Source organism: Pithys albifrons, chromosome 19 (assembly GCF_047495875.1).
Source record: "Pithys albifrons albifrons isolate INPA30051 chromosome 19, PitAlb_v1, whole genome shotgun sequence".
In the NCBI taxonomy this organism is placed as follows: domain Eukaryota; kingdom Metazoa; phylum Chordata; class Aves; order Passeriformes; family Thamnophilidae; genus Pithys; species Pithys albifrons.
This window is the reverse complement of record NC_092476.1, coordinates 3655243-4764295: the sequence shown is the minus strand read 5'-3', so window position 1 is coordinate 4764295 and position 1109053 is coordinate 3655243. Positions and strand designations below refer to the sequence as shown.

Genomic DNA, 1109053 nt, shown 5'->3' with positions numbered 1-1109053 from the left:
GGAAGGAAAGAAAAGAGATCTAGAGTCAATGACAGGGGAGCAGCACATTCCCTCCCAAGCCAAATAACCCTGCCAAGACAGTTGCAAAAACACACAGATTTGACAATGATGAGCCATATCTTCTCCTCCAGTCATGGCTTAATATCCAAGCAGTTCTCTCTCATCTGCCACCGTGGATTGGTAAAAACCTCCATCCTCCCAAGGAACTCAAACACCAGCATGTTTTGTAAATATCTGTCCCAAGGATGTCTCATTAATGCTTCACAATTATATTTTCCACACCAGAATGAGTTAACATTGGAGTCTCTGCCCTGGCTTCGAATTTCCTGGCTTTCCCCTGCCTGCGTCACAACATAATTCTTTCCAGCCAGCCTTTTCCTCAGATGTTCAGAGTTAGCATTGGGACCTCTGCCAGCTGTCCTGCCCAAAACAAACACAGAGCCTCCTGATGCCAAAGATTTGCCTTCTATTCAGTTCCCCAGGGATAGAGCTCTTGGCTTTACAAGTGATGCCCCGATTTTCAATTCAGCATATGTATATAAATAAAAATGCAGCTTTATAGAGCCTTGTCTGCACTAGACAAGACCTGATGGCATGTCCCTACAAGCTGTCTCTCTCCATCAACTGTAAATAGAGCTTCAATTAATTAATGAGATTATCTGCCAAGTTAGTACACATTGTTTCAGCAAGGAAAATAAGCTTATTGTCAAGTTACTTTTTGCTGGTGTAATCATGTCAGCAGCACAGTTTTTGCTAGTAATAAAAACACCCACCCATTATCAAACCACCCTGGTTCCAGCGCAAACCTGGTCTAAAACTAATGCCCTGAAAAGTGACAAAATACTATTCCCATCTCAGTAAAAAGCTTTTCTTTCCCTCCAGTGTCTCTGAGTTCCCACCTTCCCTGCCGTGGTGACCTGAGTGCTGTGCCTGGAGGGCTGGAAATTGCAGAGCTGCTGGTGGCTGATGAGAAATGATTGGAAGGAGGTGTTGCCCTGAGCCCTGCAGAGAGCAAAGCAGAGCCCTGCCCTGCTCCCCGTGGGGCACCACTGAGGTGTGGACACATCCTCTGACTCTGCTGAGGGACGTGTCCTCCAGGCTCAGGACAGGCAGAGTGCGTGTCCTCCGGAGAGCCAAGGCTGCTGCCCTCTGATCTTCTTTTGGAAGGAAAACAAGTAGGTTCCTCCTGTTTGATGAAACAAGTGTCTGACTTATATCAAGTCTATTCTTAATATGCTCCTGAGAGAGGAAGAACATGCAGAGAATGGGAAAGAAATCACCTGGAATAAGCACTATTAATGCACCTCCATCAAGTACTGCCTATTTTTGGTTGTTGTTGGGGAGGGTATGAGGTACAGTGTTGTACCCAATGAACAAGGCATGTGCAGACATTAAATCAACTGCTGCTACTCATGGATTTTTTACTGTTTTTTTAATAATATATTTGTTTCATGCATGCCCAGTTTCCAGCAATAAACCTGAGGCAACTCCCATTAATCCCTCAGTAGTTTGAGGCTCTGTTTCGTCATTTGAAGAAAGCAAAGGTGGATGTGCCCAATTCTTGCCTCCCCTCCTCTTTCTTGAAAGGTTTAGCCCTCAAATTGGCACATTTATTTTATGTAAAAGAAGTGGCTGAGCTAAAAATAGAACGTGAATAATATTACCTAAAGAAGTTACAAGAAAATATTGATGATTTAGAAAATGCAATTATTTAAAATAGAGCTGGATGCTAAGCCTATGTTCTTTGCTCATCTGAAGTCAATAGCAATTAAATTCAGTCTATTTTTAGAGTAATGAAGTGCTATATCACAGGTCCAATCAGATTCAGTACTGAAGGAGTGCGAAATGTGGGTGCTTAAACAATATGTCCAGGTCTTCTATGCATTCAGGAAGTGACACAAATATATAATCATTCATAATTAACAATTTCTCCATAGCACCACCCATGAAAGGATCTCATGTTCCTTCATAAATATTAATTAAATCAACCTAACAGCCCACTTGTGTAACAATTATTACTGCCATTAACAGATGGAGAAACTAGGGCACAGCTTCATTGCCCACACAGAGCATCTGCTGCAGATCTGGGATGAGAGTGACCCATCCACAGCCTGGGCTGAACCATCGTGCTGCATTCGGATGCCTTGTGACAAGGATCTGCCTCCAAAAGCTGCCCCCAGTTTGTCACTAGGGTGGAAATGCCTTTTTGAAATGTTAATGGCAAACAGTGTCAGTATAAGAGGGGGAAACGAAGGAGCAGCATCTCCAAGGAAACCAGCACACAGGGAGGAGGAGGAGGGAGTGATGACACTAAACCAGGAGTAGAACAGGAGCTAGAGTTGGCAGCTGTTCCCATTTTCCCTTTTGTTAAAAAATATTTCCGAGATGATTTTCTCTTGATAAATCAGACACCTTTCTGCTGTGAATGTCAGAGCAGTTTAGTTATAAACAATTAATTAGGCTTTCCATCACCCAAGCATGAAGAACCAGACCTCTACCTCTGAGCCCTGAGAGCTGCCTCAGGAGCCCACCTGCCTCCTCCCCTGGGCAGCAGCAGCCACCAGCAGGCTCCGGCACACGTCCCCATCCCTCACACCTTCCTCACGTGCACATCCCCACTGCAGCTCCAGCTGTCATTCCAGCCACCTCTGAGAGCTGCTATTTTGGGTCAGGCTGCAGGAGCCCCTCAGGGACATCAGCAAGGCACATGGATCTGCTGTCAACCCCCAGACCCCACCTGGCAGAACACACTTTGCACAGGGAGTCAGGCACTCGGGAGGGTCACAAAGTCATTTGGGCTGGAGCAGGAGAATCAGGCTGATACTTTGCCTTTTAAAAAGGACACGTGTAGCTTGAGAGACTTGGGTTCGTGGGTTTTAATTCATCTAAAAGATGGCTAGTGGGCTATAGGGCTCCCTCTAGCACAAAATAGTATTGGCTCATGGCTGGAAGAACAGTATTTCCAATTAAACTCCCAATATCAGTTCCTACTGCTTGGCACCATCAGAGCACCATCACTGCACAAGCTGAATCACTGATAATGCAAGGTGATGCAGTTCTAGGCAGTAAAAACTATTCTTAAACTCCTCTTACAGCCAAGGGGTTTGACTTGGACATGTTACTCTGCTTCTATACTCAGCACTATCAGAGAATGAGCATTTGCACCATGAAACAATGGTCCAATGGTACAATTAAAAAAATGAGACAAGATTTATCCCTTTTCAAATTCAAAACAATCACAGCATGGGAAGGAATTCTTCCTCGTGAATATGGGTTAGTCTGTCTGGATTAATCCTCCACTCATATGTAGTGGCTTATTAGGGATTTTAAAAAGAAATCTGAAGGCTCAGACAGTATGTTTACAGCGGAACAGGCTTACATGAAAGATGTATTTTCAGTTAATTTAATTACTTGTTTGACTTGAATGAATGTTGGAGAAGCCTAGAAATCTTTTCTTTCCCTGTTGTTTCTGTGAAACCCTTTAATGAAGGCTCTACAGATGCAGTAATATGTGACTTTAAAAGGGCACTAAAGCTAACTGAAAGCAAGCCAATGCAGACTGAATTCCTGCTTCATGCAGAACAGCAATAAATCCTCCCAGCACCCCTCAGTTCCCTTCATATCACAGAGCTACAGATTGTCAGAGTGCCTTGGTGACCATGGGTGTTGTAAGGTTCTGTGTCCAGGCTTTGCCCAGAGTTAATGTGGCTTCTTCATCAAGTTCTTTGTTCCACCTGCTCCAGATGGAGTATATTTTATTTTATTCTCTTTGAACCTACTGGGGTTAGTTCATACAGTGAAATTCAGGTGCATCCACTGCGTGCCAAGTTTTGTAGTAACACCCTTATGAACTGCATAAATGAAGAAAGAAATTTCAGTGCAGAGGGCAGAAGAGCAGAGAAAATGAATGCAGAGCAGACACGGAGCAGAGGAGCAAGAACTGCCCCATAAACCAAGGCTGAGCTGGGAATAGAACATATTTCCTAAATCCCTGCCTGGCCATCCAATGTTCTCCAACTCATATTGCTCCTGAAAAAATGTTAACACAATTTGACCAACATCTTGCTCCTTTGCAAACAGCACCTGCTTCAGAACAGTATTTCTGTGCTGGATATCCCAGCCTTAAGTACTGCCTAATCCTCTGGGCAAAGCACACGGAGACAGGCATGGGTAGGATTAAGCAAGGCACAAACCCAGGGTAGACTGAACAAAGACGAGAATATTTTGTCCCCATTTCCTCACACTGGTGCAAAGGACATGGGCAGGGGACTGCAAACACGAGGGCATGCAGCTTCAAGGGTGATTTCTGGCAAGCTTGGCCTTGTAAAAGCTCATTTGCATGCATTAATCCTGCCACAGTCATTAAATAAAGCATGGTAGTAGAGACTTCCCCAAAGCAGTAATTTCACTGGCCGTGACTTGATTACTTGGAATTCTTGGTACATATTCAAGGGCTCTCCTACTGCTTTAATACTCCAACATCATTCTGGTATAGACAAAACTAAGAAAGCCATATTATTCCCATTAGGAAGGCAAAGTCCTGATGCACTTTAGTTTCTCATTTTCCAGAAGGGGGTTTACTCTCTGTTTACCCTCCTGCTATCAGCAGGAAAGTGTCATTTGCTGCTTTTGCCTCCACGTTTCAGGGCAGAGTCCAACACTATCACAACTGATAAATTTTCTTCTGAGTGAACACTGTGCTTCTGGAAACTGCTCCCCTGCCCATGGCCTCCCCAGGGACCACCAGCAGCACCACAGCTCAGCTTCCCAAAGCCTAAGCAAGAAAACTTCCCCTGCCAAAATCAGCAACTTTCCACTGGGTTTCAAGGAGCCAGCAGTCTGTGGCCAGTGCACACAAAAGGTTTGCCATTAAAGAAAACTACGTATCAGGAGAATTTCAGCTATCTCAAAGTATTTATTAACACAGCCTTGCAAGTCTGTCTCTCCATGTGTTGCTTACAGAAACAAACACTGTGGCAAAGATACAGCACACGTGTCATGGAATCATCGAGTTATTTGCATGACCTTCATCAAAGAACCACAGAGCTTTTCTGCTGGCACTGTGGCATTTAGTATGACACCTCACCATCAAAGGAAACAGCTGTGCCACACTTTGTGATATTTTTGAGCTCTTTTTAGTCCCCTCAAGGTCTTTTTAGCAAAGATTATTATTTCTGTTCCTTAACACCAGGGATCCCTTATCACCAAGAAGGCTCCTAGCAGGTTAGGTGATACACGAACACACAAAAAGGTTTAAAGAGATTACAGGCTGAATAGGAGGCAGGTGGGAGAGTCCAAGGAAAGACAACACTGGCCTGTGGGGGTGACAGTGGCCACAACATACAAGCAGCTTAGTCCCTGCCAAGTTTTGCCAAAGCAGCTAGAGCTTACAGTTGACTAATTGCATTTTCATTGCTAAATAACCAAAACAACATTCAATATCATTATTTCAGTATAATACTTGGAAGAGGATCATGCCACCAACTTTGGGTTTATTACCAGTTTCATCACATCAAAGGTTTTACTCCAGCACCCAGCTCTCAGGAGCCTTCCTTTCCAAACCAGACATATCCATAACTCACAGGGGTGCAAAGGACAGCTTGAAAACAAAACCTGGGCTCACCCATAAGAATTAAGAAACCAAAAGAAAAACCAGTAACCATTCTGGCTCCCTTTCTTAGAATACAGTTAAATGAGAAGCCACTCTCTAGATTTCTTTGGCACTGCCAGGATGTTCTGTGGCTGATTCATAAGCCAGCATGTCTGGGGATGTAGCACAAGCTGACAGTTCCTACCCAGCTGGAGTACAAGCCATGCAATCCAGCCAACGGCTTTGCTCAATTATAGTTCAACTTCACTGCAGTTTATTTCTGGAAGTATTTAAAATGCCTGTCCTGAAGGCATTAGGACCACTGCAATCCCATGAGTCATCCTCAATACCTAACACAGGCAGGTAAAAAATCTCACCATACCAAAGCTTTCTGTAGGACTTGGTGTGTACTTCACATTAAGAAAATGTAAAATAGCATAAGGGACAGACAACTGCAACAGTCTGGGGCCAGTGCTAATTTCCCCTTAATAACCAGTTAAAATCCACCAGTTAAAGAGTACTACCCTCAGGAACTCAAGAAATATCTAGAGAGACACAGTAACTTGGTATTAAACATCGCATTAAGCACTGAGAGGGAGAAACCCAGTAAGATGAAGAAGTAACTTTTTAACCAAAAAGGCCTTGAGCTTGTATCTCCCAAATTCTGGGAAGAATAACAGGAGCTGATGCAGATAACACTGGATTTACTGGAGATACAACAAGGGCCTTGATGTGACCGAGATGGAACAACTGAGGAAAGGTTCAGGGGCAGAGGCAGGGGCAGACATGTGGAGATGCTCACTGAAAGCCAGGATGTAGGGGCAGAAATTCCTGTTCCAGTGTGACAGATGGCAGTGATGACTCACATATATCACGTTACTGGTAAATTTACCCCATTTCACAATTTCTCTTGGGCAGAAGGCATCATACCCAGCTTTTCCAGGAAGTATATTGTATCCAGTGGGGGTATTGGTGTGGGCAGGGGGTACTCTGTCCCATGAGAGCAGAGCTCACATTCTACCTTCAGAAAGTAAGTGCCTAGACAGGCTTGGCACTGCCCTCAGGGGACCTCACAGACAACATGGAAAGTATTAAATTCTGATGGGGGAAGCAGCTGGCTCCTATCAGAAAAGCACAATCTCCATCCTTTTAAAATCCTTAGTGTTTCTTTTCTCTCTGGGGAGATGGGAACAGCCTACCAAGGTCATTTGCACTCTGCTGGCCGAGGAAGACATGCCGAAGCTGCATGGAGGGCAGCTCAGCCCATCCGGGTGGGATGCTTTGAACAACACTGTGCTCTTGCCAAAATAACTGTACCAGACACAAGTGGAGATTAAACCAAGGTCCCTCACCAGTGCCTGGGTGAGTAACAGCGTCACCGCCTCTGACTGCCAGTGGGCTGCGAGGCAGCAGAACGCAAATGGAAATTAGCCTCTTTATGGCTGGCAGGCAGAAGTGCAAGCTCATATCGATGCAGAGCACGGCTCGACACAAAATGACCCCCCGTGGCAATGGTGCTGTATCAAATGAACCGGCGGCTCAGCTTACCTTGCGAGCGCGTTATCCTTTTGCAGCCGGAGAGTAAACATAGCGGGCAGCGAGGCGGGCACGGAGCTCCGGGGCAGGTCCCCTTACACAACAGTAGTCCTTTTCCCCTGCAGGTCGGCAGGGTTTTCGTAGGCAGAGATGAGCCCCTTTGCCCAGCGAGTGCCAGGGGAGCCCTGCTGCATCACCACCAGCCGGATCGGGGGCTGGGTGTCTGCAGGGACCTCAGGGGCATATTCCTTGCTGGGATCCTTCCCCCTGCAGTCATAGAGCACACAGGAGATCAGGAAAACCAGGAGCAAAATGACATAACTAGCTACCAGAATGATGAGGTTCAAGGTAACAGGGTCAATCTCCAAATAAAACTCCATTTGGTCCCATGCTCTGGAGGGCAAACCCGGCGAGGGAAGTTTCATATGCACGAGTGAGCGGCCGGTAACCGATCACAAGAGATGTATTGGCTTTGAGGTAAAAATACACTAATCCTCAGGTCTCCTGTAGCAATGGATTTCCCTGAACTGGACGATTAAAGCAGCTCAGTTTAATAACTTAAGCTCCTTCTTTTAATGCCACGTTACCTACAGTGGCAGAAGCTAAATTTGATTGCTATATTGACAGGAAAACATCCCCCTTGCCCAGGGACCATCTCTTTCCTTGACAGGCAGGTACCAAACTGAGTTTACAGGCATTTTGCAGAGCCTTCCTTCCTTAGGTGGGTTTGGGCTTTGGGGCTGTAGAAAACTGAGCTGGACAATTAGTAAATGAATTCAGAAGTAATTAGAAAGTCATTGCAAGGTAACTTTTCTCAAAATCTCATGACCCTGACTCTGCTTTCCACTAAGACCTTTCTGGGCTAGTGCTACAGAAGGATTTTAAAGTGAATTAAAGACGTTTATTACCCAAGTCCCCATCAGGATTACAGGGACATATCACACTGCTGTGCCACATGCAGCCCAACCACTCCTTGCACAAACTCCACTGTAGTATCTTGCTTCCCACAGGCTGTTCCATCTCCTTTGAGTCTCCCACTTGTGAGAAGGTACAACATAACTGGAGAATTTCTGTAGCCTGGGCATTGCTAATTTATATTTCCTATGTGGACCCTCTGCTTGCTGAAAAGAAAGTGGAGTTTGCAATGTGGGTGTTCCCTGCCTGGCAGCAGGGCCAGGCTCCCAACCACAAGACCTCCAAGTACCTTTTGCATCTTCCAGATTTACATCTGTGAAGCTGCCACACATCACCAACATAGTGTTTGCTTAGAGAGACCTCCTTCTTCCTCCAAAATAGAGACGTCCCAGTGCATAATACCAGGAAGGAGACACAAAGAGCAGGAGATGGAGCCAAGGAGCACCACAGATCCTATGTCAGCACACTCATCACTCCGTGCAAAACTCCAAGGTTTTGGTTACAGCACAGGAGGGTTTTAGGAAGGGATTAGGCTGTCCCAGCTCTTAACACTGGCAGAGCTGTGGAAAAGGGCTTTATGTGTCAGCAGGAATCCGATCTGGCGCGTCTAAGCTGTAAGAAATATGTCATGGGGCCATCCTGCTGCCGTCGCCCTCAGCACGCGTCGCTCGTTTTAAGGCCAACATCAGCTGTGTCCCCCACCATCTGCCCTCACTGCTCTTCAGCTGAGAAGAAGTTTCAAGGAGTAATCCCAAGGCTGGCACTGCCAGCAGCACTCTTGGCAGGAGGAGGAAACCCAACAGCACCCAGGATGCACATTTTTGTGACCCTGCTGCTGTGTGCCCGTCACACATCACGTGCTGTGGCACTTGGCTGTCAGATGTGGTTTAGATGAGGCTGAGATTTTTTCAAGACAGGCTCTTGATTGTGCACTTTCCTTCCAAAGCAATGGTGATCAGAACTGGGATTTGTTTTCATTGCTCACTGAGAAACTGAAAGTGATTTGAAAATTCCTCCAAAATGTTCAGAAACATCAGGACCTCTGAAGGGCAAACCAGTTCATGGTCTTAAATTTCAATCATGTTGCACTACGAAAGATTTGTACCAGAGTTGTAAATATATAGTTTATCTGCTGAGAGACTGGTCCTCAAATGGCATCTTAGGTGCTGAAAACTAAGCACTGTGCTCACACAAGGAAGGTTATGGGACTTTTCTGCCTTGCATTTATCCAGTACCAGCAAGTTTGCCAAACCTGAATTGTCTCCTCTAAGGTCCTCAGCGGTAATAGCTGGGTGTCAGATTTCTGTCTAACACTGCAGCAGAGAGATACATGGCATAAAGTGTTTAATTTAGATAGGCACCAGGCCAGCTTTTAGGGGGACTTTTCAAAATGTAAAATCCAGTACTCTATTACCACAGCACCTTCTGTGTTGCTGCAGGCATGATCTCTTGGAGAGAGATTTTCCTTGTTTCTCCATCTCTGCAGCTCTTGAAACATTCTCTCAGAATGAAAATAGATGATACTTTCAAGATAACCTCCTGCAGGTTGTACCCAGGGCCTGGTTTGCAGCAAGAAGTTCTTCACATTCAATGCCTTTGTTGTATTCAGGACTCCTGTCCTTGAGCTGGAGCTGCTCCCAGCAGCCCTTGTCTAAGTCAGTGGGCTGAAAACTGAAGTCTAGGAGGGGATTTGGCTTCAATACCATGACTTACTCCCTCCTCCCAGCCCACAGCCAGGGCAAACTATAGATGTTCACCATTTGATATTCCTGTGCCAAAGGGTTGGCAGGATCTAATACCATCTGCCCACAGCCCTGTCCCAGGAGGAGCATCACACCACCTGGGGAACCTCATCTGCACACACACACTGGAGCTTTTTATAGTGGAGCCTCACCCTGACAAGCTGGCACTGCTCCCAGGATCAGTGTCCCAGCGTCCTCCCCTGCCTGACACTGCTCCCTCCTGCCCATCCTGTGGCCTCAGCTCTAGAGCCGACCATCCCTCACCAGCCTTTGGCACCTCACCCTCCTCCTGCTGTTTGTGCCTGTACCCTCAGATCTCCACAAATCAACTGTGCTACAATTGCTTCAAAGGCCAGACCAGCTGTCACCAGTTGTGCCAGAGTGCAGGGGTGGTGTGTGGCACAAAACTTCTGCTATATCCTCTCAAAGTGGATTAGCTAGAGTCCACTATTTATTTATTCATTCCACTATTCCATTATTTAATGCTTTACAAAAAAGCCTACCCAAGGGCCAGAGCTCCTGGCTGGAGTCCCAAGGCCACCAGTGCAACTCTATGCTCAGTCCTTCCCTCAGTTTTTTCCTGTTGTTTTATCCACTTCAATTTATAGATGATTCTGGACAGAAAGCACCTTTTCTTCTGCAAACATCACCTCAACTTGGAGGAGAGATGAGGGGAAAAGATGTATGGAATAGAGAGCTACATATTTTCTGTAATTTTTGCTTGAAGCCATTGCACAGTGAATTTCACAGTACAGAAGTTCAGATGGTATTAAAACACCAAAGAACTTCCCTACAATCAGAGAAAAAAGAGATTTTAAAAAGAAAGTCTTGGGAAGAGGTTCTGGTGGGAGAGAGCCACAAGAGCACTCTTTTGAGAACAACTACAAAAGAATTCCAGACAATGGCTGAAGAAAATAAATTAGTTTGTGAGAAACTATGGCATCTTCTCATCCAATGCAGGAGTTCAATTCAGGTCCCTGCAGTGCCATCTCTTTTTGACCACAGTAGGTTAGGGCTGGTGGCTTCAAGGCAGCAGCTCAGGAGGGTGACCCAGCGCTCAAAGCATCGAGGTAGAAACACATAGAATATCCAAGTGACACCAGGCCCTGCTGGACTCAGCCATATGGAAGCAAAGAGCAGTTCCTGGTGCTCCCCAGCTGCAGCCCAATAGCCAGCAGAGCCTTGTGTGCTGGAGGAAATGCCTGGCAGTGCTGACCCAATTCCAGCACCTCAGAGCTGCAACACAGTGAGAGCCGTCACTGCCGGGCTGGATGGGCTTAACCACAGTGTCATGGCTAAAAATAGCCCCCAGGAAATAAACCTTTTCAATCCTGGGGCAGTGTGAAAGAGGGGAATATGGATGACAGCAATACCAGCACATTCTGAACAGAACAACAAATGGACTGAGACAGGAAATGAGAAAGGACAGACCTACCTCCTGGATAACACCCTGTACATGCAGTTCAGGACAGCTGGAGGCAGCTTCCAAAGGCCATCTCCTTCCTTATACAAGCCACAAGTTAAGAGAGAAACTACAGAGATTTTGGGGCAGCAGGCAGAAGCTTGGTGTGATCAGGAGCCAAACCACAGTCACACCAATAGCCACAGCCCAGATCCTGAGTGAGCAGAGCCAATCCAGCAAAAACAGATGTGCTACACACTTGAGTGCAAACACCAATAGCAAAGCCTTTGAGCAGCTTTGGGGGTGCCTCTGGAATGCCCAAATGCCACTTGCACCTGCTATGCCACAAGGAGCTGCTCACCCAGGTCCCTCATTGCCCTTTTCCCTAGTGCAAGAAGTCATGTAACATATTGGAGAACTTTGGGGAAAAGAGGCTGGAACTGACCAGTGCCACTAAAAATAAGGTGTGCTGAGGCATCTCCAGTGGCACAAGAGACCTGAATTTACAGAACCCGAGCAAAGCGCAGCAAGTATAAGGTAACAACGGCACTTTACGCCTGTTTTTTCGGTACTTTTTTTTCTTCCCCCTGCAGGCCTCTCACAGCCCGGGCTATGTAAGATCCTCACAGTGTTCCCATGCCTGGTCCCGGCTGGCCACACGTTGGTGCTGTTGCTTTCCACACGGAGCATCCCGGAGCGCCCGGGGCCCGGCAGGTGGCACCGGGGGACCGCGGGCGGACCCCGCTGGTACCGAACTCCTCCGGGCAAGACACAGCACCGCTCACTGGCACGGAGACCTCTGCTTTTTAAGCTCTTCTGGTCAATCCTTCAATCAAGCCTCAATCCTTCTTCAGCATCTGAAGGGGGAAAGGAGTTCGCGCTGTGGATGCTCACAGGATGCTCACTCTCAGGAATGACTAAAACAGTAGTTAAGCCCTTTCCTGCTTTACAGGTGCACTTGTTATCTACTTTGTCTCTACAGCATCAGAAAATAAGTATGAAAATGCTGCCTTTGAGAAAGGACTAGAAATTCAAGAAGGAAGATGAAAAGGTGAAACAGAAAATAGCCATTAGGATACAGAACTGGTTTGCTTAGTTGTACTGCAGTGCCCTCGTGGGACCCCAAACCCACACCAGTCCCTACAGCATCTGACTTTGAGACTGTAAACAGTGCTGCAGAGGTGAGAGAGGCAGCTGGCACCTGAGCTTAAACATACCTTGAATCATGCTTGAAAAGAAGTCAGAAGCTCAAAACAAAGACTGCAGTTTTACCAGATTAAGCTCACGAACATTGCCTGCATATCTCAGTTCTTCTCTCTAAAAGTTCAGCCATGAAAACACTTCCCACTTACAGCCCTTTATACCCAAAAAGGAAACATACTGACTTAAATCCAATTTCCTTTATCTGCAAATCAACTTACTAGAAGAGTCTCAGCTGGATAGGATCTGGTCCTCAGGAAAATTAAAGCAGTTACCATGAGGTGGCAGATGCTGATCAGCTTTTCTCCTGATTGCTTTTTCTTTGTCTCAGGCTCCAGGTGAAATGAGTCCTTCAGCTCCTGGCCCAGCTGAGATGTACCAAATAGAAATGGGGTGCTGGTGTTTAGTCCTACCCCTGCTCCCTGCTGGCGTCAGAACTGGCTCTGTTTGATGCTGCAAGGAGCAAAATCCAAAAGGATCTGATTCTGTGCTGTGACATTTTTGCTTTGGATAGGGATTCTGCAGGGAAAAAAAATCAATTTTTGTAAGAGACTGTGCCTGAGTCCAGGATGCTGCATCACAAAGGGAGGAGAGGAGAGAGCTCGATCCACACCAGTGGGTCACAAGATGTGACAGTTACAGAGGAACCCTTTTCATGATCTCCTATAGGATGTAACTGAAATGATACTGAATTTTCATAAAAAATAGTTTAAAATGTAACTGAGCATTTTCTTAGCTAGGAAGACAGATTTGATGTGAAGAGTGAAACCTGTGTCTTGATTTTAAAACACTGATCCAACTCTTCATGTGAGATAAATCCCTGTAACTTTATCAACATAACTGGGCTGATATCAACAGATCATGGGTCCCATTAGTCAGTGCTGCTCTGTAGGGTGAGAAGCAATAGAGGATTAATACCTGAAGAAAGGAAACATGCTTATTTTTCATCTCTAAGTAATTATTCAATGAAAGCTCAATTACCTTAGATTATGGAAGATCTAGTTCGATGTGCTGTGAGATTCAGTCAGTCCACTGCTCCTTAGCTGCTTAAGAAGCACAAGTAAATGTGAATTCTTTCTCATTATTAATGCTGAAATTACTTTAAAAAAAAGGGGAAAGAAAATAGAAATGTTGGATATTGAATGCCAGTCTCCTGGAAGGGTCACACATACATAAAGGAGACTCAGACTGGGTTTTAATTTTGCTGGAGCTGAGCTGCTTACCTGGTTTGTCTTCTGTCCCATAACACATCTGCTGCAGGAGCTCATCAAGATGATGCAGATCAAATTAGTGTTGTAAACATTGCATTGAGTTCAGTGAATCTCCTTTTGCTTCCCCTAGCTGAGTTTGCTATCAGACTCAAAACTGCACCATTTAAACTATCCCAGCCTTTCCACTGTTCTGACTTGGTGCTGCACACAAAACTTCAGGCAAGTTTTTAAGGCTACACTGCCCTTATTTCCCTGGAAGTGAAGTCCATGCTCACAGGTTTTGTTAGACTGGGATGGGTTTAGGCACACAGAGTGTTCTGCTCAGGCCTGTGTGTTTAGCTGAGCAAGAGCTATTAACTGCATTGTGGCTGCCAGAAATCAAGTTATTATTGGAGGTAGTAAAGCACTTAATCTGAGAAATCACAAAGTGAGATGTACAGATTCTTGTTTTATTGCTTATGAAGATTAAGGGCTATATTCTGTCTTTTCTCATTCCTAGCACACTGTGAGTGGAGCAGCTGGAGCATGTTAACAAGAGACACTTGGTGTGCCCAGATCTGGGAGTGTGCAGGGTTTGGGGACCTCCTCATCAGTTCAGCTGTAACCTGGAAGAGAAAAATAGGTGCTGGCATTCTCAGGTGACCTCCCAGAAAAGCCAGGAGGTAGAAGCATCCAAGAGAATCTGCCATACCCAGGGGTAAGAGAGCAGGTGGGGAATGAGAAGCTCCAGCTTTAGCCGGTGCTGCTCACCAAGTTTTTGCCATTGCAGACAGAGCTGCTGAACAGTTTTCTGGTACTGTTAGCCAGTAAATCTGTGTGTCCTCCCTTAGGGTGACATATGTGTGTTTTCCTCTTTCTGTTTGCCTTGAATAAACCTCCCTGGGGCTGGATGTCAGGAATATATCACTGTACTGGGGCATGTTCAAGCACTGGTGTGATCCTGTTACAAATCTGTGGACAATAAATCAGCTTTGCTTCTGAATTCAATCTGCTTTTGCTTGATTTACATTTAAGACATCACTACCTTTACCTTGGGACAACTGGAAACACACAGCTATGCTTCAAGGAACCGAGGACTTCCAGGAGCTGGGAATAGGTGGAGCCTTCGCCCAAGTGTGCAGATTTGCAGGCAGAATAAAACACAGGAGTCACTGTGGCCATGAGCCACCACTGCTGAAGTGTCTCCACAACCAGAGGTTCTTGACCACTGCCTTGTTGAATATGATGTTGGGTGAAGGAGGCAGAGGGCACTTGTATGATGAGAATCAAAAGGAGTCCCTAAAAATAACTTGGCACAATCTGCCTAAGAAGGTCTTTTCTCCATTCAGCTGGAGTGCAACTGGAGAGAAAAAATCCTGAGGTTTCCTGGAGCAGTTTTTCTTGTTTGTTTTGCTTTTTCTGGCTCCTTGCAGATCTGCAAATCTGTGTCACATCATGTGTGAAGGAGGCAAATAAAGTGAACTCTGAATTTAGATTTTTGGGGGTTTTTTTCAGGGAACACAGGCCTCCCTCAAAAGAGGATACTTGAACACCAGTCAGACACCTGGTGAGCAAACCAGCTGTTCACAGCTGGTCTTTCCATCTCTCTTTTTCATTGTTTGCAGAAACAATGAAGCGAGGGAGGACTAAGAGGGTTGAACTGACAAAAAAAATGGAGATCCAAGTGCCAAGCTCTTCAGTGGTCTTTGTAAAACCCAAATAAATGGAAAAATAAATCAAGCTTAGACATCAACAGGAAATTGAAAAGTTACATCAATGGAAGGACAGAAATGTATACGTCAATCATCTGGCTGGAGATTTTGTGGTGTAAACAGATTTTTATCACTTATAGCTCCCTATTCAAGTAATTCTGTCCCAGATTTCTTTTGAAAAAGTACACAGAGTAGAATTTTGCCAAGAAGCCTCTGGGAACAAATATGAAAAATAGAGCAAGACTGGCTTTGCTGTCCCTGATTTCAAGTTCTCAAAGTTTTGAAAGCATTGGTTTAATTCAGAAAAACAGAAAAGGCTTATACCTAATCCTCAGTCAAGGCTACAGGACTTGTTTGACATTTACAGCTGGGCACATCCCAGTGCTTTGCTGAGCAGAGATGGATTCCTTGAACTGCTCCATCCCAGTTCAAACCCAATCCACGTTGCCATCTCTCTTTTCCCTCCTTCACAGTAACACACATTTCTGTGAGTCAGTTCACTTGCCCACAGGGAAAGTGGAATGTGACAGCATCCTGTCACCATTCAGCACCCTGAGCTCCTGTCCCTGGCTCTGCACCTCGTGGCTGAGGCACAAGGTCAACCTGGAGCCACCTCTGCCACAGGGACATGATCCCTGGTCATGAGAGCCCCACTGCTGCCAACCGCCCTCGGGCACAGATAAAGCAGCCCCGAGGACAAAGCCTGTGCCTTCCTTTGGAGATGGAAGATACAGGGATACAAACAGAGATAAAGGCTGATGCGTCAGTCTGAGCTGAATCCTCTTCCCCTGCCTCACCCACTTCCCCGTTGTTTATCACCAAGCTTTTTTGTGCTGTCTCTGCTTCTTCCACACCTACTTTTGAACTTTGTGTTCCCTCAGACAAAAGTGGGACTCCAGTCTGCAGCAAGGCACTTTTCCTGGGAGTTTGTCCTCTCTGAAGAGGAAAGAACCATGTCCCCATGCTGTCAGGAGATCTGGGCCTCTGATCTCCTTCTGACACTTGGGCTCTCCCTCATGTCTAGACCCATCAGTTATACTGCAGTCAATCCTGCCATGTTCCTCAGGTTTCTTTCTTGGCACCAGACATGGTTTTCTGCTTCAAATTTAACCCAAGTCCTTTTTGAACTGTTCTCTCCTGGCTGCTGTCTTATCACAACTGCATTGTTCCTTTCTTGGCTTCCTCTGCAGTTCCTATCTGTCTTCTGGCTCTGTGTGTATCACTGTGGGCTTATCTTCAGTCAGGTTTTGATGTAATTCCTTGGACATCTTATTACCATTCATCATAGCATTCTGGTTTCTCTCTGTTCTTGTCACTGCATTCAAAGTATTTCAGCCTCTCTGAGTGAAATTTCAGTAGAACTCAAGTCAAACGTCCTTCCACTAACCAAAAAGCCCTGAGCTGGAGGGGAAGGCAAGGTGAAGGTGACTATGAAAATGGTCACAAGCACAGTATGAAATGAGCCCAGCTGGCCAAAACCCCTGTGATGTTCCACAGACCCACCTGTGTGAACTCCTGGTAAAATATTAGTTCTGTTCTGAAATCAGGCACTGCTTAGTGTTTTACTTAATTTGCTGAAAAATCATAACTTCCCTGTCTCCAAGTGACTGCTGAGGTCCTGGTTTGCCAGTTCTCTGAGCAGATGGCCAGCTCCATGCACATGTAAATAAAATTACTTAATGCTTTCAGGTAAGTGATTAACTGCCTGGTAGCACTTAACTGTATATTGTGTCATTCAGTGCAGATAAATCAGAAGGAAAACTGACACCATATGTTACAACACTTTTCAAAGTTGCTCAGCAATTTCGTTTGATTAGCAGCACACAACCTTTCATGCAGCAAAGGTGGCCAAAGAGGAAATTTTGAGAGCTTAAGCTTTAAATCCCCCAGGCTTTAAATCCCCCATTTGTGTCAGAGGTAGGTCACCCTCTGAAAAAGGTACAGTGATTTGTGCTCTTGGGCTGAGTGCCACACTGTACAGAGACATCTATTTTCAGTTTAATACCACAAACCTGTCTTTTGTTTAATGTTCAGCAGTTCTTGGTCACAGTCACGCTCAGAAAATCAATAATCCCTCAGGACAAAGGTGTTCTTGTCAAACTGTCAGTGATGTGCCATCTTTGCCTGTGAGTCAGTGACATATTCCAGCACAGACCTAGTCAGTGCAGAGACAAAACCAACCCAAGGGAAAACTTTGTGCCACTCTCCTCTCTGGTGCCGCTCCACAGCTCACACTTCAGGTAACATGAGGGCTCCACCTGGGCAGTGCTGGACCTCCTGACAGTGAAGAGTGTGAACCCCACCAACCATTGTCCTGGTCTGGGCAACACATCAATAAACTAAGTGCAGCCAAGTGCTGATTTCATTCTTATTCTGACAGATGAGCTAGTTAGAGTACAATATAATATTCTCAAGCCTGGCAAAGTCTTTTGACTTTGAAAGATTTTTAAATTTATTTTGGTTTGGTTTGGTTTGGTTTTTTGATCAGACAACGTGGAAATAGTGCTAAACTACACAAAACAGATTAAATATCCAATTACGAACAGTTGGCTCTGGTCTGGAAGCACTTCAGTTGACTGCCATGATTCCAAAGAGAAAAATTATTTCATTTTGAGTACTGTAATGCTTTTTAAACAGCACATTGGCTGACCCATTCTGGGTCACAACCTCAAGAGCTTCACACATGTGTTTTTGAAAAAAAGTGTAGTTCTTTGTCTCATCAAATGGATGCTCCAGCTTCAGAGCATCAGCTTGCAGTTAGAGGGGGAGGAGCTGCCCATCTGCCCCTTGGTGCTGCTTCAAGGGAGACAGAGGCAGTTCCTCAGTGAGAAAGGGAATGGCTCACTCATATGCATGTGTATGTCTGAAAGTGTAAGGATTTAAAGGTCAGATTGATGTTGAAAAATTATGGAAGATATGTCTTTTCCACAGATACTTTAGTGCTTTCCATACATCCCACCCCTTTCTAAAGATCTTCCTTCCTTCCCGTGTCTGAGATGGTTGTTCCAAGGACACAAAGCTGCCTTACCCCGGGTGTTGGAGGAACAGGGAAGGAGAGCTGAGCCACCATGTGCTGGGATCAATCTGCAATGGGAACTCTTGGAGCCAAGGTGACCACAGGACAGCAAGGAAGGGGTGTTTAGTTTTACTTAAAAAAAATACAAAAGACATCTGCAGCACCTTCATTGGGACTCCATGGGGATGAGTACATCCACCATATCAAGGTGCATCACAACTGGGGGCTTTACTGAGAATTACAGCAACTGAATCTTTTCCTAAGAACCCACCAGTCCTCACAGCTCACAGTTGGACATTGGTATCTGTGCCCCAGCACTTGCCCTTCTCTTGTCAGGGCAGAGTTTTAAAGCAGCACCACATGTCTTTAAGAAAAGTCTTTGGATGTAGCAGGAGGTAAATGAGGTGCCTGATCCTGCAGAGAAGATATTCATGCTCAGAGGTGTGTTAAATTTCTCAAGATTCAGCCCAACACCCAGGCTCCATGTGGACCACCCAGCTGCATGGCAAGAAACCCATTTTTCTCGTGGTTTCATCCATGCCTTTGCTGTTCTGCTGCTTTTACAGCTCCTTTGTTTTCCCAGCTGGTGTGTGCGCCTGAGATCAGGTCACAGAAAGCAAAGGGCTTACTCAGAAGTTAAACAAAAGCTCTTTCAAGTTTAAAAAGAACAAAAAAGGAAAAAAAAGGCCATTTGCAGGGAGATGCCTTATCCAATGAGGAAGAGTTTGATTTGGAGGCTTTTCTGCAACAAATCCAAGGCTGCCATGGCCCATGACTAACATTGTCAAGGTGTGTGAGGTGGGTGAGATTTGACTATCTCTGTAAGGTAAGAGAATTTCAGGAAAAAAATTCTGCAATGGAAATAAATGCCCAGGATTTAAGACAAGGGATAAAAGCTCCCTCTGACAGACAGGCACGATAGAAACTAAGGAGGACATAGAGGACTGGCTGAAAGATGATCAAAACTCAAATGGATGGATCCAGAACATAGAAGCTCAGTTCCTACCACAGCCATGAACTTCATGTGAGGATGAAATCCCAGGCTGGCTGCAAGGTCCCGGCACAGCCAATTCCATATGATGGTCCCAGCACAGGCGATTCCAAAGGAGGATCCCAGCACAGCCGATTCCATAGGAGGGTCCCAGCACAGCCATGTCCATAGCACATCAGGGCTGCAGGGCAATGAGGAGCTGCTGAGGGTGGAATTTTCCCTGGACTAATAATGAATGATTCCATTTTTGGGGGTCAGATTTCCAAGAGCCAGGTACTGTAATCAAGTCATTGCACTACAGTTTCTTTTTTTCCCTTTTTTTTTAACCCTGGAGCACAGAAAACAAGACCTTTACCTGCCTGACAGGAACAGATCAGGCTTTGAATGAACCAGAATTACTGGAGATTGTACAGTCTCTAATTTCTTATGCAGAAGCCCCACAACTCCAAATGCCCTGTGAGCACACCAGGGTATTGTACATTGATCCCTGACACTGTCTTGCATTTAAACAAACTACAAGAGCAGAAATTTTGTTCCCAAGGAAGCTATTTTTTTTATTATACTCCTAAACTTCATCTTAATACTTCCAAGTGTACTTTGGACCGTGGCCAGTCTGTGCACATGTGGTAGGAAGCTGCCTCACACAACTCTGCAGAACAGGACAACAGAGAGCAGCTCCACAGGCTTCCGTGGCACCCAACTCCATGAGAAGCAGAAGGCAGGACCAGCAGCTTGGCTGGCAAGGAGGTGGCAAGTGTCACCCCACCGGGGCCAAGGAAGAGACTGGTGTTACTGTAACAGGGTGGAAAAGCAACACGTAGACATTGAAAAAAAAAGTATGAGAGTGAGTTCCTTTGATAGCCTCAATATCGGAATCAGAAGAGACTTCCTGGCCTCATATTTTCCATATAAACACTCCCCACTGGATAAAGTTAATGGTTCCCTCACTACAACGCAGAAGGGCTTGATCAGTTCAATTGACGTCACAGATTGAGCATTCTAATGAACTGTGCTGTGCTTCCCCCATTTATACATTTGACCCTAACCTTTCCCAGATGTTCAATCCATGCTGCCTCACAGACACTGCACTGCTGGGCTTTGGAGACTCAGAAATCTGAAATGCTGAAGTGGAAAGAAACTCCTCTGCCATGAACTCATTTGTTAGAGCTGCTCCCCTGCACAGGGATGGGCTGTGTGGAGGGCTCTGCTCAGCTCACATGGGATTGTACCCAGGAGAGGGGGCAAAGGGCCAGAAGGGTTGTACTGTACATTGCCTGCCTGTCTGGGAGGGTAAAGGATACAGAGCTGCTCCCCTGGCACTGAGCAGGGCTGAAAGAACAGCTCACCCTCTACCCTCCTCCCCCCAAATGTGGCCCTGAGACCAGAAAAAGAGCCGGAAACCCTGAATTCAGCATTTGGCTCTGCCATGTCCCCTTGGGCACAGTGTTAATGTCCCTTTGCCAGTTATATCTTAGATTTATCACGGGCAGGACTGGGCTGGGATGGGACTTTGAGGGCTCCCTTCTGTCCCCTGGCACAGCCCAAGATCTTTCTGGGGTGGAGCAAACCAGCATCAGCACCACAGGCCCACCACCCTCATGTTGCTCTGGATGAAAATCTGCTCCCCATTGAGACCCTGCAGCAGATACATCTCCTGAGCAGTGTGTCCCTGAGCTTGGCAAAGAGAAAACCAGCTGGAAATAGGTCATGATCAGGAAAAGGGCATGTCATCAAAAAAGATGCCACCAAAAGCTTTCTGGTATTTGATGCTTTTTTAGAAAATCTCCTGCCCATTCTTTCTTCAAAGAGAAAATAAAATGATGGAGCAAGAGAGGGTTAAAAGGAGAGCCATGTTCCCAAACCTCAGCTTTGGTTTTCAATCATTTTAGATAAATTGGAAGCTGGATCTCAGCCACCCTTTAGTTCTGTGTTTGGATTAGCAAATTCAAAGTCACAGATGAAGTTTAGCAAAACCAAACCCATACCCTCCTTGCCCTGCTCCTGGCTCAAACTGAGCTAGCCCTGAGCAAAAATAAGTGAATCACTCCTTAAAACACAAACACCAAAAATGCTGAACTCAACAACCACAAACTGAGCAAAGGAGCCTCCAAAAGCCCATGCAAGGCACTCATTCCTTTTAACCCAGGAGAGACCAAACCTGCAGCACCAGCACTTTGCAGTGGATTATACAGCAAAAATGTTTGGAAATGTCAAAAAATTAAAAACTGATGGTTTTGTTTTCAGTAATTCCATGCACACATATAAAAAGTATGTATTCTGTGGCCAGACATTTGTCCCCAAGCAGATGACAGTGGCTGTTAGAGTGGCAATCTCAGACCTACTCTTTGACATTGTCAACAGGGTTCAATGGATTGAATCAAAGTGCATCCAAGGTCTTCCTGGCCCCAGGATAAAGGCAGCCATGTCTGGAGCCAGCTCAGACCAGCTGCCCGGCCCCAGCACACACCTCACTGTAACCCAAAGTAATACCCATGTGTAGGTAAGTCTAAAGTGTTGATTATATTCCTGAAAGTCTCGCCTGCTTCTCAGCCCCGTCTCATTGCAGAGGAAATCCTCCTCCTGGCTGGTGTGGCCAGAGGATGAAGAGATGTTCATGTCCCCTGCCCATGTGACACAGGACAACTTGTGATGCCTCTGCAGCACTGCCCACATCAGCAGTGACTGTCCCCTGGCACCACCGGCCTGGGGCTGTCTTCCCAAAAAGTTGTAAAAAGAAGTGGGAATTACACAGTATATCAGATCCCACCTCCTGATCACTGACCCATTCACAACACCACATTTTTATTAGCAGGAATTACTAACTCCAACCATCAAGATGTTCATGTAATTACAATCCTATAAAAACAGTAGGCAGGGCCCTCTCACCCCAAGGTGAGCAGAGGGCATCCTCTGAGTTCCCAGATTCACAGCAAACACAACCTGAGCCCCAACAGTTAAGAGTGTCTTACCAGTGGCAACAAGAGGGATTCAAGCAGAGTAGGAAATAACATCATCTTCATTTGGCTCAGGGCTGAGAACGCACCCAGGCTGCCTTCCCTGCCAGGATTTACACATCCCCACAGCCAGACATATTGGAAGTGACTTTTACAGCCAGCCAGGAGACAGCCACACAACCCACCCCAGTTCTGGCAGCAATCACATGCCACAGCATCCCACAGTGTGTCTGTCTCTCTGGGAAGAAGCAGGCACAGGGTTGTTTTTCTGCTTAAGCCCATTTGATTTTATTTCCCTTTCCTTACTGGCAGTGAATTGTTCCATTTCTCTTGCTCACCAAACACTTTATATTGTGGGTTTTTTTGTTTGCTCATTTGTTGCGACAGGAGTGCTAAAAGACTGTCTGGGCTCTCTGGATCACACACCAAAGTTGACATGAGGCAAGTGGTTTCTTTAGAGACATTTCTTAAACCCCCCTTTCAGTTCCCCATTCCAGCCCACCCTCTCTGGCCCTGAGAAACTCCTCTTTAAAAATCAGTTGTGCCATAGTCTGGCACAGGGGTTGGAGAAGATAATTCAATAGAACCTGCTGTGCTTCATTTGGAGACGAATTAGCTTTTCCCAGTTTATGTAATTTTCCCCCCTGATTAAAGAAGCACTAAAAGCAATAACCTGTAATGCCCAAAGTGTCAAGATCTGAGCAGTGCTGATCCCAATTAATGCACAGCTCCTTTTGCAGAAATCATCTCCCTGGAAGTCTTCACTCAACTGTGAAAGGAAATTGCCTCAAGTGAAGGAAAGCGAAGCCAAAAAAGTAGACAGCATGTGAATTTATTTTTTTCCCCCACAACTGTGCACCATGGACTGACAGTCTGGATTTATGGCTGGGTTCACAGCTTTGCTGCCTCCCAGCAGCTGTTGTGCAAAATAGTCCATCATCCAACCCAAAAATCACCAAGTCAAGAGCCCTCCACCTGAGAAGGAAAAGTGCAGGATCGTCTTAATGAAACTATTCATTGATAATAAAATATCCACAAGAAAAATGTATTTATCATCTTTGTGTTGAGATGAGGTGTGCCACTCCCTCTTCCTTGTATTTATGAATGCATGCACACTCTGGAGAAACATCCTGATGCTTGTCCAGGGCAGGGGCTTCTGCTAAAGGTTTTATCCATCTCCAGCTAGGACTGAACTAGAGAAAAAAACTAAGAAAAATATGGAGGAAAAAATGTCTGTCAGAAATCAAAAAAGAGTGGGAGTCTGAAAGAATAATCTGGCCTTCTCTACCAGTGGAGTCTCAGATGCACCAAGATCTAAACAGGCTCCACAAAGGATGTGCAGACCTTGGTGCATCATGACAGGCAGTGATCCCATGGCATCTCAAGCACTGCTCCTCCAAAAAACATTTCCCAAAACTGCAGCCTCAAGGAGGGGAAAAAAACCCAGTGGATCAATAGCATAGATAAAATTACGGTGACAGGGCCAGGCTGGCAGGAAGGTACCACCAGCTCCAGCAGAGAAGTGACAACTGCAGTGAATCTGGTGGCTCTGAACTGAGCTCTTGCTCACACAAGAGGGGAGGGAAGAAACAGGATTTGAAGATGGCTGTTGTATTGGATGTGCTGAAGTTGCTGTTGAGAAGAATGATCTGCTGTGTTCCCTCCTTTTCTTGGCTCCTACTCCTAAAGGCACTTAAAAAGCTGTCTGCTTCAAGTATGTGCTTAAGTGCTTTGCTGAATTAGTGAATTAGCATATTTACTCTCCTGCAATCTCTGCAAAAGCCAATGAAAGCCCTGGGGTTTGGATGAATGCCTTTGATGGCCTCTGGGGCAGACCATAGGTAACAAGTTACCCTCCCCTATCACACCTCCATGGCTTGTGCAGCCCTGCTCTGCGTGAGAAGCTGAGCTTGGCTGCTCATCTCTGGGCATCTCTAAGCCACAGTGAGGCAATTTTAGTGTCCAGTTTTCTCATGCCATTTGTAGCACTCAGTGCCATTAACTCCTGCATGAAGCAGAGCTCACTGTGTCCTGCCAGAAGTAGGTTTAAATTCTTGTGCTCAGAGTTTGCTTTTCCTGCTAATTGAGGCTCTGAAGTCCAGTGATGCTTTTCCTTAGATTTAATGAAGGGAAGCTGTTTCCAAGGAATCATATGTATAGCTCACATCAAAGCCTTCAGGAGCAGTGATGTACCCCAAGATGCAACGGATGTGACTCATGGTGACTCACGGGCCGTGTCCAGCTGCCAAATGAGTCAGCACTCACAGCGACCTCAGCACAATCCACCCGCCAAATTTAGGGACCTGTGCTACCCTGGCCATGCCAAGTGGAAGGAGATGAGCTCCACATGTCCTGTCACTCCCGAGACCACAGCACAGCAGTGGTCCTGTGGGACCTGCAGCTCTGCACCATCAAACAAACTCTCCAATGGGGAACTTAAAATCCTGCTTTGCTTCCGTCTTTAGTTTGTTGGTGGAAGTGTATAGCAAATAAGAGCTGAATTTCTGGTGAACATCAAGCCTGGGTGCAGAAGAACTCAAGTCTTCGCAGCTCATTAAAAGCCAGACAAGCCAATTCCAATAGAACTTGAAGCCAAACGAAGTGCTGAAATAAGCAATTTCTTTTAAAACTTCTGTGGGAGCAATATCCTTGCTGGTGCAGTCCAAGGGGAGGATCCCAGCACTGGCCCATGTGTCACAATTGCCAAACAGCAGCAAATAATTGATTTTTTCCCTTTCTGTGGAAAGTCTAAGCTGATTCTTGATGAATCTTGTAAAATCTGAGAGCTGAGCGAGCCCTACTTTCACAAACATACATCCAAACACACACCCGTGTAATTTGTGATGCAGTTCTGCAGAGGAGGGGAGAACAGTGACCATCTGTTTTTCTGGATGGGAGAGGAAAACAGTCACAAGGAAAATGCTGGTGGGGCAGCTCTGGGCTGTGACTTGTAACTGCAAATGCAACAAATCCTCTCCAAGTGCCCTGGCATTGCTCAGGAACCAGCGTCCAGTCCAGAGCGAGCTCAGGTCACTCGGGTTTAACAATGACCAATTTGACTGGGAAAGTGAGGAAAGGAGGAAAAATTGCTGTCCTCAGTCCAAGTTAAACCCCCTGCCCTCAGCTGGAGGAAATGCTGAAACTATTTCCACCTCTGTTCCAAAATGGGGCACCACCTTAATTCTGAGAATCTCAGAAGGAGACATGAAAGTCATATTTAGAGAAAAACCAAAAAATCTAAACAAAAGCTTCAGAAAACACAACATAGGCTTAGAAAACATCCTGATGTTCCAAAATCTGTACGTTTCACTGGAAAAGGATGCATGAGAACCTTTTGCCTGTGTTTACAGAGAGCCGATGGGAACAGATGGGCTGTTGATACCCTACTAGAGCCTGTTCCTGTCCCATCCCAACCTCCCAGCCATCCCTTCCAAACTGGGAACACTGCACATCTCCACATGCACAGCTGTGCTGGGGCAACTGGCAGCACCAGCATTGAAGGGGTGAGTTACAGCATCAGCAAGGAGCCCAAACCTCCTGGAGCCTCACCAGCTCTCTCTGAGGTCATCTGTCCCTCCCAGGACCATGCTGAGCACATCCTTTAAACCACTGCTGGAAGCAGCCAGAAGGACCAAAACCACCCTGACTTTAGTGAATTCCCTGTCCAAAATGACTTGGTGTGTTATTTAGTTTACATTATATAGTAGATGGGGTTTTTTCACATCCAGCAGAGCAGACTAAATAAATCAGAGCTGGGATATTCACAAGGCAGCCCCCTTGGAATAAACAGCTCTTCCCAGAGCATTTACCAAACAGCACCACAACACAGAGAACCCTGGCTGGGACTCCTCACAGTTGTGTGCTTCTCCGTGGCTGTGTTCCCTGCAGCAGACAGTGCAGATAAACACTGACACTGAAACATCCTTGCACACCTCCGGGGCACCATGAGTACCCAGCAGCCTGTAAGGATGTCCTCAGGAGTGGCATCATGGGCACATTGCTAAAAACCCAGAAAGAGGAGTAAAATCTCAGACTTTGCTCGCTCGCTTCACCCCTGCAGATAAATCACTGTTTTTACAAGGCATTATCAAATTCTTTTTGCTGTGACCATCCAGCCCCTCCACAGCCATGGAGCAGACTGGCACAGGGTGGTCTCAGACAGGATATCCTCCAGGGAACAGCCTCTGCACAGCACAAAACAATAGAGCCCTGCCTGTGGAACGTGGATACGCAACGTGCCCAGCCTGCTCTGCCCCCAAAGCTCAGCTATCTGCTCCCAGCACAGCAGCGAGCACGGCGCTATCAGATCTACAGCCACATCTATTTCCTGCTCTTTGTGAGTGAGTCCCACCACTGCCAAAGGGAGCAGAGTGGGCTCTGGTCCTGCACTTCTGCCCACTCCTTCAGATGCTGCAGGTTTTGAGGGCTCAGGTATCTGTTAGTTTGCACACCAAGCTGAGACAGGCGGCTGTGCTTCCAGGACTTAATGGCACAACAAACCCACCAGCCAGTCCTACCCAGGGCCTCGCTGCAACTCCACTTCCATAGGTGCCACTTCCATAGGTGCCCACCCATGTTCTGGGATCCAGCACATGTACGTAACATCCTACCAAAGCCTTTCATGAGGGCTTTAAAGAAACTTCTGGACTAAAGCGACTCTCCACTCACCTTACACAGCAGGTGGAGAGCATTTACAGAGGTCCAGATTGGTGGTAAAACACCCAGCCAATTGCTCACAGTCTCCTTGGTTAAGTTGCACTGACTCTACTGCTGCCAGCTGGGCTACCAGGGCCTGTTCTGCTCTCAATTACATTAATGCCAATTTGGAACAACTCCACTGGCTTTCCTGGCATAACCTGATTTAATGGAGAGCAGGACCTGGTGTGCTTTCTAGGTTCACATTGTCTAATAGAGGACAGACTTGAGCTTCTGACTCATTAGCAAGGGAACATACATTGAAATTAGGCTCACAGTAGGTAAACATCTCTTAAGCACAATTTTTTCTTGCCCTGATTGTGGAAACAGTGTGACTTACCTCTGAACTGCAGCCTGTTACCCACTGCCTGCAATGGGCAACTTCTGTAGCATTGAAAAGATTTTCTTCTGCTTGACAGAGTGAAACAGAGAAAGTCTCTTTAAAACAATTTCAGACTTAATGCAAAGCCCTGAAATCCTGCCTGTGGGAGGTCATGGACCCTGAGCAGACTTGAGGGAGCAGATAAGTCCAAAGTGATGGCCCAGCTCTGGCTGCACACAGTGATGGATCTCAAGAGCCCCAGGATATTTCTTGTGCATGCATCATGTCTAGTTCCTCCCTCGTAACTCCAGTGAAGCTGGGTTTGATTTATTAATGTATTCATCAGAGTGGAGACTGTTTATACCAGACTTTGGGAAGAAAACCCTTAATGGAGGAGTGTGCTACTGTGGGTCACCCGGGCGCAGGGCCAGGTGGGTCCCTTCTGGCTGACAGTGGCCCCTGGGTGCCCTGCACTGCAGCTCTCACATCTTTCACAAACACTTGAAGACAAACAGCACAGAAAATAGCTCCTTTTCTCATATGGGCAAAGCAATCCCATGCTGCCAGCACAAGCAGGAGGTGCTGCTGGGAATGCCCTGGGAGTGGGGCTCTGAATGGATTTCAGCAATGCACCACAAACTGGACCACTGTCACCTATACCCCAAGATCTGGCCATTGCTGAGGACTTTTGGGGTCTTTGTCTTCTTTGAAGGGGGTTCAGCAATGAACCATGCCAGCAATGTACCAGTCTCTGCAGAAGGCAATGTACCACATCATGTCAATGTGTGAGCACAGATGGGAGTGAAAGTCCTGGCACCTCACATGGTCTCAAAAGACTTAAAAGAGGTTTGAGCCATTTTTGTAGCACTCATTCTCATTTGAGCCCCAGGGGTTCCTGTGTCTCAGGCATTCCCTGTTCCTGCTAAAATTGATGTGCAGTCGTTTAGAAAATGGCTGGGTTTTGTAAAGGGTTCATCTCCTATGAATAGATTTCTTTGTGCATGCTGAGGACCCAGGACACCACCTACATTGTGAATCACCAACTTGGAGCAGGTCTCCAAAAGAACTTCTAAAATCCCTTGTGACCAACTCCATCACAGCCTGTGGTGCTGGGTGCATTTCACAGCAAGAAGAGCCTTTTGCTTCATCCCAAGCAGGAAGTGGCTGTTCCAACATTCAGTTTCTTTGTTGGGTTTTTGTCTTTCATTCTGCATCCCCGAGACAGTGCAGGATTTGCAAACATTTCATAATTCCAAGAACAAGCACATTAAAGCCTCAGAGCAAGGGGAAAGCCCTTTTCCTGCCAACAAGGCATATTATTGTCAATACCCCATTGTTGTCCTCGCACTCACCACCCCTTAAAGCAATTAATGGATAAATCAGGGGTTTTTCTGTGGCATTTCTGTGGGTGGAGTTTATTCCCATCCTTATCTGAGCAGTGGATCTTTCCCACCAGTAACCTGGTGCCAGGGTGTCCCACAGCCCATGACGCCGGAGCGAACTGCAGAACAAACAACCTCAATTACAGGAGGATATTTACAATTGCTGACCAAACTCTCGATTTCCTTGGTAAGCTCCTTGAGACAATACACTCCAGGCTCTGGCCCCCAATTGTACTGTCAGAAATTCATACCAGCCCAGGGGCGAGAAAATATTGTGTTTAGATTTGTGATAGGCAAAGCAAAGCAAGGCAGAAAGGTTTTTGGAGGGTTCCCCCCCCAACTCCACGTGTTTGTTTATTTTTACAGTCACAGGATGGAGCAGGGGGAGTGTGGAGTCTCCCCTTGGCCATCCTCCCCTGTCCTGCTCCTGCCCAGAGCCAGCCAGCAGTGCTGCCAACTTCCCTGGGAGGACAGGGGAGCAGGACAGCACTGCACGGTGTGTATGGGGCTTGTTGTGCCCCAAAACTCATACCCAGTGCCTTCACTGAGCTCACCAAAACAGCCTTTCCCAGATCTGCCAGGATTCGAACACAAGACTGGTGCCAACACATGAGGATTTTCGATGGAGGATGAAAGAATCCTTCACCTCAGTCAAAGATGTAATTCCCACTCATTCAAGGGGTACCCTGCACGATGCAACTCCCAGCCCCATCCCACAGGGATCTCTCCAGCACTTACACATTGAGTTAAAATGTCCCCCATGCAGGGAAGTCAGACCTTGCTCCCTTTTGGCACCCAAACCCCTCCTCAGCCCACACTCACCATGAGTTGCTCTCAGGCATGAAACTCCTAAATCATCTGAAGTGAGAAGTCCCTGCTGAATATGAGCTGCCCCAGAGTGCCTGGGATGAGCAGTGTCCCTCCTGGAGGAGGTCTGATGGCCATCCCCAGGGAGTGGAGCCATTTCACACAGCCTGGCCTTGAGCAGCTGGTGGAACACGAGTCCTGTGCTGGATGGTGCATCCCTGGTTTATGCCTCTGCTGGAACATCCTTGCCCGGGCCATGGTCTCCCGTGGGATGCTTAAAGGTGCCACATTAGGGGCAAAGTCTTTGGGATTTTTGGCACAGAGGAGCTAAAGTTCAGCCCTCATTTTGCCCCAGGCAAAAATTAGGCTTATATCTGCATATACCCAGACTAACAGCAAAACTGAACTCCATGTGGGCTGATGGCTTAATGTTTGAGCCAATTCTGCTTCTTGGTAGATCCAGAGCAAACCTTGAGTGGTGGCACTGCAAGCAGTGTTTTTCAGATTCTCACCAGTTTAATGAAAACCAGAATTTGGCTCTACATCTTAACAGATAACACTCTCTGTATTCGTGGCCAATATTTTAATGTCTTCCAGCATTGTGCATCCTCCTCCAAGCCCCTTGTAAGCCTTTCTTTGTAGGTTTTCCAGGGATCAAGATCTAAAAATCCATAAAATATGCTGTGCAAGATTTGCATTTAATTTAGCATGGCTTTTCTTATCACTAGGCGGTCTTGTTTCACTGAAATCCTCCATTTGTTATTTAGGGGATTAAGACCATAAAACAAAAGAGAAGAAGGGACTGATAGCTGGGGGGCTTGAATTCAGCAAAACACAGAATTATAGTTGTTTCTTCAGATTTACGCCAGACTAACATCAAACCCTGGTTCAGAGAAGGAATATAAATTAGTTGGTTAATGAGAACTGGATTCTAACCAGCTGTAACACTCATGTATTCTACTTCTCTCCCCGTGCCCTGTTAGTTGACTGCAGGCCACCCAGGGTAACAAAGACATATGACAGAAATACAGTGTATATTTATGTTGGCTCGTCTTGCTGTAATCTCCTTCAGGGTATGACCTGATTTTAATAACTCAGCCTTTCCCTATCACTTTCTGCCTCATTCCCTTGTGGGTTTAGATCTTATACAGTGCTTTTTGGTTTATTCTTTCAGTACATTTGGGAAAAAAATAAAGAAGGAAAAAAGGAGAGAGGGAGGGGAAACCTGGCTACAAAAATTCATTAAAATCCACCTCAGGGGCTCCTACAAATATTTATAAGCACAGATCACCTCTTGACAATGTTTCCTCATGGCCAGTAACAGCATTTTCAGAGAACTGGAAGATGTGAGCACTGCCATCTGTTCCACCCTCACTGAACTGAGAACTATAAACATCTCCAAGGCTGGGCAATTTATCATTACAAGAAATTATACAAAGAGGCAGGAGTTGAAGTGAAATCAGGTTATATCGTGGGAAGAAATCTGATTGCGAGGACACACCAAATTATCTTCTAATGTCTCAGCTCTACTAATAGCTTGCAATGGCTTGTACATTCGGTTCTGCTTAAATTAATTTAAATGTGCCTGTTTACCAATGTTTGTGTACTTCTGGTATTATTAGTATAGATCGTTGGGTAACATTATTATAGTTGTGCTGCTAGAGTACATTCAGAGAAACTATGAATTTTGCTGGGATAAGGAGCAAGAAAACCTACTGAACTCAGTTGTTTAGGATGGAACACAGGATTTTGTTAGGGAAGTCTGTAATCAATGATTTTAACTTCAGTTTCTACATCATCTGTTCCACTCTATTTATCCAACCTGCCTTAAAGCAAATACTTCCTAAAACTGAGATTAGAAGAATTAATAATATGAGACTATGGGAAGCTCCTCCCAATCAGAAGAATGAGAACTGCCAGCCAAAGAAAGGGAAAAAGCAGCTGTGAGCAGGTTGAAAGGGTGATCCACAGGCAGAGTTGTGCCTTTAGGATGCAACAAAGGAGTCAAAGGAGCCAAACATCTTGAGGAAAGAAAACAAAAGAACTGGCCTCACGCAAACTTTAATTTTGTCCAGAAATTCCACTCTGGATCAAAGAGCTACAGTGAAAGTTTAGTTGGAAACAGCATTTTCCTGCACAGAAGTTCAGCTTCAGCAAGGGGAAAACTTTTGCCCTCCCTGTGAAAGGCTAGTTTTGTCCAATTCCTGGTCTATTCAAGACTAAGATAAGTCCTAAGGCGTCTTTTCAAGAAAAATCAAGTGTTGGGATCATTACCTGAGCTCACAGGGCAAGGCACAGAGGGAACATTGGGCAACCCCTTTAGCAACCAGTCTGCCAAAAGCCTTGAAGCAAACTGTGGGGTGCAAAGAAGCAGGAAAGAAGGTGGCTGGTTCCCAGGGAGATGTGGATGTGGACCTGGACCTCTCCCTGTCATGGGCCTGAACCAGGAGGATGTAAAGTTCAAGATGAACCAGAGACATCCAGTCAAGAACTTCTGTTTGGTCTGTTCCTGGGAGAAAAGGAGGTCCTGGATGATGCTGAGAGAAGCTATTGCAGACAGCAAGGACATACAGGAGAAGACAGGGGACAGTGAGCAGAGTGTGTCCCTTGGTGAGTCATTTCAGTGCCACACAGCAGATGGGAGGACACGGACATGCCTGTGAGTTGTGTCCCATCATATGATGAAATCTCACATTTCAGGAAAGGAAGAGGCAGAGCAGCTCTGAGTATAAACAACACTTGCTGCCCTCTGATGAGGATTTCATAATTCGGTTTAAAGAGTTGAGACATGGTAGATTTACTACCTTCTCCCTGCAGTTTATTAATCATTTATTGACATGGTTTTCTTTGTAAATTCCAGTTTTCAATGACTTACTGTTCTTAGCACTGGAAAAGTGCAGAACGATGCCCGTGAGTTCTGTTGGCTGTGCTGCAACTTACTCCCTCACTGCTGCTTTCTGTTCTGAATAGACTCAAAAAGTCATTGGAAATCTGAAGTCTTTTGTCAAAAGCTGGAATTACTATCCCTTATGTTTTCAAGAAAATGCACAGAAGGTTCTTCTTTACCAAAATGAACTGAAGTGGGGTGAAAAAAATCTGCCTTTATCCTTTGAAATGGGAGCACAGGTCAGGAAAGGATTCTCACAACTGCAGACATGTAATTGTTCATATATATTTACTAAAATTTGTCATGGTGGGAGGGGAAAAAACAATCAATTGTTTATCTCCCACACTCCTGGAAATGAAAATACTCTCTGATAGCTAGAGACCTTCTTCCGAATTCCACCAAGTATATTTACACCCAGCCTACACTCATTTGTTCTTGTGCCAACACTGCCCTGCTCAAATAGCTCTTCCTCCTCCCTGGTACCGACCCCTCTGATGCACATATTACCCTCATGATGTAGTTCAGTGGGGATGGCTTGTATTCAGAAAGCTTTTCCATCTTTCCCACTGGTTTCCTTCTCACTTTCAGAGACTGTAAGACCCTCCCTGTCCCAGGGCTCACTGCACCCCAAGTCAACAGCTTGGCAACAACTGGCTATTCAGGATCAACTCACAGAGTACAAAGAGAGTTATTAAACCTCTTCCTATAATGTCCTGTTGATTCACTGAAAATGGATCTCTGAAAATGGATACAGGAAGAGGAATCTGACTTTTAATCATGAAGGTAGTGACATCCTGGCTATCGGAAGTCAGGGCAGAAAGACACCAGCACTTCCTTAACAACTGTGCCATCCTAGAAACAGCCCATGGAGACGTGGGCACAAATGCTCATCTTCATCCAAACATCACTAAAGTCAGTCTTGTACCTTCAAATCAGCCACCATGACTGGAGACAGGACCTGATGGCTCAGCATCACAGCCCACACCACCCTTGCTGAGGGACTGCAGGAGCTCACACAGCAGCAGGACTCTGACACACGTGTTGGCATGTCAGCAGAGCACAGAGTGGTGGGACAGCCTTGCAAAAATTAGGTTGCAAACACAGAGAAAGGCATAAAAGGTGACACCACACAGATCTGAATATTGGTTCTGTCCCACTCAAGACCTGAGGATGTTCACCCCTGAATGTTTTCGCTCAAGCTGAGGTTGGAAAGGAATTCGCTTGGCACGTTCGCACTTGGTGTCTTTCTTTTGCAGTGATCCCATTGTTCTGAAACATAATGGGGCAGAGTTTTCTATAGTCCCACTGGGACTGTATCAAAATTGAAATCAGCAATGAAAAGCGTGCTGTGTTATGCTGCTGCCTGCTCTTAACACCACCATTTCAGCCAAGAAACAGTAAGTTATTCACATTCACTCCCAGTGAACTGGAAGGTCTTTTATTCAGGGTCCACATTAAATTTCAGCTGCCCAAAATGGTCTCATTCTTATTCAGGTCAGTACTTTTGACTCCTTAGGCTTGTACAGTTCCCAGGGCAGCTCAGGCCTGCAGCAGCTCTGAGGAGCTCTGTTCTCTGGGGGGTTGTTACTCAACAGCATGTTGATTTAAGGCACTGTTTTTCTTCTGAGTCCTTCAATGAATATCCAGTCAAGGAGAATGGAAAACACGCCAGTCAAAGACATTGTATTCTCCCCTAAATTCTGAATTCTTATCGATATCCTCACCTTTAACATTAGATCTGCACTTGAAGCTAGAGATGATTAAAAAGTAGTTTGTACCTTTGGCCTTACACCAGGACTTCTGGAGAGCTGAGGTAAACACTGCAGCAAGTCAGGCTGACAAATAGCCACTCTTCAATACCACATGCTGTCAACCCTCTAATAGTGTCCTCACAGTGTCCAATTTTGCAGATTACATTTGTTTAGAAAAGCCACTGAAGAATTACTCTCCTACCATTTACACTGAGTTCAGCACAGTGATGTTACCAGAGTGAATTCCTGCTGCTTGCTGAGACACAGAGGAGCATCAGGAGCCTGGGGAGGATGCTGTGGGAGAGATGCCACTCAGGGCTCTAACCCTGATGAGAAAGGGCTGACAAACCTGCAGCTGCTGTGGATCTATAGGAACTTTTTTTTTTTAAATAATAGATAACAAAAAAAGAAGGTACATGAGAATCATGGTAAACCCCAAAAAATTATCAGACTGCTTGCCCCTGAGGCAATGACATTGCTTCTCACTCAGTGATTTGAGGTGGGGTTTAGGGATTTCTGACAGCCTCGAGTTCCTCTACATTCAAGCAGGTAGGGACTGAAAGCACTGGCCCAGAGTTAGAGGGGAAAAATAAACTAAGTTTAATTGCAACCATTCAGCAAATGCTGCCTGACCTCCACCAGCAGTGACAGCCCCTGTGAGCCCTCAGCCGTGTGAGCAGCGTGGGGCAGTGCTGTGGTTTGCACCAAGCTCTCTGAAAAGGAGTTCTGTTTGTTTCTCATTGTCCCTTTCCACAGAAGTTGTGCCAGCACAAAGCTGGGGAAACTGAGTATTTTCTTTGGAAATGCCTCAGAGATAAACAGGCTGTCAGAAAGGGCTGCAGATACGGCACCATCCACACACAGCTCGGCAGCAGGGGAGGTCTGAGCAAGCTGAATGTCCCTGAACACCACCCTGCTCCTGCAGAGCTGCAACAGTCCTTATCTGCTGGGGCATCCCACCCCTCAGTGGGTGCTGGCTTCCTCACTCCTGGCACAAAGAGCTCAGTGGGGACCAATGGACTCCTGTGAGTGTGTACTAGAAGACTCCCTGCTCCTGGACCTGCCTCTTCATGGTAAAATCCTTTTCAGTGTCAATTCTCCATCCCCACAGGCTCTGCTGTGAGCTGTGCTGCTGTGACCAGCACAATTCCCTGCTGGGTCAAGCCCCAGGGTAAACTGGGCTTTGCTTCCTTCTAAAATGCCAGCCAAGGTGGCACTTAAATCCAAGCCCAAAGATGTGTGACACACCTGCACACTCAGCAAAGGATGGAACACCAACAGATCTGAGCTCACTGCTCTCCACTGCAGAGGTTTGGGTGTTGGAGACCCAAAAGAGACATGCTGAGGAATTTTGGGACCTGTGGACGTGTCAACACCTGTTTGTAAATGCAGCTAATCCAAAATTAGCCAGGAGAAGTGGAAGAATCATTTGTCAGCTCCTGGTCTCCTCAGCCATCTTGAAAAAAATGTCACAGATACATTGACACTTCTGCTGTCGATTTAAATAGCAGCCACCGGCCAGGATCGGCTGCTGGGCGAGGGGCAACGTGGAGCTCCTGTCTCAGACTCCTCCTGTATCAGATGACTCACCAACATGCCTGAGAAACTCCCTTAGACCACAGACTCCAGTAGCAACCCCACAACAAACACTGCCCAGGGCTTGCAGCCATCCTCCAGGGTTTAGGGTGTAATCCTGCCAGTGCTCAGGGAGAAGAAGGGAGATGGCACTGCTTCACTGCCCCCTTCTCCCGCTGCTCATGGCCACACTGCTGGACTGGGATGCAGGTGACATGGAAACCCCACTTTGCCATAATATCCTTTGCCCCCTCTAGGTTTTTCAGTCTCTTGGCCATGGCTTTTCACTAGTACCCTTGTGACAGCAAAATCTCTTCCCCAACCTTCCCAGCTGACCCCAAATTCCTTGAACAAGAGGATGTTCACAGTCCCATTTAGCAGGTTGCTGCTCACTATGGTGGCTGGGCCATTGTGCTGCCCAGTCTCTGGATTGTAACTGCTTTTGTGGGGCTGCACTTAAGTGTCTTGATGTACAAATTCCTCCTCAGAACACCAGATTTGTGAAACAGAAAAAGTCACACCCCGAAGCAGCTACTGCAGCCACCCAGTACCTTCTGTGTGCAGAACAGACTAAGGAGGGGTTTCTATCCCAGCCCAAGCTCTGGCAGCGTGACCTGCCAAGGCTGCCTTTTGAACATGGAAATGCAGAGTTCCTCAGAGTGACCTGGAAAAATTTCCCTCCACCTCTCCTCTTATGTTGAGGGCAAGAGTCCTGATTGCAACGCTCCCAGCCCTACCCCAGGAGAATCGTAGCTCTACCTCCAAAATGCAAGTTAAGCATTACCACTCTGCTGCTCCCCAGCCCTGGGGAGGACACTCCTAAACAAACACTTCTCATGTGGACCAAGAGAAACTACAGAGCTTCCTATGACCTCACTGTGATTCAACTGTGACCCTCTGCAGCTGCACCAGACACACCTTCATCCTTCTCTAAAAGCAGTGTTTGTGCCCAGCTCCCCAAGCTTTACTCACAGGAGTAATTTCTCAGTGTAAGTTGATGCTGTTTCACCAGGATTAGTGGAGTTGCACATGGTGAAGGGCAGTGCTTTAATATGGATTCACAGGAGCAGGCACTTAATGGTTTAAACTACCCCAGCAAGATCTTACCACACCAAATATTTACTCTTCATCCATCAAGAGATCTTGACCAATATCCAGGGATTTCCCAGCAACACTGGGAAAAAACTGAGATACAGATGAAGTATAATTTTCAATATGAGAGAGAAACTCTTACATAAAGTATTTCAGAGCCAATACAAGTCAACATGCTATGAGGTTCTCATATATCTTCCAAATGAGATTCTACTCTGGCCACACCAGTTCCAGTTTCGTGTTTCTTTCCTTTTCAGATAATAGTTACAGCAAGAGATTACCTGCATTTTAACAAGAAACAAACAGTTGTAGTAGAAAGCCAATTGCTGAAATAAACATCTGCAAGTCCTAGAATACAACTGCTAGTCTAAGTATCATGATCCTTCTCAAGAAGGCAAAAAAGGGGCAATCTTTTGTGGATAACATTCACTTTATATTTAATTTTAATATTGAACTTTTCCTGTTGTAACTTCACTTTAGCCCTCTTTCCTCCACTGATTTTTGGTTCTCTAAACATTCAGTAACCCAAGCTAATAGAGTCAGAAATTCACTCTTTGGAAATTTTCAATGCTTAGAAGATAGTGGTTTTAGCTGAAATCATTACTTTATTTAGAGCCCAACTCTTCAAGCACATAATAATGTAAGTAGCTCTTGGCCAGGTAGAAGAAATTGTCTTCAGAATTTGTAAGCTGCGAGCCAAGATCCCCAATCTGTCAGGGCTCTGAGTGCCTGCACAGGCAACAAGGCAAGAAACACTCATGCAAGACCCAGCTTGGACTGGGAGTCAGTGTTTGCCTGTATTTATTGCCCATTTTCTCTCTTTTCACACAGTTAAGGAGCAGTTGCCTCTGTTGGAGAGTTGGCCACAGCAGTTCATGTCACTGCCTGTATCACCAAATGCCCAGGAACTTTCTGTCCCAGGTCAGACATGGGTCCTGCCAGCCCAGTACCCATCCCCAACAGTCACTTGCACCAGTGGCTTTGGGAGAGGACACTGGCAGCCCAGGAGACAGCTGTGCAGCACATGATCTGTAATTCATTGTTCTCATGTACTCATGAGAGACCAGGGTCTGTGTATACATTCAGATGGAACCACAACCCTTCCCTACCACTATCTACTGCACAATGTTTATCAGGCCTTACAGACCACTTCCTTTTTAAAACCCTTATTGAAATTTGCACAATAAACAATTTACCCAATTGGTTTTAGGAAACCCTCAGCCCTTTTCCTTTCAAGGCAAAAGAAAACAGATTTATTTATTATATAGAAGCAGGCTGGGCTCTGGAGGGGTTGGGGGAGGCAAGAAAGAGGGTTTGAAGCTCTGAATGTGAGCATGGACACTGTAAGGGGACATACCTCTTGAGGTTCAGACCTCAAGAGACAAGGGTATAGAGCATCTACCCTCCAATCTAGGCACCAAAAGTCATCCAGATCACAGGTTAAAGTCCCTTTGATGAAGAATGGCAGCAGCACATGTTTCCTGGAGTCACCCACAGCATGGCCTTGGCTATTCTCCTTGTACAGCACTGCCTGCCCACCAGTAAGGTCTCTGATCTCCTGGAGCCCTCTAGTTTCAAGAGAAACCTTCTGAAAACCCTCTATTCAGTTTTTGATGGGATTTTTAATTTTTCCTTTTGAAGCTGCTTGTATTACAGGGTACAGCAGGAAGAAAACAGTTCTCAGTCCAGAGCAGTAGTTTTAATGCAGGGTAGAAATAACTTACTTCAGTTTTCCCTTTGAACTGTCATCATTTCCAAGGGACAGAAGAGCCAGGATGCCCTTCCCACCCTGGGGAGGGCAGGCAGTTGGTTTGGGCAGTAGCTCCCATGGAGACTCTGCATGGAGACCCTGCATGGAGACTTTGAGCCTTTGCCCACACAAGCAGTGGGGAATTGTTTGCTGAGGAAGCGCTGACCTTTCTGCAGGGCAGGAATTCATGGCAATGCTTTGAATATGAGAAGTTCAGCAGCACTTGGTAGGAGATGCCACATTAATGATACACCTAACACCAGCAGAGAGACTTCCCTGTTAAAGAGCTCCACAATTTTTTAATGAACTTCACATCACTTAAAGATCTGGCAATGAAATGCAGCCCCAGCTGGAGGGAAAGGAGTTAACCAGCCAGGCCAGACTCACTGCAGACAGAGGGAAGAATTCAGGGATGGATACAGTGGCACCAGGCATCTATCAAGTGTAAAATCATTAGTGCTTTCATAAAGTGATTAAAAAAAAAGGGTAGAGCACAGATTTTTGCTGGGGTAGGAAGCATCACAGCTGGAGCTGGGATAGTTCAGTCTTGCAAAATTCTGTTTGTATTCTCTAAAGGCAGTGAATACTTGCTGGGCAAGCCAAATGCAATTAATTCATGGTAAAAGCTGGCAACTACAATTCCAGGACCAGATTTCCACCCTTCCTCTCCATCCTGACACACACATTTGGCCTTCAAAAAATATATTCTCATCAGGAAAGAAAGTGAGGAGGAGTGTTGTGTTTTGGGCTCCAGCTCTGCCTCCAACACTGAGCTCCAATATTCAGCATTCCCAGGGCCAGTCATTTATTCTCTCTGCTTTGGCTGTAGTAGCTTCCTTTGGGGAGGGGGTGGCAATTAAACTCACAATTAATCACAATCTTAAAGCACTTCACTACTTTTCAGAACAGAGATGTTACAGATGAGGAAGTGTTAGAAGTGAGAGCAGTAAAACACTGTGATTAAGCACCTGAAGGTCATGGATGGTCTCTACATGAAGGAGGGAAAACTTCCTCTCCACTACCCCCATCCCTTCTTGATAGCACAAATTAAAAACAAAGGCAGCTGTTCAGTCGAGGGTGACTTTAGTTTAAATCTTTCTGTTTCTTGCTCAATAACCCTTTCATTATGAGCTTCCGGCTGGGAAAGTTCGGGAGCCAAGCCATGCTACTGAACACACAGCACTCCAGGCTGCTGAACACAAGTCCCAGTGAATCTGTGTCCACACCTTCCTGAATCACTACAATTCCTAGAGCTGATGAGGCAAATCAGAGGGTGTTGGTCCACAATTAAAAAATAAAAAATATTGAGATACAAGCTGCCCTCTGAGAAACTCATCCCATGCTGGAAAGTTCTCTAGCAGCTTGAAGGAGAGGCAAGAAGAGTGGGAAGCAGCTCAGGGATTTGTGTGCCACAGGCTGTTCCTTGCCCTGCACAGATTACATCCTTAACAGAACCTTTCTAATTAAAACAATTTGATCATTTATGAGTTAGCTTCAAAGTCTTTGGAGCTCTGTAGGAAATTCTCAGAATCCAGAATGGGCTTTTGCTCAAGTTCTGTATTGTTTGCATGAGGGGAAAAATTGGAATATCAAATACAAGCTCTGCAGTTTAGAGGCCTTGCTAACAAACACTGGATCTGGACAAGGGAGGACAGAGAAAAATAAAACATGATCAGAAAACTGGCATGGTCCACTGAAAGAGTATTTACAACTGCTGTCTATGGCTGTGGTTAAGCCTGCAACACTTATGTTGTTTATATTTGGTATGTAATTTGTAAATCAAAGAGCATCCCACATTGCCTCCAAAATGAGACACTGTCCTCAGAAGTGATGCCATCAAAGTCACTCATGCAGTGGCTGAGGGACATGACTGTGAATTTACTGACTGGTGTTATTTTCTGTGTTACCTGCCCATCTATGTAGCTCCAGGGCAAGTTGTTATCCTGGTACACAGAGCCCAAACTCACCAGTGTGGGCTGTGTTCTGATGAACAGGGAAAGCTGCAGAATCCAAATATCCATCCGGGCTGGGAGCATCCAGCTTTCCACCTTTTAAATACCTCTAGCTCACATTTTACTTCTGCTGAACCATGATTAAAGTCAACGATCTCTTGTGAGCTTCAGACTTGCCCATGCAAGCTTTGTTTATCCAGAGCTGTCAGCAGTTTAAGAAACCATACTTGATTGGGCTGACTCCATCCCCACGAGAACACTGTGGTCATTCTTTTCCCTTTAAACCCTCCTCAACCCAACATGGGGCTGAAACCAGAGAGCCCCTATCAGTCCTCCTCCCCACCCAAGCACTGGAGTGTCCATTACATTCAAGCAGGTTCACCACCTTCCCCAAGGCTGAGCCTTTGTCTCACTGGGCTCCTCATGTTCGGTGTATTTATTTGCCCAGTGCTGGAATATCCCATTTCTGCTGCCATGAGGGACTGCACAGCAGCCAAGGCTCCTCTCCCACACAGAGTGTGTTTAGGCTCTTTGGGGGTTTGCTCAGACCTCACCGGCAGCCTAACTCAGTTCTTTCAGCCATCCATCAATCTTTCAGAGCAGCAGCTGACAAATTTGTTTTAACCCAAGTTTCTAAACAAAAAAATCCAACTGCTCTTTTACTGTAAGAGTTAAGGGGGGGGGGGGGGGTGTGAAAACACCACCTTTTTTTTCCACAGTGAAAGCTGAATACCAAGTCTGTTTCAAGTGATAGAAAACATAAATGTTATGATTACAGAATTTAGCATGGAAGAGGACACTGCCTTCCACCCCAGAGTGAGATTCCACTGTGCAGCTACAAAAACACACTGGGGAAGGTAAAGTCAATGCCAAGCCTTAATGACTTTCAGTAGTGCTGAAGTACACACAGACACAGCAGTGGCCTCTTGGGAGGGTATCACACCCCTCTAAGCTGAGCCTGAGCAAAACACCATTTCCCAGGGGTTCATCCAGTAATTTCTTTAATTTGCTAGTAGCCTAAGCTAGATATGAACTTTTTTAGACTTGATTTGTCTTCAAAGTTTAAAGCAATAGCCCAGTCTGCCTAATCTCACATCCGAGAGGCAGAACGTTCATTAAACGAGCTCGTAATGTGCTAATTCAGGGGAATATCTTTTTTCCGAAAGGGTAACATTACAAAATAGTGTCACTAAACACTACCAGGAAAACAATCCAGTCATCTCTAAAGTTCAGCAGTGCTCATGACGACATTCCTGTCCCGAGACTGCCACCAAGATGTTCTCATCCAGCCCAGTCAGATGGAAATCATAGCTCTCACAGAGCAGCTGTGTTTTTTGGAAGTGACTTCATATTTTTGGATGTTGTCTACCACATGGAATCTAACATCTTCAACAGTAAATAAAGCTCTTCCTTTCATCCTGTGCCATGTTTCCTCCATGTAATGAAGGTGGTAGATGATTTTTAACTCTACAATGACTGCCACCATTCTTTAGAGCATAGGGACTGGACCTCTGTGAATATCTTTGCAAGTTTCTGGTATTTCTAACACAAATTGAGGCGAGATTTTACACCAGACTGGAAGTATTCCTCTTCCCTTTTGCCTCACAGCTGGGCTGACGTGGATCTACCAACTCATTCCCAAACTGTCACTCTTGGGAGTTCCTTTCCCAAAACTACATGTTTCATAATGACAGTTCTACCACATGTATGTCTGGCAAGCCACAAGAATCATTGGCTACCATCTCGAGGAGAGGTCCAAATTGTGTGGGACATGCCAAAACACACCCCTGGACTCTGCACTGGGGCCGTGTGAACCAGCAGCTCAGAAGGCTCAGGGGTTGGTGGTGGCCAACACCTCCACAGGCTCTGGTTGATAAAGGGATGGTTGACCCTCTTGTAATGAGAGAGGACATGACAGGCTGCAGTGACAAGGTGAGACAAGGGGCTGGGGGGTCACCTTGTTCCCAGGGGAAACCTGGAAGGAACTTTTGTCCTGCACCTCACCTTCCCCAGCCACTGCCCACGTGTCCATGCAGAGGAGGCAATGTTGCTGCCCCACATGTTGAGGCAGATGAGCAAAGGTGGGACAGCAGGCTGTAGAGTCACAGCACAGTTCCAGAAATGTCAGTCAAGGCAAATACTAATGCTCCAGTCACTCCTGCTGCCCTGCTTTGCATGAAAACCAGTTCCTTTCTCAGCCTTCCCTTCTTCAGCAAACAGTGCTCAGGCCCTACTACAAACAGTGGAGAGCTGTCCTTTTTTCTGCTTGGGAACATATTTGACAAATAAAACCTAAACATTTCCATTTGACAGAACAAACATCTGCACATGCTGCTGTAGTGTAGCTGCCATTCTGTCTCAGCAGTCAGCTCTCACCCCTGGTGAGCAGCTGGATCTCCAGGATCAACAAATGGACGTGCACCAAACACAGCCAAAGAACTAAAGCAGCACAGAAAATGCTTCTCCTTGACCCTGCACTCAGGATCTGCCCCAGATTTTTTGATTTGAGAAGCTCTGACAGTGACTCCCAGATCCATTGGCTTATGCCTCCTATCAGTTCAGTTCCTGTAGGTTCAGGTGACCATATTTACTCCCTGGAGTGGCAGGAATTGATGAAAGAGCACTTGGCTTCAGCATTTTGGAGTAAACTCCAGACACACACCAGGATGTTCAGCTGTTCCAGGCTCAGCTCATTTTCCACCTCGCCCACATCCTTCAGGCTATCTGCAAATTGCAGATTTAACAGAAGTGCCTGAGGATCCAGATGCTCAAAACAGCACCAAGTTCCTAAATGGCTTTGGAAAAAAATATTTTTTTTGCATTTTTTACATCCTTAAAGGCCTTACATGTATTTGAAGGTACCTTTGAAAGTGGGAGGTATGTTGGTGTAAGCAATTAAGGCACTAAAGGCCTTCACTTCAAATGGACAGACATAAAACATTATTCTCCCTCAAGTTCTCCATCAGCTGCATTTGCTTTCCAGTTTCCTTATACTGAGATGAATGTAAAACCAGATCTATTAACCAAGTTGTGAAATTCTGTATATAATGGTGGAAAGATTGAAAAATTATTATATATATATATACATTTTTTAAAAAATCAAAAAAAACCCACACAAAACATTTTTTCTCTCTAGCTTAAAATTAAAGGCAGCAAGAAAGTGCCTTATCAAAAGATAATAACTCAGCAAGGTAAATAAAAGTATCTAGCAGAGTCCAGGTGATGAGTCTCAGCCAGTGATTTGGAAGAGCTACACAAACTGGTTTGTTTTATTGGTTAAGACCTGTTTGGAGTTGAAAATTTGCATACATATATAAATATATATGCAAGTTGCTGCCAGCCAGGAGGGAAGCAAACAAGGAAGTAGTCAGGAATTGGGAATAGCAGAGTGTCTTTTAGTTATTTAAGGTATTAGCTGAGCCAATGGGCATGCTTTTCCTGTTTTAAATAGACACAATAAGATAAAGGTCAGCAGGGGAATTGGTTGCATTTCTCTTTCCCACGTATAGGTATAGCTGTGGAGGATGTAATCCTGCCAGAGCACTTTAAAGATACAGAAGAATTTGGAGATTTTACAAGCTTCCCATTGCTCTGGGCTGATGAAGCCACAGTGCATTATAGGTCCCAGTTCCCTGGGAAAGCCAGAAGAATTTGGGCTTTCTGATACTCAAACAGCAAAACTAAATCCTGTTATGCAAATAAGGGATCCCCCAGGAAATGTTACTTAGCATCAAGTTACTTAGCCCCTGTGTGCTTGTCTTTAGAACAGAAAACATCACACCATAGGGAAAACATTATTTTCTAATGAGCTTTTCTGTGCCTCAGCAGGTAATTGAACTAGATATCAAGCTCCAAGTGCACCAAGAGGCTCAAAAAATACCACCAAACCCCATATTGCTTAGTCCAGGCAACAAGATATTCAGTGGCCCTGTTCCAGATCTATTAACAGGCAAACTTGATCCAGACACCAGGCCACCCACAGAACCCACCTTTGGGTTAGTGACTTTCCTCCTTAATTTGTAATGAAACCCATATTTTTTCAGTATACTAAACAATTATAGAAACAGCTCTTGTGGACAGTAAGAAATAAAAGATACCTCAATCTTCCAAAGCTGCATATCCCACTGGGATCAGTAAGAGCTTTCAGCTTACTGGAGTTCAGGCTTGCTTGCAATTCCATTTACAATGCATTGTGGTTCATTAAAAACCAATTAAGAACAGTGGCACCTGGAGATAATTCAGTTAATCAATTGCTAGCTCTAAAGTGGAATGAAAGTAATGCTTGCTATAAATTCCTTTTAAAGATTATATAATTATATAATTTCTTAAAAGAAGAATATTAAAGGTTGGGGTATATATATATATTCACACAGAAAGATGTATATAAAAGCCCAAGAGAATTTGTTTCATGGAGAATTGTAGAAGGACCTTTACAACAGGCACAATGCACACTCTGAGTGCTTCTTCTGTAGTCTCAAACATGACATCTAAGACTGACCATGCAAAGTATCCAGCAGTCTGGGTGGGGTATCAAATATATTGTGCCTTGTATCCAGGTTCCCTTTTACAGTTTCCTTGTTGCCTCCAGGATCAATACTCTGGAGAACATGCTGTTAACTCAGCAAAAGTCAGAACTCTGCTGTCAAGAGCTCAGGGAAAAGCTATTACAGAAGCCAAAGCATAAGGTGTGATGTTATTGGAATGTTCCTGAATAAGGAACTCAAAGCAATCAATGTGTTCTACTTTTGTTTTGGAAAGAGACTAATGAAATATTGCTCTTAGGATCCAAAATGAACAAGAGATCCATTCTCTGCCTTTATTGTAAAAAGCACTACATCTTGCAAAATCTGTTTTAATGGCTTAATTCTCATCCAGGGATTTCAAAATTTATATGGCTATGCTCCAAACCTTTGAAATAAGACTGTGACTTGGTTTAACTTAGAAAAAATATTTTCATTGTATGCAAATTCCTTCCCTGGCCTATGGCAAAAGTACCTCAGAGTGATCATGAGCTGTAAAACCTTCACTGTGTGAACCACCATGTGTAGCTTAAAAGAAACCTCATTGCACCTTTCTGCTGGAGCCCTTGAGCCGTCACTGAAGGGCAGAAGTACGAGAAGTCACCCAGGGTTTGGCTCAGGAATCACAGGCATTAGGCCAGGCTTGGTTCAGCAGAGTATCAGAACCCCACTTCAAGTTTAAGCATCTCTGTATTCTTTGCTTAGCTCACAATAGCAGAAAGTCATCCCAAAGTGCAGTCCTAGCTGTGACTTTCATCTGAGCCAATGTATTCAGTGGGTTCCAAATAAAATACGTAGGCCAGGGAATAAGAGGCTTTGATACTGAGTTTAGCTGCTGTTCCTTGGATGCATTCAAACACTAGTTTTTGGAAAGGCTGCTTTCACAGCTCATTGTGACACTACCAAGAACCTCTGGCATGGGAACAAACGAAAGGAGTGTTGAAGAGAAGGGAACTGGCTCTGTGATATGGCAATTTAAAGAATAATGGTCCTCTAGTGACAAAGTCTCCATGCTGTGCTGTTCTGTTAGCAATTACTGCAGAGGAAGTTTGTTTAGGATTTAGGCCCAAGGGTCCCCAAGTGAGGCTTGTAAACAGTGTGGAAGTTGAATTTCCTGTTGGTGATAGAAAGACTGACAGCTAAGAGCAACCTTTTGTGTGGCAATGACAACTGTGATTACTGTGCAGTGTCCCTGCAATGTGACTAGATTGGATTTTTGGATTGCTTAATTGATGGTCCCAAACTGAATGGCTTCCACTATGAGGAAAACCCTGAAACTGGAATTCCCTGATGTTGAATAGGTTTAAAGTATTCTAGTGCAGTTTCATGCTTGTGACAAATGAACCTTCTTTGTTGATGTATTTTGGACAAAACCCACAGAAAGCATGGAAAGATCCACTGACAGACTCTGGACCTGGGTCCAGGTGACCTGCTGGAAGCATTTGTAACTAAAATGTTCCTCAAATTTGGTTAAGTGGCTTTCTATTTTGATTTAGGGAAGAGGTATAATTTTCTTTTCTCAGTTCCATAAAATTGTCATGAAGATGAAACTCCTTTTAGAATGAAGAAGTTGTTGCCAACAGATAGGCAACTGTGGGTACAATCGTGGGCTTATAGAAATCTGAAATTGGGTTATTATCCCAAGTGAAACAAAGGTATCATTTGGGGGAATTCAGAATAAAAGAAGTGCTATAGTTTCTTTATACTCTATAACTTTTCTAGGTGTATTGCTCAGGGCACATTTCTACATTTGGAGAATTAATATTTACAGATCATTTAGTGAAAAGTAAACATAACAGGATGACTGTTTATAGGCACAAAGATAAGATGCTGTTTAACTGAACAGATGTTAAACACAAACAACAAAACAAATAATGCCTGAAAAAATAACTTTAAGATAACCAGACCACAATTAATTTTGTCAATTAGGAAAAAGTGTCTAATGGAAAGTGTAAGTAATGAGCCCAGCTTGGAAATTTTAAAATATATACAGAAACTTGAGCCACAAGCTTGTATTTGGCAAACATTAACAAAATGTTCCAACATCATATGATAAGACTGTGTTATATAAACACAGCCCATCACGAAAAAGTTGTCCATTTATGCTTCATATATCAAATAAGATGATGGAAATATGCCAGTATTCAAGAGATGCTATTAAAACATAAAGACTCCTCTTTCCATTCTCCCTACAAAAGAGAAAACTTAAAGATGGGAGCTGAGCTCTCTTCTTAGGCCCAGTGTCAAGGTCTCCATTCAGAAAAACAACACAACTGCTCATTTTTTCCCTTTCTGGCCCCCAGGTTTGCTCATTGATCACAGGAGAGGAGGCCACTTTGTGGATGTAGATGTCCATTTACAAGTAGACTTCAAAATCCTCTAAGCTGAGCTGGTGTTTGAGCACATGTTCCTCCTCCATCCGGATCCTGGAATGTCTCTCTGCAGCTCAAGGCCATTCCTTGGCAGCTCCAGCTCTGCTACAGACCCCTCTCTAATCAGTCATTCCATCAACACTTTAGGACACTTGTCATGTTTGACAGGACTTTACTATAAAACTTCCCAAGGCAGTTGTCAGGTGGCCCCGAGTTGTGACCATGATATAATTCCCAGGTTCAGGACTGTAATTCCATGCTGAACTGCAAGCTTTTACTCCTGACCTCATGCTACTTAATCTCTTCCACACCAAAAACTGCTTCAATAACCTTTTATGTTCAGCTGAACTGCTGCACTAGCCCAAAGGGAAAACTTTGTTTCAAGGTGGATTTAAACTTTGCAGGGAAAAAAAAATCTGATTAGATTGTTTAATAGAATTTACAGTGTTGATCCTTCTGTCTGTGCTGTGCAGGGGTTGCAGAACAGCTCTGCCCACCTCACTCCTACCAATGAGCAGCACACAGCATCTCCCTGCTGGAAATGAGCGTTTCTCTCCTCACCATATCCAGGGGGCTTTGAACAATGGGCCCTCAGAACACCTTGCTGGGCTGCTGGGGTTGCACAGGACTCGGGACACTGGAGAGGTCTGCTCCCTGCCCTCCACATCCTCATGGGACTGAGAGCCCTCTCCAGGGAACAGGCAATCTCACCAGCAAGGAAAATCAAAAAGCACCATCTGGTGTATGTTCCACACACCCCACAGAGACTGGAAGATCTAGAAACAAAGTACAAATTCCCAGGTACTGTCATACCAATAGAACAACCCTCCCACTACCACTCTGGGGCTGGAAAGAAAGTAAAGAGTGACTGCAGGGTGTCTCCTTCACATGGCTCTTGCTCAGACTTGTCCCAGTGATTAAATGATCCCTCAGCACAGCACAGCCCATCCCAAAGTAGCTAAAAAGAGTGGCTGAATAAGATGGAAATAGCAGTCATCCCCCACAGATGGTGTGTTAACAGTGCTGGAGTCTGACCAGCAACCCTCTAACACCAGGTCAAAAATGGCCATTTTCTGCAACAATTATTTGGAGAGCAAGCTGTGACTACTGCTTGTGTCCCAAACATTTCTCTGCTTCCTTCTCCCCAAACTGCTCCTCAGCCCAACTAGATGTCTGCTGCCCTGTGTCCAGCCTGCAGTTTTCTGCAACAGATTCCCCAAAACCTGATGTTGAATCAGGACATGATGCTGGGGAGAGACAAGAGGAGATTTTACTTCTTTCAAAGACAGATCTGTGCAGATGAGAACTCTCGAAGTACTCAGCAGAGCTGATGCCAGCCACATTTTCAGAGTTCCAGCATTTAACAAAGACTTCACTCTGGGGACAAGAGCATTGTGCAGCAAAGGAGGTGACAGAGGCACCAAATCTATCTGCCAGATGGCGGTGTCGTAACTTGTCCTGAGTCTCCTTTCTTTTTGTACACTTGGCCCCACCGCCCGCAACGTGCATTTCCCAGCTGGAAAGACCTCGTACACTTCTATTACTGGGAAAAAAGAAAATTGCCCAAAGGGAGAAAGTACAAAAGCTTTGACTCTGCTACAGGAAACTGGAACTGCCAACAGTCTTGCTGAACTGAGTGCTTCAGCAGAATCAGAATTTAGCAAGGTATCAGCAGTGGGACAGATGCAGAGGGAAAGAATTTCCCAAATCGGGCTATTTTCTCTCAAAACAACATAGAATAAAGAAATAAAAATTCAGGGATCAGAGCTCTTCGCAGTCTGGAATTTCATTCCATGAAAAACTCTGAGGTTGTTCTCATTTTGTTTCCTTCCCAAGTAAGTATGAAAATCTCAGCCTCAGTTTATCTATGCATGTCCATGTTTCATTTCAGGGCGGTGAAAATCTTTCATGCTATTTTTCTCTTTCTGATTTTTTCAAAACAACGCAATTGAAGTGTGGTAATCCAATGATTAAAATTTCCTGTAAAAATGAATAAGCAATGAAATTGTTATATTTCTATGAAATGTTTTTACTTAATCAGATCCTCGCTTTCCAGTGGAAGACTACTTTCTTGGGAGTTTCTGATCAGCTGTAGCTCTTGCATTTGTAAGTTTGTCACCCTAGGAAATGAAAGACTACCAGAACCATGGGAGCGTGACAAAGTGCCTGTTGTGATGCCGGGAGATGCCTGAGACATGGGAGCACTCTGGTGCTGAAATCTTCTTTTCTCATTCTTCTCAATTTTAAATCCTTCATACCCCCGAACACAGAGTATTCCAGACATATGAATATATAAGCAGCACACCAAGTGCGTAAAATTAGAAAACAGATAAAACTCCAGTAGATGGCGCTCAAAAATATCCCAAATTTGTGTCCCTGCTTTGCGCCCAGGACCTCCGTGCTGTGCTTGGTGCAGGCAGCTCTGTGCAGTCCTGAGCTTCAGGGCACTCTGGACAAGGTGCTGGTCTGGCCTGGCCATGTCACTGTGACTCTGGGATCCTGGGATGCTCAGAACTGCAGGACTTGTACACAAAGGTGGGCTCAGCAGTGACAGGCAGCCCCCCCATGCAAAGGGAAAGGGGGTTCTGCATGTCCCAGTTCCCCCCAGTTTCCCTCAGCACCCTGCTCTGTCACACACTGCCATCAGATGTACTTACTGGCCATGCCCTGACTCGCTGTGAGGCTAAAGAGAAAGTACACCTAAAGCAAGTGGACTGAGAGACCTGGGTCCTACAAAAACACAGCAGGGTTTTGGAGAAGTGTTGAGATCCAGGGCAGTAGTAGAACATGACTTGCTGAGTAGGGGAATGTCTGGCTGCCAATTCCTGTGCAGTCCTGTTGTTTAGTGATGGCCAGTTCTGGTGGCAGTTTTAAATTTTGTAGCTCTGACTGGAACAAGCTTGTTGTATTCCAAAGGCAATTGAGTAGTAATTCTTCCACAGAAGCATAAATGGTTTACCACCACCAGGGGAATGTTTTTAATTGACTATTTAGATGAAAAAACAGAGTGAAAGTTGAAACTATTTGACTGAGTCCCCGGTTGGTGGCCAGTGGGAAATGATCTAATGGCCAGTTCCCCTGAAGTCCCACAAAGCCACTGCCAGAAGTGCATTAGAAACACCACACTGTAATTCAGCCAATGCTCTGGGGTGTCCAGCAACACTCTGTGTGGAGCCCAGACCTGAGGGTCATCTGCTTCATGCAAAGGAAAACAAAGCCCTTCACCCAGGCAGGGACCAGACACATCCCAGCAGCAGTGGTTGGAGCCTCCCCAGGTTGCCAACCTGCTTCAGTCCTTCTCTGCAGTACTTACCTCTGCTTTAGTATCAGTGTGAGCAAAACACAAGTGTGCACGTGGATTCTTCCTGAACTTTTTTTGTCCCATCCTGAGCTCCAGCCTTCATGCTTTCATTTCTGGTCACTTTATAGACTCACTGTGCTTTTCTGTGCCTGGAGGGAAGCCCCTCCAAGCTTGCCTGGCATGACCAAGCAGCCCAGGCTACAGCGAGAAGAGGTGGATGCTCAGATAAGCGACCTTGGCCCCACTGATGGCAGAACTTGAGCAAGTCAGTGACTGTGACGTGAATGCTGTGCCCAACGTCGATGATTTACATCTTTCACAATACTTGGAGCTGGTGGCAATTGAGGCCAAGATGCCTGTCGTGTCCCAGCTGCTGTGATGAAGGAACTGAAATGTTTTGCCAAGGGAAGAACAGCTTGTTCTCTAGCTTGTAGGGGTGCTTATTGTAAAAGATAGATGAAGGTGTTGGTCCTATAACACTTAGTCACTCACCTTTTGCAAGACCTGAAATATGAGCAATAACTTGACCATCTTTCACAGGAGTTACATTATTGACTTTAGAAGTTTTGCCTTTGGGCAAAAAGGGAAAGGGGTGACAGGATGCTTCAAGTCTGCATTTTATTAAACATCTGCTGTACCACATTTGCTCCAGATCAGGCATCAGTTCTTTGTTCCAGATCCAGTCATTTGACTTTCTTGAGAAAAATATTTATAGGGAAATGGCTGAGAGGTCAGGATGTTTCTTTACATATTTATTTTACAAGCCAGAGTGAAGGCTGAAAAGCCTTTACTTGTGTGATAGCAGAGGTCAGTCTTTGAAACACCATCAGTTGGTAGGCAAAGAAGGAAATTTTGTTTCTATCTAGCTAAAAGCAAACAGAAGTGGCAACACAGATGGTCATAAATAACATACCCCACTGAGTCCAGAAATAAGCCTGTTCACAGACTGTGTATCTGACCCCAGTTCTATCAGCTGAGGAGCTCTTGAGTTACATGATGTGAAATGCAGTGGGATTTCAGCTCTTCCATTACATGGAAGATGAGGGAAAATGGTCACTGCTTGACTGAGAGAACACATCTCACCACAAGAAGCCAGGGCTTCTTGGGCTCAGTCATTTCTTAACCATCAGACTGCGAAGGGAGTGGAGTGGGGAGCTGGTGAGCCCTGGCCTGCAAATCAACTTCCATTTCAGCCACAGTCCCAATGTGCCTGGCCCTTCCAGCAATTATCCTGGCTCTCAGCCACCAGTCCTGGGAAGCAGCTTCCTTTGGGGGAGTGCATTTTTCTGTTGCAAGCATTAGAAATACACCTATCTCAGGCCATGCCCCTACATGTAGTCAGAGTGTGTGTGTATACATGATCTTTTCTCTCTTTATATTTTTTACCAATACAGAAGACTTCAAGATATAATAAAATGGCTTAGTGACTTCAGGTTTAAAAATGGTATGTCCTTTAGGAGAACACGGCCATCTCCTTTCGCTTTCAGATGAGGAGTAAGAGGATTAATATTCCAGATTAATACTCTGAGTACTTTAAAGATGAACTGTCGTATGAGAACTGAAACAGATTTTCTCACATGGTCTGGCAGGGGGAAAATTGGGAATAAAAAGCCTTTCTGCCCTCTCTGCATCCTGCCCAATGCAGTATTTGGGGATACCAGCTAACTAGATGGACAAGGGGTGGCTGGGGTAGTATCAGAGAACACACATTTCAATTTGAACCATGTCAGAAATCAAGCCCAAGCCTGATTTAGGGGTGATTTGGGCTCCCCTGACTCACCATCTAACCATCCAAGAGTCTGTCCTGCTAAATGCTGAACTGAACTACCCTTCCCAGGCACAATGGGAGAAAGCCATCTACAAACCACTCCAGGTTGGTAACTCATGTTCCCCCACCAGCACATTTCCCTCGCCAAGCAGTGTAAGTTGTTCAGTGACTCTTTTGTGTTCTCCTGGGGAGTCTCAGCTCCTTCCCATTACCTGCATCCTTCGTACCTTTCACTCAGCCCTTGCGCCGTGTGTGGCACAGGGAGAGCGCAGGGTGAGAACAAAGAGCCAAAGTGACACCATCACTCCTGTTCAGCTCCGCGCCGCAAACCCGGCGGGCTGGATGTTGTTTTAGAGGCTGTGCATCCCACCCCTGCGCTGCCGAGGGCCCGGGAGCCACTCTGCTCTGACGCCTTGTGAGCTCGGAGCTTATTCATGTTCAGGAATGGGAGGGTCAGGGCCATCGACACACACCAGCATCCTGCTGCCTATTATTTCCTGCCAGCGCTGGCCTCGCACCAAGCCCTAACATGACAGGTGGATGGAGTTCACAAGGAAATAATGTCATGGGCCAGTTTTCCAGGAAAGCTGTTAACTCTATTCACAAACTCAGGCCTTTAGATTGAAAGGGAACGTGGCTGAGAAGGGCTGCTCTGCAGTTATTTACCTTTTTTTCCATAGATTATTCACTGGCATCTCTCACTGCAGTGCAGAAATGTTTACCTCTACACAGTGCCTACCTCTTGAAGAGCAGACTGTGGCTGAATGCCTGGTAACTCACAAAACCAAGGGTTTTGCCTCTGCAAATCCCAAATGGCCATTTGATTTCAGTCAGATTGAAAAAGTTTCTGCCTTTTACTGAGCTAAATGGCTCCTGGGAAACAGAAAATAAATAGGATGTGAGATGTAAGACTGATGTTAACCCAGCGACTTCAGGCATATTGTAAGACTGAAACTGAGGATATAGCCAAGGATGTATCAGAAACAAGACTTACATATTTTTTCAAGTCTCTGTCGTTCAACAAGGCACTTAGGAAAAGCTTTACTATCCCTCCATGACTTCATGCAGCGTCTGACATCTGCAGCTGTGTGATCTTCACTTGGTTTCCTCTTTCTGTCTCTATTTTTTAATACTTTTTCTCTTAGACTAGAAAGCACAGAAGAAGAGTTAAGACGAAAAGCAATCAATCAAAAAAAAGCATTTTTCAAAAACGCCATGTTTGCCCCAAATGCAAATTTTAGGATGCACAGAATCAGGACAATAGGACTCCAACTGGCTGCTCACAAGAGGAAGGATTAGGTCCTGTGTCATGTTAATAGTGACATCAACAACCTGAATAAAAGCCAAAAATTCAAGTTGATTCTGCAGTTTAAGACTATTGTTCTCCCATATGGTTTAGCCTGTAAGATTTAGTCTACACACAGATTTCTGCCAGGATTTCTATTTTTCACATCATACAGTGCAATGCTTGATATGTAATGTATTTTTATACATCAAAGCCCTTCGTAATTGGCAAATATTTATACTGAAATAGTTAAAATGTCCTACAAGCCGAAGGCATGAGAGGTACTGGAAATATAAATGCAAAATGATGGCTGCCAATATTGGTCTGCCCTTCTTATTTTGGAGCCCACTGTAAAACACAAATTAGATGAAACCAGTTAATAATATGCAACAACTTCCATCTCAGATCTTAAAGGAGTGGTAGCCCTGGTTCTGACTCTGGATAAGCAAAACTGAGGCAAGAATATGGGATATTCCAGAGGGCTTGTTCCTGGCCTGACCCTTCCGGATCCTGATGAGACTCTCAGGCCGCTCTTCGTTCCTCACTCTGAGCCCGGTTCCTGTTCTGTAGAGCTGCAGTAATATTGGACATTCAATGTTTGGTAACAGGAGCTCTCCCAAGTGCCAAGGCAGAGACAGAGAAACTTAATTCTTGACTCAAGTCCATGAAACTAACCTTTATATCCCTCTCTTTCTTCTTTTAAACCTGGCAAATTACAGTATTAGAGCCACAGTCACGTACAAAACACGACATGTGAAATGACCTGGGAATCATAAATTGGGCGGTTGGACTTGAACAAAATCTAAGCATTGTCATACCAAACTGATTATTATTTTAAAATACTGTCCCAGGCTATAACTGTCTTTGTGTACAATAGCAATACAGGGTGTAGTTACAGACACAATTTCCTGTGCTTGGGTTTTGAAATTATTATTTAAGATCGCCGTAATGTTTGCCACCAGTGCAATTCCTCTATTAGATAATTTTCTATCCTTGTGAGGGCAATTTTGCTTGTGCAGTCCTGCCAGAGCTTTCAGGAAGGGAGAGACAAGCAATTGTGACAATAAAATTTGCATCAGCTTCCACCCAACCTCTCCCAGAACCGAAATACCATTTGTCGCATTCAAAGCCTTTTTCACACCAGAAGGGAAGGTGTCTCTGGACTGCAAAGTCAGTGGGACCTCCACAGGGCTGTATCCTCCTGCCTCTCAGATTCCCATGAGAAACACTAAACAGTAATTGTGGAGATCCCAATGGCTGCAACACTCAGCATCAATCCAGATTAGGTCATGGGGTTCAAAATTTGAAGCAGAAATTTTGCTGGTTGTATGAGATTTGAGGGGGCTGACCCTTGTATAAGCATTGTAATGTGCTCCTGTAAAAAAAACTTCTCAGATCTGACAATATCACCAGTTTCTGGGAAAATGAAGGTGCTAAGACTGCACACTGTCCTCACACAGCACCTCCCAGAATGGTTGGGCTTTAAGGGCTAAAAAGGATGTGTTTTATCTGTGTTGGAACCAGGACAAAGGGTGCAGGGAAGAAGGATAATAATGAAAATGTCTGAAATGTGGAGATTTGCCAGATTTTGTGAGACTTGTGTTGAATGGTATCATTGGTCATTCAGAAAAGATGCTACTACTCCTTCAGATTGTCCCAAAATCAGTGCACACAAATCATGGTGGAGAAATCTGTGCCAGTTTTTAAGGCCACGTGACCATTTAAGTGAGGATACATCTGAACATATCTTCAACAGCATAAGGTCTCTAACCAAACTGTTCACAACACCTTGCTCCTGCAGGACACCAGGAACAGAGGCTGGCATTCTGCCCTCTGAATAAGGGCAAACAAGACTGAACTTCTGCACAGACTTTCGCTCACTGCTTGATATAAAGATGCTTGTACACGTCCCTCATCTCTCTGGGGTACAGCCAATGCTACTGAGCCCAGCAGCGTGTGCTCTGGCAACCTTATATCACCTGGAGGCCTCCCAGCCTGCCAGTTAGATGGTGTCATGGGACACCAGGTTGTACCTGAAGCTTTGCTGTGCCAGGGGATCATGTCTAGGGTCATGCAATACTGCCTGTCACTGTTCACATGGCACTTAATGCCTGGGTGTCCCACAATTAGCAAGGCAGAGAGGGTGGTGCAGGAACTCTGCTGTGTCCTTCTATATGCACTGCAAATATAAAAGAGAGCAGAGGGAAGGGAAAGGAAAACTTCTTTAGTAGTAGCAGAGTGACTCTTACTCTTCTCTACCTTTCCTGAAAAAACTGCTCCCCAAACCCCATTGTCTCTGTTCCACTGAGTTGGGCCTTTTCTTTTGATTTGGAGCCTCGCCTCACCTTGTACCTTTATTCTCCTTCCACAGCAAGCTCAGCTGTGTCACAGCAATGGAGAAGGGAGGACCCATGTATAGGAAAGACTGGAGAGAGCAGTGAGCTGCTCCTGCTCTGGGTTCAGCTTGGGAATAATGGGGCTGAGCTGCTACACATGTACAGGAAATCACTGCATCTCCACAGCCCCTGCAATTCTCTCATTGGCAGCCCCCAAAATTCCACCAAGGCAAAAAGAAATAGGAAGGGGGATGATAAAGTCAGAAATACTATTGTGTTCCCAGGGGGAGGGGGAATAAACAGCCCTATTTAACTTATCCAGCTTTGCTAATGTCAATCACTTTTCTCATTTTAAACAGGAAAGACACCACTTTAGTCCACCTGTTCCATTATTTATCATGCTATGCATTTCCCATGAATTGTCACTCATGCAAAACCTGTACATCGTAAGGGGACACCCTAATATTTTTAATGACCTTAAGCAAAGTGATTGACACTAGACACCGGTGTCAGATGTTGTGGTGACGCAACATGTTCTCCTAGCAGCAGGAAAGCTTCCTGCCGTGATTAAGTGAGGGCTATGGAAGTACTAAAATGTGTTGTCAGCTTTCCTCTGATGCAAGTGATTTTATTATAGCGTCTGGTAACCACGGAGTGTGGCAACGCAAATACTGACCCCAAACATCCCCTCCCCTACATATAGGCTGGCTCTATTTAAAACACAGAGGGCACTCTGCAAATCCGGGGATAAGTTATGTATGTAACAAGCCTAAAGCATGGAGGGCAGAGGAAATGGTGGCTCCTAAGCCAGGATGCCTGGGTGGTTTCAAGAGGCATGTAGGATCCGGGATGACCTGCAGGAGGAACCCCCTGCAGCACCTCTTTGGCAGGGCTGCTCTGCAGAGGCATCACCACAGCCCTCGTGGCTGCCAGAGGAGGCACATTAGCACAGGCCTTGCTCACTATGGCAGTGGAAAGCAAAAATCACCTCCAGCCCTTTGGAGTCTGGAGAAAATACAGGGGTAGAGGACTCTGTGCAGCCCCTCTGTCTTCTGCCACCCTCATACACACCAGAGTGGAAATCTGTGACTCAGCTCAGCACCACTTGTCCTTCAAGATATAGACAATGAAACCATGTTCTTGTTTCCTTCAATTTGGGACCTGCCCTCAATAATTCATTAACTGAGAAGAGCTGGAAGGCCCCTAGAAACAAGAGTTACAGCATCAGCATCTCAGACACACACGGGGGACACCTGGCACCTGCTTTTCATAAAGATTCATAATCCCAAAGCTCAGTCAGCAAACACCACACACATGGCTTTGCTTCCACAAGTAATTATTAATAGCTGTGTTTCAAACTCACTGTGCCAGTGTCTGCAGAACTGACTGCTGTGATTTTTCAATAACCAAGCTGGTAATCAAGCTGCAGAGGGATGGGCTATCAAACCAAAGTCCACAGGCTACAGAGATTTTTAGAAGAGATCAGCAGTACATGTGTTCACAGTTATTGTCACAGGGGTTGTTCTACAAAAATAGAATCCTAAAGCAGTCAGCACTGGAAGATACAAGCTATCCTGATAGCAATAAAGAAAGGTTTTCTAAAGGTCTAGCAGCACTGAATATTATTTTAATGAAATTTACTTTTTAATTTTATAGCAAAATAATCAAAAGTGCTAAACCTGACCACTTTAATTTACAAAAAAGTCTCATGTATTAAGCTATAGTCATACCTCGTTATTTAGGTTAGACAATATAATTACACAATTCTACCTATTTCTATTCAATAGTAAAACAAAATTAATATTAGTTGGTTTAAAAAAGGGGGGAAAGTACCACAGATATTATGAAGGGAAAGTTACATAAAATATAAAAATCAGCTTATTGAGCAAACTGCAGTGTGTTCTTACTGCCTGGTTTTTTTCTGAGCTACGGTCTCAGTCCCCTTCAAATGCTATGACTTCTCCCTTGGTCAAATGTCACAGTGTGTGTTTAAGGAGATCTCTGGCATTTCAAGTCAGTTCCAATTATTTTCTTAGTTCCCACAAGTTCCCTTTCCAACACAATCAGCATGCTGGACAACGCAGTTAGGATGGTTGCAGTTATGACGACACAGTTTTCTGTGAAGGAAAAGCGGTTTTTCCTCCGTCTTGGAAAGAATCCCTACCGAGTGTGCAGTAAGAAAATATTAAGAGCACTTGCAGAGTTTTTAAGGGTATTTCTTAATTTCTTAAGGGTATTTCTTCCATTTTCGTTTTGGTTCATTTCCACTGTTAAATTAAAACCTGCAATCTCTCCTACTGATAAATAGCCCACTTGACTTACAAAGGTTTTGCCTTCTGTCCAGCCTTCTCCTGGTGCCTTTAACCAAACAAGGTTCGCTGATTTGCCACAAGTGCCGTCTGGCTCTCGCGCCTCTTTGCTTTCTTGTTTTCCTGCCTGATTTTCCAGCATACTGCGCTGGAAGCCAGCAAAAGGAGTCCTGATGACAGGAGGACTAATCCAAACACGGAGATGATGGAGCCATGGGAGTTGAAGCTGTATGCCACGGCAGTGACCACAATGCCAGCGATGAGGATGACCACTCCGAAGGGGACGGTGCAGCGGTAGCAGGAGAGTTCTGCACCCCCCGTTGCTGCTGTCAGCTGGCACTCACTGACCAGAGGGATGGTGGTGATGACACAGTCATTGTTGTTGCTCTTCTCCGTGGTTACAGAATCAGGATGCTTTGGGGAGCCCAGGATCTCTTTAATAGGTTCGTTTGTCATCTTGCTTGTCTTGAGTTTGTCGGTTCTTAGGCTAGAGCAGGCTCAGCTGAGCACACACTGCGCTGTGGAGAGAAGAGCAGGAGTTCAGCCACACAGAAATATCCCACCTGGCATCACAAACCACAAGACACTCAGAACCCACAAGGATTTATGCACAAGATCAACAGTGACACTACTGATTGTGGAGGATCTGAATTAATTCTTACAGCATTCATCAATACATGCCTAAGTTCTAGAAAGAACAGTCACAAACCAACACAGACACCAATCTTGGAGTGTTGTGAGCCAAATACATCCTAAAGTCAGTATTTTGATATAATTTAGATTTCAATGGCATTACATTTTCTCATGAAGAGGTGAAGTCCATAAACTGTTTTGGTTTTTGTTCACATGCTTTTTCACACTGTTTCTTTACATATAAACACACAGGTGTAATGGCACAGCTAGGCCAAACCTGCGACAACAGGTTAGACAGATTTGCTCCAATGCACATCACAAGCACTGGCCCAGCAAAACCCAGGATAAACAGTGAGCCCTGTCTCAACACAAGTGCTACTTAGGCAAACAATTCAAATGATCATGACAAAGTGTGTATATGGGGATGCAGAAAGTTCCCTGCACTGAGCTCAGCTCTAAGGTGATGAATCTCCCATTACAGCAGCTTCAGTGCTAGACTGACAGATTGCCATTTACAATGCCTTGTGCAAAAGCAATGGGTCCCTTCTAAGTTCATGAAACCACACCCCTGTAACTGTGTGGGAGGGAGATTTAGAGTCATATTCACTCATCTCAGTTGCAGTAGGTTGTTTTCCTGCTGTCTCCATACTGCAAACTCTCAGTCCCACACTCAGCATGCAGAATTTGACTGCATCTGCTGAGTGGGACAAACAGCTTTTGGCTCCATGGAGCCCAGAGTGTAACCAGAGTGCCCCTTATCAGGGCAGGATGAGCCCACGGCTCTCCACTGCTACAGGCTGCCTACACAGACCTCAGCCTTCCCACTGGGACTCTGGTGGTGTGGGGTCACCCTGGGGCCTGCAGTGACCTCTGACAATGCCAAGGCTACCCCAGCTGTGCTGCTTTAGACCAGGCTGTGTGCCCAGTGCACCCCAACATGTGCACCAGAGACTGGGACACCAGGAACACCCAGTTTTCTTGCTGCAAGTAGCTCCCAGGTCTCCTCTGCCACTCTCTGGTGTGGGCTGTGTAGCTTTTGCTTTCATGAGCAGCATGATATGCAGCCCAGAGAACAAGGAAGAGCGTTGGCAATGCCGTAATGCTTTTATCACTTTTATCACCTTCACATCTGTGACTAGGAAGTTAATTGCCAGATACTTGTATTCTCCTTTTCCTTTCCCACCACTCCACCCTTGTTGCTAAGATATATTCGTTCATTGTGGAGAGCCCTTGGTTTTATATCTCAGCACCTCCTATAACTGACTGTGGGGTTTGTGAGCAAGAGGATTTAACTATTTTTAAGCACAGGCACAAACAGGCTCTATGCTGTTTCTAGTCCGAGAGTTTGTATCTGAGTCTCCTTGAACCCCTATGAGAGAACAAAGTTTCAGATATGGTTTGCCAAAGCTTTTGTCCTGCTGCTCTAGGGAAGAGTGCTCAGCTCCATGTTGTACCTGCTGCACACAGCAAAACAACGCTGGGCACACACTGATGGCACCACAGGCAGTGGCAGACACTGGAACACTCTGCCTGAACTTCAGGAAACACTTTTTCAAGTGGGGGTGCTGACTGAGCAGGTGGCACAGGGAGGTTTTGGAGTCTCCATCCCCGGAGATACTTAAAAACCACCTGGACAGTCCTGGGCAGCCTTCTCCAGGCAGCCCTGCTTGAGCAGGACAGGGGTGGACCAGAGGAGCTCCAGAGGTCCCCACAACCACAACTGTTCCGTGGTTCTGTGTTTCTGTGAGAGTACTTGGTAGCTCCACGGGCAGGAAGAGGACTTGTTCAGCGCTTATCAGAAAAGCAAATATATCTGTGCTGACACCTTAGACATCCTAATTTCTCTTAGGCTCTGCTGCTTTGTTCTTTGAATCATAAGACATGATTAAGTGCCTTTTATATCAGAGAGGAATTGCCCAGGAAAGACATGGCTTTGCTCTAGAGTGACACGGGTCTGTTCCCACATGGATGTGAGCCCAAGTTCTTAACTTTCAACAATGACTTATGTGGCAGTGAGACTTACACTGGTGCCATTATGTTGTTGTATTATTTATTCATAAAATGTTACAGAAGTTCAGAACAACATGAGAATGTGGTCCCCAAATATTGGGGGTTTTTTTATCTTACCACAAGCCATTTTCAATTAGTTAACATTTCATTATTAAATTTGAGGTAAGAAAAAAATCAACTATTTTTCATATAAAAAGTCTATTGGTTCCAATAGGTTGTAGTAACTAATCAAAAGTTCAAATATTCCAACCGCCACAGAAATAGGGCAACTTCTCAGTAACTTGAAAAGACTGAATTAGGCTCATAATAAACATTATTATTCTGAAAAACTTTAACCTTCAGTCAAAGTATATTTATTCCTGTCTCTAATGTCATTGTTTCTCTGCTTCAGACACATCTTCAATGAGCATTAAAGCATTTTAGATGTTCTGTAGAGACATTTATGAAGAAAGAAAATATGTTTATACAGTTAAAACTAACAGGAATGAGAAAGAAATCTTCTAAATTACCAAAATTAAGTCAATGTTAAAATACCTGTTGACTTCTGAGGAGCACAGTTCTTGCCTGAAATAGGATGCAAGCACACAGGCATTCACATAAAACAAATAAACAAACCTCTGTTGAAATCCTATTAAGTTAAATAAACAACAGAACCTATTTGAAGTGTGAGTAAAGGTATTCAGCCCTAGAAAAAAGGGCACTGGATCCTCATTGCCAGCAAAGTCACTTCTGACTTATGCCAACAGGTGATTTGGTTCAAGTTTCAGGGTAAGAAATTTAGGCAAAGATACCCAGCAACACCAGCATCCTCTCACTAATCATACCAGAAGTACTATCTTAAGGAGCTGCTTTGAGTTCAAGGAAGAATGCGCTCCTGTGGCAATATGTGGCTAACACTGGATAACAGGGAGAGGAGATTTATAGCCACTAATAACTTTGAGATCTACCAAAAAGACGTGAAATCCATCAGCATGCACACCTACCAGGTCCATGAGAAATCCATGGGAACAGATCCTTGTCTCAAAAGCAGAGGAACACTGCTGAAGATGTCTCATATGTCAGTTCAAGGCACAGTCATGCAGCTGAGAGAACTGCTCCAAGCTTTGAAGTGTCAGATGTTGCTGAATGATGAATTAGAGGTGATAATATTTTAGCATGGAAGTTTCCTACAAGAAAAGTTATTGGATATTTATCAGCTTTTACGAATAGAACTCCCACATGGAAAAGCTCCCACTGTATGCTAACTCCTGCTCCTAACCTAAGGGAAGCAGGAGATGTTCTCCCTCTGGCTCTCCTCTTTTCTTGGCAACAGCCACTCGTTTCTGGCCCTATGTAACATTTTCCTTGGATGATGTGACGTCTTGATAATGAGTATCATAACCCAGGCCAGTCCCCCAGAAAGAGCTGGGCAGGAAAAGGTAATGCACATGAATGTCTGAAGATAAGAATCTCATTTAACTTCCCTTCTATTAATCACTTCACCTATGTGAATAATGACTCAGAATACCTGCGGTGTTTTCTCTTCTATGTGTCCAGTTTCTTTCAGCAAATCACTCCATCTCCCTGTGCTTTGGTTTTCCTTGCTGTGAATTGACCCTGACAACCCTAAAAATACCCTTTTAAAACTACCCCGCTATATCAAACCCTAAGTAATATAATCCCAAAAACTCTTCTCAGAAAAAGGGCAACCCAACAGAATCCAAGAACTCACTGTAATATGCATAACTCCATTATATTTATTGTTGTTCATTTCTGTTATTATTGGATTTTTTAAAACAAGATTCATGACGCAAAGAGGGACAAGGCGGAATCTGCAGCAGGGCAGTGTGAGGACTGCAGAGAGCAGAGCGATGGAAATTGTTATCAACTGCAGAAACAGCTGTGAAGTCACCAGGCAGCTGGGCAAAACTGACGAAGCAGCAGAGATTTCTGTTGCTAATCTCATTTGACATTCCCTTTCTATATGTGCATGGTTATGGAAGATCATTTCGACCCTCAAGCAGGAGTCCTGAGTGATGATGAGAGTAAATTCAAGAGAGTAAGTTTGTATAATTATAAACTTTAAGGGCTTTACTCTTTTAATTTATTTATACCATACTAACATTTCACAAACATAAACATTTACAGGCACAAACTGCTGCTGTTCTCAGGGGATCCTTGGAATAAACCTGTGACACAGCTAAAGTATATTTAGCTGATTATTGAACTTTGCTAATAATAAGGAAGTCTCCTTGCTCGTCTCCTTGACTATATTCTTGTACACACTACCTGGCAATTAGTTTACTTTTTTGAAATGTTTGGAGGGAAATGCAAGAAAAAAAGAACACTTCAGGTAAAAAATTAAAACAAACACAGACCTCTGAAATGTGCTTGCAGTGAACTTCCACTCGGATTACAGAAAGGTTACATTTGCTTGAAAAGCTCTTCCTAGAGCAATTGTGCCCCCTAAGCCACTCTGCCAGCATCTTGCTTTGAACAGATTAATTGCTCTGTCAGTTATTTGTATTTATCCTTGACTACACAGAGCTTAGGTAGTTATTAAAAATTAATGTCTGTATCAAAAATCCTAACTGACAGAGCAAATTTTAGGGATGAGATTCCTTCCCTTCTCCTTCCCTCTCTCACCACAAAAGTGAGAACTAGAAACACATGAAATCTCCATATGAAGCTTCCAATATTTTAACTCAGAATCATTTCAATGTGGTGCTCTCTCAGGAGTCTTCCCACAGACAGAATATCTCTGTGCAAAGGCAAAGAGATGACATTGTTCAGCCACTACAATCCATTCCCCTTTTTCACATTTTACTCAGAACCAGTGGGTCACATTTGAGTTTTCTGCCTTCAGGCTCTGGACCTGATTCTATCTTACACAATACTTCTGACACCCTTTTTGCTTATGTAAAATTCCAATTAATTATAATGCTTACACTTCACACTTGGTTATGCATTAAACTGACTATGGGAAACAGCATCGGGAGTCCTTCTGTATGGAGAAAACAGCCAGAGTTCATTCAGAATTCAACAGGCTATAGTATCTAGTAATCCTGAACACAATCCCTCAGCTCCTCCCCAGGTGAACTTTCCTGGAAAAACACAACTAGAATTTGTATTCACAAGGCTCGAGGATCAGGCCCTGAGCTACAGGGGCAGGAGAAGAGCACACTACCTCCACACCAGCTGCCTAAACCTCAGGATGCAATAAAAATTCCTCTCACCAAGGTTTTAGTTAAAATAATGACCTGATTTAAGCTCTCACACCTTTTTTTGTCTTTCCGACACAGCTGAAGGGTAGGATGGGAGCCAACCAAACCTCTCCACAAATACTCTTTATCTGCAAACAGCAAAACTTTCAAATGCCTGTAACACGGAACACACACACAACACACACACACCTGGGGCAAAACCAAGCGCGTCACGCCCGTCCCCGAGCACCTCTGCGAGAGAGCGGGGACGCGAACATGCGGGGAAATGCTTGTGCAACCCCGCCAGGAACGGAGCGGCACCGGCCACCCCCGACTGCAGCCGGAGCAGCGGCTCCGGCCGAGGAGCCCCCGGGGCTGCCAATAACCGGGGAGAGCCCTTAGCCACAGCGGAGGCTGCGGGTCCCACCGTGCCCGAGCAGCCCCAGGAGCGGGGAGCCGGGAACGGGAGCCGGGAACCGGAGCCCCGCAGGCACCGGGAGCGCGGCCGCCGGGCGTGAGGGTCCAGCGGCTGCGAGCCGAACTGAGCCGTGCCAGTCCATGCCATGGTACAGGCTAATGTGCCACAGCTTGCCGAGCACGCCGTGCTTTGCCAAGCCGAGCCTTGCCGAGCCGAGCCTTACCTCCCGACCGCCGGGCGGGACTGCGGCGGCCAGCAGCCCGCAGCCAGCGTAAGAGGGGATGCGGCTCTCGCTGCACAAGGGACTGTAAACAAAGTTCTCGGTGAGCGAAACAATTAAGAGACCGGAGCAAACTCAGCCGCGGGCGGGGCGGCAGCGGGGACGGTCCCGCCGTGTGCGGGGGGGCCGGAGAAGGCTGGGGAAGGCTGGCCGGGGCTGGGCAGGGCAGGGAGCCGGCCCTCCTCCCTCCGCCGAGCTCGGCTCACACGCCTGTCTCAGGGATGCGCACGGCGGGGACGCGCCTGGCCGCTGCTCGTCACCGTGGGGAGGCTGCACATCGCGCCCTGGCCGTGGCAGGTCACACACACGGGGCGTGGGACAGCGTTCCCCAGCGCTCCTCAGCCCCTTTTGGTCTCCCGCACACCCACCAGCACGCGGGGTGTGCGGCCGCATCCCCACGGAGCGGGGCGGGTGAGGGTCACTGCCCATCCCGAGCCGCGCTGGGTCACCTGAAAGCACAGCCCATGCCGAATTCCAGATGAACCCCTCGTTCAACTGCTCGGGAATTGCATGAGGAGGAGCATAGCTTTGGGTTACATTCTCAGAGGATAAAGTTTTGTGTATCACTTAGAAATATTTTAACTGGCTTTTCTAAGCTTTAATCGCTCGTTTCTGCAGCATATCACATACTTACAGGGGTTTGGACTGGATGTATGTGGGTGTGTGTTATTTTTTTTACCATTATTTCTGTTATTTCAGATAAAAAGCAGACAAATTATGCTTTTAAGTCTCATAAGAGGACATGTTTGAATTTTGTGGTTAAGCTTACCAAAGTTTATATTTAAAAGGCAGTATTTTATCAATGATTGATAAAAGAGCAGTGCACCAGATGTATTTAATCAGCCACTCTGTCTCTGGAAGCATGCATGTACTTTTGACTCCCTTTCCAGGGTGAAATCCTGGCCTCACAGAAATTAATAGCAAAACTTCCATCAACTTCACAGGAGCCAGGATTTCACCCTGTGCATTGGTAAGAACTGCCCAGAGATGGAGATCCTGCTAAGGGTTCATCTGCTCCAGACAAATCAACCAGGAGGTTCTGGAAAAGCCCTAAAGCTTTATACAAGAAACTGGCTTTTTTCCCCCCCATTTGCTGGTGCTCCCTTCAAATACATCAGCATTTGACCAGAAATGACAAGCAAACCTGATCTGAGGGAAACCATTAAGCAGGATCTCCTGGGCCATTAAGTTCAGTCCTTCCTAACACAGGCAGCAGTAATAGCTTTATTAAACTTGCCAAGTTCTACCTCAAATCAGCTGGGTTTCCTGCTCCTCCTGTTGGAAGGCTACAAGCCTTCTTCTGTTGGTATCTAGGCGTCTGTCTTGTTTCTAGCTCCATGGATTCATAGACAATTTTACATGGACAAGTAAGCCTTTGGCTGAAGATGTTCTTTCTTTTGGCAATTAAGCCTCTATTGTCCTAAGAGGGAGAAATAAGACTATCTCAGGCTTATTTTCAATCATTTTTCAGATGTGGCATTATGAATATTCTGCATGGAAGTGCAAGTATTTTCCTGTCCTACCAGATAAACTAATATTTCATAATTTTCCTCTGATTGTTCAGGATGTCTGGATTTTTCTCCAGTATCAGTTTCATTTTTCACTTTATATCAGAAAATCTTGCTGTTAGCACATGTGTGCATGACCTAAATTTCACCCCATTCCTATTACATCAATTCCTCTCTAGTCGTTCCAGTGTAGTATTTGGTCCTCCTATGTTGACAGAGAACCTCCCTCTGTGCTTACACCATCCACAGTTCCACTAATACATTCTTACTTTTCTATGCCAACTTCATTACTGAAAGTATTACATAAAGCACTGAAAGTGTTACATACAATAACTCCCAATACTGATTTTTTGAGAACCAATCTGAAGTAAACAAGCACCAAAGCTGGGCTCAGAATTCGTGTTTCTGTTTCAATAGATGCCCTAACAACAAGCTAGAAAGTCACACTGTCTCCTAGACCATATGCAATTGTAACTCCTTGTTGTGAAGCATAAAAGGTTCAATGAATAGTGATGGGAATGAGGTCTTCTCTAGTGCTGGGAGATCAGTGGGCTCTCCCCTGGACGGGTGGGTTTGTAGCATCAGGCAGTGAGGAGTCACATCCAACTTGGGCACCATATCTGGCTTTTTAAAAAAGGGCTGACTGACTCCCTCTGCCTTTTAAGGGCCTGCTGTGTTCTAAGTGTGGCTCTCCAAGGATGTAAGGAAAGAAGGACCAGACATACTCGAAGGAGCACGTTTGGCACCTGTAGAAACTCAGTGCAAACAGCTGAGGAAACTTCAGGGCTGAGCAACAGCTGCAGTGCGGGGTTACAGGTTCACATCTCCGGACTGCCATGCTTCAGGGATACATAGTTCCCCTTTGGGATCTGCCCTAAATGACAAAATCTCCTCCCGGGGGCCTTAGCACAGCTGCTTGGAGGGAGGTGCAGCCCCAAAGCCGGGATGATAAGCAAGCAGCCTGTGTGATTCTGGAACCCACACAACCTGAGAGAGCAGTTTTACTCCTAAATTGAGCAATGCTGTTGCTCTGCCGACTCAAACACACTTACAATACCTCATGGCTTCCTTTGAGTTCCTAACAGTCTCCTGGGCCTTAACAGCACAGCAAACAGTGACTCATTAATCTGGCAAAGTACAACCATTGTGGGCTTCCTATTCAATTAGTTTTTCTTGCCTTTTCCCTACCCCTCCACTAAATTTTCCTTTATTTCATCCCTAAGCCTACACACGGACAAAACCTGCCAGTTTATTGCATTTACTGAAACTTTCAGAAAGCACTCTTTCAGCATGTTTAGTATGCAGTAAATTATCCTTAGCATGACATGCAGTGTACATGTTTTATGATGAGGAACGGAGTCCAAAAGGAGTCCAAACCCAGTGAAACCAGAGAACCAAATCATTTCACATGAAATGCTGTAGCTCCCCTCTCACTAACAGTTCCCAGCACAAGGGAGTTCAGCCCAGTTAGTTGATAACAATGCAAACCACCCACTCCAGGGGTAACTGGGCTCATGAAAGGCATGTGCTTACAACGACTGTGAGAAACCTCTTTGGTGACTAGGAATATGGAAAGGAATTTTCTTTGAACTCTATTAGATCCTACCAGTACTTTGGTCAACATCAGTTATCCTACTGTGCATGTGAACTTTGTTACTGCCCTGCTCAACTTTCACTTAAACTTCCTGCAGTGCTGGAGAAGACAGGACATCTGGAACTGAAAACAATTATTCTTATCTTCTACTGCTTTCATAATTACATGAAGTTCCCACTTGAAGAGCTGCATTTCTTACATGGACATGTGCATTTAATTAGCAGAGGGATACGCCACACCACCAGAAGCCAAATCCTCAGTCTTGCATAAGTTGGTTACAGAACTTCTGACTCTTCAGCCACCATGGCAGCTTCCTGGCCAAGCCAGGGGAAGCCTGAGAACACACTCTAGGTGCTGTAATTTCACCATAACCCGGAGTTTTGTTAAATACTATTGCAGTAGGATCTGGCAAATTCAGCTGAGATTTAAGTCAGAGTGGGAATGATCTCTTGCCATGGCTCTACAGAGGGCTTTTCTTGTTCTTCCACCTGCACCGAGTACCCAAAAGAATTTACAGGGCACAAAGACATGAAGGGAAATGCAGACAAAAGGCTGAAAAACTGACTAATGGGTGGTGTCAAGAGTCATTTTCTGTTTTGTTTCCCTGCTCTGCCAGTAGGTAGGGCATGAAGAGCACACACTGTTCCCTCTGCAAAAGGTCTGTCTAATGAACATGGAGCATTTCAGCTACTTGTTATTGACTCTCTATCACCAGAAAGAAAATGACGAGCTTTAAGGTAACCTACACAGGCTGTTGGCTGAGTTACTTCCTTCTGATGAGTCTATCTTTGTCCTATTCCACTACAATTTATACACAAGATCTATCTAAATACTACATATAGGTAAAATATACAGATATTCTCCTACTTCTAGGAAATTATCAGTTAGTCAAGTGTCTGAACCTTAAAGAGTAGTTAAGAAAAAAAAGAATTATTGCAGTAAGACCAGTTCTCATGGTTCCCACAAATCAGAATTTTCAATACATATCATCTGCTTTAGCATCATATGCTAAAGGAAATGTTTAGAAGTATTTCTACATCCATGTAAACAAGCTAGAAAAGTAGAGGGTGTGGTGGTAACAACCATTTTCCAAACTAAGTCAAGACTTAGGTAGCCTTGCTTATCTTTTGAATGAGTCATTTTAGGGCATGCATGTGATGATGAAAGCCCATCTTTCCTATGCTGAAGTTTTAAAATTACCCCTCTTTCCTTAAGGCCAGGTAAATAGGTCACACCTCCCCATCTCCAGTTTATTTGCACTGAGAGTGCATTACTTTTCAGAAAAACTGTGGCTAAAAGGTCTAAATCAAAATAAGAGAGATGGTTCCTGACACCAGGAGTCCAGCATAATGAACTCTCTACCAGAGATAAAAAGTGCTGAGTATCAGAAGGCAGAAAACCAGCAGAACTCCAGTTATTCTCTGAATCTTCTTCTATTTGGATGGAACTCTGTTAAAATGAGATGCCAAATACAGATAGAGCCATAGTTTAGGGTTCAGTTAAACTCTATTAAACACATAAATCAGTGTTTAATGGCCACTTAAGACACCTTCTACCAGCTCAAGCAGTGCATGTCTCATGCTAGTTCTTTGCAAAAGAGGCGATTGCCACTCTGGATGCCCCTTCCTGCCTAAATATTTAGGAATAAAAAAATCTATAAAATATATAAAGATTTTTGATGTAGCAGACAGGCCAGATTTTCTGCATATTCTAAAAATGTTGAAAAAACAGATTTACCTTTGACTCACACAAGAGAGGAGAATATAGACTGCCTTACACACGTATAGCTGTGATGGGAGATGCTGTTGTTACTCCTCAGCTTTCTGGATTTAGAATTTTCTTCTTGAAAACTGCAGAAGTCATGAAATACTTTGTAAGAAAGGCTTTTACATAATGCAGTCAATAAAACAACAGTAGCAGAAGCTTTTAATTTCTTTGGCTGTGTATACTAGAAATATGAATGCATACAACTGGTGTGTCAGGACTATTGAGCAATTTTGCAAAGTTTTGGAATGCACTGAGTAAAATGGAATGACAATAATATATAAATGTCTGCACAGGAGCTGAATCCATCAAAATCCCACATCTTCAGTTCATCAAGAATTTCTCAAAGTGCACCAGTGCCACACAGAGACAGATGCAGGAAAACACAATATAGCACTCTTGCACAGATGGATACCCATATCCAAAACACACACTGAAAAGCAGCTGGGACCTGACACATCATTGTATTCATTGTTGTTTTCACTGCAGGCCACCCAGGATTTTCTGATGGAGGAGTTGCCTGGTTTACTGGTTTGGTTCCACACCAGAATTCAATGGATTACTCAGCACTGATTTTAGTAGCAGAAAGGTTAGGTGTTAGGGTGGAATTAGTACAGATTATTTCCATTCTAAAAAGGAGGTGGGTGACTCATTAATGCCATTGATAGGCCAGACGAGCAACTTTCCTTGAGGTATCATTTCCCACTGAGAGAAGTAGCAGCTTCATAAAGTCACAGAGTGGTTTGGGCTGGAAGGGACCTTAAAACTCATCTCATTCCAATACCCTGACATGGTCAGGACATCTTCCACTAGACCAGGTTGCTCAGAACCTCATCCAGCCTGGCTTTGAATACTTCCAGGGGTAAAATCAAAACCTTCCCATACCAGGAGTTCAAACTGGGCCGCCTGCATGAAAACCAGGTATCCAAACTGCTAGACCATATGGGAGACTATCCTAAAGCCCAAGAAATACTAAATATGGAGGTCAAGTTGTGGGCACTTTTGGAACTACCATGTGTTGCCCCAGAATAGTAACCCTCTATTTTCATTCCGTTTGTACTTAGGTCCCTGATCCATGTGTGGGACTGGGCTGTGCTGTATCCAGGCTGTTCCTGCTGTGACTGAAGTCACTTCAACCTACAAGCCACACTACCCAGTAGTGCAGACACAAAAGGGTTCTTCAAACTTGAGGTTCTGTCCCTAAGCTAAGGGCAATACCTGGACATACAAGTGATAAATAATAACACTTACATAAATACCCATGAAAACAGAAAATAAACTCTCTTTTCAGAACTGTTTGTGCTTTCTTAGTAATCATCACTCCTTATTTACCAAGAAAAAGGGTCACGTAGTAATGCCTTTTATTGAAAGCTTCAGTCCCTAGAGTAGCCTTGTGAGATAAATCTTTTTTTCCATGAAAGTGCTGTGGGAGGAGGGAGTGGCCAGGCAGCTGTGGCCAACTGACTGATGCCATGTAGACAACCATATGATGCAAAATATTGACGCTAAAACCATAGGCAATGTTGATCTATGATCACTTCTGCCCTTTTGCACAAACAAGGCTCCTTAAGAGAGCATGTAATCTCACAGGCACATTTCCTTGCTGCATGTTAAACAACAGCTCAATTCACAACTCCTTTTTCATACTGGGTCAAAGTCAGCTCTGTGCAAACAAGAGCCACAAGCACTTTCAGTTTCACTGAGTCCTATTTCAGAGCATGAATGGGATATAAAAGTGAGACAGCAATCTGATAAAATCTTTGCAAAAGTAAAGAAATATTTATGCAAGATAAACTAAGTCAGTCTCACCTACAGGCCCTGGTCTCCTTTTCCATTCTAAAGTAAAGACCAGCTCCTCGGCTGGGTGGGCAGAACAACCCCACTAAAGGCAACTTAGGCAAGACTTTGCTCTTAAGGGTTCAGCCATAAGATATGTTGCCATGATATTTGGAGAACCAGCTGGGCTGACTGAGAGCACAGCATTGTAATTCTCAAAAACCCCACCACAAATAAGCCAAAATATTTATATGTATTGAATAAATATTAGTGATAAAAGGTCATAATACATGTATGCTACAAAACATAAAAGAACTGAAATGTTTGCCTAGCAGTTTCACTGGGGAGGTGAGAGCAGGTGAGGTATGAGCAGATATTTATCACCATTGCTGACATTATTTTATAAACATGCTACAGGTCAAGTTCTGGCATCAAATTTACATACTGGAGGGAAGTTTGTGAGATATCATCTTGCCTACTGCCAAATGCTCTCTCCAAAAGTTTTCTGGACTGTGCAGGGATGACGGTCAGCCTGTATGTCTGAACAAGTCAACCAGAAATCCCCATGCTCTGCTTACAACCAATTGACTGGAACTGGAAAGGACAGCTGACATAAGTGAACTCTTTGTCAAAGAGCTCAGCCACTTGGCAGGGAAGCTTGAAAACACTACATTATTCCAGCCTTGCACAGAGGTTACCACCAAAGTACATTGGGCTAGTGCTGCCAGTCAGTAGGTCTGATGATGTCCCATGGCTCAGAGCTGCTTGTGTTTTATTCTGAAGACACAGTGTTCAGCAGGAAAATCTCATGGGAATTGGAAGAATAAAGCTGTAATGAAAATAGATTTGCAACTCCCAGGAGAAAACTGGCCTTAGCCATTTACATTTTGAGGGCCTAATGCTTTAGCTGTGTGTGCCAGCCTCAAACTGTTGTAGGTGGTGTCACTCAGCAGGAGCTTAAGCAAGATGTGAAGTGTGTCCCTGTCAGTGAATTCCTCCTGCCTGGGAGCTCAGCCCAGTGACAGTTTTCTGTCCCCTTCCATCCTGTCCACCCAGTGTCCCCCAGATCACCAAGGGCCAGAGCCTGCTGCCCCCTCCTCTTTGCTGCCTGTGCCTTCGTGGGGTGTGCTGGGATCAAACCTACCAACCAGCTGTACGGCATTTATGGGTTCTTTATATATTCTGTCATGTACACTCTGTAAGGAGAACTGCTTTTTTCAATGTGAAAATGTACATAAATACAAAAAAAAAATTTGAAAACCCCAACCAACCAAACTAACACAAAACCAAAACAAACAAGCAAAAACCAAAACAAAACCAACCAACCAACCAAACAAACAACTAACCACCACGTGCCTACAGTGTTCAATCTCTGTCCTTGGGGAAAGGCCTGTCCATCACCCTCATGAAACCTGTCCCCGTAGCGGCACCAGGCAGATGACACGCACATTTAAAGCCACCACCGAGCGACTCAGCCTGCACAGGAACCGGGAGCGCACGGAGCATCCCTGCAGGGCAGCGATGCTGCAAACCCGCATTCCCCGCATTCCCTGCATCCCCCTCATCCCTCGCATCCCCCGCATCCCCCCCCATCCCTCGCATCCCCCCCATCCCTCGCATCCCCCGCATCTCCCGCATCCCCCGCATTCTCCGCATCCCTCGGCCCCGCAAGCTCTCCGGGGCGCGGCGGGGGCCGGGCGGGCGCGGGGCGGGGCTGTCCGGCCGTGGGTTGTGCCCGCCCGCTCGCCGGGGATGGAGGGGACGGCGGGGATGGAGGGCACGCTGCGGATGGAGGGGATGCCAGGGATGGAGGAGCCGCGGCGGCGGCGCTTCTCGGATGAGCAGTTTCGGGCCGCCTTCCGGGAGCTGGACCAGCCGGCGCCGGGCGCGGAGGGGCCATGGCAGCTCCTGGTGGAGACCATGGGCGTGAGGATCTACCGGCTGTACCACGAGGTGGGCGGGCGGGCACGGGCAGCGGGGCGGGGGATGCCCGCGATGGGACTGGGCACGGCCCTCCCGCGCCGCCGGTTCCCCACACAGGCCAGGCTGGAGCTGCCGGCCTGGGCTCGGGTTACGCCAGGCTCCCAGAAAGCAGCTTTGTGGGTAATGCCATTAACTGCTGATGGGCAAAGCTGCTCGGCCGCGATGAACCCCCAGCCGCGGGTTCTCGGGGAAGGCGCGCACGGCGAGGCTTTGGAGGGTTGTGAACAGCCGGTGGCTGGAGGAGTTCCCGGGGGAAGATGCGCTCGGCGGCAGCAGCAGCCGTGGCCTGGCGGGGTGTGTGTTGTGCGATCCCGAACCCCCTCTGAGCGATGTGCGTGGTGAGGGGACGGAGCTCTGTCCCTGCACACCTGCTTCGAGCACCTCCCGTGCAGGGCATCCCCCTGGCTCTACCCCCCTGTGTCTCGCCAAAACTCCCTTGGCACTGATTTTCCACCTGTCTCCCTCTAAAATCGGTAGGTAGTTCAGGAAGGGTTGGAATGAAATTCCTGCTTACCCCTTTTTGGGGGACTAACATCTTTACGGAAGTTCAGTAGTTTAGGCTCCTGGAACTGACTTGTAGGGATTAACAGTGAATGTTGTTATTCTGATGCTGATTTATAATTTATCAATGACTTTTAAATAAGCTATTTCTTTAGCTCAGTGGTCATAGTTTCCTCTCAACTCCTTACAAAGCTGTTCTTTACATTTTCATGACAGTTTTGTATTTTGTATTCTGAAAGCTAATTTCAGACATGGTCACGCTGGAAAAACCAGCAAACATACAGGTCTGTGCAAAAGGCAAAATGAGGTGGGGAAAGCCTCCTTAGAAGCACATCACTTTGCAGACCTTGGAATTTTTTGGTGATATATAGCCCTGTTTACAGTGTGGATGAGATAACTGGCAATAGCAAGACAACCTTATCAATGAGTGCACACAGCACAGGCAAGGCTGTGGCGACTGCCAGGTATTCATGCAGGAATTAATTAATATGCTGGTGGAATAGAGGGTGCTGCGAGTGTCGCTTCTGGAGTGGATGAAGTAGAGGCTTTAGGAGTTCACCACAGACCTGTAAATGCATCACATGGGGAATGAAGGCAAAGTAGCTTTGGGAAGCTGGAGGCTGGATTTAGCCAGACAAAAGGGACCAGGTGTCCATGAGGCTCGTGCTGGAGTACTCTGTGTTTCTGCAGTGGCTTTACCGCAGTTGTATAAATGGCAGCTGGTGAGATGGAAAGCAGCTCAGGCTTCTCCTTCTTGTGCCTTTATATAGAAATACTATTGAGCTAAAAAGACCATTTGAAACTAAAGAAAAAAAAGAAAATTAGAAGAATCTGTCTTCTTTTTTTTTTCTTTTTTTTTTCCTTGCATAGTATACAGTGCCCCAAGTCTAGGCTGGATGGACAGGCTAGGTAGGATGGAAGGGTCCAGCCTTCTCAAGTCCAATCTTCTTACTGTACTGGGAAATAAATCTCCTGTTTATTTTGTCTTTCAGTTGCTTCAAATTATCATATAAGAAGAAGAAGAACCAAATCTAGGATGAAGGTCTTTGTTTCAAGTTGTTACTGGGAAAATTGGCTTTTAACGCTTAGTGAGTTGCAAGGCCAGTATAGAGTGATATTTCAGGAAGCTGAAGGCATCAGTTATTTTTCCTGTTGCCTTCTCTTTCTGCCTTGTCTTTCCACCTTCTCTGCAGGCTGCACTAATAGATCTCTCCTGGCTTTCCTGCTCAGTGTTGTCTTCCAGCCAGCTGCTTGACTCTCCTGCTGATAGGCCTCTGAAAACCTGAAACATCTCACTCTTGTTATAACCTTTTTATTGAGAATTGCTGGTTTCATTGTATTTCTTTGTCTGTTTTATTTCCTGCAAGGTTACTACTTGCTGAAGTCCCAGTGTTGTGCTTTGGGACATGCTTTTGGGACTCAGCTCAGTTTCAGGTGTGATATTTTCAGTTAGGGTTTTTTTGTGAAAATAAAAATATTGGTGCCTTTTGCAAAGAGGGTGAGTACATGGGGCTGCACAGGTGCTGCACAGTGAAGATGAGTAGCTTAAGTTTCTTGGTCATGTTATTATCCTCTGGTACTTCAAATCTTCATCTTCTAGAGCTGATTTGTGAAGGGGAGGAGAAGAAGAGAAATGATCTATTCACAAATGGAATGTTGTATAATGGTTCACTCTTTCCTTGGAAATGTTTGAATTTGACTCCTGCACTGTATATTCAAAATACTCTGTTCTAATTTAGTCCTGAACTGGTACTAACAATAGTACAAACATTGCTCTATAGGCACGTATGGAGTTTCCATATGTTGAGAGTAACATTAAAAGCATTAACATAGGAGATATCCTGCCCCCCACTCCTTCAGAGCAGGCAGCTTTCAGAAAGAAAATAGCTGATAAGTATTCCAGCCAGATACTGTGCATTGTACATAATCATGGACACTGTAAACCATTCTTGTATCCCAGTCTGAAGTATAAGCAGACCTAACTTACTGGAAAGCTTATTCAAGATCCTGCAGTACTTGGTAACCTCCTGGAAATGGCTGAGATTCTTAAGTGTTTTATAGGGTCTGGAGACCTTGCCACAAGAATTTAATGCTTCTGGTAAGCTTCAGTGTGGGCAGGATTTATCCACACTGACCACTGGAGATGAAAAGGGGTGTGGATGTGTGTGAAGAAACATGCTCCCTTTGGAACTACTGCTGAAGTAAAAGGGTACTCGTGTAAGGGAAGGAACAACCATTGTGCAGGGCAGGTCAGCCTGGCTGGATTTAAACTTTCATGTATAGATCAAAAAGTCGAGAGGTTAAAGACTGAATCTTGCATTGTTTTTTGAACATTTGCTTTCACAGCTCTTGAGCATTTTTGTAGTTTGTGCCCCACCTAATTTCCTTCAGCTATTCTCCCTGATGCAGAGTACTTCCCTTTCCTGTGTGACTTTTCCTCTCCCCATTCTGTTTCCACAGCAATCAGGACTTTATGAGTATAAAATCTTTGGTGGGCTTGCTGACTGTCCTCCAAAACTGTGTGCAGATGTCTACATGGACTTGGATTTCAGAAAACAGTGGGATCAGTATGTTAAAGGTAAGCTCATCTAGGCAGTATAAAGCAAGTTTTACTCCACATGGATTCTTCCCACTGAAGCTTTCCTCAAAAGTATTGTAAAGTTGCTGTATCTAATGACTTTGGGCCAGACTTAAGTATCTTTCGGTATAAGGTTGCACTTTGTAGATACACAAGCAAACACTGATATGGAACAGCTAATGTCTCCACAGCATATGTCTCTCCTCTGGTTGTGCTGGAGCACCTTGTAGCTTCTAGTTGTTGTAATTTCTAGGTTAAATTCTAGTAGGTGTTCTAGGGAGAAGTGGAGATGGTGCCTTTTGAGCATCTTCATGTATGGCAGTGGGACAGTGACCACAGAGTCCCAGGGGTAAGGAAGGGGCCTCCAGGATCATTTGCTCCAACCTTCCTTGGCAAAAGCACAGTCTATACAAGACGGCCCAGCACCCTGTTCAGATGAGTCTTAAAAATGTTCAGTTTTGAGGAATCCACCACTTCCCTGGCAAGATTATTTCAATGGCTGATTGTTCTCATTGTGAAAAATATTCCTGTGGCTTGCATCAGTTTGATGCATGATGGAATCACTTTTCCTGGAAGCATTGATTGTTCTTGGCACCTTTTACCATCAGGAATGGGTGTATCGAGAGAATACTTGGTGACTTCAGGCTCTTACAGAGAAAGGAATAACTAATTTAGTTGTGTTTATTTAATGTTGTCTTCAAAAAAGGGCATTGAACCTGGCTCTCCACATGATGTTAAAATATCTTAAGTCAGCAGTTACAAGGTAAAGATTCAGCTGATGCAGGCATTCAGTAATCCATTTATTTTAGAGATGGAGAGCCTTTCCTTTTTAAGCCTGTGCTTGAAATCATTTCAGGCCAATAAAACTGAAATTTGGTCAGTGTTTTGCTGAATAAAGAATGTGCTAAAAAAGCAAAGGATTGTTGAATGTTTTGCTTGTTAGTTCCATGGTGGCTGTATTGATACAGAGAGCTACATTTGACTCATGCTAGTACTTGGTCAAGTTTAAGGCGTGGCGTCTTCATTAAGAAGTTTTATTTGTCAAAATGGTCAGTAGCTTTCTTGTAATGCCTTCTTAGAGATAAGAAAGGAAGCTGTTGGGGGAAGCTACACCCTTAAACTAAAACCTAGATAACGTTACAGAGCTGACATTTATATCCTTGCTGGCCATAGTTTGTTCATCTGTGAACTTATGATTGTGCTGGTGCTTTAAGTCCAGCATTTCAAGAGTTAACATCTGTAAAAGGCATAAACATAACAGCAAGGCTCTCCTTCCAGCTTAAAAACTGACAGAAACCCACCCATTCCTTCCCTGTACCTATGATGAAATAGTGCCAGCCAACATTTTCCATGTAACCCATTTAAGCATGTTTGTTTCTCCTTTTCCATTTAGGGAGAAACCCCAGAAAACTTCCCCTGGGACCCTCCTTGCTCTCTGTGTTACCGTTTGTATTCCTCAGTGATTTTATAGCTGTGCAATAGTGGCAGCCCAAAGGAGAGTTAAAAACCTGACCAGGGTAGAAGTAGCTGCCTTTTCAGGTGAAATGCAGCTGCTCCTGTGTGGTCCAGAATATCTACAAGATGTGGACATCCTGAGGCCTGGCTTGTGCTGCAGCTGCCAGTTCAGCAGGGAAGCTGTGGCTAAACTACAGAGTAGACACTGAGACACCAAGTGCTTGTGTGGCATGATACAAAATGGTTGGGCCTGAGCAACAGTGAAACTTGCTCCTCCTGATGCAACACTGCCCTGGTGGAGATCATACTTCCCAACAACGTAACAGTAATAACTGACTGTTGAAGCAACAAGTGCTGTTACGAATAGAATGGACTTGTGATCTCTTGTAGTGATACCAAATCTGGTTATTGATTAAAATGCACTGTATTCTGCTTTGATCAGAACTGTCCAGGTGAGATGTGTGTTACCTGTTGTTTGCTGTTCCTGTGTCTGCAAAGACACAAAGGTAAATGAGTGGGGTAATAACAGTTGTATTGGAGTCTTTAAAACAGAGTCTTAATGCCTTTGAAAAAGGAAAGCTAAGCTCTGTGGTTAGAAATAAAAGTAAAGGGAGTAATCCAATGCTGCAGTGACCTCTGGTGGAAAGCGTAGTGCTGTGGGTTATTACAACACCAGCTGCATCCAATACTGCTCCAGCCTGGAGAAGAGGAGAAGCCGTTTTCCTGGGTGACAGCTGATTTCCAGAACATACTAACAGAAGCCTGGTTTGGAACATGTTTTGTAGGGAAAGAATCTCCCTCTGTGGCACTGTTCTTGCCTTAGCAATAAAATTAGCAGTCAGTTCTAGCCTCGTTTTCAGAAGCACTGAAAGAGATGTGGCTGGCTGTGGGGATTAGCTCTGGAGGATACAGAGCAACTCAGGACAGTCTGCTCTAAAGGAGGAAAAGACTACTGTGCCTGTTAAGGTGAACCACCTTTCTGCATCACACCCCCTTTGTAACTCCAGACCCTGAGATGACAGGAACTGATCCTGGCTCAGCCCCATGGCTTGGCAGGTCCATTACCCTCTTGGTGGCAGTTCTGCCTCAAGGGAACAACCTGTACAGTTGATGGGAGTTCAAGTTTACGTAGTTTGATTTGAACTAATTTTTCTCTTTCATGGCACACTGCTATCTGAGTGAGTCAGTGCCATGTTTTAGACATTGTTCTTGGGTTACTTTATTTCCTGTTGGGATGCCTTCTGATTTGAGTTGCCAGGCAGACTGACGGTGGTATAGTGAAGGCTCATAAGCTGCTCAAGATTCTAGTTCACTGCTGCCTGTATATACTGCTGTGAAATTTCTGATAGCTTTTCGAAACTTTGTTAATCTCTCATGTAAGATCTCTTCAGGTGTTAGAGAGATGCACTAGTTCCATGTTATCCCAGAATAATTTACAAGAATTATGACATGCTTGTGAAGAACCATATCGTGACTTAGAATTGTGCAGAATATACATAGGCAAGGAAAAAGCTTTGAGATGGAAAGGCTTTGAATGAGAAAATTGTCTAAAAAAGGAATTTCACTCTGCCTTGCCCAGAATCTGTCCTTTGGGGTTTTTTGTTTGATTGATTGGGTTTTTTTTCCACCAAGGAATCTAGTTGCCACAGGAGAACAGACCACCCATTTCTGTGTATTTGGTTCCTGAACAACCCTGCTGCAGAACTTTTTAATGTGTTATACTGCTACAACTTTGCACACAAATCAATTTTGATTACAGAGTTATGTGTAAAATGTGTTCCTATCGGGAATCTGAGCAGTTCTTGATGCCACGTTGTTGCAGTAGAAATTAAAAATGTCTAACAGTCTTCCTCTTTCATCTGTAGAACTGTATGAGAAAACATATGATGGTGAAAAAGTAATCTACTGGGAAGTGAAATACCCTTTTCCTCTCTCAAACAGGGACGTATCCTTTCAAGCTGTTGTTCCATTTGCTGTTTTTGTTACCTGGTCATCCAGGAATCCCACAATGAGCTGATTCTACTGCTCTGCTGCACTTGATCTAAAAGATCTTGCAGTCCTCATGTTACATGATTATGCACAACATGAAGAAGAGCGTGGGTGCCTCTTCCCACACACAGCCAGAGCTCACACAGAGTTATTTCTCTGCAGGACTGAATCATGTAGAAGCACAAGGAATAACTTGAGGGAGCTGCTGTTTGTAATGGAATTCACTTGTCAATTTATCCTCCATCAAACTGACAGTGCTTTGACATGTCTCCTCAACTCTGAATACAGTATGTCTACATTCGGGAACGTCGGGACATGGATGTGGATGGGCGGAAGATCTGGGTTGTGTTGGCTCAAAGTGTGTCTGTTCCTCAGTGCCCTGAAAAGCCTGGTATTATCAGAGTTAAGAGCTACAAACAAAGTCTGGCAATTGAAAGTGATGGCAAGGCTGGATCTAAAGGTAAGAGGCCAAGAAAATGTGTCACAAGTCGTGGAGACAGAGAATGTGTGTTAGCAAAATGCACAAGGAGGGAACTTCTGAACTAAAAACTATGAAGTGGATATAGGAGCGCTTTAGGAGCACTTTAAAATCAATGAAGCTTGTGAAAATGTCCAGTGCAGTGTGCCACTGTGTAGAACCTCTTACTTAACAGCTGGGCTGGGTAGTTAAGAATAGTTTACTGGCCATTCTGCCCCTCTATCCCACCCCACCCCCAGCACTCCTTTTCCTGCCAGCCAGTTCAGCTGGGGAGACTCTGCTGCAATCTGCTTAATTCAGCAATGATTTCAGTATCATGTTTGACAGATGTATAGAGGAAAGGATTTGCCTAGTGATTGACTCCTGTCTGAGACTAGTCCTTCAAAGACAACATTATTTTATAAGACAGGGTCCCTAAAATGGTTTGCAATAATCTAAATTAATGTTATGGCTCTGTCAGCTTAACTTCAGGGCAAGTTGCCATTTTTGTGAAGAATTTAGAGCAGAGCTGTTGTACTTGGCACTTCAGCCCTGCACACCAACAGCTTCTCTCATAGGGTGTTAGAGCTGGCACTCAGATAACTTTCTGGTGGCTTCTCTCTCATCTCCAGTCTATATGTACTACTTTGATAATGCTGGTGGCATGATTCCATCGTGGCTGGTCAACTGGGCTGCCAAGGTAAGTGAAGGTGAACAGACAGTGACACTTGGTAATCCATTTCAAACAAGGGATTCACTGCAGTCCCCATCTTCTGCATGTTAGGTAGAATTATTTTTTCTGAAATGGATGTATCCACCTTTCTGGCTCTTACATAGTCCCTTGTTAGAGTCTTGCTTTTGTCTGCTCTCATTACAGTAAGTCCTAATTTATTCTATTTATTAACTCCTGTCAAATTCCTTTGGTGAATCAACCAGGCAGGTAAATTTCTGCAGCAAGACAAAAAAAATCCACATTCCAGAGAACATACGAATAGTCTAAAGACAAACAAACTTCAGTAATGCAGCCTGTTCTCAAAATATTAAAGGAATGGTTTGCTGCTTTGTACCAAATCTTAGAATTGTATCTTAGAACTGTATCTGATTGGAAGCCTTGATCTGTATAATGGGAATTCTCATCTTGCTTACAGTTTTTATTGATTACATTATGTAAGAATGACTTTTCCGTTTTTGTCTTTACAGAGTGGTGTGCCAGCTTTCTTGAAGGATATACAAAAAGCTTGCCTTAATTATTCTAAGAGCACATAGCTCAAAATTGATCTTAATTGTTTAATTCCAAGAGCTCTGCACTTCCAGGAGTGGCTGTTATATATGTTTCACTGGATGAAATCTACCTCTAATATTGGAAAGGATTTTATTTTAGTTAGGTTATGCCTTGAGCTTTATTAGATCCTTTTCCCATCTCCATCTGAAGAGCTGGCCACTGACAAGGTAACACCAACATCAGCTGCAGCCTTTGAAAGTACTCAAGTGTAGCTTTGCTTATTTTGTAGTGTTAGCTAGAGCTCTGGGATGGATATATTACATCCTTGGACAAGAGACAACAATATTGCTGGGAAAAATGTCTGAACTTGGACTGTAGATTCCATATGTGTTGCCTTGCAGGGTGGCTTCCTACTGAAACTCAGTAATGCAACTTGCATTGCATAGGAGAAACACTTTTCCTCCCCAAGTTTGTCCTTCTGAAACTCCCTGCCTGCTGCAAACCTAAAAAATGCTGAGGGTAAATTAGAATTCTGTGTTATTAAGCTTTCTTGTGATGGCTTTAAGTCCAGATGTAAAAGGACTTGAGCCTAAAACCTTGCATTCACAGCTCTGTGCCTCCATAGGAAAACCCTTAGCTGTGTTCATCTAGAAGAAAAAGGAGTTGGCTTCTTCCATATGTGATTTAAGGGGAACAAGTTTTATCTTCAAAGTCAGTGGCCTTATATATAAAGCAGCTTGGATACCAGCTTGAAATGGGAAGTAATTTTAAACTGGGGGCCTGCCACTGAATGTGAATGAACTTTATGTGTGGCTTGAGCTTGCTTGAATTTTTTAATTTCATGCTGATGTAAAGACTGAAACTGTGATTTTGGATGGTAATCCACTCAAATGCTTTTAGCGTTTCCAGTGCCTCTATGAGGGCTGGGGCAGGGAATGCATAAAAGATGAGAGGACCTCAATCTCAGGGATTTAAAATATTCTGCATTGTTCCTAAACCTAATCCTGTTTCTGAATAAATCTTGTAATGGGGTAGCTTTGTCTTGTTAAAAAAGAAATGGTTGAAATTATTACCTTTTTACTTGGTGTGAATATTTGCTTCCAATAAATCATTATTTTGTCCATGTAGTATTCTTGTTCTGTCTCTTACGTGTAAGAGTGGCTGTACTGGACAGGTCACAAATGACAGGCTGATATCATGGGCTGCTTTATTTTTAGCGGATTTTGAATAAGTTGGATTAGAAATAAGCAGGATTCCATGTGTTCTGAAGAGCTTCGTGCCAGAAGTTCGGGCATTTTTCAAGTATCTTTGACTTGGACACCATTACTGGATTGAGTGTTACAGTGTTACACATGATATGACAAAATTTTCAAAGGGCATTAGCTGAGGATGAATCTTCCTGGAACAATGATGCAAACTAATTAATTTCCAGTTCTTTCTGAATAAAACTGACCTCTGTGCCACAGTAGTGCAAAACCTGTGGGCTTTCTTAGTGACATAAATATGCAGTGACACCAGTTTAAGTCTGGGTTACTACACCTGTCTTGTGTTACTAGGGAAGAACATCTTTGTCTGATGTGGTTTCTTCTCTAAATGGAATATTGTGACTGGAGTAATTTTCTGTATCCTACCCTAATTATCAGATTGGTTGGTATCACACTACAGATTACAAGGGACTAATGATGTTTTCTCAGTAACCAAACAGAACTAGAAAAATGCTGCAGTTTCTGACAATAAAAAGGCATCTGCTCCAAAGTACAGTATCAGGGTTTCCTTAAATTAAACTGAGCTTTGAATCTGTTCTCATACAGAACTTCTGTTTTTAAATTATCAGCCCCTACAGAAACATGTTTTTGCGTGTTGTTCTCAAAAAGAAGTGCTGGTTTTTGGCTCCCCCACTTCCCTATTTCTATTAGGAATGATGATGTAGCGAAATAAATATAAAACGTTCTTTCACATTGTGTTCTAGTCATTCAAATCCACTCTTTCCATATGATCTCTGTGTAAAACCAATGTATTTGAGTTGGAAGGTAAAGGAAAGGAACGATTCTCAGTAACCCAAAGTCAACGCAGTGAGTGATGTCAGACTCACAGTCAGTGGTGCTGCCCCTCCGAAGATGATGTGGGAAGGGAAACACAAGTCGTCTTTGCTCAGGAAACATCTGGTTGATGCTCCATTTCTCAAGCAGGTCATTGGCTGTTTTTATAATTTAGTGGAACAAAAAATGTGAGAAGAGAGGGACATAACCATCTGATATTAGTGCCTGCTAGTAGATGATATATCTTCCCACTAACACTTTTGTTTCCCATTGTGTTGGTTTTCTGTGGATAACCAACATTTTCAAAAGGCATCTAGTGGTACTTACATTTCAGTCAGCTGAGAGCAATTTCTCCCTGAGCATAGACTTGCCTTCCTCTAGATTGGAGGATAATTCATAACCAAATGTACTCTCTCACTGTAGTTGTCTGATCAGAGGAAACTACTAGACTTTCACACAGAAAACTTCATTTTCAGTCATCTCAGTTAAGACACTGAAAAGTTCCATACAAAAATAGAAAGAAAGGCTTACAGCAGGAGAAAGTTGTTATAGATCCTGATGATCTATATGGAAGACAAATGATTTTTGAGGAGCAATAAAAAAGAACAAATCTTTATAGCGAGTTCAGTTTTGCTGAATTTTTTTTTTCATACCCCTCTGGCTTCTGACTGCAGACTTAAGAGGAATTCCTGATCAATAAGATAAATAAAGCTGGTGTTTAAGCATCCTACTAATTCTCCTCTGCAACTGCCAGTGAAAATATTAATTAGGATTACGTATGCACACAGAAAGGCAATGTCATCTTTCTGTATAGTTCAGTATTTCCTGTATGTTGAGAACTTGACTATAAACAACTATTCTCATCCTGAATCTGAATTATAAATGTGTCCTGGAGTCCTGCTGTGAGACAGGAGCACTTTACATGGCAACAACTCTCCCCTGGAAACCTTCATTTCCAAAGTAAGAACTGCATCCTTGTGAGTGTTTCAGTGGAACCTGCCATAATAACCAATTCTGTTGAAAGGCCTTGAATATACATAATAATTTTAGCCTTGTGAAAGATTTCCTGCATCCCTGCTGTGCAACATGTTAGTTTGAAAGCTGTTCCTGCAGTGTAAGCACAAGTACCTGTAATACCAAGATTCAAGTGAGTTTGCCTTTGTCTGTCCTCACTGGATTTCATTCAAATTTTTAGATTTTTCTAAGCCCTATTTCATCCCTGGAGGCAGAAGAGATTCTCTGATGGACTTTGTGACATTGGGAGAGTCCATTTTTGCCCTGAGCTTAATCGTCTTATTATTCTTAATCTATGGTAGAAACTGCTGAGAATTAATCATTTTAATAGATTGTGTTTCTAAAATGACAAGTTTGGGATTGCTGCAGTTCCACAATATGTAAGGCCAAGGGTTACTTACGTGCTGCCCACACTTTCAATAGACACCTGCTGGGAAGTCACAAGGCTCATTGCATTTCTGCCTGAGCGTATCTGGAGAGGTCGTAAGTCTTTCCCTGTTTCACCTTGAGCTGTGGGTGTTCTGACTTTTAATATTCCTGGTGCATATACATCTTCCAAGCATGACAGAAATTGTGTGTAATGGACTGGAAATGTGTATTTCATATTCACTGCAACTTGGAGTCATAGTTTAAGAGTGGGGTTTTAAATATTTTTATTTAGAGCAGGCTACTGCTGTGCATTTTAAGGTTAATGTGTTTTCTCAGCATGGAAGTCATATAATTGATTTGTACATTTGAGTGGATCCTGCAAGAAGCCAAAATTGCTTGGCCAACCCATTTAGGCCATGAAAGGCTCACGATGCTGTTCAGATATTCAAATTAAAACAAGCAGTAGGAACATTTCTCCAGCAGGAAATTATTGTGACACTGGAAGGGCCTATTGTCTCAGAGTGTGAGGTGGGTATGTGAAAGAGTACATTGCCTTCCACTCATTTTTCCCTTTTAACATGGGAATAAAGTGACCCTTGATAACTCCTCAGGCGTGGTTCCAGGAACCATGAAGTGAGAGCGTTATCACTGAATAATGAGCTTGATTAATTCACTGCAGTGACAAGCAGGCATGTCAGTCATTCAGAAAAATGACTTTCACATCCATGAGAACAAGAATAAACAGGTGATCTGAAGACCCTTTAAGGTCTGTCAGCAAACACAGGCCTAGAAATACCTGCCAGATCACCAAATGCAATTATAAGCATATCATAATATAAATCATTCCCTTGCATAAAGGATCCTTCACAATTATGTGTTTAGCCCCTCCTCTGTTTCAGGCTAGTACTTCTGGATGCTCAATATCTGTGCTAGTACGTTTGTTGTCCAAATATGACTTGAGGAGAGAACTAATATTTAGTTCTTCACCTTTTTTTTCTTATGGTCAGTAGATTTGAGAATATTTTATGCCAATATAAGGGAAGTACTTTTTACAGTGATGATTATCAGCAATGAACCAAGTTGCTTTGAAAGACTCTGAAATCTCCATTTTTGGAGATATCAAAGCTGAGATGGACAAGGCTCTGGGCAATTTATCTGACCCTGAAAACAGAGGCAACTTCAAATTTGGCTTTGGGTTGGACCAGATCATGAGATGATCCCATATGTCTCTTCCAAGCTGAATTATTATAAGAATTTTAATATTAATAAATCCAGGAGATTACAGTGTGAATCCTGAGAAGGCAGCATTATTTTCTTTCCAAATGCTGTTATTTAACATACCAACTTGAACTGATATACAGTAAGATGCAAAGGTGTATGAAAAACCTATAATCAAGATCTGTATTAAAAACAGGTACATGTTTTTGGTAAGATGCTTCTTGTAGGCTGCATTATTGCTTCAGTTTATTATTTAAACTACAATTATTGGTAGGGATTGGGGAGAAATCTAGGAAATCTAAACTCAAGGCAAGCAGACTTTCTGATAGTGAAGCTTAATAACATACTAAGTACATTATTGAGTGAAAACATAATGAGTGTGTTTGGAACAGCAGATAAACTGGGGCTGTGCTGCACACTCAGAAATGTTGCTGGTGCCAGTTGTTACTGCTCATTTCCTGTGGGATCCAGCAGCTGCAGGTGGGATCTGAAAGGGTAAAAGCTGGGAAAGGCTCACCCAGGCAAGGCTGAGATGTAATAAAGAGAGCAGATAAAATGCAGGTTTAGGATATCTAAGAATTCCATGGTGATCCTCTAGTTTTAGATGAATTGTCATGACACAGGATTTTTCAAGACAACATGCTGAGAAAAATAGCACTCCCAAGATGTGAGCCTTTTACATGGTGAGATTTTCTTTTTGTCAGATGGGAATATATATTCAATCACATTTAATTGAAATTAAATCAATATTAAAGGATATTTATTGTTAGTAAATAGAGTATTCTTCACCAGGTCTGTTACCAGCCTAATTCAATATTTAGGAACAGAGGAGGAAGAAATCTTTGTGTTGATTCCATAGCAGACTTTCCTCTCCCTGGTCCAATGATGGATATTTCCAATCGATGTTTACTGCTGAATACAATGTCCTTTACTGTCATATGCCTTTCCCTTTCCCTTCCCCCCTCAATACTGTGTCAACATTTGGGATGAGCCCAAATTCTAATGTGTGATCTGACCTTCTGACACTGTAGCCCCGTGAGCTACCAACCTGGCCACGCTTCCTGCTCTGGAGCACAAGCACAAACATCACTCTCAAGGATCTCCTTCTGCCCATCTATTATTTTTATGCCTGTTGCTGCTTGTGCTTTTTACTGTACTATAAAAATCTTGCATGTATTCTTGGTTGCATTCCCAGAATATTTGTGTGGATCTGTCTCAATGTGGGAGTAAGAATTACATCTTTTGGAATTTGTAACTGTTAAAGTAAGAAAAATGAGTGAGAAGAATAAAAACTGGACTGAAAAGACAGTACAAAACATGAAATTATGTTGGGCAGCATTAAGTAGCATTCTGAAAACAGAGTATGATTTTTTTAAATGACGTACTAAAGTATATTCACTGTATTTTATAATAAAACCATTACTCAAATTTTCATCTAAACAACAGAGCAGTTTTTTTCAGGTACATTTGTTCCTTCATTAGGTAGAGACATATTTTGAAGCATGCAAATTGCATATTCTGGTTTGCTGGACCAAATAATCAAGAAACAAAAATGTTTGACAGAGTCTCAGTAAATGAGACTGTCTTCTGCCTTGTCAAACTGCAAAGCTGTGTGAGTTCAGCATTTAGCATGGAAACACTGAGCTCTTAGAGAATTCTATATAAGAAAGCATCAGCTTTTACAGTTTCCTGTTTTGTCCTGGTATTTTGAAAGATAAAAAACCCCCCAAACTGCATTGCTCCAGCCTTGCCTTGCAGAGGCTCCAACTCCAAATTATTTTCTTTGGGAATAAGTTCATTGCCTACAGCAGCAAACAAGGGGGGAAACAAAAAGCGCTTCCTTTTTAACTCCTCAGAAGGGCATTTTCAGTAATACACCTTCAGTGGTTTCCACAGCAGAGATCGAATGAGTGAAACCCAGTGACAGTGTGGTCTATTTTTGGTAGTGAAGCATCCACAGAGCTCCTCTGGTTCACTGGGGATATCAGAGGAAACTGCATATACTGTAGAAGGCTATTCTGATGTCACATGTTTTTAGGTGGGTTAAAAGGACAAGTCCTGAGCCTTTCACTTTGAATTCCTCTCTGTCAGTTGCTGTTTGTCAGAAAAAAGTTATGTTTATGTCTGCATCACCTACACTGTCCCTCAAACAATTTTTCTCTTGAAGTACTAATGAAATCTGTCATGTAGTAAAGTACATAAGTAGCAAAATTGATTCAAATTTTTCATTTGGTTATAAAACATGCATTAAAAAATAGTTACTGGATTTGTTTCAATGCAAACATTTAGGCTTCCCTCCCCCTCATTTTCCTCTTACTTTTCAATTTTTAATTATTAAAAATAAAATGGGGTAGAGAAAGACACAAAGAAAGGTATGGGAACAAGGAAAAAAAATCTTCTGGTCTGAGAGGGAAATGGGGACAATGCTCCAATAGTTATTGAAAAATAAGAAAAATAGTGTTTTTACTTTTCTGAAACTATTTAACATTTTTCAACTACCAACAGTACTTTCCACTGCTGAAAAGCAGTTAATACTGGGGACAAAACAGAGACAAAGCATTAAATCTGCAGAAGCAAATATCTCCCTCCTCCTCTCACAGCTGGGTGGGATGGGCAGCACTTGATATTCATCCTGTGTCACACTGTTAAAGAATTTTAGCACTGAAGTTGCTCCATAGCACTCCTTCCCTCTCAGCAGAGCCTTTAGAAGAATCCTGCCTCTTTCCCCCATGGGCCTGGGTTGGTTCTGCCTGTGTTGAAGAGCTGCTGCCCAGGGCAGCACAGTCCAGGTACAAAAATGTTCATCTCTTGAAAGCCTTGCTGGTCATGCCTGGCAAGGGACTAAACTGCCCCTCTGGAGGCACCAGAATCACAGAATCATGGACTATTCTGAGTTGGAAGGGACCCACAAGGATCAGCGAGTCCAACTCTTAAGTCACCTCAGAGGAATGCAGCCCAGTCACCATATTGCTTCAAATACTATTTTACTCAATTTTTATTGGAACAGCACAGTTTGGGAGCCAAAGGGACATCACAGGACAGAAATAAATATATTCAGTATTACCCTAACTTTGGCTTCAGTGGAGTTACCTCGAGAGCAAACCACATAAGCAGAGGAAATATGATCATTGCTTAATGGACTTGAGGCAGCAGATGCTGATAATTTGAGGATGCTGACAATTTGAGGATGCTGACAAACCAAACCTCTGTGTTCTGATGCAGTGGGTGATGCCGCTGAATCGGCAGCGTCGCTGTCTCCCGGCCTGACCTCGTGCCGGTGAGTCACTGGCAGAGCCTCCGGAATGTGGCAGGGGGGAAGCAAAGCACAAATGCCCCAGAGACAGGCATGGGGAGGAACGGAGGGCACGGCAGCACCTGGCAAAGGGCAGCAAATCCAGCTTAGAAGGGAGGAAAAACTGCAGGAAACTGCGTACCCAAACACGGGAGAGCCAGGAAGGAGCATCAAAGCAGTCGGAAAGGGCCACAGGTACCGTGTCACACACAGGGGCACCAGCGGGCACACACTGCTCAGGATCTGTGCAGGCATAACTGCAGGGATTTGGGAAACAAGAGCAATGTACACACAGAGTCTTTTTTATTTCTTTCTTTCTTTTTATCTGACAAGTCACATCAGCATTTGGTTTCCTTTTTCCTGATGTTTCACCCAGAGTTGGAAAAACACCAGAAAAAAAAAAAGATAAAACAATTATTTGGCTGAAAAAAACATAATTACTTTGCTAATTTGTGCTATTCAGAGACTCAAGTACATCTGTAATACTTCTATATATGAAAAAAGTAGGATGTGACCATTACTGAAGCAAACACTGAGGCAAATTCTGAGTTGTGAGTTCCCAGGAAGGTTCGTCTCTCAAGTCTATGTGAGAATCACACACAGAGGTAAATTCTGGTGCAGATATTATTGGAAATGATACCCTGGAGTTTCACTGTCTCAGTGAATCAGAAACCTCAGCACAATACTTTCAACATTGCCTTAATTCCCTGTTTATTCCAACACACACATGCACACACAAAACACGTCCCTCTGTCCTCTGACCCCCAAAGATCATGAGCACCTTGGAAAGTTTGTTTGCTGGCTCCTTAGCCTTGAGTTCTGCAAAGCTGCTTGAAAGCCAGGTACATACTGAGATTTGGAAACTGGAAATTTTAAGTTTTCCCCAAATAATGAAACTCAGTAAAATGATGAGCTGCCAACCTTGTTCTTAGATATATTAATTACAGTCTGCAACTGCCAGCTGGAAACAAGAGTAAAGTCCTGCACTAAGACAGCAAGACCTTTCCTTTGCCTTTCACCTGCCCAGGCTCTTTTAAGCTCCTGTTCACTTCCAGCACAACGAAAAGAATTTTTTTTTCTGAATTTTTCCTGGTCACCAGGTGAACAGGGAAGAGCTCAGTTTCATGCTTTTTTTTACTACTAAGAAACCAGAATTGGAGAAATGCAATTTTGTGTTTTAAACTTCTAGCTGGTAACATCTTTTGGATTATTAGTCAAAACTACCTAAATAAATGTAAAATATTCCTTCTGCTCCTCCCCAAATTCACCAAATACTTTGTATTTCTTTGGGCAAATGAAAAAAAATGGACAGATTTATTTTTTCTCATAGCTATTCTGTATGATCAGTCTGTCCCTATTAGGTCTAACTTATATCTGGACCTTTGCAGAACCCCAAGTCTGGAGCTGTACCTGGTTGTCTATGATTTTATCTCTTGGTATTTCCACTCAGCTATAAATTCTGATGTTTTCTCAGTCCCACACTCTTCTTTTTTTTCAAGAGATGACACAGCAGTTGCCCATGGGACCCTCACCCACTACCTCTGGTGTGCTCAGAACGCAAAACATGGATTTTCTATTATTTCCTCTGCTTGTTTTCTGCTTCAGTGCTTGTGTTTACTAATTCCCTACAGTGTCTCAGCATTAGACACTATTCTAAGCCAGTCCCACATGGCAAAATGAGCAGTACCCAGAAACTTGTCACATTTTTCAAATCACTTTCCAATATGCCCAAAAGTGATTACAAAAAAAAGTCAAAGTGAATTGCTGATAGAGAGAAAAGGAGAAGAATCTACAAGTAAATTCTCTTCAGGAGATGTTTCCAATCAACCTGTTAGGGCTGTAAATTCTCCCATACTGAGGAAATTGTATTTTTCAAAATTCAGTGATTTAATCACTTATTTAAAACAGCCTGTAAAGAGTTCCCGGGTTTGTTTGGTGACACCAAGTGGTGTCGGTTGTATAAAACAGGTCCCTGGAAAGTGGAAATTATGGACCATGGCATCACTGAGCAGGCTGGGACCATTCCTCTCCGAATTTAGCAATAGTGTTTGCTTCTCGTTTGCAAAATCATGGCTGTGAGACCTCACACAAACTGTGCACAATGACAGGAAACTTTCTTGAAAAGTTCTGCAGGTATTTTGCCCCTTCTGCAAGAAGCTCCCCTGGATGACAAATGGGCTGTTACATGCCTGACTTCTCCCAGCAGTGCCTGAATAGGGGAGATGTTCATATATTTTTTCCATACTGAACACTCTGTTTTGGAATCCCACAATGAACAGCTGCACATTAGGCAGTTTCAGAGAGGCCCATTCTGAAGCAAATTAAGAAAGTGCAAAATCCCCAACCCTGTATCTGCAATAGGCTGCCCTCTGCTTTCATTTACAGAGGCGGATTATATCGTACATTCGATGTGCATATAATTCATTGTGATGTAAGGCTTTTAAATTTAAAGTATTTTATTAAAATTAGAGTCCAAACAAAATCTGTTCAGGTCCTGGACATTTAATGACAGAAATCTTTCAAAGCGTCTGGACTTTTAGAGACAAATCTTTAAAAGAATAGCAATAGCTGCATTAAAAGCTTGGAAATTTTGCTAATCCCATTTAGGGTTAGAAATCCAGCCTTTATATTCTGCAGGGCTGAATGGGATATTCACTCAATTCTATTAATAGTTTACTAGGTCCATGTAAGGGTCACTTAATATCTGTGTGCTTCTTTTTACACCATCTTTCATATGGGTCTAATTACTGTGCAGAAGATTGATGGTTTCAAGGAATAAACGCTGAAATTCCCCACTGGAAAACATGACAGATGTACATAAACTGGGAAGAGACATTTGTTCCTGTTTGAGGATGTCATTGATAGTAATGAATTAATGGAATCAAGGAATGTCCTTTCCATTACTGACATTTATCGAATATCCAATGAATTGCATGATGGCAGATTTGCCTCATGATATGCAGAAAGCTGTTGGATTTCACTGGTGTCTGAACCAACAGTATCTACAGTTTTCTTGGCAGACACATGAAGAGCTTAATTAGGTGGCCCTTGCATGGAGGGTGCTGTTTGCAGCATGAGAAATGGGGTTTGTGGGAGCTTCAGACTGTGGACCAAAACAAACTCAAAGAAGAAATGTGGTTTTATTTTGCACTTAGTTTACATTTCCCAGCCCAGATGAGTAATGACAGCGATGGGATGATTTCCCTGCAATATGGTACTGCCACCTAGTGCTGTGCAGCAGCCTCAGCCTCTGCAGTGCAACTCAAATATAATATTTTAATATGGGACATGGAAGCATTAGATTAAAAGGTTACGTTTCCCTCCATTGATGTAGGAAGCTTAGGGCTCTGTTGAGTGACATGACGACTTTTGGTCAGGCCCTGTGATCGGTCCTTTATTTATATGACATAAAATAAGTTTGCAACAATGAAAAAGTTTCAAAAATCAGACAAAACACATGATGGAAATCATGCTTAAGAAGTTAGGACTGTTATCTTCAGAGACATCACATGAGTGCAGTTGCTCAATGAGCCAATAATCCCCAGCCAGGATAGGGTTGTGTCTCCCTCTGTTAAATAAAACACCCAGAACTCTCAGGTGGCCTACAGATGGTTTCTCATCAACGTTTTCCTGAGATCATATGGGAAAAATTTGTAAACATTCAAGAATAAGGCAATTTCTTGGTCAATATTTAGTCCCTTGACTCACAATGAAAAGAATTGTAATTAAAGTTTTGGTTTATGAGACCAACTTCTGGATGCTGATAAAACACTTGGAGGGAAATGATGCTGAACCACAAAAAAGGCTGCCAAAGGAAAAACATATTTTAACTGTACAGATTCTGAGTCCTGTTAGGTAGGATGTGACTAAAATAGCTCTGGCTGTCAGCACTGAGTATCTCATGTTTACTGACGACTGTAATTGTTACTGGTGCATTAGGAGGAAAGTTGAAATAAAAAAAAAAATCATCCCAAGGTCCAAAATTTACCAGAGTCCATCAAACTCTTGGTTTGAATTTTGGGCCAGTACTTCAAAATGTGTTAAAAGAACTTCAAGTATGGCTTGTAACCACCATGAACAGTGCAGAGTTAAAATATTTGCAGGAAAAGGCTCATGAAAAAGTCTTTTCTGCATTCCTCTAATTTTAAACCCCTTATTATTTCTCTGAATAGAGGTGCTGCCCAGGAAATGGCAAGGTTAGGATAATTATTCACTCAGTTTGGACAGAACTGGGAGAAGTTCCTCAGGTGTACCCTTCTTTTTTATACTATATTCCACAGCAAGATGGAATATAATGATTGTAATATATATGAATATACATAAAATTATGTGGAGTATATATGAATGTAAGCAGTGAGTATGAGCTTCATTCACTGAAATCTTTAAAAGTCCTCTTTTTACTTCAATACCAACTGATTAAGCCCTAAAGGTAAAATTAAAAGTTTAAGTTAAAATTTAAAGTTTTTAAAGGATTCAGAGATTGTTGTTTTTCAAACATGGCTCAAAGTAGAAATGAAACACATAAAATTCTCTCTCATGACTTTCTTTTGGATCCAAATTGTGAAGTTCTTTTTTGTACTTTCCTTTTTACTGAAGCAAGTAAATTGTGTCTTCATGGTTGTCCCACTGAGATTAAGTAGTTTGATAACTTCTAAATCATATAAAATGTGACATTGTAAAATTGCTGTGACAAAGGATGAAACATCACACCAGCTGCTGCCAGATGCAGCCATTCATGTTTTCATAAGAAGTTTGTGACAGCTTCTCAGTACAATCAATTTTACATAACTTATGTAGCTGTCTTCATTTCTGCATTTGGTTAAAATAGGCTATAAAAAGTCATTCTTTTTACCATTCTTTTTCAGTTAATTGAATTACACAGCTTGCAACTAGAGTAGGAATTTCAGAGTAATTTCTAGGAGAAGACAGAGAGAAGCAACCCATTGCTATAATTCAAAGTGAATCTTTCTCTGGTTCTATACACTTCTTCCTTGCAATGTGCAAGAGCCCTACAATAACATCTAGCAAAATACACTTCACCCTACAGCAAATGGAATGCTAAAAATGGTAAAATCCAAGTCAAATTTGTAACATTTGTTTCTTGAATTTAATAAAAATGCCAAACAGGAGTGCTGGTGAGATGTGCAACAGCCCTCTGGTGTTATAAGAAGCAGATTACAGATCAGATCTTCATTTCCTTTTGCTCTGCATTGGACTAACATTTTATGACCTTTATAAAACAACCAAACCAGTGGAATGTTGTCATTTCCACTCTTTTGTGTAAGACCAGCCCAGAATCAATCCTGCCTTGGATTTGCCAGTCAGCCTGCAAGTGATCCTCACTGCTGCAGTGATGCAGGAGCTAATCATGCTCTCTGTGTTCCCATCACAAGCTGCAGCAGTGATGGATCTCTAAATGACCTCGAGCAAAGGCCCACAGGCTTGGTGTCCTCCTTCCCTTCTGATCCCTCTCCCATCCCCGTCTTCATTCAAGTCATCATTGAGGATCTGCTGGTGCCAAGCTTTCCACTTTCAGTATCAGTGTCAGTTCACATCTTCCAGCATCTGCTGGGATAGATGACCAATAATGTGGGCTTGGAATGAGCTCTTTATTACTGGAATTCCTTGTGCAGTGCAAGCCCACGCAGTGAGTAACTCAAACCAGGCATAAAAATCTCCTGGCTTGGCAAAGAATTCGTCTCCCCTCAGGCTACCAAAGAGTGAAAAAAGCACCTTATTTTCTTTGCAAGGTACCTAAGCCCAAAGCAATAGAAAGTGTAGTTATCTCTTACAGAAGAAAAACTGTTTGCTTTTTCCATCTGTGATCAAAACAGGCTTGATCTGCATTAGTGCAAGAGTATTGCTTTTGAGTCAAACATTTTGCTATTGTTGCAACCACAGCAACGGAATAAGAAACTGGGTAGCAGAAGCAGCGATCCTGGAAGCTGTTAATGATGGCGCTGGAGCTGGTTTTGTTCTGTGACCTTAGTGGTAGGTATGATACAAGCAGAGAGGCTGCTGGAGCATGTAGGAAACAGCCCCGTTCACACTTCACTTAGTTAAAATCAGCTTCTAGAAGAGATTGAGCCAGACTACTTCACAAGATTAAAGGAAAGGCCATTCCATCGAGGAAATAGAAAACAAACACTGAATTCCTGAATAAACAGCCCTATTATGTTAAATCCATGGAGCCTTTTCCTACATCCTCTTGGCAAAGACCAACATCTTTCTTCTACAATGCAACTGATGTCATATAAAGGAGGCAACACAATGGCAATTAGAGCAGCTAATCCAAAAGAGGAACATCAGCAGAATTGCATTAAACTTGAGAAGACAGTTAAGCAAGGACTTAACTACAAAAATGAAATTGTTGGTCTAAAGTGCAAAAAACCAGCCTGAAAGTTCCGAATTGCTGATTCTAAGCTCAGTAAGTCTTACCAACCAAGTATGCAAATATGTCCCTCTCTGAGCCTGGAAAAAATGAGACACATTCTGATGGTAGGATATCGAAATGATAGACAGGAATGATTTGTGGCATGGGAAAATTTGCTCTTGTCACAAGGGAAAAAGCTACTAAAAAGACAGCCTTGGATTTTCTCGGGGGTAAAGGTTTTCCTGATTGAGATTGTTTATAGAGAATTAGTTTTTATGGTGGTCATTTTATTATTTTCTTTTTTCTCTTGAAAATTCCATCCAGGTTCCTTGTTATTCATTTCAGATGTTCCACATGAATGAAGCATATCAAGGTGTCCTTTGTAGAAAAATTCCAGCAGCAGCTCAGTAAACTCACCATCACTGTAAGTAAATTCAACAATCAGAAAATTACTAATATTTGTCAAAAGTATTTATGTTTTCCCTGCTAATCCACTAAATGCACTGGAGTCAATGGTGTGCTTTAAAGTGAATCTTCCACATCACAGGGAGTATCCATTTATTATCCATGGGGTAATTAATTTCTCTGCAACCAGATCAGAACACTTGTGAGCTGTCTGCGTATTTAAGATATTTTCTGAGTTGTATCTGCCAGGAAGGACAATTTCCATGGGAAACTGATTGCTGCTTCTGTTTTATTGTGCTTGCAGAACTGGCTTTGTCACAGAGGCTGATTACCAGTGCTGTGTTTTACCAGGATTAGTGTGCCATGCTGTCTTATATACTCTTAGTAGTTCTGATATACTCAGCATGATTATAATACAAGTTTCCATTCTCTGGAGTTTTTATTCTTTTAGAATAAAGGTTTTTATTCTGCAGTTTTTTGTTCTTCCAGATTTCTCATTAGTGATTCTAAAGAAAATAACACCTTCCTTGTTTGATTAAAATATCCCATGTTCACACTTTCAGTGGGAGAAAAGGCTCTTTTAAATCAACCTTTAAAACCATATCAATCTAAGAAGGCCTCTATTTATGAAATTCTAAGCCACTTTAGGATGATGATTAAATGATTTCAAATTCAGATTTTAATAAGGGATCCAATCACACACCATTAAAACTACAGGACACGTGCTCAGAGGGGGCTATGCTGGTAGACCATGTCCATGTCCATCTTCCAAACTGTTCTTCAGGTCAGGCCTCTCTTCAGGAGCTCTGACATTCTCCTCCCCAGAAAGGCTATTGGAGATGAACTGGTGGATCATATCCCACAACATGCTTTGTACCTCCAGCCTCACAGGGTCCCATGTCCACTTTATGAATACAGAGGCTTCTGAAGGTTGTCAGGAGGCATAAGAGTGGTGGGCAAAGTGTTTTCTGTGTGCAGATCATATGGATGCAGCTTCTGGCACAGTGGGAGTGTGGGAGGGTTGTGAAGTTGTTTCTCAGCCAACTCTACAAAGTGAGGATGAAATGATGACATACTCAGTGGTCACAGAAAAGGTGTTTGGTTGTCTTGGAATCTGTACTGGGTGTGAGGCAGAGTTTTGTTTGAGGTTTTTATGTCTAGCAATGTTGTTTCTACACAAACACTCCCACCTTTATGAGTGACTTGGTTTTTATGTTATTTCATTTCTTTGTGGCATAGAGCACCATAAAAAAAAACCAACCAAACAAACAAAAAAAAAAAAAAAAAAAACAGAAAAAAAAATGAATTCTCCCTCTTTCCATCCCTTAACATTTTAGTAATTCCTATCAACCCCTGGCTACTCTGTAGTAGCAGATGCAGAGAGTCATGAAACTGTGGACCATTCAGCAATGAGATTCTAAAATATAATCCTGATGTGTACTGAAGGAGCTAAATCCCCATGAAACAATAAAAGCAAACAAACCAAGCCCTCAGCATTATAATTTTTGAGTCAGTCCTATGGCTGGTGTAAATCATCACTACCTCCTCTGACTCCCATGTAACTCCAACCATATCAGCCACCTGAGGCTGGTCCTCATGCTGGAATATGAAGAGTATAATGCTTAAATATCTGTTCTCATTTTGACTGCCCTACTCCATTTTTAAAAGGTCAATGAGGAAGGAATGGATTATTTCCTTTCTTTTAAATAAGGTATTTTCCTTCAGTGCCCTCTTCTTGTGCAAGAAAAAAAAGGAATTGTAAAGGTAGTTTTAATTTCCATCCTTTTTTTATTGAAAGATCTTTTTCTTTTTCAATGAAAATAGAAAAAAAATAATTGAGGATGGCTTTCTCTCCAGAGAAAATATATAATTAGAAAGCAGTTTCTTCAATGAGGACTGATTCAATAAATGACATTCATCCATTGGAAGACACGGGATCTTTCAGCGTAATTAGAGTGGGCTCATTTTACAGCAGAGTACCTGGTGTCTCTGCCCTCCCACCTTTGGGTGTTGTCTTTCAACACACTGTCCAACAGATGCCTGAAAAACTGAGGCCACGTTTGAGACATTGCATGTATCACTTTCCCTTTTGAACCATTTGTAGTTTTTAGTTATAGAACTCAGAAAACAAAAGTGCCTCACTGTGTATTTATTCCTGGATTTTCCTGTTTATTTTATTGTATGTAAGACCTTTTCAAAGGACAATGTGTGTGTAAAGCAATGGATGGGAAAGAGTGAGCTGGTACAAATAAGAACAATTCTGCTATTTTAAGTGGACTAAGAAAGACTTATTCCAACTGAAAGCTGGAATAAATTATAGCCTGCTCCAGATTAGATATTCCATCCAATTCTTTCTAATAATTTGCCTGTCTAAAACAAAGTGACTGTGAATCACAACAGTCCAACTGATTTTTCAATATATCTTTATTATTTTCTGTCTATGAAACTGAACTGAAATGGCTCGCAGGGGATTTTAATCCATTCTAGTCAAGTTTGCACTTTTCAAATATTATACAGCTACATGAGCAGGAGTTCAAAGAATCTACTTGTCCTGTAAAAAGACTGGTTATTCAGTGTCAGGAAGTTTTCTACCCTGAAAGTTTACAGCTGTAGGACTTCCCCAAGCCTACACACAGCTCATGCAGTATGAGCTGCTCAGGGTTTAACCACTGATATACGAGGGCACTGCAGCTGAGGATGCCAGAGTTTCAGTTCCTTTCTTCTGATATGAGTAGAGACAAATACTTACAGATCTTGATTCCTCATCTGCAAAATGAAGAAAAGAATCTCTAGTTCCCTCAGATGGGAGTCACTGTGTGAGCCAGAAAGCCTATTCGCTATTTCAGTGATACGAAACACTGAATAACTAACTCGTGCTTCCTGATGATGGGTCTGTTTGTGTCATGAGTAGCTTGGAAGCTACTCAGCTCTACTTCATTAATAAAATAGTAATCATTTGCTGTTAGAAATTTGAAATGTGTTCAAATCTGCTCTCTGCCCCATGAAACCTCAAGATTAGTGTGGCACAAACAAAAGGTTGCTGCTACAATGCCCTGAGAGGTGCAGGAGCCCTGGCTGGGGGGCATTTATCAGTGTTTACCAGTGAAAGGCGCTTTTTGTCTGCAGCACATTTGAGCAAGTAGGAAAAACTAATAGCTTTGACTTCAGGAGGCCAGACAGTCTGCAGACAAGCACTGTGCAGATCCCCAGCCCGCCCTGCGAAGGCTCCTCAGTTCCTGCCCTCAACACTCCCATTATTCCCTCGCAATCGCTGCCAGTTGGCCTGGTAACCATGGGCGGATTTGAACAGCCGAATTCTTCCCTCAGTTACACTTGGCACCACCACGGACTTCAGGGGAGCTCCAGGGTGTAACTGAGGGCAGAACTTGGCTCCTGGCACCCACTACAGCCCAGGTCAAGACCACCAAGTGCATTTTTGCCCTTAATGCTTTGATCCATAGCATTACCAAGAGGAACCTGAAGCCTTTAACTGTGTCACTGAGAAATTCCTGCTCCTCTCTTTGGGCACAGGATCATGTTGTGCATGGAGCTGTGTCCATGTGCCAGTGAGTGTGAAGGAGGCACATTTCTCAGCCCTGAAGTGGGGACTGGGTGCCACTCACGCAGCTGCCAACCCACGGACCACACCGAGCCCAGCCAGCCCCCGGGGCTGGGCCTGAAACGCTGCTTTGTTTGAACCACATATTTTTATTTCATGAAACAGAGCTAAGTATCCTGAAACTAAAGGAGTATTTTTTCATGCTGCTATAATTTGTGAAATAATGAGACATTTCGGTCTGTTAACTCCTCTTAAGTCTCACCACAATGTTATGCTTTGACTTCATTTGTGGTTGCAAAATATTTACTTTTCTCTTTAGCAGATTATATGAAGCTGTGTATTTTGTCTTGGGAGACATATACATATATTTATATATATTTAATCTTAGTAGAAGCTGTTAGCAAAGCTACTTTTGTGCCCTGATCTGTTTTTGGATCCTCTTTAAAAATATTTACCAGGATATTGTGGATTTATTTGCTGATGCCATCTTTTTTTTTTTTTTTAAATTAAAACACACTAATAATGTGAGGTTTTTTCACTATGCAGCTAATATGCACACAAAGAAGTCCTCACTTATATGGAAAATATATTCCCCAAACAATTACTTAGCAGTATTAAACTTTCCCTCATTAGAGATTATTAATGAAGGGTGGTATTTCTAAAATTGCCAAAGGGAGTTAGAATCTTAAGCCTTCTGAGAAGTCAGAGTGAGTTTTCCCTAGGCCAAACTCCAGCATAAAGGAGGCAGTACTGTGTACTTAGGATTCAAACAGCAGGACACCTGGGCTTACTTCCCTTCCTTTTCCATCAGCAATCAAGCATCAAAACCAGATCATCCCTCATTTCCCAACTGAGCTGCTCTCCAAGAAAAATTCAGACAGTGAAGATCCAGTCCAAAACTGAGCAGCTGCAGTGTCCAGGACACATCTGATTCCACAGCTGACCCACCTGTAGTTACACTGCTGCTTATGCAGTATGACTGTGAAGTAATTCACAATTTAATTTAATGTTTGTAAGAGGTTATGATATTCTTTGAAAGAAACTGTGTAGCTAGCCATACTTTTCTCCCCCCATGCCTCCAGTGACAATTCAAATCCAACAGCCTCAAGTCCATCACTGTCATTAACTTGGGGACTCCTCTGGTTTCACTGCAGAATCTCTAAATTTTCACAGGTAGCTTTTCCCATGTATTTGGTGTTTTACCTGGTTATACTGACAAGCAGTGTAATGTTCTCACCACAGTGAGTGTTGCAGCCTCCTGTCAGTGATGTGAATTTTTCATGACTTCTCAGTCTGTATCTGACCTGCAATTCCTGTCACTTGGCTTACATCTTCTTTTTGCCTCACCTGGGACTCTGCACTTGACAAAAAGTCTTCAAGAAGTCTTCAGAAGTCTTTAGGCACCTAAAGAAAGGCACCTTGTTACACTAGAAAGGAACTTAAAGAAATAAGGAACCTAATTCCTCTTGACTGCCAATGGAAAAGTACTTAAAATATTTAACAGCTTCTGACAGTTTAATTAGCTGCTCCCAGGTGTTGTAAAGTTCCCCAAACCACTTTTGAAGGTAACACCCTTTCCTTTTAATTTGGGTATTGTTTCCTATTGTGGAAACAGAGAAAGGACCCAGAAATGAACATGAATTATATACATGATACATATCTCTGTATTGGAGAAGCAGGATAAAAAAGGAGGTGTTTGTTGTACTTTCTGCTGTGGACCTGTGGTGGTTTTTAACCCCACCTGCAGGTCTATACAAACTGCAGCTGGCAATCTTTATACTAAATATCTATATTAAGCATTAAGATTCCTCAAAAGACATTAAAGTAATTCAAACTGAGCCCAAACTTCACCCTTTTTTTCCATACTTTTGTTGTTTGGGGTTTTTTCCCCAGAACTTAGCAATAACATCAATGCCTGGCTTTGTTTTCATTCTTATATGGATTTAAAGCAATTTGGGGAAGGGAGGGGTTAGAGGAAGGAGTGAAGGGGAATTTCTAATTTTTCCACAAGACACATCTTGGAGAAAGATGGATTAATTTGGAAACAACAGATGCATGTGTCTTCCAAATGTCTCAGGGGTTTTTGAGCTTGTGAAGAAAAATTATGTGTTTTACTGTTGCCTTTGATACCCACTCCTCTGTCCTAGTAGAGTCCCAGGATTTCTGAGATTTAGGTTATACAGGAGCCATGGAAGCTGAATTGAATCAGACAGTCTGACACTGCTCTTGCTCCTCAGTTCTGCTGAGAAACCTCAGTCTGGTGATTCTAAACCAAAAATTAAAATCTACACAAAAGAATTCGAACACAAGCACTGGGGTGATCCTGCAATGATCACTTATATTTTATATCATTATTAATCAAACACTTTGGGCTCTAGCCAGGGATGAAATCCTATGTAGTAATACATATCTCCTGAAAACATGATACATACACTTCTGGGCTAAGTGTAGTGAAACATTACATACTCCTCCTGCTTTTCAAAGAGCTTAGCCAAGGCTTTCCTTTTCCCAGTGATAATTTTCTTGGATGCAAAGAGGAGCAGCAGATGCCTGTAAAACTCCCACCATGTGGTGATTTGTCAGTGTACTCCAGAGGGCAGCATGGTAATACCACTGAGATTGTCTGTCAAGTCATACAAGATTCCTCTGAATTTTCATATTAAAAATAAACATTAAATTATTTACTAATATTTTTACAGAGAGAAGCCATCAAACATATAAACACAACATCTGAAGAAATGCTGTTCAAACTTCATAGGTAACTGTATAAAAGTAGTTTATAAGGAGATGACGTTTAAACTTAAAATATCAGTCCTCCTCTATAATATGTTAGTTTGCAAAACCTTAAAATCAAACAGAAAACAAAATGAAAATAGCTTTCCTCTACTTTTAAAAATGTTTATTTTCTGCTGATTTTCCCACTCAGCCTCAATTTTGGATGAGAAAAATGTTAATATATCAGCTTCACATATAATATATTCTGTATTAAGTTCTTTCTTCAAAGTCAAAAATATATATGTAAAAGCTCTGCTGACTAAAACTTGCATAATTTGCAATATCTAAGTAAGAGAAGAACAAAAATCAAACTTCTTAAATACTTTACTTTAGAAAATGTTCAGTGCTCTTGGTGCTTTTAGATACTGCAGCCTAAGGAATTATTTGTTTGAGTGATTTATATTTAAGATAGATCTTAATGAAAATCGCACCTTTCTACAAAAAATTATAACAATCTGCAAAGGGTTGATTACAATATTTCATTATATTTGGCTAAATTATATTACTGGAGTAAAATGCATCCCTTTTATCATGGTCCTTAATATGTTAATCTGGCAAGTAGCCAGTCCCCCATTAAAACTGTTCACACACACACATATATATAATACATATATGGAATATACAGTATATGGTGCATATATAGTACATGATACATATTTAGTATATATAGACATATATGCAGGTGCCAGAATGCACAAATAGCCACCATCACAGTAACTTTAAAAACTATTTCTCAAGAATATTATTATATAAAATTACAATAGGATCATATTCCAATTGTTTTAATAAAGTGACTACAATATGGGGCATTGTTTAGTGAGGATTGGCCATAAAATGCTGAAATTAAGCCCCAACATATATGTAGTAGAAGGTTTCTTATAAATAATGCCAGCAAGACAAATGGGAATCCCTATATATTGCAACCATTAAAAAGCTTATGGAGTGTTGCTTTGCTTATTGTGGATTTTGTCAGGGTTTTGTTGAGTGAAGTAGCAATTAAACTAAATATGCTGTCCTAGAAACCATTTATTACTCCTCTGTCTACTCAGAGCAGACTATACTGAAGTAGAGCATGACTTGCATTTCAAAACATGGTTTAGGCTTTCCCTTCAGTGGCTATAAAGAACCTGGTATGGGTCTCTCACAAGTGACCTGATGAAGCCAAAAATCTCTCGGGTCAAATTTTTAGAATTTTTAGTCCTATGCCACTTGCCTAACACAGAACATGCCTTTTCCAAACAATTCCTAGGTCACTTAGGATGCTTTCAATAACCCAACATAATGTTCTTAAAGTCAAAGGAAGTCTTTGTGTTTGATGAGCTCTGGAACAAGCCTTCAGACCACAGGTATTTTTCATTCTGGAAGTTTTTTCTGGAAGAGTTTAGACACAAGAAAATTCCCAAGGAATTTTGAAGAAGTTACCTTTTGAAAAATCAGGATCTTTAGAAGAAAAAGTATGCAGAATCACATTTCTACCAAGGCCTAAGCAATGCCAGGGCTGTACCAACACAAAACACTTAAAGATGCTGTAACACCTTTGCCCACAGTCTCCCCCAAAAGAAGGATGCACTTAGGAAGGATCAGTATGGGGAAATCAGTAATTACAATCTGTAGATAGTTAGGCTTAGAGGAAGGTTGGCTAAAGATAGTATCTTGCAGGGGAAAACACATTTTCTGCAGTCTGAAAAGACTGATACTGCCACAGCATGTTTTTGACAGTTCATTAACTTTATCTGCCAGCCCTGACCATGGGCATGGGGATTTTTGGCTGAGTTCTGCTTCACTGTTTATCTGTGTTCTGCAGGTCAAGCAAAGCTGCTTTTATCTCCCTTTGTCTGCTTGCTTGCTATGAAAATAGATTTTAATAGCCCAGCTATTTTAATACATTTTTAATGTGTGTAACTCAAAGTGAGTGCAACTTTTGATCCAGCATTGCTTTTCCCTGTAGTAATCCATGTCTCATCCTTCCCTGGGCATCCACAATGGTTACTGTGGACATGTAGACATAGAAAACATGGCAGAGACACATTGTGATAAAAATATATGGTAAATATGTGTTTAACTGACCTCTTCAGTTAAACCGCAATAAAAAATATTCCATTATGCAATAAAAGTAATAGTGTGAATTGCCACGGAAGTGACAATGAAGAATACTCTTGTAGGTCAAATATTCCTTTCAGGCTCAAGATCCATATTCAGCTGCTCCCATAAATATTGTTTGTTTCACAGAGAAAGCCCCACCTTTTCTATGCTATATTTCTCCGTGTGTAAAACTCATTGTCTGTGACACGCAACCAAGATGTTTGGGACAGAGGCTGAGTAATTACACTCTTTGTAGAACCTTGTAGCAGTATTGGCTGGTGGCAACTGGGACTACTGAGTGCTGCATGTAAAACAAACATTTTTGGACTTGGTTTGATTTCACGGCCAAAAACTTTAGGTCAGCCCATAAGCTGCTTTAATTTTTAATCAAAATGCATCAGTAATACCCTTTGAATGCCTTCTTCTCTGCTGTTTCCAGCTACACACTAATTTTGTTGTCCTCATTTACACATTTAATTTTCTGGTTGTTATCTGGAGAATTTCCATGGTTTTTTTTTTTTGTTGTTGTTGCTGTGGTTATGCTGCTTCCTCCAAAAGACACCAGCTCCAAAGGTAAATCAGACTCTGTCACCTTCTTACTCACTCCCCCCATGATCTCCACAGGATAAGAGCATCAGTCATTGACCTGCGAGTATCTTTAATTTACTGGTATTTTCCCTGGACCAGCTGCATGAGAGACTGAAACTGGTGCAATGAAGAGATTGCAGCAAATACTTCCAGCATCAGAAGAGTGAAGCCACACACACTTACACATAACTGCATGTGCCTCACTCAGCCACGATACAGTTATACTCTTGCCCCAAAAAAATGATGATCCAAGGCTTTCTGCAAGCTTTAAACAAGTGTTTCAATGACTCAGTGCTGTGTTGCCAACTCTCTCAGTTCCTAGCAAGAATCTCACAGTGATATCTGCCCAAAATCTCATTTCTGAAAGTCATAACTCTGCCTGAGAACCTCCAGATTCACTGGGGGGGTGAAGTGTTTCTGTCATTGCAAAGAAAAAGACTGGAAAACATGACACAGATGTTTCCTTGAGGCTCAGTAAACAGAAAGCAAATTAAAAAATACCTTTTCAAAAAGTACTTTGATTTAAAGATCAATCTTTTAAAACTTAAAGGCCAGCCTGATGATGTTTTAGTACTTCAGGTTGACAGAACGATCAGTGAGACTATTTACAGAGTATAAAGATAAAAATGTGCAAAAGATCTTTGTCAGATCTGGGCCTACAGCCAGCCTCTCACTCCCCAAGAGCTCATATGGCACTACTTCTAAATTTGGCTCAAATTTGTTTTGGTGAGTGCAAAATTTGTCTAGATCCAAAGCTAGTTGTGCATCTACCATTTAAAGCTTTTCCATCACATGTAGAAACCTCCAAATAAATAAGATTTACAAAGAAGCTTTTATCTGGATGTAGATGTGTTTATAAGTAAGAGTGAAAGTAAAGCAACATTGGGCAGGGACCCAGAGGCTGATACCTGAGCTATAAACTACCACTGATCACAGTATTTAGTAAATTCACTAAAAATATCTTCCTCAGTTTTTCACTCCCTAAAGGAGGTACCCTCCTTATCCTCCTGGCTCTTCTTCCCTGGACTACAATTTGCCCCCATAAAGCCCCAGGGAATCAAGATAAAAGCAATGGCAGAAACTAAACAGGATAATTTCCTTCCTCTTCAACATTTTCCATGTAATATTGGCTGCTAAATCTGCAAAGTAACAGTCAGCAAAGGAAACCTTTGACAATGACTGCATGTCTCACACTGCAGGCCCTTCCTCCCCCTTTTTAGCTGTTTATGCTAAATCACTTTTTATTTGCCACATGGAAAGAGCCAATGTTCAAGACGAGGATACACCAAATGCAGCATCTCCCTTAACCCTTTCCAAACTCCAGAAAACTCAGAAGAAAAGGCAGAGTGCACTCATCTCTCAATAAAAGAAAAGGTAAAAACCCAAAGAATTTATCTATAAAAACAGAAAAGGTTTCTTTCCCTTAATCTGCTGGTACATCACATGATTAACACCTCCCTTTCCATCCCTTTCTAGGTGATTCTTTCCTCTGTGAATGTTTTGCTCTGAATGAGAGGGAAAATGACGGCAAAATCAACAGCAGCACAACAGTAAAACATCACCACAGTCCCCAGAATCCCCAGAGTGGGACTGGAGCAGGCCTTTAACATTAAAGCCCTCGGGTATTTTCTGAGCAAGGACCATTTGATCAGTGAGATGGCAAAAAAGCGACCCTGTGTTGGGCACAATGACTGAGGGGGACAAAGCAGAGTTTGTAATGACCTGAGGGAAAACTACTGTCACTTCAGGGAAAATTATTGTCACCTGAGGGAAAATTATTGTCACCTGAGGGAAAACTTCTGTCACCTGAGGGAAAACTTCTGTCACCTGAGGGAAAATTATTGTCACCTGAGGGAAAATTATTGTCACCTGAGGGAAAGCACCTCTGTTGACACCACAGGGAAGGCTTCTCTCCTGTCACCTGAGGGAAAAATCCTCTCTTCTCATCGGAGGGAAAACTAATGACACTTCAGGGAAAGCTTCTTTGCTGTCGTGAGGAAAACTCTCCTGTCATTGGAGGGGACTCGTCTCTCTGGACGTCTCAGGGAAATCTTCTCTCCCCTGAAGCAAAGCTGGGGCAGCTCTGGCTGTGTGGGCTCCTCAGGCTGCACAGACACCCCTTCAGCCCCCATAAAACCCCTCCTGAAACTCCAAAATGCAGTTTTGAGCTTCAGCCATGTGATGGCCACGTTTAAAAAATTCATTTTCAGGTAATGCAAGAGCTGTAGGCTCCGAGACAATGAGCCCAAAATTTTGTGTGGTCAGGAAAACCTGTAGAAAACCCCACGCGGGAGTGTGTTGTGCACATGGTTATTTTATTTGTGTAAATATTTATTTCAATCCCTCTCTGAAACAGCTGTATAACATAACATGGAGGAGAGGCAAAGGTTTTAGAGCTGAAGTGGCATTTCCAGTTTAATGCTCTGGTCCTGTGGGATGTGGTGGTTTTTTGGCACCTTAGGCCTTGGGATGTGACTGGAATACATGAACACTGCCTGTTTATGCTTGTACATAGCATATTAATATAAAAATTGAAATATTATAATAATACTATAGGAATATAATAATGTAAATATTATTTCACACAGTTTCTGAAAGCACTAGCAGTGGTGGGAGGCTGTACCCAGCCAATCCAACCCCTGATTTCAATATTGAAAGATTGAATAAGTTATGTTTTTATATTGACATTAGGATATATTTTGAGATTTGCTAAGTTTTAGATTTATAGATAAATGTGGAAATCTAATGGTATTTCACACAGAAAAAGGTAAGACACTTCATGTGGGAAGTGGGTGCAAAACTGACATTCCGAAATTTTTCGTATTTAATTTTTTCCAAAAATGCCCATTAGATAAGTCAAAGTGATTTGGTTTGGGGTTTTTTGTTGTTTTTTTTTGTTTGGTTTGTTTTTGTTTTAGTTTTTTGTGTTGTTGTTTTGGGGTTGGGTTGGGTTTTTTTTTGCTTTTGCAAATTCCTGTTTTGAGCCTTTGATTGAACCCTAAGCCACCCTGGCTGAGATCATGATCTGAGCCTTTCACCTGAAAAATTCAAACCTGCTTTTGACCTTTCATTTATTTTGAAAGTATTAACCTTCAAATGATTCGAGAATATAACCCTAATGGATGCAATTTCCTCTTGCAATTTTCTTCTGACCTGGCACATTCAAAAGGTGTGGGACTGGCTGTCATTGCTGGTACTAAAGTTCTTTTGCTCCTGCCATAACCTCAGGATTGCAAGGGCTCATTGGCAGGATAATGGCAGTGGATCTTCAAACAGCATGTTCCTTTTAATTGTCTTAAGAGAATCTGACCATTTTATAAGAGGAAAACAAATAAGTTTATTGTTGCCAAAAGATCTTAGGAAATAAAAGCAAAAGAGGCTGCAATAGCACTAAATTAAAGAAAAATTGAATATGCTTTTGCTGAAATTTGATAAGATCTGCACAGTTAAAAAAGCCATACTTCTTTGGATTACTTTAAAGATTCTTGGTTGTATTTTTAGACATTAGAATGCCTGTTTTAAACTTCATACAAAAAAAAACCCTAAACAAACAAACCTGTTTAATATTTTTTCAGCATGAAGAAGTTTATCAAAGACTTGGGATAGTCTCATAAAAATTCACCAGGACCTACAAAATGAAAGGAAAATTACAAGTTAATTCATGCTGTTCATAAGTTTGGATTTGGAACTCTCCTCTATTGAAAGATAGTTCATTTGGCTGACTGGTTTTTTGTTAAACTCCATGTGTATATGAACTGACGGGCATGAAGAGAATTATTGATTCTTTTCCATTTTGAATCTATTTGAAACATTGATTGATCAAATCTAAGATGACCCATCTTCACTTTGACCACCATGAGTTTTAATATTTGTTCATATGTAATAATGAAGAAAAAAAAATCATGCTGCAATTATTACTAACCTTTGCTTTCTTTTTTCACTCCTTTTTTCCCTTTCCTCATTTTCCAGTCTGACTGTGGCATTGAGACTGAGCTGGTTCCAACCCCTGGTACTTATTTTTGGTTCATTAATTTTTGGCAAAGAAGGGACACTTAATAGGTCTGACGTTCCTGGCTAGGTAGTGATTGATCAAAAGTCAGCACAGTCAATGTTGTTATTTTTTTCAAACATGTAATAATGTTATTCCCTAGGAGCCCACAAAAACAAAGCAATTAGGCTGGCTTGATTGGAATGATGGTGGCTAAACCAGCATCAGAAGTGAAGACAGCAGCTTTCCATGGAATTACCTTTTCACTGTCTTAAGTCTACTGCAGTCTAATTTGTAAAATGAGAAGGCAATGAGTGTTGTATTTAAAGTACATTATCTGCATTATGCCAACTGTGCTCTTCAGGAATGTGACATTGTGAAATGAGATTTCCACACACCTACAGGAATGAGCAGACACTGTATTTATTAGCCTAGTAAAAATACAATTGTATATCAATAACACCCAGTCTCTCTCCCCATTTCTTCCTGTTTGTGGTGTGTGTCTGGGTCAGCCTTGTTCTGAGCTACTGTGGCCAGGTGTACTCGGCAGAGTCTGCCCAACTGGAGCTGTGAATACCAGCCCAGAACAGGCACCCTGCTCAGGAGCCCTGGCTGTCAGTCAGTGCCTGCTGAAGGTACACACACCTGTTGGCTGCTGGGGTTTGAACCTCTCACTGGGGATGAAGCTGTGACTGGCAGGGGGCTGTGGGGCACTGTCAGCAATCTGGGCAGGCTGGTTACTGAGCATCTGAGTGGTAACCTCAAATATTTGGGTTCTAATACAGCCTTAAGCTGTTGAGTACTGGATACATTCACTGAGCCAGTACCGTCCTTGTGACCTGATTTCCCCATTTCTGAAGTAGAAGGGAGCTGCCCATGAAATGCAAAGATTAGATATTCCAAGCATAACTCATTATTGTTATGATTGACAGGGAAAGTAGCCAAGCTGGATTGATCTTGCATTTCATGGTGTTGGTAATACACTCCTGAATAAGGTGGTGCTGCAGGTATTCAGTGGATGACATGCATCTTTGCACAAATTAGGTGTATGTGGGACTGTTGATACTGTTTATATAAATGTGCTTCATATACATTTCATTAATTCCCTTTCGAATCTGTGAAAGAATCTCTGCATGTATTGATCAGATCCAGAATACTGGACACCTGCCAAAACTCTGGCAGAACTTTTTCCTTCATTTGGACATGTACAGCAACTCAGAAAGTGGAGAATGCCCATTTTGGTTTTATCTCAGTAGGTTTAGTGTCTCCCTAATTCTCATATCTATGTTTTGAGAAAATGAGGTTTTGAGTGAACCCTTAGAAACTGTATGGCCACGGTTAATGAAAACCATAAATGGAACTGGTCTGGTACCCAGTGAAGCAGTTGTGGGTTGCCTCTGTAGCTGGTAGACTTTCACGAGGGATCAGAAAAGGGAAAACACAGTTTTGGTTAGGAATACAGTTGGATGACAAAGGCATGGGAGTCCAAAATTGCTGTCAGAGTCCTCCTGTCTAATGACAGATGCAGCAGGACGTTGCTTTATTTGGACGTCAGTGTCTGACTCATTCCTGTCTGAGCCGTAGGAAAGCTGAATTGTTGGTACTTCAGAGAAAGGTGTCTCCTGAATTTTGAGCTTGAAAAGAGTGAAAGACTGCTTGTGTGTTATTTGAACTTCAGGAAGGAATGAAAAAAATGTTGTCTAACTGTAGTGCTGAGTCATCCTACCCTGGAAAGAGTTATGAGCTGCTTAGGTCAGCTGAAAGATTGGGAAGAAAAATACTGATTCAAGTATTTTCTTGTTGCAGCAGAGGGTCCCTGCTGCAGTTTGGGCTGAGACTTAGCAGTGGAAATCTGAAGGGGAACATTATAAACAGCTGCTGCTTTTAAAATAGCCTCATTCATTTGCTTCTGACAACTGCATAAAGTTATAGGAAATCCTGCAATAGCTGTCCCTGCTAATTTTTCAACAAGTAATATTCACAACTCTGTTAGTTGTTTTCTAGCCTAGTTATATTACTTGGTGCTTGTTTAAGAAAAGCTTGGTTATACCTTCTTTGCTTAAATTGGCTTCATCTCAAGCACAAACTTCAGATGCACCTAAAGTGATTTAGAAGCCTGACCTGACTGAATCACTCCTGAAAGTTAGACCTGCCATTCAGGAAAACTTAAATCAGTGGTCCATTGCTAAAATGAACCGGAATGTAGTTTGGCTGAAGGTCTCAAGAACTTTGTGAACTTCTAAATTAATAATTTCATTCTACCTAAGTGTGAAAGTATTTATTGACCATCCTCCCATATAATGGCATCAGTAGAGCTTGCCCTTGGTGATGGGAACAGTTTGGGGATTTTCTGGCAAAAAAATGTTGTTGGAAAAGGCTTCAACTGGAGCTCTCAAGGCTTCATTTATTGCACATTCTGCTGTAATTCCTGTGACCTCTAGTGACCAAGAACTTTGGGCCTTGAGCACAGTTTGGTGTGTGCCTTAAAATCTTGCTTCGTTCTCTATTCTAAAAGGGTCTCAAGTAGTAACTACTTCATCTCCTCTTTTCTTTTAGCTTTCCACCTGAAACAGAAGACATATTATATTCCACTGCTCCTTAAAGCTACACATGCTGCATCTCCAGCAGGACAAGATCTATTAACAGTTGCAAATAGCTCAGCTGTGTGAGGTTTTTCTTTACCTGAGTTGAGAAATGGTTTGTCTTCTACCACTTCTTTGAATGAAGTAAAAAGAATCAAAGATTTACAGCAAAATAGGTTCTCTTTGGAGTGCACTGGAAGATCTTCCATTCAAACAATGGTATACAATGAAATTTCCACTAGATTCCTTTCTCCTCCTGCTTTCCTTCAGCTTATTACCTATCCATGGAATGAGAACAGCCCCTCATTGGACAGCCTTGTCCATAGAAGGTCATGCTTAAACTCTTGTGACTGTAATTATTTTGTCTCCTTGCTGTCCAACACTGCCACGTGAAGGAGGTCATGGTGTCGAGTGATTCTAGCCTGGCTCCACAATACCTTCCCTTTATGTCCTTGAGGACTTCTGGGATCTGAACACTGTATTTGGGTGCTATTAAATAGGAATATTTAATTTAGAATTAATTGCATCTTTGGATTTCTGTCTTTAAGTGATTATTTCTTCCCAATGACACAAATGCTTCAAACATCAAGATTTTGATATTGAGCATTCCTGCAAGGAGAGTGGGAGGCAGAAATCCCAATTGTTGATTTTAATTCAAAAAGGTAATGCTCTCTTATAAAAGTTATCTCAGTCAGATTCCAATGTGGAAAAATGAATCAAAGCACTTAAACTTTTCTTCTGCCGCTGTGTTTAACATTTCTTTCTTTTTTCTCCAAAGTGTCAGGAAGTGGTGCTGAGTTGGCAGCAGTACATACCATCCCAGAGGAGGCTGTAAAATAAGCATTAAAAATGTTTAGTCCTGTCTATAAAAATGAGTTTTACTGAACTCTAAAAAAGTAGTAACAGAAGTACCTCTTCCAGCACTTTTTGTGGTTATTAATAGAAGTGAGTTAATTATTTTCCAATGAACACATAAATTCTTATCAGAACTCTCCATTCAAATAGAATACTTTCCCAACCTTAGGTATCTGATAAAATTTCTGTGAGCTACTTCATATATAATCAAATCTACCACTGTATAAATTAGTAGGCTTGTGGGAGTGATTATTGATTCATATAGCTGAATCTTGGAAGACTTCTCTTTTTGATGGAGAGCTTGTCTTGAAAATTCATGTTACAATTCATCTGTACACTTGTTTTGCCACATAAGTTAATGTAATTAACTTATCTCATACACTAGAATAAATTTAGGAAGCTGTGTTAAAAAGATGGCCCTTCAGAAGATTAGACTATTTCTTGTCATTCTTTTGTTATTTAAACAGATATATTGTTTCTGATACTATGCAGTTTAATTGTCACTGTGATGGTGCTAACATCAATAATGTAATTTAACTTATTGAAGGGAACATAGTGTCTGTCAGGAGTATTTCAGCCTTTGCTGTTCTCCTGTCAAGGAGAAATTGAGCATTTTTCCTTTCATTAAGACATAATTTCATTTTAAAAGGAACATCTACTTTTTGAATACAATGATATTCACAACACTGATTGTTTTAAAATCCTTTTCCAGAGTCATCGTGCCCTCTCAAGCTTATTATCAGTATTTCACAGTTTTTCTGGGGTTTCAAAATGCCACTGGAGGACAGATGACAAACTATAGTGTACCCTTACCATCTAGTGTGTTACTTTGTGGTCTCAGGTTGCTTTTCCTCGAGGAGTTGGGCACTATCAGCTGTCATTGCTCATCTATTGTTTCTTGCCCGCAGAGGCTCCGCGAGTGGGAGATGCCGGAGCGGCCGCACTGCCGGTGCTGGGGGAGCAGGAGAACCCCGATGGTGCCATCAGTTATTGGGAGAGTGTTCATCCAGGGAATGGCACACACACAAAGCAGCTCTGATGAAATGCATCTCTGTCAAGGACAGTTTGTCTCAGCTGAGGCTTGAATAACAACAGAAGTGAGAAACAGAGTAGGCTGATGAGGGGGAAAGCGAACTGGAGTCACTGCATGTAAGTATTTTCAAATAATTCCTTACATAGTTCACTTATCTGATGAGTAGATTTCTGTATGCTTTTCTGGACACAATTTTTCACTTGTGAAGAATGAAAATCGCATTTTTTTACTGTGATGCATAAGCAGAATGTGTCTTTGCTATTCTCTAAATACTTAGAATATTTTATATGAAGAATGGAATTTGAAATATTTGTAGGGGAGAAAACACTTTTGTTTTGCCTTCCAAGTGTGTGCTGATATTTTAAACCAAGCAGATACTGATACTTTGATGTGTGGTCAATACCTTTTCATGGGACATACTTATAAACAAGTAATATTTTAATAAATAAATATTTCATATAGGCTTTTTATAATTTCCATTTATGGAACTGTTCATATTTCTACTGTTTTTTTCAAGAGTCAGTTTATGGGAGGGTGTTAATAGCAACGACTTAGCTGCATTTACACTTGAGCAAACCCAGTACTAAAAATTGGCAAACTGGAATGAGTATGAATAGAGTTTTATGACAGTCTGAGACAAAGTGGGGGTTTTTAAAGAAAAATTCTTATTTCCTTTGATTCTCCCCCAAAAGGGGTGTGGTTTTTTTGTGATAACTAAAGAATAATTGGATTTGAGAGTTACCAAAAACTTCAGGGCACCAGTTTTGAATGGAACAAATCAACTCCAGCCAATGGAAGATTAAGGAACCTCATTAAGATTAGGTAGCATTGTGCTACCACACTCAGACTGCTATGACACATGGAATAAAAAGGGATCATTTGGATTTTCTGAAACCTGGTTATTAACTTGCAATTATTTCTCAGTATGTTTTCCAAGCACTACTCATTAGCAACGAATTCAAAGCTCATGTGCCTGCTATAGCAACAGCTCTTCTGGTTTTCAGAACATTTATGGGGAACTGTGGCACTGCAGCAGGCTACATTTTTTTGTGTGTGTTTCATAAACCAATTATGATGTCTTTTTGAAGTGAAAAACAGGGATATAACTTAGCAGGAGCCTGCCTTCTCTGGATGAAATTGATTTGGCTGTATCTTGTCAGAGGCTCCAGATAAACAGTGATGTAACTAAATAGTCTCATGGAGACTGCTCCTTCTGATGGAAGAAACTTGGCCTGCACATGCATGTTAGAGTTTAATTGACTGTCTTGGAAGTAGCCTGACATTCTTGTCTGTACTCTTTCCACAGACTGCATGAAGTGGTGCTGGTTTCTTTTTATAAAGACAAGTTTAATGGTTTTAAGCTCATGATAAAGAAGGTCTCCTAAGAACTTCCCTAAAACTTCATCCTGAGCTCAATACAAGCAATGACAGAAGGGCAGCCAATAATTCACTGGGGAATTAATGCCCATTTCTTTTGTTTCCTATGTGATGGCATGTCCAATTACACTGAGTCTTTGCTGCTAATCTCAACAGGCCCTCTCTTGCGCTTCTTGCCTTTATTGTTCCTACAGCTTCCCTGGTGTAGAGTTAGTGGATGATGCTATTAGATGTTTTAAATCTCAGTTTTTACAAGCATTTTCTGCATTTATAGAATAAAGTGAGAACTCCTTGTTCAGCCAAACTGAGTGATGACAGGTAATTCTCCCTATCATTAGAGCTGACTAGAAATATTTTCCCCTAAAATCAAATCAGTTTCAGTATTCTCATTATGAAATGCAAAAACTACAGCTGCTCTTTTTAGGAGGTTTCAGGAGAAACTTGGTCTCCCTCCCCAAAAAGATAGATATTTGTTTTAATGAAGACTTTTTACCACATAGATTTGTGACTCAAAAAGCTCCTGTATAAAAGAGTATTAATCTTTACCTGTTATCTGTATTTAGGATATTTTGCAGAGTGTAGTAAATGCAAAAATCATGTTGAATTCTAAACCATTTTCAGAGTGTACCTGTAGAGCAAATCAATGCATTCAGTGAAGCTGTGGAATACATATAAGAAGTTTTTTAAAGCAACTGTGTTCATTTTATGTTAATCATAAACTCAGTAGTACTGGATGTAGAAAACTCAATTTAATATTAATAATTATGCATCTGGAATATAATACCTCCCTAAGAAACAGAGGGGCTAGCTTTCAATCTTTTTGCAAAGGTTAACACCTCATCCTTTTTAATAAATATATTAATCTATTTACCATATAAAGTATTAAATTTCCCAAGCACTATTTTTGAAAATAGGATTAAACATCAATGAGGTCACATCAGTTGCCAAGATAACCATATTTTCCTAATGTGTTTGTGTGCACTTCTGGCATAAATGTCAACATTTCCACTAAACTTGGTAGAACTTTCTTATACTCCTGTTTCAGCAGCCAGGGCTTGAGTGGCTCAGGAGCAGCCAGAGCTGGTTTGATACCTGACTGGCCAAGGATGAGAAGAGGAAAAGGGCAACCAGAAAATACTGATTGTAAATTTATTCTTTTTGAAATAGTTAGTTCTACATTTATTTTTTTGATTAACTGGAAACAATTTATGAATCAGTGCTGAAGTGCTCAATAGTTTATTTTAAAAAATTAAGCAGAAATGTTGTTCTACTATGTTCCCCTCCCACTTATTCAGAATTTCTGCTTTGCAACCCAAATATAGTGATCAAATGGCCTGGCTGATTATATGCCTTGTTGCAAACACAATTAGATATATTTCAAGTGGTATTAGAAAAAATAGAGGGAACTGTAAATACAGCAAGATGGCTGAGTTGATGTTTAATAGACACAAGAAAGTTTTGTATTGAAGACACAGCTTTCAATCCTTTTATGATATCTCATTTAGATCTATTTGTGGGCCCAACAGTGGATCCTCTGCCTTCAACTTTGACAAAGCAGAGTGAAAATCCCCAGTAAGATGAAAACATTCTGCAGCCTACAGCAGTTTCTGTGCTACATGGCCTTTGAGTTGCCTGAAGAACAATTGGGGAATTGCTTTAGAGAGGTCATAAATTGTTTTGAGATTTACTCAACAAATTCTAAATTTGGATGAAATATGTGATTATGGAAGCACATAATAAGCATTCTCTCCTACACTCACAAACAGTTTTATTTTCAAATCATTCTCTTTACAAATACTCAGATCCTGTCAGCCCTTTACATGCTTCAGTCAGGTTCCAAAATAGATTCCTAAGTAGATGAAGTGGTTTCTCCTTCTAAACAAACAGACAGAATTTCTGTGTGTCTTACAAATACCACAGTACTGGTGACAACTGCTCTGCAGTGAGGAGGGGTTGGTTTCAGGTGTGATAACTTCCACCCTTCCTTAGAGCACAGGAGAGCAAAAAGTAGAGTCACTGGGACCTATTCCCAAGAGGTAGAACCTCTTTCTCATGTTCTGTTGAGGAATGAGCAGAGGAGGCCTGATGGGAGCAGTAGGTGGGGCTATTTGGCCAACCTCCCACCCAAGCACTAACAGAATTAACACCTTGGCTATGTTGAGGCCTCATAATAAGAGCCTTGGTGACAGAATGGGAAGAAATTATATCAAAATGTGGCAAAGAAGAGAACATTCTAAAACTTTCTGAGCCATGGTAAAACCCACAAAGCATTTTTTTCCTTAGCTTAAGGAAGCAGGTAGAAAGTTTCTTCCATCTAATGTGTTTTTTAAGCCCTTTTACAGTCATTAGCAAAACTATGTATCAGTTGGCATTGCTCCTTAGTGTCCTGCAGTAATGACAAAGAGGTAAAATTAAAGCATGAAATTATGTGGACAGATCCAGAGCAGTGATTCATACCCTTTATATGTAAAAAAATACACCCTGGAAAGTTCAAATTTAAATTTTCTGAAAGCATGAGTGAATTTTCTCCTCCTCTTATCCTTACCCTAGTAGAGTAATTTTCAGTGGCTATAAAATGTGGTTATTAAATCTTGAATGTATCTTTTGCAGTGGTATTCCCTGTCCATATATAGATATCAAGACAGCTACAGATTGCTTAATGACAGTCTGTTGGTCCAATTAATGTGTTAGTAAAGGAAACCAAGCATTTCTCTTAATAAAATGGTTTTCAGCATCCTTGAGGACACATTAAGTGATCTCTTTAGAAGTCATAGTCAGGGAGCTAATTAGCATGATCAGAGAGTGCATTCCTTCCTCATGATTAACTTCATGGCACTGAAAGGAAAACTCGAGGTAAAAGTCTTACAGTGACACTAAATACATAGATTCTTATATTCTGTATTGGAATGCATGACACACTGGCTACAGTTTGAATAACTGTTTAAAGTATTTTGAAAGCAGCAAGGACATAATTCAAGTTAAGCTCTCCCTTTCCCTCAGCACAAATACACAGGGCATTAAACAGCCTGGGCAAACAGTCTGGAAAGTTACACTGCGGTTCATCTTGTTACACTTGGTGCTTTATGTGCAATGATGGTTTTCACTCCCAGTCTTACTCAGGAAAGCAGGGGCTTCACTTCTCTATGAAAACTTAAAGATTTGCAATACCTAATCTTCTTTATGTGATAATCTACTCACTGTGAAGCCAAGATAAAGTGTGTGTAAATGAGGATCACTTTCATCACACTCTTAAAACTATGCTATTTAAGAGATTAAGAACATGACAATATTAACCACAAGAAAAATGTTATGGATGATTTTTAAAATTTTTAAAAACTGAGATATGAGTGACAGGACCCATGCCTGAGGCACTTGCATTGAAGTTAATTGGCACAAAGGTGTTTTTACAGCACCCACATGAACAGTGCTCTATAGTATTGTGCTCAGTAGTGATGCTCAGATATGCTGTAGACTGAGATTAGTCTAATCTCAGTTTAGTTCATTGAACTAAATATAGGCAAAATATTGATTGTAGTAAGGTGGAAATCCAGATGTTATATTCCTTACAGTCTGAAAGAGAAAAATAAGAAGGTGTTATTTAATACTGCCTACAGAGTTTGGGTGGGGAGTTCTTCAGCAGAATTGCACAGTTTAAATATTCTGTTTTCTTCTGTGTCTGTTGTGGTGGATTGACTGCCTGCTCTTCCCACTTCCCTTGAACAGATGTCATCTTTAGTTGTGATGAGATACATCAGTGTATCTCCCACTAATACTCTCTGATTTCTGTTTTATTGCTGGCTTATGTCAGTTTATCAATGTCCATTGAGAGGTCTCTCCATGTTTCCCCTTGTCAGATGGCCATTGAACCACTTTTAGTTGAAGACATACTAAGACATTTCTTTAGATTAAACTCTTTACTGCTTTTGAGCGACAAGGCTCATATGAAAATGGATGGGATTTGGCAATTGAAAGACACATTTTGAAACAAAAATGGGAATGTGCTGTATATGATAATTAATTGTACATTAAAAAATATAAGCTTTCTAAAATTAGAAGAAGATACTGGTCAAGTAACAGAATAATGATGCTTTATTTCCAAATAATGCTAATTATTAACTACTCAAAAGGACTAAATTGCATGGGTTTCAGTTCAAAATATTATTGATATATTGGGCATTGTGATGCTGCAACACAAAAATTAAGATTGAATGAAAATACATATCTCCACTCAGGCTTTTGGTTATTGTGCATGTTCTGACTGTGGTCATAAACATTTTTTTGAAGGACTAGTACACTTGCTCAATGACCACCATTTAGGTGTTAGAGCTGACAAATTGAAAAGAAAAACTCCAAACACCAGATCAGTATACCAACGGTGAGTTTGGTATTAAATTAAATACGGAATCAGAAGAACTGTCTTATTGCTTTCAGCACTTCAGTAGTTTCATTTCTTATTTAAAATACTAAGCTCTCTGTGAATTTTATCAGAGAATGCTACTTTAAGGGACTCTGTAGCCACAGATTACTGTGTCTGAAGTTTGTCCTACAGAGCAGAGAAGGGGAGAATGCAGTTATATGTTCCATCTTTACTACTGCATTCCTTGGAAGGTTCCAGATGTTTACCTTTATCTGACTTTAGATTTTGTGCCTTTGTGGTTGCTGGCAAGAGCAGTTGGATTCTTTCATGCCTGTTGCTTTAATAAGGAATGTGAAGCCACATACATAGTAACACGAGAACACAACAGTATGAAGCACAAATAATCCCTGATGAGATGCACATCTTAAGTAGGAATAAGGAATGCTTTGCTCCCGATTCTTTATTTGGACTGTTACTCTGAAAAATTCCAAAAGGGGGCAATCTTACCCTCTGCCTGGAAGTCTATAAATATAATTCAACTAGAAAATACAGCACACTACTTTCTAAGTTCTCATTTACCTTATAAAACTGAAGGTTAGTGCAATGGTAAAAGCAACTTTTAAGAGCTTGGCTTTCATTTTGAAAAGAAAATTTTAGAAGTGACACTGGATTTTCAAACTTTATTAACTGCAACAGTATGAATACCTGTGGTCATTTTCAAATTGTGATGGTTAAAATTATCTCATGTCCTTAATTGTAATGAAAAATCATGTTGTTGAGAGAGTGAAACTTTAAAAAAATTTTTAAAAATTCCTCTTGCACATAAGTCAAATGTATATGATGGAAATTTAGGAAAAAACAGAATCTCAAACTCATCCTCCTTTATCAGCTGATTCCTGCTTATGAATTTGAGACAAAAAATGTGTATGCACTTGGAGGAATACAAATTTGTTTTTACAATTTCTCATCTTTCTGTAGAAATAACCTGCAGCCACATGCTTGCCACTAATTTATAGTAACTTTTAACTATACAGAGTATTTTCTGTAAGGAGAGTGCCTATTTCCTCCCAGCAATGAGTTGCTGACCCACCTTTTGTAATGTGATGGCAATAATCATTCAGCTCTACAAAATGAAAATATGAAAATATTACATATATGTGATTTATATGCATTTACTGCTCCAATACTTTTAATAGATATTGTAAAGCCAATACCAAGGCAATATCCCTTGGTTGAACCAAATGGGTGCTCCAAAGGGAGGCTGCAGGAATGTGATGGAAGCATTCCTGCTCTTGGCTGTGTGGGCCAGGATGCTGCAGTCACAGCCTCGCACTTTTCTCCAGGGCCCACCTTGCTGAGTATCCTGTCCTGCTCTAAGACTGAATGTCTGCACATGTTCACAACTCCTGCATCTCACTGATAACTCCCTGCCTTGGAAATTGAGGAGTATCTCAGCCCCTACCTCAGCTGGGATAGGCTTGGCAGCTGAAGGAACAGATGTGGCACTGGGAGTGTGGTGTTTGTTCCAGGGCAGATGGGAGCTGTGCTGGGTGGGAGGAAATGGAGACATACAGCTGAGGGTATAGGCTGATCTTGGCTTTATCTAAATTCAGAGAACACTTCTGTTTGGAAGATACTAATATTTTTGAGGGACTTCTGAATGGCAGTATTTATGAATGAGCCATCGCTGTTCAGTAATTTCTCTTTTCACCTGTGGTTCATCTCTTTAACTCTGGGGCTGCAGATATAGCCCTGATAAGGCCAAATCCTATAATTAGTCCTTCCTACATGGAATCTGCCTAAAGCTGATAGATTCAGTTTGTGATGTTTGGAGGCTTGGGCTCCAGCCCATGTAGTATGAATAAAGAGGTACAGACTGTCAACCTGTGTATGCTGCAGTGGCTCTGACCCCTGATTCACAGCCAAGAGTGAGGCTGGTACAGTCACAGTTCCATAAAGTGTTATGGTTAAATATGTTTTCATAAGATGTAAATGAAGCTAAAATAAATTATAGCACCACTTTATTTTTATTGTGTTAAGCAGTATACATAACAAATTAATTTTTTTCCTTGCTTCATATTCATATGATGTAGACTATTTTAAACCCAGCTGCATTTTTTTTCCCCACTAGAGAAGATGACCATACCAATTGCCTCACTATCTGTTTACATTCTGGAAAGAGTCATTTGGGATTTTCTCTTTCTGAAATAAACGTTTGCTTATGGATTTTTTTTATTGTCACATCCATGGCATTTTTAAAGTAAATATGAGTACAAGGTTTATATTATTTTAAATGTATATTGTATTTGTCTTCCCAACACTGTGGTTTTTAGTACTGTGAATAACGTAGTATGGAGCCAGCCTATTAAACAGCCTGTTTTTGTAAGGAAACTGTTAGTCCACCTACAATATTCTATTGCTTACTGTGTTCTTCCAATATGCTTAGCATTCCACAACCTAAATGATCATTTGTTGAACAAATTCATGCTTTTATTAGTCAAAATACAGAGAAAACAGAGCCCCCCTGTTTCAAGATATTTGCTAATGCACGGTTAATTATCACATATAGCTTACTATAATTCATTTTACAGGGAGACCTCCTGCAGGTAACATACTAGCAGTTTATGAAGCAAAATAACCTCACTATAGATTAGAACTGTTTCACTACTGGTCAGACAGTTGCTGCTTCTAGGCCTTCTCACTTCACATTGCTAATTTGAACAAGGCTTTATTTTTATATTTGTCAGCAGCAAGACTGTAGCATGGTTGTTAAACCTCTCCCAGGCCTAATTAGAGTAGCAATGCTCGCATTCATAATGAATCTCGTGTCCTGGGTTGGAGGAGGTAGCCGTGGTGCTGCAGTAGCTTCCTGGCAGACAGTTGCTGGCAGGTTTAAGGTAGCTTGTGGCTTGCAATATTAAGTGACTGTTGAAATTCATTGACTCCACTGCGGCTTATGTGTCTAGATGACAACAAGTTTACACGGTTCTTTTATAGTTACAGCAAATGGGTCCATTTAAATATTTATTAGGTGATTATGGTGATGTGAAATGGAAAAAAATTGCAAAGTACAGTATTGCGTGTATAACTGTTTTAACTGTTTGTGCAAAATAGGCCTGTGGTATCATTTGAAATTACAGCATCTTTTTTTCCTCATAAATATTTATAGCATATCAGTAGCTAGGAATGCTAATTTATTTGCATTTTGTTTCTTATTTAATTTGACAGCCTTTTGGGTAGTCATTAAAGGCACTCACTCTGATTTGAATGAAGGATATTTCAATCAGCAGTTGAGTGGCATTTTGATTGGAGTGGGTGAAGTTCAATTTTAGGAGTTCTTTTTGCTTTATGAGACACAGAAAGGAGTATTACCTGTGTGTGCTTGGTGACAGGAGCACCCCCAGCAGACCTGTTACTTTGAAAATTCTACTTCTGAGGCGTTTGTAATAATTGTTGTATTAAATGTAGTCAGCTTCTTTTATTCTGTAGTTTGTCTGTCTTAATCAAAGTGAAAATAACACAAGAACCAAGTATATATTTCTGCAAAAGGTTAACCTGGAGTTTCTGTAAAATATGAATATGACTTGGATGATAGAACTACCTATCTCAGTATACAGCTAAAAGGATTAAATGCAGACAGAAAAAAATCCAATTCATTGACAGCTGTGTAACTACTCTTTGCTTTTTCATAGCAACAGAAGAGATGGAAGTGAGTCAATCTCACTCAAGGGCATGAGAGAACATGATGATGATATCTAGAGGTGTCAGAGCAAATATGTACATTGGAAATGCTCTCAGTGATGACACAGAAAATAGTTATAGTGAAGAGAAATCAAGCACTGTACAGTAAATTTAGTCTGAATATATGTGTGTGTCTGTATCTGTATGTAAAGTTAAACACAGCTTGAGAGATGTTCTCTTTGTAAAGAGAATAATTATCCTTCAGCAGCCTCTCATGATGCTGTCACTGAACTTTGCTGTTGTTTAGAAATTTAAATTTGCTGCAAGTGGGTGGCACAGCTTTCTAAATCCATATCTTGTAAAGAACAGCAATCAACAGCAGAGATAAATCTGAAGTCAGCGCTTGTCAGGGGAAGTGTAAGATGTACATTATTATCAAGCAGAGAACACCAGCTGAAGTAATTGAACTGTTTTGAGTTCTTGGCCAACATGTCTGACCTGTGCTTTGCTAATTCTGTACAAATACTTTCTTTGATAGTCTCACATCAGTTTCAGCAGGCCTGGAATACTTTCTGTTTTCTCCTGTTGAAATGTTAATTCCTTATTGGGGCAAATTTTGTCAATTGTACTTGAGGAAAGTAGTTGCACAGCCCAGAAATATTGACAGCAACTTGAAATGGAGATGGAGAAGTTTCATACTTTTGAAAATGACAGGAGTTATTCCTACAAATGGAATAAGAAATTCAAGGAAGTAAAATGAGACATAAAGCTGAATTAACTGCGCTGCACCAAACTAGTGGAATGTCCACAGGCCTCTTTAAGACTTGCTGCAGTATGTCTGGGATTGGGATTTGGTCAAGTTTAGCTGACATTTTGTTACTGCATTAATGCTTATTTCATTACCAGTATCAAAAGGCAAGACAGCAATCCTATAGGCATGTGTCTAATGCTGTTTCAGCTCAAATTTGGTGCCTGTGCTCAAAGTTTAGAGAGCTAGAGACTGAAGGATACTACTACAGTACTAGTAGAGAGAATTACCTATTTGTGCTCACAGAGAATGGGTTGCTCAGTTTCTTTTCTGCTATGAGAACTCAAAAACTTAGGGGATTAATTATTGTGTGAATAAAGTGTCTTTGTGATTATAAAGATGTTTATCCTCAGGCTTAAGAAATCTGCGCTCTATCTCTAGTTTTGAGTGAAGTTCTGTGATGCCCAAGATGGGAAGATAAATTTGCAGCTCAATGTGAACATACATTGGCATGAAAGGATATCGGAAAAGTGTGTCCTTGTGTGCACAAACAGCTCTCGGTCCTCAGGACCATCATCTAATGCTTTTCACAATGACCAAATTCATTTAAAAGAACATTCCTCAGCTTTTTGAGTCTGGAACTTCTGTCCTATGTTTTGCTCAGATTTTCCAGTGAGATCACTTCCTGAATGGGGTGTAGTGAATAAGTGTTCTGAGAGGCAGGTTCCAAAGCTGCACATCCAGAAACAGTCCAGTTTCGCAGCATCCCTTGCTTCAAGTTTTCCAGCAAACTCAGAATTGTCACATGTGCAGCTCGAATAAGAAGAGCTAAATTATATATATGTATTTATATTGCATGTACATCTTTGTCTTGAAGAATCTGTGAAATCAAATATTTGAAGTATCTGTGGGTGCGTTGCATTTGTGTTCAATGGGCAGTTGACTGTTCATCCAGTGCTGTAGCCTTCTCTACCTCAGTTTTGTGCCACGATGCCGTGACATCTTTACTCAAGATAAATGCCTTATCTTCAAGAGATTTCTGAAGTTTCATACTTGACACTAATATGTTTTATACACTTGTCAGAACTGCTACAGGTTTATTGTTATAATCTATATATATGAATTTTAATAACACTGCAAGGTGGAGCTGTACTGTTTCCCTACTGGACTAATACAGTAAGACAGAAATCTTGTTCCAGAGATAGATATTAAAATCTGTCTCTGAGTACGAAGTACTGGTCTCACCACTCTGCTGACACTCCTTGTTGTGATCCATTTAGATGAAGGACACTGAGGGGTGGGGAAATGGCAAAAAACATGAAGTCATGAGACAGCAGCACTGGCAAAATAAAGCTGCTTTTTACATTATCAGGAGAAATAATTTTATACAATCAGTAATCTAGTAAACTACATTCTGTCTCTGTGCATGACACTGGGAAATAAAAATCCATTCTTCAGCTGAACAAAAAATATGAAGTCCAAGTGTCAAGATCTCAGCACTAGGACAAACTGGAAACCTTCCAGTGGAACATTTTTCTCTCAGCTAATGCCAGTTCACCAAAACCTAACACGTTGCATGAAAATGTCTATTCCAATGAAATTTTTGATGGAAATGTTCTTGGTTGGCTGCCAGCTCACCCGCTTTTCCCAGCTCTCAGCTCCGCGGCATCTCACGTGGAATGGTGCCAGAAAGTCAAGTTTCTTCACGTTCTTGGCCTGCCTGGCAGACGGCCACGAGGGATGGGAGTCTGGGCTCTCCAAAGTGGACAAGAAACCTTATACATGCACATACAACCGTACACATACTCTCACAGGTCATTTAAATCCATGTCAGTTCATTCAAACTAAAGGTGGGGGTTTTTTTAACATAGAGGGTCTTTTAAATATGACCCTCCTATGGAAAATTTCTCATGGTGGAATTTTAATTCCAACTCGCGACTGAAAAAAAAATGAAATTGGGGAATATGAAAATTTTCCAAATAAGGAGAATAATGGTTCCTGTGCGACTGCTTGTTGCACTATTGTCACTGAGGCTATCAACAGCTCCATCTGCTTCTCTTTTTCATTGCATAACAACATCTATATTTGTAACAGGTATGATGTTTACACACTTAGCCTTAACAAAACAAAATAATATTTTTAAAGCTTTGTAAATATTTATTTTAAAAATTCCTCTTAAGCCACCTTATATAAGGCAGGCAATCTTTTCTTGGTCACTAAGTGGACTGAGGGGATAGAGAGTTTCAATGTTTTTGGCTGAATAATAAACAGAGAATAGGCACATATATTGAAATTCTGACTGAGAGGGCCCTGAAGCAGGGGCACTGTAATGTACTTTTCCATAGCCTCACTTCATGCACTGCAAGCTGCTCAGTTGCTTATTATATATAAGTAAATAAATAACCTTCAATGACACTGTGTTAGATAGTTTCTGACTGGGGGGATGTGTTAACATTTGGGACAAAAAGCAGTTGATTCAAGTAGCCATTAATGAATCCTTTTCTGACCATTCTTAATACCTTGGATTAGCATAACAAAGTCAGACTCTTTAGGACTTCAGTACTTAACGCAGTTTATTTTCCAGTTGAGAAGATGGGATTTATAGTAATAGATACAGTTCCTATTATTTCACTGAAGAAAGGTTTCTGAGTAAAATCCCACTTCTTTGTAAATTTGCCTTGTCTTCATCAAATCTGAGCCTCACAACCAGTCTCTCAAAAAAGTGTTTCTCTTGTAACGATGGGAAAATGGTAAATGTTCTGTATAAGGTGCTAAAATTTCTATTAAACAGAGAAAATACCCGTCTTTGTTAAAATAAAGGGAAAAAACATTAATGCTTTGGTTTGTTTTGGGTTATTTTTGGGGAAGTGGGGGAATATTGTGTAGTAGTGAAGGAGGTTGCATTGATGCTGCCCCTGGCTCTTTCACAAATGTGATCTCAAGAGTGCCATGATCTAGTAAATGGACTGGAGTTGGACCAAGGGTTGGACTCGATGATCTCGGAGGTCTTTTCCAACCCAATCGATTCCATGATTCTATGATTCTATTCTAAGTTGCTCCCCATGTCCTCATTCTAAAGTGATAAAGTAGGAATGATCAGCAGAATGTTCCTGAATTAATGATGGCATTTTCTACCCAAATATTTGTAGAAGGCTTAGATAAAGCACCCCGTTAGACTCACTAAACATTAATTTGAAGTGTTGATGAATTTTATAGTCCTGGGAGTTAACTTTGAGTGCGCTAAATGTACATGGGTTTGCCCTTCTTGTAATGACACTGAAGAAAATTCCATGGGTTGCAAGCTGCAGAAGAAAGTCAGTAAAGAATTTATGGGCAGAGACTTTAGTTCAGTCTGAAAAACCATTGCCTGCCTTGCTGTGACTGCACAGAATCCCAAGATCCTTCACTTGCATTCGCTTGACATCAGTCTGTCTGTGAGAAGGAGAAAATGGGTTGAATGTGTGTGTGTATACACAGTAGGATTGAGCAATTCAAATGAGTCCTCTGAAGGGAAAATAACAAATACAATCACAAACATTTTAAGTGGTTTCCAATTAAATATTCCTTACTAAAAATGGTGCAATGGAAACCTGTTTGTTAACCAATGCTGGCCTGTAGTGTGCAAGCAAAGACATCTCATACTCTTATCTGACTAGTGTTCTCTAAGAACAAGTATTTGATTGCAGGGGGAAAGTCAGCTCAGATCTCTGGAAAACAGAAGAATACTGACCCTGACTCCTCTCTACCTTGCACCAAGTGAAGCTCAGCTCTTTACTGTAAGACCGAGCTGAACTCCCTCCACTGTTCCAGGCTCTCACAGTTGCTCTCTGGTGGAACAAGAAAATTCTGTTTTCCATACAGAAGTGCATCATCTAAGATTTTGACCTTTTGTAACACATTTCCCTGATTGTTCTCTGGATGTTTTAATGGCCTCAGATAAGTCTATGCTTGAAAATTTCTATCTGGATCCAAGTCTTTGACTATTTTTACCCCCATAACATTAATGCATTGAAACAAGTCCATGGAAAAAACTTACACTCTCAGTGTTTTAAGGTGCTGGGTTTGGTGTCAGCTGAGACAGAGCAAGATAGAATTTTGTTGTGCAATGCATGTTGTACTACACATTTTCATAAGAAGGTTGATTTTCTTAATGCAAACAAAAATTTGAGATTACATTCAAGGTGTTTCTGTTCCCAGTGTACCAATCTTCCTGATGACTTCTATTAGTTGTTTGAGTTGTAGGACCTCAGACTGACAGTGAAATCATCCTTATCCAGCAGTACACAATCCTAGTGTATTCTTTAAACCTTTGCCTGTCCCTCCCTTAAAACCAGGGATGGGCAAAGATAAGGAGCAGGGATTCCTAAGTCCATATGCTGAACTGGTCTGAGGCCAATAGGCCTGTATAGAAGGTAGATTCTCAAATATTTTGGGGGTTCAGGAATTGTGCAGTTTTGGGCCTGGGGACAGACCAGGTACAAAGATCAGGGCTAAGGATTTAGGCTTAGATTTTTATAAGCCCCTGTGTAAGTAAAGGCATCTCTCTTCTATAGTCCATCATGAATACCTATTATAAGCTTTTATTTCTTGTTACTCGTATCTCCCTGTTTACTGTTGTAAACTGGACCTGATTTCTTGATCCATCTTTTTGTATCCAGCTACCATGATCCCCAAAAGCTGATTACAATAACTAAATTAAACTGTGTGCAGTGGTGTATTGTCCCATCAGATGGCACAGATGAGTTCTACAGTCTCCTTGGAGTCACCCAAATCAACTATTAATAGCTGCTTTTAATGTAAGAATTCCTAGGCAGTTCAGTTTTTCTTTGGTTGTAAGATATTCTGGAGAGTTTCTTTTTTTTCTTTCTGAAATTGTTGTGCTGTTTTCAGTACTTAAGAGACAGACTCCAAACGAAGCAGCCATTCCTAACCTATGCAGACAAAGGGAGTGGTTCCCTTAGCAACAGGAACCATGTGGAGGTTCTCAGAGAGCTCTCTTTTCCCCCTACTCGTGTTTTCTTTTAACTCAACATTTTGCACAGCATCTTGCATGGAGACTCCGACAGCTGGGCTGGAGGCAAACGCTTCTTCCGGCTCTGCCTGAGCAGTGCTCGGGAGGCAATTGTTCCACGCTCATCAGACAGCAAAAATGATAACCCTGGGTAAGTGAACTGGCACACAATCAGAGTTCACGCTGAGGAGGGGGAAAGTTTACTGGCTGGCACCCAGGAGTGGCCAGCACTTCCCAGTAGGCTTGTATGTTTGCAACAGGGGTGCTGATGTGATTCTTGCCTTGTTTGCTGGTAGGATTGTATGTCTGCATTGAGCATTTCAGGGTTTGGAAACATTAACACAACTGGATTCTAGTCCGTAGCATGTTACTGACTTCTTTTATAGCCCTGAACATCTCACCTCACCTCTTTGTTTTCCTTCCTCATCCACTAAAAGATGATATGCCATGAGGATCTTGAAAGGGTTGCAAAGTACTGTAGAAATAGTCCAGATTGCTTGTCAAAATTGTATTTGCTTTTGAAGTTGTTGGCAAGGTGTGCACAACCTGAGATGAAGTATTGACCTTTTATTGCAGACTTAACTGAATTAACTTTTCTGTGCATAGGTCTCATTGCTTTTCTTCATGGTAAAGAAAAGATGTGTGCATGTGGTGTTTGTACATATATGTTCATATGTAGAAAAATTTTTCTGTGGTGGTGTATAAATAACAGAAATAGAGCAGTTTATTTCCCTCAAAATAGCCACAGGATTGATAAAGTGGTAGCTGTGATTCAGTGAAATCCAGCATACTATAAAATAATAAAATTTAATTTTTGTGTATATTGAAATAAACACTTGATCTGCTGTTCCTAAAGTGTTATGTATTACCAGAGCTCTTGTCAGTCTCAGCTGGAAAAACCTAATGCATAAACTCCCTAAGTGTGTAATCATTTTACCTAAAAATTGACATCTGAATTATTCCAATTTTAAGTCAGTATATTTTGTGGCAGACTTGCATAAGGAATGAATTTATCTCTCAGTCCTTCCTAATTTAATATACAAAGTTCCTCTGGTCACAATTTTTCATTATATTTGAATTAAAATTCAGGCACCCGAGTTCATACTGTGCCAGAGGATGCAGCACACGGATCATTTGGGTGCAGGCTCCCTCTGACTCCACGCTCCCAGACGAGTCTCAGTGTCGCAGTCAGTGCATTTCCCACCACAGGCAACTTAGTTGTTCCTATTTCAGATGTGATTACTGCAGGAAAAAGGAGTCGTTGGTGACTGCGTGCTCACAGCAGCTGCACAAGTGTCACACACCAGCTCTCCTGCTTTGTACTGTCAGTAATAATATCCTGCCATTACTCTTCCTATTCCTCACCCAACACTAACCTACAGATCACCTGCTGTGTGCCTGCACAGCACCCAGTGCTGCTAAGCTTTGCCTGGGTGATCACAGGTCCCAGCAGTTTTCACAATACTCCCTTTTGCCTGGGGATTGACAATTTGTCTCACAGCTCCAATTTAAATTAAGAAAAATTGCCACGTTTGCACCTTTATGAATAAAACTAGCTTTTGTGCTTGAATAAAGATGCAGGCACTAATGAGTCACTCCAATTGTTTCCCTTTTCTGTCTGTGTTAAATTTCCATCCCTCTATGTGCTACTTCAAACAATATTACTGCTTGAATCAGTGATATCAGCTAAGATACAGCATTAAAATTTTGTACATTTAGTCAGCAGTGTTTGAGCTCCTAATTACAATTTGGCATGCACATTTTGCAATATATGAAGAAAATCCTGGGTTTAGGGTGTGGGTCGTTTTTTAAGCAAGGATTTTCAGTCACTGATGATTGATCTTAATTTCTTCCCCCATCCCCATTTGGTGTCTAGTTCTGCAGCTTCTCCTTGTTTGACATTTACATTTTTGAGTAGAGTTTATTTTCAATTTTCATTCAGATGAACAAAATGTTAGTACTTTTGCCAGGCCTGCTGTTAAAGATTTTGTATGAATAAGCCACTGAGAGCACTTTTAGTTACTTCACATTTACTAAGTTTGTCCAGTTATTAGCACTAGTTATACCCTGCCTTTATCCAAGCATTTGAAGTGCCCTGCACACGTAAATGAAGCCTTCTCAGAAATCCGGAAACAAGGAGGTAACACCAAGGGATCACTTCATCAGAAACTAAGTAAATAACAAGAATTTTAATAATCTACAGAAGTGTTACATATCTTAGAAAAGGAAGGAAAGATCTAATGTAGAATAAGCAGAGCAACAGCTACTTCAATTTCATGATGCTTTACACATAGGATACATATATATATGAAGCTGAAATAGGAGAAAAAGTGGAAGCTAGTCTTAAAGATTAAAGAAATGAATGATGATTGACCTATAGGAAGAGTTATGAGAAGCTGATTTATGTGGCTGGCAGCCAAGGACTTGGCAAAGTTTCATGCTTTTAGCAAGAAGGATAATCTTGTACAGATCAAGTGTCTGGATCTTACCATTTTTATATAGTATATAGTTTTTCAACACCAAGTAAAAGACCAGGCTTATAATGTGAGTAATTCTTTGGCAATCTGATTTACTCATTAAAAGATCAGCAGGTATAACTTCTGCAAGATACCTCTGGATAAAAATCAGACCAAATATCACCTTGTGCATGGCCGATGGTTTTTTACATTGTAGCCCTGAGAAGAGCATTGGTGTGATGGTCTGGTGTGGTACTGCCCCTTGCAGCCTCTTAGCACTTGTCTGACCCCCCCTGAAATCCATCACTACTGCCTGGAGGTAGGCAGTGGGCAACCTCTTCTCAGCATCTTTTGTTGGAAGAACCAGAAAACCAAGGAATTGTGAACTGACTAATGGCCCAGCTGCTTTCTTAGGTAGATGGAGGCTCTGAAAGTAGACAAATCACCCCAAAACTTTCATTGTCCCAACACTCCACTTAGTCGTGTTATATCGCAGAGCAAACACAGTTCCTGCTGTAGCACATGCAAGAGCAGAGTGCTCTGAGTGACAGGAGTAACAGCAGCTGGAAAAACACTACAGCAGTGGGTTTAGCTTGTTCCAGGCTGATGAGAAGGCAAACTCTCCAAAGCCCCATGAGAGCACTCTGGTTTCTAAGGTGCACCAAATCTAGTGCTTTCACATCTTCATTGCCAGTGTCACTCTTGCAAGCTCATTTATGGTAAAATTTGCTATAATCACATTATGTTGGCTGGGTGTGTAGGCATATTGATGTGGTATAAACTGTAGTGAATAAACAACTGCAAAATGTTAGACCCCAAAGTTTTACTTCACTGAAAGAAAGCTTATTCCTCAGCAATTAATATGTAAAACTAACAATGTGATGTGCTGAAAAACATAAAGGCAATGAACAGCACACAAACATCTTCTAAAGTGCAAGAGTAGGTAGGACATCTGAGTGTTTGGATAAACAAACCTCATCTCAAAGCCTTTTCAAATTCACAAACATCACACGTATGAGAAGACTTAGATTAATGTTTCTTCTCTCCTGAATGTTATCAAGAGAGTTTTAATGGATAGCCCTATGGAGAACCAATATTACTTCCTTATTCCCTGCCTTTATTAATTCTTTAGCCATGAGATTTGTGGACCTATTATCTCTTCTTCCTATGACATGTTGGCTTTACTTTTTTTTTTTTTTACCTGAAAAAGTCCATCACTGATTTTGTATCCTGCGTTTGTGTCACCTCCAAGTGTTAAGAATCATCTCCCAGGTGATTCCAACTAGGTTTTTTCTGTACTAATAAAATTTGAGAGTTTGGAATGCATTTTGGAGGAAGATCTGGAAGTTCAGTATGAGCTTGCAGTTGATGTCTAAACTTGCCTTCCCCAGAAACATATCAGAAATGCATTGAGAGCAGCTCTGAGGTCAGGGTTAGTGCTCTGCCTTAAGGCAGAGGGTGCACTGCGAAAGATGGAAATCTGCAGAGGGATCCTAAAACACTCTTTTTCTAAATCTTTTAAGGCTAATGTCTCCTTTTCCTTTTACCTCCTGGCAATGTGGAAATTAATGACCTTTGGATTTAAATTTCACATGGAGTCAAGCTGAGATGATGTACCTGAATCCAAGTTTCTTCTAAATACAAAGTTGCTGCAGCTTTTGTTCTGAGCTAATCCTTGTGTGAATCATATGGCAACGCTCAGCAGGCCTGGGCTCCTGAAGATGTTCCTTTGAGGTCAGCAATTGTCTCAAGCAAATATTTGCCACTTCATAAATCTCTGCTTGTATAGGCTGGATTCTATAGCCTCTTTTTTGGGCAGTGCAAGATTATACAATAGCCATCATGCATCACCAGGGGAGTAACAAATTCTTTTGGAAAAGGAGAGTAGATACTCAGACTGAAAACACAGTGTTTTGTGTAGCCAAACTAAGTTTTAGATCAGTCAAATTGTCACTTAGAATAGATAGAAATTTCAGGTCCAACATTTTAATGACTAAAGTAATATGTTGTAGAAGTTGACATGTGCAGCCAGTGCACTTTTGAAAGGCAAAGGGAAAGTTTGAAATATTTCACTGAATGTATGATTATAGTGCTTGGGAAAGTTCATGTAAGAATATTTAAAATGATGACTATATTTCAAAAATGGTTATAATGAAGTGTATCAAATTTGTTCAGAAGTTAATGTTGAGTTTGAATTCCCTTTCAGCCATTTGTAGCTCTTAAACATATATATATCACTAGGCATTTTATATATGGAAAATTTGATCTATGGTCATTGCAAAAGGATATGGAAAAGAACTGGCCAGTTTTATTGGACTCTGTCGGCTGTGACAATACTTCTTGGCTCACAAGTGAAAGTAATCATTCAATTTTTATTTAATATATAGCCAGAAAATCATTCTTTAAAAATAATCAACATAGCATTTTACTTTGTTTGAGTTGGAATTTCAACCAGATGATGCTTGTTAGAAGCTTTTGGAAACTAAATGGGTTAATATAGTATAAAATACCCCACATCTAATTAGTTAAGGTTGATTACTTTAAAAGTGATCTGTATAACCCTACTTTTCACTGCTGTACTGTGTGCATATAAAGCCTGTGACATCCCTGGGCAGCTGAATGTCTCCATGTTGTTTATTTACAGTGTTCTTCAGATTTCTGACACAATGTTATATGATTAGACTGATGCTGCCTGAATTTGACCATTGTGGTGAATTTGGGATCAAAAACAGATGCCATAATAGCTACATGTTCTTATATAAAGTATATTTTGTATCAGTAACTCTGTCTATTCTGAGCATTTGGGACAGTGAGTGGCTGTCTGAGCATTCGCAGGGGGAAGGATTGAGCCTCAGCTGTGACAAGTTTCAGCACTCCCAAATTCAGTGGAGCTTCTACAGTTCAATATTAGCTAAAGAAGGGTTCCTTGCAGTAGGACGTTAAAAAATAACTTGATTTCATTTAGATAACAGTAAGAAGATGAGATGCTACAGGCATGATGTTTAAGGCATTTTCAAGTTCTGTAAGGTTATGGGAAGGTGAAGGTTTGGAGAGCAAACCAGATTCTGAGAAATGTAAGAGAAGAACAGGGTGGAGGGCAAGACTGGTGTAAGGAGTTGAATTTCTTTCATTTTTCACTGCTTGTCCAGTTTGGAGATAACCAGACAGCTCCCGTCCCATCCCATTGTTGTCCCTGTTGAACAACAGTAGCTCCTTGCTATTTTCTATTTAAGGGAATGGAGCAGAATGGCAAAGGCAGTTCTGCAGTTAATATCTGCTGTCGTGTTCACAGGGCTCTTTATTTAAACCCACAGTATGCCACAGCTAAGCTGTGAAAGAGGTGTCATTTACACTGAGCACTGCCAGCCCTCACAGTCTGATTAAAGTGCCAGTTAGGATTAGATTTAGATTCATCATTCAGGAGACAAAGAATTGGGGCAGAGAGAGGAAAGATGCTATGGGAGGATGGTAATGGGAAAAGTGAGATCTTTCAGCCTGTTACCCTCTAGTCTGCCCAGTCACAGAGTACAGGGGTGGCCAAGTGAGAGACAAATGTATGTGGTTTTATACAAACTTCATAACTTGTAGTTAAATCTTATTTATAGATATTAATTCATTCTCTGTCTCTGCTATTTTGTTATGGACCTCTGTCCTGTTTCTGGCATGCTTTCCATTAGGTTGATTAATAGAGAATTTTTAAATGATTTAAAACTAACTGCCCTGCAGGAAGCTGTAGAGAGCAAAAAGGTGATAGTAATGCACTGCTTTAGTGCCAGACAGAAGCTGCATGTTGAGAATAACTGTGGTCATTGTTGCACGGGATTTTTTTGCCTTTGAAAAGTTTTGCTGAGCTTAATATTGCTATTGAAAAAGGTGATGTTTTAGACTTCATATTTCAGCTGCTGGCACAAAGTGTGTTTAGCTGTAAACTGAGCAAACTCTCTGTAAACTGTATGTCTCAGACCTTACTCTTGCAAACACCTACTCATGGGTCTTACCTCATCAAACCCAGCTATTTATACACAGGAGTGTGTCGATGAGGCTGCCTTGCTTTAAACCAGGCAGCTCGAAAGGCTCCTGCTTTGGGGACACTGATGGATTTATGTGTGTTAGCAATAAACTACGTAACGTACCATAGTCGTTTCAAAGTGCCCAGCCAGCTTTATTGGGGCTTTTATCCTGCTCACAAAGTTTGCCTCACAGCACCACGTTTCAAACCTGAGAGACTTCCCAACAAGTGGCTGGATTGTTTAATTCATGGGACTTAGGCCCCTACGTTTCTTAAAGAGGGTTTTTAGATTTATCTTGGACTTTCAAATTAATATTATAAAGGCTTTTTGTTGGGACAGAAAGGGAACATAATCCAAAGCCTCTAAAATTAATGGAAGTATTGAGCTGATTTAAATGAGCTTTGAATTTAACTTTCAAAGGATGTTTCAGAGAATTAATTAGCTTATTTAAATAGTAACCACATTTATGAAACTGATAATAATTTTTTCTGTCTTGCTAAAAACCACATGGTCTTTGGGATCAGAATGCTGAAACTCTCAGTGCCCAGTAATGTATCTGAAATAGCCACTCACACTTCATTTTACTCTTTTGGTTTTGTTCTTAAAGACTGAAATTGCATTTAAAACCCAAGACACCCAAGTGGTCAGACATGGGAATGGGACCAAGCAGGGTCAGCTGCTAATCATGTCTTCACCACTTTGTAACTAACCCCACAGATAACTATCATCTCTTCACCTTGCTCTTTCCTCTGTGTCTTATTTATTTATACTGACAGCTTGAAAGAGAAAGTATTCTCTCTTGCTAAGTGTTTGTAGAGTCTACAGTCCCACTTTCAGCAGGGGCCTCTTGATACCCTAGTAATAAAAATAAACAATTAAAGCCTAGAATAATTGCTTTAATTAGATGGTTTAGAGCTTACCAACTTCTGATTATGGTAGAAATGTGCCATGCTGGCTGCTGTACAAGGGGCAGAATAACCGGTTTGTGTCCTTAAGCTTGTCAACAATAGTCTTTTGAACTGGAGTTATTAACCTTTATTCCCCTGAACTGAAATGCAATACCAGTATGGTAACAAACAGAACAAAAATGCAAGCCATGTGTTCATGTATTACTAAATCGTTTTATTTGGGAAAGAAAAAAAATTATTCTGTAATGTATATTCCTTCCCCCACCCAAAATCTATTCCATTAGGGATCTCCCCAGATCATAATTCATTCTTTGCTCTCAACACATTTTCTATCATTTTCTTCATACCTCCGTATTGCAGGAGTAATTTTCTTAAGATCCAGAATTTTTCTCATCTCTGGAAGTTCTGATTTGTGTTCAGAGTTCTCTGGTTTTTAGAGTTGAAAACAATTATTAACAGTTGGTCATTTGTAAAGTTCAGATTTACAATAGGTGGAAGTTTTTAGGGCCAGGCTAGTTGGAACTCTGAGCAACCTGGGCTTGTGGAAGTTGTCTCTGCCCATGGCATGGGGTTGGAACAAGAGGAGCTTTAAGGTTCCTTCCAACCCAAACCATTCTGTGGTTCTATGATTTTTACTAATTTTTTGTTGTCAGTTTTTAATAGTTCAGTGCTACAACACAAAATGAGCACCATGTTTGGTAAGTGTGGAAAGCTGGAGAGAGACACCTTGGTTTTGTCCAAAGATTTACTGGAATCTTCTACTGTGCTTTTCTTTCTGCTGAGACTAAGGAATTTTTGCAGACAATAAAAAAATAGACTCAGGGTTAGAAGTGTAGAGTAAATCAGATAAATTATTTCCTTCCCCCAGTGAAACATGAATAGTTTGTACATGATCCTGCAGGTGAAATCCATCATTAATGGTTTCCTGTTCTTGCGTTAAATCTGAAACAGGAATGGAGAGCTTCCCAAAGTTCTTACTCATAGTGTCATGCCATGGCCACTGAGAATGGCTCCCACCATTCATGGGACAACTTTCCCTGTGTGTGAGACAGCTCTGAGTGCTGAGAGCTCAGAAGGCATTTCATAAAATAAGAGCTGTTCTTCTGAACAAAGAGTATTTTAAAATAGTGGTTTTTAGAAATCTGTCTTTCTTGGGAGTCACTTCATTTTTTGATTTAAAGGTTTGACTCAGAGATTTGTACAGGAAGAACAGGATTATTAACATGCAAAACCAGGCACCAGCAGACACATAATATACCAGTCTGAAGTATTTTTGAAATGTCACCTAAAGTAGTTAATAGCTAATAGAAAAACTCTGCAGAGGAAGCTCAGGTGTCAGATTCTGTGTGCCAGCACATGCAGCAACTCTGTGTGGTCACTGTGAACACTGAATAAGTACCAGACAGGTTACTCCACTTTCTAAAGATTTGGGGTATGGTGAGCAGATTAACAGAGGGCATAACTGCAAAGTAATTGGTGTGCTGTAAATTTATGTTCCAGTGTAATTTGCAGTGATTTCCTGAGTAGACAAATGCAACAGAAAATGCAACAGAAATAAAGGAACAGGAAGAAGCCAAGCAAACTCCAGCTTGTAATCCAGACTGCAAAGCTGGAAGGAAAAATACCAGTTTCCATGTGGCTGAACAAAAAGGAAACACAACCCATAAAAGGGGATATTGAGATCTCATACAGGTTCAAATGAGGACAGTTATGCATCCTTAGAGAAGCCATGACCAAACTTGTAGGGATAGAAATTCAAAAATAGCCTGTCAGCAACTTTGTGGTTTTGTTTTCATGTTCTGTAAGACAATCACTGGTGGCAGAGAGACCAGTTTGCATCTGTCTAATCTGCAGAGGAGGTTTAAAAATAAAGTACATTCTTCCCTAGATTCTCCTAGATCTCCCAGTTGATAGTTTGTGGCAAGGCCTTTTATTTGGCATCTTTGGTCAGACATCAGGTTGGTTAGGAAGAAGCAGTACAAATAAACCACTTCCTAACCATCATGAAAATTAAATGCATCCCTATCTATGAAAAAGTTGCAGATTATTTTCTGTAATTCTGTTTTAGTGTGCTGAAGCATTTGTCCCTCAAAAGTGCTGTTGATGTAGGAGTGGGACCTAAAAGTTGTACAGCCACTTCTATGCTTTGGTTGAATGCATTATTGTAACTAGAAGCAGAGATGTAAAATGGTTCACATAAACCAGGCCCCTGAGCTTTATTTTAACTGTTACAGTCTGATCTTTTCACAGATTGTTATCTGAAAGAATTCTATAGGGACAGGACTTTAAGTGGAGCAGGGAAACAGGTGGGTCCAGTATCATTAGGGGACACTAATTCATGGCTCTGCTACCACACTTACCATGAATAACAGCTCCAGAGTGTGCCAGTCTGAGCCTTCCTGTTGTCATCTCCAGCTCCAGCTCATTGGAAATCTCTTTGCAGCACTTCTTGTGGAAGAAGAAGAGAAGCCAACTCAGAGTTAATTCTCTTCACCATGAATGGAGTATTGCCCCTTCACTGAGTCACACAACAAACTCATAAAGAAACAAATCTGATTTTCATTCCTAGTTTTTTTTCCAGAAAACATTCTTTTGTATAAATGAATGTTGTGGTTCTTTTTCCAAGAATGATGTGGCTTGATGGGATGGGGAATGGTATCTTCTGAGTTTACATTGGAATTACCAAGAAAGACAAAACAAGAAATGTATTTTCTTAATTTAGAAATCACTCCAGGAGGCTGATTTCTCAAGAACATAAACCTCTGCCACATGATTTTATTTTGTGCTTTTCATAACTGATCAGAGAAGATAATTCTGGAGAACTTTAAAGAAGGGGGGGAAAAAAGAGAAAAATTCAAATTCATAAGCAGGAATAAGAGTGAAATCTTGGCTGTCATCTGTAAATATGCTGTCTTGATAGAGGAGTGTCCCTGCTGGCCTTGTCTCTTTCAGGGTGAAACTAACTCAATATAGGTATTTTCATTGTTTTCTGTCTTGAAAAGCTGAGCTCTGAACCTGGTTATTACCACAAAAAAATATTTACAAATCACATTCCTGTTGTTGTATTTAAAGCTCTTCCCTTTCCAAGTATCAGTTGACCAAGATATTTCAGCTTGTGCCTGAATATAAGCAGATTAACTAATTAATTGTGCTGAAATGGCTGTGTGAATTGCTGCTCAAAAAGAAGGGCTTGTGCTTTCAAGTGTCTTTTTTAAATGCTTCTAAAATCTTCAACCATACTGATGGGAAGGAATTTTAGTAAAGAGACAAATGCAGCAGGAGATTCCAGTGTTGTGTTACTCACTGCTGTAGTGATGCTCACCTACTTGATCTATGAAAGCAGGATCTGGGCCAAATTTAGTCAATGTTTTATGGCCTAGATTTTCACAGTTTGCAAATGGTAGAAATCTGTTGCTCTGAAACTTCTAGCTTGTCTTCAGGCTGTCAAAGCTGAGAGAGAACCCAGAAACTGAAAACCCAAAAACTGGCTAAGAACCCAAAATCTGAAATTTTCACCAAACTAGAAAATTAGTTGAGGTTTACTTGTCATGGTGTATAAAGATACTGACATTTACAGCAGAAAATATTCCTTTCCTAGCTAGAATTATAAAATTTTTAAATAGGGTTCTTCAACTTAAATATGGTGACATCTGTGAGCTTCTAACAATTTTTGTCAGCAAAATCATTGATACTCTGGAAATAAATCCTACAAGCCTCTTGATAAACCACTTCAGACTTCAAAAATGTCCAGCTTCCTAATTGTGATCAATGAAGGATTCTTCAACTGGCAGAATAACTTCTCTTTATGTATATGCTTTCTCTACACACCAGTTCTTTAGACATCAGTGGATTCTGCATGTGAAACAGGAGTAGTGTACAGGAGAAATGCCCTGAACAGCAAGAACAATGTTTCAGTAATTCAGCTTGCACATGGAGCAGCAAAGAATTTGCATGGCTATAGATGTTGTAGAAGATTAAATATAAAGGCACTGTTACCTGCAGGAATGAAATCCATCTTGTCAGCTCGTTGGAAGACTCATGAGAAGGAATTTCCTGTTGTGGCCAATTCCATCTCTCCTCCCTCCACCCCCATTACGTCTTTGCTGTGCCTCCTGCTCCGGCTCTATCCCAATATATTTTCACTACGGCACATTTAGTTATCAATCAACAGGAATCTCAGCTGCTGTTGTGCTTGGTGGACAAACTGTTCTTTCTTTACACTAACAAGGAATGCCTCAAATAGTCAGACACACAGCACTGATTGATGCAGCTACGGTTTATACACCTAGATTCAGACAGTCTGAAACTGCCAGAATTAATGGCTTATTATTAGAAAAACACTTCTGCTAGACTTATAATTTAAAACCATTTACATGTCTCAGGCATAATCACTGAAGTTAAAGTATTAGCTCGTAAAGTGCTTGATGGTGTGAATTAGACACGTCTGCCTGTCTCAGGTGTATTTGCTCTTAATGTTTTTGCTGTTTAAATGGTTTTTTTGTACTTCTAGGATATCTGTGATATCTGGGCTGATCAAGATTGATGCACAGCTTTCTATAGAATACAGTATGTCCCCACCTTATATTGCTGAGCAAAAGGGAAGACTGTCCCTCTTTCACTGGGTCAGACCCAGTCCAAGCAGGGTCTGGATCTCCTGGGAAAGCAGCTCCCACTTTGCAGTCCTTTAAGAGTATCAGTGTTCTGGTATTAACTTGAGAGAGGGAGGAATAATTAAAAAGTGAAATGCAAACATCCCCACTTCATTAAGCTACAAAGAAAGGGCAGAGAAGGACACAGCAAGCAGCATCAGAGATGGGAACTGTTTCTTGCTCACCACTCTGGGGAAGGGCATGTTTAGGGGCTCTGCAATGAGCTCAGTTCCACAGGGCTGAGAGCATAAAACAACCCAACTTCACATCAGCATATTAACAGTCTGATTTCAGGGAAACTGGAAAAAAAGATGAGGGGACCCCAAAAGTTTAGGGTGCTTGACCTTTCTGGTTATCTCAGCTCAGTGAATGTCCCCTGCTCAGGGAGAGCACAAAGAGGCCACCCCTAAAGGAATCCTACATTTGCCATAGTCTTGGCCAAAGCAACAACTGCTGCTTCTCCTGGATTTATTCTCTGACATAAACCAGAATTAAGGGCTCCAAAGAGAACATGTTGGCAGTGAAGGGAAGGTACCAAGTGAGGTGTGACAGGAATAGCTACACAAATAGGGGCTGTGGGACAAGTAGCTCAGTTTTGCCACACACATGCTTATTGCCTTTGCCTGGGACTCTCAAGCTAAGCTAATGGTTGGCCTTTCTGGTTTATATAGGAGAGTTTTAGTTTGTGACTGGCTTTCATCATGAAAATGAAGCATGATTTAAAAGCTCCAGTAGCACAAAATACAAAATACTGAGCTGTGGAAAGCCTGCCCAAAGGCTGCATTAGTCTGAGTGCTCAGAAATAGTGCCTGGGCTGCCCAGTTAGGTGAAAGCAAAAACACAGGAGGGACTAAAAGAGGATTGTGGCTCTAACTGAGACTCAAAGCATAAGGTTGTGTGTTGTCTGAGCAACAGTCTGCACCCAGAAAAAAAAGCTGTCAAACAGATCTGGATTTGCTCATCCCCAAGGGTGGTTTGTGATGCTCAGTACAGGGCACCAGGATGCCCAGGCAAAGACAGGCTCCTACATGTGTTGAACTGTAAATGGCTGTAGCTTTGACATCTGTGTCAATGCAGAACTTTGAGTTTGTGTTACTGTGGAAAATTGTAAGAGAGAATTACCAGTGCACTTAAAGAAGCTTTTAATTCATGGAGTTCTGCTAACTAATAAAAGAACTTGTCTGGGAATACCTAACATTTCAAAATATTTTGAAGGCTGATGTAAATGTTTATTTATTTATCGACTGCTGTATATCTTATTATCTCTGTTCTGTTGTAACCTCATCGATCAGAACATCTGCTTGAATCACATAAAGGTTTTTGTGAATTGATAAACAAAAAAATAGTGCTGTATTTTGAGCAGCAGATTTTTTTCTTTAAAAGTTTATGCTTTAAAACCACAAGTTCTGTTATCTTAGCAGTCCTCTTTTGAAAGAGAATGTTTTTATGGTCCACTATCCCATTCTCTCTGTCATCAGTAAAGGGAAACAAAAGGTCTCAGTAGTATTGCCTTTTTCTCTTAATTAAATCTATTTATCAGCTATTCATCAGCTTTTGAAGAGAGAGAAAGGACTTGGAGTCTATCTAGGAGGGAATGAGAGGCATCTGTGTACCCTTGAGAACACGTGGAGCTGCACCCAGGGCTGTCTGTGTACCAGGACACACAGTGGCACTCTTCCAACTTGGTTGGAAAACCAGATTATTTTGCTGCTCTTGCAAAGGGCATCTTTTTTTATAGTGGACTCTTTGTAGCTGAGCAGAGTGTTGGCCTGTAGGGCACAATGGTGCCCACTCTGGTGGCTGTGCCAGACCATTGTCCCTTGCTTTGGCAGAGCACTCAGTCACTCTCTGGGTGAACGTGGGGGGTTCAGTTTATTTCTGTTCCCTCTCTCCAAGAGCTGCTTCTCAAAGGTCCTTTTAACTTGAGCAGTGGCAAGAAAAGCACAGTTAGTATTGATTTCACAGGTTATCTAAAGCAAAGTCTTGTTTTGTGTTTTCTAGATAATTTGAGGCATCCTTTACATCCATGACTTTCAGACACTCCTCAGAAAGGAAGGAATTCCAGAGCCTTTTATTAAAGTGAATTCAGATACAAGTCCTTTATATTTACCCTTTCTTGCTGAATCTCAATACACATTCTGTATTTAAATGAAGTATAACTTTCTTCTCTATTTATTTGCTTCTCATTTGTTTCAGAAATAAATTCCTACTATAGTCAATGACAATATGCAAGTGTATTTTTTTTTAAATCTGGCTCTGAGTAGTTAATATACTTTTATAATAATTAGGGCTAAATTAATTATATGTTTGCAGTAGGAACACTAGGACTGTTTGCACTTTCACAGCACTAGGAAGTTCATGCAAGGACATATTTCTTATTTTTATTTAATATCCCAAGTTTTGTTGACTCAGAGTCTTAAGGTTAATAGGCTTATTTATAAATATAACCACATCAATCTATATTGTGGCTCTCAGTAAGTGCTAGAGAGGAGTTGTTTGCACAGGAAGTTAAGACAAATTAACTTAAGATATGATTTGAAAGTATATTAGTTAAAGTGCATTAAAGCTTGGTGTGAATGTTCTCATTCAGAAATAAAGTGACTGTAGTTCACTTTACCTTAATGCACTTTAAATTCACACCTTTCAGCTAATTTGGTTTAACTTCCTGTGTGGACAAGCCTTAAGATTGTTCCCATTAAATGGTTGTGCTGAGCTTTATTTTCTACTTCTTAAATCCAAACATGTAAAATAGTCTTACCCTCTAAAGAGACTGTTTTAAAAGGAGAATTTGTTATGAGTTTTCCAGTCATCACATTTGCTTGAATGGGGTATTAACTGATAATTTTTAGGGTAAATTATATTTTTTTATTTTTATTTTCAATTTCAGGTATGAGATTAGTGAGAGATAGGATGTATTTATCAAACAAAACCGTAAGACACTACAGGCAGCAAGAAAAACATTAGATATTTTCTGTTTAAAAAAGCTATTTCCTCTCCCTTTTCAGAACTAATTTTGGTACAGGTGTTCCATCTGAAAATATGGATGTTTAATTATTATTTATTCCACTGTAACCCTAACCCTTTGTGTATTTTGGAGTAGTTGAAGTACATAATAAACTGCTCACCGTGCATCTCAGCATAGATTTTGCATTAGTTTAGGTTTAGGTTTGTATCCTTTTATTCTCATGTTTGTTATCAAATAATTGTTCTTCTCACTTCCAATAAAAGCAATTCAAGAAACTGAGCTCTTGGTTTGCAAGTTGTTTAATGTTATTTGACAGGTTGGGCTCTTCTTAGTGTTGCATATTTATGATATCAGGGATATAGGAAAGATTGGCATAACTCACTAACTGAAGTTTAATCTCTGTGATGTGAATTGATCCAGTTTACTCAGTGACATGATTTCCCCTTCCCAGCAGAGGTGCTCCTGCATTCCCTGGGGGCTGGTGTCAGGAGCAAGGCTGTGAATTAGTGGTTGGCCCTGCAGGGAGTGTTGGTCCCCATCCAGCAGCCCACCTGAGCTTCCCCTTCATGTTTAAGTACTTAAGTGCTCTCGTTGTTTTCAGTGGGACTACTGAGACTTCCGAGGCGTTAAAGGAAATCATGTGCTTAATGCTTTGCAGGGTTGGGAGCAGAAGGCTGACACACTGCAGGGTTTAGCACTGTGCATGTTCCTTTGCTGCTGACATGAACTTTAAGCAGGGAGGGTGTGTTACGGTTGCCAGCTGTTACCCACGGCGTTCCAAGGCTGCTCACAGCTGGCTCAAAGGAGACTGTAGGGCAGCTGAGAGCTAAGTATATGTGTAAAAAGTTGTAATTCTGCTCTTCAGATAATGGTGGAGAAGCTCCAGTTTTCTCTCATGCTCTCTCTGCTGTTTGTCTTACTGTTCAGATTTTTAGGAAGGAGTGAAACAATCTTAAGTGTAATCTTTATTAACTTTTTAAACTTCTGTTTCCTCTTTGCATTTTTGATAAATGTCACAAATCATTTGAGAAAATTATATTCTCAAATACCAGTAATTCTTGATGGCCTTTTCCATAAAAATAAACCCCCATGTGAAGCTGAAGAACATATGAAATTCTGGGTTTAAAAAAATGGGTAAACAATAGCAGATATGGTAGTGGGTACATTGCCAAAGACCAAGTTTTTCACACATTTAGTAAGTAAGATAAAGTATATTAATTGGTGCTTGAAAATGTCTTTGTATCTGTTATCTACTAGCATATTTACAGAGTACAAAGGAAACTAAAAGCCTTTGGCATCATTAATGGTTCATGTGTTTGCAAGACTGTTTTGCCACTGGGAATTACGATAATAATAATGTTTCCTGTGAGTCTGACAGGAATATGTTGCCATCTCTTGAATCATAAACATAGAATATCATGGACCTAGCATGTCCTAATAAACAGAGGCAAGAAGCATTGCAGAGATTTTATCTGTGCTGCAGGATCACCCAGAGACCCCATTTTATGAAGTTTTGCCTGTAAGAAGGTGAGCTTGCTGTGCACACAGATGATGGATGAGGCTGGAAGGGGTCAGAGAAACAGGAAGCCACTTGGTCACAGTCATATAAAAAGAATAGGAATGAAGTCTCCTCACTCCCAACCCTGGTGTGGCATCCAGTATTCCACACTGCTGCTCCCTCTGTGTGCTCACTTATTTCCTAAGCTCAACCACTGCTCGAAATCTGAGCCCACCCATCCTGGATGTGACAATAAGCACCACCAAAGTTCTCAGTGGGTAGCTTGAATGGGCAGGTTTAGCATATTACTTAGCAAGTGTAGTATCAGATTTCTAATTTTATCTGCAGGGACCATAATTCCAGCTGTATTTTACACCAAAATAGCACATCAGGAAAAACGAATGTGGCACAAATAGTGAGTTTATCATCTCTGTGTTTCCTCTGGACATGTGAGAGGTTCACAGTTGCATCCTCTGTACATAAGAGAATTTTGAAGTTGTATTTCTAGCTGCTTCACAGACCAAAGTGTGGTGTGTGGGAAGGCCTGCAAATTAGTGGTCTCTGCAGCCAAGTTTTTTAGATTTAGGGATGATTGTCAAAGGAAATCTTTTTTTTTTTTTTCAAGCAGTTTGAGCTTCAAGACAAATAATTAACTTGTACCAGCTTTTAAGATTAAGTCATAACCTCTGTGGATTCTTTTCCCTGGTACACTCTGTTCACCTTACAATAAATTATTTTGTAGAAGAAAAAAAAGAGGAAAAAGTCAGTTGTTCTGAATCAAACATGCAATTTTATGGCAAGCTAAATCCCTTCTGTAGTGAGAGGTGGGGCAGTGAGATCGCTTTCTTTATGGTGCAGTGTAAGAGCAGCAATGGACTCAGGGAGAGAGGTCAGTATCCCACAGCTACAGGAAACATTGTCCATGTTGTATACCTGTACATTATCTCCCAAGTCCAGCATGGGAATGTTCAGCTGTTATACTTGAGTTATGACATGTTCTAACATTACAGTCATTACAGTGACTCAGGAGTTTCTTGGAAAAATATTCTTCACTGGCATTTCCTGAGAAGATTATTTTTTTCCTTTCTGGATAAAAAATTTCTCTTCCAAGATTTTGACCCATTCATTTACCCAGGTTCTGGTACCACAGGACACCATCTGGAGCATCAGTGACTGTCTGTGTGCAGTTGTAGCAGGATGGTTCTTACAAGAGACCTCTGAGTACGTGCCCTGCTCAGTTGTTGTCTGCCAGCAGCAGAGCTGACACTTCCCAGAAGTTCTGGACAGACCTGCCCCATCACACACGTGCTTTCAATTCAGGAAGTCAAGTCTTTCAGGAAGCATCTGACCTGCTCCACAAGTTCTGTCTGTACTTTCTCCCTGCAGGCACAGATTTCTTCTCAGCAGTGATCCCCCAAAGAGCTGATCTGACATGATGTTTCCAAGGTGCTGAGCTGTGACTGCACAGGTGTTTGCACAGCACATGTGTAAGTATTTCAATCGAAATTAGTTCAGGAACACCAAAGGCTGTGCCTTGTGTTTAGCTGAAACAGTTGCAATCAGAAACAGTTGCTGAGGCAGAACACAGAGCTCTGAATTGTTTTTGTGTGGATGAGTTAGAGACAGCATGGGAAGGAACAGCTTGAGTTGACTCTGCTGTCACATAAAATGCTCCTGGTCCTGCAATCTTTGTGTGCATGTGCTTAGAGCAACTACAAGCATGTGTGTGAATCCAACCTCCCTCCTGAGACCAGGCAGTCAGACCATGGACAGACAGCCCATGCAGCACGTGTGTCCTGGGGCTGAGATGTGCAGATGTTAACATGTGATAACAGATCAGGTTTGCACAGGACAGTCCTGAGCACAGGCACCAAACATCACCCCACCCTGTGGACACAGTGGCTTTCATTGCTTAGGACAGAGTTGCAACTTGTGCTTCACTTGCAGTGTTATTTGAGGATTACTTTTCCTCTTAAATACAGGAGAAAATTTGTTTCTGAATTTCCATAGAAGAAAGACGACCTTTACAAGTGTGACAGATTATTTTAATCACTGATGGAAATAAATTGTGTTGTGCAGTCACTCCTATTCACAGTTTATTTATACCACATGGAATATCAACATTCTAAATTTTCTGCTTACTAGAACATGACCAATATGCTCAGATGAGGCAGGGCTTCACTTGTTTCAAGCTTCATTGTCTGCTCTTCTGAAAATTTATTTACTTTAGAAATTACACTTTTGTGCAAACTGTTGTCAGATAATAATTAGAGCTTCAGCTGTCAGCCAAAATACACCAAAGCCGTGACTCTTCTGTTTGCACTCCCTTCCTTCACTATCCGCTAAGGCAAATTAATTACCCCGTGTTCCTTTGGCAAGTCAGCAGGAGGTAAATTGGTTTGGTAGAAATGAAAGGGAAGAGTCTAAAAGAAAATTCTCAATCAGTTTGTTAAGTTTTAATTTCTCTTTGCTACATTGTTTTGCAATATCAAAGCCTGAAAATTAAATGCCTGTCGTTGTTCTGCTCATTGTCCTAGTGCTGCTGGCACAGGAACTGTTAATAGTAAGAGAAAATGTCAGGTGGCCTTTAAAATGGCAGCTAAAGGGCATCATGAGGACTTAAGGAATCTGTTTCCTTTCGTTTCTGATGAGCTCCATCATACATTATATTTGATATTGACTAACATGGACTTGATTTACTTTTTTTTGAGGCTTCTGGTACCTTGGTCTTTGCACATGGAAGGTTGGGTGGGATTCCATCTTCATTTTTTCATGAAAATAAAGTTGTCTCTTTTGCTAGTCTAGGTCATCTTCCATTATATCCAGTGGGTTGGATTTATATATATAAAAAAGTGCAATGTTGTAGAGTGTGTTTTGCTCCTACTCTTTTCACCTGGGTTTAGGTTGAAGAACTGAAGAGTGAGGCAGAAGCACAATATCTACATATAAAGGGGAGAGACACTAGGGTTGAAAGGAGCTGCAAATATTAGAAAAGCTGCTTTTTTTTTTACTTGATTTTATTTATCTTATATTTAGGAGCAAGTCTGGGAAGTTCACAAAATTCATGTATATTGATTCTTTCATATGTAATAATTCTGGTTCCTTCACTGAAGGGGTTAAAGATCTAAAGATCTGCCTCTCATCTGAACCTTCAGCATAAGTGCAAATTGAAAGATGTAAATCTGATCTCACAAGTCTAGACATAACTGTCAGCTACTCTTAGCCATTGTTCTGTATTGATTTTTATGTTCTTAGTTCTATTTAATGAACAGGTTATTTTTCCCTTCCTCTGTAATTCTGACCTTATTCAGTAGAATCTCAATCTGCAACTCCCCTTTAACTTTCAAAAAAATCTCTTCCAAAACAGGTTGAGAAAGCAGTTTCCTGTGAATTTTTATGAGGATGTTATGAAAATTAGGGTTGCATTTTTGACCCCATTTAATCTCCAAGCATCTGGCTTGCACTGTTCTCTTTGGTGACGTTCCTTTCCCCCATTCTGACTTTGATAAATACTTTTGGTAGGCTGCTTACCCTCTGCAATTCAAAGCATTAGAGTTATTTACTACACTCCTGCAAACTTTCCTATTGTTTCCACTGTCCTTTGTATCAAATAAGTTGAAGAACTGCACCAGCTTTGCAGGAGATTGATTATGTGGCTGTTGATGGCTGCTTCGTTGGTAGTTTTGAATTTCAGGGCAGAGTAAGAAGAACTGTGCAAGTACTATAAAATTATATCTTTCTTGCTTTTATTTTCCCTTTGCACATGATGCTTTTATTAAGATGATATACTATTTTTATTTGCCATGAAATCTTAGTTCTACAAAACTAATTTACTTCAGATGGAAATACTTGACATACGAATTTTTAAGAACTTTGATGTCCTATAGGACAAAATTCTTTTCAGGCACCTTTAGTCAACAAGCTGTATTTTTACCATCAGTAATATTTACTATTTTTTTCATGGCATAGTAGTACCCCACTGTGAGCAAATACCCATTGTGGTACTAAGCCAACACTGATTAACAGGATTCTTGCTCTGTATAATTTACTGTCTGAAAATGAACATATAGAGAAGAGGAAAGTAAAGATTTTTTTTAATTCTCCTTTTTCAGAGGAAAAACCTGAATGGCTTAAAGACATTTACTGCTGTTGAAACCAACTAATGGATTCAAGGGCCACAATCACTCTCTGTATAATTAACAAGAGGGAAGACACCCAAGTTAGACAGACATGTCCCAATAAAAATACTGGGGAAAATTAACAAAATATAAATTACCCCCAAATACATAATAAATCATACAGTAAATCAGGATGTGACCATCTGTTGGTGGAAAACACTCTTCCAGTATGAGTACTGGCAACAAGAAACCCAACTATATTCATGGAAATGTGTAGTTCAGTGCTCAGATGATCACAGAAAATTGAGGTGTCTCAGGTATCTGGCCAGAGAGAACTTGGAGTTTTGTGTTTGTCCCTGAAAGCTCCTGGTAGAGACTTCAGTGCTCAGTGTCCCAGAGTCATCGTGGTGTGGGGGTTCTGTTTGTTCTGCAGCACAGTTAGAAATACATAGTTTAAAAGCTTTTGTTTAGCAGGGAAAATACCTGATGGGAGCACAGAAGTTCTTTGACATGTGCAATGTTTTCCCACAACAAAACCTCTCATTGATCTGTGGGAGATCTTAGGCTTTGGATCTCTGCTCTGGATATCCCCCAAACCAGGAGATAACCTGATGAAACTAAAATTCTGAAGGTTTTCTAGGGACTTGTATAAAAGCCCCTTTGACTGAACAATTTTAGAAGAAGACTGAGAGAAGACTCCTTAAAACTATGCACTCAAAATGAGAGGAATGTGTCTGGTTATGCCACCAAAAAAGCCAGGTCAAATACAGTTCTTGAAAGCCAAAAATTATATATAAACTTTGCTGCCTGCTCGGCCATTTATTAGCAGCCAAACTGATGAGACCAGCTCATTCTTTGTAAAAAAACACTAAGTTTCAAATGGCATCATTTCATTGAACTATCCAAGCAAATTTTTAAGAAAATTGAGTGTTTCATAATTTGTAAGAAGCTTAACTTTTGTTACTCACTTGACACAGATTATGGTATAAAATAATTAGATAATTTGAAGACCTATGTAAAATCTCAGAAGTTAATTTTTCCTGAGATAGTTCACTGAATCCATATCTCTGTAGTTAATGTATAGATTACTCTGTTTCAAAGTTTGGAGAGGAACTGCTTTTCCATTATCTCTCTGGATAACAGAAAATCCCCAATAATTAATGCCAGATCCTCAGCTCTGATAGTTTCATGGAAACCATTAGGTCGATGCCAGTTTACATCATTTGAAGATCTGACCCAGCAGGTATAAAAATGAAAATGGCAAGGCAAAAAAATATGAGCAATTTGATATCAATAAAAATGTGCATGAGGTCAGGAAGGACAGAGCCTTTTCAAGTTTCCCTTTGACTTTTTTATCCTCAAGAATAACTTTTTTTTCAGTCATTGAGCAAGGTAATGTACAGCAAATAATAAATTACAGAAGAAAATAATCTGCTGCAATAAAACCTGGGCAGAGGCCCAAGTATTTGTTCCTAAAATATTTATTTTTCCCCAGCTGTATTTATGTGTGAATACAGTGATGTTTGTAAAACAACTATTGAAAAAATGTAACATTTTGAGTTATGCACGTTCCCCTCAAAAAAAGTTTTTCCTTTTTTAAAATCCAAACTTTGACCTTCCTGAAATTTCACTATCACAACTGACAAGTTCCAACTGTTTTTATTTGACAATGTCTGCAGAAAAAGAAATTTCAATTCAGAAGTTTGAAATAGATTTCTGACATAGAAAGTTATTTAGTTGACCAGAGAAGAAATTGTAATAGACCAGAGAACAAGTTGGTCTCTCACTTTGAAGAATAAATACATTCATTAGTTTGTATTGAAATTATGGTCACTATAACTTATGCCCAGAAAAGTTATATTAAAAATTATTTACAAAACAAAGTTGAATCAGAAACAAATATAGAATTTGCTGTTAACAAGGAAATGTTTTCTTTGTATTTCACTGGTAAAAAATCTCAAAAATTGTTTTATGGAAAATTACACTTTAAAAAATGAGCTTAGTGGAGTCAAAGAAGAAGGCTCAGACCTGAGATCTGAAGGTGGAAAATGAAAAGTTTGAATTTTCCTGAGCCAGAGCGAGAGAACCGTGTCTGAAGGTGTGGGGTGTGCAGCCCCACATGTGATTAATTAATTAGCTGCGCCCCGGTGGGGAGATAAAAGAGCAACAAGGGACTCGGCTGGGGGAGCTGCGGGCACGGGGCGGTGTCGGGGCTGCCCTGCCCTACCCCGGAGATGAAAGCCGGGCTCGGTACACCTGCTGTGGGCACAGCGGCCACGGGCCCTGCTCACACAGCGCTGCCCAGACACCCGCAGCAGGCTCGGGCTGCTCTGTTTGCTTTGCTGCTGACCCATGTTGGAGCCCTAAACACATTCCTAGAGCAGGACGCGGGGCTGATGCTGAGGATGCTGCGCTAACACGTGTGCCTGGCTCGTACCCCGCGGGGAAACTGAGGCGGGAGCGCTCCTGGATGGCACTGCCAGTCCTGCTGTGCCTGTCCCCCTTCAGCTGCGTGGCAGCAGCAGCTCCCCAGCCCTCTCACGGAGGGGCGATGGCAAAGACAGCCCTGGCTCGTGAGAAGCTGCCCAGAGAATCTGGGGTCAGGGAGCAAAATAGATTCTCCTCCGTAGTGGATCCTATGGAGGGGCAGTTCCTTGTCTCGAGTGGTGTCAGTGTATGGTGGGGCCTAACCTCGTTATAAGGAAGGGAATATATGGAATCAAAGTGAAATTCTATATGGGACAAGAAGTGGGGTGGTCTTTAAAGCAGGGTGGTCTTAAACTGAGGTTTAATGTATGTACAATATACAAACATTTTTGACAGACCATTAACACCTATAATCTTGTAAATATTTGCAATTTTCTAGATCATAAATATAGCTGCATAAGCAGTTCTTTCAGGACATCATTTATACTCCATTAAAGGTTAATTTACAAGTTAGTACCTTATAGAAAGAAGATATGTGTACTTTTATGTTAACTTTCTGTAAAGGGAGACTGGTGTCTCCAGCAGCAATTTGTAATTCTCCTGTGACACTCCCAGTGGCACCATTCAAAGCACTATTTGAATTCTTTTCATCAGCTCATGTTCACAGCAAACTTAATCTTCTGTTTTGAAGACGGAGAGAGAAAGAAAGGGGGGGGGGGGGGAGAAAAAAGAGCGAGATCTTAGGCCTTGTGTCTGTGTTCCCAAGCATCCAACTGTTTGTTTAAGCAGTGTCCCCTGACACACATCCTCATTTGTCACAGCTCTGATGGTACCTGCTGCTGCCGCTGAGCCCGGCTGAGCTGGGGCTGCGCTGGCTCCGGGGAGGGGCAGGGAGCAAAGGGGTAAATAGTGGGGGATTGACTCTGAGCACTAGGACTTTATTCACTGTAATGGCATTTGTGCTTTCGGAAGATCAAAGACCAGAAAAAAGGTGGGGGCAGGGGGAGAGAAAGAAAATTGTTCACTGTAGAGCCAGTCAGGAACTTTCAGAAGTGCCTGTGAGAAATTAGGTGCCTCTCTGCACATTTGATCATCTAACTTTGAAATCCTGATGAGAGAGCTTAGAGAAGGATCTGAAGAGAAGGGAGAATAACCACTCCTATAGGACTATTGGGGAAGAATGAACAAGGAAGGTGCCAAATTTAACTGAATTTTGATTTATTTTCTTTCTCTAAATGCCAGCTTTCCTTGTTAAGCCTGGTAGTTAAACAAATGAGGGGCTTTAAAGCTGCAGTTAGCTCCAGATTTACAGGAAAGAAAAAGAAATCTGTTGTAAATGCATATACTTAGTTGTCAGCTATTGGGATAAAAGAAAGCTTTCTCAAATGGTGTGGTATGAGTTCCAATGGTCTCTGTGGGTTTATTCACCTTCCATAGGATTTCCCACGAAGAGAGATGAAAGCTTTATGCTTGTTACTCACCATGTAGTATATGTTTGTCTTAGTTATTCATATCTTAATGCTGTAAGGATTTCAGCAACTTTTTTTTTCCTATTTCAGACTACTGTGCACATTGCAGAATGTTCCAAGCTTCTGTATTTCATATAGTGAGTTTCTTTCAGCGGGTTCCATGCACAAAACAGAGGGTGGTCATTATGGTGCATTCACATCACACTAAATAGGAGCTAATTAGGTTTTCTTACTGTACTGTTTTCACTGGAAAGTGCTTTATAAAAATTGAAGCTTTTCTCAAAACACAATGACATCAATGCTTGAATAATTTCCTCAGACTTAAGAATGGATTTCTGACTAAGGGAAGAGAGAACTGGAAACTTTGACCGTTGTACATTGGATTTGTGATCTTTCAGTCCATACTTACATTTTTTCTCTGAATAAGGCAGATCAAGGACCAATTAAAAACTCACAGGCTGCATGTTGGTGTGCAGAGGAGGAAATGAGCTTCCCTCTTACCAGGTTAGTGATCTGATTGCACCACTGTACAGTCAGTTCAATCTGTCAGAACTGCTCCTCTTAGTTTAAACAATTGCTTGTCAACTCAGACAAGAACTTTCTGAGGTGCTGTTTGTAACCTCAGACTAGTTTGTCTCAATATTTATAAAAACACATCCTTATAAATCCAGTGTTGAACAAAATAACTGCCTTCCTGAGGCTTGAATTGGCAAGTATTTTGGGATGAAATTCAGTGGAAAGTCTACCATAAATGTAGCTGGAGCTCCACCAAGCTCCAGGAGGTCTCTGGAGTGCCAGTGCCAGCAGCGTGAGTCCCAGTGTCATCCTCAGGCCTGGAAATCACAGCATTTTCCATGACCAAGGAGGCATCTTTGATTATTTTGACAGGCTCATCAATCTTGATGCCAAGGACCAACTGTGTGGCACGATGTTGTTGTTTAATGTCTTGTGTTGGGTGGCACAAGAATCCCAAGGAGAGGTTGGAGAGGAGCACATTCAAATGGCAGAGCTGCACAGCTCAGTCACACGTCACTCAGTGCCCTCAGGAGGCACCAAAGGGGTTGTTCTGTTAATTGGAGTGCAGGGTTTTTTATGTGCATATCAAAAGTGTGGGTTTAATTTATCTTGTAGTAGTTACCATAAATAGCCTTATTACAGCTGATGGGGTAAGTGGGTGGCAAAACAAGAGGAATCATAAAGAGAAGTCTAAAATGATTCATTCACTAGGGAAGTCATCAAAGAACTGTTTCTTCCTACAGTCACTCCTGAAGGGGCTGCAGGGGGAAACATGAGCTTTAATGGTTGTGGAAGTGCTTTAATATAATTTAGCTTTAGAAACCAGTGAGCCTCAGTGTGTGCAAAGCCCCTCTCTATTTTGGTGGTACTGGGCCTGCTTGTAGGTCTCTGACTTGCCATTGCACACTTGAGGCAGTTCAAGGCTATATTAAAGAAGCAGCTTTAATAAAAGCCTGAGAATGTGGATTAAAGCAGGATTCATTCTATTAATTTTGTTTCCTAGAATGGAAGCTACTTCAGCTATGTTAGAAACTTAAAGGGGTGTCTTTTAACTGTTGAATTCACTGTTTAAAAATCTAGCAGACTTGCTTAGAATTGCATTTTTTATGTAAATTTGTGCAATAATAGGTTCAATTGACTCATCTTTAAAGTAGTGCTATGTCACAGTTACTAAGGAAGCTTTGCAGAAGGTTATTTGAGGACACTATTTATGTGTAACATCTTTCTGATGTGATAACTTTGTGTATTTTATCATGAAAATGGCTCTTACACTTATCAAACATATATTTTCCTTATTAATTTGAAGAGTGATGAATGGAGGTGAGAGCAGTTTTTCTTTGCTGCTGTGAGGGACTGGAAAACGTACCAGTGTTTATGAAATTGCAATGTTATGGTTTGTTTATGACATAATAAAGACATCGGTCAGGAAGGGTTTATTCCTGCAGTAGCAAAGTTAATGAGATATTAACCAGCACTTTACAGCTTGTTCAAAGCTATCATTCCACTGTTTTGCAAGCCCTCCAAATTCCTGCTTTTATAGTAGTGTTAGTGTGAAAGAAGACATTTTAATGTTTTCCTGTAATTTTAAAAAATGCTCTGTTGTAATTGCAAATACAAGAGAGCAATTTCATTATTGCAATGAATTCCTGGATCTAATGAGTTGTCATTAAGCTGTTTTGCATTTACTAGCTTGTTGTAAATTGACAGTTCATCTTCCTGGGTAACAGCCAGCTTTGCTGAGTAACAGTTTGCCATGAGTTGAAGACACTCACAACTCTCCCTGAAGGCACCACAGTTCTGAACTTTCAACATAAAACATAAATAAATAAACACAACTGCTACGGGGACAGTTTGTCCCCAATCCCTCTCTGAAGCAACGTATTTCCCAGGATCATTGTCATGAAGAGGACCATCAAAGCAGTGAGGAAAATCAAGATCCTGAATTTCTAAGAGTGAAATGACCTAATGGTTATCAAAATATTTGCTTTAGGAAATCTGACACCACTTTTTAAAAAGAGCCTTCTATGGCCTTATAACCAGACAGCACAACTGGAGCATCTTCAGACTAATAAGCAGTTGCTGATTTGCAACAGAAAGCAGATAGTTGAGCAGTTGCACAGATTTCTTATTATAAAATACCTTTTTATTACTTAAAAACTATTGGAAAACTCTTTGTCCCTCTCTTCAGTAAGCTGGTATCATTTATATTTCCCTGTATACAAGTGGCTGAGAGTCTGGAGGCTTTCTAGAAAGACAGAATGATTGAGATATATATATATAAATACTCAAGCAGAGATCCTAAGTTGTTTGTTTATTCTTTCAAGATCCAATAAATTAGGGTGTTGCTTTCATTGTTACATAGGGCCTGTGTAGTTGTGCTTCATTTAGCTTTTGGAAAAGGAAATTTCTCTTTCCTCTGGCACAAAGTACACCTAAAAGAGAGGGTGTCTTATTTTTTCAGTTGCTACAAACTTCTGTTATCATTGAAGAACTATGATGAGAAGTTGCTTTTAGAAGTCCCCAGTGTGTTTTCCTTTCCCAGACCCTGTCACAAATCTATTCTAAAGATAAGTCTTAACACATCCTGGACTGTTTCTTTCAAAGTTTTCCCATTGAATGATCCAGATATACATCTATTGGGACTTTCAAAATCATGTACCAAAATAGCAGCTTGCTTTCTTCCACTTACTAAAATTGTATCAGTTTTAAGTGGTGAGAATTATTTATGTAAGAGTACAGCTACTGTTAAACAAGGGGTTACTCCATCACTGAAACTAATCTATTTTGGTTTCAGAATATTCTATCCTGTGTCTATCTCTTGGTACTGAACTAATTTTCAGCATGGTTAAGAAAAGCCTTCCACTTTTTCTGTGCTGTCCATCAAAGAATTAAACCCATCAAAACATACTCTTGGAGCATTGAGAGGTTGAGCCAGTTGCAGTTAATAGTGGTCAGTAGCTTTGGATGGTAATTTCTGATCCTCCACTGATTGTCTTCATTTCTCATTTATGAGGTTCTTTGAAGATATTTTTGTATCATTCATTCCCAATATACTATTATTTTCAGAACAGGGCAGATAATTCAAATGTCATTTTTTGACCTTTTTTAATCATGACCTGTCAATTGTAAAGAAAGGCAATTTTTTGTGGTTTTTTTTTCCTTATCCATTTGTTCCTGGATTAAGAAAAGTGTAAAATTCTGTGTTATTTGAAATGTGTAAGAGTGTTCTGCTTGTCTTCTCAGAAATAGAGGTGAAAATGAGGTTATATAGAACTAATATGAACTACTCTTTATAGAGAGAAAATGGAATAAAACTCTTTTGTAATTACTTTCAGACTTCCCTTACTTTCATATTTCACTCATAACCCTACTTTTCTTACCCATCTGTGTATGCTAATCAGTTGTATTAATTATTCCCTATTGAAAGACACTACTTGATAATTAGTTGGTTGTATAATTTGAAGCAAAAGCTGTAGTGAATTTTACTTTTCTTTTTATTTGGAAATCAGCTGCAAGCAGTTTCCTCCAAAGTGCTATTTACAGAAAAATTATTTACCTGATAGTTATACTTGAGGAAATACAATTACTCCCTAATTATGGCTACAAAACTCATTGTGTGTATCTCATATTCTTTTCTTTAATATATTCTAACTCTGTTGGCTGCTTTTTTTTAGATAGACACTTCTGGATGTATTAATTTTCAGTGCAGTAATTCCTTAATTTCCAGCATTGCTTTTCAAGGAAAGGAAAACTTCATGAGTTATCTCTGAGAAGACATCTAGTTTTGTATCATTGTTTGCTTGGAAATACAGTGGAGATGCTGCTTTGTCTGGAGAGACAGACAGAGGAAATGCAAAGGAACTGTCTCTGCTTTGGAACATGCCCTGGCACAAACACACCTTGCAGGCTGACAGCTTTTACTGCGAGTTCAAACCATCCCACTGCAATCCTATTGTATTTTCTTGTAAACTCGTGATCACTCAGTTACTTCCCACCTCACATTTCAAAAGTATTTCTGGAATGCAAGTGACATTTAATTCTTGCCCTGTCATCTCCTGTGAGCACCATGTGCACAGTTGGAAATACTGTCTGAACTTAGAAACAATTTACTTCTATATCTTGACAACTGATTGACAATGTGGAACAGCAGTAGCTCAGAACTGCCAAGGTTTGTTAGGGCTGCTGTTTGGGTTGGGATTTTCTTGAATTTGGTACTCGAATTTAGGGTTGAGGAAGCTGAAAAAAGTCAGTATTTCTCATGTGCAGTGATTTTTCATATTTGTAACCTATTGAGAGATTCTGCCTGTCCAAACCTAAGATCTCAGGAAGCTGAGAAACCATCAGATCTTTAGGAGACATCCAAAGGCAGTAACTTTGAGGGGTGGTTATTATTTCCTTACAAAAAAAGAGCCCCCATTATGGAATAAAGATCATATTACATGGAGCAGTGGAACGTCACAGAAAATTAGGGAAGGTTCATTTCACTTTAAAAGCCTGAACTCCTTATTTTTAATGAGGGCTGTATAAATGATCCTGGCTGAAAGTACCAGTTGTATTATTCAGAATGCTGCATATTAAAATCATGTTCAGTGGTTTATAGATAACTTTGTGGAAAAACTGTCAAAAATTTCTGGTTTTAACAGTGTATAGCTATGGCTACATTGTTTCTTTAAACTCATATTAGAACTGAGTGGAATTCTACGAATCAGGGTTTTTCTACTACTTATATTTAAAAGATAAATACTGGCACAGAGGGAAGTCCAGGCAATCTTGGTGGTGGTGGTGGACTGGCACTAATAAGTTTGTATCTGTGCTTCTTCCAGTGTTAGAAAGCAAAACTGCTTCACTTGTCTTTTTTTGTTCCACAATTTTGTATTCTCCCAGCACAGTTTGTGTGCTGATATATCAGAGCATTCCACTTTTAGATTGCCTATTTTCAGGAGGCTGGTAGTTAGTCTTGGATTTCTCACCCTTCTAAAAAAATGGTTCTTTAAGGACTGAACATGTTTGAATGTGCTTTTCTGAGTGTCTGGATGGTCTTCAGAAATAGGAAGAACTGTAATATAACAATATACCACAGTCTCACAGTTGTATTTAAACTGTGAGACTGTGATATAATAATGGGTTCAACAATCAAACTTTTCTGTGATACTAAAATACTGATACTTTGGCTTTTGCTGAAGTACAGATTCATTTCTTAGTGTTAAGTTGGTTTTTTAAACAGCTTCATTTAAAGGAAAACGATGGAATCATTCATTGGGCACTGGCTTTATTCTGTTCTAACTTTCTGTAACCTAATCCATGGTTTTTTTCTAACACAAGTACCAATGTAGCATGTCAGTGATGTGAAAATTCAGTTCCATGGTAACTTCTTGAATGGAGGAGTAAAAGTCAGATGAACCAAGACTGGACAAAATTCCACAATTTCTGTTAAACCATATAATGAGGTATAAATATTGGAACAATATTAATGGCCAATTCTAGCTGTGCCCCAGGTATACTGAGGAACCATTAGTCAAACCACTCTTGCTACGTTGCTTTTCCTGATCCATCTGTTTGCAATCCATGGAATGCAGTGTTTGTAATTCCAATACAAAACACCCATCTCTGTACTGAAGTCAGTGCAAAACTGCATCTCCCTTTTCTGACAGGCTATTGTAAAAGGAGTTACTCTTCCACTTAACTGCTTTATTAAAAATCTTTTTCGTGGTTGCTCCTTGTCAGTGATTCAAGGTTGAAGTTGTTCACACCAGCTTGACTTTTTCCTCCCCTGTCTGTAGTACAATATTTCTCTCAAGAAAAGTCACCTTGTTTGTGCTGAACAGGAGGCAACAGAGTCATCTGCTCCAAGAAGGAGCCCTGTGATTCATCTTTAACACTGATTCTTCTCAAGTGCAGCTGGAATAACCAAATTGACCTTCTGTTATTCAGCAAATTCAGATAAAAGATGAAGCAAGACAACAAATTTGTCCTCCATACCGACAGTCGCTAATGCTCAAGTTCTTTCTAATGAGGGCCCCTAATTAAAACCAAACTACACAGTTTTATTAGAAGGTACAGGCAGTAGAAAAGATCAGGTGCTTCCAAGTATTGGAGCATAGATTTTTCTGTGTATAATAAACCATCTTCTATCTCATTGCAAATCCATGGCATTGTTGCTGCCTGAGTAGCCATGCTGGATGTTGTATGGAATATATTGCAATGCTGCTTTGGGAAAGTGGACTGAGGCCCAGGTGCAGGAATGCTCCCAGAATGGTGTCTTCAAAGAGGCAAATTATATTCACTGTTGCAATCATTCAAGACCTGCATCGAGTGAAACACAGCAGAGTAGGACCTAAAGCATTTTATTTACCAGTACAAAAAAAGCCACAAAACAGAAATTAAAACCAGTGTGATAAAACTGCACGTTTCTAGTTTTGTGGCTTTGTGTGTGTGTTCTCAAGGGCTTGTTTTTCTGCATGTGGGGAGGTTGATTTTACAGTCAAGAAAAGCATCTGAATCAAAACCTTGAGATTATTTTTTTGTACAAACACTCAGGTGTCTCATTGATCGGTGTTCTTTGAAGGGTAATTCTCTTGCCAGCACTTAATACCTCTAAGCCTTCACTTGGGCTCAGTGTTGCCTGTAGAAGAGACACCCTGCATTGCCACGTGAGAGAATTCCAGGCAGGTTTGGGGGCAAGCAGGCACAAGTTCTCTATGACACACATGCATCTACATCATGCCCCTTTTTTAAAAAAAAATATTCAGAGAAAAGGTACTCAGTGAGAGGTTTCACATTGTGTGAATTCAGTTTTCCTTGTAGCACCTCATAATTTTTCGGAACAGAGATCATTAATCATTCCAAAGTGTGTAGAAGGTTGTGTGATAGCTGTGAGACCACCAAACACTGAACCTGAAGGAAATTAATTCCTAAAGGTGAAAAGCAAGTGTTTTCTTAATTAAGCCACCTAAGCTGCCTGGGTTTGCAAATATTTATTAACACTATTCAGATGAAGTCAGATTAGCACTTGGAGCTGCAGAATGTTGTTTCATTGGACCATGAGTCCTTGTTTCCAAATCAATATTCAATCTTTTAACACAGCAGCAAATTATACTCCCCATCTGTCTCCTGTGACAGCTCTAATGAATGTAGTATCTTGATGGTGATGCACATTTTTGAAGTGCTTCATTTATAAAAATATAGGTAGTAGTTATTTATCATATGCTGTTGGGGTGTTGGGTGTTTTACACTTTTTGAAGTTAATTTTTTATATTTTCAATTTGCCACATGTGACTGAAACAGTGAACATGTAGATAACAAGACATTCTTGATGCAGGAAACCTTCAGGCTATGTGAGCCTGAGATCTCAATGGTTTTCCCAGCCAACATCTCTGTACTCAGGGACTAACAAGTATTTTACTATGATTTGAAGAACAGAAGGTGATGAGACTGAACCAGCTCAGGCTTTTCTGATGTGAGGAAACTGAGGAAACGTGTCCCAGTGGGGCCATGAACAGGATGGAAGTTCATAGACTTTTGCTAACACCTCAGGATTTGGCCTTTGCCACAACCCCTCCTGAAGAAGGACTGGGTTCTCTTCAGGAGGTGGCTTGAAGGCTGCATGCCAAGGATTTTGCTGGGTCAGATTTGGAATATGGAAAGTAAACCCAAGAATATGATGGTCTGAATCAGATTGTCTTTGAGCTTCTGGAAAACAGAGTAAGACCGGCCACAACCTGCCATGAAAAGTGAGAGATATTTCAGATAAATTTCTCAGCTTTGGTGGTGGTTGATGCATTAGTCAGAATGTGAAGAAGACAGAGGAATGGGAAGAGAAGATGTGAATGTTCTTTTTAGGGAGCAATTATCACTATCTATTCTGATCTGGTCTGTGGTGGTGGGGATGGGACCTGTGGCAACCCAGGGAGGCCCATTTATTGCTTACTGAGAGCCTGACATGACTAATTGGAAGGAAACAGATTCACCACTTTCAGAGCTTAAGGAAAGTGAGGAGATGTTTTCATTAACTATTCTCACCACTACATATTAGAAAAGCCCCCACTGCAATAAAAAGGTAACGATTTTTGGCAAAGGATGTTACAGATCTCCTATGTTCTACACAGGAAAGATTTCATTGCATTTCCTGCATTTTAATTCCACTTTTATGGAAATGTTGCACTTGAGGAAAGAACAATCCTGTATTTTGAGTTTTGCCACTGATTCTGCTATGCCCCATACCCTGTGTAAAGCACACACATTAATATGACCTTGTCTCTCTAAAGTACAAAAAGGTTTTAACAAAAACTGTTATGTCCATGTGCATTGCCTCTGCAGTAAACCTTGGATCTTTGTGATTTGAAAGCCATCATAAATGCTCAGTAAACAATTCAATGTTTAAATGGGCTTTTGAACTCAATATGAAATAGAATGGCATTGGAATATCTGGAATTACTTCACAGCAATCACTACTATTCTGTTTAGGTTTTGTATTGCTCCTGTGAGACACTGGTTTGGAATTCCTCAGAGTTATTTTCATTTTAACTTGAATGTAAATGAACAGCCAAATCAGACAAAATGATTGCAGTATGAATTCCAGCCTGTGGAAAACTCTCACAGCCAGGAACTGTGATGCTTCACTGTTACAGAGATGACCTGGGGCTATTCACCAAAGCTGGTGCAGTGAGACAGATCTCCTTATGGTTCCTCCTCTGATAATGCAGAAAAATAGGCTCCTGGCTGGAATTGATGTTATCTAGAATAATCTGTCTCCATCAGGATCTGGACAAATTATTCTCCCCAGTTAAATGCTAGCCTTTGAAAACAGCCCCTCTCTTCCTACTCCTTGTCCTCAGTAGCAAAGTTTTCCTGAAATGGTACCCTCTGGTGTTGTTTGGTTTAGTTTAGAATTTTTTTGTTTGGTGGGTTTTTGGTTTGGTGGTTTTTTTCAGTTTGGTTTTTTATGTTTCTTTTTAAATGCTTGATTTTAATTTCTTAAAGAGAAATCATTGCTTGTAAACAGATTTCTGGTTTTATCAGGGTAAATAAGCTGTTCTTTAAGGAGTACTTGTTTAGTAAAATAAGCAGTGTCTGGTGTTCATAGAACAGTAAGAAGCTGTTCTGTTATCAATGTTGTTTCTTTATTCAGTATGAAAAATAATGACACTTGTGTAGTGCTTTATAACAGATGTTCTGATACAACAAGTTTTGAAGAAAAGGGAGATCAATCTTCAGAAATAGGCCTTGTATTAGTAAGTACACTGCTAATTGCTGCATTCACACAAAACTGCAATGACATCTACCTACATTCTTTTGAGGGTTTTTAATGATTGTGTCACAACCCTAAAAATGTCTATAGCTTAAGAAAAAGGTGCTTCTCTGGAACTGTGTGTCTGCCTCTGTTCAGCTCTGTTCCATGCTCAACATTGGTAAATTCTCTTCTTTCTTTATTCTTCTCTAATCTAGAAATTGCCAGCTATGAAAAGCCTGTTAATTTCTGTTTGTAATATGTTCTGCTGTAACTTGAATTAAATGCAGTGCAGCTGGGAGTAGTCATGGCCAAACAATACATGGCATAAATTATCTCTATCTGGAGTGCCTGACTAGATAACATAATCAACAGGAGGCTGACAAAACATCACAGTTGCACTGTTGTTGCTGACAACTTCATTATTTCCATGATGTTCAGCTGGGTAATTTGTCTCTGGTGAACAAATTATCTTATAGGAGGATAAAGGATCTTGAGGAACAAGTATCTTCAGATATGTCCAGTAGCCTTGTGTACTTTTACAGACTTTCTGGAGATGGATGTGTTTGCACAAATTTAAGGGGGTTTGTTTTGGGTTGGTTTTTGGTTTTTTTTTCAATCTAGAAAACAATTACTGGAACCATCAGCAAAAAGTGAGTTCAGTGTTGGTTTGCAGTAGGGCAGAATTCCCATCAGGCAAGGTTGGTGCACACTCCTTGGGAGGTAAGTGGATCACTAAGGTAACAGCAGCTGCTCTGGGATTCCTTGGGTCAAAAAGCAAGGTGAGGGACTTCTTATACCCACGTATTTCTTTCTACATTGACTCACAGTCCACTGACTAAGTACTGTTTTGCAGCTCAGCCACTCCAGGAGTGATTCTGTTCCACTGCAGCCAGAAGTTATTATTCTCAGGAATTTTCCAACTAAAAAGACTACACTGTGACTGTACAAAAAACATGCCATCTTTAAAGAGTTCTGACCAAACAGCTCTGAGATACAAATACCATCCTCTGAGCCACAAGCAGCAAAGCCCACAGCTCCAAGGCACTGCTGCTGTACAGGCTGTCCCAAACGGGAGACCCTTTGGCCTCCCCAACCCTTTCTGTGGGATGGAGTCTGCAAGCCCCAGGTGCTGGAGCATCTGCACCACCCTCAGCCCTGCAGCAGAGCCTGGGTGTGCTGAGAGCAGCACAGGTTGGGAGCCCTGGCTGTGCAGGGAGCCTGGAGGAGCCAGGGCTGCCAAGCTCAGTTCCAGTTAGTCACTTACATCACGGGCATCTCAAATATTTCAAAACACTCGGGAAAATTATTTCATTGGGAAATTTTCTAAGCCTAGCCCAAACACAATTTTTCTTCTTCACTCACAATTTCAGAATTTCTTGAGTTTGATCATGTCTGTAACCGATGAACTGGGAAATATTTTTCTTTTTTTTACAAGCATACTGAATACTTCTGTGTCTCTGTGGATAATAGGTTATTTGCTATGGACTTGGATCAAGAACACTGGCTGAAGGAACTAGTGAAACAGTAAGACTCAGATCAATGTCCTTGAGGAAACACAAGAAACCAGGGAATAGGACAGAGAATTAACAAATTGGCAAAGGGTTATGTGTGAAAGATGATAGGTAAACAGGGAGCCAGAGAGGCAGGAATTGCCAAAACCAGAGTTGGAATTTACTACAGTACCTTACAAGTATAAATGCTTGCAAGAAATAGTGAGTGTGGGGGGTAAAGAAAGATAGACTTTTATAGGCTTTTGAGGGTTTTGTTTTGTTTTTATTTTACCTTTCCCACTGAATAATTTTGACTATGAATAAACACCCCAATACCTTGTTTCAAGGAGCAGAGTCCTTCTAATCACCTTTCTAGTCATGGATTTTCTAAATGAGAGGGCACACAGATGCCAGAGAGTTATCCTGACTGTGCTACTTTGGGAGCTGGGCTGGAGAACCCATTCCCAGGAATTCCATCTGCCTGGCTCCATTGCCAGAACTCGGCTGAGACTGTACACAGAACATCAGATCTGACAACTGAGAAATATTTGTTCTTTTAGGGGGATTATGAACAGTCTAATCTTTGTCTCTTATGATGGTGACAGCTTTACCATTGACTAATTTGGAAGCAAAGTCAGACTCCCTGTGAGTTTCTTTGCTCCAAACTTCCCACCCAGTTTCCAGACTATTGGTCTACCAAAAGTTTCCCACAAACTCAGTGCGGGCCATACAAAGCATGGGCATGTTCTGGGGATGGAGAAAGAGCTGGCTACTGGAATGCCATCTGCGAGGAAGCGCTGGGCATCGGGTGCTGGGCACAAGGCAGTCCCTGCGTGGCCGCTGCTCCAGGGACCACTCCAGGATTTTGGAGAACTGGGCGAACGCTGCCACCTATCGATGCAGGACGCGAAAACCTGGGACACGGAGCAGCGCCCAGAGCTCCTCATCCCTCGCCTCCCTCAGCCCAGTGTCCAGAAGAATCAGGATTTGCTGAATGGAGCAAGTGGCCGACACAAGAACAAAACTGTCTGTGGTGTGTAAAGCTGAGAATGGTACAGGGCGAACACGTTGGTGACAGTGAGGGTGAACCAGCCAACCTGGGTGGCCTCTTGGAACGAAATGTGCCACTAAACAAACATCTCAAAAATGGGGAGCTTTAGCAGCTATCAGTAGTGACAACTTGTGGAATCAGCTCATGGTGTGCACTGCAGGTAGGGAACGTTTAGAGGCATCAGTCATGGAATGGAAATCTGTGGCAATAGTTAAGTCAGCAGTGTAAGTACAGCCAGAGAAATAGTCTGTTCAAATACTGAAGGTGAAATACCAGCAAGTGCAGCAATAAATGGTTGACAGCTCCCAGTCATCTCATGGAAGCATCAAAGACTTGAGAAAAAAAAAAAAAAAAGCAAGTTTCTGTACAAGATCAGACCACCAGGTCTGCTTCCCTGTGTTTGTCAGAAACTCAGGTGTTTGCTTTCTGGAGGTCTTTCAGTCTTCTCCATACCCACAACTAGATATAAGTGCCTCTTGCCCTTATACACACTCATTAATAATTTTTAATGATCAATTTCATGTTTTTTATAATTTGAAAAATTTATTATTACTAATCTTACTGAGTGTTGGTTCGTGTCTTCTGGTTTTTGAACAATTTAATAATGAACTTATATTCATAGGTCAGGATGATCATAAATATGTTTACTTGATATAAAAAACCCCTCTGACTGTCTTTCACAGAACTACCTTGGGCATGAAAACATCTTGATTTTTGCTAGTCTAATAATTATTCTTTGGGTTGCAGTAGAAAAGTACTAAGCATTATAAAAATTGAAATGCCAACTGTAAAGGGGCTGTTTTCCACCAAGCTGAAGGGAGAAAGCAAAGGGGAGAAGGAGGAATAATTATTGATCCATAATAAGAAATTTCTAGAAAATGTTCAAGAATAGATTAGTTTCAGTAAACTCACTTTAGCTTTTCCCCCTGAAAACAGCTGGAAACTGAGAATTCCTTCACAAGTGAGTTCCACAGGTGGGGTCTGTACAGATAAACAAAAAACTTAGTCAGGGATTTGGACTCAAAAGAATCATCCCTATTTAGCACAACGCTTAAAATGGATTTATTTTTAGGCTTACATTTAATTTGAACTGATTTAGACCTTTCAGATTTTCAGCATGCTTTTTTTCCAGATAGTATGTCAGTGTTAGAGAGGTGTTCTGTGGTTTTCCAAAGATTCCCAATTTCCTCCAGTTGGGACGGAGCAGTGACCTCAGTGAGCTGTCCTGCTGCCTCCTGATAATGATCCTCAGGAGGGGCAGAACAAAGAGGGAATCCTATGCACATCCAGCCTCTGACTTTCACAGTACAGGAGAAGGAATGTTGCATATTATACTGTCATAGCACTTTGCAATTCTCTGCTGCAGTAAAACATTCTTGTTATGTCCTTGAAATACATATCTGTGCATCTTAACACACACAGGTGTGTATACAGGCATGGTTATGTGCATACAGAAAACCCTCAAGGAATGCTTTGGTCTATACCCAGGCTGATTTGAAAATACAGCCTAAGTTCAAGTTCCATGGAAACATCAGGCCTGGGACTACATTTTAGGTTCAGCTCCTTGGCCAAAGGGTGCTGCATCTAAATAAACCCAGGGAAATTTTTTCAGCCAACACTTGCTCTGGTACCCCCTTAAAAATAATAAAAAATAATTTTTCCCGCAGATATAACTGATCATTGGCTATGTCAGACACGGGAATTAGTGTGTTTTAATTCCTTTCTATCACCAGATGTTACACAGGAGTGTTCTGGTTACATGGATTTAACCCAGTGGACTGTCCAGAAGGATAATGACTTTCTAGATTGTTGTTTATCTTTGATTATCACCTACACTATTTTTAGAATCCTAAGGCTGTGTGTGCCTATTCCATATTTGACTTTGCAACATTTTTGTGGGTTTCTGTAGGATCCTGCATTTGCATTTTTTTGCCTGTTAATTAATTTTATTTTGAAATATCACCATTCTCCTATTCTGGAAGCTGCTAATGCTGACATTACAGGATCTGTTTCAGCTGCAACACACACATCAGTAGAGTTTATTTCTTATCCATTTAATAATCTGTTTTTAGGCATAACCTGCTCAGGCTGGGAGCTTTCCAGTGATGCTGCAGATGTCCCACAGCTCTGGCTGTGGTTGCTGCTTTTGTTGCTATGATTGCAGGCAGCTGTAGTGCTTGCTTCAAGAAACAACACATCACATGCAACAAGCATTACTGCACTGAGTGTAGCACTCTGATTTTTCCCCCCCTTTTTATTGTTTTAACACAAAACCAACTGCCTGAAGATGGCTGCATTAGTGTCTTTTTGCTCATACTCCGTGGCAAATTAATTACAGTCGCAGTTTTGTTTGCTCTGGCAGTCATTCCTTTTTCTACTCGCACGCTGGGCTGCTCATCAGTTTTAAAGGCTACAAAAAGCTAAAAGCACACAGAAGTCATGGCATCTTTGACATGGAGACAAGAGATTCACATATTAGTCACCCCTAGAGCTGCTCAGGTAACTCATATAGAGTTAAGGTGCTAAACATTTTACCTGTGATACAACACTATTTGCCTTAAATACTGTTTTGCTCTGAGATTTTATCAGCAACCTTGGACTTCTGTAATTACTAGAAATAAGCTTTTCCATATCTGATCATTCATGCAGTATAAGGAAGAGGTTTACTCATTCTGCCCAGAGGCTGAGCCAGCAAAGACAGCAAAGCTAATGTGATTCATTGAATGAAGACAGTGGACAATTACCAGCAACTTGTTCACGTTTTGCCTTGGACAGCCTAAGCTGGTAAGTCAAATTTAACTCTTTAATGCATATATTCTTAATTATTAGTTTCAAGTGTGAGATGGTTTCCTAAACATATAGTGTGGATTGGTTTCTCAGTTGTTGTGTTTTCCTAAAATCTGAAGTTGATGCTTTTACAGCTATGCTGTGCCCTACTAGTGCACCTGTCTGTGCAGTGTAGCATGTATGTGCCACAGACAACAGAGACTGATCTGCAATTAGGGGTTTTTTTTCTCTCTCTGTAATATTTTTTAAAGGACATTAATATTAGGTCAGTAATTGACAAAAAATAAGGTATGATAAGGGCAACTATTTCATATTCATTTGTATTTGAATTTGAATTTGAAAGCACCCTGATTTTGGGGATAAAATTGTTACTTTAGTGCTTAGAAGCACAAGCAGAAATCCGATCACAGGATGTGCAGCATGAAATGTGTGTGGGTAGCCCTCAGTCCCTGTTTTGGCATATGCAGGGTGACAGTCACACAGATGAGACTGGTTTGGTGGGCATTTCCAGGGCTGTGCAGTAACTCTTTCCCCAGAGAACTGCCTTAGACTTCTGGTGGGTTTTAATTCTTGGAAATGCAAACTGCTGTTAGTTATGAATAGTCATAAGGGGAGCTGCTGTTGTTCTTCTGTCTAGTTCTGCCTTTTACTGAGAAACCTTGTGCTCTGCTGCTTATTGCAGTTCTCAGCTTGCTGTGGGAATGCAAGTTGGATCACTCAGAGCTGCTCCAAACCACAAGGAGTAGTCCTTATTTCATCCTGACCTGTGTGAGATGCTTCAATAGGCAAAAATCAAATGGATCAGTTCTGGACATCTCCTGTTTCTAAACTATTAGTGTTTGATATGCTGTAATGATTTTAGTTGTGGCAATGATTTATCCCGAGGCAAAGTGCATTTCAGCTGGGGATTTGTTATTTCAATCAAGACAATGCACATTTCAGGGCTTCACATCAAGGCAAGGATTTGGTTGTAAAAAACCCCAAATTAGTAACTTTAAAATGAAGCCTCAAACTGCTCCCATGAAATAGTTTATGTCTGTAAAAACAAAATTCCAACTTCCAAACCACCCCCTATGCTTACCATCATAGAATCATGTGAATTGAGCTGTTTGTTTTCCTTATTTCTTATGTTTTTACCCAGGATTTTGCCCCTATCTCATTCACATTGTTCTCCTGGGAGTTGTTTCTACAGCCCAATAATATCACACTTCCAAAAAGTTTTCCAGAATATGCAACTTACTTTTCTTTTTTCATTTCTTACCTTGTGACTAACAAACATGCTAAGTATGATAATCTGCAGTAGCATTTTGCATCTTAATATTTCAGTACACTGGTGAAAAAATGCAGTTCATTTGTGTTGTGTTATTCCAGCTCTTGCTTTATTGTTCTGTGTTTGTTCCCTGCACTAGTTCAGGATATTGATGGTGAGTGTACAGGAAACATTTCTATGTTTCAAGTAATTTGTGATGTCCCAATTCTGTGTGGACAGCAAAGATGCCCCTTGTTTTATTGTTGAATAGCTGCAAGTTTTACATTGTAGACTCACTTGCTCTTGACTTAATAGAAACTTTGATGAGATTATAAAGGATTCCATGCTCTTCTTACATCTGTGTCAGTCTTGGGAGTCTGCTCTGGCCAGTTACTGACAAAGCTTCCTCATGAAACATGGACAAACTTGAGGGTGTTTCAGTTTGCCTGGTAAATGCAAACTGCCCTCTCTCTCCTGAGTTATTACTATGTGGGATTTGGTATTCAATGACTGTACTCTTGGAATCAAATTATTTGGGGAAATTGAAACTTCCTTCACAAGCCTGCCTATGGCAATTATTGGCCTGGCTTTGTCTGCAATTTGGGACTGTCTTGACCCCTATGATGGAAGGAAGGAAGGAATTCCTGAAAACAGAGGTAAGAGGGGAAATTTATGTGGGATAATCTGTAGCACTATATACTAATAGAAACTGGAAGTGTTACTCTAAGTAACTGAGAATTACATTATGATTAAATTTGGTAAATTGTTGAGTTTCTTTAATATATTAATAACATAGAAAATTGGAAACTGGGTAATCAGTTTATTCCATAAACTCAGAGAAAACCAGTCCAATTGTGTTGACTCTGTTTGTCTTCAATACCCTCTGCATGTGAAGAATATGTGAGATAACTCAGAATCAGATAGTTTTGTGCTCAGGGTGTCTGCTCACCACAGTGTACAAGTGAGAAAGGAAGATGTGGACACTCAGGTGGTGTCTTTAAACTTAGGGAAAAATAAATGTCAAAAAAGCCTCAACATCAGGATTAGTTTAGCAAAAATCCTTTTGGTGTAAATAGGTTAGAGTCTAGTGCTGAGGTCTGATATGTTTAGAGGAAAGGAAGACCATGGGAACCAAAAGTTACAGGATTTGTATCATAGTACAAGGAATCTAAAGATTATTTCCAGGAAAATATAATAGAACTGTGAGGTCTTCTAGAGAGAATAAATGTGCACACACTCCTGTCAGGGAAGAAGAAAATGTGAAGAAATGGTGCATTTTCACCACCTTTTCACTTAGAAATCCCTGGAGATAATTTCCTATGCCTGCAGTTGGGTCAAATATGATTCTTAGTTTCCCTTCAGAAAGGCAAAATTATTCCCACATAAAGTCCTTCCAGAGCTAAATATTAATTCAATTTTTCCTAATATGGAAAAATGACTGTAATCATAAAGCATAGAAAGTATTGTTTAATTATGAGATAGTATGGAAATCTCACCAGGGTCGGCAGTCAGAGGCAGCAGTCCCTCCTGGAAGGGTTTGTAGTCTCAATGGACAGGGCAAAACCAGAGCAGGGTAAAGTGATACAATATAGATATAAAACCAGTGTCTGTCCACTAACTGAGGAAGAAACTACTCAGTATGAAACTGTAAACAGCGACATTTGCATTTGGGTGTCATTTTTTCTGACACCTGATACCAGAACTCACCTGTCTAAAGGCTGTTCTCCTCCTTAACTGAAACCCCTTCTCCTTATACAAATTAGCATATTATTTTGAGCTGAAATGTTTTAATTTTCCACCCTCAATTCTGTCTCCCCATGCATATCCATGGGCCTAATTCCACCAAGAGTGATTGAAAAAGCCCCCAAAACCTGTTTCTGAGTGCTCATAAACTGGGTGTGAACGTGAGTTCAGCCACAGCACTTGCAGTGTGTGTTCCAGTGATACACTCCTGATCAGTGATGTCCCAAACCCTTGTCAAACTGCTGCTGCTTTATTTCCAGCCCACCAGCAGCTGACAATGACCCAGCAGATGCACAACCTGAGCTTGCTGCAGAGCAAGAAGCACAGCATGCCCTCCTCTCCCAACGCTGCCAAGCGGCTCTACCGCAACCTGTCGGAGAAGCTCAAGGGCAGCCACACGTCCTTCGACGAGGCCTATTTCAGAGCCCGCTCCGACCGCCTCAGCCTCAGGAAGACCTCCATGGTAATTACTTGATACCTATCAAATTGCCAATTTGCTGTCCTATTAATCTCCTTAATCAGTTTGCTTTTAATCTGTACAGTTTTCATCATCTCGCTTTGGGTCCCTCAGCAGAGTTGTGTGTTCTTTGCAGCCTCACCATTTATGAAAATAAAAGCCTGTCCTTGAAGGCTAAGACAGGCTGCCTTAGGCAAGAGATGATGTTTTATTTTAGAAGCAAGGTCTTAACTCAGAATTAATATGACAAAATGTGAATTAAAGCTATACATGCAAGGGTTTTTCTTACAAAAAATGAATAAAAAGTATTTTGAGAAAACTGAAGATGGCTTAAATAGAAGTTCCCAATTTTCCAAACAACAGAGCACGTGGATCTTGCAGACCTGATAGATAAATGCAAGATTGTTCACAGACCGTGCTGATGGTCACCAGGTAAGACCATGGAAGAAGGAGGTCACATGTGGAACAGTCTGGCCTAAATACCCCACCCAAACCACAGCCAGGCACTCTGGTGCCAGCACTGCAGAGCACATGAACACCTGCTGGACTTAACCCTCACAAGGACTCCTGTTTCTGCCAGTGCTGGTGAAGTCACACAGCACCAGCAAACACATTTTGAAGAATGGACTCTGCCCCTGAAATTGCAGCACAATGTAAGTTCAGTGCACTACAGAACTTTTTGCTGAAGGAAGATGAACCTGCTCTTGATATTGCCAAAACAAAATAAATTCCCTTTTTCCAGAAGTGGGAAGAACAGACACATCCTTCAACTTCCTCTCTGAATTATTTTGAAGGAGAGAGTTCCTCTCCACTTCTGAAGAGCAATGACTAATGACAGTGTCTGTAAAAGCACCAGGAGATGCCTCTTGGAACCAGCACTCAGCTGCACTAGAGCAGATGCTTAACACAATACAGGACTAAACTCTGAGTATGGCTGGGCCAGACAATAAAAATATTACATTTTGTGAGAAGGAAAAAGCACACTCTAGACTCCTTTAACACTCACCAATCTTTGTTATGTATGAGACACATTGTATGAATCAACGCAAGAATTGAAAATGATCTTAAAATCAAGTGGCAGATGCTATCCCCAAGGATCGTGCCTTTCCTCAAGTCAGAGGACCCTTGATGAGCCATGGAGACTGTTGTCTTTCCCCTGTGAAGAAAGACCATGACCTGAAGGAAGCAGGGGATCATCACTGCTTCCTCTCAGCTCTGCCAGAGCCATTAGATTCTTATTTTGCAGGAGAAGCCTGAAACTCAAACAGGGCTTGAGAGCTGGAGAGCAGCCTTTGCACAGGAGCCAACAGCTGTGTTTAGAGGCTGTGGGTTTCCAGATGCTTTTCACTTTGTAGGGATGATTTTAATTGGGGTCTCAAAGTATGTACTGTGGGAAAAGATTCTTTAGATGAATTTTTTTAGCCACTATCTTTTCCTGCCTTTTTATTTTTTTAATTGCAAGCTTGACTGTGACTAAGTGAGTGAAAGAGGAGGATAAACTAGTGCTGGGGACCATGCCAGAGCAGACTGACATGCAGACTGAATGAATGCCAGTCTGTCAGCATATCTTCTGACCAGTGTTTCTCTAAATACACCCCTCAAATTACATATCCCTTCAAATATGGGATCTTCTGTCATACTTAACTAATGAGAAGAGAAACTGCCAATGAGCTGAGCCAGAAGATCGAGGGGCAGGGCTCTGTTGCTGAGAGTCGAGTCCTCTGCTAACTGAGCTGATTACTTACAATCTCACTTCTGTCCCTGCTTGCTCCAGACCTGTCAGTGGTGGGAGTGTCTATTCCATCAGTCATCCCAGTCAGGAGACTCCATTCTACCCTGTGATGTGGGGGTGGTTTAATGGGACACAGACCTGTGCTCACTGTTTCCCCAACCATGGGGGTGTCCCAGCTTCTCTCACTGCAGATCCACAGCAAGCAGAGGTACCTGTGGGTCCCACCAGTCTGGGGCTAAGCTGTCCACAACACTCAGTGAACAGACTCCCACTGAACTCAAGAGGCTTTGGATTCCATTCTATCCATCCTGCTTGTTGTTTTCCCAGTTTTCCCTAGAAATAAATAGCAAGGGAGGAAAATATTCCAAGTCAAGCTGCTGACTGATGTATTTTTTAATTGTTGAATTTCTGAGCCACCGAGCTAAGTCAATGAGTAAAATCATGTCTCCAGACAAATGAACAACATTTGTTAGAATTTGTTTTCTTTCAGCTTTGGCTAGTGAAGAGTTTTCTTTCCACTCTCTCTTGCTGTGCAACACTTTCCATTCAGTAAATTGTTGTCTTGCTGCAGACATAGCAATGTCCCAAAATAGCTTTATTCTTGAACACATGTTTATCAAAACAAGTCTTTGCAGAAACTACTTTACCACTTTTTCCAACTCCAGTAGCACATAGTGGACTTTTTCAGTCAAACCTAGAGCAAATAGCTTGAAAGGGGCACTTCATTTTAATTAAGCTACATAAGATTGCATTTCTAAACACTCTGGCACTGAATCACTTACTGGAACATGGCTATTACTTACTGCAAAGCAATACTGTAGTCCTTTTCACTATATACATTTGTGCATCAGAGTAACACCTAAATAAATTAATCACATAGCACAGCTGTCCAGCTAATGATTAGAGGCTGCAGGACTGAGTCAAGGAAAAAGCAAATAAAAACTGCTCCTAAATTTCTCCCAATCATTTGTAAATGTGATTCAGTTTCTCTTTGAATTCAATGGCTTTGTCCTTTCAGGGCAGAAGTTATCTAGTAAATGTAAATGAAGGCAGAAAGCAGAAGGCTTTCATTGCTATTTGTGACAATAATACCAGCTGGACTAAACTTGAGCACATGGGGCTGAAGATATTACCCCTTAGCCCTGTTTGGATTTCTTGTCCCTGGGCTGCAGATGTCTGAAAAACACTGCAACACTGGAGAGCCTTTCACATGGAATATGATCAGCTTTTTGCAGAAAACTATATAGCCTTCAAATATATTTGTGTTTTCTGTGTGAAAACAAACAGTTGGGACAAAGTTGGTCAGATACGTAGAATTGGGACAATTTGTTGCTGCCTCTCCAGGAGGTTTTTTGACTGAAATACACCCAGTTGGTTAGATGTGTCCTGCTCTGTGCATGAGGGGTGCACTCATGCCCAGCTAGAAAGGCCATTTTTACAGTTCCCATGTTTTTACACTCTTTGAAGTTACAAGACTTGCCAACATATTTCAGCCCATTGCTTGTTTCTGAATTGTTCATTTGGAAAACCTGATATTTGCAATTTGGTCTCATAATTGTTTGAACTGGATGAAGCAGCTTATAATATTCATGCTCTGTTTCTCATTTAAATCAGTGCAGCTTTTTCAATCAGATTTCTAATGAAATGAAGACATAGAAATTTGCTTTTATTTTTTTCCCTTTTGGTGAAACATTCTTGCCAACAGTTTAGTTGGCAAGAGTGTTTATGACCAATCAACTTAAACATGTGCTTAGACTCTGTTCAGCAACTTACTTATGGCCAAAGTTTCACAAAGACCTCAGGTATTTCATGTGGCAAGAAAAAATCCAAAGATGCATTTTTAAAGGCATCTAGGCCGGTCTAAATCATGATAACTGAATAAAAAAATCCCTATTTAAATCAAAAATTTAAAAATAATTCTACAATAATCAGTCAGATAGGTAAAATCTGCTGTTAAAGTGTGTGTGTATATATTTGGAAAGGACCAAATGCTTTTGCCTTTTGCCAGCCATAATTGGAGTTAATTGCAGCTGTAATACCAAAGTTAACCATCTCTTTTTTTTATTATGTCGTAGGGAATTTTTGTTTTTTATAATCCAAGAAACTCCTGAGATGTAGCACAAGATTTCCTGAGTTCCACACAAAGTTGGAACCAAAGCCAAATAATGGAACTGAGCACTCAGGGTAGCACTCCACAAATGTTAGCTCATTTAATTTCTGTGCACATATGTAAAGCCAATTAAAAGAGAATTACTATTCTGGTTTTTTAAAAAGGGGAAACCATGTCTGTACCCAGTGCCACAGAAAGGAAAATGTGAACAGAGACATAACTCCTTTCCTGTCCTGAGAGCACCACAGTCTGGCACTCACTAATCTCACCAGCTTTACCTTTTTGTTCTGCTCTCAGAGTGTTTCCAAAAATGAACTTAACTAAAAGAAATGCAGACTAATGTAGTAATTTAGTTTCCTTCAACCAATTCTCTTTGTAATAAGCTCTTGATTAACTTACTGCTAAATAAGTAGATTTTCCTAGCTGGGATCAGTTACAAGAGTAATATGATTTTGCTTGTTTTCTGATTGGATCAAAATGCAGATGATTCTGAAGGATAATTATCCTGTATTTCCATAAACAACAGTAGAGAAGAAGTTCCAATATCAGTAGTGGGAGCTGATGACGTACAGCAAGTATCAGAATCATACCATTAACTAATATATTTTGTAATTATAATTAAAATTATGTAAAATTCTTTTAATCTCTAGCCAGGTCACTTCATCCCTGGGGGAAAAAAAACCAGAATAAGAGTAAGGTCTCTGATATCAAGATTATTAGGAGTTCTATAAGCAAGACATCAGATGTATGGAGCTACTGGAAAGAAAGGAAATATTGCTGCATTGCAGTAAAAATTTCTGTCATTTTTTAAAGTTTTACCATATAATAAGAGAAATATGAGCTGTCTCCTTTTCTAAAATTTTCTGGGCATGTGCTGTCACTAATGACAGTGTATGTCCTTAAAGAATGATAAATCAAGCTGCTCACCATTCACCTGTCATTTTTTTCTGAGATTTTTATCTTACACCTAACTCTGAAGTGCAATCTTAGTATTTGATAATAAAATTAAATCTCAGTCTTACACTCCAGAGAAGAATCTAAACCCAAGAATTTGACAGAGCCCCATGACTAGCATTTATGTTTAGGTAATATCTTTTATTCTGCATGCAAATCTACAAAAAAATTGTTTCTCCAGCATGAGCTGTCCTGTATTTCAGTGCCTAAAGGGAGATTCCCAAGCTGGAACTGCTCTCCCAGATTTGCTTTATTGCTGCAGAGTTCATCTCATCCTTAGGCAGCCATCCAACATGGGAATCTCATTTCTCTGTACTGGCAATTTTGGGTAAAGGTCATCTTGTGGACATCTGTCTTCCTGTTCTACTGATCCCTAATATTCACCATAGGTGGGGCCCACATTAAAACTTTTCAATAACATCACCTGTGCAATTTCTCCGTGTGGCACCAAGACTTCACATGCAAAACAGTTGACCAGAAAATCTCTGTCAGGCCTGGGAACTTCTGAAGACACTTCTAACTTTGAGCACAACTGAAAAAAAAACTCTCTAGGACTATCAAACTCCAAGGTGTAGCTGTGGACTCCAGTTTCCAGAACTGCCTGCAAACCATTGGCTCATGAATTGTAGCAAACAAAAGACGTTCTGGAACATCAGTTTGATTTGGATTTTGATCACCTGAATTTCTAGATATTTACTTAAAATTTGAGCTTGAAAACTCAGTAGCCCAAGACTGCCAAAATCATACTGTATCATCCAGTTTCACACTGAAAATATATAACACTGCTCATGTGATTTGGTTACAAGACAGATGTTTAAACAAGCATGAGTTTGTTTCCTATGGCTTTGAATTTCACTTGAATCTCACTATAGACCTGAAGCAAGTTCAAGCAGACCAAGCTCAGTTCTGCTGCAAACAATTGCCATGCTGCCAGCTGAAGCTAAGCTGGGACTGGGGGATCAATATGTTATAGGAATCTCACAAAACACTAATCTTCTCAAATTATTTTGAAAGGTTTTACTGACTTCCTGTTTTCATTGACACACAGAATTTCCAGTGCAACGAAGCAATGTTTGAGGCTGTGGAGCAGCAGGATCTGGATGCTGTTCAGATTCTTCTTTATCAATACACACTGGAGGAACTGGACCTGAACACTCCCAACAGTGAGGGACTAACACCTTTGGATATTGCCATTTTGACAAACAACGTCCCTATTGCCAAGACCCTTCTGCATGTTGGGGCAAAGGAAAGCCCACACTGTAAGTAAGGAACACAAATTGACTTGGATAATTGCCTGTATGAGATCAATTTTGCTGTGGTTTGGGGAAATGAATTACATGACACACAAAAGGTGCCTGGTTTTATGACAAGGATTGTGACTCCAGCACAGTCCCACAGTGCTGGAGGACATTTGCTTGTTGAATGAGTGCTCAGTTGTTTCTTTTTTTGTTTTCTATCTCAGATACAGCAACTGATGACCCAGGTTGAGCTTCTAATCTGATTAACACTGGGGCAACTGAGTTAATACCAATACTGAGAGAAAACAAATCTTTAAAAACATGGAAACAGGGACTAAGTGATTCAAAGATCATGGTCTGGAATGTGGAGTTTCTCATCAAAAAATGAAAGGATGATGGGTTGTCTAGACTTTGGTTTATTTTGATTATCCTTTCGATTCTGGCTGTGCTGCCTTCAGGAGACCAACTGTGTTGAAATCTATCATTTCATTACATATAGATGCCTCACTCCTGGTCTTCAATTGGTCTAAATCCCACTTAAATGAGAATTTCAAAGTTCTACAGAACCAGAGAAAGCCTAAACACAAACCAGTCCTTCTCACTTTACTGAAACACCAATATTGCTTATAACTACATATTGTAGTTATAAAACTTCTTTGTATTCCTTCATGGGCCCTTTTATGCACAATGTGTGGGTTGGAGGGTGACTTACCAACCCAATTAATCAACCCTCTACCATGACACAAACTCTGACGCCTTACTTGGGTCTAAAAATACACTGATGTATGAGAATTTGTTTTAAACTGTCAATGCCTATATTTAGGACATTCCCAGCAAGGCTATAATGAGACTGTGTTTGAGGGGTTCGGCCACTGCAGACTCTGCCATTAATTTGAAGTTAGTTAAATTAACAACATTTAGTGCTGGCATGTCAATCTCAGTGCTCCAGGAAATTGCACCTTGAGGCTACTAACATTGCCAGTTTTTTCACTGGAGAGTGTGTGTGCATGTGCATGTTGAGTTTTTTTGCCAGACCCTCAGTGTTGGTACACCTTTATTGCTTTTCTATATCCACAGCACTTATATTATCATTTATTCTGGCCTCCTTTAACCTTCCCTAGAGATTTTTGCATAGTGTAGCTGCTCAGTGAAAAGAGTTTTTTAGTTTTATATTTATTTGTTTATTTTTCTGTCATGGTTCATGACTGAGGCTTTAAAAAAAAGTGTGACAGCATTTAGAGTACATGATTGACTGCTGAAGCAACATTCATTAACCATGACAAATCTAGAGGAAAACACAGTCTTGAGTGTTCTAAACAGCAGTAAAAAAGACTAAACTAATTTTTCATTGACCTCATCTGTAAATAAATGCAGTCTGATGGCGAGCAGGGGCAACCATAAATTAGTATTCATTTCCTGTAATTAATGCAAACATGCCTATGAACACAGAGAATATGAATATATAACCACCTCATTTCCATTTCAAAATATACCCACCAAATTTCCACTTCACTTATCTTGATTTTTAGTTTTGCTGATTGCAATAATGGATGAAGCACTCTCAATGAAAAGCCAAGGATTGTTTGGTTTGGGTTTCTTACCTGAAGGGTTTGCAGTTGCTACTTGAAAGAAAAATGCAAAACGTGATTTTCAGCCCTCAAAACAAGGATTTACAGCATCTTTGCATGTGGCTTCATTCTTTTGGAACTGATATGAGTCACTTTCTATCTGTTTTCTGTACTTAACCAACTCTGTTCAAATGAAATCTGTTCTGTATCATCTCAGGGCTGCAAGAACATGATCCTGCACCCAGCAGGAGAATTTTCATTTTTCTGTGGTGGGCAAATGAGCCAAAAGGGGGCTAAAATCCTGACTCACCCAATTCTGGGACCGCACACAATCATCCCTTAATCTGATTAGAACTGTACAGGACAGATGCACAGAGCTGGGAGGCTGCAAGACAGAGGAATTCCCTGTTCCAAGAGCACACAAAACACTTCCTACGGAGAAAACTCTTGCTCTGCCTCTGTATTAGGTGTCGTGATCCAGCTGAAATCTCATTATAGCCCCTAACCTAATGCTGTAGAAAAGAGGATCTGGAGGACAGATAACTTCCATCTGTATCATCTGGATTTCTGCCTGGAAAGGGAACAGCAGCAGATAAAGCAACAGAAAGTAAAACTGTGATCTTCATCTCCACATGGAGCTCAGATTGTATAAATCTTAACAGCAACCCAACATCTTTTGATCACAAAGTAACTGAAGTCAGGGAGTGCAGCATTTAAAATACTTTTTTACTTGGGGAGGAGGCAAAGTCCACTGTGTTATCTTTTCAGTTCTCTTATTCATCATATACTCATGGTTTGGCTTGTTCTTGTGAACACAAAAATAAGATTAAAATTTCCACTGGCTGATTGGACACGTTTCCAAGACCTGACAAATGTGGATCTGAATCTTGATTAAACAGAGCCAGATCCTTACTGAGAATTTGAACCAGTGCCAGTTCTCAATCACCTGAAGTTCTGGCACATAAAATCTCCTTCCCCAGTCCTGGTGTGCTATCAGATGTGTTGCATGCTTATTGTAGGCATGGATCCAGGAACCCCTCTCACCTTTGGCCTCCCAGTAAACAAGCAGTTCTGAGGACACCAGCAGATTCCAGTGAGCCTGACCATATGTCCCTGATGTCCATATGAAGAATGACCCAACTTAAGAAGGATGGTTTCATGCCAGCTTCTGCAAGCAAAGTCTTAGAGACAAACAGTCTTCAAAAACAACCCTTTGGATGTCAGAGGTGTTGAGTAATTCTTTGCTCTGCTCCTGTGGCTTTAGGGATCCCAGAGCACTTTTCACATCAGTCCGTAGGGTTGTTCTTAGACTCTGCCAAACTTTGAGTGTCAATGATGAGAGACAGAGGGGAAAATTAAAATGAGAGGTTCAGACTGGATAAAACACCTTTTTCACCATGAGGACACTGAAGCAATGCAAGAGTCATTGTAAGATCTCCATCTGTCCCAGGAAGTTTTCAAGACCAGACTGGTTAATACCTTAAGTAACCTCTTTGCTGAGCCTGTTTTGAACAATCTGGTTGGACTAGAGAAGGGCCTTTGCAATCTGATTTGTCCCATATGATCCCACTTTAGAAATAACAGGTATCCATCTGCAGTCGTGTTTGCTCCTGTGGTGTTTTGATGTCAAAACCCCATCAGAGTCTTGCTGCTTTATATGGTACAATTTGATGTTTTCCCAAATGTCTGACCAGTGCAGCCTGTCCAAAATTCCTGCTGTTCCTGTACAAACCTTGGGGAAACCAACTCCCCACCACTGCTAAGGGAAGCTGCATGTGGCAGGGCACTGGTTTGGGTAAACAGAGGCCTTTGAAATTCAGACTATCTCAGAGCTCTTTGCAAAAACACAAGAAACTGAAGTTATTTTCTGTGATTTCAAATGCCTTCTTTTGTATCCTGTTTCCTGCATATTGAACATCAGATCAGTAGTTGCATTTCTTTTGAGATTAAACATCTTTACAAGTCCTACTTTCTAAATTGCAACTTCTTTGAACACTTTTAGGCAAAGAGCAATTCTGAAAATAGGACTTGATGCAACACATTTCACTGTATAATCAGGGAGGTTTTATAATCTGGTTTAGGGTAGTCTTGTGGACTTGGGCTAAAATCAATCCTATTTTAGTTTATGACCTGTGTGATCTTCATTTTCACCTTTATGTAGCCCACAGTAGTTCATACAGGCAATCTGAGCTGCTAAACATCAAATTAAAATTATTATGAGCACTGGAGGAAAAACCTCCGTGTGTCAAGCTGCTTTCTGCCTGTTCAAAGGACTAATTAGGTATTACACAGGCAAAACTGGCACAGAGAAAACTGGGAAAGAGATCCATTCTCTACCAGCCATAGCTCCTTAGGCACAAAACTCTCATTCTTCATTTTGTCAGTTAGATCTCCCTTGGCTTGTAAAGGTTTATATATTGTATGTGTTTATAGCCAGTACAATCTTCTTTTCTTTAATGAAAGCTTATGATATTATGCCAAAGTAGGGGTTGGAGAGAGAGAGGTTTTTATTTTAGTTCAGTTTTCATATTCCACCAACTTAAAACACACATACAATTTCAGGCTAATTAAAACATTTTTAAGCATATGAGAAATATCAGCAGAAAAAAATGTGCTAAATTTATTCATGTTGTTAAACCCATTTAAGTGGCCAGGTCCTTGAGTAGTATAAATTGGCTCTAATCCACTTGATGACAAGACAACTACTGGAAAGCAGAGTGTTCAATGACTTGACCTTACACGTGTTTTGTGTAACACCAGAACTTTGTCACCACCCAGGAATGACTTATTTCTCCCTTTTCCTGGCAGTTGCTGACACGGAGAGCAGGTGGGTGCACCTGAGCTCGCTGGTGCAGGAGGCTCAGCAGAGAGTGACCGAGCTGTGTGCGCAGGTGGGCAGCGACGGGCTGGGCACGGACAGCGCCGAGAGGGAGAGGCAGCGCAAGGGCTGGGAGAGCAGGGCCAGGCTGCTCCAGCGCATGAAGGACGGCTACGAGCACGCCCGTAAGTGAGACAGCATGCCAGGGGTCTCCTCTGCAGCTGAGAACCCTCTGCCTTCACTGGGCAAAGGGGCCCCACTGACTGACCCTCTGTGGTAGTTTGGGCTTTAGTTTTAGCTAGACCTCAACTTGGAAGGCTCAGAGAATCTACGTAGATTAGGAGAGACAGATATCACCTGACTTAAGTAACCAAAAAAATATTTCATACCAGATGACACAAACCTGAGATACAGATACAGTAGAGTGTTTTTTCAGTTGCCATCATGTCTGCAGCAGAGGCAAGACACGCATCTGCTGTCTTGCTGTCCTGGGCCTTGACAGGCTGCCACTATTCATATTTTGTTTTAGTTCAGGGAAGTAGAAACATTTTATTGTTATTTTTCTCTCTTTTGCCTTGCTGGGTGTATTTTGGGATGCTTTATTAGATCTAGAGTGATAGAATCTGTTTTTAGTGGGAGGTAGAAAATTGTTGTTATTCCTAACTTGTGTAAGTGTGTGTTATATTGTCGTTTTCTTTTAATTTTCTCTTTTCTATATAAATGTATATAATTAGTTTAAGTTTCAATCTGTTTCCAGTTTTCTTCCTTTCCTCCCTTTTCTCAGCGGGGGGAGGGAGGTTGACACTCTGTATTGGGCAGTTGGCATTTTGCCAGCTCAACCCAAGACAGGGCACTGCCATGGCAGGGGGGGAACACCTGGCATGAGGTGAAATGGCCTTTTCAAGAGTGAGGAGGGAACTGATGTTACAACAATAAAGGACCAAATATCTGAGGGCAACAAGCACTTATGTCCTCAGGATGGGCTGCATGAATTGATGAGATCTCCAAACTCTTGCTTGAGGATGTAACAATTCTACCCTGCTTATTTCTCTTCACATTTACTCCTGGATCTCATTTAACATGGTCAGAGTTTAAGGCTAGATGACTATAAAAGAACATATGAATAGGCAGGAAGAGGGATGGGGATGATGTCCTTTTCTCTGTTGTAATTTGATTATTATTTTTTAAAAAAATTCTCTTTCAGGACAGAATCATTCTAAACATTTGATCAAACAAGAAAATTTCATTTTGCATAAAAATATTGGGAAAATTCACTCTTAATCTTGGTAACCACTAAACTTAATCTTGATATCCATTTCATCAGCACAGTCACCAAGTGAGTCACTTTAAACAAATGAGTCTGTACCCAAAGTAAATGGAATTTGGGCCTATGGGAAGGAGTAAACGAGACTGAATTGTTTCACATGGAGATCCTTTAGCTGTGTCCTATTTGCTGAAATACAATCATTGCCATTAGCATTTTTACAACCATCGTTATAGAAATGTACTTACAAATAATTTGCTCAAATTTATTGTATTCTAAGGTTACTTCTTTAAGACAGATGTAGTGTTCCTTCTATTAGATACTAAATACAGGAAATACAGCACTAGTGAAAGTTAATATACTGATTTTTTAAATCAATCCCAGCAGTAAGTCATGACATTTTGTGTTTGATTTCTGAATTGAGTCTGATTGATATTCTGTGAATTAAGCTTTTTTTTCTTTTTTTAAAGCAAAATGTTAGGCTTCAGTTGACAACAGTATTTTGAAACTATTACACTGAAACATTTATGGAACTTGCAATTTTTGAATCACAATAACGTAAAAATGTTTTCTGGTTTTTGATAAATTTCAGTTTTTTAGTGGAACCATAAAGGTTTAATTAGCTCTTTGTGGTTTTGTCCTTTCTCTCTCCTCCTATCCACCCCAAGAGATTTATAGGGGCTTTTCATTGACATAATTAGCATGAATCTGTTTTATTGGGTTACATATATGCAGGAAGATATTTTTAACCTAAAGGAGCCAAAAACCATGATAGAAACAAATGGTGTCTGCAGGATATTGTTAGCAGAGGCACTAATTAAAATGCTCAAAAGGCAGAGAACACAAACACCTACAACCCAAAGCTCACAATTGCAGGGTGATTTCGTGGGTTCTTTGAAGACTCAGAAACATTGTTTGAATAGGATTTGTTGTGCTGAAGAGCTGATGTTTTCTCTTCTCTCCCAGGAGCCCCTGAGGCGCCAACCAATGTCTGTCTCATGGTAACAAGCAGTACATCACTCACTGTCACCTTCCAAGAACCTCTGAGTGTCAACTCAGCTGTGGTGACCAAGTATAAAGGTATTGGATTTAGATATCTTTCGTTTGCCTTAACAATGTACAAAAATTTGAGGGCTAAGTGACAACGGTATTTATCTACATCATGATGCATGTAATGTTTATATTTAATTATTTTCTCAGTAGATACCTGTAGAAGTGGAATTTTCTCAGAAGATTTCCCAAAGATTAATTTTTTTATTAAAAAAAAGAAAAATAAATTAACCATAAGCTTTCTCCATGAGTGCTTTGAAGGAGCTTGCTTGACTCACTGTGGTTAGGACATCAACTCAATGACTGGGTTGAGATGAGCAGTTACAAAACACAAACTAACTTTTGGTGCCTGTGGGCTCCTGAAACCATGTGTATCCTTGTAAAAGCCAAACCCACACAACCATTCCTTAAAGGACTGCCTCTGGAAGCTGAAACTTTTGGCAGAGGCTTCATACAGCCCAGCTAATTAGCTATTCCAGGGCTGCCACATCATTCTTGGAAGAGCGTTACATTTGGGGTGGCACCAGTTAGTTGCAAAGTGGAATGAATAAGAAAATGCTTCCATCTGAATAGCCCTGTTGAATAGAAATCGTTTTAAAACAGAATTTCTGTTCCACAGGAAATTCCAACATTAAGGGGCAAAAAGAAAGTTTTATTGAAGATTAGAACAAAAATGAGAAATTTTTAAATTTCCTGTTTGAAGGAACTTCCAGGTTTCCTCAAATGTTTGGAGCAGTAAGTCCTTCAGGGTTAAGCACAGCAATCCACAGCATCCACCTTCCAGGTGGGAGCCCAAGGCATCCCACAGGTTAAGGGGATGAGGATCTGAACCCTTCTTTGCCCTGCCCAGGGGAGTCAGGAGTGGGGAGCCTGGAAGTCCTCCCAGTTTTTCCTTTAAGGCTTCCTGTTGTGTTTGTTTCTTTGTATTATCAGTTTAAAACTAATTTCAGAGGTACTTGAACCTTAGATTTCCATGGCCATAGCAAGAACCTTCCTGGCTGTGTGGTGGGGGAGTCTGTTCCATGTTTCCATGGGGGGGAGGCACAGGGATTGTTTCAACAGGACAGAAGCAGAAAGACCCAGCACATCGAGGGTTCAGTAGCTCATGGAGCAATTCCAAGGTGGAACATGGCAGTGCACAGGCTGCACTGGCACCAAGCACGAGCACCCAAAGGACTACAAGAGCTTATCCTGGAAAAGGCATGTCCTTCTTTCCTTCTCTTGCTTCTGGTCAGAGATTTCAGTCATCACTGGCTATGACCAGCAAAATAATCTTCTACATTCTGTGAAACAAACCCAACATCACTGAAGCCATCAAAGTGATTGTATTCCTGACAGCCTCAGTAGAAGGCAAATTACTGTATTACACCCAGTCAGCTGGGCAGTGCTGCAGGAAGTGTGATTTTGAAAAACATCAAAGCCCTTTAGAAGCCTAAATCTCATTTTCAGCAATGGGTTGGGTTGCCAGGAAACTAAATTTCATTTAAGGGCTTCCTACTGCCTGATTTAATTGTGAAAACAATACTTGGGCTCCTAAAACACCAAAGTTCTCTTGAAAATATCAGTCTGCTTTTTGTAATGCGTGTACTTTAAACAACCTTGAAATATTGTCTACCCTCTGTTTGTTGTGACTGTTGATACTTTCACAGGAAAGCAAATCAGATAAAGCTAACTTTTAAAACTAATTTTCTAAAAGTTGTAGTATTTTTCTCTTGGTTATTCATTTGGGTTGAGTCTGGTTTGTACCATGTCAGTGCTGACCTTTTTTTAGTAAGCACCACATTCGTGGGAATTTAATCCAACTTGACCTAACTTTCTAATCAGACCAGGTAGCATTGCCCTCTATTTTGAAATACCCTCACTGGTGATCATTTTATGCCTTATCAGGTTGACAGTTAGTCTTGCCAGAATGTTCTTTTTAAATCCTTTATCCCAGGAGAATTGCATATTTATGGTTAGATAAAAAGAAAGATCATTAATAGCTCCTTTTGGTGACTTTCGGGAATTAATTAAGCACTGGTTGTGGAATTGTTTATTACATTATGGAGTGAGATTCTTTGTGCTAGTTTGAGGGGTCATAAAATGAACCTTTCAAATGATCACTTGCAAGAATTATTAGAACCAGCTAGCAATTACTAGGTCTGAAAAGAGAGCTTGATAACATTGTGTGAGGATCTTTTTAGGCAGATATATAAACCTCCTGTCCAGAAAACCACCAAAGCATTTTGCTAATTCAGGGAGAAAAACAACAAAAAAAGGCTTTCAAGAGTTTTTTTCCTCTCAATACTTTACCATTTCTTCTTCTAAGCAAATTAAAATTCAGGAGCATTTGCAGCAGTGTTCAGGGAATACCTGTTCATTAACAGCAGCTAAAAATGTTCTTTTCTCTGGACCTGAACTATAGGGGATAAAAACTGACATCAATTCTGTTCAGTTTAGTTTAGTTCCCTAAAAACAGTGAGAAACTGCCAATTCCATTTTTTCCTGTGTCATCTTTTTTTTTTCTTTTAATACATTTTTTTCCAAAGCTGTATCTGCCCAAATGTCATTTAGAATCTGGGCTTGGAACATTATCTAACTGTCTGCTGTTTTCCTGTGTGTGATCTTTTCCCTTGTTAGCTCTATAACTTACAAATAATAATACAGGAGAATAATACTTTGCACTCACTCTCTAACCACTAAAACCATCTCACTTCATTAGGAGATTTAATTTTAACCACACACGGTGAATGGGTATTGACTTTGGTGTCCCAGCTGGATGGCAGCTCAGGGCCTGCATTCTGTTCAGCCATTGCTTTAAGGAGCCAGAATATCCTTTACTTCCTCTCCTGGATTGTTGTTTAATGTTGCAGGCACCATCCTAATGGCTCCCTTCAGCTTCCCCCTGGAGAAAGCTCTGGCGTGGTGGTGGCTGATGTGAAATGATTCCTAAATATATTGTAACTTAGGAAAGTGTTTTGAGGCTGGAAGCAGACAGGCCTGACATAAATCAGTAATAACAGCAATAATCTGCTCCATGCTCGAGAAAGACTCAAAGCCAGAGACACCCCAGCCCAGCCAGTTTTCAAAAGGATGTGAAGCATCACTGTAATATTGAGAAGAAAAACCCCTGCCCTTGGCTAATGGTGCCCTGGAGCCAACCTCCACATCCCATCCTGGAAGCACTTACGACCTGCTTTGGGTTTACATCTCAGAAAACACAATCAAAGCGTTCCACACCAACATACAGAACTTTGCCGCAGTTTGGAGCTTTCAGTTCACACCATCAAATGGTTACTGCAGGATGTGTCCTTATCCCAGAGCTGCACCACTGGAAGCATCTCCACGGAAAAATCCCACAGCAACATAATCCAGACAGACAGCACTCAACTCCTGGGAACAGTCCCGGGAACAGTCCCACTAGAGCCGAGTGGCAAGTGCTTGTAGGGCTTTTAGGAACTCTTGTCTTTCACTAATCAGCCCTTCTGGGGTTCGCATGTTCCAGACAACAGCCACAGAAAGAAAGCAGGTTTTTTAAAGAACAAAATCAAAAAAGCAATTTTGTTGCACTTACTTTCTGTGCATTTTAAGCATGGTTATTATTTTGCTTTTATAGTGAATAAGTACAGATAAACCTCCTCTTACTGAATAAATTTTTTGCATCCATTTCCCATCAGAAATAGTCATAATAATGCTGTGATCCCAAAATATAGGATAAGGGAGAAAAATGGACATAATGCTGATCATTATACAGTGGAAAGGATCACTATGCAATGGAAAATCTCTGTTTATATTTTATTTACAATTTTAAAACAAACATCTATATTCCCTTTTGGAGGGAAAAAAAAAAAAAGAAAAAGCTTATATAACCCAAGTTGAGCTAATTTATTTAAGAGCCTGGAACTATTTATGTTTGAAGAGGGAGGAAGAGAGACATGTTTGATGTAGCAAACAGAGCTAATCTTCTGTCTGTTTGGATGTAGCTGTGGACTTGGATGCCAAGTTATTTTCCAGATAATGATGCTAAGCTGTCTAGGGCACTTTAGCCCTTGTTACCTTTTTGTTTAGTTTGGTGTTTTAGCAGAATATTTCATGTTTGCCAAAACTGCCCAGCAACCTTTTAGGATATCTTTTGGATGGAGAGAAGATTTTTTATTTTCAGTCAGTGTAGCTCTTTGAAAAAAACAAAACAAAACCCTACACTGGTTTAGATCAGGAAAGGAGTTATGCCTTGCTTAAATTTTGAGAAAAGGTCATTCCCTGCCTCCATTCTTCCAAGGCAATTTGTGGTTCATTTTAGAATTTTCTTGCAAGAGAATAATTTAAATTGTCTTTAAATCACTGGTTCAGTCCTGGCTGGATAAGCAGTAGCCACAGGATGTTACTGTCACGTGGCTGCATGAAATGGGTTCATTATAGTCCACAACAAGACAGTGCATTTTGATGTTGTCAGTGGAATTCTCAGCTAAAGGAGCTGCCTTTGCACTCAGGTTCAGCACTGAGAGCAGGATGAGAGAGCCTGACCCTTTCTGATACCTGCTCTGTATCTCAAAACAACCCTGTATTTGAGATTCTCAGTTGGATTCTCACCATGTCAGTGGAAAATTTTCATTGAAAATTTCAGTGGGAAAAACCTCAACAATTTTACAAAAACTATATGCAAATTTTGTGTGATTCTGCAAGTTTTATTCTCAAGGTTAATCCTTTCACAACCAAATAATCTCATCATTTTTTGTGGGCTTCTGCTCATCCCTGTGAGCACCTACAAACACCATATACCGTGTGTTTTGTAATTATGTATTTGATTTGACTACCAAAAGTTGACATTTCATGTCTGGAAAACATGGTGCTTTGATATTAATACCTGTGTATCTCTCCAAAGTAGAGGCTGTGTCACTGCTTGATCCTGTTCCAGTCTATAGTGCAACTGAGTATCATTCTGCACTCAGTTGGGTCTTGAAACCCTTTTCACTTATTAGTCAAAGTTTCTTTGTATATTTTGAAACTCATTCTTTCTTTCCTCCAAACAGTTCTTGCTCCATAAAAAGAAAAGAGAATGCATTTCTTTGTAAGAGATTTGAATTTATCCTGCTGTATAGGTGTGGTCTGATATTTTTTACAGTAGTTCATTTATGGCATTTTATTAGGTCTCCTGGGCACTTTATTTGCACGTTACATTTTGGTAGCTAACAGGACTGTGCAATTTGACTTCTATTTTTATGCCTAGCAAGTACAGAAATGTATCAAAGTTAAAACAAACTTTTCTATTTCTAGCTCCTGTCAATGTCTGTAGTATGTGCTAGACTTTAAAATTTTAAAACTTCTATTTTTTAAGTTTGCTACGTATTTAAAAACACCCTTGGATGTGGATCACATATTAAATGATGGTGCAATTAACCAATGTGCTTAATCAGACACCAGTTACTCAGCTGAATCATTCTTTCCTCCTGCTTTGTGTTTTATAAGGATTTTGAACAGCAGCTTGAGATGAATGGCTCTGAGAAAACCCAGACATACAGGCTCTGCTTTTGTCTGCCTTGGTGTCTAAGGAAAAAGGCTCATATCAGGATGCTGTTCAATTGTACACATTGCTTTAACTTTTGCATTTGCTTTGACATACCAAAATTAGTAAGTTCTTTTGGTGTTTTGTTTTGTTTTGGTTTTGTTTTTTTAAATTGTTGCATGTGGTTTAAGTGTTACAGCACCCAGTCCAAAGGTATGGCATAGCAGAGGTGAATTCCTTATGGTCCATGGCAGGACTGGGGCTCAAGACCTTCAGTTTGATGGACATTCCTGATTTAGCAGCTCTTTTGATTCATGGATTTGGGAATGTTTCATCACTGAAGACTTAAAGCCAGAATCTCTTCAAAGGGCTTGAGGCAAAGTTTCCCTGCTCACTGCTTCATTATAAGTCTTCTCTGATCCATCATGGACTTTTCTGGACCATTTACAAGCATAAAAGGTCTAAATCTTAGTCAGTTTGGCTCCAAAACTTGATACTGTTCTAGTAAATATATCTGACCTACAGAACTGATACCTGAATGTAAATTTGGAATCAGACTTTTGGATCTGCTTCAAGCTCTTACCTCATGTATTGAGCATAAATTGCAGGGTTTCTTTCTTTCAGGCATGAGTGCCCAGTGAGCTCATCCATGAACACCCATCAGCTTGTGCATGAGCACCCAATCAGCTCATGCATGAGCACCCATTTCATTTACTAACGAGCACCCAGCTGGTTCACACATGAGCTCCCTCCTGGCTCTTGTCTCAGCACTCGATGAGTTCACGCCCCAGCACCCTCTTGGCTCTCTCCCTAGTACTGGGCTGGGCATCTCTGGCAGGTTTCAGTAGCCAAAGGCCACAGGGGTGGGAGGAGGGCAGGAGAGGCAGATGCTGGGCACAACTGGCCTGGCTACACCTCAATGTGATGGGAAACCCCAGCTCTGAGTGTAACCCCCGTGTGCAGACAAGGGAAGTTGACAGAAGGAGAGGGAGAGGAGACATGTTTGGCTTAAGTTCAGTCTGGGAAAGGTGATGGAAAGATGTTCACTTGAATGTTTAATTACGTTTTCTTTCTTCTCACTTTGAATGAACGATTAGAAGTTTGTGTTAATTGGCAATAAATTAAATTAAGTAAAAGATCCCCAAATCAAGATTGCTTTGCCTCTAACACCTGGCTGCATTGCTAGGGAAAGGTGAGAGCTCTTTATGTTTCTGTAGGGATCAGCTTATAAAGAAATAAAAGCCTTAAATATGATTAATTAACATCTATGCAGCAAAGTCCCTCTTGATATTACAGGAGAATTAGAAGAAAAGGAGCAGAATCCCATTAAACAGATTACTTGAATTAGTGTCTCTATTTCCTTCCTCTACTCACCACACTCTGGTTTGCCTCCTACATTGTGATAGATTGCTTTTTTGTTTGCATTTTCCCAACTGCTCATTATTAATTAGATTTTAATGGTATGTTTTGGGAAGAAGCTGGGCCTAACCCATGCATGCCTCTCACAAATGAGTAGCCTTTAGGCCCATAAACTTCCCCACTGGCTTTGGTTGCACAGATTACAGGAGTCAAACGGACCCACTGGGAGGGGAAATTTGCAGAATCCAAGCCAAGCTTTTCTAGGATGTGAAGCCTTTGCATAAGAACCCCATTTATTCTCCAATCCCTTTTCAGAGTTCTAACACATATTTTCTCTCCCTTTCCTGTCCACAGCCAGAGTGGGATATGTTTGTCATTGCAGGGCTGAGAAACAAATCTTGGCTGTGATGATAATCCATTGTAGCTTTTTAACCACTGGCCCGCATTGGAAAGCAATGTGCACCCACATGGCACATTTTCTCAGTTATTTATAAAATGTTAGTAAGAAATGTCATTTTCACTAACAGAGAAGAAAAAAGTTCCTTCTTGTACTGGAATAGCTGACCTTATTGCAAACAGATAAAGAATTGCTAGGATTTAGAAAACACTAATCAAATACTTCAGGGAAAAAAGTCAATAATTTTCTTTTTATTTCTCTTGGTGAGAATTTTATTAAAATGCGATAAAAATAGTATCTTATAAATCATTTATATAATGTGGATCTGCTATAAGATGAACTAGTGAAACCATGATCAAGCAAAGATGTGTCTTTGGCACTCAGCCTGCTGTCAGAATGGTTCCCATAAACGTCAAGACATAAAATAGAGTGTTCTGGCCCAGGTCAAAGGAACATCCAGAAACAGGGCCACAAGAAAGGTTATTTATTTAACATCATGGGTTATTATCAGCAGGCGTAAAATGTAAAGGAGTCCACAGCTGTTGGGAAGAAGATTTACTGCAAACAAAGTATTTGATTATTAAAAAAAAATCTCTGAAACAAGTATTGTGAAGATTTATAGCCATGGAAGTTTCAGATGAAGATGTGCTCTCTAGGAATAGTCTAGAAGTGCTTTTCTTGGTACTTTGCCTGGCACTATTGTTCTGATGAAAGGCACCCATAGCTCTTTCCCATTGCATCCCAGCAGTGCTTTGTTTACCTCAGGTGGACACAGAGCTGTTTGTTGGCATCCTTTTTCATTCCTTCTCAGTCTTATTGATGCTTCTACTGACCCACTACAAAGAGCCTTGAATAAGTTTTAGAAATAACAGAATAATAACTAAGATCCAAAATAATGAATATTGGTATTTAGAGCAGTTAGAGGCTCAGATTTTAATTTCAGCAGTACCTAGAAATCTGAGTCCCAGGCCATGACTGCTCTGTTTTAACTTCTGTGTTTGCACAAACTCCTCAGTGCCAAACATTTGTTTTTTCCTAATGGAAGTGTTATGCTGGGATCCCTTTCTGTACTCCCTGGTATGACTTTTCTTTCTCCTATCGTTCTTTGGAGGATTTTCAAACTTGAGGGAAACAGGAACAAAGCCTGAACTCAGATCTGAAAAAATTGGGCTCCTTTCTTAAGTCAGGCTGGAAAGAACAGTTGAAGGCACCAAGGAGGAGCTGACCAAATACTGCAGTGTTTTCCATCTGAGCTGGTGATGCTCTACACCAACAGATTCCTGTAGCTTATCACTTTATTCAATTATCTTCACTTGCTCTATACTTCTAAATATTTGCTTAGGTTCTTTCATCCTGATTTTATTCACAAAAATGCCAGTGTTGAATGTCTTTAAATCCAGCTGCTAAGACATTTTAAGTGTGAACCATTAAAATTATTTCGTAAAGATCAGCAGGCAGAAAAAGGTGGTGTGGTTTCTGGTGGTGCTCCCTTTCAGTTTTACATTTCAAAGGAAGAGAATGAACAATGCAATTATTTGTTTGGAGGCCCTTGGAAACACAAGCCAAGATCACCTTGTGCTTCAGCACAGGCCCTGGGCATGGGGAGGAGAGAAAGGAGCCAGAATCTTTGCTGCTTAAGCCTTTGTAAAGAGCCACAGTGGTATAATCCTTTCCCCAAGGTCACACAGCAATTCAGTAGGAAATGCAAGAATAAAATCCAGAATCCCAGCTCCATACTCTGTTCTGTAGACCCCAACAAGCAGCAACAGAACTCATGTCCCTTGGTCTAATTAATCCCCTCAGAAATTCAGTGAGTAATTTAATTGCAAGCAAAACCAAACATCAAGAGAAGTGACAAATTCTGCTGTGGCTTGAGCTATTTACTTGACTGAGGAGAAAGTGGTCTCCTGAACAAACCTAGAGTAGGGTGAGGAGGTGTTTTGTGCCTTCCCTTTGCCTTTTGTGTCTGTCCACCTCTCTGATACTCTGCTTAACGTGTTCTCAGTGTAACAGAAAGACAGTTAGTGGAAAAGAAACAGGTGAAAATAAACTTCTCCTTTTATTTTAAAGTGCGTGAATTGAGTATTAAAAAAAAAAAGAAAAAAAAGTTGGCCACAAGTAAGTTACATAACTTAAGCCAGTCTAAAATTATGTGCCAGCAATTTACATGAGTTTTATGTAACTGTTTATACTGCTGTTTATTTAAAAATTACTACTTATCTTGGCGACCGCAGCAACACATCGTGCATTTGCTAGCTCTGGAATACAGGGCACCTTCATTAAAACACATAGTCACCAATATATTAAACACACAAAAAGCCCCTGCTCTGACATAACATGAAGTGTCAGATGGAAAGCCGCAACAGCAAAGACATTCAGCGTTCACAACAAAGCAGCCCTTTGGGGTGTTCAGAACAGGACTGGAACATGCTCCATCCTTAATTCACCCAACAGCTCTCAGAGCCTTTACAGCACAGTTGGTGCAGTCTACAAGACCAGCTCTTGTTCCTGGGCTCTTATAAAGGACCCTCTTCATCCTCAGGTTTCTCTACTTGAGCATGTTTATATTCAGCATTTACATGCTAAGGTTAGGCAGCCTTTTGTTCTTTCTTAAAGTCCCAAGTACTTTAGCATGACACAAATGGTCGGTAATTTCTGTTTACTACCAGAGCTGTCTCCCAGCAAATCAACTAAATCTTCCTGATGGGTTGCTAGGCACAAATTACATAATTTTCAGATCCAGGTAAATCACATGGGTAAGACCTTGGATGTGGAGCTTTGTATTGGTACCAGAAAGATCTGTGTATATTCCACAGAGCCAGACAGTGGGAGCAACACTGGCCCAATACTAACAGAGGTCGTGGGATTTTGCCCTTTGTTTTTGGTCCTACTGACTGAAAAAGATGCTCTACCTCTCCTTCCTTCATTTGCCCATCATGAAATAGGAACACTGACATCTACATCCTTCTAAGAGGTTTATAACCCAGTGATTGAATATAGCAAAATATTATGTATTATTTTTAGATTACCATGACAGTAGAAAGCTGAAATCTGTTAATGTGTAGCGGGAGATACAAATTTAAGTAGTAAATTACTTTGGTGGATTTATATTTCTTTAAAGCTATATCATGTCATCTTCTTCTCACTTGAATCATTAAAAATCATGGGGAGAAAAAAAGTTTGTTAAAATCAAAAGTAAGCAAAAAAATTCCAGAATTGGTTATGAGTTTCTTTACAACAGATATACTTTGAAACGAGGGGAAAAAGAAGGCACTATTCCAACACAGCTGTTGAAAAAATATTTATTTTTCAGTTATGGAAATTTTTATTGAAACTGAGGGACGGGGTTTTTTCCAAAAGTAAGGTTTTTAAATAAATATATTTGAAAATTAAGTTTTGAGTAACTTTGGATACACCATCTTGTTGGGTAAATATCCTTTGAAAGGGGGGGCTCTCAATCATAATGATAACCATAACCTGATCCACAGGTTAATATCTTATTCCTGTGTTTTCAATTCCATGGGTCCCAGCCACCACAGGACAAGCTAAAATAAATTAAGTGCAAAACACTGGCAGTCCTGGCTGTGTAGTGAGAAGCACAGCTGGGCAGTCAGAGAAGGGTGGGCTGGATGAGGGGTGGCACCCTCAGCACCTCAGGACAGGGACTGGGAGAACATGGTGTCACCCAGCAAGAGGATGAGAGCATGTGGGGATTCGATAACAACACGAGCTGGGGCAGCTGTTTGGCCTGGAACACCTGAGCAGAGCTGTGATTTACTGTCCCAAAACCTGCTGTTCCTAAAGGCTGTGTCTGCCTGCTCTCCCCTTGGGAACTCAGCTCCTCTCTCTGCATTCAGTGGTCCCTGACTGTTTCTGAGAACAGGCTGCCAGTCCCAATGCCAACACCCTGGTGTTCTGCTGGTCACGTGCAGGCCAACAGGTTGGGTTGCAGTCCTGTACACCTGAGGCAGTTCACTTCTCCCCAGGCAGAGTGTCAGAACCCCCAAGCACTGGAGCTCTCTGCTAAATGCTGAACACAAGTGGAAGGGGTGAGAAGGAGACCCACATCGAGAACAGGGCTACAATGTTTATTTGTGTAAGCCACACAAATTTAAATATACCTCTTGAACTACCAGCTGATGTTTAGGCATTGTCCAGTCCATAGAACAGCTGAAAAATATGGGAAGCTCAAAAGTGGCTTAAAGACACTTCTTTCACCCTTGGCTTTTGTTTTGTGCTGCCTGAAGTATGACCCTCACACAGAGTGGGACACCCAGTGGGACACACCAGTTGGCACAGTCTGTCTGCAGTGCCACTGTCTTGCTCAATATGAATCTTTGAAAGGAAAAATAGGGATAGAAGTGACTGCAAGTTGTTGACAACATACTCAGCAGTTTGAACAGGGTTTCTCCTTCTGGTTTATCCTTCTGGAAAACAGAAAACATGTCTAAGTTTGCAGCATGTGTACTGTGTCTGCAGTGATTTAATGCAAGTGGAGTTAGAAACCTTGAAAATCAGAGTTTACAGTGGAAACTCTGACAGGGCATCAAGCTCAACCTTACAAGTACTCCTATAATTAGGTTGTCAACAAAACCCTACACTGTGATACCATATCAGTCTCTACATTTTCATACTAATGTACCGAGATAACTTTCACTAAAGGTAGCAGCAATTAGGTATTTAAAACCCATGGAAAACTAGAGAAATGCACAGCAAAAAAGTTCAAAGATAATAGAAAAAACCAATATTCTTTTCATTGCAGCAAATCTGCAGAGCATGCTGTGCATTCATAAACTGCAATCACAGAAAAGGAGCTACTAAGGGAGAAGGGGAAAATGAGTTGTGCTATTGATACTTGGCTATTTTGGAAAAATGTGTTGGCAGTTAAATGTTGTATATGCTGAGCAAAACATTCTCTGAAGTCCTTTTCTTTAAATGTGAAAATACCAGAATGACACTGTCAGAAGATGAAAATTCCCCATGCTGAAATTAGAATACCTATAACTCTGATTTATTCTAAATTATTGGCTCCAATACTAATGAATATGCAAATAGAGTATCTAAGAGCTATTCTGTGACTCTGAAAAGGAAAGCTTCATGTTGAATTCTCTGCTTTCGTGTAAATCCAGAAAATTAATGAGATCTCCCAATTGCTACTGTAGAATAATTCAAGAGATTAATTTCACAATGGTTTTGATAGGTTTTCCTGGAAGTTTGAGTCCAAAGGCACAAGTCACTAAATCCCAGAGGTATCACTCCAGGATTAACCTCACCTCTAATTATGGCACCTGTCAATAATAAAGAATAATTTAAGAAAAAAGGCTGATTTTCTATCTGCAGCCATCAGTTCCCCAATTGCATATATTCTTTTTTATAAATCATCCAGTAGTTTTTCATGTTCTGATACTATTTATGTGCACATTAATTTTTGCAAGTACTGAGGAAGAGTAGAGACAGCAGGACCACTAATTCCAAAGGCCTGAAGCAGGAATATGAGTGACAGGAGCCCTTTGGTGAAGGTGCCTATTGTAATTCAGGCTGCAGGGCAGGTGGGAGGGATCTGTCAGCCCAGCACCACTTAATTCCCTCCAGAAGTGGATACAGCTTAATGAGTCCTTGTGGAGCTCGGTAATTTCAGTGACCACAGGAGCATCAGGGCTGGACAGCAGAGCCAGAACCCACTGAAACCAATGAGGAGACTCTAGTGAGTGTCAGACCCAGTCCAAAGAGGATATTTCTATCCAAATTAGCCAAAGGTAGGTGATGAAAGTTTTGTGGAGCTGTGGAGCCAAAAGAACTCTCTGCCCATGCTGATCCACTATAAATCAGTGCTTTTTGTTGGTTTGGGTGTACAAACTGCCAAACGGCACTAACAGGTACAATTCCTCTACCTTCTCTTTTCCAGAACTTCTCTTTCTTTAAAGAGAAATTGTTTGCATGAGGGCAAATGGTGATTGAACGTAATTTGTATTGCACTCTAATTTTAAGTATTCATTCCTAAAAAGCATTTGAACAATATTTTCCTTTCATCTCCCATACACAGAGATATAATTCAATTCCTGTGTAAAGCTTTGCTAAACGTTACTGTTAAACATGACTTTTAGTATCCACATGGACTGGGAAACTGCTAGGAGAAAAGTTAACCTGTGAGTGATTCACGTACTTTGATCTCTGTGCTTGGACCGGTATCTGATTTGATTTTCTCCTGCTGTTTGTTTTTTAGTGGAATGGAGCTCTTCAGAAGACTTTTCTCCTTTGGCTGGTGAAATAATTATGGATAATCTTCAGTCCTTGAGGTGCTCCATCACAGGTCTCAGAACAGTAAGTGCCAGCGGACTCATTTAGACCTTGATGGCCCCAGTGATACAAAGATGGATAATTTGCATCCCTGCCTGTTGGTAATCACTGCAGTGCCTTTCTTGCAGCAACGTTTTCTGGTGATTAAGCACAATAGCTCTGGTATCCATAGTCCAGAAGTCACAAAGGGATAGACAAGACAGCATGAACCATTCTATCAGTTATCATTCTTAGGCGAGATTGACAAAGATTGATGTGAAAACTCTTTTCTAGATCCCAGGATAATCCTAGTGCAGATAAAGCTCTTGAAAGATCTAGTCCTGATTCTCATCACCAATAGATAAAATAACAACTCTTTCTCTTCTCCTTTCCAGGGAACACACATATTGATGGCAATTATTTTCATTTTTGTTATTTATCCTTGTATGTCTGTTTTACACTGATCAGAACTGGTGCAGCAGTGGAGAAAACTGATGAATATTCATATAGATTCTTAAGCAGAATAATTTTGACCATGTATCTGAAAGTCTTTTTCCTACAGGCTGCTCAGGACCATTTGTACAGGAGAATTTTGATCCACAAATTACTTGATGAAAACAAAGTTTGCTCAAAATACAAGTGTTCCCAGCAGAAACAGCAGCAGAGGGGCCAATCCAGCATCCACTGAGCTGGAGCCTTTCCACTGAATCCTCTGCACACTGAACCAGGCCTAGAAAGTTACAGTAAGGGAGGCATAGATGTGGCCCTTTGCAATGTCCCAAAACAGGCTCTCAAAAGGAGAAAATTAACATTAAAGAGTAAGCAATGGGCACTATATAAACCCCATAGAATAGAATAGAATAGAATAGAATAGAATAGAATAGAATAGAATAGAATCTACTTACTTTGTTTGTTTTTCTAGCCTTTGATCTGAAGAAATGTGTGATTTGAAGCACAGTCTTCCAGGGAGCTGAGCCACAATATGCATTTACCCTGTTTCTCATTTTCTAGCAATAAAACAGAGTAACTGTCCTTAAGTTAAAATCAAGCCAACTTTCACAGCCACTTCCATAGGAATATGTTAAGCTCACTGCTTACTGTGTGCTTGTCTGCACTCTCCAAAGTATGTAACATATTTAAATTAAAAGTTAAACTTTCACAAGTGCTCTCCATTGGCCTCAATTTATGCATCCAAATCGGTGCTAAAGGTCTGACTGGTTTCAGAGGCAGCCAAATGAAGCTTCTCCCACTGCTGTGCTGGTAGAGAGACTCTCTTAAATACAAGAGGGGAAAGGAGAGTCCTTGTTCTGAATTCTGATTGTCAGAGTTCTCAGGGTTCATATTTGAAAGACTCTGCTTTGTCAGCTGGATTGGTGTGTTCTGATAGCCCAGAGCAGATCAGCTGTTCTCCAATCTTTGTGCTACGTTCCAATCTGTCATGGTGCATTACAATTATTAAAGGTATCTACGTTTCTCAAGGGAAGACACCTTTGTGAGGGGCTGATTTGCAGTTTTTACAGCCAAGGTTTTGCATCCAGTGCTAGTTTTGACTGCAGTTGTGTCCATTTGCAGGGCCAGAGGTATTATGTGCATGTTTCAGCGTACAACATGAGAGGATGGGGACCTGCACGCAAATCCACTCCGGAATGTGCTGCTCCTTCAAGTAGGTGTCAGTTTGTCTGCCCTCACAGTTTGATTAGTGATGCTGCTTTGTAAGAACTTCTCCCTCTTCAAAGAACAGAAAAAGGCATTATCTTGGACTTCATGATGTAACTGTCATGTCTTCTAGGAGTGAAACAAATAAATAAAACTCCAAAAAAAAAAAAGAAAAATATTCATATATGCATATTTACATCTTAGCTTTTATTCTTCTCCAGTCCTTTGACAGAACATTGTTGTCTAGTCATTAACATTTAAAAAAAATATTTTGACCTTTATTTCTCTTAATAGAGTTCTGATTTATGGAACTTCATTTTTCAGTACATGAATGGATCAAAACCTGTATCTGAGCTGCTAAAAGCAAAACAATTACATGTATCTCATTTAATTTTGTATTCTGCCTTGTAGCATTACAGATCCCGTTCACTGGGCCAGTCTCACAGAATCCTGTATGTAAAACACTCTAGTGTGGACACACATGTTGACAGGATTTAGTCTGTAAGCACTAAAATGTTCCAGAAATTTCCAAAAGCCTTTTTTCCTTTTCCAGCCTCTGACAGATTTTCTCAGACTCCATTAGAACTATGATTTGTCATTTGTAATTTTTAATCTATTATAATCACATTGTATTGTTAGTTGCTTTACCACACTTGGTATTCCCTGCCAAACTGGCTCAGTGTATTACAGCTCCCCTTGTATTGATTAATGCAGTAAAGTGAGACTTTTCATTTTGTTACATTAACACTACTGTTTATTAGGCTATTGTAGCAATTTAATAACCTTGCATGCTAATGTGAGAAAATACAGCAAGCTGTACCTACTTTCACTAGTCATAATGAAGAGGGTGGGATAAATAAGGCTCTTGCAGTACCATTGTTCCATTTTGCTTCAATTTTACTCGTGTGCCCCAGAATAACACCAGAACTAGGCTAAAGAAATATTCTGTTTGATAACAAAAACGTGCTACAATCATGGAACAAAAAATCTCCTGGCAATGCAAATAAATTAACAACTTTATGACATGCAATTACTTTGACTATAGCCAGGTATAACCACACAAGATTTGGCTCCACAAACCAAAAATTTGCATCAGATGGGACACAGACTCTCCTACAGTAGCAGCAAGTTATCCAGCTAAATATTCCCAAAGAACTCCTTCCCTCCTGGCAAGGCAGGTGCCATTTAAGACTGCAGCTTTGTATGATGTGAATTTTGCTTTAAGCATATTATATTGTCTTCCCTTTTTATAGTCCAGTTATTAACCTTCTGAAATCTGACAATATGAGCCAGTTCTAAAGCTTTGGGATCTAAGGGAAGTCTTCCTGCAGATTCCAGTGGATCAAAACAAAAGCTACGCAGAGAATTCAGTTCATTCCCATGTATAGTGTCTCAGGGATTCTGGGCTTTAGAGCAGCAGAAGTTCTAGACTTGCTGGGATAAGGGCCACGTTGTCATGTGCAGCTGCTCAGAGCTCAGTGCAGCCCCTGGAACCAGCCATGGGAGCACTCCTGGAGCTCCTGCGACAATCAGAGTGGAATGTTTGTCCAAAAGGCAGCCAAGGTAACAAAGGAAAGCTTGGGGATTTCCCTGTACAAAAGCAAAAGCATCACTTGACATAATTTTTGTGAGTTTATAGCAAAGAGACATGTTTCTTCATGGCCACATAAATTTTTCTTTGCTGATGAGCCCAGAAGCACTAGGTAGACTCAGCTCCCTATATATAGATAGCTGGAAAGAATGTGGTATTTTCATTCAATAACCTCAGTGACACATGCTTAAGCTTTACAGCAAGTGAGACCAGCAGAGCCTAAATGCAAATTCTTTCATTAAGTAATACTCACACCAGAGAGACGAGATGTTATTTACCACTGCAGTTACTGGGGGCAGAACTTCTTTACCCACATCACTGCCTCCACCACTGGTTTTGAAAACTAGCAGATTTGTGCTTGGCAAGAAGGCAACAATCTGCCATTACACCAGTGTTGCATAACAAAATATGGCCCTGAGCTAAAATTTAAATGTGAATACATTAATACTCTACACAGTTGTCTGTAAGAGCAGCCAGAAGTACATGCAAGGGAAATGAAAGCTTCAGGGCCTAATGCTGATCCATCCCAGAGCATCAAAGGTTGGTGACGTCCTTGGAGATGTGTCTGTGGATCATGAAAGTGAACATTTGCCACTGTCCTCCTGCTTCCCACACACACAGGAGCAGCCTGGAAGGTGGTGGCCAACATTGTGCAGCTGCTCTGTGAAATCACAGCAGAGTAACATTTCTAGGCTTCCTCACTAGCAGGGGAGTAATGAACAATGAAGGAAACTGGTCTGGTTTCCATGTCATTTTTAAGGTAGTCAGCAGCTTGGAGATTCAAAAAGTTTGGAAAGCACTGGGATAGACAAACCATAAGAAACCCCAGGTTGATGACACCCAAGCACTTTGAGATTGGTGAGTTCCAGTGGGTCCCTCTTAGCTGCTCACAGGAGATCCAAGGACATTATCCCCCCACAGAGCAGTAATTGCAGCTGGCCCTGGATCTCTGCAATAGCCCACAACACAGGGGACAGCCCCTCTGCAGCTGTCACACTGCCCACAGGCTATGGGGATACCAAATGTCTTTTCTTTCCAGCCTTTCAGGGGCTTACTCTAGCTGCCACTAAATGTAAATAAATAGGTATTTATATCCCTGGCATAGTGAGCCCATTGGAAGGAATGTTTGACTCCAAACTTGCACCAGAAACTAGATCTGTATGTTTAGTGAGTGAGCAAACCGTTGGTGGCTGTGAGTATGTACACGGCCTCTGTGCCAGCAAGTTGGAAGCATGTCTCCTGTGCAGACAGATCTCTTAATACCTTGAATCCCCAATTCTTTGGGTCAGGAAATGAGTGCAATACTCTTTTCTCATTATAATCAAAGTATGAAAATAGCCAAATCTGGAATTAAAAAGCTCATCTCTGATAGACACAGTTTGTTCCTCCAATTTTTGATGTGTTTGGTTTTTAAAATCAAGACTGAGGTTGTCACCAGCAGCAAAGCAGTGAAAACAAAGTCTGTTGGAGGTTGGAGGTTTGTGGGCCAGAAACCGCAGGGTTTTGCCTCAGGAGTGCAGTGCTGAGCAGCCCGAGGGCTCCAGAGCAGGAATTGCCAGCGATCCTTCAGGCCTCTGCTGGGAGCACATCTCCAGCAGTGATTTTACAAGGAATATGTTCCTCTGGTCACAGAGCAAGCTCTGGGTGTAGGAAGATGTTCACTCTCTGCTTTGCAGTTTCCTGTAAACCAGAGTCGAGTCGTTGGTGTCTGAGAAAGAGGCAGAAGGAGCACAAGAATGATCTTAGTGAGGGGCTGAGTGTCAGGACGGGCTGAGAGCAGCTCTGGCTGCAGCAGCAGAGCCCATTCATGTACTGAAGAGAAATAGTCATTGTCTAGTCAGTCACTACAGGAGCTTCTCAGAGCTGGTTGGGAGCTCTTTGTTAATAATCATTATGATTAATTATCCAGCTGGCACAAGGCAAAGAAAACTCGGTGTACGAATAACAGCAGACTTAAAACCAGCGACTCTTGCCTGCCGGGTTAAAAAACCCCTCTAAAGCCAAGGAGTACCAGAGGCAAGAAAATATTTTTAGACCTTCTCCTGCACCTTTGTGTTTCATTTGTGTTTATTTCCTTTGTTCAATAGACTGGAAAGACTGCAGTGGAAGAGAAGCTCGGCACAGGGGACACACTGAGGCCCTGGAACGCCTCCTTCAGCAGGTTCGAGCAGCTCATCAGCACTATAATTGCAGAGGTAAGGAGAAAGCTCTGTGTGGTAGGGCACCAGCTGAAGCCTCTGTGGCGCCTGTAATTTTAGCAGTTTTCTAACTAGGTCATACCTTCTCATTCATCAGGAAAAGAAAGATATTAATATTGGCCCATCTGGAATCACTTTAGCGCACTATCTTGCTCTTAACCCTTGAAATTAGTTGGATGAAAACAGCTGAAGGCTAGAATCACACACACAGGCATACCCTTGCTCTCTCTGTACCCTACACACCTCTTGATTTGTTTTTCCCTACAAATTCGTTTCACGTAGGATTCTACTAAAATGTTTCAAGGATGTCTTTTATTTTTTTTTCTACAAAGAAATACTTTAGAGTGTTAACAACTGGTTTGGATCAAAAGAGAGGAATTGGCTGCCTCCAAATGGAAGACACTGAGTACTCCAGAGGATGCCATGCCAATCCATAATGAAAAGTACTTGCACAATGCAGAGGGAAGATAACATTGCTACATTTCAAAACAGAATGGATCTAAACTAGGAGAGAGTTCGACTCTTAGCCAAACTTCATTCATGAGAAACAGACTGTGCCTTTAATAGCTCAAGAGCCAAGGCAACAGCTTGGCATTCTTTTTAAAGCATATATAAAACTCCTGTTCTATATGAGTTGTTGAAAAGTACTATTTATTTTCTTAAAATAAACCTCTAACTGGAATAATGCTTCATTGCAAAGGGGCTTATTTTAAACTGAAAAGTTAAACTGCCATGAAGTTTTCATTTTTCTTCACCTACTATGACTCTTATGTCAAGCTGCATCAATAGATTTAAAATCCCAGAAATACTTAGGGCTAAAATCATCTGGCTGAAATTAAAAGATGCAGCCTTTGTTCTTTACGTGCAAATATGTCACCATCATTGTGATCCACAGTCTGCCACAACCCATTGTAACCATAGCAACTTAAACTATTCATCTATGGTGCATGGAAAGGGAAAAGAGATATTGCAAGAAAATGTTGTTCCCCTAATTAAAATTCATGCAAGCATTATCATTTGCAGGTGGTCTTGGTATTGAAAATGCAGATGATTTATTCTATCACTTACATAGTTTTTTCAGGCTATTAAAGAATTCTTTTTTTTTCCAAGCTACAGTTTTTCCTTTCTGGAGTTAGTGTCTGTCTCAAGTCTTTCAGGCCACCTTCCTATTCAACAGGGAGTGATGGAACACCTGAAAATATTCTTGGTAGAAATTGTTTTACTGACATACCAGCCCAGAACAGAAGGAGTTATAAACAACATGCAAAGAATCTGACACCAGGGCCTGGTTCTTATAGAACTCCAGAAATTAACCCCAGTCTCAGCAGAGCACAGACAACTCTGTTGTTGATTTCCTAACTTTTTTTCCTTAAGTAATAAATAACAACAATACAAAAAAAATCTATTTAGCTGAAAATATTTTCTTCTATGCCTGAAAGGCTGTGGGAGCTCTCATGGGGCAGTACCACAAGTGGAGTCAGCTGGAGCAACACCCTTGCCTCCAACCAAATAAAAATCTCTTAATTGCTTGTAATGCTAGCATTACACAGCAGTATATTTGGGATAAATCAGGATGGCAACATCAGAGGAGAACATTTGGAATTTGTTTTCAATATATGACTGATGATGATGCCTTTTATGTCACTAATTTGGTAAGGAATCAAGACAGAGTTTGCAGGAAAAGTAAGAATTATGACATCACTGACTCTGAAAGGTGATTCTGGTATTTATTGACTGTGGTGGAATCTGAGTAACTTGATCAAGGATCTGAGATAATCTGCTGAATGAATGACAAGAAAGGCCAAATAATGGGTTTCACTTCATATAACACAGAGGCTTGATCTAGATTCCTAATTTATGTAAATTAGCATGATTTGACTGACAGGAATAGAAGGACCTGCCAGGCATTTATCCTTTATCTGTACCATGCTTCCCTCTACCAACTTCTTCCTCTAGCTCTGGTTGGATGTCAAGGCTGTGATCTCTGCCCCATTTGGTTTAGAGGTGTCAGTAAACAGCTGGACATCGTTGAGGAGTATCCCTGAATCTGCTTACAACCACTGATTTGTGTGTGGTTTATAAAGTGAGAGCAGAATTAGACTCTGCATGAATTAAAGCTCAGTGAGGACAGATGGAACTCGAGTCTGGTATTCCCAGTAATTCCTGTGTGGGATATCCCACTCATGCTGCTCGGGCTGGCTGAAGGGGAGTGAAGGATGAGTGCCAGGGAGGTGGAAAAAACTGAAGGTAATCAATCTAAAAGGTCTGAAATTACTTGGATAACTTTGGAAAAAGCCTCAGAGCACAGAGGAGCTGGAAGGGCAAGGCTGTGTGCCGGGATCTGGGAGGGGACATTGCCTGGATTCCAGGCAGATCCTTTGCCCAAGTCTGTTCCTTCGGGCTCTGCCTTTTGCCCTGTGCTTTGCCTCGCAGGGGCTGAGGAAAACAAGCTTACAAAAATACCAGGAAGAATACATTGGAATGTACAGTGAGTTTAAGAGCTTTTGGAATTAGATCAGCTGTTGCTTTTGAACCTGCTCTGTGATATGATGAAATCTCCTAGGGAATTACTTAGGAAGCTTTGCTTTCATATGTTTAATCTTCTGGAAAACCCTGATGATTACAAACAACAGTCATCCATTTGTCTTCATAATTCCATGCTACAGACTATCATAACTGAGTTACTACAATTGTATGTCCTGGCAACACTTCAAATATATTTTTAAAGTTTTTTTTTCTTGTAGAACATTCTTTCTAAACAACCCTGAGTGGATTAAGTAATTGTGTGATGTTTCATTAAGAAAGGAACCCAACCCTTCAGTAAAATTCTTACCAGATACTTTCTTTCTGAAATTTAGCTGAAATGTATTTTACTAAACAAGTCACAAGTGAAAAAAAATGTTGTAATTGTAATTTGATTCACAAGCAGAGCACAGAGTTTTAATTGCATTTAACAAAGAGAAGGATCACTGATTCCACGAAGCATTTAAAATGTTTAGATTATACTTATTTGTGAGAATATACAAAAGCAGACTTGAGAACTAAGTCATAGACTAAGAATTTCAGGTAGGGAATTTAAGAATCTACAATTTTAGCTGTTGAGGATGACTTTATTATTCAAAACATACCACCCAGTGATATGACTGCCAGGCTTCTTCATGAGGTACAGAATTTTCTTTTTAAAAACATGCCACCTTGAGGTAAGGAAATACAGAATCTACCCTGGTGTCAAGCCATTGAGATGTCTAACTTATGCCTTTAATTTCTGTGGGGAATGATGTCTCCATGCACATTATCCCCATGTCAGCTGTCTGCACTGCTAAAAATGTGCAGCTTTAAATTGAGTTTGAATTCATCTGGAAGTTTCCAGCCACTCAATGTATTTTCACAAGGTTACACGATAAGTGAAAACTCCAAACCCCATTTCATGCCCTCCACTAGGAATTCAGAGGGATCTAGCTCATCTTGTGCTACTTTGCTTCCCTATCCAAGGTCACTCCAAAAGACACTTTGCTGTTCCACACACTGCCTGGTTTGTGGGACTGAGATCTCAGATAATTTTGCACTGAGGTAATTCCATTTACCTTACATCCGCCCCACTTGAGAAGAGGCACCCACTTGTCTAGTGACAGGACAAAGAATTCCAGATGGTGTTCCTCCTCAGAGCCATGGCACAACATAACAGACATTCCTCAGGCAGAGACCCCAGATGCACATGAGCATGAGTGGGCAGCTTTGTTCTTGTTCTTCCATGAGGCTGCTCTCAAGTATGAGTTGTATTTATGTAAAAAAACTGCAAAGAAACATTTATACAACCTACCTGTGAAGAGAAAGGCTGCCAATGCCATAGTACATCTTTTATTTATTTGCCCATTTCAGTTCAGGATTGAATGCTTCCGATCTAAATCTAATCACTGGAAATTCTCTCATCTCATCTGTGTGTTCACTCCAAGGCTTCTATTAAAAGAGCTCACAGCTCTATTGCTGTATCATTTATAAACATAAACTTCTGTGTTGCTACTGATGCTTTTCTTTGAATGTTACTCTATGTTATTTATTAGTTAATTAAGTAATGGACAAGGTTCCATTTCCTGCAGATCCAAATTATCCCCTAATCTCAGCTCCATGTTTTCTGGCTCCTAGACACATGATACTGTAAAACAAAAGCAAATAGCAGAGTAAGAGAGTTTACAGTCTCCATCTAGTTTCACATTATTTTTTTTGCTGTTGGCTTCTGCAAAGCTGTGGACTAAACCCAAACCACTGAATAGCCCAATAACATATATTTCACTTGTAATGTGCCCTCTTATTTTAATGCTGCAGTCTCTGGGAGTTTTACACAGAATTATGTTGCTTTGCCTTCAGCAATTTCCTCCTCTACTCCCTCTGTATAGATGGGGGGAATATAGAAGAAAATAATAAGAATGAAATTTATATTCCTAAATTGGTCTTAACCTCAGAAGAAGGAAATAGCAAGACAGGAGTTTTCCTGTAGCATTTGGTTTACATTACTGCAACACACTGAATATGTTCACAGTAAAATAGCAGTTATCTGAGGAGCTATGGATAGAAATACAAATGAATATTCTTAAAAGGAAAAGAAAACAAAGGTCAGTTGCTTCAAAGGAGTAGTCATGGGTTTGGATGACTCTGTTAAAACTAAGCTGATCAGGGCATCGGAGAAGGTGCCATGGAGAACAAGTTTGCCCTAGAAAGACAATAGATTTGATGATCTAATAAGTCTCCTACATCTGAATTGTATGACTTCACCCCCAATAGAACCTTGTTCTCTTTGTACTCGCTGTTCTGCGGAGCAGTAATTATTGCTAACAATGTGTCTGCTTTCTGGGGTTTTCAACATGTGAATTATGGTGCAAATTTATTCAGCATTTAAAAATATGCTGAGCACTTCCACAGATGGGGTTTTGACAACAGCAAATTTAGATGTTCTTTAAATGTTCAAATTTAGAACTCGGGAGGGAGACACAGACAGACACTTCCCATTCTGCACTGGAGGTAAGTGGGAAATAAGTCACTCTGAGAATACCTAAGCAAAGGATCAGCAGCTTTCAGCAAATGGTTCTCCATGAGTCATAGTTTTTTCCCCCTGGAGAAGGGTGTCCCTCAAAATGCTTCACAATTCCATCTGGATGGGGATCCGTGATTCATCCAAATAAACAATCAGATCCTGAAAAACTGAGATGCACTTTTACAGTTACATTTTTCTTTTTGCCTTTTTTTTCGTATCACAGTAAATATCTGAAGAATTAACTCTTTATTATTTTTATTAAATATTCCCGCTGTTTCTCTTACAGCAGCATTAACAGGAAAGACATTGCAAAAGACAATTAAAAAAATAATTTTAAGTGCCCATTGCTTTGAAATGCCCTGTGTGGACACTGACAGTGTAATATACAATTCTGCATGTCCCTGACTGCCATCTATTGGCATCACCCCCAGGTACAGAGGTGCTCACAGTCGTCCCACAGAGCCTGTGAGGTTCAGTTCCCATGGGAAGGGATTTCTTTGCCTTTGCATGAGAGAAGGAAAGACATGAAGTCAAATCCATCAAAGTGAAAAAGAATACAATGTATAAAAAATTAACAACGTTTTTTAGAATACTGGGACAATATTTGAATTTATGAAACTATTCTGACTGAGAAAGGTGGTGCAGAGATCGTGGCAGGCACACAGCAGGTCTGAGCTTTGCCACAGAGTGAACAAATGAGTTAAACACCTCTTCCTTGGATTCCAGATTATTAGGGAGCAAAGTTAACTGTGACAGCTCTGAGGCAACACAGGTGAGTAGAGTTGTGCTGGGGGAAAAAAAAATCCGAGCAAAAGCAGATGCATTTAATGTGATACAGAGAAGGATAAGGGTCGATCTCATTGTCTCCTTAAAGCTCTTTCTTAGGTTAGACTGGTGGTGCTGTGATGATAGTGACTGCCAGGACACCAACTCTTAGAAGCTTAAACTGTATGTGGACAGAAACTGAGGAATTACAACACCTAAAATGTTATGGTTCGAATCTCTTCTTGGGTTTTTCGGACTCTTTGCAAAATTCACATCAGTTCTGAGCATTAAGAGCAGGTAGTGCTGGTTTAGGCCATATTTTGCCTAGGAGCAAAATGTTTTTATCTAGTCCCAGTTTGCTGCAAGTAAGGAAATTGTCTGCTGGTGAGTATCACTAAGTTAATGAAAACACAAAGGGTTGCATTAGAGCAATTTCTAAACATTGCTTTTTGAAAGGAATATAATGGACACTCACTGAAATTTATTATTGTGGTCCAAGAAAAAAAGGTTCTTTATCAGGCACTAACTGAAATTTAAGAGCGAGGTTTGATTTGCTTCTTTTTTCCATTTTAGAGAGTTCTAAATTACAAAATGCTGGTCGCAAGCAATCAGTTTCCAGGAGCCTGAAGCACCTTTTCCATTCATCAAACAAGTTTGTGAAGACTCTGAAACGGTTTGTCATTCATTTTATCTCCCAGACACCCTGAGTTTTAGCAGTTGTTGTTCTGTAATAGTGAAAAGCAACTTAGAAATCTGTGTGAAGATGCCACTACCAATGAAAGAGCAATCAGTCAGAATGAAGCTGATAAAATCACACACGTGTGAGGCTGGTGCAGCTGACAGGGAAATAAAACTCCAGCCTGACTGAAATCAATAGAATCTGTTCATTGTTACTGTTGGAAATGGATGCAGATTGTACCAGTGAAATATTCCGTGCAAACACAACGTGCAGCTACAGAAATGCTTGGGAAGCATTGCCTCTGTTGCTGCTCAGTAATGAAACTATGGCATTTATTTCATTCCCAATATAAAATGTGGAGCTCAGATAACACGTTTGAATAGTCCACTGGCATCAAGCTACACGTGTAGAATTCTCTGACATCCTCAGCAAGGTTTGCAGGCCAGTGTGACCCAACACTCAGCCTTGATAATTTGTTTGAGCAATTGGAAGTTGCTTTCGCTGGATTATTTCTTCTTTCTTTGCCAGGAGTGTTGAGTTTGTTTTTTCTGCTTTGTATTTTGATAAGAGTTTGATTCTTTCAAAAGAGCTCTCTAGAGTCTTTAAATTCCCTGTGGCAGCTACTTAACGTATGTAACTAATTGCAAGGGTAAATATTGAAAGGAATGATCTCTATAAACAGTTTTGCAGATATGTTGGCCAAATTACACTCAATTACACTAATGTAAATCCATAATAACCCACCTGATTTCAACTGGGTTACTTCAGATTTGCTCTGAAGTAAAGGAGGGCAGAACTAAACACATTAATGATAAGTTTTAGTAGAATTTCTGATTCCTGAAGGACATAAAGCCTCCATTATGTACTGTGTAGTCTGGCAAAATTCTCACTAAAACTAAATGTATAGATTCATCAATTTTAGATTCACGTAGTCTCTCATCATCTAAAGTGATAAGCTTCCCAAATATTTTTTTAATTCCCTGGCTGAAGGTGCATGATCTATATAACACAGAAGTTAAGACCAGATGATACTATTTGTCTCTTCAGAATTTAACATCTATGATTCTTTGACTAAATTTGGCATGGATGTGAATAGACATGAAAGGTGTTTGATAGTCTTTCCTTCTCTCTTTAGGGGACTCTACTTATGTGTTATACTTTTTTACAAAGACAATTTGTTAGTAACCAATGAAGATCAAATCCCAATTGTGGAAATCGATGACTCTCACAGTAGTTCAGTTATGCAGGATTTCCTGTGGTTCACAAAGGTAATGGGAGTCTAATTTCATATATCGCTTCTGCAGACTCGTTGCTAGCAGTGCACAGGCCTCAGCTAATCATTCTGAATATATGAAATTATGTCATGAAAAAGCTAAAGGATGAAGTGCTTTATCACTCATGTTAAATGCAATTTTCACAGACCATTTTATGTGGATTGAATTCTGATTGGGTCACTACAGTGGCACAATTAACTCTTAAATGTGCAATCCTACATGAGTGATTGCTATGTGAGTACACAAAGGTTTTATGAAGATTTACAGAAAGAGCCTAAAGAAATAATTAGAAGTTTTAAATTTGGTATTGTGGCTGCACCATCATTCAAGTTGTCTTCACACTGTTTTTTTATACCCCAAAGAATAGTAAATTAATTTTGCACAATAGTCTAAAATCAGTTGAAACAGGTGCATGATGTTTACAGAACACCTTCTGTGTCTGAGTCAGTATTTGTGTCATGTTTATCCAGCCAGCACTTTACCATCCACAGAAACTCAAAATGAGCAATATCCACTGACTTTTCCAAGTCCAAAATGCTTTTTAATTTTATTTCACCTTTTTTTTTTTAAATGCCCAGAACAAAACCTGATTGAACTGGATATATTTTTGCAGTTGTCTTGCATGTGGGATGACATCAGATGGCTGAGGCAGAACATGGCCGTGTCTGTGTCCTCCTCAACAGCCCTTCAGGCCAGGCAGAAGATGCTTTCAGCAGCAGCACAGCTACAGGTGGGTTCCATTGCACATTCCTGGCTCTTAACTCAGTGACTTTCTGATCCCCAGGGAACAGTGCTGGCAGCAGCATTTTCATCTACAGCAAAATGAGGCACTGAGCCTCTCCTGACAGCTGGGAGGAAAGAGTCACATTAAAAGTGAATAGTAGGAAAAACAAAGGAAAGAAACAATAGTGGCAGATGAAGAAATAAACAGATATGAAGCAGTAAATATTGACCACAGATAAGCTTGTGGATTTGCAGATGGGGAATTCAAGAGTTATAATCCTAATATTTGCTGCACAAAAGCCTCTTGTAGGCATATTCATTATTAATTATTCATCTATTAATGAAGCATTTAAACTGTGGGTAAGATTCAGCACTCCCCTGTGCTATATGGGAACCTGCAGCAGTAAGCAGCTTCTGTCTCTGACAGGAAAGACAAACACTGCTGCAGTTGCCAAAATAGTGCTCTTGATTTTACCCATGGCAGCTACTTCCATTAAAATATTTGCTTTTATGGGAAACTACATTTTAAAAAACTGCATGCACAATTCCTACAGAAAAAGTACATCCAGGCCTTGCTTTCTGCTTCCTTTAGTTCAATTGGAGTCACCAAAGGTCTCCAGAATTCTGTGGTACTCCCATGGGGTTACTGAAGCTCCTCATTGCTGGGCACATGTTGGCCACAGTCATCCCACGGGTTATGGCCAGTCAGAGCAATAACCTGCTTTACTGCAGTTCTGAGGGCCACACACTTTGAGGCCAGCCCTAACAATTCCATGTGGGGTTTTGCTTTACATCTCTTGGCAAACACTGTACAGGAGAGCAGCCTTCCTGGGCACCCACCTGTTGGGACTGATTTCCCCAAAGTGCCCTGAAATTCATGGAAGGCCAACCTGCTGCACCTTTACTGGAGCACCACCTGTGTGAAGCAGCAGCTGCTTGTCAGCCCTTTGAGCCACCATAACAGAAAGTTTGAACCATATCTGCTGAATACTCCCTGTGGTGTGGTTGGCTCAGCTCAGGTAGCACATATTCCTTGGGTTAGCTCAGTTCCACTCCCCCCTCTGCAGATTCTCTTTGCAAAGCTGCACTTGGGGATAACCAGCATTGCGAGTACATGGTGTTATGTACATGGTGAGATGCAAAGTGCTGAGATACAGCAAATGTGTCCATGTGGTATATTGCTCTGCTGAATTTCTGGCAAATTTATTGCCCTTAATGGCTGTTCTTTTAGCTTGGTCCCCTGGTGAACACAGGGATTGTCACTGACCTGCCAGCCTCTAGCAGTGTGTGGCCTAATGGGATCCACCAGTGGAAGGATCTCAGTAAAGTCTGTATGCTTGAATACATTTTATTGTTGTAGTTAATGGACTGACTCCACAGGAATTTAGGACAGAATAGAAAAGACCAGTGACAACACAGCTGCTAAGGGACTAGATCAGTGGATTCAGAGACAACAGGGACTGCAGTTTTGCCTGTCATTACCACTAGACAACTAAAGCAAACAAAACACAAGTGATGGGCTGCCAAGCTAAGCAGACAGAACTTTTTTAGTGTATTAATCAGTCCCATATTGATATTAGTAGGTCCCCTGTTCTCTATGCTGGAAGCCATTCACAACACACACTCAGTGACAGTAAAGAACTGTCTGTTTTCATCTCAGCACATTCACGTGTTGCAGTGATTAATATGACAACTAGATGGCTATGTCTGCTGCAGTGACTTATCCCAGCTGGAGACACGTGGATTAATACAAAACGTACACTCAAGACAGCCAGTGCTAATCAGAGATGGAGGCAAACCTCAAAAGGCACAAAAAAAAAAGCAGAGGGGAGGTGCTATTTAGGTACCAACAGTCTGCCCTGGAGAGGGATAGATAAAGCTGAAATTATTATGCCACATAAAGGGCAGTCACTGTGCTGATTACCTGGAGTTTATAAACAATTTAATAACACAGTTCATAAGTAAATGTTGCCTGCTAAGTGCAGATAAATAATTTCAGGGCAATCTATCAGTTTACAATGCCATTAAGTTAATGTACAGCAGTTCCCTAAACATATAATGTGCTTCATTGTGAATTCAGGTTTTCATTTTAAACTATCCCCCTCTCTATCCAGCTTACTGTAGATCTCTTGAAAAATCACAAAGTAATGAGCATATTTTAAATGTTAGGCATTTTTCTTTAAGACATCTGGGAATCTCTTCAGTGGCTGCTCACTGGATTGAGTGTGTTTGCACCTATAAGCAGATGCCTTACTGTGTGAGGGAAGGGATTTTGACCAAAATATGTATTTTATGTGGAGTCTTTTAAAATTACTTTTCTTTAATCCTCACATATTTTCCTGGAGAGCTTTGCCCTGGGAGTTTTGTTAGTTTCTGCCTGTTTTGTCTAGCACATTCTTGGTATCTGAAGTAAAAGGCGAAGGGTCTGTGTCTTTTCGAATCCTGTGTTTCTTCACAAACACACTCCACAGTTTAGCTACAGAATTATTTACCTTCAACACAAATATGAGGGTCTCTTGCTTTTGTTGCTGAAAAAAATCTGAATAATTTTAAAACAGAGAACAGAAAACAGAGATTACAGTTAATGACCTTAGCAGAAAACATATAAAGTATCCATTATGAATGGTTTGTGGAAAGCAAAAGAATTTTATATAATCTCTGACATTTGATTCTGAAGAGGTTCAGATAAGCACCAAGCTCTTCAGTAAGAAGTATATGACTGAGCAAAATAGGAAGTTCAGCCAAAATAAGTGAATTACTTTGCAGCATTTCCTTGTACAAAAGCATTGGGTAGTAATAGACTTTCTGCTGTTCTCCATTAAGCACAGGAATAAACACTGCTGGACCAAATATACTGGAGGACCCACAACTCAATCCACAAACATAACCTAGGGGAAAATTTCCTTTTGCCACTAAATGATGCAACTGCAGGTCAAGGGTTTGAGAAACAGTATATCCAGTTTTTATTGAAACCAATAGGACTGATGTCAGTAAGCACAAAATTGTTTCAAAAAATACTCTCCTGATACGTGATAAATAACTTATAATTTGCTTGCTTTCTAGAATTTGCTGGGAACTCACAACTTAGGCAGAGTTTTTTATGAGCCAATCAAGGATCGACATGGCAATATGCTGATAGTTACTGTAAGAGAAGTGGAGAGTCTGTATTCATTTTTTAATGGCAAATGGATGCAGGTATCCAAACTGCAAAGCCAGAGGAAATCCCTTTCAACTCCAGAGGAGCCAACAGCATTAGACATCTTGCTTATAACAATCCAGGTAGTGCTTTGCTTCTCTTACTGTATGTTATTTGCTTTTGTAAACCCTGTGCCAGAGCCCTGATTTTTGGAAGCGTCTTGTAGAACTTTAGGCCAAAGTCCAGTGCCCAATAAAATTAATGGCAAGGCTCCCATTGAAAGCAAAGACTTATATTACTTCCAGTAGGCCTGGGATCAGATCCTTAATATGCAAAATATCCATGAGATTCTAAAGCAATTACTTCAAAGTCCTAGCAGAGAATAGTAGTTTCTATCAGTTTCGGGAAACCATGCTATGGAATTCTGTAGCAAGGGATATAAAAAGCTTTAAAATTCTCTGGGATGTTCTTAAGCACCTATACAGACACCTAGAATTTCTACACTCCATAAGGTTTTTCCATCCAACCTTGAAAACTAAATCTAGGTTTTAAACTTTACTGTTCTACTTAATAAACTTGTTCTGTGGTGTTCAGAGTTCCTTGGAGCCTGGTATAGTTGCTAAAGAATTCTTTACTGACCATAACTCTCCTTTAATTTCTGCATAATGTGCTGCTAGACTTACAATTAGAAAAATACCAAGGTAAGCATTGATCTTGGGAGTTGCTTGGCATAGTCAGTTCAGTTACCAACACTGAGAGCCAGGGGGGTTCAGCACTTCAAGAATTGGGGTATCTGTAAACTCACATTAAACAGAGACAGTTCATGTTAAGATTAATTCATGTTTTCTGTAGGTAACAGCAACCTCCTTCTCACAATATATCAGTAGGCAATCCCCCTAAAACTCTGTTGCACAGTTACCCAAAATACAAGACAAATCACTGTCTTAGTCCCTTCTTTATCACCCTCAATAAGGCCACAACTGCTGGGGTTAATTTTTGAATTTAGAGGCACTTTCTTGGGCAGAGACTCTGCTTCTCATACCGGGAAGTGACAGGCAATCAAAACATACGTTACCAGGTTTTAGGAACGTTAAAAAATTTCCAAAAGACAATAAAACTTACCTGATCTATGTTAGATTTAATGTATTAAAGTGCATTAAAGGTGTAGAAAAATGTCAATCTGGGCAAAAGTTTTATATTAGGAAAAGCAAAATACAGGCCTGATCAGATTTCCACAGAGATCCTAGTGGAAAAAATGTTCCCCTAATGGTTTACACATTCCTATCTAATGCCCACCCTTTCTTCTATTACTTCTTTAATCATCGAATGGGTATTTTGTTCATGAAGTGCTTGTGAAAATGAGGGTCTAATTGCACTGGTCAGAGCCAAGCATAGCACTGGCAGATAATTTGATGGTTCCAAGAGTAAAGGCATAAGGCCAGGTGTCTTAATCCTCACCCACTGCAGAAGCACACACTTCTCAGGATGGCAGCAGGCATCACTTTTGGGGCGGTTTTGGAGGACTGTTATACATAGCCCTAAAAATGTCTCCTGGCCTCAACAAATACACCATCAATACTCATTTCTTCTACACACTACTTTTTGGTAAAGACATTTGCTCAAAAAAATGTGGCCACTAATTAAATTTTGTAAAATATCAACCTTCATGCTCGCAGAGATCTTCCTGTTGACAGCAGGTGATACAGAACAGGTTTTGGAGAGATGTAGGCTGGGATTTCTTTGGGGACCTGCCCCAGGTGACAGCTTTTCTCCAGTGCTGCTCTGTTCTGTCTGTGCAGCCATGCACCAAACCTGAACCAGGGAACTGCTCTGGCTGCAAAACAACTGCTCCTTTCCCAAGTTGTTTTTCAGATGAATCAGTTCCCTGCCCCAGCTCACGGCTGAAATGATCAGACAGCAGGCAGAGATGGGGCTTATTTGAGCCAGTTTAAACACCACAGTTGTAGAAGATTGAAACCTCAGGTTCCTGCATGACATGGAGAGCTTAGAGATCCTGTGTATGGCTTCAAGTGAGAAGTTGTCCAAGTGCATCCAAACTACCAGAGATTATTCATATGCTTAAGCATGTGCTTCAATGCTTTGGGAACTTGAAACACAGTTGAAAAAAAAGAGGGCTGTAAAAACATTTGTTGCTTTTTCATCTCAAACTCTTCTGCTTATGTGGAAAAAATAAAATTAGGTTTTTATGTAGGACTGTTTCCCTTAAAACAGGACATACTTTCCTATCACAAACGGAGTCAGCAGCGCCTCCCTCCCGGCTTGTATCTGGGGTACCTTAAACTCTGCAGTTCTGTGGATCAAATCAAAGTGCTTGTGCTGCAGAAGCTGCCCAATGTCCTGTGTCATGTTAAAATCCGAGACAACAGCAATGTCTCCAAGTAAGTGAATATTTATATTTATTTACACACATACGCACATAGAGAGAGAACATTTGTCTTAAATTTTAAACAACTGATCAAATGTAAATGCCAGGGCAATTCTGCCACTGCAAAATTGTAGGTGGTACAAAGGTTTGGCTCAGGTGTGTGGCACCAAGGTTTGGCTCAGGTGTGGGCCAACCCAGAGATCAGCTCTGAGCTAAACAGGTGCACCTGTGTTTTCCCAGCAGTCTGAAGACCAGTCCAGAACACATTGAGCCCATTGGTTTCTAAGAATTGTACTCCATGGTTGTTCACATTCTGCTCAGGGGTTCATAAGATCACAGCCCTCAGCCCTGATTAGTGGACTCAGTGCCACCCTTCCTATGGATTTTCACTGACCACAGGATGCTGGTGTGGGGCATTTTTCTGTTCATCCTCTCGTGTCATGCCTGGTTTGTCACTCTAAACTACAGCAAACACACAGCAATTGAAAACCATATTTACAAATGTGACAAAAAAATTAACTGCTGTGCTCTGGAAAAGCCATTTTCCCTTTGTCCACTCCTTCTCTTATCCATTGGCAAATGCACTTTTTTTACTGTCTGGTGGGCAACACATTTTATTGGCTATTTTTCTGGAGCTTTTTAATCCCATATCATTTCAGTAACGAGCTGAGAATTTTGCATGAGGAAGAAGGAACTGGATATCTACATGGGTAACAAGGATATCCAGAATGTAGTAGTTAATATAACAACAGTGTTGGAAGGAGTATAAAGCCTAATGCTTCAGCATTTATAACAATCCCTGACTTTTGAAGTTTAAGATCAGATCTTTATTCAGGAGCAGATTGTACCATATTTATTACTCGTAGTGGGGTTTCCTGTACTTTTTTTTTTCCTTAAATGATTGATTCTGGCTGCTTTTCAAGACTGAATACCGGGAAGGGTGAATTAAGGATTTGATCCAGAAAGATGATTCCCATGTTTATCAGGAAGTTCTTTGGCTGCAGTTTGTAGAAGAGAGTCCATCACAGAGATTAAACTTTCTGCTGATTGTTGTCATTTCCAATGCACGCTTTTTAAAGCATTGTGGGAGACAGGGAATGAAGAATACAAAAGAGAAAACCTGGAGTGAGAAGCCTTAGTGAAATACTTCAAAGGCAGTTGGACTTTCAGAGGTTTGCAAGGAATGTTCAGCCTGACGTACATGTGCTAGAAAAATAAAACTTTTCAAAGTCAGAATTTTAGCCACAAACAATCAAAACTGCACAGGTTTAGAATGTTTGGGTATATGAGGATTAAACAATCAACAGATCCCAAATGCACATACACTGAATTCCTGCTTGTGCACTGAACTTTTGTTATATTTCTAATTTTAACTTGACTCAACATACAGAGATGAGTGGGAATGGATCCAAACCCTTTCTGGCTCAGAATCTGTGGAAAGTATGGATCATACTTCAGACTGCCCTACTCAATTGTTCTTGTACGAGCTCCAGACGGCAGTGAAAGCTCTCCTCAAACATATCAATCTACCTCTGCAGCAGGTATTTGCCTTTGTGGTTTTTATCACCTTTTTAAAATTGATTCTTAAGAACACAACTAAAAGCTACAAACTGTAACTAGCAGGTAGGAGTTCTGTGTCAGGGCTGCAAGACAAGCAAACAGAGAAGTTTTGTATTCCATTATTCTAAGTGTGTGGAGGAGAAACACCTTTGATAAACAGTTTCCCAGACATTTGAACATAAGAGGATTAAGAGACAAATTTCGATTACCTCCTATTTTTGCATCTTTTAGCACACTTGGGACACTTCAGGCAGGTGCAAATAAGCACTTTGGCAAAAAACTGGTAGTTTTGAGCACCTTTACCCAGCTGACAAAGAAAAAGAGGTATTTTTCCAGGCAAGCAGGACAACTGACTGTTCTTCAGGAGGTTTAGAGTGAGGGTGTATGAAAGGCCTGCTGATGACACAGCATTTTGCTGTTCTTTTACACACAGCACTTCTAAAACACAGTTCCAGACCTCCAGATTGCTGTGAGTGAGGAGAGGTATCTGGCTTCTGGCTTTACATTTAGGTACAAGAAATGCATATGTGAATAAATAAACTCAGGGAGGATAATCTATGATGTGAAAGATCCATGAAAAAATAAGCTAAGAAGTTTGTTTCTTGTTTACATGAATTCCATTTTATTTTGGTCTGCAGGGGTAAAGAGGTCTTACAGTAGAAGTAAATCATCTTTATATTCACTTCAAGGTCTGTTTGTGCAGCTAGAAAGATGTGGCCTTAAAACAAATTAATCTGGTTCTACATTTCTTGATTTTGAAAGGTTTAGGCTTTGCTTTTAAAAAGGAATCCATCAGTGCTGCACCTTCTAGCCTGGGAAGAGCCAAGTAAGACTCAAGTAAATCCAAAATTAAGACAGATGGTGTGCTGCCTTGTGGTCAGTCACTCTAATTCAATAGGGCTCTGTACAGGTCTCTATGTTACTGTATTTGCTTGGAGGTTATAGCTTTTGTGTATCTTTTTTTTTTCCTTTCAGAGTTAGGGCCTAAACATTTAAATCACTGTGCAATATTTTCCTGAGACTGCAGCTCAGCCAAGCATTTGAGCTCATCCATTGTGCATGACAGATAGACATCAATGTGACCTTGCAGTTCAACACAGTTGCAAATGGTTTGATGGTTCAGAACCAAACTGATATGTCAATGAATTGAATTTTTAATTCTGCAGATTTATTTTTATTATTTTTGTGGTGAACAGGAGCAGGGACAGTGACACTGGTGCACACCCAGGGCTGCACACCGTGGCTCTGAGCAGCCCCAGCCCAGCTCCTGCCTGTGCCATTTTCTCTTCCTGCAGCACTTGTTAAACCTTTTCAGTGCTGTGTTGAGGGAGAGCTGCATATTTCTCTTAACCAACCCTAAATTGAATCTTAAAGGTTTTTAATTGAATCCATTTTCATGTTTTCACATAATTATGCAATCATAATCTTGAAAAGCACATGGCATGTGATCATTTTCTGCCTAATAAGAAACATAAATGTTGTTTTCAGGGGGTTGTGCCTGCGTGTGTTGTTTTAATGTGGAACATTGCAGCTTTAAATCTTTATTTTATGTAGTGACATGAACCCACATTTAGGGACCTTCCCCCCTCTCCCCCCCGCCCCAAATATTTATGTTTTATAAAAATTCCAAGCTTGATGTTGTGCAAATTTTCTTTAATGTTTTATATCATTTGGGGTGTTGTTTATATAAGTGCCATGTTGTAATTCTCTCCTATTTCTTCCCCCGCGCGTGTCCCTGTACAGGCTAAGCACTTCCGTCTGTATACACAGGAGGTGTTGGAGCTGGGTCACAATGTCTCCTTTCTTCTCCTGCTCCCTGCCTCAGACGACGTCTGCACTGCCCCAGGACAGAATAATCCTTACACCCCACACTCAGGATTTCTTAACCTCCCTCTTCAGATGTTTGAACTCGGTATAGTAGCTTGCTTCACCTAGAAATATTAACCCAGTCTCCTTATAATAAAATCACAAAGTTGTATCTGTTTTCCCCCTTGTCCCAGTGGAGAGTCAATAAATCACATGATGGCTTTGGCAACAACACTACCTATAACTGTGTACAAGGTACGGAGGGAGCAGAGCAGTTAAAGCATATACTGTAGCCATCGTTATTGAAATGCAAAGCAGAGAGCAAAGCCCACAGTTATCCAGTATGTGTCTATAAGCTTATTGGGAAGATGATGGTCTTTAAAAAACAGAACAAAACAACCTACACACAACATAGCAAGGCTGGAGTGTGAAAGGAGATGCAAAAAACATCCCCCTGAGTTGTCATGAGGATGATCACTGGGTTTGTAATGAGAATTCTTGCAGTTCCTCATTGCAGATGGTCACATTTAAGGTCTGACTCTCTCACAAGTTTGTGATAGATTTTTCCATGTGAGGGTCATCTTTTTCTTTTTGACTCCTGGAACAATGCAAGAGACAGTCCTATTGCTGTGGTGCAGGAAAAGCCTGTTGTGAAAAATGCCAAAGCACTGGACTTGAATCTCTTTTTTTAGGGAGCACATCCTACACTGTAGCAGATTCAGCTCTCTTGTTCCACTGCATTGCTGACTGGGTAAGAATTCCCCAAAACAGAGTTTTCCAGCTGTTTCACAGAAGGCATAAGATGCTTTAGCTTCAAGGTCCTCTATTTCTCATTTCTCCTTTGGTCCACAGAGAAAAGAAAGGTTCCACATAAAAGCAGCTCATAAAGACTTAACAGTTCTTTTTTAGAAAGAATATTATATTTAAGTATGGGGACTGCTGGGCCTTACACATCAGTCTGCTCTGTTTCCTTCCAGCCTGTAAAACTGGGTATCTTTCTTTCATCTGCCTTTGAGAAGAGAGAAAGATCTGAGTCAAAACTGCTGGAGTTGATATACCAGGAGCCAAGAACAGACCTCTAGCGGCAACTGTGTCCTCAGTTATGTCTCTCTCAGGTGTTCATGTGACACCATTACCTTCCTATCTCCCATGTGTCAGTGCTGTTTGAGTCACTTATGTAGGACTACAATAATTAGGTATTAATAGAGGGTCTTATCATGACTGTGTTTCTGCAGTCACAACAGATCCATGACCCACCATCACCCAGCAACACAAATTTCATTTGGATCAGGCAGGAATGCACAACAATATTTATGCCACAGCACACAAAGTGGTGCCTATGACAACCCTGGGGGTTTATGGTGGTTGTGGGAGGACAGATGCCAGCTGAGCTGCTGTGAAATGATGAGGGATACAGCACACAATACATGGTGTAATCTGCCAAGGAAAAGTTACCCTTCAAAGGGAAACCAGTGTAATTGAACATGAAGGGTTAGTTCAGTGCTTTGGGTCGCATGGCTGTGGCTGCAGTGCCCTAAAGCCAGACTTTTATCTTCTGCCCTGCCACCCTGAGGCCTCTTGGCCTCTGTGTATGGAACACATCATTTCTTCTGGTGAGAAGGGCTGCTGTGTCACTGTGCAAATTAATGCATGAAGCATATTAATCTCTGATGAAATTAATCTGCACTCTAGAGGTTGTGCAGACTATTGTTAAGTGGCACACAGGCCACGGGCAGGAGTCACTCTCAATTCTGGGGCACAGAACAGCAGCAATAGGCACTGCACAGGGTGATGTGGTGCAGGTAAACACAGCAGGGTGAGCTCTCAAAAGGCATTCCAGGTGCAGCCCTCTCTGTTCAACAGTGTTGCTACAAGTGGGAAAGCAGTTCATGGTGGAGAAAACAGTATGGAAAGCTAGATTTTACTTTTGAGTGTTTTTTCACGTAAGCAATGCTCTGGCCAAAGGCAGATGACATTTCTATATGACTTATTATGTATATATCCCTGATGTTCTATAAAGTGACTGTGATTCACATCTCAAATATTAGAAGCTTCCATTCCCCATTAGCTGGTGGCTACCAACTATATAATTGCATAACCACAAAAGACTATGTTGAAGTAACATTTGTTAAAGTAACATTAAAGGGTCTGACTTAAAACCACAAAGGCTCGAAACTTCAGCACTGGAGCCGAAACCGCGGCTGTAATTCACTCAAGAGTCCACCACATATGGCACATGTACTGTAAGACCACACACTATTCAGACTGGATCCCTGCTCTATCTGGGCATTGCTGAAACCAGAAGGCAGAAATTTTCTTTCACTCTTTTTTAATGAGATTCCAGTGTTCAGATTAGGCCTTTATTGTTACACGAACAATGTTTCTGTAATTAGATTTCTTAATTTGAGAAATTCTTCTCAGTTATTCTTACCATGTTGTTTGCTAGAGGTAAGTAGACATGGCACTGTGTTCATTTCTCTTTTTAATATTTGTAATAAGAATATATGCAATTTACACTTGAAACACCCTGAAAAATACCATGTCCCAATCCAGAACAGCAGCAACAGTAAATGGACTGGCATTTGCTGCTCTGACAAGATCATGCTGTGAGATTGCATTTATTGCAGCACCAATGAATGGGGAAGTATTTCTGAAAACTTGTTCTCCCTCAGCAAGTTCCAGTATGTCTGTACTGTACTGCCCTTTGTAGAGGTAACTGCTAAATTCCGCCTGAGCAGTTACAGCTTCTGGAATATTAAGCTCTAAGAGGGCAGGTAAATTAGCATTTGAGAATCTCTGTGGCACTGTAGCTGTTCTGTCTCTGTTACCTCTGATGCAGCTCCAAGAGCTCTGTGCTGCTCCAAAAACAAATTACACAAAGCAAGGGGTCATGTCTGAACTTTCTGCATTACTCTTCTGCGGGAAAGCCTGGAGGATGATGTGTGGTAACACCTAAAAGAGCTTTAATTGTTTCCCCCAAACTTTGCTATCACTGCAATGCTTTTTCTGCTGAGTCATTTACATTGAAGATCCTGATTTAAGCCAGCCTAGCCCAAGAGAAAGTTATCAGCCTTAAAAATGATCCTTTCTTTCTGAAACACCCAATTAAAAAAAAAAAAAAAAAGATGAGTTTCATTTTCCAGTCATGTCACTACTTTCTTGATAAAAGAAATGATGAGCTATAAAAGCCCCAGAAACAGCCTTTCTGATTAAAGCTATCAAGGGCAAGATAGCCTCTGGTGCTGCATACTAAGGGCCTGATTATCCCTTCACTTAGATATAAATTAGAAATGACTCTTTTGAAATCAGTGAAGTTACAGAGTAAATCCAGTGTAAATGAGAGGAGAATTAGAGCCTGTATTATTTATTCGGAGCTTAAAGTAACCCATCCAGAGCTAGGTACTGTATTTAATAAAATTTGTGCTCTGAAAGCTGAGGATTTCATATTTCATAACCAGAACATAATGATTTTCCTTTGCACTTGGTCTTTTCACAGTTCATTTTTGCTGTTACAAGGAAAAATTTATAAGCCTGTATTGCCGCCTTTCTGCTGTCATAGAGCTGGACTCTCTGAAAACCCAGCAATCCCTGAGGGAAGCAATTTCAGACAGTGAAGTCGCTGCAGCCAAACAAAGACACCAGCAAGTTATAGACTACATACAGGTAATAGTCTGTTTCTGACTATTCCAAGGAGATTTTAAGGTGGCTTTCTTAAAAATTGCATAGGGCTGTAATTTGAAATCTAAATGGAGAATTATTCACAGACATCATAAAAGGAGCAGTTGTATCAAAAGTGCAATTCTGTTTTTATGAAATTCAAACCCAGAACATGCTTTCCTTAGTTGTTGCTTTTATAGAAGGACTTTTATGGGTAAAATCAAATGACAGTTATACTAGACTGTTATAAAGAAACGTGTCAGTCTGCTTGTAAAACTCCCTCCCATCTAACATGGGGTAAGTTAGCACCATGTCTGGCCATTCAGTTGGGTAAGAGTTTTTCTTTGTCTGTATGAACTGAAGACATTTTCCACCATGATAAGGTGGCAATTAAAAACATTAAAATGAATATCCAGACTGGGCTGTGGAGACAACCTGCATCAACAATATCCCACTGAACAATGCAGCTCTTCATTTCAGATGGCAAGCTGGCCCCAAAGAGATGTGTGAGTCTGGGCAGTGCCATGCAGTGACACTGCTTCAGTCCTCCAGAGCAGAAGGATCACAAATGTTACTATTCTTGTCTAATTTGTTTATTCTCAGTCTTTCACACCAATTTTCCTCTACTGTTTCCAAATCAAGACTTTAACCTGCTCAGTTCAGGGCTCTTTGAACTACACCCCATTGTTCAGCATAGCAAAGCCTGTGCTTTTCCAAACCATTTATAAAGCTGATGACCTTTGCATCTATGGACATGATTGATCTGTCTTTCTAAAAGTGAGGTACACATAAGTTTACAGCTCCATATTCTTAATATTTAAGCAATCTTCTGTTTGAGCAGGGGCCAAGACAACTATTTGTACCATTGACAATATGTTTGGCCCTTCATAATTATGAACAAGATGATAATATTTCTATTTCTCTTTGTTCTGCATTCAGACCCCCTTTGCCTTGTCCACTTGGAGCTTTTGGCAACTTTCAGGGGGACAGAGAGGAATGTTCCATTGTACTTTCACCTCTCATTCATCTCCCTCCCTCTCATCTTCCCATTCTCACACTCAGAAAACCAAGCTTTTTCCCAGTGTACAGGAGAATTTGGAAGACTTTCATTCTTCACCTCAAAAATAAGCATATGTATGTTAAAATGCATGTACTGTATAGCCAGTTCTGCATTCCTCTTCTCCAGAGTGTTCGAGTCACATCTATATGCTGGGAAAATATGGGAGAACATTTTAAACTTCAGTGTTTTGTGCTGAATTATTGTGACAGTGTATTAGGCTTGTCAGGTTTCCTCTCAAAATGAAAACCAGCTGTATTCCACCTATTGGCAAAAATATCTCAGCCCACCACATACCGCAATCTTCAGTGGTGACCACGAAACCGCAAGAGCATTTGTGTGATCCGAGATCTAAGACAGTGTTGAAGTCACTACACAAACCAAACATTGTAAAGAGCAAAGCAGTCTATATAAATGCAGGTCTGAAAAGGAGTCAGAGGGCAACTGAAAAGTAAAAATTTAAAAAGAAAAAAAATTAGGAAAAAAACCCTCCTACCAGCAGATAAAGTGCTTGAGGTCTTTACCAGAATGTTACATAGCAAGGAAAGAGATCTACAGTCATTGAAACTAAAACTGAAGTTAAGCTGTAATCTTGTAATGTTTCTGATGTTCCTAAATTGTAAAAGAACCACAGTTCATTAAAATGACCTGCAGAAGACATCAGGGAAAACCAAGAGGATTTGCATTTTATTAAACTGCATGCAGTATGATTCTTGTTTGGGGTTGAGGGAGGATCACAGAAAGGAAGTACAAAATCTCTAAAATCAAATAGGTGAGACATTTGCTAACTGGCATTCTTTTCATGGGGCTACACTGAAGTCTTGAAATGATGCAGGATTATGAATTAATCCCTGAACCATTTGCTATTCTTATCGGTGTATATTCTTAGCTCAAATTAACTCAGTGGCAAGGCTTGCACTGACATCATTGGAGTCGGGATTTCACCTTTACATAAAAATGGCCATACTAGGTCAAAACAAAGATCCAGCTCCCCAGCTATCCTGTCTCCAACCCGGCTCATCAAGAACTACCCCAGCTAATCTGGCATCTACAGTATCCCTTGGGAACAAATTTCACACTTGGAATATGCATTTCATGAAGTATCTCCTGCTAAGAGTATGTGCTGGAGAACTCATCTTAGAACACCAGTCTCAGCCTCCTCCTCACTGATCCCTCTGTCACTGCCCTATTTGACAATTCTCACTGCACAAAGTACTCCTCACTTTTGCCTCTCCATTTACTGCCCCAGGGCTCTCCCTGCATTCCTGCAGATGTAGCTTGTGTAAGTGCAAAGCTGCTTCCCTCAGACACTGCAACATTAATATGAAGGCCCCCTTCAAATGCAGAATCTTCTGTAGGAGAAGTAAAAGGGACATTCTAAAAGGACATTGCAGCAGGAGGAATTATACTCACAGCTGCTCTCATTTGATGGTTGCAACAACATTTGCTCAGTCATCGAAGATCTTCAATGGCTTGAAAATGTTAAAAGTGTTCCATTCTCAAATGACTCCAGACCTACATTAAACAGCATCTTTCCTCTCTACTGAGATACTTCAATCTACATCCTGCTATTGATTTAGGCACTTGCCTCTTATTGCCATCAACAGGCATGTGTTAGAACTGTTTCTATGTAGATTTATACTTTTAAAATGTATGCAGACCAAAATGATGACAAGGGAGGAACCTGCACTTTGGCTCATAGCTGTGCTTCAGCCCTCCATGTGTGTTCTTCCACATATGTGTATGTTCCCTGTCTGTTAAAAACTATATTTGAACTGAGCTGGTTTTAACCACTCTGGGTTTGCAACAGTGCTCGGGAAGTCTTGCTTTCTTCCAGTAAAGAATGAAACCAACTTTCAAGTGTGCTACAAATTGATCAAAAGACAATGTTCATTTTCTCTCCATGTCAGATTTGAGGCCTGGATTCACCCCTCCTAACTACACGTTCTTAATTGAGGGCCATAATTTGAGAGTCTGGTGGCCCCAGGCAGCCTCTGCATGGTGGAGGAGAGGAAGCACTTAATCAAAATCAGTTCAGACCACCTTGATCTGAAGTGTCCCGTCAGGGGGTCCTGCTGCTCTCTATTGGCAGTGACTACACACCCACTTGGGCACTTGAAGAAAGTACACATTTAGGCAGAATTAATACTCAGACTTAACTGCATTTTTTCACCATTTTTTGCTCCACAGCAAATTGATGAGATCTGGAGGGAAATGAGATGGATTACAGAAGCACTGCAGTATGCAAGGTACAAGCAGCCAGCAGCTGGCCTACCCATAAAGAAGCTTGTGGATCTTTCAGAACACTCTCAAAAGAAAATGAGCTCCACCTCTTCACATCTAGATTGTCTTCCTTCACCTCCCCCTTCTCCAGAGGCCAGAATCCAGAGGAGAAAAGCTGTGAGTGGTAAGAGAATTTTTCTTTGTTCTCCAAGTGCAATCTTTGAACTCACTTTTAATTATAACAGTTCTTATATGTCTTTTTATAAAAGGGGTAGACTTTTTTCCCCCATACTAGCCAAGGTATTTTAACAATCATTTTACCAATCATTTGCCTCTCAGTATCCTGAGATCTTTGTACAATCTTTACAATCATTTTTGGCTTTCAACTACTCAGAATTCTAACTGCTCATCATCAGCCAACTTTGTCACCTCACTGTTCCAGTCGGAAAGGGACAAGTGGCTTCCCCAGGATGTCCAGAATCCCAGTAAAATCCATCCAGGATGAAAGCTCACTGCTTCATTTGTTGCCTACTCCAACAATTGCTATTATTATATGGAGGGAGCTTTCTCTTCATCTTAATTACAGCTTCATTGCTGCAGAAGCTGTGGCACAGAACCTTGTCAAAAGCTCTTCAGTGCTCTGAGGGATGGCTGTGTATTCATTGTTGCACATGTTCAGAGTTTTATCAGACTGATTAGACATGAGTTGCTGAGCAAAAGCTATTGATCCTTTCTCATCACTCATGTATCTATTATTCTTGCCCGTAGTTTCTATTATTTTGACAGAATCTAATTGAGATTTTTCCATAGTTTCCATTTGCCACCTTCTGTTTCTCTGACATTACAGCCATTGTTGTTCCAGACTTTGACTGTTCCTCTGCTTTGAAGCAATTCCTTCTTATGCCTCTCTTGCTTTGTTTTGATAGAGCAAATTTTAGTCCAATTTAACAGCTGCTTTCACATACCTCAGTGTTCTCAGAGGTTTAGGCAAGCATTTTAAAACACAGAATTACACAAATAAGTACCCACTTCACTGACCATTATTGCCTCTCTGCATAGCCAGAAAATTAAACTGATGAAAGAAATGGATCACAGCAAATAAAGATGAAGCAAATGAAACAGTAACAGCCATTTTGCTAAGAGAACAAGGACTTTGGAGAACAAAATAAACCATCATTCTGCTGAGCTGTCTTTAAGCAACAAGTAAAAGAAACAGTAGAAACAAAAGCAACAGATGCTGCATTAAACAACTGCCATGACCATTTTGGTAATCATAATTATTTTTTTTCAAATTGGCAGTTTTATACAGTTAAGAAAAATGAATAAATCTATTCTGATTAGATTTCATTAGGTTAAAAAAAAACCTGAAGAGGCTGGTGCTTTGATCTGCTCCATTACACAGTAATGTTCATTCTCACCACCCCTCCCTGAGCTATTTTTCCTCTGTATTACAGACCATGAATGCAGAATAATCCTCAACTCTGGCACTGTGCAAACTGGAGCATTATCTTGTCCTGCACGTGCTGGATTCATTATTGCTGGGCTATATGGCAATTTACACCAGCTACAAGTGAAGGCAATATAAAATCTGTGTTTTATTCCTTGGATCTAATATAAACTATCCAGGGCAATGGAGCATCAATCCATTCTATCACATATGCCACTACTTATTAAATTATTGGTCCTTCTGAAGTCAAAAGACCGCAGTGATTTCACTGCCAGTGTGAGATTTGATCCACAAATTCACAATTGACCTGTGTCTGTCTGCTTTGGATTTGAACACACATCATGCACCTGATGGGCAAAAGGGTCATTTTTGTTCACCAGACTCCATGTTGTGCCTCAAGCCTCTCAGCAAGCAAACAGTCACACCCTGCTCACAGTTACAGGGGTATAAACCTAGAGTAACTCAACTGACATCTTTAAGAAAATCAGAACCTGGATGAGAAATGTTCTTTTACCCAAATCTCCATCTCTATGAAATTCAGTGAAAAAAAAAAAAAAAGAAAAGAGATCCTGACAGAACTTAGACTCAATACAAATTCAACTTTTTACTTGTACTTATTATAAATTAATCATTTATAGTTTTGCTAATTCTATCAGCATCTCTATAACACATCTGTAAATCCTCCCTGATAAATCCTCTCTGCTTACTGCCTTTGCTGTCACCTCAATCCACAGCAATTCCAGAGGAAACACACATATATTTTCAGAATTGCAGATCTGCTTCTAAATTAAGACCAAAAAAAACCCCATAAATGAGAGTCAAGCAATTTCTCTGCTGTGCTTGCCTTGGTGCTAACCAGTTGTCCTTGCAGACTCTCAGCCCTGCTCAGATGAGGAAGGCTGCTCTGAAGTGTTCCTTCCCACTGACAGTGACTACGACTCCAGCGATGCACTGAGCCCCAGGGAACTGGACCTGATCTACTCCTCATCCCAGGACATCTCCCAACAGACCAGCAGTGGCCTGGGAGGCAGCGCTCCAGATGTTCTCCAAGCCCACGACATGAAGCCTTGCCTGACTCCCAAAGGAGGCCAGACAGAGTGTGGTGCCTTTGATGCTCATGCTGAATGTTGCACAGAGGATATGAGCAATCTAACCATGTCAGAGCTTGCCTCAAAGAGCACAGACAAGTCCTCCAGCTCCAGGCAGCCACTGGGCTTTTTAGGGAAAAAAAAGCTCGGCAAGCACCAACATTACAACTACTTCAGCCGGCAGCACCGCTGGCTGCGTGTGCACAGCGAGACACAGGTGGGCTCCCTGTCTGAGGGGGTCTACACCCAGCATTTCATGAGGGCTTCAGATTTGTCCCCAGAACCTACCTCCAGAGAGCAGCTAAAGATTCCCATCGATGGGTCTCGGAGCACTTTTATCCCTCATGCATCCAGCCTTCCAGAGGATGAGAAAGGCAAGTATGAGGGGCCAAGGCAGAATGTCCACAGGATACATGTGGAGTCTTACGAAACAACATTTCTGGATGAAGAAGAGGGCCAGCCCTGGGCAATGAGCACACAGGCTGTAGAACACGCAGATGTGCACAGTGCTATGCAACAGACCACGGGTCCAGATGAGCAGCCAGGTTCTGCAGTCCCAGAAGTCTTCAGCAGCACCCTTTAGCCCCAGAATCCTGCTTGGCTTCCCATGAGGTACAAGCATCATGCACATAAGGCCATACTTTCAAAACCACTTGTAAAAATCCAGCTCCTGAAATGGCAACTCATGCCACCCAAAAGAATCCTAATCTTTTGGCTTCCTCCTCGCGTTTCTGGTCTCACAGAGGTATCATCTGTCATGATGTGAGCATTCTTATTGGCAACTGCAGGTTTGCAGGTAGAGTCGTAACAATCACCACATAACAGAACAATCTGTGGCTGCAAATCAGCAGGTCTCTTGATTTCCATGTTTCTCTGAGCATGCAAAATTTTAAGCATGAGTGGTTCTGCCTGAAAGTTAGCAGAAACTGTAACATCCTTGGTGTCCTCATGTTAGGACTGTGTCCTAAATTCTATTTATCTGTTTTCCACCAATTGCTGTAAATTTTTCTACTTCTCAGCCTTCTTGAGTGGATTTAGGTTGGATATACCTGGAGTGCTAACTGGTCTAGTAACAGAAAATTCAGATTTTCAAGCCACTTAAAAAAATGAAAATTCTTTGAATATCTAGAAAATGCAGTCAACACCATCTCTAAATGTCATCAGAGCCCAACATAATTTTCACAATGGCTTTTTTTTCAGGAGCTGAGATTTCAAATTATTTCAGTAGCAAGTTATTTTAAAAGCTTAGGAGGTGAACCTTTGAGCTCAAGAGCAGAGAGAGTGAGGCCAGGTTCTAGAGTAGTAATATGCAGGATCTGTGTGAGACTGAAGAACAGTTTGGTCTTTTCTTCTGTCCACCACACGAGTACATTTCTTTATGTTGGAGTCACTGTCACACACTCATTTGAAAGAAATGTCCCTATTTTTGTTCTTGGATATTTACTGTAATTTGATCATCATGTCTGAAATTGGGATATTCTGGCAATTCAGATTAGGGAAATTTGGGGTGCAGTTTGAATCTAAGACTCTTTCTTTGGGCCCCAAATAAATACTCATATCACGAGGAGGGGAGAGGTGGTGTGTTAGCATCCTGAATTGTCTAAAGGCAGATCACCCTGATCACTCATGATTTCTGCAACCATAATAAGGCTTAAAGAACCACAGATGATCTCAAAAATGAAATCTATATTAATGAGAACTGTAACATTGGAGTCACTAAGAAACGACCTAATGTGGAGAGAAACCCCAGCTGTTGCACAAGCTTTAATTTTTCTTAAACAGTTCTTGAAGTTTAATTTTATAGGCTACATTCCTGCTGGTTAAATTCCCTCACTTGGTGTTTGCGCAGCCTTCTACCTTTTGGTTTTCCAGCCTCCAGGTGGATACACTCTGAGGCCCCCAATAAAGAGATTTGAGTTAAATAGTTGAGTTTACAAGTCCTTGAGGTAAAGGTAAGGATTTGGGCCCATGATCTGTGGTCCTTATTAAAATAGCACTTCCATAACCCCAGTGCTATTAAAATCCCTGTGAACTCAATCCATAAATTCAAAAATAAATGTTATTCACTATTTTATGCTTGGTCAGTATGTGGAAGCCAAGAAGAGTCTTTGCAGTGATAGAAAGGGCAAAAACTTTCTGCAAGGGATTTACATTCGTAACTTCTCTTTTTGGGAGTGGGAAGTTAACTTTGTGCACCAAAAATATTCATTCATTGCCTGATCCAAAGCTCAGTGAGGATGGAAAGACTTCCATTGACTCCCACAGGGTTTGGATGAGACTCACACTGCAAATTCCTGTGGGTGAGAGGATGCAGGGGGGGCAGAAGTGTCAGTGCCCATTTGCAGCTAGAAGGACACACATTGTGTGGAACTGGGACTGGGGAAAGCCTGACTCACCCCCGAGAGCCAAGCAGAGATGTCTGCCTGGCACTGAAGGCACTCACATCTGGTTCCTTTAGATTCTGTTCATTAGCAGGAGGCTTTGCACCACAGAGAGACAAACAATGTGATGGTCATTTGCAGAGCCAAAATAATTTGCACAGTTTTCTGGTGACCAACCCCTCAGCGAGGCTTCCCTATTCTGTTTCACCTTTAAGTAAAATTGCCATAAACCAGTCTATTAAAGAATGAAAATAACAATGCACTGAGGCCATATGTTTTTGCAGGAAGTGACAAGATAAAACAAGATGTTCCTAAGTGAAACCCACCTTGTTTTGCTTTGGCTCATCAGAAACAGCGAGGGCAAGAAGTAGCAAAATCTTCAGCAGACAGGCACACACTGCTGGTGAGATAAGGATGTAAAAATCTGGTATCTGCTCCTGCTGCTGGACTTTTCCAGAAGCAGCCATGCAGCTAATAAAGACTAGATTCTTTACTGGTAGGAAGGGCTTGACTTCATCATAATCTTCTGTTCTGAGACGGAATTTGACTCTGGGAGTGCAAATGCCAGCCACAATCTACCCTGTCTTGATTTAACCCTCCTGTGTGGAAGCAGGGTTTGGGTGATGGCCAATGGGACAAGCTGCCTTGATCCTGTAACCTCTAGACTGGGGTTATTCCACAGACTTTAACAGTCAAAATAGTAATTGATAGTTCTGGGTTTAAATACTTCTGGTTATAAATAGGTGTTCTTTGTTCAAAATTGCTATCTCTACATGTTCTGAGTCCCTATAAAAGAATAGTAATGAACACCCAGAGATAAATAAATAGTAGATAGTGGTGCCTTTCGAGTACTGTCTTAACACTAATCATAATAGTTCTGCAGTTCTCTTAGGAAGATCACTCACATGACTCAGAAGCAACTACAGCAGCTCAGAAGAATCCTGCAAAATGCAAAATCCAGCACTGTTATGCCCACTCCACAGAGGCATGAGTGACTCTTCTGACAGAGCTGAGTAAAAGCTCACAGTCAGGAATAAAAATCAGGAACTCAGACCTTTGCTGTAATTACTGGGAACTCTTTCTCCAGGCTGAGCTCCAGTGCCCCTCCAAGTACTCTTGCACAGAGCTGGGCAGTACTGGGGCTCTGAGCCCACAGAACCCCAGAGCTTCCTCAGCCAGCAGACAGTTCATTCAGTCTGTGCCCACTTTGTACCAGCTGAAGCTCTGTCCTCAGAAAGGTACTTGGGCTTTGCAGCTTCTGGATCTCTCTCTCTTACTCATCTATCTTGCCACAGGACCTTTGCCCTGCATTTTCCAGGGTGTATATTTTCTCCTGGGTTGAACCCAGTCCCTCCTATTTCTAGACATGACGGACTGACTAGAAAGGAGTATGATGCTTTAGTATAATGACTCCACAGAAAGAAAAAAAAAAAGTGGACCATAACTCCCCATTAGTGGTCAAAAATTTTCCTGCTTCTGCTGGTAGGAAGTGAGATCCAGGTAAACTGCAGGGTTCACACTCAGAATTCCTTGCACCCACAAGAAGGTTGTCTACCCATGGACAGTTTGCCTCAAGACACCTGTGGTTCAAACATTTATTTCCCATGCTTGTCTTCTTTTTCTTTGCTTTAGATACTAATTGACAATTGGATCTTCTAAACAGTAAGACAGACAATTCTCCAAAAATAATGTTTTTAAATACAGACATTAAAGGGACAGACGGGAAACGGAATATTTTATCCTGAAAATTTAAAGTGTTTTGGAAAGAGATGGCACATCTTTAAATTCTCTACGGTATAAAGAAATTCATTAAGTTGCTGGTCAACTCTTTTAAGGTGTTTAAATGCATGGCTCAAGACTGTTATGTAAAACTTCAATACAGCCTTACAAACAACAAGGGTATAGTGTATCTGAAAATAGGATATACAGCTTGGAAACTTACTCTGAATGTCTCTGAGGTGTTGAACTTTGCCATCAGCAAAAAAGTAGGTTTAGTAAACAGGTCTTGAAATTTCAGACAACAGAGATTTCATCAGGCTGGCTCTCTGATTTTTCCACTATAGAAAAACATGAAATAACTAGAATACTTTATTTGTAAGTATAACTTATCTTTTGACTCCGTGAAGTAGAACTCACAAGGCTAAATCATGCCCAGAAGTGAGAGGCAGAGCTGTTGGCCCTGTATATTCTTTGCAAAAGCAAGGGCAGCATTCCCCAAAGTGGGCTGCCCATTGTACCCTGGCAGCATGGACTGGCCAGCAGGGCACCCACCCACCTTCCTTGGTGCAGGCAACCCCCACAGCCTCCCTCCAGGTAAGGAAGAGTCTGCAACGCCATTAGGAGTTGTTTTGTTGATCTGATTGGGCTCTGGAGCAGCCCCATCATTGCTGGACCCTGTACAGGTCCCACCTACTCAGAGATCTCCTCTCCTCACTCCTGGTGTCTGAGAGCTCTGACCCAGCCAGCTGGTTTTCAGTCTGGAATTCTGGGGTGAACAAGAGCCAGGCTGGAACACCTTCCTCAGCCTTTTCATACCACAGCACCTTGGGCAAGATTTAGCCTTTAAGCCTGTCATCCCATAATGGGGTAATGTGTTACTAAGCTTGGCTCTCACAAGGCTACAGAAAACCTCCTATTTGGCTTGTCAAATAATAACAACAGATTTTTTTATGTTCATTGTTATTTTAATTTTCTTTCTTGGAAAAGCTACATGAAACTGATCTGACATTGGAGAAAAGGACTGGTGTAGCACTAATCTACCTTATTACTGTGAACTGTAGTCATTTATTAAGCAGATTTCAAGCTGAACGCACAGACTTTTTGTGGTTTGCTTTATATAAAGGTCCATTTGGGCCCAATCCTGCTGCCCTTGGACCTCACTCCAGGGTCTTTTGCATCAGTGTAAATCAAGAGTAGTTCCACCAGAGCTGAGTCAGGTGTTCCCATGCAGAGCTCAGCACCCCCTGGCTCACTCACAGGGCTGCCTCAGTGTCAAATGGGGACCTGGACCAGTGGAGTCAATATGAGAACAACACGTTTATGCTGGTGTAAAAAATAATACATGTAAGGAAGATAAAAGGGGTTTATGTGATGGAATATTCCTCTGGAGGTCACAGGGACTGGTGGATGGAGGCTCAGCTGCTGTGTTACCAGTGGGAGAAGCCACTCTGCATAAAACACGGCTACTCCTGGAACAGGGACCAAATTCCTCTCCCATGTTATGCAAATGAATCCCCTACTGAATGCAATGGGAGTTCCACTTATTTTGCTGATAAAAACGAAGACTTACTAGGGTTATTGGGGACCTGGGGGAGGGGGAAGGGGGTTGTTTGTTTTTCCCCCTCAGAGAAAAAGTAATTTAAGTGAAATGTGTGAGGCAGTGTTTAATTGCTTCCTGCCTTGTTTGTACATAGCAATTTGGCTGTTTATTGGTTGTCTTTGTTCAGATTTTTATTGTAACTTGTTGCTATATATGCAACCAGGTCTATGTTAAAGTTTAAACTTTGGTACAGATTAATGCACAATTTTATGTGCTTTAAAACTTTGTAAATATCTCGATGAACAATGTATGCTGTGCTAACTGTGAGCCTGGGACTTGACACAACAATATTTTCATGCATATGTACCTGCAAATGGTTTGAAAATAGCAAAATATATATGTGGAGGATGGCCATGAGCCAAGAGTAAATGAGTGCCGTATGACTCATGCTTCTTTAATAATTCCTGAAAGAGGCATGTATAGTACATAAAATAGACAATAAAAATAATTTTCAAGACTACAAATATTTTTTATAACTTCAGATATTAAATACTATTTTAGAAAAAAAAAAGATTGGTTGGTAAAAGAAATCTTAAGTTTATTTGAGTGAATCATTGTCATAAAAATGTTCTTAACATAGATTTTTTTTGTTTGATCTAATATCATAGAAACTCAGCTCTTTTAAGATTTAGAAGACTTGAATTGCTCTTGCATTCTTAAAACTCCTGTGATCTTCTAAAATTATGGACTTCAAGTCTTCTCCCTCATTAACAAAAAAATGCTGGTGTGGACACTCACATGATCCTAAATACCACATGTACTTGTGCACAATCTTACACTATGTTTTTTTAAACATATTCTATTTTACCATCATCAAGTACCCCTGTATGTGAGATTTACAACCCATGGATTCCTTTATTTTTATTGAAAAGTGAGTTTTTCCAAGACGAAGCTTTCAAATCTGGTCTCTAAATTTTGATTTTAATTCAGAAACCTGAATGAAATAGGCATGGCTTGCAGTGTTTGTGGGTGAAAATACCCTCCCATCAAAGGCAAGAGAAACAGAATTTTTTTCACATATTCTTGTACCCAGAAAAGCAAAACAAGGTAACAACTTGTAATGGAGTGTGGAATTGAGTTACTGTATGTAAGTAAGAGAAATAAGACCAACTCCATTTTGAATGCTGAAGGGAAACTGGAAGGCTTTTGCTCTGAGTCAGAGTTCACCTGGTTTCAAAAGACAGATGGTTTCAAAGGTTGCTAAATGTATTTTAACAATCAGATGATGCCATAATTGGAGTAAGTGGCATTTCCAAGGTCACATAGAGAGCTTGTGGCAGAGCAGGGACAGGATTTTCTGGTCAGCCTCCGTTATCAGTTGAGTATCCACAGCTTGTGCACAGGTACACGTGGTAAAGTACGTGTTGCCCAAGGCCTGTATTCCAGCCAGGACATGCCAACTCAATGCAAGTTTCACAAGAACAGCATCCTACTGGAGTATCTGTGGATATCTTCACACGGAAAATATTTTAGCCAAAACACAGCCAAAGTGGAGTTAATGGGCAAAGTAATTCTCAAAATGTAAGGAAAACATGACTGTCATTTCTGCTTCTTTGATTTTTAATTTCAGAACATTGTTACCACATTTACTAAATTAGTGCAAGAAAAAAAATGCAAGTAATTAGCCATGTACAGTAAATCACCCGGGGAAAACACCACAAGGCAAAGCAGGATTTTTGTGTGCATGTACTTGAGTTACTCTGGTGCATTTTGCATGTACCATGCATTTTAGAGCCTGGTTGTTTGTATGTTCTGCTTGCCCCAAGCTGAGATTTCTTCTCTCTCTAAGAAGATTAGTAAGTGAGCAGTGCAATTCTTGCAGACCTTTCAAACACATCTGTATGAAGGACAGTGCTGTTCTATACCTGCCTCTGTGTTCTCTGCTGTTTTACTGAAATGCTTTTAAACCAACTGGAAAGAAGTTACAAACTCTTCTAGGCATGTTTCTGACTTGCTGTTCTGGCAGTAAAAGATACCCATTTTGCTGTTCCACTCCAACATATTGACCTATATAAACTCTCATCTCTCTGAGCAAACTATTAACTTATTTTTTAATTCTGTCTGTAAATAAAAGCTTTGGGTTTGATTTGGGTTTTTTGTTTGTTTTGCAAACACACAAAAAATCTTTATTAATAAGCTTCACTGTTCTCTTCCCTAGGCTGCTGTTTTCAACCTCCCTTTTCAAACAAATACATGTTCATGTAGAAAAGAGTTATTAAAATATTTCTATTTTCTATTTAATTCATAAATATTAATGCATTGGTCCTAATTAATCAGTAAGACTTCTGCTCCTTACCTGTGTGAGTAACATCTAATTATTCTGATTGTGCAGTTCATCTTATTTAAAAAAAATAAAATTAATCAGGTAGAATCCTCTGCTCTCTGCTCACAAACACACTTAGTTACACAAGCAAAATAATAAACTGAGCAGCAACTTTTAAGCCTGATAAACTGAGTCAATTTGAAGACAAAGCAGCTTTTTATACAAGTAAATATAAATGCTTTCTTCTGGAAATACCAAGAGAAAATCACTGAATTTGGTGATGCCATCATTATTTTGACTGAAACAATGTGATTTTTCAAAATAGATTATTCTTCAATTTCAACCAAATTTGATTTTTCGGGGGGAAAGGCAATGCCAAAATGTTTTGTCTGGAACTGTTTGTAATCACTTTCTGAAAATCCTGAAGCAAAACATTTAAAGTGTGGCTGCCTTCACTATGTCGTGATAATTAATTCTGTAAGAGTTGAAACTCCCTCTGTAAGAAACACCAATATCTGCCACTGCTGCTGATTGTAGTGGTACTGGCGAGTGCTCCTCACTTCTGAAAATCAGTTATTTTGCTGAAGGCCTTCCTTTTCCATTCCTCACACAGGTATGAGAACGTGGCTGTGGTTCCCCTCAGCTGTGAGCATTTCTGGACCACAGAAGATTTTTCCACCTTGCATGGTGGTTCTTCACAAGGACCGGCATGACCTTTTCCCATATTGCTTTGTAAAATGTTTGAGAAAAGCAAAAAGAAAAGGGCAACATTTTCCTATCTCTTCTTTTCCTCAAACAGTCACTGAAGGGAACTAAACCAGCACTTGGGCTTGAAAAGCCAGAGCAGAACAAGGAATTTTTCAGGTTTTCTTCTGGGGCACACTTGCTCCTTCGCCTTTCTGTGCCTTGTGAGTTGGTCCTGATCCCCTGCTCTCTTGTGGCTCCATCCTGATCCCTCTTTTCCTCAAGTCTGAGTCACAAGAGCAACAACCGTGCCTGCTCCAACCTACTCAGTGCCTCAGCTGTTCGGGTAAAGCCCACGCTCCCGGGGGACTCACGTTTGAGTACAACCCCAGGATTGTCAGGGCCCTGGCTGGCAGTGCTGCCGAGGGGACAGTCTAAGGCTCTATTTTAATCTTCTGGAGCCCAGCCAAACACTGGAACGGAGCTGCCAGCACGAGGGGGGCCCTCCTGCTCACTGCGCCTGACCTCCCATCAGGAGAGGTGCTGGTGTGTTCCTTCTCAAACTACTAGGGCTCTTTCATTGCGCCTGACCTCCCATCACGAGTGCTACCAGGGATCCAGCTCCGACTGCTGGGGGCTTAACCCTGGCACGGGGCCAGCACACGAGCCGCACGCTGCCTGTCTGCAGATGGGAGATGCTCCCAGTGTAAACTCGCACGCCGCAGGCTCAGCTGGAGGGGCTGTTTCAGGTACGTTGTAAACCAGCCACGGAGCGACAGCCACTGCTGTCTCTGTCTTACAGAGCTGGATGCACTCTGGCACAGTTTTCAGCTGCTTCCTGTCTTTTTAATTTGGGAAGATGCGTTTAACCAGCGTTTCAGGTGTGCTTGTGGTCCTAGCCTGAATCTGTGCCCTGCAGCTCGGCTGCTGATCCACACTCCTGTCGTGAGTGGTATCGGCTCCACAGCCCGTCCCCGTGGGCAGCAATGGGGTAGCTGAGACCTGGCGGTGCCACGGGCTCGGGGAGGAAGTCTGTGCACAACTGTGCGAAGCAGAGCACGTCTAACTCTCTGCTGCATATCCAGAGAGGGGAATTTCACAAAGACCCTCACAGAGGTGAGCAGTTCAGCTGAATCGGGCCCGGGTTTGCTGCTCTGCACTGCAGAGCTCTCCTCTAACACGAGCAGTGTCCTCAGTGGTGTCCTCATTAACTTACTCCTGGTTCGCTCAGTGCCCTCTTGACTCACTCTTGCTCTGCTCGGAGCGCTGGGACACCAGCTGGATCCCATCCAGGCATATCATAAATCACCACATCGCCCTCCATGCCAACCTGATACCCCGCACAACACTGTTATTTTTCCCTGAAAGCGAAATGTATTTCTGCCAGCTTATGTCAGTATGTCCTTATTAACTTCGCTGACGCCCGTCGGGTCAGCGCCAGAGTCACACAGCTTTACACCAGATTTACACCTCGGCAGCGCGGAGCCTCTGATGCTGCTGCGGTGCCCGAGCCCGGCACAGCGGGACACAGCTCTGTCCTGAGGAGGCTCCACGCACGGGCTAGCGCTGCCCCAGCGTCGCGCCTGTGCCCGGGCCCGGGGTGTGCTCTGGGACCGGGGTGGGGACAGCCCGGGGGGCGATGTCAGGTGTCCCCGGGGGTCGCTGTCGATTGTCCCCGGGGGTCTCTGGCCGATGTCCCCGGTGCCGCGGGCTCGGTCCCCCCGCTGTCCCCTCAGCGCCACCGCGCCCCCTCCTGGCAGGCCGCGGCACTGCGGTCGCCGGGCGCGAAGTGAGGCCAGCGCGGGACGCAACGCTCTCGTGAGCGCTCGGGCTTGGGAGAGCCATCCCATAACTACAAAAAAAGTGGGATCCAAAACCCCCGCGGCGTGTCCCGCAGCCCTGGGCGAGGTACGGCACCCCGTGACCCAGTCATGGTGCCGCTGTTGCTGAAGCTCATCCCGCGTGGGCCGCGCCCTCAGTGCCCGTCGATGGCCACCAACACCCCCAGGTACTGACCGTGCTCAGAGCTCTGAGGTGACACAGGTAATATTTTACCTCATTAAATCTGCAATCTCCCATAATATTAAAATAAGGGGCAACTCAGAAGGAAGTTATCTCATGCACTGGTCTCCTACTGTCTGGGGTGGGGCAGGCAGCCTTTGGCATCAAACACCTGAACCTTCCAGAAGCTGCAGCCATCACCCCCAGCCTTACACTCGCCATGCAGGGCTCTGTGTGGTGCCTCCGAACAGCAGTAAAAGGTTTTCAGATCCAAAGAGGTTGGAAAGCACCGTGCTAAGTCACTGGGAAACACCTGATGTGGGAAAACTTCCAGGCGTTGATCTCCATGGATGGGGCGTTTCGGCAGCTGTGTCACCCAGGCTGAGGAGCCTCGGGAAGACAAGGTTTGCACAGGGATTCTTGGCAAAGCTAAACTCATAAAGATCACTCTGTTTGAGTGATTGCGTCACCGCAGGTTTCTGAGTGACTCCGAACTCAAGATGCATATTTTAAATCTCCCCTGCTGTTGCTGATAATTTGTTCCATATTTACCATATTACTTAGGACTTGCAAATGGGGTTTGGGGGTTTTTTTTAGAACGTAAATGTTAATTGAATTAGATAGCCATGGCCACAGCAAGCCAAGCTCATCTCTGGCCCTTTTGCCATGGCAGTCCATGGTTTTAACACTCAGGATGAATTTAGTGCTATTGACTTTCCCCCCACATTTATCCATGGTGATGAAAAGAGATGGAGCTTTCTCTCCTGCCTAAGCTCAGATGGTAACGATTTCTGTTGGAGCTTTGTGCTGGCATTGAGTCCCAAGGGTTTCAAAGGATGAGGCTACTGAAACTGGATTGCTTGTTCAAATATAAATATGGGATCAATAAATGCAGTTCTGGACTTATTCAAGACCACAGTTCTTATATCTGCATCTGTCAAGGTAGGATTTGCGTAACAATGTAGGTAAAATAAAAAACTTAATGCAACAAGCTTTTAAAAGCACATTTACTCAGCTGGAGTTTGTATGGTAATATTTTTCCTTAAAGTAAATCTGCAAACTCCCATAATACCAGAAAAAGGGGCAAGTCAGAAGGAAATTATCTCATGCACTGGTCTCGTACCTTCTGCAGAGATTCCATCCAGTGTCCAGCAGTGCATTGTTAAAATCCATTGAATGTATTTAAGGGGCCATAGTTGCCACTTATGAATAGGATATCCTTTACACACATGGTGATAACCTTCACTTTGGAGCAAGTATGGAGTAAATGGGATCTGTTGGGCCCACAAATGTGCAAGCCAATGAGAGGGCCATTGTTTCTGTGACAGACAGCTCGATTATTTCAATTTCCACATGTTCTATATTATTTGCTAAATCAATTTACAGAAAAATCACTTCAACCAAGGCTGAGAAAAAATATTTTAGTTTTGGCAATTAATTTTAAAAGCAAACTGAAGCTTCATTTCAGTGGCAGAATGCAGCTGTACTGTGCCTCAGCTACCTGATTACAGTCCAAATTGACAATAATCTAGTTTTCAGCTTTCATGTTAAAAATCTCATTTGAAGTAAGAAACTAATGACTTTTCTGGTATTCTTCTTGCTAAATGTCTCCTCTATTTGTGGTTTCACTAATTATTTTAACTTTAATTCTTTGCCAAATGACCAGATTTGCCACATAGAGATCCATATTAATGCATATTAATGCAACTAGTAAAGTATTTCATCTTGTTCTGGAAGTCAGACTTCAGAAAGGTTCAGAAGGATCAGTAAAGGTTTATTAGAATGATTCAGGGATTGGAAAACATACCTTAGAGCAAGATACCAAGGCAACTCCTTCTACTTCATTTAACCAAGAGGTGACTAAGAGCTATTAGTCCACATCCTGTTCAGTGTGTGTTCATGAGAAGAAGGTTTGGGATCATAAAGGTGTCCTAACACAGGCAAGAAACTGCCTTGTGAGACTCAGTGTCAGGGAACTGAAGCAGTTTGGGGTCGAAATGGGGAGTAGCCTTCTGGAGAAATTTGCTGAAGATTGGTTTGCCCTTTGCACTGAAGTATTTCTCTAAATTCACGTTTCTTATTCAATGCGAGAAAGGGTATTATTTGCCTCCCAATGCCTTTTGTTAAGCAGGAAAAGCAAACCCATGACATAGAGGACTCTAAAAGTATATTTAATTCATGTGCCACAAGACTCATACAACATGAACAATTTTAGGAGAAGTTGTGCCCTCAAAAGTGTTTGTCTTTGGCCCTGTGCATGCATTATTCGTGCACACACATAATTTCTGTGAAAGTTGAGGGAAATAAATGAAGACATTAAAAATAAAATCAGTTCAAGTGGTCACAATTCATCCCAATTTGTGTGCCCAAGGTCTGTTTTGGCTATTTTTTAAGGCCATTTGCAAAGTTATAAGAAAAACTGAAGAATGGGTTGAACTTTGCCTCTGAAAAATGTTTCTTGTATTGGGGCATTCTTTAATTTAAAAAAGCCCCAAACTGTTGAATACTTTTTCATAGTGGATGGCATACAAGATAGCAATATTTTTCGTACAAGATAGCAATTCCCCTCTTTAATGCAGAATTTGTATGGAAAAAAACAACTGTCTCCATTCCCTTATGACTTCACCGTGTACATTCGGTGTACCTTTTTTTCAGCATAATTTAGCTGGTCCTGCTGACAGTTAATGTCTCCTGTGCTTTAATCATACAGGAATTATTTTGGTCTGCATTGTTAACTAGTCTAAACAGCCTGCATGTTAGCAACCACTGAAGTGAGGCATAGCTTTAGCCTCCATGTGATGCTTAGCAGTTTATTATTAGCTTTGTATTTTGTGGACTTTCATAACACACAGTCACTGCCCTTTTGTAATAAAAATCAACAGCTGTGGAAAAAATGGTGCAGTTGGGCTGTGCCTCCTCCTCTGTGGCCTTTCTGTCCCTGTGATGATCCCTGAGCCCTGGGGGATGCAGAGAGCCTGGAGCTGTGGAGCACCAGGACCTCTGTGCTGCCTCCCCAGTTTGGGGCACGAGCAGCTTCTCTGGTGGGTTGGGTTGTTGTTGCTCAGCAGGGAGGGTTGCACAGGGGGTGACTTTGTGCAGTGCCCACCCAGGTGTGGGGGCATCTCCTCCAGCTCTCAGTGATGACTTTGCCCCAGTCTATACCCAGAGGACCTGTCGCTTCACTGAGACCTCTGGAAAGGACATTGGAAACTATTGGCAAGTGTGAGTGATCTTGACTTAAATCTTCCAGCCTGACAAATACACAGCTCTAGTTCAACCCTGTGCCCTCTAGGCTGGCAAGAAGGCAGAGACTAAAAGTGCAAATTAGCAAACTTTGAAGGGGTTTTTTGGTGTGAATTGATGGGGAGCAGGCAAAAACACTTATAGGAACACTGAGACTACAGAATAAATTTGGACTTTGTGCACCCAGTTTTAAGTAAGTAAATTTTAAGGAAAGTAAATTGAGACAGAACTTCACTTACTGAAAGAAGTGAAAGATACTGGAAGTTGAATGGCCCCAATAAGTGTTGGTTCTGGGAGATAGCACAGATAAGACCTGCATTTTTGGATGCAGTTTGGCAGGAGTGAAAGTTGGCAAAGCTAAGCCAAGAGCAAGTTCTTTAAAACTCCCATCCTTGCCCTTTGAGTTCTCTGGGTAATACGTCCCCTCAGGCTGTGTGACTGTACTCAGCAACACACCTTTAAGTACTTCCGTGCTGGGTTTGAGTATTGGCTCATGCTCTTCTTCAGTTGCCTGTGGGCAGGTTTATAAATTATCTGCTGAGGCTTTTTTCACTTATGTGGTTTCTTCAAACATGCTTAAACTTAGGAGATACTTATTCAGTACCTTTGCCTCTTTTAAGACATTCTGCTATAATATGTTACGGGGTTTCTCAGAAATTCTTAAAGCCTCTTGACCAGCCGATCTGCAGTAAAGTTCTGCTGGCCAGAAAGCCCACCCTCCTGCTCTCTAAGCATGGGCTGCTTGTCAAGGTCTCTTCCCCCCTGGTCCATCAACTGAATGTTGTTTGCAATAGTGAGCATTTAAGTAGCTAAACATCTATTCAGAGAGTGGCCTGCCAAGTTACCAATGCAGGCATATTTTTGTAAAGAAATATGCAGTTCGACTTGTGGTGGCCATTGAGAAGCCAGGCTGGCTGCAAAAACATCAACACCACAAGGACACAATATTTTTCTCCTGATTACAACATGCTCATTTATTTTGGAATTCTTATGCCAGGGGAGGACTACAGGGCAGTGACAGTAGAAGAGTTGTCCAGATGCCAAGGAAAAGAGAGAACTGTATATGTACTCCTGTCCTGAAATGGTAGAGGGTAGGGAGAAAGGCTGGGTAATGATTTGAAAGAATACATTTCCAGAAACTTTCCAAGGGAATCCACAGATTGCTCCCATAACAGATACCTGCAATACTTTTGAAAATATGTATAAAATCCAGTTGATTGCTAAATTTTCTGGTCTGGTTTCCTTTTGCAGAGATCTGCAGATTCAGAACAACCTTTCTTTTAAGATAAATTATTGCCTTTCAAATTAGCTGGGAAAGGCATCACATAATAAAGTACTTGTGGTGGGAGGAATCCCTGTGCCTTGGGCCAGAGAGATAGTGGGCTCTAACATCAGACTGGGGTGGCCAGGCAGCAGTAGAAAGAATAAACAAATAGCTATAATAGTGACTTTGTTTTGGTTTATGTGGAAAACTCAAATCACTGTGTTTTTAATATATGTAGACAGGTTTTTTAGCTCTTACTGTGTGATCATTTCTGTGTGGAGACAACCTCTCCAGCTCTCAGCTTTATTTAAAACTTTTAGATTCCCTGGCAGTTCACAGCACTGACTTTTTGAAAGAGACTGTGTTCATCAAAATGTAGGGAGCACAGGCTGTATAGCCTTGTGCAGAGGCTGTGCAGAAGGTTTTTTTTCTGGGTCACACCACAGTGAAGTTTTCTAAAACTTTTTTAAAAGCCTGTTTTATCTGAAAAAAAAAAAAAAAGAGAGAGAGAGAGAGCACAGGTGTGCTGAGGTAACCCAGCAGACAGTTCTGTTTCATTCTCTGTCTTCTGTCCTACCATCTGTTACCTCATGGGTTTAACTCAGGGTATAAACTTTGGAGGGGAGCAAGGTTGCCTCTTTTTTTACATGTTTTATACACGTTTATGGCTGGAGAACCAAGACATGGATGGTCTATAGTCAAAGTTACCGAGTATCCCCTAATTGTGGCTGTGCTTATTCCAACCACCTAAGAGCTGGTATTTCATACCAGGACTTTTATGTGTTCAAAGCCCAGTTCCAGTTGGCTTGAATTGCAGCTGTTGTGAATGCGCACCCTGCTATGAAAGGAGCCCAAGTGAGGCTGCATAGCTTAAGTGTTGTTGAAAATGAGACCTAGACATTAAGTGGCCACCTGTGAAAAGTTTTCAGTTGCTTACGTGCTACTGCCCTGGGATTCCTGGCAGAACCCAGGGAGAGAATTCATTTTTCTGGGATGATGTTCAGTTCCTGCAAGTGTTGCCTTGTCTTCTTGCGATCTTCTGCTTGGGTCAGGATTTACCACTGAATTACTGTAACAAATCAGGGAGTCCTGTTTCTGCAACATTTTCCTTTCCTTCCATATCCATTGTCAGGTGCACCAGCAGCCAGCTCAGAGGTGATAAAGGAAGTCCACATGCTGACTACAGAAAGAAGTACAGGGAACAAATGGCATTTGCTCAAATAATGGAAAGTTATATCATGAAGTGTGAGAACAATTTAGGGCTGTTTCTCAGACACTCGTGGCCCATGATAGAACATGGTCCATTATCAAAAATGTGCTTCCTCCACACCAAGGCATTTCAGCTTCATTCCTTTGCATATCACACTCTTGACTGAAGGTGATTGAAGGTCCTCTATCCCCAGGGTGGGTATTTGCAAAGCAGTGGCTATTCAGATAAAGCACTACAAAATTAACAATTTTGTTTATAATTGTTGAGTAACTTCCACTGTAATGAAATCAGAATATGCTAGAAAATCCATGAGGTTTTGTGGTCTATCCTTGCCAACATGACACTCTGTGAAAGATAGGAACCAGTCCTAAGCAAGGAAAATGGAACCCTCTTCTTCCTGTTTCTGTTCTGTGATCTTGGGCAAGCTGATTTGCTGCTATATGCGCTTTTATCTTTCCACCTTTTGTCTGTGTAATCCACTGAGATGATCAAGAGTTCAGACCCTGGCCTGCTGTTCAACACATGCCCAGTGCCCACTGCAAAGGGGTCCTAATTACACTGCCCTGATATCCACTTGAAAAAGCAAAGTGACAGAAGGATCTGAAGAAGATGAACTCCATAGAATAATCCCCAAGCAAGCACTGACTACTCACAGCACAGAAAACATACTGGTCTATATGAAATCTGTTGGGTTCTCTTAGCAATGGCTCTGCTAAATCTCTTTACAACACCACAGCTGTCCTTATATACTACTGCACACGTCTTCTTGATGTTTTGAATATTTTCAAAGCAGCCCTTCAACAAGGAGCTGTTATTCTCCAACGTTCTCAGTCCATGACACAATAGTCTTGTATAAATCCCCTGTACAATCTCCTTGTAAAAAATGGCTTCTTTGCCTAGTGAATGATGTAATTTAAGCCAATCAAATCAAAGTCGACTTTCATTATAAGCAGCGTCAAGTGGCACAGCAGGATTTTAAAGCCCCAAGATTTCAGAGCTCAGGTTTGAGCTCTGTCACAGATTTGTGCAACCATCTCTGTTTAGGTGGTGACTGGCTGTACCTGTATCAGGAATGAGCCACACAGCCCACATGGAGAACAGTCAGGCTGGCCTGGGCCTTGGGAGAGAGGGTGAAGTGGGGTCCTCTAACAAACCAAACCTGGCTCTTCCCACTGTAGTTTTCCCACTAGTGTCAGCAAATTCAGGTCCTACAGACTCAATAAACATGGGCCTATGCCAGGACAGTGATTCATCAGGAACCTGCAAGGAAGCTGTTCTGAGGGGGTTGTTCCTCCTGGAAATTGGGGTTCACTGGTGCTCAGTGGCAGCATCCCTCCTCAGGATACCTGTGTGTGCAAGCACACGGTGCTGTTGGCTCCCCTTTGGGTGTGCTTTTCAGCAGCTCAGCCAGCAGGGATCTAAGGGAATCAAGAGACTCGATTGCTCTTTGTTGCTGTCTTTTGGAAGGCTCTGTTGCCCATTAAAATGCATGTGAGGTTTTTCTGTCACTTCACAGGCTTCTTGAATTAAAACCTTTCCAATGTCAGGATCTAATCTGCAGGATCAGGCTCTTACCTTGAGAATCTTTGCATTCAATGCCTTGTATCTTATCTATATAGCTATTGAACTAATCAATAAACACTTTACTAGTTGCATTTATCCTCCCTAGCTGAGGGATCACGCACCACTGGCATTGAAAAGGCTGAATGATTTGCCCCAGTTCATGCTTCTGAATAAAATTGACAGCTATGAGATGGAAATGTTCAGCTCATGTTTTAATTTGCTGCAGGAAAGATTTATCAGGCAGAGGTGAAGTGTTTGACCCAGTTTTATCCTACTCGGGTCTCTCTGAACGCCTGTAAAAGCTGCAGAGGGAAAGGAGGGGTCCCAAGCACTGGTATTTCCAGGTATCTCTTACTCTCCCAGCTGCAGCCATTGGGATTTTAGAATAACTCTTGGCTGTGTGCTGCAGTCTGAGCAGAGGTGCTGCTGGGCTGGTCAGGGATTGCTGCAGAGCAGGGCTTGGGCCAAGGGGGGTCTGGGCATCTGAAGGTGCCACAGCCACTCACAGGGAGCCATCAGGGAGCAGGGGACCCTCAGGATGCTGCTGGTGTAGCCTGAGCGGCTGCACAGCCCCAGGGCAGCTCACAGGGACCCTCACTGGGGGAAGCGCAGGGTGGGCTGGGGGCTGAGAGGAGCTCCACGCAGGGTGGGCTGGGGGCTGAGCTCCACACAGGGTGGGCTGGGGGATGAGCTGAGCTCCACGCAGGGTGGGCTGGGGGCTGAGCTCCATGCAGGGTGGGCTGGGGGCTGAGAGGAGTTCCACGCAGGGTGGGCTGGGGGCTGAGAGGAGTTCCACGCAGGGTGGGCCGGGGGCTGAGCTCCACGCAGGGTGGGCTGGGGGCTGAGAGGGGCTCCACGCAGGGTGGGCCGGGGGCTGAGCTCCACGCGGGGTGCCGGCGGCCCGCGGGCCTGGGGGCAGGGCGGCTGTCTATTTTTAGTGAGGGTTTTATAGAGTGGATCCCTGCGGTCTGGCTCCACACTGAAATATTGTCCTAGTCTCAATGACATAAACACAGGGCCAGCCTGTGATCCTGGCGCCAGCTTCAGCTTAGGGAATGTGAATGAAAGTACCAGTGGGGTCCAGGCAAGAAGGAGAAGAAAAAAATCCCGACTGTAATTACAAATAAATCCCAAACCCTTTCGCTCTCATGGCTCACTTAGTACAGCAAATAGCCTCTGATTCTCTACAAATAAGTCCCAGCTTAGTTACTGACAGATCTACCAAGAGGCAGTTAATGGAATAATGACTAAGGGAAGCTTAGGGTAATTTACAAACAGTTCCCAGTGTTAGAGCGTGATTGCCCCCACCTCGCCCTGCTCCCTTCGGGTCCTGCAGCAGCATGCACGGGGGCAGGACCCAAGCCCGGGGACACCAGAGCCCTCTTCGACGCGTGGGAGAAGGCTGCTGTTCAGCTAGCAAGCTATTTATTTATTTATTTATTTATTTGAGAGAGCTCACAGAATGGTGACAGGCAGACTCTGATACCTTGAACTGAACGGTGCCCCCAGGGACAGCTTAGGTTAGGCTCTGCAGGGCAAGGTTATTCCTACCTTCTTTTTTTGATGAGAAAACTGGGTAGATCTGAAGTGAAAGTGGCATAAAAATCCTTTCCTGCCATGAGACACTTTAAATGCAGGCTTCTTCCTTTTGCTTCTTTTTCTGTTACAAAGGCATCTCTCTTCTTTTAAATTCTTCTCTGAGCATGTTCCAATATCTCATACTTGAGTTGAAATGCTCAGTTTGCTTATAAAAGTTAACCTTCATGTTCAAAGTATAGAGAAGTCTTGTGGCACTTCCAGAGTGGCCAGGGCAGTGCTCTTTTATGTTTGGTTTTGATCTTTCTTTAAATCAGAACAGGATTGTGTGTCTTTAGAACACTATTTTATCAAAAACGGGAGTAATGGAAAGGCTGTTCATACATGGGAACAATTGCAAATGCATATACAGAGAGAGAGAACAAATCCAAGTAACAGTTGAAATATATGCCATTGTGTCTGTATCTTATTGAACTGCTGTGTGTGTTTATTATGAGAACAAGTACTTTAAAAGATTATGTGGCTTCAGGAGATGTGCTAGGCAGCAAGGATATTCAGTTGAAGTGTTATTATTTCACTGTTGCTTGAAAGAAAATGATCCTGACCAAAGTCTACACAAGAAAGTGTAGCTCATTGTTAGTCCTGTGATGGCTCATTTCTTCTTACGTGCATCTTAGACTTTCCAAGTATCTCTGTTAAAAGAGGAGAATAGTCACTTGTTAATATTTATTTAAAAGAAAACCACAAAGTCCTTACTCGGGTTTATCAAAGGAAGTTGACAGTACATAAGTGATGCTGTGCTGTGAGCAAAGGAGTGATTTGTGACTCCTTCTTTCTGTGCTGTGGGGCTGTTTGTCTCATATTCCTGCTGTACCCTGCTATACCCTCTGTCAATTCTCTTTTAGAGATCGTGGCATTGGGGGATGTTGCTCTATACCCAAGAATGGCTCCAAAAACTTTTAACTCTATCCTGTAATTGATGTTTTGTGTAAACTGCAATACAGGAAGGATATTTTAAAAAAACGGGGAGGGGGGGACGGACCAACATATTTAATGAGGATGAGTAAACACACCCAAGATGTAACTGTAGATATAAGAAAAATAAAAGCAGCTGGGGGGCTTCTGATGCATTGTTTGTCTTGAAAGTGATGAGAAGAGGCACCATCAAAAGGCTTGTTTTACTACAGTCATGCTTCATTATGGGGAAGGAAAGTGTGGGGAAGGGGAGGGGTGGGGGTTCCCTACGTGACCAGGTTGCCAGAACAGAGAACCTAACTCGTTTGCATGGCCTAATTAATCCCTGAACCCAGTCAAAGCCTGAGTCAGAAGGAGAGAGCAAATGTCAGATCTGTGTCTGGGAAGCCTGGATTCATTATTTTACTCGCTTGGGTCCCTTTGCCTTCAGAGGCAAAGATTTGAAACTCCCAAGCCAAAGAAACACATCCCAGAGATTCCTACTGAACATGAGCAGGTTCGGAATCTGTCTCCTTTGTGTCTGTTTCTGTATCTGAATTAATCCCATACCCCCATGAGTGTGCCTGGTTTCATCATTTGTGAAAGAAAGGGAAAATCATCCCATGTGCCACTAAAGGTACAAGTTTCTTTGAAAAGTATCCTATTGAACATCCAGCCTTTCACAGCCAACCCAGTCACTGGGAGTGTGTATCTTGTGACATTTCTAGTGGCTGCAGAGATAATTCTATGCACACAACTCTGGCTGATCATTGTGATCTACTTCTTTTTGAAGATACCAAATTCCCTAAAAGGATAAAGCATAAGAAGCTGAAAAGAAGTGAAAATACAAAATGCTGGGGAACGATGCACAGTTTAGTCTTTTTCTAGTTATTAATGCTCCTTCATCCTTGCACATTTTCTAGCCAGAGCAAATTTAAAGAATGTCTAATAATGCAGTGGTTCTGAATTTTTGGCACCTTCCTCTGCTGCATTAATTCTTGAGGAAAAACTATAGCCAGTTGTTGTTTTATATAATGGGCTAAATTCTGCTCTTTTATTATACTATAGGCAAGATAGTTCTGAGCATAAAGTGCAGCCCTTCTAGTTTCTGAGTTTCATATACTTGTGATCCAGTTCCTGGCTCTCTGATCAGGATTAGAAGCTGCCTCTGGGACTTTGTACTTCCACAAAACCCATGAGTCTCCTGCAACATTTTACACCAGAATATGAGGCAGCATTTACTGAGTTCAGGGAACCTGGGGGCTCAGGACTTAGTTGACAGAAGTACTTTTAAAGTAAGTTTCATTTTCCTTCATTCATAACCAACAGGCTAAGTATGATGTAATCGGATTTATTTTTTCCTCTTCACCCCCACTGGAGCCAGGAAAATGAAGTAGTTGAGAGAAAAGGGGTTGTCATTTTCAGTCAAGCAGCCATTCATCACGTAGCATTAGACAATTAGCAATAAAACATTTGAAGGGCTCCATTGGTGCTAAAAAGGCGAGGGGGTCTTTTTAAATATCAGAGGTGAGAAATGTTATGTATCAGGGTTATTCAGTAGCTGGCACCAATGAATCACTCCCAGGCACACAGGGCTTGACTGGGGGGGGTTGCTGTATTTTTCGCTTCACTGAATCTCTGTCACTCAGTTGTCTTCAGTGTTTTATAAAAAAGGAATAGTAAAAACTTGGTTTATCTCAGTAGATGTTTATCTTAATGAGCAGGCTGGCTAAAAAGGATAAATACATTCCTACTTGTCATGTGTGTATATGTGTAATATATGCTGCCACAGGGAGTTTGTTTGGCTAAACAATGTTGCCTGTGTGGAAATTCAAATTCCCATCAGGAGCCACTGCTTGTAAATATAAGTGTCATTTTTTAACATAAAAAATGCCCTGGTTTCTGTTTCATCTTTGCCAATTCTGCCACTGGCCTCTCGCTCCATAATGAATTGATCTGCACACCGTGAGATGCTGCTCTCTTCTCTTGACTGCTGAGATGTTGGTAAAAAGGTAGGATGGTTAGGTGGGGTAGAGGAGGGGGAGGATTTAGAAGAACTTTGGGTTTCCTCTGTTGCAAACCTTTTGCATAAATAAATAAATAAACCTAATTCCTCCAAGTGGGGTTGCAGCCAAGAAAACTCTGTTCTGAGAGATTCAGATTTATGACAGAAGACACTGCTGAGAGAAAAAGCGAGAAACAGAGACAGTGGAGTTCCACCTCCCATGATATATAGAGCCAAGGGAGGTATAAATACCCGTCACTTCCCGGACCCTCTTTTAAAAAAAAAGACAAACACCCAGGATCCTGTCTCTGGCTGGCTTGCAGCAAGGCGCCCTCATAAAAGTTAAGATAAACAGTTTATCAGCAGATGAATGCACAAGCTCTGTTCTAAAGACAAAAGTCTATACCTTAGGAAAAATGCAGAGGCAAGAGGACAGTGGGCTGAGAATCAAGGAGGCACAGTGTTGCAGCAGGAAGAATGGCATGAAATGAGAAATACAGAGCAATTCTATAAAAAACTTTTTTTTAAGGCAATGTGTACATTTCTATGTATAGCTGTACTTAAAGACTAAGAAATAACTTAGTTTATTTGTGGTGTTTCCTTTTTTTGTTGTTTCTTTTCTTCATTGCTTTAATGCATTAGTCATTTTAGGATTAACTCCACTATAAAACATTAATCCCATAGCTGAGTTTCAAAATACATTATTTATACATCGTTTATCACTGCAGATAAAGGTTCTTGGCCAAATGTATCCTTCCCTGTCTCCATTCTCTTGGGATTTCATGATAGAACTTAGCTCTGTCAAAACATCTTTTACCTTCCAAAGTATATGATTCATAACTGTTTCTCTTCAGAGCAGCTGATCACCTGCTAACATTGGGTCATCCTTAACACTGTCTTTATTCTGAGATCCCTTCTGTGTATCTGGAAGGGCACAGAAAAACAGATGAGGTACCCTGAGACACAGCACCATATTTCAAAGGTCCACCAAGATCTCCCAGAATTGTTCCAGACTACAGAAAGTAGTAGAACAGCAATTTTTCTACCTGTGGTGTGTGGATTCCTGGTCAAGGTCATACATGACCCTTCATAGCTCATAAAGTCATCTGGCATATTTGAATTACATAAAATGGTTGAAAGATGTGTATCTCCTTTAGAATTTCTTTAGGGATTCACAATTTAGAAAAAGGTGGAAAATAAATCTGTAAGGAGTTCCTTACCAAATTTATATGGCTGTGACCAAGGCAGAGGGAACTGGTTTAGCAGCTCGCTAGGACCTAAGACTAAAATTTAAATGATTTTAATTCAGTTATTGGTCTATCAATCACACAGGTTTCCTCTATAATTTTGGTAAAACACCAGACTACCCTCTGCATTGATACATTGATGCTGTTAGCATCTAATCAAACTCTCCAGCATCTCCAGGAAAGAGGCAAGGATTAGTATTCCTGCTCTACAAATAAGGAAAGGCAGAGCTATGAATTGTGTTACCCAAAGCCATATGAGACATTTGCATGAGAGTTGGGCAGAGGACTCATTTGGTCATGTTTTTGGTTTTCCTTTCCTTAACAAACAATCATTGTTTCGTGCCAATGGATTTTTACACACAAGAAGTGAAAAGCAAGCAGGTCATGACTTAAATAATCTTTACGTGTAAGGGAAGCAAGAATAGTTTTAAGGAAGCCTCCACTCCTAAGGAAGGCACAGCTTTTCCCAGCACACCTGGCATAGTTCTTCATCATCTATTCTTGTAGTGGTTTATTACTTTATGTAAGATTCCCTCCATGCTGTGGAGTGGTGTGTGCATCGTGCCTGAGACCACTGCTCATAGAGGAGACAGATTCAACACCATGGGCTGAATTCATAGAGGTGTCCCTGAGCACTGGCTTGGGTGAAGTAGGTCAGGCCATTTTCTCTTAGCAGATTTAATGGGAAACAAATCTATCCTGAATTCTTCCTGTGCATCCTCGCTGCTGTGGACTGCAGTCAGCTGCTCACATAATGTGTTTTCAGAGCTGTGCCCCCAGAGCTGTAAGCAGAGCCTTGCAGGCTGCATTCCTCTTCTCTCCTCATCAGCGATGTGACCCTGCAGAAGTGGCATCTTACTTTTGCCCACATGGACTTCCTCTGTGCCTTGAAGGTTTTATTTGCTTTGTCTACTGAGAAAACACATTTTTACTACTGACAGCACTCCAGAACCAATAAAGCTGAGGCAAAGGGAGTTGTTTTCTACTCTGCTTCATGCACCATTGCCAGCAGAATGACCAGCTAAGGCCTCTATGAGCTGCTGGCCTCTATCCCTATCCCAGGAAGGGCTGGCATCATACACAGAGTCTGGATCACACCCTTTTACCTCCAGATTTCATTTACTGCTGTTTTCAGCAAACCCTGAAATAAACCAGTTTCTTTTCCCTCTGACCTGGAGGCCTCTGGCAGTTACTGGCAGTTCTCCCCAAGTCCTGCTATCCAGTCATTCCACCAAGAAATTCTTGGGCCACAAGTAACTTCCATCACTTCTGCATCCCTCGAGCTTCCATGGCCATGCCAGGAGCCCAGTGCATCCGAGGTGAGGTGGACACCTTGCTTGAGGAACTACCAAGCCCCAGCCTGCTCTGCTCAGAACAGACCTGTACCTTGAAGAGGTAGAGAGGCTTAAAAAGCCTCACTCCAGAAACATTCCCTGGTACAGGTAACTCACTTCAGGAGGCAAAGATCTTCCAGTCCTTGCTTATTGTCACAGTTTTGAATGTGGAATCTTTAACAGACATCTGGCATGAAATAGATGGAACACAGGCCTTGCAGGCTTTGCTTTTCAGACTGAGAGACAGGTAGTTAAAGAATTTAACTGAATTCAGCCAAGTAAAACTGAATTTATTATTAAAGAGGAAATACAAGCCACTAGGTGTAAATTCTCAATTTTTGTTTTCTGTTTTTGAGGTGTGGTTTCTCCCTTATATCCAGGGACAACTGTTATACCAAATTTCAGCAATGAAGGTTTATCAGGTTCTGGATAAAGACCTCAGCTTCCAGACAAAAAAAAATCTGATAAAACTCCAGCAGATCTTTGACATTTAGCAGCAAGTGTCACTGTGAGGCTCTTTTACAGTGCTGAGTTAGAGTCAGTTTTCCATATTTTTCACGTAATTTTTTATGTATTTTTTAAAAAATGCCCTATAGGCTCAGGAATAAAGCAAAGTAAGAGTTGTTCTAAATTGAAAATTTGGAGCAAAAATAGTTGAAAAAATTTTTTATAAAAATCACCCAATTTTGGTTAATATATATATTAGTTTCATAATGAATCTGAATCTGAAGGTTAAGATTTTAAAAAATGCATAAATAATTTAGGTGAAATGGCTAAGCTTTTGTCCCATTAAACTTAGGCTCCTAAGTGCCTAAACAGCCTGCAGGAATGGGATTCAAGCACTTGAGGAAATTTTACTCAAAACGGTAATAGACCCTTGCAGCAAACTGCCTGCCGTGCCCGGCAAGTGCTCTCTGCGAGACAGTCACTCTTCCATGGAATAGCATTTAGTATCAATTTTTAAATTGTTTTATGCATTTGCCATTGAGGCACTTTCCATCTTTCCTGTATGGACTGAGGGCATAACTGGAAATTGCGTTTCTGATGGAGAAGTCTTAGCAACTCCCTGGAAAATCGGTAAGCGAGTGTTCCGAGCAGAGCAGCGGTGCGGAGAGCACCCGCCGTGGGAGCCGAGCCCCCGCGCTCCTCCCGGGGGGGACCCCAGGTCCGTACGCGATTCCAGGTCCATACGTGGGGTCCCGCCGGGCGGTAGCCCCCGAGGTACGCGCAGCGTCCGCGGGGGCCGCCTCCTCCCTCCCGCAGCGCCACGGGGGCCGTGCCCGCGCTCACCGAGGGCTCTGCGCTGCGGGGCGCATCCCGCCCGCCCGCGGGCAGCCCCCGGCCCGGCGCGGCGCCGCCAGCAGAGGGCTCGCTCCGCCCGGGCAGGCGCAGGCACAGCGTCCGCGGCGCCCCGCGGGCGGGCAGCGCTCCCCGCGCCCATGTGCGCGGCCGGCCCGGCGCCCTCCCCGCGGCCGCGCAGCGCCGGGACAGCGCGGGGAGGGCGCCGGGCGCGGACTGCCCTCCGCGGGGTGGCCGCGCCGCTGCTCCGCCGGGCGGGCGGGAGGGGCCGCGCTCTGCTCTCCGCGCCCGCGGGGTGAGCGACGCGGCGGGGCCGCCGGGGCAGCGGGCGCCTGGCCGGGCGGTGCCCCGGGACGCGCAGCATCTCCCGGGGCGCGGCGGCTGCTCGCGTGAGCGGCGGCGTGCGGAGGGCGGGGGGAGGCGGCAGCTCAGCCTCAGCCTTCCCCAGCAGAGGGTGCCTGCCGGTGGGAAGGGGGAAGCCGCGCTCTCCTGGACTTTTGTGGGAGTGGGGGTTGTGTTGTGTGTGTGGTGGTGTGTGGGGTTTTTTTTTTCAAGGGGGGTGGGGTGGGTTAGGGAGAGAGTCTGTGGTTTCCATGGAGATGAAGCTGAAAGTGCAGGAAATTTAAAGGCTTTGGGTCCTTGCAAAGCAGACAAACTGGTGCCAACGTGCGTGGCTGCTGTTGCTGCTGAGGAGGCTGCTTTGCAAACGGCGGAGAGGAGCGGGGAGGAAGAATCGGCAGCAACTTCTTCCACACGCACGGGCAGACAACGAGGAGCGGCAGCAGCAAGGAGAATTCGCCACAAAAAGAGGCATCTCCCGTTCCCGGGAAGGGCGAGAAGCAGCAGCAACAGCAGCAGAATTTTGGAGCGGCTCCACCAGGAGCAATTTTATAGAGAAGCCTGCAAGAGAGAGTGTTTGCAGGGGGCTTGTTTGCCGGGAGTATCAAGGGGCTGTCTTTGCTGGTGGTGCGGCGAGTGGAGGTGATCCCCCTCAAAGACGAGCTATTTTGGATATCCCCGTACAAGTTTTCTGATGTATTTGCTTGCACCTTCTTCCCCTGCTGTTTGGTGAACCCAGCCCCCCTTTCCCCCCCCCCCACCGGTCTCCCAAGGATGGATCATTCCCAGTGCCTTGTGACTATATACGCCTTGGTGGTTCTGCTGGGTCTCCGGCTAGAGCAGGGCGCCTGCCAGCACTATCTGCACATCCGACCGGCTCCCAGCGACAACTTGCCCTTGGTGGATCTAATCGAGCACCCGGACCCTATCTTTGACCCCAAGGAGAAGGATCTTAACGAGACCTTGCTAAGGAGCCTCATGGGCGGACACTTCGACCCTAACTTTATGGCTATTTCCTTGCCCGAGGACCGGCTCGGAGTGGACGATCTAGCTGAGCTGGACTTGCTGCTCAGGCAGAGACCCTCGGGAGCGATGCCCAGCGAAATCAAAGGGCTGGAGTTCTACGACGGGCTGCAGCCGGGCAAGAAGCACAGGCTGAGCAAGAAGCTGCGCAGGAAGCTGCAGATGTGGCTTTGGTCCCAGACCTTCTGCCCGGTCCTATACACGTGGAACGATCTCGGCAGCCGCTTTTGGCCCCGGTATGTCAAAGTGGGCAGCTGCTACAGTAAAAGGTCTTGTTCAGTCCCCGAAGGCATGGTTTGCAAACCTGCCAAGTCCGTGCATTTAACGATCCTGAGGTGGAGGTGCCAGCGCCGGGGAGGGCAGAGGTGCACATGGATACCCATCCAGTACCCCATCATTTCGGAGTGCAAGTGCTCCTGCTAGGGCTGGCACTTACCTTCTTGCCCCTTCTCCAGCGGACTCACGTGGACCTTTGCTGCAACAGAAATAAAAGACATTTGCTTTCTGGTTAACGTTGTAATGCACTGTAACGTGTAGGAGAATGTATATTGTGTGTATATATGGCACCGGTTTAATATACTATTAAAAGGTCAGTATTATACGTGAAATAATCAGCGTCTACTGTATTTTTAAGACTATTACCCTGATGGTTGCTAATGTATCTTTTTTTTTTTTGGGTATTTATATTCCAGAGAGAAGTTACTTCGCTTTGGCGAAGTAGGTTTTTTGTTGGGTGGTTTTTTTTCATAAAAGGATTAAAAAATACAAACCAAACTTTTTGATAAGAAAACGGTTAAAGCTATTTCCATTATTCGGAAAGTGTGTGTGTGTGAGTTGTTTTTCCTTACGGACTTTAGATTTAAAATAAAAATGAATAAACGCCTAGAGCACAATGTTATTGTAAATAGAGAGAACAGTTTGAATGACTTAATCCTATGTAAATGAAGAGTATCTGCTATTTATTCTTTATATCCTTGTAGTAAAAGTGCAGTGCAGAATTAAAGTCAACCACTAAAACACGAGCCGTTTGGATTCTGTTTGCTTTTTGGTTTGGCCGCCGTCGGGGGGGCTTTCTTTCTCCTCGTTTCTCTACGCTCAGCAGGACGTTTCGTGGTGGCAGGGGGAGGTGGGAACCTGCTCACGACTCTGTTAGGAGGGACTCTGCGGCACCTACACGGCCGGGGGGTCCGGCCCCGCGGGGGGGGTCCCGGCGCTGCGCTGTCCCCCGCGGAGCCGCTCCCGCGGCCGCGCAGCCCCGGCGCGCTCGGTGGCAGCTGCTTGGGAATTTTTTTCCTTTTTTTTTTTTTTTTACCGCTTGACATTTCATTTACAACGGGACACGTGTCTTTCACACCTACCATTGTGGTGGGACACTGCTGAAACTTGACCCCTGGGCTTTGGGGGTTTTCAGCGCAGACACGTTATTAGGCTGATCCTGTGACAGCTCCGCACACCGCCCGGCCCGGCCCGGTTTTAACTCTTTGGGCTCCCGCCAGGGCCGGGCGATTGCTCCCGTGGCGGGCTGCCCCCCTTCCCCGGGGAGCACCGCGCTGTGCAGCCGCGGGGTGCGGATGCTCCGCTCCCGTCCCGCCTCCCGGGGCCGCCCCCGCCCGCCCCGCAGCGCTGGGACCGGCCCGGACCGGCCCGCGGAGCTCCGCGGAGCGCGCAACTGGCTCGCGGCCCCGCCGGGACCGGCCCAGTTACCCGAGTGTTTGACTTTTACAGGCTGGGACACCCGACGGTTCGTATCTCATAGATACCAACTGCGAAAACAAACTCTCCACGTGCTCTTCAAAGGCTCCCTGACAGTGCAGAAAGCCTTTTCCTTATTTATCTTGGAATCAAAACCCCTTTTTTTTTTCCTCCCCCAAAACTCGGAGGGAATCTATGCTAATCATTTTAAACCCGTGGGTCTTTCACTGAGACAGCCCAGCCCTGCTTTTCTCTAACGCTTAATTCGGTATCTCCGAATGCATATTCATTCCCTCTCTCTCTCTTTCGGTGCGTTTTACCGCCCGTCTCTTTGCTTCTAATTTCAATAGTTTGAGGGGGGGGAAAATCAGATCTTGGGACATTTAGGGTATTCATTAACCTAGTGAAGAGGAACAGAGGCATTATTACTCACATAGAAGGCACCCTGCCCCCATGTCTATCTAAGGGTTCATTGTAAAAGGATTAAAAGTTAAAGACCTTCATCTTATGATTCTTTCATTTAATCTTCGTGGCGCCTGAAAGACATGCTGGATGGATGATCACATTTAAAATATTCCTAATGTCGGCTACCTTAGGACTCCAGGCAGGGCAAACAAACGTAATTTATTTCCAGAAGAAAGGGTATATTGAGATGTTTAAGTTTATGAACCACCATTACCATGTATATTTGTTAGATTCTGACAAATACCCAAATAACATTAAAATCAGCCATTCATCACATATGAATTTATGCAAAACCTTGTATGCCTGGGGCCAATATTTTTTTAGACAGAGTTTCACTTGCAAAAAAAAAAAAGTTTATTTAAAAAAAAAAAGCAAGAGTTTTTCCTGACTGGTAAACACGAGAATTATGTGAACAGAAACTATTTCATGCTGGGATGGCAGCCAGGGACTCGGGAATGTCAACAAAAGTTCTCCGAAGGTTGAAAATGTCACTGGATTACAATACAAGGTCCTTTGCTCCATTAGCAAACTTTACTAAGTAATATTCCCACTACTTAGTGAGGGGGCTCACCCGGTGATTTATCTGTCTGTGATCCCAGCAATGGGGCAAACAGAGACTTCATCTGGAAACCACCTCTGTCTGCTTGCTTCAAGATTTAAAATTTTTCTGTGTGCAGAGCTGTGTGTGTATTGGTGAGTGTTATGTGAGTGCAAAAGAAGTATGCTGTTGGTGTAGTCTAAATATCTGTCACTGGATGTGTCTTATTTTTAATCCAAGAGTCATTGTAATCAGAGAATCAGATGTACACATCTGCTTTCTCAACCAATAACACCCTGTTAATAATAAATTTACAAGAATATTTTGGGGTTTAGAAAATCAAGTTTCACCATCCACAAGGCCCGGGATTTTTTTATTTAAATAAATAGCTCAATTTTGTCAGCTGGTAGAGAAAAAATAAACTGGTAGTTTTCACTGTTGTTTCTGGTCAGGTCCACTTTCTGGTCCTCTTGCCCTAGTGTTGAAATGTTTGGCTTGTAGTGGAAGTGTTTCAAGCCAAACAAATAAAATATCTTTCTGATGAATGTTTCTATGCAAATCTATTTAATATTGGATTTTGTAATATGTTTTTAAAGCAAAATTGAATTATAGCTCTTTTAAATAGAAATCAATTCATAACACAGCCATTTCTGTTTGCTGATCTTTGTAGTGGCATCGTAAGACCTCACAGAGACCACTGTGGGGAAGAAATATGAAGGGAAAGGTTGAAAGTTTGCCTTTAGCTATTCTTCAGTTTTTTCTTTTGCAATTTTAATGTCTTAAAGCACAATACCGAGAATTTAAATTCATTTCTGCTTCCACCATAGACTGTGCAACCTCAGTTGGGTCATTTAACCTATGTGCTGTAGTTCCTGATGAGGAGTACAGGATATCATCTTCTTTATCACTGTAGTTAGTCTTTATCCAGAATAATTTGTTCTCTCACACCATGTGTTTAATCCAGTAAAGGCCTAAGAATAACGTAGTTGATAAAAGCATAAAAGTAGACCAGACTAAGTTAACCAAAGGTTTGTAATAAGCTCATTCAAAAGTAGTCCAGAAAGTGTGAAGAAAATCAACCAACTAGAAAATGTCACACATACTATTAAAGTGTTGTTCCCTCACATACATACTTAACTGAAAAAATGTATTTGATTCCTTTTGTCATGTTCAGAATACCACCACAAACATGAATTCTTGAGATGGCATGAGGGCACAATGGAGTCATCACCAAAACAACCATAGCTAGAAATTACAGCAGTAGTATTTGTATAAATACTGGACAAGTTTTTCCTCTTCCATAGTTTTAATAGAGAAATAATCTTAATTTAGTAACATCAACCCTTGATAAAAATTCCTAGCAGTTCACCTTACTTGGACTGTGTTATGTAAATGTAATCTGTACCACATTGGCTGGATCTTGGACCCATTAAAAAGAAGATATTCCAGCTCAGAGATCTGCCAGGAATCTTCATTGAAAGTTGAAATAAATGTAATGACGTCACCATATAATATAACATCATAGCTTTCAAGGTGAGCCAAACCAAAGGTATGTTGGCAGGGCAGTGCTGCCACCTGGTAGATCCATGCTAGGAATAGATCTGATACTCCCATCCAGCAGGGAGGAGAATAGCCACGCTCTGCCTGCAGTGCCCACAAGGATCCTGCAGTCTCCTTGTGCCTGCAGCTCCTCCGGGAGCCTCCCTGCACGCAGGAGCTGCACAACCTGTGTCAATGCTCCCTTTGAAGGGAGCAGCTCCAGTAAATTTGAAGAGACCCTTTCATTCCCTCTTCCCTGCTCCCAGACCAAGCAAGAAGCTCCAATGGTTAAAAGGAAGGGAATGAATACATTCGCTTGAAACAACTGCTGGAAGGGTTCAGAGGGGAACAGAAATATTCAGCAATCAACATTAAAGACTCTAAATCCTTGGAGGTGTTATTGCAGGATCAGCAGCTTACAGCCCTCTTCGTGAAGGCTGGGTACCAGTGTATTACTGCTAAGTCCCCTGCAGCTTGTTCCCTGTGGGGAAAGCAGCTGCTCTCTATGATGTGCTTTGGAAGAGCCTGGGAGAAAAGCTGCTGGAAATCTGCACGGGTGGAACGTCACAGTGAGTCACTTCTCTCTGCTGAACTGGAGGACAGGAGTGCAGAGATGGCACAATTTAGCCTCTGACTCTGCTGGTGGATGGCTCAGGTGGAAACCAGCTGAGAACAGATGCTCGGGGGGCTCACTGGTTGTACATTCTGCCCTCTCCAGGGGTGTACGCTGCCATCGAGCATCGTTCGGAATCAGCTCTCATGGCCAGAGCAGCCTGTGCATGCACTCAGGCTTGGGGAGCCCATGGATATCCCAGAAAGCTTTGGAGTCATCCCTGTAGGGACTCTGGCAATATATGAGTGCTGCTGTCTGACAGCTACCACCCAGCTAAGGCATCAGTACCTGTGAAGGCACACAGATCCCAGCACTGACTAGCCCGGAGCCTACTCTTCACCTAAGGCAGACATTACCCAGGACTCAGGTCTCTCCCTTGGAGAATCCCAGAGTACTCACTGCATCAGATAATCATAACACAGTTTGAAAATAGGTTTCACACTCCCTCCTCGTTGTTTTCTTTCCCTCACGAGAGGGGGAGTGGCAAGACTCCCATCACAAAGAACGTTACTCAGAACCAGAACAGATCTTAAGGCACAACACTAAAAACTTGTATGCAATGGAGAAGGACTGGGTGGCTCGAGGGATTGGTAATGGTATAAAGAGCTTTTCACCACTAGGCTTCTGGCTCTGATCCAGAGGTAGTAACTGAAAGCCACAGTCATCTGATGCCTGCAGAGTGGGCTCTGTAGAATGAGTTGTTGGGCTCTGCATAGATCCTACCAAGCAGGATCCAGAACACAAAGCCACCACCAGAACTGACATGCTTGCAAGAATTCTCAATCCAAAGTGCAAAGGAACTAGGAATGAGGACATTTGATCTGTATTTGTGATTTAGTAGCAAGAAGAGTATAATGTTGTTGGGGTTTCTTTCTTTGTTTTGGGGGGAAGGGATTAATATAGGGGAATATAACCAGTGTAGTCCCTTGTATGCATACAATCCTAATAGTATTTTCATTCTGGCATAGTAATATCTTTATTTTTGGCATACATCTGGCAACGTACTACCTGGCTTGGATGCAAACCCGTGATGCTGAGGAAGATGTAGCAAAAACAAGGGCCAGGCTCTGCCATACTAATTGAAGTGCTTCCTGCACTGGGTGGTGCAAATAACTTCACAGTAAATGTATCTTATACCTGCCAGTACAAATACCTTAGTTGCAGCAGTACAACTTTCCAGGGCTCAGTTTGGGGGTTATCCTTCTGTGGGATCCTCAGTCAGGCAGCTCTGAACACACATTTCTCTGAACAGAGGATGAACAGGCTGGGATTCAGAATATTCTTGCCAAGTTACTGTGTTGTACCTGTGCAATAAAACAGCCAGTGCTTTTTCTCATCAATAAATGAGCTGAGTTTACCTTGAAGTATTAGGGAAAAAAAGTACCTAAACCCAATACATATTTATAAAGGACCAGTGTAGACATCATTCCTCTGTTTCAGAATAAACCGTTCTGGTACTTCAAACACTCATAATATTGTTTGTGAGTGAACAATGGACAGAAAATCATTTTCCCTCACACCCTCTCTTAGTTTGCTTTGGACATTTAGAGATACTGCACATCTAGTCAGATTTACTTTGCCCTTTGCATGGATTTGTTCCTCTAAGGGCACTCCCATTTCTTTCATGCAGCAACAGAATGTTGAAAAATACTGCATAAATATTATTGTAAGTGTACATAAATTAGTAGACTCTATAACCTGGTGAGACAAGCTGAAATACTATCTTTTAAAACTGAGTGGACTTCCAGGTTCATCATGTCCTTTTGGAATAAGTGAATAAAATTTTGTTTTGTAGGTAATACTTGCACAATAAATGAGGTCATTGACTTGAACCTTGAAGCTCTTGTAAATAAGCCTCAGAATCAATTCCTAAATTAAGTCTCAGTGCTACATTAGAAGTCTTTCTTGGGGCCTTAGGAACACCCAGGTATCTCTGTCTCATTGTATCTGCTCTTGGCTTCAGAGGGGTGTGAAGAGCTCCTTTTCGCCAAGCAGTTTTCTGGGTCTGGGAATTATGTTGTGGTGGTTGACCCTGGCTGGACACCAGGTGCCCACCAAAGCTGCTCCATCACTCCTCTCCTCAGCTGGACAGGGGAAAAATACAACAAAAGGCTTATGGGTCAAGATAAAGGCAGGGAGAGATCACTCACCAGTTCCCATACAGGCAAAACAGACTCAACTTGGGGAAATTAATTTATTACCCATCAAATCAGAGTAGGGTACTGAGAAATAAAATCAATCTCCCTTCTCTCCAGGCATAAATGCACTCATGATTTTCTCTACCTCCTCCCTACCAGTAGCACAGGGGGATGGGAATGGGGGCTGGGGTCAGTTCATCACACATTGTCTCTGCTGCTCCTTCCTCCTCACTGGGAGAATTCCTCACACTCTTCCCTGCTCCAGTGTGGGCTCCTTGCACTGTGGGGCCACTGCCAGGACCCTGCTCCACTATGGGCTTCCTATGGGATCACATCCTCCTTTGGGTATCCACCTGCTCCAGTGTGGGGAACTCCAGGGGCTGCAGGTGGATCTCTGCTCCCCCGTGGTCCCTGGGACAGTTGCCTCACTATGGGCTACATCAAAGGCTGCAGAGGAATCTCTGCTGCTGGGAGTGCCTGGAGCACCTTCTCCCCCTCCTTCTGCCCTGACCTGGGTGTCTGCAGAGCTGTTTCTCTCACATGCTCTCACTCCTCTCTCTAGCTGAAGTAGCTGGGGCTTTTTGCTTCCCATTCTTAAACACATTATCCCAGAGGTGCTCCCATCTTCGCTGATGGGCTCAGCCTTGGCCAGTGGTGGGTCCATCTTGGAGCCACCTGGAATTGGCCCTGTTGGACATGGGGGAAGTCTCCCACAGAAGCCACCCCTGTAGCCCTCCCACCCCAAAACCTCAGAACACACACCCAGCACCGTTGTGTGTATACACAGTGGAGTATTCTAGTTCACTGGAAAGTCTAATAAAGTTCCCTGAGCACTGCATGAAGAAGGCATTAATGCTGGACCACCAGGTCAGGGATAGTTACACTGCACTTAAACTGTCTCCAAGAGTGCAGAGCAGTCTGCTCTGAGCCCACAGAATTTCAAGCACATCCTCAACCAAGGCTTCACGAGAAGCTCAGAAGGACTGACTGGTTCTCCCGGGGACCAAAACACTCAGCACCCTGTGCCAGAGTCCTGAGGGAACCAAGAGCAGCTTGGGTGTTCAGGGGAGGGCTGCTCTACCTAACCAGGAACAGCTGAGTGTTGTGGTTTGTATAAACTGTTTGCCATGTATGTGTGGCATGTGGCAGTAAATGAAACACTTACTTTAAAACTTATTGAAGTTCTTTCAGCAAAAAAATTAATGTGGGGTTGGCTTTTATGCGTTGTTTCAAATGAAGCAGAGATTTATACACCTTATTATCCTAATTTTTTTCCAGACACTGCCCTGAATATCTCTCATATCTTATGGGAAATCAAATATCAGAGATAATTTTTAATTTCCCATCTATAGTACGAACAAAAAAAATGAGTAAGTCTAATGAAGTGGCATGTACTCAAATGTTCAGACTGTAATCATCCACAAAATATTTAAAGCAATCTGAATGAAACTTTTCAGACAGCCAGACTAGGTTCCTCTTACTCCTAAGCTCCTGAGAGATGTCAACAGACTTTAAGGTTAACATTTCCAGCCCTGAGTGCCTGAGATTAGGCATCTTGTTCAACAAGCAGACACCTATGGTGGAAAAAAAATCTATACTTTGGGTTTTTGGATGCAGAAATTCACAGCTGTCCATAGCAGACAACAACAAAACACCGTATTGTGGAAACAACAGAGGTAGCTTTACTGCTACATAAAAGTTTCTGTCTGATGTGGTGAGTTTTGTTATTGGTTATAGTAAGGTTTGGGGGAGTTTTTTCTTAAAAATAGCTAAAAGATGCACATTTTAAAAAATATGGGATTTAAGTGTATAACTTTTCTAGGAGGTGCAGAAAATCCCCATTTCCAAATCTTCTCACTTTGAAGTAATGGCAAAAATACAAGGACTCAAGAGTTCCTCACAGACAAGAGAAATCCAAAAGCAAAATAATTGGATTCTAAGGCATATATTCTGCCAGGGTGGATTTATAGGGAGAAAGAGAGGATGGAGAAGGGAAAGCTAAGGCAGCATTACCCTCTCTGCACTTTTTTCCCTCCTCCTGCCTCCCACCTGCGTGGTTGATGCTGTCACATGCTGAAGGAGTGGCCAAGTCCCCTCCCTCCTTCATTTCAGCTCTCCATCAGCCCCTGAAGCTGTGATGGATAAACATATTGACTTCAATAGTTATGTTATGCCAATCGAAGATCTTAATCTGCTTTTTAAAATATGAAGTCTTCTCTTTCTTGTTGCCTAAAATCTTCTGCCTTTGGAGCAGTAACTACCTGTCACTGAAGTTTCCCTTTGCCTCTTATGTTTTCTCTGAAGGTGGTCATAATATTGTGATTAAAATATTTTTTTATCAAACAGTACATGTTCTGTGAAATTGCACACTTTGTCTTGCAAGTTTAGCTTTGTGCAATTTCCTTAGCTTGCTATAAAAACAAAGCAAAACATGGACTTTTTTTGTCACCCTTTTTCTCTTCTGTAAAATAAACAGGTTCTGGAGCTGTACTGCTGAATCTTGAGGGGCTCATGAGACTCTTCCAGTATAGCCTTTGCCATTTTCCTGGAGTTAAGGTGAAAATCTGAAATTAGAGTGACCTTGGTCACTTTATGGTGTAATGCAGTAATATTGAGGGGCTGAGCATAAATGCTATTTCCCTGTTAGGCAGAATATCTGGTACAATCATCCCTGTCAGTGTATTGCAACATCTTCGGTGTCTGTCCAGAGGCTGCTGCCACTTGACCTGAAGAAGGCATTTGCTGGCAGCTTCTCTTTTCTGCAAACTTCCCTTTAGAAAAGAACACAATCGATGTATCTTCTGTGTTCAAGTTTGGGACAGCTACTCCTGCAGCCTCCAGTGACCTCTGTGCTGCTCAGTGGAAACAATAATTCAAACACTGAGGGGAAATTGCTATATTTGTGTTATATTAAACCATGAAACTTGTGAAACTGGGTTTCCTGTGGATTTACGTCTTGAAAGTGAATTGCTGGAGCCCAGTTGCCAAATTTATCCAGAGCCAAACCTGGACAGGCCTGACCTGACCCTCCCATTTCTGGGGAGTGGTGGTGTGTCTGTGCAGTGCAGGTCAGGTGACATCAGCTTTGAGAAAGCCAAGTGGCCTCTGAGAGACATGTCCTGAATCCTGGTCTGTGAGAGACATGTCCTGAATCCTGGTCTGTCTATTTGTCCCACTGGGCGAGGCCTTGGGTTGGTTCCTGAATTTTTGATAACAGCTGATCTTGTGCTTCATCTTATCTCACCAGATAAAAGAGCTACTGGATGTCTCTTCCCCACATCACTGTTGGGTTCTGTTATTGTGAGGAATTTATTATTCATAACTGTGAGAGCATATAGACCCATACAGTCCAGTATATAGGCAGCACGTCCAAAACACATAATTTTATTGAAAACAAAGTATTTTAAAAAAATTAAAATTACTGAAGCACTCAATGATAGATCTGAATGCCCTGAATCCATGAGTAGCTTCACTGTGTTAAATAGCCCTACTGCAAATCATCCCCCAAATCTTCTCCTGCCTCAGATGCTCTTTAGCATCATTTCTGTGATGCCACTTGTAATGTATGAGTCAAATATTTATTTCTAAGTATTTTGCTGCCTTCCAGCCTTACTGAGCAATTCCATAATTTATTCTGTAACCCTTGTATTTTGGTTTCATTTCTTTGTACAGTAAATGAAACGAAATTGAAAGATCCTTTGAGTCCCATTTCTGTATTTCTGGTGTAAATTGCTCAGAATAATTTTGGTTCTGTTAAAACAGTAAATTTAATGCCCCTGGCCCTACTTGTGCAAATTGTCTTACTGAGGTCAATAGATTTATCTACAGGTACAGTTTTGAAAAATATTTTACCAGCTTTTCTGGGGCAAAAGTGGGGACTCAGTGGCAGTGTAACATTTTGCAGGTTCACATCAGCTGAAAATTGTGGCCAATTTCCAGCTTTGAAAATATTAAAGATTTTTTTAAATTAAGTATTTTGTTCTGATGTTTTCAGAGTTGAATTTTTAACTTAAAATGGTGAGGGTTTTTTCATTTTGAAAGTCCTCATTCAGTTTTGAGACAAAGATTCATTCCTTTTTAACCTTTATAAGCCAAAATCCCATTTCAATGAGAATTACACGCGGTAAGATTTGTATGTTTCTGAGCCAGTAGTTCTTATTTTTCAGCTCACCAAAAATTTTGAAAAGGTATTATTTTTGGTGAGCTCAGAGCATATATTTAAAGTATTCACCAGAGCTGTGAGGAATGGAAAAATTAGATTGTCTCAGAGCTCAAATCAGATGCCAGATCCACGGCTGCAGAAAATCAGCACAGCTTTGCTGGTGTCGAACGAGCTGCTCAGCTTTATGCAAGCAAAAAATCCAGCTCCATTTAAGTATTTGGTTCAGTAGGAATGTGGAGATGGGCTCTTCAGGTGACCATGGCTTGGAGCTGAGATCTTTGAGAGGAAAGACTTGTAAGACAAAAGTATTATCTGACTTATCCATGGCATTAAGGTGTGATGCCTGTGTTTGAGTACTGTTATGTAAATCCTGTGTGCGTGGCCACTATTACAGGAACTCACTTCTACACTCCTTCTCTAGGAATATTAAAAGTTGCATGACTTCCACGTCTTTCTATGTGCTGTTGATTAGCATTCCACCAGGATCACTAACCTATTAGAGTGTCTGTCACCATTGGTGGAAAAGAGTCTTTTATTTCCTTCTCAAATGATTTTGCTTTTCTTCAATGGTGTCCATAGCAACACATACTGGTGGTGATGAGTCCCTGATTCTGTTGCAGCCTTTCCACAGCAGTGTCTTGCCAGGAACAACAGTTGACCCGACATTGGGAGGCTGCTGGGAGGCACGTAGCCACACTGGTGCTCCTCAGCCATGGGAGGTGTCCTTCCACACGTGGCAGGTCAGCTCTGCTGAATGCCAGGGCTGATTTCTGATCAGAATAGCACCCTCCTTATTCTGAACACAGTGATGGGGATCTAACTCTGGAAGGTCTTTTGCCTGAAATGCCTTTCCTGAATGTTTCTGTGCACACGTGTTCCTGTGTGTGTCTGTAACTGGGAGTTTGCTGCTCTGCGCTGAAAGTCAGTTCTGATAGCAAACAGTCTGTGGAAGAGATTGTCCAGAATGTAGCCAGAGGACAAGGAAAGCCACTTGGCCCTTAATCTTCTCAATCATCTTTCCCTGTTTTAACCTTCTTGCATAGGTAAAAGACTGCAATATGGACTATCTCAGCTGCAGACTTTAGATCAGAACCAACAATCCAACATCAAATTCAAAGAAGAATGACTTCATTACCTAGACTAAACCTGGCAAGAAAAAAATGCTCTCCTGTGCCTTAACCTAATATTCAGAACTAATAGCAACAAATCTTGGACTTAGTAAGAGTTGGCTTTGTATCATATGAAGCAGGGACCAGATCCAGTGACCTTCCTTCATGCGAGCAATTCTTGCTCACATATGTAATCAATGGGATGGTTTGCTTAGGTAGAGTTTCTCTGCATGTGTAAAAGCGGAAAGGACCTGGACAAAATTCCACAGTTTTTCTTTCTCTGACTCATACTTGTCTCTGGATTTGCTTTGTGTATGTATTGGCACTGTCATTGCATCCAAGTCCCAAGTACATCTCTGCAGTTCTTTAGGTTGGATTTTGAGTGCCAAATAGTCATCCTGCATTTCTCATGCACCCATCGAAGAGCCTGCGTTTTGGAAGCAAGAAATCTTGACCAAATCTCTACCACGTGAAATGCAAATGATTTGTGCCAACTGCAGTGCCCCTACCATGCTCCTTTGTGCTAGAGGGTTTTCAGTTCTTTTCTCCAGGCAGTTTCCCCTGAAGTCTTGGTGTGAGGGTCCCACCTGAGCTGGGGCCAAGCACAATGAGCGTTGTGTTAACAGATGGACATGCCTGCAGTCAACAGCCCGTGCCCGAGTGTGAGTGCTGAGAGCAGAACTCACAGGTGGGAATGGCCAAATGTCTGTCTGTGCTGTGGTTAGGGGGACATACCATTGCTAATTCTGCTCTGGGCTGACTTAACTGAAAAAAGAAATTCTTCCCTCACCGCATAAGGAGAGGTTTTGGCCTGTTGGAATTGCCTGGGTGGTGCAAAGGAAGGTGGGGTGTAGAGAGACATTCTAATTAAGTCTCTATCCCCTTTTGTTCATATCTTTTTAGGAAAGCCCCCATGGAATAGACCAAAATAAGCTCCTACCCCTAGCTGAATAAGTTGTCAGGGTGCAGAACTATATTCTGCAGACTTATGCATGTGTAAGGGGTGTGTAACATTTTTGTCTGAATGGAGCCCTATGTTCTCATAATTTATAGTAAGTAATCTTATTTGCAAAGCATGCCCTTACAGTTTTAAAAAACAAGTTAATTGACTTGCATAAAAATCAAACATGTCAAAGTTTTCCATCTCAACACAAACACCACATTGAGCAGCACATTGCTACAATAGCCATGATGCAGTCTGGGCTACCTGTTGAGATATTTCATAAACCAAAATGGAATCTTAAAAAGTTTGTCAGTTTTGCATACCTCCGAGTTGCTGAATTTAGGAGTCCATTACTCGACTAATTATACAATGTTTTATTTTTTTCCTTGTATAAATAAACAAACTTGTGTCTGAATTTTGGCAAGGGGCACTAGAAGCCAATTAGAAGGTGTTCCCAATGTATTACAGTATTACAAACAAGATGCCTTTTCTTAGAAAGGCGAACACACCGTGTTTCTTTTAATGAGTGTGAAAATATACCAGTTGCTTAATCACTAGCAACTTATAAGCATAAGTGAGTCCTTTCTCAGGAATGAAAAACATAGCTTAGTTTCTTTACTAACAGATGACATTTTAATTTAAAGCTCCAGTTTTTGTCTGGGAGCGCTAAAACATCTGAATTATTTGAGAGAGAAATCAGGGGCTGAGGGGAGGTATGAGAGACCAGGCAGGATTTACTTCTCTGAGTGGACTTCGCCCCCTGCTCCTCTGAGTGGTGAAGGTGATGTGTGTCCCCTCAGCCTGTCTCTGCAATGCTACCTGAGATACTGTGCCATGTCCAGCATGGTTCATTCACTCAGCCTGGCCTCACTTTAGCACAAAACTGAATCCAAAACTAGAGTACTGTGAGTTACTTAAGAGCAGATTATTCTTCCTGCACATTTTAGGTGTGGGTTGGAGCACAGCAGCTTCCCTGGCAGAGCGAGCCCAAGGAAGGATGGGGTCTCAGCTGGAGTTTCTTCCCATGATCTTGGTCCGGGGGCAAAACAGGGATGCAGCCTTGAGTTTCTTCGAAAGGCTAAAGCATCCTCCCATGCACTCTGGACAATTCACAATATGCTCATTGTGAAGCAATCAAAATATTAAGCTGGGTAAGAGACTGGATAGAACAAATAGCTCTATATAGAGATCCTTTATCCTTGTTTTCCTTGAAATGTTTGTCTAGAAACATAAAGATTGCCTGATTTATGACTTGTTCAGCAAGATCCAAATCAGACGGTGTTGCATTGAGAGCAGTGAATCTGTCAGCCTGGCATTACTCCACTGCAGCCAGTGGAGTGCTGCAAATTCCACAGGACACATCCCCAGCTGCTGCTCACTGGGGTTATGGCAGGAGTGTTACTTGTCAGCAGATAGAAGTGTGGAAGAATCTGGACCATCATGATTCTTAATCCTTCTCATAAAAATAAAATAAGCCTTGGGAAAACTCTCCAGTGTTATTTAAAAATAGAAGAATGAGTGTTAGTGGTTTTATATGGATTACATAAATTACTAGTTTATTAGAAAAAGGGATAATTTTAAAAAGAGAGAATTTCCCTCGAAGGGAGCGTTTAACTTCTTTGCGTTGCTTTATGGATATTTTATTTTACATTTAGAAATAATTAAATCTTTTTAAGCAGAAATTTTCTCTTTTTTTTTTTTTTTGGTCAAATAATGCTTTTGCTGCTTCAGAGCTCCACAGCCCCTTGTGAGCCATCCTTGGAGCTGCTCAGCCCCGAGGCCTGAGCTCGTGCAGCCAGTTATTGTGCACGGCTTTGCTCAGGATCTGTGCAGACACTCTTAATTCAAGGCAAGGCAATGCTGACTAGCCAGAAAACCAAACCCAGGAGATTTAATCCAAAGCCAGCTCCACTGCCCAGCTTTAGTTGTGTCAGGTACACACGTTAGATTCCTAAGTCAGGAGCTTAGTGTCCCTGGTTCCAGTGGAGCGTTCAGAGAGGCAGAGCACAGTGCTCAGCCTGTTCACTGCCTTACTTGCCCTAAATCATGATCAGAATTTTCACACAGGCATTATAAAAACAGCAAAAACAGTTCAGGAGTCTATGAAAGATAAATGAGTGCCAACTGCCCACTGAGCCCACCCCCTTAACCCTACTGCAAGGATTAAGGCCTGGATCCTGCCTGAGCAGACTCTGTCTGGACACATGGGCACCGTCCCTGTGAAGACAAGGTGGTGGGGAAGTGCTGAAGATGAGGGAGCCATGTGCAAAGCTGGTGAAGTCCTGGAGGTGCAGAGCAGTTCAGTGCAGATGTCGATCAAAAGCAATTTCTGCTCCCTGCTCTGTACAAGGAGAAGACTGGGAAGGGGCTGTGACTAATGCTGAGCCTCCAGGACTGCCTCCCAGAGCTGGTTCAAGAGTGGAGCTGCTGGGACACAGCCTCTTGCTCCCTTCCTTCCCACCACTCACAGTTTTGATGAAGAAGAGGAAGAAAATTGAGAGAATCACCCCTTGTGCTGTAATTTTTAATGGAAAATTGGTCTTCTAAAAAAAATTGGGGTTTTTTTTCAATTTACTAATGCATCTGAAAATGTTCAAGTTCAGATTCTGAAAAAAATGAGGCTTTGATTGAGTAGCAAACTTTCTGTTAAAACCAGGAAAAAATCAGGTTTGCTTGTAAAAATTCCTTGGATTTCAGTACCCAAAAGTGGAGGGGAAGAACTTCGTTCAAAACTAAAACATTTCAGCTTTCTGTCGCTGAAAACCAAAAAGTTGTCATTGAATTTTTTGTGGTGAAAGTAATAGTTTCTAATCTAGTTCTGAGATTTTCCAGGACATTTAGGGAATAGTAGGCTGCGCTCTGGATGGGCACACAGGACGCCAGTTCTCACTTTGTTGGAGTTTTTTGACAAGATACTTAATTTCATTGGGTATGTCTACATGCCCTGATAGAGGTGGCCGAGGGCTCTGCTGGAGTCAGTCCTGTCTGGTTTAGTAGAAAATAGTCAGTTAATTCTTTTCTGTCTCAGTTTTTCTTCTGTAAAATGGGAATAAATATCCTTGACCTGTTTTCTCTCTTCAGTTTGTTGGTGCTCTCTGTCAGGGTCTGTGTCTCTTGGCAAATGAGGTCCCATTTGTAGCTGTAGAGACATGACTGTTAAAGGTTCCTGGTACTACTGCTAAGGAAAGAATATATGTCTAAATACTCCCTTTTATTCACATTTTTATAAGCATTTTCCTTTGCTGGGAAAGATCCTCAACTATTGTAAATTTGGCAGGCATCCACCAAAGTGAGAGCAGCTCTACCAGCTTACACCAACTGAGGAGTTTGGACCCAAAATGTGCTTGGGTGAGGAAAAGAGAAAGCCTGGTGTAGGAATCCTTTTGTTAATACAATTAGTGTGTTCTGTGTTTACAGCATTTTTAAAAGTTCTGTTAAAAATAAATTCCTGAAGTCCTGGATAAATAAATAGTTGTACAGAAGAGTCCTCTGTAGCCACGAAGTTGCCAAAAATTATCAGTAATCCTCAGTCAGATGGAATGTACAGTTGGCAAGGGGATGGCAGGAAAAAGTCCTCACCAGTTCTGCCTCATATTCCCATACAATGAGAGATGCCAAGTTTTTCTGTTAGTGTCTGTGATGCAGTTGAAGATGGGAGTGTTTATCATTACAGAGACGTTGTTTTAGTTAAATAACCAGCGAAGGGCTCCATTCAGTTGCATATTTTTCCATCACTAGACGTTGATTTCACACAAGCTGCTTTATTTTGCTAATGAAATCTGACCCTCATTTCTTCTCCCTCTGCATTTAACTGAGTTTAGGTCAAAACGTCTAATATGCAAATGAAGAACCACAAGTCCAGCCCACTAGTGATGTGGTTTTGAAGTCATGAATAAAAATAAAAATTATTTACAGACTAGTCTGGGGCAATATATGCCTTGAAAACTGACATCCAGGATCCTGGCAGCTGACGTATGTATTTATTTAGGCTTTGACACTGCTAGGATTTATAATTCGGGGGCGGGTTGGTTTTTTTGGAAAGTGACTGGTGATTTTAAGGGCCTTTGTTGTGAGTGATGAAATTCAGACAAATGAAAGTGGCGTGTGCTCCCTGCTGTCTGAAACGCTGCTTTATTTGAGCCTCGTGTAGTAAAGCTTCAGGCTCTTGAGGAACCCCCAATCACTTGTCAATTCTGTGTATCTTGGCCCCTGGGCACAGTGCATGTAAGTGTATAATGGGCCAAGAGCTGTTTTTATTTAAAACTGTGGAATTCCTGCTTGATTCAACAGGAATTACACCTGTTCAGCCAAAGGCCCAGGAATTGAAATCTAAAGATGCTGCTGCATCAGAGCACAGTCACACCAAGCAATCAACACAGTCTTGTCCCAGAAATGCTGCACATCCATCAGGCACAGCACGGAGATGAAATAACAAAGTAGTAAGAAAATGAGAAATCTGCCCAACCTGAGGTTCTCCAGTCACTTTGCCTGGATCCAGCTCTACTAAATATACCCACTAAACGTTCCACCATTAGATCTCTGTGATGGCATTGCTCTGTGCCAACAGAGAAGTTATAAACACTTCGCTGCTTAGAAAAAACATCTGCTGAAAAGTTTAGTAGCTTAATTGCAAAGTGTGTAGAAATGTTTAATAGAAGAGTGGGAGTGACTGTGTCTGCATAGCACTTGGTCTCTTCAATTAGCCCTGAAGGAACATGTCTGAGAACAGAAAAACTGAGAGACTGAAAAAATTTGCCATCTTATTGCCATGATTAAGCCCCATTCATACTCAATTTTTCTGTGTTTTCCAGACCACCAAAACATAGAGGCAAAGTCTGAACTGTTTAAGGACTGATGCAGCTCCAGATACAATTAATACCTACATTACAACAGCTCCTTACTGTGACCATCAAAAGTTAGTTTTGCCCCAGAGAAAAGGTACAAAGGAAACAATGGAAGGTCTTCTGTGTGAAACCCTGAAATCAGATCCTAACAGGCACGCAGAGTTGTGCAGATGTAACACAATCTAACCTTTTCATGTTTAGACTAAAGCATTTTCATTTAACATTACACTTAGCGGAACAGCTTTAAACCAGCCGCAAAGGAGTGACCTGGCATGTTTTGACTATAATAAGCATTGATTCCATGCCTATAAATTTTATAGTTGAATCAATTATACTCTTTCTTTATAGGATTAAGGAAAACATTCCATTTCAAACGGAATTTTTTTTATTCTCATGACAGAGAGGAATTGAAGGGAGAAAAAAGAAAAATGAGTGAGCAATGCTAAAATTATTAAGAAAATGCCTAGAGTATTTTCTGCTAGAATAAAAACTGTTTAGATAGAATATCTCAGCCTGTGGAAAGATCCACAAGCACTGAAAATATTTCTTATTTCCTATAAAGTGAGAAAGTCACCATCTGTGGTCTGTCAGTTCCCAGGGCAGTTCGGAGCTGACACTCCGATCTTGCTGCAGATGGGCCGGTGCCATCGGGCTCGGCACTGATGGGAAGGCACGTGGTTTTCCATCAGAAATAGTAGACTGGGCTTTGGGGAGAGCTCAGTTAAATTTTCATCTCTGCCATAAGCTTCTCCTTTCATCTGACAGTATGAAATGGTCAGGCCTGGTACAATGTTTTCATGAAGTGCCCAGTCAAATGGGACTTTCAGTCTTTGATGGGGCTGGACACAAATCCTGATATGACATGATTAAATAATGTCTGTGGAATGCAGTGCTCCCAATACTTTTTGCCTGTTGAGTGGTATAGTTGCAAAATCAAGTAGTAGGGAAAAGCTCCCAAACTCTTTCGTTGAAGTTGTGTGGAGGTCTTGAAGTACTTTTCAAGCTTGTCATGCAACCATTATAAAGCAGACAGACTTCTAGATGTGCTGAGGATTTGCTGGTACCAAAGGCTGTTGTTATCAGTGGTCACAGAGCAAGGAATTGATTCAGAATAGAAGCTCTTCCCATTGAGCCACATCTCACCCTGGAGTGAAAACCTCCACTTCACCGTGCTGAAGGGGGATTATAAAGCAGCTTGTGACAGATATCAGTGACAGAAACCAGAACTCTTCTCAGTCTCCAAAACTCAGACAACCTTGTGTACTGCAGAAGTCTTTATTTACAAGTGCTCTGAGAGAGGTGCCGGTCCAGAAGTGCTAAAGATTACATCATGCCTAAGGATTGAAATCATATCCCTGGTTTACTCAAAAGCAACCAGGACACAATTTATGGGGGTGCACTCAGACCCCAGTGTCAGAGCAATGCCCACTAGGGAACCATTCTGGTTCCTGTGCCAGGACAGTTTATGCCCATGACTGAACAGCATCACTGCAGTTGCACAGACCCTGCAAAGCAGTGCCAGCTCAGAGGACAACAAAGCATCCTGGCCCACATCAGCTCACCCCACCCTGGGAGGTATCCTCTCTATCAATAAAGATCACCAAGGAGAAGAAAGAAAAGGAGCCACTGGCTGCTCCTGAAGGTCAAGATCTGGGGCAAATGGAATCATTTTAAGTAATGAAGTGCAGTAGCTAATCAATGTGCACTGCTTTATGATGTTTGATTTTATAGTTCTAGATTAATTATACTTTTTCCCCTTCTCAATTACTCTTAAGTACTTGGCAAAACAGTGGCCAAGCAAATTTCCATAGAATGAGGGAGGGTGTGAGCAGCTTCTGTTGAAGGATATACCAGAAGTTTACATCTGAAGCAGTAAAATATCCTTGAAGCTTCTACAAGCTGCTGCTAATGCTGTGGTTTAAAGTAGAAGAGATTTTATAAACTCCTCTGGCCTAAAAGTCTGAAAAAAATAAATGCTGATCTCTCTTTGCCTCCTTTGTTGGAAACAGGATAGTGCAGGCATTATTGTAAGCATCATCCAATTAGCAGATAACCCATTTAGTCAGTGAATTTTTGTAAATGCATACTCTTTAAGACCTGTTGATGCAACCAGCATATATTTAAAGATGCCCTTCAAAGATATTCCTTGTTCCTTGAGGTGGAAACTGTGGTAAGGTAGTTCTGAGCAGGTAATGACGGATTCTTTCTGTAAGGAGTTTTATTTCCCCCACAAATAGCATGCCCTGGTTTGCCAGCATTAGTAGCCTAAGATGGGGAGTGATAATGTAACATTTCCCTTATTGTTTTGGTTTTTATTTTTAGAATAGTAGCATTTATATAACAGTATTGGTAGAGATTTAGGGTACAAACCCCCCCTAACTGAGGCTGCAGCTATTAACCTCAGTGTTGTGTTTATAAAAAGCCACTTTAATACAGTGCTGTATAAAGTACGTATAAAAAGAAAAATCCATTACAACCAAGGGGATTTTCAATGAAGTATTAGCCTGGTAAGAGGGTTAACAAGGTTGGTGCTTTGCTTCCCTTCCTTTCTTTTTTTTAAACCAAGGCACAACTTAGTATAAGCAGTTAATGTGCAATTTTGGTGCCATAGATTAAATTGTGCAGGTGAAAGTATTGCAGGGGTTTTGTAAAGACATATATTCAGTACATTGATACATATAAATAAGATTATACCCTTTCCCGTGTATTTGCATTACCCAAGACAAGTATTAGACATCATAATACAGAATGCTTATTCAGAGTTCACTAATTATGGCTTCGTATCTTTAAATGAGATTATAATATGGCCAGCTCTGGATCCTGGTACAGCCTGACTGAGTTATGCTGTGACACTTGGAGGCAGCAGAAAAACAGCCTGGAAAAAAAGTTCACAAAATATTTCCTATCAAGTTGGTGAGTGGGTGAGTGTGTGTGTGTGTGTGTGTGTGTGTGTGTGTAGAGAGAAAATGGACCTTCCCCTCCTGCTCCAGAGCTGGAATCCTGGTGCTGGCAGCTGCCTGTGCAGGTGCTCAAGGTAAATAACAGCAGGGTGCACTCAGCCTGCCCTGAGAAATGGAGGTGGCTGCCTCCCAAACACTCCCCCGCCACTCCCGTAAGAATTTGTCCCTGCTGGAATGCTTTCAAGGACTATCCCAGAGATTTCCCATTCAGATGAAGATATGTCTGTGCAGTTTTTATATTGACTTTGGGCTCAGCAGATCTTTCCCAGTTCTGGCCTTCAGATGTTTGGGCAAAGCTGTGTGAAAAAGAGGATGCAGGCTGGATGAATATTTACTTCGTATGGGACTCTGTGGGGGTGATAGTCACATTTCATCCTTTTCCAAAGGAGCCTGTTGAGTGTCTGCTGCTCTCCATTTTCCAAATTGTCCAGTTTTTGAACTCAGGCACATCTCTGGCTCTCTGGGTGACAAAGGGAGCAGGACACTGCAGCAGAGGTGGCTGAGTTTTCTTTCCTTTCCCTATGGAGCTGCAGCCTGGCATGTGTCACATCATGTGTAAATCATGAATAGCATCACAGAATTCCGTGTAACTGCAGTTAAGATATGGAAGAAGAGATTTAGGCACTGCATGCTCCCTACTGGAAGCTGCTCTATCATATTGCTCTGGGCTGCTGCTGCTGAACACGCTTCACCCCAGGGCTGGCTGCATTTCAGTGATGAATGAAGCCACCCTGTGTCCAACATGTCTGTTTTGTTTTAATTCTGCAGAGCTCTTTGGAATCTTCTAGGATGAAAGGCACTGTATAAGTGTGAGATTGTTGTTTTTATTTGAATTTGGAAATAGCCTTTCTGAAAATAGTAACTAGTAGATTAAATGCCAAACCAGGATGAGGCAATACCGCTTTGTACACAGAGAGGATTATTAGAAATATTTCTTTAGAATGGTACCCAGAATGTGAATTACTCAACTTGCCAGGTTACTTATGAAACAGAAAAAGTTACAGAAGCATTTATGTAACATTGTTTTTTTCCAGAAAAATAGGTGGTGATTTTCTCTGTGCAGTTCCATCTGCTAAATGGACTAACATCTTGCAAAACCCCCTCCCTGCTTTCCCCCCAGAACTCTTGCAAGGGGACACACACACAAGCACATCCATGCGTTACAAAGAGCAATCTCAGATGGTTTAAGTAGGCAATCGGATACAAGAACAAGCTTGGACTATCTGATGAGTGAGAAAGGTCAGTTTGTTTTTAACTTCTCTGCATATAAATCATCTATGAAAAAGTTTATTTTGCAAATGCCTTGAGCAGTACAAACAAGCAATACAAAGTTCAGTGATTTGGGGGTGGGGGGCAAGTTGGCCAAAAAGGTCTCTTGATGTGCTTCATCCTTGTCACACCAGCACTCCTTTACAAGTTTGGCATCTCGTGGCAAGTTACCACTAGGACACAATCCCAAATCACCTCCTCTCTGCCCAGGAGGGATGTGAAGAGGGTCAGTGTCAATGCAGAGGGACTCCTGCAATGCTCACCTCTCCTGGGTGCAGCAGTATTTATAGATTAACTGCTGCTCCTTCTGCCTTTGGAAGGACTGGCAGGAATGCTTAATATTTGGGGCTGAAATATTTTAGAAATGTAATTATTGTTTAACACAGAATGAAAAGGCTTAGTCAAGGAAGAATATTGGCTTCTAGGCAAATATATGGGAGGTCTCCAGTGATACAAAGTTGTGTTGTGCTACTGTTTAATCTGCTAATATAGCATGTTCAGTTGTGGGTATGGAGCTGTCAGAGATCTCTTTCAGAAGGTGTAAAACTTACCCCTTCAAAACAATACTTCTTGATGTTTATTTTTTATAGTATTTTAAAACTTACTACAAAACAACAAGAAAGCAAGTCTCCTCCTTGGCTCCCCAGTAAAGCTCCAAGTGGGTGTTTATGTCACTCCTTTAATGGGCATTTCTATTTTATGCCTTATTTTAGAAATGCATTTGCAGATTTCTTTCTAATTAAATTTTATGGGTGAATTTACTGCTCATGAAAGGGAATGATTAATAATACTGGCTGGGGTCAGAAGCAGTGGGGTAGGCATTATGCAAACTTCCCTGTGTGGCTCTGCCAGAGCATCCCAGTCTTGACCAATTTTCCCCTGGAGAGCAGGTCTGGCCAGTTGTGTGAGAGTTGTGCCACATGGTGTGACTTCTTCATCACATGTCACCAAGGAAGAGTTTTCCCCTGGGGTATCATTGCTGGCATGGGGTCTGCTGTTTCTGCTCTGCCATCCCTGGTGCTGGCACTGGTAACAGCAGCAGAACCTGGCTGGGAGTTTTGGGCTTGGCTCCCAGGGAAGCAAAGAGTAGACTCACATTCCTGTCCCTTGGAGAGGGGCTGAAACTTCAGTACCTGAATAACTTCAAGGATGTAAATAATCTTACTGCCCTTAAGAGAAGAGGCATCTTCTTAAAGTTAAGCATATGCTGAAGTCATTTCTTGCCAGTGAAAGTCCAAATCCAGCAGGAGTAGTAAGACAGGGGAGGTTAAAATGACAAAGTCTTGAAATAAGTCATTACACACTAGAAATCAGCATATCACTAATCTATCTACACCAAAGCATACCTTAGGTGATTAATAAGCAAGATCCCCTTGTTAGTACTTACCTGCTGTTCCTTGAGAATCCCATGTATTTTGTGTGTTCAGAGCAACTTGTGGGCATTTATCACATGACCTGAAGTAACTATAGGAATAGCTCCATTTCCAAAAGTTTGTAATGCCCAGTGGGGTTTCCAGAGACTCCCAGTCCTGAAATGCACATTGATTTTCAAGGCTGTAGTACAATTCTGAGTTGACACTTTGGCATCTTCAGAAATCTTGTTGATACCAAAACTATGAAGTTATACCAGCTCTGAAAGATACAGATATGAGCTTTATGCAGGGCGATTTTTGAAAATATAATCTTGAATATCACTTGTTATTCACAGCAATCCCCATCCCTTTTATTCATCTGCAAAGGAATCTTATCTTTACAGTGACTGCCACAATAGAGCATTTCTAGAAAGCAAAATTCTCTGTGACAACTGTTCCAGTCTTTCTCTTCCTATTTTTAGACAGTGGGCACATCCCTCAGCTGATATAATCCCAAGGAGCAGTATAAGTTAAATGTAAATTTTCAGTAGCAAGAGTTCAGCCCCAATGCTTCAAACTTTTTTTTTTCAAATACACTTTAAACTGTGACAGTCTTTAACTTACTTCCTTTACATGCCTGTTACAATTTTATAGAATAGGCCCTCTCTTCACCACATACTTTCTATTGGCAGTGTTCCGGCCCTCTACTGTTTAAACCTAAAGGCTGGGCTTTGGGATTTGCATGAAGACATTAGAATAGTAATTTTCAAGTTTTATATCTAAAAATATATTTCTCAGTACTGTGGTTATGAAGTTTGAACACGTTTCTTAGAACAAGAAGGCAGACAGAGGTCAACCAATATTTACAAACTGTCATAAGAGTTTATTTGTTTCCTAAAATAACATTATTCTGAGTCTGCTACATCATTTCTTCAAACACTTTGTAATGTTGTAATAGATATAAATTAGCATCAGGAGGCAAAAAGGGCTCTGGACAGAATGAAATGATGCTACAGTTAAATGAAGAGTAATTAACTGCAGTGTGTAAATAATGCCTGTGCTGCTTGACCAGAATTAGCCAAGCCTGACACAACTCATCTGATAATGCTATTTGTGAGTTTAATTTTGCTCCCAGAGAGAGTTCTGGTCGTCCAGAAGAATCTAATGAAAAGTCTAATGTAAAGACTAATGAGTCAATAGATTATTTAACATAATGCTGGTTCATACTGTGGGGTGAGACCAAGGACGGCTGCTGGGAAGTTTTTAGCAAACAGTAGTTGATCCAATAATATGGGAATAATTGATAGGTGTTCCCTGGACACCACAATCAGTGCTGGCACAGCTCCTGCAGGGTGATAGTCTGTAATGGGATTTAGGTATGGACCACACCAACACTCCTAAAACTGAACAGACTCTTACAAGATGTCATTGGACTCCTGGTACATTCTGGGTTGTATTTACTGCATTATTTTCAGCACAGATTTTAGGCCACTTCATAGGGAGGTGGCTTCGTCCATCGGGAAGATGCAGCAATGTCTTCCTGACCACAAACAGAATTTCCAGTGAATAGTTAATGTTAGGCAAAGTAGCATCTACAGTAACTAGCAAAGTGGCTGTCATAAGTGCATATTAGATAGATAGATAGATAGATAGATAGATAGATAGATAGATAGATAGATAGATAGATTTGGCACCCACATTTTCTTTCCCCTTTTAAAAATGTAGTCTTAGAAACCCACGTTACCAGAGAAGGGTTTTATTTTAGGGCCTTATGTAAGTGACGTTCTTACACTGCTTGAAATATGTCTATCTCATAACAGTGAAACTATAATCCACTTTATTAAACATTGTCTTTAATTCATCCATACCATGTTCTGCAAGACTGACATCATGAAAATTGCTTATGAAGAACGTTCCACTGGGCAGAGGAAATGCTGGTTGAATATCTTACGGGAAACCGATTAAGTAAAAAAACTTGATTGATCATGTATTAGGTTTTACTGTCTGTGCTGAACTGCAAGTGCACTTGTTGCAGAACTCCATAAAGAAGCTTCCATCACTCCTTTCACTGCAGTAAATCCAGTCTAAAACCTGTTAAACAAAGAAGAATCTTCACAAAAGAATTTAACATTCGCTCCTTGGGAAAGTGTAAAGAGTGACCATCAGATAGGACTTTGCAGAGAAAATATTTACCTGCACTAGCACTGATGGCTCAGTAACTGTGAGAGCATTTTCCAATGAATAGTCAATGTTTGGCTTAAACTCAAGTGGCCCAACACCTAATTCAAGTCGGCAGGTTTTGTTGACCCACAGACCTAATTATTTACACTCTCCAAGTATTGTGACCTTTCAGGAGCGTATTTCAGATTGAAGTCAATGGATACAAGCCAATTTACACCAGCTGTGGGACCAGTCCTTACCTTTACACCCTGTTCTTAAACATTCAGAGTCAAAACCAAAGTACAAGGATTCACAGAATTTAAATAATTTCTGGATGTGCTTCTGCATCCATATCCAAGACAGCTTGTCCCCTGCCCTGCTCTGTGAGTTTCAGAGGGTGTCTTCAGCACGATAGTTCATGCCTCAAAGAGACAGTCACTGCTGTTTGAGTAATTCCTGTCTACATACAGGATTTTTTATCAAGGCCTCATCTGCTGCTGGTTAACACTGGTGAAAATCAGGAGGAATGTCACCCACCTGGCCACAAAAAAAAAAAAGCGAGAATCTTTGCTAAAGTCCTCACCTAAGGAAGAAGGAGGTGGGAGTGAGGAATATGTCAGCACTGAGGAAGGAAACGATAAAGCCAGAAATAGCACTTATGTGTTCTGACATTCTCTTAGGAGCCTGTCCACTGGACTACACAGGTGTGGATTAGGAGGCTGAATTAAGTTGTAAACTAAATCCATGGGAACTCAGCATAGAAGAGCTGGCCAGAATATCAGGAACAAAACTTGGTTGTTGGAATTTGAAGGGCTCTTTTGCCAAGTTCACAGAGCACTCCTGCAGCCCTTTGAGTGTAGAGCACTTAACTGTGAGGCTGGCTCCGACCTGTAGACACTAACAGACAATTCCTTTTTATCCCTTGAGCAATCCAGCACCTACAGTAAAAAACTCTGGAGAAATACATGGATCTTAGTGCAAAGAACTGCAGCTGTCCAACACACAGCAGCTGGAAGTATTACAGAGCACTGTGTTGGTGACCTTGGTGCAGAAAGTCATCAGATTCTGGTCAGGAGAATTTAACCTATTTTCTTACAAGTAATGGCAGTAAAGCAGATGAGAGGATTCCAAATCTACTTACTTTAAAAATTAACCAAATTTCAAGAGTTCTACTCTTAATTTTGCCCATATTGCTACGATAACAATCTCTAGATACACCCAAGGCCACCAGTTTGCACTGTGTGGTTTTAGCCCATAGAAAGGGGCACATCACAGAGTGATCCACAGTCAGTGGAAAGATTTCAGGGGTTCCTGACTCAGCGTATGAAATGGGTGCTCTGAGAAAAGGCAATGACTAACACTAAACTGCAACTGTGCAATTATATTTTCATAGAAAAAAACCAGTTTATCAAAACAGATTTTGAATTTTAATTCAATAATCTTATATTTAGCAAGAAACTTTGAATCAAAATCACAGGAAAAAAAAGCGAAAGAAACTGTTCTCTCCACTCATTTCAAAATAGTCAGTGAGGTGGTAACTGAGACAGTTACTTGGAACATGAGATAACTGGCTTCTAATCCCTCTGATTCAGAGATTTAAAGCTTATCCAGCAGCTTTACACTAATTGTTATTCTGGAATTGTTACCTTTTTGTTTTCTACTCTGATTTTTTTGCATGAAAATTCAGAGGGACCTATTTTTGTTCTTCAAAAAAGGCTTGAGAGTAAGTGGTAATATTTGGCAATTCCTACAAAGTACAGTTCTTATTTTCTATCCTGATTTCTCTCTGAAGTTGGGATACAGCTGTCAGAACAGTTTTTGCCCTTTTCCATGCCTGTTTCACCTTTGAGTACACATAAGGCCAGGGAATCCTACTTCTGTGCACTGAGATGTCTTAACAAACACAGTTGTTACACTGTAGTGGAAAGACTAGACAATACATAAACATTCTTATTCTTTCAAAGTCATATTTTTATCTGTTGGCTTTAAATTCACAACTATGTATATAAGGAATTGGGTGTGCCAGTCCCATTAACAATAATGGGAGCAGAGGGCTTAATTCTCCACATACTATGCTGAAAATGTCCCCCCTTAAGAATATTGTGTGTGTAATTGATTTGGGCTATTTGTTTGAACTTGCCAAATGGATTTCTTGAATATTTGTAGCTAGTTTTGAAAGCATTCCCATCCTCAACCAGACACACACGTTATTAAAGGATTTGATTTGACATTTAACAATTTTGTATATTAATATTCCCCACTTTTTCCTAGATCAACATAATCCTCCTAAATCCCAGCATCAACAGTCATTACACCAAAAGAACAAGATGTTGCTGGTGTCGCTGCGTTCCAGTATTGAATTTTGCAGGAGCTTGGCTGATTTGGGCAGATTTATATTCTGCTATTTCCTGAGCTGTGAGCAGGACCTTGCAGGTTCAGCTCTTTGAAAACATTCACATAAACAGTCTCACTTCATTACTTTGAAGGAAACAGATGCAGTGTCATCTGCTGGAGTGGTGATATTCTGTGACACAGAAAGATACCTTTTTGCTCTCAGTCCTGGCTAAATAAGACTAAACCCTGTGTACCAGACTGGTACGTGATGGAGATCTGTTCTTAGATATTGTTGAAGATTCATGTTAAGTTTGAGCTACTCTGGATTTCAGCTGTTTCAGCAGAGCATGACAGCAAGAAGTTTAGATTCAATTAATGTAATGATTAATAGTTATTCCTGTAGACAATGGGAGCTGCAAACCAAAGAGTTCAGTGTTTTCTTTCCCCAGCTTTTCCTAGGACTTTTGCCATGATAGGTCTTCATTCTATCTCGCAACACTAAAGTGCTTTTCCTGCCATCTCATTCTATGATCTCAAGCTTTAAACTATGTTTTGCCGTCCTGCCTCAGACCAAGTGTTGCATCACTCAACAGATAATTCCATTGCAATGAATTGGGCTACTCAGAAAATTTACCCTTCAGCTTCAGATCTGGGTGTGATGGAACGAAGAGGATTCACTCATCAAGTGATTTCCTTATTCCAGTAGGTAAAACAAAGAAGGAATGTTGGCTCTAATTTTAAAATCAGTAGCCAAAACAGCAAGGTCAGCATAGCAGGAAGATGTTGTCATTTGCTGCTGGTGTAAACCAACACTAAGTTTCTACCCCAAAGGACCAAGAGAAAGTAATGAAAGAACAGTTGACTCAGAGTGTGTCTGTGAGTCACAAACACCCTGGGGATTATCCAAGACAGTGCAATTAATGTTGGAGGCCGTGCCTAAAGGTGCACTACATCTCCCATGATAAACATTGATCTGAGGTGTGACTGGTGTTGTATTGACCAAGGGGAAGGCTAATCCCAGAGTCTGGATGTTAATTTGGATACAGCTGAGTGTTACTTATAGCAGAAACCCCCAGTGAGTGAATGGAGAAGCATATTAAGTGCCATCCATTTGTCAGCAGTGGTTTGTTCCAGGGCATCACCCTTATGGTGACACAGGAGTGCTTTACAGGCCTGGTTGCATCTCTCCAGGCTGCATCCATGGAATGTGGGAGAGAACACCTGTCAGTGTGGAGAAAGGCCTGTCTGCCCATCCTTTGCCTTGGTCCTACTGCTCCATACACCACATTGAGCACCTCAAGAGCTCTTTCTGACCCCTTTTGCCTTTAGGTGTTAGTCCTGACTTGAGACTTGAGACCTTCTAAAGCTTGCTCATCATATAAACCAGCAGGAACTAAGAATATACCTCTTTTTTATGTATCTCCTTCTTTTCTTGTTTTCTTTTTTTGTTTTTTGGTATTTTACTACTACTTTTCACATTTCTGTTATGATTCATGGAAAGACCTCAAGTCTATGATTCACATATTTTAAACATCACCAGTGTTATGACCTTTATTTTCTAATGTGCTGACAGAAGTTGTGGTCTTGGTTGCGTTTTGTAGTTTCCCCCATTAAAATGTCTTGAGAGTAGTTGTGGTTGGTGTTGTTATGTAAAAAAGGACTCTCACAGTTAAGATGAGGAAGAGTGTTGCTAATTTGCTGGGCTCAGCAGGACTGAAGGGCTGCATTAACAGCACAGGCACTGGATTTTCTAAGGCTGCTTAGGACAAGCAATGCAAGTCTCAGTAGCATCTCCTTAACCTTTTTTTCTGCTTTCAAAGCAAATTAATTATCAGAGAGAAATGGGGTGAGAACTTAAAATCTTCTCTAGCTGATCAAGAGAAGATGATTTAGGGGTTCCTGTACTATAAATGTGGAAGAGACAGTACTTCTGGGGAGGTGACATTTGGTGATATTGTCATATTCCACTCCACCCTCTCCAGGTTAAGATGCAGAACTGCAGTCTGGAAGGAAATTATTTCCCCTCCACAGTCTCAAACTTTTCATCGGGACTTTTATGTTTGACTTACAAAAAAACTTGAATTAGGCAGGAAAAGAGAGAACTCTGAACAAAGAAAGCTCATAGGACAAAACCTCTCTTGCCCTAATTTGAGCTGAGCTTAATTACTCTATTAACAGCCTGTCTTTTTCAGAAGCACTACAGACCTGTCCCAGCTCCAGAGGAGAACAGGAACTCACCCATCCAAACCCACCTCATCTTGAGCACTTGCTGTGCAGTCCTGCAGCACCACGTCCAGCCTGGGCCTGGCTCCTGGAGCAGGAGCCCTGCACAGGGAGGGGTCCAGCCCTCACACCTCCACCTCTGGTCCCTGCAGGGCTGCTCCTGGTGACACCCAATACAAAGCACAGTCCCACCCCAGGAAGGACAGACACATTGCCTGGAGTGCTGGAGGAGAGGTCAGGCCCACTGTGTGAAAAGGGGATAAGTAGAGCAGCAACACTTATCTTTGTGCTTTTGATCAATGGAGTTATTTTAAGATTTTCATGCCCCTAAAAACAGTACATAGCCCTTTATTATATGTCAACAGCCTGCAGCTTAACTCTGTCAGCTCCACTGGGTTCTGTGCATGTTCCATAAATATGAATCATATACTGCACTAAAAAAAAAAAGGGCTGATTTATGCTTATTTATTCTGTACAACTACAAACATCTGTGTAGAAAATAAATATGGACACTGAAGGAAAAAAACACTTCACCCTTTTTGCTCCAGCCTCCCCTTATTTTGAAACCTTACAAAGGCAAGCCATGTGGTCAACATCTGGAATGCATGTGGGAATTATTCAAATGAGCCTTGGTGGTAGTTGCCTTGTGCCAGGCTCCTGAAGTGGCAAGGAGGAGTGACAGCCACCACACTGTGTACATGCTACAGTCTTGTGCACCACATCCACATTCCAGTCATCTTCTTCTTGCTGGGTTTGCCAGCAGTGACCAACAGGCCTGGTGGAACATAACTCCACCTAATTCATGTCAAGTATATTTTACATGTGTATGGCCACGTCTGTTCCAGGATCTCAGTGCTTCACAGTGCCCCATCTTTGGGAGGGAGGGAAGGAGGAAGGGAGGGAATGGGTGCTGTTGCTGGGTTTAGTTTGGCAGGATAATGTTTAGCTACCTGAGCAATATGCCATTTTCCAGGCAGAGAGAGGTCAGTCACATCCATTCTTACAACTACTGAGCTGCCCAGCCAGGCTCAGGGGAAACAAGCAGTTCCTGGGTGAGCTGAAGCTTGTGCTGGACCATACAAATCAATGCTGTTCATAAACTGAATTTGGTGGATCAGCACTAGCAAACATGGGCCACTGCAGAGACAGTCCAGTCAGTGCTGCAGCTCCCCAAGCAATGCCTTGGGAGGTTGTGGCACTGAAGGTGAATAGCCATCAGGTAACGTTTGTGGCCCTTGTGCTTGGGGTGGGGGCTCAGGCTCTGCTTGCCCGAAGTGCACAGCACAGGCTCCAGTTTGCCCTTCACCTGTGCAGACAAGTTTGTAACATCCCACCAGGCTCTGGATGGCTTCCCTGAACTTAAATATGTATTTGTGAATATATGTATCTAAAACACTGCATGTAGTATCAGATAGTTTGGGGGTTGATTTTCTTTTCCCATGAACTGTCAGCTAAGAGTCGATGTCCATACTTAGGGAAGACTTCAGCAAAATCTTTATCTTCTTTGCCACTCTGTGAAGAATCACAGAAAGCACCCTGGAACTAAGCAGACTTTTCTCCTGACCTGACAAATCTTGTTCCTTTTCTTCCCAAGTAGCCAAGCATCTTATAATTCGAAGCTAGACCGTGAATGCCGTATTCACATCAGCGGCTCATTACATCAGTCATCCCACTTGCGTTGGTGCCGGGCTAATACCCCCCCTGTTAACTTCGGTGGGAATCGGCGTGTGAGTAACCACGTCCCGCGCTGCAGCCCGAGCGTGCAGCGATTCCCTCTGAGCTCAGCACTGACCGACGCGCTGTGCTTTCCTCAGCGGAGCTCACAGGGTTGGAAAGAGGCGTCGGGACCGCCCCGAACGCAGCGGGAGCCAGCGGGACGGGCTCGGCTCCCACCGCGTGCCCGGCGCGGGGCAGAACGCGCGGTGTCCCCGCAGCTCCGTGGGCTCCGGTCCCTGCAGCAGCGGGAAACCCTCTGACAGCGCCGCGGCTCTGCGGGCAGGAGATGAGCCCATCTGAGCCGAGCTTTACTAAGCCGAACTGAGCTGAGCCGAGCCGGGCCGCCGGTGCCCTCTAGCGGTGCCGGCCCCGCGAACCCGGTCCCGTCCCGCGGAGCCGCTCCCGGTGCCTCCAGCCAAGGATGCGCACATCAGTGGCCCCGGTTGTTCGCACAGTGGCCCCGGCTGGTCGCACAATGGACCCGATGCACCAGCCGCGAGCGCCGGAGCAATCTGTGTGGATCGCCGGGCACTGTGTGAGTGCAGCAATTTGGAATGGCAAAATTTCTCGATATCGGTAGGGCTGGTCAAAAATGTTTTGCCAAAACTGCTTTTTGGTGGAAAACCGAATTTACCAAAGCCCTCCCTATTTTTTTCACAGTGGAGATATGCTTTTGCAGAAGAAATGCATTTCCCTTCAGCGCAATTCAACAAAAATTCTAAATTTCTGCCTACTCTGTTTCTGTGGAAATTCCTAATTAATTTTTTTTAAAACACAGTTTGCATATCTGCAGCAGAGGAGGAGTCATTTTCCATACAGGTCTATGAATTAACTCTCATAAAACCCCAGCCAGCAACTCGAGCATAGTTTTCTTTTTATGGATGAGAAGCCGAGAAGCAAAGAGGTTAAGTGATTTGGCTCCAATCCCTACAGGCACCATTAAAAGCTCCTGGCTCCCAGTTCTGTGCTCAGAATGTTAGATCGCATGACATATCTTTGTGAGGCAGTTAAATGCTTTCAGACTCCCTTGAATTTCAACAGGAGAACCAGCCAGTCTATGGAGAACAAAAAGAGTGATGGAGCAGCCTTGCCTCAGCTCACACAGCGTGTCCTCAGCAGAACTGGAGCGAGGCCCGTTGACTCTTAGTCCTGTGCATGACACATCACCCAACATAGCTCATCAAATGGAAAACTGGCACTTTCTTCTGGCCCACCCAGATAAATCTGGTATCTTAAGATGGAACAGTGGGGTGGCTGTTCCATGGACAATGGTGTTTGTCCTGGATCTGAAATCTAGTCAATGCCCAGAACTAAAAATTGAACCATTGAGTCTGAGTGGTGATAGGGCAACATCACACCATCAGCCCCAAAATGGTGATGGGCAGCCACAGGGAAGAAACAAAATACTAAATAGGCTGGCAAGGTGACTGAGGGTGTCATGGCAGTCTTTTCTTGGTTAGCAGCAGGTTTTTATGAGCAATGTGATATATATTTTTGCTGTACCTTAGCAAGGAGTGGAGTTCATAAATATCACTGGATAGTCTAAATTTCAGGGGGGACAACCCCATACCTTCTAATCTTGTTTTTCTTTGAACTCTAATTTCTGTTTCTACCCCAGCAAAAAATGACTAGTGTTCCTTTTCTTTGGGGCCCTGTGGGCACTAAGGGCCTTAACTGTCCTCCTCACCTGTGGCCTCTCCAGGCTCCACCCATGGCTCCTGGAGCTCTATTTAAGCTCAGCTCCAGGCTCTGAGCTCCTGTTTGGTCGAGGATGTTGAAGCATCTCTTTGAAGCTCCACTGTGGCTCTGTTTGGCTGTAGCTCACAGCAACGTGGCTTTGCCTTGCAGGCTGTTTTCCCTTCTTGATCTTGGACACACCTTATTGCCATGGACTTGCCTGGCAGGCACAGGACTCTGGTTCCTGTCACCAGAGCTGATCCGGATGTGACTTCTCAGCTTGACCTGGTCACCAGGGAGCCCCCTGATGTGGACACTTGGCTGAAACTGGTGCTGCCTCAGGCCTGCCTTGCTCGCCTTGCTCAGGTAATGTGGGACGGGGCAGTGGCTGCCAAGGGCACAGCCCCACATCCCTGGTGGAATAGCCAGCCCAGTTATTCCAAACCTATGGAAGCTTGTGTTCATCTGGCTGTTTGACTGTACAGTACTTTTCCCTTGATAGTGGGGAGATAGAAAGTGTGGGCTACTAGTGCTAGTCTTGTTCTTTTCCCTGTCTGAAATAATTTGAATGTTCAGAATTAAACATATATAAATAGGAGATTTCAAGACCTACAGAGAGAAACTCCTTATCCAGTAGCCTAATAGGAAACCTAGAAATTAAACTAATTTCTTGAACTGGTGATTCCCCTACCCCGTGAATCAAATGTAAATCTCTTTTAATGCATATTCACTTCATGTGGACAAGGAACCTTTTAGTAATTCAGTTTTTGTGCCCCTCCTCTACTCTGTTAAGGAGTAGCCAGATAAATTGGCTCCTCTTAGTCCCTTGTATTTCTGCTGAATTCACAGAATTCATGTTTCTGACACCTACTTTGGCCCTCATGTGAGAAGCTTGTGTGATTTTATTCTACTGAGATTACTTTTATTATCAAGTCAGCTAAAATTTTGTAATCTCTAGTTAAAATCTGTGTATTTTATAACTCAGACAGCAGATGAACATCTTGGTCTGGATACACTTATAGATGTACCTCAGTCTGGTGTCTAGCCATCCACTTAGAGATGTTCAGGCAGTGCAATATGTATCCTATACATTGTGTAATAATTCCTGGAAAAACCCATGTCATGGCTTTCATTGTCTTAAAAATTAACATAATTAGTGAAGAAACAGTTTTCTGCCTCAAACCAAGGAAACAGAGGCACTGTGCTGAGTTGGTGGCTGTTAGGGGAAAATAGCATGTCATGTACTGGTGTCCATCACTGAAATATTCCACAAATATTAGTCCTCATAATCCCTCTTTCAAAGACACACAGAGACAGAATTAGTTTAAAATAGCCTATGCTGTGCCTTGTCCAAGAGCCTGTATTAAGTCACTGGCAGATGCAACATGAAGTTCAGTCCTGTTACTGTGCACCCAGTTCCCCCTCTGGCACAGTGACCTTGTCCTGTGCTGCTTGTTCTGGGCAGGTGCCACCAGCTTGAGCTGGGAACCTCCATACTGGAAGGAACTGGGAAAAACACTTAAACTGTGAACTAGTGGCCTAGATTGTTTCCAATTTTTGACATATGATTTCTTCAATCCCTGAAAAAAATGAGTCCTGCCATCTCATACCACCACAAATGGAAGGAAAATGATATTTAGTGTATTTGAGGGTGAGGGCAATGAGAAGCACTGCCCCAAAACATTGCTTCAGAAGTTTTGTGAGGGTTGGAGCTCTGGAGTAAGGAAAAGGCAACTCAGCTAGGTTTTCAATTTCCTTTTTTTAAAGCATGCTTTATCATAATTTATTATTGCCAAAGTCTAAAAAGGAGCTGTGTAAGTGGCCAGAACTTCTTCTGGTGAAAACTGCTAAAATTCCCTGTAACTTGAGCAGTGTCACATTGATTGGCATGGCCTGGGCATGGTCTCTCTGGAATTCAGTGGAGCTCACTTGCATCAAAAGCAGTTCTAGTTGGAGATGCACTCTGATTTGTGTATGAGGTGCCTGGCAACATGGTAATGAGCAGCTTTATAAATAACTTTGTATTATTATCTTTATGTCTTAGTACTTGTATTGTTATTTTTATGGTACTGTAATGTTTATTATGGCTGTTTTATGGTGTAATTTGATTAGTGTGTTACCCTAATATCACATAGAAAAGGGGAGGGCATTCCTGTCATACTTCTGAACACTACCCCTTCTGTTTGCATCTGAGGAACCCAAAGCCCTTTGGTGATCATTAATTGTCCCACACCATATAAGTAAACTCAAGCACAGAGAACTTAAATGATTCCCCCAAGCCCACACAACAAGTCAGTGGCAAAACTGAGATTTAGACCTCAAGAGCCTGAGTTCCTGATGTCTGTGTTAACCACTAGAAAACATTCCCATCACAGGAAGAGCAGGTATAATAGAAATTAAGATTGCCATGCTGCAGTTCTCTTAGGTCAGTTGTAATGAGAACACTCAGTGTTTTATAAACCCTTCAGGTTTCCTGTTTAGGACTTGATCAAACCATAAACTGCTCGTTTAAATAAGCTCCAAAAACAAAATGTACTAGAAAGCTGAGGAGCAAGGAGACAACATCTAACAGCAAACTTATGTTTATTGCTCATTTGCTTTCCTCTCTGGGATGATGCCGTGTACTTAGATTAAATATGCAGAGCCAAATTTATCCCTAGGGTGTAGTTTTTTTGGACTCTGAATGACACCAGGGTGAATTTGGCACATTTACACTCAAAATTATTACGGGTTTTACGAATATTTGGAATGGTGTCAAAGTGTTGTGGGTTAAATTCTGTTCTCAGTCCCACCAGTGCTAACACAGGTTAACACCGTTCTGATCTCGCGTTGGATTTACAGCAATGTAATTCCACTGGCCCAGCCTTCAGCTGGTGTGAATTAGTTTATCTGCACTGGAATGCAGGCAGCTCAGCTGCTTTACACCAGCTAAGAATCTGACCCATATTTAAATAGAATTACTCCTAAAACACACAATAGCAAATGCAATGTGAATTAGGCCCACTGTGCCCCTGATTTGCTCAGGGGAAGCACAGCTGAAGCTGGTTCTGCAGCTCTGCTGTGCAACAGCCCAAACCTGAACCTGACCCCCATTCGCTCTCCTGATGCTTTATAAGTTTTAAAATAACACTGCAGTGTTACACATGCTGCATGTGTGTAAATCATCCCAAACTGCTGCAAATCATTGTCTGCTCTCTTGTTTCAAAGCAGAGATTGGGAAGTGCTTGGTGATATTTGGGCTCAGCTCAGATATTCCAAAGCTTGGATGGATGGATTGTTTTGATTCTTCCTTTGAACTCCTTTCCCACCCCTGCTAAAAGAAACAGCCAGATCCACTCAGTTCAGCGACAGACAAGTTGGAGACAACGCGCCACTGCCCTCCCCAGTACCACCCCCCTCATGCCAAATTTGCAGACATCTGCGAGCTGGAGCCCAGTGCTGCAGCAGTAAAGAAGGGCTGGGATTCCCGGGATGGACTGCCTTTAGCAGGCACAAATGACTGGAATTAACCTCTCCTCTATGGGCCTTAACTTGGTTTACGACTGGGGGCTTTTGTTTTAGACCACTATACAGAGGTGCCTTTGCCATGCTAAAGATTTAACTAAATTATAATGAATGATCCTCACCAGCACTGTGCCCCTAATTAGAACAAGTCGCACAGACATATTGTCTCCTTGATTTCCTCTGTTACATTTCTCTCACTCTCTTTCTCTGCCTGGGACACATGGGTCCCATTAAACATTTTAGCATTTAATGTGGTTCCCTTAAATGACTTCTCAAGTTTTCGAGTTCCATTTAGAATTGTATGTTACTCTCCTGACTGTGGTTTTGATTTTGTTATGTTTCATGCATTTAGCCAAAGCAACTGCTCTTCTCTCCCCTCTAGTGGGGAGCAGCTTGGCTCTGTGGAAGTTGTGTGTGTGTTGTCTACCTGCACATTTTGTAGACGTCCATACAAATCTTAACATTTATATATAAAATGAGGAGGTTAGGGAAAATAGCTCCTAGTGATTAATTAATGCAAGCATGATGGTTGTGTGATGTTCTTTCAGTGCAGTTGATTTGTTAGTGAAAACAAAGCATCTGTTAGTTTAGTATCATTATATTTCTATCAAGATCTCTTTGTAAGTCGTTCTGTAATACACAGAGCTTCCTATTAATCTTTATATATTTCCAACCTAAATAGGAGTGACTGACAAAAAGCTTTGATAGCAAGTGGGGATATGTACAATGTGTATTATCTGCCTGTTGTACAGCTGGAGTGCTGAAGGACAGAGACTTTGTTGTTGACTGCATTGCTTGCAATGTACCTCAGTAACTGCTACAATGAGAATTCCAAATTGTTCTTTCCAAGAGTATCAAGTCAAGTTCAAGGTCTGGACCCTAATCCTCAAGGTATTTTGTGGCCCGGGCCCAAGGTGTCTCATAAAGCTTGTCTGTGCTTGTCTTAAAGATTGTCTGTGCCACTCTTGTTATCCCATTTCAGATCTATGCCTGGATAATTATTTTGGAATAAGAATGTCTTATATCCCCCACTTTCCCTGTTTAGCTAATGCTCCTCTGAAAGTGGTACATACCTATTTAAAGAAAAAGGGCATTCTTAATCCAAGATAAGCATCTCTTTCCAAATAGTGTCATTAGCAGTAAAGAATACTATAATAGCATAACTTTGCAACGTACTTATCAGAGGTAAGATTTATTTAAAAGAAAAGGCCTTTCCGTAGTCAGAAAGTGAATCTGTTTCCAAAGTGAGCAGTAAAACTGGATTTCTGGGCTCCTGGTTATGTAAGTGGCTTTATGTTAAGGACCTGTGTCTGTAAAGCTGTTGACTTTCTCAGCACCAGACTGGCACTGGTTGCTGTGTTAGGATTGTGAATCCAGAAGCTTATTCCTGCCTGTTAACAGCATCAATTCCCTGGTTCTGATACTGTTGTTGTAGTATTTTAAATGGTGTATCTTGACATGCTGTAACAGAAACATAAGACATAATTTCAATGGCCATGTCTTGCTGCTCAGATCCCTCAGATGTGAAATCAGCTAAGATTTAATTGTGGCGACTTACCAACATTGCTTGTTCTTCAGATAATTCTTAAAAGTTTCCGTGATGTATTGGCTTCCAGGGTTAAGCCACAAGAAGCTTGAAATTTATCTCTGGCGTTGAGATTTAGGTTTCATTAACAGTTAAGCCTTCGTCTGGAGTGCTGATGTGTCCTGCAACGGGGAACTCGGCTTGTTAGTAACATTAGCAGATTTGTGAGTCCTCAAACACGTCCATGGGTAATTGTGTTTCAGCCTTGTGTTCTTTATTATAATCCGCTGTCTGATAAAGGCTGACAGGGGAGATAAGGGAAGGAAACGTGCCAGGAAGGTTTCATTCAGTCTTGTACATTCTGCCACAGCTGCTGTTTCCTCTGAGGTGATGCCTGACTTGGCATCTCGTGCTTTAAAGCAGAGACAGCCGGGATTGATGGCAGGCTCTGTAATGCCTTTCTTACCAGCCCCTCGTGGAGACTTTAACATTCCTGTAAAGAGATAGCACAGGCCTAGGAGCTGTTTGCTGGAATCATTCTTCTTGCACTAGTGCAAATGGGCAGCTTTTGTTTCTATCACAGCAATGATCACTGTTTAAATTAAATAGAGCTCTTTGAATTTTGGGGTTTTTTTTTGTTTGATTTTTTGTGGCCTTTTTTTTTTTTTTTGACAGAGCAGTTTTCTGCTGATAAATGTAGTTTTGTTGAAATCGAAATGTTACTCCAGGGAAGGTATGAATTTTGGTAAAATTTTCCATGGGAAAGTTAAAATAAGGAAACATCGCTTTGTTGAGAGAAATTTTATGAAGTTGAAATATTTTGGTTTGACTACTAATTTAAATTAATATTTAGATATTTTCATTTTTATACTAATGTTACACAGATAGATATTTAATACCATACCATTGCATTAGTATATTTCATTATTTCTACATGATTGTAACTAAAATGTGTAGTTAATTCTAAATCTTGGAAAGTTTTAGAAATCCTTATTTGGGGGGAAAATTTAACATTTCAATTGAGAATGAAAACTTTTAAATACTGAAATTTCCTATTAAACAAAATTCTGGTTTCTGAATAGTTTCTTTAGTAAATGCAGATATTAATTTCTTTAGCTGATCTTACTGTTTTTCATAGCTCTTCAGCCTTCTGAAAAAATTTGGATTGCATGAGAGCAGTTCCCTAGAAGGTATTGTGGTAAATATTTGCCTTTCTAAACTACAGAGTAGCATTTCTTCATCTTCCCAGAAAGGTAGCCCGAGTTTCCTATTGGCCTTTTCTCACAATACTGAGTATTTCACTATATTAGTGCCTTATGGCTGCTATTACTGTCTTTGGAGTATATTATAATTAATTTTATGAATTAAAAAAGGTGACAGAGAAACTGATATCCAGACTCTCAGACTCTTACACTGCTTTGGCCCTGAGTGACTTGCTCTGTCAGTCCTCCTGTATGATCTTGGGTGAGGAATTAACAGCCCTAATTTCCCTGAGCACTTTGTGGTGACTTTCTAGCAGCAGTTCTGTGCCCCTCACCAGCAACAGCCTGTGATGAAAACTCCTGACTCATGTAATTCAAAGGGTTAAAATTCAAGGAGGCAAAGCACCACCAACAAAATGCCATGCCTTTGATTTAATAAAGAGATAATCCTCTTTCTATTAGCTACAATAATAATGACTCACCAGTAGTAAATGAAGGAATACACACAGAATGACATCATGTGAACAGCACAGTGTCTGTGGGACTTAAAATGAAGAGGATTATTCCAATATATCAGTTCTGAGCCTAAAACTGGCAAGGATGAATCTGGAGTAAAATTTAACATAAGAAATGTTTATTGAAGCACTAACATAAGAAAGGAATTATATAACTGAAGTTATTAAAAACAATAAGCTCCTATTTCAAAAGCTTTAATTTCAGTAGAATAATATACACCCAGATCGACATAAGGCTGTAATTCTATTGAGTCATTCCAATGACATGAGGAACCACAAGAGGGGACGTGCCGTGGCTTACTGATGTCTGCAGACCACACCCCATCCCCTGGATGGAATTACAGCCTCCATCTTTCCATCTTACACTGGAGACCGGAGTCTCCTCTGCTTCTTCACGCAGAGGGAATTGCCCTGAAGTCAGAGGAGTTGGTTCTGGGCTGACACTGGTGGAGAGAAGAGGAGCTACAGCACTGATGGCTCACAGTTCTCAATTTTCAGGTCTCCTGCTTCTAGACAGCCCATCAGTGTCTAGATGTCTTGCTGTGTCACAACAAGAGTTTCCAGGTCCTTTCTATGGATCAGAGATTATTTAAAACAAATTATAAACCATAGCAAATTAACATTTTGTTTATAAGGTCTTCATCTGATTTTTATAGACAGACACAGGTCTTGCTTATGCTGATTTTGTGGCTCAGGATTGTCCCTGATCACTGCAAGGATTGTGTTGCTTTCATGGAGTGGGAGCTGAGGGGTGGCTGGAAGTAGCCACTTTGACTTCAGGACTAAAATGGTTGTTTTTCTTTACTATGAGCAGAGAGAGGTTCCTGGAGAGCATGATTCAGAGCACAAGTTGAGCAAAATACAGATGAGGTGTTCAAACTATAGAGTTGCATTCTGGTAACAGGTGATACAGCTGACTCCTGTGTCCCTGGGGCAGGCTTGGAGAGCTTTCTCTGCAGGGCTGGTGGCCTTACTGGGGGTACAGCTGTGTAGGATGCACACCTGAACCTGGTCCCACTCAATGCTTCTGAAAAATCTTGCAGCCCTCCAATTGTGCTATCAGAAAGTGCAGATGGCATCACTTGTGTGTTCTGGGGATAATTGGTCTAGATACCAGTTAAGCTTTACTCATACAAGGCTTAGATTTAATGTTTTACTTTAACAAGTAAGGAAACACAATTTAGCTCTAACAGGCCAAAACTCCTTCTATTTACTATTCTTATATTTGGATACGAAATCCTGAATCTCTATTTCTGGTAAACTGAATTCCAGTGTGGAGCAGAAGAATAACTCAGAGGTCAATGAGATTCCCAGTGGTGCCACCAAGGGCCAGGTCCTGGTGTCAACAGCAGTGCTGGGGGAAGACACCACCCTGCTCCATTTTTCACAGGGTGCTGACAGGGCATCTTTTATTTGGAGTGTGAAATATTCTGGAATCTGCTCCCTCCCCTAGTCCAAAGGAGCCCAGATTTGGTGACTTTCCAGGCACGTTGCAAAAGACATTCATTGTCAGCTGTCTGGAGAAAGCAAGGACATGGTCCTGCTCCTCTGCCCTGTGAGGGGAGTTGAGATGTTGGGGAGCCAATGCCTCATTATTTTGTCTATGCTGAAATACCAACAACTTCATTACCTGAAAGCTAAACAGAAAATATATACAGACTTGATTAGAGAAACTAGGAAATAGGGAATTCTACCTATGGCTTGGGGTAGGAGCAATTCTTACACTTGGGGAAGAAGAATTGTTTATAAAAGGATTGTCACAGTCTGTTTTTCTTGTCTTCCCCACCCATCTCTCATCACTGAATGTAGAAATATTTTGTTAGTGTTCAAAGAGCTGATTTCTTGTTTTGGATGGTTTTTGTTAACAAGTTTCTAAATGCCTGGTTAAGTTCACTCCACTCTACTACTGCAGATGGCATGAGAAGGGCAACTACCAGATAAAGCTGCCATCAGTAAAAAGGTGGATAAATAAATGAACAGGGAAGGTGATGTTTTGGAGCAGAGCTGTAAAACTTCTAAGTAGGGTCATTTTTCTAATTATAGGATGGTGAGGCTGAAGACTCCAGTGCCCAGGCAAAGGATGAAAAAAAGTATCCAACTGAATAAATAAATCTTTTAAAGAAAAAGATAGTTGTCTGCCAAGAAATCTAATATGAAATGTTGAGAGTGCAGTTCTGAAAAAGATTTAATTGGAGATATACTCTTAAGAATATGTAAATAGTCTTTCCATTTCTTAACTAAAAGGAGAAACAGATGCCAGTTCTAAGATCTGAGATCAAATATGAAAAGTACTGAGGCCTCTAAATGTCACTTTAAAAAGTATATAATTAGATTCTTATCTTGCTAAGAGGTTGGCCAGTAGTTTTTCAGTGAAAGGTATAAACTCTTTGGATATATTTTACAGCAAATGGTTCAATCATCTAGTTTAAATGTAGTAAAATTCAAACATCTAGAGTTTAAAATGTAATTTAAAAATGTAAATGGCCTTAAGACAAAACAGAGATATGTCAGTTTTGACTAGCCAGTGTTCTGGCACACATTAGTTTGGACCTACTGATTAGGGATCCAGTATCTTTTCAGTGTTTGGGTGCCCCAACAGTAAAAATTTCTGTGATGGATTTAATTATGGTGTTAGCTGCAGATACATCAATGAATTTGAGTAAAATAAGTAAATCCATTTTTATTCACTTAAGGCCCTGCTAGTCAACAGAATGTCAGACCTTACAAATGAAGGACAACATGTTGTTCTGTGGTATTGGAGGTCAGTGACTAAATTCCATCTGGGTTTACCCTCCCTGGCTTTGGTAGGAACTATCAAGGGAAACACTGAGCCATAGAGTAGCAATTAATGTGGACAGAGGGGATGGCTCAGTCACTGCCTGACATCACCATTTTTCATTTGCATGGGGACATTAGATAATCCAACCAAAAATTAGTATATTCCACTATGCCCTCAGCAGCAGCCAATAGACTGAGACCCAGGAGTTTATTTTGTTTGTCTGGGGCAACTGCTCTGACTACAGTTCCACCAAAAGCCAAGACATAAAATGATTGTGACATTTCTGATCCAGTAGGAATTTGTAAGTACCAGAAAATTCAAGCAACTTTCATTCCACAAGTCACAGGTTCAGGTAGGAGGCTTGGTCTTGGGCTGATTTTGTTCAGTTTTGATTACTGCAATAAATCTGAAATTAAACCAAGCTTTCCAACACTGAGTTTCCAGTGATGCCAGGCTAGATTTATGGTTCTGGGAACAAACCATACAGTTTTGCAGAGATTGTGGTGTTGCCATAGAATCATAGACCTAAAGAGTCTGGTTCAGTCCCTCAGCCTGCTCTATACAGAATAAACTCCACCTAAATCCCTTCTAATCAGATGCTTGTCTGGCCTGTTTTAGAGACCACTAATGGTAATTTTCCCTAGATGTTCATAGTAAAATACATAGAAAATTAAAATTACACAGGCCAGCTCCTCTGTTGGTGCACCCAGATGTACCTCAGTGGCAGAGTTACATGGGTGTGGCCCATGGATGGTGAAACCAGATCTTTCTTGCCTTAAATGTTTCCATTTCACTGTTCAAAAACACCTCAGTGAAACCATTTATTCAAAATTATGGGTGCAAAAAATGGTTGCAATGAACCTATTTTCCTTATCTTGGGAAAAATCTCGGTTTAAATCTTAGAAAAATCAGTGCTTTCTAGTTTTTCCACAGGAATGTCCCACTGTTATGAAATTGTGACAAAACGTAGAATTCCTCAAAACTGAAGTTTGCCAAGCATTCCTAACAGAAGGTCAGCACAGTGCTAGAAGTGGAATTTTATCCCGTTTCCTTGCCCAGCCCTGCTCTGCTGGATGTGCTTCTCTTTCATGCTTCAGAGCTACTTTAGGACAGCGAGTGAATGTCATTGGAAAACCATCAGAAAAACCTTCCCATTGCCTCTTGTTGGCTCTGTAGCAGATCTGGACAGAAAACCTGGGAAGGATTCGGGGTGCCTAATTCTGCTGAGTTCTCCTCTGTGGTCCTGTTATCCCCAAACACTGATCCTCCTGCCTCCACCCATCCTCCTCTGTGCTAAACTACTGTAAATCCACACCACAATCCCAGCGTGCTGCTGCACTGCCGGGCCGTCCTCTTTGGGACCCACACCAAAGGTTTAGCCTGGCCAGGAGAGGGTCTGGGAGGGGTTTTATTTTCGTGGGGACAGTAGCGGTGACCCCGCGGGCGGCGCCGCGCCCAGCGCAGACGGGTTGGCACCTCTGCAAAAGCATCACCTTTGCCGTCTGCCTCCGCTCGCGGATCTCCCACACGGTCCTGGAATGTGCCTCTTGTCTGCTACCCGCCTGGCTTGGGAGGCTTTGAAAAGGTTTAATTTAGCTCTCATTTGAGTCCCTTTGCGCTGCCAAAAAATCTGAACTTTGGTTCCAAGCAGAGCTTAGGAATCTCTGTTCCCAGGAGAAAAGAGGAGGGGAGGACAGGGTAGAAGAAGCTGGGCATTTTAAAGGAGACAGAAAGAGATGATATCAGATAATTTTTTTTCCTATTTAAAGAGGCAGTTGTTCTGTGTTCTCCTCTGAAGGTGTGACCAGCTCCAGAATTTGGGGTAACAGCGACACTCCGTGGCCGGCTGTAGCCGCCTGGCTGCCCTGGATCCCAGTGGCTTTTGGAGCGGGGAGGTGACAATTCTCTGGCTTGTACCTGTTTGAAGTGTAGAGATGTGCCGGGCCAGCCTGTGTTCTGAGTAGCTCCAGCGTGGTCCTCTGTGATGCTCACACAGCCCCTGATTCATGGCATCCCCAAGAGCTCCTGCCCTGCCCATGGCTGGGGGCTGAATGTGATGGGGGGATTGTGTCGTTGGCACAGGTGTGATGCCCAAGGCTCAGGTGGGCACTGAGGACCCAAGGATATCAGGAGAGTCTCATGCCACGACAGTAGAGACTGTGAGGAAACCTCATCATAGTCTACAACTTCCTTATGAGGGGCAGAGCAGGGGCAGGCACTGATCTCTGCTCTGTGGGAACCAGTGACGGGACCCAGGGAATGGCCTGGAATTGTGTCAGGGCAGGTTCAAGTTGGATGTTAGAAAAAGGTTCTTCCTCCAGAGGGTGGTGGGTGCTGAACAGGCTCCCCAGGGCAGTGGGCACCGCCCCAAGGCTGCCAGAGCTCAGGGAGGGTTTGGATGATCCTCTGGGGCACAGGGTGTAACTCTTGGGGATGGTCCTGTACAGGGCTAAGGGTTGGACTTGGTGATCCTTGTGTGTCCTTTCCAACTGAGCATATTCTGTGATTCTGTGAACATCTGTTTATATAGCGCAGCTGTGAACAGTGTCTGCCCTACAGAACTACAGAGGTGCAGAGCAGGATCAAAGTTATGGCTTCATGGACAAAGCAGGGACCACTGTCTGGCCTGGTGTAAATCACCATCACTCAGATGAAATCAATACAGTGTTGGTAAATTTTGTGTTATTGGAAGTCTGGTAATATTTGGTGTAGTGCTCAAAGCTCCGAGTCCTGTCTCACATGATGCATAAGAATCTCAGCTTTCATTTTCAAAAGGTCTTGTACTTGTGGGGAAAAGCTTGATTATGTGACCCAAGCACTTCATAAGGACTTAAATATCTGGAGGCAGATGGAAAATCTAAAATAATAATAATAATAAAGGGGGGGAAATCCAACATGATTCTCATTATTCTGGAGACCCTCGTGGCTCCTCTGCTGGATTGAAATGAAATTATAAAATTTGCAGAGTCTTAAGATTTGACCTAAATTTCCTTAATACAATAGCATGGGTGTGGCAATAAGTCTTCCTTGTAAGAGAAGGACATTGTATTAAAAGCTGCATATGCCATTTCCTACTAATCTTTCCTTTTTAGACTGTTTTCCCCCTTTTCAGTTATGTTAGTGTGTCCAGCTAACTATGTAAAACACAGCAGCTTTGGTCTCATTGGCTCAGAAAGAGTCAAAGTCTGTGAATTTATAGTTTTTGATGCCATCCCAATTATTAGACAAACAAAACATTTCATGTGTGCATGTAAGAATCAATTACACAAAGCAGCAGCCACAGGGACCACATTTGCAGGAAGATACTTCTCCCCTCTCTGCTTTTGGCATCTGTGGTGGCAGTTTAACAGCTGGCAAGGAGGAAACTCTGAGGCTTCTCAGATCAGCAATGGGACATGCCCAATGATCTTGTTGACCTCAGATGTCAAACATAATCGGGTTAACACACTGAGCACTGAGCTGTACAGAGCTGTCAGCTGATTCCAAAACTAACATCCAAAGGGTGCAATTCTGCAGCCAGTGGGATCCCGAGACAGGAGTGGCCCCTTGGAAGTGTGAACAGAAGCATTTCTCCAAAAAGAGCTCTGTATGAAATATTGCTGGTCATTTGTTTACTAGTAGCTGCAGGCTAAGTTATGATGGAAAGGGCAAGAATAAAAGCATTTGTGTCTAGAGAGATGTTCCACTGTGGAAGCTGTTCATGGGACACCAGTGGCCAAAGGCTGTCAAGTTTCCAAGCTGACTGTAGTGTAGGATGTGGAGATGCCACTTGTGCTAACACTGGAGATGCCAAAAGATCTCAGAGAGTTAGGGACCTAAATTCCAGGCACATGTTTCCAGGTAGTTAAGTAGAAAATTCAAAAATCTAAACTTGCCCCACAGAGGTGTTAAATATCATGCAGCCCTCTCCCACCATGGAATGTAGATTGCAAGGATCCAATTCACAGATGAATGTTGGAACTGTACTTCAAACCTTTATACTATATACTATAAACCATACTATACAAAATTTAAGTTTATACTTTGCTGAGAATTGTATCCCCTGCTACTGACCATTTCCAGATGTGAGAAATGTTACTGCTTTTTTGAAAGTGGTATAAACTCAGACTAGGTAAAAGCCTGACATACACTGTAGGAAGGTGAACTCCTGCAATCATCTGCTGCTGGATGAAAAAAGGGAGTAGAGCAAAAATCTGGGAAGGAAGGAAAATGGGGTGTGTGGAGTAAACAGCTGGGGAAACACACTGGCTGTTTGAGCTAAAATTGAACTGGCCTCATAAAATCTTTAATCTGTTCTGAAATGAGGAAACCTCAGCTTGAATCCGTTCTATTACAAGAATGTAAATAATTGCTTTGGAGACTTGTAGTGATATAAGAAGGAGGTAATTAAAAGGAGGATTGGATGTACTTGATGGATGATGAAGAGACTCAAAAGTTTCAAAGGAACAGGCAACAATACTTCATGTTTCCATGTCAGTCTTCATTTGAAGTTCTTGTAAACTTCACAAATACTAATTAAGCTTCAGAATAGCTACTTTATAGATTACTGGAATAAGGTGTAAGGAGATTAGACAATTTGTCTAGATTGACAGAGGGAGTGAAAGCAGAAGGAAAGGCAGGGAAACATCCTGCTTTCATTTGCAGGAATGCAGTGACCAAAGTACTGCCAAACACTGAAAATCCATTACTTGTAGAAGCAGCATCCCATATGATTGACAGACTGGTGCTATTTCTGTGTATACCTTATGCATAGTTGTAAGTTTCATGTCCAGGTTGAAAATAAAATGGGTAAATAGGCCATAAGAGCCCTGAAATTGTTGTATTGGTAAACTAATCTATTGCACACCACCAGCAGCTCTCAACAGCACCCAGTGCCTCCAAATAGGTGACCTCAATTCATATTTTATAAAGAGGAGACTAGGAAAGGATCTTTCTGAGAAGGAGGTGCCAAGGTATCACAGTTGTAGCTCAGTATAGCCCAGATGCTGCATAAACACCACTCACATCTCAGGCTTCATTAACTTCTTTTGTAGATTGATCCGTGTTTGCACAGAATGCTTTAAGCCTGTCTGCACTGATCCCATGTCTTCACCACATGCCTGGAAGCTGAGGGCTGGTTAATCCCACTCCTTTAGCAGTTCTGGGAGCCACAGGATGTGCTCTGCCCAGTGGGCACATGCACATGGGTATGGACAAGGCACAGAGGTGTGTCTTCTGTGATGCCTTATCTCTGAGACCTTCATTTCTGCAAAGTCACTGTAAATCACCACCATTCTGCTCTGACTGGATTTCCCATTTCACCCACTCTGCTCTGGACACCCTGGCGTGGGGTGCTGTCTCACCTGATTAAAGCTAGGTGGGTAAAAAAGATTTGGGTTGAAGTGAAGCTAAATATCTCAAATTCATGCTGGGGGACAGATCCTGAGCTGCTGTATTTCAGCAAGGATGTTATTCTATATCTGCTGAAGACATAGCTTTGGTTTTTGATTAGCCAGAAAATAGCTTCTAAAAAGCTTGGGAATATAATATGCTGGGAATTCTTCACAGACTGTTTTGCCATTAGAACTGGCTGCCAGCCTGCTTATGAGGCTGTCTGACATCAGGTATATCTTTCCTAGGAAGTCTCTATTATCTGATACTGGCATTTTTGTGCCAGTGATTGAATTGAACTGTTCTGTTCTTAATTCAAAATGAAACCATTCTAATGTAAAAGCCATGGACAGATAATATCCTTTAATTTAACTGTCCAAAGACACTTCCTTTTGTTTTAAACAAACCAACCCAAAAATTGAATCAAAAGTTTAACAGTCAAGAAACTGCAGTCCAAAACAGCTCACAAGTTACAGAGAGCTGATCAGACAGATGTCTGAGACAGTGGGAGTAAATACTGATCTTACTCACGCTGATCTAAACTGAGAGTTACATGATAAAAGTCCTGGAAGCCCTTCCATCAGCTCCAGGCTGAGAGGATAATCACCAGCTCTAGAACAGCAGCATTTGGTTGTGGCTGTGAATTAAATCCCTGTCCAACTGCAGCGGGGACTGCAGCAGCAAGGAGGGTTTGGGGACTTTTTTTTTGTCACTGACTAGAGCTGAGGAGAGACTGATGAGGTGTTATGCTGAGACACCTCAAAGGAACTGGTTTTTGGAAGTCCTCAAACCATCAGGCTGTTCTCAGGGCTGGCTCAAGTTAGGCACCCCAGAACAGGCATGCAAAATCACTAGTCCTTTCTAAAATCCATCAGTCTTCATCTGCCCAACAGGCAGATTGGAAAATCAGGCTAATGTAGAAATATTAACTGTGAAACGCCTTGAAAGTTCTACAGATCTAAAAAAGGTACTTATTATTAGTGCCTGTAAAATCTGTGTGCATAGGGCAGGATTTCTTCTTCTCCCCAGCAGCAGAACATGCTGTGCTTTGCTCTCATCCCTGTGAAACTGCTCATATGCTGTATTTATGAATAGTCATTAGAGAAAGCGAACTGTCTTTGCAGTTTTGGTCCTCAGCCAACCAGCCCACTCACCCTTATTCTACTAGAACTGCTTCTGACTGTGCTGTCTTGCTCTTGAGGATGAATTAAGGCGGAGAAGGAAATATTTCTGATAATGATGCAAACTGAAAAGGGCTTGGTTCGCTTCAGAACTGTGCCCTGGGTTGTTTGGGAACCAGCCCAAATGGGCTTGAGCCACTCACACAGATCAGTTTACACACATTGCTCCCAGTATCACCTCCTAACAGGACTAATTAACATCAGAGGGATAATTTATTAAACATTTGACTTCACTTTGCAGTTAGAGACCATGTAAATAAGAGTTACCCTGGAAACATGTGAAGAATGGCTGTGGCACGTTAATACGACCCCACTGTACTTTCAGATGGATTCTAGGAACATGTAAAAAGGTGTTGGAAAATCCACTGTTGGAACCGAATACACTGTGATACATTTATCCAGGAGTTGGATTTTTTTCATTTCTGTCTCTTTTACCTCCTCCCACTCGTCCTACCTGTGACTCTCATCCTGGCATTCTGATGAGGACTGTAAAAATTCATGTGCTGGCTTTGAGAGGCGAAATGATTCTCCCCATCTATGATGATATTAACAACTACTAAAAACTAATGAAATGGGTGGCATTATGATGTCAGGAGGATCAGAGCCAAAGGTGGTTTTCTGAACGGAGACTCTGCATGAATCTCCCCAGACTGCCCAGCAGTCAAGGAGATTATATTCTCAACTGTTAAAGCTGTTTACACATACCAACCAGCACTGACTGCCTCTTTGTGGCAAGTTGTTTACATGAATTTATTTTGGGAAAATTCCATTAGACGGGACCAAGATTTCTTCATAAATCATTGAATTTAGCTTGTGTACTGATAAAATCTGGTTAGTCATTTATTCTTCTGAGCAGTGTTTAGTTATGAGTGTTCATTATTTGTAAGGAGCAACTTACATGGGTAATATAAAAAGAATGGATTGCCTATGGGTGTTTTCAGTGGTGGGTATTTTACTCTGCTGGGAAAGATGTGTTAGAAAATGACCCTCCTTACCAATTCATCTAAGAAAACAAAGGACTCATTAACTGGAGTCACAGACCTAATGTATGCTCTGAATTTTGCTAATTTAGCCAGCAAAAATCTCCCAGTGAGACACTGAAACTGCTTTGAAAGTGGTCCTGCAGATCTGTTTGCTGTGGTCTGTATGGCTGTGTCCTCTGGAGCAGTGGGGAGCTGGCTGAGGTCTTGCTGCTGCTGCAATGCTCAGTCTTTCTTCATCAAAGGACTTGCTGCTGTTGGACTGGGTTTCAGAGCACTAATTTCATGCACTAGCAGAGACTTTTCACAAAGTACCATTTACCACATCACGGGAGGGACATACAGAGCCTGAGAGGACACAAAATTCATCCCTTAGCTTTGAACAGAAGCTTATTCTTGCTCTGAAGTAGCATATATGTGCCTGCACTGCAATTTTGGGTGAACATACAAAATGTCTGGAAAAATTTGCTCAAAATTCTTTAATTGATGGAGCATCTTTCTGCTGATTTGCAACTTCTTTACATTTGCTGCAATGCATTCATATAGCAATAAGTCATCACTATGCATCAAAAAAAGGCCCCAAAAGTAAAGCCAGGATCTAGACATCAGTGTAATACAAACTTCTGGCCGGACCAAGATTATGGTCGCTTCATTTCAAGCAAATGGACCAAGGTCAGATACTTTGTCAGTACAACTGCAATAATTTTTTTATAACTGTCTGCATCAGTTTACATGAACATGGAATTTGACACCTTGCCATCAAATGGAAGGTGGCTTTTCATCCCCTAAATTCACACAGACATATTAATCCAACACTGAGGTTTGGCATAATCTCTAATTTTATATAGCACATTTCTTCTCAAAGTGCCTCACAAATATCACTCAAACTCAGCCATGTCTGGTAGGGAAGTTAGAAACATTCCTCAATGCTCACCAAAGAAGGCAACTTAACGCCTCCTTTTATTAAAAATAACATTAATTCAGAGAACCACAGCCTCAATTGTGTTGGAAATACTCAGTCACTCAGACTGAATGGCATGAAGCTCAGTTAATGAGGTGTTTAGCTGCTTCTTCCAGAGCAGCTCCTTTATAACTCTACTTCTGGCACTCTCTGTGTCTCTTGGGTGATTCTAGATCTTCACCTGGAATTAATAATTTGCAGGTAACAGGTCATCTTCAGAAGTTTCCTTATTGTAATGTCCAGTTCCATAAGGGCAAATGGTTTATACCTCCTGCAAATAAGGCTATTCCCTCTGAAGTTAAGTGATAGCAAACAGTTGGCAGGAATGCTCCAGGGCAAGCAATATTTTGTATGAAAGAAATACTTCTGATATTTGACATATCTGGTGATGCTGGATTTCTTGTTCCACATGGTTGTATCTTCACCTTCAGCAGGAAACCCAATATGCAAGTTATTGTCTGCTTGTATGTCTCAGTCAGCAGCTCCTCTGAATAAGATCTCTCTGTGTGCAAATAACTGAGGTGAAGATTCAGGCTGTCCTCTTGAGAGAGGGGCAAAAGCACAAACCCTGCCCAGTAGACAACAGGAAAAGGCTAGGATGGCACAGGTAGCTTATAATTTACTCTCTGGATTAATTCAGTCAAATAAGAGGACTTAACTAGGAGAACTGGAGTTGGGATGTTTGTTACCTGTGCAGGCAAGGGTGAAATGCAGGATGAACAACCCCTGAGCTCCCATAAGCTGCTTCCTCCCACATGAGGTTGTGGATGCGGGTTTAGGGCTGTGTTCACCTCTGCAGAGGCAGCAGCAGCAGAGGATATCAGGGAATGGAAAGCAAGTTCCACATGTGCAGGTCCCTGATGGACTAGCTGCCACACACTGCTGAGGTTCACAAGGACTTTCCTACATGAACAACAGCTTTATTTCCCAGCTTGGGTTCCTGAAGAGCTCTAAGCAACCTTTCCCTGAGACACGCACAGAACCAGCATATCTCTCAGCCAGCTCAACCCTAAACTCTGCTTGTTTAGCCCAACCAACTTTAGGAGCTCACCTAAAGCCTTGTCTAAGCATTGGAGCATCCCTGGAAGAATAGATGTGGCTGAGGCTGAGCTTGGGTGTGAACTGAACCCTAAAAGAGAACACTTCCACATTCAGACAACACAGTGTGGGAAGTCCTTGATCAGCAACTAGCTTCCAGCCAAGCAGGTACTTCATTTTTTCCTCCCTTTATTGATTGTTTGCTTTTACAAAAGGATTCTCAAATGCAGTCATCATGAAAGCACTGGATGGATCCAGCTGTAGCATAGGCAGGATTTGTGTGAGTGCCTCCCCAGACCTCTGCCAATGCACTTTTGTCCTGGCCAATTCCTTCTCTTCCAAACCTTGGCCTCTCCAAGGCAGACAGACACTACCAAGTCAGGAGGAACTGAGACATATTATTAGGTGGTTTTGAGCTGTGGATCTTTGCCTATGAAAATGCTGTGCTTGCTTTCTCCCTGACCCAACACAGTGCTCAGTCTGGGCTTCCAGAGGCAGAGAGTGGAGCAAGGCTAAGTGTGACTAATAGGGAAAGGAAATGGTGGGGAAGGGCCATGTTCACACCACTCTCAAAACACACCCTGTGGCGAGGACCCTGCCTGGGAGTTCCAGGGCATGTTCTGCTTTCTAGAGCGTTGGGCAATGATGTGGCTCCAGCTTGTCTTGGGGATTGGATTCCCCTTGCTGGCTGAATATGGAGACTCTGTCTTTATTTTGGTTGCTGTGACTATCTCCCTGATGTCCAAACCCATCCCAAAGAACAAGGAGGACCATTGTGGCCTCTCCTAGTACAGGGCTGGGAGGCCAGGGAGATTCTGGCTGTTCTCCCCTGAGGATTCCACTTCACACGTGCTGGAGTTTGCTTTATCCAAGTGCTAGGCAGGGTCTGAGGCAGCGTATCCAGTGACATAAAAATACAGAGAACTGATTTTTTATGTGACTTTGGGGAAAGTTCCTTGGCATCTCTGCTTCTCTTCACCTTTTTTTGCCTTTTACATGATCAGGGCACTGGCACAGAATTGCTTGTATTAGAGAGGGGGCTTCTGTGTTAGGAATGATGAGGCATTAAAGGTCATGTTCCTCAAGCTGGAAAAATCTTGCACTGAAATGAGTAAATGCAGAAACTGGGAGGGTTTGATGTTTCACCCAATAGATAACAACTTTTAACTGATCAAGATTAAAAGATTAGGAAAAACTTTACCTTCCTAATAAACAACCAAAGTAAAGATAAGTAATTAGAGGAAGGCTATCTATCACAAAAAAAAAATACAGAACTCACAGAAAACAGTTTCCCCTATGGCTAAAGGCACAGGCTATAAAATAGATTTTTTTTTCCCTTCACAAATCATTCAAACATAAGTAAGAAATCAGTAGCTCCCTCTTCAGAAGCACCCTAAGGAATAAAAATGCAGTGAATCATGGGTATTTTATTACTAGTCTGTGTGTCTATCTGATGGCAAGCATCAATGGCTTCCCTTACACAGGGTGCCCAGGGGGATAGAAGAATGCAGGGAATAGCTTACTAGTTTCTGTGTCTGTCTAGTGGCAGAAATCCATGTTTTCTTATGGAAGACACTGCAGTAGTGCAGGGGCAGCATTTCAGAGTGTGTGTGCCTGGCTTTCTGGTGGCAAAGCATAAAATGGGATTGAAATGTTGCCACTCAGTCACTCCTGCTGTGCCAGCAGGGCACAGTCCCTGGGCTCAGCCCCTTGCAGTCGGGGCAGGAATGTTTGCCAGGCAGGTTTGGAAGGGGAGCCAAGGACAAGAGTTAGGAGACTGAGGGTGCTGGGGGGGATATCCAGAGTTTAAGAATAGAAACAGATACTGATGGAGAAGTTTATTCTGAATGGAGGATGGGAATGCAGGTAGGAAGAATCTCCCCGCAGTGGATGATGCTTTGGTTTGGATGGAAGGGCAGTAAGGCATCAAAGGCTGGTGCTGGTGCATCTCACTGGTGGGAATTCAAGCCAGGCAGGTCCACATATTTGACTCCCCATGCAGTCCAAGCTTTGCAAACAAGAATAGGGGGTCAGAGAGGGCCAGAGCCAGACAATCCCAGAGGAAGAAGTACTTTATCCATAATGCTGAGTGGTCTGTTAAAGGGCTTATCTCTGAAAGCAGTTTGGTTTTGTTTTGTTTTATTTTATCTGCATGTGCCTTACAGAGGGTCTGTCTGGCAGGCTGTGAGCATCAGCCACTGAGCTCTCCATGGAGTGCATACATTCTGTGTGAGCTTTAATACTTTCTATAGAAAGTTAACCATGTTGTAGCTATACCACAGGCCAGGAAAGGGTAGTTTTAAATAAGCTTCTGGGGATAGCCGTGGAGCTGCTCTCAGAATGGGATCATTTGCCCTTCCAGCACTACTCTGCCTCCCTCCTACTGGACTCCTGTTGCTCCGTGGTTTCCAAACAGGGCTTCTGTCTCTGCTTTACATCCCAGGGTGACACACAGACATATGCCAAGTCTTGATTTAAAGGCTGTAAGTAACAGGAATCTTGTTCATCCCTAGATAAGATACCACAGTGATTAAGTGCCCTCATTGTTAAATTTGTGCACATTATTATTGGTATAGACACAGTCTGTAATGTTGACATTCTGATCTTAAAGGGAAAGGGTTTCTACAGAGTGTGGCTGATGCTCTCAAACCTCTTGGCTGCTTCTGAAGATTGCTGATTTTTTTCTGATAATAGCAGTGCTCCAAGGTCTAGGCAAGAATAGCTTTTTTTCTCCTTAGTTTGGTTTATGCTTCTACTCATCATTTCCTTATGGCAAAACATAATTTAAAAAACAAGCCATATAAAATTCTGTTCCTGTAGTGATTTATTTTATTTTCACGGTGTCTGGAGACATGATGTACTCCTATCCTCTCAGAGTGGTTATTAGCATTTGGCCTGGCTGTTTCTTGTGGAAAATCATAAAAATATTTGGTGAGCAAAAGCGATGCTAAGTGCTTTGGTGGTCTGATCAGGGAGGGTATTTAGGAAGACTGCATGTTTTGTTTTGAATGAAATGATTAGCTGTATCCTTTTCTGATGGCAGAGACACAAGATTTGCAGCAGAGTTCTGTATTTTTCTTTTAAATCATTATTTTCATTTAGAATGTTTGAATGTTTTGCATGAAACTCCCAACTGGAATGTTTTCAGTTTTAAACTACTTCTGATGTTTTGGTGGAGGGTAAATAAGCTTCCTGACAAGGCAACCATTGGAGCAGGCCAGTAGCCAAGCCCAGCTGAAATGTCATAAGACAGTTGGAGGGTGAATAATTTTCAGTGCCACAGAAGATCAGGAGACATGGAGAGTGGGTCTGAGTCAAAGGACTGGAAATCAACCTCAGCAGGCGCTGGATGAGGAGAGGAAGAGAGAACTGGCCAGCTGAGAGAACACAGTTTCCCAGAGAACACTGTTAATGTTTCAGATGTAATTGCCTGGGCAAAAAAACCAGCTGTAATCAAACCCTCTGAGTACCAGAAATGTCCTTTTTCCCCATGTCATTGAGCTTATAGGGAATTAGAGGTATCACTTCAGTAAAGACATGTTTCCTTAATTCAGTTTTAATAAGGAAACTAAATCTTTCCATTTTTTTCAGTGCTTTTGGTCTATGCTATTTTTGAAAGCAAAACCGTTCAGAACATTCATAAATGTATTGAAATCAGTAAATGTGAAAGAACAAACTCAAGAAGTTATCACAGAAATTATATTAGTAAGACAACTGAAGCTTAAAGTACTCAGTTGCTCAGTATCAAATTAACACCTACAAAATTAAAACCAGGAATTATAACAGGTTATTGGAAAAGCTAAATCATTTCACTAAACTTGCAAATGCTAATAAAATATTTAAGACAATGGCACAAAATAATGTGCACTATAAACTCTGGGATATGGCTACTTTCACAGTTGGTGTACAGAGGGTAATTTTATAAATAGCCTTAAGTCACTCGAGGACCAGACATGGAATTACTATCACCAGCACTGAAATTGCTGTCATTATTGCAGTGACCTAAAATAACATTTTGCTGCTTCTTGGCCACCCTGTAGGAGACCTTGGATCTCAACATATCCTGATTTATTCTGCTTCTATGATTTCTGCTAAGCTATTTTGTGCATTGTGCGAGCAGAAGTTGAGTTCTCCCCTTGGGCCTTTCACTGCAGGCTCTCTGCTGATTCAGGGTACCATTGGCCCACAGTTTCATGACACTTTCCATAGTGGTGTGCAGGGATTTGCTAAAGGAAGCTGAAATTCCAAGTTGGAAGCTCAGACCTTGATGGATCTGCCAGTTTTAACCAGAAAGAAGATGCCTCAGGGAAGCAGAAAATTTGCAACACACAATCAATATTTAGTTCATATTCTGTATCAGTCCATATTCCATATCAACCCCCTTGCACTACAGAGCACATTTTCTATCTGTAATTAATGTATATGCATACACGAGTGTTTTGATTTCCCACTTCATTTAACTCCTCTGTGCTAAGAGAAATACTAATATTTATTTCAGAACACTGTAAAGCTTTTTTTACTGCAGTGTCTGCTTTCTGATTCCAGGAGAACACTATCAAGTGAAAGAACCTATTCAAAATCCATTGCAGTCCCTTCCTTTTAATTTATGCAGTCAGATTTATACCCCAACTTCACATATCAGTTCTTGTCTGCTCTTGAGTTCATTTGCTTTCACAGCAGACAGAGCTGCTAAAGTAGCTGCACACATACCAGCCTTCTTACACTGGAATGATATTGTCCCTAGGTGGGTTTCCCTATAATTGCCACAGATCCTCCCAGGAATTCTGGCAGAGCACAGAGCACATCACAAGTTCAGCAAATGTGAGATGATCGGATGATAAAAGCCTGTTTGTGCTGCTCTTAACTCAGTAGGAGTAATAGCTGATTCTTCACATGCCCAAAATGAAATTAAGGGGGCTACTCAAAGAGGTTGTGGTTACACGGTCACTTTAATCTGGCATAAATCTGGCTGCTGCTGAAAGGGGTTGCTCCACTGCTCTCCCCCCTCTTCCTCTGCACCCCAGTCACTTTTTTCACCCACTCCTGTCTGGCACCGGTGCCTCTCTGGCTGTGCAACACATTGGACCACAGAACTGATCCAGCTGAATATCAACTCAATTACTTGTGTGCTCCTTTTTTTATTTATTTAAATCAGTTTCTTAGGGTAGTACAGCCACATGAATGCTTGTGCTGGCCTAAGAAATGGGTGTCTGGGGGAAGAGGGAATGGAAGAAGCACTTCTTCAGTAGCAGCCCATTGAATGATGGCCTGATTGGACTGGCAGCATCCAACCCACACAAATGAAACTATCCGGGCTGGGCTGTGAATGTCTCACATTCCTTGGCAACTCTTCTTTTCCTTTCTCATAAGCCCCTTTCCATTTCTCAGTAGCCACTGGGCAGTGAGGTTTGCAGGCATTCTCTGTCCTGGGAGTCCTCTGCCCATCTCTCTAACAGTAAACACAGTTATCTGTGTTGCTTTCTTTTTCTGTTTGTAATTTCTACAATCCCCCAGCAGCCCTACTCCCAGCACATCAAATTAATTCAAATTTCTTGTTTGTTCTTTTTTTTTCCCCCTTTTCACCACAATGTGCATGCCATCCTAAACTTTTCCAGAGGCCAGTCAACCAAAGGAAAACAAGGTATTTTTCCAAATTATCTAAACAATGAACGGTTCTGAGACGCAGCCTAAAGATTATTCCCCAGTTCCATGCAATATTGTCCTAGTTCTGTTGGGCTTAGGGGCAAACACACAGTATACAGTTGAGTTACCCCAAGAGCCAAGCAGTGCCTCAGTTGTGGCTCCGGGGTTTCCTCCCTTCCCAAAGCAGCAATCCATGTTACATTGTGCTTGGCGCGGGCTGCGCTCCCACCCAGCCAGGGCAGCCAAACCAGAATTCCTCGGCTCCCCTGCCCAGCCCACCCTTCCCCACCCGTCTGGGTGGGATGACCAGGCCACTGCTGGGACCTGCCACACCAGCAGCCAAGGTAAGAGGAGGAGGAGGAAAACTCCCACTCCCAAACTCTGCCACAAGAGAGGAATCTCCGTGCCCACTTCTGGGGCTGGGCAGGTTCAAACCCATGGCAATGGGAACTTCTGTAGCATCTCTGACTTCTCCTTCACTCTGATGTAAAAATCCCCTGTGTGCAGCACATTTGCACAAGACTTGACACCAGAATGCACTGGCAAAGCGAAGCATCAAAACAAGAAAAAATGTATGGTCGTTCTGGAAAGACACAAATCTTCCAGGTCAGGGTTTTGCATTGGTCCATCCCTGTTTCAGTTTTGTCACAGAGCTGGTGGTAATTAGTGCTGGTTACTTGCACCTTAATACAATTGTCTGATGCAAAACAGCTTAAACTCCACAAGGTTCATCCTCTACCACTGTTTCAATCATAATTGGTGAGAGTCTGTGACGTTTTATCCCCCGAATCAGCCCATTCCAAAGGGCAGAAGAATTTGGGTGTGAACACAGATGTGTTTTAGTTTTCCCACTGCCACAGTGGAGGCCCATACGTGGTGATATCCATGGAGTCAATGACCTGTCCAGGTTTATAACAAATGAGGGTCTGACAATTCAACTTAAAATCCCTCCTTGGAGAAAAAAATTATCCTGAAACAAGGTTTTATTTTTAGGTGGAACCTCCAAAATCAGCTTGGTAGGACTTTTCATCTTCTGATGTTCTAGCAAAATATAGTCTGATGAGAAATAGTTGCACTATTAGAGTAAAACTTGATGACAATAAGACTTACAGCTTTATGTCACTATGCTCTGAGATAAATCATATATAATTTAACAAGGGACTCTGTGACACAAATGAGTTTTCCACAGAGAATTGTTTTCATGGTTTTACTCAAAATACAAGGGAAAGATTCTTAGCTTCCTTTTTATTTTACAAACTTGTAGGAAAAATGTGTTCCTTCTCACCTTTTCTTTCCTTTTATATTTTTTTTTTATTTTCTCGGTAGCTTGAAATGGTTCCTGATTCTCTGAATTGCACTAGTCTGTTATATTTTCTGTCTGCTCTTGCAGCTAACTTCTATTTCTTCCATAAGCTCTTGGGTTTGAAAAAAAAATCCCTCTGATTGTGAGCCCTGGGCAGCTGTGGCAGCAGTGGGAGCTGGCAGGGATGGGACGTGCTGGGGAGAGGGGCAGCACCACCTGCCCATTGTCTGCATCCCCCAAATGGACGTGCACTCCTGCACCTTCACTCACCCAGTTTCACTCTGATCTGCCCCTGGATTGAATTAAGCCCAAGGATCAAAGAGCAAAGCTGGGACAGTTTCCACACAGAGCACAGATCTCAGAACCCAGCCCAGTGTTTGTCCCTGCTGGCCCCACCTGATTCAATCAAAACACAACCCAAGGTCTGCTGTTCCAGCCCCAGCTCCCTCCCTCAGTTTCCTTCCCACTTGGGCTCCTTTCAGCTTTGCCCCATGTACAATTCCTTCTTTTTATTTTCCCTGGAGTTGGCATTAGAGCTGGAAGCAACGACATTTCTGTCTGGTCAGAGATGGAATATCTGTTCCAAAGGCTTTTGAAATAGGCACATCAAACTTTATGATACTCCCTTTAGAACAGTGGATTTTATTTTCCTTGTATAAAACTTGGAGCAATTTTCCATGCCCACATCCATGCAGACTGCCTTATTCCTGGGGTTCTGAGACTGGGTCTCCATTAATTGAGCTGTGCACACAGTTTCTTAAGGTGAGCTTGCATTTTTGGAAGCATTTATGTCTTCAGTGTTAGGGTGAGCTTCTATTGAAAGTGTGGCTCAATAAAAAATAATACAGAGTTATAGAGTTTGTTGGTTAAATCCAGACTCTGAACAGAATTAAGCTACTTTGTTTACTGGTTTCCTTAGAGACTGCAGTTCATTATTCCACCCTAAAAATTGTAGGAGAGTCTAGGTGATGTATTTATAGATTCTAAGTATCCCAGCCTAATACCAATCAGTTTGGGCAATGGCCTGCATTGTCTGTGTGATAGCAACGGAGACCAGGAGGGGAGGTTTGGAGGCAGTAAACTCTGCTCAGGAGGCAAACGAAGTGAACAATGTCTGACTGATAATGTTATGGGAAATGCTATCTCTGATTTTCAGTAACCACTGCAACAGCTTGCAACATCTACTCAGCTGTGTCACCACAGCCAGTGCAGCCCAAAACTAGTGAGTTTGTCCACATAAAACACAGCAACACTATAAGGGGAGGTGTTTGCACACTGTGCCATGGCAGGAGCTGAGTTTTAACAGCGAACCTTAGGCACTTTTGTAACTGAATTCCAAAAATAAAAGGAAGCTACCAAAAAGTGCATGGGCTAATAAAAGTCTAGCACCTTTTGTAGTTCTTCTCCACTGATAATCCCTGTATCCGTGTCTTGCAGGACAGAGACAGCAGAAGAGCACATTTGAAAATAAATGAGGCACATGTGTGGGCTTAAATTGGAGCAACAGTTAAGGAGAAGGTGACCTTGCTGTCATTTCACATATTTCCTTGTCTTGTTTAATTTAAGGAATCATGTTCTAAAAAGGTATGTTTTGGTATTTCTGTTGTCTCTGTGCTTCTTTTGCTGGTGATTTACTGTGTGTAGCCCAGAGCTGGAATCCATTTCTCCCTCTGCTCTGTTGGGTCGTTCTAGGCATGTGTGTGTCACTTCAGACCTGCTCATGACAGAGTGTGGCTTGTGGCTTCAGCAGTAAAGAGGCTGATGCACATGGAGCCAAATGAAAAGCTTGGGAATAAATGTACTAGATGGCTTGAACATTTGTCATCTGTTGTAAGTAGGAAATAGATGAGTGAGTGAGTTGATGGAAGTAGCATCCTCCTGCCCCTGGGCAACCATGAATTTCAGAGCAGGTGAGAGGATTCCTTTCCAAAGCAGAACTGAGGATGTATCAGCAGTCTGAGGTGTAAATGATGCTGCAGCCCTTTGCCCAGTCAGTACATGATCCCTGCTAGAGCCAATCTCCTTGGGGTAGATCCCAGGCAAAAGTAAAGCATTGCACTCTGCTCAGGGCTCTCCTTGAAATCCACCGCCCCACTGGTTTGTTGAAGGAAATTCCGTTTTGTTTCCTGGATGGGATGAAATGCTGTAAGTCCCTGTGGGGTAAGTGAACTCCAGGTGCAGCTGGAATGATGAGAACACAGGCTGGTCCATGGCAGAGCTACATGAGACAACCCCAACATCCACCCTTAGACACAGTAGCAATATTGGGTAAAAAGCTTTGCCCTCCCTGGGCAATTTAACCACAGCCTGGAGGAGGCTGTGCAGCTGATAAAGCTCCCTAAACTGCACAGAACCATCCTCAGTTCACCAAAGACCTGAGACAGTCCAATTCACACTAAAAGCTTGGGGTGAGAAAAGGAAGACTTGTGTGACTCCAGAGGTCACAATCTCTGGCATCCATGAGCAATTCTTTCCTGAGGCTGCACTGGAAAGCTGTAACTGGTACAATCACACATAACAAGTTCTGTAGGCCTGCATCAATAAATAAATAAATTGACTTCCTATCAGCTGGAGGGATTTTGGTCTTCCACTCTATTTTTGTGATTGCTCACTTGGCTAAAACTCATTGCATTGAAGTGTCTCTTAAGAAATGCTTTTAGCCCCAAAGCCATATTAATATTTAAACAGTTTTTCTCAAGCAGTGCAACAGCTGTGCAATGTGAAATGAAGGCATTTTTCTCTCTTTCCCTGAGCACCTCTAAAGCATCAAATGGGAAATGGAGAAGAAAGGGAATTTTCTTTGTTTCTGCTGATTCTTATACAAATTACCAAATATTAACAACCTCCCGAACCTCCTCCAGTGACATAGATTTGATCTTAGCAAACTTTGTGTATCACTGAAATGCACTCAAATATTGAGTACTTAAAAATAAATTACTCTGGGCAGAGAACATTCTTGAAAACCTTGATTTCTGCAGCTGGAATGCTGAACTGCAATTCAGATCCATCCACTGTTGAAACATAAGCCTAATTTCTATAATTCAGAGCACATTAAAATATCTGTAAATATACACACATGTAAAAATAAATATAGACACAAATCTGCATTTATTTGTTTTGCTTTTGCTAATAAATGAGTTTGTTGCCTAAAAGCCTAAAATCATGGTTTTTACAGGGGGACTAGAATCATGTTTTCTAAGTGAAAGATGAGATTTCGGTTCTTTCATGTGACTCTGGGAGGTGACCAGTAGCAGTTCAACATTGACCCATCCCTGGCAGTTGCTCCCTGGAATAATTTTCTTTGTGAACATAACATTTGAAAAGATTCATTTTATTTTATTTTATTTTATTAAGTCACTGTAGTTTCATTTTTAGCAAGACGAGGAATCCAACACACCCTATTCTGAGTAGGGCTCTTTGAGGAGTTGGGATGGTCTGTGAGTGACAATTATATCTGCAGCCTCAGAGTAAATATTCAATGGCTTGTACCTAAGGCATAAAGGAGATTTTATACAGGTTGGCCTCAGGTGCCTTGTTATTTCCCAGTAAATTAAAGAGTCTTCCATTGGACCTATAAATTTATTGTACCAATATTCTTCCATGACCACAGAAACAGCCTGACCCTGTTTGCTGGAGTGTTCTGTTCCCAACAGATAACGAGAGCCCTGTGCTGTTCCTATGCATTCCATGGCACCAATAAATTGAGAACAAAACCCTTTTTGTGGCTCTTCCTGGGGCTGCCACCCAGCATTACTGTATCTTTTTCCTGGTTTTTTTTTCCCCAGAACCTTGATCAGAGTCTTTGCCAGAAAAAAAAGTGCTCTGCTAATTACTTATGTGCTTTTAATCCATGTTTTGATAACAGAAGCATTGGAGTTTATTACTGATGCTACAACTAATCCTATACAGGGTATGGGAAGTATATAGAAGTACATCCTGCTTGCTTTAAGTGAAATATTGAGCTCTGATGGTGTCAGGACAGCACAACTGCTGTGAATTTCTTAACCCAGGCATTTTGTGGATCCCAGTCTTGGTGTTATAGACACTACAGGCACATATTCAGAGCCACACCAAAGAGTTCAAGAGCAAAGCTCTAAGCCAGGTACATTATGAACATCTGAAGCACTTTGCTGAATTCAGTTTTTGAAGTCATTCCATAGGTGCTGTTTATTCCAAAAAAACCACAAAATGTATGTGCATGATTCTCATGTTATAGAGATGCCCAAATGGATCCTTAGATCCAAATTCCTGCAAATTGGAGGGGAAATGCTCTTCAACTGATCATCTCTTGCTGGAACAAAAAAAGACAGGAAGTACCAAGATAAGCTTGAGATCTGGAGTAATGCTAGGGCTCCAAACCTTTGGTTTCATGTGAACCTACACTGGGCTGGCCATGCTGCTTTGATAGGATAAGGATAGTTTTTATTAGCTCAGAGTTCATTAAACCTTTTCTGCTTTTTACTGTTCTTCATTTTTGTACACATCTTTACACCCAGGTCTGAAAAAGGATTAAAATGCCAGATAGGAGTCAGATCACTCAGCATTTCTAATCACATACCAGAAATCTCAAGACACACAGTTGTCACAAGATTTTCTACTCTTTGTAGACCATAAAAGGCTCAGATAACCTTCTGAAGTCCACTCTGATCACTTTAGTCATTAAAAAATAAGTTTTTACTGAGACTCTAAACTCTGTTCCTGCTGCAGTGATCACATTCAATCAATCCAATTTCACTCCACTGCTTCAAAAGTTATTTATGCATTCATTCACTGAGAGTAACAGAAGTCTTCATTCAAAACAAGATTCTGACAGATGAAACAAGGCTGGAACTATTGCAAAAAGAAGAAAGAAAAAAAAAGCCCTGCAGGGAAACATTTCCATAAATATTATTTCATCATTTCATTTCAGATGGTTATAGGCATTTGCTTTGTAACTCTATTTCATGGTTCAGAAATGCCCCAGAGCAGCTGCTCTGTTGCTGTAGGTGGAGGAATCCACTCACCTGCTCACCTCCCTGAGAACCAGACAAATACTGAATCATGCAAACTGCAAACTGCTACCTTTAGTGTTGCATTTGCCATGGCTTTCACCACTATGAAAGTGACTTTCAAATAAAGCAAGTGATTGACTGGCTTTCAGTGAGCTTTCTGGAAGTTCCAGTCTTAGTAAATAAGCACTTCTGGTGCATGTTCTCCTGCAAGGTAAGGCAGCCTGGTAGAAACAGCCAATTATTTGCACTGCCAAAATGTTTAGTGGCATTAGTGTAACTACTTCATGTCCTATTTATCTGTCTGTGATAAAACCTTTTGGTCTTGGCCTTGTTGAAGAAGATGCTCTCAAAAATTTCAGCCTTTGTCTTTTTTCATTGAATTTCTTTGTATTTAAATTAGAGTTGATATTATTTATTTGCTCTTTTTAGAGAGGCACTACAATTCAGGCCCTGGGCACCATCTGCCTTTTCAGTACAGGTTTGCAGAGCACCTAAACATAATCCCCCACACTGGTAAAGATAATAAATGCAGAAATTCAATGTCATGCCTTGAAGAGCAATGCTTTTACCAATGTGTTGGTCTGCAGCTTACCTTTGGGGTTACATTTACCTACTCTGAGAGGGAAGAGCTTCTGCAAACACACAAAATCCTTTGTAAGAATCTGTGTTTGAATGACAGGCAGTGAAAAAAGTCCTAAGCCACTACAATGTGCTGTGTAGGAACTTTCAACCATTTCTTTCTATGGCATAATTAAACACAACCACTTAGCCAGGCAGACACCACACTCACACCCACATTCACAGCAGTCTGTGATCCAAAAGGGAAAAAACAGCCATTTGCTGAGAGGCTTCTTTTTTATGGTTTAGAGGTTATTTCAATCATCTGAGCTGAACATTTGAAGAAAAGGAGTAAAAAAACGAGGGGGAGAAGGAGGGTGTTTTGAGTCACTGGGGGCTGTGGTGCTGGTTCTGTGCAGAAACAGTGGCATCTAGTGGGCAGGCCCTCAGCTGAGGAAAGGCACAGGCACAGGCAAGGCAGCGACTGAAGCCAATGATTGTCACTTGCATGGATGAAAAGGTTTTCCCAAGTCTTTTGTAATCCCTTTCTTTAAAAGCATTTGGAAATCAACTGTTTTTCCAACTTTTCAAAGTTCAGTTTATACAATTTTCAGAACACTTATTCTTCCTATTTTGTTTTATTAAGTACTTTCATGGCTTCCACAGGCAAATTCTAATTTCTTAGTATGATATAGATTATCATAAATCTTCACCCAGCAGGAAAATTAATGGTTTGCCTGCATGTATAAAAGTCCAGCATTTCCCTCCAAGATTTTAGACATGGACAAAAGTAAACCTCCAACTAATCCTAGTTTAATTTTAGATTATTTCAAGCACAGCACAGCTTTGAAGGAAAGATCTTAGGGAATAAAAACCTACTGAAGCACTCTGAAAAAAATAATTACATCATTTCTGTAGCTATAACTAATTATAATGTTTAGGCAGTGTTTACTTTTTATGCTAATAAGTTTTTTCACTGCTGAGTCTTAATAAAAGAGCTAGTTCATTTATACCTGATCCTAAGATCCTGTTCTCTTATTAGTCCACTGAATGATCTGTAAAACGCTGTGTGTATGTTATGGACATGCAGAAATGTATAATAAGCAGGATGAGGGGTTGCTACATCCATGGCAATAGTCTAAAGCAGACACACTCACACCTTCACTCTCTCTTTAGCCTTCAGAGTTTGCCAGTGGTGAGCAAACTTAGGCAAGTCTGCTGTGCTGTGCTGTTCTCCTCTACTTTGGCTGCCTCTCAGGGAGGCATGTGTGTGTCGGGCACCAGCCAGGTGTGTGCCAGGCTTGTGCTGGGCATGTGCAAGGTGCATGCCAGGCCTATGCCAGGCATGTGTTGGGCCTGTAAGTAATACATAGATATGGGGCTCTATTTTGAAATCAATTTATGTGTAAATTGATAATTTCAACATCAAGAAAAATACGAAATGTTAATTTTCTTGTTATTTTCTTATTCTTTAATTTTATTGGTTTTATTCCGTTATTATTACCTTTAAAGGCCACGCTTCCCCTGCCCCGCTGGTCACATCTCCCTGAGGCTACGTCCTCCCGATGTACCCCCATGTCCCCCCCCCCCCCATGTCCTCCCCTTGTCCCCCCATGTCCACCCCATCTCCCTCATGTCCTCCCCATGTCCTCTCCATGTCCCCCCGATGTCCCCCCATGTCCCCCCGGTCCACCCCATCTCCCTCATGTCCTCCCCCTGTCCCCCTGATGTCCCCCACATGTCCCCTGTGTCACCCATGTCCACCCCATCTCCCTCATGCCCTCCCCGTGTCCCCCCCGTGTCCCTCCAATGTCCCCCCTTATCCTTCACATGTCCCCATGGCCTCCCCTTGTCCCCCCGATGTCCCCCCCGATGTCCCCCCATGTCTCCCCTTGTTCCCCCATGTCCTCCCTTTTGTCCCCCCATGTCCCCCCAATGTCACGTCTCCCCGTGGCCGAGCGGTCCCTCTGCCCACACGCCGGTTCGAATCCCGCCTCCTCTGCCTCGCCGGCGCCGTCTGGCGGACACGGCCGGGAACTGCACCGCAGTCCGGCGCCCACCACCACCACCAATGCCCGCCGGGGCCGGAGCGGCGAAGGCGCTGCACGAGTCGGGGAGCGCCTCTTCCCCTGTAGCCGTGCCTTCCACTCCCACCATCGCCCAACAGCAAAAGCTCTTATTTTATTTTTATTTTATGTTATTTTGAGTTTCTCTTTCATTATATTCGATTTTTTTAAGTTTGATTTTTTAATTTTTTTAACTTAATTTTCTTTTTTTTAAACATTTTATGTTACTTTTTTTTTCATTCTCTGCCTACTCCTTCCAAACATTCCTTCTGTGCCCTGTTTAGGAACACAGGTTTGACCCCCAAATCTCCCCTGAGCAGCTCAGGTTTCACCCCAGAATTGTCCCGACCTCTCCCGCTCAGAGAACCTTGTTTTTGCCCCCCAGAATGTCCCTCGCTGATCGCCTCGGTTCTGCCTCCAAAGGTTCGTTTCATCCCCCCGGGGGCGATGGGAGGCCACGGGGCGCTGTAGTACCGCCCTTCGATCAGCAGGCGGCAGTCGGGAGTCACTGAAGTCCCGGCACACGCACCGTTACCGCGGGATGCGGAGCCTCAGGGAATAGACTGCGCATGAGCGAATCCTTTTAACCACGTGATGGTGACGGGCCTGCCTGTTATGCGCATGCGTAATCCTTGCCATGGTGAGCACTCCGGACTCAGATCACAAGGTCGTGAGTTCGAGTCTCGGTGGAGACCGTACCGGGCAGTTAAAGCCTCCCTGCCATCCGATCCCGTCAGATCTCGGATGCTCAGCAGGGTCAGCCCCGGTTAGTGCCGGGTGCTGTAGACAGTCCTGAGGACTTCACTGTCACCGTCCAAGCTCCGCTCGGCCGCGGCAGATGGACCTTGGGACTTAAACGGTGGGGCCAGTTCTGCGCACGCTGTGCCTCACCTGAAAAATCCACTGCGCAGGCTCGAAGGGCACACCCCCACTTGGGGAAAGCCCTTCCCAAATCTTCGTTCGCGAAGTTTGGCCATACACATACATACATACGTACAATCCTTGCCATAACTTTTACCCTTAAGAATCACGTGCTTCTTTGCTTCAGTCAGCAGCTGCGCATGCGTGTCCTTTGGTGCCGCCCGCGCGTGAGCCACCGCGCGTGCGCATTGCATGCTGATCCCCACCGGGCGGCAGCAGCAGCGACTTTTATCCCCAGCCGAGAGAGGCCGAACCAGATCGAACGAAAATCACTTTTTAATTTCATTTTTCTTTTTTCTCTGCTGCTGGAAGAATTTGACAGTTCAGACGTATTTTTGTCTGTCTCCCTCCCTCCCTTCCTGACCTTTATTCTGTAGCTCCAGTCGCTCGGCTGTCATCCACCTAAGACAGTGAATTAATGGGTTACAGCTGTTACAGGATGAAGCTTCATAAATACCCACACCACGGCCATGCTGTGCTTCTGGTTCCACAGGCAGGCCCTGCCGTGCGCATCGCTGCAGGACTATGCTAAGAGGAATCCTTCCTCACCCGGAGAGGCAGAGGAGATCCCAACGCTCCTTACCAGCAAGAACGACACGGTTTTCCCCTGAAATTTGCGGGGTCATGACTCAGATTTTGTCCCTGGCACTCCGCGGTCAAATACGCGCTCATCGGAAAGCAGCGCTGCCAAAATACACCCCCACCACAGTGACCCACAGCCGCACAGACGGCGACGACCCCCGCCCGCGGAGCGCTGTGGGGCTGCACGGGCCGCCTCAGCAGTGCCCGCCCCGTCCCGCCCCGGCAGCGCCCGCCCCGGCAGCGCCCGCCCCGGCAGCGCCCGCCCCGTCCCGCCCCACAGTGCCCGCCCCGTCCCGCCCCGGCAGCGCCCGCCCCGCCCCGGCAGCGCCCGCCCCGTCCCGCCCCACAGTGCCCGCCCCGTCCCGCCCCGGCAGCGCCCGCCCCGCCCCGGCAGCGCCCGCCCCGTCCCGCCCCACAGTGCCCGCCCCGTCCCGCCCCGGCAGCGCCCGCCCCGTCCCGCGTTCCCCCCGGCCCCAGCAGCGCCCGCCCCGCCCCGCCCCAGCAGCGTCCCCCCCGTCCCGCCCCGGCAGCGCCCGCCCCGGCCCGCCCCACAGTGCCCGCCCCGTCCCGCCCCGGCAGCGCCCGCCCCGTCCCGCCCCACAGTGCCCGCCCCGTCCCGCGTCCCCCCTGGCCCCGGCAGCGCCCGCCCCGGCCCGCCCCGGCAGCGCCCGCCCCGGCCCGCCCCGGCAGCGCCCGCCCCGGCCCGCCTCAGCGAGCGCGGAGGGCGGCGGGCGGAGCCGGCGCCAGGGAAGTGAGGTCACACATGATGGCGGCGCGGGGCCTGCGGGGCTGAGGGGCCTTTGGCGCGGGGAATCCGCGTCCATCCTGCCCGGGAGCAGCAGTGGCGGTGCCCCCTGTCCCGCCAGTATCGCGCCGCCCGACCAGAGCCGCGATGGCATCGGGAGCCACGGCACTGTGAGGCATCAGAGCGCCAGCCGGCGGGCGGGGCACAGCCGCAGAACCGGGGCGCGGACGAGCCGAGCTGCCGCCATGGAGCTGAGGGTTGGGAACCGGTACCGGCTGGGCCGGAAGATCGGGAGCGGCTCCTTCGGCGACATCTACCTGGGTAAGGAGGGTTGGTTCAGTGTGGACTGACCTGGTGGTTCCGCGGCTCTGTGGAGAACCCCGGGGACCGGTCTGGGTCGGGCGCTGGGCGTTTCCCTTTCCCAGGCCTGCTCACGGTCCCCGGCGAGGTTGGGCCGGGGGCGACCCCCTGGACCTCTTTTCACCCCGCTGTAGCTCAGGCTTCGCTGCTGACCAGTAAATCCCTTTCGGTGTGAAACACCTTGCTCGGGACACAGCGGTGGCAACGTAATGCTTCGTTGACATCGTGTCCTAATTTGGGCAGTGCGGAAATCGGGAATTTTGGCTTACTTGGCAGCCTCTTTCCATTGTCTGGTGACCTTGGGCACGGTTTGCATCTGTACAATAGGGAGAGGGGTAAAAACTGCCTAATTTAAAAAGGGGAAAAAAAGCCAAAACATAACATAAACCCCAAAAAACCCACAACGCACCACACTGGGAAGAACGTTTTGGGGAAGAAACGTGTGTCAGAGGTAAATATCCCTGCAGTGGACTTGGGAAAATTGCTGTCACGGGGATGTTTGTTTCTTCTGAGGTCTAAAAATAATTCCACAACTACAGGTGATTTAGGTTGCAGTTAAAAAAAACTTAAATCCTTAAAAGAATCCTCGTAAGTTGGCTAATCCTCTTGCTTGACTGTCACCCTAATCGTGATTGCCATGCAGGTGTAAAATGTCCAGGATTGGAATTAGTTTTGCCTATGCTTTTCTACAGCTCTCTGACATAGTAGCTGACTGCTTATGGTTATGAAAAGCAGGAGCAGAAGGTGCAACACGTTTTGGAAGCGGGTATTTTTAAAATGCCCTGTATGTTCTTCAAACTCTCAAGCCATATGAAATGGGTTAAATCCAAAGACGTGGGGATTTTATATCCTATCCCACAGAAACAAGTTTGTACACTGCCTTTGGAAATGGTGTTAACTTTGGAAAGCAAATCAAGACGGGGCCGGGGAGAAGGTGGAACTTGGAGGGGCTCAGGTGTATTAACTGCGTCCTTGGGGTAGGTAAAAACAACCCCACTTGTCAATGTTTGTGATCCGTCTGACAGTGCCTGAAGGACGAGGGGTGGGGGGTTTGTGGACAGCAGCGGTTCGTGTCGCAGGGCTGGCATTGCAGAGCGAGTCAGGAGCTAAAGCTGCCTGTTCACAGGTACTGAAATGCCGGTTATCCCTAACACAGATCACACGCCTGCTGGAAAATCCACGTTTCTAACTTACGATATGTGGTTGTCTAGAGGCAGAGAACGTGATTCTTCCTCTCTGCAATGCCTGCATGGAAGATTAAAGATTTGTGAGAAGGATTATGGTAACACTTGTGCAAAAACCCTTGTTAGCCACTGTTGGGATTTTGAGTGGTGATTGAGACATCAGTTAAAATCTGAAAAGTCTTAGATGATTTGAAAAACTCCAATATTTGATTACTGCTCAGATAAATCAGTTTATATTGTAGTATACATTTATATTGTATATTTATATTGTAGTATACATTTCAAATGCAAGCAAAATAAACCTTTTTTTTATTTGTCACTTTTGTATTTATTTATACCAAGTTGCACAGGAGGTAACAGTTTGCTGTATGTTACTATTAACACCATGCTGAATTTTGCAGGATAAACCCTCCATTTTTTACATTCATTTCTAAATACTGTCATGAATTTACATTCAGGGCTTACTGAAAATGTCATCCCTGAGCCAGTAACTACCATAGAAGTACCTGAATGGAAGATCCAGCTGGTGGCACAGGTTTATATTTCCAGGGGAAATTACTGTCTCTCGAGAACTGAAGCCTTTTGTAGACCCCCATTTAGTTTGCTTGTAATTATCTTGTCAAACAGACTCTTGAAAACTGTGCTGTTTATGATAATGAAATGTAGTTGGCTTTTTAAAAAATCAAATTTCTGCTTGGTTGTTGAGACTGTAGAGCAGCCATACGTGTCTTAACATACCTTTTAAAGTTATTTCAGAAATCATGAATTATTTTTTTAAGTACACATGTCTTCTGGTAGCCCTCTGAATTTGTAGATTACTTCAGTATATGTCCAGCTTGGTTTGATGCTTGGAAATGGGAAATTTTATTATTTTTGCCTGTGACCAACCCCCAGTTTTTATTTTTGTTTTAAATGCAGCTACAAGGGTGTTGAAGACATTCCAGAATAGAGGGGAGGAACTTCCTCCCTTTTCCCACTCCTTCCCTTTTCCCATTCTTTGGAATAAGGAGCCAACAACACTGTCAGTATCGTGCTCCTTTCATATTCTTTCATATTCTCCCTCATACCCTCACAATTTGTCTTCTGGAGTTTGGAATGGAAGTCTGTGGGACAGGATTTGGAAATGTCAAGACTCTTGTAAATAATGGAATGTGGACAACTTGAAGAATATAAAATTTAGTAGTTTGCCTCAGTTACCTTTCCGAGGAGGATATGAAAGAAAAGGATTCCCAGATATACCACCTAGTATGAAAAATGGACAAGAGTGAGGTGATCAAAGCATTTGTTTTGTTTCCCAGACCATGAGGTCAAGTGGAAATGAGTCACAAAGAGATTCCAGTCATTGTATTTTCCTGGTTCTTTGCATTACGTGTATGTTTTTCTTAAGAATCAGTTTTGGCTTAAAATAATGTCCAAGGCCTTCCTTGCAGTAGAGGATTTTGTTAATTCCAAGTAAATTGGAATTTTTGAGTTTAAAAGAAAATACTTTCACGACTCTAGACTTGCTTTTACACTTAAAAATGGTGACTTCTCATTATATGCTTTTCATTATCTGTCCCAATTGGTTTATGTGACTCCCCAGAAGGTCATTATGGAACTGGCAAAGGTACAAATAAGGAAATAATATGGAGTAATTAAAAAGTACTTATGCAAGGAATTACAAGAATTTTTGAACTCTGAAAAGAGTCAAAGGGAAGTGAAGCAGAGTAATAGTCTGTGCAATCTTAATCGTGGCAAAAGTGAGTACAAAAAATCGTTTGCTATTATTAATGTAAAAAAAACCCTAGTGGACCTCAAGTTAGGCTTTTAAAAGTGGAGATCAGATCAAAGAGCTGATGTTGTACTTCATGTGATCCTTGACCCTGAGGTAATGCAGAAAAAAGCCAAATTCTGAAAGCAGAGACTTGGCAATATATCTAAAAAATGTTGCATGTTTCCTTTTGCCATTTCCTGTTTCGCTGTTCCAAAGTTGCTTGGCTGGGAGAGCAAATATTTTCTTGACTTTTGTTTTTTTTTAAGAATGTCAGGTTTTTGCTACTTACATTTAAACTTTAAAAGTGACCAGCAGGTAAGTCAGCTTTTTCAGTCACTTGGTTCCCGAGACAAGAATTTAATGAGAATTAAAGAAAGTTTTTTCAGACTACAGATTCTTGGTTCCAGATAATCTGCCTTCCAACCACTTAAAATCATAAGGTGTCAGGATACATCTGAAGGATGTTGAGATTTAGGAAATTTGTAGTCTGTATTTCCAAGGCATAAGAGGAGGTGATTTGAATTCCTGACATTTCTTGGGCTGGCAGGGATACTGCCAGATGTGCAAATATTCATTCTGAGCACTTACACCACAAACTGGAAGTGGAAAAACACCCCTGAGAAGATGTCTTCTTTTTGGATGGTTTTGTTTTTAATGGGATAGCATCAATTTTGTCTTATTGTGTTACAGTGTCTAATAGTTGTCTTTTTAAAAGTCAATCTGTTGGGGAGTATCTCTGAGGTTTCAGAAGAATTTTTAGATAACTGTGGCTGAAAGTACTTAATAATGTCCTGATTGTTTGCCATTGAGAAATAGTTTGTCAATATTGGGTTTGTTTTAGTCTTGACAGAGGAAATGCATCTTAAAAATAATTTGACCAATGTTTTAAATTCTTGTGATTTTAGGAACTGATATTGCTGCCGGAGAGGAGGTTGCAATTAAGTTGGAATGTGTGAAAACCAAACATCCTCAGCTCCACATCGAGAGTAAAATCTACAAAATGATGCAGGGTGGAGGCAAGCAAATTATTTTCTTTCTTCAAAGCTTGAACTGGTTTTACATCTTTGTATCTGCCACCTGGGAGTATTTATGTGCAAGATGTCTTTGGACAAATAAGAAGGGGAAAGGTAGCAGGATAGGTCAAGGGTGGCACCTCAGCTCTTCTGCAAGAGATGTAGAGTAGCACGTTCTGAATCCACAGCCACCAAACCTCACAGCAACCACTGAGGTCCTCCAGTGTTGCTCATGGTGCCACAGTATTAAAATGTGAGGACCTTGTGGAACGTAAAACAGAGTTTAGTCCCATCTAGCAGTACACTCATTTAGTTTTGATTCTCGTGGGTCAGATTGTAACTGCTGATTTGGACAACTTCACACCTGACTTGCTTATTATAGTAGCACAATTCTAAACTGTTTTAATTCAGATTAATTTTTGGTGTGTGTGTTAGCAGTCTTTTCTTCCAAGTTAAAAATATTTCTTTGCTATGAGAATTCAAAGACAAAATGGCTTTAGTAGTGGAGAATAGGAGTGAAGTGACTTCACAGCTCCCGCGTGGGACTCCGCTACGGTGACTCCCTCGTGTGTTTTGGAGTTCTGGAAATGTAAGATTTCTGTGCAGTTCTGCAGCATAAACCTGGTGTAGTTAAGTTTTGCTTTTGTTTCATAGTCCCTGGGATTCTTCCCAAATGGGGCTATGGTTTGCTTAAAGATTACATTCCTCACTATATCTCAAGTGCAAATAATAATGTCTATTTGCATTTAGGTATTTTTTAATTCCTGCCTCATTCAGTTGCCACTTGTGTGTAACTGGAATAGCTTTCATAGAGTAAAATGCTTCCCTTGTGGCCTTACTGAGGCTGTGGTGGTGGGTACTTTCTGAGGATGAATGCTGTGGCAGAATGTTAAGTCTTTAACTGACTTTCATGCTCTTGAGCTTGAAGGTATAATGCATCTCCTAAAAAATGCTATGTGGTAGAGGTTCCCCAAACAGCAAATACCATGAAACTGAAAGAAAGACAAGTATAAAGAAAGGGTGAAAATTCATTGCAAATTGAAATGAAAGAGACTGGTAATTTGTTGTGATCCTTAAGGCATTGAAATGAATGTAATTTATAAGGCCTTCTTCAGTGATAGTATCTAGTGGTTTGTCAGTGGCTTTATTTTCAACTTCCATTTTGTGCCTTACTGGAGTCTTGTAGACTACATGAGTATCAGTATTTGTAAAGTGCTTAAGGTTTGAATTCAGCAAAAATGTTCAGTGCTGTCAAATTACAGCCTAAGTACAAAGACTGGGAGGTCTCTGGGGAACAGGAAAAAGGCTATTTTAGACCTCTGTTGCTATTATTTTATATTTATTCTGCTGGAAGTTACCAAACCTTTCATTGTGGGATGTCTGAAGGTAGCATAAAGTATGTACAGCTTTACTGTAAATGCAAACATTCACAGTAATGACCCTCTTAGAGTTCACCTTAAGAGCCTTGAAGATATGTGGATATGAACTGTATAAATCACATTGTTATACTGAATAAACTGTTCTTTTTTCCAGTGGGCATTCCCACAATTAAGTGGTGTGGAGCTGAAGGGGACTACAATGTTATGGTCATGGAGCTGTTGGGACCAAGTCTTGAAGATCTCTTCAATTTTTGTTCGAGGAAATTTAGTCTCAAGACAGTCCTACTACTTGCTGACCAAATGGTAGGAGACTGTTTTGTTGTTCTTGGTGGTGCAGTATGTTGGGATATTAAAATTTTTTGAGAAATCATAACTACATTTTATTTTTGTAATTTAGAGGTGGATAGGCTGGATCATTAGAGAAAATACTCAAAGTTAGTTCTGTTTCAGTACATCCAAACTATCCTGTCATAAGTGATTACCAAGTCTTAAGGAATTTTTAAAAACTGAACCAGCACTTCTTTGCCAACCAGGTGTTGCACTGGTGAAACACAAAGAAAATTCCCCCAAGAAAGTTTTTAAAACAAATATAAAGTAGACACAGGGAAAGACCTGGAAAGAAGGTTTATCTGTTGTTCTCTAGATTATGTTCTCTTTCATGCCCTTAGATTTTACAGTAAAAAGGTTTTTTGCCTCCTTTACTATTAAGATGGCATTGCTATTGTTTTTATAAGAGAAGGGTGTGTGCCTAACTCGTTTCTCAACAACGTTTTGGTTTATCTATATTTAGATTAGTCGAATTGAATACATTCACTCTAAGAACTTCATCCACCGAGATGTGAAGCCAGATAACTTCCTAATGGGCCTGGGGAAGAAAGGCAATCTTGTCTACATAATAGACTTTGGACTAGCAAAGAAGTACAGAGATGCTCGGACTCACCAACATATTCCATATCGTGAGAATAAAAACTTGACAGGAACTGCCCGTTATGCATCCATCAACACTCATCTTGGAATTGGTGAGCTGGGAAAAGCAACAAATAGGAACTTTAAGTGTCAATGTAATGCTCAGGAATTAGTGCATTTTTAAATAACTGTAAGGATAGAAGGCTACTTCTAACACTGAGTTTATTGTGGGCATAGTAACTCTAAGCTGTCTCTTGTTTTTCTAAGGGTTTCTATGACAGTCTTGTTGCACAGTCGTCTGTTTTTCCAGTAGAAGATGAAACCTAATGAGTTCACTTTTTTATGCTGTTGTAGAGCAATCTCGCAGAGATGACTTGGAGTCCTTGGGCTATGTACTGATGTATTTTAACCTGGGCTCCCTCCCCTGGCAGGGATTGAAAGCAGCAACAAAGAGGCAGAAATACGAACGTATCAGTGAAAAGAAAATGTCTACACCCATTGAGGTTTTGTGTAAAGGATATCCTTGTAAGTTGCTTTTTTATGACACTAGGCCTACATGTTTGTGTTTTAATGGTACTTAATCTTTTCTTTATGCCTAAATTCTACAAGTCTTTTTGACTTCTCTCACTTTTCCTCCCCCCACCGCCCTGCCCAGCATCCCTCCCCTACCCCCCACAGTTTGGCACATTTGTGGTAAAATACTGTGCTGTCAAGACTGGGATCTTTGTGTTCATCCAGCATTTCTAATTATCCCTTGTCTACATTCTTCGTAAGTAATCCTTGTGGTGCCCTCGAGTTGAAGGGTATTTTGGTACACCTGATGTGCACTCTTTCATGTGCATATATTGGCTGAGTAACTCAGACAAACCACCCATTTCTATATGTGTGGGTGGTGTTTGTTGGATGAATTGGATTGCATAGGCAGATGCACCTTTTACCTGTCACAGTTGTTTCACTTGTCATCCCAGGTTCATCTAGTTTGGCCTGTTGAAGGTTAGCATTTGTGAGAGGCACAGGAAACCCTCTTAGATCCTGGCATTGCTCCTCAGAGCTGTTCTCTTTCTTCGACCACAACAGTAACAAGGCATTTTTGAGTCCTGAAAAATCAAATCTGTTTTAAAATTTCTTAACACTAACTGTCATCAGAGAATATTTTCATTTCATGGAGAGTTCCGTCTTTTCTTTGCACCCTCTTGGCTTCAGCAACTGGTTACAAGGAAAAGAGCTACAGTTTTTGTTTGGATTGCAGGAAAATTCATTGTCTTTGATATGTTTCAAATGTTGCATCATTCATGTTCCCTTTACATTCATGAACTATGTTTTTTCTCAGGAGTTAATGGGCAGGGAAGACTAATCAACTTTACTTGTACCATTTGTTAAAATTTTTTCCTTAATGTAAATTATTAGTATGGTATTTCATCTGGAAAGACTTAAAGCCATGTGTTTTGATGCTGCTGTTTTCTCTGATGTATTGAATGCACTGCTGTTCAGGGTTTTTTTGGCTGTGTAACTAGTACTGTGGTTTCTGTCTAAAAACAAGCTTTCAAACGATTAAAAAATGTAGCACGACTTAGATGGGAAGTTTGAGTCCCCTGGTTTTCGTGTGGTTTGGGAGGTAGCTGAAGTGGCTCAACAAAGAGATGCTGTTCCGTGTCCCACAAAAAATTGTGTTAAGTCTGCTCAAAGCAAGTTTTAAACCTCTTTTCCCTTGCCAACTCTTGGTTAAAAAACTGTCCTGTCGGGTCCTCTCTGCTGTTGACAAGTGAGATCTTTGCATACTCTGTGATAGACTATTTTTCAGGGTTGTCTTGATAGATGGTTTGTAGTGTTCCCTTTGGTAGATTTCTAGTATTAGGTCACTATTCTTTTTCTTATGTTTAGGAAATTCCCCACTTTTTGGGTTTCAGTTCAAAGTGGTATGGGGTCTTTTTTATTTTTAATTATAAAAAGCAAATATGAAGCTGAAGATAAAAACCAGACTTTTCTTTAATTCCAGCTGAATTTGCCACATACTTGAATTTCTGCCGTTCTTTGCGCTTTGATGACAAACCGGACTATTCGTATCTAAGGCAATTATTCAGAAACCTCTTCCATCGACAAGGGTTCTCCTATGACTATGTGTTTGACTGGAACATGCTGAAATTTGTGAGTAGCTGACATCACTTTCTAAAACTTTTTAATGGTTTTGGTTGAGTTTTTTACTAGTCAGTTTTGAGTATCTGATACTGTGAGATTGTCTTCCCTTTTTCCTCCTGGTGGCAGCATATGAGGAAAGGCAGGAGATACAGGATCCATCATATAAGGGTTGAATAACAACTAAGTTGAAATTACAGGGTTTTCAGTGTGGAAGGTTTCTGAGGGACTTTCTTTAGAGCAGTCACCTGGTTAGGTTGTGGAATCATTATTTTTATCCCACCTTGATCTTCAGCATGGATCATTTGCAACTGTTGGGAGGGTGTCCACCTGCCATGGCAGTATGTGTGTACTTTAGCATTTTGAAGACTACACCAGCAGTTGTATGAACAAAATTTATGGCAGTTCCCAAATTTTACCAAAATAATGCCCTATCAAACTTCATGCGTTTTTCAATTCTTTCTTTTTGGTATTTTTATCCAAACATAGAGCTGTAAGCTCAATAATCCCCCAAGTTGTTCACTAGTCTTGACCCGCAGGGTGCAAGCAGAGCAGCTGAAGATGCTGAACGTGAAAGGCGAGAACGAGAGGAAAGGTTAAGACATACACGAAATCCAGCTGTGCGTGGATTACCCTCCACTGCATCTGGCAGGCTGAGAGGAACACAAGATGTAGCTCCTCCTAGTCCCCTTACCCCAACTTCACATGCTGGTAAGTGAGTACTTGGGTAGGTGCACCTTGTAGACTAATTTGGCAGTTTGTCTATAGTCAGGGCTTGGTGGTTTTTGTTTGGTTTTTTCCTCCCTTGCTTTTTAGTACGTTGAAGGTAATTATATTTACTCATTACATGCCAATTGATACATGAATTTCTGTGAATGTAAAACAAAGGCCTTGATTTCTCTTGTTTGAGTCTGTGGAATTTTTATTTGCAAATAGCAAGAGTGTAATTTTTCCAGTGACTGTGTTAAGATTGCATTTCTTGTTATCAGAATCTGATGCAGTTTTTCTCACAGCCAACACCTCTCCTCGGCCAGTATCTGGTATGGAACGAGAAAGGAAAGTGAGTATGAGATTGCATCGTGGAGCCCCAGTCAATATCTCTTCATCCGACTTAACAGGCAGACAAGATACCTCTCGCATGTCAACTTCGCAGGTAAAAAAAAATTCTGTGTATTTAAAAATGTCAGGGTGATTTGAGAAAGTTAATTTGCCAGAAGAACTTACCAGCTAACTGATGTGATTCCATACTGATTTTACAGATGATGTTTATTTGTGTAAATACTTGACATTTAACCTGAATGTGATGTGGCTGTAAAGAATTACTTTTTTTTATTCACCTTAACAGCAATAAGCATAAAATACTTAAAGTAATAGAGTCATTGGTGTCTAAGATGATGCAAAATCGTAGAGATGCAGCATTTTTATGTACAGTTATGGGATTTAACTCCTTTACTCACTGAGTTCTTTTTATCTGTTACCAGTGAAGAAGCAGAGTAAGAGGCAGTTGTGAGTCACGTTTCCAGATGAACTGAGCATAGACCATTGGTGCAGAAAAGACCAGAAATAGTTGGTAGTATTGGAAGGTGTAATAGTAAAGAAATTTAGCATAGTGCTCTTAATGCAGAGCCAATAGGAGGCCACATACCTGGGTGGGTGATGGATGGGTTGCAGAAGGTTCATTTTGAAGAGAGTGGCAGGAGGATGAATGATAGTGATTCATAGTCAGCACTAAAATCATCCTCATTGGTCACAGTAACTTAACAAACAGGCGCTAGGAATCATTCTTTTTAAGACTGACAGTGTTTAAATACATTTTTATCTCTTTATGCTAAAACATAAAAAGTTTAAGCTGAAATAGACCTTTCTCGGCGTATAGACACAGTCTTGTCTCAAGCAGTGCCTGGCCTGGCTTTTTACAACTTTTGGTCTTACTTACGGAGTGGGAATCACCCATACTATAGATATTCTGCAACATTGCTGGGAAAGCAGGGTGTTGGGAGGACTGGTGCAGTGACCTGGGGGGTTTCCATCGTGCCTCAATGCTGTGCTGGAGTTCTAACTGCATGATTTTTGTCATGGACTCATTCCTCATTGACAGGGTACATTGATAAAAATGCACTCGGTTCCTTTTGGCTTCCTCTTTTAGTTGGCAGAGTTTATTATTTTGGATAGTACATGTTCTTATATATTAAATCTTAGTGCTAGAAAGAAGGCTTTTTAAGATGGAGGCCAGATGGATATTTCTAATGAAGACTAAGAGTGAACTGGGTTGGAGAACCAATTCTGCTGTATTAAAAATGAAGTGGGATGTTTTGGGCTTTTAAGGTGAATTGGTTGTTTCAGCATGCATGTATGGCCAGGCTTTGTGAAGGCAGATTTGGGAAGGGCTCTCCCCATGTGGGTGTGTCCTTCGAGCTGTGCAGTGGATTTTTTAGGTGAGGCACAGCGAGTGCGGAACTGGCCCCACCCTTTACTCCTGAGGTTCATCTGCCACGGCTGAACGAGCCTGGATGGTGACAGTAAAGTCCTTGGGACTGAACCTACAGCCCCCGGTATTGCCAGGAGGTCTCCCATCCAAGTGCTAACCTGGGCTGACCCTGCTCAGCTCCCCAGATCTGACGGGATTGGTTGTCAGGGAGGAATTTAACTGCCTTTTGTTTCACCATGTAGCTGCACAGAAATCTGTGCTTGCACAAGGGATGAACAGTTGAGGAACAGAAATGACTGGACAAGAATAGAGGATAGGTGAGGTTTTCTGTGTTTGCTTTGGTGGCAAGTTTTGCTTATCTTAAATTGTTTGCTGAACAGCAATTCTTGCCACCAGAAATTCACGTACTGAAATATTGTTAAGTATTATGTAAAGAAAGAGAGTACAATTGTGCAGAGTGGTGGATCTTGGTAAATATGCATAAATACCTGATAAAAGAATGCCAAGAAGGTGCAGCCAGACTCTTCGCAGTCATACCTGGTGAATGGACAATGGGCGCAAATTGAAATATAAGAATTTCCATTTAGACATATGAAGAAAGCTTTTTACTATGAAAATGGGCAGAGAGTGTTACAGGTTGCCCTAAGAGGTTCTGGAGTGTCCCTCTTTCAAATTACTGGGAGCCATAGTAATATCCTGAGTGGCCTGCTATAGTTGACTGCGTTTTGGGTAGTGAGATTGGACTCCATGATTTCCAGGCATCCCTTTTGACCTTGCATGTTCAGTGAGGCTGTGATGCAGAGTTCTCCTCGAACCTTTACTCAAATGTAAAGATAGTTGGAAAAGTGTGTATGCCCGGGGTTTGTTTCTGGCATTCTGAGCTAATAACAGATGCTTTATCTCTGTTACTTGTCAGATAAATAAGTAATAGCAGTAACAGAAATAAATGCAGTGATGTCACTTGACTGTGTTAGAGAGGATATATCTTCAGATTTTTTTCTATGTTAATGACATGTCGCTCAATGTGCAGGTGACACTTTTTTAAACTTTGTAAGATATGAGTAATACAGGTGGGCTTTGCAGATACATTTTGGTTCTGCCTAGCTTGTAAAATGGGAAGACTTTGAGACTGTGTAGGACTCTGGGGGTTTTGAGCAGTCTTTGAACATCCAGATGTGTAATTTGTGATGTGGGGCAATGGTACAGTCTATCTTAATGGCACATCTCCATACCTGCCCTTTTAAACACTCTGCTCCAAGTATGAAATCACGTGGTTGACTTCTTTACAATGCCAGTAGCAGCCGAGTTGGAATCTTCTCGGAGTTTGTTAGAACTAATAATTCATCATCTGTTGTCTTCATTAAGTTCTTGACCAAGACACTGAACCACTGCTGGTATCTACTCATGGTGTCTGAATAATAGAATCACAGAATTTTCTGAGTTGGAAGGAACCCACAAGGGTCATCAAGTTCAACTTTTAAGTAAACTGCCCATACAGGAATCAAACCTTAGATGTTAACCAAGTTATCAATTAAAGACATGGGTTTCCAATTATCTTCATACCTTTTTCGCAATCAGGAAAGCCTGAACTATTCAAGTTACATGGCAGAGTCATTAACGAGAGTTTTGATTGGCTAGATATAAGACTATCAAAAGTCATGCATACACCTTCTTATCAAGAGAAGAGTAAAGAACAGCGACTGTTTGTCCATGCCCATTCCAAGTGTGTTAATTTCCTTAGCAAGTCTTAACTAAACATGCTACCACTGTTCCTTTTTGAGGAAGGGCTTAAACCATACTCCTGCTCGAAAGCAACTTTTAGAGTTTGCCATATACATCTACACATGTCTTCTGTTATGAACTACATTTGTTAGGGTTCTTATTTTTAACTTGATAAATTGGCTTTGTTATTTATTTGGATGCCTTGGTTTGGTAAAGCAACTGTGCATCTGTAACCTCCACCTCTACTCACCTCGAGGAAGGGCTAGTCAAAGATATAATGAAAGCTACTTGGCTTTAAGTAGACATTCTTAAAGTGGACTCCATGGTTTTATCTTTCTCTTTTCCAATTTGAGTACTGATCCATTCAGACTGAAACCGAAAAAGTGAGGCTGCGAATGTAGGTAATAGGAAGCAAAGTTCCCATATGGAAATTAGGTGTTCTCAGAGAACATGGAAAAGGGTCATTGGTAAGCATAGCAAAGTAAGTGTCATTTATTCCCCACATCCAAGATACTGTCCACGTAGCACGTAACTCATTAAAAGGACTAGGACTTTATAATGCTAAGGAAAAGTGTTTGTGTAGTAACAACTGGCATGTCTGTGAAAGGGTGTGTAAAACTTAGAAGTGTGTCTAAAGAAATTACGTAAATTCTGTGGCAATTGTTACTTGGTACTTTTCTTTGATTATATGAAGTGGATGCAACAGCAAAAAACCTGCAAGCTGTGAGTTGACATTAGTAAACATTAGTGAAAGTTGAGCAGTCAAGCAGAGCCTTTTCAAATAAAATGTGTATTACTGCAGTACTCCAGATTCTGGTTAGGATGAGGGAGTGGAGGCCATTGACTTATGTGTTAGAACTGTATCTATGGTAAGGAATGACTGAAGAGGCAAGTGTAATGTTGGAGAGGTTAGTGCGATGTCATATCAAAAGGGCATGTTTCATCCTTAAATTTACGTAGGAAACGCTAATGAACAGAAGTGGAGAGGTTGTTTTGTGTCATTAATGAGGTGGATTAGGAAGACATTAGTTTATGCAGGAGTTTCAAATCAATGTCTTTCAGTTTGTCTGAAGGGGAAGAGAACCTCTTGAGTTAGTTTGTGTAGTATCTGAGAGACAGTGATTTTAACAAGAACATTTATGCAGAAAACACTTGAAGAACCTATTGCTTAAGATTAAAGCCAAACACGTGAAGCAAGGCAAAATAGAGCTCTTAAGTGAAGGTAGTTAGCTACTAAAAGAACCTCTAAAATTAGTAGATCATCTGTCCTCTTTGAATCAAAAGTGGATTCATTTCTAAGTGATGTCTTCGAGTAATGCAAGCCGAAATTACAGGTTTATGTTCAATGAAGGGTTTTTATCTATATTGGACAGAAAATGGTACTGGCTCTTAAAAGATTGTTTTGCTCTTAAGCTCTCTAAGTGAATTGTTCCCTAAGTCTCCTTTACACGTAGTTTTTAAACATTAAGAGACCTAGTAAAGGAGGTAGTAAATGAGGTAATGAGTATTCCAGTAAATGCTACTTTGAATCAGTGCTGTTGATCCACACTGCACAGACTGCATCCTGAAAGCAGCAGTTATCTCAGGAGTCTAGTTATGGGTGAGTAGCCTTCATTTCCTTCGATGACAGGTTCAGTCTGACTGCTCATGGTGTACAGTAAGTTGTTTAATTTTTTTCTTGTATGTAGCATGTTCAGCACCCAACAATCAAATCCGTGCCAGATTCCTACTGGTGGTAGAGGTGGTCTGTCTATAGTTGGAAGAAAAAATTGGAATGCTGCACAAAGAAATACTTGATTAAGTCTTGCTGTCAGGAGAAGTTCTTAGAATGTATCCAACACCAGCATTGAACAACTTGAGGGTTATGCCAAACTTCCAATGCCTCTGCATTTTCCATTTCCTCGTCAGCAAATCTTTCTCCATATATGCATCTTAATAGTCATCGTACACTGCATTGTTCTTCTGACCCTGTCAGCTTTCTTTAAGAATTAATGATTTGTTTCTTTTGCCTATCTCTTAATATCATGGAAATGTCCTATACAAGTAGTCTGAAATCGGAGCTTCTCGAAAGATACAGTTGCCACTGCAAGTTCAAGTTGGATTTTTGTTAGACATCTTTATATATTGGGGCAGTGGAATTGTTACAAACTGCTGTGTTTTCCCCTACCTCAGAATAGCATTCCTTTCGAACACCATGGCAAGTAGCTGCTCGTCTCCTTTCGCTGGAAGGCAGCACTGGGTGAGTGCTTCTCATTAGACACCAAAACTTTGGATGGGGTGGGAAAAAACTCTTTGGAAACAACCGACTTTGCTTCTTCCCCCTCATGTGGTCTCATATCTATGCTTTCTGGTCAGATGCTTGATGAAGCACTGGTTTTTCTCTAACTTAAAAGTAAATGTTCTTCCAAAAGTTGAGTTAGTGCTGATGTTCAACTTGGACTCTTAAGCAGAATTGACAAAAGTAGTGACTTTCAAAGTCCCTGAAATTGTTCATGTATCAACAATAAAATAAAGTCAGTCTAAATTTTAGCTGTTTGAGACCTACGTGTCTTCCCAGGAATGTTGATGCAGTAGTATGTCATCTGTTCAAAACTGGATTTGCTTCAGAATCATAAAAGCAAAATACTTGTATGAAGACTCTGTTGACGATATTACTCAAATGAGGCTCTGTCTTGTCATAAATGGAATGTTCTACTACAGCCATGTCCATTTTTCACTGTTTATATTCTTCTCCATGCCTTACGAGCTCTCATTTTAAAAGTACACAGATGTGTTCAGATCTATATTTAAAAATACATTCACATACTATCAAAAACAGTTTGAGCATGAGCATCTCAGAAGACTTGGATTGGGGTATTTAAAACTCCTTTCCACTGTTCAGTGTTAGTAGCAGTTTCTGCCATTCTGTGTGCAGCTTTTGGCCTTTTAGTCTGTTCTGCTTTTGGCAATAAGGTTTCGTCAGGAAAATAAGTTTCAGTTGGAATCTGAACCTTAATGGCTGCAGGATGCTTTTTCTAAGTACTTCAGGAGCTTCTTTGCTTTGCTTCTTACTAAAAAAAAGGCTGTGAGATTTTTCTGTTCCTCGGTAAGTTCTGTTGTATAGCTCTGTCTGCTGTCTCACTTTGTCTGTAAAGCCTAAGCTTGCACTAATCCTGTATCTCTAGTTGGTAAAGAATCCTCTATTCTGTTTTCTCCTTCTGCTTCATGTGCTTGGCTGACTGTGCACAAGCTGCTTCGTGAACAGTTTGTAATAGTAAGAAGATCCAGCTGTAAATGGCAGCTTAACACTTCAAGGACTGATTATCAGGCCTTAGTGAAAATTTAAAAATATGTAAATAAATGCAAAACAACAAACCTAAAGCTTTGCATTGAAAAGCCTGTGTGGGGAAGACACGCCCATTGTGGTCTGCTCAGGGTTCTGCCTGCATTAGTTGGCCTTTACTGGATGCCTTAGTATTTGTAGCTGTTTACAACTGGAATGAATGATGAATACTGATCCAGCTGCTTAGACATCTCTCACTTTTTAAATTGCAGAGCTGTTTGGTTATTTTTCACTTTCATGGTGAAAGTGGTACTTTGATAATGTTACACTCTTATTGCAGTAGGTCAAGCTATGGAAATAAGTGGAATATCTTTTAACACAAGGTCCCATGAAAAGCTATTGAAAATAATGAATTTTAAGATTCTTAATGATATTTTTTCCCAAAACCTTAACTGTTCATTGAGTCTATTACTGTGCATTGGTAGTGTTTTCATTGGGTTTGTTCTTTCTTCTGCGCTTGTTTATGCTCTGTTCCCTTTCCTTCATAACATCCCCTCTTGCTGGACAGGGGAATTTTCCATGTTAACTTCTAATAAGAGGAAAATAATATGGAACTTTGTGTAGCTACAGGTAGGTGCAAAACATTATATAGCTCATTGGATTTTAAACTCACACACTTATTTTTGACAATAGATTGTTTAAAAGTACATTGAGAGACACTTGTGCGTGAACTGGAAGGATATGTGCTGATGTTGTCTTGTTTTTTGGCTTTGGTAGATTCCTGCCCGGGTAACTACCAGTGTTCTCCAGTCTTCTGTGCACCGATGAAAATTATTTTGCCATGGAGGACAGATAATGCATGGCTGATCTCCTGTGTTACCAATGGCTTTACTAGCAAAATACCCTAAACTAGAGTGGAAATTGGAGTTCTCCATGTGACCTAAAAGGCACTTGGAGGAACATGCACAGACTCCAGCAGCTGCCATTACAGGACGCTTTTGCCAGAAACCAAATGACCTTAAGAGAACCCTGTGATACCAGGGCTGGAAAAGAAGGATGGTTTACAGAGTTGTCCGCCTGTTATTGGATGGCCATTTCAGTTTTCCCTCCACAGGCGGCAGACTTTACCCCCTTTTTATTATTCTACTGTAACTATAAATCTTTTACTTGGTTTAAGAAAGTTTTTTGTATCATTTTGCTAAAATTATTGGCTTAATTCTCTGTAAAGAACTCTTGCTTTTGTCTGATTTAAAAATGTAGAATATAAACAAACCTGAACTAAAGACAATGACTTGAAATTTCTTGTTTAAAAGATTAGTCTGCCAGGGAACATGTAAATGAATCAAAATCATCTGATGTTATTTAAACTGTTTAATTTCATGTATGGACCCATTCTGAGTCAGTTTTCTCATGAAGTTTTTAAAACTGTTAGAAGTTTGTTTTGCTGTTTGCTGTCTTCATTCACACTGGACATTTAACCTTCTGTGTAACACAAAGGAATTTTTAATACTCAATTCTTTTTCATAAAAGAAGAGAACTGAGTACCCTGCAGGAGAGTCTTAAGTATAGTAAAGATTGTAGTGATGGATTTCTTTTTTTCTAAAGAACATGAAGGACAAAGTGAAAGACTGGCATTTGAGGGATTTAGAATTTGAAAGCTCTGCTTAATTAGCATGAAGGCTATTGCAGGTGGAAAATGGATGTTGCTACTGAGTCTTCAGTGAATTTGCATGTTTCGTTCAGTATCCACATGCTTATAAATAATTCAGTTGATTTAGGCCTTCTGTGACATGCCAAGACTCAAAAAAGGAATTGTTAAAAAAAAAACAACAATCCCCCCCAAAGGTAACAACCTTTTCATGCTGTGAAATCCTGACAAGTTTTACACTTCAGGTGCATACTGTAATTAATTCTTAATTATAATCAACCTGATCAAGCCTAAAATCATTAGCTAGGCATGAATGACTCAACAAGCTCAGGTTGTCCAAAAAACCTGCTGTTGGCACCTGTTGGTTATGGAATGTGGGAAATCTCTCATATTGTTTTTTACAGTAAATGGTCTCATAAAAGTAGGTGTTCTGTCTTCGTGGTACTTGGAACAGTATCAGAACTATTATGACTAAAATAATGGGAAGTTCCATGTTGGAAATGAAAGTATATACAGAGATTTTGTGTGAACAGTTAGGTATTTTGAGAAATTCTTCCCTGCTTGGAAACAATTTTTAAAGGTGTGTTGGTCTTCAAATTTTTATGGAGAGTTATTTTTACTGTTCAAGTGTTTAAAAATTCTTTTTTGCCCCTCTCAGAAGTCCACATAAGTACTGTCATTCTTCTTTGGATGTTTTCATAACATTAGCTATTTGCTTGTGTGTACTTCAGGTCAGACTGGGGAAATGTGTGCTTGGAGACAGTATAGTGAAAAAGCTTAAGAGGCTGATCAGTGGATAAGTTTGCATAAGAGAATGATTTCCTCAGTTACTATAAACTTTGGTATTATAGGCATGTGCACTACCATTTGAACAGTTTTACACTTCACTGTGCTTTTCTTGTAAATATCTGTGGTTAATAATGTAATGTTTGAGGGATTTACAAAAGCAGCCTTTTTATTTTCTCTGTATCTGGACCATTAGATTGCTACGCTATACTTAACAGTTGACTGCAGACTTCTAGAAGGGCAGTTTTTGTCCTTCATAGTTGTTAAATTCCATCATGCAGAAAATAGTTAGAATGTCTGTGTAAACCTGTGTATTGGAAACAAGTATCTCAAAACACTTCATTTGTACAACCGCTGTGTTTGTGTACTTTACAAGTTGTGTAAATACACTCATAGTAACTTCTGTTCTTCTTTGTTGTAACTTACTTACAATGAATCCTTATCCTTTGCTCGATTAAACTTTTCTTTTTCTCTTTTTTTTTAAAGGAATTTCTGTACCTACAAAGAGCATGGTCTGTTGCAAACATTTGAAGATACTTTCACAGAAGGATTTGATAGTTTGGTAGTTGTGATCAGAATGAAGCAGTTGGGGTATGCAGGAAGAAAGAGAAAGCATTAATTTCTTTGCTGACAGAAAGCATGTCTTTTGTATCTTTAAAGGTAAATGTGTTTGTTTGAATACTGCTTCATTTCAAGAAGTTGTTTGGGTTTTTTCCAAATGCTTTTACCTACCGCGTAATACGTGGTATTGATAGGCAGTATGGTAAGAGAATTGAGACTGGATCAGTTATGGGAGCTACGGTAAGAGCAAGAGAATTACTGAGCTCTGCTCACAATGCCCTGCATAATAAAATTCTGGCTTTTGCTGTGTGATTCTTAAAAGTCTTATTATAATCTGAGGGCAGATGCACTTTCAAGAATCCTTTGTGTTTCTTATGAGCAGGCCTTTAAAAGTTAAAAGTATATTTTAATTTATTCTCATAGTTTTCATTTAGTACTGGCTATATGCTTTTATGTGGAAAATACCCCCTGTGCTGCTGTTCTACATAATCTTGGATGGTTACAGAGTCTTTGAGTTCTTCATGATGGAAGTACTTTAAAAACAATTAAAAATAAATCCTATGCTTTAAGAGAGATATTAATTAAAAACATTTGAGTCTATATATTCCATGTTAACTTCACAGAAGTATTCAAAATATCCCTTGGCTGAAGGGATGTAGATGTCATCTTTTATTGTGCAATGGGGGGGAACTATCATAAGCACAACTAGTTGTCTTTGTTACCCCACGCCCCAGACCTGGGTGTAGCATTGACCCCCAGAGTGGAGCATACATGTTCATTTCAAGAATATCTATTTTCTCTTTGCAAAAGAATGAAATAAAAAAGGTATTTATTTTGTTCTTTAACTTTTGCTTTGCAAAAGCTGCACTTGGTGTGTACAAAATACTGAGTGAAAACAAACAGCACTGCTGGCTTGTTTAACAGTGCTGAGCCATCTGATCAGAAATGTAGATTTAATCTGGTTGTGAGGAATTGTAACCCATGAACTTAATCCTACAGCAAAGGGTTAATCATGAAATGGGTTAATAATGTGAAAGAATGCAGTACTTTGTTACTAAGAACAGTACATGTAGATGTCTACATTTAGGTGAGTGAGTGAACCTGCAGTTTTCAATACTTTTGTACCAGGAGAGTGCTCAGAGGCTGCTTCTCAGTAAGAATGTTTCACAGCAAAATCCTGCAAACTTTATCATCAGATATTTGCACAAGATCAACACTTTATGACTTCTCAGGTACTGATGTGTTTTTTCTTGCTTGACACTAGTGAGACCAGTATGCTTTGGTTCTTCTGTCAAAACCACGTGCTGCAGGCAGAGAGACAAGACAAAATGAGATGAGATCTATACATACAGAATCTACAAAAATATGTCTCCTAACAAAAATATTTAAGATCATGTTCTTTATTAATCTCATTTTAGGAGAATTCTTGACTCAAAATGCATAAGATCTAGGTCTGAGATACATGTAAGCATAATGGGCAAAGAAGAACGTGGTAAAAGGAGAAATGTGTGGATCATTCTAAAGAATCAAGCCCTAGTCTACTGTGTCCTTGCTGTTATCAATCCAGGATGCTTGGGGTGGGATGTAGAACAAAATAAGAGTTCATTTGGGACATTATGCACTAGGAAGAAAATGTTTAGTCCTGACCATAACAAGAAAAAATACTTTGTTTAATTACAGTCCTTAGCTTGGTTTGGATTTGCAAGTGCTACAGGCACAAAGGCAATGCAGAGCTTCTGTTATTGCCCATAATCCTTAAGGAGAGCATAAACCACGGGAATTTGTGGTCATGCATAGACTTTTTCCTTAGAGGACCCCAAACAGCAAATGTTTCTCTGGTCTCACTGCTAAGAAATTGTGTTTAAAGTTTGTCTGACATTGTCAGCAATGGATCTTACAGCACATTTTCCAGCAAGACTGAAAAGTCTTCTGCTATTTAAGAATTTCAAATACTAAACCCTAGATACACTTCTTCATTGGATTCAGAGCTTTACTGTGAAACGCTTTAAACTGCGGAAAGAGTAGTAGATGAAGAGTCAGAAAAGCAAGAGGTATCCTTTCTTAATGCACCAAAGCATTCATCTGGGGCAGAGAGGAATGTTACCAGCTGGAATGTTGCTGAGATGATGAAGTAAGTATGGTGATCAGGCAAGGAACAAACGGTGTATAACCAGAGGTAAGTGGCTTTTTACTCTGCTTCTAACTTGTCGGACTTCCTGACAAATACAGGACAGCTGATCTCACAGACTGTGTCATTAGCAAAGTGCTTTTAAGAGCCTTGACTTTTTAGTAGATGTCCCTTTTTCCTGCTGACACGAAGACAAGCTCTATTCAGAAGCATTGAGAAAGCTGCTAAAATAATAGTTTCCAAAGCTGTTGCTTCTCATATGCAGTACTCTGCTGTTGTCATGGTTGTTTACTCTTCCAGTGTTGGTGGATCATGTTCCTTCAACAGGTCCAGCAGCAGGGAACAACACTTTTCTCTGCAGCAAATGGCCTTACTTCTTCCTTACAGACTGAAGGAGTACCAGAGGCAAAGATGAACTCTGTCTTTCTGTCACAAGGATGGGCTGCTAATAAGTTCTCAAATTTCAGTCCACCCAGTAACACTGATTCCTGAAGCAGCAGATCTGCATCTTGATCTGGCCAGGGGAGTAGCAAAGCATTTGATTACACCTTAAGTCTTACCAATTTAACTAAACTAGCACAAAAAAGGTAATCATATAATTATTCAAACATGAGGTTTTCGGTAAACTAGACCTATGATCTTTTTGGTGTAAATATACAGAGAAACTGTTGAAGCCAAGCTTAGAGAGATTGTTCAAAATTTCTCACCAGGTACTCAGAACTAAGCACAAGTGGGTGTCAACCTTGTAGATAGCAAAAGGCAGGCCTTGTTACATTGAAAAGACTGCAATTTTGATTCATTTTGGTGTAGCCTTGAGATAATAGTTTGAGGAGCCTGTCTTAGTTGGGATCCAAAAAAACCACCATCAGTGTATTCTTATGCTCTGTTTTCATAGTTTTCAAGTTCTAAAGAGCAGCCCTTGACAATAGTTTGGTGGCAGGTCAGTACTGAAAATATTCAGGGCTTTATAAGCATAGTAGTTCATAAAACTTGACCTGCAAACAAAACCTGGAGCATTCCTCAGAGGAAAACAACAATAATTTTTACACAGACCAGCACAGAATTAATAGCTATTATTTTAAATTAGTTGATACTTTAAAATAGTGTTCAGGATCATGTACAGCAGCAGGACATACCCATTTTGGAACTGGCCAAACTATGAGCCATGGCAAAAGCAGTCCCCTTGCCCACATTAAATACTGGCTGCCTTTCAGCCAAGTGTCACTTCTTTGTAATCACTGCCTCCTATAGCTGTTTGAGCATGTGCAAATGGAGCATCATTTCCAAATCTGGGTGCTAAAGTTATTTTCTCAAACCCGCAGTTGTTCACAACCAGATAAATATTTATTCACTACATTTGCAACAGTTTGCTAGAAAAGCATAAAAGAAATCTAAGTATAAATACACGTTACGTTAAAGTGCATTAACACGAAACAAAATTTCATCTCACTTGCACAAAATTAAGGTGTATTCCCATGATCCTAAAGAAAGTGTGGCAGAGACACAGACCCACATAGATAAGTGGGCACTTAACCCCGTAACATGGAAGAGTTTGCATTCTGCTGAAATTCCTCAGTTTGTGATTGTCCACCAAACTAAACCTTTTCTTTGGGATGTACCGGAGGTGCATATGTGAATTCTGGTTTTGCATTCTGAAGTTTGATTGCATTTTAATACTTTTAGTTCTGCTGAGGTCTTCTAGGCTCCTGATAGCTGTAAGATACTTACTTAAGAGTTTTTAAAAAAGCAAGCATCTTTGTATAGGAGGAGGAGGGAAATAACTTTAGCTTTGCTCATTGGCTAATAAATGGGCAAACTGTTCTACTCTGCTGGGTATTTTGCAGGTTTAGTATGTATAGATTGATACATGCATACACATAAACACCTCTTTATATCCTGTGTGTTACTGGCATTTTATACACATTTATTCTTGCATCAGGATGATAAGGGCCTAAGGTCCATTACACAATCAGACATACGGTATTTTAAGCCTATAGAATGTGTGAATAGCTAAAATGCTTCCAAAATTTTGTTCACTTGTTCGGTAAAAGACTGTTCATTGGTTTCAGATAAATAGTCTATGAAAACTGTCTTTCAGCAACTTTATAGTCTTATTACTTGGACTTTTTTCCACTTGTATTCTTTGATTGTTTACTTTGTGGACTTCTTAGATATATTCCTCAAGTAACAAAACCATCTGATGAAATTACATTTGTTTCAATAGTGTATGGTTCAGGAGATTATAATCTTTGGATGTTTGGCAATTCAGTTGCATAATTACCTGCATTCCCTTCCCTTTCCCTCTCCCTTTTTTCAAATCACAAAATTTTAACCAGGGGGAGGTTGAACAAAGGTTCGCCTGGGTAGATGTTGCATGAAACTGTTCTTGCCTATGTCCCTGGGCATTAGTGCCTCTTTAGCATTGCTTTATGACTGACCATGCATATCCTCAAAATACATGGAAGAGCATATGTCACAGACTGTTCTTAAGGGGATCTCACTGGTGTTGGGATTAAAGAAGTAGTGTACCAAAATACCTGGTGGGATATACAAAATATATTTTATATATATTTATATGTATGATGATATTTGAATATACAATAAGCAGATTTAAATTAATAAGCCTGGCTAGACTAGTGCTGGGAAACAAAGGACTCACTGCTTGCTTCTTTGGGGTTTTGGGTTTTTTTGTTTGTTTGTTTGTTTTTTAGGTTTTGGCGTTGGAAGGAGGGTCTGTAAAACAGGAGCTCAGTGTGAAGGCCTTTGTGGCCATGACAATAAAAGCAGTTTTACCTGCTGCAGCACAGCCTCATACTGACCAACACGTGTCCAGGTTGGGATCTGGCCTGCATGGAGGTTACTCTCCCATCAATATAATCAATCTCTTTCCAAGGAAATTAAGGCAGCTGAACAGATAGAGAAGTAGGGGGCTTGCACGCACATGGATGTTACCCTTGGATGGGACAGAATGGGAGCAGGGAGCTTAACTGGCTCCAGAACTCTCAAGCCTGCTAACTTTGATGTTGCTACGAGAGCTACATAAGGAGCTTCCCACCTTTGTATTGATGCTGCTTGTAATTAATGAAAATGGTAAAATATTTTATACGAAAGCCTTTTAAACTACTTAGCAAATTAAATTCTAACCCCTTTATTTCTTAGTCAATAAAGAGTCCTGTGATTTGACCACTCTTGTGCAGTAAAGGATCTCCTGCTGTCAAAACACCTCAGTCCATTGGTAGGTCTGTACTGGAAACACCACAAGAGAACACTGGCAGTCCTAATCAGAGTAATTCATCTTTGAGTCAAAGAAAAGAATTTGTATAGGCCATTAAGGCCCTTCCTGTGAGTACTAGTTTTACTTATGAGGTTATTTATGGTGTCTTGTTGAAATGTTACCGCTGTCTTTGTAACTTCCTCTTCTGCGTCAATCACATAAAATGGTGACACAACACTTCTTTTTTCCAGCTTAACCATAAAAGTATCGTGTACGGAAAATGAAACATGGTCTGGAAAGTCACAAGTGACGTTGTCACATACAAAGCCATCTCGACAATTTGCAGAATGTACAGAAACTTAAAATCGTGCCAAAACCCAAGATTAAAGGCATAACCATTTAGTTCTGTGATAACTGTGTAGCATTACTTAGCAAAGAAATCCAGTGAGAAAACCACAGGAAGACAAAAATGGCTATCTGAGAATCTGAATTCACCTTTGGAAACATTTCTAGTTTTTGCTTTTTGAAACAGAGCAGGGAACTCCAATCTGAAAGCTGTATCAGACCTTCATCTGAAGCAGCTTCTAGTGATAGAATGGATTCAATTTTTCTCTTGCCTTCTGGAGCTACCACTGTTGTGTTTCAAGGACCAATTTAGTCTTTAGCAAACTGGAGCTAAGTCCTGTGACTAAGCTTTTGTAACTGGGAAATGTCACTGCATTTCCTGCCACTAAATTAATAGAAGGTTTTAAAGTAACACAGTACATGTAATATAAAAATAATGAGTTTATTTGCAGCATCCATTTCTTTAATTTCTTTCCTAACTTTTCAATTTCTGTGCAAGGTTGTCCTAACAATGCAAAGCCATTTTGAAGAAACTACTGGAATGGAAGCTGGTATCTGAGATAGTTCATTAGAGAATGGTTTTAGCACTTTGTTTCTGTTAAAAAAGGTAAAGCATGAAACAATTAATGATGTTAATTAAAAGGTATATAGGGTTTTAAGGGATTAGCGTCTTTAAGTTTTCAGAAATTAAGCAGAACCGTTTGGGCACCTGGAAGTCCGTATTCCTTTGTTACCAGTAAGAAAACTGCATCTGTTACATTTAGCCTGTTTTGAAGATTGTTACTGCAGTCACAAATCCTGGACAGATTTTTGTAAGCAGATCTGAAAGGTGAGCTGCAGTGGCATGATTTTGTACAGAAAAGTTACATTTCTTGGGTGTGTTTGGGTGGAAAAAAGTAGAATGCTTTCCTTTTGCCTCCCTTTTATATTTCAGTGCAATGCTGTCATAAATACGATCGGCAGTTCTGTTAAGCTTCCTCAGCCAGCAGGAGTGGCACTTTGAACTTCCACAAGTTTAAGCAAAAGGATAAGGAAGTGGGATAAATTGGGGGGGTGGCGGGAAATAAGACAAAAACCAAACCAAACCCAAACATGTGAAGAGCTTCCTGTGATGCTAACATTGCATTTTACATTTTGCATTGGCTAACGTGTTTCAAACTAGTCTCTTCCCTAAGTCTACCCGCTGTAATTTATAGGATATCTGGAAACTTGCACCATTTCTTTTATATATAAAATGGACACTTTTTCAGAATATTCTACTAAACCGTGTCAGTCTTCACCATGTCACTTTTCAGTGTAATATTTTTAATGCTCTAGGGAAACAGTATATGTAAATGTAGGCTGATTTTCTTTGCTTAAGGTCTGTCAGGATCAATTCTGCTCATTGTTTTTCTTTTAGTACTGCCTCAGAGTACCACTTGTGTGATCTGCTGAGGACAGTATCTGTAATGTGCTTCTCCACAAACAAGATTTCCAGATGATAATTACAAGGGTTAAAGGTTTAGACAGAACTCAGAAATACGTAAGTCAAAATTACAGATATTACCAAAATTAAACTAGGGCTGAGTTAATTAATCTAAAAAGTCTAAAAAGGTAAGAAATTCAAAAACCTAATAAAGACTTTTAAGTTCCTGAGATTTTTCTCCATCCCAAACTCTTTTTCCCTTCACAAAGAACACAGGGAAATTATATTTAGCCATACAACAAAACAATTTCATCAATATTGTTTGAAAACATAATATACTTTTCCTATGTCTCTTCAAGTGAGCAGCTTCTGGTGATGCATAGCAAGAGCCTACTTGTGTTTATAAAAGCTTTTTAATTTACATAAAAAGTATAACCACAATGCTCCATCTTTTACTGATGAAGCTGATTTTCTGATAAGAGGCTGTCCAGCTAATCAGCTTCCAAAGAGATCTGATGAGCTGACTAACCTCCAGTTACAAAAGCAGATGACCCAGCCCTAAACTAGTTGTTTCTAAAATAAATAGTTGGAAATCTTTCTTTTCTAAACACTTTTCAGTTCCCTGTCGTGTTCACACACACGTTTCTGGGTTAGTTACAACTTCGCCATTTTTTTCAGGCTCATCTTTCAGAAACTGCTCCACTTCAATAGAGTCCACCTTGGCATCTTCAGGAATTCTGTCTTCAGATTTGTTTAATTCCTCTCTTTCTGCCACTTCTTCTTTTGTATGTGGTTCTTCTGATTTTTTCTTAATGCAGAAGAAATTTCCCAAGGCCAGTACAAGTGCTGAGGTGGTAACTTCAATTCCAGCAATAATGAAAACAAACATGTACCTTCCTGTTGCATCCAGGAGTTTTCCTGAAAAAGGCAACATTCCAGGTAATTACCAAAAGTGATTATCTTGCAGTGAATATTTTCTACTTTTTTAAAACATTTAAATTACTGTTGTCTAGAATTACCATGACTATCTATCAGCAAGGTTTTTGAAATAGGATTTTAACAAGTTTATAACAAAGTATTTCTCAATTATTTCAGTTCAATTTAAGTCACTGATATTATATCACATCCCAAAACACATCCTCTGCCGTGCACACACACAGTCATGTAATTCAACTGAAATCAAACAAGCCTAGCCTTTATATGCAAGAGATGAGACAAGTGCTATGTTTCTGACACTTTAGTAAAGTTAAATTTTCATAGGACTTGTTGGATGTGAAAGATCAGATAGGAGAATGTGAAGAAAGTGCCTCTCAACCTAAAGATCAGAGGAAGTAGTGCATAGTACTGGATTTCTCATGATGGGGGTTCTGTCACAATAAAAATACTTCATGCTTTTTAGTGTCTGGTGTAAACAGTAAACATTTTATGGCAATGAACTGCTGGGGTTTGGGAAGCAAAGTGTGTTTCAGTTCAGGATCTGTATTCTTTGATGAGTAATTAATTTTCATTTTTACTTCAAATTAATGGAATTTGACTGTTTTGTCATGTTTCCTTATTCTTGGGTTGTGAGACAAGGGCAATAGAAGCAGTCTACCTTCCTTAAGGCTGTTCAGTTTTATAGTCCTCCTTGTAAGGGTTTGGTTGTTTTTTTTTTTTGCTTCCTTCTGTGTTTTCTTTCCTCCTCCAAATCTACCATGCATATAGAAAAACTATCCTAGTACTTTCCAAAGAAAATGGACAGATTTCATATTCTGAATCCCAGTCAGATAACTACCAATAAGAGCTTCAGTGCAGGCTTTCAGAGGAGACTTAGTGGCATCTCCAGATGTCAATTTAACCAATACTGATACGGATCCAAGGAGAAGATTAATCCCACCTCTTCTTGGTCTAGTTCAGAGTGTAACTGCAGAAAGCCTTTGAAGCATGTGCAACTCTGGCACAATCTGCATTTCTTGAGTGGCTCACATCCTTTTCACTGCTCCCTTACATTTTGTGTAAATTGGTGCAACGCGCGTGATTTTGAATTCTGAACTGAATGGAATACTTACCTGCTGATGGTGGACCAACTAGAACAGCCATAGCTTCTGCCAGGAGCACTAAGCCGATAGCACTGGAAAACTTGTGCGTACCAACAATAGCCATGAGAACTTCAAACTGAAGAGCCCCTACCATTCCATAAGAAATGCCAAAGAAAATGCAAAAGACCACCAGTCCACCATAATCAACAGACATAGAGCCCATGAGATCTGTGAAACCGTTGAAAATCATAGCAAAACTGAAGAGGTAGACACAGCGTGGTCTAACCCATTTAAGACCAGCTACTATTCCACAAATAGGCCGAGCAAAGATATCAATGAATCCCAGAATAGTCAGAAGAAAAGCTGCTCTGGTGTCTTGATACCCTAAATCCTTGGCATAGCTCACAACAAAAACTGGGGGAACGAAGAGGCCAAGCACCATGATAGATGCTGCTAGGGCATAGATTACAAAACCACCATCTTTAAACACACTGAAATCCAAAAGTTTTTTCTTCACTTTCTTCTCAGCTGGCTCTTTGGTAGCTTCAGACTTTTTGGGTGGCTCCAAAGGTCTCATTAGTGCTCCACATACACAGCAGTTGAGCAGCATCCCACCCAGTATAAGGAATCCTCCTCTCCAGCCATACTCGTTTTGCAGTTTCTGCCCCAGTGGTGAGAGAGCACAAAGGAACACAGGACTCCCAGCAGCAGAGAGCCCATTGGCCAGGGGCCGCCGTTTGTCAAAATAACGGTTTAACATGATGAGTGAGGGCTGAAAGTTTAGTGCCAGACCCAAACCTGTAACAGAGGGTACATAAAAGTTAATGCTGGCTTACAATATCACTAGTAAAGACATTATAATTACAAGTTTTTCTGACTCATGACATAAATGAAAATAGTTTTATTCCAAATGGACAAAAGAAATCTAAGGTAACATTTTTAAAGCGTTTCACCTCCATAATATTCTTGTATTTTATGATTACACTTCATGCTATTAAACATGGATAGCAGAAATAAATGACAGTTTAATTCCACATTTATCTGCCAGCTTTATTAAAACCTGTTCAGGTGATCCTGATGCTTCAGGTGTTTATCACTTACAGAAAACTTCAACCTGAAGCTAAGACAAAAGTCATTTTCAGCAATGCACACTACTTACCAGTAATGACACCTGCAGTTAGATAGATCTGAACAATGCTTGTGCAGAAGGAAGCTATCACCATGCCCATGGAGGCAAAAAGGCCACCCACCAGCATGACAGGACGACAGCCAAAGCGATTGACACATACACTACACAGTGGACCTAGGCAAGAAAAGCAAGTTAGAGTTGTTAAAATAAATGAACTTTGGCAATTGGTTTTATGTCACTTTGCAGTTCTTTGGTGGACTTCACAGTGTTAGGTTTATGGTTGGAGTCAATGATCTTAAAGGTCCGAGGTCTTTCCAGCCTCTATGATTATTTCCTCTACAGTCAAATACTTAGCTTTTCTGTCTTCAGAGTGCTGTGCAATTTTTCTTTTTCATCATCTTTAATAACTACTGAGTTACAGAGACTCTTTTAAATCCAAGCTGGATTTAAATAACATTTTGATTTATGTGATTAATAGTAATTCTTCTTTGGAATGCTCTACTTGTACGCAAGTCATGATAGGCAGACATGATACATGCTATAAATGGCTGTGTGATTTACCAACTTCATTGTATGATACAATACTGTTTCAAACACAGATATCTACCCACCTGTTCCATATAGCATGGCCAAGAGAATGGAGGAAATCCATGCAGTGTCACTATATCCAATGCCAAATTCCCGGATAAGTTCTTTAAAGAAGACACTAACTGCCTTAGGAAAGGCATAGGAGAATCCTGTGATGATAAAACAGCCAAAAAGGACAGCCCAGCCCCAGCCTCCATCAGGGGCTTTAACACCAGATGGACCATCATCAGCTACTACAGCTCCCATGATGAAGCTTGCGTGTTCCCTAAGAAACAAAAAGCAATTAGTGTCTATAGACATTGAGATGATTATCTACCAAAATCAGCAAAAACTGGACTACAATTGGGTATAGGACTAATTTAAATAGAAGTCATGAAGATGCACTACAATTGTAACTATTCCTTTTTCCAGTTCTTACAAATCTTGCAAAAATGCATAAAAAGGAGACGCGCACATCTGTGTTTTAAATTAATGTCCTCTCACAGCACTCAAACTCAAAACTGGATTTCAACCAAATCAGTTTTATAGGAAAACTGAAGCCATTACAGCAGGTCAGGAGTGTGTTTAATTTTTACAGCTATGTGTTAACTACTGTATTAAAGTCTGTGGGATTTTTGTTACAAGATCTTGTTACATGAAGCTCCTGGACTATTTGTGTAGGAGACCTGGCGCATCACAGGAATTCTGTGCAACAGTGGACTAATCAGCCTGGCTTTTTATTCCTATAAGGACAGCCATACAGGCCTGCTAATGCTGCTATCTTGAAGAGATACACGGATCCCTTGAGATGCTTGTGAGCTATCAGTAGCTGACACCCATCAAGCAAGTACCTAAGTGGAACTGCAGAGCAAATCTGCACAGGCAGTTTTTGTGGATGCTGGGAGTTAGTAAACTGCAGCAATTCAGTACCACTGCCTGCCTGAAGTAAATACTTTCCATTGTTGTTACTACATTATCAGTAAAAAATTTAATATTTGATGAATCTAATTTTTCACATCTTCTATATGCAGTCATAAGCAGCTTTGCAGCTAAAAAATAAAATGCCAATGTGTAACGCTACGAAGTCTTAGAGAGATGCAAGGTGAAAAAAGATACAGAAAAGGCACATAAAGTGTCCCTGTATGGGGAGAGTGCAGAGAGGAATTGCATCACAGCACTTTGTAGGGTCTCTGTAGCACAGAAGTCTTGAAAATGTTGAAGTGAGCTTCAAACAAGTTACACATGAAATCTTACACGTACAAAAAATTGCCCATTTCTTTAAAGTGCAATTGATTACTCCTATTGTGTCAGTGTTTTCTATGATAGTACCTAAAAGAGGAGTGCAAGCACAGTTGCACATCAGGCGTGTTCATCACTGAAGAATACTTCTGCTTTCAACAGAATAGGCTTGTACAGTGATTGTTATAAATTGGGAACAATGTACTTCTTATATCTCCTTTTCAGAACCTGAATATACACAACGATCTGATGCAGACTGGTCTAGACAACTGAGCATCAAATGGATAATGGTTAATAGGCCTGTATGGACATACCTACTATGGGCATTTAGAACAGCACTCCCACTTCTTGGAAGAAACAACTTTATATACATGATAGAGAAATAAATCTGGCCACATGACTATTGCTGTTCTATTACCCTGGGCTGTATGAGGACAGTTAAGTCTCATAGTACCAGCTTCACCTGTTGTTTTCTGGAAATCAAATACAAACATAAAGCAATTCATCATAAGTCTACACAACCAGAACATAAAATGGTTTAACAAGAAGGGAAAGAGAATACCTCAACAAAACCAGTCATTGAGGTGTCTGAGGCCACAGGTGGCTTGTTTGCTGAGTGCTGTAAGAGTAAGTAAAATATAGCTTGGTAGACTGGGCAATTTCTGCAGCAGGCTTTGGGTAGCTAAGTAAGCCCTAGGATGCATCTCTGCCAAGACTCCTGACACTGGGATCTGTCCACTCTTCAAAATTGTTTTTCCCAGTAACTTCAGCTTGATACAAGGTATAAAGCATTGTTCAATTAAGGATTTCTCTTTTTTTAAAGGAATAACCAGACAGCACAGAGTAGCTGCACAAAGTGCAATCTTTTGTGACAGTGGCAGCTCTCTAGTATTGATAACAGGCAAAATGCTGATGGAAGTATCTCGGCTCAAATATATAAAGAACAGGAATAAGATGTAAAACTGGAGGAATCCAGGGGGTAGGAGGAATCATCACCTGCGCTGCTTCCAAACTGTCAGAACATTTCATTGGGAGTGAATGTTAAAAATGTTGGTTGTGGGGATTTTGTTCTTTTGCATTAAATACCTAGTAGCAACATAAAGTTAGTATAACACATGAACATGCTTCGCTAAAAAATAGCACCCAGCAATCTCTCCAGGCTACTTAAGAGTGCTGGATACGGATATTCAGTGGGTTACGGGCACTCCACCCCCGTGCTGCTTCCTGCACATGGGCGCCGACAGTGCTTTCCTGTGTCCACAGCGAGGGTGTTCAAAAGGCTCTGCAGCCCCACAGTGCAGAGCCCCGACAGCAAAGGACCCCCGCGCCATCTGACGCGGCGAGCGGCCCTCAGAGGAAGCGCCGTCAAGAGCCCGTTGGCAGCTCGCTTGTTCCAGGGCACAGAAGCGCCCCCAGCCCCGCGCTCCGGCCGGGCTCGCTTGTTCCCTCCCCAGGAGAACCGTTCGAGCCTCTCCAGGGCACAGAAGCGCCCCCAGCCCCGCGCTCCGGGCCCGCCGCGGCCCCGCGTGCCCCGCTGAGGCGGCGCCGCCGCACCGAGACGTGCGGGACGTGACTGGGCGAGGGGCGGGCAGGGCCGCGGCAGCCGCAGGACCGGCCCCCACACGGGGGGGAACCAACATCCTTCTCCGCGGCCGTCCCTCCACGCGCAGCAGAGCAAGTCAGCAGGTAAAAGAGAGAAGTCTATTCTAGCTGCCCTACGGGACTTACCATCTTTGCTATGAGGAACAGTTTTAAGTTCTGCTGTGATGAAAGACCAAGACGTGCTGATGTGAGGGAACCTGGCCTACTTTCCAGCATTTCATAAAAATAAGCCTATGGGGAAACAAACAGTATCATCCATTTACTCTTCTTTCCATCATGTGTTACCTCATTTGACTAAAAATATGCATAAACCAGCATAGCAGATCTTCAAATGCCTTCCTTTTAAGAGTGGTTTATATTTGCACACACATCAAAAAGAAACCTCTCTTACGAGGAAAGGCTGAGAGAATTGGGATTGTTCATCCTGGAGAACAGGATGCTCTGGGGTAACCATATTGCAGCCTTCCAGTGCCTGAAGGGGCTACAAGAAGGCTGGAGAGAGACTTTATTACAAGGGCACATGGACAAGGACAAGGGGGAATGACTTCAAACTGACAGATAGTAGGTTTAGGTTAGATACTACAAAGGAAATCTTCCCTGTGAGGGTGGGCAGGCCCTGGCACAGGTGCCCAGAGAAGCTGTGGCTGCCCCATCCCTGGAGTGTCCAAGGCCAGGTTGAACAGGGCTTGGAGCAACCTGGTCTGGTGGAAGGTGTCCCTGCCCATGGCAGAGGCTTGGAACAAGATGAACTTTAAGGTTTTTTTCAACCTAAACAATTCTATGATTCTACCATCAATATTATTCATTTGGTTTTGTCCATCTGTGCTTCATGTTAACATACCAAAATTAAAATACTATCAACCAGAAGGAAATTAACCCTTTTTCTGTAAATATAGCAGAAGATTCACTTCATCCTGTTGCTGTGTGCCTTACTAGGCTAGTCAGTATTCACCTCCTTAAGAACTAATAAGGAAGTAGTGCAGAGATTCCCATGTAAGGTATGCAAACAAGGGTAGTGCTTTTATAAGGTCTGGGCTTGCAGTTGATTTGCACAGGTAAACTTTGTATTATGATTTCGCTTCAGTGCTGGGATGCTGTCAAAGCCTGCTAAGAGAGGAGGCTGCTGAATTAACTATTGCAACAGCTTGCTTTGCTTTCTGCTTTTGCTAGCTCGGCCTTGTTTGTAGGCAGAAGGTTATATTTAGCTGTCTGCAGCTCAGTTTCGTATCTCCAAAAGAGACATGATAGTATTGTCAGTATTTGTTCTAGATTCCTTCTGTGGTGAATGGATCCTTGCTCTGGTAATGTGTAAAACAAAGGGAGCAAACGTAGTTAAATCTGTGGGGTTTCATCTTCCTGATACTATCTTCCTGTTGCTATGGAAACTAGTACAGGCTCAGGAGGAAGTACTAGGTGATGGTAGGTAGCACTGTTTTGGTGTGATGTCTATAAAAGGGAAACATTTGTATTATAAAAAGGAGCAACAAGAAATAGCAAGATCTATTATTTGTGTTTAACCAATACTCTCATTGGCCACATAGCAGTACTTCGTGGTATGGGTAGAAAGGACATTTGTGAGCATGTAAGCTGACCTATATAGCTTGAGAACTTCCCATTCTCAAGAAGAATTAATTTCTTCTAACTGTGGCAAAAATCTACCCAACCTTGAATTCTTATGATACAAATAAAAAATGGTTATAAAAAATAAAACATGAACTTCCAGGTCAGGAACCCAGTTCAGGCTGGAGTTCAGTCTGGAACTGCACCAGGTTAAGAACTGAATAATTACAAAATAAGGAAAATTATCTAAGCTGAGAAATGTAGAGATCCTCCTTTAGCTTCTTATTTGTGGAGTGAAAATAATTATTCTCTCTTCACAGGGTGTTCGGGGTATGAATACATTGAAAAGCATTCACTGCTTTTAATAGACAGTCATAAACCTCCCATATTAGCCCAAGGGTATTAAAATCTAAGCAGACTAAACGAGATATGTATGTTATCATTGGTTTTGAGTGAAGAATCCTAAGACTAACCAACTCTACTGAAATTATGCAGATCACTTCTGCAAAAATATTTTAATATTCTTGACCCTTGTGACATCCCTCCATATATAGAACAACTACCCTGTGCATTGGCATCACTGACATCTGCCTATTCAGCATGATTTAAAGTCTTTCTTGATTCCCTAAACACTAATGCATATATCTTTAAATCAAATTTTATTTATTACAACTCAGGTACTTCATAGCAGCCATTTTGATGGGCCACTGGTATAACACAGTAGTGCACTTCTTGTGGCTTACCTGCTTAAATACACATTCATTCCAAAGGCTGCTGCAAACTTCTGTTCCCTACAAAACTATTACCGTATGTGCCAATGCCTACCCTGACCTCCTGTTCTCCCCACAAAGCCCCCCCACAGGGGCTTCCACTCTCCCATTTTGGCCTCCCCTGTGTTAACAAAGACAGTTTTCCGGATCCACTGCCTTTCTTAAGGGTTTCCCAGCTTTCACCATTCTCTCACCTCTCTCTCAAAACTCCGAGGACACTTTTGTGCTGTCTGTAGCTGTAAGTCATGTTCCATAGCAACACTTAACTGTCAGTCAATCTCCAGTCCCCCATTTAGTCTGAAAATGTCTAAGTGTTCACTGCTACACCACAGTAACATTTGTCACAATTTGCGAGCAGACTGCAATGACACAGTAAATTCACACTGCAATTTTATGTGTAGCAAAGAACACTAACTAGTCTAGGTTCTGTTATCTGGGTAAAGTGCTCTCCAGGGAAAGTTGTGCCTGTTTATTTGTTTGTTTATTTTATGTAACAAAAAAGTTAGAACCCTGCTCTTTACATTACTTGGGAAAACAAATGTACTATAACAATAGCATTAACAACCTCCATGGTTCTTGTATCTATATCAACTGTATCTATGTCTCCAGTTTCTGGAGCAGTGGATTTATTTTTCTAAAGCCTACAGGGTTTTTTTACACCACAACTGTTACCTTAAGTGCATTAATATCAGCATCACATGAGCACCTGAAAATCAGAGAACATGCCTTCCATTTTATTGGAATCATCTGACTGCTTTCCACATGCTTTCAAAAATATAAGTTGCAAAACCCCAACTTCAGTTGAATACTCACAACTCATTTTCATGTGTCATGAAAATTAATTTCAGCCCTGCAGCTATGGTGGCTTTGCAATGTGTTGAAGCTTTAGAAAAGCAGAAATTCTTGCCAGTTGTTTATAGTGAAGTGTGCTTATATTGTCTAGTATAAAACTAAAAGGTGACAGAGCTAGATAAGTGCTAATTAAGGGTCTAGTCCTGTCACCAACTGGACACATGTGCTTATTTTTGTGGAATACCATGGAACTGATCCTGATATATAAAGCACTCACATGCACATGCACTGTGTCTCAAGCCAGGTTAGCACATACAGCTGAATATAGTGAGAAAAGATCATCTGGCTCAGAGGTGTAATTTTACACAATCACTTTGGACAGTGCAGCTGCCTAATAGGGTGTCATACCCTGAGATATGTGAATTCCCACTTCAGTCACAATTGAAAATGTCTTAATATTTTTATAATATACCTTGTGTTATACTTCTGACTGAACCACAACAGGTGTACTGTACTAACAGATTCTGGTTTACATTTTAAAACGGCTGACTGCCACACCGCTTCCTCTGAAATGCCCATTGCAAAAACATACATCGCTTTACTCTGTGATATCCTAAACTAAACGGTTTTCCAATTGCTTTGCCCAAAAAGCACGCAAATCCGCTGCCCCAGAGGAGCACATTTCCCCAACCAGTGGTAACGGTCTGCGCCTGCGAGGAGATGTATTGCTGCAATTCAACTCCGCCTTTGTCCACTTTTTCCTCACGGAACCGCTTAGAATAAGGCAAGCCACAGACCCTTCCCCGTGGATTGCGAGCAGCGGCAAAATGGGACTCCTTCCCAAGAGCTGGAAAGGGGCTGCGGCGGCCGCGGCGCGGGGCAGGAGCGGGGTCGGGAAAACAAAGGTGGCGGTTGTGGCTCCGCCAACGGCCCCGGCCACGACCGCCCGAGCGGCGCTCCGGGGCGGGCACGTAGCATGATGCTCGCGAAGCCCAGGGAGGCGCCCCACCGTTCTCAGACAGCTCGCTGAACCGAGTAATGGAGTTCATGCCCGGGGCTGCCACCATGTCTGACGGATCCGTGCGGTCGCCGCTGTGACAAAGAACTCCGAGATTCACCCCCCAGGGTTCGACAGTGAAACAGGTGAGCCGGAACGAAGGGACCGCGGAGGCGAGGCTTTCGCGGAGATCCTCCTAGCCCAGTAACGGTCTGAGACCAGGGATGACGGGAACAAAACCCGAGCTCGGGGGTGTCTCACGAGCCATCGGGGTGGCACTGCATACGTGCGCTGGGGCAGGCGGCACCGCGAGCCGAGGCGTGACCCGGCCGCCAAAGGGGTAAGCTGGGGCAACGCTCTCCAGTAATGGGCAGAGCGGGGCTCGGTCGCCAGCACTGCTTAGCGCCCGGACAACGCGTTCAGGCCGACGGCGGTAAGGGCGTTTGGAGACCCGTACGGCAACGCGGGTTTCCTTGATGAAGAGATGCGCTCCCCTGGCCCCATGCACGGGGACGAACGCAGCCAGCGGGACGGCGCCCCGACGTCCCCCGTGAGGCGGCGCCCAGGGGTGCGAAGACAGTCGGCGTTGTGCCCACCGCCGCACCGGCGCCCAGCGCAGCCTCGGGGCGAAAGATGAACCCGCGCCTACCGAGCTGCACTCGCCCAAAGCTTAGGAGCCGCTCGGGCGCATCCACCGGTCCGGACAGCCCCACGCGGAGCTGCGCCCTTGGTTAGCCCGGCGCGTTCGGGTCGGCTCACGCGGCCCCGGACCCCCCTCTCCCCGCGCTCCCCACGGCGTTCGGCCCCGTGCGCCAGGCAAGCGCTCCGCACATCGCTCTCGACAGCTCCGCCTCAGTACCTGAGTCACGTCCCGCGCCTCACCGCGAGGATGCCCGAACTCTCACCGCAGCCGCTGTCCCCGTGCGCCCGCACAGACCCGCCCCAGCCCGTCTGGTCCAGCCGGCTGCCGAGCTCCGGCGCGGCGGGTCTGCGACTCTCGCCCCTCCCCTGCCACAGCGCTGGGTCCTCCTGCCGTCGTGACTCATTCCCGCCGCTACGGGTTCTCCCGCGCAGGGCGGCCGCGTGTGCGCGCCCCGGGGCTGCGCAAGGCGCAGACTTTGCGCTGCTTGCGCGGGGTCAGCGCGGGACTGGGTCCTGCTGGCGGGGCCGCTGCACCGGCTGGCCAGAGGTCCGGCGGAGCAGGACCTGAACTGTGCACTTCAACGTGTGAGAAATTTCCCCTTCTCTTAAATTTAGAAGACGGCAATAATCTATGAAACGAAGGAGGTATAACAGAAAGGAAAGATTTATTCTCGCGCGTCCTGGGTACCTCAAACCGCAGGGGGTCTGGAAGCACACCTCGCGTTCAAACCTCGCGCTTTTTGTAGTCTTACAAGTCCCTGCCTGTTTTCGTCAGATAATGCATATTCATTGGCTTGCTGGTCTCGCCCTAAAAAGTGTCTTCTCCGAAAGGAAGAGGTGTCATCCTCTTTTTAATTGCCTGTAGAGAATTCTCCACACAGGATGGAGCGTCTCCTTTGTTCACTGAGCCAGCCACGTGGCAAAGGGGGGTTCCACATTTTTGTTTTAGGTACTTCGTAGTTTCCCTTCCCCACCCCTAACGGTCCCTGGTGCCAGGTCAGGCAGGACCTGGTACCTTACAATCTGTGCGGTACGCCTATAGGTTCCCTATAAAATTAAAACCATATAAAAAGAAAAAGAAGAAACCCTTGATTTGGTAAAGAATGATAAAAAAATCCCATCTTGGTTCAACTAATTTTGCTTGTAATAAGACCGTGTTGGTTTATTTCTCATAAATGTATGAATGGACTTCTGTGGCTGACGTTTGTTCTGCGCTACCACTTCTGTTTTCCAGGGAGTGATCACAATTTCTTCATTGTCTCATGTGAGAACGACTCTCAGGATCTTTCTTTCCTGCTTTGTTGTTTTCTTAGGCATTTTGTGGGTGATATTGTGCATTCTGCAGAAAACGTACAGGCTTCCCTCCTGATCCTCTACCAAGGGAGTACTCCCTGCAAACATGCTTGCTTGAGACATCTCCTTTTACATCAAGATGGACTGAGCTTTCTGTACTCTTTTGTTGTTAATCTATGATTCATACAAATGTTGGATTATAAAACTGAGCGTGTGTTCATACTGCTATTTAGCATCTTATGAAAGTTGTGGTGGGCTTCTCAAGTGCACTACAGAAAGCATCACTCCTTGGGGTCCCTGGTGCTTAGGAAATTCAGAAGTAGGTTCTCAAATTCACTTTGTGTAGACTGTAATCTTTTTTACTCACCATCAGAGTTTGCCCATTTTGTGTGCTATTGACTGACTGGTAGCTCAGTTACTCACTGGGGGAACTGACATGCATTTAACTGTGACTAAGGACTGTTTGAAGGTACATTTGAGAAGCTGACTGCTAATTTGAAAGAGGGGGTAGAGGTGACAAAGGGTGGCAAAAGGTAATGTGATTGATAGGTTAGGCAATGCTGAGGTAAGAGGAAAGGGAAAAGAGCATGCCAGCAGTCAGAATAGTGTATGAATTTAGAGATTTTTCCACTGTGTTTGACTGCCATGAGTGCTCTGAGAGGCCCACTGCAGAATGTAAATTATTCTGGGACTTGCACTATAATTTTTATGTGCTTGAGTTTGGAAAATCATTTGAAGCCACTTTTCACTATTGTATTTTAAACCAGAGGTTGTCCATATAAGTAGATGAGTTAAATCCCCTTAATGATTGTAGTATTTTGCAATTATATGTAGCTAAATGAAACTTGTGTTATTTCAAAGGTCAGATTGTTGGTTCCGATTCCAGTTTTCTATAATAGTTACTGATGGAATTAAACCCCTCCTTTCTTTAAATGACAAGGTGGCTAGAACACACAGTTCTCTTCTGATGACATAAGGGAAAATATATAAGAACTCCTTATATCTTAAGATACGTAAGATATATAGAGATATATAAGAACAACTTAAATAACACTCCATCTTCTTTAAATTAGTGTACTTTGAATATAATTTGGAGCAACATTCAGGTTTCTGAAAAGTCTCTCCTCGGGCAAATGTTTAAATAATCTAGAAAAACAGGAAAGTGAGAGAACATTACAGGAAGTTTGCATCATGACTTCCAGACAAGCAAGTCATCTAAGTGACTAAGGGAAAATCATGCTTTAGGTCCAGTTCACGTTTTTCATCTTTGTTTGTCTCACGTAGACAGTGTCGTGTGGTTTGGTTGATGGATACAGTTTTTAATAATTAAATGCCTTGGTAGCAGAACGTATTTATCTGTGCTGCATGACCTCATGTTGCAGTTGGCCTGAGTTTGTTTTTCACATGATGCAGTGGGAGTTCAGAGAGAATGGGAAGTTTGTTCCCATCCCTAAGAGCTGTACTTGAAAGGGGCCAAGAATCTACTTTCTGATCTGCACTATGGAGAAATTGCTTAATATTAAACACTGATAAAATGTATAGGAAGACAAGTGAACAAGAGAGTGAGGTCTTAGAGTATAGAACAAGTATTAGCTGTGTTTTGGGAGAAGAGGATGTTACTACAAGAGCCTGGGGCTGTGGAGGAGCCTGCCCGTGCTCACACGATGCAGAGGCGGAGCTGCTGTGCGAGAGTAGCACGGATGGAACGGGGAGACTGTGAGAAGGAGAATGTGCTACTGGGTGCCTGGAAGTGAATGCAGCGCGAGGAGGCGAGAAGCGCCGGCTGGTTGGCCAGGAAAGGAGGCAGAGGGGAACTGGCACCGCCTCACGGGGTGGGGGTCGGAGCCAAGGCGGCTCGTTCCGAGGGTGGACACGGGGCAGGGCCCCGCCGGGGGTGCCGGGGGCGGGTGCCGCGGGCCCCATGGCCATGAGCGCGCCCCTGGCACGGCCCTGCCCACCCCTCGGCCCTGCCCGCCCCCGGCACGGCCATGCCCGCCCTGCCCACCCCTCGGCACGGCAGAGGCGGTTCCGGCCGTGAGCGCAGGCCGGGCCGGGCCGGGCCGGGCCGGGGGGAAGCGCGCTGCGGCCGCGCTGCTCCGTCAGAACGCAGGACGGTCTCACAGCATCCCGTGGTGCCGCAGGTTGTCCTTCGGAGCTCCCGACGCGTCGCTCGTGCATCTCGAGTCCTATTCTCTGGGCACCTGTCTTTCTGCATCCTCCTTCCTGCTCCGTGTTCTGTCCCTGAGGCCGAAGCATTATCTTGTGCTCCTTTCTGCTGCCTTCTTCTAAGGGCCTTGACCTCAACAGTCTGTCTGCCATCTGCTCTCCTGCCTCAGAACATCTGACCCTCTGGGCCCTCCACTGGACCTTCTCGGATCTGCTTCCTGCCTGCGGGTTTTTCTGCTGGCAGGATTTTCTTTCACCGCCACTCAATTGTCTTTTTTCTCCCCTTGTGCTCTTCCGGTGTACAAACCTCTAGTCCTGAGGAGCACTTGATCCCTGCCTTGCCAGTAGCATTTCCTTTCTCCATTGGCTGTCCCTTCCTGTCGTCCCTGGGGGTATTTGCTCTAGGAACTCAGTAGCACTGTTCTTCAAGGTGTGTTGCCCTCTGTTTACATTCCTTGGACACTCCTAGAATATGTAACCACTTCTCGGTCCTAGAAGCAATTGTTTCTTCCCACCCTACCCTGCAGTCCCTTATGCCTCCTGGTCTTGTGTCTGCCTTGCAGAATGGCAGAGTGGGATGCAGGATGGTCCAGTGTACCCCACAGCACAGCCCCTGGTGTGCAATACCCGAGGTGTGTCCCTGCTGCCAGGTTTCCCTTGTTTGTTCTTGGGCCTTTATCCTGTTCCCCCACTTCTGCTTTGTTTTATCAATTCTGTTCAGATCACACATGATGCAGATTTGCTGTTTTATATGTCTAACCTTACTTGTAAGGTAAACAGCAAACCAGCCTCCAGGAGTAAAGGAAGAGACAGCACATAAGTGATGCTGACTTGTATCACTGATGGTCATAATTTTTTCAAGGAACTGTGCTGACTGGTGGGTTTTTTTGCAACACTGCTACAACACAATACTGTGCCTATGCTGACTGCTTGTTCCATCATGACTTGAAGTGCACTGAGAAACAGCTGGGTATAAGGATAGCAAGGAAGAGAGAAGAAAGTTCCGTTTCTTTATACTTTGAACAACATTGTAAAGCTTTACACTTCTTTGACAAATAAGGATTGTATGGAAGTCTGAAGTTTCTCTCTGAAGGTTCTCAAGTATTACTCTTCTTCAGCACCACCTTGTCTTACTTGTTTGAAAGGTGACTAGCTCAAATGTGGCATTTTAGAAGAAAAATCACAAAGTCTCCACTGAATCAGATATGTGTGATCTACAGCCAAGTTTTTTTTTCGGGGGGGAAGTTGTTTTAGTTTCGGAGTTTGTTTTTTGTTTTGGTGAAGAATTTGTTTGGGGAGGGTTGGCTGTGGGGTTTTTTGTTTGTTTGGTTTTGGGGATTTTTGGTTTGTTTGGATTTTTTTGGTAAAAGAAGCTGATGAAAGTCCAGTTAGGCCCTCGTTAGAGGGAGCAGAAGTACCTGTATCGTTTCTCTGTATCTGCTGAAGGAAGTGGTTGGATTGCAGTGGGTGATTTTGCTGGTTAGGTTGTAGGGGTAAGCTGTGCTTGTAGCACTATGTTCTCCCTCACATGTGCAGTGTTTCCTGAGTCTTCTTTTGATATCACCACACTTCGGTTTACTCTTCTTCCTGTGACTGCAAGACATCCAGGCAATTGGTGCAATTTGTATTTAAAATTACAGTGTTATTTCCATTATGGTCCTTATTGAAACCAACGTGCAATTATCAATATTGCTGATCTCAAAGGCAAAATGCTCTCTTTTCTGCCATTAAATTGCATTTCTAAGAAATACAGTTCTCTGTGATGGAAAACAATACTTTAAAATGACAGGAAGGTTCATTAATTTAGATTTTTATATGGAACTAATGATTCCTGTGTTATATGGAACCTAAATTTGCCTCAGGATAGCACTTTCAATTTATTAGTAATTTGAGATAGGGAGATTGAGAAGAAGGTTGTTTTAATGGGAAACTCTATGGTGCTTTTTAATTTTAAGGTAATTGTAGAGAAAGTTTGTAAAAGAAGTATTGTTTTTCTTAACCACTTCTTTTCAAGAAAAATTGTGACTGTAGTTTGATAATTTCAAGGAAGGGGTAGGCTGGAGCTGTGGTCTTGCTTTTCATTCCTCGTGCAAAGGTCAAGTAACGTGTTGTTAATTTTAGCTCATGAAGCACCCATCGGGTTTTAAAAGGCACTTGTAAAAGTATTTTGATGCCTCCGTGGGTATACACTCAGCGTAGTTTGTTTCAGTGCCTTGAGTCCAGAAAGCATCTCATAGACATGTTTATCTTTAATGTCTTTACGATTGCGGTTGAGAAAGGAAATCAGATTTAGTTGATCTTTTTAACTGTGGTAGCATTTGGAGCAACTGAAGCTGAAAGGATGATACAGAAAGAACAAATCTTTCTTAGTGTTGCATGTTCCAGGCAGGGAGACAGAACTGTTCATAAACATCCACAGCACTGACTTGAAAGCATCTATTTCCCCTTACCCAAAGGAAGAAGATAAAAACGTAACTTTATTTTAATTGTCTTGGGGCTAAATGTGAATCGAGGCCGACAGAATTGAAAGACCATGAGATCATTGTGTTCTTTAGCAGAGTTTGTTCCTTAGTGTACCTGAGAAGCACAAGCTTCAATTTTTTTATGTTTGTCATATCCAATGATCAGAGACTCATTTTTTGATCCTGGAGAATTAGAATTGTCTAGTTGGTTTGTGAAGAAAAATGTTATTTAAGTTGTGGCATCCTTTAACATAGAGATACTGCATCATATTTGCTGATCTGAAAATCTGTCTTTCATTTAAAGAGATTAAAGAGCTGCTGTTTGAAAGGCACATTTGTCCGATTTGTTCTGTGCATCCCTGTGCTCATCCAGAAGGGATTATCTTTAACCACTGACACAGAATAATAACTGCACAGTGAGAGAAGCTGTATTGACTCCAGAGATTTTCTCAGAGATTTTTTTTAACCAATCACAGTGCTTAGAAATAATGTGGGTTTTTATTTCTACAGAACTTATAATTAGATATGAGACAAATATGGAGAATAAACAATAGAAAGAGATGGAAGTGAAACAAGTAAAGGGTTTTCCCAGTAAAAGCAGAGGCTCTCTGTTTATTTTCTTTTTATTATTAAAACTAGGAGAAGACAAATGGGACATGACAGTTAATACTGCTGAAAAAAGAGCAGTTCATGGGGTGGAGGGAATAAACACTTCTTGAGTTCTGTCTGCATGTCCTTCTTTTCCAATGTAACTATTGTCTTCAGATGTATCTTTGGGGTTGTTCTCTGCGTAAAATGGTAACTGCTGTAAAGTGCTGTAACTGTTTTGGATCAAACTACACTTATAATGTAGAGATGGCTGTGTCAGTTTTAAATAAATTTTTTAGTTGTAGTCAGTGATGTGGGCAATACTCTGGAATTTCTTAAAGGTCACTAAATGATTTCACTGTGGTTCTGGAGTATATGCAAATTCATTCAAAGCCAGTTCAGAAATTTTACCTGCAGCATATCCTTTGGGGGTGAAAGGAGGAGTTTGACCCTCCTTACACCCAGCATTGCCTTTTTGCAATTATTCTTCTGACCTGCCTTGCCTTGAGAGCTTTGGGATGAACAAGGGAGGTGTAAAAGTGCCTGTCTAGACTTCACCGAGACAGCGCTTCTTATAGACTTTATTTGTATGCATAAGTGTTGCCTATAGGATTCAGATTAATTCAGGTGAAATGTCAATTTAAAAGCAAAATCTAGCAGAATATGGAAGTGAATATCCATTTAGATGTTTGTGACTCTCCAGTTCTAGTTCACAGTTCTGTCTATGCAGTTATATGATCAATCTTATCTAATCAAATGCAGCAGTCATTCAGCTACATAAAATAATACAGACTTGAAAGTAACAAGAAGGTTGTAGAACAGCATGATATCAATAAACCTGTTAAGTCTTGCAGGGATGAATAAATGTATTTGATATTGAAATCACTTTTACATATTTACATATGGATATGTTTAACTGTTAAAACTAGAATAGTTGGGTTTGGGGCTGTTGACCAAACCCATATTGAAGTGCTGTTGTTGTGCAATAGACACCTCACTTTATTCTGTCTCTTTACATCTTCTAGGCACGAGGAGCTGGCTAATGCTGGCAAAGAAAGGGATGCAATGCCAGCTTCAATGAAAGAAGCCCAAGTCAAACAACTGAAAAAGTTGAAGCAGCAGATTAGAGAACTGCATCTGAAACCTAAGAGTCTGGAAACTGAGCTGTGCAGAAGAGAATGGAGTCACAGTGCTTGTATAAGAGAGACAGACACTCTTACCAGAAAGTGAGTGACTTGATTTATCTGGTTGCATAAACTCTGATGAAAGAACTTCAGAACATTATACTTACAGTTATGTGCCCACATTATTTATGTGAAAAGCTCACAATAATTGATGTTGATGTAAACAGGTACCACATCTGGAGTACTCTGTTCAGTTCTGATTCCCACAATGGGAAAAAGGCATGGATGGACTAGAGAGAGCAAAAAGATGATCAGAGGGCTGGAGAACCTGCTCTGGAAAGAAAGACAAGGATTTGGTTTTTTCCTTCCTGAATAAGGCTCAGGGAGACCTCATTACAGTTCTCAAGTACATAAGGGATGGCTACAAAGAGCAGGGAGGCTCTCTCTTCCCAAGCAGCCACATGCAGAAGACGAGGGGCCACAGGTAGAAGTTGCACGGGGAGAGATTTCATCTCAATGTGAAAAATATTTGTTATTTTTTACAGCAAGAACAATAAATCACTGGAACAACTGCCCTAGGGACATGGTAGAGTCTACATTGCTACAGTTTTTCAAGAAACAATTGGACAGGGTACTAGATAATCTCATTTAGGCTTCCCTTCTCATGAAAGTTTGGACCAGATGACCATTAGTTTTATGACTGACATAATCAAGTAACATCTCTTCAAGGTTCAGTAAGAAAATGAGGTCATGTGGAAAAGAAAGTATCTGGGAATCTAGAGAAGGACAAAGCACCAGAAGAGCTTCTTTCATAACTAGCCTGGAAAGAGGCAGTCAAGGCAGCCACTGGAAACAAAAGAATTGCTCAGGTGGCCTGCATTTTGTGTGACTGGAAATGAATGGTTTACAATATGGATTTGGCTCATGAAAAAGTCCCTCTGAACTCTTCATTTTGAAAGAAATCACTGAACAGTTTTATATCCCAGATTGCATCACATGTTACTTTTCTTAAGCAAGTATAAACATGGGAGGGGAGTTGTTCTTGTATCTAGACTTCAAGAAGAAACTGTAGTGCCAAAAAACAGGTCAAGATTCTCATCTGATTGAGATATCCGGGCACCTGCCTCTAAAGAATTCAAGTTCAATCAATGCATGAACAAAAAGAGAAGTTGAGGGCACAGTTAGCCAAATTCCAGAAAGGTGCAGAATGATAAAGAAGACTAATACTTTGTCTAAAGTGACATTTACAACCAATCTTGAGTGTTCTGAAGTCATCACAGCTTTGTGTTTTAAAAGCTCAGCAATTTGACAATTAAACCTTTCTTGAAAGCCCATAAATTCTGAATATTTGTCTCATTCTGTGCACCTCCTATCTCTTCTCTTTCCATACTGTGTTTTCACTGTATGTAAACATAGTAGCCTTTAAGCATGGAAATTTTATCCTGACAATCCAGCAATTTTAATTCTTAGCTCTTTTGTCTCTCTTTTCTGATATTGGCAAAAAGGAAACGTGCTGTGGCTGCAATTGCTGAGAGCAGCACTGATGTTGAAGGACGGTTTATGTCGCTCGATCTGAGGTGACATCCAAAGCTGATTCTAAACACCCCTGCAGGTGGACCCTCGGAGACTACTGAGCTCTAAGCAATTAAAATGATTTTGTCCTGTCAAACACTTAGAGTGGAATAGAATAAAATAGGTAGTTTTTAAAATAGAACAAGGAAAGAAGATGAGGACAATAAACAAAGCTGAGATTAAACAAAAAAACCCACACACAAACAAAATAAAACAAACAAATAAACCCACCACAAAACAGTATTTATTTCACTGAAGTCAACAGCTTTGCTCTGTGTATCACAGGTATAAGCAACAACTGTCACTGGCAGCTGAGCAAGAATGGATTCTAGAACAGAGTAAAATGGAAACGGAACTGAACTGGCGGCAGCTCTCTGAGAATGCTGAACATAATCAGTATCAGAAATCAGAGGATCTAACACAAAGCCTGTCTTCATCAGGAGAGGAGGTGAGAATTTCAAATTAACAGTGTTTAAGAAACATCTGTTGTAAAGAGAGTTATGGAGTTTTCCCACCATGGCGTTTCTTGGGGAAGTACGACTTTGGTCTTCTTTCAAAAATTTGTAAAGCTGTAATTCTATATTGTGCACAGCAGTTCATCACATATATTTGATCAGAGACCAGATTAATTTTCATGAACAATCTCTAGTAGTGGCCTTTTGTCTCTTTTCATGAATTCAAGTCATCTTGAGAGATGTCACTGCTTTTCTCTTGTCTTTGTAGCAAAAGAAGAAAGATCTCTCTTAGAGCAGCCCCAGGCGAGAAAGAATTTCCCATCGTAGTACCATTTGAATTCTTTCAAGGGAACAATATTAGTCCTGGAAAATTCAGCATTTTTGCATCAGGGAAAAAAACTATTTTGTGTAGTGTACAAGCTTCTGTTTCTGAAAAATTAAATACATGTTTATTGGTTAGAGACTATTACACAATGGCTTAACAGCTCTCAATGCCAGGTTGCATAGTAAACTCATGGGTACAGAGGAAACACTTGTTTATGAAGTTTAGAATGCAGGCATTTACTCTGGTGTTATTTTATCATTGTCTTTCAAAAATGATTCATAGGCATCAATAGCTGCAGCATAGGAGCACATGGGAGAGATGAATCAGCATTGTCTGTTTCACATAAAGATGAGACAATGAAGCGAAATTATTTGTCTGTGAAGGCAGTTTTTGACAGAGCCAAAAGGGATGTGCTTTAGTCCCTGTGCTATGATTTAAAATATCTTCAATTTTCTTTTTTTTCTTTTTTTTTTCTTCCTTTTTCCTTTTCTTCCCCCTTTCCCATTCCCTTCCTTTCTTTTTGTTTTTCTTTCCTCCACTCCTTTGACCTTGAGCTACTGACATCCTCTGCTTTTCCTCCTTTCCATCCCTCCTAGGTTGAAGCTGGTCTGCAGAAAACAGACTGTGGGTTGCATGAAGTGAAGCCTATTCTTTCTTTGACTAGAGAACAAGCATCATTTCATCACAGTATTTTACCTGAAAGGCAGAAACAGGTTAGACCACAGAGTGTAGACGTGGATGAATTCATTCTGAAATGACAGCTTTATGTGCCTTGTTTCCACTGGACTTACAGTTCATCTGTTTCACCTGTTTCATTCAAAATATAGACATGTCTAGCCTGGAATACACATAGGTTAGGTCTCAGGTTTAATTATGGCTCCTCTTTATTACTCGCTGGCAAAAGGAGCAAGCTGGATGTAGGCAGTTGCTCCAAAACACAACAACATACTTGTACCATTTTGCCACATCAGAATGAGAATTAATTTCTGGAATGTTCCTGAGGCTCTGTGTCAGTTGCAGTTCAGGGTAGATTTTAAAGTAGTAAAGTTAAAATTTTAAGGCAATGCTTCAAAATACTAATATGTCACCTGTTTAAAATAAGGTCTTGTATTTTACTACCAGTATTTTCCTTTAATTTCTACCTATTAAAATACATATATTTTAAAAATGCATTCAAAATTGCAAACATAATGCTGGTTTGAAGCCATGCTGAACGATAATGGGTTATAAGTAGGAAATGGTCTTTTGTAAATAAATGAAGGTAGAGAGTGTGCTGCAGTGCACTCTAGTGGGCAGCTACGGTGAGTTCAGAGCATGTTCCCAGAGCTTGCTAGGAAAAGCAGAGCTAAGCAAGCCTAGTAGTTCCTGAATGCACAAAGTGTTGTGTTCAGAAAGATATTTTGAGAAGACAATTTTTATCATAGACAAAAGTAGACTGTTAGCAAAAACTTGCTCTGGAGCAAGTTGTTTTTCCAATTTCATTTCAAACTATACCAATTTGCAAATAGATTGTTGAGTTACTGAAAGAAGCAGGATTGGACAGGGGTCTTTTAGCTGTTTGCATTCACTGTTGTCTTCAACTGCTGTTGGCAAGACTTTGTTTTCATTGTCACACTTTTCTTTCTGGTGTTAAAATACTCTGGGTTTTGCACTTTTGGCCTGTAGAATAAGCAGTACCCATCTCAGCAAAACATTTTGGTCTCTAATTTATGGGATGGGCCAGTGTTTTAAAATCTAAATAACAAAAAAAGTGTGTTATTCTGAACTAGAACCTTTTCCTGTAATTTTTCTATACAAAATGAAGTGTAGTAGTCATTCTCAGCCTTTAGTTAAGCAACAGAGATGTGAAACACACCAGCCTGGAAAATCTTGCTTATAACTGATATTTTACTATGACTTAGGTCATGTCTGTCTAACTAGAGCAAGGTGATAATACCTTAGAAGTGCACTGATAAGGAAAGACTGCTTACAGTAATTCTGGTTTATTATGTGGTGTTCTCTCTAGACCCTTGTCCACTTAGAAAAGTCTGGAACAGTTGTATTCCTGGTTCAAACTGGTACATGTGTATGGTGCAGGTTGAGATGAAATCCTGGGCCCCAAAATTCAGAACACATCTGGGTGATGTGCTGGTACCTACCAGTGCCTTTCCCCTCCTCACCTTAACACCCTCAGAGGAAGTGGTGAATGATGGAGAAGATGGAAAGGAGTAGTGTTTGAGGCTGTGCAAAGCATAAATGTTGAGACTGAAGTGACTTCCTCACACATGTTTTACGTGCAGTGCCTCAAGGATTGCCATGCCCTCTGAAGAGGCAGAATTGCTGCCTTGCAATGATTTAAGATTAGGGTTGAATTAAAATGTTTAAAATTAGCAACATTCAGTACAAATGCTCCAAACACATTTCACAGTCCTTTTGTTTTCAAAAACACCTGATCTGGATGGTCTGTGGATTAGAATTTCTTTAGTGACTGAAGGAGGGTATATTCTGCTGTTGCAGGGCTTTCTAATACTCCTGTACCAAATAGTTTCTACATTTCTTAAATGGATGATGACAAATGTTTCTGTCAGTGAGAGAGGATTTTACTGGGTTGGAATCTAAATTCTGCATTCTCTGTTTGGATGAAACCACAGCTATAATACACCACCATTGGTCTAACATAACTTCTTGAAAACTGTTTGCAGAGACACTCTGAATGAAGAATCAGTACAAGTAAATAATGTCATGACCATAATTTCATTGTCCCTATATCTCATTGGTCCTACAAATTTTTTTTTCTGAAGGTTGTGATGAAATTTCAGGTGACCAGAAAATGTGTTTTCAAATCAGTGTCTGTGTGGTTTGGGTTTTGCGGCTTTTTGTCAGATCTGATTTTCCTTTTCTTTCCACCCCCAAAAGCTGCAAAATTGGAAATTGAGGAGGCACATAAGAGAAAGGAAGTATTTCAGTATTTGTCCTTTTCCCTAAACATATGTAGCTGACTATTGTCAGGAATTATATTCTGGAGCTAGCAACCTTTGGTAGAACTGACTAAAGCAGTTCTTGTGGTTTGTGATCTAGAGCATTTCACATTTTTGCCATGATTAGGCCATCACTTAATGCACACAGGGCTAGATTTCCAAACTAAATCTCCAAGATAATCTTTAAGGCTGCCTGCAGTCCATGAAGAAAACTGAGCAATTCCCCTCAAAAATTTAAGAAATGGAATGAATCTGGAATGTACTACTTTATAAGCAAGCTGGTTGTATTTTACTGATATAAATAAGGTCTTTTACAGTAAAAAGCAACCTTGGCAATCTGGGTTTTGTCAGTCTCTTCAGTTCTGGAAGTCTATAAGAATGATACTTGTTTATTAATTCCAACTTCCCCTAAGTATATTAACAAAAGACAAGCTTCAAGGCCTTCATGAAGGTAGAGCTTCAATCATTATCTGACAAATGTTTCTTTTACAATGCATGTTGTTAGCTTATCTAACATACAAAAGACATTGCTACTTTAAATTTAAATGCTTCGAGGTTTTCTAGGTATTTTCTATTGTCAGGTTATGTGGGTGCAGTCCACACATTCCTTACCCTTTTTCTGTTCATCAAAAAACATTCACTTCTTTGTGTTACTGTGAATAGGTGATCTCCAATGACACTTTCAAGAATTGGACAGGTCAGAAAGGGGACTGCTGGTGAACCAGTAAGTTGTTTAGGGAAATGGGTGCATGGAAGGGACAGAGATAGAACACGTACAGACCAACAGTGACAAAACAGCCTCCTCTGTGGCCATGGTCTTCCCTGTCTGTGCCTCTTCCTATAATGCTCTCAGCATACTACCTTTTCCTTGGCAAATCCTCAATAACCAGATCTATTTCTTTTCCTCCCGTGGTTCTTGCCTCCCACATAATGTTCATGGGTTGAAGGAATTAGTATCTCTGTGTGTGGTGGTATGGAGAGAATATGTGCTGCTTATCAGTGAAGGGTTCTTATTGTGTTGTACTTCTGCTTTCCAGATATTTCAGTATGATGATAAATGTTCTCTCTGCAAAGATATTTCTGCCTTGGAAATAAAAAAGCTGCAGAAGCAGAATGCCAACCTTCGGGCTGCTGTTGCACAAATGAGGAAAGAAATGGAGAGTCTTGATGAGCAAATGTCCTCTCGTCCTCTGACAAAAACCAGACAGCTTGCAGAGCAAGGTGAGAACTCTTACCAAAGAACTTTAAATTCAGTAAGGAAGTGTAGCAGTCAAGGTCACAACCTATGAGGGCTACCCAGCCCATGGGTGTATAGAACTCATTGCTGTGGAGTTCTCAACATGGCACAATACACAAGCACACAGTGGTCTGAGATTCTTCATTACAAATTACTACAGGACTATTATTAGTAAAAACAAATACACACACACACTATAATTCACTATGAAATTACCACTAGAAAAGCAAATGTTTATACATATTGCAAGAGTAAAGCAAATACATGTATATTACATTAGAAGTTATGACAGAATTCCTGATAGTGAAGCAAGTATATAGAATCACAGAATGGTTTGAGTTGGAAGGGACCTTTAAAGATATCCTGGTCCAAACCCCCCTGTTGTGGGGTTTGCAGTATATTTGTTCACAGTATATCGACTGAAGTGGCTCATGGGGGAGCCTGCCACTCTCTACAACTACCTGAAAGGAGGTTGTTTTGAGCTGAGGGTCAGACTCTTCTCCCTAGTAATAGGCAACAGGACAAGATAAATGACTTCAAGTTATGCCAGTGCAGGTTTCAATTGGATATTAGGAAAAATTTCTTTTTGGAAAGGGTTATTCAAGCATTGGCACAAGCTGCCCAGGAAAATGGTTGTCACCATCCTTGGAGATATTTCAAAGATGTGTAGATGTGGCCTTGAGGACGTGCTTTAATGGTCAGCTTAGCAGTGATAGATTAGTGGTTTGACTTGATGATCTTAAAGGTCTTATCTAACCTGAATGATGCCGTGATTCTATAACTGGACATGTATATTTGTGAGACAATGTTCTAAAGCAGCTGTTGCTATTACACTCCTCCTTTAGGTTCAGTGAGCACACACAAAATTTCAACTGGTACCACTTTGAGCGGCATCGAAGCTCATCTGAGCTCAGCTCAGCTGGATTGTATAGTAAGGGCAGACACAGAAAAGGTATGAACAGGTTTAAACTACCTGAAATATGTGTGTGTGTGTGTGTGTGTGTGTGTGTGTGTGTGTGTGTGTGTGTGTGTGTAATTAAATGCATAGGATATTATTTGTTACAAGCACTATCTGTTTTATTCAGGGGCCAGAACCCAAAGTTCTTGAAGAAAAGATAACAGACCTTGGACAACAGTTGCCTGATGTAGGTCCAGGTGTTGAGCTTCAGTATGATGTCAGACATACTCTACAGGGAATGCAAAATAAACTAAAGGAAGCTGCAAGAAAAATCTCAATTCTAAGCCAAGAGAAGCAGCAGTTGATTGAAATGGGAAACAGACTCAGGGAAGAACTTGGAATGCTGTTAAAGGAAGGTAAATTTATTCTACTGAAGAGTGCTAACATATTTAGAATAAAATCTGGGAATCAGTTCATCCTTTGAGCTGGAGAGAGCTTTAATCTGAAAACAAAGTTCTGGACCTAACTGATCCTTGACCTGCATAGTTTATGTGAGACTGCGGTACTAATTGTTGCAAATAAAATTATCCTGTAATAGGAAATGCTAATATAGAACTATGAGAGTCTGTATGTAATAACTTTTGTTGTTGAACATGTTAGGTGATGCCCAGATGTCAGTGTGGGAACTGGAACTTGAACTAAGACTTTGTTTATGAGCAGAAAAGAGGTAGTTTATCTCTTGGAATAAAAACTAATGTTTTAGGAAAGTGGAAGAGAAAGTGTAATAAGCATACTGTAGAGCAAACTTGAATTAAGAGTATATATGATGTAAGATGATTTCACTGTGGATATTTAAGTTTCATGTGCAGTTTCTCTGGCAATGAAGCAAATGAAAAAATCATCAGGTCCATTTCAGCGTAGCATTGAAACCATCTGCAGTGAGAAGGCCTGTCTTCTGTGGTTCATTTCAATCCACTGTAAACACTTGCTGGGAATGTAATATTGATGACAAAATAACAACAAAGAATGCCTTCATTGGTATTTTCTCTCCTTTATAGGACTTTGGCGTCGCGTTAGTTCTGAATGCTGCACAGTTTGTATTTCCTCTGGTAGTCTGCTTCCAAGAGAACTTGTCAAAAGAACACAGTGTCAGCTATCAGCTCTAAAACATCTACAGCACAGACTCACATCACAGGTAATTCTATGCTCTCTGAAATTTAGTAATAATGATCCATTAAGCCAGTTCAAATTCCACAGATGTAACTTTCCTTAAAATTCTGCATTTAACTGACTCTTACTGACTTTAGCTCAAATCTGTCTTTGGAAGATTTCACAGAATTATCAAATATCCAGAGCTGGAAGGGACCCATGAGGATCTTTGAATCCAGATGACAGACAGGGCAAAGATATAAGATAAAGATACCTTGTATCTAAGGGCATTGTCTCAAATGCTTCTTGAACACAGACAGGCTTGGGGTCATGACCACATCCTGGTGAGGTTGTTCCACTGCTTGACCACCCTTTCAGGGAAGAAATTCTTCCTAATATCCAGTCTGAATTTCCCCTGATGCGACTTTAAGTCATTCTCTCACATTCTATTGCTGGATACGAAAGAGATCAGCCCCTCCTACTCTGCTCTCTATCATGAGAAAGACGGCAAGGAGGTGATTCCTCAGTCTCCTCTTTTTTAAGCTGAACAATCCAAGTATCTTTAGCCACTTCTCATAAATCTACCCCTCTGGTCCTTTCACCATCTTTGTTGGCCTTCTTTGGACACGTTCTAGTATTTCTATATCCTTCTCGGAGGGTGGACCCCAAAACCGCACTCGGTGCTCAAGGTGAGACCACACCAGGGGTGAGCATAATGGAACAGGCATTCCCTTTGGTTGTTCAACTGTGTTGTGCTTCACGTACTGACGACACGGTTGGCACTTTTGGCCACCAGGACACACTGTTGACTCATATTGAGCTGCCAACAACCAAAAGCCCCAGATACCTTTCTTCAGGGCTGCACTTCAGCCTCTTGTCACCCAGTGGATACCAACATCCAGCATTACACTGTCCTGGGTACGGAATCCATCATATTGTTACTGTTAAATTTCATGGAGTTGGTGATTGCCAAGCATTCCAGTGTATCAAGGTCTCTCTGTAAGGTCTCTCTACCCTCAGGAGAATCAACAAGTCTTCCTAATTTGGTATCATCAGCAAACTTAGTTAAGTGTGGACTCAATTCACATGTCCAAGTCATTGATAAAGAGAGTGAAAAGGACTGGCCTTAAAATTGAGCCCCGGGGAACACCACTAGTGGCTTGCTGTTATCCAGATGTTTCCCTGTACTTAAGGGGTTTCCCCAGATGTTTAAAGGGTTTGGGACTTCAAAAGTAATATTTTTAAACATGATCTTCAAGCAAATGAGGAAAGACCATTTGAAGTATTTGCAGTATGTACTGAGTTAAACTTTAAAGTTTTTACCAGTGAGCATATTTCCAGATATTCACAGTGGTGGGATTGTAAAGCACCCACGTCCAAATTATTGTAGCAGCACCTTTTCCATATATGAAAGCAGGATATATAGTTAACCTGTCTCTTATCTTCTATAATTAAAACACAACTTTTAATAGTTAAATTGCATTTTTTATCAGAGATACAAATGGATAAATCCTGCCTCTCTTAGTAGTTGGTGGCAAACCTCCCAGTAACTTCAATAGTCAGGATTTCACTATGTACTTTACTTAATTGATCAGGAGATTTGTTCCTGTGAGGATTGAGTCAGAGCAGCTGATTGTCGTTGTAGTTTTGAGGGCAGTAAACAATGTTCTTTCAGAAAGGGTAAGGTTGTTGCTCTGAGGTATAAAACTCCAGTGGAATTATTAACCAAGTTCAATTGGGGAAACACTTCCTCTCGGAGCCACTCCAGGCAAGTTGTTCCAGTGTTTGGTCACTCTCCCAATAAAGAAGTTTGCCATTTGGTTGGGGGTTTTTGCCTTACAGCTTCAGCAGAGTGTCCTGTACTTCTTTCTGCCCATTGCCTCACTCTTCTGCTGTACAGCACTGAGACTGACTCAGCCTTTATCGCCTTCCACCGTCCTCATCAAGTGCTCATACACGTTGAAAAGATCATTCCTGACCTGTCTCTTCTGGAGGCCAGCAGGGCCAGCTGCCCCATCCTCTCTTTGATGTCAGATATTCCAACTCGCTGACCATCTGTGTGACTGCTGTTTGTGGCTGTTGCAGCATGTCCATATCTGGCTTGTCCTGGGGAGTCCAAAAGTGGACACAATACTCTAAATGTGGTTGCATCAGTGCTTGGTAGAGGGAAATAGTCACCTCCCTTGACCTGCTGGCAGTGCTTTTCTTGGTGCAGTCAGGATGCTGTTTCCCAAAGGCCTCGTGAATGAGCTGATGCCTCATGTTCGACTTGTAGTCCATCAGGTTTCTTGTTTCTTTTCTGCTGAGCTGCTTTCCAAACAGTCAGCCCCCAGCATATTGTAACTGCAATCTTCTCTGCCTTTGGGGTTAAAAATCAGCTGAATTTAAGCTAATGTCCTCTGGAGGATCCTGTTTATTTTTAATTCTCCCTTTATGTATTTTTACTTGTCTTGGCTGAAATTAAGAAAATATTTGAGCACCTTTTTGAGAATTACTAAAGTTCATCCAGAAATATGTAGGAGATTGAAGTTAAATGTTTCTCTTTACATAAGAGATCTCTAGTATTATCTCCAGATAATTTGAAACTGCACAGGAGATAATCCTATTGTATTGTCAGATTACACTAAAAAATCACAAATTTCAGTCATTTACTTGAAAATTTTACCATCTGAATACATTCTAAGAATGTCTTAAACATTTTTACATCTAGACACATTCTGAAAGGATAGAATGCACATTCATGTTGAGCATACCTTCCTGTGGGGTTTTCAGCCTGAAATTATCACTAATTCTTCAGATGTATCTGGTTGGCCTGGTTGTAATACAACGTATATGAACCATCTGGTCAGATAGTTTGAATGACAAAGGTGAGTTTCTTGGAAAAGAACCAGTGGAAGTAAATTCTAATTAATATTTTATTTTTCTTAGAGTTAAGAATGATGCTAAAGAAAAGAAAAAGCATATTAACCTCTGTAGTTGCTTGAAATAAGTGCTACAAATTATGTAAATGAAGGTTAAGTGACTCAGCTGGTCCAATCTTTTTGGCAATTTAGGTATGCTGAAAATGGATATAATTTTTTCCTTTGAAGTAAAACAGCACTGCAGATCATACCCATGAGGGATGTTATCTGAACTAATTACAAAAACCTCTGGGTTAGTAGATCTAAGAAAATACTGTGAAAGTTTGAAGTGCAAAGATCATCCAGCAATTAAATTTGAGAATAGTACTGACAGGGTCAAACTCAGTGTTCTGCTATCAGGCCTTTAGGTAGACAGCTATGCAGCTTCTGCACAGGACTGCTATTCTCTTGGATAAAGAGTGGTAGTAAAAAGAGGTAGTACTTTGTTATAATTTGAGGTCTGAAAAAGACTAACTAAATGCTTACACTAAACATATCCAAAGGTGATTTCCAGATCTGTGCAAAATTCCCACAATTCAAAACCACATTTTTTATAACTTTTTTTTTCTTATTCACCTCTTTAATTTTTCTTTCTTTCACACTCATCTTAGAATTTACCTGTCTTAAATTAAGACCAGTGAATATTCATTACCCATCCATCCCAGTCTTCCATTTCCTTATTTTAATGAGCTAGATACTGTGTTTGTATTTTTCTACACATCTCTTGTTTCTTCTGTTCGGTTAAAAATCATTAAAGGGATCATTCTTGCTTTTGTAAGAATAAATATATTTGAAAAATACAGTGTGTCTGTGGTGCTTGGAGAGGTAGAATTTGACTGTGAGTTTCCCAGTGCTGTGCTAAATTCTGGGAGTAGTTCACCCTCTTCAGCTGGCGGCTTGCTTGGAGGTTGTGGCTGAGGTGGCTGTCACTGGGGATCTTTCCACCTCTGGAGCCTTTGAAAGCATCATTTGTCCAGACTAGAAAGCATAACCCTTCTTATATCCAAGCTGTTCAGTGTTCAGTCTCCTGGTGGCTCTTTACCCAGAACAGCTCCTGCACTGAAGCTGAGCTGCCAGCTGACTGTCCAAAAACCAGTTACTCTAGTTTGGGTTTTTTATTCTAGCTGATCACTGTTACCAGCCAGGCTGCATTTCCTCCTGTGTTCATCATCACCCTTGCAAAAACTGAGAGAGTTTATTACTGTCACAGCTACAGGAGTTTCACTGCCAGTTACTTTACATGATGGGCTCATGTTTTGTTTCTTTAGCCTTAAATATATAGCAAAACTCTTTGATGTTTGTTTTCATCTCCTTTGACAGGGCTGAAGCTTTTCATCAAACCTCACATTAATTGCTATGTGTTGAAAGATGGTGAAACTTTGTGGGGTAAATTAGATTTTTTTAGTTGCCTACAAAATACTTTTCCATAGCTGCTTTGTTTTAGTTGTTTTTTCAGGTATTCTTTGGGAGTTTTTCTTCTGTGATTTAATCATGGGAAAAGACAGAAGTCAAGAATTACCCTGACAATATAAACCTGAGTAACAAGCAGAGTGATAGTAACAACACCAGGAAATGTAGATTTTGAACAGATTTCATACTTTATTAGTAGGGTAGTTTCGCCCAGTTGATCTGAAAGGAACATAATTTTGCTTAATATTATGTATAACTCATTATTTAAAATCTAGCAGTGTAACAGCAAACTGAGCTATAAATATATTATTTTTAGAAACCATGAGTTATTTGTGTAAATGTAATATTTCTTATTAGAAGCTGCAGTATGCAAGGCAACAGCATCCCTCAAGGTTCTCTTCTCTAGTTGCCTGCCCTGGCTTAAAGGAAGAAGAAGCTCCAAACAGCTGGGGGGAAGAAGCAGAATTGCCATCAACTGAGGTACGGTGCAGTTTTGTCATCAGTGTAGTCACCTTCAGTGGGATTTTTCAATTGGAATTGCTCAACAGTCTTCTCCTGGAAGACTTAAAAATCTATGTATTTTTTAAATTATGCATTGTCCCTGTACAAAATAGTATTTGTTAATACTAAATAAACTAGAGTTTCTCAGCCACTGTCATGATGTTGTAATTAATCTTGTACAACCTTTCAAAATTAAAAATAATGGGGTTTTTGTATTGCTTCTTGCTGAAACTCTTGCTTCTATCTTTCCAAGTCTAAAATGCCATTATGAAATGTAACCAATCTTCAGATGTCTTTGATTTGGAAAGTATGTATTTCTGTAAGATTGTCTTTGAATTTGAGCAGGTTCAACTAGATTTCTCTATTGAAAATCATGGGCCAGACCGACAAAAGGCAGATGCACCCTCAAAGACTGTTCAAAGTCAGCCACTTAGGCAGAGTCCTAGTCAAGTTGAGCAGGTCCAGCTTTCTTCATCCAGAGTACATAATTTCTGCCAAGGTGTTTGGCAAACTTTAGAAATGGAATCAAGCCTTTCTATTCTCAGTCCTCAAGGTAAGCAAAGAAGGTAAGCCCACTTTGTAAAGTAGTCACAGTATTTGACTCTTCTTGAAGAGTGGAAGTACCGCAGTGGATTCTGTCCCCTTCCACTAATTATTTTACATGACTGCTGCTGTTGTTACAGTCCTCATATCAGAATCTGAATGAGTTACTTGAAGGGAATTTCACTGTTGCCAGCAAATTAAGAATTAAGATCAATGTCTGCATAGCTCTGGTTTTAATGCCATCATTGCAAATACTTCTCCACTTTCATTAAGTACTCCTGAAAAATGCAAATTCTGTTTTGACATAGGCTAAAACTTAGCTGGGGCAGATATCAAAGTGTCTGTTTGAGAACTGCACACTTTATGTGTTGCCAAGTACCTATAAGATCAAACTGTGATTTGGCAAATCCTTGTTTAATCATTATTTTTTGTGGCAGGTTAATTGCTTCAATACTGATCATTGTGCTAAGAAATAAAAGCCAAAAGTGACATCACGGGCCTGATGTTGTATATGCTGCAGGCACACAGTGAACTAGGCATTGATATTCACTAGAATTTTATAGTCCAGTGCAGCAAGTTGGAACAGAAAAAAATAAAAGTAGACACAAATTCTTACATGTGAGACAGTGTTCAGACCTCACACGTGAGACAGTGTCAGGGTTAGGATGAGAGGAAAAGGTTAAACCTGGGTCATAGACTGAACATTAATCACTGTTATACTTCTATGAAAAGCACCACATGCTCTTGGAAATTTTGGCAAAAGCACCATTTGTAAGATGTGTGCAGTAAAGTGTAGCCTCTTAACAGGCAAATTGTAAAGGAACTTTTTAATGGTAGCTATTATGTTGAGCAGTGTATTGCAGATTAATGTTACATGTCCCAAACTGTTGGCCTGTTCATGGAGTAATCCTTCATCGACAAAACTTTCAGAAACTCTTCTAACACCTGGACAGAAAGTAATGCACTTACATTATAATATTGGAAAAATTTCAGTGATGGCTAATAGAGGAGTATGTTCCCTAGAGGGTTTGTAGACTCTTCTTTATTAAAGGTCTTTATAAACAGGCAGACAAACATTTCTCTGGATTGTTCTAAGTAAAGGTGATTTATTTTTTTAGTAAGAGGTGCAGCATTCAATAAGTTATTTCTTACAATGCTGTGGGGCTTATGTGAGTTGCCTGGGATTTTTGCTTTGATATTTTATCATCATCATTATTCCTGAGATATGACAGCATCTATGGAGTAATACGACAGCCATTTAGCCTTTTCAAATGAGCTTCATATTGGCAATGACCTGTTACCATTACATAGATACTCACGTGCCATTAACCACATATCAGACTACAGGAACAAGAATACAACCAGTGGGTTAAGAAAAGGGATTTGTTCCCTTCTGTTTGGAACTTGTGAGGCCACATCTGGAGACTGTGTCCAGCTTTGGACCCTCTGGTACAAAGGATTGACAAACAGGAGTCCAGTGGAGAGTCACTAAATGTCTGGGGCACAGGAACACACTGCATGAGAAGAGGCTGAGAAAGCTGATTGTTCAGCATGGAAAAGTGTCAGTGAGTGTTCTGATTGCTGCTGCTTCTTAACTACCCAGAAAGGGATTTTGGAGAAAACAGAAAAAGATTCTTTAGAGGTGCACAAGTTGTGTCAAGCTACATTCTGAGCACAGAGTGATAAGCACTGTGACATTTCACCCAAAGGTCCTTTCCAGCCTCTATTACATCTACTTTTAAATCAGCATATGGATGCAATGAACCATCTTTATCAGCTTACAAATAAAAATAATATTTTAAAGGGCTTTCAAAATGAGAAGAGGATTATAAGTGTATTTGTTCACAACAGCAAAACATTGCAGGAATAAAGGAATGTGCATTTACAGATCTGTGGGACTAGAATGGACATAGTGCTGACAGTCATGATTCATGTGCATTTTTTGTGAAGCTGGGGCTGAAGTAGGAAGAGTTATTTCAGGTCAGGCCTATATTGACAGGATAAGCAAAGGGACGTCTGAAACATTACTGGTAGTGCCATGCAGTTTCATGCTGTTGTATGTGTGATGCAACAGCTCTGGCAGCCTTACAAGGACATCAGTTTCTTAATGTCTAGAAATTTCCAGCCACTGTTGCAAAACTTAATATAGATTTTTGGAGATCTAGAGACTAGCAAAAGGGAAACATGATACTGCCAATGTGAAACATCAATAAGAGCTGATATTTCCCTGAGAACAACTTTAATTTTATCTCTGCATCCAGATTTGTCTGAAGAAGACCAGAGTGGAACTTCTTACTCAAATATGCAGGCCCTGAAATACTGTGTTGCAAGAATAAGCATTTTAAACACTCTTTTTTGCTGCCTAGCTTTCTCCTCCAGGAAACCAACCAAAAGGTGTCCTTAATTCTACTAGAGTGAATTCTGCATTTCAGAAAACAAGATTGTGAAAGCAAAATCTTCCCTTTTTTTGGAAGAATATCCCCTTTGAAAGAAAATACACAAAATTTTCAAGTTCTGCTTCTGATTTTTAGCAGAGGCTTGCATTATTTTTTGTGTCTGATCTATGGAAAATTAATTAAATCTTTTCTGTTTAATACCACTCACTCGAATTTAATACACTCATCAAACACATGGTTACAATGGATAGAACTATCATTGAGACAAAGTGATTTGGAACTGGCCTTTCAGCTACGAGTGACACACACAGAGACTTGAAAGCTCAGTAACAAAAAATGATTTGCTATAAAGCAAGCAAGTTAGTTTGCATAGTGAGACTTTTTTCCTCTGTTCCACTCTGTCCGAAGTGATAACACCAGTAGCTGTGGTTTATGGGCATTTCTGGTGAAACAGAGAATTGTAGCATGAAAATGATTTCTCTGAACCTGTTAAACAGTTTCATTCATTTTTTTCATGTACAAAACAGCCTATTGGCATTTAAAATGGTTGGCATGTCAGGTAAGCCCTGCAATTTGCTGTGCTTCGGGCATATGACACAATGCAATGACTCAATGTGTTCTGAAGTGTTAATGACTACGTCTTAATACTGAATTACTGAAGTGGACTGTTATACACTTTATTTATTTCACCATCAAATTAAGAACTTGTGTAAGCTTCCAAGCCAAAAGGCTATGAGATATTTTAATTTTCTCTCTCCTTACTCTACTTGCTAATTTTCACTTTGTATTGTAGAAATGAGAGATTTAATATCTTCTGTGTTAATTCTGTAGGTAAGTAGAGAGAAGGTGTTTAGAAGGAACATAAGTTCCAGCTAAAAGTGTGTTTTATTGTTCTGTATTATTAAAAGAGAACCTGCTACAGGGGTAGACATGTATGAGATACAATTCTGTATTTCTTTCCTTTTAAATGGTCTGTCCCAGAGGCTGAGAGCAGGTGAAAGATTTTGCCTAGTGAACCACATCATGTGTGTCTTGAATGCTGAAGACAAGCCACCCTCAAAGGAGAGTTGCTTATCAGAACAGTTGTCTGCCTTCCTCTAAAAATCATGGCACACGTGTACAGCCGGGTGATCAGCTGCCATGTATCTGCTGCAAGGTTTTTGTATTCATCAGTGGGCAACAGGACCTTTTTTTGATTTCAGAGTAAATGTTCAGCAGGAGGAGCGGAAGCTTCGGAAAACATTAGGAAAAATTAAATTTATTTTCTTCAAGAAATTTAGCTTTAGCTATTTGCTATTGGAAACACTCATTTTTCGGGTGAAAAAAGGCAAACATAACCTATTAAAGTTCAACTCTAGGACTGCATTTAGCATGAAGCAAATACTGTGAAGGGCCCTGTATGGTGCCATGTGAACAAATCCATATCAGCTGTGTCTCCTGGGGTCAGCAGAGGCGGGGTCAGTGCAGCAGGATTAAAGGTCTAAGGCAGCTGTGTTTTCACCAGTCACTGGATTTATACCTTTGGTGTAGATGAAACTTTGTATTTTATGTCCCACTCTGCATTTTGAGAAACCCCACCTCCACAAGCACTGAGAGCATGTGTTTGTTTGTTAATTGGACTTTACATTGTATCCTAACAAAGAACAGAAGTGAGTTACTGTGAGGCAAAGTAACTTTTCTGGTTTCTGCTGAAGCTTAGGGGAGTTTCTTTTCCTATAATTCTCATTGTTACTTGCAAAGCTCCGTGGTCTGAAATTCCACACTTTATGGATCAAAAGTTATCTTAAGTGTTTCCACACTAGACAGAATTTCAACAGCTTTGACATCACTGACAGTTCTAAGAGCAATCCATGTGGGTAAAAAGCTGGCCAGAGAAAGAATCTGGTAAAATATTAACAAACAGAAAGAGTGCTTGGGCTCTGGCTCACTCTGGCTCCAATCAGAGAAAGACTCATGATCTCTTTCTGCGTTACATAAAACTTCATATTTGAAGTGTTTCACAAATATTAACTAATCCCCTAGTTACATTTTCTTCACTTACACGTTCTTCTCCTGAATAGGAACTTGTTTGAGTTGGTGTTCCTTCAGAAGGACTGTTAGCCATAAGCAAATATCTAGTGACAAATTTGTTAAATGAAATTTTCCATCTGGGGAAATTTCAGTTTGCTGATAGAACATGTGTACATATATCTCTTTCATCCTGAGAAAAAAAAATCTGTGAATAATAATTTGTAACTGAAATTGACACACATCAAATAGAGGAAACATTAAGCATTTCAATACGGTAAAAATTTAGTTCAATTTCCAAAAGCAGGTTACGTGCTTAGCTATGATTTTTCTAGCTCTGGTTGCCAAGGTCACTTCTAAAAGTAAGTTGCAGGCTTGTAAATTAGGTGTGTTTTTTTCATTGGTGTGAAAACCAAGTTACTGCATTCAAATGCTGCACAGTGCATTCTTATTCAAGGTCCCTTACAGGTGTGAACATTCCCAAACTGAACCAGTGATACAGTAAGGTCTTTATTCAGTGTTCTCTTAGGATATTTCACTTTAAATAGGATTTCTCATTCTGGGGTATTGATTCTTCATCTTTTTCTATTTTTGGAACTAATCTTACAAGTTTGCAATGGTTGGTTTTAAATTTCTGTGTTAGCACACATTTTTGGCATTTCAAAACTTTGAAATAGCCTTATAGAAGCTTGTGTCCTGTGTTGTTCCAAACATCTAACTAATTAGCCTTTACTAGTTACAATTGTAGTTTCTCTATGAATGATGGGAGACAAGCAGACAGAAATCTTTAGAGGAAGGGATGCATGTGATGCATTGCTGCTTGGTTACTTTGCCTTTGGTTTTACAGAATTAAGGCCTCTCATTAATTTCTGAAAGTCATCCCCTTTACTGAATAGAAAAGATCCTTGAAAACTGAGTATTTAAAAAAAAACAGACTGTGTGAGCAGGGTTAACTGTGTGCTATTTCTGGATCTGCTCATTGCTGTTACTCAGACCACAAACGCGAGGTAATATAATTCTGGTGCTGTTCCTGTTCAAGAAAATAATCACTGAAGCAGTACCTTTCAGACACAGCTGCCTGTACTGTTCCAAACAGTAAGTTGTGAAATTCTGCATTATTATCTGCCAGATATGGTAGAGGTACTATAATGAATAAAGTCCAAATACACCCAAAGATCTTCCATGAGTTCAAGCATCCTCTTCCATACCTTCTACATCTGTAGGAAGCCACTAGGTGGCAAGCTGGACAACAGGATTTCACATGCACAATGGAAGAGTCCACTGAGCCTTTGCCACCTGTGATAACAAAAGCTGCTAAGCTGACTCAGTGCAGAGATGACACACACGAGTGAACAGCTGGTCTAAGCTAAGCCTGAATGTAAAATTTATTTTGAAAAGTGTCATGTGTTGACACTAGCCACAGTGTCATGCTTTGCACAGAGCTATAAACCTTCAATAGATCAATTCATTCCAGAATTCAAGAACATTTTTTTTATTTCCTTCCATGTTTAATTTTGTTTGGACTTTCTATTATGTCCAGTTGACATTGACAATTTACCTTCTTCTATTAATAACTTACCTTTGTCAATTTGTGTGCTTTTTATTATTGTTCTGTTACTGAATAGTGTCTGGAACTGTAGCCTGTGATGCTCATCAATGTAAACTAGTACAGAATGCTGTAGTGTGTGTTATCCCAAGTATATTATGACTACTGCTGTCTGCTTTGGCTCTTCATAGAAAATCTGAAGTCTCAGTGTCTTGAGAAATAAGTATTAAGTGGCTGGAGCCAAATACCTGTAAATATTACCTGTTGATTACAGTGAATACTTTGATTGATCGGTTCCACTTATTTTACCTCATGAAACCTGTGAAGACTAAAGTTCAGTTAGCTGGAGATAATGGTTTTCAGAGAATTATGTGAGAAGCTGCAGGATAGTCTCTGACTGACACTAGAACCAATCCCACTGCTTCCCATCCAAAGATATTCCTTTTTGAGTTAGTTCTCTCTAGTACAGGCAAGACATTTTACACAGCAAAATCAAAGGTTTCCAGAGTAAATGCCTTCCTCTGTGAGAGAAGATTGGAAAAAAAAGACCCAAAAGGTCATAGTGCAGCTTTGTCAAGCCAACAGAATTGCCTCTGAGCCTTTTGTATCATACATATCCAAACATGTTTTCTCACAATGGAAAGAAAGGTAAACTTGTAAAATGTGATGTGTAAAACAGCTGAGCAGACAGGTAGTGCTTAACTTGAGCAGTCACAGCGACCTCCCAGCTGTCTCCCTCCCTTAAGCAGCAGCCTGATGCTAATGGAGATGAACAGCCACAGATGGAGCGAGGATTGAGCAGGAGGTGCTGATGTAATTATGCCATCAGCAGAGCAAGCCCTAATGGCCAGCTCTGGGCCTCCTGTGTACAGAACTGGTTCTGTTCGTGTAGGACTGTCACAGTGTGGCACTGTGGCAGCAGGGTATTTAGAGGAAAAGTGTAAACCAGTTCTCTTCAGCTATCCAGTCTCATAATGAAATACAAAGATAACTACAAAGTATTTTTCTGTCCTTTTTTTTGAGCAGTGAAATTTGAAGTTATACATTCAACAGAGCAATCTGAAGAACCTCAGCAAAATGTCAAAGCCAAGGATAAACCTGAAATGCCAGCTGGAGATTTGACAGTCAGAGGAAAAAGGCTGGAAGTTCAGCAGAAGATAAAATCCAGGAATTTATCTTGTGCTCATCTATCAAAACCAAAAATATCTTCTCATGTGGCAAAAATCCGCAACTATAATATTAAAGACTGATTTCTATGTTCTAGATCCACACTTGCTATTAATTTACTTTGAAATCTCCAAATCAGATCTAAATATTTGCTTCATTTTTGTATGTTATTTGCAACCAAAAGACAGAACAAATCCCCTCTTTCACACAGAAAATCCTAAAATAAAGGGTTAATGTGTGTGCATTATGAGATTACAGTCTTCAGTGTTAATACTGATTTATTTTAATTATATGTCAAATTTTGCTTGCATCATGGATTTAGAAATGCCCAGTTAACACATAGGTAAAGCCTTGTGCCTTCAGGCAGGGCTTCCAGGTCTTTAGCAAATATTTTGTTGAGAAACTGTAGATGTGATTTAAGCTTAGCAGTGGGATGCATCAACCTACCTGTTTTCTTATAATTAACAGTGCAACCGTTAATCCTGTGCAGCTATCTGTCTACTTGAAAGAAAAGGGGTTGAAAAGATTACACCTGAGTCTGTATTGTTTCTCATCTTCTGTTGCTCTTTTCACTTGTTCAGACATAATGAAAGAGTATAAAATTAAATTTCTGTTGTCACACCAGTAATTATATTTTTTCTTGACATGAGATTGCATGGACTTTAAACCACTGCTAATGTGTTAGAATCATACCCTCAGAATCCTACAGATGCATTGCAAGAAATAAATCTTTAAAACAGATGAAATGAAAACTTGAATGTGTTGTAATGTAACAAAGACTATCTCTGTAGTCATGAACACAGCAGGACATTGGAACCAGTAATGATTTTATTTTTGTAACATCTCCAGTAACACTGAGCTGTATTGGGATATTACAGTGATGAACTTCAAGTAAAGGAAATACACATGAAAAATTCAAGAAAAAACTTTTTTTATGGAGTCTCTATCTGTGGAGATAATCAAAACCCAACTAGATGTCGTCTTAGCCTGTTCCAGATGACCCTGAAGTTGAGGGCATGGACTAGGTAATCTCAAGAGATACCTTCCAACCCAAGAGATTCTTTGATTCTGTGAGTAGTGTCACTGAAGTGGATAATACTTCTCAGTTGCTACTAAACATTTAAAATCTAAACAGGGTAAATGAAGGAGAAAAGCCTCTTACCCAAGAACATCTTTTTTTTCTGTAGCTCTTCTTTTTAGGAATGCTTCTCAGGTACTCTTGCAAACAGGTGCTCTCCTCAGCATCTGACAATGTGGCAGTAATCCGTTTAAGAATTTGAATAATTGTTTTCTACTACCTGCTGAAAAGGTCTTGCTTTAGTGTAAAGGTGCTGTGATATTATAATCAGATGCTAAACCTGCAATAAATTTCATGTGATGTTACCAAGCCAATATGAGCCCTGAAAGAGCTTGTGCACATCTTTCTAAATCTTTTCATTACTTGAAAATCCTGGATTCAACATTGTTCATGAGCCAGAACAACATGATGTGTTCCCTTGAAGCAGGCCCTGAATGAGCTCTTTCTGTAGCTCAAAGCATAGTGGTTTCTAACAAGCACAGGAATTTTGGCCCAGATCACACCAGTTGAAGCACTCACTGGTTATTTCTAGAACTCAGTGTTGAAATTCTGAAGTTTTTAATAGCTGTAGATTAGCCAGAAAAATTATTTTTTATTTCCATGTTTAATGACTGTGGAGATGCACAGTAGTTCAGTTGTATGAGATTCTGTGCATTTACAGATATTAAAAGCGGTATAAAAGAGCGGTTTGCACCCTGATCTGTGTAACACTGCATGCAAGCCTGGAAAACATTACTCTTTATTACTTAAATCATGGATATAACATGACAGGCTCCAGACATCAGAAATGCATTTGTGTAGGTTTCTATTCAGGTTTCTGTGGTTGGCGTTTTTTGTTTGTTTGTTTCTTCATTTGTTTGTTTGCTTGGGGGGCTTCTGTTTTGTTTTTTTTTTCTTTTGTTTTTTTTTTCTCTTTCTTTGTGGCTGGTTGGTGGTGTATCCCACTCCCCCCCTCCTCCCGCCAGTATGTCACCTGACATGCCTGGTCATGCAGACCTCTTGCCAGAAACACCGCTTTAATGTATTCCGTTTCCTCGAGAAACAGGTTTCCTTAAGTCAACTGTAGGTAAGTGAAGATGATAGCTCTTGGTCGTTTCATTTTATTTTACTTGTGATAGGAAAAAACCCCCACCAGTTCAATCATTGTACATTTTTTTCAGAGTAACTATAAGAACAGAGCGTGTAAGTATGATGAAAATCAACAAAGTGTGCAGAAATAAATACCATGAACATATTGCTTGGATCCTGCGTGGGGAGGTTGTGCTAAGGGTGTACTAAATGCAGCAGGCCAAAATACTTAATAAATTGGACATTGATTCTCAAGAAACCAGATTAGAAGAGTGGCAACAAGATACTACTTACTGTGGATATTACTGAATTGCACAAAGAAAGGAGCATCTACAAAAAAGAGAATTCAGGCCGATCACAGACTACTGAAAAGGTAAAAAGTAAATTATTTATTATTTTTCTTATCAAAGGGCTAAAAACTGTTATGCTGAGGAATATATGGGTAAAGGCAAAAGGTGTGCCCCGAGAAGGTGGGAGCGGAGCTGGATGGCGAAGGGGCAGCGCCCGGAGCGGGGCCCGCTCTGGGCCGGGGCAGCGGCTTTCGGGTCCCGGCGCCCGGGCCGCGTTTGCCGACCGAAAGGCAGGAAAGGCTTTTTGTGCTGGAGCGGCTGTCGCAGGCAATAAAAAAGGAAATTGAAATGCTGTGACTGTTTGGCTTTAATTGAAGGACTGTAAGTTACAGGGAAAAGTGAATGAAGGTACCCGCATGCCGAGCGATCCGCCCCGAGCCGTCGGTGCAGGGGCGCGTACCGGGCCCGGCCCCCGCCTCGGGACGCGCAGTGAGGGCGGTCCCGGTCCCAGGGCAGAACAGCCCCGGCCGGCGTGCCGGGCGCCCTGTGGTAACCCCGGCCCCGCGTTCCGCCGGGGTGAACGACCGCGGCCCCGAGCCGTGCTGGCTCTGCCGGCGGCCCCCGCGCCCCTCCGCTGTCACCGTGTCGCCTTATCCCCTATGGCAACGCCGCGCGGGCGCCGCGATTGGCAGGGCCGCGCCCCCGCCCCCGTCCCCGCCTCCGCACTGGGTCCCGGCCCGGATTGCGCGGCGAGCCCCGCGTCCCTTCCCTTTGTGTGGGCGCTGCGCGATCCGGCTGCCCTTGGACCGGCGCCCGCCGAGCCTCCATTGATCACCGAGCTGCGGTGCCGGCGCGGCCGTGCCCCGCAGTGTGAACACCCGCGGGGCGGGGGGACAGGGACACGCAGAGGTCCCCGCGGAGGGTCGGCGCTGCCCCGCCCCGGCCATCCCGGCCCGCAGCCAGGCACCCCCGCAGTGCCCGGCCTTCCGCGGCCTCCACTGCGGGGCGGGGCGGGGCGCGACAGCTTGGCCCGGTGCCGCGGGCTGGGGGCCCGCCTGTGTCCGACTCGAGAGCTGGCCAAGGCCCCCTCCTCCCTTGGAGCGGCCCCGACGGGCAGGGGTTGGCATCACCCCGCGTCCGACTCGGGGCGGCCCTGCCCCGACTCTCATTGGACTGCGGCGAGGAGTAAACTGTCAGCCCATGTGGCGTGGCCGCCGGAGGCGGCGACTACTTAAATAGCGGTGGGAGCTAGAGGGAGACAGTGAGAAGAGTGCGGAGTGTTGGCCGTGCGCAGTTCGGCAGCAGCCGCAGCAGCAGCAGCAGCAGCAGCGTCTGCCCGCAGCATCCCGACCCCGCGCTGAGCTCACGCCAGTCTTACCGACACGAAGCCTTCCGCCGCTGTGCAGGTACTGGCGGGACAGCGGATGCGGTGCGGTCGGGAGAGTGGCAAGCTGTGCTGCCGCCGCCGCGCCCGGCGGGTGCGCCGTGAAGGCTCCATCTTGCCCCCTACGCCAGACAGGCGGTTGAGGGTCCGCGGGCTTGGCTGCAGCCCGCGAATTCGGTCCGCACGACCGGCAGGGTCTGCTCCCGGCCCCCGGCTCGCCGGGCCCTGTTGCTGCGGGCCGCTTTGCTGGGACCCAGCACGGCCGTGCCAAGGAGAGCCCCCCGCTCGGTGGCCGGTACCGCCGCAGCCTCCCTGTCCGCCCGCCCGGCGCGGTGGGCGCTTTGTGGTGCTGGCGCTCGGCCATCTTGGGGGCGCGCGGGGATCGCGCCACCGCCGCGGCCCCATCGGCGCCGGGCTCGGCGCAACCGGGGGCGGGCCGGGCCCCGCTGCCCGTGCCCGAACCCCGCATTGCCCGGACCCGTCCCCGCGGCCCCCGCGCTGCCCCTGCCCGAGCCCCGCGCCGCGTTCTCAGCAGCCGCGCAGGATGAGGGAGCTGCGCGGGGGGAGATCGGCCTCGGTGTTGCGACAGACGCTCGTCAGAAGGGATTGTGAGTCTATTGCAAAAAAGGTGCCGTGGATACCGCTAAACTGATTTTCCCCACTTCGGTATAAACCAGCTGCCCACCCGAAATAAGTCGGTGCTCGTACACCCCTATGGGTGTGATGGTGTGATCCTGGCAGGAACGCGATGATCATCCTTTCTCTTGTGCTGTGTTTATACCTGTTTGGTTTTATCCCCCATTTCTTCCCTGTCATAAGGCCTTTTGAGATACTGAATGCGTATTTTCCCAGCTCAAAGCTGTATTTGGATGCTTAAATATAAACAGGTGGTACTAAGTCTTTGCAGGTTAACTTGGATACTCCATCAGAGCAACGCTGGCGACTTGGGAGCGTGTCTTAAAAGAGGAAAAACCTCAAGCCACAAGAGCAAAGGGTTTACCTTTTCCTGAAGCTTCTATCCTTCTCAAAACAAAGTGAAAATAATGGAACATTGTGAAAGGCTGCAGTTAGTGGGTGAATTCAGAGGATGAGGGCAGTTATGAACAGATGTTTTGCAAACTTGGGACTGAGATTTTTATACAAATGATTTCTGACCCCTTGGGAATCAGCCGAGCTGTGTTGATTCCATGAGCAAAATGTAACTTTTCTCCAATGACAACTGTAAACCACATTGTGTTTCCCTCTAAGTAGCAGCATTTTAAATATGAACACATTACCATTTTTTCAATTTTCTTGTCAACAGAACAAATAGAGCTTTGAAACAGAGACATTTTGAAAGGTTTTTGTCAAATTGAAGCCATAGGACACATTGCTGGTAGCCAGATGCTTTCAAAAAAGGAAAATGAGACTCTTTGCCTCTGTTTTGTGAAGGGTTTTTTTGGAGACAGGCATTACAGCTTTTTACAAGTCCCTATGTAAGAACAGTTTTTATTACAAATTTTACAAATTATAGTCAGAGATGAGGAAACCAGGGTTATGATGTAATCATACTGAGAAACAAAGAAAGTAATCCTTTTGTCAATATCTGTGCTGAAAAAAATCTGTGAAGGAGTAATGAGTGTTTCATTTTACAGTAATCAGAGCTCCAAAACAGGTGAAGATTTGGACTGTCTAGAAACAGTAATAGAGCTGTCTTTAAAGATTCTGTACCACAGTGATGACCACCATCAAAAAAACAGTGAAATAAATATTGGGCCCCTGTCTAGGAAAAGGAACTGTGCATTAGGCAAAATGAGATTTGGGGTTTATTTGTTGTGTCTTTGCAAACAGCTGTTTCTTCCCTCCCTCTCCCCTTCCTTTCCTCACCAAACCCAGGGTGAACAAGTTACAGCAGAATAAGTTCTTTGGTGGTTGGCAAGTCAGGAGAAGAAATCAGACTTCACCTTCACTTTTTTATTTTCCTTGTCTTTTTTTCTCCTTTCCCCTATGAGCTTACAAGCTTAATGGTCACAGAGTTATTTCTGTAGGGAAAGAGTGGATAGAACTATTATAAAAAAGTTGTATGGCTGCCAGAGGTGGTGGAAAACTCTGTGTAATACTTTTTTTGATTGATTTTTAGTGCTGAATTAGTGAGGGACTGAAAAACAAGTGTTTTAAATGCAGTAGAGAACAGCATTTCAACCTAAGAGTAGCTTTGATAATAGTATTAAGATAACATGATGCCAATAGTTATCCAATGCTTGGAGAAACAGATGAAGAAAGTACGAAGTGATTGGAGAAAGGAACTGGCACCAATAAACAAACCAACCTTGTCAAATGGCTGATGTGGGAGGCAGACCAGAGCACAGGTATAAAGTGATGAAAGTTGTTACTAGTCAATAATACCAGAAGAGATTGCTAGTTATTACCAGTCACAAACTGAATGAGTCAGCAACAGAGTATAATTGCTAAAAAATATTGTGTAAATCCAGTGAGATGGTAGTTTATGCTTTACTGAGGTGAACTACTGGGCTGATATTTTGGCAGTGGGGTGGGATGTGGTGTGTGTTTCCTTCTCTCCCCTCAGATAAAAATGCAAGCTATCTAAGGAGAATTCACAGAATTCAATTTAAGCAAAAGCAGGGCTAAACTGAGGAAAAAGGATGTTAGAGATCTGGTTAGATTCAGCAAAATACAGTCTTAACAAACAGGTGACTCCTGTTTGTCCCTCTATATCTTTTTTTCTCCTGTTTTAATCTGTCACTTTTTAACACCTTGCTTACCAGAGGTAGCAGAAGCACTCTCTATGTTTGCTGTAGTCTAATCTCCTTTAAAACAACTGTAGAAATATTTTTCTTTCTTGTTGTCTGCTGTGCCCTATACTTGAAAAATCTGTCAGTGTAGTGTGTTACTGAGTATAGTCTAAAAATGCTTTACAGAAAAAGTCTCTAATATAGTAAAACAATACAATACACCATTTTGGGGCAAAGTCAATCAACTTTAACATGGTTTACCTGCTTATTATCTGTCAAGGAAGACTGAAGATGTTGTTGGTGGCTACAACAGCTATGTCAATCATTGTTTAATCAGAGATGACTTGATTATTCATGATTTTCCTTCTTACCACTCTTGTTTTCCAACAGCAGATCATCTGTTCCGTCTGCTGATAAATCCATACTTTGGACTTCTCTTTTGGAGCTTTTGTGGCAAGTCTAAATCTTTTTGGTTCTTTGTGTATTAAGATCTTTAAGTTGTGACTCTTCTTACCCATTCACCCAGCTAAAATGAACTTCTTGCCTTTTGTTCTTCTGATTTTGATTACTGCAACATCTTTTTCTCCACCTTTGACACAGTCTTGCTCAACTACATTCATAACATGTTGGCAAAAATTGCTTTGCTTATGAATTTCATTACTTCATTGTCTCAGAGGAACATTTTGTCAATGGGCCATACCTGCATGGAGTTTTTCTGATACTCCAGGGAAAGAAACGTGGGATGGGAAGGAGCAATCCCAGAAGTGATGTCTCAGTCCTCCAAAATAGAAATTACCTTTCTCTCCCTAGAGATCATGACCCAGAGAGTTGAGGTATAAAATTGAATCATAATTAAATTATCATCTTTGTCTTAAGCTTGAATTGTAAGCTTTGTGCATGAGATTTGTTCATTCCCTGCCCCTAGCACAGAAATTCTGAAAGTGTAGCAGAGTTATGACCCTTGGTTGGTTTTTGCAGGTACAGTGATGAAGCCAGGAATAAAACTGACTTACTAGTTTTATGTGAGTGGAAAAGCTTAGGGGCTTATCTTCAGCACAGGGTGGACTGTGCCTGTTACTACCAACTTGAGTTTTGGGGACTAGTTTCTCAGTAAGGGCCTTGCTCAATTTGACCCCTAGCTCTTCCCTTTTTAAATGAAGAACCAGAGTGGAATGGACTTTCTGTTGTTGGGGTGTTTAGCACAGGACCTGGAAATCCCAGGTGTCCTTTTGGGGGCACTTCTGTGTCTGCTCCCAGAAGTAATGGGCTGGGTGAGGTAACCATCTCTTCTGCTTCAGTGGTGTAGATGTTTCGTAACTCCACAGTTACTCCACAGATCTGAATCGAGATTATTGTTGAAGAAAAGGAGGTTGAAAGAAATGAGGCAGCCTGTGTGGTGGTGTATTCTGGCAGAGCCAGAGCTCAGCTGAGCAGAGGGCTGTGCTTTCCCTTGGCACCCTCAGGAGTCTCTTCCAGCTACAGGAGGGCATCATGTTTCCTGAGCAATGTAATGTGTAGATGGAAGAGAGGCCTGTTTCTTGCTCAAAAGCATCAGGAATTCTTGGAAAAGGCTGTGAAACTATGCCCAAGTGAAACATCTTGGGCTGGAGAAACAGCTGTGAGGTGCTCAACAGAGAGGATCCATTAGTGCTGTGTTTTGGACAAGACCATCAGCCCCCAGCAGCACTGAAGTGCCTGCATGGGGCGTGATAGCCCAGGGAAGTCACATCTCAGCGCTCTCACAGCAAATGTTTTCCTTCCAAGACAGACTTGTAGTTGTTCAAACACCTAGTTTTCTTTGTGATTGTTACTTGTTTAAAATCCCACACAGTAAAGAATATTTTACCTCAAGTTACCAGAAGGATCATCTAAGAAAGTACTCTGAATGGTTACTACTTCTTTGGTTCCTGCAACCACACTTTTATTTAACTTGATGTTAAAACTCCCCATATATGTGGGTATTTCCCACCTTCCCTTCCCTGCTTTAACTTGTCTGCTTACGATCTAAAATTATGATTTAAATTTAACTGAAATACCAGTTTAACTTTTTCTCTCTGCTTAGTTGTTAATACATCTTTAGTGTAATAGAAAATAATGGAGTGATATACTAGAGCTATCACTTGGTGGTGTGGCCTGGGATAGGTGCCCTGCCATGCTGTGTTATGCAGCATGATGTTCTTTTGCAGTGTTTGAGATTGGGGTCCTTGAATGCAAATTTCTTGGGACAAAAGGTGAGATTTTTCATCCCATCTGTAATCTGGACCTGTTCCGCCAAGTCATATCTTAAAATACCACCCTCTATCATATGTAGTCAGTGCCACATTCCCAGTCCTCTAAACGTGTGGCAGTGCAGGGTCCAGTTAGGAAACACTTTAGATGTAAGACTTGCTTCTTGGGTTTGGCATTTAAAATGGTGCTAAATTTTACTGTAGTCTTTGTGCTCTGTGCTGGGTTTTCTCCTCTGTGTGGGCTTTTTTGTTTTGGTTAATTCATTTGGTTTGGGGTAGTTTTTCTGGGCTTTTTTTTTGTTGGGCTTTTTATTTGCCTGGTGGTTTTGGGGGCTGTTGTTCAAGGCTGTGTTGTTTATTTCTGGGGAAGTGGTCGTGAGGAATTTTGTAGGTCTTTTTGTTTGGAGTTTTTTCCTCCTCCAACAAATCTTTTGATTATTGATTCTTAAGTTAGCATTTGCCCTGGGAACGATTGTAGAACTTGTTTTGCTACCTGTTAGGTTTGCCTTGTAATTATGTATTTTACTATGTGCATTTCATAATTTCTCCACCCACCTCTGCTCCAGCATGTTAATCTTTCTTCTCTGCTGACTTTATAGAGGCTCTGCATTTAGTAGAGGTAGACTTACTCATTTTCTGGTTGTCATGTAGAAGCTAGTGGTTCTCAGAGAGCCTGATCCTCCTTCAGGATCAGTTTTCTCACCCTTACCAACCTGAGGGACCTTACAGTCCATTTGATTAGTTGGGACATAATTTTTTATTTTTTTTAATACTAAGGACTCCACAGGCTGTTCCTGTGTGGGAGTGTTTCTTCTGCAAATACAGTTGTTTGTCACAACATGTCAGGAAGACTAGACACATATTCTTTCCTCTGTGTGAAATCTTACTAGTCTTACTGCTTTGTGTATCTCAGCAACAGGGAGAAGTGAAGAGATGGAGGACGTGGTGATTGCAGGCATAGCAGGAAAGCTGCCAGAATCTGAGAACTTGCAAGAGTTTTGGGAGAACCTGCTTAATGGAGTTGATATGGTCACAGAGGATGATCGGAGGTGGAAACCAGGTGAGTGCTTACTGTCCCTCCTTTGGGAGCCCTGGCCTCCCAGTGTTTTAGAGAAATTATCCTACAAAAAGAAAGGACTTATGAGATTCAAAATCCTGCCAGATCTGAATTAACTTCTGATATATCATCCAGAAATTCAGGAACAGAACACTTCTATGAAGGTCTCACACAATCCATATTATAATGGCATGTCCCATGCAGTAGTACCTTATAAATGATACGTAGCTTGCTTTCAAATAAAAGAGCACTCTGCCAGAGCAGCTGGGCAGCATGAATTCTGTACCTGCCACGGATAGCTGTGACAGGAAGACAACTCTGACATTTTTCTGGGTTCAGAAGTAGCACAGGGATTCCAGTGCTGTGATTCATGGCTTTTCAGAATATTCTTTTTTGTCTGACTCTCCTTCTGAAGTGTTTGGCACATGTCTACCCAATTCAAGCTAGTGATTTGCAGAAATCAAAAGCAGCTTTTGTTTTTCCTCTTAACTGGGGACTAACTGGAACCACTGATTTGGACACTGGTTGGTACAACTTGCCAAGGTAAAAATGTTTAAACTAGATAGATGTCCTTTACTGCTGTATCCAGGAGAGTCTTAAAAATTCCAATTGGTTTTGTTAGTGCAGCATTCTCATTTCCAGATGAGGCTGGGTCGGTAGATGTTTGTGCAGCACTGGGTACTGCATGAGGAAGTGAGGTTTCCTGTGTCATCGAGAATCAACTGTGGTCTTTCTGTACCATCTCTCAGCTTGCAGCTGCTTCAGCACTGATGTATTCTGTGACTCAGTGTTGTATTTTTCTTCTCAGGAATTTATGGACTGCCCAAGAGAAATGGAAAGCTCAAGAACATAAGCAAATTTGATGCGTCTTTTTTTGGGGTTCATCCCAAACAAGCTCATACAATGGATCCTCAAGTTCGCTTGCTGTTGGAAGTTTCTTATGAAGCTATTTTGGATGGAGGTGAGCAGATGCATGACCCAAGAGGGGCAATTACACTGTATTGTCTCTGTGCAACAGGTGCAGACATGCACTTGTGTTATGAGAACTCTAACAAGAGAAAGCCATCACATTAGAGAGGAGACCAAAGACCAGGGACGGGGGCTAGAACAAAGCTGTTTTCTCTGGAATGCAAGCCAGGAAACCTGTGCTGACTGCCAACAAATCTGTACCTGCATCATATGATATAACCAGTATGACAGAATCACTTAAGCAGTCAACAGTTCTAGAGCCTGTTTGTGTTTTGCTCAACCCTACTACTCCATAAGGATTCCTTTATAAGAGGCAAATCTGTAGTTCAAAAGGAAGATTATTTGGTTACAATTCTCATCCATACTCTAAAAGAATGACAGATGGCTTGATGTATTCCTGTCTATTGGCCAGGTTCTTGGAAAACCTGTAGCATTTATTCTGTTTCTCTAGAAGGTTTTCCCAGGAAATGTGCTTTCAGAAATAGGAGCCTCTCTCAAAACCCTGGCAGTAATAGAAGGTCTTTTGAATTACTCATGCACAGAGTTCCAAGAAGATTATTCTTCCTGTTAATCAGTTTCATGTCAGAACATACGAAGCACATGGGCAAAAAGATGTAACTACCTCACTAGTACTAACTAGTGATGGGTACATATTGAAAGAGAGGAAGTTTAGGTTCGGTATCAGGAAGAAATTCTTTACTGTTAGGGTGGCAAGATACTGGAACAGGTTGTCCAGGGAGGTTGTGGATGCCCCAACTCTGCCATTGTTGAAAGCCAGGTTGGATAAGGCTTTGAGCAACCTGATCTAGTGGGAGGGAGGTGTCCCTGCCCATGGAGGGGGCTGAGGGTGGGACTAGATGATCTTTAAGGTCCTTTCCAGCCCTTAACATCCTATAATTCTGTAACTTAATTCTTGCTCCTTTGCTGCTGAGCCTCAGCCTGGAGATTGAATATTGTTTGTCTCCAGGACTCCTGAAGTACAGAGGAGAAACAGCAGAGATTTGTGCCATTTGAGCTTGCTATGTGTTTTTTTTTTTGAGCAGTGTTTCTTCTTGTTCTGGTTGTTGGTTTTTTTTGCACTAAAAAATTTTCATTTCTGATTTTTACTCCAGATCTGAGTATTGTGTGTGCCTAGAGATAGATATTGATGTGCTCACATGGTATTCCAAGTGCTGTGATTTTTATCCCCTTCATTCTGCTCCTTTTGTCTGTGTTGGAAGTCAGCTGTTAGCTTCTCTCATCAGCATTTTTGCCTGTCATAGTGTATACACTTTTTCATGCAAGACTCTGGCAATGTTTGGCTGGGCTGAAAAGCCTTGTCAGGGCACGGTATGTTCTGGCCAAAAGCTGATACCAAAGTTCTGATGGACTCTCAAGTAAGACTTGTAAGGTCTCCAGGTGAACTGACTGAAAAGTTACTAAAGGTAGGGAACAATGCTGCAGGCCTGCTAGAAAAGGACAATAGGTAGTATTTGGTGAACTGGTGCCAGTGTACCTCCCATCTCCCCAGTTTGCCCCTCATTATAAGCTTGTTTACTGTAATCTGCTTTCCAATGTCCCATAGGTATTAATCCGGCCACTCTCCGTGGCACAGACACAGGTGTATGGATTGGTGCCAGTGGGTCAGAAGCTGCCGAAGCCCTTAGCGTAGATCCAGAAGAGCTTGTGGGATACAGTATGACTGGCTGCCAGCGTGCTATGTTTGCCAACAGGATTTCCTATTTCTATGATTTAACAGGTAAGTGTCCCCCAGACCTGTTGATGCTGATCAGCAATTTCAACATCATTGTGCCACAGTTGCTGTAGAGGAGCAGGATGGATATGATGACATAGACCCCTTTTGGAAAGAGAAAGTAGCATGTAACTATTGTAAGGAGGCATATGAGAAGTAAAAAATATTTTGTAACTGTAAGATAAGACTCATTGTATGGCCTTGTAACTCAGCTGCTGCTGCTGGACATAGCTGGTGTTCACCTGAAAGATGTGATGTCAGGAGGCCTTCTTAAAAAGGTTTTGGTCCTTTCTGGCCTTTAGACTGCGATGTGATATCAAGCTGTATAGAAGTCAGCTAGCCCAGAGACGAAGTGGCTGTAGCAGTTGGCTCTTTTTAAGTAAAGTGGAAGAAGTAGGAGAGCCACCAGAGTGATGTGATTGAAGGCAATAGATATAATTCATCCATGAATGGTTTTGAAGAGAGGAGAGGAATGGGATTTGATCCGAAGAGCAGTAGAGAACAGAGATAATGGCAAGGGTAGGACCAGGAAGGGCAAGGGATTTTTATTGATGAGAATGGGGAACTGGTTGAGACCTGCCTTTGAAGCTATGATCTCTTTTTGATGGAGAGACAGCATTTGAAAAATGCCCTTAAGTCCAATCTGTTCATTAACTTTTTTCCCATCTTTACCCTGCCCCACCTAGTGAGCAGGCAGAGATGGTGGTTCTTGATTCCCATTGCATCAGGCTTACCTGTTATGTTCTGAAGCAATTCCTATTTAACCTTTTTTTTTCCCAATATGTTTCTCTTTTGATCCTATCCTGTAGTCTTTAGAGAACAATCTAGGAAATTAAGCTTTCTTCTTTTTTTTTTTCCTTTCCCTTTTCTGTTTCTTAAGGACCCAGTGTAACTATTGACACAGCCTGCTCCTCTAGTCTTGTTGCCCTGGAAAACGCTTACAAGGCAATTCGTCATGGAGAGTGCAATGCAGCCCTAGTAGGAGGGGTCAACGTCCTGCTGAAACCCAACACATCTGTGCAGTTCCTGAAACTGGGCATGCTTAGTCCTGAGGGTGCCTGTAAGGCTTTCGATGTTTCAGGTAAGGAATTACTACAAAAGCTTGTCATGTTGTATGAGAGGAACTTATTGTGGAGTCTGTGACCACCTACTCTTTGAGCAGAGCAAAGAGCTGGCCTCAGTAGTTCTGAGGTGCACTGTTTGGGACATACCCTTGGCCTGATCTCTGTTGCTTTTGCGGAAGAAACTGACACTGTATGGTTCATTCCTCTGCCACTGAGGAGGTAAAATAGCTGTCTCTTGATGGAAACTTTCTGTTATCATTTGTGATGAGCATCTAGGACATGACATTTTTTTAAAAAACAAATAGATATGTCATATTCCCAAAGCAGTCTATTGTAAAGCACTCTTACTGGAAGAGTGTTTTGCAACATTTTACAAAGCAGAGCAGAATTAGAGGCTTGTTCTTCTCTCTCTGCTCTCAGGAAATGGATATTGTCGCTCTGAAGCTGCTGTTGTTGTTCTTTTGACCAAGAGATCTATGGCTAAGCGGATCTATGCCACAATAGTAAATGCTGGAGTTAACACTGATGGCTTTAAGGAGCAAGGTAGGTCTCGAGCTGCTGAAAAGTGCAATGCCAACAGAACTGTTCAGTTAGGAGTCTTTGTCATGAAAAATGGGCTTTTTTAGGGGTATGAATGTTTTTTAGTGTTTTTTTCCTTTTTCTGTTTTGATAATGCAAAGTCCAGAACCCTATTTTCTAAAGAAGTTGAACAGAAGTGGTGGTTTCTGCTGTATGAAGAAACAGCACTGTTCTGTTGCTAATTTAGCTTTCCTCAGGACACCTTTGCAGTAACTTCTACACTAATGGTAGAAATGTAGGTAGTGTTAATGACTGTAAAGGTCTTGTCCTACTGTTGTCCAACTTCTGCTCTCCAGTTATGGAGACAACAAGTTTCACATTTTGCTTAATCTAGACATCTCCTAGTATTCTGTTAACCAGTTATCTTTCCACCCTAGTCTACCTCATGATTTTAGGTTCATTTCTGGTTCCTCTACTCTTCTTACAAAGAGCCTGAGAGGCTTATTGTGTTTGGTGTTAAAGCCATGGTATAAATGGTTTTGTTGTTTTGGTTTTTGTGGGGGGTTTTTTGACCTGGTAGTCCCAGGCAATTGAAAGGGTGCTAAAATCAGAATGGGAACTACCTGATAGAGAGGAATTGATGGCAATTTTGATCCTAGGTGTGACATTCCCATCTGGAGAAATGCAGCAGCAGTTGGTCAGATCTTTGTACAGGGAATGTGGTGTCAAACCTGAAGAAGTGGAGTATATTGAAGCTCATGGGACAGGCACCAAGGTCAGCATGGCCCTTTTGGGTTTGGAGTGTTTTCTTCCCTCACATAACTTGCCACACTTTTCCATTACATTATTCTTTGTTTTCCCAAAGTGAAATCTTGTTTCCTTCCACCAGTTAGTAGAATATGTTCTGTTTCACAACTTTTGGATTTTACCCAAACATCATAAAACACCCAAACATCAAAAAACTTGGAGATTTCTCTTTTGTGTTGTGTTTTTGAAGCGATAGCTAATAGCCATTCTGATTATCTTCATACTAGGTTGGAGATCCACAGGAAGTAAATGGCATTGTAAATGTCTTCTGTCAGTGTGAGAGGGAGCCACTGTTGATTGGATCAACCAAGTCAAACATGGGTCATTCAGAGCCTGCCTCTGGGCTTGCAGCATTAGCCAAGGTAACAGGGGGCTTGAGAGGGAAAATTGGGGAAGGTGGGGAACACAGCAGTGTGGGGGGTTTAGTGTTCATTTGATTTATGGAAAATGTGCAGTGATTCAGGGTAAAATGTTCACTTGTGGTGGTAAATACTCACAGGTGTTTCTTATTAACCACTTGCTTCACAGGCAAATACTTCTAAAAGCTCAGGTGGTCCTCTGATGTGTGCAGATACACTTCAGTTCCCCCTTCCTACTGAATTCTACAGGAACATAACTCTGCTCACAGTAAAGGCTTTAGGGTCTTTGCTAATGTTTATTGATCACTTCATTGATCCGTACACTTGACCTTCCCACAGAGGTCTGGTCTAAGTCATTGGGTTTGAGACACTTACAAGTAGAGGGATTTAGATGTTTGGAGTAGTCAACAATGACCAAAGATGAGAGACAGTGTGGGCTTTCAATGCCAGAAGAGCAGCTGATCCCTCTTGCTTTTTGTCAGGGATGTATCATCTCTTCCTCTTTTCTCTTAGGTTGGCAAGAAACCAGGTGAGCTCTTTTGGGATGAGGCTACCAGCTTGAATAACTGTATGTCTTAGCAACCAGCCTGCTAACTGCTGCTGTAGACAGACAGTTATCTATTGGCTCTGGCTGCTAAACTGCTTATAGCAGAGAGCTAGCTAATGTTCACACTTGCTTCTAAGCCTATTACCAAAGAACCACGCAAACTGAAGTCACGTACACTGCCACTGCTAGAATTTTAGGCTCTTCAAAGTGGTTACTGTGACCTGAATACATAAAACTTACTGTGAATAGCCTCATCTGCAAATCATGGAGACAGCAGTGTCTGTCTCTCAGGAGAGGGAAGTTTACTTTTTTTTTAGCACCTTTATCTGTGACTGACACATTCTTCATAGAATGAATAATAACTGAGTCATAAAATAAGCTTCTCAATCCATACTGTTGTATTTTATAAACAGTTTGTTTAGTGTGGTTCTGTGATCTGTCAGGACAGGATCATAAGTTTGAGGTACTGTTTTCCTTACCTCTACACCAAAAGCCCAGTGTCTCTTGGACAGTAAGTGTCTCAGAAAGTTCACAGTTTCAGTAAATGTTTTCTTCTGGAATTCCATAAAATGGTCTTCTGAGAAATATCAGGAGGAAAACAGACCTTTAAAGTATCTGATTTCAGACTTGAAGAGAATCCATTAATTACATGAATAGGTAGGAATTAAACTAGGGCTTGCCAAGGCCACTTTAGTGAAATTCTGGTGAGGGAGGGAAAACTCACCTGCACCTTTGAAGTACTCAGCCTAATTGCTTGCTGTGCAGCAGAAACAAAGATGCTCAGTGTCACTGGTTGTAAACTCACTGTACTGTCCTTTCAAACTTAAGTAGAAACCATGGCAGACTTGAAAGTACAAATACATGTGCAGTATAAAGCAACAGCAAGGTCAAAGTGCTCAGTATTGTGAGTGTAGGACAGTATACATGAAAACACTTAGACTGCAGCTTTAACTGTGTTGACTGAAGTTGCAATCATATATTTATGCTGGTTGTTCCCCCACGTATTCTGCCATGTCTAGTAGTCAACCTGGAAGAACAGTTCCCAAACCAGAATCTCCTTTTCTGACCATTTTGGGGTGATGAAGGAACTGCCAAATACACAGAGCACTGAGTGTTTGCAGCTGACCTTGTAGTGTGTGACTTGCTGGGCTTGTGCCACAGAGGAGTATGGGCTTGGCATCACAGGCTGTATGTAAAGACGATGATGAGAGAAGAGAACTCCTGCTTTTTTGGCACAGATACTCAGATACTGTGTTTATCATGCTGTTTCTGTACCTCCCTTTTGCTCTCCGAGTTCTGACCAGTCTTGCAGTTCCTGCTTTTTTGGATCAAGAAGACAACAAATGGGTGTAAAGCAGCAAGCAAATTCCTTTCAGTGCTTCAGCTTGATTCTTTTGCAGCAAAGGCAGAAACAGAAGTGCTTTGTTGTGATAAGGAAGAGCATTTGTGACTGTATGACTGGTGAGGGAGGATGTGAAATGTGATGGGGGCATGGGATCTGAAAGGGGAAAAAGAAGATGTGGTAGTCTTAGTACCCAGGCAGCTTTTCCAGCAAGGCTGCATGACTTTCCAGTTAAAAATGGGTCTGGAAACAAAGTGTAAAGCTGCTATGCTCATCTTCCCTGCTGACTTCTTGCATGGAGTTAAAATTTGCCTAGTTGGAGCAGGTACTACCTCAGTGACATTAATAATGCTATTCTCTGAAATGTCCCTTTATCCAAACACAGAGAACTGCTTTAGTGTATGCTACATGGTCATTTTGTAGTGAAACAATAACAAAAGAATGTTTGTCATGAGACAGTGTGGAGCACAGAACTCTTTTTCCTTTCAGGTCATTCTCTCTCTGGAACATGGGCTGTGGGCTCCAAATCTTCATTTCAATACCCCAAATCCAGATATTCCTGGCTTAAGTGATGGCTCTTTGGAGGTGGTTTGTAAACCAACGCCAGTGAAAGGTGGCCTTGTCAGTATCAACTCCTTTGGCTTTGGAGGTGCTAATGCTCATGTCATTCTGAGGCCAAATAAGGAAAAACGCCAGCCTCTGGAGACTTGTAACATGCCAAGACTGGTTCAAGTTTCTGGCAGAACCCAGGAAGCTGTGGAAATACTGATTCAAGAGAGTAGAAAACACGGAGGATGCAGCCCATTTCTAAGCCTGCTTGGTGATATCTCTGCACTTCCTGTGTCCTCCATGCCCTACAGAGGCTACACACTGGTTGGCACTGAGAGTGACATCAAGGAGATTCAACAAGTTCAAGCATCTGGTAGACCACTCTGGTACATCTGCTCAGGTAGGTGTGCGGTGCTGGGTCCAGGCTTCTCCATTCCATCTGTAGGTCTGGGGCTTGAGCAGTTGTATTCTGTGCTCTAATGTTGTTTTCCACTATAGCAGGAGGAAATATTTTGCAGCTCTGTGATACATCTAGGAGTCTTACCAATCCTTCCAGCTTAACTGTCTTCTCAGAATAGCAAAGTCCAGAAAAATAAAAAGCAGTGCCTAATTTGGAGGATATTAGAAACGTGCAATGTTTTGCTCTTCCAGTTCTTTAACTGGCAGAGCAAGTGTGTGATGTCTGCTCCTGCTATGGAGTGTTACTAACACTCACTGTCTCTGCTCCTCCTGCAGGCATGGGAACACAGTGGAAAGGCATGGGCCTGAGCCTTATGAAGCTGGATTTGTTCCGCCAGTCTATATTGCGCTCAGATGAGGCTTTGAAGAGCACAGGCCTGAAGGTCTCGGACCTGCTTCTGCAAGCGGATGAAAACACTTTTGATGACATTGTCCTTGCGTTTGTTGGACTAGCTGCTATTCAGGCAAGACTCAAATGGCTTGTGGAAGGGGGTCATGGACTCAATCCACATAAGCATGTTCTGCTGTTGTGTCTGTTTTGCTGGTAACACTTTATATCAATTAATGGAAGCTTGTTTCATGTAATCAGCAAATGGCAGCTGTTAGAAATGTATCTCTGACAGAAGGGAGCGTGTTGAATCTGACAGTTTCAGGCTCCACCATTTGCAAGATGCTTAGGCTGATACAGATCTGAACTGATTTGCATGTGTATATGTGTATATGTAGCACAGTTTATCCTTTTAAGAGGCTAAGGGATGTCTTTAAGTTTTATGTAAATATTTGTGCCGAGGAGCAAGGTTCCATTGAATGTCTTCTAAAATTTGTTCTGCAAATTAGCTAAGTGATGCTAAGTGAAATCTCTTTTAAATTCTGAGTCTCAATGTGGAATTCATGGTGTCTTTATAAACTGGAGGACAAGCTTTTAAAGTGATCTGGAAAGCTGGTCTTGCCTCTTACTTTGTACAGACACATTTTTGGCACCCTCATGTTGTTGCAAGTACTTAGTGGAAAGCTGCATTATGGAGATGTAGCAATCCTGGAGTTGCAGAACAATTCTTGGGATTGCTTTGAAAACAGGATGAACCTACAGTTGTGGGGGTGGAGGGAGGGGAAGCCAGTGAGATCAAGAATGTCTGTACCAAAATGCCATTTTTTTTGTGCACTTGCTACTGTGCCTTTGAGGACTGACACCTGTTTACTCTGGCCTGGAATCAGTAATCAATCCTACTTTTCCTTGCAGATTGCTCAGATTGATATGTTGAAAGCTGCAGGTCTGCAACCTGATGGGATTGTGGGCCACTCAGTGGGAGAAGTAGCTTGTGGCTATGCAGACAACTCCCTAAGCCACGAAGAAGCAATCCTGGCCGCTTACTGGCGGGGACGATGCGTCAAAGAGGCCAACTTGCCTGCAGGAGGAATGGCTGCTGTTGGTAGGTATCCCCTTACCAAAAGAGTGATATGGGAAAGTGTGTCTGATCTCTGTATGGCATTGGGATAAAATTGGCCTCTCAAATGTGTTAATGGAAATTATCATTTCTGTAAAATTTTGCCACTGTTGTCTCTTCTTTGTTTTCTTCTGATGTAGAACAGAGTATTAAATATTTAAGTTGATACAATGGTAGAGATCTCTGTCCTGGAATAATTCAGAATTTCAGTAAACTCCAAAATTTAAGTGGAAATGGAGATCTGTGATTGTCTGCAAGAGTAATGGGATGTGAAGCTCGTAAGCCACTAGCTAATGGAACTGCCTAATAGCACTTCAGGCCTAATAGCACTTAGGAATAAGCTTTCTCTTGAATAAGCTTAGTGTTTTTGTAAGTCATAGTTTTGCCCACTGTTGGGTGACATTTCGGACACAGTAGTTTTCCTTTGTGTTGTGTCTTCATGGTGACTTACATTTAAAAGTAAAATTCTTATTGGTAGCTCTGATGTTCTTCTGTTTCTTATTGGACATAGTTGTCAATTAAAAAACACTTAAGAGAAAAGCTATTGCAGGTATAACACAGTATGTTGGACTAGATCACTTGTTACAATCCTGTGTTTTTTAATTTAAGTAATCCTACAAAAGATTAAGTAAATTACAGTCTTATCAAAGAACTTACCTTGGAGTGCTGCATCTAATTTTTTTCATAATCTGATGTTGAAGTTCTTCCTGTGACTTGTATCCATGTAGTGTATGACCAGATGCTGCATGTCTTAAGCTAGTATGTCACCAGAGTTGTTGATTTCTGTGGATATTCTGTGGCTCTCAGCAATCCAAGCTAGAACAGGAAAGAGAACACGTGAGCTTGACTCATTGAAACTAAGGGCAGCATAAGACAAAAAAACCATTTCTGTAGCTTTTTTGAAAGTGTGGGGTTACCCCCACCCCATTCGTTAATGGGATGGTACAAAGATTTGGCCTTCTGTCTTTGTGTTCAACATCACTGTGATACATGTCATATTAAAACTCTAGGATAAATACGCTTAGCTTTTGCAGAATCACTGCTGGGCAAAGGGAGAATGTCTGTCTTTCTCTTACAAATCGTTTCTAGTTTTACCAGGTGCTGAACTGAGCACAGTGACTCTGCAGTTAAGGTTGCCTCTCCTCATGAGGCTCAGAGCTAGAAACACTTTTGTTGTCCTGAAGTGTTCCTTCTGCAGGTCTGACATGGGAGGAGTGTAAACAGTGCTGTCCTCAAGGTGTGGTACCAGCCTGTCACAACTCTGAAGACACTGTCACTATTTCGGGGCCTCTGGTGAGCATGGAACTGATACAGTGCATACTGGGATTGTGATTGGGACCTATGAAGTTCAGGTTTGAAGAAAGCATGAAGCTCAGTTAGAGCTCAGCTCATGGTAAAAGGGAGCTGGATTGAAGTGGTGAAGGGAACATGATGCTTTGGGTAAACTTACACACTCAAATACTCTGAAAGGAAGTGATGTTAGTGCCTCAGTAAGCCAGTAATGAAATATCTCATAGCCAGGGGTGTAGTGAGCGATAAAATTTAAGACTCAGAAAGGCAATAAGCTCATCCCAGCTATAGCTCCCCTTTATGTGTCAAGTAAGGAAGGGTGTAATGTGAGTACAGTGACTGATACAGATCCCAGACATGTTGTGAGCTTTTCCCTTAGTTCATTTGTATTCCTCTTCTTAGGCCGCTGTGAATGAGTTTGTAGCCAGACTGAAGCAGGATGGGGTGTTTGCGAAGGAGGTTCGCAGTGGTGGTGTTGCATTCCACTCCTACTACATGACCTCCATTGCCCCCGCGCTGCTCAGTGCCCTGAGAAAGGTAACGTTGCCAAACTGGGGCCTCTGGGGCTTGTGTTCTGTGGGCACCTGGGCTCAGTGGAGGTGGTGCTGAGCTTAAAGGGAACTCCTTTCTTCAGGAGGGAGATGAAATCTCTTGAAGAGCATGTAGACCTCTGGGAGACCTAATGTTTGAAATAATCCTTTGGCCTCAAGCAGAAGGATGTCTAGGCAATCGAGCTGGGAAAAATGCCTGCAAAAAGGAGAGGCTGCTTGCTTTTGCCTGTTGTACTGTTGTTTGACATGTAACTTTGTCTCCTGTCGCCCTTTCTTGTCTGTCTCTAGGTCATTCCACGCCCTAAACCTCGCTCAGCACGATGGATCAGTACATCTATCCCTGAATCTCAGTGGCAGAGTGATCTGGCCAGGAATTCCTCTGCAGAATACTATGTGAACAACCTAGTGAATCCAGTGCTATTCCACGAAGCTTTGCAGCATGTTCCAGAGAATGCTGTTGTAGTAGAGATTGCTCCACATGCTCTTTTACAGGTATTGTATTTGATTGTTTCAGTACAGTACTATATTCATATGCTGCATCAAGGAGGAGATGGGAGTCTGAGGACTAGGGAATGCTGCTGGTTGTCTTTTTCTCTCTCTCTTGTTAGTTTTTTTCCCCTAGTTCTGAGAACACCTTTTTCCTTCAGTAGTTTTGATTCTTTCCTAGTTTTAACATTTGTTTGTTTGTTTGTGGATTTTTACAGAGTGCTATATGTTAATATAAAAAAAATTTAAAATTGCCTAAACACACTACCCCTCCTCATCCAGACGTTCACATTACTGCTTTATTAATTTCTGTGCATTTCAGATAGCTGTTAGTCAGCTTTCTAAACTGCACAATGAGGAAGCAAAGCATTTCATTGTTTGGATCTAAGGGAGAGTGTGTCTGAAAATTGGGGTGCAGTGAGAAATTCAAGACTTTGCAAACCTTCTCTATGAATCTGTTACTATCTGTAAACTGAATTTGGTTGGAGATTCTTGTCTTACAGGGTAGTGGCTGGTAGTGGTGTTTTCCCCTCTTCTCCTAGACCAGGTAGTCTGAGACCACAGAAGTTTGCTTTATTCATAAACTCCTTTTTCGTATGAGATCAGATCATCACTCCTTTCTCCCCACCCAATAAGAATCAATCCTTGTGGAATTATCTCCATGGTTGAGAATGCAGCATAAGAGGTGCATTAGGACGTACTTGCTGTGCAGGATCAGTGGTGTGGTCCTATGCCTGTCCCTTTAGTCTCAGCAACTGGTCTTTTTTTACTTGGTCTATGGCATGCAAAGGGAGAAGAGTCTTAAGAAGAATAACAGCTACTTGTGAATCAAGATTAATAGTGATACAGTGCTTTTGAGTTTCCATCCAGTGTATATTTACTGTCATGTTATTTATGCTTTAGAAGTTACTTAAAGTGAGAATCGGAGCAGAGGTTTTAAATTGGGCAGATTATTTTTCTCTATAAAGAGGCTATTTACTTTGTGTTGAAATCTTTGAACCATTTCTTACTCTAATGCAAGTGAATAAGATTTCATCAGCTGAGTTTAAAATTGTTCTGGTTTTCTCTTCCTTCCCTTTCTTTTCTCATTTAAAAATCATGGGATCAAATTGAAGAGAAGATAGAAATTGGGTCAGGTGTTTGAGGCGGTGGTTTTTGGTCTAGTAGCTTTCACTGGGAAAATTCTCTAGGATACTTCAGACTAGAAAGTGCTGCTCCTGGGAAAGGGATTGTGTGCAAGTGGGAGGTGTGAGAAGGTGACTTTGCAATTCTTCAAGTGCAGCTTTTGATTTCACTTGACAATCTGCTTGGGAAAGGGATGTTTGTGTTTTGGCAGAACTGTATTGCTGTTACATAGGTTCTGCTTTACCAGATGTGTGGCAGCATGGCTTACTGGAAGAGTACTCCTCCCTGTTACAGTGGTGTGTGTTTTAGCAGCTAGCACAGAATTCCTGGCACAGAAACATAAATGTTTTGAGATCTCTAGAGAAAAATTCAGAGCCAAGGTAATACATAATGCCTTCCACTGGTGATTTATTGACTCTGTTTGACCAGGCTGTCTTGAGGAGAGCTTTGAAACCAACTTGCACCATTCTACCTTTGATGAAGAAAGAGCACAAAAATAATTTGGAGTTCTTCCTAACACATATTGGAAAGATTCATTTAACTGGGTAAGGAGACTAAGGGAGGAGGGTGAGTGGGATAACGGAAGGCAATTCAGATAACATGGATGTCTTCATATGGATTGAAGTACTTCAAGAAACCTGGGGGGAATAATGGAGTGCACATTTATGCTTTACATATTCAACATGTTCACTTATGAATTGTTCCTTTGGGTTAGAGACTGCTTAGTCTGGGAAGGTGCCTTTTAAACATAAGTCCCATTTCAAAGCCTAGGGATCTGGAACCAGCTCTTGGAAATAAGCTTTGCATCTTGTAGACCGTTAAAATCACAATTTGGCTGCAGTAAGTGTTCTTGGTACTCCTGGAGACATCTCAGACATGGCGTGCTAAGACCAATTACTGCCTGACCTCTAAGTTTATGATCAATTTTTTTTCCCTACTCTTTCTCCACATCCCCCTGCCCTCCCTTCCTACATTGTCTTGATTCTTTTTGTCTTCCTAGGCTAAATGTTGTTGTAAATAACTTGTTCCCGTCTGTGGAATACCCTGTCCCTGTGGGAACACCTCTTATTTCTCCATACATCAAATGGGACCATAGCCAGGACTGGGATGTTCCAAAAGCCGAAGACTTTCCAGCAGGTTCCAAAGGCTCTGCATCTGCTTCAGTCTACAATATTGGTGTGTTTGTCTGTTCAGCTTTTTTTGTTTTGTTCCGTTTTTTTTTGTAAAACTAAGAAAAGAATACTCAAAGCAGCATCCTTGAAGCCATTGTCTGCAGCTTAATGTTTGTGTTGAAAAAAACCTGGATCTGCTTTTGAAATGGAATGAAAGATTGTGAACAGAGTAGACTCTGGTTCAGACTAAAAACAGTTTTGAGGGCCGCATGTTGTGAGGTAGGATAGTTGGGGAAACAGCTAGAACTTGTTGTAGACATTGAGAGGAAAATATGTCTTTTAATGTGGGTTTTTTTTATTTTTACTCTGCTCTTTATTCTTTGACAGATGTGAGTCCTGACTCTCCTGACCACTACTTGGTTGGTCACTGCATTGATGGCAGAGTTCTGTACCCAGCAACTGGGTACCTGGTGCTGGCTTGGCGAACACTGGCACGGTCTCTTGCCATGGACATGGAGCAAATGGCTGTTACGTTTGAAGATGTCACAATTCATCAGGCAACTATCCTTCCCAAAAAGGGTGAGTGAGTAGCACTGGTACAACAGCACCAAAACGGTGTCATGAAGATGAAGGGAGTAAGAGGAGAGGAATGCATGGGAAAAGTGAGGAGGAATGCTGGAAAGAGACTACAAAGAAGAGGGCAGCATGACTGAACAAAGAACTGACTTCATACAGTCAACTAGTACATGTTATAGTCATCTTTATTACATGCTGTGAACCGCAAGTCTGGAGATAGAGTTCTGCTTGAAGATAACAGCAATGAGTGACCTCACAGTCCTGTCTTCCTCAATGTTTTTTGCAGGATCAGTACAGCTGGAAGTAAGACTCATGCCTGCTTCCCGCTGCTTTGAGGTGTCAGGAAATGGGACTCTGGCTGTGAGTGGTAAGTGAAGGAGGTGGAAGTGTATACACTGTCTTAGTAAAATCTGTTATTTATGAACAATGATAATGATTGTTATTCTTGTTACTGTGCCCATCAGGGAAGATTTCCCTCCTAGAAGACACTGCTCTGAAGAACTTCCATAACCAGCTAGTTGACTTTCGGACTCAAACAGACATGAGCTCAAAGTCTGGGCTCTTGAAAGATGATGTGTATCAAGAGCTGCATCTGCGTGGATATAATTATGGACCAACTTTCCAGGGTGTTCTAGAATGCAACAGTGAAGGTGAGTTTCAAAAGAAAGCACAATGAGCGTGGCTATTGTAATCATGACTATTTGGTCTCTTAATTGCATTTATACTAGCAGTTCACCTAACTGTGCTTTGTGTGGTAATTACACTTTTTGTGATAATGGAGAACAACCATGAATTCTGATAACGGATTTTCCAATGCTCTTTTTCCAATGTAGAACTGACTGTTGGAGTTTACAGGTTACACTGGGTACATACACCAGACTTGGCCATGTAATAAGCAGTGACCTTCTGGCATCTGCTGAATGACCAAATAGTGAGGTTTTCTCTTCCTCTTCTGCAGGAAGTGCAGGGAAAGTTTTGTGGAATGGGAACTGGGTGACCTTCCTTGACACTCTTCTGCACATGCTGGTCTTAGCTGAGCCTGGCCGTAGTCTGCGCTTACCCACCAGGATTCGCTCAGTCTGTATTGACCCAGTGCTGCATCAAGAGCAGGTGTGCCAATACCAGGATGATATAGAAGGTAATGTCTCAGGCTTGAGCTCTTACTGGTTGTTTTGACTGCTGTATGATTGAATGTATGAATTCCTAGGTAGCAGGATGAACTTTGAGGGGCCCTCTTAGTCTCCAAGCTATCCTGCAGCTCTGTAAGTGTGTAGCAGCCTGACTTAGCACTGTTCATCAGATCACCTTGATGAAAATACCTGTTGTATTTTCAAACTTACGTTTCTTTCCTGACTTTCAGCTGTTGAAGTTGCCGTGGACCACTGTCTTGACAGCCTTAAGGCAGGAGGTGTTCACATCAACGGCCTTCATGCTTCTGTGGCACCACGCCGACAACAGGAACGGACCGCTCCCACCCTAGAAAAATTCTGCTTTGTGCCCTACACTGAGGATAACTGTTTGTCTTCCAGTGCCCATCTTCATGCCTATCTGGAGAACTGCAAAGGTAGAGTGGGATTGGTTTCTTGTCACACTAGGGTAATCCTGCAGCCTGACAGAAGTGTCTGAGAGAAGCTGTTCATACTACTTGAGAACATTCAAGAAATGAGTATTGGTGTCTGTGGAAGACTTCACCAAGGGTCTTGTTTCTGTACACTTGCTAGAAGCTAAAAGCTAGTTCTGCCTGACATTTCTAGTACGTGAGTAGGAGTGAAAAGCCACGAGGAGGGACATCTTCCCATCTATAACAGTTGATGTGGTGTCAGATGGCATAACCCACTCTGCAAGTAGGGAGGCACGTCCAGCCTAGGAGAAATTCAACCTAGTTGCTTCAAACACTGACAGGAGAGCTTGCTTCCTCAAGTCTTTAACCTTGTTTTATTTTTCCCTGTGAAATACTAAGATAGGTAAGGTGGCATGTTTGTTCCCCTTTGACTGTGGCCACAAGGACATATCCAAACAGAAAGAGATTTAGTGAAGCATGCCAAAAAAAATTGTTTGCTACAAGAGTAGAATAGGAGTAGTTCAGTCTGTTGTGAAACTGATTGCTAAATACAGTGCTCTGTGATGGGAAGACTTCCACTGAGCTCATCCCTTTAGTACCTTTTCATAACAGAGGGAAAAAGAAAACAACTTTTTTTTTTAAGTTTTTACTCAAGCAATTTTGGTTTATCTTAGGACAGTAATTTTGTCATTCTGTGTTGGTAAAGTGTCTGCATGTTGTTCTTAGATTTGGCAATAGATTTTAAAGATTTCCCTTTTTTTGTTTTTTTTTTTCATTAGTTTTCCCTACAGTGTCTGAGTACTGTCCCTAAAGTCTTTTTTACATATGCTATGGTGGGCATAATTTATTTTTTGTAATCCTGTTCCTGATCTTAGTCAGGATCCCATTGATTTATAAAATAAAAAAGCATTTTAGTATTTTTATATTGCAGAACCTTAAAATTTCATTCCACAGGCTCCCTAAGTCAATCAGAAGTTTTCTGTTAGTTACCCTCTTACCACAGGTAACTTTAGTGCTTTAGTTTGTCTTGCCACAAAGCCTCCTTTTTTTGAGGCCTGCAGGTACTACAGGATACATAATCACATGAAAGTTCAGAGGCTGCACTGTACTTGTGTGTCTGGGCTGATGATACAGGGTGCTGTAATTTGTGATGCTGAGCAGCTGGTGTAGGAAATGGAGGCAAAGAGGAAAAGAAAAATCCTTAGAAAATCTAACTCTTCCTTTCATTTCCCCTTCTATTCTATAGGTCTGATCCGGAACTTACAATCTAAGGTGGCAGTGCATGGGGTCAAACTAGTCATCCCTGGACTAGAGACTGTAGCGGCTGCTACAGAGTCCTCAGCCATACAGAAGGGCCTTCAGCATATCCTTGCTGAAATTTGCCGTCTTGAATTGAATGGGAACCTCCATTCTGAGCTGGAACAGGTTGTGACTCGAGAGAAAATGCACTTCCGGAATGACCCTCTTCTCAGTGGATTGCTGGATTCTGTGGAGTTGAAGACCTGTCTGGATGTGGCAGTGGAGAACATGATCAGTCATAGGATAAAGATAGTAGAGGTTAGTTGAAAGCCTGGATGGGACATTAGCTAGTGTTTCTAGGTCTTCTGGTAACCTGATTGCATGCTTCTGTTGTTCTGGATGTCATTCAGATAACATGCACATTTCAACTTGATTTCTCTTTTTCTTTCTCACAGGCTATGGCAGGAAGTGGACATCTGTTCTCTCGTGTCAAAAGTATTCTGAATACTCAGCCCCTGTTGCAGGTGGACTACATTGCCACTGACACTGTCCTGGAAAACCTTTCAGCTGATGAAACAGAGCTACAAGATGCTGGTGTTCTCTCCAGCCAGTGGGATCCATCTGGCCTTCCCTCTGGAAATATAACCGATGCTGACCTGGTGGTGTACAACTGTTCAGCAAGTGTTCTAGGGAATGCTGCTGTAATCCTCCCTAATTTGGCAGCTGCAGTGAAAGAAGGAGGGTTTGTTTTGCTGCACACCCTTCTTAAAGGACAAACTCTTGGAGAAGTTGTGAGTTTCCTTACAAGCCCAGATCTGCAGCAGAAACACAGCTTCCTTAGTGAGGTAAGCCTCCTGGAAGGGCAGGTGCTTTCTGAATGCATAGCCTGGAGTCTCCTGCCTTCAGACTCTTGCATGGTGAATGTTGAGTAGGTGTTACTTCCATACCTTTCCATTGAGGCCTTCTGCAGAAATAACTAATAAACATTTCTTCAGAAGAGAGGACTCGGGAATTACTGCATGTTAGATTCAGAGAGTACACTGTTGCTGTCAGGAAAGCCTTTCTTAGAGCATGGAACATTATTTGTTGTCTCTTGTTTATCTGTATAATCTGTGTGAAAACACTGGCCAGGACGATTCCTTTTTAGTTAAAATACTGTGCTGCATTTTTGGGTGGGGGTACAGCTTTATCACTAAAATGCCTCAGTATCAGAATATCCCTTTCCTTTTGATACCACTGGTAGGAGTGAGACTTTATAAACTAGTTAAGTTCTTCTAACATTAAACTGCTCCCAGAAGGAAGGCTTTTCTTTTGTACTTTCTTTTCTTCTTTTCTTCCTTTCCTCCTTCCCATTTTATCTTGTCCCATAATGAGATACAGTAAAAAAAACCCTTGATAAGTTTGAGGAAGGGGAAGCAGGGTGTCTGCATTATATCTTCAAACCAATGTATCATACAGATAAACTAATGCCAAAGCTGGCACAAGAGGAGGAGGGTGAATGGCAAGGATTAGGGGGGTAGGAAGTGGGACATCACCCTCTCCTGGCAGCTGTTAGACCTAGCAGTAGTGGGAAACTGTGCCTCTACAGAACTTAGCTATTCTTCCTAATTGGAGGAGATGTAGCCTCTCAGCTCTCTTCTTTTAAAATAAGAACAGAGTAACACTTTTAGTAGTTTAAGTTTTTTGTTTATAATTCTGGAGTAGGGTAGTTGCATTTTGAATTTTGCAATGATGTGGATTCTGGCCCCTCACTTTCCACAAAGGCTTTTCAAGAGTATTTGAGAAGAAAGGGTGATCCTTTGCTTTGCATCTTTCTCAGTAAAGAAGGGGATAAAAAGGCACTGAGGTGCTACTGAAGGTGATAACATAAAACATAGATCTGCCATAAATGTCAGTAGCCTGGCATTACCAAACCCCTCACGTGAGACATGTGAACTGAATGCATCTTCCCTAAAGAAAATTATACAAGGCAGGCAAGAGTGGTCAGGACTTAATATAGTTCTCAGAGTTTTCTAGATACAGATGCTGTCCCTAGCCCTTGATGTGAGGGATCACACTTCTGCTGGTTTGTGTCTGGCATATGAAAAGCAAATAGATGCTTTTCTGAGAGCCTGCAGTCATATTTATTTCATTCACATGGTAGAGCCTGATTGAGATAATACATGCATTTTCATTCTTTTTTTCTGAAATGTCATTTCAATGTAATGTAGTTATATGAGGGCTTCTTCCCTGCTAGTGTTTGGTTTCTTCTCCCCATCTCCCTGCAGACAGGGCTTATGTGATGTAGACTACTATACACCCTCAAATACCCTGCAGGATCTGATGGCATGGTCACTGCTCTGGGTTTTGCATACCTGGTAGTGCTAAGACTAGTTCCCTAACAAGGGCTTTGGTATACTTGTACTCTTGCTTTTTGGAGATCCTTTAGGGAAGAAGGAGTAGTCTACATGTGGAAAATATACTGTTATGTTAATCAGACATGTATTTGCACCAAAACAATACAGAACAGATGCCAAGTTTTCAAGCAAAAGCAAGAAAGAGGTGGACAGTACCTGTTGTTCCTGGTGAAGTTGTCTTTAAGGAGTCTCAGTGTGAAGTATAGATGTGACTTATAGTTTTAATTGACTCTTGACTTTGCTGTTAATTTGTTATTTTACCTGATTTGACAGGCACAGTGGGAGGACCTATTTAGCAAAGCCTCACTGAATCTGGTTGCCATGAAGAAGTCATTCTTTGGCTCAGTTATTTTCCTGTGTCGCCGGCAAGCCCCTGCCAAAAAACCTGTTTTTCTGCCAATAGATGAGACCCACTATAAGTGGGTTGAATCCTTAAAGGTAAGAGTTCCTGTGTCCTATGTATCTGAATTTCTAAATCATTACGCTTTCTAAATGAGATACTTAGTAATGTTAAAAGAGGAGTGTGAGTGTGTGTGTGTGTTGAGTTACTTTTAATAAAATAGAAGTTATTCATCTCTGCCAAGGGTATGAGGGCTATTTTCCTTGTGGTTCCTGGTAAAACAGTTTGGAGTTTGTCCTATAGGAGGTCCTGGCTGACCCATCAGAGCAGCCTGTGTGGTTGACTGCTACCAGTTGTGGGAACTCAGGAATTTTGGGAATGGTGAACTGCCTCCGCCTTGAAGCAGAAGGTCACCGAATCAGGTATGTAAGCATGTCCTTGAGTCACATTTGGGAGATGAGATACTTCTGTATTAGCATCTTTCCAGGCCTGTAGCAAAATAAACAAAATGACAACTCTCATCTTCAGGTGTGTGTTCATTTCCAACTTGAACTCTTCATCAGCTGTCCCACCCACGAGTCTTTCTTCCCTGGAGATGCAGAAGATTGTTCAGAAGGACCTGGTGATGAATGTGTATCGTGATGGAAAGTGGGGCTCATTCAGGCATCTCCCACTGCAGCAAGGTAACTCCTTTGGGTCTGAGGATTGTTTGCTAGACCTTGAATCTGAATGACCTTTGAATGGACGAGTAGCTACTGTTCCTACAGTTACCTTGTTATTCTTATTTTAATAGATAACTGTGAATTCCTCTGCTCCAGCTCAGAGCAAACAGTAGTATGCCCTGATACCAGGAGTAGGGATAGGCTGTTGAGGGAATCAATAGTATTGCAGGGTAAGAAAAGGCATTCTGCAGAGCAAATGGAGGAGAAGGTAGCAATTATACAAGGAATTTACTCATTCTGGAGAGCCCGTACATTGTTAGTGTGTTTAAGTTCTTAATGTTCGTTCTTCTGCAGCGCAACCTCAGGAGCTGACAGAATATGCCTATGTAAACGTGCTGACTCGTGGAGACCTGTCTTCTCTTCGCTGGATTGTCTCCCCACTTCGACACTTCAACACAACTAATCCCGATGTTTTACTCTGCAAAGTCTATTATGCATCTCTCAACTTCCGGGATGTTATGCTGGCCACGGGGAAGCTTCCTCCAGATGCTATCCCTGGTGAGTTAAAATTACACTGGAAGGAAATGTATTTATGTATTGTTGTTCTAGAATTAATTCACGTAATCACTTGAATGTTAGTTTGGCACTGGCTACGGTGTTATGCCAGTTTAGCAAGAAAGCCTGCTTTTGAGAAGGAAGTACAGCCCTGCTGTAGAGCTCCAAAGTTCTACTTCCAGTTACAGTTCCGTGTTTTTTCATATGGCACAATTAACAAACCTTCTCTGAGGAAATGTTACTGGCCTCATTGCATAGATACCAAGTGTGAGGTAAAACAACTTGATGGAGGTTCCAGAGATGGTCATGGTACATACTGAGGTGAGAATGTTGATGCTGCCATGCTGCTGGACATGCTTGGCTTTTAGAGAAGAAAAATGCACAGTGAGGTCATTGCTCATCTGCAGAATGGAGGTGATATTGCCTTGCTTCACAGCAAGTTAAGAATTAATGTGATGTCTACGAAATTGTTTTAAAAATTTATTTAAAATAAAGAGAGGGAGTGGAACATGTGAAAATTTAGTTCATTGCAAGATTCTTATGGGTGACTTAAGTAAGACTAGGTTCCTCTTCATGATTGAGCAACCTGGCCTAATGAAAGATGTCCCTGCCCATGGCAGGAGGTTGGAATTGGATGATGTTTAATGTCCCTTCCAACCCAAACCATTCTACGATTCTATGACTGACATAAGTGTCTGCCTAAAATGCAAGTTTACAAAAATTCAGATTTCACTGTATAATTTTGGTGTGATCATCCTTTCTAGTTTTTGTAGCATTCTTTTTTTAGAGGGACAGAATTGCCTCTGAAACAAGATATTTTCATGAAATTTCTCAGATGAGAACTGGAAACTAAAGCAATACCCTCAAGGCTAAAGACTTAAGATTTACTAAGACCAAGTGCTTTTCTGCTACTCTTGGAGTGAGATGTTAACTATGGGGACTTATGAACTGTGTACATAGTAGATGGCTCCCAGCACTTTCTGTCTCTGGGGTTCTGACTTTCGGGGACTGTTGTTGTCGTAAAGGGATTTTAGAAGAGACATTTCCTTCACAAAAGGTGCTAATGTTCTTTCAGGTAAGTGGACTTTGCAGCAGTGCATGCTGGGCCTAGAGTTCTCCGGACGGGACCTGACTGGAAGAAGAGTGATGGGATTGATGGAAGGAAAGGGGCTGGCCACAATGGTAGACATTGAAAAGAAGTTTATATGTGAGGTGCCTGAAAACTGGTAGGTCAACTTTGTTTTCTGGTTAAGATTTGCCCCCTTGCCTGAAGCTGATCAAACCTGATTGCTGCACAATGGGAAATGATAACAGGGCTATAGTGTTCAAAACAGTTCTAGGATTTTGATTTAGATTCAGTACAGGATTTCTGTGCTAGTTTTTGTACAGTAGCTTGTACAAGGTTCTCATGTATTTGTTGGGCTCCTAGCTCCACGTGTTTCAGTATACACTGGGGTTTCAGTGTTGGTTATGTTACTGGTCATTTATTAAATATTTTTGTAGAATGATGAATCTTGGCTGTGCTTGGTAGCTGTGGTAGTCTGCCCCGTGATAGATCAGAAAGTCTAAGTGGTTGACCATCTCAACAGCTTAACCTTTCCATTGCAGAAAGGCAGATTTCATCAGGAGAATCTACTAGTCTTTTCCAAGGCTAAAAGTATCTCTTTCACTTTGATCTTTAGGACTCTAGAAGAAGCTGCTTCAGTGCCTGTGGTGTATGCCACTGCTTATTATGCTTTGGTGGTTCGAGGTGGTATGAGGAAGGGAGAGAGTATCCTTATTCACTCTGGCTCAGGAGGTGTGGGCCAAGCAGCCATTGCCGTAGCCCTGAGCATGGGCTGCCGTGTCTTTGCTACTGTAGGTGAGTACTGAGGGCCCAAAGTTACAGGGAAAAATTACAGAATTACAGATAATAAATAAAGGAAGCATGTGTGTGCACACATGTAAAAGTATATACCCATTTAGGTATGTGCTTACTCAGCTCAGTATGTTCTGCTGTAGCTTTTATCAAGTTTTCAGGCTGCAAACTGAACACATGGTAAATACAGCTACTGACTATGTACTTGAAACTTCCACAGCACCATCAAATTTATCTTCCCCTGTAAACTGTATAATGAAAAGTACAGAAGAAGATCAAGGCTTGTTCCTTTTAAATCTGGTAATGTGAATCCAGTGCCTGTCCATTGAAAAAGTCTCTGGTATGTTCCTGGTCCTTGCTCTACATTATAAATGAGCAGTAACAATTAGACAGCCTTTGTCCTAAGGTTTGACATCTTGAGAGACTGAGAGCTTTGAAACAAGTGAGTGGTGGCTGCTCAGACTCACAGTCCAGGGGGAAAAGATGTGCAGAGGAAAATGGGTTGTTCCACCATAATAAAGAAATTAGTATAAGAGTACTGATGTCTTTCAACTAATTTTCTACTTCCAGGCTCCGCTGAGAAACGTGAGTATCTCCAAGCAAGATTCCCACAGCTGGATGCAAATAGCTTTGCCAGCTCCAGAGATACTACATTTGAGCAACATATATTGCGAGTTACCAATGGAAAAGGTGAGGTTCAGGAAAATTTTTTGTCAGCTATGCCTCATTATGCAGTTGCACATTCTAAAGACAGTATGAGTCACTACAAGACAGGGTTAGGCCCTCAGCAGAGTTGAGTTTATTAAATACTTGCTTCTCTTTTTGTTGCAGGTGTCAATCTTGTGTTAAATTCCTTGGCAGAAGAGAAGCTCCAAGCCAGTTTGCGTTGTCTTGCTCGACATGGGCGCTTCTTGGAAATAGGCAAATTTGATCTATCTAGCAACAGTCAGCTTGGTAAGATGGGACACAAGGAATTATATCTCTTTAGCTTTTAGCTACTGACCAGCACACCCAGATCCCTTTCACCAGGGCTGCTCTCCAGCCACTCTGTTTATACCTATGTCTAACATTACTTGGTCTCAGGTGTGCAATCTGGCATTTGTTAAATTTTATATAATTAATGATTGCCCAGTGCTCTGGTCTATCCAGAGCGCTCTTCAAGGCCTCTCATCCCTCGAGGTGGCCAACAGCATCTACCAGTTTTTGAAGGCACAGAGGCAAGTTTAACCTGATTCCTCTTGAATGTGAAAACAAATTTTGGAATGTTATAATGTGGTGTGTTCATGAAAAATTACAAGAGCGTTCCCTGTTTTAGAATGATTGCATCTAGCAAGTGTTAAGTCTTCTTCCTTATTCTAATTAAATTTCAAAATCATCTTGGAAAACCTTGCTATGAGGAAGAGTCTCCTGTGGAGACTGACAGGATGTATGCTCTACATGCATCTAACTCCTCTCTAACTCAGCTGCCACTAAACAAAATGTCCTTTTTGATATGAAACTGACCATGATGTAGCTTTTCCTCTCAACATACAATTTTTGTGAGTGCAATTTCTGTTAAACTGGTCTGCTTGTAAGAGAACAACCTAATGAACGTAGCATTTGGAGAGTGTATGCAAGAATGAGTTTGGAGAATGTAGAATTCTGACTGCTTTACTCCTGTGACCTACACAAAACTGTTTCTGAAGCAGAAGAGAGGCTCTTGAAATGTTAGCAGCATCAGGTCATAACAAAGTTGCTTTTTCTAGGAATGGCTCTCTTCCTCAAGAATGTGGCATTTCATGGGATCCTATTAGAGTCAATATTCGATGAGGGAAACCCAGATGGGGAAGTAGTATTAGAGTTGCTGAAGAAAGGCATAAAAGATGGTGTAGTCAAGCCCCTGAAGTGTACTGTCTTCGACAAAGAAGATGTGGAATCTGCCTTCAGGTTCATGGCACAAGGAAAACATATTGGCAAAGTTATGATCAAGGTAATGAAATAATGACTTTGATTCTCTGATGCATCTGGCATCTCTGTAGATGACTGTATTGTATATTTTGATCCATTTTGAGTTGAAATTCTGTGACTAGGAGAGCACAGAGTCAGTTTCTAATGCTGACACTGTAACAGATGTAACTGTCAAGTCTTGACACTGATTCTACAAGGTTTATTTCCATTGACTGGAGGAGCATAGCATGGAAAGACAAATGCATTGTGCATCTGACTGTAACTACCTTTTCTTTTTTTCTTCTTTGCCGTGGCTGGGGGGAAGGTCCAAGAAGAGGAAAAGGAATATCCTTTAAGAAAGTCTGAACCAGTTAAAGTTTCTGCAATCTCCCGAACCTCCTGTCCACCTACCAAGTCTTACATCATCACAGGGGGCCTGGGAGGATTTGGGCTTGAGCTGGCACAGTGGCTGGTTGAGAGAGGAGCACAGAAGCTCATACTGACATCTCGTTCTGGCATACGAACTGGTAAGCAAAAATTCTAAGAAAACAGGGAAACTGGTGTCTTTCAACAGACCTAAGTTTGTAGTTTCTCTCCATTTTTAAGTGTCCTGTTGGCAAATAATAATGTCTTGATCGCTTGTCTTCCCTTTCCTTTATGTACTATCTCAGGTCAAACAAGCTGTTGTTCCCTTTATTTTAAAGGAGGAAGTGTCCTTTGTTTTTTTTTTTCAACTACTACTTTTCCCTTTTTATGCTTTCTAATTCTATCAACCCATTTTCTCCTTTACACAGAATTTTTTCTCTGCAGTCTTTCTTTTACCTTTACCACTTTCACAAAGTCTGTGTCTGGCTACCTCACTGACTTGTCCAGTGGCTGTAGTATGTTGGATCACAAGCCATAAGAAAGGGCCTATAAATGCCTTGCTAAAGATACTCTGTCCCTCAAGTTACATGTGTGGCTGCTTGCTCTTGTGCCTTAGGTAACACATCTGTAAAGACAGACCCTACTATCTGATAACATCCTTAAGCATCTTTACTCAGTTTTAAGGTGTTAGTTTGATTACAGTTGCAGCTTTGAGATTTCTTATCAGTGATAGTCTTCAGTATTTCCTCATACAATCTGTCTCTACAGGTTTCTTTCTTTTGGCAAGTTCACAATTGCACAACTTGCACAAACACATAGATCAAATACTTCTCAAGTTCTGGCTATGCTCTGTAATCTGTTGCCTTGCTCTAATCTAGCCATTCTTTCCTGTCCCTGTACCCAAATTCTTGTTCATTTCCCTTCATGGTTGTACTTTTTCTTCCTTCTCCCCACCACCACCCCAACCTTATCACAGAATCAGAGTATGCCCAGTTGGAAGGGACCCACAAGGATCATTGAGTCCTTCTCCTAGTGCTGCACCCATTTGCAAGAGTCAGTTTTGCTGCTGTGCCCCCTGCCCTGGGAAGCCTGTTGAGCACCCAGCAACCGTCTGGGTGAAGAAACTTTGCAATGTCCAACCTAAACCTCCAGACACAACTTCAGGCCATTCTCTCTGGTTTCATCCCTGGTCCCCACAGAGCAGAGCTCAGTGCCTGCCCCTCCTCTGCCCCTCTTGAGGAAGCTGTAACTGCAGTGAGGTCTCCCCTCAGTCTCCCCTTCTCCAGCTGAACAGATCAAGTGCGCTCAACTGCTCCTCACACAGCTTGCCATCAAGGCCCTTCCCCATCTTCATTGCCCTCCTTTGGACACTCTCCAGTGGCTTAATATCTTCCTTATATTGTGGTGCCTGGAACTGCCCCAGTATTCCAGGCAAGGCTGCCTCAGTGCAGAGCAGAGCAGGACAGTCTCCTCCCTCACCTGGCCGGTGATGCTGGGCCTGATGCCCCCCAGGACGTGGTTGGCCCTCTTGGCTGCCAGGGCGCTGCTGACTCATGGCCAGGTGGCCATTGAGCAGGACCACCAGGCCCCATTTCTGGCACTGCTATCCAGCATCTCATTCCCAGTCTGTTCATACAACCAGGATTGCCCCATCCCAGGTGCAGAATCCAGCACTTCCCCTTGCTGAACCTCCAATGGTTGATGATTGCCCAGCCCCCTGATGTGTCAAGGTTTCTCTGCAGGGCGTCCCTGCCTTCGAGGGAGTCAGCAGCTCTTCCTAGTTTTGGGTCATCTGCACACTTGCTCAATATCCCTTTCAGTCCTGTGTCCAAGTAACTTATGAAGATGTTGAAGAGCACAGGGCCCATGGTGGAGCCCTGCAGAAGCCCACTAGTGACAGGTGGCCAGTCTGATGTCACCCCCCAGTCATGGTCACCCTCTGTGCTTGACCCATGAGCCAGTTGTTCACCCACCACGTGATGTGTTTATGCAGGACTGGGCTGGACTGTTTGTCCAGAAGGATATGGTGAGAGATCTTATCAAAAGCTTTACTGAAATCCAAAAATATTAAATTAGCTGGCTTCCCTTCATCAGCTAGATGGGTTACCTTGTGATAAAAGGAAATCAGGTTGGATGAGCAGGACTTTCCTCTCCTGAAGCTGTGCTGGCTGTGGCCAGCAAGTATGTTGTCTTTCAGGTGTTTTTCAATACCTTCCAGAATAATCTGCTCCATAACTTTACCAGGCACTGATGTGAGAATGACAGGCCTGTAGTTTCCAAGGTCCTCCGTCTTACCCTTCCTGAAAACCAGGACAACGTTCTCCAGCTTCCAGTCAGCTGGGACCTCTCTACATTCCCAAGACTGCTCAGAAATCATTGTGAGAGGTTCTCCTGACTCTCTTCTCCACTTGATCTATTTAGACTATTTCTGAAATTCAAGTGACTTCTACCTACTTTTCACATTTTTGTCCAATTTTTCTCTTGCAGCTGAATCAAGAATTATTTTGCTATTCAGTCTTTATCTAGTCAGAAAAGTATAAAGAGCAGGTCAAGTAAAGGCTTATGGTTTGAATGCTTCATCCCATGCATTGTCTACTTCTATTTTTTGTAGGCTATCAGGCTAAACGTGTTAAAGAGTGGAAGGCACTGGGAGTCCAAGTGTTGGTATCTACCAGTGATGTTGGAACACTAGAAGGAACACAGCTGTTGATAGAAGAGGCTTTGAAGCTTGGACCAGTTGGAGGCATCTTTAATTTGGCTGTGGTAAGTAGGAAAAATGCTCAGGACTTGTAAGAGGCAGCACCCATTCAAGTGACCTTTTTACTGAAGGCCGTCAGGCTTCATACAGTTTTAGTTTGGTTCTCTGTGTTTCAAAGGGTACTATGCTTTGGTCTTTCCTGGTGACTGAGGGCTTTTGGGTCTGACTCCTTGGCCTGAGAAGCAACAGTATTTGGCCAACACATTCAGTTCTGTGGTTAGATGAATGTTGCCCAAGATCCCTTGGGGCAAAAAAAATTCCACATAGAATCTGCAGTGGCAATACTGAAAGAATACTGAAAAAAAGCAGACTTAGCAAAGGCCATGTTGTCGTATTTTGGGATATTCAGGGTATGTCTGCACTGCAAAGTTACCAAAATGCATTGTATAATGATATCCTCTTATATCTCAAGCCATGTGCCATATTTAAACAGAGAAACTGGAGATACTGAAGCTGCACCTTCTCTTCTTTATCCCTTCCCCAACCCCCTATAGGTCCTTAGAGATGGCATGATTGAAAATCAAACCCCAGAATTATTCTGGGAGGTCAGCAAGCCCAAGTATTCAGGCACCCTTCATTTGGATTGGTAAGTGTCTGTGGAAGGGACAAATAAGAACTGCTTTTATGGTCACAGAATGGACCAAACTTTGTTGTTTCAGTCTTACACTAGCTTTCCTCGATAACGTAGAGGGTTTTTCTGATGAGGTCTCTCTCTTCTGCTCTGCTCCAAGGGTGACTCGTAAGAAGTGTCCAGACCTGGACTATTTTGTTGTGTTCTCCTCTGTAAGCTGTGGAAGAGGAAACGCTGGGCAAAGTAATTATGGCTTTGCCAATTCTACCATGGAGCGTATCTGTGAGCAGCGGCATCATGATGGACTCCCAGGTAAGATGACTACTCATTGCACAGAAAAATCTCACCAAATATCCAGATGAGAACCAGCTCACCAGAGACTTATTCACTTACCTGGAGTGATAATAAATGTTGAAGGCTGTTTTCCCCTAGACAGCTGTTATCCTAAATCATTCATGTGTGAGTGAACTGACCGTTTTACAGCACAAAGGAAATACAGGCCTTAGCTTAGCTGGGTTTTAACTCCCATTTTGTTGCTGCCATGTGCTTTCTTCTGATTTCTCTTACAGGCCTGGCAATCCAGTGGGGAGCCATTGGTGATGTGGGTATCTTGCTGAAGACAATGGGAAACAAAGATATTGTGGTGGGGGGAACGATTCCCCAGCAAATCAGCTCATGCCTGGAGGTGCTTGATACCTTCCTGAATCAACCTCATCCTGTCATGTCCAGTTTTGTCCTAGCAGAAAAGGTGTCTGTGAAAGCTGAAGGAGGCAGTCAACGGGATCTTGTAGACGCTGTTGCTCACATCCTGGGTAAGTGCTCTCACTGAAGCACTGCTGGACAATGTCTACCATCTCAGTGCTTTTGGAAAGCAGTGGTACTGCTGTAGGTGCCCTGTTCAACATCTGCTCCTGAATTCCTGTGGTTTGGGTATGTTGTTGTGATTGCCTTTCTTTTTTGTTTTTTTTTCTTTTCCCTTTACACTGTTCCTTCTCTCTGGTAATAACTTTGCTTTTTGTATGGGCTTTTCTGTCTTACTATGCAGACACATGCACATATACTCCAGTGTCTTGAGTTTTATTTAGAGTGGACTGATGCTTCTCTCCGAGTTGAGAATTAAGAGGAGCAGCCCCCAAAAGCAAAATTCTGGGACAGCACATAATAGAGCAAATACATTACTAACTTCCTGAGTACTATGCCAGCTTTCAAACATTCACCTTGAGATGTTCCCATGCTGCAAAAAGTAGCTTTTCTGTACTAAGTGGCTAACTGGTAGGGTGTTCACTAGTCAGCTCTCTGTCATCCCATGTGAACATCTAGTAACCATTGTGTCCCCTATTTTTATGTTGAAAGGGACTAATCTCTGTCAACTCTATCTACTGTGTCCCATTTCAGTTGTCTCTTTGGAAGACAGAAATGTGTTAATTGATCCTTCATTTTCTACGAAAAGAGGGACTAATAAATGAAAGTCAGTCTCTAGGGTGGTACTTAAGGAATTGTGTGCAGTTCACTGACAGCAAATTTGGTCTCTGAGAACAGACATGGCTTTTATACATAGGAAATTGTCTGTGAAATTGTACCAGCTGTAGGGTTAGTCTGGAAGGAGAGGAGTGTGAAGACAAAAAAGGGAGAAGCTAGTAATGAAACCTAATCGTGGGAAGGGTGGCAACATGGAACAGCACAAGGGGAAGGAGGGGACAATGAGCTGTAGATGCAAGTGTTATTATGAGAGGACTTTTACAGCTGAGGAAAGGGTGAGAGATTTAGCAGTGTGAAAATTGAAGGGGAAAAGGCAATGAAGGCTAGAGGAATCATCTCCTCTTCAGTGTGAAAGACATCAAGTGTTGCAATCAGCCATCATTGACACTGATGATTTCTATCTCATTTTGTAGATGGGGATTAGGTGGATTAGGTCGAGGACTGCAGTTGAAGTTAGAGCCTCCAGTATGTGAAATTTATCTAGCTGACTGCTCTGGACTCTGTGTAGAGCTGATGTGAAAATGTTCACAGCTATTTAACTCAGACTGATGTATGTCCTGTCATAAATCTGTGCACATTTAATGAGTACTCTTTGATGTATGACAAAATGTGGGTTGTAAAAACGGTGACTTGTGAAGGTATTAGATGATCCTGAAAAGTAATTCTCTGAAGCTGCAATTTACAGGGATTTTAGGAGAAAAAGAAGTGGAGAAGGCTGCTAGAGAGGCCTAGAGCTGAAAAGAAATTGTCCTTTGGCTGATGTGCTGTTTTGTTCTCAGGTGTCCGTGATGTGAATAGTCTGAATGCCAACAGTACCTTGGCTGACTTGGGGTTGGATTCCTTGATGGGAGTGGAGGTCCGCCAGACACTGGAAAGAGACTATGACATCTTTATGACCATGAGAGAAATTCGACTCCTTACTATCAACAAACTGCGTGAACTTTCTTCCAAGTCCAAGACAGCAGAGGGTACAGTGTCTGGTTGTTACCAGTCACCTGAGTTCAAATAATTAAGCTTGCAATCCATTGCTTTCATCTCTAGTGAGACAAACCCTTTGTCAGATCATAAAGTAAGGTTATAGCTGAATGGCTTTTAAGTGACAGACTTTTCACAGAAGTGTATTGACCACTGGGCCAGGCCCATCGTTTCTGGGGGCAGGTGGTAAGAGCAAGTGTGAAAGCTGCTTTCTTTCCTGGCTAGCATCTGCATGCACAAGTACTCTTATGTGGCTGTGTGCAGGATGCAATTTAAGGCCTTTTACTTGCCTGGGAAACAAACAGTGTAATGTCATGCTTACAGTAAGCTAAAAGCATATGCAGTTGCTGCAGAGAAACTGACAATAGGAAGATCCTTATGTCTGTGCCTCAATGTGCTGAGCCAGTGAATAATCTAGAGCAGCCCTGAGGTTCTCCTTTAGAACTATGGCTATGTGATCAAGACTGATCCTGAAGTTAATTGTGTTTGTCTGTTGTGCTTTCCTTCAAAGAGCTGAAGTCGTCCTCACTGACAAAGACAGGCCTGGGTGAACCTCCAAAATTAGATTTGAACAACTTGTTGGTGAACCCAGAAGGACCAACGATCACCCGTCTCAATGATGTTCAGAGCACAGAGCGCCCTCTTTTCCTTGTTCACCCCATTGAAGGATCCGTTGCAGTTTTCTCCACTCTTGCCTCCAGACTTCACATGCCCTGCTATGGGCTCCAGTGCACAAAAGGTATGTCGATTCTTTGGCATTTTGAATTTGCAAACATAACATTCTGAACTGTAGTTGCCTTAAAGAGAGGACTTTGTTTCTAGGCTCTTAAACTCAAAGGGACAAGTATCAGGGCCTATTAGTATGCATAGAGTCATGTCAAACATCCCCTAGTATCAAAAGGAATAATAGGTTAGATTGAAGAGGTATGGGCAAAACGAGGCATCCTATTCCACTTGTTTTTGGAAAGCAGGAGTATTACTGTTACATGTCAAAAATGCAAGTTGTTAACCATAACTTAGTAATTTACCTGCAAAATAACTTGAATGTTTCCAATGGGGTTTCTTCCAAGTGCATGAAAACATATTTGTCTCTGCCAATGTCTTTTCACCAGAGTCTGTTTTTAACTCACTTCCATGTTCCAGCTGCTCCCTTGGACAGCATCCAGAGCCTGGCAGCCTATTACATTGGCTGTATGAAGCAGATCCAGCCTGAAGGACCTTACCGCATCGCTGGGTACTCTTTCGGTGCCTGCGTAGCCTTTGAAATGTGCTCCCAACTGCAAGCACAACAAAATGCTTCCCATGTACTCAACAGTTTATTCCTCTTTGATGGGTCTCATTCCTTTGTGGCAGCGTATACTCAGGTAAGGGGCACAAAGTAAATGTTCTTTCTGGGGACCACCCTCTCTATCAGGGCTCATGTTCTCAGAGCTTACTATTATAGATATGAGCAGTCTGAAAAGCTGACAAGAGTTCTTGACAGGGAGGTTGGGAGATACTTGTAGATAGTGGGTGCTTTAGAGATGGCTGAAGGGTGGTCTTATTAATTGGCAAGAGCTCAGGCACAAGTATTGCTCTTGCTATGATGAATCATAATAATAGTAAGTCTTCTGAAAGATCCTGGTGCCTGCAAGTCACAATCCTCATGCAGTGGTGCTGGGAAACCTTGCTTAAGGCTTCTCTTCCATTTTCTTTGTACTTCCTAGGGAATAGTTGTCTATTGCCACCCTTGGATTTGCTTTCTAATCTCTTCTCGAGGGATTTCCCTCCTCCCTTTTTTCCCAGTTCATACCCTTTTTTCTGTAATTGTTTTTGTCTGACTTTCAAGATCAGGCACGTCCCTTTCTTGTTGACATTGTATTGTCTTTTCCAGAGCTACAGAGCCAAACTGGCCCAAGGAGATGAGGCTGCATTGGAGACTGAAGCATTATCTGTCTTTGTTCAGCAATTTACAGGCACTGAATACAATAAGGTAATGCTTCTTATTTTGCTATATACGTATATGTGTGTATATATCTCTAAAAAAAGTGTGTGTGTATGTGTACATATAGAAAAATATAAAAAAGTAGATACATATAGCTCTTAATATTGCACAAGAGACATGTGGTATGTTGTTTAATGGAGCTTTTGAGACTAATGTAAAAAAAATGTTAATATTTCCAGCTGCTGGAGCTTCTTCTGCCCCTGAAAGATCTGCAGGCTCGTGTGAATGCTGCTGTAGACCTGATAACTGAGGTTCATGCAAACATCAATCGGGAAGCACTCAGCTTTGCTGCAGTTTCATTTTACGATAAACTGAAGGCTGCTGACAAGTATATACCAGACTCCAAGTATCATGGGAATGTGACACTGATGCGAGCCAAGTCTTCCAATGAATATGAAGAAGGTCTGGGTAAAGATTACAAACTCTCAGAGGTCAGTCTGATTCCCACTGGTGACTGTTGAGTTTCTCCTGATATTTGGGGGATGCAAGGAAAACCATCCTTACTGAGGAAAAATGGACAAAACCAACCTGAAAGAAATTATCATTCTGTAGCTATTGTGCTTAACAAAAATTAGAAGTCCCCCAAAGCAAATGTGTTGATTGGTTCCAGGCATTTTCTGTGGGTAATGAGGGCCAGAAGGTCAAGCCTCTATGGTGGATAAGTGTTTTCTACTGATGATTCTTGCAGTTCTCTAGAGTGACTTGGATAATAAAGGTGTTAAAAGAGAGTAACTTTTAGTCTTCTTTCACTATATACCCCAAAGTTTGTCCACTGAATGGGTGCAGCCTCCTACTGACAGTAAGGGTGGCTTTTTCTCAGTTACCTTTTCTGGACCACTTAGCAGTGGGTTTCTTTTGGGCCTAAAAAAGTAGGGGTTTGGCCTGTAGTCTGGATAAGGTGCACTGTTCTTTAGCCTCTGCTCACATAAGGTTGTGTCTTGCATTATGGTGCAAATACCAGGGAAAAGGAAGTGATTTTCAGAATTCTGTTCCTGTTTCTGGCATCTCCTATCCCTTCAGACTTTTAACTTAGTCATTATTGATTCCAGGTTAACTTACATGTTATTAAGGTTACATAATGACCTTAAAGGAAGATTTGTGGTGGTGAGCAGAAGATGGTGTGGAGGGGGGTGTGTTTATTTGCTTTTCCTTAAGGGCTTGGAAATAGCTACTTTATCATTCATTCTTTGATATTGTAGGTAAATTATTCTTTTGGTACCAGGTTGGTTAACTTCTTGCCCAGCTTATATTTGAGTGGAATGCCTGCCAGGCTGTCCAGACTATTGTGCTTTAAAACACTGATTCCAAACAGTGCCCTGCAGCCAATCTATGAAAATGTCAGGGTAAAACTGCTGCTGTTTTTAATTGAATTTAATAAAGACAGTGGGGTAAACTATGAGCAACTTAGAAGACTGACAAACCCAAATGAGCTAGATGACCAGCTGGTTGTAAATTGTAAATGAAAAGTTTCTCTTTTTTGTATCTCTGCAGGTATGTGATGGGAAAATATCTGTCCATTTTGTTGAAGGGGATCACCGCACCTTGCTGGAGGGAGAAGGTGTTGAATCGATTACTGGGATCATCCACAGCTCACTGGCAGAGCCACGTGTCAGTGTCAGAGAGGGTTAACTTCTGCTTACTCACTGGCAGTGATGAAGAAAATGCCAACAACATTCCTAGTTATGACAGACCCCAAGGAACTCTTCCTGTTCAACATCTCATCTGCTCTGCTGCCAGAACTGGGAAGTCCAGCTGTACTCTATTGGTCTTTTTCTCTCTCTTTCTTGCTTATCTTTTCCCAACTTTTATGGGTTCCATCTCTTCCTTTCCTGTTCTGTTTTTCCCCTGTCGTAACCCTGTCCATGTTACTGTAGTGCTGTGACTCTGTCACTGTGCACTGCTCTGAGGGCTCCCCACTGATGGTTGCTTCCCACGCCCTTGGCAATATGAAAAACAAATTTAGGAGTAGATTTGTTGTGCTCTGTATTATTTTTGTCTTAACAGTATTCCAAAGGGTATGTGATAGCACTTGTTGACCAAGCCTAGTGAGCAGAGAGAGGAAGTGGAGCTGCAGCTGATTTTGGAGATGCTTTTTATCTGTGAAGAATCTGTCTGCAGTTTAGGTCAGAAAGAGAATTCCATTGAGGGTTTTGTAATTATATTTTTTAATTTGCTATATTCTAAGTATTTATTGTGTCAAACCAGAGACTTCTTACTTGGTTTTAATTTATCATGGGTTGTAGGAGAAAAGAAACATCTCTTTTTGGAAGGGAAGATTTATCCTACGAGAGCAGGATGCCCACTTGTTAAACTGAAGTGCATCTTTGGAATAGTCTTGTTTGGTTTGTTCTGTTTTCTCCCACTGTCCTGCCCTGTTCAGAAAGAAAGAGGTAGAAGGAAAGATCTTGCCATCATCCACTCTTCTAAGGAGAGAGCGGGTGGGTGGTGGGAGTAGGGTGGGTGGTTTGACAGCTGCCCCTGTATTGGACAGCCTTTATTTGGGTAAGATAAAAGCAGGCAGAGCTGTCCTTAGGCTGGTACTTTATTTTTATTTGTGCAAGGTTCTGTGCCCTGCTGTATCAGAACCTTAGTAAATCATTAAGGTTATTGATTTACCTTATTCCCTCCCACCTCCAGTCTCACCACACAACCAAACATTTGGAATGAGGGGCAGGGAATGGAATTCCTTAACAACTGAACTGATCCTCCCCACCCCTGCTCTCCCATAACAAAAGCTCAGGCAAACATACAAGGATCTGAAAAGCCCCTGTATATCTTACTTAGCACAGGGCTTGCTTAGGCCTTGTGTATTCATTTTCCTTTCAGTAATGAGATTGGAGATCCCACATAAGTTAGCCAAGTAATCAGCTTGATGGTATGATTTTAAAACACAGTACCTTTTTAAAGGAAACTTAAAATTCAATTGAAAAATGTCTTGCCTTTGGTATGCTGGATCTGTCCTTTGCGAAATCAGTAAATCCTTGCTACACTTATGATACAGAGGAGACCTGGGTAGCAACAAAGCACCAACTAGGAGGAGCTATTGTGCCTCTCAGAACTGCTATAAAACCCCAGTTTGCTCATCTTCATCCCCCAGTGAAGTATCCTGGTAGTACAGGAGCATTCCAGTGACAGGAACAGGTGGCTCCTCACTGCAGGTTCTGACCTAGTGTCTTTTGCTTATACCACCCTCTGTTGATAGTGGCTGGGTTAACTGGTTTTAGTTTTATGAAGTATTTCTTTTGTGAAATCTGAAATAAAACAACATAATGTCAGCCTAAACCATTTTGAAATGTCTTGTTCTTTTTTATCTTTTTTTTTTCTTTTAATTGATACTTTTTGATCTAAAGAGTGTCTTTGGCTTTGCTAGTATTAAACAGAAATTGATCACTGATTGGCTTTTTGTCTTATTTTCAATCACCATTTCTTACTTTTATGTTTCCCCTGGAATCTCTCATTTCTTAGTATCAAGCAAAAGCTGCTGCTGGCATATCTGATTTGGAGTCTAGAAAAATTAAATAATAAAGATCTGGTATACTGGAGCATGGCTTCTTGTTGCCATGATTTTGGTACCTTAAATACAATTGCTGTACAACCACAGTACTGAAGTGGAAACTCTCAGAATCTAATTCTGTCTGTTGTGGTATGGGACAAGCCATAAATGCTTCTGCTTCAGTTTCCCTGTCTGTAAAAACAGGCAACAGCATCTACCTCAGGGTCACCGAGAGGGTTAGACAGGCAAGGCTGTGCAGTTCCAGGTGTGATTGATGACTAGGTGTTAGTAACAGAAGGAGGAAAGTGAGTAATGTGTGAAGAGGAGGTGCCTTACAGCTGCAAAGAAACCAGTGCTGGAGGGGCTGTGAACTGTGGGCATTCCATGGGGCTTCCTCAGCTCTCCTGCACCCTGTCCCTGCGTGCACTGGCCTGGGGTACTGCATAAAACTGACTGATTGATTGGTTTGGTTTAACTATTGGCAGTTGTTGTGAGCCTGAAAAAAGGAGCTGAAAGAATCCTATTTGTCTTGGTTATATTGAACACCTAAAACGAAGAAGAAAGGAGTGATAAAACTTCAAGGAAACAGGTGCAATAGTTCTCTGCTAAAGTATTTAATGTCTCTGAATGAGTTGTGTGGAGGGAGCAGGGACTAATCCTATCACAGCAGGAGCTGGGAAAGTTCTTTATATAAACAAATGTGCAGTTTCATCTAAGCAGAACTTAAATATAGGGAGCTGCTGTCCTGTAGCCCATTATATAACAGGCTGCTTTATGCAGTGTGACAAAAATAAAACCCTTATTAGTGCTGGTACTGCCTGTTGTTTCTCCATCATCCATCATATAGGCAGTTGTAGAACAACACAATCAGATGCAAAATCCAATACTGCAGTTGCTTGTTTTGAGAAGACAAGGGCAGAAGTCCTTCCTACCTACATTTCTCTGTGAAAGTGAAGTGGGGACTCGTGTCAGCTGAGATATGTTCCATCCTCCTTTTCAGCTGCCTTCTCCCAAGCTAAGACCATGCTCATCTTAATCTCAAGACTGAAGAACAATCCTCTGACCCATACACTTATTTAGGCTCACAGTCACAGTACCATTCTGAAATGATGGGCCATATGCTTTAAATCTGCAAGAGGAGGAGTAAGAATGTATGGCACACAGCATATGCTGTCATCACTATTAAAGCTGTTATTTTCCTTTTCTACCACCTTCATGAAGGCAAAAACCCACCTCTCTTGCTGAAGAGATTAGTTTAAAAAAGAATACAGGAAAGGCCACAGTTCAATAGAACTGGTGAGAATTTAAATACCTCTTGACAGCAGAAGTAGAGAAGGTTTGTGGTGCTGTAATGGAGGTTAAGGAAAGCCCAAAAGATCCAAGGTACAACAGTGATAAAGTTTCTCCTGCACTTAGTTACCAGAGCTGAAGAGCAGACATCATGCTAGGATATTGGGGTCAAAAGAAAGAAAAAATATCCCTGGAGCAGCTGCAGAGGAGGCAATGGGAGTGTTGAAGGAAGGTTGGAGAGGCTGTGTATTTGGAACAGCAGAACGGGTTGCTCACACAGCTGAGAGGTAACAAAAGATGGCAGAAAATAATTAGAAGCTTGACACTTAACTAGTTCTTGCAGCAAGTTCATCCCAGGCATGAGTACTGGAAAGTAAGGGAGGGGGGAAATGCAGGCTTTGACAGGGACCTTGAACTGTGAAGGCTGTGAATGGACAGACCCTAATGGAGCCACAGGAGTGTCCATGTAACCTGCTTAGGCTCTGAAGCTTTGTTACCGTACATGACTCTGAGTTTCTCCTTTTGAAGAAAGCAAGCCCTGTGACTCAAGTTATATTGATGTTGTGACTGGAGTAGAGATGCAGTATTGTTGGTGTTCTGGAAGGCAGGGGCTGAGAAAAGCGGAAACCCGCCACTGTGGTAATCCCGGTGATAGTCAGTAGCTTTATAAAATGATGCAGAATGAGCAGTTTTGTCATGTTTGCTCTTGTATTTGGTTCAGCCGGTTCGATCATTTCCACCTCCCTGACCTGATCGCTCCGACACCAAGGACGGGCCAAGCCCATCGCTTAGTCCGAGCTCCTGCACTGCTCAGTGCCGGCCCTTCCTCAGCTCCCCTCGCTCCCCGCCGGGGCAGGGGCCGAAACGCCCAGAGAAGCCGCGGGGGCGGCCTCGGGGCCGGGGGCGGCGGGTGCTGCGGCCCGAGCGGCGCTGCGAGCCGAGTGGGGGGCCGGGGCCCTGCGGGGCCGCGGGACAGGGCCGGCCCTCGGCAGCGGCCCCCGGGCGGTACCGCCGGCCCTCCCCTCGGCAGCCGCCCCTCGAGCCGCCCCCGGGCGGTGCTGCCGGCCCTGAAACGGCCGGACCTCTCCACGCGCGGCCCCTCCTGCCGGCGCCGCGGTTTCCGGAGGGGCCGGCGCGCGCTGCACGGCTGCGCCGGCCGGAGCGGGATGGCGGTGGCACCGTCCGGCGGCACCGGTGCCCGGGCCGGGCCCAGCGGTCGCGGCCCTCAGACCGAGCCCCGGGGCTGCGGCGGCCGCAGCGCGGCACGGGCGGGAGATGCCGAAGCTGCGCGGGGAGGCCTTCTGGAGGGAGACGCTGCGGGGCGCCCATTACGTGGTGGCGCCCATGGTGGACCAGAGCGAGCTGGCCTGGAGGCTGCTGAGCCGCCGCCACGGCGCCCAGCTCTGCTACACGCCGATGCTGCACGCCCAGGTCTTCCTCAGGGACGCCAACTACCGCCGCGAGAACCTCTACGGCGAGGCCTGTCCCGAGGACCGGCCGCTCATCGTGCAGGTGAGCGCGGCGGCCCCCGAGGCTGCCCCGGGCCCGCCGTGCTCGGGGGAACGCTGCGAACGAACGCGCTCAGCGCTGCCAAACTCAGAATAGCCTGTGAATATTCTGTGAAACGCGGCCGGAGCGGCTGCCCCGGGAACGCTGCGAACGAACGCGCTCAGCGCTGCCAAACGCGGCCGCAACAGCCACCCCACCTGTGTTAACAAATCCAGGCGTTTTTCAAATGTGCGTGAGTTGAAGCTAGTCAGGTTCATTCAGATTTTAACGTGGTTGTGTGGGATGACAAATCTCATTTTCTTCACCTAAATACCCCGGACAGTACCTAGCTCACCAAGGTATGTGTATTTTTCTGTTTATCTCATGTCTAGGAGAGGATTTGGTGTCTTAATCACGGTGGCCTGGAGCACTGGACTTCTCACGGGGTTTTAGTCTCCTGCCTCTCATCGTTAGAGACAGATTACAACTGGTGTTGCAGAGTCAAGGTGTGCCCCAGATCTGATGCCACTCAGGGAGGAGCTGTTTGAGTAGTTCTCTGAAACCCCAAGCTCAGTGCTGAGCTCTAGAGGAAGGATGCAAGGAGGATAAGGAAGACTTAAAGCATGTTTTGCTTCTGCTTCTTGAGTACTGTGTAATGTTCAGGTACTTCACCCCCTCCCAAAGAGAGAGAGTGGCTTGTGGAGCTGCAGAATCGTGCAGGGAAAGACAGTTGGCATGAGCAGGGGAATGGCTGATTTCCACACGAGGAGCAGTTAAATGGATGAGGACTCTTCACCCTGGAAGAGAAGTGTCTCACTTGACTGAGGGGAGAGATGAGAGAAGTCAGTGGAAGTATTACTGGCTTGAAGATTACAAAAGGGAAACAAGTGTGGTGATAAACTGCAGAATTAATTACTGGATGCTGAAATATTACATGAATTTAGGAAGTAAATGGAGGAAAACACTTGAAGGTCGTTAGGTGCAGCAGACACACCTTCTGCTTCCAAAGTCACTTTTCAGCTTCTGCTGTTGCCTCGATGTCTGTTGTTGGCCTTTGGCAGAGCAGGACGAGTCGTCCCTTTGATCTGTCTCAGTCCTGCTCTCACAAAATCACAGACTATTCTGAGCAGGGAGAGAACTTCAGTGAATGGCCCATAGAGGGATCAAACCCACAACCTTGGTGTTATTCACACCATGTCTGACCAGCTGAGCTCATCTCAGGGTCTTGTATGTTATTCTTGTGTGGGAAGTAGTTTCTTTTGCGACAGAAAAATAACAAACTCAAGTGGTCTTAGGAAGCTCTAAGTGACAGATCTCAGTAATCTTTGTGTTCTGGGGGAGACGCCCCCAAGAGGGTCACTTACTGTGTTAACTTTCTTCCCACTGACCACTGGTGGATATAAAGTACAGGACTTAGATTAATTTTTGGATTGACCTAGTGCAGCAATCCTTACAGATTTGGTCACGGACTCCTGGGATTAGTTTAGGCAGAGGCACATCTGAGCTCAGCCTGCTCTGTAGGCTTCGTTTACTGTGTAAACATCCTCACTACGTGGCTTGATTGGGAGCTTTCTGTTGTTTCAGTCATCTCAGAGAAAGCAAATTATTTTTTTTTGTTTAGTTGATGTCACCCATAATTTATGTAGTGCTGTAGGGCTAAAGTAACACTTTCTGCTCAGAAGTGTTTGACTTCAAATTTTGTTTCAAGTTTATTTAGAGATGTGATGGCACTGATTTTTGTTAATAGTGAATTTTAGAAAATCTGTTTAAAAGCATAAATGAGAATAGTCTGTAATCTGTTTTTTCTTAATAACTTGATTTTTGCACTGTGCTTTAAATGCAGTGTTAGTTACATTTAAGACTGAGTATTTGACTAATAGCCCATGTGTCTGTTTCACATTCCATGCTAATGGGAATTCATTTTAGACCAAGTTGTGCTTATTGATACCTACAAAGTTTGAGTTGTCTCAAGACTCAGAGACACTACAGGTAACTCTTTTCCTTCCACCTTGATGTGTTAAAATGCTACAGCTGCTTATTCTACATGGGATTTTAACAGTTGTTCCAGCTTATTCTTCAGTACCACATGTAAAATAGTCATCAAATACTCTTTGGCTCTTGACTGCTCATCTTTGGTTTTTTGTCATTTGAGGGTTGAGGATCTTTAGCTGGTGTCACAGGTTTTGTTTGCTGGGGTTTTATCATAGAATATCCTGAGTTGAAATGGGCCTGGACAGGACACCCCAAGAATCCCACCCTGTCCCCCAGAGCACTGTCCAAACGCTCCTGGAGCTCTGGCAGCCTTGGGGCCGTGCCCACTGCCCTGGGGAGCCTGGTCAGTGCCCACCACCCTCTGGGGGAAGAGCCTTTTCTTGATATCCAACTTAAGCCTGCCCTGACACAGCTCCAGCCATTCCCTCGGGAATGTCACTGATCTCCAGAGCAGAGATCAGAGCTGTCCCTCTGCTGCCCCGTGTGAGGAAGCTGTGGACTGCTATGGAGTCTCCTCCAGGCTGAACAGGCCAGGTGACCTCTGCCACTCCTTCGATGGCCCCTACAGACCCTTCATAGCCTCCTTTGGACTCTCTCTAATAGATTTAGATCTTTATACTGTGGCAGCCAGACTGCCCCCAGGACACAGTTGACTCCCCTGACTGCCAGGGCACTGCTGACTCATGTCCAGCTTGCCCCTGATCAGGCCCCCCAGGGCCTTTTCTGCAGTGCTGCTCTCCAACATCTCATTCCCCAGCCTGGCCATACATGCAGGGTCACCCCATCCAGGTACAGAATCTGGCACTTTGTTAAACTTTGCATGGCTGGTGGTTGCCCAGCCCTCTGATTTATCAAGGTCCCCCTGCAGGGCCTCTCTGCCTTGAGAGAGTTGACAGCTCGTCCCAGTTTAGTATCATTGGCAAAGTTACAAGTAATTTAGGAGGATGTTGAAGGTCTCTGGGCCAAGGATGGAGCCCTGCCAAACCCTCAAAGTGACAGGTCACCAGTCTGGTGTCACCCCATTCACTATAGCCCTTTGCACCTGACCTGTGAGCCAGTTATTCAGCCATCACACAATGTGTTTATCCAGCTGTGGTCTGGACAGTTTGTCCAGATGGATCCTGTGAGAAACAGTGTCAAATGCATTACTGAAATCCAGAAAGATTATATCTCATGACTTCCCTTGATCATTTTGAGAAGTGGTGTTTGCTGTTACTAACTGTGCATATTATGCCTCCCTTCTGTAGCAGGTGATTGCTTCGTAGCTATGCCATAATATGTTCTCAGTACTTGAAGGAAGCTATTGCCTGATTATTCCACTTTTCTTTGGTTTTCACAGTTCTGTGCCAATGATCCTGAAGTGTTTGTTCAAGCAGCCCTGTTGGCTCAGGATTACTGCGATGCCATAGACTTAAATTTGGGCTGCCCCCAAATGATTGCGAAGAGAGGTATGTGCAAACCTGAACCCTGGATGAACAGAGAAACAGCATGTTCCAAACAGGTGTGTGTGGGGGTGTGTGTATGGCCAGGCTTCAGGAACGCAGATTTGGGCAGGGCTCTGCCCACGTGGGTGAGCCCTTCCAGCCTGCACAGTGGATGTTTAGGTGAGGCTCAGTGAGTGCAGAACTGGCCCCACCGTTTCAGTCCTGAGGTCCATCTGACACAGCTGAGCGAGCTTGGACAGTGACAGGGAAGTCCTCGGGACTGTCACAGCCCCTGGTACCAACCGGGGCTGACCCTGCTGAGCATCCGAGATCTGACAGGATGGGATGGCAGGGAGGCTTGAACTGCCAGGGGACGGGCCCACTGAGACTCGAACTCAGGACCTTGGTATTCAGAGTCCAGAGGGCTCTCCATTACACCACGGGGCTGCCCAGGAGGCTCCAAACAGGTACATTGGCAGTAAAACATGAAGAGGGACAGCCTTGGGGAGGGACTGCAGTACTGCTGGGGTCAGACTTCGTTACACACACTATAACAGGTAACACTTTGTAGTACCTAAAGCAAAAATTAAATATACTAACAATTAGTTCCCATTGCTCTTAAGTGACAGCTCTGGTGTCTAGAATATCCTTCAGAAAAAAGTGGTTTTAGTAAAGGCTTGATTTTCTGATTTCAGTTGCTTAAACAGCCTTATTTTGAAAGACTACATTTAAAATTACATCATGCAGCCACGTGGCATCTCCTATTCCCTTGATTCTTGCACTGAATTTATTCACAGTACCGTAGAAGAGGACAACACCTGCTGAATCCCTTACAGACACTGCATGTTTGAAAACCAAAACCTGTGTTTGAAAATGTTGGGATGTTGAGGAAAGATTTGTTCAGTAAATTCCCATTGCTCTTCTAAAATGTCTTTCAAAGACTAGTAGGAAATGATCAGTGCTGTACAGGGCACAGAGATATTTCAGTCTTACCAGCTTTTATCCTAATTGGACTTTTTAAACATCTGGTATAAACCCCTGAAAGCTGGACTTTGAGCTGCCAGTCTCAACACACCTGCCCTAGGCAGTCCCTGTGAAAGCAGGGTGTGGGGATTCCTTGTTTACCCCGTAAATCTCGGGTGGCAGGGGGGAATAGAATGATCCAACTTCAGCTGGGGCAGGACAGAGCAACTCTGATTCTGCCAGTGAGGCATATGAGTGTCTGGATCTTTGTATGTGAGTGTTTATGTAAGCTTTGTTCTTCAGGGTCTTACTCCCCTGCACAAGTCTGTCATATGCTATTTTATCATAGGTCACTATGGAGCATTTCTGCAAGAGGAGTGGGATCTTCTTCAGAGAATGAGTAAGTATTTAGAGAGTTGTCTTGGGCTGTGGTATAAAAGGTGGGCAAAATTTCCTCTTCCTCCTTCTTCCCCCAGCTGCGTCTGAAATGTTGGAGTTCTTTTCTGCCTGCACCTGCATACACTGTGCTTGCTTGCTCCTTTGAAAGGGTGACAGGAAGTACTGACCATTTGAGCTTGTAGGATTTGGGTCAGAAGGCAGCAGGTGACTTCCTACGTTGTACATCCAAGCTCTAGAAGAGAAGAGGATTTCAGAGATACTGTTACTCAGTGTTCTCCTATTGGCTCTCTTTGTTAGCTCTTTTCTTTGTATTTTTGTGATTCCATGCACTGTGTAAGGACTATGGGAGTTTAACATGTTGTTCCAGATTTCACCTTGACTCCATCATCTACATTACTTACTTGGGTCCACAGCCTGCCTCAGTTGATGAGCTCTGCTTGCCATGGACTTGTCATGATTATTTGAGTGCTAATTTACAAAGAAGCAAAGCACCTTTTGTAGGAAGAGGTAGACAAGCAAGTGTTGACATTGGAGGAGTAAAATAGCCTGTGATAATAATAAACTTGTATTAGTAATTAAAGTTTTGAGTGGATGGTCCTTGACAGTGAATGTTTGATGCAGTGGAAATGCTAGGGCTATTAAATGGTGTCTATTTTATGCCACCTTGTTAGAATGCAGATTTTGTGCTTCATGTTTTACTGCTACTTGATTAACCTGTGCAATAAGGATTGCAGAGGACACTGCTGATTTTTTAAGCTATGAGAACTGCATAGCATTAACTTCTCAGGCTTTTCCCATACCACACCCAGTGTCAGATCTTGAGAGCAGGCATTTTTCATAGCATTGTGCAGCCCACTTACCTGTCTTTTCAATCTTTCTCAGTTTTACTGGCGAACGAGAAGCTCTCTGTTCCCATCACGTGCAAAATCCGCGTTTTCCCAGACATTGACAAGACAGTGAAGTATGCACAGATGCTGGAGAAAGCTGGCTGCCAGGTAAGGAGGCAGCTGCTCCCTCTGCTCTTGCATTGGACTCGTCTTTGTGTGAAGTATCTGATGACCAGTTCTTAGTGTGCTCTGGAGATGAACAGGCTGCGTTGTTTTGCAGACAGAGCAAACAGGATGCACAGAGCTTGTGTGTGTTTGCAGTCCCAGGCAGCAGGTTAATAAATAGCATGTTATGGGAGACAGGATGATTTCAGACTCTCTTATAATCACTGCGTCCTTCACTGTGCTTGGGCATCTCAGTCTTCACACAGAGCTGCAGGAGCCAATGTGAATGCATGAAATCCACAGGACTGTACAAAAAAAGGGTATCAAAGATGACCACCACTAGTGAAAAAGTAGGCAACCTTCTAGATCTAACTCCAGTTAAACCAGAAGAGATGGTATGTAGTTAGAGCCAGTAGTGATAGTATTTGGATCTTCTGCTGAGGAGAAAGCTAGATTAATATATCACAAATTCCAAACCAAATCACAAATGGAATCCTGTGCAAAAGGAAATCTGTAGGTTCTCCCATAATACAATCTTGTGATGCCATGGAATAGGCTGAGAGGAGCCCAAGGCCATGCCATGGTAGGTAAGCTGCTGATATATTTCTGTAATGCTAAACTCGCTGCACTGTTGAAATAGCAGTGGGAATTCAGTCCATCCATGAAGTGTATGGGGTGAAAGGAAATTTTTGTCAGTGTATTTGTTCCAGTGTTTCATACATGTGAAAAGTAAATGTAATTTTGTATTCCAGCTGCTGACTGTGCATGGTCGCACTAAGGAACAGAAAGGACCTCTTGCTGGTGTGGCATCGTGGGAGCACATTCAAGCTGTCAGGTTGGTGAGCAGTGCCCATCTTACTGGAGTCCTGCTAAGACACTGGGTTTTAAGCAGAGTGTGCAGTGGCATTGAAGAGCAAACAAATTTGTGTGACGGGGAGAATTTGTGGGTTGACTCAAATTCTCAATTTTATGCATCTGTTTTATTCACTGCTATAGAAAAGCTGTAAACATTCCTGTATTTGCAAATGGAAACATCCAGTGTCTCAGTGATGTGGAAGAATGTATCCGTAAGACAGGAGTACATGGCGTCATGAGTGCAGGTAAAGCAAGTTAACTCTTACTCACAACAGATGAGAATACAAACTGTTTCTTAGTCTCTTAGCAGCCCCATATACATTTATTAAAAGCTCATGTCAATGGACTTGATGAACAGCTTTGACTGACAGCTGAGTGGCTCATTCTCTCTCCTCTTGTACTGGCCATCTCTTACCAGAACCAGGAATCACTTAAGATTTGTAAGAATTGTTTTGCTGGACTTGGAGTACTGGACAGCTCAAATCTAATTGCTTGGCAAAGGCATATGGGACTCCTGTTGTCCTGGAATATTTTCATAACATTTGTTAATTGATTGAAGGGTTTTTGAAGGGTTCTCCATTAACTAAGTGCATCTGCAGATTGATATTTCTGCAGATGTTTCATGTCGGGTTGGGACAAGAAAGAATTGACATAACTTCCTATGGGAAGAACTAGAATAGGCATCAGAAAGAGCTTCCAATCCCTCACACAATTAAAGCAATGAAGGATGTTTTCTGGGGGGGTTGTAGAATCTTGGTTTTAGGAAATACTGGTTAACAAAAGGCTTATGAAGACAGTAGAGAAAAGCATAGTGAGAAGCTGTATCTGTAAACTTAGGCCACACAAATGTCAATAGAGACATAAGGTAAGACCTGTTGTTTAAGTATTTAACCACTGAACAACCAAAGCAGTGATTTCTCTATTTGTTAATTTTTTTACTGTGTTTGTGTCAAGGTTAGGTGTCTTTCTAGAAACTGTACTTTAATTAGATATGAGCTGTTTGGCTCAATTAAGAATCGTACAGTGAAATGCAGTGTCCTTAGGTGAGACTAGAGTTTCGTGGGCCCTGTTCCTCATGTGACTACATGGGTGATGTCTCTGTGACTGTCTGGTAGAATCACAACAGACAGAGCTGAACAATCTCCAGATTTTCTTTTTTGTTTCAATCCTGAAATGGAAGTTTGAGAGTTTCTTTTCATTCCCTAGAAGGTAATCTTCATAACCCAGCTTTGTTTGAAGGCCGAAACCCCTTGGTGTGGGAGATGGCTGAGGAGTATCTGGAGATAGTGCAGAAGTACCCTTGTCCATTGTCTTATGTTAGGGCTCATCTCTTCAAGCTCTGGCATCACACGTGAGTATCTCAAGAGAACTCAATGTTTTCAGGGGTCATCCTGCTTTTCAAGGGTCTAGGTTTTCTGGATAAGGATTTGTTTGGCCAGAATGAGTGTTCTGCAAGGTTTTCTTTCCTGGATCTGGCTAGAGAGGATGTGGGCTGAGGCCTTTACCCTTCACATCTGGGAAGCAGGGCATGGGAAATGAACAAGTTGCCCCAAGACAAGCTGTGGTGTGCCATGTGGTAATTCCCCATATGCACACATGCCCTTCATGGCAAGCATGAGTTAACTCACTCCTTATTCCCTGTGAGGCAAAGTGCTCTTGCATTTGTTGTGGAGTAAGCACGGCCATGGGCAGTTACAGAGCAGCAGCTGATGCACTGTGTGTTCATGTGAGCTTATCTGGAAGGACCTTGGCTGTGTGCCAAGTATTTTTCTGGAAAAGAGGTATGTGATCTTTTTCCTCTGGACTTACAGGGAAGAACGTAAGCTTCTACCAAAGGCAAGTGCATCAGGAAAAATCTATAAAAAGCTTTTATAGAGGTATTTTTAGTTGATCTCAGTCTAAATATGTCTTGATGTTTGGGATTTGCCTCAGGCTTCAAGTTTACCAGCAACTGCGTGAAGAGTTGGCAAAAGTGAAGACTCTCGAGGGCATTGTAGATGTCAACAGGGAGCTGAAACTGCGATGCCAGGTACCAAGATGGGCCTTAATCTCCCAAAACTGTCTGCACTTGGTGGGAATGTGCCACATGTGTCATGCAGTTGACACCCATTAGTCACTTCTCTGGAATTTTGTGGCTTTACCAGCCTTGATATTGGTAATTTACTACTGTAGCATCACCTTAAGTCTGAACAACATTACATGGGATAAAGCTGATTTAAGAGTTACAAATGTGCTTCAATTCATCTGTCTTAGTAGAGGGTTTTTTTGTCCATGTGTAACTGTCATTAATTGTTAGCTTGAATTCTAATTTGTGGTTTCCTGGAGTTTGAAGTGTTATTTAACGTATTTCCTGAGAACTCCAGCAAAACTGACTGTAACTCTATGCTGCAGGAAGAAATAGCTAATCAGAAAGAAGGAGAAAAGCCAAAAGAAGGGTTACCTTTTTTCCACTGGATCTGTCAGCCATACATCAGGCCAGGGTGAGTTATCTCTTCTGATATTCAGAGGTACTCACAGACCTTTCCCACCCACACCATCAGTATCAGCCTCTGATTCTGTTCTGGGAGCTTACATTCATTGAAAAAGGTGAAGGCTTTGGATTACTTTTATTCTGGTTTGTTTTTCTCATGGTTTGTTTTTTTCATGGTTATTGTTTTGTTCCTGGGGATGTTGCTCGTTGTTTACATTTTCTCCTTTACATCCTCCTCAGATTTCTCTCTCTTTGGAGAGTAAAAACCAGGAATTCCACTGCAGCTCAAAAAGAGAACCTGATTTGCAGCAAATATGCTACCTGACACTGCTTTATTGTTATATGCAGCACAAATGTTGCTGGTAACTGCCATGGTAGCAAAGATGGGAAGTAAATTGAATTCTATAAAGGATGCTTGTAATATATGGGCACTTTTCAGATAGTGTGTTCCCTTTCTGCTGAAAAATGGGCTGAAGAAGAGAACAAGTGTGTGAAGATTAACTCTTAAGTAAATGCTTCAATAAATGCTTAAGTGAAACCTGGGAATAACAGGCTAACAAGTGCCTAATTTAACTGGCCAAATTTAATTAACATTCCAACTGATACATCTGACAGTGTGTCTGTTATTAACTGCCAATGCTAACCAGAAACATTAGGTTTTTCTATTTCACTTCTAAAGGCAATTAAACTTTTTTGTAGCCATCACAGAAAGGTTTGCAGCTTAGCCAGATTTCAGTAAAGCACAATAGTGGCTACTTCCCTGCAGCCAGCTTAGGATGAAATGCACTGTTTCAGGCCAAAGGAGAGGTGCAAGGAGAATGGAGCCAGTGGAACTGAAAAAGGTGTGCGAGGGAAGCGTACTCTGGAAGAGGAGGAGGATGGAAACTCTGAGCTTCTGTCAAAGAATAAACAAAAAAAAAAGTTAAGAAATCCAAATAAAAGCTTTGATCCATCTTTAAAACGTAAGTTCCATTTATTGGCATAAGTGCATGGGGAGTTGCTGATACCACCTTTGACATAAATTGCCACTACTTATTTTCCTTGCTTGTGTAGTTGTAGAATCTTCAAAAAGAGGGGGAGTTGTTGGGAAATTGCAGTAGCAGGCAATGTGATTCCAATTATGTTCATTAAAAAAGAAAACAAGGATCAAAGCAGCAAATTCACTATAAGCATCTTTTTAAGACCAAAGTGCTTTGCAAACTGACTTGTAGCTGTAACTAGGATTTGGAATTGAACTTCTGTATGCATTTCAAGCAGATGTCCTCCTTCTTTAAGCTTGACTTGAGGATTAAAATCTTCTATGTTTGGATTTAGCTTAGAGGCACTTAAAAATTCAAAACATCTTTACCTTAGCACTGTTATTAGAGGTACAGTATTTTTATTTCAAAAAGAGTCTGGCTAGAAAAACATCAAGCTTTGTCTGATCCTGATTTCTTTTTTTTTAACTTACTTTTTCCACATAAAAATACCATTGCTGAAATCAGCTCTCTCTCATCTTTCCAGCCAAATACGCAAAGTGTGATCAGTGTGGAAACCCCAAGGTAAGTCAGTACGAATGTCCCGTAAAAGGAAATTAAATGACCATGTAGTGGTCAATGGCAGAGTGTCTGGATGGAGATCAGTGACACGTGGTGTCCCTCAGGGGTCTGTACTGGAACCAGCACTGTTTAATGTCTTCACCAATGGTTTGCAGAGGCACCAGGCTGAGGGTGCAGTGACACACCCAAGGGACAGGGTCATCCAAAGTGACCTGAACAAGCTTGAGCAGTGGCCCATGAGAACCTCTGAGATTTAACAAAGCCAAGTGCTGGTGCTGCACCTGGGTCAAGGCAGCCCTCAGTATCAATCCTGGCTGGGGGATGAAGAGATCAAGAGCAGCTCTGCCAAGAAGGACTGGGGGCTGCTGGTGTGTGAGAGGCTGGGCATGACTCAGTAATGTGCATTTGCAACCCAGAAACCATCTGTGTCCTGGACTGCATCAAAAGCAGCATTGGCAGCAGGTCAAGGGGTGGGGTAATTCTGCCCCTTTGCACTGCTCTTGTGAGACCCCTGCCTGGAATGCTGCATCCAGCTCTGGGGCCCTCAGTGCAGGAGAGACATGGAGCTGTTAGATCAGGTCCAGAGGAGGCCACAAAGATTATCAGGGGGATGGAGCCCCTCTGCCATGGAGACAGGCTGGGAGAGGCTGGGAGTGTTGAGCCTGGAGAAGAGAAGTCTCTGGGGAGACCTCAGAGCCCCTTCTGGTGCCTAAAGGGGACTGCAAGAAAGATGGTGATGGACTTTTTTGGCAGACTCTGTTGCAAGTAGGACAAGGGGTGATGGGTTAGCAATGTGAAACAAGGCAGGTGTTTTCTAGGTCGTGTATTGAAACTTCAAGTACTTGTTATTTGCAGACTTCATTTTGCTTTTATTTTTCCTTGGGGAGCATGGCTGTTTCCTTGACAGGGAGGTGTTGCTGAGCTGAGTTAGCAGAGTGTCTTTATTGCTGCTAATATACTTGCAAAGCAGCTTGTAAAATGTAAGTAATTTTCTGTTCTAGTTTAAAAAGTTAGCATTGCACCCCTGCTGTAGGAGAGTGCCTGGAACACAAGGATGTGATGTTGCTCCCTGTTGAAACACTGTTATCTCACCGAGCCAATAGCAGCCTGATGGGGTTGAATTTGGAGCTACAGCTGCTGAAGGAAATGCTTTTCTTGCTGTGTTTGTTCCTGGGAAAACGTTGAGCACTCGTCTGGCCTGCTTTGAAAGTCATCCTGTCTCATAGCTAATTTAGGTGACATCACTTGGTGTGTCAGCCAGGATTGGCTGCACCTGGGCTTAGGCTCATTTTTGATTTGCTCTTGCATCACTGGAATGTTGCAGGCAGCCCTTGAAATCTTGTGAGTGGGCCTGCAAGTTTGGGGTTTTAACCCTCTAGATCCTGTGTTTCTGAGCTATGTCATGAAATGTGGGGCCAGGGAGAAAGGGAAAAGACTCAACCAAGGCCTCCCTAAACCTGAGGGAATTTTTAACTGGAGCAGAGGGAGCAGAGCACCCCAGACACCCAGGCCAGTATAGTCACCTCATCATTTAGTCAAGACTCAGTTTCTGCTGTGCCTTAAGGGTCATACATTATATTTTAATAAATACACAGATCAATTTCAAGCTGCAAGTAGGGAAGTAATTGCTTGATAACATGTATTTTAGGCAGAGCTACAGATGGTACCATGTTTCAGAGTATTGCAGAGAACTACAGCAAGCTTATGTGCACCAAATGTGCTCTTGCTTTTTACAGAGGGCTTATGGCACTTGCCTGCTTGTGGTGAGTAACTCAGGTTGCCCAGCAGGGTCCTGGGGTTGCATAAGTTGCATGTGGAGGTTTTGTTTGTTTGTTTGTTCTTTATATACGAACAGTTGATAGCCAATATGACATCAACTGTGTCATCTTTAAGCTGAGTTCATGGTTTTTTCCCAAAGATCTGAATGTGCAGAGCTGTATTTTTTCTTATTACAGTAAACAGTAATAATTTTCTTTTCACTGATACAAGCTTCTTTACATCCCTATCCCAACCCAGGGCAACAAGTGTGTGTTTAACATGTGCCGAGGATGCTGTAAAAAAAGAGCATTCAAGGAGACAGCAGATTGTCCAGGTACATGTACCCAGCCTTACAAGGCACCAAGCAAACATTTCATCTCCCACGTCTGTTTTTGGGTTAGGGGATGGGGGTGCATGTTAAAATCTACATCCATAGCTATCTAAAAGTTTATAGCACAATTTTAAAAGCCTGCTCTTCCTTCTGTGTATGTTTGTTATTTCTGCTACTTTCAAAGCCTTGGGATGCAGTTTCCAGGGTATGAAGACTCATTCTTTATAAGGAATGTGTTCTGTTTACCAGTGCAGTCATCTCATTTCAGGTTGTCAGTTTGGTTTTTTTGTCCCTTCCTTGCTTCTTCAGGTCATGGATTACTTTTTAAGACCAAGTATGAAAAATCCCTTTCATGGCAGCACAGTCAAAGAGGAATTCCAAGTGCAGAGATGAGTCGGAGAGGAGAGGCTGAGGTGGGGGCAGCTCTGGTGCTGATGGAGGCTGGTGACAGTGCAGTGTGAAGCTTTGGAAATGAACAGTCCAAGAGCTCTTGCCAGGCTGCTGCTTCCCTGGGCCAAAGAACCATCAGCTATGTGAACTTGTTCCATGTGATTAAGTTCTGGAAGAGTTTTATTTAAGTAAAAAATTGCTTACTCAGGGAATTATCCTACATTTGAAATAAAAAGGATGCAATTAAATGTCTCATACTGTGTTTTAAAGACTGAAAATTCTGCATTTTCGGGTGTTAGCAACCTATATAAGCTGCCATCACACTCTGTCCCTTGTTTGTTCATTAACCCTTCATGTCCTGTTTTTAATATTGGGGAATAAATTTATTGTGTAAGAGAACAGCCTTCTGGCATGCTAAAAATAGCAAGACTTACAAATGGTGTCTCATCTGTCTGTGTCTCAGCAGGCCACGCTTTCAATGCAGAAAGGAAAGCAGCAGTACTTGAAAAATGTGAATGTAAAACTGTAAGATGTTGCTATAACCACATTAAGAATTATTAGTTTCGTGCAGTATGATAAAATGTAACAGTCTTCTATGAGTCAAAGATTGAGAGAAGGGAAAATATCTTAACAGCTCAGGTTGTCTAAAATTATGTGGTAAGTTGGAACCAAGTCCATGAACCTTTTCCTGCTCCAAATCTCATATAATCATTTTTTCTTCTTCCCACCTGATAAATTCCAAGAGAAGTGTGTCAAACCAAGTGTAGGTCTACACATGGTTTTTTTAAAGATGGGAACTTGAAACCACCTCTCCTACCTCCGGGGGAAATAGTTTGTCTCTTCCCTCACACAGACCTACATGTAAAGCTGTCAAGTATTCCGAGTTCCCTGATCTGTTCCCCTCTCTTCTAGTAAGAAAGCTAAATGTTCATTATGCTGGTATTTCAAATGGCTTAACTAACCCCTTCCCATGTGCAGTTTTCCCAAAACCATCAGAAAGCTGTCATTCTCCTCCCTGTGACAGAGTATTTAAACAGGTGGTTCAGCACAGGAAAACGGCTGTGGGAGAGGGTCTGTCGTCTTATCTACACAGAATTTAGAACACACCTCCTGCAATTACAGTCCCATCACAGAATCACTTACCAGTGAAAAGGAACAGTCAAGCTGGTTTTAGGCTCCCGAAGTCAGGAAGGGCCTTACACTTGAGAATACTGATTGGATACATTTCTATACAGAATTCCTATTTAAGGTAAATTTGTCCCAACCCTGCTGCTTCCAAGGCACTTTGTAACAGGCACAGTGGAGAGTTGCAGCCAGAGCTTATCTTACTTTTGTACCATGCCACAGCTGGAGGCTGGAAAACTCCACAGGGCTGGAGAACTGCTCAGCTCAGCACTGCAACACAGACCTCCCTGTGCCCATCAGCTACAAATCATCAGGCCAATGGAAAATAACTTTTTCCCCTGAACTTTAAACAGCGATTGTGACAGATGCCAACCTTGCAGTTGCCAAGGAAAAACTGTCCAGACAGCCCCTGGCTCACTAACCAGTACTTGTGAACTCAGAGGCCCAATTACAAAATGACCAAAGCTGAGCCTGCAACCATTCACACTGAGCACACCTGCACTAACAAGGGATGACTTTCGGGCAAGGCAATACACTAATTATCCTCTTTAATCAAAAAATTGTAGTCTGCCAACTCTGCAAGGCTTTTGTTCCTGTTTCACAGGCCCCTCAGAATATATACACTATTTAATTTTAATGGAGTAGGGGGAGGAAAAGAGTGCTCTGCATGTAGAATGATGCTGAAAATGATGTGCAGTCTTCAGGTTTGAGGGAAATTGGATTCACACATCTAAATCTATTTTCAGAGGCACACAAGAAAAAGCAGTTCACCTGACAAAAAGAAAGCTGATTGCTTTTACTTGGCAAAAAAATTTTTTTAAAATAAGAAGTGCATCAAAACAAAGACTGAAAATGCCGAATCTCAGCACATATTTATGGGGTACAATCTTTATGTGCAGAGGCTTCACAGTTACATAAACTACAGCTACAGGGAGTACAACAGTCAAAGCCAGAGCTGCAGAAGGTTCAGAGAACTGAAACAGTGATATCTGCAGGGGCAGGGACAAGATTAACCATCCCTATCTACCATCTAAGATTTTTAGGCCTTGCCATTTGAGTTCTTGCTTGAATTAGGTCATCCCTCTTGCTAATGCTGCTGCCCTTCAGTCTGTAGCTTTTAATAAGTCTGCTGAAGCTTATTGATTGAATTATTTCTTTGCTGTCAAGAAACTGTCTTGCATTATAAATTTACTGAACTTATAATTACTGAATCTCATACAATTCTCTTAGAACTTGACATACCCTATTAGCCAGTTTCTGTACCCCTTCAAATTAATTTAGTCTAATCAAGTTGTCTACGTGACAGTCCAAAGCTACACAGCAATCCTATGAAACACTGAATGGAATTCAGAGATCAGTGGGAACGCAGAATCCAAAACAACATCAGTTGAAGTACAAAGTTCATTTGCAAAGCAGACAGTAATCCTTTCCCTTTCACCCCACTGCAAATTCACAGCTGATGAACTACCAGAAAAGTGAAACAATGACTTGCTGCAGCCTCAGCCCTCACAAGCAAATGATGTGGGTAATAAATACTAAGGTCACTGTCCTGTAGAGCACACTGCTGCCCCACTGCCATCTGCTGCACAGAAAGAGTAACAAAGAAGAGGGCTTAAGAACCTCAGTCAAATTAAGTTCGCTGAGACTTTACTCTTTAAAAAAATCAGTGCTTGACAAGCACTTTCTAGCAATGCATGACAGGTCTTTGTCAGAAGCATTGTTGCTATGATTAAAATTTTCTCATTTTTTCTGAAAGTTTATATTGCATTCCATGTATCAGGACTAACACCTTGTTCAGTAGTAGTTTTGGGAGCTGTCATCCAGAGGATGGAACAATGCTGAAATTTCAATTGAGTTCAGAAGTAATGCTGGAACTGTTGCTGCAGAGTCCCAGGAGGTGGTACAGACCTTACCCACATGGCCTGGGGCAAAGACCCAACTCCGTTATCTCCCTCACCCACTGAAGCCTTTCAGCCACAGCAGCTCACAGACAATGGTGCACCAGCCACAGCCCATAATCTCCTCTTATAGACCCCCCACTGCAGATCTTGACAGCACAGACCACTGTGCTGGACAAGAGCTGGACAGATAATTACCAATCACCCCCAACTACTCTAACACAAATCTTGTAATGGCAAGATGTGTTTCTACATTACCACTAAAAGTGGTTGTGCTAATTAAAACTGCCAAGGTTCTTTCCAGCTGTTTTTCCTTTAGTCCTAGATAGGTCACCTAAAGAAAGCAGGATTTACACTGCATGGGGTCCTACCACTGGTATTTCCTTACCAGTAAAGAAGTGCTACATAAATTAATGAAATCCATTTAAATGAGTACCTCTGATCATACCTTGACACACCAACATGCTGCATCCCACAAAATTTCATCCACTGCATAACCTTGGTGGTCACAGGGAATCACTGAAAATTCCTTCAAGTGTGAGTTACTATTTCCCCATTTAATAATTGGGAAATTACTTAGAAATTTAAGGTAAGAATAATTTTGAGGGGAACTGCTTATACGTGCAAGTTACCCAGAACCATATCCACACTGTTTTCCTGTTTTGGGACTGGCAGGCAGGCAGGACTGAGGCAGGCATTCAACAGTGTCTGAAGAAACATGCCTGACTCACATCTACAATATCCTGAAGCTTCTTTCACAGGCTAAAGGAGAGAGTTAATGCCAGTAATTCTACACGAAAGCATCCATAATGCCAATGAACTAAGTAATAAAAGAGAAATGCTCAATCTGTTCAAAAGAGGCTGCAAGCATTTTTGTCTGTGAGAAGAAAACTGATTGTCTGCCCCAGCTATGGAATGGCCTTGCACCACAGCAAGACCTGGGAACTGCTGGTCCACCTTGTGGGCCCCATGTGGCTGCAGAGGGACATGTGAGAGCAGCCAAGCACTGCTGGATGGAACAGCAGAGACTCCAGCCAGCTCAAGACATCACTGGCCACGGAGGAGCCCTGCAGCAGAAAGCCTCCAGGGAAGGGACAGTCATTCTGTAAAAGCACAGAGATCCACATGACATGGTGGACTTCACCAGACACAAACCCACCTTTTAGAGAGCAGAGTGTAAGATCTTCTCACTTTTAAGTATCAGTGGCTCACTTTGGGAAGAAAGCAACAATGTTTAAGTAGCATTACAGGACTGAAAGGCTTTCCTTCTGCATGAACAGAAGGCATTGCAGTACTTTCCCTGCATTTCTGTAAGGATGTACAGCAATTTACTGGAGGACTTTGTCTCACTCCTGGTCATCAGTGATGCCCAATGCAAAGTTTTCCCCTCAAAAATGGGAAAATTTTTCTATGGCAAAAGGGAAGACATTTAACCAAAGACCTTCCATTTTCAGCACGCAAGTCATAAAAAGCATGGAAAGCCAGGAGAGAGCACTGGTGCTATGGGAATTTTGCTCTTTGAACATTCCTAACAGTTCATCCAAGCTACATCTCCAACCAGATCAGAAAGCAAAACACAGTGACCTACAAGACATCAGGAACCTTAGCCAAAATCAATGGCTTGAGAACAAATACCTAAACCCCAACTTTAACACAGGATGCCAAATACTCAAGAAGCTTTTTAATCCCACTGTTTAATGCACTAGATATAACAACTTCTTGAAAAAAACAAAGCATGAACACTTTAACAGTAACATCTGTAGTCACTTGCCAGACCAGCCAGGGCTGGATCAAAATTCTCAGCTAGCCTTATGGATTAGATGAATACAAGGCTGCAATGACTTCAGAAAATTCAGTTCGTAGCTCCTTTCATGAACACAGGACAAACACATGCACCTCCCCCTGGGCTGCCACCTCTAACCCCTTTATAAAAGGAAAAGCAGAATAAATGCACCTGGAGAGTGGGCACCCAGACTGACTGTTTTCAGTGCTTCCACAAGACTTGAGTGGTGTTCTATGGTGTTCATCCATACTACCTACCAGAAACAGGTGTTGCACATGTGGGGAAACCATCACACACTATGGCAGCAAGACTGGACAAGCAGCAAAATTTGCATGAAGTAGAGATTCACTGCTATGATAACACTGGACCCCGAAGGCAGGCCACACACAAATGGGAAACGCATCAGGAAACAGGTCTTTGAAAACAGAGACCAGAGAAAGAGAACCTGGATGCAGGTAAACATCAAACCCTAAAATAAAGGCCTGTGACTGAATGCATGGAAGCAATGCCATGTCTTGTGGTGCAGGTGAAAATTCACTAAGAGTTTCTCAAAGGAAATCTCTCCCATCAGAACTAGCTCAATAATTGAGAGCAATGCACTTGTAAGTTTATCTGGAAAACAGAAAGCTCAGCACTGCTCAAAATCAAGGCAATAGTTTCAGGCCAGCAAAATTCATCCTATATCACACCTGTCCATTCAACTAACTATTTTTGCAGCTTTGAAATAAGAAAACTAATAGCAGCTGAAAAACTCTCAACTCAGCATCTGTATGAATAACCTGACAGCTCTCTATGGAGTGGTGGAAGGAGAATGGAGGAAGATGTTCTACCAAAACTGAAATGATGACCCATGGCAGGGATGCTGCTTTTAGAAATAATTTCTTTTCAAGGAGAATTGAAGTTATGGAATATTCATATTATCCACCATCAGCCCTGACCCTCTCAATCTGAGCAAGAAGTGAGGGGACAGGGACACTTTGTGAATCTCAGCAGTTAGTAGGTGAGACACTGGGTACAGTCCTGAGGGACCACTTCTGTTGGTAGTGCACGAGGTTTTTCACATGTTGGTGCTCATCCTGGATTGGCTGTTTGCTGGAGTGAGCTCCCCTTGGCTACCTTCTCTTGGAGGAGACTGCAACAAAACCAAAACACATCCTAATCAGTGATGTGCAGCAGGGGGAGAGCATACCCTGAGTTCATAAATAATGATGGCTTTGTGTTTACAACTTCTACAGTTCACAAGAACTTTTCTAAGCCACTCGTATTTACTATGTACAAGGTACTGTTGGCCCCAGAAGTTTAATCCTATCTAGCATTTAGTTATCACAGGGATTAATATACTACGGCCTGTTCTCCCTAGGGGCATCCTTTTGGAACTGCAACCTCGAAGCAATGCTCTTAACAATATATTTGTTACTTTGTCTGCTACTAAAATGACTTGAAACAATCTTTGTTGATAAAAGATACGTCTATCAAGAATTAGACAAAAGGAATTAGTCAGAATTAAGCTAACCTTATAAACTTTGAAGGACATTCTGAGTTGTACAAAAGGTTAATGTACTGGCTAGAAACACTTGTTCCTTGTATATCTTTTTCTATATTTAGTATTTACTATTTTATGAATTTATCATGAACACAACAAATTCATTCCCCTCCCCAATCTTCAATTAATCAACTTTTATAATTTTAGTTACAAAATCCCCAAGCATTCAAACCTTAACACTGCCTCCAGGTCCCCTTTTGGCATGGCCATACCTTGACATGTATCTGGTTGCGCAGGACAGCGGCGCGCAGGATCATGGCCTTGGCACGGCGCTGGAACTCCTTCCCCATTAGTAAAGACTTCTCAAAAGTTGTGCTGCGCTGATCAACATCTCGAGCATAAAGAATCTGTAAGTAACACAGAGAACTGTACACAGGAGCTGTGGCAAGGTTCCCCAGCAGGAAGACCTGTTTGTACCAGAGAACAGCTCAGGCATTATGGAGCCTGAGGTCACACACAGCTCACCCCTGCTGAACACGCCAGTCACAGCACATGAATGCACCTTCCAAGTTCCCCAGGAATGGCGAGTTTCTGTAAAGCTGTTCAGTCTGTAATGTGTGGCTGAAATGCACTCACCTTACTGTGTGAGTCTATTCTGGCATTGATCAGTCCCTCCAGGATCAGCTGAGTGAGCTCATCTTCCAGAGCAGCCACTGTGGTGTTAAAAGCAGTGGCCATCTTGCGCATGTCTGCCGACACGTAGGGGCTGAAGTACTAAGAGAAGAAGAAAATACTCAGTTGCCAACTGTACTCTCTACTCTCTGAAAAACCAGGGGAAAAAAGCTGCAGACACAGCGTATCTCTCTGTTCATCTGCCAGTCAGGATGACAGGAACAATTACCTGGATAAGGGCACGATTTCGAATCTGGGTGTAAAGTGTCCTGACATGAGGTGCAAGGTACATATCCAGCAGCAGGTTGTCCTGTGCAAAACAATAAAACACATCAGAAGTTGAGAAGCAAACTGGAAAAATGTATCATTCCCATTTTCTGAAACATTTACGTGTACATACTTAAGGATATTATTCTACAGCAAGACAATACAATAAACCAAGAATGAATAAAAGAATTAGCAATATATTTAGAATCTTATAATTTCTCTCACCTTCTTATCAACAAACTGCTCCCAATTTCTATTCACCACGTCAGGAGACAGAAGACACAGAAGAGCTGAACACTTACTAGCAACTTTTAACAATTAGTGCTTCTCACCAAAGGCTAAGCAAAGGAAAGTTTTAGGGTCTGTTCTGCACTACTCTCCTGCAACTCACCTTCATCTCATCCAGCATCTTCAGGCATGAAGCGTATTTAGATTCATAAAACTTGAAGATGATGTCACGAACCTGTGGCTCCAGCTCCAGAAACAGTTTGAAGGAGCTACAGATAAAGATGGCAGCGATCAGAAAATACCCCATAACCTCATCACTCCAAGCTGCAAGGTTACAAACTTGCACTATCATTTGAAGATTCCAAGAATTTACTCTCTAATAGACCAGATAGCCCAATTTCAGCAGGGCTGGAAGCCCGGAACACAGAGAGAGGTAGCACAGATCAGAGCTGTGGTGAAGGAAGGCAAGAGACTTCTGACAAACTAAGTAGCAGAAGTGTTTGCCCACACAAACAAAAAAATATGTGGCAATAGGTCAAAATCAAGATACATCACCAGAAAACATATCTGATATGGACCACTGGTGGAGAAAAGACAAATGGGCTGTGCAGATGCTGGATCTGACCTGGGTTTACTATGAAAATTTTAGCTGTGATTAACCTTTGTGTTTTAGACAGTGAAGGGCCACTTAATGCTAAAGCCAAACTACAGCTCAGTGATTCTCTCTCTCCTGTATGAGAAAGCTATTACTGCTGCCAGAATCCTCTCTCAACCAAAGTCCCATGTCCCAGAAGACGTCCAGTACATACAAACATCACTCAAGGCACCACTCACCTACTGGAGATAACATTTCGTTGCAGTTCCTGACGGTCAAAGGTAGCGAGGGCACAGAGCCCACCATACACAGCCACATTGCTGGGAGATAACAGCTATGGGGAGAGGGAGAGACAGAGAGCTGTCACTGACTACCAAAATGGTGTAAGCTTGGCATTAAGTGCTCTACCCCAGGCCTTTCCTTCATGCAGTGATAAGATAGTCCTTGTCAAATGCAGTGGAACCACTCAGCTTGCTCCCAGGCACTCACCCAGTGTGTGGGGTGACAGGGCCTGAGCAGTGACACTGCTAAGAGAGCAGACACCAATTCCAACAGTTTTCTGACTGAGCTACACAAAATACAAATCTCACAGGTAATTCCTATGCAATCTAGAGTAAACATTTAAAGAACCCAAGAACAGAGACTTTTTTTAAAGAAACCAACCAACTTGCACCACCAAACTATATTGGAGTGCTGCAAGAACAACTACAATACCTGAATTTTACAACCTTATGGTTAGAAGAATTACATCCCTTCCAAGCCCTGCAGAGCTCCCTCTTGGTCCTCACCTCAGGGAAATCACAGTGATCAAATGATGCCAACAAGAAGCACTTTGCTGCCTGTTTGTACTTCCGGGCAGCTAGTTCAGCCAGGCCTAGGAACCAGAAAAAGTTAGTTCTTTGTTTATTATACAAATTAGGAGAAATTGCAAAATCTGGGCAGTAGGAGAGGCCCCCACATGGTTGCCAATGCCTTCACTACTGAAGTAAAATAAGATCCTCAGACTGTATCAAGCATCCCTTGAGCTACATTGACTCACACTGATATCCTCTCTGGAGAAACTCATGGAAAATAAAGAGAAGGCAAAAAACAGTCAGCAGTTCTATCTCATGAGGTTCATTAAATTTTGCACGTCTGGTGCAGAAATAAAAAGTCTGTCAAATCTGAGAGAAAAAAATAAGCCAAGCACACACTGTTGCCCAAGAACCTTATGGACAGATAACAAGCAGAAAGACAGGCAAACCATCCAGGAAGCTGAAGGACTCACTCACCTGCTGCACATTTCAGTTTTGTGAGAATTGCTTGTGTCTGGCTGTCTCTTTCTCCTCGTTGCTGAAGCAGAAAACAAAGCAGTAGTGAGCAAGCAGTACAAAAACTATTTTGCTTACAAGTGTCCTCAGGATATTTCATCCTAGTAATTAACTTGCAAATCTCCATGGCGAGATAACTTCATCTTATTTGTCTTGGGAAATACAGCAAGAACTGTATCCATTTTTACCATGAGTCAGACTTGGGACACATATCATGGGAGAAAAGCAACAATGAACTGAAAAGCAATAGTACTGCAGCTGAGGAGGAAGTCTTATATGGAATAAGTTGTAAAAGGCAAAAGAAAAAAATCACTTTACAAGTTTTGGAAACAGAAAACAAGGGAAAACTCATGCAAGTTAAAAAGCAGGAGCTTACTTCTGCAATTTCTGGTGTAGACTCAGCCTTGCTTACATAGCTCAGAACATGAGACCAATTCTGGAGGTAGACACTGACCTGTAGAGAGCAAGAAACAATGTGGGGTAGCCATGGATAAACAGCATTCCTCAGACAAGCCACATCACTGCAGACACAAGACCAAAGTACGGGGGGACTTTGCAGTAGGTATCAGAAAGACACCAAATACCTTTTCCTGCAAACCCTCCTACCTTGATGACATTGAGACACATGTTGATGACATGTTTAGCACTGGTGCAGTAATCCCGGGCTCGTGAGTAACACTTGAGAGCATTGCTGAGGTCCCCACAGTCCAGGTAATGATCACCTAAGTCATCATGGCCTCTCCTAGAGCACGGGAATTAAAAAAACAATGACCTGGGTGCTCAGAGAGGGACAAAGTCAGTTTGTTCCAAAAAACAAGTAACTCAACACACTGACCTAAGGCACTGAATGCCTTAGTTAACATCCTGTGTTAAGTGCATGGTCCAGCAAAGCCTTCTCCATCTCACCTGATACTTTCCTTGATGGAGTTCCCTTTGTAATTTTTCAGATCTGTGTCAAGTTTCTCCAGTTTAAGAAGTGCTTTTTTGCGTGTAGCTTCAACCCAAGCTGTGTCAAGAGGAGGGGGTTCAATTCCACTGTCAGGGACAGCATCAGGTGTATTCTGCAGTTCTCTGAAAGCATTGGAACAGGGCTATCAGGCTGCAAACTTTTCAAAACAGAGGTCTGCTAAGTGCCTGGCACTGATACCCTAACAAACAGTACAGCATACACAAAAGAGATCAAAGAGAAAATAAGGATAGTGGGGAAAAAAGACTGGTAGGATTTCCAGTGCAAACAGTAACATAAGCATCATGGTTGTTTACAAATACTTCTCAAAATTGTCCTATGATCTTAGGATGGAACATACTGCCACAGCATATGCCAAAGATTCCCAGGACAAAACAGACAAGAAATCATCACATAAGGCATAGCAACAAAAATAATGCAAAGCTGAGAAGTGTATATGGGTAAGTGAGGTGTCAAAGGCTATCCTTAACAGCAAACCTGTTGTTAGCAGGGGGAAAAGTGAAAAACAAACCAAAACAAGGCAAAGAGTTAAATTAGGTTTTAACTTATTAACACAAAAGCATCTAGAAGAGGTTTCATCACCATAATTTACCTAAGGAAAAACAACTATGTTCATTAATACTTTAAGCAGTGGCAAGGACTAAACGCACCTCAATATCTACCTGCAGTTTTTAAAACCCTAAGATTTCAGCATGAGACAATGTCTTCTGTTCTTTATCTTTTAAAAAAGCATGAGGACCTTAGGCCTGAACACACATTTCACTGCTATTAAATTCTAAGGGCAAAGACAATTTCCATAACGAACATGCAAAGTCTTCCACTGTGGCACATCAGTTTAAACTCTTTCAGGAAGTGTCCCCAGACTCCCATGACCTCTTAGTACCTGGTGGCTTCAGACAGCTTTCTGTGGATTTCTTCATACACATCAACATTGAAAGTTCTCTGGACAAATGACAGAGCCATCTTGAGAGCTTCCACCCTGAGCTGTGGGCAGTGCTCGGCGATGAACTGGAGCCGCTCGATGCGCATCAGCCCGCTGTAGCTGGAGGCGTACTGCTCCAAATCCTGCAACACAGCCCGGCCTCAGGGTGCGCTGGGCACAGCACGCGGCCATGCTCTGGCAGGGGCTGCTCTGGCAGGGGCTGCTCTGGGCACAGCAACGAGGCTGCTGCTCTGGCAGGGGCTGCTCTGGGCACAGCAACGAGGCTGCTGCTCTGGGCACAGCAACGCGGCCGCTGCTCTGGCAGGGGCTGCCCTGGCAGGGGCTGCTCTGGGCACAGCAACGAGGCCGCTGCTCTGGCAGGGGCTGCTCTGGCAGGGGCTGCTCTGGCAGGGGCTGCTCTGGGCACAGCAACGCGGCCACTGCTCTGGCAGGGGCTGCTCTGGCAGGGACTGCACTGGAACCTGCTGATCTGGGCACAGCAACGTGGCCGCTGCTCTGGCAGGGGCTGCACTGGCACCTGCTGCACTGGCAGGGGCTGCTCTGGGCACAGCAATGTCGCTGCTGCTCTGGCAGGGGCTGCTCTGACAGGGGCTGCTGTGGGCACAGCAATGTGGCTGCTGCTCTGGCAGGGGCTGCACTGGCACCTGCTGCTCTGGGCACACCAACGCGGCCGCTGCTCTGGCAGGGGCTGCACTGGCACCTGCTGCTCTGGCAGGGGCTGCACTGGGCACAGCAATGTGGCTGCTGCTCTGGCAGGGGCTGCTCTGGCAGGGGCTGCACTGGGCACAGCAATGTGGCTGCTGCTCTGGCAGGGGCTGCTCTGGCAGGGGCTGCACTGGGCACAGCAATGTGGCTGCTGCTCTGGCAGGGGCTGCTCTGGCAGGGGCTGCTCAGGGCCCAGCAACGCGGCCGCTGCTCTGGCAGGGGCTGCTCTGGCAGGGGCTGCACTGGCACTGCACAGGTTTGCCTGCACACCTCACCTCTTCAAGGAGGGCAATGTGCCTCAGACAAATAAAAAATCAGGTAAGATCACTAATGTCTGAAGAAAACAGACATGGACTAACTTCCCCAGAAATATGCAGTACATTACAATTTACCTTTTCTAAAGTTCAGTTGTCTGTTAAGACTAATCAGCTTTAACTTTTTTCCAAAGAGACTTTTTCCAAACCCTTAAAGGAAGAGGCCACACTCAACAAATGTCTCAGAGCCCTCAGCAGAGCACGTACCAGCGTGGGGTTCTCCACCACATAGTTGATATCGGGTGAATTTTGCTGATCTTCTTGTGGATCTACGTCAATCTGCATGGGCTCCACTGCACCCTAGACAGCAAAAGGAGGTCCAAAGTAGGTTATTACATTTCAGCAGAAAACAATTATGTGATTCAACATATTAAGGACTTGATTAAATATATGTTAAATTTTGAAAAGGGAAAAGCACTCCTCAGTCTTTCAATATCTTTAGGATTTTTGCTCAGTAACCCATTGGTCAGCATGGCTCAGCATTCACAGGAAACCCTTTATTTGGCTTGGTAGATTATCAAGCAAAAAAGTGAAGGGAGTCAATAAATCTGATTCTACAAAGTATCTCAGGTATGCATTCTGAATTCCAAGTAAAATTCCACTTCTCTTCCTTGAGCAAGAGCAGGCATAACAGTTCAAGAGTTCCAGAAAGTCAAAATGTACCAAAAAAAATCACCAGGACCTTTCAAAACTGCTTTAGTGCTTAAAAGTGATATTGTTGGGGGGAAAAAAGGCAGTAACTGTTACACTTTAAAAAGTATTTAAAAATGTAAAGACCAGAATGCAGACTGGAAAGGTGAGTTTCCAACACATACCGAGGAACAATTTGCCTGCACTGCAGAGATGTGCCTTCAGCTGAGCTGCCCTACTGCAGTTCCCCAGCCCAACTGCTTGGGTAGAGCCTCTTTCACAGAAACAACAGAATTGTGTTCCCCCAGTCCCTCCTGCTGTGAACAGCATGAGGACTCAGCAGGGCAGTGACCCCAGCACAGCACCAGCCCAGCCCCTGCATGTCTGGCCCAGGTAAGAGCAGCTGCCCACAAACTGCACTGCTCTGGTGGCAGAAAACCTTCTCCTACTTAAAGTACACTGAACATTTCTCCAAGGAATTACCCATTTACACTGAGGAAAACCAAGCTGAATGTCTTATAAAGTGCTGATTTTGTGCAGATATTACATAAGCAACACTTGATTTGGTGTAAATTGCACAGGTGGATCCCAGAAAAGACAGAAATGCTGGTCACCTTCTCCCCATCAACACCGAATTACTCTCACTTTTTTATTGATTTTACTGTCTATGAAGAAATCAAAAAGGAGGTTTTTGGATTGGGTTGATAGTTTCTTTATTTAGGGGGTTTTCTGTGAGAAGGAACATGGCAGATCCAGATTTCCTAACTCTAGAAATTACACCCACAGTCTGTTTACTCTTTCACAAACTGGTACATACTAAATACACACATATCTCAACACTGATGTGAAATCACCCAAAATCTGAAGTAAAAGCAAGTCAACCACATAAATGTTTGTTTCCTACTGTAATTTTTCCATTAAGGAAAGGGAGAGAGGGTGCAAAGAAGAGTTTGGCTGTCCAAATCACCACTCAGGAAAACTGTGCATAAAAACAGGTCACATATGCTGAGACCATCACCTTTTCCATTTTTATCAACCTTATCTCTTTGCTTATATCATAAAACTAAGCACCAGGGTTACTTTGTTCAGGCTGTGTTTGCCTACCATAGTAAAAACCTCATTGCAGACTCCTTAGAACCAGCACTACAAAACTAAGGGCAATTCCAGCTGCTGAAACAGAACCCTTTGTGTCCTGCTGTGCTGGGGGGCCACACTCCACAGTGCTCTCTTAGCTCCCAGACAAGGGAAACCACAAGTGGGCTGGAAGTCCCAGCAGGACAAGCAAACTCAAGACATTTTCAAGCTCTTTATTTTGGAAAAAAGACACAAGGTTGGTTTAAGAACTACTCGCGGAGCAAATAAAATAACCATCATTCCCCGAGACTTCCTGAGCCCAAACGGGTGCGCTGCTGAAGGCACCTCGGCAGAAACCGGCCCTGGAGCCGAAGTCTCCTGCTGTGCTCGGGAGGAGGAGGAGGAGGAGTGCCTGCTGCTGGAGGGGGGTTCGGTACCGACCCGGGCAGGGCTGGAGGCTGAACTGTCCCTCATCCCGTCCCTCACTCTCGACAGGCCCGTGCCGTGATAGAGAACTTGCTACTGCCAAACCCGCAAAGGCTCGCCTGTGTCGGCACCGTGTCCGCGACTCCCTCGGGGCTCCCGCGGCCCGGCCCTGCCCTGCCCTGCGGACTCAGTTCCTGCTCACGGGCCGCCTCCCCGAGCCCCCTGCCCGAGCCCCTGCCCTGCCCTGCCCGCGGCACCGAGCGGGGAACGCCGCGGGGGCCGATGGCGCTCGGCTGAGCGCCGCTCGTCGCGAACGGCGGCGGAAGCGACACAGCCGGACCCGACAGAAGGGCGAGAGCCGGCCCAGGGCCAGCCGACAGCGCTCCGTTCCCGCGGAGCCCACGGGGAGGGCCACACCGCGCCCGCGGCGGCCGCGGCCGGGCCGGCGTGCCGGGCCCCGCGCGGGGGGCACGCGGGGTGCTGCGGGGCCAGGCGGGCCGGGGCCGGGACCGGGGGCGCGGCCGCCCCGTTACCTGCAAGTTAAAGACCTGGACGGGCAGCGGCATCCTCCCCTCGGCCGCCGCTTCCGGCTCCCGCCCCGCTCCACTTCCGCTTCCGCTTCCGCGCCGCTGCCGGGCCGCGACCGACAGGTGAAGTCCTTAAAGGGGCCGCGGCCCCCTCGGCCCCGCTCGGCCCCGCGGCTGCGGCGGCCTCCGGGAACTCCCTCCGCGGGGCCGGCGCCACGTCCCGGAGCGCGAGCCCGGCCGGCCGCGGGGCCATGAGTGCCCGCGGGGCTGCAGCATGAGCGGCCCGTGCCTGGGGCTGCGCAGGGCCGGGGTGCTGCTGTCCCTGGGCGCCGCCGCGCTGCTGCTGCTGCTGCTGCCGCGGGGACAGCGCCCCGCCGGGCCCGGGCCGGGGTCCGCAGCGGCGCCGGGCTCTGCCGGGCCCGCGGCGGGGTCCGCAGCGGCGCCGGGCGCTGCCGGCCCGCAGCCTGCGCGGAGGGGCCGCCCCGGGGCTGCCGCGGGCGCCGCCAGGGACGCGCTGGAGCTCAAGGACATCTTCATTGCGGTGAAGACCACGAGGAAGTACCACAGGAGCCGGCTGGACCTGCTCCTCCAGACCTGGATCTCGCAGGCGAAGGGACAGGTGAGGCCTCTCGGCCGGCGGGGAGCCCGGCCCGGCGTGTCCCGGCGCAGCCGCTGCGCTTTCTCACCGGGGTTTTTCTTGCGCGTTAAAAGTAGATTTCCTTTTAAAACTGAGGAAGGTCATCTTATCTGAACAGTTCCTATGCACATGGCTCCAAAAGAGAGCTTGTTGATTAAGCTCCTTAGCTGCGGGCCGGGATCTGTGGTCCAAGCAGACATAATTTGCACGATTGTGAAAGAACCCTTGTGCTGATGCATCTAAGCTGACATTTTGGACCACGGAATTCAGACACAAGTTTTTCTACAGAACAACATAAAACTTGTTCATGTGTTTCGGAATTCCAGCCCATTCAAGCATAATGAGACGATTTTGTCCAGCAGTTGGGACGGGACAGTGTTGCCACTTCCCACTCTGACTTGCATTCTTTCCTGTTAACCTGCTTGATGGTTGTGGATGGCTCCGAGCCAGAAAGAGAAGGCAGTACCAACAAAAGACCAAAGTAATTTCTATCTGGAAATCAGTTATCTGTACTCTGAGATGAGAAAACTGTAGGATGCTGTATTGAAATTACACTCTTCTGGCTTGCAATGAAAAAACTTAATTAAGGCAGGGATTGAAGTTGCTGGAGCTGTCTCCCTCACTCTTGGCTACTGTGAAGCAAACTAAGACAGACAAAACGTTCCAAATTCTGACTGCAACTGAACAAATGTTAAATTAGTTTCTGAAGTTCTGAAATGTGGCCATACCATTTTTGTCTCTCATAGACATTTATATTCACGGACTGGGAGGATCGGGAGCTGCGCCTGAAGGCAGGTGAGCTGTGGAGCAGACGTGCATGCTGTCTCTTGTAACTGAGTTTTGTTTCTTTCATACTTTTCCTAGAAGTCCTTATTTCATGCTGTGCAAGCAATTAGAGAAGTAAGATGGAGAAAACAGAGAAAACTTCTCTCTGCTTGCCACCTGGACAAGATGCCTGGAACATCCTGAGTACTGGGTTCACCTTTGCACCCGCTTTCTTCTTGTCAGAAAGCTTAAGTCTATGCAGCCCAATGTTACACTAGGTATTTCCTTTGCACACAGTCTTGTGGCACTCTTCATATACCCTCACTCATTTTTAGGCACTCACTCAATTTTGTGCCCTCTGCAGCTTGCATGGCAGATGCACAGCCTGTGAGCTCTGCCTGTCCAGCAGTTTGCTCTCCATGTGTGCACCATATGCACCTCAGATGTACAGGATTAGTGCCAAATGTGCACTTCTTTTGTAGTCGTTTTTGGACTACACGTGTTTCTCAAACCTGAAAGGGCTGGTCTTTGATTTTTCAGGGGATCATATGATCAACACCAACTGTTCTGCTGTCCATACTCGGCAAGCTCTCTGCTGCAAGATGTCTGTGGAATATGATAAATTCTTGGAATCTGGGCAAAAGTAGGTGAAACACATTGTTCTGATTGACTTTGTTTCTTCTCGTTCTGTGTTCAAAGGAAACTCAAGTAACCATCTCTGTTCCAGTAAGGAACTCAGTCTTAGCTAAAATGTGAGGATGAGTGCAGGGAAGGGAGCACAGCATGAAGCACTGCTTATAAACAAGCATCATCTGAAACATGGAAAGTATTATGATCTGAATGGGGTTATTCGTTTCAGCATCTACAGAATTAGCATCTGTGGGTGTTTTCAGCTTTCCAAATCTGTAATTTGGGGCAATAAATACTTCTTGCTCCAGGCCTGAAAGACTGAGGCTCAGTTGTAAACCTGCAACTCATTTCTTTGTCCCTGTAACTTACTGTGTTTTGTTTGAAGATGGTTTTGCCATGTGGATGATGACAACTACGTGAACCCTCGGACTCTCCTGCATCTCCTGTCTGCCTTCTCACACAGCCAGGATGTGTATGTGGGGCGGCCGAGTCTGGACCACCCCATCGAGGCAGCTGACCATGTCCAAAGTGATGGAGCAGTAAGCAAACTACAGTTTGTCTGAGAGATGTTCCGACTTCCTAAGACTTTAAAACCTTGACAGTTCATAGGAGTCCCCTGTAACAGCAAGCAATTTAATCTGCAAGAAAAGAACCTGGCACTAAGCCATTTTCAGAGGCAGGGCTGGTGGGTCAATGGAACCTTCACTCTGACATGTGTGTAGGTACAGTGGAGTTTATCTCCGGCGTGGGTGGTTGTTTCTGTTCCTTTATTGGTGTGTGTTGAGATATCCCTCACACCTTTGCTTTTCCTTTTGGTTATGAGAGCAGTGTTCCTTGTTTTAGGGCTTGGGAGTTTGAGTTGGAGTTCAGGAGTTTTGTTCTTTTGAATGCAGTATCACATTGTCATCATCTTGAACCAACTTCAGATGGGTGACAAAGGCTTTCTCAATAAATAACGTTTTTCCAGTACCAAGTGGTTACTAGTCTCCAAGAACTGGAGGCAAACATATCTCAATCACATAGATACATGTGCTAAAGGACAAGTCCTAACCAGGTCACCTGTATTGAAAGGTCTAAAGATACATCATTCCACTGGCCAGAAGGTCAGTTATAAAATAACTTCTTAGGGAAGGCTGCACAACAAAATAGTCTCCTTGCACTTGGAGCCAGGTGTATTGGACCACCTTTGATATCCTCAGGAGCACTGAGCTGGCTGTGACCCTTGGCTAGAATGACCAGGAGACAGATGCAATTGGGTAGGAGTGGGACTATAGTTTTCCATTGCATGTGTGCTACCTCCCTTATGCTAATTTGATGGTTCACATGCTGTCTGTTCCAGAATAGAGTTTCATTTGAGAGAAGAACTAGGTAGGCTTTCAGCAGCCTAAAGAAATAGGGATTCATATGTAGCCTTGTTCTGACTCAAGCGCAGTGACTCAAGTCATACCCAGTAGAACCTCAAGTTCCCTTCTCTGCACAGCCAAAAGGAAAAGGCTGATTATCAGTAACTACTGCGTGTTTTTTCTTGTTACTCTTCAGAAGACAACCGTGAAATTCTGGTTTGCCACAGGTGGAGCAGGGTTCTGTATCAGCAGAGGTCTTGCCTTGAAGATGAGTCCCTGGGCCAGGTGAGCACTGTTCCTAACTGAGCTTCACTGATACGAGTTTGACAGGCTTTATAACACGTTTCCTCATCTCCCACACTGTCTCACAGCCTGGGCAACTTCATCAGTACTGCAGAAAGGGTGCGTCTTCCTGACGACTGCACCATTGGCTACATTATTGAAGGGCTGCTGGAGGTAAAGCTGCTTCACAGCCCGTTGTTCCATTCCCACCTGGAAAATCTGCAGAGACTACAAGGAGAGTCTGTGCTGCAGCAGGTAGGGCTATGCCTCATGTTCTGTTCTGAGAATTACACCTCAGTCTGATCAGAAAGAGTACTCTGCAGAGACATAGCACTCTTCAGCAAAGAAGGATGTCTACAGACTCAGTCAGAGCTGTGTCCTGCCCAATTCCTTCATTTAGGTGAAAAGCACATTTCCACCCTGGCCAACAAGGCCATATGGCTGTACCATCCTTTGGGGGCACGTTCTTTTACATGAAGCCTAAATAGAGTACTCCCCATCTCCTTCTAAGCCCTGACTTTCTGTTAGTGGCAGTAGCAGCAAGTCTAGAAAGAGGCAATACTTAATTTGCTCAATAGTCTTCCTGGTTTTGCCTTACAAAGTCTCAGTCTTAATTCATGCAGTTCAAAAAGGCAGCTATAGCAAGTACTTCTTCAATAGCTAAGACAGTTAAATATTTGATCATTTTTAAGAATAATTTGTCTGAATCTCAAAAAACTTAATGTTTCTTAGGAAAAATCAAATAGTCTTTTAATTGCTGGGATACAGTTTTCCTCCTTGGCAGCAGATGGAGCCACAAGGCCATCCAGCAGCTTTGCCTGCCTCGCATTGCTTGGCACCATGAGAGACTGGGAGTGCTTTTTTGCCCCTGCAAGCTGCTTGGTTATGCTTTCCTTCCAGCAGAAATGTGCACTTGGGGCCACATTCCTCCATGATGTAATCTCCTCCATGCTAGTAAGTTTGACTGTAGGCTGAATACTCTGTTTTGTTGGTGATCACTGGTTCCCTGAGATGGTAACAGCTAACCTAAAATCTGGGAAATGTACAATTAGAAAAAGAAAAACCATATAAGTCTTCTTGTACCGGGCACCTGAAAATTTCTTAATACCATGCTTGTGTGAAAGAATAGCACTGAACTGAGGTTCCAGAGACCTGAATTTTGTTCCAGGTTTGTCACATGACAGTCCTCCGCATACTATTTCACATGCAAATGTTTCCATTTTCCCTCTGTGCTAAAACATTGCTACTGCAGACTTCAGGCAATGTCTGGTGAGGTTGAACATGTGTTATTTAGTGAAGGTACAGACAGGAGCAGGATTAATGTCCCTACAAAGCTTAAAATTGGAACTTGTCCTTCAGGGCAATGCAACTTTCAGATGCTCTGTGTAGTCTCCCACATTGCCTGTAGTGCTGGTCAGTGCCAACATTGCTTATGTCACAGCTAACCACTGTCCTCCAAATGTGATCCAGAGTCAGGTTAATCAGCATCCTTAGAGACTGTCTTGGTACCTCGCTAATAATCCTGCCACCTCCACTCTGGTTTTCTGTATTAGTGTTACCATTTCTGCATATTTATTTGTTTTTGCAGGTAACCTTGAGTTATGGGGACCCTGAGAACAAACACAATGTCGTGAGTGTGGGAGGAGTGTTTGGCCTTCAGCAAGATCCAACCCGGTGAGTGTCCACTTCCAAAACAAGATTTCCCTACTTTGTTCATATTTATCATCTGTAACATGATCAAACCCACTAGTGGGGTTATTTTCTCATGTCAGCTCACGGTGCTGTCTTAAAAGCAAGTAGACCCACCCTCTCTGCTCCATCAGACTGCTGTGCATTCAGTGCTAGTATGTTCCATGTATGGCGAATTCCAGTCTAATAGTCTTTTTTTTCCCCCATAGATTTAAATCTGTCCATTGTCTGCTTTATCCAGACACTATTTGGTGCCCTGCTAAGAAGATGTCATAATTCTTGACCAGCCACCGACACCTGTATATTACCTAGTTTGCATAAGGCAGGAGTTGTGGTGGACGTTTTGGTGGTTTTATTCTTCTGGGAGACAACCAGTGTTATCTACAAAGGAGGTAGACAGACTCTTTCAAAAAGCAATAAGATGTGGTTTGTTCAGCTGCAGCATGGAACATTCCAAGAAGAATCTCTGTTCCTTTGTCCAGTGGTTCTTTGTAAGATGACCACAGTGTGTACAAGCCACTTTACATTTCATCTGATGTCATGTGAACCTGTGCTTGGGCACAGCTGAGGCAAATGCATTACTGGGAGGAGTCTGTTCTTACTGCCCTTAGGGGCTTTTAGAAGCCATTGTCTTGAAGCTGGAGTGCTAGAGCAGACTGTAGTCCCCATGGTGACAAGAAAGGGGAAGTTTTTGCTCATCTTCCTTGGGATCAGAATTATTTAAGAACTTCTGTGGCCGGCCAGATTAAAACTCCACCTGTGGGCCAGAATAGGGTCTGTTCTTAAATATAGAAATCGTGGAATCATTAGAGTAAACAGGGCTGAAAGCCTTTGTCATGAGAAAACCCTGTGTAAGGGTAAGCTTGCTCAGGACTGGATAAGAGTTGCTTACAGTGCACATTCTCCCCTGTTGTCCGTGTGTACCTCCCGTGGAGGTGATTGTCAGACCTGGTTCACCTGCCAAGTGAACTGCAGTGGTTGATGATTGTGATGGGGGTCTGCCAGGTCCGAGACTATTCCCTTGACATTTGATACTGAAAAAATATTTGCCAGACAAGATAGTAATCATTTCTGCCACTTTGGCCATAGTTGGTCACGTGAGCTGGCACAGCTTGGGCTGCCAAAGCATGCCCTGTTTCTGAAGCTGTCTGAGGAAGGAGGAGTGCTTGGTAGCTGGAGTGTGCTGAGGAAGGTCTTGATGGTATCATTTGAGGACTTTTAATTGTATGACCATGGGTACTCCACTTCAGCTTCTTCAGATAATTCTCCAGTTCCTGTAATTAGATCAAGATCAGTGCTTATTTTTATTCCTTAATGTTTTGATAAATAGTTCATGCAGTCACTCAAAGGAGCACATCATGAATGTGCTCATTCACACAGAGGCAGAAGTTCAGTGCTGTAGCAGTATCATCTGCTGCTGTTTTTTAAAGAAAGTAAAACAGTTTTGAAAGTGGAAGGAATGGGGCTTCATATGTTTACTTTGCTTTTAGCCCAGACTTTGGCCATGTGCAATCCCCATGTGACCCGAAGAACAGAATAAAAAATGATGTTGCAAACCCACAGTTCACTGTTTCAAACTCTTCAAAAAATACCTGCTGGTTTACTGCTAGAATCTGAGGCCAAATTAAGGGAGGAATAATGATATTACATTTTATGTTCTGGAACTAGGATTACCAGCCAGAATGTGGACCTAGCAGAATTTTCAGATTTCTGAGCAGCTGTGCTCAGCTGTACTGTGGGCATTAGCTGGTTAAAAATGCCTGCAGTGTGTTCTAGGATGCCACTTAGCAAAGGCGTCAGCCTTCTGAAACACACTGTTTCCTACATTCTGCTTTTAATACAAAACTCAGCATTTACCTCAGTCCACTGTCCTCTTTGCATGATTTTCATTCTACTGAGGAGCAAACAACCTGACTACTACTTGTTACAGTCCTGCAGTTCATTCTTCTATTTCTCCTTTCTCTTGTGTGTCCTAAGGTGACTGAGGTATGGGAATAAGAACACTGTAGTGCAGCCAGCACAGTGGCTGTTCCATAACGGGCTGTCAGTGTTACAGGTGTGCCTGGCACAGAAAACACAGGGAGACTTGCAGAATAGTAGGTTCTGCCTCTTTATTACATCTTCTGCTGACTAGAAGTGAGGCACTCTGTGGTTTAATGATTTGTCATTAATAGCTCTGGAGATTCTGGGTGTCTTTATAATTTTTTAAAAAAACTTGCTAAGTTCATGTTTTTAACCTGTAGCAGAAAACTGAAAACTTCATGAACTCTTGAGGCAATTTTATCTTCAAGCACTGATTCTGAACTCTTCTGTTGGAGCTTTTCTTCCCCTTCTACTGGAAGCAGCCTCTTGTAAGATAACACAGACAGCATGGACTGGGCAGCAATGCTATGGGAAAATGCAGTTAAAAAATTACAATACTTCATACTGATGGCAGCAAAACTAAGTAGAAGTTTCACAGTGTGGTCACTGGTCACCCTAAACTAAGTGTGCCAAAGAGGTGGTGCTCTCAAACAGGGAGGATGTCTTTGGAACTTAGAAAGGACCATGTTCGCCTGCAAGGCAGTAGGAACTGTCTGGCGTGTTCAGGCTCCTTCCATCGTTTCTTAAGAATACAGCAAGCTGTGTGGATCTAGGAGGATGCAGCTTTTTAATCAAACTACTTTTTCATACATAAAATGACTCTACAAAATAAATATTTAACTATGTCAAAGCCTGTGTTTTGTCATGTTTCTTCATCTGTGTTCTATGCCAAAAATGGACCACAAACCCTGTGTCAGGCTCAGATGGTGCCAATGGCCAAAAAGCATGTGAGACAGATGACTTGGATGTGTGGGAGAACAAATATGGATGAGGAGAATCCTCGCAGATGATAACTAACAAGAGTCAAAGAACTGAGATAAGCAGGACATTAATTGTTGTCAGGTTCATCAGCAACTTCCCCTGGCTGGTCTGTTTCATCAGCCACTAAAAAGCCTGGGGTTCGCTGTGGTCACGCAAGGCATTTTAGTGAGACTCAGTCAAGAAACCAGCTCTGCGTGCCTGTCTCGTGGTGGGTGAGCCCGGAGCCGGCCCCGCGCTGCGCCCGGCCCGGACAGCGGGACAGACCCCGCGGCCCGCCCCGGTCCCTCGGGCCGCCCGCGCCGGGCCCCGCCTCGCCCTCGCAGCCGCCCCGCCCGCAGCGCAGCAATGGAGGTGCAGCCCGGCTTCGGCGGCCGGCGGGCCCTGGTCACCGGGGCCGGCAAAGGTGGCCGGGGGTCGGGCCGGGGCCGGGGGCCGGGGCTGGGGCCAGGGCGGGTGTGACGCCGTTGTCCCCGCAGGGATCGGGCGCGCCGTGGCCGTGGCGCTGAGCAGGGCCGGGGCCCGCGTGACCGCGTTGAGCCGAACGGCGGCGGATCTGGAGAGCCTCGCTCGGGAGGTACCGGCCACCGACCCCCTCCCGGATAACCCCCCGGGATAAACCCCCGGCTCCCCCGCGGCCTCCCTGCCTCACGGCCGCCCTCGCCGCAGTGCCCGGGCATCGAGCCGCTCTGCCTGGACCTGGCGGACTGGGACGCCACGGAGGCGGCGGTGGGCGCGGCGGGGCCCTTCGAGCTGCTGGTGAACAACGCGGCGGTGGCGGAGCTGCAGCCCTTCCTGGGGGTGTCGCGGGAGGCTCTGCAGCGGTGAGTGCCCGGCCCGGCCACTCCGGCGGGGCCTCGGGGCCGGCTCTGCCGCGCTAAGGCTTCGCAAAGCTGTGAACATCAAAAGCGGTAACAGAACCTTTTAGAAATGGTGTCTTGAGAGGGGAAGCAGCTAGGAAAAAAAAAGGACAGCGGCTGGTGCACAGACACCAGACAGGCTGACATGCACACTTTTAGAAATGCCAAATATTGGTTCGTTGTTCCTGCGTATGTCCTTTTTCTTTACTGTCTTTTCATCCCTTACCTAATCACCTTTCCCCGCCTGTAGACAGCAAAAGGAAACCATGCACTGGGTATGACACCTGTTTTGCAGTAGCCAGAACCTGCAGTGTCACCTCCAGAATGGTGGGTGCACCACCAACCCACAGGCACGGGAAGAGGGTGCCTTTGCTGCTTATCACACTGAGAGCTTCCAGGCTGGTTCCAACTCGGCCTTGGTTAAATTGAAAGGCAGTTGTCACTAAGACAATCCAGAAATAGAGAAGACAAAGCCAGGTAAGGGAGCATAAAACAGTCAAAGTGGGAAATGGAATTTGGTTACTACAATAGCACATCTGTTTTTCTCTGAAAAGCTCCATAGTCTGGCTGGGAGTGAGCTTGAGGATACACACTATGGTGAGTCCACATCCTTCTGAGAAGATGGGTCATGTTTTGTCCCTATGTTAAAAATATCTGTTAAGGGCCTATAATAAAGGATTCATTTGTGACTAGAACATAAAATGTATGGATTCTACTAAGAACATTCTGCAGAACTGGCAGGTAGAAGCCTGACCAAGGAAGGACGATGTGGCAAACAGAAGAAATGCTGCCTCTACCCACCTTACAGCAGATTTGCTTTTTAAAGCTGTGTGAAGGATTTGCTTGACCTGAGTCGTCACTGGCTGAGGCCCAGGGTTCAGTGTTTAAACTTTTACAGAGGAACTTCCTTAGGCTGATGAAGGGCAGAGTCCTGAGGGAAACTGCCATTGCACAACTGCAGCTCCCCCCGCCTGTGGCTGCAGGACTGTTCCCTGCTGAGAGCACACCTGGCCATCCTGGCTCCTTCCACAGCTTGGCACTTCTGTCCATGTCTTAAGAGTATCACCAGTGTTTCCAAGAGACCACCAGCACTTGTCCTCTGCTGCCTCTCAAAACAGCTGTCTGGCCTGGCCTACAACCACTCTTTTAACTTCCAAATTTCATTTATTTGTAGGTCTCTTGATGTGAATTTTGGGGCTGTGCTTCATGTTTCCCAGGTGAGGAAAAATTGTCCCTGAAGCTGTCTCCAGAATAGCAGTGGTTGTTGTACATAGCAGAGGTACATGTCCACTGTGAGGGCCAAAGGGACTGCAGTCCTGCCACACTGGCAGCCTGTAAATGCAGCCCCTTCATGCTTTGACTCTCCTGTAAGCGGGAGGCAGTGAGGACTTCCTTCCTCCAGATGCTTTTGCTCTTTTGGCTACCATAATAGCCCTGCAAGATTCCTACGCAGTGAAATAATTTCTCAGGTTAAGATCCTGGCACTCCTTTTTTTGTTACCTCTCCTTCCCCTCCCAGATAGTTGCTCGGCAGATGATTGCACAGGGGGTGCCAGGGGCTATTGTGAATGTGTCCAGCCAGGCCTCACAGCGGGCCCTGAGGGATCACGCCGTGTACTGTGAGTATGTGCATCCTCAGCAGTGCCCCTCTTGTTTTGGCCAGCTGGAGACCCACAGCCACCAAGCTGCCAGTTCTGGGCAGCACAGTGCCCCTGGGTGTTCTGGACCAGGTGCTATGCACTTAAAACACCTCCCATTTTTCCCTTATAGGTTCCACAAAAAGTGCTTTGGATATGCTGAGCAAGGTAATGGCAATGGAACTTGGACCCCACAAGGTAAGTCTGTGAGAGAAAGAAAAGTGAAAACTGAACCTGAGCGTTTCCTCCCAGAGGAGCCTGCTTAGATTGTTTGTTGCTCCTGGTCCCAGATTAGGGTGAACACTGTGAACCCCACTGTGGTTATGACTGACATGGGGAGAATTAACTGGAGTGACCCTCAGAAATCTGCTGCCATGATTAATCGGATTCCCCTGGGAAAGTTTGCAGGTCAGTGGTTAGGTCTGTTCCCACACTGGGTTCTCTTCTTGCCTCCGAGCCTGCCTTCCCCCTGACAAAACAGCCAGAGGCACCTTGCTGCTTTTCTGGGCAGTCACAGCTGTGCTGAATGGCTTTTAGCTGAATTCCTGAAGTATTTGTTGAACACAGGGTGAGAATCAGCCTTCTCTGCCCCTCTTCTACAGCCTCCTCATCTTGGGACAAGGGAAATGAACCTTGTTGTTCATAGATCTGACTAGGTGTTTGCTGTGAACTAAGCATCACTTGATCACAAGGACTTTTTAATGTCCACCCCTCAGCTACACTGCTGAAAACTGCATCAAGCACAGTTTGGAGGCAGAAATACTTCCCTGCTCTACTTACATGTAGAGGTCAAAGGCAACTCTTTGGGTGCTTGTTTTTCTGGTACAATTTGAGGTATGCATCAGATGTTCTCTGTATTTGATTGCAGAGGTGGATGATGTGGTGAACAGCATTCTCTTCCTGTTGAGTGACAAGAGTGCTATGACAACTGGCAGCTCACTGATGGTTGACGGGGGCTTTCTTGTCTCCTAAGATGGTGCCTCCATTTCACTGCTGGCCTTAATTTTCATACTGGTACTGCACAGATGTAAAGTGGATGTAAACAACAACACAGACACAGTCTTGCTGGAGGGGCAGCAGTGCTGGACCCTGTATGAGAAGTGAGGCAGAAAATATCCTTTGGAAGGCTGCTGTATAATAAAGCTCACATACACCGTCATGGAGAATGTTTATTGCACCAAATAAGGTCTTATCTTGTCACTCTACATGATGATTAAAAATTGGACCTCTCTTCCAACCCTGTTCCCCCCCCACAACCCTTCAGAAGCTTTCCCTGTTCCATCCAAATCCATAGAGCCTGTCTGCACTTTCAGTGGGAAGGGAAAGAAGTTAGCAGACTCTTCATTGCTTCCTTTGCTGTCTTTAGTAGAAAAAAATAAAATAGAGGCAATAACCCCAGCCCTGCTCTGCAGAGACTGGATTTTGGGGGGAGGCCCTGCTAAACACTGCTGGGGGGGAGCAGCACCACTGTCCTATGGTGTGCACACACAAAAAGGCAAATGCATTGATTGCACAGAGCTGTTTCACTCACAGAGTTTGGCTAGTACCCAATAAAGCACCTAATGATTAGTTCTTCAGCTTCTCGTTTACTTCAACCCCTTTCATGGCTGGTTATGATTTTTTTAACAGTCTTAGGCGTGTTCTGCAAGAGCACCACTTTGTTAACTGTTAGCCACATCAGGCTGGGCAAGGAGACCCTACCACCCTCCCAGCTGCTCTTGTCTCTCAGCACCATTGAAATCAGCTCCCTCCTCACTCCCATCAGGATCTTCACCACCTGTTTCACATGCAGGTTTAAAACAGGTGTTTCCAGGACAGGACAGATGTCTCAGCCCTTTAAGCTTAGAGTTCAGGAGAGCCAAAACAGCCTGTTGTTGCCCGAAGGAGCTACCTTGCCTTCCCCGTTGTATCTCCCCTGGGGGCTTTGCAGCCCCCAGCTGGTCTCCTGCCCCCACTGCCCCTTCACATCAACACTGACGTTAAATCAAAGAGACATTTAAAAAACACTGACTTCGTACATGATGAAGGGCCCTACATATCCCAGCCCCCTCCAGAAACACCCAGCTAATACGCAATCTGTCAGAGGACGACAGCATGCTGAGCCAGCACTGAGGCCACAGCCCTCAAAACACGGTGCACTTTTTGCCAGGCTTCTTCACGGGCGGTGGGCACAGCACAGCCCGGATGGCTTCATCAAACACCGTCTTCAAGCCCCGCTGTGTGAGGGCAGAGCACTCAAGGTACTTTACCGATCCTGGGGAAAGAGAGCTCCAGTTCAACCACTCCAGTTCTACCACCACGTGCCATCCCTCACCACCCCCCTCACAGAGCCCAGTGCCACGGAGATCTGCCAGCACAGGAGACTCACCAATCTCCCGAGCCATGGCCAAGCCTTGGGGGTAGGTGATGGGGGCCAGTTTCTTATCACGTAACCTTTCAATGGTGTCCTTATCATCCCTCAAGTCCAGCTTGGTGCCCACCAGGATAATAGGTGTATTTGGGCAATGGTGTCGGACCTCAGGGTACCACTGAAACAGAGAGACATGATAAGAAAACTAGCTACAGCACTGGCCACAACCATGAGGATGTGTGTTCCTACTGTTGGGAACAAGGGGTTTACTACTAGTGAGCAAGGTGACAACACCTGAACAGGATACTGCTGCCTACAGTCTGAGTATGCTCTGCAGAAAGAGACTGGTGCAGATGCAGTAATGAACACCCCAATTACAATTGTGCCAGTCAGCTCTGCACACTGAGATTGCCTTAACTGCATTTTAGTTTCTAGAACATCCCTCAAGATGAAGATTCAAAGAGGCAATAACTTAGCCAAAGGATAAAAAGCAGGCCCTGCTTAAAATCTGGAGATCACGACCTTCCCTTGCCAAGACATGACTGCTTGAAATTTTGGGCTTGTAGGTGTGGTGCTGGGTGGGGCAGGGGACCTCACTGGTTCTTCCCTTTCACTTTTTCACCCAGGAGGAGAATACTTTACCTTAGCTCTGACATTCTCAAAGGAGGCTGGACTCACAAGGGAGAAGCAGATCAAGAAAACATCCTGTGCAAAAACAAGAAGGTCAGCTGTGCAGAAAGAAACAGCTAAAGAGAATGGAGGGAGGGTGGAGAGGGATCCAGAGAGAGGACAACCTCCTCTCCCAAGCAAGGATGGTGGCTTTAAGAAATTAAGGGCATTAAACCAAAAAGGAAAGGAATGGACCTTGAGTGTATGACTACATCCTTTTTCACAATGCTCTGCATGTTAAAAGCCTACAGCCACAAACTTCTTCATAGTGCTAAGGGCTTCACTCTGGCAGTGCTGCCACTGTAGGAACTGCCACAGCCAGGAAAATACTCCTAGTGCAGCACAGTGGTGAGCCATCCTGCCAGGGCAGAAGGCGAACATGGAACTGGCTCAGCTGCACAGCAGCCCCATACCATTCTTTTCACCTGAGCCTTCCTGGGGCACCTGTAACTGTTCAAAGATCACTGCAGGAACTAGAACAGGACAACCTCTTCTGAGAAAATCAGTCATGATACTTCTTAAACAACCAGAATTATGGGTGCAGCCGCAGCAACTTAGACTTTCCTCAACAAAAAGAAGCATGCCTGTTCTTGGAAGCCTCCCTGTCTCCGAGAGCGAGTGGTCACAAGGCAGTCCAAGCCCAGCACTCACCGTCTGTGGATAGGAAAGAGGGCGCAGTCGGTCATAGTCCTCTTGCCCTGCTGTATCCCAGAGGCCCAGGTTCACTGGCTTTCCATCTACCATCACATTGGCAGAATAGTTATCGAACCTGCCAAGGAGGAGTCCCCATCAGTGACAATTTTGTGGTGACCTTCACATCGCTATATGAAATCCAAGAGGGCATGAATCAGGAAAGGTTACTGTGGCACAGTTTCAGTGGGGACAGTCTGCCCTCCTCACACAACACAGCATCACCACAGTCTGATCTGAGACAGCCACCTCCTCACCTACAAAACCAACTTTTACACAAACATGCATACAGATCGAAGAGCAACTGAAGTCCAGGGTCATTACTCACACAGTGGGGATGTATTCTCCAGGAAAGGCATTTGTGGTGTAACTGATCAGCAAGCAGGTCTTCCCTACGGCTCTGCAGAGGATAAGAGTGAGGAGCATAATAAAGAAGGGTACAGCAGGGAGCACTGAGGCAGCAAAACTCACCCTTCCCTGCACCGCCTCCAACACACAACCTCAGGGAAAGTTACTGTGTGAGAAAGCAAACCTGCAGCAGGCTGGAATTCCCCATCTGTCAGGGACCAGGCACGAATATTCAACATGCACCCTGTTCCTGAGCACTGACTAACCCTGCTCTCTCCCATTCAGTTTCCCCACCCATTCAGCCTCAGTAAGACAGCAGGCAAAATAGAGTTGATCCAAGAACCAACAGGAGAAATAAATTAGGGCTGTGTGCTGGGCTCAAGAGATCCATAATAGTCTAGCAAAATGGGTAAAAAGGTGAAAAAATATGCAACACCACAGAACTCTACAAGGTCCTCAGGTACAGGAATTCAGTATCAATAAATACAACAGGGAAAAAATAAGCATCCATGTACAAAAATTAACTTTAAAATTGACCACTATCAGTTTGGAAAAAGATCAGTGTAGAAGGGTGAAATATCAGGTCAGGGCATTGCTGAAGGCTGGTGGGACTAACAAGGGCCAGGCCTGGCTGTCAAGAGTGTATGCACACAGACTTTAGCCAGCCCTGTAGATTTCCTAAGAGAAAGCTTTGTTGTAAGAACAGAGGAGTACCAGCAGCGTGAGCACCTTCTTTATCACTGAGAAAGTTGTGAATTGCAGACAACCTTTGAGAAAAAGAGATTGTGAGTGCCAGTTGCAGGGAAAGCTAGCTGTGAGGTGCCTGAGTGAAGCTGAATAGCCAGCAGGGTGCATATGCCCTACCCAATTCTGTAACCTGAGTAACTAAGGGAAGATTTCAGGAGTAAGGGAGAGACTCTAAGGGAGAGCCACAGTCTCCTGGATGCACCAGGATGACAGAAAGCACAGAGAGAACCACTACTACAGCTTTTTCTCTGGATTAGGTCCCCTTGATCAGAGAATAGGGAGGTTGTGTAAGGAACCACTACACTGACAGTCCTGACTTCCTCCTGAACTGGTTGACCTTTCTCCCACCAAACAGGGAAGCTCATAATTCACAAAAACCCACACATATCTATGATTATTGTGTTTTGGTATCTGATGTCATTTAGTCTGCACTGTCAATTTGGTTTTAAATCCAAGAGAGCAAACCTTCAGCTGAAGTCCATTTACAACATCCTGTGCTCCCAGTTGTTTCTCTCCCCTCCACAATAAGGCTGTGCTGTTTTGGTGGTTGGCTTTCTCCTGCTCCCCTCTTTGGCCCCCACAGACTGGAACCTGAAAGGCTTCACCCCAAAGGCATATTTGGGGCAGTGACATGCATGGGAAAGGGGAAAGGCCAGTCCCTGCCTAACAGCAGTTCACACTTAGGTCTCAGTATCTCAACTCAGTGCTTGCTCTGTTGTGATCAGAAAAGCAAACTGGAATTGTGAGGAAAAATATGCAGGATGAGCTAGGAAAGTTACAAAGCACCATAAATCTAGTGTGTGCCTGCAGCTTACACACAGATGCATTCTCAAGAAAAGGCATTCAGGAACAGCCCAAAGAAAAGAGCAAAAAGGGTGACAAGGGGCATAAGATGAAATCAGAAAAAGCAACACGTTTCACCTCGGAACAAACAACAAAAGGATATATGAAAGAAACCTGCAAACATCCAGATTTTCAGGAGGACTCTGTGACGAATCAAACATGTGGAATGAAAAACAGCGGAATACAGGCGCCTAAAACAACGAGAAGCCAGTGTTTGCTACCCGGGCAGCACGATGGGGCTGGGCAGCGCCTCGGGACCGAGACTCAAGTTCATCGGGGCAGGGGCGCGGGGGCCGCAGCAAGGCCCGATGGCCCGCCGGGAAACAGCGGCGGCCCGGCCCGGCCCGGCCCGGCCCGGCCCGGCCCCCGCGGCCCTCACAGCCCCAGCCGGACCTGGGGCCATCCAGGCCGGGTCGGTTCTCGCCGCCCGACGCGGGGCCTCCCTCCGGAGGAGCGGCTGTGCCGGGCCGCGGGGCGGGGCTGCGGCCGGCCGGGCCTGCCTGCCTGCCTGCTTCCCTCCCTCCCTCTCTGCTTCCCTCCCTCCCTGCCTGCTTCCCTCCGCGCCGCCGGGCTGCGGGCCCGGCCGAGGCGGACCCGCCCGCACTCACCCGTCGCCCACCACAACACACTTGATCGCCTGCATCTGCCCGCGATGGCGGCGCCGCGACTGCGCCGCAGGGACGGCCCGCGGGGCGGGACCGAGCCGAGCCGAGCCGAGCCGGGCCGGGCGGAGCCGAGCCGAGCCGAGCCGAGCCGCCCCCGCCCCTCCCGCCGGCCCCGCCCCCCGGGATGCGCGGGGACCGCACCCACCCCGGGAGCCGCGGGCTAAAGAAGGAAGCTTTAAAAGCTGGGCACCGTGTAGGTACAGATTTCACTGTCGACCACCAGAGCTGAGGCAGGAAGACGCCTTTTGGCTTCTCCCACCTCGAAGAGGTGCCCACTGTAGTGGCCCGGTCTCAAAACAACAGGCTTTGCTTTTCCCTTACCTGGGGGCTGCAGTGCTGCCCCAGCAGCCACAGCTCTCACTAAAGACTCCCTCTCTGTGACTGGGGAGTGCCTTCCCACCTTCTTTGCCATTACCTTAGTCCAGAACCAAAGCCTTGCCCAGCCTATCCACCTGCAGCAGCCTTTTAGCTCCAGGACAGGCTGGCAGGGTTTTCAGGAGAGTAACAGGGCAGAAGACCCCCCCTTCCACATCAGCCAAACATCCAGCTCAATCACTGTCCAGTGTTACAGCAAAATGCAAAAGCCCTTTATTATTAAAAAAGCAGAGGAAATCCCAATATAAAAAAAAATCATAAATACAAACCAGGCCACACAGAAACTTTCATTATCCAACTGTCTCTTAAAATACGTACTGCAAGATCATTGTTCTTGCCCCTTACTCACTGAAGGAACTCAAAGGAGGCTCTCAAGACTGCCGGCCTCTGCTTTTTCTGATTCAGTACCTTGTAACCCTTCCCTTTCTCCAGGTCACAGGAGGGCTTGTGCTGTCAGGAGAGGAACCACGTTCTCCATCTTTATGCTCTTAGGAGCAACTCCTCTGTGTTGAGCCAGAAGCATTGCTCCTCAGCTCCAGGGGCCTGAGAAGCTATGAGGGCAGTTTCACCATTTGTCACAGTCCTTTTTGCATATTGTCTACAACATCTTCAGGCAAGGGCTGCAGTGGACAGTGAGGAAGCCCAGATGCTGCCCCCCAACCACCTAGTGACCCCTCGCCTGCCAGTCAGTGTTATAAAAGTTGAACCCTGGCCAAAGCTGAGCTGTCGCACAAGGACATGGACAGCACTGCACCACAGCCCCCTACACAGCTGTTTCTGTCTATGCTGAATGTAAATCCGCTGCCAACCAGTACAGCCAGAGCCACGGCAGGGAGGATAAATGAGCCAGACAGAGCCCTTTCAGACTTTGTTTCCATCTGTAAGCACTGGGGAAAAAAACACAGGTGCATAAGATCTGGTGTTTCCACAAGTTTCAGGACCCCATGAACAAAGCAAATGGCTCCAGCCCACAGGGAACTGAACTCTGCTGTTGCCGCTTATCAGGTTTCTCTGTGAACAGCACTGGCACCCAAACAAATGCTGGAGAAGGACCCTGCCAGGGAACATACCAACTCCCCCAGTAGCAACAGGGGGCACTGACAGGCTGGTGCTGTGTGAAAGGACACAAAATAATTCAAACACTGTGCCAGCTCAGGGGAAGGGCTCCACACCATGGACTTACGTCCATGAACCTGGATGGTTGTTTCCTCCTCCCCTTTATGTGGTCAGGAGGAAGATTTCTGATGAGCAAGAGCAATTTTCTGTGTTTGCAAACCTTTGTGTCCCCCCACTCTGATAAAACTGTCCCATTTAGGAAGAAGGAGCTGTACCTGAGTTGATCACCCTCTCCTGACAGCAGGTATTTGAATCCTTTAAGCCAAGATCTCATTTCCTAGAACTGTGGGTTCCCAGTGGGGGTCCCTGCACATATGCCATGATGGCATTTTGCAAGAAACTTGCTCGCTGGGCCTCCTCTTCCCTCACCCTGGAGATCTCAGCCTCTTTCGTTCTCAGCTTCTCCAGCAGCAGAGAGATCTCACCCTCTTTGTCCAGCAGTGCTTCACGATGGCTACTTGACATGGCTGTAAAAGAGCAGCATTAGTAAACAAAATTAAGGTGTCCCTAGAATAAATAGGAACAGCATGCTATAGGCACAGACAATGGAAGTGGGATGGTAAACAAGCACATGAGGTTTTGCACAGACAGCATGTTACAGTTTACTGTGCAGGAAACCCAAACACTTTGCTTGCTGTGCAGCTTTGGGTAGTTATCTGAGTCTTGGTCTCTATAAAATGAGACCCACAAAAGCAGCAGGATGGAAAGTACAACTCACAGGCATACACACAAGTAGGAAGCACCAGTGTCACTCCCTGTGAACACAGCTCAGTTCCAGGCCCAATGCTGGGTAACTCAGCATTACCATTTGAGAACATTGTGAGAAGGAGCCATCACCTTTCAGTTGTCTTTCCAGAGCTGCAATCTTCTCTCTCAGCCCATCCTGTGCTGTGCGTGCAGCTTCCAGGTGTCCAAGCTGCTCCTGTAATTCCACTTTCACTTTATTCACTTCTGTCACTTTCTCCTCTTCCTTACTGTTCAGGTCCTGACACACAAAGACAAATTCATGAACAACCAAACAATGTCAGCAACTTGCTCTGCCCCTGTGGTGACCATCTCCACTGTAGTTCAAATTACCTGCTGAAGTTCTTCCAGCCGCCTCCTGAGTCCATCAGCATGCAGGCTCAGCTGTTTGGCTCTGGCTTGGGCTTCAGCAACCATTTCTTTCTGCTTAAGGCAGCAGTTCTGAGCTTCATCCCGTGACTGAGTCATCAGCTGCAGCTTCTCTTCTAGGTGTTCTAGTCGTTGCTGCTGTAAGACAAAAAGGAAAATGAACATGTCAATCCCACTCTATTCTTGTGAAGGGATTCTCCCCTTTTTGTCCCTAACACAGTGAACCCTGGGTTGAGTCAACTGGCACAGAAGAACAAGCACACGACTCAGCCATAACTGACACAGCCCTGCTCCTCGCACTCAGGATGACCCCAAGCTGCTTTCTCTTGCCAGGGAAGACAGTGATGGAGACTCTGGAACACCCAACTGACTCACTGAGAACAAAGCAGAAGCACTGATGCCACCATCAGCATTCATAACCAATGCCCTCCCTTCACTTCCTCCATACCCCAAAACGGTTCTGAAGCACCACCATGTGCAGCTAAACAACTGCTGGGTCCCACACATCAGCTTTTCTATGTCTGGAACTCAGTGAAACATCTTCTTTTGTGATGTTATGCATAAGCAAATATTCTAATAGTTTTTGTGTGTTTTCTTAATCCCTTATTCTCCTTCACAGGATATTAACTTCACTGCCATTTTCACAAAGTTCAATTCTACAGTGACTTTATCCAGCAGCAGTAGCCACCTGAAGAAATTTTTCTGAGTCCAAAGAAACAGGAGCACCCCATGAAAGCTGCCATTAAACAGAAGGATAGACATCTGGTGGCTGGCTTCAGAAGTTGGCAACTTGAATGCCAACTCTGTTACTACTGGAGACAATTCAAATCAGACTTTTAAGGGCTCCTTCTTCAGGAATCACACCATTTGCAAACCAGTGAAAACCAGAGAGGGGAGTTACACAACAGTTCCCGGAGACTAAAACACAGGCTGGGCAGCCAAATCACTCCCTTCCCACAGCAGCAGGGCTACACACAGGTCTGTCCTCACCTCCTCCAAGCGGGCCTGACTCCGGGCTTTCAGTAACTCCTCCTCTGCCTGGCCTCGCTCAGCAAGTGCAGCTGCTTTGACTTGGCTCAGCTCCTGCCACAGAAACATGGACAATCATTCCAGACAGAGAAGCTGAATTGCTGCAACACTGACCAGAAAACATTGGCAGCTTCCAGTTGCAGGCTACAACATGACACAGATCTTCCTCTCACTCAGGGGTAGTGAAAGCAAACCAAGACAACAACCCTTTTCTCACTTCAAGTTTACCATCATAATTCAATGAGAATTTCAGTTATATGAGGCCAGTAATGGGTAAACCTTTCCAAAACAAGGCAATAGGAGCGGGCAGTGCTGAATATAGCTGGGGAAATAGACATGGAGAAATATGCTGCATTACTTCAGACCACATGGGAAACCCATGAAGTCAAATCTTGGTAAAATTTTTACTCTCACCATGTTCAATAGAATCCTTATTTCTGTTCAATCTGAATTTACAAATTTCTCCTTGGAACTTTCTCCTTCCTTAGTCCAAAGTGGTAAAAATCATTTTAGCTCGTATACTGCTGTTTTCTGTTCCTATCTACAGCATATGACAATCTTTACAGAGGTCAGCAATGGAAGACTGGCAGCCTGCTCTTTGCACCACTGTGTAAGTATTCAAACATGCCTGGAGCATCCTCTCTCACCTCCTCCAGAGATATCCTGATTGTCTCCAGCCTCTGGATCCTGTCCTGCATGGAACGTTCACTGGCCTCAATGTACTGTGTCATACGATCCACCTGCAAAACAATAGAAATCATTTAAGCCAGTGCAAGAACACTGTTCCCATCTCCAGATGTATCAGCAGGGCCATTTGTCATGATAAAGAAGCATCCTCTCATTGATCCACCCACCACTTAAGAAAAATTTTTACTTCTCCCAGAGCTCCACTAGGAAACTGTAATACAGATGGCATCTGCTCTATAGAACCTGAGAACTCTTAGACAGAGCTCTCTCCCAGGCCACGACAAAAGATAGAGACTCCAATTCTCATTGTCAAGTGGTACAAAACACCACAGATTCATTTTCCAGCTGTAATGTGGCTAAAATCTTCCTGGTCTGCATCTTTTCTTACAAGATTTCAAAATCTTCAGAGAATCTATTGGTGTATTTTTATTATTGAGAGATTTCACACCTCAATAAACACCACAAAGAGAACTGATCCTAGCCACTTGTCCTGTCCACACTCAGTCACAGACCCCCTTGAAACCTAACAGAGAAAGAACTGGCATGCTGAACCTTGTTAGAGGGTTGTTCTGTACAGTGTGTATGTCTCTGTTTCCTCCACTAAAGCATTTTTGTTTTAGAAGTAGGACAAGACTGGTTATTACTAACTACCTCTGTGCATATCCAGACTAACACAAAGGCTCTTTTGGAGCATCACATACCACTCTGGCCCATACTCTTGCAAGACATGAAATCTTAACAGCTGGTAGAATGTCCTGTGATCTCTTCAGGCAGGCTGTGCCTGACAGCAAACAAGGACCTCCAGTGGTGCCTGTATGTTAGGACCAAAGAAAGACTAACCCTGGGATGCTGCAGAAACCCCACCCTTCTTACCTCTTTTATCCGAAGAGATTCCATGTCTTCAAGGCTTTGCTTAAATCTTCTCTTCTCCATTTCCAGACGTTCTGCAGATTAAAAGCAGGACTATCCCAATTCTGGCATTCCTGCCAAGCAGGCACTATTCGTATTTTATCACACTCTGCCACCCTTTCTCTTTGGCTGCCCTGTGCCATTGACCCAAGCACAGGTGTCCATGAGCTATTTCTGCTCCTCCACTCACCCTCAGCCTGCACAGCCCGAAGCTTCAGCTCTGCCGTTGTGTTGGCCAAGTCTTGTTTCACCTGGAACAGCTGATCCTGCTGGACTTTGCACTTTCTCTCCAACTCATCCACCTATATGAAAATGATCACCACAAAGGATTTTCTTTTCCTATTAGCAGAGAAAGTTGGTTGTACAGGACAATGAACAGAGACACAACCAAGGATCAAAGCAGGAAACATATAAATGGAGCAGAAGTCATATATGTCCAAGTCCCACTTCTCAGTCTTGGACTTAAGTTTCTTCCTACCTGGTTTCTCAGCAGCAGATTTTTCTCACTGGCAGCAGACAGGTCATGCAAAAGCTTGTCTTCCCGATCAGCACTTTCCTGCAAACAGCATCAAAATTAAAAACTGGTACTCACCTTAGTTCTTGCACTATCAATCTATGGCAACCAACACCACACCCAGCTAAATCCAACCTACCCCATAAACACCACAGCTCCTCTTCTCACCCAGCACTCACCTATCTAATTTACATAAGAATTTTTGTCATGGTGGCTTCAGTTAACCCATTAGTCATAAAAATCATGCTTCTCTATCCCTTGCAGCATCCCCCAAATATGCACAAATAAGTTATGACATGGAGCCCTGCTCTCAAACCTAAGTAGGACTAATTAGCTCACCTGTTTTTGTTGCTGAAGCTCCCTGAAGTGGCACTCAGCCACACTGGTTTGTTCCTGTTTCATGGCATTCAGCAGCTCTCCCTGGTCGTGCACCTTCTGCTCAGACAGAGCCAGGGCAGCTTCAGTCATCTGCAGCCTACAAAAGAGAAACACTTCCTGGAGTCTTTTCCAAGGCAGACACTGCAGCAAGCTCTCCATGCCACTCAGTAGAAGGTGCTAGCAGGTACCTGGCAGTGGATGAAATCAAGCTAATTTAGGCAATTTTTGCCCCTAGGAAAAGGATACCACTGACCTCTGTACCCAGCAGCATTTGCAAGCAATAACCAGGACTTCTCAGGACCTGGTGTTTTGGTGCTCATTGGATTTTCCCTGTATTGTCTTTCATGAGCCATTTTCACAGATCAGAGCCCGCTGGGATTTGCCCACTCTCACAGAAAAAAGATGTCCATTTTTATACCACTGCAAGGTTGTTTAAAATCAGGGATAGAATTTTAAACTTAAGTAGGAGAAGCAATTGGTTTATTCTGTCCATGAGGGACATGTCCACACTGAGGCATGGCATAATAAAACTCCCTTTACCTGGGAGAATTCAACTAGACAGGTGCAGGAGTTTTTGAAGTCTAAGCACTGTTACGTGCATATGACTCTGCACTGCTTTTGGGCAGCTCCACCTCACTGTTCCTAGGCCAGGCTCCTCCATATCTGCAGTGGTTCTCAGAAAACACTGCCAGAGGAAGCAGGTACAGCCTCCTGCCAGGCTGTGAACCATGCAAGGAACAACCATCCATCCCATCTGAACAATCGTTTCCCTTCCTTTTCACCCTCTGTAAATCACTTGCTCGAACACCAATGTACTGTAATTTTACTTAAAAGCTGGCTAAGTATCTAGTGTGGCAAACTCAAAGGCCTGATCTGACCGTAATTTCTGGATATTACTGTGCAAAATAGTACGCCAGCTACTCTAGATTATGCCCCTTCTTAGCAACTCTCCTCAGCACTGTGTATACAGCATAGACAGTGAGAAGGGGAAGGGTTTCCTCCTCCATACTTTGCTTTCAGTGAATTCATAATGGAGTGCTGCTCATCCAATACTTCCTGCAGTTGGCCGACTCTTGCTGCAGACATTCTGCATTTGGGAGACAAAAAAAAAAAGGAAAGAAAAAAAGGTGGATAATTTCTGCCAGGAAATAGAAAGGACTCAATTCTGCCATCAAAGAGCAGGAAGCATTTAGAAATCTAACTCACCTCTCACTCTTATGTTTTTCTTCCTTCTGCTTCTCTATAGTGTCCATAAAATCCAAGAACTGTTAACAGGGCAAAATTCAGTAAGAAAATTAACTGCATCAGCTTTAAACATTTACACTTCTCATGTTTCTCTTTCCAGAAAGAGCTGAAGACAGGTCAAGCCACTACTGGGAAGCAAACTGGAGGTTTGATGTGTTTATTAGCACACCTGAATGAAATTATCAGCTATAGGGACTCTGCACATGGCAGCACTAGAAAGAGAACAGACTCAAATCTCTAGGTTTGCATCACTTGGAAAATATCAAACCAGCTGCAAAAGAACTGAAAGCGTGAATACAGGTGAAAAAAAATCACCAAAACTCCTTCAGAATCCCAAGTGAGTATGTTCAGCAGGAATGTGTCCACACCCATATTGTAATTTGATTTTATTCCTGGGCAAACTACTTCAGAGGAAGGACTCAATGTACTCAGCCATGCTGTGTGCCTGCCCATAGAGATGCACATGCTACTTCAGGTGCACAATAATACTGTCAGCTGAGTATTGCGGGGGAGCCTCAAGGGAAAGCAAAGGATTCCAGCTGCCCCATTTGAATGGCCAACATGTAAGATGGCTGACCTGCTTGTTCTTCTCATCCTTCAGACTCAAAACCTCCTTGTTGAGGACGTACACTTGGTTCTGGGCCTCACTCAGGATAGTCTCACGGTCTTGATTGTGATTCAAGGCTTGTTCTGGCACAGAGAACAGGGGAGTATGCTCAAGTTTCTAAAGCAACAGAACAGCAAGCACTGCTGAAAAAGACACCTGGTTATCAGAAGCACCAGGACAGCCTCCCTTCTCAGGCTGGCCCCTGCAGAGAGACCTCTCATCTTATACCACAAGGCAGGATGGGACCAAAGCGAGCTGTGTGTATGGGGTAATCAACACTCCAGTGACAGGAAAGCTGTTCAACGCTGCTGTGGGCAGGACAACAACACATGAGGTGCTGTGCAAGCCACATCAAAACTTGGCTAGTCTGAGGCAAACTAGTCCAAAGTTCTCCCACATTCACATGGCACAGTAATCTCTAACTCAATCCAAACTTCTTTTGCTCTTACTGATGAAAGTGACACTTCTAACTTAACCAGCTCTCACTAAAGGACAAGAGGAAGTGATGTAGGGCACTGCAGAAATGCTGTTGAGAAAGGAAGGGAAGAAGAAATAGCTCTCTTTTCTGGAGCAGCAAATGCCTTTTATCCCTCAAGTGCTGAACTCTGAAAGGAGTTAGCAATTCATTACTGTACAACACATCATACTTACCAACAGCTTTCAGGATGTCACCAGGAACGTTGTTCCCTGCCAGCTCCAGCCTCTTCAGGATCTTGTTTCTGTGCAGGCAGTTCAGCAAAGCTCGGCCACCCAGAAGCCCAATATTATTCCATCGCAAATCTACACAGAAAGCAAACTTTCACCATGGTAGTCACACATCTGCTGAAAAACACAAAGCCCAAGAGAACCCACCTCTTTATACATCTACAAGCCTGGTTAACTAATTCCAGATGGTCTTAGCACAAACACAGGTGAATATTGTGTCCCTTTTCAAGATGAATGAGAAGGAGAGAAAGTGACAAAGGAGGAATAGCATATATACCTTTCATAAAGTACAGAAAGCCACTACAGTTTAAAATCTACACAAGTCTGCCTCTTGGGAATCTTCCTTCTACAGCCAAAATCTGTGGATGAGAAAGAACTGGCAACAAAAGCCATGCTCTCCTGAAGGAAATTCCAGCAAAATTCCATACAAGGACAAAGCAAGCGTGAAGCAAGTCTTGCAGTCTGTCATGAGGCATGCCAACAGCATCCACAGATAGGAATGACCATAATCCCTCCTCTGCTAAGGACTGTTCTGCTCCAACTACACAATTCTCCATCTGCAGGTTTGGTTCCAGAGATTCCAACTACAGTTCCCATTCTCCAAAAACCATGGGCTTGTGACCTTTCCCTTCACAAAGTCAGCAACACAGTCCAGATTGACAGGAATTGGGAACGATACCAATCAGCTGGCAGAAGTCGGGGCAGGCTTCCTGCAAGGAACCTGAGCATATATGTGTGTGTGTGCATGCACATACAGGTACATGGGCAAAGAACTCTTACCCAGCTCCTGAAGACTGGTATTTTGTGTCAGTGCCACAGCAAGCTCTGCAGCCCCTCGATGGTTGATCTGGTTATTGCGCAGATCCAGCCGCTGGAGAGAGTTGTTTGCTCTCAGTCCTTGGCAGAAAAAGGAGAAGCCTTCTTCCCACATGCCGAGGCTGTTCCATTCTAAGGTTAGGCTATAGGGAAATCAGATAGGATTGGGATCCGTGGAGTAAAGGGACAGTTGCATGAGCTTGAATGATATATGGGGCTCAGTACCCAGTCAAACACCCAGTTCCATGAACAGACTCAGCTTCAGAGAGCAGGATGCTGCCAGGCCCCAGCATCCTCCAAAAGGGCACCTCCTGTTCTCACTCCTTTGCCTCTCCCAGCCCTCACAAGAAAATGCACCACTTGACGTTCCTCCTACCCCAACAAAAATACCCTCAAACCCTTTTCAACAGTTGTGCTCCATCTGGCAGGAATAACAGAGATGTAGATATGTTTTTTTACCTCCTGATTGATTTGTTCTGTGTAAGAAGCTTCCCCAAAGCCTCAGCTCCCACGGTTCGCAGGTTATTGCCCTGAAACAGAAGCCCCAGGTGATCAGGAGGCTACACCTCTCACAGTCCACCTACCCCATCAAACACCACCAGGTATGCCCCAGCTGTAACACTGATTTCAGTGGGAGAAAGATGGTCCAATCACCATTTGTTTCATCTATCAGTCTCAGCTTTCCGCAAAACGAAAACCCCTGGACAAACAGTGGATTTATACACACCACTAGTCTTGTGAGGCACCGTGACTGAGAGCTTGCAAAAATCACAGGGCCATGGGCCATGATAACACAGAAAATGATAGTTCTACACACTTCATTAAAAAAGGCTTGGTTAGCACTAGCACAAATGAGAAAGGTGTGATGCAGTATGCAACTGTATGATCATGGGAACAGCTCTACCCAAGAGGAATACAGACAGAACGTCACTCTCAGTAGAGTGACCATCACTTCCAAGCCCAGGCTAGCCAAAAGCCATTGGCAAGCTGAATAAACTCTGCAGAAGCACAAGTCAAACAGCTAGTAACTCAGTGATCAATACAAAGGCTCAAAGAAAACCCTACACGTGCCTCCGCCAATCAACCAGCAACGAACAAAATATATACAGCAACAACTTCCTACCAAAACAGAGTAACTGAATAAAAATGGATAAAGATGATTTCCAAAGTAATTTCGGAACGTTGTGACATGGTGTTAAGGATGCAAGGAATGAGTCACTTGAGAATAAAAACCTTACAGAAGTACGCATTTTCTTGAAAAATCCTGCACTAGGACTGCACAGTTCTAACTCTGATTAAGCCTGTGCTCCTTTTAACTTGTCCACTTTGTCCTAATTCTATTCTATTCTATTCGAACAGACTCACCTTCAGATCCAAAGACTTGACTGTGGTGTTGGAGCAAAGACCTTGCAACAGAAGTTTTACACCTGAGTAGAAAAAAAGAAAAAACCTGTTTATTTCATTCTGTGGAACTCTACGCCCGAGCCAGGAGCAAATCGTACTGTTTTAACAGCCAGATCAGGAGACGTGGCTGCGAGAAACAAACGACTTGGTAAACGATCACAGCTTCTGGAAAGCTAAGCCTGAGCTTTCGGGGCAGGAGACTGTTTATGCGTTCTCAGAGAAGGCAGAGCCGTGCCAGCCCCAGCCCTGAGCTCAGCCCGCGCGTGGAGAGGCCGCGCAGCCACGGCCGTGACCACCCCGGAGCCCCTTCCCTGCCGGCTGCTTTAACCGGCCGGCTCGTCCCACGGCCAACAGCGGCAGAGCTGCTTTCCAAGGCGGAGGAAACCGGGGGGTGCTTGACCGCCCGCACGATCACAGAGCGGGCACTTTCAGCGCCCCGGGCCCCGCGCGCACCCTCCTCGCTCAGGCCGCAGTCTCCGAGCGCCAGCGCGGCCACGGGCGCGGGGCCGGCCAGGAGCGCGCCGAGCGCGCCGCAGGTTTGCAGCGACAGGCTCTGCGCCGTCAGGTCCAGCCGGGCCCGCGCCCGGCCCGGCTCCCGCAGCCGCTGCAGCACCGCCTCCTGCGGGGCCGCGCCCGCCGCCGCGCACAGCCGCGCGTACTCCCGGCCGAGCCGCTCCATGGCGGCGCGCTCCCGCCGGAACCGCCCCACGGCCGCGCGCGCTCCCGCCGGAACCGCCCCACGGCCGCGCGCCCGCGGGAGGCGGGGCCGGCGGCGCGCGGGACATGGAGGAGCGCGACGGCCGCGCCGGCGGCTTCAAGAAGGTGCGGCGGCCCCGGCCGGGGTCTCGGTCCCGAGCGAGGACTCGATTCCCACCTGGGCCCCGCTCACCCGCTCCTCTCTCCCCGCAGGACACCGCAGACCGGCTGCTCCGCATGCATTTCCGCGACGGGAGGACCCGAGGTAGGTACCGGGGCAGCGGCGGGCGGGACCGGGCGCGCGGGCGGGACCTCCGCCTCCCGTAAACGCCTTGTCGTTGCAGTTAACGGCGACGCGCAGCTGCTGATGGCCGAGATGCTGAGTGTCTTCGTGCGAGGTGAGCGCGCAGGGTCCGCCCGAACGGGCCTGCTGACCGCCCGCGGGCCGGGCCAGCCTCGGGGCCGAAGGGCCCCCAGGTCCGCCCCGAGCACCCAGCCAGCCTTCGTTTCAGCCCCTGCCGCGCTCTCCCCGGCGCAGCCGAACCCCTGACACCGCTTCCCACGTTCCTCCGGGCCGCTGGGCCATCTCCCTCCTCCCAGAACACCAGCCCGGCCCCCCGGCGGGACCCCCCCTTGGCAGCTCCCAGACCCCTCTCACTGCCCTCCCCTCTTCCTTGCGCTGCAGAGGCGGCGGCTCGGGCAGCGCGGCAGGCTCGGGCGGAGGACTTGGAGCAGGTGGATATTGAGCATCTGGAGAAAGTGCTGCCGCAGCTGGTATGTAACTGTGGGCTTGAACTGCACAGGAGCAGGATGAGGATGTGAGCTGAAACAGCTTAATCCTCTTCCTCGTGGGAGATGTTTCAGGAACTATGTGCTGACTGGCTTGCTGCTCTGTCCTTACAGCTTCTGGATTTCTAGAGGCCTCCTGAAGCACATGCTGCCTAACCTTGACCTGACAGCAAACATCTGTCTCGGCCACAGGAGTCCAGCTCTGGAAAAAACAGTTTCAACTTTTTCTTCCTCTGCCATTTTTCTTCTATTTCCCCTCTTCTTTACCAAGCACAACACAGCCCATAGCAATGATGCTGTCAGATACTATTTTTGAAAAGAGGCTTGTTTTGTTCAGCTGAGTATGTAACTGGTTTCCATCTTGCTGCTTTAGTCCTGTAGCAGGGGCCTGTACTTCACAGCATGGTAAGATGCTGTTGCTTTCTCAGCTAATGTGAGAAACAGGTCCTGCTTCACAGAGATGCATGGAAAGACTTAATGGCTGGAAATATCCAGCCTTCAGGCTCCCATTGCCTCAGCAGGCAGCTGAGACAGCAGCTCTGGGTCCAGCTCCAAGCTTGTCTAATGAATAGGTTATTAACAGGAGTTCAGTCACAGTTTCTTGCCAAGACCAGGTAACTGATCTTTATTTTATAAATAAACAGTGTCTGTCCCTCTGTACCTTCCAGTATTTCTTTAGGGCTGTGACATCAAAGAATGCTTGGAACCTTTTAAGCATTCGATGTTCTCCTCAGAAGCTGTTTCCCCTCTGCTATAAATTTGTTCTCACAAACATCAGTAAGTTAAAAACCAGTCTCCCTCCCTTCACTGCAATTAATCATCAAAAGTCAAGTTGCTTCAAAGACTTGAAGAGTTTCCCCCTCACCCACCCTCTTCTCTAAATCTTTGTAGGACGAAAGCTAAAAAAGACAAAATAACAAACAGCATGTGTGAGAATCCCACATCATGGGCCAGCCTGGCCCCTCTGGCAGTGTGGGGGCGGGCAGGGGGGTGCTATGAAATAAGAAACCTTACACATATGGGCAGGACCGACAAACTCCAGCTGGCTTTGTTGGGAAATGAAGGGCCACTGCAGGAGCACAACTGACAGGCCATGGCTTGGGGCTCACAGCAGGCTGTGGGATCAGCAGTAGTGAGCAGTCCTGTTCCAGAACAGCTGTGGCAGGCAGAGGCTCAATAGGTCACTGTGCTCTTTCAGCCTGGAGCTATCAGGATCATCCCTCAGGACACAGCCACTTGGAAACCTCACGAAAACCGCAGTTTAATACACATTCTGATGACAGTACCAGCTTAGGCAGTCCCCAGCAGCCCTCTTCTGCTTGGCCAAGACAAGTATTTGTGCAGCTGTACAATGCACCCTATGAAGGAACTGACCTAATTCAGCCTTCAGCCCCACAACCATTGGTAAAAAGAAAAAAAAAGGCAATAGCAAAAAAATGCAAGTAATTCTACCTTTGAATGCCCTGAAACTCCAGGGATGAGTTCAGCTATTATAGCAGAAGAAATACTGAAACCAAACCAGCTCATGAGGTATCTGCAGGTATTGTTCAGCAGAGCAGGAACCCTTGTAGCAAGTACCTTAGTGAAGACCCTGCAGTTTTAAATGTTGGGGCATCTTATCCCCCTTGAAGAATTCACTCCTACTTTCTTGCCTTCTCCAGATTTCAGATCCTCATCTCTCCCTCCTCTCTGACTCCTGCTGACACAGGTCCCAAAGCTGCTGCCATAAAAAGGCTTGAGTTCCCTTCTCTGACACACACAAGCATTGACTCAAGCGAATCACTTATGTGGACTTTAGTAGCAAAGCAGCATTTTAATAGCAGCAGCTAAAACAAACTCTTCTTTGCATAGGGAAGAGGAATAAGACTTCTGGTCTACCTGTTGAAGGTACCAGTTTTTCCTTCTTGTGGTTATATTTGGGTGTGATGTGTGGCTGAGTTACACAAGGAACAAGCATGGGCAGAACTGCCTGAGGGAACTCACAGCTATGTGAAGTGTAGTCCTCATCCCTGCACTTAACCCATGAAACTGCCCCAGGAATATTGATACTGCTGCTGGTGTCTCTAAACTTCTGTTTTCCCATGTCAGGTACCTGCAGGCACAGTTATAGTGCTGGCTCTTTATGAAAACTGGCAGAATGAGAACAGCTAGGCAAATTGGCACTATTTGATGTCTGCTCTGCTCTTCAAAAAATAAGGACAAGCACATCTGAAGGCACACTGCAACTTCCTTCTGACCACATTGCTGCTGCTTATTTTAATCCTGGAAACCAAAAACACTAGCACAAGTATTCCCCCACCTATTGCTAGCAATGGCTTCTAGTTTCCCCCAGTATATCCTACAAAAATTCAGCAAAGCAGCTCCAGCGACAGTCTGCCTCTGACTTGTGTGACATGAGTAAGCCTGACACAGCACCTGAACCAAGATACAGACAGTCCTGTGGAGGGTAGGCTCAGTCCATGCTTAATTCACTAGAGCAATTAAGTTTTAAACATTATTTTTATGGTATTTGGTTTGTTGTGGTCTTTCATAGCCTGACAAGCGCCAGAAGGGCTTGCTTTCCACAGGGAGGATTTAGAGCAGCAGCTGTACATAGTACTCTCACATTCCCCACTGCCAGTGGCTGCACACATTCCCTGTTTATGTTTGAGTGTCATGTAAGACATCAATCAACTTTGCTAAAGCATTCTGCTCTCTCTGCTTTGAGTCTCCTTTTTCCTCTTCCACCTTTCCTTCATGCCTCTCCCTCCCTCCAAGCTTCTTCAAAGCATCTGGGAGCATTTGGAAATAATTAGACCTGAAGGGAAATGTTGGCCAGGCTGGGAGACAATGACAAGTGCCAGGAACCCTGGGTGCCCTTTCTAGCCACTTTGAAGTTCATTCAGATGGTACAAAGCTCCGGTTTGCTTTGTTGAAAAAAAACAGGAGGAAGGGAATGAGGCATGACAGGCCCATTGAAAAGGAAGCAGGTTCCTGTGAATGAACAGAGACCAAGTGCTGGGACAAGAAACATTATCAAAGGGGGCCGACCAAAAGGGCTCCCACAGCCACTCTGCTTTATTACATCTACAAAGTGTGCAGATGTGCACGTAGTGCAGGCAGAAAACAAAATGGAAAACATGGTATTACCACACCATGGAACCCCAGCTCTCCACAGATCACTGATCCATGAAGAAAACTTCAAACAGAATCCAGCACCATGGCTGCCGTGGCACTACAGAGTTCATCTCCAGCATAATGGCAATTCTAACCAACAACACTCATCCCCACCTGATGTCTGCGATCCAGACTGGGGCTTTCCCCCTACACGAACTGTGGTGCAGGGCACAGCCACCCTGCTCCAGGAACACTCCAACCACCAACCAACTGGCATGGGAAGAGACCCTTTAACTGGATGGCTTATTCCTTGCTGTAATTACTGATGTTGATTATACACAGTGAAAATAAAACTAGAGCTTAGGGCAGAAACCAACTCAAGAGGCATTCCATGAACAGATACCTGTGTTCTTTGTTAATATGATTCTGGCAACTAATGATATTACAAGTGCAGCAGCCAAAGAGGAAAACAGGAAAGGCTGATCTGAACTGGTTTAAGTGGCCTAAGTGCTTTTTCTTCATTGACTTTCCACCCATCTATGTCCAGAATTATCAGCAGCACTAACCCCACAAGCAAGAAGCAGAGAGAAGTCTTGGTCTAGGCATCACTTAACAACTATAGTTAAAGCTGAATCAGATTGTATCCTGTTGCTAGAATCCAGGCAGCTAGACTCAAGTGACCTCTGAAGGTAGAACTGGGAAGATTGAACTTAAAAATATGGACAGAAACAAGGTCCTTCACAGAAAGTATACAGGAATTATGTCTCAATTCTCTATGCTGATTATTTGCATGCAAGCTTCTAACCTTGCTTCTGTAGACACAAAGACCACAAAAAAGAGGCCTTCCACTTATCCACCAGGTACAACTGGCATCTGAAATAGCAATTCTCTTTTTATAACTAATATTCATACAGATTAGATCTCTCCAGGGCCACCAATAATTTCTTACGCATTCTGAGTAAGTTCATCAAGACAGGCACAGTTGATTGCTCACTGATCCAGCAGCCCAGGATGCTTTACCTCTTTCCTCCTACAAAACAAACACAGGAGGATTAAAACACTTAATATGTAAACTGCCCTGTCTCATTTCTCAATAACGTGATCTGGTGGCTGAGGGTTCTGGACACTGCCGTGCTCAGGCAGCACTGGGGACCTCATGGGAGCACTTAGAGAGATGGAATGGTGAATACATTGTAACTTTTGGAGCAGGGAACTTCATCCTTCAGGTTATTAACATACATGTTATTAACCTTCCGTACCATGGTAGGTGAGTATGGTATTTTGTACTTTATCCAGATAATCTTTACTTAGGAAGGAAAACTAAGTGCAATGCTTCAAACATACTGGAAACAGGAAACAGTGAAGCTCCTGTTTTCCACTGCATCAGTAACTCTCACCAATCTGTACCAGATCACAGCAGGGAAACACATCAGCCCACTGCTGGCAGCCTTAACATCTCATGCTCTGCTTGCTGGAGCTGAGGGCCCCACAGTATCTTCCAGAAACAAATACTAAAATTCTCATCCAGGAAGTTAACATTTGGCATTATTAGCAGGGAATTCCATATAAGTATTACTAGTTTTGTTGCCCTTAAGGGGGCTGATTTAATTTCTTTTTCCCTCTTTTTTCTTCCCTCCTCTCCTCTCTTCCTCTTGTCTTTGCCATTGCATCAAAAAGTGAATATAGCCAACTGTTTAATTCAAGCATCCTTCTTTTAATATCCTTATATTTTGTATAAATTCGCATGTAAAACACACACATAAGCTATTTGTTCTAGAACTAAAAACAAGGTTGCAGTTTTCTGATCAGGATAAAGCAAGAAAAAAATCGTAATGGAAACTTGGTTGCAACCTTAATTATGGGAAACCACTACTGGTTTTCAGTGAAGATTTAAAACAGGAAGACCAGCTAAAAAAATCAAGAGAACAAAAAGTATTAAAACAGACTACAGCAGCAAAGGGAAAATAATGGCAGAGATTTAACAGATGACATGAGTCCTTGGTATGCAGAACATCCTGCCTATTAGTATTTGAACAAAACTGGCAGAGTTAAGAGCTCAGTACATCAAGCCCAAAACATAGTTAAGAATGCTGCTAGCACTTGGATTAGGCATCAAACTCCCCATTGCTGAGAGCCTGCCCTCAGACACTTCTCCAGTGAAGGCTGAGGCTCAAGTCATAAACTGAGTTGCGACCAACAAGTAGTGAACCAAGTTCCTGCAAGCACAAGTTGACACCTGCAACAATACTGTTGACATCCAACACATTTGGCAGAGAGGAGCCTCCTTCGAAGCAGTTTAGAACAAGCAGAGCTCTCCTTTGATTCTGTGATACCTGGCAGCTTCAGCCATTTGGGGATTTTCCCAGGGGCCCTTCTCAAGCCCTGTGGAGCTCCCTGTGTGCTGGCTGCTTCTGGAGGCTCACTGGTCTTTTTGTTTGTTCCTGCTTCTGGTTCAGACAGGGATGGAGCCTCTGATGCTACAGATGATGGGGCAGAAGGAACAAATGAGCTGGACAAATACCTAAAAAAGAAAATAAGCAAGTAGAATTAAGCTTAATTTTTCATAATAACCTCTGTACTACCACTATCACCACCTTTAAATTTTTTTAAGTCAGATTGAAAAGGGTCTTCTTTTTCCACAATAGAAGCACTAGGATTTACTTGATTTAGTCACTGAAATGCTACTGAAGTTGAGTATGGCAGTATAGCTGTTTCTGGAGAGAAGGAAGTCCTAGCATCTTCAAGGAAAAATTCCTTGAAGGAAGAAGAGCTCATTTCATGCTTCCCATCCCTAAAATACTCAGGCAAGTCTGTTCAGTCCCAACATACCTGGCTACTAATAAATCAGCTGCAGAAGGGGAAACCGCAGAGCTCAGCAGGTCCGATTTCAGGTAACAAGCTGTTTAAAAATGAAACCAAATCAGTTGTTTTGTAACACAGACACATCAATCATCACAGTATCACAGAGCTCTCAGCAAAACTGTGTATTACCTTAGATCTCCATGACCTTCCCCCCAGATGACACAGGATACTTTTAAACTATGACAATTTCCTTCACAACTCAGAGGTGCCCTATTTCATCATTCAAACCTCAAGATCTTGACATTTTATTTCAGTGCTCACTGCATCTCAGAAACTTTTCTGTGAAGCCAGAGTGTCTTTTGATCTCTGGGAGAAACAGGGATTCTAAGCATAAACCAGAGATGTCAAAGAACCAAAGATTCAGATCTGTTCTAGCTCCTCCAGCCAATCCACTACCACAGAAGCTCTTGCAAAAGCATTTCACTGTCATTTGTCTAATTAACATTTTGAACAATGGGATTTTTTTCCACAGAGCCATTCTTCTATCATTCTTGCTCCCATGGCAGACAATGCCTACTCCCTGGCCTAACACATTCCCATAAAAAAGGTATTATGTCTACATTTGTGCTCAAACTAACTGACCAAGCCAGCTCTGAAGAGCTTCAGCCAGTTGGAATGGTGACATTCACCAGCATTCTCAAGGACTGCTACAGCTTTTCTAAGAACTCTGACAGTAAGGAAGTAGTTCTGGGTCTGTTACAGGAACTATACGGTCAGCTGAAGTAGAGCCAATGCACTCACCCCTGCACTCCTCAGATCCAAAATGAATGACAGCAGTTGGAAAGAGTTTAGCCTGTAGCAAAAGGGAGAAAAAAGTGTCACTGATTGTAGATGCTTTCACTGTTTACTGTGAACATTAGAGGCAAATTAAACAGCCACAAATTCATGGAGTTAAAGCCAAGGTCACTGAACTATCTATAATTCAGAAAAAGTTAAACTTGTGCAAAGCACAAGGCACTTGGAGTGCGACATGAAGCAAAAGTTTATGATCTATTCTACCAGACAGAGGTGGTGAGACCTGTACAGCAAGTGCTCACTGCGCCAGTGCCCTGCCATTCCTTCTCCCCATCCCCACATCTGCCATTGTATTGCACCCACCTTCTCCACTGCTGAGCAGATAAGATCTATATGATCAAGGATCTTCTAAGATCTGAGTGGCTGATACCAAGAGAAGAAAAATCCAGATATGGCCTCCAAAATCTATTCTAGTTCATTTTATTACATTTCCACCCTGTTGATGGTTGAAATTTGTCTAGTTTTGCCAGCTTTACAGGATGCAGTGTTTCCTTTTATAAATCCAGCCTGAATTCCTAGTTCCTACTTGTCAGAATAATTGCCACATTCAAACACTTTTTCCATCCAGTGGGTTTGGTTGTCATTTCTTTTCCTTTTATTTCAATGGAAGTTCCTGTAATTGGTGTCCATTTCTTCTTGTCCTTTCATTGGGCACTGCTGGGAAGTCTGGCTCATTTCCCTTACTGTTCCTCATCTTTTTCATTGCACATGTTGACAAGCTCCCCACCAAGATTTTTACAGAGAAACTGTAGAACTGGACTCACAGTCCCCTGGTTCAACTGAGGAATCACAAATTCACCTGTAGGTAAAGGAGGGACCTACCCATGGAGGCTGCTCTACCTTCTCCAGTGACCACAGTCTCACACCACACCTTCAAAAAACCCAGTGCTGGAACTAAGTGATACATTACAAGGCACTACCACACCATGTCTGGGTGGTGCATCCAAGTGTTCTCAAGGGAAACACAGGGAAAGAGAGTCAAAATTATTGAACTTCATACTAAAAACAGACACTGCTGCAAGCACAGGCCTGGGTTTTTAAAAGGGTTTGAAGGTGATAAGCAGAAGATTAATATGATATGGTATAACCAGCTATACCAGAAAGGATTCTGAAAGAAAAATATCTTATTTATTACCTGCATTACATGGCAGTATAATACCACATAAAGAAAAACTAGCTGAAACAATTCTGTTAAGCTTTTAGGAAGCCTCATACTAAGAGAGATAAAAAAACAAATCATAATGTAAACCATATAAAGGCAACCCACTGCCTCACTTGGTATCTCACTCATGTGTACTTGGGAACTGTGCAGGGCAGACTGGCTGCCCTGAAGTTTTCTTGAGCCTCTGTTGCCACCATCAGCCCAGTCTGAATAGTGGAATGACGGTCCTTGGACCTGATCCAGAACAGCAGTTACCAGAACTCAACAGAACCCTGATCTTCACGGAGGATGCTGTGGACTGCTGCCTAACACAGAGGCTAATAAAACTGTATTAACTGAAGGCAAAATCAAACAGCTTTGCTTATCTTCCTGCCTACAAGCTTCAGATGAGCTTGTGCTATTACACGTTTTTGACGTTAATTCAAAGGCTGTGGGAGACTGTCCCACACAGAATGGCCGACACCACACCAGACTGAAGTAGGAGACCTTCATTAGGCTACTCCAAGTCTCAGGTCTGCTAAAGCATCCAGGCAATTTCACATCCTTGAACTGACATTTTAGCAAAAATAGTTATTTATTAGGTCTTTTAACATTTCATTCCTCAATCAACAGGGCCTAAGGTTGCCTGTTCCAGTCACAAAGACAGCTCTCCATAAACTTTTTTAATTAAAAAGTACCAGACATAGTTTAGAAACCCCAGAGAAAACTCTCACAAGAGCTTTGATGTTTCCGCTGCATTCGTCTATTTAGGAAATGGGTGCCTTAAAAAGGGCCCCCCCAACACACATACACTCAAGCCTTTTTACACACAACATCCTTTTCATGCCAGCTGCAAGTTGGAAAATGAGGGTTTTGTAGTGTGTTAGTGTTGGAATTTTTTAATAACCTCCCCTGTCTTTTTTTTCGCCTGCCTACCAATTATCTTGGTAAATAATTAACATTCTGAAGGAGATAAGTAAGCACAGCATCTCAGAGCTCAAAGCCCTTTAGTTCAAAGTCCTGCCCTTTTCGTTTCCCTGCTGCCGCCACTGAAACTTTCTTGTCAATCAAGCTCTGGGCACACACATCAAAGCCTCATGTGGGAATGGCCCCAAGGGGTCAGAGAAAATTCATGGCAGGGCCTGTGTGAGGCACAAAGAGAGAAAGAGGGTGAGAAACACAGACCCAGAGCTAGACACACACTCAACCAACAAACACACAGACAGACTTTGCCCCAGTATAAACTTCTACCCTATTTACTCACAGGTTGTCAAATAACCAGAGTTTTCAGGATCCACGTCCACAACCATTTCCCACTGCTGGCAAAACATCAGTCCAAATGTTTCACTTCAAAATCTTAATTGAAAGAAACTTAGAGGAGCTAGACAGCAGCCCACAAGCACACAGAATGCAACCTCTTTCCCATGGCTCCTTTCCCTGCATCCCTATCCCTTCGGAGGGGTCAGCCAACACAGAGACCCCACTTGCCAAACTTCCATCCAGTAAGTTAGTTTTCTTCAATTCAAAGAGACTACTGGCTTATGCACAGAACCCTTAATTCAGCTTCCTCTGTGGGGAATTCTCAGGTACCACCCCAACCCCAACACTCACTGGGGCTCAGTACAGAAGGCAGCAAGCTGCACCTCCCTTTGCACACCGGGAATTCTCTAACCAGTCACCAACAGAACATAATGCTATCCCAGAGATTTCTATAATAAAAAAGTACTTAAATCAGCAGCAATTTTACATTAAAAAAGGCAGGCTGGTGGAATGATCCACTGTCCAAGAGCTGTCTTGGCACAAAGATGAAAAGGCTTTAGTAGATGCCATCCAGGAAAACATGCAAGCCCAAAGTCAAAGCCTTTAACATTTTGTAACACAGCTAAGAATGTAAGGATCATACACTGGGCAGACCATCACCTGAAAACTGTACTCTCAAGTCAGCTCTTCTATTGTTTGCAGTTGTTCTAATGCATCTGCCAATGTTTCTACAAGAACAAATCTGCAGTTCTTAACTTCATTGCATAGGATTCTTCTAAGAATATCTGTGAAATCAGAACAGATTTTGAAAACTCTCAGAATCACACTGAGTCTGTCAGATTGACCAAAAGAATCAAAGACTTTCAAAACAATTAAGTCAAAAAGCTTCATTCAGTTATATGCAGAGAATTACCACAACAAGGTTTGAGCCAACAGCCAGTTACTACACTCAAACACCCAGCATTTCTTTTCATTGCTGCTTTGACTTCCAGCCAAAGAAACAATGCCACTCTGACTGGTGAAATAGATGCTATTATCTATTGAATTACAGTGTTCAAATCACACTGTGCAAGGTATATTTACAAGAGACAGTTAGATTTATTGCACCAACACCTAGAAATCCAACTGAAAATGGAGTCCCATTGAGCAATTGTATAGAAGCAATGTACAGCAATGTGCCACATAAATAAAAATGCTTTGTGCTTTTAGGTTTTGGGGCTCTTTTTTTTTTTGGACCAGTGAAAAACTGAGACCTGCAGAGATTAAGTAACTTATTCAAGGTCACATAGGATGGCAGCAGCTGAAATGAGGACCAAGTATGTGAGTCTCCAGAGTCCCATCCAAGGCCATAATCACAGGACAGCTTTCTTCTGAAAGGATTAGAAAGTCACTGAGGCAAGGAGAGAAGGAAGTCAGCCTATTGTTCTGCCATTTAGGAAGTACCATTCCAAATGACCAACTCCTCAGATTTTAAAAAGATCTAACACAGCTTCATCCATTTGCTTAGTTACAGTTGCGAAAGCTTAAATGAATGCTTTCCATTTCAGAGATCTGAAGAGCAGCCTGTTACTCATAAAGCCACATTTAGTCTGAAACTATGCAGCTGAGTAACTCCAGTTTTACTCAAGAGAGGCAGTGAACAGTTACTCGGACACTGTGGTTGTGAGCGTGGTTTGTGACAGCACGGCATCCTGGCACAATGGGGCTGCTACATCTCGCATTCCATGATAAAAATATCCACACTAGAACAACATTCCTGGGTGAATCCAGCTGTGATACAGCAGAGAAACATTGCTGCCTTGTTTTACTGCATGTTTTAGTAACTTGTTCTCTAGAACACAGAAAATATTTCAGGAAGAACCCTCCCCAAATAACACCTTGATTCTTCCTCCCTCACAGACATACACATGCAAAAAAATCCTAGAACAGAGCACTGCAGATGATGCACACTATTCCCAGGCAGTTGTTCTGTTCCCTGACAGAGCAATGCTGTCAGACCAGGCACGGGCTGCTGTCGAAGGGAACTCACAGCTGCCAGAAGGAGCAGCGTTCTTTCCGTTACATGATCTGAGAGCATCAGAGTGCCATAGGTCTGCTGTTAGTTTGATGTTAGAAGATGAATAAGAAAATAAGCACTTCAAAGGAACACACACATGGAAGGAGAAACCCAAGCTACCAACATGAAATACTGCATAGTACACACACCCCAAACACATAAACTAGCTCTTGGAAAATTCAACTGGAAAGCCAGTAGATCAAACGTTTCTCCAGCAAGACTGCACAGCGTTGCTGAAATAGAAATAAACACCACAGCTATGGTGAAAGGGGCAGACCAAGTGGTTCATGTTTATAATCTGAGAACAAAGCTGCCTAATGTGGACAGCAACAGCCAAAGGAGGCGCATATTCTGCGGCCAACACAGAGGAGAGTCTGATCCAGCTAGGACAGGGTAAGGCAAAGATAAGATTTGAAAACACTATTTTGACAAGTCTACTTAAGAAAGAATCCAGGTGTAAAGAGTATTCATGGAGCCCTTGAGCTGAGATCAGAAGGATGTAGCCTCTGAATCTGACAGTAGCAGTGAACATTTTAGGTAGGATTTCCATTCCAAATTCAGTTGTCAAAAGAAGCTCTCTTTGGGACCAAAGCACCCAGCCAAGCTTGAAGCCAGCACCACAAGGCAAGCATGGACAGCCTCTGAGAGCATGGGTAACACACCTCACGACAAACAGGAGATGAGATTGCTAGCAAATGCAGTCAGATGAAAAAACTGTGAACAGAGAAGTAAAGGGCTAACACTGTTAGCTGAATGCCATCCTCAGTGCTGGGGGAATTTCAGTATTAATTGCAATTTTCTTTGCTAGTGAGTGCAATAACCACAAGACCTGCCACTGGAAATGCCCGCAACAGACTAACCCTGATGAAGTAATTTTGTTCTAAAATTGCATTCAGATGCTTGCCAAAAAAGAAGGCTTCACACTGACCATAGTTGGCTTCACTGAACAGGCATGACAGACATACTGCCCAAAGCATTAACAAATAGGATATGGAAACAGAACCAAAGGCAAAGAAAGGAACAAACAGCTCATCTGGATTTCTGCCCCACAGTACACGCCAGAGGCAACACACAGTGCACTCTAAGATCTGATTAGAAGACCTAAATATTTATGTGGAAGCCTGCGGATTCCTTTAGCTCCTCTGAAGACAGAGGGTGGCGTCCTGGCGTCTCTGCTGCCTCGACTTTTCCAGTGGCTGGTAGTCCTACTTTCTGCTAACTCTTTCCTAGTATTAACTCAGCAATCAATGATTTTTTTTCCACTAACCCACCCCAGATATGCACTACACAAGTGCCTGTTTCTGAAAGGAGAAAGAAGTTAAGAAGCAACTCTGAAAAGCTCAAACAAACTAGAAAAACACAAACAAGCCACCAGAGCTATAAGGAACGCAAAGCCAAGTGCTACAAGAGGGAAGCCTGTGGTTGATCAGCTCTAGAGAGTCAGAACATTATAAAACACTTCAAGGGACATAAGAAGGCAGCCAGCAAAAACAGCAACAACAAAAAAATCAAAGCAATGCCTTGAAGTCTTTATGGGTTCCAAAAACTCCACATTGCTGCCCAATCTGTGTGTTCACTATACTGTAAATACACACAGATTTTGGGAGACTTCACTTCAGACAGTTCTTTCAATCCAAGTATTTTGGCAAACAAGTTGACAACATTCATCTTTTTTCTTAGTTTTGCTTGCAGTGTAAAGGTTTTCCTTTCACTGTAAGTGATCAAATTTAATGAATGTGGTGCCAACCTTAGCCTGAATGGAGTGAGAGGGTGGAGAGAGCAGATGTATTGATAATACGATACTTCACCATCTGCAGTCACTCCTGTTATTGGCTTTAGCACAAATTTCAGTAATTTTTAAATATTTGAATGCTCACATTCCTGCCTCAGACACCATCTACTCTTCCTTATAGATAGCACCAAGAAAAGTCTGTAGAGTGGAGGATAGCCTACTGCTAACTTAGCACCCAGGGCAATGTGAAAATTAAATGTTGAAAAAATATCCAGAATGGCTAGACACACCACTGTAGCACCTGCTTTGGAAAAATCAAGAGTCAGGTTATGTGCAGGCATCTCTGCAAGGGAATCACATCAGGTGTCAAGTGTTCCAGGAGGACACAACTAACATGAATGACATACAGCACTTGGGGCAAAAGCAGCAGATTTTGGCAATTACATGATACAACCTGACAACCTTAAAGAAATGTACTACTGATAAAGACAAACTTCCTCATGGGCCTTTCACACATCCTCCAAAAACAACAAGGTAGATCAAAAAACTTGAGCCATTAGCTGTTCCATGACTCTGCCCATGGCTCCCTTTTCCCTGTGATGCCTGGAAGAACTGCACACTCCACAGCACTTCATTCATGTTTGTGCCCTATATACCACAACACTGTTATTCCAGAACAAGCTTTCTCACTACAGGAGTGTTGGGTACTGTCAGATCAACTTAGAGCAAAAGCTTCTCTTCTCCCAGCCTCAAAGCTATGTATTTTACAAAGCCTCTTAACCATCTGCCTTCTATCTTTACAGAGCAGCTTTTTGTTTTCATCTCCCTCCTTCCAGATCAGCGAAGAGAACGGGAGCTCTGACTAAGGTACAAAATGTTTCCCTTCCATGGATCATGGATGCCTGAAAAGGGAAAGGTCTCCACACAACCCCTCTGCACAGATTGCAACCCCATCTGGGGGCAAGGCCAGACCCAAAGGCTTCTCTGCAGAACCCAGTCCCACAGGGACCCTGACCCTTCCCACACTGAAGATTTCTCAGCTTGGAAAGCCATAACATCAGGTGAGAAGCAGTGAGCAGGTCCCATCCCCAGCACTGCCCCTTCTGCCCCAGCACCACAAACATTCCCGCTCTCACTCCCAATCCGGGCCAGGGTTATTTTCACTGAGAGCCCTGAGGTTCAGGCAGTGCAGCCCGACTGGGAACAGCCACCTCTAAACAGGGCACCCAACAACGACTCAGTGGGCAGGGACACAACAGCCGGGGCTATCTCCACACTTGTTTCTGCCTAGAGAAGAAAGGCCCTTCAGCCCCTGCCAGGCATCCGGATCCCAGGAGAAGGGAAAGCCTACCTGAGCAGGAGACATTATGGTACAGGGCCTGCACTGACATGGTGAAAGAGGAAAAAGGATTTACACTGGCACCAGGTGCAAAGCTTCACCCAGAATCAGCCAGCCCAAACTGGTATAAGGCACCATCCTCGCAGGTCAGAGCTCTGTGGTCTCTGACGACAGTTTGGGTAACCAGAATGGCATGATGAGTTTTCGGCAGGAATTGTTTTTCTCCTGTTTGATTCTTCATCCAAGTAAAATTTTTATAAACACACAGAATTATTCCTACCATAACAGACCATGACCTGAAAGGGCTGAAGGGCCCCAAGCACGGGACACAGGCTACATGTCCTTTGGCATTAAACACAGTTCTTCCACAGACAGAAGAACCATAGGAAGAGCAGAAGTCCAATTCGATCCAGCCAGTATCCTAACAGTGGACAACAATCAGATGCACAGAGAAGAGTATCCCTGGTTATATGTGATACTTTCCCCTATTAATATTAGCTAGCAATGAGTTTCAGTTCAGAAGCTTCCCGAGATGGTTTCTATTAAGATGCTCTCACTAAGTATCTTCCTTGAACTTGTCCAAATTTCTCTTGCACCAGTATATACTTTGAGTATACAGTGCCCTGTGACAAGGAATTCTACTCCTCAGTTTTCTGACATGTGCACAACTCCTTTTCCCGTCCATTCCAACTCCTGCTTGCCTGACTCAATGTCACTCATTCATACTTGAGAGCAAGAACTCAATCCATTCCAGCTTCTCCTTGGTATGTTGCTCCTTTTTCAATCACATCTTTTGCAGACTGACCAGTTCAATCCTACTGAGTCTTTATTTGGACAGGAGACATCACAGACCTCTAATGATCCTTATCCCCCTCCTCTGCAGTTTCACCACTTACTTTTGAAGATGTGAGACCAGATCTGCACATGTTACACATGCAAACCATGGGTCTATACACAGTGATGTTCTCTATTTTGCTCTGAATATACTTGCTTTTGGGAAGGAGACTTTGGATTTGACTACTATTCAGTAACAAGCAGATGATTTCATCACCTTAAGACTTTGCTCCACAGTGGTAACGATCAACACAAGGGCTGACAGAGCCACATATGAAGCTCTAACTCTTCTCCCCGTACATGCATCACATTTACCTATGCTGAGCCAGCTGGGTAAGCCAAAAATGCCAAGCCATGCAACTTTTAACTAATGTGATAATCTCTTCATGATGTCATGTTACAATTGCTAAAAAATATTCTCAGCATGAGATTTTACTTGCTTTGTACATTTTGCAAGTAATTGTAATGATTTTGTGTAGTTAAAATTGTGCTTAAAAACTCCATTTTTACTTTAATTATACACAAATTCTCAACATAATCACTTCCTAATTAGTTTAATTGGACTATGCTGTGATCCTATGTGGCATGAATAAAAACGTATCTTAAATCAACTTTCCATTTGATATTCTTTATTTAATTGGACTTTTTTTCTTTCACATTGAGTGAGGATATGAGAAAAAATCCTTCCTTAAAACAGGCAATTTGCAAAGAATTATCAGCTTTCAAACATAGTGTCTCCAACAGTTCCAGTTCTGCACCAGTGTCAAGGCTTTGCACTTTTGCTATGTGCCACAGAAAGCAGTGCAGTCCAAGGAAAGCCACTACAGCCTGAAGATGTTTGACACTGAAATCGATCAGGTTCTTCACCAAGTTGTGATTTCTAATGAAATTCCTAAGACTGGGCTGTCAGGCAACTCCAAATCTTTACAGAGCGCTAATTTAACACATTTTTATGTTTCAGGGAGCTGCCACAAGGAATGAATTCCACAGTAAATGTCACAACTAAGAAACTGGTAAATTGCCACATATATAACAAGCACCAGTAATGGTGCCAGGTACGGAACAAAGGCTTTAACACAGCAAATTAAATAAAACTCCTGCCATAAGGTTTTTTATTTCAAAGAAGAAGGTGTAATTATTCCTGTGATGTTTTACTGCACAAGTCATGTTTCAGAAGACATCCAGGGAAACATGAGACGTTTGCTGAGAAAGAGAAAATAAAAGAACAGTACTGCAGGGTAGGGGAGGCAGGCAAGGGGTAAATGGAGGTAAGCAGAGGATGTCAAACTTTTTAGAAGACAGACTAAAGCTAACAAGGGACACCACAGCCATCATCAGAGGTCAGATGAACAAGAGGCAGATACAGGCCTGAACATTCAATCGTCTAAAAGCAGCTGCACGTGTATCTCTTCCACATGGCCTGGCCAGGAAGTTGTGGAACTTGGAAAGCTCCATTGCAAACAACTTCAGAGGCATGCTAATCCCTACCTAATTCACCATGCTGCCTGAAAAGTCCCTTTCTCTATCCCTCTCCCCACACCCCAGTGCTTTGGCTCCCTTGGGGGCATCAAGCAGGAATTCTCACTGCAACTGCATGAGCCTTTACTCTGCAAGATCTCTGCTGCATCAGTCTGGAAAGGTTCATGGATTTTTGAATGACAGAACATTTTCAACACGGTGAGGCTGGGGCAAAGTCACTGGCAAAATCACTTGATCACTCCCTTAACACGTGTGATTTACACAGCCAAGAGTCTCTGGCCAGAGACTTCAAGGCAAATTTATCTGACACTTGTAAAAAATCTCCAGGAATCTGAATTTGAAAACCTGTATTTCAGCCCTTGAGAAAAATTACACACAGAGACTGCATATTCCTCAGTGTATATGCTGCCTTAAAATAAATTCTCACATACTGATTTTAAGAAGGTCAGATTTTTGTCTAATATGGCCTTTAGTTCATGCTCTAGAAATTGAAAACAGTTCCCTTTCCACATCCAGTCTCTTATCTCTAACTATCCTAGCCCAGCTGTAGACAGGGTAAACTCAGCTCAGCTCTTGCAGTAGATTAAATACAGTTCTGACTGTGTGGCACATGCCATGTGTACAGAACAATGAGACCCCCACCCCAGTGTGCCCTGCCTATTGCTGCACAAGGTGGACCTCTTCTGGTGAAGAGTTTGTGCTCCAAAACACCTGGTTCCATTAGCCTTGGCTGAGCAGATGCCTACAGGGATCACAGCATTGTAGCTTCTTTTGAAAGTAACTCAAGCCTGAGGCAGGGTTAAGGGGAGCACAAGCCAGAGAGAATCACAGAGCACATGAGGGAGTCCTTACCTCAAACAGTGTCAGACTTTCATCGTTCAAGATGATTCTGGGAGGTGCAACAACTGAAGTTAAAAAACAAGTTACAAACCAGGACCACCCAGCAACCAGAACAGCAAATACAGCAGGAATGGGAAGGATCCCTGCTCTCTGAAGGGGTGACACATTCATATGCCCACAGAGGTTGCTTCTCAGGCAGAAGCATAACATGGCTAAGGGAGCAGGTTACACCTGCTTTGCACTGTGAGGCTGTGTTTAGGGAAGGCATTCCTCCCCCAGTCATGTCTCAGGCATCAACAGATCCCATACATACCACAGCTAGGAACAGGCTTTGGAAAGTAAGGCCAAGTATTACTAACAGCACTCACACAAGTAAAATGGCAACTCTGAATCGGCAAGGTGGCTTCTAACAAAGTCTCTCAAAATGCCAACTGTGGAAAAAGGAGAGAGAGGTTTGCTGAATTACATTTGGTTCTTCAAATGCTGGGCAAAAAGGCTTAACTGTCCTCTATAATGTACAGATCTTGTCTTTTCTTCTAAAGTACACTGTTGCTATTATAAATTTCTCTTAGAAAAAACATGCTGGTCCCTTATCAAAATCCAGGAAATCCAAGAGCAGCTACAGAGAGCAGCCAGGTGAGACTCTGGTAACTTCTTACTAGTTTGTGTTTCATAGCAAATTATCAAAAAGCTTGTGCAGGTAACTGTGGCTGCCAACTGAGAGTAAAATCTCCAGTAATAATGGTAAGAGCTACTTAGTGCATGGCTCGATTGTCTTTTGTGAACTGACAGAGCCAGAAAGCTTCACCCCCTCTTAGCACAGTAAGTAAAGCCCCTTTTTCTTCTTCCTGCTTTTTGGTGCTTGTTTTGGACTGGGGGTGGGTTTTTTCCCCAAAGACATTAACACAGAGGAAGTGTCTAAAAGCATCCCAGTAACACATCATTTGGACACAAACAAGCTGGATAGCAAGTGGGACAGCTTCCTAAGCACAAATATTTTGCCATCAAGCACCCTGATAGTTTCAAGTAGCCTTTAGCTAAGTTAATTAACCCAGATGCTCTTATTCCATTCAGGGGCCCTGCAAGGACATTATTAACTATCTATTGCTGCTCCCAGACAGCAGAAAGACCTGTCCAGAGCCCTCTCTCCTGTCATGGTGAGAGCCATGAGCTGCATGTGCACAGGCTGAGGGAGCAACCAGTCTTACCAGTTTCACTGGGATGGAAGAACCCCTGCAGAACATGGCGGTCTGGAAAATGAACTCTCAGCACCACCTAAACCAGAGACAAAGCATATTAGGTCAGTGGCTTATCACTGCTCTGTTACACCTGTCCTTGCCTTAGAATCTGCAAATTGGTGGTTTGTTTTTGGTTTTTTTAAGGGCTAATAGTGCTGTGCAGCTCCTCAGGGAACAGGGGCTTTCTGGCTTTCAAAGGGGACAAGAGAGGTCGGCTATGCAAGCACTGTGATGTACAATGCAGCAGCACTCACTCAGACAGTAGGAGCTCCCTGTGCTAAATCATGCACAAACAACACTGACAGTCTCTGCTGGACAGGGACAGACAATGTTCCAGCATTCTAAAGTGTCCACAGCAGCAGAAATCTTCCTGTCACACCTCTGAAGTAACTCAGACCATTCTATTTCCACCACTAGTCAGAAAGCACTTACCTTGGGAACTGCATTAGGATTATATTTACAGAGTAAAATAAATCCAACTTGTAACATTGAATCATTTAACTTTCAATGAAATACTAACAAAATGTCTACAGAGGAGAGGCAGATAGGAAAGCTCAGTCAGACAGACTGATGTGTACACAGCAGAAGGGTTTTGAAACATCGAGAACAGAATAGAAGGAGCTGTGCTGTCTGTCACTCCACCAAGTCATTACAGGACAGCTGATTTCACAGGGCACAACTGTTATGCAAGTCCCACAGACAATTAACAGGGATGGGAATTTGAAAAGTCTTCCTATAAGCAGCTTAAGAGCGTATTGATCACAACTGAATTCCAAAGTTAACTCAGCCTCCAAGTCTAGACTAGCCAGAGGGAAAAAGAACAAATACTACCTTTGGGTAACGCTCCAACTTCTCCTTCAGCTGAGACTCCCTCAAAGCCTTTGTCATCAGTGGAGCTTCTTCCAGGCGTTTCCTAGAAATGTGGGAAGAAGACAAGTTGTCACTTTTGTAATTTTATGATGTATTTTTTCTTTATTAAGATAGTGGATGGTCCAAGCAGGGCTGATGAGAACTGTTCAGCTGTTCCATGCATCTCTCACAGAATTTTCCCCACCTCCTGTGGTTCCTATCCCAAAAACTCATATATGAAATTATTGAGCATCAGCATCTATACCATATAAAATTACTTCTATTGTACAAGTTTGAAAATAAGTTCACCATAGAAGATGCCAGAAAAGGTCTTAAGAAGACAAGGGGAACTTTTACTTAGACTACTCAAGAAGAGATGGACTTATTAATCCAATAAAGCAGAGACTAAGGTTGGACATGATTATTCCTGGGAGGGAGAAGAGCTACTGAAGTTGAAAAACAATACTGGCAAAAGAAATTAGTAAGTATTAATTAGCAACAGGAAAACAAAATAAAAATGAGAAGTTTCATTCAGGAAGATAATTCAAAAACTGGCATTGTAGAGTGGCATATTAGAAGATACAGTGGGTGCAAAATGAAAGTCTACCTGTATTTAAGATGAAACTAACTTTAAGAAAATAATTACATGTTTTCCTGTAAGTAATGAAATTAGCTTAAATCCAGCAGATCCCATGTTCAGCTTTAGTCCCTTTTCTTTGCACTTAATTTGGAATAACCAGTGTGTAACTTGCTTTTATTTTTACTGCTGCCTGTAAGGGGAAAAGGGAGTACAAGAATGAGCACATTTGGAAATTAGGTCTTTTTTGAGGGGCCTGTATTCCAGTAAACTCCAACCAAATGACTCTACATTTGTACCACTAAATACTCCAGACCCACAAGAAGCAGAGCAATTTTCAGGCCAATCTATATACTCATGTGGATTTCAGTGGCCTGTGGGGAAAAGTATCAGCTCCAAGTAAAAAGTTTAACTCAGACTTGGTTACAGTGTAAAGAAGACTGTTCCACAGTCTTGGAGAATTATTGTAATGTTTAAAGGAATGCTATGACCCACTTAAAACTAAATACATTCAGGAAATTCATTTCTTTAAGGAACATACAGACAGCAAAATGCTGCTGTGACCAAAAGGCCAATTTATCTTAATCTGAGTTTTTATTGAACTGGAGTTTAGTAAAGTAAAACCATGAATATTTGAAAGCAAGCTACTTGAACATTGAGATACACAGTCAGTCAGCTTCCTATACTCCCTCTGTGTGAGCGTGTGTGTGTGTGTGTGTGTGTGTGTGTGTGTGTGTGTCTGTTGCAAACATTCTCAGGTCTTGACTTGTGGCTAAGTTTGACTTTGCTTTATTTCAATTTAGGTAGTCTCACAGTTGGTCCTTCTGATGAGGTCTAATAAAAGGTTCATTCTGTTACTAAAAATACGAAGTCTTTCTTAGTGGCCAAAAGTGCAACAAGCTCTGCTGGTCACTGTTGCTCTGCTCAACAACAGGACACAGCACAGTCTCACTCACAGCAGAAAGGGAACTTGCCTCTCACTCTGCAGCTGTGCCAAACGTTTCCGAACATCATCCACTGTGACTTCAAAAAAATCATCAGGAAGCTCTTCTGGGCCATCAGGAAGTTGTTCCAGTAGGTCTAGGTGACACACAAGGGGCTCTCGTTCTACAAGCTACAGAACAAAAACAAGCTTTGATTAGTTTCAAATGCATTGTTTCACGTACCCTCTAAGTTTTCTGTAAAAGAGTAAAAGGACAGTATTTGCAAACTGAAAATACAAACACTAGTGTGGAATTACTGCCACTCAGATCCGACTAATGATAGAGGTTGTCAGTGTTGCCATTCTTTACTGCTGATCTGTAACAGCTTTGGACACAATTACCCCCCAAGAGCAGCGGGGAGGATCTCCACTGCCAGGTGAGCAGTTGCCTGCTCTCCACTGTCAGTACAGGAAACTCAGGGTGGTAACCTCAGCAGTCACCTAAAGTAGGGAGAGAGAACTCCTTTCCAGGGAGCACCTGTGGAATCTCTTCACTGACAATACAATGGCATTTTGCAGCCAAACTATGCTGCTAGCAAGTACAAGCACTCAGAAACTACTCCTGTCCCAAACCCTACCTGACCTCTGCTCTACTCCAAACTTCTCTCTGTATGTAACCATTTCCTTACCACTCTACAGGCAACACTCAACTTACACAGCTGCTATTCTTCGTTCTACAGACTATAGTGCCCGTTGAAGTTTTTCCATCCACCATGCACAGTGGCTTACATTGTCTTATGTTCTCTTTGCTTCACATTACCTTGCCACACAGCCAACAGCACCAGTTCCCAGCCAGGGCCCACTCCTTTTCTTACTCTGGAGAACAATCCTTTGCTTTGATAAGACAGTTTTTGACCTGTTCAGCTCTCTGAACTAAACTACTGCATGGATCCATTGTACACCTTTCAAAATTTTAGCCTGGTGTCTGCTATGCAGAAAGGTCCCTTAAACAGTGAAAAATCCTTCTATTTTGCACTTACAAAGTACTTCACACTGAGATCAGCCTTTGATGCAGCCAGAGCACACAGATGAGAGGGGAGCACTTCTCTGTAGGCATCAGCTGCAATAAAGGTACTTAATAATGGCACCTTTCCATCCAGCCCAGAGGCTCCATGCTGCACACAGACACTCCTCTCCCCTGCCCAACAGGGCACAGACAGCCTGGCTGCCTGCTCCCCTGGCCTCCAGAGCCCAGAGCTGGGTGTCATGATGGCAAACCTTTCAGCAAAACTATGGACTGGCCTAGAACTGTGGTTGCAGTTATGAAAAAAGAAAACAAAACAAAAAAAAAGGCAACACCAAGACCCACAACCCCCAAAAAAATCCAAACCAAAGCCCCAGCCACTTAGACCAAGAGCACTTGCCATCTCTGCAGACAGCAGGACATTACGGATCCCTCCCCAGGAAAGGTTACGTGCTGGGTGCTCTCTCTTGTGCCCAAAGCAGCAGCTGTGTCTGGATGTGAATATAAACCATGACCAGAACAAGCACACAAGAGCCAGTTACACCTCCTGGCTCTCAAGTAGAAGTCAAGGTTTTTAAATTCCAAAACTGTTTACAGGCACAAACACACAGAACAGCACACTGAAGGCTCCGTGAGATGAAGGGAGGACACAGTCTGTGGCTAAAGAGGCCCATAGGAACAAAAATTTTGATAGTTAATCCAGCATTTCTTCCCAGTCAGCTGCCAGCCCAACACTGCTGTAGGCTCTGTCAGAATGCACTGCCCATTTCTCCCCTCCGTTCCCTGGTACACTCTTTCCAATCCTAATTAACACCCCATGTTCTTCCTCCATCTACTCTCCCTTCCCCCAGGCCCCTTGGGAATAGGAATCTTCTCAATTGTCAAAAGCTCAACACAAATTACAAGGCAATGTTCACTCTGCTTGTGGGCACTAAAGGGTAATTTGAGAAATTAAAAGAGTGAGGTTGTGTGGGTGGGACCCTTGGCTACTTTTAGAAAGTTGAGCAGGGTCAGCCCTAACCAGCGGTGAAGGAGCCTGATTGCTGCTTTCCCGGGTTGGGGAGGGGGAGTGCCCAGGACCACCCTCTGGGAAGGAGCCTTGCTGTCCTGTGGTCCCAACCACTGCCTGCTGCTGCTCCAGAGAGGGCACATCTGTCTCAGAGGCTGGAGAATTAATCAGACCTCCCCAATAACCAGGTATACTTTAATGTCCTCAAGCAGACTCAAATTTCATTTCATTCTAAACATATACTTCTTCAAAAAAAACTCCAACCCAAACAACTGAGGCATATCCTACAGCATGTTGTGAAGGGCGCTGGAATATGACGGAGAGAACTCCAAAGTCTCCATTAGCAAATCCTAAAGTTACTGTTTAGTAAAGGCTCTAACAAGCACTTAAGCTAATCCCAACAGCAGCAGGATTCCACAGGGAAAAGGCCAGCCACCACCCAAACCATGGCAACAGCTCAAGACTTCCACCAAGGCATTGGGAATCATGACCTGGGCAAAAGGCAGACATATATTCCAATCCTAGAGTGTTCACTTCTCTTCCTTGCTGTGGGCTACAAAAGTCCTAAAGCACAGACAGAATCCAAAAACTAACTTCCCACAATATTACAAAAGAGGGTCCAGGAACACCAAGCCACTTCCCAGCCCACTGCACATCCAATGTCTTCTGCAACTGTAACAAAAGGTGACCATTTCCTGTCACGATAAATAGCCAGCACACAGATGTTCTACCTTCCATTATGTAGCCTGGAAGAAAGCAAGCTGTGTGTTTTGCTGTCCTATTTCTGTCACAAATCCCTTCCAGGAGCCAAAGATGCTGCATTAAGGTTTTGCAACTTCCTTCTTCAAAGTCTATACTTCTCCTACCAGAGCTGAGATGTCAGGCCCTTTTCACAGCGGGGCTGAAGCTGTTTGTTCACAGCAGTGTCTACATAAGCACAGTCTACACAACAAAGCCAGGTGTCAGGAAGAATGCAGTACTCTCTGTGGTCACCACTGTGGACCCAAGGAAGCAGATAAGCTGAGGAAAACTTCTACTTCATTTTAGGTGAAGTAGTGGGTATTATGCTTTCCACAGCAGCAACCTCTCCCTAGAGACCCACCTCCTCTCCACCTCTGGGAGCCCTAATCTCCTGGGGAATCTGGTGTAAAATTACTTTCTAATAATTAACGTTCTGACATCAAAGTCAGCACGCAGCTGTCTGTAAACCATCTTTAGCCCACGAAACCAAGGGACGCCGGCACAGATTTTATCCAGCCTCTCTCTTCAGCTTCAAAAACCACACACAGGCAGAGCATTAATGGGAAGATTCTTTTATAAAAATGGACCTTTGATGTTTAAAAATAATTTGTTTTTGTTTTGGGTTTTTTCCTCAGGACTGAAAAGGGACAAAAAGCAGATGCCATGTGGCCAGCCCTGCTCGGCTGTTGCCGCTGAGAGCAAGGAGAGCGGAGGATGGCAGGAATGGAGGAGGGAACAAAATGTAATCAATCAGCAGCAAAAGCACCAGAGATCAAAGGGCTTGAAAGCAGTCGTCAAAATCACATGCTGTTTAACACAAGGGCAGAACCCTCTCAACAGAATCTGCAGCTGCTTCCAAAGCTGCTCTCAGACTGGAAGGGCAGCTGGCTCCACAAGTGCCTCTGAGTGGTTTGAACTGCACTGTGATTTTAAGAAAGACACCAGTTCATCAGAGTCCTTCAACCACCAGCACTCAGCCTGTGCCCAGCACCACAGCTCCACACCAGGCTGTGAAGTCAGTGAAATGATGGAGTTCTGCCTCTCCAGCCAGCACGCAGAGGAGTGGGCAATAAGACTGGTGAAGGACCACCACCACAAACCCTCCCGTCCCAGACACAATGGAAACTCCTCCTTTCCAAATCCCTCATAGGTGAGAGTGCAACTGAAGACTGGACAAATTACCCAGCCTGCTAGTTAGTTCTCCATGCTCAGGGTCTGGTTTCAAGAGGTTAAGTAACACCGATTTAGACAGACCCAGACATGTTTCTAATATACTGAAATATTCACCACTGGGTTGGCGAGGCCTCTCTTGTCACTTGTGCAGTTCAAAACTGCTCCAGAGTCCTTGCAGGGTCTGGCTTCTGTTCCTAAACAATTCAGAAGTCATCAAGAATGAACTACAACCACAAAGAAGTCAGCTAAGGTAGAGTCTCCACATCATCAAGAAAGCATCCTCAGTCTTGCTAAATTCCTCTGGGACTGAGCTCCCTTCAAAGCTCCCCAGGCACTTTTTTTCTACGTACAGCTTTTCATTGTTCAATCCTGGCTGGATCAGAATCAGAGAAGAATTCTAACCTCCAACTCTAGGAGATACCAAAGAGGCAGAAACGAGGAAGGGGATCTCTGAACACGTAAGCAGGCACAGTGATGGTGTGTGCAATGAAGGAGCAAGGAGAGAGCTGGTCACTGAGAATCCAGAATGTGAAACTCCAGTACACAACGAGGAGCAAGTTACTCACTGAATGGCTCCTGTGCTTCATTTTAAGCTACCTTCCAGACATATCCAACCTTGCTGAAAGTAGTCAATTCCATACAGATACCCTACAGAAAGCACACTTCACATCATTTCCAGGTCACACTGGGATGGTATCATGGCACTCTTCAACCATCCATTCTGGTATCTCTACATGGGCTCAAGCATTTTCAGTTTTAACAAACATAGTTTTACTTCAGAGACATCAACAATGGAGAGATGTGCAACTTTTCTTTCTGGGAAAAGGGTTAGAGGGAGGTAGACAGTATTTAAGAAGCAGGATATTTTAGATCAAGACAGAAAACACTTCTATAAAAAAGGAGAAATACAGAAGGAAAAGGATTCATTTTCATTATTAAGAAAATTAAATTGAAGATCAAATTTTGCTCATCTTTAGCAAAACTACATACCAGATTTTTCAGAGAACAAGCACCTAGGGCTCAGATGATTAAGTGGGCATTTCTTTATGAAATTTGCATGAAATTCAAGGCACAGAGGTGTAGTCTCTCCCAGACTGTGATTTAATGCAGCTGTGTTGCCTCTATTTGAACCACTCGACAAGGATACCTAAAGGTTCAAAGTGTTGCTTGCCTCTGGACAGCAGATGCTTAAACTCACATCCTTCCTATTTCCTATTTTACTGAACTCAGGCAGAACTCTATGTCACCAAGGCACCTAACTCTGACATGGGGAAAAAAGTCTTAAATCTGGAAACATCTTTTTCCTCACGGGAGCTCAGTCTCAGACAAAGCAGGATAAAAAAAGGCCCTCATTGCACAAGTTGCAAACATGTTTTCCCTTACCTGTTCTTGCTCCTTTTGAAATTCTTGGCTGTTCTTAGACTTCTTTGGCTTAGAAGGGCCTCCAGGGCTGGAAAAAGTTGTTGGCATCTTTGATAATGGCGCATCTAACCCAAAAGATGGTGCAGCTACAGAAGAGTCCCCCAGACTCTCTCCATCTCCAGAAAAAGGGACAAATGGAGTAGGCTCCGGCTCTGAGGGAGGCCACAACTCCTCCAAGCTAGCACGAGATTCTTTAGTCAAGTCTTGCTTGTGTGTGCTGCTGTTTAAAGATATGGCCACATCCTCATGGCCCAAGTCCTCTGGGACTATGTTTGCTTGATGTAGGAGAACATCATCTGCTCCTTCCAGAGAGCCCGTCCTTGCTGTGGGCTCATTACAAGGCGTCGTGGCACCCACAGCTTCCTCCTGACCAGAACTGCTCTTCTTCATGACAACTCTTTAAGAAGACACCAATAGGAATAAAAATAAAATCATAATTCTAGGAGTACTGCCCTCCCCATTCTCAACTTGACCAGGACACAAAGCAAAGAGCTGACTCAAATACACCTCTGATTTAACAACGTGCTTCCTTCAGACAGTCACAGAGCACAAGCTCCAGCTGCTGTGCAGGGAGGGCTGGGGGGTCAGGGGGTTGTACAGCAGAACAGAACAGGAACCCGCTGCACCGAAAGAAAACTGTCCTCCAGGGAAAAACAGCAGTCAGTTGTAAAGCACAGCTTCTAATCTCTCCTGCCTTCTGTATATACTGCAAGCAGCTGGCCAGGAGATCACAAAAAGGTTGCCCCTGTCCCCACCTCAACCCCCAACAGACACGAGGCACTGCAGGGGCTGGGAGTTCATTGCCTGAGATCCAGAGTAGGGAAGAATGAAGTGGAAGGTGATTGCCCTCTCAGAGAGACTTTTAACTTTGAATTGTCTGTTCCACTCATATGGGAAAAAAAAAAGAAAAAAGAAAAGAAGCAAACAAGCTCTTTTAAATCTGCACATGACTAGTCAGTGCCAGCATCTGCAGCTGTGGGAAGCACATCTGGGCAGCAGTTTGAGATAAACAGGCAAATGCAATAATTACTGAATGCCACGATGTTTGTAGTTTTGAAATTTTTTGTGCCTCTGTTTTTTGGTATTTGAAACAAAATAAATTCACCATGAGAGTGGAAAGATAAAACAGAGGCCAAACTTTGCTTCTCCCAACCTGACAACGGCACTGCCTCCAGTCAGGCCAAGCAATTTCAGTGTTGTCTTCTCCAGGGCATCTTTTCCTGATACCTGCAACAAAACCAGAAGACAGTAATCATGACCACTGCATGCTCAGGAGAGCATATAAAGTGCTCTTTCTAGAACGAAGACTGTGTGAAAAGAAGCACCACACAGCACCAGAAACAGCTCAAAACTCATTCTTTCTGCAGCTGGAAATCAGACCTGAATCCATCTGTGTTCACCTGTACTGTTTTACTAAATTCACAGCTTATTAAATGATCTCAGGCGAAGGTGACAGCGTACATGTATTTGTGTCCCATACACACACCCAAACGGGAACAAACTACAGCAAAGTAGGACTTTTATGTCAGAAGTTAAACACCAGGCAGCACCTCAGAGCTGCAGGAGAGCTGACTTCCTCATATACACCTCCCATCTGCCTATAATGACTTGTTCCAGAATAAAGATGATCTGTCCACAGAGGTCAGTGGGAAGTGAAGGGGACAGCCAGGGAGAGCAAATTCCATAATACGCACATACAAAATATTAAACAAAACATTAACAGCAAAAGATCAAAACACAGAGAGAAGCAAATATTTATTAAAGTGAAACCACTGTTTTGACTCAAGCTTTAAAAGAAGTTGGAAAGAAAAACACAAACAGGTCATTGAGCTCATTTTATGGGCTCAGAGACCTCAACGGCCCAGGGTTACGTTCCAAGAGAGCTTTTTTCCATACAGACACGTCATGCTTTGAAAAGACCAACATTTTTCTACTTCCTCTCTGAAGAAAGTTCAAAAGAAACACTTTCCAGCTTGGAAAGCAGAGCTAAGTTTTTCTTATTTTTTAGGGATAGGAGAAGTGACAGCTGAGAGGCCTTTGCTGCCTTACCTCGTCTCGCATGTAAATGCAGACTGGAGAGAAATCCCCGTGCTGTTCCATCAACTCCCTGCAAGAAAGAGCAAAACACTGCAGCATCTGCAGCATGGCCTACTGCCTCCAAAACCAGTGCAGAGCAACAGTACAAAGTGAAATCAGCTGGCAACACTCTCCTGCATTTTCCTCCTGCAATAACCATTACATAGTTCACATATTCACTATTAGAGAGCAGGTAAAGTATTTTCCCCAATGCATTCACTTTTCCTTAAAGACAGCCTAGAAGTTTGAAAACAAAGCAGAAACAATTAAAGTTAATTCTGAAATTAGTTGTTTTACTAGATAAATTTGAGCTTGTCATTCTTTATGTGCCTCACTACCCAATATGGAACATGACTTAATTACACTTGCTCTTTTTAATCCCTTATCAAAGCTAAAGACTTCATTACTGTTTAGACTGAACTTTCCCTAGGGAAAAGTCCCATTTCTTTCCACATAGGCAAAGCAAGAAATAGAATGAAATACTGCTCTAAAGCAAATAAACTGTGGACAAAGAATCTGCCTGTCTCAGTATCAATTTAAAAAAGAAAAAAGAAAGTAAACAAACAAACAAAAAAGCAACAGCAGAAACTTCCAGATTTTGGAGACCATGGAGAAAACAAAGGCAAAGGAAAGGCTGCCACTCTAGACAAAGGGAAAATCAACCCATATTTAAGCATTTCAGTGACACAGGACAGGCATTAGCAATGATGCAAACTCCTGACAGGCCATCTGCAGAGGAAGACATAAGTGAAGATCATCCCTGAGACAGGGAAAAACTAGTAAGATGCTACTCTTCCCATTTTCCTCTAGAAAAACAGTTCTGAGGCATTCTAGTAAAAGAGACGCTTTATTACATATTCATTTGATCAAACACAGAAGAAGGACAAGGAAAAGACAATCACTGCATGTCATAGCAAGTCAGTTCTTGTCTAGACAAGATGATGATGTGATTTCAAAAGGAAGAAAGACTGGTGCTTTCAGCTAGAAAACTTCAGATGTCTGTAGAAGGCTAAAAAGCTGCAATGACATGTAAGTGAAACAACTTGAACCAGAAGTCACTCAGGACCAAGAGAACCACTGGAAAATTATGATACCTAATCCTTGAGTAAATCTCAAGAGCAAGAGAAGATCCAGGATTTCCAGCTGGAGGATTTGGGGAAGCAAACCTTTCAAGCACAGACCAGAATCTCGACTTCTGTTTGGTTTAATTGTTGCCATCTTGACCAAAAGGTTAAAACTCAAAAGCTTGCAACAGCACAATGGTATGGGACAAGGTGAGTCACAAAGAAACCCAGAGGCAGCAAATCCAGACAGAGCAACCTGTAAAACAAGTCCTGAGAGTTAGGTCTAGCTTAGGAAAGTCAGTGCCTGACAACTACTTCCAAACCAGCTGCAACACAACCCAAGGAGTTTATAGTTGCAAGGTACCAGTCTTTCAGTTCTCCTGGCCAGCACAACAAATCCTACTGAGCAGAAAGCAACAGATGCACCAGTGCATCCAAACTACTACATTCAAGCTTCAGATTATGAAAGACAGTTAACTCTCTGACTCAAGGTGAACAACCAAACCAACACTAGGATAGGTCTGCCTCCATCTGTAGTTCTATAATTAGTTATTCTCTGTCAAAGACAGAAAACTCTGTAATATGCTCTGAAAGAATCAAGAGATTAAGTTTCTCATACAAAGCAGCATAATGTTGTGATGCAAAGCCCAGGCTCCAACCTCTGTCTCCTTTGGCAGGAGTACCTGTGTAAGTTCCCAAGGCCAATGCTTGATGATGAAAGGCAGGAAAAATAATCTTGTCTTGACTGGAAAATTGGAACCAAAGATCACCAAAGAGACTGGCCTTTAGCACACCACAGCAGGCTACTGTGCTCAGACTTCTCCAGACAATCCAGGAGAGATACTCATCCCTATCTTATTTACAATGGGGTTTCCAATTAGGATCAGCTGTATTCCCATAAGAATACTCAACAACAGTGCACAAAAGATAAAGGACTCCTGAAACACAGAGAAACAGTACAGAATCACAGACAGAACAGCACAGAGGAATAAAAGCCAGAACCCCGAGCTGCCCCTGTCAGGAAAGGTGGATGACCAGCACTTAGGGAAAAGAACCTGAGGCACAGTGGAACATGTCCTCACCAAAGACACACAGGAGAGGAGGCCAGTTTGACCTACAGCACCTAGTTTCATTCACTTTTTCAAAAACTGCTTTCCACTTCAATCCAAGCTACTCTCCAGATTTAAGAGTCTTCTAAAAATGCATGCAACATATCTAAAGCTAATGAATGACACCACAAAACCAGTGAAGAGTCACAACTACTATCAAAGATGCCTTTGAGCATCCAACAGGCAATTGCTCCACGTACAAAGCTGCTGAAGCTGCCAGGCAGGCAAGAATGGGAGACAGAAAGGCAGCAGCTCCCCCAGGCCTCGTGCTCACAGGGCAGACAATGCTGTGTACTCAACCACCCTCTGCAGCACAGAGTGCAGGCAAAGATCCCCAGAGACTTATTTTTGTCTAACTCTTGGAAGCTCCTCCTCCAGCTGCTGCTAATCCATTACATGCACCCACTGAGGGAAGCATACACATCAAACACACTGTCCTCTCTTTGATGTGCTCCTCTTCAGAAGGGGAACGGCAAGCAGATTAGATTCCTTCATGTAGTGATCTGACAGGGCCTGTAAACATCTTGTGCAAGGACTGCCGCACGCTGAGAGGAGGAGCAGCCCTACAATAGCTTCCAGACCTTCTTCAGATCCAATTAGCCGAGATGGATGCTGGAAACCCGAGGGAAATTCCAGTGGATTTAGAATACTTCCCCTCACGCACTTAGAGCAGCTGAGCATTCCAGGAAAATGTCTCCAGTTGGAAAGTCCAAGGAAGGATTCAGCAAACATCAACAATTAGCTGACTAGTTAGTCTAAGCGAATCAAAACACACTGAAGAGCAGCTCAGCCCATGAAGTCCATACAGAAGGCTGTAGATCCAGCTTGTTCTGTGACTAAGTCACACACAGCACCTTTGCACCTTTACTGCTTGTTGAACTTAATCAAAAGTTTGCAAGATACATCCAAATAGCTCAGCTCAACTTCCAGAAGGCAGAAAAGAGCAGCTGTGTCCTGAACTGGTTATGAATGCACAGCACACTGCAGCAATTAGAAGCTTAAGAGCAGCATTTATATTAACTAGCAGTATTACAATAACCTGTAAACAATAAAACCACTTCAACAGAGCAAAATTATATAAAAAGCTCAAAATTTAAACCGAAGAAATAGTCAACTAATGTGTGAGAAAGCCACACAAAGGCTATTTTTCACTGTCAGTTATTACCACCTCCACCAGTCTAGTAGTCCCCAAACTGCAACAGGCAGTTCTCGTCCCAGAGGGCACAAAGGATGTAGTAAGGGACAAGAAGGGACTTAAAACACAGGAAAATTATACCTGTGTTTTCTGGCCTACCTCTTTCCCCAATTAAAAGAATTCTTTGCTCTCTAGCATTTACATGAGGACTTTTCCTCTTGACTTATGTGTAAAAGTCACAGTGTAGACCTAGGCCCTGACTATCAGAAATAGAATGGCTGTCACAGCTTCAAGGCTTCATCTTCCCAGCTATGAGAAAAAGAACTGTATTTCCTTGAGAAAAGTTTATCAGCTTGACATTTCAAAACAATACAGTGTTTTTAATTCAAAACTGAATTGAAGACAAGAGAAAGCACTGAATGTAGACTGGACTCAAATAATAAGATTTCTAACCCACACACATATTCAATAAATACAGAACCAGAAGTTCTTTCATTTAAGCAGGATCTAATAAATCTTTTGAAGATTCCACATTAGACTGTTGAGAGCTCCAGATTTCCCTGAAGAACTTGCACTACAGAAAGCCTAAAAAACCCCAGCAACTCATTTAAGGAAGTGAAGGCAGAGCAAGGCCTTAAAGAGTTAACTGAGTTAGGTGCCTAATTCTGCTAAGAAGAGACAAGGCCCAAATTACTCAAGGCATGTTCTGTCTACCTTACCAAGGTAGTTCTGTTCTACTCATTGAACCAAAGTCTAACACGACAGACTCCTCTACACCACAAATTAAGTAAACTTGGATGTTTAAAATAGGTTTGAGAGCCCAGAGCCAAGATTTTGTTGAGTTAAAGCGAAGATTTTACACGTTTGACAGGTCATGTCATTGAACACAGAAAAGGCAGAAGTCCAACAGTGATGAAGATGCTTCAAGTCCACCAGAGGGATGAAGTCAGGAGATCACTACCCAAATTTCAAGCCAAAAGGAAAGCTCCACCCAAGATTTCACCTAATCATTAATATGGAAATTAGAATGTGTAACTTTGAACTCAAAACTGTATAAATGGCTTATTTTACACATACAGGCCAGGCAAGTTTTGCCCAGTATGAACTGGCTTGCCTCAAACGTTGTTAATAAACACTTTTTTTGCTGAAAGCAAAAAAGTCTCTTAGCAGTTCCTTTTACTCCGAGGTTTTTTCGACTTCAAAAGAATCCCCTGCACTACAGGGAACAGCAGCACAGAAGTACTGGGGACTGAGATCATCCAGGCTGAAACCTCACCTCTGGCAGGAACTTGACTTCAAACAGGTTTGTGTAAAAGGCACGTAGGGCAACACATCCCAGTAAAATGTACTTTCTTCACAGCCTTAGCAGTTTGCTACCACTTTATGCCCTGAATTAAGAGTGCTACTCCAGGATTAAAAAATAATTAATAGAACTATGGAGTGTCAAATCTGAAAGAGCAAAGAAAAGGCAAATATATCTGTTATAAAGGAGAAACCATAGTCAAATAAATGCAAACTCTACAAATCTGAAGGATTTACCTGGATCACCGTAACAACAACTAACTACTGCCATGCAGAGATCCATCCAAACAAGTATTTTCTAGCTGCATTGCTCACCTGATTTTTGCAAAATGATTGAGAAGCTCCCACAAAGTCTGATGGCAGAGGAAGGTGTCCTGCAAACGGGAGCCATCATCTAGTTGTAGTGCTATCCGAACCTACAGGAAAAACACATTGAATTCATCTGAAAATTGTACGAAAACTCTTTTTCCTTCACAACTTTTTAAAGTATTTCAGTTCTCCTTGTCCACGTGTGCAGGTATTCTGGCCTGAAATCTAGTTTGTTGGAATGGACTGTTCCTAAGTATGGGTGAGGCCATCCTGAAACACCAACCCCTTTCACTGGTCCCTCTTCCCTGCTCTATCTTGAACTGGAACATATTCAGAGAAAAGCCAATGCAAACATTCCAAATCATGTGCCATCATAAGCAACTGAAATGTTCCATTCTACACCAGATGAAATTTTACAGATCTTCACAGCTACGTAAAACAAATACCAATAACCCAGAAAGGACTGATGCAGCTGCACAACTTAAAACACCAACACAGAGCTCTGTCCACTTCAACATTAGTTTGTAGAACCACTTTCCTGGGTCAGAACAGTTTACTTGCACACCCACACAGAGAAACCATGATCACAGTCCCCATCGATCCCTGCATTATTGAAGACCTAAACAAGTGTCACCAGCCCAAGAAAACAATGTTTGCAACTCACTAAGGCTTCCTAATCATCAAATTTTGACATACAATTTGAGAGCGAAGTAGCAAAAATATCTCAAAAATAATTCTGGATGTTTAGTTATCAAGTTCTTGAACACCTGCAGAAACAGCTAGCTGCCTATTTCAACAGGTCTTTTCCAACAGGGAATATAAACATTCATGTTCATCAGCAGATGAACATCTATGTGCTACATACACTTCAGAGAATTGCTTCCCCACTTCTCTCAAAAAAAAAAAAAATCCAAAGCATTTCTAAAATGAACACATTCTGGGGTCAGTCCTGAAGAACTTCAAACTCCTGATTGTCCCAAAGGAAAAGTCTAACAGCTGACCAAAAGATAGAGAATGGCAGAGCACATCAGGTGCTTTTTTCCAGTTTTTTCTTTACCTTTTAGAGGATATTCAGCCTTCTCCAGAATGTCTAACTCTTAGGTTTCCCAATTATCTCAACTGTCTAAAGAAAAATCATAAAAAATCATGTAGCCACTAGATAGAATCTCCAGTCAATTATAGTTTTCTGAAGCCCACAGAAACTGGCCTCATTCCAAAGCCTGAGAAGGACATTAGCCCCAAACAGCCAAAGCCACTTTCTTTCATTCTGTGTTTTCACGTGTCCCCACCAACACTTTCAGTGCAGCCTCTCCCTGTCAGTGCAAGATGTGTGTGCAAGCACGAGGGCAGCAGGGAGGGGAGAGAGAGATGGGAAAACAGACACCACACACTCCAGCAATCGACTGTGATTTCCATGGAGTATGTTTGCCAGCCGTCGGCTCCCCCCAGTCCTCACAGGACTGCAAATGCTGATCTGCTGGAGACAGGAATTTTTCTACATAAAGGAAACAGTGGCATCATTAACAATGAGCCAACAGAGCAATGCTATTTCATCCCACCACTAACACAACCTCCTGGTTTCTCCTACGTGGGAGACAAGCCTTAGATTATTCTCAGCTACAGCAGAGTGATGACAACTGACATCATCATTCTATAAGAATACAGCCCAGAAATTCAGATGACTAGTTGCATCAGTTTTTGGCAACAGTTCAAAGCCAAACAAGTCACAAAAGTCCTATTCAGTCAATTAGAAAAGTCCCTTTAAAAACCCCAGGTACTACATAAAATAATAGAGACCAGTGCCAATTATCACCTAAGTTTACAAACATTTAAACAAAAGGCTGACAACTTTAACAGAGAGCTGTACTGACCATCAGCTGTCATCACAAGGCGAATTTGTTCCATTTTTGACTAAAGAACTCTCTTAGGGGAAACAATGTTTTCCACGTGCAAAGGCAAATCCAAAAGCTTTCTATTTTTCAAATATCAGATTTGCTGAATATACTCATGATTTATCAAAACCTGTAATCTGTCTCTAGGACAACTGCTGTCACCAGAGGGAAGCACACCTACTCCCACACATATTATCTCAACAGACACAGTAACAGACGACACAGCATCAGATCCACCCCATCATTTCTGCAGACAGCCAGCATGACCGAGTCTGCATCTGACCTGCCACCACAGCACAGTCACAGCCACGTGGCTGTTTTAAACTTTCATCTTTGACACATGATCCCTGTAACAGGGAATTCTTTTAGTTGGTTGTTTTGTACCAAGTCTTTTCTTACACTGTGAAAATCTCTGCTCAAGTTTGTGGAACAATGACTTGTTTAGACTCCACCCTTCACACACACATTCGCTGCATCCTCTCCCCTCCAGGACAAAGCAAGGAAGCCTCACTTCCGTAGATTCTTCTGGCGAACTACAACTAAATAGTAACAACTCACACTTCTCTTAGCTCTTCTTTTTCGTGTTCTAAAGTAGTGATTCCATGCTATAACCCCTCTCCTACACTGGACAGTCCTTCTTATCCTTTGTCATAATATAACTTCAGAGAAATAAATAAATAAAATTACTGTTTTCCTTCAGTTCCTCCCAAACTGGACACCAGTGTCAGATAGTCACCACTGCACCATTTCAACAGAAACTTTCCTCTGGAAGACAAACTCCATTCCATCACAACTTTTCACTGAAAATTTTAAGCAGATGCTATCAGTTGGTGTTATTTTAAGTAAAGATGCCATTTGAAGCACAAACTTCTTTCCACCACAAAGTCAGAAAGAAGACATTAGTGCCAAAACAAAGAACATGAAGGTTTCCCAGAGAAAAACATCAACATCAGTGACCCCTAAAACTACACTGCACACCCACAGTCAACTAGAGTAGATTCCAAAGCCACTTCACACCACAAAGTTCACTTTTCAACATATCAGTGATTCTCTCTGTGACAGCAAGACAAACTGCCTACAACAAACACTACTGAATGGTCAGCTTAGCTGACAGACATTAAGAGATCAGCATCAACAGGCCTGACACTCAAAAATATGCAAAACTCCCCATGAGGAACTCAGCAAGAAGGGCGATCACTGTCAGCAATAGACAAATTTTCATTCCTAGGCTACTTAAATAAGCCCATACATCATTTTTATTACATAAAAAGTTCACACCTAACACCTATGCATTGCTTTAGTCATGTCTCCAGCCATTTCAGTGACATGTAGAGAAGATTTTTACACTCCTAAACATGGCAATAATTCCTAGAGCACACAGCATCCCTAAGCTCTTTTCAAATCATACTAAATAGGGACATTTGGTCCCTGCAGAGCACAACACCTGTAACCAAAGCCTAAAGCTGTGTGAACACACCGTGAAAAGCAATGCTGGGAAAGCAGTAAAACAGAATTCTGTAAGAATTTGAGATTTAGGCAAAATCCAGAGGCAGGCAAGAGCAACTGAAATTAGGAAAGGGAACTGAGCTAGTCATCATTGATGCTTAACTTCTTAGGTATCCATGACTACCAGCTTTTCAGCTCACCAGTTCTGTCAAGCTGTGTTCTTGCTCATTAGGTCTAATGGGATCATATAAAGCACAACTGATAACTGAACAAATCAGGTCACATTGTGTAAACAAACATACCGTGGTTCCAGCTCCTGCTCTGTTAGAGACTGGCACCATCTCCAGCTTGGCATTGTTGGGCAGCCTGGCAAACCTCCATTGCAAAGACAGGTCCAAAACATTCCTCTGAAACCTGAAGGAGAACATAGCCTGTGAACAATACAAAGTCCAGGTATTGAGCAAGAGAATTCCCCAGAGGCTGACTGGAAGCCATAGAACATGATTCACCATGCACAACTGGTAATTCAGAAACCAATCGCCAACAAAAGCTACTCTGATCACCAAAACATCTGCAGTTTGTCCAGGTCACAGAGTAGATACTCAAATGCATGTTTCACCTCAGGCTTTAAAGAGATAAACAGCAAATGACTACATAACCAAGCCTGCGTAAATAGCAGAGCACTCTTGTTTTAGTGCCACTCAGAGAAACGGCATCTCGATTATCACACCATAAAGGCAGAGGGTCAAACCCTCAGGTAAGAGGCCAGTCTGTGACCTGGGTGAGGGGAGTGCGCTGGGCCGTGTCGGCGGCAGTGACAGTGACAGGAGGCCTCGCGGTCGCTGCCAGCAGCGACAGGAACGTGGCACGGCGACATCGAGTGAGCCTGACCTGCCTCTCAGTGTGTGTCCCGGCCTCCCGCACACCCACCGCAGGTCCGCCAGGCCCGGGACACAACCTGGGCCTGGCTCGCTGAGCGGCCACGGGTTCGGCCTGTCCTAGGCCCGCACCTCGCCGGGCCCGGCCCCGCGACCACACCACTCACTTCAGGCCGTACTCTCCGGGGCTGCCTCCCTGTTTCCTACACACCTCCTCGAGCACCTGCGGAAACAACAACAGCGCCGTCACCGCCCGCTCTCGGACCCCGTCCCGTCCCGTCCCGTCCCGTCCCGTCCCGTCCCGTCCCGTCCCGCCCCGCACCACCAATGGACCCACCTGCAGCAACACCGTACCGGGCCCCACCCGCACCGTAACCCGCCGCCCGGTGGGCGCCAGCACCGACACCGCAGCAACGGTGCCGCCCCCACCCGCCGCCGCCATCTTTGCCGCGCGCGCGACCGGGGCGGGGCGTGGCCGGCGCTAGGACCGCCCCCTTGGGGGAACGGAGCGCGGGAAACGGCCCGGAGGGAAACGGAGCGCGGGAAATATTCGGGTGGGGAGCGGAGCGCGGGGAACGGACCGGAGGGGAGCAGAGCGCGGAGAGCGCCCCGTCGGGGAGCGATCCGCCGGGGACCGCAGCGCGGGCGACCGCCCGCGCTGCGGTCCCCGGCGGATCGCTCTCCGACGGGCCGCTCTCCAGCGGGCCGCTCTCCCCTCTGCTCTCCCCGGCGGGTCGCTCCCCGACGGGCCGCTCTCCAGCGGGCCGCTCTCCCCTCTGCTCTCCCCGGCGGGTCGCTCTCCGACGGGCCGCTCTCCAGCGGGCCGCTCTCCCCTCTGCTCTCCCCGGCGGGTCGCTCCCCGACGGGCCCCTCTCCCCTCTGCTCTCCCCGGCGGGTCGCTCCCCGACGGGCCCCTCTCCCCTCTGCTCTCCCCGGCGGGTCGCTCCCCGACGGGCCGCTCTCCCCTTTGCTCTCCCCGGCTTCCTCACCCCCCTGTACAACCTTCACTGTTGTGTTTCCAGGGTATTTGTAACTATCTGGATGCGCAGCCCAGTCAGAGAGGAACACAGCTTTGATAATAGAGAACATCCAGTGTTACACAGTTACTTTGTACACTACTTTTCCTGCTTTCCCAGCGTTATAACTACTTCCCCCCTCTTCTATGCTCTATTGGTCATTTAAATTAAAAAACTCTCTTTACTTTCGTGTTTTCTCTATAACTTTTAGCAAGTAGCAGGGCCAGACACGGACCAAAATAGTAATATTTTATGACTCTAATATACCAGGGCGGGCTGCTTGGGCCGCTATCCCGTGGCTGACAGAGCTGTGTTACCGCTGGGGCTTGCAGTGTCGGGATCAGTCGCCTGTCGCGAGGAAATAAAACATTTCCTCGTCGTACGGGTATTCTTCCCGGCAGCGCAGGCGGCGCCTCCGGACCGAGTCAGAAACGCGACGCCCGCCGCATCCTGGCTGTCTCCCGAGCAGTGATGCCGAAAATCCTTGCACGTACGAGGTTCTCCTCGGCCAAATAACAGCACTGGAGAACCCCGCATGTCAGAGGGGAGCGTCCTGATGCCTTCCCAGTGCCACAGGGGTGTCCAGGCAGTGTCACGATCGGGGGCATCGCTGGTCAGACAAAGTACAGCATCCTGCTGCTCCGGAAAGCCATTTCTTCTTGCTAAAAAAAAAAAAAGATAAAAAAGTTGGTTGGGAACCTTATGGTCAGTGCTACAAACTCAAGTGGTCAGGTGAGATGTCTGCAGCCAAGGAAACAAAATTATCATACATTTTACAACACGAAATTTCCCAGAGACTTTATTTCATTTATGGGCTTCCCCATCGGTCCCAGCATGGCCTTCTCTACATAGAAGGCACACTCAGATTCAACGACAGTCTGTTTTGTTTACTATGATAAAAAAACCCTAATCTTTTAGTTTGGGTAACCACTGGAATTTATTTAGCCTAAGTTTCTCTACTTATATATTTGTCATATATGTTAAGCTTAAGTTAAATGCCTCCCTGACACCCGATCCCCTCAGATCTGGGGAGCTGAGCAGGGTCAGCCCCGGTTAGCACTTGGATGGGAGACCTCCTGGCAATACCGGGGGCTGTAGGTTCAGTCCCGAGGACTTTACTGTCACCATCCAGGCTCGCTCAGCCGTGGCAGATGAACCTCAGGAGTAAAGGGTGAGGCCAGTTCCGCACTCGCTGTGCCTCACCTAAAAAATCCACTGCACAGCTCGAAGGACACACCCACGTGGGGAGAGCCCTTCTCAAATCTGCGTTCCGGAAGCCGAGCCGTGGTGAGTCCCCACTGCTGCCCCCAGCACCCACAAAAATGTCTGCTTGCTTGGCTTAGAAAGGAAAACGCTCCTTTTAAGGAAAGACACTTTCGTGATAGATAACACTTGCTTGTTTTCACCATAATAGCAGTGTGGGAGAAGGGAGAAGAGGATGGGAATTTCAATGATGGAGATACATCCTCTTGCTTGTGAATGTGGATTCGTAAGTCCGCCCAACATCGTAACTGTTCAGAGAGATGTAGCAATAATAACAAAGGATGCCTAGGTCTATAATGTTTAAAACAACACTTAAAATCTCTTTTTGTTTGTTCTTTCCATTCCACTGGGCAGCATCACTGCCACAACACTTACAGAGCTACTGTGTTTGGGGTAGATAATATAATCCCTATCTTTTCAAACGCGTTTTGCTGTAAAACACATGAAGAGCTGTGAGGACTTACAGGCAAGATTGTTCTGAAAGTTGACACACTTTTGCCTAAAAAAGAGTGCAACAAACACCTACAATGTTCAAGTCCTTCTTAGTCTTTAAAATAGGGTAGAGATGCAAAGTTCTTCAAGTATCTCATGCATAATGAAGATGTTGTGTTCTTCCACTAATTAATACCTTTACACAAGGTATGAAGGAGAAGAGACAATTAAGATGGCTCTGTTAACTGCAGTGATTATTCCACTGCTCAGATGGAGCAGCCATTCCATTTTAAAAGTGGCATTTTGGGTTTCATATCCCAAAACACTGGTCTCATTTCTAGGTGGGGGTAGCTCCTATTTGATGTCTGAAGCAGGCAGCTGTTTCCTATTTTGCATTTGGAAGTGACACATCCCGTAAAGAAATGTTGCTTCTGTTAGAAAGATACTGATGTAATTTGAGCTGAACACTTCCAATTTATGGGATTAGAGGTGATTCTGGTTATTAATGGCATGGCATAATCAGAAAGTTGCATGGAGGTGAAGAGTCACATTTCATACCCAGAGCCATTTCTAATCTCAAATATTTATCTGAAATTAGAGGCATCAGGAGAGAAAGAAGGAGGAGGTAACCACAACCTGGAGTTCATTAAAGTGCCACAAAGAGAGAGGAACTCATTAGGAAATGGCTGAAAACACCCCTATTTCAGATTTCTGCTACTGTCAGGCTGGAGGATGCCTGCAAATCTACCAGGGAAGGTCCAGCTGAACAACATCCTCCAAAAACTTCTCATAAATTGCATTTCATTAGCAATTACATTGATTACATTAGTAATTACAGTCAACACACCATGGAATGATTTTCCTTAATCCCACCTTTCAGGCAGCTGGTGCTTTGGTTTCAGAATGTAGCTGTGAACACCTAGAAATATGTAGTAACCAGCTCCAAAGCATGATGCAGAGCACACAACTTACCATAGTAACAATGATTCTGGAAATTGTTTCCTGCTGCCTGTACAAACATCACTGACCATGCAGAGTCCTGGAGATATTCAAGAGATGGTTCTCACCCAAGCATCCCCCAGCATGCCACATCTGCACCCAGGCTATGAGTGGGCTCTGCTGCTCTCCCAGAGTTCTTTACACCCCCTGCCTCCAAGGTCAGAGCAGTCAGCAGTAGCATGACTGTGCAAAAGTAGGATTGTTCCTGTTCAAGAGTATTGTTCTCTGGGGTAACATACACCACACACACATTTCTGATCAACACAAGGTCCAAGAAACAGGCCAGAGAACCTTCAATGAACCAGGCTGCAGAGTGGCTCAAATGAGGCATGAGACGTGGCTACAAAAGGAAACCATACCCATGGCATGGGCCTTTACACAGGACTCCAGGTGTAACCCTCTTGGTTCCTGCCAGGGAAACATTCAAAGGGCAAGTGCTGGGCCTGCCTTGGTCCTGACAGGGCGCAAGGGAATTGAGAACTGTCTCATAAGCTTTTGTATAACATAGTCCAATATGCTGAACATACAGAACTATCTTGGGACATAGTGGAACACATTATGCAGGACTTTTCACTTTGGAAGGTATTAAAATGAAAACAGCACCTCCCTTAACATTATTTCCAATCATTAAAAGTATCTTGCTTGCCTCCTACGTACTTCACTCCTACCAATAAAAATGCCCAATCTTCAGTGCCTGGGGCAGGATTGCAATTCTTTCAGCTTTCTCTGAGCTTTTGTTCTGAGCTCAATCTATTCCATGCAGGCAGGCTCTCATCAAAAAATTAAAACCCACTGAGCTTCTCATGCTGAAGAACGGTGTCAAAACATTCTCTAAAATCTATTATTTTGATGTTCTCTCAAGTTCAGTATGTCAAGGAGTTGAACACTTCCAGATTTAAATGTCTGGAAGTCAAAAACCTGTGCTGCCAGACCCTCCTATAGCTTTATGCTCTTCCTTGCAGCTCCTTGATCTGCCATGACAGGTAATAAAACATTTTATGGAGCTTTGGAAGGATAACACAAGTGCTCTGAAAGACCCCTCTAAAATGACCTGAGCCAGAGCTAAGAAATCTGAGGAGGGCTCAGTAAAGCCAAGCCAGGCAAATCTTAAATTTTCTTGCTTCACCTCTTGGGATAAAGATTGGCAACTTTAACACGCATTCCTCCCTGCCCCTATGATCTTCCCTGATGCATCATACTCAGTCACCCTCTAATGCACCAGCTAGTACAAAGCATTATGGAGAGGAGGGACTCAGCCCTCCGTGGAGGAGCAGCACAGACACCAGAAGGCAACAAGCCCAACAGCAGGAGGCATGGCAGCTTTTCTCTGAAGGATGGAGTTCAGCAATCTTATCCCTCTTGGTTTCCTGCTGTAGTTAGTGGACTATAAGGTCCTGGAGTTGTTTATGCCAGCTGTTCCAAGGATCCTGGAGCACTCCGAGGACTTACTGCTTCATCTGTTCAGATTCTGCACCAACAGACCAGTTTGCAGCTGCAGCTCTGCTCAGGCTGACCAATGAGCTCTGCAACTTACAGTAACAACTCCAAATGATCCACTGCTCTGATCTGGCATGGAGAGTGAGGAAAGGATGTTTAGGTCAGTGTAGGGAAAGTTAATACAGAATTTACTGGGACCAAACACCTATCAGTGCATTTGCGGAGGGGTATAGTCAATTTAGTGGCTATTCATGGCTTTAGAGTTACCATTGGTAGTATCAGCACTTACATAAAACATTTGAAGGTAAAAATCTGAGTGAGGACTGAGCAAGAAAGTTAAAAGAACCAACACGGCAAGCAAACCAAAACCACATGCTACATGTGTAGGAAACAGAGCTGAGGATACACTTAGAAAGTCCAAAGATGACAAGGTAAAAAATGTAGTTGCAGCAGCTGAACAGCCCTAACTCCTGCTTGACAAAAACCCCTTCCATGAGCTATTTTCAGATCATACTTTTTTCACCTTTTCTGATCCCACAAAGATTGTCTTTCCCAGTAAAGACAGTCTCCCTGCTCTTTTATCAAGGGCTGTCAAGGAGCATGAGCTGTCCCGTTTTGTATCTAAATTATTTACTCAATGCATAGCATTTTCTCTGGTTTTCCTCAGTTTTTAATTCCATGGTCTGAGAGAAGGACAGCATTTCCATGGATTCTCTTTCTCTCAGATGACAGGCACTCTAGTGACAACAGCGCTTTTTCTCCAGGATTCTTTTTGCAATCACTGGAATCGTTCAGGCCCTCGGGAACAACTGGGAAGAACCGCCGGCGGTAAAACCTCGTGAGCTGCCGAGAGCACCAAGGCGAAGCCTCCACGGAGGCTCCAGCACCCCCGTGAAAGTTGTGTCTCCGGCCGGAGGCTGCAGCGGGGCCGGGACCCCCCGCCTCGGGCTCGCCGCCTCCACGGGCCCTCCACGTCCCCTCCTGCCCCCGGCAGTAGCACTCTCCGGCCGGGGGCGATCCGCCGCCCGCCCCGGGCACCAGCGGGAGCTACGCGGACCGGACGCCAACATCTGGGGCCAAATGACCGCCTCCCACTGCGCCCTGCGAGCCGGGGCACGGCCGGAGCCCGGCTCCGCGGCCCACTCACGGACCGGCACGGACAGCCGCGCCAGGGCGGCCCGAGGGCGCGGGGCTGAGCCCGGCCGGCGGACCGGCGGCGGCGCGTCCTGGGGCGGGGCAGGCAGCGGCGCCCACGCGGAGCCGGGGAGGAGCTGCCGTCGAGGCTGCGGGGAGAAGGGGGAGGGGGGGCACGGGGGGCGCGGCGCGGGCCGGGGGCGCCGCCGCGGGGGCTGCCACGTGCGGGGCCTCGCACTGGGCGGCCCGACCTGCCCCCGGCCCCGGCGAGAGGCCGCCCTGGGCCCCCGTCGCCCTGCGGGTGAGGCTGGCGGGCGCCGCCGCCACAGCCGCGGCCCCGGCGCCGGCAGGGGCGGCGATGGCGTCGCCGTCAGGCGCGGGGCGCGCCCCGACGGAGCGGCCCGCCGTGCCGGTGCGGCGCGGCGCGGCGCAGACCCCCCGCTCCCTCCGCCTCGCTCCGAGGGGGCGGAGGGCAGGGCAGGGCGGGGGCTGGCCGGCTGCTGCCCCACGCGGCGCCCGGGCTGGCGGCGCCCCCGGCGCGCTCCCCGCGCACTCCGTGCCCCTCTGTCATGCTCGCCGCCTGGGAGCGGGCGGCGGGCTCCTGTGCCGGCAGCCGCGCCGCCGAGCCCGCGCCGCCGGCGCTGCCCTCGCCGCCCGTCGCCGACCCCCGTCCCCGCGGCGGGGCGCGGCGGAGCGCGGGCGGCGCTGCCCGCGGCCGGGGTCTGGCTACGGCTGCCGCCGCGGCGAGCGGCGTGTGGCGGCGGGCGGCGATGGGCACGGCGGCCGTGCACCTCCTGCTGCTGCTGGGGCTGCTGCACGCCGGGCCCGGCGGCGAGGGCCGGAAGGGCTGGCGGCGGCGAGGCCCGGTCGCCCGCGAGCGGGGCGAGGCGGCGGCGGCGGCGGCCGAGAGCTTCCCGTTGGACTTCACCGCCGTGGAGGGCAATATGGACAGCTTCATGGCGCAGGTCAAGAGCCTGGCTCAGTCCCTATACCCCTGCTCGGCCCAGGCGCTGCCGCACGACCTGCGCCTGCACCTCCTGCACAACGCCTCGGTCACCTGCAACGACGGCAGCCCGGCCGGGTGAGTCCCCGCGCCGCGCCAGCCCCTCCGCGGCCCCTGCGCTGCCCGCGCCGCTCCCGCCGCTCCCCGCGGCCCCGGGCTCGGCCCCGAGGGCTGCGGCGCCACCGCGCGGCCCTGCGCGGCACCGGCGGCACCGGCGGCGACAGGTGCAGCGAGCGCCGCCCTACCCCGGGCCGTGCCGCCGGTGCCGCTCCGCGTCCCCCGGAGCGCTGCGGCCGGCACGGCTCCCGCTCAGGCGCCGTCCCTTGTCTGTGCCCGCAGCTACTACCTGAAGGAGTCAAAGGGCAGCCGGCGGTGGCTGCTGTTCCTGGAAGGTGAGCGGCGTCCCCCGGACCCCGCGACGGCGGCCGCGAGCGGGGCGGCGGCCCGAGGTGCCCTCGGTGCCCCGACCCCCGGCCCCTCGCGGCCGGCTGACCTCTGTCCCCTCGCCAGGAGGGTGGTACTGCTTCAACAGGGAGAACTGCGACACCCGCTACGACACCATGCGGCGGCTTATGAGTTCCCGGGAATGGCCCGCGACCCGCGTGGGTGAGTCGCCCGGTGGGGCAGCCTGAGGGAGTGGAGCCGGGCCAGGGCAAGTGGCCGGTCGCTGCCTCGTGATGCCCCCGCGCCGCGAGCACGGGCAGGCGTTCGGGTGCACAGGTATCGCCTGCTCCTCCCTTCACTCTCTGCTTATGCTCCAGCTGCCTGAATATGCAAATCTCTGTCACTCACAAAGATCGTCTAATTGCATATATTGGAATTCACCTGCTAGGATTTGTGTTTTGGAGACCTACTTAAGTAGGCATTACAGGACTTTTCCATACTACGAGAAGCTTCTAGACAGGTTTCATCTGTAGCATGAAGCAAATTCTGAATGTCATATCTGCTTAAGGACAAATTTAGAAATATTCCCTCTGCTCCCCTTACCAGTGTTTTTCATCATGGAAGTTTGTTTCCTGTGTAGTCAGAGGTTTTGCATGAGGCTACTAAGGTTCCTCTGAAGCCACAGACTGTCATCTGTATGTTTCTTGTTTCTTTGTGCCCATCTGCAGGAACTGGGATCCTGTCCTCGCAGCCAGAAGAAAATCCCCACTGGTGGAATGCAAACATGGTGTAAGAAGGGACTCCGGAGAGAAATAGCTTTGTACTTAAACAGCATCTCCTGCCTTTTAGGCTGGCAAGAATGCTGCAGAGACAGGTTGAAACTAATACTTGGAAGAGGGAATTGTGTGTTTCCTCATTTGTTGTAGTTCAGTTCTCTAACAAGTAGGGCTGACAAGGTCCAGAGAAACTTAAGTTCAGTCTCTTTGGAGTTGTGGGGTAATCTAATGGAGTAAAACTGGGGATAGCTTAGTGAGCCTTCTCAAATGGCTGGAGGGGTGAATCCATCACAAGTGGTGGGCTGATACTGTGCTACACATCTGCCAGTTTGAGAGGAATGTGTAGCAGTTCTAGTTTAAAGAAGCGAAATGAGAGAGACCAATATGCATCTGTAAGAAGGCATGTTAGTTTGTCTCCTGCAAGATGGAGACAAAAATGGGAAGATAATTCCTTCAAAAATCTCCATTGGTTGTAGTCAGCATTTGTGCTGCACTGACAAGAATATTTTCATTTTCTTTGTGAAAAACTGAAGGACAGATTTTCTCTCTGATAGACCATCTACAGTATTGGCAGGATAGCTAAAAGCAACATCATGGCCCATCATTCTTTCTCTAAGCTCAGTGCTTCAATTAAATTGATAAAAAACATTTATTGATTTAAGTCAGCACAACTACTGGTGTTCAGGAGAAAATTTAAGGCAGTTGTAGTTGTCATTTGGTGTGGAGGAAGGTAAGTTGTCAAACTGGACAGAAACTCTTCCCTTTTTCCCTTCCCCGAGTTTAATTTTCTTCCAGTTAGGTGACCCCTTTCTCACCCCACTGTGCATGTCCGAGGCACAGCAGGACTCACACAGCTCTCTCTTACAGATTCATCCCGTATTGCTCAAGTGATGTTTGGAGCGGTGCCTCTTCCAAGTCTGAGAAAAGTGAGTGTTGCTGATGGGCTGTTGCTGCCCCAGACATCGCACATTAAAGGATGTGGCCAGACTTCTGTGAAACCACATGGACGAAGAACAGGCTTTTTCTTGCTGAAGGGCAGGAAAGAATATAAAGCTACTTCCAGATAAAACATCCTGATCTCTTTAGCTCAGGCTGTTTTGACATAGTTCAGAGCCACTGCTCACAGAGATGTTACACTGATGCAGTATGCGAGGATTAGAGGAGCAAAATTCCTTTTAGATGAATCTCCAGGTTCTAGCATGCAGCAAATTAATTGGTGTAGCTGAGCGACCCCAGCCTTGCACGTGACTTTGGCATGGCTGACCTGAGAGGAAGGACTGTGAATTTAGTGTTAGACTTTAACCAAGAGAATATTTGGCCTTAGACAGGAGCCATCGTGTGTCAGGCTAAAGTTGTCTGGAGGTTTCTTGGGAATCAGAATAGTTCATCTTAATACATGCACTGCCATCGGCTGTTGTTCTGGTGATGTCACAGTCAGGGACCTTTCCACTACATCCCAGCTCCTTGGAACTGTTCCTGTGGAGCAGTTATACACCAATAACCACAGCTGCTGGTGGTGCCAAGGAAGTGGTGTCTGTGTAGGTGTAACATTTTGTGAGGCATTGCGTGTCTGAATTGGCTTTATGAATGGGGGAAAAGGGGACGCAATAAGCTGGAACTGAGATTCCATGTGGTAGGAAGGTGTGTGTGTTCTTCCTGTATGGAGAAAGGGTCCCTTCTTGTTTTCCTACTCTAAGTTTCTCCATTCCTAAGCACTGTTGTAGGACAGTGCTTGTGTGATTGTGTATTCAGATCACTCTATTAATTTTCTTTCAGTGGAGCATGTTTTGTAAGGAGTGGGGAGGATCTCATTAGGTATACTTGGTACAGGTGGACAAAATGAGCCTGGGTTTAGGTTCATAATCCCTTTGGAAAGTTCTAAAGCATTTTTGGAGAGAGAATAAAAGTCTGAGCCTGAAAAGGAAACAGTTTTGTTGACACTGAGCTGTCTCTTCCAGATGAATATGCCTTCATGGGAGCACTGATCATTCAGGAGGTTATAAAGGAGCTTGTGGGAAAAGGTCTGAGCACTGCGAAAGTGTTGCTGTTAGCAGGGAGCAGGTAGGTATTCACAAGATTCACTTTGATGAGGACAGGAGATATCTGCAGTTGAAAGCTGTTAGGGGAGAGGTCGCAGCAGCTCTGAAACATTTTTGCTAGGACTGCAGTAACACTAAATTGCAAACCCTGTATCTCTGCTCAGTTTTCTGCTGTAAGGGGTGCAACAGGATAAGACAGTATTATTTCCTCAGCTTCTGGTCCAGGTACCCTTAATGGAAAACAGAGAAAATAGTAACAAGGCAACGACTTGCAAGATAACAAGATAAAAGCTTTGCATTCTCTGCATCAAGAATGCTGGTATGAGATGCACCCCTGCTGTAAATTGATTCAGCACACCAAATTAAAAACCAGACTTGTCTTACACAGGTGCTCTAGATTGTCCTGTGTTGCACAAAGCTCTGGTACACTCAGCACATGTTACACAAGGGTATAATAGAGAAACTGCAAAGGGTAAATTTGTCTCACTTCAGATTCTTTCAGTTTTTAAGTAGCCAAACATCTTGCAAATGATACAGAGTGCATGTATTTCCCAGAAGAGAGAATAACAACAGGGGACTTGGGTTTCTGGGGTACCAGATTGTTACTCAGCATAGTTACTTTATTTCTGAGTGTTTTGCAAAGCAAAGAAATAATGCGGTGACTACCAACTTCGTGATGTATGGTTGGGTAGCTCTGCTGTGGGTAAAAGAAGATGCTTATAGTGTGTCACTGCTGGCCAGGTGTGCAACACCTGTGTGTACAACACCTGTGTGTGCCTCATGACTGCAGTTCTGACATTGCTGTTGCAGTGCTGGAGGAACAGGAGTGCTCCTGAATGTGGATCGAGTGGCAGAGCAGCTGGAGGAGATGGGTTATCAGGGGATTCAGGTTCGAGGCTTGGCAGACTCTGGATGGTTCCTGGATAACAAACAATATCGCAGAACCGACTGTATCGATACCATAACGTGTGCTCCAACAGAGGCCATCAGAAGAGGAATACGGTACAATCAGATACTCTAAAAGTACATTGCTGTAAGAGTCTAGATTCTGGAGAAGACCTTCTCCTCCTCTATCTTCCTTCATTTTCATACTTAAAGTGTGTTTTTCCACTACGTCAGTGGTTTTTCAGTAACTTTATTGAAAAAGACAATAATGTAAAATCTAGACATGCAAAAGAACTCATGCAGATGTAGCTTCTCTAAAATATGTTGATGGGACAATGTAGCCAAGAGAGAGGTGTGCTGTCAGCTGGAACTCTAATCAGAACAGAAATAGACTGGGATATGGAGAGGCAGTTGTTAGGATTGCCATGTGCTTCTCATTCCACTATTGCTTTGTCTCCTAGATACTGGAATGGCATTGTTCCTGAACGCTGTAAGCTGCAGTTTAAAGAAGGAGAGGAATGGAATTGCTTTTTTGGATATAAGATTTACCCCACTCTTCGATGTAAGTATCAGAGGAGAGGTATAACATGGATTCTAAGGTTTCCTCTGTATCCACAACTGGCTTAGAGTGATACCTTTTGTAAATGTTTTTGTCTTACTAGGTCCAGTCTTTGTTGTTCAGTGGCTCTTTGATGAGGCCCAGCTTACTGTAGACAATGTGCACCTCACTGGCCAGCCTGTTCAGGAAGGGCAGTGGCTCTACATCCAGAATCTGGGTAGGGAGCTGAGAAACACCTTGAAGGATGTGACGTAAGTGTTTCACTGAGGGAAAACCTGGCATGTTTGTTTCTAAGGGACATTCTTATCCTGTGTCCTGGCATAATTTCTCAGATCTCTGCTGAAAAAGGAGTGTTTTAAGTTTGCTAATTATTAGCTTGTCCACTTCAGGAATATTTCCTTTTTCATTTCTGGGTAAAATTCCATCCTCTCCCTAGTCCAGAAGGTTCTTTTCAGCAGGAGTTGCTTTGTCCTTCAAGGCATAATCCGTGTTTCCTTTCTTCCTTCAGCGCGAGCTTTGCTCCTGCCTGTTTGTCCCACGAGATCATCACACGCAAGTGAGTTGTTGTGCAGACCCTCAGAGGTGCCGGGGACGCGGCTGGGGAACAAGCCCATCCTGCCATCCCGACCCCTCTGACGGGACCCGAACGGTTTGTCTTTTCAGTCACTGGACTGACATTCAGGTGAAGGGGACATCGTTACCCCGTGCCCTGCACTGCTGGGATCGGAGTCTGCATGAGAGCAACAAAAATGGGAAGGCCCCTCTGAAAGGCTGCCCGATCCACCTGATTGACAGCTGTCCATGGCCTCACTGCAACCCCTCGTGCCCCACCATCAGGGACCAGTTCACAGGGCAGGAGATGAATGTGATCCAGTTCCTCATGCATATGGGGTTCGATGTTCAGAAGATGGCACAGCAGCAGGGCCTGGAGCCCAGTAAACTCTTGGGAATGCTCAGCAGTGATAACTAGGGAGGGCTCATCAGAGAGGTAGAGATTAGATCAGGAGGAGAGAGACTCTCAGCCCTTCTCCCACACTTTCTAATCCTCTTCCTTGCGCTCCTGCAGGCAGACGCACGCTCACATTCATGCACGCTCACACCTGTGCACACCCCATGCTCCCTCGCTCTTGCACACTTAGGGTGTGTCAAGAGCAAAACAAAAAAAAAGGCAATTTCTTGCTTACACTATTTGGCTGGAACTCATTCCCTCCAAACTCCAGGCCTGAATTTTGGCCAGTCACATCCTCTTCCTGTGTTACACAAGGCAATTGGATGCAGGGAGTAGCAAAGCCATACGTAGCAGCGATGAGAACTTTTCCCAGATCTGGGGTGCCTTCCCTTGCCGTGAATTTTACATCATAGACTTGATACAAGTGGTGAAAAAAGCAAGCACTGGATTTTTTCTGTCCAACTAAAAGTGAAGGAATGATTACATGACTTCCTGGAGGTCAGCATCTCATGCTGAGTCACAGTATACAGACCCAGGACATATGCTAGGGATGGACACTCTTGTACTCAATTTATTCATATTATTTTATAAAATTACTTTTTTATTACTTTTTTTAAACTAAGCAAGAAATATAAATGGTATTGTTTTGTAACATATTTTTTTTTAAATAACGAAGAAGCCTCTTGCTACTTTGGCAATGTGGACCTATTTATTTTAATATGTAAAATGCTATTTATAAGGGCTGACCAGAGAACCATACCTATGTCTTTGTAAAGTTGTATATGCTGCTCATTTGGATGGGTTATCCTGATGGTCACTTGTGCCTGGGAGAGGGCTAAGGGTGGTATTGACAATTTTTTATTAATTAGACTTCTATGTTCCCCTGGCAGTGTTCTTTGTCATTGTTTCTTTGAGGAAGAGGTTGTAATACGAGGTTTAAGTACAGAGACTTTCACCCAGTACCTGATGTTTGCAGACTTGCACAGCGTTTTTGGCTTGACTCTGATTTCCCAGGTACTCCAGGGCACTTCACTGTAAGGTGCAGGGAGATCTGGCATTGCAGCAAAGTCCTGTCTTCTCATGGCCAAAATGTTTGGTCAGACTGTCAGAAGCATTTGGAACAGAAAAGGCAGAGCACACGAGACAAGAATCAACAGATTTCTTGTAGTCATTTGGGAACACACCTACCGCAGCACAGAGAATCCCTTTTGATGGTAGTGGGAAAGAGAGCCAGGGAGGGATTGGGAATTCCTGACAGGCTGGAGAGGGGGCTGCTCCTGGGATGGGAGCTTCCCTCTGCAGCACAGAGTGTGGGGAGACCTGCAGGAGGAGCACGGCTCCCTCCCTGCTGCAGGAGGCCCTGGGACCAGCTGTGTGTGCCTGGGCTTGTGGATGTGGCTACACAGTGTGCAGGTCAGAGAGAATTTGGTCCTCCTTTTAGAAAAATTCCCTGCCCTTTCATGATGGGCTTTAAAAGGTTAGAATGGTGGTGCTGTTTGTGAGATCCCTTGTCTTGGGTGACTAAAGCCCAAAAATGAACCAAACCACAGCCCTTTGGTTCCTTTTCATGGACTTCAGGAAAAGCCGGGCAGGACCATGGAAGGAATCAGCTGTCCTGCTGTGCATGGCAGGATTAGCACACATTGAAGATAAAAAAGTAGCTAAAGAGAAAATTAATATTACTATCAGCAGAACTGAAAAGCAGGAAAACCAGTGGAATTTCCCTATGATCGGTTTGGAGATCACTGATATCCTTTATGTTTTAATGCCTTGGGTGTAAAAGTAAAATTGTCCTGGTCAGATGTTTCATCTGTTTTCTGCTCTGCAGCAGCCAGTGACAAAAGGGCAAGACTGGAATAATTCGGTACCATGTGTTTGTACTCTTAAGATCTTGCAACTAAATGAGGCTCTTTATCTCAGAGGTAATGGCTGTGGTCTGTCTGATTCACTTCTCTGCCACTGTGTTGCACTGCTCTGCTGGTGTGATTTTGGGGATCTTTACCCTCTGCCAGCACTGCCTGCAGTGCTGAGGGCTCTCCAGAGCTCTGGTACCACGTCTCATGTGAAAGCAGGAGCTGAGCAGCAGGACCAGTTCTGCCCTGAGCCCGGTGTCACCGGTGGGTCACTGTGCAGGGCAGGAAGTGTCTATGTCCTCAGGTGGGCTGTGACATGGAGTGTCCCTGTGCTTTCTGCTGGTCCCTGGGCAGGTACAAAGTGATGACCAGAACGTGCCACAATACAGACAGTAACACACATGAGGCCTGGAGAACTGCTAGAGGTGAAGGATTAACACAGAGAGTGGAGGGGGGAGAACCTGTTCACCTGGAGCTCCCCGGCTCTCCTGCTGCATTTCCTGTTTATTGTGATGTTAATTATGCATCTTTCACCCCAAATGAATGCAGGTTTTGTACTTCTAGCACCAGAGTTCTTTTTAAGGAAAATGGGAGGGACTTGAGATGGATGAAAGAGATACGGAGGTTACCAGAACGTGACCGATCTGAAGGTAGGCTCATTTTATCCAAACAGACAGAAATTTGTACTGTTCTCATGTGAACCATTCCGTAAAGTTACCCTGCTTCCACCCTGGGGTGAGCGCTGCAGGTGAGGAGTCAGCAATGCTGCCGTGGGGCAAGGGAGGAATTTTTTTACTATATTGTGGTTTTCATTTTTCCCATTCTGAAACTACACCAGAATTTTTCTTTGGCGCTTTTAGAGTTAGAATAAGAGACTTCTGGGTAGAGGCAAAGTCTGAAGCGCTGTATACCACGAACGGCTGAAAGCTTTGATCCCACAGGAGGGAGGGTTTGACACTATGTATTGAAATCTGTATTTCAAAACAGAGCTAAGAATATCAAAGCAACCTCTTTTTTTTTATTTCTTCCAGCAATTGTATTTGGTTTTGGCATTCAGACACAAGAATAACTGGTTTGCACGTAAGTAAAACAGACAGGGATGAGTTTAAGAAAATGGTGAGGACTGGTGCTCTAAACCTTCAGAGCCATAAGCTCTCCCTAAGGCTCAAAGCACAGTAGGTAAATATATCACTGCTCCAGATCCACTGCAGCAAAGTGAGTCAGCTTTTATCCAGCCTCTGGCCTAAATCCTTTTACAAGGGTTATGCTGCCGTTGGGCTTGTACCCCCACTCAGGAACTCTGGGGTGTGCAGAACTGGGCTCGGCTGGCTGGATGAGAGCCCACTGCACAGCCAGCCCCCTCCCCTCGGCGCATTCCAGTGACTCCAGCGTTTCTAGAACAGCAGGAGGATAATCAAGAGCCTCTGATGGAACTCTCAGTTTCAGTGTTAAATAACACCGGCTCCCAACAGCTGAGGGGGGGCAGGACTCATTCCAGAACTATTAATAAAGCCACTATTTATACTCCAGGTTCCTGCAAACGGTGCAGCAGAAAACTACAGCTGCAGAGCTAAAATGGAATAAATGTCATCTTCCAGGGAAAGCACCATCCTGGGGGAAAAGAGACAACAAAAGGAGGCACAGAGCACAGGCAGGTTTCAGACCTGAGGAAGTGGAATGAGTGGATGGCAGCACCCTGAATTCGCAGCCAGTGGGCAGAGCCAGCCAGTCACCTCCCTGCAGGCGCAGGTCTGTGCAGAGCTGCCAGAGACGCTGTGTCAGAGGCAGCTCCCATTGATGCCGGCAGAGACCAGTGAGATTCGAGCTGCCACTCCACTGATCTGGGACCAGGTGTGACTCAGGGCAAAGGAGCAAAAGCCCGAACGGACATTTGAGGGAGCTTTGTGTGCATTTTCTGCTGGACTGGAAAAATGATGGAGAGCACAGGAGGGCCATATCTGAACACGGCTGCAGTGACCTCCCCCGTCGGAATAGTGCGATTGCTGCAGATGACCTTTGGATGCACCACGTTCAGCCTGGTCGCCCACCAGGGGGGATTCAGCGCTGCGTATGGCACCTTCTGCATGTTTGTTTGGACCTTCTGCTTTGCCATCACTGTGTTCATCATTGCCTGTGAGTTCACACACCTGCACAGCTGCCTGAGTCTTTCCTGGGGAAACTTCACTGCTGCTTTTGCGATGCTTGCCACACTCATGTCGGTCACAGCTGCAGTGATCTACCCGCTCTACTTCGTCCAGGTGGGCTGTTACCCCATCGGCTGCGAGGTGAGAGACTTCCGCATTGCCGCCAGTGTCTTCGCAGGCCTCCTGTTTGTCGTGTACGCTGCCGAGGTGTTCTTAACCAGGGCAAAACCAGGACAAGTTACCAGCTACATGGCCACCATCTCTGGGCTCCTGAAAATCGTTCAGGCCTTTGTGGCCTGCATCATCTTTGGGGCACTGGTGAATGATAGCCAGTATGGCAAATACGTGGCGACACAGTGGTGTGTGGCTGTCTACAGCTTTTGCTTTGTGGTGACAGTGGTGGTGGTGGCTTTCAGTGTCACAGGTAAGACGGCCTTGCTGTGGTTTCCCTTCGAGCGCTCTGTGGTCATCTACACTTTTGGGGCTGTGCTGCTGTACATGAGTGCTGCAGTCATCTGGCCAGTGTTCTGCTTTGACAGCAAGTACGGCTCCCCACAGCGCCCCAGCCTGTGTGCCAAGGGCAAGTGTCCCTGGGACAGCCAGCTGGTGATCGCCATCTTCACCTACGTCAACCTGCTGCTCTATGTCCTGGACCTGGCATACTCACAGCGCATCCGCTTTGTCTCACACCTCTGAAATGGGTTGGATGGAGCTGTTCCGGCTGTGGAGCCATTGCGGGCGCGGGGCAGGGAGGCACTGGACAAAACCATCATCCAGACTTCAAGGTGAAGACTGACTGCACTGATGCATTAATGACCTGGAGCAGGTGGGCTGCAGCTGGTGCCAGGCACAGCCCACCTCCCCCATGGTTCTGCCTCATCCACCTGGTACACAGCTCCATGTGCGTCTGCTCACAGTGGGAATGCTCACAGCCAGGGCTGCAGGCTACTGGATTACTGAGCCAAATATTAGGAAAGACACTGAGGATTTTGAAATCGTTACCAGTGTTAACGGTAACCAACTGACTACCCAGGAAGTGGGAAAGTTAAAAGCTGCATCAAGGAACACCAGTTCTGGAGATGAAAAACAATTCCTCAGAGTTTGGGTTCATTTGGGCTGTGTGGTAAGACATGGAATGCCTGCAACTGTGGGCAGTTCCAGTCGGGGCATTTCTGAGAACGTTGTAGCTGTAATAGTATTTTGAAGGTTACCAGTCCGTTCCCTTCCTCTTTCACTGTCTAGCAAAGAAAGGGGGTAAACTCAAGCATGCACCTTGGAGGAGGCCTGGGTAGTATTTAGCAAACACTAAGTCACTACAAAAATGAAAATTTGCAAAGCTGGGACTCTGCTGCTGAGCATCGAGGTGCAGAGCAGAGCCAACCTGCAAAGTGACCATGTGTGACCTGCTGTCCTTGCTGCAGAAGGTACCTTGGCACATACTCTGTCTTGGCTCATGGGCTGCTGTTTCTTTATACTGATGTCAAGATTTTTTATTTCTGGAAGCTTAAAGATAAATTCTGGGGAGATAGGAAAGGGAAGGTAGAGATTAATTGATCTCAGAGTGCTGCACAAGAAACCAAACTGGGCAGGGAGGGGGCACGGACAGGACAGGACAGGACATAACAGAATTTACACACGCTGGGAGCACTGCCCCAAAGCAGCTCAGGTGCAGGATTCCAGAGCCCTGTGCACCACTGAGGAACCACATTTCTCAAACCCATCCCTGACAAAACACTTTGAAGTCCCACACTGCTCAACTCAGATTTCAGGCTCAATAGGAATCTTCATTTGTTCCAGGGAGGAGCCAGAATGTCCAAGTGCTTGTGCAGCAGATGCAGACTCGGTGCTTTGATTAAAATCTCCAGTAGCTGCCTGTCAGAAGCAAGATTTATTTTTTAACCAAGCTAAAATAAACCTGAATGGCAGATGTACACATACATCTCCTAAGATCAGTGTGCTGTCATCCTGCTTTCCACACATCCATTGCAGCAGATCCAGCCTTGCTTTCTGCCCAAAAGCAGAGCTCAGCTCAGTTTATTTTGATGTATGAAGCCTGAACACAGACCCAAAAAAGTACAGACACAGGACAGCTGAGACCTCTGAGTGGATTCTTTGCAGCAAAGTCACTCAGGAAAAAGGAAGGAAACTTACTTTTCATCAGTGCTTTGTGTGGGGTTTGAAAAGCAGAAGGAAAACTTGTTGGGACAGATTGTGCTGGATGATTCTGTACTGAGCAAGGATCAACCCTTAGCAGTGGGGACCATTACCCAGGAAACAGGGCAAGAATTGTGATCCAGCACAAAGGGAGTGCATAGAACAGCCTTCCAAGCAGGTTTTCTCTTTTGCAAGTCCCCATGAAAGGCAGGGAGTCCCCATGAAAGGCAGGCAGTCTGGAAGATGTGGTCCAACAGGAGTCTGCTAAGGCAAGACCCAGGACTATCTGCTATAGATATAAACCAGGAGCTTGATTTCTTGCCACTGAAAAAAATTATGGGTTGTACAAGTACAAAATGCTGATTTGGGAAAGGAAATCTGCTTGTGTTGAAGGCAGCTTACAAAGAGCCACTGCACACAAAGGGACCTCAAGCATTTATGATGTATTCCTGATAAACCCATCAATGTGGACAAATTAGGCTGTATCACTCTTGAAAATCACTTATTTTTTGTTACTATAGAGCACTAAAAAGCAAATAGGTGCCTGTGAAGCACCATGGCTCCTGTTAGAAAACTCAACCCTGCCAAGCCTGGGCAGGGTGCCTGAGGAAAGCCCTGTCTGGCAGGCCCTGGGGCAGCTCTGGGAGGATGGGGGGCCGGGGAGAGGGTCCCCAGCAGCGAGGGCCTGCAGGTGGGGGTGCTTGTCCCCAGCCGTGACACTGCCAGTCACTTGAGCAGGGGCAGCTCTTGGGAAGCTCCTGGGCTGGTAGTGTGTGGTTCAGCCAGCCATGCTGACTTCTTGTTTTGGGGAGATTTTGCACTAAGTAGGAGCAGGAGCAGCAACACAACAAAATCTGACAAAGACACAAGTTGATGCAACTTACACTGAGCCAGTGAGAACCAGGTACCTGGGGGAAAATGGGGGTAAAATCGAGTGCCTTCTCAATGAGGAGGAAAGAGAATTTAACATGGAAATCATGATCCCACTGACTGGAGGAGTCAAATACAAGTCATTGCCAAGAACAGTGTGTTCAGATTTAGCTTTCTCATCTGCCAGCCAAAGACTGAGCAAAAAATGTGAGCATGGTCAAAATGGCAAAAAAATGATTGTGGACAACAATCCTTTATTTTAGGAGAAAAAAAATTAAAAAAATCAAAACCTCATGCTTCAGTGGTTAAAGCGCTCCCCAACCATTGGAAACTATGAGATTGCCCAATCCAGGGCCGAGAACATCTGATCTCTTGCTCAGCAGTATTTACCAACCAGCTCTGTCATGATTCAGTTCATCAAACCCCCTTAATTTCCAGTGCATATCTACCTCCTTAATTAACAGGTGAGGATCAAGTAGCTCACCACGGACTGGGCTTCCTGAGACACCAACCATTTTGGGTAAGCTGATGTCAGGATGGATGTGTGTTCATTGGGTGTTACAGGCTTGTGTTTGCAGCCAATCCCAACCACGCTCAGAGGATTCCAGCCTGGATAGATTGACATAAAAATCTGAATCGTTAAGAGGCTGGGTTTGGTTTGGTTTTCCCCTTGTCTTTCCGAAACCTTTTGGTTCGGTATCCTGAAAAGACAATATTTAGGAAGATTAATCCACAGAAGAAATACAGATTTCTGTCAATAAAGGATCGAGAAAAAAGCCACAAAAACCAGAAACTGACGTGGTAAGATGACATTCAGGAAAAAAAGCACTGCCCGATGCCCGGGTTTTACAGGGGCACTCGGGACCGTTCCGGTGCCTCCACCGCGCAGGGCCGGGGGCTCCGAGCGAGGCCACACCGGGCCCGGCTGGGAACGGGCGCCAGAAACTGCGCCGCAGTTCACGTGCAGGGAAATCCCTCGGGAAACCTACGGGCAATTCCCAGAGCACGAGGTGCCGCCGCTCCGGGACCAGCGGGACCCGCAGGGGCCGGCACGGGGAGCGGGGCCGGGCACCAGCGCGCCTCGGTGGGTCCGGGCGGAGGTGACGGGGGGACCCGGAGGGTGCGGAGCGGTGGGAGCGCACGGGGACCCACAGCCGCTCCTGGTGCCCGCTGCGGCGCGGCCCTGCCCGACCCCGCGGGGATTCCGCGCTCCACCGAGAGAGCGGCTGTGCCCGAGGGGCCCGGTCCGGCCCCGCTCCCTCGGGCCCCTCCCCGTTCCCAACCCGGCCCCGTCCCTCTCCGGCCCCGCCCCGGTCCCTACGCGGCCCCGGCCGTCTCTGGCCCCGCCCCGCTCCCTCCGGCCCCGCCCCGGTCCCAACCCGGCCCCGCTCCCTCTGGCCCCGCCCCGCTCCCTCCGGCCCCGCCCCGGTCCCAACCCGGCCCCGCCCCGGTCCTAACCCGGCCCCGCTCCCTCTCCGGCCCCGCCCCGCTCCCTCCGGCCCCGCCCCGGTCCCAACCCGGCCCCGCCCCGGTCCCAACCCGGCCCCGGTCCCTCCGGCCCCGCCCCGCTCCCAACCCGGCCCCGGTCCCTCCGGCCCCGCCCCGGTCCCAACCCGGCCCCGTCCCTCTCCGGCCCCGCCCCGCTCCCTCCGGCCCCGCCCCGGTCCCTACCCGGCCCCGTCCCTCTCCGGCCCCGCCCCGGTCCCAACCCGGCCCCGCCCCGCTCCCTCAGGCCCCGCCCCGGTCCCGGCTCCGGCGCGCGCACAGCGCCCCCTGGCGGCAGGGCCCGGCCCCGCAGGCGGTGAATGATGCAACACGCGGGGGCGGTTGCCCCAATGGCTGGCGAAGGCCGCGCCGCTGGCCCCGCCCCTCGGCGCTGAGTGGTCGGAGGGCCACGCCGCTGGCCCCGCCCCTCGCCGCTGAGTGGCCGGAGCGCCGGCGCGGCCCCGCCCCTCGCGGTCCCCCCGCCCTGCGCGCGTGGCCACGTGGACGGTGGCGGGTCCGAGTGTGGCGGGGCCGCATCGCACCGGCCATGAGCGTGGGATTCATCGGCGCGGGGCAGCTCGCCTTCGCCCTGGCCCGGGGCTTCACGGCGGCAGGTGGGCGCGGGACAGGGGACAGCTTGCCTTTGCCGTGGCCCGGGGCTTCGCAGCGACAGGTGGGCGCGGAGCGGGCGGCGCCGATCTCCCGTGCTGACGCGCGATACCGTTCGCAGGGGTCCTGGCTGCGCACAAGATCACGGCTAGCTCCCCGGACACCGACCTGCCCACCGTTAGTGGGCTGCGGGTGAGTGCGGACCCGCGACGAAATCCGAGCGGCGGTGCTCCCCCGCGGGCCGTCCCGGGCCTCACCGGTCCCGTTTCTCTCCAATCGGTGCAGAAAATTGGTGTGAACTTCACGGTGAGCAACAAGGACACGGTGAAGAGCAGCGATGTCCTTTTCCTGGCCGTGAAGCCGCCCATCATCCCCTTCATCCTGGACGAGGTGGGCCCCGACATCGAGGCCCGGCACATCGTGGTGTCCTGCGCGGCCGGTGTCACCATCAGCTCCATCGAGAAGGTGAGGGGGAGATGGGCCGTGAGTGGCCTCCAAGAGCCAATGCAAGGGACAGGCATTATTTGTGCTTCTCAGGACAAAAGTCAAGTAGCAGCAGCCAACTGGTTGCTTTTGGTCATCTTTGCCTGTACTCATCAGCCAACGTTATTAGAGGTTTTATCCAGCTCTTCCCTCACATGAGGTGCTGTCCGATCATGTTTCTCAACAGCAGTGAGTCATCACCCCTGAATTTCTGCTGACTTTATGCTAAGTGTCTGCAGGAGCTGTTTTGGACACCTGTGGGTTGATGTGGGAATGAGGCCTTTGGCTTTACTGATCCCAGTCCTGGCTCTGCCCAGCTCCTTCTTCGCTGGTACTGCCGAAGCCTTCACATTCACTCATGGGCTACTGTGTCTCAAAGCAGGGTGTTGGGATACACAGGTCTCTCTTTCCCTTTGCTTGTGTTGTTTTTGCCCAAGGGGGGTACTTTCCTGGACAGCCTATTGATGCTAATTATGCACTAAAGCTGATGTTTTTCCCTTCTTTTTTTTTTTTCTTACTTTCTATCTCCAATGATTTTCTGCCCTAAGAAACTCTCTACCTTCTGCCCCACACCAAAAGTGATCAGGTGCATGACCAACACCCCTGTGATTGTCCGGGAGGGTGCCACAGTCTATGCCACTGGAACTCATGCGGAGGTGGAGGATGGGAAGCTCCTGGAACAACTGATGGCCAGTGTGGGCTTCTGCACTGAGGTGGAAGAGGACCTGATCGATGCTGTAACGGGGCTCAGTGGCAGTGGCCCTGCGTATGTATGTGCTGTTTCCTCAATTTGTGACAGTCTTGGGGAGTCCATAGCCAGTGTGCAGTGTCCATGTGTCCATACTGCAAAACATAAGCCTGTGGTTAGCATGATGTGGAAGCTGAATTTCTTCCACTCCCCAGTACTGAGCTGTAACTAGTGAGAGGGAAGCCTGGCATGGCGCCAGTGCAGTAGAGAGAGAGGCTTTTGTCAAGTCTAGGAGTGGTAGGAGTCATAGAATGATCCTGGAGCTCTGGATTCTCTCCTCCCTGGGACTGTCAGTCCTGGAGCAGAGACTTTCAGTCACCTTCTTTCTCTGTCTGGTCTCAGGCATTCACTGCCCTGGATGCTCTTGCAGATGGGGGAGTGAAGATGGGCCTTCCCCGCAGGCTGGCTGTTCGGCTCGGAGCACAGGCTTTGCTGGTCAGTATTTCCTCCTCCAGAACAAACTGAGTCTGTGCCTGCTCTGTGCAGGGGATTCTGCACGTCATGGTTTGAAATTATCTCAATCCTCTCACTTAATCTATGTTAAAGAATGTGTTTGATTTGACTGCACTTAGGTTCCCAGTGAGGGACTATGGGAAGTGTCTGCAGCAATCTGCTGGCACTGGTGGTGATATGGGAGCTGGGGCCTGGGAATCTGTGGCTCCTCTGCAGGCTTCTTCAGCCCTGAAAAGTGTCTTGGCAGCCTGCAGGAGCCTGATTTTGCCTGCTGTGAGTGTTAGTGCTGCTCTGTGCAGTGGAGAACAGGAGTGTGTGGCAGTGGTTTCCTCACTCGGAGCTCTGGCAACTGTTTTCCTTGCTACAGGGTGCTGCCAAAATGCTGTTAGAGTCTGAGCAGCATCCAGGTCAGCTGAAGGACAATGTCTGCTCACCTGGTGGAGCCACTATCCATGCCCTGCACTTCCTGGAGAGTGGTGGCTTTCGCTCGCTCCTCATCAATGCTGTGGAGGCTTCCTGCATCCGGACCAGGTGGGAATCTAGGAAGTCCTAAAGAGCCTTAAAAGCTTGTCCCCTACCTTCCCCATGTTCCTTTTGCTGTCTTCGTCTCTCCCCACCCCATTACAGGGAACTTCAGCATTTGGCAGACCAAGAGAAGATCTCCCCAGCAGCCATAAAGAAAACTTTATTGGACAAGGTGAAGCTTGAGTCTCCTTCTCTGTCTGTGGCATCTGCCAGCAAAGTCAGTCTGTTCACCAGCAAGAGCAAGAAGAACTGACCAGGCTGCTGTAGTCTGGCAGTGCCGAACATCAGTGTCCTGGTTCCAGCCAGGACAGGGTTAATTTTTGCAGTAGCCAGAAGGGCATGGCCAGGACCTGGAGGTTATTCTGTCCCACCTCAATGCCAGGGGCAACAGTAGAGCAGGGGAAGGGTCACCTCTGGTTGGGTAGCTTTAGCAAGCAGTCATTTCACCTGGTGAAAAATCATGTGTGAATCATTTGCCTCTGTATTGTTGCTGTAACTGTTCGTTTCTTATCTCACTGCTGTTTCCAGTAAATTGTTCATATCTCCATTCATGATCTTTAGCTTTTGTGCCTCCAATTCTCTTCAGCCGCTGCAGCAGGTAGAGGAGGGAGTAAGTGTGTGGTTTGGAGTGTTTCAGTGGGGAGACTAAACTGGGGGATAGCACTACTAAACAGTAACAGTCGGTCTCCTCCATGCTGTTTCTCTTTTGTCTAAGAAAAAGTGCTCACTCCGAATGTTGCTGTCCCTGGTACCTGGCTCGTGGCTCTCAGCAGCCATGGGGCAGTGCTGTAGCAGAGGGTCTTTAACCTGTAGTGGGGTTGGTGCAAACTGCCTCTGGCGTTGCTGTTGTCTTGGGCAGGGGTGGTAAGCTTGTCGGAGCTTTGTCAAGGACATCGATTGTCCAGAAGCATCGGATGCTTCCGAGGAGTCTTGGTGGTCTTCCAAGCAGAAATGGTTTCTAAAAAGAGTTTTTAACATGTTTTCAGAACGTTTTTGTGTCGAAGGTTTGAACTAGCGATCCACCCTCTTGCCCCATCTCCCTTCTGTCAGAGCTTGTGTCTTGTCGCTGCCGTTACTGAGTGCAGCGGACGCTGCCACACACACGCAGTGTGTGCCACACACACGCACTCCGCGCTGGGGCGGTGCCCGGGGCAGTGCCTGGGGCGGGGCCTGGGGCAGTACCCGGGGCAGGGCGGGGCAGTGCCCGGGGCGGGGCGGGGCCCGGGGCAGTACCCGGGGCAGTACCCGGGGCAAGGCGGGGCAGTGCCCGGGGCGGGGCGGGGCCCGGGGCAGTACCCGGGGCAGTGCCCGGGGCAGTACCCGGGGCAGGGCGGGGCAGTGCCCGGGGCGGGGCGGGGCCCGGGGCAGTACCCGGGGCAGTACCCGGGGCAAGGCGGGGCAGTGCCCGGGGCGGGGCGGGGCCCGGGGCAGTACCCGGGGCAGTACCCGGGGCAAGGCGGGGCAGTGCCCGGGGCGGGGCGGGGCCCGGGGCAGTACCCGGGGCAGTGCCCGGGGCAGTACCCGGGGCAGGGCGGGGCAGTGCCCGGGGCGGGGCGGGGCCCGGGGCAGTACCCGGGGCAGTACCCGGGGCAAGGCGGGGCAGTGCCCGGGGCGGGGCGGGGCCCGGGGCAGTACCCGGGGCAAGGCGGGACAGTGCCCGGGGCGGGGCGGGGCCCGGGGCAGTACCCGGGGCAGTACCCGGGGCAGGGCGGGGCAGTGCCCGGGGCGGGGCGGGGCCCGGGGCAGTACCCGGGGCAGTACCCGGGGCAAGGCGCGGCAGTGCCCGGGGCGGGGCGGGGCAGTGCCCGGGGCGGGGCGGGGCCTGGGGCGGGGCGGGCGCGCCCCCTCCCCGCGCGGGCACGAGCGGCCCCGTAAGGCCTGGGGCGGTTGCGCTCGGCGCTTCATGAATGGAGCCACGTGACCCAAATATCACGTGACGCGTCCGTGAGCGGCGGCGGCGGCGGCGGCTCGCGCGTCCCGGTCCCTCCCAGCGCGGCCTCCCCGCCCGGCCCGGCCCGGCCCGGCCCGTCCCGGCGGCCCCGGCAGGAGGTGAGCGCCACCGGCTGAGGCGGCGGGCGCGGCCCTGGCACCGGGCGGGGCGGGGCGGCGGCGCGACGGGCCGGTCCCCGGGGGCGGGCCGGGGCGGGGCGGGCGCGGCGGGCCCGGGATGGCGGGCGGGGCGGGCGCGGCGGGGCCGGGATGGCGGCGGGGGCCGCTGGGGGGCGGCAGGTGCCTCGCGGCGCCGCCACCGCTGACTTAGGGCGGGGGCTTGGGGGCCGCGCCCGCTCCGGGCCGCCCGCCCCTGACCCTCCGCGCCCGGGCCCCGCTCCGCCACCGAGCAACAGGTGCGTGGGGCCGCTGGGCCAGCGCTTGGTCCCGGGGCCACCCGCGGACATCACGGACGCATCCTGGCGCTCCTGCCGGCGGCTGCCGCCGACCCCGGCAGTGTTGCTGTCCGCAGACCGAGCCTCCGGGCGCTCAGGCCCTCCCGCTGCGGGTGCGCCCCGGTCCCCAGGCCCGCTTTTCTCGGGACGTGCCCCGCTACCGGTGGTTCTCCCGAGGAGGGCAGGTCCGGGAATGTGAGGAACCACCGGGTCGTCTCGTCCGGTTCCCGGGCCACAGGCAGGACAGCCCCACTCCCCACTGCCGGTACCTCCTCCTCGGGTGCTCAGTAACCGGGGACATGCGGCCGGGAGGTTCTGGGTCCTGTTCGTGGGGGCTGTCGGTGCTGCAGCGGCCCCGGGTGGAGCGGCTTCCTCTGCCGCGGGAGACAAGCGGCTCCTTTGGGACTGCAATGCCTGATGGACACGGAGGGTCCGGTGGTGGGTGTGCACGAGCGGGTCTCACTGTGCAGAGCCGAGGACCTCTCTGGTGGCCCAGGACACGTGAGGTTCCAGCTGCCCTGGGCTGGAAGGGTCTCAGAGACAGCCCTTTCCTTTGGCTCTGTGAGCAGAGGTAAAATCAGCTGGATGGGCAGATTCCTTGAGGGGAGAGAATTGCTGTTAGTGCCCAGGGTTGGATGGGCTCGCCAGGGACCCCCAGGGTGGGGGGACACAGGAGAGACACTGTCTGGACTCCGTAGGTGGTTGGGGGAGTCATAAGAGGAGACTGCGTGAGCTCATTTGCCAGAAAGCAACTAAGTGGAGTGTGAGATCCACGCTGGGAGGGAGCGTTCTGCTGTGCCATGCCCGAGCACTGCTGGCACACTGTGCTGCTCTGCCTGGTGCTGTGCAGCCCGTGGGGGAGCATGGCCCTGACGCTGCCCACGGGCCTCACACTGCCCACGGGCCTTGCTGGCCACAGCCCTCACACTGCCCATGGGCCTCGCTGGCTGGGCACGGCTGCAGCAGTGCCATCCCCGTGTTTCCATGTGCCTGTGACACGGCTGTGCTGGCAGCAGCGTGGACAAGGGCCCTGCTGAACCTGCACGGGGCTGTCAGTCCTGTGTGCAGCCGCTGAGCTGAGGGGAGAATTGGCTGCGCTTGTGCTGAGTTCAGGCCTTTTGAGCTCGGAGAAATGTGTCGAGACTGCAGTTTCTTCATTGCAGTCATACTGTTTGGCACTTTTCAGCATGATTTTTCTTCAGGAACCTATCAAAAGCTGAGCCATCAACAGTCTGGAGAGTTACACCAAGTTTGGTCTCTGCCATGGTGCCAGTTCTCTCTGAAACCTGCCAAACAGCCTGGTTCAAACAGGACCCAGGAAACAGCCAACAACTCTTGTTCTTCCCATTCTACTGACTACCTTATGTGTTGCTGTGTCTCATTTTGCTCCCCTTGGGAAGTGGGATGAGGAGAGGTGGGATCACCGGATGTTTTTTGGGGACAGTTCTATTGCAGCTCTGATGGCTGGTGTGGGAGGCTCCTGCCTAAGAGGGTGTTGCATTAAGAGTGCAGAGGCAGGAATGATTTGCTCCCTCTGCTGTATCTGGCTTTGCCAGTGCCTGCTGTTTCCCAGCCTGCCAAGGAGCTCTCTTCCCAGTGCCCTGCCCTATGCAGCATGTGTATGCCCTGTTTGTTTTGGATCTGCTGTAATGAAGGCAGAGTGATTGCTTGCCAGACAGCTAGAAATTCCTTAGTGCCACAAGGTAAACAAATTCCCATGGTCCCACTGACTACCTGCCCTCAGCTCCCTCTGCTTACCAGAGGACGGGGCACGTTGTTGGTCTCCCCAGCTATTCCCTCCCTTCTCCCCTTTTCTCAGCAGCTGTATTGTTTACCAGGTAGGAATAGAGGAAAGAAATAAAGCAATCTGGGAAAGAGGGCAGAACTGATTCTATGAAGCTGTTGCTCGCATGCTGGTTATCCTGCCTCTTTCCAGCTGCCTTCCCTGAGCAGCAAAGTGACCCTGCGTGCGCCGGAGCAGTCGAGTGCAGCAGACACCTTGTAGGAAGGAGCATTCTCCTCTGGGTATAAATAGCCTGGCTCCTGGCAGGCCACAGGCTTTGGTAACATCTCTGCTGGTGTTCTGGGAACTTCTGGCCCTGCTCACCTCCCACAGGTGGAAGATGCACTGTGGGGAGCCTGTGCCACTGCTGCTGGAAGAGCACAAAGTCTTATATGCTGATTTATGCATCTGGTTCTGAGCTGCAACTGGACATCAGCACTGCTGGCAGCAAGGCAGGGGCAAACAAAACGTTGTTTGACACCTGAGAGATGAAAGGGACAGTGGCATCTATAGGCTCCACAGGAACTCTGGCCAGGACTGAGGGGGTGTTGGCCCAGGCTGAGGGCAGGGGGTTGCAGTCCGGACTGCTCAAGGTGCAGCCATGTCTGTCGAATAGTATTCTGTGCAGATCAATTCTTTGGTAGAGTGTAATAGCACTCTGAACTAAAAAGCCTGAGGGGACGAGGTATATGGGCAAGAAGGAAGAGCCTGGGTATAAGTCCGTGTAAAAACAGGCCTGGGAATTGCTCTTAAGTTCTGAAGTCCTGGATGCCCTAGCAGGGAAGGAGTCTGCTCTCATCTGTTTTTCATGACTTTCTATCTTTTCCTGTGAGCACACCTTGGCGCTGAAGATAAGGATGGAGAAGGTGGTCCTGGCACTGCCAGGGACCAACAGGGACTTTCTCACAGGAGAGATCCACCACTGGGGTCAACTTTGTGTGACTGGGGGAGGTGAAGGCTGCTGAGGCATCGGCCCAAATTTGTGATGGGACCCCAGTGTGTCCAAGGCTTCCCCTTGCTCAGGGTGCTTCTTGCTCACAGTTGTGTCTTCTTGAACCATACTGATTCCATCCCTGGTGGGGGACACCTGGGTTCTGGTAGGACTGGGGAGCTTCTGAGCTGTGGTTGGGAACTGGTTAGAAGGGTGTGTTAGGGTGACTTGGTCTGCTTGGTAGTGACAAGGATGAGGCTGGGAGCAAGTGGTGCAGAGTGCTCGCCTGCTGAGTCAGCATGACTGGCCTGGAGCAGCCGCGCTCTGGACTCTGCCTGCTGCCTGCCAGGCTATTTTTAAAAATGTGGCTTCCGTGTATTCTGACTCCTCCTAGTTTTTTAATTTCCCCCACCACAAGCGAAAACCCAGCATTGCCACAAAGTCTCTGTGGAAGCAGAGGTGTGAAAGGGCAGCAGTTTTGTCTCAGGAACAGAGTCTGCTGCTTGTGAGTCCAGCTCAGCTGGCTGCTTCTCAAGTGTTGTGTGGGGAGGGGAAAACGGGATGTTCAGCAGTATGGGGTGTTGCTGCTGGAGACCCTGCCAAAGGAATGCTGTGGGCTCTGCTGCGTCCTAGGGACTAACCTGACGTTCCTTCCCTTCCAGAACCCAGCTGTCAAGGCTGTCGTGTTATGACGACCCCCAACAAAGGAAACAAGGCCTTGAAGGTAACTTGGCAGGTGGAGGAAAGGGGCATGAGGGTGGGCATAGGCATCTGCCCCAGGTGTCTCAGGTGTGTGCTGCTTTCTCTCCCAGGTGAAGCGGGAGCCAGGTGAGAATGGGACCAGCCTGACAGATGAGGAGCTGGTGACCATGTCTGTGCGGGAGCTGAACCAGCATCTACGGGGCCTGTCCAAGGAGGAGATCATCCAGCTGAAGCAGCGGCGGCGCACGCTGAAGAACAGGGGCTACGCAGCCAGCTGCAGAGTCAAGCGTGTTACCCAGAAAGAGGAACTGGAGAAGCAGAAGGCAGAGCTGCAGCAGGAGGTGGAGAAACTGGCCTCTGAGAACGCCAGCATGAAAATGGAACTCGATGCTCTCCGCTCCAAATATGAGGCTCTGCAGAACTTCGCCAGAACCGTGGCCCGGAGCCCTGTGGCGCCTGCGCGGGGGCCTCTCACCGCCAGTATGGGCCCTCTGGTCCCTGGCAAGGTTGCCACTACCAGTGTCATCACAATAGTGAAATCCAAAACGGACGCCCGGTCTTAGTGAAGCGAGTATGGCCTGAGCTTGTCTGTGCAGGGCAATTAGGCACAAAACCAGCCTGGAATCCCCAAAGCACAAACCCTCTCCATGTGGGTTCATGTTCCTTCAACTTGGCCCAGGACTGGCCTGCTGATAGCTCCAGTTTATTTTGTTGTGTCCAGATTGGTATGAGCAGTGGTGACGCGTCCCTTGTCCTGTGCAGACAGAGCTTTCCACCCAGTGGTCTGTAGCCCTTGGGTGCCCTGGGGACAAACTGTGAGGTTTTGGTTTTCTACCCAAAGTAAGTCTGTGCAGCGTGGCTGACAGAAAGGCAGGGGGGCGGCCCAAGGGAGGCTTTCTTCCTGGGGGCTGGGAATCCTAATTTTTGGTCACTTCCAAAGGCTTTATTTCATGACTATTCTGGGTGGTGCATCTTGGCACCTGAACCTGCTGCTTTTGTCTCCTTTGGTACCTGTAGTTGCAGTTGGGGTGTTCTGTGTTCTAGGTTTTCATTCCTTTCTAGGTGTGCCTCTGTGCCCTGGCTGTGGGTTTCCCTCAGATGTCCGTGCCGTTAGCTGTGTGAACTGGCAGTGGTGGGCAGGGTGCTGCTGCCGTGCTCTGTGGCTGCAGTGGGTGCCAGGGCCCTGCAGGGCCCAGCACCCTGGGGAGGGAGGGAGGGAGGCAGGGATGGTACCGCGTTGACTGCAGGCCGGTTTTGTGCCTAATGTGTTGCACTGAACAAGACCAAAATCACTAGTTGTTCCCATGTTTTGAGGGTATCAAGTGTCTCTAGTGTGATGGTTTACACAACCAGTTTATGTGGTTAAATAGCCCTTTATTTAAAGAGAGAAACATCATTTTAAGAGTTATTAAATTATCTAAGTTTAAAATTGGACAGAAGAGAGAGCGTATTTATAGTCAGCTTTTTTACCTGAGAAGGAGAGAATATTTGACCATATGAATGGGGAAATATTCTCGGAGACTTTGCTAGTTAAAAGTTAATAAATAAATAATTTTAAAGTTTCTCATGAACCTCCCGCAAACTGTTTGTGGCTCTGAGGTTAGTTTTTATAAAGAGTTATCAGACTTTATTTATAAAACTTAGAAAAAGACAAAAAAAGAGGCAAGTCCTGTTTGATATCTTTTTGCAACTGTACCAAAAGTGACTTATTCTTGACCTTGCCGGCTGCTGTCCTGTCCCCTTGGGCTGGGTTCTCTCCTCCTGGAGCTCTCTGCAGACTGTGCTGCTGCCTGTGCCGTGGGCTGTCATTTCACACTGTCGTGGTTTTCCCTAAACTTGACTGAGAGATTGAGTTGGAATCTCCGAATTCTCCAGAAGGATTCTGGCATGCAGGCAAAGGTACTGCTGGTTTTGAAGGCCAGGCTGACTGGCTGATGTGGTGATGCCTGCCCAGAGGTGTGCAGTGGGAGCATGGGCAGCTCCTGCTGAGCAGCTGACACCAGGTGACTTGGTTACCTGGATAAGGAAACGCTGCCCTTTTATTCCTGCAGCAAAGCTGGCAGAGGAGTAACATGCAGGAAACTTCTCTAGGCTTAGGAGAAGACTCATGAGATTTATCTCTGGAATTAGATGCTGTGGTCAGAACTTGTGTTGCTCTCATGGCTCCCCTGAACAAGAGGGGCAGGTCTGCCCACTGTGCAGCGTGGGGCTGGCTGGTCCCTGGTGTCCCTGCATTGCTCCCAGGGGGCTGTGGCATTGTCACTGGGGCACCTTCTGCCTGGGGCGTTGGGAGAGTGCTCAGACTCACAGCTGGGACATGGCTGAGAAGCTGTTTGTGGCCAGGCTCCATTTCAATAAACACTTTGACCCCCTTCTCCCCTTCCCAAAGATTTGAGCTGATTAACTGAATTTTAGAGAAATAGGATGAGAGTGAAGCCCATGTGATCTTTTGGCTGCCGAGGGTCGTCTGAGGGCAGGGGACAGACTAGGATGGCAGAAGTGAAGCCACAGTCTTGTGGGAAGGTACAGCCATACTGGGTGGGGTTTGGGGATTATTCTTATGTTGCTGAACTGATACTGCTGTACCCTAGGCTGAGGAGCAGGTTGGCCTGAGAAAAGCCACAGTGTGGAAAGGAACAGGTAGTTGATGGGGATTTCCTGCTGGAGGAAGAGATCAGCTTTGCTCTGATTGAGAGGGAGTTTAGGGAGTTGTTTCGGATTCTTTTCCCAGTGAACTTCCTGAATGGGAGGCAGGTTAGAACATTGCCTCTAGACTTCCTCCTTCCAGCCCTGGACTTTCTTTTCTCTGAGCTGAAGTATTTGACGTGCCCCTTCAGCTGCACTACATGGGCCATGCACTGTGCAGCACTTGCACACAGCTTTGGGCTATGGCCTTTGTCTTGCAGCTGGTGGGTGCAGTGCCTGGAAGAAGTGAGATTTTCCAAAATACAGTTTTGGAATAAAACAGTCCTGGGTTGTCAGTCTCAACCCTGTTCCTCCTGGACCAAGCCTGAGATTGCAGAAGAACACAGTGAGGCCTGAGCTGGGCTGGGAGGAGCAGCCCAGGTGTGTGTGGGGCTGGGCTGGAGCTGAGTCCCACGGCTGGAGCGCCCTGTGAACAGAGCAGGGAGCGATGGCAGCCCCGAGCCCGCCGTGTGCGCTGCGGCGGGGAGTGTCGGTCCTTGCCTTGTGTCCGTCCTTGCCGCGGTGCTGCCAAGCTGTGGGGCAGGACAGGGCCGCGGCAGTGCTGATTGCGCCGGGCCCGACCGCTGTGGTTCTGCTGCCCTGCCCTGCCCTGCCCCGCCCCGCCGCCGTGTGCTGTGCCCGCCGTGTGCCCGCAGCCCACTGTGTGCTGTGCCCGCCGTGTGCCCGCAGCCCGCTCTGTGCTGTGCCCGCAGCCCGCTGTGTGCTGTGCCCGCCGTGCCCCGCTCTGTGCTGTGCCCGCCGTGCCCCGCTCTGTGCTGTGCCCGCCGTGTGCCCGCAGCCCACTGTGTGCTGTGCCCGCCGTGTGCCCGCAGCCCGCTCTGTGCTGTGCCCGCCGTGTGCCCGCCGTGCCCCGCTCTGTGCTGTGCCCGCAGCCCACTGTGTGCTGTGCCCGCAGCCCACTGTGTGCTGTGCCCGCAGCCCGCTCTGTGCTGTGCCCGCAGCCCGCTCTGTGCTGTGCCCGCCGTGTGCCCGCAGCCCGCTCTGTGCTGTGCCCGCAGCCCGCTGTGTGCTGTGCCCGCCGTGCCCCGCTCTGTGCTGTGCCCGCCGTGCCCCGCTCTGTGCTGTGCCCGCAGCCCACTGTGTGCTGTGCCCGCAGCCCACTGTGTGCTGTGCCCGCAGCCCACTGTGTGCTGTGCCCGCAGCCCACTGTGTGCTGTGCCCGCCGTGTGCCCGCCGTGCCCCGCTCTGTCTGGGGGGACGCGCCGTGTGCGGGAGCGGCTGCGGGGCCGGGTGTCAGCGAGGCCCCGGCCGCTCCCAGCGCTGCTCCCCTGTGGTTTTGCTTTTGTTCCCAGTGCAGTGCAGGGCCCCAGGGATGTGTTCCTGCCGTGTCCAGACAGTCTGTCGTCCTGCCCGCGGCTGCCCGTGCGGAGTGGCCTTTGCCTTTGCCCGAGCCGCCATGCTGACCTCTCTCTCGTGTATAGTGTTCTGGAGTGTGACAATTCTTGTTCCTGAGGTGCTCGTCCGTTTGGTTTCCTGCCGTGAAGGGTGTCGTGTTTTCCTTCTGCTCCTCCCGGTGCCGTTCGGGCCCCCGCCCCGCACCCCCGGGGTTTGTGTATCTGTGAATTGTGTACAGTCGCTCCCGGCCGGAGCCGGGGCCGGCGGACGGCGGGGACAACCCGGAGGGCCCCTGGCTCGGCGCAGGCGGTATTTATTGCTAAGTTATTGCCGTTATTTATTCTGTACAGTGTCCGCCGCCTTTGTACGCGACAATAAAGCGCTTCAACATCCGCGGCCTGCGCGTCCTTTGGGGGCCGCCGGGCGCCAGGGGGCGCTGCGGCGCGCGGGGGCGGTGCCGGAAGCGGCACGGCCGCTCTGGCCGCAGGGCGGAAGCGGCGGAGCCGGTCCCGGTGGCGGCGGAGGCGCTTCGGAGGCGATGGCGGCGGGCGGCAGCCTGAGCCGCTCCGAGCGGAAAGCAGCAGCGCGCGCCGAGATCCTGCAGCAAGAGGAGCAGCGGGACCGGCGGAGACAGGTACGGTACGGCCCGGCCCGGCCCGGCCCGCCGCCGCGGGCCCCGCCATAAATCAGCCGTGTGCACCGGGCAGGTGTCCCGCATCTGGAGGAAGCCACCGGCGGAGCGGAGCCCCGAAGAGTGCCAGGTGCTGAGCGAGAGCGAGGACATCGTCAGGGAGCTGGAGCGGCGCCGCAAGCGGCGCGAGCGGCTGCGGCGGCGGCAGGAGGAGGTGGGCGGCCGGGGCGCGGCCGAGGGGGCCGTGTCGGTGTCGGTGACGGTGGGAGCGGAGAGGCGCTCCGGGCGGGGCGGGAGCCGCCGGGCTGGCTGCTGCCGGGGAGCTGTGCGGCCGAGCTGAACCACCGCCGTGCCCCGGTGTGTCTCCGGTCGGCCGCCCGTCGCTGGTGGCTGTGCGGGCGCGTCTCCTGGGAGGGTGGGTCAGCACGTCCTGCTCTCCAGGAAGCTTTTTCTCGTAATCCTCCGTGAGAAACGCACACATCCTTTTCATTTGGAAACCACTGCTGAGCATGCTTTGTTGCTTTTCCTGCCTGGGCCAAGCCCATCTTTAAGCATCCAAGGATATCCCTGTACCTTCTGACTCAGCGGTGCAGCAGATCTCCGAACCATGTGAACCTGTTCAGGTGTGTTTTTCAGGTGTGTGATGAACCCGAGGAGCTGAGCAGAAAGGTGGCTGAGCTGGCGGCCGCCGTGCGGAGTGCCAGGCACCTCGTCATCTACACGGGGGCCGGGATCAGCACGGTGGGTTTGGGGGAGTGGCCGGAGGGAGCCCCATCAGCGGGTGGGGTTGTCTGGACTGTTCTGTGGTTCCTGAATGCCCTCTGAGCAGACATCTGGGATGAGCCCGGGAGGCTGTGTGAGTCCATGGCCAGCACAGTGCCCAGGCTGCATCCTGGGGTCGTTCCTGCTGCCCAGGAGATCCTGTCATGTGCAGTGCACGTGGTCTGAGCAAGAGGACACTGGTCACGCCTCACTCAAGCCCCTTCAGTGACTTTTGGTGTAAAACCTCCAGCCAGTTAGTTCAGGAACATTGTGTGTTATCAGAGATGTGGGGACAACTGGGAGTTACTGGAACTTATAAACAGCAGTCTGAAAATCGTTTGGTTTCAGCAGCCCGGGGAAAGCTGAACTCTGGTTCTGCCTTTTCCAAAGTGACATCTGGCACCGTTGTGTGAGCTCTTAGACTCTGGTCTCTGCTGACATGGAGTGGCTCAGGGCAGGGTGCTGAGTGGTCTTATCACCCATGTTTGCTAGAGATGCTGAGTGGGCAGTACCAGAAACCAGAGTCTGAAGAAAATGAAAAAAGGCACAAGAATGGAGTTCTTTCTTGAAAATGTGAAGTACCAAGGGTGAAAAAGAGTTATGGAGGGATTCTATAAAAAATTGGAGAAAATAAATGCTGGAGGTGAAAATGAGAGTTGTAAGGTAGGAGAAATGAGAGAGGAAACACATGAAAAGGTTTTCCTGTGATTAGAGAACTGCTGCTCTGGAAAACTTGGAGTGAATGAAAAAGCAGGCATAGATGAAGTGTCTGTCATTGTCCTGATTGGGCCTGGGTTGGTTGTATTTGTGTACCAGAGCTCTGACCCCCCCATCAGGCCTTCTTTTCTCTCCTGGTGACAGGCAGCTTCGATCCCGGACTACAGAGGCCCCAATGGCATTTGGACACTGCTGCAGAAGGGCAGGAGCATCAGGTGAGGACCCAAATTCTGAGATGTGTGGCAGAAAACTGATCCTGGAAGATGTTAATGGCAATTCCAACTTTGTAATTTTTTTTTAACCCTTGCTGCTTGTCAGGGCTACAGACCTGAGTGAGGCAGAGCCCACGCTCACCCATATGAGCATTGCCTGCCTGCACAAGCACAACCTGGTAAGATATTTTTTCCTCACCTCATTCTTGTTCTTCTGCCTAAGAATGATAAATTCAGCAGGGAAGAAAAATCTTTTTAGGAGATTGCCTGACCATGATTTTGACTCAAGTGGCTGCACATCCATGTAGGAAAATGTGTCTGAGTCTTCCCTAGTGAGCTCCAGGCTGCAGTTCTGGCAGTTTCTCCCCTGGTGCCTTTCCTTTAACACATTGTATTTGGTGAGGCCTGGGGACCTGGCCACAAACCAGCCAGCCCTAGAAAAGCTCTGTTTAGCAGGAGGAAGTTTTCCATTTAGCTTTCACAAAGGTCTGTTCTCCACTCTCCACTCTGCTGTGGGTCCTGCTGTGATGTGCAGGCTGTTGGTGTGATTTGGGACAGCACATCACCCGCTTGGAGTGACACCTGTGGGGTCTGTGTGAGCTCAGCATTCTGTTCCCTTCAAGGTGCAGCACGTGGTGTCTCAGAACTGTGATGGGCTGCACCTGCGGAGCGGGTTACCCCGAGCTGCAATATCTGAGCTCCATGGGAACATGTACATAGAGGTGAGTGGCCAGAGCAGGACAAAGTCACTGAAGAGGAGAGGATGTAAACTCTTTATCTGTCCCTAGCTCAGAAGGAATTAATATAAGGGCTTGGCCTCTGTGCAGTTCCCATTCTCAGGCCATCAGCTTTGGTGTGAACTAGTTAGCAAGCACCAAACCCAACTCTGTAACTCTCTCTGTACTCACTGGAGCCTTCTGCTTCTGACTCCTCTTCCTCAGCCCTTCTCAGCACACAGCCAAAGGCTGCCTGTGGCTCCACTTGCTAGGTGAGGTTTTCCAAGTTAGCATCTGATCCCTGATGATCCCATCTACAGCTTCCACCATGCTGTCCCTAGAAATGCTTTTCTTCTGAGGGAAGTGGCTGCCTCCTGGCCTCTTGGTGGTGGGATGCTGATGATGTGATGGGTTTTCTGCTTTTGTCCTGCCCCAGGTCTGCACTTCGTGTACACCCAACAGGGAGTACGTGCGAGTGTTCGATGTGACGGAGCGCACAGCCCTGCACAGGCATCACACGGGCAGGCTGTGCCACAAGTGTGGGGCACAGTTGAGAGATACAATCGTCCACTTTGGGGAGAAGGGGACATTGAGACAGCCCCTGAACTGGGAAGCAGCAACAGAAGCTGCAAGCAAAGCAGATGTGATTCTTTGTCTGGGTTCCAGCTTAAAGGTAACTTTAGAGACTCGGTGAAGATTGTTAGCAGCATTCCCTCTTGGTGAAACACCTTGGTGCTGAGCAGTCTCCTCCCAAACAGACAACTGTAAACTCTGGTGTCAGGATTCGCCCACCATCTGTGATAGTCTCTCTTCCTCCCTCTTTCCCCTCCTGGTAATACATTCCTTTTCCTCTCACTGATACGGTTCACAGTCGCATGTGCCTGTGGCTGTGCTGATCGTCTCTGCTTTGTGGCAGGTTTTGAAAAAATATCCACGGCTCTGGTGCATGAGCAAGCCCCCCCAGCGCCGGCCCAAGCTGTATATCGTGAACCTGCAGGTGAGAGAGAGCCCTTGGCGCTGGGTTTAACAGGCCCCGGGGCTGTGGCCGTGGGAGGCGGAGCCGCTGCCTGGCCCCGGGCAGGAGCCCCCGCGGGGACCCGCCTGCAGCCCGCTCTGCTGTGCCTACAGTGGACCCCGAAGGACGACCTGGCCGCCCTGAAGCTGCACGGCCGCTGTGACGACGTGATGCGGCTGCTGATGGCGGAGCTCGGGCTGGAGATCCCCCGCTACGACCGGTGAGCGGCCCGGGCCCTGCGCGGCGGGAGCTCCCGGCCCGGGGCCGCCGGCAGCGCCTACAGCGCTTCTGTCCGTCCGTCCGCAGGGCGCGGGACCCCATCTTTGCGCTGGCGGAGCCGCTGCGGCCCGGGGAGGAAGGCACGCACTCGCGGAAGCCGGTGACGGTGGAGGAGCCGCGGGAGCAGCCCAGGGAGCGGGCGGAGGCGGCGGGCGGGCGCGCCGGGGGCTGGCTCGGCCGCGGCTGCGCCAAGGGCGGCCGGCGCAGGAAGGGCCGCTGAGGCGGGCGGGGCGGGGCGGGGCCGCCGGTGCCGGGGCCGCCGGTGACAGCGCGGCCATGCTGCGCAACGGGGCGGCGGGCGGCGGCGGGGCCGCGGCGGGCGGCGGCGGACACCGGCCCGTGCGCGTCTGGTGCGACGGATGGTGAGTGGGGCGGGCGGGGCCCGGCGCTGTGGCGGAGCCGTGGAAATAAACCGTGTTGGCTGCGCTGGTGCGTCCTGCTGCTCTCTTATCGGGGCCGGGGCTGGGCGAGCGGCAGCGAACGGGACCGGTCGGGAGCGCCGTCGGGCGCGGGGGCCTCGGTGGGGCCGGGCCGGTCGGTCCGGGCTGGGGGGCCCGGACCCCGCAGCACTGGGGCCGGCTCACCGCGAAGGGAAGGAGCGTGACCCGGTGACCGGGCTGTACCGGCACAGCCCTGCCCGGCAGCAGAGAGACCTTCAGCCCCAGGGCAGGCTGCCCCCCCGATCCCAGCGAAGGGCATTCCGGTGTGCTTGGGCTCACCCGGCCCTTCTCGTTCCAGCTATGACATGGTGCACTATGGCCACTCGAACCAGCTACGCCAGGCACGGGCCATGGGCGATTACCTGATCGTTGGGGTCCATACGGATGGTAAGATGTTTTCCCAGGTTTCACCTCGTGCAGGCCTTTGAATCACCCAGCAACGTTAGCCCTGAGAGAACCGAGAGCTCCTGATATGCTCAGGTTTCTTCCTGCACCTGTTCCAGTAGCAGCAGCGTCCAGGAGAAAAATGTCCCTTCCCTGGATGAGGGAGTGGAGTTACCCCCGTCATGCATTCAGAGTGAGGGTTAGGCGGGTCAGAGCTTGCAGTCTCTGAGGGGTGATCTGTATTCTGTGCTGTAAAATCACTTGAACCAGTTGAAAATCAGTCTGGTTTGGCTGGTATGAGCTGCAGAACTGATGTTTCAAAACAAGTTGCTGTGTGGAAAAAAGTAATTTCAAGCCTGTGTGGAATTAAGTGATAGGAACAAGTTCTTGCATGTGCAGATGTACCTTAGATGGGTTTATGGATGCAGAATTTCTAGCATGAGCCAAGCATAGTATGAAGCTATTGTTTAAGAAGGGGATTTCCCTTGGGGAGATGCAAGGGTGCCCAGCTCATCCCCTCAAGAAGAAGTATTTGGGTACTGGGAAGCACTAAGACCTTTTGACCTCCAAGTAAATTCCAGGGCCCTTGTTACATGCTTAGGAAATGCAACTGAATCAAAATCTAATCTATCTGGGGCTTCCTTCATTACAGATGGATCCCAAGCTGAGGATAACCCTGCAGTGAAGCCCATGGAATGAGTGAGGCTGCTGTGGCTGAGAGTCTCTGTAGCTGCAGGACATAATTCTATCTGGATTTTAACTGGATTTTTGTTTCTCCTCCAGAGGAGATTGCCAAGCACAAGGGCCCTCCCGTCTTTACACAGGAGGAGAGGTACAAAATGGTGCAAGCCATCAAGTGGGTGGATGAGATTGCTCCTGGAGCTCCCTATGTGACCACGCTGGAAACTCTGGACAAGTACAGCTGTGACTTCTGTGTGCATGGGGGTGAGTGGTGCCTCAGGCAGTGGCTGTGCTTGCCAGGGCCCGTGGAGGCTGCGGGTTCAGGGTACTTTGCTGTGGACTGAGCAACATCCTGGCCAGTGCTGGTACCTGTGTGTGCAGAGCTCTGCCTTCCCAACAACTGCACAGCTGCTCCTGGGCTGGTGGTCTGGAGAAACGTGTTGGTGGGCTCAGCATCTTGAGAGTGGCCAGAGCCCTTGGTTTTAACCAGCCCTTTCACTTACCAAAGTGAAATGTGTTGTTTGACAATTATCCTGAGATTGCCCTTAGCACCAGTAGAAATTTGTGTGGAGATGGAAGTAATTTACAAAATTTAAATGTGAAAAACACTGAAAAAGGTAAGCATGCAGAAATACGATGTTTATACATACTTATGCTGCGATGAGATCAGAGTCAAAAAGCTTCTCTCTTTATCCGACTGATAAGCTGTTCAGGGGCTCAGCTGACTGTATGGCCAGAGATCTAGTTCTTACTGTGAACACTTTTTGGTGTTCAGTTGCTGGAGAGAACCAGTGTTCTGAGGAAACGCTCTTGCTCTGGGACTCTGTCCCTTCCTGGGGTGCTGCTGAAGCTCGTTCAGCCTCAGCCCCTCCTCCTTGCCCCTCTGAAGGAATTTTGTTAGTTTGACCAGGAGTAGTCTTTGCACTCATTTCGTGTATCTCTCATCTGATCCCAGCCACCTGCTATTGATAAGCTAAGTGTTTCATTAAATGTAAATAAATCCTTAATCTTTACAAGATAGATATGCTTTTTCACGTGGATGGGGTGGCTATAAAATTCCTCATTAACGTCATTGCCTGCCCTGAATGTGTTTGGGGTACATGACCTCTTACAGGGCTTAGTGAGGGTCTGTGGCAGTGGAGGAGTGCTTGTGGTCTCTGCTGCAGCTGCCCTCGTTCACCTTCTCTGCCAGATCATTCTGTGTTTCCCCCTGAGCAATACCTTGCTGCTGCAGTTTTGCCAGGTTGTGTTTGTGCAAAAACTAAGTTTGGAAATAGGTGATTTTACCTGGGAAGTTGGCAGCAACCCCACTGTTTGTGCCTCCCTGCTGGCACTCAGAGCTGTGCTGGCAGTGTGTTCCCTCCTGTCTCTGTGACCTGAGGGGAGGGTGTTTGGCTTTTAGAACTGAGCAGGACCGAGCCACCTGACTGTGTGGGAGCACTCATGGGCTGCCAGTGCCTGCTCTGCCCTCCAGCTGGTTTGGCAAAGGGAAGCCAGCTTAGCTTTCACTTGTGAAGGTTTTGTACCATCACCAAAGTAGGTGAGAGCTGTTTGTGCAGAGGGAGTTGGGAGCCGTATGCCAGAGATGAATTGGAATTACCTCTGTGAAAGGGTCACTGGATGTCACTGAAAGTACCATCATTAAGGGGAAGAATTTTCAATTGGATGAGTGTTTTGTTGAGTGAAAACTTGTAACATGAACTAATGGTTAAAACTATTCCTAGAGGAGCTAAAAGGTGCTTTTTAGCACTGAGACGGGTGCTGCATGTTTATTATCATTCAGACAGTAATCAGCTGTGCCTGCTGCTGGATCAGTGCAAGGGCACCTGGCTCAGCTTTTCTGGACTCTCAAAAGCAGTGGGCCAGATGGGTAATGGCATCTAACACGCAGGAATCTCTGTGTCTCCAGAGACACAGCAGTCTTACAAAGCCCTGGTGTTTCTGTGGGGCACAGGTCGGGTTCCTCATGTATACACAGGGATTTGGATTGCAGAGTTCTAGTCTGGCTTGCACATGGAACCTGCTCAGCTGCAGCTTTTGTGGAGGAGGGGTGGGGCACAGTTCTGAGTCTTTTCTCTCTCTACAGATGACATCACCTTAACTATTGATGGCAAGGACACCTATGAGGAAGTGAAGACAGCAGGGCGATACAGGTGACCTTTCGCTGCTTACCTTCTTATGCTTGTTTGGGCAGAGTTTTCTGGGATTTCCTGCCCTGGAGGGAAGTCAGATGAAACACAGCTGTCCAGGTCACACCTGAATTTGGCTATACGTGTGTCAGAGCTTCAGTTGCTCCCGGCATTTTGGCTTCAGGGAAGCGGGGCAGACAGCCCTGCCTGAGGGGCAGTTCCTGGCAGATTCTGGTTCTGGATTTGAAGCCCCAGCAGGAGCTGGTTCCATTGGGAAGTGTGGCCAAGGGAAGTGTTCCTCACATGAGCAGTTGCCATGGCATGAGGATGGTGCAGAGGCTCAGCAAATGAATGCTGTACTTGATACTGGAAGCAGGGAGAAGGAAGGCTTTCTGAGGATGGCCCCTGGTTTGGATTTAACAGGTGTCACAGGTGTTCCTGTGCTAATGCTGGGAAGACAGGAGCATACACTCCCGTGGCTTCTGCTTCATCTTTGGCTTGTCTTCCCCAGGGAATGCAAACGCACCCAAGGTGTGTCCACCACCGACCTTGTTGGCCGCATGCTGCTCATGACTAAAGCTCACCACAGCAACATAGTGAGTAAGAGGGCTTTGGGTGGGAGGTGGAGTCCAGGGCACGTGCCAGCTCTTCCCTTTTGCTGTCCTGAACGGTGATAGAGCTCCTGGGCCTGGCTCCTGGGTGCATGGAGAATGGGCAAGCTGATTATGGGCAGTGGCAGCAAAACAACCTGCTTATGTTTGCTTAAGCCTGTCTGAGATCACAGTGTGATCTCAGCATGTGCTGCTTTGGGAAGGTGTGGCAGGATAAAGGCTATGTGGCCTCGTGATCAGTGTGGGCTTTGGGAACGTGAGAGGAACTGCAGGCCAGCCCACAGCTTCTCCCAGCATGAAACAGGACAGTGCAGGCACACTGATCTGTCAGCCCAGGGCTGCCAGAGTTGGAAACTCCTCTCCCTTCCCACTGAGCTTCATCCTTCTGCCTTCTGCTGTCTCTGGTCTGATCAGACCTTCCTTGAGTCTCAGCTCACCCTCTGGTTAGGAGCTGACCTAAGCAGGGGAAAGTAAAGGAAGTGGTTTTATGTTGGTTAATGAGTTGAATTTACTGAGTAATGAAGCAATCCATGAATGGAGTCACCTGGATACTGCAGGAACAAGATGAGGGACTCACAGGAGAGTTCAGGGGCAGAGAGAGATGTTTGGGTGTGCTGAGCTGTTAGATTGGCTTAGCTGTAACATGTGAGTTTGCACCAAGATCTGTCTAGTGCTGCTGGCTGCTGCAAAGACCTGAGCCTGGCTCTTGTGAGGGTCTTTGGCAGGAGGAGGGATGCTGTCCTGTCAGAGGCTCTCCTGGCTGAGGGAGGTGTGCAGCAATGTTGGGGCTGCAGGCTGGGCAAGAACCACCTTTGCTGGTGATACCAGGCTGGGATCAGACAGGGACACGTTTCCTCTGACTCATGCTGAGACACAGCTCTGGTTTAGGTATTAACCTGTTTGTCAGCATTCAGTGCCATGGATCCACATTGTGCAGTTTGAACCTGGCCTTCCCCCACACAAGTGTATCTTGGTTGGATGAGCTGTGCAAGTGCTTAAATATTTTGACTCTTTATCTCCCTTCAGGATGAGGACCTAGACTATCGGAAGCACACTGACAACTTTGGGAAGGTAATGTGAGTTTTGGTCGTGGACGTCTGGTTATTGTCCTGCCTGAGAAGGATTCCCAATGTGCTTTCTGGCCTATTGCAGGCTTGTTTGTTCCCCTACGTGTAGCAGTAATGTCTTGGTGGATGTCTGCTGCCCCTGCAGGGCAGAGCCTGCAGCAGGTGCCATGAGCAGGTGTGGCACAGGGCAGCACATGAGCTGTCCTTCAGCAGGGCCCAGTGAGCCTATGCTGGGTCCCTTCCTTGCTTGTAAATTCCTTCCTGCCGCTTCCCCTGGGACCCATGTGCCCATGATTCCAGCCCAGGGACTGCCTCTGCGGATGCTCCTTCCAGTGCTTGTGTTGTTTTGGAGGTGTTGCCGTGGGTCTGGGCGCGTTGGCGCAGCGGGCGCGTGGTCACGCTGTGCTGCAGAGCTCCAGGGGCCGGGGCTCGGCTCACATTGCCTTCAAAGAGCCATCAGCCCTGTTTATTTCCCTGGGAGCTGGATTGTCCCTGGTTAATGAGCTGCACTTGCAGCTTGAGCCAGTCTTTTTACTCACAGGGGGTTTGCTGGCCTGGCTGAGCCATCCTTAGTTTGCCACCACATTGGGTTCTTTGAGCAAGTGGTATGGGGCGTGTTGCTCCAGCATGGCTGTTTCCTGGGGCTTGGATCTGGGGAGAAAGGATCAGGGCACTGGGTACCCTGCATGACCCTGAGAGCTGAGCTGTCTGCATGCTGCCCTTTGCATGGTCTGCCCTGGCCTTGGCTGCAGTATCTGTGTCCTGCCAAGTCCTGTGGAGTAGATTTGGGGAAGCAGAAAGGGTGACCTGGTGGCTGTTTGTACAACTGCCATGTGGTGGAGACTGAGCTCTATCCTTGGAGCTGAGGTGATCCCCTCCCAGTCTGGCCAGACAGGTGTCCTGAGGCTTGGCAGAGTGTAGGTAGGTATCCTGTGGTTTCCTGAGCATGCTTTGCCTCTCCTGAAAATGGGAGCCTGCCCTGTTGCCTTCCTCCTTCCTGAGCTTTCTTCTTGGCATCTCCTTTAGCTGGCTGCTGAGGGGATGATTTAGACAGAGCATAAAAGGCTTTTTTGAGATTGCCTAAATATTTGGTAGGAATGTAGAAAGTCCAAGCTGCTGGGAGTTCTGACAATTGCCAGAAAATTCAGGCGAGCAGATTGCCTGGTGTTGTGCTCTGAGTTGTCCAAGCCCCTTCACAGAGCCCAAAAAGAAACCATGTCTGGTGTGTGTTTCCATAGGGGCCCAAAGGTCACAGTCCCTGGACTGGGGTCTCACAGTTCCTGCAGACATCTCAGAAGATCATCCAGTTTGCATCAGGGAAGGAGCCACAGCCAGGAGACACCATCATCTATGTGGCTGGAGCTTTTGACCTGTTCCGTATCCTTGACTCTGTTTTGTTGCAGCACTGGTCTGTCTTTGACATTTTCATGTTAGGAGGTACCTGACTGGATATTTGCCTCTTTATTTTTTTTTACTTTTCTGTAGCTATATGTGAGGGAGGAAGCAGGAGTTAATTCTTCCTGGCAGCTTCTTAGTCACAGGATGCTGAGAAAGGAGTTATACAGCTCTTCTCTGGAGAGATCTGTGGCTATTGGAGGATTTCAGGAAGGCAGTTGGATACTCTCCATGCTCTAGTGATTGCAGTGAGGACTGGCTGCCAGAGACCAAGGCACTGCAACAGGGCATCTGGAGCCGATGCTTTGTCCCTGGCACAGGCTTTGAGGCTTTGTGCCAGAACATCTGGAACAGGTCAAAATTCTGGACAAAGGCAAAGCTGAGACTATGTAAGGTGGAGCTGAGATGATCTCTGGCTTTTGCCCAAATCTGTGGAGCCTGACGATGGAGGCAGCAACTGTTCTTAGGACACAGGCAATGAGTAGTGCAAGAGTTAACTCCTTGGGATTCCTCTCTCCAACTGTCATTTTACAGTGACTGTTTCTGCCTTCTTTTCCTTACTTTCCATGTGAGCTTCAATTCCTTTAACAGATCTGCAGATGTTGGGCATGTAGATTTCCTGGAGAAGGTTCACCAGCTGGCGGAGAAACCCTACATCATTGCTGGGCTGCACTTCGATCAGGTCCGTGTAGAACCTGTCCAAAGGCAGAGCAGCTTGGCCCTGTTCCCTGAACCAGGCAGGCTGTGCTCCGGGAGACAGGACAGGGATGTATTTGCCAATACAGGAATTTCATTCTGGGAGAGAGTGAAAGGGGTTGCTCTGTCTGTCTTCTGACTGTGCCTGGTCCTTTGCCATAGGAGGTGAATCGCTACAAAGGGAAGAACTATCCCATCATGAACATCCATGAGCGAACCCTCAGTGTCCTGGCCTGCAGGGTGAGTGGGTGCCTCTGCACTGTTGCAGAAATTCCCTGGAGCTCGGTGGTGTTCACCTGTGCCCAGTGATCTCACATGAGTTCCTTGGTGTGCACTGAGAAGGCAAAGGCAACACAGATCACTTGAGGCTGCCAGAGGTGCCGATGAGCTCTTGGAAGGCTCTGCTGGGCTCCTGTGCCATCCTGGCTGACCTGAGCTCGTGAGCTATCACAGCAGGGGCTGTGTGGCTCCATGCAGCAGGTGTGCTGGCAGAACACTCTGCTCTCCCTGCAGCAGGGGAGAAAATTCCTAAGTCGGAACTGTGGGTAGCCCCAGAGCAATTAACTTATTGGATTTGCTCTATAGGCATAGAAGGGATGTTTTTTAGGGGAACAAAAAAGCTGCTGTGTGACAAGCAGTGGCTGGTGAACCTACTTCCCTGTTCCTTTACTTGAGTTCCTGATTCTTTAGCCAGATGACCTGCTCAGGTCTTGTTAGGACACAGGTGGCCTCTGGCTTGGGGTTGTTTTTTTGATTGATTGGGGGTTTTTTTCAAATCTGAACTCTACCTGGTTGCTTTTCTAGTATGTCTCGGAGGTGGTGATTGGAGCTCCCTATGCTGTCACTGCCGATCTGTTGGATCACTTCAGGGTGAGTCCTTGCACACAGGTGGACATGAAGATACTGGTGTGTGATGGGCTTGGGGAGGTGAAGTGGTGCAGGATATCACAGGGGTGTGAGAGGGAGGTGTCCTGCTCAGTGGGTTACAGGGAGCTCCAGAGGCACTGCCAGGCTGGTGCATGAGAGTGGTTTTGCTGGTCTCCTTGCTGTCCTTAGTGGGAGCAGTGACAAGGGAACATCCCTGTCATCTTTTGGGTCTCATGAGCAGCTTCATGTCCTCCTTCAGGTAACACTTGTGTGTCATGGGATGACTGAGGTGGTGCCAGACAAGGATGGTTCTGATCCGTACGAGGTAAGGTGGCAGCTGCTTTGTCAGCGTTTGGTAGACACAGCCTGACTCTGGTTGTGTTCCTGGGCTGAGAAGGTGTATTGCAGAGGATGCTGCCTGGGCAGGGCCTTGGCAGATGATGCTGTTTCCTATCCACCCTGGAGGGCAGCTATTTGGAGCAGAGACTGTAAATCATTCCCAACAGCTCCACTCTTACTGGCACTGGTTTGCTCTGCCTGTTTCTGATGCTTTCATGGTAGGGTGAGAAATCCTTCATAGTTTTCCTTGTGCCCAACCTGAGCAGCTCCCATGTACATGCTGGTTCTGCCCCTGAGGTCACTGTGCATCCTGCCTGGCTGGCTGCAGGACGTGCCACAGCTCAGCTGTCACTGCTGAGCTGCATCCTGAGGTCTGTGTGTTTCCACAGGAACCGAAGCGACGCGGCATTTTCCAGCTGGTGGACAGTGGCAGCAATCTCACCACAGATCTAATTGTGCAAAGAATCATCAAGAACAGGTTGGACGTTTTCACCTCCCAGTTCTGTCACATGCTGTCCTGACCATAGAGTCTGTGGATTGACAAATGGGATCAAACAGGGAGAGAAGGGGTTATCCAAAGGCACAGTCAGCAAACTGGTCCTTCCTCTTCCATAGCTTGGGCAGGCTGTAAGTGTGGATGTACCAGTCTGCACAGGGAAAGGAACTGCTGAACTTTGCTGTGTCAGAACACGCTGAAAGGCATGGGGTTTGTTTTTTTAATTAATTATAAATTTCTTTGCTGTATTCTGGGGGGAAGAGCATGTTACTTCTTTCAGAGCTTTGCTCTTTTAAGCCTGAGCCCTTCACTTCTAGCAACCTTGGGGTTGGATCAGCGGTAAATTTGATTTTGGTGTTACTGCACTATGTGATCTGTCCCAGGACAGCCCAAGATCACAATAGTAACTTCTTCCACAGAGGGAGAAATAAGTAGTGTGGGAGCCCAGGACGGCAGTCATGACAACAGCCAGGGGAAGCTCTGGGAGAGGCTGAGGAAGCATTTGGGGGCCCAGCAGGGATTCTGAGGTGCTCTCAGAACAGAGCAGTGTAGGGAAAGGCAGTGATCTCCTGCTCCAGGTGCTTTTTTCTACAAGAGATATGGGTGGATGAGAATCTCATGGTGTTGTGTGATTGATGCAGGCTGGAGTTTGAAGCTCGGAACCAGAAGAAGGAAGCGAAAGAGCTGGCTGTGCTGGAGGCCATGAGGAGGCTGGAGGAGAAGCAGTAGGCTGCACAGTGGATGTGTGGGCCACAAGAGCTGCAGCAGCCTTACCCTCTGTGGGAGCAACAGCTCTTGGGGAAGGGATGCCTGAAGGGGGGCAGTGCTGCCCCACGCAGGATATGCTGTCCTACCCTCTGCTGTCCTAGCTCCTTCTGCACTAATTATGCAGACATAATGAGTCAGGATCCCGCTGCCTAGTTTTATCTCTGTTAATCAGCCTCTGTCCCCTCCCCGGAGGAGATTTGACAAAAAAATTGGTTTTAATTATAACTAATGTTTTAACATGTTGATGTGCTTTTACCTTCTGCCATTTCTGGCTCTTAGTAGGAGGGAAGTGGAGAGGCTGCCCAGGCCCCAGACATGGGTTTCCTGACCAGGGTCTGTGTTCCAGAGAAGCCCCTGGAGCAGTGCTGGGGGCAGCTTGACAAACAGAGTGGCCTCGGGCTGGGGGACATGGCCCCTCCAGTTTCTCCTGCAGCCTTGCATGGAGACCCGAGGCTGTCAGTGCTGGCTGCTGGAGGTGCTGCCAGGCCCTGGGGTCTGCTGTGCTGCCTCTCCTCAGCCCCTGCCCCTGCAGAGACCCAGAGCTACTCTGGACTGAGCTGGATAAAGGCAAATGATTTGCTGTTCCAGTGACAGGCAGGAGGTGGCAGGTGCTGAGGGGGCACATGGTGCAGGGACCCTCCACCCAGGCATTTCTCCACATAAGGCATGGGAACCCTGGGGGCTTCTCCCAAAGGCTTTTGTGAGACAGCAGGAACTGGTGCCTTGTGTGGACTGTGCTCAGAGCCTCCTTGTTGCTGCTGCCAGAGTCCACCTTGTGGCCAACAGGTCACCTGAGGGTGAAGTTTCAGAGCTGTTTTCTGAGGGCTGATGTGCAGTATGTCAGGGGCTGAGGAGGAGGAGGATGGATACTGTGCTGAGCCCCTTCTGCCTCTTACATTCCAGGGTGCTGTGGTGGGTGTCCTGAGCTGCTCCCTGCACTGTGCCAGACAGTCCTTCCAGGCCCGGTCTGGTGTCTTTGCTGTTGTAAACTTTTATTGCTGATCATTAATAAAATGTTGAAGAGTTGTGCTTAGGTCTCTTTGGATCTCAAGCCCAGGTAGCAGAAAGGGGGTACAGGGAACATGTGCTGGGACCCCACCATGCTGGGCACAGCAGCTCCTTGCCCCTGGAGCAGCTCTGCCTCAGCGCTGTTAGCCCCTTCCTGGGCTCTGCCAGCTGTGAAATGCACAAATTCTGCCACAGGCACCACAGAGGGGTTTGTCCCTAAGGACAAACAGCTCCACCCCAGTGAAGCAGCTGCCCCAGGGACAGGGCAGGTACTGCTGGTATTAAAAAACGACAGAAAGCACTTTATTGCTGCTGGGGACCCTGCCAGGGGTGGGCACTGGGGCTGGATTGGGTGCTCTGCTCCTGGCCTCGCCTCAGGGGAGGAGGTGGCCACCCTGGGTACCTGTCCAGGGTTGCCTTTGCCAGGAAACAGGTGCTACTGGGGGGCTGCTGCCACCCCTGTCATCGCTGAGCCTGTGCTGGGGCTGGAGTTGCCCCAGGGTGTCCTGCAGTGCAGAGTCAGCCCGGGGTCCTGGGCAGGGTCTCGTGCAGGGTCAGCAGGGCCTTCCTGTCCAGCCCCTCCACCCCTGCCGTCCCCACACTGGGCCCTCTCAGCTCAGGCATTTTGTTCTGCCGGGTCTCAGCAGCCTTGGCAGAGCCCTCCAGACCCGGGTGGGCTCTCCCCACCCCACATCAACCCCCTGCCCTGGAAGAGCAGACACGGCAGAGCAGCCCAAGCTCATTTATTGCCCCCCCGGAGCCCCCGGTGCCGGCTCAGGCAGCCGCACTCCCCGGGCTCCAAGGACGCTGCAGAGCTGCGGGGACACATCGGGCACGGGGCTGGGGGAGCCCGGGGCCCCGCTCCTGCTGCTCGCCGAGGGGCACCGGGGGTCCGGTCCCCGCCGTGGGGACCCCGCGGGAGCGGCCCGAGTGCCCGGGACTCCCGGCGGAGCGGAGCGGGTGTGCGGGCCGGGCGGGCAGCGGCACCAGGGGCTGGGCTCCTCAGGGCACAGACGAGCAGCGCCAGCCCCAGGGGCCCTCCTGGCCCCGTGTCCCGGTCGGGGGACCGGGCCCGGTGCCGCCGTCACTCGCGGAACTTCCACTCCTGGCGGCACATGGGGCAGTGCTGCTGCACCTGCTGCGAGTTCAGCCACTTCAGGATGCAGTGCATGTGGAAGCAGTGCGAGCACTGTCCCCACACCAGCGGGCAGTCGTCGCCGGGCACCTTACCTGCAGCACGGACACACCGTCAGCCCCGCCCGGTGCGCAGTGCCCGGTGCGCGGCGCCGGTGCCGCACTCACAGTCTGGGCAGCAGCCGTTGAAGGCCATCCGGCAGATGCCGCAGTTCTCGTCGTTCGCCACCCACAGCCAGGACGCGACCCCGTGCCAGCTCCGCACGCGCACCCGCATGTCCCGCTCCCGGTCCCGCTCCCACCGGGGCGGCACCACCGGAAGTACCGCCCCCCGCCAGGGTCCCGCGCGCCCCCCGCCCGTTCCGCTTCCGGCGCGGGCGTAGCGCGGCCGGAAGTGCGGGCGGGAACGGAGCCGCCATCATGGCCGACAAGATGGACATGTCCCTGGACGACATCATTAAGCTGAACCGGAGCCAGCGCGGGGCCGGCCGGGGCAGTCGGGGCGGCCGGGGCCGGGGCGGTGCCGCCCGCGGGGGTGGGCCCGGCCGGGGCGGCGTGGGCGGCGGGCGCGCGGGCGGCGGCCCCGTGCGGAACCGGCCGGTGATGGCCCGCGGCGGTGGCAGAAACAGGCCCGCGCCCTACAGCCGGGTACGGATCGGGCGGGCGGGGCTCGGGGCGGCGCGGCGGGGCGGGCCGGGGCGGCGGGTCCGCGCGGAGCGGCGGGGCGGGCGGTCCTTTGTCCGCTCCCGGCGCGGCCGGGAGGCTGCGGGGCCCCGGCGCCGGTCAGCGACGTCCCGGTCTTGTTGCAGCCCAAGCAGCTCCCCGAGAAGTGGCAACACGACCTATTTGACAGCGGCTTCGGGGCGGGGGCCGGCGTGGAGACCGGCGGCAAATTGCTCGTCTCCAACCTGGACTTCGGCGTGTCGGATGCGGACATCCAGGTGGGGCTCGGGCCGCGGGGGTTTCATTCATTGCGCCGGGCCCGGGTGCCCGTGGGCGCCCTGTCGGCTCCGCTGCCTCCTCCACGCGGTGCTGAGGATCCCTGGGTGGATCCCCAGGGATGGGGTTTGTGCTGCGGGTGCCTGCCTTGACACGGTCTCGGTGGTCCCGAGGGTGGCCAGTAAAGCCAGTCTGTAGGTTGTTTCTAAGTGGCTGAGCCGTGGCACAGGCGGGAGAGATGCTGCGGCCCGGCTGGATGGAGCTGAGAGCAGAGAAGCGGCGGTGAGCTCTGAGCTCCCGCCCCTGCAGCTGCCGCCGCCCATCAGCGCCGCGGGTGCGTCCCGGGGCTCTGCTCGGCTGCCCGGCACAGCCACACTGCCCGCCCTGTGGGAGCTGCCTGGGGGTTTGGTTACCAGCAGAGCTCACCGAATGGCTTTGGCCCTGTTTGTTATTCCCAGCCTCACAATTTTGTGTTGCCTCAGGTGTGGGGTTGGTTTTGTTCCTGTGCTAATTCCTTGTTAGGTGGTGCAAGCAGCCAGTGAAGCTCTGCCTGAGTCCCTGGGAAGGACCATCTGGGCCTGGGTTCTGGGCAAGGCTGGCACAGCCTCACTCGGGCCACAGTGTGGCTGCTGGGGGCCCTGTGCTGCTCCTCTCCAGCAGCCCTGCCAGGAGTGCCGTGCCTCGGGAGTGGGTTAGCACAGGCAGGGCTGAGCTGGGCACTGTAGGGGAGTAACATCTGGTGGGAAATTCACCACGGTGAGGTGTCCTTGTTGTTTTCTCAAATGTAGCACCTGTGAAACAAAATTGGTGGCTTCATTGCTGGCTCTTCCAGCCTTTGTGGCAGCAAAGGACCAGACTTCAGCAGGGAATTTTGCTGGTGTCCCGTTTTTGGGGGATATTCTTAATAGACACAAGTAAAGTGCAGTGCAGCTGCCATCATCTCGTGGTTTCCTGTGCTTACATGGCTCATGCTCTGTGAGAAGGACATCTGAGGTCTGCAGTCTTTTTAAAAGTTGCCCCTTTGACTCAGTCTCAACAAACACCCCCAGTTTTCCCAGAAAAAGAAACAGGTCAACATCCCTTGGATGTGCTTCAGTGGCTGTAAAAGTGCTCCTGCAGGAGGTCAATGCAGAGTCCTGCTTGGTTTTGCCACCTGTGGCAGCTCCCGGAGATCCTCCTGCAGGGCTGCGCTCCCTGTGCCGTCGGTGCCTCTGCCGGGCTGCCCGTGGGGATCGGCACGGCCGGCGCTCACAGGGCTGTGCAGGGAGTGCCGTGCTGGCAGCGCTGATGGACAGTGTGCTCCTGTCCCTCTCGTTCCCAGGAGCTCTTTGCGGAGTTTGGGACCCTGAAGAAGGCAGCTGTGCACTACGACAGGTCTGGGCGCAGTTTAGGGACGGCGGATGTGCATTTTGAGAGGAAGGCCGATGCTCTGAAGGCCATGAAGCAGTACAATGGGGTCCCCTTGGACGGTGAGGCTGTGGCTGTTTCTGTGGCCTGTTTGTGTGGCTGGAGTGGAGCAGCAGACGCATCTGTGTCCCACCCCATCCCTGTGTCCCACCCCATCCCTGTGTCCCACCCCATCCCTGTGTCCCACCCCATCCCTGTGTCCCACCCCATCCCTGTGTCCCACCCCACCCCTGTGTCCCACCCCACCCCTGTGTCCCACCCCACCCCTGTGTCCCACCCCACCCCTGTGTCCCACCCCACCCTGTGTCCCACCCCACCCTGTGTCCCTCCCAGCCGTGCCCTTCAAGGCTCACAGTTGCTCTCCCTCCCTCCAGGGCGCCCCATGAACATCCAGCTGGTGACATCACAGATCGACACACAACGGAGACCAGCACAGAGGTGGGAGAGCCCCTGCCCCAGACAGTGCCAGGCCCTTCCCTGGTGAGGAGCACGGGTCCTGTTGGAGTTCACTGAATGCACTAAAACAGTTGCTTTTTAAAACTCACAGTGTAAACAGAGGTGGCATGACCAGAAACCGCGGGATCTCGGGGGGATTTGGAGGTGGAGGCAACAGGCGAGGGACTCGTGGCGGGAACAGAGGAAGAGGCAGAGGAGCTGGAAGAACTTCCAAACAGCAGCTCTCTGCAGAAGAACTAGATGCACAGCTGGATGCTTACAATGCCAGGGTAAGTGCTGCTTGGGCACTGTCACAGGCTCCCTGAGGCGCGTCATCCTGGGCAGCACTGGCAGCCTAGAGCTGGCAGGAAAGGGAAGGTATTTTCCAGGACCTTGGACTAAAGCAGTCTCTCCCTGAAGCTGAGCTGTGCCTCAGCCCAGGCCTCGGAGCACTTTGTCACCTGCTGTTACTGATGGCTGAGGAGTAGTCTCTGCTCCTGCCGAGGTGGGGCAGCTCCTCCAGAGCCAGAACAGCCATGATGAGCAGTAGCTGAACAAAACCTGATGAGCCGAAAGGCACAGGAATGGGAAAGCAGAAAGGAAAATCCCATGTGGAAGAACTGTATGGGCTGCTGCAGGGGAAGGGTGCAATGCTGGTGGCAGAAAAAAGCCCCACCGTGGGGAGTTGCTCACCAGTCACACTTTCAGACCTTGCTCAGCTGTCTGTTCGTGGCTGGGTCCAAATCCCAACAGGGCCAAGGCCCACAAGGGCACCGTGAGAGCAGTGTGGGTGGTGCAGGACCAGGACAAACCAGGGCAAGAGCGAGGAAGGAGTGGGCTGAGCAGGACTGCAGAGGCAGCTGAGGGGTGGTGCAGGGGTGGGGTTGCTGGGGGGACTCAAACCCACCTGTCCCCATCCTGCAGGGCTGGGTGGGCTGTGCAGGGGTGCTGTGGCAGTACCGGGGGTGCTGCAGTGCGTGGTGATGGTTCCTTCTCTCTCGTCTAGATGGACACCAGCTAAGGCAGCAGTGGCAGGCGCAGGGAAGGACTCTGATTTCGCTCCACACTCCCGGCGGGGGCTGCGTCTGTGGCTACGACTACCGAGGATGGGATTTGTTTTACTTTTATGTTCCGGGATAGGTTTTAACTCCTGTAAAGGTTTTTTTTAATTCTGAGCAGACCTGTTTTGTACCGAGTTATTTTTGGGATAAATTTTTCTGGTTGCCTGTTGGGCCGAGGTGGCTTTTTCACCTTTGCCGTAATAAAATAGAACCGTGTCTAGACCTGCGGCCGCTGTTTCACTGCACCGTGCTGGGCCCCGCGCCTCGTCCCGCTCTACGCCGCGCCCCGCCCCAGGCCGTTTCCGTCCCGTTCCGCTCTGCCCTGCCCCGTTCTGTTCCCGTTCCGTTCCCGTTCCGCTCTGCCCTGCCCCGTTCTGTTCCCGCCCCGTTCCGTTCCCGTTCCGCTCTGCCCTGCCCCGTTCTGTTCCCGTTCCGTTCCCGTTCCGCTCTCCCCCGCCCCGTTCCCGCCCCGTTCCGTTCCCGTTCCGCTCTGCCCTGCCCCGCTCCCGCCCCGTTCCGCTCTCCCCTGCCCCGCTCCCGCCCCGTTCCGTTCCCGTTCCGCTCTCCCCTGCCCCGTTCCCGCCCCGTTCCGTTCCCGTTCCGCTCTCCCCTGCCCCGTTCCCGCCCCGTTCCGTTCCCGCCCCGCCTCGGCCCGGCCCAATCAGCGCGCGGCGCGGGCCGGAAGTGCGGCGGTGGCGCGGCCGCGGGTAACGGGAAGTGCCGGGCGTGTCCCGGAAGTGCGGGGGCGCGCGGGGCCTGGGCGGATCCGCGGCGGGGTCGGCGCAGCGCGGAGCGAGCAGGGCCGGTACGGCGGGACGGGGCGGGGCGGGAGCGGCGGGGCGAGAGGGTCAGACCACGACAAGGGCTCGGTCGAGCGCGTCGCGCTGGCTCCGGCCCGCGGGGAGGGGCGGGCGCGGCCGAGGGTCGGGCGCGAGCCCCGGGTGCCCTTGCGCGCCCTTCCCAGGGCCGAGGGAGCCGCCGCACCCGCCGGGGCCGTCCCGGGGCGGAGTGCGCGGGGCTCAGGCCCGCGGCGAGGGCAGAGCGCGGGCGGGTCCCGCCCGGTGCCCGGGCTGCGGGCCGGGGCTGGTGCCTCTGGCGCACACGGGTTGTCCATAAATGGCCGCTCGGTACGAAATGAGGAACTGGGAGCGCTGTCTCGGGCCGGGTTGCTCCAGTCAGGGCAGGGCCCTCCCGCCCCCGAACGCCGCGGGCTGGGTGCGGATCGAGCCCGGCGGGGTTCGCTCGAGGGCCGCGATCGCCGGTGGTGACGGTGGGCACAGTCCTTGGCCCCGCTGAGCTGTTCCAGGGAGGATTTCGGGGCGGCTCTGGCTGTCCGAGCACTCTTCCAGTGCTGGGGATCTTGTCCAGTGATTGCGGGGCTGGCACAGGGCCCGGGCACGGGTCCGGCTGCAGGTACCCACGGGGCCGGTTCGCATCCCGGGGACAGCCCTGCCAGAGGCCTTTCTGCTCCTGCAGCTGTTCGTGAGCGCGTGGAGCTTCTCCTCACACCCCCGGTCTGGCTTCGCTCAGCTCATCTGTGAAGGGGAGATGCAGGTCAGGGTTATATCAGAGCAAAAAGAAAACAGAACTTCCCTGTGCCCAGATTGCAGAGTCCCTGCGGGGCCGCAGCGCATCCCCCTGTTTCCGCGTTCCTCCTGCCTGGAGCTGGGAGCCAGGGGCAGCGACTGCGGGGTGACAGTTCCCTGGGGTGCTTTTACAAAGCGACTGGTGCAGCGGCGGTACCTGGACGTGCCCAGATTCCCGAGGGCAGCGTCCGGCCTCGGGAAGTGTTGGCGAGGCTCCCGCCCCTCCTGGCGGGGCGTGTCCCGCGGTTCCCGGTGCTGCCCCGGGAATCAACTGAGTGTCCCTGTGGAGCAGCCAGGCCGGGTCGGGACGTTCTGGCTGCCCATCCCGGCAGAGCGAACTGGGACAGGGCCTTGCAGAAACGGCTGTTGCTGGATCCCATTCCAGCCAAGTCCCGCGGGTGGCTGTGCAGGCTTTCCCTGCGCCGCGGGGAAGGAGGAAGGGTGGGGACTGCTGGAATTGGCGCTGCTGTGTCCAGGCTGTGCCGAGGCCCGGTGGACGGCGGAAGCCGATTAGCTCATTTGAGGAGACTCTGACTAATGCTGGATTCGCTGGGGCCGTGGGATCGGGATCCTGGGGTATGGAGTCGCTGGCTCCCGCTGGCCGCACGCAGGAATGTTCCCGGCAATGTTTTCTGCCCGGCAGGAGGTGGTGCTCCTGCTTTCACTGCTGTCCTGCAAAACATGCAGAGAATACGGGAGAGACTGCGGGCTTGAGGGAGCAGTGAAGGCACAGTGCAAATTCCCAGGTGGGAGGAGATTTGGCTTCCTGCTGCTTTCTGCAGGCTCCTGTGCTCCCGAGGATCTGCAGGGATCCCTCCTGTGCTCTGCCTCCAGCACGGGCTGGGGCCCCTCTGCAGCTGTGGCAGAGTTCTCCGTGGGCTGTCCTGTCCCCCAGAGCTGTGCAGTGCCGAAGGGCTGGGGGGAGCTGGGGACAGAGGCAAGGACTCTTTCCCCAGAGCCAAGCCCAGGCCTGGCCTGCTCTGCTGGCTGGAATCGTGCTGGTCCGAAAGGGTGTTTTCTGTCTTGGTGGGCTCCTGTCAGTTTAGAGGTCCTGGGCAGGTCAGGGTGGGATGTGATTAATCTGTGTAGTTTTACCTCTGTTTGGTCTGAAAAGTGGAAGGTGGAGGGTGTCGGAGGATGCTCACACAGAGTACCCAGCACCACTGGGGTACATGTGTGGGTGCTGGTGGATCCTCTGACAGGTGTGTGGTTACCGTGCTCTCATGGAGAGCAGTTACAGAATTCAGGAGTTATCAGCAATCTGGGACTTGGGCCTTCAGTTCTGTAAAGCTGGAAGTCCATCACTTCCACTTTCTGGAAGCTGCAGGTATCCTCTGGGCAAGGTGTGGGAGTTAGAGCAACCTGTGGTGCCTGGGAGATGGAATCTAGCCTGGAGCTGAGCCCAAGGACATGAGAAGAGGACCAGGCAGGATGCAGGGAGGGGATGGAGCAGAGCAGGTTGTGTGCATGAGGGTTCGCTCAGCACTTCTGGGAATCCTCAAGCCCAACAGCTGTTCGGGAGAAGTGCACAAGGGAAAGCACTGGGTCTGATATGGAGACACTGGAGTGAAATCTCAGCAGATGTTCATTTGTGGCATGAGATTAAATGTCCTTTTTAAGACAAATTTCCACAGCATTCTGTGTGAGGGTGTTGGAGGCTGTTCTGTGCAGGGATGGTGCCAGTGGCTGTGGGAGCTGCAGGTGCACAGGTAGAGCAGGAAAAGCTTCCAGCACAGACGTCTGTGCTGGGCAGAGCCCTGGCAGAGCCCTGTGGTGTCCCTCCATGCCCCCGGTGCCTTTCTAAAGCTGTGCCAGAGTGTTCTGAGTCTTTAGAGTCCAAGTTGATATTTGCCATAGGATGACCCTTCAGACAGTGTGCCCTGTGGAACTCCAGGAATTCCTGAGGGTGTCACAGGCTTTTACCAAGGATTTTAACGGGGTGTTGGCATCACCTTTCCCCAGCCCTCAGTGCAGCTGGGCGTTTCCTGGGCAGAGTCCTGGGCAGCTGAGCCAGGCTCTGTACCTTGTTTTTTCCATTGCCTGTTTCTCTGGTCACGTGTGCTACAGATCCTTGGAAAGGGCTGAGCCAGGTGTCTCATCCTGCTCTGCTGAGGCACCTGGCACAGGGCACTGACTTGCTTGAATTACAAACCGTAAGTGCCAGATCCCAACAGAGGCTCCCTGCATTCATGCCAGTGATGGGACAGGGGCCTATTCTTGGCTGGAATCTTGTGTTGTGGAGAGCATAACTGGGTTTATTTTGGGCTTGGGTTTATTCTGGGTTTGGATTTATTCTGGGCTTGGGTTTATTTCAAGTGAAAGCCTCATCTGGTGGATCATATGGAGGAGAGTGTTTTCCCTATGGCTTTGGAGTATTTACCTGTTCCAGCTTACAAGCAAAGCTCTGGGGTTGAATTTTTCCTCCCTTTTGCCTGGGCCTCCATGGCTTGAATTCAAGCCCTGGCCTCTGGAGGGTTCTGCAGGGGCCGGGGGCCCCTGGCAGGGTTGTGTACTCCTTGGGGCAGCGGGTGTCTGTGGAGTCACAGCGGGGCAGTTCTGGGGGCCCCCACTCCAGGGGGCCTCACGCCGGTGTGGTTGGTCGGGGCAGTCACACCTCTCCTCCTCCTCAGTGTGGGCTGTGCGTGTGAGGATGGCAGAGCAGGAGCCGACAGCAGAGCAGCTGGCCCAGATTGCAGCTGAGAACGAGGAGGATGAACACTCTGTCAACTACAAGCCACCTGCCCAGAAGAGCATCCAGGAGATCCAGGAGCTGGACAAGGACGATGAGAGCCTGCGCAAGTACAAGGAGGCACTGCTGGGAGCCGTCACCGTGAACGCAGGTGAGCCCTGGGATGTGTTGGGCCCCTCCAGCCTCGTCCCTGCTCCCACCTGGGAGTTGTTCTCCCAGATCTGTGTTTGGGCAAGACCACAGCCTGAAGCACAAAGCTGTGTCGTGTCCCTGTGCCTATCGCTGGCCCATGGAATAGGACTCCAGAGCAGGACTGATGGGTGGGGTGGCACTGCCTTCAGTGGGGCACTGTGGGCTGGGCCTGGTGCAGCAGGAGCCCTGACCCTCACACAGTGGGAGGGTCTCACTGATTTTCCTGCATCTTTCAAGAAGTGCCCGGGAAGGAAAAGGAGCCATGTTGGCTGGTGTCAGGATGGGTGTTTAATATAAGCCTTTTCACTTGTCTCTAGATCCCAATGCTCCAAATGTGGTGGTGACCAAACTGACCTTGGTCTGCGCTACTGCTCCAGGCCCCCTGCAGCTGGACCTGACTGGTGAGTTGGGAAGGAATTCCAGCCCTGCTCCCAGGCAGAGCTGGCAGGAGCACTTCTGGCAAGGTGGGGGAGCCCTCCTGTGTCAGAAGTGGAGTGCTGGGGGCAGTGCCTGAGCCCTGGGGGGTTCTGCCCCTGGAGCCTGGCAGTGGTGCTGCATCACCTGGGTGCTTCATAGGGGTGTGAGGGGCTGGATGAGGCAGTCAGGTTCCTCCAGCCTGCATGGTGACACTTGTGACAGCTTTGAGATGGTGACAGGCTCGGGGTAAACATCTGCAAAGGAACACTCTGGAATTAACTTAATGGCTGTGCTGCAGTGTCCTGTTGCAGGCCCTGCAGCAAAGGCCATTCCCTGCTCCTGCAGCTCCTGCCCAGCTGCCTCCTGCCACAGAAATTCATCCCAGAACACAGCATGGAGGGTCTCTGACCAACCCTCTTCCTTCTCCACAGGTGACCTGGACAGTTACAAGAAGCAGGCGTTTGTGCTGAAGGAGGGCGTGGAATACCGGATAAAAATTTCCTTTAGGGTAAGGATTCCTATCTGGAAACTGACCCAGCGGATCACTGGGGGTTGTGCTGGGGCAATGGGCTCCTCCTGTGGGTGGTGTGAGCAGTGGGAATGGAGACATCCTGCACAGTCCCTGCTCCTCTCTCTACAGGTGAACAGGGAGATTGTGTCAGGGTTGAAGTACATCCAGCACACATTCCGGAAAGGCGTGAAAAGTAAGTGCTTCTCTGTGACTCGGTGCTGCTCGGTGTGAGTGGGGGCTTCCTGCCCATCCTGCTGGTGTGCCAGGGGCTGCCTGGCAGTTCCTCATGGGAGGGGACAGCCCTTGGTGCCGCTGGGGCTGTGGAGCTCTGCAGAGGCCTCTGGTCCTGCGGGGCAGCTCATGATCCTGCCTGTACCACGTGTGCTCCCCCCTGGAGCACGTGTGACCCCACCCCAGGCACAGCAGGAGGGGCAGGTCACAGCTGACAGAGGTGCCAAGTGCTGGGGGGTCGCTCCCCACAGGAGGGGCTGTTCCTGGAGAGAATGCAGCTCTGAACATGGGTGATGTTTGTGTTCTCACAGCTGCTCTGTGGATTGTTGTGGCAAACCTTTTGTTTGCTTCACCTTGCCCCAGATGCAGGGGAGGCTCCTGAACAGCCTCCATACACCTCTTTTTCTCCTTCTAGTTGACAAAACTGAATACATGGTTGGGAGCTACGGCCCCCGAGCAGAGGAGTATGAGTTTCTGACCCCCATGGAAGAGGCCCCAAAGGGCATGCTGGCCCGGGGCAGCTACAACATCAAATCCAAGTTCACAGATGATGATAAGACTGACCACCTGTCCTGGGAGTGGAACCTGACCATCAAGAAGGATTGGAAGGACTAGCCCTTCCTGAGGCCAAACTCCAGAGAGCGTGAATCAGACAGTGGCTACCGTAGAATTCCCCCCTGTACCAAAGTGCTGACATTGGAACCCTCTTACCTGTCACCACCCCCATTATCATTTGACCAGAGAGCTCAGTTTTGTACATGCCTCCTCCCCAGAGAATTGCCGAGTGCATTGACCAAACCATGCTGTCTGCATCTGGTCTGCAGCTGCCCGTGCCAGCCTGTGCCGCCTCAGCGCCAAGGGGAGCGCCTGCTCCCTCGCCAGGCCCTTCCCTGCTTCCCACCTTCCTTCATCCAGGAGGTGCTGAAGGAGAGGGGCTCCTGTTAGGATCCCGTGCTTGGCTTTCCTGTGCACAGCTCAGGGTAGCTACTGCCTCCAAGTAGCTGAAGAATTTTGGTGCCAGGCAGCTGTCGAATCAGTTTATTGGCTCAAGTCCTGTCTGCCTGCCCCTTCTGCTCCGTCAGTGTCCCGGGAGCACTGGCAGCTTCATTTGTGGATGTTCCCTGTAACCATGATGCCTTAACTGTGTAACACATATCCTCTAGGGAGGGGGCCCTGCCCCAGTTACACTTTTTAAATGCCACCCACCCTCCCCATCCGTTGGCATGGGCTCAGCTTGGTCACGCCCCTCATGGGTTATTAGGAAAGATTCATAACTTCCCGCTTTGCTGCTGGTCCGTTCCTCACCTGAGATGGGACATGGCTAGAGGGGAGGGAGTGTGACATTCTGGGTGACGCCTGGCCACCTCTACCAGCACCCTGAGCAGTGGCCTGGCTGGACCCTGGCCCAGCCTGCGCAGAGCTCTGCGCTCTCTGGGGGCCCCTGTGGCGTGGAGGGGCTGCCGGGCAGGGGAATGGGCGTCACCAGTGTTGCCATCACCTCACACTTCTCATTGCAGCCCAGGGAGCTGCAAAGCACTGAAATTCCAGGACAGCACCCACCCTCCTGGCTGTTTGGGGCTGAGCAATGGACGAGTCTGTCTCTGCAGCTGCTCCTGATGTGATCAGCAAAGCGCTTGTGATGGACAAGTGTTCCAAAGCGGTTAATGCCTTATGTATCTGTTCTGCCTTTAAAATCTGTGCCTGGCCTGTCAGTAGTTACTGCCTTGACACTCGGCCCCCCGTGCCTGCTGCAGACCCACTGGCCCCACCCTTGGCCCTGTGGCTGCTGCGCTCGGGGCAGAGCCGCCCCCGGCCCTGCGAGCCTCGGGGCGCTGGGCAGGCACCCGCCCGCTCCACAGCCTTCATTGCATCTACCACGTTGAGGTCGTATCAGAACTGGGACCAAGTACATGTGGCTTTCTTGTAGCTACGTCTTTGCCTCTAACTCCCCTCGCCCTGACCCTAGAGAGGTTTTTGTTAATTTGATTTGGTGCGTATTGTCTGTAAGTCCTAGACCCGGGTTAACAGGTTTGGAATCATCGTCTGCTTCTCCTTTTATGACAGTTAAATAAAATCTTTGAACTGACTGTGTGCTGTCCATGCTGGATCTTTGGCAAGAAGTGGCCAAATGGAATTTCTGCAAACACCTGGAGTTGAAGAAGACAATGACCCCTGGGCTTGCTGGAATGTGAAACGGGATCTGGGACAGCCTTTGTCAGAGAAAGAGAGGCCCCATGGCAAGTGTGTGCAGGATCTGTCCCTTGCTGTTTGCCCTTTCTGCATTGCTTGCAGTGTGAGAGACTGAGGGATGGGAGTGTGGGGGGCAGTGAAAACAGGGCCAGCAGACAAGCTCTGTGGCCTGTCAGCATCGTGCCTACTCCAGCTGCAGTAATGAAGGGAAATTCCTGTGCAGTCACAGGAATGAGGGAGGTGTTTGGGAGAACACAATCCAGGGGAGGCGGACGTGATAAGAACCTGCAGATATTTACAGAGCGTGTGGCATGTTTGTGTTTAGGATAAGAACAGTGTAGACATGAAAAGCTCTTTACAGAAACCAATGTGAGCGAAGCTGCAGGAGGGAGCTTGGGCCTGCTCTTGCTCAAAGACTCACCCAGAACTCTCTAGGCTCTGTCTCATATTCAGCCTTGGGCCCAAGAAAGCTCTAAACGAGATGAAGGGACTTGGAAAGGGCAAGGTCTGAAGGCAGCAGCGTGGGCCAGGCAGGAGCTGGCATGCAGCTGGTGGCCACTCCAGCAGGCACGTGTTGCTCCTGCTGCTTGTGCTGCCCAGCCGCGTCTCCCTGTCCCTCCCTGCGCTGTGGGGCACGGAGGGCAGGAGAAGGGAACAGGCCTCGCCCTCAGAGTGTCAGTTGGAGTGAGCCCAGATGTGCTGACAGCACAAAGGCCCCCCTTGTGCTGGCCCCCAACAGCCACTCTGTGGGCAGGGACAGGCTGGCGCAACCCCAGGGCTTTGGCAAGAGTTTGCACACACAGGGTGTCAGGACTATTGGGCTGCTTGTGCCATGGTAGGAGGCCTAGAGGGGCAGGACAGCCATGCCATGCTCTGCCTCTGGGAATCTCTGCCTCTGTGTTCCCTGGCATGTAATCCCTGCTGCAGGGTGACAGCCGGGCTCTCCTGCCCGGTGTGAACCCACAGACGTGGCTCCTGTCCCAGGCTGGGTGGGACAGAAGACGTGCATGAATTGCAGCTCCCAAAGTAAAGCCTCAGCCCCTTCCAGGTGAGGCACCCCATGAACCAAAGCTGGAGGTTGTGCTGGAGCAGCCTGGGCTGTTCTCATCCAGGGCTGCAGCACTTCCACCTGGGTCTGCCTGAGACAACCAGGAAAAGCTGGGGCTGAGAAGGGGAGAATTTGCGAAATAACGTTTTGCAGAGCTGGAGGGCCCAGCTGAGCCCCTGGACGTGCCGTGCTGGCAGATGGACAGCGTGGACATGACCTCCTTCCCCAGCTGGCAGCCCCCAGCCAGGCACTGGAGCTGCGCTGCCACCACAGTGGGCAGGCTCTGCAGCACAGGGATGTTTACAGGGATTTAAAAAAAACAGAGCACAATACCATGTCTGTAGGGTGGCACAGGGCAGGCGCAGGGGCTGAGGGATCTCCAACCTGCACCAAGAACAGCCACAAGGGAGTTCAGCACCCACTCGGCGCCAGTGACCAGCGACAGCCATGCCAGAGGCACAGAGCTCACACCGCACACTGCCCGCCCGTGTGACCAGGGCAGAGTTTTGCCTCGAACCCCAGAAACTGCTGGCCCGTGATGCCCAACTGCCCCTCGGGCACACCCTGAGCACCGCGGCGGGACAGCACCGCCCTTGCAGCAGAGCTAAGCCGGGGTCGGAGGGCCGGCCGGGGCCGGGGTTGGGGCCGGGGGGGACGCTCCGCTCGGTCCTCGCGCGCCGCGCCGGTCACGTGTTCCGGGCCCCGCCCCCGGTGGGTCACGTGGTACGCGCGGCCCAATCACGATCCACCACGCGCCCGTGGCCGCGCGCACGCGCAGTGCCGCCCGCCGGCCCTTCCCGAGTGCCACGTTCGAGGGCCGCGGCCGCGCGAGACGGCGGAGCCGCCCAATCGCCGCCGGCGCCGCGGGGACAGCGGCCAATGGCGACCCGTGGGCGGGACGCGCGGCCGGCGGCCAACCCGCGGCGGTGGGCGGGGCCGTGCCCGACCCGCTGGCCAATGGGAGGCGCCCAGCGGCCCGGGCACCGCCCCCAGCCGGAGGCGCGCGGGCGGGCCCAGCCAATGGCGCGCGGCCGCGGCCCGCGGGGGCGGGTTTATAAGCGGGGGCGGCGGCGGCCGCGCGCACGTCCCGTCCCGTCCCGTCCCGAGCGCCGCCATGAGCATGGCGCGGCCCCGCGCGCTGCCGCTGCTGCCGCTGCTGCCGCTGCTCTGCGCCGCCCTGCTGGGCCCGGCCCTGCTGCCGCCCGCCCGCGCCGCCCAGCTCGAGGAGGAGGACGGCGTGCTGGTGCTACGGGCCAGCTCCTTCGAGCAGGCGCTGGCCGACCACCGATACCTGCTCGTCGAGTTCTGTGAGCGCGGCGGGCCCGGGCCGGGGGGAGCGGGAGGGCGGTGGCTTCGGGCATCGAGGGCGCGGCCGGAGGACGGAGGGGTTGAGGCGGGGGGAGGGATCGAGGGGCCGGGTCCCCTGGCCGGGGATGCGGCCGGGCCGGGGCGCGGAGGCTGCGCGGGGCTCCGGAAGCGGAGTCGGACCCGCCGGCGCTGACGCCCCGTCCCGCAGACGCCCCGTGGTGCGGGCACTGCAAAGCGCTGGCGCCCGAGTACGCGAAGGCGGCGGCGAAGCTGAAGGCGGAGGGCTCGGAGATCCGGCTGGCCAAGGTGGACGCCACGGAGGAGTCGGACCTGGCGCAGCAGTTCGGGGTGCGCGGGTACCCCACCATCAAGTTCTTCAAGAACGGGGACAAGGCCGCGCCCAAGGAGTACACGGGTGAGCGGGGGCCGGCCGGGTGGTGCAGGGTCCCCGCAGCGGGCCCCGTGCTCGGGCTGTTCTGGACAAGGTCCACTGTGACAGCGACCCGGGAGCAGCGCTGGGCTGGCAGGGAATGGGCCAACCTTTAATGGGCTTCTGAACCTCAACCTGGGGAGATCCCTAACGTGGCTAGAGCAGGTGGAATTGCTTTTGTATAGGAAAGCAAAGTGAGTAGAGCTTGGTTTGTTCTGTGGCTTGACTTGATTTGAGCAGTGGAGTGCCCGGAACTGGAAACATGCTTGGACCATTAGGTGAGGGGCAGACAGGAGCACGAGAGAGCTGCAAGGAGAGCCACTACAGAATTCTGCTCATAGGCAACACAGAGGTGGACACTGAGGGTAGCACCCAGAATAGGAATCAGGAAAGGTAAGGGTGATATATTTGCATGAGTAATGCTGAAGTCTTGGAGAAGTGGTGCATTGCTGGTCAAAGTTTAAGGACTTGGGCTAGAGGTGAGAGAAGACTGAATTCCTGGGAGCCCCTTGTACCTTGACTTATCAAGTAGGGATTAGCTTAATTACCCCAGGAGTGAAAGGGAAAGAGTTGCGTAAACGATATCTCGATCCTTGCTGACCTCTCAACCAGCTGCTGAAAGGTCTCTGAAAGCTGGAGGGCTCTGTGGTCCTGAACTCAGCTGGGGGAAGGTGACTGAGTGTTGTCTCCGTGCAGCTGGCAGGGAGGCCGAGGACATCGTGGCCTGGCTGAAGAAGCGCACGGGCCCCGCCGCCGCCACCCTGAGCGACGCGGCTGCGGCGGAGGCGCTGGTGGACTCCAGTGAAGTGGTGGTGATTGGCTTCTTCAAGGTAGAGTTTGGTGCTTCTGGTGGAGCTCTGGAGCGTGCTGGGGCCTTCCTGCCGGCTGAGGAAGGCCCTGTGCCTTGTGCAACACTTGCTCTCCTGCCTTTCTTGATCTTCCAGCTCTCTGGGCTGAGCCCTGAGATGTGAATGCTTCAGGTGATGTGGCCTGTGTGACACCTTTCTTTACTCTCCAGGATTTGACATCAGAGGCTGCAAAAGAATTCCTGTTGGCAGCAGAAGCTGTGGATGATATTCCTTTTGGGATTTCCTCTAGTGCTGATGTCTTTTCCAAGTACCAGCTGAGTAAGGACGGCGTTGTCCTCTTCAAGAAGGTACTGGCTGGTTGTAAGCCTGAGCACCACACTGGGGTCTGCTGCCGCTTCCCTTCTCTCAAATTAGTCAGATTCAGATGAGGGCAGCCCTGGAGAAGAGAGCAAAGGACCTGTCTATGGCTTGTGTTCCTGAGTCTCAGAGCCTGGGAGGAAGAGCAGAGCCCTTTTGTGGGGTTGGGGAGCCCCAGGGACATAAAGAGCGCAGCCTTGTTGACCTCTCCCAGAGCTGCTGGGCTTTGGGCCCAGGCTGTTTGCTCACTCAGTTCTCTGTTCTCAGCTCCCTGCAGTGCAGGAATAGTCACACAGTTTTTGAAGCACTTGTCCTGTAGCTGAGGAGTCCCCTGTGCCCCCCAGGACTTGGACAGGCCCAGGAGAACAGCAGCTGAGCCCTCTGGCTGCTGTGGTGCTGTTTGGTTGTGGTTTAGAGAGTTGCTTTTCCCTGCTCAATATTGGCCTGTGCTGTCAGTCCCTGCTGGGTGCAGGAGCTGCTCGGTCTCAGTACTGTGGGCTCTGCAGTGCAGGGATTCCAGGGAAACTCCTGAGATAATCTGCACTTCTAGCTGACTGGACTGGAGCAGCAGATTGTGTGCAGAAGGATGCTGACTACCTACAGAATCACAAATAAATGTGCTCTTATGGCATGGAGATCCAGTCACTGGAATGAAATTCCAAGTTTGAGCGGACGAGGAGAGGCTCCTTAGGCTTGGGGTTTCTGTACCCAGGGGTACTGTGAGGCAGGACAAAGCTGCTTTGCGTTCAGATTTACTAAACCTGTAATCTCATCAGTCATCACCCTGCAGAGCCTGACCTAAGACAGCCTCAAGACTTTTTAATTCTTCGTTCAGCTGAAATAGTGTTTTATTTCACTACATCTCTGACACTGTAGTTACTTTTATGGTGCTGGAAGCTTGTAGACTAAAATTCTGAGTCAGAGGCCCCTCAGGTTCACTGTGGCTGAGGATGCAGGTAAATTATCTGGCTAACAACCTCAAAATGCATAGCAAAGGCAGGAGGGAAAGGAGCAGTGTTTTGTTCTTGCCTCCCTTGGTACCAGTGCCTCACTTCTGTCAGGTGAGCAGCTTTCTGTGTCATCTTTGTGTGCCCTGCTCTGGGTAGTGCTGGGCTGGGCAGAATTCTGGGCCTGGCAGCCTGTCAGGCATGTTGGGAGTGGGAGTGAGTGTGTTGTACTGAGCTGGGAGAGGGGCAGGAGTGCTGGGCTCTGGGGAAGGAGCAGCTGAGATCTGTCCAGCCTTTGGGTGTTCCCTCCTGTTCCAGTGCAATGGCATGGCAGTGCCAGGGGAGCTCTCAGACATGTCCAAAACAGGGAGAGAAAGAGCACCCACAGTAACCAAACACTGGGGTGAAGAAGCTGATGACTTATTTTGTCAGCAGTTTTGTTTATGGGCTTTGGCTTAGCTCCCTGCAGTTAGTTGGGTTAAACTGAGAGGGTTGGGCTCATTGTTCTCTTACTCCATGGGAGTTGTCCAGACTCTCACAGGTGCTCACACAGCTGTTCTGAAAGCATTGAGGTGACCTGCAGTGCTCCTCAAGGGTTTGTGAAGTTGTTTTCCAATGCTAAGTGTTTTCCTCAGCTTTTCTGCTGAGGCTGTTGTGCTTCCCCTAACAGAAAGTTATCCGTCTACCCTCCTGCTTCTGCCAGCAACGTGAGCATGGCCCTGCCAGTGCCAGTGCTGCACATCCTCTCTCTAACCTTGAAATCTCTACAGCTGTTCCTCTTCCCGGCTGCCAGAGGGTTCTGGGAATCCTGGTCAGGGTATGGGTCATGTCCCCGTATTAAACAGGACCTGGTGCCTCCAGCGTGTTGTGCAGTGTGTGTTGTTGTCTCACAACAGAGACTGAAATGACCCCTCAGAGCTGAGGGAATTGCTGCTTGCTGCAGGCTGTGCTGGCAGACATTCCCAGTACTGGCTGCAGTGTCTGCTCTGACACTGCTGATTCCTGTGCAGCAGAAGCTGCCTGTGCTGCAGGTGGATGCTGAGGGTCCTTCTTGTTGACCTTCTCCATGAATGGTCTCACAGTGGTGCAGAGCAAGGCTGGCATCAAAGCTGGCTGTTGTGCTGCTCACCTTCTCCTGCTGGAGGATGAATTAAGACTTGGCTTGCCAGGAAGGTGGACACCTTAATCTGGACTTTGTGTGGCCATGTGGTGACCTTGTTGAGATGGAAGTCTGCTCCGAACGAGTGCAGCTGATACCCCTCGGAGCAGTGACTGGTGTGGAGGGTCTGAGGGATTTGTGTGAGAAGTGTTCTAATAAAGAATGTCTGTTCTTGCAGTTTGATGAAGGCCGAAACAACTTTGAAGGGGATCTCACAAAAGATAATGTGCTGAACTTCATCAAGTCTAATTCATTGCCTCTGGTGATAGAGTTCACTGAGCAGGTAGGTCTTTACATACCTGACAAGGCCCTTCCCATGGCTGCTGCATGGATATAGCAGAGCTCCAGTTGTGGCTTCCATGGTCATGTTTTATTGTGGAGCTGACACTAGTTTGAGGGTATGGAGGATTGGGAAGGACACAGGGTAAAGGTGTGAGCTTGCTGTACAGAGTAGCCCTGCAGTATTGGATGCTACTGTGGGTTGCTCAGAATAGCAGAGCCAAACCAGCCTGGACACTGATTTGCCTCTCCTCCAAAAATAAATTTTATTTTCAACTTCTCAGACTGCTCCTAAAATCTTTGGAGGAGAGATCAAGACTCATATTCTGCTGTTCCTTCCAAAAAGCGTGTCTGACTATCAAGGGAAGCTGGACAACTTCAAGAGTGCAGCTGGGAACTTCAAAGGGAAGGTGAGATGGATTTCTTGGATGATGAGCTAAGAGACTGCCTCTTGCAGAGGGGTACAGCAGTGTCTGTACAGGGAGCAGCTGTGGAGGAGTACTTGCAGCCAGCTCTCTGCTGGAACAGGGGAGGAAGAGAGGCCTGTTCAACTGCACTTGTGTGGCTGCGTTTCTGAAGTTTTGGTAGCAATGAGGTACTCGTGTTCACCTCCTTTCTTTCATTTTTTCTTCCCAAGATCCTGTTCATCTTCATAGACAGTGACCACAGTGACAACCAGAGGATTTTGGAGTTCTTTGGCCTAAAGAAGGAAGAGTGCCCAGCTGTACGTCTAATCACCCTGGAGGAAGAGATGACCAAATACAAACCTGAATCTGATGAGCTCACAGCAGACAAGATCAAAGAGTTCTGTAACAAGTTTCTAGAGGGCAAGATCAAGGTATGTGCATAAACAGTGCCAGAGGGGAACAGACTGGCTGAGAAGGAGCAGAAACACTCCCTATGAGGGGCTGTGCGAGTCAGCCAGAGAAACTCCTGTTTTCTGCATGGACTGTGGCATGGACTTTGTGCTGAGGAATGGAAGGCAAAGCTGCTGAGGTGTGGAGGCTGTATGAGGGTGAGCCAGGTTACTGGCATGTTGGCAAAGCTAAGTCCCTGTGCTCTGCCCCTGGGGACTGTGCTGTTTATCCAGTTGGTCTTTCTGCCAACAGCCCATGGAGGGTGTGAGTTGTGTGGCACAGTGTAAAGAGCTGTCTGCTCCTGTCCACTGGAGGGCTTGTGAGGGTGCAGCAAAACCCAGTCTGCTGGGAACGGGGCTGTCAGCAGTGCTGCTTCCTTCCTCCAGAGCTCCATTGCCATTCTCTGCACAACAGCACCTGCTATTCCCACTGGGTCAGGGTGGGAAGGAGACTGTGGGAGAAGAGGAAGTGACTGATTCATCTGGTTGCTCACAGCCTGTGACTGGAAGCACCAGGGGGAGTGGTTAAACCTGAGTTTTCTGGGATATGTGATCACATGTTTAGTCCAAGTAGCTGTGTAGCAAACAATATCTCTGAGTTGCACTTCTTATTCCAGCCCCACCTGATGAGTCAGGATCTTCCTGAAGACTGGGATAAGCAGCCAGTCAAAGTTTTGGTTGGGAAGAACTTTGAAGAAGTTGCTTTTGATGAGACTAAGAATGTCTTTGTAGAGTTCTGTGAGTATCTTCCTACAGCTGATTGCAAGAAACCTGTGTGAAAGGAGTGCCAAAATGCTGCATGACCAGGATTAGGGAGAAAGCCTTTTGCAGAGTCTGGACCCCAAAGGCAGTGCCTTAGTTGCAAAGATGTGTATGAACTGTCTGGCTGGGAAGGGGTGGTACCGTGTTAGGTTGTTGGTGCAGCTCTGTCTCTGTAATTAACAGATGCCCCATGGTGTGGTCATTGCAAGCAACTGGCTCCCATCTGGGACAAGCTGGGAGAGACCTACAGGGACCATGAGAACATTGTCATTGCCAAGATGGACTCAACAGCTAATGAAGTGGAGGCAGTGAAAATCCACAGCTTCCCCACACTCAAGTTCTTCCCTGCAGGCTCTGGCAGAAATGTAAGCGGGAGCTGGGCTCGTGTGAGTGCGTGGCCAGGGAGCACAGGAATGCTCAGCTGACTGCTCGAGTTCTGCTTTGGACAAGGCCTTTGGGAGGGCTCTGCATTCTTTTGGGGTAGAACACATCAAGTCTACAGGACACCAGAGACCCTTTGGGGGGGGGCTGTGCTGTAGGAAAGATTGGGAGGGAGGGGGGAAGTGGGACTGGGGAGAAGAGGGAGCATAGAGGACAGTGTGCTCATCTGCAGGCTATTCTTTCCTCGCAGTGATCTCTGAAGTCTAGTGGCTGAGCTGTTTTCCTTCGTCTCATATGGGTGAAGGTGAATTTTTAAATTCCCTTTTGCTTGGCATGTTCACTGTTGCTCAGGAAGAGAATTCTCCTCTCCAGGGGCGTGGGTCTGGAGTGCCCATAACCAGTATCCTCATGTTTTCCCTCTGTAGGTAATTGACTATAATGGAGAGAGGACATTAGAAGGCTTCAAAAAATTCCTGGAGAGCGGAGGTCAGGATGGGGCAGCAGCTGATGATGTGAGTAATGTGAATGGAGCACTGTGGGCCTTGGGAACACTGAGCATGGCTCGTGTCTGGTGCTGTGCCTGAATCCTCAGGCCTAAGCAAGATCCTGGGTTGTTATGTGGCAAGAGAGGACATTGCTGGTGACAAAAGTGCCCAAATCAGTGTGATCTCTTTAGATGGTGCAGCTTGGCTGGCTGTGGGTCTGCAGTGGGCTCCTTTTTCAGAGAGCACCTTGTGGGTGTGAAGCAGCAGTGCTGTGGTTGTGCATTGCTGCGGCACTGAGGGCTTCTTCCCTAGGGACCTGCTGCTCAGCACCAGGAACTGGGCTGTGAGATAAGTGCTACATACCTGTGTATGTAGTTGGAAGCTCCCACCTGCTGGGCTGTTAGAGGTGCAGGTACCAGTTTCCAGGGTTTGCTAATCCTTAATGTCCTGAATCTGAAGCTCTGGGTAGAAGTCTCTGGGTGTTTTGTTAACATGGCAGCAGAGAACAGTGACCAGATCAGAGCTTGCCATGCTGTGCTTGGTTCTGGATCTGCCTCATGTGTCAGAAACCAGGAGCTGTCTGTGACCTCCACAGGATCTGGAGGACCTGGAGACGGATGAAGAGACAGACCTTGAGGAAGGTGATGAGGATGAGCAGAAACTCCAGAAGGATGAATTGTAAAGAGAAGACTGATCTACATCACCCAAAAAATCAGACACTAAATTGGCTGCTGTGATGCAGCCCAGTGAGTCAGAAACCCATTAAGATTTAAAGCAGAAGGTGAATGACTGGAAATCCAGGGATTGGCTTTTAAAGTAACACTTCACCCTCACTTTTCTTATCTTTTCTTTCTTTTGGCTTTTGAGAAGGGAGCTGTCACTAGGGAGCCAACCCAGCCAGCTGGGCTCTTTTTTATTGTGATGTACTTTTTTGTACACAGCTTTTGTCTGGAATATTCTGTTCTTCAGGGCAGCAGGAAGTTGTGAGGTGTTACCAGGAGTTCAGCAGCCTGACAGTCTGGAGCCTTGCCACTAATCTTTCAAGAAACCTTTTTCTCTTTCTTTTTTTTTCCTCCTTTAAAAACTAAAGCCCATAATTGATTTCTGCACCTGGCAGGGTCCTTAATGGTCCCAGCTGTTCTTCCCTGGGGTTGGCCTTCAGTATGTGTAGGGGCTGAGGCAGAGGGCTGATGGTTTCTTGGGGAAAGGTGTATGTGAAGGTGCTTCTCTTCATGCTAGAGAGGTGTTCCTTTTCCCTCTGCTTTAAGACACTTGGACATGACTATTCCAAACACCTGGAAGGGTGGAATACTGTATGCACTGGCTGTGGCAGGCTCTAAGGGTGGAGGTGGCCACTGGCTCACCAGCGGTGTCTCCACCTTTTTGATCAAAGGCAAGACTTGCAATCCCTTTCCATGAATTATTTTGGGTGGGTTGACCTGGCAGGTGGGTGGTGGTGGGGGAGGGCCTGATAAACAGATCAAACAGGACATTTGCAATTACTGGGGTTTGGGAACATGACTGGGGGAGTGCCTCAAAGGCCTGAGCTGCATCAGCCTGGTTCTTAGCATTCTGCTACAATAACATTGGTACTGAATTTGATGGCCAAATAAAGTTGAGATTTTAATACTATTTATGTCTCTTTGTCTTTATCAGAATATAGAATATTCAAGCTTGCCCTGGAAGGGGATCAGAATTGCAGGGTGGTTCTGGAGGGACTCTGTCAGCTTTCTCCACATAATAGATACAGGAATAAAACTTGCCCATGCCCTGTCCAGATTCTATTGGTTTGTGCATGTGCTCTGTGAAGGGTGAGTTGGCTCTGGGACTGTGTAGTCCTCGGGCCAGCTGGCCAGCATAAGGGAACCTTGCTCTGGACCAGGGAACCAGGGCATGCTGGGGCTGCTGTGGCTCTGCCAGCTGGGCTCACATGACCTTGTGAGCCACACTGCTATTTCCAAACCTACTGCTTCCTGCTGAAGGTATTTTTGTTAGAAAATATGCTATAAATGTCACAGGGGCGGGCACAGTAAGGCTAGAGGGCAAGTGGGGGAGCTACTGGTACCTGTCACTGAGGAGGGGTGTTGGACAACACTTATCTCTCCAGCTTCAGCCTCTTCCTGAGGCTCCCCTGGAGCTAAGCCCTGACAGAGTCCTGGTGTGGTGTCCCCAAGCCTCGAGCACAGGAGCATCAGGGCTGGGGCTGAGCAGGCATCTGCTGACAAAGGGATCAGGAAGGGTGGTCCCTGAGAGAACAGCAGACAGGTGTGTGTGTGTGTGACCTGTGGTTACAGAGGGGGGAATCTCTGAAGACCCCTCCCTCCAGGGCTATGACCCTGCACGACAGAATGGGCAGAGGCTCGGCTTCCATTGCTGCATCCCAACAGAGCAGACAGTGCTGGTGACCTGGGCTGGTTGGTGACAGCTGCCTTGTGTTTTGGTGGGGGAGGAAAGCAGCCCCACTACTGAGAAGTTCCATGGGAAGGTGCTGTCTAGGACTCAGCTCAAAAAGGTCCATCTTGTGCAGCCAGTTGAAGTGTAAGGAAGACTGAGCTCTGCAGTGATTCTCTTCTGTTCCTGGACTGAGACCTGCTGTGCTCAGCTCAGGAGGGGCCTCTTCTCCTAGCCCAAGACTCCTTGTGGCAGAGCAGGGCTTCAGCAGCCATCTCATGTACGTGGCTAATTGCTGTTCCAAGAAAGCAGGCTGGAACTGTTTTGTCCCTAACACTGTTGTGGCTGATGTGACCCTGAGCACACGCTTGATTGAGAAGGATGCATTTGCCAGCAGATAAACAAGGGCAGAAGTTCTCAGGTGTGCAGCTCACCACACTGCCAGAGTTGAGGGAAGAGTCTGCTGCAGGAGGGGCAGAGTGAATCCCTGACTCCTCAAGCAGCACAGGGATTTTTCCTGATGCATCTGCCTGGACAATCCCCATCAGCACAACCCAGAGCACAAAATGGTCATGTGTCTGACATGCCCAAACTTCAAAGGGAAAAAGCAGTAGCTGCTTGAATGCTTGATGGACCTGAGTGATTCCTGTGTGGCAGATGGTCTGTTTTGGGCCTGTGACAGTGTAGCTGGAGAGTATTGAAGGCAGGAATTGTCTGGTGGTGGTGCTGTTCTTCCATTGTTCCCCTGAGGCTGCTGGAAGCAGCCTGCCCTCACCAGCAGCTGCTTCCCAGTCTGAAGTAAGAGATGGAACATCTGTACAAACTTCTGGTTCTGCACCTACCTCAGGAGCATCAGCCACACCTCTGTTCTCACAGCAGCAGACAGGGCACCTGAGTGACCTGCCGTGTTCTCCATGCTGGGCTGTGTGCAGTCACAGTCATGCTGGGCAGCACTGCTCCTCCTGTTTCATTCAACTTGTCCCGTGCAGCTACAGAAAGGTTGACAACTCTGAGTGCATTTGGCACCACAGCCCTGGCATGTCCACAGCCCATTCCCCGTGTTGACAATTGTGCCTGTGCTTCTTCCCCCAGGAGGGCTTGCTGCTGGGAAGTTGCTGCCAGGCTCCCCTGAAGAGCTATTCATGCAAGTGTAGATTTGACCCCTTGGATTGGCACATCAACAGGTGGGTGGTAAGATGAGACACCAACTTCTGCCCAAAAGTGGGAGGCTGCGAGCCTGGGCAGCTCAATTACGAAGCATCATGGCAAATAGCATGAGCTGCATGTGCCCAAAATAGCCCAGGGCAGCCTTTATAATGCAGTGCTTCAGAGAACCATCAGTCCTGGGCCAAGGGCCTGCATGAGAGGTGCGAGTGCCAGGTGCCACCTCCTGCATGCACCTTGGGAGTGAAGGAGGGCACGGCAGCTGCCACCTCCCTGCAGCGAGAGGACGTGTGCCTGCTGGGGACACAGCCACAGCCACGGTGGGAGCACAGCAGCGCAGAGGCCAGCACAGCTTCACAGCAAGGAGGGCCCTGACAAGCACAGGAGGAGAGAGCAGGGCAGCAAGGGGTCAGGGCGAGCTCTGAGCACCCCCAATGCCACTGTGCCTGAAGGCTGCTGTCGGCAGGAGGGACTATTGCCCCGTGTCGGGGCCCCGCTATGGTGGGTACGCCCCGCGCCTGAGGGCCTCGCGCACTGTGCACTTCCCCAACGACATCGTCTTTCAGGACCACATCAAGCAGGGGGACCTGGAACAGGTGGGCAGGTTCATACGAGCCAGGAAGGTGACGCTGGACACCATCTACCCTTCTGGTGAGTGCTGCCAGGGTCGGCAGCGCTGGGGCAGAGCAGTGACACGGCTCGGTGGGGCCAGGAGGGACACGGGAGCCAGGCCACGGGCCACCTTCAGCAGAGCTGAAGCAAGCTGGGTCCCTCCCTAGTGAGGAGCAGCGTCCCCAGCATGGCCCAGGAGGGCCCAAGTGCCCCGGGCCAGGGCCCCAACATCTCCCCTCAACGCCATCAGTGCATGCTCCAGGAATTGGGGAGTGTGGTCCCCTGACCCCTCCAAGGCTTAACAGAGCCCCTGCAGTGTGGGGTGAGGCACTGAAGAGCAGCAGCGAGCACGAGCTGCTCTGTGGGCTCTGGGCAGGGCCCTGGCTCTTGCCCTTCACCTCAGCTTGGGCAGGAGCAGTTGAGAGGCTCTGCATTTGATCCAGGCTCTGCCCATTTCTCACACACACCACTCCCTATTGCATGTCTAGCTCTGGGGTCTCATGGGGAAGGCTTTGTCTTTGGTTTGCACCCAACCTCAGCAGCAACAGTTTATGGAACACCTTGATCAATACAGGCTGCTGCAGAGCCCAGATTTGTCCTTTTCTTGCACTTGGCCTCAGCTTCTCTTGCCACATGGCCACAGAGACAGGGGCTCAGATGACCCCGGGCTTCCTTCTGTCCATACTGATTCTTCAGTAGTGAGGGTCTTTTGAAATTCGGTCAGAGTAGACCCTAGAGACTCTTCTCATGTCTCTGTGTGAGTTTCGGCCAGGACTCAGGACAGCTGCTCTGTGTATGGGGCAACTTCTCCCTCCCTCCGTCCTGCCTGGCCAGGGCAGTGGGTGCTGCACCATCCCAGACAGGGTGTTTATGCTGCACAAGGGAAACGGGAATCCACAGCAGCTCCTTTGCCTTCCTCAGCCTTTGTGTCTTTACCCTGACAAGGAGGGTTCTCGGCACCCCTCTCCTGGGCTGTGCACAACCTATCCTTGTGAGCTCAGCATGGAGAACCCTTCCCAGGCCAGGGCTAACACCTCCTGGTCCTGCAGGCATGGCAGCCCTCCATGAGGCTGTGCTGACAGGAAATCTGGACTGTGTCAAGCTCCTGGTGAAATACGGCGCCGACATCCACCAGAGAGACGAGCACGGCTGGACGCCGCTGCACATGGCCTGCAGCGATGGCTACGCGGACATAGCCAGGTGAGGGGCTGGCAGGGTGCCCGCTCGGGCTCTGGGCGGCTGCTGCGGGGCACGGCCGGGCCCTGCGCTGCCGCCGGGCCGATCGCTCAGCTCCGAGTCCCACAGGTACCTCCTGTCCCTCGGGGCCAGCCTGGAGGCCACCACCGACGACGGGGAGAAGCCCTCAGACCTCATCGACCCCGAGTACGAGGACCTGGTGCAGCTGTTCGGAGCCGCCGCGCTGCGCTGAGGCGGCGCGGGGAGGAGCGGCCCCGGAGGCCGCGGGGCCGGCGCGGCGGGGCTGTGCCCGCCCGAGGACCGGGGCTGGGCCCAGGCTGGGCCTGGGCGGCGGTCGGGCCGCGGCGCTCGGTACCGCGAATCACGAACCACTTTGTACTTTTCCAATAAAGTATCTCGATTACCGCTTTCCGGGCCTTGCGCCGGCGCTGGGCCGGGGCTGGGCGGGGCCGGGGCTGGTACCGGGGCTGGGCGGGGCCGGTACCGGGGCTGGGCGGGGCCGACAGCGGCCCGTGGGCGTGGTTTGCGGGAAGGGGCGGGGTTGCGCCTGCGCGCTGCGGCGTTTCCGGCAGTCGGCGCTGGCGCAGGCGGGAGGGCCCAGGTGAGGGCCGCGCGTTGCCCGGCGACGGGCGGGGCCCCGCGGCCGGTACCGGCTGGCCCTGCCTTCCCCCCGCAGCCCCGCCACTCCCGCCCGCCCCGCGCCGCCGCCCCCACCCCGCGCCGCCCGGCCCCGCCCCGCCCGGCCGCACCGAACGCCGCCGCCGCCATGGCCAGGTGAGCCCCGCCCAGCCCCGGGCCCAGCGCGGCCTCGGGCTCGGCTCAGCCCCCTCACGCTCCGCCCGCAGCTCCCCCGTGTCCCGAATGGTGTACAACGGGAAACGGAGCGGCGGCCCGCGCTCCCCCGGCTCCGGCAGCGAGATCTTCACGCCTGCCCACGAGGAGAACGTGCGCTTCATCTACGAGGGTGAGCGGGGCGGGGGGCGCGGGTGGGGACGCGGGGAGCGCGGGGTGGCCGAGACGAGCGGCCCCTGTCCCTGTCCCCGCAGCCTGGCAGTGCGTGGAGCGCGACCTGCGCAGCCAGATGGGCTCCGAGCGCGGCCTGGTCGAGGAGTACGTGGAGAAGATGCCGAACCCCAGCCTGAAAGGTGCGGGGGCCGGGGACATCACCCCGGCTGTGGCGGCCCGGGGGCTGCGCGGGGCTGGTCAGGGGCTGCGCTGCCTCTGCCGCCAAAGTCTCTTCCTGTGTCCCCTGCAGCGTTTAAACCCGTCGACCTGGGTGATCTGAAGAGGAGAAACACACAGGATGCAAAGAAGTCCTAAGGACCCTGCAGATCGGCTGCTCTCCTAAGGTCCTCAAGCAGATTTAAGTTGAAATTTTGTGTTGATTTTCTCCTCTGGTCTGTGCTCCCCAAAGCCCGCGGGAGAGCCAGTCAGCTTTGGGACTGGCTCTGAAGCTGCCTGAGGCTGAGGATGCTCAGGGGCTCACCAAGGCTGCCCAGAGCCTGTTGCAAAGGATTCCAGCACCCCACTCATAGCTTTCTCTGGCCTCAGACTGTCCTTTCCCACCTCATGCTGAGCTCCCCGATGTCCAGTTCCCCTCCCACGACTGCCCTGAGCACTGGGTGGGGCCAGACCAGGCTGAGTGGCCGTGCTGTCGGAAGGGACAGAGCTGGGTCTCGCTCCCCGCTGTGCACCGCGGCCCCGCAACTGCTGGGGCTGGCTGTGGGCAGAAGGGACAGTCAGGTCTGACCCTGTGTCTGGGGGCACATGGGCAGCCCCCAGCCAGCCAGCCTGTGCAGCGGAGGGCTGGACAAGCTGCAGCCAGACTGCACCCAGCTCCAGCGTGACTGCAAGTTGCTGCCAGGGCTGCTCATGCCTGGGGTCGTGGAGCTGCTGGAGCACATGGGCCACTTCCAAGGCCAGTTTTCTGTTTGCTTAGATCAGGTCAGATCCCTGTGGTTCTTGAGGGGGAGTTGCTCCTCTCCCTGCAGATGGAAAGAGGTGGGATGTCAGCACCTGCCCCAGTCCCCTGAGAGGTGCTCCAAGGGGCCCAGGCCACCTGCAGCTCCTTGGCCTCAGCACCCCAGCAGCCCCACGGGAGGCAGCATCCGTGGGGCTGGACGGAGCAAGCTCGGGGGCTTCTGCTGCGGTTTTGTACCAACATTTTCCAGATCTGCACCCTTGGAAGAGACCTGTCCCCACAGCTCGCCTGGGGTGGAACCGTGCAGGGGGGCCTGCCTGGGACCCCTTGCTCCTGGCAGGGCTCCAGTGGGTCCTGCATCGTTGGCCTGAGCCAGGGAGAGGGGCCCTGACCCACCCGACTGCAGGGCCACTGCTTGTGGAGGTGGCAGCCCGCTGCCCGCCGGTGCTCCAGGCTGGTGGGGACGGCACTGCCAGGCCTGTCCAGTGCCAGGAGATGTGGGAGGGCAGCGGGGACTCGGGGCTGCCAGTACCTTTCCTTTGTTGAGTCTTTGAGCTGTGCTGTTCCCTTTCCTTTCTCTCTGTGGTCTGTCACTTGAGGAGTGTTGTAAATAAACGCTGGTGTCCTTTTGGGGCTGCCTTGGTGTGATGCTGCCTCCTGGTCCTGCTCTCTGCACCGGGGTTGGGGGCCAGAGAGCAGGAGCTGCTTCTGATCTGTGTTTATTTTCTGTAAAGGAGCCTTGGCCTCACGTTTGCTGGGGCTGTTGATTTGCCTGTGGGCAGGTGCAGCGGGCACTGCGTGCTGGCAGCACAATGCCCTTGGGCTTGGGCAACACTCCAGGCACCCACCATCCCAGGATCTGTTGCTGCACCCAGGATTTAAATGTTGAGACTATTAATACCCTTGTATCCTCTTCCCTCTCCTGCTTTAATGGCATTTAAGCTATACTTAGCATTGCTAGAATTTCTGCTTGAGTGCATCTCGACACTTGCCGTGACCCTGTTTACCTCCCATCACCAAAACATTGCTGGGGCGCGCTGTCCGATTCCGGCACGCGGTTGTGAAAGCTCAGCCCGTGTTGCTGCCGGAGCTGCCCCAGGCCCCGTGCCCTGCAGCTGCAGGTGGTGAGGGGCGGTGCTGGCTGTCACTGTCACGGCCTGTCTCTGCCTGTTCTGTTGGGATGGGCCCAGTGCTGTGCCCCGTGTTCGGGAAGCATGACAGGCCAGCAGGGCTGCCTTAGCTTGAAGCTGTGAGCATGTCCAGAGGGGGTGGGAGGGGGGCCTATCCCAGCTGTGTGCAGTGCCCACCCCTGGGCCAGCCAGGCTACTGAGCCCAACACTGGCCATTCATCTGGGTGCTCCCCTGAGTCCATCCTGGGGGCTGCACTGGGGCCCCAATGGCACGTGGGAGTCCTGCAGCCTCACTTGCCTCTGCCTTGTTTTCCTCTCAGCTCCGGCTCAGTAAAGCCATAGGCAAAGCAGCTGTTTGAGCTCTAATGAAATGTACAAAACTCATTCTATAAACAGGAGATTTTTTATAAAGACTGATGTCAAAGCATGAGTTGAAGGCAGTGAGACGGTTGGGAGAGGTGGTGGGGGTGCCCCTGCAAGGCATGAGGCTGCAGGCCAGAGAAATCAGGCTGTTTACCTATAAAAATCGACTTTGGCAGGGTTTATTTCCCTGTGCCTCGGACATGGTGCTCTTCATTAAATTAAAGGGTGGGAGGAGGAGAGGAACGTGTTTGTCATTGAATTAGGCAGTGGGAAGAGGCCCGGCAGCAGGCAGAATCGACTTTGGAGACCAATTTGTGGTGCTCAATTCCCTTGATAAAGTGGGAGTTTTTCTGCAAGGTGCTGTGCCCTGGGGTGCCTGGCTGTGTGGGGGTGGGGGGCACTGCCTGAGGTGCTTGGCTGTGCCAGGGGACAATGGCTAGGGTAGCAGTGCCTGGGCCACTGGCTCGGAGGTGAGGAATTCTCTGGCCCCATTCCTTGCCCTGGGATGAGCCCCACAGGCAAGGACTGGCACTGTGGTCGTGTGGTCTCTGTGAAGGAGTCGCTGCGCTGAGGGCAGTGAGGCCCTGGCATGGAGGGGCAGTGGGTGCCTCATCCCTGGAAACAGTGCCAGGCTGGATGGGGCTCTGAGCAACCTAGTCCTGTGCAGGTGTCTGTGGTTGCTGCGGGTGCTGGACCAGAGGACCTTTGAAGGTCCCTTTACACCCAAACCATCATGTGGGGTCTGGCCAGACTGGTGGCAGTACCTTCATCCCACTGAGCACTGGGAATGGGCAGCTCCCATGGGACAGCTGAGGACTGTGCCTGCCTGTGTGTGTGCACTGTGTGTGTGTGTGTGCATGTGTATGTGTGAGCATGCTGTGTGTGTGTCCTGTATGTGCACATGTTCTCTGTGTGTGCACATGTGTGTGCATGTATGTGTGTGTCCTGTGTGTGCACATGTTCTTGGTGTGTGCATTGTGTGCACTATGTGTGTGTGTGTATGTGTGAGCATGCTGTGTGTGTGTCCTGTGTGTGCACATGTTCTTTGTGTGTGCACTGTGTGCACATGTGTGTGCATCTGTGCATGCCTTTGTCCAAGCTGTACCCTGGGGTGGGGATGGCCTTGAGTGCTGGCAAGGTGGATGTGGGGGACACTGCTGTGGACAGTGCCAGGCCATGGCAGGGAGGGGTCCTGTTCAGCAGTGATGAGAAGGGACGCTGCCACAGTCCTGTGGGAGCTGGGTCCTTGGGCCAGGGCTGGCTCCACTCCCCGGGGGATCACAGGAGCGGTGCTGCCTCCCAACCCACCTGTCCAGGGAGATCCATGGGTATTGGGGAGTTACTGACCTGGGCATGTGGCTGTGTGGGAGGTGGGGGTGACCAGGGCACAGGGCTGCAGGCTGAGCCCTGTGGCAGAGGAAGGGGCTGGCTGTGGGGCACAGCTGGCTGGCACAGGTGCTGTGGGATGTACCCCAGCACAGGCAGACATTGGATGCTTGCACGGGGCTCAGGGCTCATAGGCAACGGGGGCCATGGGACATGGGGCTGTCCCTCAGCATCAGGGGACACAGGACATTGCCATAGGACACCCTATCGGCTGGGGCTGGCCTGGGATCCCTGGTGGGTCCCCGTCATTGTGTAGCTCATGCCAGGCCACCCTTCCTGAGCAGAATCTGGAGGTCCCCATGCTGTGGGGCCAGCCTGGCCCTGGCAGGGCACTGGGGGTCAACAGTAGGGTGTTGCCACAGCAACGTTGGAGCAACAGGCGCAGGGCCCGGCACTGCGCCATGACCATATTTACCTTCCCAGAAACCGCTTCGTGCTCCAGCAATTTGCCTCAATTAGGCTTGTTACCATGTCAGGAGGCTGGAGTGACGGCAGTGGCCATGGGGCCAGTGGCTCCACGGAGCCTGCTCTGGCACGGTGGCTCTGAGCAGGGTGGGCTCTGTCCCCATCTATGTCCCTGTCCCCACTGCTGCACCTGGGGCCCTGGGCAGACCCCAGCCCTTGTGTTCCCCTCCCTTCTCCCTTCTTCCATGGCCCCTGTGTCCTCACAGCTCCACAGTGCTCCTGCTACAGCCCTCCAGACCCCCAGCCCAGACCCTCTGCCCCCCATTCCTGCTGCTGTTGCTGCACTGGCCCCTGGGCACTGGGTCCTGCTCGGCCAGGGCAGACAGTGAGTTATCAAGTAAACAGAGGAAAATTACTGTGTGTTGGGCTGGGTGCTGCTGCCGGAGCCAAGCGCTGCATGGCGGGGCCACGGCTGCTGTCCCCGTGTCCTGCCAGCCCTGCTGACGCCTCGCTGTGCTCTGGGACCCCGCCGCCCCCAGCAGACTGTGTGGCTCCTGCTGCCCCTTGTGCTGACTGGCGTGGGTGGCATGGCTGTGGCCGTGGGTGTAGATGCTGGGACAGGGTGGGACTTAGCAAGGGGGGTGGCCGCCTGCCCAGTGCTGCTGTGTACTGTGTGGGGCTGCTGGGGCTGCTGAGATGCAGGTCCAGCTCTCACGGCCCTGCATTGGGCTGCACATGGGGCCCAGAACCATAATGTGCTCGGGGTCAGGTGTGGCAGTGTCATGGGTGATGGGCAACGCCCGTGCCGAGGGCCGCGGGCCATGGGCGTCACGGCAGGGCAGTTGTCCATCTCACTGCTACCCTCGGGCACGGTGACCCCAGCAAGTGAGCAGCACCTGCCTAATCCCCACACACCAGGCGATTGTGGTGCCCAAAGCTGTGGCATCCGGGCTTAGCGCTCATGTGCACAGCACAAGCCTCTTAGGGCACCACTGTGCCCCCTCCCTGCCCTGACCAGCCGGGCCTGCTGGCACAGGGGTCCCACAGCCCCACACCCCATGGCTGCTCACAGCTCTTGGTGCTGCCGGCAGCTGCTGCCCAGCCGTGACCTGGGCCACTCCCGGGAGAGTGGGGGTGCTGTGGGCAGAGCCAAATGATTTAATTAAAGGCTCCTGGCAGCGAGAGGACAGAGCCGATTATCGGCCAGCGAGCGCGTGCTGGGGGAGCTGGAGCCTCGGCTGGCAGTGCTGCATGTCTGCCCCTCTCATCTGTGTGGGGCCACGGGACAGGCTCTGGGTCTGTCTGCTGGTGCAGTGAATCCCCATCAGGTGGCCCAGCTCCCTGTCCATGGCGGTGGCCGTCACCCATGGGCGCTAGCAGGAGCACAGGCCCCACGTGTCTGGTGTCCCTGGTGTCCCCAGTTCCCACACCCCACAGAGAGGCGCACACAGAGCTGGCCCTGCAGCCCAGCACAGGTCCACACCTATTTACAGATACGAGACATAAATTACAGCACTGCACACAGGGACTCAAAGGTGCACAAGGGCAGCACCGCAGGACGAACTCCCAGCCCTGCACCCCCAGCCCCACAGATCCCACTCCGGAGGTCCAGGTCCAACTTGCCTGCCTCATTGTGTCCACTGTCCGTGTGCCCAGTGCAGCACCCTCACCAGGGCAGCAACTCCCAGTGCCTGTGAGCAGCTGGGGAGGACAGGGTGGGGAATAGTGACACGCCAGTGGCTCAGCACAGCCGTCTTGCCTGGCCATGGGCTCAGAAGTGGCTCTCGGCCGTGGTTTCGGGGAACTCGTAGCAGTGGTGGCGATCTCCCAGGGCGAGGTGCTCAGAGATGCTGCGTCCGCTTCTCTCGGGACAGTGGGAGCCGGCCCGGGGCCCGGGGCCGCGTCCCAGTCCATTGGTGCAGCCACTCACCAGCTGGTGCTTCTCGGCGCCGTTGCGAGCACTGGGCGCGTGGCTGTAGGTGTGCTTGTACTCCTCAGCCAGGTCCTTCCCCAGCTTCCAGCGCTGCCACCGCTTCAACAGCTCTGCCTGCACCTGCCAGTAGTGGCCATCAGTGTAACCCCACACACCTGCTGCCCCTGCCCCTGCTGACCCACTCACCTCCTTGTTGACAAAGCAGTAGAGAATGGCCACCAGCATCCCCTGGGTGGAGGGAGGAGAGGTGTGAGGCAAACTGCCAGACCCTGACCTGGTCCCTCCCGAGACTGGGAGTCCTGACAGAGGGCTGGTCCCATGAGGGTTGGGCTCACCTGGAAGGAGCTCAGGAAGAGGTCAAAGAAAAGTTTGACATAGCGCAGTGTGCCCTGGGCATGCTCATCTGTGATGAAGGCAAAGACCACCTCGTGGATGCCCAGCAGGGGGATCAGCGTCAGCGTGGACTTGGCCAGCCTGCAGGACAGGGGTCCTGAGGTGAATGACATGGGTGTGCACTGTGGGCACACAGGGTGGTCTGTGCCCAGCACCCACCTGAACTTGTAGTCAGTGTAGCGCATCTGGTGCGCGCGGAGCTTGGAGACAAGGATCTGGATGATACGGATGAAGATAAAGAAGTTGATCTGCAATGGAATGGAGTGAACCATCAGGGGCAGGGGCAAGCAAGACAGCTCTGTCCTCATGCTGTGGGCAGCCCCTCTCACAGCTGTCTCTGGGCCTGCAAGAGAGATGCCAAGATGCCAAGCAAGGGGCTGTGGTGGGCTCACCAGGATGGCCAGGAACACAGGAAAGCGAAGGATCCACCAGAAGCCCATGTTGTTGTTAGTGGACCAGCACCTGCAGAGGGAAGGGACGGGGACTGCCAGGAAGCCCCTTGACCAGGTGGCTGCCTCAGTCTGGCATGGCATCGGCAGCCCTGGACGAGCAAGTGCCATGGCCAGGCACCCTGCCCCTGGCATGGGCAATGGTGTGGAGCCTCTCCGAGGCCATCACAATGTCCCCACAATCCTACACACACCCACTGTGCCCCATGCCCCATGTCCCTTAATCAGCAGCAGAGGCTGATACTCACTGGATGTTTTCATAGCGAAATTTCACAACGACCCAGGGGATGAGGAACAGCACGGGTGCCCCTGAGGGGAGGCAGGCAGAGGACAGGTGAGGCACAGCAGGGGACATGGTCAGGGGGGCCAGTGCACCCGGACTCACCCCAGCCGATGCACAGGTAGAGGGTGAAGTAGCTCCTCTCGGAGAAGACGGCCACCACCAGCAGGTTGTGCAGGTAGATGCCCTCCACCAGCAGCCAGCAGTAGTTGGCCACAATGCCGTACTGCATGAAGACGGTGGCTGCCCGGCAGCCCACAGCTGCCTGAAGGCAGGGGTCAGGGCTGCAGCACTGCTTGTGTGCCTGTGCCCCCAGCCCTGCCAGTGCCACCAGAGCCCAGCCTCGCCAGTGCCCCCAGACCTGTCCCAGCCCCACCAACACCGCCAGTCCCCGCCTGCACCGGCAGGATGCTGACCTCGTCACTCAGCCAGACTTGCACGTTGTAGCCGTCAATCTTGTCGCTGTAGTGGGTCTTGAGCAGGGCATCAATGACCAGCACAGAGATGCCCTTCAGGATGAAGGAGGCGAAGAGGTTCATGTGGATGTAGTTCCTCATGCAGTGCAGCTTGCTGCAGATGTGGGGGCTGCTGTCAGTGCCCATGCACAGGCCCTTGGCCTCCACCTGCCCACTCTGTGCACAACCGTGCCCACGTCCCCACCTGAAGCCCAGCAGCAGGGCCAGGGCAAGCAGTAGCGCGCACAGGGACACGGAGTAGCCCACTGTATACATCACCTTGAAGCTGCCATAGGTCTTGGCAAATTTTTCCTGGAAGAGGAGGGAGCAAGTGAGGGCAGGGGCAGGCAGGGGATGCAGGTAGGGCCCCCCACACCGATGCCACCCACCTCTGCTCACCTGCGCCTTTAGGTCCTCATAGTCCTGCTCACACTGTGTGGCATTGCACAGAGATTGTCCCCGAGGCCCCGTCACCCATTGCCCGTCTGGCCCACAGGTCTTGAAGACAAGTCCGTGCTTCACTGTGAGGGGAGGGGTTGGTGGGGTGGACTGGCCCCAGAGTCCCCCGGGCACCAGCACAGGCATGAGCGCCTGCAGCAGCACAGGCACACACGTGTGGGCACACACCACAGAGGGCACACACCACAGAGGGGCACATGCCTGCCAGCGGTTACCTTTCTGGTACCAAGGCAGGAACCAGGGGCAGGGCACACTGGCTGTGCTGTTGGGTGCAGTGTCAGGCCAGCACGAGTACTTGTCAAAGGTGCGGTTACAGACCAGCTCTGTGGAAGGACAGGAACTGGTGGTGTCTTGGCCTCACCCTCCCTGGGTGCCAGGAGCCTGCACTGTCCCTGTTGCTCTGTCCCTGTCCTGCTGGGACCCTGTGCTGGCCCTTCTGCCCCATCCCCATCCTAATGGGACCCCTGCCAGCCCCTGCCTCCATCCCATCAGGACCCCACTGCACCTCCGCGGTTGCTGACCTGTGGGTGCGGGCAGGCGGCTCATGTTGCGCTGGCACTCCTCGCTGTACTTCTTCCATCTCTCAAAGAGGGTATCCGTGATTTGGGCAGAGGGTCCCTGGGGACATCAGAGAGTGTCTCCTGTCACCTGTCCTGCCCACAGGGGCTGGTCAGCTGTGACAAGCAGTGACCCTGGCTTGGGGACAGCCACAAGCGAGTGCAGGCTAACATGCTGTGCCATGCCATGCCATGTTGTGTGGATGGCAGGACAGGCAGGAAGGGGCATCAGCTGCTGTACTGCACACCATTGTGAGAGGCTGTGGTGGGCAGGGATGAATTGGTGGAGGCCCAGGGCAGGTAGTGAATTGGGTATGGGGCAGAGCACCATAGTGTGGGACAGCCCATCCTTACCTGGCAGCAGAGCAGCAGCAGCAGGAGGGTGAGGAGACGTGGCCAGGACATCCCTCCTCTGGGCTACGTGCATGGGGCACAGCGTGAGGTGTCCGGCTTCCTATCGGCCCTCAGCAGCTCCTCTACCCTGGCAGTGATGGCCCTGGCTTGTGGGCAATCCTGTGTGAGACACCTGGTCATGAGCACTCTCAGGGCAGAGCTGGGGTACATTGGGTTAGGGGCAGGCAAAGTAGGAGTGGGCCACCCTGGCACAGTGCTGGCCCCTGTCACAGCGCCATGTGTCTTTCCCAGTCCTTGCCCAGCCCTGTCTGGCATTCATATTCAGATGCTTATTGTATTTTTCCAAGTACCTGCCTTTTCCTCCCAGGATGGCACTAGGACAGTGACCATGTGGCCCCTCTGCTTGTCAAGTCAACGCCAACCCCTGTGCAGCTGAAGCGCGGCCACATGTGGGACATCACAATCTCTGAGCGGGGCAGACCCTCATGCCCTCTGGCAGCACTGCCTCCAGACCCCCAGGGAAGACCCAGGCTGGTGCCACCCCACACTGGTGCTGGTGCCTGGCTTTGTGTCAGTGCTAAGCCCTGAGAGTGCAGGATGCCCACAGCAGAAGGGACCCATCCTCACACCTGAGCATGCTGCCAGGTGGGGGCTGGCACCTGGGCTCCCCTCTCCCCATGGACTCTCATGTCTCAGGGTGGCTCTCAGGGCACCCAGCCATGGCCTTGCAGCAGCACTGACTGGGGATGGAGTGACCAAGAGCACGGGGCCAGGCAGGGATGGGCACAGAGGTTGGCTGTTAACCCACTGTGGTCCCGGCTTGTGGGGCTGCCTTGGCTCTGAGACTGGCTCAGCTGGGCTGTGCCACTGTGGCTTCATTGCCCCCAGCTCCAGCCAGCGATGTGGGGCCTCGTCTGACACAGCACTCAAGTGCTCTTCGCAGACCTCGGCTCACGCGGTGCTGTAATTCCCTCCATCCCCCTAAGCCGTTTATGGGGCTCCTGAGTGTGATTTCGGCCCTTCCCACAAGGGGCCATTCTGGCAGCAGCCTCCTGGCATGGTAGGGCTTTGTAGGGGGAGGGCAGCAGTGCCAGTGCCACTGCAGACACCATGGCATCGCCCCCTGGTCCCCCCCCGGGCACCAGCCAGAGCGCCGTGCTGCCCAGCCAGCCCCGCTCCCAGGGCTCTCGACTCTGCCTGTGCCTATTTTTATCCCTGGGAAAGTCGTGTTTCCTCCATCAGTGCAGACCCACTTGCCACGTCGCAAGTGGTTGCTGGAGCAGCTCATTAATCAGCGCATGGGGCTCCAGATGCGGCTTGGGGAGCAGGACCCGCAATGGCCTTATTTAGGCAGTCCCAGGACAGAGGGAACTGTCTCCTGGGACAGTCCTCACTGGGTGGGATCTGGGAACAGAGGCCTTTGGTGGGTGCCCACTGGCCACCTGACCATGCCCCCCCAGCCCCACCCTAGCAACCCTGTCCCTACACCAGCATCCCTGTCCTAGTCCTCCTCCCATCCTCACCCATGGATCCCTGTCCCTTTCCCCCATGCCAGCATCCCTGTCCTTGTCCCCCTGCCAGCCCAATCCCACCATCCCTGTTTCTGCCCCTCCTGCAGCTTCACACCATCATCCCCACCTGCCCCATCCTACCACTGCTCACGTCTCAACCCCATGGAATGATCCTGGTGCCCCCATCCCTGGCTGAGTATCTGTCCCTGTCCTGGTTGGAAATGCTTCTCCAGGCGCGTGGGTTACAGCGACTCACTGCCAGTCCCTCTGTGTGGCTGGGGAGCAGCTTTGGGGCAGAGGTGTCGCTATTTTTAGCTGCTGCAGTGGGATTTAGCAGTGGGGAGCCCTCTGCCCTGGACTACCCTGGCTGGCAGCCGCTGTCCGGCCCCTGGCCCTGCTGTGGCCAAACTGGGCAGACTGCACTGGGTGAGGGGTCCTGGCATAAGGGCCAGTCATACTCCTCACCCCAGCACAGGGCTGCCCCCTCACCCTGCCCAGGCCCTTTGCCCCAGCTGCCCACGGCACTGTGCAGCCACAATACCATGCTGGACCCCTACTCCCTACAGGATTGGGGGTTCCCACAGCCCCACTGCCCTGCAGGGAGCACAGACAGGGGCTGTTTCCAGCAGAGACATGAGTGTGCAGAAGCAGCCATGGCAGTGGCTTTGTGTGCTGGAACAGCAGGGTGTGAGGTGACCAGCACCACTGACAGCACCAAGCTGTCCCTCCTGGGACCTGGCACTGCTCAGCAGCAGTGCCCACAGCGCTTGGAGCAGTGGCTCTGCCAGCTGGACGTGCCACTGCTGCCAGTGCCAGAGGCCCCTCTCAGGCACATTCTGGGTGCCAGAGGCAGTGACGTGGGAGGGACCTGACTCCATGTCAGCCACTACATTCCCTCACACTGCTATGCCCAACTGTCTCTCAGTGCCACATTCCCTGCCCTGGCACCTTGTCCCAAGCTGGGGCCAGGCTTTGGGAGATCCCCTACCACACTGAGCCATAGGTGGTGGGTGGAGGGTGCCTGACCTGTGAGTGAGTGCCCCTGAGAGGCTGCAGCATATGACAGCATGTGTCTAGGGGACTTGCAGCCCACACTGATGTTGGACAATGTGGCATGTTCCCCTGTCATGGCTCTGCAGCTGCTGACCCCTGTGGAGTCTGGGCTGCAAACAGCCGGCATGGCTTCACTGCCACAGCTGTCAAGGAGAGGTCTCCTGTCCTCGACGGCAGAGCAGGAACAAGGAGCCAATCCCTGGACAGCTGGGCATGGGCAGGGGAGGGGCTAATGCCGACAGCCCCAGGGCTGGGGGCCAGAGGGGTCAGACAGAGGGACCATCAGCTACCCTCAGGACAAAGGGCGTGGGGCTGTCAGTGGTGTCTCTGTTTGTGCCCTGAGCCCTTCCCTGGCCAGCAGTGCCAACCACGGCAGCCACAGGGGCAAAGCAAGGACTCCCTTTTCCTTTAACTGCTGTCCTTGTGGGCCCTGGCTGACAGGTAGCTCACGATGGCCACTGTCAGCCCTGGGGTGCTGAGCAGGCAAGGGCCAGGGTGTGCAGATCTGGGCAGGGTGTGAAGCAAGTTGAGGACCTGTGTGCACTGCTGCCATGCCATTGCACCAAGACATAGGGAATGGATGGGAAAAGGGGTTTGTGTTGGGATTTTGCTTCCCACTGGTGGATGTGCAGTCCCCGCACTGCCCTGCAGCAGCTCTCTACCAGCATGGCCCTCACTGGCTGGCTGAGTGCCCAGGCCTGCCTAGGGAGAGACTCTCTCCTTGTTCCACCCCAGTCAGCTTCCCCTGGCATTTTGTCCCCCAGCCCCTCTGGCATTGCTGCCATTGCACGTGTGAGGGAACGCGCTCCACATCTGGGATCACTGTGGCCTATTGCCACATGGCTCAGCGGCTCAGTGAAGCCTCCGTGGGACACTCATGGGCATTTGCAACGTGACTCGGGAGCACCTTGGCACAGCCACAGCCCTGCACAAGCACCGTGAGGCTGGCGCAGCCCCTGCAGCCTGGCCTCCCCAAGGGGGTCTTGCCTCCCCAGGGGGGTGGGCACTGGCTTCCCCACAAGTGCAGCCCTGCGGCCGACAGAGCTCTCCAGCTTGGAGGCAGCAGTGGGGGCTGTGTGTCCTCTGGACACAGGGATTAGCCCCCCTCGCGTTAATGCAGCACTTTCCACGGCTGGCTTGGCTTTGAGCTTGGAGCTACACGCCAGCGCGGCAGGGGCTTCGGCACTTGGCAGGGGAGGGGACGGTGCTGGGCCAGAACTGATGCAATGCCAGCACCAGCCTGGCCCTGCAGATGCTGCTCCACTTTCCACCCAAGACCATGGCAAGTGGGGCGAGGGTGAGGGGAGATGGTCAGTGCAGGGAGGTCCAGGAGATCTGGCCTGCACTGTCCCTGCCTGTGTCCCTGCCCCAAGCTCAGGGATGTGTCCCACTCTCCTGCTCCAGATCTTCCCTGAGAACTGAATATCAGGAACTTTGGCAGCAGAGGAGCAGCTGAGCTGTCTGGAGCAGCCCCTCGTGCTGCAAGACTGTGGCTTGTTTGCACAGAGCTGCATGATTGTGGGAGAGCTGAGCAGCTGCACATGGAGAGAGATGTCACCAGGCACCAGCAATGTCTGATTCTGTGTCATTGTGGACCAAGAAAACCCAAGGCAGCCCTGACAGTGTTTTCACCAACAGCAGCACAGGATGCAAACAGGACAAATGTCTTCCCATCACCTCCACAGCCACCCGGCTGCCTCCAGGCATGTCCAGGGCCACCTGCAGAGCTGCCCAGCACCAAAGAGGGACTGTGGTCTTCAGGCATAGATGGGCAGTGGCCAAATGACCTCTCTGCCCAGCTGGCTCTGGCAAGGCGATGCTAAGCCACACAGCAGCTCATCTCTGGCTCAGGAAAAGGGGTGGTTTTGTTCATCATGTTGCATGAAACCCATGAAAACACAGAAGGAAAGCACAAGAGACAAGGCATGACACGTGTGCTTAGCATGTCACAGGGGAGGCACGGGGCTGGGAAAAGCCAAGGAAAATGTCAGTGCAGACAGGCATGCACACACGCTCCCCTGCATTGGGAGCTCCACATTTGCTTTACTAGACCAGCTCGTGGCATGAATGGATGCTGTGGTCACTGCACACCTGGGGACAACCTCCCAGAACCTCTCCAAAGAGTGAGCTCAAACCCTGCACTGCCAAGGTGCAGATGCACAAGAGACATCACAGCCCATCTGAGAATGGGTCCCAGCAGAGTCCATCCCTGTCCTGAAGCACCTGCAGCCCTGGATACAGCCAGTCACCAGCCCCTGTGAGGTCAGGGGTGCGGCGGGGGGCACGTGTGCTCAGCCATCCCCTGACGCCTGTTGTGCACAGCCACGTGCCCCAGGGCACGGTGGCCATGCAGGATGCAGGACAGAGCAGGATGCAGTGGAGGAGCACAGGGGGATGGAGCTGAGCTGTCATTCCATCTCCCCTGTGTCTGGCTTCCTATGTCCCTGCCCCTGCCTGGCACAGCATGGAGAGGCTGTGCTTGGTGGCTGTGCTGCAGATCAGGGCTTGTGGTCACATTTTTTCATTAACTATTTTTAATCCACATTTTGCCTAGCCTCCGTTCAGTCTTTTCTCCCCTCTCCAGGCAACAGAACATAAAAAAAAATCTGCACCGCAGTGTGCAGAAAGAAGCAGGATTGGTGGGAAGTGCAGGAGCTGGCAGTCGGGGCGGCACTAACATGCTGAGGAGAGGTCCTGCGGGCCCTAAATTTTCCTGCTGCACAGACAAAATCAAGGGAGCAACCACTGAATTTGGCGTGGGTCAGGACACAGGCGGCAGGCGCTGCACGGGGCACGGCTGTGCTGCGGGGTACATGGCGTGGGGTGGGAGGATGCTCTGTCCTCTGCCTGTCCAGCGTGAGGGGAGCCAGGTCTGACTCCCGCCGTCCCTGCTCCCCTCACCGCCCCGAGGGAAGCGCAGTGCCAGGCAGAGGGCCTGCAACAGCTTTGGAGAGATGCACTTGCAACCAGGAGGACAGCAAGGTCACATACCCAACATGTCCTGGTTAAACAAAGCCATTTACCAACACCGTGTTGACACAGCAGAGCTCGGGACAGAGTCACAAAGGGCACTCGCACTGGGCCCCTGCGGCACCCGGAGAGCTTGGGGAGAGCTGGGAAGGGGCAAAAGTGTCCCCTGCCTCTGGCCCTAGACGAGAGACCCACGGCCACTGCTGTACCCGTGGCGGTGAGACCCCGCGGGTCCCACCGCGGCGAGGGGCTGCTCCGGGAGATACTCCCAGCATGTCGGAGCCTGGCTGGTTTCGCTGACCGGGGACTCCCGACAGCCAGGGCAACGTCCAGGGGTGCCGTGAGCCCCACAGCAGTGCCCGTGCCCAGGGACGCCAGCGGCTCGGGTAGGGAGCGGGCACAGCGCGCTGGGAGCCCCAGCCCAGGAGACCCCTCGCCCAGGGGCTGATCACTCCCGGAGCCGGTGCCCAGCACCAAGGCGGCTCTGAGAGCAGCTGCTCTGGGTCTCTCGAGGCTTAACTCGTGGCCCCAGGGATGCGCAGCCGTCACCCGAGTCGACATCCACGCGACGGGGCGTGCGGCATCCCGAGCCCCGAGCCCGCGGGGACAGGCGCTCCCCACTCTCCTCCCCCGTTTCCCCCGTACCTGTCGGGGCTGGGCTCGCGGCGGCTCCCGGACGCATCTCGGAGCCGACGGGGACCGGGACCGGCGCGCTCAGCCGCTCCAGCGAAAACTTTTGCTGGAGCTGCTGCGGCGGCTGTGGCGGCTCGAGGGGAGGGACCGGCTCGGGGGGAGGGACTGCGGGCGCAGAGTCGCGCCCCGCCGCCCCGCTCCTCCTGCCGGCACAATGGGGGCGCAGCCCGGTGCCCCCGCCCCGCCCGAGTACTCGACGCTGCCCCTCGCATCACCGACGGCCGCTCGCGGGAGCTGCGGGCGCGCCGTCCCTCGCCTCTGCCGCCGGTCCCCCGCCACCAGCTACTGCGCCTCGCCATTCTCCCGGGCACCAGCTCGACTCGACGGAGCGCACGGGCGGAGCGGCGGAGGAAGCTGGACCGCTCCGACCCTGGGGGAGCGGGCCGGGGGTCCGTCCCCCGGGACGTTTTCCCGGTCCCAGAGCTCCCGTGCTCCTGCCGTGCCCCGAGCTGGTGAACCCGCCGCGGGAGCGCTCGGGCCCTCGGGGACCGGATGGATCTCGGCCGCGCCGCCGGGAGCCGCCTCAACACCCGCGCTCCGGCCGCCGCCGGCGGGGACGGGTCGGTGTTTGCCGGTGCCATCCCGCTGCAGGTAAACACAGCACAGGCAGAGCAACGCCCCGGGACCTCCCGGCTGGGTCTGGAGTGGGACCCGGGGGAGCCCCCGGCTTGGGGGTGCCAGCGGCCGACCCCGCCCCGGCCGGGCACACGGGCATTTATTTACCTTGGGCTGTGCAGGACGCGGTGGCCATGCCAGCTGTGGCAACGCAGGTATACGGAGCAGGTCTTCCCGTAGCCCACCCAGCCCATCCCCGGCTTCTCGGAGCCCCCAGAGCTGCCCCCACCGGGACTTCTGCTGGCTGGAAACCCCCGTTGGTGCGGGCAGAGCAGCCTGAGCCCATGCTGGGTCCTGCGGGTGCCTTGCCCCTGCCAGGGTGGTCAGACCCATGGCTGCCCCCCTGGAGAAGGCCCTGGCACCCATCCAGGCCAGGAGGAGACTGTGGGGGGATGACTGGCAGGCCCTAGCCCTGCCCGAGGTGGGGGCAGAGCAGTGTCCTAGGGGAAACCCTGCAGGCAGCCGCCCACCCTGGCAGGGGACAGGGTGGGACCAGGGGGTGGCCAGCACTGACATGGTGGCTACCGGCTGCTGCCAGCCACACACTCTCCGATGCTCAGAGATAAGCAATGCCAGTGCCCTGCAGCTGCGGGCACCATGCTCCAGGCTATGTCTGGCACACACTGTCCTGCCAGTTCGGCTGTGGCACAGCTTGTCTGCCACAGTGACAGGGTATGTGTGTGCTGGGAGCACCAGGCGGGTGCAGCTGGTGGGGGACCACAGCCCGGCTGGCATGGGCCTAAGAAGGGCTCTGTGCTGCTGGGGGACCATGGGGGCTCCATTGCTCCCCTGTGCATGCTGGCCCTTGCATGGTACAGAGCAGTGCCCTCTGGCCCTGGGAGCAGGGCTGGGGTCGCTGGAGGATGAGGCAGCGCTCAGTGCCCCATGAGGGAAGAGCCCAGCTCCCCCTGAGCTCACCTGCCCACAGCCTCTGCCAGGACTGGGCACAGGTCCAGAGTGGCAATGCCAGCCAGCATCATTAGGCCTCGTTAAGGTGATGAGCTTTCACTGCTTCTGCTGTGCCAGGCTGCTTCTGTTCCGCCCGCCGCAGCCCAATTAGTGTCACATCCAGGAGGCAGCTCCTGCGGAGGCGACAGGCGCCCTTGGCATGGCCCTGCCCCAGAGCTGCCACACAGCTGAGACCAGGCATAGCTCAGCACAGGGCGGGCCAGGGAGCCCACTCGCAGCTCCCCCTGCACAAGTTGGGGGTGCAGGGCAGAACAGGGTGAAGACCCCCTGCTCAGCACAGTGCCAGGGGCGATGCCTTGCTCTGGGGGGCTCAGGACCCAGCCCAAGCCCTCGGCAGCAGAAAGGGGGTGCAAAAGCAGGACAGTAGGCCTGGTGCATGTTCACCTTTATTATATATTAAGATGGTGAATATTCCAGTTCTTTGATCCCTCATGGCCAGCACACACAGGGGTGCACAGGGCAGAGGGGCTGGTGCCCACAGCCCCTGCACGCTGGGCGGTCCAGGGCCAGGGGGCTGTGAGGGGCAGGGGGCTGCCCAGCCCCAGGGCAGGCGAGGTTGCAGAGCAGCACAGTGGGGGATGCCCCCACAGAGGCCAGGTCTGGCATGGGCACACTCTGGGTGAGTGAGTGCTGGGTCCCCGAGCAGACGGTGCCAGGCCCTGCCAGAGCTGGGGCTGGCTGAGGTGCATCCCCTGCTCTCATTGGTATGAGGCACAATCCCTGAAGAGCCCAGCAGCCAGAGGCGCTGGGGAGTTTTGGCCAAGCAGAAGCAGGTGGCAAGAGGCCAGGAACAAGGTGGGGGTCCAGGCTGTGCTGGCGCTGGTGGGGAGCACGGCCACCAGAGGCACTGAGGGAGGGCAGGGCCTTGCACCCACTGCCCTAAGCTCGAGCCCCACAGCCAGAAGGGCACCCACCCCCTCAGCCCATGGGTTCTGCGATGAGGTACAGAGCCAGGCAGCCAATCCTGCTCCTCCCCGGGACAGCACAGTCCTACTCCTTGTGCATGTGAGGGACAGGGCTGAGGGCAGCAAGCACAGAACTCAAGGCCAGAAGTAGGGCAATGGGAAGACAGCAAAAAACCCCTATAAGAAATAGAAAACCAGTAGTGCAGAGATAATGGAGATACTGAGAATAGGGGTGAGAGGAGACTGGAGTCTCTGGGGGAGTTGGCCACAGGTGCTGGCAAGGCACAGGAGTGGGGCCAAAATGAGAGGGAATGGTGCTGGCCCCAGAGAGGGGTTCTGGGATCTTGGGGGTGACCCACATGCTCATCCCCCTGGGGTGAGGCAGGGGCTCATCCCTCCAACTCAGGTGGTCACTTTGATCCCAAAATATTTGCGCAGCTGCTCCAGGAATATAAAGGTGAGAACAGTCTGAGGAACAAGGCGGACAGCAGCAGGAACAAAGCCCTGGAAGGGGACAGCAAGAAGAGGGAGAGTTAGCGTGGGCCTGGCCGTGGTGCTTCTGGCAGTGGCACACAAGCAGGCAGGCATCGGGCAGCGCTGGCCAGGCACACAACGTGGGCTGCAGAGCCACACCACAGCCACCTCAGTGCACATGGGCCTCAAAGGCCAACCCCTGTGTGCTTTACACATCAGTGCTGGCACCTGCACTCCCATATGGAAGCCTGACAAGGGCAATAGGGCTACAGCTGCAGTGTCTGAGTCCTGGCAAGGCCAGGGCCTGTGATGCCCTGGGACCAAGCCAGGGTCCAGCAGATGAAGGCCTGACACAGGAAGCAGCCAGGCCACCACAGCAGAGCGTGGAAGGCCACTGCCCCAGGACTGTTGTGGATGGCAACTCCCAGCCTGGCCCACCCCACACATCCCCAGCTGGGTACCTTGTAGAAGGCAAGGGGTCCAAGCTTGGCAGTTTCCATGGCACAGTGGATGATACCCTGGGGTGAGACGGCAAGAGATGAAGTGGGAGGGGCCAGGAGGCAGAGGATGGTGTGTAGAGAGCAGAGGACACGCAGCACTGAGGTGGGCAGGGTGGGTGACTCACCTGATACTCCCCATGGGAATTCATGAGGCGGGTCTTGAGCACATCCAGGGGCTGGCACAGGAACGTGGCACACCCGCCCTGCAGAGAATCAACAGAATCAGGAGATCCCAGTGCCACTGACTGCCGTGGTCACTGGAGAGACCTAGAGCCACACCTAGGCCCAACCCCAGGCCAGGAGCCTCCTGGAGCCACTGTGCTCAGCCCTGCTCAGTCCAAGCCCAGAGCAATGGCACTGGCAGCCCCAGTCTGGTACCCTGAGCCCGGCTGCGGGAAAACCAAACCCCAGCCCTGACTCCTGGCCCCTGCTCTGCTCACCGCGATGAAGCTGGACAGGAAGTGAGTGAAGATGTTGTCTGACAGCAACCCAGTGGCAAGAACCAGTTGCTTGGCCTGGTCATAACAGGAGAGCTGCAAGGACACTGTGAATCAGTGACCTGCTCCCCTTCCTCACCGCACCAGGGATCACCCCAGCACCTGCATCAGGCACCTCCTGCCCACCAGAGCTGTCCTACCTGCCCGATGGTGACAAGGGCCCCACGGAAGGATGCCGCAGTAGCTCCTGAGAAGAGTTTCTTCAGGCCCTCTGTGGACAGACAGATTGGGATCAGCATAGTCCCAGGCCATCACTCACACCCCATTCCACGCAGAGCCTTCTTCCCTGCTCAGGCTGTCTCCCAGACTCCTTCCACAGCTCTCCTTGAAACACACCACAGCAAACAGGATGCAGGGATAGGGGAGTACTTCAAAACAGCCCAACCTCCTCCCTGCCTCTGCTCATCACTTGTCCCACCTGCTCCACCCTCCTGCGCTTTTGCATCGCAGCTCCCAGCAGGTTGCCCTTTCCCACCAAGTGTGGGCAGGCTGCCAGGCCCTGCTAGACCTGGCGCAGACAGACAGTGTGATGGTGCCAGGTCCTGGATGCCCCTGGGCTCTCCAGCCCCAAGGGCAACCCTCAGCCCCTTTCCCTGCCCCGGCTAAGCAAACTCCCTGGGTCAGCTTTGCCCCGGCTCCCCGGTGTCTGTCAGGATACCGGAGTGGGCTCACCCATCCGGCTGGCACAGTCTCACCTTCCCGGAGGACACGGTACATGCCGTCCAGGACATGGGAATAACTGGAAGGAGCGAGAGGGCAAGGGATCAGGATCCGAGGCTCCCCAGCACGGCGGCAGACCCGCCGCTCTCCGCGGGCACCGCTGGCTCCGGGAGCTGCGGCCGCGGCCCAGACAGTACCGCCCCCGGTACCGGTGACCGGCCGAGCCGCCGGTGCGGTGCTGCCACCCGGCGGCCACGCGGACTCCCGGCCCCGGGAGCGCAGGACCATTTCCCTGCTGTCCCAGCCCTCACGGCCCCTGCAAACACCCCAGCCCTCTGCCTCAGTACCACCGGGAGTCACGGCACCCTCCGCCAGAGTGCCCCACTCACTTGCGACGCTGAGCCGGTGGCTGCTTCATATCGTTCTGCATTCTGGAAAGGAAGAGCATCGCAGGTGAGGAGGGGTCAGTGCTCCACTGTCTCCCCCACCCCCTGGGACTCCTGCCCAGGGCAGCAGGATTGTGTTGCCCGTTTGCAAAGGGACAAGAATGCCACCTCCAGCCCCACTCCCCCCACAAGGAGCTGTCACCAAACAACAGAACAGCTCCGGTCATCCTGAGCGCAGAGCTCCTGGGCCACTGACCGCAGGGCATGCTGGCCAGGGGAGATGTCAGGAGCACCCCAGCACTCCCCAGAATCCCAACTGCTGTTGTGCACTGGCCACAAGCTCCTGTCATGCAGACAGAACCGACCTGACATTCACCATGTCAGCCGGAGTCCCCACGAACCCGCCAGTGAAACCTGTATCAAAAGAAGAGCTGTGTCAGGAGAGTGTCCAGCCTGAGTGAGCCAGGGCTGAAGACCCCATTGCCTGGCTCACCTCCTGCTGCACCCAACAGCACTTTCTGGTAGAAGGGGGGAGGCCCCTGGCTGCCCTGGCTCAGGTGCTTCTTTGCGGTCTCATAAATGCCAAAGCGAGTCAAGGAATATGTCATCTGGAGGAGAGGGAAATGAGCAGCTGTGCCCCTGGCAGAGGGCAGCCCAGCAGCTCCAGCACCCATGGCAGGGGCTCTGCACTGGCCCTGGGGGCCCAGAGGCTAGCAGGGCATAGGAGCACTCACCTGCCGGCACAGCGAGGCGCTGAGCCCATTGTACAAAGCCAGGAAGCCGTCTGTGCGGATCACATGCATCGCCATCCCTGTCATCCGCATCTTCACCTCCTGCTGTGTCTGCAGGTGGACCTGGGGCAGGACGCAGCAGCATCAGCTCAGCGCCAGGCTGGGCAGGGACCAGAGTGCACCGGGCAGCAGACCAGGCACAAACATGAGCAGGTGTCAGGCTAACACGTCAGTGCTCGCACAGGAGCCAACAGCAATAGCTCGGGACTCCCCACACCTGAGCAGGACTCAGAGACTGGCTCAGCCTGGCATCAGAGGGCTAGAGGCAGTGAGGAAAGGGGAGTGCCCAGGCAACTGTCCACAGCCGTTCCCAGGCCCTGTCCTCAACATTGGGCTCCAAGGCAAGGGGTGGTGCCTGCTCCTCCCAGAAGAGCCCCAGGCCACCTCAGGGTGGGGGCATCCAGCAGCATGTGGGCGAGTAAGTGCCCAGCACAGGTTTGCTCAGAGGGACACAGCCGGGTCAGTGCAGTCACAGCCACACAAGGCAGGCCTCTGGAGCCACTTTCCCTCCTCCCCAGTGCAGGAATCAAAGAGGCAGGAAGAGAACCCCACACCGTCCAGGCGCTCTCCTTCCTGCCCCCAGCAGCCCAATCCTCCCCACCACCACCAGGGGCAATGTATGGCAGCAGGAGGCGCAGGGGGCTGGCCAGGACACAGGGCAGCCATGTCAGCTGGTGCCGGAGCATGCTTTGAGTGCTGCAAAGACCACGTGTGGGTGAAAGGTCCCAGGAGACAGGGAGAGCAAAGGGCCGCTGTCATGGGACCAGGCCTGGCTCCTGCTACAGAAGCCCAGCACAGCTGGGCTGTGGGACACGCCACAGGATGCTGGGAACAGCCACTGTCTCCCACGCAGGGTAACAGCAGGGGTGCAGGGGCCAGCCTGCAGTGCTGGTAAGGGGATTTGGGATGTCAGGGACCAGAGCATGTGGTGTGTAATGCAGCTGGCTGCAGGCAGCCTGGGGCAGAGGAAGTGGCCAGGCAGGTCAGGCAGAGCCATGCTGGGATGCACTCCACTGCCCGCTGTCCCAGGGCTGCAGGAAGGGCAGGCAGTCAGGCAGGGGAGGGGCTGGCCACGCTGTGGTTACTGACACACACTCAGCAGCCCGTGGGTGGCCAGTGGCTGCAGAGAGCCAGCCCAAGAGCACAAACACGCTCCGGGCTGGCTGGCTGGGGCCTCTCACTGGGGCCAAGGTCCAGAGGTGCAGTGACGTGCCCTTCGTCCCCTGTCCTGCTGGACCCCGAGGCCTCTTGTGCCTCACCAGGCCTGGCACCAGCCCCTGCTGCAGGGAGCTTGGGCCAAAGGCAGACCCATGTTCAGTATTCAGACGTGAACCCTCTGGCAAAACCACTCAGCCTTGGCTGGGCTGTTTGCAGCCCTGGGCGCTCTGGTGCTGTACATCTGCAAGGGACAGCATGAAGACACGGCCCCAATGTCACACCCGTCACACTGGCTGAGAGACAGACTGCGAGGCATGTGCCAGACTAATTCCCCTTCTTAGCGCCTTGCCAGGGCATCTCACAGGAGCTCCCATGGGCTGGCAGCCACCTCTGCTGGGCAGACAGGGCCAGCCAGGCACGGCAACAGACCAAACACTGAGGGAGGCGGCATCCCCTTGCCAGGGCTGGCTCCTCTCCTCTCCTGTGCCTGTGCCCAGCACATCTCCCTGTCCCTCCACACCATGGGGTGAGAAGGGACTGTCTGTCCCAGCCTCACCCACGGGCACAGCCCTGGGCACGGCAGGCCCTGGCCTGGGCTGGCCCTCCTGCTCCCCCTCCACAACCAGCCCAGCTGCCAGGCTCACCGCCACTTGGCCGGCGCACAAGGCTCCGGGCAGCACTGGCGTTCGTCCCGTCCGTGGGTGCTGGCAGCGCAGGGCGGCACGCGGTGCCCTTTGTGCAGAAGTGGGGATGCCAGGTCACCCTTGGCGCCTAGGTGACATCTTGGCCGGAGGGCTCAGCGCCCAGTGGGACAGTGTCCAGCACCACCAGCCCTGGAGCCACTGCTGTACCCAGGCATGGCAGGCCAAGGTGTCTTCCACAGCCCCCAGGGCAGGCACTCCAAGCTCCCCAGACCACTCAGCCCCACACATCTGTCCCTGCCCCTGTGCAGGGTCTGTGACCCCTCAGCCGTGTCCCTGCTCTCCAGGCCGTACTTGCCAGCCACGAGTGGGGAATCAGCCCCTCAGAACCAATCCCTGGCAGCTGTTTTCCTGGTCCTCTGCAGCTGTTCTCCAGTCCTGCAATCACTCTGAGACCCTCACAACTCTTCCCTATGCCCTCACAGCTGCTCCAGGACCCCTCAGAGCAGCTCTCTATCCCCTCAAAACCACTCTGGAAACCTCACAGTCACTCCCAGCCCCCTTAGAGACACTTCCTGTCCCCTCAAAGTCACTCTGGAACTCTCTTAGCCACCCTCCCTCACCCACTGCTGCTCTCGCAGGCAAGTCGCTCACAGCCAGTCCTGCTGCTGCTCCAGGACCCTCAGACCTGCTCCCTTGTCTCCTCACAGCCTCTCTGGAACTCTCACAGCTTACTCTCAGTCCACTCGGCCACCTCCCAACCCCTCGTCCTTCACCCATTCCGGGACCCTCACACTCACTGCCCAGATCCCCAAAGCAGCTCCCGATCCTCTCGCAACCTCTAATGGAGCCTCTCAGCCCCTTCCAGTGGCACAGAGCCCCCCACTGTCCCCTCACAGCCGCTCTGGAAGCCCCAGCTCCGCTCTCTGTCCCCTCACAGCCACCTCCTTCCCTGCAGCCCAGCCCCTCAGGCCCGCTCCCCGGCCCCCTCCAGTCTCCCCGGGACCCCCTCAGCCACTCTCAGCATCCCCCAACTCCCTCCGGGACCACCATCAGCCGCCTCCCCATCCCCTCATCGCACCCCCCACACCACCGCAGTCATTCAGAGCCGCTCCGCGCTCCCCAAACGCGCTCCCCGTCCCCCCTGGCGCACGCCCGCAGGCGGGCAAGGCCGGCCCGGTGGGGGCCTCTCACCTTCAGCAGGTCCAAGGGGTGGGTGCAGCAGGCGGCCCCGGACGACGCGAGGCCGCCGAAGTACCAGCGGGAGACGCGCTGCTCCGCCATGGGCGCCGCTCCTGCCACAGGCCCCGCCCCCGCCGCTAGGCCCCGCCCCCGCCGTTAGGCCCCGCCCCTCCCGGTACCGGGGCGGGGGCGTGGGCCCGGCCGGCGCTTCTCACCTCGGGGCTGGGCCAGGGGCACCGCACCCCCCCGGGGCAATGCCGTGGAGACCCCCGGCTCCAGAGTCCTCTCCACCTCATGCGCATCTCCGCGGCCGGTGGATTAATAATTAACGGGATTAACTAACGCGGATGTGAAGCCATCAGCAAAATAGCCGCGTGAAGACACAGGGCATGTGCGGGTACAAACGGCAGCGTTACCAGTGCAATCAGCAGCTCCGGAACACTCATTCCCACCCTGCACGTCTCCACAGCCCGGGGAAGTGGGTTCTTCCCGTTAATAACTAACGGGAGGTGAGAGCATCAGCAAGAGGCAGGGTGAGGAGGGGGGTGATGAGCCGGTACCAACTTCAGTACCTGAAGGGAGCCTACAAGAAAGATGGAGAGAGACTATTTACAAGAGCCTGGAGAGACAGAACAAGGGGGAATGGCTTCAAACTGAAAGAGTAGGTTTAGGTTAGATGTTAGGAACTCTTCCCTGTGAGGGTGGCGAGGCCCTGGCACAGGTTGCCCAGAGAAGTTGTGACTGCCCCAACCCTGGAAGTGTTCCAAGTCAGGTCAGATGGGGCTTGGAGCAACCTGGGCTGGTGAAAAGTGTCCCTGCCCATGGTGGAGGGTGGAACGAGATGATCTTTAAGGTTCCTTCCAACCTGCTCCATTCCATGATTCTATGAAATGGCAGCATTACCAGTGTACACACACAGAGCATAGGGATAATCAGAGCTGATATGGCGGAGACGAACCATTTTACAGGTTTGGGTTTTTTTATATTTATAAGGTAGAGTTCATGGTGATAGTGGAAGGAGGCAGCAGCTCTGCCAAACCAGTGCTTTTCAGGACAGTGCTCCCACCACGCCATGCGCTCGGAAAGGTCCAGGGCCCGGCTCAGGCAGCAGCTGTTGTGCCAGTCCCTCTGGAGTGAGGCTACTCCAGAACAACAGTCCCTCCTGCCGCCTCCAGCGCCGCTTTGATCTTCTCTGCTTCCTCCTTGGAGGCGTTTGCCTTGATCTCCTGCGGAAGGGACTCCACCAGCTTCTTCGCCTGTGGGAGGGACAAAGTACGAGGCTGTAAACTGGCTTTCACTAAGTGGATTATGGGATTTAGAGCCATGAGCCTGACCTCTGCTTAAGCTGACCGGGGAAACTCACTGACCAGTACAAACCCTGAGACTTTCACTTGAACTACAGCACATCCCACCAGAAGGCAGCTAAACCTGACTGTGAAAGACAGTATATCCACTGGTTTCCCAACAATTCACTGTTCTTAAATTCCTCCCAGAATGCGCGTGGTGCTCCCAGATATGCACCCCTGGCCTGTGCAGGAGTGGGTGCAAGCAGAGGCCCATTAGTGACCCACTGAGACAGTGGCTGCCCAGCGCTGGGCTAGTGGCTCAGTGCCAGTGTTTTGGTTCACATAACTGTGCCAGCAAGAGGGGAGGCCCAGTGCAGGGTTTGGACACAGCTGCACTGGGTAAAACAGAGCTCCAGCACAGAGTATGCTTGGCAACACATTATTTTGACAATTTAGGGTGTTCTCTCTGCTGTGGCACAGTGGGGCTTTAGCACCCACTGGACTGGCTGCTGCTGGCCTAATGTTTTGTCCTTTGGATTCCTGCTGGGCACCATGACAATATCTGTGGTGGCAGAAGCTGCTTTTTTTGCAGGGGTGAGCAGGCACAGCCAGTGCTCAGTGGGGCAGAAATGCCTTCAACTCACCAGGGCAGGATTCAGACAGGAGCCTGTTAGGCTAGCTGCAATGAGGGGAGGTGATACAACTCAGGTTATTCATTCCAGAACCCTGCTCACCAAGGCATGACTCCATTCTAAAGCAGCCCTGGTCAAGGGAAGCAGCTGTTCCTGGCGCCTGGCAGGAGGAAGAGCAGGGCCCAAGCCAAGCAGGATCCACGCAGCAGCAGTCACAGGGCAGAGGCAGCACATTCCCAACCCAGTCAGAACCCGGGGCTGGCAGTGACACAGGGTCAGTGTCTGGTGGGAGGCTCAACATGAGCTTCCTGAATCAAGGATGGCCTCAATCTGGTGTGTGCTGATCCCACATCTGTCTCATCACGCAGTTGGTGCTGCAGAACTGACCTGTTTGGGCCTCACCAGCTCCAAAAGTCCTCACTAGCTGTGCTCTCCTCCAAACTGTCAGCAGCCCTCTTTAAAACACATTGACTGGATGGCCATAAAATTTACAACAAAAGTGCATCAGCTCTGCAGGCAGAACCACTGTCAGCAGTCCATTGTTTTGTGGTTGTGTTTTAACCAAAGTACTCAGCCTGGCACGTCACACTCAAGGTTGCCAATATCCAGCACCTACAAACAGCCTGTCTGACAGGTGCCTCGTGCTAATCTGCTGATTGCATCCATTACAGGGTTTGGTATTTTCATGTTTGCTTGGGACCAATAATGGATGAACAACTTGCAGAGGAACCAGGTTGATGGTCAGATAATTATGCCCACAGGGCAGCCAAACTTGCACCTGTGCTACCGAGTTTCTCTGTTGGCTTTGCAAAACAGCAATATGAACAAGTCAGAAGATTATTTGCAAAACTTTCTGCTATCCCAGGTTACAACAGGCCACAAACTCTGCAATGCTCACCACTGCAGCTGGATAAATGGAAAGTGCTACTATTATCCCCAAGATATGGAAGCATCACCCAGTGCAGAACTGCAGCATGTTAGATACTTTGGCAGTAGCAGCTCCATCACCTGACCTGCTGACCCCACATCCTGGCTCAAGCCATAAGCTCAGACACTGCCCAGGCCCGTGAGGGGCCCATCCTCTCCAGAAAAGAGGAGGAAGCATCACTTACAAAGAGAAGATTCCTGAAAAGAGCTGGAAGCCTGGATTGCAAGATGTCTGAATTAGAGAAACTTGTCCAAATTCAGAAATACATTGGTCTTGGGAAAGGCAAGCCAAACCAAGCAGTAGTGAGAGACTCCTAAGCTCTGTAGGGAAATTCAGAGCAGCTCTCAGGTCTGAAGAAGCTGAGGCTGGCACGAAGCACTCTGAAGTCTATCCTTGGGTTTCCTCCTTCATTCTCCCACTTCTGCTAGGTGAAAACGCCAAAGACACAACCAAATCCTGATCCCCACTTGGTCCACATCTCTGCACTGAGGCGCACATAGGCAGATTGTGCTTCTGCACACACCAATCAGGCTCTCTTTGTATAGAGAGCCGAGGCTGCCGGACCCCTCTGGGCCTGGGGGAGCCCCTGCTCACCTGCACGAGGTTCACTCCAGGCACGAAATTCTTCACCTCCTTGATCAGCTTCACCTTGTCAGCGGGTTTCAGCTCCGTCAGCCGGACGGTGAAATGTGTTTTCTCCTTCTTGAGCGGGACCTCCTCCTCCTCCTGGAAGCAGGAGGAGTGCGGTGAAGCCCCGCGGCCACGTCCACCCGGTCCCCGCGGCCGGGCGCTCCGGGGCCGACACGGAGCGCCGAGGCCTCCCCCCCGCCGCTCCCGGTACCTGCGGAGCCGCCTGGGCGGGCTGGAGGGACCCTGCGGCGGCCGGGGGCATCACCGCCACGTCCGGGATCTTCAGCGTCTCCTGCGGGAAGAGCAGCGGCAGCGGCGGCCGGTCAGGTGGCGCACGCGGCCGGGCCGGGAAGGGCCGGGAGAAGCTGGGAAGGGCCAGGCCGCCCCAGCACCTACCTTGAGCAGCGCGTTGAGATCGGCCACCTCCAGCAGCGTGAGCCCCGCGATGTCCCGCACCAGCTGCCGCACTTTGGGCGAGTACTCCTTGGCGGCCGAGTCCAGCGGCGCCCCGGCCAGCGCTTCCGAGCGCCGCGCGGGGCTGGTGCCGAGTGCCCGCAGCGCGGTGGCGGCGGGGCCCGCGGGGCGCGGCGGGAGAACCGACACCGGCAGCGGGAGCGGGAGCCGGAGCCGCGCCCGGCGCGCCAAGGGCAGCGCCGCGGGCAGCACCGCGGGCAGCATCGGCATGGCGGCCCCAGCACTCCCAGCGCTCCGCCCCGCGCTCCCGGCGCGCCCCGCGCCCCGCACCGGCACAGCCAATGGTGCGGCACTGCCGCGGCTCCCACGGGAGGCGTGGGCAAAGCAGTCAGTAAGAATAAATCGATTACTGTTTATAATTACCAGTTCTAAACAAAAAAGCTTAAAAAGAATTTCATTTCTGTAGGAAGAGAAATTCTGTCCTCTCCAGAATGGTTGGAAGGAGAAATGGTTATTTTTCTACACTGTACACCATTGCTATAGCAGAATTGAAACACAATGAATGCAAATTAAAAGGTCTGGAAACCTTGACATTTTACCTTTTTCACCTCTACTAATGGCATTAAGCCGTTCTAAGGCTCCATAAAGCTTAATAATTTAGCGGGCTCTACCTACAGCAAAGAAACATTCTACAGAAATGCTGATTGACACTTTAGGAAGGAAACTCACATGAGCCAAAGCTCAGTGTGACTGAAGGTAGCCAGCACTGCAGGGCACGGCAAAAAGGGCTCTGTGCCCTGATGCCACCGCCACCCGCTGGCCCCGGTATGCCCTGGGTGCCGATGGGATGCCAGGACAGGCCTCCCCCCGCCCAGCACAGGAGGCTGCAGCTCGTTCCAACGCTTTATTGTCACCGTTCACGCTCGGTCTCCCCCGCGAGGGGTGGGGATGGGGATATGCCCGGCTCGGCTCGGGGCACTGGGGCCCAGAAGGTGCTGCAGGGAGCAGGACTCAGCGGGGACAGGGGGAAACTGGCGCCGGGGACTGGGCAGGGCTGGAGCACTGCTCCCTCAGGGCCCGTGGCCACAAACCCCAGGGAAATGGTAGGAACTGGCCAAGCTCCTGCCTGGCCCCAAGGGCTGCTGGTGGGGAAAGTGGAAGGGAGAGGGTGAGCCGGGGGCAGAAGCCCTGGGCTGCTGAGGGAACTGAGGGAGGGGCAGCAGCCCTGGGCGCAGGGGGCTGTGCCCCTGCTGCTTGGTCCCCAAAGCCAGCAAATGGAGCCTGTGGCCACACCGTCCCCGGAGCACGGGGCCAGGGGGCAAGAGCAGTCGAAGTACAGAGTGATTCCGGATCTGAGTAGTGTTACACAGGACCCCCAGGGTCCCCCATGCCCTGAGGCTACGATCAGTCAAATGAGATGAGCTGGGCCTCTCCACTGCCCGGGGGCTGCTGCACAGGGGCGGGTGCCGGTGGGGGCTGCTGCTGGGGGGGCCCCCCGGTTGGAGCCACCTGGAACAGACAAGGCGGCTTCATCAGCATGTGACTTTCTTAGAACACATGCCCCACTGGGTCCTGACCTCTGGGCTGGTGGCACTTACCTGTTGGTAGATGGGCTGCTGCCCAGGCATGTAGGACTGCTGGGCTGGAACGCTGCTCAGTGCTGTGTCCTGCCCTGGCAGGGCAGATATGAGACCCTGCTGGAGCGAAGGGGTGGGTGTCAGAGGGGCCAGAGGACACGCAGTGCCTGTGGGGCAGTAGTGACAGACCCCAGCCTCTGCCAGGGCTCTTTTAGGATGGCTCCATAGGCTGGAGCCCACCAGCACCTATCCCCTCGTGCCCAAGCAGGGAGCGCTCACCTGCATGCTGTAGGGCTGGTAGCCCATGGAGACGGACTGGCTGCCCATGTAGGCCATGGCACCTGACTGGGGGGCCTGGGACATGGCCGGGATGCTCTGCGACTGAGAGGCTGCACTCTGTGGGGAGAGGCTGGTGACAGGCGGCACAGGCAGTGATGGCTCACATCTCCAGCCAAGGCCCCAGAGCCTGGGACTGGCTCGAACCCTAGCCCATTTCCACAGCGAGAGCAGATCTGGAGATTTGAGACCAACCAGCCCATCCTTCCTCCTGCTCAGAGATCCCGTTGCCAAGATGGGGTACACTGCCCCAGCCCCCAAGAACCCCCCAGCCTGTACCCCAGCCGGCCGCAGGCTGTGCTGCCTCACTTGCCTGGTAGCCCTGTGTGGGCGTGGGCTGGTAGGACGAGTATGCCGGTGTGGTGGTGGGCACTGCTGTCCCCTGCTGAGCCCCCTGCCCACTGCCAGCCCCTGGCTGGTACATGTAGGCATTCACCATGCTGGGATCTGGGCAGAGAGGGCAGAGGTTGGAGCAACCACCCTGGGCTCACTCCTACTCCCGTGGGATGAGCTGCCCAACGTACCAGTCCCGGTGACGGGCATGGCAGTGTAAGGCCCTGTGCCCCCTTGTGCAGCCTGGTTCATGTACACGCTGTGCATCGGAGAGCCCTCCACGGAGCCAGCTGGACTGAAGGTGCCAGGGAAGCTGGTGGGCCCAGAGGGTTGGTAGATCACCCCGCTGGCTGCAGGCATGGCTTGGAGCTGGTGGAGAAGAAAAGCCAGCCTTAGGCTGCAGCCTCTGGGACCTGGCAGGAGGCTTCCTGGCCCAGCAACTCTACCTGGGCATAGGGCAATGAGAAGGCTGGCATCTGGGCTCTCATCTGGATGGTTTGCTTCTGCTGCTCCAGGCGAAGTTGTCTCTCCTTCTCCTGCTCCTGCAGTCGCTGAATGGCTAACTGACGCTGCATCTCCAGGTACTCCTGCGGGAGCAGGGCTGTGACAGCTGGGAGCCAGGACACTACAGACCCCCTTCCACCGGGACAGCCATCCCTGCCAGCCCTGGGCTGATCTATGGTGCAGGTAGGTATGGAATAGCCTGGACACACCCCTCTGCCTCACCTGCTTCTTCTGCCTCATGATCTCCAGCTTCTGGGCCAGCTGGATCTGGCGCTGCCGCTCTGCCTCCTCCGCTGCACGGCGCAACTTCTCCTGGTGCTCCTCCCGCAGCGCGTTCAGAGCCCCACGGGCATCCCGGATCTGGGCCAGCTTGTCCTGCAGGCCTTCGTAGTACACTGGGGAGGGAAGGGATAGTCTCAGGGACACCGGGACAGAATACTTGGACCACCCTGTACTCTGCACTAGTCTCCGGAGAGGCTGCATCACAGGATGCCAAGCCCAGGCACTGGGGAAGCCCCAGCAATCCCACACCCAGGGCCAGCAGCTCCCCCAGCTCTCACGCACGCCTGCGCTCATCCAGCTGGTTGAGCAGCTCCAGCAGTTGCGGATGCATGTTGTTGATGGACTGGAAAAGGGACAACACGGCAGAGTCATTGGTGATGCTGCGGCCTCGCATGTGGTTGCTCTTCATGCGGTTGACAAATGTGGTGACTGCGTTCTGCAGTGCCTTCAGGAACTGCTCATGGTTCTCCTCAGACTCGCCATTCTGGTACTGCTGCTGAAGGAAGAACAGGCCAGCTAGTCAGCCATGACCCCCTGGTGCCAAGAGCCAGCAACCAGCCTGCAGAGCCAAGGAGTTGGGTGTTTCTTGTCCCCTGGCAGGTTCCAGACCCAGGCCCGGGCCCTCACTCACCTCAACCACGCCGAGTGGCGGGGGGTGGGCCTCCCCAGGCTGCGCAGCCGGCTCTGTCAGTGACAGCGGTGCTGACGGCGTGGGGCTCTTGCGAACCTCTTCTTGTTTCTTCTCCCAGTAGTTGCGGTTCAGGTACCGAGCCAGCTGCCCAGGAGAGAAGATGAGCATTGCTACCTTGTGGGAGCGAGCCTGTGCCACAGACCAACAGGGCTGGGATCCTTACCTCTGGGTCAATGTCCTCAGCCAAGGGAGCAGAGGAATTCTGAAAGGAGACAAATAGGAAATGCAGGTCAGAGAAACCAGAGACCCCCAGGTCCCACACAGACCCCTGCCAGCCCCATGTCAGACATGGGCATGTATGACCACCGGTGCTGAGCACCAGGAAGAGCCTTAAAGGGGACACAAGCTGCAGCTCCAGGAAGGAGCAGAGGCACCTAAATGCCAGCTGGGAACAGACCTTTTTGCTCAAAACAGAGTAAAGGAGTAAGGGGTTGAATGGGGCAAATATTTTCCCTCAGAATGGGACTAAATTGGACACAAGCAGGGAAGACTCGAGTTTGGGAAGTGGCCTGTGTCCAGCCACCTCACAGCCAGGGCTCCCATGGACATACCACAGGTGGGGAGTAGAGTGTGCTGACAGGGGGAGCCGATGATGTGATGGGTGTGGGCTCAGCCTTAGGGTACATGGAGTAGGTTGTTTTCTGCCTCTGCAAAAGAGAAAATTGACAACTCAGGGTCTGTCCAGACTCCTCCAAACCAACTTCAATGCAGACCATGCCTGGCTCTGCTTTCACCCCCTCATTCCACAGGCCCTGAACATCGTTCATGCCAGGACATGCCCAGAGATATGTTATGGCCCAGCACACTTGGTCTGGAGAGCAATGACCTCTCCCAGATCCCAGCAGTGAACAAACCATTCTCTCCTTCTCCTCAGCCTCTGACTGAGACAAGGCAATAGCCAGCTGGAGCTCCTCTTCCTCTTGCAGAGCTGTCTCGTCACGCTTTGGAGGCAGCTGGAAGTGGAAAGATGAGGAGGTGGTCAGTAATGGGATCAACGAGCAGGTCAGGATCACCAGATCACCTACAGGGCAGCCACTCACCTGGGACTGCTGAGAGAGAGGGCTGGTCAGGTACTCAGGAGGCAGTTCAGAGGTGGCCGCAGCTTTACCCTCAGCCTTCCTGTAGTGAGAAGTGACAGTGTGGATTGAATGCTCCCTTCTTTGGACTACAGCCCTTGCTCTGCACAATATTCCAGTGGCAAACCTTGCCCCAGGGAAGGAAGGGAGCCCAGCCCACCAGGCACAAACTGGGAAGTGCCCTCACTCAGATCAGCAGGGAACTGGCTCCACATCATATTTCCCCCTCCCAGTCCCAGCTCTTGCATGCAAAGAAACCCACAACGAAGGGTACTGACTTGTTGAGATGCTCGTAGCAGGGCTCACAGACTCTCACTTCCTTCTCAATTCCAAACTTGGGGATAGTGGAATACTTGGAGGAGCATTTCCCACAGAAGATCTGCCCACAGGCCCGGCAGTGATGCTGTGAGGGACAGGAGACATGAGTGTGGTGGCAAGACACTCCTCCATTAGACCAACACCACTCAGAAACTCTCGGCATTTTCCTGCCAGCAACCAGGGAACGCAGTCTGTCCCCAACACACTTCCACACAGAGAGTCCTGCAGGGAGCAATGCCAGTCCCAAGGGCTGTGCAGGGCCAGGAAACCCAGAGGGGCAGGAGCAGCACCCACCTTCCGTGTCACAACACCAAACTGCACTCGGCACCTGTGACACTCCTCAGCATCCACCCAGTCTGGAGCCTGTCAGGGTCAAGGGAAATCGTGTAAGGAGGGGATAGAGCCTCGACGAGAGCATCTCCACTGAGTCTTTCAGGAGCTCCAATGATTAACAGGGCTCTTGTACACAGGGGAGACTGGAGGTCCGTCAACTCAACAGGAAATAGTAATCCCCACAAGTTATGTCCCCTTGAGTTCCTTAGAGATTATGACACTTTCCCAGTCAGCACAAGACTCTTTAGGAATGTGTCTGCACAGTGATCACTTCTGCAATGCCCTGCCATATTCAGTGTGGAAGACACTGCAAGGCCATCAAGAAAGAGGAATGATGGGACTGACTCCCCATCCTGGTCAGTTCTCCCAGCAAGGTCTCCACTCTGCATGAAATGGAGGAATGCAAGACCTGCAGGTTCGGCAGGGAGAGGACAGTAGGGCAGGTCTGTCCTGCAGTGCCAGCTCCCCCCACCACACAGCTCACCCTCTCAGCGGCAAACATGGCGTCGCTCTCCTTGAACTCTGGGAACACGTGACCTGCAGAAGAAGAGTACCATTGTGAGAGGAATCCTCTGGCACAGGGAGACCTTGGTGCTTACAGCCTCATGCTGTAGGTGGCAGGACGAATGTCAGATTCAGCTCAGCACTTGATTGGTATCTCACTCTGACACACTTGCATCAGTCTCCCCTCAGCCTCATTCTCAAGACAATCCCTGATTGTTTTCTTTACACACCCATAAGGGACATCAAGAACTTCTGGAGAAGGCCTCTTATTTCTCAAGACTTTGAACTGAGCATGGGGGGATAAAAAACCCATTGGGTGGGCAGGTAGGGCTGTGAGTCTCAGGCCTTGAATGGCCAGTGTGGCAACACCAGATCGAGGAGGACTGGCCCTCCAGGCTCTGCCACTGTCTGTGGTGGTTCTAGTGCAGAGGAGGCAGAGGCAGCAGCATGTCCCTGTCCTTTAAGGGGACACTGTTTTACTAGGACAGAAGGGAAAGTGTCACTCTGTCAGAAAGGGGGAGTGTGAACCCATCCTGGGAGCAGGAATGAAAGGCTGGGAGGAAGGAACTGCTCCACAGCAAATCCCTTCCCAGAGGACACAATGACTTGCTGCCAGTCTCCCCAAAAACATTTGCAGCTCCTGCTTTTCAGGTCTCCTTGCCAGCCATGAGCTGCTGGCTGGGCTGGAGGCCCAGAGCAAGGCAGCCATGGGGACCACGGGGCTGTCCCATCTCTGCAGTGGGATTCAGTCACCCCAAAGGGTTTGTTTGGTATCAGGCACCAAGGAAAAGCTCAATGCTGCAAGTCCCAGTTTTGTTCACACTAGGCAGGTCCTGCCAAGGCTCCTGCACAGCAGAGCCTGCTTGGCCAGGCATCCCCCAACCTGGGCCCACAGTCCTCACCTTCAACCTTCATTATCTGATAGGTGTCCTGCACCACCTTGTACTTGGGCTCATTGCGGAAGGCGTGAGCCCAGGCCTGGATGAGGTACAGGATCTTACTGCGGACACTTGTCTCCACTTGCCTCTGCACAGGAAGGGAGGAGAAAAACATTTGAGAAAAAGCCCAAAGGATGGTGTGAACCCTCCAAAGAGTGCCCAGAAATATCAGGGAGGAAAGAGAGACTTTAGAGTACTCAGGAGAGGCAAGAGCTGCTGGAAATCCACAGTGAGGATGATGCACAACACAGATGACAGACCCCTTCAGCTGCACCACTGCCCCCCTCCACACAAACAACAGAACCTCCTTTGGAGCAGCACAGACCAACTGAACAGGGCTGCAGCCTCCATGCGTTGAGCAGATGTCCAGGCTGGGCACAGGGACTCGGCCCACCCAGCAGTTCTCCCTCACGAGAGCTGCTCACCCCACACTCAGAACACGGTGGGACCTTCAGCTGCCCAGACCAGCACAGTGCTGGGAGTGCCTGGAACGTGTCAGCACCTCCAGCCCAGCAATATTCAAAGCAACCTCAGAATGTGACACAGTGAGGACAGCTGGGTCGCCTGGCCTTTGGAGGCAGGGGCAATGGTATCACAGTTCCAGGAGCTGTGGAAAACTTGGCAAACCTGTGCTGACCTCAGCCAGCCTTGGAGCTGCCCTGTCCTCAGCTGCCCAAGTCATCGCATCCACATGACCGGCTGCTCCAGAAATCCCCCACAAAGCACAGGAGCACTGTCAAGCTCCAATTTCAGCCAAGAGCTCAGCCCACAGAGCATGACTTACTGACAGTTCCCAGAGGCCCAACTTCTAGAACATTTGGCAAAATCCTGCATTTCATGTCACAGCCCTGAACTTCATTCCCTGGATCTGATCCAATCTCCTCAGCCCTTGGAGTGGCTGTGCTACCACACCTGGCTGTCCCACTGAAGCAGTGTTCCCTCCTCAGGAGAAGATCCTGCACAGAGACTGAGTCAGCCCTAACAGAAAGGTGACAGGAGAGACACCCTGCTCGGTGTGTGACGTGACAGGGCTAGGACAGCTCATCCTCCAAGGATCTGGGTCATCTGGCTGTTTGCTTCTGGTGGAAGACAGGAAGTCTAAGGAAGGAATACCATGATGCTAACAAGCTCTTGTCTGGGCATTGCTGTTCTGATCTGGGATCTGGAGACAGGAGTTCTCATTTCCACTTCACTCCCGGAATTCTCCAGTCCAAGGACACACAGAACTCCTGCAGGCATCAGACTGGTGGCAACTTGTAACAACATCTTGTCAGTGCCAGCAGCCAGGGTTGCCTCCTGCAGAACTCCTGACTAATTCCACAGATGAAATGGCCATGACACAGAGGAAGCTCCTGTTGCTTTTTGCTTTACCTACCCATGTGTCTCACACAGCTCTGTGGGAGGGAACTTACCTCACCACTGCCCAGGTCCTTGCCACAGGTGCCAGGCCATCACCTGGTTTCCTTTGCTGTCCCAAGACAAGCATTGCATCCAAGAGCATTTAGCATAGAGTGTCGCAGGCCTCTGCAGCACATTCCTGCCAGTTCCCACCACAAACCTCTGTTCCCAGCACATCTCCTCTCCCCAAAGATCCTCCTTCACTCTCTACACTCACTCCTTCACACCACATGATAGTTTGCTCTTTTTTGAAGTGCAATCCCAAGCTCCCTTCTGTTCCTTACCCAAAGGGAATGCAAAAGAGGACACAGAGAACACACACATTTTCTCCTGCTACTGGTGCTTTTCCAGAAAAAAAAGAGAGAAAAATAAATGGATTTACCTTGAGTATTTCCTTCAATTCCTCCATGGTCTGTTTATTGGCCACCTCATCATGGACTGTTTGGCCACAGTTTTTAACCACTGACTCCATGACCTGCAAGGGCCAAGAACAACATCAGCCCACAGTTTCCTGCCCTCTCTGAAACCCACGATGGCCCCAGGACACGTTAGGGGCTGAATCCAGGGCCCTATTTAAGCAATGAGGGACACTGGGGCCATGTCAATCCACACCCCACACCAGGAACTGGCTACCTTTCAACTCCACAGGCACCTGGGGGCCTCTCCTCTGTGGAGACCAATCCCAGACTACAGCTCAACTTCCAGCTTTGCCTGTTCCAAAGCCAAGACAGACCTGAAGCACAAAGGCCCTGGCCTGACCATCCTACACCCTCTGTGCCAGAGGCAGGAGGAGGCTGGCTCCACACCGCAGGCAGGGAGGCTGCGCAGTCTGAAGGCAGGACAGGCCCCCGTGGTGCTCCTGCTCTGGTGCTGTTACCTCCAGCGCGTACAGGGCCACGTGGGGATTCTTGTCATTCACTTTCTTCTTGATGGCGTTGACGGCGTATTTCGCTCTGGGTACAGAAGAGAGTACACATCCACAGGGGATCAAGGAGCTGAGAGGAGACCCCACCTGCTGCTGACAACCCGCCAACACCCACTGACACAAGGGCACAGTTAGCACAGGGGTACACAATTCCTTGGGGGAAACCAGAAAAGAATAAACACATTCAGGCTTGAGTTTCCCTAAGGATTTCAGGCCAGGGGTAATCTGCACCCCCTGAGGTCTGGGAAGCAGGTCAGCACATCGAGCCGTGCCGAACGGCCCTTCCACTGCTCTGATGGAAAGGCATAATGAGACACGTGCGCCCCCCGAGGGGTCCCACGGCAGAGCTGTGCCCACAGCGCTTCCCACAGCGCAGCAGCACTTACTGGGTGTCTCCCTGACGGATCATGTCGCAGATCTGAAGGATGGATTCCCAGTCCGTCTCCAGCAGGAGCTGGCTCGTAGCCTTATCTGCAAGGAACAACCGCCCCGTGCTGCGGTGAGCGGTTGCTCGCCACGGCTCCGCTCGGGGCGCGGCGCTCCCGGGTCTCGCGGATAAACCTGCGATGTCTCCCGGAAGGCACCGGCCCTCCCTCCCCTTTAAGACATGTCGCGGCGCTCGGTAACCTCGGCCCCACCGCTCCCGCTGCTCCCGGCTGGCACCGAGCCCTGACCCGGCCCGGCCCTGCCCGCTCCCGGGCCCGATCGCTGCGGACCCCGGCCCGGTCGAACAGCGCGACCCGGTCTGGTTCCCGCCCCGCGCGCCGAGGGAGCGGCGCCGGTACCGAGGAGCCGCTCGAAGGTGCCGCCGCCCCGTCCCATGGTGTGCGCCCGTCGCCGGCCCGGCCCGATCGCTCCGGCCCGATCTGTCCCCCGGCCCTCCGCGGTGCTTCCGCTTCCGGCTTCCGCCGGGGCGGGGCCGCTCCAGGGGGGCGGGGCCGTTTCCGCCGGGGCGGGCCCGGTTCTGGCGGGGCGGCTCCGCCATGGCCGCGGGTCGCCCCCCGCCCACGGTGCTGCTGCTGGGGGCGGCAGGCGGCGGGAAGAGTCTCTTGGTGCGGCGGCTCCGCCATATCCGTCGGACACGGGGGCACTTGCGGGCACCGGGGGGCACCGGAGGGGCGGGGGGGGCCGCGCGTCCGTTTCCCGTCCCACGTGTCCTTAACGCGCGCACAGCTGAGCGCCGGGGAGCCCGCGGAGCTGGGCGAGCCCCCGGCCACGCTGCCCACGGTACGCGGGGGCCAAGGCGGCGGGGCGGCCGCGGGGAGGGGGGGGGCACGGGCACACCCGCACCCAGTCCCGCACTCGCACCCAGCCCCGCATCCAGCCCCACACCCAGCCCCGCACCTGCACCCAGCGCCGCACCCACACTCAGCCCCGCGCTCGTCCCGCAGGTGGGCACCAACCTGACCGACCTGCGGCTGCCGCGGAGGGTGACGGTGCGGGAGCTGGGCGGCTGCATGGGCCCCATCTGGCCCAGCTACTACAGCGAGTGCAGCGCTCTCCTGGTGAGCGGCACCGGCGCCCCGCGGCATTTCCCTCCTCCCCGCTCCGCTTGGGCCCGGCCCGGCCTGGGACTGCCCTCGGCACACCCGCACCCCCTTTGCCCTTCTCCCCCTGCAGTTCGTGGTCGATGCCTCCAACCCCACGCAGGTCTCCTCGTCCTGCATCCAGCTGCTCTCCGTGCTCTCGGCAGCGCCGCTCGCTTCCGTGCCCGTCCTGGTCCTCTTCAACAAGATGTGAGGAGGGGGCTCAGCCCGGAGCGTGGCGGTGCCGGGGGTGGCAGCTGCACTTTGCTGCACTGCCCAGGCTGGGAGCCCCACGCTGGGGCTGGGGCTGGGCCAGGCAGGGGAGCTGCCGTGGTGGGCTAACGCAGCCCCTCTGTCCCCACTGCAGTGACCTGCCATGCTACATGTCACTAATGGAGATGAAGTCGCTGTTCCGCATGCAGGACATCGTGTCCTGTGCCATGCAGCCCATCACGATGCTGGAGACCAGCGCCCGTGACGGGACTGGCCTGGCTGACGTCCTGCAGTGGATTCGGGCCACCCTTGGAGACTCTTGTTGACCCCAACCCTCCCAGATGCCTGCAGCAGCCCAGGACAATCCTGTCACCAAAGGAGATGGCCAGGGAGCCACGGGCCTGGGAGCAGGGCCCGGGAGTGTCATGGGCTGGTGACAGACTGATCCTCGTGGGACTTCACAATAAAACTCCAACCAAACTGTCTAGGCTGGTGGTTGCCCTGTACTCAAGGGGAAACCCTGGGCTTTTGGGGAAGTGATGAGCAGAAGCCTCAGAGGCCAGACCATGCTGACACCTCCAGGCACAGGAGAGGTTGCTGCACTGGGGCTGTGGCAGCACCTGGGCTGGGATAAGCAGGGCAGGGGCTCATAAGGCCACCTGGGCTGGAGATTGAGTATGTGTGGGGCTCCTGCCAGCAGCTCTGGCTCTATGGGCCTCATGCCAGTCCAGGCACAGTGGGGCAACCTGGGGAAAGGTGTGGAAGGACTGGTGGACCTGGGTGGGTGTCAGGGGCTGGGGGAAGTCCAGTAACAAGGATGCCTCAGTCTGGGATGTCTCACAAATTGTAGCAAGTGCTGGCCTGTGGTTGGTCCCCAGTGCCCACTTCGGCTCAGAGAATCACAGAATGCGTCAAGTTGGAAGGGGCCACAGAAAACCTGGTTGTCTGATCCAAGCTCCATGGTCAAGCAGGGTCATCCCAGAGCACATGGCACAGGATTGCACCCAGATGGTTCTGGAGTATCTCCAGTGAGGGAGACTCCCCAGCCTCTCCAGGAAGCCTGTTCTGGTGTGCATTCACTGCAGAGGAAAGCTCTTTCTCACAAAATACCACAGAATATGCTGAGTTGGAAGGGACCTATCAGGATTATACTCAGGTGGAACTTCCTGTGCATTTGTTTTTGCCTGTTGCCTCTTGTCCTATGGTTTGGCACTGCCGAGCAGAGCCTGATCCATCCTCTGACACCTCCCTACAGATAGTGACAGACACTGATGAGGTCCCCTCTTAGACATCTCTTCCAGAGGCTGACCAGGCCCACCTCCCTGAACCTCTCCTCATAAGAGAGATGTTGGAGCCCCTTAAGTGTTTCTGTAGCCTCTGTGGTACCTGCTCCAGGAGCTCCATGTCCCTCTTGTGCTAAGAAGCCCAAAACTGGAAGCACCACTTCAAATGTAGCCTCAGTGGGGCTCAAGAGAGGGGCAGGATCACCTCCCTCCACCTGCTGGCAATGCTCTTCCTAATGCATGTGAAGAAGGGCTGGGGCTGTGTGGAGGACCTGCCCCATGCCCACACTGATAACCAGTGTCTGTGCACAACAACAACCCGCCCTGTGTCTGCACTGACAGCCCAGCTTGGCCCAGCTGCCTCACCCTGCTGCACCAGCGCCAAGTCACAGGGTACTGGTGGCTCCCTGTGCCTGGCACACCCTGCCCTGGGACTGTCAGTGCTGTGGCACCAGGGCAGCTGCCGTCCCAGTGCCTGAGGCTGCCAGCAGTGTGCCAAGAGGGGAGCAGTTCTTGGTGCTGGGGGCTGCAACACTGCCTGCAGTGGCCCTTGCTCCAGCAGTGTGGGCTGAACTGTGCTCTACCCTGGGCAGTCCCAAGGACAAGCAGGTGGTGCCAAGGAGCCTGAGCACACCCTGACATGGCTGCTGAGTCACCACCACACCAACCCCACCTGCCTGCTTCCAGCTCAACAGGTCCAGACACCAGCTAGAGCCTTCCTGCACAGCAGCACTTTAATGGGCCATGTCAGCTGAGCCTGCAGAGTCCCTGTCCAGCTCAGTACCCAGCACCACAGTGGTTCTTCCAAGTGTGTCCCGCCAGCTGGTGCAGCATGTGCAGGGCGGATGGGGGTGGCCCGGTGGCCTCATTTGTGGGAGTGGGATCAGCCATCTGCCCTCCTGGCGAGTCAGGCACAGGGCTGGAGATGGGGTGCTGCCTGGCAGCTCCTGGCTCCATCCTTGCTGCCCCTGGGCAGCGTGAAAGAGGCTGCAGGTCTCTCCCTACAGAAAGCTCTGCTGTCTCCAAAGGATTCTGTAAACAGCCCAGGGCTGTTCTCCATGGAGCCGGTGTGTTGGCAGGAGGGAGAGCTGTTCTCATGGAGCAGGGCTGTGTTGGGAGGCAGTCCCATGGGGAGCTGTGCTCTGGAGTGTGACAGCAGTCCTGGTCCTATGCCTGCTGTGCCTGTGGCTCTGGACAGCATGAGCATCCACTGCCCTTTGTGCCAGCCTTACCTGGGACTCAGGCATGTCTCTCTCTCTGCTCGTAAACGGAGTGGAGCTTCTGCATGAGAAACATCTTATCTTCCCCTTCCTGCAACAACAGGGATGTGCAGTGAGCAGTCATGGGATGGCTGAACGGCAGCGCTGCTGGGGCCAGAGCCTGAATGGCAGTCCTGGGGCCAGCCCAGGCTGTGGAGCAGCTGGGACAGGCAGTGGCAGCATCCAGCACTCACGCACCTTGGCAATCTGTTCCTTGAGCAGGCAGATGACCCTCTGCTGGCCTCTCACCACTTGGATGTAGAAGTAAATCACAGCTCTGGAACAAGAGTAGGATGGGTTGGTTGGCAGGTGGGCAGGAAGCTGAGGGACACTGCTCCTGACACAGGGCTCTGGATTGACACCCCAGCTCCCAACCCATTGCCCTCCCAGCTCAGGGGCATGACAGTGGGACCCTCAAAGTGAGGGCCCAGGGTTCAGCCTTGGGCTTGGGGCTGTACTCACAGCAGGGCCACAGATGAGAAGAACAGGAGGAAGGTGTTCTCCACCAGGTACTGGTGGACCCAGGCAAACCAGGTGATGTTGGGGTTGGACTTCTCCAGCACCAGCACCCAGCTCTTCCCTGATTTGTAGATGGTTTCCAGCCCCCGGAAGGGTCCACATGTTTCTGATGGCTGCAGCCTAAGCAGACACACCAACAGAGTGGTCAGAACAATGGGCAGTCCAGTAGCCGCTGTCCCTAGCCTAGGGCACTGCCTGTCTCAGACATCCAGCCTTCCTAGGACCCAGCCTCACTGTCCCAGGCATCTCTAGAGCTGGATGAGTGGGTTTTCATCCTTGTGTCCTGCACCAGAACACCTGGGAATAGTTGGAGGAAGTGGGCACAAGCCAGTGGATGGGCAGCACCTCCCTGCCTGGGGCAGCACTGCACAGCCTGGGGCTGGGGGATGTTGAGGTTGGGGGGCACAGTGTCTCCAAGCCCCTCCTTCTCCAGGCAGCCAGGGATCCTGTGCCCCAAGCCATGGCCTAGTGGGTACTCACGACCAGATAGTGTAGGAGAGGAAGACTGTTGCACCCAGGAAGGGGAAGCACAGCAGGGTGATGAAGATGGTGCTCATGTGTGACGCTTGCCAGGGCTTGCTGGGGGACTGGCAGTTCCACATCAGGCTGGTCTGTGGACAGGGAGCAGCGTCCTGTGGGTTGCTAGCTCCTGGAGAGCAGCCCCCACCCTGCCATCCCCTCCCTCCTACCCACTGGGAGCTGAGTGAGCTTGGGGACACCCTGTCACCAGCAACCCCTGCTCAGTTCCACCAGGACAGAGCTGCTCCGTGTGCCACTGCTGCTGTGGCAGAGGCTGGTGGTGGCAGGGCACAGGGACACCACAGGGCTGCCTATCACAGTATGCGTGGGGCACTGGGGGGGCAGGGGGAATCACACCTTTTTGATATAGAACAGCAGCAGCAGCTTCAGCATCTGCACGGCTGGCAGGAGTGGAGCAAAGAGAATGCCCAGCCTGGGAGTGGGGGGAAGATGAGCTTGCTTGAGTCTGAGCTCAGGGGAGCCAGTGCTGGGCACAGCTGTGGCACCCACAGGGCTCCTGGGGAACACAAGGCATTTGCCTGCAGAGGAAGGAGCTGTGCCAGAGAGAGATGTCTCACCAGGTCAGGCTCTGCCCATAGATCAGCTCCAGCACATTTTGGGCAATGTCAAACTCGGGCCTCTGCTTCAGCCTCTTCTCCAGGATCAGCCTGGAGAGGATCAGAGCTTTGCTCCCACACTGCCAGGGGGCACCCTCGCATCCCCTTCCCCTCCGATGTGGCAGAGCCTGGGCACACCAGAGAGCTGGGGATATGTGGGGATGTCACACAGGCAGGGGGACACTTCTTGGGGCACATTACCTCCACACCAGCTCCCTGAAGAGTGTGTCCAGCAAGGTGAATACGAAATCCATCACCACAAAGCGATAAAGGTCCTGCCCCACACATGTCTCCCAGCACTGGCGATACAAGTGAGGGTGGCATGCAATCACAGAATAGTTTGGGTTTGAGGGAGCCTAAAGCTCATCTTGTTCCACACCCCTGCTATGGGCAGAGACAACTTCCACTAGACCAGGCTGCTCCAAGCCCCACCCAACCCAGCCTTGAACACTTCCAGTGATGGGGCAGCCACAACAGTTCTGCGCAAACCAGTGCCCAGTGCCTTATCACCTTCACAGGGAAGAATTTCTTCCTAACATCTAATAAGGAAGAAGCCACCAGTTCCTTCCGTGGCCCCATGCCAAGCCTGGCCCCACAGGGCCTTGGGGCAGCAGTGCTGACCTCCTCTGCTGAGCAGACAATGCTCCGGCCGAGCCACTGGAAGCACAGCAGGCTGAGGACGACCATCTTCAGAAGGAAGTTCCTGGGGAGCAGGAGTAGGGCCAGGAGCCCCTGAGCCCAGTGGATGGAGGCCAAGGCACACAGACAGGGCACCTGGCCCAAAGCCTGCCCTCATGCCACAGGTCAGTGTGCAGGACTGTCCCTCCACCACAGCCCCAGCCAGCCCACCTGAAGATCGCCACGTAGACCTGTGTCACAGGGGAGTCCTGCTTCTCCCACATTGCCAGCAAGTTGTACAGGTGGGGCATCAGCGTGTTGAGGAGGGACAACACGAGGGGCAGGACTAGCAGGATGGCTTCCTGCTGCCACCTGCCACTGCCCTGTGCTCTCTGCTCCTGCTGAACCTGGTGAGCAGGTACTGTGGTGAGCACACAGATTTGGGGAGGACAGCAAACACCCACACCAGGAAAAGAGCAGCAACGGGGCTGCCTCTGCCTCCCTCCCCGGTACTCCTGCCCCACCACTCCAACCCCAGGGCAGGGGATCCCAGGGTGAGAGTTGACACTCACCACGTGCATGTGCTGTGAGAATTGGTGCACAGCCAGTGCGCAGCCCAGCACTGAGCCCAGTGCCAGGGCCCAGGCCAGCAGCACCACGATGCAGTGCCTCAGGCGCTGGCAGAGGCTCCGAGAGCGGGAGCGGGACCGCTGCTCTGCCAGCAGCTCCTGGAAGACAGCAGTGCCAGAGCTGCCAAACCTGCCCCATGGCTGGAGCAAGTCTGTCCCACTGCACTGTGGAGGGACCCAGAGGGATGATGGACAAAGCACTGGTGCAAGGACGGGGTCAGGGGTGTTTGCATCGCCCAGCTCCTCACCTTCAGCTGGGTGCAAAAGTTCTCGCACTGCAGCTTCACTGAGCGCCTCTGGATCACCCTAAAGTCCCAGGTGCAGAAGACTTTTACAGCCAGGACTCCCACGGCGCTTCCCACGCTCTCCCGAAAAGAGCAGGACACACTGCAGTGAGGGGGAGAGCATCAGGGACTGGGGCTGGATGAAGAGGGGAATGGTGGCACTGCCACAGGTGCTTCCAACCCACCTGTACACCAGCAGGACGCAGGTGACGAGGAAGGAGGCCCCAACGCTGAACAGATAGGCCAGTGGCATGTTGTACGGGAATGGAGGGGCTGTGAGGGGGCAGCTACTGCCCTTGGGGTCGGAGGTACAGGGGTCATTGAGGGTGACATTGCTGTAGTAGCCGTAATACAGCAATGAGTGCGTGAAGTAGCCCTGCAGGAAAGCACATGATGTGGCCCATGGTGACCTCAGCAGTGCCTGCAGCTCCCTGACCAGCCTGGCACGTCTGTGGCAGCCCCAGGGACACAGAACCCTTGGATGAGGCAGCACCAGGCCTGGGCCCTGGCTGTGCAAGGGCAGGGACTGGGGCATCACCACGGTGGGGATGTGAGGTTGTAGCCCAGGCCTGGAGCTGCCCCTGCCCCAGGGTGCCCAGGCCCCGGTGCCTGGGCCATGCTTACCGTTCCTGTGAGGAGCTCCAGGCCAGTGAAGGGTGAGGGGCTGGCCGAGCTCGGGGGGTACACAGCCTGCAGCACTACCACGAAGGCCAGGAGAATGAGGAATGAGACAAAGTTGAACATAAGGAGTGTCTTGAGGAAGAGGAAGTAGAAGAGGACGCTGGAGCCAAAGCGGCCACCGATTTGCTTCAGGGTGTAGTGCCAGGGCTGTGCGGTGCGAAGTAAGGAGAGGAACCTGTACCAGAGACCTCGGCAGCCCTGGGGAGTGGGAGCCTGGGATGAACACTGGAGCCTGCACTGGAGCCCTGACAACCACTGTGCAGATCCCTGCTCTGACTTACAAGGCTGATGTAGACGATGGACCATCCACAGGGTGAGGAGGGGGCCCAATGCTGGGCACGCTGCCTCAAGGGGCCCCTCGGCCTGCTCAGCTGCTGCCTGCCCACCAGAGAGGATTGTCAGAGTGTGCCACAGATCCTGGGCCAGCTCTGGCTGTGGGAGCCATGCCTGGCTGGGACTGGTGGAAGGGGACCTACCGGATGGTGCGCTTCTCTGCCAGGCTGAGGGGCACAGTGAGCAGCATGTGACTGCGCTGGCTGGGCGAGAGGCTCAGCAGCTCCTTCACCAGCAGGCTCCGCTTCTCTGGGGCACAAGGGGCTCAGTGGGACACGGCCAGTCAGGTCATGGCATGCCCATCTGAAACCCAGTGTAGGGACAGTGTGTGGCACCGCTTACTCCAGCTCCGGGGGATCCTCACCTTCCAGCGTGGCCCTGCTGGCGTCAGTGTCCAGGTCATAGTGCCGCAGGCTGGGCCGGGCTGTGCGGGAGAGCTGCTGCAGGGGCGGGCGGCTGCTCTGGCGCCGCAGCCGGGCTGTGCGGTTGCAGTACTGGGAGATGATGGCCCCGAGGCTGCGTCCTGCAGGCCAGAGCAGGGCAGGGTTTGGGTGGCCATGGGAGAGCAGGGTAGGCGGGAGAGCTCTCTGAGAGGCTCTGGGGCCTGGGAAAGGGTGGAAGGGAAGGTGGCATCTTACCGATGGTGCGGCTGGGCATGCTGGCCAGGATATGCAGGGAGGCAGAGCCGTAGCCGGGGCACTGCTTGCCCTGCCAGGGCTCTGGCCAGGCTGTGGCACAGGCGTCTGGGGGACCCAGGAGGGCTGAAGACTCTAGAAGAGGGAAGGCAGGATGCAGAGCGCCCATGGCCCATCCATGTGTCCCTGCTCCTCTGCTCCAGCACAGAGGCCAGGTGTGTGCCCTGATGTCTGTTCCCCCAGTGCACCTCCTTCTTCAGAGACACTCCCTGTGTAGCCAAGAGCCACACTGCCCTGCTCTGCACTGGCCAAGGCATCAGTGGGCTCCTTCCAACACCCCAGCGTTTACATGTGCCCCAACCAGCTCAAGCAGAGTCAGGGTGGGTGGATGTCCCTGTGCACACACACTGCCTCTGGCCTATTCCCCGGCTGCAGCTGCAACACTTTACCTCTGTCCCTCTCCTCCATCTCCACCTCCAGACCTGCCTCGATCAAGCTGCTCTGCTCCAGGATGAGCTGGTGGAAGGAAGTGTGCAGGGCTCTCTCGTTGTCCGGGCTCGGCTCCTGGCTGCAAGGACACAGGGGCACGGTGGCACAGGCACCCGGTGCCGGCTGGACAGGGGTTCGCAGCCTCGTGTCACTGCGGTGCAACACGCGGAGCACGGCGCGGCAGCGGGAGGGTCACACTCACTCATCGCTGTCGGTGCCCTCGGGCACATGGAAGGTGACGGAGGGCGGCTGGGACATCCTGCGAGGCCGAGCGGGTCCCTCTGCCGCGGGCTCTGCGCGGGGAGCAGACGGGCGTCAGTGGCTCCGGCGGCCCCCGATTCCCCCGCGAGCTGCCGGCCCGTGGGACGAGGATGGAGCCGGAGCCACTGCGCGCGGGGTCTGCGGGCCTAAACCCGAGACCAACCCCGGGGCCATCCCGGAGGTGGCAGGAAGGAAGAATGGGCGGATGGGGCGGCGCCGCCGCCGCCGAGCGGGTCCCGCCCGGGAGGAGCCCGCCCGCCGCCCCGGGACCCTCGGGGGCAGGGACGGAGCTGCCGAGCACCAGCTCCAGCGCACGGCTTGGGAGGGGCCCGAACTGGCCCCAGGACACCTCGGAGCAGAGAGCAGCGCCCTACCCTCGACGTGTCCGCTCCCGCCGGTGCCCAGCGCCGGCTCCTTCCTCCCCTACTCTCCCTCCTCCACCAGCCCTCGGGCTCCTCAACCCCCCGGAGGGGCTAAGGCTGCTCAGGGCCGGCGGCCGCTCCGGCGCTCCCCGGCAGCTTCAGCCCGCCCCGAAACCGGGAACAGACAGGATGCCCTCTGGGGGTCCCGCTGCCTCCGCCAGGGCCGTGGCTCGGTGTGAGTTTGGACCCGCGGGCAGGGCGGGTGGCACCGAGCCCTGCCCGCTTCCTTGTTCCTGCCGAATACTGGTACCGGGCGGGGCGGCGGGAGCACCCCCAAAGCCCCGTTTCCCCTCGGCCGCGCTCACCGGGACCCGACGCCGGCCGGGACGTGCGGGCGGTGCTGCCGTGCCCCGTTACACCGGGGCGGAGGGATGGACGGAGCGGGACACGGCGGTGCGGTACCAGTGCGGCGCTCCGTGCCCAGGCGGGGGAGCCCCGAGCCCGCCCCGCCCCACCCACGGGACCGCCGGGCCGGCCCTCCCGGGGCGGTGCCGCGCAGCGGCGGCGGCGGCGGAGCACGATGGAGGGCGGTGGCGGCGCCTACGGGGCGGCCAAGGCTGGCGGCGCCTTCGACCTGGTGCGCTTCGTGCAGCAGCCGCAGGTGCTGGCCCGGATCGTCAGTGCGGTGAGTCGGGACGGGACGGGACGGGATAGCCCCGCCGGGACGGGCCGCGGACGGGCCGGGCCAGGCCAGGCCGGGCCCTCCCCTGGAGCGCGTCCAGGCCCGCCTCCCCTCCGCCCTGGCCGGTGCCTCCGAACCGCCGAACACGGGCACCCCCGAAGGGCGCCCCGACCCCGGTGCCGCCCACCGGACACCGGCTCCGCCCCACAGGTCTTCGCCCTGATCGTGTTCGCCTGCCTGGTCGGGGATGGCTACATCAGCCTGCCCGAGGACCCGCATCTCTTCTGCGTCTTCAACCACAACGAGGACGCCTGTCGCTACGGCATCGGCATCGGCGTCCTCGCCTTCCTCGCCTGCATCTTCTTCTTCATGGTAGACGTCTACTTCCCTCAGATCAGCAACACCACCGACCGCAAATACTTGGTTCTGGCCGACCTTGGCTTCTCAGGTACCGGGAGCATGGGGCAGACCTGTGCCTCCTGCCCCTGGCGCAATGGCTGCCTTGTCCCGTGACGTGGCTGCCGGTGCCTGGCGAAGGGAGTCGCTTAGGCCTGGCACGGTGCCCGAGAGCCACGCGCTGCTGCCGCTGGGCACCCTGAGGAGCGGCGGCCCCGGCCCGGTGCCTACGCCAGCCCAGGCGGTGGAGCAGCGTCTGGCCCGGGGACCTGCCTGGGAGCAGCAGGATCAGCCTCAGCCCTTCATGCTGCTTCCCCCCCACAGGTCTCTGGACCTTCCTGTGGTTCATTGGCTTCTGTTTCTTGACCAACCAGTGGTCCTGGACACAGATTGAAGAGGTGTACATCCAGGCTGACTCTGCTCGAGCTGCCATCACCTTCAGTTTCTTCTCCATCTTCTCCTGGGTGAGTGAAGCACCCTGTGCTACTTGGGGGGACTGTGCAGGGCCCCCTGCACTGCACAGCCCGGGCCCGCTCTGACTCTGCCTTCCCTTCCTGTCTGTAGGGCCTCCTGCTCACCTTTGCTTACAAGAGGTACAAAATGGGGGTGGAGGACTTTGCGCAAAGCTACGTTGACCCCACCCCGGAGGTTTCAACTCCCTACTCCAGCTACCCTAACATCAGCCATGACAGCTACCAGCAACCACCCTTCACCCACGTGGCAGAGGCGCCGGAGGGGTACCAGCCCCCGCCGGTGTACTGAGCCCCGGCTGGCACCCATGGCATGGCTGTACCAGTGCAATTCCTTCTGTGGGGTGGGAGGGATGGGCCTGTGACTTGGAGGGGTGGGAGAGTGCTTTGTGTGAAGGCAGTGGCCTTGGCGTGGGGCACAGGAAGGGCCTGGTGCTGCTGCTTAAGCCAGGACCCCAGTGAAGGGTCCAGAGCCCCGTGTGTTGTGGGCGATTCAATGCACAGCTGTGATTTGCAGCTGCTGGTGAGCCCTGCGGGTGCAGGAGGAGGGATGTGCAGGCAGCCCCAGCACAGCTGAGCCTCTGCCCTCGCTGTGGTGCCTTGTCGGGGTGTGTGGTTCACACTGCCCCGTCCCTGCCCCGCTCTGCCTCTGTGACTGCTGCCCTGGCCTGGCCTGGCCCCAGTGCCTTTCAGCCCTACTGGCTGCATCCCCCTGAGTGCTGTCTCTTGCTGCTGTAGCACCTCCAGGCCTGGCTCCCGCCTGCACCGGCTTCCCATGCCTTACGCCCTCAGCTGCTGCTGGGTAAGTTGTTGCCAAAGCCCCCCTTGTTGTGCCTCTAATGCCACACTGTGCCTTCCCCAAGCCTGCACTAGAGCTGCTGGGGCTCAGATGATGCAGTTTGGGATCCACGGGAGCAGTGAGCGCTGGGATCCCTGAGGGCCATGCCTGCTCCAGCTGAGAAAAGGTCCTGGAGCGTTTTCTTCCCCTCACTTGCCTCCCCATGGGCACTGCCTCTGATGACACGAGGCCATGCTCCTGCGCCCTGCCCGTGGCTCCCACCCACACTCAGGCCACCCTGGGAGCCCAGGGCTGCTGTCTCAGGTCGTGTTCACTGCTGTGCTATGGTGAAGCTGTTTCCAGTGGGCCTGTGCAGTCTGTTGCTCCTGGGGCTAGTGTTCAAGTAGTTCACTGTAGGGTTGGAATAAACTTTTTCACCAAGCCACCATGTGCCTTTTGTCTCTGGGAAAGGAGAAGGGACTTGCCCTCTCCCCCTGAAGGCTGGGGGTGCCAGGCGAGGCAGTGGCAGCACAGCCTTTGCCAACTGCTATGCTGCAAACAGCACACTCATGCTGGTGGCTATTTTTAAGCTACCCTCCTCCTGCTCCTCAATCTGAGCAGAGCTCCAACACCAGCCCTGCAAGCGGCTCTCCTGCCATGTGACTGCTCCAGTGACCAGCCCGTGCTGTCTCACTGACCACAGCTGGGAAGCTTCTGCAAAGCATTTTGGTAGAAAACACACACAGAGAGGTTCATGAAGTTATTTATTAATCTGAAGCAGCAGCAGCAGTGCCTTCCCCAGCCCCAAGAGAAAGGCCCAGGCCTGGCATTCAAGTGCTTGTGAGTACAATTGTGCTCACCAGTAACACGGGGGGGAGCAGGGAGGGAGTTCAAGTGGCTTTTGGAACCTTTCAGGGCAAACAGTGACCCTGTGCTCACATGTAGAGATCTGTCCTGGCCAGAACCAAGAGCTACTGCTCAGAGCCTGTGGATGCTTTTCCAGGGAAAAGCACTTTTGCAAAGAGTAAGGAACAAAGGCAACAACCTTCTACAAGCTGAGTCAAGCAAAGGGGGAAGAGAATCCTTCAGTTGGCTTAACTCTAAGAGGAAGAGTCAGCCTCAAGAATTTTGGAAGGCTCAGGAGGGAGCAAGAGACCCAGCTAAAGTGGAGAACCAGCCCCTCAGGTCAGAGCGCCTTGGCTGAGTAGCTGAACATTCACAGGAACAGTTGCCCAAATCTGGGCAGATGAAACCCTAAGCCTCCAAGCATCTCACAGGTAATACAGCACCAAAATGGCAGCACCAACCTTGAACCTGAGAAAAACAGCTTGAATTTGGAGAAGGCTCTTCCTAGGACCAGTTCTTCCAAAGGACTCTGTCACAGCCTGCTAGACCACTGTCAGCCCTTTGAAGTTCTCCAGCTCAGAAGAGCCTGCTGCCAGGCTGAGTCAGGCCTTCCTCCCCCCTTCTCTGTTTCAACAAGGATTGACAAGGCAGTAATACCAGTGAGCAGACAGGGGGCCAACAGCCTGCCCAGGGTTGGGCTGTTGTGTGTCAGTTAAAAGCTGTGCCACAGGTCTGTGAGAAGGGATGAGTTACCTCAGACTGTTAAAAAAGGAAGTGGATTTAAAATACTAATGACTGTACATTGTCTTGAGAAACCTGGAATTTGGCAAGAGTGTGCAAGAGAAAAGGGCTGCATTCCCAGGCACCAGAACCAGCACCAGCCTGAGTATACACAGAGCCCTGGGAGAACTGGCCAGAGCCCTGGCGAGCAACAGGAGCCTGGTGGCCTGACTTGCCATGCAGTGACCCAGAGCCCATGTGTGGCAGCATCACTAACTACACCCATCTCTCTCCATGTTCTGACATGGGAACTCACTCTAGTCAGGCTCTTGCGTCAGCTCACCCCCAGCGTCAGGCCCAGTGGATCCTCCTTGGTGGTGGCACTTGCTGGGGGGGGGCAGTGGAGGTTGGGCAGCAAGGGCTGAAGCAATGAACAGTTTGCTAAAAGTGAAGGGAGGCAGATCTGGTGCCCACAGACCACAGCACTGATCTCTCTTCCCCTCTATTTTCCCAGCAGTCAAGTGAAGATCCTCCGAATGGCAGCTGCCTCCTGCTGCCTCAGCCCCAGGGGCATGTTCTCCTTGTTCTCCAGCCCAGGCTGCTGGGGCCGCTTGCAGAAGTAGCAGGCTCTGCACACAGAGTGGTACTTGTCAGCTCCTCCAATCACTTCAACCTGGTAGGGAAATTCCGAGGGTGACTCTACAGAGCCAGCTTCCCTGAGGGGATATCCTCCAGACCAGCAAGACTGGCAAGGTGGAGCAGTTTCTGTTCCAGGGGAACTCACCTCCCGCTCTGCTCCCAGCCTCTTGGTGTAGGAAGCCTCTCGGAAGCACTCCATGCACACAGCGTTCAGCTTCACCACGCTCTCTGCCAGCGGCACCAGGTTCAGGATGCTCCCAAAGGCCTGGGTGAGAAAGCAGGGGAGGTGCTGCTGAGTGGGTTCAGGGAGGGTTCCAAAGCAGCTGCTATACCAAAATGAGTGTTGTACCTTTCTCTGGAAAGTCCCATCCAGAGCAGCGACAATGACGGTTTTCCCGGCATTGGCCATTGTCTCGCAGAACTCCACGATGTCTGGGAACTGGAGGGGTACAGGCACAGTGTCAGGAGGGAGGACTTGCAGCACTTGGCTCTGGATCCCAGAGCACATGCTCAGACAGCAGCACTGGGAACAAGGAAAATCAGAGCCATATGCCCTGTGGAATGGGCTCCAGTCCCACGTCATCAGAGACTACAGGAAGGGAGGGTTTCACTACAAACATAGTCCAGCTGGATCAAACTGCCCCAGGGCATTTCTTCCTATCTCCTCCTACAGAGAGCAGTCTTTGGTCTGTACAGGGTGTTCTGCAGACTCTGTGTCCTCCAGAGCCCCCCGAACCCGCCCCAGCCATGCACTTACGAACTGGCCCTCGTCGATGCCAATGACGGCGGCGCCCAGAGCCTGCTGGTACACGTCCTGGAGGAGCCCGGCGGGCACGGCCTCCATGGTGCTCCTGAGGGCAGGGAGGGGGTGAGCCGGGCGGGCCAGGCAGCCCCGTGAAGGCGGGGGTGGGTCCTCCTGCCCCGGGCACTCACTTGTCGTGCGTGGAGACCCCGGAGGAGCTGTAGCGCGTGTCCTTGGCGTACTTCACCAGCAGACACCGGTACTGGGCAAGCTGGAACCGCCGCACCCGCCGCATAAGCTCCGTGCTGCGAGACACAGTATCAGTGGGCCCCGGCCCTCCCCGCCCGCCCCGGGCCTCGCTCTACCGCCCACCCCCCGGGCCTACCTCTTGCCGGAGAACATCGGCCCGAAGATCACCTGAGGGCAGAACGGCGGGTCATCGGACAGTCCTGGCCCCGTCAGGTGCCGGGGCGGTCCCCGATCTCGGGGCCTCCCCAGCCCGGTGCCCAGGGGAGGTACCAGTGTGTGCCCCCCATCCCGGACACCGCCGGCGCCCCGGGGCGGTACCGGTGTGTGCCCCCCATCCCGGACACCGCCGGCGCCCCGGGGCGGTACCGGTGTGTGCCCCCCAGCCCGGACACCGCCGGCGCCCCGGGGCGGTACCGGTGTGTGCCCCCCAGCCCGGACACCGCCGGCGCCCCGGGGCGGTGCCGTACCTGTATCTGCCCGCGGGGCCGGCTGGGCGAGCCGGGGTGGACGCCGGGCACCGTCAGGCAGTTCATGGCGGATTTACGGCCCGAGCCCGCGCGCGCCGCTCCGCCGCGCCAGCGCCGGCCAATCGGGGGAGGCCCCGTGCCCGCGCTCCGCCCCGCCACCCAATCGCGGGAGAGCTCACGCGGGCGCTCCGCGGCGCTGACCAATAGGAGCATGGGCGCCAAAATTCTTACTGTTCTCCGCTCACCGGTACCGCCCCCCCGACCAGGGCGGCCAATGGGAGGGAGGGGCCGGGCGCGCCCCCGCGCTCTGGCCTCGCCCTCATCACATGGACCCGCCCCCAGGACTCGCCCCCGAGCTCCGGCCTCGCCTCCAGGGCGACCAATGGGAGCGCGTCGGCCCCGCCCCCGGGCCCTGGCCACGCCCCCGAGCCGGGGATGTGGGGGGTCGGTCTGGGAGCGGCACCGAGAGCGGCACCGAGAGCGGCACCGAGAGCGGCACCGAGAGCGGCACCGAGAGCGGCACCGGGCGCAGCATGGGCGGCTGGCGGGACATGTCCGCCGAGGTGGGGCCGGGTGGGCTGTGCAGCGCGCAGTTCTCTCCCGGGCCACGGGCCGGGGGGGTCTCTGCCTGCCCCCACTGCAGCCCCGCTGTCTCCCCTCAGGTGCTGGAGGACCAGTATTCCCCCAGCCGCTGGTCCCCCCGCCTCGACCGGGACACCATCATCGACGCCCACCTCGCGGTGACGGCGGCAGGTAAGGAGCGGAGGGCGCCAGGAGCGGGGCTGAGCTCGGTGCCACAGCCCCGTGCCCCGCCGCCTCCCGCCCCGCAGGAACCGAGCGGGCCCGGGCCAGCGCGCGGACCACGCTGCATGTCCCCTACGGCAGCGGGGACGGGGAGAAGCTGGACATCTATTTCCCCAAGGACCCGTCTGGGAGTAAGTGACAGGGACGGTGAGGACCGGGGTGGGCAGGGGCCGGACCCCCTGCTCACCCCCCACTGTGCTGTGCAGCCTTCCCGGTCCTGGTCTACATTCATGGTGGATATTGGCAGTCCCTGAGGTGAGGTGGGATCGCTTGGGAATGGACCCCTTTGCCCACCCTTACTGACCCCCTTCTCCTGACACTGGGACTCTCTGGGTACGGGGGGTCTGACCAGTCCCCAGCTGGTCTTCATAGTCCCTGACCCCCTCAGCCTGTCAGTGTCTCTCTTCCCCAGTAAGGACGAGTCCGGGTTTGCAGCCCCCCCGTTGGTGTCGCAGGGGGTGATGGTGGTGGCACTGGGCTATGACACAGCACCCAGGGGTAGGTGATGCTGTTGGGCTGCAGAGGCTGCGCCGCCCACACGGCTCAGGCGCCCTCTGACCTGCCCTCTGCCCCCTGCCAGGCCACATGGACTCCATGGTTCAGCAGGTGCGCCGCAGCCTTGCCTTCCTGGTGGAGCAGTACCCTGGGATCAGGTGGGCAGCTGCCAGGGGTGCTGGTGTGTGAGGGTGACTGGGGGCAAAGAAGCCCTGCGCCAGGACAGAGGCTGCAGCGCCTCAGCCCAAGTGCTGGGTGGTGCCTGCCCCGCAGTCTGTCAGCGCACTGGCAGCAGCTGATGGATTAGGAGATATCCGAGCAATTGCGTTTGGACTGTGCTGCCTCTTCCACATTGAGCAGGATGTCCCTAAGTGTCCCCAGGTGTCCCTGCCAGTCGCTCTCTGAACTGGCTCTTGGCTCCCTCCTTGCAGAGGCATTTACCTGTGTGGGCACTCGGCAGGAGCCCACCTGACAGCCATGGTGCTGTCCACGGACTGGACAGAATTCCGAGTGGTGCCAGATATCAAAGGTAGAGTTGCCATATCCCAGTGCAGGGGCTGGAGGAGAACTGGTCTTTGCACCTGGGACAAGGCTGTGGGGCTGTAGAGCCAAGGGCATGAGCTGCCAGTGATGAGGTTCCCCAGGGCTGTGGGAGCCACCCGAACTGTGGCCCCTCGCCTGCCGATGCCTCCGCTTTCAGGAGTGGTGCTGGTGAGCGGTGTGTATGACCTGGAGCCCATCCTGCACACCTATGTGAATGATGCTCTGAACATGAGCTGGTGAGCCCACACGCTGCAGGGACAGCCACAGGGACAGGGCACAGACAGGCAAACATCAGCAGCTCTGTGGCCACTCTGCCCCTTGTGCCAGCCTTGGCTGATGAGCTCAGCCAAGGACATGGGTGCTCTTGGAGCAAGGGGCTGCATCAGCTGCCACCGTGGTGACTCCTGCAGGGAGGTGGCCCAGAGGAACAGTCCCATGCGACAGGTCGCCCTGGCGGTGCCAGCAGCCTGTGAGGTGCTTGTGGCCGTGGCCCAGCATGACTCCCCAGAGTTCCGCAGGCAGTCACAGGAGTACAGCCAGGTGAGCTCCAGGCAGTCACAGTACAGCCTGGTGTGCTCCAGCATTGTCCTGCCCAGCTCCATGGGGCCACTGCTCCAGCTAGCCCATGGCCTGTTCAACCGGGATGAAGAGCTTGTGTGCTGGAGCAGAGCACTGTTTCTGGCTCGGGGAAGTACAGCAGTCCTTGCCAAGCTGTCATTCCTGCTGCCCTGTGTGGGGCAGGTAGATGTCGGGGTCCCTCCTGCCAGCTCCGCTCTCTCTACAGGCCCTGCGTGCAGCTGGCTGGTCTGTCTCCCTGCTGGATCTGGCCGGTGTGGATCACTTTGATGTCATTGAGAAGCTGTCAGAGGACAGCTACATCCTCACTCAGGTGGGCAGGAGGGCCATGCTGAGGCAAATCAGGGGGGCACAGGGTTGACAGTAACCTCCCTGTGTGGAGGAGTGGGGCCAGCTGCTGCTCACAGGGCTTTGTTCCTCATCCCAGGTCATTCTGCACATGATTTCAAGAGCATGATGGCATGTTGAGAGCAAATAGACAGGGACCAAGGCCCTGCATGGTGGCACCAGGCAGCTGCTCTCCCCCTGCCCACTGTCTCCTAACTCCAGCACAGGGCAACCACTGCTTCAGACTCAGCCTCTGCTCAGCCCAGCCTAGACTGGTGCTCCTTCCCTGGGGTGTTCCTGCCTGCTGGAGCACAGGGGCTGAGGGCTGCAAAACTCTATCTGGGCAACTGGTTGAAGAAGTGTCATTTAAACTGCATGTTGCCAATACCAAATAAAACAGGAATTGCTGGTGCCTGGGGTATCTGCTTCCCAGGAAGCCACCAAGTGCACACCCAGTGCGACTGCTGCTGAGGGAATCCCTTCTTCCAGAGTGTAGTTCCACACTGGGGACTTGCTGTGACCCAGAACATAACAGGAAAGCCTGGGGAGCTCACCTGTGGCAGAATTGGGATGACACAAGACTTTGAGAATGGGGGGTGACAGCCACCTGGGCCAAGCTGGGCTCATGCTCTGTCCTGGCCAGACACAAACCTTAGCACTGCTGTGCAGCGATCCTGGTCCTATGGACAAAGTGCTTCCATGTCTTCAGGAGCATTTATTTGTCCCTCCACAAGAACCTTGGCTGCAATGTCCCTGCTGTAAAGCCACAAGAACCAGACACACTTGTGAGAAAACACCCTGCACAGGCACAGTATTGTCAGAAAATGTTTATTTTATGCACTGACCACCCCAAGGACTGGGGTCTCCCCCAGGCTGGGCTCATGCTGGTTTGTAAGTCTGCCTGTGGGGACAGATGGTGTGTTGCAGTCAGCTGGGAACATACCCAGAGCACAATGAGGCCTGGCCTACCTGCTGCAGCTGCAGGGCTGGCGGGACGTTCAGGCTCCCCCCATGCCTGGAGGAGTCAGGTGCAGTCAGGGCCAGCTCCTGGCACTTCCTGGCAACACACTCCAGCTTGCCCCTTGCTCTTGGTGTGGCAGACCAAGATATCACGATGCCAGGTGGCACACATGGTGTTTGCCAACCAGGGGAGCAGCAGGGTGCTAACAGCCTGCCCGGTCTCAGCCACCTCCTCCTTGCTGACAGCACACATGTTATCACAGAGGTCAGCAGGGGATAGCCTGGCCCCCAGACATTTACCATCACAATGTTGGTCTCTGCCACTGCCAGGTTAATAGAACAGAGAGGCAAGTCCAGCATGGGGATGCTGCGGGAGGCCAGAGTGGTGGGTGCAAGCCCAGTGCCTTGCTACCTGGGAGAGGCTACCTGCCCAAGGTCCTGGCCAAATGGGGCCCATTTGACCCCTGTATCATAACAGAGTCAGGGTGGGCACCATGGCGAGACGGTCATAGGATCATCCCAGCACTCCAGCCAGGTGAGGATCACAGCAGCCATCGGGAGATGGTACCTGAGCAACAATTACCCCAGCAGCGCCTGGCAGTGCCAGGTGTGCTGTTACCTCCTGGCACACCTGTCCTAGTTTAAAGGAAACCATTGAGGGGACTCCTCCTCAATAATCACTTTGCCCCTTATGAATTTTAAACGATCTTTAATTAGAAAATGTATATAAGAAGGATAACTGTTCTTAACTACTATAGATATAACTATAAACAGACCAGAGCAAGGTACACCCCCTCCCTCCCGTACCAAAACAAGCCCCAAAACCGGAGTGTCTACCTGGTGCAATTATATTTATGGACAGCAGGTGGCAGTGTCACACCTCGGCTGGCCGCGAGTCACTTCTCAGGCTTTTCCCAGCAAGGCAGAGATAAGAGGCAGGAAAAGGTGCCAATCTTATGACTCACGTGGGGGAGGGATGGAACCTTTTCCGTGGGGAAGGGCAGACTGTCTCCTTGTTCTTTGTTCAAAGAAGGAAACGCTGGGAGTTGAGGAGTAGTGGTAGTTCCCGGAGATCTCCTTCCAGCAAAGTCAGTCCACAGGAAAAAAAATCTGCAGCGTATCCCAAAGTAGCCATGACCCCTCTCTCTCCCTCTCTCTCCCTCTCTCTCCCTCTCTCTCTCTCTCTCTCCCTCTCTCTCTCTCCCTGAAGCTCAGGGTGCCCAGAGATGGAGGGGGAAGGGGAAATAGCAGAGTGGTGAGAAGGACCTCTCACCACCTCGGCAAATGGTGGCGTCCAGTCACAGTAATTGCCCAACACGAAGTGAACCCAGCACCAGGAAAAGCTTCTCTCCCTCCCAGGTGCTGGGGGTCTCTTCCTCAGGATGTATTTGTCAGGAAAAAGCTCTGATTGCTATGACCAAGACTAGTGTTAGGGGGACCCTGCCTCTAGCCAGGTAGAGGCATGGGACAACCGTGTCTGTTGGGCTGTGGATTCGATGTCCTGGCATGTCAGACCCATAGAAATACAAAGCTTTGGTTGATATCAGCGTTCAATACACATTAATGCCATCAGGACATATGGGCTCAGAAACTATTTCTATTTCCGGGGTGACAGGGGAGTCTCAAGAGTTGACGGTGCTGGAAACTGCAGTGAGCTTGACCAGGAGAGGTTTGCAGAAATACCCCATTGTGACTGGTCCAGTCGCCCCATGTATCCTGGGCATTGACTACCTCAGGAACGGGTATTTCAAGGACTCAAAGGGACATGGATGGGCTTTTGGAATAGCTGCTGGAGACAGAAGGACTTGAACAGTTGAACAACATCCTCCGGGGCCGGGCACCCACCCCCGGCCGCAGCACTGCCCGCATCGCAAGGACGCTCCCCGCAAGGTTCCCGAGCGGGAGCAGGATCGTCCGACCAGGAGTGGGGTCGGGACATGCGGCCGGCCGTGGAGATGCGGCAGAGCGTCTGCTGCGCCGGCTCTGAGCGCGTTCCGGGGCTGTCCCAGTGTCCCTCCATCCTGCCATTCCTCCCCGGCCACACTGGCGCGGGGGAACGCAGGGCGGGGCGGCCCGACGCTTTGCCAGGAGTCCCATCCTGGGCGTCCTGCGTTAGGGAGCGCCACGGGGGATCCGCGAGTCTTTCCATGGCTTAACGAGGATGGCTCCGGCTCCCACCACGCTGTGCCGCTGCCAGCAGGGCTGGCACGGCGTCACCTGGCTGCTGGGAACTGGCTGCGGCTCTGGCTGCGTCTGCTCTGGCAGCAGCCGACATGTGGTCTGGTGGCACCATAGGTGGGCTGCCACTGCAGCGGTGCTGTGGGGTCTGTGGGCAGCTCTGCAGTTCTCAGCACTACCTGCCTGCTCTGGGCGGACCCACTGACCTCTTGGCAGAAATCCACACCGCCCCAGAGCAGGAAGGCATGTGCCCAGTGCAGCAGTGAGACCCGTCCACATCTCCCGTCAGGTTGGTCCAGTTGAGCTGTGCCTGCCTCATGCTGTAGGTGGGGAGGGTGGCACAACTCTGCAGAAGGTGGTACCTCTTCTGGCACTTGTAGGAGATCAGTGGGGCAGGTGTGTTCAGGTGCCCCCTTACCCTCACAGAGGCATGTTCTGCCCAGCCATGCCCAGCTGTGTGTGCACTGCATTCCAACCACGTGCACCTCGGCTGCTGCCATGCTGCTGCCTCCTGCCTCCCTCCCTCTGCCACGTGCTGCGACACAGCCCTGAACTGTCCCAGGCCCCCCATCCTGCCCCCTGCAGCTGCCCCACTGGCTGCCCTCCCCCTGCCTGTGCCCCTGTCCATGGGGGCCCCCTCCTTCCCTGCCACCCGCGCTGTCAACCTCGCAGATGAGTGAGCCATAAACAGTCCTTCATAAGACTCTTTCACACGCAGGGCCACATGTTAACAGTTTTTCTTTATTTACTGCCTCTATTTCCTCTTTGTTCCAGGAACTTGTCCTCCAACTTCAGGCTGCTCATGATTAGGCAAAAAGGCCTCTAATCTCCCCGATCTGATTTACCGTCACTGAGAACAGACGCTTCCCGTTACTGGCCCTGGACCTGGGAGTATGGACAGCTGAGCTGTGCCGGCTGCCGAGCCCAGCCGAGCCTCCCCAAAGCTGCCCCACCGCACACACCGCCTTCCCGGCAGCGCCTCTTCCAGTAAAAGCTGGGCAGCACAGCCGGTCACACCACAGGTGAAGGGCTGGGGGGAAGAGCAGCTGTGGGGCCCTGGGACAGGGACCTCTCCCTATGCCTGGTGCAGCTGCCATAAGGCAAGGTGGGCTTTGGAACTGCTTTCTCTGCTTGGAAGGGTTGGGGGGCTGGAGCATCCCTCAGCATGGCCTTCCCAGCTGCTCACCCATCCACTCCCACAGCAACCTGGGCAGTTGGTGGCCCTCGGGTGCCCACAGTGGAGAGAGCTCCCATCCATGCTGGTTGTCCTTGTGTGTGGTCCCAGCAAATGCTGAGGGGTGGCTTCAGAGCTCCATCCCAGGCAGGATCTGCAGCCAAGCAGGCACTCCTTCACTTGGAGGTCACCACGTCCTGTGCAGGGCAGCGCAGCGTGGCTGGCTCTCCTCCACAGAGCCATACCTCCAGCCCCATACCTTTCTCTGGGTCTCCTGGCTGGAACCTGCCTCGGGGATCTCTCCTCACTACCAGCACCCACAGAGCTCCTCCATCCATATGGGGCCCAGCAGGGCCACACTGGGGCTTGGTGGGTCCAGCACTAGGCCCATGGGAGGGCTCATGGCCACATGTGGGGCAGTTGAGTTGAGGCCACAGCAGTGTGGGCAGTGTGTGGGCACTGCCAACACCTGGCCAGTGGCTTGGTTAGCAGCTGGGGGCTCGCTGGGGGCTCGCCCAGGACCACAATGCACCATGGCTCTGCAGCCACCACCTGCTCACTCCAACTCCCGCGGTGGGCTGAGCTTCTGCTCCAGCCGTGCCTCCCCAGGGCTAAAATTAGCAGCTGAGGCCTGGCTGGGGAGCTGGGAGTAGAGCCCAGACCCCACCGCGGAGGATCAGGTTTCCCCCCTCCCTGCCACAGGCCTGGCAGCCACTGGGGCTGATTCCCGGAGCTGCCCCCCTCCCCCGTGCCATCGGCCCCATCGGCAGCCCTGCCCCAGCCCTGTCAGGCCCTGCAGGAGCCTCAGGAGGGGCTGTGGGATGGGGGGCACAGGGCTGTACCTCCCCAGGTATCCCAGGCTGGGGCTGAGCCCTCTGCCCCAGCACACATGGCTGCTCTGGGACAGGCTGGCAGCAAGCTGGTGGCTGCAAGGAGGGCGGCAGGAGCTGGTGGTGGCCCAGGTGGTACCCCGGGGGTCTTGTGCTGGGTGCCCACGGCTGACTCAGGGCCGGACAGTGACCCTTGACAGGCTCGCCATGAGCTTGGGGTGTTTTCCTGCCAAGCTGCCTTGGCCCTGCGGCCACACTGTCCTTGCTGCCCCTGCTGCTCACCCTGCCTGCCTTGGCGGTCGTCCCCGTGGGATGGCGCCGGCAGTGCTTGTCCTGGGGGGCCTCAGTCCCCGCTGGGCCGGGGCAGGCGCCACTCGTCACCCCTGAGCGCCCAAGCCACGGCCCCGAGCGCTGTCCTGCAGCTGGGCACGGCGGGGGATGCCCGGGAGAGCCGGGCTGGGCTGAGCCGGGCCGGGCCGTGCTCCCGCCGCCGCACCCGCGGTGTCCCGGTGCCGGTGCCCTGTCCCGAGCCGCGGCACGCGGCGGCCACCGGTCGTACACGGCACCGGCCGAGCTTCGGCCCGGGACAGACCCCCGAAGGGCAGAGTCCCCGGGGCCGCGAGGGCCGGACCCGCTGCGGGAGCCCCGGAGAGGCCCCGCCGGAGCCCCGCGTGTGCCGGAGCCGAGCCCGGTGGCTGCGCGGTCCCGGACGGTGCCCCGTCCCCAGCCCGCGGGCCCCCCCCTCCCCCGGCAGCGACTTTTCCAGTAACACCGCCGCAGAGATCCCGGCTTCCCGACAGGCCCGGCCTCCGCGCCGGGGGGGCGCCGGCCGCCCTTAACCCTTCCCGGCCCGGCCCACGGGCGGCTGCGGCCCGGGGCCCGCGAGGGACTCTGCCCGACGGGCCTGGAGGTGCCCATGGCCCGGGGCACGGGGGGTCCCGCCGGGCCCGGAGCTGCCCATGGCCCCGCTCCCGGAGTACAGGGTTCCCGCCGGGCCCGGAGGTGCCGGGGCAGCCTGAGCTGCCGCACACCGGGAGCCGGTGGGAGAGACCCGGCCCGGGCCCAGGTGACCTTTCGGCCATAGCTCTGGTGGGGTCCGGGTGAAGGACCCTGCCAGCCCACCCTGTGCCAGGGTTTTCGTTCTCAGGGTGCTGCTGAACAGGGGCTGGCCCCGTCGCAGGGCAGATGGCCCCGCATCCCTGGGGCCAAGGAGCTGGAGAATCGTCGGGGGAAAGCCCCTCTGCACGGGGTACCCAGCACGGGCCACCCCGGCGCTGCTGGGTTGGGGCAGCTGCGGGGGCCCCGAGAGAGCCCCGGGGGAGCTGCGGGGCACTGAGAGAGCCCTGGGGGAGCTGTGGGGGCCCCGAGAGAGCCCCGGGGCTGGGGGAGCTGCAGAGGCCGAGAGAGACCTGGGGCTGGGGGAGCTGCGGGGCACCGAGGGCGAGTGCTGGGGCCGGGGCTGGCTCGGGCACGGTGGCTGTGCTGGCTCCGTGGGGATGTGCCTGCCGGGTGGGCAGGGCTGGGGCTGCCCGGGCACCGGGGGTCTGTGCTGAGAGCTGGGCTGGGCTGTCCCTGCTGTGCCCTGCCTGCTGCCAGCTGCTGCACTGACCGAGCCAGGGCTGAGGTAAGTGCTGTAATTGTTTTCTCTGTGGCCCGAGATGAATAATTGAGAGGTCTTTGAGGAGAATTAATTAGCCCGTTTATTGGCAGTAAATGCTTTTCTCCAGATGATGAAATAGATCTTGAGCCACACGTGGGGCTGGTGGATGCAGGTTGCTGAGGCTGCTCCAGAGCTCATGGGTACCAGGTGCCCTATGCCAACTGTGGGCTGCCACAGCCTTCTAGTAGTCCTGCATGCCCAGAGCTCACTGCACTTCATGGCCAGCTCTTTGTGTGGGGAACCTGGTGTGGGTGGGAGCAGGGGGCACTGAGGAACGAGCAGGGTCCTGCAGCAGCATGGGAGCCCTCTGCCTCCATTATGCCCCTGTGGTTTTCTGCTATGCCCCCAGCTCACATCCCATCATGGGGGCTCCCTCCCTCTGCAGGTCTTGCTGTGTCTCCTTGTGTCTCCTTCCTTGTGGCTGCCAGGATGGTGCCAGCCTGGGGCATGTGGCCTGCACCTTCTCCTCTCCTCCTCCTCCTCCTCTTCAGCTTCTCTTCTTCCTCCTCCCCTGGGCATGAGGTGAAGGGCCCTGGACAGCCAAAAATGCTTAAACAAGGATTTCCTTGTTGCCGCACGAGCTGTTTGCCTTCTCCCAGGCCAGCCGTTAATGAGGTTTGGCAGGAGGCACCGTTAGCCCCAGCCATTGGATTTCTATAAATCAACCTGTAGCTGATGCCTGGGGCTGGGATGGAGCTGCTTGGTGCATGGGACTGCAGCCCGTGGGTCATGGGAGACCCTTTGGGAGTGGAACATCCTGGCAGGGTGGACAGGGGCAGAGGTTGAGGGGGCCAAAGGGGACAAGGAGGCTGTGGCTGCTTCCCAGCAGCCAGGTCAGAGTGGCTGCTTCCAGGAATGGCAGAAAATGTAAGGCAAAAAACAAAGCAGCTTCCCATAACCGAGGTCCTGATCTTTCCCACATCCCCACTTCCCTTCCCCAGACACCGAGAGGCTGTTGGGTGGTCAGAACTGGGATGAGGATTGCTTTGCCCCCCTGCCTGCCCTGCCTTGGAGTGGGGGCAGTGGCCATGGCCATGTGTCCCCAGGCAGTGTCAGGCATGCGAAGTGGGGCAAGCAAATCTCCCAGGCCCCAGGAAGCATCGCCACAGCCAAGGCTGGTGGTCACTGCTGCAGCTGGCCCCTGCTGCCAAGCAGTGCCAGAGTGGCAGGGCTGAAACATGGACCCTTCACACTGAAGCCGCTGCGGCAGATGTGCTGGCTGCTGCTGGCACAGGGACACTGCCAGGATGGCAGGCCCTATGGCCCTGCAGAGTGCTGGGGTGTCCCTTCCCACTGGGGACACAGGCTGTGCCCAGCCGGGAGTCTTGCTGGGATGCCCGGAGTGGGGCAGGGAGGGGGTTCCCATCAAGAAGGGCCTCCTGGGAACAGATGACCAGGCATTTTGCTCCAGGCAGCCCTGTGTCCAGGAAAGAAGGCGTCAAGAAGCAAGACCTTTATCTCTGGTTTTCCACAGCCACACATGCCCCTCACTGGCACGGGGCGTGGCTGCCGGGCTCTGCTCTCCTCACCTGTGGGGCGGTTTGTTTGGGAACCAGCACAGCCTGTGCTGCACCAGGCTGGGGAAGCATCAAGTCTCAAAGGTGATGTTTCAGTTCTGCTCTGAGTGTGCTTTCCACCTTATTCAGAAACCCCTCTGCTCTTGCTTGGAAAGAAGAGTTTCTGCAGTGTGTGGAAACAGAGAGAATCCCCAGCTCCAGCATGGTGGGGCTCCTCAAAGCCACCACTGGCTCCAGGTCAACAGTTTCCCCACGCAGTGACTCCACAGCAGGACAGCACCAGGATGGTGGTGGGGGCAGCGAGCAGGGCTTTGCCAGGAGCTGCTCCTTCATCTGCAGCCGCAGGTCTCCACCCTGCTGGCATTCCCCACTCCTCTCTAGTTGGCTCGGGGTACTGCCAGCTCTAACAGGGGTGGGATGTGCCCAGTCTGAGCAGAGGGAAGATGCTGCTGGTTAGGCAGAGCCCTCGCTGTGGCTGGAACCTGCCACTTCCCCTCTGTCTGCACTGCTCATGGGTGCGAGTGCAGCTGGAGGGTCTGAACCGCAGCCAATCGCCACAGCAACAGTGTGTGCTGAGCACGGGTGGCACTGGGGAGCCCACAGTCCCACAGGGGCAGCTGTGGGTGGCAGTGGAGTGCGCAGTTCTGTAAGTGAGCACATGCACCATGCTGGGAACCTGGTTTGGTCCTGGTCCTGGTCCATGCAGGGACCCTCTGTGCCAGAGTGCCTGTGCCCATGCCCCTCAGCAGCTGCAAGGCTGGGGCTGGGAACAGGAACTCCTGCGGGAGGTTGTGCAAGGAGGGGGGACCCAGGAGGGCACTGGAGGCCAGTGTCGAAATTCCATGCTTTTACAGAAAAGCCCCCGGGCAGAATTCCTGACAGGGGTGATTCATCCCCCACTGGAAGCAATGACTTTGCCTCTCCAGTAAACACTTCTCAGCCCAGCGGGGTGCCACGGTGCCCTCCTGCCACCCACCCGCTGTGGGATGCCCAGGAGGGCCAGGGGCAGTGGCTGAGTGGGAACAGAGAGGTGGGTGCCAAGGGCAGAACTGCATCCCTGGCTCCCTGCCCTGGCTGCCATCTGAACCTGGTGCAGGCCAGTGCTGCTGCCAGGTGCTTTGGGGGGCCTGTCCCCTGCTGGTGAGGGCACGTGGGACAGCCCTTTCCAGGAAGCGCATGAGGGCAGCCAGGCTGTGGAGTTCCCGACAGCAGCTCTGGTTTTAATAACAGCAGATCAATGGATGCCCGATTCCGGCCAGAGCAAACTCCTGCGCTTCCTCTCCGGCCTCCCCCGCCGGCAGCTTCCCTGCAGGGCAGAACGACCAGGGTGGGAGCCCCAACCCTCGCCATGGCGTGTGGGGTTCCCAGTGCTGCTGGCCTGTGCCTGCCTGCCCTGCCTGCTGCACACAGTCCCAGGCGCTGCCTCTGCCCCAGCCCCCCTTGGCAGAGGAGTCCGGGGGTTCTCGATGCCCCTGCCTGGCTCTGCTGTGCCCAGACCCCATGGAGGTGCTGCTGTGGGGCCGGGCATTCCCAGCTGCTCCAGCAGCTCACTTCCCCAGCCTCGTGCCGTGATTCCATCTCCTCCCCGCGGGTCTGCACAAACCTCCCGCTCGCTTTGTGCTTGTTTTGAGAACAGATTAGTCATGGCTATGAGCTGGCTTCCAGCAAACGCACAACAGCACCATGGAAAAATGAGAACAGAGAAGTGATGACTCAGCAGGGCTTCTACTCCATCCTTGGGGTGCCAACTGTCCCTGCTCCTGCATGGCCCCTGGCACCAGTGGGGACCACCCAGGGATGTGGCAGCTGGGACAGGGTGGGTGGGCGATGGCAGGAAAGAGTCAGGGGCAGTGCCTGCCTGGAAGCTGCAGTGGTGGTGTCAGGGTGGGGCACCAAGTCTCTGGCGGTGATGGGCCTTTGAGTGCAGCCTCCTCCTCCCCTTCCCCTGCCCCTCCTGTCCCCAGTGGGTAGGGGCTCCCCTCCAGCTGGCTGGCACCGTGTTGCTCTGAGGCCCCACTGCATGGGTGGCCAGAGCATCCTGCTGCTGGTGGCTCCAGCCCAGCACCCAGCAAGGCCGGGTGCTGCTGGGGCTGCTGCAATGATGGGTGGCTGCCAGGACCCTGCCACGGGCTGGGGATCCCCGGCCATATGGGCTCTGCAGTCACCCTTGGGTATTGGCGCCTCAGCACCTGCGCACCAGGGCCGTGCCAGTGACGGGAACTCCTGGGGCGGGCCCTTACCGTACCTCACACCTCGCTCTGCAGCCCTTCCCTGCCCTGCCTTGGCCAGCTGCCTGGTGGCATGGCATGCTGCCAAGCCTCCCTGCCAGGTGGCTTATTGTGATCCCCTGGCGCTGGACACCAACTGATGTTGGCTGCCAAGGATGAACAATGTGATTGCTAGAATTACAGTAAAGTGCTCCCATTCCCACTCATTAAATGCTGAGACAGGGCCCCTGGGTCCTTCTAAGGAACATCTGCTTCAGCTGTGCCCTCCACCAGCTGCACGCCCCATCCGTGCCCATGCAGCGCTACCAGCACCCATTGCCTTCCACCCGACTGGTGCAGTCTGAGTTGCTCTCTGCTGATGGCCCTTGAAGCAATAGGACAGGCAGAGCCTACCAGGCTGATGAGCCCTGGGGAGGAGGTCACAGGCAAGGAAGGCAGGGTGGGACTGCAGACAGCAGGTCCCATGTCTGGAAGCCCCATCCCCAGCTATGTGTATGACACTGCCACCACCAGCTCCTGCACTGGGGCCAAGGCCAGGGCTTATGTGAGGACAAGGGATGCTCCAGGGCTGAGGTTTGGGACCTGCCCATGGATGTTCTTCTAGGGTCATCTGAGGACTCTGCACTGTGCTGGGCAAGTGCACCCAGGCAGATGGCAGCCTGCTGCCAGCGCACCCACAGAAACCTCCCGTGACATGCCATGTGCCCAGCAGTGACTGAAGTCAGTGGCCAGCATCTCACTGCTCTCTGTGAGTGCAAGTGCAAGAACAGCGTGGCCCTGGCCCTGAAACCCTCCCAGGCATCAGAGCTGGGGCTGGGGACTAGGGCAGCACAGCTCATGGAGCTGCTGATGGAAGGAGTGAGGAATCCACAGCTGCTGGCTCTCTGGAGCTGGCCACATGTCTGGCTGGGGAAGCAGCAACAGAATGGGGTTTCCATGGGGATGTACACAGCCCGCTGGGCTTAGCTGTATCCTGAAGTACTCCCTGGCCTGGGCACAGGGTCCTACTGCTGCCCCTCACTCCCTTCCTGCTCGCAGCCCTGCCTGACCCCAGGACAGCCAGGGCCAAGCCACCCTCCACAACAACCCAGGCCACCAACCCAGGCTCTGGGCCAGGTCACCGTCAGCTGAGCTGCTGCCAGGAGAGGGACCTCAAACAGCACCACAGCTGAGGCAGAGGCCCAAGACAGGGGCAGTTGTGGAACTGCAGGGCTCTAGGGACATCAAGCTGCAGTCCTGCTCCTCCTCCAGCCCAAACAGCCATCACCTGTCTCAAACTTGCAGCCGGGGCAACCAGTGCCAGCCCCGGGCAGTGCCAGAGTCCATGCTCACGCTTCCTAGCAGCAAGCCCAGGAGAAGATGTCCCAGTCTGTTCCCAGCCATCCCTGTGGCCCTGGCCTGCAGAGGAATTGCCACGTAACGAGCAGGTGGTACCATTTACAGTAAGTCCCCAGCTGCTGCACAACCCTTTCCTGCATCCTAATGGGAAACGTGGCAGTAGATGTGGGAATGTCCTGGCGCTGTGGAGCCAAGCAGGAGGAAGTGCGTGAGGAGAGCACTGCGAGGTCAGGGTGTTTGTGGGGAGCTCCTGTCTGGCTCTGCTGCCCCAGCAATCCCTGGTGGTGCTGCCCACTGCCTCCTTCCTCAGGGTCCCAGGAGAGGGGAGTCCTCATGATTCTGTCCTGCTTCCCTGTGCCTGGCTGGGTTTCGCCTCGTGGCTGGGGTGCCACAGTGCCGGCCGAGCCTTCCACTGCCATGCTGCCTGCCATGCTGGGGCTGGCTGCCCACAGCAATCGCTGGCTACAGTGGTTTCCTGTTTTGGATCTATGGAGGCTGGTACACCCCAGAGCAGGTTTCCTGCACTCCTGACCCCACGGGGTTCGGGTTTGCCATCCCAGCAGATACTTCCTTCTCGTGCCAGTAATGAGCCAGCGGTGTGATGGGAAGCGTTAGCAGCTGCCCCGCACCCCATGGGGAGTCAAGGGTGAGGCAGGATGGGGAGTTCCAGGGGCTGCAGGAGCAGCCTGTCCCTTCCTGACCACCCTTCTGTGCCCCAGCACCTTGTCAGGCTCTTGCTGGTCCTAGTGCTGTCACCCTGCTCCACACAGGAGGAGGTGATGGCACTGGGGACAGGCTGCACTTACAGCTGCACTGAGTTCGGCACAGCTGCAAGAGAGACCTGGGGCAGGGGGATCCATGGAACGCCACTATTCCACCTCTGCTCCTGAAGCCCTGCCTAATTCCCATCTGACTCCTGGCACTATCACACAGTGATGGGGTCTGATCACCCCAAGAACACTTTTGTCATCCAGGAACCCTCCTGGGGTGAGCTCAGCTGCCCTGGCCCTGGTGTGGGGCAGAGGGGAACTGGCTGTGGGACACACTTGATCGGCTGCTTTCGAAATGTGGGGCCAAGTCCTCTTGGCTGCTCTGGAGCAGGCGAGAGGTTTGTGAAACCCTTGGCAGGGATTTGCCCGACAGCTGCAGTGTCACTGCTGCCATGAGCTTGGCTGTGTTCCAAGAAACCCGTGGGGCTGGTGGAGCTTCCTGGACTCTCGACTCAGCCGTGGTTGCAGCACCACGAGGGAAGAGGCCCTCAGATGGTGGTGCCAGGGCTCTTCTGGGAAGTGGAGAAGCCAGGGCTGTTCCGAAAGGGTTGGTCTGGCTGGGGAGCTTGGGCAGGCCCACTGTGGGCAGTCTGGCCACACTCCCTGGGGTCAGCTTCCCACTGTGGCCCACCATGGGATGTTGTGAAGCCCTTGTTCTGCTGGGGTTGCTGAGAGTGCTCATAAACCCCCAGGGCCTTGGTTCTCCATCCCCTTCTGCATCTTGTCCTGCAGTGATGCTCCACATTGTGATGCTCCCGCTGGCTGGGGGCTGCTGCAGCCACAGTGCTGCTCCCACCTCACTCCTGGCACGGGGTTGGGAATCACTGGTGCTGCTGGGAGCCCTGACAACAGGGATGTGCCTCAGCAGGGCCTGGCTGGCAGCCACCCTGTGCGCATGGACATTCCTTGCATAGCTGCAGCGGGTGCCCGGGCAGGCCATGGCACTTCCTGGCAGCCTGTGTGCCACGGCCCTGCAGAGCAGCACCAAAATAGTTGCTGGGACATTGCCATATGCCCTGCCCACAGCCTGAGCCAGGGCAGTCACCATCCCTCTGTTCTGGGGTGATTCCTAAGGAAAGCCTTTCCCAGCAGCTAGGGTTCCCCAGAGGGGGAGCATGATGCACAGTGCCAAGCATGACACCCACAGTGCAAGGTTGCAGTTGCCAGAGGTGCTGGAAAGCACAGGGCGCCTGGGCACAGCCTGCTGCTCACAGCCAGGGGCTCTGGGAAGGTTGCAGAGGGCTGACCCCCAGGGGATCACCCACATCCGTGGGTGCAGCTCTCCAGCTGAGCACTGCACTGCAGACCTGCCAAATGGAGCTGTGGGTTTATTCCCATGCGCACTTCATACCCTTAGGAGCAGCGGCCAGGCACTTCTGGGGGCCAGGAGATCCCAGCAGGAATCCTCTCCCTCATTCTCCTCTCATACCCTTCTTTGGGCATCTGAGCCTGGCTCAGGGCTAGGGGTCTGCACAGGACAGAGCTGTGCTGTGGGAGTGAGCAGGACCTCAGCATCCCCTGTCCTGAGCCTGCTGTGCTCCCAACAGAAGCATCGTATAGCTAACCTGCACCTCTGCATGCCCTGTTCTTGCAGCTCGTCACCCCAGCATGTGCCAAAATGGGACTGGGGGCAGGCAAAACTCTCTTGGAACAGCACAAGTGCTGCACTAGGGCTGTGCCACCAGCTTGGCTCCGCCATACTCAGTGCCATGGGCCACATCCCACCACCCAGGGATGGTTTGTGGTTCCAGTACGTGCACAAGCCTGGAGTGAATTCCATCCCTGTGGCTCGGCCAGTGGACCAACCTCGCAGGGCTCAGACATACCTGAGTGCTGGGGCAGCTCTTACGCAGACAGAGGGGCTGAGTCACTGCGGTGGGATTGCCCTGCACGGACAGCAGCTCCAGGAAACGGCGCTTACGTGGTGTAAACACATCTCGGCACTGTGCCGGCACCGAGTGGCCTTGGAGGCGCAAGGGAGAAATCAAACCAGATCTGAGGTTTTCATTAAAAAATAGTGCTCTTTATTATAAATTATGGAAACGTTTCCTTTCTGAATATAAATATAAATATGTGCAAAGTTTCATCTGAGTTTGGTTTTGGTTGAATTTTCAAGCATGGTTTTGCTCAGCCCTCAAGGCTGGAGGTGAAGATGGAATCTTTATAAAAGACAGTGATTCACGTTGGCCTGTAAACATCCCTTTGGTTTTAAAAAAAGAAGAAAAATAAAAAAAACCAAAACAGAAAACCCCAACCACTTCTCCGGATAGACGCAGAAAAGCACTCATGAGAAGACATAACTCCAGGGGATTCTCCTGCCACATTCCTGTGGGTATCAGTGCCCCATGAAGCAGTGTGGCCAGGGTCTGTAGGAGCAGCTGGGCAGAGGTGGGGTGCAACTCTTGATAGTAAGGGCCTGGGGTCCCCGGGATGCTCCTTGCAGACACGGTTGTGTGGGACTCAGCAGCGTCGGGATGTGCCACTTCCCCTCTGGCTTCACAGCACATCAGCAGGACAGTCATGATGCAGCGTCACCAAACGATGTGCAGTAACCCAAACCGTGGAGCAGAGAGAATATTAAGGCTTAGTCCCCTGGAAAATGGCAACGAGGGAACAAAGGCAGCAACCTCCAAGTCTGGGGTCTGGTGTGAAAGGAGCTTCCACCCACAAGGAGGCAGTAAGAGGTAAAGTACAGTACAGACAAAATACACCTTCCCCTTAAAACCGAGGAAAAGTGATCAGGCACTCCTGGGCTCCAGTGCTTTCAGTTCCTGGGGGTGGAAGGGGCTCTCACCAGGACACCTTCAGAATGCTGTGGCACACATCCCTCTGTGTCATGGGAGCCATCCTGGCTGCCCAAGCCCACAGGGGCTTTGCCAATGGGCTCACTGTAACCTTCACAGTTCAGCTGAAGCCAACCCCTTCCCTGTGGAGAGGAGATGTCGCGCTTCCTCAGGGGTTCTCCCCAGCACCAAGGGTGCCAGCTGTGCTGGCCACAGCCCCGGGCCCAAGGCAGATTTCCCCAGCACCTCTCCTCTGCTTCCCAGAGCAAGAGGCTCGGCATGCCCTGTGAGCTCCCCTGCCGTCGAGGTGTTGTGCCTGTCCCTTGTTCTTGTGCTTGTAGCGTGTGACCTTGCTCCACTGGCCCCTTAGAGGGGGGCATCGTACTGATCCAGGAACTCCTTGATGGGGGCTGGCAGCTGAGTCATCTTTTCATAGGAGTCCAGGTGTCCGTTGACAGTCTTGCGGCAGAGGTGCTGCAGGGTGGAGACGCTGGAGGAGAGCGGGCGGCTCAGCACCAGGGGGATCTTCTCACCGCCGGAGTAGATGTAGTAAGTGCGCTTGGGGTGCAGGCCCTCCCCCGGCTGCTCGGGGAGGGCGCAGGGCGCGGGCGGCATGTAGTGATGGACCAGCTTGAGCACGCAGTCAAAGCGGGGCACGGGCTGGCTGCTGCGGGGGTCGCTCTGAAGGGAGAAGCTGCCACCCTCACACTGGATGCGCAGATTCTTGGTGCCCGACTCCGTCTTGACGCTGAGGGTGAAGAAGTGCCGCTGGTCTGAGCTGTCCCTGATGAGGAAGGTGCCGGCCGGCTCGGTGCTCAGCAGCAGGTTGGCCTCCCCGCCAGTCACTGTGCTCCAGTAGAAGCCGCTTTCCTGCAGCTTGCGCACCGTGTTCACCACCAGCTGGTACTCGCTCTTGGAGCTGAACGTCTTGAGGCGCAGGCTGGTGTCGAGGGGGCGGCTCATCCCGGCAGCGGGGAACTTGCTGTGGGTGACCATGGCGCAGGGAGCCAGCTTCGTGCGCTCGGAGTGCTGCTGCCAGCACAGCAGCCGCTACACCATCACCTGCGGCAGGGACAGAGACAGCGGTGAGCCCCGGCACCATCGCACCACGGCACCCCCGACTCCCCCTCCCCGGGAACATCTGCACCTCCGGCCCCTGCCGGTTGTCCCCCCGCATCGCCGACTCTCCCTTCCCATGGCACCGGCAGCCCCGGTCCCTCGGCTTTCCCTTCCCGGGAATACCGGCAGCCCCGGTCCTTGGCTCTCCCTTCCCGGGAACACCGGCAACCCCGGTCCTTGGCTCTCCCTTCCCGGGAACACCGGCAACCCCGGTCCTTGGCTCTCCCTTCCCGGGAACACCGGCAACCCCGGTCCTTGGCTTTCCCTTCCCGGGAACACCGGCAACACCGGTCCTTGGCTTTCCCCTGCCGGGAACACCGGCAACACCGGTCCTTGGCTCTTCCCTTCTTGGGAACGCCGGCAGCTTCCGTTCCCGGCTATTCCCTTGCCGGGAGCACCGGCAGCCCCGGTCCTGGTTCTTCCCATGCCGGAGGCACCGGTAGCGCTGGTCCTTGGCTCTACCCTGCCGGGAACACCGGCAGCCTCCGTCCTTGGCTCTTCCCGGGGGCACCGCCAGCTCCCGTTCCTGGCTCTTCCCTTGCCGGGAGCACCGCTCCTGCCGGTCTTCTGCTCTCTCCCTCTCCGGGAAACATTGCTACCTCGGGCCGCTGGCTATCGCGCCGATGTGGCACCAGCATCCCTGGCGATCCCCTTCTCTGGGCAGCAGCTGCAAGCTGTCCGTTCCCCGAAGCACTGGCATCCCCAGCCCCGGCGATCGCCCCGCCAGCATCCCCTGCTATCGCCCTTCCCTGGGCAGAACGGGCATCCTCGCCCCGGCGCTCGCCTCCCGGAGGCACCAGCAGTGCCAGGTTGGCCCCGCTCCCTCTCCAGAACCCTGTGCTGTCCCTGCCGAGCCGTACCTGGGGCGCAGGGCCGGTCTCGGCGGCGAAGCGAGGTCGGAGCGCGGGGCAAAGCTGCTGGGGCGGCCCGGGCCGGGCTCTTATAGCGGGCGCAGCGCCCGCCCTCGGGTTCCTGGAACTGCGCGGCTTCTTGTAACGCGGCGGCGCCGCCCGCGCCCCGCCCGGCCCGGCCCCCGGCGCCCCGCCAGCCCCAGCCCCTGCCCCGGCCCCGGTCCGGCCCCGCCGGCCTATTCCGGGCAGCGCCACCGCCCCCGTCCCCCGCGCTGCGGAGAAGGGGAGAGCCCCGGCTCGGCCCCCCTGCCCCGCTGGGGCACCCGGCCCCGCCCCGGCCCCGCCGGGGCACTCGGACCCGGCACGGTCCCCCCGGGGCACCCCGACCCCGGCACGGTTCCCCCCGGGGCACCCCGACCCCGGCCTGGGCCGGGCGCGCCCTGGCGAGGGGCTGGGGCTCGGCTGGCGGGGGTGCAGCGGGCGGTGGGGATACAGCGGTGAGGGGTCACACCGGGCACTGAGTACAGCGGGGACACACAGTAGAGGAGCAGGAGGCGCCGGGGGGATACCCCGGAACGGCATCGGCAGCGGGGCCCACATGGCCAGCTCTGACTCCATTTCCAGGCCAGCGTGCCGGGCACCCGCGGGGCACCCTCGGGCCGGGCGCCCCTCCCGGGGCCGTGCGGGGGCTCCCGGCTCCGCAGCTCGCACCGCGCTCCGGTTCCTCGGCGGGGCCGCTGCGGGACCCAGGGGCGCGCTCGGAGGGGCTCCGCACCCCTCCGCCCGCGGGGCCGGCGCTCCCCTCTCCGCCCGGTTTCTCTGCATTTGTTCGGCCTCGCACACAGCCCAGGCCCGTTCCACCGGTTTATTTTAAACAGTTTAATTTGTCCCGGAGGAGCCGCCGCTGCCTGGCAGGGACCGACCGAGCGCGGCAGTTCCGGGAAGGGGCGAACCGGCTGCTCTGAAATGCCAACGAGCCCCGGAGCTGCCGGGGTGGGCAGGGGACACCGGGGCAGGGCCGGGGCGGCTCCGAGACCCCACGGTGACAGCCCCGATTCCTTCTCCGCCTCGCCCTGCCCGCCGAGGGAGGACACGAACCCCGCGGGGAGCGAAGGACGGTGCGGGCGCTCCGCCACCGTCCCGAGGGGCGGCGAACGCGGGTTCCGCCGCCGGCAGGAGCCGCGCCCGTCCCTTCGGAGCCTCTCGGCTTGCCCTGGGGTAAGCAGAAGGGAGACCGAGAGGTAACACTGCTCGGGCTCGGGCTCTGCCTGAGCCCGTCCCATGTATGCGAGGACCGGCGGATCCTTGGCCTGGTCCGGCGGGCACCGAGCCCTTCCCGAGCGTCTCCCAGCCCCTTCCCGGCCCGCCGCGGGCTGGGCGCTGCCGAGGATCCCAGGAATGCCGGGAACGCCGGGGACTCCGGGGCTTCGGGCCAGGCCGGGCTCAGGTGGGGCGGGCGCGCAGGGCCCGGGCCCCAGGGGGAGGCGGAAGCGGAAGCGGCAGGCGGTGTCGCCATGGCAGCGCGGAAGCGGAAGGCGCGGGCGATGGCGGCGGGCGGCGCGGCGCTGTGGCGGCGACTCTCGGCCTGGCTGCCCCGGGGCCGCCTCGGCCTGGCCGCGCTGCTCGGCCGCCTCTCCGACCGCCTCTCCCGCGGCCGCGACCGCCGCGCCCGCAGGTAAGGACCAGCCTGGCCCTCCGGCTGCCCCCGGGGCCGGCAGGCAGCGGGAGGCCTAGGCCGCGCTTGCGGTCCGTGTCGCGTTACCGGGACTCCTTCGCTCGCCGCTTCCCCTTTCCGGGCCGTTCGAGCCCCCTGGAAACGCTGCGGAAGGGGGAAGGGGCGGCCCGGCTCCCTGTGCCTGGGGTCGGGGTCGGCTCTGCTCCCGCAGACCCTTTTAGGCCGCTGCACTGTCCGGTCGCCCTCAGGGCAACGGCTGAGCTTTATTTCGGATTTCCTTGGCTGGCGCTCAGGCGCTGGCCGACATTCCCCTTTTCCCAGGGCCGGGCTCCCTTCGGCCGAGCCCGCGGGTTTGGGTATTGGGCTCGGGCCGGGCGGTCGCGGAGGGAACAGGTGTCGGTGCCCTCTGAGCGGGGCCGAGCCGTGCGGGGAGCGCTGAGGGACGGACACTGCCCGCGGCTGCCACCTCTGTGCTGGAGCACTTGGATCAGCAGTCTGCTCTGTGCTCCTGGTTAAGCCAAGGAAATTCTTTCCACACTTCTGTCTTGGTCTCATCAGTATTTTTAGCGCAGATAAAGTGCGCTGAGCCCTGGAAAGCGGCCCCTGGATTCCGAGAGCGGCAGTGCAGATCCCCCGGGTGGTGACAAGTGCGTGGGGGGAAGGACGAGCCGTGTCCCGCAGTTTCACTTCACCTCTGGCTCTGCAGATGAGGTTTTATAGTGAATAAGAGTTTCAGCTCTGTTGTGAGTTTCTTACTAAACCCACGTCTTTAAAAATAGAGCACACACCAAAAAATCCCTCATTTCTATTTAGGGTCAGCTTTTTACGCAGAAATGATCTGAGGTGGTTCCTTTTGGTTCCGTTCTCTCTTTTTGGTTAACTCAGTGATGTGGAGCAGGGATGGGAAGGTCTCCCCCCGCCCCATTTTCTGTTCCTCTGAAACTTGGTTTGTCACAGTGTGGAATTTTGATGATTTCTTCATAATGTTATGTGGTTTCTGGTAGTTGTGTGTGCATGGTTGGAGGGATTGGTGGTACTGGGATAGCTGCTGAGCTGGTCCCCACTGTGTACAACCTGCTGCTTTGGGAGCTGATTGTGGCAGTGCCAGTGGTTCTGTGGCTGGAGCAAAATATGGATTTCTTTGATAATTCTAAAAGGGAGTAGGCTCTCAACCCTGAATAAGGTGTAAATTTCAGTATTGGGTTAAAAGATCAAACAGTGTAGGGACACTGCAAGTTACACCAAAATACCTGGAGGATGGAATTAGAGGGGATCAATTGGACTGAACAGAATTAATCTGAAGGCTCAGACCTTCAGAAGCACAAAAGTAGTGCTGGTGCTGCAGGTTGATGTTCCTCCAAACTCTGCAGGCACAGCCCAGCGCTGCCTGCAGCCCCCAGAGCTGCTCTGGCCATGGTGGGCAGGGAGGCAGGTGGGGCTGGCAATTCCAACAGGCCTTGCCAGGAAATGCCTTCTGGGAATCATGTTTCTGGAAAGTGTCTGCTTGGTCACTGATCTGGCTTCTGGAAGTGTAATTGGATTGGCCAATGGCATAATGGGGACAATATTCATCTCTGTTGATTGTTGGTGTAAAATACATAAAATTTGCCATTGCTTCCTTGCTGGGAATAATTCCAGAGAAGGTTGTTTGTGACCCGCAGGGCCAGGTTAGAGCCTGACTGTGCCACTGCTCTGTGGGCCAGGCATTTGGGGCATTTTAAAACCCTGTGTTTCTGGATCCAGTGTCAATCCCTGCCGTTCTGTGGGCCGTGCTGCCTCCCGAGGGTGGAGCAGTGGGAATCTGCTCCCTGTGTGAGATGTGAGGTGAGCAAAGGTGTGTGAAGGTCCTGCTCAGGCTCTGAAGAGATTGATGAGAATGTGCCTGAAGAGTGATACTTCTTGTGTTCCTGTTCTGCTTTGATATTTTTGGCACCTTTTAGGGGATAGTTGTGTTGTTTGTAACAGCCTGTGCTGGTGCTCTGTGCCACTCCTGGGTGTGCAGGCTGAGCCCATCCACATGATCTGTTGAAACCCGCCATCCCAGGAATTCCTGCACAGATTGACTCAGATTTTGGTGGCGATGAATAGTCAGTGACAAACTTGTGGATTTTCCAGGAAACACCACTGCAAACTGGTTTCCTTGTAAGGGTGTTCGGAAATCTTGTGAAGATCCAGGGTTGTATCATGAACCAGATGAGTGAAATCATCTTCCTGGAATCTCTGGTCATTTGGGCTCTGGATTGTGGTAAAACCCAAAAGTTCCTCATAACAAATTCTGGTAAAGGTTGTAATCAAGTTTCTTTGTGGTGTGTGGTGGCAGTGGAATTGTCAGGATGGGCCACAGGATGGTGGCTGCCTGCTGTCTTGGGGCTGGCATTCCTGGGGGGGACCAGCCCCTCCGTCCTGTCCCCACAGCCCCGGGCAGGGTGTGCAGACCGAACAGTTCCTGCCGGGTTCGGGGATGCAGCTCAGTCCCTTGCTCATGGATTCCTGGATGTCATGGGAGCTGCTGCTGCTAATTGTGTTGAAATGTGGTTTTGTCATGTGGACAGACTCCTGCTGGGGGTTATTGTATGACTGGATGAATTTGCATGTGTGAAACCTCTGGAGAGGAGAAGTTGCCACTTGCTTCCTGTCACCCCCAGCGTGATGCTGGCAGCAAGCTGGTTCTTTCCTGAAGTGACTTCAAAGGAATTAAATTTGTTCTGAAATGTCTTTTTGAAGAATGAGCTTCCTGCTGTTTCTGTCACAGCTTTTGTGTGGTTTTCAAGGGAAGTTGTGATCCTCTTTTGTACCTGTGTGGAATGCTGGCGAGAGGGATGGATCCTGTGGTGATTCCTGTGCTTTACTGCTGGCACTCGCTCCTTTGGTGGGTCATTCTTGAGGTGTGACTGCCCTGCCTTTTCTGTGGCTTGAACTTGGGCACCCTTGTGTGCTGTGGGTTATTTTTGGATAAGAGTGAGGGATTGGGGCATTTTATTCTTTAGAACAGCGTGATGTTTAAATGATTTTACCCAAAACAGGAACAACTTCAGCCCAGCTGAGAGTGAAGCTGGACATGAAGGGAGTGTTGACAATGACCAAGCTAATGGATGTGTGATGGAGGTCATTCAGAAGTGGCTGATTCTGGGTACAGGTGGTACCACTGCAGCACCACCAGACACCTGAGCATCCAGTCCCTCTGTTTCTGCAGCTCTTGGCCTCCTTCCTCTCTCACATTGTCCTCATGAGGAAGTTGGTTTTCCTCATTTCTCTGCCAGCTTGGGGAAAGAGCTGATGATGTTCAGATCTGTTCTCCCACTTTTTGCCTGTGTTTCTGTTTCTACATTTGGCTTTGGTGATGCAGCTGGGGTAATGGGAAGGGAAAGGCATTCTTGCAGTTGTGAATCCCTGCCATGTATTGGTCCTGACTGCAGCACTTTCTTTACGTCCTTGAAGGCTTTGTGAGAAGCAGACCCTTCACCATAAAGAATTTCTCCATCTTGCATTTCACAGATCATCATGGCTTCTTCTAGCCCCGCTGCTCACCCCTCCTGTTCCAGTGATCACAGCCCCACCGTGTTCTCTCTGTCCAGAAGGAGCACACAGATTCCAGTGGATCAGGAATCTGGTCCCAGAGTTTGGGATCTCCAGCTCGCATGTCAAGGTTCTTTCTTCCCCAGTGGAATTCTATGAACTCCTAAAGGTAAGGCATGGGCTCCAAGCTGTGGGAATGGTTTTGATACAGTCACGGTGTTGCAGCTGCTTTTGTGTGAAACAGTTTTAGCTGCAGGGAATGAGTTCCTCAGTTCCCAGAAAGCACTGGTTTTTTCCTTGAATTTTGGATGCAGCAATGGTGCTACTATGGCTTTCTGGAGACCTGAATGTTTCAGCTGTTGCTGTCCACGTGTTACCCTTTCCTCCCTCGTGGCCAGGGACCCAGTGTGAGATGTGGCTGACGGGATCCTCTGGGGCGGTCACGACACAGCCTGGCCTGGCCTGGCCCGGTGGCTGACGGGATCCTCCGGGGGGACACAGCACAGCCTGGGCAGTGGCTGATGGGATCATGTGGGGGGACATGGCACAGCCTGGCCAGTGGCTGACGGGATCCTCCGGGGAGACATGGCACAGCCTGGCCAGTGGCTGATGGGATCCTGTGGGGGGACACAGCACAGCCTGGCCAGTGGCTGAGGGGATCCTGTGGGGGGACACAGCACAGCCTGGGCAGTGGCTGATGGGATCCTGTGGGGGAACACGGCACAGCCTGGCCAGTGGCTGATGGGATCCTGTGGGGGGACACGGCACAGCCTGGCCAGTGGCTGACGGGATCCTCCGGGGGGACATGGCACAGCCTGGCCAGTGGCTGATGGGATCCTGTGGGGGGACACGGCACAGCCTGGCCAGTGGCTGACGGGATCCTCCGGGGGGACACGGCACAGCCTGGCCAGTGGCTGATGGGATCCTGTGGGGGGACACGGCACAGCCTGGCCAGTGGCTGATGGGATCCTCCGGGGGGACACGGCACAGCCTGGCCAGTGGCTGATGGGATCCTGTGGGGGGACACGGCACAGCCTGGCCAGTGGCTGAGGGGATCCTGTGGGGGGACACAGCACAGCCTGGGCAGTGGCTGATGGGATCCTGTGGGGGGACACGGCACAGCCTGGCCAGTGGCTGATGGGATCCTGTGGGGGGACACGGCACAGCCTGGCCAGTGGCTGATGGGATCCTGTGGGGGAACACGGCACAGCCTGGCCCGGTGGCTCCTCAGGACCCAGCATGAAACTGAACTTGGTTTTTGCTACTCCCCAGGCGCAGATCAAAGCAGCCAAGCAGCGAGTGGTGATGGCCTCACTGTACCTGGGAACAGGGATTCTTGAGCAGGAGCTGGTGAGTGTGGAAGGGTTTGGGAAGGGCAGGAAGGGACTACCGGAGAGGGATGTGGAAGGCCTTGGTCAGGTTCTGACGTTAGGATGCAAATTCCCTGGCAGGTGGATGGAGCCTACACGGAATTTGTGCCCAGCTTTGTCTGGGCTTGCACACAGGATGTGAATTTGCATGTGACAAAGAGCCTTGTAGTTAAAGAATAAAACTGCATCTGCAGCAAACTCCTACCAAGATTTGTCTTGGTGATGCAAATCCATGCTTTGGGAATGATGTTGGGATTTTTTCTGCCAACATTAGTTGCTCTTGGGAGGCCTGAAGAATGCGGGTATGTAAAACTGAGGCCCCTTGATCTGTGGCTTTAGGCTGGTGGAGACTGCCAGAGTGGCAGATGCAAAAGCTGAACTGACTCTCTTTGGCATGAGAAGGAAGGACTCACACCAGGACATGGGAACTGTCCTGGCCAGGCCTCCTGATGCTGAGCTCTTCTCTTGGAAAGATTTATTTGCTTTTGTAATGAGGAGACAACTCTCTCTCCAGGTGGATTGCTTAGAGGAAACGTTGGAGAAATCGCTGCAAGCAAAAAGCTCGCCTGACCTCAGAGTTTCCATTCTCCTGGACTACACCAGGGGATCCCGGGGTAGGCATTGTGCTTTGCTTTTGTCAGAGCCTGATTTTACTGTTGGACTGGAGAAACAGTTTTTTTCAGAGAGGCTGTCTTGGCCAATTGGACATACTCGCTTAAATCACCTTTCAGTATTGGCCTTTTGTATTCCAGAACTGTACATTCCCAGCAAATCTTCAAGCCGAACAGCTTTTCTTCCAAGAACAGGTGGTAGGAGCAAGAAGGGCCAAACTGCTCTGTGCAACTTGTGTGTTCTTGCTTGGTTTGCTTGTCAATGCTTTGCCCTTATCCCTTATGCTCACTTACATTTTCATTTTGAAAGGAGAGTGGGAATTGTTGGAATTACTGGAAGCAGCACACTGAATCAGGAACCTCTGCAGTGACTCTTGCAGATGTGTTACCAGTGCTGGTGAGACTTGATTAAGAAGCTTGAAAGGTGTCAGACCTGCTCTGTGACTGATTCCAAGGCCATGAACTTACAGTTCTGGATGTCGGTTTCTATATTGACTTAGTGTAAATGAAAATGATTTAGAAAAAAAACAGAAGGGAAAACCACTGAAGAGCCAGCAGATGGGATGGTGTGTGTGCTCACCCTGTAACTGGCTGAGGAGCTGTGCCATGGTGTGTCCCATCTGTGTAATCCTTGTGTGAAACTTCTCTTTCAGGCAGGAAGAATTCTCGGACAATGCTGATCCCGTTGCTGCAGCGATTTCCTGAGAAAATCCGTGTGTCCCTCTTCCACACTCCAAACCTGCGTGGACTTCTCCGGCTCCTGATTCCAGAGCGTTTCAATGAGACCATTGGTCTACAGCACATCAAGTTGTATCTCTTTGATGACAATGTAATCCTGAGCGGGTGAGTTCTGCTGCCTCTGGCCCTGGCACATTCATTTTGCTGCAATTTTGGCAGGGTGTCTGTGCTGCCGGAGTTGCCTGAACATCAGGACTTTCCCTCTTGATCCTTTTAATGCTCTTCTGAGACAGGAGAGCAACTGTAGCTCTTCTGTATGAGATCCTCAGATGAAAGAGAGTCTTTCTCAAAGGGAAAAAAGAAAGATCCCTTGAGATTCCAAAGGAAATGGCCAATTTGTGCTTTAGTGCAGTTATTGCAGAGTGAGTCCTGTAGCCTGGGCTGGGGGTTGAGGATCCTGGGCTCATACTGTGAACTCAGCTCTTCCCTTTCTCTCCAGTGCAAACCTGAGTGATCAGTACTTCACCAACCGGCAGGACCGCTATGTCCTGCTGCAGGACTCCCCAGAGATCGCAGACTTCTTCACAGAGCTTGTGGACGCGATTGGAGACGTGTCCCTGCAGTTACAGCAGGATGATACAGTCCAGATGATGGAGGGAATGGTACACCCATATCAAGGTAGGAGAGAGCTCTCTCACCTGGTTGAGTGATGGGATCCAGAGAAAGGGAGCGACTGCCAGGGTTTAAGAATGACTTGAACTCTATCTATTGGGGAATTACTGAATATCTGACCATTGTTCAGACAACAGGGTGTCCCATTTTGTGTCATCTACTATTAAAATCAAGACTGCTCAAGTTTCAAGACTAGGTCTATCCGAGTTTTACTAGCACAGTGGCTGCCACAGGCTGATCTGGCATGGCCTGCAGAGGCTGGAAGTAACTGCAACTGTCTCGGTGCTTCCTCATAAATGTGCTGCTTTTGGCCTTAAACAAGAACCTAAGTTACTTGAGAGGTTTTTCTGATACTGGTGGCTGCAATTCCGGCTGTTCTGGGTGTGCATGTTCTGAAGGGTTCATGAATGTGGTGCTATTGTTGGCAGTTACTCTTCTATAGTAGAGTTTGTTCCTGGAATCAGATGGGATTTGGATCAGGAAGACTGGGAACAAGTGTGGAAGTGGGCAGAGAAGGGCAGTGATGTGCCAAGCTGATTGCGTCATCAGGTCTTGTCCTGGCCTTGCACTGCTGGGTGATGTAACCTCAGGCTGGGGGCGGGGGTTTCTTTGTGTCTTCCAGCTCATTCTTGGTTCCAGTTTAGCCTTGTCCTCATCCTTTCCTTTCTCAGAGGATTTTTCAGGCTGCTCCTGGTCGCTGAATATTTCTCTTCTGTGATGTAGCTCTGCCAACCTTGAAACAGCTGGTTTGGGCCTTAGGACAGAGAGTCATGTGTGTTCTGTGTTGGCTCCTGTTGTTCCTGTATGGGTGACCTGTCAGTAGTTTTTCCTGGTATGTAATAGGTGACACATAGCTCTGTGCCTGTAGGTGTCAGACACCATCTCTTGGGGTTTTCCTGCAGGAGACAAGGTGGCTTACTGTGAGATCGCCAACCAAAGGGTCATGGAGGTCATCAACTCTGCCCGAACACGGCAAGAGCTTCTTCACGCAAAGACATTCCACAGCAGCCATCCAGGCAGCTCCCTGTTATCCCAGCAAGGCTCTCAAGCATCTGGGAGTTTGAAACCAGAACCTGACACTTGGATCTATCCCTTAATCCAAATGAAACCTTTTGGGATTCAAATAGATGAGATGGTCACAGAGACGCTGCTGACCGAGGCTGAGCGGGATGCCAGGATATACCTCACCACTGGCTACTTCAACCTGACACAGGCCTACATGGACCTCATCCTGGGCACAAGGGCTGAGTACCGGATCCTCCTGGCCTCACCAGAGGTCAATGGGTTTTTTGGTGCCAAAGGGGTGGCAGGTGCCATCCCTGCTGCCTATGTTTACATTGAACACCAGTTTTACAGCGAGGTCTGCTACCTGCAGCAGCAGGAGAGGGTGCAGCTGCAGGAGTACTCCCGTGCCGGGTGGACGTTCCATGCCAAAGGTGAGATGTCCTTATCACCACAAGGGGACTCACTCAGAGGTGTGTGAGAGCTGGGCATTTGGATTGCGCAAGGAGCGAGAGGCTGGCTGGATGCCAGTCTGGGCTTAACCTTCAAAACACTCCTCCAAGGTTTGAACAACTTGCTTGCGTAAACCTGGAGTGTTTGAACTGTGTTTGGGGGACAACTGTGCAGTCATACCTTGCCTCTGGATTTCTGGTTTGATAAAGTCCCAGGGATGACGAAAAAGCTGTCCCTGTGGTGGCACTGAGGCACTGCCTGGATGAGAAATGTGATGCAAAGAAAAAGAGGCATTTGAATATGCTTATGATGCAGTCAGGGCTGTGATGCAGTTTCTCATATCCCTTGGTCTGGCTTCAGCCGTCAGGAGCGCAGGCTGTGTTGGGGACCCTGGAGGTGGGATCTGGGGCAGAGGCAGGAGGGGAGCTGTTCCTACCCCAGCAGCCCTGGCTGCTGTGTTCTCATGGCAGCAGGTATGGGGGATTTGTACCAGCTGCCATTCATGGCATGTAGGGGATTGCAGCATGTGAGGAACTGTGGCATGTTCATCTGGGAGTCAGGACAACCAGAAGGGAAGGGATTGAGGAAGGAGCATGGATTAATAGATGCAGTGAGTTAATGAATGCTGTCTTCAGGGTTTTCCATAGGAGACGCCACATTCCTGCTGGATACAGTGTGCCCAGCTCCCACAGGCTCAGCACAGTGCTTGTTTGGAGTGTTTGAGTTGTGAACTGGAGCGTTTGAACTGTGATTGGAGTATTTTCACTGTGATTGGAGCACTGGGGCTCCTGCTGTTCCTGTTTTGGAGTGCAGCTCCTAATGGTTGTGAGAATGCCTTCATCTCCCTGCTTTCCTCATGGATACTCAGAGGAAGGCTTCAGAGATGGTGGTGAGGGAAAGCTGCTGAGTTGGCCTTCTCTTGACTTAAAAATCCACAGGTGTTAAGGGCTGCCTCTGTGTTGAAACCACAAACAGCTCTGGGTGTTGCACTCTTCCTCAGTGCTGTTCGAAACTCAGCACAAGGAAACCCTTAGGTCTGGCAGGGCAGCCCGAGAGAGGTCCCTACCTGCCCACCTGGGGTGTCCCTTGTCCTCCAGGAAGCACTTAATTGGGCAACCTGTGGTTCGCAGGTTCTGTGTTTGGCAGGCATTGCTGACTCCCAGTAGGATGTGATTTGGCATGGATTGAGCTCGGAAGCTCGGGCTGCTTTTCCCAGCTACCAAAGTGCACGTGGCCATCAGTTGTGTTTGTGCCAGCCGTGCCTCCTGGGGCAGTGCTTTGGGCTCTCTGTGCTGTGTGGTGCTCACTGAGAGAGCTGCAGGGCTCAGAGGTCAGCACCTCCTCTGCCTGCCAGAGGAACAGTTGGAGACATTTGCTCCATGTTTTCATTCCCCTTTGGAGTGCTGGGAGGATCAGTGTGCAGCTCCTTCTCTGGCATGCTTTGCCCTTCGCACATGCTGGATTCACCGGGTTTCCTTCTGCAGGGGTCACAAGGTGTGTGTGTCTCAAGATGAGGGCAAGGAGGAAAGAGCGAAGGGAGGCAGCCTTGGAGATATGAAGAGCAGGTGCACATGGTGCATATGGAACCTGGCTCCTGCCTAAGGACATGAGATCCCCAGCAGCAAACAGTGCCCATTGGTGCTTTCCTCTCTGGTCTGAGATATGAGGCACCTTTGAGTCTCCCACGTGGCTTGACTGACTTACCCCAAACACTGTAGCTGTGCAGCAAACCCCTCCTGCTCCCCTTGATGTGTTTATATCTGCACACAGATCATCAAGGGGTGTGTCCCCAGGGGCATCTGTCCTCAGGGATCTGTGTTCAGTGCTGTACAGGGGTAGCAGAGCACAGCACAGCCATGTTGCTTGTATGAGCAGACTGCCAGCAGCTGTCCTGGTGTGACATCCTGAAGCCTGTCTGTGCACTGCCGTGTTCCCACGTGTGGTGGTGTGAGTGACATGGGTGTGTCCCTTGGGATCAGGGTCTCTTCCAAGGTAATGCCAGTGGCAGGGTGCTGGACAGTTGGCTCTGCACTGAGAGATAAATCCTGTTACTGCTATTGACTGGAGCTGGGAAACTGTGTTTCCCCTTGCTGGAAAGGTGAGTCACTGAGCAGATCCTGCCAGGTGGCCATAAAACCAGTGCCACAGGACACTTGGAAAGGTGAGGAACCTGTTCCTCGTGGCTGCTGCCTGGGCAGAGGTTCAGCCAGCAGCTGGTGAGGCATGGGACAGCTCCTGGCAGGGTCCTGTTTGGTGACAGAATGTGCCAAATCTCTGTGCCATGTGGGTGCTTCCCAGTGGCTCCCGGAGCCCACAGTGGGCTCTGCGCCCCCTCTGTGGTGGGGTGAGCCTGAAGGTGCTGTGGCCTCAGGGCAGTGCCAGCTCCCTGAGTGTGTGCTGTGGGGGCGGGGAGGAGCTTACAGGAACTGCTGGTGAATCGGCAGCGTCTTACTCAAGGCATTCTTGGAACTGCTCTGGGCCTGAGTTAGGAAACCTGCTGCTATTTTAAGGCTGAGGTGGTTTTTATGCTACGGGTTCTTTGTTGCAGTTTGTGACTGGCTATGGGGATAAGCCTCTATCAGGGACCCACCCAAGGCAGTGCTGAGGAGAGCAAATGCTTCCCGGCTCCATTTGTGCACAGAGTGGCCATGCAGGCTCTCCTTGGCAGCAGTCCCAGCTCTTCTGTGGCTGTTCCTTCCTGCCCTGCTGCAGTGGTGTGTTTGACAATAACATGTTGTTTCTATCTTTCCCTTGAAAACCTGTCCTGGGCTGTGTCCCGACTGCTCTCTGTGCTGGCAGAGCTGTGGGAGCTGTGGTGGTGAGTGGCCACAGAGGCCAGGTACCCTGGCAAGAGTCTGATCTCAACCCCAGTGGCTCCTCAGGACGTGAGGGAGTGAAATAATTTGCACTTCTCTCCTGAGTCTCTATTTCATGTGAATTCATCTGTCAGAGGAGGGAGATGCCTCTTCATGTCACAGTCCTCAGAAGGGGGTTGATCACTGGGCAGCAGTGCTGGGACAGGCTGGACAGACCTGGCTTGTCTGCCTGGGGCTCTGGGGCTGGTTTGTTCACAGAAAAGCTGTTTGTCTTCTGTTAGTGTCAGGGATTTGCCATGGTGCAAAACAGCCTCTAACACTGACAAGGACTTGTCCTGGGTTGTTTGGGGCAGTGTGTCCCTGGGGTGCTCTGAGGGTGCTGCACCCCCGGTCAGGGCACTCCAGTTTGGGCCATGCGTGGGCAACCCCATGAGTCACAAGCAGTGTCACAGCCCTGCGGGCCCTGCCGGGCTGCCTTCTACTCTCAGAATCCTGTATAGAATCTGTGATGTACGTTTAATTCCCTCTGAGTGAAGGGACAGTGTGAGCCCACCTTAGGTGTTCCCTCGGGCTGCCATACTACCTCTCTGCTCTCATTTTTCCCACAGGCCTCTGGCTGTACCTGGCAGGGAGCGACCTGCCCTGCCTGACCCTGATTGGCTCTCCGAATTTTGGGTATCGATCAGTTCATCGTGACTTGGAAGCCCAGGTTGCAATAGTGACAGAAAATAAAGCCTTACAGCAGCAGCTCCATCAGGTAAGTGGTGGATTCTGGAGAGACATCGGGGATGTTGTGCTTCTGGGTCACACAGGGAATGCTGCTGATGAAGTGGCAATAAAAACCTCCAGCTACAATAACTCAAAACCTGCTGGAGCTTTGGCATTCCTGAGGAACTGTCAGTAAAGTCACTATTGATGAGCTGCCTGCTGTGAGTGTCCAGTGCTGGGAAATGAGGCCATAACAGGAAGGAACATGTGTCCCCAGTGACCCCGTGAGTGCTCGGGGCTGGATGCACAGAGAGTGTGCTGCACCTTCTGGGCCTTAATGCCAACATTTGGGCATTGCCAAGGCCATGCTGTGCTCCAGGGTAATGAGGCCAGGCCTTGGAACTGGCTGAGGTTGGACTAGAAGAGGTTTTCTGGGCTGGTTGGGTTGCCCATGAAGTTTTATGACATAATTCATACTTGGAGTAATAATATGACGTTAGATAATATTGACAAAAACATTTTTCTGTGGTTTGATGTTCAGTGTCCCAGGGTTTTTCTGTGCTTTTTTTTTCTAATTCGGCAGCTTGGAGTGCTCAGCAGTTCTGCTCCTGCTCTGAATCCTGCCTGGTTCTCCAGCTGTCTTAACTCTGAGTCTTCTGCTCGAACTAAATATCCTAAGTAATTTTCTCCTGTAGTGCTCTGCTACAGTGTAGAGCTGTGTGGTGCCTCTGTGTGATTTGGGGACCTCAGAAATGCACTCTGTGAAGCAGGTCCTGGCAGAGCTGTCTGCAAGATCAATGGGAATTGCCCTCTTGCATCAGGGCTCTTCCCCAGGATGAGTCAGAGTGTATCTAATCAAAACCAATTCTATTACTGGAAGAGTTGCTTGAATATTTCAATTGATATCTTGCCTCTGCTTATTTCTAATGGAAGGGGAGAATCAATGGAAATGTGACACAAAGGAATTTTCTCACACAGTGAGAAAATGCAGTGATCTCATTCAGAGGGCTTTGAACCATTCCCGATTGCTGGAAGCTGATTCTGAGATGGCCTGGGTGTTTACTTTCTGTGGTCTTTTTTAGAAGACTTAATCCATTCCTGGGATGCTGCCATGAAATCACTTTGTCTATGTAACATTCAGTTCCATTTTAAAAATGTGTGCTGAGATTTGGGAAGAAATGTGAGTGGCCTGGATTGTCTGGATGCTCCTCTGAATGGACTGAGCTTGATTCAGGGAACTGGCCTTGCCTCCAGCACTCAGACCTCACTGTATTGTGCAGCCATGGAGCAGAATCCACACAGCAGCAGAGCTCTTGGGGCATTGGGGGGGGCTCTGAAATTAGGGTGCTTTGGCATACGAATGTCTTCCTTCTGTTGTTTGTTCATTTTCTTGGTGTTCCTGCTTCCCTGTTCCACCCTGAATTTGAGTAGTGCGGGGTATTTTCTGCTGTTTGTGACAGTTTCACAAATGAAAAAAGATGATGAACGGACTTCCAGGGCCTGTTCTGCTCTTTGTTTGCCTGCAGATCCTGAAACCTGTCTGGCTGTGCTAACAAACCCACTTACCTGTGATCAGAGCACTGCTCTCACGTGCTGTGAGCGTGTGTTATCAGCAGGGTGGTTCATTTCCTCCCTCGGCAGCGGGGCCGCGCTGCGGGGGCCCGAGTGTTTCTGGTAATTTAGCTGAGATCACGGCTGCACATTCATCTGCAAACACGGCGCCTGAGCTGTGTCTAGAAAGAGCCGCGTAAGCTGGTCCCGGGAGGTTTGGGTGAGGTTTCCTTTTCTGGCAATTACAGCCAGGGATTGAGGAGTTTTCTGAAACTGAAGCTCAGCTCTCTCAACTATGAGGCACAAAAAGGCAAAACCCTCTGCCCTGGCTCTCTGAAGAGTTTAAATTGCTAATTCTTGAGGAGAAATGATGCATCCTTTTGGCAGGATCCCTGGCCAGCTTTATATGAGAATTCACTTCTCTTAAAGACCGTTACATAATTTAACACTTGGGAGTTACTGTGATGATGTTTCTTTCCCTGTTCAGGAGCAGGAACAGCTTTACCTCTGCTCAGGTGTGGTCTCAACATCAACGTTTGAGCAGCCAAATCGTTATGTAAAGCTGTGGGTGAAGCTGGTGACACCTCTGATCAAGAATTTCTTTTGAAAGAAGAAAAGTTGCTGCTTTGGGTGAGTTTACTGCCATTATGGGGAATTTATATTGCACTGACTGCAGTGAATAGCTGCAGTGCTCTATCATGTGGAAGAAAGAGACAATGGACACACAGATGATGTGGGGAAAACCAGGCACCTCTCATTTCCTCTGGGGTGCTGACTGCCGTGGACTGGCATCAGTACTCATGTCCAGATTGAGTTTCATGTACTAAAATTTCTGGAAGGGTCACTGACAGAGAACCCATACAGGTGTATTTCCCATGACCCTTATAGGGGTATTTTCCATGCATGGAAATGAAACTCCCATTTCTGAAATGTCCCTTTCAGAGTTTTGTGGAGAGGGACTGTGTTTATCTTGACCAGCCAATAGAAAATGTTGCTGGAATACCTAAAATGTTTTGTCTTTGTATTCAATCTGGGCTTTGCTTTGCCCCTGTAAATGTTGGTTAACAGGGGCAGTTGGTTTTGCTTTTCTGCTTTGTGGTGTCCTGGATTTTCTGGCTGTTCAACTGCCCCATGACTTGAGCCCTTCTCAGCTTCAGAACATCACTCTTGGACTGTTGCTATGCAGTTGGCACCGGTGTGTGTGTGCCTGGGATGCTTTGAGTTCCCACATCCTTTTTACTTGGTTAACTGTGCCCCCCCTCCCTGGTGGAGCGTGCCAGCTCCGTTACATTCCGATATGTTATGAGTGACTTTCATGAGTTGTGGAGGGGCAGAAGACTTTTGGTGCTGATGTGGGTTTAGGATGTGACTTGGTGGAAGGAGAGGGTCAAACTAACATCCTGCAAAGAAAGTGGTTGGAATCCAGGTAAAAACATGTGAGAGTGCAGACTGGGGCTGCCCTGTATCACTGGTGGGATGTGAGTAGGGAGTTCTGATCTGGCACTGCCACAAACAATCAGCCTAAGAAAGGCTGATGGTAAGTGTGAAGCTGTGATAACTGGTGATAAATGCCACTGCTCTATAAAGGAATGAGCAGCTCTCTGTGCCTGCTCTTTGGGCTTCTCTGACCATGAGCTGTGAGGGAAGCTTTAGGCAACTGTATTTTAGAACTAACTGTTCAAATATATTATGGGGTGGGATTTTGGCGAATTCATTTATGCTAAAAGGATGGGCCATGGCAGAGCTACTCACCCTAATGTGTTACTGCTGATACAACTATTTGCTGTAAAGAAAAGACAGAGTAGGTTCTCTACTGTAGAAATAGAAATAACATACTTCAGAGAGTGATCTGTTTGCAGCTGGACCTTCTCTGGTCTGTGGGGGTGGAGTGTGGGTGAAGTGGGCCAAATCTGCACCTTTTTTCTCCTGTCTACTTCAGCCAGATACGTGCTTTGTGCGGGAGTGTGAGGAATTTCTGCTCGGTTCACGCTGAGCCATCACACAGAGAGCTGTGGGAAGACGGAGAGCCAGGAGAAGGGAAGGAGTTGGCCACTTGTGTGCAGCTGTTCCGTTCGGCTTCCCACGGTGGTCTGGCTCCCCACCAGCACCGCAGCAGAAACCACCAGTGGAAAACCAGTGTCTGCCCTGAGAACTCTGTGTGCTGCAAGAGCAGGGTCTTATTGAGCACTGGTTTTATTGATACTTTGTTTAAAACGGTCCCGGTACAAACACAGACCGAATTACACAACTTGGAGGCTTTTACAAGTAAAAGCATTTGCTGATTTCCATTGACATTAAAGTTCAGGGCTCTAGGAGCAGAGCCACACCAGCCAGGACCCACTTGGCAGCTTTTTCTTTTGTCTTCAGGTTGAAGGTCCAGACGTAGGTGGGCCCTCGCATCCGTGTCTTATAGACAGGACAATCATAGACGTTGGTGGTGTCCACGCGGTCCACAGGGATGGCTCTGAGCAAGATGACCGGCATCATGGACATCAGCTCCTTCAGCTGCGCGTCAGCAATCGACCCCGCGGCGACATCCCAGCGTGCACCTGCAACATGACCGTGGGGTTGGGTGACCCTCAGAGCTGCCCTGGGGCCTCTCACTGGGGGCTTTGTTCAGAAACTGATGGGCGGGAGCTGGAGGGTGAAGGTTGGGTAGAGCGGCTCAGCAGTGGTTAAGGCTGACATGTCCTCATCTCACTGTGACCCAGGACTGCGTTTGCCTTACTGTGTGTGGGATGTATGAATAAATTCTGTCCCCACCCCTCCCTTCAGCACAGCTTTGCATGGGAATTGCAGAGCTGAAGGTGAAATGGCCATAGTGGGATCTACCACATGCTGTCCTGTGTGCTCTGTGCTTTTGTCCAAGCAGACTCCTCAGCTCCTCTGCTGAACTGCTCCCTTCCCCCTCATTTCAGCAGTAATTATTATAGGTTTGAGTTTATCAATTTGTCTTACTCATGCATCAAATAAGAATGTGAGATATTTAATCATTAGAGCCCTGTAGCTCCAACCATCCCAGCCCTGGGGTTTATGAGCTGCAGCTTGAATTGCCAAAACAGGAGTTTCTGGTTTGTAAAGGCTGCGTGATCCAGGCAGTGCTGCCCTCAGCTGGTGTCTGAGCCTGGGGCCAGGGCTCCACACTGATTTACTGTTAGACCTGGGCAGGGCAGAATGGCCAGCAAGTGCCAACACTTGCTCAGCTGCAGGAGGGAGAAGGTCTGAGCTGAGCCTGCTCCATCTGTAAAACATCTCAAAGATGCAGTTTTTACCTTCCATGAACAGCCCGTGGGCATAGGAGCCTTCTCTAGGTGGAAATGTTATCTCCTCGCGGGTTTTCTTGGTCACATCCACTGCCAGACACATCTTATCCAGTGGCCACTGCTTTTTCCTGGCTGTGGACTGCATGATGGCCGTGAGAAAGGACTGGGGGTTAAAGAATCCTGCCAGCCACACTGTTGCAGGCAGCACAAAGTCTGTTGACCAGACTTCCAGTTCCTGGAAAATAAACCATCAAAGTCCTTCAGGGTGGAGGGTGGGCTGTGAGCCCCAGGACACTGCCAGGAACAGTGTTGACAAAGCTGATGCTTTACTGTGCCTAACCTAAGCATCAGGTAATCTTGCAGGAGGGGTGACTGGCTGGAGGGGGTGTGGGATGAATAAGCAGCAGATTCCCCTGCAGCAATGAAGCTGAATTTGCAGTGCTGTTATTTTTTAACAAAGCCAGTTTTATTAATTTTTTTCTTGGGACATCCAGAGTTGTGATGGGGGGAGCTTATGTTCTTTTGCTACAGTGATGTACTGTAATGGGAACCCTGGTCAGATTTGTGCTCTCAGCCCTAGGGGAACAGCCCCTTTCAGGTACTTCAGGCTGCTTAAAGTGATACTGAGAAATAAACCAGTTAGCAGTAAACCAGTGCACAGCTGGGGAGAGTTCTGATGTCTGGGGTACCCACCCATGTCCCAGGCTCTGACTGTCACATGAACTCTGCTCACCCTGATCCGTAGGAGCAGGTCTGCATACCAGGCTCCCAAGCTGAGGAGGGAGGGATAGGCATAGCGTGTCCAGGATTCTGGAACACTGTCGTAAAAGAGAGCATTTGCCAGCTCTTCCATCTCTGATGTAATCGTCAACTCTCCCTTGGAAAAAGAAAAACCCAGGAAGTGTCACCTGCAGGCAGTGGCAGAACAGGCAGGGAGATGTGCTTGGGCTCAGAATGGAGGGGAGCAGGAGCTTGAGGCTGGCTGGCTGCACCCAGCACAGAGCTGTGGGCGAGAGCTCCAGCAAGGGCAGACAGTGCTTTGGAAATCCTGGGAAATGATCCAGGCAGCTGCCTGCTCCATACCTGCAATCCCAGGTCCAGCTCCTTCAGCGAGCGTCTGATCTCACAGGTCAGGATGTTCATCCTCTCACATTCCTGGAGGGCAACAACCGTGTACGGGGTTTTCTCCTTTGCCTTTTCCAACAGCTCCGCCATGTTAAATGGCTCTGGCAGCTGCCCAAGGATCTCATCCAGGACTGACTTCACCTGGAATGAGAATGCCATAAACTGCTTTTACCCAGGGAAAAATGCTGCAGGTTCATGGTTAATTAAGTTGGTAAGATTTTTCTTTTTCTATCTTGGTGTATCCCTGTGCCTCCTCCTCTGTAACTGATGCTCCATTCTGTTACTAACTGCTCTTGGGTCTTAAAAAGCTGTACCTTTTTTGATAGCCCAGAAAGTAAGAGCTGAGGCCATGGAGGCTGTGAAATTCCCATGTAAGGACAGGCAGTCAGGAAGAAGCCTTTATTTTTTAAATCTGCCATCATGAATGGAGGTTCCCCAGCTCCCTCCATCTGCTGAGAGGCCCCTTGTGAGCCACATGTTGCCAATGGTGCATCTGAGCCCCATCAAGGTGGGACCTTCCTGACCGTGATGCTGCTGCTGTAAGTGCCACTGTCCCCAGGCTGGCAGCCTCTGCACAGCTGGGCTGGAATTGCCTCCCTCTGCTATCCTTATTGTATGATTCTTGCTCTCTCTGTTGTTTCTGGGCCTGCATCTGTCCTCCACCCTCTGGCCTCTCAATAGTCACCATTGAGAAGGCTTTTTTACCTCCATAATTAAAAAACTCCACAAATTTAAAAAAAATCTGTTAATTTCTGCTGTAAAGACACAGGATTTGACTTGCCTGTTCCTCCCGGGAGCTACCTGTGCCTCCGCCAGCCTCGGATTCCTTGGGCTGCAGTTCTAGGACCGTGCGGAAGAGCCTGTCCGAGGTGATGGTCAGGAAGCCCATCTCTGCGTTGGGGTGCAGGCCATACAGGTGGGGACTCTCGCTGGGCAGGTTGTCGTCGATGTACGTGTGGTAGGCCTGAGCGCAGGGGAGGGCTGGTGTTAGCTTGGCAGGTATGGACAGAGAAGCCCAAATTTCCCTGCAGCCTTGAAAACCCATCACTGCCCGCAGGGGGCCATTCACAGCACCTGCCTACGCTCATGGAGGCTGTTTTTTGACTCATGTTTCACCCAAGTTTTTCCCCTCCTGCCCCAGGGACAGGAATTATTTTAATTATTTAGTTCCAGGGGATTGACACTCTTTCCCTAAGCTCCCTTTAGTGAATGTCAGGGAATTCAGACTTGTGTGCATTTATGCAGAGCAGGGGTTTTCCACAGCAAAGCGCAATGTTTGTCTTTCTTACCTCGTAATCCAAGCGGGGAGGGACCGCAAATCCCGGGGCCAAGAATGTGTCCCCTTCCAGCATCTCAGGCTGGACATACTCGCTCAGGTAAGTGCGGCACAGCCGGCGGTCCCAGTCGTCAGTAATGTGCCCTCCATACATGATCTCACCAAAGAGGTACCGGAGATCATCCCATGGTACCTGTGGGGAGAGGCTCGAGCTGGAGCTCCTGTGCAGCTTCCTGGGAGTCCTTCAGGCAGCCACAGGGCCGCAGAGTGATGGCTTCAGGACTGAGCTGTCCTGTGGGCTGTGCTGTGGAGCAGTCACATGGTCATCCCTCACCTTGGCATTGGCCTCCAGGTAGTTGTGCAGGACGTTAACAGAGACAGTCAGATCGCCGCTGTTGAAGGGGTATGGCCTGTTCCAGCCCTGGGTGCCGAACCTGCGTCGCTCAGCCACCACTGCGTGGAAGTAGCAGAGAGCAAACAGGATGCACCTGAACTCAGTCTCTTTGCTACACTGCTCCAGAGTTTCCTGTGGAGGAACAGTGACGGGGGGTTGCATGTGAATATTGCCATCAGATGCTCCTCTAGTTAAGAATGTTCACAGGCAAAGGAGAACTGAAGGTGTTTATTATATAAAAAAGGCATAAAATTGTATTTTAATGCCTTGCTGGTTGGGAACCTTTTCAGTCATTTGTTTATGAGGGAATTAGGACTCCACACCCCAATGCCCTGCTGACAGCTGAGGCATCTTGTTCATGGTAAAACTGCAGCAGCTCCAGGTTCAGTCTCAGGAAAGGCACTGACAATCTGGCACTTCTGTGTGTTGGGAGCCCTCAGGCAGCTCTGGTTACCCCTTAAACCCCTGGGAAATGGGGGCTCTAGGCACTCCAGGAGGTGCTTGCTCAGGGCACAGTGTTTCTGGCTGCAGTGACACCCCTATAAAGATGCTCAGCCTGTGGAACCCTGTGAGGGCATGAGCCAGACACACTGGCTTGAACGGTCCTGAGGAGCCACCTGTGGGAGGGAGGGGAGTAGTGTGGACGGTACCTGGGAGAAGAGGTCGAGGGCTCTGTGCAGATTGGCACGCATGCCTGTCGGTGGCTCGCTGGTGATTTTGATGGAGTTTTCCAGCAGCCCCTGTGGGATGATGTGCGACTCGGGGCTGGGCGCTGGCTCGGCACTCATGAACAGCCGGTACTCAGGGTGGCTGTCCGTGCTGTGCTGCTCTGCCAGCTTCTCCAGCGTGTCCAGCCACCGGGACACCAGATGGATGTTCTGCAACACAAACACTCTGTACCTCGTGAATCTCACCTCCTCCCACCCCCCAAAATTCTTACTGTGTTTCCATAGGGAGAAGGTGCAGCATGACAGGGACACTACTTGAGCTGGGTACATCCAGCTGGCCCAGGCAGTGTCACTGCCATCACCAGTGGGGTGACCGTGTATGTGTGCCTGGACACTGGCAGGGCTGGGAGCCCTGGTGTGCCTGATTGCTGTCAGGGCTGTGCGTCCCGTGGTGCACCATAGTGTGTCCCCCACTCACCTGCAGAATGACCCAATGGCCCTGCGCAGCTGCCACCTCCATGGCCTGTTCTGCCACGATCTCCTGGCCCTGCCCCAGTGACACGTTATGGATCTTCCCATTTTCAATGGTGAAGTTCAGTCTCGTACCTGGGAGGGAAATGTACACCATAATTATTGGTATTGGTGCTGAGCCAGGGGCTGTGCAGTTCCAGCCAGCTGGCCCCACACAGCTGTTGGGGCTGCTGCCAGCCCAAGGTGGGCAGCAGCTTACCCAGTGCCTCCACATCCTTCAGTGGGTCCACACCAGGGGAGAGAATGAAGAACAGGGGTGTGGAGGGGCTGCTCTCCTTGTACACCTCAGAGAGGTCAATGCTCCTTCCTTCCACATACTTGCTCCCCATCTTCTCTTCCACAAATTTCCTACAAAAAAATAGAACCTTCTAGTGAGTTGGAACAGATGCAGTCACTGGGTGCAGCTGGCACAATGACACTGCAGGGCTCTTGCAGGAGAGCCCTGTGCTGAGCACCAGCTCACCTGATGGCGTAGGTCATCCTGTCGGGTCGCAGGCACCGCAGCACACACAGCTTCTGCAGGGCCGACTTGTTCTTCCAGTCCATGGGGAGTACCTCCTTCTCTGGTGCCTCCATCTCTACAAACCTTTTCCATCGCTTTGCTGAGCTCTCAATGTCGCTGTCCAGGTTCCTGAACTCATCCATTTCTGAGAGTGCCTTTGGATTCCGCAGAGAAGGACTAAATCACTCCTGGGCTCTTCTCACCCTCAGAGACCGCATGCAGGTGAACCCGGACACACTGCATTAGTGGCCATGCTGGCATTGGCTTGGCACAGCAGGAAACCTCATAGACCCACCTTGACAGCACCCCAGCCCTGGGTCTGCAGGAAGTCCACAGGAGACGTGACACCAGCTTTGGAAGGGAAGCGCAGGAGAAAGTCCAACTCTGCTGGGTCCACTTCTTTCTTGATGAGCAGGACCTGGAAGTTGGGAGTGCAGCATCACAGCCAGCTGGTGCCTACAGCCCCAGTGCATGGGGCAAGAGGCTTTGAGCATCCAGCAGCAGCACAGAAGTAAGAACAACCTGCCTAAAGTCACATAGACACGTGTTGTACAGCAGGAGTCCCAGACATTCACAGGGATTACCTGGAAGGCAACCTGGGCCAGGAAGATGAGTTTGTCTCTCTCAAAGAGGCCCTGTGCCGTGTACATGTAGACTGAGTAGGTGATCTGGTCTGTCAGGTTGAGCACCCTTTGCTTGGTGTCCTGGCTGGGGGCCGCACGCTGGATGGCTTTCTCAAAAACCCCATTGAAGGCCTGAAGAAGATCCCGGCAGGCTTGTCAGCAGCACGAACACTGAAACACTGAATCTCCATGCTCCCCCAGCCCCATCCCACTCGCACACACCAGCCCCCTCCTCACTCCCCATCTACCTTGAGAGAGAACTGGTAGATGGGGTTGATCTTGCTGAGGTCACTCAGGATGAAGTACAGCAGGGATGCGCGCTCTGCCGCCAGGCGGTAGTTTTCTCTTGCAACGTTTATTTGTACTTCAGTGACTTTGGCTTCTTTCACCTGTAGGCACATGGGGGCGGGTGTTACCAGAACCATGGCATGGACTTAAGCACTGCCCTGCCCTCCTGCTGGGTGCCCAGCTGAGCTGTCCCTCTGCCTGTGGCACCAGGTCCAGGGCAGCGTGTTTACTTTTTCCTCAATTTCCTTGGCTGTGCGTTTCGTTATCTCCAGATTTTCAACCAGAGCCGTGTCCCGCAGGAAGTCCCCTCCAGCAGCTGACAGCCGGGCGAGCAGTGAGTCCTCCAGCTCCTTCAGCTTGATCTTGAACTCATTCTGGCTCTTGGTTAGGTTTGCCTGTGACAGCAGTGCCCAGGGATGCATCACTCCAGAGATCAGGATCGAGTGCTGGCACCAGTCATTGTCATAGGGCCACCAATGTGCTGGTGCAAGAGGAGGGGGAACATGGCCCCTCCTGACACCCACCATCACCCACCTGGGCAGCGCTGGCTGCAGGGGACAATGGGGGACCTGCAGTCACAGGGTCCTGACCAGGACTTGCTTGGCTCTCAACTAACAGCAGCAAGCACGCAGAGGAAAGCTCTCCTGCTCCCGGCCCCAAAACCTCCCCAGTGCCTTGGCCTCTCCCACCCCTCCAGCCAGCAGCTGGAGCTGTACCTTGAGGGTCTCCAGGTCTGGCCGCTCCCGGGCCACAACGGCAGCCAGGAGCTGGTCCTCCAAGCCCTCCCGCGTCACCAGGAAGTTGATGAGAGTACACTGAGCCTGCACCTCTGGCTTGTAGTGTGGGTTGAAACATCGTGTGTGCAGGATCAAGCGAAAGTGCTCATTATACTCCACTTCTTTATCTCCAATCCTCATATATCTGTTCAGTTAATTAAACAAAAATAATCCCCACACACTGGTTAGTAACTAATCATAGACAGATATCATCAGCTCATGTGCTGTTCCCAGCTACTCAAAATTAATTTCTTTGGTTGGGAGAAGGTGAAGCAAGGGCAGAAGTGCCAAACCAGCCCTGGCAGGGCAAGGGTGGAGGAGCAGGAACTGGAGGCTGCTGTGCTGCAGCCCCCCATGGCTTCTGGAATGCTTCTCGCCTTCCAGCTTACGTCCTGCTTATGGTAGGTGCCCTAGGGAACATGTCCTGAAATCACTAAATGAACAGCATGCTGTGGACAAGAACAGCCCAAAAGGCACATCTAGTACAGTGGATGAACATACACTGGAGAACACAGAGGAGTGTGGCCAAAACCAAGGAAGGATCAGGTCCCCAGCTGCCCGCAGCAAAGGAACATCGACCAGCATTTTGGGGCAAGAGTGGTTGCTCAGGGCAGGTGAAACCCCTTGGCACTGGGGTGTGCTGACCTGCCCTTGGCGGTGGTCCTGCCCAGCAGTGGGTCCAGCACTGCCTCCACTGTCTCACCGATGTCCTCAATCAGCAGCGTCTGTCCTTCGGAGACTGCCTGTGCAATTATGTCCAGGTACCTGAATGGAGAGGGGAGAGGTGTGTGGCAAGCCTGTTTGCTGTGGGGGGCTTAGGCATTCTGCAGGGAGCTCTTAGGGTGCCTTCCAGCCACTGTGCCCTGTCGGGACCCTGGTGTGCTCTGCCAGCCCTGGCCCCCCCAGAACCTGTGGAGCTGCGGCCCTCGGGTGCCCTGAGTCTGATGGGGATGTGGTTGCCCTGCACCCTTTGATGGCAGGGAAAAGGGAGCAGTGGAGCCCAAGCCTGTGCCCATTCTGCAGCCCCTGGCCCACCTCCGCTGGCCCATGCGGACGACCTGCAGCTCCTCCCCGTATTTGTTCTTGATCCACTTGCTGCCCTGGAGCTGGGCGTCCACAAGCAGTGGCCACCGCTGGGTGCTGCAGAGGATGGCGGCGTTCTCGGTGGAAGTGCGGTCGCTGGGCAGCCCCTGGTTGTTCCAGGCAGCCACGTCGGCGGAGTCTGTGAGGAGGCTGAGGGGGTCCAGGCCTGGGGTGATGGGGATGGGTACCTGCAGGAAGGGGCTGTTGGGTGCCTGACCACAGAGTGGTGGGAGCCCCCAGTGCTGGTGGGCAGGGGTGAAGGAGCTGCGAGCACGCTGTGATGGAATCTGTGGCCTCTCACCGTCAGCCCATTGAGAAAGGGGATCCACTGCTGCTCCAGCAGCTCAGCTCTGTACTTCTTGGTGAAGTATCCAACATAGGACACAAAGGCGGCAACCAGGAGCACATCCCCACACAGCAGCTTCTCCTGCTCTCTGAGCAGCTTCACTGACTCAGCCCAGCGGATGTTTTCAGACGCCAGACCCCCGACAAGCCTGGGGGATCAGAGCGGATGGTGGCTGCTCTGCTGCTGGTGCTTCCAGTGCTGTGACCCGGTGGCAGGGACAGGGATGACTCAGCCATGATGCTCCAGGGTGTCATCACAAAATGGCTCTGTGGCTGCATCCCCCCCTGAATTTTTGGCCTAATTCATCTCAGTTTTTTTTAATTTGGGGAGAGTATGGGGGGCTCTGTTGCTCCCACAGCCACCAGGCAATGCCACGGGGCAGCAGCCTGCCCCAGTGCTTTGGAGCTGGCATTTGCACAGTACCTGTTTGCCAAGGTGATGACTTTGTTGGTTTCATCAGCCTCCTGCTGGCATTTGATCTTTTCTGCTGTGGCTTTCTCAAACTGAGCAGTGAGAGTCGCCAGATTGGCATTCAGGGTCTTTGGAAGAGAACAGCCCCACAGTTATTCCCTACCTGGACAGGAGGCTCCATGGCCCCAGAGCTCTGCAGTGGCCCTGTCCTGGCACAGTGCTTGGCCTGGGCTCTGGGGTCATGGAGTTACAGAAATCTCCTTCTTGTTTGGTGGCTGAGGGTGCTGTGGCAGGTGCCGGTGGCTGGCCCTGGCCAGGGACTGAAGGGACACACACTTACAACAATTTTGCTCTTAATGCGACTGAGCCTCTGCTGCGCCTCCGCCAGCTCAGCATCAGCATCAGCCACCGCCTGCCTCTTGGGCTTGACCTCGCAGTGCACCTCGTAGAAGCGGACCATGTTGAGGCACCAGGAGCACAGCCCCGCCGCAGCTGTTGACTTGGACTTGATGAACTCGGGATCAAACCCGGGGTCTGCCCGGTATGGCCTGGAATGGGAGCACATGCTGTGCTATGGCACCACGCCGTGGCCACCAGCAGCCCTTCCCGCTCCTCCTGGGGCTTGGGCTGCCTGTGGGCAGCAGAGTGGGAGAGCAGGGCCAAGACCTGGATCCCACTCCTGCCCCCAAACCCTGCGGTGCTCCCGGGTGAGGGTCCCCCCAGCCACCCCTCCCAGAGCAGCTGGTGCCAAGGGCTGGGAGGGGGCAGGAACCAGCCACAGACTCACTGAAATGCCTTCAGACAGGGCTCAGGGATGTTTTCCCCATCATAGTTTTGTAAGCTTGAAAGGAAAGTGTCTGCTTTTCCTATTTTGACTTTTGCTGCTGTCCAGCTCTTGTCCTTTGGAATTTTGCCATTTTCAGCTGTCAGAATCAACACAGCTGCCATCACGTTCACCACTTCTGGGGGTGGGGCTCCGAAGGACTTCAGCTCTGTCAGGTTGTACTGGAAGGACCACAGGGCAGCTGAGCATCCACCCTGGTGCAGGGCTGCCAGTGCTAGCTGGGCACCTGCTGTCCACTGAAAGCTTGCCCACCTTGTTGAGGGTGTTGAGGGCCTCACGGGCAGCAGAGAGCACCACCTCTGCTTCTGCCAGGTCGGATGCACAGGCTCGTTGCTTCTCAGCCACGACCTGGGGAGGGAGGATGTGAGATGGGGTGAGTGGCTGTAACCACAGAGCTCATGCTGCCCTGTCCCACACTGGGCACTGGCTCAGTGCCACATACCTTGTTGATGGCCTCGACCTTCAGCTCCTCCTCATCAGCAATGGCTTTCTCCTTGGTGACCTTCTCTGTCTCAACACCCACCACGTGGATCAGTTTATCTGTGTCCTCGTTCTTCTGCTTCAGCTCTGCCTCCTGGACTGCCAGCATGGCTTTCAGGTCGTCCACCTTGATGAGGGGGAGAAATGGAGCAGATCAGAGGGCCAATCCTGCCAAGCCCTGCCTGGCCTCACAGTGGTGGCTTGGTACAGCTCAGAGACCCTGCAGGGACATGCCTGCTCTCTCCCCCCATGCCAGACCCATAGCAGGCATGATGCACAAGCGAGGTTGTAGACAGGCACCTGTGATGCTGTGCTCTGCAGCTTCGTCAACCCCTTCTCCAGCCTCTCGATGTTGGCAGAGAGCATGCTCCTTTTACTTGCTAGCAGGTTTTGGTAGAGCTTTATCTGTTCCAGGAACGTCTTTGGCGTGGTGTAATTATAGCGTCTATCCACGGCCAGGTAGGTCTTGGACATCTCTTTTGCGCTCGTGTGGACATAGGACATGAACTGGCTGATGGAGGCCTTGACCTCCGGCTGCATGGGGAGCACAGGCAGGGAGCTGCTGCAGTAGGTGGCTGTGGTGATGTGCCAGGGCTGCACTGAGCCCTCCTGCAGCGCTGGCTCTGTGTCCAGCCACAGAGGCCAGAGAAAAGTGACCCTTTTTGTTAACAGCACAATGCGGGGCTGAGACATGCTGGTGGTCACAGCACTGGCACTGGTTCATGTGCATCCAGCTCTGGGTCCCAGACTCAACCCTGCTTGGGGGGAAGCTGCTGTCCCCAGGCTGTTACCTGTGGGGCTGTTTTAAGGACAGCAGGAAATGAGGGAAGATGAATCCCCATGAGCACAGTGCAGGGCTGCAGGCTCTGACTCAAGAACCAGCTGTGAACCTATTCCAGATCTATTTGCAGCTTGCTGCCCTTTGCCCCCTGGGTCATGCCAGACCCTGCTCTCTGGGCTCACTAACCAAGGAGAGTAGTAAAAATGTGGGGATCCCCAGCACCCCAGGACAGTGGCTGTGCTTGTAGTCTCAGCTCACCTCGATGTCCTCCGTTTCCTCCAGGAACCTGCTGCTGACAGACACGAGAGCATCCTCTGGCCACTCATGGAACCAGTCGATGGCTGTGCAGTTGACCACGGCAGGGAACCTCCTGGCCCGCACACGCAGGGTTGAGCCCACGGGGGAGAAGCAGAGGACAACCTGGGGCAGAGCAGCACTGTTGAGTGGGTATCCCACTGTTGGGGTGGCAGGAATGTCACCAGGGACTCCACATGACTGCAAGGCTTCTGGTGCAGGCTGGGCTTGGTTGCCCTGCCAGTACATGGGAGGTGGTCTGTGATTATGCACCCTGTGCTGCTCAGCAGAGATGGAATTGGGTTCCCTTTGGTGACTGTGGTCAACACAGTGCTTGTGTCAGCGTCACTGTGAGTGCCCAGCACAGCCCACAGCCCTGGAGGCTGCTGACCCCCCTCTGCCTCCAGGGTGGTCAATACAGGGGTGTTTTGTTCTGCCCTGCACCCTGGTACTGGGGACACCTCGGGAGCCCCTGAAAACACCTTTTGCCCAAACCCACCACCCTGGAATGTAACTCTATTGCAAAGAAGTCTTGGATCAGGCAAGTCAGGGGTATGGACAAACCATCCTGGGGAACAAACACTCACCCTTAACTGGCGCCGGACTTTTTCTATAAAGAATTTCCAGCAATTTTCCTTTGAATCCTCCAATCCAAGGGACTTCACTTGGGGTCTCATGGCACCGATGATGGTTTCCAGGTCAGAATCCTGAAAGAGACCTGGCACTTCTCCAGACGCCAAGAAATCATTGATTAGAACCAGGAATGGTTCTTCAGCCACCTGGGAATCTGTCATCAGGAACATGGTGGGGATGTTCTTCACAGCAGCCTTGATGTACTGCGAGGCGAGGTCCAGCTGGGGCAGAGAGAAACTGTCACCCCCCAGTTCAACCTCCATGAGGTGTTCTCCAAAGCAACCTGTTCGGAGCAGCCCTGGGTAGCCGGAGGGGAGCCTTTGGGAAGGATCTTTTGGGAAGGAGCTGGTGTCAGCTGCTTAGCCCGGAGGTGAATGCAGCATCAGAGCTGCCCACACTGCACCTGCCCTCCTCACCAGTGGCTCCTGCCTGTCCCTGGCTGTGGAAGTCCTGTGGCCCCTTAGGGCAGGACTCTCGGGTGTCACCTGTGAGTAGATGCTGGTGTGCAAATGCCCTGACACGAGGAGAGCAGAGCCCCCTAAGCCCACCCTAGGCACTGGCACTGCAGGTGCAGGACCTCTCCCCAAGAAGGCAGCACTGGCCCAGGGTCCAAAGCTGCACTCACCTTCAGGTCCGGGGTGCTGTAGCCTTTTCTCAGCGTGATCTGGAACACGCTCAGGTTGCTGATGTGAGCTGCCAGCCGTGCCAGGCTCTGCTTCCCGCTGCCTCCCACCCCCACCAGCAGTGCGTTGCCCCGGGGAGACTCCAAGATCCGGCTAATTCTGCAAATGTGAGACACCGCATCTTCAAAGAGCACCTGAAGAAAACAGGAGGAGAAGGTTTGGTGTTCTGGATCAGGGCAGGGAAGTAGCAAGTGCCCCATAACGCACCGACACAAGCAGCAGGATGCCGCAGTCACACCTTTTTGGGGTGGCACTGCCTGCCACAGGCACTTACCAGGTTCATTGCCGCATTCACCTCATTATAGCTGTCCAGGGCTTCCCCCAGCAGCTCATTCAGAGTTTTCCAGCTTGACACCGGCATATACTTGGACTCATCAAGGCCTTGGGCGAAGTGGCAATAGATGTTGGGCTTGGCAAACACCATGTCTTCACTGAGGTCCTGGGAAAGGCAATTCCAGCCATGGGTTTCAGCTGTGGGGCTTGGCCATGGGATACCCAGGAGGTGCACTCTCCTTTTCAGCACAACCTACTTGAAAGGAGGCTTTGCAGGTGTCTGCCAGCAGCTTCCTGAAGCTGGCCTGATCCTGTTCGTCAACGAGCTTGTCTCCATACACCCTTTCTGCTTCGTGAAGCCAGAGACGCACCAAGTCCACAGGGCTCTTCAGGCACTCGGGTGTGGAGAAGAGCAGCCCCTGACAAACATACAAACCCCACAGCCCTCAGCGTGATTTTAGTGTCACTCTCACTCAGAACTGAGTGTAAAGGTTGGCTCTGGGAAGAGGCCAAGGCCCATTTCAGGAACAAGGTATGCTGCAAGGATGTGGGATGAGGAAATGGAGAAATAAGGATGTTTTAGAAGAAACAGCCCTCCCACTACCTGAAATATATTGGAGAGGTCCCGCAGGTTGAAGAGGTAGTGGAACTTGATGGCTGTTGGCAGAAAGGTGGAGGCAACCCTCTTGTGCAAGGCTGTTGGGAGGAGAGGGGGGTAAATGTATGCCAGGTCCCCAAAGCCCCTGAACCTGGCTCCATCAACAGTGCATTCCCCAGGGGCCACTGCTGGCATGTCCCACCCCAGCATGGCAGGGGCTCACCCAGTGCTGCTGCTACCAGCTGGGGCTGCATCTTCTGGAGAGCCAGTGGCACCTGCTGCCGGGCCAGGTGCTGCTTGAGAATGGTGCCGTACACAGTCTGTAGAGTCTCCCAGCTGGGAAAGCTCACGGCAAGGATGCAGAAGTGGCGCTGCAGAAACGGGCAGAAGTTGACATGGGTGCTTTGCCCCATGGGGGCTGACACAGCCAGAGAGCAGCCTGGGGTGCCCTGCCCCATCCCACCCTCTGGGCTTCGGTCCCAGAGGTGCGAATGTGCTGGGCATAGCCCAGCCCCTGGATCCTGCACACCTGCAGCCGTGAGTCGATGGTGAAGGACCCTGCGGTTGGGTTCATGCAGGCCACGTACTGGCAGTTGCGAATGTCCTTCAGGGTCAGTTTGGTCCTGTCATACCTGTGCAGGGACCAGCATTGTGATGCTTTCCCTGGGGACAGGGACAGGTTCACCCCTTCATGCTGTGCCCTTCCAGCACCCACCAGTGCCCATGGTCCAAGTGCTGCCGGATGAGTGTGTGCGGTGCCACAGTGCCGTACTTGTCCACCTCTGGCATGTTCATGTCATCAATGAAGTAGACCAGCTTTTTGTTGCCGTGTGGGCCATAGATTCTTCCTGATTTCTTCTCCAGGGGTTTCTCAAGGACCGCTGCAGCAAGAGGAGCAGGTGGGTGGTTGGTCAGTACTGCAGGACCCTGTGGCACAGCCTGGCGTGGGGCCAGCTGCTGAATCTGCCAGCCTTACCCTGCAGCATGGCTGAGGTGGTGTAGAAGTTGAGAGGCACAGACTGCACCACATATTCATCTGTGCCAAGCGCTGCCAGCTTGTCCCACATCAGGACCGACTTTCCCGTCCCCGCGTTCCCCACCAGCATCACTGGCCGCTCCTTCTCCATCAGCAGGTCCAGGAAGTAGCGGAGGCGGATGGTCTCTGTGGTGTGCACCATGGCGGCCTGGGGAGAGGCCATCAGTCCATGTGCTCGCCCCAGCATTGGCAGAGATGACATCCTCCACTGGAGCAGTGGGCAGCATGCCAGTGCCCCACACGGTGTTCACAGCATCTCCAATGGACGATGCTCTCTGCATACAAACCTGCTCCCTCTTGAAAGCTACAGGTCTTGGGTACTCAGTTGTTTTAAAGACTTTCTGACCAAAATGGAGTTATTACACGGAAGAACACAGACAGTTCATGAAACCACCCCTGGAGTCTGCTCAGCCCACCACTTGTGGTTCCTCACCCTTGCCTTGACAGTTTTGATAACCCACCGAGACAACATTGCAGGAGACACAAATCAAGTGCTAAAGCACATTTTGCACTCAGGCAATAGTCACAGTTATTTCATGAGACTCTATGAAGCTGCAGGTTAATCTAAAGTTAAAGAGGTGGAACTTGTAGCCCTTGCTGGAGTTTCTGCAGGTTAAAGAGAACCACAGGAAGCCATTGGGTGTGCTGGATGCCACTACCCCAAATCCCAGTGATACTCCAGGCATCGCTGAGGGGAAGTCTGTAGAGTAATAAATAATCAAATAAACTATACAAACATAGAGCTCATAGGAAATACCTGTAAGGGGACTTCGGGGTCAAGCTCGAACTCTGGCACTTTTTCATCCCAGGGTTTGAAGGTCTTTGTTTCTGGATCAATGTAATAATCAAAAACCGACCCGTCATTAGGAAACTTGATGGTTTTAAAATCCGTCAGCCACCACTTGCTGAACTGCTGGCGGTGATCCACCAGCTGGGGACAAAACAGAGACATTCAGACACTCAGCCACATGATGGGATGCAGCAAGGTATGGCAGGTGCTGGCTGGTCCCATGGCTGTACCTGGTCCTGAAACAAGGCCCCACCAAAGGCCCAGGCACAGGCGAAGACAAAGTAGAGCTCATATTGCTCACGAGGAGAGTCTGGCGGGACACTCTTTGGAGTCAGGAGACATTCCAGCAGGGACAGCACTGTCTGTATGGCTGTCACCTCGGGGACAGGGGTGATCGTCTTGAACCCAGACCTGAGCTTCTCCAGGCATGGTGGCAGGTACTTGTCAAAGAGGCTCATCAGAATGGCCTTCTCAGACTTTACCGTCCTCGTCTCGAGCCAGCTGGTCACAATGCTGTGAGAGGGACAAGAAGGGATGCAGTGAGCATGTGAGTGCCAGTGTCCATCCCATCCCATCCCATCCCATCCTGTCCCATCCCATCTTGTCCCATCCCATCCCATCCCATCCCATCCCATCCCATCCCGTCCCATCCCATCCCATCCTGTCCCATCCCATCCTGTCCCCATTCCATCCCAACCCATCCAAACAGATCCCATCTTGTCCCATCCTGTCCATCCGATCCCTTCCCACCCCATCCTTCTCTCTCCCTGGCTCACGGGTTCCAGCCAAGGTCTGTGGGGTTGATGTAGAGAATTCCAGCCCGGGACACGGTGGCCGGCGTGGCCGTCCGCAGGTGACTGATCTCAAAGATGAGCCGCATGGTGGGGGTGAGTGGGATACGCTCGTTGCTGGCCAAGGTGAGAACCTGGGGGAAGCAGCTCATTGTGGGGGATGCCCAGAGCTGATCCCCCTGAGTTAATGAACAAGCAAAGCCCCTGGGGTGTGATGGCACCAACCTTATTGTCATCCATGACTGTGTTGAGGGACTCAATCCACATGGGATCAATGTCTCCATCGAGAATGATCCACTTGGGCCCATCGTGTGTGATGTTGGCCAGGTCACGCATTGCTGTGGAGAACAGACCTGCCCCACAGAGAGATATGGGTTGGTCCTCTCCACACAGCCATTTCCTGGGAGACACACAGGACTGGTGCTCCCATGAAAGACATTCCTCCTCCCTCCTGCTCCAGGAAAGAGTGCCAAAGGAAAGGTCTTCCCATTCCATCTCACATCCCATAAATAGAGCTCACAGCATTGGTGTCTCACCATCTTTCCACTCCCGTGTGGCTGGATGAATGATCCCAAACAGTTCATCGCAGGTCACAGCCTTGGGGTCGAGGTCCACGGTGACTGGCCTCCGCTTCAACGTTTGGTACGTTTTATTGAGCGATCTTAGCACCTGTGGAAGGGGATGGTGGAGCTGTGGGTGCTGCTCCCACTGGGGTGTCCACAGCCTTCAGCAGCAGGGGGCATGGAGTCCTGCTCCCATGTGGACTGGTGCTGGGAATGCGCCTGACCTCCCTCTGCAGAACCAGCTCCTGGCTGGGCTGTTGTGGGAGCTCAGACCCCACCAGCCAATACTGTCCTGTCATCCTGCCAGCACCACAACATGCACAGCATCGTGAGAGTGTGTCCCTGCCTGCTCCCTATCTTGTCCCTGCTCCACTCATGGGGGTTCTGGGCAGCCCCCGACCTGTGCATCCCAGACCTGCTCAGCTCCGTGGGCTCAGTCTGGCACACAGTGCTGAAGAGCCTGGCATGGTCATGGCTGCACTGCAGGCCCCTACCCAAATGCTGCTCTCCAGAGCCGGGGTCTGCATGGCTGGCTGAGGCTCATGGCCATGCCCTCACCAAGAGCTGCGGGAGGCCATGGGATGTGCTTGGGCCCCATGTCCTAAGGATGGTTTGGCTGCTCTACCTGGGATTTGCCACAGCCGGCATTGCCGATGACGAAGACAGAGTGTCGCACTTGCAGCAGCTCCTCCAGCTGCACCACCTTCAGCACAAACTTCTCCTCTGCCTGCAGCTTCAGCTCCAGCACGGAATCATGGATGACCTGGGAGGGAGAGCAGGTGCTGACCACTGGCAGCCTTGGCAAGACCCTGGAAATGAGTCAGCCACCCCCAGAAGTACTGAATGGACCATCAGCCTCTGGATCCTGCCAGGGCTGAGACATTTCCAGTGCTTGTGGGTGTGCCTGGGCTTGCACCTTCTCAAAGTTGAGGTCCCTCTTCCTGGGGACATCCAGCGCTGGGAACAGGTCCCCAATCAGCCCCATGAACACAGGCAAGTCATCTGTCACGATCTTGGGGATGTTGAAGTCTCGCAAAGCTCTCATCAGAACCTGGTCCTCGGCAGAGCCAGGGTCCCCCCTCTTCAAGGAGCCTGCCACCACCAGGACGGACTTTATGGCCCGCAGCCCCCAGTCATAGTGGTCCTGTGACAGACAACAAAGAATCACCATTTCATTTTGGTTAGGGAGAACTGCTTTAAATAGCATCACAGAAGAACACTCTATCACCCAACACCCAGGTCAACCACACGGTGCCCAGCAGGCTGGACCTAAACTGAGCTTGTTTACAAGAGAAGCCTTCAACAGTCACGGGGGGAATGGGAATCCAGCTTCCTTCTTGGAGAGATGTTTGAGGTGTAAGACACCTCTCCTGAGATGAATAATATCTGGAAGCTCTCACCTTAACTGGTTCAATTCTAATTCTAATTCTAATTCCATGTTATTCTGCTTTTGGCCTTCTTGATTCCTTCCCTGAGGCAGAAAGATACCATATGATGCATCAGATGGAAGTGGAACTTGTCCTGCCATAAACCTGAGCTGTGCAGAATGTCACCTGATGTGTCTCCACCAGCAATCCCAGTACAGTGTTTCAGGTCTGAAGTTCAAATGGACTCTTTCCTCTCACAGCACTGTGTGATATTGTTAATTACCTGTTTTGACAATAGCTCTTTGCAGAGTGTGTATAGAGTGATGAACTTTCTTGCCAGGAGCCTGGCATCGAGAAACCCCTCTGCCACAAGCATGATTTCGCAGATCAGTTCAAAATCAGGGACCACCATGGCGCAGGGTCTGGAGAGGAGCAGCAGCAGTTGGCAGGGCCACACACCATGTCTTCACCCTTCCACAGTCCCCAGGGTTTGCCCCGAGTTTCCAGTACAAATCCTTCCCTGATGCAGAGTTACATTGCTAGGGTCTCTGGCCCAGCCTCCTGCTCCAAGCAGGGCTCATGTCCCAGCCAGATCAGGGCACCCAGCCCTTTTGCAGTCACAGTTTGAGTTCCTCCCATCCCTGTGCCTTCCCTTCCAGCATTTCACCATGTTTTTATCTTACTCTTGACTGGATTTTTAGCTGGAGTGGCAATTAGACCCCCCAAGCATCCTGTTCCCCTGCTGAGCAGCCCAGCTCACCCAGCCTGGCCACATCCAGGGAGTGACAGGTCTGTCCTGTGGTGCCAAGGGCTCCCTGACACCAGGGCCACCAGTGCACACGAACACCCTCAGCTTAGGATACATGATGGATGTGACTCACAAGTGCCACTGCAGAGGTAAGCACTGTGGTGACACCAACTCACCTGAACAGAGCTTTTAGATTCTCAGGCAGCTCTGTGCGCCCAGCATAGCCAGGGTTCATGGTGATGAACAGCCCAACCGATGGCACCAGGGAGATAGTCTCTCCAAGGAAGTTGAATGTTTTCTTCTTGGCACGGATTGCATCTTGAATACATTTCACCTGTCAGGTGAAAAGAGGTGTTGGTGCTGGCAGCTCCCAGGTCCCTGCCCAGTGTCCTGGCTCACTCTCATTACCGCTCAAAGTGACCCTGGGATTTGTCTGTGCCAGAAATAACACTGAGATTTTACTGAGGCCACAACAGCAGGAGAGCTGGCCTTAAACCAGCTCCTTCCCAATCACCCCAACTCCCTGTCCTGGGCAATGGCAGAGCTGGGCAGTGACAGATCACCAGGATGGAACACAAATTGCCTGCACTGCTGTGCTTCCACTCACCACCCTGTGTCCAAACAGGGCACAGTGGAGAGAACAGCAGCAAACTGTCCCACAAGTCACATTTAGCTGGGACAGCATCCAGAACATGAGCTGGGAAGTCTCTTTGGCACCCAGTGCTGTGGGGTTGTGGGGACAGCACACACCTGCACCGCGATGACGGACAAGACTTCCACCAAAATGCGATTGAACTCGTCGAAGCAGCCCCAGGCGCCTGTCTGAGCCAGTCCCTTGTAGATGTTTCCACAGGACTGGAGAGAAACAGAGCATCAGGATGGGGCTCAGGTGCTGTGATCCTGCATGGCAGCTGTGATGGGGGGGTTGGTGATAAAGTTCTAGGGCTGAGAGCTGCTCGTGCTGTATGGAGTGTGCTCTTCCCTAACGAACTGCCCCACAGCGATATAGCCTCCCAGCCCTGTGCTCCCCTGTGCTCCAACAGACCAAAACCAGGGTCTCCCTTGTCTTGGAAACCCCATGGTTCTCACCTTGGTGCCACCATCCTGTTGCCCTGTGCCCTACCTTGTAGTCCATCTGCTCAGAGCAGTTGAACACATAGACCATTATGCCCACCGCCCGGCCCAGGTCCTTGGTGGTCTCTGTCTTCCCAGTGCCTGCAGGGCCTGCGGGGGCCCCCCCCATATAGAGGTGGAGGGACTGTGTCAGGGTGATGTAGCACCTGTGGAGAGAGGACATGGGCTGAGTGGGGCCAAGGAGCCACAGGCAGCAGGAGATGTGGGGAGTTGAGCCCAAACCTGTCCGTCAGGGGGGTGATGACGAGCCGGGGGGTGTTCCCCAGGTACTCGTAGGCATACTGGAGCTGAGCATCACAGATGTTGGCATAGCAGTGCTTCTTTTCCTCGTCCCAGCGGTGCCGGAGCTGGGACTGCCAGGCGAATGCTTGGTCACTCTCCACCTGCAAAACAGCCAGCTGTGGAAGGCAGGTGGCACTGGCACTGCCCAGCCATGCCTGCCAGGACAGCAAGCTCCCATTCATGCCTGAGGACCATTCACTACCTCCCAACACAAGGAGAGCGTGGCCTGGCCCAGCTCACACCTGCCAACTATGTGCCCAGCCCGAAAGCAATAGAGTGACAGGAAATCTGTGCTCAGAAATGCTGAGAGATGGTGCAGTAAAAATGCCCTCTTGTACCAAGTACCTTTGATTGGACCATTTTGGCCACAACATCCCTGGAGTGGACATCAATGGTACAAATTGTCATGATCTTCATCCTGTCTCCTGCACTCAGGTTCCCAAGTAGCAGGGAAATGAGGGCATTGAGCCGAGCAACCTGGGGAAACAAAGAAGTTATGGACATAGAGATGATGCCATCATTTTCCCATCTCTCAGTGACTCCCAGCCTGGCAGAGGGACTTGGGCCAGCTCTGGGTCAGGTCCGGATGATGCCAACCTGCTTTTTGTTATAATCCTTCAGGGCGTTCTCGTAGCCTTTCTGCAGACTCGAAAAGGCAGCACCGACCTCCGAAGTCCAGGCGATCTGGGTGCACGTGAGAGCGACCTGCAGCAAACCATGAGCACAGTGCAGCCATGAAGAGGAAGGGAACCCATTACCCACACTATGGGCTCAGGGCAGGTGCCTGCACTTCCCAGGGTTCTCTGTCTCCCCCTCCTCTTCCTTTCAGCCCCTGACTCAGCCTGACCCCGTGCCCAGCACCCACCTGTGCTGGGTAGTCGAACAACCACTGATCCCGCGGCTTCGCCTCATAGGTGACCAGGGCACGGGGAATGAGCTGCCGCAGCGTCGAGCGCATGCGCTCCAGCACCCGGTTCAGCCAGATCTCCACCTGGAGGGTCACATTCAGCACAGCTGAGCGAAAGCTCTCAGCCCATGTCCACTCAGGCTGCTCAAACTTCTCCCTGTGCAACAAGCTGCAGGAGAGACCTTGGTGCTGGCTCCACCATGGAAGGTGGTGGAGGGTGGTCTGAGGGTGAACAGTCAAGGGGAAACCACCCTGCCACACCCCAGGGGCTCTGAGGCTGAGCAGGTTCACATGACTGCACTATTCTTCACCCATAATGCAGGTCCCATTTCTGGGGGTTTTGGCCAAAAAGCTTTGTGATTACATTCTTAAACTCTTGTCAGGCTGTTAGTGCACAATCAGCAAAAGGCTCATCTCATCCTCAGCCTGCCCCCCTGTCCCAGCACATGGAGGCTCCCCAGACCTCAGCTGACCTGGCCAGACAGGTCACAGTCTGTGTCGAAGGGCACATACTCCCCATCCCGGCTGAACATCCCCTGGGCCACCTTCAGGGGCTTCTTGTCCAAGCTCAGCTGGAACTTCAGCTTGGCCAGACTGTCAAACAGCTTCGTCAGGTGCCGGGACACCTGAGAGCAGAGGCATTGGCTGCCATCAGGAGCCCCGTCACACACAGAGGTGTGATCAGTGCTTGGATCTACCCCTTGGTGCTCCCCAGGTACTGCACCCTTGGGAGGGGAGATCAAGGATGCTGTTCTACCCGTTAGGGTAAAAAACGTTCTAAAACTGATTGAACAAGTTAGCAGGGAAGAGGCAGAGGACTCATTTTTCTGCTCACATACAACCTATACCTCAAGGGGCTCGGTCCCCCTTGATAAGATGTCCAGCAGGTCCACAGAGGAGACAAAGTAGAACCGGGGAAAAGCCAGTCTTTTGGTCTCAAGGTATTCAGCCAAGGCCTTCTCACAGACTTCCAGCCTAGCAGAAAACACAAAAATGTGCTGTTAACCCCACATATGGGTTTTACTCTTTGGTCAGTCCTTGTCACTGCTGCTTTGGGGGAATCAGCTCCTTCCTTTGGCCTCCCTAAATGCTCCAGCAGGATGACTCAACCCTCACCTGTCCTGCAGCGCTTCCAGCTGGTTGTACAGCCTGGGCTTGTTGGTACATTCAATCACATTGGGAGTTTTTACTGCATCAGCCATTAGTTCCTGAAGAGAAAAAACACTTCAGCCCACCTGAATAGGCAGCAACCCAAGGAGTGAACAGGGAGTGGGAAAGGGCTTCGCACTCGGAAATCTTGGTCGATGGCATCAAACTTCTTTGACTCCTCTGGTAGTTGGTTGCGGGTGTCTTCAGAGGCGATAAATATTGTTTCCAGGTGACCCCACTTCCTCTGCACCTCAAACCAGGTGCTGAGAACAGTGTCAGCTGTTGACAGCTTCTGCTGCCAGTCCTGTGCCCGCTGGAGGAAGAAGGCTCGGTACTTGGAGGCCAACACGTTCTGCAGCTGCACTTGGTTGTCCTCCAGCGTCTCGACAAGCGTCTCATCCGCCTTGAGGAGTGGGAGTCCAGTCCTGGTGTGGGGCTCGTACTCGAACTCCATTGTCGCCCAAGTAGTATCCAGGGCATTCAGCACCTGCAGTCAGGGTGTGAGGATGAGCTGGGCACCATGGTACTGAGTCCAGCCCCTGTGGGAAGGCAGGGCAGCAGAGGAACCCCTGCTCTGGGCAGGGTCTCCACAAGCTCCGTGCTGGCTGTGGACTCCAACCCCAGGAGCCAGAACATGAGCATTTGTCAGCCACAGAGCCACACTGGCACAGGGCTCTCAGCAAAACAGAGGAGGAGCCGAGTGCCCTTTACCTTCTCCATCCCTGCCTCCTTTGAGGCTTTGTCCACGATGCCGCGAACCTCCTCCTCGAATTGGTGCAAGTTCAGCTGCAGCAGATCTGCAAGGGTGGTGTCCTCAGACATAGTGAAGCTCACCTGGAGCAGAACCAGCATGGTCAGGCCATGGACTCACCTCCAGGGAGAGGCAAACCAATATTTGCATGTGGTCAGATTTAAACACAACGGCAGCCTTCCCTTGCTGGGTACAGATCTCAGGAGCCTCCTGGACCAGGGACTGGGTGGGAGGACTTGGGATCACCTTAGTTGCCTGCACAAGCTCCTGCCAGTGCCGGTCCCTGATGGCCGGGTTCTGCAGCTCGCTCACGGCGCGCAGAGATGTGATCATGTTCTTCATTTTGCTGTCCAGCCCTGTGAATGCGTCCCAGCTCTTCACGTCCTTATCCAAGCTCCGGATGTCTTTAGTGAATTTCTTGCACTCAATATCCATATCCTCAACGTTGAGCTCATTCCACTTGGTTGTCTTCCAGGTGTCAATGCTCATGTTCACCTGGACCCAGGATACATTTTCACAGACATGTGATCAGCAGAAGCATTCCTACCTGGTATGAAGAGCAGCATACCCAGTACCCACACACCCCACAGGTGCCCACCCTGTGTGGCTGTGCTGGGGTGTGCAGCCCCTGCAACCTGCAGACATGCCCCACATCTCATCCTCCCTCTGACAGCAATGAATTCTCGAGGAGTTACAGCAGCTTTGCACCTTTGGCTAGCAATACCTGGCTGGCACTGGGTGCCCATGCCACATGCCCCTGGCTGGTGCCTGTGCCAGGTGCCCATACCAGCCAAGCACAGCCTGCTGCCCAGCCCTTGCCTAGAGATAGCATTGTGCATTGCATCCTGGCTTCCAAACCGTGACACATACCAGGCTGACCATGTCCCAGAGCTCCTTCAGCAGACACAGCTCCCTGCGACACAGTTTGAGCTGTTTGTACTCTGGGACAGACACCTCAAACAGGGCGGCTGAGGTGGCCAGGGCTGCCATGTCCCTCTCCATGGCCGCGATGCTCTTCTGTTGCTGGATGGAGAAAATGAGAATGTCTCAGCCAGAGACTTTGTGCCAGGGACATGTCTCCTTCTCCAGCGGTGGCTCCATCCCTGCTGCAGGGGCAGATCCTCCCTGTTGGGCTGGGAGCTGGAGCCAGAACCAGAGCAGCTGCCCCTCCCCAGCACCCAGTGCCAGGGGTGGCCATGCAGTGCCAGTGGGGACACCAGTGGCTCTGGTGTTCCCCTCCCCTTTCTTACCCTATTCAGTGACTTGTAAGGGTTTGGGTCCGTGAATGAAAAAGGGGCTTTTCCCTGGAAAGTCTCTCGGAAGGCGTGCTGCTGCATCTGTGTGGGAGGATGAGGCTCAGGGGAACAGCCAGGACCTGGCAGTCAGTAAGAGCAGCGGGGTCTTCCCAAAGCTGCTGAGATGCTGCCCATGTGTCCCCAGTCCCCAGGCAGGCACCTCAAACTCCTGGCACTTGCTGCGGAGGTTGGTGGCCTCGCTGGCTTGCAGGGGTGCTGCATTCTCCGCCACCCGCAGGCAGAGCTTCTTGTTGCTGTCCCAGCGCTCAGGGAGGTTCTGCAGTGAGCACCAAGTAGGGTCACCAGCCTGGCCCCAGGGAGCCCCTACCTGGCCCATCACACCCCAAGCAGCCTACCTGGAGCTGCAGGTGGATCTGCTCTGGCATCTCATCCCCGTAAGACTTGAGCAGGGCAATGGTTTCCTTCAGGGGCTCGAACATGCTGTCAGTCACTGCCTGCCTCTCCTTGACCTTTCCTAGGTGTCCCATCACCTCCACTAGCCCATCATAATCTCCCTCCTCCAGAGGTTTATTCAAGCCAGCAGTGGATTCTTGAATGAAGTCCTCCAGCTCCTGGAGACTGGGAGGACAACAACACTCACCAGGCATGCCTGAAGGGGCTCGGGGCTCACTCTGCAGGGCACAGCACCCCCTGGATTTGCCCTTGAAGGTGCCTGCAACCTTCACCTGCACCTCCACAGCTCCATCCTCTGCAGCCAGCCAGCCCTGCCCCATCACACAGTGGTGCCTGTGCCACAGCCTGGCTGGGTTCCGGTCAGTGGGAGCACCCAGTCCCCATGCTAGGGTTCACCAGGCCCTTACCTGGTGGTGACATGGCGGGCAAGGTACTGTCGGAGCACCAGGCTCTGGCCCTTGATGGCTTCCAGCAGCGCTTTCTTGAAGAGACGGCAGTCACACTGCATCCACCCCCCAAACACCGTGGTGTCGGCAAGCCCAAACACCTCTTCATACAGCCCCTCAAGTGCATCGATCTGGGGACAAGAGTGGGTCACAGCCCATGACCAGCACCTCCCTGGGCACCTCATGTCCTCCAGGGCATTCCAGGCGCCCAGCACATCCTCAGGCACCCAACTCACACCTCCTGCTTAAAGAGCTGGAGGGACGGGATCCCACATGCCACAGGCTCCTCTGGATGTGGCTCTGGCTCTGCCTCCTCGGGGGCAGGGGCACCGCCCAAGGAGAGGAAGCGCTGCAGGAACTCCTCAGGGGTCTCCTGCCACAGATGGGAGTGCTCCTCAAAGCCGGCGCTGAACTCCTCGCCCTCTGCCATGGTACTGACCACCAGCAACATCACCTTCTCCTGCATCTTCCCAATATCTGGCTGCTCCTCCAGTGTGGCCTAAAGGGACAGGCAGAGCTTGGGGACCCGCCTGGGGCACCAGGCACCCTTGCCCACCTCCTGCTGAGCTCGGAGCTGCTGCCAGTCATAGACCCACCTTGTAGCTGATTGTGTCCAGGAGCCGTGGCATGGAGCCCACTGCCACCTCCATGTCCCCGAGCAGCCCCTCGATAAGTGTCAAGAAGCTGTCACCACCTGCCACCTCCAGCGAAGGCCAGTACTGCACCCGGCCCTCAGACAGCCCCATCTGCACCTCAAATAGCGGAGACACCTGGGCCTGAAACAGGTCAGTGCTCAGCGTGGGCCTCATGTCCCATGGCCCCCTACCCTGCAAGCGACACGGACAATGGGAGACACCAGGACCACCAGGGAGCACTGTGACAGGCACACTTGGCGACTAAGCAAACTGACAGTGAGCAGTGGGACACCCCAAGCCCATCACACCCACTGCCGGCACACTGGTACCTACATCAGGGTCCATGTTGGTGAGCAGCATCTGCAGGGATTTCTGGACGAATCTGCAGAGCCCATCCAGCACGATCCTGTCTATGTGTCCCACATAGTTCAGCCACATCTGTGAGGACTTGTCAGCCTTGAACAGAGTCGCGTTCTCCTGCCATGGGAAAAACAGCAAGTGTTTGTCAGTGAACACCCAGCAAAGGCACTGGCTTCTGGCACTGCTGGCAAGTCCTTCCTTGTGGCCCCTGTGGGTCCATCCAATGCTCCATCCCATGGGCCATGCCTCACCTCCACCATCCCCTGGATCTTCGCTCCTGTATTCTCAATAGCAGTGCAGCGCTGAGTTAAGGTGTTTTCTCTCCCACTCAGGTCCAGGAGTGCAGTCACCTTGTTTTCCTTCCTTCCAAACAAGGGAGTGGCCGAGCAGTCCTGCAGGGAGCAGAGAATGGGGCTGCTCTGCTAAGCCAGGAAGGGAAAAACCTAGCTGGTTGTGTCCCAGGAAGATGCTTGTGAAGCACCAGCAAACATTACCTCCATTAGCTGGGTAATGTTCTCCAGGTTCAGCTTTGTTCTCTGGACCCGTCTCTGTAGGTCTTGCAGGGTGTCCCTCACCTCCTGGATGTAGTCCATGACACCTGGGAGGGAAATGCACACACAAACAGGTTGTGCAGACACCTCCAGGACAGCAGGAGGCTGGACACTGCTGGGAACCCCCCAAATGCACAAAGAGGATCCCTGGCCTTGGATGGCCAAACAAGGGGTTTGTACCTTCATCGTTCCAGAATAGGGACTGCTCAGCACTGGCCAGGCGGCCGTCCAGGGCCTTCAGCTCCCCTGTCACCAGTGGCCGCTCCACTGGCAGCAGCCGCTGCTTCACCTAGGGCCAACACAACCACAGGTGAGTGCCCAAGTAGAGCAGGGACCCTGCTCCAGCTGAAGACTGAGGAACAGAGTCCCCACCCCTCCAAGACAGCACTGAGGGGCAGAAGGAGGATGGCAACAGCCACAGCTTGGCCTAGCCACAGGATGGGGCTCAGGGCATGGAAAAGCAGCTGGATTGTCTCCCTTTCAGAACCTGCCTCATTGTACCAGCCCACGATGAGCTCCAGGTTGTCTCCAAGCTTTTGGAAAGTCTCATTTTGGGCAAAGAGTTGCTCAGCACTGTCTGGGATGTCCTGCTGCTGCTGGATATGCAGGTACTTCACCTCTCTCAGGACGGCAGTGAGCTGTGAGACACCACAGCCCAGAATGGGTTTGTTCACAAAACCCCCTGCGCCTCAGGCAGTCCCTGAGATCACAGGGCTCATATTGGGGCGAGGAATCACTGGGGTTCCCCATGCCAGCACCAACCTCTTTGCTGAAGTTCACACTGAGGAGGGCAGACTCAGGGTCCCTTCGGAGCAAGGGCTGCTCCGGGCTGAATTTGCATTCCCGGCCGGCTCCGCACACCCACTCCCCATAGATCCTCTTGCTGTACTCTTGCAGCAGCCCCATCATTTCCTCATACTTCCCAAACACCAACTCAGCCTCAGCACCCACCATGGCACTGTTAGGATTATGATAAAGCAGCAGTTGCTGCAGCAGGACATGGGAGGGGAACAGGCGCAGCCAAATCCTGCCCAGCCGCTGCCCATAGGGTGACAGGGGATCTGCACATACGGGAGCTCAATGGCCTGCAAGTCTCTGCGTGGCCCCTCCAGCCGCTGCTGCAGCTCCAGAGCCCACTTCAGCTGCCTGGACACTGGTGGCAGGTTCTTGTAGATGGATGGGGCTCCACCATGGGGTGGTGGGGACACAGTCTGGACGTCAAACAGCAACTTTACGCTCTCCAGCTCAGCCTCGAACATTCCCAGCAGGGCCAAGTAGCAGGGGGAAGCCTCAGCCCTGATCTGAGATCGTTCCAGCACAGAGGCAAACATGTGCACCAGCTGTGGGAGAGAGAGGTGCTGGCTCCTGTGCCCTGGGGCACCCTGGCAGGGATGGTGACCCCCAGCCCCTGCAGGTGCAGCATGCTGGGCTGCCAGGCTGGGGCACAGGTACCTTCACAGTGGCTGACACGTGGTTGCAGTCATCAAAGCCCTGGCAGAAGACTGCAGCCAGCTGCCTGTTCGCATCTTGAACCTTCTTCTGGAACTCTCCAAAGTCTCTGTTCCATTGCTGCCAGTGAGATCAAAATGATTTAAACTGGTACAGCCCCTATGTGTTCTTCCAAAATCCTTGCTGAAGTGTTTGCTAAACTTGGAGGGCCAGAGCCCCATGACCTGCCCCAGAGCCAGTCCCTGTGCTGCTATGGGACAGTCCCACAGGCTGCTCTGCAGCATGTTCTGGCAAGAGATATTTTTAGTTCTTAGCAAATGCTTACCCCTCCATCCCACTATCCATTACATTTCCCTCCCAGCATCTGCTCACCTCTTCGTCGGGATCCAAGGGATCATACTTGCAGTCAGCAAAATGCTTGGTGACTTCACAGACCTCCTCGGAGATTTGCAACACCCAGTTCCCAAGGAAGTTCCCTCGCACTCCTCCCAGAACTGTCTTCTCCAGCCTCTGGAAGTCAATGGCTGCCTGGAACAGTTCCTGGCAAGCACAAGTCCCCATTTCACCTGGCTGCCCCGTGCCGAGTCGCAGGTGCAGGACCTGCACAGGGCTGCATCCTGCCAGCTCACCAGTCACGGGGAGCACCCTCCCAGGGATGCTCCCTGGCCTGGCTGGGGGATGCCTGTCCTGTCCTGGGGGCTCAGGGCCAGGAGGGCTGTGTTGGGAATAGTGCCACTGTGTTCCCAGCAATGTCCCATTGCACCAGGAACCCCAGCCCACCCCAGGCTGCTCTCAGGGACTATCCTGGGATATCCAGCACAGGGCAGGCCCAGCCGCGGCTGGAGCTGTGCTCCAAAATGCTGTGCTGTCACCTCAATGGTCTTGAGCCTGTGCAAGAAGGAGTCCATCCTCCTGAAGGTGTGGAGGGGGGGGAACTCACAGAGCTGTGGCTCCTCCTGGGAGGGGAGAGGGGCTGTCAACTCAGTGGGGCAGTGTGGAGAGGGCTGGGCGCCCCCACACTATCCTGACACCCACCGGGAACAATGTGGGCATCAGGTTGAAGCAGTAAGTGCTGTAGGACTGGAAGAACTTCTGTATGGTGGAGATGCCCAGTCTGATTCCCTCCAAGGTCTCCTGGGGTTCTCCTTGAAGCCCCTTAAGCACATCCTCAGGGCTCAGAAACTTTTGGGTCTGGGACAGACAGATGCAGGCAGGGACTGTTGTCAGGAGGGTGTTAGGGCTCCTCCTGCCTCCTTCATCCCCAGGCTTGCTGGTGGTCACCTGCAGCCTGTGTCTGCCCCAGACCCTCCCCAACCCTATGGGGCACTCTGCTGTTCCCTTATCTGGGGTGTCTCTGTGTCACCCATCACAGCTGGACTCCCCACACCTGTCCCAGTGGGGCAGCTGGAGGGGATGTGGGTCAGTGCTGGTGCTGGAGCTGTACCATGGTGATGAGGAGGTTGCAGATCTCCTGCAGGACACGGGCTATGTGGGCAGGCGAGTGGTAGCGCTGGCAGTGAGCCCGGAGAAGGCAGATGGTGCACAGCACCTTAGGCACAAAGGGCTGCAGCTGTGGGAGCAGAGCCGTGTCAGTGAGGGGACGCAGCAGAGTCAGGGGGATGTGCCCTCCAGCAGCCTCTGGGACTCTGCACTGCCACCCAGATGAGGCAGCCAAGCTGTGCCTGGTTATTTTGCCACATATCACTTACCTGGGAATAATCTGCTTGCTCCATCTCCTCCACCAGCACCTGCAGTGGCTGCAGATGGAGGCTGACATCTTTGGCTTCCTCCAGGCCTGGGACAGGGAGAAAACTCTGCGTCAGGATGAGGACACCTTTTCAGAGGCAGCCACCACCACATCACAGAAACTCACCAGCACTGACAGCCCTGAATATGTTCTGCAATGATGGCCAGTAGCAACTGTCAGCCTTCTCCAGTGTCTTGGCCAGCAGTGTCACTTGGGGTGAGAGCAGCTGGCAGGGTAGAGGAGCAGGCTCAGCATGAGGGGCTCGGCAATAGAGGGCTCAGTGTGGAGGGCTCAGCATGGGGACATGCGGCCACCATGGGTGAGGCAGTACCTGGTGATAGATGCACTCCAGATTGGTCATCCTTGCCTGCCAGAACTCAAACTCGACCCTGGGCAGGGGGTGCAGGCCCTCCAGCAGTGGCCGTGCTAAGTCCTGGTTCAAGATCTCTTCAATCTGCTGGGACCACTCGATGACAACAGTCTCAATGGAGTGCAGCACTGCACCATCTGCAGGCCCCACCAGGCTGAAAGGTAGACAGGTTATGCCCCACAGGAACCATGAACTTCCCCAGCAGAACTCACACAACCCCAGGGGAGCCCCCATGTGCCTGCTTTTTGCAGCTGCCTGGTAAGAGCCCCTCAACACTCTGCTGCAGGGGTTGGCTGTGCCCAGGGGTGTGCAGGGACCGAGCCAGTGTCCCAGCTCCTCCTCTGCTGAGCAACTCATGCTGCCCCAGGCCCCTGCCTGCCTTTTCTGGCACCAAGTGGTGCCAGCAGCACCCACCAGTCCAGGACGGCGCCAGAGTCATCCCAGCTGACCAGGTGCTCGGGCAGTGGGAGCAGCGGCTTCCCTTGGATCTTCCCGCCCATCATGAACATCTTGTTCTGCAGCTGGTGGGTCTGTCGCACTATGTCCTCCACCACCATCCTGGGCCAGTCCAGCACTTTCTCCTCACTCAGGAGCAGGGGGGACACGACCTGGAGGACAAGGCTGGGTTGGGTGCTCTTTTGGGTGGCCCTGTGCTCAGGGCAGTGGGCAATAGTGCAGCCTGTCCCAGTGCCCCCTCCTGCTGCCCATTGCAGCATGGTCCCAGCCCAGCTGCAGCTCTGGTGGCCACTGCTGCGGTTTTGCTGATGTTTTTCTCATCACTGTGACCAGGAGACCCCTTGGCCTGTTTCCATCCCTCATGGGCTAGGAAGTGTTGGGAGTGGCACAGTGAGTGCACCCAGTGGAGTCAGGGGCTGGCACATGAACAAAAGCCCCCAGCACTGAGGGGGAGTCGTGGGAGCTTCCGGCCTGATGCAGCTTTTGGGTGCTCTGGCCTGGCAGTAGGAATATTTACAGGAATTTTGAGAGAAATCCACTCAGACAATTTCCCAGATGTGGGGCAGGGAAGAGGGGGCATTATGATTCATTTGTAAAACCACAGGGAGGAAGGGATCTAGCTGGGGCCAAGAGAAAACCAAGCTGGTGACCTTCACCCAGGTCTTGTCCTGGTGGGGCTCATTCCACCTAGCATGGGAGCCACCACAAGGTCAGGACCAGTGCCTGGGGTAGGGTTTTTCTATGAGTTTTAGTTTCTTTCAGAGCCCACCTGGAGTTTTGGCTTGGGCAGCCTGCAGCAGGCGTCCTGGCACAGCATTGTGCCCAGGGAGTGCAGCTCATCGCACTGGCCCCAAGGCTGTGCCTGCACAGGGAACCCACCTCCAGCAGCACGGTGATGAGATGCTCCACGGGCGAGGGGCCAATGTCTCCCACCAGCAGACCACTCCGGCAGTTCTCCGGGGTGATGTTCTCCCTCTTCTTCTTCACGAAGTAGATACCCTTGCCCTTTAGGGTGGGCGGGAAGCAAGCAGTGGGCAGGAGTTGCCCAGAGGGGTTCAGCCCTAACACCAACTCTGGCATATCCTGCTGCTTGAAGAACTTGTCCAGCATGGTCGTGACCTCCTCACTGCTCAGAAACTTGCTCCACTTGTCCGGCGGGATGCGCAGTAGGGCTGTGGCAGAGCTCTCCAGAAAGTCAAGCCGCGGGTCCTGCCCGGCCGACATTGCGCCAGCACCGGACTTGGCCCCAGCACCTGAGGGCATCCAGTGGGCAAAGCCCTGCTCAGCCACGGGCTGTGCAGATCCCACAGCCCGCCCCTCCTCCTGCCTGTCCCACCCCTCCACTGCCCCGGGCTTCCCTCTGCACATGCAGCCTCACTGGAAGCTGCTGGTCCCATCCCCGCCTGGCCCCATCATCCCCCAGCCCCACCACCCACCCATACCCCATCCTGCCTGGCCCTATCCCGTCGACCCCACTGCTTCCCAGCCTGCCCCATCCCTGCCTTGACCCTATGGTCCCCCCACCTGCCCTATTCCTGCCTGGCTCCATTGCCCCCTAGCTGATTCCAGTCCTACCTGTCCCTACTGCTCCCCTGCCCTGTCGCACCCTCAACCCTCCAACCGCCTCCAGGCACAGTCTGCTCCCCAACTGACACCATCAGCAGTTCAACTGACAGTCTGGCCCCAACTGAACTCGGCACCAGTTTAACTGGCACTGGCACCAGCCCAGCTGCAGGACTGCCCTCTCCTCCGCCACATCCCCACCCCTCAGCAAGGGTTGTTTGCCCACCCTGGCCTGACTCAGGCCACAGTACCAAGGGCTGCTGTCATGTGAGGCACAGGGAGGCCAGAGACCAAGGCAGGGAAAGCCCCTGGCTTTGGCAGACCCCCACCATGGCACAAGTGTGCAAGGCTGGACCAGCTCCCCCTGCCAGCCCCAGTGGCAGCAGCATGGCTGGCAAAGGCTCTGTGCTCCCAGCTTACCCTTGTCCCCAACTTGGCTTTGATCCTACTCACAGCTGGTACCACCTGGGTATGAATCCCCAAGCCCCACTGCAGAACAAGGTACCTAAGTGGGTATCCCACCACCCCTGTTGTACCAGGCCTCTGGTACGGAGCAGTTGAGTGCCACTGCGGTGGGCAACTACCGCCCTGCCCAGCCAAGCTCAGTGCCAGCCCCACTGCATAGCAGGATGCAGGACCAGGAGTTGTCCCAGCCCAGCACAGCCACCCCATGCCTTGTGGCAAGGTCCCCAAGGCACTCTCCTGGCAAGGGACAGCTGGTGAGGGCACAGGAACACCCCCAGCACACCGAGAAATATGGGGCTTCTAAGTGGAGCAGGCAGAGGCTCAAACCAAGACCTGCACTGGCTGCAGCGCTGTCACTTCATCCAACACGGCATCACTGCAGTGTTCGTACCGAGACCTTGGACTGAGAGGAGCATGAGCCTCTTCAAGGGTGGGCACAGGGCAGGGGCTGGCAGTGGCAGGTTCAGGAGACTCCTGCCCACCCCGAGCTGCACACAGAGCACAGGAGACCAAGTGGAGCACGGTGCAGTGTTTATTTGCCGCTGATCCTCACCACTAGTTTACAAGGCCATTGCAAAAAAAAAAAAAAAGAATAAAAAATCCTGTCCCTCCCATCCCCACGAGGCCTCTGCACTGAACCACCCACATACAAAATAATCTACAAGGAGAAAACTATACAGGAGTATTTACACCTCTGATAAATAGACTAATACTGATCCAGGCGCCTCCAGACCATGCGTGGGGATGGGGACAGGACACGACATGGATGGTTCCGAGGCAGAGAGTGGGGGGCTGCAGACCCTACCCATCCAGGGCCCCGCCACAGCCATCCCCAGGGCAAGCTCCAGCCCTGAGCATGTCCCACCATGGCACCATGCCACCCTGGCATGACGGGACTGTACTGCAAGGACATGCCAGTGGCAATGCCACCCAGTGCTACCTCATCCAAGGCACAACCCCCACAGCTGGGCGAGGGCATGTTTTTCCCCTGTGTGGCACCACTGCAGACCATGATGGTGACAATCCCTGCCCTTCAGCACTCCTGTGCCCATGGAGACCGTTCCTGGTGCAGGGGGTTGCTGTGAGAGTCTGAGGCAGCACTGCAGGGCCACCCAGGACAGACCCAGGCCCGCTACAACGAGGGCTGGGAGCTGTGTCTTTGCAGGGCCTCCCTAGGCCTGAATGCCCTGCACCCCAGCACCTGTGGCACCCCAAAACTGCCAGCTGCTCACCAACAGCTGCTCGTCCTCCTCATGGGACACTTCAAGTGTGTCTGGACACAGGTGCTGGGGGAATGCAGCGCCATGTGTGGCCACAGGGTTGGTGGGGGGGCAGGAGCAGGGAGGGTGCCTGTGGTGCTGAGGCTGAGGCTCCCAGGGATGCTGTGTTCCAGCTTGAGCCTGTGAAGACGCTGTCCTGGCGATGGGGCAGTGATGGAGGGCCAAAGGCTCCAAAATGCCAGTGTCCTCTCCCTCCTCCCGCAGGAGGAGTGAAGCTGAAGCTGGGCTCTGGGCCCCGAGACCCAGGCTGCAGTGGAGCCCCCAGCCCACAGACCCCCGGGACAGGGGCACGCTTAGGCTGCAGAGGGGACGTTGGCCTCACAAGGCCAGTCTGGCTGCTAGTGTCTCTTGGTGGAGGAGACCTTCTTCTTCCTGGCAGCCAGCATCTCATAAAAGGGGTCCCGGCTGATGGCTGCCCTGGCAGGGGAACAAAGGCTGGGTCAGGCCAAACTACTGCAGCGTTGGGTGCAACCTGCCTGGCTGGGCCTTGGGCAGGTGCCTTTATGTCCCTGGGAAAGCTTGCTCCTCCCACCCTTGCAGAGTGCCCCAGAGAGCAGTCTCCTTCAAGCGCAGCAGGCACGTCCCTGCTGTGCCCTGTCAAGCACTGTGCCCCCACACGCTCCTCCGGGTACTCACTTGATGCATTTGATCCACTCCTCCTTCTCCTCAGGTGTGGGGGCAGAGATGCGGTACACAGTATGGTTCCCCTCCACGACACGCCCATCTGCCTCCGTCTTGCAGGCCTTGATCACCTGGTCCTTGTTGTCAGGGATGTAGAGCTCGAAGCAGTTCTGCGAGGGAAAGACTGCTCAGAGGTAGTGCCTCCCTTAAAGGCGACCCCAGGCCAGGAGGGACGAGGCAGAGCCATGCTCCCCCAGTACAGCCATCCCAGTGCAGCAGAGAGGGATGGACATGCCGTGATCATCACACTACGACCCTGCACGTGCCCTGCCACCAGTCCTAGTCACTGCAGTGACTGTCCCCAGGTCTGCACCCAGCTGCTGTGAAGGTGGAGGCTGTGACTGCTGCGGGGCTCCCCACCTCTCCTAGGGGCATCCCAGGGGTCTGCAACACCTCCCAGCCTTTCCCATTCAAGCCAAAGCATCAGGGCTGGCCCCAAAACCCAGAGAACACTACTGCAGCACTCACGGGCTTCTTCGAGTCCTCCACCTCGCGGATGCTCAGGTTCTCCAGGGGGATGATGCCACGGGGCTCCTTATCCTGGCACGGCCAAGGAGAGGTTTAGCTGTGGGATGGACACCCCCAATCCAGCCCCTTCCCTGTCCCAGCTTGGCTCACTCCATGCACAGCCCACTCACCGTCGTATACTCGAAGTAGTAAAGGCAGTTGTCGGTCAGGATGAACCAGCGCCGCTTCCATGTCTTCACCCTGCCTCCTGGGAGCAGAGAGGGGCAGTTGGGCACAGCCCTGCGGAGTGTGGCCGGGCACACGGTGCATGGCAGCGCGGGAGCCGTGGGGACACACAGAGGCTCCAGCAGCACAGGCCCGGGCGGACACACAGAGCCAAGCAGAGCCAGGCAGCGGTGGGCAGCAGCAACAGGCAGCACACACCGCACCGAGCCGGAGCGGGAAGCAGATGGATGAGGATGGAGGTGAGGGCGGGGTGCCGGGCTGGGGGCACTGCGCCCATTCCCACTCAAGCACACACTCAGAATGGCTAGAGGACACTGCAGCTAGGCAGCTTCCCAGGTGGACAGGGGGACTTTGTGCCGAGCCAGGGCTGGGCCCCACAGCCGCCAGCACAGCAAGAGAAGCTGCTCCCTGGGTGCAGCAGGTCCCACTCAGCCCCAGGCCCAGCTCCCCCTCCCCAACGGCCACTGCAACAATGCTGATGTGGGATGAGCACCCACCCATGCACACCAGGTTTGGCATGGACATGAGGAGCCATAGTGTGCACTGTGCCCCCTGCTGCCTCATACCAGCTGGGTGCCCACCCCAGTCCCTGCCCCACAGTGGTTCCAAGGGCCAGCACTGATGCCCTGACATCGTGGGGTGCAGGTGATGGAGCTGGGGCAGCACCGGTGCCCACACGGGGACTGCTGTGAGTCCTTGGCACAGCACAGGGCACCACACAGATAGCTCTTGCCTGCTTCCATCCAGCTCCAGGCATTTGGCACCACCCCGCACCCTGTGCACAGTCCTTGGCAAGAACACACCAAACCCATCCCCATCCCTTGAGGCACCAGAGGCAAAGACATGCTGGCCAGCCGGAGCTGCCTGCGGACATGGCAAAAGCATGGCTGGGTGCATTGCCCTGGCCAGCAGCTGGGCAAGGAGCCACTGTGGCCCTGTTGTCCCCCAGGGTGGTGGAAGCGGCCATAGGCCTTGAGAAGAGGTGGCATCGGTGGGGCCGCACCCCACGTCCCTGCCTGGCGGTGTCCCGTGGCAGACGAGGTCCCCGGGCGGTGCGGGGTTAGCAGCAGCAGCAGCAGCAGCAATGAGACTCACCACCAGCAATTAAAAACGCAAAGGAAACGAAGCCCCAGCAGTGTGAGCAGAGCAGGGGAAGGGGTACGTACCTCCTGGAGTTGGGGGGCAGGGAAAGGAAGAGCCAAAATCATGGAAACATACAAATGAGGGAGAAAAGAAAATTAAAAAAAAAAAAGGGAAAAAAATAAAAAGAGGCATCCCCAAGCCCCCCCTCACCCTGCAGGTCAGTGGGGCCAGGCTGCAGCGGTGAAGCTGTGGGGGGTCAGGCTGGCAGTATGACCATGAGGGCCAACCAACTGCCCTGGCTCACTGTGGCTCTGTGGGATGGGGCTCCTCAGCTGCCAGGCACAGGGCTTGGCTCCCTGCGTCTCATGGTTGACTAATGGGGTCCCTCCCTGCCCCATGAGAGAGATGGGGCCCACAGCCACTCTGCTCCCTCTCTGCCCTGCTGTCTGCTGACTGTGGCAGTGCCAAGCTGAACCTGTGTGCACCTGCTGGGCACTGGACTTGTCGGGGACAGGAGAGCCTGGAGCTGTCCTCTGTGTCCCCCTACCCCAGGGTGGGGAGCAGGTGGCTCTTGTTCATCCACTGGGCTGGGGATAAGGCCCCTCTCCCATCTCGAGGCGGGTGACCATTCATCATGAATCCTGAACTCACTCAGAACCCCAGGGAAAGGCCCCACTGGACCCTGATCCTGCCAGCACCCATCCCTCCTCGCTGAAACCGGGCAGAGGATTCCCCAGAGGTGCTGAGAAGAGAAGCCACAGGAGCCAGGGCGCGGAGGGCTCCGGCCACGGGAGCCGGGCGGTGCAGCAGGGATGCCATGCACGCTGCCTGCATGTGGAGCTGGGATGCAGAGGTGATAATGCTGTGGGAAGGTGAGGCAGGGGCTTGTCTGTGGCATGGAGGGTGGACATACGCAGCCTGCGGCAGCTTGCCACTCTCTCCCAGGGGCCTGTTCCAACACACCCTGCTGTGACTCGATGACCTGAAGGACCTCAAGGTCTCTGTGCTTTGACACCAAACCTTGGTACCAGTTCTGCACTCTGGGCGCTTGCCCAGTCTAGAGGCAGAATTCCCCAGGACACCCACCCAGCCACTCTGCAGGCCCTCATTGGGTCTGAGTCTACTCCTGCTGCCCAGTCGAGGGAAGATGGAGGGCTGCTGGATGTATGGACGCCTTTCCCGAGGGGGCTGTGCCCCTGTCTGCAGCCTCCTCATGCCGGGGCAGCAGGAGAGGTGTGGGAAGCCCAGCAACATTGCACCCATGTCCCAGCTCTGCCCTTGGGCACAGCATGCCCTCCCAGGCCACGAGCACTCACCAAGCTTCAGGAGCCAGCCCTCGCGGTCGGGGTTGAAGAAGGTGTGGGTGAGGTCGTTGCCATCATCCTCAGGGATTTTGAAGGGCTCATTCTTGATGCTCTCATAGAGATTCTGGTACAATGACACATGGTGTCAGCTCTGCTCTGCCCTGAAGCCCTGCGGTGGGCCCTGCTCCTGGCCAGCTCTGTAGCCTGGCCATGGCCCCTCCATGCCCTGGCCCTCACCCGGAGCAGCTCCTCAGGCAGGTCTCCCCCGTCGTTGATGCCACGGTTCATGGCGATGAATCGCTCCGCTGTGGGCTTGTCCTTCACGTTGGGGTTGTGCAGGCTCGTGTTCAGCATGATGATGGCGAAGGAGAGCACATAGCACGTGTCTGCAGGGCAGAAGGGAAAGTCAGCTGCAGGGCAGAATGCCAGGGAGAGGGTCTGGGGCAGGTGCTCACCTGTGGACTGGAAGACACCAGGGTTACACTGGCAGTACCGCTGGGCAAAGGCCTCCATCATCCGGTCGATCTTCTGCGCCTCCCCAGGCAGCCGAAAACTCCACAGGAACTGCCTGTGGAGAGCAAGTTGTGGCACTGACTTGAGGACTCCATGGTCCCTTGACTATGCTCAAGCCACCATGGTCCTCTACCACCCCCAAGACGGGCCATGCTCAGCTCCTGGCCCCTTGCTTACCGTAGGGCCTGCACAAGGTTAAGGTCAGTGAACTCGTGCAGCTCCACAAAGGCATGAAGGACTTGGATGTTGAACTCATCCCTGCAGAAACAAAGCCAGAGCACGAGGGGTGCATGATCAGCAATCCTGTGACTGCTGAGTGGCCCCACTGTCACTGCCCTGCTCCAGACTCTGCTCGTTCATAGGGAGAAGCTGCAGCTACTTCCAGCTCATGTCCTGGGCTCGTCTGCACACACTGGCCACGGACTGAATACCCTCAACTGCCCCCAGCCTCTCGGGTACCCCCACTCAGCTGCCCAGTTTGCTCAGAGCTGCAGTGCCCCATCTCTCAGGTGGCAGCAGCCCAGAACATCCCCAGAAGACCCCAGCCAGCACACCTCTCGCCCAGGTAGTCTCCAATGGCTGTCTTGTTGAGGCCCTCTCCCTTGTACAGGAACTGAGCAATGTCCTCACATGTGTTCTTCAGCAGGTCATTCTCGATCAGAAACTGGATGCCCTGCAGCAGTGCAAGAGGGGCTACTCACAGGTCTGCAGCTGCCCCTGCCAGCCTGCCCACGCCCCTGCCCACGGGCTCTGCCCTCGCTGCAGGCACTCAGACTGGGAGGTGGCAGAGCCCAGCACAGCCCCACAGGCTGGTGACCAGCCCTGCTCCCCACTCCAAGGTACCTTCTTGGGATCCATGTTGAATTTCTTCCTGCCCATGGCCACCTGCTTGTTCCTCTGCATGTTTTTCCTGCAAGTCACGAAGCAGCTCTGAGACCCCAGCAGGGACCTGACGTCTCTGCCGGGCCCCTGGGGCAGCACCCTGTGGGGAGGGTCAGGCTGGGCCGACACACTGCTCTGTGCCTGCCCTGCACTGTGGCCTGGGACTGGGGCTGCTCCTGGCCTGCCGGGCCCCAGAGAAGAGCGGGGCTGCCTTGCCCACTGCTGGGGTCAACCCTGAGCATAGGGGGTGCAGGCAGGTCACCCCTGCATGGGCAGGCTGGTGTAAGCTGGCTGCGGTGGGGCTCTGGGGAGAGCAGTGGGGCTGGCAGGAGGGGAAAGGCTTGATGCCCCAGTGGGTGATTGGGAATGGTGCTGGGAGTTGGTTGCCGCCAGATGCCGGGACCTGTAATCCCAGCTGGCACCGCCTGCACCAGCGCAGAATAACAAAGCCCAGCAGTACCCGCAGCCAGACAGAGGCTGCGGTTTGGAAAAACAGACCTGGGAGCAGCAGTTAAGTCTGGAATCCCACTTCCAGGAGCCCAGAGCGCCTGGTAAAGCCACTCACACCCATACTTGTGGGCCAGGGTTGCCCTCAGTTCCCACACGGCGCCAGAGGGGGCTCAGCAGGGCCCTGGGCTGGGACTCACCTCTCCTCCGTGGAGCCCAGGTTCTCGATCTCATTTGTCACTTCTGCTATCTCATCCTTCAGGCGCTGCGGGAAGAGAGGGCACTTTTGAGGGGTCTCTACCTCAAACCCTCCACCCCCCAGCCCCAGAGGCAGCCCCATTCCCCCTCATTTGTCACCCCTGGGGCTGAACCACCTCATGGAGCCAGCAGTGGAACTGGCTGCCCTCCCCCCACCTCCCAGCTGCTAATCCCTGCACATCACAACACTTCCAGCAAGCAGGAAGGAAGAGATTCGGAGGTTAACAAAATTACCCTTAATCCCTTCAGATCATGCCCAGCATATGGCAGTAATTAGCCTCTAACACCTTAATAGGGGACAAGACTGACTGTGCCCCAGATGAGCTCTGACCTCGCAGGCACTTGCCAAGGCAGTGGCCTGGCCCAGACACACAGTCACTGCCCGTGCCAGGCAAGGGCTGGCACAGACACCAGTGAGCCAGGGAACAGCACAACTGCACGGCCCAGAGCTCTGAGGGGCACAGGGAAAGTCACGGCTGCCTCGGCAGGGCAGGGCAGGGCAGGGCAGCTGCCACCTGGAATCGCGTCCTTGTGGAGACCCTGTCCCTGTCTCCAGGGTCCCTCAGAGGCTGTGCTGTGTGGCAGTGGGGTGAGAGACCTTGGGCGGGGCTGCAGGGACCCTGTCAGTGACATGAGCAGGGAGACTGTCCTCTGCCTCCCAGGCTGTTCTCTGGGACAGCAGGATTGCATGGGCATCATCCCTCAGCACCAGACCTGTATATCAGCCAGCAGCTCCTGCTTGCGGCGGCGGATGTTTTCCAGCTCCTGGCACTCCTCCGGGGTCAGGTCACTGGGCACTGAGCAGAGATGCAGTCAGGTCAGCACATGTGGCCTTGGGAATCAGCCCTGACAGGCTCCTGGCACAGCCTCTGCTCCCAGCTGGCAGTCAGGGGTCTGGATGGAACCAGACTGTGGAGCTGCCAGATGCCCAGAAGAGCAGGGCTGATGAGCAGTCCCCAGCCCTTCGCAGTGGCCAAGTGGCACCGATGGCATGCAAGGAATGCAAGGGCCAGGCCCCAGCCCTGCTGGGCAGTGGCTGCAGCGGGGGAGCTGGGCACCACCGGTCCTGCTGATTCAGCCCATGGCAGCTGCGTGGTGAGGAGCAGCATGGCCCTCGGACAAGCTCCAGCACTGCTACTGTTGGTCCTGACCCTGATGCCCCCGCAGGTCCCATCTGACTCTGCTCTGTCAGGCGTGCTGGTGTGGGTGCCCATTCTGGTCCCTTCCCTGGCTGGGCAGCTCTGCTGTGCCCTATGGCATGGGCTCCATGTAGAGCTGAAGCTCTGCAGGTTGTTCTGCCACACCGGGCAGGTCCCAAACATAAACCAGCTCCTGGCTGCCCTTGCCCCCCACTCTGTGCAGGATCCATCATTCCTGGGCAGAGTCTACAGTTGGCACACCCTCTTGTATGCCATGATGTCTACACCTCCCTGTCACCCTGGGGAGCCAGGCACTCCCTCCCCAACACCATCCCTGAGGCTCATGCTCAGGGCTGCCGCATGCTCCCCCTTGCTCCAGAACATTCCTAGTGTTCCCTGGTGCATGAGCTTCTGACTCACAATGACAAGGTATGCCACTCCTGTTCCCTCCAGTTGCCAAGGTCACCTGCTACTCCAGCAGTGCTCCCAACCCTCCTCCTATGTCCATTTCTCCTACCTCTGCCAGAGGGTTCCACACGTTGCACCAAGGTTGCCCGCAAGGACACCAAAGCACCGTCCCTACAGAGCGTGGTACCCAAAGGAGGTGGCAGCAGCACCTGCCAACTTGGCTCTCGTGCCATCCCCACCTCCACCCCAGGGCACTGCAGACAGGCACCCGTGGGGCCGTCACATCCTCCCCTGCCCCAAGCATTACCCTCCATTCTGCTGAGGTCCCATGTCCCATCACATGTGTGGGTTCCAGGCTACTGCTGCCACCAGCCCAAACTTGGTGGAGCATCCACAGCACGGTCGCTCCCTGTGCCAGCACTCAGGGCCACCACGTGCCTTTGGATTGGCACCACCCTCCACTGCACATGCTTCTCCTGGTGCTGCCTCCAAGGGGGCCTCCCTGGGGTGACTGTGACCCCACACCTGGAAGCTCTCACCTCAGCACTTCCCTGGCTCCACTCCAGTGGAGTGGATGAGTTCCAGCTTCTGATGAGCTTCCTCCTTCACAAACTTCTCACTGCCAAGGCTGAGGTGCCTTGTCTCAAATGTGATGCCAACACTTTCCAGTATTTTCAGTTTCCCATGTCAAGAAGCCTGAACCAGACAAGTCAGCTCATGGCACCAGGTTAAAAGTTGAACTTCCAATACCAGAGCTGAGTCAATGCATCTGAGCACCTTCCACATGCCCCAGTGCCGTTCCCCCCAGCACCAGCCCTCTCTGCCCAGCCAACAGGGGACCCGGAAAGCCCAGGCTCACTGTGGGAGGGATGAGCTGCATTGAGCCCCACTGTCAGACTCAGAACCCCCCCAAATTTTTGGGCTGCTGCGAGTGCCGCAGGACCCTCCCCGCCAGCTGCAGCACCCTACTGCCTGACCGCAGGGAAGGTCAAATTCGGTGCCAGGGCTGGAGCTGGGCCAAGGCCAGCCCTCAGCGCTGCCTCCCCATGCCCACCTGGGTGGGAGTCTCGGCGGGGGTCCCGGTGGCCCTGGGGCTGGCACGGCGCAGGATGAGACACTGCAGAGCAGTGAGGATGTTGGGGCTCTGCCAGAGTCCCGGAAGGTCCCTCCCTGGCGGAGGCTGAGCACTCGTGACAGCGGCCCAGCCATGTCAGCAGCAGCCAGAGGAAGAGAAACCCCAGACGAAGGAGCTTTCTGGGGAAGGAAGAAGGCATTAACCCTTCCCTGGCTCTGCACAGCTCTCACGTTGGGGAGCCCCAGCAGGTCTGGCTGCAAGCAGAGCAGTGCTGACGGACAGGGAGGCTGAAGCAGCTGCTTGCCCCAGATGGCAGCAGCCACAGCACATGCCCCCTCCCCACCATGCCCAAAGCAAAGCCCTATGGCACAGGGGCTGTGCTTGCCCCATGCTCTGGCCTATCCACTGCCCCGAGGCCCACGGGCAAGGCTGATGGCAGGGGAACGGGCCAGACACCAAGCCATCCACCCTCCCTCACCCCCACACCCCAGCTCATCACAGCCCTCCACCTTGAGCACCACCCCAGCAGGGCTCACATGAGCCCTGCTGGCCATGCTCACACTGCTGGTGGCTCTGCAGAGGTGCTGCCATGCTGGGGTGAGGGCACCTGCCCCCTTGGTGCTTCCACCATGACTCAGGGCCGTAGCACCAACAAGCTCCAGGGCTGCCTGGGCATCATCCCAGCCTCACCAGGAGCCAGCACCACCAACACCCTGTTCCTGCTGCCATGAGCCAGCACCACCAACACCCTGTTCCTGCTGCCATGAGCCAGAGCCACCAGCACCTTAACTCCTCTGCTCCCGGCCAGGCAGGGAAACAGGGCACCAGGGCCCTGCTGCCCCTCCTTGACCCAGGGCATGAGGGGGTCAGACAGGCCCTGGGGCTGGCCCAGCTCTTCCTTCCTCGGGGGCTTCCAGGACACTTGACTCTGCACATTTTGAGCCGACTGTGCAATGCATGGGTCCTCTCCCTTCCCCTCCACCAGCTGGACCCCCCCACCCCAACAGACCCCCAGCCTGCCCTGCAGCTCCCCCCTGTCTCTGACAGACTCCCCCACTACAGGCCCAGGTCCTGTGTCAGCTGTGGGGACCACAGGCTTCATGGCAGCTCCCTTGCTCCAGGATACCTGTAGGGACCCCACCACTCGGTGAGGGACCCCTCTGAGGGGAATTCGGGCCCTGCAGGGCTGTGGCTGCAGCGGAAGTGAACACAGCACGTCCCTGTCCCCTGTCAGCTGCCTGGAGGCGCCACGACAGCCTCAGCGGCCCAGACTCAGCTAAATCCTGTTCAGCGGCTCCAGATGGAGACACAGCACAGCACCAGCAATGCCAGCTATGGAGCAAGGGGAGGGAACACTTCAGAAGTCTCAGAATGTCCTTCGGCCCCCTGAGCTGCAGCACCAGCCAACCAGGCCACTGGACCAACCTGTGCCACACCAAAGGGGCAACAGCCTCCGGGTCAGACAGACCATGGGGACAAGCCCAGGGTCTCTGGGTGCTGCTACAGGTGCTGCTGCCCACCGTGCCCCTTGGTGGGGTCCTGTGGGGCCCCCAGAAACTTCCTATCTGTCTCCCTACACCACATCCTGTTTTCACTGTGCTGTGTGCGCACTCTGGGTTGCGTCAGCCCCATCCTTCCCCACTGACAGCCGAGGTACATCAGAAGGGTTTCAGGACAGGCAGCTCCAAGAAAGATCCCCACAAGCTGCTGGACCCTCTGCCCAGGCCCTTGTCCTGCTTTCATGCAGCCCTGCCCGTCATTCCCACTCAGTGACCCAGAGATCAGCAGGGAGACCCTGTCCACACCTACTGCCTCCTTCCCAGTGGCTCCAGGCTCCAGCACTCCCAGACACAGATCCCAGGCAAGCACTGGCTCAGCCATGTCCACAGGCACTGTGCAGGTCCCAGGAACGCAGCCAGGCAAGCACCTAATCTGCTCTCAGCACCACCCACTGTGCCAGACCTCACCTCAGGAAGAGCACAGCCCGCTGCTGCTCAGCCACAGGGCTGGCCCAGGAGGTCCCACTGCCCTCTGCCCCACTGCACAGCCCCCTGGTCCCACAGCCAGGCAGGCACCCCCAGACAGCAGCAGCTCACACAGGCCCTCAGCCCAACCCCAGCATGGCAGGCGCTGGGCTTTCCCGCACAGAATTCCCCTTGGAGAGTGCAATCCCAAGCTGTCCTCACAGCCACATGCACTTGCCGTGGTGAGGATGGCTGAGCACTCACATGGCAGGGCAGGGGCAAGCAGCTGGGGCACCACACGCCATGGCTGTGCCATCCTGACTGCGACCATCCAGCCGCCACCACTGGCTCACGAACACCCCCATCCCAGCATGGCACCGGCTCTGGCATGGGGCAGTGCCAGCCAAGGGGCCCAGCGCCTGCCTGTCCTGCTGGGGCTCAGTACTTGCCGAGGACCAAGACTGAGAAGGCTGGCAAAGGAAGGAGGCAGCAAGACTACGAGGACACTGCACGACACTGTCAGCAGGAGCCATATGGAGCCAAAGCCATATGGAGCGGGAGCCACGGGCACCGCCGTGTCTGCTGGGGGATGGGGACCCCGCAGCACAGAGGGGAGGAGGGGCACACAGCGCCTACCTGCCTTGGCAGCCACCGAGGGGCAGAGGAAGGCCTGGAAACTGGAGGCGCAGAGCTCGCTGACCGTCCCCATGCTGCGGGGGTCCCACACAGGATGCCACCAGTTCCGTGGGGCAAGGCAGGCACAGGCAGAGGGCAGGTAGGTGCACGTGGCCAAGCAGCGGGCTCCCTGGTGCCAGGGCCCACAGGCAGGGTGCAAGAAGGGGAGCCGGAGCGCTCCCGGCTCTGGTTGGAGCTGGCTCTGGCAGGGGAGCTCCAGCCGCAGGAGCCCACGCGCCAGTCCCAGCCAATCCCAGCCGCACCGGCACACCAGCCCGTGCCGCTGTCAGAGACCCGGCCGGCGGCTCAAAGCCACTTAGAGGACAAGGAGTTTGGAACTCCCTGGCAGCCTGTGTGCCTGGGCCACCTGCCCCCGACAGCCCCCTTGCCCCTGCAGGGGGCTGGCAGCAGGGTATTTTTAGAGCGGTTTTATCCCTCCGTATTAGAGCATTAAGCATCGGGAGCTGGCGGTCGCATAGCAACGAGCACTGCATGAAGGAAGGTGCACCCGGAGACAGAGCAGCGACGTGAGTGTGGGGGTGCCACCACAGCCCCTGCTCCTGGGGCGCAGGGCCTGGCCCTGACCCTGGTACAGCCTGGCAGGGTCAGGGTCAGCCAGTCCTGTATGCAGGCGTGGTCAGGTGCCGAGCCTTGGTCATGCCCCAGCAGTGCTGCCCACTCTGCTCTGCTCCTGGGGTGTGCAGGACTTCTGCAGCAGAAACTGGGGGGCCCTGCCCTGGGATCTCATTCTGGGAAACAGTTGTGGACTTGGTGAAAGGCGCAGCCCTCCCGCCTTCCTACCCCACAAGCGCTGAGCAAACCCAAACCGGACTGACAGCTCCTTCCCTCAAAGCAGAAGGGATCTCAAGCGCAGGGCATGGCCATGAGTAACAAACTCCAGGGCCTGTCAGGGCAGGAGCAGCCCAACAGCTCCTCTTGCCTGCCCCAACAACCGCTGGGATCGCCGAGCCAGGAGCAACCCAAGTGGGGCAGGCAGGAGCCCAGACGGGGTGGAAGGTGGGGAAGGACACCCTGGCATTCAGGAGAGGTCTCCAATCCTGGGAGCACCGTGACTGCAGACAGGAGGAGAGATGGTGAAAGGCAGCTGCTGGAGCTGCGAGGGAAGCCAGGCACTCACCCTTGACATGACCAGCCTTCTGCTTTCAGCACCACTTCCCCTTTCCCAGGAGCCAGAGTGGTGGTTGCCACATCGCTAGGAGGCAAAAGGGCAGGCAAAGGGAGGGGGGACACAGGGGGATCAAGCTGGGTACATGCTGCGGCAAGCCTGGGGCCTGGACTGGCATCTGGAGAAACCCCCATATGGCATGGGCATGCAGGTGCTGTAGCCAGGATGAGTTATGACCAGGTGGCAACTCCCATGCAGAGCCATCCGGACGCTTGGTTTGGTGCTTGCACCCTACCTGTGTGAGGCAAGGTGTTTACAAACACCTAAGGATCACCTTAACCATAGCTGCAACCCCAACGTGTGATTGTGACCATCAGCAGTGGGGCTCAACATTCTCTGCTCCAAACATCTCAGAAGAGGAACCAGCCAACTGCCTCTGCCTGGCATCACACACTACTTGAGCCCCCAGCTCTGTTCTCCGAGCTTGGTGCTACTGCTGCACTCTTCTCGTGCCTTCAACTTGGGAGCCCCCGAGCTCTGAAGAAGACCTGCTCCCTGAGCTGGGCCCAGCGACTCACTGTGCCTCACCTCACTCCAAGCCAGGGCAGGGACTGGCGCATCAGCAGCAGCGTCTCCTGGGGCAGAGAGGTATGCCATGGTCCCAGGATGCCTCCAAAACAGCTGAGCCCATGCCGGGAAGCTGCCAGCACCAACTGGCAAAACAGGACTGTGCAGGCTGGTGATGAGAGATTCCCTGGGTAGGGAACCCCCTGGCCTGCTGGGAAACCTGGCAGACCATCCTCCTTTGGGGATGCCCCACACCTTGCAGAAACCACCCTGCCTCTACACACCTATCCTGCCCCAGACAGCAAGGCCCCCAGGCCCAAGCTGCTTTGCTGAAGGCTCCATCAGCCCTGCTTAGAGAAATCCCTTAATCCACAGGCCAGAGCGAGCGGTAATCCCTCGGGTGCAGCAGAATTATCAGCACTGCCCAATCCCCCTCACCCTGGGCTGGGCCCAGCTCAGGACACCGTGCTGGGATGGGACTGTGCTCCCTGCATCCTCTCTCTGGTGCTGCAGCTCGGTGGGGCAGGAGCAGCCAGGAGGGTTCCCCAGTAGGACACTGCCACAGTCCAGAGGCTTTGACCCTCATGGCCATGCTCAGTCAGTTAAGGTGAAGTCTAAAATGGGTTTGGTCTCACCACCATCGCCACGGGGAGATGCTGGGAAGCACAGACCCATGCCCTGGCAGGAGTAGGGGCAGCCCACATCTGTGCCACCAGCTGCTCGCCCTGGGATTTGCTCTCTGATGAGACAGACGGCTGGAGAGGGGCCACGAGCCGTGGGGCAGACACTGGCATCAACACAATCCCACGAGCAAGAGCCTCCCTGTCGGCTCCCACCATGCCACGACCTCAGCAGAATGTCCTCTGCTAAATCAACTCAGCCCAGGGGCTTCAGGGCAGCTGCGGGTTTTGTGTTGCCTCAGGCAGAGACGGCGGCGGGGGCTGGAGGTGCCTGTGCCGTTCCCCGTGGCCCCCGCAGCAGGGTGAGTGGGCATTTCTGCTGCTGACAGAGGACCCGGGCCCTTCCAGGTAATTCCGGGAAGCTGCGAGAGATGCCTGCGGAATCCCTGCCCGCAGCGCCATTCCACTAATGGCTGTGTCTGACAACGCCCGAGAGAGGCCGCAGCGGGGCCGGGTGCTGTCACCTTATCTCACACTGTCAAGTCCTCGCAGCCAAGCACAGTCACTCCTGGGCAGGAACAGCAGCTCCTGATGGGCACAGCTGCGCAGGGCAGGAGGCCGGCCCGGGAACCAGCACTGCCGGCCACGGCTCCCCCTGGGCCGCGGGCTCAGATCCCACCAAGACTCCCTCAACAAAGTCCCTGCTCAAGGCAAAACCACCTGCCGACAACAGGAACCTGCCTCGGACGGGCCTGGCACAAGCAATGCCCCCCTCCCCGGTCCCGGTCCTCAGCACCACGAGAGAACGGTGTGCGGGCACGGAGGGAAGCTGGAGGCGACTGCAGGGAGGAGAAGGGGCGACCTGCAGCCCCCAAGCTGCGCTGTGCGCCCCGGAGCGGCTGCGGGGCACAGGCCGGGCGCTCCCGAGCCGGGGGCTGTGACACTCCGCAGCCGCCACAGAGGCGAAGCTGTTCGGGACTCTGCGGGGCAGCCCCGAGGCGGCACCTGCGAGGCAAGAGTGGGCGCTGCAGGGAGGGAAAATGCGCTCGCAGCGGGTCGCGGCGCTCCCAGCAGTGCCCGCCGGTTCCGCCCGGCGCTTCCTCCGCGGCCCCACCCGCCCAGTGCCGCGAACGCCTCCGACACCTGCGCCCGCAGGTCCCGCCGCCCTCGAGTCCCCGCCCGCCCCGCGTCCTGAACCGGGGAACGGCCCGGCCCGAACACGCCCGCCCGCTCCCCGCAGAGCCGCTTCCGCCGCAGCTGGGACCCCGGAGCACCCCGGCGTCCCGCCCCGGCCCAGGCGCCCCGAACACGGACCCCCCGCCCCTCCCGCAGGGTGCCGGGACCCCCGGCCCGCACTGACCGCAGCCGCCGCCCTCCTCCTCCTCCATCCCGCCGCCGCTCCAGCCCCGCCCGCGTGACGATCGCGGCGCGGCCGCCACGGGTGGCGTCACGTGGTGCCCGAGGGGGCGGTCCCGGCCGGCCCCACCCCGCCCCTTCCCGCCGCGTTCCCACCGGGCCGAGGGACGAGCACCGCGGTTTATTCAATTCCATCCATCCAAACCAACCCTTAGTGTCCGCGGCGCCTGCGGCAGCGTCCACAGCCCACCCCTGCCAGCGCGGGGCCCGGCCCAGCGCAGGGCAAGCTTGCAGGACGGCTGGCCCTGGGAACGGGGGGAGTCCAGGAAAGCGAGGGGCAGTGGGAGGCACGTTGACAGGGAGCAGCACGGAGGGTCTTGAGGCACTTGCCAGGAGCCCCTGTAGGTGCGGGCTGGGGAAAAAAAGTGAGGCACGGAGAAGGGAAGAGGAGCCTGGCCGAGGCACGGAGGCAGGGGCAAGCTCCTCCACAGGTAGAAAAGAAGCTCCCAGAAGGTGAAGGCACGACCCTTATTCCCTCCCCTCTGAGCATGGTCCACCAGCAGCTCCCAGGACAGTGCTGCCCCATGTCCGTCGTGGTCTGCTGCATGAACTGTCTGGAGGCTGCTGATCTCAACCTGTGAGGCAAGGAGCAGAGTCAGCCCCCACCAGGCTGCCACCCCCTCCCCGTCCCAGGCTCACTCTGCCCCCCAGGTCACTCACCTGAGAGCCGGTGGCCCAGGCTGGCCATCTTGGCAGGATGCGACATCAACCAGAAGTTGCGCTTGTTCTGCAGCTTCTGGAAGGGATTCGAGTCTCTTTTCCGCTCCTGCTTCATCTTTTTCATTTTCTTTATCTGTGCAGAGGCAGGCAAGCTCTTGGGTCAGTCTTCAGCTTCCTCCCCACCTGCCCCAGCCCAGCACATGGCCAGCACCCACCTTTCCTCTGTCAAACTCCTGGTCCCACTCATCAATGACGGTCTTGCTCCGGGCTGATGCTGTGTCCTGAATAGCATCCTGGCTGATGGCCGAAATCTTGCCCTGCCAGGTCAAGACTGCAGAGCAGCATGTCAGCAGGAGCACAGGACTGTGCCCCCTGCTATGTCTGCACTGGACCCTGCCTCGGGCCCAACATTAGAGCCCCTCGCTTCAGCCTCTCCACCCTGTGCCACCCCTGCCAGCCCCCAGCTGGGTTCACCTGCCCAGCTCCAGGAGCCCCATCGCTGCCTGTGCTGGAGCAGGGGGAGATCAGGCCCCAGCAGACTGGAGGGCTTGGGGCAGGGCAGCCGTGTGGCTGTTCAACCAACCAGGTGAGCTGGGATTACCTTGTTTGCCATAAGCCTTGTCCAATGAGTCCTGGAGCAGCTCGCCCACCACATTGGACTTCTGGCCCCCAGGGGCTGTGCTAGCCCAGTCACTGGCCAGAGGGCTCAGGGCACCCAGGATGCATCTCTCATTTCCAGTCTGGTTGTCCCTGGCACATGCTGCCACTATAAAAAGAGGTGGGATGAGGACATGCTGAAGGAGCTTGGGGAACTTCTGTATCCCTCCCTCTCCAATGCAGATCTCATTCGCAGAGATGCTGATGGCACAGGGTGTTTGGGCAAATAGGTCCTGTGCTCAGGGTAAATTGTCCCCCCCCAAGGGGCCCGTCCCCACTCCCTCCCCTTCAGAGCACAGCTGGGAGCTCTTGGGCTGTGCCACAGGAGCAGCAGACAGGCCTGGGGCACGGCAGCCCAGAATGGGGGGCAGGATGACAGGCACTGCTGTGGGACCACGGCACAGCAGTCCTCCAAGGGGCCCATGGGCAGGCAAGTGGCCAGCTCAGCCCTGCCAGGGACCAGACAGGGCACACAGTCACACCTGGGCTGGCGGTGGTGGCAGGGATGTCACTGGCAGCTGGGCTGCTGAGGCTCTCCATCTGCTTGTGCTTGCGGTGTTTGCGCCCTCCAGCCTCCACACTCCCATGTGTTTTACAGGGCCCTGGCTCAGCCCTCCTGGAGCTGGGGAAGGCAGCAGGGTCAGCTTGCTCCAGCCAGACCAGAGCAGGAACAGTCTGAGGATTGCAGGGCAATGGGGTACAGGGACACCCACAACTGCACTCGGGGAGGGGTGAACCCAGCCCACTCCAAGGAAACAGGTGCTTCAGCTGGACCTGTGCCAAGGCACATCCCACCCTCAGAAAGATGAGACGCCCCTGACCACGGCCCAGGGAGCCTGACCTCAGGCTCTCATGGGCCCCTCCACCCCTCACCTGTCCAGTGACAGCAACTGAGAGCAGTGATCTTCTGTCCTCTCCAATGGCATGTTTTTGCTCCTGTTCTTCTTTTTCTTCTTCCTCTTGAGGGAGAAGGTTGGCTCCATGCTTAGGTCAACACCGGACTCTTGCACATGTTGCTTGGGCCCGCTCTCCCTGTCCTGACAGGCTGGAACCCCCAGGTCATCTCCAGGACCCTTGCCTGCTGTCTCCTTCCCCACGCCAAATACAAAGCCCTCCAGAGAGACAATTCTCCTCTTTTTCAGGGGCCTGGAGTCTCTACCCATGAAGTCTTTTAGAGAACCAATGCTCTCCTTCTTGTGGGGCCTGAAGTCTTTGTCTTTGAAGCCCTCTGAAGAGACAATTGTCTCCTTTTTGGAGGGACTGGAGATTTCATCCATGTCCCTCACAGCCAGAGAACAAAGGTTCCTTTCTGTGCTACAATGCTTCCTCTTTCGATGCTTCTTTTTCCAGAAACTCTCTGCTTCCAACTGTCTAGATCCCTTCTCCATGCTGGTGGAAGGAAGGTGTGAAGAGTGGGCAGCAGAACCATAGGGCAGCGGGGAGGCTGGGAGTCGAGTGGCTAAGCTGGGCAGGAAGTTGAAGGAAGACTTTTCGGGACTTGGTAGTTCGAGAGCAGATGACGACAGGCTGAAGGACAGGAAAAGAAGCTGATCTTAAAGCCAGGAAGCCCCTCTCTCCCTTCCCACACCTAGGTGCACAAGCACAACACCCAATTGCTACCATCTTGGCCATGACATTGGAATCAGACACTGGTCTGCAAGCACTGACAGAGACCCTGCACCGCTGTCCCACAGCGGACAGGGGAAAGAGCATTGCTGCAGCACATGCTGATGTTGGAGGCTACAAGGGAGACCTGGAGCAAGAGTGATACCAGGCTGGTGCCTCCTGATCCCAAGGGACAGTAGTGCAGGGTCAGGGCCTGCAAAGCTCTCTCCTGCCCTGTGCTGACAGAGACTGCCCTGCTTCTCAGATCTGGAGCAAGCCCTGCCAGCTCTGCAGAACAGGAGAGCCAGCTGCAAGGCCACACAGATGCCCCAGGGAGCACCCTAAGGCTGCCATTGGCCTTCCTGCTGCATGGGAGCCTGGGAACAATGGCACTGCTTACCTGGACTTGCCCAGAGGCCCAGGAGTGGAGTCAGCATGGATGGTGTCTGAGGGCTGGGACTGTGTGTGGCAGTCACTCCTGCTCGCCTTTTGTGAGGGTTTGCCCTGCAGTTATTGACATAAATAAAAACTTGGTGGTCTAAAGCAGAGGGGTTTCCATGAGCCAAGAAAAAAAGGGGAACCCAGAGAAAGGGGAGGGGAACCGACACAGACAGGGGGAAGGAAGGTTGGGGGTGGAAGAATCAGAAGTGTTTTCAGTTAGAAGAACAAAGGAATAAAAGAAGAAAAGAAATTCAAAGAGCCAAAACCCCAGTGCACTGTGCCAAGCCCCGACTGCAGCATAGCACTGAGGACCAGTCCCATGCACTGCCTGGGAAGGAGGCACCCCTGCACCTCCTGCTGCAGCATCACTGCTACCACTCACCCCAGGGAACATGTGACCCCAGGAAAGTGCCAAGGTCACCCCGCTGCAGGGACTGGCACAAGGGGAGGAGCCATCCCACTGCATCATTCTGGGATGTGAATAAAAGCAGGCCCTGGCTCCACATCCTGACCCAGAGGGAGGGCAGATCAGCCACCACAGCCCTGGGGGACTCTCTCCACCCACCCTGAGCTCAGGAGGCTCCCAGCAGTAGCTCCACACTTCCTCCAACACAATCCCAGTTCAGAAGGAACAAGGTGTCAACTGCAGCCTGGGCAGAAGCTCAGACTCACCTTTTTGGCAGAAAGTGATGGTTTCTTGGCCAGTGGTGGTGATGTGGTGCTGCCCTGCTCCTGTGTGGCACTGCCCAGCAGGGAAGGTTTCACAGTGGCTGTCCTGGAGTCTTCAGGGGCAGCCAGGTCAGAATTATTGGCAACAATCAGCTTAGCAGCAGGGACAGCGGGTTGATGAGTGACAGAGTTCCTTCCCTGAGAGGTGCAGAAGCTGCTGGAATTGCTCTTGGCCTTGTGGGTCTCCTTGGCCAGCTGCCCCACTGTGATGCCATGGGAATCCTTCTTCAGGGTCCTGGCCATTGCCCCATGGACATCAGGCTCATGGTTGGACTTCAGCAGCTTGGATGAGGTAGATGGCTTCTCACAGCTCGAAGGCTGTGGGGGCAGCCCCACTCTGACCCCACTCATGGTGCTGGTGACATGGAAGCCTGCTCTGGGCACAGCAGGTGTCTGTGGCTTCTTGGGCCTCTGGACTATGTCATGGGGCACTGGTATGGCCTTGTGAGTGGCTTTGTGTGGCAGTTTGGGTGATGGGGTCTGAGAGGGCAGCTTTGACTGACCAATTTTATTCATCAGCTTCGGCTCCATGCCAGAAGTGCTGCGAGACACAGGAACTCCGACATCGTCTTGGCCTAGCAGCCCCTTCCCCAGGAGGCTGTTCTGTTTCTAGGCAAGGAGAAAGAGAGAAGTTCAGTGAGGAGAGAGGCAAGGAGACACAGACATTGCAATACTGCCCTCCAGGATCCCTGGGCTTAGCAGGAGCAGGATCCCTCCTGCACACTGTCCTCCCACATGCCAGTCTCCCAGTGTGGCTGCAGACCTGTCCCCACAGAGCAGTAGATCCTGGGAGCACTGGCTGGGAGTGGCCTTCAGGACTCACCAGGCCCATTAGTGGAGCAGGCAGCGTCCCGTTAGTCTCAGTTTTCTTCACCTGGCTGGAGTTGCTAACAATGTGGCTGGGCAGGCTGGAAGCAGCCTTGGCCACAGGTGCTGCCAAGCTCCTCCTGGGGCTTGAGAGCCTGGGAAAGGCAAAGCGCAGGCGTCAGCCGTGGGCATGTGAGCAATCAGGACACTCTCAGCAGAGACACACAAAAGGAACAGGAGCGAGACACTCCAAGGAGGTGAGGTGCTACAGCAAAGCCATGACAAGAGGCTTGGACCCCTCCCTGTCACCTCCTGCACTGAGCCAGCTCACACACACAGGCATTGGGACCGCTTGGGCCAAGCTCCCTCCTCCAGCCAGGCAGGTGCTACCAGCTCCATCCCAGATGCTGGGAGCAAGGGCAGAGGGGCTGGGAGGCATAGGGTGCTCTCTCACCTCAGGTAGAACAGCACATAGGCCTGCTGGTTGAGGACCACCTTGATGTTGCTGGGGTGGACCTCGTGGTCGTTCATGCGATACCACTGCCCGTTGCTGGCCTGCAGAAGAGCGAATGGGATGAGGCTGTGCCTGGGAGGGGAACAGGGTCAGGCTGTGGCGAGGGACCCTCCTGGCCTACAGAGCAGCAGGAACAATGCCCATCAGCAGAGCTACTTTCCCCAAAACACAAAGACGACCCACAGCAGCCAAGAATACTCTGACAGAACATAAATTCACATTTCCTGCAGCAGACTACAGCCTGTGTCTCCCCTACAGTGCTCCACACCACTCCATCTGCTGAGCACTCTTCTCTCTGCACCCTAGAAGGGACCCATGAGCACCCACCAGTCCCCATCCCAGACGGGGTGTCAAGGAGGCACCCCAGGCTCACCTTCACATAGCAGAAGTAGTGCCCTGCATTGCAGCTGTACCCAGAGTGCACCAGCACTGCGTAGAGTCCATACGTGACAGGATCGCCCTTGGGCTCAGACATGTAAGGGCGGATATCCAAGAACTCAGGGTATCCCACGTCCTGCATAGACAGCATGTCTCAAGAGATGACATGGCAGGTGGCTTTCTAGCCAGATCAAGAGCATCCTATGAGTCTTGAATCTCAAGGAAGAGGACATGCTCTCCCCAGGCAGATATCACGGTGAGGAGGATGCCAAGATGAGTCCAACTTCCAGTGGGAAGGACTACACCAGGACCACCTCCTGCCCTGCTCTGGGGGCAGGGCCTTGGACAAGGACACAGCCCCCCTTCTGGATTGCTGAGCACTCACCTTGGTGATTTTCCTTCCACCTGAAGAGCCGCAGCTGCCAAAGCGCTTCAGTGAGATTGTGAGAACGTTGGAGGCTCGGTGGATGGTGAAACGTTTGCTGGCTGACACTTTCTTCCTGCACCTGCCCAGGAAAAGCTCTAGCTATTCAAGCTGTTCCACCACCCAGATAACTGTTCGCCCTGGCCACAGGAATGGCAAAGCCCACCGGTGTGACAAACCCCATGGGAATGACCCTGCTGACACCAAGCACTGCTCCAGGCACCTGCCCACAGACACGTCTGCTGGCCTAGGTCCTACTCACAAGAGGAGGTAGCTGAGGAGAGGCAGGATTCACCACAGGCTTCCATAACCCTGTACCTCAGGGTTTACCTGTGAGGCAGGTACAGAAGCCCTCCCATATTGTGGCAATCCCCCCACCATCACACTCGTGGGCCCCATCATGCCTGCAGCTCCCCACACTCACATGCTACACCTGTAGGCATTTTCCCCACCAAGCAGCTCCGGCTTCATGAACTGCTCCAGTGCCCGCACGACGTTTGCAGCTCGCTGCAAGGACAAAGCAGAAGTCAGGGCACGAGGGGCCTGTTCACACCACAGCCCCGCTCTGTGCTGAGGTGCTGATCTCAGGAGAGAGTACACAGCACATGGCCCCAGGTTGTCCTAAAGCTGTGAGCCTATCCCCTGCACACCACAGAGGTGGGGGCTCTGCACCCCAAGACCTCCAAGCCTCCAAAGAGGAGCTGCGGCTCACACTCAGGCAAGGGGTGTCACTCTGCCAGACTGAGAAGGCAGTGCAACAGCAGGAGCTGCTTCCCTCCTGCTGGCACTGTGCCTGCACACTGGCAGGTTAAGGAGCCTCAGAACAGGAACATCCTCCCAAGGACAGAGGTCCCCACCCTCAACCCTGCCTCGGTACCTCGACCTCCAGTGTCACATCCAGGTAAGGGTCATAGGTGTCCGAGACAGTCTTGCACTCCAAGCATTTCACTGCAAAAGGAAGAGCCATGAGCACACCCCAGCATAACACCTGCACCTGCCATCTCCCCAGCACACCATGGGCAGCTGCAGTGTCCTCCTGATCTGGGTTCAGGCTCTGGGATGTGAGCACCAGGATTCACAGCCTGGCACAGGGAAAGCTGGTGATTCCATTTTGTGCTGGGACAGCAAGTGTTGCTGGATAGCTGAGAAGACAGGTCCCTTGGCTGGCAGCACACAGCCAACAGCTTTTCCCATCACAACTGGGGTCAAAACCCTCCACAGTACCGCAGGACTGACTGACTGTGGCTCTGGATAAGTTACACATGCTTAGCCATTTTCCTGAAGAATTTTAGTGCCCAGACCCTGGCCCTGGCAGCTGATACTCACCACGGGACCGCAGGTAACCGCCAAAGATCTGGTAAACCAGAGTTGTGGCCTGGGTCTGGCGATCCAACCTACACAGAGACAGCAGCACCAGATGTCACACCGCCCCTCTGCAACAGCCACCCCCATGGGACCTCTGTGTCATCAGGACAGCCCTGCTCCACGCTCTGGGCAGGGGCTGGGCTGTGGAGCTTGAGGAGCAGTGGGAAGCTGCAGCCCCTGCCAGCCTGCTCTCCCCATGTCACAACCAAGGGATGGCACCGGGCTCCAACATCCACTCTCTTCTTCAAAGAGCTGAAGCTCCTGGTTGGAGCTCTGAGCTGAGTGCTGCAGGCCAAAGCAGTGCTTTCTGGAACAAAGGGTCTGGGGAAAGCTGCCCTCTCCCACAGGCACAGAGCCGGGGCTGAGTTAGCAAGCATGGCCAGATACCCTGGCAAGTGGAATGGCATCCCTCTCCACAGAAGCCTCAGGATTTTGGGACAGCACCACAACTGTGCTGGAGTCAGGAGAAGATGAACAACAGTCCAGAGCCATGTCCCTGAAGGGCAGAGAGCCGGACCCCACAGATGAAGCCCCTGAAGTCACGACATCCCCATCATAAGGCCAACCTGGGGGACATGTTCACTCCACAGTCCCCTTCTGCGAGCATAGGAGACCAGCGAAGGGACAGCAAAGAGCAGTGATGGGCCAGCAGGCCCCACATACTTGGTGTAGCCATTCAGGCAGGCCTTCTGCATGGCATCGATGGTGTAGCGCAGGAACTCATGTGCATCCTCCTGCCTGCCAAAGCGCAAGTTATGGGAAATCTCTGCAAGAGAGGGAGGAATTAGCATGTGCTGCAACAGATGCTGACCCTCCCTTCCTCCCCTGGGGCAGGGACTCTGGGATTCAAGCCCACTCAACCCAAAGCAGACATCAGACTTATACTGGCCACAGGGCAAGTCCCAGGCAGCCCATCCCAGGCAGACCCCCAGCAGGCTCTGTGAGTTGTCTCAGTGGAGCCATCCAGCAAAGCCTGTCCAGATCCCAAAGGTTCTGCTTCCACATTAGTCATGGCAGGGGGAGTGCAGCCATTCTTACTCTTGAGGTCTCGGATGATGGACAGTGGCTTTATCGCATTGCCACTGTTGGCAAAAGCCTGGATCGTGTGGTTCTGCATAGTGCACATCATGCAGAAGCTTCCGTGGGCACCTGCAGCAGGAGAGACAATAACACACTGGAGACAAGCCCAAGAGAGACGGAGGCAGCACAGGGGATCTCTGGTCCAACACAGTTCAGCCACACTCTGTTTCCCCTACAAGCTCTGTGCTCCAGGACAGCTCTCGGACATTCCAGGGACATGAGGATGAGCACACGGCACCCCGACTGGAACAGCCCATCACAGGACCAGCCATGGCAGCATCCCTGGCAAGACAGCATCCACATGGATGGAAAACAGGCCCCAGGTACTCGCTGGATGAGACCAGAGGTTGGCCCTGAGGGGCAGCTTCCTCCAGAGCCCTACAGATGGGGCTGCAAGGCCTGTGTTCCCCACGGTGACAGCTCCGAGCAGGGCCTGCCACACTGCCTTCACCCAGTCCCCACAGGCAGGGGCTATCTGGGACTCCTCAGCTCAGCCCCTGAGAAGCCAACAGGCCCACTGGGCCTATCTTAGTCCTGGCCACACTCAGCAGAGACAAAGTCTTCCAAGAGACAAAGCTCAGGAACACTGCTACAACCAGGAAAAGTGAGTTGGATCTGAGAACTGCTTAATGATGGAGAAACAGGCAGAAGGGAGCAGGGAAGGTGCAACCCGACATCTGCATCCCCTCACCAGAGCCAGGCACAAAGGTGCTGAGCACAGCAGTGCGAGTGGGGCTGGCAGTGGGACTGACTGCCTCACTCCCCCCTCCCGGCCCCCCGAACTGGCGTCGCCACTCACAGGTGCGTCCGTGCTCTCGGGAGAGCAAGTAGTTGGCGAGTGGCGGTGTGTAGGTCAGGCACTGCAGCGCAGAGTTCAGGAAGCACGTGTTCCCCAGATTACTGAGCCCTGCACCCACACGGTGGACCCGCTCCCACTTCATGGAGAGGCGCTGGGCTGGGAAGAGCACCTTCTGCGGCGCGGGGATCCCGTCACCCGCGGTCCGGGGGAGGGCCTGGCTGAGGCCTGTGGGGAGCGGGTGGTCGGTCAGCCGGGGGGCGCCGCGGGTAAGCAGCGATGGGAGCTCGGGGGCGTCCCCTCACCCCCTCCACTCACCCTGGGGGTTCTGCGGCCGCTCCGGGGGGCTGCGGGCGATGTCGCCGGGGCAGCCGAGCGCCTCGGCCCCGATGTGCTCGTACTTGTCCCGCAGGCGCTCCAGCTGCCCGGCCAGGCCGCGGCGGGCCGGCGCGAACTCGATGCGCTGCTGCAGCACGGAGCGGGCCAGCGGCCGGCCCAGCTCCGCCACCGCCTCCCGCCGCGCCGGTTCCAGCACCTCCCGCAGCTTCTCCGCGATCATCGCCGCGGGCCGCCGGCTCGGCGGGCCCGGCTGCGGAGAGGAAGGGAGGGGGCGGCTGAACCGGGGGTAACCGGCCGCGGCCCAGGTGTGCCGCCGTCCGTCCCGGTCCCCGCAGCGCTCCCTGCCCATCGCGGCCACAGCGACCTCCGCCCGCCCGCCCGCCGCCATGTGCGGCCCGCCCGGCCCCGCGGCGCCGCTGCCCGGGGGGCCGCTCCGGTGGGGCACGGCAGGCAGCGCGGCGGGGGGGCAGCGCACAGCCCGCAGAGCCCGCAGCCCCCGTCCCGTCCCGTCCCGCCGCGCCCCGGCAGCGCTCACCATCCGGGGCCCGCCACACGCACGTGTCACCGTCACTCCTCTCGCCCGGCGCCGGCACAAACCCCTTCCGTGCCGGCCCCGAGGGGCGGCTCCGCTCCGCCTCTGGGCGGCCGCGCCGGCTCGCTCGGCACCGCCGACTCGGAAACGAGCTCCGCCCGCTCCGAGTCCCGGCGCGGACGGGGCCGGGCAGCGGTGCCGCCACTCCCACGGCGGGCGGTCCCGCGCGGGGACGTTCCCCCTGGGCCCGGACAGGATGCACTGGTGCGCAGCCCCGCGTTCTGCCCTCATCCCCCCCGGTCCCGCCTCCTCCGGTATAGACAGCGCCCCCTTCGGCCCGGCCCGCCCATCCTCGCCGTTCCGCCCATACCGGCCCTGGCCCCGGCCCTCTCCTCCTTTTCCTTCTCCTTCTCCGGCCCCAGCGGACCCCGCGCTCAGCGCAGTCCCCGGGACCTGAAGGTGTCCCAGAGCAGCTCTTTCCCTCGCCTTCTCGTTCCTTGCCCTTCGGGGGCCCCCGCGGGGATCGCTGCTCTCCGCGGCGGAGCAGGGGCGGGCAGCGCGGGGTGTCCGGTTGGGTCCCGAGAGGCGGCGGCGTCCCGGCCGAGCTACCGCGGGGCCGAGCCCGATCGGTGGCCCCTGCCCATTGTGTCCCCTCCCCGGGAGCTCCCGGCACTGACCCCCCGCCAGTACTGGGGCAGCTCCAGCGGCGGACGAGAAGACAGAAATCACGGCACAGGGACCACAGAGCCGGCGGCAAAACAAGTGGCGATATTGAAGTCAAAGACAGAGCAGCAGCGACAGGAGCACAGCGGGTACAGCCATACAGAGCGCCCGGGACGCGCGGTCGGGACTGAGTAAAGGTTGGGTGTGGATTTTTTTTATCTTTTTCCTTCTTTTTAATTTTTCTCTTTAATATGATGAAATTGCCCAGACTGGTCCAGTACGACATCTCAAACCTTACAGGGACGCACAGCATGAACACACCCCGGCGCAGGGCAGTGGGAGCATCCCTGGCCACTCCCAAAGCCACGGATGCCTGTGCCGGGAACACCCAGCGCCGCCGCAGCGTGGGAATGGCTCCGAGAATGTGGGGCCGAGAGGTGCGGGGTCCACCGGAGGGGACAGGTGCCTGCAGCTGCCCTGCCGCCGGTTCCAGGCTCCATTCCCGACACCTTGGAGGAGGCAGCTCGCCTGGCTGCAGCGGTGCCGAGGGCTGCGGCACAGCCCAAAGCTGCACCAGGCGATGCTGTGCCCGCGCAGCCAGAGTGTTGGCTTCTGGTACTCTGCCAAGGGTTCCCTGACAAACCCCGTGGGTCTCACCCTGTCCAACGGTGTCAGCTGCAGAAGGATCTGCAGGAGGTTGCAGGGGCCAAGGCACCTGCACGGGAGTCCGCTGGCCCTGTGAAAGGCTCAGAGCCCCTTGCACCTACCTGGCTGGGGGCTGTGCCACATGATAAAGGCCCCCAAGAGCCCCTGCCCAGAGAGGTACCCTTACTGCACCCTGAGGGGAGGGATGGGCAGTGGGTGGGGAGGGGAACAGTGGGATCTCTGGGCGCTGGGGTAGGGAGGGCTGCCTGGCTGGAGCTGCGGGGTCAGCTGCTGTGGCGTGGGCACCGGTAGACCTGCTACACAGCTGGGGCAGCTCCCACCACTCACAAGGGCTCAATTCCTTCACAGCTGCCAGGGCAAGGCCAAGCATGGCTGGGGAGTTGTGACCTTGGCAGGAGGGTCCCCACACCCTGCTCGGCCCTGCACCAAGCCCAGGATGCCCAGTGCGGCTGTGGGCTGCCAGGTGCCTGTGGCAAAGTGGGTTCCTGTCCCTGCCCCCCACAAACATGTGGCAGCCTCTGGGGACCCCTGCAGCCGAGCGGATTTTCATGCTGTCTCCAGGATTTGATATCAGCATGGACCAGTCTAACATCTCGCAGGTTTTTTCTACTGGCTACTGGAATGCGCTCGTTTGGCTTAGGGGTCCTCGATGTCGAGAAACTCTTGCTTGGGGGGGGCCATGCCACGGTACCAGGCACAGGAGCCGTCACTTCTCTTGATGCAGGCATAGTGCTTCGCCTGCCGCCCATCCACATTGTTCTTCTCCATCGCCCAGTCTGTCCAGAGGCACTCGTCCGAGGAGGAGACGAAGCAGGGGATGGAGAGGCAGCGCGAGATCTGTGCATGAGAGAGACTGTCACCCATCGCCCAGGACCCAGCGCTTGGGGGAAGCAGTGCAGCATGGTTGGGTTGAGGGTGCTGCACAGGTCTCTTTCATCTACTCCCCCAGCTCTGGACAGGGATTTCAGGCTGATCCTGCCCTGTGGGGCACAGTGGGGACATGTCCCTGATGCAGGGAAATCCTGGGTGTCAGTCCCAGGCTGGCCTCAGTTCCCAGCCAGAGGGAGCCAGAGGCTCAGCCACCCCCTCCTGTTTGCCTGGCCACGTGCTGTGTCTCTGCTCAACTTCATTCCTGAAGGGTACGAACAAGCATTGCCCGCAGGGCCCACCCCTGCCTGGGGGCTGCAGATCCCCCTGGAGTGGGGTATGTGGGGTGCAGGCTGGTCACTCACCTTGCACTCACAGCCCATCTGGTACCGCTGGTTTAGGCTCTTCTTTTGGGTCGGGGTCAATGAGTCCCAGGTGGAGACCAAGTCGCAGAGCGTGATGTGCATCTTGCCATTGCCCTCTGACTTGCCTGGGGAGAGGCCAGAGAGACCATTCAGGGGGTCTCCCCCGTGCCCCAGGACCCCATACTGACTTGGGGCATCTGGGTGCCCTCACTGTGCACTGTCTCTGGTGGCCCCCAGGGAGCAGAGGCTCATCCCCCAGCTGCCCCTGCCACAGCCTGGGGCTGCCAAGTGTGGCCAGGACACAGGTTGGGGATCCCCTAAGGGCTGACAGTGGGAGCTTGAGGGGCAGGGGAAGAACATGCCCAGGGAGCAGGCACACACATCAGTGTCTCAGGGGCTACGTGAGGCAGCAGGGTCAGCACTGTCCCAGCACCTTCTAGAGCGCTCCCCTCCAGTGCCCACCTGCGATGAGATACTCCTTCTTCCCGCCGGTGTCCAGCAGCCGGCCGCACACGGCGGTGGATGGAGCCGTGTAGATGAACTCTATGTCCTGGTCAGGGCCCTTGAACATCTGGAGAGCAGAGGCAGGAGTGAGTGGCCAGTGCAGGGGCTCCTCCAGCCTCCCCAGCCTCCTGCCCTGATGTGCCCTGTTACCTTGATCTGCTTGATTTCATACTGGATGCGTTTGATTGGATTCCCGTATATATCGTTCCCTGAATCCACCTCTTTTGCAGAGACCGCCTTGGCTCGGATCACTGCAAGGGAAAGGTGAGGTAAGTGGGGGTGACCAGTCCTGCTCAGCCCCTGCATCCCACAGGGGTTCCCACACTCACAGGGGGCTACTGACCGCAGTGGACCCCACTGCCCTCCCCCTGTGCCAACGTTCAGCTGCCCACAGAGCCAACTGTCACATGCTGTCTCCAAAGGGCATTCTGGCACATGCAGGATGGTGACTGGCAGCATTGGAGCAGCACTATCAAGGTGGATGATAAGGAAGAGTCCCATGATTGCCCAGCCCTGCCACCACTGCTGTGCCAGACCGGTCCCCCTTGGCCAGTGCTGACTTGGTCTCTGACCAATTCCTGGGCACAGGCTGGCTCTGCCTGGACTCGTGCCCATCACCCAGATGGCACTGTGAGTTAAAACCTGTCCACAGTGTCCTGGAGTACAATGGTGTTTGTGCCACTGTCATTAATTAAACTAGTCCCTGACAAGGGCCCCGCCAGGTGCCCATGTGGCCTGGCCAGGCCAGAGGAGGGAAGGACAGAGGGAGTGGTTTGGACAACCATTTCCAAGTTAAGGATCACCTTGGGTGCAGAGGGAGGCAGAGCCATGTCCCCATGGCACCATTCCAGCTGCTTGCCAGAGCCAGCATGGGCACCAGCACTGCCCAGCAAACACCAGTGCCTCTTCCTGGGATCCCCAGCCCCATCAGACCCCTGCTAGCCTCTCTTCACCCAGTGCTGGGAGAGCAAGGGTCCTGGGACAAGGCTGCCCTTGCACCCTAGAGCATGGGGTCCCTGTCCCACCACGACAGGGTCCCAACTGCCCCGTGGTGATGCTCCGGCTGCTGGTTCCTGCCTTACATGGAGCATTGTGCTATGGCTGTGCATGTCACTTCCTGCCCTTGCTGCCTGAAAAACAGTCTGGGGCAATGAGGGCTGTGGCAGTGGAAAAACATGTCCCAGTGAGGGGAGGCAGTGAGGTCCCTGCCAGTGGCCCCGAGCAGCCCAGCCAAGGGCAACAGCCCTCCTTGCACTGGTGGCCCTGGGGCAGTCCCAGCACTGGGTGCTAAGGGACGAGGTCAGAGCCCCAGGGCTGGAGAGACACAGCACCCTGAGCCTGGGGACAGCTCTGCCGTGGCAGGGTCCCTGCGGTCATGCTGCCAGCACAGCCTGGGATACATGATCTGGCATGTGAGTGCTCAGCACGTGGCAGTGATCCGCAGGGCACCGGGCAAGCAGAGCAGGCAACCAGCTCACCCTGACTCACCAGCTGGGACATGTGGCTGGCATGATGCTGTGCTGTGCATGTTTCCGGGGTCCAGCCCCAGCCCTGCCTGACTCCCTTCACTGGTGCAGGGACCAGAACTTGCAACACTGGGGATGCTGATGGTGCAGGGGACAGTGGCAGCCCCAAAGCCGCAGCTCCTGCTCAGCACTCTCAGAGTAGGGAGAAAGCCTGGCTGTAGGGCAGGGGCTTCCAGGACTCCCCACTCTGCCAGGGCACCCCCATCCCACAGGAAGGCCAACCCCTCATCCTATGGGGCTCCCTGGTGCCCTGCCAGCCTCATGTGTGTGCCATGGGGTGGTGGACAGGGAGCTGGGCACTCTCACAGAGTTCAGCCCAGGTCATGTCCCCACCAAAAAGTGCTGGGCTGGGAACAGCCAGGGACATATGGGGGTCACCCACAGCTTGGCACAGAGGACCTTCTCCCACCTGGCACGGCCAGGAAAGGGAATCTGACCGCAGTCTATAAATACTGCAGGGCACAGGGGCACATGAACAGGCTATTTAAGCTGAAGGTCAGGGGGGCACAGCCTCATGTGGGCATCAGCAAGTACCAACAGAGCTTACTCTGGAAAGATAAGGGTGGTGCCAGCATGAGCAAGGATCAGAGAAGAGGCTTCCTGAAACGGCTGCTCCCAATCAATGGGGGCACTCTCTCTGTGCAGGCCTGAGGGCTGCCATGGCTGCTGGTACCAGAGCTGCTGGTACCTGGAGCTTTCCCAGCTGCGCTCCTATCCCTTGGGAATGGCTGGGCTGTCCAGGCACACTGGTAGCACCTCAGCTGTGCCTGGGGACAGCGCCCACTCCTCTGTCAGCAGCACGCTGGGGCCACTGCAGGCATGAGCCACCCCTTGTCCCTCGGCCCCACAGCCGCCGTCGTGTCCCCCGTGTGCCAGGCCCTGCACGTCAGCGGCGTAACTTGGGTGCAACCAGTGCTGGCCCAGTGGCTCCTGTGCGGGGAATGGTTACTGGTTCAGTGGGCTCCAGCCTTTTCCATTCACGTGCCGATGAATCACTTGACAAAAATGCAGCCCAATTCTGGGCGGATTTGTTCTGAACAGTGCGGCTTTGTGGAGGGGACGGCCGCACTGCGCTTTCCCCGCCAAGACCCCACAGTGCAGCCAAGCTGCTCCGCACCCGCCAGGAACCAGGGTGGTGGGAACGGCGGCCACAGGGACAGTGGAGAGAGCCCTGAGGAGAGCCCAGGGTGAGCAGAGTGAGGGAGGGGTGGAGGAAACCCCTGGGTGCATGGGGACCAGTAGTGAGACCTCCTCAAATGCCAATGCTGCCACTGACCACGTCACCCACCACTCCTGCTGCCAGCCTGGGCAACCACCAGCTGGGGAACCCAGACCCTCTATGAAGCAGAGCCAAGGTTCTTCTGGTTCCTGGGGTGCACAGCATGCACAGCACACTGTCAGCACTGGATGACTGAGTCCAACCAGGGAAATGCTGGAAACGCTTCTTCCCCAGGCAGTACCAGCAGAGTGGGACCCCCACTGGTGACATCCCCTGTGCTGGTCCCCAGGGCTGCCACTGTGGCCTCCCTGTAGTGAGGACTCTGGGCCCTCCAAGGGCAAGCACACCTTGTAAGGCAGCAGGTCCCCTTGCTGCCCTCTGCCACCAGCACTGGTCCCACTGCCCCAGTAGATGCCACAGTGCCATAAGGAAGGGTCATACACTGGAACCTAAGACCCTGCACCACCCCTGACTGGGTGATGGGCACACAATCAGCCAGGATGGACCAGGGCCACAGCGCAGCTCCAGGAGCAAAGCTGGGGACAAACAGAGTCAGTGCCACAAACTCACCAGGATGTCTCTCTTGCCTAACCAGTGGTGGGGTTTGTCCTCCCTGGCTGTGCATGGGGTACCCCAGCCCAGGCCACTGCTGTGCCTGCATGTGCCCCATGGGCAGAGGGGCAGCACAAAGACCCTTGGCCCCAGGCCCCCACTCCTAGCCCATGCTGTGCTGACTGGCCACCCCTTCCTCCACCATCCCACCCCAAACCCCACCAAGCCGCCCTGCCCACAGCTGCCCAGGGAGCACCAGTGCCCCTGGACCATGGGGGCTGCTGTCAGGCTGGATGACCAGGGAACAAAGCTCTCTTCTCCAGGGCTGCTGGCAGCATTGGAGCAGAGGGGCTGGCTGCCAGTGCCAGCACTGCTTGCTCCCTGCCTGGCACTGCCAGCCCAGGCACCCGTCTCCGTGGTGAAGGCAGCCCCAGGGTCACTCCAGCCCCGCTTGAGCCCAGCAGAGCTGAGAGCCAGCAAACCAACCCGGCACGCACTCCTGCATTCCAGCTCTGCCTGGCACGCAAGCAACAACGACCCCGCAGGTGCGTGCCCGTACCCTACAGGGGCTGCGGGCACAGCGGTTCGGGGGTGCTGGAGGGACGCGGGACCGAGCGGGGCAGCCCCGCGGTGGGAAGCGGCAGCAGCTGCCATGGCCGCGTGCGTCATCCCGGCCGTGACGGAGCGCAGCGAGCCCAATCCGAGCCGGCCCCGCACGGAGAGGCCCCGCACGGAGCGGTCCGGCAGCGCCCGGTCCCGCGGTGCCCGGCCGAGTCTGCAGGCAGTGGCATCCCCCCGGCAGCGACGTCTCTCACCACTCCCACCAAATCCCCTCCTCTGCCCGGTCCCCACCGGCAGCCCCCACACTTCCTGTGCCCCGTCCCGAGGAGCCAAGCCCTGGGATGACTCGAATCAGCGCGATGCTGCCAAGAGCCGCAACCCAGGTATGCCCGCCCCGGGCGGCACTGAGGCCCGCTGTCACACAGCGCCAAAGTCACGGCTGTGCCCCCAAGGGTTGAGCACTACTCTCCTCACCCTCCACATCCCCACACTGCTCCAGAGGAGACCGAGCAGAAGCCAGGGTTCTGCTGAGGCCCCTGGCCTGGCTGTGGCCCCACAGGCAGCTGAGCATCTCCTGCAGTGGAGTGGCCCCGCCACAGTAGCCTCCAGCACCCAATGCCCAGGCACGGTCTCAGTGAGGGATAGTGGACAGGGCAGCCCTTGGGCCCTGCAGAAACCCCCTGCACATCAATTTGGCCAGGATGTGCAAGCCTAGGCTGGCAGGTCACTTGTTGCAAGTCACCATCTCCAGTGACACAACATCCACCCCCTACACGACCCCCTGTCCATCAGGCACCCCACATCTAATGCAGAGTTGCACTGGCCTTCCCCTGCACTGCCTGAAGTGCAGGCCTGGGCTGCGGCTGCCCCAGCCCTGTTCCAGGGCAGAGTGAAGGCACAGGTAGGTGCAAGGGCAAAGAGGGTATGGGGAGGCACAGAGGGATATGGCAGGTGCTCCCCATGCTACAGAACAGGGATCCCAGCTCCCAGGGCACTGCACTCACTCTGATCACCCCTACTGAAGGCTGAGCATGAGCCTTGGGGCCCACTGGCTGCCTCAGATGTGCCCATCCAGCAGCACAGGACATCAGCCATTCCCACACCACCATGTCTCTGTCAAGGGTCCACAGCAGCTGGGAAAGGTCCTGGCAGCACCAAGGGCCCCATACCCACCCCGGGCTTTGCACACCTGCAGGGATGGAGCTGGCTGAGGAGCATCTCAGCTCCAGGGAGCATCCGGGGGAAGATGAGAAGCAGCAAAAGACTGGGGATCACAGGATCATCCCAGGATGTGCCCTGGTCTGTCCCCAACCCAGCACTGTTCCTGCCTGGACCCACACAAGGCACGACTGAATCATAAGCGGCACACACGACTTGGGCTGGCAGCCAGAAGGTGCGAGTGCTGCCGGCAGCACAGATGGGAGGAGGCTGCCTTGGCGGGATGGGCTCCGAGTACCTGCAGGACAGGCAACTGCTGGGGCAGTGGGGCAGCAGGAGACCAAAGCCTAGCAAGGCTGTGCCCTCCCTGGGAGATGGTGGAGACAGCTGGGGCTGCCCAGACAGACAGTGACTCAGCAGCTGAGTCAGGGCTGAGCCAGCACCCCACAACAGGCAGTGAGTCACAAGTGCCCCGAAAGCTGATCCTGACAGGAGTGTGATAGGAAGCTGCAGCCGCGCTGCCAGAGTGAGCACAGGGCATCCCGTGGGCCAGGAACACTGGCTCCAGTAGCAGCTCCAAAAATCCAGTGCTCCATTTTGTCTCAGAGCCTCCCTGTCCCCATCGCGCCTCACTCACAGAGGGCTGGGCAGAGCCGGCCATGTGGGGCAGCAGCCAAGCGCCACGGGAGTTTTCCTCGTGGAGGAGAAAGGCTGGGAGTGGGGTTTGGAAGGCGCAAGGGAAGCCTGGGAATCTGTCAGGAGCATCCTGGCTCTGGAGCTGGGGACAGGGCAGGGCCATCCAGAGGCTGGGGCTGCCTCAGTGTTTGGGAATGTTACCTCTCCAGCTGAGCCTGGGAACGGCCCTGCAAAGGGAAGCGCCGGGAACTGGGGCCGGCCTGTTCGGTTCATATGTTAAAATTTAATAAGGGCATTATTCATAGAAAGAGGAATCCAGATCCCGGCGCTGCCAAGCCCTCCCTTTCAGCAGCATCCAAGCCGAACAAAGTGGGACGGGGGAAAGGAAATGCCTGGAAATAAGGAGCAGACAGGGGTGACCAAACCCGTGGCGGCGGTTCCGGGCGCGGGGGCTCCCGCAGGCTCCGGGCCGGTGCCGCGGCCGCGCTCGGAGGGCCCGGGCCGCCCCCAGGCCCCAGCCCCGCGCTGCCACGTTACCTCCGGGTGTCAGCAGAGTCGGGGGAGGCCGGGCCCACCCGTGCCACCCACCGGGGAGGCGGCGGAGCCGCGCCCCGGCCGCCCCCGGGAGCGATGCCGGGCGCGGAGGTCCCCCGAGACGGCGGGAGGCGCGGGAAGGGACGAGCTCAGCCCGACGGAGGGACCGCGCCCGGCCGCGCATCTGCGGCGCCGACACACCCCCGGCCGGGCCGGGGCTGCGGGCAGGTGTCGGGATCGGGGGCTCTGCCCGCCCCGCGCCAACTTTCCGCCCCTTCCCCCGCTGGGAAGTTGGCGCGGGCCGGGCCGGGCGGGGCTCGGGCCGGGGGTCCCCGCGGCGCTCACCTACGTCGGCGTTGCAGAAGGCCTGCTGCGGGTGGATGGGCGAGCAGCTGCAGGCGTCGGCCGGGCGGGCCCTGCCGAGCAGCAGCACCGCCAGCCAGGCCAGCAGGCTGGGCAGCGCGGCGGGCATGGTGCGGGGCTGCGGGCTCGGCCACCGGCCCCGGTCCCGCACCCACCGCCGGGCTCCGCCGAGCCGCCGCCGGGAACTGAGGTCCGGCCGGGGCGGGCGCGCTGCGGCCGCCGCTCCGCTGCCTCCACCGAGCCGTTCGCTTCCTCCCCGCCGCGCTCGGCCTCGCTCTTTAACGTGCTCCGGGGATCTGCTGCTCCTCCTCCGCGTGGCGCGGGGCCAGCCCGGCTGCGCCCGCCCTCCGCGGGATGCGGCTCCGCCGCGACCGCCGCCCCCGCCTCGGCACGGCCCCCGCCGCGGGCACCGGCGGCCCCCGGCCCGCTCCATCCCGGCACGGCCCCCGGTCCATCCCGGCCGCCCCCGGCCCCATCGCTCCGGGACCCGCCACCCCCGCTCTAGATCCGCTCCCGCCCGCGCCGAGCGGAGCGCTGATGTCCGCGTAAGTTGCGGTTCTGGCTGTGCCCGAGCATTTCTCCCCACCTCGGCCCCTCCAGCCCAGTTCGTCCTACCCCCGAGTCCCCTTGCCCGCTCCCCAGTCTCACTGGGCATCTTGCACCACAGTGACCTTCCGAGGCCTCGAGCCTCTCCCCCGAGGCAGCAGCTCCTGTTCTGGAGTACAACTCCGAAAATTCACCTTGTCCCTGTGCTGGCTGTGTATTGGGGTTTAACCCTGGTGGGCAGCTCAGACCCAGAGCCTCACTCGCCCAGCGGGTGGGGAGAGAATTAGGAGGGTGAAAGTGAGAAAACTCCTGACTGAGATACAGGCTGTTTTACAGGTAGATGCAAAAGCCATGCACAAGCAAAGCAAACCTCTACCCCTCCCCATGGCAGGCAGGTGCTCAGCCACCTCCAGGACAGCTGGGCTGCAGCACGTGTAATGGTGACTTGGGAAGACAAATGACAGAATTCCTAATGTCCCCCCCCTCCTCCAGCTCTGTATACACTGAGCATGACGCCATACAGTGTGGAATACCTCTTGGGTCAGCTGGGGTCACTGTGCTGGCTGTGTCCCCACTGCCCCTTGCTGGTGGGATGAGGAGCAGAAAAGGCCTCGAGCTGCACAAGTGCTGCTCAGCGGTAATAAAAATATGCCCATTACCAACATTTTTCCCAGAAAAAATCCCAAACACTGCCCCACACCAGCTAATTTGTAAAAATAAGACTCTATCCCAGTCAAAACCCCCATGCTGTGTCACCGTGGAGGTGTCAGGGCACTGCTGCTGTCACGGGACCTGTACCCCCCTTCCCCCCACTCGGCCAGCTGCTGAGGGTGCTCCACCTCTGGTGCCTCCGTCCCAGCAGAGCAGGCAGGGACACAGCTTCTGAGCACAGCCGGGCTGGGTGTCACTGGCACATGTCACCAGAGGCAGCCACCACGGTGGCCACAACAGCTGCTCCTGAGCCATCCTGTTGCCAGGGCACCCCCATGGCTGCTCACAGTGGAAGTAGGTGTCAGAGCTGCTCGGCCTCTGAGATGATGAACAGAACTGTGGGCAGCCAGACCTCATCCAATCCCTGCCTGAGGCTTCAGGGAACACGTGGGAGGTTGACAGCATTGACAATGCCAGGATGCTGGATGACATCTGGAGTCGGGGCTCCAGGTGCCCAACTCTACTGCAGGGCTCATGGTCTAGAGGTTCCAGCAGCAGCAGGATTCCTGCCAGCCTGGCTGCCTGAAGCACCCAGTGCTGCTGCTCCAAGGGCACCATGGGGCTGAGGTCCAGGCCCCAGAAATGCTTCAGCCCAGGGGACAAGAAAGGGCCATGTGGAAGGGACAGCCACTAGCACAGCCCTGAGGCTGTAACAGGTGCTGCAGAGCCATGAAGCTGTGCCAAGTGAAGTGCAGGCTATGGCTGAGTGGCCATCATGGCCCAGGGCCAGCTGGCGCCCAGTGCGAGTTGGGAACGCACCCTGGGTGCCCTGGCTGGGTGCTGCATGGCCCCGAGGCCACAGGCAGGGGCTGAAGCCAGCTCTGCCTGCGGCACTGGGGACAGGTCCATGTCCAGAGGAGACAAGCATGAGTGCTCACAGCCCAGCGCTGGCTGAGTCATTGTCTGGGCTAAACGAAAACACGTGTCTGGCCTGCAGGGCTTGCAGAGGTGCCGACAAGTGTAAACAGGGATGAAGCGGAGAGAGCCTGTCTGGGCTCCTGAGAGGGCTCCATCCTATGCAGCTCCTTCCACCCAGCTACAGCCTGGTCTCTGTAACAACAGGCCCCCTCCTTCTGTGAACACAACCAGGCACTGCCCCCAGCAGGGCAGTGCCAGGGTATGACAGGGGCATGGTGGACCCAAGGCCCCCCAGTCCGCAGTAGCCAGGCCTAGCTCACTGAAGCCTTGCCTGCTGGCAGAGCTGCCCCAGGGGCAGGGTATTAAGAGGGACCAAACCAGGAACACCAGAGCCAAACACTGGTCTTGGCATGAGGATGTGCTGCCCTGTGACCTGGGGCTGGACAGAGCTAACCCAGGGAGCATGGGCAGGCCAGGAGCCACAGCTGTTGTGGCAGAGAGGTCAGGTGGGCCCTGGGGCCAACAGATGCCCCTTTGACACGTCTGGCTTCTTAAACTGTGCAACGTCCTGCCAAAGGCCACAGGCTGCGGATGCGATTTCACAACATGCTGGGGAAGGCTCCCTGGCCAAAGCCTCGGGCTGCTGTGAATGCTTCCCAGATGCTGTCAGCCCCAGGAAGCCAAGCTGGTGCGCCTGGCTCTGCTGCTGCACCGAGCACAGCAGCCCTTGCACAGCATAGCCATGCCACTGCCAGCTCCCAGCAGCTCCTGTCTAGGGCTCAGCTCTTCCTGGAGCTGACAGCTCTGGGGGTGGAGGTACCTCTGGGGCTGGAGCCATGCATGGCCACAGCTGGGAGAAGAGACGGCCAGCACAAACACACCTCCCAGGGGACAGGCTGGGAATGGCTCCAGGATGGGCCCTTGTTACACCTGGCCATGGCTGGTGGTCCCATCAATTGCTGGGGCTACATGATGCCCCTGCCCCCACAGGCAGAGCCACTGTGCCAGGAGCAGCACTGGAACTGGTGCTATCAGTGGTGCTGGAACTGCTGAACCCCCCTCAGTGACACGGGCAGAAGGACACAGCCACTGTCACCTCCTATACGAGACTTTTCCCAGAAACAGTCACACATCACCCTGGCCCCATCACCTCCCCCAGCTTATGGGAAAAGGGAAGGAAAACCAGCTTTTGGGGAAAACACCTGATGAAATCCCCTCGGTCAGACCTGCTTCAGCTGCACACCTCCTTCCCCACCCAGGGAGTCCTGTAGCACAGGAGGCAAAGCTGCAGAGCTGGGGTTCAGCTGCTCCTCAGCTGAAAAACCAGAGTCCGGATATCACCAGAGCCACTGACCCACCACAGAGGGCTCTGTCGAAATTCAGGGCTGGGCACTAAGGACTGCAGCAGGGCCTGCTCGGGAACCGGTGCTCCGGGATGTGGCCATCACCCCCGGGGCCGGAAACACCCTGTGGTGGCGGTCCCTTGCCACCAGGTGCCACTGTGGAAACACGCGCACCACGCCTGCTGCAGCATAGCCAATGCTTTATGGGAGAGGCCACGGCCAAGAACAGAGTCGGGAGCGCTGCCTGGCATCCCGTGCAGAGCCCAGGCTGGAAGCAAGCTGGCAGGGCCTGCCCATGCCCGTCAGCCGTCCACACCCCTCCACTCCAAAAGTCTGTTAAATAAACTCGATGCCCTCGTACTTCACGCTCCCGATCCTGGTCTCAGGCAAGAGTAAGCGCCCATCCAGCGTGAAGGCCATGATGTAGCTGGAGATCTTGCTGTTGTCTTCTTCTGATTTCAGTGCCACGATGATCTGGTCATCTGTGTCCGGGATGAACTTGAAGGAGGAGAAGCCGTGGGTGGGAACCACCTCGCCCACACGCCCCACCGTCACGTCCTCGAAGTCCTGGGTGGAGCTCAGCAGCAGGTTGGTGCCTCGCTGCTCATCCGCCCTCTCGTTGTAGCGCTCGTGGCTGGCGCGGCGCGGCAGGAAGAACCAGCGCTGCAGTGTGTCGCTCCAGGAGGCCGACTCGTGGATCAGGTACCCTGTGGCAGGAAGTGGAGTGTGACCACACAGGGCGCATGGGAACTGGCCAGGCTGGGGCAGGACCCTCCGCCTCCAAAGCATCCCAGAGGTTGCAGCCCCACATAGGCAGCCCTTGTGAACACTTCTGGCTCCTCCTGCCCCACTGACCAGCAGCAACATCTCAGTCCCTTCCAGAGCTGGACAGGCGCACCCAGCACGGCCTGCTCTGCCCAGGGGTTTGGCTGCCAGGCCCAGTGCCAGCTGAGCCACCCCAGCTGCTCATGGCACAGTCAGAAGAGGGAAATGGCCAGGGCAGGGGGAGGCTCTGGCCTCTGTGCCAGGACACAGGGTGGCCTCCAACCGCCAGTGGCCTTTAAGTCTCACCCAGTCCCAATATCTCTAGGGAGGGTGACTGGCCCTGGAGCCATCAAGGGTGTGAGACATGGGGTGGCAGGAGGTTGCCCTGCTCCATACCTGGGGGTCGGATCCCTGCTGCAGCCCTCAGGGCATTGTAGTTTGCTACCCAGTTCTCATGGCTCACGTCGCCCTTATAGCCAATGACCTTCACCCACAGGGGATTCTCATTCACCACCTCCCCTGTTGTGGTGGTCCACTCCTTGCCCAATCCCCCCACGTACAGGTGCTCGTCCTTCACCGCCAGCCACTCTGCCTTGAAGCCTGCAGTGGAGAGAATGGCTTAAGAGGAGCTTGGCCAACACAAGGCCATCAGACTGGCCCCCACATCCCAAACACCGTACCCCAGAGCCTGGTGCCAGGCACAGCATCCCCCCACACAGCCAGCTGGTCCCTGGGCAGGAATTGCCCCCTTCTTGGCTAGGCTCAGGGGTCACAGGAAAAGTACACCCCACCCCAAAAAACCACAAAGAGCCAAGGGCTTCACTGATCTGCATCAACAGGGCAGGATGGGAGCTCACCTTTCCCCACAGTGCCATCCCCATCTGGGAGGATCACCCAGGGCACCACCTTGTTGCCCTCAATCTGGTAGACCACACCTGTCCGGTCGTCCACGGCATACAGCTTCCCATTGAAAACCACCAGCTCAGAGAGCTCCATGCCCCTGCCCTTCTCAGCCAGGTGGGACTGCAGAATGCTCTCGTCCTTGTCCCACTCCACTGTCACGCTGTCCCCACTGTCCGACAGCACCAGGTAACCCTTCTTTAGGTAACTGAACCAGGTGTGCTCCTGGGAGCCACGTGACTGTGTGTCCAGGTCGGCGATGACCCCGATGCGGTAGCGCACACCCTCGGGGTTCCTCTGGGGCGGGGACAGTGGGTAGGTGTCATTGTAGCGGTCCCCTGCCCGCAGGCCAAGCTGCCATGTGCGAGGGCTGGGGGGGCCATGTCGTGCTGGGGAGGAGCGGTGCAGGCAAAAGAGCAGCAGCACAAGCCCCACACAGGCTGAGGACAGCACGATGGCTTTCCAGCGCAGTCGGAAACGTGGGTCAGCACCCTTGGTCATGGACGCGAGCACAGGCAGACCACCCACGCTGATCCGGAGGGGGCTCATAGACTCATGGCAGGGCGGCACTGGCATCAGAGTGAGGGCGAGGAGACCCTAGTGGAAAGAGGGGAGGGAGAAGGTCAGATTGCTGCAGCTGGCATCAACTGAGCTTGGGATGCGGCAGTGCACAGCCTTGGGAGCCCCATCCCCTCTCCTGCAGCAGGAGAAGGTGCTCCCATCTCATGCAGGTAACACCCAGCATGCCCAGGGACTGTTTGCTGCTGGAACCACTCTCGGCCCCTCTCAGCTAGCCCCGCTGTGCCCTCCTTAACAAGAACGAGCTCCAAAGCATTGGCAGGAGCACACAACCTGCCCAGCACCTTTACCTGACCCAGGGTCACTACAGCCCAGGCATCAGGGCAAGGCACCCAGCTCAGGGTGAGCCCTGGATTGCACATCCCTGCACAGCCCCAGGACGGAGCAGGTTCCCCTCTGGTGGTGAGGACAACCTTTGCTGCTGCCTCCGGGGACGCTGGCTGGCCTGGGCCAGCTCCCGCAGCCCTGGGAACAGGTCTCGCTGGGCAGGGGCGAGTGTGTCCCCAGGCTCCACAGGGACGACACCTTGAGACACGTGGCAGCTCCGCCCAAGCAGGATGGCAGCACCTGAGCAGGAAGCACAGCGCCCGGCACACACCCCGATCTGCTCAGGTTTAAGAGACACACCAGCCCCCCACCCTGCCCAGGCTCACAGTGTGTCCTCTGGCCGTGTGGGCACTGCGAGCCCACCCCAAGCTGTGCTCACCCGCGGGGCGGGGGCACTGCAGTTCTCCTCGCTGCCACCTCCCTCCCTGCAGCACAGTGGACATGGCACTGCCCTTGCAGGGAGCAAGCGGCCCCAGAGCCGACCACCAGGCTGGTTCCGTGCCAGGAAGCGTGGGGCAGAGACCCCCAGCTCACGGCGGGGAAGGGGGTCCCCAGCTGCCACCCCAAAAGGTCCGGTCCGTGTCCCCGCGCCCGGCGCAGGGCTCGGGTCGTGCTCCCCGCAGGGTCTCAATGTGCCTTTCAGCAGCTCGAGCGGCGAACAGAGCCGGCATTGAGCGTGGGGGGCCGGCCCCGAGCGGGGCGGCTCTGGCAGGGCCCTGTGCCCCCGCGGGTGCACTGATTCCCCCCGCGGCTGTGAGGACCCCAGCACGGCCTCAGGGACCCCCCGAGCCCCGGGCCACGGCCACGGGCACCCACGGGGACCACCCCAACACCCCCGGGTACGGCCACGAGACCCCTCCATAAGGACACGAGACCCCCCGTCTCCGCCGGGCGCATTCGTGGGGACCCCTGCGCCTCCCGTCCGGGCACGCTGCCGGACCGCCGAGGCACCGCCGGGGCTGAGCGGGGCCCTGAGCGCCCCCGCGCCCCCCTAAGCCCCAGGGCCGCTCCCGCCCGGGCACGGTGCTCGGGGCCCGCGGCGGGTGGGGACCTCCTCTCTGGCTGCCGGCCCGGCGCGTCCCGCCCGTGTCCCCGCTCACCGCGGCGCCGCCGCTCCCCCGCCGCTTCCCCGCCGCTTCCCCGCCGCCTACAGATCCCGGCGGCCCCGTGCGCCGCCACCGGGAGTGGGCAGACCTCCGCCTCTGGAAAAGAACTACAACTCCCAGCGGCCAGCGCGCCACCCCCACGCCCACCGCCCAGCTCCCTGCGCCGCGGGGCCTGCCGGGAGCTGCAGTGCGCGCCGAGCCGCGCCCCGCCGGAGCCGCGCACGGGCGGATGGCGCCCAGCGGCGGGGCCGTGCCGGGCCGTGCGGGGCCGGGCCGGCCCGGGGGTGGGCACAGCGCGTCTCCCCGCAGGGCATGAAGTCGCTGCAGCCGTCGGCCGCAGCCCGCAGCAGATTCTGCCGCTGTGCCGGCTGCCCCCGTTGTCCCTCCGCCACCCGGGGTAAGGGCAGTGGGACAGACCCAGCCACACCCATGTGCCCGTCCGGCCGCCAAAGGCTGTCCCCGGTGGGGCTGTGCTGGCCCCGGTGCCTCCGGGGCTGAGAACGGCCGGTGGCGCTCCCGGCGTGGGGCAGGGCCCGACCGTGTCCGTGGTACGGCGCCTGTGCGGCGGTCCGGGAGGACACGCGGCCGGTCCCGTGAGCTCCCGTGGATGGCTGAGGGGCCGGTCCCGGGAGCTCCCGTGGATGGCTGAGGGGCCGGTCTCGGGAGCTCCCGTGGATGGCTGAGGGACTGGTCCCGGGAGCTCCCGTGGATGGCTGAGGGGCCGGTCCCGGGAGCTCCCGTGGATGGTTAAGGGGCTCACATGGTTAAGCGGCCGCGGGCGCACATCTGGCGGGGGAGGGCTGCGAGGCTCGCCTCGCTCCACGGCCTCCTGCGCTCCCACACTCTGCATTTCCGCCCGGGCCGAGCGAGAAGCGCTCCGGAACGGGCGGCAGCGACCGGCCGCGGGCAGGCTGTGCCGGGCCCGGGGCAGGCTCTAGGGCAGCAAAGGCAGCGGCGGGAGGGAACAGCCGTGCCCCTGAGGTACGTGGGGGGCAGCTTGGGGGCCCTGCAGGCCTGGGGACCGTCCCGGAGCCGCACCGTGCTGCGCTCCCACCCGTGGCATCATCGGGGCGGGGGCGGCTCCGCCTCGCCAGGCGCTCCGGTGCCCCGGGGCACGTCCAGCCCCGGGGATCGGTCCCTGCACTGCTCCAGGGGAAAAAAAGGGCTCTGCAACCATTCCAGCTGCTGCAGCAGGGCATGGGGGGCCTGTTCCACTGGCACGACCCCAGAGGCACCCATTTCCAGCTGCTGTGGAGAAGGGAAGTCTGTATCCACCACCCTGAGGGAAGGAACAAGCTGTGGATGCAGGTCCTGCTGCCTCCATGCTGTTCCAAGCCCCTTGTTTCTCCCCCAGTGTTTGTTCTGTTTCATCATGGTTTCTATCTCCACCTGGAATGTATTTTGGGGTGTTTTGACGTGCAGTCCCAAGACTTCCGCAGGCCACTCAGTTTAAGTCTCCAACCACTTCTGGAAAGCATCCAACCCTGATAGGAAAAACCGCGACCCTCGGCAGGGCTGTGTGTGCCTGCCCAGCACACCTGTGGGGCACAGGGGGACACATGGGGGGCCTGGATAGCCCTGTGTGCCACTTACGGCGCCCTGTGTGTGCCACATGCTCACCTTTGTTCCCAGCAGCCTGGGAAGCACTGCCTTCTGCAGTGGGAACTCCCTGGTGAAGGGTTTTTCTTTGTGGAGCAGTTCCCTGGGGCACTGCATTTTCTCCGGGGCTGGGCCTTCTCCAGGTCCTGGGGGAATGTTTGGTTTCACAGTGTCAGAGCTAAGGGAAAGCCATGGGCTTCCCAAGCTGCCAGCATGCTCCGTGCCATGCTCAGCACATGTGTCTGACACAGCTCAAGGCCAGGCAGGGTGAGCAGAGCCAGGACCAAGGTTTCCCTGGATGATACCTGCTCACGAGCGCTGCTTGGCCTCCTCCATGCTTCTATCCATGGAAGTGCCTCTCCCCTGCCACAGAGCTGAGTGCCCACAGTCCTGCCTCTCCCCACACCTGGCAGTGCTGAGATATGGGCTGAGAGGACAGGGTAAGAGATGGGGGCACAGAGGCACCTGGGAAGCGTGTGAAGGGGCCAGGCCCTTGGCAGAAGGTGCAAGCAGTGCCCCTTCCCTCTGCCCCTTCCCAGTTCCAGTGACTCATGATCCAGTCATTGACCTCTGGCCTCAAACGCCCTCCACACCTGCTTAGGAGCACGCACAGTTCCCAGATCCCACGCTTGGGGACAACAGTAACAGCCACTGATCACTGACTAAGGGCCCCAGTGCCCCGAAAGCAGGCGTTCAGCAGAACAACAGCATTCTGCCTCAAAATCCTTCCTGGGCTGGCCCAGCCCACCCTCAGCACGTAGGGCAGGACTGAGCGAGCCCTTTGACCCTTGGGCTGGTGCTCTAGGATCCTGGCAGAGCCTGTGCAGCATGGCTGGGTGGTGCCAGGGGAGGCTGTCTGGGAGGGGACAATGGCAAAGGCCGCACCTGTGTCCCAACCCAGGGTGGCACCTGGCTGAGATGGGGGACTGGGTAACAGCCAACCCCAACTTGACCCAGCACTGCCCTGGACCCTGCTGCTGCGAGATGCTGAGCCCTGGGCAGTGCCACATGCCTGTTTGGCCAAGGCTGTCCTGGCACCTCGGGGCCAAAGGGCGAGGTGCTGCGTGCTTGGCCCCACATCTCTGGCAGATATGGCTGTGATAAGGCAGGGAAGGGCCATGGAGGGCCCGGGCTGGGCCAAGGTGCCACCACCACTGCAAATATTAGTTTGGGCCCCACACAGGGTGTGGTCTCCCAGGAAGGTTTCTTCCTGCTCCCAGCTGGGGCTGCCAGCCCCCATCCATGTCTCTGGAGAAGTGTGTTTTGTCCCCTTGCCAGCCCTTGGGCTGGCAGTGCCTGGGACACAGGAGCCCCTTGCAGAGTCTGTGCAGCCCGTGCTACATCCTTGCAGGAGTAGGGATGCAGACACACTTCCCAGACAGGGCTGCGGTCTCTGACACAGGCAGGACTGCACCCTGACGTTGGACCCATGGCATCTGGAGCTGCCTGTAATTTTTCAGGTGCTGACACCCTACATTGCTGCTCTTGGGCATTCATGGGAGGCATCTGAAGCCAGGCTGAGCAGGAGTAGCAGCACTTGGCCCAAGACTTGGCTGGTCATCCAGACCCTGCTGCTCTGCTTCATCCTTGGCTCTCCAGGTAATTCTCTATGCCATATGTGCCAGGGCTCAGGGGGCTGCATTGCCCCGGGCCACATGTTGGTGAGCCCAGAGCTCCCACACTGCCCCAGCGTGGGTTTCCCCAGGTACTCACTGGGGTGACACTGTGTCCCACAGCTCAGCCAGAAGCCTAGGGCTGTGCACTGCACAGGTCCTGTCCCAGGACAGTGCAGGGCATAGCTGGGCTGGGCATCTCCACATTCCTGTGTCCCTCAGCTGTCCCTGGCACCTCACAGGGCACTGCCAAGGCATGGAGGGGCTGTGGGTACACGGTGTCTTGCTGCTCTGCCTGCTGCTGTCCTGCCCTGTAGGGAGCCAGACCAGACCTGGCCCTGAGCAACAATGGTGGTCAGACCCCGAGGAGGCCCTGTCCCAGCACCAAGCTGCCAGGTGAGGGGACTCCAGGACCAGGACGCTGCACAATGGGGTCCAGGGCAGCCCTGGCGCTGCAGAGGGCCCCCGCCCCCACTGTAGCTCCCTGTTGGGCTTTGCTTTCTGCCTTGCCAGGGCCACACAGGAGCAGAAAGTGGACAGCTCCCCGGAGGGGCTGCCCTCACAGCCCCACTGTGTCCGCTGCTGCCCCCAGCCTGGCCAGCGCTTCTACCCCAAGTACCAGCCTCTTCCTCAGATCAACGTGACCATCCTGAAAGGTGAGGGCTCGCAGGACCTTGCTCTGTGTGTCAGTGTCTGTTGCCCCATGACTGGTACCACACTGGGTTCCCAGTGCCAGATTTTGTACAGGCTGGGAGCAGGAAGCTGGGGTGGTACCTGTGGTCCAACGCCCTGCATGGGCAGAGGACAGAAGCTACACCAGGATGTGAGCAGCTTGTGCTCTGGTGGCCTCTGGGCAGCAGTATCAAAGCCCAGGGAGGGGGCAGGGGCAGGACTGGTGTGTCCCTGCTGCCTCCATCCCTGTCAGGCAAAGGGGCTTTCAGGGTGCTGGGTTCAGTGCTGGCCCCTGCCAGACAGCCTAACTCTTCCTTCTGCTCTGCCCAGGGGAGAAGGGGGACCGTGGTGAGCGTGGCATCCAGGGCAAGTTTGGCAAGACAGGGATGGCCGGCAGCAGGGGCCACACAGGGCCCAAGGGGCAGAAGGGCAGCATGGGTGCCCCGGGGGAACGCTGCAAGAGCCACTATGCTGCCTTCTCGGTGGGCCGCAAGAAACCCCTGCACAGCAATGACTACTACCAGACCCTCATCTTTGACACCGAGTTTGTCAACCTCTACAACCACTTCAACATGTTCACGGGCAAGTTTTACTGCTACGTCCCTGGGATCTACTACTTCAGCCTCAATGTGCACACCTGGAACCAAAAGGAGACATACCTGCACATCATGCACAATGGGGCAGAGGTAGTGATCCTTTACGCCCAGGTGAGTGACCGCAGCATCATGCAGAGCCAGAGTGTCATGCTGGAGCTGCAGGAGCAGGATGAGGTCTGGGTGCGGCTCTACAAGGGCGAGCGTGAGAACGCCGTCTTCAGCGATGAGTTTGACAGTTACATCACCTTCAGTGGCCACCTCATCAAGTACAGTGGGGACCCCTGAGCACCAGACCCACTCCACTCCTCCTGCATCGGGACGGGCAGCCAAGGAGCCCCTGTGCCCACCCATCCTAGGCGTGCCACCTCCATTATGCTGTTAGCCACCCCACTGCCACTACCCTCAGCAGCTGCGTCCATGTGTGAATTCCCCCACTCCAGCTTCCTGAGGCCGACTGAACACACCCAGGGGAGTTGGAGCCACTTCCAGCCCCTGTCACATTTGTGACTGGGAAGCAGCTACTCAGATGGGGTGGGCAGGGAGCTCACACTCCCTGCACCTGCTCCACTGCCAGATTTGCTGGGCACAGCCCATTGCGGCACTGGCTGAGCTGGCACCAGTGGCACAGTGTGACTGCTGGTGCCCTGGTGTGAGGCAATACAGACACGTGCACTGTGTTCTTCCTCTGTGCACTGTGCTGTGTTCCACACTTGGAATGGGCAGAAAGGGCTCAGCACCATCAGGGAAAGCAATAAACCGCTAAGGGCCCTCCTTCCTTCCTCAGAGCTGGGCTCCAGTGTAGCAGTGTGGGGCAGTGTGGGGCTAGGTACCCTTGGTGGGAGCGGATTGCATCAGGTCTCTGCAGGTACTATCACCGTTTGCCCCTGCCCCTGATTGGGAGGGGCTGGCCCTCTGCTGCATCCCTGAGCGTGGCACCTTCGGCCTCAGCCACTTCCTTTTCATTAGATTATCTGCTGGCCAGGCTTGTTTGTGTAGATGCAGCAGCAGCATGGGGCAGCATTCTGGCCCTCGGTACAGCTCGTGCTACATTAAACACCCCACGTTTCCAGCCTTGCTCACACCTTCAGTGTCCTCTTGCTTTGTGGTATGGAAGCTCCAAAGGGTGCGGGACAGAGGATGGAGTGGCGGCTCAGGCTGAGCTTGAATAGAGGCTGGCTCCATAGGTGGTGGGGTTGGGGCTAGAGAATGTCTAGGTGAGGCTGGTCAGACCATCCACTGCTGTGCTTGTGTGGTGTGGGCAGCAGCCCAGGGCCCCAGCTCAGTCCCACAGCAGGGCCAAAGCCTTCTGGCAGCACCAGCCCCTCAGGACCAGGTACCATCTCCAGCCCAGTCTGCACAGCAGGGCCTGCTGTGGGACACAGGTTTCATCCCAACACACAGATCCCATCTTGGGACACATGTTCTATCCCAGAACACAGTCTGGTCCCAGCACAGGTGTCCCAGTATAGATGTGTCATCCTGGGATACATGGGCCCTTATCCCATACACTTGTGCCATCCCAGGTCACATGTCCCATCCCAGAACACACAGTGACATACGGCTCCATCACAGGACGTGCAGCCCATCCCAGGACATGGCCCCATCCTGGGACATAGGATCCATCCAGACACGTGACCCTGTCCCAGGACGCACAGCTCATCTCAGGACACACGTCCCATCCCAACATGTCCCATCGCGGAAGACACGTCCACATCCCAGAACATACGTCCCTCCCGCAGGATTGACGGTGCATCCCAGGGCACGGGACGCGCGGGCGGTGCCGGGGGCGGTGCGGGCTGTGCGGGGCGGAGCTGCGGGGCCGCGCCCCCGCCAAAGCCGGGCCCGGTGGCGGCGGCGCCGCCGTCAGTGCGGTAGCGACAGCGGCAGCGGCGGCCGGGCCATGGCGGAGGCGGCAGAGGGGCCCGGGCGGCGCGGCAAGAGGACGGGAGCCGAGCTCGGAGCTGGGGCAGAGGAGCCGGCGGAGGCGGAGGCGGAGCGGGCCGGGCGGAGGCGGCGGAGGTGGATGGCGGGGACCGGCACCGGGGCCGGGACCAAGATGGGAATCGGGACCAGGACCGGAAGGGGGCTGGAGATGGGGATCGGGACCGGGGATGGGGATCTGAACCGGCACTGGGATGGGGACTGGGAGTGGGACCGGAGATGGGGATCGGGACCGGGATGAGGATCGGGACTGGGACCAGGACCAGGGATAGGGACCGGTGCCGGGGCTCCGGAGGGCACTGGTCCGGTCCGGCACTCACCTCTCTCCCGTCTCAGCTTGCAGCCGGCGATGGAGACCCGGGGAACCACCGTCCTGCACGACACCATCAGCGACCGCCCAGACCCCCTGCCAGGTGAGGCATCGTGAGAGGGACCCGCTGCAGCCCTGGCGCCCAGCCGGGATGGGGACAGTGCTGGTGCCAGTGTCAGTGCCGAGCTGCACAGTGGTGGTCCCTGCTGACCCTGTCTCCTGACTCCCCACCACTCCTAGCGAGGTACTTTGACACGAAGACGACGGAGCCCATCAGCTTCTTCTTGTCTGGCCTGGAGGAGCTGCTGGCTTGGCAGCCCAACAGCAATGACGAGTTCAACATCTCAGCCGTGCCGCTGGCCAAGCGCCAGCCCCCCCTCCACAGCACAAGGCCCCGGACGCTGGTGTGCCATGACATGCGTGGCGGGTACCTGGAGGACAGGTACATGCTGGGTGGAGGGCAGATGTGGCAGCAGAGCTTGAAACCTGCCTCAAACCCCAAACCACTTCTGTTTCTGGATGATATGTTTCCTGCCGGCTTGGCCGCAGGTGGGCATGGTTGGGGCATTTGGCTCTTGGTGCCAGTGCTCAGCAGCCTTGCTTGGGCTGGGATGTCCAGGGGTGGCTCAGTGCCACAGCTCAGCACAGTTCTCAGGTGTGAGTCAGGCTCCTACCCAGCCCCGCAGCATCTGACAGCGTCCTTCCTGCACCGCCCAACCCTCTTGCCTCTCTGCAGGTTCATCCAGGGCTCAGCCACACGCAACCCCTATGTCTTCTACCATTGGCGCTACATCGACATCTTTGTCTACTTCAGCCACCACAATGTCACCATCCCGCCCGTGGTCTGGACCAACGCAGCACACAGGAATGGTGTCCCCGTGCTGGGTGAGGGCAGAGCTGAGCCTGGAGCAGCCTCAGGTGTGTGGTGAGTTCACCAGGGCACGTGGCTGATGCTGCCCTTGCTGTGTCCCCAGGCACGTTCATCACGGAGTGGGTGGATGGGGAGAAACTGTGCGAGGCATTCCTGGCTGGTGGGCAGGAGGCGTACGGCGCTGTGGCCGAGCAGCTGGCCCGCATCGCCCAGCACTACCGCTTTGATGGCTGGCTGATCAACATAGAGAACGCGCTGAGTGTGAGTCATGGTAGCCCTGCTCACCTCCCTGCCTTCCCTGCCTACCTCCCCATCTTTGTGCTGCTCCCGTGGGAAGCTCCCTGCCAGTAGCCCTCGCCCACCTCTCCCTGCTCTCTCCTGCCAGGCAGCGGCAGTGGGGAACCTGGCCCCCTTCCTGCGGGACCTGACGGCGCGGGTGCACAGTGCTGTGCCAGGGGGGCTGGTGATCTGGTACGACAGTGTCCTGCAGGATGGCACACTGAGGTGGCAGAATGAGCTGAATGAGCAGAATAGGTGAGGTCGGCAAAACTGGCCCTGGGTGGGGGCATGAGCCCACCTCAAACCCAGTGAGGGGGTGGTCAGGGCATGACCTGTGCTGCCCTTGGTGTGGGGGTCTGCAGTGAGAGCCAGAGCAACTGCCCTGCCACTCTAACCCTTGTTCCCAGGGTGTACTTCGATGCCTGTGATGGGCTGTTCACCAACTACAACTGGAAGGAGGAGCAGCTGCAGCACACACTCAGGCTGGCTGGGCCACGCCACGCCGATGTCTATGTTGGTGTGGATGTCTTTGCCCGTGGGGACGTGATCGGTGGTGGCTTTGACACTGACAAGGTGGGTGTGACAGGGCCGGGCCAGAGTGGGACCCTGGGCCTCCCCGGCACAAGCTGAGCTCCTACCAATGGCTGTGCCATGCTGTGTTGGGCTGTTAACCTAAGGATGAACTGCTGAGGAGTGGGGGATCTCAAAGGTGCTGGACATGCATGGAGAGAGAGCTGGAGGTTCCCCAAGCTGCCATCCCTGGAGAGGGAGTCCCACAGCACACCTCCACAGTGTGCTGCCCCACCTTGGGGCCAGTGGGATGTGGGGGAAGCAGGGGCAGGACAGGTGACCAAGTGACTACCTGGTCTGGCCTGTGCTGCTCACCACTCGTCTCCACAGTCCCTGCGCCTGATCCGCCAGCACAGCCTCTCCGCAGCCATCTTTGCTCCTGGCTGGGTTTATGAGCACCTGGGGGAGGAAAACTTCCTGCAGAACGAGAACAGGTAAGAGCAGCTCAGTGGGAGAGAAAAAAGGGCTGGGAGTGCCCTGGGCCAGGAGGACTGTGGGGTGGCACGACAGGGCTGCTAGCACCCCATGGCTGCTGGGACACTGTGGCTGCTGGGACTCTGGCTGCTAGTCAGGACCCAGCTTGCCCCACTCTGCCCTAGCTGACATGATGCCCTAGGCCGTGCAAGGGGGCTCTGCCCTGACACCCACTTTTGCCTTCAGGTTCTGGGGCTTGCTGGCTGAGTACTTGCCCACGCACAGCATCTGCACGCTGCCCCTCGCCACCTCCTTCAGCCTGGGCATGGGCACCAGCAGGTTCCTGGATGGGAAGGTGGGTGCAGGGTGACGGCTCTGCTTTGCCTGAGCTGGGCTGGGCTGGGCAGGGGGGTCCCTGCTCTTGGCTCCCCCAGCCCAACTCTTTCTGTGCTGTAGGATGAAGAGTCTGGGCCCTGGTATGACCTGAGTGTGCAGGAGATCCAGCCCCTATATCCGGAGCACCAGGGCAGGCTGAGCACCAGCTGCTGCCTGCAGGATGCCTGGTGTGGGGGCAGCTCCCTGCGGCTGCAGGGGACCATCCCTCCTGGCGAGGAGCGTGTGGCTGTCCGGTGAGTTGGGGCAAAGCCCTTTGTCCCCTTCTCACCACCAGGCTGGCACAGCACAGCCTGCATGGCCCAAGCTGTGCAGCCCTGGGGCCTCGTGGCAAGTGAGCCCCATGGGGCTCTGCCCCCACTGCCTAACACACCTAACCTGATGCATCTTCTCTTTTTCTCTCTCTGTCGCTGTCTCTGTCTCTGGGTGGATTTGGGGTCATCAGCCTCTTCTCTTTGCAGATGCCAGCACCCCCCAAGCTCTTCCTGACCCTGCTCTACAAGCTGGAGGGTCCGCAGCCCGATGACTTCACAGTGGCACTGGAGGTCACCACCTGGGACTCAGGGACCTGCCTCGAAGGCAACCCCACCTCCCTGCCCGGTGAGGACCCTGTACTGCCCTCTGCAGTGAGCACCCACTGTGGGGTGCAGGACCAGCTCAGTCTCTCGCCTCCTGACCTGTCTCCCTCCCTCTGGCAGAGCCCAATGGCCGGCACCACCCACGGTTCCTCCCGGCTCCACCGACTGGACTTGCCAAGCTGCTGGCTGCCTGCCACCGTGGCTCCCATGGCTGGACCAGCCGGTGAGTGCCCTGCCTGCATCCTGTGCCCACAGGCAGGCATGAGACACCGGGACTCCTGGCTACCATTCCCGCTCTGCCCCTTCCCTCTCAGGTGCTATGAGCTGGAGCTGCAGGACTGCAGCCTGCGAGACCTCTCTGTGGTCGTGTCCCGCCAGCAGCCCAGCCCACAGGAGACATCCTTCACCTGCCTCCTCGGGGAGGTTCGGGTGAGTGCCCGCCACTGTCAGCTGGAGGAGCCCACCCCAGTGCCACCCTTGTTTTGGGAAGGTGGGACGGTGCTGCTGCCCTTGACCCTGGCCCTGACAGCCCTGTGGTTCCCTCACAGGTGCTGAACACAGCCAGTGTGGAGGCCTCCCCGCCACAGGTGCACAGTGTGACAGCCTCACAGCTCTGGTGGCAGGAGGGCCCTGAGCCCGAGCTGCTCTCGCTCAGCCTCACCCTGCGCTGGTCCTTCCCGCCTGGCCGTGCCGGATGCTTCCGTGTCCTGAGCCAGGGTGCCCGGTGCCGCCGGGGCCAGACAGCACCGCAGCTTCTGGGGCTGGCACAGGGCTGCTTGTTCCGTGCCGTGGGGCTGCTGGTGCCACAGCCAGTGCCTGGGCAGTCCTGCAGGCTGGAGCTGCTGGTGGAACCAGTGCTGCGGGACGAGCTCCCTGTGGATCCTGACCGCTGGGGCCGCCTTGTGCTGGTCTATTCTGCCCCAGGCAGTGGCACCAGTTCTGATGGGCATTAAAACAACTGTGGTGCAGCCCATGTTGTGTCTCCTCCATGTGGTGCGTGAGTTGCTGGTGGAGGACACAGAAGGTGGAGGCTGCATTTTGTCACTCTGGGTAGGTGGGTCCCTCTTCTCCCAACCTGTGGTTGTGCTTAGCTGTCATGGTGGGGGCCTGCTGGGTGCTGACCAGAGCCCTGCGAGGGGCTGGCAGGGACCACCCCTGGATGCATGACCCCACACTGGGGTACCTGCCCCGAGACTCCCCCCAGCTCTTGCTGCCCTTACTGCCTGCCAGCTGTGTGCCTACAGGCTGGGGCTACTTGTCCCAAGACCCACAGCCTGATGCTGTCTCCCCGTGGGGCCCAGCCCAGTGGGGAGCTGCCAGCATGGGCTCTGCAGCAGTGTCAGCCCCAGGGAGCAGCACAGCACTGGTGCCTGCTGTGCCCATCACCGTGAACCCAGCCCAACACCACTAGCCTGTGCTGCCTCCTCTGAGCATTTTCTGAGGAGGAGGGAAAATTTATAGCAGCAATTATTTTCTCACAGTCTAGTGAGCAAGCAATTAGCAGGCAGGAACAGGCGGGTGCGCCTGCAGTGGGTCCCCTGTCACACCCTCTCTGCACGCTGGCCCCATCCCCAAACAATGCAGCCTCTGGTCAGGGACATCGATGTCAGCCATGGTGGGGAACAAATTACATGACCGTTTGAAGAATGAAGGGCTCAGCCCAGGCAAATAAGGGCTCCCCATCCCATTCCCTTGTGGTGAGGCTGGGGACCCTGTTGGTCCCCCCCGACCCACAGGCTGCAGTCCCCTGTTCAGCACGGCTGGACCTGCTGTGGCAGTCACACCCCCCACGTCCTCGCACCAGCGGCCCAGTCAAAACCTGAGTTGCCCATGTTGAAGAAAGAAATCTTTATTAATAATTTCAATAATAATAATAATAATCCTTGTAATAATAATCCTTGTAATAATAATAATAATAATAATAATAATAATAATAATGTTTATTAGAATGGTCACACCTTTAAGCATACAGGGTGGGCCGGCGCCAGCCCGCGCGCCGGGCGGCGCAGGGTGCTGTAAGGGAGAAGCCAGTACAGCGATGGACGGAGCTTTGTACACAGGGGCGGGCGGGGGCCGGGGTTATGTACACCAGGAATAGAAAAGGGGGAGCTCATCGCTGGGGCGTCAGGGGTGGCTGCAGACTATAAAGTGAGGTTTGAGGAGTGGCAGAGCCACATGGGGCAGGGGGCGCGGGGCTGAGTGTGAGGCTGCCTGTGGGACAGGGCTGCACCCTAGGGTGGGCTGCACAGACCCCTGTGCCATCAGGTGCCAGACCCGGTGTGCTGGCAGCTGCAGCCCAGCCCCGGGGCTCAGGCAGGTCCCCACGGATGATGCAGCGGCTGAGAGCCCGTGCCCAGGGCTGGGGGGTTCCACTGCCTCGGGCAGGGGTGGGTGGTCATGAGCATGACCCGCACTGCGAAACAGGCGGGAGCAGGAGCAGGGTCAGAGCAGTCCCTGGCCCAACGCTGGTCAGGGACCTCCGGGCAGGCTGGGAGCACAGGGTGTCAGGGATGGAAGGAGGGGAAGGGGTCACAAGTGAGTTGCAAGCTCCTCTTAACAAAAATTCCCTTTAAAAGGCAGAGGCTTGTCCCCTGCAATGCCTCAACACCGCGGCCGCGCCGCCGCCCCAGGTCCGCGCTGGAGCCAAGGCCTCGCACCCTCGACATGCCGATGGCTGCCAGCACCGGGTGTCGGGTGGCACGAAGCTGGGTCCCCACCCTGTCACCCGGTCCCCCGAGCCGGGCAGGGGCGCAGCGCTCCGCCGGCACCCCCAGCGCTGCCACACCAGGGAAAGGAAGACGTGGTGCCCAGGCCCTGTGCCTGGGCTGGGGAGGGCCCCACAGACCCCCACGGACCCCCATGCCGGCTTCCTCCCTGCCCGGCTGTGGGCCAGCGTGCAGGGGGTCCCTCCGGCGCATGTGGCCGCTGGTGCTCACCACGGCTCCTCCGGGACTCGCTCGCTCGGTGCGTGTGGACAGTTTGGGACTCACTTGGCTGCTGCCGCTTGGCTTTTTCTTTTTTTGTTGCTTTGCTTTTAATTTTTTTGTTTTGGGTTTTTTTTGTGTGTGTATGTATTTTTTTGCCCTTCCTGGTCCCAGAAGGAAACAGCCGTGGGTTCACTACAACAGAAACAAGAGAGGCAGGTCTTTTGCTGGAGCAGCCTGGCTCAGTCAATGGCCAGGGGGCACACAGGCACCAACCTGCCCCCCAAGCCCAGTGCTGCACCCCAAGCCCACACAGCCAGCCCAGCCTGATGCACTCAGCTCTGCAGAACAGCATGGTCAGCCCAGAGAACTGCCATTGCCCAGGGGGCTGCGCTGAGGTACTGCAGCTGCCCAAACCCCATCTGTCTCCAGGGCTGGCAGCAGCCCCCGCCAGCTCCTCTCTCTGCTATGGGGGCAGAGGTCCTGCTTGGGAGCTGCTGTTGCCCCGTGCGCCAGCACCTTGGGCCGAGCATCCCTGCGGGTCGAGCATCCCTCTGGGCTGTGCATCCCTGTGGGCCGAGCATCCCTACAGGCTGGGCATCCTCTCCTGCCTTACAGGGGGATGAGCCCTCTGCACCTCAGCCAGGGCAGTGCCCGTGGGGGGACCCTGCACCCCAGCTCTGGGAATGGGTGCTACTGGGGCCGAGGGCTGACCCCATTCCCCACGGTCCCCGAGGTGGGCAGACGGTGCACGAGAGGTGCATGGTGGCAGGACAGAGCGGCTGAGGTAACCCCACAGGTGTGGGGTGCTGCGGCCCCGCGGAGCCCAGCGCCAGTCCCAGCGGCCCAGGCAGCGCCCGCGGGTCCTCCACAGGCTTGGCCTCGGCTCTGTCTGCCTGGTTTGGTTTGGTGCTAGTGAGCATCGGGGGCAGTGGTGGGGGGCCTGGGTCTGTCTTGCTAGTAGGGAGTGAAGCGGCTGTACCCTCCTCGGTATAGACTAGCCTGCAACATCAAAGATGAAAAAAAAAGCCAATCAGTATTTGGAGAGAGGCGAAGCCCAGATCTTCCCTTCTTTTTTCTTTTCTTTTCTTTTTGCTCTTTCAACTGATAACAAATCGCTGCTGTTCGTGGGACATGAGGAGTGGGCAAGGCCAGGGTCTCAGTCTTGCCCAGGCTCTGTGGTGGCCATGGGGCCAGGGGCTGCCATGTGCCCCCAGCTGTGGCACCGCATGCCATGGCCACTGAGGAGCCCATCCCCAACCCTGCTGTGGCACTGGGCTGGAAACATCCAGGATGGAGTGCCCACAGCCCCTCACTAGTGGGTGCCCGGGGCTGGGGGTGCCAAGGGAGTAAAAAAATGCAGAAAAAGGTGGGCTGGCTTTGAGCTCCCACCCATGAATGAAATTTTTCATCTTTGATGCTATCAGAGCTAGCCGAGAGCTGTGGTGCATGGGGGACTGCAGAGCTCCTGGTGTGTGTGTGGCTGTGTGTGGGGGCCTGGGGACACTGCCCTGCACTGGGATGAGAGAGAGGGTCCTGGACCCCAGACAGGGTCCTGGAACATTGACCAGGCATCTGGTGAGGGGGGCAGCCAAGCCCTCAAGAAGTGGAGTGTGTGGTCAGGACTCTGCAGGGTGTGAGAGGTATGTGGAGCAGAGCTGTGGGATGGGAGTCTCCTCTCCTGCAGACAGAGCCAGGCAGAGGCTGTGCTGTGCCCGCTCCCCTCCCACAGTCCCCAGGTGCAGGGATGCCCTGTGCCCCACAGGCTCCCTGGCTGCCGTGCTGGCCCCCTCCCTGGGCCGGCTGCAGCCCCCTGGGAAGCAGAGGAAGGCCGAGGGGCTGCTCTTACCATGGTGCCGATGCTGTATGTGGCGGCAGGGCCGATGGTGTGGTGGTAGGGGTCTGCTGCTGCATACACTCTGCCGTAACTAGGAACAAACACACGGGTGGGTGTTAGTGACAAGAGTCACAGTCTCCCCTTGGAGCTCCCCTGGCCCAACTGCATCTGGGACCACCCTGGGATCTTCCCACTCCCCCCTGCAGTGTTGTCAGCCCTTTCCAGCCCCAGCCCCAAGGGAAGTGCAGGGGTCCTGGATGGCAGGACACCCTCCCCATGCCTGACTCTGTCCCCATCCTGTGGCACACAAAAGCTGCAGGGTGTCAGACCGGGTGGTGCAGGGTGGCACGGGGTTCCCCCCCAGTGCAATGCCCGCGGTGCAGTGGCGCTTACCTGTCACTGTATGCTGCTGCTGCTGCAGGCTGGGCGTACCTGTAGGCAGCATAGCCCCCCTGCAGGGAGGAGAGACTGGTCAGGGGGCAGCACCCATGGTGGGGGGACTGGAGTTGGGGCGGCTGGGTGCACCACTGCACTGCACAGAGCAGCAGTGAGGCCCATGGGGAGCCAGTGCTGGTGCCACTGGGCATATACCAGCCTCATTACCATTCCCCAGGGGCTTTCACAAACATTAACCTTAAAAAATTAAATTTCCAGAGGAGAAAATGTCACCTCCCCACTCGCTTTAATGAGGTGTCATGTTAGATAAATCCTTCAGTGCCTGCCTGAAATATCGCCACCGGCTCCTCAGACATAGAGGTTAAACACGGGGGTAAGGCACTGAGGCCATAAATCCCACATGATGCTGGCCCTGCCAGGGGGCTGGCGGGGGCACGGGACAGGGCACAGGACCCTGTGCAGTGCCACCCAGATTGCTCCGGAGGAGCCACACTGTTCAAGCTCTGCCTGCCTCCCAGGAAAAGGGGCTGGCAGGGACGGAGACGCCCAGTGGGGTCTGCCCCCTGCCCTGGCACGGAGTCCTTGTCATGGCCCAGCCCTGGGCACAGTGTCACTTACGTAGATCTCAGCTCCGTAGAACCCGTCCTGGTAGACGACCCTGGAAATGAGGCGGAGGTGTCAGAGCCTGACCAGTGTCCCCAGACCAGGGGAGTAGAGAGAGGGTGGTGAGCGAGAGAAGTGGCCTCAACAGCACAGCTAAGGGGTGAGGAGCAGTTGTGCAGGCCCCCGACGACATATCCAGGCTGGGACTCTGGACTTGGGGACAGACAGAGGGCATGGCCCAAGGCAGGGGGTGCTACAGGGATAGAGGAGTCTGGGGCACGATCACTGCTGGGAGCAGCTGAGCAGCTGCAGATGGCCATGGCAGTGTCTGTGTCCAACATCAGCACAGCTGATCCTGGCTGGATCCACCATCCTGGCTGGAATAACATCCTGTGCCCTGGGGCACAGGAGGCTGGTGAGTGCTTGGGTCACCCTGAGGGCAGCAGCCTGGGGGTTGCAGAGTCCCTGGCCAGGCAAGTGCTGTGGGAGCTGCAGGCTGCTCCCAGTGTGTGAGAGCCTGGCACTGCTGATCAGCCCCGGAGCAGTGTGGCACACACCCCCTGCCCCAGCAGGGCCCCTGCCATGGCTACTCACGCGCCGTAGGTGGGGATGGGCGGTGGTGGCGGCGCAGCTCGGAAGGTGTTGTAGACGGCACGTCCCCGTCCCCGTAGGTGTGCCCCCCGGTAGGCCACGGCTGTCCCCGTGGTGGGGTATGGGAACCCCGTTACTGCGGAAGGGAGGGGACACATGGGCTTTCCACAGCAGGTCTGCACAGCCACCGTGAGGCATTCGTGATAGAGCCCACTTATGTACCCCTGGCCTGTCAGGGACACAGCCCCGTGGGGATACTGGGCAGGAGGACGGGGTGGGGGGAGCTGTCCAGGCAGAGGCATAGGACAGGGAGAGGGACTTGGGGCTGCTCACTGTGCAGAGCAGTGGTAGGCTGGGACACAGTGTGGAGCTGATGTTTGGGGGGGATCTGTGGCAGGGATGGCTGCAACCTGATATTACCTGCGTAGAATTCAGGGCCATAGACCGCTCCCACCACCGGGTTCAGCTTCCAGCCTGTGGGCAGGGAGAGCCAGTGAGGACAGGGCACTGCCCCCATGGAACTCTGAGGGGCCACAAGCCCATCCCTGGGCAGGAGGAGGGCATGGGGGGGATTGCATGCCTGCACTGGGCAGGGATGGCTGCTCTCCGCAGGTGTGGAGGATGTTCACTGCCAGAACCCCACAGCAGCCGGGCAGTACGTGTGCCCAGGGGGTGCCCCTGCCCACCGCAGCCCCTGCTATCTGGATGCTGGCCCTTACCATTGGTGTAGGGATTGGCGACCTTCTTGTTGGTCATGACACGGGCTGTGGCATTGTTCACCTGCAGAGAGAGGGACAGGGGGTCAGTGCCTGCGGGCCATGGGGCTGGCGAGGCTGTGGTCCAGGGCCTGCTCGGCTGCACTTGGCGCATGTCGCTGCTGCTTCAGGTGCCGGAGCAGAGGATTGTGGCTGCACCAGAGGTGTCACGAGAAAAGTCTCTGCCCTCACCTGCCCCACTGTATGCAGACGTGCCCATACCCCCAGACAGGCCATGTGTCCTGGCTCCAGCCATGAGCATGGGGCAGGCTGGTGGCTGGAGCCCCGAGTGCTGCGGTGCCATGCTCAGGCTGAGTCCTGATGTGCTGCACACGAGCTCCTGCCCGGCTTTGTTGGACCACCATTTTCCCCATCCATGGGGTGTTCCTCTGCCCTGCCAAGCTCCTTCCCTGACCTCAGCACTGCTAGGACATTTTGTCCCATCCCCTCTGCCATGAGCCACCCTAGTTCCCACTGCTTGTTGGCCACCAGCGAGGAGTTGCCAACAAATGGGCAGAGCCTGATCCCTGTGCCAGGCTTGCAGAAATCAAAGCCCCCAGGGATGGGCATCCTCCGGCACTGCAAGTGTGCAGCCCTGAATGGATCCTTTCTCCCAGCACAGGACAGGCAGGAATGGCACAGAGCCCCAAAACTACTGCAGAGTGTGGGGCAGCTGCCCCAAAACTCCTGCAGAGTGTGGGGCAGCTGCATGGCAGGCACAGGGCTGCAGGTCGGGGAGTTCACCAGACCCCTCCGCACCAGGCAGAACACAACCCCAGCTGACACCCTCGCTCTCCTTGCACGTAGGAGGTTCCTTTGGGCTGGACACTCCTTGTGTCAAGCAATGACCTTCCTGGCAGCCGGCACACATGCTCCTGTGCCACATTCAGGGACACATGCACACGCTGGGCCCAGCTGCCCTGGGGCACCCAGGACCCAGAGCTGTCCTCAAGCATCCTGCAGCCCGGGCGGGGGACACGCACACGCAGGCATGGCATGGCACTAGCACACTTATCTGAGCACCTCAATCTTCCGGCCCTCTACGATGGTGCCATTCAGCTTCTCCCGTGCCCGGTCGGCATCTGTGCTAGTTTCAAAAGTTACAAACCCAAAACCCTGTGAGCAGAGGAGAAAAGCAGAAAGAAAGAGACAGAGAGAGAGAAACAGAGAGAGGGTATGGGGACAGAGAGAGAGAGGGGGTGAATCAGGAGAGCTGGCGCAGGAGGTGAGGCTGCCGCAGTGCAGAGATGGAGAGCCTGGGCTGGGGTCCCCGTGGGGCTGGGGGTCCCGGCTGAGGCCCCAGCATTGCTCACGAGCTGGGAGAAGAGTCTGGTAGAGGGCACAGAAAATGGGGAAGATACAACAGAGACATCCAGACACAGAGGGACATGAGCTGCCTGTGGGAGGACAGAGCAAGCCCTTCCCTCCCTCCAGTTCCAAGGTGCAGGGACCCGCACGGCCCCCCCAGTCAGTGCAGGGGCTGCCCCAAGATGGGGCATTTCATGCCAGGGTCCCACGGGGCAGGAGAGGAGAGGAGAGCAGGTCATAGCGCTGCCAGGCAACCCAGCTCCACTAACCCCCTTCCCAGGACTTGCCAGACAGTGCCAGCTGTGGGCAGCACCCACCTTGGAGCCCCGCTCATTGAAAATGATCTCAACATCCAGGATCTTCCCAAATTGCTGCAAGCCAAGAGAGCAGAAGGGTGAGTGTCTGTAGAGCCCCTGGCCCCACAGCCAGTGCTGCTGGCATGGATGTGCCAGGAATGGTCTGGGGGCTGCCTTGGGGGCCAGACCTGGGGACCCTCAGAGCCATGCAGCAGAGAGCCCTTATCCCTCCCATGGCTCCCACTCTGCCAGGGCTTTGGGAGCATAACACAAAATCTCATTAGTCAGCACTGCTCTGAGTCCTAATGAGGGCTGGGAAGGGGACAGTGGGGGTGAGGACTCTGTGTCACTCCCCGTTCCACACAGAGGATGGGCCCTTAGAAGAGGACAATGTCAGTGTCCCGATGGTGCCACAGGGAGCAGGGAGCAGATGATATGGTGGATGGATGGGGCTGGACTCACCCCAAACATTTGCCGCAGGTCGGGGTCTCGGAATCGGAAGGGGATGTTGGAGACGTGTAACCTCTTAGGCTGCTGCTTGTCTGTGTTGTCTGAGGAATGTAGCTGCTGGCTGTCTGTCTGTGCCGCCTCGTCTGTCTGCTGTCAGAGGTGCCGCCACCATCAGCCCCTGGCCATGCCAGGCTTGTGTCCCCAGTGGGGCTCTGGTCCCAGGAAATATCCCCTGCCATATGCTTGGCCCTGCCTATCCCCAGGGACACCCTGGACCCTGCGGTCCCCAAGCTCCAGGCAGTACCCCATGGGTGTCCCTCCATCCTGGTGAGCTGAGGGGGATGATGGTGGGGCTGTGGGGGTGCCTGGGGCCAAATACAGGCACTGCATGTGGGGTTGTGTAGAACAACTTGGAAATGCCGAGCTCAGCATTTTCACAGCGCTGTGTTCCAGCCCTCTAATTGCCATGATCTGGTGCACAAGAGCCAAGCAGGTGGATTACAAGTGATTAGAAATGACAAGGGGGCTTCAAGGGGTCGCGATGGTGGGGGCACCCAGCCCAGTGGCCTGTCGGACTGTGGCCAGGCAGCACCATTGCCCAGCACCCTCCCAGATGGTCTGCAATGCCCTCAGCCCACCCATACCCCTGACCCACTGCCTTACCGGTACCGTCTGCGTCCCTGCTATGGACTGTGTGCTGGCGTCGGTGCCCGGCTGCTCGGCGTGGCTCTGTGCTGGTGTGTAGAGGGTCATGGCGTGCTCTGGTACTGTGCTCTGCCCCGGGTAGTCCTGCGTGGGGTGCGGGTGTGGCGGTGCGTACTCTGCGGGGATCCCATTCTGGGGGGGCGGGGGGTACTGGGCCGGGGGGTAGGGCTGAGCCATCGTGTCCGGTGGAGCCGTGGCGTCCTGGTTACCCTGCCGAGAGAGCGGCACCGACCCCTTACCCGCTGGCACACCTGGGTGCCTGGTCTGCCACCTCCCCCAGAATGGGGTCCTGGTCCTTGCAGCCAGACCAGGACCCCACAACCCCCAGCACCACAGTCTCCCCAAACCCTGGTCTGCCTCCATGCTGCACAGGCTCTGGGGTTGTGCTTCTCGCAGCTGAGCCTGATCCACTCCCTCTCCAAGGCCTTCTCTAACTGGTGCACTGGGGTTTGGGTAGGAGGATGGACACTCCCTCGTGGGGTTTAACTCCTGAAGTTGGCACATCTCTGTCCTCAGGGAGGGAGACCCAGGAAGACCCCGTTTTGAAACCCAGCATGGGGTAAAGCAGAGCTTGGCTGTCAGCATTGCTCCGGAGGGGTGCAGAGCATGGGCACCTGCTGGCAGTGACCCCCTGTCCCAGTGCCAGTGGTGGCAGCAAAGGGGAGCAGGGCTGGGCACACAGGGAGGGGAGGCAGGGAGTGATGCTGATGGCCCCCTGGTAAACACCATACAGGGATCAATTAACTGCTAAATATTTGATTAGGCCGTTTCCTCCAACGCAGCTGGCCTGCCTGCCCGGGTCAAATGGAGTGAGCTGCACCCATGTTAAGGGCCAAGGACTGTTGGGGTTTGTGTGAGGGTTGTTAGCCTGCACCTCTCCTGCACACTCACCCATTCACCCACTGTCCATCTTCACAGTCCAGTGTGCACCCGTGGGCTCTCTCCCCTCACACACACATGTGTCGCACACAGTGCCCACCATGGCATGTAGACCCCACAGCAGCCCCGAGACCATGCAGGGCAGCGTCTGCAGCCCCCCAGATACTTTACAGTGTGCCGCAGCAGCCTCTCACCCATGAAATCCATCTGTGGCTCAGCCTGAGGAGACAAGCTCCTTAATTGTGTGTGTCACCAATTTATGTTGCTGGGGGATGGCAGAGGGTTGCAGAAGGGGACGGCTGGCAGCTGCCACCCCCAGCCCGCAGGGCTGTCGCGCCTGTGAGGGTGGCAGCAGACCCGCGCCGGGTACACACGGAAACCCAGTGGGAATAGCCCTGCTGCAGATCTGCAAGTCATTGGCAGCACCGGCAGCGCCTGCCCGTGCTGACTCAGCTGCTCGGGGACTCTCAGCCTGATGCACCTGCCAGCGTGGGCCGGGGCTGATGCGCTGAAGGAGCTGAGCCCATTGCTGGCGGTGCCCCAGTACAGGCAGCCAGAAACTGCCCTTGCCCTCATTGCTCCTGCCCACATCGTAGGTGTTAATCCCACCTGGCAGGCTGGAGGGTTCCATCTTGCACTCAACAGGGGCTCAGCACCCAACCCCACTCCAGGGAGTGGGCAGACACCAACAGTCACAGCGGAAACACCTCCAGTGCCCATCCTTCCCTGCTGCATTTGCAGCACCTGCATGCATGAAGCAAGGAGCAACCCACATCCCTCCTGCCTGCTGCCCACTGGGCACTTATCCTTGCTGTCACAAGGGCCAGGATCAGCCATCGCCATGCAGGGACTGGGATGCCAGGGGGCAGGGGGACACAGATGGGTGCCAGGGCAGGGATTGTCCCAACCTGCCCAGATGTTGGGCCCTGCTGGCTCCACGTCAGCCTGTCCCGACAGCCATGTTAGTATCAGTTATTAATTAGGGCTGTCGCAGTGCCTGTCAGCCGGGGTATTATTTCATTCAGGGACCATTAGGTTCCCCTGGTTGCATCTCTCAGCACTGGGACTGCAGGTGCTGCAGAGATGCAAATCCATGGCTCCCAGCACCTCCCACCTGCCCCCAATGTCCAGCAAACCCCACAGGGGACAGAGCTGCTCAGTCGGTGGAGGGGGCTGGGGGCAAGTGTTCCACAGGGAGGGCGATGCTGATGGGTTTGGTTGTGTGATGCTTGCTGACATCACAGAGAAACAGCCACTGTTCAGCTCTGTGCCCCATGCTGCCCACACTAATGGAAGACCCCTGGGTAGCCCTGGGCAGTGAGGGTCCTTCTGCTCCTCCCAGGCAGTTACTGGGGCCCTTTTTCAGGGTCTGTCCCTGCACTGAGCACCCAGGGGTCCTGGGGGACCCATTTCTGCAGCCCAGAAGAGGCAGCCCGGGTGCTCCCAGCTTGGTGTGCCTGGCCATGTGGAATACCCTGTGGCGCAGTGCTGGCCCATGGGTGCTAGGGACAGGGGCTTCCCTTGCTCCTGCAGTGCCCGTTCTTCCTGGGGCGTGGGAATGCTCCTGCACGGTGCTTTTGGCACTTGAAATAAAAGATCATTAGTAGCCCTTGGCCTCATTTAAAACTAGGCAGATCAGTGCAGTGTCCAAACCTGGAGAAAAGCTGGTGGCATTTAACACGGCACAGGGAACACAAGTACCCCAACACCTCCAACTGCCCACCTTCTTGGGCAGGTACTGTGGCACAGCCCTGCACTGAAACACCACGGCCCCAGGGATGGCAGTGAAGAGGCTGGGATGGGGATCCAAGTTCCCGTCTGGTTTCCCCTATGCAGTGTCCCCTGCCCAGTGTGCCCTGCCCTGCCCATGGCTCAGTCTCGCACCACCAGACCTGCGGAGGGGCCACTGCAGCAGGCAGGGGGTAGATATCATCTTTAGCTGATTAAATGTCCCTCATTAACGAGTTTCTTTAATTAATGAAGTTTTTTTGTTTGCTCCACTTGCTTTTTCCTCCCGCACTCTGCCTCCTCAGCACAATCCAGGCCATTTCCTTTCAAGTCATTTAGTGTGTGGGGCCGGTTCCTGCCGACGCCGCATTTTGGTGATTGTGCCTGTCAGCTCGAGGCTGACGACGCCATTTCCCACATTTGTTCCTTTTTAAGAAAATAATGCACCAGAAGACCCCAGACCCAGAGGATGGGTCAGAGCAACCAGCCAAGTGCAGAGCCCTGCACTAACAATGGCCATGAGCATTCTGAGATGGGCCACCAAACCTTGCCCATGACAGGCATCCTGCCAGCACAGTGTGATGGTGCCATGTGTGAGTGCCCAGGGTGATTGGTCACTCACCAGCATCCATTCCCTCCTGCCGCCGCAGCTGTGCCTGCCACAGACATATTTAATTTCCTCTAAAGCCTCATGGCCATCCTGCTGCTTTGGCCTGGCCCCACTCCCTTCTCTAGCCCACGCAACTCCCACTAGCCAGCTCTGCCTGCAGCTGGGCCCTTCCTGCACCCCGCAGTGCTGATGGTGCAGAGGCAGCATGGCAAAGCATTGCCCAGTCACAGCATGACACTGCCCAGTCATGGCATGGCACTGACTGGTCATTGCATGACACTGCCTGGTCATGGCATGACACTGATCAGTCATGGCTGACCCTGCTTGGTCATGGCACCACCTGGTCATGTGCAGCTGGGCTTGAAGCCAATATGTCACCACAGTCCCGTCACCACACACCTCCCCAGCGTGACAGTGGTCCCCACTGCTGATGGCTGTCCCACACCTCCTGCGGGGAACCAGACACCTGCTGCCAGGGGGAAAAAGGTGCCAAGGTCCTACCCCCACCACAACATCTGCAGAGCACCCTGGGGTGTTCCTGCAAGCTGCATAGCCTTAGGGCAGGCAGGGAGCGAAGGCAGAAAGCACACTGCTGTGACTTGGATCGGCTCCTGCCCACTCACTGATGCCACATCACAAGGCAGCCTGAGGTCACTGCTGGTGCAGGGAAGGGTGTTGAGCAATTCCCAAGGTCCCCTGTGGGCCTATGCCCACCAGCAGGACATGGAGCAAGCAGCAGCCAGGGAGGTCGATGGGACCATCTGCCCTTGTTCTCACTGCTCCAGAGCAGGGCAATGTAGCACTGCCACGCTGTGCTGGACGGCCGAAATGGACTCAGCAAATGGCCTGCTGGAGGCAGGAGGGCCTGGCATGACCCCAGGTGACCCCCATGCACCCTGGGCCCACGCAGTCATCACCGTGCCCAGCATGGCTCATCTGCGTGACAGCCACAACGTGCCCGTTTCGACCCGGCGGCTCGTTCATGATAATGACTGTCAACATGGAACAGAGGCCGTGAAGGGGAAGAAAATTACTCCCTGAAAAGGAATTGACTGATCCCCGTCATTTCTCATGGAACCACTGACCTGTGAATATTTCATTACCCCAAATGCTGCACTATCCATACAAAGCAGCACCCGGTCCCCACGCAGGCACCAGCCACGGAGCTTCCAGCTGTGAGGGAGTGAGGTTGGGGTGCTCACCATGGGGACAGCCCTGGCCCCCGATGGATGAGCCCTGCCCACCACGTGGACAGCAGGAGGTGGCGGCAGGTCACTTCTCCCCAGAGTGGGGCCAGACGCCACAGAAAGCTGGGTGGGGCGACAGGGAAGGACCCACGGGAAAGAGCAGTGAAAAACTGAGGAGCTGCAGGGACCAGAGGCAGCAGCCACCGCACTGGATGTCTTCATCACCGAGGCGCAGGGAAGGGTGAGAAGCTGGTAATGGCATCTTCCAGCGATGCTCCGGTGGGAAGGGAGTGCTGTAGAGAGCAGCAGGGCTGGTGGGGCCAGGTGGGACCCGAGGGGCAGCAGTGAGAGGAGAAGGAGGAGTGGGGAGTGGGGGAGAGCAGGGAAGCCCACTGACATAGGAAACACTATTTTTCTGGGCGGCCACACACTGCCCCAGCACCTTCCATCCCCCGTTCCCTGCTCCTGTCCCTGGTCCACCTGAGCACCCCCCAACAGAGTCAGGGCTGGACAGTGCTGCCCCTCTGTCCACAGGAGCCTGGGGAGGAAGGATACAGCGGTGGCAGCCACGTTGACATCCAGGAGCGGGGACAAAATGAGACGCTGACCCAGACACACACCTGGGCATGTGTCCCTGTCACCTCCGGTGCGGGGCAGGCGGGCCACAGTCTGGCCCCAGCCCCTGGCTCTGCCAGCTGGAAACTTCGGAACTGAGGCTGCATGAAATATTCATGAAGTAAATGGTGCAATTTCATCTGCATTCAGCCAACTTCATGTATATTTCAGAGTATTATGAAATGATAATGTTGTGTAACCGAGGCGAGACGGGGGTGCCTGGGGGGTCTCCGGCCACCCTGTCCCCGCGTGGCCGACGGCTCCCGGCGTGCAGGTACCTGTGCCTCTGCACCGGGAGCAGCGACGGCTGCGTCACCGCCGGAGACATGGCAGCATCAGGCACAGCGGTGGAGGAATGGAGCTCTGGGACACGCGGCTCTCTGCTCCCTCCTGACCGGGGCCCAGCATCGCCGATAGCGCCAGGGCTCACCCGTGGCAGCTCCTGGCATTGCCATCCGTGCCAGGGCTCACCTGCAGTAGCTCTTGGCATCACCGGCAGTGCAGGTGGTGTGACCGGAATGGCTCTTCCTCCAGGCACACTGGAGCAAGTCAGATCTGGTGTATGCAGTGTTGGCCATGATTCCCAGCACTGTTTATTCTCCAGTGGCCACCAAAATGTTGGGACAAGTGCCACATGAGGCACAAGCTCAGCTGCAGAGCCCAGGGATGGGCTGGAGAGGACCTGAGTCCTTGGCAGCATCCACCTGAGCTACCTGCTCCTCCTGAGCCCTACAGGCACCAGTGTTGGATGCAGGTGCCCACGCACCACACAGCTCAGCACACCAGGGTAACCTGTCTGTTGCTCCAGCAGTCCTGGGGTCAGCTGCTGTGACACCCTGCTGGCAAGGGCTGGGCGCTCTAAAACCCCTGTGTGGAGCTGCCAGAGCCTGAATGGCCATGTCCAGTGGCCTCACACCTTCCTGCAAGCCCCACGCCAGCTCTGCTGCTGTCCCACACCCTGGCCCTGGGCTTGAAGGCTCAAAGAGCCCAGCTGGACTCTGGCCCTGATTCTGCAGAGCCACTCACCTCAGAACTTACCCACAGGGTGGTCCACCCAGGCCCCTACCCCTGCCACACCACCGCTGCTGTGCTGGGGCTCTGGCACAGCCACATGTGTCACTCAACTTGCATGGCCAGTGTGGGCACTTAGGGCATCATGGACCCATGTGTTTGCCCGGACAGTGCTCACACGCAGCCCTCTCTAATAGGCAGCCAGGAGCATAATTTTCCCTCTAATTACATATTCAGCACTTCTGAGAAAATGAGATTTTGGTAATTCAATTGGACTGAGAAGCAGCGCTATAATAAAATGAAATTTGTAACAATCGCGCAGTTAAATTAGTTAAATGGAGAGGAAGGAGCTGTGGAAAATTGACCCCTCGATCTCCTAAAGACTAATCAGACATTTGAACCGGGTTGTGCTAACAAAGCCCCCAGGGTGTGCGGCACAGAGTGAGGGGAAACCAGAGATGCTGTTGAGGGAAGAGCTGGAAAACAGCTGGGACCTTGCAGTGCTGCAGAGGGGACGCCCCTGCTCCAGTCCTGGGGTGGGCCAGAATAGGTTTGGTGGGGAGGGTGCTGGGTACAATACTGGTGCCAAACCCTCTGTGGCACTGGCCACCACCAGGGCTGAGCCAACTGGGTCGTGGCAATGGCGGATGCTGTGGAGGCCACTGTCCCCCCTGGCTCCCGGACACATGCTGCATCCTTGCTGAGTGCACAGGGGGTGGTGAGTGGTCCCTCACTGCCAGCAGGGACCACAGGGGCATGGCCACCTGTGCCCTGCAGTGGGACCAGTGCTGAGTGGGAACAGGTACCGCAGGACACCTGGACAGGGACAGCACACCACACTGGGAGCATCGGGAGAGGAGCATCCCACAGGCTGGAGGGGCTCTGCGGCAGGTACAATGTAATTAGCTTCAATATTTATCTTGTTGTTCCTCTTCTCTGTTTTTTCTTATGAAAGAAAAGGAGAAAAAGACGAGTTTCTCATTTGCAAGTTAATTAGTCTAATTACCTCTAATTAAGAGCTCCCCACACAATGCAGATCACAAATAAGCTGCCACTGTCGCCTTCTCCCAGCTCTTCTCTCCCCAGTTTTGATTTTTCAGAGGAGCTGTTTGAAGGCTGTGGCCGGACCTGTGGCAGGGAAATGCTGAGTGGGTGCAGCCAGGGATGGGGGGACAGATGTGGGATCCCACAGTCTGGGGCTGCTCCCCTCCGTGGCCAGTGCCTTCAGGCATGCACAGGGATGGTCCTTCTGCAGCTCCCCTTGGGGACCCCAGCACAGAGTCAGGGCTCAGCTCACCTGGGGAACTCCAACCTGGAGCCAGGGCTCAGCTCATCCTTGGCACTCCGACCCTGCACCAGAGCAGGACCCACATGTCCTGCCCCTAATTCCCTCCCTGGGGAGCTTCAGCACATGTAAGGGTCTTCGTCCACACACTCCGACTGGCCCTGCTGTCCAAGAATGAAAGGGTACAGCTGGTACCTGTGTGTCCTGCCAGGCAGCTGGAGTGGGGATGCAGCTGGAGTGGGGATACAGCCAACACGGCCCTGGCTCATGGCTCAGACCTTGAGGTTTGAGCTCTGTTTCCACCAGCACAGTGTGTCCCCAGACAGGACCCAGTCAGCCTGGGTGAAAAGACAGGGAGAGGAATATGCTGAAAACACAGCCCTCATCAGGCTCTGCAGGCACTTACCCTGATAGCTCCCCAACTGCCAGCTTCCCTGGCAGCACCGTTCTGCACCAGAGCTGGCTGGATGCTCAGGAAGCCACCAGGGCGGCAAAGTGAGAACCAGGGTGTGGGTCACTGGCTGGGCACAGCAGCACTTGTATGGGATTTGGGAACTGCATCTGCCCCTTGGCAATGCCCGCAGCACCAGAGGATGCCTGTCCAGTGGCAGCCACCACAAACCCTGTCACCGGCTGCAGTGAGGGGGGACACCTGCTCCTCACTGGCCGCAGGAACACTGCAGGAGGTGGCACAGGTTAAAGCCCTGCCAGGGTTGCCCAGGGGCAGCAGAGGGATGAACCCTGTGGCAGACCACAGTTCCCAGCCTGCAGCTCCCAGCCTGCTCAACGGCCCAAGTGTATCACTGGGCCAGTAGCCATGGCAAGGCCAGGACTGCAGAGCTCCCAGCCACATGCTGCCAGGCTCACACTGGCACTGGGAAGAACCAGCTCCTTCTTTGGACATTTGGTTCCCTTCTGTGCCCAGGTGTCCTTCCCAGCCTTCCCAGCAGTGGTACTTCTCCACGGCTCCCCACAACCTCCCAGCCTCACACCTGCCTGTCAAAACCAGCTGCACCAAAGGGACTAACACCCTTCCTAGAGGGGGTGTGGGGCTCCTTGGTGCCCCCAGCTACTCCCTGGAAGTCCATTATTCCACAGGCACAGGGCCCTTATACACAGGAGTCCCTGTCCCCATGGGGAGAGCAGTTGAGGAGTCAAGTGACCCTGAATTTCATGGAGATGCCTGGGATGTCTGGCCGCAGTGCACACCTTCCCACCCAGCCCTGGCTGCAGACCCTGGAGCCATCCTGGCCCAGGTGCAGGAAAATCAGGTTTCAAAAGCATTTTCCTATCTGGACGCTGGTCCCCAAGCACAGGCAGCTGTGGGGCTGGGGGTTGGAGCTGGCAGGGCAGCTGAGCTTGCTCTCCTAATTAGCCTTTTTTTGTTAACCACCCCTCCCAACTGCCTGTGATGCTTTAAAGAATGACAGATACTAAATCTAATTTAATCTACTCATTCACCCATCACTACAGCACTAAAATAGGAATATACCTATAAAAAGATCATTGCCAGGCAGTGTGGGCCAAAATCACAGCTATTGTGGGAAAAGCAGCTTTGCAAAGCTAAAATTAATTTCAGTGTTTTCAATATACATATATATATATATGTATAAAAAAGCAGAAAACATTTCTGGTGGCTATAAGGCATCGAGCAGGGCAGCTGCCACAGCATGGCCAGAGCTGCAAACACCATGCCAGGTCTCGTATCTGTGTGATGCACAATCAGGGGAGAAACCCGGTTTGAAACGAACCTGGTGCTGCAACACACGACAACACTGCTTGGAATAGACCTGCTCCCTAAAAATATAACATGCTAAACTTGGCAGCAACCCTTTTGGAAAGGAATTTTCCAAGCAGGACTTGCAGAGGCTGTTTCCCAGCAGGCCAGAAACCGCTCAGCCAAGTTTCCTGTGCCACAGTGTGACCACGGGCACCAGGGGTGTTCCCAGCAAGCAGCAGCTCAGGGGCAGCATTGCAGGCAGGTTCAGTACACCTGCACATCAACCTGTGCTGGGGCCAGACCCACACATGCATCACTGCCTGCGCTGGAGCAGCGCCAGGGCTGTGCTGGGGTCGAACACTGATGTTGAGCCTCGGAGCCTGGGTCTATTCTGGGTCAGCACTGAGCCCCATCTGCAGCCATCATCTGCTCACTCAGGACAGCAGGGATGCATTTTAAGCAGTGATGGACTCCTCTGTTAACAAAATGAAGCCACCAAAGTGTCCCTCTGCACCCAGGTCCTTGCTGAGCAAGAGCCACTGTCCTTGCCAAGGCCCACCCAAGGATGCAGCATTCCCACCGGCACAGGCTGCTCCGCTGTGGGCACACACCCACGCTCCTGCAGCCCCCTGCCCTTTGGGTGCCCAGGGGCCCCACCTTTGGAGCATGTCAGTGCCGAGGGGAATTCCTGCACAAGTGTGGCTGCAGCACTCAGAATGCTGTGGACTGGCTTCTGTGCCTGGGCCAGGGCAGCTATGTGGGGGGAGCAGAGCAGAGCAAGCCACGAGGCACCTACAAGCACCTGCATGAACCACTGGCACTGCTGCGCCTTCCCTGGTGCTGGGAGAACTGAAGTTTTGCTGAGAACTTAATTTCTTGGTCATTCCTTCAAGTCCCTGCACTGTGGAAAACACCAGGACCAGGAGCTATGAAACCCAAGTGGCATCCTCGGGGTAAAATGCAGCCCATGCCACAAGCTCCCAGTAGGGAAAGCATGTGCCCAAAGGGATGAGGGCAGTTAGTGCATGCAGACCTGGTCCTTCCCAGCCACTGAACCCGTGGCCAGCCCAGAAGACTTGTTTACCAGCCAGTGGCTCAGTCACGATCATGGTATGTGCCCACCCCAGGCATCCCACAACAAATCCCCACATCTGGACAGGGAACTGTAACCCAGGGGGTCAAACCCAAGTTCCCCCACAGACCTCACAGCACAATCAACTCCTGGAGAGTCAGTTTAACCCCTTCATGTGTCCCTGCTATACAGAGGTGAGCTGTGCCAGCTGGCCAGGGCCAGCTCTGCAGTGGGCACATCCCCACAAACAGAGCAGCGGCGCTCCCAGTGTGCTCCTCCAGTGTGGGTGGCACAGGTGGGCACGTCCAAAGTCCAGAGCAAGTTCAGGACTAAAGCAGGTGCCAGGCAGGCTCATTGTTCACCAGGGCAGGATGAGAGGCCTGACAGCAGTGCATGCCCTGTGCCCCTGCTCCGGGTGATGGCTGCCAGTGACATTCCTCTGCCTGATGCCTTGCTGGGAAACACCCATCCCCAAGTGCCAGATGCAGAACCTCAGCAGGGGACAAACCCCAGGAAGAGGATGGAGATTTTCGCCTCCATCATGCTCACCAGCCGGGTGAAAATCCAACTCCAAATCTTGTAATAAAACCCTCCTCCTGGCTCACAAGTCCACTGCTGCTGCCAAGGAGCAGAAGGCTTCTGGGAGATCAGGGAGGAAGAGATGAAGAATGCAACGGTCAAATCAAACCAGGAAGGGTGATGGGGGACCCAATAGACACCAGGTACAGAGCCACACATTCGGGAAAGCTGCTGCTTCCCAGGGATCCCCCGCTTCGCTTTGCCCAGCCCTGTGGGCACCAAGAGCCCTCATCTGCCTACCACACTGCTGTCCCTGTCACTATGAGCTGGAGAGAGCATGGCCAATCCATGCTGGAGTGGAGAGTGGCACAGCTGAGCCCCCTGTGTGCCCAGGGACAAGGGGATCCTGGATGGAGAGGGACATAACCCCTGCTGCAACAGAGGCTCCAGGCCCCATGCTCCTGCCAGTCCCAAGCATCCATGTGCTACCTTCAGAGGGACAGAAACTACCCTCCATGACGGGTGGGGGCTCAGGCACAGTTTCTGCTCAGTGTCAGAGGCGCAGCAGCCGCAGGGACCTCGACACAGCCCAGGGAAGCCCAGACTGAGATCCAGCACAGACCTGGTTCTCCCTGGGCTTTGCCCACAGGAAGGTGTAATAAATCACACATCTGCCTCGGCAGCCCCTGCCGCAAACCCGGCGCGCCCCATGCCCGCACCCGCGTACCCAGCACCAGCTTCGCCAGCCTCACCGCCTGTGCACCAGAGACAGCAACTACGGGCCTCACCAGCCCCACTACCAACAGCCACAATCCCACTCGGACACGGGCCATAGACATCCCAAGGGACAAAACACTCCACAGCCCTTCATGTTGGGACAGCGGGTTGGCACCAGTGCCTGTCCTCGCCGCCGGGTAAGCTGTGCTGGCCATGCTGAGCACGGGGAGGCCATGAATTTTTAAACTCCTGAAAGCACAAATGGAGTGGTTTGCCTGGCTTCCTGGCTGGGAGATGGCATTTCCGACACAGCAAAGAGGCATTTGAAGAAGACGCTGCTTCTCCCAAACGGCGCTTCCCCCAGGATGACAAGCCCGGAAACGCAGGGCGCTGAATCCAGTGCAGGAATCAGGGCAGCTGTGTGGGACAGCAAAATTCTGGCCAGGGTGAAGGACCAAACTGATGGCCCTGGTACCCTCTGTCTGGGCAACCCAAACTTGGGGCTTACCCGGCACCGTGTCCCCCCTGGTCCCTCTGCAGCACCTTCCTGTGACAGCAAGACAAACCTGGCCTGGCTGCAGACACGCACGATGTGACAGTACACACACACACGTGTGCACACATGTGTGGATGCACAAGCTCATCACCTTCCCTTCTCCCCGGAGGCTGCGCAGGCCATGCAGGAGCCGCGTTCCTTTATCCGAGCATCCATCATCGCCAAGCGGCAGCAGTGCCGAGGCGGGGAAGCGCTGGACTTGCGCCGGCGGCTCTGCCTGCTGCACTGCCCGCGCCTCAGCCGAGCTCAACCCCGGGCGCGCTCCCTCCACCTCAACCAGGAAACTGGGGACACCCCCGAAAGCTGCAGTCAAGGACCCGGTGCCGCGGGGCCGGAGGGGGAGGCGGAGAGGAAGCTGTCAAGCTCCGACCCTTCGCCGAGAGGGAACCGGCCAGAAACACGTGTGAATTGGAAAGCAAGAAAATCCCCTGGAGAGGGTTGCTTACCTGTTGGAGGTAGAGGAAGGCTGGAGGACAGGGGAGAGAGTGAGGAAGCATGCCTGAGTTGGAGACAAGGAGGCAGCCCGAGTTAGCCATGGAGCACAGCATGTGTCGACAGGTAGCCGTGGAGCTGCTCGCGGGTCCGTCCTCTTCCGCACACTGCTATCCACCGCTATCCTTGTCTTCCCGGCTGGCCCCTCGGGCTCTCCCCTCCTCGCCGTCCCTCCCGACCCCTTGGCGCTAGTTAGAAGGGTTCATCTGTGGCAGGCCGGCTGCGCCGCCGCCGGAGCAGCGTTCGGCTCTTCACTTCGGGGCCATTAGACACTGGCACTGCGCGCACAGTCTGCAAAGGGTGTGCGTGAGCCAGAGCAGAGCGGGAGAGAAAGGAAGGGGAGGAGGAAGGAGAGAGGGCTTGGGAGTGAAATAAAAGGGGTGGGAGTTGGAGGAGGAGGGGGAGTCCCCTGTGCATTCAGACATCAAACAGAGCTCTGTATAAAATGAAGAGAATCCGTAATGACATGAGAACAGCTGATCCCGCACTTAACCCCTCCGCCGCCGTCTCTCGCAGATGTGGCTTCCCCGCCGCCCCGGCCACACGCTGGGGGAGCAGCCGGGCAGGATGGGGCGGGGGAGCAGAGCTGCCTCCCTTCCCAGTGCTGGCTCCCAGGGGAAGAAAGCTCTTACCGGGAGTTTGAGCGGTACGACACGGGCGCCACAGGCAGCTGTGCCGGGCGAGCAGCACGTCCACCCGCGCAGCCTCCGCGATGGCGGGGCCGGCGCGGGACTCCCCCATGCACGCCCCGCACCGCCCCGCACCGCCGGACACGTGCACACGCCGTGCAGGGTGGCGGTGCCGGCGAGGGCACGGGAGCCATGCAGAGCCCCAGCTCCGCCTCCCCGGGAGCCACTGACCCGCTGCCGCCCGCAGCCCCGCACGGCCCCGCAGCCGCTGCCGCACCGCCACGGGCTGCCCTGCCCCGGGAGCCGCGGCCTCGCCACTGCCTGCATGCCCCGGGCACGGCTGCTGCGCCCTGCCACGCTCTGTGATGCCCTGCCAGCCTGTCAGGCCCCCAGACGCGGGGGGCTGCGGGGACCCTGCACCCTGGGGTGACACGGGGGGACCTTCCTGCCAGTGTCAGTGTCCCTGCGCCCCCCAGCGCGGTGCGGACTTTCTGCCCCAGGAACCACCCGCCTGCACGGCAGCTCGGGGTCAGCCCCAGCATTGCTCCAAAGGCGTTCTGGCGTTCCTGAGGAGCCTGCGGTGCTGCCAGCAGCCCTGACGCATCCACACCACACACACCGCTGTCACAGCTGCCATGGCAATAGCCTACGTGCCGGTGCCCGCGAGGGACAGCCGGCATGGGCACACATGTGCCCACTTGGGTCCCCGTCCCACCTCGCGGCTCCGCCCGTCACAGCCCCACAGCAGCCTGGGCTCCCTTCGGTGCCACGGAGCACAGTGTTGGCACAGGGGTCCCTCCCCAGTGCCCCACACCCCGGCACTGCACCATGCCGTGTCCTGGAGCCACGGCCAAGGGCCCCGGGATGATGTTCTGCTGGGGTATGTGGGAAACAAAACCTGGGCTCGACTCAGTTTCCATCTTGGCCAAATATGATGCACAAAGGCAGGGCTGTGCCAGCAGCTGCTGATGTTCTGTCTCCGCCGGAGCCTCCAGCACACGACCAGCCCTCTTCGGAGCTGGGATTTTCCACAGTATCCCCAGGCAGAGCGACATGCTGCAGTGTCCTGGTACACTCACAGCAGTTCCCATTTCTACTGCAGACACTCAGAGCAGCGGCACATGGCATGGCCGGCCCGGAGTCACAGGAAAAACTTGCTGGAAACAGCTCTGGAAGAGCCATCCTCAGGAAGCAGAGTCTGGTGCCAAGGGAGTGCCAGCCCCTCCTGTGGGGTTCTGCAACTGTAGGAATCATGCTCCACATGGACCATGAGGTGCCAAATTGGGAAGGGGAATGCCAGGTCAGGGGGAGAGTTTGTCAACATCATCATCTCCCAGAACCGAACGCCAAAAGGGTGCAGCAGTGACACCCGCTGCCAACAGCATCCCTGCAAGGAGCATGGGTGTCCCACCATGACCACTTGCCATCCAGCTCCATGGCAGAGGCAGTGGCCCCTCTGGCACACCACAGTGCTCAGACCCCATGCTCCCTGCAGGGCAGTTCTCTAAGGCACAAGTGTGTCCTCCCACAGTCCCTCAGGCAGCTGAGGAGAGAGGGGCCTCCCAGGCACCTGCAGGCACCCAGGCACTGCACAGCCCCTGGTGCAGGGCAAGGGGCACCCTGAGAAGCCGACAGGCAGCTCTGAAGGCCCTGGGCCGGTCTGGCTCCGCTGCAGCTCCCGGAGGTGACAAGGGCAGGGCACTGCCCAGCATGCTGGCCTGGCGCCGCCCAACCAAGCAAACCATGTGAGGCAGGAGCCAGCTCCAGGATGAGGTAATCCACTTGTCCTCCCAGTCCACCCCACCCCCTGGAGCCTGGCTCAGGCCAGGGTGACTCAAAGGCATGCCTGGCCCGTGGCAGTACCACGAGTGCTGGCACTGCCCTGAGCCAGCAGCAAAATGGGCCCAGCTCAGGGAGCTGATGAGTGCTGGAGTCTCCTCTCTCCCTCCTCCAGCCATCACCAACACTTGCCTGGCTGCAGAGATGCCCCCCATCAGCAGGGAGCGCCAGGGGACTCTGGCATTACAGGCCAACATCAACCCCCCAGTCAGGTCCAGTGGGGAACATGTTCCCAGCCACCACCAGGCTGGTCCCCCTCACCCTGCTGCTACCAGGGACACTGTGCCATGGCCCCAGCTGACAGCACCAGTGGCGGCACCAGGGCTGTGCCCAGCCCCAAGGAGCCCTGGCCACAGCTGCCCAACCCCGTGGAGCTGCAGTTCTGGAGGAGACCCTCCAAAACTGAAACCTCCTGGAATGGAAGTTTATTTATCTGTTTAATTAAGATGTGTTCACCAGGCGCACAGACCCCATTCCATCTGTCTCACTTACAGCCGTGTCCCAGTAAAATTAAACCTAATAAATATCAGCAGAGGGAAAGCAAAGGGCATGTGTGAGATATACGATCAAAGGAAGAAGTTGCACGGGCTGCAGTTCTCAGCACATCTCTCTCTGCCCTTCGGGGCTGGGCTGGCGCTGTGCTCCCCCGCGCAGGATGGGACTGCCTTTCCTTCAAATCAGCACAATTCCCAGTTTATTTTAAATGAACCCTTGAGGGCTCCTTAGCTTTGTTTTCTGGAAGAGGGAGAACAACATGGCACTGGGACAGGAGTAGTCTTGGCCACTGTTCTGGTGCTGGAGCCAATGGGCAAAGCCTGCCCTGGGACAGTTGATGGGCATGCACCCCTCAAACCATCACGGGAATCCGCTGGGGACAGGGCAGCACACCTGGCTGCTTCAGATATCCATGATGTACCAGAAGTCAGTGTAGTTCTATCAGCTCCCAGGGAAATACCAAAACAGCTCAGCTCTTCTCTGAGGCACACTCCACCATTTGGAAACTTTATCCACCAGGAATGAGACCCCAAGGTCTGCCTGGAGTCCCAGCCCCCTCAGGCCCTCTGAGTGTGTGGTGCCACAGGCTGGTGGTGTGGCACAGCTGTGGCACATACAGGTACTGAGAGTCCTGTGCATGCTGCATGAAGCTCTGAGCACACATCGGAGCTGCTGCCTGCCCAGGGCTGCCCCAGTGCCATGTCCAGATCCCGACCCATGGGATACAATGGGAAATCCAGCCCTTGTACTGCATTCCTCACCAGGACCCACCCCTCATCCTCTCACAGAGGACCCATGGACCTGCCCATGGACCTGCTGGCAGGGCTCAATGCACAGCCATGGGTGGGCTGGGTGCTGCAGGGGCTCCCAGTGTCTGGTGTTTAACAGCATCCTCATGGCCTCTGCAGCATGCTCCCATGGGGCAAAGCTGGATGCTGATGCTTGGAAGAGCTGCCAAAGAGGGCTGCAGGTCAGGCAAGGTGCAGCTGCTGCCATGAGGGCTGGTGAGGTCAGACCAGCGAGGTCAGGTGCTGCAGCTTCTCTGAGATCATCCTGGGAGTGCAGTGCTGGTGGCCTGGCAGGACCCAGGGAGCACAGCATCCACCTAGTCCTCTTCTCCCACCCACTCCAGAATGCCCCCGAGCCATGGTATTCATTAATTAAAATCTCATTAGTAGTTAGTCATAAAGTGATTAGATGAAGGTGCTGATGGATCTGAGCTGCTGAGCTGCGAGGGGTCCCCAATGCCTCAGCTGCAGGGACTTCCCCAGTGCAGGGCACAGACCAGGACAGTGAGACAGGCCCAACAAACCTCCTCTGCACCCTGTTAAACCTCCTCTCCATCTTTCCCTGCTCCTTCCTCCTCCTCCAGCAGCTCTCAGGGGTCTCTGGAGACCCCACCTGCTCTGAATTCCCAAAAGTGGAGCACCAGGTATGATCTCACCAGGTGAGGAGGGGACTGCAACCAAGAACACAGCCAGTATCTGAGATAGCAACTGTGGCAGTGGGAGGGGAGCAGAAATGCAGGGAAAGCACATGGAAGTTTAATGGGATCCAGGGAAAAAATTCACCTCACTGAGACGTTCCTGGCCCACTGTGAGTGGACAGGACGGGGCCTTGGAATCCTTCAACGTCTGTCCAGAGCTGTCAGTGGCATGCAGAGCAGGAGGGTGGCTGGGCTAGCATTTGGGGATGTCCCATGGCTCTCTGTGCCAGCCCTCTTTCCTCTGCCCATTAGCCACACAGGCAGGGACAGGACCCTCAGTGCTCTCTACAAAAGGGCACCCTGGTTGCAGCCATCCCATGTCCCCCATCAACTGGCAGGAGTTACCAGTGGGACAGAGACCTCCAGCAGCCGGCCATATCCCACTCCCTGGGCAACACATGGCAGCTCCTGCAGGGGCACACCTGACAGTCCTGGTTGGGCAGGACGAGCCAGACTGTCACTGTGCCTGGCTCCTTGCCTCCACCTCTGTGACCCTTCTTGAAGCCCTTTCACTTGACAAAATATTTACATGAAATGGCAGTTAGGCTCCCTGGATTTAATGAGCATTAACGTGCAGCAGGAGCACCGTGGCAGAGAAGCTGCTGCTGAGCACCTCGAGCTTGTAGGCTGGGAGGGCAGTGCTGGGGGACTTGGCAAGGGAAATGGCTGCACCATGCTCACAGAGTCACTGGGGCCACCACCACCACCACCACTGGGGCCAGAGCCACTGCCACTGGCAATACCAAGGCCAGGCCCAGGGCCACCACCACTGCCAGGCCCAGCATGGATGGAGGAGGAGGCAGGAACAATGGAGGGTGATGCAAGGAACAAGCAACTACAGACTCAGGGACCCAATATGCTGCATTCCCAAAATCCTCCTCTTTTCTGAGACCAGCTCCACTGCCTGACAAAGGGTTCTCAAGCAAATGCACCCCCTAAGATGTGCACTGGCCTCGCAGGCTGCCAGGGGTCTCTGGCAGCAGCCCGTAGGTTGGCAGCAGTTTGGACAGGACAGGGTGGGTCCGAGCAACCCCAAGTAGGGGTGCACATGGACACGCCAGTGTGGGCACAGGCACCAGGCTGGGACCCACTGGAGTAGCAGACAGGTGAGGTGGACAGGCAGGTGCACTAGGCTGGAGGTGCTTGGGAAGCAAACACTCCATATTCATTATGAGGCTTTTTAAATGCACAGATAGGATATTAGTGTTAAACAGGTGCTGGAACCCCAGGGCAAATTAAAAAAATCATAATATTTACAGACTCCTCCTTCCCCTCGTCCCACATGCTCTTTATTTCTCTGCAATTACTGCTCATTTGAAGACATTTTGCTTTGGCATCTCAGCCTGTTGCAACGTCAATGACTGAGCCACCTACTGCCAACTGCTACTGCAATGCCCCCACCATGAGGGGACACCAGACCCTCTGCTTTCTCCCACACAACAATGGAGAGATGCCTGTGATGCCAAGAATGATGCTCACTGCTTCTCCAGGAGCACAGTCCTCACCCAGCCTCTCCCAGCAGAGCTGGGGATGCCACTGCCCGGCTGATCTGGGCTGGCTGGCTCCATGCACTGGACAAGGGAATAGGGACCCTTGAGCACCACTGCCCCACAGCCAGCATGGTGTAAGGAGTTGTGCCTGGAGCTCCCATGGGAATTGGCACTCCATGCCACCCACATCTGCCTGGCTGAGCTCCGTGGAGCCACACAGTGCTGACGGACCCTCAAGTGTAAGTTCTGGTTTGCTCTTGCAGCTGTGGTGGGTTAAGTCCCTGGGCAGAAAAAGCACCAGAGCAGGAGGCTCTGCCAGCCCCGATGGGCTCCAGAGTGGCGGCGGCAACACCAACATCCCTCATGACAAAGCACCTTACGCCTGAAAATTGCTTCCCTGAGAAACAATGAATTTGCATTATCCTCCTCCTCCCCATAAGCTCCTTTCCCCATGTCCCCCTTTGCCTGGCTCTGCTCACTCTGTTCCCTGATCCTAAATCCAGGGGAGCACAACTCCCTGCAGTGTGCCATCTCCACCAGACTGCTGCAGCCTCTGGCCCCCTGCCACCTCTGAGGGAGTGGGAACGGGTGGAAGGAGTTGGTGCCACTGGTTTCGGTCCCAGTTGAAGGGCTGAGATGCCACAGAGAGGCCTTTGGATGGTGTAGAGCCTGACACAGCCCAGCTCCTGCAGTGCTGCGGAGGGACTTTGAAGTTCCCATGGGGACCTGAGCAGCCTCAGCCACCAACTTCAACCCTGAGATAGTGTGGGGCCAGCCCATTAGCGTCCAATCGGATCCTGGGTGGGTGGCCACGCACATGGCACAGATCCCATGAGAGGTGGCTGAGGTGACACCGACCCCAGTGGTGAGAGGAGTGCTGGGGTGGGGGTCCAGGGCCAGGCTGTGCGTTGGGGGCCACAGAAGCGGCACTGTGGGCACTTGCCAGCGCAGCGTGGGCTCCCGCTGACACTCCAAGGAGCCAATGTCCTGCCTCAGCATTTTTAAAGCTACCCTGTCAATAAGGGAATCCGCTGCTCATGATTAACCTACGAGGTGCCAGCCGGCTCCTGGTCCTCCCCAGCCACAGAGGATTCCATAGCCCCCTGCTCCCATCGCTCCTCCCAGCAGGCAGGGACGCTCGGCTGTGGTCTGGTAGGTCCTGCCGGGACAGGTTTTCTGAGGGGGCCCAGTGTCCCCCACTTCGTGGAAGCAGCCAACCAGTGACCCAAGGGGGACAGAGCCAGCAGCCACCAGCTCCCTTGTGCAATGCAGAGTGATGGGGAGCACTGAAGACAGTCCCTGTAGGCTGGGTTGTGGCCACCACAGACTGAACAAGAGGGCACCCAGGAACCCTCACCAACAGAGCAGCCACCGTCCCTCAAGCCCCAAGCCTTGCCCCCCGCCCCAGACCCCCAGGACCCTATTCCACAAGGCAGAGCAGCATGACCAGCTGAGATCCTGTGGAGGACACAGCAGAGAGCTGTCTGTGGGCTCGGCCATGGGGATAAGTCAGGAGGGTCCTGGGGTAGCTGGATCCTCCCTGTGGGGCACGAGCCCCCAGCTGCCCCTGGCACACGCCGCAGGCTCAGCAGCTGGGCAGTGTTGCTCCTCAGGCACTGTATCTCCATCCTCCTGGGGCACTGCACGGTGGAGGGAGTGAGGGCACCATGAGCACTGAATCAGGAACGGGAGTGAGGAAATAAATAAGGATAAGGGAAGTACAGGAGCGAGGGGGGCAGCAGATCGGTCTCTGGGGCCCAGCTGGCTTTGACATCTCCAGCCCCATAATCATATTCAGAGCAGCGCTGGGCGAAGGGAGCTCTTCTCCAGCACGGCAATAAACGAGAGCAACACTCTCAATAATTCAGCACTGGGAGAGTGATAAAGCAGCAAAGGCACCACTGCAAGCCACTGGGGTCGGGGGCTCCTTGCTCCCTCTTGTATTTCAGTGATCCAAACCCTCGCCTCTCTCTCTGTGCCCTGCAAATGCAGCCCCAGCCATAGCTTGGGGTCCCCACAGTCTGCCAGACCCACCACTGCTGCTGTGTGAGACAGGCACAGGGGCCCAATGCAGCAGAATGAAACACTTCCATCACCAGCAGCCAAAATACAGGTTGTCACTGGGCAGGGGGGCAGAACTGTCCTGGAACCAGGGCAGAGGCAGAGGCAGGGGCATCTCCCCAGTGCCATTTCACCCCTCCTGCTGCAGCCCCCCAGCTCTGCACACCCATCACTCTGAGGCCCCTGCACAAACAGTGCCCAGACCCCTGTGCCACATCCCAACCCTCCCACCCAGACTGGGCAGGGCAGCTCAGCTGCAGGACACCCACCTGCTGTCCTCCCCTTCACCACAGGCACACCTCCTCTCCAGACACAACTGTGTGGCCACAGCTCAGTGTGCTCTGGCACCTGAACACCCGCAGCTCTTCGACTGACCTGCAATGCCCAATCCCCTGTGCAGCCAGACCCTGGGAAGGAGCAAAGCTCTCTCCTCGGCACAGGGAGTGACGCCACGGCATCAGTACAGACATGAGAGCCAGAGATGGGGGAGCCCTGGCCCTGTAGCCCTGGCCCTGCAGCCCTCACCACTGCTGCAGACCAGCAGGTGCCCTTCGGGCACAGCCCAGCCGGCTTCTGGCTTGTGCTGCCTGTGAGCCCTGCTCCTGCCCCGCCTTCTTGTTCCTTCCAGCAGCTCTTTTCCCACATTTTTCATGGCATCTCAGGACCCTTCCAGACCACAATCCCCTTCCAGCCAGTCACTGTAGGTAACAGGGACAGGAGGACAGGAGTTCTACTCACCCTGACACCTCTTTCCTCCATTGTTTTGCATGGTGGCGGCTCCCAGTGCACGGCACCCACTGGTCTGACCCACCTTTCACATGCATCAGCCATCACCTGCCTCAGCCCAAGGGACACCATGAGCTGCTGTGACACCTCTCAGCACAGGCTGTAGGAGCCTGGGGGCAAACATCCACTGTGGTGGGCCAGGTCAAGGTCAGGACAGGGCTGGGGGCTGCTGCCCCACCAGTAAGGGCAGGGTCCCCTCAAAAGACTTCCCCAGGGATGGCTGCCAGGAGCCTCATAGGATGGACAGACAGACAGCAAGTTGGCACACATGGACACTCACAGACATGGCAGCCTCAGCTCTCCTCACGTAGGACTCACGCCATCAAGACACGCCTGCATGGGGGCTCAACACCCAGGGGGTACCAGGGCTGCTGGCAGAGGGGAGCAGGCAGCCTTCCTCCCATCCCTTCCCCACGCATGGCTCTGTGCCCACCTGCCCCAGACACTGTGCCACGAGCTGAGGGTGCTGCCCTGTCCCGGACGGCCCCGCGCCAAGCACCCAGCACCGGCCCCTCACATGCAGGGTTTAGCATGCAGGAGGGACTCCTGGAGCAGCCAAGGCAGAGCCCAGTGCAGCTACTTGGATCCAAACACTCCATACCTTTTATTCAGCCCAGCTCCTCCCACAGCGCTCACGCTCAGCTCTCTAGAAAGGATGGGAAAGAGGAGGAAGAATTAAAATCAATGATCATCATCACTAACCTGTTACAGTCAATGCCATCTGCTCATCGACTGCACAATGTTGGGATATCAGTATGGATGTGAGTGTTATCTCCGGGGTGCTTGGAAGCCTGTGCTGGCCAGGAGCCAGTGACCAGGCTAGGGGCTTGGCCAGGGGCATATGAACATCACCAGCACCCACCAACTCCCTGCCCGGGGCGATGGGCACACAATGCCACCTCCAGCTCCACCAGTCCACCCTGAACCCAACCCAGGCCTCATGGAGCACAGGTCCCTTCCTTGGCTCCCCTGGGACCCTGCAAGCACAGCCACAGACCCACAGCGTGGGACAAGGCAGAGCTGGCCCCACACACATCCCACAGAGTGGGACAGGACACTGCCATCGCTGAAGCATCAGCTGCACAACTGGTTTGGTGTATCCTGAGCCTTCTGTCCACCCCAGCACAGTGACACGCTCCTGTGAGGAGTGATCCCTGGAGCACACTGCTCCACTGCTGTCCTGGCTCTGGGCACTTCTTGGAAAATTAAGCCAAATTTCAAAGAAAACTTCCTGAAAGCTGCACTTCAACTAATTGGCTTTTGCAGCATGGCCAATGCAAACGTTCATCAATCATGTCAGACCCTCAGAAGTAATGAGAACACTGATACATCCCAGGGGTGGTTAAGGAGTGAGCAAGGGCTGTGTGTGTCCATACCTACTGCTTTGGTGACCTGGAAGTGCTGAGTCCCACCTGCCCAACGGCTCTGCTCCCAACTGCTGGAGCTGTGATGCTTGGAATGCTGCCCCAGGGGCAGCACCCTGAGACAAGGCGGCCCTGGGTGCCAAGTGTGAGTGCAGGGACACTAAGCCTGGATCCTCGAAACCCACGGCCCATACTGGTGAGTCCCTGCCCTGTGAAGGGTCCGGAGGCCCAGCCACACGCGGTGGCGGCTCAGGGAGTGCAGAGCTGCTTCCCAGGCACTTGTGTTAGCAAACACGGCTCTCAGCCACGCAGCAGGATAATCAATTATGGTAATTCCTGCCTCAATGAATGAGATTCATGGAGGAGCACAGCTCATTAGGTTGGTGCTGACTTCCATTAGCACTCTTATGATAAAAACCCTCCCAAACGCTCTCGCACAGCACGTTGTGTTCGCCAGGCTGGGGATGTCCCATCCCCAGCGCCCCAGGCCAGGGCAGACCCAGCTGTGGGGCATGGGTGTCCTAAAAAGCTGGTTGGGAACTCCCTGGTTCCCAGCAGCGTGGGGACACCCCTGCACCCCTGGGCCCGGCAGAGCTTCCTGCCTTGCAGCCACCACTCCTGAGCTCTTTGATGGCTTTGCCAAGGAAGCGCCCACCAGAATCCTGGCTGGGATCAGGAGACACAGCAGGCACAGAGCTTCAGCAGCAGGGCTGGGAGTGCTGGGAGTGCTGGGAGTGCTGGGAGTGCTGGTAGCCCAGTCTGTCTGTAACACAATGAATAATTGACACTGTGAGCTCCTCAGGGAGGCTCAGCGATGGGTAACGCTGCATTTCCCAAACACATTTCCCAAGGAAGATGCCTTCTGAGAAGCTCCCCACAGCATTGTGTGGCCCAGAAGCTGGGATGTGCCACAGTTGGAATGTGCTGTGTTTGCTGGCACTGACAGTGAATCGCTGAGCCCACACCAGCCCAGGCAGAAATCTCCGGTGGTCCTGGCACTGCAGGGAGTGGGATGCTCAGCCAGAGCATCCCTGTCCACATGCACGAAAGTGGGAGAGGGAAACCCCTGGCAGGGCATTGATGGCAGGTGAGCAGGAGTGGCTCTGGGCATTACTGGGGAGATCTTGCCTCAGTCCTTGCTGTCCTGGCAGAGCTCTGGACTGACTGGCTCCAGCTGGAGATTTGTGAAGCCTCACAGGGACCTGCTGCCAGAACAGGTGACTCCAACCCAGCTAAAACCACCTGGATCTGAATCAGGGAGTCTGCACAGGAAACCCATGTGACCCAGCTGCACAGACCCCACGGATGCTGCACCTCAACACTCCCCATCCCACGCTACATCTGTGGGGCAAACCCTCAGGCAGGCCTGGCTTCGATCTGCTGGCAAACTTCATGGTAGTTTCTCAAAGTACATTTTGACCCTCCTTCCCTCCACCAAAAATCCTAAATTAATTTTGATTTTAATTAAATTCATTAGCAAAGATTATCTGGCTGAGGAAAAATAATGTCCCGCCCCTCCCCCCACAGGCCTCTCTATTTATATCCCCATATACAGAACAGCAGTGAATATTTCTTTATGGGCCATTAAAGGTTTAATGTTTAATTTATAACCACGCTCTCTGGCGGGTGGGATGGCCAGGCACAATGTCAACACTTTTAATTAAATGAGAAGACTTTTTTTTTAACTAAGATAGATAAAATGTCCCATTCCCAGCAGTATAGGTGGGGGCAGAAGAGACAGGGGCTGTGGTGGGGGCTGGCTCCTGCATCACCACTCCTGGGACATGCTTCCCTGCCATCCTGCTCTGCTCATGGCTGAGCCAGGGCCATGCCACGCTGTCCCCTGATAGCAAAGAAGATGCTCAGGCAGCACCCAGAGAAGTCCTGGCTCTCCTGGTGGGGCCAGTAAGGGGCCATCACCAGGATGGCTCTAGGACAGCTCAGGAGAGTCCTTGAACCAGTCCCTGCAGTCTGGAAAGAGTGGTACTGTCTTGGAGACAGGGACAAAATATGGCACTGCCTCCACTTTGGGAACCCTATCCCAAAGACAGCCTTGGGGATGGACAGGGTCCCAACACAGAGCTGAGCACCAGCTCCAGCCACAGGTCCCTCAGCGGCAGAGGCAAGAGCACAGCACTGTGACACTCAGCACAGCCCATGCCAGCACTGCTGGTCACCAAACCCTGCCTGAGGAACAGCTGTGAACCTCCCAGCCAAAGTCCTTCCTGCAAATTCCACTAGTCTCTGGCACCTTCTCCCACCTGGTGAGTACAGCTCCTGTGACATCACCACCTTCTTCTTCCCAGCAAGGAGATCAAACTGCTTCCAATGCCCATGTCCACCATAGAAACCACTGGCAGAGCCATGTGGCACCAGCTGGCACAGCAAGCACTGCCAGAGGAGTCTGGCATTCCCAGCTCATCCCACTGGCATCCCTCCCACAGCCTCCCATCTCACCCCACCTCAGACATGGGTGTGTGTCCAGCGGCCCCGTGTGGGGCTGGTGCTCCCTAGGCCGCTCTCGGTGCTCCCAGCAGCAACAGCCTCAGCAGGACAGTCCAGCCCTTCCTGCCTGGACCATGGCAAGGGGCAGCTCTGAGCAGGCAGGTTCTCCTTAATGGAGTATTTTATCTTACAGGAGAGATTAAATCTCTCTATAGAGAAGTGCAAAAGTGATGAATCAGCAGTTGGCTGTGGGTGGCAGGTTCAGCCATGAGCATTTGGCTCCAGAACAGCTGTCAGTGCTTCAACCTCCTGTAGCTGTGCTATGCTGGGCAGTGCCAGCCCCAACCACACCCCACACATCCCATTCCCCACCCTGGTGAGTGCTGGGATGGCCAGAGGAGCCACAGGCAGCCCCAGTTCCCTAATACTGCCTGGCAGCCCCATGCCAGCCCTGTGCTGTGCTGATGGACATGAGCAAGCTGAGTGGCTGTGGTGGGGGTGAGCTGCCTTCCCTCCTGCCTCCCTCATCATCCTCTGCACAGCATGGACAGGCTGGCAGGAGGTGTCCCGCTGCAGCTGCCATGCCCACAGCAGCACTGCAGAGCAGTGGGGTCCAGACTGTGTCCTGGGCACAGCCTTCAGGGCACAGACCTCAGTGGGTCCCTAGCCCACCTCTCCCCAGGGGCTTTGCTCCCAATACCTACCCACAACTCCACAGGGCCCATCACAAAACCACGTCCCTGCTCCCTTGGATATGACTCTCACACCCAGCGTTGGCTCTGAAGCCAAGGAAGAGGCAGAGTGGCCACTCACTGCCCACGTGCCTGCACACGTGTGCACACAGGAGCAGGAGTGTGAGGCCCGGCTGCGAGGAGCTGGGGAACCGAGCGGGGATGGCACTGTGCCGCTCACTAAAAGCATGAGTGTCACTAAATCAATAATTCATTTACTTTAATGAGATAAGTACTTGGAAAACTAATTGCAAACCTGCTCCATTTACTCCAACCCGTTATAGCCTTTAATGTAAATGGCAGGAACGCTGCTGGAGGAAGGGGAAGGGCTTTGGGTGGGAGATGGTGTTGTTCTTCCACTTCTTCTAAGAAAGAGAAATACCAGTCATCAATTGGGACACTGGAAGCTGAAGGAACTGGTGGAATTGCTGTTTGGAAATGCCAATGGCGGAATCATTGCAAGGGAAACACCAACCCCTCTCCCCAGGGTCACCACCTCTGCATGTGCCTCTACCACAGAGGGGTTCTGCTGAACTGGGATAGGGTTTCACTCTTCCCCTGTGCCACAGACCCCCAGCCGGTCCCCACTCTGGCTGTGCACCCCCTGCAGGTGGTCACTGTTAACGACTCACGGCTCATCATAAACCCAGGGCCGCATCGCTGACACAACATCCTGCACCGCCAGCAGCTGCCAACTCCTCTGCCTCAGCTGGCACTGCCCCTTTCCACCCTTCTGGCCCCCACTAGCCCCCACATGCCCAGGGAGCTGCAGTGAGCAGGGGCATCCTGCCAGGCCCTGGCACTTTCCTGAAAAGGATCCGTGGCTCCCAGCAGCGATGCCGCTGTGTTCCTGAATGGCAGCTGGAGCAGGAGCTGGGTGCCAAGGGCTCACTTCTTGCTTGCTGGAGCAAATGGCAGGTCATAAAAAGGAACTATGACAGAAAAGAAAATGTTCCAGAGTCCACAAGGACCAGTCCAGGGTAAATCCATCTGCTCAGCAATTTAGCTAGAAAATCCTTTCCAATTATCTGTGTTGTAGGTCCTTCACTCCCAGTGTGAGGCTCTGGGCAGGTCTTTTCCCACTGAGGCTGCTCACGCAGGGGTCATGGTGATAGGTGATCCCACAGCATCTCCACTGGGGATGCTCAGGGAGGGGGTCACACTGCCCCTTGCAGAGGGACTCACAGTGGCACTGGCTGCAGGGGCTCTTCCCTGATCTGCTGGTCCACTCAGAAGAGTACATCATCCTTCCCGGGTCCCATATCCATGGAACCATTTGGGAGGGAGCCCAATCCCACCTGGTGCTATGTGACCAGCCCTTGCACCTCCCATGGGCAGCAGCAGGGAGGCTATCCTGGGAGTCATGGCTGAGGAGAGCATAGATAATTCTGCCTCACCGAGGACTCTGCAGCTCAGCTTTGCGCTGCCGCTGCAGAGATCTCCCTGCAGGCATCCCGGTGAATCCCACCTCAGCCACTCCTGTCTCACAGAAAATCAATGGCAAGCATCTCAATTAATCACACCGGGGGCAAATTGATTAGGAGCCTAAATAAGGTCAACATGGTTGTCTGCTCATAGGGTAGGACCCTTTAATCATCATTTTATCTGCAATGGGCTGCAGAACCGACAATCACAGCAGCTCAGGAGCACAGAGGGATCTGCACTGATCTGCAGCTGTGAGGGCCAGTGGCACCAGAGCCATGGCTCTGCCACAGGGAGCCGCATTCCAGGATGCCACAGGTGCTGGGCACAAGCAGCTGGGAGCCCCAGTGGGGGACACTGAGAATCCCAGATCCTGTGGCCACTGAGACCAGCTGTCACCTCCGTCACTGAGGAAGACAAAAGCAGCAAAGCACTGCTCTGGGTGCAGCACATACCTCTGACCCCAAACCAACAGCTCATGCTGAGGGTTTGATTAGCCACATCCTTAGACTGCACACCTGAAAATATCATTAGTAGTCACAAAGGCACTGCACCTCTGCCAAAGCTGGAGGGGACAGACCAGCCCTGGCAAGGGGTTACAAGGCTCTCCAGCCCCTGCTACCAGGGCTGCTGGCTTGGTTTGATGGCAGAGCATGGGACAGAATGTGACCTGGGGCTAGCACAGCTCATCCTCCCTGGTGGTCATGGGACAGCCAGCCACTGCACCCCCAAAAGCACGAGATGATTCCTTCCCACTCTGGTTTGGAGAGCAAACAGTCCCCCAGAGGCGTGTGGGCACAGCAGGACCCTCTGGCAGAGCAGTCCTGCAGTGTGCCCTGCAAAGGGGTGTGTGCTCAGCTCTTCATCAACAACAGACTTTCCAATTGGAAGTGAAATCAGTTCAATGGGGTATTGTTCTCCACTGGGACTTGGCAAACAGCAGCCCATGTTCCTGCCTGTCCTGCAAGCCATGGCCAGGCTGGGGTGGGACACAGAGTTGTGACTGTTTCTCCAGTCCCCGTGACCCCTGTGTGTTACCCACAGTCCCCCTGACACCGTATGCCCCTTGTCTACCCACCGCTGCCCCCTTTCGTTGTAAATACTGGTATAAATATTGTAATTTGGTTTAATATTTAATATAGTCAGGTTAAATAAGCATTCCCAGCCCCATAAATAATCATTAACGGAGGGTTCTAATTGTGCTGTTGGGATCTGGCTTCATGACTTATTTAGTGGGCAGATGCTCTTCCCCTCTGCATTCCCCCACACCATAAATTAACCTGTGGCTCAACCTCTCAGTGAGAACCTGGTGGGACATGGCACAAGGAGACAGATCTGCTCTGGGATGGTACTGGGATGTGGAGCCAGCGGAATGGCTGAGATGAAGCCAGTGGGGACAGGGGGACCAGAGCGGTTGGAGAAGCCTGCAGGAACACCAAGCAGCCAAGCAGGACCCAACTGCGAGGGAAGACCCATGGGCACTGGGGTGTCTCCGGCTGTGGGCACTGTGCGCGAGCTGAGCTGTGGAGCAGAGGTAGGTGACCCATGGGCAAGGGGCAGCTGCCCTGCATGGGATCCCCACTCGCTCCCGCTGCTCTCAGCTGCATCGGCAGGGACACAAAACACATCTAAGCAAGCAGAGGGCAGGGGAGGCTTTCATCCTAACCACAAACCTACTGTGAAATTGATTGGAAACAATAGCCCAAAAAGAAACAAACCCCAAAGCACCAAGCCCAGTGTGCAGGGAAGGGGCCAGGGGCGAATTCTGAAAGCGCCGAGCGGAGACATGAGGACAAACAAAATGCAGGAAAACCTCTGTGTGAGTGTCTTCCCCTCGAGGGATGTGTTGATGCAGTGCTGTAAAAAAAAGGTTTGGGTTTTCTTTCTGTAGCTTAATTTCATCTTGAAATGAAAAACTACAAAAGTAAATGGAAGGATCCCCCTCTCCACTAAGCCAGGCTGCAGCCACTGCGCCAGACCTGTGGGCGCCTCAGCTCCGTGCCCAGGCTGGGAGCTGCTCTGCATGCCCAGCTCCAAGGGACACACTGCACTCCAGGAGGAGCAGGGATGCCAGCCCAAGGGAAACCTGCACATGCCCTGTGTCCCAGATGGCTCAGAGTGCTCCTGTTCCTGTTGGCCTGCTCAGGGCTCCCTGCTGATGCCATCAGGATGGTCACACTCAAGGTCTGTCCCCATACCCTCTGGTTGTGAAACAGGAATGGACCTTCAGGAGGTTTTGCATCCACTGAGAGATGCATCAGAGAGGACACGCAGGACCCAGAGGTGACAGCCTCTGGCATGTCTGCTCCAGGTCCTGCTCATTCCAAGACGTGGGTGCCCCAAACAGTGCCAGCCCTGAATCTGGGCTGCAGCTCTATGGAAAACATCCTATTTTATCTTTATTTGTCAGGATTTATATAAAAAGGGGATAGTTCATCTCTAAATGTAATGAGTTGGAAGAACAGCCCTCCAGTGGCTTTCTCAGCTAGCACGGCATCAATAGCATTGATTGCTAAAATTAACTGATAACCCTGGCCTGGTGTGGCACCGGAGTGCTCTTCCCTGCTCCAGGTCCCCAAACCCATCACCGGGTCCTTAAACCACCCTGGCACCATATCCCCAAACTACCCCAGCACCAGCTCCTCAAACCACCCCTGTACCCTGCCCATGGTCAACATGGGGTTGGCCTTCAAAGAGGCGCAGGGACACACCTCTGTGTCCTCCAGAGGAGAGAACTTGAGAGCTGCCTGTCTGCAGGGATATCCCAGGATCACCTGGACAGGTAACACCAGCACAGCACTCTGTCCTGATGTCTCACGGACCTTCCCAGAATAGAAACAAAAACCAAACAGAGAAAGAAACAATCAAACATGAGTTTGCAGTTAGGGAGGGTGAGTTATTCAGCCTGTTGAAAACGATTCTGACTTAACAAATAAGAAATAAAGTGTTTTAAATTAATGATACAAATGTCAGCCCTATCATGGGGATATTAAACTCTAGTTATTTGATGACCTTCCACAGAGTTCCTTCCCTCCCCGTCTCTGGAGCGGGGTGAGCACAGACACCACTGAGGTGGCACCACCTGCTGCAGAGCAGCTGGAGTTGGTGACAGCCCACCTGGCACATAACCTCACTCCTTGCTGCTGGAATGCTTTGCAGACCAGCCACCTAAGCATGTGCGGTGCCAGCGGCAACCCAGCCACCCACCAGTGCTCCCCAGGGAAACTGCCACTCCAGAGAACACGAACCCTCTCCTTGCAGCCCACCTGGCACAGTTAGAGGCTGTGGGGCCCCCAGGCACACGTTCCCTTGGCCAGGCAAGCAAAGAGCACCAGGCACAATCTGGATGGTTCTGTGGTGGAACAGCATCACCCAGCCCCTCCAGCACTGAAAATGCCCACACAGAACCTGTCCAGGATCAGCACACACTGCTCCTGTAAAAGTGATTTCAAATTCCCCAAGACTCATCCTGATGCTGGCAGGGACTGACTCTGAGGGAATCTACCAGTGGAAACATGGTTAGTGCGTGGAGTGCAGTGCTCTGCAAAGGTCACTGCAGCGAGCAAGCGGTGGCTCTGCTGCCACAGTGAGGGTCACCTGAGGGGCACAGTGAGGGTCACAGCCAGCTTGCTGCTGACCCCCTGCCCTGCAAAACCAGTCCCAAAGCCCCACAGGAGTTGGAGCAATGTGCAGGTGCTCCACAGCCAAGGGGCTCGCCAAGCTCATGTGTACACGCGTGGGACAGGTGGGAGCACACACGCATGGACATGGCAGCGTGTGTGGCACAGTCAGAGCAGATTATTTGTAAATAATCCTTAATTAATGAGATTGGCAGGCCTGAATCACTTAGTGGATTCCAGGCAGGGAGGACGGCAATCTCCATTCCTCCACTTCTCAATTACAGCTTCAGGGAGGGAAGCAGGAACTGGCCAGGGTGAATTAGAGAGACTTTTGTCACGTTTAATATCACTTCATTTTGCAGACTGCTGACACAGCAGGATTTCACAGCTCGGAATTTATGGTTCTTCTGAGAGACATGCGCAAAAAAGGGGAAAAAAATGCCCTGCCATCAGCACAAACCCACCAACTCTGCTGGCAAGGAGCTGGGGTCTGGGGGACCCCTCAGGGACTCCATGGGGAGCAGAGCTTGGCAGGGCTGGAGCTGCAGCACCTGGTTCCTCATTTTCAAATGAGCACACTAAGAGGTCCCAGGAGATCCAGAGGTGCTGGGGTGCCCATGTGCCCCAGGTCCCTGCCCGCTGCGCTCCCTCCCTCCCACGGCTCCTGAGGAGCAGCAGTGCCGGCAGTGCCAGGGCCAGTGTTACACAGTGTTATTCAGCCCCGAGGGAGTTTTATGCAAAATGACACACAATATAAATGACTGTTGTAAACACAGAGTTTAATAAAGGGCTGTGTGTGAATTTTACAGCCTCCCCAAGGATAATTAAAATTATTTATCTACTTACCTAGCTTGCCGCCGGAGCAGTCTATTAATTATTATCTATTACACAGGGCCTTCTTTGCATGCTGCTGGAGCACTGCCTGCCACGGCATCCACACGGACGCACTGCAGCACCGGGTGGGCTGCGCCACCGCGATCCCGAGGTGCTCCCACACTGCTCCAGGCCCCTTACACACCCTGCCAGAGCATGAAGGGCTCATGGTCAGGTGTTTCTCCACCAGTCTGTGGCAAGGGAGACCCTGCTTGGTTTTATGAAGCAGTAGCTCCTGAGTGTCAGGAACAGAGGAGAGCCCCAGGGGCAGGGTGGGACGATGCTCTCCCAGGCTGGCTCTGGCACTGGGCTGATACAGGCACTGGGGATGGTGGACAGAGATGCCACCAGTATCCCTGTTGTGCGGCTCCTTGAGGGCCAGCAGCCCCCACGAGTCCAGAGGGGCACTGAGGGGCTTTGCAGGGTGCCTGAACACAGCATGGTGGGCAAGTCAGGAGAGGCAGGCGTGCACCTGGCCTGCCCAGTGCCACGGCACCTGCCTTGCAGCCTGGCACAGTGCTACCTGCCCCTCTCCATCTATTAGCGTGCTAGAGGAACCATTGGCATGGAGGCTCTAGGATCCCCCAGCTCATCTCTGCACATAAAGAGACCTCAGGGGGCTCTGCTGTGCAGGTACTTAACATTGTTTTATTAGCTTAATAAACCCAGCACTGCCACCAGAATGTCCGAACAGGACGTGAGCCCTGCTCACTGCAGGAGAGGCCAGAGTGGGGAGAGCTGCCCCGGCACGGACTGTCAGCACAGTTCTGGCAGCCCGGCTGGCACTGAGAGTCCCCAGCGAGGCACAGCCTGCAGCTTGGGAGGACCAAAGCAGCTTGTTGGGAGCAGAGGATCCAGCTGCTCCCTGCCACTGTGGGCACCATGAGCTGTCAGCTCTGCCAGCACACCATTAATCACCACTGCAATTGCTCTCCCTGCCATCTTGCCCAGTCCCAGCACTGCCCTCAGTAGCTCCAGAACCAGTGTGAGTAGTGCCAGCACCAGCCCTACTGGGACCTCCTGGACAGCCCCTCGAACATGTTGTGACAGGCTGTGTCCAGGGTCCCCTGCAGTCCCCGGGGGTGTACTGGAACAGGCTGTGTGTCCAGGGGCATGGTGCAGCCGGGGGGACCTTCCCTCTTGGTTGACCAAGCTCCAGAGGGTCCAAGTTCTGGTACTGAGGTCCTGGCTGGTGGCACAAGGCAGGATGGCCCCAGAGGCTGGTGGCAGCTCAGCAGAGGAGCCTGTTGTCCTCTATCAGCCACCAAGGCACCAGGGCTGTGCTGGCTCCATGAGAGTGGCTCTGTTATTAGGAGCTGGAGCCCCTCAGCAGCCTGCTGGGGTATTGTCATCTCCTGGGGTGGCTCCTCTCCCTCAGCCCTGCAGGCCCTGGCTCACGGCAGCATCAGCTTCTCTTTGATCCCACACAGTTACACTTTCAGTCTCACAATCTAATAAAAGCTGCATGATCAAATTCCAGGTCATTACTCAAGGAAAGAGACCCCTCCACACTGAGAGCTCCAACCCAATTACAGTGTGCCCAGTGCTCCTGGCATGCCATGCACTGGCCTCAGGGGGCCTCGGCCCAATAAGCAAGATGCAAAAATGTTAATGGAGGCATTTAAAGGCTGTGCCAGGGGATTCTGGTCAATACAGGCACTCGGTGAGGGTGGGGTGGCTACTTGTGCTCAGCTGCCAACACCACCAACAAGGCAGCTCTGAGCTCTGCATCCATCTAGGATGGGCTTCTGGGGGAAAAGCTCAGTGTCTCGCCCTAAAACCTTCAGAAGAGGAGGAAGACGAGGAAGGGAGCAAGGGGACAGACTGATGGGATCCTTGGCCCCAGGTCTGCTCCCCTGCCCACTCCCAAGATTGCTGGCATGAGGACTGATGTTCCTGCCCCAGCACCTGTGCAGGGGACAGAGAAGGGTAGCAGCCTTTGGAAAGCCCCCATCAAGCCCCCACTTCACTGGGGGTCACACTGCACTTGCCAGAACCAGAGCAAGCAGGGCTCACCCCTCGGCCCTGCCACCTTCCCCTCCACACCTGCCCCAACCCAAACCTCTGGCACATTTATTGTTGGTTTCCCTGAATCATGGTGGTGGCAGGGCTGCCCAAGCTCTGTGACAGAGGGAGCTCAAAGCGCACACCCTTCCGTGGAGCTGCAGAACCAGCAGCCTCTGAGCAGACACCCGCCCGGTGCGGCCGCGTTACTCGGCATGATGGATGGTTATGGACCAGCTACACTCCCAGGAGTGGATGGATTTATGGGCGGCACAGCCAGCTCACAGAGTGCCCATTACCACAGCTCACTGCCCTCTCCAGAGCTGCGGTGATCGGCCCCTCTGCTGCTGCCACGGGGAAGTCCGGGTTAAGCGCTGGCAGAAAGGAAAATCAATTATGCTTTTTTGATACAGTGCTGACAGCAGGGAGGGGCAGCCAGGGACCCACAGGCAGTGCAAGGTGGGGGGCTCTGCCAGGAGAGCACAACACCAAGAACCTGGGCATGAGCACACTGATCCTGCCTGGCCCCTGCGGCACTGTCAGGGAATGGAGGGGAGGCAGTGGGTCCCATGGAGGGAGGGATGCTCCACTCCTGTTCCTGGTGACTGTGAGGCCAAGCACATGGTCAGGTCCTGCAGCCCTTTGGTGACCCACCCCCAGCGAGGAGGACACAGACGCGATACCTGAGCACAGCAGCACATGTGCCCTCCACACCCAGCACCCACCTGGGCATGGGCTTGGCCCACTGAGCTGCAGCTCAGAAGAAAAAAAACCCTGCAAAACCTGTACCCAACATGAAAAGCGATTTCCCAAAATGGTTTTCACATGTGCAGAGCAGCTCTCCACCAGGAACTGGGCACAGAGGTGAGTGTTTCCATCCTGGCTATGCTACCTGTGAGTAACACGGTTCCCTGACACCTGCCCAGGTTCACTCCAACAGCCCCAGCCCTCTCCCTGCTGCCCAGGGGCCTGTGCCAGCAGCAGGGGATGGCAGAGCAACACCCCTGCATTCTGCCTCCCTGGCACCCACCACTTCCACTGGGAAGAGGTCACTGCCAGCAGGACCAAGCACTGGTCAGAATGTCCCAGGAGCAAGTGGGTGGATGGAGGCAGCAGATGGGACCTCTGAGCATGGAGAGAGAAGATACATGTTGAATAACAATGGTGAATTCCCCTGAGATCTGGTGTTTTTAATGCAGGATTAGGCTGTCAGGCAGCAATTAAATGGGGTAATAAAAAGCTAAGTGCTCGTATTTCAAGGTTCCTGTCTCCCACACAGCACGGAGGAGTAGGGCAGGGGGCTGCTCTGCTCCCCACGGGGTCCAGTCTGGGGTTTCCAAGGAAGAGTGAAGGAACTTTTCAAAGGAGGTTCGCACACAGCTTATACAGGATCTGCCAGACATGGGCTAAGGGTGCATAAATCTGCGCACACCTCGTCCCGCAGCCTCCGAACACGGGGGTTTGAACCCAACCCTCCACACACTGTCTGGGGCTGCTCTTTGGAGACATGGGGGGACCCAAGACGTGGAGGGGATCCCCACCAAGCTGCATCCAGTGTGATGGGGAGGAAGGGTTTCCTCTTGAGGCACTGCTGCTCCCATCCCCAGATGTGTTCCAGGGTAGCCCGACAGACATCACCAGGCACCTCCTGAACCAACATCACCACGGGCCTGAGCACCCACACACAGCTGGGGAAGGGAAGAGACCCTTAAACACCATTCCAAACATGGAAACCTCTCCAAAAACACTTTCCTATCACAGCTTCATAATTTGCGTCTTGTTCCCAAAACCAATATAATAATTAAGAGGTGTTTCATTCTGAGAAATACCATAGCAGGAGATGTCCCTGCAACACCAGCAGCACCCCAAGGTCCTCTCCACATGTCTGTAACCCCTCAGTGCCCCCAGCATGGCCAGGGCTGCAGGGCTGAGCCCACCTCTGCTCTCCAGGCCCTCAGGACACGGCTGCAAGGACGACTCGGCCACTCTGCTGCTGGCACTGGTGGTGAAGTCCTGGCAACCCGCAGGCACAGAAACGATGGTGAGGAAACACAGGGCACATGAGGGACCTGTCCACAGTAACATGCAGCTCAGCCCCAAGCTTCAGCATATGAGGATGCCACACAGAACTGCAAAATAACCTGAGGCTTTCAGGGCCAGAGACTCTGAGAGCCCTACAGGTGAGATGGCGAATAACCATGGCCATCTCAAAGCCAGGACACACACTGCAGGCACAGACCAAGACAGCCAGGATCCTGTTTTGAAGGCACCCCACACAGGGCTTGGGGCTTCCTGCAGCTCCCAATCCCTTACCCTTGCCCCAGGCAGGGCTTGGGGCTTCCTGCAGCCCCCAATCCCTTACCCCTGCCCCAGGCAGAGGCTGTCAAGACAGCCCCAGTCCTGTGACGCTCCAAATCTGCCTGTGCTGCCTCTCCCATAGGATGTGTGGCCAGGAGCGGAGCCAGCTCTGCCCATCCCACTCCCCTCTCTCCCAGGATCCAGAAGCATCCCCACAGGCACTTCCCCTTCCTACCCCACCATGCCGGATCTGATGCAATGAGCCCCTGTGCTTTTCTAACCTTGTTGTGCAGCTCCTGGTTGGGGCCTGGCTTTATCAGTTTTATCCTGTGTAATATTCATCACACTGGTTTATTTATGGGCCCCCTCTTCGGGAAGGTATTTTTCAGGCCTGGTGAATAAAACATAAGACTGTGCGGGTTGTCAGAGGGAATGCGGCTCCTCTGATGTCAGCCTGACTAACGGCCTTTAGTTTTCTCCAACGACTGCACTTTGAGAGAAATTTATTTGTATTTGGGTTCCCGTTGGTCGGTGAGATGTGAATTCTTTTCCCTTCAGAATAAATGAGGCTTCAGCTCCACAGCGAGGGGTGGGAGCGGGACGTGCAGGTACAGACTCTTGGCCCTGGGGACAGTGTGGAAACAGGACCCTGGAGCACATGGCCACTCCAGGACCCCTCCAGCAGCCATCCCATGGGCAGGAGAGAGGGACAGGCTGGGTAGGGCTGAAGCAGCCAGCTCAGCTCTTACCACTGCCCCTGCCATGGGGAAAGTCCCCTGTCCAGACCGCAGATCCCCTCCCTGTGGCACCTCAGCACAAGAACTCTCCTCCTCTGGGGACCCTCTTCCCCCGAGCTCAGAACCCAGTGCTTGGTGCTGCCCAGGCTTAATGCAAACATCAAACAGCGTCATTAGCTCCTTTCCTGCAGCAGCATCTCTGCCCTGGAGTTTGGAAGCACACATTTCCTCTCCTTGCAGGGTTCCCCCTTGGCCTCCCTCCCTCCAGGGGTTCTCTGCCCGCCTGGGGCTCCCCAGACACCAGCACCCACCAGCCAGGGGCACCACGTCCCTGGCATTGCTGGAGTGCAGGCAGGACACAGGGGAAGGTTCCTGCTTTGGTCATCTGTCCAGAAAAACGTGTTTAACATCTGAAAAGATGATTCCCTGGATAGGAATGATTCCCTGCTGTGAGCAGGAACCACAGGCATACACCTGTGGAGGAGGCAAACCCCTCCCCACTGGCCACCACAACCGTCCCATGCTTGGGCAATGCCTCAAGCTCATGATGCTGTGTGTCCTGGCAGGAGGAAGCAGGGCTGGGTCCTGTCCCAGCCACGTGCCAGGCAGTGAATGCCACCACATGTGCTCTGTCAGTAGCGTTTCACACCACCCTGCAGGTAAGGTGGGATAAGGACACCCAAGAAGCTGCCCTTTCACAGCAGCAGCACAAGCAGGAAGTGAAGGGAGGCAGAACCCCCTTTTGCAGCAGAGACCATCACAAACAAACCCCTTCACAGCAAACACCAGCCACAGTCTGCAGCCTTTGTCACAATCAGGCATCCCCAGCCCTGCCCATCTCCCACCCATGTTATGTTATGGCAGAGACACGTCCCATTGCCCAATCCCAGGTGCTGTTACACCCCATCCCACTGCAGGGACCCACGACATGGTGTTGGGCACCTGAAAACCCTGCATGCTGCCACCACTGACAGTGGCTGCTGCTCGAAGCTGGTGCCAGCTCTTGCCAGCACAGCCCCACGTGGCACAGCCCAGCGTTGCCACTGCACCATGGGGCAAACCCTTCTCTGAGCTGGGTAAGGAATTCCTGGCCGTGACCCAAAACTCCTATTAACAAATCAAACCATAAAAACCTACAGCCACAGCCAGGAGATTTCCCTCCATCAGCTGCTAATTTATGGGGTTACTGGTGTCAGCGGTTTGAAAGCAGCAAAATCCCATCAAAGAGTCGCCCTAACTCAGTGCTGGGAGCTTGAAAACAATCACAAACACTCATCTGAGAAGGCTGCTTGGGATGCAATTCCTTGATGTTTAATTATTAATATTCCAGGCAAAGAAGTTAAATTCTACTGAAGAGGAGAAGCTAGAGTTCGAAGCAAGCTGAAGGAGCATCATACATCATCCTGGGAAGTGTTTGGCAGGAGCCCCACTGGAGCCACTTGTGCTGACAAGAAAGAGAGGGCCTGCCATGCCCCAGAAATCTCAGCAGGGAAGAGAGGGGACCGGAGGCACAGTGTCCCTGAGACACAGAAAGGCTGTGGAGCACTTTCCAAAGCTCTGCAGCTCTTCACTCCCTGGACAGACCGGGAGCAGGGGCAGAGACAAGCACTGTGGCTCCATCCTTCACACCCCTGGGGTGGCTCTGACCTCCCAGCTGCTCTCAGCAGTGGCTCTCCCACAGTGCAATGCTCTGCCATCAGCCTCTGGCACGTGCTGTGGCACATGCATGCGCCGACTCCCCTGCCAATGCACCTCCATCTCGTCACACTCGCGCCAGATAAGCTGCTCTTAACACAGATGGTTCTCAGCCCATAATGCCTGGGTCTGCTGGCCTTCCAGACCCCACCTGTCCCTTCAGCACCCCCAAGCTCTACATGTGGGATCCTGGGGCTCAATGTGGCACAGAGCCAGTGCTTAGTGCCCAAATGCAGACCGTGGGGAGATGCCCAAAGGCCCCAGTGCAGCACCCTCTGCTGTAGATTCTGGGGCCAAATCAATGCTTTTCTACTTTTCTTCAGTTTCCAATTTCTTTTGCAATATGTAGTGCAGTGGGAGGTCGACAGACAGCTTTGCCAAGCTGCCTCCTACCTCTTAGTGGGGTCACAGGAACCACTTACTGAGACCTCATGGTTCCCAGATCACGCACTTCAGCATTTTTCCTACTCTCCTCTCCCTCTCCTTTCCCTTCTTTGCAGTTTTGTTTTCCCCACCCAGCAGAAAGGAGAGCAGCCAACACTTCTTGCTGCTTCATCTTGATTCAGTCAGTTTTATATCTCACAAATGCATGTGCAGATTTCTCCGCTTCTTTATTTGTTCATTAAGACTCCAATAAAACTGTTATAAAATGTCCTTTTTTGTTGGTAAATGCAATTTCTGGTTTAATACGTGAGTGGTGCTGGCTCTCCTCAGAGACTCCTCAAGCTCTCTGTAAATACTGCAGCTGCCCAGCCCGCTGTGCACTGCAGGTCCAGCACCGGATCCACCAGCTGCTGGAGCCCAGCAGCAGTGGTGGCCATGGCACCTCCTTCAGACCAGCTTCTCCTCTGCTGCCCAGAATCCCAAGCCCTGTACAGCACAGCAGAACCAGCTGCTCAGAGGGATTCTAAAGCCCACATGCCCCTGTCCAACCCACAGGACCTCTAGCATTGCCAGCAGCAGCACAGCCTCAGCCAGGAGAACCAGGAGGCCACTGCTGGCACATGCTGTGGGTGCTGGGTTAGGACAGGAGTGAGCTCTGCTGAGGCCACCAACACTCTACAGCATGTGGGGTCACCCAGTGACAGGGGAGGAGGGATTCCAGCCAGTACTGTTGTGACCTGGGAGGTTAGTGCTATGTTTCCAAGGGCCAAATCCACCCATGGGAACTCTGCCAATGCCAGGGAAGATGCTGTGATGCATCCTGCTCATCCCCAGGCTGCTACCAGAGTTTATGGATGGTGGTGCCAGTGCTCAGCAATTCCCCACCGCTTTCAGAGCCCCATTATTCCTCTCCTCTGCCTTTGTGCAGTGCAAGATTTTTTGCTCTGATGTCTCCCATATTGAGCATCTGCCTCAGGCTGAAATTTTGAGGGAAGTTTTAGCAAAAGCAGTTCAAACATTTCCGAGAACAAGATGGGGGGAAAATGCTGTTTTGACACATTAAAAAGTGTTCTACAGCCCCGCTGCTCAGAAGGCTCCACAGCTCCTGTGCCCAGCAAGCAGCCAGAGAGCAGGGCTAGGGGTGCCCACAGTCCCTGCCCACCCTGGCAGTCACGCACAGTGTCCAGCACTTCTCCCTCTCCCCACAGAGTTCAGGAAAAAGCCAAGACAAGGCTGAAGCTGCAAAGCACCACCAAAAGCCCCAGGACAAGGCAGCAAGACACAGCCCAGTCCCCACAGCTGCTCTTGTAAGAGAGGGCTCGACCCCTCAGCAGGGCAGCCCATCACACAGACATCCCTCCTGATACACTCTGCTCAGAGCCAGGCTGTGTGGAGAGCCAGGACACAGCCCTGTGGCCAGGAACACAAGTCAGCAGAAACCTACAAGAACTGCATGAAACAAGAAAGGGCCTGTCCATCCTACACAGGAAAGTGAAGCTGTTTAAGACTTCAAGTCATTAAATGGCTGTGATAATATTTCATTTTAATTCATATCTAATTCCAGGGGAGCTCCAAGAGCAGCCCCCACGGCACCCACAGGAAGAGCAGACAAATGGATTGTACTCAGTGCTGAGCCAATGAGCACTCAGCAACCCCAGCAGAGTCACACAAGAGAAAGAAGTAACAGAAGACATACTCTGCGATGTGAATCACTGACATGGTGGGTAACGTGTCCTCAGGAACCAGAGACAGAGGGATCAGTGACTCTCTGGCACCTTCACAGAAGGGATCAGCGAGGGCCCTACACCTGCACTGGCACCTGCAAAATTCCCAAGGACTGGGAGAGTTTGGGCACATGAAGAGGCACAACACAGCACTGGAGTGGGTGCCCACCTGGAAAAGAAGGATTTGGGAACTGGCAGCCAGAAACTCCAACTTGTGGAACACAAACAGCTCCTGCCAGTGCTGCCACAGCAGCAAAACACATCCAGGAATCAGCTCAACATAAACTGCCTCCAACAACCCCATCAGCAGGAAAACTAACTTTCTGGTTGCTAATTCTGGATGACTGAGCTGCACAAAGCTCAAGATTTCTTTATGCCATCATTTTTCTTTCAAAAAAAAAATTCAAGGAAATGCTGGGCTCTGGTGGCAAATGCCTGTTTTGGAAGGAAGCTGCTCTGGTGGATCAGATTGTTCTGGTACCGCATCATAATCTATCAAAGTCAGAGTCCCCCGAGAAAGAGAAATCAAAACATCATGAATAAAGTGCAACTTTGAGTCTCGGGTAGTCTGACAGTGTCAGCCCGAGCCTCCTGCCGCGCAGCGTGGTATCGATGCCTTCCCCTAATCAAGTCGATGCTGGCCGAGCCGCGCTGCCGACAGCGCATTTGCTCAATTAGAGGAGAACAAATAAGGCAACAAGCCAAGATGGAAGCAGTAAACACTGCACCGAGCGCACGGGGCTGCTGCACCCACACCAGGGCAGCCATAGGCTCTCCAAACCTGCTCGCTTCCCGGCTGGCATGGGGGAGGCCCACCCTGTTCCCGTTCATCCTCCTGCCCTGATATTGTGGGGACGACCACCCATCTGAGCAGATATTGCACCCACTGTGCTGTGGGCAAAGATGAAGCCACAGTATGTCATCCAGATGTGGTATCAGCACCATGACCTGCCCCTTGCTGAACAGGGATCACCACTCATGAGGACATGGATGCAAGTCCATGCAAACACAGCACAGGTTTTTGCTTCCACCCCTCCCAGAAACACCCAAGTCCTGCTTGTGCACAAGTTGCCAGTACTGTTTTTAAGTGTGCGCACACAGCACTGTGTTCCCCTGTGCTGGAGCCCGCCAGCATTCCCTCGCCCTGGGGGTCCTTGGGGCCATCTCACTCACAGGCTCATCCTCACATCCCCCCAGAGCAGGAGGATCACTCTGATCCTCACCGCAACTCCTGCGGGCAGAGGTTCCTTGGCTGCTGCAGGCAGTGGGGGGTTCTGGCCCTTGTGTGGCGCCTCTGGCTCTCTGCTCACACTTTCAAAGGCAATTAGAGCAGCCCAAGATTTGCCAGCTGCACCTGGAGCAGTCGGGCAGTGCAGGAAGGTTGCACTGTCCCATCTGCTGCTGCCCAGGTCATCCACCCCAGTGCTGGGGCTGGCAGAAAGCCCCGGGTAGCCAAGTGAGACGGATGAGGCAGATCAATATCCAATTCCGTTGCACAGCCCTGGGGAGACAGGTCAGGTGCACGGTCGACAGCTGGAAATGTCCTGCAGCCTCACCAGCAGCCAAGGATGCCCAGGCTGCAGCAGTGCAAGCTGGCCAAGCACCCACCTCAACCAGGAAGGCACCAAAGACTGCTCAGGGACTCCCCACCTCCCACTCTGCCCTGAGCATTGTGGAGCTGCTGGAGCAGGGCTCAGCGCTGTCATCTCCCACGGTTGATACCAAGCAGCCCCCAGTGGGTCCCCATCCTCCCGCTGCCATTTGAAGCACAGGATGGAGGAATCCAATAGAAAACTCCCTCTCCCAAGAGGGGCAAGCAGAAGAGACAGATGACTGTGGTCAGAAGAGCTTGGTGCATGCTTATCTGCATGGAGCTGTGCTAGTTAACACAGAAAACATCTGGAAATACGAGCATGTGTAGCAGAAGCTCCAGCAGGTCAGGGGAGCCAGGTGGATGGCACTGCAGGAGTTGGGATGGAGACAAACCAAGGCAAAAGGGATAGCAACAAGCACTGAGGAGAGTGGCCATGGGCAAGATTTGGCCACCTTGCACTCCAGAGTAGGAAATCCAATTTACACCAGCCCTGTGGCTCATCCTCAGCGTATCTCCTTGGGGGGAGGGTGAGGAATGCACAGCTCTGACAGCCCTCCCAGGGCCTGAGAACTTCATTGCCCAGGAATGACCAGTAAAGAGCTGCTGCCAGCCCAGAGCTTGTGCCAGGCACCTCCAACAGCCCATCAGCACAAGGATTAAAAACACTGCTGCATGGCCAAGTCTGATGCCTCTGAGCTGCGCTCCCTGGGCTGGCAAGTGGAAGAGCGAGGCTGTAATAGAAAATCTCCACGCGGCTCCATCCAGTCTAAGCAGCATTAGATCAGTGCAGCCCAAATCCCTTGTGCCAAGAGCTCCCAGCCTCGCTGCCAGTGCAGCCCAGGAGAGCCATGGGCAGGGTGTGCAGGCATCTTATGGCACTGCAGGATTTGTCAACACCGTGACTTTGGAGACCTTCCCTGCCAAGGGCAGGTCCAAGTCTGGCACAATCCTGGAGAGGCTGATGGGAATCCAGGGAGGGGAAGAACAGGGCTCAGCTCAGTGGGTGCCCCACATTGAACCAGCCCACAGCTAAGAACAGAGCTGGGACCTAGCCCTGCCAGCAGCACTACAAAGGCAGAGGGGTCTCGGACAGAGCCCAGTCCTGGTGAGGTGCAGCATCGCCCAGTGCTTGACTCCTTGCCCACACCACCCTCAGGCTCCCGCATGCCAGGGCAGAACACTGCGTGATGCCATGGCCACAGCACACAGACCTCTGGCAAGTCCTCCTAGAGCTCCTTCTTGCTATGAGGCCCCTCTCCCCTCCCACCTGAGGAGCCACACAGACATCTTTTCACAGGTTTTAAAGCTCTGTCACATCCCACTGAGCTCCAACTCTCACCACCAGCTCTAAATCCACAACCCTGACTGTGGGATTTCCAGCCGGCCACCACCCCCACCAGTGAAGCAGGGAAGGATTATGGCACCTCAGCTCGGCAGCACTGATAATCCTCTGCCTTATCGGCACAGGGGGCAGCTGGCAAGAAGGGCACTGCAGCTCACAGGGACCCCAGTGCCAGTGCTGCCTGCATAGCAGGGAGCTCCTGCCTGGCCAGAGGTGCCAATCCTGTGGCAGAGCTGCTCTCCTGCTGCATCAAACCCAGTGGTCACCAAAGACCCTTTTCCCATCACTGCAGCCCTACATGTCAGGATTTTATTCTCGGGAGATCAGGGCTGGCAAGGCAAGGGAACAGTCCCAGGGCAGGAGCGAACACAGAGGTGCCTCTGCACTGATGCAGAGTGAGTTAAAGCAGTTAAATGGCAACTCCAAGTCAGCACTAAATAAGCAGTGCTGGCCATGCCAGACCCTCCTTACCCCAGCACTCCCATCACACCCATTAGGCACCCACACTCCTTGGCTCCCTTCCCTGCTGCCCCCTGGCTCAGCTCCACACTGTCCTGCAGACCCCCTGCCCGGCCACCCCATTGCCAGGAATGCATAGGGCACCGGCACAACAGAAGGATTTAATTGCATGTCAAAATTAAATCTCTTTTGATGAAGAACAATTCAACTATGGCTCTGCCTAATCAAATTAACAAAGTCTTTTTTGATTTTCAATTATCTTCTTCTCTGGAACACTTTATCCGCTGCTCCTGCGATGCAGCTGACAAGCCCCGACTAACAATTGAGGTGTTTTGCTGCACTTCAGCAAGGCAGAGTGGGATGGTCATGGGGGCCCCTTGCTGGCTGCCCCCTCACCAGGCCAGGGGAAAACTGCAGCCAACACTGACAGCAAAGTGACAACAGCAGCCCCTTTCTGCGGCACAGCTGTGGAATGGACCAGCTCTTCTCCTTGCTGGGATGGTGCTGGGACCATCCTGCAGTAGCACTGCTGTAACACCACCACCATCACCCCAAACCAGGAGCCTGGAGACCTGAGACAGCCAGCAGAGAGGCCAGTCCCACCACACTGTGCCCTGACAGCAGGAGCAGGGAGAGGAGTCCCCAGGGAGTCCATCCAGTACCCTTCTCATGGGGAAACTCCAGTCACAAGCACCCATAACCTCTCCATCTGCACCCATCACTGTCTCCCCAGGGCACCTGGACACACAGTGCTCGTGTGCTCCCAACTCACTGGAGTGTGCCAGCCCACCTGTGGCAGGGCTGGAGCCCACCAAGGGGAGCCCAGCAGGATGGAGAATGGCCCTGCCAGAGTTCTGCATTCCCTGCTGGCCAACTGTCACTCAGCTGTCACACTCAAAGGTTGCTTAAGGAAAAGAATTGACTTGTGTGAAAATATTAACAGAGATGCTAGTGCATCCATCACAAGGTGCAGGGGCCTGTGTGGCCCTGGCAGGGGAGGCAGCAGTGCCTGCAGTGCAGATCTCTGGTGATGAGCACCCAGAAGGAGCCAGGATCCCATCTGCAGGGGATAAGGAAGGACAGGAGAAGCGTGAGCCTGCCTGACCCGCACAATGGGCAGTGTGCCTGGCAGAGGATAAGCAGGTCCTAATAGTTTGCAGGCAGCTGACAAGCACTGAGGTCACCCTGAGCTGTCCAGTCTCCTCCAGGGACAACTCCATCCCCTTCCCTTGCTATCCAGGGATAGCTACCTGGTGAGGACGGAGCTCCCTACGCTCCTGCTCCTGCCAGGTCCCAGGGAACTTCAGAAGATGATAGACAGGACACAGAACCCCAGAAATGTTGACACTGGGTAATGCCAGCTCATTCCAGCATCCCCACCAGAAGGGCTGCACATCCCACCATGAGCCCTGGAGCTGCTCTGAGCTCCCTGCAGCTGCAGAAACATTAAGATGCGATGGCAGACAAAATGTATTAAAAGATGCTAATTTAATTAAAAAACACCACAACAGCAAGGGAGAACACCCCTGTAACCAGGGCACACATACCAGTGCAGGGGGAGGCGTAGGCTGAGTTCCAGGCTCCCCACTGCACCAGAACAGGGTTCCAGGGATCCTCCTACCTCCCTGTCCTGGTGTGGGTGCTCAGCACACCCAGCCAAGCATCCAAGGCTCTTCCCTAGATTATCTGCCAACACACAGCCATTCCCAGAGGGCACAGGCAGCAGCAGTGCCTCCCCCTCACCGTGGTCCCTGTTCCCACACACAGGTTACAGCATCTCATCCATGCCACTGCAGGGTCTCTGGGGCAGGGAACGAGGCTTTCCTGGTACCTTCTGCTGCGTTTGAACTGAAACTGAGCTTGGTCTTCCCCCTCCTTGCCCCGCCAGCCGTGATCTGGACCTCCCTGCGGCACCGTCACGCACACGCGGATCCCCCCGCACGGTCACGCACAGGCGAGTCCTCCCGCAGTCCCCGCACGGTCACGCACACGCGGGTCCCACCGCAGCCCCACGCGCTGGCGCGCGCTGCCCCCTGCCGGCCGCCCGGCCCCGCCGCAGGTGCCGCCGCTCGCAGCCCCTCTCGGTCCCCCCTCTCGGCCCCTCTCGGGCTCCCCGAAGTGAGACCCCCGCGACACAATACCCCCACACACACACCCTGTACCCCCACAGCAGGGTCCCCGCGCAGGGACAGCCGCATGTGGGATAAGTGCACACAGGCCAGGTACCATCTACAACACCGATTTGAGGGAGCACACATGGGATGTCCAGGAGGGCTGAGCAGCAGTCCCAGAGCCTGGAATCCTGCAAACAGCCCAGGATCCCCACGGCCGGAATGCTCCTCAGAGAGCTGCTCTGATTGCCCAGCTGAAGAGAAGGAGCAGCGCCCTAAGCACACCTCACTCTGCAGCACAGGGGCACATCGCCACCAACCAGGCCAGCACAACCCAGTTTCACAGCTCTGCATACACCCAGGGTGACTGGGGGTGGTGGGATGGAAACAGCAGCCCCCCTCCCTCCTCCTGTCTCGTGGTATGGCAAGCGGAGGGGCTGGAGGAACATGTAGATGCTGCTCCTCCAGAACACCAACTGCTTCCAAACAAGTATCTGATTCCCTCTTCATGGATAAAGGGATGGGCTCCCATTCCCAGGTCTCTCCACTTCCAATCCCTTTTGTGCCTTTTCCAAAGAGGGGTTGATCACATCCTGGCAGATGCTGGGAGCAGACGCCTAATGGAGGCCATCTGCCACATTTCGCAGGGAAAATTATTCAAACTCACTAGGACTTTAATTTAATCAGCTGGCACTGAACTGGGCACCGGGCGTTCATGGAAGCAGGTGTGAGCACGGACCAGCAGAGGAAAGAGTTTCATTCTCAGTCACCACACAGAACAGGAGCTCACGGCACTGTGTGGCCACCAGTGCTTTGCACCATTGCAAAAGCCCAATACACACCAGCCTTGAGCTACAGAGGAGCTCTTCCCATGGCAAAGTAGCCCCAGCATTTGGCAAACACAGCATGGAGGAAGACTCATGGCAAGTGATACCAGAGCAGATGGGCCACTGGTTACCAGTAAGGAATCCAGTGGCCTCGCTGGCAGGCACGTTCATCCCCATCCCTACAGACCTGGAGCAGGGCTGAGCCATGGCCGAACTGTTCAGAGGGAAAGGGCTGGAGGAGATGGGACATTCCCCAGAATCACAGCAGCATCAGTCAGAGCAGCTCACCCAGTGCCCTCCCACCTGCCTGAGACTGTCCCACTCTTGCTCCCCCAAAGGCTTCCCATATGTGAAGGGACAGATGTATTTACTGCAGAGAGGGGGAAGCGCCAGCCTGGCTCTGGGAAAAGGGGACAGGAGGAAAGGTGCCGTCTGTCCTGCATCCTTCAAAATCCCTGCCCTACCCCATGGTGAGGCAACTTCCTGTGTCCAGTGGCCCCTGGAGCACAGGGGAACCCCCAAGGAAAGATGAACATGTGCCTGTTAAAGAGAGGAGGCAAAGGCAGCCTGGCCGCTGCTCCAGACATCTGCAGAGATCTGGGATCTCTCCAAGCATGTGGTGTCTCCTCATTGCCTCTGTCACAAGCCATAGAGGACGTTCAGGAGCATCTGATCATGGCAACCACACACCCCCAGCATGTGAGCCCCTGCCAGGGACAGAAGGGGAAATGGCCCAAGTGCAACACGGCTCAGAGGTCCTGGAAATAGGTCACTGAAGTCCTCATCTGATCACTGTGAACAGAACCCACCTGCACTGGATGGAAGGACAAAGCCTCCAGCAATCCCTGGCCAAGCTAATTGAGAGGAAATTCCTCCTGAGCCCAAATCCGGGGACACATTGACATCCAAGCCACATCATGTAAACACAAAGCAGTTCTACAGTCTTGCCTATCAGATCACTTCCTCCCTGGTAATTACAATGTATCCAGACTCGGCCACTAAAACACATTTATTAAAGCTGAGTTCTGCAACGTTGGCCCCACACAGCCACTGCAGTGACTCTGGGCTGGGGGTGCTCCTGGCCCATCTCCTGCCACATTGCTCCTTTCTCTTCCGGCACTTTCCATGGCCACTCCAACTGGCACAAACCCCCCAGGCAGCAGGAAAGAGTAAATCCAGATTCTCTCATCCCTGGGAAACCACCGACCTGCTTGCTCAGGGCCTTTCCAAAAGGCCATGGCCCAGTCTAGCTGGAAAACCCATGGAGCTCAAATGAAACTGGGCTGCTAGGGAAGGGGATAACTTGGCAGCTGCTCACATTTAGTTTACACCTTCTTTGCCAGTGCGGAAGGAAACAAACGACCTGTGAAGGGAACTGAGCACAGTGATTCATTACCCCCGATGTGTGATGATGGCTTAATTATTTTTCTAACTGGGGAGAGGTTTTCTGACAGCAGGTGCAAATTAATTCTCCACTGTTTTAAGAAGTGATCGGCCCAGGACAAGTAGAAAACTGGAAAACCTAATTAAATCGGGAGTTGGGTGAAATAAGTGGAGCAGGGAGTCTGTTTGCACGGTGCTAAGGCGTACTAACGATGGCTGGGAACGGCACCGGCTCCCAGCGGGAAACCGGGGCTGTCCCTGGGGCTCCTTGGCCAGGAGAGGCTTTCACAGTTTTGGGCAGGAGGTGCCATGGTGGTCACTGCACATGCTACTACTTCTCACGGATGGGGAAAACCAGGGCTGTCCCCCAGGGAAAGGCAGTGATGGATGGGGAGGATAGGGCTGTCCCACTCTGTAGGTGCTGAGCAGAGCACATGGCACTCACAGGCTGCCAGCCAGATGTGCAGCACTGGCGCTCCCCAAGTCCTGCCAGCTTTGCATCCCTCGAGGGCCACAGGACAACCAGTTACTGAGCCAGCAGCACCCACGGGACAGTGGGGGCAAGCAAGAAGCCTGTCCCATTCCTCTGGAGCCCAAGTGGGGCAGGTTAATGCCCTTGGAGGAGTCAGTGCCCAGCCTCTGGTCCTCCAGCCCTCGTTCCCAGGCACGAGAGGAGCCAACACGGCTCTTCCAGCCCTGCTCTGGCCCTGGCACCACGGCACTGCCGGCTCCTGCGCCGAGGTGTGGAAAATAACCAACACCTGAAGGGTTTTGCCACGCGGGGGAGCAGCCAGGGCCGATGCCAAGCTCGACAATCCAGGGAAGCAAGAGTTTATGTTGAGGGGTTGCCGTGGAAACACTATTTATACTTTCCTGCGGCTCCAAAGGCGGCTGTGCCAGTACAGCCACTGCTCAGCCCCGCTGCCCAGCCCGGGCTCTCCATCACCCCTCCCTCCAACTGCAGCCTACAGTGGCTTGGCACCCTTTGCAATGGCCTCAGGGTGCTAAGCCAGCAGTGGCACCATGGGGCTGTTCCTCAGCTGCATCCCAGAGCACCTCCAGGGATTCCAAAGGGGAGCATCTGAGTCCCAGCTCAGATGAGACAAAGCTAAAACTGGGGGAGATCAGCAGCACCAGGAGGTTAAGTGGGTGTCCTGGTCTCCCTGCTCATCCTCTGCTAATGCACACTGTTCTTGGCTCCACCCATCCCACCACACGGGGGTCGCTCCCACCTCCCTGCCCGTCTGAGCCCGCTGGACCGCTCTGCCAGTCACCCACCCCCCCCTCCAGCACACCCGCAATGCTGGTAAAAAGAACCCTAATTGCTTTTTGTTTTTCTGCTTCTCCCATCATTAAATCCCTTCTTCATCCCTAATAGTTTGGGATTCTGTGAAGGTTAATATGTTTCAGGTTCCACACAAGTACAGCTAATTAACAAACAGTCCCCTCAATTCCCTTTAATGCTACACATGGAACGCAATCACTGCAATTACCTGCTTCCCAAAGCCATTACAAACCGCAGAAAATTAGCTGGAACAGGTGATAAAACCCCTCTTTTATTGGTTCATGAAAGTAGCTGATCTCCAGGCAGCAGCTTCCCACCACGCAGCTGGAAGGGGCCAGCACCCCCAGAGCAGCCCAGATGGGATCCCCCTGGCTCTCCATGAGCCCTAAAACACCACCGGCTCCAAGTTCACCTTTCCTTGGGTGCTTAAGCTCAGACTCAGACCCTGGCACTAAGAGCCAACCATGTTCTTCTACAGAGGAAAACACATCTGTAATTAAAGCAAAGCCCACTGGGCTGCTGCGGGGTCCCAGGGGAGGGGCAGAGCTCCGATCCTGAGGGACCCCAGGACACCTTCCCACACAGGGTGAGAGTAGAGCCAAAGTCAGTCCTGGCCCAGGATTCTCAGTGCTGGTGTGTTGTCACCACCCTGGTGAGTTAGATCACAGTCCCTAGGGACACACACAGAGAAATGGACACATGGAAAGGGGGAGAATGTTCACATCCAGTTCTGGAGGAAGAAAGAGGAGGGAACCTGAAAAAATTCAGGAAAGACCTTATCTGCTTCCTCATCCTCCCACAGGAAAAGCATCCTCTGCAGACTCCAGGAAGGATCACAGACAAACTCCTTTCACTCTCCACCCAGGAGCTGGGCTATTCCTGCAGGAATCAGAGCACTCGCTTCAGAACTCCTTGACATCTGCTTTCAGGAGCCCCAGAGGGAGATACCCAGCGCCAGGGAATGCAACGAGTTCCCAGCAAATTGCTCCATTAGCCCTCATTAAATACCAGCACCTCTCAGACCAGGTTCAGTTTCCAGCCTCTGCATCCTGTGCTGGTGCCTGCCAGAGGAAAGGGCTCCCCAGTATCAGCCTCCCCTCTACTCCATCACTCACACACAGCAGTGATACCTGGGCTTGCTCCAGAGTCCACAGCCCTGAGGAAGACCCAGCTGCACACTCAGCACCAAACAGGGCTGCTCCAGAGCCTGGCCAGGCAGGTGAAGGGAGCACAGGTGGAACAGAGAGCACTGTCCTCTGCCCAGCACCAACATCCCTGTGCAGCAGGACAACCAAGACCCCAGGTTGTTCGGAGCAAACACATCGGCTCAGCAAACACAAGGGACCCCTGCCTTTGGTACAGCCCTCCCAGGCACAGCCCAGGCACTGCCCCACTCTGTGGGGACTCAACTCCCAGCTTCTGCAGCACCAGCATGGCCACAGCCTTCCCAAGGGACCCATGCTCCTGGTCATGCCCAGAGGCAGATGGATATCCATGACCAGCCAACAGCTCCTGGAGGCAGCTGGAAGTCTGAGTGTCTCCGGCTGGGCTTTATCAGCTGTTTGTGCCCCGCAGTCCCCAAAGCATCAGTGGGATACCAGCAGCCAGGGCACGATGCCCAGGCAGGTGCCTGGCTCCGGGGGTCCTGCTCATCATGCCCCATCCCACGAATGCCAGGCTGCGTCTCCACAACTGCATCTTCTCAGTATCCTCCCCAAGTGCCAGAGCACCCTCCAGTGATGGGCTTCCCATACAAGAGCTCCTTATAAATGTAAATTGGGAACAGCCTCACAGCACAGGAGGAAAATCACTGTAAACAAAACCCCAGTTGCTGTGGAAACCATTAAAAATAGATTCCCCACGCTCCCCCTTTTGTGCCGGGTATTATACAGCTGGGTTCCTTCATTCCGCATTATTATTACTTTTTAATTATGAATAATTTCCTCCTTTCTATAGGAAGATGGAGTAAAAAACAGAACTTTCTAAACCAGGGGCCTTTAGGATATGTTTCAATATGCAAATGAAGGCAAACATGCATTCAGTGGTGTTTACGCCACAGGGTAAAAATGTTTCTGCATTAACCCTTCCCATGCCACGTTCTCCATTTCCTCCCCTTTCCCCCAGACAGAAAGGTCAGTGCCCACAATCCCACCGGCAGCTGGATGAAGGGGAAAGGCAGACATGTGGAGTAACACCTCACCAAGTTGGGCACAGTGCTGTCCTACCAGCCCTGCAGTGCTGGGCAGAGCCACTGCCATGATGCCCACAGCCCTCAGGCACCATGTTACAGCTGCTCCATGGCAGGGACCAGCTCTGCCTTCCCAGGAGCAGTTCTCTATGCCCAGAAAACACTGAGATCAGCACGAGCTGTGCTGCCTCAGCCCTGGTCTGAGCCCACAAGTGCTGGGTGAGCACTGGGAGCAGGGAGAGGGCACATGCTGACCCATGGGACAGAGCACAGTAAGCCCCCATCTCACCAAGGAGTGACAGAAATCCCACTCAACAGCCCTGTTGTGTGGCACTGCCCTCTGACACAGGATTCATTCTCTGAGCAGAAGAAACACTCAGAACTATTTGGAAAATGATAGCACCTGGGAAGATGGTCCCATTCCAGAGCCTGACTCAGTAGCTATTTGCAGTCCTTGTCCATGGGAGAGGATGCTCCTGCCCCGGGCGCGCAGTCGGCCACCAGCACCGTGCCGGGTGCCAGCTGTGGACCTGGCAAGCAGCAGCATGGCACAGGCAGCTCCTGCCCACGTCCTCCAGCACGCACAGACCAGGTGGAAGGTTCCTGAGCAGGCTGGTCCCGGCCCATGGCCAGCGCTTTGCTGGCTCTGCACAAACTTCCTGCTGCTGCTGAGGAGCAGATGGACGGGCCTGGGAACCCTCCAGCACACACTGAGCCAATGCCCTGACAACGTGCTGCCCATGCCACTGCCAAGTGTAGAGCACCCAGGGCTGTGGGACAGACAAATCCATCCATCCACAGTGACCCAGCTCAAGATAAGGAGCTGCACAAGTCAACATTGGTGTGTCATGGACACCCCCATCTCATTTCATTCCCCCTGCAGGTGTCCAGGACTCTGATCTGAGAGAAACATGGCTTGCTTTAACTTTAGGAAAGTTTCTGCTGCCTCATCACACAGTGTGGGTAAATAACACTGAGCAGCATGTCTGTCCAAGGGCATTACAGAATGGGTACAAAAAATGGGCTGGAAAACCCCAAACAGGCCTGGATTTGGACTGTCAGATTTTCATAATTAAGAGAAAGCTTTCATTGGTTTTCTGCAGATACCAAATGGGGACAGAGCCAGAACTGAGCTGAGGGGAAAGGGCAGGGGCCTGACTGGAGGACAACTTCAGCACCTTGCACCTCCCTCAAAAAATCCCCAGAGAAAATAAGATCCCTTCTCCACAAAGACAAGCTCTCTCAATTCCAATTTTAAGTGCTTTAGTGCTCCATCTCATCTATGTAACTCAAATTTTAACTTATCCCCAAGTACTAACACTGAATATTATAGCCAGGACTGGAAGGGCACTTAGACTCAGCAAGTGCAGCCTTGGAACACAGGCCAAAGGCTCCAGTCCCGTGTTCATCCTATCCACTGTCGCCCTTCCAGATATCCAGGTTTGATCCAGAGGTGTCAAGTAACAGAGAAACCCCCACAGGCTTAAGCTGTTCCAGTGGTTAATTACCTTCCCTGATAAAAATATGCACTTCCTTTCCAGTCAGAATTTGTCTTGCTGGAGTTTTCAGAGCCTGGATCTTGTTATGTCTCTTCCCTGCTAAATTAGAGCGCTCTGTACCATAGAGTTCTCTTGATCACAGCCTAAAACAACCCACGTCGCAAAGCCACCTCTTAAACTTCTCTTCGATGAAAAGTTCAACCTACTTAGGCTCTGTCTCCCACAGCAGAGCAGATTTTCCAGCCCATGAACCATTTCTGTAGCTCCTTCCTGCACATTTCCCATGCCCCCAGTGTTTTTCCAGCACAGATCCCAAGCATGGTCCCAGCATCCCAGTGACACTGCTGACACTCCCACAACATATGCTCCCTTTGTCACCACTCCATAGCCTTTCACCCCAGCTATTTGTGGGGTACAGCCACAGTCACTCTAATGCAGAAGAGGACAATCAGCACCCTGTGCTGGTGCTGGGGGGTGAGAGCCGTGGAGAGTGGCTGGCTGTCCCCATTCCCCTCCTGCCAGCTCCCCTCCAAGCAGGATGGTCCCCAAACTCTTGTGACAGCCAACAGGCTGCACCCAGACCAAGAGGACAGCTGACACCATTGTCAACTCAGTGCTGCTTCCTCCAGGCTCAGCAGGTCCAAGTGAGAGGTTTGTCACCGTCATTCCGGGCACAGAAATGGCTCCTCAGAGAGCAAAGAGCCAAGTACCTTAAAACTTCTCTGGGAGTTTGTCTTGGGGAGCAGGGGCAGTGACCAGAACTGGGGAGACCCATGGCAGGTATCCCATTTTAAGCACCCTGAGCCCAGAGGCACGTGGTGTCCCCCACAGTGGTGCCCCTTGGAAGGTCATTGTGCAGTGCCCAGGCTCTGCCCTCGATCCTGCCAGGGAGCTCCATGGCACGTCACCACCCCTCAGCCCCCCAGCACACTGGGATGGGCCCCTCACCATGGAGCTACAGCTGGAAACAGGCAGGATAACAGGATTCCAGGGCAGAACCCTCACCACAGAGCCCTGCACCAGCTGCACACGGGCACCAGTGTCCTCGAACACACACATCAAGTTAAACAAACCCAGGCAGCCCCTGGGACCGATGCTGAGAGAGAAGATAAACCAGCAGATCCCCGAGAATACTCACAGGCTGCCTGGCTCTCTCCCGTCAGTACATCCATCCAGTTAGCACAAACATCCAGTCAGAAGAGTGATGGAGGGAAGGTCTGCGCTGGGGAGATGGTCAGAAACCCCCCAAATCGTCCCCAGCCCCAGACCAGCAGCAGCCTCCCTCGCTGCTGGCACAGGGGGGCCAGGGAGCAGCCCAGGGAGCCCCACCTCTGCGTGCTCCCATCAGGCAAGGTCCTGCTTCAGCCACAACTGCATCCGTATTTAATTCACAGCAATTACACTCACATTCTGCAAGACAAATACATTTTACAAGCCCTCAGTTAAATGTGGATAATTACGTCTGCCTGCACCAGGGGACAGCCCTGCCCAGGCTCAGGAGGAAGAATCACATCCCAATTCCACTAATGCTGTAAATTAGCAAGGAGCATCCCAATGGCAGCAGAGTAATTACCAGCTCCCACATCCCCCCTTCCTGTGGGCTGCTGCTCCTGCGCTCCCCCCACTCGCATCGTCCTCCCGCGCAGCACGGGTGTTCCCAGGCATATGCTGCTGTTAATGGGGCTTCTGTCACTTCAGCTGCTGGCAGAGATTATTTTATCTCGGGAACCCTCTCCCAGTGCCAGAGCCCAGGCTTCCAGCTCTAAATCATCCACAGGGGAACACGAGATAGAAGCATCAACTTTTGGTTGTGCTTTGTGCCACAAAGGCTGCAACAACAGCAGGAGAGGGGGGGGAACTCAGTAGGACCAGCCCTGGCAGAGCCCAGGGAACACATCCAAACCCAGCAGGCACAGAGGGGCACTGAGAACAAGGGAGGAAGAAGGGACACAACCATCCAGGAAAGGCAGAGAAGAACATCTGGTCCCCAGCAAGCACCATGGCTGATGGAGGAGCCTCAAGGCCAGGGACAAACTCAAACCTTGCCAAGACACCCAACAGCAAACACCAGCTCCACCACATGGTCTGCAGGATGTTACACCTGAGCTCTGCTGAACAGTCAGGTAAACTGAGGCACACAGCAGGAAAGGAAAAATGAAAGAGCCATTGAGAGACCAAAACAAGCACAAAATCCCCTCCACAACCCCACTAACCTATTCCATCTCCTCTTCATGCTGCTGCACTCATAGGCTGGAAATACAACTCTGAAGTCCCCTCTTGCAAACACCTTCCCCCCTCCTTGAGGAATTCTTATAGGTCACAAGAGCTGCCCCAGGCAGGGACGTGCAGGGACTTAGCTGGGGACAATCCCTGCCAGCTTGGTGTGACCTCAAGCTGTTTTGCAGGGAGTCCCTGCTCCTCTCCCCACCCACAGTTGCCACAGTAGTATAAAGATAAATAACAACACCAGAATGAAATTGCCTCATTTTTCAAAACAGTGTGTCAAAGCCAACGTGTGCAATCTGGCCACATGCAGCCGTGCAGTGCCACCACCTTCCCATGCTGGGCACAATCATCTCCTACCATTTCTCAGCCCCTCCAAACCTCAGAAGGTCCCAGATCAAGCTCTTCTCCTGGTGCAGAGCTCTGTGACCCCTCAGGAGCTCCAAAATCAGGACCCAGGAGGACAGATTCAATGTCTCCCTCATGGCCCCCCATGGTGTCAGACCCTCTCAGTGCTGGGGCATCTGCTAAGACACCTCAGACATGTATGTGAGCACAGCTCAGGCTGAGGGGACTGACGGACACAGCACTCCATTAAAATAACTGGTTTAACATGGACTGGAAAAGGAGAGCAGCAAGGGCAAGGTGAGTGCTGCATCTGTGTCCAGCCCAGAAGCCATAGGGAAGATGGGACCTGAGGCCACAGTGATGGCAAACTGCGAACATGGATTTACCCAGCACAGCATGTGCATCCTCCACCTGTGCCACGTTGTTCCTGGCAGCCCACGCCCAGCCTGTGCCGTGGGACAGAGCTGGGAAGGTTCCTGCTCTGGGCAGGATGGCCATGCACTGGGCAGGCAGCACCAGCAGCTCCCGGTCACACCCCAGCCCCAGAGCACCATGGGCTCTGCATGGCACTGCCATTGTGTGCCAGAGCATCACCGACCCTCCCACTTCCAGGGCACTGTGCTTGCATCCCGAGGAGAGGGGGCACTGCTCCACGGCTGGCATGGTGGGCACGAGCAGACGGAGGCTCAGCATGGCTCCTGCCAGGGAAAGCTCATGCACTTTACCACTGCTGAGCAGCTTCTGTGTGCCTGAAATATCCTCTTCCCCTGGGCAACTTCATATGCGAGTCTCGGGACTTGCTGGAGCATTAAACTGACATCTAGGTCACGGTAAGGAATAGCTCAATGCCTCCAGGAAAAAGGGTTTTCCTTCCACATTCCAGTGCCTCCTTCACCAGCTCAGGAGCAAGCACTTAATGTGGGTGACCACTTCTAGCCAAGAATGAAAGAGGCTGTGGGGGTGGAAAGGGGATTAAAACAATTTCTGAGACCTGGTCTAAAGATAAACTGCCTTTTCTGGAGTCCTCTCAACTCTTCACAGTTCCTGGAGCAGCACCTCTGCAGGAAAAGGCACTGGCACAATCTAAACCCTGGGAGCCTGGCTGGACATGAGCCAAGGCTGGCAAACAGAGTCTCACTGTGTTTAGCCAGGCAGATGCCATGCTCAAGAACTAGAGTGATCTGTCCTGGCTGGCAATACCCATGACCTTGGTGGCAAACAGCCCCTCCCAGCCAAGGGAGCCCCAGCCCTGCCCACAACTTCAGGATGCTCCACAGCAGCTCCTGGGAGCCGTGTTTATCACAGGGGGCCTGGGGAGGGGCATGGAGGAGAGAAGCACCAGGCTCCAGTGGCATGGACCACATGGCACACGGCACAGCCAAGGGAGCCTGGAGTGGCCACAGTCCCTGTTTGTCTCAGGAGGGAGCACTCAGCCACCGGCAGCCTCATGGCACGGCCTGACCCCCAGGCATGCCTTGGCCCTCGTGGATCTGCAGCCTCCACAGTGCCCACCCCACAGACTGAAAGTCAATTAAATAAATAATGGCCACTGGGAAGGACAGCTGGGGGGTGGAGAGCCCTGGGCTCATGTGGACTGCAGTGTCCCCATCTGCAGGCTCCAGGGACACTGCAGCCCACGCCAGGGATCTGATCCCTGTGCTGAGCCCCTGGGCATCGGCGGCAGCTGGAGTAGGATGGGCAGCAGAGGCAACCAGGATGGCTTCCCCTGCACTCAGCAAAGCCCCAGGAGCTGATATGGGGATTCCCAAGACTGCCAGTGCCAGACCTGCCCTCGTGCTGCCTTCTCCTGTGAGGAGCTGCTGCTCTGCGATGAGTCATCGCTGGAAGACGAATTCTATTTAAAGGACTTATTCGTAGAAAATTGAGTTTTAATAACAGGGCATCAAACGAGCAGAAAATACCAAACTTCCAAGTGAAGTGAAGTTTCCATATGTTAATTTATACAGCACAGTAACCGCTTGGAGGAATAAAAACCAAGCAGAGAGCTCCTCTCCCTGACAGAGCAGCAAAGGGAGCCCTGTCCTGCTCCCCGGAGCATTTCCCAGCCACAGAGAGCAGAAATGGGGACAGCAACCCCAGCTTTGGCCACTGCCACTGGCACGGCTGTGGGCATGGGCCCCTGGCTGCCCTGCGCTGCTGCCATACTCCCAGGAGCCTTCGGGCTCTGTTTTGCTGCTGGTGGGAGGGCGGGAGGAGACAGCGTGGAGCTTGCTTTAAAAATAGATCAAACCCTCTGCTACTGAGCCATTTTATTAGAGCAGCACAAGCTGTTGGGCTGGTGACACCTCTGTGAGCACCCAAGGAAGTTTTCCCAGATGAATGTGATAAGCAAGTGAGGGGAAGAATGACAAAGATGCAGCAGCCTTGTCTTCCAAAAAGAAAAAATGTGGGGGAGAAGCCCATCTGTACTCAAGCCTCTTGCCCCATCCCCATCCCACATCCCTGTCCCCAGCCCACACACACCTTGCAGGCATCACCTGGTGTCCTGGTGCCAGCACTGTGGCTCTCACACAACAGTGAGGCTTTGGGTCATCCCAAATCTGCCCAATGGCTCCTCTGTCCAATGTGGTGACTCTTGTGCTCCCACCTTGCCATGCACTGTGCCCAGCTCTGGCCAGGGCCAGCACCTCTTTGAAGGGCAGAAGAAAGTCCCTCAGGTCTCCTGGCGCTGCAGAAGAGCTGCAGCCAAACTTCTCCATCCCCCAAGCCTGCCCAGGACAGGGGTCCCAGGTTCAGCAGGGCTGGGGTTCAGCTCACACCCGCCTCAGTCTCCCCACGCTGGAGCTGCCAAGTGCCAAGGACAGGATCTGTGCCTGCAGGGTTTGGCAGTGCAGCAGTCAGCCCAGGATCCCAGTAGCGCCTTTGTGTGCACCATCACTGACTCACGGTTTTAAAAGGAAAACTGGGAAAGGGAGAGGGAAAGAGGAACGCGTGGGAGGTCACCCAAGAGCAGGAAAGCACTTTCCATCTAATTCACCTTTTGTCTTTCAATAACCATCTCTCCAGCTTCCACAGCTGGGCAAAGGCAGAGTGCTGGGAAATCCACACTGGGACAAGGGAATGCCTGCAGGGGAACAGCAACAGCATCCCAGTGGGATGGGGGGTGGGGGTAGGAGGAGGGGGTCAGCCCAGAGGGGGCTGGCAGACCCCAACACCAGAGCCACCAAGCAGCACAAAGTCCAAAACATTGAACACCAGGACCACGTGGGAGCATCTGCTCCAACCTGGGAACCACATGGAGACACTTCTTGGCGCATTACTCAGCCACAGGCTGACTCTGAGTCACCAGCTCCGGCATCTGGGAAGAGACTGAGTGTGAGCGTACGAGTGTGAGTGTGTGAATGTGCTCCCAGGCTGCCTGGCACTGGGAGCTCCAGGAAAAGGCATCTGTGTTGCCATGCTGTGCATGACTGGCACTGGATCTGTGCTGCAGGATGACCCTGTCTGGGAGAGTCAGGCTGGGGGAGCAGGGAGAGCTGCCAGGGGATGCAGAGCTGCTCCATGAGCCAACCGAAGGACAGGACAGAGGAGCTGGTTCGAACCCAGTCAAGGCTTCTCTATAAATATGCAGGGAATGGGCACTGAGAGGAGCTGGTCACGCTAAAGGATATGTTGGCACAGAAATAAATGGGTATAAAAGGCTGCAGATAAAGGGAGGCAGGAAGAAACAGGGAGGGACAGGCACCAGGTGAGGAAAGGGGCTAGGACTGACCGGACAGTGGGACCAGCCTGGGGGCTCTGGGCCTCTTCTTATAAAACACCTTTAAACACCACACAGATGTTTCCCTGCTTTCAACCTGGAGCTGAAAAGTGATGCCCAAAGCAGAGCAGCACTTGTCCCCACAAATAGAGACCACTCACCACAGGGAGCAGGCAAACGACAGAGGGTTCACCCACGGACACCCCTGGCTGCTACACTGGAGCCTCTTCTCACTGCATCCCTGGAAAACCAAGTGCTGTTTCTCCCTGCACTGTCCAGGCTGCTTCCCTAACTCTGTGCAGCAATCCAGGCTGCTGATTAGATGGAAAGTCTCCATCCCATAATAAACACTGTACTATTTATAAACCTGAAAACGTCTTTATTATTATTATTTTCCCCCAGAAAAGAAAACCATAATAAACACCCCCTGCACACTGCTGTTAAACACACTCCAGCATTGCCCCGCAGGTCCGTGGTGCTGGTGCCGCTTCCCCAGGCAGTGCCCAGTGGAACAGATGGCAGCGTGGGCGTTAGGTACCAGCCTCCTGGCAATCCGAACATCTGTTACCGTTAGAAAATGCTAATTGCCATCAATCAGGACAGCACCTACTCACATTTACATGCAAGCACCAAAAAATTACGTCTAAATTTCTCTGAGTACAACACTTGCTGCATGTTAAGTTAACTGGAGCTGCTCAGATGCTGCATGGCAGCCTGGCACTGGCATGGTGGGTGATGCACCACAGTTGAGCACCCAGCAATGCCTGGCCCCTCTGGCACTACCCATGGCACAAGGGGCAGAGCCCCCTGGGGCTCATCCCACCCTGCCCCATCCCTGGGACAGAACCCCCTGACCATCCATCTCCTGCCCAGGAGCGCTGCCACCAGCACAGGGCACCCTGGGAGGACAGTCCACTGTCACCATCCCTCCGCATCCGCTGCAGGATACTCATGTCTTGTTCTGCTGCACAACACTCCTGCCTCACCCAGACATGCCAGACACAGTGGGAGCCCTTCAACCCCAACTCACTCCATCTGGTGACTCCAGAGCAATCTGGGCTCCTGCACCCTGTTCTGCTGCGCTCCGAGACCCACGAGACCCTCACACCCTCTGCTGCTCCCCTTGCCCTGCCACATGTCACATCCCAGCCTGGAGCAGTCCCCAGGAAGGAGCCAACATCCCGCTCCATGGGACACCACCACAGGCTACCTGAATCCGGCTGGGAACTGCCTGGCCCCAGCTGGTCTTGTGGTCCATGCAATGGAAATGAGACCCTCTCCATCCCCAGAGAGCACACAACAGACAGGAACACAACCAGCCCCACTGTTGTTCATTGGATCACACCACAGGGCAGTGGGCCCAAAGCAAGATGGCAATTCCCGTTTGGAACAAACTCAGACACAAAGTTGAGGCAAAGAACAAAAAGAAGAAACCTGGAGCAGGGTGATCCCCAAGTCACAGCCCCTCCGCAGCTGTCCCGCGAGATGCTCCAACAGCCGGAGCTGGTGTGTTCTTCACCCCTCGGCTGCCTCCCTCGCAGGAGGAGCTGTGCCTGAATGCAAATGATGTTCCAGGCAGTGCCAAGAGCTCCTTGTTCCTTCCCCAGTTTAGGACACCTCTTGGTGCTGCAGCCCTCATGGAGCTGGTAGGAGGCTGCAAGGGTGCCAGAGGAGCTGAGCTTGCCCAGGCTGACTCCTCAATGGCAAAGCCACACATTGCAGTGCGGCTTTCCCCTCACTTGGATCTGTTTCCTCAGGACCACAGTCCTGGATCGCAGCTCCAAAACACCCTTTACATAGCAAAAACCTTTCTACCTGCTGCCCTCATGGGCTCAACCTGGACCCCTGGTGTGTTCACACACACTATGGCAGTGGTGTGCTGACTGCAGGCACCGCTGCCTCAGCTCCTGCAGAAACTCGGGCTCTTCCCAACAAAGAGCAGAAGGAGGAGGAATGATCCCACTGCCAAAGCAAAGACCTGGGAGCATAGGCTGGAGGAGCTGTTGCGAGCCTCAGAATAGCCTCACTGGACATACCACACTCTTCCCACAGCCCAGGGGAGCCAGGAATTGTGGTGCACATTGAATTTCCCTGCAGCCATCACGTCAGGGCTGTTGGGCTCTAGCTCCATCCCCTGGCTCACCCCATATTCCTCCCAGCCTGGCTCCCTGACAGGCTCCCACCAGTGTGAGCAGGTTGTAGCACCGCTGCCGCTTCCCACGGCTCCCAATATTACTCAGCAGCCAAGGGAACCACTCAGAGCTACAAGGTCACTCAAAAACACCATCTGTCCAAGCACCACTTCCTGCCCCAGGGAGAGCAGCAGAGAAAATATTCCAATGTGCTGAAGGCCACCGTCCTTCTCTTGGCTGCCCCTCTGTGCATCAGCACCTTGCGGCCTCAGCTCAGCGAATGAGGAGGGGAGATTCCTCTCAGTGTCTCAGCTCCTCAGTGTCTCAGCTCCTCAGAGTCTGGGGAGATTCCCCCAGGGCTGGGGCAGCCTCATCACACCCTCCACACCACGAGGGCACCCAAAGGCTTCAGGAATTGATGCGGAACCCTCTCAGAGTACTTGTTATAGGGTGTGTTTGGTGCTGAGGAGAGACCACCTCTGCTGGCCAGGGCCACCGCTGGCTCCCTGACCCTTGGCTGGTGGTCTCACCAGCACCATAGGGTGAGGGGTAATGGAGGTGCAATGCTGGGAGCAATGGTGAGCATGCAGCCTACCTGGCATGAGGGGAGCAAGCCAACAGGAGACACCACCAGAAACTGCCAACTCCAGGTCCCCTCCCCCAGCACCACCTGGGGACTATTTTTGGGAAGCTGAAGTCACTTGCACTTGGGCTCTGAAGTCATATTCATCTCTGCTTGCACTACTTCTCCTGCACCTAAAGTGTCACAACACAGCGCTATCTCTGTCGAGGCGGTTGGCCCCCACACGCCGTGTCCCAGATGCTCCAACAGTTTCCCCCTTTTCTCACCACCACAGCACAGCATGGCATGGCACAGCATGGTACGGGGCTGCCATCACTGGCTGGGTGCACTGAGGGACTGACTCACATCCAGCCCCGACAGTAAGTAAATATTTGACTTGAGCTCATTGCAAACCCACTCCCACAGAGCACACCGAGGGCGCTCAGGCAGTGTTTGGTGGCACATCCCCTTCCTCAGGGCAGGGACAGTGCCTGGCTGTGCCCCTCATCCATGGGCATCCCAGTGGCTACTTTGCACCTCTGCATGGCTCCCGGCAGCAGTGCTGGTGGCAGAGGAGGGCACTGCCCCCAGGACTGCCCCGTAGTGGGGATCCTCAGTCAGGCTGACCCTGTGGTCCTGCAGTGAATCCCGCTGTGCATGAGATCATTTCCATATGGGAGCAGCCAGCAGACCTGCCAGCTCCCAGCTCCAGTGCTTGCCGCTACATCTGGAAACTCTTCTCACCCTTAATTGTTCCTAATGCCTTAACACGCAGAGTGACTAATAAGACACTAATTGAGCAGCGTTAGCAGTGAGCGGAGCAGGAGCAGGCTGGCAGTGCCCTCCGTGCTGAGCCACCGGCTCTCAGCGCTGCATTGTCAGTGCCATAAATCCCCACAAACCCCAGCACCTTTCACTGCTTGGCCTTTCTGAGCATGGTGGGAAAACCCCCCCAGCAGAACTGAGAGCGAAGAGATGCCGATTCTAGCTCGGTCTCACAGTCCCTGTGCCCCAGGAGCTGGGGGAAGGAGGGCACAAGGCCCCCCACCCCCCCGCAGGGACGTCCCACATACTGTCACCACTTGAGCAGAAAGACACCAGGTGACCCCAATGCCCCATGGCTCCCCTCTGGCACTGCTTGGGGCTGCTGAGTCCTCACGCCACTGTGCTGCCTCCAATCACATACAGGCACTGCCAGGATGGGCTTGTGCTTGGCATTGCCCATGTTGAGCCCAGGGGAGAAGAAAGGGATGAACAGCCACAGGAATGCACCCGTTCCAGGTGATTTATGACTGCTGGGGAGCCGGGGCACAGGACAGCTGCATATGGCACCCTAACATGGCCCAGAAAGATGGGGGGTGACAGCTTCCCACTGTTGGGGCTGCCCGGTCTCCCTGGGGGCTCCCAGCCCTGCCTGCACATCTGCTGGCAGCGCTGCGCTCGCCAGAGCTGCTCGACAGTGGGAAAGAGGCACAAATCTTGTTACACACTGGCTAAGCCTCCCTGGGCATGTTTTCTATAAATCTCCTGGAATTTATTATATGATAACTAGCCTGGAAAAGCTAAATTAAATCCACAGCCAAGAAACTGACTTTCAAGTATGACCTAATTTAGTTGCTAGAAGGGGAGGGAGGGAGTGGGGATCCCAGTGCCAGTCGTTCCCGGGATGACCTCCCGGTGCAGCCGCACACCCCCATCCTCTTCCTTGCTGTGACTTTGGGGACAGAGCTCTGCAGCCTTTCATGTCTGAGCAGATCTCACACTCCTACTCACTGGAATGAAAGCGCCTCAAGGGCTCCCCTGTCAGTGGTTTTCCATTGCTCATCTCCAAGTCTTCCTTGAAGCGGCACTCTTCTCTCGGGGGTGCTCTGGCAGGTTTGGGGTTGATGGGGAGAGTCACTGCAGGGACTCTGCATCAGCGTGTTCCTCCCTGCTCTGGGCTGCTCCCCACCAGCCCAGTGTGCCCTGAGCAGCACCTGCACAGTCCATGGCCAGCAGCCACACACAGAGCCCAGTGAGGGAGATGGATGCAGGGGAGAGAGGGGGAAAGCAGCAGGGAGAAAACCTGGATGGGGAAGAGACTTGATGGCCTGAGCTCATGTGAGCCCAGAGCAGGTCCTGGCAGCAGTGGCTGCACCAGCCCCACAGATGAGGCGCATCCCCCAGGATGGGCACATCCCTCCCAGTGCAGGAGCACAGCATGCATCATGGCTGAGGTGACAGCCTCCAAATAGGAGCACAGCCCCAGCCCCAAGAGCCAGACATGTCCCAGTGCAGTGCAAAGTCCAGGAAGAAATTGCCAGTGCTCCCACTTTGGCCGGGGCTCTTATGATGGCCAGCTCTGGCACACCAAAGTGCTGTGGGGCCGGGTAGGACCATGCACCCCTCACTCCAAATCCACCCACCCATGGGGCTGCTGGCCCTGCGCAGGAGCAGGTGGCAGGATGCAGGTGCAGGTGGCAGGGGCAGGGCCCACAGTGAGGGCCATGTGGGCAGAGTGGCACTATGGTGCTCTGGCAGACCCGGAGGTGGGCTTGGGGCTGGCACAAGGGCGCATGCTGTTGTTCTGGAACGGAGTGCACTGGCAGAGCTGCATGTGGGAAGCTTGCATAATAGTGCCAGCCCACACTACGCCTGCTCCTTCCCAGCATGATCAGCCCCTTGCTTTCATGAGCAATAACATCCACCCAAAGTTTTCTAAAAGACAAAAAAAAGAGCTTCAAGGTGATGCACAGAGCTCAGCTGCCTTTGCTGCCTCTGAACTGACAAATGCAGCTGGGGAATTCATCTTCACAGTGTCTCTAATCCCCTGCTTGGGACAACCTCTGCCACCGAGAGCAACGAGGAGCCTCAAACTCTCACTCCCATTTCATGATTCCTGAGCAGGCACTTGTGGCTGGGGCAGAGCACAGGAGCCAGTGTTTTGGGGAGCAGCACTGCAGGGGGACACACAGCTCCACGGGCCCTTGCACCTGCCCAGGCACTCCCCTCAGCTCACATCAGTGGGAGAAGAGTGCTCCCAGGTCTGGGGTCCCCTCAGTGCAGTAGCTGGTGGGGAGGGCACTGGAAGACATATGCAGTGGCAGAACAACTCCAAGCAGAGCCCAGTCCCTGGTCACCGTGGCTGCCACAGCGCTGCCATGACCCCTCTGAGTGCCTGCTGTGCCTGTGGGTTCTCGCAGTGCTGGGAAGAAACAGTAATGATGCCTCATCTGGAGGAGAGTCCCGCTGCCTTTGAGAAGTTTAAATTTCAACTCCTCCTCAAGCTGGTGCGAGCTCCCAGTGCGGGCTGGTGTCAGTGCAAGGTGGGTTCCAGTCTGGGTAACATGAACTGACGGGGCTGGGTTCAACCCAGACCATGCAGAGCCACACACGCAGCCCTGAGGGGGGTTTGCAGCACGGGCCGTGCCAGAAGTCAGTTCTCAGCAGGTCCAGCCGAGCTGCGACGTGCAGAGCTGTGCGTGCACTGTGGTCACACATTCCCCTGCCCGTGCAGGGACACCACTGAGATCCCACATGCTGTGGGACACTCCTGCAGTGAGCAGGAGGGAGATGGTTGGGACTGATCCTCAGGCAGGACCAGATCCCTCAAATCCACAACTCATGAGGACCAAAAGCCATGGCTTTTCCTGATGACTCTCCCCTTTGCCAGCTCATCGCACACAAGTCTGGACCCACAGGATCTGTACCCAGTGCTGGTGCAACACACCCAATGGGCTGATCGTGGGCTGTTGCCCCAGGCACAGCCATGGGAAGCAGCAGCTTCATCCTCAACTGAAAAATATCTCCATACCCCCTCCCCTACACAGATTGCTTGGGTGGGAACAACATACCTGAAGACTCAAGAGCAGGTGCCTCAGGTGCAGTGGCAGGCAGGAGCTCACACTCGTGTTCACCCCTTGGAGCTGTCAGAAAGAGCTGTCGGGGTCTCACAGCAGCAGCTTCTCAGCCTGAAAGAGAGAGGGAGAGGGGCTCCAGTCCCATCCCGGTGTAGGTACCACCACTAATAATGGAGGAAGACGTGGCAGAGCTCAGTGACTCAAAACACCACAGCTCTGGGGACTCACATGTGCTTGTCTCATTCCTTCAAACAGCACAATTATCCCACAGCTGGGGGGCAGCTCTGGAGTGGCCCTGACACATGCAGGGGCAGGACCCTGCCCACTGGTAAAGCTCCCTAAGCAGGGAAAGCACGTCCAGTCTAGAGGAACAGGGTTTGGCTGCACAGGGCACACAGAAGTCCCCAGCTCAGGGTCCCCAGCAGGATACATCTTGGTCTCTGCACTGATGCAGGATGCTGCTCCTGCTTCCCTAGGATCACCAGCCCCGGCCTCAGATGACCACACGGTATGGAAACGAGGAAAGGCAAAAACTTCTTCCTAAGGGAAAAAACACCTGTTCCCCAAAGGCTCCCCAGAGGCTGCCCACTGCCCCACACTTACTTTTCCCTGACCCAGGTATAACACGAAATCATTTAACAGCTTGTCCCCCATTGTAATGGGACATTTTCCCCGTTCTCCTGGGCAGCCCATCCTCCACAGCACAGAGCGGTGATGTTCCCCCTGCACCTCAGCCAGGCAGCCTCTCCGCCTGTTGTGAGTTATGATGCCTGCACTGTGCAGCGGGATGGGCTCAGAGCACCAGCTCCACACGGGGAGATGAGATTTATCCCCTCAGCAGAACAGGGGCAGAGGCCAGCAGATAAGTCACAGCAGAGCTGCGGGAGTGGCGCTCAAGGTCCTCCAAGGTTGGCTCATTAAAAAATGAGGAGAATAGGAAGGAAAAATCTGCCTGCAATGGTGTGGCTGCAAATCCCCCTCCTTCTGCCAAACCAGCCGTGGCTGAGAGGGAGGTGAGAAGGGAGTTGGGACCCCCAGGCTGGCTCTGCAGCAACTGCTGGGACAGGCTGCTGGCCCAGACCGTGCAAAGCCACCAGCACACCCCAATAACCACAGCAGCACAGGGCCCACACAACGGTCAGCTGCTCAGCAGTGCAAGAGCACTGAGGTGGTAAGAACAGCTCACAGAGGTGCTCAGATGCTGGCTCCAGGAGCAGCTGGAGCTGCACACACTGGAACCAGCACCAGCAGGCACCCAGTATGCCAAACACACTGCTGGGAGTGGCACCATCCCCATGACAGGCACCATCACTGATTGGGGTCCCTCTGGGGACAGACCACAGAAAACCCACAGAGATACGGTGAACATCACAGGCACTTCCCACTCTCCCCAGACTTACTGGAATTTCCCTCCTGTGTCATTAGTCCTGCTCATTAGGCTCTGCTACTGATCAGCATGCAGAGCTAAAGCTCAGCACAGCATCATGCTCACCAGCCCCTCCTTCCCAGCCCCTTTAATGATGGTCTGTCACAGCTGGTCCCCTAAGATCCCCTCGGTGTCCCCAACCTCCCTCTTGGTTGTCCCCTAACCCCTCTGTGGCTGTCCCCTCCTACAGGCACTGTCACCATCCTCTCTTCCCTCCTCTCTGGGTGGTTTGCATGTGACCAGGAACTGTGGCTGAGCCAGGGGTTCAGTGGGGACTCACACTGTGGGATTTGCCCAAGACTGAACCCCCATGCACATGCAGTGAGTGCAGGGCATGGCAAACACTGGGAAAACCCAACAGCATCCCTGAAATAAGCTGAGCATAGCAGGATTTTTTTCAGCACCTTCTATTTTCAAAAGCAAACCCACATGGGGCTGGGGTGCTCCCCACTGGTATCAGGGGCTCGGCAGCATCCCTCAGCATACCCCTGCAGGGAAAGCAGTCCAGCCCCAGGAGAGATGGGAAAGTCGATTGTGGATCCCCACAGGGCATCTCCCCCAAGAGCCACCGGGCTTTTACTACACACTAAACCACAGCGATTAGATCAACAAGCCAACCCCTGGAAGGCCGAGAGGTTTTATCAAAGTCAGTAGCACCCCAGGGAGGAGATGGAAAGATGATGCAGCTGCCTGCAGCATCTGCAATCCCAGGGCAAGCCTGGCAGCTGCTGGGGGGGGCAGCACTGGGGCTGTACATGCTCATTTTTGGGAGGCTGATCCCTTGCCACTGCCCCTGCACTCCCATGAAGACACTGCTTCCTCCTCCCAGTCCAGCCCTTCTGCTGGACCCCACCATGGCAGTGGGGTGTCACAGAAATGCCCCTCAGCAGTCAGAGCTGGGGGGGGAAGCGGGGCCTGGAGGTGGGTGTCCACAGTGCTTTTCCCTGGATTGCAGAGGAGGCGGGAGAGGAATTTTCTTTCAGCAGCAAACTCACTGAAGCAGCACTTGGCGCCTGTGCAGCCTGAGATACAGCTCCTGCTCCAGCTCGACCAGGAGCTATTTCCCACTTATCTGTGCCACGGCTGATATCTGTGCAGCAGAACACGGCACTTGGTAATAGGATTTTGATGCTAAACAGAATATGTTTTTTCCTCGGGTCTCACTTACGTCACACCTGGAGGTATCCATGGCCATGGAGGTGACACAGAGTAAGGCTAAAGAGTTTCAACTCTTGTGCTGAGGGAGCAGCTTCTCCTTCAGTTGCAAACCAGCAGAATTTCAGCAATCTAGTATTAGCTGCTCACGCCATGCCCCCATCCCAGTGTAGCCCTGGGTAGAGCTGGGAAGAGAGCATGGCCTGTCTACTTCAGTCCAGCTGATTCCTCTGCAGAAGTGCTGGGGGAGCCTGCACCCCATGGGCATCACCCACTCCCTGTGGGCATCACCTGCTCCCAGCACTCCCCCAGCCCTGAGCACTACTGCCAACTGCATCCCGTGCCATGGGGACCACCCACACGCCACAGCAGCAGCAGGAGCCACGCTCACAGCTGCCTCAGGGAAAGGGGAGGAAGGCTTGTCACCTCCCTGCCACCCTCCTCCCCATCAAAGTGAAAGCAAGGTCCCACACACCCCCGGCTGCTGGAGCTGGGAAAGTCTCTGCCTGCCACAGACAAAACTGAAGCGATGGGAACCACCCCCGCTGGGCGCGGGTGACATCTCACCCATGGGAACGCTGCCGGCGCGGCGTCAGGGCTGTCACCGCGGCACCAGGGCTGTCACTGCTCCCACAGCACAAACCGGGTGGTGAAGGGCACCAGCAGAAAAGCCACAGGCTGGTGGTGGTGGGAGAGTCTGGCCAAGGTCTGTGTGTCAGGCTGGACTCAGGCTGACGACACCAGTGCCAAGAGGAGCTCATGGGACACACAATCGTTGTGGGATGCACACTGACCACAGGATTCACGGCGCTTGTGGGGTCCCACACTGACCATGGGTGTGCACTGACCACAGGGTCCTGCACCACCCCAGTGAGCAGCAATGGTGCCCAGGGAAGCAGGTGCCCAGGCCAGCCCTGCTTCAGCTGACCCAAGGAGAGCCCCAGCACCACGGGGAGGGAAGCAAAGCACTGGTATGGCCATGCAACCATGGACCCCATCCCACACGGGCTGTGTGCAGATAGTGGGTGACCCAGAGCCAGGGCAGTGCAGGCAGCCCCTGCAGCAGGGACAGGGGTGACAGCAGCCAGGCCAGCACCCACTGTGGAGACAGGGATGCCAGAAGCCAGTCACAGTCTGTTTTCCTGTACAAGTGCATTAAGCATTCCACACAGCACTTTTGCTGTAAATCACTTCCTATTCAGGCTCACTGCTGAGGGTCTCTGAAGGTCGATTTTCCATGGTTATGACAACAAAAACTAAAATTGGGTCAAACCTGAAAGGTATTATCTTCCTCCAAGCTGCTAAATGCACAATAGTAATGAGGTTGGTTAAGCAGTTCACCCCCAGCCCGCATTATTTGCTCTGAAGATGTATTAACCAGTTAAATGAGCATGATAAGGCAGCTCTGCTCATCCCTCCCACCAGCTGCACAGAAGATCTGAGGTTCTGGGTCTCCGTATCCTGGCTAATAACCAAGACCACAGCCCCGATGACAAAGGCGGCCGCACCACACTGCTCCGGGCCAGGCTCTGCCCGGTCTGACCCATGGGAACACGAGGGGAACATTAAAGGCATCCAGCAGCTCAGAGCCATTGGAAAAAATAATTATCCTTCCTCCTCCCCTTTCTCTTTCTTCTTCTTAAAGCTCTTCCCTATCTAACCTCCTGATGAAAGAATAAACCCGCCACCCGCCCCAGCAGAGGCGGTTTAGCAGCATCTCTGTGCCAAGATGGGGAATTACCCTGGGCAAACACATGTGGCTGACCCGGCAGCCACTGCTGGGTGTGGGACCACGGGGACAAAACTCACCCAACTACCTTGTAAGCATCAGAGGTCACCTCCTAATGGTACCCAGAAGATGCTGCGTGCCCCCTGCTGTGGGAGGTGTGGGGCTAAGGCTGCCCAGGGCATCCACCTTGGGAATTTCCAATGCCAGCAGGGCTACAGGGCTGGTTGTGGGACACAAAAAACATTTGTTTTTATGGGATTTCTGCTGTTTTTCCTAAAACAAACGCCCATTAATTTAACTATAACCGATTTAAATAAGCACGACCCTAAAATCCATGTGCAGCTGTATGGAACGGGGGAGAGTGTGGGAAGGAGGGTGAGGGAGGGAGGGAGGGAGGGAGGGGAAACACTTTAATTAGTCCCTAAAATGAATGAGATGGGAAAACTCGAACTGCAGGGAAAGCATCTGGTGCTGCTGCAGGAAGGGGCTGCCCAGGACATGGGGTCATGCTCTGCTGTGTATCACTGCCAGTGCTGCCGCTCCCACACCAGCCACCTCATGGTACCAGCCCATGGGTGGAAGAGTCATACCACATCCACAGCACCCAGGGAAGGGAGACTGCCGTGGTACCAGTCCCACGTGCCACAACCCCAAGCCCTGAGCTGGACACATCTGACTGGCTCTCCTCTTGTGAACTGCCACGGGTCCCTGGCTCCATCCCCAGCGCAGGGAAGAGGTGCATCCGCAGGATCCCTGCAGGCAGCCTGTCCCAGTGGAATGCAGGTTCCAAGAGAAGTGGTAGATGGCTTCACCTCTCAAAGGAGGGACCCTCCCACCAGCCAGGGAGCACATGGAGGAAGCATGAAGAGAGCCTTGGTGTGCCTTTCCCGGTGATCCAGCTGGGGCTTTGCCAAGAGGAAGTAGATGCACGGAGAAATGCCAACACTGTCTAGCACAGAAGGATGGATGAAGGTATCCCAAGATGGGATCTGTGACGGCAGAAGCTCTGGGACCAGCACTAAGGCCTCCAGGAGCCATCTCCTGTGTGACCAAATGTGGCTGTGAACAGTATCTGAGGAATAAGTGGGAGAGAGACTTCGGAGCAGATCCAAGGAGCTCCAAAATGGGTAGAATCTGATAGGGCTCAACCAGAGGCAACAGAAGATCCACACAGTGTAAGGGGATAGCAATAGAACCACAGTGAGCTCTTCCTGACTATTCCAGGCCTTCTTGCCAGCAGCCACTGCTCTGAGCAGTTCCCTAGGAGCAGCTATTTGAAATGCAAAGAAAGTTGGATGAACTGGAAAGACAAATTTGATGCTTCTGTCCTTTTATGATCCTGAACTTCTGGAACTGGCATGTGCAGGACTCCACATCCCACAAAGCCCTCCTGCGACACCACATGGCCGTGGCTCCTGGCACTGCCCTTGGAGTCGGCTGCCACAGCACACCATCCTCCCCCCAACATTTCCAACACTGCCAGTGAGGGGACCAAGCTAGAAATGCCAGGAGAAGCATTCCTTATTTCGAGAAGACAGATCAACTGAAGACTGCCACCAGCCCACCTGACAAAACATGTCTGGATTTATGATCAGCATGGCCATAGAGACAGAAGAGCTTTAGTGAACCTGGTTTTAAGACCCCATGGGAAAGCAACAGTGGGATCCGAGTGATCCGGGAACTCCACCTCTCCGCGGGGAAAACAAAAGAGACACAAGAAATGAGTCCCAGGGACTGTGGGGAGGGGGCTGCCCAGGGACAGGCTGCTAAGAGACAGGGCACCTGGGACCAATGGAACATGCATCAGGGCACTACACACTGCTTGGGGAGCAGGGACCAGGTGGCTGCTGGCACAGCAGAGCATCACTGCTGGAGCACTCTGCACTGCCTCCAGCACTGATCCAGCATCCCTCTTCTCCTCCTCCAGGTCTTCTTCCTCTCTTTCCCCTCTTTGTCATTCCTCTCAGCTCACGCCTCTTCTCTGCTCTCCTTCAGCTGCTCACAGCAATAATCCAGGGCACTGACGCCCTGGCAGATTGCTCAGCGCCGCTCCAGGCTGCTGGCCGGGGTTTTAATGACTCCCCCAGCTGCACCAGGGCTGGTGCCCACCTCTGCCAGCTGCCAGCCAGGCTCTCCCCACCATCTCTCCTCCAAAAAACACCTGCACCTTCCACTGGGACAGGCAAGGAGCACCCACCACCTCCAGCTTAGTGGAGGCTCAGCCAGGATCTGCTGTCACCTTGCACCCAGGCTCTCAGCCACCCCCGGGACCCACAGGATCCCCTCAGCAGCCCCTGCCCCCCAGGGGCTCCCTGGCCCCCCAGGTAAGGTGAGTGCAGCCAAGGACACCAGTGCAGCAGCTGGAGGGGCTGCAGGCTGACAGCACGGTGCATATTCCTGGGGGACAAGAAGGGGACAACTGCAGCTCAGTGTCAGTCAGACAATGCTGCTCAAAGCATAACAGCACAGGGCTCTGCAGAGACATGGACCAGGCAGGGACAGGACAGGGACCAGGCAGGGACTCCAAAAGAATTGAGCTCTGCCTGCCGGATCGATGCAGCACTCGGGGCTCCAGCTGCCCCATGCCAGCACCTGCCAGCTCCTGGCACAGGCATCAGCACCCTGAGAGGGCAAAAGCCAGGGCAGGATGGGGTGAGGGTCTCCTCCCCAGTGAGGACAGGTATGGCAGGGATCAGAGCTGCCCCTCAGGTGGACCCCCTGAAGGTTAGGAAGAGAATGGCTGAGCCCAGTCCCCCAGAGCTGAGTTGCCCATGGGCAGTCAGGCAGGAACACTGCTGGGACCGAGGAACAGGCCAGCAGCGTGACCCTGGCCAGCCCTGCCATCGCCTCCCACAAGGCCATGTCTAGATGCCATGTCTAGCTTTGGGCCCCCCAATGCAGGTGAGATTAGTATACTGGAGTGAGGCCAGCAGAAGGCCACGGTGATGGCTGGAGGCTGGAACATGGAACAGACACAGTGGAGGGAGGTGGGTGCTCAATCCAGAGCAAAGGACACACAGGGATGTCAGGGTGAGGCAAAGTTCATGGGGAGATCAGGGCCAGGGCAGCAGGGAGAGCAATGGAGCTCCAGCTGCAATATCCTGCTCCCCAACAAATCCATCCATCCATGCACATCAGCAAAGCAATTTTAGAAGCAAGCAGCAGCCACCATCCAGGAACCATGAAGCAGAGACACTGCGAACTGCCAGCAACCATAGCCTGCCAGTCCCCTGCCTGGCATCACCCCGGACAGTGCCTGGAATCACCCCAGAACCTGCCCCCATCTCCACATTCAGCACCAGCTCCAGCTGCAGGGAGCAGTGGATGAGTTGGGGGCACAGGGGGTGCCCCACAGCCCACAGCCCCCTCAACCCCTTGCTACCAGGCACATCACTCACTGCCAGGCTGCAGGTCCCTGCGTCCGTCCTTTAATTAACATTCCACATATGAAGTTGGATTGTAATTACTGCAGCTGATTAACAGGCCGAAGGTAGCCCGTCTCAGAGGGAGCAGATTAGCTGTGGCTCTCTTGAGCTCCTGCTCTCACCTCAGCACTGCTGGCGCATTTTAAGCAGGGCCCAATGCCCCTGCAGTCAGTGATTAATGGGGGAGCCTGACGAGGACACACGGTGGCTCTGTCCCAGTTGCTCTTTCCATGATCTGCCAGGGCAGGATGGACCCAGCTTCCATGGCTGGGGGCTGGCAGCAGGGAGGTTGCTGGATGCTGGGAGATGATTGCCAGAGCCTCCTCTCCCCGCTGACCAGGCTCCAGGCAGAGGACACGGGACACATTTCCCAGATGCCAAGGGCCCTGTGCAGGGAGAGGAGCACACCGCTCAGACCTAGCACTGTTTGGACGTGAAGACACATGACAACATCCCACATCCCACATCCCCAGCTTGGCCCTTCCTGCCTCACCCACAGCTCCAGATCCCGCACTGCCCACCTGCCAGGGCCCCTGGGTGCAACGGGACCCTCCGGCCAGAGCCCACCGTGGCTCCATTATTCCAGGCAGGGAAGGCAATCAGCTGTAATTAACAGCTGCCGCGGGCAGAGCGCAGCACAGGAACCTTCTTCACTTCTTTTCCCCAAGACTGCAAAATAAATTATCCTGCAAAGTTAGCAGAGGCTGAGCTATGGAAACAATTAAACAAAAATTAAATCTAATTCATTTACACTCGGAGCACAAAGTGGATAATGTGGGGGTTTTCTTTGCTCTCCTCTCTTTGCCTTGGTGTTACAGAGGACTATTATGGGAAATTAATCACGGGGAAAAGCAATGAACGTGATCTATCGCTCTTTAAAAGTGCACTGTAGTGATTATATAAAAATCTATTAGAGAGGCCAGGAAATAGCAGAGTGACACCATTTAAAAGGAAAAAGGAGACAGAGCTGGTGGCAAAGGGATTGATTTCTTAAACGACAGATCCATGGCAGAGGGCACAGGAGGAGGTCAGACCCCGGGCTGGGCAGTGGCACATGCGGGACAGCTCTGGGTGGCACAGCCAGGCCCTGGGGCTGTGCATGGCTGAACAGCACTGCACCTCCAAAAATGCCACCTAACACCCCACAAACTGCTGCAGGGAGGGCTGACCCCGTGGGGTTGGTGCTCCCCCAGAGCACAGTCCCATGGTGCTTCTGCCACTGGCACAGGGATGGCCATCCCGTGCAGCTGCAGCACCCCATCATGACCCCCATGGCACTGTCCCATCCGAGAGTCCCCAGCAAAGTGACCCCCATCACTAGCAATGACCACCAGAGCAGACCAGCCCCCCTGGTGCTACTGCCCCTGGCACACCCTCGGCTCCTTAACAGCAGCAATAAAACCTTCACCAAGGCAGATTCCACCATAAATTCCAGCTGGCAGCAGGGCCGGCCTCGGGCCTGTTTGACACTTTAACGACACCATCAATCCCTGAGAAGCCCAAGGCAGAGCAGAGGAATTCGTGGGCTGAAGCCCCAGCACATGGCCAGGCAGGGGCTGAGCACCCAGATCCCCAGTGCCAGTGAGTGCTGTACCCTGAGGCTGCTGCAAAGTGGTTTGGCCCAGCCTCTGGGTGGGCAACTCCACATTGATGGGCACTTAACCTCTGACAGTGGTCAGAGCACAGGGTGAATAACACCAAAGTTGTGGGCTTGATCCCTGTATGGGTCACTCACTTAAGAACTGGACTTGATGATGCTTGTGGGTTCCTTCCAACTCAGAATATGGGCAATCCCACACCAAACCACCCTATGCCAGAGGGCATTCTGCAACAGGCTATCCCACTCTGATGGGCCATTCCACACTAGTAGGTAATCCCACACTTCTGGGCTAGTCCACAGCCACCCAGTACCATCACCTCATGACCACCATTTACTGACTCCTCCAGTCCCACATTAGCACAGGGAAATGCCTTTATGGGAATTTAATGGCAGTTTCTTCTCCCCACCAGAAGCCCAACACACTGTGCTGCCTCCACTCTATCCTTTCAACGATTTAGAAAAAAAAAAAGCAGTGGGAAAAAAACCCCTTTGATCTCAACCACCCGTTTGTTTAGCCCATGCCGGGATTTAATTGAGAAGGGATGCCCTTGAATAAATGCGGAGATGTCCTCACTCCGTGGGAAGGCTGCTGTGAGTTGAACAATCCCCTATATGAGGTCTGCTCTTTCAGGGATATTCTGGGACAACACAGCCCCAGGGCTGCTGCTGCATGTCACACATCCATCACTGGGAATGCCAGAGGTAGGCAGGCTACCGTGGCTCAAGGATGGGTGAGGGAGGCACCAGGCCCTGAGGGACAGCTGGGGAAACCACTCTGCCCCCAAATCCAGTACGGGGAGACGAGGGAGGCCAGGAGGTGGAGCAGCCACACACTCATTTGGCACTGGCAAAAGGGCTGCAGGTGGAACATGGTGCCCCGGAGAAGCTGAGTTACGGTGTGACAGAAGGCAAGGCGCAGTCAGTCCACAAGAGTTGGCGCTCACACCCGTGGTGCCAGCACTGGCCCCTGGCAAATGCCTTCCCCACTGCCAGGCTTGGCAGCAGTGGAGGAGCCACAGCAGAGAGCCTGCCAGCCCCAGTGGGGAGGTCGGCACCACCGGCCGCAGTGAGCAGTTTCCTGCTCATTTCCTCCCTGGCTGCTGCCCCTGCCAGCGCTCAGCACCTCGACATCCCTGGCCCTCCTCTGCCAGGTCCCTCCGGCCCAGCCAGGCTTCCTGCCGACACAAAGCCTCATCCTGAGGAAGGGAACCGGTCCTGGGGATCTCCCTGTGCTGTACACCTCCAAGGGGAACCACAGAGGGGTAACGACGCAGGGAGGGGTCCCTCGGTGGCAGCCCTGCACTCACAATTTTGGGTCTTTGTATATTCTTCCCCTGCCCAGTGGAGCCAGCGTCAGGCACCGATCAGCATCCTCCTACTCCTCCTCGCTGCCGCAGCCGCTTGGGTGTCTTTGCAGCAAGCCTCCCCTGCCAGGGGAAGCGCCGCGCTATTTTAATCCGGCATCTCCCACCATCCCAGCGGGGCTGGCTGCGAGCGCAGCCCCAGGAGAGCTCTGCCCCGCACCCCGTACCCCGCACCCGTTCAGAATGGAGAAACACCCCGAGGCCACGCGTGGAGGAGTCAGGAGGCGGCTGGCGGGCACCGAGCCCGGAAAGGGGGCTACTTCTACCCTGGAAGGGAATTCACGGCGATAAAGGGGAGCGCAGGTAGAGGATGCAGGAATTCCGTTTATTGAAGAGCTGGCATTTTCAGCAGTTACAGCAGCTCCTCTCCTCATCCATTACAATCCTTGTCCTTCGCCTGCACAGGGAACCTGCGCTCAGCTGTGCAGTCGCCCCACCGCTGTCCCACCAGCCCTGCCAGCGGGATGTGCCAGCGCAGAGCTGGGGGGATGCTGGGTGGCCGCGGGGACGCTGGGTGGCCGCGGGGATCAAGCGCTGGGTGCCCGGTGGTGCGAGCGAAGGAGAGCGGGAGGAGTAGCGCTCTCAGCCCCTGGACTCGCTGGCTGCGGTGGCTAAAGGCGAGCTGATTAAAGCAATTAGGATTTTAAATAGTAACACAAGAGTGGCTCATCAGCGCTGAAGAGGCAGTCAACTGACAGGCTGAGGAGCCTATTTAGGGATCTCGCTTGGCTGAGGATCCTTAGCGAGGCCCCAAGGCTCCCTTGGAGAGAGGGCGCCGGCAAAGGGGTGCCCCAGGGACCCCACAGCGTGCCCGGGCACACGGAGCATCCCGGCCCAGGGGCTGACAAAGGGAAAACGCCGCGCACGCTGCCAGCTCTGTCCCCTGCCCTGTGGCCACAGGGACGTCAAAGAGCACCTGGCGAAGCTTAGAAACACCGGCACGGCCAAGGAATGCTCACTGCCTGCTCCTCCCTTTCCTTAAGCCTGTTTGTTCTCTCTAATAAAGGCTCCGGGAAGGGAACGTGGAACGAATTTCGCAGTGTTTCCCAGGAGGCAGCGTCGTGCAGCAGCAGCTCAAAAAGTAACAGACAAAGTGCCTTTTGCAACAGCTAAAGCCCCACACACATTTTGTCTGCTTGGGACTCCAGGCTGAGATGCCAGAGATTTAAGCCAGCCTGGTGGGAAATCCATCTGGTTTGGTGTATGCGGATCTCCAATCACAAAGGAATCTGGACTTGCATACAGATGCAGAAGCGGCATAAACAGCCTTCAAACGTTCCATACCCTTCCTGCTGCTCACTCCCTACACCTGTGTGTGCTCCTGGCTGCGCTGGCTGACGCCTGGGTGCCAACAGGTGCAGTGCCCAGCCTGAGCACCTGCCGGCCCCAGCACTGCAGGATGTGGCCCACAGGGACAATGGGGGGACAACTGCAAGGAGCTTCCCAGTCTTGTCCCCATGGGCCCTGCAGGCCAGGACTGGGCTGCTGCTCCAGACCCCACCATCCTCGCTCCTGCAGCTGCATCCCAGCAGGATGGCATCACTGCCAAGCAGTTCAATGTCCCCGGATTCCAAAGCTCGATCCCCTCACTCTCAGATGGGGGAAAAAAACAAGGAAGGGAGGGCAGAAGCTGCAGCCCAAGCACAAGCCTCTTGCTGACTTTCTTGTGAGCTTCGAGATGCCGTGGGAGGGAACTGGCACAGGCACATTCCGTTTATTTATAGGCATTTCTATGGCACTCGATTAAACGCTGTGGTGGAGATATTGCAGCGTGAAGAGTATTTAGAGCCGTTTAACACCTCTTAGTCGGCAAAAGCCCATCTGATTCCCACAGCGCACTGGGAAAGTGCACACAGCAAGGGCAAGAATAAGGAATATGCCCTCTCCCAGCCCCGGCTCTGCTTGGAAGAGAGACGGGATCTTGTGATCCTTGATGCACTTGTGGCAGTGCATCCATGGTCTCTCTCACTTGATCAGTAGCCAAGGGACCAGTGTTCCACAGCAGGACATGCATCTGCACCCTGCCCAGCTCCCACAGAGGTGCCTCCCCCCAGCCACTGCAGGGCACTGATGGCAGAGTGGCACGAGGTGCTGGCCACCCCAGCACCCATGGGCCCTGCCGGTGCCATTCCCAACATCCCCAAGTCCTGCTAAAGGATGGGGCCTGCCCAGAGATGAGCATGGGAATTCCTGATGCTCAGGAGAGGTTCACTCCCAGCCTTCCCTGAGTATCTATAACTGCTCTGCAAAAACTCCCTGTGCCTTATCAGGATGGTGAAGGGCTGAGCCAGTAAATCTCCAGATCTCAGAAAAGCCGTTGGGGGAGAGAGTTCAAAGGAAAGGCTGCCAAGTGCACACCAAGGTGAGCTCTAATTGCACTGCTGCAAATCTACTGCTGGCACTTTTGCCCTTGGTTCACTTCATCCCCTGCTCCCCTCTGCTGCAGTTTGGCCTGCCTGTCCCCTAGGCACAGGGACAACAAGCCATGGGAGCACCCAGGGCACTGGCAGTTGTGTGGCCACTCTGCTGCTCACCTGCAGCAAGCGACGGATGTGAGCAAGGCTGAGACACGGCAAGATCACCCAACCCCTGGTGAAGTCAGCAAAGCACTGCCAGCTCCTGAAGAAGCACATTCCCATGGACTCTCACACATCCTCCCCCAGGCACCAGGCACCCTGAACCCACCAGCACCCCGGCAGCACTGGTTTAGCTTGAGATGAGTGCGTCCCAGTGCCTGGACAGAAAACGCTCTTTGCTCTGCATGATGACGGACTGGCAGAGCCCCGACAGATCCCACCCACCAGGGTGCTGGGGGCAGGCTGGGGCTGGTGGATATGGGGTGCCAAGGCTCACCCTGCCAGCTGCTCCCGCTCACCCAGGCCCGTGTCGCTCGCAAATGTATGCAATTAAGTTGATACTGCAACAGCCCGTAATTGCTGTTTCCTCAGCTTGGCAACACGACCCCGGAAACCCCCATTATACTAATCACTGTCACACGAACACAATCGCAGAACACATAAAAACCTGGTGTGCTTCGTGCTGAAATATAACCCCGCCAAAGGCTCTGCCGTGCCATAAATCTGCTCAGCACTTAACACTGCCGGCTAAATGGCCCCTGTTAATTATAGCTTGTTGTAGTTTGGGATTATTATGTAAATTCTCTCCCCTGCCACTTAACTGCCCAGGCCAGCGGTTGACAAAAGAAGTAGTTAACTGTGATCGCTGGGGTGGGGGCAGGTTTGTCTCTTTTGGTTTTTTTTTTGGATATTCTCCTCAGTCTTGGCTCGGCGGAACGGGGGAGTGGGGGCTCCAAGGAGGCAGGCTGCCCTGCTGGTTACTGCTGGGGTTTTCCCTGGCTGTCTTGCCGCTGCCTACTTCGGATTACTTTTTTCCTGCCGTGCTGCTACCTGCCTTGGATTTGCTGCTGGTCGCTCGTACCTTTTCTGCTTCTTGGACGGGGAACACAAGGGAAAGAGACTGAGTCCATCTGAAAGCCCACTGCTCGTCTGTTTCGCTGGAGAGGGACTGAAACTCACTCTGCAGCCAGCGGGCTGTGACAAGGACACTTAAGTATAACCTTTTCTCCCGGAGGAAAACCTGCTGGGTTTTGTTGTTGTTGTTTTTTTTTTTCCTCTTATGGTGTTGGGGAAGTGGGTTGCACTAGTCTGTTTACATATATATATATATATATATAGCAGTTATCCTTCTTGTATTAAAATTCCTTTTCTTAAATTTGATAAAGAGTGGTGTGATTATTGAGGAGGAGGCCCCTCCCCTGCTTGTGGGTAAAACATTTTGGTTTTTCCCCTCAAACCGAGACATTTCTTGGCGCCCAACGTGTGGGGCTTGTAAACAAAGAAGGATAACTGCTATTTTGTGGCACCATGTGGGTCTTGAGCTTAGAGTTCATCAGGACCATCCTGTATAATATATTGGCTTTTTGTTGGTACAAATTCATGCCAAAAGGAGCGGCAGGTTTAAGTCTTATCAACAAATCAATGAGCAAAACTCAAATAGCCGCAATTATTATTGAGTTCTTACTCTGGATTTATGGTGCCATGAATTCGATGCCTTTGGATGTCATGTGGGTGGTGCTCTCCAGGCTGTTTTCCTGCCGCAACCTAAGCTGCTACCTCTGGGGATTCAGTGATAATAGTACGGACCCTTGGGAAGGAACAAAGGGGAATCTCTTCTCCCAACCCTTTGTCCATTCCCCATTCAAGTCTGCTACAACAGCTTTTGAGATGTTTAAATTCTCCCTGGATGCCAGAGATATCTTGCTCTTTATGGTTTTTCTGCAGGGTTGTATCCCTGCAGCTTACAGAATGTTTGAAGGTAGGGCCAGGGTTTTTCCAGAATGCATTCAGAAACCTAGCCCAGTGAAGGGGGAAAAGCGAGAGAATAAAACCCCTGATGCCACAGTGAAGGGAGAAAAGGATGAGGCTAAACCAGGAGGACAGGCCAAGCCTATGGAAGTTGCCCCTATTCAGAAAAGGAAATATAAGACCAAATTAGACCATCCAGCAGACGATGAGGGGGCTGCTGCACCTCCACAGCAAGCAGACCCAGAGCCTGAGATTATCACTGAGTCATTGTCATTTGATAATCTCCGTAGTTTGCGGAAAGACATTGCTCGACACCCGGGTGAGCCCATCCTGACTTGGTTGATCCGAGTTTGGGACCTTATGGGTGAAACCTTACAACTGGATGGTGCTGAAGCCAGGTTTTTGGGGGCTCTGGCCCAGGACGTGGCTATTGAACAGGTGTTCGTGAGGGAATCAAAGCCCCTTTCACTCTGGGCACGACTTCTAACGAGTGTAAGAGAGAAGTTTGTTTATAGAGAAATCCTGCAGGAACATCATATTAGGAAGACTTGGAAGACGATGGAAGAAGGAATTTTACGTCTGAGGGAGATGGCAATGATGGACGTGCTTTTTGGAAGAGGTGGGCAAGCCAATAATGACCCTGACAAGGTCAGATGCACACCACATATGTGGTGGGACCTTTCACGCTCGGGGCCAGCTGAATACACCGATTTCCTGGCATCCATGTATAGGGAAGAGAACCATGAAACAGTGGGCGCAGTAGCAAATAAGCTCCGGATATATGAAAGCATGACCCACAGCCCAATGCAGGCCCGTATTTCTGCTGTAGAGACATTGGTTGAGAGTCTCAAGACGCTGCCTGCAGAGGTAAAAGCGATCAGAGAGGAAATTAGGGAAAGTCTCCAAGTGGCACCAGTGCGAATGAGAACCTCTGAAGTCAGAGCCAGACGCCCCCCAGCCAGAGGAAGTGGACAGACCTCACGAACTGAGATGTGGTACTTCCTGGCCAAACATGGAGAAGACATGGGACGGTGGGATGGGAAACCCACCCGTGCCCTTGCAGCCCGAGTACAAGAACTGAAGGAGAATGGAAGAAGGTCAGTGAGAGTAAGTGCAGTCCCAGTTTCCCACGGGCAAGAATCTGACCCACAGGAGGGCACCTCCCAGGTGTACTCATCGAGAAAAGGTTCTGACCGCTATGACCAGGATCAGTGTTAGAGGGGCCCTGCCTCTAGCCAGGTAGAGGCACGGGACAACCGTGTCTATTGGACTGTGTGGATTCGATGGCCTGGTACATCAGACCCACAAAAGTATAAGGCTTTGGTTGATACTGGCGCTCAATGCACATTAATGCCATCAGGACATGTGGGCTCAGAAACTATTTCTATTTCTGGGGTGACAGGGGGATCTCAAGAGTTGACTGTGCTAGAAGCTGAAGTGAGCTTGACAGGGAGAGATTGGCAGAAACACCCCATTGTGACTGGTCCAGCCGCCCCATGTATCCTGGGCATTGACTACCTCAGGAATGGATATTTTAAGGACCCAAAGGGGCATAGATGGGCTTTTGGAATAGCCACTGTACAGACAGAAGGGATTGAACAATTGAACTCATTGCCAGGTCTCTCAGAAAGTCCTTCTGCTGTTGGACTGTTGAAAGTTGAGGAACAGCAAGTGCCAATTGCCACCACGACAGTGCACCGTCGGCAATACCGAACGAACCGTGATGCTGTGATCCCCATCCATAAGATGATCCGTGAACTGGAGAGCCAAGGGGTGGTCAGCAAAACCCACTCACCCTTCAACAGCCCCATCTGGCCTGTGCATAAGTCTGATGGAGAATGGAGATTGACTGTGGACTATCGTGGCTTGAATGAAGTTACCCCACCGCTGAGTGCCGCTGTGCCGGACATGCTGGAGCTCCAGTATGAACTGGAGTCCAGGGCAGCAAAGTGGTATGCCACTATTGACATTGCTAATGCGTTCTTCTCCATTCCTCTGGCACCAGAGTGCAGGCCACAGTTTGCTTTCACCTGGAGGGGCGTGCAGTACACCTGGAACCGACTACCCCAGGGGTGGAAACACAGTCCCACCATCTGTCATGGACTGATCCAGACTGCACTGGAGAAGGGTGAGGCTCCAGAACACCTGCAATACATTGATGACATCATTGTGTGGGGGGACACAGCAGAAGAGGTTTTTCAGAAAGGAGAGAAAATCATCCAGATCCTTTTGGGAGCTGGCTTTGCCATCAAACGGAGTAAGGTTAAGGGACCAGCCCAAGAGATCCAGTTCCTGGGAGTGAAGTGGCAGGATGGACGCCGTCAGATTCCAACAGAAGTCATCAATAAGATCACAGCAATGTCTCCACCTACCAGCAAAAAGGAAACACAAGCCTTCCTGGGTGCCATAGGGTTCTGGAGGATGCATATCCCAGCATACAGTCAGATCGTAAGCCCTCTCTACTTGGTAACCCGTAAGAAGAATGATTTCCACTGGGGCCCTGAGCAGCAACAAGCCTTTGACCAGATCAAGCATGAGATTGCTCAGGCTGTAGCCCTTGGACCAGTCAGGACAGGACCAGACGTACAGAACATGCTCTACTCCGCCGCCGGGAATAATGGCCTGTCTTGGAGCCTTTGGCAGAAGGTGCCTGGTGAGACTCGAGGCCGACCACTTGGATTCTGGAGCCGAGGCTACAGAGGATCTGAAGCCAACTATACCCCCACAGAGAAAGAGATCCTAGCCGCCTATGAAGGAGTCCAAGCCGCCTCAGAGGTGATTGGCACAGAAGCACAGCTGTTTCTGGCACCTCGACTACCAGTGCTGAAGTGGATGTTGTCAGGACAGGCTGCCTCTACACATCACGCCACTGATGCTACCTGGAGCAAGTGGATTGCCCTGATTACGCAGCGCGCCCGTATGGGAAAATCAAATCGCCCTGGGATCCTGGAAATCATCACAAACTGGTCTGAAGGTGAAAACTTTGGTCTAGCAGATGAAGAGGAAGAGCAGATGACACGTGCGGAAGAAGCTCCACCATACAATCAATTGCCAAAAGAGGAAATACGCTACGCCCTCTTCACCGATGGCTCCTGTCGCATTGTAGGGACTAATCGCAAATGGAAAGCAGCTGTATGGAGTCCCACACGACAAGTTGCAGAAGCTACTGAAGGAGAAGGTGGGTCGAGTCAGTTTGCAGAGCTTAAAGCCGTGCAGTTGGCCCTGGACATTGCTGAACGAGAGAAATGGCCAAAGCTTTACCTCTACACCGACTCATGGATGGTGGCCAATGCTCTCTGGGGATGGTTAGACCGATGGAAGAAAACCAATTGGAAACGCAGAGGAAAACCCATCTGGGCTGCCGATATATGGCAAGATATTGCCACCCGAGTAGAGAAGCTGATTGTGAGAGTCCGCCACGTAGACGCACACGTGCCCAAAAATCGGGCCAATGAGGAACATCTCAACAACCAACAGGCAGACCGAGCTGCGCAAGTGAAAGTATCACAGACAGATCTGGACTGGCAGCACAAGGGAGAGCTGTTCTTGGCTCGATGGGCCCATGATGCCTCGGGCCATCAGGGCAGAGATGCCACTTATAAATGGGCACGAGACCGAGGGGTGGATTTAACCATGGACATTATCTCTCAGGTTATCCACGACTGCGAGACATGTGCTGCCATTAAGCAGGCTAAGAGAGTGAAGCCCCTGTGGTATGGTGGACGCTGGGATAAGTATAAGTACGGGGAGGCCTGGCAGGTTGACTACATCACACTGCCACAGACCCGCCAAGGCAAGCGCTATGTGCTCACCATGGTGGAAGCAACCACAGGGTGGCTGGAGACACACCCAGTGCCTCACGCCACTGCTCGGAACACCATCCTAGGCCTGGAAAAACAAGTGCTGTGGCGACATGGCACCCCAGAACGAATTGAGTCAGATAATGGAACTCATTTCAAAAACAGCTTAGTTGCTACCTGGGCGAGAGAACATGGCATTGAGTGGGTGTATCATATCCCCTACCATGCACCAGCTGCCGGGAAAGTTGAGCGGTGTAATGGACTGTTGAAAACCACTTTGAAGGCGTTGGGTGGAGGGACTTTCAAACACTGGGATCAACACTTAGCAAAGGCTACATGGCTAGTCAACACTAGAGGCTCTGTCAATCGAGCCGGCCCTGCCCAATCAGAACCCCTTCACACTGTAGATGGAGACAAAGTCCCTGTAATACACCTGAGAGGTATGCTAGGGAAAACAGTCTGGATCAACCCTGCCTCAGGCAAAGGCAAACCCATTCGTGGGGTTGTCTTTGCTCAAGGATCTGGTTCCACCTGGTGGGTGATGCAGGAAGATGGAGAGACACGATGTGTACCTCAAGGGGAACTTATCTCTGGGTAAACGACTCATATTACTGTATTTGTAAACACTTAATTATTTGAAAGAAAATTTAAGTTTAATGTAGAGTATCGGCATGGAAGAGAATTTAGGGGTGGATAATGTTGTAGTTTGGGATTATTATGTAAATTCTCTCCCCTGCCACTTAACTGCCCAGGCCAGCGGTTGACAAAAGAAGTAGTTAACTGTGATCGCTGGGGTGGGGGCAGGTTTGTCTCTTTTGGTTTTTTTTTTGGATATTCTCCTCAGTCTTGGCTCGGCGGAACGGGGGAGTGGGGGCTCCAAGGAGGCAGGCTGCCCTGCTGGTTACTGCTGGGGTTTTCCCTGGCTGTCTTGCCGCTGCCTACTTCGGATTACTTTTTTCCTGCCGTGCTGCTACCTGCCTTGGATTTGCTGCTGGTCGCTCGTACCTTTTCTGCTTCTTGGACGGGGAACACAAGGGAAAGAGACTGAGTCCATCTGAAAGCCCACTGCTCGTCTGTTTCGCTGGAGAGGGACTGAAACTCACTCTGCAGCCAGCGGGCTGTGACAAGGACACTTAAGTATAACCTTTTCTCCCGGAGGAAAACCTGCTGGGTTTTGTTGTTGTTGTTTTTTTTTTTCCTCTTATGGTGTTGGGGAAGTGGGTTGCACTAGTCTGTTTACATATATATATATATATATATAGCAGTTATCCTTCTTGTATTAAAATTCCTTTTCTTAAATTTGATAAAGAGTGGTGTGATTATTGAGGAGGAGGCCCCTCCCCTGCTTGTGGGTAAAACATTTTGGTTTTTCCCCTCAAACCGAGACATAGCTCCATAAACAGGACTTTATAGCAGTATCAATACCGTCAAAAATCAATCCTGCTGATGGACAAAGGGATGGACTCATGTCCTTCTGTCCCAGGGCTAGGCCACCACTGCTCCCCACTGATCCCAGCTCAGGGGGATCCTGGTGGCTCAGTCCCACTCCTGCGCCCATCTGGGACACACCACGGCCCGGCCACACTCTGCTGGACATGGACTCCAACCGGCCTTTGTCCAGTGCTGCCACAGAGCTGCAGCCAGAACATTAGCATGGCAACCCACACCGATCTGTGTCAATTATGCCCCAGTATTTGAGGTCTAACCAGCTTCAAATTGAATCAGGACGAAATCATCAGTATAAAAAGTGCCCGCAACAGCCCTTCGATTCCAGCACTCAGAAAAAAAAAGTTGTACATCTCATAATGGCCTTCTACCCCATAATGAACAGGAAAAATAAATTAGATTCCCAGCTAAGGGTATATTTATACAATTTCATTATGTGCCCATGAGCAAGTCTGGTTTTCACCAAGATAAAAATGAGCTCTCAGCAATGCTCGTGCTAAATAAATGGAGTGATTTAACAGCTTAACAAGGAGTGCAATGAAGGGGCTGTGGAACCATGGCAAAAACAGAAAATAAAAATAAAAAATATCAAAATGCTTATGTTTCCTGCATTGTGTTGACACTGCTGGGCCAGACCCACTGGGGAGGTGGGAGACAGCAGTGCTGGGACTGCGGGCACATCCCAGGCTGTGAGCATGTGCGTCCCACCCTGCTGGGAGTGACTCCCGACTGCTTCATCTGCTGGTGCTCAGTGTCCAAGCAATCCTTGGGAGTCAAAACCAAAAACCCAGTTCCTCTCCTCACCAGCTGCTGATGGATCAAGATTGCTCCTGTGCTGCCACAGCATCTCCACAGATGCCAGGGCCACATGTGCTGGCTGCCCGCAGGAGCAGCAAGGATTCTTGTGGCAGCTTGGGGGCTGGAAAGGGATATCTGCAGCCTGGAAGTTGTTCCCAGACTCTGGAATGTTCAAGCCAAGCATGGCTTCTCTTCCAGAGCTGTGAGGAAATTCCCAATTCTTCCCTCCAAGCATAAGGCACCTCGTGTTACCCAATTCCCAGATCGCTTCCCTGGCTGCACTTTCAGCCTTTCCGCTGCTGGGGGCTGCAGCACATGTGCCCCACAATGAATTGCCCTCACACAGCTAGGAGGGACATGGCTGAAACTTGGAAGAGCTTCTTGCCCTTCCAAGGTTATGTGCTCCTGGTGAAGGCTCCTCCATCCCACCTTCTGCCACTCCCGCAAAAAGCGTGTCAGCTCCCTCCGGGTCCCATCCTGGGCCACACATCCATCTGGGCTCAGCACTGTGTGTCTTCTCCAGCACAGTCAGGCTGATCCCAAATCCATAACCCAGACTTGAATAGCTCATCCAGTTAATGGCAACGCTGCCAGCAGGCAAATCTGTCCTCTCAGCAGCAGCAAAGCCAGAGCAAAGCAGTTGCCTTTTTTTTTCCTCCTTTTTAAATCAATTGTGAGGCCACATGGTCCATCAGAGGGATCTGGAGACCATAAGCCATCTCCAAGACAGAGCTGCTGGCTTGGCTGCCTATCACAGCTCTCCTGCCACAAGGTGACATTTCCCCCTCCATCCTCCCTACCCCAGGGAGCCAGGAGGATTAATAGTTCAGCGGGGCTTTGGAAATATGTGTGCTGGGAGTTATGAGCCTGATTCATAACAGGAGTTCCCTCCCCTGCTACAGAGATTAATCACCGGTGCAAATGCAAACACCAGTTGGGCTCAACCATCCCCAAACTGTGGCGCAGCTGGAGCAGAGCAGAGCTGAGCAGAGCAGAGCTGAGTACACTGCCAGCTCCCCTGTGCTGCTGTTGGGCCTTTGCAACGTCTGACATCAGAGCCTTTACCTCTGGTAGTACAAAAAAATGAATGTGTCGGGGAAGAGATCAGTTCCAAGTGCCCAAGCGCTCCATGCAAACACGGTGCAAGCCCTGGAGCCTGCCCGTAATGTGTCCTCCTGGGAGGAATTACAGGGCAGCCTAAGCCCTGCTCCAGCCCAGAGGACCTCAGCCTACACAGGCACAGACTGGTTACAGCTTATCTGTCCTTAAACACCTTGATAAATGCAGCAAGAGGCCAAATCCAGCTCCAAGGAGCCACTCTGCTCCCTTCAGGGCAACTCCAAGGCATCCTACGTGGCAACTCTTGCCCGCTGGGGAGCTGTGGCTGGAGAACACCCAAACCCAGTGCTGCTCACTCTGCACAGCCCCATGGGCACCCATTGGTGACCCCAACACATTTCCAGAGGTTCTTTCCCTGAATGGGGCCAAGTTCTCTCCAGTCAAACCAGCCCTCCCAACACTGTACTCACCTGAGGATGGGAGATCTCCATTCCTAAGGCAAAAAGAATGGTCCCCATGATGCTCTGTCCTGGCTGCTCTGGAATTCCTTCCTTCTGTCCCGCTAACATAAATAACAGCCAGATCATTTTTAACACACCATTTTTGCAGCCCCAAGCAGAGCTGTTTCCCAGGCTGCCAGAGTCCTTCACAATCCCCAAAGGATCAGCAAATGATTTTTCACTCTTCCCTTTCAATTGGAGAGAAGAGAGATCTCAGTTCAATTGCAATTAGAGTGAACTGTAGCTTGTAAGCAGCAAAAGCTCCCGTTCCACTGCATGCCAGGAATGATCTAATCAGGCACCAGGTCAGATCACCAAAAAATGAATCCCCACAGGGATGGTAATGGTTTGTACCTGCCCTGAGCTGAGCCAAGCACTGGGCCTGGGGTAGGTGCAGGGCAAGGAGGAATGGAGAGTGCACGACAGCGCAGGGACCATGGAACGGTGGTGGGAAACCAGAGGTGAGGACCTCTGCACTGTGCTCAGCCTTCCTCCTTTGGGGAGGAGGAGGAGGAGGAGGAGGAGGAGGAGGAGGAGGAGGAGGAGGAGGAGGAGGAGGAGGACTCACACATCTCCCTGCTGACTTGCAAAATGCCTCCCCAGCCAAGAGCGTGGGTCTGTGCCACTCCCCAGGATGAAGGAGCATAGGCAGCTGCTGGGGGACACTCCATCTCTCTTTCCAGCTGCTCCCCTCCAAGTCCCACCCCCACAGCCCCCTGCAGGCCTCCATGCCCTGTAGCTCCTCAGGCAGAACCAGGGATCATGGTGCTGGCACAGGGGTCCCGCTGCAGCACTGGCACTGGAAGGGAAAACAAATTTGTTTTCTCTGGCTACCCCTGCTCTGCACCCTCGGCCTCCCCCTACCCTCCTAATCTGCTCCTCACCCTGAACCAAGGAGGCTGCAGTTCAGTGGGGCAGGACACTGCAGATTAGATTGCATCCGTCTGGGTATAAATAATTTACTGCTTGATGGTCAGAGTGAATTTAATTAGTCCTTGTTCTCCTGATAGAATCAGCCCACCGCTGCTAAAGCATTTCACTCCGAATTAGCCTGAGAAGCACTAACAAGGCAGCGCTAAATTTACACACACGACATCCCCCACAGTCTCTGAAAATACAGCTCCACGGAGCAGGGAGCATGGAACAGTGCTGGCCCCGCAGGGCTGAGAGAGGCAGCACAAAGGGCAAACCCGGGCACAAGCCTGGGCAAGGAGGAATGCCGAGAGGTGGCATAGACAGGCAATGGCGCACAAACCCCATCCCTCTGCAGTTTGCCCAGGGATTTGAAGAGGGGGCAAGGGGACAGGGAGTTTGTGGTTGGCAGAGCTGATGCTGCTGCCCACTGAAGCCCCTCCTGCCCTGTGCCAGCTCAGTGCCTACCTCACTCCCCTTCTCCCAGCTCTCAGGGTTATGCCAGGCTGCTGGCTGTGGGAATTGCTGCTACAGTCTTGGAGAAGCACCAGCACACGTCAGCGCTCCAGGGGGACGTGTGCCTGCTCACCTGGAATGGAGAGGAGAGGAGGGAACAGCAGGAGTGGCTGCAGTAGATGGGTACAGATCCCCGAGGCAGTGCCGGGTCCTGGCAGCCCCCCAGCCCTGGGCTGCACTCCCACCCTATGCTCAGCATCCTGTCCAAGCACAGGCTGCATATCAGCCTCATCTGAGATGGAACTGGGCAGTCCCGAGGGGTTTAGACACAACCCAAGGGCACCAAACGCAGCAGGAGGGTTCCTGCTCCACTGGGTGCATCCCTACAGACTTTTGAGGGCCACAGCTCCAGGCTGCACATACATCACTGTGAGCTTGGCCCCCAAAACCTGCTGTGCCCCCAACACAGACACCCATCCCTGTAACGTGTCGACACCCATTTTCCCTGCACTCTGTAAATCCCATCCCTGTAAATGCGTTACCACCCGTTTTCCCTTATGCTCCATAATGAGCCTTGAGTTCTCCACTAAGGACAGAGCCGCTCTGCCCGTGACGCTTTACTGCTCCTGCCTCCCTGCTCTGACCTCCCATGTCTCCACTAGGATTTATGCTCCCCATTAGCAGTCTGCCCGAGCCGCTTCCCCTGTCACTGGGGCGAGGTGGCACCACAGCTGGCTGTGCCACACCGAGCCCCACTGGAGAGCCCAGACCACACTAAACAGCATGGGGTGACACTTTGCCAGGCACCAATACCTCCACAGACACAAACCCAGGGCATTTCCACCCAGAACTGAAACCCTGGGGATCTGAGCCAGCAGGGAAAGGCTGAGAAGGCAGCTCCAGCAGTGAGGATGCTCTGGGTTGTGGCAGAGGGAACCTGCCTGGGGGAATCATGCGGGGAACTGGGTGTGCCTGCTGATTTCTGCCTGGAGCAGAGACAGCCACCACAGAATTTCCCTCAGCAGCTCGGTGGCTGCCTTCCCTGCTGGCACAGAGAACAAACCGGCTTGTTTTCCCTAATCACTGGGCACTGGCTCTGAGCCAGCAGCCCACCATGCTGCATCTCACTCAATAAGTCACCTGTAAAGGTGAAGCAGCAACAGCCACCAGCAGCTGACAGGAGCCCACAGGCAGAGGCCACGTCTCCCTCTTCCCCAGTTCGTGGCTGCTGGGCCACAACAACCATGACAGCGCTGGGGTACAGGGGCATCCTTGGGATCTGGGGCATCCTCAGGGCTCAGCAGCATGGAGGGAGCAGTATCCGTCCCTCCCACTCTTCCTCCCTCCCTCCACAAGCTCACCCTCCACCCAAGTCCCTCTCCCCACAACAGGCAGATCTCTCTCCTCTCCTCTGTCCTCTCTCCTATTTACACGTAAGCCAGGCTGACAACTCCTCTTCATCACAGTGTCAGAGCCTTCCTTGGCAGCCATGCATCTCAAGCAGGACAGCACCATAAATATTGCATAGGAGGTGTTTCTAATCTAGTTACGGGCTCAGCCTCTCACGCTCTTCCATCAGGAAGCCTTGGATTGAAATTGAAGTGTATTAGTATAATTTTATCAGGTTTTATTAAGCCTGGGGTCTCACGTTTTTGATATATAGTTTTAATTAAGTTTTAAGTCAAAGAATGCAGTTGCTCATATTTTATCTCACTGTGGCACGTCGGGAGGAGGCAGTTAATCAGCACATACCCAAACTTCCCTCAGCCTGTGACGAACGGGTGGAAACTTTGCCAGTGGAGCCCAATTTCCCTCCATGGCTTACAGCCCAACTAACCTCCAGTGCCCAGCTCCAGCCCATTCCCCATGCCTGTGCTCTCTTGCCCTCTCATGTCAGGTCCCATGCAGGAACACACACAAGTGGGAGGGAGGGAAAAGCCTCTGACAAAGTGGGGAAGAGGGAGGAGTACCCAGAGGCAGCTGGCACCAGGGGCTGCCCCTGGCTGTGCTCAGCAGCAGCAGCTGCCACTGGCAGCGGGAGAGTGGCCAGTGACCCAGGAGCAGGTCCTGGCAGTGCTGCAGAGTCCCTGTCCCCATTGCCACCCACATGTCCTGCAGGGACAGAATAAAGGGCCAGCTCCAGCGAGGGATGGACTGTCACCTCTCCCTCAGAGCAACCATGGGGCTCTGGGCTGAGCCACATGCCAGTGCCAGGGGCCCAGCATGGATGTTTTCATCCATCATGGAAAAACAGAATCCAAACCTGCAGCTGTGGGGAGTGCCCAAGCCCACAGCAGGCACCCCATGGGTGCAGCAGCCCCTTGAGGATGGTACAGCCCCTGGCAGCTGCCAGCTGCACAGCGGGGCTGCCAGGAGCATCACCAGCGGATGCTCTTCTTTCTGCTATGAACAGCAGTTTGGGGACACAAACCTTGGGGTCTCTGCCTTCTGCAGCCAGAGCAGCAGATGCCATCACAGCTGGCACTGCTGCTGCCCTTGCTTTGTGGCTTTCTGCCTGTGGAGGCTGCATCTCCCCAGGGACCTAAGGTCATGGTGATGGCAGATAGCTCACAGGTCCTTGGGAAAGGCTGATTCATCCCATCTGGAAGGAGCCATAGCACAAGGCAGGGCAGAGGGTGCCCACCCACCACTCCACCTGGGCACTATGACATGTCTGGCTGCAATTGTGCCCTCCCCACACACAGCTGGGGCAACAGGACCACATCACGTCAGCCTGCATGCACCTTCCCTGGTTGGGAGTCATGGCAAACCCCCCACCAGCAGCCCCAGCCAGGCTGGGGTCTCCAGAGATCTGACCCAGAGCATCACCACATCCTGGGCAGCAGGGACACATACAACACACTACCCCAGATGTGTGTCACCACCCCCTTAGCTAGGGGCAGAGATCTCAGAGGATTTCTGAGGATGGAAACAGCCACAGCCCATAAACATCTTGGGTCCTGGAACTTCCCTAGTATGGGAAGTGAAGGAGCCAAGCACAGACCTGTCTCTTCCAGCTGAGGTGCTGAAAAATTTATCATCGAACTTGCCAAAACAAACTCAATAAAAAACCCACTTCAATGGTATTATATAAAAAAAATTATAATCTTTCCCACGTCGTGGTCCCCATTTTGAAGAGTGGCAGAAACTGACGAGTGCAGCATTACAAGTGACGGGTACAGTCCTGCCAGTGACAGCCACATCACCAGCCAGGACACCCTGGCAGGGCCAGGTGCACAAGGATTGTGGTGACCCCAGGGGAGTGAGGGACCACTGGAGCTCTCAGTGCCAAGAAGAACCCACTCCCCTGTGACTAGCTCCAGCATCCCACTGCCTCCCTGGATAACCACATCCCATCCTGGGGAACAGCCAATGCTCACAGCCAGGGTGACAGCACGCGGCTACAACGCCATCACCAACGACAGCAATGTCTTTGCAATGAGGAGGAAGGGAATCCCAGGACGAGCAGGAATGGTTCTGCTCATCAGATGCAAGACTGATAGACTTGGGGGGTGGGGAGCATGTTTTGCATTTCCTTCTTTCTCCTTTGCAAAGAAATGGGGATTTGGGTTTGGATTTGAACTTCATCCAGAAAAAAATAATTTCCTTTGAAAAGGAAGCAGTTGGATTGCTTAACATGCTCCGTCCCTATTCCCATTGAAATGGGATTTAAGACAAAGAGAGAATTTCAGGCCAAGCAGCCCCACTCCTGCTGCATCACAGTGTGCGCGTTACCCTGGGGCCCACTGGCCCCTCAGCCCCTCACCTGACAGGCAGGACCATCCTGCCTGCCCCTGGGCAGCAGGAAACCCACTGCAGCCAGGGCTCAGCTCCAAGGCTCTGCAAAGGCTTCCTGTGCACAGGAGCTGCAGGAATTGCTGCTGGGGGGCTCCTGCCCACCAAACCTGCAGCTCAGGACATGCAGCACCCGAGCCCTGCGCCCGCCACAGCACCAGCACATCATCAGCATGACAGCTGCCCACCCACATCCCGCCACCCACCCCAGTGCTGGTGCTGCCGGCATGGCTGTGGGTGCTGTGGGGCCACTGGGAGAGCTGCAGGTGCCTGTGCCGAGACTGCAGATGAATTTGCACTGGGCAGCAAGAGAGCAGGGTAGGGTGAGCTGGTGAGCGAGTGCGCTGCGTGTCATTCCAATGTGTGTATTTATATCCTTCCCCGACGCAGCATCCCTTTGTAAAGGCATGGAGCGTGTACAGGCAGGGCTGTCAGTTCAGCGGCATGTTACAAGTGTTTGATATGGAGATTTTGGCAGTGGGAATGGATGTACCTCGCTGAGAGGTTTATGTAAAATGACAGCTTCTGGAAAATGAAGCACTCAGATATAAAAAAAAAAGTACAAACAAAAGGGGAGGGAGGGGAGGCCTTCACTTGGTGAGGCCGAAGTGGATCTTTCCTCTCTGCCGGCTCCAAGCAGCTCCCACCGCAGCTGCAGCAGCAGCACCAGCCCCACCAGCTCAGCAGGTTCAGCTCCACAGCCGCACTCCCCCACCTCGGCCGCTGCCCCATTTCCATCCCATCCCTCCTCCTCCTCTCCCCTGTTTACGGGCTGCGCCTTTCATCGCTGCTGTGCGTGGGCGCGTGCGGGCGGCAGGAGGAGGATGCCTGGGAGCGCTGCTGGCTGCAGCCCCGGCGATGCGCTGCAACTCCTGCCTCGGCGGCTGGGACAGGGCACGCAGCACCGACAGTGCCAGGCAGTGCCTGAGCCCCTCACCAAGGCTGGGATGGCACGATGCTGTGCCAACAGTCCCCCTGCCAGGGCTGGGACAGGGGGATGTGGTGCCAGCGGAGTCGGGCATGGTCCAAGCCTTGCACTGGGGCTGGGATGGTGGAATGCAGTGCCAATGGAGCTGGGCAGTGGCTAGTCCCTCTGTCACAGTGCTGTGCCCCGGAAAGATACTGAGGTCTGGTCAACAAGCAACTCCAACACCCACCAAGCAGTCTGCATGGGCATATGCAACTGGAGGAAGCCCAGCTGAGGCTGGCGGCACTGCAGGGGGAACGGATGTGATCCCACCTCCAGATAGATCCAAACCCCATTTCCTGGGGAGCAGTGAGCATTTGCTCCTTTGACTCCCACTCAGGCACCCATCACTCAAAAGTGGAAGGAGGCAGGGATACAGCACCCCTGGCAGAGCCATCTCATCCAGAAAGGAACATGGAAGCAGTGCCCAGCTGCAAGGCAAGGCCAGAGTCTGGCTCACACTTCCGAAGCCGCAGCCAGTTCCCTCCTTCAGCTTTACACCCTCCTCCACTGCCTGCACCCAGCGGGGATCTGTGCCATGGCCAGGGTGGAAGCTATTCCTGCTGCAGCTATAATGATCCATAAAGAAGCTGACTTGTTTCTTACCTCTCTGAAATGAAGGATGGTGATTACCCTCTATCCCAGTTCACAAAGCCTAATCCAAATTGATGGTCTCCCAGAGATTGCTTCTCTTGTCTCTCACGAATCCAATACCCAGCTCTTCTACACATATCTACTCAGAAGCAAAACATCAGAGTAACTCACACAGGCTCCGGTTGGAAAGGCCATTTATCCTGCAGGAAAGGCTCCTGGACAAGACATTAAAGTAACAGCACGTTAGGGAGAGGTGGCAGCACCAGCATTGCCTTCCTTTGGGCTACAGGCAGCAGGGTAGGGATCTGCTCCAATCCCCTCAGGAAAGACCCCTCTAAGAGACCCCTCAGCAAGGGGCAGAAGCACTGAGGAGCAGCAGCCCAGGGCAGCGGAGCTGGGCATGGCTCCAGCTCACTATAAATATCCTGGAGCAGGAGTGACAGCGAAGGTGACAGAAGAACTGCCACCATCCACCCTGGGAGCACAGCACGGCCACCCAGGGCCCTGCCCTGTCTGTCTGCCCACACCTGAGTGAGACCTGGGAGAAAATACCCTTTGATGTCCCGCTGACAGGGTCCTGGCATGTGTGTTTGTCCCTGCGGCACAGTCGGGTCTGCAGGTGCCCAAGCAGGACTCACCGGTGATCTGGCAGGCCAGGCACCGGGGGAGCCTCAGCCACAGCCACCAGGATACAAACCCATGGAAGAGGCAGCTCTTTCCTGGACCACCAGGCTCAGGCCAGTTGGTTCTTCTGGCTCTAAGCATCTGCATTACTGAGAGTCCCCAGTGACCTCAGGCATTGCTGAGCAGGAGCGCTGAGTAGTAGCCCATGTGTCTCCAGCCACCAGCAGCCCCCTCCCCTCAGCTGGACAGCACAGGCTCCTGCAGCCCCACCTCAGGCCATGAGCTGCTGAACACTCACGTGTCAGCCCTCCCTGTGCTGCTGGAGATCTCATTCCACTGCACCGCAGGTGTGCGCAGCACTCAGAGACAGAGCAGCCATAGAGCCCCACCAGGAGAGCTGCCTCTCTGATTACACAGACAACAGCAAATCATGACAACAGACCACCATGGGGACCGGCAGAGACCATCCCTCCACTGCCAGCGGGGGCTCCGGGCCTTCCCAACAACCCCACTGCCCTGTTCGTACTCCCCACTGCCACTGGCATGCAGCCACAGAGAAAACAGGAGGAAGAGGAGGCAGAGATGGAAATGGGACCCTTTACCAGCTGCCCACTGCAGCCCTACTCCCCAGCACTGCAGTACACTCGGCTGCTCCCTGGGCACCGGCAAGAGGTCAGGCAGAAGGGAAAAGAGCTCTGTGCATGACGAGGCCAAAGGCACAGCCATGCCATGGCACCATCTGCTCTGCAAGGCACCAGGAGCCGCTGCAAGCCCTGCCTACATGTGCAGGGGCAACTCCAGCACACAGCACACACCGCCAGTGCCAGGGCAGGAGATCCACAGAGCTGGCACACCTCGCTCCAGGGAGGGACAGCCAACCCCAGCACTCCCCACCAGCTCTGGCAGCCCAAGGAAAAGCTCTGTGGGGAGCAGCTTGGGGAGCCTCGTGCTGGATGGGGAGCCCCAGGCTGGATGGGGAGTCACTGGGGAGCCCTGTACTGGATGGGCAGCCCCATGCTGGACGGGCAGCCCCAGACTGGATGGACAGCCTGACTCATGGCTGCCATTGCTCCCACCCTGCAGTGGGTGGGCGGCCACGCCAGGAGGGGCTGAGTGGGGATGCAGGAAGGGGGGCTATGGGGAGGGTGTCCCCAGAGGAACAGGGAAAACAAATCCAAACTCAAGGAATATTCACTGACCCAGCACAGCCACCACCGTGCCTATCCAATGGGGGGATCCCAGGCAAAGCCATGAGGACCCACGCACTGCTCAAATCCCTCGTCCTTGCCCAAATTCTCCTCGAACCAGACATGCCCTCACGGTGCCAGGCCTCAATGCGTGCATGCGCATGTGTTTTCATCCCAGTCTTTAAATGAGGTCTTTGCTGAGAATTTACAATTCCCTCATGGCCTCAATCTTGCAAAGATTGCTTTTTTAACACTGTTGGGCTTTAATTCTAATAAGCCTTCTCTTTATTACAGAACCAGGTCACATTGCCTTGACACTGCAAGAATATCTTTCATTGGGAAGGAAAATGGAGAAGGGAAAAGTGAAATAAAGGAATGGAGGAGGAGGAATACAGGGAAGACAAACAAATAAAAGCTGCTTCCTTCATCCCAGGGCCTTTCTGACCTCGAGGAGCAGCCAGCGGGCAGCGAGGGGCCGGGGGCGCAGAGCTCCCCTCAGCGCCGCTCGCACCCGGACGCGCAGGATTATTTCTGCTGCGGCTTCACTTCCCACGCACCCTCCCACCCTCCGCTGCTGAAAACACCAAAAGGAGCAGGGGGGGCGGGGGGAAACCTGACAAAACTTTGACAGAATGAGGACAGAGTCCAGCCCTGCCTGGACAGATGGCCACCACTGCCAGCCCAGTGCAGGGCCCTTGTTACCTGTCCGGCACCACGAGGATGGGAAGCAGGGCCGGGCAGAGGCACAGCAGCAGTGCCAAGCACCGGCAGCCCCACTGCTCCTGCCAGCAGAGATCACAACCCTGCACTGGCAGGAGGCAGCACAGTTTCATCTTCCCAGCCAATAGCTGCTCGAATGTTCACTGTCCCTTCTGGAGGCTCCAGCATCTCTCCAGCACCCAGAACTGGGCTGGGGGGGCTGCTGCCTTCCTGGCTCCCCAAGCTCTGGGGCAAACCATCTCTGTTGGTGTCTTATGTCATGGAAATGGGCTGATCTCATACCCCACCTCGGCCCCCTCTGTGCCCACATCTGTGGCCTCCAGGAGCTGGATTGGCAGGGGACTGGTTTGAGACTCATTGAACCCGCTGCCTTCACTGGTTCCTGGACAGCAAGGCCCTGTCAGTCAAACCACAGAGCGAGATGGGACTCGGGGCACTGGTTCCTGCTGCCAGTGCCTCCCACCACCCTTCCCATCCCACTGGGGCTGGGCAGGCAGCCCCAGAGCCTCCTGTGCCCCACAGGAGCTTTGTGTCATGCAGTGGGAGCATCCCAGGCAATGCCTGTGGACAGCGGTGCACAACCATAGCACTCCACAGGAATCCCTCATGCTGGTGAACCAGTTCACTTGTCACTGATGGCTTCAATGGAGCAGCCCCTTCCCTGCCTGCATCAGAGGAAAGCTCTTAGACAACCCTGACTAGGCTTCAGCATGTCAAACAGCTCAAGCACAGAAGCTAAAAGTGCCTTTTCCAGGGTGGGCAAAGGGACAAGGCTCCTGAACCCCAGGATGGGGGTGGAGGGGAGGCCGTGGATGCTCCAAATGTAGATGTTTAATTCTCAGCACTGGCAGCTGCACTCAAGGCAGGAGAGGCAGGGAAGCCATGCACAGGGGTAACCATGGCAACTTCATGGAAGTTAAATAAAAACTTCTTTAAAAAAAGCTAACGAGGTCCCTGAATCATGCTTTATCAGCTGTGTTGCTATAAAGATCGAGATCCAACCAGCTCAGGATTCCTAATTACTCCTGCAATATACTGGAGAGAGCTTTACTTAAAAAAACCCTGGCTATGTGTGGAACAATTTCAGCCCCTCTCCATGCTGGGATTTGCATAGTCCATGAAGCACCTTTCCAGATGGATCTGCTGGTGAGAACCTTCCGGGGCAGCACCTGCCTGCTCATGGCTCATCTGGTGGCTGCATACCAAACACTGCTGTCACAAAGGGAACACAGGCACAGCCCCACCAGTGCTGCTGCCACACCATGCCATGCCAGCACACTGCCACCCACCACAGTGCTGCCCAAGGGAGCATCCTGTTTCCTGGGGCTGTATCCTGGAGCTGGGTGGCTGCAGAAGATGACCTGGGCAGCCTGCAGACCCCTTGGTGCAGGGTGTTGCTCTACATTGCCATCCACAATCCACACATGCTAAACACTTGCATGTGGAGCCCTCAGTCCTGACCCCTCCGGAGAGGGCCTCAGGCATCAGGGCAGTGACACCCCAACCTCAGGGATCACCATCCCTGGGCCAGAAAGCAGCCAAACCAGAGTCCTACTCCAGCAGCTCTTGCCCCTCACTGCCTGCTGCAGTGCAGCAGCAGAGTTGCCTTCACTGCCCAGAACCTGAAGTACAGGTTCTGAGAAATCCTTAATCTCTTTTTGCTGGAAAACAGACTCCAGCCAACAAACAGACCATGCTTGAGTGCACCTGCCACCTGAGAGCACACACCCATCAGTGAGCCAGACCCCAGCACTGTTTGGGAAAGTTCCTTTAAAACCCCCATTTCCATCAGTCACAGAAGCAAAGGCTTCTGGAGGATCTGCCAGAGCCAAAGGTTTGTCAGCAGGGACCAAGAGCTCCCAACCCTGCAGACAAGGGACAGCAATGCTGTCACCCCCCGCCGCCCCTGTCCTGCCCCCATATAGCCTGAGCCCCAAAGAACAAAGCACTGAGAAGGCCTGAGCCCAGCTGGGCACCAATCCCCAAACCATCACATTTAGCCAAAGGATGCTACGTTTTCTGCTACAAAGAGGGCTGCACCACTAACAGCTTTAAAGGGTTATTTGGAGTCTTTATTTTCATAGCTTATGGTAAGAGTCAGTGAATTACAAGTATTATTTACTAAACTCATTTAATTCAAGCTGATTCTGAATGGAAATTAGAATTCAATTAAAAGGTGGGGGGAAATTCAGCATTTTGAAACAGATTATTAAGTAAAGCTACATTAAAACACATTGGACACATAAATTTCTGGGAACAAGTTCTATATTTACAAGAGGATTTATTCAGCCAAGGAAGTATCATTTGTGGTCCAGGAACTGAGGAACCCACTATCAAGGTCAAGATTTTATCAGCAGGTCTCAGATTCTCACATCTGTGTTTCACCCACAGCTTGATTAAGAGTTTAGAAGCCTGGAAAACTCTCTCTTTTGCTCCAGCTTCTGCTTTAGAATTAATTGTTTATCGATCCAGCAGGAGGAAAATATTCTCTCTTGCTGTGAAGGAGCTGCCGGGAGCTGAGCCTGTTGTCAAAAGTTGTTTTATCACTTCCATAAATTCCAGTTGTGGTGGCTTCCTCAGCTTCAATTGCCCTGTTTTTCTGGATGTACACCCTCCTCACAGATCCCTCCAGATGATTTTGGCAGATTATAGCTCTCAGGCCCCTGCCCAGATTCCCAGTTTCAGAAAACCTGGATCCATCAGACTGCCCAGAGGGAGCAGCAGTGGTTGTGCTCAAATTCCACTGAGCCCAAGTCCCCTTATATATGTAAATCCTGTTTTCCCCACCATCTCCTGCCCAGGCAGAGTTGAGCACAGGGGAGCACATCGGCCACTATGGCACACCCAGGAGAGGAGGGAACTGGCAGGGGCTCAGCAGTCACCATCCCCATCCCTGGGGCAGCATCTCACACCCTCACAGCAGCACCAGCCCAGAGCCCAGAAGAGCCTGGTTCTTTTTTCATTTTACCAGGGGGAACACGGGCAGCCTGGCAGGACCCACGTGAGCATGCACTTCCTTCCATGCTTGGGAAAACCAGCAGCAAAACACTGGGAGAAAACAGCTTTTCCCATCAAGGAAACCCTCTGAATACCCTTTCTCCTGCTCAAGATCCATCCTCCCAGCCCATGACCCACCCTGGGTGACAAGGGCAGCAGGGACTGAGCTCCAGAGCCACCTGCTACTCAGGAAACTCACAGGAGAAGAACCAGGTTCAGTTTCTGAGCAGGACAAGCCATGCCTGGAAGCGAGGGGGGCATATCCACAGCAGATAATGGAACATGAAAAGGGATCCCACAGTCCTGTGCTCATTTCTACCCGTTAGAAATTCAATCTTGTCTAGTCGGGAAGAGACAAGGATGCCTGGAGCACCCGCGTGTGATCAGAGTGAAGGGGAGAGATGCCTTCAGACTGGTTTATTAGAGGTTCAAAACAACTGTAATCTCAATAACTAATGAAATAACAGAGAAAACGATTTTGCCTCCTCATCTGGTATCTCAGCCTGTCAATTAATTTGCAGGAATGTACATCCCAAAATACCTCAAACGATTCCAGCAGAAAGCCCTGGAATGGCACCAACAGCAGCTGCTGCCTGTATGGCAGGAGGAGAGAGGAAGGAGAAACTGCTTTTGGTAGTGCTGAGCACCCGGGCTGAGATGGAACATCCTGATGGAAGAGCTCTTGGCTGGCAGCAACTCTGTGGTGATGCCCAGGGAGCTCCAGGCTCCCGGCACCACACGGCTTTGGCCACAGCTCCACAACTGAAGAATGTCCAGCATAACCCCCTCACCTCCCCCTGGCTCAAACCTCCCTTCCAGCTCCTCTTCCTTGCCACAGCCTTTGGAAAAGAGCAGATCAGCCATAAGGACTCACTGTCCATTGTGCTTCCACCCCATAAGGATGTAAATTAAAAGAGAACTCAAATAAATTACAGAACTTCCCTCATACCTTTTATTATCTCAATAACCTTCAGGGGGATTTATCCACCATCAGCTGAGCAACTGAGAACTGTGCTGACAAACTAATTCAGGAAATGTACAACCAAAACCCCTTATTTATGCACCAAAATCGGTGGAATCGGCCTGTGCTGATGAGCTGCTCCAGAGTGGGACTAATAGGGACCCTCACGAGTGCCCAAAGTCAGCCATCCTGTGCTCAAACCCCACTCCCACAATCCTCTCCAGCTGTTGTGGCAAAGGACGTAAACTATCCCATCCCCAGTAGGAAAGAGGGATCCTGCTGTGCAGGGCATGGTGACAAAGTGGCAGCAGCTGCATGGAGGGACAGGCTCTGCCACCAGTACAGGCTGCTCAGCCATCCCAGTGCTTGGGATGTCACCCTGGTAATTCAGGATGACATATTGTAGTCATGGGAGATGGAGAAACAGTGCAACTAGGGAAGAGAAAAATCCCAGCCCTTGCCACAGAGGGACTGTGTGATTGGGGAATGTACAGAGCATGCATGACTGGCCAGGTCTGGGGGAGGAAAGCTGGAGGAAAGAGTTTTCCAGACGTGGTATCACACATAGCAAGGGTCAGTATCCTAAAACATCCTAAAACCTCCCAGTCTGCCCAGGCCTGGGAGCAGCAGGGAAGGACGGGAAGGGACAGGACAGGCACGGCCCCAGTCCTGCAGCCAAGCACAGGGTGCCCACGAGAGACACCAGCCTTGCGCAGAGCAGGCTCCTGGCAAGGTGTCTGGCTGGTGACGGCTCCTTCAGTGCTCAGCTCTGTGACGTCTGTCCCCACAGTGCCCAAACTGCCAGAAAGGAGCAAGAGCTGCCTCTGCTGGGCCAGGGGCTTCCCAGTCCCTCTGCTCCCAAAAGCAACTGCCGCAAGCCCAGCAGAGGTTCTGCTGCTGCAGCCGCGGTTGTGCCCTGTGCCAGGACTCTCTGCAGTGCTGAATGATCCCACAGAACACTTCAAAGGAGAGGGGGAACAAATATCCTTCACTATTTTCTGTGAAATTTCAAGCAGAGCCTCGGCACAACTCCCTGGAGCCAGGAACGAGCTCCCACCAACAGCCAGGTCCTGCCAGCTCCAGCCACTGCAACCAGTCCTCCCTAAAAATTATCAACTCCAGGCTATTTCTCCATCTGTTATCCAGAAAACTAGCCTTCATTTCTTGCCTTGTGAGGCTTTATCATGCCTCAACCATTTTAGCCTGAAAGAAGGAAGCTCTTTGGGAAGCAGAGTGCCTTCCTCTCTGTGCAGCACCCAGCACAGCACCCAGCATTGCCAGGCCTCCAGCTCTGGGGATGCAAACTCCAGGCAGCAGGATACACACCCAAACCGCTGAGAGATGAACCATGAGCCCCAGAGAACAACAGGCACAATTAGAAAGGAAAGGTGTTCCCTGACCTTGCAGCCTCCTCCAGCACATGGTAACCTGCACCCACCGTGGGCTGTGCCCCCCAGGACAGAACCTGGTGGTCGGAGCTGCCCTGCCCCAGTGCCAGGCAGTGAGTGCCAAACGTTCCCCAAAGGCGGCTGAAAATACCCGGGGCTGTTAATGTCACGCTCATTGGAGTGAGAAGCTGAGAAATCCCTGCTGCCTCACCGCTCCACCTGCGCTGCCAATGCCTCGGGAGGCTACCCCGGCCGGAGGGAGGGACAGTCCGTGCCCCTGGCCCAGCACACCTGCGGCCCGACAGGACCTGTCCCGGACCCCGCGCCGCGGCTGTTGCCCTCAGATCTGGCCTGACGTGTCTGGAGGCGACGCTGTTGAGCGATGCTGTGAGCGATGTGTGCGGTGTAGCCTCCTGGCACGCACACCTCCGGGCACCAGGGTAACTTGGCATTTCTACATGGATAATGGCGCTGGGCACCCACACACACCACACGCACAACCCAGGTAACCCCGAAGGGCCTTCGCCATCCATCCGCCTCCTCGGCGCAAGCCCTGCACATGCCAGCACAGCAAGCTTGTCTTGCAATGGAATTCCTGGAGACAGGCAGGAATACGGGAGAGGAAAAACCCACGGAGAGCTGCCTCGCTCCCCGGGCTCTGCCTCAGAGCTCACCCAGACCACGCAGGACCCTTTCTTCCTCCTCCTTCATCAATCCCATTGATCCAGACTCCACCTCACCTCACCCAACTTTTTCCTGCAATTTACCTTTGTACAGAGGCTGTAACGGTAATTAGCGCCATGTTCCTATTAACAGCACCTCCTAATTAAGACATTCCTTACGAACACAAACTTAATGCGGCCCCTCGCACGTTCCACGCTGTCGCTGGACCGAGCCGGCTCAGCCACCGGACCCTGTCGGGCTCCCCATCGGAACGTGGTCCCGGAGCACACTGGCTGCCGCCCCGGCCCGCTCCGGAGCCGCCCGCCTTCCCCGGGATGCGCTCCGGTAGCGCCGCCGCGGGGCTGCCCGTGTGTCTCCCGGTGCGGTTCCCAGTGGACATTCCGCTCCCGGGGCCGTCGCGGCGGAACTTCGCCGCCCCCCCGGTCCCCTCACCGCTGTCCCCGGTAAACTCACGCGCTCAGAGGTCCCCGATGCGACGGCACGGGGCGGCCGTGAGTCCGCGCCTGCCGAGCGGCATCTCCCGAGCAGCGGCGACCGGGGCAGCCCGGCGGCGGGTCGAGCGGACCGGGCCGGGCTCTGAGGGCTGCGCTCCCCGGGTCGGGCTCTGAGGGCTGCGCCCCCCGGGCCGGGCCGAGCTCTCCGGGCTGCGCTCCCCGGACCGGGCTCTGAGGGCTGCGCCCCCCGGGCCGGGCCGAGCTCTCCGGGCTGCGCCCCCCGGGCCGGGCCGAGCTCTCCGGGCTGCGCTCCCCGGGCCGGGCCGAGCTCTCCGGGCTGCGCTCCCCGGACCGGACCGGGCTCTCCGGGATGCGTTCCCCGGGCCGCCCCGCACGCAGCTGCGCCCGCGCCACCGGAGCCGCCGAGGGCTCGCGCCCGCCCCGGCCCCGCCTGCCGCCGCCCCCCCCACCCCTCACGCCCCCTGCGGGGAGACCCGAGCGCGGTGCGGGGAGGGAGGGCTGGTCCCGGGGCTCCCCCCCACGGGCTCCCACCGCTGCGCCAGGAAAAGAGCTGGATTTCGTCTGTTCCTCTCCCAAAAATGAGCCTCCGGCAGCGGCTCCGCCTGGAAGCGAAGCCGCGGCTGCGGGGCTGCCCCCGCGGAGGGACCGGGGCTGCCCCGGCGGGCTCTCCCCATCCCTCCCTGCGCTCAGGAGCACCAGGCACTGCGGTCCCGCGGCTAGTGAGGAGCAGAGACCTCTGGACAAGCCGGATCAGGGACACTGATTCCATCACTGTGCATCCATCTGGGCGCTGGGTGGGATGCCCAGGCCCACTTCAGCCCCTGGCAGGACGGCAGCGGGGAAAGGGATTTCCACTCCTCACCGCAAACACTGGGGAACCCGAGGCAATGCCGGAAGCCAGCAGGATGTAGGCTTGTAGCATCCTCCACACTCACTGAAGCTCCGTGGTGCGTGTCTCAGCCCCTTACCCTTCCTTCCCCTTCAGTGCCATTTAAGGATCTCTGGGCAGGGATTCGGGCATTCCCACCGCAGCTGGAAGCTTCCTGGGCTGTTATGCAAGAGCAGACCTCTGGCATTCCCGGATCTCTCCCGTCTCCCTGCTGCTCACCTCCTCCCGCGGGAAGCCGCTGGAGCGGTGCAGATCTGTGCTATTGCACTGTGCAGACCCCGAGCTGTCAGAGGTCCTTCTCTGTCTTTTCCTGGGCTCGTTATCACGCGATCCCATTTCAGAAAGCCATGAGCTGTGGCTGTTCTAGCAGCAAGTCCCTTGTACTGGGTGGCTGAGTCCCCCTGAACCCTCCCAGCCCAGGGGATGTCACAGTACAGTGACAGTGACCTGCTCAGCACCTTTTTCCAGCTCAAATTATTTATTTGTGGTTCCCAGTAGTTAATACTGTTGTGAAGCTCCTCACGTTCTATTTCCTGAGAAATATCTGGAATACCTACAAGTCTGCTTGAGCCAGCAGTTATTTTCTACAAGCTTAGCACAGGGTCATCTCTGAGACATTCTCAGTCTCATGCAGAGCTCACCCACAGCCCCCCAAAAACAGGCACTGTTTCCCCTCCCTCCAGAGGGTTCTGAGGAAGACTCCAGAGAAAACCATCAGGGTTATGAGGTGCCACAATGTGAGTGAGCATTATGAATGCAAGGACTGCACCTCTCCCATACCCACATCTATTTTGTATGATCCACGGGTGTATTTTTAGCCCTCGGGGCTGCAGCAGCTCCAGTGCCGAGTACAGCAGCCCTTGTTCTCCCAACAAAGGCAGCGCTCAGTCAGGCCTGCTCCCAGCTCTGCCCCGCTGTGCCACTTCCTCACGCTTCACTGGGGCTAAAGATGCTTTAGGCAGCAAATTTGGAGAATGAGAAGCTGGGAATGCAGGAGAGCTCAGCTCTGCAAAATCTCCCCTGTATCTCAAGGCTCCAAGCTGGGTTCTGCCTGACATCCATTCCTAGAAACGCAAAGCAGTCCCAGTTTGGAGGTGCAGCCGTGTGAGAGGGAGATGTGCATGCAGAGCAGTGGAGAGGCAGGAATGTGGCATCAGGATGCTGGGCTCATGAGATGCTGGGATTGCTAGGCAACCTGATGGAGAAGGCCCAAGCTCAGGCATCCACAAAGGGCTCCTGAACATGGAACCACTCAGAGAGGAACCCACTGGGAGAACCTGCCCAGAGGTCTCCAGGAGGGCAAGTCTGGGAACTTGGCCGTGGCAGAAGAGGAGGAGGAGGAGCAGTGGGGGATAATGGCAGAGGATGTGTGAGAGCAGCAGAGGGAAGAGCAGCTGTTGGAAAAATCACAAGGCTGTTTGTGAACCAGGGGAACAAGTATTAGTCTGGGGAAAATAGTTTTTCCCTTTTTTCTTAGTTGATTCCACAGCCTACTTGCCTTCACTTGGAGGCAGTTGGAGTTGTTTAAATTACTGCTGCTGGTTTGTTTTCATCTTTAAGAAAGATGAAATTTTCATCTTCAGAACCATGGCTGGACCACAGAGATGACGAGACCTGCTGCAGCTCTGTCTGGGGTTTTTCCTAAATGCAGCTGCTGGAACATGGAATAGCACAGCCCCGGCACTGGGGATGCCCTCAGTCTCCGGAGCTGAGCATCGTGTCCCTGTCAGGGCAGTGCCAAGCATCCAGTCCTGAAATCTCCACAAGGCAACAGGTGCCACTCAGTACCAGGGAGAAAAGGAGGTGACAACCCTGCCACATGCTTCCCCAGAGCTATCAGGGCCCCTGAACTTTGAGGTGCCCAAAGCGTGTCCAGCCCCTCCTCATGATTCTACCTGAAAACAGGATGTTTGCAGCATGTTCAGCCCTGACACAACCCCAACAGCTCAAGCCAGGCCCTGCCAGGAGCTTCACCTGCCAGTGCCCATGCCCATGCCTGTCCCAGCGGTGCAGGCAGAGGGCCTGGGGAGCTTTTCTCAGAGAGCTGCCAGAACACTGGGTACCTGCACCATCCTTGGCTGCAACGGAGACAGTGGGATGACATGGCAGGAAGCAGGGTTGTTTTTTTGGCAAGTAGCACATGCCCCGACCCACAAAACGCAAAGCAGAACATACCATCATGGTGAGGAGCTGAATGGACACACAGTCTGCAAAGCACCGTAGGGGAGGCAGGGAGGGTCACGGTGATGGGCTCTGCAATAATGCTTTTTAAAATATAATTTCCAATAGATTTCGTAGCTAAGTTATGCAACATAATGAGCAAAGCTACAATGCAATTGTCACTGCACATTAACAGCGAAATCCTGAGCCTCTATTACACTAATAAACTTATTAAATCAGTGAACATTGTGCTGCATCAATCAATTACTGAAACAATGCCAAGATCGGGAGAACAATCTGATATCCATTACAGGGAGCAGGAACAGGGATGTCACCAGGGCTGCCCGCAGTGCTGTGTGCTTTAAAGCATTCCCTGTGTTCACAGCATCGATGGATGCTCCACCTGCCACGTTCGCAGCCACTTCCCCTGCTCCAGGGCAGGGAATGAGCCTGAAGCCACCCATGTGCTTGGACCTCAGGGCCCTACCCAGAGCAGGAGGTGGATGGGGAAAGCACCACCAGCCCCACTGCTGGGATTGCCCCAATGCCAAGCAATGGGCACTGCAGCACCAGCAGCACTTGGTGACAGAAATCACCCTGCAAAGAGGCAAAGCCTTAGTGAGGGACTCGTGGCCACAGTTGCTGCCAAGTGCTTGGACTGGCTTCCCACTCCTGGGCACCAGCTCAGGCCCCATTGCTCCCTCTGCCCTCAGCCAAAGGCTTATTCCTGGCTGCCTGCCCTGAGCTCCTTCCCAAATCATCCCTGGAGCACTCACAGGGAGCAGCAAGTGGATATGGAACAGCCAAGATTCGGCCATCACCTTGCTACCCCTTTCCAAGGAGTTGGCATTGGCCTGAGCCAGCAGGTCTGTGCCCACAGCAGAGCTCAGGCTGAGCTCATCCCTGGCTCTGGGACTACAGCCACCCACATTTCCAAGGAAGGGCATTGCTCCAGCACCAGGATGGAGCATGGGAAGGCTGGCAGGGGTTTGGCCCTACAGCACCCCCAGCTTTCACACCCTCTTCAACCCCATGAAATCCCATCAACACCAATGTGACATCCTTAGGAGACTGTTAAATGTGAAATAAGGTGAGCTTGGGGAAACCTGAGAAGATGTCCATGCAAACACCTCAGCAGAGCATGCCTTGCACCTTGATGAAGTGATTTGACACAGCACTAATTATGCAAATTAATCATTGGTAAATTAGGTCCTTGGTTATTTATTTATTTATTTCGTGTTCTGCACCACAGCCCAGTGGGAACAGCACTGGGAGAGAGGAGCAGCTCCATTCCATCTGAGAAGGAATGTTTGGTAACATGTTGCATGATCCAACCTCCCCACATTCTTTCTCAGATGAAATTCAGAATTGATTTGCTGGTATCACACTGCTCCCAGCCCTCAATATGTCATGGCAGTTAATGAACCATGCCAGGGACTCATTTATAACCCACTATTAGCTGCTTCCATCGAAAGAGGATTTTTTTCCCCTCTTTGCTCTGATATTCTAAAACTTTAAAAAACAAACCCAACTTCACACACAAAAAAATCACCAGCAACACCAAGATCACCAAAATCAGCACCAGCTGAAAGTCAAACACTTGTGTGATTCCCACCCTCCCTCTTGGACTCAGCTCTCAAGCAACCACAGAAAAGGCCCTGGACAATAAGTCAAAATGCTGCTGATTTTCCCCAGGTTCCTCCCCAGCCCCTGCTCCCTTTGGGCAGAACAGCTCATGGCATCTCCTGAGCGCAGCTGATCTGACCCCAGCTCCACAACCTGCCTTGGAAATCATCCCGGAGGAAAGCACCGGGAGCTGGACCTGAGAGGTAAGCGGTTCTGCGTCCAGCTCCCTCCTGCTCACCACGGCTGCTGGAGCTGGGATCTCGCTCCAAAGGAGCCTTGGCTGGGAGCAGGGAGGTGATGCTGAGAACCGGAGAGGCCCAGGAAGGCAGTGGCATTCCCCTTCACTTCGCTCTGCATCCGCACGTCAGGATGGCAGCGACAACTCTATCGGGGGATCAAGAGCTAATTAAATTTACCAGGATCATTGAAGAGGAAATTATTTAATATTCTGCATGGAATTTAATATCTGAAAGCATGAATGGCCTTGTTTCATCAGAGATCTGTTCCCTCCCAACATTCAACTTTACTTTTCAGAGGCAGCCTGGCCGCCGAGGGACAGACAGGGACGGGGGAGGACGCTGCCAGCAGGAGCTGTGCTGCCAGAGCCAGGCAGAAACAAACAGCAGAGAGTGGAGCGTCAACAGAGCCGTGGCCGCATCCTCAGGTGCTCCCAATGGAGCAGCAGCTCTGCGATCCAGGGAGAGCAGCTTCCCAATGGGCTCTGCTGTCTCCTCTGCGGGAGGATCCTCCTGTTCCCACCCACCATTGCTGCTCCACGCAGAGCTGCCACTCCTCCACTGAGCACCCGCATCCCATGGGGCCTTTAGTTTGTGACCTTACACTGTCATCTTGTCCCATGTGAACAGCCAAAAAGGTGCCACTTCTAAAACTCCCCTGGTTTGTTCCTTCATCCAAATAGGAGCCTCAATTGGCCACACCAGGACACAGGGAAAGAACTTTGCCACAGGGAACCTTCACCTTGGCTGTGCATCCCTGTGGTGCTGCTCACTCAGGTCAGCTCTGAGCACCTTCTGTGTTGCAGAAGGATCCCAGTGTTGAGTTTTCCCATGCTCTGTGCTCCCAGCTCCTCAGCTTCTCCTCCTCCTTCAGGAGGGCTGCAAAGACTCTCCTGGTCCCGATGTCTGGTGGCTGCCTCTGTGCCCTCTCTGGACTGTGTCCCTAAAGCAGCAGGGTGCCAGGGAGGAGAGAGGATGTGGAATGCCAGGTGGTATGCAGGGTGCCAGGTGAGAGGTGGGATGCCATCAGCCACCTTCCTGGCCCTGTAAGTGGGGTGTGGGACTGCTGTCCATACTGAGCAGTGGCTGGGACACCACAGGAGTGATGTCCTCAGCACAGCAAGTTTCCCTGATGCAGTTCAGCCACTCATCAAGAACTACTCTGTCCCCTACAACCCAGCTCCTGCCTTGGCTGTTAGTGAGTTTCTAGAACCAAATGCCAGGCTCTGCTTGCTGCTGTCAAGGAAAGTCCAGGAATCACTTTCCAAAGACCCCTAGGTTCTGGCCACCTGCGCCTCCAGCCCCACAACAGCCAGTGGGGGCCAGGTTTCTCCAGACCCCCCCAAACCTCCCTTCAGGGCAGGGGACCCCACATGTCCTACATCCCCTCCAGCCAAGCCATTGCTCACAGTCCCCCTTCCTTTGGGTGAAACCAGCTGCAGGAAGTGCTATTCCACAGCCTCAGTGCTGTGGGTCCCCTGTGACTGTGTCCCAGAGACAGGCACAGATCCTCAGCAGAACCAGCATCTCTTCAGTGGAGCAGGAGCTACCAGGTCTGGGCTCTCCCAAGGGCGCACCAACCTTCTGCTAGAGACCCCCAGCTCCAGGCCCTCTGGCTCCTTGTTTCCCTCTCTCTGCCCTGATAACGTCTCCTTCCCCTCACACACATGAAAGTAATGATAAGAAGCAATCATTTTGTTTCTGTATTTGTGTCACCAAAACTTCCAGTTAATTCCTGTTGCTGCCAGCATGGAGGCACTAATACCTCTGTGAAAGACAAAGCAATTATTACTAAACATAGCTTGTTCCTTGCATTGTCACCACCCGAACCACCTAAACCCTGGGCCATTGTCAGCATCTTCCTCTTAACCAGCAGGGGCAAAAAAGATTTTTTTTTGGCAAAACAAGGTGCACCCAGATCCTTCCCTCCCCCATCACTGCAGCACCCACTTCGTGCTCCAGCAGAGGAACTCCAGGTGGAGAGTGACATGAGTCTGACCACAGCTCGAGGGAGGCACAGGCTTCACCCATGGACAGCCAGGACGGGGACATCACCCTGACCAAGGCTGAGACACTCCAGTGCCTCAGTCCAGAGCTCTGGGACTGCTCTGAGCCCTGCAGCAAAGGCTGTCTGGGTAACAGGGACCTTGCTGGGCACAGGGACACAAAAACGATCCCCTAAAGAGAGGTCTGTTTTCAGGGGAGGGAAAGGATATGCTGAGGGTGGACACAGGGAGCTGGATCTCCCACAAGTCTGAGCATCAGTCCCATTCAGCCACCCAACTTCTCTGCCACAGCAGTGCCTCCCTGCTCCTCCCCAGGTGACGGACATGCCACTGCCTGACCCAGACACAGGCACATTAGCTGTGCTCCAGTGTCTCCAGCTGGATGGAGACACCATGTCTGCTGCAGGACCCTCTGCAGCACCAGACCTTGTTATCCTGCAGGTCTGCTCTCAAGAAATTAAAATGAACCATAAAATGACAAGTAAAGTGGAATAAGGAAGGTAAGAGGAAGAATGTAAATGGTGACCTTGGCATGTGCATAGCACCCTCAAAGCACCTGTTTCCAGGTCAGTACAGCCCCAAGGAGGGAACACAAGATGGGGACACAGCTCTTGTGCATGGGAGCCCTGGGGGTTGCTGCCCCCCACTCCCAGGTGCCCACCATATGGACCTATATGGGATTCAGAGCCCTGGAATAAGATGTGGTACCCCCAGCCCTGTAGGCCCTTTCTGGTTTGCACAAAACGCACAGACTTATGGGCAGCCACCACTTGGAAGGACACAGGGAGGGAGTAGCAGTCACAGAGTTAATGACAGACACAGGCTCCCCACCAAGGGCTGAAATGAGCTGATACCTGAAGGCAGCACACACCTGGGTGACCTACATACCACCACTGATGGAATATTTAACAGCACTTTCCAATGGACTGGGCACGAAGAACCTCACAGCTCTTGCATGTAATGAACCCTCTGTCTCCATCTCTTCTGGCCTCAGAGGGGTTTATGGGAACAGGCAGAGGCTGAGCAGGGAGAACAGGAGCGCAAACTACATCCCTTTACTGGGATTTTAGCCAGATGCTCACCAGTATCCCGAATATTTGTACAGCTCCCAAAGCAAGGGCTTCCAGCCCTGGGCAGTGCACCAGGATCCTGATTTAGCTGCTTCCCATCCAAGGGCAGTGACATTTCCTATACCACCCCCTGCCTAGAGCTGCCCAGGAACCTCCACCCCCAGCTACTGCACAGGAAAGCATGAGGGATGCTCCAGAGGCACCCACAGCATAGGCTGGTCCTGGGCGACAGATCCAGCTCCAGGTGAGCTACACTGTCCAGAGCAGCCTCCCAGTGGGGGGAACTCTGGAACAGCCCCGAGATGAGAGACAAGGGCCAGCTCCCTGTGAACTGCCCTTAAAAATGTTTCCATAACACTTCATAGTCAACCTCCAGTACTACCTCCAGTAATTAACAGCTACATTTTAATTAAACATTGATTAGCAACTAATTAGTCTAATGATTAGTCACCTGAAGGAGACAAAGCAAAATACTGGGGCTGCCAAGATAGGAGCCAGAGAAAGCAAATGATGAAAGACGAGAGGCAGCTGAAATTCTTCCTCTGCTTCCCTCTGGGCCAAACGTTTCTTCATGCTTTGGTCCTTTACAGATGAAGCTTCAAGGCGAATTTTCCTAATTGTGGCAATTCTGTTAGAGTCTCAGGTGAGTGATGGGGAGGAGACTGAGTTATTTCATCTTTCCCATCAGATCTCAGCCTGTTAATGCAGCTAAAGGGCCTCTCCCTGCCAAGGAGACTCAGTCTGTTACCATAACAAAGTCAGGGAGGACTGCTGTGTCTTCAGAACTGTAGCATCCTGAGGAGATGCCTGTCAAGCACAGGCAGCCCCCTGGCAGCAGCAGTGTGCCTCCCTGCCCATGGCCACTGCACACTCCTCAGACCCTGCCATCACTCTGTTCCTCCCAGCAGACCCAGTCTGTTGTCTCCTGCCCACCAGAGGGGTCTCCCAGCACTCTGCTTCCCCTGCCCAAGCAGCTGCCCTGTGCTGTGCAGGCCTCTGGCAGACCCAGCTGATGGAGCTGTGCAGGGCTCTGGGACAGCGAGGATGCAGCAGGAGAAGACAGAGCCCTTGGTGGCAGCTGGCAGGGCACAGCACAGCCCAGCTGGGTCCAACCTCCTCTTGAGGGATCCAGGCTGGAGACTTGCTCCCTCTGCCTGCACATGGTCACATCCTGGTGCAAACATCTCACCCAGGCACGTGCTGCTTCACAGCACTGAGTGCCACGGGTTTGGTACCTGCAACCACACTGCCCCAGTACCTTGGCAGTGGTACCTGCGGGTTGCTCAGCACCCACCCCACCAAGCCCTCCTGCAGAACATCAACTCAAGTCACCCCAAAATACACCCTCACACCATTTAGCCCTGCACAGCCACAGCTTTGCACTTAGGAGGAGCTGGGGACTCGGACCAGTCTGAAAAAGCAGGTTCCCCATGTGCCAAGGACTAATGTTCAGGCCTGTCCTTCAGAACAGCTCTGTGGGTGACACTCCGACCCCTCGGGTGCTCCCACATGGCTCAGCTCAGAGCAGGAGGGGCAGGCGCTGCCCACACACCCCTGCAGGCCCGCTCATTTACCAGGGCTGTGCTGGATGAGGATGTTTATTATTTCGCTGGACCCTTTTGTGAGATAATCCTATTTACCTCCATCACTTATGCCTCAGAAAATCACTCTGGCTGAGGGTTATGAAAGCACTTAGAGCCGTGCTCCCCTGGCACTCTGCAGCTCCTGCCCCTCCCCAGCTGCTCTCCCCAGGCATCCCTACAGAGCCCAGCAGCCCTGCAGCCCCTTCCCTCCTTTTCCCTCCACCCCACAAGTGTCTTCACCCTTCTGCCAGTCTGAGCTTCTTTGGGTCTTCCCCCTGCCTCCCTTTTCTTTCCATCTTCCTCTGCCCTGCTCATTCCTGACTCTTCCCTTGAGTTTTACTGGAAAGCAAAGCAGTGATGCTGGGAGGTGTAGGGAGGTGGTGCCCAGCCTGTGCTGAACCAGACCCATCTGGCAGTGCTGCCCAAGGAGCCCATTGGCATCGCTCCCATTGCCCAGGCACAGGAAAATTCCCCAGGGAGGTCACCCAAAGGTAGAGGCCAGGCAGGATGGGGTGGGCCAGGCTCAGCAAGGAACAATGTGATTCAGGACTCCTCCATTCATGGCACACACAGCCCAGTCTGGCCAGCAGGACCTGAGCAGGAGCCCCTGTGCCCTGGAGGAGCACAAGGACCTATAGTGAGGGGTGGGAAGGGTTAAACCAAACCCTCATCCCCTGCCTCGGCTCAGAGGTATATTGGTCACTTCACACATCTCCTCACACGGGAAATGGAACGATCAATGGGGTCAGGTCAGGGAGAGGCAGCTGAGTGGATACTGATACCTTCCTTCTCCTTGTGCTGGGAATGGCACCTGCTGGGAAGCCCTCGAAGCTCCCACACCAGCATATCTGGAGCTTCCTTGGAGCTCCCTGAAATGGGAGTTCTCAGTCCCCTCTGAGCAGGGGAGGAGGCAGAGACCAGCACCAGGCAGCAGCCTGCTGTGGGCAGGAGGGATGGGGCTGGGTTGGCTGTGGACACTGCTGCTGCTGGGTACGGCCATCCCACAAACTGGGAGACCTGGGAACAGCTGGGAGATGACCGATAGAGTCTCTGGTTCCCCTGTCTTGCCCACGCTGACCCAGAGAACCCGGCTACATCGAGCACCCATGGCATAGCCTCATCCAGCTGAAGGCGTGAGATCTGGCTGAGGCTGTTTAATGCTTCTACAAAGCAATCTGCTCCTTGGGCTCCTCTGTTTCTCCCTCTTATGCAACTGCACAAAATGTAGAGGAAAACAATCCCCTGGATGCTAATTTATCCGAGGAGCTTGAGCAGCTTTGCACAAGGAGGCAGTTTCAGCAGGAAAAAAACCAAAGAGAACAGCCGTGTCTGAAAGGCTGCTCACGCTATCTGCCCTGCCTTCCAGGGATCCTGCCCTGCTTCCTGGGATCTCACCCTGCCCAGCTCCCCGCAGGGGACCCTGCCTGCATCCCTACCTCATGCATCTGTCACTGCCTCATCCCTGCCTCCTGCTTGCCTGCTGCCTCCATCTCTCCTCCCTCCATCCCTGCCTCTTGTCCCCATCTCTGCCTCCATCCCTGTCTCCATCCTGCTCTGCCTGGTGGGCAGGGCTCTGGTTCTGCTCACCCATTCAGAGAAGCAAACAGGGGGTGGTGGGAGCAGTGGGATCCAACATCAAACCATCCACCTGCTCCACAGCTTTGGGTGCTCTGAGGCGACAATTGCCAGGGATGTGTGGGGAGATCCCAGCAGCCAGCCTGATCTTGGAACTGTTGCCAGGCTGGCGCCAGGCTGCCCACACAAGTCCAGGCACTTGTGAGAGCTGACCTGTGAGGTACTTCAGGGGCATCTCTGCTGCTGTGTCCCCCCTGCTGCCCCCCAGGCACAGCCCAAGTCCCTCACAGCCCTTTGCCTCCAGCCATTCTCCTTGTATGGGGACCGCTGGCAATTACAGGTTTTGTGGTGCAAACTAGGGTTTGACAGTAGCCAAGGCAGGTGGATTGATTTCTTGCTTTATTTTAAGTGCAGCTAATCTAATAGGTAATTTATTTAAATTGATAGGGCAGAGAGAAATTACATTTCTCTTGTCTCCAAGAAGATTCCACTGTGTCGGGTGACCTGGGTGAGCCTGCAGAGCCAGGCTGAGGGTTCTGATGCCTCCCAGTTGCTGCCTTGATCGGCTTGTCATATTTTTCAATTCATTACAGCCATTTTAGCAAACAACCACTATGGATTTTTTTTACAACAGCTCTTATCGTTTTAGTTGTGTGTGAGCTGGTACCTGCCTTAACCACTTGTGGTAAAGTTTTCCCTCCAGGAAGGGCTCCCTACAGATCCCCATCTGATCAGGGACAGGGGGTGAGGGGTCCCCCAATGTGGGGACTCATCCTGCCACCAGAGCCTGTTCCTGGCTGGGGCCTGTCATAAAAGCCTGTCTGGGATGTGCTGTGGAATGCTCGGAGCCACTGGTCACTTGCACATCAGAGCAGCAAGGTGAGAGCACACCAGGGCTGAGCATGTGACTTGAACACCTTTGGGAACCCCTCTTAGTGCTCTCCACAAGATCCATGGTTGTGCTGGCACCCACAGGCTGCCACAAACAGGCTCCAGCAAACACCCCTGAGGATTTTCCCAGGAAGAAAGGCTCACCTCCAGGCTGCAGACCTCTCTATGGAGAGGAATTTGGATGTTTCAGGGGCACTAGTGACAGCTGGCATTGGCACGAGCTCCTGCTGTGCAACAGTTGCACCCTGACAGGGCATTCCCAGCACTGAGCCCATTCTATGCCAGTGCCACCATGAGGATGTGGGTGAGCTCCCTCTTTATGGAGGGGACAGGGGTACAGCCCTTGTTCATCTGGGTGATAACACCAACTCTGCTGGCAGAAGGGCAATGCCTGCCCTGCCCATGGCTCTGCAGAGCCCCCTGGGGTGCAGAGCCAGCCCCCTGGTCCAAGCCAGCCCCACGTGCCATCCCACAGCGCTGCTGCAGCCGCCACCGCTGCATCTGCCTCACACGGCCCACAGCTCCCTCCCCACAATAACTCCAGTAACGAGTAAATCACTGTTATTCTCTTCCCAGCTCTTCTGATCCATCCTGATGAGGACCTTCCCCTCACTGCCTCAAAGTCACAGGGGGAAGGGGCACACCCTGCAGGCCCAGAGCCCAGGGGAAGACGACAGACACCGGGGGGCTGGCAGGGGGATCTCTCCCTCTGGGTGCCCCAGGAAGCCCAACAAGCTGTATCTGTGACCCCAACAAGAGGCAATAAGTAGGGATGGAGCAGCAAAGCTGAGGTGGGGTGTAAAGCCCTCGGTGGAGGCTACTCAGCATCTACATCCCTGCCCAGGCTATGTGGCCCTGGGCATCCTGCAGAGCCTCCCCAGCCTCCCTGGCTCATGGTAAGAGCCAGTCTGTGGCTCCTGGTGAGACCCAGCCCTGTGGCAGGTTTATATCAGATGCTGCTCAGTGTCTCACGCTGGCTGCAGGTGATCCCTCCGCTGCCACTGCGGCTGCATCGCGCCCACTGTAGATCTGATTATGCAACAAGGGGCATTGAAATGCAACTTGTTGCCTATTTCCCAGAGTAATTAATTTCATCTGTATTGAACAAATGACATAATTTGAGGATTTCTGGGTTATGGATTAACTAAAGACCAGATGAGAGCATCCTCATTGGCTCAGAGATTAATTAACACCACAACATGAAGTGAGCTCTCTCCTCTCCCTTTGCTGCTGCAATTTTAATCCACCTGCCTGGCCCTGCACTGTCCTGCCCTGGGCAGCAGCACTACCATCAATCAGGGCATGGGAGCTCCAGCCAGCACTCCTTCCCACACCAGGACACTGGGGGATGCCAGGGAATAAAGCCACACTTTATGCTTTCTCAAGGCTTCTTGCTCCCCTGCCCAGGTGAGTGCTCTGTGATCCATCTTCTCCCTGTCCTGCTCCATTTCCTCCTCCTGGAGCACAGACTCAGGCCAAGGATCTCCCCACACACGCCTTCAGCCTCACTAAAAATTTTCTATGTGGGACCAGGCAAACAGGGCTCGCTGCAGTGTTTATTCATGAGCCAGGCGTTTATTTAATGTGCCTTGTGACGCAGGATCAAAGATCCAGAGCAGCACCTAATTAATTATTTTTCCCTTCTTCTGTACCATCCTCTCACTGAGCACTAAGGCCCCAAATGGAAAAGCTCCCTTCCAATGGCTCTGCATAATGAGATGGATTTGGACTCCAGCAAATTTGTTCAGTTTTATGGAGTATTATATGAAAATGCTGTGAAATTAAGTTCTGTCTTTGCTATCACGCCATGGCCATCAGAGCGCTTTTATGTACAGTGCTGAGACTAAAAGATGGGAAAGGGAGTCCTTGCTGCAGTAATGTGGCAACTGGGGAGAGGGAGGAGCCGTGCAATGAGGATGACATGGTGCAGGGTTAGACTGGGGAGATAATGAAGGAAACAAGAAAGAGATGCAGATGAAGAGGGCTGCAAGCAACGAGCCTGGAACTCGAGCAGCGGCACCAGGAGTCTCTGGCACTGGGGAAGATGGAGGGGACAGGGAGAGTGGGGAGGACAGGGAGGGATTCCTTCCCCAATTTTCCCTCTGTAAAGTGCTCCAGCAGCTCCACTCATGGCATGAGGAAGCAAATGCCACAATCCAGGGGGACACAGCAGAAATCCTAAGGGAGGTTGACCCTTGTCCAGCACACCCCTGCCTGGCCTCCCTCCTACTGCCCTAGCAGCTCCTTCCCATGCCAGCTCCTTCTCTGCCTGCCAATCCCTTCTTGTTCTTTCTCCCCACTCATCTCTTACCACCCCCAGCCTTCCGCCCCCTCCTCTCCTCATCAGCCCTGCTCCCCTACTTCTAGCCCAGAGTGAGCTATTTTTTCCCTTGGCAACTTTATAACCCATCTCCTTGCCTGACAGCAATTAAGTAATGCTTCACTTCCAATCCCATAGCCTATAAACATTGGGAAAGGAAAATGTTAGAAAGAAGCAAACAATCAGATCTGCACACAGATGCACACACACATCTACAGACAGATGGGGGAGTCAGGGGAAAGCTGGGGGGGGCAGCTGAGCCCCTTCTTTGTTCAGAAGATGGAGACCTCCTCACACAGGCCACAGCCCCCTGAAATGCATTGCAGAGGGGAGAGGTTTCCATAACGCACAACAAAGCAAAGCATCACCCATGCCCACAGCTCACAAGTCCCAGGCCCCTGTGCCCAGGGCTGGCTCTCAGGCTGCTGCTCTGCTCCAGCCCCACCACTGCCCCTTGCAGCTCCCATACAGAGAAATAAAATGGCAGAAAAGCCCACCAAAAGGAAAAGAGGTAGCTCACTCCCCCAGTATGATGGATGGGATTTTTTGGTTCCTGACAGGCCCTGAGCCTCTGGGGACTAACACTGATAAATCACACCTTTCAGTTTGCTGTGAACATCTTCACTTTTCCAGGCTGGCCAGTGGCTGACACGGCAAACCGTGGCACCAGCACAGCACTGGCACAGCACTGGCCCAGCACTGGCACAGTGCCCGTGTGAGGGGGCAGTGAGTACCCCCAGAGCCCTGGCCACCTCCTGAGAGCTGCTCCTGCCCCAACTCTGCTCTATGGACCACCGGGAACCTGGACTGAGGGGACTCTGCAGAGACACTTCCTAATTTCCATGACAGGTGGAATGGGGTGTTTGCTAGTTAGGGAGTACCAGGGTGTGCCAGAATGTGCTCATTGGGCACTGAGCTGGATCAGTCACTTCAGTGGAAGCGCAGCGAGCCACAGTGATGCCCATGCCCAGAACTCTGCTGGCCCCACACCCAGAGGCCATGGGCTGGATGGAGTGAGCTACCCAGCTGAGGAAGCAGCAGGGCTGAGGCTGCTTCCCACACAGTGGGAGCTCAATGAGCTGCTGTCCCTCACCCACCTCATCATCCAGCACAGGACATGCACTGTGTGCTGAGGTAAGGGTGTGGAAAGCCCAGGGTGCTGGAAGCACTGCCTGTAATCAGGGCAGGCTGGGAAGGGGAAGTGGACCAGACCTCGGTGATGGGTCCAGGGCCGTGTGGTTGCTGCCCATGGAGGAGCTGCACCAGGTCCTCTGTCCCCCACTGCTGCCCCAGGAAAGGCACTGGGGAATATTGGTGCAGAGGCAAATGCAGCTTGCTACTTCCCACCCCTGGAGGAGCTGAAGCACAAACCAAGAAGAAACAAGTGACCAGTCAGCAAGAGAGCACAAAATCCAGGCGATTACTGAAAAGCTCTGGACATGGCTGGGAATCCCATGGCTGCCAACAGCATCCCCAAGCTATTAAGAGAAAAATCAAGATGTGGACTGAATTAGATTGGCCATAGGTGAAAAATGGCTCAATTATTTCTAGTGCCAGAACCACAGAAGGACATTTCCCTCTGTTCCTGATCCACAACCTCCCACTAATTAGCAGAGCTCATGGAGAGAAAAATGCTCCAAGCTGCAGAACGAGTTACAGTGAGAGACCCAATGCACAGTGTGCATTTGTATGTGCTGTGTGAGCTGGGCCAGAGCGCTGTGCCAGCAGAGTTCCACAGGCTGGTTGGGATCAGAAAGTGTGAGAGGTGATTTTTGTCCTCTGGGAGGGCAGACACAGCCAGGCTCCATGGTGATGAGGACTGTCCTGGTTCTGGAGAGGGGCATCCTGATCACCCTGCTGTGCCCATGCCAACTCCTTTTCCTGCTCAGACCATGCCCAGCACCCTTGCCTGTGTGGATGCCGTGGCATGGGGTAACAGCCTGTGGGAACAGAGGATTTGGAAGAAGAAGTAGAAATCCCTGAGGTTTGAATCAAGAATTCCAGAGCCTGGAGAGGCACTGAATGGGATGAAGGAGCAGGGCTGACTTGCGAGGGCAGAGCTGCGAGCAGAATCCAGCCCAGCACAGGGCTCTGTAGGGCCGGTCTGGAGGGCGGAGGTAACTGGCTCGCCAGCCTCTCTGCTATCTCTTGCAGGGTTCTCTCAAAACCACCGATGCATAAACAGAAAAAAAGTTACTCGGAGGCCCTGCGCCCTCCCTGCCAAAGTTCGGAACATGCTGTCATCAAGAAAAATGATGCTGGCAAGCGAGAAAGCCGCTGGGGTTGCTGGCAATTTCCCAGGCTCCAGCCCCAATGAGTGTTTATCAATAATTTCAGGATCTGGCTGTCGCGGGCGCTGACGGCAGCGCGGGCAGGGAGAGCGGGCAGGGAGTGTCAGCACCGCCACGGGCGGCAGCGCCGGGCAGGGAAATCAATTACCGGCTCGGCGGGAGCGGGATTTGCCGGCATTACAGCGAGGGGGCTGCTCACCTGCCCGCGACAGGGAAGCGCTTAAACGGCGCTCGGTGACGCAGCGGCATGTCCCGAGCCGGAGGGAGGTGACACCACGTCCAGCCCAGCCCCAGGGAGCGCCAGGGATGCTCACAGCTGATTCCTACGGGAGAGGAAGGACAGAGCAGCAGTGCCGCGTGTGCTCAGCTGCGGCAGCCTGGCCCCGGCTGCAGGTCGGAGCTCCCAGGCTCCACCCCTGCTCCCCAGCTCCTGCCCACCATCCATGCGGCCATGCTCAGCCCCAGCATTCCCCCTTCCACGCAGGATGGGATGGGATGCCAGGCTGGCAGCAGGTGAAGGGAGGTCATAGCTCAGGGGGAGCAGAGCAAGGCCCTGGCCCAGGCTCCCAGGACCTGCCTGAGCTCCTCTCGTTGCTCTGCCCAAGCCCTCCCTGTGCCAGGCCTGGCATTCCCATCACCACCTGACCACTGCTAATACATCCATCCTCCACGAGCTGCTCCAACTGCAGCAGGGCCCCTCACAGCTATGGTGTGCTCAGGTCTACGTGAAACAAAGCAAATAATTTTCTTTATTTAGTTTTTAAACCTGTAGCCTGATTGTTTCACTTGATGCCACCTAGATGGGAACTAGTAAATATCCATTTCCTATTGCTTTATACCACTCCTGAATTTAAAGAACACTATCCTAGATCATCTCTACTGTCTCTCTTCTAGCCTAAAGAGTTCTAGTTTATTATGTTCTACTCACACAAAAGCTGCTCCTTCTTTTGTCCAGCCCTGTCATCCTTTCCTTTACTTTCTTAGTTCAACTCCCTCCTGTTTGTGGCTGGGCCAGCAAACCCACACAGCGCTGGCACCATGGCACAGCCCAGAGCACTGCAGCACATGCTGCCACCCACTTCCTTGTGGTCTCTTCCCTAATAACAACTAACAAGCAATTTGCCTGATTTGACTGACACTGGCTTGGAGATGGCATTTTCACAGAACTACCCACAGTGCTGGAAGGTCACTTTTCCTGAGTAGGAAATATGAAATTAAAGGTCAGTGTCACAGCTTTGTGTGTTCTCATCGGTGTTACTTGGATTGGGAAACCTCCACCTGCCATTTTGAGCCCCAGCCATTTGCACTGTGAGATTCTCCACATTCATGGAAGCCACAGCTCCAAAGAGGGCACAGACCTGGCCTGGCACACTCTGTGGGAAGAGTCCCCCTGGACCCAAGCACCAGTCCATGGCGGGGACAGCTGTGAATGTGCCTTCATATGTGGGGAGAACATGCTCATCAGCCCACCCTTTCCCACATCTACGTCTAAGAATAACACCTTCCCTCCCTGACTTTCTCAAACTCCTAAAATATCATATCCTGTTCCTTAGGAGGTGCCTGCAGCAAGACATGTCCCACCCAGCAGGGACACATCCTTTGGCACCCCATGCCTCAGGCTGGCCTCCCCAGAGCCAGCCACTTCCCTAATGGAGAGGATTTTGTTTCAGGCATTTATCCCACCATCCTAATAGGAATCAGACTGGGTGTGCTCGTTCCTGCACTCCCTCTGACAAGCTTCAGCTGTCCCTTCTGAAAGGAACATTTCTTTATTAATACTCTGCATCATGTCAGACCTTCTACTGTATTTCTCCTCCCTCCTTAAGCACCTTCCCTGCCTGTCCCACTCCCAAGCAGTGAGCTGATTCCACAGGCAGGGCCTGTGCTGCTGGGTGTTCCTGAGCACAGCCCTGGTGTGGCTGTAATGGATTGGTGACACAGTTATATTTATCGGTATTTCAAGAGAAAGGAAAAGGCTATTGGGTGTTCGTATGTTCTTGTTGTATTATTTAAGAGAAGCCATTTGAGAGCACAGGAGAAGTAGTGTCTGCTCCCAAAAGGAGAGAAAATAATGGAGGGGAATATTTGCAAAAAGCTCAGTTAAGTAAATATTTTATGCCCAATAACGTTTTGGCTTTTGAATGATGCATGTGAGAGAGTTGAAAGGAGGTGAGGCACAGAGTGAGGAGAGTGTGGTGAGCATGGAGGTGTCGGTATGGGGAGAACACAGTGCCCTGGCCAGTGCCTCTCACCCTAGCAGGGCTGTGCCACTCGTAGTAACTGTAGCTGCCTCGTTGCTTTGCATGGGAGAAAATCAACCCTGCATGGGAGCAGGGACAAGGGAGAAAAAACAGGAAGACACCAGGCAAAGGGATTGCCCTGGCTCAGAAAGAAGAGGCAGGCAGGGAGAGCAGGAGGAAGGGCAGTCAGGGTGGTGGCTGGAGGGGAGAGCAGGGCCAGCACAAAGGAGGGACATTTCTCTGAGCAAAGGAATTCTCCTCCCAACAGGCATAGGGTGACTAGCTGGCACAAGGGAAGCACAGAGAGGAGTAAAATACCATTAAGTGTAATAAGAAATGTACTTAATCAATGAGCTCTGCAGATGAGGATCAATGGGAAGCAGACACAGCCATTAGCTAAGACAGCTGAGGAAGAGCCATGGGCTCAGATGGAGTGGTCGATGCTGGAATTAACTGAACAGCAGAGGAAGGGTCCCAAGTGGAGAGCAGAGCCCAGCTGTGTCCACAAGACAGGGCTGACCTCTTCTGCAGGTCTGAGACCCCAATAGGGAACAGAAAGAGGAGTCCAGGCCATGGGCTGCTGAGGAGTCTCGTGCTGAGCCCTGGGAAGCATCATGGACCCTGGACTAGATATGGGTATCAGCACCAGTGATCAGGGAATGGAACTGATGATGGCAGGGAAGAGAAGGGACTTGGGCCCCTCATAATCCTCCAGGGATATTGCTTGGCTATGGAGAGCAAGAGATAGTTTTCCTCCCTGCTCTCATCCTTTTGCCTCTCTCCTCACCTTGAGCACTGGCTGGATCCCTCCCCAAGGACCCTCATTTGAAAGAAGTTCAAACTAGACAGCAAAGAGGTCACTCTCCCAAGAAGGGGTTGCACCAACCCCAGTAAACAGAGCTGCTGCTGAGTCAGGGTTTGCCAGGCCCCAACCTTGAGCGATGCCCCCGTGCTTCCCCGCCCCAGCATGCCTGCAGCCCGTCCGGGTGGTGCCAGCATGTGGCTGAATCACCACACACAGGGATTCCTCAGGAGAGTCTTGATTTTCAACCCATGAGCAAATTTAGCACTGGGGAAGGCAGACGATGAGTGGGCACAACCTTTAGGGCTCTGACAGCGCTGCTGCTGACTCAGCCCTGGCGCTGAGACCCTCCCCGGGCTCCATCAAACCCCTGCCGGCTCCTCCAGGCAGCCTGACCCTCGCGCTGAACTCCCGCTCGTGCTCCAAGGCTGTCCCTCTCAATCCTGACCCCTGCTAGTCCCTTTCCGCACTCGCCAAATCTGGACGGCCAGAGCCCGATTGGCCCAGAGCCATCCGGGAGGAGCAGCGTGAGGAGAGACCTCGGGGAGCCGCTACGGACGCGGAGCTGGCTCAGAGTGTCCCAGTCGGGGACTGTGCTCGAGGCAGAGTTCCCGTGTATGACGGAAAAGGGAAGGAAATCGGCTGTCCCTCGGGGTCCCTCCCCGGGGTGGGTTGCCTTCTCCCGGCGGGGCTGGAATCCCATCCTCGACCCCAGGAGATGCTCCCGGCCATCCTGGCGCTCGGGGCTCTATCCCCGATCCCAGGACCCGCCGCGGCCGAACAGCGCCACCTGCGGGCTCCGGAAAATGGGAAATCTCGGGGTCTCTGCAGCCACCCCCGCGCTGGCAAGTGGGTCCAGCTCCGCGGCCAGACCTGCAGAGACACCGCAGACCACGGCTCCCACATCAGCTCCCGCAGGCCCAGGACTCTCAAAAGTACTAAGGGAGCAATTTCCCAGGGGTAAGACCCAAACCTTTGTCAGTTGGTATCAGCATCCAGGTTCTGCCCAAGAAGCCCCCTGCGGCCCTCAAAGCTTCTTTTCCCACCTCCTTCCTTTTTCCCCAACCTTTCCAAGCTGCTTGGCCGAACCACCTTCCTCCCTCCATCTGCATCAGGGCTCGGGCCAAGCCCGGGGCTGCTCCTGCTTCCATCCAATGCCCTGTCGGTGCTGCCCTACTCCCGACCTTGTGGCTGTTACCATACCCATCACTCTGAGCACCTCTCCGAGGGGCATCCCACCCCAAGCAGCTCCGCACGACTCCCTCTAGTCACGCCAGACCCCTCAGCTGCAGCTCCCCTTGTTCTACTCATGAGGCAGTTTAACCACAAGGTCCTGGCACAAGAGGTTTTAATGATACTGCAAGCTTATCCCGCCAGTGGTGCTCCACAGCCATGGGTGGGGAGCCCAGAGGAGCACTGAGAACACTCACCCTGCATCCAAGCTGTGCCAAACTGATGAAGGAGGTGAGATTACTGCAAGAGCAAGCCAGGGCAACCACAGCTGCCTTGTTCAGTTCCCTCCTCACTCTCCTGCCACCTTCTCTCTCTCTTTTTCCTTCCATCACCCTCTTTCCATGGCATATGCAACACCAGCGCCATTGGGATGAGGCGGGGCAGGGCAGGGCAGAACTACTCCAGGCAGCACAGTGGGGTGAGCAAAGCAAACCACTCACTTGCTTTCCATCAACTAATTCTCCACGTTATACCCAAGTGTACCAGAGCCACCTGCAGCTCAGCCTTTCCTGGGGGGGCTGAAGCCACCCACCCCAAGATGCCACAGTCTCACACCTTTCCTGCAGTCGCTCAGATCCAGGGCTCTGCCACCCTTCCATTTCCCAGCATTTCCTTCCTCTGTGCTCAGGCAGAGCAGCACCAAAACGGCTCTGAGAGGGTGGGGGCTTTTATAACACATCCCTCAGCCTCCTCTCTCTAGCTGGACAGGATCACTGATGGAGCTAGTCCAGGTGTTCCCAGCTGGTCAGCCCTACCACCAGAGAGCAGCCCAGGCCATGGTGGTAACAGATCCCCATGGAACTGAGTGATGCTCATGTGGGACAAAGTATGACATTCCTGACTGAAATTCAGGTGGGCACCCTGAGAAATTTGCAATCTGATTATCCCTTTGAAAATGAAAAAACAAAGAAGGAAACCCACACAGCCCACGCTGCCCAAACTGCTCCCCAACACTGCCCAGCACTGCCCACGTGTCCACATGTCAGAGGGAGATGTGTGTTTGTCAGTGGGGTGCTGAGCACATCACTTCCCAAAGGCTGGAAACAGGCTGGGCCCCCAGGGGTGGCACTTCCACTGTTGAGTAACTTCTCTGGGCTCGTGGTCTCTATTTTTTATCCCCTTCATCAGTCTTCACAGAGTTAATTGGTGCACAAGTGCAGGATGGACAGTGTCAGCCACAAGGTGCCTTAAGAGAGACCATGGTCCCCAATGAGCTGCCAGGGCTGAGAGCTCATTCCTGCTCTCAGGAGTGTTTCCAAGGATGCAGGTGCTGTCAGCATGGAGCCCGTGCTCTGAAGGACGCTGAGCAGGGACACAGTGGGCCCAGAGCAGCCATGGTCCCTTGGGTACATCCACATATGGAATGAGCACCTGGGGTGTTGTTAGTGCAAAATCAGCCCTTTTAGGCAGAACTCACAGTGTCCCCAGGCAGCATGGCCAAAGGTGATGTTCTTCATTTGTGCCTTGTGCTCCTCAGATACCAAATATCACAATGTGCTTTGAAATACTCCTGTTATCAAATATTCCTCAGAGATTAGTGCAGTGCTTCGTTCTTGATCATCTCTTCCCTCCCAGTAGAATCGATGAACATGATACGTTATCAGGACCTTCCCCGCTCTGTTAGCAGTGGCAAAGGGACTTGGTGACCCACCTCGGAACAACACACTGAATATTTAGGAATTTCCCTGAGCTTAGTAAATGATAACACGTTTATCATGTGAGCCCTTTAAACCCTCAGTGCTGCCAGAAGCCTCTGTCCTCGATGAAGGACAATATTAGACCTAGGGCAGCAAATACTGATAAAAAATAGTTCCTTGAGTAAACAGCAGTGTCAGGCCTGGGAGAGAGGGGTGCTGGGCTGGCAGTGAAGGGTGCTGAGCTGGCAAAGAGAGGTGCTGGAATGGGACAGAAGGGTTCTGGGATGCTGTCAGTCCAACATCCACTCCATGGCCTCTGTTAGCAGGAAGGGTTGGCTCAGGGCTCAGGCCTCAGGGCAGGATCCATCCCAGCAGTTCCACTGCCTGCAAACAGAATATCTAAGGCTGCACTCCCAGCTGGTGTTGGCCATAGGCCCCCAGTGGGAACGACTGGACCACTTGCAGTGCCCTTGTGAGATTATCCTGTGTCACACCAGGGAAACACACACACAGAGAAAGAGATGCCAATGCACCCCAAGGAACTGGCCCAGATGGGAGTACTCAGGATGCTCATGGCTACAAAGAGACTGTCACTCATCTAGGAAGGATGAACCCATGTGCCTGAGACTCATCTGCGCAGCTCAACCTTGGGGAAAAACACCAAGGAAAGACCCCAGACAACGCAAGGGAGACTGGTGGAGACAGCTCTGCTTGGTGAGAAGGGGATGCAAAGCATCAAGGAATAAATCTGGAATCTGAGTGGAGGGAGATCAACAAAGACATAAAGATTGTGAGTTCAGAGCCCAGGAAACCAAGGCAACCTCTGTTATGTAACTCTACAAAAGTCTTAAACTATGTTTTGCTGAGAAATGAGTTGTCAGCAATGATAGAGAAACCATAAACCAGCAGGTATTGATAAAATGGGATGCTGATAGGGTGAAACTCAGCAATGTGTGGATGAGGGTCATCCACGGTAACCAACAGAGCCTGGGCACTGGGAACTGAGCTCATGAGATACAGGGACTTCAGAGCTGGGCTCACCCTCTGGAGCATCTCTGGGAGTTGATGTATGGCCAGGATCCAGGAAAGATCCTCCTTCCCCTGTGTTCAGCTCCACAAAACCACACCAGAGAACCTTGGGTAAATCCAAGCTCCTCCCTGAGCCTCTGAGCCCCCATCTCCAGGTGAACGAGTAGCCCTGGGGTGGTGAGTCACCTTCTGAGGCTGAACTGCCAACCACAGAGCAGGACACCAAGAGCCAGGAGGGGGGAGAGGACACCACAATGAGCTGAGGGGGTGGAGGTGGGTGCATGGGAGGGCTATGGAGGTCAGTTCCAAATCCACCACAGCAGCAATCCTTCCCATTCATGCACACCAAAACAGCACCCACTGCTGCTGATGGAAGAGGCAGATTTGGTGTTTGACCCATCAGGAAATTTAAGCTAATCTACTGCAATGAGACACAAGCAGAGAGGCTCCGATACAAGGTGCTGGCTGAAGCCAGGCACCCAATTATCAACTGAAGATTAGATAAGGACTGAACTTAGTCCCATTCTGCACATATTAATGTGAGCTCTTCAGACATCAGAGCTATTCCAGTTCAAGGGCACAAAGATGCTCCTGTCACTGGGGCTCCTATTTGCTGCGTTCTCCTCAGCAAGATGCATCCCCCTGCAGCAGGCATCCAAACCCAGCAAACTCCTCCTGGTGTCCTTTGACGGTTTTCGGTGGAACTATGACCAGGACGTGGACACCCCCAACCTTGATGCTATGGCTGCAGATGGGGTGAAGGCCAAGTACATGACTCCTGCCTATGTCACCCTCACCAGCCCCTGCCACTTCACGCTGCTGACCGGTGAGTACCTCAGCATCTTTGCCTCAGTGAAGGACACAAAATCAGGAGCTCCATCCCCAGCAGCACACAGAGCTTTAGAGCAGAGAAAACACAAGGGTTGCAGAAATGGTAGATTTAAATCAGATATGAGGAAGAAATTCTTTCCTGTGAGTGGTGAGGCCCTGTGGCAGCTGTGGCTGCCCCGTCCCTGGAAGTGTTCAAGGCCAGGTTGGATAGGACTTGGTGTAACCTGGTGTAGTGGAAGATGTCCCTGTCCATGGCAGGGAGGTGGAATGGGATGGTTTTTAAGGTCACTCCCAACTCAAACCATCCTGGGATTCCATGAGCTGAACCTGTATTTATCAAAGGTAAATAGTGCCAGACCAACATGATAGCATCCTTTGATAGGATAACTTATTTTTTAAACAAGAGAGATGCTCTAAATTTAATCTTTCTGGACTTCAGTAATGCATTTGATACAGTGCCACATGGGAAATCATTAGTTAAGATGGAGAAGATGAAGATTAGTACAAAATCTGTAACATGAGGAATTGAGGAGCTATGGGAAGAGGATGCAGGGGATGCTGAGAGGAGATTGTCAAGCTGGAGGGAGGGCACCAGGGGAATTCCTGAAGAATCGATTTTGGAGCCAATCTTATTTAAGATTTTAATTAATAACCTTGGCATAAAAGAGTAGAGCATGCTAATGAAATCTGCTGATGGGCAAAGGCAGGGAGGCAGTGTCAATATGAGGGAGCATGGGGATATCACACAGAAGGGACTACGCAGTCCTCAGGACCAGTATAATAAAAATAGCACACAATATAAGAGTCAAAGTGCAAAACGCTCCCTTCTAATGGGAACTTCTCCTGCTCAATGAACTCGTGGGTTTAGGTAAACACAAAATAACAGAACTTGCCCATGCTGAGAGGGCAGGAGAAATTGCAGGTGGCACCAGTGCCGAGCTTGGTCCAAGTGAGACCCACCAGATAACAACCCACCTACATGGGAGGAAGCATTCCCCCAGCATCTCCTTCCTTACCCCAGGACCCAACTTTGCATGAGGCAGTAGGAGGAAGGGGCAAAGGGAGAGCTGTGAGGGGGAGGCCAAAGGTCCCTGCTGACCCAAGCCAACCCATCACCCAGCGCAGGGGTGAGACCCTCCAAACGCAGCCAGGTTCACCCCCGCCCCTTGTCTCCTCCACAGGGAGATACCTGGAGAACCATGGGGTGATCCACAACATGTGGTTCAACACCAGCACAGGTGTGAAGCTGCCTTACTACACCACACAAGGCATAAACAGCTGGTGGGACAATGGCAGCCTGCCCATCTGGATCACCGCCCAGAAACAGGCAAGTGTGGCACCTCCTCACATGCAGAGACCCCCTCACAGACCCATCCCACCTGGCATCCTGCAGGAAAAGCTGTGGGCATGCCATGATCCCTGGTGGCTCTGAGCTCCCAGCCTTTGTGAGAACGTCAGGCTAATTAGACCAGCAAGAAACAGAAATCCCCTGACACTGGCAGGAATAATTATGATAATTCTGTTAAAAATAGAAAAAAATAATAGATGCATTTCAGCTTTATTAAGACATTAATAAAACAGGTTATACTGTTCCTGTTTAAAGAAGCGTTAGTCAGTTCCTTAGAGAACATCCTGAGGCCAGGGGTTCCAAGGTCGGTGGCAGCCCTGGGGGCCAGTTCCCTCTTCCCTGGTGACTGCAGCAAGCCCAGCAGGCTTTGAACCTGGTTTTAAGACAGGACCTGAGACCTGGCCCAAGACACACACGTTTTGCCTGTATTTACAAATAGGCTTCTCTGACTTGAATAAAACACACCTTAATATCTTGATGATCAAGAACTAGAGGGTCTGTGCAAGCTGCAAATGGGTCACTGGTTCCAAAGTTCTAACTGGTGTTGCTAACTTGGTGAGAAAACCAGCATGCCAAGGGCAGTGCTTTCAATTAATCACTTTCAATTGACAATGAACAAAAAAACTCATTAGAGGCAGTGGTAGACATTGGGGGCTGAATGAACTAACCATGTTAGGAGGTGGCTACACTGATAGATGGACAGACACTGCCAAGCAAGTTCAGGGAAGTTCATGGAGTGTCTCCACTCACAGGGTTTGAAGACAGGCTCTATCTACTTTCCTGGAGGAAGAGCAAAATACCAAGGGGAAGAAGTGAACAAAAAGTTGGTGGAGCCTCTTTTCTTCAACTACAGCAACGAAACCAATTGGAGGCAGAACATAGACACAGTGATAGAATGGTTCACAGTGGACAACCTTGACTTCATTGCACTGTACTTCGGAGAGCCAGACTCCTCAGGACACAAGTATGGCCCTGAATCCACACAGAGGAAAAACATGATCAAGCAGGTGGACAGAACTGTTGGTTACTTGAGGCAGCGTATCCAGGAAAGTGGCCTGGAACCAAACCTCAACCTCATCATCACATCTGACCATGGCATGGAGACTGTCATAAAGAGCAATGAGATTCACATCCGGACCATAAACAACTTCACATTCAAAGACATCGACTTTGAACTCTTAGATTATGGACCAAATGGACTTCTAGTGCCAAAAGAAGGGAAATTAGAGCATGTGTACTCAGTCCTGAAAAATGCTCACCCAAACCTGCACGTGTACAAGAAAGAAGAGTTTCCAAAGAGATTCCACTATGCCAACCATCCTCGGATCACCCCACTTGTGTTATACAGCGATCCAGGATATGTGATCCATGGGGTAAGGTGTATGCACAGGCATATCCTACTTTCCTTTGCAATGAGCCTCTTTTCTCCTCTCCCTCTCACAGCACCCCAGCACTCACACCTTTAGGCCTTTGTGCCGATTAGTCTCCCTATAAGCAGATGGAAATGCAAGCTCTTTGTGTAAAGATCTTCTCTGCTGTTGAGAAGATAAAATATCCAGAAGCCTTGGGGTAGGACTTGCATGAACACAAATATCTGTGGCAGGATCCTCTCCTAGCCTGGCATGAAGGGAAGGCCCAATGTCAAGGCCAGCAGGCAGCTTCCCATTGGAAGCTCCACAATACAACAGATTTTGGATGCATTGAAATTTAGGGAAGGGACTTGCGGGATGTAATTGCTGGAGAGGGGTGTCTGGGAGCACCTCCAGCTTCTGCAGAGTTTAACACTAATAGACCAACTTACATAACTAAAAGGAACCAACCTGACCATCAAACCCTGCAGGAGCAGAACAGGGCACGCAAGATGGGAGACATGGAGGGGCACCCAGCAGTGCTGCTGCCCCTGGGGCTAGGCTGGGGCTGGAGGGGTTGGGGTGCTCATGTCCTCACTCTCGCCTCCAGAGGTTCAAGGTCCAGTTCAATAAAGGGGAACACGGTTTCGACAATGAGGATATGAACATGAAAACCATCTTTCGTGCCGTGGGACCGGCCTTTAAGAAAGGACTGGTGGTGGAGCCCTTTGAAAGCGTCAACGTCTATGCCCTTCTCTGTGAGCTGCTGGGCATCACCCCTGAGCCTCACGACGGCTCCCTGGAGGTCACTAAGTCCATGCTGCGTGAGCCGGGGGACACTGGGAGCGGTGGTGACAATGAGCCGGAGGACAATGGGAGCGGTGGTGAGCACCGGGAGCAGTGGTGGGACTGGGAGTAGCAGCGGGCACTGGGGGTGACAGTGGCACCAGCAACAGTGACAGGCACTGTGAGTGGACGCTGGAAGTGTCAATGGGCACCAGGAACAGCAACAGACACCGAGAGTGGCAATGGGCAGCGGGGGTGGTGGCAGGCCAGGCACTGGGAGCATCAGTGAGCACGGGGAGAGGCGCCGGAAGCGGGTCTGGGAGCGGCACCGGGGGCGGCACCGGGAGGGACACCGGGAGCGGCACCGGCACCGGCACCGGCACCGGGAGCGCTGCGCTCCGCCGCGATTCCCGCGGGAACAGCGACACCTGGCGGCGGCGGCCGCTCCCGCCACCGTCCGGCGGCTCCGGGGCACCGGCCCGTGCCCCTCCCTCTGCCATCCCCTCCGCCATCCCCTTCGCCGCCCCCTCCGCCGCTGGGGCCCCCCGCACTCGGACACCAGGCGGGGATCACCGTGTCCCTGGCACCGGGACGAGGGTGCTGCCCCCCGGGGGAGGGCTGGCACTGACCCCCCTCTCGGCTCTGCAGGTTCGGGTGCTCCTCTCCCTCCCGCCGAGAATCTGCCGCTGATGCTGGGACTTGCTCTCCTTCTGGGATGCTGGGGCGGAGTGTTCTAACTCCCATCAGGTAACGGACCCCAGGAACGCCTGGAAGGGCTCCCACCCGGACAGACACGTGCCCTGTTTGCCCGTGGTCTCCGCGGGTTTTGTGTGCCTGTGGAACTGCTTGCCACAGTGCTAGGCAGGCCATGGCACCAGCCTGCTCCAGTCAAGGCAGCCACCTGGGCTGGGAGCCTCGGAGGCAAACCAAGGTCAATCGACACTTCCAGCCCCTGCCCCAAGAGTCCTGGGTGCCCTCAGCACTGTCCTGCTTGTCCTTATGTCCCTATGGCTGTGGACAAAAATGGGAAATGCCAAACTCCAGAGCCACGCAGAGCCTGTGCCATTGTGCCAGACTCACCAGATCCACTCTGCAGCAGGGCTGAGGTGAAAGGGCTTCATACAAATTCAAACTTCCTTCTGCAGGAAGCAGCCCTGAGTCCCTCAGCCAGACGGGGGCTTGAGGGACAGGGAGGACACCCACCGTCCCACAGGATCAGTTCCAGCCCCTCCAGCGTGGTATTCCAGCACCCCCAGACCCATCCCAGATGCTGCGGTGCATTTCCCCAACCCTGTGCCTCATCTCAGGGGCTCGATAAACATCTGTTGCCATAGAGACTCACTCGCTGTATCAGCTTCACCTAAGGAGATGAAACAAGAGCCGCACCCTCAGAAAAACAGGAAGAAAATGTTTGGCTTGAAACCGTGCTGGGGTGGGGGTCAGGGTGGCAGCAACAGCAGGGAGGCTCTGGAAGGGGAACATGACTGGTGCTGCACAGACCATTGAAATGGATATTACTGATAACACCACACAAAACCTTCTCAGTTATCCCACTGGTGACCTTGGGAGTTTCTGTGCAGGTCAGCACATCTGTGCCCATTTTACAGGCAGCTCCATTGGGAAGTTGGTATCCTGGAGATCCCGGCAGAGTCTGCAGAGCTCAGAACCCAGTGGTACCAGGCTCTACACGCCCCTATGCTGGGGAGTCCTCAGGGTGCCCAGTGGGTATGGAACACCATCACAGACTCATGGAATGGTTTGGGTTGGAAGGCACCTTAAAGCTCATCTCATTCCAACCCCCTTCCACCACACCAGGCTGCTCCAAGCTTCTCTAGGCAAGCTGTGCCAGGGCCTGCCCACCCTCCCAGAAGAGAATTTGCTCCTAACTGTGGTGAGGAGGAGACTGTCCTGGGGGAAGGCTGAACCTGCTGAAAGGTTTCCATTGCTCCTGGAATCACAGGGTTTGCTGTAAGACACACCTCGGTGTGGCTGTTTTCATGCAGAGCGGTGGGACATAAAACGTTGGACACGATACTTGATCTTGATGCATTCCCAGCACGGAGCATCGTCCGAGCTCTGTGCCTCTGAGACCCGGCTCTGCGCCTCCCTGGCCCCGCCTCTCTCCCGGTGCCGTCCCGGTCCCCGGTGTCCCGGTGCAGTACCGCCAGCCGGCGGCCGGGGGCTCCCGAGCCGCGCTCACCGCCCGCAGTCCCGGTATCCCGGTACCAGCGATGGGAGCATCTCCCGGTATCCCGGTACCGACAGTGGGAGCATCTCCCGGTATCCCGGTACGGACGGTGGGAGCATCTCCCGGTATCCCGGTACCGGCGGTGGGAGCAGCTCCCCAGACCCGCGGTGCCCGCAGACATCAGCCGCTTGCCCAGGGCCGCCCGCTGCCCCGGTCATCAATTCCCCTGTGACTCCCCCGGGGAAGGACCTGCTTCTCGCTCCTGCGAGACAAAGCCTGGGAACCACCTCCGGCAGCTGACGAGCCCGGGGCGCTTCCCAGCACCCACTGCACCACAGTGCTTCAGACAGTGCCCTGGAGATCCATGTCACACGCTGCAACCTCCCGGTCCCCTCCTCCCCTTGACAAAACGCTCCGGGATGACAAATGCTCCAGTGTCCCAGGCAAGACCAATGATAGGGATCTTTCGCCCCGTGAATGAAAGGAGGCTTAACGCCACAGACACCCAGAGCTGCGACAGCCTAATCTGACTGCTGCCCCTCTGATCTCCAGCCCAGAAGCTACCCCTAGCCCAGCCTCGTCCCAGAAAACACAAAACTGTCAAATTTTGCACATCCTTTGAGTCTTTCCCAGCCTTCCCTGTTGCCCCTTACACCTTCTGCACTGGCACCATGGGACATTTCCACCAAACACTCCCTGATGAAAAAGCCCAAAGTCCAGCCTAGTCTTGCCTGGACACAGCCACTGCCTGATGCCCACATCTCCTCCCGCCCTCCCATCCCCATGTAATTCATTCTCCACCACCCCCTTCTTTGGGCTGGGGGTCATGCAGCTGGGAGAGCCCCGCTGTGCATTGCATCCCAATTTGCCATGCATTTCCACACCATTTGCTTCCCTTTCTTTTTCCTGCACAGGGAAGCTGCTCACTGCCCAGGGGTCCCAACTGCTTCAGGATGAGAACATAAAAACAAACATACATGGACACTATTTATTTATGGAACACAGTGTGCAGGGACACTGCTGCCTCCCAAAATGCCCAGTCTGGGAGTGGCATGTGCCCCTAAGATTCCCACACATGGCCATGGGCCCCGAACACAACGCGGCCCTGGCCACTCCATCCTGGAAGCTGCACAACTCCATACCCGGCTGTAGTACCCAAATGATATGCAGATCTCTGTGCTTCGATTGGCTGGCACCTTGGGAAACCAGCCACCATTTGCCCACAACAAATATGGCCACTGTGGCCCAGCCCAGGGAGCAGCACAGCCCTTTTCCCCTCAACAAGCAAAGGGACTTAGCTCCCCATCCCTTCCTCTGATAGCAAAGTCCAGCCTTTGCTACAGACATAAAGCAGGGTGCACGGCATTCCTGGGATGCCTGGCATACTTGGGGAAAGTTACAAAATCATGTTCCACCAGATTGGTTCCAAGGTTTGACTCTCATTTTTAAGATGACAAAGGTTTCATGGCAATTGGTGACTTTTATTGGCCCTGCTGCCACCTTGCTTGGTACAAACAGGGGTCCAAGCCATTCAGGGCACATTCCTGGGTTTCTCTAGGAAGGTGAAGCCTGTGTCAGGGGATGGGAAACACTGCACTCAGCACAAAGGCACTTGCAGGTGGAGCTGCAACTTCGGCAGCAGTGGAGGAGCATCTCTTCACGCCCCAGCCAGCAGCCCCAGCCAGTGCAGCCTCTAAGGTGGCTGCAGTTAGCAGTGCCCAGGAAATCTCCATCACTGGGACAGTCCCTTCTGGCTCACTGAGTGAAAAGGGCACATTGCAGGATCCCAAGGGACATCCAATTCTGCCAGGAATATAAAGCAAGGAGTCCACAGCAGCCCAGGAACTGCGCAGGACCAGATCCCTGTAAACCCCTTGGGATAGAAAGGAGATCTCCAGCCCAGGGAACAGCACAGTCCTTTTCACCCTCAGCTCCCCATCGGTGCATAAGTGGCAACTAGACACATGCGGCGTGGGGGCTACAGAGCATTAGAGTTTGTGCATGGCTGGCCACAAGACACCAGGGACAAAGCTGTGAGCACAACCCCCCAAACACTGAACATGTGACCACAAAGACTCCAGAATGCCAAGGACTGCTCCCACCTCCAACTCCAACCCCTCACCAGCTCAGCAAGCAGTGGACAGAGCACCTCAGCTCACACCAGCCTTCCCTTCTTCACCCTGGGAAGGTAGAGAACAGCAATCCCACACTTGCATCCTCGTGGGGAGCAAAGGACACAGAGGGGCACCTAGGAGGGGAGCCCACCCAGCAACACCTGAGCAGAGGCTCATTGCCAGCAGGGTTCACTTCTCAGAGCCAAATCCCTGTAGCCAGGAGTGCCTCACATGTTACTCCTCCCTTGAGCAGTGCCCACACTGCTGAGATGCCCGAATGTCTGCACAGACCTTGGACACGCAAGGATGGGAGGTCACACAGGGCTTTTTACTAAAATCTAAGAGGTTGCTGCACACAAAGAGCCGAGCTGGCAGAAGGTAAATGAACTCAAAAGAAAGAAAAAGTGCGTTGCTGGGTTACAATTCTGTGTCACCTTCGGCTAAAAAAATTCTCCTGCAGGTTCTCCTGCTCAGCGAACAGCCATGGTAATTGTGAAAGAAAATGAAAGGTGACAGTGCCCGACCCAGGACAAGCCCCGGCATCGACCCAGCACCCCAGGCACGTCCACATCCTGCAGCCCCCGGGTCACCCCCACGACCCCACGAAGAAGCCGCTTTCCCCTTCCCTCAGGCGAGGGGTCCACTATGGTGCCATTGCCCCCGCAGCAGGGGCAGCCCAGCGCACCCGCTGCAGCTCCGAACGCTCTTCTAAACTCAGCATCGCTAAACCCGGCATCGCTAAACCCGGCATCGCTTACCGGAGATGGCAGTGCCCGGGATGTGGACGAGGCCCCGCGCAGGACACCCCATGGCCCGTCCGGCTCCCGCTCAGTCCCTGCACGCCGCGGGCACCCAAGCGCCGGGGTGAGGGCAATTCATATCCCTGCGGCTCCCGCACGGTTAACGGCAGGCTCCGGGCCCGTGGAGAACTCCCTGAGGTGCTGACTCATCTTCTTCCATGCCTGTAAAGCACCATAATTCATCCTTCCACGCCCACAGCGCACAACCGCCCTGCAGCGGCTCCTCACGCCGCCCCGCACGCCCCGGTGCGCGCGGTGCCGGCGCGGTCGGTGCTGCCGCACCCCCGGGGGCAGCGCGGCTCGGGCGGGTTCGTGGGCCGGCCGGTACCGGGGGGCGAGGCGGCACCGCGCGGGGGTCAGTAATACAACCGGGCCTCCCCCGGGAAAGCCTTTATTCTATTATTATCAACTATTTTGGAACCAAAACGTGCCGGGGCTGCTGCCGCCCGCTCCGGCCCGGCGGGGACCCCTGGAGGCTGCCCCGGACTCGGCTGCTTTGTCCCCAGGGGGGACCGCGCTGCCCTGCGGGGGACTCGGAGGCCGGGTCCGCGCAGGAGGGGACCCTTCGTGGAGTCGGACCGTGGGATGCCCTCGCGGGGCCGGGCCGGGAGACCTCCCCCGTGCTGCCCGGGGAAACAAAGCCCCGGGTCGGGCCGCCCCATTGTCCCCGCTCCGGCCGGGCAGCGGCCGCCCCGCGCGGGAGGAAGAGGAGGGGTCGCCCGCAGACAATGCCTCCCCCCACCCCCCACGCCGGATCGCTCCGCCCCCCGCTCCCCATTGGCCGGCCGGGAATTTGGGGACCCCCCCCCGCCCCTCCGCCGTATTGTGCCGGGGGGCGCGCGTGGATGTGGGGTCGGTGAGAGCGCGCGCGGCCGCCGTCGGGGGCGCGCCCGGGGGCTCCCCTTGTGTGTGCGTGTGTGTGTGAGTGTGCACGGGGGTGTGCGCGGGGCCGGGACCATGGAGGAGCTCAGCAGCGTGGGAGAGCAGGTCTTCGCCGCCGAGTGCATCCTCAGCAAGCGGCTCCGCAAGGTGGGACCCGCCGCCCCCCGCACCCCCGTCGCCCCCCGCTGCCCCCGCCGCCGGTAACGCGCCTCTCCCCGTCTCTCTCCGCAGGGCAAGCTGGAGTACCTGGTCAAGTGGCGAGGCTGGTCCTCCAAGTGAGCGGGGCGGGCGCGGAGCGGGGCGCGGAGCGGTGCGGGGCTGCGCGGTGCGGATCGCGGAACCGCGCGGAGCGGGGCGCGGAGCGGGGCGAGGGTGGCCGCCCGGCCGCTTTTGTTCGGGTCGCGCTGCTCCTTTTGTTTACAAATAAGCGCGGCCCGGCCCTCCCCGCCGCCTCGTGGGGCTCCGCGCCCTCCCTGGGCCGGGCCAGCGTCCCCCAGAGTCCCCGCAACCCCCGGCCCCGCGCCCACCCTGCCGAAAGCGGAGCTCCCGCGGGATGCGCCGGGCTCGCCTGGCCCCGCGGCAGCCCCTTCCCGATCTCCCTCCCCCGGCCCCGGTCCCCCGCCCTCCCCCCGGCTCTGCCGGCTCCCGTTGCGGGGATGCCCCGGTCCGTGCGGGGCCCGGTTGTCCTTGGGCAAACCCTCCGGTAAGCGGGACGGCGGGCAGGGGTCGGCCCCCTGCTCTGGCCCAGTCCATGTCCTCTGTTTCAGGCACAACAGCTGGGAGCCCGAGGAGAACATCCTGGACCCCCGGCTGCTCCTGGCTTTCCAAAAGAAGTAAGGAAACTCTAAATATTTCTAAGCAAACTATAAAGTCAATTAACTTCTAATTGGCTCTACGTGCAGTGGAAGTTGTGGAAAAAACAGCCTGGAGCTGGCTGTGCCCCTTGTGGCCAGGCCCTTTTGTTGGTCCCTGGAGTCACAGTCCAGGTCCACCTGGGACTGCTCTGTCTGGGCCAAACACCAAGGGTTTGTGGCCCAGCTTTGCTCTGGGTGCAGCAGCAGCACTTGGCACAGACCTGGGGCTCCCCTGGTGGGCACCCACAGACCCCAGAGGGGAGACAGCGCCGGGGCTTGGAAGGCACTAAAATGAACTTCTGGATGGTGAAGGTCTGGAAAGATGAGGGAGTAACAGGTGGGAGAAAATCATAAAATCAGAGAATGATTTGCACTGGGAGGAACCTCAACTTGTTCCACTCCCTGCCATGGACAGAGACACTTTCCACTAGACCGGGTTGCTCTAAGGCCCATCCAGCCTGGCCTGGAACACTTACAGGGATAGAGCAACCACAGCTTCTCTGGGCAAGCTGTGCCAGGGCCTCACTACCCTCACAGAGAAAAATCTCTTCCCAATATCCCCTCTAACCCTGCCCTCTATCAGTGGGAAGTCATTTCCCTCTGTCCTGTCATTCCAGGCCCTTGTCCAAAGTCCCTCTCCAGCTCTCTTGGAGCCTCGTTAGGTAGTCAAAGGTGCACTGAGGTCTCCCTGGAGCCTTCTCCAGGCTGAACAACCTGGATGGCTCAACAAAATGGTGTCTGTCCTCTGTCAGGACTGCAGCTCCTGCCCAGAGGCGAGCAGGGAATGGCAATTGTTCCACAGCCGTTGCATCCCAGAAATCACACACGGAGAGGAAAGAGTAGCCAGCTGGCTATAGCAGGCACAAAGCTGCCAAGTATTTTGGCTCCATAATAATAAAAATCATTAAAGTTTATTATAGGATTCAGTTATAACTAGTTTCTGGATCCATTTTTTCAAGAATAGGATCTGGTACAGACAGGATGGTGTTTAATCAGCCAGATTTGTTACAGCTTAACACCATCCTGTTTAAAAGGAGCACTAAGAATCAGTGACCTGAAACATCCCCCTATGACCACCTTGGCTTTTTGTGGCCTCCAGCCTGGGCCACCACAGCCAAACCAGGAGGTGCAGGAGAGATGAAAGGAGCCCAGCAAAGCAGGGAACTCACTGAGTTTCCAGGGAATGTGTTTGCTTTTCCTCTGCTCAGCATGGAAGCTCAGCTCTGAAGGGGTATAACCAAGGTGAGGCTTAGCAGGGCCAGGGACAATCCTTCCCATTGCCTGATCCACTTGTACCAGAAAAACATTAAATCTCACTAAAAACTGAAAAAGACATGGATTTGGGATGTATAATGCCATGTAGTCCATCACTGACTGCTGGAAGCTGTGGGAGTGTTACTGATGCAGACAGGGATGCTCTCCAGTCCTTGGCTGCCTCAGCTCCTCTGGATGTTTTTTAATTCCCTACAAACATTGTCCTTAATTCTTGTTTTCTTCAGGGAACACGAAAAAGAAGTACAGAATCGGAAGAGGGGCAAGCGGCCCCGAGGCAGGCCCAGGAAACACGTGGTGAGTCTGGCAGTGGTGGGAATCCACAGCCATGGCCTTGGAGGGCACTGGAGGGGGGTCTGCCCACAGCCCAGGGTGTGGAGGACCCTTGGCCATGAGTGCAGTGAGGGCTCGGCAGTGCCTCCAGGCCCTGGGTCAGGAGGTTGGAGCTGGCAGTGATGGACAGCTTGGTGAGGATGCCTGTGGAAAGAATGTCTCCATCATTGCTCTGGGCATGGTGCAGAAGGAGACAGAAGAATTCCCTGGCACTGGTCCACTTCGTATCTTATGCTGACCAGCTTTGTGCTCTGTGCTCCCTAACTCATCAGATCAGCTAACAGATCCCTAAAGATCAGCTGCGTGGAGAAAGAACCTGTGTGTGTGTCTGAGGCCCCTGCAGGCCGCTCTAAGGGGTTTGCAATGCCCAGGACCGTTCTTTGGCCATTGCCATTAACTCCCTGTCTGTTGCTTTGCAGGAACCAGAGATGCCTGCGAAAACTAAGTCAAGTAGCTCTTCTTCCTCCACATCCTCCTCTTCCTCCTCCTCTGATGAAGAGGATGAAAGTGACCTGGAAGCAAAGAGAGGTCCCCGCAGCAGAGAGACACACCCAGTGCCACAGAAGAAAGCTCAGATCCTGGTGGCAAAGCCTGACATGAAAGACGCTTCCAGGAAGAAGCGTGGGCGGAAACCTCTTCCCCCAGAGCAGAAAGCGTCTCGAAGGACTGTGAACCTGACAAAGGTGTTGAAAACATCGCAGAAGGAGGTGGGGGGCACCACCAAGCTGGTGGGCAAGCTGCAGCCCCAGCACGGCACACAGGGCTCGGCCGTGCTGAAGGACCCACCAGGCACCTTGGCTGGGCTCAGCTCAGGGGGGTCATCGGCGGAAAACCTGCCCAGCATGATGAAGAGTGGCTCAACGAGCCCCAGCCAGGCCATCAGCTGGCAGAGCTCCATCGTGCACTACATGAACAGGATGTCCCAAAGCCAGACCGCAGCCGAGAGCTCGGCCCTGGGCAGGCTGGCACTGAAGGCGCAGGCAGCCAGTAAGAGCAGCTTAGGGCTGGACTTGAAAATGAGGAGCCAGAAAGGCTCTGGGGAGCTGGGGCTTAGCGTGCAGGGACCCAAGACCGCAAAGGCTCCTGGCAGTGGTGCCGGAGGGGACCAGAAGTTGGGGTTTGCTGCAGGAGGCCAAATGCTACCCAATGGCAGCAAGACACCAGCGAGCTCATCTGGGACCGGCAACCAGGCAGCGTCCAGCCAGGAGCTGAACCTCCAGGCTCTGAACCTGCAGAGCGTCAAAAACGGGCCGAGTGCGGCCAGTGGGAGCAGCCTGCCCCGGCACCTCTGCAGTGCCCTGGCCAAGGGCGCTGGTGGTGGCGCAGTGGCCAACAGTGGTGCTGGCGGTGCCAAGGGCAGTGTGGCGGGCACCGGGCTGAACGCTGCCAGTGCCAGTGTGCTCGCCAGTGGGGATGGCAGCAAGAGCAGAAAACAGGTGCACCGGGCAGGAGACAGGGACTTGGCCAAAGGCAGCTCAGCCGGGGCACAGGAGGGACACGAGGCTACGGACAGCTGCAAGCCGTCTACCCTGTCCGAAGTGAGCACAGGTGAGGACAGCAGCTCGGAGTCAGACCGGGATTCAGCCTCTTTCCCAGGTGTGGGTCAGAACATGTCTGTTTCCATCCAGACCAGCCAGGACTGGAAACCCACACGCAGCCTGATTGAGCATGTCTTTGTCACCGATGTCACTGCTAACCTGATCACAGTGACAGTCAAGGAGTCCCCCACTAGCGTTGGATTTTTCAACCTACGGCAATACTGAGCCCAGGAGTGTGAGAGGAGGGAGAGGGCCCTTCAACCTCACTCTCAGCTTTGCTCAGCTCTTCCATCAGGTTATTCTTTCTTCAAGCGGATGTGGAGACCTCATGAGACCTGCTGGGACTCATAACTGTAGAGGCTTGAGAAAGACGCAGTGAAACCTGCTCCGAACTGCCAGCGGGTCATGGATTCCCCCAGCTCCTCTCCATCCCCCCTGAAGCCATGCCCTGTGTGGGGCTGGCCGATGCCAGCCTCTGGGAGTGGGGGCACCGGTGTTGCCAGCAGTGTCAGGCTGGCAAGTTTTGAGCCAGGCTTCACTACACACAGGTCTCTTTGCTTTACAGCTTGAAACAGTAGATGCCAAGGTCTGCAGCTCACTGGCTGCGGGGAGGTGTGGAGTTGCCAGGGGCCAGGCTTACACATGGAAGAGGACCAGGTGATCCTCTTCTGTCCTCTGGGCTCCCCATGGATCTGTCTCTGAGCTGTGGGGAGCCACAAGTCAATCCAAATGAGGCAGCTGCTGCTCCCAGCCCTTGGGGCTGTGGGTGGGCGGCTGCATTTGGGGGTTTTTCAGGGTACACTCAGCCCAGCCACCCCCCTGGGTGAGGTCACTTCCAATGATAGGGAACCCACAACGTTTCTGTTGGGGTTTCCAGCTGATAGGGAAATATTGTTTACATCTTTTATTAAGGAATTTTTTTTTTCATGAAAGAGGGAAATAAACCCAGTCTAGGATAGGTTGAGTCTTGAATGCTGGCCAGCGGGACGGGCAGCAGAGGTGCTTTTTCAGAGGGTGCCTTTTTTCTGCCCAGGATGGGTCCTGCCTTGGTAGCAATATCCACTGGCTTTTCTGCAGTGACCTGTCTTCCAGAGGAAAGCAAGTTTCTGGGCAGCCCAGGGAGACCCCACGCCACTCCTCTGCCTCATCCCAGCATCACCAGCGTCTCTGCCTCCTGCTCAGCAGTTTCCAGGCATTCATAGGAACCAAGCTGGGGAATATATTTTAAGTCTTGCAGAACATGCCAACCCTTCCAGCATCAGGTAGGTCAGTGCTGGAACTTCCAGGCATCTGCAAGGTTAGGGCTGCAGTTTGGGCAGAGCCAGGGGCAAGCAAGCTCTCCCCACCATAGCCCGGCCAGACCTGCCTTGGCTGCTCCCTGGGTTAGGCTCACAGTGATCATGTTTTATTTCAGATGAAAGGCTCAGAAGCTGGTCAAGGACACCTGCACAGCTCGTCTGGAGCAGTGGGAAAGAGAAGTAGAGGACAGGGAGAAGGATCAGGGACAGCAGGTACCTCAGGCTGCTGTTCCTTGAGGACCCAGAGCACCTCAGCAGCTGTTCATCTTCCCTTTACTGTCCCAGCAGCCAGGGTGTTCCTTTTGGCTTGTAATTGTACCCAATAATGACTTTTTCACTGCAGTATTTTCCCTACTGCAGATTTCTCCTACAAGCCAAAATTAGCAGAAGTTCAGGCAGAGTTTAGTAGCATTTGAGGTCATTTTAGTTGTGTTGGTGCTGAGTTCTTTCCTTGGAGACAATGAACACCTGGCAGCTGCCCTTGATCCAGCATGGTTCAGAGGTCCCTTCAAAGGGATGTCCTGTCAGCATCCCCAGGGGGTAACCCCTTAGGGGATCACTAGGTGACTGACCTGGCACCAGGACAAGCATCTCCCTTTGTCATAGGCAGGGCCACTCACAGTGTCCTTGTGCACAGGAGTGTGGTACATGGACCAAACTGGGCATACAGGTACTTCTGACCTGCCCCCCACTGTCATGGCTGCTGGCAGTGGCTGGCAGCAGGGTCGTTCTCAGGTGAAATGAAACACTGCCCATGCTGCCCACTGCTCAGGGGATGGATGGATGGCTGTTTGCTGAGCAGTGGCTGCAGGTTCTGCCCAGGCAGGCTCTGCCCCAGCAGGCTCCTACTCCAGAAATACTCTCCTTCAGCTTTTGCATTTAATCTCCAGCTGTCCTTTGGGGTGTGGTTTGAGTTTTGTGTTGTGGAGCTGAGCATGGCATGAGCCAGGGTCGGCAGAGGTGGGTGGTGCCTCACTGCAGGACCTGTGTAGGTTTCTCAGGCAGCTCCAGGTCTGCCTCAGCACAGCCTTGAATGTCCCCTGGCCACGGTGCTGGGCAGTCTGGGGCAGGAACTCGCAGCCCTCAGCACTGCACTGCACATTGTTCTGCGAGGGAAAGGGCTGAGGGGAGAGAGGGGAGTGTTGGCCATGGAGGAGATTCCCAAGGTCAGTTTCTGTCGAGCTCAAGGATGCCAAAATCTCACAGACTGCTATTTACCTTCTAGTCTTTAGCTTTGCCAAACAAGCTCCAAGGAAGCGTTGGTCTGTCAGCAGAAACCAGTGTCCTGGGCACGGTCTGTGCTGCGCTCTTGCGCTGGGGATAGGAATGTTTGGGAACTGGAATTAAGGAATCTAGGAGCGCAGGGGTGATGCTGCCCCACACACCAAATATTTGCTACTTGGCCTTTGCAAATCCAAACTGATCAATGATGTGCCTTTTGGACTGTCCTTATCTCAGCCTTGTCTGTGACGCCAGTCCCATGACAGGTTTGTGCCTATGCAAAGCGGGGTGGCTGCAGGGACCTGGGGACGCCTCGCCAGTGGGGAGAGGTGTCCTGATCCCCAGTGGGACACCTGGCTGTTGTACAGAGCCCTGCTGAGGGATGCCCGCAAAAGGGAAGCCAGCCCGGCAGGGATGCTCTTGCCTACAGCAAAAGGATGTGGAGGTTGGTTGCTCTAAGGGAGAAAAACCATCTGGGGATGCTCCAAGAAGGGGTCAGGCCCCAGGCAGCCATGGGGGGGCAGGAGATGAGCTGTGACAGCAGGTGCTGTGCTGGCTGCATGTAGGCTCTGAGCTGGCTGATCCCTCCAGAGTCCTCATCAGAGCTCCCACATGTTTCTCCATGTGGTGGCTTGCTCCTGCCTCCTGGCTGGACAAGAAGCCACTGGGCCTGAGCTTGTTTCTGGGGGAGCATGTATCCCAAGAGCAAATGGCCCCTTCATCACTCAGCCTTTCCAGGTATGTCCCCTCTCAGCAGCGCAGGACTCTGCTGTCACCACTTGCTATTGTGCCTTTTGCTCACCAGCTGGTTCGATTCCAAAGGTCTAAGAATGATGACAGATAATCCAGGACTTTTTCTGACCTTCATCTCCCCCTGTGTTCCTTCCCCAGCCCCTTCCCAAGCTGGTGTTCCAGGATTTCGGCTCTCCCAGCAGCACTGGTGTGTCTTAGCACACAGTTCCCATTGGGGTTTGCTTCCCTAAGGCACATCATGCAAGTGATTTATTGGAATCTTTTGTGGACAGGGGCTGGAAGCTGGTGCAGACTGTTGTTACATTGGTACCATTAGGATTCAAGGTCTACTTTTTTTTTCCCCTTTTTTTTTTGAGTTTGCTGCTATGGATTGGTGTATTCAGCCAGGTGTCAGACAGGCAATTAAAGGTTTGTCACTTGTCATTTTCTGAGGGGTTTCCAGTGTGGAAAGTCCTGCAGTATTTGTATATTGAATGGATATTTTCTCTAAGCATAATCTGGTTAAGCATTGTTGTTTTCCATTGGACTGGAAGAGGTGGCCGATTCAGCCATCTTCACAAGAAACTGAGTCTATTTTTATATATATATTTTGTACCAAAAAAACCCACCTGGAGTTCATGAAGAAATGGAAATAGTTTAGGTGTTTGGTTTGCATTGAGTTTCTGAGCTGGTGTGTGCCTGGGTGTGAGGGGCTCCACAGCCAAGAGAAGGGTTTTACTGAAAGAAATTGAGGTGAAAACCAACAATTGTAACTTGTGCCAATCACTGCTCTGATTTGTATGTTTTAATTAAAGAGGGAGCCAAATTGCTCCTGTATGACACGTATAATTGCTTTAAACTGCAGCTGTTTGTTTGCTTCTATTTTCCAAGAACAAAAGTTTGGAGATGTTATTGCCTTGGGAAAGCATGAGGGCTGTGGGGACAGGACCAGCACCCGACCCTGCTCCCCCGCAGCCCCCCGGCCCCTTCTGGCCCCTCTCTTGTATTCCCTGCGCTGTTTCCAAGTGTTCCTGGACAGTAACGCTAGTGTAGCCCCCCCAGCTCTAGGCTGCTTTTAATTTATTTGCAGGAAAACACTAGGAGACAGTTACGTCGGTTGGGGACTCTTGTATAACTTTTCCACTGTTCTTTTTTAGCATATCAATAAATATTTTTTTAAACTTTTCAGTCTCGCGTGGTCACTGCTCCGGGAGCGCCCCCGGCCCCTCCCTGGGCATCGCGTGCGGCTCTCCCATTCCCCGGGGCTCCGTGTGCCCGGCCCGCGCTCCGGGGGGCCCCGGGACGGGGATGTGCGAGGCTGGGGGGCACACGAGCCGCGGAACCGGAGCGGGGGAACATCTCCGTTCTTCCCTCCGCGGTCCGGACAGGATGAGGCCCGTCCCGGGCCCGGGCTCCGCTGCGGCTGGAGCTGCCTCTACACCGGGGGGAGAGCTCAGGTGCTTCCGACCCTTCCTCCGGGCCCCGGGCACGCCGGCCTGGCCTGCGGAGGGCGCTGCGCGGCCGCGGAAGGGTGCGGAGGGCTCCGCCGTCGGGGCTGCCGTCGGGCGGGAGCGGAGTCCCGGCAGCCGAACGCGCCCCTTCCCGTTACAGCCCCCGCCCCGCGGGGCCCCGCGGCCCGTGTGAACGGCCCCCCCGCCGGGCCGGGGGAGAAAGGCGCCATTGTGCGGCCCTTCCTGCCGCTCCTGCACGGCGCTGGCAGCTCCCGCGGCGCGGGGTCCGCGCCCCACCCGCCCGAGCACAAAAACGAGGTTAATGAGGACACGGCAAAGAACCCACCAAGCCCCCATCCCCCGCTCCATCGGCCCCTGAGCGGCCGGGGCGGGTTTGTACACAAAGGCCCGGCTCGCCGGGCAGGGGCGCCGCGCCCCGACCTGCACCCCCACCCGCCCCGTCGGAAGGGCAGAGCGCCGCGGCTGGGGCAGCGCCGGGCACAGCCCGGGACCGGAGCGACGGCCCCGGCCCTGTTCTTCGCACGGGTGTCCCTCACGGCTCCTGCCACCGTCCCGTCCGGGCACAGCAGGAGCCCCGGGGGGGCGCCCGGCTCGCTAGCACCTGTGCCCGCGGCGCCCCCGACTCCCCCTGCCCCTTCGGGTCCCACCCAGCCTCAGGCCCGCACAACCACGGCTCTCTGGATGGAGGGGGAACACAAGGCCAACCGCCCCGGGTACACACCCCCATGATGTTCCTGGGCACTCCCTGGCCCCACAGACCCCCTCACCACAGGACCACAAAGGGAAGCCAGACACGTTTCTATTTACAAAGTATATATTTAAACTGACATAAAAAGCAGGTCTCATATGGACATTCACGGCTGGCAGAAGACACGTAGCTAAGCTTCACTTCTGAGACTGAGATTTTTGTACAAGTCTTAGATTTAAATAATTCACACACACGCGCACACACACACACACACGCAGGATACACGTCGCTATGTACAGACACACATAGACACCCACAGGTATGGTTTGCTCCAGGTGTGTGTCGGGACACACTCGGACACGGGGCTGGAGCAAAGCCCTGACAGGGCAGGAGCAGCTCCAGGCTCTTTGCAAAGGGAAGGATCCTCCAGCTTTGGGGGCAATGGGAGGACAAGCAGCTCAGCCCCCTCACCACCCTCCAACAACACCGTGTCCCATGTCAGCACTGGCACCATAACCAGCACATCGCCTCTTCGTACAAGCCAAGTTAAAAATCTCAATTTTACAAAATATGCCTTTAAAAAAAAAAGGAAAAAAGAATAAAGGAAAAACAAACTGAATTCTCAGACACCATGGCTCCCTTTGCGCAGTCAATCCAGCATCCTCCTACCAGGCACCTCATGGGCCCCAAAAGGATAGGGAAGGGGACCAGACAAGGTGAAACACTGATGGGCCCCACAGTGAAGGGGTGCCCCTCACCCAGCCTCTTCCCCACCCTCAGGCTCCCTGGGCATCACCCCCTATGAGCCCCTTGAGCCAGGGGCCTTCAGGAGCTCAGGGACATAGGGAATGTGGCCCAGTTCCAGCCCTCAGGCGCTGACAGGCTTGTGCTTCCCGTCTGACTGATGCCAAAGCAAGGCATCAGGCCAGGGCCACCTGCTCCACCACAGCCAAACCACAAGCAGGGCGAGAGTCCCGCTCCCCCTGCCCATGTCAGGCTGGCACTGAGGTGGGGGAGCAGCAGGGCAGGGGCTGCAACCCCAGCACCCCCCCCAGGAGGGAAACTGCTGCACCTCGTCCAGAGCCATGAGACCCTCCCTGCCCCAGCCAAGGAGGAATCCTAGTTCCAGCACAAATCCCACAGGCAAATCCAGCACAAAATCCATCCAAGCCAGCGGGGCTGCTCCACACAGGAATATTTCACTTCTTGGCTATTGTTTAACCAGTGTAAGGAAAGGGAAGTATTGTCTCTGAATGTGTAAAGGTGGCTCTGGAATTTGTCAGGGATGTGGATGTTACAAAACACTTTATCAGGAGTTTTTCAATAGTCTGAAGTAATCTGTGATTGGGAATAAAAATAATAATAATCTACTTTCTATAGCACAATAAAGTAACTAAATATGGGCAGTGAGATGCTCCCTCCCCAACCTCTCTGGCATTTCAGGAATGTAAACAGAGAGGGGGTTTGTTGGGGTTTTTTTCTTTTTAGTGGGTGGGGGAAACGGTATCAAGCGACCAGACAAAATGAAAACATTCTCAGCTCAGTCCCATCTCCCACAACTGCTACGACAACTCTATTAAAGTGCATTTCAGTATCACCCCTCAGGAACCTTACACACACAAACCGCCTCTCCTCCGCAAGAAAAGGGAATTCAAGTTAATACTCCAACACTTTTAGCCTTTTTATGGATTTCTGCTTTTCCCCGCCCCGACTTTGTAGCAACATTACTTTTTTTATTAGACTGGAAACACCCCATCCCCAACAACACTGTGAATTCAAGTGCTCACGTCAACTGTCAAGGGCAACAGTTCTGGACACAGCACACTTGATTGTACAAGCAACACCTTAAATCACAATCAAGAAATCCGGGCACTTTGCCCTCCAAAGGAGGAACAAGTCCCCCTCCACCATCCATAGCATCATATGAAAAATAATAGTTAGAAAACCCAGCACATACTTAGCTATGAACACTGTTATGTACACCGGCTCCTGCGGCAATGTGTGAACTCGTTAGTTCTCAGTTTTATTGTCCTTTCTAGGAGCAACTGAGCAGTCACTGCTGTCTCCATTTAAATAAAACAACTCAGAGTTGAAATATATATATAGATATATATATAAGCATTTTTTTCTTAAATAACATATTTACATCTAATAGAAAATATAACTCTAGAGATAATCTTTCCAACAAAATGTAAGATGTGAAAAAAAAAAAAAGAATGAGTTAATGAATTTAGGACAGTTTCTAAATTCTCTCCAGGACCAAAAAACAAAAAACAAAAGAAAAAAAATTTAAAAGGAAAAAATAATAATAAAAAAAAGAGAGGCCCACCAAGCTCTAACCAAGCTTTTGTCTGGATCTGACTGAAGAAAACCCCAGCACCACCTCCAGCAAACTCATCGCTTTTCCTTAAAGAATCCTTGGTCCGTGCTGCTCTCCTTGATGGTGACGGTCAAAAAGTTAGAGGTCACATCAGTTACCACCACCTTCTCCAGATTGTTGAGAGAGGGGCTCCAGGACTCCTCCTCAGGGTCCCCCAGGATCCTGGACACAGGGATCCTGGCGATGAGGGAAGGCCGCCCTGCTGGGCCCCCCACACCGTCACGGTACAGGCTGCCCATGGCGCCCGGGCTCACCGTGCTGTGCAGGAGCTTGGGCCCACCGGGGTCCAGCCCCCCCTGCCCCTTGGGGTCCAGAAAGTCTGCACGGTGCTTGGCCAGGCGCGGGGGGAAGGTGTCGGTGCCCACCTCGGCACGGTTGGGGCCGGGCAGGGTGCCGGGCAGGTCGGGCTCCTGCCGCCGGGCCAGCTGGATCACACTGTGTCCCGAGCCAAACTTGGCCACCCCCGCCGCCGCCTCCTCCATCTTCCTGGCCTTCAGGTAGTCCCCCATCTTGTCCCCCGGTTCCCCCAGTTTCCTCTTGGAGGCATCCAGAGTCTCCGCCAGGTCCTTGTAAAGCTCCTTCCTGGGCTTGGGGCCTCTCTTTTTGGGGGTCTCCCCGGGTTTCTCCTCCACGCGGATCACCCGGTCCCGGATGCCGTCTGCCTTGGGGGTGCTGGTGCTGGAGGTGCCCTGGGGGGCCAGGGCTATGTTTCTCAGTCCTTCCCTAGCCCGGGACGTGGACCCCAGATCTTGGGGGGACCTGCCAGGGTACGGCACCCGGATCCCCCTGGAAGAGTCACTGCGGAATTCGTAGGTTTTGGCTTTGGCTTTTGCCTGGGCCTGCAAAGAACATAGATCAGCCGGTGATTTTATTATCCTGCCATCCAGCTGTGTAATTACAACTTCCAAGAGGCCACCTTTGAGGAGAGCATCCTCCCCAGGGGCGGGAGAGAGCCCCCTGCTCTGACACGCAGCCCTGGCACCAGCTCCAGCCTCCTTACCTTTAGCAGGAAGGTTTTGGGCTTGGGGCCCCGCTTTTTGGGCCCATAAAGCTCCATTTCTCGCTCCCTAGAGGTGTTAAAAGAACCAAAACTTCAATTCAGCATAGCTACAAGACAGCAACATATTTACAAGCACAACTGCTACAGCTCGTAAAGGCCTTGTACCTCTCCTCGAAGGCTGCAAGCAGCCTGGCATCCAGGATGTTTTCCTCGGGTTCCCAAGTGCTGTACCTGGGGGGGCACAGAGAGAGGGAAGAACATGAGCAGAGTCAGGAAGGGACAAGATAAATACAATAAAAAGCAGGGGTATAAAAGGAGGGCCCCGGTCCCGGCTGTGGCACAAAGGGGGCGCGGAGGTGCCGCCAGCATCCCCCGGCCCCACAGCCCACTTACTTCTGCGACCAGCCCTTCCATTTGACCAGATATTCCATGCGGCCCTGCGGATGGGAAGCGAAGAACATAAATACGCGTGGAGTGAAAACCGCGACAAACCGCCCCGCAACAAAGGTGCCCCCACAACGCCCCACGCAGGTAGCGGAACCCAGGGGGGTGGGGGGCGACGGAGATGCAACAATGAAAAATAACGCGGAATTAACACAACCCTCCCCACGCCCCCCGGGCGCGGATTTAACACGGCCCCGCCATGCGCAGGGCGCGGAGGGCGGGAGCGGCGGAGCGGAGCCCGCCCCGCGCGGGGGTACACGGAGCCGCCGCAGCGCGCCGGGGCCGGGGCGCGGGGGGCCGGGGGCGCGGCTGGGAGGCACCTACTTTGCGGATGCGGCGCTTGAGCAGGGCCTCGGCCGCGAAGACGCGCTCCCCGACGGCCGAGAGCTCCATGTTTACGCGGCCGCTCGCAGCGCAGGGGCGGCCCCGGCGCAGCCCAGACCATAATACTCCGCCCGCTGACGTCACCGCGGCCCCCCCGCGCCGCCGCCGCGCCGGGCGGAACGATCCGCGCGCGCCGCATTGGCCCCGCCGCGCCCCGCCCGCCGACGTGCGGCGCGTCCCGATGGCGCGGGGCGGGCCCGCGGACACGCCCCCGGACACGCCCCCGGGCACGCCCCGCGGGACACGCCCCGCGGGGGGGCGACCCCGGCGGGGACGGGAAGGGACGCGGAGCACAAAGGGGGCCGCGGCGGCACCGGGACGGGGCGGGATGGGATTCTGCAGCCCCAGGGACGAGCCGCGCCGCGGGAGGTTCCGCGGCACCTGGACGGGGCGGCCTGGGGGGTTCGGCGGTCCGGCCCGGCAGCCGGTGGTCAGACAAACGCAGCGGTGTCGGGGCGGGGAGCGCTCCCGGTAACGGGGGAGCCCGCGGAGTCGTCCACGGACAGACGCGGTCGCGCGTGCTGCTCGGCGGCGCCGCCACTGCGGGAACGCGAATCCTTCCCGGCGACGCGAGCAGCACCGGCAGGGCAGGGCGTTGTGGACGCCGGTTTCCCCGTGCCGTCAGTCCCCCGCTGCCACCCCAGCGGCGCGGAGGGGTCGCCCGAGGCCAGCGGGGCGGCCACACGCAGAATATGGTCTTTCTCCCGCCTTACCTGGCAGCAACCTGACGTGGGAACACGGGGGGCACTGCGAGGCCGCCAGTCGGTACCGGGCCTCCCCTGGCCCCGGCTGTGCCTCCCCACGCTGCACTGTGTCCCATCGCCCTCATCCAGAGGAGGCCACGGGAGAACGAGACACGCGCGTCAGGGCGGCGAGTCGCGGGAAACGAGCGCAGCCTCCGGAGGACCGGGGATCTCATGAGGCTGGTTTCGCCCACAAACGGGCAGGGTCAAAATCCGCCCCGCGCGCCGTTCGGGGGCAGGGGCCGGGGGGGCCGGACAGCCCTTCAGGCCATTCAGCAGTTTCTGTGTCCGTGGACAGCGCCGCGGCTCGGTGGTGCCCCGAGGGCGAGACCCGCAGCATCACGGTGCGGTGCTGAGTGGGCTCGCGCGGCCATGGTTCATGCGGAACGAGACCTCTGGTGGATCTTCTCCCCCGACCCCCTTTTGTCCCCCCTCCCCTAAGGAGCTCGAAGGCGAAGAGCAGCGGACCTTGGCGGCTGCCGAGCTCGCGCGTGGGAGACCCACGGCAAGAGTGGCCCCGGGGATCCAGCTGCGCGTGCTCTCCGGTAAATGAGACCACGGCTGCCTCGCCGCGGGGCTGTGGCTGCGGGCTCTTCCCTTCTCCCCGGGGCGGGACGCCGCCCGCGGGAAGCCCCGGCCCGCAGGGTCCTATAGAAGCGGCAGCGGGGGCCGTAAGGCGACGGCGTTGTTCCCATCTCGAGGAGCGTTGTTTCCCGGTGATCCTGCCTGCCGTGGGTCACCTGGGTGGGAAGGGACCTCCAACGACGGACGCGAGTGGGACCCCGCCGGTAGCAATGACAACCGGACCCTCACGGTTCCATGCGGGACTCGGGAGGTCGCGGGTCGGTCTCGGTGGGCTGATCCCTCCTCCCACGCCCCCGGCCGAGGTGAAACTGCGCTCATGGGAGGAGGCGGGAGACTCCCATTCCACGGCTCGCGTGGACTCCCACACTACGTTTGCAACTCCGCCACGGGAGCCGCCCCGCTGCGGGTCTTTTGCGTGGCTTGGCCGGGCCGTTGGGGAGAGCAACCCCCACGCGCTCCCGGCTCACGGCGAGCCGCGTCCCGGGAAGCTTTTCGTTAATGTCGAATTAATCGTTGTTAATTACGGCTGGTCGCGGGACGACTCGTGAAATGGCTTGGACGCGGCGCATCGGATCCCGGTCCCGAGCAGCTGCTGCGCAGAGGAGAGACCCGGTGGGACCGGGCGCAAGGCCCAGCGCGGGGCTCGGGACCGAAGACGGAGGCAGATCGTGTCCCCCGGTCCGACCGGTGCCGGCGCCGCCGTCTCGTCCGCTGCTCGGGGCTCTCGGAGCAGTGTCCGTGACAGCGCAGCGGCGCCCATCAGCGTAGCCGTGGAGCTGCTGCAGCCCACGGAAGCTGGTGTTTCTCCAGCACCTTGGCTGCCAGTGTCCCGGTGCAGGTGCGAACCGTGGACCCGGCACCGAGTCGCCCCTCATCGACGCCGCACGGGACCCCGAGGGTCCGCGGAGCTCCCGACTGAGCAGCCGCGTCTGCCCCGTCGCCTGCGCCGAGCCCCCGGACACGCGTGGGCGTGCAGAGCGGAAAGTCCGCGGTTCCGGCTGCCTCACGTGCGGGCGTCAGCGGAGGAGTATCTTCATTCTCCCGCGATAACCCACGTGGGACCCGCGTGGAGCCGGGGCTGCTGCCCCGGTTGCGGTGCAGGAGGGCAGAGGGAGGGCGAGACGTAAACGAGAACGGCACGGGGAAAGCAGTGCGGAGGGGCAGCCGCCGCGTGGGAACCGGCCGGAGCCCCCACGCGTGAGTGAGTCGGGTCTGGGGATGCGGCCGCTGGTGGGGGTCTTGGGCCGGAAGGAGAAGCGGGACGAAGCTGTCCCGGCACGGCGGGACAGGGCAGCAGCGGGCGGGACCGTCCGCGGCTCCGCCAGGCAGTTCCTCTCGCTGCCGGGGGGAATCTGAAGACCCGCTCGCCCGGTGCCGGCGGCGTTGCGGTATCCCCTCTCGCCCGGCCGGGCCATCGGGAGCAGCACCGGGGCTGCGGCACGGGCCGCCCTCCAAGCTCCCAGGCCCAGGGGCAGGAGCTGCTGAGTATTCCACAGGTTCTGTGTCGAGGGGGTCGTTCGCCCCAGCGTCTCCGCGCCCACGCCGGCACCGAGCCGCTGCCGGGGTCCTGGGCTCGGTGCAGACTCGGGGACAGCTCCAGCTCGGCCAGGACTTGTGCCACCGCGTCAAACCCCATTTTCACCCATTTGACCCCAAATCCTCCTCTTGGCCTCCGGGTCTCTGCTCCCCCAATACGCACTCGTGCGATGCATTCCTTGGGGCTCAGCGGGCCGCCGCGGCTCAGAGTTCCCCCCTCGTTTCTCGCTGCGCGGGATTTTCCACGGCTACGAGTTCTGCAACGAAACTGGGGGGCTGCAGCCCCTCCCGGGATCGCGCGTGGGACGGGGGGCGAGCACGCGTGTCCAAGCGCGCCTGAGCCGGGAGCGGCGGGGCTGCGGGGCGGACCTGGCTGCAACCCAAGCGCCGGCACCACCAATCGGTTTGCTGCAGCCGGGCATTCCCCCGTGCCTCCCATGCGCTCCAGTGACCGTACTTCGGAAGCTGCTCCGGCCCACGGCCACCCGCGTCGGGACGGCAGGACCCAGCCCAGCTCCCGACCCGGTTCCCCAGGCGGCCGAGAATGCTGGTGCACCTCGGAGATACGTTTATGCCACTGCCGAGGTCCGCCTGTGCCCTTTTCGTGGGCACTCGAGCACGTCCCCCGCAGTGGGACCGCAGAAGGGAGCAGAGGCAGAGCAAGTCGCCCCTCGGCAGAGCTCCAGCGCCTGCTCGTCCCCGATCAGACCGCGCCACCAGGATGTCCCTCGAGACCCCGGGAAAGGCACCTGGCAGCCCGAGTACCAACGGGAAGGGTATAGCACGCCCCGGAGCCCATTCCACGCGAGCTTCTGCATGCGTGGACACTCACCCCGCACACTCGAGGGCGGCCGGACTCGGGTTCCCGATCGGCTCCGCCGCCCACTTCGGCTCCGGGTGTTTCCCAGTTCGGTTCCGCGCCTTAGTTGCGCGGGAAAACGATTCCCTCCACCGGTGGCTGAATGCAGCCGAGGGAAGCCTCGGTAAATTCACGGCCGCCCCGGGCCGGTACCGGGCTGTCCCGACGGGTGGATGCAGATCCGGGACCCCGCGGCACCGCCGGTCCACAGCCTTTTCCGGGACTGGGGACGCAGCTCGGCCTCCGGGACTCTGCCGTTTCGTTTCCTAGCAGCCCGGGGACAACTGAGGAGGAAGTGATTGGCTCCAAGCTGCGGAACCGGCACCCCAAGGTGCCGCCGGGGATGCTACCGGGCAGTGCGGAGGTACCAGGTCCGGGGAGGGGAGATCTCGGAGGCGGCCATGCAGCGGCGTCTCTGCGGGGGTGCAGCAGCCCCGGAATTTCCGTGTAAGTTTTCGTATCGAGGTGTTGGACACCGAATTCATGACCGAGTAGAGCTTCCCCAGAGGCGACATGGAGACGGGAGCCAGCGTGCCCCGGTGGGACGACCCCTGGCACGGCCGCTACCCCCGTCCCCGGACACTGGAGGAGGGTGGCGGGGCAGTAGGGGGAACTTGGCGAGGCCGGACCCAGGGGAGCGAGAGGAATCCGGCCCTAGGGACTCTGCCGAGCGCCTGAGCAGAACAGCGAAGAGAACTCCGCTCCGCCGGTCGTTATTCCCCGGTTACCGGGGCCTTGGCCAACCGGCGAAGTGACCGCCCCAGAGAGGTGCAGCCCAGTGTCGCGGCCGGTCCTCAGTCGGGCCCCGCCTCCGCCCCGGGCTAGAGCCGAGCATCCTCTCCGGGGAGCCGGTACTGAGAGGCAGCGGCGGCCCCGCCAATCGGGGCGGCCAAGCCCCCTCTGACGCTCCCCAGCCCGACCCGGAAAGCGGCGGCCGCGGCCGGGCTTGTGCCAACGGTGCCGCACGGTAATATTGGCGGCTTCCTGACGCGTTCCTGCCGGCCCGGTGAATTCCAGGTGCTTTCTATAGGTGGCACCGTCCTCCTGGAAATGACAGCTGAGGCCGCCGCTCAACTGGCTGTGCTCCTGCCACCCCTGGGGGGCACTGGCGGCCCCTCTGCCCCGGGCAGCCCCCCCCGCACCGACCGTTCAGCAGAGCGGAGCGCCCGCAGGAGGAGCTCCGGGAGCTGTGCCAAGCCCCTCGGCACCTGGAGCGAAGCAGAGGGGAGGTTTCCCCTCTGCGGTCCCAACGGGGGAGAGAAGCCGCCATTCTCAGCCCCGGAGCACAGACCCACGAAAGTTCGGGTAGTCTCCCGCATCGGTCTTGCGTGGAGCGCCGCGTGGGCTCCGACGGCAAACCGCCGGCTGCCCCGTTTTCCAGGAGTGCAGACACGCACCAGGAGCACCTCGTCGCCTCCGGTGCCGGGTCGCGCTGCTGCAGCCTCGCGGGTTCCCCCGAACGCCCCGGGGGAGAAAAGCGCCGCTGCCAGGGCTGGGGAGCGCCGATTATCGCTCGTTCCAGGCTCCGAGCGCTCCGCACAAAAGACCTTTTGTTCCCGGGGGTTCTGAATTTGCTCATTATTTGTAGGAACATAAACACGAGGTTTTTGCGAAATGGCAGAGGGAGGAACTGGCCAGCGTGCGGCGTGGGGCGAGGATACGGGAACGTTTCGGGGTGTTCCTGCACCCCGTCTGACCGGCGCGGCTCCGGCCCACCGGCTGCTGCCCGCGCCTGGGCCGCCCTGCAGCGGCTACGGCAGCTTCTCGAGTGGGCAGGGGCCACGCGAGGGCCCCGCCGTGGTGGGACGACGGAAGATGGTGCGCTGCCCAGCGGCGCCGATGGCGGCGGTCCCGCTGGGGAGATCAGAGCCGGGATGTGACAGATGAGACGGGGTGCGATCGCAGCCGCCCCGCGCTGCCGCTACCCGAATCCTGCCCCCTGCCCGCCTCTGTCCCTGCTTGCGCGCGGCCCCGCTTTTAACAAAAGCAATTAGAGTGAAGCGCTGCTGATTTGCATTCCCCGCTGCCCCGGGCGGCTCCCCCGGGCGGGGCTGGAGCGGCGGCAGCGCCGGGCCCGGTGGGCGCGGCCCGGCCCCGCCCGCCAAGGTGGGCGCTGTATTGAGGTCCATGCCCGTATATGGCGATGCGCGCGGCACCCCGCGGACGGCGCGCACCATATAAGGAAGCGGTGCCAGGGCCCGGCTGAGCTGGTGGGCGCTGATTGGCCCGTCGGTATCGCAGCAACGGCTCTCACGGGTGGGACGGCCCCGCGCGGGACCCCGTGGGGACCGAGCGAGGACCCCCCCCCCCGCTCACTCCGGAGACCCCGGAACGCGCCCCCCAGTGCGCGCCCCCAACCCCGCGCTGCTGCCTGCCTGCCCCTTCCCGCCCCGGGGCTCCCGGCCCGCCATCTCGCCGCTGGTGTTCCGTGGGCACCGACGGCACGCGGGAGCTCACAGCGCGCCAGAAATGCGGCGGGACCACCAGTCCTCTGTCCCCGCAAGGCGGGTCACGGAGGAGGCCAATCGTGTCCGACCCGCTCGCGGTGGAGGGTTCGGCGGGACCGCAGGCCGGAACAGCCGGCAGGACGGGGCGGTTCTTCTGCTCCGCGGAGCGCGACCTTGAGTGGGCAGGGGGAGCGGGAGCCGCGGCCCTGCGCGGACACGGGTGACCCCCATCAGGGGCACACAGACTGAGAGACTTTGCGGAGGGAGGCGGCCGCGGGGGCTGCGTGGGGCGAGGTATTCCTGGGAGATACCGTGCGCGGCGGAGACAGCGGTTTCCGCGCACGGGCGTGCCACCCGTGATGCGCGCACCCACGGCGGGGAAAAGAGCCTTAGGGTGTCCAGTTGCCACGGTGCGGACCGGCAGCAGGGGAAAGATCACCCCAGGCCGGTTCCCATACTCCCTTTTTCGGGACATCCCCTCACTCCGGGGACACGAGAAAACTATGGGCAGGGAGGGAGCCTCCGGCAGCGCAGGCGCCGCCCGCGCACCCACGCGTGTCCCTCCTGCCCGCACCCAGGTTCCGAGGCGCCGCCGCCGTGACGGGCAGGGGGCAGCGGGCAGCGAGCACGGTGCGCAGCCGCGAGGTCGAGTTTTCGTTGCGGCTTCACCGCGGAGCCAGTGCGTGGCCGAGTCGCGTCCCCCCGGCCCCATCATTTTTACATATTTCATTTAAATTTTCTTTTAAACCGAAAGCAAAACCGAGCACTGCGGGAGCGGGGCTGGAGCTGGGGCTCCTCCGGCGCGGCGGGTTGCGAGGGCTGACCCGCCGCCCCCGCCCCGTGCCCCCCGGGGTGCGGAGCCGCCGCTGCCCTCCGCCTCGGCGGGCACCGCGCGGGGGCTGCGGGCACGTGCCGGGTCGGTGCGGCGGGGCCGGGCGCAATCGAGGCGGGCTGCCCCGCGCCCCACCCCGCGCCGCAGGTGAGGCCACGCACTGAGCTCCGCCGAGGTCCCGGGGCGCCTCCGGCCGCCCCCCGCGCCGCCTGCCCCGGCGCTCCCCGCGGGGAGGGCTGCGCCGCTTCCTCGCCGTCCCCCCGCCGTGGCAGGATTCAGCGGGCTCCGCCGAGCAGCCATTTTCTGCAGCTGCTTCTCCACCGAAGCTCGGCCGGGCGGCGGGGCCAGGCGGCGGCACAGCCCGGGGGACTCCCGCCCCGTTTCCCTCCGCCGGGACGGCCGTCCCGAGTCCGGGCGGGCGGGGCCGGGGGTGGCCGGGCTGCGCCGCAGGGCTCGTCGTGACAATCCCACCCTTTCCCCGCCATTTTGTTACCGTGCTGGCGTTTTCCCAAAGCGGAGACAGACAGGGAGCCTTGGGAACGGGCCCCCGTTGTGCCGGGGCGCTCGCGCCCCACGGACCCCCGCCCTCCTACCCCCGGCGCGTCGCACCTGGCGGCGGGGCCGGTCCCGGGACGCGGGGCTGCCGCCGGCACCTTCGCACTGGGATCGCCCCGCTCCCCTTCGCGCCCCGCGCACGCAGCACCCGAGGGTCGTGACTGAGTCCACGCAGGACCCTGTCACACGGGCTGGCACCGATCTCCGGGCCGCTGTCCCCAAGCGGAGGATCCTGGAGCGCGGTCCCCAGCCTCCCTTGCCCACGGACCGGGAACGCGGGGATGCTCGCCTCCTTCCGCCCGCCACGTGGGCAGTGCAAGTGCCCCGACGGCCGGGGTACACATCCCGTTGGGGAGGGTCCGCGGTGGGGCCGTGCGACACGGCACGGCACCCTTCAGCTTTGCCCGGTCCAGGCGGTCCCGGCTCCTCTCGGGACCAACCCGAAGGTCCTCGTGGGAAACCCCTGCGGACGGCGCCGGGCAGTGCTTGGCCCACGCGAGGCCGGGCGGCCCGGCAGGGCAGACAGCACGGCCAGACCGGCGGGGAGGGCGCCGAGGGGACGGTGGGAGGCGGTCGGGACGAACCGCGGGACAGCACCGGCGGCGCGGGGATGGGCCGGCAGGATGGCAGATGCCCCGACGGGGCAGGCCCGTCCCTCCACCGGCGCGGAGTTTTATGAACGCCTGGTTGACACCAACCAGGGAACCCCGCCGGTGGGTGCGCGTCCCTCCTCCTCGGCTGCATTCCCGGGTCGGGGGAAGGGGTCCAATGTGGAACGACGCGGGAGATCCCAGGGCGACAAGATGCCCCAGTGCGAGCGGGAACGGATCGCGGTGGGGTCGGTGCGTGCCCCGGGCTGGGCCTCCGGAGCTGAGCGACGACGGAGGGCGGAGAAGGGAGCGGGGAAGGAGGGGGCTCCTGCAGTGCTGCAATGCAGCGCCGCGCCGAGCCCGCCGGCCCGGCCGCGCTCCGCCGCCCGTCACTGCGGCAATGCGGGTGGAAGCCCCACCCGGGCTGGGACGAACCGGGTCGGGCATCCCCTGCCTGGCCGGGCCGCCCCCCGCCCCAGCCACGCCGGGCTGCCGCTCTCCGCCTCTTCCTCGCGCCCGTTTCGTTTTCCTCCCGCCCCTGCCGGGACCGCGGGACGTTTCCTCCCGCGGCGGGACGCGGCTGGCCGGTGTACCCGGGACCGCCCGCTCGCCCCGTGTTTGCGAGGTGGGAACCATGTGCTGCCTCCGGCGCTGGACGCCCGCGGCTCCCGCCAGCAGCTGTCCTGACCCCTCCCAGCGCCCCGGCTTCTCGCTGCGGTTCCCCCAGACACTGAGACCTGCAAACCCCCGGTGCTGCACCGTCTCGGGGCGGATCCCGGTCTCTGCCCTGCTACGTTCCAATTTCTCTCGGGGGATTCTTCCCCCTCCCCACCTTACCTCCAGGCCCCTCACCCTCTCCCTTTCTCCAGATCCTTCCCCCCGTTCCCACTGTCCTCTCCCCGCGGTCCCGCTACAAACAGCGCTGCGGGTCCCACGCGGGACCCCAGGCGAGAGGGTCCGACCTCTGCTCCGCTGCTGCCATCTGACACGTGGACACGCAGCCCCGCGGCCGCGCGTGGGAGCGTCCGGTAAGAGGGAGCCCCAAACCGCAGCCGCTTTCCCACTCCCCGAGGTGCCTGTGTGCGGTGGGGTGCGGGCAGCACCCTGGAGAGAAGGGATTCATCTTATAAAAAACACCGTTAAAGACGCACCCCCAGCATGGCACGGCGGATCGCAGGGTGTATAATATACCGGGGTGCGGAGTTTAAGACGGGGGAGGGGGGCACTAGAAGCCTCCCCCGCCCCCCCCCCTCGCCCCCCTTGTCCAACAGGCTGTGGATGACTCCCCTCGCTGTTTGTCTCCTGCCGCAGGAACCTAGGGCTGGATATAGGGATTCTCTCCCAGCCATGCCAGGCAAACTGGGTTCTGCCCTCCCACCTGGATGGGGTTTTTTTTTCTGACGCCGTGAAAATGGCACCACATTCCAGCTCCAGATCGTGCCGGTGCGGACTCAGGCACTGGATCCTGCCATGTCTGCATTTACGGGAGGAAAGCTCAGCGGAGCCCCTGAATTTCTTCCCTGGGAGAGGTTTACGGGCTGATCAAAATATCCTGAACCTTCCCTCCGGGAGGCCGGGCACTCCCGCGTCTCACTCTAGGGCTCCCCGCGCCCCCACGCCATCCCTCCCCCTCTCGCCGACTCCTCTCCAATATTTCAGCGTCTCTTTGGAGCTCTACCGGAGGCTGTTCCACGCAAAAGCGGGCTCACCAGTGCCACACACCGAGCAGTACCACCGCCCGGCTCTGCTTTCGGTCCCCTGCACATATGGGGAACCTTACTCGGTGGTGGTGCCATCCCTGTCCCCCTCCCCGACCCACCATGTGACACAGCTCCCGGTGGCACCGAGAGAGCGGCGGCACAGGGAGATCCTTGACACGGAGGTTTGTTGTTTAACTTCTCAGGCAGGGTTGAATGGATGCGGGGACAGAGCGATCCCTGACCTCAAACCCCCGGGGCTGCCGGGGAGGCTCCTGGTCGCTCAGGCAGGTTGAGCCCTTGGCTCCTCCTGCCATGGTCCCCTCTCCAGGAGCGGGGACATGGGCACACTCTGGGAGTCCACCCCGCCCCGCGGGGGAAGGTCCCGGGACCCCCCAGGGATGGCTGGTTCTCTGCAACAACCCCCGCTCATCGCAACGTCCTCTGTGACTAAGCATCTCGCAGGACACCGTCCCAGGTGCCCCCAAGCAGGTTCCCCGCCCGGTGGAACTCCAGTTCGCAGCGGGCTGTGCTGTGCTCCCGGCTGGCCGCTCTCAGCCCACGGCCATGGGGGTGCTACTTTCACGACCCCTGTGCCACACCCCAACTCGGCGTTCTGATCTGCCAGCACTCGGGACGTGGCACCAGACAGCAATTCTCAGTCACGGGGCGGGGGTGGGTGGCGGTATGTGTGGCACCGTGCAAAGGCAGAACTCCCTTGCCAGAGAAAGAAAGCAGAGTTAAGTCTGTCAGCGCGAAAGCAGAGAGACAATGCCGCGGCCGAGGCTTATTTGTCACATACTCAGGCGAGAGATGGAAGGAATTCCTGTGATAATGCTCGTCCCTGCTCAGCCGCTGCTGCTGAACCACAAATTGCTGCTTGCAGCACAAAATATGGAAATGGGATACATTAGATTAGACGCCTTCTTGTTGGGGCTCCACTCTAGGACTCATTTCTCAGTCCGGAGAGTTAAAGCGTCTTCTAGCAGCAAAGCATCAAACCCTGGGAAAGTGGGTCTGCTCCAGGTGGTGGAGCTACAAAAAGGAAAAACGTCAGGAAAGCGGCTACTGTGGAGCCAGTGAAGGATTTTTCAAAGCAGAGAGAGACACCCGGGGAGGGCTCTTCCCACCGCGGGTTAAAAATGGCTCAGGGTCAGGTTGAGCCCTTAAACTCGAGATAAGGCATCATTCCACCAGCCGCCGGGGAGAGAGGAGGCACCGCTGATGTCCGACCACCGCAGCTTCTCTGCACAACCCACCATGAGTCTCCCTGGTTTATGTGTTGCTGGTGACTTCATTTGACAGAAGGACACAGGCGGAGGAAGGACAGTGTCACGGCTGGACCCAGCGCACATTCCTGATGTTAAAATGACAGCCTGGCTTGCACCGCACGACAAATGGATGGATACAGCGGGGACAACGCTTCAGCCTTCATTTTCCAGCCATGTGGAATTAGTAACATATGAGAAAATTAACGTTTCCAAGCATATGCGAATATTACCATTTATTTTGTGCTTTGAGATGCTTTGGTGGCTCCCTGCTACTGAACAAACCTCCCCACCCCGAAGATTGTATTTGGTATTAAAAGAGAACCTGACGCTCCATTTTAATTTTTTTTTTCTTTCAGACAAAACAAAATATTTCTTTTCCCATGTCCCCGGGGCTATGAGCACCGAGCAGGTCCCCGAGCTTGAGGAGCCCGTTCTCCCCGAGGCATCGGCGGTGGAAAGGGGTACCGACCCCCGGGGTATGGGAGATGGGGCGGCACCAGGCCAGGGACCCAGAAATTCAGAGGGGGCAACGCTCACACCGCCCATCTTCTGAAACGCGATGCCCAGGCTCTCACAAAAGGCATTTTCCGGGGGTCTGAGGAGCGATCCCCAGCGCCGGCGCCGGGCGCTGCCCATGCGGCTGCCGTGTCCCGCTCCCCGGGGCGTTTTGCCGCCCCTTTCCCCGCGTGCCGCCCGTGCCATGAGCCCTTCCCGCACGGCATAGCCCACGCCCGCAGCCCGGCGTGGCCATTTTAGCCCGCACTCGCTGCCGCAGCCCCGCTCGCCGCCCCCTCGCTCTCTCCAGCGGCCGCGGGCAGGTCCCGCCTCGGCGCTGGCGTGACGGTGCCCACGCGGCGTGCAATGCTCGGCGCAGCATCCCCCGGAGCAGCCCGGTGCCCCCCGGACTGGGCTTGTCCCCCCACAGCCCCCGGCGGCAGCGGGTGGGAGGGAGCGCCGAGTCCGAGGTTGCTGCTCCCAGACCTGGCAGGCTGCGATTTTCCACCCTTAGCTGCAGCCGAGCGATAGCGTGTGACATTTGAGTCATCCTGGTTTTCCTATTCTTGTGCTTCACAAACCAAGTGACAAAGTCCCCGCACTGGGCATGAGGGGAAGGGGCAAACCCGGGGTCCTCGGCTAGGTCCTTCCCTGGGCTCATTTGTGGCTCATTTCAAGACTGTTACCAAACACCACCATTCCTTGTCCTGTACATCCCAGGCTCAGCCCTACTATGGACAAAGATGGAGCACTCAGGGGTATTTCAGGTGATGTGGCTTCACTGTGGCCTAACCAGAATTTTTTGCTCAGCACAGTTTTTATACCCATCATTAGATACACATTTGTTAAAGCTTCCAGGAGTTCAGACCCTCTGTTCAGGCTGCCATTAATTAATTTTCTAGTAATATCCAAGTCTTTTAAATTTCTCTGTCTGCAGGACTTTGCCCTGGCTGATACAGCATAACAGCAACACCTCTGAAAGATTTAGGTTATCCCCCTTTTCACCTCCAACTAAGGACTTTAATCCAGAGAGGCTGTATCCACACACAGCAATGTATAAAAACCCTGGACAATGAAGTGTGGCCATACTCCACTTCCAGGAAGCTTCCTGGGACAGAGCCGGTAGCACTGATGGAGGTTGACCTTGGCAACTTGGCTGGGTCAGCATCTGTTTCCCCAGCTGGTGCCAGCACCATCCCCTGTGAAAAGGTGCTGGTGCTTGACAGAGGTCCTGGAGGGTCTGGGGATTCCTGAGGGTTTGGCAGTTGGTGTTTGCTTCCTTCTCTCCCCACCCTGGAACCCCAGGGCTTGTTGCCAGCAGGATTACCCAGGGATGGCACACGGTCCGACTCCTGGGATCCAGGGTGCTTCCTGCCAGGCTGTGCTGTGTTGCACAGTGTGTTTTATATGCCTGCTCCTTCGATAAAAATAAATCTTCATGTTTGCAGTTTGCTTTAAACTACATCAAGGTGTCAGCTGAACTGATGGCTCCTGTGAGAAACGACCTTAGGAGGTGCCGGCAAATGGCTCCCGGGTGAGCCTGGGATCTCACCGTGTGACGGGAGGAACCAGTGGGTCCCTGCCCAGGGCAGGAGACCCCGGCCCACCACCAGCCCTGCGGGGCCTGCCCCAAACTTTCATCATTACAGGGACCCTTGTTTCTCTCCCATTTGCACCCAAAGGTCCATCATGCAGTAACATCCCTTCAGTGTCTGCAAGACTCTGTGTGCCAGCACAGAGCAGGGATGGCTCCCATGAGCAGCTGCACCACCAAGTTCCTCTTCCTTTTTCAATCTCCCTTCCCACTTACCACCAAGCCTCTTTTCCTTCCCTAGCAGGCTGCACATGTCCAGCTGCAGCCACCTCAGCTCCTCTCCCATGTCACCCACCCTGTCCCCTTCCCTGTCACTCCCTGTAGCCATCAGGGAGTTCCTTCTCAGGAGCACAGTGAGGGGGGCCCAGGAGCTCACTCTCATCTCCATCCAACTGCTGTCACTGCGCTGATGCTGTCTGAGGCCAGGCCACGACACAGAGCCATGGTTAGGTCAGACACTGATGGCCCAGCTGCCTTGGGAATGCGTGAGCTGCCCTGATTTGCCTTGAATGGGATTCTCCCCAGCTCAGAGGGCAGCAGGAGGTTTTCCAGGCACAGGGGCCCCTCAAGAGCCACTCAGCAGGGCTCTGGAAGCACTTGGAGATGGTCTGGGTTGTGCCAACCCCGTGCAGTCACCTTCTTCTGGTAAGAACATAACAGTAGTGTCCTTGTGGCAGTTTCCTCCGCCTCCTCTGACACAGATCTCACATGAATCTGGGCTGAATCCAAATGATCTTATCTGCAGAGAGACTGAGGATTTCCTACTGCTGGGCTTGTTCGACTGCTCAAACCAGAGGCAGCCCTGTGGGATGAGGGAGGCAAGAGGGGCTCAGGGATGCAGCAGAAGCAGGGGAGCTCTCCCGTCATCCTCTTGCTGTCCCCTTCTTGTCCTCTTGCCAGCTGTCCTGGTTTGGTGAGGGGGCTGCCCTCCCACATCTGCTGCCCCATGGCCAGTGCCTGGGAATGGTGTTTCCATCACCTTCTGTGGAGCAGGGATCACACTGACACCTCCTGAAACCACACAGGGCCACGGCAGCCACTGGTGACAGAACTGGATCCCAGCCCTGTACTGGAGCAGACAGTGGTACCACCATGGGGATGGGAGAACCTGAAAGCATCAGCACAGAGCTGCAGCTCCTCCTTTGTGCAGGGCTGTGGATCCATCAAGCCCTTCCAGGAGGGCTCACAGATGAACACGAATTCTCCTTTTACATCAGCAAATATTTGTCTGGAATAAATCCAAACCAAGCAGACGTTAACGCATTCCTGGGAAATACATTAAATGTAGTGCACACCAGTCCTCCTAATGGAGCATGGTGATACTTCATCTCACCCTGTATCACTCTGATAACCATTGGAAGTCATTGGGAACTCACCATTAATTTGCTCAGTAACAGGCATTTAGGTTTGATGCATTTAATAGGAGAGCAGCAGGAATAAGTAATTCATATCCAAACACTTCATCTCTTCCAGCCAACTGGCCCAGCAAGGGAAGGGCGCAACTTTTAAACCACTAACTACTTATCACACCTTTCACAGCACAGGAAGCTGCTGGAGTTGTGATAAACATGATCAAACTATTAAAGTAAGAAATATCTGTCTGTGTGGTTTCCAGGAAATGGTGCCTCAAACCAACCACGGTTGCTGCTGGCACAGAGGGGGCTTTAGGGGCTTCTGCAGCCCAGCTGATGGTGGGCACAGGGCAGGGAACTCAGAAACACATGCTCAGAGGGACAGTGTTTCCTTAAAACTGGGAACACAACACCCTCCATTTTCAGAAATGCTAATGAGCTGAGCTAACTGCAAACCTGCGAGCAGTTATTAATTGCCCAGAGCGTCCCACACCTCCAGCCCAGGGAAGGAAGCTGCCGAGCCGGCTCCCAGCAGCAGCGATGCTCAGGCTCTGCTGGGAGCCTGCAAGCCCACATTCAAGGACACAACCTGCTGTTTGTGAGAAACTCTCTTGGTTTCATCTACCTTTGTGTGGCTAAAGAGCAAGTTTGTGCCCTGGCAGCCGCCCTGCCCTGGAGCTGCAGCCCAGCCCCACTCCGGCACTGGCTCCCGCCACTGTCTGTCGAGCTGCACTTCCCCTTTCATAAATCACATTTTGCATTCTGAGCATGCGTCTCCTCTTCCATGCCATTTTTGTTTTCAGATAACCATTAGCTTAATTAATCAAGGGAAATGCATAATTTCTGATTGTGTGCTCTGGTAGCAAAGCCCAGGACAGCAGAAAAACGCTTCCCACCGTCATCCCTGGGCATCCCCTGGTGAGGGCTGGGGTTCACCTGCACCTGCCCCAACACCACCTCTCCAGCACCCTCAGCCCGCCACCTATACAGCCCCAGTGACATGTAGTGTTGATTAAAGCCCTCTTAGCATTCAGCACAGCTATCAGGCAAATGTTGATTCTAATTAGAGTTCACCATTTCCACTTGCTCTCCACCAGCTTTGGTTGGCAGGTGAACATCCCAGACCTGAACATCACCCAAGTGTCCACTGGCTTTGGGGCATCAGTGAAAACAGGAGTGAAAATGAGCTGTCAGCACTGACCCTGCTCACACCAACCAGTTTAACTTAAGAGCTGGGATGGAGACTCCTTCCTGGAGTCAGCTCCCAGAAGCCATTCCCACAACATGAGCACTCTGAGCAGCACACCTGAGCTACACCAGACCAAACCCAACTTCTGTGACAATGGTGTCCACAGTCGGTTGTCCCACTTGAATACAAGCCTCTTCAGCTGCCCCAGCTGGGAAAACAGCATCCACAAACCCAGTGGTTGCTTTTCCTCCAATTTAATTCAAACTGCCTCGGAAAAAGCACTCCAGCTCTGGCACAAGAAACTCTGGAGGCAAGACTTGGGCTGACATGGCACACTCAGGGGCTCCCCATGTGACCCACTGTGTCAGATGGTACCTGGCTGGATGCTGTCCCACCTTCCCACAACACTCAGATTTGCAAAGGAACAATTACCAAGGTGAGTTTAGAAATTATTTAAATAAAATGACACCTGGGAAGCCCAGATGGCCCAGAAGTGGGCAACATGAGACAGTGGGTTCTTTGTGCTTTGGGAACAGCACTGCCACACAGACAGATGCCAAGTGACAGCAGCACCCAGGGCTGAGCCCACTGGGTGTCCCCCAGCCCTTGGGCTCTCACAGGGCAACTCACCCATGTCTCAGGTAGCTCAAGTATCACGTAGGGCCCACCTTACCCAAACCAACTAATTCTGCTTCTCATAAGCTTGAAGCTCTGGTGCATATACATCAGTGTGCCAATATTTCAACCAAGAACCTTGCTGGAAGGGAAATCAACTCTGACCAAAAGCCCATGAAGAGACAGGCTGGCACTGGATCTGGTTGTGCTGGCAGGAAGTTCAGATGGCAGCATTGCCCAGGCACTTGACTCTTTTTGTGGAGGTGACAGGGGGTCGCTGAAGGGAGCACTGTGTCTTGGCCACCTACAGACAGGCTCCAGGGGCTCCACTGCTGGGCTGCCACCACCTTGTGAGCCATTTTGTAAAGAATTAGCCCTGTGCTGTAGTTTCCAGTGGACTCCAGGAATTATTAATCTCCTTCAGAGATGTCTCCATCTTTATGGGTGGAATTTGGACCATCTTCCTTTCTGTTCAACTTTGCATCTAACTGTGACCCTCCTCAACACTGGGGTGATGCCACTGGGATGGCAGCAGTCACCCACTCACTGTGCTGCCTTCCCAGCCTGTGCTTCTACAGCCTTCCCTGTTTCTCATCACAGACCTCATGCAGCCCATGCTGGAGAAGCCCAGCCCTGCCTTGGCACTGCAGGTAGAGGGATGCACCACACCACAGGCTCCTACAGCGTCGCTCTCCACCCAGAATACAGGGTGCCCTCAGCACTATGTACAAGACACTCTGTGTGAAAACTCAGACGTATATTCAGTATTCTGCATCTCAGAGCTGATTTTTTAACCTGCAGGTACCTGCTGTGGGGCAGCCCATCCACAGCCTGCCCGCACAGGGACCTGCAATGCCTACACTGTAACAAATGGACTCCAAATCCCAGTAGTTTTTGTAAAGGTTTATAGTCCTTTGCCATGATTGCATGATACATTTCTTTACCCATGACATAGCCCTCAGAGCAGGACATGCCGCTGGCAGCTCGCAGCAACTGGGCTTTGCACTCCGACCTACACTAGCTGCAGAACATCAAATGCACTTTCAACATCTCCATTTAATATTTACATTCAAGCAATTAATAATTGGAAGCTTATAGTTTAGACATTTCTAATAGCAGCAATTTCTATAATAGCTCGTTTAGCTTTAGATAACCATTTTTTTTGCACATAGAAACACCACATGTGTACAGTATCAAAAAATATATACGGGGATGGTCCTGTGGGTTGTGGGGAGGGCAAGGGGTCGAGACTAACAAATGCTCAATGGTTAAAAAGGAGAACAGAAAATAGTCGTTTGATATAGTTTATAAGGTGATCTAGGGACTCCATAAATCTAGGCTTTATATTTCATTATATAAATACCTACAAATAAATATATTAGCGTGGTCAGGGAGCGACCAGCTTTCAGCTCAAACAATACATTTCAATAACACCACGTACAAACGGGAGCAAGAATCACTCGACAAGTTAGCACTGTTAAAATATAATACTATGACTCTGAGTAACTGGCGGGTCCCATCCTGGCATGTCCCACTGCCTGCAGGTCCTGGGGCAGCCCTCGACCTCAGGGTGGGAGCAGCGGCGAGGTCATCCCACATGGCAGGGACGGGCACCGTGCCTGGCCCTGTCCCGGCGTCCCCTTGGTGGAGGTGGCAGGCTTGGCCGCCGCGGTGCAGGAAGGGGTACGTGGGCTCCGGGGAAAGGGCACCAGTACCTTGGAGGAGATTGTGGGGCCGGTGGCCCTGGGACAGGGGGGCAGCTCCCATGGGGAGCAGCCGCTGTCCCACCTCACACCGTCACGTACTCCTTGAAGGTCACGGTCAGGCAGTTTGCGGTCACGTCTGTGATAATTATATTCCCAAAGAAGGGCTTGAATTCCTGCAGGGACTCAGCCTCCTCCTCCTCCTCCTCCTCCTCCTCCTCCACAGCCTCCTGGGGCTGCGGAGGCTCTGTGGCTGGTTTCTCAGCCGGTGGTGGTGGTGGCACCTCTGGCTTCACCTGTGCCAGGGCCAGCTCACCCTCTGCCCGCGGCTTCACGCAGCGCAAGTCTATGGGCTCGTCCAGGTCTGAATCCAGCAGGATGACCTCGGGTTGGGCAGGTGGCTCTGGCTGCTCCGGGGCTGGGGGGCTGAGGCACGTGGGGGCACTGATGCTCCGTGACGTCAGGCGCTTCTTGCCCGGCTCCCGCTCCATGTGTGGCTCTGACAGGCAGCGCTTCCGTGAGCCAGCACTTGAGAGGTTCAGTCCCATGGAGGAAGGGCTGTGCTCACAGACAGGACTCAAGGACCAGGGCACGAGGTCTGGCTTGGTGGTGAGCTGCAAGGGCTGGTCTGCTGGAGGAAGGGGCAGCTCCTTGGCCAAGGCAGTCTTTTGGGGACTTTCCTCCATCTCCGTGGGGGGCTGCCGCCCCTCGCCCTCTGCTTTGCTCAGGCCATTGCTGCCCACCACCCTCTCTTCCCCTGGCTTCCTCCAAGCCTCCACCTTCTCCTCCCCACCCTTCTTTGGAGTCCTTTCCTCTGCAGCCCGTTTCCGGGGAGGCTCCCCAGACTTGATCTTCACGGCTTGCATGCCGTTCTCCATGTACTTGCTCATGACGATCACAATGCGCCCGTTCTTGTTTTTGTTCTTGACTATCTTCATCTTTCCCCCAAGGCCGTTGCTGGTCACTCTGTCCCGGGGGGGTGGCCCAGTACCACTGGACAGGTTCTTCTCAGCCCCATTTTTGCTCTCTGCTGTGAGGTTCTTGACTGGCCCCAGCAGGTTTTTTGCTGGGCCATGAGCCCACTTGTCCGGGTGGGCAACCAGGGGGTTCTTGTTACTGTCCAAGCAGGCCTGGCCCTGTGGCTCCTTGCTGCTGGGCTGGTAATGGGGCTCGTACATCTTGGGGTCCGGCTGGTAGTGGTGGTGCTTCTTGCTGTTCAGCTGGTAGTAATACTTCCCTTTGCTGTGGGACTGGTGCTTCATGCTGCTTTCCTTGCCGTTGGGCTGGTACTGGTGGTGCTTCTTGCTGTTGAGCTCATACTGGTGTTGCTGGCTCTTCCCTGAGGAACCAAGGTCCATCTTGGGCCTGGTGTCCACAGCTGGGTCCTGCAGCCCTGTGAGGATGTTTGAGCGGCGGGCAAAGGAGGGAAGCTGCAACACAAAACCAGGGGCCGCGGTCAGACAGGGCTGGAGAACCAGGTGCCAGCGCTCCGGCAGGTGCCGAAGGCTCCAGTGGAACCCCCACCCCTCCAGCAGCTCTCGTTACAGGACGCTGCATCCCAGGGTGCCACGTCCTCGAGCAGGCGGCCCCAGCCCACTCCAACTTAGAGGCCGTGCATTGCTCCAGATTAATGAAGCAATGAAAAGAAGAAAAGCCCCCTTCAATCAGCTGTCTGGGAACGGGGGCCGAACAGGACGGCCGCTGCCTCGCCCGCGAGCAGCCTGCTAATGCCACCCGGGCGTGGGCACAGCCGGGCTGCCCTGCGGCCCAGGGGGAGGGCGGGGGGCCGGGGTGCCCACTGGGCTAGGGGCTGTGGGTCCCCAGGGCGTTGTGAGGCGCGCGGGTTCCGCGCAGCCTCCTCAGCATGATGAAACCCGCTGCAAGCGGCTCTCCGGGGACAGGCAGGGCACCGAGCGCCGGGGCCGAGGGGCTGCACTCCGCGCATTTACCTGCACGACCAGCGGCTTTGGCTTGGGCCCCCGCTTGCGGTATCCCATCAGCTGCTCCTGCCGCTCCCTGCGGGAACACAGCATCACGGCGAGGCCCGAGGGGGCACGCGGACCCCGGAGCGCACCCACCCGCCGCGGCAGCTCCCCGGTGTCCGCCACCCTTCGCGAGCGCAGCGCGGGGCCTGCAGGAGCGCGACCGGCGCCCGCAGGTGCGGAGCCGCAGGCCGGGGGACCCGCAGGTGGCAGCGGGCCCGGGGCACGGGCACCCTGCGGAGGCAGCGCCTTCCCCGCTCCCGCGTTGCGCGCTGCAGCGAGGGGCTGAAGTTTGCAGTTTGCGCTACAACACTCCAGGAAATAAATGCGCGGAAAGAGAAAAAAAAGGCTTAAAAAAAAAAAAGCCGAAGCCCGTCCAAGCGCAGCAGCGGCGGCGCCGCCTCCTCCACTCGCGGCATCGAATCCCGGGAAGCAGAAGCGCGAGGCGCGGGGGGGCGCGGCACGGGGGGATCCGCGGCGTGGGGACCTTGACCCGCAGCGTCGCTCGGTGGCCCCGCACCGCCCGCACCGCCGGGGCCGCGCCCCCCAGCCCGGCCCGGGCCCGGCCCGCCGCCGCCCCCGGCGAGGCCCCCGCTCCGTGACGCATCTGCAATTTGCGGGAGCGGCGCGGCCCGGGGGTCCCGCGGCCCCTCCCGCACCCAACCTCACCGCTGCTCACCTGTTCTGGAAGGCGATAAGCAGCCGGGGGTCCAGGATGTTCTCCTCCGGCTCCCACGTGTTATATCTGGGAGAGGGGAGGAGAGCGGCCGTCACCGCGGGGCCCCGCCGGCGGGGCCGGGGCCGGGCCGGGGCCGGGCCGGGCCGGGCCGGGCCGCCCCGCAGCACCGAGCCCGATGGCAGCGGGGTGCGGGGATGGGGTCCCGGGGGACGGGATGGGCGGGGAGGGGACGGGGGGGACGTCGCGGGGACAGAACTGTTTATTTAGCGCAGTTATTATTCCGGAGGAATTCCAGGCATGTCATGATGAAATTTTCCAAATCCCCTTTCCCGAACCCAGGAAAGCGGCCGCGGGGCGGAGGAGGGACCCGGCCGCTGCGTCCCGGTCCCCCCCGCCCGCACTGTCATGCGAACCCCGCTCGCTCCGCAGCGGCCCCGCTCGCCCCGGTGCCGTCCCCGCCTCGGCGGCGGCTCTCGGGACTGAGGAGCGACGCGGGCGAATTTTGCGGTAAATCCCCGTTTCCCCTCCTGCCCGCCCCCCCCTCCCCGCTCGGTTCTGCAATATGGAGCCCGACTCCGAGGAGGGAAAGGGGAAAGGAGCCATTTTCTGGTGCACATCAGCCGCCGCCTGCTCGGCTCCCGCCGCCGTCACCGCCGGGCCCCGCCGCAGCCTCTCTCCGCCCGCCCGCCGCCCCGGCCGGGGCCCTTCCCGGAGCCCCATTCCCGGCCCCATACTCGCCCGGTGCCGGTACTCACTTGGGCGACCATCCCCTCCATTTCACCAGGTACTCGACTCTGCCCTGCGCGGCGCGGAAGGCAAAGACACGGCGTCAGCGGGATCCGCCGCCCGCGGCACCCCCGGCCCCGCCGCCCCCGCCGCCGCCCCCCGCACCTTTCGGATCCGCTTCTTCTCGATGCTCTCCACGGCGAAGACGTGCTCTCCCACCGCCGGCAGCTCCATCCCGCCGCCGGGAGGGGCCGGGCCGGGCCGCGCTGCGATGCGAATGCAGGCGAGCTGGGCTCGGGCTCCAGCAGCTCCCGCCGCCGGCCCGACAGACACTGAGCGGCGGCACCGCAACCGTGCAAATCCCGGAGTGAGACGTCAGGGAGGCGGCGCCTGCCGGGCCCGGCTGCCCGTCAGCGGCGGGGCCGGGGGATTGGCGCAGCCCTGCCGGGGAGCAAGGCGGGGAGGGGGCGGGCGGGGGCCGGGCACGGCGGCGCGGGGCCGGGGGGGCGCGGGCGGCCCGGCCCCCGCCCCACGCGTGACTCAGCACGGCCCCCGCGGGGCGGCACAGTGTGCGGGGCAGGTGCGCGCCCCCGGGGGGACGGGGGTCGGGCGGGCAGCCCGCCCGGGGGATGCGCAGGGCGGTCGCCGCGGGGGACAAGCCCTCTGGAGGGCTCCACGCCGCGCCACGTCGCGGGCGGCCCCGGGCCCGGGGGATGACGGCGCCCATCCCCGGCACCGCTCGGGCCGCTGCTTCCAACCTCGGCGCCCGACCCTGCCCGGGGGACCCTCGTGCCGCTGTCCGACGGGTCCTGCGGCCGCGGGGCGCCCGGCCCGAGGACACCCATGGGCGGCGGCGGGCCCGGGGCAGGTGGCGGCGCTTCCTCCGCCCGGTGCCGGAAGCCGCGCAGGGCGGCGCGGCCGCTCGGGGAGCCCGGGCCGGGCGGCCCCGCTCTCGCTCCTCGTTGAGCGGGTCGAACCGGCTGAGGCTCACGCGTGTCCGGTGCTGCTAGCGGGGCAGTTGCTCGCACTGCTCCGGAAAACGTGGCGGTGCCGGAGTGGGAAGCATCTTCCCGGGCAGGTGGAGCAGCGCCGGGCACCGTCCCGGTGTGAGCCCTGGGCAGCCCCGTCGTGCGGGCCGGCAGCTCCGGCACTCCCCATCGCCGCTGCGGGTGCGGGCCGGGCACCGCACCCCCGGGGCAGGGCGGCGGAACCGCGGACACGCGTGGGGTAATGCCCGGCGCGGCGTCAAGTGCCCGAGCCCCTGCGGGAGAACTCGGCTCCCGGAGCTCGGGCCCCGCAGTTGCCGGCCTGTTCTTCCCGTGTGGTGACAGCGAGGCCGCCTCGGGGGTCGGGGGGTCTCGGTGCCGCCGCAGTCCCGCCGGCCCTCGGACGGGGCGGCCGATTCCCGCCGGGCCGGAGTCGCCCGTGGGGCTCTCCGCAACTTTCGCCGGGGTGCCGGAGCGAAAGGGCTGAGCCCGAGCGGCCGGAGCGGCTCCTTTGCCGGAGGTCGGGCAGTATCCCCATCTCCCGAGGACGTTCCCCATCCCCCGGGGCCGATCCCATCCCGGCCCGCGCCCTCGGGGGCGCTGCCCGGGCCCGGAGGGGCACACACCGGGGGGCACCGCTGAATGTCACCGCGCCGCAGCCCCGAACAAAGACGCAGCCGCCACGATCGCAGAGCCGAGCCAATAAAAAGCAAACTGATATTACAATTTTGATTTCCCTGGAGGGCCGAAGGGGCTTAATGTAAGAATTATTATCCATTGTGAACAGCAGCCCAAGGAAAGCACACACAGGAAGATTTAATTTTTTTTTAACTTAGCGGTTTTCCTAAGAAACATACATTCATTGAAATTTATGCCAGCGGAGTTTGTTAACCCTCCCCTTTGACATTTCCAGCTTCTCCTGTTGCCAGAGGAGACAAGCCCAGCACAAACCACTAATGCTCGCAATAAAACTAAATGCCCAGGGACGAGCATGATTTTGTGCAGTTCCTCCCCAGCCTGGGTAAGCTGGAGAGCATGTCTAACTCTGGGTCCAGCCCGGCTGGGAAAGCTCTACTTTTCCCAGGACACAGTCGGGAATAGGCGATGAGGAGGGCAAAGTCTGGCTGGCTGCATATATAGAAAAAAAACCCATATATTTTTTATACGTGTGAACAAACATCCTTTGACTCTTGTAAAACCTCCATCATAAGCAGTATGGGAGGCTGTTGATGGAATATAATATATATTTAAAAAAAAGTGAAAGCAACACTGGAAGCCAATATTAAAAGCATTTTAATCACTGCCTGGCCCCTGGCTCCCATGGCTCAGCAGCAGCTCCTGTCCTGCGGGTTCCTGCAGGATCTTCATCTGCTTTCTGTTACGGGGCTGATTGCACATGATTCGCAGTAATGACGGTAATGGTGGTGATTTTGTGTCTCTTACCTTGCTCAGACAGCACCAGTTCATGAACTGATACATTTTTCCCTTTGTCAGGCCTGAAGAGGACACCTTATTCGAACCACATAAAATAGCCTAAATAAGGAAAGTGGGAAGCATTTCCAGCTGTTGCTTTTCCTGGCTGGCTGGGGCATGTCACAGAGATGAGACAAGGAAAGGGGTTTCCAACCAGAAGGAACGTGAGCCAACTGCTGCCTTTAAAACCAAGAAAGCAGCAGGTTGCTCCTGGGTGTTTTGTTGCTGGTTTGTCTGTGGATCAGGCAGGTATGAGGTGCAGAGACACATTGGGTGGGTGCCTTCCCCTCTGCCACACACCTGACCAAAAATTCGGATTCCTCTTTCTCTGCAGAGCATTGGCAATAGGTGCTGCTGCTTTCAGCAGGAAGATTCTGTCGCAGGTGAAGGGCTGGGGAGCTCAACGCCCTGTATGCCTGGGTGGGGGCTGATCTTGAGGGGGGCTCTGGGGTGCAGCTGTAAGACAAAACCTTGAACAGCCAGAGACAGATGGGCTTCCTGCAGGTGCTAGGAACCACACCAAGGTAATTTCCCCTCAAATACTTGCTGACTGCATGTACCCAGAGCTGATAGCTGTCTAGATTTATTCTTTGCATCATTATTTATAAAGTTCTTAGCCTCGCTCGAGGTGGGTTCTGCCTCTCCAGAACAAGATGCTGCCCTTCCCTTTGCCCCGTGTGCTAGTAGCTCGTGCAGCCCTGCTCTGTGTTTGCCATCAAGCAGCACTGATTACACGTGCCATCATTTCTGATGTTGCTCATTAGTCTGTATCATTATTAGCAATTTAAAATAGCAATTCTTTTCCAGCTGTAATCCTCCAGCTCCACCAAGGCGACTCCAGGGCTGCAGTTCGGGTGATCTCCCCTTCCTCCCACCTGCCCCAGCAAGGCCAACAGTTCCCCTCCAGCCCACAGAACCAGGAGCACTGCAGGCTGAGCACCAAGTAGTAACAGAAGTTAATTCATGAACAGTTACAGCATTTCCTTCAAGGCCGCTCCTGCAGGTGGCCAGAAATGGACTTTGCCGTGTCCTTGGCGCAGGGCCGGAGGGGGAGGGCACTGGCCCCATTCAGCCCTACCTGGCTGCCCCCAGCCTTGGCCAGCTGGGCTCCAGGACTTGCCCTTCTGCTATTGTCAGCACTGGCTTGCATTGGAAGTTGTGGCCAGTCTGAACAAGGGATTATAGCACAACCCTTGCCGAGGTCAACACTGCTGGAGAAAGACAAGAAAAGGGTGAGTAGATAGGCTTGGAGAAAGCAACAACAAAAAAAGCAAACCCACAAAAACCTAAACCCACCCACCCAATCAATAGGATGCCATGAAGTATGATGTGAACAATGAAACCCTGTTCCAGGTTGCCAAGGCAAATCTGTCAATAGAGTATTGAACAAGCAAATCTGACTTGCAATTATTGTCTCCTTCTAAATACAGGCTGCCCCTCTGCCTTGCAGCTCAGCCCCAGTGCTGGTTACAGGGAAGCTCAGGGATTGCTGGCCAGCACTGGTCTAAAATGGTGAGGGAAGAGTCAAGTTTGGGAGCTGGGCTGTAATTTACTCCAACACATGCACTGAACCCCCCTGAGCATCCCCACCACCTTCACTGCAGCAGCTGAAGTGATGTGCCCTGCCCCCAGTGTAACAGGCAGCAGCACAAATCCTTTTGCAAAACTGTTCACTCTTCAAAGCTTTCAGTAAGACATCCAGAGTCACGGAGCACACAGAGGTGTCCTCAAACACTGAGTGACCAGAATTTTGTAATTCTCAGCAAGTGCCATGAAGACCCTGAGTACCTGAGGCTGGGGCTGTCGGTGTGGTGGACTTAAAATCCAGCACAGCAGTGAGGTCTGAAGCTGCCACCACTCACCCAGAGGCAGCAGCAGTAGGAAAATCGAGAGGCGAAACCACTCTGAACTGGGTCATCACGTGGAAATTTAAATGGCTTCACAAGTGCATCACTGCCACTGGTGCACATGGGGCCGTGTTAGGTGAATTCTTTTTTCTGGTGCTGCTTCCAGTGCAGAATCCCCAGGAACTTGCAGGAGTACACGTTGTGCTTCCACAGCATTTTAACACAGCACAACGGAGCTGGTTTTGTGTAGCCAATGGAGGGACTGAGGCACAAGATGACACATGCCAGTGCTGCCCAGAGCAGACATTCTGGGGGCACATCTGGGCTTCCTACGCGTGAGGCAGCTTGGGAAGAAGGAGCGACAGCCCCGCTCTGCAGAGCTGCAGCCAGCACAGGCAGGGAGAGCAGCACATAACAGCAGGTTCCCAGGAGGCTCCATCACTTGGGGACTTGGCTGGGAATAGCCCCCCCTTCCCCAGGGCTCTTTTCCACTGTTCCTTCCTCCCCAACCTCAAGCATGGGTGCCATCGAGGGAGCCTCTGAGACCATCTGTCTTTAATCTTCTTAGAGCCAGGCAAGTCGGCAGAAATTCAGAGGAAAGAGGCACTGAAGTCCCCCTGTCCCTGGCTGTGACTCTCCTTCCATGGCACATGGCTCATGGCCCAGCTGGTGGGAGCAGGTCCTGCCTGCTTCACATTCCCAGAGTAGTGCAGGCTGCATAGGATGCACTCCCACCTTGGAAGCATTCCCACCCCCTGGAGCAGGGGGAGGCAGAAACTCTTTCCCCACACACCACAGGGAGCCTGATGCCTGTCACCAGCCCCACCCTGCCCTAGAGCTTCCCCACCATCCCCCTCTGCTCCAAGCAGCGTGGAGAGATCTGTCCTTGGAGCTCTTCCCCCTCTTATCACTTAAGCCGATGCTGTTCCCTGGCAGCTGAGTGTAATTATGAGATTTTCTCCATCCTAACTGGGTCTCTGTGTGTGTCCCCTGATGTGGCTGCATCCCCCAGTGGTGGTGAGAATACTCTTCAGGTCCATGTGCTTGCCCACCTGGAGCAGGCGTGGCCCCATGCCCACTCCTCCTGCTGAGTCTCCAGGTACCCAGTGCCTCTTCTCACTCTTGGAAAGGAGCTGGGCTGAGCCCAGGAGAAGGAACTTAAGCCAGGCACAGCACCCACTAGGGGTGCAGCCCAGCTGCCTCGTCCCACACATAAGCTTTCCTGGCTCCCAGCCACAAAAGCAAGACTTCCTGGGAGGGAGAAGCATCCATAAGGCCTTCCCTGGCTGTAGAGGAAAGTAGGCTGGTTATGCCAAACTATTTAGCACAGAGATGGATGGATGGATGGATGGATGGATGGATGGATGGATGGATGGATGGATGGATTGATTTGCTAAGATTATAGCTGAGGGCAGTTGCAGCCTGCTCTGTGGGTACTGTGAACATTTTTGTCTGTGCTCTGCTCCCACAGCTGTTTGTGCAGCACCCAGTGCTGCCAGGCTGGGACCAGCACCTCGGGCACAGCAACTGATGCCACGTGGTGCTGATCCAAGCTGCTGTCCCGGCCTCCCCTCCCTGGGCAGTGCAGTGATGAGATCAGTGATCGCCCACAGACAGAGATGATAATTGCTGGTTTGGGCTGGGACTGCTCAGGGAGCTGTGGGAATAGGAACAGTGAGGCCCTTGCCAGAACATACCCCACCTCCTGGTCGGGACATGGCACATGGCAGAGCTGGCACAGGGGCAAACCACCCAGCAGAGCAGAGCTGAGCCCTGAGCTGAGCTGCTGCAGGCACTGTGTAGGTGGAGACTCCTGGGCTCTGAGGGCTGTGAGACACAGGGCCCTTCAGCATCTCCAGGGCTGCAAAGTCCTGGCTGGTGGTACTACGAGCTGTGGCTGCCACAGAACAGCTGGGGTTGGCATTGTGCCATGCAGCATGGGGTGCATTTGGGGCTGTGCTCTTGGATCTCCTCACAGGAAAGGCTACGGAATCCTTGCTCCAGGCACGTGGTTCCCTCGGAAGCAAGCTGGGAGCTTCAGGACTGGATGCAGCAGATGTACCATGGATGGGGAAGTTGCAGCCCCAGCGTGGCTCAGTGCCCCTGTCTGTGAGAGGGACTCAGTCCCTGCCCTTCTCCCCTCCAGCACAGCCATCGCTGGTGTCTGGTGGCCACAAAAGGCACCTGTTTGCCAGAGATGCCAATGCCTGGCCGGTTCCCACCAGGCTGTGCCGGTGTGGGTGCCGGGGGTGCCGGGAGGGCGGAAGCAGCTCTGTGGTTGGGCCGTTCCCGTCCCTGCACCTGAGCGAAGCCACGCTCGGCTCTGCTCAGCTCAGCCCTGCCCTCCTTTCCTCCTTCCTTCCTCTCTGCGCCTCGCCGCCTTCAGCACAGCCCGGGGCTGACTGCGAGGTGATTTGCCAACCCAGTGGCTGCCCTGGCACTGCATCTGCTCAGTGGAATACACCAAGTATTTATGTTTTCAGAGGTTTCTGAAGGATTCCTAGCCTTGCTGTTCGCCCTCTGTGCGTAGCGCCATCACCAGAGCTCCCTGCTGTAAAGCTGCTTAGCCTGACCCAAGTGGAACTGCATTAAACCCATCAGGAGGTGGCTGCTTTGCCTGGGGGTGGGAACCCATCGGCATCTGCAGGGCACAATCTCAGTCCAAGGCACTGTGGAGGCCGCTCTATGTCTTTGCTCCTGTCTGCCAGTGGGGCTTGGGCACTGACTCAGCACCCACACTCAGCACAGGTCACTCTGCTGCTGCTAAAGGCTCAGCCCTGGGTCTGGAAGATTTTTCATGGCCTATAAATTCTTTAAACCCAAAGGCTGATGATCTGTGAGCTCTTTACATGTGTGCTGGATGGGGCAGAGCAGGTGCTGGCTCCTGGCTGAACTCTGCACTGCTCAGGCTGGTTTAGGTGACTGGGAACAGCCACAGAAGAGCTGAGTGAGCACAACTGGGAGACAACTGGTTGCTGACAGGCTAGACTGGCTCCTCCAAATTCTTCCCTTCCTTAGACTGCCTGGATTTGGTTATATAGAGCCAAGTGGGGACTTAAAGTGGTTCCCGGGATTCTGCACTGCCCCAACCCGGCACAGTGGTCCCGTCCCACAGTGACATTGTCCCAAGCTCTGTGGCTGTCAGTGCCTGACCCTCAGGCTTTCTCATGCCAGACATTCATGTGAAGGTGTTGCAGCAAAGACTTTGCAATTCACCCACGAGGGATGGCAAAGTGACCAGTTCCTTAGAAAGCTTCAGCTCATCTCCCTTTTCACTTCCTTGTCTCTCAGGTGGCTGCATGTTCCCTGGACAGCTATTTTTAGGCTGCTGTTCACTGTCTAGTTTCCCCCAGGGATGCTGAGCAGGTTCTGGGAACTCCAGCTGTCTCTCAGGCAGCACGAGAGATGCTTTGCTTCCTGAGCTCACTCTTTCAGTGCCCAGCACATGCCCTGGCTCTGCCACTCTCCTGCAGCTGCCCTGGCACTGGGTACAGGCTGGAGTGTGAGACAGGGATGCCCATTCCAGGAACTGCTGAGGAATGTGTGTGGGGTCTTCCATGCCCTGATGATGCTGATGCTCTGCCCTGGCGGCTGGGATCACAGGGCAACACTGATTCATGGAGCTCTGTCATCACAAACACAACAACCGCTGTCCTGGCCCCGAGGATTTACTGCCTGCAGCCAGGAAATACGGCACAGGCAGTTTCCTGGTATTCCTCTTGCTGGAGGGGACGGCAGGATCCCTGGTGCAACCTGGGGCTCAGTCCTGGACTCCCCACTGCAGGTGCCTTGCCCAGTCACCCCTGCTTCCTTTTCTGCCCCAGCATCCAGTTTTCTGGGTCCCTGGCATGTCCAGCACTGACCATTGGGTCTCGTGTGTCCCAGCTGGGGTGACCAGCTCAAGCCTGGCTGGAGTTGGGATGGAGGTGAGGAGCTATTGGAGTCCTGTGGTGACAGGACCTGCCCTTGGGATTGACACTTTGGGTTCAATTGAGTCATTTGGTTTCTGACACACCCTGTGTCACTCAGCAGGCGGATCCTCCCCGCCAGCCTGCATGGGCACTGGGCAGAGGAGGGTCCCCAGGGCTGGTGATGCCAGTTGGCCCCTTGTCTCTCTGCCTGGGGCAGCTCTGTGAGCAAAACCAGGGCTGCATCTGCCCTTGCTTTGCGCGAGGTGTGCCGTGCTGGTCTGGGGCATGGCAGGTCTGGGTGGACAGGGAGGTGTGAAGTGACACCGTGCACAGGCTGGAGCACAAGACAGGGCTACAGGGTTGGCCAGAGCAGGGAGGGGAGCTGCAGGGGGCTTGGGGAGACCCTGCCAAGTGGGGTGCTGCTGACACAGAGCACTTTGCTGCTCAGCCCTGGCTCCCTGAGCGTGGCTGCCCGAGCTGGGGGTGTCTGGGGCACCTTCAGCAGCGCCAGGGCCAGCCCCAGGGAGGCTCCAGCTCTGCAATCCTGCAGCCCATGTTTGGGCTGTGGCTGCAACAGGGCCATAAAAGGCAGTGTGGGGAGGGCACTTGCGCTGGGCCTGCGGCATGTCTGTGTGCTGGGGCATCCTGGGGAGCTGCCAGAGGAAATCAGGGCTGGGGGCCGGGGCAACTCCATGAAAAGGGTGCTTTGCCTCTCCCCCAGCCCATTGCTGCCAGCTCTGTGCCTCACTGGTTCTGGGGAAGGGCCAGGCATCCCCTGTCACTGCAGGCAGACCCCATCCATGGGTGCCCACAGGATCTGTCTGGTCCTGCAAGGTCACAGACAGAGCTGAGCTGAGCTCCTGCTGGCCACACAGCCCAGGAGGGGGCTCAGCAACTTGGTGCCAGGTGTGCTTTCCAGGGCTGAGAAGCCAGAGTTGCTTTTCTCCAACATCACCCTTAGTGGAGTGGCACAGGGAGGGTGCTTGAGGCTGAGGCCAATTCAGGAGGTGCTGCAGGTGCCAGAACTTGGGAATAAGTGGAGCCAGGAGAGACTGGCATGGGCTGACAGCACAGAAATGAAATCCAGGCTGAAGCCACACTACAAATCCATCCTGGGGGATGCTCAGGTTTGGAGGTGTCTCTAAGGGTGGGATGGTGGGGCAGGAGCTCAGTCAGAGGGTAAGGGGCAGCAAATGCATTGGGAGTGTGCAGAGAGGGGCAGGGAACAGCCCCATCACCCAGGGATGACTAACTCATAGGACAGCCCAAACTGCTGGGCCGGGTGGGGTGTGAGCCAGCCCAGAGGAATGTGAGGAAGGCAAATAGTGAGGAGGAGGAAGGGTGATTCCCCAGGTATCAGGGTGGGCACTGCTGAGCTGAAGGGCAAAGTGTGAAGGCTGGAGAGCTGTGGCTGAGCATCAAGCTGTGCTTCCAGCTGGTGAGGTGGGTGGGGTGGGGGGACTGTCCCCAAATTGCATCCCCTGGGGCCTTCCAGGCTGGGTTGTGCATAGCCTGGCAGGCTGTCCTGGGGTTGGGACTTGGAGCAGGAGGGCTGCCAGGGCCCCTGGGCCATGACTGAGAAGAGCCCTGGCATCAGGCGTGTCCTTCCCAAGCCATGCCACCAGTGCTTAACTCACCACCCCAGCACACCCAGCAGCTCCTCTTGCAGCTTCCAAAGGGTTTGGTGATGCAGGTGTGTAACACTGAGCCCAGTGCAGCCATTTCTGACCTGGCATTAGACAAAGCAAAGTAAATCCCCATTAATGACACTTTCCTGCGCGCTGTGCCCATGTCACGGGGGTCTGGGGCTCAGCCCTGTGGCTCTGGGGACAGGTGCCTGTGCCTGTTCTGTCCCTTGTGCCACAGAGGATGTAGGGCTGGTTCATCTCCTGCCTTGGCTCTTGCTTTTGTACATCCACACTGTTCATTCCCTGCCTGAGCAGCTAAATTAAGCCGAGCAACAATGGGCCATCGATTATCCCATTATATTTCCATCGGGCCTGACTTCCCAGCAGCTCCTGGAGGGCAGCACACGTGGCCTGGGCAGGATTTGGTGCAAACAACCCCTTGCTGGGTTCTGCTCCTGAGCCCAGAGTGCCACAGACCAGGGTGGTACCAGACCCACGGCCCCACAACAGCTGCTGCCCCAGCCTGGCAGGGACAGCATGGCAGAACCCAGACAGCAGCAGTGATGAACCTGTTTCAGGTGAACCTCCTTGACCTGTGGGCTCTCCGTGGCCATCCCAGCTCTGGCAAGGTCAGGGCTTCCTCCAGCTGTTTGCATGGACCTAAGGGCTGTGTCTTCTCTGGCCCCCACTTCCTGCAGAGCTGTATCCTCTCCCTGGTTCTCCATCCCCTGGACAGACACAGCAGAAACACTGCCTGGCTCTTCCTCTCATGTCTGTGATGCCCAGGAGAAGCCAAGTGATGGCATGTGACAAGCCCAGGGAGGACCCTGGTCTGCTCCCTGCATGGGGCTGGGTCAGTCACCCACTCCCTTCTCTCCAGGGGCTCATAAGCAGCTCAGGAGCTGAGGGTGACGCTGCTGTGTCTGCACTGAGATGCTGCCGGCAGATCCTACCTGCGTCAGCAGCCGAATTCCCTGCTCTCATTGCCGCTCTGGCAGCGCCTTAACCCTTTCCTGCCACCCTGAGAATGGGCTCCTTGGCGCTTGTGTCAGCCCCTCATCCCGGTACTCCCATGGTGTGGGGCTGCTCCAGGGGCTGAAAGCCCCTGTACCACTGTCTCCAACCCCTGGGGAGATCCAGCAGCACCTTCCCAGTGCTTCTGTTATGCTGGCATCAGGGCAGATTGATCACCTTGGCACAGGGCCTAAAGGCCAGCTGGTGTTTAGGCTATTTCCAGAGTTTCCAGTCACTGCTGGAAATTTTTCAGTGCCCACCCTCACCTGCAATGTGTGGGAATTGGGTTACTGCCCAGTGGGTGCCCTTGTTCCTGGGCATGAGCAGCACCAAGGGGCTCTGCCTCCACCCACAGCACAGCTCTGCCTGGTGCTGCTGAGGGCTTGGGGTTATGCAAGGGATTGGGATCACCGTTTCTGGGTGTTTGACATGTCCCTGAGCTCTGGCAGAGCCCCCTCTCGTGTCTCCCCTGCAGAAACCTCTGGAGAGCAGAGAGGACTTGGGCAGGTGTCCATCATTCAGCACCTCCCTGGCCATCCCTGCCATCACCAAGGTGAGTCAAGCCCCAGCTGCAGATAGAAGCAGCTGAACTTGTTTGTGGTTTCTGAAAGACAAACCCAAGCCAAACAAAATCAAAAATCTCATGAAGAGTCCTTGTGCTGCTCCTTCTCTTGCTGCTGCTGGGCCACACACAGCAGAACCTTTGGCAGGACCTGAACTTGATGAATTTGGAAGGTGTGGTGCATTGGGGCACTAAGGAGGGTCAGGAGCTGCTGGAGAATCTCTAACAGTTTTTAAAAAGGATCAAAACACAGTGGGAGCTGACATCAGGTCTCTTTTCCTGGGATGTCTGAGCTGTGTCCATGTTCACCCCTGTGGTTTGGAGAGGCCTGGGTGCAGGGCTGAGCCACGTGCTGCTGCAGCAGGGCTTTCCCCAGTGGTGCTCTGGTGCTGCCCAGGGAGCTCCTCACTGCAGCCCCGTGGTGTGTCTGAGCTGGCACTGCCAGCACAGCTCCACTGGGCTCTGCCAGGGCTGCCTCACTCAGCCTCTGTTTGTCTTCCAGGTGCTGTGCAACCCCATCACACGTTTTGGTTTTGTTTGAACACATTGTGTTTAAATGAATGAAATGCAGGGCGTGCAGAGCAGGGCTGGGCCAGTGCCTGGGGCAAGATGTGACCGTGAGCTCCAGCTGGCCCAACTAGGTCTATTTTTATGACCCAAGTGGAGTGACCCAGGGATTAATCAGCCCATGGGGACAGGCTACACTGGGTTTGAAATTCTTTGCTCCTTGTAATAACTCAGGTGAGTCTCTTTGGTCTTGTGACCTGTAATTTTTCATTTGACAGGCAGTGTTATGTGACAAAACAGCCAAACAGCCACATCCAAACACACCCAGCCCTTGGAAGTGGGACCAAACCCCCTCACCTGCCCCTGCTCTGCTCGCAGGTGCTGATTTCCCTGGCACAGCAAACTCCAGGGCTGGGCATCATTGCCACCTGTGTGGTCAATGCTCAATGCCAAGGTCAATCGTGCTCACCCACATGTGGGACAGCTCCATGTGCCCTCCCAGTCCTGGGCTGGTGTGGGGCAGCTCTTCCCTCTCCCCACGGTGCCCAGCAGCAGCCCAGGTGTCAGGGCCAGGCCAAGGAAGCAGGTTCAGGCTCCATCCCGAGGTGTGTGGTGCTCTGCTCCACTGCTGGCGTTCCAGGTGCAGGCGATCAGGTTCCCACTGGGATTATAGAGCGTAGTGTTACCACAGGAGCCAAGACTCAGTTTTCTTTCCTCCCTGTTCCCCTTCCCCCGGCAGCAGGAGGCAGGAGGATGTGTCAGCTCAAGACTGACACTAAAGAGGCTTACACCGACTATTTACCTTTGCAAGGGTCTATTTTTGGCTGCTCAGCTGCTGTTAATGCAACGCTCAGGGCAGTGACCGAGGAGACTCCACGTGAGGGTCACTGTTTCTAGGATCCACTTTACTCCTCTGTAGGGGCCAAGCCCAGCTGCTTTTTTGTTCCTTGGGTTTTGTTTTTTTTTTCAGATGGCAAAGTGTTACAAAAGAAAATCTTGAGGATGGGTCAGAATGACCTCAGAAACCCACTGTCCTGTCCAACACTTGACTTGTCACTGTCCTTTCATTGCAGAGGAATCCCAAGGTTGCTCCCGACCCTACCCCAGGCACTGCCAGAGGGTTCCAGGTTGGCTTCCCAGACCCCTCTCTCCCAAAACAAGCTTGAAAGGTTATGAATCTCCAGTGAGAGTTAAAAGGCATCACAAGTGAAAGAACAGGGGTCTGGAATCGGGTCACTGGGGTGTGAGTGTTGGTGGTCAACAGGAGCAACTCCACTCCTTTGTTTCCCTGACTATGGCAAAGTGGGGTCAATGTGTGCCAGGGGTTTGGGCAGCTCCAATGGGGAGCACAGAGACAGACACCTGAAGTCTCTTGCTGGCAGCAGGACCCTCAGGGAACACTGGGCATGGAGAGCTGGCTGAGGTTGGCACACCAATCCCAGAGCTGGGCACCACTTCAAACAGAACACAGCTTATTCCATGTTGTGGAAAACTGCAGTGCAGTCTTTAACTAAACGAATCCTGAGTGATTTCCACACTGCTGAATGACATTTTAATAGTGGAAAAATAATGCTCCAAATTATCTACTTCATCTCTTCCTATTGTCTTTTACTGGCTGAGAATGAGTGCTGCAGCAAAACCAGCTCTGGCTCTTCTGGGAGGGGTTTGCTGGTGCCTCCCAGCCCACTGCAGGCAGTGGAGAGCTGAGGAGGGGGCTGTGCCCACTGTGCCCAGCACCCCATGAGCTGAGGAGGGAGCTGTTTCTGCCCTGTGCCCAGCACCCATAACACAGTACTGCTGCTCCTGGGGAGGCTCTGGCTGCCCTGGCATTGCCGGGAGAGCCACAGTGCTGGGGAGGCCTCACAGTGATGCCTGTCCCACACGAGGAGGCAGGTGGCAGCAGGCAGTGCCCAGCTCCTGTTGTCTCCATGGGGAGCTGGTGTCTGTCTCAGTGCCAACCAAGCTGCTCTGCAGGAAGATGCTTCTGGTGCTTTCTGTTGTGCAGTTTTCTTGACCCAAATTCAGCCACTGCCACGTTTTGGATCCATCTGGATGGATCCATGGAGTATTACCACACATCCCCAGGCTGACATCAGGGGGGCCTGGGGACAGTGATGCAGCCCCAGCTCCCAACATGTCTCTGAGTGGCTGCAAAATGAGTGGCTCAGGCTGGGGACAGTGTGGCCAAGTGCTGTCCCCACCTGTGAGGTGCAGCTCCCAGCCTGCACAGCAATGGACACACAAAGGCCTCACACAAACATTTTTTATTCATAAATCTTGAGAAAGTCCCTGCCCCAGAGCAAACCAGACCCGGCCCTTATGGAGGTGTCACCTGCCAAGCCCCAGCTCATACCAGCAGCATCGCTGCCTCTCACAGCTGGGCTGTTTCGGAGCTGTGCCATCCTGCAGTGGGTTTCCCTATTGCTCTCATCCAGGAGAAGGTTTTCATCCTCTGAATTAAAGGCACACAAAGTGGGAGCCAAACTGTTCTCCTGCCATACAACAGCCAGCCCTCAGTGTGGCAAGGCTTCCTCCCCTTAGGAAGGCAGCAAGCACTTGGCTTGTGCTGGCTTCACAAAGAGCATCCCAGCTCCAGCCTTGCTTCCCAGCAGAAATGGGACTTATGGGCTCCAGGGCAGGCTGTGGGTAAGGCCTTGCAGAGAGAAATGTGCTTGTCAGGTGCGGAAACCCCCCCAGCACTGCACAAGGACAAGGGGGTTCCACAAGTGCTACTGGGGGCACAAATGTGCCCGAGAGGCAGAGCTGAAGTGAGCACAGCCTCACCCAGCCTGCCCAGGACAGCTGTGGGGGGGGTGTGGAGGAAGTGAGAGGGAGCAGGACAGCCAGGAAGGGCTGGAGACCCCTGACACCACAGTCACCTCATCTCCTTTTCCATTCGTACAAGGAAACTGTTCCCCTTGGCTTTGTTTGGCACAAACACCAGCTCAGGACACACCTTTGGAGGCCACTGAATTTGGTAAGGACCTTTGGCAACACAGTTCAAAGCCCCAGCTCCACTTCTGGTTGGCAAATTTTACAGCAGAAAAGAGGGGAAACGTGCTGTCCTTTCAAAAATACCCCAAGGGAAACCTTTATCAGGCAGAACTCAGCAAAAATGGCTGCAATAAGGCAAGTTTCATTTTCCCTTTGGGATGGGAAACAGGGTGCACCACTGGCACCAGCTGAGGAGCCTAAAGCCCACAAGGAGTGTATGTGCCACAGCCCGTGGCAGTGACAGGCAAGGACAGTAATATTCAGTAACTGAGGAGAGCCAAGGGAAACACAATGGGAAACATACTGGAAACAACAGACTAAAGTGTCTGAAGTCTGTAGTTGTCAGCATAAAGATACAGCTTTGCTGTACTCTCAGAATCAGAGAATCCCGGGATGGTTTGGGTTGGAAGGGACCTTAAAGCTCATCCAGTTCCACCCCCTGCCATGGGCAAGGACATTTTTCACTAGACCAGGTTGCTCTAAACTCCATCCAATCTGGCCTTGAACACTTTCAGGGGTGGGGCAGCTTCCCTGGGCAACCTCTGCCAGGGCCTCCCCACCCTCACAGGGAAGAATTTCTTCCCAGTACCTTGTAAAGAAGGAACTTTGGACAGTGTCTGTGAAATACCCCAACTCCGAGCAGCAGTGTTGTGAGACCTGGGGCCGTGCACTTTCTGTACAAATGGTAAAAAAAATCACATCAGTCAGTATACCTTATAAAAAAGACCTTGAGGTGACCAGTCCTTCCTCACCAACAAAGCAGATGCCTTCCCTGCCATCCCAAAGGACTGCAGTTTTATTTTTGGCAGATTAGAATTAAAATGGTCTCTATGGCTTTAGAGAGAAGCCATGTTTTGCACGTTTTGGTTGAAGCAGAGAGCGTGTGGTGTGCTCTGGGTGAAGGGCAGCACAGAGGCCTTGCCCCAGCTCTGCTCCTGCCACTGCCCCACCAACGCTCAGGTGCACTTGGCTCTCTTGAGTGTTCTTGTTTCTCATAAGCAAGTAAGCAAGTTCTGGTTGACAACCAGTCCAGTCCCAGAGGCAGAATAAAAAGTCCTTGTTGAGACCTAGAAAACCTTGTTTCTAACAAAATCAAACACAAACATGTGCCAACACAGGTCCTGGGTTGATGCCTTTCACTCAGGTTCTGCCACCAGTGCATTGGAACTTGCTTCCCATGCAGAGCAATTTAATTCCTCTTCCATTTCCCACCTTTCAGTCTTCTCAGGAGTCTCGCCAAGCTATTCCTCCATTTTTGTCTTCATCATTTTTCCCTATGCACATCCTTCCTGCCCTTCCCTTCTGCCGCCACACCCCGTTCCTCTCAGCTATTTTCGGAAGGCAAAGACATCCCGTGTTTTCAGGCCTTTCTTGCCTTCGCTTCCTGGCTTCGGAGAAGACACTTCCACCAGCCCTCCATATGGGCAGCTCTCAGACTCTGGGTGATGGCCAGAGCACTCCACAGCAGGGATGAAGCCACTGTCCCACATCCCTGTCCCACACAGCTTGCAGAGGTCATGCAGGCTGCAGGGGATGCGGGGGAGCAGGTGGAACTGATAGAGCAGACTCCTGGCCTGGAGGGAAGGGACAGAGAGAAAATGTTCACTTCTCACTGGGGGATGAACACAGAGAGCTGAGGTGGCCCATGTCTTCCTCTCCCATCCTCCTGTTTGACTACCTGAGCTTCAGCAAAGGCGTGTCTGAATACAGAGCTGAGGGTTAAGCGAGGCCCTGGGACAGTGGGAGGTCACAGGGGCTACCACACTGCACAGCTCACCCCACGGCCCCAGTCACTCCAGCTCAGATGGAGTGGGGACCACCACACCAACAGGTCTGTCTGCCCTTTTCCTGAGCATGGACATATGTTATCCCAACCAAGGGTTTTCCCAACCACTGTGTCACCTCCCAAGCACTCAGAAACTATCTCTTATCACTGAATATCTTGTTTCCAGGTAAACAGCAGCATCCCACCCTCCTGGGCTCCAGCCAGGCACAGGGATACAGGTGTTGTGAAATGAAGCATCAGTCCATGGATTCCTCAACACTGACTCATCTCCAGAGCTCAGCCTTAGCACCTGGGTATTTACCTTCCTGAGGACGAGCTCCCCGTTCATGTGCATGGCCAGGTTGCTGAAATGCAGCAGCATCTGGTCAGTGGCCAGCTGCTGTTCAATGACATCATCACCATAAATCACCACGATGGCCACGCAGATAAAGAGGTGGAAATAGTCTGTCTGCAATGAGAACACAGGGGCTGCTGTACAGCAGGTGGAGGCAGAGCTCTGGTGTCACCTCCCACCCTCCACAAGTGCCTCCTTGGTGAGAATTTTTGCTCCCTTCAGTTCTGCCCAGTGGTGACAACATGAGTAACTGGTGAATTCTGAACCACAGATAATGAGGCAAAGCCTCTTTCCTTCACAGCATGGCAGCAAAGTTTGCACCACAGCATTCAGAGCAGACCAGGGATTTTTGGAAAGACATTTCCCAGCTATGTAAGACAAGCCTGAACTTCAAAAGTGAGTGTTCAGTACTTTCTGAAACACCTTTTGGAGCCTTGATGTCCCAGAGGAGGAGAGGCAGGCAAGAAGGCTCCATCCTCCTGCTCCATAGATAAATCTCTTCTATAGTTACAGACCCTCTGTAACACTGATTTATTTTGGCTCTTTGCTCCTAAGAACCTTTATGGAAGCGCTGCAATGGCTGCTGAGGGGCGAGGACTCAGCCATGCCCACGCAGCTGCCTCACCTGGTAGTGTGCCCAGCACGCCTCCCACATGCGCAGCGCCTCGGCCTCCGGGAACTCCCGCTTGAAACAGAGCAGGATCCAGCGGTGGCAGAAGAGCATCTGCAGCCCGTCCTCTCCCAGGGCAGACAGGTGCTGGTGGAAACGGGGGTGCATGAGCCTCAGCAGCTCCCGCAGGTACATCTGGAAAAGATGCTCTGAGCCAAGGCCTGCCTCGGGCAGGAGCACTTGTACCACCTTCACCATCCCTCGGCACCCTGGGGACGCCCACACTGCAAGCCAGAGCTGCAGAGTTCTTTTCTCTCCCAAAAAGCTCCAGCCTTATGGCCTGTTCAGGACAGCACAGCCAGGAGTATGCTTGGATCTTTTGTCAAAGGCCAGAGCTCACGGGACACAGCAGCTACTTCACAAGGAAAGATGGATATAAATGACTTTTTGAGTGCCCCAATCACCCAGGATCAATTCTATCCATCAGGTATTTCCACAGAATAACAGAAGCCTAGAATATTGTGAGTTGGAAGTGACCCACAAGGACCATCAAAGTCCAAGCCCTGGCCCTGCACAACACAACCCCGAAGATCACTCCAGGGATTTTGTGGCTTTGGGTGTGATTCAGTATGCTGGAACCCAGGGAATTACTTTTTGTGGCTGGGGGAGTGGAGAAGGCAGTGACAGTGAATGGGAGCCCAGGATTCAACCTCACCAGCTGCTTCTCCATGTCCTCATCCCGTGGGGAGCTGATGAAGATCGTGTTCTGCATCAATCCCACAAAGCACCAGAAAGTATCCGACTCATCCAGGATCTCTGCCAGGAGTGGAGCAACCAGGTCAGACATGCCCTGGGAGTATCCAATAGCTGGGTTAAATACTGCATAGTTCAGCAAGATCCTCCTGGAGCAGAGAAGCAAACAGGGAGGTGGGACAGGTGAGGGCAGGTGACAGCAGAGCACAGCCCCATCCCTTCTCCACAATTCCCATCACACAGGCTGAGCCAGGAACAGCGCAGGAGAGTCACAGATCCTCCTGACATCTGAAATACTAACTTTTCGAGACCTATTGTTACATCCCTCAGAATCACTTCCCTTAAAGGAACTGTATCTGGAAGTACCACAAAGATACAGTAACATTGTACCTAACCATGACTTCCACTTTTTAGGATTACAACCTTTTGTATTCATCCAAAGAGGCTCCTGAATGGAAAAGAACTCTGAACCTCCTGCATCAGTCTAAGAACATGGATGTAAACAGCACTGTTTTCCCACCCAGCTGCAAACATCAGTCCAGTGAAATAAACTTCATGAGAAGGTTTGGCATTCACAGACAGCAAAATATAAACAGAAAATAAGAATTTAAAAAGATTATGAGGACAGAAATTAAGGGCCTACAGATGATGCCCACAATTCCATAAGGCTCTAAGCCATACTGCTGGATGAAATCCAACTGTTTGGGGGGTCTTTTGTGAGGTCACATTTACAAGTCACACCCCATGGAGCAGACTCTGCTGTGCTCATCCTCCATCCCATCAGGAGAAACATAGACCCAAGCACCTGCCCACAGCCCTGCCCAGCGCTCCTGTGCTTGGGGGGGTTGCCAGTTGCTTATCTCAAACCGAGACAGCAGGGAAGGCTGGGCATGAAAGCAGGGTTATTAGACTGAGAAGGAGAGGCTACAGCAGCACTGGGAAGGCCTTGTTGTGCCCCTTGATTCCAGCATTCCCAGGCAGCCTGGGCCAGGGACTGACTGAGCAGGACACTGGGATGAGACACTTCACCTCATGGTTTCCACGTTTGGGTTGTCCTCCCCTCGGAAGAACTGGTTGCTGCGGTCAGTGCGCACCACGTCCTTGTCCACCGTGAACTGAACCTGACGCCAGAAATCCTTCTGTTCATCCGGAGTCATGGTCAGCCTGCAAATGGGGCAGCAACGGGACAACGTTGCCAAGAGAGGAATATGGTTGCCACAAGGAACAAAAAGCCTCATTTCAGTCTTAGTTTGCAGAGAAAAACTATTCCTGTATGGAGTTTTCTCAGCACCCGGAGAACAGACAAGCAGGTCTGTCCAGAACAGTGGATTGCCTGTCCCATGGGGTTACTAGAAAGAGCCTCCTGGGTTATGAACGGGACAACATGATGTGTTTGCTGTGATAAACACTTCAGAAGCATCAGACTCTGCTCTCCACTGCTCCTTGGGGGTGGCACACCAGAATTTACTCTAGTTTGATTGTCTCCTAATTATAACACCACTGCCCCTCTCCAGCTTAATTGTACCCACAGCTATTTAACAACATGCAGTTCTTACAGTAACAACCTCCTTGAATTAGATATCTCTTCTCCTTCCTTATTTTAATGTACAGTTACATTTATAAAGAAATATAAGATCCCAATTTCACCTTCAGTGTTCTAACCCAAGCCTTGCCTGTGAGATATTTTCCTGTGTGGTACTGAAAAGTCTGTTTCAAAAACCCAAGTGAGATAATATTTGAGCTCTATAGTTCAAATTATTATTATCAAATTATTATTAGCTCCAGAGCCTCAGGAGGTCAGCAGTGCCCCACAGACCTCCCTCACCATCCCTCTCACCTCCCTACTCCAGCTTCTCCTGATGCAAAGGAGGCAGAGGTTCTGCACATCACCAGCAGTGTCACTGTGATGTCCAGCCTGAGGAAGATGAGCAGGGGAGGATGCTTATGGTCTGTTACCTTTTCTCCTGGATCTCAAAGTATTCCTTCCTCTTCTGCAGCCTCAGTGCTTCCCTCTCTTCAGAAGTAGACTCGTAGCTGTAGTAGTGCAGCAGAAAGGGCCACACCTCCCCACGGATGGAAACATCAATCCCACCAAAGAAAATGGCCTGGAAGAAGAAGCAAAAGTTATGGCTGGTTCAGTTTTAACATTCCCCAATATAGCAACAAGCAACTGCCTGCTGCTGTGCTTTGGAGCTTCTGCAGCCCTTTCCTGACAAGTGACGCCTTGATTCAAGCTCCTGCAATTTGCACATGTTTAGAGGGAAAGTGCTGGCCCTCTATTCCCAGACCAGACACAAATCGGGCTCATTTCAATGTCAATAACCACCCCCGGAGAGGCTCTATGATTAACGTGTCGTTCTCCTGTCACGGCTTAATCCCCGTCCTGGAGACACTGCACTGCACTGCGAACTTCCCTCTCAGGGCCCGCGCCCGGTGCTGCCCTGCCTTATTCCATTGCGCTCCCAGTTCCTGCAGCACTCCCAGTTTCTGCAGCAATCCCAGTCCACACAGTAATCCCAGTCCACACAGCAATCCCAGTCCACACAGCAATCTGTAGTTCTCTCTGTGATTTGGTCACACACTCTGTAAACATGGTGGGCACTCGGCACTTTGGTTTATTGATTCCAAGTGGCAGGAGTAGTGGGACAGCTCATCCTTGGTCGGAATGATGCCCCACCATCCCAGAATCCCAGGAGCACAGAATAGTTGGGGTTGGAAGGGACCTGTGGAGATCACCCAGTCCAACCCTCCTGCCAAGACAGGGTCACCTGGAGCAGGTGACACAGGAACACATCCAGATAGGACTCGGCTGCCTGAGCAGATTTCAGTCCCACAGCAAGATCTCCAGTCAAGGCTTCACACACCAGTCTGCACACTCCCAGCTCTTGCCCCTGGCATAAAAGCAAACTCCTGCAGCTTCCCCCAGGGACTTGCACTCTGCAGCAGGAGAGAACGGGTGGAAACCTCTCACCTTCTGCAGCTTGTACTCCTCTTCCACCTGGCCGGACTCATTCAGGTGGTGGAGCCAGGCAGACACGTCGAGGCGCCGGTACGTGTTCTCCTCGGGGTGGGTTTCCGAGGAGGGCAGCTTGGGGCGGCGGATGGAGAACTGCATACAGGTTTTCTCATCAGCAAGCTGCTGATCAGGGGAAAACAAACCAAAACTGGAGGCAGGAACCAGGGAGAGCACCAGAGTGTGAAACCCAGAGCAGGGAAACCTCTCTGCATGGTTCATGTAGGATTAAGCACTGAAGAGCTGCACTTGGGGAGGTTTCAACTTTTCTTTTTTAAATTCCAACCATTATAATAACAAGAGTGATTAGGATAATTAAAAATCCAAGCGGCACAAAACAGCTTCATCTTGAAAAAAACCTAGTTTCCATTCCTCCTCCAATCTTATCCCTGACCTGAAACTGAATGAATGCTGCTTACAGCAAAACTTCCCCCTGCCAGGAATGCTTGCAATAAATTACATATGATTGGCCATATACAAAGGGATTGCTGTTAGGCGAGCGGGGAGCGGCGCTGCCAGGCTCTCTGAGGGCACTCATGATCCCAGTGCAAGACTGCAGCTGACATTTAATTTAAAAATCAAAGGTTGCTCAATGCAAAAAGTGAGCCCATGCGACCATAATAAGAAAAGCAGCAGGGGGCTCTGTGGGAAGGATGGAAATTTAAAAATCACTGTTTCTAATAAGAACATACGATATCTTAAACAGATAATTAAAGAGCTCTTATCACATTTATATGTAGATTGAACAAAATATGTCAAGATGCCTTGTCAAAACATTCTCCAAAGTGATGACCTGCGCATCACAAGATGGATGAAAGACTGACAGAATTTCTGACATACCACTGCAGATTTCCAGCCACCTTCCATGCCTAAAGGACAGTGCTGACCTGTCAGGTGTAGCAAAATCACTACCTAAGCAAGACATTTGGATGATATTCCCCAGTATTCCACAGGTGGAACAGGAATGGACGGGGATAAGCAAGTCCAAGAGAGACCTTGTGTCCGAGTCACACCTCCATCTTAAATATCCCACACACTGCAGTTTTCTGTCCAACTTGGTGACATGAACTCAAAGCTTCATTTCTCCAAAACACAAACCCAAGTGTGAAACATCTGCTGGAAAACCCCTCTTTGCCCCAAGAATCTCACTCAGGTACCTGGTCCTTGAGATGGGTCTCTGTGCAGTACTTCCATTGCTGGAACACCTCGGACAGTTTATCCAGGCCACCGTGGTGAAAATGGAAGATCTTGTACTGGCTCTCCCTGCTCGCAACCACCAGCTGCCCACAGGTGCACGCCTCATCACTGCAGGGAACAACAGCAGAACAACCTGCAGGGGCTGACCACAACAACGAGGGGCCAGCAGGAATGGGGACACTCAGGTGAGAGACAGTGCAAAGCAAATCACAATGTGCAGCACCAATTTGCCCCTTAAAACAGGGGCCCCATAACTGTAATTCAGAGTCTCTCTTTGGGAAGGCTGACACTCACTTGACACTCACATGAGACAACCATTCTGGAAAGGCTTCCAAGGAGGACTGCAGAAGCCATCAGTCCCCAGGGCCCCAAACCAGAGCACACACAGAACTCTCACACACAATGATCTGGTACCTGAAGAAGAGACGAAGGGATCTCATTTGTCCCAGGTCCACTCTGAAGACACCACAGACCTGCTCGAGGGCAAATACCTTCTGCTGTTCATCCCATCTGGTGCTCTGTGTTTGCCCATTGTTCTCCTGGAACTGGGCACTGGTGTCCAGGCTGGAGGCAGAACTGGTAGAGCAGGTCATGCGATTGTCACCTGTGTCCCTGCAGACAGAGCACCCCGTGACACGTCAGCCACGAGAGGCTGTGGGTACATGCAACAACCATGTTCAAAACCTTCAGTCAGAGCTCTGAGATGGGGATTCAGTGCAGGGCCAAGGAACAAATAACTGACAGCCCATGTAAGTGATTAAATTATTTTTATTTAAATTAATTCCCTACCATCCCAAAAAACATCCTGGTTTTGGTCTGTTCCAAATTGCACTCAGAAGTGGGCAGAATCAAACCCATTCCTCAAAACACTTTTGAGAAGGCAAAGTTGAGAAGCTCAAGCAATGCCCTCAGTGTGCAGCTCAGTTGCTCCTCACTGGGACAGGAACAGGAGGAGTGAGCACATTCTGATGGCAGCACGGACCTGGGACCTCATCTGGGAAATTCCCTTCATGACCAGTAAGATGCAAAGATGTTTTCCCATGAACTCCAGTTTCTCATGCCTTTGCAAGTGGACCTGCCAAGCTTGGATTCATGTCTATAAACTCCAGATAAATGGTTTCCACTTGCCATCTTGAAACTTGGGGGGAATTAAGGATGGGAAATCACACCTGAGCTCTTCAACCCACCACAAGGAGAGGAAGTGAACACAACCCTTTGCCAATCCACCCCAGATCTCTAGCTTTAGATGCAAACTGAGCTTGGACTCAAAAAGCCCACATGCCCCCATCAGCACTGATCCCAAAAGAAAAATACCACCGCTTTGGGAATGAAGTGAATCTGAACTGTGACCCCTCGGCTTGTAAAAAGGCCAATGCACGTGAACAATTTCTGCTCAGGCCCTCAAAGGGCTCTGCTGTGAAACTGGGGTTTGCCAGACAAGGCCAGGAGCAGGTACAAAGCAGCCCCCTGCAAGGCCACTTTGTGCCATGTTTTATAATCCACTTATCCAACAATGTGGGCACTGCACACTGGAAATCCCACACTCAGCACACACCCCACACCAGTGTGGCTTCCGAGCCTGGAGCCAGGGCCTCCTCCACCAGGACCAGCCTCATGTGCAGCATCTCCCCATGGCTGAAGTCACTGCATTCCAATGGACGGGGCTCTGCACAACCCAGCTAGTTGTGAGTTAAATTTTTAACCAAGTCCCTTCAAGATGCCCCCATTCCAATGTGGAACTTAAACTCCAGCGCCTGCATTGGGAGCAAATCCCTGAGCCCCTTCCTGGTTGTGCAGCACCATCTGGATGAGACCAAGGCTGGCTGACCTCAGCTAAAGGAATGGCTTCGCTGCTCTGGACAGAAATTTCTGCTGCTCCAGTTTTTGGAGAGAAAGCAGCAAAGCAACACATTCAGGCCGTTCAGAGGATGAGGATTTAGAAGTGATGTGGCAATAGGGATCACACTACACACCCAAACTCACTCAGAGAGAATCCACAGCAGGTTTTCCAGGTTAGACACCAGGATATCTCCAATCTTATGCACAGCTATACACCATACCCTGCCTTGGGAATTTTTGCATGAAGATTATACTGTCCTTTGTGAAAAATCAAGTATTACTTTTGGATAAAGCATCAAAATGTGACACTTTCTAAAGCATTCAGCATCTCATGTCAAAGCAAATGTAACAGTAGTCTTGGTACAAGATGCCTGGGCTGGACTGCCTGCTAGGAGCAGCTGGTATTTATGGAGCAACACTTCATAACAGCCACAGCTGGTTACACAGGATTTTCCTGGAAGAGATGACTCAAACTAACTCAAAGACTAAGCAGAAGCAACTCATTTTCTAAAACTCTTGCAAAGACGAGCTGGTCAATATGGCGAAGGGCTGGAGGATGAGTTGGTGGGAGGATCCTATGGGTCCTTGTCATGGAGACCAATGTGTTCATTCTTCAAGAGTAGCATCTCAAATGAACAGCAGCAAAGAACTGCTGAGAATGAGTTACTAGTAGAGCTGGGCAGGCTTGCTTTGATCTCAGATATTCTGTAGATCCTCAGTACAGAACACCATTGCTGCTGCAGTGCCTTCTGCTACATAACCCAAATCTGCCTCAGACACACCGGCAGCAACCCGAGACCCGAGGGGCTGCAGAGCCTGGGCACAGAGTGCTGGCACTGCTGTATTTTCAAGAAATGCTTCTAAAGCCAAAGTTTACAGTTCACATTCACTGGTGACAAGCTCACACACACATCCTACAGACATGGAACCAACTCGTGTAAGTGGCTTTACCCTTTCCAGACAGGAAAAGGCAGCAAGGGTAAGGAGGGTGGCTCAACCCAGGGAAATTCCAGTGTTTTCATTGATGTAGAGGGTGAAATCTGAAAGAGACACCTGTGTCCCTCTGCCCTTCACAAGGGTTGATGAGCACAAACATTCACACACAGGACAGATGCAGAGATAGAACCACGTCATTCACTGGTGGTTACTGAGTCAATGGGGAAATTCAGAAAAAACCCTATGTTTAAAATTACTTTTTTCCTACATATACTGATAAAAAAAATGAAAAAACTCTAATCTGTTTGACTACCTTTAAAAACAATTTTAATATTGAGATCATTCTGGATGTCAGTAACAACAAGCATTATGATCTCTGCTAATTTTGTGGATGCTGGGGAGTCTGTATGTCACTCAAGACATGCAGATACAGGGGAAGAATTTATTATTTGTCAGTCTATTCAATCTGTTAGATGAGGAATTTATCCCAGAGCGCCATGTAAAAGCCGAGAGCTGAAGCACTGCAAGTCAAATAGCCAGAGGAACATTCCAGAGAGACTTTGGGTTGAGGGATCCAGGAAAACAGAGTGCCAGCTAATATACAGCACTGCTCAGCAAAACAAGTGCACTGGGCCACAGGAATAAAAGAGACAGGGAGCAAATCAAGGAGGATTAGCACAACCAGAGGCAGGAAACCCACGGACATACTAATTTGTTCAGTTTGGGTCCTCATGACAAGAGAGACATTGAGGGGCTGAAGCATGTCCAGGGAAGGCAACAGAGCTGGGGAAGGGTCTGGAGTATGAGAAGCAGCTGAGGGAGCTGGGGGGGCTTCATCTGGAGAAAAGGAGGCTCAGGGGGATCTTCTCATTCTCTGCAGCTCCCTGACAGGAGATGGAGCCAGGTGGGGGTCAGGCTCTGCTCCCAGGAACAGGATGGGAGGAAACAGCCTCAAGTTACACCAGTGGAGGGTCAGGTTGGGTACTGGGGAGAATTTGTACTCCAATAGGGCTGTCCAGCCCCAGCCCAACCGCCCAGGGCAGTGCTGAAGTCCCTGTCCCTGGAGGAATTTAAAAGCCATGTGGATGTTGCACTTGGGAGCATTGGTCAGTGGTGGTCTTGGCAGTGCTGGGGAAGGGCTGGACTCAGTGATCTTAGAGGCCTTTTCCAACATAAACGATTCCAGGATTCCACTTCAGCCTTTTCCCCTCACCAAACTTGTCTCAAAATGCATCCCATTCTTGCTGGGGAGCAAGACCAGGTGCTGACATATTTTCTCCACTCCACAATTAACTACAGCAGCCAACCATATCTACACTCCTTAAGCTGCTGTACCCCTCAAGAGCCCCTCAAGAGTCACTGTCCTCCTCCCACCACGCAGGGCCTGCCGCACACCCGATTAAGGAGCTCAGACACTGTAAGGGAGACTTTTGACGTGCAGCAAGGGGACCCAAGTTGCTGTTGGGTTAAACCCTTGGAACTTGGAACACACCTACAGCACAGAGAGCTGAACCCAATTATTATTTCTGTTCCAGAGCAGGGGCAGAGACCTGCCCTGATTACCTGGGAAGCCGATTTCAGCAACACAGAACTAATAACTCATTTTATGACATGAAGCGACAAATGTAATTATAAGAGAGAAAGGGGCTGAAGGTTACAGCCATGATGTGGCAGTCACCCAAGCTGTCAGCGTGCACCACCTGATTCCCAGAGAGTCTCCTGCAAGAGCCAAACCCTCCTTGTGGAGCTGGGTCTCCATCACCATTGTGCTAACCTATGCCATCTCTAATAACAGCTCTCCCACAGCCCCAGCATTCCTGGCTTGGGAAACATCATTTACAGACAATGAGTATCATCATAATGTATGAGCATCCATGTAATGGGAATTACATGCCCCTTTTCCTCCCCAGGGGTTAGCATTTCTCTGTTTCTCTACTACTTCCCACAGGCACTGACCTTCTGGGCTCCTCTTCTTCCCTGCAAGGTGAAACAGCTCCTGACAGCATCAACTGCTAAGTCAGACATCTTCAAACAAATAATCCATCAATAAAAGTTCAAAGCTATCCTGAAATGCCTAAAAATTGAGTGCAGTAGTTGTATAGAGTGAAGTAATATTGGGCAGCTGCAACCCAAATCCATTGTTCTGGTAAAAAAATTGCCCTTGACAATATACATATATTACGAACTGTGAAAAGTGCTGACTTCAGGTACATAAAAGACAACCAAGGGAAACCAGATTGGTAACTTAGTATTAAAACAAAAGTGTTAAAATCTTTCTGCTCGCTCTGTGTAACATAGCAGAGCAGGACTGGAAGGACACTCACCATGGAGCACCAACTTCCCACGGAGTGTGGCCACACAGAGGCAGCCACGGACACTGAAATGCTGCCATCCCACCAGCTCCTCACCCTGATCAGCACAGACAAGTAACTAGGTTGAGAACTGGGTTAAATTCAGCCTTTGGCTGAAAACATTTGGAACTTGAAGTTCCTGTGCCTCAGAGAGCCCAAACCGAACCGGTTTCCACTGACCATGGTGACTATGGAACAAGGTGTTGGGTAGTATGGATGAAAGCCTATCCAGGACTTCTGAAATTAGATATCAAAACTTTCTCACGTGGAAACATTTCTATACATCTGCAAACACGTGGGAAACAAATCTAACAATTCCTCCTATTTGTTGGGGAAACCTCGGAAAAACTACTCAGGCCGTTACGGTACAAAGTACACAGATGTCAGCATGGACTTTCCAAAAGCTTGTTCCACAGGCTTTCCATTGATCTGTTTGCTTTCAAAACATAAATTTCCTCACATTGAACTGCACTAAATACTATTTAGTAGCTAATTAACTTTCTGTGCTGAAAACCTCCTGTAATTGCACTTCTTTCACCTTTTTGAGCCTGTGTCCCCTGGGGAAGCCGAGCTGTCCTACGGCATTTGTTCTGCTCATTTCTATCTCACAGGCACAAGTTCCTTCCCGACACTGGGCTGCCAATCACAGCTGCAGAGGTCACTGGAGACCAAATTAGGAACACTCTGCCTCTGACAAACTTGCTTTGCTTAGCTTGTCGTAAAGGGAAAATAAACGGTTAGGAAAAATAATTGTATCCTTTCATGCAGGGCACCAGCAGATCCAAGTGCTTCTCCAAGTCAGCACATTGTTGTTAGTCACTCTTCGGGTTCCTGTTATTAACAACACCCAAAGAACAAGCTGTTTACATCTGAGAAGTGCTGGAGTCCCTCCCTACCTCGCATGGGACGGAGCAGAGGGGTCCATGGTCACCAGCCATGACCACGCCGGCCATGGTGCCAGCACAGGGAGCGCAGGGACCTTCACAGGCACCCTCTGACCTTGGGCTGTAACAGCAAGTTCACAATCAGGGACGGGGCTGGGAATTAACAACAGCTCTGCCAACACCAGCCTGACAAATAAACCACTGTAACACGACGAGGGACTCGTGGAAACCCGATTATGCAGCTTTGCCTTCTGACGGGTGTAATTGGTTTGTCCTTGAGAAATAAAGATCACACTGATTTGTTCTGCTTTATGGGGCTATTGCAATCGGCGTTCCCAGCACCCTGCCTGCCTTCCCAGAGCTCCACAACTACCTGGCAGAGGTAGAACATGGTTCATCACCCCAAATGTTGGTGACAGCAGCCACTGTGCACAGTGGAGCAGCTGGGGGGGACCCGGTGGTGCTGCCATCCCACCCCATGCTGTGAGGAGGGTAAAAATGTCCCACACTGGGGGCTTTGTTGCTCCTAATTCCTCCCTCCAAGCCCTCAAGCCTGAGGGGAAGCCAAGTGATTCTAACCAGCAAGAGGGACATTAGAAAAACAGCCCCATGACCTCCAAAGGGTCCCCCAGTGCTGTGAGTTGAAGCAAAAGGATAACAAAATAAACCCAGAATTCTTGAGTTAATTATTTTGATTGTAAATGGGAAAGGGAAAAAAATAATCCGAAGATTGTAGTGAATTAATGGGTGTTTTAATCTCTTTTCCCCAAAGTCTGGAATGTGATACACATCTACCTCCAGCTAGAAGACAAACAAACTGCTTTCACAGCTGACACTTCCACACAGGTGTGGCTGCTCAGGTAAAACCAAACGAGGTTTTTGGGCTTTTCTCTGTGAGTTGCTGTTGCAGAGAGAGAGAAGAGGCAGAATGAGCAGTTTGATCCTGATGAATAAAATACACCCAGCTCTGAGCAGCCAAACACAACAAATCACTTAGAGCTGAGTGGATGCTGCTCAAGGATGCAAATGTTACCTTCAGTTTAAGGGAGGAAAATACTCCAGAAGCTGAATGGTGGATTTTTACAATCCATACAGAGAAGGGGCACCTCATGCCTGAGTTTCTGCTCGTTAATAAATCAATCGAAATGCAACACTTAAAAAAAAATTCCTTAGATGGAAAAAGTGATTTCTCAGCAAAGCCTGAAAAAGAATGTTTGCTTTTCAGCCCATTCCAGCCTGGAGAAGGGGACCTTTCTTCCTGGTGTTTATTTAATTTACAAAATCAATGGATTATTTAGCTTTTTTTGCTTTCAGTTCTACCCATGCAAAAATAAAATTCACCCCTAATTATGCTAATTACAATCAAGCCTTCAAACCCCTGCTCCCTTGAAAGCCCTGCAGATTACCTTTGTTCTTATATTCCTGGCTCTGAGCAGTAAACTGGGAATTTCAGGGGGACGTTTTGGTGGCAAAGTTAACCAACTCCCTGGACTCTGAGCCAGCACCACCCAGGGAGGATTTCACTGTTTCCACAAGACAATGCGGATTTCCCAAGGGAAGAGCTTGCTTCAAGTAGCAGAAAAGGGAGAGGGAAGAGGATTGCTGCCTAAAAGCATGTTCCAGAGTTATTGTAAATGCCTAATGCTGGGATAATTGCGAGGCCCAAGCCAAGGAGACAGAGGCCGTGCAGATTTATTTGCATATGCTGTGGTGCTTTGGAGGGGACATGCTCTTTATTTTGATCCAGTTAATGCAATTCTTCCCTCACAAAGCTGTGGATACCTGCCAGCACCATTTATCTGTGCTCTCCATTCAGATTTCTGGGCATTGTGATTGTATGAATAAGTAACAGAAGAAATGCAAGAATACCCAGGGAAAAGGAGAGAGCGGACCTGCTGAGAAGGACTTGGGGGTCCTGATGGGTCAGAGGCTGGACATGACCCGGCCCAGACACCCCCCGTGTCTGGGGCTGATCCCACAGCGTGGGCAGCAGGGCAGGGGTGATTCTGCCCCTCTGCCCCCCAGGTGAGACCCCCCTGCAGAGCTGCCCGAGCACATGGAGCTGCTGGAGAGCCCAGAGGAGGCACCAGGATGGGCAGAGGATGGAGCAGCTCTGTTGGGAGCAAAGGATGGGAGAGTTGGGATTGTCCAGCCTGGAAAAGGGAAGGCTTTGGGGTGACCTCACTGTGGTCTTCCAGGACCTGAAAGTGCTGACAAGAAACATGGAGAGACTATTTATAAGGGCCAGGATAAGGGGGAATGGGTTCCCACTGCCAGAGGGCAGGTTAGATGGGATATGGGGAAGGAATCCTTGGAGGGGGGGGGGGGTCTGGTCTCGGAGCAGCCCGGTGCGACGGGAGCTGCGCTGCCCGTGCCGGGGGTGGCACCGGGGGGTCCCCGGCCCCGTCCCCATCCCGGACCTGCCCCGGGGCAGTGCCGGGCAGAGCGCGCCCCCTGGCGGTCCCGCCGCGCCCCGGTCCCGCTCCCGGTCCGGTTCCACCGGGCACATCCGGACAGCGCCCGCCGCCCCCGGAGCCCTTCCCTGCCTCCCATATCTCCCCTTCCCTGGCCCCGGCATCTCCCTCTCGGGCATCGCCCGCTCCCGGCACGGTCAGCCCCTGCCCTCATATCCCCAAAAACGAGCGCCACGAACCCTCGGAGCCGCAATTCCCGATCCCGAGCGAGCTGTCACTATTTTCTTCCACGAAATCTGGCAGCGAACCAAGGCAGGGAAGAAACAAACCCGCTATAATTAATGTTTCTTGCTGTTCAAATATTTATATAAAGTAAGATAGAGCCGTATGCCTCTACCATCTCTTGGATCTGTCCAACCAGCTCAGCTTTGCAGCCAAAACAGCTCTAATGGATTGCACGAGGCTGCTGATGGCTCAGCCCAGCTCCCCTGCCCGGCACCCGGCTCTGTCCAGACCCCACTGCCTCGGGCAGAGGGGACACTGACCCCACGACACAAAAACAAGGGGAAAAGGACTATTCTTCTCATGAATATGTTTTTTTTTCCTGGGCATGGTTTGGGTCCAAACAGAATTAGGAACTTCAGAGTCTTACATCATAAATGGCACCAGTTCAGGGAAGTCCTGGGGAATTGGAGCCTGGACCAGGCACCCCTTGCGCTCATCCCCAAGGCTTAAATCATCCAAACTGAGATACTATAAGAAGTTACAGGAGATTTTGAAGTCCATGAGCAATTCCCCTGGTTCTACTGTAATCACTTCTGTTACAACAATGATGAATTCCCAGCCTCTTGATGACTCCAGAGCTTCCACCAGTTCGCACTAATTTCAGCTCATTTCCCTTATAATTTTCCCTCTTGTTTTTGCTGCAGAGGTGGGAACAGCTCTAAGCCCTTCAGGTGAGCTGCCAAAACAACCTGATGCAACACCATCCCCTGCTCCTGCCGCAGCTGTCCCTCTGCTCCCCAGAGAAGCTCAGCTACTGATGAGCTCCTGGGAAGAGGCTTAACAACAGGATGTGCAATACATCCGTAAAAATTGCATCAACTGCAACACCAAGGAGTTTTTCCCTGTGTTGTGAACTTTGACTGCATTTTCTGTGATGATCTGTCATGTGAATTCACGTCAGCTGAACATGAGAACTTACCATTGTCCAGCTCCATTATAAAAATATTTCATTATCTGTATTGCAGGCTGCTAAAATGATCAATGTCTTATCAAAGATATTTCCTTCTTACATTGATATCCATGACCACATTGGATGTGTCGCTTCTGCTTGTCCTTTACAGCAGGGGCTGTGAGAGCACTGCTGGCCTCTGTCCCAGCACCTGTGGGGGCACTCGTGGAGCTCCAGCCTCTGACCAGATATTGCCCCAAGCCCCACTCATGCAATTCTACCACAGAGGCTCCTTGGTCCGAATTCTAACTGTACTGAACAACAACCAAGTTAGCACAGGAACAAATGCCAGTGTTTATTTCTTCTCTTCAGCACTTTTGTGGTGCTAAGCAGGTATCAGCAACTGCTGTTTATTAAGTTTTTCCCATCACCTGGGAAAGCTCCTGTTAACCAGGGGTCACACTGACACAGCACACACCCCCACCCCAAACCAAACCCCACTTACAGACCACTAAGTGCTTCCACAACCAATTGTATAGATCTGATGTCACAGTCAGTTCAATAACTCCACAGCTGGACAGACATTACAGAGGTGTCAGATGCTGTTTTGTTGCCAGGGTGCAACAAAAACCTTTTAGTTTCACTTTAGTGATGGGGAAAATGGAAGCTGAGGAAGCCAGAGCTGGGCACAGAGAGCTGCTGCCCTGAACTTGTGCCCTTCAGATCACAAGGCAAATGTTTCCTGACAGCCAACAAACAACAGTGACCAGGGAGGGAAGGGACAGAATGGAGTGATTTTATTTCCAGAATTCCTCCTTTCCTACAGAAACACAGTCCCTGACAAAGCTGCCATTAATGCAGACATTCCTCACACCAGCTACCTCCTGCAGACACCATGTCCTGTGAGCAGAAAAGGGCCCCCAAAGCCAAGGACACAAACCCCAGAAGAGTAAGGCCACCTTTCCCTGAGGGATGAGGCCACCCTGCAGCAGTGGCTGGTCAAAGAAAGAAACAGGAGTGTGTACCCGGTGCAGGGACACTCCTACTGCTCCCACCCTGAGGAACTGTGTAAAGGGGAGGAGAGTATCGATCCCCACATGGGGTGCGTGGCAGCCTGTCAAACTCAGAAGCAAAGAGGAAAAAAACAATGGATACATTTTTATTTCCTTATGTTCTACCAGGCGAGTTGTTGAACTTAAAATGACTGACTCGTTGACTGACTCGTGCAACTCCAAGGCTCCCCAGCCCACCTCCCTCGTTTCTCTCCATTCCTGGTCTGCACACAATGTGCTTTGTGGTCCCTTCTGCCCAGGCCAGGCCACCTCCTCATGAGGATGCTCCGAGAGGCAGATGGGACTTGTGACTTCTGGGCACACAGGAATTTTGGCAAGCAGCATACTGAGCCCGTGATGTCACCTGATCCAAGTCTACCTGTCCATCCCAATTCCTCCATAGTCTCCCATTCCTCTATGTCTAATCACATGGGAAGCTGGCTGGACAGAAATACAGTGTATTACTTCAGCTTCTGCAGCAACCATGGGGAAGAGCAGAGTTTTCTTTGCAACAACTCCCAGTGCAGAGGGAAGCAACCAGAAATAGTTGTTCCTCCTGGCAGGGAAGAGGTGGTGACCGGGAGGTGGGGAGGGAAGAGAGCTGGAACAATCTGCCAGCAGCACAAACTTTGTTCCCACTCCAACTCTGCCTCAGAGGGGAAGCAGCCAGCAGAAAAAAACCCAAACCAAAACAAACCCTTAAGAAGCAAGGAAGTTGTCCTCATGCTTGCAGTGACTTCTAAAAGAGCATCTCCTGCCCCTCCCCAAACACTGAGATGAATGCAGGAAATAAGAGATGCTTTTTGACAAGTCTTTGCAAAGTATTCTATGCCAAATCTCCAACTCTACAGTTTGTAAGATCCTGCAGATTCCATGGAAGGGGGCTCTATGGGGAAGAACAAATTGGCATAAAAAATCTGCACACTGGACAAACACCTTTCAAGTCTGAAGTCCCAAGCAACAAAAGTCTGTTTTATTAATCTGCTGTCAATTATGAGTGTCACATGCACTCTGTAAGGCTTCAAACTGGCACCACAGGAGTTAAAAAGAAAAGAAGAGAAAACCCAAAGCAAATCAGGCCCCTGAGTTGCCTGTGCAGAGCCGGCTCTGCCTGGCTGGAGCTGTCGGGGTTCCAGCAACAGCGAGGAAAGCCAGCAGAGGGCAGGGAAATGCCACAGGAATTCACAGGCAAGGCAGGGAAGATGCAATAAACTGTATTTCCTTCCTTTCCCAACATGACTTGCAGCTCAGAGTGTGTTACAGAACAGTTAAACCACAACACTCCTCACCCACTGGCCCTGCCCCAGACACTGCCTGGGCCCCTCCTGTGCCAGCTCCTCTCCCAGTGCCAAAGCTCTGAGACCACTGCATGCCTGGGACAGCACGTGGGCTGTGGCCCAGGCCAGGACTGGGATTTCCCCAGGATGAGCTCAGTCTCCTGGTTTTCAGCAGCCAGGACATTATTCTGAACATGTTCCTCAGCCACTGCAGCGGGATAACAATCCTGTAACTCAGGGGGTGACTGGGCCACAGCTGAAGCCACAGCTTCCACAAGCACACACTGAAAGACAGGAACATTTTCCCTGTTAGAATCTTACAGCTGGAACTCAAAACCACCCCCAGAAGCATTTTAATTATTCTTTATTTACAAAAAAAAAGCTTAAAAATCCCTCAAACTTTATTTTCAGAGTGACTGAGACAGGTCAAACACACAGGTTGTCTGTGCTGCTTCAAGGAAAAGAATCATCTTATACACCTTAAACAGAGGCTTTGGTTGCAGTGGATTCAGGGGGTTTCTGTTTTTTAAGTCAAGGCCAAGAAATTCCTAAACTAACAACCTTCTCTGAAAGCACAGACAACTCAAGTGTCATCCCCAAGCAGCAGCCCCGTGCCAGAACACAGCCTGAACGGGACAAAAAGGTTGGCAACCAACAAGTAAAGTCAATTAGGGATGATACTTAATCATTTAAAGGCATCCACAGATTTTTTCCAAGGTGTATTTAGTGACATTTACGTAGCTTCTGAAGTCTTCTACACTCCTATGAATACTTGCCAAAAAAGACTGACAGGCATCATATTTGGAGAGCTAAGAGACACTGTCAAACTGATGGTGTTCACACAATCTCCAAACCAAAGGCCCAGCCTGGACACCCCACAGCCCCTCTGGAGCCAGAGGAGAGTCTGCAGAGGGATGGGATGGGATGGGATGGGATGGGATGGGGTGGGATGGGATGGGATGGGATGGGATGGGATGGGATGGGATGGGATGGGATGGGATGGGATGGGATGGGATGGGACGGCCACCACTCAGCCCCCTGCTCAGGTGCAGCAGAGCTCAAGCCCAGCAAACCCCGTGGGTCACAGTTAATCAGCAGCATCCTGCTGGGGCACATCTCCAATGCAAAGCTGATACACAGGCTGACATCACCCCACTGAAGAGTTTTAAAATACCCAGAGAGAGTTGAATCCATTAGAATACTTCCTCACAAACCTTGTTCTTACTGGCATCTCTGGGCTTGAGATTAGGCCATAAAACAGATGCCAAATCTCTTCAATTGCCAAGTCTCAGTGCAGTCAGTGCACTGCTGACACACACAAAGGAGAACCCCTTTCTCCTCATTTCAGATATAGTTTCAAAGTTGAGCTGTAGCCCAAAAGTCAGTCCCACAATGCTTCAGGAACGGAGCACACCCGTCCTCCCTGAGATGAAAACGAGTCATACACCTACAGGTCACAGAGCAGAAAGCCAGAACAACTGGCTAGGAAAACAGTGGGTTATATGGGTATCCTCCTGCTTGTTTTTCCTCTGCCACGGTGCCCTCTTACCCTGTGCAGAGTTTACTGCAAGTGCCATTGAGAAGCACTGACTGAAATATCCAGGTTAGACATGCAAGAATTAATATTTTTATGTCTGAAGTGGGACCATGTTCCGGACACCAGCGAAACAAGCTCACACACACAGGTTTCATGTCAACAAGAGGCCTAGAGAGGCACCCATGGCTCAGGAAGTCACACAGGCTCTTTGATGTGGCTCTGCACGAGAAGCAACAAGCTCAGATCATCAGCAGAGCCAATCAGGGCAACACAGGACCTGTTTAATTTAGTAATGCTGCTTCCAGGGCTTAAGACACTTCATCTGAAAGGTTCTACATACACAACCCTTGATGTCTGGGGCCAGGGTTCACTGAGCAGAAGCAGAACTGGCCAGCAAACAGTTTCCTGTAAATTCTATGGGAGTCTGAAGCAAGACCGGATATTCAGCTCGATGTCACCGTGAAGTTGCACAACTTCCTTCAGCATCCCCAAGCTCAGCACCCAGCCAGAAACCAGAGAAAGGATGCACTCACCTGCTTTCACTGTCCAGAAACACAGAACTGCTGCTTTTCCCAAGGGCTTCACTGATGGGAGAGAGGCAGAAGGGGGAGGAGAAGGCATCCGAATCAGAGTCAAAAGTACTGTCCCTGCTCACGTCGTCAGCAGACAGCTCCAAGGAGCCCTCGTCCTCGCGGCACTCCAGCCCTTCCTCGGGGCCCTCTGCTGCCAGCTCCGACCTGCTGTGCTCCTCGTGGGAGCCAAGCGTGGAGAGGAACCCTGAGTGGCTGCGGGGGGGCTGCGGAGACGGGCGGGCACAGCCCTGCCACAGCCTGTGCCCCTCTGAGCCGGGGGGGCTGCTGCAGGGCCTGTCCTGCCCCAGGGGGGCTGCAGGGAGACCCTCGGGCAGCACCCCGTCCCCCCGGGGGGTCCCAACCACCCTGGGCTCGGTGGGACCCCAGCCCTGCGCGGGGCGGCCTCGTTTGCGCGGGGCTTGGCGCACAGGGGAGCCCTCGGGCGTGATGTAGCGCAGAGCCTCCTCATCCTGCCGCTGGATGCGCGAGTTGGGCACCCAGGCCAGGATCAGCGTGGTGCCCAGCAGCTCGTCCTTCTCCATGTACAAGCACAAATAGCCTGAGAGAGAGAGCACAGGAGCAGCCAGGTGAGTCGTTCATTAGTTCTTAGGGAACAACGTAACCCTGAAATTTCTCTTGTCCTGTCTCCCCACCCCTGGAAGTGTTCCAGAGCAGACTGGATGGAGCTCTGAGCACCTTGATCTAGTGGAAGGTGTCCCTGCCCGTGGCAGGGGAGTGGAATGAGATGATCTCTAAGCTCCCTCCCAACCCAAACCATCCTGGGATTCCCCCCACTTCACCACCACTTACACATGGGCAAAACAAACCCCTATCATTTACCAGGACAGAATTCTGAACAATGAATTGTGGAGGGCTCAATATTATTCAGTACTTTCAATTCATTTCAAGTCTACATATGACTTTTGAACAGTCTAAATTCCTGGCCTAAGTGAACAGAGAAATGCCATGCAAATACCTGAACTTCCTGGATGGATAACTAATCAAGAGTAAATTGTGAAATAAGTTGCCACATGTAAACCTTCTACTGTTTCTTAGTTAAACAATTTCAAGTGCCAGCTGAATATTGGTTTCTCAGGAATATTTACTTTAGTGTAGCTAAAGGGCTACAACTTTCCTGGAAAACCAATGGAAAAAGAGTCACCCACACAAAAAGGGAAGCAAGGGTCAATGTTCATAGATTAATTCATTTTGTGAAGCTGAGCCAGGAGCCACAGCTCTTTGATGAGAACATGAAAGAGTGCAGGAACAGATGAGAATAAAGGGACAGAGCAGGATTTATCTTCATTTACTCTAGTGCATGCACCCACAATTAGGTTTTCTTGCTTTTCTCTTTACCAGTGGTTGCTGAAGCCACTCCAGCAATGACAGTTACAAGAGGATGCTTGGATTTTCTGAACAATTCAGATTTGAATGGGCAACAGAGCTACTGTTCTCAAATGATAACTGTCCATCTTCCAACAGTACAAAAGGACTTACTAAACCAGGTAAATCTGTGCTGGACCAGAAGAAAAAGTAGAAGTCAATTTTCCTACTAAAGGAAGAGCTGATGGATCACCTCATGGATGGCTTTCCTTAGTCTTCTGCAAGACTGCCTTGCCCTGACCCTCACTGGCACCTCTTCATTTGCTAGAACCCAAGATATTGAATTTGATAGAAACATGCCCCAAGAGAGAGAAAAAGAGAGTGAGCAGTGCCTGCAACACCCCATCACCTGGATGGTGCTCCCCAATGCCTTGTAGCAGCTCGGGTGGGTGGACACAGACATTGTTCTTGGAGTAGATAATCTCCCCATCAAGTAGAGAAGATGAGCTGCTGCCGCCACCAGGATTCAAGGTCAGGAGGTCGGATGCTTTGGAAGAGGCACGTCGTAGGAGTCGCCCCAGAGACATCGCCAAGGAAATGTTTCCATTATCTGTCAGCTCTAGGCAGGAGCCAAATTCAGAAGATCTGCCAACAAGGAGGAAAAAATAGTGTTAGAACCAATTTAACAACAGCACGTGCCACCCACTGTCTGAGGATGAGTCTCCCATTAATGCTGCATCAATTCACAACCCAAGCAAGAGCCTCTGAATGTTCTGGATCTGTAACATCACCTCCATGCTTTACAGAAGCTGAAGTACAGAATGCTGGGGTGTTTTTCTCTATAATGAAGAAATAGGAAGGCAGCAAAACCCCACATGTCAATAATTATTGTGGGGAGGAGGCAGAAGAGCAATGCTGGTCACTGAAATCACCCAGTGGGGGAACAGCTCAGGGATGTGGAGCTGCCTGAGGTGTCACTGACCTGGGGATGTCACAGAGTCACAGCTGATCCCCGAGGGCTCCTTCAGCACAGAAATGGCTGAGACCATGGCATAAAACACAAGGCTGCTGCTTCATCCACAGCAACCACCCATCTCCAAAAACCATCAATCAAATCCACTTCATCTCGTGCTTACCATTTCTCCATGTTTGGGGTTCAGATTTTTTTCTGTTATTTTTTGGGGTTGTTTTGATGGTTTTTTGAGCAGTGATGGGTAAATAGAGCCTTATCAGAGGCAAGTGGCAAGAGCCCACTGTTCAACAGAGTGGGCAGAGCCCACAGCAGAGCATGGCACACCAACCCAAGGCAAACATTCCCCCATCAATAGCTTTGCCCAACTGTGGAGCAGGATCCCCAGGTCATCACCAAGCTACCTCAGTACTAGAATGAGATGTGCTCCTCGTTGGGGCAGTTGGTGAGGAGCTTTGCAGTGGACCCAGAGGGGTCACCCAAGCTACAAACCATTTAGCAGATGGACCAGGAAGTCTTGATGTATTGGAAGAGCAGACAGGTCTTACACAAAGCAATCCCACAGACAGCCTGACACTCCTCAGTGCAGAGCAGGCTCCCCACTGCCATCCCCAGTGGGAAGCACCACAGCCATGGCTGCTTCTGTTCTGCCAAAAGCACACAAGGAGAGGAAACACCTGCTTTTGTTCCTTTGTGTTTACATGGCCCACCTTGCTGGGAACAGGCCAGTTTGACCTAGCACAGCACACACATGGCCACGCTCCAGGTCCAGGGCAGCACATGGAGGGATCAGCCCAGGGTGTTACTCAGGGCCAGCCCCCCACCACGGGCTGCACAGCTGGGGAGAGCCAGGGAGGAAAATAAAACAGACAGGCCCTGACCTGTACTATCAGGGGCATCTTCTGAGGAAATACTTAAGGGCCCAAAGCAAGCACCATGCGGACAGCTCTGATTTCCTTAACCTGGTTTTGGTGTTATCTCCAGCCATCTGAGGTGTGGAGAAGGCACAAAGGTCAAACAGAAACTGGCATTTCTCAAAGAGCAGAGTGAGGACTGTGGGGAAGGGAAATAGCTGTCCAGATTCTGACAGATTGGTACATGCAGAAGATTGCAAATGAGACTGCCAAGGCACTGATAGAGCTTCGTTAAAGGACAAACTATTGGTTTAACTGACAATCACCACATTCCTCAGCCTGAATCACAGTACAATCGGTTCCTGCTTTGCAGTCCTTCCTGGGACTTGATGGAGAAGCCTCAGCGCTGCTCTGTACCAGCAAGTGTTCAGGACAAGAGAATTACTTTGCCAGTCCTGCATGCTCCTGCCTCCTTCCAGCACTGAATACAACACATATCCTCATGTCTCATCCCCAAAACCCAAACACAGTGGGGCTCTGTGCTTGCTCTTGTCCACATTGCCAAACCCCACAGTTTCAGGCTGGGTTACACCAGGGAGAAAGTCATTTGCTCAACCACATTTAAAGAACTGATCGCCTTTCCTCTCATTGTACCCTGCAAGAAGAGCAGACAGTAAATTCTGCTGCAGCTCGTCCTTCCCCACAGCAAGTTACAACAGGCTGTTTCCACACAGCGCTGGGGGGTCTGGAGCAGTGATATGGAGCAACCTGAGCCTCCAGCACACCTGAGCAGGGGCATCTGTCACCACAACACTCTGCAGGCAGCACAGACTGCCCAGCTCTGCCTCGTGCTGTCAGGACTGAAACCAGCCCTGCTGTTCAGACCTTCAGCTACATCAGTGATTTCATCAGAACCCTAAAACCTGTGTACACATAGGAGGAAAGTGGCACCAGCTGGCTGCTGCTGCTGGCCAGAGAATGCTTCCCCAGAAAACACGAGGAAGATTTTCCTACCAACCACATGTGAAACAAGAGCCCATGTGATGTCCTGCTGCAGCTCTCTGGGTGCTCTCAGGAAGGCAGGCGGAGCCACAGGACGTCTCTGCCAACAGAGGCATCATTTAATGAGCTTTTACCTGGCACAGAAAGAACAAAGAAACACCTAAAGATCAAAAGCTGCTCCCTGCAAAGCCAGAGGAATTTAAAGGGAAATCTTGCTTTGATCCTGCAGAACACCTGTTGCTTCAGCACTGCCTGGATGTGCAGGTGGACGGTGCTGCAGGTACACACAGGCACACCAGGCCGGGAGGAGGAAACTAAAAAAAGGACAAAAGGTGAGGAATACAGTGTCCTGCCAGCTCAGAAATTTAGTCTGTGGGATTTGTCTGGCAGAAAAGCTACACATCAGAATCCAGAAACAACTGCAGTGCTGCACACAGCAACCAAACACACTGAGATACACAAATATCACCAGCAAACTCAATCCTTTCACTGTTGCCACAGGCCAGGGAATTCTGTGAAGTTTTGGTTGCGGAAATAAAGAAAAATCAGATTAAAGTCACTGGACAGTTTCAGGGAGGGTGACCAGAGTGATCTGGGCCATGGAAAAAGATTGCCAAGGGAAGAGTAAAGTGAGGGAAATGTATTACAAGTCTTCACATGTGGGAACTACTGTTGTCAAAAGAAGGAAGAGCTGTAAGTGGAGGACTGGAGAAGTTGCAAGGCAGTTGAACTGCGGCAAGGAATATCTAGTTTTGCCATTCTAGTAGCAGGGACAATGGTGAACCAGAACAGGGGGTATTTCCATCACTGAAGGTCTCAAAGGCTGCAGAAATAGATACACAGTCAGTCCCAGCAAGGACCAGATGATGGACTGGATCTCTGAAGGCCATCTGGTCTACTGATACAACCCCAAAAGTCTCTGAAACTCAGCATGGGAATGTGCCTTTCCTTCCTAAAAGATGGGAGTTCACATGACACAAACCAGCAAATAATAGACACCAAAGCTGCAGGGTTTGTTCTCTTCTCAGCCCTTTTCCATGTGGGATAATGTCTGCACACACAGTTTGTGGGGTCTGAGAGGTGTGGAGAGGCAGACACTGCTGCTGCCTCCTGTGTGAGCTTGGGAAGGCAGCAGGAACTGTCCCACAGCTCAGGCAGCAGTAAATCAGCACCATTCAAAACCCCCCATTTTTCATATGAATTCTGCATGTCTCTGCTGATCTGGAGGGACCCTTCTCAGTGGGGCAGAGGCAGCTCAGCTCTCCAGAAGCTGAAGCACCGAGTTAGCTGATAAGCTCTTGCTGAGTGCCAATATTGATTAAGCACACACTCATTTTCATCTCCCACGCATAAACTGTTGCCACTAAAAATCCTTGCTGCAGCTCCTGAGTCTGTTCACACAGCCCTGGCTGCTGTCCCAGTCAGTGCCAGCACTTCTCAGCTACATGAGTGAAAAAGAGGTGGGGAGCAGCTCCTGAAATCACTACAGGAGCCTCTTCCCAAGAGCCTGACCCGTTCCAGCAGAAGGGCACTGGCTGCTCGCCTGCCTCCCGCAGAGATGCTCTTCCCGTCCTCTTGGCCCCATCAACAGGATCCTGTTTGCCTTGGCAGGTCACACCTCACCTTGGCACGCGCTGCTGCACCAAATGCTGCTGCCTCCGGTTGCTCAAGACTCCCGGATCCTGTCATGGGAGGGCAGGGCTGGGCTCTGTCACGGGATGGCATTTCCAGCTCAGCGCTCCCACAGCACCAGGAGAACACACAGCACCAGGAGCACATGGAGCATCAGGAGCGCACACAGCACACACAGCACCAGGAGCACACACAGCACCAGGGGCACACACAGCACCAGGGGCACACACAGCACACAGAGCACCAGGGGCACACACAGCACCAGGAACACACAGAGCACCAGGGGCACACACAGCACACAGAGCACCAGGGGCACACACAGCACACAGAGCACCAGGGGCACACACAGCACCAGGGGCACACACAGCACACAGAGCACCAGGGGCACACACAGCACCAGGGGCACACACAGCACACAGAGCACCAGGGGCACACACAGCACCAGGAACACACAGAGCACCAGGGGCACACACAGCACCAGGGGCACACACAGCACCAAGGCTGCTCCCACCATAAGTCCAGCCTGAAGGTGTCCCACTGCTCCTGCAGCCCACAGGTCCCACTGCTGAGCTCTCTGTGCTGTGGCTCCCAGGGCACATTTGCTTTGCAAGACTTTAGGAGTTTTATGAGTAACACATGGGGAGCTGGAGGGCTCTGGAAGTGAAACATGAGACTTGTAGCATGTCTGGGCACAGCAGAGAAACACGAGCTGGTAAACAGCAGCACCACATTTAAACATGAAATGTGTTTGGTAAGGAAAATCCAACAGGCTCTTTTTCTCTGCCCTAACAACTTCAATTTTACATATTTAAGGAGTGCAGAGTCACTGCTATGAGTGGGGTCAGACACTGCACAAGTTCCTGTCTCTTTCCCTTCTTAGGAAAAACAAATGTTGGGTTTGGAACTCTCAAGCACAGGTTATGGAGACAGAGTACAGCAGCCTGAGTCAGGACTTGCAGCTTCCTTCCAGTCCTTGGAGTGGATTTTCTGTGCCACTCTCAGCTGTTCATTGATCTCTACTCCTCCACAGATACATGAGAGCCCTTATATGACCGTCCCTTTGTATTGCAATATATCAACATTAGGAATAATAGAAAAAGCTTTCCAAACTCCTTGCTATTTGCTGGAGCCAGTTAAGAGGATGCAGCCAAACCAAGGAAAAACCTTTGCTGTAGGGAGCCACTCTGAAGTCACCCCATCTCATGGAGATAATTATGTAGGCCTCCAAAAGTCCCTCACTGCTGCCCTGCTGGAGCAGCAGCAGCTGGTGGAGCAAAGGGAAGAGTGGCTGAAATCCCCACACCTGCAGCTCCAACTGCAGCCACCTCAGTGGGATGGACTTCACTCAGATGGATCTCAGCAGAGCAGATAAAACAGGGCAGCAGACTGAATCCTGCAAGCTGGTGACTAAAAAGGGAAAAGGAATGCTCTATTAAAGCCTGCTGCTCCTGGCCACACCTGCTCAGGCATCAGAAAGCAAACAAAAAGCAAACAAAACACCACCCCCAGCACCAAACTCACACACTGCAGCACCAAGAGGTTCTGTGTGACACATGTCCCTCCATCCCAGATTAGCCAGCATTTCATGTCCCTTATCTGCCCTGCTCGTGCCACAGGTAATGCTTTTATGGTTTTTTATTTCCAATGTCCTGGAGCTGAGGCCTGATAACACTCACAGGACTTGATCCTGAAATACCAGCAGTTAAAAACCTTTGGATACCAGCAGTTCAAAACCTTTGGAGCCTGGATTCACAGCTGAATGTGAACTAATGTGAAAAATGAACTAACAGTCTTTCTCAACATGACAGACATCAGAGCACGAGTCTCTGCCACTCAGACCCTCTGAAAAGTGCCCTCTCCCTGGGCACAGGCAGGACTGTGTCCCTTCCCTCCCTCCCTGATGCTCTGCCCCATCCCAGCTCTCCAGCCTCACACCACCCACACAGTCAAACAACCCCAGATGTTCTTCATATCCAACACAGAAAAGCAACTTCCAGAGACTTTTATCCCAGTTATCATCAGGACATGTGAACAAGCTGCTACAAACTCACAGGAGGCTTCAAAAAAAGAAGCAGCAAGTCCGAGATCTTTACCCTGAGTTCTCCTGGTCTTCATATTTCCTACTGTTTTCTCTTAAAAGACATTTCATTTTTCTTCCTATTCTGAGCAGCAAGCAAGAACAAAACACCTCTGCAAGGGGAGGTGCCAGGCTGGGATGTGACAGGACAGACAGATCTCCCAGCGGACGCAGCAGGGTTATTTTACAGTGTCAGCAGCACAGCGAGCGACACACCACGCCGTGATCCCCGCCTGGAGCATCCCACGGCAAACCCCTGCCAAGGACCCCCTGCCAAGGACTCCCTGCCAAGGACCCCCCGCCACCTCCTCCGCTGGCCACGGAGCTCAGGTGGGTATGGGGTCACCTGGGAAGAGCAGCTCCCCGAAAGGAAAGAAACCATAGAAACAATCCAAGCTGCACCGAGATGCTCCCAAACAGAAGATAAAGTTTAAGAACTATTTCGCTTTCCATCAGCCTTTCCGGGCATCATCCCAGTTCCCGGGCAGCATCCCGCCCACCCCGGGAAGCATCCCACCCATCCCTGGCAGCATCCCGGTCCACAGGGCAGGATCCCATCCACGTGGGGCAGCATGCCAGCCATCCCGGGCAGCATCCCGGTCCACAGGGCAGCATCCCGGTCCACAGGGCAGCATCCCAGCCATCCCGGACAGCATCCCGGTCCCCAGGGCAGCATCCCGGTGCCCGGGCAGCATCCCACCCACCCCGGGCATTATCCCAGCCCTCTCCCGGCATCATCCCAGCCCACCCCGGGCACATCCCGCCGCTCCCGCCGCCCCGCGCGGGGCTGAGGCGTGGACAGGGCGGACAAAGCGAGAGAACACCGGGATGCACCGGTAGGATCCCGGCGCCGGCCCGGGGGTCCCGGGGCCTCGCGGAGTGTCCCCCGTCCCCACCACGCACACCCACCACCCCCGGCCCGGCCCGGCCCCGCTTTACCGGCACAGACGAGCCCGGTGCAGGTTCCGGCCCCGGGCGGGTCCGACCCAGCGCCGCCGCCACCACCGCCCACTCCGCCGCGGGGCTGTGCTCGCGCAGGGCCCCGCCCGCCCGGGGCTGCCCGGCCGGGGAGGGCGCGGAGGGACCGCCCGGGGCCGGCACCGGCACCGGGACAGGCTGGGATTGGCACCGGAACAGGCACGGGCACCGGCACCGGCACCGGGACAGGCTGGGATTGGCACCGGAACAGGCACCGGCACCGGCACCGGGGGCCGAGCGCGGCCCGGCCCCCCCGCGCGCAGGGGATGGTGCGGCCCGAACCCCCCCTGCGACCCCCGCCTCGGGCCGCGGTGGTGCGGCCCGGGCGGTCACGTGATCGCTGTTGACGCGTCGCCCGGTAACGGGAACATGGCGGAGCCGCCGCGGGTGAGTCGGGGCCGGGCCGGGCCTGGAACCGGGACCGCCCGTGCCGGGGCCGCTGCCCGGTACTGCCCGTCCGCTACCCATGCACGGCACCACCGGTCCGGGACCGCCCGTTTCGCTCCATCCCGGCCCGGTGTCTCCCGTTCCGCTCCATCCCGGGCCGGCGTCGCCTGTTCCGCTCCATCCCGGCCCGGGCCCGCGCGGTCCGTCCTGCCCCCGCCGCCCAGGCCGTACCTCCCGTTCCGGTACCCACGGCCTGTCCTCGTCCCTCCCGGTCCCGTGCCCTGTCCCCGTGTCCCCCTGGCAGGGGTGGGACAAGATGGGGTTTGAGGTCCCCTCCAACCCCGAACCGCTCCGGGATTCTGTGACTCACAGAATGTCCGAGCAGTGTTTGCAGCTGCACCTTCTCCCGGTGCGGTTCGGTTGCTGCAAACACAAACCAACCAGAAGTGGAGCAGGGGAAGCCCATGGGTCAAGCACAGCAGCTCTGGCAGAACCAGGGAGGTTCTGTGGGTGTGCTGTGTACGTGGGAAGTGGCTGGCACAGCTTTGCCAGTGTCTCTCTGCTGCTTTTAGAACCAGACCCTCCTGTGGATCCTTTGTCTGTATCACTCATGTCTCATAATGACAAAAATAAGCAGATTTTTAGGGGTAAGTAGGGGTAGATGGAAAAGCTGTTTCAGGTGATGGATTTTATATTTCAGGAAAAATCCCATGAGACTTTCTAGGACTATGTAGAGTCTGACGTTTGTCCTCCTGAACAGGGTGACATGGAGCAGACAGAACCAGGCAGAGGAGCCTCTTCCCTTCCCTCAGGAGCACCTGCACTGGCAGCAGGGCTGGGCACCTGCACAGAGCCAGGTACCACCAGAGCAGCACTTGAGACGTCTCTCAAGCACAGCCCCTGATTTTCTCCCTTTCTGGTCATTGTTAATCCAACTGGAGGCACAATACTATGAAATCTAATCCTATATATTTTCCTCTTTTCTTGGTGGTGTGGGGTCCAGGGAACATGGGAGACCCCATTTCTCTCCATTCAGAGCCAACCTCTGAGCAGGTCCCTGAGCTCTCCAGTGAGCACGATGACCAAAAGTGGGAAAAGGAATTCCAGCAGCATGGATCTGAGGAGCTTGAAATAAGCAGAAGTAGTGAGGAAACAGCAGAAGAAACAGAACTGGTGGTCTTGGATCCAGAACATGTGAGAAGTCCTTGACTCTTGTCATTGTTCTTTGCAGCTTGGTGGTTTTATTTGTCTAAAACGTGGGGGTGAGCTGGAAGCAGTGGCTCTGCTGTTTGCTGAACTGCACGTTTGAAAATGACTTTTGCCAAAGTGTTGACTCCTGACTGTGTCACTCCCTCAGTACCAACTGCAGAGCTGCAGGTGCAGAAGTGAGAAGGGTGGTGGGTAAACCTGGTGCTCTTCAGTGCCCCTGCAAGAGAAGTCCTTGCAACAGGAGTGAGGGGGTGGGGTCTCAGATGCAGCTCTTCTGACATGTTTCAAATATTCTCACTAGTCCCTTTTTGGCATCAACAAATACCCACTCTGTAACTCCTCTCACTTGCTACAGCGAGTGTAGCTAAAATAAGAACACAAGTGTCTATGGCAGAAATAAGATGTTTTATTTAATGGGAGGAGTAGCAGTGAGGCTTCTTTGTAATTTATTTACACAAGCATGTTAGAGTTTCTCAATGCCATCCTTCTTTACAGCCTCTGATGAGAAGATTCCAGGCTGCCCTGAAGAATTACATCACTAAGCAGATGGAACAAGTGAACCTGGACCTTCACGAACTGGTACACGGCCTGTCCTTTGCCTCCCCACAGCCCCTGTGGTGGGAGCTGCTGCAGGACAGCTCATCACCCCGTGTGTCTGCAGAGGACAGCAACGAAGGACAGCAGAGTGCAGAGAGAAGAGCTCGGGGTGGTGCTTTATGGAGCCCAGCAGCAGCTGGCCCAGCTGCAGATGGAGCTGCAGAGGAGCCTGGAGCGCTGTGCCCAGGTGGCTGCAACACGGCAGCAGCTGGAGCAGGAGCTGCAGGGCCTCAGGGACACCCACAGGAACAAGTGTCACAGCACAGAGGATGAACGCAAAAAAGGTGACTGAGGCAGTCCTGGCAACGTTTCCTTATTCTGGGGCTGTGTGGGGAAATTAATTTGAATTTGAGTCAAGCACTGGATTGAAAAATGCAGTCAAATTAATCAGGATTAAAGCGCTCACTAAAAGGTTTCACACATACTCCTGAATTCTCTGTGCTGGGAATCAAGGAATTGCTTACCAAGATGTTTAGCTTTGCTTGTGGAGCTTTGCTCCAAAGCTGATGTAAATTCTTATGTTGGGGAGGGATGATTTAGCTGGTGTGTGAGAGGTTTTGCTTTGAGAGCTTCTGTATTTCTTTCCCTTTTCCCTCTGTTTAAGGTGTATCCTACAAACAAACTTCTCTGTAACTGTTCTCCATCCTGCCCTCTCAGTTTCTGCAATGCAGACCCAGGTTGAAAACCTGGCCTTGCAGCTCTTCTACATGCAGAACATGGACCAGGACATGCATCACAGGATTTTACTAATGAAACAGTCGACAAGGAAAGCTGAGGCAGAGAAGTTTCAGGCTGAGGTGGAAAAGAAAAAACAGGTACCAAGTTAAACTGTCTTTGAAAAAAATAAATACGGGTGACAGTTAGTGGTGAGTCTTGGAGGATATGCTGCCTTGTCAAAAGAAAGTCTGGAGTGATGGAATCATGGAAGATGCATTGGGATATTTTTCTAAAATAATAAAAAACCCCCAAACCAGTGGCTATTCTAAAAAGGAGAAGAACCTTTGCCTCCCCCCAGACAGCTGCACGTACTGCCCAGAGGGTTTGGCAAGCCAAACAGTAAATCACTCCTCATTCAGGCAAAGGGGTGTGGGGGCAGAAAGATATTTAGAAATATCTTGAAGAAATATCACGTGTTCAGGTCTGAGCATTATTCTGATCTACAGCAAATTTCACAATGGAAAGTGAACTTTGGGAATGAGCAGAGCCGGTCGGTGCTGGAGCTCCCTCTGCTGCCCTCCAGAACACAGACTGGGTATTACCAGTGCAGAATTCCATGCAAACTGTTGAAATACAATGGATTTAGGTGGTTTTTAACAAAGGATTTTCAAATATACCTTATTAAGCTTCCCAGCAGCTGGGGAAATGGCACAGTGTAATCCATGCCAACAGGAAGGAATGCTGCTTCATAGCTGAATTATCAATTTACTGCTGCCACTGGAATAATAAACAATCATCAAAGGTTTTGTTCTGTTGCCAGTTGTCCCTGCTGCAGTCTTGAGTCATTTGTGTTTGCATGGAAAAGTTTCAGTAGGAATCAAATCTAATGCAGTTGCCAATTTAATTCCTTTTCTAGCTGATCTTATTCTTGTAGGATACAGGTGGTTAAGTTTGAGAGTACATCACTCACCCTAAACTCTTTGGCTCTGACTCTGCAGGACCTTCTCCTAGACCAGTTAACGAGGAGAGTCTACGAGCTCCAAGAACAAATTGCTCTGTTTGAAGCTCAGTTTGTGGCCCAGGCAGAAGACACCAAAGTGACTCGGCAGGCAGTCAGTGAGGTAGGAGGGGACTTTTCCTTTCTGGTTAATATTTCCCTCTGGCAGAACTGACTCCTCTGGCCTGCCCTCACATGGTGTGTACACAGTGGGCAGAGTTGCATGTTTTGTTCCTGTTTGGAGAAATGAAGACTTTTTTTCTCTTCCTTTGTCGTTAAGAATTGCCTATAAATCACTTCCTCCTCGCCTTCTCAGCAGTTTTTTCTTGCAGACCTGTGCTCTCTGGTCTGCTGTGACAAAAGAACCAGTCACAGTAGTGGAAGCTGTTCCTACTCAGCATATTATGAACAGAAAAAATTGCATTGTAACATGAATTTGGTTTTCCAGCATAGTGTAGATTTGTGCTGTCTGCCACCTCTGTTCTCCAGGCTGCTCTGGAGGTCCAGGCTATTAACATGGAGAAAAAGAGATTGATAAACTACTGGAACAGCAGCTTGGCTGGAATGAAACAGAGGGATGAGGCCTATGTTGCCACTCAGGAGCTGCTGAGGTATGGCCTGAAACCAGGCCCTGGGGACATCTGGAATAATTTGGGCAGGATTGATCCTAGAAGGGGCAGTGTGTCTCCTGTCAGGCTCAGCTCTGTTGGGACAGGGAGTATCAGGCAGAACAAGCTTCCTGCTCTAAAGTACATAGCAAAGTTAAAGGATAAGAGGCACAGTTCTTTACTGCTGTTTTCCTTATCCAAAACACAGCTCCCCCCTTGGAATGTGGGGGATTCTTAAAGCTGTTCAGAGTTTTTGAGTCATATTTTATTCCTTTCTTAGAGTTCCCTCACCTTTGCAACACCTCTCACTCCGGAGAGCTGGATGTCAAGAATGATTTCTCTCTCACTCTCAGGGTTTTGTGAGGCCTTTAGAAATCTTCAGAAAAACCTCCCTGTTGTTGCCAAAGGAAGTGTTTATTTGCTCTGGAGTCTTAAAGCTTGACTGACTCTTTGAGGACAAACAATCTGCTTTTATATGGTGACATATTGGTAGGAATAGAGGGTGGAACAGTATTGAAAGAAGGAATCAATTTCCCTACATACATTTCCTTTTAAATCTTAATGTCTCCATCCATCTCCTGCTGACTCTGCACTGTCACAGCAGCTGAGCCCTTACAAAGGTCTTCCTTCTTGGGCAGTTGTTGCTGCAATAAAATATTTGAAAAGAGGAATTTGTAGGTGGCTGTTCAGCACTAATCCCAGTGAGGATTTTCCATTCTCTTTGCCTCTCTAGCAACTACAGACGTGACCTCAGGTCCCTCGAAGGGGACATCCATGGCTGTGGAAAGTCTATCAGGAAGGAGGAGGAGAAGAATGAGTTGCTTGTCACCATCCTGAACCGGTGCCAGAACAATGCCAACGTGACAAAGAACCTGATTGACCACTGTCTGCTGCAGCAGGAGGCCCTGAAGGTTGAAACTGGCACCTACACTCGTGTTCTCCATGAGACAGAGCAGGCCCTTGTCAGGACCAAGATGGTAAGGAGAGTCCATGGAAGACAAATCCTTTGGAATATTTGAATAATACCCTTCCTCAAACACGTGTAGTGATCCTGTCTCTGTCTTCCAACCTGTTAGGATCAAGCTGCTCAACTGAATGAGTTGGTGTCCATCAGGAAGGATATAGAGAAGAAAACTTACATCAAAGAGCAGATGGAGAATGAAATCATGGCAAAGCTTCAGGACCAGATGATATCCAGCAAAGCTGCAAAGCACTTCTCACAGCTGGCTGCAAAACTCCAGAGGAGAAAAACTGACCTGGTATGGCATCCCCTCCCCTTGGGAGGGCAAGGGAAGGGAACCACCAGAGCAGTGCTTCTCCAAGGGGTTTGTCAGCACCTTCCTTCAGGTTTCAGGTCTGCAGTTGAATGGTTGCTGAGTTTGTCTCCAATCTGGTTCTCCTTCTGATGTTAGTGCAGGATTCTGGTGTATGCAAGGGAGATTGGCCAAAAAGGCCTGACACAAAACACAGAGTTCTTTACTTAAAAAATGGGGCAGAATGATGAATCCTGGGAGTGTTTACTAAAAAGTATTAGCAGTTCTTATGTTCTGGAGAAAGACAACGGATATGTGGTATTCCATTCTCCACATAAGTAACTTTCACATCTATACTCCATCATGGAATGGGATGCAGGCAGCTCTGGTTTCCAAGGAACAGTCCAACCTGACCCACAGCTCTTTAAGGCATAAGTTACTCTCTCTGAGAGTGTATAGCTGGTACAGGTATTAAAACTAGAAGACTGTTCAGCATTTCTCACACTGAGCTGTGGGGTTGTTGTTGGGTAAGGGATGTGTGTGCCAGGAGTGGTGGAGAAGGTGGAACACAGTGATGTCCTGCTCCTGCTAACCAGGTAACTAGGGACACTGGAACACAGGGGAATTGCAGAAGGGATGGGTGGGGTCTCTTAAAAGTTTCTGGGATTTTTAGGCTCCTTGATGCTTTTCAACAGCTGTATGGCAGAGGTAAATATTGTATTACCTGTCAGTTGATGAAGAAACAAAGGTACAGAGAGGGTAAGTAGGTTACAGCTTGTAGTACAGAGCTGGGAGTAGAATCTCAATCCCCTGATTCCTGTGCTGGGACAAGTGGCATTACAGCTCAGTGAGTGGCTGTTAGTGACAGTGATGTGTTTTCTCTTTTGCTGTTCCCAGGAGCTGCATTTTTACAAGGTTGAGAACGACGTGGCCCAGATTATTCTGAGTGCAACTAATACCAATTGCAGGCTAACAGTCCTCCAGAAAACACTCTCTGAGGTGGACAAAGAAATAAAAAATATCAGTGATCTGATCAGCTGCAAGGAAAGTGAGATTGCAAAGTTCAGGGTCCTGGCTGAGAAGAAGGGAGGGGTCATCTGCCTGTACAACAAGAAGCTGGAGATGCTTCTTGCTCAGCAGGGGGTAGGTACTTCTGTGTTTCAGTCCGAGTTTTGATTTAATACTTTGTGGTGACCACAGATGTCCCTGATAAATGTAACTGTAAGTGTTGGGTAGTTCAATCTTTCAGACATCAGCATTGTAATTTAAAAGCTGCACTAGTTAATGCAGGTGTTCTTGTTTGTCAGACAGTTCTTAATGCATGTGGAGGGAATTGTGCAATGAGGGTGTGCCGGGCACTGATTCCTGCAGGGAGTTATCTGAAACTGATGGAAATGTCAAATGCCATCGATGCTCTGGGAGTGAATAGGATCTTGTTAGAAAACCTGCAAGCACTGATGAGGGGAGAGTGGAGCAGATGGCAACATTTCAGTTGTTTGATGGTTGGCCCCATTGAGATGATTCCCAGACCTGTCCCTGGCGCTGTAAGACTTTTATAAATGCCCATGTGGAAATGAGTCCTATGGCACATCCTCTGCAGCCTTTGGAATGTCCAGATGCTGTAAACAATCTTTAGCAGCTTCTGCCCCATTTATCCCAAACTTTGCCCTCATACAGGGGCAAGAATTGGGACCACTGGAAATTGAGATCAACAAGCTGACCAAGGAGATAGAAGAGTGCAATTCTGAGGTGATGACACAGCAGAAGTACTGGCTCAATGAGCAGAAGGAGCTGGTCAAGTTAACACGGGAGCGGGAAGAACAAGTGACCTCCCTGGATATGCTGAAGAAACAGATCACCATAATGCAGCAGAGGAAAGTACGCGTGGAAAGTAAGTCATGCCCTGACTCTTCCTTAAAATGGTCATCCAGGAGTGGAGGATTACAAATGGGAGTAGCTGGACCTGCCCTCAAGAATGCTCCTGGATATGTGTGAGCAGGAATGCCAACAGCCCTGGCACTGCACTAGGGCTGAACCTGGCACTTCTGCTGTTTGCACGTCATTATTCCTACAAGGATTGATCCTGCTGTCCTGACACCACTGGACCCTAAGTGACAATGGCACCTGTCACACTTCTTAAATAAAGTTTGCAAGTAAGGGGTAGGCAAATATCCCCAGCAATGACAGCACTTTTCTTGGCCAAAACCAACTCTTTTCCACAGGAATCTCCTTCAAAACCTTATTTGTTTTTGGGGCTTGTGGAAAAATCTTTTGTCTGGACGTGTGGACAAGGGTGGCTCTGCCTGAGGCATTGCCAGTTCTGATGGCACTTTGTCACACCTTATCTGTGTTCAACCCAGCACTCAGGGGGATTCTAAGCCTTTTTTCTGTTCACCTGTAGATGAAATTCAGCAGGAGACAAAAGAACAGAAGGACATCGAACGGCACATGAAGAACATCTCAAACGACTTGGTAAAGTTGAATGTGTTGATCAAGAAAAACAACAGCAGTTTTGAGGATTTGCAACATGCCAACATGATCACAGAGAATGAGTTTGTGCACTCCCTCAAGGTACCAAAGCCTGACACCTCATTCCCAGGTCTCAGCCTTTTGTGCAGACTGGGATAAGCAGTGATCCTGGAAAACCTCAGCCTGACAGCGCTGTATTGTTTTGTACTTCCCAAATCCAGGCAGCAGAAAAAGAATCCATGGAGATGCAGGAGAGGTACAGTCAACTGACTGAGGAGAAGGAAAGGCTTCTGAACAGCACAGTGGAAGCAGAGTAGGTACCAGGGTGCCACAGTCTTGTGTGTCTGTGTCCATGTTCCCGTTCTCTCCCAATCACCAAACTGACCCGGCACTTGCAAATTTGCTTCTGTCCCTCCTGAAGAAGGGGAAAGGACTTTCATGAATGTTTGAATCACATGAACTGAAAGGTGCTTTAGTTGTCTCTGGAACCAGCAAGAGCTGGGAGGATGTTTGCTTTAACAATTCCAGTGTGTATAAGCTGGATGTTACCAAGATCTGTATGGAAAGAGTCTGCCAGTAACTCGGAGCTAGTGTGCTGCACTGTGCCAGTCTGGGCTTGCTTGTTTTTAGAGTCATCACCCCATTTTCTGAGCTGGGAAGCTTCCTATCTGGTTTCACCCTGCTCTGTGCTGTCCTTTTCTGTGACCCATACACAAATCCTTGGTTTCTGCCAGCTCTGTGCTCAGAATTATCTTGGGCATGTCCTGCAGCTGGTGCACAGACATTGCCCTCCCTGTGGGTTACAAAAGTGCTGCTTTCCCTTTCTTCTCTGAAGGCATCAGATCCTCCTGTGGGAGAAGAAGATTCAGCTGGCAAAAGAGATGAGAGAAGCAACAGGTTCTGGGTCAGAACAAGGTGAAATCCAAGTCATGAAAGCAGAGATTCGTAGGATGCAAGTAAGGCACTGGGAAAGAGGGCTGAGGAGGGGAAGCCACACAATATATTCAGCTTTGGAGTGGCTTAAACATGAGGCAAGAGATGAGAAACAGGCTGGAGAAGTGGCATCTCCAGTGCTCAGGTTGGGACTCAACCCATGGCAGCTCGACTGATTTGAACATGTCCAGCATCCCACACATCCTGCATTCCCTGTGAGTTTCCTGTCCCAGGCTCATCAAAACCTGGATACTCCCAAGAAGTCTATTTAAATTGCAGTATATCTGCCACCTGATTCTGTGACCCCGATTTATAAGCAATGAAACATTAATTACTAAATATTGCATCACCTTAATCACTGGTTAGGGAAGTGTTCCCTCTCCTGGCAGAGCAGCTCTTCTCCTTCATTCTCAGGATGCTTCTGCTTTTCTGCTTCTTCTCTTGCTAATGAGATCCAGAGCAACATCTTGAATATTACTGTAGACAGGTTGACAATCCAGCCCTCTGCCTTCCAGATCCACACATGGCAAACCAGGTGTGGGTTTGAACCAAATTTGCCTTGCAGCCACTCGTGTGTCCCCTGTATCTGGTTTATGTTGGTGGGATGTGCCACCCAGATGACTTCCCTTGGTGCCATGGGCAAACATTCTGTATTTTGAGCCTGGTTTGTGTCTTGGCAAACGGCAGGTTCGCTATGGGCAGCTGCTGAAGCAGCAGGAGAAGGTGGTTCGGGATATGGAGGCGTCTGTTTCTCGCAGAGAGACAATAGCAATTCGTGGAGAGGCTCAGAACAAGGCAGATAAGAAACACACCACCAAGAATGACTTACAGCAAAGGAAACAGGAGTTGAGGAAGAAGATCAGGGAAGCCCAGGAGGTGAGCAAGGCAAGCAGGACTGCAGGAGCCCATGTAGCTGGTGTTGGCCTTGTGATTAGCACCAGCAGACATAGGGGTGTTTGTGCACAGGAAGGCCTTGGAAATTCATTAATAAAACCCCAACAAACGAGTTCTGAGAGGATGGTCGGGAATGCAGCTGAATTAAGAACTGCAATCTGACATTTCCTTCTCTTCTATTTACTAGAACATTTTTAGCTGCAACCAAGCCATCCTGGATCTGAAGAACACCCAAGAGTCCCTCAGGGCCACCTTCTCAGAAGAGAAGCAGGAGTTGTGCAGGCTCCAGGCCATGGCAGACAGCCTTGACTTGGATGTGGAATGTCTCCAGAAAGAGAAACGATGGGTGAGTGCATCCTCTCCCTTGAGGCACGTGAGCCAAACAGGGTCTGCTGCCTCCTCCTGCTGCCAGCTCTGCCTGCACCATGCTGAACTGGGTGTGCTCAGGGTTGAATTTTAGCAGTGTGTTCACTGGGCATATTCTGGGGGCTTGCAATGTCCCTGAGCTCATGCTGCAGTTGTACTCAGGGTGAGGCTGTGCTCACCTGGAAGCATCAGCCTGAAGGACATTGTTTGTATTGTGAAAATACCTGGTAACAACCACCCTTTGTGAGTGCCAGGTGGGTACTCAGAGCCAGCTCAAAGTCTTGAAGCTCTGACCTGGCAAGGGTTGCCTTGTATGTGTGGTAATTTCTCTGATTTATGGAATTCTAGGTTGTCTGTACCCCTACAACACTCGGGATGGAGGTGATGTTTGGCTGTTATGATGGGGAGTTCACAGCACCTGACAGGAGTCACATTGATGCTGTGGCTCCTCCCTGCGTGCAGCTCTCCTGCTGTCACAGCCCTTTCACCTGTTGCTTTTCTCAGAACCTGTTGGAGCTTGTGGCCCACCAGGCGCACCAGAGACATCTGCAGGCGCTGCTGGAAGGGAAGTACCGAGCCCCGAGCTCCACGGAAGAATCCTGCAGGAGCCAGCAGGAGAAACTTTGGGGGCGGCTCCGGGCCATCCACGCCATCGTCCAGCGCGTCCAGGAGGAACAGCCCCGGCACCAAAGGGCGCTCCGGTGGCTCAGCCAGTGCTTGGGATCCAGGCTGGGGGTGCAGAAAGCCTGACAGAAACAGAGCAAATACACCTAACATTTGTTTTTATTTTTCTAGCGGCTGGAGGCTTTGTAAATAACCAAATATAAAAAAATAAATAGGTGTGGGGTGTATTTATTTTGTAGGGTATAATTCTATTTAACATGGACCATGGTGATTTTTTTTGAACATGTTCACATTCACTTTCGCTACCCGAGGCCGCCCCGGGTCCGCCTCCCTGCCCCGCCCCGGGGCTGGGCCGGTGTCGCCGCCACTGTCGGTGGGGTTGTGCTGGAGCGGGGCCGGGGCCGTTCCCGGTGCCTCCGCGCGTGACCCGCCGGAGCCGCGGGGCGATGGGGCCGGGCCCGGGGGTCACGGCCGCGCTGCTGGTGCTACTCGTGCCCTCCGCGGCCCGGCCTGGCCCCGCGCCCGCCGCCTGCGAGCTGCCCCCGGGCGGCCGCTTCGACTGCGGCCCCGAGCGGCTGCTGGCGCGGGCGGACTGCGAGGCGCGGGGATGCTGCTACAGCCCCGGGCCTGCCCCGGGCCCGCCCTGGTGCTTCTTCCCCCGCGGCCAGCGCAGCTACCGCGCCGAGAACCTCACGGCCACGGCCCACGGCTTCTCCGCCCGCCTGCGCCGCGTGGCCGCCGCCTTCGTGCCGGGCGCGGTGGACGAGCTGCGGCTGGACCTGGCGCTGGAGACGCCGACCCGCCTGCGCTTCACGGTGCGGCCCGGGACCCTCCGGCCCGGCCCCGCTGACCCCGCTCCCGGCCCCGCACTCGCCCCGCTCTCTGCCCCACACTGACCCCGCTCTCTCTCAGCTGCGGGACCCGGCCCGGCCGCGGTACGAGGTGCCGCTGGACACGCCGCGGCCGAGCGGCCGAGCCGCCTCCACGCTCTACGGGCTGCGGGTCAACCAGGACCCCTTCGGGCTCGTCGTGTGCCGCCAGCGCGGCGGGACCGTCCTGTGAGTGCCCGGCCGGGAGCGGGGATGTGGCGGGAACACCGGGGATGGCGGGGGACACTGGTGGTGGCAGGGGACACTGGTGGCAGTAATGGAGCGGCAGTTGGTGGCGGTGGGGGCTTTGCTTTGACGCCCTCTGCAGTTTGGTGGCTGAGAAGGGAACCAGGAATCCCATGGGTTTTGTTTCCTGTGGTGATGAGATGAGTATCCATGTTCCTCCTCAGTGCCTCAGCTCTGTTTCCCTCCTCCCGGCTGTTTGCCAGAGCCTCCCTTGCCCTCCGTAGGTTGAACACCACCGTCGCCCCCCTCTTCTTCGCAGACCAGTTCCTGCAGATCTCCACCTCCCTGCCCTCCCATTTAATTTCTGGGCTGGGGGAACACCTGACACCTCTGGTCCTCAACACATCATGGACCAGGGTCACCCTCTGGAACCGGGACATGGCACCTGCGGTACGGTGCTGGGCTAAGGGGAAGGGAGATGCTCATCTGGGCTTTTGAGTGTGGCTCTGTGCCCTCTCACATCTTGTTTGGGGCTGGGGAGAGGTGCTGGTTCAGCTCTGGGACTGGCCTCAGCCCCAGGCCAGGCTTTGTCCTCCAGGGCTCTGCACCACTCCGGAGCTGTTCCCACCCTGGCACTCCTGGGCTTTGCTCAGGGCAGAGCTCTGCTGGCTCTGCAGTGTTTGGGGCCACCAGTCCTGAGTTTGCACCCCAAGCTGTGATGGTGTTCCTGGCTGGAGGCAAGGGGTGGGTGGGTTCTGAGGTCTCTGTCAGAGCCCCTCTGGCACCACACCATGCTCTGCTCCAGCCCCAGGTCAACCTCTACGGCTCCCACCCTTTCTACCTGGTGATGGAGGATGATGGATCAGCCCACGGTGTCTTTCTGCTGAACAGCAACGCGATGGGTGAGTCCCATGGAGGTCCTGGGTGTGGGCTTGGCCCTGGTCCCATCCTCATCTCCTTCCTCCGGCCCTTGTGCTTCCCCAGACGTGCTCCTGCAGCCCAGCCCGGCCCTGACCTGGCGCACAACAGGCGGGATCCTGGACTTCTACATCTTCCTGGGCCCTGACCCCAAGAGTGTGGTGCGGCAGTACCTGGATGTGGTCGGTACGGGCGAGCCATGAGTGGGGCCATGGATGCTCCTGGCCTGGCTTTGTCAGGCTGACTTTGCCAGGTTTCTATGAGCAGCGTGGTGCTGGGCCATCCCTGCCATGCCCACCCTCTGGCTTCCAGGGTTCCCCTTCATGCCCCCGTACTGGGGTCTGGGCTTCCACCTCTGCCGTTGGGGCTACTCCTCCACCGACATCACCCGGCAGGTCGTGGCCAACATGACAGCAGCTCGCTTCCCCCAGGTGGGTCTGTGCTGCTCCCTGGAGCCTCTGCTGATGGGAGCCCCCATGGGGTGGGATCTGTGGCACCGTGTGGGAGTCCCTGCTCCTCCCTAAGCACCCATGTCAACATTCACAGGATGTGCAGTGGAATGACCTGGATTACGCAGATGCCAAGAGGGATTTCACCTTCAATAAGAAAAGCTTTAAGGACTACCCAGAGATGGTGCGCGACTTCCACCGCTGTGGGCTGAGGTACATCATGATCGTGGTGAGTGACACCCACGTGGGTGGGCTGGTACCGGGGCTGCAGCTGCCCCAAGTGTGGTGATGGAGCTTCCTCCAAGGAGGGCAGGGCCAGCCGTTTCCTGCCCTTGCTGGTGAAGTCCTGGCTTTGTGCCCTGCCAGGATGCTGGGATCAGCAGCTCAGGACCCCCAGGCACCTACAAGCCCTACGATGAGGGACTGAAGCGAGGGGTGTTCATCCGAAATGCCACGGGGCAGCCTCTGATCGGGAAGGTGCGTGTGGGGAGCAGCCCCAGTCCTTCAGGAGGGAGGCCAAGCGGGGCCATGGAAGCAGGACCCCAGTCAAGAGGGAAATGCTTTGGGGGTGGCTGTGATGGAAGGCGGGGTGGCATGTGGGGCTGGGGGGCTGTGCCCATTGCTGCCTCCCTCCCACAGGTCTGGCCAGGCCCAACAGTCTTCCCAGACTTCACCAATCCAGAGACTCACGAGTGGTGGCATGACATGGTGAAGGACTTCCACGACCAAGTGCCCTTTGATGGCATGTGGCTTGTGAGTGGCCCTGGCAGAGCTGCTGACTTTGGCTCTCTGGCTCCTGCCCTGCATCTCTGCTGCGCCCTAGTGTGGCAATGAGGGCATCATGTCCTTTCCCTCCCCAGGACATGAATGAGCCCTCAAACTTCGTGGAGGGCTCCCAGGATGGCTGCCCCCAAAACAACCTGGAGCAGCCCCCCTATGTGCCAGGTACAGGAGTGGGTTCCAGCCCTGCCCAGGGCTGTGAGGAAGCCAGGAGGATCCTGAAGGGATGCTCCAGTCCTGGCTGAATGGACTTTGAACTCGTCCTTGCCACCGCCCATCCCGTACAGGTGTGTTTGGGGGACGCCTGCAAGCCGGGACCATCTGTGTCTCCAGCCAGCAGTACCTGTCCACCCACTACAACCTGCACAGCCTGTACGGGCTGACCGAGGCCATCGCCTCCCACAAGTAAGCCTGGGGCTCCTGCTGCAGCTCCTGCACACCCCAAGGGTTGCCAGAGCTGGCAGAGACACCCAGTGTGAGCTGTGTGGGCACAGGGAGGGCACTGGGTGGGCGGGGAGGGTTTGGTGTGTAACACAGTGTGCTGTGGGAGCTGCTGAGCCCTTCCCTGGCCGGATGGTGCTGAGCAGACCCTGCCCTGCCCTCAGCGCGCTGCTGAGGGTCCGGGGCAAGCGCCCCTTCGTCATCTCACGCTCCACGTTTGCTGGGCACGGTCGCTATGCTGGACATTGGACAGGGGATGTTGGCAGCAACTGGGAGCAGCTCTACTACTCCGTGCCAGGTGGGCTGTGGGGCACTGGGGCCACATCCATACCTGCTTCCTCCTGTGCTGCAGCCTGGGGCTTCTCCGTGGCCTCCATACCCCCAGTGCCACAGAGTCCCAATGCCTTCTTTGCCCCCTCCACAGAGGTTCTGCTCTTCAACCTCTTTGGGGTGCCTCTGGTGGGTGCTGACATCTGCGGCTTCGCGGGTGACACGTCCGAGGAGCTGTGCGTGCGCTGGACCCAGCTGGGCGCCTTCTACCCCTTCATGCGGAACCACAACGACCACGGCACGCGGGTGAGCTCCAGGAGCCCTCACCCTGCCGGGCTCAGGCTGCCTGGGAAGGTGGCTGGTGCAGCTGCAGAGCTGTGTGCCCTCAGTGCCAGGCTTGGGCTGGTAGAGTCCATCCTGCATCCCAGAAATGCACCCACTGTTGCTCCCTATGTGGTGTGAATGTCCCCCTTGGGCCTCTCCCCTGCAGCCACAGGAGCCCTACAGCTTCAGTCCGGCTGCCCAGACTGCCATGAGGAATGCCCTGCGCCTCCGCTACTCCCTCCTGCCCTTCCTCTACACCCTGTTCCACCGGGCTCACACTGCTGGGGAGACAGTGGCACGGCCCCTCTTCCTCGAGTGAGTGTCCCAGCTGGGGCCGATGGGCGCCATTCCGCCGGGCTCAGCGGGAGGTGGGTGCAGGGTCTCCCTGGCACTGCCCTTCCCTCCTTCCCCAGGTTCCCCACAGACCCCAACACCTGGACTGTGGACCGCCAGCTCCTGTGGGGTGGGGGGTTGCTCATCACCCCTGTGCTGGAGGCAGGAAAGACCAAAGTCAGCGGCTACTTCCCGGCGGGGACGTGGTACAGCCTGGCAGGGGTGGGTGCTCCCTGCGGTGTCATGGGGCTGGGTGGGGGCTTTGCTGTGGGACCCTGTGTGTGTTGCTGCACCCTGTTACTGGTACTGGCCCCACAGGGCTGTGTGTGGGTCTTGTGCCTCACCTGCCTTTGCTCGTGACCATTGAAGGGCCACGGCACGAGGCTCCCCTTGGCATACAGTGCTCTTTGCCTGCTCTTCCATCTGTCTCCATGCAGGACTCCACCATCCACAGCAAAGGGCAGTGGATCCTCCTGCCAGCGCCCCTGGACACCATCAACGTGCATGTCCGTGCAGGGCACATCCTGCCCCTGCAGGTGAGTCCCCTCTACTCCACGGTGACACTGCGGTGACCTGCCTGGCCAGCCTGGGATGGCAGCAGTGCCATCACCACAGACAGGACAGTGCCAAAGGCACTGTGGCTGCAGGGTCCAGCTGGGCTGGCAGATATGGGTCCAGCAGCACTTGAGCTGTGCCTGCCCCCATGCTCCAGGAACCCGCGTTCAGCACTGCCCAGTCCCGCAGCAGGGGCATGGCCTTGGTCGTGGCGCTGACCCCGGATGGCTCTGCCCGGGGAGACCTGTTCTGGGACGATGGGGAGAGCTGGGAGACCTTTGAGAGGGGGGACTACACCGAGATCCTCTTCCTGGCCACGCACGTGAGTGAGAGGGGGCTGCTTGGGGAGGGGCATCCGGGCAGGGGATGCCTGGTGGCCCTGGGGCACACACAGTCACGGGCAGCCCTGGTGTGATGCCAGAAGTGCCAGACTGAGCACTGGTGGGGTGGTGGGGTCTCATGGGGGCTGTACCCCTCAGGAGCCCCCCTAGGAGTGGGAGAGGCTGCTCTTCTTGCACTGGCAGTGTTCTGCACAGGGATACTCTCTGGCCCCCTGGGCTCAGTGCCTGGCAGAGGGGCAGCACATGAAGCCGGGCACCAGGAAAAGCCCTGTGTCCACGTAGGACCTGGGAGCACATGGTGACATCCCTGCTGTCCCTCAGGGTGCCGTGCTCAGCCAGCTGCTGCGGGTGAGTGCCCACCTCGATGGGGTCCTGCTGGAGGCCGTGACTGTGCTCGGTGTCACCAGCCCTCCCCGGCAAGTCCTGGCCAACGGTGCCATCGTGGGTGACTTCTCCTACCGCAGTGACACCCAGGTGAGTGCTCGTCCCCACCCTGCGAGGGAGTGGTGGCTGGGAAGGGACAGGGCACGGCTGTGGGGCTGGCAAGGTCTGGCTCCAGCAATGGCACAGCTCTGTCAGCACAGCTGGGTCACTGCTCTGGGGCTGAGCAGGATTAGACAATGACAGGAATGAGGATGGGGAGATGGAGGATGGAAGGGCTGCATGGTGATGGGGCTGGAGCAATGAGAGGAGCAGCAGCACAAAGCTCTGCTTTTGGGGCCGCCTGCCATGGGTGCCCTTCCTGGGAGCTTTGTGGGACTGGGACCATGCCAGGCTGTGGCTCTGCATGGGGGGCAGGACACTTGGCTCTGACACCTCCTGGGCTCTACTGTGCCAACCCTTCCTTCTCCCCCTCAGGTGCTGAGAGTCCCTGTGTCACTGCCCATGTGGGAGCAGTTTGTGATCTCTTGGTCCTGAGCTACCACTGGTCACAGGGAGAGGCCACACTGCTCCCGCCAGCTCCAGGGCCAAATCCATCCTGTCCCTTGTAAACCCAGAGCTGCCACTTCTCTTCCACACAACGTGGCTCCTGGACTTTGGCTGCTGGGAGTTGATGGAGGTGTGTGCTGGACTGGCACGGGGAGGGGGAGCTTTCACAGCCCGTGCGGACAGGGAAAACCTCATCATCAGCAAACCAGGGAAAAAAAGACCCAAGTGCCTTGTGAGACAGCAAACCTGTTACTGTAGGGGACTGGTAACCTGAAGGGTGATTGTGGGGAGTCTCCTGGCTGTGGTTTTGGGGAGGGGGATCTGCAGGAGGGTGAGGGAGCAGTGCTGTGAATAAAGCTGCTGTTTGCTGGGAGCAGCCCCAGGCCATGCCCATGCCCCCTCTGCCACCATGGATCCTGAACTGTGGCTCAGCCCTGGCTGGGACACCTTGGCTCCATCCATGCCTGTGGGTCTCCACAGGACTGTCTGTGCCCCTTGCAGGCTTTACCCCATTTCCCAAGAGTGTTGGGGGCCCCCTGGTTGTTCCCACAGCCAAGCCCTGACTGTGCTACAGAGCCCCTTGGCCTGTTGTCCATGCTGGCTCCAAGCCAGGGGCTGCTGCAAGGACATGCTCAGCTCCAGGTAGAAAAGGAGCCCTGTCCTCCAGAAGCTTTACTGAGAGGCAGGTTGGCCCTACAGCCCCTCTGGCTGAAGAGTAAAGGCACCAGGAGCACTGAAAGCTCTGGGGCCAAGTGGTGTGGATGATACGGAAGGCAGAACCTCGTGGTGTCACTCAGGGATTTGGGACCAGTCCATCCATGATCCTGTTCCAACCGCTCGTGCCTGACGGGGGCACAGGACTGTCCCACATTAGTGGGGATGGTGGCAGGGGTGATGCTCACAGCTCGTTGTGCAGCAGCTGGCACTGGGGGCTCAGCTTCTCCTCCAGGACAGCATCAGGGGCACACACCCAAGGGTCCCCTGTGTCCCACTGCCATTTCAGGAGCTGCACACGGAGCGTCTGGAAGATGTCAGCATAGTGTGGGTCAGGGGCCAGATTCTGGCTCTCCGTGGGGTCACGGCTGCAGTCAAAGAGCTCCCAGCGGTCTCGGTAGTAGTACTGGTGCAGGGTCTTGTTCCAGTGGGTTGGCTGTCCAGTCCTGGTGCGGTTCAGCAGGTCTTGGAAAGTGGGCGAGATGAAGAAGTCCTGGTCGATGGGAAAGGGCATCTTGTAGTTGAGGTTGTGGATGAGGCGGAACTGCTGGTGCTGAATGGCTCGCATGGGGTAGTACATGGTCACCTCGTGGTGGCTCTGGCTGCTGAAGGCAGTGGCCCAGGACTGCTCTGACTCCAGTGCTGGCAGGAGAGATTTTCCGGTGAGCTGCACCTGCTTCTTGCCAAAGATGCTGTAAGCAGGGTAGGGGATGGAAAACCAGTCCAAAATGGTCGGTGTCAGATCTGGAGGGGAAGAAAAGGGTGAGGAGGGACTGGCAGGGTAGAAGGAAACAACTGTGGAGAGGAGCAGAAAGGTCCACGGGCTCTTACCCAGGAGGGTGGCAAAGGCCTGGCTGACCTGCCCCCAGCGCTGGGGGTGCTCGGGGGAGGAGATGAGCAGCGGCTCAGCGGTGCCTGAGCGGTAGAGGTTGGTCCTGCCGCTGGGGAAGGGGATGCCGTTGTCGGAGGTGTAGATCACCAGCGTGCTGTTGAGGAAGCCGGCACGATGCAGCTCCTCCAGAACCAGCCCGATCCCTGTGGATGGAGGGGCAGAGCTGAGGGGGACAGGAGAGTCTGTGGTGCTCCCCAGAGCCAGCCTGGCCCCTCAGCTCCTACCTTGGTCCATGCGCCCGATGGTTGTGTACTGGGCAGCCAGGTCTGCCCGGGCAGCCGGTGTGTTGGGGACAAAGTGGGGGACCTGAACAGAGAAGGGGAGAGTGGCACACAGCCACCACGGGAAAGGAGGCCACAGGGGCACCAGGGTGCTTCTCACCAGCCTGTAATGCTGCTGGCAGTGACGAGGTAGGGGCCAGCTCTGGCTCCCAGCAGAGGCTGCTGTCACAGGGCCCCACACAGCTCCATGCAGCCCCGTGCAGACCCACAGGTTCCCACCTGCACTTGTCCTGGGTGGTAAATCTGTGGCTTCCAGTCAGGGATCCAGCCCATCCCACTCTCTCCATTGCCGAATTTCTCACAAAAGGCCCCATACTGGGGCTGGGAGTGCCCACAGCGGTGGGGGTCATGGAAGGCGACATAGAGGAAGAAAGGTCTGGGGATGGAAAGGGTAGAGGTGGTAGAGCAAAGGGCTGCCCACACCCCCTGCGACCTTCCTGGACTGTACAGGGGTGAGCTGGGACTGGCACGAGGACTCCCAGCTGATCTGGGCTTCTGGACATGGGGTGACCCAGAGACAAGGAGTCCCTTCCTATTTTGACCACTGGGGACATGGGGACATTTCTTCAGTGAACCTGGTTTCCCTCCCCTCCTGTGTCCCTCACAGCTGGCCCTGGGATGTGGGGGCCATCTCACCTCTCGTCCTGGCTCTGCAGGAACCGCCGGACGAGCACTTTGATCCGGGTGATGTTTCTCCCAACCTGCAGCACTGAACTGTTCTCCTCTGTGTAGGCGAAGTCGAAGGGGTACACAGCCTCTGGCCCAACATGCTTCTTCCCAATTATCCCTGCAATAACACAGTGCTGTGCCAGAAGCAGTGGGACTGGGAGGCTGTGGCTGCTGCTCTCTCTTCCCTGGGGTACAGGCACAGGTCCAGGGGGTGCTGACAGGCAGTTCAGCCACCGAGCTCTCTTGCCAATTGGGGTTTGGTGCACTGGGGGGTTTCCCTGCCCATGTCTCTTGCTCCCTACCTGTCCGGACACCTGCCTGGCTGAGCAGGTGGGGCAGACTCCGCACACCGTCGAAGGAGTTGAAGTGGTGCACGTCCTGGTGCAGCCCGTACATCCCATTCTGGTGCTGCAGCCAAGGGTACACAGCGCAGTTGGACAAGGGCTGCCAGCCCTGCCCCACAGCACACCCAGCAATGCACTCAGGGTGGCTGTGCAGGAAGCAGGTCCTGGGGCTGGGGAGAGGATGGGCCAGCAGGAATGGAGAGTTGCCCCTTCTGGGACTGTGTCACAGGAGTGCCAGCTCTGCCAGCCCCGGCGCATGCAGGTCCCCCTACCTGTGGTAAGCCGGTCAGGATGCTGGCCCGGCTCGGGGAGCAGCTGCTGACGGAGGTGAAGGCGTTCTGGAAGGTCACACCACGCCGGGCCAGCGCGTCCAGGTTGGGCGTCCGGATGGCCGAGTTGTTGTAGGCGCCGCTCTCAAAGCCCCCGTCATCGGCTGCGGCGGGACGGGCGCGGGGTGAGCCCTGCCCAGGCGGGGGGCACAGCTCGGGGGACACGAATGACACCGACAGCATGCCCGGGCTGCGGTGACGGTCCCAGCGCAGGGGCAGCAGCGGCACCCGCGGCCCGTCCCACCCCGCCCGTCCATCAGCGGGACGCCCCGAGCCCAGGGCTGGGGGCGACGGGCGCGGACCCAGACCCGGCTCCGGGACTCTGGGGCTCGGCGGGGCCCGCTGCCGCACTCACCGAGGAGCAGCAGCACATTGCGGGCCGGGGCCGGGGCTGAGCCGGTGCGGAACGCGCCGAGCAGGAGCGCCAGTGCCCAGAGCCGCATGGCCCCGACAGCGGCACCGGCAGCGGCGGCAGCAGCAGCGGGAGCAGCAAAGGGAGCGGCACCAGCACCGGCGTCGGCACTAGCGGGGCTCGGCCGCTCCTCCGGACGCCCCGGCTCCTCCTCAGCCCGGTCACATGAGGCAGGCCCGGCCGCTCAGATCCGGCCCGGGCGGAGCCGCAGCCCCTGCGGGCGGAGCGGGCAGGGCAGACACCGCCGCTCTGTCCCGCCCCGGCCCCGCGGGGGAGCCGCTCCCGTCCCACTGTCCCCCGTGCGGAGCTCCGGCCGCGCCATGCCGCGGAGCCGCTGCCCGTTCCCGGCGCTGCCGGTGCTCCGTTGGCTGCCCCGGTACCGCCGGGCCTGGCTGCCGCCGGACATGCTGGCCGGGCTGGCCGTGGCACTGACCGCCGTGCCACAGGCGCTCGCCTACGCCGAGCTGGCCGGGCTGCCGCTGCAGGTGGGTGCCGGACACCGGGGACCCCCCGCTCCCCGAGGTACTGGGACCGGGGCGGTCTGGGACACGCACCCCCCGAGCTACTGGGACCGGAGGTCCCGGGGCAGCGTGGCAGGCAGGGCTGGGCTGGGCGACCGAGGGCTGACCCTGTGCAGTCGCCCATTTCGCGGGCAGGAAGCTCCTGACTCCATGTGTGTGCCAAGCGCCCTGGAGTGACCTGAGATCAGCCCAGCCCTCCTCACCGGGGCGGTGTCTGGCCTCTCCGGGCTCCCAGCGTTGTGCCAGTGCCCCTTCTGCCCCCCTGCAGTATGGCCTCTATTCCTCCTTCATGGGCTGCTTCGTCTACTTCTTCCTGGGCACTGCCAAGGACGTGACTCTGGGACCCACGGCCATCATGTCACTGCTCGTGTCCTCATATGCGTTCCATGAGCCTGTCTATGCTGTCCTGCTCGCCTTCCTCTCTGGCTGCATCCAGCTGGCCATGGGGCTCCTGCAGCTTGGTGAGATACTTTTGCCATGCAGTTTTAGGATATTGCTGTACGTCTTGTAGTTATTCCCTGCCCCACTCTGCTCTCCATGACACTGGGCTTGTCTTGTAATGGTGGTGACAGCCCTGTGTTCACATGAACACCCCATGCTGCCCATCAGGGCCAGCAGCATCCTCACTGCTGCCCATCCCATGCAGGATTCCTTCTGGATTTCATTTCCTGCCCTGTCATTAAAGGGTTCACATCGGCTGCATCCATCACCATTAGCTTCAACCAGATCAAGGTAGGCCTGGATGCCTCCCCAGCTGTCTCCTAGTGCTGTGGAACTGGGATATTTAGCACCAGGCTGAGTGATGTGCTTGGTGCCAGAGCAGGGAGCTCCAAAGGAGTCATGGACTGTGTCAACAGTTCTGCTGCATCTCTGAGGGCTCTGCCCTGAGCAGACCAAGCCAGACACCCTCTGCCTGTGACCAGCTGGTGGCATCCAGGACACCAGTAAACCCAGGACTTTTGATTTGGTCACTTGCAGAATGTGGTGGGTGATTTTCTGGCATGGTGTGTTGGCAGCAATGGGAAAAATGGGGGGTTTGCAGCCCCATCAGTCCCTCGCTGGCCTCTCAGGGACCTGAGGCTGTGTGGCTCTGCTGGGGCTGCCAAACTTCCTTTGTGGTTAACCCAAATCTGAGCCCTGGCAGCAGCTGGCAGGTGGTGTTGGCCAATGGCTGCGGTTGTGGGGGCTGGTGTGGCGCCAGGCAGCTCGAGCTGAGCTGGCTGTCACCAGGCTGTGTCTTCCTGCGCAGAACATCCTGGGGCTGCAGGGCATCCCGCGGCAGTTCTTCCTGCAGGTGTACGAGACGCTGCGGCGGATCGGGGAGACCAGGTGGGCACCAGGCCTGCCCTGGCCCTACTCCCCCCAAAGCTGTGGGGCCTTGGGCTCTGCTGCTTTGCTGCCCACCTCTGTGGTCACACCTTGGGCTGATTTCTCTCCCTGCCCAGTGCTATGACACAGCGCCCGTCCCCCGGGGCTTTGGGGCTCTTCCTGTGTCCCACAGTAGGTTTGGGTGGCACTGATGTGGCTGTTGCAGGGCTGGGGATGCTGTGCTGGGGCTGACCTGCCTGGCTGCGCTGACAGCGCTCCGGGCCATGAAGAGCCACCTGCCCCGAGCTGCCCCTGTGGAGCCACTGGCCACTAGGATCAGCTACCTGATCGTCTGGATCTCTGCCACAGGTACGTCAGCCATCCCTGTCCCCTCCTGCTGCCATCCCTCCTGGTGACTTGTCTCTTTGGGGCAGGGAAGAGACAGTCCCAAACTGGTAAAGCTCAGGTTGGCAGGAGCCAAGACCTGAAAATGGGTCAGGGAGGACAAAGTCCTAAGGGTGGTGCTGCCACTGTGCATGCCCCTTCCGACAGCTTGGAAGTGCTTGGCAGCTCAGCTACTCATCTCCAGCCATCCCCCCTGGGCTCTGGGCAGGTTTCCAGAGTTGCTCTCTGCTCTGCAGCACGCAACGCCCTCGTTGTCCTGTTCGCTGGCCTGGTTGCTTACTCCTTCCAGGTGATGGGCTCACAGCCCCTCACACTCACCGGCAGCATCCCACGGGGCCTGCCTGCCTTCCGGCCCCCATGCTTCTCCGTGGCAACCCCCAATGGCACAGTCCCCTTCCAGGGCATGGTGCAGGTGGGTGCCAGGGGGGCTGGTGGAGCCCAATTTCGCAGTAGGCTGCTCTGCTCCCTCCTGAGTGTGCTCGCTCCTTGCACAGAGGGACGAGGCGGAGTGGTGGAGCCACTCCCTGGCCTCCCTCACCGGATCCTTCCTTTCCAGGATATGGGGGTTGGGCTGGCTGTGGTCCCACTCATGGGCCTGCTGGAGAGCATCGCCATTGCGAAGGCTTTTGGTACGGTTGCACCAGGGCCCTGCGCCCTGTGCCCATGGGGAGATTCAAGAGGAGCTTGGGGTGCTGGGGAAGGGTCTCTTCAGGGGCTCAGGATGCTAGGGAAGGGTCTCTCCAAAGGCTCGGAGGGCTGGGGAAGGGTCTCTCCAGGGCCTTGGGGTGCTGGGGAAGGGCCTCTCCCCACGAAGGCACTGAGGTGCTGAGCTCTATCTGTGCTGAGCCTGTTTCACTGTGTGGGGTGGCAGGAGGGGTCCCGTGGGGAGCACAGCTGAAATTGGCCCAGGAGGTGGATGTTGTCTCAGGGTGCTCCCATGCCCGAGGGGTGCCAGAACAGGGCTCACATTGTCCCAGTGAGTGCTGGCCCCATTCCATGTGTGTGGCAGGTGGTGCCTGCAGGAATCTCGGGCCAATACCAGTATCTCCTTTCAGCCTCACAGAATGGTTACAGGATTGACCCCAACCAGGAGCTGCTGGCTCTGGGTAAGGCACTGCTTTGGAGCAGGAGTTCAGGGGTGTGGGTCTGGCTCCAATGCCACCATGTGTCCCTCAGCTCCCGCACTACACGAGATCCCCATCTCGGCAGTCCTACCTCAGCCTGAAGTTTTCCCTTTCTTACCTTGGATGCTGCCCCACCCAAGCCATTCTCAGGGCTGGGGAATGTCAGAGCAGCCTGAGTCACACTTGCATGTGACTGGGTGGGCTCTGATCTGGCCCTGGGTACTGGGGGTGGTGGAGGTGATGACCGGGACACAGACCCATCTCATGGCCCTGGCAGTGCCTCCCCAGCCCCTCTCCCTCCCTTCCACAGGTGTTGCCAACATTCTCGGCTCCTTCGTCTCATCGTATCCCATCACAGGCAGCTTCGGCCGGTGGGTGGCAGCAGGGGGAGCAAATCCCAGCCCAGAGGACAGTCACTGGGGCTGTGTGGTGAGGGGGCTCTGCAACATCTTGGGTGGAAGATTGTGCAGACCCCAGTGGGTCTCTGGGTTTATATCCCAGTCCCAGCAGCCCACCTTGGTGGCCAGGCTGTGCGTGTGTCCCATGGCCACCTTCTCTGCCATCCCGGTGCTCTGCAGTCCTGCTGTGGGCTGGGAGTCACTCGTGTTTCTTCCTTGTGTTTCTTCCTGGTGGGTCAGTGTTTTCCTGGATGGGGTGTGTGGGCACAGCCTGGCCCCCACACAGCCTGGGAATGTTGCTCTGCATTTCAGGACAGCGGTGAATGCGCAGTCAGGAGTCTGCACCCCCGTGGGAGGGCTCCTCACAGGTAGAGCCCTGACCCTGCTGTGGGCCCCCCATGCCTTGGAGCCCTGGGCAGCAGTGCCCCCATGGCTCAGGGGCTCCCCATGTCCCACAGGCACTCTGGTCCTGCTCTCACTGGCCTACCTCACCTCGCTCTTCTACTACATCCCCAGGGCGGCGCTGGCCGCCGTCATCATCTCAGCCGTGGTGCCCATGTTTGACGCTGGGATCTTCAGGACACTCTGGCGGGTTAAGAGTGAGGGCATGAGCTGGGGGTGGCTGATCCCCTGGTGCAGCCCAGCTCTGCCTGCAGAGCGGGCACTGTCACTGAGGGCACTGTGGCATCAGGACAAACCAAAGCCAGGCCTGGGTTGTGTCTTGCAGGGCTGGATCTTGTGCCCCTCTGTGTGACGTTCCTGCTCTGCTTCTGGGAGGTCCAGTATGGAATTGTGGCTGGGGTGCTGGTCTCAGGGATTCTGCTGCTCTACTCCATTGCTAGGCCCCCAATAAAGGTGGGCCTTGCACCTCCCCTTGGATGTGGCAGGGCCTGCTGAGCTCTCCAGGGATCTGGGAGAGGGCTCCTAAAGGCAGTGAGGTGTTGGGTTCAGGATGCTTCTGTCCTGGTCCTGTCCTCTCCTGTGTCCCCAGCCTGCCATGGGTGCAGCACAAGGACCCTTTCAAAGAGCATGGGGAAAGGAGTACCCAGGATTGGAGAGCAGGAGGGGAAGGCATCACTGTTCCTGTCCTGCTGATGCTGGGCTGTGGGCAGGAGGGGCTTTCACTGAGGGATGGGGGCTCCTGCATGTCCCCCTGTATGCAGGAGGACAGTGAGTGACATGGGCCGTGGTCCCCACTTGGGGAAGGTCACAGCCCTGAGATCCCAGTGACTTGTCCCCCTCTGCTGGATCTGTGCAGGTGTTGGAGGGGAACGTGCTTCTCATGCAGCCAGGGAGCAGCCTGCACTTCCCAGCCATCGAGTGGCTCCGGGACACTGTGTGCAGCCGTGCTCTGACAGGTACGGTGTCCACTGGCCTGCTGGCTTGTCCTGGGGGCCTGGCTGCCACCTGCATCATTTCTGGTGTGGGTGGCAAGTGTGGGTGCAAGCAGTGACAGCACAGCTTACCTGTGCATGGCAGGGACCAGCCTGGCCAAGGCTGTCCCATCCCTGCTAGTCCTGGCTGGCTCCAAGGGCTGTGACCCCTGGGCTTGTGATTTCTGGACTCATCAGGGACGTGACCTTATGCTCTTCCAGCAGCATCTCCACCACGCTCTGTCATCCTGGACTGTTGCCACATCAGCAGCATTGATTACACAGTGGTGGTGGGGCTGGCAGAGCTGCTGCAGGAGCTGCACAAGCACGGCCTCTCACTGGCCTTCTGTGGCCTGAAGGTGTGTGGGACCTCAGCTGCCCCATCTCAGACCCTGCTGCCCCATACCAGCCCCTGCTGCCCCATCCCAGGCCCTGCTGCCCTATCCCAGACCCTGCTGCCTCTCCCCCAGAACCCAATGAGGTTCTCTGCTGATGGGCTCAGCCCAGCTGCCTTCCCCCCATGTCTGTGCTGGCCTCTCCTCTGGTTGCACCTTTATTATCTCAGCACCTTCATCTCACAGAGGTGGAGGCTGTGGGATGTGGGCAGTGGGAAGGGCTGGATCCTCTGCTCTGGGCTGGCTGGGGGCTCAGCTCCAGAGGGACGGGAAGTGGCTAGTGCTCCCCCAGCCTGAGCTTCTCTGCCCTCAGGACCCTGTTCTCCAAGTCCTCCTGTCTGCAGACTTAGAAGGATTCCAGCATTTCCCCAGCCGGGAGGAAGCAGGTGAGGCTCTGGGCTGACCCCGGTGCTCTCCAGAATGCTGAATGGGGCTCTGAGGAACGAACCTGGGGATCTGACCTTTGTCAAGCCCCAGAGTGGCAGTGGTGGGGAACTGCAGGCACCTGGCCCCTGGAAAGGTGAGCTGGGCATCTCAGCATTGGGAATTCATGGTGAGCTGTCGTGCTTTAACCCAGCAGCAGCTCAACGCCACACAGCCCTTTGCTCCTCCGACAGAGGGACGGAGAGAGAACCAGAAAAAAGATAAAACTTGTAGGTTGAGATAAAGACAGTTTAACAGCCTAGAAAAGGAAAGTAAAATGAAAATAATGACAAGGGAATATCCAAAACAAGTGATGTGTGGGCTGTTTGCTCACCACCCGCTGACCAATACCCAGCCAGTCCCTGAGCAGTGGCTGTCACGGCCCCAGCCCAGCAGCAGCTGAGCCACCAGGGTGTTATCAACCGGATTCTCATCCTGAATCCAAACACAGCTCTGTACCAGCTCCTGGGAAGAACACTAACTCTATCCCAGGTGAAAGCAGGACATGAGCCTGGACTTACCTTGCTTCTCCCCCTTGCTTGGCCCAGAGCGGTGTGGAGGAGCAGAGCCTTGGGGCAGCAGAGCTGAGCCTTTCACCAGCACCACAGAGAGCTCGGGGCTCATCCAGTGAGTCGAGGAGTCACCGTTTGTGATGGGGCTGAATGTCCTGTGACACCCCAGTGACAGCAGTGGGAGCCTCCTGCCCCTGCCCAGCCTCCTGGGTGGCTGGGGATGGACCGTCCCCATGTCCCACACCTGGGAGGGCAGAGCAGCACCAGCTCAACCCCAGGTGGGCTGGGGTGAGCACTGGGACCAGTGTCTGCTGGCTCCACATCAGCCCCCAGCTCCATGGGCACCTCACCAACTCCACTGGCCAAGGACAGGCAGTCCCTGGAAGAGATCAGTGTGACAAAACCATTCCCTGTCACAGTGATCAGTGCAAAGCCACCCCTCCTTCACAGAGCTGCTGCCTTTTTTTAATGTACTGTTTTAATTCTGGACGTTTTTCATGTTCTGGGCACACCGGTGGTGATGCTCTTCTCAAAGAGTTTGGGCCTGATGGTGCTGCCCACCAGCCCGAGGGCTCAGCAAATCGTTCGGGATTGTGTCATTACCGATCCCTGCTTTGTGCCAAACGCTGCCCGCGGGCACGGCTGGGGCACAGCCCCTTGCCCGAATCTGTGCGAAGGGGGCAGCGACCGGCGGGGCTGGGCAGGGTCGGGAGCTGAATTTTCCTGACCAGCTCTGGAGGCAGGGAGCGTGTAATAAATCAGGAATTTCTAATGAGTCAGCGTGAGCTCTGTCCTGGGGAAAAAAAATTTTCTTTCGTGCGGGAAGGGGAAATTGTCTTCTGGGCGCTGATGAGCGCAGCACGGAAAAGAAAGTGAAACTACACTGGGGCTACCCGGATGATCCCAGCCCGAGGGAACACTCCGGCACAGTTCCTCCCGCCAGCAGTGTGCTGGGTGTTTGGCAAGGGCAGCAGAGGTGCCCAGGAGCCACACACCTGCCGGGACCGGCAGGTCCTGCCCTGGGCTGTTCGTTCCCGGAGGAGCAGCGCCGGGCGGTGAGTTCCCCCTGCGCCCCGGGGTGCTGGGATTGGGAAAAGGCGAGTATGGGGGTGAAAAGGGCTGCTTGTGTGGGAAGTGTGCGCTCGAACCGGGTGGGCGCTGCTGGAGCTCAGGGGTGCTGGAAGCCGGTCCTCAGCTTGGCTCTCCCTGTACCGGGATACGGCAACAGCCGCGTCTCCACTTTTTACTGTTGGATCCACTTTTGATTGTTGGATCCAGCATGATTGTTCTCCTCCAACACACTTCCACCCACGGCCTCCATCCGGAGCTCCGTTCGCTGCCGGTGCCATTGCAGCGGCTCCGGAGCCGACGGGCATAGGAAGGCGATGGTGGCCGGAGGGACGTGTCCGTCCGACAGTGGGGTCGGTGTGTCTGTGCCCCCCAGCGCAAGGCAGGCAAAGGGGAGCTCCGCCGGGGACCTGAGCTCCAGGCCCGTCCCACCGGGGCTGCTCCGACGGCCCTGGCGAGCAGCGCCCGCTCCCTCGCCGTTCCCAGAGGGTGTCCTGGTGGCTCCCGGGGATACGCGGCGACCCCACCGCGCTCGGGCAGCGTTACCATCCATGTTCCCAGCGGGAGGAGACGGGGGGTCGAACGGGGCGGGACCCCGCCGGGAGCCGCCCGGGGGAGGTGGCCGGAGAAGGGATTGGCCGGGTCTGGCCGGGGCCGGGCGGGGACCGTGACGTACCAGAAACGAAACTTGGCGGCTCGGCGGAAAAACGAAACTTCGCCGGGCGGGAGGCGGCGGCTCGGGGCGGCCGAGCGGGCGCTGCTGGTGCAGGTGCCCGGCCCCTCGGTGAGTCGCGCTGCCGGTGCCGGCGGGGCGGAACAAGACGGGACGGGGTGGGACGGGGCACCGGGCCTGGGCTTGGGGGCGGCTCCGCTGCGGGTGGCGCGGGCTGGGGGAGACCTGCAGGTCCGAGGAAGGCGGTGCTGCGGGCTCCGGGCTGCGCTGCTGCCTCCCGGTACGCCCGGAGTGCCCCGGTGTGCTGCGATTCCCTAGTGCGCCTGGAGTGCCCCGATGTGCTCCGATCCCCTGGTGCGCCTGGAGCCCTCCCGGTGTGCCGCGATTCCGTGGTGCTCCCGGTGTCCCCGATGCCCCGGAGCTCCCCAATCCCCCGGAGCTCCCCAGTCCCCCGGAGCTCCCCAGTCCCCCGGAGCTCCCCAATCCCTCGGAGCTCCCCAATCCCTCGGAGCTCCCCAATCCCCCGGTGCTCCCGTGGGCCCGCCCTCTGCAATACATAACGGTTCATTTGCATATCCCGGCGCGCCTCGCCACGCCATTGGTCCACCCACGCGACTCATTTGCATATTGCCCTGCTGAGGCTGCAGAGCCGCCTATCCGCGGGGGCCGAGCGCGCTCATTTGCATACAGGCCCCGCCCAGGGGTCAGCACCGCCCCGGCGGGACCGACTGAGACCCCCGGCTCGGGGGCACCGACCCAGCCCCGGTACCTGCTGTTAATGTCGCTGTTTCTCTCTCTGCCCCGTCCCCTTCTGTCCCCTCGTGGCTCCCAAGGTCCCCGCAGGGTCCGTGACCAGGAACATGCAGTGCCCAAAGTGTCACTTCGCTTCTGGGGATGCTCCGCCCTATCCCTGCAGGAGGTGCGGTGCCAGGCTGGCTGCCAGCGCCGTCCCTGCGGCCCAGGACACAGGTATGCGGTGTGGGGTGCCCCGGGCCGAGGCGGGGCTGTGCTGGGGCTGCCCGGTGCCCGCCGGTGTGCCAGGGCATTCATCGCTGGTGCCCGCGCGGCTCTGGGCTCTGCTCTGCCCGGAGCATCTCCCGCTGCTCCCATCCCAAACTCTCCGTGCATTCCTGACCAGAGACAGTTTTCCTCCCCCGATGGGGTACAGAGAAGCGAGTCAACTGCTGACACGTCTTACACACACTCAGCCTCCAGTGTTGAACTAAGTTCTGTTTCGCCAATGAACTGCTAATGGTTTTTATCTTTCAAAGACTAGTCAAGTCCCTCTTGAACTAGAACTTCTCTTTGCATCTTGTTAGGTTTAGAACTCACCCCTGAAACTGGGTTTGACAACACGCTAATTCTGCCTGTCTGAGCAGTGACACAATTAAGTACACGGCACTGTTTGCTGGCTGAAATGTTTCCTAATCCTGTTTTGTCTAAGAGAGAATGACCTGGGCCACCAAAATGGCTCTTGGTTTATGGATAGGAAGAAGTGGTATCTTAAAAGAACACATTGCTGCAGTCCTGACAAGATCAACCAAATCCCTGTGCAGTCCAGCATGGCAGGGTAAGAAACCTGGGACCTCCAGCTCTGAAATGCTCTAGGAAGAACATCCAAACCCAGTGGAGGATCAAAGCTTTTGCTCTCAGAATTGGGGTAGAGACTGTGCAGGGAAGCCTGTGAAACCCCTGCAGAAGGCAGAGATGTGCCCTGATGCCTTAGGATTTTATATGTTTGTAAGTTTTTATATAGCTATAGAGTTTCTCACATTTGAGGCAGCAGCTGACAGTTTCTACCTCTGTGCCACATTCCTGGGTTTCTGTCTCCAGGATGAGATAGCAGCTAGAACGTCATGTTTGGGACACACATACCAGGGACTAGAATAACAAGACATATTGTAGTCAAAATAAGATAGAAGAGCTAGGACCCTTGGAGGTGCTCCAACAGGGCAGTTCTGGGGGTGGCACCACAGTGGTGTGAGGGGTGAGGATGTGTCCTCTAATTGTGGTAATTAAGTAGTGTTATAAATTTGCAAGACCCCTGTGCTGGGGGGTGACAGGGCCAGAGTGGCCCCCCAACCCTGGAGAGCCTCAGGTGCCGCTGAAGAAGCCGGAGGCTGTCACTGGGGCAGGGTGCGAATTTCTCTAAACTTAGTACTCTGAAAAGCTCTTTAGTAAATCACTGCTCTCTGCTTTACCCAGATTAATGGTGCCTCCAAAGTTTTCCCCTCGATTTTAGGCAACGCCCTCCTGCCTGACTCGACCCTGAACTGCGTTTTCACACTTTTTTTAAGGACTGGATAAAAGTGTGAAGACAAAAAGGGAGTTTCCCCTGGTTTCCTGGAGAGCACTCAGCTCTGCAGGAGGGATCACACAGCCAGCCCTGGGCCAGGGTCCTGTCACTGCTTGTCCTGGGGCTGCGAGCACTGGGACAGGCAGCATGTCCAGAGGAGGGACAGGGATGGAGCAGCAACTCGGTGTTGTGGTTCTTCAATTATTCTACTCTTGGCAGGGCCTTGGGGAGGGCAGGAGGTTGTTCAGGGAGTGAGAGCATTGCTGGTGGGAGCTGTGGAACAGGGAGCAATAAACAGCTCCTGTGTGCTCTTGTCCTGGCTTTGACTGGGACAGAGTTAGTTTTCTTCCCACGAGCTGGTATAGAGCCATGTTTGAATTCAGGATGAGAATCCTGTTGATAAAGCTCTGGGGGCTGAGCTGCTGCTCAGCAGTGCTTACACTAAGCCAAGGACTTCTCAGCCTCTCCTGCTGCGTGGCCAGCAAGGTTCTGGGGGGCACGAGAAGCTGGGAAGTGGCACAGCCAGGACGGACAACCCCAATGCCCAAAGGGATGTTCCAGAGCACAGGACATTGTGCTGAACAAAAAATGGAGGAATTTGGCTGGGAGGTGACAGCCACTTCTCAGGGACTGGTTGGGCATGGTCAGCGGGTGGTGAGCAACCAGCCCCCACATCACTTGTTTTGGATATTCCCTTGTCATTATTTTCATTTTCTTTTCCTTTTCTGGCCTATTAAACTGTCTTTATCTCAACACGTGAGTTTTACATTTCTTTCTGATTCTCCCCCATCCATGAGATTGAAGTGTCTGGTGGAAGGTGTCCCTCCCCATGGCAGGGGGCCGAATGAGATGAGCTTTAAGGTCCCTTCCTTCCCATTCTGTGACCCCACTGCGGGGTGAGTCTCTAGTTTAACAATGAACTTTCCCTCCACTGCAGAGAGAAAAGAAGTGCAGGTCTCTCCAGTCCCTGATGCAGGAGCAGGGGAGAAGGGAGAAAGTGCTGCTTGGCCTTCTTCCACCACTGAAACAAAGGAGAGAGAGGGAGGATTGCTAATGGGTAATGCAAGACCTCTGATCAACACCTCGGACACCACACCAGAATGCACTGCAGGTGGGACTACTTCCTCTGCTGAAGCACAGGAGGAAGAAGAGGGATCATCGCTGCTGGAGGATGTGACAGCTCCAAGTGACAGCTCCCTGCCCTCAGCTCAGTGCGGGGCTGGTGACTCTGCTGAGATGCCAAGGAGGAAGGTGAGGCTCTTGGTGGGTGCTGAGGAGCAGCTGAGATGGTTGTTGCACTGTGAAGCAGCGGGGCTGTGCTGCAGATCCCTTTGGCCACACCGGGGAGCTGCAGCCCGGCTTTCTCCAGGAGCCCAGGCTGTGTTTGCTGACATTGTGCTGGGCCCTGCAGCTCCCTCAGCACTGTCACTGCTCCTGGGGAACAACTCGCTGCAGTGCTGCTCTGTGCTCCTGCTGAGCAAGGCTCGAATATTGAAACTGGGGAATTCTCAGGAGCTGGGAGCGTTTCACAAGCTGTCCTTGTCCCTGTTCTTCCTGATTGCTCTCCCTTTATCCGGTGCTGCAGGAAGATGTCAGTAGTTGCTGCAAGGGAGGAAGTGACAAAGAATTTCTCTGTGACAATGAATAAACACTCATTGTGGTGTTTGTTTCTGTTTTCTTTTTAATAGAAAAAGAAGAGGAAGAAAGCAAAGAAATGTCCTTCTACCTCCGGGGAACAAGACTCTCTGCCACCTCTCAGTGCAGCACCAGCTCAAACCACAGAATTGACTGATACGTGTGTTTTTCCACAAGAAATCCAACCCACTGGCAGTGAGGTAGCAAAATCAGATGCTGCTGGTGCCAGTGGAGGCACACCTGAAGGTGACAGGGTGCTGGATCACCTGGGGAAGGAAGCTGGCAGCCTGGAAACAGATGTGCTGACCCCACCAAAGCAGAGCGGCACAGACAACAGGGCTGCCTCGGCTCCCAGCTCTGCAGCCCCAAGGGACAGTCTGGGGGATGGAAGAACCACAGAGCATGAGGCAACTGTCAGGGCTGATGTGGAACGGAGTAGTCGTGGCCCTGAGCAGCTTGCAGAAGCCAGAGCAGACTCCCAGACCCAGGGCAGTCGTGTCCCTGAGCAGCTTCCAGAAGCCAGAGCAGACTCCCAGACCCAGGGCAGGCATGGCCCTGAGCAGCTTCCAGAAGCCAGAGCAGACTCCCAGACCCAGGGCAGTCGTGGCCCTGAGCAGCTTCCAGAAGCCAGAGCAGACTCCCAGACCCAGGGCAGTCGTGGCCCTGAGCAGCTTCCAGAAGCCAGAGCAGACTCCCAGACCCAGGGCAGTCGTGGCCCTGAGCAGCTTGCAGAAGCCAGAGCAGACTCCCAGACCCAGGGCAGTCGTGGCCCTGAGCAGCTTTCAGAAGCCAGAGCAGACTCCCAGACCCAGGGCAGTCGTGGCCCTGAGCAGCTTCCAGAAGCCAGAGCAGACTCCCAGACCCAGGGCAGTCGTGGCCCTGAGCAGCTTCCAGAAGCCAGAGCAGACTCCCAGACCCAGGGCAGTCGTGGCCCTGAGCAGCTTGCAGAAGCCAGAGCAGACTCCCAGACCCAGGGCAGTCGTGGCCCTGAGCAGCTTGCAGAAGCCAGAGCAGACTCCCAGACCCAGGGCAGTCGTGGCCCTGAGCAGCTTGCAGAAGCCAGAGCAGACTCCCAGACCCAGGGCAGTCGTGGCCCTGAGCAGCTTCCAGAAGCCAGAGCAGACTCCCAGACCCAGGGCAGTCGTGGCCCTGAGCAGCTTGCAGAAGCCAGAGCAGACTCCCAGACCCAGGGCAGTCGTGGCCCTGAGCAGCTTGCAGAAGCCAGAGCAGACTCCCAGACCCAGGGCAGTCGTGGCCCTGAGCAGCTTCCAGAAGCCAGAGCAGACTCCCAGACCCAGGGCAGTCGTGGCCCTGAGCAGCTTCCAGAAGCCAGAGCAGACTCCCAGACCCAGGGCAGCACTAAGGAACTGGCCTCAGCAGAGAAGGGAGCCAGCATTGCCCCTAACCCATCTCCTGCCAAGGAGCCCAAAAGGAAACCGGACACAAAGACCTCACCTGTGGTCCAGAGCCCACAGACTGGGAAGGATAAGCAGGACCCCAAGCAGCAGGGGGCTTGTTCCACAGGCAAGGTGGGTGTGAACTCTCCAGAGAGTATTGCACTGAGTTGGGCCAAGCTTCCCTTTGTCACTGGGTCTTGTTTGTGCTGTCAGTGAAGCTGAGGAGCTTGAAGCTGGGAATATGGGGTGGAAGTAGGGGCACTATGGGGGGGGGTTCTTGTCAGAGTTCTGCTCTCCTGGGTGTTAGTTCCAGCCAGTTCTCACTGAGGTGTCACTCAGTTACCCCCAGGAGCTGGGAGGGGTCTCCTCTGCAGCCAGGTCTTAAGCTGTGCTCTCCAGAGAGCTCTGGGGTTTCCTCAGACAGGGAATCTCTGTGCTTTGCAGGTGTCTGTGCTCTGCTCTTGCACAGGCCTGGTAAGTTGGAAGTTGCTGTGGCTTTTCACTTTCTTTATGCCCCATCCTCTGACACCTGTGGCTCGCTGGCTTGGCTGCTTGCCAGTGTGTTTGTGTTGGATTCCTCTTCCATCTGCGCTATCTTCCTTAACCACCATCTCCCTCGGTGAGGGATCAGTGTATGCAGGAGGATGAAGCTGGCAGTGTGCTGTGAGTGCTGGGTAGCCCCACCTGGCTGAGAATTTGTACTTCCAGGGTCTTTTGTTTCATTGGGCATTGTCTTGTCTCCCTGTTTCAGAATGAAAACACAAAGGAGAAAAATAAGACCCCAAGTGAGGCAAAGCCTAAAGAGAGTGAGAAGACCAGTCCCACCAAAGGAGCTGAGGCTGCCAGAAAGGATGGTGCTGCAGCTGCAAAAGACACTGGCAAGAACAAAAAGGAACAAAGCAACCAGGGTCGTGTAGAGAAGATTAAAGAAAGGTGAGAACAACCCTGCTGCTCCCCAGCATTCCTCACTAACAGGAGGTGATATGAGGAGGACTAGAGGACGCCAGGCTGAGGTGGGGCACTGAGGTACTGTAATTAGGTCTGTGTGCACCTTGAATGTGTGGAGATAAAATTGCCTTAAAACAGAAGTGCTCCTGCACGGGCCAGGGCTTAATGGGAGCTGCAGCACAGGTGATTACTGGGTAAGGTGGTACACCTGGTGCTTGAACCTGCCTGAGTATCTGCTGAGTGGAAAAGAGATCACCCTCCTGTGTCTTGCTCTTATGAGCAACATGTGCTTCACACACCGAGCTCTTTAGATTAATGGTGTGAAGAGCTGTTTTTAATGTGTGTGAGCTGGAAGAGGGAGAGAGCTTAGCCATTGCAGGTGACTCTGCTGGGCCAGAGCATTTCCTGCTGCCCTTAGGAGCCTGTTTTGATGTTTTGCACTGGGCTTTGTACCCGTCTTGCTCTGATATCAGTCTGAGCAAACTGCTGCCAGAAATTATGGGTCTGGCAGCCAGTCAGCTGGTGGTTCAAATCTGATTTGTGGTTTATAATGATTTGTACAATTAAAACCCCCCCAATTCTTTCTGTTTCCCTTCCGACTCCTTCTTGCAGTTCTGTGAGCCGCAATAATGGTGTTACAGTGTATTTCCATGCAATATTATCCAAAGACTTCAAGCTAAACCCCGAGACCCAAAAAGTGTTCATCAGAGCTGAAGGCATTTCTCCCTATGCCAACTGGAAGGACAATATCTGTGAGATGAACTGCACCAGGTAAGCATCTTGAGGCACACACTGGAGAACAGGATCAGTGTGGTAGCTCAGTTCATGTGCAAGGCTTTGGCTTTGTGTCTGTAGGTCGGTGTTGCTGCAGGAGGTTTCACAGTGGAAAAAACTGTTCTAAAACTTTTCTGTGAAAGAATAATCACCATTCTGATTTGAAATGGAGTAGTGCATGGAAAAGAAAGTCTGTAGATCAGCTGACATGTCCTTGCCTCCCTTTGCTGTGTTTTGTGTTTCCTAGGATTTTGGAAGAGCATGGATACCTCATTGAAGGCACTGTAACTCTCAGAAAAGAAATCCTGGATAAATGCATTCCTTACAAGTACTGGGTGACCGGTGGGAAGGGGCAGTATGAGTTCATTTACAAGCCTCCATTGTTGAGTGACATTGTGAATCGCTGCTTATTGATAAGAAGCACCTTACTCAACAATGGAGGTGAGCTTGGACCTGCACGTTGGGGCTATCCCTGGTCTTTCTGTGGGCTGATCTCAAGTGCCACATGGACCAGCATTCCTGTTAGGTGGCACTGACTGCAGCTGAAAGCTTAATGGGCTGGTGGGGGTATTTTTGTGGGCAGTTGGAAGAGTGAAGGGATGTGATTCCAATGATTGTTTTCCTGTTGTGTTGCTATTCCAGAGTGGCACCAGTATGATGACATTGTGTGTGCAAAGCCGCCTTTTTTGAAAAACCTTTGGAATTCAGTTATCGGTGATAAAAACAAAGAAGTGGTGCAAGGGAAGAAAATAGCTGCCAATGTTATGTTAGAAAACATCTTCAGCATTCTTGAAACCTGGAGTCCTGAAAACCTGAGGAACTTTCGCTTCCAGCTGTACCAGTTTTATGACGTTACCATGGCCCAGAGGGTGTATGATGGTGGGAAAATGCTCTGGACAGAGTTAAACTTTGGCGAGAAGCAGGTAATCAATCCCTTCTCTTTCACAGAGACCAGAAAACAGACATTCAGTTACCAAACCCAAACTTTAATTTTGCCATTGGCCTTGCTGGGTTAACTTTGTTTTTCCAGTCAAAGTTGAGGAGCGGAAGCAGCATGGATCCTTCTGGGGTGACTGCCACCAGCTGCCTGAGGGACTTGAGTAGCACCTGTGCAGTTCTAGGTGTGGTTCTGAGATCCCATGTGGGTCACCAGCAGAACTGTGACATGGTGACTTCGTACCTGAGTGGGTTTTGTTTGGATATTAATTTCCTGAGCTTGACTCTGTCACCAACTTCTCTGCACTTGTCTCTGACTCCAAACCTGCCTTGTTTTTGGAAGAGTCTCCTCCTGATCCTGGGCTAAGCAGTGATGCCAACAGGGCTTCTGGAGTCCAAAATGTCTTACTTGACATAATTGAGAAATATGGCAGAAATGGCATGTTGTCTTCTTTGGGGCTTCAGAGCAGTGTCAGAGCTGCTCCTTTCTAACTCTGCAGGCTCCCTGCTCCTGGTGACGTGGGAGAGGCCACAAGCTGGCACAGCTGCCCAGCTCAGCAGTGTGGGTGTTCCATGCCCCTGCTGGTTCTCACCATGGTGATTTGGGTGTCACCAAGCACCACAGTACTGTGGACCCCATGGACATGGTTCCAGAGTGGCTTCTGGGGCTGTGGGTGAGGACAGAAATCTGTCTCCGTTTTTTGACTCCCAGCACAGCCTGAGTCCTTGGGGAAACTGGAGGAGGCTGCTCATGGGATGTGATGGTGGCTCAAGGTGGTGTGAGGTGTACAACTGCTCCGCTCATGGCTCCCTTCCCCAGACCTGCCCTGGTCCCTTGGCACTCCCCAGTTCTGCTGGGTGTGGGGAAGGGGACCAGTAGCTGAGTGGTGGGAGCTGAAGAGGGACACCAAACTGTCACAGGTGGTGGGTCCACACCTGGTGCTCTGGGGTGGTCAGTGCCATTCTGGGCTGTCCAGGGCTGTCTCGTGGCCTCGCTGTAATGGGGAGAAGAAAATGGCTTCAGCAGAAAAAAACTAACACTGTGGTTGGTTTGTTTCTTCCCTTCTTTATCCCAGGTGAAGGATTTGCTGCTCAACTACATGAAGAAAATAGCTCTTCCTTCTTTTGCTCCAGAAGCATCGCAAGGGGTCATCAAAAGCAAACTGGCTCTGGGGCTCACCATCCTCACGGTAGTTGAGGACTTTTCACTTCCAGCATCTAAACAAAACCTGGTTGACCTGTGTAGCCTCTTGTGCTTGGATAAGGTGTCAAAACAAGCCGTACAGGATGAGATTGATCACGTCAAAAAGGCTTTTGAAGGAGTTGTCTTGTAAGTGCTCCACATACCCAGTAACTGACTGGGCTGGTTTTGATGCAAGTGTAGCACCCTTTGATAAAAGAATCAGGAATCCAACTCTTTCCTACTAGAGAATCAGAAAAAAAATTACATTTGAGGGTATCCTTAGAGGTCTTGGTTGCAACCTCCTGCTTGAAGCAGGGCTGACATCCAGGCAATGAGGTTCTGAAAAACTCCAGGATGAAGATTGCCCAGCCTCTCTGAAGCTTTCTCACAGTCACATTTGTCCAAACAGATTTCCCTTATTGTAACTTGTCACTGTTGCCAGAGCTGTAGATTGAGTTAAAACTGTTGTGGTTTTTTTTATATATATAGTCTTATTTGTTATCCTTTTCTGTCAAGCAGTTTCTGGCTTCTTACCTGTTTGCTATTCATACTTACAAATTCCAGTGATCAGGATCATCATGTATTTGCTCTTTAATTTTAAATGCCACATTTGGATTCTCCGTTACTCCTATGATATGCATCACTCCATATTTTTTGTTGATTTTTCCATGGAGTGTGTGCTTATCAGACTGTAATCTGACTGCTTATCTGGCACTTGGATTTCTAGTTCTTCACTTGCACAACTATTACATTTCTTTTTGGAGACCTTTGTAGTGTTCCAGCCCAACCAAGAAGGCCAAGAATTGTTCCCAGAGTGCCTGGCTCTGTGTGGGTGTCACAGGGCTGGGGAGGGTCATGAGGAAACTGTAGATAAAGAGTTGGGATTTCTTAGTGCTCAGGTAGGAGGGTCTGTGCAGAGAGATTCAGGAATGTTACAGCTCTTAAACCTTTACATGTGCACTCTCCACTGAAGGTAATGTGGAGCTAAAACGATGGTCAGAGGTTAATTGAAGGTAGATAGGGAGACTGAGCCCCAAGCATGTTCTCAAGGCCTGGATAGAGCTGTTCTTTCACTCACTGTGTTTGTTTTGTTTTGGTTTTTTTTAGCTTGAAGGGTTACCTGGTAAATCTCTGCCAGAGATGCATTGAAGATGGAGTGGACCAGTGGGTGTGGGTCCTTCCCCTTCTGCATTCCTTTGCTGCTCCTGTGCAGGAGCACTTGAAAGTGGAGGAGGATGCCTGGGCAGGGCTGGAAGGGCTTTCGTTTGCTGAAACAAGGAAGAAGCAAGATCCGTGAGTTTTCCAGAATTCCTGGTAACAACCAGTGTCTTGGTGCTGTAGTTCGTGGTGATCACCTTATTTTAAGTCTTTTTTCATCCCCCTTCTTTTCAAAAAGTGCAAACATAGCATGTTGGTGGTGGATATTTGGAGTATTTGGGCACAGCCATAGTGGTTGCTCAGAGATCACGGAGAGCAGCCCAGCTGGGCAGTGTGTGACCTCTGAGACACAAACCCCCTCAGTTCTGCCAGCTGTGGAGCAGGTGGGAGCAAGCAGATCATGATGTGTGTTGTGCCGAGTCTGAGCAAGACCTGGAGTTTATTTTTCATTGAGCCCTTCTGCTCAGCAGTTTGGCTCTGCCTCTGCCATTGGGCCTCAGGGACTTCCGCTGATCCTCAGCTGCAGTGAAAAAGCACAGGACTGAGAATGAGACTCCTCTGTAGGCTGAACAAGCTCTTGACCTTTTGTACCTTGGAAACTTGAAGATTTTGTTTTGTCTTCCCTCCAGAGTGACCCTGCTGCAACTAATGGAAGAAAAGAAATACTTGATGGAATTTGATACGATTCTGGTCAAGTCCTGGCTCTGTGTGGTGCCCCTGGGGAAGCTGGCTGAGTTCATAGAAGGTTTCTCCAGTGATTTGTTAGTTACTCTTCAAGGTGTTTTGTGCAGATTAGAGAACACTGACCTTTCGTGGAGTAACTGTCAGGTTTGTTTTCTGGCACATTTATCAAGCTCCGGGATAGACTCAGACTGGACTGTTGGGTGTCTTTTAGCAGAGCTGACCATCACTGAGGGGTTGGGGTTGGTAGCAGGTCACAGCACAAAGAGCTTCAAACTTGGCTAGAAGCCAAAGGAGTCTCTGCAGTCAGAGACTCCTAAGAGGAGACTTGAGGGTGTATCTGTAGCAAAGTGTTGTTGGCATTGATGAGAGAAGGGTGTGCTTAGCTGGATGTGCTTTTTGTCAATGATAGCAAATATTTTAGTTCTGAGCTCTTCAGACATGTACCTCAAACTGGTTGGGCAAAGGGGGCTGGTGTTTTTGGGAGATTTTCTTGCTGCTGTAAAGACACTTGTTATTTGTGTGAGGACAGCAGGACCAGGATGTTGCACCTAATAATAAGTTTTAAGCTCCTAGATTGTAAGAAGTGCAGGTTTGGTTTGTACGAATAAAAGCCGCCCGTGTGTTGGCTCCAACATCCAGTAAATAAGTTTTGCAATTTTATAGTATATTCATAAAAGCATTCGAGGAGACATGGAAGAAGAGTGAATTCCCTCTCTCACAGCTCCCACTCAGCTAAGGAGAAACCACTCTGTAAGATTTCTTCCACAGTTTAATATTTCTGTCTTTCTGTAGGTAAAGCATGTTCTACAGACAGTGCTGCAAGCCTTGGATGAGCCACCAGCCAGGTAATTGCACTTTGGGAGAGCATTGTCCTTCATCTGCATGAGGCCTGAGGGCTGGGGCCGTGCTTGTAGCTTCAGTGTGTGCCTCGATATCTGTGTGAATAAAAGAATCCTGCATTTTTATCCTATTTTTTGAATCCATTTGAGGGAGGGATGGTTAGCTGCCACTGTTGATGGGGGGTTTATTTTTTTTTAATTTTTCTTCTGAGCAGAAAATTAATTCCTTCTCTGTATTGCTGCCCTGCAGAGCTCTGGACACTCTCTCTTGGCAGTCCTGCTTGACCTGCTGCATCAACCTGCACAAGAGGCTCTGCAAGTCCACAAGGGATGGGATGTGGTACTCAGTTCCTGGCACTGCTGCCATGCTGATTTCCAAGGTTGCCAAACTTCAACCCACAGCAGTGAGTACCAAGAAACCACTCTTGGCTTGGTATGAGCAAGATATCCAGAAATATTACAAGTATGGTACAACAGACTGGGTTTAGATCAGATCCATTCTCAGTTTGGAGAACTTGCCACTCTAACCAAGACTGTGGTACTTTCAAAAAGTTGTGAAATCAGCTAAAGATTTTGGTTCTTATTGAAACTATTGTCAAATGCTCAGTTTGGCTCTCATAAGCTTTGTTTTATGTCTGGTTTTTGTAAACATGTTTTGTCTTTGCTTCCTGGAACAAACATTCTAAAGCACAAGCTCTTTGTAAGCATTGCATTTTCTCAGCCTCTCTCTGCTCTTTATTCAAACAGTGGTAGATCTGTTGCTGGACATTTTTGTGCTTTGGATACATTTAGGTCTTCTTTTTAGAAATACTGATTTAAATCAGTTATATGTTACTCTCCTGCTTGAACTGTTCTTGTTTTTTTGTCTCCTGTGTGTGGCAGGTTCCAAGAGATGCTGTGCAGGAAAGTCCAGTGGGAAACACGTTCAGTGAAGCTCTGAGAGATGCTCGAACCTGGTTCAGAAACACTTTAAAAGAGAAGTTACTGAGGGAGTACCAGCACCATGTGACATTCTGTCTTCGTTGGGAACTTAAGGTTTGTCATCTTCTAATATGAATAAAAAGGTGTTTTACTGTAGCTTAACCATAAAGTCTTGAGTCTAATGGCTCTTTGCTGGGAACTGCAGCGCTGAGGAGCAAAGGGCAGGAATTGGGTGCTGCTCAGCTCACCTTGGTTCTGCTTTTTGTCAGCTGTTCCAAGAGCCATTTCTGCCCCTTTTTGGTGTTGTCTTCCCCTGCCCCGTATGTCCCACTGCTTGTCCTTCAGGCCTTCCAGCAGGCAAAGCTCAGAGCAGCCCCTGATCTGCTGCTCCCAACCGTCCCTGAGGCAGTTTCCAGCAGCAAAGTGGAAGTGGTTCATCTAATGTCTCCTTCAGCAGCTGAGACATTTACACACTGTTTAGGCTTAAGAACTGCCTTTTGCAGCTCTGGATGGAAACATGTGGAAGGACTGCAGGTTGACTGAGGAGTGTGGGGCCTCTCTTCCACACTGGTCTTTTCATTTCTTTCTCAGACTATTAGATCTCAGCACTCAGTGGTTTGGGGTTTGTTTGCTTCTCCCCTGCAGGCCTGGAATACGTTTGTGAGTATCAGCTTTCCAGATGAACAGTTCACCAAGACATGGAAGATGACTTTACTTGCAGATCTGCAGAAAAGAATCCAGGAGGTAGGGGAGACTCCAGGCAGCCATAGCTGGTGGTTCAGGGGGAATAGACCATCTTCTACTGTGCTTAGAGAAGAGGCATCTGGAAACATGGTGCCTTTGGTTGTAAAAATTGCCATTGCTGTTATAAGCCCTGTTCTGGAGGCTCAAAAACGGGCTGTGACAACTTACCTCACTGTGATCTTGGTGTCAGTGGCCTGTCCAGCTGCAGGGCTGGAATGACGTCCTGGTGCTTCAAATCAAATGGCACATTTTGAGCAATTACCACCTCTATAGTTTTAAGAACGAGCGGGTGTAAAGTAAACACCTAAGGGCTCAGAGAAACAAAGCTGGTGCTTCTCGTTTCATTCATTGTGCAGAAATGCTGTTGTTCAGGCTCCCAAATGCACATCCATATGTGTAAGTCCCTTCTAAAGTGGCCTTGTGTATCTCCTCATCTCCTTTCTACAGCAGTTAAAAATTCTTTAAGCCATTAGTTTTCATGGTGTAATCAGAAAACAAAGATTTCCTGCTGTAAGATTGTCTTGGAGAGATGAATATTGAATAATCACAAGCTTCAGATTAAAATAATTAAAATATTTCCCAAGGATTTTTTAGTTTCATCTCTTTTCCAGGCCCTGAGAAATGGGCTAAGGCTTGGCCCCACTGGGAAACTTAGTTCCTTTTATTGTCCTGATAGCAGCACTCCTTCATGTCAGAAGAAACACTTTGGAAATTAAGTTGATAAGAAATCTCTCTTCTACCCTCTAGGAGCCTCCGGTGAACCAAATCTTGGTGTACTGCTGTCAGAAACAGACGTTCACAGATCTGGACTCTTCCATCGACTTGTGCTTCCAGAACTGTGCCACAGAGGCTGTAACTGCAGCCTGCCAGGTAGGGCATTTGCCCTGGTAGGGAAGGGACAGGTAGGAAAGAAAAGTAGAAATGGAAAGGTAGGGAAGGTAGGAGAAAGGAAAGTCAAATTTCCCACTGCACAGAAATGCTGTTGCACAGCACAGGGATGTGCCTTGTGGTGGAAGGAGAGTTGGATGTTGCTTGAGTTGCTGTGGATTGTTTAAGTTTGTTAACCTAACAAAAAATATTGACAAGAAATCAGGAAATGAGTATCCACTGCTAAAGCGTCCATGAGGAAGACTTGTTAATGCATTTCCATAGTGAATTCTGGTGTCAGTCATGGCACATGGCTTTTGTGGAACCTGCCTCCGCACCGGAGCCTCCCTGGCATCAGTGCAGTGTGGCCCAACCCTGGTTCATGCCTGCCCTCTCCTCATGCCTTGGCAGATGCAGAACAATCTCCTGGAGAGGATCTCAGCTTACAGCCTGGGCCGGTTCAGCCAGCTCGTGTCCACCATCATTGAGAAGTCGTGGCCCATCAGGAGTGGGCACTCTGAGGGCAGCTTTGATCAGATTCTGCACCACCTGCTGACGTGGCCTGACATCAAACAAATCTTCAGCTTTAATGGTATGTTTGTAGGGAGATTTATAGGAGGCTCTGAGGAGCTGTTCTCTGCCTTGCTGCTGCCACAGTGCAGAGCAGCAAACCCAGAGAGAAACTGTCCTGCTCTTGTTTGTGTCCCTCATCTCAAAGTCTGAGATACTCAGCGTGCTTTTGGAGAGAAAAGGCCAAGAAAGAGGACTCCAGTATTCCTCTTGTGCTAATGCACTGCAGCTGCCTCAGAATTTGTAAACCAAAACTTCTTCCTCTGAGAAGTTTTTACAAGTTATTGCCACACAAAAATGCCTGGGTGTTGGTCATGTGAATGGGTCCAGGTGGCTTGTGTTTGCTCCACAGGGTTTAGGTATAGGTTCTCTGTGAAAGGTTTCCCAATTGCTCCCTGAGATCCTGATTTTTGTTCAGAAAGACATGAGGGGTTGGAGTGTGGAGTCCACAGGCTCTTGGGTAGGGGTTCAGTAGGAAATGGAAGGCCTCTGTACAATGATGTGGAATAGTTGCTGATTCTGGCTGGGGCTCGGGAAGCAGGGCTGATCTAGGTCTGACATACTTTGTTTCTGGAACAGGAAGAAACAGAAACCTCATAGGAAATCTCACAGATGAAGCAAAGAATGTGATAGACACAGCAGACTCTGTGTTTGAGAGTGTCATTGATGCCATTGAGAAAGGCTCCATCCTTGTTAAACATCTGGAAGAGGTTCTCCAACATGAAAAACAGTTCATCTGTATTTGGGAGACAAGTAAGAGACATGTTGAAAAGTGGCGTGGTTGGCTTAGAGCATCCTTGCTGTGATGGGTGGGCTGCTCTGCTGATGCTTCAGGGGTCAGGAATGTTCATGAGGTGTTCCAGCAGTTTGCAGTGCTGCCCTTAGGCCTTTACGTGATGCTCCCAGCTCCAATTTGGGTTGTCACTGTGTAGTTTGTGACTGCAAACCCAAACCTGACTCAGGGGTGCAGGGGGTGGGAAGCATCTGCTTTGTGACTGCAGATGGGTTTTCTTTCAGAGCACCAGCAACTGCCAGGTGAAGAAAAGGAACCACTCCAGAGAAGCCTGAAAGAACTGCTGCAGATGAGGCAAGAAGAGGTCACTCTGCTCAGAAAAGATCAAAAAGCAATAGGAACCTTCCTGAGCATGTGCAGGAATGTGAAGGCATCTGTGAAAGGTAGAGTTATGAAAGTATGAGAGTGGCAATTCCAGAAAACAATTTTCCCTTGGCTTTGTGAACAGGCTTGATTCTAAAGCACAGGGAGGGTGAAGAGGGGTGGAGAAAGTAAACCCAGAGTGCTGGGGGTGCTTGTGCATCAAATGACATTTAGAGGGGCCTGGTTGCCCAGTAAGATTTTGTGGCTTGGGAGATGGGATGGAGTGAGCTGGAGCCAGGCTGCACACCTGACTTCTGCCCTGTCTTTTAAAGTGGATGTAGGTGAAGTGGAATTTCAACACTCAGAAGATCTTCGCTTAAAAAGACTAAGTAGAGTTGTGAACGTGGGAAAGAGACCCCTGCAGACCTACTACAGCTTGAGGCCAGAGCTGAAAGAATTGGTGCAGAAAATGCACTCTTTTAAGGACAGCCTGATCTTCCAGCAGTTTTGGGAGAATGCAGCACACAAAACAAGAGAGGAGTATGAGTATGAATGTTCAGAAGGGGAGGAGGAAGAGGAGGAGGAGGACACTGTGCCTGAATTGGACCTCGATGATGTTTTGAACAGTATGATCCATCCTTGCTTTGCCAACTATGAAATGCTCTATGATGATGTCAGATCAGGAAGTCTCACACTTTCTGCAGTTGATAAAATTTTTCAGGAATTCACAAAACATCCTGAAGATCTCAGAACGGAGCTAAACACTCTCTGTAAGCTTCGACCTGGAGAAAGCAGATCCTGGGTTGACCAGCGAGTTCAGCAGATCCAGCAATACCATGAAATGCATTTAACTTTTGATGCTGCAAAGATCATTGCCAGTGTCAAGGAGAACTTAAGTCTCTCTGGTGACTTCAGTAACCTGGAAAACTTGTTGGATATAGTAAGTATCCCCTTCTTCAGACCTGTACTGTCGAGGTGTTGGCTAAATGTGAGCCTTTCCATAAGTCTATCCCAGTCTGTCAAGAACCATTCCTTGTCCTGGAATGTTTATTTGACATAAAAATCAGGTGTTCAAAGTGCTTTTGTGTAGTCATTCCTAAAAAAGAGATGATACTCCTCTGTTGAGGTGTGGCTTTGCAGAGGACTTTTCTTTCCTTGCTGCAGAGCCAGTGGCATTTCCCAGTTCCAGACTGAGTGTGTGTTTGCACTGCTTGCTTTCCAGACGGAAAAGCTTGAATCCTTCAAGACCCAGAAGCTGAATTCCATCAGCCCCGAGCTTGTGCAGGTCAAGACACGGCTGCAGGGGATCACTGTGACCCGCCAGGAGTGTCTGAGGGAGCTGGCCCAGCAGAAGGAGTTTGTCTCCTGGGTCAGAGAAGCACTGAAAGGTGTGTGCTGCTCACCCAGGAACTAGTCAGAGTAGTGGAGGGGATGGCAGCTTGTGTGGGAGCAGAAGGTACATTCTAGCCCTGACCTATCTGCTTTGTGCCTTCGCAGCTTCTGGTGTTGGTAGTTGCAAACATCTCTGATGGGTTTTGGTGTGGAATGTGCTATAAAGTCCATTTAAATGTGTCCTGCACTGCAGGCTGGTGCAGCACAGAGTGACCACCCTGTCCAGCAGCTGGGCTGGGCCTGGAGGGCTTCAGTAGCTGTTGTGACTCAGCTCAGACTGGCTGTTTCAGAGAATGGAACTGTGTCTGCCAGCTGAGTTGTCTGACTTGAACCTGCACAGACACACACACATCTCCAGGCACTGGTCCCATCCTGGCTGGGCATCTGCTGGGGGTGGCCTGTGGGGGAGAGCAGGGCCAAGGTGGTCCTGAGGGCAGATGGATCACCCAGAGAAGCTGCTGGTGGGATGGGGAGAGGGCAGTTGCACAGGAGATGTTCAAACCATCCTTTCTGTGTTTCCTGTAGAGGGTGGTGCTGTGGAATTGCGTTCAGGCTGCCTCATTTGTTGTTCACTCATGTGTTTGTCTCATTTAAGATATAAATGAGCTGAAGGTATTCGTAGACTTGGCGTCCATTTCTGCTGGGGAGAATGACATGGATGTGGACCGTGTGGCCTGTTTCCATGACACTGTGCATGGCTACTCCTCCCTGCTCTATGAGCTGAGGAAAGAGTCAGGGTTTGAGGACTTCATGCACTGCTTGCAGAAGCTGTGGAGAGCCCTGGACAGTGATGAGAAGCTCCCCAATAAACTGGTGAGTTCTGCTGGAGCAGATCCTCTCTGCATCCTCCTGCATTTCTGCCTTCTAAGGGTGGCTGGAAGTTTCACTGCATAGGGCAAATGGAGACATCACAGCAGTGCTTGTTATTGGAAGAAAAATATCTGATGTTTCTGTGGCACAAATATTCACTGCAGCAACTCTAACTGGTGTGGCTCTGCTGAGGTTTTCCAGTGTGATGTGGTGTAGCTTTGCTCCTGCAATAGTGGTGGTGTGAAAGGGCAGACAGATGGCTGGGAACTCTTATCTTTTGCAGTAGGGCCCTTTTCCCTAGCAAGAGGTGTTGGAGCCCTGTGGGCTCTGTTCATACCCATAGACTAGGTAAGGAACAGCTGTGCAGAAAGACCAGGCTGTGCCAGTACTCATTCCCTTTCCTTCACCATCCTGAAAGTCTTGTGGCAGCCCGAGTTGTTTGTCCTGGACAGATGTATCTGTTTTAATCCTGGAAATCCTGCCAAGTCAGAGCAGTCAGGGCAGTGTCTCCTCTCCCCACAGCGTGCCTCAGCCCAGCACTTGGAGTGGCTGAAGACAGTGAAAGAAAGCCATGGCTCTGTGGAACTGTCCTCGCTCTCCCTGGCAGCTGCCATCAACAGCAGAGGAGTCTATGTCCTGAGAGCACCAGCTGATGGCCAGAAGGTGAGGCAGCTTTTCTCACAGTGCACACACAGCTCCTTCCTGGGGGCTCCTGCCCCCTGAGTGCTGCCCTCACTGGACACAGCACTGCCTTGGGCAGAGCCTCAGGCACATCCACACTAATGACTTCTGCTCTGGCAGGTTTCCTTGGACAATGTCCTGCGCTTCACCCTCCCAGGGAGCTCGGAGCAGGACGAGGCCTCATGGAAATACTCCCTGGCAGAGCTCCGGGAGCTGCAGAACAAACTGATGCTCATGTCAGCAAAGGGAGAGCAAGGCCTGGAGGTGGAGAGGTTCTCTGAGGTCAGATTCCACACCCAGGGGGGTACTGATGTTGGGGTTGGGGCTGGATTTTCCCTTGAGTATCAGCTCTTAAGACTGGTTGACAGCTCAGTTGCTGGGGACAGGTGGGCACAGAGAGATGGGTGTTCCTGCCTCTTTGGTTCCCTGTTAAGGTGGGACTAAACTGGAGGTCAGACAGTGAACTGGTACCCTTATCTTCTGGGTGCACTGGGGATGCTCCTGGCTGAGACCAGCACCACTGTGCTTTTGTGGCAAGCTGGAGGTTCCTTACTGGTTTACTGGGGATGCTGCTGTTAAAAAATCACAGATAGTCTGTGGTTGCTATACAAGGCCTGACAACACATCTAGACTAAAGCCTTTCTTTTCATTGGAAGTCTTTCCTGTGGTTTCATACCTCAAACTTGTCTTGGTAAATTAACTTCGTGTTTTTTCTCTCTCCTCTGTTCTCACACAGGTCTTTTCCAATGTCCAGAGACTTGCACAGGCCTTTATAGACCTTTATTCAGCTGGGAACATACTTTTCCGCTCCTGGCTTGCCCATGTGTATTGTTCACCCAAAAGAGAATCCTGTGTTCTTATAGACTTCTCCTTGGGCCCCATCCCAGTGCTGGAAGGGCAGGGGGATATGACAGCTGTGCTCCCAGGCCTCTGCAAGACAATGGAGAGCTTCCTGGAGAGCTGGAAAAGCTTCATGCATAAGAAACGGTTTGAGCATTTCTACCTGAACTATTATACTGCAGAACAGCTGGTGTACCTGTGCTCAGAGCTAGGGCAGGGCACACCCAGCCAGGCTGCCCTGATGATGCTCTCCTTCTTGAACCGCCACTGCACTGAGCAGGACGTGCTTGGAGCCCTCAGGAGCAATCTGCCTCCCCGCACAGGGAAAACTCCTGCTGACTTCCCAGTGCTGCTGGGTGGGGAGAAGGACCTGTCTGCCCAGCTGAAGTGCATCTGGGAGTGCTACATGAGCAGCATGGGCTCCTTCCTGCCCAACTGCCTGGATATCGACACTCTGGGTGTGTGGCTGGAGGGCTTGGCCAGCTGTGGTGGGGACTGTGTCACCAGGGAGTTCCCTCGGGATCTGCTGAGTGTTGGCCAGCCCAACCTCATCACCTGCCCTCGCTCCGAGGTGCTCACCTCTGCGCTGGCCATTTACATGAACAGTCCCCACCAGCCCCTTCCCACATTCGATGAAGTTCTCCTGTGCACGCCTCAGACCACTGCTGAGCAGGTGGGGCTGTTCCTCAGGAGGTGCCTCATTCCCTGCAGCAGAGGGGAGAAGATTTACACCATGCTGTACGCAGATGAGCTGAGTTACGACGTCAGCTGCAGAGCAGAGGAGCTGTTCCAGCACCTGCAGCACTGCAACAGCTCCTATCGCCTTGTCATCCTGTGCAACTGCGAGCGGGAGCACAGCTACATCCCCTCTGCCTTCAGCCAGTACAAAGTGCACATGATACCCCAGAGGCCACAGGCTGAAATCCAGCAATACCTGCAGCATCACTACCGAGTGGCTCAGCCCTCAAGCTCAGCTGCTTCTGTGTTCAAGGGCAACATGTGTGTTGGGATTGTGTCCTCCAAAAGGGCTGGCGTGGGTGAGTTGTCACAGGCAAAGTGGGGTCTGCTGAGAGTTGGAAAACAGAGTGGGGTTCACCTTGCCAGGTTTTGTGTCCAAGTCCTAAGTGTCTTAGTCAAAAAGAGTGATTCAGACTCTACTCAGTGCAGTGACATGAAAGCTGGAAGTCACTTCATCTTGTCCCAAGATGGGCATCTCTAGAGATGGGTCACCTTGCTAACCTGACACTTGTCTCATTCTGCTCACTTGTGTAATTAACATAAACATAACTAATGCTGGATGAGCTGGACCTGACCTCCTGAGGTTAACATATGCCTGCAGGAAATGGGCTGTGAGGTGGGACAAGGGTTGCAAGGGCTGCCTGGGTTCCTGTGTGGGAAATGGTTGTTCGATGTCTCTTAATGCAAAAAGCTGTGGGGTGTTAAGTAAAACTCCTTGTCAGGCTGAAAAGCAAACAGAGGAAGGTAGTTTTCTAACAGATTTGCTGTATTGTGGAACCCAAAACTTTACACAGGCTTGAAATGTGATCAGATGCAGTCAGGAGAGAAACCACCATCAAGGGCTATTGAACACAAAGATGCTGTTTCTGACATCAGAGCTCTTAAGCTGCAAATTTCTGAAAAAATACCGGACAAGACTGTGTCCACTGTTCTTACCCTGATTTGACTTAATAAACAAGCACAGAATAGATGCAAATCCTAATAAAGAGTAAAGCATCTCTCAGTAGTGGAAGCAAAACAAGCCATGTGGATAACAACAGCAGTGGCTCGGATTCCAGGCTCCAGCTGCTCAAACCAGATTTAGGCTTTCTTCTTCTGGAATGCCTTTTAGGAAGGTTCAGAGATTTCAAGGCATAGGGTACTTCAGCATTTTATTTCCTTCTTTCTATTACAGCTTTAATATGATGTATTCAATACTCATGGCTTTAATTCTTGTGGGTTTTTTACAACAGGAAAATCTCTGTATGTGAAGAGGCTACATGAGAGGCTGCAAGAAGAGCAGCCTGACTGTACAGAACTTCTGAAAACCATTAGACTAATTGAACCAGAAGTGGATGAAGATAAAGTGCTAAAATCTCTCCTCCCTTTTCTGAAGAAAGAACACCAGACAAAGCCCATGATATTCCATTTTGATATCACCTCCTCAGTAAGTACATCCCTCCCACAGCTGCCTTGTCCAAGAAGTCCTGTGTGGATCCTTGCAGGAGTGGTTTCTTTAAAGCCATTTCCCTAGGATGTGTATTCTAATTACGGTGTAAGTAAAACAATTAACTCATTACCATCAGAGTGGTTGGACTTAGAACAGGTTTCCCAGAGAAGCTGCAGAGTCTCCATCCTTGGAGGTACTAAAAACCTGGTTGGATGTGGCCCTGGGCAGCCTGTTCTAGCTGAACCAGCTTTGAGCAGAGAACCTTGTGACCCTCAACTGTTCTGTGATTCTGTGAAGTTGTGATGGGTTAATGAAGAGGAAGTGCCTTTGTGTCTTTTCTTGTGACAGGTTAAATGTGGAATTCCAGAGTTTCTCTTCAAGCTGTTGGTTTTGCAGTACCTGACAGATAATAATGGCAATTTGTGGCTACGACAGAAGTGTCATCTGTATATCATTGAAATCCTTGAGGTGTCCCCAGTGCCAAGGAAAGCAGCCAGACCTGTATGTACACAGCAGTGCTCCATTTCTGGGAATTTTTCAGTAGTTTTGCTCACGTTTGTACATAGAGACTGTAATTGTAAACACAGCATGGGAGTTGCCTGTTTGATTTGGGGTGGGCTGTATCTCATTACAAAGTGGTGTCTCTGGAGTTGTACAATGTGAGATTAAAACCCAAAAGTAAATTAGGCCTGTTGTGATTTCCTTGGATTGGTGATTTTGGAAGGCCTGTTAGTTCAAGCCTCACTGACCCCACTGTAATATTTATAGGAAACAGAAAAATGGAAAATCTAATCTTCCTCATGTTGATTTGCATGTTTGAAAGTACTGGAATATTTATATGCAGCTAAAAGAACAGAGTGTAGAAGTGGCAGGAATAAATAACAGTTTCTTGGGTTTAGTTTTCTTTGAGGTAGCACTGAGAAGTGGCTGGAAATGACATAGGGCTTGTGTTCCAGGGAGGAAAGTGTAGAAAGGAATAGGATTCCTTGGTGCACTTTAGGTGGAAGAAGGGATGCACAGGGGCAAAGGTGTCCTGGTTGTACAGGCTGGCTCCTGTCACTCAGGTCTGTGGTTTTAGGTAAGACTGTTGAGAACAGATAAACTAAACAATAAGATGAGGGCTACAGCTCTGTGATGACACCTTATTTTCTCTTCTGCAGATGTCAGCAAGCCAGAAGTATAATTTCTTAGATGTGTTCCCTAAGGTAACATGTAAGTCTCCCAAAGAAGTACTAGAAATGGAAACACTTGGAAAACAGTCTGGGGATGTTTCAGACCCGGGAATGGACAAGGAGGAATTTTGCAGTGAGGCTTTCCAGAGACCTTTCCAGTACCTGAAGAGGTTTGACCAGGGGTGTGATCTGGACATGTTCTGGTACAAAGCGCACTCGGTGGAGGGGAGTCCAGCGGAGTGTCTGCAGCTGTTCCTCCTGCACTGTGGGATCATGGATCCCTCCTGGGCAGAGCTCCAGAACTTCACCTGGTTTCTCAATGTTCAGTTGAGAGACTGTGAAGCTTCTATCTTTTGCAACCCTGACTTTGTCCAGGACACTTTGAAAGGTTTCAAAAACTTTGTTGTTACCTTCATGATTTTAATGGCAAGGGATTTTGCAACGCCTTCCCTGAACATTTCCGATCAGAGCTCAGGAAGACAGTTCTCCCACCTGGAGAACGTTGCGGAGGAAGATCTTCTTCCTTTCCGCATTCGGAAGAGATGGGAGTCAGAGCCTCATCCATATTTGTTTTTCAATGGGGATCATGTGTCCATGACGTTCATTGGTTTCCACCTTCAACGCAACGGCCCTCAGGGTGTTGATGCCATAAACCCTCTGAATGGCAGCATCATCAAGCGAAATGTCATGACTGCGCAGCTGTACCAGGGTCTGTGGCTGCAGAGAGTTCCCTTCAACGTTCCGTTCGACCAACTGCCTCGGCACGAGAAGCTCGAGAGGCTTTGCCTGGTGTTGGGCCTCCACTGGGTGATGGACCCTGATGAGACGTACGAGCTCACCGCAGACAACATACTGAAGATCTTGGCTATTGAGATGCGATTCCGATGTAACATCCCGGTTGTCATCATGGGAGAGACAGGCTGTGGGAAAACCAGACTGGTGAAGTTCCTGTGCCAGTTACGCAGAGGCTTTGAAGAGGTGGAGAACATGAAGCTTGTCAAAGTCCATGGCGGTACCACTGCAGAGATGATCTATGCCAGGATCAGAGAAGCAGAAGCCCTGGCTAAATCCAACAAGGAGCGGTATGGATTGGACACGGTCCTGTTTTTTGATGAAGCCAACACAACAGAGGCTGTGAGCAGCATCAAGGAAGTTCTGTGTGACCGCACGGTGCAGGGGGAGCCTTTGGCCTCAGGCTCTGGCTTGCGGATCATTGCAGCCTGCAACCCCTATCGGAAGCACACGCCCAAGATGATCCAGCGCCTGGAACTGGCTGGACTGGGCTACCGTGTCAAAGCAGATGAGACCAAGGAGAAGCTTGGATCTATCCCACTGAGACAGCTCGTGTACCGGGTCCACGCGCTCCCACCCAGCATGATCCCGTTAGTGTGGGATTTCGGGCAGCTGAACAACCTGGCTGAGAAGATGTACATCCAGCAGATCGTGCAGCGTGTGGCGGAGCGGGTGCCCATGGCTCTGGATGAGGTGGAGGCAGTCACAGAAGTGCTCTTTGTCTCCCAGCAGTACATGAGGCAGAGGGACGACGAGTGCAGCTTCGTCAGCCTGCGGGATGTGGAGCGCTGCATGGAAGTCTTCAAGTGGTTTTACAAGCACAGTCAGCTGCTGCTGAGGGAGCTGGAGAAGTACCTGGCCCAGAAGAAAACACCAAAGGGCAGTGTGGAGAGAAACACCATTATCTGGTCCTTGGTGCTGGCACTTGGGGTCTGCTATCACGCATCCTTGGAAAGGAAGGAGGAGTACAGGAGTGCTATCAGCCAGGTCCTTCCAAAGCCTTTTGACACCCAGAAAAAGATTTTGGAAGAAATCTCCCTGATGCAGGACTTATTCCTGAGTGGTGTGCAACTCCGAGATACCATAGCAAGAAACTTGGCCTTGAAGGAAAATGTCTTTATGATGGTCATCTGTATTGAGCTGAAAATCCCTCTTTTTCTTGTTGGGAAACCTGGGAGTTCCAAATCCCTTGCGAAAACCATCGTGGCTGATGCTATGCAGGGTCAAGCAGCTCATTCTGATTTGTTTAAGGACCTGAAGCAGATCCATCTCGTGTCTTTTCAGTGCAGCCCTCTCTCCACTCCAGAGGGAATCATAGGCACTTTCAAGCACTGTGCTCGATTCCAGGAAGGGAAGAACTTGGATGAGTATGTCTCAGTGGTGGTTTTAGATGAGATTGGGCTGGCAGAAGACTCTCCCAAAATGCCCTTGAAGACTTTGCATCCACTTTTGGAAGATGGCTGCATAGATGATGTCCCTCTTCCTCATAAAAAGGTTGGCTTCATTGGGATTTCCAACTGGGCTCTGGACCCTGCTAAGATGAATCGAGGCATCTTTGTGTCTCGTGGGGACCCCAGCAGAGAGGAGCTCATTGAGAGCGCGAAGGGGATTTGCTGCTCATCACGAGGGGCTTTACAGAAGGTTGAGCCCTATTTCCATCACTTTGCAGTTGCATATGAAAAAATTTGCCAGGCCCAAGACAGGGAGTTTTTTGGTTTACGTGACTACTACAGCCTCATAAAGATGTTTTTTGCCTTAGTTAAGAACTCCAAAAGCGAGCCGACACCTCAGGATATCGCTGAAGTTGTTCTTCGTAACTTTGGTGGCAAAGATGATGTCAATGCCTTGGAAATATTCACCTCAAAGTTACCAGAAAAAGGAGAGATACATGCTCATGATATCAGTAGGATTGAGCTGGTCCGACAGAACATTTACAGCAGTGCTGAGGATGGGGATTGCCGGTACCTGCTTGTGTTGACTGAGAACTATGCGGCGCTGCAGATCCTCCAGCAAGCTTTTTTCACTGCTCGACAGCAGCCAGAAATTATCTTTGGCTCCAGTTTCCCTAAAGACCAAGAATATACCCAGATATGCAGGAACATCAACCGTGTGAAGGTCTGCATGGAAACTGGCCAAATGGTTGTGCTCCTCAACTTGCAAAACCTCTATGAGAGCCTCTATGATGCCCTCAACCAGTACTATGTGTACCTTGCTGGCCAGAAGTACGTGGATTTGGGACTGGGCACCCACCGGGTGAAGTGCCGAGTGCACCCCAAGTTCCGCTTGATAGTCATTGAGGAGAAGGATGTGGTGCATAAGCACTTTCCCATTCCACTGATCAACCGGCTGGAAAAGCACTACCTGGACATCAGCACTGTCCTGGACAAGGGGCAAAGAGAAACCGTCAGGGAGCTGCAGAAGTGGGTGCAGGAGTTCACGGCGGTCAACACGGAGGAGCACTTTGTGAGCCAGCAGCAGTACCGCCCATCCGATGTGTTCGTGGGCTTCCATCCCACCACATGTGCCTCGGTGGTGCTGCAGACCACGGAGCGGCTGAGGGCAGCGTGTCCGCCCGGAGAGCTCCTGGCCTGCGTGAAGAGGGAGGCCCAGCTGGCCCTGCTCAACTGTGCAACCCCTGATGCCGTCATCCGCCTCTGCAACTCCATGGGGGTGTTCATGGCAGATTCCCTGGCCAATATATACTTCAAGCAGCAGCAGCACACGTCCTTTGCAGACTTTCTCCATGCTCATGTCCATGCAAAGTCTGGGTGCCAGACAGCCTTTACAGAGGTGAGTGTCTGCTGGGGTCCTCCTACCCCACTTCCCAACCTGTCCTCGGGTCTGTATTTATCCTGCCAGGTCTGCAGGGTGGCCCTGGGTTGGTGCAATGGCCCACGCTGGCCCCTTGCATATTGGCAGAGCAAATAAATGTTGGGTTTGGGGTGTTGTCCAACCCTGCAACACAGAGCCCAGGTGAGTGAGTCTGTGCTGTCTTCCTGCTGCATTCCTGCCCCTTGTCGCCCAGGTCACCACCTTCTCACGGCTGCTCACCAGCACTGACGCTGCCTGCCTGGAGAGGGAGGTGCAGGGGAAAGCCCAAAGGCCCCAAATCCTGTTCCTGCAGCAGTTTGACACGGAATATTCCTTCCTGAAGGCCATCCGGTGAGTCTGGGCTTGCGTTATCCTGCTGGGTGGGAGGTCTGTGGGCAGAACACTTGGAGTAACACATGGAAAAGGGGGGCAGGAGCCTGTGATGTGTTCACAGTGACCTGGCTCAGGGCAAACCTTATCAGCTCCATCACACAGATATGGGGTTTGGTGTTTTAATTTCTCCCTTCTGCCTGCTGCAGCCAAAGCTGATGTGGAGGGACTGGTTCTTTAGTCTTTAATGTTTGGTTTTTACACTTAGTGACTTCTCTTAAATCCCTTTTCACTCTTCAGGGATTTCCTGGATGCCACTTCAGGAAACAAAGTCCTTATTATTCAGACAGACTTTGAAGACGCCTCTCAAGATGCCCAGCTCATTGCCTCAGCCAAGTAAGTCAGGTTGAAGTGGTTCAATTCTGCTTGGCCACTGCTGACTGATGCCTTTGGTTATTATTGGGGATTTCAGACTCAGGAATGTGCCATCCTTTGTTCTGCAGCAGAATGAGTCTGGATGCACTAATTGCATTTCAAATAATAATTCAGAGCCTAAGTCAAAATAAACTAAGCTGGGTCAAATGAGCAGATAAAATGTGAATTGTGGCCATTGGCTGCAGAAGTCCTGAAGAGTTGGGGATCAGGGGTATCATTTGAGGCACAGCTGGAGGTGACAGCTTGGCACCACAGCCAGGAGGGAATGAGAGTCACTCATGTTTGGAGAGAGGAAACATGTCCTCTCAGAGGAAAGACCCATGGCCATGAGCTCTGTCTGTCTTTGCTCTGCCAGCAGCATTTTCTCTGTTGCAGATACACTGTTGTTAATGAAATCAACAAGGTGGACCTGGGAGAAGTCTCTGTCTTTGTTTACTTCATCATGAAGCTTTCCCGGCTGGAAGGAGGAACATCCTATGTGGGATTCCATGGAGGTGAGTGTGCCCATCTGTCCCTCCTCACTCTTCAGATGGCTCCAGGTAGTCACTTCTCTTATTCACTGTCCTTTTGAATGTTAAAAATCTGGACTCGGTGTGTCCTGTGGGTTGTCAGAGCTGCTTCCCTGTCCCACAGGACTGGCCCCAGGAATCAATACCTGGCAGTTCTGGGCTCTCTGGTAAGAGCAGCTTGCCTTGCCCACTGACAGACAGTTCCTCTCCAGTCTGCTGGAGGGGAGCACAGAAACACGAGGGTAACTCCATGGGCATGTTGTCCTCTGGGAAGCTCTGGAACACATGCTGAGGTGTTCTGCTCTCAGCAGCAAGGTTCCTCTGGGTCTGGTGGCTTCTGAGAGCCCTGGTCCTGAGTGAGCCCTGTCAGGCAGCATATTCTAAGTGAATTCAGCTTTCCGTTTCTACAGCAAGAGGCCAGAGTAAGTGAACTCTGAATGTAAACCCACAGGTGCTGGCAGGTAATTCTTGGGAACCTCTTCTAGAAGAACAAGCTGCAGGCATGGAATGATTTGCTGTTGCTCTTTGCCCCTAGGACTGTGGCAGTCGGTGCACATAGATGACCTCCGCAGATCCAAGGACATGGTCTCTGATATGACGGCCCTGCAGAACCTCACCATCTCACAGGTGTTCTCTGAGGACTCAGGCAAAACCAAAGGTGAGCTGTGTGCTGGCTCTGCCAGCCGGTCATGTTGCTGAGCCAGTGGGGCAAAGGGGAGATGTGGTCCCAGACTCGGTGCTAGAGGAACTATCAGATGCCTGATGTGATGTAACTATGGCTATCCCTGCTCAGCACCTGTTTTTTGGGGGAATCCCATTAGAATTTTTATTTAGTCCATTGCTACAACTTCAAGTCATCAAGTAAGTTAATTTGGTAGTTTTACCTTTTTCTTCTGACAGAAACACAGCATTTGCACTGCTCAACAGACTGAGTGCTCTGTCCCAGCACAAGGGGCAGCAGATGCTGCATGACAGAGACCACTGACAAGGGTCTTTCTTTCCCCTCAGTTTTTCTTACTTTTCTTTCTCTCACTACACTATCTGGTTGGATTCTGGAAGAGCTTAAGTCATTAACTCAGTGTCATTTCTTTTGGGTTTTGCTGCATGAAGCCTGACAGCCCCAGCAGTTGTCTGTGTTTGAGAGGTGGATGCAGGTGCTAATGGATGTGACAGATGTTCTGCTGATCTGGAATGCACTTGCTAAAACAAACTCTTACCTGACTGATGCAGAATTTTACTGCTGTTTTCTAATAAAAATTCTGCACCTTAGGTTCAGCTCTGCCTGTGAATGGAGAAGTACAGGAGGAAGAGGTGAAGGCTGGAACACCAGTGCCAGAAGCGGAGCACCATGAGGTCAGTTCAGAATGCATTTGTTTGCTTCTCAGATGTCAGTATGGCTCTCTGCTCTGTCATCCATAGGTGCAACACACCTTTTTAATCCCCATTCTCTCAAAATACCATCAGCAATATTTATATCATGAATGTTAATGATCAGCTACAAATTCCTTCTCCCCACTCTCCAGTCAAAATCAGCATCACTCAAGAAACAAACCATTGTAAGGACCCTCTAAATCCTTATTCATTTCATACTTCTAATTTTTAAAAATCAGCTTTAAAGGCTTCTGTTGTCTTTCTCACCCTCAGGGTGGGATCTGTGTTTCTGAGCCTGCCACCCCAGCTGGGTGTGCTTTGAGATGTGCATTAAGCCATGCTGAAGCTGACTGAGGGCTTGGTAGTGCTGCAGCCACATTTGTTCATGCTGGCTTGTGTTCCCCAGACAGCCTCAGCTGGGGGATGCCCAGGACAAGGAACATGTGGCTTTTGCCCTTCATGGGCTGAAACATTCTCCAGGCAGGGCAGATTTTCTCTAGTCATGTTTATTATTTCCACTTTTTCCTCTGAACTGCTGAATCTTTTGTCTGTAGGAATCTTACCTCAGTACAAATGCTGTGTCACAGGCCAGTTTGAAAGGGCCACAGAAGTTGCTTCACGTACTTGATAGCAAAACAACTTGGAATTGTAGCCTGAGATGAGAGGAGAGTTGGGAGCAGGGATGCCAGGGCACAGGCCCTTTGCAGGGAGCACTGGAACCATCCTAAGAGGGAAGTGCTGGGGGCTGTAGTGCAGCACTGAAGGGGAATGGTCTTGTTTTCAGGCTGTTCCTGGGCAGGGTGAGATCCTGGACACCACTGTGCTGCTGAGGACCTGTGTGCAGAGTGCTGTGGGGATGCTGCGGGACCAGAATGAGGATCTGAGCCGAAGCAGGAAGCGGATTAAGGTTCTCCTTGGCCTTCTCTCCAAGGAGGATGACTTGAAAGGTGTGTGCTGTAGGTAGTGTCCCTGGCTATCTGGGGGACCACCGCAGTGTGCCAGTCAGGTCACTGGGGACCCAAAGGTCAGTGGTCTTTGCTGTGGTGTAGACAAGGAGGATCTCCCAAGAGTGTGTGTGTCTGTGCTCCAGTCTGTTGCTCCTATCAGGGCTGAAGGGCTTTTCCTGGAGTTCAGGTGGTGGCTTTTCCTCTGGCTCTGCTGGCTATTTTTTCTTCTTTTTTTAACCCAGTCGGCAAATTATTGAAACTGTAAAATGCTGTGCTTGGTAGGATATTTGGACTTAGATCCAATGCTAACAGAAGAGAAAATGCAAGTTCCTTCTTGTTTTGCAGCCTCTTTCCTGAAGATAACAAAGGCTCGTCTCTCCAGCCTTTTGAAGAAACAAGAGGAAAATTCCCTTCACCCAAAAAACTGGGTGCTTCGGGAGGCTTCCAACCTCAGTGCTCTCCAGGAGGCAGGCACCTTCAGGTGAGGATAGCAGCAATCCTTGGAAAGGTGCAGGCTTCCAGGAAGAATCTGCAAATGACACCTGTGCAGCAGAGGCAGCAGTTTTGTGTAATCTGAATATTTGCAGTGTCAGCTTCCAGTTTGTGCTGGAATCTTTCCAAAGGCAGTTTTAGCCTCTCCTGGCTCTTGAGTGGGGGTGACTTTACAGCTGAATGGGCTGTACTGGGACAGGAATGCACAAGTGCTTTGAGTGGAACAGTGGGATTACAGGTAAGCCAGGAGTGAGAGAAGTGTAGGGGTCTTGGTGGTGGTACTTTCTCCCCTTAAAGGCAGGATTAGGACTTTCTCTCATGCAAATAAATGTCAGTAAATACTTCCTGTTTTGCTGATGTCGCTCACCTTCCCTCTGGGCTTTTCTGTCTCTCTGCCCCAAAGGCACACTCTGTGGAAGCGAGTCCAGAAGGTGGTCACTCCGTTCCTGGCTCTCCTGATTGCTGTCATAGACAGAAATGGCAATCTGGAGCTGTTGGCCAGGCCAGCAGCAAAGTGGGTGACAGACCTGTGGATGTTCATCTTCAGCGATACCAAACTCCTGACTGTGCCTTCCAGTGTGGGTAAGAACAGGTGAGCCCAGAGGGAGCAGCAGGAGCACTGGGACCAGCTTTAATCCCACATGGCAGAGAGACACTGGGCTGCGCCCTGTGCTGTGCCCAGGGCAGCTGGGCACTGCCTGGGGACTGCACAAGTCCCTCCCATGTCCTCCCCAGCCCCTGCAGCCCATGTGCCCTGCCAGTACAGCCCCCTGGCCAGGGAGTGCTGACTGAGGAAGTGCTGATGCCTCATAGCTGGCAGGATGAGCTGTATCAGAGTCCTGCAGTTCTCTCCCCTTCTCTTGTTCCCTTCTAGAGCTGATTTCTGGCTTTCTGCATCTTCTGCCTCTGCTGTCTGAACATGCTTCCCAGGCAAAAGCCCAATGCATTAATGACTTTTTAATCTCCCAGCTCTCAGCCAGAGATAATTCTGGTGCAGAACAACATGATGGTGTCCACTGATGCTGGGAATGAGATGCCCTTCAGCTGGAGGATTAAGGAGTACCTGGATGAGATGTGGTTGGAAGCAAAATACATCCAAAACACTGAAGGTGAGAGCCTGGCTTGAGCATCTCTGTCCACCTGCCTGTGAGCTCTGGTTTGTCACTGCTGTGCCCCTCTAGGACACTGAGGTCACCTTCAGTCCCTCGGTGCTCCTGTGGACCATCAGAGATCTGTGCAGGCAGCTTTTCTTTATGCTTCTCACTATTAATCTTTCTCACCTATCTGTGCCCTTGCATTCAAAATGCTGTGGAGATGCCAAGAGTTAATGACAAGGTGAGATTCCAGAAATACGACACTGGTGCTGGGCTGACAAGGCCTGGCCTGAGTCCTTCATTAATGCCCTGAATGAGAGGAGTGCTGGATGCATCAGTGATTAATTAGGTGTCAGTCTCTCTAGGATAGATGCTGTGTCAAAGCCAGCCTCCTCCCAATATCCAGCTTTTTTCTGCATTCTCATTTTCCAGACCATGCTGAGAAGTTTGTGGATATCTTCCAGAAAACTGCTCTGGGAAAATTTATCTCTGCTCTGACTGAGGAAGACAGGCAGATGCTCTTCCAGTGCTACATCACAGACTTTATTGTCTTGACCCTCAGTGTGTCCTTCCAAGAGGAGCTGCAGGTCAGTATCTGGAACAGGAACTGAAAACCCTTTGGATGGGGAGAAGAGCATGATGGTTGTGGATGTGTCCTTCTGAATCAGTGCTGCCTCTCAGAGCAAAGCCCCCTCTGAGACAGACCAACAGCAAGGGAACCCCAAAGCAGGTGGTTTGACACTGAGTGGCTTCTGAGATTGCTCAGACCTTACTCAGAAAGCAGCACCTGTATAAACTGACACATTAAGACTGTCTTTGTAAGGAACTGATTCTTTTCTTTCAGATGATTTTGCCAGTATTTCCAGTGCAAAACAAATTATAAAAGCTCACCTTTGGTGTTGGTTTTAACTCCTTCTCATCCTTGCAGTGCCTGCGCTCCGCGTTCATGTCCTGCATAGCCGAGTGGGCAGCCACGTTCCCCCGCGGGGAGGAGACAGAGCCCTCCCTGCCCTGGGTCCACCTGGCATACAACCAGTTCAAGAGCCGCCTGCAGAACCTCTCCAGGATGCTGGCTGTGTACCCCCGTGTGGTTGGCTACCTTATCAACCAGGAGGGATGTGGAATGCCGCACTCAGAGATGGTAGGGTTGCTACCAGGCAGTTTGTGGTCCTCAGCCCTAGCAGGGAGCTCTGTCTTCCCATGAATTCCTTTGGATTTTAGCCACAGCAGAGGGGGAAGCACAAGCTCAGGATCCTTAGAATTAGGAATGATCTGCTGCGTTGTTATTGCTACTAGCAGGTTTTAAAATAGTTTGCCCTGCTTTTGCATTGGCAAATAGGATGTGCTAATGAGCCCAGCCACAAGCATGAGAATTCCAGAGCTCAGGATAATCAAACAGAACATTATTCAGCAGAACATGTGCTATAGCAAAGTCCATAAGTAATTCTGAAGCGCAGCTGTTGTGTTACACTTCACCCCTGTGTCCGTGCCCAGGTTTTGGACGTGTTGGCTGCGGTGGTGTGTGCTGAAGAGCTGGAGAACCAGGTGCAGACAGTCCCCCCAGAGGTCTGGCTGCAGAGAGTGAAGAATCTTCAGATGCCCATTGAATTTCTTTGTAAAGAGAAGGATGCACAGCGGAGTGGGGGTCGGTGCCATCAGCTGCTGAGGGAACTCAGGTAGGTACCACCGCTCTGCTCACAGCCCTGATCCTGTGCCTGTCTGGTAGTCAGGGCATTGGTACAGCCTGAAGCTGATTGGTGCTGCTTTTCTCAGACTTTGCAAACCTTTCCAGATTCCTGCTGGGCTCAATTACATATCAAGCAGCAAGAACCATATTTTTTCCCCTCATCTCCTGTAGATTCACCATCAAAATCTGGCAGTGTCATCCAGTGCATTCCATCTGGGCTCAGGGGTTATTCAAAACTCCTCAGGTTCCCATTAACCAGCAGTGTCTCCCCACTTCATCCCCTGTGCATAAAGACTGGGAGAGATGGGGAATTTCACTGCATCTTGTCTTTTAAAAGAAAGCCCAGAGAGCTACCCCATTTTCTCACAGAGCTTGTTTAGTTTATCCAAGATGAAAAAAAACAGTTACTTGTGATGAGTATTTTTTAAATTACTTTCTTGATATAGAAGTTAGAGGTGAGAGGGTGTGTGCAGTGGTGCTGGTCCTGCTGCAGTGTTGCCTCCAGGCCAGGCCTGGTGTGGTGCTGGTGTGTATTCTGTCCTTGACAAAAATTTCTTTGGATGGCAAAGGGACAAATAAGAATGTCATGAGAAGTGCAGGATTGCTGTAGTGGGGAGCATGAAAAGCAATGAGATTGTTGACTGACCTGATTGCACTGCCATTCTTGCTCTCAGCTCATAATGTTCTGTTTGAACTCTTCCTTCCCCAGAGTCTGCTGGAACCGCGTGTCTGCCATGGCTCTGTTTGTGGAACACGTGTTGGTTGACATCGACACTGTGATGCCAGAATTCAAGAATTTAGTGAAAAAATACACTTTGCTTCTTGCCAAGGTAAGCAAAGCTGTGATTTCACCTCTTCCCTCTTTGCTTCTGCTGATCATGGGAATTTTTGTCTCGGGTGTTAGAGCTGAGTCACTGAGCTTTGTCCTTTCCCTCTGCAGTGTTTTCAGCACGATTCAGACATGAAGACTCATCCAACTTTTCTTGCAGTGATGACAGTACTGTGCCAGTGTAAGGACGAGGTCAGCAGCAGGCTCTGCAGGTACTGACACTGGGACAAGCTGCAGGGTCCAGCAGAAGCATGGCCCATGTTGTCAGCACATTTCTGGGGCTAAGGCAGCACTTCATGTGATGCAGTGAAAGCCAAACAAAGAGCGATAACTCTGATTCTGCACCCTGAGCTGAGCAGTGAGCCAGCTGGTCTGGCATTGTCTCCTCTTGCTCTGCTTGCAGATGAACGTCTTATTAAAGTCTTTTGGTAAGACAACATGGAAGCAGTTGTGTTCATTGTTGTTTCTGGATTACAGATACGGTCTGGAGCCGTGTCCCATCTGCCTGGGAGAGCCAAAGGATCCTGTCTGCCTGCCTTGCAACCATGTGTTCTGCCACAAGTGCATCAGCATGTGGCTGGTGCCAGCACAGATGCTCTGTCCATACTGCAGAGTTGCCCTGGAGGATGTGGAGTTGACTGTCTCCAAGGAGATGAGGTATTGCACCTCTTCCAAGGTGGGAGCCTTGTGGTGTAGGGCAGGTTGGGTGAGGAAATTCTTAACTCTGAGTTGCCATTGTGAGAAGAATAGGGAAGGGGACTCCACTTCTCTCCGCTTGGAACCAAACCGGTCCTGTCCATTCTGTTGGTTCTTTCAAATGAAAGAGGAGGCTATTTTGGCCCCTACAAGAAAACTCTAAATTACAGAATCATAGAATGGTTTAAGTTGGAAGAGGCCTTAAAGATCATCTAGTTGGAAAGCTGGAAAAGTATCTCAGCTTGATGAGTTTTGTCTTCATCTGTGTGATTCCTCTATTATCTAAGTGGTTCTGTATTTGAACATTGTGTCAATGCTTTTACCCTTCCCCAGAGATGCCATAGCAAGGAATGCCCGGTTCCGGCAGAGGTGCAATAACTTCTTCATAGATGTTGTCACTACCATGTGCTTCAAGGACAACGAACCTCCTGACACAGAGGTGATCCAGAGGCTCCTTGATCTGCTGTTTGTTCACAGAAGCCTCCTGAAAGATTCAGGTGAGCTCCCTTCATTCACCCTGATGCTCAGCCTCATGGAGCTGTCTCTCACCACCTTCTCTGCCCTGCCAAACCTGTCTTTTCCTTATCTCCACAGATCAACCTGCTGTCTACACCAAATTCCTGTCCCCATTTAATGATGAAGTGGATGAAACTCCCATCATCCGCTCAGTGATGCTGAAGCTTCTCCTGAAGTACAGGTGAGCAGCCTGACAGCTGAGAGTTGTTACATCAGGGGAGGGTTCAGCTTTGTTCATGACCTCATCAAACCAATCTGATCGTTGTGCTCACTTCCATGCTCTTCATTGAATTTGAATCCTTACAGGTTAAATTCATTCCAGGCCTTTGCATTAGCCATGCATGGAGCTTGTAGTGGACTCTGAGCAGTCTGTGCCAAGGTTTACCTGGCTGTTACTCTGTGCTGAAGGGGGATGGCTGGGTAGCTGGAACGTAGATAGCTACTTGCTCTGGTGTAGGTCAGCAAAGCAATACTCCTCATCCACAGAAGTTTAATCAGGACTGATCTGTCTGCTCCACAGACCTCCCCATTCCCACATCTTTCCCAGCCTCCCTTTGCAGGCAGGGCAGAAAAGCCACTTCTCAGGTGTGATCAGGTGCTTAAAACAGATCGGATGCCTTCTGCCCTGGAAATGCTCATTGAGCATTGCTGGTGATCAAAGCCTGGCCCAGGCTGTGGAAACAGATGGCATTTACAAAACATGGCACAATGGCTTTTCCATCTTCCAGCTGGGCCCAGAGTGACCCCACATGCCACACAGACATCACTGGTAGTCCTGTTGGGATTTAGAACATGAGCAGTAGCCATCAGCATGCAGCTGTGTAAGGGGCTGTTTCTGTCTCCCACAGCTTCAATGAAGTGAAAGGGGATGTGCAGCACTACCTGTCCCAGGTGGAGCACAACGAGCTCCTAGAGAAAAATGACAAAAAAGAACTCTACTTACTTTTTGTCAACTGCTTGGAGGTAAGAGTGCTGGGAAGGTAAGAGCTGGGCCATGAAACTGTTGCAGGAATATAAAAGGTCAAGAATAGAAGTTCTACTCCTATTTTCGGCAGGTTTCTTGTGTGCATAACTAGTTGTCCAACTAGAAAGCCTAAAAGGAAGCTGATATCAAATCACCTGGTCAGAACCTGCTTGAGAGACTAGCCTTGCTTCTTGAGGGAAGACTTGTGTGTCTTTGCAGTGTTACATGAATTCTGTCCTTGGACACCTTGGAAAAGTGTCTGAGTGTTAAGACTCAAACCCCAGCACAAGAGTGCAGCAAGCAGGGCCTTTCTTGTTGCAGTAGCCCACTGCTGGGCTGCCTTCATGTCCCCACAGACACTTGAGTGTGTACAGAACTGGAATTGTGCTGGTTGTTCTCTTTCCTCCCGTTGCATAGCTTTCACTGATTTGGACAACTTGAAACAAACCTGACAGCAGGGTAGAGGTTTCATTTCTTAGAGTTTCTTGTAGAAGGGTGTCTTTATAGGTAAAATCAACATTTGTGTTCTCCCTAGAGGACAGGTAGACAGGTAGAGCTTGGAACATGGGATGTGTGTGGCTCCTCAGCCTGCTCATGGCTCTTGCTTGGCTCCATGCTTTGGGAATGTGGGACAGCTGGGACACACTGTAAAAATGGTGTTTGGTGATGTTGCAGAGGTTTAGGATAAGCACTGGAGAGATCACAGGGAGGAGCTAATGGCAGTGGGGTGGAGGGTGCAGGGATAGATGTGAGTTTGCTGTGCTCACTGCAGTGTGGATACCGAGGATAGAAAGTGCTGATGGCTGATTGAAGTGTCTCTGCTTCTCATGCCTTACCCTGGCCCTTCTTTAGGATTCCATATGTGAAAAGTCTGAGGACAGCCTTGGATATGAGCATATAAACAATCTGCTTGGACGTAGAGGCTTTCCAGAGAATTATCTCCCAGGGAGCAACCGAGAAACTCCTCAGGAATCATCCGTGGAATACCTGCAGGCAGTGGCCAAGGTCCGCCTGTTCCTCAGCAGGGCTGCAGAGCTGATCTTCGACTTGCAGCAGCACACGCGTGAGTCTGATCACTCTGCTGGAAAATGGGAATGCTGTATACACAGCAAAGGCAGCAGGGCAGGTGGGCTGGAGACAGGCAGTGCACTTGTGCTCTGCTGGAACCTGTTTTGCTGTGTGGCCGAGAACAAGAGCATCAACTCTCTCTTCCCTTGAGGGTGTCAGTCACTGTTTGTCCCCTGTACCATGTGTTAGAAGTGCTCTATAACTGGTGCTGGTGACTCCAAAGGTGTCATTATATGGCTTTTACACCTTTGGAAGAAGATTTGTTTTATCCTCCAGATTCTAACAAAGAGTTTTATTTAGAGCCCACTCAATTGAACATTAAAGCATAAATGCTGCTTCAGACTCACGACTGCTGTAAGGCTTATTGTTTTATAGGAGTGGGAGCTCTGTGCACCTAAAAGGGATTAAGGGTTTATGTCAAAGAGTTTATATCTTCTCTGTCAAAGAAATGAATCATTGTCTGAAATCTGGCTGAGGAAACACTCCAGACAACACCTGAGGAAGGGAAGGCTCTGAAGTTCTCCTGTGTAGTTACTCAGTACAAGTAAAGGGGTGTGGTGCTACAGCTGGTGCAGACAGAAGTTTTACAAGGTGGGATGTGCTTTTGCCTTTTTTCTTTCTCTTTTTCCCTCCAGAGCAAGGCCAGGCACAAGAGAAGCAGCGTTACCTGGCGAATGTGAGGGAGTTCTGCACCCTCTCCAGGAACGACTGGCACCGTGTGTACCTGGTCCGGAGGATTGCCAGTCAGTATGGGATGGAGTTTGCTCAGAAGCTTGTCACAGAGCCACGGTATACGTGGGTGTTCCCAGAGGAAATCCTGCGACAGGTAAAGATGAGGCACTTCCTGGAGATGTCTCTGGTCTCCCCTTCATCTTTACTTTGTGCTGGTTTGGAGTGTTTCTGCTGTTGTGTGGCTCTTGGGGGACCCAACGCAGTGGGAGTGTTTGTGAGGATGACTTGTCCCTGCTCCCTGCTGGGTGGAGTCTCTCCTGGCTGTGCAGAGCCCTTTGGGTGGCTGTGCCTGCTGCTGGCTCTCTGGGAAGGCTGAAATGTCCCAGTGATTGTGAGGAAGAGGAGATTCTGCCTTCACCAACAGGTGGCTGTTGTCCACAGTGCTCTCAATGGGCTGTTCCTTCCCAGGTGCAGAGCAGCCAGTTCAACCACATCGACCGGTACCTGGCGTGTGGTGAGAGTTACCGAGCCCTGCGCGACGCTGTGGGACAAGCCATGATGGAGGGCACAGCCGAGGGGCTCCTTGAGGCCGAGAAGGTACAGCCACTCCTCTCCAGAACCCTGCTGGGGTTTGGAAGGCCACTGTTCCACCTCTGTGTCCCTGTGGGCAGTGTCTGTTCTGTGGAGGTTTCTGGTGGGCCTCTGCTTGAAGGTTACTGTGCCTTGTGCTGCAGACACGTGTTCTCTTTCCTTTCTCACTTGCATGTCCAGTCACAGTAGCTGGGATAGCTCTGTTCTGTTCCCTGCCACATCTCCTGTTCTTCTCCAGGCTTCCAGCAGCTCCCCAGCTGTGAAATCTGTCCACCTGCTCCTGGCCATTTTCCGGGAGGTCACTGCCCTGTATGGCGTCAGGGACACAAGCCTTCATCCCAAGCAGCAGGTAAGACACTCCCCTTTGGAAGCTTGTGACAAACTTGCTTTGTGGAAAAGGATAAAGATTCGAGTCAGTGGTGGAAGAGCTTTTGTTCCTCTGTCCCAGACAGTGATGTCCCAAGCTGAGCAGTTTGGGAGTGTTTTCAAAGCGAGGTAGCCCAGCATGGGAAGCAGCTGACAGTCCTCTTCCCTGTGGTGGCAGTATCATGCTGGTTTATTTCTTTTAAATGTGTTCTTTTAGCAAACAGACATGATGACTCAGTTCATCCAGAACTCCCAAGTCCTGACTGCTCCAGAGCTGCAGCACTTTGCAGCTGTCCTTGTGAGGAATGCCCTGCCAGCCCTGGCTGTGGATCCCCGGAGCTCCAGCCAGCACCGAGCGCTGATTGAGGTGGCTGTTCACAGCACTGCTGTGCTGCTGTGTGGGCAGAGCCCCATCCTGCAGCCCCTCAGGAACCTGGCCCTCCAGCCAGACACCATGGAGGTAAAGAGACAGGACGCAGATGCAAATCAGTGTATTTCCAGTTCTGTGTTTGCTGGATCTTCTATAATCTGACCTTTCTTAACATCTGAGGCACCAACTCATTGTTTTAGCTGTGAAATGCTGATGTATGATTATTCAGTGCTGTTGGGGTTAATTAGCACAACAAGAAGTTCTGGCCTGGTACGTTTTCAAGCTACCTCTGCATCCTGAGCAGAATCAAGCAAATACTTTTGCTGATATTTGAGTGAGCAAGGCTGAAAGTAGCTGGCACAGTGCAGACCTGCCTGCTCCAGAGAACACTGGCTCCTGAGTCAGGTGAAGGGAGCTACTGCTCTACTACTGGCTACCTAAAGTGTAAGGAAATGGCTGCTACACACCAGGGTGCATCAGGAATCCAGTTCAGGATGTCTGGAGAGAGCACGTGCAAGTCTTAACGATGTAGACAGTCCTAAGACTGGATTTTCAAAGGCAGAATTTGAAAATCTGTCTAGGTCACCTGCCTGACCTCTGCTTTCAGATGTCTCTTGTTTTCCATCGTGAATAAAGAACCAGTGAGCAAGTACTACAGGAAAGAACTGATTTATAGATCCATTTGTCACCCTTTTCCCTTTTTCCTCCTCAGCACTCGTTTCTGCCTACGATGCCCGAGGACATGATGGCTCAGGCCAGGACCTGGGAAGCGATGGGCACTCTGCGCTGGTACAGTAAGTGCTCCTGGCTGGCTGTGGAAGGGATTGAAGGGTAATCCTTGGATTTGAAACTCCAAATGTAAGGACAGACGCTCTTCAGCATGAGTTATCCTTTGTAAATCAGGATTTATAATGAAGGTTTGTGTGGGTGATGCACCAAAGTGCATCAAACATCAGTTTAGTCTTTAGTCTGCAGGTGTGTGCAGAGTTTGAGGGGGCACAGGACCTGTCCTGTCACTTCTGGCAACGTTAACGTGGTGTGAGAGAAGAGCACTCTGCCACCTTCCTGTGGGCAGCTTTCAGTCTCTGCTCCCCACAGAGGGACCTTACTGCAGCCTGGGAGTTGAGGTGACAGCATTCCTGAACCAGCTCCTTTGGCTTTTGACAGCAGAATCTTTCAGGCTTCCACTCCTTGTTTTTCAAGGAGAAGCAGCACTGAAAAATTCCTTGGGTTCCTGTGTAGGCCTGTCATTCCTTTGAGGTTTGTGACAGTCAGGGCGTTTGATTAGATCTTGAAACATATTTTTTGCTCCAAGATGATGGTGCCTATGAAAGGAAATAACAGGAGCTTTATAAATCTCTGTCTTATAATACTGTCCTGTTTGTTTCTCTCTTGACAGTATGTCCCAATGGCCACCCTTGCACTGTGGGAGAGGTAAGAATTTGGGACTGGTGGGTTTTTAAGCAGACTGCTTTGTTTACTGGTTTGTTTACTCTATTGCATGGAGTTTCATTTCTAAACTCAATATTATTAACCATTTTGTCATTGTAATCTAAATTTTGTAGCTGTGTTAGGGCTATTCTACCATAAATGAAGGAAACGTGAAGCAGAGGCCCTGTGCCCAGTAGGTAGCAGGGTCTGAATTAACCACTTACAGCTTGGATTTTTGTTTCACTCCCTTTTTCTACTGAAGAGGCTCTTGCTCTGGAATTCAGTGTTCTCCTTTTGCTTTTCCTAGTGTGGTCTCCCCATGGAAAAGAGTCGCTGTCCTGACTGCCTTCTCCCCATTGGAGGGATTGATCACAAACCAATGCAGGGCTTTCAGGAATTCAGGTAGGTTCATTCACCTTTCCAGTGCTAAATGATGTAGGACTTTACTGTCATGCCTTCAAGGCCAAAGGTATCAACCACTTAGTGCTGCCCTCTGGAATGTGTTAGGAAGGGATGTCCAAGCAAGAGTAATCAGCCAGCAAAACCAAACAAGCTGGATTATCTGTGTGCTAAACTTACTGGAAGCCTTCACTCCCTTGTAGCACTTTTAATTGCAGCTTTTATGCCATTCAAAGACCTTATGGGTCAAAAAGACGTAAGTGAGTATCAGAGATGCCTGTGTGTTTTTGTCAAGGCAAAAGAATACTATACATACACTTTCCTACAGGAGTAATGAGGACAGAACTCAAACTGGCCACATCCTTGGAGATGTTCAGCACAGAAGAACACTGGGACTGTCTGATCGGGGCATGTCCCCCGTTGTCTTTGTCCTGATCCGCTTGCTCACACACCTGTCCATGCTGCTGGGAGCCACAAAAGACCCTCAGGTATCTTCCAGAAACAGTCCCAAGGGGCCACACAGAATGTAGTGAAACCTCTGTATGCTGCTGGTTGTTTTCATCGTATTGCCAAGTAACAAGGGCAGTCTGTCCAGGGGCAGGACTCAAATTCCCTTCCTGCCTTGCCCAGGGGTGACTTTGGTTCCTTCCTGCACTTCCATGGAGGCTTATACACCCACCTCTGCCTTTATTGGCTCCAGTGGCAGGAATCCCATGGGGTGGAGGTTTCTGGCAGGACTGAGCTCTGTGTGCCTTGTGCTTCCCTGGGCATTATTGGCTGTGCTCAACTCTTTTATTTTGTTGGTCTTTAGTCAGTGAGAAAGATGATCAAGCCACGGGTGCGCGACGCGGTGACATTCCTGCAGGAGCACGTTCAGGAGGACTTGGAACAGCTGACAAAAATTCTGGGGAAGAGTGTGGATGAGACTATCAACACCCTTCATCTTGTGCTCAGCAGCCTCCTCCAGGACCCCCAGCAGCACCCAGGCCAGTGTAAGAAAATCCACCTGTCATATCACACCTGCAGCTGTGTTTGAAGGGTCCCAGTGATGCAGCCTCTGTGCTGATAAACCACTTCAACAGCAGCAGCTCAGCTGATAAGGAAAGTCCAGAATTGGAAGCTGTAGGGAGTGAAGAATTTTTGGCTTCTTTCAGTTGAGTATGTGGTGTTTGCAAGGTTTAGTGCAGTCAATAATTCTGAAAATGAATTATTGACAAAATAATGTCATGACAGATTGGCAGAGCCTCCAGCTCCCGAGCAGGGGTGCTGCTCCCAGCACAGCAGCTTGTGCTGTGTGCAATCTGCATTCTGTGCTGCCCTCTAAATGACTCCCAAGGAGTTCTTTGGTAGAAGAGGGCTGGCAGAGTGTGGTTCATGAGAGAATCTGGGTGTGAGTTGACACAAGTCACTGTGTTGTGGAGGGATTTTATGTAAAGCATATTATGAGTGTGTGACAGCACCAATCAGTATTCCAAGTTTCAGTCTGTCATTGATCATGCTCTGACCTTGGACAAGCTATTTAACCTTTCTGGGGTTATGAATGACTTGTATAAATGTCCCCATCATTCACATGAAGGGCTGGAAACTTCTGGAAACCTGGATCACTGTACTGGTTTGGGTGTCACTCTCCAGATACTCATTTAGCTTCTAGGACCTCTGCAACTGCTCTTGCTCCTCATGCTGACCTGCAGGGATGTCCCATCAGCAATGTCAGTTAGAGAATCTGTGCTTTAGTTTCACTGAAATATTGCAGCTATATAAATATTCCTGTTGCAGGGCCAGTGCGGTTTGATCATGTTCTCTCCACCAAGGAGAAGAGAAACACATGGGAAGAAATTGTTGCAAACACAATTATTGTTCCTGAATTGCAGGTGAGAAATTTGCTGGACAAAATGTCAGTAGCTGAGCAGTTCAAAATCCATTTATTTGGACATCTGACGTGCTGTAATACCTGTGCCCACTTTTCACCCAGCTATTCCTAGAGCCATCCCATCCATGACATACCTGCAGGTTAAGGGTCTTTATTCCACCTATGGAAATGAGTCTGAGATTTGAATTGTGCGGGGATGATTTTGTATAGCTGGAAAAGCAGAAATGGGTTAATTCAGTTGAAAGCATTTGTCCAATAATTATTTTTTTTAATGCAGGATTTGGATAAAAAACTTCTGAAGTTAAATCGACAGATACAAGAGGATGAGAGAATTTCTTCCAACCCCATAGTGAAAATAGTATATGGTGACCCAGCGGCGTTCCTGTCCCGGCTGCCAAAGGACAGTCACATACATCACTCCAAGATGTGGAACTGCAGGAAGAGAATCTCGGTGGAGAACCTGGGCCATGTTGTGCAGCAAAAGAATGCCAAGGACACTGTCCCTCTGCTTTGGAAGTTCCTGCAGAAGGTGGGGGTAACACAGGGATGAGAGCCTGGCATGTTCAGAGAGCACGGAGCCAAGGGCTGGTTGGTGTGGGAAGGACTGGTCTGTCCAGGCACAGCCTTACCCACAGGCTCCCTTTCCTCCTCCAGGAAACTGAACTGAGGCTGGTGAAATTCCTGCCAGAGATTCTGGCTCTGCAGAGGGACTTGGTGAGTCGATTCCAGAACACTGCTGAGATCAAACGCTGCTCCATCAGGACATTCCTCAGAGAACCCCTCTCAGGTGAGAAGACTCTACCAAAACTGTAATTAATGAAATAAAAAGCACTGGATTGTCCAGTTGAAACTGGAGGTGAAAACTTCTCTTCAACTTGCCATCTTAAGACCTCATATTTTCTTTTTAACTCCCATCCAAATGGACTGAAGACCTTAACCCTGAAGTTATGGTTGGAAAGGTCACTAGGTGATTTTAGAGACTTGAATACACGAGATTTTTCACAAGGGGTGGGAGTTCTGCTCAGGGACAGGCAAGAGAAATCCCTCAGTGCAGCAGGGGGATGTTGACATTTTAAGCTCAGCTCTAGAGCAGGACCTGCCTACAGGCTGGAATAGATGTCCTTCCCTTCCTTTCCTGAACAGACATTTTGTGGCAATTCCTTCAACTGTATTTAAGTACTATTACTCATGTTTTTAACCACTTCTAGAAAAATAGTGAAGTACTTAAGGTCATGCAGAATCAGATCAAGGATCAGATCAAATTTCAGTGGTATGCTTTGAAAATTCCTGTATTACGGAGTTTCAGTGTTGCCAGAGAAGGTGTTTCATGGATTTTTCTTTCTGTTGTTCCTCAGATGTGATGAGGGAACTGTTACAGAGGAGAGTGAATGTGTTTCTGTCTGTCTGGAACAAGCTGAGAAGCTCTCTGGACACCAGTGGTGAGCACCTTATTTCCTCTTTCACCGTTCAGGTTCCTCCTGTCAATGATGCTGAGGCATATCCTCAAAACTGAGCTTGGCCACTAAATTTTAAGATCATCTAGGTACAAGTGAAAGAATTAGCTTCCCTTTTGTACTATTCTCACCTGAACTTGTGCCTTTCAGTGCTGATTCCTTAATGCAGAGAGCACAGCTTTTCTCAGGCTCTGTACCTTCTCCTGCCCTGGGTCAGCTCAGGAGGGGCTGGCTCAGCCTGGGCTGTCTCTGGGCCACCTCAAACAGTCTTCTCTTTATTTCAGGGGAAATTAAGCTCCCTAAAGGCTACTGTGATTTTGACCTGACCCTGGACAGCAAGCTTGAGGTGCTGCTGCCCCGGCGGCAGGGCCTGGGCCTCTGCTCCACTGCCCTGGCCAGTTACCTCATCAGTCTGCACAACGACTTCGTCCACTCAGTGAACAAACACATCAAGGAAGATGACAGGTGAGTTCCTATTCCATTTTTTGGGCTCTGTTTTGTTTCCTGCTCCCACACATGCAGCTTTCCCTATTTCAGAAAGGCTTCTCACTTTGAATGGAGACTGTTTGCTCTCCTGCAGGTACCTGATCAGCCCATCAGAAGTGGCTGACCTGCATTTGATCAGTTATGAGGTTGAGAGAGACCTGATTCCTCTGATCCTGTCCAACTGCCAGTACAGCATGGAAAAGGGAGGGGAGACGTTGCAGGACTTTGATCTGGAGAAGATCCAGCAGCAAGTCATCAGCAAGTTCCTGCAGGGAAAACCACTCATCACGCTGACGGTAGGATGGGGCAGGGGCTCTGCAGCCTGGCTGGTTTGGGAGCCCTGCATGGGTGCTGCTGCCAGGCATGCACTGTGAAGGGTGAGCAGTGTTTGCAGAGCTTTACATCCATGGCTTTCTCTCCTCTGACAGGGAATCCCTACCCTGGTGTGCAGACATGATCGGAACTATGAGCAGCTGTTTAATGATGTCAGGGATAAGCTGGAGCAGGTGGGTTTCTGCACTGGAGGAAACAGGGCAAACATGAGACCACTGACTCCCCAAGAACTCTTGTGTTTTCTGTCCCTTGCCTTATCCATCTGAAGGTTGGCCCACTGATCTCTCAGCATGCCTTGAATATGTTGGACTTCTGTTGTCAGTCAGGATTTACAAAGGAAAGGGAGACAGTTCAATACTTCAGTTTCTGAATCTGGGGCTCTGTCGTCTTCCATGACTTAAGCACCTTGAGCAGCAATCAGGAATGGCTCTAAACTGATATTAGCTCTGACTTCATGTTTCCAGAGTGCTTTGCCCAGTTCTGTGATGAACATGATCAGTGGGGAGCTGCAGTCCTACAGTGATGTCTGTGATGCTCTGTCCCTCACTGAGGTCACCCTGGGGTTCCTGGCCATGGCTGGTGAGAACGCTGAGATGCTGCTGACTGACTACATTGAACAAGTTCTGCAGATGGGGGATCAGACAAACCCTCACATACTGCAGGTGAGTCCTGAGGGCAAACCTCTGACTCTTACAGGCTAAAATCTGCACTGGTTTATGCTAAATCCAGCTAGTGTGACCTTCATCCCCAGCAAAACTTTAGCTTGAAAGGGTTCAAATTCCCTCCCCACCCTATTCAACAGTGAGGGGGAAGCAATTTTCACTCCCCCTGCAACCACTGTTTGCAAGGTGGGAGCACCTGACAGCTCGTGATGCTCAGCACGTTCATGCAATGCTCCAGAAAGGTCAGGTGCGGGAGGTGCGGAAGGTCAGGCTTCTCTGCAGATCCAGGCTCTGTCAGCACGGGAAGGAGAAGAATCAATGGAGTGTCAGCAGAATTATTACAGTGCTAAAACTGAGCAAAGTGAGAACTTCAGATCTGAGTCGGATCCTGGTGTCACTGGCCTGGTGCTGAAACCATTCCTTCACCTCTCTGTACTGGTGTTGGGGAAGTTTTTATCTCCTAGTGGTGTATGAAGAGAGGCCTTTCACTGGTGGGGCAAAGGGACTGTGTTGTGACCAGTACATGTGACAGAGCCCAGTCACTTTTATGGTACCAAACAGATGGATTATTGAAGGCAGATGGGAAGGGTGGGGGGCAGGGGCCCACTGCAGACAGGCTATAAGCACGTTAAAGGGCTGGATGAACTCCCTGCTGAGCTCTCTCTGCAGCTGGGACCTGCCTGGGCAGGGCAGGCTGGGGACAGGCTCCCAAGGACATCCCTTGCATCCGTGTATGTGTTTTTGTTCCAGGCCCTCAGGCGATGCCACCTCAAACACAACATAGCCCTGTGGCAGCTCCTCTCCACCCGCAAATCGGAGCAGCTGCTGCGCCTCAGAAGGGTATGGCACCCCCAGAGCTCTGCCCAGCTCTTCCTCTGCTCTCAAGGAAGCTGCTCACATGTGACTTTGGTTGTGTTTTCTCCCTTGCTGCATTTTTAGGATCCTTTTGCAGACATCAGTCCAGACTACAAAGCTGAGCTCAGTCCGGAGATTGCCAAGCTTCTCCACACCTTCCTCGTCCACTCGAGGCTGGAAACCTTCCTGCAGGAGCTCCATGAAATGATTGTCTTGAAGCTGAGACGTGTCCAAGCTGTGGATGAGTTCAGACCCACGTGGAGGTACGAGTTACACAGCCCAAAGCCACCAGTTATTTAACTGAACCTTCTCTGCCTCAGAATGCACATGATGGGAACAGTCCCCTTGGCAAATACCTGTCCTGTGGGGACACAGCACAACCAGCAACTGTAGAAATACCCAACTTAGTCCTGAGACATGCTGCCCATTTCTGACATTTGTGACTTCCTTTTCCATGAGCTGTTTTGGGAGCACTGCTGGAGTGCACCAGGACTGCTGCTCATGAGCACAAGCTCATGCAGGCATTTGGATTGAATCATTGTAGAATCAGAGACTTAATAAGGTTGGAAAAGCCCTCCAAGATCATCAAGCCCAACCTTCAAGGATGTGCTCACTCAGCTCTCCAGAGACACACCTCAGCCCCAACAGCTCCATTCTGCTCTGCGGTGCCCCTTGCTGTAACTCCAGCTGGCTGTTTAACCCTTCTCATTACAAATACACCTGTTAACCTGTATATTTAGTATTTTGGGTGGTGGGAATACACGACTATTATATGGTACTTGTGGTTTGCTGTACTACTAATGCCATTTCTGCTCTGTTTTCCAGCCTGAAAGAATCGCTCCTGCCTTACCTTGATGCCAAAGACTCTGAATTAGCTACAGAGCTACAAGAGACATTCCCAGATGAGATTCTTCTCTCTCATGCAGTTGCTACCTGGAAAGCAGCTGCCCTCCTCAAACGAGAGCGCAGGGAGAGCTAGAACAGGGCCCTGCCAGGACTGTCCCTGCCACCGCCCCTGGGGGTGGTGGTTCTGGAATGGTGGAGGGTTTGTTTGGGGTTGGTAATTGTTTTTGGGTTTGGGGTGGTTGTTTTTGCTAACTTCAGTACTAAGCACATGCTGGGGAGCTGCTTCGGTGCAGCAGGAGGATGAAACAGAAGGACCAGCTGCGTGTGAATCTTGGATAACCACAATCCCAGAGGCCCTGAGGAAGATGAAGGATTTTTTTACGGACCACTGTGCCCTATTTTTTCAGTCTGTATTTCCCCTGACACTGGGTTGTTGGCAGGCTCCTTCTCCCAGTTCTCCCTTCCTGCCCCAGTCCCTGCTGCCAGCACCTCCTCCCTCTGCACCACGGAGGGGAGATGGACCCTTGGAGGATGTGGCTCCTTCACTGCCTTACCCCGCTGGGGCTGCTGCCCCTGCCCCAGTAAAGCTGGTTTTGTGCCTTGCTGGTTTTGTGCCTTGCTGGTTTTGTGCCCTGCTGTGCTTCCCTGCCCCTCTGGCTGGGCCGTGACCCCCAGGGATGGCACAGAGGGTTAGAGGGACCAGCAGCTGATCCCGGGCTGTGTCAGGGGCAGTTCTGAGCCCCCTGAACCCCTGCAGAGCTGCCCCAGCACAGGGAGGAGCACATGGAGCTGCTGGAGTGGCCAGAGGAGGCACCAGGATGGTCCGAGGATGGAGCAGCTCTGCTGGGAACAAAGGATAGAGAGTTGGGATTGCCCAGCCTGGGGAAGGGAAGGCTTTGGGGGTGACCTCACTGTGGCCTTTCAGTGCCTCAAGGGAGCCTGCAAGAAACACGGAGAGAGAATATTGATAAGGGCCTGGAGTGAGAGGAAAAGAGGGACTGGCTTCAAACTGCCCTTTGCCATTATTCCCAAATCCAACTGGGAGGGTGGGCAGGCCCCGGCACAGGTGCCCAGAGAAGCTGTGGCTGCCCCATCCCTGGGAGTGTCCCAGACCAAGTTGGACAGGGCTTGGAGCAACTTGGGCTGGTGGAAGGTGTCCCTGCTCAGGAAAGGAATGGCACTGGGTAAACTTTAAGGTCCCTCCCACCTCAGACCCTCCCACCGTTCAGGATCCCAAGCCGCGGTTTCGCGGAACGGCCTTGCTGGGCCCCGCGTTCCGGGGGACGGCGGCGCCGGGGCCGCCATGGCCGCCACTGCCGAGCGGCGCTGCCGCTGGGAACGGTACGGGCAGCGCGGCCGGGCCGGGCTGGGGACGGACAGCAGGGCATGGAGACAGTCAGCGGGGCATGGGGACAGCGGGGATCTGGGGATAGTCAGTGGGGCATGGGGACAGCCCTAGGGACAGATAGCGGGGCCTGGGGACAGACAGCGGTGCATGGGAGCAGCTCTGGGGACAACCCGCGGGGCATGGGGACAGCCCTGGGGATATGCGGACAGCCCGCGGGGCATGGGAGCAGCTCTGGGGCCAGCCCATGGGGCATGGGGACAGCTCTGGGCCCTGGGGACAGCCCGCGGGGCATGGGGACAGCAGGGCCGAGCCTGCGGGCGCCCGGGGGCACCATCAGGACAGGGTCCCCTCATGGCGGCCCTGGCACTGCCCGCAGGGAGCAGGCCCGGCTCAAGGCCACCGTGGTGGACCAGGACACCGAGCAGTGGCAGAGAGAGCCCAACTTCTGCGGGCTGGAGAGAGTGGGAGGTGTGGATTTATCCTACACCAAAGGAGACGACACCACCGCCTGCGCCTCACTGGTTGTGCTCAGCTACCCTGACCTCGAGGTACTGTGGGGACAAGGGACAGGGGCCATGGGACACGGCACACGGGACATGGGACACGGCACACGGGACATGGGACACGGCACACAGGACAAGGGACATGAGAGGTTTGTAGCAAACTAGCACAGATTGCCCAGAGAAGCTGTGGCTACTCCATCCCTGGGAGTGTCCCAAGGCCGGGTTGGACAGGGCTTGGAGCAACCTGGGCTGGTGGAAGGTGTCGCTGCCGATGGCAGGGGATGAGACTGGATGGGCTTTGAGGTCCCTTCCAACACAAACCATTCCATGGTTCTTTGATTCTGTGTTTGTTCAGCAGAACCCCCAATTGTACATTCACAAGAAAGGTAAACAGAACAAAAATACATGTAAGGATTTAGACATAAGTTTAAGAGGGTGTGATACAAACAGCTCCAAGTCATGGGAGGTTTGCAGTGTGGCTGGAAACTCACCAGGTGGCCATAGACAAGTTGAGTGTCTGTTCAGGGGAGCTGGTACCTCTCAAACCATGGTGAGACGCAGCTCCTGGTCAGGCACAGGAGATTTCAGCTGCTTTGGGGGTGTGTTGGAAATAATCAGTGTCAGCCACTTCCCAGAAGGAGCCAGAAAGGGCTGATGTCCCTCAGTCCCTGTGGACAGAGGGAAGTGTTTGGAGCATTCTGATGCAGAGTCTGGTGTGCGAGTTCCTGCTGGGAGTCAGCTGATAATATGGAATAGGACATGAAAAAGCCTTTCCAAAGCCACCATGGATCCCACATCCCACAGTCCTTTCATGTGAACTAATAAAGTTTTTTTGTCTCTTCATCAGCTTTCAAAATGATGCAAAACTCATCTTTAACAATAAAAACTCTTAACAAGCAGAGAAATAAAGTTTGATGGTTGCTGCTGGGATTTTTATGAACTGAACTTCATTTTGTGCTGTGATTCCTGCCTTGCCCTGCAGATCACTGTTTTGTGCTGCCTCACAGGGTTTGTTTTGACCTGTCCCTGCCCAGAGCCAGAGCTCTTTGGTTCTGCCCTGGCAGGGTGAGGTTCTGCTGTCTGGTCTGTGTTTCAGGGACTTGCTGCCAGGCAGGGCATGGTGTGTCCTGTCCTGTCCTGCAGTCAGTCCCTTCCCTGTGACAGTGACACAGCCCCGAGCCCTTGGCTCTGTGGGAGAGACCCAGAGGAGGGGAATGAGCCAGAGGAGGAGCCTCTGGAACTCACCAGCCCTGCCCCGAGCCGCTGTCTCTGCCCGTTCCAGGTGCTGTACGAGGATTGCCGCTTGGTGACTGTCACTGCCCCGTACGTGGCCGGATTCTTGGCCTTCCGAGAGGTCCCTTTCCTGGTGGAAGCTGTTCAGAGACTTCAGCAGGAGGAGCCCAAGCTCAGGCCTCAGGTGTGGCGTGTTTCCTTGTCCCAGGCTGAGGTGTCATGTGGGCACAGTCCCACTGAAAGGTGTTCTCTCTCTGGATGCTCTCTATGGGCAGCGTCAGGGGTGTGTTGGAGCATCCCTTGCCCTTTCCTTGGGGAGCAGGGATGTGGAGCCAGGAGCAGCCAGGCCTCCTGTGGGAGGCAGTGGGAGCCCTGGTGTGTGTGCAGGGCACTGCCACCCCAAGAGCTCACACTGCTGGTTGGAATCAGGCACGGGCAACACTGCAGGAAGAGCCTTAGAGGGAGAATTAAAGAACTGAGAGAGACTTCTGCTTCCTCCCAGAGCCAACATTGCTGGTTGCTTCTCAGAGGCCTCAAGAAATAATATTTCTGCTTTGGCTTTTTCAGGTGCTTCTGGTAGATGGGAATGGGCTGCTCCATCCCAGAGGTAGGCCATTCCTGGATAGCCCTGCTCTTCTGGTCCCTGTGCTGCTGGTTGGGGTTCCAGTTCCCTGGGATCCTGTGGCTACAGTGGCTCGTTGCTGGCAGGTTTTGGTGTGGCCTGTCACCTTGGAGTTCTCACAGATCTACCATGCATTGGAGTGGCTAAGAACCTCCTGCAGATGGATGGTGTGGTCAGGGATGAGCTGCACAGGGAGCAGGTTAGGCCAGCCTGGGAATTTATTTCTTCTCTTTAATATCCCAAGGGAATTGGCACAGCCACATACAAATACGTCCTAACAACCTGACCTGGTGTGTGTTTATCCCTAGATTCGTTCCCTGCAGAGGTCAGGAGATACATTCCCACTGACAGACACTTCAGGGAGAGTCCTGGGCATGGTAAGCTGGGGGGGTTCCCTGGCCACTTGGCTATGAGGGTGTTGTTTCCATTGTGGGACTGTCTCAGTGATCCCAATTTAGGAAGGCAGGTGGGGATTAGTAACACTTCCAGCCCCTTCCTGAGGGCTCAGTCATTCATAGAGAGTTCTCAGTTCAGGTGTTGGGTACAATCTTGTCCATGGCTGTGGCACCTGAGGTGCTCTGGCACCGCTGTGTGTGAACCCCAGTCAGAGTGAGGTGCCAGTTCCTGACAGTTCACCAGAATGCAATGCGGGAGCATCTGACTGGGAGGAGAACAGGAACAGGTCCATGTAAGAGACTTCTGTGTCTGGTGTCAGTCTGCAGTGGCACGTGTCCCTGCATCCCAGAGCAGTGTGAGGCATTTGGGGAAGGGCCAGAGGGGTCCAGAGGGACAAACAATTCCTGTGAGGAGACACTGGGATGGAGAAGAGATTCGGGAAGGCTGGGAACTGCAGTCACAGAGCCACCACCCCACCCTGCTGAGGGCGACTGTCTGGCTCATAATTCACCTGCTACCACTCTGTGTGTCTGTGAATGAGCCTGCTGAGTGCTTGATCTCTCGTTCCTAAACGTGCAGGTGCTGCGGAGCTCCAGCAACAGCTCGAAGCCCCTGTACGTGTCTGTGGGGCACAGGATGGGCCTGGACACGGCCGTGCGCCTCGTGGGGTCCTGCTGCAGGTACCGCATCCCGGAGCCCATCCGGCAGGTACGGCAGCTGGGCCCAGGGCAGGGCAGGCCTGAGCAGGGAAGCAGCAGTGGAGGGGCTGTGTTTGCCAAGTTCGTGGTGTGTTCCAGAGCCTCAGTTTGCCACTCTGCTGCTCACACTCTTCTGCTGTTCTCGAAGCCCGTGGTGGTGTTTCTGTGTCTGTGCTTCTCCTGACGCAGTGCCCGGCAGTGCTCCCAGCCCTGGCTGCAGACCCAGCCTGACTGATGCCCTGGTTCCTCTCTGCAGGCAGTTCCAGCAATGCCGATGTTAATCCACAGGAGCTGGGAATGCAGCTTTCCTGGGCACTTGGAGCCCAGCACAGCCTGCAGTGCTGCTCCTCTGGGTTTTCCCTGCTGCCGCACTCCACACGGAGCCCCGGGCCCAGCCAGCAGGTGACAGCACTGCATCACTGTCACTGAGCTGCAGCTGCCACCAGGGCTCAGCCTTGGCTGATTAAATTGCAGCAGGGCTTCAGGAGAGGCTCTGGAGAAGCATAAAGGCTCCAGGACTTCTGGCCTGGCAAGTGCCTCTCTTCTCGTGGGGTCACTCTGCTGTTGGCGGTTCCACAGCCCAGGTCCAGGAGTGCCCAGGGAGCAGGGCCTGCTCAGGTGTCCCTGTTCCTAATGCTGCCCTGGCCAACCCATTGGCACCGCTGCTGTGCCGTGCTGGTTGGGTGTTTGGGTCTGCCCACCTGTGCAGCCCCCCCCAGAGCAGCGCTGGGGTGACCCTGCTGAGGGTTCTGCACCAGAGTTGCTCACAGGCACTGCACTGTTCTCTGAAAACTGAGCCTTTACTTATAAACCAGACAAAAATCTTACACCTTGAAGCAAAACAAGCCTTGAGGTGTCCAAACTGGAGCCAGAGTTTCTAATCTCATACCCAGTACCTGCCAGACAGGAGGAGGCTGATGGAGCTCCTTATGTAATCTCCTCCAGCCAGGGACAGCTGCCTCTGCAGAGCTCCAAGCCAGCTCTGCAGCTCAGCATGTTCAAAGGGAAGGGAAAAGCATTCCCATTGGAAACAAAAAGGTGTCTTGGAGCTTTGCATCACCCTCATTTCGCTTCCAGCTATCTCCAGGATTTGCTCATGTTTGGAGAATCTTCCAGTTTTCTGTGACCTTTGCCTAGAGTGATGGAATGAATTATTGTCACTTTTCCTACAGAGAAATGAATAATCCAAAGGGAGTGTGTTTACTGTAGAGGGATGGCAGGAGATAAGGACGCTTAAACCTTTCCATGGGCCTTGCCCCTGCTGCAGTTCCTCAGTGTGGTGACTGTCACAGATCTTGGCACAGGGCAGAGCTGGAAGCCTCAGCTCTTGAACACCGAAGCTGGAGGTAGGAAGTAGAAGGCTGTGGAGAATCCTGCTGTGGATGGCTGACTTGGCCTTTGTGCCATGGTGAATCCCAAAACAGCCTTGATGGGGGACATGCTCGTGTCTTTCCCAGTGTCATGAAAGACCTGTGGATCAGCTCCTGGTTTTTAAGTTCTGGCAGCCCTGGAAGTAAAATGCTCTATGCAAGCTCAGCTGCCCATGCCTCCTGGGGCTGTTTGTGCTTTCTGTGAGGGCAGCATGTGCAGTGCTGTGCAGCTGCTGTGGGAACTCAGACCTGCTTTCCCAGAGGCAGGGCTGGCCAGTCCCTGTAGGGAATGTGGTGCTTCCCAGGAATGCAGCACTATCCAGGCAGGGATCACAACTGGTCAATTTGTATTCAGCCCACAGTGTGGTCATGTGGCCAAGGAACTGACTGTTGTGCAGGTGGGCAAAGTGATCTCTCAGGGAGCAGAGGGAATTCAGTGTCACCTACAATCAGTATTTACATCCCACTTAGTCCTTATTCCTCGTGCCAGTGCCAGGACAATTTGGGATAACTGTGCTTACATGGGGTGATCTTTGCCCAGCCAGCTTATGAGGTTCTGCACAGAGCTGGTCATTCAGAGCTTCCAGGCAGGAACTGGGGTAGGCAGGAGCTGTCATCCCAGAATAAAAAGCACAGCATTCAATCTGAGTGGCCCTGGAAAAATACCAGCCCACCTGGAAGGATGGAAGGAGGCCTGCAGGTCACTCTCTGAAATATTGAGCACTTGCCCTCAGGAGTGCGAGACAAGCCATCAGCCCTCTCCTCTGAGACTGGATGTTGGTCTCTGGTATCCTGAGAATCCACCTCCCTTCGGGTGTACCCCCTGCAATCTTGCTGTGTCCACAGGAGTCACCACTGCCCCTGAGAAAACAGGCAAAGCAACAATTCCAAAGTCAACACCATCCCCTCTGAAAATAGCCCAAATCTGCAAGGATTATTACAGGGCAGTGATCCATCTTATTGATTAGCCCAGTGGTTAATCACCGGGCTAAGCTGACTCCAGCACTGTGCTAGGAGTGAGCACGGACTGGGAACTGCCACCTAATCAAGCATTAGCTGATGTTCTCAGCAGAACGTGGTTGGGGTTTTTCTTCCCTAGAAAAATAGTTCATAGCTGTGCCTTCTGCTCCTTGGTGTCCCCGTAGGGACTATCGAGCAGCCTCCTTCCCTGGTTATAAAATACATCACGTAATCGCTTATCCTGAAGAGTGATCAAAGTTATTTGTCAGTTCAGTTATGAAACTGTCCAATTATAGAGAGAAGGGGAAAAAAATCTCCCAAACAAACCACCCCTTATGTAACTCTCATTCTCAGCTGGCAGGATGGCTCTGCAGTTGTGGAGCAGGTTCCAGCAGCAGCAGGCACAGCTTCCAGTGATGGCTCTGGGGGTGAGGGGGTTGAGGGCTGCTTGGGGTATGGGAGAGGCTCCTCAGGGGCAGCACACTGGTGAGAGCAGCAAATGCTTCAAGGACAGCCACCAGGGATGTGTTAACCCACTTTCTGAGCGTCATCGCTGTGTGCTGTGAAGCTTTTCCAGCTGGGAAGGTCACATCCTGCTTTTTAAGTGGGGAGAGACACTCTGCCTTTGAGATGGGGCACAGCAGCTGCTCTGAACTGTCACAGTGTGTTTGGGAAAGAAGGTTATGAAAAAGAGAAGAACTTTGAGGGACTGTAAAAATCAACTGCTGGTTCTCAAAATTGTCCAAGAGCCTGGGATGTTCTTGTGGTGGCATTGGAGAGTCTTCTGGTGTGGTACAGCACTGGAGAGCTGAGCAGTAACACTTCAGAGGGGACAAGAACACCCAGTAAATATCCAGCAACACTTTCTTACAGCTCTTGGGATGTCGTTGGTGCTCCCCTTGCCCCAGGCTGTCCTGCCGTGCTGGAACAGCCATCCAGGGTTCCTTGTTGTGCTCTGGTGACAGCAGGGTGGGTGAGACACTCTGGGATGACAGGGAGGCACCAGCCAGGCTGATCAGACCATTCCCACTCATTTTCCACCTTAATTCCAGGCTGACATCAGGTCCAGGGAGTATATTCGGAAGCACCTGTGTGCACCACTGGAGGTCAAACCTGCCAGGCCAGAGAGGTAGGTGTGTGGGCAGCCCAAGCAGGTGCCTCTCCAAAGGGCATCTGCTCATGGAATGAGCTGCAGTAATGGCATTAAAAGGCCAGGAGGGATAACAAGGTGAGCTCAAGTGACATCAGGACATGTGCTGCCTTCAGAAAGGGTGATTTCTGGTCAATGTGGCCATGCTGCTTCACACGTTCCTCCCTCACAGTGCTGTGTCCTGAGCTGGGGAAGGTCAGTCGGGATTTGGTCTTTTTTTGGTCCTGGTGATAAGCAATCAGCAAAGCACTAATGCCCACAGGTGTGCCACAAGGGTGGACAGAAATACCTGCAGGGAGCTGGGATCAGGCCCTGGATCTCAGGGGAGGGTCAGGCTCCCCCCAGTCTTGCGTAACATGGGCCAGTGGGTGCTCAGTTTATTGGTGTAAATCCATGGCAAGTCCTCTGAGGTGCAGGAGCTCCTTGTGTTGTGGCTTCAGTGAAGTTCACAGGAGTAATGGGTTCCCTCAGACCCACAGCAGGACCAGGGTGGACAGATATTGGATGGCCCTACCCCAGGAGCTGTTCAGGGCTGAGCCAAGTGTGTCAGGGCTCCAGGGGTCCTGAGGGACCAGAAGGAGTGAAGATGGTTGGTGGTGGCAGTGGGGGATTAATGCAGCTCTTACAGATTCTTCAGGATACCTGGGTCGTGCAACTCACTGTGCTCTGCTCAGCAACTTCATCCTTCAAGTCATGCACCCAGGAGCAGAAGGAGGGGCTCTCCCTGCTCCTGTAGTGGTGGTTCACAGTGTGGCCAGGCCTTGGGGCAGCTCTGTGAGTGCCAGGCTGGGTGTCCCCTGTTCATGCCAGAGTTCATCTCTCAGCCCTGCCTGCCTGGGCAGTGCTGGAGCTCACCCTGGCTGCTTTGGAGGTTGTGCACCAGAACGCCCAAACCTTTTGCATTTGTGACCCTGTATCTCACACCCTGTGTCTGAGCCCCATCTTCACCAAGTGACTGTTGTTTGGTCTTGTTGGTTTCTATCTTTTTTTGTCTGTGACCTTGTTCTTTTTCCAACAGCAAAAAGGAGGCTGAACTGGAGGATTAGTCTGATGGCAGAAGAACCTGCAGGGCTCCTCTTCACTGGATCCTCTCCCTCCAGGCTGAGTTCTGTCAAATGCAGGAGCCCGGTGCCATGCCAGGGGCAGAGCCATGCCAGGCCATGTCCCTCAGGACAGTGCCAGCCCCCATGTGTGTCCTGCTGGACTGGCAGAGCACTTCTGCTCAAGGATAATCCTTACACTGTATTTCTCAGGGTTTTTGTTAAAATCTTTTTGTAAGTAAAGGTTCATGTGTAAGTTTGCTGCAACTCACTGGAGTCCTTGGGTAGCTGCAGGAGGTGATTTACAAAGAGATATTGAGGCATTTAACCTTGAGAGCTGGCCTGTGGCTCCCACCACACCTCTGTGGCACAGAGAGGGGAGCAGTTTCCCCCCATCCCTGCAGCCTGTGCTCTCCCATTCCCTTGGCATGTCTCTGGGGAACAGAAGTCCCATTCCAGCTCCAGCTGGCCCTGGCACATGGGCAGGGGACGTTGTGTGCCAGGTGTTTGTGTGAATCACCAGGGAGGGCACAAAGCCAAGACTCTGCCCAGGGCTTTGAAGAGGTTCAGGTGTCTGAGCTCCAGGACCTGAGGAGCTTCTGCCTGTTTGGTGTTGTGGCAACTGCCGTGGGGCTGTGGTGGTGACAGAGTGTGTGCCAGAGCCTCACAGTGCTGCCCAGCTCTTCCTGAAGGAAGGGTCATCTAAGGGGAAAGGAAAGTTTCCCATCAGGGATGGGGAGGGAGGTCCTTCCTGAATACACAGATCAGTCAGGGTGGCCAGATCCCAGCCTGGAGTTTTTGCCCTGTGAGTGGACTGGAAGAAGTTCCCTGGTGCCCATACCTTGGCCCAGCACCAGCTCAGCTGTTCGTAGAGCTTTGTTGGAGCAGCAGAGCCCAGCACAAAATGCTTGTGTGCCCAAATCAGTCCTTGTCCAGTCTGCATTGCTGAAGCTGCTCCTCCCGAGGTTGGAGTCCAGGCTGTTT

The 1109053-nt window shown here is 50.0% G+C and overlaps 61 protein-coding genes and 2 long non-coding RNA genes across 134 annotated transcripts in view; 35 read left to right on the top strand and 28 right to left on the bottom strand.

Annotated features, from left to right (window-relative positions):
* The window catches only part of MMD (monocyte to macrophage differentiation associated), a 42987-nt gene extending 35760 nt beyond the window's left edge, over positions 1–7227 (bottom strand). Inside the window, exon 1 of the mRNA XM_071573362.1 lies at positions 7139–7227. Within this exon, the coding sequence (XP_071429463.1) occupies positions 7139–7179 (41 nt within the window). The 5' untranslated portion in view covers positions 7180–7227. The remainder of the gene's footprint in view (positions 1–7138) is intronic.
* Positions 7222–7555, bottom strand: SMIM36 (small integral membrane protein 36). Its single transcript, XM_071573364.1, has one exon. The coding sequence runs from the start codon at positions 7549–7551 to the stop codon at positions 7222–7224; it is 330 nt and encodes a 109-aa protein (XP_071429465.1). The 5' UTR covers positions 7552–7555.
* A 49698-nt stretch (positions 7556–57253) lies between these two features.
* TMEM100 (transmembrane protein 100) lies at positions 57254–72885 on the bottom strand. Of its 4 annotated transcripts, none has more exons than XM_071573484.1 (3): positions 72864–72885; positions 61979–62116; positions 57254–58870 (listed from the first exon to the last, which is right to left on the bottom strand). In XM_071573484.1, exon 3 carries the CDS (start codon positions 58806–58808, stop codon positions 58404–58406), a length of 405 nt encoding a protein of 134 aa, XP_071429585.1. In that variant the 5' UTR covers positions 58809–58870; positions 61979–62116; positions 72864–72885; the 3' UTR covers positions 57254–58403. The 4 variants fall into 4 exon arrangements, with proteins under 4 accessions (XP_071429585.1, XP_071429581.1, XP_071429583.1 ...); XM_071573480.1 differs by lacking the exon at positions 72864–72885 and adding an exon at positions 64819–64992 and having other exon boundaries at positions 61979–62161; XM_071573482.1 differs by lacking the exon at positions 72864–72885 and adding an exon at positions 64819–64992.
* Positions 72886–73254: 369 nt separating this feature from the next.
* On the top strand, positions 73255–83089 carry PCTP (phosphatidylcholine transfer protein). Its single transcript, XM_071573892.1, has 6 exons — positions 73255–73470; positions 76462–76579; positions 79900–79979; positions 80312–80483; positions 81113–81180; positions 81681–83089. Exons 1-6 carry the CDS (start codon positions 73270–73272, stop codon positions 81744–81746), a joined length of 705 nt encoding a protein of 234 aa, XP_071429993.1. The 5' UTR covers positions 73255–73269; the 3' UTR covers positions 81747–83089.
* A 30834-nt stretch (positions 83090–113923) lies between these two features.
* ANKFN1 (ankyrin repeat and fibronectin type III domain containing 1) lies at positions 113924–234313 on the top strand. 3 transcript variants are annotated; one of them, XM_071573852.1, is made up of 19 exons: positions 113924–113990; positions 168484–168618; positions 171874–172076; positions 177915–178125; positions 182481–182675; positions 184721–184834; positions 198266–198363; positions 199891–199981; positions 203653–203760; positions 210131–210230; positions 211372–211504; positions 212124–212240; positions 215297–215512; positions 217602–217768; positions 219146–219296; positions 221059–221227; positions 224618–224784; positions 228026–228242; positions 230377–234313. In XM_071573852.1, exons 3-19 carry the CDS (start codon positions 171891–171893, stop codon positions 231174–231176), a joined length of 3240 nt encoding a protein of 1079 aa, XP_071429953.1. In that variant the 5' UTR covers positions 113924–113990; positions 168484–168618; positions 171874–171890; the 3' UTR covers positions 231177–234313. The 3 variants fall into 3 exon arrangements, with proteins under 3 accessions (XP_071429953.1, XP_071429952.1, XP_071429955.1); XM_071573851.1 differs by lacking the exon at positions 113924–113990 and adding an exon at positions 129154–129199; XM_071573854.1 differs by lacking the exons at positions 113924–113990; positions 224618–224784; positions 228026–228242; positions 230377–234313 and adding an exon at positions 129154–129199 and having other exon boundaries at positions 221059–221250.
* Positions 234314–257155: 22842 nt separating this feature from the next.
* Positions 257156–259280, top strand: NOG (noggin). The gene is made up of 2 exons (XM_071573641.1): positions 257156–257191; positions 257547–259280. Exon 2 carries the CDS (start codon positions 258010–258012, stop codon positions 258679–258681), a length of 672 nt encoding a protein of 223 aa, XP_071429742.1. The 5' UTR covers positions 257156–257191; positions 257547–258009; the 3' UTR covers positions 258682–259280.
* A 66441-nt stretch (positions 259281–325721) lies between these two features.
* On the bottom strand, positions 325722–327255 carry LOC139680785 (uncharacterized). Its single transcript, XR_011699414.1, has 3 exons — positions 327113–327255; positions 326894–326931; positions 325722–326754 (listed from the first exon to the last, which is right to left on the bottom strand). It is a non-coding gene; the product is annotated as an uncharacterized lncRNA (long non-coding RNA).
* A 575-nt stretch (positions 327256–327830) lies between these two features.
* Positions 327831–347965, top strand: CSNK1D (casein kinase 1 delta). Of its 2 annotated transcripts, none has more exons than XM_071573331.1 (10): positions 327831–328177; positions 332059–332169; positions 333700–333848; positions 334336–334564; positions 334806–334976; positions 336448–336596; positions 337124–337295; positions 337598–337737; positions 342907–342973; positions 346917–347965. In XM_071573331.1, the coding sequence occupies exons 1-9, from the start codon at positions 328102–328104 to the stop codon at positions 342937–342939; spliced, it is 1230 nt and encodes a 409-aa protein (XP_071429432.1). In that variant the 5' UTR covers positions 327831–328101; the 3' UTR covers positions 342940–342973; positions 346917–347965. The 2 variants fall into 2 exon arrangements, with proteins under 2 accessions (XP_071429432.1, XP_071429430.1); XM_071573329.1 differs by lacking the exon at positions 346917–347965 and adding an exon at positions 344774–346905.
* Positions 347966–353104: 5139 nt separating this feature from the next.
* On the bottom strand, positions 353105–365764 carry SLC16A3 (solute carrier family 16 member 3). 2 transcript variants are annotated; one of them, XM_071573327.1, is made up of 5 exons: positions 365617–365764; positions 357842–358083; positions 357261–357404; positions 356132–356899; positions 353105–355001 (listed from the first exon to the last, which is right to left on the bottom strand). In XM_071573327.1, exons 2-5 carry the CDS (start codon positions 358062–358064, stop codon positions 354715–354717), a joined length of 1422 nt encoding a protein of 473 aa, XP_071429428.1. In that variant the 5' UTR covers positions 358065–358083; positions 365617–365764; the 3' UTR covers positions 353105–354714. The 2 variants fall into 2 exon arrangements, with proteins under 2 accessions (XP_071429428.1, XP_071429429.1); XM_071573328.1 differs by lacking the exon at positions 365617–365764 and adding an exon at positions 360765–360995.
* A 2656-nt stretch (positions 365765–368420) lies between these two features.
* On the top strand, positions 368421–395465 carry CCDC57 (coiled-coil domain containing 57). Its single transcript, XM_071573993.1, has 12 exons — positions 368421–368833; positions 369422–369490; positions 372934–373134; positions 374890–375052; positions 375981–376097; positions 379379–379562; positions 380424–380530; positions 380664–380892; positions 381535–381671; positions 386293–386415; positions 386782–386989; positions 393955–395465. Exons 1-12 carry the CDS (start codon positions 368421–368423, stop codon positions 394176–394178), a joined length of 2175 nt encoding a protein of 724 aa, XP_071430094.1. The 3' UTR covers positions 394179–395465.
* A 2318-nt stretch (positions 395466–397783) lies between these two features.
* Positions 397784–440928, top strand: FASN (fatty acid synthase). The gene is made up of 43 exons (XM_071573365.1): positions 397784–397937; positions 403789–403935; positions 404741–404893; positions 406466–406639; positions 407514–407714; positions 408118–408240; positions 408876–408991; positions 409251–409385; positions 411761–412220; positions 412556–412743; positions 413520–413709; positions 414923–415017; positions 415417–415551; positions 415854–416057; positions 417606–417721; positions 418177–418352; positions 418676–418867; positions 419151–419231; positions 419329–419514; positions 419823–420002; positions 420225–420428; positions 421672–421982; positions 422120–422509; positions 424334–424498; positions 424704–424822; positions 424929–425083; positions 425417–425620; positions 426693–426843; positions 427300–427478; positions 428046–428165; positions 428307–428429; positions 429221–429444; positions 429727–429928; positions 432379–432530; positions 433020–433111; positions 433257–433408; positions 433666–433908; positions 435355–435543; positions 436062–436289; positions 436694–436914; positions 437424–437522; positions 437714–437965; positions 439026–440928. The coding sequence occupies exons 2-43, from the start codon at positions 403809–403811 to the stop codon at positions 439161–439163; spliced, it is 7545 nt and encodes a 2514-aa protein (XP_071429466.1). The 5' UTR covers positions 397784–397937; positions 403789–403808; the 3' UTR covers positions 439164–440928.
* A 2552-nt stretch (positions 440929–443480) lies between these two features.
* DUS1L (dihydrouridine synthase 1 like) lies at positions 443481–457169 on the top strand. The gene is made up of 13 exons (XM_071573565.1): positions 443481–443829; positions 447137–447245; positions 448534–448584; positions 449466–449578; positions 450328–450410; positions 450572–450675; positions 451637–451781; positions 452363–452459; positions 452822–452910; positions 453696–453862; positions 454404–454441; positions 456455–456530; positions 456837–457169. Exons 1-13 carry the CDS (start codon positions 443593–443595, stop codon positions 456986–456988), a joined length of 1461 nt encoding a protein of 486 aa, XP_071429666.1. The 5' UTR covers positions 443481–443592; the 3' UTR covers positions 456989–457169.
* A 4446-nt stretch (positions 457170–461615) lies between these two features.
* GPS1 (G protein pathway suppressor 1) lies at positions 461616–471961 on the bottom strand. Of its 2 annotated transcripts, none has more exons than XM_071573564.1 (14): positions 471886–471961; positions 469415–469507; positions 468129–468310; positions 467185–467349; positions 466885–467020; positions 466655–466732; positions 466240–466300; positions 465757–465842; positions 465208–465302; positions 464537–464642; positions 464108–464188; positions 463843–463980; positions 463479–463613; positions 461616–462855 (listed from the first exon to the last, which is right to left on the bottom strand). In XM_071573564.1, exons 1-14 carry the CDS (start codon positions 471901–471903, stop codon positions 462781–462783), a joined length of 1449 nt encoding a protein of 482 aa, XP_071429665.1. In that variant the 5' UTR covers positions 471904–471961; the 3' UTR covers positions 461616–462780. The 2 variants fall into 2 exon arrangements, with proteins under 2 accessions (XP_071429665.1, XP_071429664.1); XM_071573563.1 differs by having other exon boundaries at positions 471871–471937.
* Positions 471958–479923, top strand: RFNG (RFNG O-fucosylpeptide 3-beta-N-acetylglucosaminyltransferase). Of its 2 annotated transcripts, none has more exons than XM_071573567.1 (8): positions 471958–472483; positions 473248–473296; positions 473807–473909; positions 474282–474435; positions 475436–475524; positions 475611–475776; positions 477110–477195; positions 479454–479923. In XM_071573567.1, exons 1-8 carry the CDS (start codon positions 472139–472141, stop codon positions 479473–479475), a joined length of 1014 nt encoding a protein of 337 aa, XP_071429668.1. In that variant the 5' UTR covers positions 471958–472138; the 3' UTR covers positions 479476–479923. The 2 variants fall into 2 exon arrangements, with proteins under 2 accessions (XP_071429668.1, XP_071429667.1); XM_071573566.1 differs by having other exon boundaries at positions 477420–479923.
* A 424-nt stretch (positions 479924–480347) lies between these two features.
* DCXR (dicarbonyl and L-xylulose reductase) lies at positions 480348–483706 on the top strand. Its single transcript, XM_071574003.1, has 8 exons — positions 480348–480457; positions 480531–480628; positions 480721–480875; positions 482086–482128; positions 482430–482529; positions 482681–482745; positions 482838–482955; positions 483416–483706. Exons 1-8 carry the CDS (start codon positions 480400–480402, stop codon positions 483517–483519), a joined length of 741 nt encoding a protein of 246 aa, XP_071430104.1. The 5' UTR covers positions 480348–480399; the 3' UTR covers positions 483520–483706.
* On the bottom strand, positions 483699–488940 carry RAC3 (Rac family small GTPase 3). Of its 2 annotated transcripts, none has more exons than XM_071574005.1 (6): positions 488803–488940; positions 486585–486656; positions 486218–486335; positions 485540–485602; positions 484916–485075; positions 483699–484801 (listed from the first exon to the last, which is right to left on the bottom strand). In XM_071574005.1, exons 1-6 carry the CDS (start codon positions 488835–488837, stop codon positions 484671–484673), a joined length of 579 nt encoding a protein of 192 aa, XP_071430106.1. In that variant the 5' UTR covers positions 488838–488940; the 3' UTR covers positions 483699–484670. The 2 variants fall into 2 exon arrangements, with proteins under 2 accessions (XP_071430106.1, XP_071430105.1); XM_071574004.1 differs by having other exon boundaries at positions 488824–488857.
* A 477-nt stretch (positions 488941–489417) lies between these two features.
* On the bottom strand, positions 489418–501066 carry LRRC45 (leucine rich repeat containing 45). 3 transcript variants are annotated; one of them, XM_071574000.1, is made up of 17 exons: positions 500632–501066; positions 499719–499780; positions 498813–498883; positions 498318–498496; positions 497484–497612; positions 496803–496915; positions 496187–496245; positions 495990–496067; positions 494942–495077; positions 494567–494644; positions 494279–494390; positions 494053–494123; positions 493140–493232; positions 492454–492546; positions 491428–491601; positions 491188–491335; positions 489418–490817 (listed from the first exon to the last, which is right to left on the bottom strand). In XM_071574000.1, the coding sequence occupies exons 1-17, from the start codon at positions 500690–500692 to the stop codon at positions 490621–490623; spliced, it is 1854 nt and encodes a 617-aa protein (XP_071430101.1). In that variant the 5' UTR covers positions 500693–501066; the 3' UTR covers positions 489418–490620. The 3 variants fall into 3 exon arrangements, with proteins under 3 accessions (XP_071430101.1, XP_071430102.1, XP_071430098.1); XM_071574001.1 differs by having other exon boundaries at positions 500647–501066; XM_071573997.1 differs by lacking the exon at positions 500632–501066 and adding an exon at positions 500211–500464.
* CENPX (centromere protein X) lies at positions 500473–501902 on the top strand. The gene is made up of 5 exons (XM_071574006.1): positions 500473–500579; positions 500667–500718; positions 500798–500851; positions 501139–501227; positions 501357–501902. The coding sequence occupies exons 1-5, from the start codon at positions 500541–500543 to the stop codon at positions 501369–501371; spliced, it is 249 nt and encodes an 82-aa protein (XP_071430107.1). The 5' UTR covers positions 500473–500540; the 3' UTR covers positions 501372–501902.
* A 2348-nt stretch (positions 501903–504250) lies between these two features.
* On the bottom strand, positions 504251–539284 carry ASPSCR1 (ASPSCR1 tether for SLC2A4, UBX domain containing). The gene is made up of 16 exons (XM_071574002.1): positions 539180–539284; positions 539010–539065; positions 538267–538378; positions 534633–534733; positions 529681–529738; positions 528785–528858; positions 527593–528028; positions 522315–522454; positions 520746–520827; positions 519885–519951; positions 519045–519107; positions 518689–518741; positions 507942–507993; positions 507168–507237; positions 506672–506859; positions 504251–505368 (listed from the first exon to the last, which is right to left on the bottom strand). Exons 1-16 carry the CDS (start codon positions 539282–539284, stop codon positions 505355–505357), a joined length of 1671 nt encoding a protein of 556 aa, XP_071430103.1. The 3' UTR covers positions 504251–505354.
* A 6320-nt stretch (positions 539285–545604) lies between these two features.
* On the top strand, positions 545605–552604 carry NOTUM (notum, palmitoleoyl-protein carboxylesterase). Its single transcript, XM_071573659.1, has 11 exons — positions 545605–546204; positions 546466–546518; positions 546637–546732; positions 547239–547299; positions 548154–548212; positions 549245–549347; positions 550136–550327; positions 550672–550772; positions 550873–551020; positions 551278–551325; positions 551433–552604. Exons 1-11 carry the CDS (start codon positions 545693–545695, stop codon positions 551737–551739), a joined length of 1680 nt encoding a protein of 559 aa, XP_071429760.1. The 5' UTR covers positions 545605–545692; the 3' UTR covers positions 551740–552604.
* A 96-nt stretch (positions 552605–552700) lies between these two features.
* On the top strand, positions 552701–556925 carry MYADML2 (myeloid associated differentiation marker like 2). The gene is made up of 2 exons (XM_071573660.1): positions 552701–554651; positions 555102–556925. Exon 2 carries the CDS (start codon positions 555503–555505, stop codon positions 556409–556411), a length of 909 nt encoding a protein of 302 aa, XP_071429761.1. The 5' UTR covers positions 552701–554651; positions 555102–555502; the 3' UTR covers positions 556412–556925.
* A 3776-nt stretch (positions 556926–560701) lies between these two features.
* Positions 560702–563591, top strand: PYCR1 (pyrroline-5-carboxylate reductase 1). 2 transcript variants are annotated; one of them, XM_071573419.1, is made up of 7 exons: positions 560702–560838; positions 560955–561025; positions 561119–561298; positions 561865–562086; positions 562407–562499; positions 562885–563048; positions 563145–563591. In XM_071573419.1, exons 1-7 carry the CDS (start codon positions 560772–560774, stop codon positions 563293–563295), a joined length of 948 nt encoding a protein of 315 aa, XP_071429520.1. In that variant the 5' UTR covers positions 560702–560771; the 3' UTR covers positions 563296–563591. The 2 variants fall into 2 exon arrangements, with proteins under 2 accessions (XP_071429520.1, XP_071429521.1); XM_071573420.1 differs by lacking the exons at positions 562885–563048; positions 563145–563591 and adding an exon at positions 562637–562870.
* Position 563592: 1 nt separating this feature from the next.
* On the top strand, positions 563593–564917 carry LOC139680940 (calcium-binding protein P-like). The gene is made up of 2 exons (XM_071573992.1): positions 563593–563652; positions 564093–564917. The coding sequence occupies exons 1-2, from the start codon at positions 563593–563595 to the stop codon at positions 564915–564917; spliced, it is 885 nt and encodes a 294-aa protein (XP_071430093.1).
* MAFG (MAF bZIP transcription factor G) lies at positions 564914–570003 on the top strand. 6 transcript variants are annotated; one of them, XM_071573887.1, is made up of 3 exons: positions 564914–565091; positions 568803–568864; positions 568953–570003. In XM_071573887.1, the coding sequence occupies exons 2-3, from the start codon at positions 568829–568831 to the stop codon at positions 569403–569405; spliced, it is 489 nt and encodes a 162-aa protein (XP_071429988.1). In that variant the 5' UTR covers positions 564914–565091; positions 568803–568828; the 3' UTR covers positions 569406–570003. The 6 variants fall into 6 exon arrangements, with proteins under 6 accessions (XP_071429988.1, XP_071429989.1, XP_071429992.1 ...); XM_071573888.1 differs by lacking the exon at positions 564914–565091 and adding an exon at positions 565344–565387; XM_071573891.1 differs by lacking the exon at positions 564914–565091 and adding an exon at positions 565612–565691.
* A 68-nt stretch (positions 570004–570071) lies between these two features.
* On the top strand, positions 570072–577435 carry SIRT7 (sirtuin 7). 3 transcript variants are annotated; one of them, XM_071573879.1, is made up of 10 exons: positions 570072–573517; positions 573591–573728; positions 574151–574255; positions 575138–575208; positions 575312–575384; positions 575829–575927; positions 576358–576594; positions 576838–576918; positions 577050–577156; positions 577243–577435. In XM_071573879.1, the coding sequence occupies exons 1-10, from the start codon at positions 571976–571978 to the stop codon at positions 577433–577435; spliced, it is 2646 nt and encodes an 881-aa protein (XP_071429980.1). In that variant the 5' UTR covers positions 570072–571975. The 3 variants fall into 3 exon arrangements, with proteins under 3 accessions (XP_071429980.1, XP_071429982.1, XP_071429983.1); XM_071573881.1 differs by lacking the exons at positions 577050–577156; positions 577243–577435 and adding an exon at positions 576680–576753; XM_071573882.1 differs by lacking the exons at positions 577050–577156; positions 577243–577435 and having other exon boundaries at positions 576680–576867.
* On the top strand, positions 577425–588117 carry PCYT2 (phosphate cytidylyltransferase 2, ethanolamine). 2 transcript variants are annotated; one of them, XM_071573884.1, is made up of 13 exons: positions 577425–577577; positions 577954–578042; positions 578823–578984; positions 580807–580873; positions 581361–581445; positions 582487–582531; positions 583766–583904; positions 584522–584604; positions 584781–584858; positions 585423–585488; positions 585745–585810; positions 586214–586302; positions 586962–588117. In XM_071573884.1, the coding sequence occupies exons 1-13, from the start codon at positions 577492–577494 to the stop codon at positions 587047–587049; spliced, it is 1143 nt and encodes a 380-aa protein (XP_071429985.1). In that variant the 5' UTR covers positions 577425–577491; the 3' UTR covers positions 587050–588117. The 2 variants fall into 2 exon arrangements, with proteins under 2 accessions (XP_071429985.1, XP_071429984.1); XM_071573883.1 differs by lacking the exon at positions 582487–582531 and having other exon boundaries at positions 577439–577577.
* A 705-nt stretch (positions 588118–588822) lies between these two features.
* On the bottom strand, positions 588823–589585 carry ANAPC11 (anaphase promoting complex subunit 11). Its single transcript, XM_071573775.1, has 2 exons — positions 589399–589585; positions 588823–589326 (listed from the first exon to the last, which is right to left on the bottom strand). Exons 1-2 carry the CDS (start codon positions 589505–589507, stop codon positions 589181–589183), a joined length of 255 nt encoding a protein of 84 aa, XP_071429876.1. The 5' UTR covers positions 589508–589585; the 3' UTR covers positions 588823–589180.
* A 12-nt stretch (positions 589586–589597) lies between these two features.
* Positions 589598–593294, top strand: ALYREF (Aly/REF export factor). Its single transcript, XM_071573774.1, has 6 exons — positions 589598–589878; positions 590040–590171; positions 591491–591638; positions 591951–592014; positions 592124–592301; positions 593018–593294. Exons 1-6 carry the CDS (start codon positions 589651–589653, stop codon positions 593030–593032), a joined length of 765 nt encoding a protein of 254 aa, XP_071429875.1. The 5' UTR covers positions 589598–589650; the 3' UTR covers positions 593033–593294.
* Positions 591916–593573, bottom strand: LOC139680831 (uncharacterized). Its single transcript, XR_011699420.1, has 3 exons — positions 592919–593573; positions 592473–592572; positions 591916–592372 (listed from the first exon to the last, which is right to left on the bottom strand). It is a non-coding gene; the product is annotated as an uncharacterized lncRNA (long non-coding RNA).
* Positions 593574–593770: 197 nt separating this feature from the next.
* On the top strand, positions 593771–600785 carry ARHGDIA (Rho GDP dissociation inhibitor alpha). Its single transcript, XM_071573801.1, has 6 exons — positions 593771–593877; positions 597289–597498; positions 597857–597940; positions 598388–598464; positions 598597–598660; positions 599114–600785. The coding sequence occupies exons 2-6, from the start codon at positions 597309–597311 to the stop codon at positions 599311–599313; spliced, it is 615 nt and encodes a 204-aa protein (XP_071429902.1). The 5' UTR covers positions 593771–593877; positions 597289–597308; the 3' UTR covers positions 599314–600785.
* A 2189-nt stretch (positions 600786–602974) lies between these two features.
* P4HB (prolyl 4-hydroxylase subunit beta) lies at positions 602975–611341 on the top strand. Its single transcript, XM_071573643.1, has 11 exons — positions 602975–603243; positions 603453–603659; positions 604371–604504; positions 604693–604830; positions 607125–607229; positions 607510–607635; positions 607863–608063; positions 608699–608819; positions 609027–609208; positions 609650–609736; positions 610305–611341. Exons 1-11 carry the CDS (start codon positions 603051–603053, stop codon positions 610389–610391), a joined length of 1581 nt encoding a protein of 526 aa, XP_071429744.1. The 5' UTR covers positions 602975–603050; the 3' UTR covers positions 610392–611341.
* Positions 611342–613419: 2078 nt separating this feature from the next.
* PPP1R27 (protein phosphatase 1 regulatory subunit 27) lies at positions 613420–615315 on the top strand. The gene is made up of 3 exons (XM_071573637.1): positions 613420–613915; positions 614926–615076; positions 615182–615315. Exons 1-3 carry the CDS (start codon positions 613699–613701, stop codon positions 615303–615305), a joined length of 492 nt encoding a protein of 163 aa, XP_071429738.1. The 5' UTR covers positions 613420–613698; the 3' UTR covers positions 615306–615315.
* Positions 615316–615617: 302 nt separating this feature from the next.
* MCRIP1 (MAPK regulated corepressor interacting protein 1) lies at positions 615618–617642 on the top strand. The gene is made up of 4 exons (XM_071573719.1): positions 615618–615847; positions 615919–616037; positions 616120–616218; positions 616329–617642. Exons 1-4 carry the CDS (start codon positions 615840–615842, stop codon positions 616391–616393), a joined length of 291 nt encoding a protein of 96 aa, XP_071429820.1. The 5' UTR covers positions 615618–615839; the 3' UTR covers positions 616394–617642.
* A 4107-nt stretch (positions 617643–621749) lies between these two features.
* Positions 621750–631469, bottom strand: GCGR (glucagon receptor). Of its 2 annotated transcripts, XM_071573718.1 has the most exons (14): positions 631338–631469; positions 625159–625317; positions 624769–624865; positions 624463–624570; positions 624188–624309; positions 623994–624100; positions 623750–623903; positions 623439–623598; positions 623302–623362; positions 622997–623066; positions 622764–622852; positions 622547–622685; positions 622398–622439; positions 621750–622331 (listed from the first exon to the last, which is right to left on the bottom strand). In XM_071573718.1, exons 2-14 carry the CDS (start codon positions 625207–625209, stop codon positions 622050–622052), a joined length of 1482 nt encoding a protein of 493 aa, XP_071429819.1. In that variant the 5' UTR covers positions 625210–625317; positions 631338–631469; the 3' UTR covers positions 621750–622049. The 2 variants fall into 2 exon arrangements, with proteins under 2 accessions (XP_071429819.1, XP_071429818.1); XM_071573717.1 differs by having other exon boundaries at positions 622547–622852.
* Positions 631470–633337: 1868 nt separating this feature from the next.
* SLC25A10 (solute carrier family 25 member 10) lies at positions 633338–640295 on the bottom strand. The gene is made up of 11 exons (XM_071573465.1): positions 640176–640295; positions 637126–637245; positions 636885–636999; positions 636757–636805; positions 636395–636436; positions 636041–636084; positions 635486–635556; positions 635289–635381; positions 634974–635051; positions 634810–634866; positions 633338–634378 (listed from the first exon to the last, which is right to left on the bottom strand). The coding sequence occupies exons 1-11, from the start codon at positions 640263–640265 to the stop codon at positions 634277–634279; spliced, it is 861 nt and encodes a 286-aa protein (XP_071429566.1). The 5' UTR covers positions 640266–640295; the 3' UTR covers positions 633338–634276.
* An 813-nt stretch (positions 640296–641108) lies between these two features.
* Positions 641109–644377, bottom strand: MRPL12 (mitochondrial ribosomal protein L12). Its single transcript, XM_071573534.1, has 4 exons — positions 644036–644377; positions 643851–643931; positions 643604–643735; positions 641109–641419 (listed from the first exon to the last, which is right to left on the bottom strand). Exons 1-4 carry the CDS (start codon positions 644321–644323, stop codon positions 641303–641305), a joined length of 618 nt encoding a protein of 205 aa, XP_071429635.1. The 5' UTR covers positions 644324–644377; the 3' UTR covers positions 641109–641302.
* A 567-nt stretch (positions 644378–644944) lies between these two features.
* On the bottom strand, positions 644945–654173 carry HGS (hepatocyte growth factor-regulated tyrosine kinase substrate). Of its 5 annotated transcripts, none has more exons than XM_071573630.1 (21): positions 654054–654173; positions 653655–653739; positions 653221–653296; positions 652726–652818; positions 650910–651033; positions 649988–650040; positions 649465–649533; positions 649131–649255; positions 648817–648895; positions 648631–648729; positions 648328–648423; positions 647940–647978; positions 647717–647860; positions 647368–647581; positions 647026–647198; positions 646746–646886; positions 646491–646668; positions 646280–646413; positions 645910–646026; positions 645652–645750; positions 644945–645562 (listed from the first exon to the last, which is right to left on the bottom strand). In XM_071573630.1, exons 1-21 carry the CDS (start codon positions 654088–654090, stop codon positions 645458–645460), a joined length of 2280 nt encoding a protein of 759 aa, XP_071429731.1. In that variant the 5' UTR covers positions 654091–654173; the 3' UTR covers positions 644945–645457. The 5 variants fall into 5 exon arrangements, with proteins under 5 accessions (XP_071429731.1, XP_071429732.1, XP_071429733.1 ...); XM_071573631.1 differs by having other exon boundaries at positions 645652–645747; XM_071573632.1 differs by having other exon boundaries at positions 647368–647578.
* Positions 654174–654202: 29 nt separating this feature from the next.
* On the top strand, positions 654203–655492 carry ARL16 (ARF like GTPase 16). Its single transcript, XM_071573628.1, is given in 5 exon segments — positions 654203–654433; positions 654435–654495; positions 654660–654773; positions 654889–655004; positions 655162–655492. Coding segments are annotated over 5 exon segments (645 nt in total). The 5' UTR covers positions 654203–654251; the 3' UTR covers positions 655334–655492.
* Positions 655493–657303: 1811 nt separating this feature from the next.
* Positions 657304–664021, bottom strand: TMC6 (transmembrane channel like 6). 2 transcript variants are annotated; one of them, XM_071573388.1, is made up of 21 exons: positions 663862–664021; positions 663076–663166; positions 662834–662952; positions 662388–662519; positions 662114–662272; positions 661893–661998; positions 661698–661794; positions 661360–661614; positions 660921–661111; positions 660700–660838; positions 660395–660550; positions 660054–660229; positions 659826–659907; positions 659406–659503; positions 659166–659255; positions 658945–659020; positions 658549–658679; positions 658012–658188; positions 657748–657826; positions 657523–657601; positions 657304–657432 (listed from the first exon to the last, which is right to left on the bottom strand). In XM_071573388.1, exons 2-20 carry the CDS (start codon positions 663129–663131, stop codon positions 657530–657532), a joined length of 2391 nt encoding a protein of 796 aa, XP_071429489.1. In that variant the 5' UTR covers positions 663132–663166; positions 663862–664021; the 3' UTR covers positions 657304–657432; positions 657523–657529. The 2 variants fall into 2 exon arrangements, with proteins under 2 accessions (XP_071429489.1, XP_071429488.1); XM_071573387.1 differs by having other exon boundaries at positions 657304–657601; positions 663862–664020.
* Positions 664022–664027: 6 nt separating this feature from the next.
* SYNGR2 (synaptogyrin 2) lies at positions 664028–666267 on the top strand. Its single transcript, XM_071573389.1, has 4 exons — positions 664028–664181; positions 664389–664626; positions 664899–665038; positions 665139–666267. Exons 1-4 carry the CDS (start codon positions 664077–664079, stop codon positions 665334–665336), a joined length of 681 nt encoding a protein of 226 aa, XP_071429490.1. The 5' UTR covers positions 664028–664076; the 3' UTR covers positions 665337–666267.
* Positions 666268–666575: 308 nt separating this feature from the next.
* Positions 666576–669569, bottom strand: TK1 (thymidine kinase 1). Its single transcript, XM_071573391.1, has 7 exons — positions 669486–669569; positions 669155–669186; positions 668961–669074; positions 668785–668878; positions 668377–668466; positions 668173–668292; positions 666576–668061 (listed from the first exon to the last, which is right to left on the bottom strand). The coding sequence occupies exons 1-7, from the start codon at positions 669549–669551 to the stop codon at positions 667906–667908; spliced, it is 672 nt and encodes a 223-aa protein (XP_071429492.1). The 5' UTR covers positions 669552–669569; the 3' UTR covers positions 666576–667905.
* A 328-nt stretch (positions 669570–669897) lies between these two features.
* On the top strand, positions 669898–672642 carry AFMID (arylformamidase). Of its 2 annotated transcripts, XM_071573850.1 has the most exons (12): positions 669898–669974; positions 670011–670048; positions 670148–670238; positions 670316–670420; positions 670496–670544; positions 670702–670787; positions 670870–670942; positions 671216–671313; positions 671485–671563; positions 671738–671867; positions 672112–672216; positions 672331–672642. In XM_071573850.1, exons 2-12 carry the CDS (start codon positions 670019–670021, stop codon positions 672358–672360), a joined length of 876 nt encoding a protein of 291 aa, XP_071429951.1. In that variant the 5' UTR covers positions 669898–669974; positions 670011–670018; the 3' UTR covers positions 672361–672642. The 2 variants fall into 2 exon arrangements, with proteins under 2 accessions (XP_071429951.1, XP_071429950.1); XM_071573849.1 differs by having other exon boundaries at positions 669906–670048.
* Positions 672643–686891: 14249 nt separating this feature from the next.
* Positions 686892–689696, bottom strand: SOCS3 (suppressor of cytokine signaling 3). Its single transcript, XM_071573845.1, has 2 exons — positions 689648–689696; positions 686892–688730 (listed from the first exon to the last, which is right to left on the bottom strand). The coding sequence occupies exon 2, from the start codon at positions 688662–688664 to the stop codon at positions 688035–688037; it is 630 nt and encodes a 209-aa protein (XP_071429946.1). The 5' UTR covers positions 688665–688730; positions 689648–689696; the 3' UTR covers positions 686892–688034.
* A 1437-nt stretch (positions 689697–691133) lies between these two features.
* PGS1 (phosphatidylglycerophosphate synthase 1) lies at positions 691134–707524 on the top strand. Its single transcript, XM_071573843.1, has 10 exons — positions 691134–691313; positions 694809–694998; positions 696102–696179; positions 696714–696813; positions 697464–697653; positions 697988–698166; positions 699063–699596; positions 703040–703188; positions 705178–705320; positions 707058–707524. Exons 1-9 carry the CDS (start codon positions 691153–691155, stop codon positions 705295–705297), a joined length of 1701 nt encoding a protein of 566 aa, XP_071429944.1. The 5' UTR covers positions 691134–691152; the 3' UTR covers positions 705298–705320; positions 707058–707524.
* Positions 706841–739027, bottom strand: DNAH17 (dynein axonemal heavy chain 17). Of its 3 annotated transcripts, none has more exons than XM_071573840.1 (80): positions 738683–739027; positions 737762–737955; positions 737309–737501; positions 737104–737203; positions 736940–737025; positions 736675–736800; positions 736260–736421; positions 736103–736186; positions 735603–735770; positions 735234–735350; positions 734853–735121; positions 734544–734739; positions 734273–734419; positions 733962–734070; positions 733725–733828; positions 733482–733622; positions 733204–733347; positions 732832–733011; positions 732474–732734; positions 732197–732366; positions 731732–731954; positions 731536–731652; positions 731331–731417; positions 730951–731103; positions 730327–730575; positions 730041–730163; positions 729469–729816; positions 729297–729388; positions 729029–729155; positions 728654–728806; positions 728139–728264; positions 727871–727978; positions 727619–727750; positions 727214–727374; positions 726981–727137; positions 726608–726712; positions 726034–726191; positions 725393–725531; positions 724659–724886; positions 724368–724505; positions 723716–723848; positions 723405–723532; positions 723165–723313; positions 722619–722901; positions 722356–722529; positions 721539–721746; positions 721278–721443; positions 721092–721194; positions 720786–720933; positions 720569–720660; positions 720222–720383; positions 719966–720130; positions 719634–719825; positions 718963–719229; positions 718340–718501; positions 717601–717834; positions 717263–717427; positions 717073–717168; positions 716764–716981; positions 716317–716524; positions 715989–716104; positions 715521–715713; positions 715172–715407; positions 714782–714901; positions 714077–714281; positions 713591–713755; positions 713321–713461; positions 713034–713204; positions 712745–712867; positions 712411–712604; positions 712147–712295; positions 711895–712022; positions 711399–711626; positions 710689–710880; positions 710368–710547; positions 709860–710042; positions 709037–709219; positions 708687–708830; positions 707963–708188; positions 706841–707239 (listed from the first exon to the last, which is right to left on the bottom strand). In XM_071573840.1, exons 1-80 carry the CDS (start codon positions 739025–739027, stop codon positions 706992–706994), a joined length of 13398 nt encoding a protein of 4465 aa, XP_071429941.1. In that variant the 3' UTR covers positions 706841–706991. The 3 variants fall into 3 exon arrangements, with proteins under 3 accessions (XP_071429941.1, XP_071429942.1, XP_071429943.1); XM_071573841.1 differs by having other exon boundaries at positions 736103–736183; XM_071573842.1 differs by having other exon boundaries at positions 736266–736421.
* Positions 739028–740345: 1318 nt separating this feature from the next.
* Positions 740346–755992, bottom strand: CYTH1 (cytohesin 1). 7 transcript variants are annotated; one of them, XM_071573979.1, is made up of 13 exons: positions 755907–755992; positions 747687–747769; positions 746915–746979; positions 746229–746295; positions 745940–746058; positions 745563–745643; positions 745328–745440; positions 745110–745258; positions 744885–744996; positions 742431–742507; positions 742261–742332; positions 741748–741902; positions 740346–741528 (listed from the first exon to the last, which is right to left on the bottom strand). In XM_071573979.1, exons 1-13 carry the CDS (start codon positions 755932–755934, stop codon positions 741450–741452), a joined length of 1200 nt encoding a protein of 399 aa, XP_071430080.1. In that variant the 5' UTR covers positions 755935–755992; the 3' UTR covers positions 740346–741449. The 7 variants fall into 7 exon arrangements, with proteins under 7 accessions (XP_071430080.1, XP_071430078.1, XP_071430074.1 ...); XM_071573977.1 differs by lacking the exon at positions 755907–755992 and adding an exon at positions 752195–752472; XM_071573973.1 differs by lacking the exon at positions 755907–755992 and adding an exon at positions 749574–750044.
* Positions 755993–756077: 85 nt separating this feature from the next.
* USP36 (ubiquitin specific peptidase 36) lies at positions 756078–766529 on the bottom strand. 2 transcript variants are annotated; one of them, XM_071573970.1, is made up of 20 exons: positions 766293–766529; positions 765737–766007; positions 765422–765646; positions 764581–764691; positions 764206–764308; positions 763504–763571; positions 763055–763125; positions 762602–762684; positions 762139–762259; positions 761749–761889; positions 761316–761416; positions 760878–761016; positions 759998–760663; positions 759285–759388; positions 758153–758806; positions 757762–757901; positions 757224–757388; positions 756838–756953; positions 756623–756755; positions 756078–756537 (listed from the first exon to the last, which is right to left on the bottom strand). In XM_071573970.1, exons 1-20 carry the CDS (start codon positions 766293–766295, stop codon positions 756533–756535), a joined length of 3420 nt encoding a protein of 1139 aa, XP_071430071.1. In that variant the 5' UTR covers positions 766296–766529; the 3' UTR covers positions 756078–756532. The 2 variants fall into 2 exon arrangements, with proteins under 2 accessions (XP_071430071.1, XP_071430072.1); XM_071573971.1 differs by lacking the exons at positions 756078–756537; positions 756623–756755; positions 756838–756953 and having other exon boundaries at positions 757251–757388; positions 757760–757901.
* A 507-nt stretch (positions 766530–767036) lies between these two features.
* On the bottom strand, positions 767037–776362 carry TIMP2 (TIMP metallopeptidase inhibitor 2). The gene is made up of 5 exons (XM_071573811.1): positions 775886–776362; positions 769505–769605; positions 769313–769421; positions 768851–768975; positions 767037–768455 (listed from the first exon to the last, which is right to left on the bottom strand). The coding sequence occupies exons 1-5, from the start codon at positions 776334–776336 to the stop codon at positions 768255–768257; spliced, it is 987 nt and encodes a 328-aa protein (XP_071429912.1). The 5' UTR covers positions 776337–776362; the 3' UTR covers positions 767037–768254.
* Positions 776363–779544: 3182 nt separating this feature from the next.
* CANT1 (calcium activated nucleotidase 1) lies at positions 779545–783123 on the bottom strand. The gene is made up of 4 exons (XM_071573545.1): positions 783033–783123; positions 780984–781623; positions 780523–780726; positions 779545–780068 (listed from the first exon to the last, which is right to left on the bottom strand). The coding sequence occupies exons 2-4, from the start codon at positions 781600–781602 to the stop codon at positions 779698–779700; spliced, it is 1194 nt and encodes a 397-aa protein (XP_071429646.1). The 5' UTR covers positions 781603–781623; positions 783033–783123; the 3' UTR covers positions 779545–779697.
* A 116-nt stretch (positions 783124–783239) lies between these two features.
* On the top strand, positions 783240–788599 carry C1QTNF1 (C1q and TNF related 1). 3 transcript variants are annotated; one of them, XM_071573747.1, is made up of 5 exons: positions 783240–783435; positions 786098–786236; positions 786493–786646; positions 786764–786906; positions 787253–788599. In XM_071573747.1, exons 3-5 carry the CDS (start codon positions 786507–786509, stop codon positions 787801–787803), a joined length of 834 nt encoding a protein of 277 aa, XP_071429848.1. In that variant the 5' UTR covers positions 783240–783435; positions 786098–786236; positions 786493–786506; the 3' UTR covers positions 787804–788599. The 3 variants fall into 3 exon arrangements, with proteins under 3 accessions (XP_071429848.1, XP_071429849.1, XP_071429847.1); XM_071573748.1 differs by lacking the exon at positions 783240–783435 and adding an exon at positions 783553–784019 and having other exon boundaries at positions 786473–786646; XM_071573746.1 differs by lacking the exon at positions 783240–783435 and adding an exon at positions 783554–784019.
* Positions 788600–789344: 745 nt separating this feature from the next.
* On the top strand, positions 789345–793847 carry ENGASE (endo-beta-N-acetylglucosaminidase). Of its 2 annotated transcripts, none has more exons than XM_071573745.1 (14): positions 789345–789537; positions 789796–789872; positions 790010–790211; positions 790584–790654; positions 790744–790901; positions 791026–791174; positions 791327–791492; positions 791820–791923; positions 792150–792258; positions 792360–792532; positions 792742–792896; positions 792995–793097; positions 793189–793303; positions 793423–793847. In XM_071573745.1, exons 1-14 carry the CDS (start codon positions 789419–789421, stop codon positions 793825–793827), a joined length of 2106 nt encoding a protein of 701 aa, XP_071429846.1. In that variant the 5' UTR covers positions 789345–789418; the 3' UTR covers positions 793828–793847. The 2 variants fall into 2 exon arrangements, with proteins under 2 accessions (XP_071429846.1, XP_071429844.1); XM_071573743.1 differs by having other exon boundaries at positions 790506–790654.
* An 864-nt stretch (positions 793848–794711) lies between these two features.
* Positions 794712–940304, bottom strand: RBFOX3 (RNA binding fox-1 homolog 3). Of its 13 annotated transcripts, none has more exons than XM_071573553.1 (15): positions 907092–907511; positions 868721–868837; positions 824518–824562; positions 815085–815421; positions 802698–802949; positions 802047–802184; positions 801606–801659; positions 801004–801096; positions 799945–800005; positions 799646–799699; positions 799229–799361; positions 798650–798689; positions 798029–798087; positions 797648–797726; positions 794712–795993 (listed from the first exon to the last, which is right to left on the bottom strand). In XM_071573553.1, exons 4-15 carry the CDS (start codon positions 815184–815186, stop codon positions 795991–795993), a joined length of 1068 nt encoding a protein of 355 aa, XP_071429654.1. In that variant the 5' UTR covers positions 815187–815421; positions 824518–824562; positions 868721–868837; positions 907092–907511; the 3' UTR covers positions 794712–795990. The 13 variants fall into 13 exon arrangements, with proteins under 13 accessions (XP_071429654.1, XP_071429648.1, XP_071429651.1 ...); XM_071573547.1 differs by lacking the exons at positions 794712–795993; positions 907092–907511 and adding exons at positions 796000–796800; positions 940056–940304; XM_071573550.1 differs by lacking the exons at positions 794712–795993; positions 907092–907511 and adding exons at positions 796000–796800; positions 923940–923958.
* On the top strand, positions 927501–935732 carry ENPP7 (ectonucleotide pyrophosphatase/phosphodiesterase 7). Its single transcript, XM_071573991.1, has 6 exons — positions 927501–927717; positions 931310–931507; positions 932694–932839; positions 933613–934233; positions 934820–935033; positions 935644–935732. The coding sequence occupies exons 1-6, from the start codon at positions 927501–927503 to the stop codon at positions 935730–935732; spliced, it is 1485 nt and encodes a 494-aa protein (XP_071430092.1).
* Positions 940305–941030: 726 nt separating the features above from the next.
* On the top strand, positions 941031–945590 carry CBX2 (chromobox 2). Its single transcript, XM_071573714.1, has 5 exons — positions 941031–941126; positions 941211–941254; positions 941747–941812; positions 943333–943402; positions 943858–945590. Exons 1-5 carry the CDS (start codon positions 941055–941057, stop codon positions 945199–945201), a joined length of 1596 nt encoding a protein of 531 aa, XP_071429815.1. The 5' UTR covers positions 941031–941054; the 3' UTR covers positions 945202–945590.
* A 6784-nt stretch (positions 945591–952374) lies between these two features.
* On the bottom strand, positions 952375–955479 carry CBX8 (chromobox 8). Of its 3 annotated transcripts, none has more exons than XM_071573360.1 (5): positions 955309–955479; positions 954161–954204; positions 953933–953998; positions 953768–953858; positions 952375–953606 (listed from the first exon to the last, which is right to left on the bottom strand). In XM_071573360.1, the coding sequence occupies exons 2-5, from the start codon at positions 954196–954198 to the stop codon at positions 952782–952784; spliced, it is 1020 nt and encodes a 339-aa protein (XP_071429461.1). In that variant the 5' UTR covers positions 954199–954204; positions 955309–955479; the 3' UTR covers positions 952375–952781. The 3 variants fall into 3 exon arrangements, with proteins under 3 accessions (XP_071429461.1, XP_071429458.1, XP_071429460.1); XM_071573357.1 differs by lacking the exon at positions 955309–955479 and adding an exon at positions 954536–954658; XM_071573359.1 differs by lacking the exon at positions 955309–955479 and adding an exon at positions 954536–954658 and having other exon boundaries at positions 953768–953834.
* Positions 955480–971843: 16364 nt separating this feature from the next.
* On the bottom strand, positions 971844–976425 carry CBX4 (chromobox 4). Its single transcript, XM_071573356.1, has 5 exons — positions 976211–976425; positions 976075–976118; positions 975320–975385; positions 974608–974674; positions 971844–974088 (listed from the first exon to the last, which is right to left on the bottom strand). Exons 1-5 carry the CDS (start codon positions 976277–976279, stop codon positions 972745–972747), a joined length of 1590 nt encoding a protein of 529 aa, XP_071429457.1. The 5' UTR covers positions 976280–976425; the 3' UTR covers positions 971844–972744.
* A 13797-nt stretch (positions 976426–990222) lies between these two features.
* Positions 990223–1022381, bottom strand: TBC1D16 (TBC1 domain family member 16). 7 transcript variants are annotated; one of them, XM_071573304.1, is made up of 13 exons: positions 1021494–1021730; positions 1019781–1019884; positions 1014429–1014664; positions 1012658–1013255; positions 999075–999272; positions 998621–998768; positions 997422–997589; positions 996407–996555; positions 995480–995614; positions 994413–994599; positions 993713–993892; positions 993055–993201; positions 990223–992541 (listed from the first exon to the last, which is right to left on the bottom strand). In XM_071573304.1, exons 3-13 carry the CDS (start codon positions 1014604–1014606, stop codon positions 992296–992298), a joined length of 2334 nt encoding a protein of 777 aa, XP_071429405.1. In that variant the 5' UTR covers positions 1014607–1014664; positions 1019781–1019884; positions 1021494–1021730; the 3' UTR covers positions 990223–992295. The 7 variants fall into 7 exon arrangements, with proteins under 7 accessions (XP_071429405.1, XP_071429406.1, XP_071429409.1 ...); XM_071573305.1 differs by lacking the exons at positions 1019781–1019884; positions 1021494–1021730 and adding an exon at positions 1022290–1022381; XM_071573308.1 differs by lacking the exon at positions 1019781–1019884 and having other exon boundaries at positions 993713–993844; positions 1021494–1021731.
* CCDC40 (coiled-coil domain 40 molecular ruler complex subunit) lies at positions 1020739–1032753 on the top strand. 5 transcript variants are annotated; one of them, XM_071573299.1, is made up of 19 exons: positions 1020739–1020884; positions 1022492–1022566; positions 1022680–1022776; positions 1022923–1023113; positions 1023624–1023707; positions 1023790–1024009; positions 1024383–1024540; positions 1025381–1025503; positions 1025869–1025990; positions 1026721–1026964; positions 1027064–1027246; positions 1028138–1028383; positions 1028918–1029131; positions 1029642–1029811; positions 1029931–1030022; positions 1030545–1030665; positions 1031330–1031518; positions 1031724–1031882; positions 1032407–1032753. In XM_071573299.1, exons 2-19 carry the CDS (start codon positions 1022540–1022542, stop codon positions 1032650–1032652), a joined length of 2886 nt encoding a protein of 961 aa, XP_071429400.1. In that variant the 5' UTR covers positions 1020739–1020884; positions 1022492–1022539; the 3' UTR covers positions 1032653–1032753. The 5 variants fall into 5 exon arrangements, with proteins under 5 accessions (XP_071429400.1, XP_071429402.1, XP_071429399.1 ...); XM_071573298.1 differs by lacking the exon at positions 1020739–1020884 and adding an exon at positions 1021603–1021919 and having other exon boundaries at positions 1032434–1032753; XM_071573297.1 differs by lacking the exon at positions 1020739–1020884 and adding an exon at positions 1021603–1021919.
* Positions 1032754–1032876: 123 nt separating this feature from the next.
* On the top strand, positions 1032877–1039315 carry GAA (alpha glucosidase). Its single transcript, XM_071573318.1, has 19 exons — positions 1032877–1033341; positions 1033439–1033584; positions 1033866–1034031; positions 1034387–1034483; positions 1034566–1034685; positions 1034812–1034930; positions 1035046–1035177; positions 1035315–1035425; positions 1035588–1035701; positions 1035809–1035893; positions 1036016–1036133; positions 1036334–1036467; positions 1036594–1036745; positions 1036930–1037078; positions 1037177–1037318; positions 1037534–1037632; positions 1037809–1037973; positions 1038314–1038466; positions 1038851–1039315. Exons 1-19 carry the CDS (start codon positions 1032973–1032975, stop codon positions 1038908–1038910), a joined length of 2631 nt encoding a protein of 876 aa, XP_071429419.1. The 5' UTR covers positions 1032877–1032972; the 3' UTR covers positions 1038911–1039315.
* A 244-nt stretch (positions 1039316–1039559) lies between these two features.
* Positions 1039560–1042693, bottom strand: SGSH (N-sulfoglucosamine sulfohydrolase). Its single transcript, XM_071573323.1, has 8 exons — positions 1042507–1042693; positions 1042095–1042255; positions 1041781–1041886; positions 1041446–1041596; positions 1041029–1041185; positions 1040753–1040834; positions 1040468–1040671; positions 1039560–1040380 (listed from the first exon to the last, which is right to left on the bottom strand). Exons 1-8 carry the CDS (start codon positions 1042592–1042594, stop codon positions 1039821–1039823), a joined length of 1509 nt encoding a protein of 502 aa, XP_071429424.1. The 5' UTR covers positions 1042595–1042693; the 3' UTR covers positions 1039560–1039820.
* Positions 1042280–1049787, top strand: SLC26A11 (solute carrier family 26 member 11). Of its 4 annotated transcripts, none has more exons than XM_071573322.1 (16): positions 1042284–1043048; positions 1043353–1043545; positions 1043731–1043816; positions 1044334–1044413; positions 1044619–1044761; positions 1045034–1045209; positions 1045354–1045426; positions 1045853–1045903; positions 1046232–1046292; positions 1046632–1046687; positions 1046778–1046918; positions 1047047–1047174; positions 1047578–1047677; positions 1047918–1048051; positions 1048401–1048473; positions 1049059–1049787. In XM_071573322.1, the coding sequence occupies exons 1-16, from the start codon at positions 1042593–1042595 to the stop codon at positions 1049139–1049141; spliced, it is 2034 nt and encodes a 677-aa protein (XP_071429423.1). In that variant the 5' UTR covers positions 1042284–1042592; the 3' UTR covers positions 1049142–1049787. The 4 variants fall into 4 exon arrangements, with proteins under 4 accessions (XP_071429421.1, XP_071429420.1, XP_071429423.1 ...); XM_071573321.1 differs by having other exon boundaries at positions 1047915–1048051; XM_071573320.1 differs by having other exon boundaries at positions 1042280–1043048; positions 1046232–1046687.
* Positions 1049788–1050825: 1038 nt separating this feature from the next.
* On the top strand, positions 1050826–1099352 carry RNF213 (ring finger protein 213). 2 transcript variants are annotated; one of them, XM_071573927.1, is made up of 67 exons: positions 1050826–1050874; positions 1051597–1051732; positions 1053997–1054310; positions 1054748–1056223; positions 1056843–1057024; positions 1057652–1057810; positions 1058061–1058254; positions 1058456–1058736; positions 1059826–1060079; positions 1061040–1061225; positions 1061720–1061918; positions 1062567–1062619; positions 1062864–1063017; positions 1063496–1063648; positions 1064180–1064278; positions 1065026–1065148; positions 1065557–1065737; positions 1066295–1066468; positions 1066733–1066891; positions 1067144–1067751; positions 1068034–1068199; positions 1068799–1069016; positions 1069536–1069676; positions 1069815–1069976; positions 1070431–1071571; positions 1072505–1072698; positions 1073050–1073202; positions 1073862–1077455; positions 1077691–1077827; positions 1078107–1078202; positions 1078617–1078735; positions 1079286–1079408; positions 1080021–1080103; positions 1080906–1081068; positions 1081414–1081549; positions 1081964–1082152; positions 1082530–1082669; positions 1083087–1083241; positions 1083583–1083795; positions 1084149–1084330; positions 1085051–1085171; positions 1085282–1085382; positions 1085648–1085827; positions 1086200–1086363; positions 1086461–1086563; positions 1087231–1087345; positions 1088199–1088409; positions 1089050–1089240; positions 1089555–1089683; positions 1089916–1090026; positions 1090261–1090503; positions 1091126–1091207; positions 1091813–1091847; positions 1092152–1092246; positions 1092572–1092731; positions 1093055–1093235; positions 1094020–1094114; positions 1094391–1094642; positions 1094768–1094900; positions 1095469–1095552; positions 1095852–1096032; positions 1096148–1096349; positions 1096482–1096559; positions 1096851–1097048; positions 1097799–1097888; positions 1097988–1098166; positions 1098729–1099352. In XM_071573927.1, exons 2-67 carry the CDS (start codon positions 1051624–1051626, stop codon positions 1098880–1098882), a joined length of 16431 nt encoding a protein of 5476 aa, XP_071430028.1. In that variant the 5' UTR covers positions 1050826–1050874; positions 1051597–1051623; the 3' UTR covers positions 1098883–1099352. The 2 variants fall into 2 exon arrangements, with proteins under 2 accessions (XP_071430028.1, XP_071430029.1); XM_071573928.1 differs by lacking the exons at positions 1094020–1094114; positions 1094391–1094642; positions 1094768–1094900; ... (6 more) ...; positions 1097988–1098166; positions 1098729–1099352 and having other exon boundaries at positions 1093059–1093118.
* Positions 1099353–1099998: 646 nt separating this feature from the next.
* Positions 1099999–1108449, top strand: ENDOV (endonuclease V). 4 transcript variants are annotated; one of them, XR_011699434.1, is made up of 9 exons: positions 1099999–1100090; positions 1100474–1100645; positions 1101883–1102017; positions 1102401–1102440; positions 1102542–1102654; positions 1102764–1102832; positions 1103431–1103531; positions 1106932–1107803; positions 1108048–1108128. XR_011699434.1 is itself a non-coding variant. In XM_071573929.1 (9 exons), the coding sequence occupies exons 1-9, from the start codon at positions 1100053–1100055 to the stop codon at positions 1108305–1108307; spliced, it is 1005 nt and encodes a 334-aa protein (XP_071430030.1). In that variant the 5' UTR covers positions 1099999–1100052; the 3' UTR covers positions 1108308–1108449. The 4 variants fall into 4 exon arrangements, 3 of the variants coding, with proteins under 3 accessions (XP_071430030.1, XP_071430031.1, XP_071430032.1); XM_071573929.1 differs by having other exon boundaries at positions 1106932–1107008; positions 1108048–1108449; XM_071573930.1 differs by having other exon boundaries at positions 1103431–1103559; positions 1106932–1107008; positions 1108048–1108163.
* Positions 1108450–1109053: the final 604 nt, after the last annotated feature.

Excerpts from the sequence above, each read along its gene's own strand:
- SMIM36 (XM_071573364.1), bottom strand. The coding sequence starts at position 7,551 with ATGAAACTTCCCTCGCCGGGTTTGCCCTCCAGAGCATGGGACCAAATG.
- TMEM100 (XM_071573484.1), bottom strand. The coding sequence starts at position 58,808 with ATGACAAACGAACCTATTAAAGAGATCCTGGGCTCCCCAAAGCATCCT.
- PCTP (XM_071573892.1), top strand. The coding sequence starts at position 73,270 with ATGGAGGGGACGGCGGGGATGGAGGGCACGCTGCGGATGGAGGGGATG. Across the intron at positions 80,484-81,112 it reads TGGCAAGGCTGGATCTAAAG|TCTATATGTACTACTTTGAT; the intron begins GTAAGAGGCCAA and ends TCTCATCTCCAG. Across the intron at positions 81,181-81,680 it reads TGGTCAACTGGGCTGCCAAG|AGTGGTGTGCCAGCTTTCTT; the intron begins GTAAGTGAAGGT and ends TTGTCTTTACAG.
- ANKFN1 (XM_071573852.1), top strand. The coding sequence starts at position 171,891 with ATGACCCAGCAGATGCACAACCTGAGCTTGCTGCAGAGCAAGAAGCAC. Across the intron at positions 172,077-177,914 it reads GCCTCAGGAAGACCTCCATG|AATTTCCAGTGCAACGAAGC; the intron begins GTAATTACTTGA and ends ATTGACACACAG. Across the intron at positions 215,513-217,601 it reads TCTTGCTTATAACAATCCAG|GACATACTTTCCTATCACAA; the intron begins GTAGTGCTTTGC and ends CCCTTAAAACAG.
- NOG (XM_071573641.1), top strand. The coding sequence starts at position 258,010 with ATGGATCATTCCCAGTGCCTTGTGACTATATACGCCTTGGTGGTTCTG.
- CSNK1D (XM_071573331.1), top strand. The coding sequence starts at position 328,102 with ATGGAGCTGAGGGTTGGGAACCGGTACCGGCTGGGCCGGAAGATCGGG. Across the intron at positions 332,170-333,699 it reads CAAAATGATGCAGGGTGGAG|TGGGCATTCCCACAATTAAG; the intron begins GCAAGCAAATTA and ends TCTTTTTTCCAG. Across the intron at positions 333,849-334,335 it reads TACTACTTGCTGACCAAATG|ATTAGTCGAATTGAATACAT; the intron begins GTAGGAGACTGT and ends ATCTATATTTAG.
- SLC16A3 (XM_071573327.1), bottom strand. The coding sequence starts at position 358,064 with ATGGGAGCTGTAGTAGCTGATGATGGTCCATCTGGTGTTAAAGCCCCT. Across the intron at positions 357,405-357,841 it reads GGCCATGCTATATGGAACAG|GTCCACTGTGTAGTGTATGT; the intron begins GTGGGTAGATAT and ends TTTCTTGCCTAG. Across the intron at positions 355,002-356,131 it reads AGTTGGTCCACCATCAGCAG|GAAAACTCCTGGATGCAACA; the intron begins GTAAGTATTCCA and ends TGCCTTTTTCAG.
- CCDC57 (XM_071573993.1), top strand. The coding sequence starts at position 368,421 with ATGTGCTACTGGGTGCCTGGAAGTGAATGCAGCGCGAGGAGGCGAGAA. Across the intron at positions 381,672-386,292 it reads AGCACAGACTCACATCACAG|AAGCTGCAGTATGCAAGGCA; the intron begins GTAATTCTATGC and ends ATTTCTTATTAG. Across the intron at positions 386,990-393,954 it reads TTCTATTCTCAGTCCTCAAG|TGAAATTTGAAGTTATACAT; the intron begins GTAAGCAAAGAA and ends TTTTTTGAGCAG.
- FASN (XM_071573365.1), top strand. The coding sequence starts at position 403,809 with ATGGAGGACGTGGTGATTGCAGGCATAGCAGGAAAGCTGCCAGAATCT. Across the intron at positions 421,983-422,119 it reads ATAGGATAAAGATAGTAGAG|GCTATGGCAGGAAGTGGACA; the intron begins GTTAGTTGAAAG and ends TCTTTCTCACAG. Across the intron at positions 428,166-428,306 it reads GCGAGTTACCAATGGAAAAG|GTGTCAATCTTGTGTTAAAT; the intron begins GTGAGGTTCAGG and ends TTTTTGTTGCAG.
- DUS1L (XM_071573565.1), top strand. The coding sequence starts at position 443,593 with ATGCCGAAGCTGCGCGGGGAGGCCTTCTGGAGGGAGACGCTGCGGGGC. Across the intron at positions 447,246-448,533 it reads CCAAATGATTGCGAAGAGAG|GTCACTATGGAGCATTTCTG; the intron begins GTATGTGCAAAC and ends ATTTTATCATAG. Across the intron at positions 451,782-452,362 it reads TTCAAGCTCTGGCATCACAC|GCTTCAAGTTTACCAGCAAC; the intron begins GTGAGTATCTCA and ends GATTTGCCTCAG.
- GPS1 (XM_071573563.1), bottom strand. The coding sequence starts at position 471,903 with ATGCCGCTGCCCGTCCAGGTCTTTAACTTGCAG. Across the intron at positions 463,981-464,107 it reads GAAATCGTGCCCTTATCCAG|TACTTCAGCCCCTACGTGTC; the intron begins GTAATTGTTCCT and ends TTCTTCTCTTAG. Across the intron at positions 463,614-463,842 it reads GAATAGACTCACACAGTAAG|ATTCTTTATGCTCGAGATGT; the intron begins GTGAGTGCATTT and ends TGTTACTTACAG.
- RFNG (XM_071573566.1), top strand. The coding sequence starts at position 472,139 with ATGAGCGGCCCGTGCCTGGGGCTGCGCAGGGCCGGGGTGCTGCTGTCC. Across the intron at positions 473,297-473,806 it reads GGAGCTGCGCCTGAAGGCAG|GGGATCATATGATCAACACC; the intron begins GTGAGCTGTGGA and ends TTGATTTTTCAG. Across the intron at positions 473,910-474,281 it reads TTCTTGGAATCTGGGCAAAA|ATGGTTTTGCCATGTGGATG; the intron begins GTAGGTGAAACA and ends TTTTGTTTGAAG.
- DCXR (XM_071574003.1), top strand. The coding sequence starts at position 480,400 with ATGGAGGTGCAGCCCGGCTTCGGCGGCCGGCGGGCCCTGGTCACCGGG. Across the intron at positions 480,876-482,085 it reads TCGCGGGAGGCTCTGCAGCG|GTCTCTTGATGTGAATTTTG; the intron begins GTGAGTGCCCGG and ends ATTTATTTGTAG. Across the intron at positions 482,956-483,415 it reads TCCCCTGGGAAAGTTTGCAG|AGGTGGATGATGTGGTGAAC; the intron begins GTCAGTGGTTAG and ends ATTTGATTGCAG.
- RAC3 (XM_071574005.1), bottom strand. The coding sequence starts at position 488,837 with ATGCAGGCGATCAAGTGTGTTGTGGTGGGCGACGG. Across the intron at positions 486,657-488,802 it reads TGTGTTGTGGTGGGCGACGG|AGCCGTAGGGAAGACCTGCT; the intron begins GTGAGTGCGGGC and ends TATCCTCTGCAG. Across the intron at positions 484,802-484,915 it reads GGCCATGGCTCGGGAGATTG|GATCGGTAAAGTACCTTGAG; the intron begins GTGAGTCTCCTG and ends CTCTTTCCCCAG.
- LRRC45 (XM_071573997.1), bottom strand. The coding sequence starts at position 500,436 with ATGGAGCGGCTCGGCCGGGAGTACGCGCGGCTGTGCGCGGCGGCGGGC. Across the intron at positions 491,336-491,427 it reads GGCTGGAAGAACTTCAGCAG|GACCTGAACAGTAAGGAAGA; the intron begins GTAATTTGAACT and ends TTTGTGTGTCAG. Across the intron at positions 490,818-491,187 it reads TCTGGAAAGACAACTGAAAG|CCATGTCAAGTAGCCATCGT; the intron begins GTGATGGCTCCT and ends GCTCTTTTACAG.
- CENPX (XM_071574006.1), top strand. The coding sequence starts at position 500,541 with ATGGAGGAGCGCGACGGCCGCGCCGGCGGCTTCAAGAAG. Across the intron at positions 500,580-500,666 it reads GCGCCGGCGGCTTCAAGAAG|GACACCGCAGACCGGCTGCT; the intron begins GTGCGGCGGCCC and ends CTCTCCCCGCAG. Across the intron at positions 500,719-500,797 it reads CCGCGACGGGAGGACCCGAG|TTAACGGCGACGCGCAGCTG; the intron begins GTAGGTACCGGG and ends TTGTCGTTGCAG.
- ASPSCR1 (XM_071574002.1), bottom strand. The coding sequence starts at position 539,284 with ATGGCGGCGGCGGGTGGGGGCGGCACCGTTGCTGCGGTGTCGGTGCTG. Across the intron at positions 522,455-527,592 it reads TTCAAAAGGAGCAAGAACAG|CTTGTAGAACGAGAGCCCCT; the intron begins GTAAGGGAAAAC and ends TTTGTTCTGTAG. Across the intron at positions 507,238-507,941 it reads TGGATCTGAGGAGTGCAGGG|CTTGTTACCTGAAATCGGAC; the intron begins GTGAGTGCATTG and ends ATTTTTAAACAG.
- NOTUM (XM_071573659.1), top strand. The coding sequence starts at position 545,693 with ATGCTCGCCGCCTGGGAGCGGGCGGCGGGCTCCTGTGCCGGCAGCCGC. Across the intron at positions 546,519-546,636 it reads GTGGCTGCTGTTCCTGGAAG|GAGGGTGGTACTGCTTCAAC; the intron begins GTGAGCGGCGTC and ends TCCCCTCGCCAG. Across the intron at positions 549,348-550,135 it reads TTGCTGTTAGCAGGGAGCAG|TGCTGGAGGAACAGGAGTGC; the intron begins GTAGGTATTCAC and ends TTGCTGTTGCAG.
- MYADML2 (XM_071573660.1), top strand. The coding sequence starts at position 555,503 with ATGATGGAGAGCACAGGAGGGCCATATCTGAACACGGCTGCAGTGACC.
- PYCR1 (XM_071573419.1), top strand. The coding sequence starts at position 560,772 with ATGAGCGTGGGATTCATCGGCGCGGGGCAGCTCGCCTTCGCCCTGGCC. Across the intron at positions 560,839-560,954 it reads CCGGGGCTTCACGGCGGCAG|GGGTCCTGGCTGCGCACAAG; the intron begins GTGGGCGCGGGA and ends TACCGTTCGCAG. Across the intron at positions 561,026-561,118 it reads CCACCGTTAGTGGGCTGCGG|AAAATTGGTGTGAACTTCAC; the intron begins GTGAGTGCGGAC and ends CAATCGGTGCAG.
- LOC139680940 (XM_071573992.1), top strand. The coding sequence starts at position 563,593 with ATGATCTTTAGCTTTTGTGCCTCCAATTCTCTTCAGCCGCTGCAGCAG. Across the intron at positions 563,653-564,092 it reads TGCAGCAGGTAGAGGAGGGA|AGCTTGTGTCTTGTCGCTGC; the intron begins GTAAGTGTGTGG and ends CCCTTCTGTCAG.
- MAFG (XM_071573885.1), top strand. The coding sequence starts at position 565,844 with ATGGACACGGAGGGTCCGGTGGTGGGTGTGCACGAGCGGGTCTCACTG. Across the intron at positions 565,998-568,802 it reads CTTTGGCTCTGTGAGCAGAG|AACCCAGCTGTCAAGGCTGT; the intron begins GTAAAATCAGCT and ends CTTCCCTTCCAG. Across the intron at positions 568,865-568,952 it reads AAGGAAACAAGGCCTTGAAG|GTGAAGCGGGAGCCAGGTGA; the intron begins GTAACTTGGCAG and ends TTTCTCTCCCAG.
- SIRT7 (XM_071573879.1), top strand. The coding sequence starts at position 571,976 with ATGGCAGCCCCGAGCCCGCCGTGTGCGCTGCGGCGGGGAGTGTCGGTC. Across the intron at positions 575,928-576,357 it reads ATGGGAACATGTACATAGAG|GTCTGCACTTCGTGTACACC; the intron begins GTGAGTGGCCAG and ends GTCCTGCCCCAG. Across the intron at positions 576,595-576,837 it reads GTCTGGGTTCCAGCTTAAAG|GTTTTGAAAAAATATCCACG; the intron begins GTAACTTTAGAG and ends GCTTTGTGGCAG.
- PCYT2 (XM_071573884.1), top strand. The coding sequence starts at position 577,492 with ATGCTGCGCAACGGGGCGGCGGGCGGCGGCGGGGCCGCGGCGGGCGGC. Across the intron at positions 578,043-578,822 it reads CGTTGGGGTCCATACGGATG|AGGAGATTGCCAAGCACAAG; the intron begins GTAAGATGTTTT and ends TTTCTCCTCCAG. Across the intron at positions 578,985-580,806 it reads TGACTTCTGTGTGCATGGGG|ATGACATCACCTTAACTATT; the intron begins GTGAGTGGTGCC and ends CTCTCTCTACAG.
- ANAPC11 (XM_071573775.1), bottom strand. The coding sequence starts at position 589,507 with ATGCGGGTGCGCGTGCGGAGCTGGCACGGGGTCGCGTCCTGGCTGTGG. Across the intron at positions 589,327-589,398 it reads CAACGGCTGCTGCCCAGACT|GTAAGGTGCCCGGCGACGAC; the intron begins GTGAGTGCGGCA and ends TCCGTGCTGCAG.
- ALYREF (XM_071573774.1), top strand. The coding sequence starts at position 589,651 with ATGGCCGACAAGATGGACATGTCCCTGGACGACATCATTAAGCTGAAC. Across the intron at positions 589,879-590,039 it reads GGCCCGCGCCCTACAGCCGG|CCCAAGCAGCTCCCCGAGAA; the intron begins GTACGGATCGGG and ends GTCTTGTTGCAG. Across the intron at positions 591,639-591,950 it reads CAATGGGGTCCCCTTGGACG|GGCGCCCCATGAACATCCAG; the intron begins GTGAGGCTGTGG and ends CCCTCCCTCCAG.
- ARHGDIA (XM_071573801.1), top strand. The coding sequence starts at position 597,309 with ATGGCAGAGCAGGAGCCGACAGCAGAGCAGCTGGCCCAGATTGCAGCT. Across the intron at positions 597,941-598,387 it reads CCTGCAGCTGGACCTGACTG|GTGACCTGGACAGTTACAAG; the intron begins GTGAGTTGGGAA and ends CCTTCTCCACAG. Across the intron at positions 598,661-599,113 it reads ATTCCGGAAAGGCGTGAAAA|TTGACAAAACTGAATACATG; the intron begins GTAAGTGCTTCT and ends TTCTCCTTCTAG.
- P4HB (XM_071573643.1), top strand. The coding sequence starts at position 603,051 with ATGAGCATGGCGCGGCCCCGCGCGCTGCCGCTGCTGCCGCTGCTGCCG. Across the intron at positions 607,636-607,862 it reads CTGGGAACTTCAAAGGGAAG|ATCCTGTTCATCTTCATAGA; the intron begins GTGAGATGGATT and ends TTTCTTCCCAAG. Across the intron at positions 609,209-609,649 it reads CTGCAGGCTCTGGCAGAAAT|GTAATTGACTATAATGGAGA; the intron begins GTAAGCGGGAGC and ends TTCCCTCTGTAG.
- PPP1R27 (XM_071573637.1), top strand. The coding sequence starts at position 613,699 with ATGCCACTGTGCCTGAAGGCTGCTGTCGGCAGGAGGGACTATTGCCCC. Across the intron at positions 613,916-614,925 it reads GGACACCATCTACCCTTCTG|GCATGGCAGCCCTCCATGAG; the intron begins GTGAGTGCTGCC and ends CTGGTCCTGCAG. Across the intron at positions 615,077-615,181 it reads GGCTACGCGGACATAGCCAG|GTACCTCCTGTCCCTCGGGG; the intron begins GTGAGGGGCTGG and ends CGAGTCCCACAG.
- MCRIP1 (XM_071573719.1), top strand. Across the intron at positions 616,038-616,119 it reads CGTGCGCTTCATCTACGAGG|CCTGGCAGTGCGTGGAGCGC; the intron begins GTGAGCGGGGCG and ends CTGTCCCCGCAG. Across the intron at positions 616,219-616,328 it reads GCCGAACCCCAGCCTGAAAG|CGTTTAAACCCGTCGACCTG; the intron begins GTGCGGGGGCCG and ends TGTCCCCTGCAG.
- GCGR (XM_071573717.1), bottom strand. The coding sequence starts at position 625,209 with ATGTCCTGGCCACGTCTCCTCACCCTCCTGCTGCTGCTGCTCTGCTGC. Across the intron at positions 624,310-624,462 it reads CCTGCCTTGGTACCAGAAAG|TGAAGCACGGACTTGTCTTC; the intron begins GTAACCGCTGGC and ends CTCCCCTCACAG. Across the intron at positions 623,904-623,993 it reads GCCCTGCTGCTGGGCTTCAG|CAAGCTGCACTGCATGAGGA; the intron begins GTGGGGACGTGG and ends CCACATCTGCAG.
- SLC25A10 (XM_071573465.1), bottom strand. The coding sequence starts at position 640,265 with ATGGCGGAGCAGCGCGTCTCCCGCTGGTACTTCGGCGGCCTCGCGTCG. Across the intron at positions 637,000-637,125 it reads GCGCCTCGCTGTGCCGGCAG|ATGACATATTCCTTGACTCG; the intron begins GTGAGTGCTCCT and ends CCTCTCCTCCAG. Across the intron at positions 634,867-634,973 it reads ATTCCCATGGGGAGTATCAG|GGTATCATCCACTGTGCCAT; the intron begins GTGAGTCACCCA and ends GTCTCACCCCAG.
- MRPL12 (XM_071573534.1), bottom strand. The coding sequence starts at position 644,323 with ATGCCGATGCTGCCCGCGGTGCTGCCCGCGGCGCTGCCCTTGGCGCGC. Across the intron at positions 643,932-644,035 it reads ATCTCAACGCGCTGCTCAAG|GAGACGCTGAAGATCCCGGA; the intron begins GTAGGTGCTGGG and ends CTCTTCCCGCAG. Across the intron at positions 643,736-643,850 it reads CCGCCCAGGCGGCTCCGCAG|GAGGAGGAGGAGGTCCCGCT; the intron begins GTACCGGGAGCG and ends TCCTGCTTCCAG.
- HGS (XM_071573629.1), bottom strand. The coding sequence starts at position 654,090 with ATGGGACGGGGCGGCGGCACCTTCGAGCGGCTCCTCG. Across the intron at positions 649,256-649,464 it reads TTGGTGTTGTGACACGGAAG|CATCACTGCCGGGCCTGTGG; the intron begins GTGGGTGCTGCT and ends TGTCCCTCACAG. Across the intron at positions 648,896-649,130 it reads TGCTACGAGCATCTCAACAA|GAAGGCTGAGGGTAAAGCTG; the intron begins GTCAGTACCCTT and ends TTCTCACTACAG.
- TMC6 (XM_071573388.1), bottom strand. The coding sequence starts at position 663,131 with ATGTCCCAGCCGCCCTCCGTCACCTTCCATGTGCCCGAGGGCACCGAC. Across the intron at positions 659,908-660,053 it reads GTCTACGTGGCGATCTTCAG|GAACTTCCTTCTGAAGATGG; the intron begins GTGGGCTGGCTG and ends CCTGCTCCCCAG. Across the intron at positions 658,189-658,548 it reads CTCTCCTACACTATCTGGTC|GCTGCAGCCATCAGAAACAT; the intron begins GTGAGTACCCAC and ends GTGTCTGCTTAG.
- SYNGR2 (XM_071573389.1), top strand. The coding sequence starts at position 664,077 with ATGGAGGGCGGTGGCGGCGCCTACGGGGCGGCCAAGGCTGGCGGCGCC. Across the intron at positions 664,627-664,898 it reads GGCCGACCTTGGCTTCTCAG|GTCTCTGGACCTTCCTGTGG; the intron begins GTACCGGGAGCA and ends TCCCCCCCACAG. Across the intron at positions 665,039-665,138 it reads TCTTCTCCATCTTCTCCTGG|GGCCTCCTGCTCACCTTTGC; the intron begins GTGAGTGAAGCA and ends TCCTGTCTGTAG.
- TK1 (XM_071573391.1), bottom strand. The coding sequence starts at position 669,551 with ATGAACTGCCTGACGGTGCCCGGCGTCCACCCCGGCTCGCCCAGCCGG. Across the intron at positions 669,075-669,154 it reads CCGATGTTCTCCGGCAAGAG|CACGGAGCTTATGCGGCGGG; the intron begins GTAGGCCCGGGG and ends TGTGTCTCGCAG. Across the intron at positions 668,467-668,784 it reads GCATCGACGAGGGCCAGTTC|TTCCCAGACATCGTGGAGTT; the intron begins GTAAGTGCATGG and ends GTACCCCTCCAG.
- AFMID (XM_071573850.1), top strand. The coding sequence starts at position 670,019 with ATGGGCGGCTGGCGGGACATGTCCGCCGAG. Across the intron at positions 670,049-670,147 it reads GGCGGGACATGTCCGCCGAG|GTGCTGGAGGACCAGTATTC; the intron begins GTGGGGCCGGGT and ends GTCTCCCCTCAG. Across the intron at positions 671,868-672,111 it reads AGTCACAGGAGTACAGCCAG|GCCCTGCGTGCAGCTGGCTG; the intron begins GTGAGCTCCAGG and ends CTCTCTCTACAG.
- SOCS3 (XM_071573845.1), bottom strand. The coding sequence starts at position 688,664 with ATGGTCACCCACAGCAAGTTCCCCGCTGCCGGGATGAGCCGCCCCCTC.
- PGS1 (XM_071573843.1), top strand. The coding sequence starts at position 691,153 with ATGGCAGCGCGGAAGCGGAAGGCGCGGGCGATGGCGGCGGGCGGCGCG. Across the intron at positions 691,314-694,808 it reads CGCGACCGCCGCGCCCGCAG|ATCATCATGGCTTCTTCTAG; the intron begins GTAAGGACCAGC and ends TGCATTTCACAG. Across the intron at positions 694,999-696,101 it reads AATTCTATGAACTCCTAAAG|GCGCAGATCAAAGCAGCCAA; the intron begins GTAAGGCATGGG and ends GCTACTCCCCAG.
- DNAH17 (XM_071573840.1), bottom strand. The coding sequence starts at position 739,027 with ATGTCGGCCGGGCAGGACCCGCGGCTTGACTTTCTGGAGAGCTCTGCC. Across the intron at positions 734,420-734,543 it reads GTGTGAACTTCAGCAAAGAG|CTCACTGCCGTCCTGAGAGA; the intron begins GTTGGTGCTGGC and ends GGTGTCTCACAG. Across the intron at positions 733,623-733,724 it reads ACATTACCCAGCTAATGGAG|GACTGCTCGGCCACTCCCTT; the intron begins GTAATGTTTGCT and ends TGCTCCCTGCAG.
- CYTH1 (XM_071573972.1), bottom strand. The coding sequence starts at position 749,793 with ATGCCTTCTTCCTTCCCCAGAAAGCTCCTTCGTCTGGGGTTTCTCTTC. Across the intron at positions 747,770-749,573 it reads CCGCCGAGACTCCCACCCAG|TGCCCAGTGACCTGACCCCG; the intron begins GTGGGCATGGGG and ends ATCTCTGCTCAG. Across the intron at positions 741,529-741,747 it reads GAGTGGATCAAATGCATCAA|GGCAGCCATCAGCCGGGACC; the intron begins GTGAGTACCCGG and ends TTCCCCTGCCAG.
- USP36 (XM_071573970.1), bottom strand. Across the intron at positions 763,126-763,503 it reads CGGTTACCTGCGGTCCCGTG|TGAAATGCTTGGAGTGCAAG; the intron begins GTGAGTATCAGC and ends TTCCTTTTGCAG. Across the intron at positions 756,756-756,837 it reads AGGAGTTTGACAGAGGAAAG|ATAAAGAAAATGAAAAAGAT; the intron begins GTGGGTGCTGGC and ends GCCTCTGCACAG.
- TIMP2 (XM_071573811.1), bottom strand. The coding sequence starts at position 776,336 with ATGGAGCGGGCCGGGGGCCGCCGGTGCCCGCGGCGGGGGCCGTGCCGA. Across the intron at positions 769,606-775,885 it reads CTTCTGCAACGCCGACGTAG|TGATCCGAGCCAAGGCGGTC; the intron begins GTGAGCGCCGCG and ends TTTCCCTTGCAG. Across the intron at positions 768,976-769,312 it reads GAAGGAGTATCTCATCGCAG|GCAAGTCAGAGGGCAATGGC; the intron begins GTGGGCACTGGA and ends GCCTCTCCCCAG.
- CANT1 (XM_071573545.1), bottom strand. The coding sequence starts at position 781,602 with ATGCCAGTGCCGCCCTGCCATGAGTCTATGAGCCCCCTCCGGATCAGC. Across the intron at positions 780,727-780,983 it reads GGATGGCACTGTGGGGAAAG|GCTTCAAGGCAGAGTGGCTG; the intron begins GTGAGCTCCCAT and ends TCTCCACTGCAG. Across the intron at positions 780,069-780,522 it reads AGCAGGGATCCGACCCCCAG|GGTACCTGATCCACGAGTCG; the intron begins GTATGGAGCAGG and ends TTCCTGCCACAG.
- C1QTNF1 (XM_071573747.1), top strand. The coding sequence starts at position 786,507 with ATGGAGGGGCTGTGGGTACACGGTGTCTTGCTGCTCTGCCTGCTGCTG. Across the intron at positions 786,647-786,763 it reads TCCCAGCACCAAGCTGCCAG|GGCCACACAGGAGCAGAAAG; the intron begins GTGAGGGGACTC and ends CTGCCTTGCCAG. Across the intron at positions 786,907-787,252 it reads CAACGTGACCATCCTGAAAG|GGGAGAAGGGGGACCGTGGT; the intron begins GTGAGGGCTCGC and ends TGCTCTGCCCAG.
- ENGASE (XM_071573743.1), top strand. The coding sequence starts at position 789,419 with ATGGCGGAGGCGGCAGAGGGGCCCGGGCGGCGCGGCAAGAGGACGGGA. Across the intron at positions 792,533-792,741 it reads GAGGAGCGTGTGGCTGTCCG|CCTCTTCTCTTTGCAGATGC; the intron begins GTGAGTTGGGGC and ends TGGGGTCATCAG. Across the intron at positions 792,897-792,994 it reads CAACCCCACCTCCCTGCCCG|AGCCCAATGGCCGGCACCAC; the intron begins GTGAGGACCCTG and ends TCCCTCTGGCAG.
- RBFOX3 (XM_071573547.1), bottom strand. The coding sequence starts at position 815,186 with ATGCTGTGCTCCATGGCTAACTCGGGCTGCCTCCTTGTCTCCAACTCA. Across the intron at positions 802,950-815,084 it reads CCTTCCTCTACCTCCAACAG|GGTAACCAGGACGCCACGGC; the intron begins GTAAGCAACCCT and ends CTCTCTCGGCAG. Across the intron at positions 800,006-801,003 it reads TAGAGGGCCGGAAGATTGAG|GTGAACAATGCCACAGCCCG; the intron begins GTGCTCAGATAA and ends CTCTCTCTGCAG.
- ENPP7 (XM_071573991.1), top strand. The coding sequence starts at position 927,501 with ATGCTCCCGGCCATCCTGGCGCTCGGGGCTCTATCCCCGATCCCAGGA. Across the intron at positions 927,718-931,309 it reads CAGGCCCAGGACTCTCAAAA|CAAGATGCATCCCCCTGCAG; the intron begins GTACTAAGGGAG and ends CGTTCTCCTCAG. Across the intron at positions 934,234-934,819 it reads CAGGATATGTGATCCATGGG|AGGTTCAAGGTCCAGTTCAA; the intron begins GTAAGGTGTATG and ends TCTCGCCTCCAG.
- CBX2 (XM_071573714.1), top strand. The coding sequence starts at position 941,055 with ATGGAGGAGCTCAGCAGCGTGGGAGAGCAGGTCTTCGCCGCCGAGTGC. Across the intron at positions 941,127-941,210 it reads TCAGCAAGCGGCTCCGCAAG|GGCAAGCTGGAGTACCTGGT; the intron begins GTGGGACCCGCC and ends CTCTCTCCGCAG. Across the intron at positions 941,255-941,746 it reads TGGCGAGGCTGGTCCTCCAA|GCACAACAGCTGGGAGCCCG; the intron begins GTGAGCGGGGCG and ends CCTCTGTTTCAG.
- CBX8 (XM_071573357.1), bottom strand. The coding sequence starts at position 954,604 with ATGGAGCTCTCGGCCGTCGGGGAGCGCGTCTTCGCGGCCGAGGCCCTG. Across the intron at positions 954,205-954,535 it reads TCAAGCGCCGCATCCGCAAA|GGCCGCATGGAATATCTGGT; the intron begins GTAGGTGCCTCC and ends TCCCATCCGCAG. Across the intron at positions 953,999-954,160 it reads TGGAAGGGCTGGTCGCAGAA|GTACAGCACTTGGGAACCCG; the intron begins GTAAGTGGGCTG and ends GTGCCCCCCCAG.
- CBX4 (XM_071573356.1), bottom strand. The coding sequence starts at position 976,279 with ATGGAGCTGCCGGCGGTGGGAGAGCACGTCTTCGCCGTGGAGAGCATC. Across the intron at positions 975,386-976,074 it reads TGGAGGGGATGGTCGCCCAA|ATATAACACGTGGGAGCCGG; the intron begins GTGAGTACCGGC and ends CCCCTCTCCCAG. Across the intron at positions 974,675-975,319 it reads CTTATCGCCTTCCAGAACAG|GGAGCGGCAGGAGCAGCTGA; the intron begins GTGAGCAGCGGT and ends GTGTTCCCGCAG.
- TBC1D16 (XM_071573305.1), bottom strand. The coding sequence starts at position 1,014,606 with ATGTCTCTGGGGCGACTCCTACGACGTGCCTCTTCCAAAGCATCCGAC. Across the intron at positions 993,893-994,412 it reads AGGACATGGAGAAGCAGCTG|ATGTACCTGCGGGAGCTGCT; the intron begins GTGAGGTTGAAT and ends CATCTTTTCCAG. Across the intron at positions 992,542-993,054 it reads GGGAGCTCGTCCTCAGGAAG|GCCAGGAGTCTGCTCTATCA; the intron begins GTAAATACCCAG and ends CCTTCCCTCCAG.
- CCDC40 (XM_071573297.1), top strand. Across the intron at positions 1,026,965-1,027,063 it reads CCCTTGTCAGGACCAAGATG|GATCAAGCTGCTCAACTGAA; the intron begins GTAAGGAGAGTC and ends CCAACCTGTTAG. Across the intron at positions 1,029,132-1,029,641 it reads GAGGAAAGTACGCGTGGAAA|ATGAAATTCAGCAGGAGACA; the intron begins GTAAGTCATGCC and ends GTTCACCTGTAG.
- GAA (XM_071573318.1), top strand. The coding sequence starts at position 1,032,973 with ATGGGGCCGGGCCCGGGGGTCACGGCCGCGCTGCTGGTGCTACTCGTG. Across the intron at positions 1,035,178-1,035,314 it reads TGAGGTACATCATGATCGTG|GATGCTGGGATCAGCAGCTC; the intron begins GTGAGTGACACC and ends GTGCCCTGCCAG. Across the intron at positions 1,036,468-1,036,593 it reads GCTCTACTACTCCGTGCCAG|AGGTTCTGCTCTTCAACCTC; the intron begins GTGGGCTGTGGG and ends CCCCCTCCACAG.
- SLC26A11 (XM_071573319.1), top strand. The coding sequence starts at position 1,042,593 with ATGGCCCCGACAGCGGCACCGGCAGCGGCGGCAGCAGCAGCGGGAGCA. Across the intron at positions 1,044,762-1,045,033 it reads CGTCTGGATCTCTGCCACAG|CACGCAACGCCCTCGTTGTC; the intron begins GTACGTCAGCCA and ends TCTGCTCTGCAG. Across the intron at positions 1,047,175-1,047,577 it reads TTGCTAGGCCCCCAATAAAG|GTGTTGGAGGGGAACGTGCT; the intron begins GTGGGCCTTGCA and ends GGATCTGTGCAG.
- SGSH (XM_071573323.1), bottom strand. The coding sequence starts at position 1,042,594 with ATGCGGCTCTGGGCACTGGCGCTCCTGCTCGGCGCGTTCCGCACCGGC. Across the intron at positions 1,041,887-1,042,094 it reads TCCTGACCGGCTTACCACAG|CACCAGAATGGGATGTACGG; the intron begins GTAGGGGGACCT and ends CCTTGGCTGCAG. Across the intron at positions 1,040,672-1,040,752 it reads CATCGGGCGCATGGACCAAG|GGATCGGGCTGGTTCTGGAG; the intron begins GTAGGAGCTGAG and ends CTCCATCCACAG.
- RNF213 (XM_071573927.1), top strand. The coding sequence starts at position 1,051,624 with ATGCAGTGCCCAAAGTGTCACTTCGCTTCTGGGGATGCTCCGCCCTAT. Across the intron at positions 1,069,977-1,070,430 it reads AGGTGGAGAGGTTCTCTGAG|GTCTTTTCCAATGTCCAGAG; the intron begins GTCAGATTCCAC and ends GTTCTCACACAG. Across the intron at positions 1,094,643-1,094,767 it reads TTTGGAAGTTCCTGCAGAAG|GAAACTGAACTGAGGCTGGT; the intron begins GTGGGGGTAACA and ends TTCCTCCTCCAG.
- ENDOV (XM_071573929.1), top strand. The coding sequence starts at position 1,100,053 with ATGGCCGCCACTGCCGAGCGGCGCTGCCGCTGGGAACG. Across the intron at positions 1,102,441-1,102,541 it reads TGGGCTGCTCCATCCCAGAG|GTTTTGGTGTGGCCTGTCAC; the intron begins GTAGGCCATTCC and ends CGTTGCTGGCAG. Across the intron at positions 1,103,532-1,106,931 it reads CTCGTGGGGTCCTGCTGCAG|GCTGACATCAGGTCCAGGGA; the intron begins GTACCGCATCCC and ends CCTTAATTCCAG.